Source organism: Pseudopipra pipra, chromosome 3 (assembly GCF_036250125.1).
Source record: "Pseudopipra pipra isolate bDixPip1 chromosome 3, bDixPip1.hap1, whole genome shotgun sequence".
Classification (NCBI taxonomy): Eukaryota; Metazoa; Chordata; class Aves; order Passeriformes; family Pipridae; genus Pseudopipra; species Pseudopipra pipra.
In genome coordinates, this window is record NC_087551.1 from 86936093 (window position 1) to 88017725 (window position 1081633).

A 1081633-nucleotide genomic window follows, 5' to 3' on the forward strand; every position below is an offset into this window, starting at 1 on the left:
ATAATCTGTTTTATTCACAAGAACCAACTGAGATCTCACCAGAGAGACTTCTTCTGAGACTACCTGATGAGTAAATCAGTGAGGAATGGAAATTCCTTCCTTACAGGACAGAATCTCCTTGTTCTCAAAGCTCACATCAGGGCCACCAGCTTCCTCAAACCTCCTGGTACATATTTGTTCCTCTACCTGTCTGAACAGCAGATCCCACCATTCAGAGAATGGCATTGCAGAATTCACATTTTCCTAATCTCCCTGCTCTAACGCTGGTGAAAGCAGCAGCCTTTCATTTGCTCTTTTGGCTTCTTTGTATTCAACTGCCTCCAGAGATCTGCCTTCAGAGCCCACCAGGACACATGTCTGTCCAGCCTCCACCTCCTTCCCTTGGCAAGATTAAAACCGCCCCAGCAGCCTGGACCTCCCTCTCTGCTGGGTTCTGCGAGGGACAGGAGGAGCTGTCTGCACCCACTGCTGCACTCCTCTGTGGGACTAATGAGAGGGAAGCAGGGAGTGTGACGATATACGCCGTGTATTCACATGAGAGAAGTGAACAAAGCCAGCAGTGAAGATGAAAAGACACTGGTAAGAGAACAAGTGGGATTTAGAGACATCTGTAAACAAGAGATTAGAACAGTCAAAGCTGTCCTTGCCAGCTGCTGTCTTTGTTGTTTGGTTTTATGAAAGCATTATATGAAGGAACTGCCAATAGAAAAAACTTTATTGACATGTTTTATTATAAGGCAAAAATAAAATTTCTCATGTAAAGAAATCTTCTTGTCAAAGAAATTGTCAAATCTGTTAGTAAATCCTTAACTTTTTTTTTATACATTTATTGTGCATGGTTTGGAGGAGAAATTTAATAACAGAATCTGTCAGAAACTATAGATTCATAGTTGAGTTTTCTTTCTGTTCACAGGAAAATTACAGCTTTCTTTTACGTGTGTAGTTTTTTGTGGTCTTTCATCTCAGCAACCATCCAGCACCAATCAAGTAAGGAGACAGAATTTATCCACATTTCATCTTTCTGTAATTTTGAATGTCAGAAGAATGTTCTGTGTTTATTCAAAATTAAAATCCTCTTTGCTAGCCGTCTCACAAAGGGAGAACTGTCTATGTGTATGTATGGATGTATGTATGGAAGGATGCATATGAAAAAGAGGGGGAAAAGCGAGAGCTATGTGTTTGGTTTTAAACTTGCTATAAAATGTATTTTAAAGGTATGGATTAAAATCTGGATATAGGTGGTAGATACAGAACACAAACCTTCCCCTGTCTTTCAGTGCTTCTAGTTAGATATTCTTCTGCTACATGTGTCAATAAACTGGTTATACTTTATTTGTTGGGCATAAAATATAAATGGCTGGATGTCAGCCATATGTCTCATCAAATAATATAGAATGAGGTCTTTTCTACGGTGTAACATGTCAACCTGAATGTTCTCTTTAAGCCTATGTTGTCAGAAGGAAACCCACATTTAGGGTTGAGCCTTTGCAGCACACAAGAGGCTCTCTGTAGGTTAGAAATGCATCTCCTTCCAACTCCCACTCTTCATTCTTCCCTATCCACTTTACTAACATTTTCCAGATTGACTTGATACTGGACTTGTACATGGCTCTTAAACTCTTCAAACAAATGTTTATTTTTCCTTTCTCCTTCCTTAAATTAGGGGAATCAAGCAGGTCTTATGCTCATTACAAGGCTTTTTGACAAATAATATTCTGAAAAATTAGAATGTTTAAATTTAGTTTCCTCAAACAAATTTCTTCTATGTTCTTTTTTGGGTAAACGAAAAAGGTCTGTAAGTTCTTCTTGCCTCCACCTTGTATTTCATGAGTGATCAAATGTGGCACAAAGAAAGGTGGGAAGACCTGGAATACTAGAGAGGCTGGAAAAGTTGCCAACTGTTTCTCAACAACATCTGTAGTTGGCATAAACTTTGTTTAAGTTTCCTTGGGACTAGGAGAGTGTTGACTTAGGTATCCGGCATTTTTTTTGCTTAAACCACCAAAAGTTCCAAACCAAAACTCCTTACGCAGCAGGACTTCTTATGATACTACTACTATTTCTCCACAGTTCTGCAAGAGAAGAATTATTATAACATTCTCATTTAAAGGCTTAAAAAAAATAAATCAAATAATCAATCAAGTTAAATATGGAGCTCTCTAAAAACAGATGCTTATTTTCTTAGACCTCTCACTTCACTGAGTACAGTTTAAATTATTATATACTTGTAAACATTATTATTTAGATATTTATTTAATTAATAATAATCATACAGTTACTTCACTTAATTTTCTAAGATGTTCTGAGGAAATGTGCAAGCACATGGTTAATAAATTCATCTTGTTTTGCAGGACTACCAGTCATTCTGGGTGCCAGTCACAGAATTGAGCTCTGCCCAACAATCAGGATTGGTCAAGATGACTTACCAGGCAAGTAGCATCCTGACTTTTTCAGGAAAAAGCTGCTGTTCAGAAAACTTTAGCAGGTTATATTCAGCCCTGTGACTGCACAATTCTCTAATTAAATTAAAATGAAAGTTACATTTAGGATATGCATGTTTTTTCTTGTAGGCTTTGACCTGATTTCTCAGTTCCAAATAGAAAAAGCTGCTTCCCAAGGAGTTATCGAGAGAGTAGTGGGCTCCACTTCTCTACAAGTGGCCTATAAATTAGGACCCAATGTGGACTTCAGGATACCAACCAGGTAATGCCTTTGTTGTTTGGCTTTAAAACACAGATATTTTGCAATCTTATTGTTTAAGGGGTAGAACCTCCCACCAGGCCTAGATCCCTCCCACTAGATCACCTAATTTGAAAAGCTTTTGAAAGGGGAAAGAGAAATTCAACTTTTTTTTTTCATATCCACCACCAGACCAGACTGAATATGTAGCAATGATTTCAGGGACTTCCACTTTCCTCTGACCAATGACAGTGCTCATAGTGCCTCCAGATTTGCCGATAGTAAGGGATTCACCTCTAGGAAGTAACGTCAAAGTTGCTGATGACTTGAAAAGCGAAAGGGAGGCAAAGAAAAAATAACAGGAGGACAGGGAGAAAAGTTTTCTCAAAACATTGACACAAAGGATCAATCTGATCATGTAAGGATTGCAGAGATGAGGTAGGATAACAGCTGACTGATTCTCTGGCAAGATGTTGTTGTTTGTTTGGATAACTGGTAAACAACCAATTTATGGTCACTTAACCTATAAAAGTTGAAAATTATTATTTAGCATGTCACAATCAAGTGGTGATAGGAACCAGAATTTAGGAATTAATTGTGTTTGTGCTTTACAGGTTAGACTTGCTGCTGGTGAAGGAATAGAGACAGTACAGCAGGGTAGAGTTGTCTTTGCCAAATTTAGGCAAGTCTGGATTCTGCTCCAGCACCTTATGTAATTAAGAATGCCTTAACTTAGCAATTAACTGGCAAGACCATTAATGTGACTGCTGTTTCAGCTAGGAATAATTGGGGTGTGAAGTGTTTCTGTCTTACTCCAGCTATCACTGACAACTTCTGCTTGCTGCAGTCCTCCTGGCTTCTACCTTCGTAGCCACCAGGTTAAGCCAATTTAGAGCTTAAGTGATTAGTTACATTTTACTCATGACTGCTTTCAATCCCAGACACAAATCAAGGCTGCTAGTGCACGAATGTGAATTCAAACACAGACAGCAAATGGGATCATCATTTCACTAAAAGGTGGAGATTCTCAGATTTTCAACTCATGTTTCTTAGCTCAGAAACAAATTGAGGTATCAAAGCAGTAATGTTTCATTTTTAAGAAAGGTTAGACTTATTGCAAGAGATGGCTCTAGTGAGATGTGTGCTTGATATAAAAAAGTTATCCATGACCAAGCCTATACCAGTTCTGTTGATACACTATGGCATCTGAGCTGACTCCTGCCACTGGACTCATTGGACCAGGGAATGGATTAAGGCTTAAGTCCTGACTGTGCTCAAGTGCATCAGTCTGCTGTTCCTCTGTCACTGAGCCCGAGCTTGCTGCTCTGCTCCAGTTATTTACAGTGTACCCCTCTCAGTAAGCTGACTCAGAAGAAGTGAACTTGGCAGTAAGCAGCTGAGGCTCACAGCACAGGAGAGGCACACCTTAGTTGTTTTGAGCAATTTTTTTTAAGACCAGAACCCTCCACACAATCTTTATAATGTGGATGGGGTTTTTTTTCGTATGAATTTGGGATATAACCCTGAGCAGCATTATAGGGGTTAGCAAATTATATAGAACATGTCAGGAAGGGTTGAGCCTCTTTAACGGCATGGGTATATCTCTGGTTTTCTCAACCCAGGCATCACAGTAGCCCTGAACTCCTGCATTTCCCTCCAGCCACCCCTCTCTGCCCTTTATTCACAACTAGATTATTTAACGATAAAATAGATATTTCCCGGGGTACCAGCGGGCAGCAGCTGCACCCCACGGCGCCGGGGAGGGAAGGGAGAGGACGAGAGGGTAAAGGAGGGAAAGGGGAGGAGAGGGGAGAGGAGGAGGAGGGGAGAGGAGGAGAAGGGGAGAGGAGGGGAGGGAACGGAAGGGCAGGACAGGGCAGGGCAGGGCAGAGCCGCCCGCACCACTGCGGAGCTGTCCGTGCCCGCGGTGCTAAAGCCACCATAGCTGTGTCCGGGCGCTCACACGGAGGGTGTCATCCTTCAGTCCCTGCCTCCGGCTCTGTGCGCTCCTGCTGAGCCAAGAGGTGCGGGAGGTAAAACTAGAGTCAGTTTTTAAAAAATGGCCAGCATGGTTTTCCCGAGCTGGATGGCTGATACAGCCTAAGTGCTGTAGGAGCATTGGGGAGGGACCCTCAATAAACAGGTTGGCAATTGTAAAATAACTTTTTAGACTAACACATGATGATTATACTGAGGTAGATAAGCCCATGTTACAGTGGTGTGGGAATGAAAGGTCAATTGAATGGGCATGGCTCTGTATATTGATTCAGCCTTTGCTGAAACAACAGCTAATGCCTTGAAAAGCTCACAGAGCTCTCTTAAAATGCTACTGATTTGTAGCTTGGTACTTTTGCTGCTCAGCATTTTTGCCAAGGTGCAGAAGTATATCACACAATGAACAGAAATGATTGCATACAAGTCTTGGCTTCTCCCATCATCCAAAGAAATTCTATTGGTCAGTATTTCTTCTAGGATAAAATCTACTGAAGAATCAATACAGTGTTGTTTGTGTAATAAGTGTGTGTAATAACTTAGTGTGGAACTGCCATTACTCATACCTTTTGTCTCTGGACTTGGTGAACTCATTTTTCAATTTGATCTGTGCACATGTTATAAGTGTCCACCAGTTAGTAAGCACAAAATTAATACTGGTTATTTGGATAATAATTGTGTTTATCTTTAACTGAAAACTTAAAAAAATATGTTCATGATACATTTCTATGTGTGGGAAAAGGGCTTGTTTTCTTTATGCATTGGAAGAAATCTTAAACCTTCAACTTCACAAATGCAACTGTGACATCATAAGGTCCCTCCTTGATCATCTACACTGTTAAAATAAAAGACCATGGCATGGTTTGGGTGCAGACTGATAAGCACTTCCTAAACAATTTCTGGGCACAGCTCGATGGCTAGTATAGGCCACAGATCATTCCCAACACACAGGTTGCATGTAGTCAATATATTTTGGAAGTAAGCAGGTTTAAACTTTTTCATGCCATCTGAACTTAATATCAGAGAACAGTCCTAGGCCTAGTGAATTTATTTACATGAAGGTAGCCTACGAATCCAGAAATTATACCTCTTTGCCTGAATCCTCTTCTCACTAGAAAGCAGAGCAACATAAAAATTGAAGCCTCTTTCTCAGCAGTGTTTATATTTGAGGTAGTGGTGTACTGTAGGCAACTTTGAGAGGTGAGATGACAAACACATTATGATAAGAAATTATAAAGTGAAAATTGGAATTTTATAAAACTGTATCAGTAAGTTTGGAACATCCAGAGAATTTGGTAGGCTGATTTTCTGGCCTTTTTTTTTCCCTTTGGGAACAATGCTTCTCTGTGAAGTAATACTCCTCAAATGCATATGCCTGAAGGTCTGGCTTTACTTCATCCACCCACCAAGGTTCTTCAGGTTCTTTTCACTTTACATTACAAGTAAGGTATCCAACACAGATATTGATGATGACATTGAAAAGGAAAAGACAAAATGCAGCTAAGAAGCTAATTAGCTCATAAAAGAAATAATTAGCTCAGAACTGGATGTTTCTGAAGAATAAAGTTCAGCTGAGAGTAATGAGCCCTAACAAATGACTTCTGGCAAATGACTTAGGACAGATGCTTTTTAAAAGTGCTGAGTTAAGTTTTATTTTTATTGCTTGTTCAATGGCTGCCAGGGAGTGCCTGCCAGGTCAGCTGTGATACCAGGCAGAATGAGGAGATGCAGACAAAAGTGTCTCCAGATTGAGCAAAGGAACCCCCAACCCAGGGTACATGGTACTGCATCATCATGAGGTTGGCCAGAGCAATTCCTACAGCCACCTCCAGTGAGTTGTGCTAACATTTCTAAAATTCTAAAATTTTAGCAAGGAGTAAGTTAACTCAGTGGGCAACGGAGCTTACCCAAGGAATTAACTCTGAAAGAAACAAATTTAATAAAATAAGCAGTTACTTCATAGAATTTATATAGGTACATAGTTAACCTTTTAATGTACTCTGCTCCTGATGAATCTTGAAGTCAGAGGGATGGCTCAGGGTTTCCATCACCTAGCCAGTTGACTTACCTTGGTTGTATTGATGCCTCGGTAGACTTAGCTTTGAAATCTCAAGGAAATCTTCCCTGTAAGCACTCAAACTGCAGGATTAATAAAAGTCTTAGGTATTTATGAAAAAGATTAAAAGAAAATAATAGTGTTTCAGAAGTTCCCCTAGATTAATTACAAATGTTTCAAACTTCCCACTCCCAGGTATTTAAAAAAAAAAGAGCAAATATTCAAATATCTGATAAAAAATTGATTTGACTTTGTATATGTTTAAAGCAGTTAATAATAGTCTGAGTACACAAGGAAAGCAGGACTAGAATGATTTCTTACAAACTTAAGATACAAAACTAAATAAAAAAAAAAGGTTCTGGTGGTTTATATCCCTGGCAATTTTAACTGGATAGGAAATGGGTCAGGAATGAAGCTGGCCTTTGTGCTTGAAATATTTTTCTATATTAATTCTTCCTTTGCTCATTTACTTGAATCTAAATTTATATTTGCTAAATTCCCCCCCATATATTAGTGAAATTGGAAACATGTATGTTAAAAATAATTTACCAAAATAATTTGAGTGCTTATATAGCTATCAGCAGTTTTATAAGATTACAGAGCCCATTACTCTTCACTTTGCAGTGAGATGGAGGCATAACTTGTCTACAATTGTTTATTTAAATATCATGCTAAATTTGCCATGGACTACAAATATTTACTATTTTAAAATGCTGTCTTCAGAAGGGTTTTGCCTGTATAAGGATTACAGGGTTTGAGAAGAACTACATTCTGAAATACACTGAAACCATGAAAGGATTGTTACCATTGGAGTAACTGAGATGAGAATCTGCCTCTGCTTTGCTTGTAGAATTATTGGTATAAATCTTACACAATAGCAGTCCCCTGCAGAGTACCTTTCTGGTGATGGATCATGCTTCATTATGTTGAGTCATGTTACTGATACTGAGTCTTTAAAAAGGCAGCAGTTCTTCTGGTTGATTATTAAAAGGTTTTTAAAATGTAAATAATTATCCATGTTTGTGCACTGAGCTTTTATCTTTATTTCTATATATAAATTTCTTATAATTTAACTTTTTCTTACCACTGTCAGAAGCTCTTACACAACTTCTCTTCTTTGTATATTTCTTGAAAAAGTTAACATATTTCTTTTTTATTTTAATGTCCAAAAAAAGAATAATATCTTGGAAAGTACAAACTCTATAGCTAAATATGGTGCAAAAAATTCATTTGCCAATCTGGTATAAACAATCTTCTAATCAAAAAGTATGTTCACTTACTTTTTTTTTTCTTTGGTTGTTTTGTTTTGTTAGGGTTTTTTTTTTTTTTTTGATAGTATAGTTTTATCAGCTGAGGTGGGATGAAAATGTGTGTGATAGTTTAACCAGTATTGTCATGACAGCAAAACTTATCGGTGCAGTGGAAGAATAAAAACCTCTCCACAGTGGGTCTGGAACTAGTACTGCTTCTTTTAGCTGTGGAGCTCTGTGTATCAGATCCCCAGAAGTCACTGAACTTAATGGAATGTCACACCAAGGCTATTTAAAAATTACCTAACAATATTGCCTTCAGTGTGGTAGTAGTAAAATCATCTCTTCTGTAGAACAAACAGGGGATTCAGCAACTGAAGAGATAAATGACTCAGCTGAGCTAAGGTTTTAGCAGTAGAGGAGATTGAAATACTTGTTTAAGAGATATTACAGAGGAAGGACACAAAGAGCTGTAAAAGACATGTCGAACTGGATCAGCAGCTTAGTAAGAGTGAATGTGTGTCTGGATAGGGATAGGAAGTATCTTCTTAGAGCAGGAAGAATATATAAGCATGTTGCCTAAGCTAGAAGCCTAACACAAGGAGGGATAGGGGACAGTAGTAAACACTGCTCAAAACAGGGGAAAAGGTACAATGTCCACACATTGACATTTGCATTTGAGATGGCAAGAGCCAATAAAGTAGGTAAAATCGTATCAAACAAAACCAGCTGAGATCGACTACTTCATCCACAGTCAACAGAGACACAATTCAGAGCAAACCACAGATTAAAGGTATTGGCAATGAGACCCCTCTTCAACTTTGTATATCTCCACACCTTGTATAATGAGCTAATTTTCCAGCTAAACATTCCACTTTCTTATCTACTAGCTTTCATGTATATGTAAAGGCTCGAGGGGAAAAGGAGAAACATCAGCAGTGTGGGTAGTTTATTCCTAAGGTGAAGCCACTGCTGCCGCTGCCAGGCTCGCCCTGTCCTCGCTGAAATCTGCTGAGGCTGTGCCGCTGTCTGCTGGAATAAAGCTGTACTACAGCTTGGGACATTAACTACAAATTAGGGAGATTGCCTCTGGAAGTATTCTTTCTAAATCAGTAGTCATCAAGCATACAGAAAGAGAATTAGTGTATTCCATTTTCCTGCTTTTTTTCCTCTTACCCTAAATTCCAAGGTTCACTAATGCTTTCTAAATAGCTGCTAAGACAGGATTGATCTGCCAGTCAAATATTATCTTTATTCAAAATGCCTACTTGTCTGAGAAGTTGTTCTAATGAATGTTGGGACAAAATAGCTCTACATATCTTCATACTTAAGAAATTTACTGAAATACAACTTCTTAAATGTGGGTAGATGGCAAATACTGTATTGATATCAACTGGATATGACACTACAGTTTTATGATCCATGGAATAGGAAAAGGCATATTTCTTAAATATTCTACTAGATTCAGTGATATATGTGAGATAAAAAATGACGTTACTATTTTGCACAGTGACACAGCCAGTCCTACCTGTGTTTCCAAATCTCACATTATAGGAATTGCAAAAAAATGAGATGTTTTATATGTGGCAAATCTGTCCCTTCTACTTGTAGTCTTGTGGTTGAATGTCACAGGACATAATACATTTTTAGTGTGGGTTCTCACCATGCCTATATTTGTCAATGAATGATTTGTTGAATGATTTCTGTTGAAGAGATAGCTAATACATTAACAAAAGAGTTATTGGCAGGCTGAACAAGAAAATACATTTGCAAAAGACATTCTTATCAAAATCAAATCAGATCTGCACTGACTATCTACCTGGCCAATTATAAAGTCACACTGTATTGACTGATTTAATACATCTAATAGCGGGAAATAGGATAATTGTAGGATATACTTTCTAAATCTGAAGTAGGAGTCCATCCATTAAACTTAAAAGGGTTATCATAAACATTGTGCAACGTTGGAAGAACCTGCATTTCTGAATCAGTTCCTTCTACAATTAGCAACAGTAACAACTCAAAAAGACACCCTGTTTTGAGACTCTGCATGCAGAAGAACATTGATACAAGCATGGTTGAAATATGGCTTCACTGAGTAATGGTTTCTCATTACTTTGTGGTGATATGTGGAGCTTTTCAGAACAAATACACAACAATTCTACTGTATTTTTATCCTACACAGTGCTATATATTCCAACGGATTGCCTGACGAATATTCCTTTCTGACTACTTTTCGGATGACTGGGGCCACACTTCAGAAATACTGGACTATTTGGCAGATTCAGGACTTTTCAGGAAAAGAACAAGTTGGAGTGAATCTTAATGGTCAAATGAAAAGTGTTGAGTTTTCTTATAAAGGAGCAGATGGAAGACTACAAATGGTGTCATTTTTGCATTTGCCTTTCTTATTTGACTCCCAGTGGCACAAGCTTATGATAATTGTGGAAGCAAACAGTGTCACACTCTTTATTGACTGTGTTAAAATAGAATCCTTAAGTATAAAACCAAAAGGGAAAATCAGCATTGACGGCTTTGCTGTGCTTGGAAAACTTAAAAATAATCCTGAAATTTCAGTGCCGGTAAGTTCCAAAACCTTCTATTACTGCAAAAAAGTGTTTTGCATCAATTTTTATTTATTTTTTTTTTTTGTGTGGAATGCATATTCAAATGATTTCTGAAAGCAGAAATGGCAGAAAATAACAACTCCTTGGCAGGTAAGTACTAGCTTTGCTTTTTGAATTTTTCACGCATATATTTATACTGTGTAAATTAAGAGATGACCCAGATTATGTCTATGTCTCAATAATGAAAATTCTCAGACATCCACACTTCTTCCAATGGATTATACTCTGTCTGGATGTACCAGCTGGGCATTCATGTGTGGAGTGTGATCTAGAAGGAAGTTTAAGGACATGGATTTGGGGGCTGTACCTCACACCAAAGAGAGTAAAACACTTATTGAGCATGAACTGGGACCCCTCTCATATGCATGCACCAACCATCAGCTAGAGACAATTAAATGTGTCTCTGGCAGAATAAATATTTTAGATCATTAATGCAAAGGGATTAGCTCCTGTAAGGGAGATTGATGGAGATCCTTTTTGAGCCACTTAGAAGGAAATAAGAGACCTATGTTTAAACCTCAGTCCTAAATCAGAGATTATAATGAGTACCTTATACTTCAGGAGACTGCTGTAATCATTGTCCTTCCTAGTATGACTGTGTTAGCAGTTGCTTCTGATATTTAAGTAGCTTGAGTTTTTTGAAAAAGGCTGACCTGGTGTAGATGGTGCACTCTCAAAGGTTTTTGTTTATAAATCCTATGAGGAATAAGGGTAGCATTAGAGACTAGATCCAATCCAAGCAAAGGGCCCAGAATAGCTTAGACATAATGCCTACCCATTTCCACAATACCTTCTCCTGGCTAGCTCAGGGCATTCTATTCCCATATCATGGCTGCTGTGAATCCCTTTGTTAGATATTTGCCTTTCCCTGTGCATTGTAGTAGACACTTAAGCTCAGTCTAATTGTGGAAATATTTGTGCTCTTCAGCAAAGAAAACTCAATATGAAAACCTCAGGATTTTTTTATTTGATTATCTGATTTAGTTTCTGAGATAAACAGTTAATATAACACATAAAAATGACATGCCTGTAATTTCTGACAGAAAGATATTTGTAGAATCTGAATTTTGCCTTTCAGACATACATGAAAGTGTTTTCTCAGCTAGTGTTTTTTCAGCTGATGAATTATACTGCACTTTATGCTGAATGATGTGACAAGTTTCTCCTACTGTGGCACTAAATGACATTTAGGACTTTGGAAAGGCTATTTCTGGATTCACTTTTAGTTTAGAAGAAAATAGTTTCAAAACACAGTTGAAAAAAAACCCACATAAAACTTCGCAAAGTTCTGTATATTATCCTCTTTGTTCTCCAAGATTCCTTTCATATCAATAGAGTACTCATTTCAAAACAAGTTGAATGGTAAAAAAGAACCAGATACTTAAGAAATTGTAACCATTTTCCACATCCCTACACTTAAGTTTTGCAACAACTTTGAAATAACAAGAGTGAAGTGAGACATAATTTTAAACTCTATTTCATGCTGTTTGCAAAAAAATGTGGATACAGGTTAATCAGCATTGTGTAAGCCTGAAAGGGAAAACATTGCAACAAAAGAGGCATCTCATGTCTCATCACCTCTGTGTGTACAATTACTGTACTGCATTGCACTGAAACCAGTTTTACTTGAAGAATGCTGACAGAAAGCTTCTCCAGGTGTCTGAAAGGAGCTATTTAGGATGTTGCTATAAATGTGGATTAGCAAATATCAATAGCTGAAAGGTTATACTAATTCTGCTGAAAAAAAAAAGTTAGTCTTTGAAAATATCATTCAAAAGTAATGAGCTGGAGCTGATAATGTGCTCATTAGCTGCATATGTATCTTAGCTTTGCTAACTGCTCTGTGATACTGGTGGATGAATGGATGTGTGGGATGATGAAAACATTACACATATTCTATGTATGTTATTAGGATGAAAAAAACCTATGTCAATATTGTTTTCTTCTTTGGAAATATATTTAGATTAAATGCCCAGAAAGCAATAGGTGTTAATGTAATAGTTTTACAACAGCTAGTATACAATGCTACAGCAAACCAGGCCCTCAAGTTAGACAAGAGTCATTCCTTTAAAAATGAGGAGGATTCCTTTTGCCTGATTGAAGTAGTAATTAGAAATGGCAGCTTACAAATGAAGAGTGAGATGAGGTATTAAGGTCACCTTGTCAAGAACTGGGCTTTTCTCCCTTCCCAGTTGGTGCTCTGGGTGACTTTTGGCTATGATTAAAGACTTCAGGAAAAACAGGAGAGGAATTTTAAATTTGATCCCCTTTCCTCTCCAGCATGTGTTTTGCAGAGACTTGCTCTTTATAGCAAGGTATACAAATGAGGAACACTGATTACCCAAAGCTCTTCAGGCATCTCGTGGGGAAATGTGTCTAGCATTAAGTTCTGCTTTGTCTGTGTTTAAGAATGTACATAATTAGGCACTCATGTGAAGCTATGTTAACTATAGACATCTTCAAGAGTGAAAGAACAACATGGAATTAACTAAATTTTACAATTCACCACTTCTTGCAGAAAATATTTATTTATACTTTTAGCATGTTTCTGGGAAGATTCAGTCATATGTGGTGTATTTTATGAAAAAAAAAAAATATTAAAGCCTTAAAACAGGATTATGATGCACACTTTTTGACAAAAAGAATAATGAAGTACTGAAACAAATTGTCAGGGAAGAAAGTTAGAGTCAAGCTATATTCTTAAACTGAGTCTGGATGTCTAAAAATACACTTTATTTCAGACAGAACTGTGGGTTTGACATTAGACTCACCAGATTGAATTGCGTGGCCTGTACTGTGAAGCCAGAAATGACAATGGTAGCGGTCCAATCTGATATTATAAAAATGTAGATTTAGGAAGACCATATGCTTTGAAATTATGATAAAGAAATTACATAATCTGATGGACTAGTAATTTTAACATGTCTGTTTATATTGCAGAAAGTTTTGCTTTAGCCTGTGCACTTTGTTTTTCTTTAAATTGACTAAATGAATCTGTGCTTGGGGATATTCTATGCTTATCCTTTAACTTGCTTGACTACAGTCAGTTTAAACATCTCAACAGTCTTGGGTATTTAATATGCTCCAGGTACAATTTCTAATTTACTTTCAGGCATTGTTAAACTATATTACTTCTGATGATATTACACAGACATAAATTGTGTGTTTCCTATTCTTTTTTTCCCAGTATTCCGTGAGTACTCTCTTTATCTTGCAGAAGAGGTCTACTTCTTATAGGTTCACTGTAATACATATAATTTTAAAAGAGATTCTTTATTGCTTGTTGTTGCCATGACTGCCTGGGAGAGCAATAGATATAGTTCCATTAGAAACTGCATCTTAACTTTGAGCCTTTACAAAGATTTACTCCAGGATTTCTGACATATTTTACAGAGGGCAAATTTTATACAGGTTTACAGATGCCTTTTATCCTTTTTTTTTTTGATAAAAAAAGAAAATAGCTCTTTTTATATAAAAGTAATTCAAATAATCCACTATAAACTCTGAGCAATGTGAGATATAGCATCAATTTAAAACTGAAAGGAACTTACTTCCTAAACCACATGTTTTTTATAGGAAGGTAGGGGAATTAATTTCTTACTGCTCAAAGTATAATTGCTGTGAGATGATATAATTGCCTTAATTTCTGTGATTTCAGAGGCATTAACATGATTATGTTGTAATAGACACTAAACACTTTGCTAGAAGTGACCCTTGGTCATTATTTGATCAACATTTAATGCTTCTAGGGCATTGAAAAGTTAAGGGCAGCTACATGACTTGTATTGTCTAAGAGGAAGTTGCTTATCAATATTTGCTGAACAGGAATTAATTTACACCACAAAACAGATTGTGTTCATGTAAAAAGTCATGTCTCAGTTTGTTTTTTTTTTCACCTTGTGAAATCTCACATCCATAAGGCTGAACCCTTGGCAGTGGAAAGTCAAACAATGGCAGAATTGGCTGCACTGTTCGAAGGTTTTGAAAAAAGATGCAAAAAAAATGAAGCTCTAAAACCTATTACAGAGATGTAGAAAAATGGATAAAACTCATTTAAAATAGCTCTAGAATGAGATGTGTTTAAATACATGTAGTTTATTCTCAGTCACTTGACAAATGTACAAACAGTTGATAGCAGGCCTCTGTTAGAAGAAACATAGATATCCTTGACAAAAAATTGTAGAAAACTTCCACCTGAAAATTGCTTAGCTGAGTTGTATTTCCCCTGAAGGGATGTCTTCCCCTGAATCATCACCAAGCCAACAATAGCCCAGTGGGGTACAAGGAGTCAGTTCTCCCAGAAGAGACCTAAAACTGTGCTCTGAGAGTCATGGTTTTCCTTAAAGCCTACGGTACTGCTAAATGCATCCCTGTGACTAATGCTATACTGAAAATACTACTCTATATATTTAGGTCTCATTTACATCTTACTTAACTTTCACATCTCTCATCTAAAGCACTAATAAGACAACTGAATTATGTAGTTGATACTGAGATGTGAAAAGCTGTGGGCATTTGCAGGCATTTCCACAGAATTTAAGAGGACAAAAGAGCAAACAGACACAGCTAATTTAATTATACCTGTGCTGACCAAGAAATTAAGATGAAACAGAAATCCTGTAGGAAACCTGGAAAATATGTCAGCAACATTGACCCATGAGTCTTAAACATCTGTTGTGATTTAACCTCAGATAGCAACTCAGCCCAACAGAGCCGCTTGCTCCCTCAACCCCATGGTGAGGTTGGGGAGAGAATTATAAAAGTGAGAAAACTCATGGGTTGAGATAAAGACAGCGTAATAGGTAAAGCTAAAGCCATGCATACAAGCAAAGTAAAGCAAGGAATTAATTCACCATTTCCGTGGGCAGGCAGGTTTTCAGCCATCCCCAGGAAAGCAGGGCTTCATTGCCCATAACGGTGACTTAGGAAGACAAACACCATCAAAGTACCTTCCCCTCCCTTTTATGAAGAATATCTTCACAAAAAAAAAAACCCTGCAGAATGTGCTGATGCGTATATTGGCTGCTGGTGGTATGTCATAAATAATTTTTTTCAGTGTTTACAGATTTTGTACTGTTTTATAAGTTGAAAGCACAACTCCATTGATTTCAGTAACAGTTGCTACTGATCAGCTTTTTTGCAAAACTGTATCCAATGCTTCCTTTCAGACGTCCAATTCCCTCCTCCTGACCCATGCAGAATGCTACCTAATAAGGCTATTTTGATTTAAATATTTGTCAGCACTATATAAGAATCATGAAGCAAAACCAGGCTCATTCAGTGACATTTGTCTGTCTTTTCCAAAAGCTGTCCTTTCTTTTTTTACCATTTTTCACTCCATTTACTGCCAAACTTACGGTTTCTGCAGAAAGGGAACCATTTCCACAGCCCTGCTCATTTGCTCTCATGAATGAGGGAAGCATTCTAAGAAAAGAAGTGTAGAATGACACAATTTCACATTACATCCACAGAGCGGATGATTTATCAATATTAATATTATTTATTATAACTTTAATTAGATATTAAACAGTCAAATAGAAAAATTAGAAATTCTGTCATTTAAAACCATGTATAACTTAATTTAAATAAGAAATAGATTATTAGTTTAATCATAAATAGTTTATAAACTGCTTTAGAGCCAGCTATAGATCTCTTTCCCTCTTCAAGTAAGCTTTGGAGGTGAATAATGTAGAGACTCAGGACTCAGAATCCAGATAGGTATCATTTGTTCCCATTTTGATGTCTTTTTATAAGTCCTTGTCCTCAGACTCCAGATACCCTCTTATTTTTATTATTGTATGGCTGCCTTGTAGTATTAATTAGTATTAGTATATATTCAGTTCTTTTATATGTATATTATGATACTCAACTGGCTATTGTTAAGAACTAAGAAAAGTTTGAAAATGAGAAGTGGATAAAGGAGGGAGAGAATTGACTCAGAGATGGTCGTGTCAGATAATAGGTAAAAGAAACAACTGCTTCCATTGTGCTCTAGTCTCAGCACTCTGGAAACTGTGATGACTGCCAAGTAAACAGAACACCAGAGATGCGATAAAGAGGATTTCAGGAGTGGCAGTACTGAAGTGATGAAGGTGAAAGCCAAAAAAAAAGAAAAGCAGCAACTTCTCAATTTTTGGATATGTGGTGTCTTGCAGAGATTTTAAAGGACTTCAGACTCAGAGCATTTACTGGCTCTAGCAGTCAGTAAGCAACTAAGTCAATGTAAGGATGGTGGCCAGTCTGCCTTCTGCATCATTTATGGGTTGGGACTGAAGAGTGCAATTAGATATCCCACAAGGAGCACAGAATGCAGCCAGGAAGCATGAAGACATAACATTGTGCTAGTGACAGTGGGGAGCTACTTTAGCTCGTGGAATAGGAAGAAAGACCTAGAGAAGAAAAGAAATGAGAACCGAAAGCCCCTAGACACTCACTCCTACTTTCTGCTTCTCAGAAAAAATAGAACACTCACATGAAAAAGACTCTGATTTATGTTGTACAAAGTAAAACCAAAACCAAAACATCTCTTTCTCCCCAACTCCTCAGCCCTCCATAATAAAAAGAAAGGAATAGAAGCCTTGAAGTGTTATCCTCAAACTGAAAAATCTCTGGATAAACCACTCAGTGTTCATAAGCCAGGCTGATACTATGTGTGATGTGAAGGGAAAACAGTGCAAGACTTAAAAACTTAGATACAATGAATATGGACCATTTAATATGCTTCTGGTACTTAAGATTCCATGTGATGCATTATATATCAATGGATATACTTTTGAAGTTTTATGTTTGAGTGATTCCATAACTTTTAGCACAGGGTTTGTTTTTTATCTATACAGCACATCAAGTGAATTTCAGTTGCAGCTTCTGAGAAGAGGTTTGGCTTAATCCTGTGTCATTTTCCAGCAGCAAATACAAGTATTCAAAGAAGACGTGAAATTTTACATAAGTATATTACTCAATTGCAGTCTGTCTCCAGTGTGCCTATAAACCTGCTTTTTGAACTTCTCACACTTGGACCATATTTCCATCTTTGGACCTACCATTCTCCGTGGGCACAACTATCCACTTAGAGGAAAACTTGGACTTCCAACTCAGAGTATTCTGTGATTCTGTGACCATGCAGTGTGAGGAAAAATGCCAGTGTTTATAAGGAATATGTAAAAAATTACACCTGATGAATCTTCCCTTCTCCTTAAATCCCTCGGCTGCTGTTTAAAAGACCTCTGCAGCTAGGGTTCGGTAATGCGCTGCTTCGGGCCCAGCTCTCCCGTACACACCTGTAGCTATTGTCATTGAATGCCCACCGTGTGAAACTCGCCGTGGTGTGCCAGTATTCCTCCCCTTACACCCTCCACCAGCGTGACCCTCCGACCCGAATTAACATGATCTTTATCTCCTTTGCCAGTTCGAAATCCAGTGGATGGTGATTCACTGCGACCCCTTGCGGCCCCAGCGCGAAGGCTGCGGAGAGCTGCCAGCCCGGGTGAGAGACCTGTCCTGCCTTGCCCTGTTCTGTCCTGTCTTGTCCTTCCCTGTCCGCCGCTGCAGCCCACAGGAGCCTCGCTCTTTGTCACGCTTCCTGGCCGGAGATGCTCTTTTTTACCATACCTGCCTGGAATTTGGTGCCTTTAGAAATCCAACCCCCCAGAGCAGCAATAGCGGCCTCATTTTAACCCTTCCGTGACTTGCTTCCTTCCCCGCCCCTCACCTGCTGCTTGGCTGGGACACCGCTGGGCTCTGTGCCTCGCAGGCGCGGGGACTGTCGCGGCCGGCTCTCCGCAGCTGCCCCCGTTCCCGGGGAACCCGCGGGGGACGGCGAGGGTCGATCCCCAAGCAACAGCGGCAGGGCAAAGGGTTAAAGCGCCGCTGGCACTCAGTCCTCCACTTCCCGGCCGCCAGTGTTCCTCCAATCCCCGCGACCCTCCCCAGGGCCGGGCAGCAGCCGGGAGGGGCTGCAGCTGGTTCACCTTTCGCCCGCCCCGGCAGCCAAAGGCTGCTCCCTCCATCCATGGCCCGGGCTCTGCGGCGCATCCTGCCCCTGGGGCTCTACCTGCAGGCGCTTTGCCTCTGCCTGGCTCAAGTAAGTTCATTCTGACTTTGACTTTTGTTCTTCTCCCTTGCAGATAAGCCAGACGGTAATCGAGGTAAGTGGGAGGTAAAGGGCGGCGCTCAGGGTTCAGACGCGGAGGGACTGAAGGCCACTCTGCCATACCTTACTGCCGACCCGCGGGGGAGTGTGCGTGTGTGCTACCCGGTGGGCATCGGGCAGGTGCTTGGTGGCATGGCGGGGCTTGAGCTCCACGTAAAACTACCGCTGGACGGATTATTTCTGGGAAGACTGGTGTGCGGAGGAAAGGTGTCCAGAGCAGTAGCGCTGGGGGGAGCAAGGGGCCACGCTCAGGGCTCGGGCCAGCCTCCTGCTCACAGAGCCCCGTTGTGGGGCCGCGGGCAGAGCTCGCTCCAAAGAAAACAGAGTCTCCCATTATAGGCACGGAGACGTGTAAAAAGCCTTTCCCTGGGTTTCCGCAAGTTGGTGGCGCCTGCCGCCTCCCCTCGGGAGCCTGGGGCTTTGAGAAAGCGCCTCTGTAGATGCTAATGTAATCCTCAGGAACCAGGGGAAGCTGCTGAGCCTCTCAGTGAAATAGGGAGAAGGTTTTTCTAAATTTTCTTTGCTAGCACGAACTCTCAGGAAGACTGTCTCCTTTGTGTTGGCTGAATGAGTAATTAGAGTAGCATAGTGAATTTTGGTGTTTGATTGGCAAAGATCACTTTTATTTCTGTCACCCTGTCATTGCCATGTGGCATTCAGATCCTGCTTGGTGGGGAGCTGAGCCCTCCTCGCCTTGCCCTGGTCCTGCCAGCATTGTGGGGCACAGGAGGGTGGCTGGGCCCAGGGAGTGGGGTTTAGCACCTTCCCCATTCCACTCCTGGGGGAAGTGTTCCTAGTCATGGCAGTGGCAGCCAAAATGGGATATAGGGCCTGTGATATACATGGAGTGAGGACACAGCTCCTCATCACAGCTGTAAGCCCCTGACTAACCTGTAGCCTCTCATTATGCCAGTCTCCCCAGACTGGCTCAGTGGTTTGCCAGGCTCTAATTTCTCTTTTTTTTTACTCTTTGTCAGAGAGGCCCCCCTGGTCCACCAGGCCCCCCGGGTCCACCAGGGCCACCAGGAGTTCCTGGTATTGATGGCATTGATGTAAGTGTCCTGCCTTGGAAATAGGAAATGCCTCGAGTTGTACCTCTGTTGTCTGTCAGCATTTGACCCCAAGAAGCATGAATTTGGCTGCACGTACACATAAGAATTGATGGGTTTCATATTCTGTAGTCGACGGGAGTAGGGGAGGAAGTGGCCTTTGAGATTATGTGAAAAATTCAGGATTATTTATTTTATGTAATCAGCATCATATGCTGTGATTATCTGCCTTGGATGGGGTGTAGGAGTTTTATAAATCTAATCTCAAAAGGGATTATGTAGAATCACTCATGCTGTATCATGATAAGGATTCGTGGCATTATTCCTGATAGGCACTGTTATGCATTTTCTCTTGAGTCCTGCCAGAAGTTTCTGTTGGATTGTAATAGAGGTCATGTGGATTTAATATTAATTTTCTACAATAAGAATCAGTTCAGGATTATTTCTGATAATCTGTAAATTGGTGTTTTTCCTGAAGGACCATAAAAGCTTGCTGTAGTTCCGGCTAATACCTTCCTTTTCATATCTTATCAGGGAGAAAGAGGTCCAAGTGGCCCCCCTGGTCCACCGGTAAGTGATTTCAGCTACTTTGCATTTGCTCCTTTGGGAGAAGAGGTTTTGAGTTTTGTTTGTGTTTCCCTCTCTGAAACATGCTTAACTGTTCATTTAAATCCTGAAGGGTCCAGATGGGGATGCAGGCAAACCAGGATCCCCTGGGTTGCCTGGAGAGCCGGGAGCTGATGTGAGTAAACTTGATTTTCTGGAAATTTGTCTTTATTTTTTTTTTAAGGAAAAATACTTGAGTTTAGTCTATTTCCGGAGAAGTATGATTTCCTTTTGAGTTCTCTGTCTTCCTCATAGCTGCTGCTGACTGCGAGAGGTGCTTGTGGTGGGAGAGGAGCTCTTCCCCAAGCTAAAGCTGCCCTTCCAGAGGAGCACAGCTGGGCTGAGCACTGCCAGGGCAGCAGCTAAGAAGCAGCACAAGGGTTGTCGGTGATGCCACTCTGCTCTGGAGAGGGCACTGGGCAGCAGTGCTGTGGTGGGGAAACTGCTGCCTCTGGAAGCTGCCTCTGGTAGCAGGGCAGAGCAGCAAGGGCATGAGGAGGATCTGCTGATACATCTTCCTGTCTCTGTGGAAAATAATATGGATCAAAGTTTCAACATCATCTAGTGTTGGTGGCCTGTTAGGTCGTATCTCTTGAATAAATTTGTGGCAATAAAAAACTTTCAAACAGATTTGGGAAACTCTTCATATTTCTCTCTCTTGAGAGCAGTATTGGAAAGCATTTCTTGCTATGAAACGAGATTGTTGCATTAGTACTTAGATCTTATGCCAGGAAGTGGGCAAGCTTATGTTTAATTTACATATGTGGAAGTATGCTTTTAACATTTAACACATCAAAAATATAGATTATATACAATAAACTAGCATATTAGAGAGTATTACAAATTATAAAAATGAAAAAGCCTAATATCTATTTAAAGTTGCAGTGCTGTTAGAGCTGAAATTTAATTTGTTTTTGAGAAGAGATTTAGTGGACATGGATCTGGAACAGTCTTTAATTAAACTGTTCAGATTTCAAATCTGTAAGAGCTAATGTGCTTTGTGAGTGGGATCTCATACCACTTCATCTTTTCCTGAAAACAATACAGGCCCATAAGCCATTTGTAGCTGGTTACAAAAACCCATAAGCAGATCTTTAGAAATCATTTCCTCTTACAATATTCACTTTAGGCATAGTTTTATTTTCCTTGCCAAAATTCATGGGAACACAATCAGATGAAACAGAACACACTAAACTTAGCTCAGCTTTTGATATTTGTTCACACTTGCATATTCCCTTGTATTAGTAGATGAATGAAAATGTAATACTAGAATACAGTCTTCTGAAATGTTGAACCTTTTTTATTTTCACTTGAAGACAAAACATGGGACCTTACTCTACTCCTACCATGCATTTAACTTTTAATTGGGATTTTAGATTTATAGTACCTTTTGTATTTAATTGGTGAGGCAGTTCTGACTTTTTAAATCTCATTTTATTTCATGAGTTATTTCAGTGTCAAGTCTAATAGGCTGTGAAAAGATACTGTACAGTAATTGCCTGTAATGATCATGTAAGCTTTCAAAAGCAAATTGTCAGAACAATTGTGTGAACAATGAACTGCTGGAAGTGTACCAAAAAAAGTGGAAGTGTAGCAAAATGGAAAAGTATCGGACAAACATAGAAGAAAAACTCTTGTGGATATCTGGAAGTTCCTAAGCCATGTAAACTGGCTATAACATTGGAAACAAAAACAAACAAAAGAACTCTAAATGAATTTGGAGCTATAATACCATGGTTGCTTTTTTATTTTATCCAGAAAGATAAGTGGGTTCAAGGACTAGCTTTAAATCTGGCCTGGCAGCTTTGTTGACTTTTTTTTTATGTGTGTGTTTTGTTAATGAATGGTTTACTTGAAATGGAAAACACAGTTTTTGGTTTTTAAGCTGAGCCATGAACTAAATTCACCAATCTCCCATTGAGAGGAAATAAGACTGTGTGAGATCATGTTTTATTTAATAATGATTTAACTGAATCATTTTTGAAGACACATGTCACTGGCATTAATGTTTGTCACCAGAAGCTAGTATTTTGAACTTGTGCAATTCTATCTGTACATGTAGATATTCGAATTGTAAGTCTCCTGCAGTTACTTATTTCATTTAATAGCTTCATTATTCTATGTTTTAGAATGTTTTCTGTTGTAATTAAGAAAACCACATAACCCTTGCATTAACACTGTATGCACTACTTCCAAAGGGATTCACAGGACCTGATGGCTCACGTGGAGCCCCAGGACCAAAAGGACAGAAGGTAAGAATAAAATTATGGATGAAATTATGGATTTTTTTAAAGCAGGATTTCTGTTTGTTTCTATGCAACTAATAATATGCTGCAGTCTTTCTGACAATATTAAAATATCTATAGAGTACAGGCCCTTTTCACACAATACAAAGCAGCTTCCATTCCCCCAGTCAGCAGCAAGGAATGGTGATATTACATTGGTGACATTAAGGCTGAGCATTTTCGGTAGTAGTGAGGCTCTTTTAGTCTTGTATTGTAATTATGTAATTGTAATATGCAGTGAAACCTGACTTCATCAGCAATCATACAAATGAAATATAGATCAGAAGTCAGAGTGATCAGAAACCAGCATGTTTGAATTTTTTTGGGGTAGGGGAAACAAAAGCCCTGAGGCTGTATCTTTTTAATACTGAGAAAGTATTTTCTTTGTATCAAGTCTTACTGAAACCAACATAGCATTAATGAAGTGAATAATACTTGCAGACTATGTCCACTAAATATAGAAAAGATCCCCAAAAGATAACAACATTTTCCTGTATGTTTTTTAAAAAACTTTATGGCTAATGACTCTTGAAAAACTGATTTTTTTGTCTTTTAAAGGGTGAGCCAGGACTGCCAGGTGCTCGTGGACTTCCAGTAAGTAATATGTTTAGTATATGAAGAAGATTTTTACACCTTAAATATTAATATGAAGGATTCTTACCACTAAATGTAGTGAAGAAAAGTCAAAAACTATTTCTGAGGTTTCAAAAAACTCATAAGTTATTAAAGTAGTACTTCAAGGAACCTTTTTGTCTTTGTATCTAAGTGTGCAAATACTATGTTTGGTTTGTATGCTATAGAAAAGAGTGTGTGTGATGTGGTCCTAAGTTTTAGACTTATACCATTATTTTCCATTTCTTTGTGAAAATGCTATAGAGACAAGAAAGCCCATGTTTCATTTGCATAGTCTACAGTTATTCCTGTTTTCAGCTCCTTGCCATGTGTTTAAATGGGATCACTGAAGTCTAAATGCTGTATAAGATGCCCTCGGCCGTTCTGAAAACAAGACAAAATATGAGAAAGGACACACAAAGAGTACTGTGCCAGTTGGGTGCAGATGGGTTTAACATCCACTTTTGAGGTTGAAAATAGTTGTGAACTTTAGGAATTTTACAGGTTGAAGAAGTGAGTGATGAATAGCATGTAGAAATTTAGACTAGGTAAAAACCTCAAGGAATATGTGTAATGGAACAAGACGGCTGGCATAAATTGTAATAGGGCTGCACATAATGTGATTAAAAATTAGATTCATATTGGAAAAATGATTTAAATTAAATAGAAGAGGCATTGTATTCCAGTATACCACTCCTTGTATATTTGAGTTTTTGACCCTATCCTATTAACACTCATTAAATTTATGATAAACAATCATTTCGATATTTGGCCAGAGAGAAAACGATAAAGTTATTCTTGAAGTTGTTACATTATAGACATGTTAAAATTTAAGATTAATCACTCTGTGGACATTTTACTTTAATTTTCACGGATGGAGTTTCTTACCTGAAAATCTAGAACATAGGTAATACTTTTATAATGGTTTGTAAATATATAGACTCAATATATGAGCAAAATTTAGTCACAGAAAATAGCAGAACTGAGGTAACTTCTAGGTAGACTGAAACCTTTGCATTTTTCTGTTAGGGGCTTGAGGTTTTCAGTTTGTTTATTCTAATTTTTTTGCTGTCACATATTAGTGGAAATAATTTCTGGCTTGTATGCAATGCATTATAAAATGTGAAGCTACAATGAAGAGGTAGTTTAACTCTGTCAGGTATGTTATGGGAAAAAATGAATAGAGAGATGGAGCACATTGGGATTGTTTAGCCTGTAAAAGAGAAGGCTTTGGATTGACCTAATTGCAACCTTCCAGTACCTAAAGAGAGCCTTCAAGAAAGATGGAGAGGGACTTTTTACAAGGGCATGTAGTGATAGGACAAAGGGGAAATGGCTTTAAACTGAAAGAGAGTAGATTAGGATTAGATATCAGAAGAAATTCTTTACTGTGAGAGTGGTGAGGCACTGGAACTGGTTGCCCAGACAAGTTGTGAATGCCCCATCCCTGGAAGTGTTCAAGGCTAAGTTGGATGGGGCACTGAGCAGCCTCGTCTAGTGAAAGGTGTCCCTGCCCATGGCATTGGAACTAGATGGTCTTTAAGGTCCCTTCCAAACCAAGCCATTCTATGATTCTATGACTGGAAAAAATAGGGAAATAAAACTCAATTACAGAAATACTTGGTTAAAATACTGTAGTATTTTAGCCTGTCAACTGAAATAAAAACTGACTTGGGGAAAACATACATGATTTTAGCTCCCCATTAACAGACTAACATGAGAATGAATAATTTTAGAGCCTCCAGGAGAAGTATGTATATAAAATATGTATGAAGAGGGTTAATTTCAATTCTGAGGAAGAGATGCTACTTTGGGAAAGCAGAAAACTAGACCAATTTGTAAAGATAGAATGCTGATTCTGTTCAGAGCAGCAGTTCTTTTGTCACGTGATATTTTGAGACTATAAAAGCAATAAATATGCTAAGATTTTGGACCATTGTTCAAAGCTGAGTGATTTTTGTTTGCCCTGAGAATCTCAACCTTAAGGCGATAATGCTTCAATGAACCTCAGTAGGGATTGCTTTTGGAGTTGTCCTACTTCTGCTTAATAAGCAGCTGAAGCTTGTATTTTAAGGTGAATGTGCAGGAATATTTATAATGAGGAAGTGAGAAGTCTTATTTATTTAAAGAAAAAAAAGTTGGATATACTTAGTCACTTCATGACTAAGTACTGTTAATAAATACTAATAAGTACCCTTGTACTTACTAAAGTTGAGATTAATCCTTAGACCTCACATGTTAGGAAGAAGCCTAGTGTTTGATTTTGTAGCTCCATGATTGTTAACCTATGCATGCTGAATCCATATGGAAAGATTAATGCTCAAAATAAATCTCTTAGGAAAGCTTGTATAAATGCAATTTTCCCTTTGATGAATGACTGTAAGCTACTGAAGAAATCACACAGTTATGGAAGATTCTCAAAATGGCCAGCACTTGTCATCTCACCTTTAGTGAGATTAAACCTAATAACAACAACAACAACAACAACAACAACAAAACCAAAAAAAAAAACCCCAAACCCCCAAAAAGGTAGAAGTGGTAGTGCTAGAGTGTGATAGTTCTAATTTTCAGATACAGAGACTTTTGGAGAAGCTTTTACTACAAACTTGAAGCAATGGGGTTGTTTAACCTTTGGAGGTCTTTTGTTTGATCCATGAGACCTCATTTACTAGAAACATATTGAGCACACTTATGAATCTGCATATTAACTGCATGATTAGCTGAGTGTTTAGGTGTAATTATGCACTGCTTTGAATTCAGCCAGTGGCCTTTCACAAATGGAGTAGTCCCTGGACGGTTATCCAAAGAGTTCATTTCTCACAAAATCCCCTTGCTTAAGTTGTTAAAATGCTTCGTGCAAACAGAAAACCAGAAGCCTTGGCTGCAACATTAATTAGTTTTAAATTATTATCAGTGTTTTCAAGCTCATCCGCTGGAATTTATTAGCCAAGTTAGGACTTCAGGTTAACTTCTAGAAAGAATATTAAGGATGTAATGTTTTATACACAGCATTTGCTTTTCTGCTTTTGTCACTTTTTCTTCCCCAGAATGTATCCTGGCAAAAAGTTACCATCTTTTACTTTCCCTTTCCTCTGTTTTTTTCCTGCTTCATTTCTCAGATAGCTGTGTTAAATATTTCACAGAATATTCTGGGTTGGAAGGGACCCACAAGGATCATTGAGTCTGACTCTTAAGTGAATGGCCCATATAGGAATCGAACCCGCAACCTTGATCACTTAGTTTTAATTTATTCTTTGTCTCATCTGTTGGGCAGATAATGTTTCAAATGACAGGTTTACAAAATTCGTAGAATACTTCTGATTAATTCAAGCAAATTTTTTTTCAGAAGTAATTTAAATATGCTGATATCTCTGATCTAATCCTGGTAAATGGACCTGCTACATTGAGTGCATGTATTGCACTCTTCAGTCCATTCTCTCTGTTAAGTTCCCTCAAACTTTTCTATGAGCTGATAAATTTCTAGTGGTTTACGCATCTGGAATATGGATAGGATTGTGTGTATTTAGTGACAGAGAATTTGAAAATATTTTAAGGTCTACTAAAACACAGTATCCAGCACAGGGTACACATACAAATACTAATATTTGACTCTTTGTGGTGAATGGCAGTGGTACTTAGCAGACCTGCATGGTAAGTGTCTCTGAGCAGGTGATTGCAGACTTTGGATTACTACCCATGTCCCCGCACTCCATGTGCTCCGTGGGTCAGATGAGCATCTCCAAAGTAGGCAGCAAGGATCTGGGGATGTAAGGCTGCAGTCCCAGGTTCTGTGGAGAGCCTTTCCCTTTAGGACACAGACAAAGGCAGGAACATGGGCAGCTGGTTGGGATCATTAACTGCTTTGTGTATGTCCTTACTGACTGATTGCACTGCAGCTGTAAGCTTTGCAACTGGGTCTGCTTCATGGCAAGAAGGGTGGAATAGCTCTGTGAGGGGGAGGCATGGGTTGCTGAGGGAGAGCCCCTGCTTCTTGGAGTCCTAATTAGTAAGCTGAAGAGATGCAGTGGAGTGGGCAGAGGAGGGGACAGGCTTCTCCTGGGCTGCTATGTGGTCTGGACACAATAGCTCTAGCTACTTCTTTTGGTATCGTTGGCCTTCTCTGCCACTGTTTAGGGGCATGTTAGGAAAGGGTACTCCAGTGAGAACCTGCAAGTAGTTGATTTCCTTCTTTCAGAGGCAGGTGATATTAATATTGGATATGTGATGCAGTGAAAGTCTGATTTGTATAGTCAAATATAGACGTGTATACTATAACGAATTGCAGCAAGGAAGCGTAAAGTAATAGCAAAGGGATTATGGAGGTTATGCAAACTTACTTTCTGCTGTGTATTAAATGGTTAAAATGGAATGACCCTGATAAATGCTTGAAATATTCCCTGCATTGTACCAAGTTTTGCAAAGGCAGCTTTACAAATACAATCCTGGCTTGATATTCAGTGGTTTTTAAAGTTGCATTTAGTCCAGGTGCTTTATCACATCAAATCTCAAGATTTCAGTGTGTTTAGGATTTTTTATGTTAGTGTTTCACATGTATCATTGACACTGTTCTCCATAAAATTTTACGTTTGCTTTAATAATGCAAGACTGAGGGATCAGTTTTCTTAGAGGGAGTGTATTGACCAAATAGGCAGAAGTATCTTGGACGCTTCTCACTAAAGTGATTCAGATTGATACTGATGGAAAATGTAAACAGGAGCAGTTTGGTGTTCTTTCTGATTACCAAAAAGCACTAGTTTAGTGGATTTAGACCTCAGGGAAGCACTGGGGCAAAAAAAGTTCTCTCTTATTATCAATTTAAATACATTGTTAGAAGGAAATTATTGTAGCATAGATATGTTCATCATTGTACTTGATAATTAGCTAAACCCAAAGGCTTTAATGTCTTCATTCCTTTGTTGGAGTATATGTGTAATTAAATGCTACTGTAAGACAACTTAATCAGTAATTTAATTTTTCACCTGATATTGGTTACTTAATTAAAAAAAATATATTTAGCATTAGTTGAATAAGTTTTGAAAATGATTTTGCAGAATCAAACAACAGGGAGGTTTTATATCTTTTAATCCCAAATATTCTGTTCTTACCAAAAGCTTGAATAGGTTTGGAATCCTCTCCACATTTCTGACCTTTTTTCATATTTCACAGGGCAAGGGGCTTCTTGGACCACCTGTAAGTTCATTCTTGCAATTAATAAATATACTGTTCAACTACTTAAATATTCAATAAAGCTATTATACCGTAATAAAAAGTAATTCAGTGAAAATAGAGACTTTTTTTAATCCAGATGTTCTATGTCTGTTATGTATGTTTTCTTCAACTACCACTAAGGTTGCACTGGTCTGTCATATATGGGGCAAGAATATTGGGGTCTGAAGGCATAGTTTGTTGAGAGAATTATACGTTCTCATTCCTTGGATGCTTGTTACATAGGTATTGTATGATTTAGAAATACTATTTACTTTGGTTGTTTTAGGGTCCAGCTGGTGCAGCGGGACTTCCTGGGGAAGTAGGTCGTGCTGGTCCACCTGTAAGTACTCCTATGTTTGCTGAAAATATAGATTTATTCAATTGCTAGAAGTTATTTAAAGAAAAAAGGAATAATTACTGGGCCATGTAAACACTATTTGGGCTATTAACAGCACTTTCAAATGTATTTTTTTTTCATGATCAGGCCAGGGCCACTGACCTACTGACTGGTAGAAGAAAGATTGTGTTTGGAGCTCGTCAGAAATAAGGAACAATGAATAGACCAAAGTCAGGGCCACCTGTTAGATTAGGATGAAATGATTCATGGAGTGTCCTATACTCTACTTTGCCTCATTCAAGGAAAGCTAAAATCAAAAAGCAAACCTGCCAGAAATACAGGAAATGTAAAACTTAACATTACGTGTAGACCTTTAACTTTTCTCCTATCATTTCACATATACATTATGGTACATGATCACATACAATTTCTGATTTTCATTTGCATATCAGTGAGCATGGCAATTCAGCATTTCTTCTTAGTCTCATTTGTGTGTAACTCCATCTACTGACCTTACTGCTAAGCTGTGCACTCAGTTTCATCACACTGTCCCATTTTGACTCCGTACTTTACCGCCAAAGTGCAAGTTGAAACCAGTTGTTATTTTCTTACTTGAAATCTGAAGCAGCGTAAAAATTTTGTTTAATAAAGCCTACTTTTTAATACGTGTTGTGCTCAATCATATAAATGAATTAAAAAAAGAATATTAAAAGCTGCCAGTCTATTTCAGAAGATGATCCATCTTAGCTCTTTGTGTTATCTGTAGCAAGGGCAGGAACGGATACTTATGGAAGTGTACAGGCTATTTGTAGAATGGAATTTTTCTGTCATATCATTGCACATTCTGGCAGTTGGTGATTCAAAGGCTACCAGAATCAGAAATTGCATCCGTGATGCCTTTTTCCAAAGCTGCATGTGAGCCTGTCCTCTGCTAGTGAATCCATTTGTATGCTACGCCTCCATAACACACTGTAATAATGAGTCGCACAGTATAATTATACATTGTATGGAAAAGAATGGCTCTATAGCTCATGCATTGTGAGAATTAGTGAATAATTCCTCTATATTCATCTTGTTAATTGCACTTATTATTTAATTAGATGTAAAAAATATTATTAAAATGACATAAATTAAAAGTTGGTCATGACCCAAATATTATATATATTTGAATTCAAAGCATTCAGAAAAAATAATTTGCAGAGGTTCTACATTTTCTTTACTTATGCGAGCACTAGACATCAAAACTTCACAAACAGGAGAAGATTCTAAATTGTTAAATTCATCTTAGGCTCTGAAAAAGGGGATTTTCCCCTCTCTCTGCTTTGGGCACTTCTGCCAATTATTAGGATTCTTTTCCTTCAGAACTGAAGCAGCAGTTATAAGACAGAAGAGTGCATAGATGATCTTGTGGTCAGGTGTTTTAGTGTTCTAAAGCAGCTGAAAATTTGTTGGGTTTTTTGTGGCTCCTATTTCACAGCACGACTGCCATTCTACTCAAAAAACTATTTTCCCATTCTACCATGGGAGTCATGTTGTAGGTTGATGTTTTAATTGGCTACCTAGTTTGTCCTTCCATAGCCACTTAATTTCTCACTGTTGTTGTATGGTCTGAATATGTAACTACTGGTTGTCATTATTACTATCAATATATAAAAATGTTTTACCCTTTTTAAGGGAGATCCAGGAAAAAGAGGGCCACCAGGGCCACCAGGACCACCAGGTCCTCCAGTAAGTGATTGTTTTATATGTGCTAACATCTGAATTTTGTGTTGTTGCTGCTTGAACAAAACTTCTCCTCAAGTCCTATAGCTGAATACTGAGTTTAAGATTTCAGCAGGCTTTTGATCTTACATTTAGAAAGTAAGTTTCTAATCTCTGTGGTTATAAAAAGGTAGTTTGAAATGCAAACTGTAACTTCTGTTGTGTTGCTTTTGCATTTCTACATACTGTAAATACACAGGTTTTAAACTTCCCTGTGAATAATCATATTGCTGTAAATATAGTCTTTGTCAGGTCTCACTGGTATTACTTCAGCAGAGGTAGACTTTTCTGTGTTAGGAGAAGAAAAATTTAATGTTTGTCTCATGAGACAAATATATGCTTCTAGGTGGGTTGCGTTCTTACGCCTTTCTTGCAATCAGGCTTCCTTGTAAGGAACAGAAGAATGCTTTGCAGCAGTGCTTTGCTCTCAAGGAGAATAGTTATCTTTTTTGAACCTCTTGGGAGTAGGGATGTGTGTTATGCCTTTTTTTTGTGACAATTTGCCCGCCTAGAGAGATAAAACAGTTTGGCAAACACACTGGATTCTGGGTGCTGTGAAAGGCAAACTGCTGGGAAACGTGGTGTACTAACGCCTTTTTAAAAGCTGTACTGTTCCTCTGCTGGGAACCTCCTCCTCCCCACTCTTTAGGGACAGACCCTAAGTTCATATGGTTTACCTATGTCATGTTTCTTGTTTTCATGGAAATTGCGAGAGAATTGACAGAGGCATTGTAAAAAAACACAAGTGTAGAACAATAATTAGGAAACAAGCAGAAACAAATTCCCAATATGGCTGCTTCTATTCCTTCATGTTTTGTCCTTTTTGTGTTTCGGAAATGCCACAGTCCCACTTCAACTAAAGACATTATGGACCCAAATACTCTCTCCTTTTTTAAAATCATTCTGTTATAAATCGAGAGCAGCTCATTCCTTAAACTTCCCTACGCTTCTATCTGAAATGGTGTGCTCCCTCCCACTGGGCTTTAGAGAACACAGCTGCTGCTGTGAAATCATGTTTCTCCCTGTTGTGCCTCATAAGCCTCCCGTTAGCTTCCATCAAGTATTTGATTTAATATGAGGAATGACCTTCCCTTCACTGAGTCCATCTCATTGTACACTGATGTCTGGTTTATTGCAACTGTCATCTAACAGTACTTGTGTTGTGGGAAGATTATTTTCTCTGAAAAGATCTGAATCTTTTGCTGAATGGTAGTAAGGTACTGCTATTATAGAAATTGTCTTGGATTCTGTTGGAAATGTATGGGGTTTGGTTCTATATTTGATCTATATTTAATAGAAAATATGATTGAGGTAGCTTAAAAAGAAAAAAATATTTTTGGGTTTTTTTTTTTGTTTGTTTGGTTGGGTTTTTTTTTGTAAAAGTTGATAAAAGTTAGAGGACAGAATTTTGCAGGTACCTGCTATCCTTCAATAAAATCCTACAGTTTAGATGCTTTTTGTGTCAGAGATCATTTGGTTGATTATACTTCTAATTCTGTCTTTAGATAGTAGTATTTTCTCTTTTGTCTAATACCTGTATTGCCTAATGAGTCAGGACTGATTATTTCTCTTTTACTGACTTTGATTAATATAATTTAATTTAGGGAACAATTGGCCTCCGAGATGGTGACCTGTTGGTAAGATTGTTTTCCATGTGTTTTTATAAGTAATTTCAGACAGCATTATTTAACCTATGTGGTAGTAACTATGTGATTGCTTTTCCAGTGTCCCAATGCTTGTCCACCTGGCCGCCCAGGGCACGCTGGCTTAATGGGAATGAAGGTAAGAGAACTTGTTTGTTCAAGCATTCCTTATAGAGACGCTGTCTCAATGCACTGGGGTGGTAATTGCTGACTTGACAGAAGGGCACTTCACTGGTAATTTCAGAAAAGGTTACATCAGTGTAGTTGCTTAGGGTTATTCAACTCTTGACTGCTAAAATAACCTGTTGAAATCTCTTGCTGCTGCTTTAATCTTCAGGGTAAAATTTATGTGTGGTCTTAAAGGATTAGAGTATGGGGAGGATTGCTTCATTCACTTTCTGGACCATTTGTAGTCTGACTCCAGAAACTCTAAATATTCCCCCAAATCCTTAGTATTTTTTCCTTTTTTCTCTCTTCCTGGGAGACCTATTTTTTTAATGCATTTTTTACTGGCTTTTAGGAATACTGTTGGCCTGAGGAAATTTTTATGGGGTAACGTAAGAAGTACTAACTAGAAATGCCTAGAAATGCAACCTTGTTAGATCCAGAAGCAGATATTTTTGAGCAGGGTACTTAGTATGTGTTGTTTCCTAGACAGGTGAAGAAGGTGGTGAATGGGGTTTGAGAGGGAACAGCAGGATAGTTCTCAGCAGTCTGGGTCTGTTTTATAAACCTGTATTTTAATTTTGAATAATATTTATTTATTTATTTATTTATTTGGTTTTTTTTACATTTATTTTAGGGACAAAAGGGTTCAAAAGGAGAGTCTGGTGAACCAGGAAAACAAGGTTATAAGGTAAAAATAAAAAGATGAAAAACTGCTGGTTTTTTTAGCAGGCTAATGGTAGTTTAGCCTCTTCTTCAAAATACATATTACACTTTGTTAGAACTATTATTTTTTAAAAGAATGCATGAAATGATACTATACATCATAATGCTCCAGAGTAACTGAAGGCACATCTCTATTCTTTATTTGTTGTACTCTGTATTTATTATGATGCAGAAGTCATACTCATCTTGATTTTTACTTTGATCATTTAATTTAATTATTATGGAAATCATGGCAGTACCTGAAGTTAAATTTATTAATTGAAAAACTTTCAAACATTTAAATGCACAAAAATTCTGTGGACTTACCAAGTTAATAGTTCTGTGGCACAGAGGAGTAGTTCTGTGAAGAATAAGAGAGAAAAATACATTTGAGAGGGAAAGGAAATAGTGTAAGTTCACAAGCAAAGAATGATGGTAACTAGAGAGGCCAAGTCCAATTCAGCTTGAAAACTGAAAAGTGAACTTTCAAGGTGTTTCATTTGAATTAACCTTGTTATATAACCTTCATAGAATCATAGAATGGTTTGGAAGGGGACCTTGAAGGTCATCTAGTTCCAACCTCCCTGCTCTGGGCAGGGACATCTTCCACAAGACCAGGTTTCTCTGCCCTTGAACACCTCCAGGGATGGGACATCCACAACTTCTCTGGGAAATATTTGTATGAAAAATTCAGAAGATTTGCACTGCCTTGGTCCATGCTTCAATGCTGGAGGAAAAAGCATCAGAGAAAAGTTTTTTAAAAAACCCCTGCACTCCATTCCTAAGCCTATTAAAAAGATTACTGATTTATTATAAACAGCTTGCCTTTTTTTTGGGTGGGGGAGGATGTTGAGCAGTTATCTCATCCCTTTTTACAAATTAAACTGCAATATGCACTGTTGTTCCATTACTGTGCACTATCATTGTATGAAAGAGGTCACTATCTATTCAAAGAGGGGGTTTGCCAGATAAGGCATTTTTTCCACTTTAATTTTCAAAAAATTCTGAAGTGCAATGTGGTATTGTGATGCATATCTACTAGCATATTCTGTACATTCACATGCATGAAAATACCTTCACTGCACTTTTAATCTAAAAGAACAGGAAAACCTAAAGAGGTTAATGTCAAGAAAATATGGAATGACAGATTAAGAGTAAAATATAATTATTCTTTATATTGAGGTTTCTTTGAAATTACCCTGTTGACTAATAGTTGAATGGCATGTGAACCTGAGCAAGTATCTGTCTGAGGAAGTAGTGTGACTTCGTTTGGATTTCTTTCAAGCAGGACATGGTGACAGAAAACTCTAAGGAGCAGATGCACCTTGTATGGTGAGAGAGCAATATGCATGGTATGGATTACCTACAGATGTATTCCTTTGGCTTTCCCAGGGTGAAGAAGGGGATCAAGGACCCATCGGTGAAGTGGGAGCTCAAGGCCCTCCAGTAAAGTATTTCCTCTTAAATAGTGTTACCTATTTGCTTCAGTATGTCACATCCTTATTCCTTACTATTGTAAGAAAACAGATATTATAAAATCTCCATACATCTTTCACTTTATTGTGCCATGTTTTCTATGAATAAAAGTAGAATTATTTAAGTCTCTCCAAAAAGCTACATCATCGCTCGGCACAAAGCTCCATATAGTTCTATGGAAAGGTTAATTTTAAAAACTATTTCATGTCCTGAATTTTGTGTTGTGCTTAGATGGTGAAAATAATTGGATTTTTTTTCTTGGCCTTTCTTTGCATAATTTTGATGACTCTGACTTCATCCTTGCAAAGCTAATGTTTATTTGAAATACGATCAATTGTAAAATTCAGACTTAGCTAAGGGAATGAAGTAGCCTTGAGGATGAGGATGAGTAGCCAACTTGGGGATGAAGTAGCAGTCACAGCATACCTCTGATTTTGGAGTTATTTTCTTGTCCTGTTTTACTGTGCTTAGTTCTGGCACATACTTCCTCAGCTTGTTCCTTCTGAGAAGCTGTTACGGTTTCTGCAGCTGAAAAGGGCTAGCGAAAATAATAAACGGGTCATTCTAAGTAAGAGATACAGGCATAACCACCTTTAATTTCTATGGTCTATTTTCTGATTGGGTCTTATGATTTTTTCTTAGATATGAAACTATTTAATGCCATTGATGGCCACATGTGATATTATACAGCAGCTTACCTTGAGGCATGTGACATCCAAATCCTAAATTACAAAATTCTCTATGAACACAAACGTAAAACAACATAAACCTCTGGATTATGACTAGAGAAAGATAAAGAAAGAACAGGCATGCACACAGGAAAGTGTGCATTCCTTCTTATGTTTGATCCTGAAAAACTATCCCTGGGACTGTGGTGCAGACAAAGCACTTGTATAAGAGCCAGCTTCTGCTGTCTTAAAGGCTTGTAGGGACCAATTAATTTAACTCAGTTTGGTAAAGTTCTTCAATCACCATGAAATAACACTGTGGAATTAAAAACCAATTAAAGATTGACTTTCCTTTTTTTTTTTTTTTAAAAGCATTACTCACAACATTTCACTGTATCACCAGTTGTTGACCTTACAAACAAGCTTTAAAATAATTGGTTTTTTATTAAAACATAGGATTCATAATATGCAGAAAGCAGTGTCAGACAGACAACCTACGGAAAAGAGGATGCTTTAGAGGCACAGATGGAGAGGCTGTATATTCCATTCTGTTTTCTTTTATGTTTTTTACCTGAATGAATGGAATCCTTGTTGGGCTGCTGTTATCATTGATGAGTTATCATGATTTTTCTCATGTTTTGGGTTGAGAAGGCATTAACTATTCTGTGCAAGACTCCATGTAACTTTGTTAGTAGCAAGTAAAGGCTGCCAGTGCAGAGTCTGGTTCAAGGAGTAGGTTTGCCTACGCTGCGCTGAAGTGCCTGTAGCTATTTCATTAACACAGTTGTAGTGGGTTCTTCTTGTTGCAGAACAAACATATTATGGCTGAGGGTTTGGTCTCTGCAGGGAGGAGACATCTCATGTAGTTTCAGTCTCTCAGGAAAAGGAAGAAATTGAAGCCAAATTTCCCATGAGACTGTATTTTGAAGGGAAGTGATGATAGTTATGGTACATCCTGCTGCACCAGGATGTCTACTGAGTTCAGTCTCTCAGGTATGGTGGGCATATAAACTTAGCACTTGTAGTCTCAAAAACCTTGCCCTGTTTTGTTTGCCTCTGGAGTTCTATAGAGTCTGAAGGTACCTTTCTCCTGAATCTGTCCTATACCCCATTAAGACAACTCAGCACTTTTGCAAATCTGGCCTTCATGTGTTCCTCTCACACAAGTTGCATGGCAAGAGTGCTTGAACTCTGGTAACCAAGAAAAGAAATTGGTGGGTTTTTTCAGGCCTTATGGTTTTATATTTATCTTTTATATTTATTTTATATCTATATTTTTTATTTGTGGTTTTATAATTCAGCCAGATAGCTTTTTATTATTTTTTAAATTATAAATTAGTAAAATATCACATTACCTGTAAATTAAGTATTCTAATAACAGCAACAGCTGGATTTCTCCTTTTTTACTAGGAAAATAGTAAAATAAGCATAAAGCAAGCATGTAGAACTCTTGAGTCTTCTGTCTGAAAACTAGGGCAGTTCTGACGAAAACATTTAAGGCATAACTTGAATATACTTTTCTTTCTCAGGGTATCCTAGGTATCAGAGGTATAACTGGTATAATGGGACCTAAAGGTACCAAAGTGAGTATTAACCTTTCTTTGCATAAAATGGCCTATATTAAAAAAAATGTACACCCCTGAATGTTTTTAAAGCTTATTTAAGCTTCTCCTTTTTGCCCCCTTCATTTTCTCACTCCTGCCAACTGTATTTCCATAGCTACTGTACTTCTTGTTAGGCAGAAAGGCAGCTTGGTTTTTCTGCTTAGTAAGAGGACATGTACTTTTCACACCTTCCCCTCTTTACCCTTGGATTTATAGTACTTATGCATGTGTGCAAGTATGTAGTAAGCAAGACAGCAAGTTACAGCAGTTATAAACTACAGCATGTTTGATTTAAAGCTAAAATTTATTAAGTAGTCCCTCCTTGATTCGCATCTTCTTAAAGTCTTTTGCTTCTATCGTCCCATTTTTTGCCAGGATTTTTTGTTGAGAGTTCGTTCTTTTTCCATTCTTTCTGTCTTTAACGTATCTGTGTCTTAAATTCCTGCCAGGGAATTAATGTTTTCGTAATGTCATGACTTTGCTGGGTAATTTTTCCCCTGTTCATCAAAGTATTTCTAACTGCTATTTCAAAGTTGACTGTTACCTTTTTAGTCTTGTGATATTGCTAAATCCCTATGGTAAAAATTTCTGGAAGGAGTAGAATGGAGACAATTCTGCCATTGTCTCCATTTCCAGAACTGAAATCATAGAAAACTTATCTTGTGATTGTCTGTCCTCAGATACATCAAATTTCTCGTGATCATGAATCTTTTCATGAGTGATCCTTCCTAACCTCTTGGACAGATTTGCTAAGCTATTACTATCTTACTTTGCTTTTTTGTCTTCTCATTCTTCATAGTTATTTGCCTACATTTTTGTGCTGCTTTGTCTATTCAAAATATTTACTACATCTGTTTGACAAAGGAATTCCACTTTTCTCTAAATCTTCTTTAAAATATTTTTTCTCTCCGTTTAAATTTACTCACAGGGTAGTGATTGCATTGTTTCCTTGAAACATATGAGATAAAAATAGCTGCACTGCACCTGATGCTTTCTTTTCACATTTTGATGATATTCTATTATGTGGTGAAAGATGTAGTATTATTAGGGAAAACACAGACATTTTCTGAAGTAGTGTGTGAAGATCTACTCCTCAATTCCAATATGATTTTTTAGAGAATGATCTGAATGTAATTTTTTGACTGATATTTTTCTTTATTTAAAAAATATTTGCTTGCATAACTCCATAAAAAAACAAGATAGATTAAGAAAAAAAATTACCTTTTTTTTTTTTTTTTTTTAATTGGAACTATAAACCCCCTCAGCTGTAGAGAATTTGTAGCTCCCAGCAAACCAGATGGATGCTTAAGTTGTTTGTGTTCCAGCAGTTCATTTTAATGTCTTGTGTTATCTACTTGTTTTGTAGGGAGCTCGTGGGCTTGATGGTGATCCTGGTCCCCAGGGTCTTCCTGGTGCACCTGTAAGTAGAATGTATGTTAGCCAAACGCTCCCCAGTTAGACACTAAGTCCTGAAACTTTGTGACTGTGAATCAAAAAAGCCTCTGATTAATCCAATTCTATTGATTTCCCATAGGTCAATAAATGTTATTACAGTGATATCAAGTCAATAATCTCTTAATATCCCCAAAGAATTCTGAGGTAGATGAACCCATTTTAACTTCTTAGTATGTTATGGTTACCTCTTCCTTCTGAGTCTTACTGTCTATTAGGGTGACTTGGAATTTTCCAGGTATAAAGCTGGAACAAGGTATAAACCTGTAAAAGGGCAATTTGTGCCCTTTGGTGTTTTATTGGAAGGTGTTTTTGCGTGTGTGCGTTTTGTTTGGGCTTGGGGTTTATTTCGAGTGGGGTGTTTTTGATTGTTTGTTGTTTCTAAATTCTTCCCTGCTTCTATAGCTGGAATTTAGGCTTGGAATAGCCAGTAACTCTATGAGTTAAATAAGCAAGTGCAACATCCTTTGCTTAGACACTCCTGAAATCCCAAGGGATGGCTTGAGCTGTGTTTTTTTAAAATTTATCTGTCAGCTGCAGTTTTAAGAAACTGCATTTTTAAATGTAATATGAATTTGAGATGTCTGCTTTAACTGAGCCTGAATTGTACGTGTCGATTTTCTGAGAGTCTTAGCTAATAATTACATGGAAATGTATTATGGTTTTATTTCTAAAACAAGTTTTTTTCTGTAGGGAGATCAAGGACAGAGAGGTCCCCTAGGAGAGATGGGTCCGAAGGGAGAAAGGGTGAGCACAGACAAATTTTGACTCATGTTGACTTGCAAACATTGGTTACTTAATAGCATATAAACTTAGAGTATATTTGGTAGTCTCAAAGTAATATGTAACTGAATGTTGACATTCTTTTCATCTGTAATTTCAATGTGTTTAATTTTTAAAAATTTTTATTATTATTATTATTAGGGCCCTCAAGGTACAAGAGGAATAAATGGTCTCCCTGGGCCGAAAGGAGAGTCTGTATGTATATTTAATTTCTTCATTTGCTTCATGTGATGCTAATTTGAATATTGGTGCTTGGGCAAAATCTCTCCAAAAATACATCAATTTTTTTTCTTTTTTTTCTTCTTTCAAGGGCTTACCAGGAGTTGATGGCCGAGAAGGAATCCCTGGAATGCCTGGAGCAAAAGTAAGGCACAGCCGGCATATGTCAGAGCTTTGGTAGTGCCCTAGATTTGTTCATTCCCTACTGGCTGCTGACCGTGGCTTTATGCATGTTATTAGGGTAATTGAATGAAGTTTCCCATACCACAGATCCAAAAGTATTCCAACTTTGTGCTCAAGTAATCAAATTTTCCCTTATGTTTGATTTGCATAAATTACAACTTAAAATGTTTTACAGGGTGAACCAGGAAAACCTGGAGCTCCAGGTGATACAGGGCTTCAGGGACTGCCAGTAAGTATCAGGTATTTTACCTTTGCAAGGGAGGTTCAGTTTAAACCACAGAAAGGCCATGTATAGGTTAATTTGATGCTGATATTGGAGTGATTTAAGTGAAAATCTAAGCAAAAAACCCAGGGAGAGTATGTGTAATGCAAGGGGAAATTCTGCTATATGTATTCAAAACTTTTGCACAAAAACCTAGACCTCCTTATGGTGCCACTGTGAGGGACTTCATCTCACCAAGCATTTGTGGCCACTATGCAACTCTTCTCACGTTTCTCATATCTGTGACCCCACAATTAGAGCTGGTCTCATTGTATTGCCTGGGGCCAAACCCCTTTCCAGACCAAGCAGGAAAAGCTGACCTGCTAGTCTGACACACCTGAGGTGAACAATCATCTTTTGATATTCTGCTGGCTCAGAACATCTGGAATGCATCACACACATACTTTCGGGAAAGGGAGGGGGAACACAAGGGGCAGGCACTGGAATTTTCTTGTATATCCCCTGTGGTGAACTTACAGGGAATCAGTAGTGCTTTATGTACTCTTTTAGAAGGTAATCCTTGTGCATTAACTAAGTTTGAAAACTGTGCCAACTGTCAAAAGCTATATAGAAATCTGTTTAAAACACTATGCTGTCGGAGTAATTGCTGTGAGGATGTAGTGAAGGAGCTGTATTAAAACAGAACTGGAAGTAAATTTTTAATACTAAGTGAACTCTTCAGCTTGAAAGAAAATTTGATAAAAGCATACCTGCTATGAACTGTTGCACAAAAATGAGGAGGGAATTAAATGCGTACTAAAAGTATCTGTTAAACTGTACCTCCAGCTTCAGCATACGGGGACCAACAATCTATTTCCAGTCTAAGCCAGCAAAAGTCACAATTCCTCACTTTTCCATGCTCCTTTTGCAATTTTTGAAGACAGAATAATACTCCTTATCTGTTACTTTGTAAACAGAAAGAATTCAAGCTTGGTCTGTTATTGGATAAAAAAGCTTCAATATCAAGTGAAAGGATTAGAAATACTCAGGCATGAGAAAGATGTTATTTAACACCATTTCCAACCCCCTTAAAAACAAATAAATATAAATGCTATTTCTTTCAGGGTTTACCAGGGTCTCCAGGTGTGAAAGGTATTGCTGGCCCAAAGGTAAAACATCTTGAGTATTGACTTTCTTATAATACTGTATTTGTGCTTATCAAGTTCTAAAGTATTCAGTGAGATTGTATGAACTTCCTCTTGTGGTAAGAGACAAGCCTTTGCTGAAGGAATTAAATATATTTTTAAATCAACTCTAGTCCTGTGCATTTTCATGATTCTTGTGATAATTGGTGTGGTTTTCATGATTCCAGACATGAAATAATACCTAAACAAGGCCATTTCCTTTTTAATTTGTGGAAGTCATTGCTAGAGGAGGCATGTGACATGGCTACCTCACTACAGTTGAAATGACGGATCTTGTAATAAAAATATTTATAGCTGCCCTAAGTTGATTAAATCACAGAGGTTGTTATCTCTATTTAGGTACCACCAAACTGCAGCATCAATTCCAATTAAGCTTAAAAAGGTGTTGTATGAATGCGACTATGGAATGTTTCAGACAATAGTGTTTGAGTTTAGTTATAAGTAATAGAAAAAGAAAACTAGATTGAGACATGAATTTTGTCTGAAATTACATAGAATAATATTGCCTTCTGTGATTTGAGAGCAGCAATCAAATCTGTTTGGGATTCGTCAATATGTAAACAACAAAGGAACTGAAATGTGACTTTTGAAAAATTAGATTGAAGGAATTAGGTGAAAGTTGAAAGAAAACCAAAATAGAAGTGGAAGCTAAAAAATTAATACAGTCTGATTTTTTATTTAGACATTAATGCTTTGCTTATTTTAATTTTTTATTTTAAAATGCAACAGCAAAACATTGGCTTTCTAATATTTTTCATCTTCTGTCCAACAGGGTAATAGAGGTCCTCCTGGGGTGCCAGGGTTGATGGGAAATTCAGGTAAACAGGTAAAATTGTTAATCTTATTCAAAAGATCTAGAAAAATGAAATTTTTTTTTACATTGTGCAAAAAAATTACTTTTCTAATTTGTTGCATTTCAAATTTGTTCCCCAAAACAGGGTCAACGGGGCCCAGAGGGAGAAGCAGGTCCAACAGGACCCCGGGGACCACCAGTAAGTATGGATTAAATTTCTAATTGAGAGTATGCAATATTGCAGTGTCTCAAGTTAGGGTTGCAGAAGCTATTATTATTCAGCACAAGTGATAATTTTTGAGGTAAATACTAGTTGTTCTTTATCCCCCTTCTGTACCAGGAGGATGTTCATCATCACATAGAGAAATACAGAAGCAAATATCCTATGATTGCTTCTGGCTTTGATGAAAAGTTAGATTTTAAACCTTTGTTTATATTCTTCTTGTCTTTGTTTTTATATATGCCAAGTAAAAACCCAAGCAGAGGGAATGAGGGTGGTTTGTGACTAAAAGCTGTAACCAAACTTCCGTTCTTTCATTGCAACACTCTACTCTCATCACTGGCATTGAAAAGCTTAAATTCACTGTCAGTAGATCATGTGCTCTTTTCTTTAACTGTTCTAGCCTCTTGAAGAAGCTTGTGCTTTATATTACAATGCTCAGCTGTATATTCTAGGATTTCGAACTTTGGACTAAGTATTCAGAGCATGACTGGTTTTTTTGATAGAACCTGTTTCTAATGCACGCAGTGTGAACAGCGAGGCAAGATATGAGGGAAAGGTAGCTGTTTGTCCTGTCTTGTAAAGGAAATGGCCAGAGACTGTCCTCAGCACACTTGGTCAGCTGGCCTGTTGTGGTTTGTCCTGATGCTGCTAAACTCCCTTAACACCCCTAATGCCTAAGAACAGACTGGGCACAATCTGATTGCTCATGAGGAACTGTCTCTTACTTGTGTTCCCAAAACTGTTCTTGGCCATTATCTAGGAAAGTCCAGTGACAAAAGCATGCCATGAATGATGGTGGGATGATGCTCGTGCCTGCACCTTGGCCCTTTCTGGTTGACATTACGAATGTAGCTGTAGTGGTGTGAAGTATAGCAGCTATCTCTCATTGGAAACACTAGTGTTGTAATTCTTTCCCTGGAGATTTTCCTCAACACTAGAAAGATTTGAAAGACTGGAGAAACTGCTGCTGGGCAGGCAGCCTGCTGCAGGACATAAATCTGCTAAGGAAATGAACTGATGGCATTTGCTAAGGCTCAGTTTTGAAGACAGAGGACAGCTGGTTACTGGAGGGTCTGTTGGGTACTGCTTTCTGGTTCCCTCTAGAGCGGACCTAATGTGGTTTGAAGCTGCATAAGGCTGATATAATTTCCCTTTGCTGTTAATCCTTCTGTGAGGGATGAGAGGGTCAGTGATTTGAAGAAAATTTTCATGTACCAAAATTCACTCTGATGACTTTAACAAAGCTCCGGGCTCTATAAGCAATTGCTTTTTTGAGCTTCTCTTTTGTCACTGATGCCCTAGGGATAGTTTCCTGGAATTTTCTGAGCTTCTGCTATCATACCATGACATAAGTTTTACTCGTGCAATTACAGGGTAATTCTCATACAGGGCTTGGTAAGCTACTGTCTGTGATATATTTGTAAGGTCAGACAATCTTCTCTGAGTTACCTCCTAAACATACACCAACAGTCAGCCAAGTAATAGATTTCGTTTTCTTCTGTTTTCTTCATGTGCTAGATGCATGAGATCACATTTATTTTGAACCAAGTCTTTGTATGAGTGCTGTGTCCAGAGCTTCTTAAGGATAATATAAAAATGGGACTATATGAGCATATACTTACTAGGATGGACTAAGCTATCTTCAGCCTCCCAAATACCCAACTTGCAAACATTTATTTTTTGTTTTTTGTGGTTAAAAGTGTTGGATAAACTAGAAAAAGTTTTCAGCCCTGTTCTTCTTAGGCTGATACTGTATACTTGTGACAGGAACAAGAATTATAATTGAATCAGACCAAAGTAATTGCCCACTCTTGATAATGCACTGTAATCTGCTAAACTATGCTTTTAATCCTTTCAATTTGAACATGAATTTACAAAATCAGCAGTCCGTAGAACAGGGGTTGACACACAAGGTTAATTATTAGTAACCCTGTAGATGGAAAGAAATACTTAATGCAGATCAAACACAATAATTTTTCCATTTATCACTCTGGAGACCTGCAAGACATCCGAGTATCTTGCCTTTATTTTCTCTGTATTTACAAAGTGCACTCATTATGGAAAACACATAAACATTAGAAGAAAAGCACAGAAAGAAAAAAAACTTTTGGTCAACACAAAATGGAGAAAGGAAGTAAGTTATTGATTATAAAGTAAAGTAAGTGGAACATCAAACAGTAGTCTACTTCTCATCCATAGTTCCTTTAAAGCTCTAAAGAACCTTGAATACGTAAGCTTCCATTTGCTTAAGACTACAGGCAGCATGTGACTGGAAAAACTTTCTGTTTTTTGGGAACACTTTACTACAAGTAAACACAAGAAATGGGAATGATCAGGGTGTTTTTTTATTTAGGAAGGACAGAGGGTTGAACTATTGAAATTCAGAGAGCTTTGGTCTAAGCTGAGTCAATATTTATTTTCAGGACAGAATAAAGAGTGTTTTCTGCAGCATGTCCATGTGGCAGATACATCTGAGCCTTAGCTTTAAGAATTCTGTGCTTACATTTCTAGGAAAAAAATAGTCCACTGGTTAAATAATTCTACATGCCATGATTTTCAAACTTCTAAAACTAGAAAATTTGAAAATAAGCTCTTATAATTAATCTAAGGAGAATTTTTCTTGAATTTTTTTTCCAGATTTTTGAATTTTCTCACAAATTTAACACTCAGTGGTTTTTGACCAAAGTTGTATAACCACTTTCAAAGCCTGAGGATTTTATTATTACTATTCATGTATTTTTCTTGCCCTATTCCTGCTCATTTTGAATTATCCACTTTAGCACTCACTTCAGTTCTTTTTTTTTTCTCCTTTACCCCTTTGTTCCATTTCACTCTTGGTATAAAAGACTCAGGTAGAGGTCAAAAGAGGCTGGGCTTTTTCCTTGGAGTAGGACAAAAACTTGATGTTTTGCAGGATATGGGGAATTTCAGTCCCTTAATGTATTTGCTGTACAGCAACAGCGACATGAGATCTTCACTTTCCCATTTCACTTACCCATGTTCTTCACATTGCAACTGGGGCAAGACAGCATGGCTGGTATCTCCAGGAGGGCCAGCACTGTAGAGGAAAGGAGGTCTGGTGAAGGTTTGTAGAGGGATAACAAGGCTGACTGTGCTAATAGGGACAGCAGGCTGGTATCTGTACTAGGGAAAACCAACATACCTACATTTCTGTTATATTTAAAAATCACCTGGTTTTTCGGGTTTATATACTTGCAAAATACACCTTTTTGAGACACCTTCAACTAGTGTGTAGTTTTTTGAAAAATTACACGACAAAGCACTATCAACAGTGACTCTGTGGGACAAATTAATGCCGCTGTACTGTTTTTCAAATAATCTCTAGAGTCCTCTGGCATAAATAATGTTATTTCAACCTTATTTCCATTGTTAAACTATGTTGGAATGTAGCTGGGAAGGTATTTTTACTAAACAGCAGATTCAAATTTTGGCCTTTTGTGAGTCTGTAAACTTTTACAGATATTAAATGTTTGAAAACAAAATTACTAGCTCTTCTTAAAACTAGGCAAAATCATGTGTTGGGACACTCTTGCATCACTTTCTATCTCTAGGAGAAAATTACTTTAAAAAATATAATTTTAGTCTATTATTGCTTTTACTTAAAAAACTTCAACTAGCAGGTGAGGAGGGGGGAAAAATTGCTATTCATCTGTTCAGTAAATAAGAAAAACAACTGGAACAACATGGAAATTTTGCCTTTTCTTTCTAAATGAAACATATTCTCCATTCCACTCTAATTGTTTTCTTGGTTAACCTTATGTTTGCTTCACATTAGTCTAACCAATCCAAGTAATTACCAAACTCTCTTCTGATTTCAATCTTTCTAAATCAATCATAATGGCAGGTGGCCCAAAGGAAGGAATTCTCAAATGCGGGGTGTCATTCCTAATCAGTGGAATTTAGCCATGCTCCCTAAGCTGCTTAACCAATTTCTTTCATATTTGCTGAGATTTAGTAAGATTTAATTGTTCATAATATGTCTGCCAAAAATACTGACCCCTGCCTCTGCTTTTTCATCCTTTGCTTTTCTTCAGCTATTCCATATTTAAATTGTAAACATTTGGAGAATGTGTATCCCACCCAGTGGTTTTTCAGAGAGCTTGTAACATTTAAGTAACCACTTTAAAGTTCATACTTGTCTAGCCAATTGAGCAAATTTGATGTATATGCAGGCCAGCACATGTATGTTGTTTTGTAAATAGGATGTAGTACATGTTTTCCCAACATTAGCAACAGAGGTTAAATATTCAGCTGCCTAAGATTTGATACCATAACCCCTCTGAGAAACTTCTGAGGGACCCTGGTCGGCTGGGCTGACTTGCTCTCTCTACTCTTTGGAAGTGCCTTTGTCTCATGCCTGGTAAGTACCTTGGATTTAGTATTAAAATGTTGAACAACCTAAATTAGAAGAGAATGCTGTTTCCAGCATCTTAAGTTACTTTCAGCTAAATTAATTGCCTGATCTTTAATGATATTTTTGTCTTACCTACGCTGAAATGTAACTTTGGTTACTGTAACAGTATAACTAAAATGTAGCTTTTCTATCATATTCTTTTTACATGACTGCAACTGAAATAATGGATCACTTTCTGTAGTTGGTATCAGTAGTGTGGTAGTATGAAATGTCCTTGTCTGAGTTTATAGGCTAGGCTTAGGTATTAGTGGACGTGTTTAGTATCTATAATTTCGGAGGTGCTCCACAAGTGGTGTCATAGTTTACATTTAAGGTACAGCTGGAGGGTTAGCTAGCATTACACAGTTTATGGCAGACTCAAAAGGAAAAATTGCATTTCCATCTTGCCAGGTACACTTTTTGTCCAGTAAACCTAAGCCTTTAGCTGAATGTGACTAAACTTTCTGACCTTGCCCAGTTCCACAGCGTAGTTTGTACAGGGTAGCACTTTTCCTCCCTCACTTGCAGACTACATATCCCAGCCAAATGTGATAAGATCCAAGTCTCTCCAGTTCTCACACTATCCACCCTGTCCTGCCAAACAACATGGCCATATTCTTGTCTGCTACGTCTGTTTACCCCTCCACCTCCACCTCCAACTTTCTTTGACTTCTGGGCATGCTAGACCTCTGGAGATCAGCAGATATCACAATGTTGGCTTCTTCTAAGCAGTGTGAACAGTAATTTAGGTAAAAATTGGATTCGTTATGGAGTTAGTGTACTAAAACCAACCTAGACTTCAGTTAACACTGTAGACACAGAATGAAAGGTCTCTGTCCTCTATTCTTGGCCACAGTACCACCTTTGAAGAGAATGTCAGCTAGTAAGTTGTTGCTTATTGTTGCTTGTGCCCAAAGTATGGCAAACATGACATGCTTGTACCAGAATCCAAGGCAGTACAATTTAGTTAATATTTTGAGCAAGTTGAAATGGTACATTTAAAATCTCAAAGTTAGTTGTCTATTTACTCTTCTATCGAATAGTGGTTTATATTCTTGGATGCTTTTCAATACTGTACTGAGGGTCAAAGAAGAGTCCTATTGATACTTTCATGGATAAGTCCTTGAAGTGAAATGAATAATCCCTCTGAGATTTTTGTATAAAAAATTTGATAAGTTAAAGTCTCACAAGCATATAATTGATAAATGGGTTACATTTTTTGAAAGACTTTGAATATGAGTTTTAAAAAGTCCAAAATGTACTTTGTTTATTAATTTTTTACTCTACGCAAATGTAATTCTCTATGGCTCTGCTATTGAATATACTAAAATTGCTATGACATATACTATTAAACAATTTTTTAAGTAGAGAAGAGTTTATCACAATATACACTGTGGATTACCTGTCTAGCGGTTCTGATCAGTATTTCAATTATCTGTGCAGCTAAGTGCGATGCAAATTACCTCAGGTATATTCTTGTTCTGCTCAGCTGATGAACAGGAAGTCAATAAACAAGTGGCATTGTTTTACTATGAGAAGGCATTCTGTAACTGCTTGTGAGAATTCTACAAAAGCATTATCTTCAAAGTGTCTGGATGAAAACCATTCCAGACAAACTAAAGGATGGTCTACTGTAAATCCTGTAATGTCCTTTTACATATGTTACATTCAAAGGCCAAATATAGATCTAATAGAACTGTGAGAGACATTAAATCTTTCATTGATCCAGCAATCCTGCCTTGGAATAAAGGGAAGGTGGATTTTGTTACTTACCACTCTGCATGTGCCTTACCAGGAGAATGACCCTATCCTCAGCAGTACTCACATGCTAAGTGATAGTATACTTAACAGAAATCAATTGTCTACTCTGTTAAAGTACCAGAGCAGTCCTGGAACATGCTTGGTGTCTACTCAGTCTAACATCATGGACTGAAACAACCTCTAGGCAGTGACCAAGCTTTGCAGTGCTTCAGGGGCTATTTGTGGTGATAGTCTGCATGGTATTAAAGGCATGGAACATTTACCAATATGTTTGAAAGTCAGTCTGTCCCAGCTCACTCTAAACTAGTGTCAAAATTGCATAAAATTATACAGATTCTGATTGTCTTATTGTTAGAGCCAGTGCATGATGCCCATTGATTTGTGGGTGGCCTGAAACTATGCACTGTTGTACAGAGGGTTGCTGTATAAGAAAGGTGGGCTGAGGACATGGCAAAACTGCCTATGAGTGACAGCACAGAGGAACATTTCCTCTGGCCAAGTACAGATGTCAACAGCTGAACCAGTTATTGCAGAAACCCTCCTATAGTCTGTGAAGAAAACTTAGATGCTTCTAGGAACAGGGCTTGTGAAGTATTTTAAATGTTTACATGAGGACATCTTCAGATGCCTTTTTTCTTCATCCACTATGAAGAGAATCACAAGTAACTAGCTCAATGTGAATCCTATCCCAGGGCCATTTCAGTCAGGTAAAACTTGAAGGAAGCTTTGCAGTCTTTCGAGTTGTGCCATGGGCCACCAGGATTCCTGGTTGTTCTTCGGATGACAGTTTCTCTATTATATGCTAAAAAAAACTGTGCATGTTGCAGTAGTGGCCCTTAGTTTGAGGTAACCTGTACTGACAGACATAATGCCAATGTTTACTGGAAATTCTCTGCATTTTTATTCCAGTCTTCTGCTACTAACCTTTGAAACCATCTAGAAAAGCAATGTGTTTGACAAATACCTGTGTTATATATTTGACAATAGATTTTTTTTTTTTGCATTTAAAATACAATGGAAGATTTTTCTTGACTTTTGTATGACCAGCAGAACCAGAGGTTTATTATATTATTTTAACTCTGTGGAAGGTGATATTGCTTTTGTTTTATCGCTGTATAGCAATGACTGTTATGACATATATGAAAAAACAAGTTTCTAATGCTGATCATAATTTTAATCCTCTTTTTTGCATTATAAATGTATTAGTAGTTCAGATCAGAGGCGCAGTACAGAATTATTTGACTAAATAAAAGTTTAATGCATCTTCTGGTTTGTAAGATAAAGGTGATTTTGGGGGCTTTTTTCTTGTCTTTTTTAACATAACAAAGCTCCTAGAAATTATTCAAAGTGCTTTAAAAATTAGTTATTTTAACACCATAGAATATTTTGAAGGAAATTAATTGAAAAGTCTATTTATATTTTCTTCTGTGATCTCTCCAGGATACCTAATTATTTCTTGAATTGTAGAGTTAGTTTTCCTAAGCTTGTGTGAGAATCTGTCATTGCATTTATGACCTGGTGTAAAAGGCCATGTCTGCCATTTCCTTTTATTATTCAGTACATCACAATAGGTATTATGAAAAAAATCTATATTTTAAATTTTCTGTTGTATACAGCATTAGAATGCTTAGGTCTGAGTTTATTCACGTTTTCTAAGTTATTTATAGATATATAACTTAGAAACAGTTATATATATAAGTGTTTATCTACTTACATATCTATTTTATGATCTTACATGCGGTATCATGCTTTTATAGCAAATACCTCGTGTATTCACAGAGTGGAAGTAAGAAAACTATCTCAAGTGACACTTAGGCTTGTGTTGGGACAGGAATATATCTGTACAGGTGAGAGTAAAGGTATAAAACTTACTGAGGTGTTCTGAAAGGTTTAATCATAAGAGACAAAACCATTTGAAAAAGGTACCTTAGTTCAAGAAACATTTAAAATCTTTGAAAATTTGACTTAATATCAAGTTTAGCCAGAGTATATATTCAAATGCATGCATGAAGAGGTGGATTTGTTACACTAATGTGAATATGATGATGAGTGGATAAACATGTCTCAAGTGAAGATATAAAGATCCAGTGAAATGCGTATTTATGCTTATCACTAATATGAAGGGGGATTTTTAAAGGTAAACCTTCCCTGTAACAGTCTAGACTTTTTTTTGAACCTAAATGAGTTTTTTAACAATGACTTTTGCATACACTTTTCACATTTGTCCATCGTTCATGTGGGATCACAAGCTTTCAAGTGTGTGGTCATGTAGGAGTTCAGTTGATGAAACTGAGCAAAAGCCTGAAGCTAAGTGTGTGCACCAGTTGTCTTAGTGAGGTACATATGTTTGCAACAGCTAACCCTCAGCTGCAATTCCATGAAGGGAACTTCATTGGGCATAATCACTCAGCAGAATGAATTAGTTGAATCATTTAATGTCAGCTAAATATTATGTACCACTATAAATTAAAATGTTTTCACTGTTTTTAATGCATGTGATATTTTTGCACTAGTAAACAGAAGTTTAAAGCCAACTCCTAGGTAGTATAATTCACTAAACAAGAAGAAAAAAATGATACTTTATTCCTTGTTCACAGAAAATGTTTCAGAAAGTAATGTTCTCCTATTTCCCATCAGGGTAGCAGAGGGGAGCCAGGTCCTGCGGGTCCTCCAGGTTTACCAGGGAAATTGGTAAGCAGGTTTTTTCCGTATTCACTGCTCATGTTTACTTTCAAGGAACCATGGTATCATCTGGAACCACACTTACCCATTTATCCATGTAGGGAACTGGAAACAGCATTGAAACCATTGACGGTTGAGTTTCTTTTTCAGTCCTCTGTGACTGTGCTAATATTAGAAAAAGGTGTTTTAAAGTATATGGAGATGTGTGTGACATCTTCTTAAAAAAACCCATAAATCATATGATATGAAAAGCTGAGTTGCACAGTCCTGTGTGGGCTGCATATACTTGGGAACCGGAGCAGTGAAAGACTGACCTTATGCTAACAGCTACATGAAAATAACGAATGGAGCAGATTATGAATGCCACCTTTTACCAGGGCTCCAGCAGTGTTTACACAGCATCAATCAGAAGCATAGCTGAGGAGATCTTGGCTGAAAGAGCCTACTGTTACAGAGGAATGCACAAATCGCAGACTGCAAGGTCTTGGGAAGTATTTTTAAGAGAACCAGACTGTCATTGAGGGACTGGAGGGTGGAAAACCTTGTAAGCTGTTTGTATTCTGATTATCAGCAATGAATTCATAATAAGATGCTGTTTTAAGTGCTGTACTTTGGATCAACTCTATTTGCATCAGATAATCCTCTTTCATCAAACTGAGTCTGTTCTGGGAATGAGCTTTTGCCCCATCTGCTTGTCAGGGTATGACCTTTAGTTGTTCATTCCAAACCAGATTGGCTAAGTTTACATCCTTGACTTATTTTCACAGGGTCCCCAGGGTAATATTGGACTTCCTGGACTGCCTGGTCCTCCAGGGCTACCTGGTAGTAAGGGTGACCGGGTAAGAAATGCACACATACATACAGATTGCAGTTTGATGCCAGCAGTAAACACAATAGTTTGAGCACTGTTTTCATTTTTTATATGAATTAATGTCTGTTTTCTTCCTTTGTATGTACATGTATTAACTGCTTGAAAGTGATGCTCTAGGTACACATCAACTACTTGTAGCTTATAAAGTGTTTGAATCATTTAAAGACCTAAATCTTATTGCAAATAATTGACAGCCACATCTGAAATTGTAAGTCAGGGTTTGTGGTCACTATAGAACTTTGGAACTTCAGACCTGGTCTGCAGTAGGAATAATATCTGTATAAGTACTTCATCCAATATTTTGTTAGGAGGAAAGAACTTGGCCCTAGGGATCTCACATAACTGCAGAAGATATCTTGCTTTACTCAACAAATGTCAATGAAGACGGTACATAAACCCAAAAATGTTTTTATCTTGGTTTAGGAGACTGCAGAGAATGGAATTCATTCACCAAAATTCAGATGTATTGGTTATAGAAATCATCAGTTCCATACTGTTTCATCCTTCTTACTTGAGGGATCTACTTTGGTATTAAATGAATTACACTTGTGAAGTGCCTCTCACTTTCCACTGAAAATCAAGAAAGTATAGGACTCCTGGTCCTATAGGTATCACTGCTGTGGATGTCTTAGTTGAACAGAGAAATCCTGCCCCTGGTGTGCTCCCAGTGTACATCACAGGGCTGCTAGATAGGGCTCACATTGGTTTTCAGCAGTTTTTAAAAGCTACTCAGGTACTGAAAATAAGTTTCTAAGTCTTTGATGTTGTCAAGGTATTTATATCCTTGATTCATATTTTTTTTTCTTCAATTGCACAGAGGCTGGAATGAATTTTCTGGGTCAGGCTTAGCATGGCTGCAGCTTTGCAAGCAGCACTGATCTTCAGTATGTATTCCAAGTCACAAGCCTGCAGAGCATTGTGCCACTTTATCCTTTCTCTTGCCTTCAACTTTTGCAACTGCATCAGTCTTATACAGAGGCAAACAAAGCCAGTAGAATTCACAAATTGGATATTTCAGTAGTTGTTTGTGATCCCAAATCTGTTAAATATTGTGTACTATCCACTGGCACCTTGTCAATATGCAGGTGATGACTACTTGAAGAATGAAACACCACCAAAGAAATCATCATCAGAAGTGTTTTTATTGAAGTAAAATGTAAAAGTAAGACTTGACAAAATTTGAATGCAGGGTTCACTCTATTTCTGATTCACATATTTTGAATTGGTTTCAGACACTCTGGTTCTGTCTATTTTAGTAAAGCTAAACTTTGGCTTGGCACCAAACCAAGTGCCAGACCTTAGCACTGGAACACAATCCTTTATGCTGCTAAATAGTTAAAGTAGCCCCTGGTAGAGTTTTGGATGATGCTGACAGTTTGCAAACAATTCTTGGATATGATTTGAGAGGGATTTTTGCAATTAGATAAGCAGTATGTCAAGAAAAGTGAGTCATAGTTTGACATCTTGCCTTATTGTCTCCTTAGAAATTTTGGGAGTCAATATAGAATAGATTCAGATAGTTTCAGCTGTGATTTTTATGTTTGCTAATACAAATATTGCAGGCCAAGGTTTTCAAAAGCAATAGAGTCTCCTATGTCAGCCTTATCTATTGGCAGTTTTATTGCTCTAAAGAAGATTAAGTGGAGAAAAAGAATCTTCCAAATGATGTTAGGTTGAAAATCAATGTCTTTTTTGGGTGAGTAATTGGAAAACCTTAGTGAGGCACAATGTTGAGAACACTTCAGGCAAAATAGTTTCAATGTTGTTTGACAAAGTCGGAATGTTAAATAGTTCTGTGATTTGTGCTGTTAAACTTTGTGAATAATTTAGTGGCTCTTCATTCTCAAGAACATGAGAACAAGTCTGAATTCATTAAATTTTAAATGTTAGACTGGTCTGTGTGCCTATATGTTATGTGAATTAAATGGCTCTCTCAAATGGGAGAGAAAATGCTGTATCTCTGTTTTAGAAAAAAACCTCACCGTCATGCACAGTTATAGTTCTTTCAGAATGCATATGTTTGAATGTGCACAGAATTCAAAGACCATTAAGGGTGATGTGAACGGTTTTCTAACAGAACACAAATACTAAGTTTTTCTTAAACAATACAACGTTCTACAAAAGAAATAATTTTATCATAGAAACAAATTATGTATGTTTGAAATGAATCTGGTCATTAATTTATTTCTCTTTGGTTCCTGTCTGTCCACACAGGTACATTTGGTTGCAGAATGAAACATAGTAATGTTATTATTTAAAAAAAAATGGAACATCAACTTTAAGATACAAGCCCTTCAGCTTTGATTGAAATGATCAAACTTCTAGACACAGTTTTGCTAAAAAACATTGAGAATTAAACAGCAAGCAAGATAAGATTGTGACTGCATTTGTAGATGTCTCTGCTTATCCCCATTAGATGGGCTAGTATAGCCTACAGCGAAATGGAACACATAACAATGCTAGAAAAAGTGATACACTTGCAGGATTCTTTACCTATAGCTTCTAACCAATTTGCAGAGCAGACGTGTAGCAGCTACCAAGAGCATCTGTCATGTAGAGGGGAGATTCACAGTCAGAAAGGAGTTTGACAGTCAGAATCTGTACTGTCCAGTCTGTCACCTAAATTGCACAGTAAGATTTAAGTGCTTTCATTGTTGTTCTCAAAAATTCGCAGCTTTAAAGGTCTCTTGCATTAATGCTAGATCGTAGGGGGGATTGAAGAACATTTAGTACACTTTTGAACCTGCAGTTTGAAATTCTGAATGCTTTTTTCAATCTTTAACCTTTTAGGGTTCAGTGGGTGAGCCAGGACCTAAAGGTGAACAAGTAAGTCATGTTAGAAATCATGGAACTTAAAAGTCACTGTACTAAATGCCACAGTACGTTATGTTGACTAATCTGAAGGCTGACAGTGTGTCTTTCTTTGATATAGGGTGCACCTGGAGCAGAAGGAGATGGAGGAGAAAAGGGTGACTTAGTAAGGCGTGGTTTTTTTCTTTACCTGATATAATATTTTGTTGTTGTAAATTAAGACTTTGTTGGAGTGCTTCAAGCATATGGTTTCATCATTGAAAGTCACATTTCAGTTTTATACCAACTGGGCATTGCAGAGCACAGCAGTTCTGTTGGTCTAGTCTCTCTATTCTTGCTGTTTGAAAAGCACTCTAAAATATACGTGTTCTATTAGGTGTATAATATAGTACAGACTGCCTTGCAGGAAGGGTCTATATGTGTGTGTATATATAAATATAGATAAGCTTGTAGAGACAGATTAAGTGTTTATATATGAATATATATGCATACACAGACAGATAAATTCTTGGTGTTTGAAGCAGTGAGGATGAGGAGGTAGTTTAATTCTGGTGAAACAGGAGCAGAGTTAATAAATATCCCTAATAACTCAGACTTGAGGGAAATATTTTGTAGTGACTTTAGAAATAAGATTTGCAACTGGCTGTAAGGGAAAGGGAGAATGGTGTGGGAAGAGGCTGTGGCGCTGTTATATTGCTGGAGGGATATATATGTGTGTGTGTGTGTATATACCATATTAAAATGGCATGTTGTGAATTCACATGGGGAGTGCCCTTGGGTAAAGAGGGTTTGTTTTCCTCCATAAAGAGAAATGCACTAGTCCAGTGGCTCCTGTGGTGCCGCATCCAGCAAAGCCAGAACTTGATCTTTCTAAAGGAAGTAAACTGCTCCCTATTTAAAAAATGGTAGCCAGATTATGTGCTGGAAATGAGCATTTTTTCCCTCAAACTTTGCAATTCTGAAAGGCTTTTAATTAACAGCCCTAGTTAGCTAGATGTCATAGGTGAGCTAGTAATTGAGCTTTACAATCACTATACAGATTCACAGGAAGCAATGCTATGGGTTGTCTAAATGTGCTATAGCTAGTCTGGATAACAGTTGTTATTTCTATTTCATTTATGTCATATTCATTAACCGACAAAGTGGCCTTTGTAACCTCTAGAAAACAATTATTTCACCAATGGCATTTAGGAAGAGGGAAAATACAGTTTTTGGGAATCTCTCCCAGAGTAATTCCTTTTTTTTGGTGTTTTCATACTAATCAATTTCATAAGTGATTACAATATTTTGAAACTTTTTCTTTTCTAATTCAGAGGGAAAACTAAAAACTCCAGAACAGGGGGACTGCTATTCTCAGTCAGTGATAGAGGGATCTCGATGTTGTTCAAGTGAGGAGAAAAGTTGCTGGGAATAGCAGCTTCTAGGGATTTGGTTTCTTCACAGCACACTAGGTAGACACTTGCCAGGTTTCTGTTGTAGTTTTATCAGGGCTAACACAATACCAATATCCATAGTTCTATCAAACTAGAAACTAGAAACTAGAAAATCCTGACTGAATAATGTTTCCTCTAAAGGTTTACAAGCAATATTCTGTCTAAGATTGTCCTGTGCTGTAGCTGTGGTTTGGGAGGTTAGAGCCATGTATCTAAGTCCAAGATAAGCAATACAAACCCAGTTATATCAAACATGCTTTCTCATTTGCACCCTAATGAAATGTTTGTGAGAAAGACATTTTGCAAAAAATCCCTGAAATTCAAGTTTTATTTTTAAAGGAATTGTAATTAATTTGTGGTGCAATTTTGCATAAATAAACTAAATATGTGAACATTTTTTATAGTGAAAAAAAATCACATCAAATTTACTACATTTGTAATGTCTGTGGTAATGGAGACTCTCTTCTAATATAGTTTGTCTTATTTTTGCTTAGGGTGACATGGGATTACCGGGAGCAAAGGGAGCTGTAAGTATAATGGATAGCATTGTTACAGAAATACAGAGAACTAGTAGATCACATAGATGGTTTTCTGATTTAAGAAAAAATAATGCATATAACAAGCTGAGCTCTTTATCACAATTAAATTGAATGAGTTTGAACTGCTTTTCTTCTATTTAAATTTTGAATACAGTCAGTATTAAAATAAATTCGCTTTGGAAAGGAATTAATTTCCTGACTTCCAAATCCAAAAAACAGAAGCATCATTCGTCAGCAGTTTTCTGGCCAACAAATATGTTTTTTTTTAAGAAAACAAATGCACTCTTTTTACAGTGGGTGTTGTATAGAAAGGAGGCTCAGTACACTGACTGCATGCAGGCTGTAATATTTACACTGTAAATTGTGAGGTCTGTGAAATGAGAAGTATTTGTGGCCCAGATTCCTCTTTTTTTATTTCATTTTTTTTAATAGCAGAATGATAACTTTGATGTGAAAGGTGAGCAGAAGCTTGTATGTCACATAAGAAAAATAATTTGTGAGTTGAACTCATTCTTTTATTTCAGGATCACTGAAGAATGGGATTGTTAGAGCATCTGACAGTATGGGCTGTGATACTAAAACACCAACAGTTCTGCCCACAGGGAACTGAGGCTGATCATAACAAAAAAACTCTGCTTGTGTTCTTAGTGGTTTGGGTAACTTTGGGGTTAAGCAAGTGAAAGTTAAAGAGTGCTTACTGCCCATCAAGATCCTACAAGAAGGACATGAGGAAGAGATAGAGAAGAAATCCATAATTTTATCCACCTAGATTTTAAAATCTTGTCTTGATGATACCCTAGAGTGCTTATCCTAGTGAGTACCTACACAGGAATGAGTAATCCACCAGGCAACCTAGTAATTCACCAGGCTGGGGAAGAAAAGAATGATGGTCTCCTGGTTGCATAGTCCATAAAGGCAATTTTCCTGTCTTCTTGATACATCTTTTGAAGCATGTTTGTTGGGTTTCCTTCTAACAGAGACAGCAATCAGTTACCTGAGATGCAGCACAGATGGAACCGAAATGGCTCCATCTTGTGGATTTAGCTGATACCACAGTTGAGTGATTTAATTTGCTCTTTAGCATCTCTTTCAGAGGGTATTGCTCTTTTTTTTTCCCCGGAGATTTTGGAAGTCGTGAGTGTGTAGGATTTTTTTCCTGCTTGTTCTGCATGTTTGGAGTCTTTTTGTTTGTTTGTTTATTTGTTTGGGGGGTTTTTTTGGGTTTTTTTTGGGGGGTGTCAGGTGTTTTTTTCCCTTACTTAGTACTACTAACTAAGTACTACTAACTTTTCCCAGTTAGTACTACTATTGATTAATAGTAGTAAATTAACTTATATTGAAAGTAAGTGTGGTGGCTTGACCCTGACTGGACACTGGCTGCCCACCACAGCCGCTGTATCACCCCCTCCCTCAATTTGTCAGGGGAGAGAAAATATAGCAAAAGGCTCATAGGTTGAGGTAATGGCAAGGAGAGGTCACTCACCAGTTATTGTCATGGGCAAAAAAGAGTTGACCTGGGGAAATTAAATGAATTTATTTCAAATCAAAATCAGAGTAGGATAATGGGAAGTAAAACAAATCTTAAAAACACATTCTGGCCACCCCTTCCTCCTTACCAGGCTTAAATTTATTCCTGAAGTAAAGGGATTCATTCAGGCAGTTTCTCAACATCAGTTTGTGTGAGGATGTTCCTTCCCCTCTGCCAGCAAACTCAAGTGTAGGCACTGAACTAGCTCTGGCTCTGACAGATTAAACAAAGCAAACATGTGTGTTCCCAAACAACCTGGGGCTAGATGGTAGAGGTTCATACTGTGGAGGCCTGGAGAAACACCATCTATAACGCAGCTGTCTCCTTTGAGAACACACGCAGGATCACCCTCGAGGAGAAAAGGCAACGCAGAAAGAACCGTGTTCTGCAGAATATACCATCTAAAGTCTTTCTACTGTGCCTTTTGCAATCGGATATGTCTGTCTCGTATTGGCCTCATAAGTCACCAACGTGCCTGTAACAAATGTAGTTAGAGCCTTCCCAAATCTTCGTTCGCGAAGCCTAGCCATCATGACTCTATACAAAAGGCCATGAAAGGCATTTGGAGCAAGCAGGGAGCTGGAATTTTTGTAACTTAAGCAGCACTTAATGTATAGAAATGTTGCATGTTGACATGCATGAGGGCAGAAGTAGAAACAAGTACTAAAGTTCTGTTCTTTGACAAAAAATCCATCTTGACCGTGTCATTGTTAATGCTGATGAATACAGACCTCTTACGAATCACCCAACCTCTGACTCCAGTAACTTATCTAAAAAGTTGTTCAACAACTGTACATTCCAGCACTCATTGCTTTACATTTGTGAATAGCTCCTCTCACAATTTTGATATGTCAGAATAATTCTAACACTAGTATAGCAGTCCACTGAAATTCCACTCTTTCATTATCAGATTGGTAATCCTGGAGACCCTGGTTCCCGTGGGCCTGAGGGAAGTCGTGGACTGCCTGGCATGGAAGGGCCCCGAGGCTCCCCTGGACCACGAGGCTTGCAGGGTGAACAGGGTGCCCCAGGTCTGCCTGGCAGTGAAGGTCCAGCTGTAAGTACTGTTTTCATGTAATTGGTATCTTTTGAACACTTACCTGTCACTCGCATCACTCCCTGTTTTGCATCAGGAGACGTGTACACGTGCAAAACTGAAGTGCCACAGTGCAGTTTGAAGTACACTGTACCTCTCATCAAACACATCCGTACACCAGAGAAATCTTAGGGTTGTAGACAGATGGGTCCTTGGGTCCTCAGTTTTCAGTTCAGCTCTGTTTTCTTATGCCTGCCCTACCCCTGCAGCGTGCATGAAACAATGTTTGACACAAGGGTGCCTCACTCACAGTATTTACCATGCTGGTCAAATTGACATCAGCTGGAATAGTTGCACTTGCAGGAACTGGAACATCTTTTAGTGACAGGTGGATTGATTTTGTTTGGCACAGAGTTAAATTTCTTCATAGTGGCTTATATGGACTGGATTTGGACCAAGGGTTGGACTCGATCTCGGAGGTCTTTTCCAACCAAATTGATTCTGTGATTCTATTCTATGATTCTATATGGGTTATGCTTTGGAATTGTACTGAAAAAAGTCTTTACAGCACACTGAAGGGAATAGGACAAGGGGTCATGGCTTCAAAGTTAAAGCATAGATTTAGATTAGATATTAGGAAGAAATTTTTCATTGTAGGAATGGTGAGGTACTAACAGGTTGCCCAGAGAAGTTGTGGATGCCCCATCCCTGCAAGTGTTCAAGGTCAGGTTGAATGGGGCCCTGAGCAGGGGGCGTTGGAGGGGTTGGAACGAGATGATTTCAAAGGTTCCTTCCAACCCAAGCTATTCTACAATGTTTTAGTTACTCCTAAGCAATGTTTACATGGCATCAAAGCCTTTTCTGTTTCTTACACTGCCCCACCAGTGAGGAGGTTGGAAGTGCACAAAAAATTGGGAGGGCACACAGCCAGGACAGCTGATCCCAACTGACCAAAGGGATATCCCCTATCTTATGGCACCATGCTCAGCAATAAAATCAGGGGAAAGTTTGTGGGGGGCGATGAACAATGCTTTAATTTGTATCACTTGTCTTTCTTAGGTTTTATTTTCTTCTTCTTCTTCTTTATTCCCTTCTTTTTCCAATGCCTTCTCCTTCATCTTGCTTTCTGTTCATTATACCTTTTTTTTTCTCAACACATGAGTTTTCTCACTTTTACCCTACCAATTTTCTCCCCCATCCCACTGGTATGGGAGGAGTGTGTGAACGACTACGTGATTCTTAGTTGCTGACTGGGCTTAAACCGTGACAATTGACCAGCTTTTTTTTGCATCAGGCACACTTATAAATTGTACTGTGACATCAACTGTTTCTTTTAAATTTATTACTTTTTTAATTCTAGGGAAAAGAGCCCACCGATCAGCACATTAAGCAGGTTTGCATGAGAGTCATGCAAGGTAAATATGCTAAAAAGTATTTCATGTTTCTGGTTCATTTAATTGGGACAATCTGTTGCTATGGAGGCAACCAGGATTTTCCCACTCTTATCCAGAACAAATTGCATGGCCTCAGCAGGGGACTTAGCTGAAAATCTTTCCAGGTATGAATGTAGGCACAGTATTATAAAGTCCTTCATTTATATATACTTTGTAGCCTCATTGAACTACCTGTTGATTCCATACTATTGGTGTAGTAAGCAGGCCACAGACCAGAGTATTTTTATGAAATACGTGCATTTTGTATTCAAATCACTTGCTGCATTTGTATACATAAAAGTACACAGCTTCACTGAAAGCTTTTTAGCATTTTGTACTCATACACTACTAGATTGCAGCAAACAAACTATGTGAAAAATAGGTAAAAAAAGCAGAGTGCAGAGAGAGGCTTTCTGGAGATAACATAGAGTAAAATTAAAGCAATAGGCAGATTCTCAAAACCCTAATTATACTGCTGAGTTCGTGACACATAGAGAAATTTGAAGCTTTTCTAATATGGTTGGTGCATGGGATTTACTGTGTTTAAAAATTTATGCTTCCCTGTAAGCACAAAAGAAACTTTTCAGTACTTGCTACTGAAGATGCCCTTTGGGATATTACGCTATTGTAATGTTAAGAGTTTACTAGAATGACATTGCTGCTCATGGTTTAAAAATTCTCAGTAGTTATCACTGTTCTTGATACTGCCCAACAGGGTATTTTTAAAAAAAATTTCTATAAATAGGTTAAAAAGGCCTTTTAAAGTGGTCTCTTGAAAGACAGATTAATATTGAGGAGGATTATAGTGAAATCACATTTCGTGCTTGAATTTATTTCTAAACCATCAGAAGTTTCTTACTAGATGATTGAAATGTAAATGATGTAGAAATTATAAGGACATTTCTAAATAAACTATAAATATCTAAGTAATTCGAGTCTGCAAACATTAAATTTCTTTTCAGAAAAAATCACAGTTTCTTCTGCACAGTGTGCCTATGCAGTTTGCACAGTCCTAGGATAATACCTTATATGTAAGAAACTTTGTAAATAGCATAGCACAAAAGGAAGGTGCTGGAGTGTAGTCTGTCAGTTTGCATAGCAGAGGACCTACGGTCTTCTTCAGTGATCGTGGGAATCTCTTCATTCAAATCCACTTACTCTTTAACTCTGTCTCCCTGTTCATTGCAGAACAACTAGCTCAGCTGGCAGCCAGTCTTAGGAGGCCAGAATTTGGTGCTCCAGGTCTTCCTGGCAGACCGGGGCCACCAGGTGCTCCAGGGCCTGCTGGTGAAAACGGCTTCCCAGGACAGCTTGGCCCCCGTGGCTTGCCTGGCCTTAAAGGTCCCCCTGGTGAGATTGGTCGTAAAGGTCCTAAAGGTAAGAAATTCTGTAACTGGCTTTCACTTGTTAACTGCTTCAGTTTTTTGTGTTGATTTCTTTCCCCCCTTAACTTGGACTACAGGTTGTGGATGTAGATTATACACATGTGAAGTCCAAAAAGACCCTGAATTAGGAATGTAAACTGTTTGCTGTAATTGTTGTGTCAGTTACCACAGAGATTAAATCCATTCTCTTGGATTTAGCAAGACTTGTTTAGAAATCTGGTTTTTAGCAGATGAAAAACATAAACCTCAAAAGTCCATGAGAGAGAGAATTGATATTAGGACTCTGACTCAGCATCTTACTTCTAGTTCAGGGCAGATGCTTGTCCTTTCTCACATTGTATAAGTGATTTGATGACAAAAACCAGGTGTGACTCCAGCAGTGATTCTCTCCTCTACTTGGCCTGGTGGTCGACCTCACTTCTGCAGGACTTGTGGTCCCAAAAGCCCATGTAAGTGGTCAGATTCAATCACTAAATGAATTATTCTACTTTTCAAAGTGCACCCAGTTATCATATTAAAAGTGACTGATAACTATATGCCTTTTATTTGGGTTTAAGCCTTGAGCCATTTAGCATCATTGCACCAGGTACCAGAATTTATTCATTCTTTGGAAAGGACAAATCCATAATAAAATTGCCTTACACTTTATAAAAAATCTTTGGTCAAAGTTAATCTCTTCTGTTCATGACTGAGAGGTTCTGTTCTCCTCTGAAGGATTATACAGTAGAATTTTCTGCATTCTTATGACCACTATAAATGTATTAGTTTCTATTCAGCAGCAATTTCAATCTGTTTCTGGAAGGAGGTTTTATTTAAAAATTATATTTCTGCACAAAGCTAGTCTGTTGCTGGATTAGAGTGTTTACTTTTGATTCAAGATTTATTTGAAAGTAAAATTGGGAAAACCTTTGAGAGAAAGAAGAGAATACAAAAGAAGCAAATTTTAATGACATCATTACTGGAGCTTTGTTAGTTTTCATTTAATGTAATGCCATCTGCAGAAGAAACAAAATAGAGATACAAAGGTGATGGGGTATACTGTATTTTATTCAACACACAGCAGGCTGTGCTGTGTTAATATTGAAAAAAATAAATCTACAGAACATAAAAAAAAATCCAAACAAGCAAGATGCTTTGTTTTCTATCATAATTGTCATAAAATTCCAAAGTTCCCTTTCAGTAAACATTGAAATACAATTACAGATACATGAGAAGTGAATGCCTTCATGTGCAAAAGCTATTATAATGCTACATGGCAGCCAACACGAAAACTCTCAGTGCTTCACTCCAGGTTCCTGGTAGTTATCAGAGTTCCACAGAGGTCACAGAAATGAACTGACTTTCCCCATCCATTTGGGAACTTGTCTGAGATTGGATTGAGGGGAAAAGGGTACACTGGACATGTGATAAAAGGGCAAAGAAGAATGTTGAGAATGATTTAGAAGGTCACAATAAAAAGGAGATAGAAACACAGCAAAGTGTAACCATGAGACACAACAGAAGATACAAAGGTACAGTGATTTTAACAACGAATCAAGTGTCTAGGCAAGCCATGAACTCAGCAGTCTATTCTGTCTTTCCTCCCTGCAGTACCAGATGGTATGGAAGCATAAAATAAAGCTCAGGCAAATATTATTAGGCATAAACTTGTGACTTTTGACTTGCAGAAAAAAAAAATCAATGTAGGGTATTCACAATTGGGAATATATACATAATTTTATGGAATAGATATATTGAACAGAATTTTGAGTTTACGACACAAACAACAAAAAAACTTTCTCTTACTGTTGCTTGTGGTTTGGAGCAAGATGTGAGTTTGAAGAAAAGCTGAGTGCCCACCAAAGAAAATGATATTATTGTATGACAACAGATACTATCAGACAAGAACAAATTTCTTTCATAAAGGTAAAACAATGTCTTACGTGGATGTCAACAGAATACTGTAATCTGTGCAGCCAGCTTCCCCTTTCTTCTCTTCACTGGCCATCTCAAGGACCAGCGCTTGAGAATTCACTTCTTAGCTGAGTTCACATGGCCTTGCAGAAGCCAATAACCTCACTATATTCCAAAGAACCCGTGTAGTCCTGCGAGTTTGGTTTATTCCTGTTATATAGGCTGTGACTTATCTCATGTGGTACTTACTCTCCAGCTCCATGTGTTTTTTTTCTCCTCCAAGATGTCAGCTTCTGAGTATGACTCAAATGGGAGAAAAACCCCAATCAAATCCCAAACATTCTACAAGGATCTGTGTCAGGACATCATTCAAATCTGCTAAGAATATATATAGCCAGCTGAATTCTCTGCTTATTAAGTGTTCACCTCTGAAAGGGAATTTACTGAAAATGATAGTTCAGGCAGGCTATAACTAATATTTCATGAATTTGCTTTAGGTGAACCAGGAGAAAGAGGAGAAAGAGGATTTCCAGGCAGAGGACTGAAAGGTTATCCTGGACCAAGAGGTCTGCCAGGTAAATATAAGAGGGTTAGGGTAAAGAGAAAGAGATGTAGTAATAATTTAGTCAGAGCTGATACTTCAAGATGCTTTGAAAAGATAAAAGGTGTCCATTAAACAATAAGCCTTCAAATTACAGTGCTTAATAATTTTTACATTATAGGTAAGGATTCAGTAAAAAATCAGAATTAAAACCTTTTTTACTAAAATGCCACCACCTCATTTATCTCACTGTAGAAAGGTTAGGGAAGATGTAAACAAATACTTAAAAAAAAAGGGGCAATTACACACAAATAAATGAAAATTGCCTCTTCTAATATAAATATATATTTCATATAGATTACATACACATATAATTATATATAAAAAATAAATAAAAAAAATCCACGACCCTCAGATTATCTCACTGACAGGCACAGCAGTCTTCAAAATTTCCACTCATAATCTAGTATATTCTTTTATTTCTGTGGTAATTAATTGCAATATTATATAATAGGGCTCCATGGGAGATTCTTGCTGATGGATGCAGCACAGCTGGCCTCTAGTGGCCTGGGAATGAACATAAACGTTATTTCCATCGGTATCTCTATAGCATATTTTTGTCTTTATATATAGACAGAAACAACCTAAATTTCTTCTCTTCCTGAAAAAAGGAAAAAAAAATAGAAGGTTACTATATACTGATCCCAAGGATATCTGTGTAAGTCAGAGCTGTCTTCTGTAGAAATCTATCACTGAAAGAGGCTTACTGAAATTACTGCATTTCATTTCTCCACTGAAGATTTAGAAGTAAAAAGCGACTAGTTCTTAGCAGTTCCAAACTATACATCCATTTCCCCAACCATCTCAGTTGAGAAAAAAAATAAATTCTTGGTATGTCTTTTTCCAGAGCACTAACAAAACTGTAATGGGAAGTAGCATCTACTCTGTCATAGGCATCAGCAGCAGGGCTGGCTGCAGTGCTGCAATCAGTTATACTGCAGAGCTTCATATAGCAGGACAACTGCACCAGTAAAACTGGAGAGCACTGGGACTGAAATTTCATTGCTGTAGCAGGGAAATTGCAGCCTGGGTGTCAGAGAAAAACTGTCCCTCCAAGTTGGCACCCCTCCCTGAGAGCAGTGAAAAGCTGTCTTCATACAGCTTTTGAGAACGGGATGTTCAGTAAAGCTACATGTACAGTAAGCATGTTGTTTGCTGCCAATGTTTAGATCTGCATCTGCTTTTCCAGGTGAACCAGGCAAAGCCAGCTATGGCAGGGAAGGCCGTGATGGTGAGAGAGGTCCCCCTGGGGTGGCCGGTCAGCCTGGGGTTCCTGGTCCCCCTGGCCCTCCTGGCCCTCCTGGGTACTGTGAGCCAGCATCCTGCAGAGTGCAGGCTGGACAGAGAGTGGGTAAGAACATGAAAGGACCGTGAGTGGGCAACGCAAGTGCCACCGTGTGTCAGCATCAATTTACTTCTTGCACAGACAGCTGAGAAAAAAATAAGGAATGAAGGAGAAATGCAAACATGGACAAACCTTTCAACCAAGGTTTCAGTAAGGTATTTTTAACACAGTGGTTGTACATTTTTTCAAAAGGTTTACTTAGCAACACAAGCTGCAACAATGGTGCTTACAGAAATACACAGGTGATGCCTTCTGGTTCTTTCTCCTTTTGGGGAGGATAAAAGGCAATTGTCTATTTTTATTTTTGATTTTTTTTAATAAAGGGTTTCTGTGATTTTTCCTCCTCCCATACTTAATTCCTATGTATGATGTACAGTGAAATAACATGACTTCAGCCATCAAATAAAAAAAGGACAGTTTATTTCCTGCAGTTGTAGCTATTCTTTTATACTTCAAAAATAAATTCTAGCACACACCTTTCATGCACAGTCATTTCATTGTATGTATGTGTTGTCCAGGATATGCTAAACCTCTTTCAGCTCTTCCATTCAATTGCAGAAACAGAGTTGAGAGACTTTTCTTGTGAAAACCTGCCACCCCTGGCACCTTTTATGCTGTCAATCTCCGTAAAGGTACGATCACTGGGTTCTCATGAATAACCCATGTGGAATAACCTCTTCATTTTTGACTCAAATTTGTGTTGCATTTGTAATTTAATAGGAAGCCTATTTCAGTTTGCCTTCTTCTATGTGAATTAAATAAAAGGCTAGTAGCCACTGTCAAGGGAATTTTAAGTCCCAGAAATATATGTTTTATAGTAAAGATTACAGATTTTGAAGTAACATCTGTGGTTGTACAAACCCCCAAATAAATGATATTTTAATCTCCTATATCTTTTTTTTATGAATGGTTACATTCAGTACTGATTAACAGAACAACCAGAAGGCAGCAATTAGATGTCCCAAGTTGCCTTTTTTGAAGATACTCAGTTTTTAGAGGAAAATGTGCAATGTAGATATTCTGTTGCTCTCTGTATAAATTAAACTATTTGTGGTTTTGACTTTACCTCTCTGAAGTTTATTCTCTCTCCAAGATAACAATGAAACCATCCTACGATGTTTCCTTTAATTTCATTATTAGCCATCCAAATTTTCAAATATAAACTTTGGCACACTTGCTTTAAGCACTGATTTTTTTCCTAGCCCTTAGCTATCTGGTTATGTTCCAGACAGTTGACTTGTTTGCCATGTGACAACAGAGAGAAAGAACACAATCCATGGAGCTCTGCATTTTGCATGTAACATAAGGGTAAAGGTACTGGTATAATATATACAGCAAAAGGAATTATTAAAAAATGAGTAGTTAAACCTTCCTCAGACCAAACCTGATGCTCTGGCTGCATCTAGAAGCCACTTTTCTGACACCTCATGTGTTGACAGAAAGTGCCTAAACAGAGATCACTTGAGACAAAAATGTCTGCTTCAGCTGCCTACTAAAATAAAGTATACTCGAGACTTTCTAGATTTAGTTAAATGGGATTAATTCTGATAATGCTGTTGCCTAAAGATTGGGAGCAAAAAAAAACTCCAGGCAAGTTTAGCAGAGATAACCTATAGAGCAGTTCTCTAATAAATGCCTTCTGGTGCAAGGAGTATGAAATGGCACATGCCCCGCATCCAGGGGTTCCACAACTTACTGTCTGATCTGAGAACTACCTGCCCCCACATGTGCCCTCTGGCATGCCTCTCTGGAGTTGAGTCCGGGGTTCCAAGACACCTTTCTTCCTCATCTTCCTCTTCTTCACGTCACAGAAGAAGATGTGTGGAGCTTCTCCAAAGTTCCTGGCTTGAATGTTGCTCTGACTGTGATGGTATCTTGTTGTTCAGGCCTGAGGTGTAACTCTTCTTAAACAGAATGTGTTTACTATAGTTCTACTTTGAAAGGAGCTTTAACAAGCCTAAAGAATTTCGGAAATCCAATATGAAATAGTGGAATAGGGTTTGGGGAGTGTTAACTACTATTCTAAAGTGTGACAGCTACATTAAAATCTACAAAAAGCTAAAAATCATAAAAACCCTAAGGCATCAATGTCTTTCTGTCCCTTGCATAGCCCAGTACTTTAGACAGTAAATATAAAAGAGGTCAAATCTTTACAAGTCTTATCTACACCTGGCTACTGTGTTTATTTAGTTACACAAAAGCAGCACTGGGTGAGATTTCAGGGAAAAGATGGGGGAAGAAAAGAGGCATAAAGAAACATGCCATCCTGCCCCAAGACTCAGGGCAAAGCTTGGGACAGAACGGTTTTCATGCACCTCCAGTTTGGCCAAACTCATAGGCAACATCCCCTGCATTAATACTACAAGAAGTCGCCAAAATAGATAAGTGCAAAGAATTTAATTCTGCAGGAACATATCCAGAAGATTCCACATGAGGTGAGTGGCTTGGGCACACATAAAGGTGTTTTAGAATTAGGTCAGATTTTACTGATTTAGGGCATAATCCTCAAAAGTACTACTTACATAGTGCAACAAATAAAAAACTAGTTGTAATGACAAACTGTAGTTTCACCAGCAAACTTTTATTTTGACTATAAAGTGTGTAAAACTGTTGAAAAGAAAGAAACCCATCTGATAACAGAATGAAAATATTGTTTTCCATATGTAATACATACACATATGAATCAAAAGAAGCAAAACCCCCAACATTTAAATACAAATGTGAAGTGCTTTAGAAAATATAATCTGAAAAATGCATAAAATTCCACTATGGAAGGAAACTCATGTAGAAGCAAAAACATTAATATGTAAAAAACAAATAAGAATTATTACAATCAAATTCAACACTGAGGGTCAATTCAATGCAGAATCTAAATAAGTGGATAGCTTAAGATTCTGACAGATTTTCTGCCTTCAAGCTGACTCACAAGTTTTAACTTAAAATACAGAACTGAAGAATAAATCCTCAGGCCCATTGTAAGTCATTATGGGATGCATTGGTTAATCTAAGTACTTACCAATTTCAAATCTTGCACAAGAGTGCAAAAAAGGTACCTGACGAATGGTACACCATATACCATAACATACCAGGGAATGGATTTTTTCTAACAGCACATTCAAGTAAATAACAATTTGGAAAATAAAGACAGGATTATGAATTTAAAACAAAGGTTATTGACTATGGTGAATCAGAGATAAAACAGTGCCAGTTCAAACAAATAGATTTAGAAGGCACAATGCAAAGAGACTGAGAGGTTTCACAAGCCACTGACAGCGTGCCACCAATTCTAACCAGGTGCTCCTGGAATTTCAGTGAAGTCCCAAGTAAATCATGTTCTCATCTCCTTCAGGTTCAGCATTAAAAAATGCTATGAGATTAACTGAACAAAAGGCCAGTGAAAATCACTTTTACCCATCGTGATCTCTGTCACCACTTCTAATTCTGGAGGCTTACCTGCACTGTAATAAATACATATTTTAGCTCCTCAGTTACTTCAGTGTAGGCAGGAACCCAGAGAAAATGTCCTCAAAATCATAACCAGTTCATAGGCTTGTTTAGGTTGGAAAAGACTTTTAACATCATTGAGTCTGACTGTTAACCTGGCACTGCCAACAAATTTGGTGGCCTTCTATGATGGGGTTACAGTGGTGGTGGATGAGGGAAGAGGGAATGACATCATCTACCTGGACTTGTGCAAAGCATCTGACATTGTCCCGCACAAAATCCTTGTCTCTTAACTGAATAGACATGGATTTGACAGATCTGGGTGGTCGCACTCACAGAGTTGTGGTCAATGGCTCAATGTCCATGTGGAGACCAGTGACAAGTGGTCCCCCCCTCAGGGGCCTGGATGGGGAGTGGCACTGTTCAACATCTGTGACACAGACAGTGCAACCAAGTGCACCCACAGCAAGTTTGCCAATGACACCAAGCTATGCAGTGCAGTCAACACACCAGAGAGGAGGGATGCCATCCAGCACAACATGGACAAGCTCGAGAAGCGGGCCCATAGGAACCTCATGAAAGATTAATCCTCCACACAGCCAAGGTCCTGCACAGGGGTCGGGGCAATCTCCAGCATCTGTCAAGCCAGCCTGTCCATATCCCTCTGAAGAACCTTCTCGACCTCCAGCAGATCAACCTGCCCAACTTGGTATAGTCTGAAAACTGAGGGTGCCCTCAATCTTCTCATCCAGATCACTGATAAAAAGATATTAAACAGATCTTACCCTTGGGAAACTCCACTAGTGACCAGCCACTAACTGGATTTAATTCTGTTCACCACCACTCTCCAGGCCCATCCATGCTATATGTTGCTTCTGTATAACTTGTTACAGCTTCAGTTTTATTCCCCTCTCTTCAATCTTTTGTTATTCCTGTTCTGTTTCGCTTGCTGCATGCGCATCCAAAGGGACAAGTGAACCTGGCAGCTTCAGACAATGAATGAAATGAACTTGCTGAAGCCACTATGAAATTGGAAGAAAGAAAATCAACTTAGTGGTCAGATTATTACCTAGCATCCTTTAAAATGCCATTGGCATAGGAGTTCTCTTTTTCCTCCTGGGAGAGTTAGGCAGCAGGAGAACAATGAAAATGCCTAAAGTTCTCTAAAGTTAAGCAGTTCAGTGAATCACTTTCTTGAATAAAAGTGATTATCTCATATTTAGACAAGAAAGTTATCTGCACCTGATTCAGAGAATGTATTAACTTCCATAAATTATATACATATTAAGGCCAAGGTTTTTCACTTTTTTTTTTCTTCCCTCCAGACTGTAAAGCCCAAAGTTTCACCAGCTCATAGGAAGCACGACTTCAGCATGGTCAAAAGGCAACCCCCTAAATTCGGCCAACCTGCTCTGACCACTCCCCAGAGCTCACTGCAGTGGCTTTGTGTGTCCCCTTTCTCCCATTTGCAGTTGCATCCTCCCTCTCGTGATTTGACACAGAAGGAAAAGTTAACATTTCTGACAGAGGCACAAAGAGAAAGTATGTGAAACATTTCCATTTCCAAATGGAATACTGTTTCAGATGTAAATGGCCACATCATAATGTAAAAAGCAATTTTCCATCCACTTAATACATTTCCACTGAACAGAACCCTAAATGTTGCAAACCAAAAATAGAAGGAAGGAAGGAAGCAACCAGTCGGCATGTACTATGATTCATTCAGTGACAGCTGCATATCATTCAGAAATGAAAGAATACAAAAAACCAAGGTATGTAATTGAGAATCCTTCAAACATACTGACTGGAGACAATATATTTATATTAAAACTACAGTAAATAATTAAATGCATTTGTGTTTATAGAACCGAAGACTCAGAAAGAAAACTAAAAGACATGTAGACTCCAATCTTTTTAGCTACAAATTTATTTTGGTCTAGAATCAATAATGTTTTTTAGCAATTAATATTTGAAAACAACATTTCATTAAGGTATTGTGAAGGTAAAGTTTTCCACTTAAACACCAACGATGAGAAGGTCAGGGTTAAACTTGTTCTCCATGGCCTACACCTGCCTGTGTGTTTAGAGGTGGATTTCAACATCCTTCCAATACAATCTAGTTGTAGTGGACATATCAGATTTCAGAGAAAATTTGTATGATTTGGTACATCCAGAAACTAACAAAACCTCAATAAAACCCCACACTAAACCAACAATGTTTTGATTTCTGAGATACTTTTCTTATTCTAACTTGTCACACTAGAGCAGCAATTCTACTGCATTCATAAAATGCAATGTTAGGGACTGGTTTTAAGTAGTATATTTGGAGAAACAAGTTTATCAAATGCTAGTTTAGCCAGTGGGATTTTTATAAGAATTTTATGTAAACATTTCAGAAAAAGAAGAAAAATACTGAGTGAACACTGACATGAAAAATAGTATTCCATCCTTGTGAAAAAGAAGAAGCTCCAAGATATTTTGTGTGATTATCCATTAATTTTAAAAATACAATTATTTAACAAAGCTGTGCATATCTAACATCTATCATAACCCAAAATCATAAAACAAAGGATGGACGATACAATCAATCCTGTTTCTGTATCATAGTGCTCTTTTAGGATTGAAACCAAGTCCAGTTTAAGACAAGAATATTGGTTTTTCAAAATATTATCAGGCTGCACTGCTGTTCCTACAGCTTGTATGAAGGATGCTGTTGTAATTTTTATTAACCATAGGTAAGCCCCTCCTCCCCTGGAGACAAATGTCATTTTAGGGGACACAAATGATGCCTGAAAGTGGGATGTCCCACTAATACATATTCTTTTTAACATACACAAAACAAAATATAATAATAAACACAAATAAAGTCTAAGCAATATTACATAACAATAATTATCCAAGAAAGGCAGTATTTCTGCAAATACTGCCATGCAAAACTTAATAGATTTAAAAAAAGAAAAAGGTCAGGCTCAAGAACAAAATGAGAAACACTGACTCTTGTGATGTGAGAATACGCATCACTGGGTCAGCTCTTGCACTGCTGGGCAAGTTAGGCCTGGGCTGTACCCTTTGTACTGAAAGGATGTTTTAGACTCCACCATGTGGACAACAGGAGGTCTACTGCAGCTTTGGTAAGGTTTCTCTCTTACAAAGTTTTTTCTTTCTTTAGGTAAACTGAGTAGTTCTGTACATAGCAATTTCAAGAAAATCTCAACATGTTCTTAATAGGTGACAGAGCAACTTGCCATAAAATATAATAGTCTGACCCTGAAGTAGGATAAAGCTTAGAGAGCTTTTAAGAAAGGTTTAAAATATTTTGTCAAAGTTATTTCACTTCTGAGTCTTGTTGCACGTAAACAAGCCCAAATCAAAGACCGCATGTTACCGGAAAAAATAATCCCCTGTGTTTAGTTCCTTGTAGTGCTTACTGCAGCATGAACTGCTCAAAACAGATACAAAACTGATAAAGCAAATTGCAAAATAGATTAGCAACCCCTCCCCCAAAAATACAACAACATCAGTCCAAAACTGCAAAGAAATTTCAGGGGCCAAACCTGAAAACCATGCAGAAACATGTTTCCAGCTACATTCCATTTTTGATTTTAAAAAATACAGAGTACGAGCAAGTCAGTGTAAAGTAAAGTTAAGATGGGATTAACACTGTTCCACCTCAGTGAAGAACGTGGCATCTTAAAAAAGATATCGAGATAGCCCATATAAAAAAATACCCGTTTTCTCACATGAGAAAATTAAAGTGGGCTTTTAGCAAAATAAAAAAAATGCAACAGGATAGTTACCAAAGTTACCTGTAAATCAACTGAAAGCATTCAAATGCATTTTAAAAAGACCTTTATGTTTGAGCCTATACAAAGAAAAAGGCATCTGTAGGAAACATAGATGAAAAAATAAAACTTTTTCAAATATAAAAAGTGTTTTGCTTTCCAATAAGTTCAAGTAAATTAACATACAGCAATTGCATCTGACAGATGACAGATGCTGGGTTTCAGCTACCTAAAAGCCCCAAAATATACAGATATCATTAATGCAGCATGATAGTCTATGTACAGCCTTCCAGATAGGGCTGCTTGTGAACCTCTAAGTTGCATGAATACTATTCACAAGACAGCACCCTTTTCAATATTATCACAGAAAATGAAGTCAAAAATTAACTTATGAAGTAAAAAATGTTTAGACTATTACACATATTGGAATTACTAGAGAAGTAACAACAAAAATAAAAAAAAAGAGGGAAAATGCTTACGCAAGATACCTGACCAGCAGTTCCTTTCAGAGAATGGAAACCAGTATGTAGGGCTGTTCCTCCACTGGTGTACATGTACAGACACTGAGACAGGCGTTGGTGCAAGGCTGTACTTGCTGGGCTGGCAGACCCAGGGCCCACACTGCAGGAGGTGCCTCAGGACAGACAATTGCTTGGTTTCAAGCTGCCTCACCAGTTCCCAGTGCTCTCACAGCCTTGGCACTCTAAGGACCAGATCTGGAAAGGCGATCAGTTCCACAGAGCAAACCAAAACACACTCCATGGGCACAGGAGGTCTGGAAGAGGAGCGGGGTGAGTTGAGATAAGCACAGACAGGACCACTTGTCCTGCACCTTCACCCTGGTGGGACAGGTGCCCACTGCCTGTAGAGAGGAGGATGTGCTGGCCTAAAGAAGGGGCAGCTATTGCCTCCCAAGGGATGGGAGGGATGAGCAGAAAAGGAGGTGTGAGGATTGGGGTTCGCTGGTGGGCTTTGATCTATCTGTTCCCAACCTCATGAGGGACATACAAACCACCCTGACCCCACAGGGAGTCCCCAGCTGTAGGGTGTATTACATTTCCTTTAGGTAGCATCCTCCTCTTTCCTGCTGCCCTCGTCTGTCCTGGTTGTTTACTCTCAGCTTTTCATCCTTATGTTTCCTTTAACATCTCTTTGTAGCAAGCACCCTCTTTCATCCAAACATCTAATTGATGAATACGTCAGGGATGTGTGCTTTCCCTCTCAGAATATGTGCCTGAGCTCCCCAGCTGCCTGGGTTAACTCTTTTACCTCTTGCTTTCATCTCACTCTGGGTGCAAGTGTTAGGAACTCTATTCAGAACAAATGCCAGTGTATTTCTGTTTTTAAAGACTCACACTGGTCATTCCTTAACTGTTTTTCAGCAAAACCAAGAATTCAGCCAGATTCATGTTTCACAACAGCTTCCCTGGAAGCCAGCACTTCCAGTGTGAGAATGCTTCCCTGGCAGCTCCGTACTGCTCAAGCACAAAGTCATCAAAACCATTTTTCTGCCTGATGTGGGAGAGTGCCCGGCTTCCTAATGACAGAGTGAGAGCCCTCAGTATGGCTTTGCACTACAGATGTATTTTGAGATTTTGGGTTATAGCTACCTGTGTTCGTTCTTCCCATAGCACCTTCACTTTCTATTGCACTGCAGAAAATTCCACAGGACTAACCTAGGATGATCTGTTTCCTAATAATCAGAAGTGAAACTTTGGCCATGTCTCCTCCCTCCTTTTCACAACCAGCCTCTGTGTGATTAATTTTCTCCAGATTTTCTTTTGCTCAACTCTTTGAGCTCTACAGGATGTACACTTCATTCTATCTGGCTGACATTGTCTGGTCCTCTAGGATTTACTCATTGCCTGAAAACTGTCTGCAGTTGTGCTCTTGGTATTACACCTTTCAAGGAGGGTTTTGTACTTTTTTCCAAATCTTTCTTGCACTCAAGTGACTTTTTTGCAATTTACTAGGACATGTGAATTTTACACTCTACAGTTTCCATGTTCTTCTCAAGCTTATTTCAGCACGTGATTATTGCAGGAGGAAGAGGAAAACGGTTCCACTGCCAAGATCAGAGGCTTGTGAAGTTCCCATCTTGGACTGCGTACCCACCACTCTCTGCTCTAAAGCAAGGGGTCACCTTTGCTGTAGGCAGACCTAATGGCAGAGTAGCTTGATTACAGGCAACAATGGTACACTTAGTCCATGTGATGGTCACAATACATGCCAGTTCTCAGTCGGGAACATCAACACCAGCCCTTTGCAGTTAAATATCTGGACTGCATGTAGCCATGACTAAATGAACATACAAGCCCCCTAGCTGGGACAACATCCACTCAGGAGAGACACTTCCTGAGGCTACACCTGGTGATTTTTCAGTCAGTGTGAAGCTCAGTGTTGGATGGGATTAGGGAGATCATAAACACATCTTCGTCTCCTTCTTCAACATCTTGGACGTGACTGAAATGGTGGGCAGCATTTGTGATGCACAACAAAGACCCTTTTCAGAAGGTGTGCCAGAGCCTCCTCGAGGGACATGAACGTTTAGTCTGAAAAGAGTTCCCAGTGCTCCAGCTCAGGTCCTGCGTTCGCCACGAACAAGTACGCTTTGAAACTTCAGAAATGTATATTTTTGATTTAAAATTCACCACCAGCAAGAAAAATAAAGCCAGCTTACTTACTGGGGCATACATAATGTCTTAAGTAATAACAAAATATTTTTTGTTTGAAGAAAGAAGGTGATGAAAATTATTTGTGCCTATTTTCTGTTCTAAGCAAAATAAATATGAGAAACAACACATGGAATGCACTCCGGAAAATATACATCATCATTTCATAATTACGACACTGCAAATAACATAGAAAAAAGCTCAATTTTGTGCCTTACAAATTATCTATATACCATGCAGTGTCGAGGAAAAAGAAATAAAAATGCACCAAATATTAAAAAAATTAAATTAACTTACTGGGAGGAGTGAAAAGTGATTATGAACCCAAGTGTCTGGGGGAGAGGGTTTTTATTTTCTGCTGGTGTGTGACCGAGTCTGTGATATGTGGTAATAGCAATCTGCAGGATTGCATCTCCCACTGGGTCCAGGTGGCCCCTGTGGTCCGGGTGAGCCTGGTGTTCCTGGTGGGCCTGGCAGGCCAGCAGCTGGTAAAACAAAGTTAGAATTAGTAGAATCCTCACCAAAGCATGCGTAGTGTCCTGCATTTTATCACTGACAGTCAGCTGCACACCAGCTCATCCACAAGAAGGCAGGTGGGTCTGACCTCATGCTATGACTCAGCTTGGGAGGAAAGGCAGGGGTGTAAAACAAATGTGAAAAATGAGAGAAAGGCCCATTAGTTCATAAATAATAATAACAGAAATAAATCTGGAGACTTGTACCTGCAGGGCCAGGTGGTCCGGGGTTACCGGGCAGTCCAATTCCAGGCTCGCCTCTTTCCCCTTTCTGTCCTCTATAACCTACACAGAATAAAGATATGAAAATAAGAGAACCCTCTTATTATAAACAGTGATCTTCTATATATCTTTGTAACAGGAAATTACCAACACAAATGTAACTGGAAAAGCACATGCTCACTTCTTTTTCAGAGAGTGGTATTTTTTCCTAAGACAGCTTTTAAGTTTCTAAGTTCCTTCTGGAAAATATGAGGATTTCTAGTAGTAACTGTTGCATCCTCTGCCAAAGGACTCTTGCCTTGTTCACTGGTTGGACTTTTCTCCAAGATTTTAAGTTACCTTTCTGAAGCTCCTCTAATAAAGACCCAAATGCATATTCTGCTCTGGTGTTCCCTGTTCGATCAAGTGACGTAAGGCAGCATCCAAAGGCCATCTGCAGTCTGACCAGTCCTTCTCTCATAGCCCACAAACTGAGCAAGACTTCACCCTCTCTGTTCTACACAAATCCCTACATTTGCACTTTTTAGACTGTAAACTGGCAGTTTTATGCTTAGACATTCCCCTGTATGTGAGACAAGACCCACTCCCCTGTCAGCCTTACCTAGTAGCCCTCATGTGGAATGAGGCATCTTTAGAGCTTGTGCAGATTTCAGGTTCAAGGCCTACTTGATTAGTGTGATTACTAATTATACTTTGAATAACGTAGTTCATTTTCTTCACAGGTCATCGCCTTGTATTTATCTAAATAGCCTCCACATTTTCAGGTGCTGCAACTCATGACCAATGCCTGTTTCTTTTTCCTTGAACTGTTTTTAAAGTGTCTTATTAGTTGGAAACACTATGGCTGCTTCAGAGCAGAGGACTCGTGGCTATTGGTAAAGCATTTTCCTTAATATTTCAAGTTAAGAATCCATCTACAAATGTACCTTTTCTGTTCAGATCATGTAAATTATGCAGGACAGGGGATGAAAGCATTTTTAAAGGAACAAGTGTGACACCTGCCACAGCCCATTACTTTACAAGAGATTATAAGGAAACCATCTTCCTTCCAAGGAAACCTTCTTCCTTCCCCAGCACCTCAGACGTGCAAGGTGACAAATATTGAAGATTAATTTGCCAATTTCTGGCCACATTTGGAATGGAATTTGTCCTGCATAAGGGACCAGTATATTTCTAGCATTGTCTAAGCCATACAATAAAATTCCTCTTGTGAAGAAGTGTAACTCAGTTTGAATTCAAAGAGAAGAGTCACAGCTGACCAGCCAACATGGTGGTGTCAATCCACCTGATGTCTCATGAAGATTAACAGGCACTGGAAGGTGAATGGCAAAGGTTGTCTTGTCAATGTGCTGTGGTCTATGGTAACAGTGGTACCTTACAGGATATTCCAGAAAGAGACTACTGTGGGTACTGTGGGTACCAATTCAGGGTTTGTTACAACAGACACAATGCAGTAGGAATGGTATTCAATTCAGAGCATTCAAGCTTTCTGTTACACAAAAGCTCATTATACACTTCAGTAGAGTCTATTATCTATTGCAACCATTCTAGGTTTCAAAACAGAGCATCAATCTTCCCTCAGCACTGCAATAAGGAAATTACAGGGAGGCAAAAACATTAGAAAATGCATGCAGGGTGACATACATAACATAACTAAAGGAAATCAACAGTTTAAAAGCTCACAGAAAAACAAACAATATTAATCATGCATTCTGGTCACTGAGTTGTGTTAAGCAGAATTGTACAAGGCATATATGCACACAAGCTATAATGACTGAGAAAAAGGAATATGCAGGTGCTTGTACTTAATTTTGAATACTGGTTTTGCTCTTTAATGACCACAGTAGTATTTATAACTACATCAAGTTGTTTTGCTCTGAATCATCTTGTGCAATGCTGTTTTGGCTACTGTTTGAAAAGCTTAATCATAGAACCATAGGATTCACACAACCATTAAGTGTCCTATTTATTATATATTTCTCTATGTTTTTTAATTTACAGTCAATAGTTACAGTTCATTTCCCACTACACACAGAGTTAAACTGTAATTTTACAAAGCAGTGCTGCCACTAATAAGTTGCTTTTCTGTTTCTTTAGTTATGGAGAAGAGAGAGAAATCACAGATAACATATACCACATTTACAATTTCCATGATAACCGTTACTGTAGGTCTCTGACACACTGTAATTGAAAGGCACTAAGATAGACTGAATGATTCTGTAAACATCACTGGAATTCAAGACAATAAGGAAAAAACCACAAAATCACTATTGGACAAAGATCAGCCTGCCAATACAAATACATGATCCAGGGTAGTGTAAACCATTACTGGCTGTATCCAAATAATATGCAAAGGTGTAATTTGTACACAGTGGCAGGAAAGTTCTGCTGACACTGAAGTTTGATACAAAAATTTCCAGATATCTTTTCTGACAGTAAGGATTTATTTAATAGGATGCCAGCATATTAGTAAACAGACCTATATGTAAACAATCTGAACAATGTAATGTGTAATTTTGGCAGAAAAATCTTTGATTTTAATGAGGTATATTTTGCTCATAAGCAGGGCCATGATTGCACTTTTATCACCTTCTTTCTGAGCTTAAAGTGACAAATTCATACACAGTCAAAGTATTACCATACACATAAATCAGATTTTGATTTATTGTTTTTAATGTAAAGGCACATATAAGATGCTATCTACTTTTACTGGTGGAATTACAATTCCAGTAAGAGGCACCTGCTTAATCCAAAAGGTAACTGTTTTAGCAAAGCGTTTCACTCAGGTTCCAGAAGTTTTGTTGTGATTTCTGCAACTCAAAAGTTTTGGTATTATAAACACATACCCAACCATGGGTAGTATGCTAACCACTTGGTAGCAATACGTACCAGGTAGGTGTTCAAATGGATAAGGTTCTGCTCAGAGGTGAGTAGTGACAGCTGACATACAGCTCTCCACTTGATGCTTCCCACAGACATCGTAGTCAGAAGTGTCACTACCGCAACACCCTCAGCTCCACATGGAAATGACCCAAGTTCATGCCTATGAACTTGGAGGTAAAAGGTGTTTAAACTGCTCCAGAAGGTATTCCACCTCTATCACAGAGACCCTCTTCCATCAGCATGGACAACATAGCATTTGAAAGTAGCATGTCAAGTACTTATCTAGAGAAATTTGACATTCTTTAATACAAATACCAGGCAAACAGATTATCACATCAGGGAACAACGAGACCAAAGTACCCTCTGTGTTTTACCATGTAAATACTCTATGTTCTTAAAAAGAAAAGACTGCAAAGCAACAGAGAGGGTGCTAAGAGCATCCTCTCATCCAGCCTCCAGTATATATTCCCGAATTCCTTCTGTGTGTTACAGCCCTCCCAGTGGAGAGGCTGGAGCTGGGGTTCAAATCAAAGTAAAACAGGTTTACTTCAACTTCCGCAGCAGAGAACATTTTACAAGATGGTAACTGTTGAAACCAGCACAGCTATTTCAGAATAGTGACTTTGTCTGAGCAACATCCACTACAATGGGTTCCTGATACCAGCCAAGGTTTCTACATGCTTCCACTCTACAAATTATAAATTATAAGAGACATAAATTTTACAATAGAGATTGCCAATGAAGATAAGGAGCTTTCACTATTCATTGCATGGTATTTTTATTTTCTGAACTGTGATGCTTGATTCCTTGAGACTACCATGAGTTATGAGGACCTATAACAAACTAATTTCCTTAATTTGATAGAAAGAGTGAATTTTAACTGAGACAAAATCTTTTCTCTAGTGAGAAAAAAATCAATAGTCATAGTAACATAAAGGATATCTGGCTTGCAGAATTATCCCAAGGTGCATTTCATCTAATGGACCAAAAGTCACTTACTATTACAGTTTTAAAAATCCAATTAAGTCACTGAAGTCAATTGAGCTAGATCCTCTAACAACATGACAAGCTGTTTGCAAATGCATGACATTGCTATAGCTTGTCTGTAAAGTCTTGAAATAAACTTTCTAATTCTCTATGAGATATTAACATATTTTAAAACCCATACAGAGTCAAGTTCCTCTGTTCCCCCTTAAGCAAATGCTGTACATTTCACCAGTAACGCTGCCTCAGGGTATCAGCTTGCTGATGCATATGCCATAGGTTATTTTTTTAAATGAAGAAATATATATAAGTATAAAAATCTTCCAATCATTATGTGAATACCATTTATATGTTTCATAATTGAAGTTGCAATTCTTCATTATATTTTGCTTGCATGCTATATTTTTACTGAGATCATCCTATAAATTATTTGTACCTGAACCATTGGGAAGTATCCGAGGAACACTATGAACAACCTTGTTGAAGGCCAGGAGGTAAGAATTCTGGACTTCTTTAGAAGGGGATGACTCTATGCACAGGAGTCTAGCTATTCTTTAAATACAATTTTTGAAAACCATGTCTACATTTCTAAAAGTTAGTACCTATGTTTTCTCCTTCTGGGACTAACCCCCAATATATTGATTTGCTGTGCAGAAGGAGGTTCTGGTGGAATCCAGCCAAGTCATTCCTGACAATTTCCCTGGGAAACTGGCAAGACACTCAGGGTGTATAGAGGGGCCCCTATGAATCCATAAGTAAATTTAAACACCTCCTTGGACACAGTGTCTGATACACCTGCCTTTCCTGCTGGCTGGCTCTAGTAGGCTCTCTGCTCAGCATGCAGCATCACAAACAGGACAGGTCCTGTTAATTGCTCACTGGAAGCATCTACTTCTTCACACTGTCTGCTGGGACAAGTGACTCACTCTGTCACAGCCCAGACACATATTACTGCAGACAACAAATCTCTGGAGTTGGCGATCTGGCCTACACTCAAGAGAGAAATATAATAAGGAGCATCTGTCAGTCAATACCAAATGTGTATTAGGACTTGTGCACACAACATGCTACCTTGATGGTCTCAGCCACATATGCACATAACGTGCTTCTCCAAGAAGTCTTGCTTCCTATGTATTTTATGGCTGAAAACAAGCTGGAATATAGAAGGATAATTTTCAATCTGCTCAGAGATTTGAATTTCTTTTTACTCTTGGTACAAAGCAATACCATGCACAGATACAACTGAATAAGGCATGAAGGCTATTTGCAAGTGTGCTTCTCTTACAGGACTATTTCTTACTCAGAGTGTAAAAAAGGTAAGGTAAACATTTTGTTTTCTTTCCTTGCAAGTGTATTTTCATATATCTTGAAGTATCAGAGAATTAAATGCTTCTCACTTAGCTTACCTTTTACAAACCAAAAAAGAGTATTGAGCATAATGATAAAACAAATGGAAATCCTGTGTATACAGGGCACTACTTTTACTGAAGCATAAGGCATGAAAAAGCTGCTTTTTTTTTTCTTCTTTTTTTACTCCCCGTCCCCCCCAAAAAAAAAAAACATAGCTGTCATCTTTTACTCTTTATGCTGACTAGCTGGAAAGGAAATCTAGTACAATGTTTCACTTCCCAGAAGCATCTGAGACTATTCACCACATACATCATCATTGAACAATCTGGCACTGACAGTGAAATGGATTATTTATGGCAATCTGAATATTTGGGTAACGATGAAGTCAGTGTTGTAAGATTCTAAGCCTTTTATTGGTTTCCTTGATCCTTTATTCTTGTTCTTCTCATTCTGATCTCATGACATTTTTCAAGCTTCTGTCAGGGGTTTGTGCTTATCAATGTTAGTAAGTCTTTGTTCTTCTGATAGCTTTAGGATCCACACATCTTCAGTTTTGCACTCATTTTCTTCATTCCAGTCTGACTTGGTCTGACTTCAGAGCAGACCAAACTAACAAAAGATAATAAAGAACTACCTACAGATAAACTGCAAATTACATATTACACACGCAAAAATACTATTCATCGATAAATTCTTTTTTTTCCTTTTAGCCTGTTGTCCACTGCCTTTTAATCTCTGTGAGGCTGACTCTACAATAGAGCACAACCACAATGAAAATGGATCCCTCAAAGCCAATTTTGCAGTAAAAGACAGTTCAGTGAAATGGAAGTCCTATACTATCCCAATGCATTGCGATGCCCAAATTACTCTTTGGGGGATAGCAAAAAGCTGATTACTCTGAATTTTTTTGTGAAAATAGATTTATTCATGGTAAGAAGAACTCAGGTGGTAATACTTCAGTTTTACTTCTAAAAGAGTATTTGCTTCTAACTAAAAGAGTTTTTCCTCCCCTGTGTTGTCTCAGGATCAAAGCTGAGAGCACTCAGACCGGAAGATCAAATTTTCTTTCATAAATAAGATTGTCTGTCAACATGGAGCAAGATCTAAACAGTTAGAGTGCTGGCACAGTTTTTCTTCCTTATTAACATATTTTGGAGGAAAAAAATAAGTGCTACAGTAGTTCCGTCAGCTTTAGATATCTGTCAATAATTAACTTTATCACTTATTAGAATAAAATGCACTGATTAGGAGTTTTTAATCAGTAAAATCCACACATTTACTATGGGTTAATATTTAGATCTAGTCTGGAAAAACGTAAGTACATAAGTTTAAAAGTTAATCATTAGGAAGCTAGATAGGTAGTCCTGGCTTACTTAATCATTAGCAAGTGTACATGGATTTTTAGATAGAATTTATGGGAACATTTTTTGGAATTCCTACCTTGAATTCCACGTTCTCCTGGTGGCCCTGGCAAACCATCATTTCCTGGTGGCCCTGGTGACCCATCTTTTCCTGGGGGCCCTGGTTTACCATGAGCTTGGGAGGCAAGCATTGCAGCAGGCAGCTTCAGCTGGGATACAAATTGAGCCATCCTTTCTTCATTAATAAAAGACACAAGGAAAAGTGAGTAAGAAATCTGCTAGCAAATGACAGGTAAATCCCAAAGCACCAGCTAAATTTTCTGGAAGTAAGGTGTTCAGTCCTTCTTAACGTCAAGGTATTGAATACTCCAATACACACTGAGACCTTCAGTTCCAACTCAGACTCATGTCTGAGTCTTTACCCTTTGAAATAATCAGAATGAATTTGTATTATAGTTTCTATTACTAATCTCTATTACTAATGTATTTCAACATTTCAAATGACTTCTGACTCCTGTTCATGGAAGTACTTAAAATACATAAACACAGAATAATTATTACTTAGCACACCTATGAAGAGCTACCTCATATGTTCATAACTCATATTAAGTTGCAAAGCAGAGGTTAAATACCAAGAAAGGTTCTTGGAATGTACTGAAACCCTGAAAACAGTTGCGAAAAAACCTGAAAGTTCTCAGCAAAGATTATTAATTGCAGATATTTCAGGATGAACTGTTCACGCTGGTGGAATAAAGTGCACTTGGTAACATTTTAGTGTTCATTAGAGACAGAAAAATAGGTATTAATCTTGACTCTGTCTCTTTTAAAAAACAGATTTAAACCCTAAACATTATATAACATAGTATGTATTTTCTGTGGTGGAGTTTTAAAATTAAAGAAAAAATGAGAATAGAGTGGACATCAAACAAAAAAGAAGCAAGGTGACAGAAAGCAGGCAAAGTGAAACAATGTCAAAAAATGGAAGATCTGTGGGAACACTACTGAGGTGTAGAAAATGCAACGGCTACAAAGACAAAACTCCATTATTCCCTGTAGGCAGGGCACCTTCTTTCTGTGAATAGACTAAATACTATTTAAATGGCAGAAGGAGGTGACTTCAGCCAACAAACTGCTCTTGAAATACATAGCAAGTTTAACTCCTGAGGGAGAGCAATCTGGGGAAGGGTGAAAATACACAAAATGATAGCCTTGTTATAAAGTGAAAAACTGCCTGAACAGGTTAAAAAGCCCCAAGCTTTATATTATTTCTTTTATCCCTAAAAGATAAAATGGGTTTTATCCACAAATATTAATGACAAAATAGAGAAGTTGAAGACATAAGAAATGTGTTTTGCAATGGAAGAGAAGCTACTGTTAAGGGGTGTTCAAGCAGAATCTTGTTTCAGACACCTACCTGAGTCACAGCTTTGCAACCATGACTAAGGAAATGCTGGGGAAGAAAAATATTTCCTTTTCAGAGTATGGACTCAGACATCTAAGAAATCTTACATAATACAAAGGCCGTGGCTGAATCTGGTATTAGCCTGAAAGTGGGCCAGAAGATGTTGATATTGCAAGGGAGCTGTGGAACTCAGCAGGTATATTTGCTGAGCAAACTGCACAGCAGTTTAGACCAGGATGACTGAAAGCTATCAAGCCTTCCTCTCATTTAAATAGTCACTCACTAAGAGGGCAAAAAAATTAGATATTTCTATTGTCTCTGCTTTAGTAACTCTTCAATGTCTTAATGATATGTTGTAGATACATACGTATCTCCAATAAAATATGATACATATATTAACTACAGTGATACATACCTATGCTTGGTATTATGATTTGGAGCAGACTACCTTTTAATGCTAATCTTTTACATAAGAAAATACTCTGGTTAACAGATACTATAGCTTCTAATTGTTTAAACAGAATTATGTAGACTCATTCAACATAGCTACAGCAACAAGGCAGCTGCTTAAGTTAGATGACATCTAAAGAAATTTCGAGCAGAATTTAAGATTTATATTTAGTTGTATAATACTTCATTTTCTCACCTTCAAAAACCTTAAGAACCTCTTGTTTGATATATTTTTTTATTTCTTCAAGTGAAACTGCATCAGCCTGATGAGGAAAAAGAAAGGTGATATGTATCAGAACGAACATACAGAGTGAACTTTATGATGCTACAAAAATAAAAAATGCTGAAATTAGCATTAAAAATATAAACTTTCATCAACAAATAAGTGTTTTAATATATCTGTGTTATTTACTTAACTGCAAAGGCCACTTTACTGCAAATACATTATAATATTATAAAGATACTAATGCCATGAAGTGGAAGAGACACACCCAGCTGTCAAGATGACCAGCATGTTACGTGTATGGAAATTAACCTGCACAAGACAGTAAGGTTGTCCAGTGACACGACTATGCTTCACTTGCCTTTTGCATAGCACCTGCCAACTTCTCACCCCCTCTAGGGACTAACTGCTTTGATGCACAGCCAACAAGAACAGAACCACAGCACCAATAACATCACTGGAAAAGTTTTTTAGCTTTACTTCATCTAATTCAGGTTAAAAAGTATCCATAACATGGATGTGTGCCTATGTGCACATGGAGACAAACCAAGATATCTGCAACTGACAAGTAGCATTTCACTGTCTTTTTAAATGTTCATTTCCCTTCAACTGAGAATAAATTTTGTCTGCCTCCTTTTTTTCCCCATTTGCAAAGACTTACACTCTAGCTCTTAAGCTTACAGAAAATGTGAAAATTAACTGTATTGAGTAGCCATATTGATATAAAGGAACTAAACAAGTAAATAATTAAAGTTCACTCATAGCAGACACTTTAAAATAATTATTAAAAATAACTGCCAGATCATCTAGATATATTCTTCCACCCCTTACCTGAAGACTGAAATTTTCTGAGAGAAAGCCTCAGTTTTTCTAAGACCGTGGTATTGCTCAGTTAAATTTGCACTGCTCAGCACATGCTACCTTCACGTTGCATGAACTCCCAAGCAACCAAAGTAAACTTCTATTTACTTACTGGAAACCCTGGGGGTCCTGGTGAACCTGGGGGACCTTGATGACCTGGTGATCCTGGATAGCCTCTGTCTCCTGGTGGGCCAACAGGACCCACATCTCCCTTTTCACCTGTTGGGCCAGGTCTCCCTCGTTCACCCTGTGGACCTCTGTCCCCTGGAATACCCTGATCTCCCTATGTAAAACAAAAGCGGAAAGAAAATAATTGCATATAGTGGAACAAACCTGGAAAAGTCAGCCAAGAATTCTGAAGAGAAAATTCTCGCCTGTTCAGAAATAGACTGAGTCATGAGGGGAAGCTGATTTTATAGGCTAAACCTTGTCTCTGAAAATGTTTTCTTATGTTTTTGATGTTGAAGTCAAAGACAGAAAGAACAGCTTGACTCTGTAACCCACTTTTCAGGGACAGGACTTGGGTACAGAAAGTTTTAGTCCTTATACAAGGATCTAGAAATGTCAGTTATGGCATAAGTAAAATTAAGGTGCTCAAATTCACACAGGCACAGGACACCAGGATTTTTCCTGTAACTTTCCATAGAAGCCTAATATTTTATGCCTTCATTTACACAAAACTTTAGTTAATCAAAGAGACAACTAGCACACAAGTTACTTTTAGTACCTAAAGGGGGCCTACAAGGAAGCTGGAGAGGGACTTTTTACAATAGCATGTAGTGATAGGACACGTGTTCTGGCTTTAAATTGAAAGAAAGAATGTTTAGATGCGATATTAGGAAGAAATGTTTTACTGTGAGGGTGGTGAGGTATTGTAACAGGTTGTAAGAGAAGTTGTGGGTACTTCACTCCTATCAGTTTTCAAGGCCAGGCTGGATGGGGCTTGGGACAACCTGATCTTGTGAAAGGTGCCCCTGCCCATGGCAGGGGGGTTGGAACTAGATATTATTTAAGGTTCCTTACAACCCAGGCCATTCTGTGATTCTGTGATATACGTTTCTCAGGTTTAGAACCCTGCAGAGAAGGTATAGATAGCTTTTCTAGTAGAGATAAAGAAAAAAGCATGTTTCTCTTGGACCACGGTGCTATGGCAGTTTGAAGCTGATCCTCTTCTTCTAAACAATTCACATTTTACAGGCTGCCAATGTGTAGGAAGTAAATCAAATACTACAGCAACTTTTCAAACAAGCGCTTCTAACTGCCTCCAGTGTTTTCTTTGTGTTTTGAAGAAGGTCCTTGTAAAAATACAGAAAACTAGGTCATATCTTCCTCCAGATTCCTCTTTAAACGCTCCACTGTGAATTGTACAAAACTCAGAACATTTGTGTTTTATGATCTCTGCATAAGGTGCTGATTTATTCAGTCCTCCTCCCTTCTAGTGTTCTCCCATCTCTTACATTTTATCTTGTACTAAGTTCTATGCAGAAGGAACTACTGTTTTTCCTGGATTTCTACATGCTCTTGTCCAGCAGTCTCCCAGTCTGTGATCAAAGTATGCAGACAATAGCAATAAATGAGCCAGCCACTAGTACTTTTATCTGTTGAAATGACTTGAAAACTGCATTTCTGATTGGTATAAATCACATATTTTCAACTACTTTGTTACTCAGTTTATAAAGTAATAAGAACAGCAGTGTTTAGTCATTCCAAGGGTATATAAGATTATTTCAGCCCAGGTGGCTTATCCCTTCTTAAAATGGATTCCATGAGGACATACTTTTATTAGACATGAAAACCTCAAGAATTTTATTCTGTCATTTGAATTTTGTTGCTTCTCTTTTCTGTAACAGTAACAGCTGATCTCAAACTGAAGGAGTATGGTGCACAGCAGTAATAATAGTGGCTGCAAGAAAACCTTGACTTTATTTTCTGTATTCACTTCAATCTCTCACAGATGCAGGCCTGTGTCCTTAAAGGCAAAAACCAGAACACTGAAAACTGTAATAATGGTTAAAACCTCATGTCCCTTCAGTGTCATAAAGCAGCACTTCCTTTCCCACATTACACAGGGAGATGCTTTTCTGATTCATCAGACAAATGTGCTATCCATCAGATTAGGACATCAGGGCTTTAGCAACGTTACAATAAGAGCATCTCATATATATATGTGTGTATTTATATATATATATATACACACACATAAAATAACTCATCTCTCAACTCCTGTAATCATTCCTGTCCACCACAATCTTGTTACCATAAACAGAACTGTCTAAAGAGTTTGGGAAGCAGTAAGGCATAGCATTGGCATTTCTGCTGCCTAAGTGTGACAAGCTTGTTTTATATAAAACATGATTTGTGTTTATGACGTCCCAAGGATGACAATAGGGCAAGTTCACAGCTTTTGTAAAGTCTGACAACACCAAAAGACCAGCTGCATTTCAATTTTTCAACTGATTCATCAATTTACACTTTCCAGGCCAACTGTGTTAGAAAGTCTAGAAAGTCCTCCAAATGCAGAAGACAATTCAACTCTAATTCCTTAAAGTTGTATCTAGGACTAAACATATTAGGTGTCAAGAGACTGTTTGATGTTTAAAAAGAATTAAGTTCTTGATTTTGCCTATAAAATATGTGATGATGAGGTGCTTAAATGCTCAGTAAAAAGAGAAAAAGTTATCATAATAGGGGACTTACACGTTCTCCTTTGGGTCCTCTGTCTCCCGGTCTCCCCACAGCACCCTGAAAAATGGTTTTTGAAAAAAGATAAACCTATCAATTAAAGGCTTTGTTGTATATTCATTTGTTAGCAGAACTGAAAGCAACTGCCTAGGATTAACAGCTATGGTATCTGTAAAGAATAAAATACACAAAAACTTGTTTTCCTACCGGAGGACCTGGCAATCCATCTTTTCCATTGATTCCCTAGAAAAAAAAGACAAAACACAACAATTTTAAAATAAATAGTCTTAAGTATTTTAAAAATATAAGGGCTAAAGCTCAATATTTGGTGCCATATCAGTAAATATTCTGAAGTTTGCAGAGGCAGAAGTGTGTGTGGTTATAACATAGAAATACAAACCTCATCAAGATGTGCATCAAATTTTATAAGCATTCAACTTTAAATGATGAGTTATATGGAAATTTTGCAAATGTGGAATATGGACCTGTACATGCACTTTTTCAGTACCAGGTAGTCATTATATAACCATAGAAGAGATTTCTCTTATTCTAGATATTAGCCCTGATGCCCTATTACCCCTCTGCTGCTGCAGAGATTATGCCTTAATATTAAGTGGCTAGTTCCACTCCCTGGTTCTTAGGACTTCTAGCACAGCACAGTTTTGGTCTCCTGGGCTAAACCTATTTCCCTCCCAAAAAAGGGTGCTCTCATTCATGCCTCTTGCTGGAAACTGTTCCAGGCCTATGTTATCCTCCAAACTGGAATGTGGCATTATCATAGAATCATAGAATCAACCAGGTTGGAAAAGACCTTGATCCAACACTGTTGTGGTTACTAGACCACGGCACTAAGTGCCACATCCAGTCTCATCTTAAAAACCCCCAGCGACGGTGAATCCACCACCTCCCTAGGCAGCCCATTCCAATGTCTGATTACTCTCTTCATACAAATTTCTTCCTAATATCCAACCTAAACCTCGCCTGGCAGAGCTTAAGACCATGCCTTCTTGTCCTACTGCTGGTTGCCTGGGAGAAGAGACCGACGCCCACCTGGCTACAACCTCCTTTCAGGGAGTTATAGAGAGCAATAAGGTCTCTCCTGAGCCTCCTCTTCTCCAGACTAAAAAACTCCAGCTCCCTCAGTCTCTCCTCATAGGACTTGTGCTCGAGTCCCTTCACCAGCCTTGTTGCTCTTCTCTGGACCTGCTCCAGCACCTCCATATCCTTCCTGAACTGAGGGGCCCAGAACTGGACACAGTACTCCAGGTGTGGCCTCACCAACGCAGAGTACAGGGGGTACAGGATCACTTCCCTGGATCTGTTGGCCACACCGCTCCTGATCCAGGCCAGGATGCCATTGGCTTTCTTGGCCACCTGGGCACACTGGTGGCTCATGTTCAGCTTCCTGTCAATCCAAACTCCCAGGTCCCTCTCTGCCTGGCTGCTCTCCAGCCACTCTGTGCCCAGCCTGTAGGGCTGCAGGGGGTTGTTGTGGCCAAAGTGCAGGACCCAGCACTTGGCCTTGTTGAACCTCATCCTGTTGGAATCAGATCATTTCTCCAGCTTGTCCAGGTCCCTCTGAAGAGCCTTCCTGCCTTCCAGCAGATCAACGTGCCCCTCCCCCCCAACTCGGTGTCATCTGCAAATTTGCTAATGGTACACTCAATCCCCTCATCCAGATCATCAATAAAGATATTAAATAGAACTGGGTCCATCTAAGGGTCCTAGTTGGTATGGGCCAAAATAATGTCAGAGAGTATATTAACAATTGCACAATGCCAGATAATTTCAAGATAAATGCTCTGGCACTGCTTAATTTAGTAGGATGTATATGTATTTGCACATGGAGCAAACTCACTGCTGTTTCACTGAGTGAGAAAAAAGGACTTGCATGAGGACATCAGGAATATTTCTTTCCCTCTTAAACTGCAAAGTGGAGTTTTATACAGATTAGGTACCTTGGGCTAATTTGCTGCTGAAGCTACAGAAATTGTCTCTTCTTCCAAGGCAGAAGTGTAATGTGTGGTTGTGCTGACAAGCTGCAATGGTCTGCTTCTCATGCTCTCCCCATCATTATTCTGGGGAGATAATGAGTTATGTGCTATTCTAGCTAAACCCTTATAGAATATAAAATAGGTTGTTTTAAACCATCTTGGACAGTATGGACCACACTGCTGTCACACTTTCATTAAATAAACAGGTCAGATTAGACACATCTTAAGTGAATAGCAAATGCCTCAGTTGCAGTGTTGCATCACCTGTATAAAGAAGAGCCAAAAGTTTATTCAGTCATGAAGCACATGCTTCTCTATCTAAACTGAAACTGAGAATGTATTTTGTCACCCCATCCTTTATAGACTGTGTTAAATTTCTGGGTTCATACTCCCCCCCTGGAAAAACTACTAGAGGAACCTTTATGTCAACAAAATCCAAATGACCTTCATAAGACCTTTAAAGGCAACATCTCAGTAAAATTAAGTATTAAAACACCACAATACCAGGAATTCTTTTCTGGATGGTTAATACTGAGCCCTACAGCTCAATGTGTTCTTCAGATATTACCTAGCCTAACACAAAGCAAGATGTAATGTCATTTCTTGTGTAACTTCTGATAAACCAAAACATCCTTTTGTATATATTCAGTATAAAATTCCTTACTGGTTTTCCTTGTGGCCCTTCTGGACCAGGGAAGCCTATATCTCCTATAGGTCCTCTTTCACCCTAAGAAAGAAGAAAATGCACATAAATCTGTCAGTAAAATCTTGCATTAGGTGTCTGAAATATTCATGTATTATCATAAGAGTCAAGAACTCAAATCTGTACTTACAGGTTCCCCTGGCATCCCTGGGGACCCAGGAGATCCTGGCTTTCCCTGCAAACAGAGAATATTACAGATTCAAATTACTAGGAAGCAAGATAGAATTTTTCTCCAGGTAAAAAATAAGAGAAAATATATATGTGAATGAAATATTCATGTTCTTGTTCATTATTTAATGAAAAATCTTGCTCTTTTGTACAACGTTACTCAATCCCTGGGTTTTCTTTACACTTTCTGAATACTGAGATAATGTTTTCATGAGGTTTTCTTTTACAACACCACGATTTCCACAAGGAGAAGTCATAGGCAGATCAAAGTTTATCACGGTATATGTAAAATCAAGATTAAGGTCCTTCCTAGTCCTAACTTTTTTTTGTGTGTGTGACTTTATTACTGACTTAATGTCTTTTGCAAAATTTCTTCATTCTGTTTTTTGGCCACTTTTATTGTTGTTTTATGTTCAGCCTGTCAGAATTCACAGTCCTCTCTCATCTCATCATTTAGATGCTGATTTTAAATGTCTCTTCTCTCTTTATATATATATATGTATATATAATGGTTTTCTTTTAACAACTTCAATCTACATTTCCCAGAAATAGCATTAGACCAGATCCTCAGGTGACTTGTACAAGTGAGGAATCAAACACATCAACATCAGTGACAACTTTGGGAACAACAGGACTGAGGATAAGTGCTGAGGAAATAGGCATTGATGGCAATGCTTGCAGAATCTCAGCCCAAGCTTCCCTCATAATCCCAGCAATCTCAGCAAAGTGCCAAAGTGTAAATAAGAGGTTTATATTCTCAGATGGGAAAAAGAGTCCACTATTCAATCTAGGGAATAATGACAGGGAAGGAACACAAATTATTTTCCAGCAGAATATGTGGATATGTTTCACACTCTTCCTAGGCTACTGAAAAAGTTGTTTTTCATATGTCTATTAATTTGTTAATTAAAACTTCTTAGCATAAAATATAAAAGGAAAGAATTAATTTCAGGAGGAAATAATTTATTTCAGTGGATTTTATTAGAATTAAATATAATCAACAGAATGCAACTCCATCAGTGATGAAGGGACCTCATTAAATATTTCATATCCAACTTGAATAGACAACATCCAATGACTTGGAAATACACAGGGAATGAACAATTGTGATAATCCTAACCAGCTACTGCATTATTATTCACAGTGTGAAATACATTTCAGAGCAACAAACTTTGAAACTCTTACATCTGCTACAAAACTCAGAGAAATACTTCTCTTTTTCCTTTAAGTGTGCAATTTGCTTTAGGAGAAACCTAATGAAATTAAGCTGTTTAAGATCATGTTCTCTCTTAGAACTCACAGTAAATAGACTAAATCAGTGGCTAATGGAAATGACAGTGCATAGACACAAACTTCTTTTTATTTCATGAAACACATATTTATAATTTAAACAGCTCCTAAATGGATTGGTAGCTGCCCAAATTTAATAATAAATCTATTTGCATATAAATAACTCCATATTGCCTCCTGAAATATGGATAAACTTTTTTATTAAACTGTGAATGTAATATAACGTATTCATTTCCTTTAGGAACACAAATGAATAATTATAATTTCAATTTATCATTAGTTACATTTACTTTCACCTACAACAAAGTTTCTGGATGACTTTCAGAAATCTCTCTGAATACCACATGTAAATAGCTGACAAAGCATTTCCCTAAAGCAAATGTTTGATTGACTTGATATGCAGATCCTTGTGGATTGCAATAACTAGTGTTCATAACTTTTCTTTGTGATAGAAAGATGCTCAGAAATTTGTGCATGCCCATGAATACAGAAAAAGTCTTTATCTATATTAAATAGAGGCAATGAGAAGAATCTCATATTCGTTCTTAGCTAAGCATATGCAGCTTCAAATTCCAGCTTTATCATGTATTCACACCACTCCCTCCTGTCATTTTAATAATAATATGAACCCTCAATGCTATTAAAAATCTAATTTCTTTAGGAAAAACACAATCTTCCTACCTGCCTATAAAGTATAAGCCAAGCACTCATGTCCCACAGTGGTAGAGATTACAGCTCAGCATCTTGCTTGACCTGCTTTTTCAGCTTCTAAAAAACTGAGTTTTCCTTAATGAACATACATACCGGTGTCCCTGCTACTCCCGGTGTGCCAGCTGGTCCACGGTCACCCTGAAGAAAAGATAAATCTATACTTAAATGGCAACAATCAAAACAGAAGTTTGTTTGTGTATTCCCATTAAAACCTGAGGAAGGATTATTCAGCGAACTGAAAATGGGGACAAGAGCCAGGCTCTGCTAAATGCTAATATTTATCTTTGCCAGTGGCTCATTTTACAGACCTGAGCAAGTAACCAAAATCCTTTGTTTAGGTTCTCTTATATTATGTTTCTATGCTATCCCTTTGATTCTGCTTCAAGCCTCCCTTGAAAAGGGATGGAAAGTCCCTGACTTATCTGAAGTTGTCCAAATAATTACAATTTGTAGTCATGACAATGACCAAAATTCACACAGGGTAATTCACTTTCATGTCAACATCCCCATGTTTAAGATGTGTCTTTCAGAGAAGTTTTTGCCTTCCTGCAACCCGCTCATTCATTTACTAAAAGTCAGCATCCTCAATTTGCTTGTGCCATGGCCCTTTCTGGGCAAAGGTCCTCATTTTAGCATACACCCATCTTCATCTACGCTTTAAGCTAAGACAATGGGGTATTTTTTTGCTGGAGGTGATGAGTTATGGGCATAAATTCATCTTTCTTGAGAGGTCTATAAACCAAAGCAGACAGAGGTCAACAGTGGTAAAACTCTACACAGCGGTATTTGCTCTAACCCACTGCTGACGTCTGTTGGTCTGCAGCACTACGCTTTGCTACTGTAACACTGTAGGGGCGTGTCAAGGTGGCACAGAGGATGTGCCCAGGTACAGAGCCCAAAGAGCATGCCCCAGAGTTAGTAAACTGGTTGGTTAAGAAAGTCACATGATATGTAAGGATAAAAGAGCGCGCGAGTTTGAATAAATTCTCTTTGTCCACACCATCGCACGAGGAGCATCATTCATTCCTTGTTATACAAGGGTCCCCTGTTACATAACACTGGTTAAAAATGTAAGAAAAAATTAGGGTCCTAGCTTCTATATTCATGTCAGAAAAGTCCTGGCACTGTTAAAGCCATACTAACAGGCCAATATTTTTCTGAGATGAGTTTATATTACCTGAAGCAGATTTGCTAAAGCTCTGCCAGCACAGCTACACACATGTTCTGCTGTGCAGAAGAGTCTCAGGGAGTGTTGGTATTTCTGGTTTCTGTTCTTGTAACTAATGCTGTTTTGTCTCATTCTCATAATTTTGCTCAGGTGCACAATGGCAACGCTGCTAATTAAAAAGACTTAACTCTGTTACACGAAGTGTAGACAGATGACAAGTTAAATGTCTGACCTCATGTCCAGAGGAAGCAACTTGCTTACAGGCCACAGTTCAACCTCTCCTGCTGGAGGCTGAGAGAAGTTCCTTAATGCATGTTTGTCCCTCAGTGAGGGACACAACATGCACCTCTGGAACAGTGAGCACTATCTGCATCAGGTAGGGCATGTTGTCTGGAGCTCTGCACACTGTCCCAGTGGTTATTCTGGACCCAGAACTTGTGGTGTTTTCCCTGTATGGTGGCCATGATGACAAAACTGAAAATTCCTAACATTGCCCTTGCAACTTTTTCTTTTTTTTTTTTTTTTCAGGGTTATTGTGGTGCTTTCAGCAATGTGGTTTGCAGCATGGCTGCACAAACCACTGTGTCAGCACAGCTGAGGGAAGGGGCATTTTATCCAGAGGACGTAAAGTCCTTAAACCAGTTCATAAAATTATCATGAAATTATAGCAAACATTTGTCTGTGGAAGATGAAATTCTGCTGCACAGAGGTGCATAATAGCTCTATATTAAAAACCAGTATGCATTATACTGTTGGGACTGGCAGGCTCCAAGATTCTGTTCATTTATTTGCACCAGAAATGTGGAATTTTGACCAAATTTAGTTAAGGAAAAGATATTTTTACTCTGGGAAAGGGCCAAACACTCACTTAGCTGGTTTATACAATTTGATCCATTGCTTATTCCCTTTATTTAATTCCTGTCCCCACTTTGTCTAAGTTAGGCCTGTAATATCTCCCTGTGTTTGTTCATTTTGAAATCAGACTAGTTCTTATTTGCTTGTAAATTGAAGTATTACAGAGCAAGAATCATCTCATGTAATATAAACATCTACCTTAGATCTTGTCACTCCTCACTCTGCACAAGTAGCAGTAATGCACAGTGATATCAAGAGAGAAACTTTAATTTACATTGCTTTTTGGTGAAAAAAGTTTCAGTAAACTATTTTTGTATGAAGTCATTGAATAATGTAATTAAAAAAAGCTGAACAAATACTTCATTTGCAAAAGAATTTACTCATTTTTCTTCTTAAATTGATGGGCAAAATCAAATTGGTTTTGCTGACAGAAAGCATATTTATGGATTTTTTCATTTCTCTGATGTTTTGTACTTTGCCATATTTAGAAATGAATATCAAAATACTGCCATTTTTAGCATTTCATGACAAGCTAAATTCATAATCGGCCTCCACAACTAGCAAGCAAAAGGCTGAGAACAAGACAGATGGAATGCAAGCAGAAGACAATGTTCGATAGAGAACAGGAACTAGTGACCATACAGAGAAACATGTTAACTATATTACTATCAAGTACAGAAGTGCTCTACCAAGTTAAGACAACAAAATATTACAAGACCTCCCACAAAGAGTTTTCCATTTGCAGAAAATGAAATGTTATGTTGGATGAGTATATGATTTAGATTCACAGTAAAGCAAAAAAGTATAGATAAATATGCCAAGATTTTTTCACACAGAATCATTAATACACAAAAAAAAATTCAAACATGGTTTCAGTAAGTATTTAGTTGCAGGTAATGTCCACTAAGAAGAAGCTACCATTACTTCTTTTTAAGAGTCCTACCTTTTCCCCTGGGAGTCCTTCCAGTCCTGGTAAGCCCATTGGTCCTGGGTCTCCCTGATTTTTTTTTTTTTTAATTAAAATAGATTGTATACATTAGAATTTCAGTACTCTACTTGAGAAATGTTGAACAGCAAGCAATAGCAGATTATTTAACCTGAGATTAGTAAAACAGCTAACCAGTTATTAGGTGAACAGATTTTGTTACACTCTATTTTACTGATCTGTAAATTAAATTTTTCTCAGAGGCACTGTCTGAATATTTGGATCAATGGTTTAACTTGGATGAAGAATGTAATCCAAAAGACTCCATTTCAGTGCTCTTGCAAGCCAAGGTCACCTCTAAAGCACCTCCAGGCAGTAGAGCCTTGGGATGTAAGCATACACTGTCAATCAGAGAACCAAACTCCAAGCAATTCAGTGCTCTGTTCCCTGAACAAAGGTCACTCTGCAACAAGGGATGCACAGACTGGATCCCTGAGTAGGTTTTCAAGTTTTGAAAGAAAACCAGAAACATGCTCCACTAGAGAAATCAGGTTAACATGTAGAGAGGGGAAGCCCTATTAATTGGTTTTTGAAAGAAAATTGATAATTTATCATGGAGATTTAAACTACAGCCAACAACTCCAGTATTTCAGCAATTGTCAGTTAAATCAAAAGCCATGGCAAATTGCTGTCTGGATTTCTTGAAGTCTCTGACAGATCTCTCTTCCCACACCTAAACTCTGCTTGGTAGCTGATGTTTCCTGAGTAGGAAGTGGACACTGATACAGAAAGATGTATTCAGCTTCTGGGCATTATGGTGAAAAAGAAGAGGCTTGTGAGTTCTTTTGAAAACAGATTATTCAACTGTTTTAGGAAACTATCTCACAACTCCATGTTTTGCTGTCACTGCTGAGGGGTTTTCATTTGGGTTTCTTCTTGTCCTTGACAAGCATAGTTATCACTTTGGTTCATAAATCAAAATATACTTTTTCATGTAGCTGACTTTCCATTAACACGTGGCAAGGAATCAAACATATTCCTAAACCCTGCATGAGCTGGCTGAGTGGAGATTATGCACCTTCATGACAGATGAAGTCCAGGCCAGCTCTTAAAGATATTACCTTCCTATACCACTTTGATCTTGGTTGGGCCAGTTCCATGGGGAACACAGCATGACTGGGGACAGTTTCCTTTCCTAACCACTTTGGCTTCTACTGATTTTATTGGTAAATTTTTTGCATCAGTTTCCATTATCTGACATATAGTACTCATCCCATTTCAGTTATATTGCCTGAAGTTCAAAAGAGGCCTGCTGGACACAGTTCTACCACACTAATCACGAAGGAACAGCATCTGTTTCATTGCTTTGCAGTGTTACAGTGCTGTAACAATAATTCTGCAGTTATGTGACATTCTTTAGACTCAAAAAATAAGTACAAAATTTTTAGAATTTTAACTGTTGTGGAAGCATTTACCCATTTTTTAAAAAAATATTAATTTAAAATTATATTTGATACTATTATATTTTTTGGGCTCAACCATCAACACTCAAGTGTTACTATTATCTTCTGGGTATTTGCACTGATGTCCAGCCATCAAGACACAATACCTGTGAGTTTCAACTTTTCCACCTTCAAGTCTAGGAACTGTAGCAACACACTGCAAGATGATCACAAATACAGTTTCTCTATTATAAAGGCAAGGACTTTGGAAAATGTACGCCCATTCAGGGTTTGGATCTACATTCTGCTGGTCGATAGCGCTACGCAACTGTTCAAGATTCTTCCCTTACTTGTCTTTCCCCTCCTCATAATGTTTAAAGAACAATCACATAAAAAGGACATAACACTGTTTAATGTGAAAAAAATAAATCAAAAAGTTAAATAGATGTGCTTTTGAATGTCAAACTGCATAGCTGAAAGGTATAGTGGCTCCTATGGTCATCATCCTCTTGCTCACAAGAAGCAATGTGATCATACTGTAAGTAGCCATCATGCCATTTTCAAAGAAAACATCAACTTCTAGTTGTTACTAGCTGGCATGATGTAGCACACACTGTACCTTGACCATTATCACTTTCAAATTTAATACTGAGAACAATCTAATAGCTCTGAAGGTATTTTCTGCCTTTATTTCACCTTCTTTGGTCTTAGATATATCCAGAAACAGCTCAGCAGAGATGAATCCATAAGCTGTTAATACTATGTTCAGTCATTCATTACATTTTCACTTAGAAAATTTACCAAAATTGCAAAATTCACAAGCCTGGCAATTAAAAAGGCTTTTTCAGGTGTACTGATTCTTCAGGAGGTAAGCTACCTGCTAAAGAATGCAAATAGACTCTTCCACCCTTGTAATTACTATCATGTGTCAAACTACTTTGGGAATTTTCTATTAAGACCAAAAAAGACATACATACCACTGTTCCAGGATCTCCTTTTGGACCCTGCAGAAACAAACCAAAGTGGAAACACATTTAAAGAATGTCTTACACAATAAGATGATATTTTTAATGATGGCATTATGAGCATACTTTGCTAATGCAGTGTATTTAGAATCAGTATTAATTCCAGTCCTCTCAGCTGACTAATTTAGCATAAAATCTTAATAATTTGGGTTTTGTTTTGCTGTTCCAGAATACAGAGAAAGACAGCTCTGTACTTTGGTGCCAGGCCACAACCATAAATGGCACATAATGTAAGGACAAAGTCCTCACTGATGGCTACAACATATTTATGTGGTTACCAAAATGACAATCATCTCAAAACAGTAGAACCTGCCTATGATGCTAACAAGGAAGAGGATGTAAAATAAGTGCACAGTATCTCTGGCTCCAAAGAACCAAAGCAGCAGTGTCCAGCTGCAAAATGGTGCATCTGCACTCTGCAGCATGGCAGACACCAGCCCTGTATTACTGCCACAATGTAATTCCTGGTTTTGCACATTTTTCTTCCCTGTAGCTAGAAACAGTGAATCAGTGGCAGAACTCAGATCAGACTTCACGAGCTTCTCATTTCTGGCACCAAATTTAATCCACTATGAAGCTATGCCATCACAAACTATAAATACAATATGACATGTTTTTAGATATTAGAATACTTTCACTAAGGAGTCCAATACAAAATTCTGTACCAGTTCTGCAGCCTTTACTTGCTAGGACAAAATACTTAAATCAAAATAAATTACTCTCCAAAATGTGCTAAAATACTTAATAAGCATAAATTCACAGACTCTATATCATTTTCTACATACCAATCATACACTTATTTTTTCAATCTTTCAATATAAAATCAAATTCCACACAACTAACCAATCTCCCTATTACTATGTCAATTAGCTCTTAGATTTCTGATAATACTTACCGGAGGTCCTGGTGGACCTGGATAACTAGCGACACTCGCACCTCCCTGTAACAGCAAGTTTAAAAGTTGAGTTGGGCCAAAATTAGGTGTGGATTGAAAAAAACCAATTAACATTAAAGAAAAATACCTGCAGTTTATATAAGCTGCTCATTCCATTTCTTTCATTGTAAGGCATACCCTTTAAAGCATAAAAACCAAGTAAGTGTCATTTATGAATTATAAAGGCAGAATTATTGTTCTGTTCAAGTCCTGTAGCCTGGTAAACCTGTGGTATACTTTTTGTTCTCAATTTGTCAAAGATTCCAGACATTTCAAAAGAACACAAGATACATACCAATGCAGCTTGGGACTTTTTTTTGAATGATAAAACCAGAAACCTCTAAATCTCAGTGTATGTTATATTTTGATATTTATTATTACAATTCTGCAGAATAAATTTTATGTTAGGTACTATTCCACTTAATTTGGAGCTCACAGTCTTTCCCTAGGTTCCCCGAGTTCTCTGATCTCATGCACCCATGCTCTCAAATTACTCTAGTAACACTGGATGCCAAGGTTAACTAATTTGACCAGCTTTCTAGGATGGCTTTAGTGACCTGAACTTACTCAGCGATGAATTGCAAAAAAAAAAAAAGGAATACAGATATATTTTGAAAAAAGAATTTTTTTCCATCCTGCAATACTAACGTATTAGATTGACAGTAGTTCCTTTTATTACTTTACATTTTACTCACAGGTATATTGTTCTTAGTATAACATTCAAAATATAAAACAAAATGTCTCACCGGAGGCCCAGGTGGTCCAGGTTTCCCAGGAGAGCCTTCACTACCCTAGGAGAGTAAGAGATTCATAAGACTTATTTACTGTAACTGGCCAGATTTATTCCATACTCAAGCTATGATGACCATAATGACAATAAACAAGAGATACAAGCAGGTAATATCAAGAATAAATTCTCCTGCCCAGTTCCTGCTTAAGTTTTAGGCAAGTTATGAATCATTACTTTGTACTAGTTTTTTATTTTCTTAGTTGCTTGCTGCTTTATGTGTAGTAACTTCCTTATGGCAAAATAGTAGTGGTAACCTGGGTTGTGAGACATTTCATAGGTACCAGGAGAGAGAGGAAGATTAAAAAAAAAAAAAGATTTGTTAATATGAATTTCTAAGCAACTGGCAGATAAATTTGTAAAAGCTTTGTATGTTATTTTGTAAAAGCCAGTCCTCAGCTGATCGTTCATATGTAAATAAAGAAGAGCTACAGTTTGAGAAGTTTGGTTTCCATAGATACATACTGAATAAAAATTGGGATTTTTAAAAAAAATCTTCTTTATTAAGAGACATAATGAATATATTTTTGGTTTTTATTATAGAATATTAATCTGCTGTTAACTGTGTCTGTAATCTGTTCTGCTGATGTGTACTGAATTGCTTATATTAAAAAAAAAAATAGCTGCTGAGATTTTTCCCCAGCAGAATGGTGAGGTCTCTGACTAGTATAGAGTTACAAAGGTTTCAATACAAAATTTCCCAAAAAATCTTTTCAAAATCTTATCACTACAATTCAGTAAAGTACACTGTATAATTTGAAACAAGTCTGTCAGAATTTTTCACTAACTTTGTTGAATCCTATTAAACACGTCTCAGTGAGACCCTTCGGTCACATATTTAAAATTACTAAGGTGGCAAAAGTCAAGCTAAGTGTTCAATGCCACCAGAAAAATATAATTTTAGTTAAATGCTTGTACTAGAATAATTTTCAAATGGTCCTGCTAATTGATAGAAATTAAGCCTCCAAAGTGTGGTTTGGAATACTTCCTGGGGTATTAAAATACTATTATTTTAGAAAGCATATTATGTGATCTTTTCTCAAACATGTCCCCCCAGATGAAGGAGGGAGGAGAAAATTACTGGGCCTGTAGTTCATTTACTTCATCACTCTTCAGCCATCTTTTTGCCCTTTTTGAATGAGGAACAAGTTATAGAGCAGTGGCTTCTCATTCTCACTTCTGTGTGAAGTGTGAACAAGGAACTAACAAAGACTTGTGATTTGCATTCAGTTACATAAAAATGAAATAACTGGGGTAAATTTTTCTTATTGTAGTCTGCAAGGAGAAAACTGTCATTCAAATTTTATACTGAAATAATGTCAGAGCTTTACAAAATAGTTTCCCTTCTTACTCACACAGAGTCAAAGTTTTGCAGAGTATTAGTAGGATCCCACACATTGATGTGGCAGTGTTATGCCTGAAAAACTCCAAGGTAATAGAGAAAAAATAAAAAAAGCTGTATTCATATACAAAACGGAGAACTTGTACCAGAAAGTATTTTGCAGCAAACTAAGTTTGTCTCTGCTGTATTTCTCTGATCTGAGGAACCCGAGAAATGAATTTGACCTCTTAGTTACAATGGATAATATTGAGTGCCTGATAAAAGAGCACATAAGTTTAATAAAAAGCACTGCTACAAGAGTGTAAATTAAGTATAAAATTAAGTGTAAATTAAGTATAAAGGAAGCATATGCATTTTTTTCAGAATAACTAATAATAACTTTCAGTACTTGTGAAGCACTTTTAAAGTATGCAAATACTTTTGAGTATAATACTGGTAAAAGAATGAGCAGCAGACCAAGCAGTCACCAGTCATATACTATTTCACAAACACAGTTCCACTTTCCTAAACTTAATATAATATCTTACACCTAGAGAACATTCTCTGCAACTTACATACACCACAAGGACTGCAATTCAAAATATAAGCCTATATGCACAGCATTGCTTGGGGAAAGTACTTGTATTAAGACACAAATAAAAATTTGAAATGTATGTCACATTCTTGTTTGCACTCTTGCACTTGTTTAAAAAAGCCCCCAAACACAAGAGTGTAATGGGATTGCAAAACCTTCACAGATCTTTACCAAGACTAAAGAGAAGGAATACCTTTTCGCCTTTTGCCCCTGCTGGACCAGGATGTCCAGGTCTTCCTGTGACTCCCTGCACAACACAGAATTCTTTATATTAGTTATGAAAAAATGAAACGCAGTATTCTTACATTGTCTCTAAGTTTTTAAAACTTTTACTTTTTGAAGGTCATTTAAACCTAATTGTGCTGCTGCTTCAGGTTTAAATATTTTTCTTCTGTCTGATACAACAGCTGTGTCCTTCAGATAAGTCCTTTGAAGGGTAAAACTTGTGTTTGCAGTTGCATTTTCACCTTGGCAAACTAAATGCACTGACTCTAACTGGCACATCTTGATACTGCTAAGAATCACGCATTACTGCTAAAATGCCAGTTTATATATTCCACATTAAACTTCCTACATGTGCTACAGTTTTTGAAAGAAGCATTAGTACTGCCATGAAACCTAGGAATGAATAATGATCATACTAACATGATTCCACCCAATATGTAGAAAATAAAATTTGAAAAAATTTTGAAGAGGACTTTTGCCAATAATACCAAAAATTCTAATGATATATTTCAGCGCCTTTAAATACTGTCAGATTATTCTCATACTTTGTTTTTTACTTGTGAAACCAAGTAATTACAGAACAAAAAAACAGAATGCAAGTAATTACTTGGTTTCAACACTGAATTTTTTCAGAATTACTAGCTGGAATTATTTTTAGATTTTTATTACTAACAAGTATAACTTGAGTACAAATACATAATTCATTGCAAGTGCGCACACCGTAAGTCATGTAACCTCACAGATTCTCTAGTAACGCTAAAACTTGAAACCTATTTAAGTTACATAAACTTTGAGCCCAGAAAATGACAGTATTTTCAGTAACATCAACACCAACATAGTTTACTTTATTAGAGCCAGTATGGGTAAGGTTTTATTATTACTGTCCTAAAAGATAAAAGAAAGAATAAGAAACTAGACAGCTACAGCAACCTCTCCAGAGGTAAATTAGATTACAGGTGATACCAAACACTTACAGATGGTCCACTGGGTCCTGGTATGCCTGGCAGTCCAGGAGCACCTTGAAGACCCTGGAAATTAAAAGAACACATCTAGTTCCTCTCCCACTTTTACATAAAAAATACTTATATTCAGCATGTCCAGCAATATTACAACTATATTAAAATGTATTTTCTTCTAAAAGGTTGGTGCATTATTTTTAGTAATGAAAAAAACCAACACCTTGACATGCAGGGAAGAGATTATCATTGGACAAGGTCAGAGGTAACTTCTTGCTTGAGTGATAAACACCACTTGTCCTTCAACCTTTCGCATTGTTATCTTATGTCTCGTAAATCTTTTTGTCTTTAGTTGTGTAGATAAGAACAGGACAGCTGGCTTTTCCTTAGAGATTAATTTTCTATTTTCTATCACTAAAAGGCTCTTCTTTTGGTGAGAAGACATTTACTCAGACTTTTCAGTGTTTCCTGATGCTATCTAAATGAAGTACTGTTTTCTGCCTGATTTATAGATTTTGCTTTTTTGATAATGGAACATGACATTTTACACAGTATTTAATGATCCACTTTCCTGCTTTTATTCGATTTTATTGCCTGTAAAATTGATTGACTCTGGTATCCACTTACTAAACATACACATGTTGCAACTTACTACAGTAAATACAGATGGGATTTGAGATAAGCCTGGATGCCACTGAAAGTCTTTCCTCTGCCACACCAGGCTTAGGTGCAATTTTAGACATGTAAAAGACATGTACTAATGAGAGCCAACTGCTCTTGGTTCTGCCTATAGTCCACGAAGGAAAATAGATACCTCCCAGCAGAGACTGATTTTATCTGTCTATCCACTGACAAGAAGAAGGTGTATTTCTCCTGTTAAATGCTGTGTTTGAGAAGGAATGGCTGAGGAGGCAGTCTAGAAAACTACAGAGGTCAGAAGCCCTGAAAAAGGTCCTCTGAGGGAGAGACTGAGAGAAAAACTTCAGACAGAAATAAATCAGGAAAAATGTGGAGTTAGGGAGAGACATTGATTTTCCTTTCTTGCTTCTACACACAGAGGACATTGATCCACCTCTGCAGCTTTTCATAGTGGCAGGATGTGCTCTGTTCATTTCTAATTACTTTACTCTGATGGTACAGTCATATGGAAAATTAATATGAAGCCAAAGGAACCTTTTCTGCAGTTCTTGTTACTGATGTTAAGAAAACCCTCCCCTGAAAAAAAAGGCATGTTTTTTAAAGGAAGAGAACTAAGCTTCAATGAAGAATTAAAGGGCATATATTAAAAGCATATGGAAGTTGATGAGTGCATTTCAAAGAGTTTCAGGTGGGCTTCTCAAACTTTCTTCCTATTTCCAGGCTAACCAAATCATAACACTGAAAATAAATGCATTTTTTAAAAGAATTTGTAAAAAAAACTTACTTTTAAATTTAGTAAGCTTTTTCATATGTGCTTCTGACAAAAAAATTCACTTGCACCCTCACAATGTCATAATCAAAAGTTACTGCTAAACAATGAAAATATCAGAGCTAAGGCAGGTAATGAGATCTCGAACAGTGAAGAAGCATGTGAGTAGTTAATTTATTAATACAGTACAACACCCCACCGAGTTAATGAAAAATTTACTATGAATTTACCCTAGAGTCCTTTAAAAAAACCCTAACTGCCAGTTATAAACTTGCTGTTCTATTATTACCCTCTTAATTGCCTGAAACATCTCACTTGGTTTTCAGAAGTTAAATAGTATTTGAATTGTTGAAATGGTTTCTCTAATGCCTCAGCCTGCTAGGACTGAATTGTAGAGATATCCTGTAGGGCACACAAAGGATGTGTTACTTTTATTTTTTAGTAAAATTCTGCATGAAATTTGTTTATGGCTGCCCACCATTTCAGGGAATATGTTCTGAATTCAACCTCAGGAAGCTCTTGCTTTGATAAGAAGCAAGGAATTAATGAGATCTATATATTGTGTAAAACAAAAGGAAAAATAAGCATGATACTTTAGGCTGACAACATGCTAAACTCTGGGGCAAAACAGTAGCAGGAATGCATATTTAATGCTTCTGCTGCATCTTTTTTTTCCTCATATAACTGTTTATATTTGGAAGCTAAGGATACTGATGAACACAGATTTTTTTGAAAATTATTCTCATTCTACTAGTCTACATGGACTTAGTGCCAAAGAAATGTAAAATGATCATAAAGAATTGCAAACCCCTCAATCAATACACTCTAAATGTGTTTCATATTCTCCTGGTACTGTGTCTTGTAGCTAGCACTCCCTGATTATATGAGAATTTTTTTCTTCTCTGTAAAGACACAGAAATAACTCTACGAATGCAGTATATGATGCAAAATACTGTAAATACTTTGAATTCAGCCTCTTCAAACATTTTCCAGTTTCCACTTAATAGTAATTGCTGCTATGACCATTCCCATCAGAGTATTTGCCTAATGGAATGTTTTTGAAAATAAATTCTAAAGGGGATCTAATAAAATGAAAGCAGATACGTTATAAACATGAAGTATTTTCTGAAAATATTTGGCATTTGCCTATTTATTGCTCTATACCATACTCTTAAGAATTAGCATGTAAATGTATATGAGGCTTTAAAATATATAAATGAGTAAAAATTCACAGACAAAAATGAAATAGATGTTATTTAATTGAATAATAACAGTTAATCTTATTGAAAATTCAGAATTGAGAGCTACTTATAGCAATACATGACTATCTCAGCAGTTTTAAAGAACTAAAAAACATCCTGTGCATTTCATTCTCAGTCTAGGTCTTTACTCAGGTTCAGATAGGAACGTAGCTGCTGTAGAAATGAAGTAGTTGTACCTCATCACCCTTCTCTCCCGCAAGCCCGGGAAATCCACGTTCACCTTTGCTTCCCTATAAAAACATAACATTCAAACAAATATTTTCGTCAGAGAACAATGAATTTCATGTTCTGTAGGGCATTTTATGATCCACGTTTAATATATATTACTATGAAGCCCTAACAGCCATAGAGCCTAGAGCAGAAAAAAAAAAAAGGCTCGAAACAACCTAAAAGCTTTAAAATATCACTCCAATTGAGGTGAAAGGAAATGAGCGGTTTGTACCTAGCAGGCAAACTAGACAAAAGTCCTGATGGAGATATTGACACCGATGAGCTCAAAACGCTTGCTGAAATGAAGAAAGTTCACTTTTCATGGAATTAGACTCAATGATAGAAGATATCTATATGCCAAAGCATGTGGCATTTGATCTGATTACAGTGAAGCAGGATTTTGATTGATGTCAGTGAATCTTTAAGTCCCAGTGAAATAGCTGTGTTATTCCCATGGAAACAGAATGCAAAGGCACAGGGTGGTCCAGCTGTTGCACACTTGAGGGAGACATGGGAAGTTTCCTTCACCACAGGATTCTTGCATGACTGGCTCACCTAAAAGAAGTCTATAGATAACAATGCACTACTTGACAGTCAAATCTGAACTAGCTTTAAAGGTGGCAAGACACAGAAGAGCTATCCTGGTGTGGGACTCAAGTTAGGCTATTTTGCTCACTTTCCTTAGAGAGAAGGCAAACTGACTCATGATGAGGGCTGAACCAGAAAAATCGTTTGAACTTTTAGGCTGCTCAGATGTCACATGGACAGGGATCAGACAAGAAAGTCAAGACTGGCAGAGATAAGAATCTGGCCTTTTACTTCTAACAGGAGCCAAAGCAATGAAAAGTACTCTCTTCAAAACTTACCTTTGGCCCTTCTCTACCAGGGATGCCTGGAGGTCCTCTTGTGCCAGGATCACCCTGCGGAACAGACGGAAAACCAAGTGACAAATAACCATTTTTGTTACATAGATCTGATCCACGCAGACCAATTTATAGACTGCTTCCTTCCTGCCTTTCTGACCATCCCTTCATTTTACCCCAAAGCCTTCTCTTCAGTCCTTGCTCTCTTCTAAGCAATATACTTGTTCAGAGAGTCTTCCTTGTTTCTCCCCCATCTCTCAAACCCTGTTAACACATTTTTTACTTCATTTTAGATAGTCCCAGACACACCTGTGTTTAGGTTTGAGCACTCCAAATTTCATTATTTTTCAAAATAATATCTTAGAAATTCTAGACTATTTTCCCTATTTGGTATATTACTGAAATTAATGCTAAAAAGCAAAAGTGGAGAACAAGGTATATTTGTTACAATTCATTCTGTGTATTGGATGTGTTGGACAGGCACTTGCTGGCTACTACCTCACATGCCATTTGGCAAAATTCCTATAGAATACAAACCTCGCTTATTTTTAGAAAACAAATCAAAAATCTACAAAAATCACAAAATTATTTTAGGCTAGCCCTGTGGGTCAGAATTGAACCTACAGAAACTTTTAAATGCATATTTTGGTTTAAAAAGCACGTTTATAACAAAGAACTATATCTAACCTCTAAAAATATTTACCTTCAGTATGGCACCCATGTCTCCCACAAGTGGCAGTGCAATCTGAAATTAAAAAAGCAGATGCAGTTAGTATTTTACACAACATTACTAATTATGATGTGTTCTCATTATTTCTAAAGTTTATATTGTTACAAAGAGAGCTGACTACATATATATATATTGGTTGAAGCTATCTTTTAAATGAAAACTCAAAATTAAAACAAGGGTTTCAAATATAGTTAAATATTGCTGCCTATCCAACCTCACAATTATAATTTTTTGTTACATTTTAAAGAACTTTCTTAAAACATGACAACAGCATAACTCCAAAACATACTAATATTGTTGGTTTTGTTGCATATCAGCAACTACTTAACACAACTGGAAAGTGTCACAGACTATTCTCACTTGATTATCTTCAATTGTTTTCCTTCCCCTTTCTCGTAGGCTTTGACTCTACCATCAGCTGCAGCACAAATTCTGGAGATGCCAAAGATAACTTCCATAAATTAGTTCAGATACTGAAAATAATCCAGCTACAGCAACAAGAGCATTTTTCCTGTCTTTAAACATTAAGAATTAGTGCGTAACTCTGTGGTGCCAGCGCTAAATTGGCTACTAAAGCTAACCCATTTAAAGATCAATCAATAAGACTACACTTACTGCAGCATGTCTCAGATTTTCAAGAACTGCCATTAAACTCATATTTAAAGATTCCCTGAAAAAACTCACTGCCCTTGTTATCATCAGCTTCACTCACAGAGTCTCCAATTACCAATGCTCATTTCTTCTGGCAATTGCTAAATAAGAAATTGCCCTGGGCATACTATAAAATTAGGCATATTCAAAATATGTTAACTGGTTTTGTTCAGTCTGTTTCAATCATTTCCATCCTGAAAAACAAAATGTAAGCACTTTTGTAGCATATTAGAAAAACTGCCAGTTAATAGTAATGGGTTTAAAACATCAACTCAGGAGACACACTGCTGAACATACTTAACCATAAACATAGATAAGAGTACACCACTAAGAGGGTAGCACTCCAAACTTTGAAAGCAGGCTGATGAGTTTTCTAGGGTGAGACATCGCCACCTAACACAACCTAAGGACATAACTAGGTAAGGTGTGAAGTTCATCCTCTGCACAGAGGTAAACTGCATATAGACAGTATCACCTGCTCTTAAAAACCTGTAACAAGACTTTAAAACAACTACCACATGCTTTTCTTCCTTCCCCTTATGATGAAATTTTACAGCTAGTCAGGCTACTACAATGTTACTTGGTCTTCCTGCTGGACTAGAGAATTGTAATTTCCCCAGGCTCTCCTCTTTTCTAGCATTCTTATTTTAGCTGGTACAGAACCCCAAAGCCTTAGTGTGGAAGGTGCCAATATCCAGCTGCAAGAGCACATGAGGTACAAGAGTAAGCCTACCATGTTTGTGCCATATAGCTCCTCTGCTCTCTATGTATGGCAAGTCCAGTCCAACTGCACACACACTTAAGAGTCATAACTCTGTGTGCCCAACTCTAAGTGTACGATATATAGTAGGATTTTGAAAATGTTAAAATGGCCTTAATTCTCCAGAATCACTCTTGCTTGCTACATCTTCCTTTAAAAAATGTTCCTTCCAAAGAGAAGAGTATTTTAAGACAGCAAAAGGCAATAATGCTCCTGTTAGTAAGTTTTATAATTTAGACCTGTCTATTTAATAGCAGCATCAAATATTTTACTTACATTTAGTTTACAATGCACTGTACCTCTAGATGTATTCTACTTATGGATTTTGTTTTTCCTTATTAAGCACTTCATACTTATCTGTGTCAAGTTAAATCTTGTTGACTTCAGATGGCCTTTGAATTTTGATTATATCTTCAAAAAGTAAGTAATCTTTCCCAGTCCAATTTCAGAGTTTTTATCTACTTATGCTAATAAAATTAAATCACTGACAAGAACTGAGCATGGGAAAGACCTCTCTTTCCAAGTTTGACAGTTCTGCTGATAGATATTCCAATCCATAATTTTTGATAAGCATCAACTACATCGCAAGTAATTCTAAGCATTTTTTGCTTGCTTACAAAAACATCATGAAGACAGTCTCAAAGTTTTATTGAGGCAAAGGTATGTAACATGACTGTTCTCCTGTCTTTCCCAAGAAAGTATTTCCACTTTGTCATTCATATCACCAGTTTTTCTAGACTTATTATGGTATTCACCTCCTTTAAATTTAAAATACTTGCACCAAAACAAATGCACAAACTTTCTCTATATACATACAGGATCACCTGGAGGGCCTGGTAGTCCTGGCTTTCCATCTCTTCCTGGAGTGCCCTAGAAACAAATGTAAAAATTGATGGCCTTTAATCATTGATGAGGCACACATTACTTTTTGTTGCATATATAGAAAACTGTCACTTACATTAATACCAGGAGTACCTGGAGTTCCTGGTAACCCTGGCGGTCCCCTAGGGCCCTAAGAGCAGGAAAGGTAATTTAGGACATAAAAATACTTTTCCTGTAAAATTCTTAAATTAAATTAATGCTTTTTATATTAAAGACAAAACTTAGACCCTACCTGCACACCTGCTGATCCAGTTGGACCTATAGGACCCTGCAAGAAAACTCCAAATAATCAGTAGTTACACTTTCTAGGATAAGGGAGATGAACTTCATTAAAAAATATTGAATGTGGGATATAGCTGCAGTTTTCATTGCGAGAAAGACTCGCTCTAAGGTTTGGCTTTAAATCCAAATGTAATTTTGTCAAAATTACAGAATTCAAGACTTTGCTAAGGCCCATTTTTAAGGGCAAGCAACTCCAAAAATTAATGATTTGTGGTGAAACTTGTTATTTAGCCAGGAGATTCCTAAGAAAAGCTAATGAGCAGTTGAATAAAAACAAATTAGATTATTTAGATATAAATGGATAATTTTTAAAATTCAGATTTGAAAATATTTTAACTGAAAAGATATTTTTAAGGATTATTTTAGATGAAGAACTCACTGTGAATCTCTATTTACCTTTCACAAACATTTTCTCTCTGTACCAGAGTACTGTCCATAAACTGGAATGTATCAGCTGATACAGTTCTTCAGTCTGGACTGAAGAGAGCTTGTCTTATTCACTGGAGTAGAACTCATGTACCACCCAACATCTACGCCATCAATATCAGCAAATTTTTTTACTGAAGACACTGCAGAGGGCTTTATTTAAAGGCAATAGAAAGAAAGAAACTTGGGGAACAAGCTGAATAACTGAAACAGTTATTGCTCTACAAGTTATTTAGTATGGATGCTTTAGATAGGCTGTATTAACCTGCTTCATGTTCGAACTTAAACCACACAGCAACATGTGAAACAAGCTGGGAGTTGGGAGTCAAGTCAGAAGGGAGTTCACAGCATGGCTGTTTACTACGCTTAGTTTGCTTACTGCAGTTTCACAGAGATGCACTGCGAGAAGCCCAAATTCTGGGCATTGGTATACTTACTGGTGATCCCTGAATGCCTATTCCAGGGGGCCCCATCTCCCCAGGTGCTCCCTGTACACCAGGTAGTCCTCTTTCTCCCTGTGAAAGGTATAAGGCTTTCCATTACAATAGGTCTGAAAATGCAAACTACCATTTTTAATTTTTTTTTTTTTTTATTTTTTATTTTTTACTTTTTTTGAAAAAGAAATAATCTATTTTGTATACCTTTGGTCCCCGTGGACCTGGGTTTCCAGGAACACCAGCGGGACCCTAAAAAGACCAAAACAAAACAAAAAACAGGAAAAAAACCAAATTATGTTTTAAAATCCAAGAGACTAGATGAATTTTATTGCCAAAATTAGTTATCCTTCAGAAATAAACTGTGAAAAATTTCTATGTCTTCCTTGTTTATACCACTGTCATTAGGAGTATGTGTGTCTTGTGCTATTTTCAGACTATATTTTAGTGCACTTATAATATGTATGCACTGTAATATATATTTCCATTTTGAAATTACATTAAAAAAGCACTTGCTTTGTGGCTTTAAACTGAGAGTAGATGAGATATTAGAAAGAAATTCTTTACTATGAGGATGATGAGGCACTGGAACAGGTTGCCCATAGAAGTTGTGGCTACTCCATTCCTGGAAGTGTTCAAGGCCAGGTTGGATGGGACTTTGAGCAATCTGGTCTAGAGGAAGGTGTCCCTACTGATGATAGTGGGTTGGGACCAGATGATCTTTAAGGTCCCTTCCAACCCAAACCATTCTATGATTCTATGGTTTCTTTCATCACACAGTGACAATTCTTTAACAGTTGCCCCCAAGAAATAAAGTCGGAAAAGCTTTTTCAGATTATGAGCTTACTGGTGTTCCAGGCAGACTTGGTCCAGGAGGCCCCATATCACCTTTTGGACCTGGATGTCCAGGTGGTCCCATAATTCCACCAGGGTCACCCTACAAAATAAATTTGAATCGCTAATTGAAATGTGAGAATTTTCTCCTATGAAAAAACCTGTAAATATTATCAAGGTTATTATTGAATGTGTCAGTATTTGAGAATAAATAGAGAAGAAAAAAATGCACTGATATTTTCCTTCAAGAAGTTACAGAAGAAGAGGAGGCATGGACTACACAACCATCAATTGTAATTAGCATTGTCTTGATTTTCCATGCTTGCAATGCAACTGATCTACATTTCGTGGTCCCCAGGCCCCTCATACACAGGTCATCATTAAACCCTGACAATTAATTCACAGCAACAGGTTTCCACCTATTTCCACCAACTGCAATCTCTCCCCAGCTATCTACCACTAGTGCTAAACCCAGGGTCCTCACTGTACTCCTGTTTACACTTCTACTTCTTACATCAGTGCATGCAGTGCCTCTTGTTCCACACCTCTAACTCCTGCTGCTTACTTGGGCTTTATATTATGCTGTCCTTTTGTCTTTTGCATGCTCATGCAACATTTCTCTGATTTTTTCTGAATCCACTACTTCCCATTTTATGAGGTGAGTAGATTTTTGTTCCAGTTATTTTCTTCTGTCTGTCTTCTAGCTCACTTTTTCAAACTATTAATGGATTTTATTAGTTTCTCTTGTACTCCACAATGTATAAATACCATAACACATCACATAGCTCAGAGCACACCTGTGTATCCTCTTTTCTTCCCTTCTCTACATTCAATACATACACGCATACAATTTTTAGCTATTGCTGATGTATCTGAATTCTGACTAAGGGATTTGTACACAGTAAAATACAATGTCATAAAGAGACACAGCCTTGGTTTACATCTGAGACAGTGTAGTTGCCCCAGTGCTCTGCAAGATGAATATGTCTGACTGTGAAGTGGGATTTTACACATTAGTCCAGGTAGGGCACTACATTGAAATGGGTTTCTGTAGTCAGGACCTGCACTGACATTTCTGCACTGCACAGATTCAATGTAAGGGTGCAGAGCAACCTTCTTGAAATATTACTTAAATTATAAATCTGAAGAGAAACTGGGTTGCCAAACTGGCCTGCAGCATCTTCAAGAAGCAGACAGCAGGTTGCTGCTGGTACATTTCAAAATCAATTCATACAGCAGCCAGACAGATGCACCACAAAAGGATGGAAGGTTACTTCTGAGGTTTTAATTTAATATGCTCTAACATATCAAGCTTAATTAAAAACACTTAAAAAAATACCTTGTCTCCTTTAACTCCTGGGTTTCCTGGTACCCCATGCTCTCCTGGTAAGCCCTGGAATTAATAAAAACATAACTGTACATTTTTATAGCTATTCCCTTAAAGGTTATTTAAAATTACAGACAAAAACTAGTTTACACTGGAATATTTATTATGCATTAGTATTGACACCAAATGTTAAAGAGTATAAGTCAATGAATGCTTTTTTAATTAAATATATGAATAATTTTTCTTTTAATTGAAATATAATAATCAAGATTATTTTCTGGACCCTCTCAGGACAGAGTGGCAGAGACTGAAAGGTTTATTTCTTCTATTTCAAAAGTCTTGAAAAATCAATAATTTTTTCAAAGAGGGCAGTAGCACATAAAACTTGAGTTTTAAATAAGTGTCTCATCTTTTCTCCCCATAAAGGTCTGCATGATTCCCTACACCAGTTAATTATTCAAAGTGGTATCTTAAAAACTTCAATGAATTCCCACCCCTGCACATTATTTAATCCAAAAAATTCCTTTAAAATGCTTTAGATATTTAATGGACAGTCAAAAATTTTCAGCAAATAAAATATGTTCCACCCTTTCTTTTTCCTAAGTATTTTCATCTTTTACATTTTGATTTTAACTCCAGTATTTTCCCTTTTCTTTTTCATTGAGGATTTTTATAAATGCAGAGAAATAAAAAAGATTAAAACCTAAATAGAAACTATTTAAATAATAAGGAAGGCTTAACTGGGCTCTCTTACTATGCTGTAACAAATACAGAAAACTTTTTCCATGACCCTTCAATGTTATTCAATCGTTTAGTCAAGTGTTTTATTAATACCAGTAATTTTCACAGTAAGAGATAAAATTGCCCAATCTGAAAAGTAAAATCCAAGTCTGAAACTTAAGCTGGACTAGAAAATGAACTTTCTAAGAAAAAGACGAAGAAACTCATATTGTTTTAATTTTTCTTCAGAGTGTAAAACACAGCTTTTTGAACACTGACATATGAAGGATGACAACATTTTCATGCCAGTAGTGAAGGTGTAAGAGCTGTGTGTTTCCTTTCTCTGCTTAATACAGACAGCTACTTGTTTCACCCAACCATCCAAATTAAAAGCATAAGAAAGAAAAAAAGGTACCCTTATGAAGGACATTCTGCTTATACCAAGACCAAATCAGTATAAAAATATATGGAATTTTAAATTTACTGATTATGGATTAGACATCATGGTCTACTCTATCCCCAACTCTTCTACAATTCTTTTTTTTTTTTTTTTTTGTTGGACAAAGCTTGAGGGATTTCTTAGGAAAAGAAAAGACATTGAGTCACATGCTGGATGACTCTTTGATGATGTAAGTGAAAGTAAAACAATTTTCAACCTTTCACAATTTTCATTATACCACATAAAATTGTTGCATATATTTGTTAATCCATAATGTTTAATCTTTAGAAGACAAAACAAAACAACAAGACTAGAGATAAACACATGTCTCTATAATATATTTAAGTATGTTTTCACATATTAGAATTGTATGTACAAATATGAGTCTTCAAGATCGTCTGTACCTATGAACTACATACATTATATCCAGTATTTATCTGTTCAAAATGCCACTTGATCAAAGATCTATCAGAACAGCAGTTTCAAAAGCAGCAATTATGAACTCAAGTGGGATGGTGGCAACACAAGCAAGAGAGAAATGCAGTATGTAGTTATCTTTCACAGTAGGATTGGAGATCTATACATAAATAGAAGCACACCAGATGAGGCTTACAAACCACTGTATAGATGATATGTACATTAGACACAATTGAAAAAATGTGTGCCTAAATTGAGTAGGAAAATCAGGTATAAAGAAATGGTCAGTAAGTAAGCCAGTAGAAAATAACTAACTGAAGATTTGAATACTAGTATTTCCATCCTCTGCCACGAGCTGAAGATGTTGTACTCCAGTTGTCACTTTGCTTACATACCTTAGACTTTTTACAGGTCAAACATAAAAAGTCTGCCAGCTGTGTAACACTTAGAATGGTATTCTAATATTAAAAAAGCATATGACATAAAAGTCTGTTCAAAACAAGAGTTCTCTTCAACAAAGTAGTCTCAGAGCATGCTTGGAAAGGCACAAGACAAAATGCAACAACACCAGCACCTAGGTGCTTCTGTTGGTAGCTTCTGTTCTGCCAGGCTAAACCTAAGCTCTCCATTGCCTGCCCTCCATTGCCTGCTTTTTTTGATCCAGTTCTTGGATATAACCACTCAAATCTCCAAAATGCTACTTAAAAGCCATTTTATGGTTTATGGAGGCAGGCAGGTGCAAGAACCAAGAAGACGGGGTAGGTGCCACTTGTTAGGTTATGTGACACCACAAGTGTTGTGGACTGAACCCAAATTTCAGTTTATATGGGGGATTAGGCAGAACATAGGTGCCTGCACACCTAAAGAGGGATTGGGCTATAATTTGGAAGTGAGACAGGCAGCCACCTCCCCAGAAGAGGCTTCTGCTATATTACGGTGTTCAGTCAAATGCCCAGGGAACTTTCAAGTTTAGTGTAATGGTGCTTAATAGTTCAAGACGTTTCCTAGAGAATCCAGACTGGATTAATATTTCACCCATGCTCTTCCTGCCCAGAGGCACAAGCGTTACAGGTGTTCTGGATCTTCAGGGAGGTGCCTACCAGTTTAAGAAATCTCAACCAGCCAGCAGACCCACCAGCCTGTTGCCCAGTGGCATAATGGTTATAGTTACACTAAAATGCCCATGAAGGATACCCTTATCACCTTCACAAACCCCAATCCATTGGCAGACCTGAATGTGGGACACTCAAAAGCATAATAACTACAGGAATATTCAGATTCTGCTGAGACATATCATTGTTTGACATTCCCAACCCACCAGTTTTGCACTCAGACATAAAGGTTAAGAGCACACTGAATCTCTGATGAGCCTTAGCCAGTTGTACCTGCGGCTGGTAACTGTGAGAAGCTGCACAACACAAACCAAGACAACTTGCTGCCCAGCTGTCCTGGCCAAGCAACAATCTCCCTGCTGAAAAGGGAGGTCAGGATATAATGCTAACATGGGAATGAGCAAGAGATAATCAGGAAGGGTAAAAGACCTCAATTCGGTGGTTCTTAAATAAATCCCAATATCCAGATCCACTTCAGGCTGTCAAATGGTGTCAGAAGCAGGATATAGATGGTTTATTGAAACTGGAGATTAAAGGCCTGTTGAGGGAGGCATTCCATCTGATTGTGCTTCAACCCACCATTGCTATAGTACCACCCACGAAAGGAGCACCTATTATAACTTCTGTGGTACTGTTCCACTGGCTAACTGTTCACACACCACACTGCTACAGCTTGGTGAAACTGCACAATACATACAACTTCTCCTGGCAGTCCCCTGGGTCCGACAGGTCCTGGAGGGCCTTGCAGTCCCTGTGAAATGATATAATACAGGGAAAAGTCAATACACTACTGTAATTTGGTGTAAAGCATACTTATATATAAATAGATTAAAACATCTGGCATTAAGAATTATCTTCCACATGAAGTAAGAAGTAGAGTTTGCTCATTCTCCGTTACTCTAATGTTCAATAAATCTTGGGGACTGATATGTACAAAACCCAAAGTATTTATACAAAGCAAATACAAGTCAATACCAAGGCAATATCTAAAGGGTCAGACAGAATAAAAGAATAAATCAAGATTTCAAGAATCATTTTTAAGACAACAGTTTTGTGGATTCTATAACTACATCCATTATCATTGGGCTTTCTTTTGATGTTCTACAATTTGGGTATTACCATATCTAACATGAATAGTGTTGGGTGGAGGTTACATTTTAACAGTTTCCAATTCTTCTACCTTTCTTTGATACAAGGCATCATGAGAGACTCTCAAGAACACTTGTGCTTCAGCTACTTTCCTCACAGAATCACACAATCACAGAATGAGTAAGAATGGAAGGCACCACAGTGGGTCATCTGGTCCAACCTCCCTGCTCAAGCAGGGTCATCCTAGAGCACATGGCACACTTTCTTGAGTATCTCCAGTGAGGGATACCCCACAACCTCTCTGGCAATCTTGTTCCAGTCCTCGGTCACCCACATAGTAAATTCTTTCTCATACTCAGGTGGAGCTTCCTGTGCATCAGTTCCTGCCCATTGCCTCTTGTCCTGTTGGTTGGCACCATCAAGAAGAGCCTGGATATATCTTTTTGACACCCTCCCTTCAGATACTTATACAAATTGATGAAGACCCCTCTCAGTCGTCTCTTCTCGAGGCCGAACAGGCCCAGCTCCCTTAGCCTTTCCTTGTTAGAGAGATGCTCCAGTCTCTTATTCGTCTTTGTTGTCCTCCACTGGACCCACTCCAGGAGCTCCATGTCTCTCTTGTAGAGAGACTAACTAGCCCAGAACTGGACACAGCACTCCAGATTTGCCTCACTAGGGCTGAGTAGAGGGGCAGGATTACCTCCCTTGACCTGCTGACAATGCTGTTCCTAATGCACCCCAGGATACCATTGTCCTTCTTGGCCACAAGGGCACACTGCTGGATCATGGACAGCTTGTTGTCTGCCAGGAGGACCCCTGGGTCCTTCTCTGCAGAGCTGCTTTCCTGCAGGTCAGCCTTCAGCCTGTATCGGTACATGGGGTTCCTCCTTCCCCAGGTGCAGGACCCTGACTTCGCCTTTGTTGAGTATCAGACAGTTCTTCTCTACCCACCTCTCCAACCTTTTGAGATCCTTGTGAAGAGCTGCACAGCACCTTGGGGCATCAACTACTCCTCCCAGCTTCGTGTCATCAGCAAACTTGCTGAGGAGGCAGCTACCCCTTCGTCAAAGTCATTGATGAATAAGTTAAACAATACTGGGCCCAGTATTGAACCTTGGGAGACACCACTAGTGACAGGCCTCCAACTACACCCTGTGCTACTGATCATGACCTTCTGGGATCTGCTGTTCAGCCAGCTCTCAATCCACCTCACTGTCCAGTACACAGTTCCGGAGTTTGCCTATGAGGATAGACTCAAAGCAAGGCAATGACTGGTTTGACATCACCTACAGTCTCATAAGATTAAACAGAGGAACAGGTAAGTAGTAGTGGCAGTGGTTACTCCTTGCCTCACTGATGGATAAAGAGAATACACCCAGCTACCAGTGGATTTGTAATTGCAAAATGGGTGCTCATATGAGTGACCAAATAACATTTGAGCTTTGCTTAAATATTCCTGAATGATGCTGAGATCAACATAACTTTATGTAAAATGCAAATCTTATGTAAAATAGCCATAATCCAAGCACAAACTTTTGATATAAACTATTTGCATTCTCTGTCCTTTAATACTAGCTAAGGAGTTGATAGCATTCAGTCCTCTTATATAACAGCATAGAATGCACTTGCTGTTAATAACACAAAAATACCTTTCACCTACCTTTGATCCTGGATTTCCGATAAGACCAGGTGGTCCAGGGTCTCCCACTTCACCCTAATGACATTGTTGGAGAAAACAAAAAAATCCAAGGTTACTGTTATATCTTCCAGTATCAGCTATGTGTATCAGCAATGTATGTAGTGTGCACAAGTCAGAAAATACCTTATTTCCTTTCGATCCCTGCATTCCAGTCTCTCCCTGAAAACATTAGATGAAACCATAAGAAGTTAAAACTTAAACTAAGATCAGCTAAGAGTTTAATATGCTACTTAAAATATTGTAACACAGTTTGCAAACTGAAATATTGAGAAAGCATTAAAGAATTTCTGATGTTTTTTTCTGCAAACTCTGAAAGGCATTCCTCTTTCTAACTAATTTTTTTTCAGGTTTTCCTAATGTTTTAAAGAAAAACATGTTTGAAAATACTACATTTGCATAAGAGCTTTTCCAGTCAAAAGCCTATTCTTCACAATGAAATCTCTTCTGGTACACAATATTCATCTCCAAACCCACACATGATTGCAGTAAGGCTTATTTTGGTTATTATAAAATGTAAATCACAAAAATCTAAGCAACCTTGAGTTGTGTATTAAAAAACATAACTAGCTTTTGTCAAATGTCATAAGAGGGGACAATAATTACTTAAAAATAAGAAACACAGGTAAATAGAATGAGGGTTCTAAAAATATGCCCCAAAATAACAAAGAAGTTATGCACACATAAAATGACTATATCAAATCTGCCTGATGTTAAATGCCACACTAAGGGCATAAAAATAATACAGTTCAGGCCACAAAAAAATTTGTGAAATAACTGAAAGAAAGAACCTCCACATAAAATAAAAAAAGGTGTGTGCTTTAAACTCAGTTCATGGACTGTACCAACAACAGAAATGGTGAAGAACTGGGCATCTCTGTTTTTTATTTATAACCTGTGTAAGACAGGAGACAAAATATATGCTATCCCATATAATCCCTGAATCTAATGAACATGTACAAAGACAAGGAATTACAGCATGAATATGGTATGGAAATAATCTTGAATGTAAATTATTCACATCAGTTCAAAACATGCTATACTTACTGGATCTCCCTTGTCCCCTTTTTCAGAAGGTTCTCCCTAAGGAAACACAGGGAAGAGGTTAATACAGTTTTTTTTTAAAATGGTAAATAGTTCATATGCCTGGTTTTGTTGAAGAGTCCTTGAAAAATGTTGCATTTTTTAAACCTATATACAATACAAATATATGGACTACAAAAATTTACTTGAAGGATGATGTTGATTTAATGCCAAGACCATGGCAGGTGTTATCCTTTCAAGCAGGAGTACAAGGGAGGGTCAGGAATGTGAACTAAAGAGAGTGATAATGCATCCAAAACTGAAAAATTCCCAAACACAAGTGCTCTATAGCACACAAAATCATAAATCTGTGATATCAACAGAGTAAAAAAATGTTTCTGCTTGTATGAAAACTATTTGTATAGAAAGATATGACCAAAGAAACCAACTGGAAGCCTAACAGCTGGATAGCAAAATGCCTAATAATCAGTAGATGAAGAACTGGGTATACAGATGAAGAACACATTCCTAGAAAAGTAAAATATACACTTGTTCCCCAATAATGCCCCACTTTCCCCCCCAGTCATTCTGGAAAATTTATTCTCAAACTAAAAGATACTAAATTAGAAGGTTTATTTCTAAATTTTAATAATTTAAAGACTTATGTTTTCTCATAGAGATATTGAAGATCACATTCATAACCTGAAAAAATGTGAATGGTGCCTAATTCATGAGGCAGTCTATGGTCATAAACTAATATAAACAATTTTAAACTGGTATTCAGTGAAAGTCTGAATGTGTTTAAAACTAAGGACTTTGTGAACTGCTAGAACAGGGAAATTTACTTGCATATATAAATATCCACAAAAGGAGGTGCTTGAATAAATACAGATATTTAGAGAATGACAACTTTTCCTATGCCCAAATACATTTTCTTGATCTCTTGTATATTTTCCAAGATTTCACTAATAATCAGTATATTTAGTTAACTTCTAGCATAACACACGAGCACAGAAGTAAGGAATTAACTTACCTTTTCTCCTTTCGTGCCTGTCATTCCCAATTCTCCTTTCTGACCCTTTTAACAAAATTAATTAATTTTAAAATCTTTTATATTCTGACAAATGCAGATAAACCTCTCCCCTTCTTTACCTGTACTTTGTTCTATGTAAGCCACATCTTAACCATTATTGCAATGGAAATCAAGCTTTAAACATGTGCAAATGAATTTAAATGACTGCATTCTATAGCAGATCTGCAGGCTTCTCCCTAAAAACCTTGCCAATTCTGTGACATATCCAGAGCACTTGTCTCTTCTCTCACAAGTTTGGAACACACGCAATTGTTAAAAAATCATTCCACTGTTTATACAGGACAGATGACTATAAACAACATACTGTCATATGGTGTGGATTCAGAATTTGACTTCCATGCAATATTTAGAGGCTGTCTATAAGTATTCTTGGTATAGAAAGTCCTATTGTTACAGAGAAACTGCTTTAAATATTCATGATTTACTATTCAAAATATTTTTCAAATTTCAACTTTTTCAGAGTCTTTTCCACATAGCAGGCAGGTCAGCTCATTTGACTTCTCAGACAGCATTATGGAAACAACACACAGTCCTTTCAGCACTTTTCCTTTCTGTTTATACTAGAGGACAAAGGATCACGTGCTGCTCCTGCAGGAGAGCACGATTAGCTGGATATTGGACTACACAGTTCAAAGTGCCAATCATTTCTAAAATCTATTCCTTCAAAGCCTGTTGTGATAAATCAAAGATACTATGTTAAGTGTGGCAGAGACAGGTTAGATAGGCACTGTGAAATTTCTCCAAGTTCATGCCAAATGCTTACAACATCTCCCTTCTGGCCTTTAAGTCCAGGGGTCCCAAGTACTCCTAGTAGTCTTGTATCACTCTGGAAAGAAATAGTATCACAAAGATCAAAAACCAGAAAATGTCACCATTCACTTACAGTAACAATTTATTTACCGTAACAATTTCTTGTAATTTACCAATATGTAAATTCAGAAGTCCTAATGTATTACTAGAAAGGGATAACAAATGCCTATGCAGTACAGCTAGCTAATGTATTTGAGCAACCAGCCAGACTAGCAGAACATGAACAAAAGCATAAAAGGGAAATGTCTTTGTTCAACATTGCTGTGCAAATATGTGACTTTTTTTAAAAAACTCAATGCAAAGTACATATTTTTATGCTCATTGTTACAGTACATTCCTCAAGTATGTTAAAAAAGAATAAAACCCACTTCTCTCCTATGAAAAAACCACAAGCTTTTTACTTTTGAGCAGCATGAAATGCAAAAGAATGTAGAACTAATTTAAGTCTACTACAGTAGTGAGCCAGAAGGAGTGGGAGTAAACATGGTCAACAGGCTCCTCACATTGCTCCTCAAAGAAAATAGACAGATTTAAGGACCAGAGGTTCAGGTTGTATATGTCCTCAGGTGTTTACTGCACTGCATTTATTTACTCTTCTCTACAAGGTAAAGACACAATAAAATACAAAGTAAATTATTTCCTTTTCACAAAGCCAGACTCAGACTACCTATGGGGAATGTGTTTTCTTTTAATGACAATGGGAAAAGAAACAACAACAACAGCAAAAAAAAAATCCTGAAAAATGAGAATCCATCTAGACCCAAGGAATCTAAGCCCTAGAACATGTATCACCCTCAGCAGGCCATATTCCAGTTTCCGTATCTCTAAAATAGAGAAACATCATGATGAATAAAAGTGCTATTTGCACTCTGCTAATATTTTCAGAAGTAAGTAACTGAATATAAACTGAATAAAATCAGTTTAATAAAATCATTATTATTTTAGAAATGCTAGTGTTATGGTGGATTTTCTTAGGTATTTAGGGTTTGTAAACACTGTTGGTACACTAATTATCAAAATCAGCTTCAGAGCCAGAGGCAGATACCCAGATAAAGGAACCTGAGTATTGCTGAGAAGTAGTTGACTACCATTGGACTGAGCACAATCAGGTGTCTGTTATAATGAGTACACTATAAATTATGATTTATACTTAGTTGTGCATTTCTTATGCATACATGGAGAAAAAAAAAGAGGCTATTAGACTAAATAACTGCTTCTATGGTCTTTGCATATTTAAAGGTAATTTGCTCCTTACAACAAAATTTAAGTAAAATACAATAAAGCAAAAAAAAATTTAGAAAATTAATAATTAATGATTCCAGAATAATCTAAAATTACTGTGAATTATAATTATTCTAAAACATTTCTTGGAAAGACTGTGATACAGTTTCAATTTCTTTGCCTTTTGGTTTCATTTTTATTTTTATGTGTTGTAGAACATTTTAGATTCAACTGATGTTTAGAAGCAAGTTTGACTAAAGTGACCTTCTATGTATGTGTGGGAAACTGATAAGTAAAAAAGATGACAGAGGCCCTGAAAGCCCTGGCAAAGGATGATAACAGAGGCCTGAGAGTAAACAAACTCAAATCATGAGGCATTGTTTACCAATCGCTGAAGGAATGTAACCTGCAGTACAGGATAGAACTAGTTTCTTGGCAAAAAGAAGAGAAAAAAAATGCACGTATTGAATACATGCAAAGCACCTTGTTTACGCTGAAAGCACAAAAGACATAACAAGAAGGAACATAAAAATAGTCACATGCCTTGCAAGAACAGGCACAAAGGAGGAATGAGGGCAGAAAGGCTCCGGTACTGTCTCCCAACCCATTAAGGATCAATGCTACTACTTATCCTCAGCAGGTTCCTCTTGCCTTCATTAAAGAAAGATTGCTGATCTTGGTTTGCTGTTCATCACAATTTGCTGCTGCAATCAGCAATTGTATTTATAGTGCTCTCTTTCACTGTATACATGGATCAAGTATATTATGCTTTTAAAGACTTGCACTCCAGTCTCCTAGCACAATAAAGTGTTGCAACCAGAAGAACCTTGGTTGCAACAAATTATTTAATTACATCATGCAAAACCAACTACTTCTTGATATCATACAGAACTCAGAAGAACAGCAAATAATCTGCTAAGAAACAGAGAAATTAGAGAAAAAAAAAAGACATTATTAATTATGATGGGTCTTAAGAGTCACCACATTTCTTGGTAGAAGTTTCTCATGCTTCCTGAAAATACCAACACAAAGAAGCCAACTAACATCCTCAGGGAAAAAAAAAAGGTATTAAGATATCTATAGCAACCAAAATGTGGTCACAATATGAACACTTTCAAACACCAAAATGAAAGAAGACCTTATGAGATCCTTAAGAACATTCATAAAGTGATGGAAAATGACAAGATCATTTCCTGTGCTGTGAGGAATCTCAAAAATCTCAGGATATCACTCAAATATCATTTTACCAATGCAAATTACTGAGGCAATTATATACTGGAATTATATACTGGAAATGCAAAAAATTGTTTGGTGCCTCCAAGGTGCAGTGGACAAAATCAGCTCTTGCCATACTATATATTAGTGTGGGGGGAGAAAGGGAAGTTACTGGTGCATACATCTGCATGAATCAATGGCAAAGCAGAGAAGATGTCCTTGTCTTTGATGACTTTTTGTCTTGTCCTTGATGGAAACATCCTACTCCCATTATAAAATGTATAGGAACTAATATGTTTGCTGAAGCAGTTAGAGACTTATTTTGACTCCAGGAGGTTCTGAACACATAGTTACAGAAATGTCGCATATTTAGAACCTGTTGCTTGAATCAGAAAGCCATCTCCTCTTTCACCAGGAATCAAACAGCATTTCCTTGTTGAACAGTTAATTGCTTGTGACAGAGTCATTAAGTCTTCAAACTAGACAGCTGAAGGAAGAAAAGTGGTTACGGTGTACAGGATTTAAAAGACAATTAATTTATAGACACGTAGCAGCGGGTCTAACTTTTTTTCCAGAATATTGTTAATTAGGAAATATAAGCCACCTTACAAACACTTAGAGCCTTACAGTGATAAGAAAAAAATTTTTTTTTTTTTTTTGAGACACCTGCTTATCAGTTCCAGAAGGTCGCCACTGCTTGTATTTCCTCTTGCAAAATTACCTTAAATGTACTATCAGGATAAAACAAATTCATAGTGCAGAGGTCAGGAATGAGTTACAATAAATATGGTATTGATAGAGGAAACAGGGCTGGTATCAGCAAAAGCTCTTTGGTGGAAAAAATTAACTGGTAAGAAAATCAAAGGTGTAAAATTAAAATGTAGACAACTGCAACACATACATTTGAAATGGCAAACCAAAACCAGAAACTAAGTCTCCAGGCATGAAAATGCCCCATGCTTAATTCCTAATGCATGTTTCTAAGGTGATACACTGATTTGAAATGAATGAAATATCAGAAATAACAGAGAAATCACTTCAGTGACAAAAACAACTGAAAAGATATATTTGACATGAACTTAGCTCCAAAATATCTATTAAAGAAAAGATTTCAGTACTTGTCTAGAAATGTTGTATAGGAGAATACCCTGAATTCACCTGTTCTTCATAGTTATACATTCTAATATTTAAAGAAATATTAGATGGATGTCTTCCAGGCTTGACCTTCATGACTTAAGGTGTGATACACACATTAGCCTTTATACTGAACAAATATTGCTGTAGTAGTGTTTCATAAGTCTTTGAATTAAATAGAATTTTCTGATCAGATAAGTTAACTACTCTAGCATCAATTAAGCAAACTTCTGTGATCTCTGAATGATGGTTTCTTACAACGGCAGGCACTACAACTTTGAAATATCTGTAGTATGTATTTCAAAGCTCTGTCATGTGGAACACCATCCTATCCAATTTTAACTTTTTTTTTCTATTAAGTGGTTTTAGCTGCAGGTGGTTTTGTAATTAAGACTATTTTTATGAGTCTATAATACAAACATAAGGGCAGTTCTCATGGATTGCTAGCAGATCTTTTAAAAATTATGCCTTGTCTTTCTATTTTACTCTTAGAATCATGACAGAGCAGGTCAAGAAAGTAACGTCAAGTACAACTAGGAGCAATTAGTTTTAGAAGTGGGGAGCTGGTGCTTCCCACTAACAGCTCCACGGTCCACCCACCTGCTTTTTGAGTTACACCAGTCAAAAAATCAGTGAGTAGAAGATGGATGGGAGGCAAGACAGCAAGACAGATGACACAGTAGGTATGTGACTGGAGTGTGGCCTGAGCTTGTAAAGGGATGCAGAAAGAGAACACAGAAGGAACTACCTTTTGGATTAATTTGGAATGTGGTTTGCAGGGATCAAAACTAAAGTCATTTCTACCTTAGATACTTCTTAGTCATAAACCCACACAGACACTATATCAAATCTCCATACCTCATTATAATGTTTGTTCAATGAATCCAGAATTCCTTCTAGTCCAGAAGGACCCTATATGGAAAAATATGTATCAAAAGGTCATTTTAATTGAACTAAGTTTATGTTTGCATATCTTTATTCTAAGAGCAGTGAGGACGTAAAAGAGTTTATATTTTTGTTTGGTCATACAGTAAATTATTTTCTGTAACTTCATTATATCTTTTTATCAGGCATAGGGGAGGAGGAAAGTCAGTTTCTAAATCTCTGAATTTTGGAAACCAGCAACTCATTTTGAAGTGAATTGGTCTGTCAGAGAAGGCAGGAGTGACATTCATATTGATTTTAATACAAATCCCTTCTGGTATGAGCAACATCTTTGTTCTGCAGCATTTTAAAACTCTTTCCGCTAAGTCAAAGAAGAGGGTCTGATGTAGAAGCAGCTCCTAGTGTGAGTAAACAGGTAAATTTTTAACTTAAGAATACAGAAAGTGAAATTGAGGAACGTCAGAATTCTCCAGAACATTAACTTCCTAGTTTTATTAGCATTGCAAGTTTGCACTTAAATACAGATCTTTCATCAAGAAATTCAACAGTGAAAAAGGAACTTCCTACTCAAATGCAGACTTAGGATGGAGAGATAAAAAAATATGCTTGCAAAAAAACATTTCTGGACATGAAACTCAACATTTTTTGGCATAGTCTGCCAAAAAACAGGACATCAATGAGATTTTTAAGTTTTGTAGAAGAGAGCAGAACACTGACAGTTCAGTCAAGATCTTATGAATTAAAAGTCAATTAAATTTACAGATTAGCATAGTTACTCTCTTTGAGTTGAAATTTTCATATAATGCAATAAGAACTACAGCCACGCACATGGCTGTAGGAAACATTTGACTTCAATAACAGGATTACAATATACTTAAGTAAGTCACTTAGTCTGATTGACCTGGATGTAACACAGACAGGGCACAAAAGTAGCTCTCCTTCTCTGGGGCTTTTTATAATCACAGTTTACATTCTGCAGCTTTTGTGTTAGTGGGGACATTAGGAAGATTTGGAAGCCACATGAAACATCACAGGTGTCTCACTCCCTCTTTGTTCCCAACATCGGAAGAGATACAAGGCCATAAATTCTTCCATTCATGTTATTTTGAAGTGAATTGTCACTTCGATTTTATGTTAAAAATAAGATAAATATAGTCAAGATGTTTTCACTGAGATGCTCACTCCACTCTGATTTCTGAAGTTAATGGCAGAATTTTTACTTTGATATCCATATTAAAGATGGCAATCCAGAATTGGGACTGAACCGTGATGACACTGCTCAGATGTCTCAACTGTAGTCCTGTGGTGTTGAATCCTTGAACCCAGGATCCTTGCAGGATTCTGTTATCCTGCAAGGAGTCAAAAGTAAGAACTTATTCTCCCTTTACATTTGTTACCATGTTCCATGTTGTTTCTTTCACACAAATGAAACTGCTTCTGCCACACAACCCAGGAAGAATTTTAAATCTGTACCTGCCACCAACCTCAACATGTTAGATATTATTTGTACCTAAAATAATTCTTGACAAAATGAAAAGCCATTGTACGTCACAGTTTTGAAAACCAGACATAACCTCGAACATCCCCATCCCCAAACTGCCTCAAGACTAAGACAGTCAAGAGAACTTCAGGCACTTGGACTGTATTCCTGACTATGTCACAGCTTTTGTGTTACCAGAGATAAACAACCTCTGGTTTTAGTACTTATGTTTTCAAAAATTGACATAAATTTAATAATTTTATCTGTCCATCATTCTTTCTATAATAGAACTATAACACCATATTTAAACAAGTGTACAACAGAAAATACTTTTATTCTAGACTTTTTTCCTAAACTGTAGTCTCTTTCTTTCCTTCCGCACTGTTCCACTCCTTTAATATAGTTGCACAATCCACTCTGAAGTCTCTACAGACAAAAACCCCCAAAACAGTAGCATTGGTTTGCAAGTGAAGAAGCCATCAAATTAACAGCAATTGAAAAAATATTGTACAAGCAGTTTCTAGCTTTCGCTTGAGAATTTTGCACATCTGCCACTTTGAAGCTCACTTGAGCAGGATTTCCTTTCTCTTTTTTAATATCAAGTTGTGTAATTGAGAGAAGCGAAGCTCACAGAGAGTACAGTTGTATGAATAAGAAAAGAACTGAAAAAGTGTCCTGATTGTTTTCTGAAATTACAAACAGGTTTCAGATGTTATTTCTATAGACAAGGCAGGAATAGAAACACTGGTGCTTACAGGGAAATAGCTCCAAACTGTGAAATTACAGGGGTTTACAATATATTTCCCTCCCTTTACTTTTATAGTTCATCTGCATTTCTCTATAGATGAGACTGCTGAAAAAGTCTACCCAGTCTCACAGTCCATGCAGTAAAATATGTAACAAGTAAATTGCACCGGTTGCATCTCAAGAATAGGCCATTTTGGAGAACACAGCCTGCAAGTGACTCAGTGTAATCGCTTTGTCCTTTTATTTCACATTGGTGCCTGACCCTTAAAATAAGATCCTGTTTTTCTGATTACTATAATGCAAAACATCGTGAAACTCATCAGTGCAGATGTGCAGTATTGTATAACTTTTCCAAGTTATTTCCAAGAGCAAATGGAAAGAATGATGAAGGCATGATGTCTGCCACAATAGCATAGATGAAATAAATTATATTTTGATATGGATATAAAAACTTAATGCATAGAAACAAGCAATATGACCAATCCTTGCCAGCCATTCCCATCCTACCATGTAAGCATTTCCAATACTCTTCTAAAAAGAAGCTGAAAGTCCAGGAAAACCAGAAATGCTACTGACAATTTTCACTTACCATTGCTTTGATATTCTGCTTATTGTAATTAAATGATAACATTCACTCCCTTTCAAAACATTGGTAGAGGAATGACAGTATTTCCTGAGGCAGAGGAAATGAAATTTCCAAGGCGAACTGCTGGCTAGTTAAGATAACTAATTTTGTGGCAATGACATACATATTGAATCACGAGACCAAAAGCATATGTAATTAAATGAAGAAATTCAAGTGAAATTTTCTACTGAATCACATGCAACACAAACAAAATGTAACTCTATTTTAATTTAAGACTTTAACATAAAGCTAATCTTCCAAGGAAAAATACTTGAGAAGACAAAAGTTATGAAATTCAGCCCCTTGAAAAAGTATGATGAACTGAATGATGAGCTTCAAGGGCTAATAGCAATCATGAAATAAATCTATTAAATCTATAGGTTGAAAACAATAGCTTTGGACATGTTGGTTTAAGAGAATGAATAATTGTGACTACAGTTTACTAGCCTGTGATTTAGCACACCCAAAATTTCTTTTCCACCTCTGCAACAGATAGCTTTGACAAGATGGCACCTAGCCAAAACAGGTAGTCCTCATGTTTCCTACCTTTAAAAACTAGTGCTGATAACACTTCACTTCTGCCAAACAACAACACTGGGCAGAAATCATACTCAGACTCACCTCAAAGAATGGTGTTATATTGGTGGAAGTCTGTAGCACAACTATAGCTTAGCACTCTTTTTATTTTAAAAACAAGCTGATGTCCCACTAAAATGGGAGCTCTTGAGAAATGGAATTCCTCCAGTCATAACAGTTCCAGTAGAGACAGAGAAAATTAGGGCAGAGAAGATAAAGTTAGCCCTTAATGGGAAAACAAGTAAAACTCCTTTTTCTGTCCTCTCTCCCATCTATGTAAATAGAAATACCTGCTGATTCATCGAAAAGTAAAAATAAATAAATAAAATCCCAACCTCCCCAAAAAATCCAACTTTAAAACCTCCCACAACGGACCAAAATATGTAAAACAGTGCCTAACATCAGGTAGCTATCTTCTAGGTAGAACAGAAAAATAAATTATCTCCTCTTAATAAAACTCTACACAAAAGGAGGCAGATAGTAATTCTACAACCCAAGACCAGAAAAGCACTTTGCCTAAATGAAGACTGCAAAATTTGGCCTTTCCACCCTGAGGCTGAGAATGCATAAATACTAAGTTCAAATACATTCCACACGTTACTGTGCAGGTGACTGAGCACTGGAACAGATTGCTCAGAGACGTTGTGGAGTTTCCCTCACTGGAGACATTCAAGAACCATCTGGACTCAATCTTGTGCAAAATGCTCTAAGAACACTCTGCTCGAGCAGGGAGGTTGTGTCACATAACCCACAGTGGTCCCTTCTAATCCTACTCATTCTGTGATTCTGTCATTTGCTTTTAAGTAGTGAGAAAAAAAAGAAGTGTGGTAACTAGAGAACCATTATACATAATTCAAAACAAGCTACAGTCTGCTGGGAACCCTTTCTGTGTTTATAAGTCCTGTAGTCTTTTTATTAGCAGCTATGGCAGAAGAGAGGAATCAGCGCAGTTCTGCAATCTGATCAAAATGCTGTACTTAAAACCTCACAGCATCCTATTATTATTTCTTTTTGTTTCGTAAAATCAGCATTTCGATTTCAGTGAAGAGCCATGCTGAGCAGGGTAACAGCACGTGAAAGAGACAGATTCTTTTTCAGAAGACTCTAGAAGAAAATGGAAGCAAGCAAATATATAAAATACATTTGAAGGGTACAGAGGTTTTGATTTCACAATCACAATTTTCACAATGTTTCCGAGACTGAAGCGATCAGTGTATTTGACAGAAGGTTTAAACTGCTATCCAGGCTCTTTCAAAGTGGAGAAAGGGCCAAAAAGCACTAGAGGGAGCTGCTGCTTAACTTAAACCGTCTGGATTTCTGACTTCAGCACAAATTGCTACCTGCTGGAGTGAGAGTTATGTGAGCACACATCTCAGCTCTCCTGTACCGAAATAACAGAACAGTACATCAGACAGCAAGGATGCATACCAGGAATTCTGAAAAGGAAGGGGAATAAAAGAACACTTTAAAAGTCTATAATATTTAATAGACTTTAAACAAATACTCAAAAGGGGAACAGACCTGGGTAGGTTTACAAAAATATTTTTATAACTGATCAATAAAACTCCTCATTGACTCCTTGGCTTTTGTGAGCACAGGATTTGCTCCAAAGGGGAAAAAAATACATAAAAGAAAGGATAAGGGGAAAATGACACAAAAGAAAGGATACCTGGAAGAAATTGCATAGGAAGTCCCATTTTAACTGAGTAGTTTAATTACCAGTTGCCAATCAATCTACATTTCTGACACCAACACAGGTTTTTAACCAAAGATGTGCAGATGATGTTAAGGGACTAGAAATTCACTACAAGCACCAATTTTACTGAAAAAAAAAAAAATCCCCAGCAATTAGGTTAGGAAAAAAAAAAGAAAAAAGATGAGATACTTAGAAAAGGTTAGAAAAGTCTTCAATTCTGCCATGCGACAAGTAGATTTTTGACTGTTAGAATGTGTCCTTATAACGCTGTCATGTGAAAGCACAGCATGTATGCTGACTGCAATTTTTGTAACTTTCAGTTTTCTTTAATTTTACTACCAATCTTTTCCACACAAATCCCTATCTGCACACACTGTTATTAGGACTGTCCTTTAAAATAGATCCCCTGAGTATTGTATCCTGTCCGCCAACTTCTTCCTGAAAGAGGCAGGACTTTCCTTCTCACAGGTTTTGGTTTTCTTTTTTTTTTTTTTTTTTTTGGTCATTACTAAGCACCTGGATGTTTTAATATCTAAATTAAATATTTAACATCATGGCATAAACTGATAAATAAATTAGGTAAATTTATTAATTTCAAGCACACCGTGTATGCTTTAGCTACCCTGATAATTAATGGCCGAATCTCCTTTTTCTCAAATACAAATTTCATATGCTTTTGAAGCATCAACCAAACCCCAAACTTGTTTATCCTGGAGAGTCTAATTTTCACGTTCAGTCAATCTGTTAACCATTTTGTATCCTCTGTATGCCAAACTTATGACAACCAGCATCCTGCAGGTATGACAGTTCTGTTGCGCTTTGGAAAGGCCAAAGTAAAGGCACATCCATGTGCATAAAGAAGTTGTTTACTATTAGTAGAAAAGGGGTAAAGGGAAGCACAATATAGCACAATTGAATATGGTTTGAGCCTTCAAGAAGAGAGGGGGAATGATGGATTGTGTTGAAGGTTTTTTCGGTATGTACAAGCTGTGGCACTTCAAACATGGCAATACTGCCAATGCACATTAGTGGGCATTCCTGCTTTTAGAGTATGCCTTTTCTATTCTCTGTATTCTCAGTCTTGGAAGAAGAACACAAGATGATGATATAGGTGTACCCAAAGCAAGGAGTGCATCAAGATAGTTATACCAGAAACAAGTACTTTTAACCAATATTTAGGCCATGACTGCTCGAGGAATGATTTTCTGGTGCATAGTATTAGGCTACAGTACTCATATGGAGTTCCTTGTATGGATGTTGCCATGCTGACAAAGTTGAGTTTCCTATTTGCTGTAAGAAAATCTGAAATGTATCTCAGTTATAGAAGCGCCATTTAGCTTACACTCAAGATTCCTAATATATCTGTCAAGGATCATAGATCTTCACAAGCCTGACCTGCCAGCAAATCTATGATGGCAGAAATCTGTAATGGAGAAAAACTTTTTCACCAGCTCATGAAAAGCTAAGTAGATTAGGTCTAACATTGACCTCTGCTATGGTTTGCTTTTTTATCCTTTAAAGGTTATTTTTGGCATTTGTATTAAGAAAGATTCTGCATCACTCCTTTTCTCCTGTTTGGCCTCCTGCAGTCCGCAGGAACATTTCAGCATTAAGTCCAAACTGTGCAAGAGACTAATTTTTATCTACGTAGTTTTATGCAGGATAAATGAATTTCATCATCAACTCCTCATTCTGAACACATTTTGCAAGGAAAGAGTATTTATAAAATGTATGCACTTTTTGTTTTAGATGAGGCTGGATGAAACCTATTTTATTTTAGTCATTGCGTCTCACACAGCAGTGCATTATTCTCTTCTCTAGAAATAAGATGAGGTTGAAGTGTATGAATCAAATGTTCAGATGCATAAACTACTAGCCTTTACCTATTTTAGGTAAGTAGAAGAAGGAATTATGAAATCTTTGGTTTGTATTAAGAATGTAAAGCAGCAGAAGTTTAATCCATGAACAGCTGTTTCGTATTTGTGTACAACAGCATTTTTACAATACAATATACAGGGAATTTTATTAAGATGACCAAATCTTCCTCTAGCCAAGGAAAGCTGCATTTATTGAAGACTAGTATACATCCACGCACGACTTGAATTTTAAATCATTTATCTTTAAAAAAAAGTAAAGGAGAAAAATAAAATCCCAAACCTCTTAGATCTGAGCTAAACCTTTAAGTTCTTCATATTGCAAATCCTTTAATAGAGCCATGTATTTCCTAATCTTTTTAATTCTTCAGTCAACTCATTTGAACTACAGCTGAGTGCTCATTCCAGCGCTGGGTATAATCCTCCCCACCATTCAGACAATTGGCACATGCTTCACACAGTCCTTCATCTTTCAAATTACCCCTCTGAGACAGAAATTATCCCTTCTTCTACAGAGCATCACACATTTTGCTAAGAAAATGAATGCACAGTATTCATATTTAGCATATATGGCCAGTCTTTCTTTGAAATGTCAATTTCTGCTTCCCCTGCTGAAGTTTGCATCTTGTTCTTTTTCCTCCTGGGTAGTCCCTCATATTTGTGGACCCAGTCCTTTTATACTTGCTGTATCAAAAGGCTAGCAATAGTAGCTGTTTGATAGATAGAGCAGAGTACACATAGATCAATTATTTTCAATTATAGTTATATTCAGGAACCTGCTACAAAAATGCTAACAAAGTCTGAGGACAGAGTGAAAATTTCCCATTCCTCTCACTAGTTACTCACAGGAGGTCCTGGTGGCCCCGGTTTTCCTGGGAGACCTGGTTTGCCTCGTCTTCCCTAGAAATAAAAAATTAGAACAGACATTTATAAATATTGTGGCTAGGGACTGATCCGGAAGAAGAATGTTAAGAAAACATTTATTGCCTTGCTTACTATGAAAAAACCATAAAAATCAAAACCCATCCAAAATGAATACTCTGTATCAGTCACTGCTTCTAGGATCGCTTTTAATAGTTATGACAAACTATTTGCATCCCTGTAACATCTACTGTCACATTTTAAAACTTTGTCTCAAATACGAGTACACATTGACAAGGATATTAACAAAGCACCCTGATGAGGTGTAAAGAAATTATATTTTGTCTGAATATACCAGAGCTAGGAATGTTACACTGTGCTCCAGCAGTCTGACTTGCACAGTAAGTACATATGTGCAATATTGTCGCGGTCCGAAGAGGGGATAGGACACGAGGAAGGATGCAAGCAGAGTTCTCTATTCAGGCATGCCCACTCTCTTTTTATCCGCTTGGGAGCGGAACGGGCCAGAACATAGCGCGGAGCATGAGACCAACAAGCAGAGGGACAAACCAGCATAGGGACACCGGCAAAAGGGGGAGGAGTGGGGGCAAACTCATGGCAAGCCTGGGTTTGTCCAGGCTGTGCACTGTGCAGTGTGAATACAATGAAACCACATAGTAACAGCAAAGTCCACACGACAAAGTCCTGCCAATCGCTGCACGCTTCTCTCCACGCCCGGAACTGTTCCATCCTGAATCGTGTTCCCTCACACAATATAACCTAATTAAGAAACACCCATATCCTTCTTCCCTGGGATGTGATAACAAGCACACAAGTCAGAGATTTATTTGCAAAAACAATTCACCTTCTTCGTGCAATTACTACCATCTGTGTATATATAATGCACATGCAAATCATTTGCACTAAAACGTAAGGTTCATAAAAGTCTACTTAAGGGAGACTTTCCACTAAGATTCTAAAAAAAACATGCATATGTAACTACTATAATTTTTTAGTACAGAGCTTACTTGAACAACTGCTGTTTTCACATGTGCTTTTTTTTAGGAAGATCAACATAAAAATGGAAGTAATTTACAGGAATTTACATCTTTATTGCCAAGCCGAAATCTGATGCACATTTTTAGTAGCAACAGGTGAGAATAACTAATATCTAGGTGTGATGGCTAAGAAAAGAAAGAAGCATTATATCCATTAAGACTAAATTTTTCCCTTGTATATGGCAAGTGTAAATTAATGTAAAGCTCTAGGGGGTTGTTCTGGTGAAAACTTGGCTTAAAAAGTGAAAAAATTAAAATGCTTGCTGACAGTTCACAATTTACACATAGGGGTATTTCTGTAAGCTGTGGTCCCTATTTCTAAGCCTGCTTCTGTATTTTATTAAATCATGATCTCGCACAAACTGCAGAAGTAATCTCAGGAACAGAAAGTAAAATCCAGTTTCACTTTTTGCAGGTGAGATCCCTGATCTGTAAGAAACCACTCTCATGCTCTGCCTTTCATTAATCTTGATGCTAAGGGGAACAAGATGATGACAGTAAGAGTGGAAAACTGTTGAAGGTGCCCCAAGAGAATCCTATGAGTGGTGGAGGAAACTTAGTGAAGAGAGATAGAAGAAGAGGATGAAAATATATCGGAGTGTACTTACGCTGTAATGCGCTGAATGTGACTATCATGACTACGAGAGTGTCTGTTCCCCAGTGTCTTTACTCAGTTGTGCAATTGTTTTATTGTTAGTATAATATGCCTTATTATAAGGTGTACAATTCCCTTCACTGTACCCCTGTTACCCTTTCTCCTATTTGTTCAATGTAAGCCCTTTCCTTATTCGTTCTACCCTGCTTCAGCAGTTCTCCCCAGAGACAGTTTTCCCTTTGTTCATGTTTAAACAGTTCCACCCCTTGTTGTTGCGACTGGCCACTCCTTTAATACTCCTCCCAATCTCCACCCTTCTTTCCAGAAGGGTCCCTGCTCTCCCTTTATAAGCCGGCATCCATGTTTAATAAAGGTCTATTTTGTGTCACACTGTGACTGCATGCAGAGTGATCCTTCTGGGTCTTGCACAAGGGGGGGTTATGGCTCTCCCCCCATCAGAAAACCCTGTCTTCCTCACACCTGCAGGTCACCAGGGTAACCTCCTGCCTAGAAGCCAAGGACTCTCCTGAGAGAGGTAGGAATTTGAAGCCCTTCAAGTTGAAGAATGAACAAATTGTGCCACATAGCATGTACACTACCACCACGGTTTTATAAAGGTCCTCCATCAGTCAGTGTGTTTTAAGGGCAGCGTGAAAAAAAAAAATACCTCAGCATATTTGGAGTGCCAAATTCCTGGGTCTTAACTAGCTGAGACATACATTATGTGCTGAGCTGTTTAATCTCACCAGTACTTGCACATGCAGGAGTTTAACTGGGGCAGCTCAGGATAAATTTTTAGAACCAAAATACAGTAGTAGGTGCGTAAACTATATAGCCATATAGGATTATGGCTATACTGCCCTTATTACGCACCCCCAGCATGTCCTCTGCTGTGCTGCTAACACAGTCTATACAGCCCTGGGAAAAGCCAGAGATGGAAACTCATCTGGGCTAAGGATGGCCTACAAAAAAAGTGGAGTAGTCTTTGACTTTGGTCAGTTGACTGATGCAGTTCACTGAGCGACTGAAGACCTCGTCTGGCCTGACAGAAGGCACAGTGCCAGGAAAGACACACATGCACAAGGAAAGGGGGCTGTATTTAGCTAGATCTGTACTTTTGGACTGATATCTACTACAGAAATACATTTGGAAACTAATATTCCCTGACTTTCTTTAAAAAAACTCACTAAACTTCCCTTAGAAAGTATGAAAAACAGATTGAGAGGAACAATGTAAGGAATAAACAAAGATAAATTGCTCCTTACTTTTAAAATAGTCCCTCTGAGTTATAATGATCTACAGTGTTGACTTCTTGAAGCACCTTCCTTTTCCTGTTTGGACTTCTTTAAAGTATCCTGAGGATGACACTTAAAATCTCAGCAGTCTAAACAAAGTATCAAGGAAGTGTCAGGAAGAAGAAGACAGGGCTTTGACTGGCAGACACAACTGTGAACGAGGTGTTAATTACACAGGAAAACATGGAATATGTTGGGAAGGCAATTTTATCTCTGTTTACAAGATGAGCTAAAATTTGATTTATGACATAGCAAAGACAAAACTCGGTGAACTTTCTGAAAAATCAGATATAAAAAAAAAAGAAATTGTGGGTAGTTATTTTTCACTGTCATTTTTTAATTAGTAGAACACCTACCCAATGAAACACAGAAGAAACACTTGCCCAACCTTTTATCTAATCATTATTAGTCATTATGCTATGTTCCATGTAAAGCAACCACAGGGATCAGTATGAAGCATAAGCTTTTTCTAGAGTAATAGAAGTCCTTTTTTTTTTTTCTCCAAGCACCTTTATAAACTGATATTTTAATTTTAACACGGAAATGGGTAACAAGCCACTACCTTCCATCAATGCCTTTCAGATAGATACAGAGACTTTAGTGTTAGGAATACACAAAGCTCTACCTACTTGTCAGCATTCCTTCTCTATGACTTCTCAGCATCAGCATGGAATAGATAAAATTTATGCTACGGTAACAGTGTAAGTAGAGAAAATCAGTTTATATTTTTGTTCAGGATAATTAAAACAATTAGAAGAATGTTTTTGACAAGCCAAATATGATCTTGCCTTGAGCAGGCCATGAGCCAGGCTGTGACTAAATATTTACAATTTGATTTTGAGTCATCCTTCTGGCAAGAAAGAAGTGAAAAACATCTCAGTGTCCTCTCCAGTTTGTAGAGCAGGCTTAGCAGAGAGCCACAGTTCCCATCTCCTGCTCGGCAGCAGGTCTTGGCAGCCCCATAACAGCCGTACTTACTGTGCATAGGGCTGTGCATAGGGCTGATAGCCAGCACAAGAGGCCCTTTACCTTTATTTAGTTGAGTTCACTGAGCAAATACTGAGGTTGTAAACCCACTCAAAATATAAGTAAAAGCCCTAGGCATCACATTCTTCCTTTAACTAAATAAAAAATGTAATACCACCTACACTAACTTAAAAAGGATACGTAGTGTCAAAGTTATCTAATGCTACTGAGCATATCTGAAGAAGACCTAAACAGTTGCTGGTTATTTCCCTTGTGTTGCATGTATTTTTTGATGGCAATTAATGTGATAGGAAGTTTTCTACATGTTACTGATATTGTATCCTATCCCCTTGACTCATCAAGAGCCTGCTCCCAACTAATTTGGACAGTTGGCTACTTTCCTCTTTTCCACGGGACAGACTTCAGCTAAGATACACACACAAATCATGCAAATAACAACTGCTTGGTTAGGGGCAAACAAAGACAAAATACTACAAATAAAATAAATGAGAAATTTTGTGCTTCAGGAAACCCAGCTGAGTGCCCAGCTGAAGCCCATGGTCAGCTGCATTCTTTATTTCTCTCTTCCTTTGCCCCTTCTATGAATTGAAATTACTTGATGAGCTTTGCTTTATATAAGAAGAAAAGCTGTTCAGAAGAGGAGATCTGTCCATCCTTCCATGGGCTTGTGCTCTGATTCGGACTGCTGGCCCTGGGAATTGCTGCAGGTCCAATGTACAGTGCAAGAATTCAAAGCCTATTTTGTAACCCCCTGCTGTATCATATTGCATCCATCTATTTGCATATATCTAACTTTAGAAGAGTAAAATATCTAATCCTAGTGTTTAAAAAAAGGTATGGATTATTTAAGAATAAAATCGAGTAGAGTTATGTAGGAATACCGACATTATTTATGGAATTAATAATTTAAAGAACACCCATACTTGAATATGAAGGCAGAAGTTCTTAGAATAAGCCCGTGTGCATTTTCAAGGAAAACTGCTAATTAATGGTTCTTGAAACACATCACATTTCAAAATAGGAACTAGTTCTAGGGAATGTAGAAATCTGGGCTTTAAAGTCTTATCTACTACAGTTGTTATGCAAGATTAATGAGGCTTATGTAGTTCATTTGCCAGGGTAAACTAAGATTCTCTTGGATAATCCTCAAAACCAGACTGACAAAGGAACAGACAGAATCAAAACAGGAGGCAGGTGGAAAGTAAAGACCTCCATTTCAAATGCCCAACCCACAGATGCCCCACCAGTGCCTTGGCTGCCTAAACACAGCTATGTGAGTGGGGCTCTGGGCAGCTGAAAGGCTGTTACTCCAGATGCCCAAAGTTGCCACTAAGCAGCCAGACAACTCCTAGTGTCCACACTAATTCAGAGTACAGCAAAGAGGCTTTCCTTCGTCTCAGTCCTCTAAGCTTCACAGCTTTCCCCCTCTGTTTGGAATCCAGCGTGCCTGGCAGTTCACCTGAAGCTTGCAAAGCTGCAACCAACTCTAACCCAGGGAAAACCCAGCCCAGACCAGAGCCAGCGACAGTGCCCTGCTTTGTTTTATTGTAAAAACCTTGGAAGACTGCCATTTTAGGAGAATGAAGGCAGATGTCATATGGCAGTATCAGTAAGAAAGTCAGCTCAAGAGCAAATAGGAACCAGAAGATTAGAATTAATCACAAAAATCAGATCAATCACCCATCAAACCCAGTTGCTTTGCTGTGCACATCTAATGACCAGTTGTAGGATAGAAGAATGTTCTCCAGAATCCCAATCAACTATGACAGATCAGAAACTGAAAATTACAAATCTACAACAAATGCACAGCCTGAATACTGAGTCATTATTTGTATCTACACATTTAGCAAAAAAATTGGTAATTTTTCAAGAGGACTTTGACATTTAACCACCTGACTGCACAGCTGCAGATAAATAAGAATTTTGTCATTAATGCTGGTAGTGGCACAACTGCATAACTATGGGAGGCTTTTTTATCCTTAGAAATCTTGTAGTTTGGATACTCTCTTTCCTAAATTGGAAATCTATGTCACAGATAATAAAACCTTTTTAACTTCAATAATACAGCGTTAGGACTTCAGTGTACAATTCCTTCTTCAATCCTATTAACTTTGGCCTCTAGGATGTATTATGGTATCCAGCGTATTACAAATTAACCTCTGTATTAAATGTTAAACCTGAATAAACTCACAGGAAATAAGGCCAGAAGGTAAGAAATTAAGGCATTTGCAGAAAACAAGTGCAAGTCTGTCCCTCATGTCCCACTAAAGCCTTTCACAGACACACAGCTCACAGAAGAATACAGAGAGCACACAGACCCTAATGCTCTGTTTTCAAAGAAAAGTCAGTAGGGAGCTCCTCACTAATGCAGAAGCATTCTTGTGCTCAATCTTGGGTTTTCAATTTTAGGAATGATTTCCAATATCTTTAATTTCTCTATTGTGGTATTAATAAAATGCTAAAAGGGAAAGCCTAGCCACACTACATAAAATTCAAATGCATTTAACAAACATAAAAAGAAAGTCCTCAAATAAGCCTAGCAGTGCTGAGATGTCAAATGTCACAACCTATTTTGCCAACAAATCACTACAAAAAATCACTACAAAAAATTTTTCAAATGTATCCACCGATGTCCAATTTAAATCCAAAATCATTTGCAGAAATAGTTTTCAACTACATTTAGATAGTTTATACCTTAATTTTTACTTTTGAGAAAAAAATTTCTTATTCTCTCATGTTTTTATTCCTTTTGCTGAAAGAATAAAAGAAATATTAATAATAGAGTATTTGGAAGAGAGTCTGAAAACTCTAAATGAGTTCTTAAAAGTTAATTAATTACTGCTATTCCATTAAAAGTTAGATTTTAATTTCTTCAATGGAATTTAACAAGGCAATTAAATTAAAAATAGAACTCTTCTAATTGATAAAGCTGTCTTTAGCATTCTAAATTACAATGGTTTCATAATTTTTAAACGCCAAAGTGGGATTTTTTTTCTTTTTTTTTTTTTTTTTTCTGTATCCTATTTTACTAGTTTTGTACTTTAAGCTAGAGATATTCTGGTAGAAAAACTGAAAATTATTTCCCTGTTTTACATTCAGCATTTTTGGACTATAAAATATCAGAGTGAAGGAACATACAGCACTCCAACTTAAAGATAAAATTAGATTAGAGCTTTGCATACTTAAAAACAACTTACATCAAAGTCAAGAAGGACTAAAAAGAGATTCCAAAACTCTAGAGCTTTAGCTGTGAAGAAAATTGTTTGCAGTGTGCCAGGAGCCTGACCTACTGTGCAGTAATTATCATTGCTCTGTAAAGCTTGTTTTACAATTGGTTAAGTACAACATTTACTCACTGAACTAGAAAACAAATTATGTCAAAGAAATATTTAAGTTCTATAAAGCAGATAAATGTAATCTGAATTTAAATTAATTTTGATGTCACTCTAAATAATTATGTTAAGAAAATCTAACAGCTCCCCATCCATTTATTTATTTAGGAAGATTTTCCGCTATGTCATAATAATTTTATTCATGCTTGATTAGAAAAAATTGTAATCTCAAAGAATAAACTTTATTAGCATAAAACAAGTACTGTAATTCCATGAGATCTCTCCAAATTTGTAATTTTAGTGAAATCAGTGCTGAAACACTAGATATTACAACGGATTCTCAGTTTTATGAGGTATTTAATCTATTATGAAGATAATGCTAAAATAACTTCCTCTTAAGTGAAGTATTTGGTATTATAAACAAAACAATTGGAAATAAGGAAGTTCTTTCAAAAATATTTACTTCAAGACACCTGCAACATCCCAGTGAATAGAGGATCAAGAATATCACAGGCTGTGATATCACAGAAAGATTTGTAAATGCTTGAACTCAATTAATCACTGGAACCAGGGAAACCACCAAGATAGAGAATCAGTTTGTTTAAATACATACAAAATATTTTTAAAAAATCCTACTAATCCATAAAGAAGTTGTTGGCAGCTATGCTGAGAATAAGCTAGAGCTAATTAATTACAAGTCACAGAATTGTTTGCGTTGGAGGGAACTCTTGAGAACATTTAGTATAATCCCTCTTCTCAAGCAGGATCCGTTGTTCAGAACTGTATCTATTTAAGTTTTGAATATCTCCACAGGTGGACACTCCACAACCTCTCTGGGCAACCTGTATCAGTATTTGACCACTTTCACAATAAGAAAGTGCTTTCTTGTGTTTAGATGCAATTTTTTGGTTTTTAATTTGTACCTATTGCTTCTTGTCCCGTCACTGGCTATTATAGAGGAGAATCTGTCTCACTCTTCTTTGTCCCCTCCCATCAGGTATTTATATACACTGATAAGATTCCCCTGAGCCCTCTCAGTCTGAAGAGCCCCAGCTCTCCAAGCCAATGAAAGTTTATCTAGCCTACGAAAGTTGCTCCAGTTCCTTTAATGTGCTTTGTGGCCCTGTGCTAGACCCACTTTAGTATGTCTACATCTTTCTTAACATGGTCTCACCAGTGCTGAGCAAATGGGACAGATACCTCCCCACACCTGCTGGCAATACTCTTTTGAATGCAGCCCAGGATATTCTGGGCTTCCTTTTTTTTTTTTTTTTTTTTTTTTTTTGCCATGAGGATGCACTGCTGGCTTATGGTCTGCTTATTGTCCAGAAGGTTCTTCTCCACAAAATTTTTTCCCAGAGAGTTTGTTTCCAGTGTATACTGATATCTGGGGTTATCCCTCCCTAGATGCAGGATTTTGCATTTCCCCTTGTTGAACTTCATGTGAGTTCCCTTACCCCAGTTCTCTGCTACATTCTGCCTTATTGTCCATGCTGTTAATGAGGATGTTGAACAGTACTGGCTCTAGTAGTAGCCCTGGGGTAGTAGTCACTAGTGATGCATCTCCCACTGGACTTTGTGCCACTGATGATAAATCTCTGGACCTAGTTTTTGAACTGGTTTTCAATCCACTTCACCATCCACCCATCTAACCTGTACTTTGTCAGTTTGTCTGTTAAGTTGACAAGATGAAATTATGGGAGACAATGTCAAAGGCTTTGCTAAACCTGAGGTCAACAACATCCAGTGCTCAGCTCTCGTCCACCAAGCTAGTCAAATCATAATAGAAAGTGAGGCATTTGGTCAAGCATAATTTCTCTTTCATAAATCCATGCAGACTATCCCAATCACTTTCTTGTCCTTCATGTGTGTGGAAATGGTTTCCAGGAGGATTTCATCTCTCACATTCCCAGGGACTGAGGTGAAGGCTATTGGCCTTTAGTTCCCTGGACCTTTCTTTGTGAAGACATAAGTGATATTTGCTCTCTTCCAGTCTTCAGGAACCTCTGCCAGTCACCATGACCACTCAAAATAATCGAGAGGCCTTGCAATGACATCAGACAGGTCCCTCTGCACTTGTGGATGCAATGTGTGAGGCCCCATAGACTTACAGAGCTGTGTCCTCCATTTGAATCTGCCTGGGTACAAAAGTCTGAAAGCAAAGAGCTGTCAGCACTACTTCAGTAGCACTTGGTCCTGTGCCTTGTGACCTTCTCCATGACCTGCTGTGCAACCTGCTGTACATCTACTGGTTACTTCTGCTATTGCTGCACAAACTGCTACTACATAGTCCTTGTCCTGGCCTGGGATAAAAGGGTGCTTGACTGTCCCTACTCAGGGGTCAGCTGGAAAAAAGGCTGCAGGCACCTGCTGGTCAGGGACAGCTGATGGAGTTTGTTAGAAGCTGATAGTTACCCTTACCTGGAAACAACAGGTATCCTCAGTATCCTCATAAGTTTCCCAAATCTCAGAAAAAGTGCCCAGAATCTCAAGTTATCAAGACAACCTTAAAAAAGCCAAAACTCTGGTACAAACTGCTGTGTATTTTAGCTGCATGCTGGGCCTGGGTCTTCTACAGGCTAACTGAGGATGAAAAATGTCCCTTTCTAGATTTCACAGTATAGCTGCCTAACAAATAGTATTTATAAAATAATATTTTTATAAATACTAAAAAATAGTATTTATAAAAATGCATAAAGTTCAGGGAAAAATTCATGCTACAAAGATATCCAACTGAAATTAAGCATTAATTTTCAAAACATTTTGAATTTTATTTTGGAAATATAAATTTCACTGCATTTGACTTCACTGCGTTTAACACAGTAAAGGCAGAATCTGGAAAACTCCATCCATTCTGTAAATTATAGGTAGTAGAAATTTTTAAGAAAGCAGAACATGACAAAATTATTTGAAGACTTCAGAAAATTCTTTACATGGGGAGCTGATGGACCTTAGTTGAATTTTTTTCAGAAATTAATGGAATGGTGATTTGATTATAGAGAAAAAAACTCTAAATACCTCTTTAATATAAAACAGACGTAAATAAAAGAGTTGTTGAAGGCCATTGGAGGATTATCTACATGCCAAAGTGTAAAATAAAATATATATTTTGAAATACGTGATTGACAAGAAACACTGGAAGAAGGAAATCAGGGACATTTGTGAAATCTCTTGTCTTTCAACAGGAAACTGTACTTCTGTGAAAGATATACATAACTAAAAAGTGCAAGCATACTGAGAAAAATAATGAAGTTCTGCATAACACAGAGACAGGAAGATGGCGTAGTTGTCCACTGTGGTTTAAATTCCACGCAATGTTAGCTTAGCACCCAATCTTTCTATTATTTGTAGGTCAGTAATATCGACTAGGGACTTTTCTGAGTAACGTCAAGTTACCTTCTGTAACTCCTGATGCCATTCTGAGCACTTGTGTAATAGTATCAAGTTGCTGCAGCAGTAACATGCCTGAAGCCAACATGCTGGATGCTGAAAAATTACAGATGAACGTAGTGCCTGCCCACAGAATGGTCTAATGTTTCTTATAAAGGAATGAGGAAAAGGGAATGAGTAGCTGTTTCTGCTGGCTCACTTCTTTCAGTGACCAAAACTAAAACCTAAAGCTCTTACTGAGCAAGGTCTCACGTCTAAGATAAAACACTTCACTAAAGATAAAAAAACTAAAAAACTGTACAAAGTCACTAATGGTAGAGCGAGAGGAAATGCCGGCCTTTTGTAAGAACAGGAAATGTTTGAGGACTACTTGGGCCCACAGGAAAACACAACATTGGCTAACAGATATGAATGAAAGTGGGTACTTTGGCCTTTCTATCTCATTTTGTATTGTCACTTACCTAAGTGACTAGCTCTAACATGAGTCTTCTGCATGTTTCTTCAATATCACCATCAACAGTTAATTCTCCTCAGTTCCTTTTATCTTGCTTCAATGTGTATTGAGAGGTCTGTAAGTTACACACTTAATGATTCTCCTCTCAGCTCCTTATTAATCTAAGGCCAGTTTTTAAAGGAGTTGAGCACTTAGAAGTGCTCACGATGTAAGTGGAAATTAAAATTTTGAAATAACAAGTACAGTATACATGGAAAGTTTTTAAAAAAAATTCATGTTCTCAAAGTGTGGCATCCAAATTGAATAGATACATTTAGGTGTTTTTGAAGTGACTTTAGTTGTCACTAATATGTTACAGTTCAACTCTGCAAAATGGACACAATATCACTTTTAGGTCTGAACAATATGTTGAAGAAAAAATTATTAGCTAGTTACACACTCAATAATATGCCTTAATCTTCAGAAGACAGCCCATGACAAAAGCAATAACTTCACATAATGTGAAAGATTTGGAGGATCTGCTGGAAGTAGAACAGAGGAACATGACATCTATAATTGAATAAAAAGGAACATTTAATAGCCATTAGATGTGCACTGTCCTGGTTGTCATTAAACAGAGCAGAGATCTTGTTACAAATGGTATGTTATTGTGTAATTAAATGTATTGCAAATGTGAAAGCACATGGGAGTTGAATTAAGACTGCAAACAATGTTGTTAGTGCTTAGGCAGGAGTGGCCACCATGAAGGATATTGTTGTGAGCATCTTACTGGTAGAAAGATAAAGACAGATGCCGAGGCTCTACAGTTTGCTGTTCCCATTGTTTGGCTCAAGGCAGCTGTGTGCATGGCAAGATTACAAAACAATCAGTGCTCCTGTTTTCATAGATGTTGGAGTGAGACAGCAGTTCTATTTTATATGTGAGTAGGAAAATGTCCATGAGGAATCAACACCCTAATTCCCACTGCAAAATGGAATAAAATAAAAAAAGTATTTTCAAATTCATTTATCCACCATTAAATATGATACAGTGTGTTAACTCTGAATTTTTGCATTAAAAAAGTAAGAAATTACAGGAGCAATGTTTCTAAAAACACAGCCATATTTACAACTGTTCCTAAAGGAGAACTAATAAACTGTGTCTTTCTGCAGATTCAGTACTCCACAGAAAACTTTTAATATGCTAAAACTGGATATCTATAGCTTTTCACAGTATCTTGGATATTTAACAGCACAACAGTAAGTCATGGTAATTTTAAAATTCTTAATAAGCATGTTCATATGTTAGTAAATACGTTTTAACAACATATTCATCGCATAACTTTGAAATCTCCTTTACTACATTGACTTTTTCTGAATGGGTTCTTAATCCTTATGTGTGAAACTTAAATAAACTCAACTTTCATATCTTTGTGTTCAACTTAAATGAAATTTAGTACTATTTTTACAACTTAAAAACCAACATAAAACATAGCTTTGGGGCTCATTTTGTTCAAGAACTAGTTCCCTGTTAGTATAATTATATTACTGTAATCATTAAACTAACATTTAATAATTCAATGTAGTTTATTAAGATCAATGATGAGAAATATAAATCTTTTCACTTCAGATATTTTAACTCAGATATTAAAAGCAAGATGCCTAAATCAAACAAGAAGCATTGAGACCCAACTTCAAAACCATAAACTGGGCACAACTTAATTTACAAAAATATTGAAATATTTGAGTCTTAACAACTTTCCAAACTTTTAGGAACACACTAGATTATAAACTTATAAAACTGAATTATTTCTTGTGATAACACAATCATAAATATTTGTTATCTTTTCTACTGAACTACCAAATTCAATAAGTCAGGGGAAACAAAAACAGAACATGGAGAAACCAGTCAGTCAGTTACTTCATTATATTAAAATTCTGAAAAAACAAAGGTTTATTTCATGTATTTTTCATAATCTACCCACTCTCCCCCACCACTCTTTTTTGTATCTCCTTTTTTGTATATGTGTTTTAGGCTCTGACACTTGTGTAATGGCATCTACAAGGCCTGGGTCAACAGTACTGGTTTCTGTTAATATTTTAGATAATGACCCTAAATTCATATTTTCATATATCTTAGATGTTGTAAGGTATGGTTCACCCCTGCAATAAAATGAAAACTGAAAAGTTTTAATATTATTTTACTTAAAATTATAGCAGAAACACATTGCACAAAATACAATATCTACATCTGTGCTGCCAGTCATTAAAACACTTTAGATGGTTGAAATTGTTAAATCTCCCTCAACTGGACAGAACTCAAGTGTCAAAGCTCAGTTTGTTTTCAGCATGCTTCATACTCAGCTGCTACCTTACCATTTTTTATTAGTGCTTAGACAGAAGTTGCACATCAAGGTCAGTCAGCACACTCACCAGTTGTTCACCGAGTTTACTCACCCTTTGACCTTCTTTGCCAGGTGGACCTTGGGGACCCTCCAGCAAACCCTGAAAATACAAACATTAGACAAATAAAACATTCAGTGTTATTTTCATCTTCTATTATTCTATAGAAGTAAGACTAGTCCAAAGAGCCAGATGTCAAGACAAGGCCTTTATTTCTAATAATAAAAATTGGTTATTCATAACAATTCTTTCAATGTTATGTTAAGGTTCAAGAAAAAATGCAAACAACAGTTATGACTCACATTCCACCATATAAAGGCTTTGGAAAAGAAAAGGTAAGTCAGCACTAATTAAGCATACTTATATTTAACTACAATATTATATGAAAAGTGAATATTCTATTAAGTTAGGATACCACATGAAAAAAGGAGAAAAAAATTATATTAAATGAAAGACAACTTACTCTACAACTCAAATTCAAATATAGGCACTGAAGGGGGAAGGGAAGGCAGGGAAAGGGAACTAAATATAGCAGAAGACCTTATGTTTGCTGCATTGTGAGAACTGGCCTGTGCTGTTTCCTCTGTGTGTCTGGCTCAGCTTTTCAAAACACTTCTGTGCCACTTTTTTCTCACTCTCTCCTCTGACCAGGCACAGGAACTCTGGGTGTTTTGAATATACCCTTGACCTGTGAGCTTTCTCTCTGAACTTAGTGCAAGAATCTGCCTTTTTCAATCACAGATGGAATCACAGACCAGTTCTGACACTTTAGGGCTTTAATTTTATATCTGATTAATGTACAATGTAATCATAAAGCCTTCAAATAACAACTCAGAACAACTCAAAGCAGTCATTCTCCCTTCCACTCCCACTTTATTTTATGAGTCATCATGGAACATGTTACTTTGAGGAAGCAATTCAATTTCCATTATAGTAACAAGAAACATGAAATCAGTTTCAGTGCAACAAGCAAAGAGTATGGAACAATTCTACTTTGTATAATGAAAAAAAAAGTCTCGTATGCTATATTGCATATTGTTACAGGGTGTAATAAAATTAAAGAACTTACCTTTAGTTTATAAAAGAGTTCAAAATATTAAAATATTAAATTCTTAGCCATTTAAAGGACTCGGACTGGGGCATTGCTTCAGCTTGAATTATTTTTTAGTCAGATTCAAACTCCTAATTTAGAATCAACTACACATATTTATTGCCCCAATAAGGGTGAACTTAGGCCCCCTGAGAATCATGATTTTAAAAGGAACCCAGATTTCCAAAAATTATTTTGAAAAGTTCATTTATGATCTCTAATTCCCAAGATAAACTTGAGAGAGTAAGCAGACATTTCAAAGCTACTAGCTCATAGATCTTCAAGTAATGTTTTAAGTTGATTAGAATGAAGTCTGACTTCAATTTTAAATAAAAGTAGTCACTTCAAGAGCTTTTCCATTCCTATCTTTTCTCCACTTTCAAACACTGAAGCTAAAAATGTACCTCAGAGAGTATTTCACTACAGGATATTTCTTCTTTTATTTCATTTTATAGTGTAAACAGGAAAAGGTTTAGGATCTTTTACAAAGTTGATGCACACCATTTTCATCTTTCACCATAAGTTTATGGAACTAGAATATACATGACAATGTTGTGTCCAACAAATAAATCATGGTAAGTTCATTACAGCGCAAAATATGTAGCTTACACATGCACAAAACCATAAAGCAGTATGTCAATGTGACCTCTGTAAACCTTCTTTAGTTTTTCCTCAGGTTAACGCAGAACTTGCAGAGAATTCTGTCTGTCCAAATGTTAGCAATATTCTAATTCTGTAAAGAAATTCTGGGAATTCAGGAAGAGGTGGAATTTTGTTTTGTTAATCTTTCATTTCTAGTGACAACTTACGCAGGGGAATGAGACGAAAACCTGCAATGTCTGTTTTATGGCGGAGGAAATACTTAGCCTCACATATCTGCACAATAAGGCTCCAAGGGGACAAGAATTACACAAGAATGTAACTGCACAATAATGATAATTAATAGCCAACATTTTTGTCCAAGAACTACTTTTATTCTTTTTCTTCTCTCTACAATATTATTGTCTAGAAAAAGGAACCAGATAAGGAGATTTATCTTCAAGGAAAGGGAGGAGAGCAGCGTACAATTGGTAACTAGGCAGGGAGGACTCCCCTGTACAAGGAGCCATATCCTGATATTGAAACAGAGGTAAAAGTTCACATCAACTTCAGTGGGATCTTCGGTTTAAAAAGTGATAGAACAACATGGGGCATGTTAACTAACGCAGCTGTGAAACTGTAGTAACTTGGCCAGAGTAATGACCTAGCACTGCTATCCCTGCTCAACATTCACTGAAAGGTATCCTGGAAAAATAACTGCAGAAGAAACCTGCAGGAGAAATATAAAAGAACCCTTTTCTACAGAGAATTCTGTCTGAAGGGATGAATAAAACTTGAACTCCTATAAAACTTATCAATGAATAGAAATATGTATTTGTAGGAAGGTAAATCAAAGTATTTCTTAGGTCTTATTCCTATTTAACTTCTGGAGATCTTTGTTTGGAGATCAAGGATCAGCTGTAAATTGTGTTGAAAACATTTTTGTCAGAAGGGAATCTATTGTACATGTATCATCTCCCCAGTTAAACAACATCCAAAGCAATTAAAATCATAGAATCATAAAATGGTTTTGGTTGGAAGGGACCTTTTAAAGGTTGTCTAGTCTAACCCTCCTGCAATGAGCATGGACACCTTAAACTAGATCAGGTTACTCAGAGCCCCTCCAACCTGGACTTGAATGTGTCCAGGGATGGGGCATCTACCGCCTCTCTGGGCAACCTGTTCCAATCTTTTACCAGCTTCATTGTAAAAAGCTTCATTATTATAACTAATCTAAATTGACCCTCCCTCAGTTTAATACCATTATGCCTTGACCTATTGTAACAGGTTCAACTAAGAAGTCTGTCTCCATCTTTTCTATGGGCCCCCTTCAGGTAATGAAAGGTAATTGAAATGATTCACTGTGTGTCACTCTGATACTCTTGAACTGCCCAGAGGATGGGTATGCTGATGAGCAAAAGAACATCTAGGAATAGTACAAGGCAAAGTGAGATATAAAAACAGCCTATTCCTGTGACATCAGACTGGCAGGAAAATATGATGCATCCTTAGAGGTGGCCTAATATGTATAGGATTTTTCTGACGCTGCAAGGCCACCTTTGAGGTTGGAAGGTGGTAGCCTTCTACCTACTCCACAGAGAAGTGAACTAAAATAACAAACACAGTCTATAAAGCCTGTTCCTGTCATGGACCAGGCAAGCCCCTCGGAGTCAGATACCTGAAAGAGCTTGAGGAACATGAAGTGTAAATGTCTTGAACGCTACCGTGTAGCTTGGGAAAAAAAAATCAGTAAACAGGGGATGTGGTTAAGGGCATCTGAAACTTAGAAATTCTGTCACAGTGAATAAGGATGGCTATGAAAAGAGATGAAGCATGATGCACAGGTAGGCACAAGAGGGTTGTACAAAATCTTGAATAAGGAGAGCAGAAACTTGTGAATTCCTCTATAAGAGGTAAATCGTAAAGGGAAGCGCTGACAAGGGAAAAGGTGCTGATTAGAATATAAAATAGAAAAAGCAAACACACTATGAAGTGTGTGCTGACAGATATTTAAACGAAATATCATCAAAGCTTAGTCTAAGCTTTACTTAAGGGTATCCAGGAAAAACAACAGATTTAAAAAATGCTGCAGTAGAATAAGTGAGCTTTTAAAATAACTTGCTTGTCAGTGGAAGTACCAGTAGAAATTAACATTTTAATACTTAACAGCTAATATTTTTTGCAAGTATCAAGAGATAAAAGACAACAAGAATTATTTAACTTGAGATAGTAAAGGAAAAACGTGTTAGGAAGTGGCAGTAGAAGTAGCTACCAGTTCAGCCTGTTAAGCTGTTTTAAGTTTCAGAAGCTATTAACTTAAAATGTATGGGCCAGCATGTAGCTATCAGAAGCTGCTTACTATAGAAGGGCTAAAATCCTGTCACGTGACTCTGCAGATACAAAAATGTTGGTAAATACATGATAGATCATGACGAGCATCTGCAGAGATGTGGTGGAGACCTGGTTCATTAATTTAATTACTCAGAGTAACTGCCTAAACACATACTCTCAAAAAGCAAAGTTTTTATTGTGACCTCTCAGTAAATAAAACAAAGTTAAAAAAAAAATCCCCGCTGAAGTAGAAGAGTGAGGCTACTTAAAGTTGTTATTCATATGACTTATTACGGAAGCTTATGGTGGATACCAAGACAGTAAAACATTACACAAGAATGTATATTTTTGGTATTCTGAAAGTTGCTTCAAAACACAGCTGATAGTTTTTGAAGCAGAAGGCTACATAGCTGCCTTATGTACTTGTAGGTAGTGTTCCTGAAATACATTCCAAGCTGAAATACGTTTCCTTCTCAAAACAAATTAAATATAATGCAAATGCTAAAAATAACAAGGCAGGTCTAATTAAAGCACAAAAATTATTTCCTTGTAGACCCTTATAGATTGGTTTGTGTGTACTATACACAAACTACTCTCATCCAGTTTTTCCTCACTGAATTCCAGTAAACATAAGACCTCAATTTTTACAAAATAAATGCTACTAGATGGGGAGAAAGTGTATGTAGTTTAGTGAGATAAGTCAAGCAAAGACAGAGATAGCCTAAATTAGGTTTGCAGAAACACCTTCTGCTAATGCAAGAATAGGTCATTTTTTAACCATTAGAATATGCAAGCTTTTACAATGCTAAAACTTGCCACTTCAAAAACACCTACCTATAATAGACATGACTTGGCTAAGGAATCTGAAAACATTTTGTTGATAAACAGAAAGGTATAGCTCTGCTGAAACAACATCAACATTAAAACACTTTTAAAAGCAAACTGGTGGGCAATTCCCACTGCAGGGGTTTGACCTAGTTTTTTTAAAGCACAATCCTTGTCTAGATAAGGAAAAGTCATCATACTGTTGAATTATATATACAATGATCCCTCTGTAAGCTCCTCAAGCAGAGCAGTACAAAATTACACAATTCAACAGGTGATCACAGATTCCCAGATTCCTGACAAAGCACAGCTTGTGGTCACAGTGAATAACTGCATCCTGACTAACCTGAAGAGCCTTCTCCAGCCACTCAAATACTGCTTGTGGGATGGATGGTACTGCTGTGGACAGACTGATGCAAGAACATCACAGCATTCCAGACAGCATGCAACAAGATGCATTTCAATTAGGTCTTAAATGCATCTACTCATCAGGAGGTGTTTGCAGAGAACAAGTTCTGTTGTGCAGGTCATGACTGTCACTGTGATCCTTCTACCGTATTTTGAGGGTATTTTTCTCTTGGGCCTATTTGTACCATATTGAGGGGATATAAATGGCTTCCTCTCAGGTAAAAACAGACTATCATACTCAGCAAGCAAAGGAGCTGAAATATGAATACCTTCCCTGCAGTCAACATGGCTACAGTGTTGGTTTCTCAGGTATCTTCAAGGCAATTTACTTGCTTTGGCTGTCCTGCTGCCCTACCTTGAAGCCCAAACAGGAGGGTGAGGAAGAGGGATATGACTATGATCGTTTCCTCTTCTTGTCCAAAGGACTACCCATTGCCAATCACATGGTAACACACAGAGCTCACAGACGCACCTCACTGTTACAAATATGTGGGAATATACAAATATGGGGAAAATGGCACAGGAAAATCACAGAAAGATAACTAATCTCCTGTTGTATTGCCATTTATGAGGGAAATTAGACTACCTCTATCTTCACCATTTCTGAACATGACTTTGTCTTATTCACATCCTTACTGAAGTACATCCACTGTACACCATGTTGGTCTCAGTGTTACCATTCTGTTTTGCTACCAGGCCATTTTTCTTTCAAAACTGCGGCCAACCCATTTACTTCTTTGAGAAAGGAGACAGCATTTAGCAGAAGTATTTCAGTCTGCCAGAATACATGATCAGCCACATTTTCATGATAATTTATTACTGGAGCAAACAGAAAATATGTTCCTCACTGATCTCATTATGCTTTGGGTTTGGCTATTTCTTTAACTCTCTCTGGTAACTTAACTTGAAGTCTACGTTTCTTGAGAGACAATAATTTCAAAGGGAAATTGGAAGAGCAATTTCACAGAAGTTCACACTTCATGAACATAGTACTTTTAATAAACATAGGCTTATTTGTGAGTAAAAAAAGCATTATTTAAAATCCTGCAGAGTAATTTGAAATGATTTATTACATTGATGTCTACTGCATATGGGACTATTCTCAAATCATTCTTCTAATGGAGGACATATAAAGCGCATTCATGCCAATTTAGCAGAATGAGAATGTTTGAAAAACAAATTTTATATGAAGCTAAGATATCAATCTTCACTTTTGCCTTCAGTATCAGTATTACTGCACAAAGAAGATAAAAACTGGACTTTAACTGCTAAAACATTTTCTATATTAATAGAGGTAATCTTAATAGGATCTACTCCCATACTTAAAAAGTGCCTTTTGAAGAAGAGCATATTTGTGAGAGCTAAAGATCACTATATTTTATGCAAAACAACTGAACACTTTAGTATTGTCATGAAATTAATATACCTCAATTAAAAAAGCACGAATAGATAAAATTCAGATTTTTTCTTAGAGTATGTGCAAGAAAAAAGAGATTTAGAATGAAAATGTAATTTTCTCTCTATACTTTATTAAGTAGAATTGCTTTCCTTTATGTCATTCCATGAAAAGAAAGTGAGGGCAATATTTGTTGAGTTGCTTACTAATGGAGGGTGTGTGTCTCCTTCTTTAGCTTCACATGAATAACTGAGGAAAAAGCTGTGTAATCTGTTGCTGATATTTCTTTACGAAGGGGAGAGCCAAAAGTTACAAGTGAAGCTTGCCCGGACCTGAATCTGCAACTTCCTCCCACAGCCGCCTACACGCCACACTAGTGTGTCAGCTTCCTTTGGCTCCATTTAACCAGACCCAGGAGCCAACATTCCAACTATCTGTTTAGTAAGCAAGTCTTGGGGACTTCTGTCTGTGACCGACTTAAGCCTCAGCTTCTGAGTAAACACTTGGTGCCATCTGGATGACTATTTTATAACTCCTGAAAGGGATAGGTCCGCAGGAACGTATGGATGGACGCTCGTTTTCCTCAGGAACCAAAAGCAGCGTATCGAGTGTCGAGAGGAATAGTTATCATATATTTTACAAGAGATGGCTACGCTACCTTCCCTCACCTGTCACTCTTCTGACACGGCACGCACAGGCTTAAGCTGGGGATACCGGAGAGGGCAAGCTGCAGAGCCAGCTGTGACCCTGCAGAAAACAGTCCCCAGCTTCTGCCACTAAATCCCATATTTTGACAAAGCCACACAACAGAGCAGTAAAATCCCTCCCGTTTCTTCTCTGAAGGTTCCTTAGCTACAGTACAATTGATCAGGGAACTTAAACTTTAAAAAAAACCCCACAGATTGCTGCATAAAGTGGACATAATAAAGGAGAAAAATTCAAAATATATTTGCAGCATTTATTCATAAGACACCTGAAAAGTACTAAAGAAAAGAGACACCTAGTACTTACAGAGAAATTCAGAACATAGCAGAGAAATTAAAGGCTGCATAAAGAACCAATCATGACTTTGGACTACTCCCATGAAACTACCATCATAGATGAGGAGACAAAATAAATATGTATATCTGGACTTGTGTAGTGTTAACTGACTCCATAGAAACATAGGAAAACTTTACAGCTTTACTAAAAGGGCTCAAATATGCACATATATATGTCAAATTTACAATAAAATGCATTTGTGCGAAAAATGCCTCAATCAAACAAATATAATTAAAACTACTGAAATTACTAATTTCATTAGGATTTTACATAAAGCCTATAAACTTTTTCATATATTTTTTTTTTACAGCTTAGAATATTTTGTGCTATAATGCTGTTTCTTTTCTCTAATTCTTTATGCATGATTGATGAAATCATATTAACAAGACTTCCATATGTGCCTTAAAGAAATGTACAGAAACATATTCAACTCTAATCCCATCTCTTTCTGAAATCTCTACTATTGTTGCAAGTAAGAAATTTTGTTAAGTGTGCATGTGTTAGAATTTCAGTATGAAATTTCTGTTAAGGACATCAAACAGGATGATCCAGAGCTCTACTATTTTTTTAGATCAATGCACTTTATGAGCTATGAAATTTCTATTTCAAACTCATAAAATAATTTTTGCAACTTAAAAAGCAATGGTATTGTTTCCTCTGTTTTGCAGTTTGGCATATCCTCATGTACCTAATAGGTTGTTACAGCTGTTGGGTATTTATGAATTCTGCCATACATACTACCTCAAAGTATCCCTCATTTCATACGATAACGGCTATATCTGTCAGCTGAACACTTAAAAATACAGGTTTTTCCTCCAAGTACTGGCAACTTCACTCTCTTCTATATTTTCTCATGTTTCCATGCTTCTCATGGTTCTGAGTAGTGGGGGATTTCCTACTCATCAGGGATGCCTGAACACTTTTAGACACAGAGTCACTGACATATTTTAGACTTTTGCAGGTACCAATAGCACAGAAAAATGAAAATACAAGAGTTTCTACTATTTGCTGTTACATACCCCTGTAAATTAACTACAGACAACTCTCCCTAGACCAAAGGACCATGAACCATGTTTGGAAATGACTGCAGTGAAGCAGTCTCAGTCTTTTGCCACCTTCACACTCCCTATGCTGAGGACAGGACCATGGTACAGGTCTGTGTATGGGGAGAATGTTCTGACCCTGAACAACACTGCTGATGGTCTAGTTTATACTGATTCTAGAATATACTAGATCTCCTCAGCTTATTCCACTGATGTATGATTTCTATGGAAATTTCTAGGAACGGAAAAGCTGCACAGGGCAGCAGAGCTCTGTATAACACCATCATTTTCCACCTGTTTCACTGTGCAATTGAACTGAGGCAGAAGATCGGTGAGCCAGGCTCAGTTGGAGCAAAACCAAGTCCCTTTTAATATTCCCTCTCTCCCTGCCCAAAAGTCACATTTTGGACTTAGCTCTAACAGTGTGTCATAATTTTCACTCCTCTTCCCTCCTTGCCCCTCAGCACAATAATTTATTTATCTTTTGCATAAAAATAAATAATTTTCAAATTAGGAAAAAATAAATACGACTATAAGCAGAGGATAAATTTATGACACTATGCCTGAGTCCCAAATGAATGGAACATTTTAAAACTTTGCTTTAACTGAAACACTTATGCCACATTTTGGGTATAACAGCATGAATGGTCCTGACATAATACGTTCTCATTAAGTGACTCATGGATCTTGACATTATCTGACCTACTTCTTATTCACAGTGAGATATGACATCTTCCATTCATGATTATATATTGTAGGAGTCATGGCCACACAGAAGTCACACAAATAAAACAACTCTGAGGACTAGATTTTCCCCTAGCCACCATCATTCATGTCATTCATCTTCTTTTAGCTCTTGCCAGCAGAAACGCGTGACTATTTACAGTGGCAGGGAGAGAAAGCCTTCCTGCTGGGCCACATATTCCCACACTGTTGTAATCTGTCTTCAAACTGCTAAACCCTTATCTCTTCTCTCAGTTAGCAGCTACACAAAAACCACATTTCAGTATGTCAGTTACTAACATCCCTCTGCTTTCCGAAAATTTAAATATTTTCTTTTAAAAACTGTGAAGACAACCATCAGTGAATATACCAACACAGAGACATCTTGCTGTGCCTGTACTGACTGAACTAAAACATTTGCACAGCATTCTATAATCTAAGAAATGCAATTTTTTAATAGTCCATTTTATGAAAGTGAATCACATCAAATCACAGAAAGCGTAAGTTCAGTCAATTTGAAAGCAGCTTTTGATTTTTGATATTGTACTACTGACCTCCAAGTACAATTCTTAGGAAAGATAAGTGTCCACAACTGCAGCTTAACACAATGAACCCATTCAGAAGAGGAACATATTCAAGTGCTTCTATCAGAATGGATGTCATAATTTTTCCACAATTTACATAAAAAATGCTCTTATAGCGCACACAAAATAGATATCCTCAGTTCTTTTTCCTATCTTATCCTCAGACATGTCTTATTCCTATTTCAATGATCCCTTCAAGGCCTGCAAGAATCTATCTAAAACAAAACCTATCCAATCCATCCACTGCAGTAACGATCCTATTGCAGTTTACTACTACTATTTCAATATTAACTCTTCCAACACACCTTTTGACTGTATACTCAAGAGCTGAAGGACATAAATGGACCTGTTTACCTCTACCAAGACATGAACTACAGCAAAGAGTCACTGATCTTGGGACACAGTACTAACTTATCCCCAGGAAATCAAGACACAGAATATTTAGATTTCAGCATCCAAAAAACAAGTACCATAAAACATGGCAACTTAATTTTGAAGCCTTAAGAATAGAATTTATCATTATCATATGGGGTTCTGGTTATATCCTTCCATGTTTGTAAGATCTAATGGAGAAGTTGCTATGGTCTTGGAAATTAAAAGAGTGAAAAGACAATATATAATAATTTACATTATGAATGACAGTCCTTATGAAGTTTATTTAGGATTACATGGGTAATATGAATAGTGTAGAAGTAGTTCATAACACTGAGTTATGTTGGAAGAGCTACTGATATTGTGAAATTACAGCCTGAGAATTTGGGAGCTTCTGTCTATTTCTTTTTTTTTCATTTTTCCCGTGCTCTTTTGCACCATTCTGAATTGGTTTTATCCAAATAGACTATCCTTTATGGGAGGGCTTCTCCTTTCATTTCATGAACACAACCACTAGAATTCAAGCAGAATTTATTACTTTTACAAAGCAAAACTTGCCCTGGAGAATTTTGGGGACACTTTTCTTCAGGCTTTATACATGCTTGGGGCAAGGATCATTGCAAGAAAATTAAGAACATCTTCCACCATCTATATAGCGCTATGTAGCCAGAATACAGCCTGATACTGTATCTTAAAAGCATTAGTAATTTTTGCAAGCTTTACTGAAAAATGTTTTCCACTAAAAATAACAAGGGAATTCTTTCATTTCAACAAGCCTATACTATTTTCACACAGAATAAACAACATAATATTCTTGTTAGCATTTGGTGGGAAACGATGTTTTAAATGTGCTTTTTTTCATATTTACAGAATTCCTTTCACAAGCCATATAGAAAATGCTGAGGCACTCTAAAGAGAGGGACTTGGCTCTTATGTTTATTAGGGAAAGTATTTACACTGCAAATAAGTGAAAAATGTGCAGCATTTTTTAGGGATTTTCTTTTGTTTGTTTTTGTTTTACATGTACTCACACTCAAGGCAGCTGGTCCTGGAGGTCCTGCATCTCCCTAGTTAAAACAGGAGAGTAAATAAATCAGCAATCTCTTTAGTTAAATATATTTGACCTCTAGTCATTTTAGAGAATATGCACCACTGCAGAAGTAATTTCAGTATAATCATCGAACATGTTCATTATGAAAATGTGTGAGTAAAAGGATATTCTTTTCCAGTAATGGCAGACATATACACAGTTTGCCACAGGTTAAAGGGAAAAAAAATGACAAGCCTCTGCATAAATGACTCACAGCTATAAAAAAAAAAAAGCAATCCTTCAAAACACATTTGCATATGTTAAGTTACAAGCTGCAGCTTACATGCACAAGGTGGCTGCTGAAGTCAGTGTGACAGCTCACATATTTAAAGACATCTGACTGTGTAAAACATTCACAGAATTAGGTTGCTGAGGTACGAATCACATTTGAGACCGTCAGGTTTAGTTCATGGGAGCAAACAAGAACATCCACAGAGTAATTCAGAATCAAATTCAGTCTCCTGCTCAGAACTCCTTTTAAAATTTGTTGTGATAAAGAATACTTGTCTTCTGCATTTAGTCAGCCTGTATTGATATTCTTCAATCCTTAAATTACACAAATGGCAGCAGTGGGTGTTTGTCACACATAGTTATGGCAATGTGTTCACAACTGAAGAATGTCAGGCATACTCACATATACATACAACTTAATAGATTAAAAAAATACCTTTTCTCCTTTTGGACCAGCTGCACCAGGTCTACCTGGGTCACCTTTTAGTCCCTGGGCAAAGAAAAGAAATACTTATTTGTTGTCATCTGTGAAAAATGTTGGACTAAATCCTATAGTGCTTTGAATTACTATATACTAAACTGTTAAGCCTTAAAATTCTATCCCATTATTAGCACTATCTCAAAATCCTTTATTTTCATTATTTTGTGAACAGACAGATATCTATCGAAGACCACATGTGTCTTCAACACATAATTAAACGTATAAAATCAGTCTACTTTATTGTGCCCCATTATGGCAAGTAGCAAGTAGAAGTGCAAAGTTCCTTTGAAGTCCCAGTAGGTCTGTGTCTTGCATGGCCAACAAAGATAAAACAGAATACTAGACAGTACTAGTACATTCACTTAAACATCTCTAAAATTGGGAAAGAGGTAGAGATGGACAGAGAACTGCAGAGTCCATGTTTCAAGTAGCAATGCTGAGCTGGTGAGCTACAGGAAGGTACAGCTCAGAGCTGCTGCATATCTTCCAACACTCTCATCTTCATCAGTGTTTGAAAAGGCAATTAGAGAAATAATTGATTCTTTCATACTTCCTTCCTTACTTCTGCCTTCAGCTGGAGAAGCAAATACTATTGCCTAGCCTTACACATTACACATGCAGCAACTTCACACTTGCAGGGGCAGAGCGGTTTGGGTTGGAAGAGACACTTAAAGGTCACCTAGTCCAACCTCCCCTATAACCAACAGGGACATCGTCAACTGGATCAGGTTGCTCAGACCCCCATCCAACCCAACCTTGAACATTTCCAGGGATGTGGCATCTACAACCTCTCTGAGCAAACTGTTCCAGTTTTCACCATTTTTATTGTAAAGTATTTCCTATTTATCCCTATTCTGAATCTACCCCCTACAATATCTATTATACAGCTCTTCTGCTAACAAGTTCTCACCAGAAGCACTCCAAAAAAAAAAAAAAATCTTTAGCACCCAGCACATAATCTTTGTGGTCTTCTTGAAGTAAAAAAAAAAAAAAAATGGAAAAGCAAGGGGTTTTGTAATATGCCCAGCAATTTCAACCCATTCTGCAGCAACAATTGAACTTAATTCTCGTGCTGGACAAACCTACCAGGAACTCATTTTTGTGTAAGCCAAGAGCTTTGCTTGTGTCTTCCCTCTGATCACTGCTTTAGCAGCAAGGGACAGGAGACCATGTACAAGTTCAAAGATTTCACTTAGAAATGAAATGGCAACAATGTAGGCAATACAGGACAGAATCATAATGAGATACCACACAACTAGGCCACCATCATTATTATTCTGGAGGTTAAATAGGACAAGGATAGAAAAGATTAATCTACATCTGAATTACGGTTTACAAACTAAAGTTGTTCTTGGCTCCCTTTTTGTCCTTGCAAACTCTCTTCCTCAGTTTGCAATTATTGGAAAGATAGAGACAACTGGCACAAAAATGGTAACTAACATCTGTGCCTTGGTGGGTACAGAAACATTAAATCAGTGAGTGTTCTAAATACTGCGTATTTGTGCAACTTCACTTCCTGCTAAAATTACATTAATTCACCATCTGGAAGGAACATCATTTAGAACTATATGAGCATTTAAGTACCCACTTTGGATTAAATTTGTGGTTGTTGTAAATACCCCTGATTTAGCTTTGATTTGTCCTTTATTAAGCTTGCCAAATACGTAATAGTTAAATCAGAAGTAGTTTTAATGTTTGAACTTAAAAAATGTGATAGGCAGATGGATTCAAAAACCAAGCCAAAAAATTGCTTTCTTTTTACAATCTGCATATTTATGACATAGCCTTAATATTGTCTCCATTTACTACATTTTACTTTCCACCTCCTTCTCAAAGACTGCATAAAACACAGCCACTCCATATTCTAAAAGCCATTTTAGGGATTTTTCAGGTATGCAAACTGTATGGATTTGATTCAAAATCGATACTAGCAAATCAGCAGTGGAACAATATGCATGAGTTTAAGAATTAGTTCTCAGGCTGTATGTTTACAGAAGAGAAAAGATATCACTAAAAAAATCTGCAACTCACAGGCGGTGATATATATCTGTGTGTCTCTACTGAATAGAAAAGGCAACTGCAAATGAAAGATACTGAGCCTGAGCCATGCACCGTCAAACTATGCACCTCATTTTTCCTAATTGCTGTGCTTAAAGCTTTTAGTAGTGTTCCTGCAGAGCACCTCGGTGAGGTATGTAGTCTGACAGCTACTGCAGAGATGATGACCACAGAAACTGACCTCAAATAAAAAGAACAAGGGGAAACTACATGTTTGACAACAAGCCTTGCAGTGTTTGAAGGTGGATTTTTAAGGACCCAGGAAGATTTATATATAATGTATTTATTCTAAAATACTTGAATTAGCTTTTATTTGCAGTTTAAAACCCCAAGAAAGAAAAGTAGTATCAGAAAAAAAAATTTGCTTAGAATGCTATCCCATTAGAAGTATTTCTGGTTCTCCTACACATTACATATACATTTAAAAATATTATAATCTTAATAAATTCCAGACATACTGAATGCTTGAAAAAAACACATCTGGGACTGCACTATGCCTATTCTTCCTTAGAGTGACCCTTTTGAAGGTGCTGAGAGGTTTAGCTGCTGCTCACTCTCCAAAATGTCATAAAAATTCCTGTGCTAAGTCAAATGTGTAGCCCCTTCTAGCGCAGTACAGTATGGTATCTTGTCTTTGGCAGACACCAGAACAGAATGCTTCAGTAAAATGAATGTGGTTATCTAAACAGATATAATTTGGATGATTTTAGATAAAAGCTTAAATTAGAAAAGCTTGTTTTCTGCAATATTTTACAAGAACAAGGTCAGTTTTGAAAACTAACAAGTTTCTATCAGTCTGAGTCTCTTATCAGATTTGCCAGGAATTCAAGAACTGCCTAAAAATTCCAGCAGCTCTCATTAACAGAGAGTAAATAAGCTACTGAATTCTATACCAATCTAATTCTACCTTTTTGGGACCAATATAATAATATGGATTTTTGAGTTGATGAACAGTCTTCAGCTGCTATGTTTTCTCCTCTGTAAGGACTCCAGCCTGGTCATTTTATCGGTCACAATAAAGTTACACTATGGTTCCTCTATGGATGCCAAAATGCAAAGTGAACATTAGAATATATACGTATAAGGTCGATTCAAAGCTAACAAGATAACAACACCGGAAATAGCAGAAGTGAAAAATGTTCTATATATAAATAAAATAAGACAGGTAACTGTAACACAATTATATTGCAAATATCAATAAGGATATGAAGTCAGAAATATTGGGTCCAGTGGGGGAAAGATTAAACTAGAGGCAGTTTTTTTGGAGGCGATGACAATGGTATTACTTCTCAAGGAATGAAGGAAAAATAGATAAAACAGGTAAAATGTACCATCAGCTGACATCAGGCATTCTTCTCAGTGAAAAAAATGCAAAAATCAGCTGGACCTCAACCAGAGGACTTCAGCAGTTCCACATGAGTCAAGTGTTGCCCACTGGAACTCCGTCTATTTGTACAGCATATGCCATGCTGCACACATGTGACAATGGAACATGCTGTAAGATTGCCATAATATTTTTAGGAGAACTGATTTTTCACTCTAAAAGATATCTGTTGGGGAAAACATAATTTGTTGTTTACAATTCACTAGCCTGCATTAAGAGTAATCTGGTTCAATTTCACATCAGGTTAAAATCTCCTAGAACAATACATATTATCTAATGTACTGGAAATACAGTACACAATCCAACACCCTAAACAATGATGTTTATACATTGTTATAGATCAAATCAGTTTACTGAGTAGTGGAACTTGGAAATACTCTAACGACTAAGAACAGAACTACATTTTCTTCACAGGGTAGCCTTAAAATCTAAAGATAAAATAGAATTCTACACTAACCACAGCTTCAGAGTCAGCTGTACAACACCAAGTTGTATAAGTTGGGATAACTTTTCTAATTTAGCAAAGTGTTTTCAAAGCTCAAAACTTTTTCAGTTTATCTTTCATGTACTTTAAAACATTGTCATTGCTCTTTTCTCATTAATGTAATTCAAAAACTTCAAATTGGTACACTACTAGAATTTACTGTCCCCTGAGCAATGTCTGCTATCTCCTTATACTTTAGTTCCTAACAGAATTCTCAGACTCTAGAAAGAACAAATATCATTACCAACTTCATCCTTTCAAGCAATAGGATTCTTCCCTTCCTATCCATGTGTTTCCTTGCAATGCTAATGCTAAAAGAGTTCAAGATTACACAGACAGGCCTTGAGGGTGTGAAGGTAAATAACTGTTACTATCATATCAAGACACTGTATCCCTTTAAAAATGTTCATACTTCTGTTTACCTTTTCCTGCATGTATAAAAATAAAAAGGTCTGATATGTTTACCATCTTTGATTGAAAACCTGGGATTTTCTTCATTGCTTACTGAACTTTAGAGATCCATCCTTTGACATCAGGTTCATAAGGAATAAGAACATTTTATGTAGGAAAATTTTAGAAAAGTCACTTATGGTATTACCTTCTCCAGCAGAAGAAATAAAAATAACTAGTTAAACACTTGGTTTAATGTATATACTAGATTTTAATTTCAGCTTTGGTTTTTTTGGTTGTGGCTATTTTTTTTTCCAATTTACAAGAAAGACACTAATCTTCCTCTATCTATGCATGACACATGCATGATAAAACTTGATGTTTTCTTTTACTTTTGCTGAAGGACTGAATTTATGTCAGCAAATAGTAATTGGCAGTATCCCATGTTATTCATTCCTACCAGCACCACTGATGAAGAAAATTACGACTCAAAAAAGCATCTAAAAGTTTCAGCAATAAGGATTTTCTTTTCATTTCAGTTCAACTGCCAAGAATATGAATATAACATAGATCTTACTCCATATATAGTTTCATGGATATTTATATTGCAAATTTGTCCTTATTCCACATGGGATATGAATGTATTTATCAGAGTTTCTTTCAGACAGTGTCTCTATGAGGCTCCACTTGCAACAGTGATACAAATGACAGCATTATTACAGAATCACAGAATCATTAGGGTTGGAAAAGAACTCCAAGACCATCGAGTCCAACCTTTGACTTATCACCATCTTGTCAGCTAGACCAAAGAATTCATAACTCCTCAATTACAAAAGCAGGCAAGTCTCACATCCAAATGTAAGAAAAGATATCTGAAAGAGTGGTGGAGGGAAGCAACATATAAAAAAATTACAGGATTTTAGTGGCAGCAATGTGTCACCTGAGTGTAATGTCAAGTGGCTAAAATAGTCTCAAGGGATAAATGAGACATACTGCTTAAACTGGCTGTTCATCCTATACAGGCAAATACCTGCTTACAGGTATAATGTGAACATGTAGCACAGGAGGAATATATTAGTAATATGTTATTTATGACTACTCCTTAAGAAACCAAAAACAATGGCAACCACATTAGTAGTATTTACAGTAAGCACTCATGTTGTCAGATGGATTTTGAATGATGTCCCAGACTGGGACACGGCACTATAAATTTTGGCTCAGATTCCTGGCGTGATGAACTGGGAGATGTGCAGAACAGTTAAATATATTCACAGTTCCTGCCGCAAAACCTGACTCTCAGTGAGACTGACCCAGTTAGCACGACCAGTGAGGGATAAGGGAATTAAAACTTTCTAGGTATAGAATCATCATTACAAAAAGCCTAGTCTCCAAATGAGGTCTGGCTTCCCTCTGCCATGCTACTTCATTCTAGAAAGAACTTTCTGTACAGCTAGGAAAACATGAGTAGCAACAGCAAGCAAAACTGTCTGTGACACCTACTTTCCTGATTTTGGTAAAAATACATTCAAATATGTTTCTACCATTTGTGCAAGATAAAATGTTCTGTCATCATCTTAAAGTTCTTCACTTGTGAGGATGGAAATCCTCACTCCCCAGGAAGAGACAACAGCTGCCAGCAGACTTTTAAGTGTTTTCAGGTTTTCTTTATACATCACTGAAGATTAAACCAATGGAAGTAGATTAACTTGATTATTTCAGAAATATCAGATGTTACATTTCTATATACAGAATGAGTTAGAGACACATTGATAGCAACAAAGAGTGAATGATGCACAGTCCTTTAAATTTAATGACTGGCATCTCCATGCACAGTGATAACTGAATCCAAAACATTTTATGTAAGTGTTGTTAAAAAGGAATTATGTGTGGATTCAAATACAATGTTATATTGCCTTGTGCAATTTTACTTCCAAACTGTTTTAACGACAGTTCCCACAATGATAACGTACTGTTTCTTGACACATTGCAATAATTCAATAAATATTTAAAATTATAAATGTTCAGTATTTTTCACTTTCACAGTGCCACTATGTTAAATATGTCCTGGAGTTCATCAGATACTTAGTATACCTTACTCTTTCTAAAAGGTTGATGGAATAAGATCCCATGTAGTAAAGGAGATCATGTAAGACCAACACAGAAATGTCACCAGGGCTATGGAAAGAAACACAGATGTGTTTTTTCCATGCTGTCAGCATATATGTATGCATGACAGAAGTATATGGTTCACCTTTACAGACAGGCAGGCTACAAGAGAACATCACTTTGAATATCTAAATGTAGTTTCAGCTTAGTACATAGTATACATTTTCATATGAAAGACATACACTATTACTTAAAAATAGACCAATTTATCTAGCATTACATTATAATAAAGCAAAAATAGGAAAAATATTTTTATGATTACAGTGTGAATTAAAAGCCAGGTGATGTAAAATTTCATAATTACGTAGTCTGTTTTACTGCATTTTCAGTAGACCTGGCTAGACTGCTGTAGTATTTTTGTGTCAGATGCTGACCCTTTCACGCTTTTGCTAAAGTTGCTTTAAAAGGTACTGCTGAATAATTTTTCCAAATCCTGTGTCTGGATTCTAATCCTACTGTGAGTCATTCCCCATCTGTAAGATGCTCTCTGCCTTCAATTGCAATGGTTTGCAACTGGAGAGCAAACAGTATCCTTCATTGAAACTTAAAGCCAGGGTGACCTCCAGGAAGGTCAAGAGGGAGACTGGAGGGGAAGAGGGGATAAAAAAACCCAGCTTGCTTGACTTTATTGTTATGTTTTTAAAAAAATCTTCTTTTGAAATCATGCTAATTGACCATTTTAGTATTGTATTGAAAAAAAAAATCTGATTTTCTGGCCTCTCATCTTGGTTTCATATATACAAAAATAAATGAAAAATTAAAAATAAAATAGGCATAAGTAAGGTTTCCTAGTGGGCATATCTAAGCTCATGTAAGCTCATGTTCAAGCTTGAGTGTGAACTCAGTGATCAGGATTATCCAGTATTTTTAAACACAGACTCAGGCTTTAACTTAAATATGGACCAGTCCAGCTAACTAAGTAGGCAGCAAAATGTGGCAGTGAAAATTTAAAGTGAAATTTTGACTCTAGCACACAAGACACAAGCCACAGTGAGTGACTCAAGGCTCTCACCCATGAACAGCTAACAGCTTGTCTATTTTCCTTTACAGAAAGCAAAGTTACAGGTCTAGCTTTACCCTGCCTCCCAAAGTACCCTCTTTTCCAACACATTATCTAACCAGTAATGATTCTCATTTATATTATATTGCTTTAATCCCCACACTTGTTTCAGTTTATTTCCTGAGCCCTCAGCAGAAATATAATGGAATATACCAGATCCTTGCCCACAGCTCTCCTGTCCAACATTAAGCCCTAAGAACTGCTATCTCACACGAATGTATCTCTTCTTCTTTCCCTATTATCTTGTGGATGTTAAATCTCCAGGTACATAATTTCTAAATCCCTCTCCTTACATAAATTCTGAATTACATTGCTTAACTGTCCACCCAAAAGTTTGTAACTTGACTGTTTCATTATCATGCGATTTACCTCTGTTCCATGCATGCCTTCTGGTCCTGGTTCTCCTTTATCTCCTTTTTCACCCTAAAAGAATGAATAGTTATTTTATTATATATACACAAGACAAATACTAATTCATGATGCTTTTTAACAGGAAAAATATTTTACCCTTTTTTTCTGTTCTACACGTAGTGCTATATATGCATTGCTGGATGCATAGGCAAAATTATTTCTTAAATTCCAACAGAAATTCTTTTTAAATAAATGCCTCTGAAAAATGTCTAACACTCTGATAGCTACAGTTTTCTCTACTTCAAAGTGTTATTGAACACCCATAAAGATTCACGACAGAAAAACATTCTTGATTCTTGCTGTATTGCAAGAACATGGTGATGAAACAGAACATAAAAACAGGGAACAGTTTTATTTTTGAAAATCTTAATATTAATATTACATTATTTTTTTAACTCTGAGACTCTTTTTTAATAAAAAATTCTTGTTTTAAGTATCTGATAAAAAACATGTCCTCAATATTATCATTTGTCTTTGACTTTGAAAAATGTAAACAACTTTTGTTCTGAAAATTTTCTCACAAGCATGAAAATTACCAACATTATTAATCAAAATTTAAAAAATGATGGGAAGGATCCTCCAGAATAGACTATAGCTGGTTAATGTGTTTGCTCATGAAATACTGACTACAAAACAGATTATTCTCGTAGGATACATGACAGAATTCAGTTCTGTATTAATTCTAACTACTATGCTATTCTAGCTAACACATATTTCATCACAGTGAACAAAATACACCTGCTAAAGAAGCATAATTTAAGAGAAAATGTCTTCAAGAACCAACAAGCTTAAGCAGTTCTATAATCGCATCTCTTTCACTCAACTGAACTTTGTCAAATAACAGTAACTAATCATAAAGTAACAGGATTCTATAATTCTGATAGAAGTGCAAGGACTGACTTCATTAGAGTCCAAGCTCTTCATATAAACCAAAGAAACAAACAGCCCTGCACTGAATTTCCATTATCTCCAGGGGACTACATTTGTCTGAGCAGAATCTATTCATTACATCAGCATCATCTTCATAATTCTGTTAGGTAAATGGCATTGAACTGAGATCATTCAGCTAACTCCATTTGTGACACAGCCCTGATTCAGAGCAATTCCTCCAGTGGCAATGACAGAGGGCATTTCATCTAATAATCGGTTTTGCAAAATGAGTTTGTATGGGCTTTGTCAAACAACTGAAGACTACTAACAAATTAGCAGCGACTAACCGTGAATTTAATAATCCCACTCAAAAGATGGCTTTGCTGGTTCAGTGTTTCCATTTTAATACATCTTGTTGATAACAAACTTAATGCTACACATTAGCCTGAATCATACTGTTAAGGTTTTTCTTCAAGTATTCCCTTTCTTGTTTGTCAAAACTCCCCCAGAAAAACCCACCAGATAAATTTGTGCATTTATTGCAGAAATTTAAATGACACCAAACAGTGATAGGAATTTAACACTTATTATTTTACTATGTTTAAACTAAAAAGTCCTCTTTGTTCTATGGATTAGGGCACTTTCACTGTCAGTTTAAAAAAAACCAGTTGAAGTCCCAAGGGTACTATTCTTTTTTAGCTCACTTAAACTTTTAGAACAAACTGCAAAAATGACATTTTACTTTTCATCACTGTGACATACTGAACATTTAATACTGCTTTCATGATATTTCAACTAGTATCAGTTACACTGCTACAATCTTGCAACAGCTATAAAGATGCATTCATATATTTGACATAATATCTTATGAGAATATATTTCTAGAAGATTTAAAAAATCATTGCTATTTATGGAGCTGTTTTTTCTTCTATGGCTTGTGTATCTGCTTTCACACTTTAAGAGAAAACGATACAAATTTGTACAGATTTGCTTCAGTAGTAGTAGCATTCTATAAATTCCCTGATGTATAGCTGGACGCCTAAGGTAAAAGTACCATGTCATATTTTGTTATGCAACATCTACATTTACATAAAAAGCTAAACAGAGAGCCTAAGCCAAAAGAAAACCATCCCCTCACCCTCACTTATCAGGTGCCTTGATGTTAGAGGAGCAGTGTGTGTTGGAGAATGTGCCTTTGTCTTCTACAGCAGGCAGATGGTAACCTCAAAATGCCATCAGGTAGTTCTAGACACATACAAGTGTGGCTGGTGAATGCAGGGAAGAAAAAAACCCCTTCCTTATGATTTCCAAGATATTTGGATTTAAGATGTTTACCAATTTCTTTGACAAAATGATAAAAAGCACCCCCTGTTTATGAGCCTTGGACCTCTGCAGAGTCCCTGGCTTTCGGCCAGTATGTGATTTTACTATGAACATATTCTGATTTTTTAATGGATTACATGATTTGTCCTTGCCAAGCCTGTTGTATGGAATGTCCGTGTTCTCTGTGAAGACAGAATTCAAACCAAAGAGAGGTCCAATTTTTACAATTTATTCTCAGGAGAACTGAGCCAAGTCATGCTCATTTTTGTCTTTATGGAGCACACTATACTGCATAATTAACAGCTTCAAATCTAGCCAATTTGCAGAGTTGCTGAAGCCACTCTGCAGTGTAGAGGAGGCTGTTAATAATCAACATTGTGGCTTACCTCATAGATTAACAAAAAAGAGAGAAAAATGCTTTAATGCCATTTTATATCTAATGTTCATGCCTGCTTATGCTTTATTCAGATGACACAATTAAAGACTATTTATTGCATAAACAGGGTGACAAAACTCTGAAAGTGTCAAGCCTTGTTTATTAGTTAACCAAAACTAACCCAACGTAACACAGAATTATTTGTATTTCTTTGGGTGAATTCTGCATTCCATTACCCTGACGGAACAAGCCGATGGGGTTGCTCCAAAATAACGGCTGGGAGGGATTCAGTCTGCTGTGTGTAATAGTAGATACACTGAATTCAGTGGTAGCATTCTTTAATTAGAGCCAGGGGTTCCTGCACGGCCTCTGCAAGATGACAGTACCAGCCTCCAATCCACTCATCCACTTTAAGGTTGCCTCATTTTCCTTGCACACTGTTCCCCCCTAATTATAAAGGCGAAGTAATTTATTTGGAAATAAAATACATTCATACCTAAAAATTGACCTAAAAAGGTAAAGCTTTTTCTGCAACGCTGCCCTGTTAATGATACAAATCAGGAATTCCTGTTATAATTTGTTTGAAGAATTGGAGTGTCATTGTTAACACTAGCTGAATTACTTTCCAAAGTATGCATGCTATACAGTATCACTAACTCAGTAGTGTAATTACCTTGTAATTTTTAACCTCTGAAACTCCATGATTTCACCTACATATGTTTAAGACTAGTTATGACTTATTTTTTTTTAAATACTTTTCTGTGTTATGCTACAGCTCTGTCTCACTGGAATGCTCTACGTGAATTTTATTTTCTCATGACCATTTCTCCATAACTTTTAAACTGATCTCAGCTTTTAGTAATGCTCATTGTTTTTTCTTGAGTAAGCTAGGAAATTAAAAAATCCCCATCTCCAGTTAAAAAAAACCCAAACAAACCCTACATTTTTTTCTAATTTTGCTGATAGTCTGGAGAGCTGGTATTATGAAGAGCTAGACCTCAATAATATTCTTATTGCCTGACCTTTAAACCTTCTGCGGAATGTGAGATAGTACACTCTGAACATGAGCCAGCAGTGTGCCCAGGTGGCCAAGAAGGCCAATGGCATCCTGGCCTGCATCAGGAACAGTGTGGCCATCAGGAGCAGGGAAGCGATCCTTCCCCTGTACTCTGCATTGGTGAGGCCACACCTTGAGTATTGTGTTCAGTTCTGGGCCCCTCAGTTCAGGAAGGATATTGAGGTGCTGGAGCGAGTCCAGAGAAGAGCAACGAGGCTGGTGAAGGGACTTGAACACAAGTCCTATGAGGAGAGACTGAGGGAGCTGGGGTTGTTTAGTCTGAAGAAGAGAAGGCTTAGAGGTGACCTCATCACTCTCTTCAACTACCTGAAGGGAGGTTGTAGCCAGGCGGGGGTTGGTCTCTTCTCCCAGGCAACCAACAATAGGACAAGGGGACATGGGCTCAAGCTCTGCCAGGGGAGGTTTAGGTTAGATGTTAGGAAGAAATTCTTTACAGAGAGGGTTATCAGGCATTGGAACGGCCTACCCAGAGAGGTGGTGGATTCACCATCCCTGGAGGTTTTTAAAAAGAGATTGGACGTGGCCCTTAGTGCCATGATATAGTAATTGGAGTTGGATCGAGGGGTTGGACTTGATGATCTTGGAGGTCTTTTCCAACCTAATCTTTTCTATGATTCTATGAGTCTATGATTCTATGATTCTAGGAAAGTGGCAATACACAAGGTGAAGCACCTCAAGACTGCTGAGACACTGTACATTTAAAAGGAGTGGAAAGCAAGGAAGACTAATGACTTTATTTCAGTTCAGACTAGGAGGAACTATGCAAGGAAACATAAGAGGGATGCAACAGGGATGCGAGAAGCTCATTTCCAAGTAGGTTGTAACATAAGAGTATTTCCTAAGCAGGGTCAGAGAAAGACAGCATAATACATTGCAGAAATACACTTCTATTTCTAGTAAACTAAAATCAACAGTGATGATTTGGAAGGATGCCACCATGAAGCCTGTGTCTTCCCAAACCCACCTATTTAGGATACTCAGACACAACAAGAAATCTGATGATCAAAAAGCTTCATAGGGATCAGGAATTCAGAGGGCTCAGTAGATACACTTACCAAGAAACAAAGACCAAAGACCTTCTAATTCCAAACTGCGCAGTTGCCGTCTTATGAAAGAGCCCTAAACAAATGTTATGCCTGAACATAGTGGATAACGTGTCTTTCCTGCCTGCTTTGCTTACACAGACTGAGCAATACTGAAGATGTTCATGATAGCTAATTACTGCTTAGTCACATTTCTAAGAAAGCTCTAAGCATTTCTAACCAGAGAGGTGATATAAAGGCAAACTACCACCTCAGCTGAGGCCAAAACCTTAGGCACAGAACAATCTGAAGCTACGCCAGCCTGAGGCTCCAAAGCTGCACTGATGAACTGCCTCCTGTCAGCAGGAATAAGGCATCCATTCATTTTCATTCTTTGTAGAAAAACCTTAAAATGCAAAATTATTTTGATCAATAAAAACAACAATTAAAAAACCCCAAACAAACAAACAAAAAAACCCCCCAAAAAACCAAGCCCCAAACCAAATGAAAAAACCAAGTCCAATAAAAGTTTCAGTGTAGTGCTCTCCAAATGGAGAAATCCAATGCACTAACAATGAGAATAACCCATGCAGCACTGTTGCAGAAAAGTATTTGGGGACCATCATAGATCATATGATGCATGGGAATCTGTAACACAAAAGTTGTTTTTAAAAGGCTAAACTCCATTCTCCATTGCCAAACACAAGTCGAAAAAAAACCAGTTATTCTGGATTACTCACCACTTACGAGAACAGCGAGAAACAACATCTAGTTTAGGGTATTATCTTTTTCATGGACTTTTGTCAACTTTAAGTATCCGCTCTTCTCCAAATCAGAATGATAGAAAGGTTGCAAAAAGTTAGGAGTAAAGAATGAACGTAGGACATGCTGATGGATCTCAAATATGGGAAAGGAGATTATAAATAGGACATCAAGTTTTCCATAATGATACTAAAAATAATGGGCTTCATTTGTGGTCAAAAGGATTTTTGGGAGGTGGGGGATGAAGTTTGGGTTAAAAAGGCAGAGAAGTACTGTAACAATCTAAGATTACAGTCAATTTGCCTTAATTGTAGATTTTGCTTGAGAATGCTCTAAACAGATTTGATGATACTTCATTGTATGCATGTCTTCATTAGGGAGAGACAGATATAACCCTGAACACTTTTCTATGATAACATTTTCTCTAGACTGTTCCTTAGTTCTGTTATGATTGCCCTCTCTTGAAAAATGTCTCGAAGTCACAGGTCAAAATAGGTTTAGCTTGTCTTAGGATCATGTTCTTGGTAAGTAATGATTACAGTTTTTGCAGGAGGCACATGTCTCAAGGAGTCAAAATTCTCTCATTTAATAAATAAATTCTTTTTTTCATGAAGGTATTGAAAGACAGACAAGCATTAATACAAATGCCAACAACATACAGAATAACAAAATGACTGAGATGTTTGCTCTGTTCTCATGCCATTATTGCCAAGCACAGTGATTGAACAGTACCAGTTCAAAGACAAAGAACAGCAAAATAAAAATTAAGCCAAATAACACAGATGAAAAAGCAGGGGACCAATAAACATATTCTGAAGAGCTAGCAACCTCTTTAGACTGTAATCTTAGATTGTTACAGTACTTCTCTGCCTTTTTAACCCAAACTTCATCCCCCACCTCCCAAAAATCCTTTTGACCACAAATGTATCCACATTCATTCAAGTAGCTTAGGCAGGCTTTTACATTCTTCATGAAAGCTCAACTTTCACATTGCAACACCCACAAACAACGATTTCTAAACAAGTCTACTAATTCCATGGCACCCTGATGGGCAATAGTGTCCTCAGTTATTGCCTTATTGAAAACTTTTCTTACATAGCCTATAGAACTATGATATACTTGAGAACTAAACCTTAAGAAACCTCAAATTCTATTCTTTCACACGTAGAAAATGTCACAGCAAGGCTATCACCAATGCCTTACTGAAAACACAAGGGAACAATGCTATGATCTCTTAAGGTGTTCCTTACAGACCTCTGAATCTCACCTTGGTTCTTATCTTCAATGTAACCCTATCCTGTGGAAATCTAAATGACTGCCCAACATTTCCTAGTGCTGCCTAGAGCTATTAAAGACCATTAATGAAACAAATACTAAAAGCGATTAAGTTATTCTGTGATAAGTAGAAAAAATAAGATACACGGACTACTATTTAATCTAAGAGACTTCTTAGGTCAAAAGAAATATAAAACACAACTTCATTCTTTTGGGTCATAGACATTAGCCACCACAAGAAGAAAAAATACTGAGGTTTTGGCTAAATCTAACTTACCTAACTGTGTTCAAGACTAATCACAATCTAATAGTTTGTTTTTCAATAATAAATCTCCCAACTGAAAGTAATCATGCTTATGATGCTCACACTGGCTTTTCTTTCTGCCATGTGAAATTTAGATGCTATGTTTTGCAAACTTAATTTTGTATGCTATCCTGTTATGGCTCATCCTGTCATGACCATTTCAGGTTTTTTTTCTTTTCCTTTAAACATTTCAATGTCAAGGAGAACAATACTAACAAAATCAACAACCAAAACTCCACTCTTTATGGAAATTATTTGAGCATATATTCCCAGACCTAACTTGAAAGAAAAATTCTTAACCCAAGATTAAAGTTTTATTCATAAAGGTAAGAAAAATTGTACAATCTAAAGCATGAGCTATCTGAAAGCAGAGTTTCAGTCTTCTAGATAATATGTATTCTTAACATCCACTTGAATACATTGATGCTCTCTTCAGAAAGTATCATCGGTCAAATAAATGTGTTTATAAGGAAAAGTCACTAAACTTTTTCATGGTATTCTCCATGTAATATTTCTGTGCTGAGGCTTTAGTGAGTGTAAACAGCCTTCTAAAATAACTCAAAGCTTCCCCCCAAAAAATCAGTATGATGTTTATTTCAAGAATTTAAATCTACATAAAGAAACAGAATATATTTTAAAAACTTGAAAAAAACCACATGTAAGTAGTAATGGATATCCTATTGTTTAATCACTACATCTGGCTGAGTTCTGCAATACATTCTACTGACAGAATATCATACTAGTTTAAAAATTGGTGTACTGCATATCATTTATTGTGCTATACCTTTCCTCATAAGCCAAAAGGAAAAGGCTTTCCAAAGTATAAATGCTCATGAATCCAGTCAGACAACTCGGACATGCAACTTTCCATGAAGAGGCTATACAGGGTACATTCATGGTCCAGGTTTCCTCTCTTTCTACAGTGTCTCTGGCTAATCTCATCTGAAATAGAAAATCAACAATCATTTCTATGAGTCATCAGTTACATCCAGACTTGACTCCTGGCCAAGTGTGTGTCTTAACTTTCCAGTACCTCATATCTAATCTAAGTTTGAACTAGGTTTAAATGTTTCTTTCAACACTTTTAACTTGAGAAAGCTTCCTCTTTTTGACACTGAAAAAACACTGACTCTGTTGGTCAGCAAAACCAGGAATAATCTTGAAGAAGCCTCTCAGATACAAACCACATCCAGACCACAGACTAAACCCTTTTCATCTACAGAGCTCCTACTTTCATGCAGGCTTGATCATGCTATTTTCACAAATACTCCCTCAACCTGCTCTCACCCACCTATCAGGAATGTCATTGCTAAAACTCTCTTCATTATTTATCTTCTGCTTTGCTGGTTCTCATGCACACACTTAAATATAGGGACATCTAAGTGCAAAACTCCACGTACAAGTTAGCACTGCAAGGCTTACATGAGGACAATTCCATTTATCCCCATTCAATAACCATTCCCTTCAGCCCAATTCTTCTCTAGTGTGATGAATGCAAAATCTGTGCAATAGGTGAAGCATCAATTGTCATATTATTTATTTTTTAATTAACCAACCAAGTCTGGTTGTTCTGTAGGTATCCATCTTTTGTCTAAATGCTTACAATTTAATTATAATACCTTTGGGATCAAATAAATGGTCCACTCTGTCTTTGTACCGTGCCTCATACAAGGTAATCATAATACATGTTCTCACTTGCTCAAATACCCGAGCTTTTACAGAATTTTGTTCTTACATCATTCATGAACAAAACTAATAGCTGAATTTGGCTTTAAGTTTTCCTCACTGAACTCCACAGTAATTTTAAACTGAACTATCTTGTTTATCTATCGATAGTTTAAAACCTTAAAAGAAAAAAACTGTCTCACTTAATGAGCACATTATTTTTCCATTTCTTAAACAAATACTAGAAACGGGTTTGACTTTCAGCTACAATTGTTTAAAATTCTATCTGCCTTTTAGTGGGGAGGTTTCTGTTTATAGTGGGTTAGTGTTAGTGTTGAATGAAGATTTTTCCGTAGGAGGCATAAACTAGTTTCTTTTCAAGGCTTGTCTCCTAAGGAAACCTAAAGCCAATCTCTTCTTGTCAGCAGTTGACAAATAGTGTTGCTTTCACAGAACATACTATTTTTTAGACACCCATGTTTTCATGGTTTTGGCAGGGTATTGCTATTGTTATTTATACTCTAAAAGATGTTCTGCAGATGGTTAAAGCAATGTCAAGTGTTTGCACAAGCTGATGGACTGCTATGTCTTTTCTGCAAAGGCTGCACCTCTAGCTTTATTTCTGTCACATGACAACAAAAATAATAGTATTTATGTAGCTGTGACTATTAACCATGTTTGTAAGGCCCACAGACAGCAGTATCAGTTCTCTCTATTTTCTCAGACTACAGTAAGTAGTTTAATAAGATCATAGAAATGCATTCTTTAGACCAGGAAACTGGTGTTTCAATAAAGCTCTCGTGGACCCTGGTACAGTCTAAAGGTATGATATGTTCAGTCTTCTGATGGATATTTATCTGAGGAGGAGGCTTGATCTGTGTTCAAAATATGCACATCTTGCTCAGTCAGACTTCACTAAAGTTAGTTCAAAACACTGATAAAAAAGTAGGAAATTGCTGCCTTTTGCATAAAAATTTATAATTAGAGATTTAATGCAGGAAGTTTTCTCTCTTTTAGAGAAGATCACAATCAACAGCTCCCACTCTCCTCGCAAATGTCCATTAAATTAGCCCATAGGGTACTGTCCATAGGAACAATTATATTTCTGTTCTAGCTGGACCACTGTGCAGTGAAGTGTGAAAAATCAATGGGCCTAGAATAAATAGGCGAGAGAATGATCTGCAGCCTACTGAAGGGGAGGAAGTATCTTTAGAAAGGTCATTCTGGGAAATCTGAACTGGCCAGCTACTGACAGCAGAAGGAAGTTTAACTTAATCCTAGCCTTCAGTAAGCACATAAAACTTGAAAGGGTACCAGGGCAAAGCATTTTTCTTTATCTGTGCACAGGATGTACTGGCCTCGCCATACCAGGAGGATCAATGATATGCTCCCTATAGACATCTAAGACAACTCAGTCTTCACCTACTGTCACAGAAACTCTGAACGTCTGTTGCAAATTAGCTGCTCTTCTAAGCTAGCTTCTTTGGTTTCTTAAACTAAAATTTGACAATATACAAAGATGATGAATGAGCATACTGTAGAAAGGAGCATCACAGAGCTGCTGATTGGGTTAGCTACATTAGCATATACATTCTCGAACTTTTGTGCAGATCTTTTATAACGGCCTTAATATCCTTGACTTAACATGCCATGTTATGTCAGGTCTTCTCCAAAGTATTTTCTAGGTATGTCTTCATGAGCATACAGTGTGGCACAAGAGCAGAGGATTTATGGAAAAAATGGTGGAGAATACTAGATATTAACACTGTATTTATTTTGTTGGAGCTATTCTAAACCTACACTGAAATAGCTTTAGTCTGGCTCCACGAACTCAAGAGCAATTAGCAACTGTAGTACCTCAGGTTTGTTCCCAGAGTACACCTTTTAGTTTAGCTTCATCCAAAAGGAATCATTGCAGTCTACAATTTACCTGTGAGGGGAAGAAGGGGGCAGACACTGATTTCTTCTCTGTGGTGGCTAGTGAGAGAACCCAAGGGAATGGCCTGAAGTTGTGTCAGGGGAGGTTTAGGTTAGATATTAAGAAAAGGTTCTTCATCTAGAGGGTGGTCGGGTGCTGGAACAGCCTCCCTAGGGAAGCAGTCACAGCACCAAGCCAGACAGAGTTCAAGAAGTGTTTGGATGATACTCTCAGACACATGGTGTGATTCATGGGGATGAACCACATATTCATGATTCATGTGCAGGGTCAGGAGTTGGACTCAACCCTTGTAGGTCCCTTCCAGCTCAGCATATTCTGTGATTCTCTGATGCTATTCTTCTCCAACCCCAAAAGTCATCTGTATAGGACTGCAGCACCTTCTTGTCACTAAAATATGCCTATTCTTCTGAAATACATTGCTTGCTGAAGAATAGCCAGACACTAGTCTGGAGAAACAGAATGTCCTGGGACATAAACCCAGTAAATAGAGGTGTTTTTTTTTGGTCTAAACATTCCCCCAACTTATTTATTTTACTAGGAATTGCACAAACAGTTGCAACAGCAATGCACAGGGGCAATGAGGATAGGAAGAAGCACTGGAAAGGATGAGATTGGAAAGAAAGACTGTTTTTATCACTGACAGTATTACCTTAACAAATCAACTACTGCTAAGTGGAGAAAAAAAAATAAGTGCTTTGGAGACTTAAATATACTTAAAGATGTATATTGCTGACTGTTCAGTAGTAACATCCACATCTGTCTTTGCAGGCTGTGGTAAGCCTTCCCTGCTCACATGCACACACTGAGTTCTAATTTTAGAATGTTAATGAACACAGTTTGGTCATCTCCTCTTCTACAGTGAGCAATGTGAGTAGCCATTATGTTGTTTCTTCTTTCATCAAACTCTGTTAATGAATTCTGATCCTTTTCCTCATTGCAAACAACTCTCAGAATTGCAAGAGCCCATATACAAAAGAGGATAGATTTAGACTACGTGAAAGAAAGAAATTTTTTTTTTCTATTCAGGTAGCAAGGCACTGAAAGAGGTTGCCCAGAGAAGTTGTGGATGCCCCATTCCTGAAAGTGTTCAAGGCCAGGTTGGATGTGGCTTTGAGAAATCTGATCTGGTGGAAGATGTCCCTGCTCGTGGTAGGAGGATTGAAACTAAAGCTTTAGGTTTCCTTCCAACTCAAACAATTCCATGATTCTGTGATTTCATCTGCAAATTTACTTCCTTGCATTCATGCTTATTTTAGAAATATTACTTAAAAGAATTTTTAAAAAGGTCTCACAATTTGAAACTAAACTATAAGAACTACAAGGCTGTGTAAGCATATATGCAATTTATGCTAAACGATGTTTTCGAATATTGCAGCTCATTATTCTATTGCTTCTTCTCATTAGACACTGTCAATACACTCTTTTTCATAAAGAATAATCCTTTGCAACAGTGCATACAACATAATCTCACTGATAGTTACAGCTGCAGTGTACTGATGGTCTCCTTGCTATGGAGTCCTGCCAGTTCTGTCTTACAGTGTATTTTCACTCATCAACTCCCAAAAACTGCCTCCTATTTGAAAGAAAAAAAATTCACATATCAGGAGGTCTATTCAGCTCAGTATTATAAAGTAACACACTGCAGCTGCCAGCAAGGCCTCAGTTGTGATTAGTCTCTACTGCTGCAATGCATTCTTCCTCCAGAGCCTCCTTTCTGGCTTAAAGTTCTTGGTAAAGAAAACTTTCCTTTAAAAACTGCACTGCAGTAAATTGAAAGAATTAAGTCAGAAGGGATTGAATTTAGAAATCTATTACTTGGTATGTTACTAAATATTTGTATGATCGTACTATATTTCTTATAAGGGGATGACTTATTCTAGTGTACACATAAATACGTATGCAAACATACAGGTTTAATAGTGTAAATGTACGCTTTCAACTGGAAATTGGGGAAATACACCCAAAGTTAAACCTATCACCAGATCTAGGATCGAGAAAAAATATCTCACCTATTTATTGCCAGGAAAAAAAGAAAAAAAAGAGAGAATTATAGCCATATGAAACTACTTTAATTTTTAGTTCTGGCTAACTGTAAGACCAGAACAATACTACTACCTGATGTTTTCCAGAAGATCTGTAAGGAGCTGAAGTACTTGTGTTATGGTACACTGTACTTACATTGCTTCTCACAGCACTTCCAGTTAAAGGCAACTCTTTCTTTAACATATTATTTAAAGGTATTGGTGACATCTAAACAGCTCTTGAAAAATAAAATAAGCAGGTAGAATGGACAAATATGCATATGGGTGGACGTCTGTTCAAAAGGAAAGGTAATTTATGACCCAGGAAAAAGGAAGAAAGAAAGAACAGATAATCCAGAATATGTAACAAAATACCAAGTAGATAAAAAACTAAATACAGAAGCAGTAATAAGAAAATAAGTTTGAATAAAAATGACTGAATGTTAAACTTCAGTCAGACCTATTTCTCTGACACTATCTTGTGGGAACACATATGATGGGCTATTTCCAGGCTTCTCTCTAATCCAGTTGAGGTCACATTTAGTTTGTAAATTATTTATATTCTGGCATTTCTTATCTCTTGACTCAGCAATCATCTTTTTTAAATTAAGTCTGTTCAGATTAATAAATAGCGAACAACAAAAATAATATGTCATAAAGAATAAGGCCTTTCACCAAAGTTGATCTGTGGAGTCAGAAGATAGAGTAATTCATAGCAATAAACTTTATCACTTGAGCTAAAAGATTAGGTTCCCGCAGTAGATGATGACCCCTCTCCTTAGTTGAGCCAAAAGCACAGGTTAAGCACAGGACACCCTCCACTCATCACAGAATCAAAAGAATTCACTAGCCTAGCTGACAAAAAGCAAGGAAAACAGCAATTTTGTGTTCTACTTTTGAGTCTGAAAAGGAGTAAGATTTTCTACTTACACATGACATCCAGACCAAATGTCTCCTGGACGCAGTGCAGTCAAATGGAAGAACTAGGGCACTAGAAATCTTAGCTTTATTCCCACCTTAGTACTGATGTACCCCACTCTGGCTTCAGAATAATCTCAGTCTCTTCCATCTCTATCAAAAATACACACACGTATGCCACCCACTTTTCCAGTTTTCCACAAGTAGGCCACTCCAGGTCCATGCCCATCTCTACCCTCTCTACTGTACACAGGTGCCCTCACCCAAGCCCCAGTGTTGACCCTACTGGTCAACAACCCTCAGAGCTGTAAATGGTAATGGAGACCTCAATATGTCTACTAAGAGAGAGGATGATGCTGTGCTCTCTGCAACTGCCAATGGACATTTCTCCTCAGCTGCTAAATATGCACAGTTTCATACATATACAAATTTCTACATTAATTTTAAATTAATTACCATTTATTAAAATTATGAATCAAAAGACTTACAGCCTTAGCTGTTTCCAAACTAGTACATACATTCTAGGCACCTATAGCTGTAATGATATCCAGTCTGGATATGTCTTCACAGAAATATCCCATGTGGCACAGAAGTAACTGTTACTGGAAGCAGTACATCCAAACGACTTGTCACTCTGTTTACTCTATTAAGCCTTACATCTCAACAGAGTGCCTGCTAAGGAAACTGTAATGCTTCTGACACCCCAGAGAGCTTGTTCAGAACCAGCCTGGGTATTTCTACAGAGCACTGTGTGTGCTTTCTTTCCCAGAGCTCCACATCTGGGCCCCCTATGCAAGAAGCTTCCTACATTGTGGGAGCAACTTGTGGAATTTGAAGAGCTTTGCTGTCTGAAGTAAATTACAGAATCACAGAATATTCTGAGTTGGGAGGGACCCACAAGGATCATCAAAGTCCAGCTCCTGGCCCTGCACAGGACAGCCCCAAGAATCACACCATGTGCCTGAGAGTGTTGTCCAAACACTTCTTGGACTCTTGTCAGTCTCAAGAAGCATTTGAACAATTGTACTCAATACGTGCAAAAGGCCATTTTCAGAGATTAAGATGCAGATACCTTTCTAATGCCAAAAAAACTTTGCACCTGTCAAATATTACATTTCTAATCCAAGGCAGAAAGAGCTTGAGAGTTCACACCAGCATAAAGGTATTGAAAAAGTCAATTTTTCCATCAATCTTGTTCTCAGCAAGATGTGAAGTCTTTACATTCAACCCCCAGTGAAAACCACTTTGAAGTACACAACAATCTGGTGAAGATACCAAATTATACAGGATAAAACAGATGAGGATGAACTGTGACAAACTCAATACAGGCATGATGAGGTGAAATGACATGGCAAAAGGACAAATAAAGTTCAGTGTAGTTATACATAAAGTTATGAAGATTGTAATATCCTTACGTGCCCTATGTAGCCATAACACCTGTGAACAAAAACACAGCTTCCTAAATGCAATGACTGGTAATGGGCAGTTCAAAATGATCAAGAGTGAGATCTTTAGGCCACACTCAAGGCTAAAGAGAGGACAGAAAAGTCTCTGAGGGGAGACATTACAAAGGCACAGAGAATGAAACAAAGTTCTTGTCTCTTCCATCTTTAAACACTGCAACAGAACACAGTAAGATCCAGAGGCAGCTAGTAAGGATGATCAAATATAGCACAGTCTTCATAGCATGAGATACTAAGTAAGCTGATATTCTTAAATTTGAAAGAGACAGCTCAGGAATGCATAATAGATACTAATTGATTCTTGATTGATACTGAAAAGGAAAACAGAGATCTTCCAAAAGAAGTAGGGGACGCCAAATTAAATTAAGAGGAAGCAGGTTCCAAATAAACAAAAGGAAGTAGTTCTTCAACCACAAAAATAAACAGTGTAATTCCTCACTACAGGATATTGCAGATGTTCAAACTTTACATGAATTCAAGAGAAAACTGCACTTGCTAATGGGACAAAAGTCCATTGAAGACTACTAAATTCACTGAAAACACATCTGGCTGAGATGCAATCTCAAAAAATTGGAGGCTGTAAGAGTACATGGGGAAAAGCACTGTACTTGCTTACTTTGTCCTCTTGCTTTTCCCTGGGGCACCACTTCTGGTTATCATTAGAAGCAGGATGCTGAGCCTTATGAACCTTTAATCTGACCAAATGGGTATGTGTAAGTAAATTAAAGAGTGATAGAGCTTGGGACCTGGAAATTGGTCATCTATATAATTTAATTGATAGACCCCAGCTGTGAAGGTCTTTTGCAGACATTTCAATGAGTTTAATTAGCATTTCCCCATATACTTCCCAGGCACAGCTCAGAAGTTAGCATAGGCTAGGGACTATTCCCAACAGGCACTTTTGATTAAGCCTGTTTCAAAGGGCAAGAACGTTAAACAGTAGGAAGAGGACCAGATCAAGCCAAATACCATAGAACTACTTGATAAGCCCTGGTAACATTTATCTTATTAGGATAAATGCCAACGTGACTGCTTTTATTTCAGGGAGAGATTTCCTGCACAATTAATATGCTTTTCCTTTTCCCCCAGAATATCTGTGTACAGATTATTGTATCTCTGTGATTATATGTGATCTGCTTGGTAACAAAAAGAAATCTCAAATAAAAACTTGTAAACAATATTTAACCTCAGAGGACTTCATGAAAAAAAATCTAAAATGCTACAAAAAAAAGGTTCAAAGAGATGACTAAATAGTTACAAGCTGAGAAAGAGAAAACTTTAAGACTTGCCTATATAGCATTAGGAAACAAGTCTGAAAAAACTCAGTTCATTTTTAAATCCAGGTAGTAAAGCACCCTATTGCCTCCATGAAATAGGATTTAAAGGACTTTAAAAATTCTTCTTCCTGCCCAAATAAAGTATCTGCATTGATGTTTAGCAAAGCGAAGAGCCACATTTTTCAGCACAGTAGCACCAACTCCACTCCCATCCAAACAAACTAGGGAGCTGGACTTTTAGTCTATAACGCAAAATGCACATTCTTCCATTACTCCAAAAACATTAAGACCAACAGGATATGGAGTGCCCATGGTTATATCAAGATTTGCATTTTATGGAATTTAGTCTTCTAATCTTTTACTCAGACTGAAGCATTTCTACAGAATATACAGCTCACAAACAGAAGCACTCTACTAATACACTAAAGGTTTGCTAACTGCTTCTCTTAATTTTAATTTTTTAGCATTTTTAATTATTGAACCTTTGAGGTTCCTGACTGTCTTCTATCCATGTACAATAGCATCTATTTTTCAAGTAGATTGGAAGTAACTCGAAATCAAGTAGATTTCAAGTAACTTGAGTTATTTGGTTTCATCACTGAGATTTGTGACACAGACATTAAAATATTAGAAAGACTAAATAAGGACTAACTTCAGCCAGTGTGTTAGACCTAGGAAAGACGATTCCTTCTTCATTTACTTATGCGTATTTAAGAAAAGCATATTGAAGACTGAAATAAAAGACTACACCTGGGGACACACTGGAAGTTTATAGCCTTGTGTATTCGGAATGGATGCAAGATAGACAGAGGAGTATTTTATTAGGTGTGAAAGTAGAAAATGTTGAACCTCCAGGAAATCTTCTTGACACTAAGATCTATTAGGAATTGTCTCCTAAAGGAAATAAAGGAAGCCCTATTTCCTGGGATAATTCAAATTGTACTTCAGAAAATAGTAAATATATACAAAGAACATCCTGCATTTAGAAGAAAATTAAGCAGATGAAAATTTTTTCTACATCCATGCTGGACAAGTCCCAGACTCCTCCTCTCTTCTCACATGTATACACAGGCAAAAGCAAAATTAAAACATGCAAAAAGTAAAGATAAAAGGATGAAACTCTGAAAATAATAAATTACTATCATTATGGTCTTATTCTCAAAGTTTCCTTTAGTACAATACATGTAACTTTTTTATTTATAGCATTTTACTGAGAAGTATCAATCAAAGAAATACAGTAAAATAACTTAAAGATCAAGTGTTTACAAGTGCATATCACAGCACATCAACTGTTACATAGCTCAGCTGCAATGACATACAGTTTTAAAATCCTCTATTTAAGTGTGAGTAGGGAGGGGAATATGCTTTATAAAGCAAAGCAGCCAGCCTAGGAAAACTGCAATTGAAGAGTCCTTCTCCAGACCACAGCTATCCTCCTACTCAGCCACCCACAACTTCCAAGTCCCATAAGATATCAACTAGTACTATGATTTAGTTATGTAGCAGCGAACCTTACTTGCCTCTCTGAGTTAAAAGAGAAACAGAGATTTTATGCTAACATTTTGAAGTAGCTAAGGAAGGCAAGGAATTTGGGATTCCCAGCTCCATGAAATGACTATTATCTGTTCGTGACAATTAAGTCATGTTCGCTCAGCTATAGTTAAGATGTAAATGTGTTGGCTTTTCTACCACCACTATTTCAAATAAAATTTAGATTTGTTCCACACATGCTGCCAAATGGTAATGAAATTTATGTAGTGTTCATGTGCCATGTATCCCACAAAACTGAATTCTCCGGTTTCTAGCTCAGTTACAGAAAGAATCATATCTGAAGTACACTAAAGAAAATACATATTCTATCCAAAAAGGTAAACAAGATGACAGAAAAAATGGGCGACCTGGGTAAAGAGTACTAGCTGGAGTGACCAAAGGAAGCCATAACCAGGAGATTAAAAGAGAATTAATTACAGATTTAACAAAGGAAAAAAGCATTTTAGAGATTATTTGTCTGATCAACTAACAGGCTTTGGGACAATTCCAATTCCCAAGGGATGCACATACTTTAGTATCAAAATAAATAATAATAAACCAGATTTCAACCTCTGCAGGTTTTAAGATAGGTCTCAGATATTGAAACCTACAGAGGCTGAAATCCAGGCCCAGAGCCTGTTAGTTAATCAGACCAGGTTGCTCAGGGCTGGTCTTGAAAACCTCAATGAAAAGATGATGCAAAACCACTTTGGGCAACCTGTTCCAGAGCTTTACTGTCCTATCACAGAAAACTATTAACTGGCCATTAAAACCAAACAAGTTTAAAAAGAAACTGTTTTGCTTATCTGTGCTTATCCAATTAGAAATAAGTATAAGTGATGTCTTGCATAATTTTGATGCTATTAACAGAAAAAGGAAAAATCATTTAAGATAATCTCATGAAGCAAGTATTTTTTTAGTTTAATTCCCTTTCGAGTTACCAGAATGAAAAGTGCCACCAGGATAAAAAGTGCCACCACTGGAAGAGGAAATTACTTCCATAATAAATAACAGTGTTAAAATTAAAAAGCCTTTCCTATTGGCTACACAGCATCTTCCTTGCTGCACTTCCAGCCCATTGTTCTGCATACACTACAGTCACACCAATAGACCATTTCTCTCCTCTTTGCAGCAATGTTATGTATTTGAAGACTGTTAACATATTTCTTTTCAGCTGACTCCACACTAAGTAATCTCCAATCATGCAACCCTGCCTCAGAGGTTCTGTGTTCCTGAGCACTCAGTCATTCTCAGTGCTTGCCTTTCAAAATCTGTCAAATTGAAGCCATATCAATACCAAACAGCACAGGACGTTTTAATTACTGTTGCAGACAATACTCTACTTTGGAACATCTTAGAAGTCTTTCAGTTGCAACTTCATTTACCTGTGTTCAGCTTTTGATCTACCCTCAGATTTTAATTTCTGAGTAGATATTACCTGATTTGGTATTTTTGCAGCTCAGATTTATTCTCCCCTACAAGTAGTTCCTTGAACTTATTCTTTCTATGTTTGATCCTACTTTTTTTCAACTACATCTCGGATATACCAAGAATATTCTGTATTTCTTCTAGTTATTATCAGTCCCTCCTGACTTCCTATCATCATGAAATGTAATAGTCATATTTTCTATACTATACTGTAAAATTACAGCTCTAAACAGTATTACAAGGAGAACAGATCCACATGATTTAGTCTGCCTTCTTGGCAGTAAACCAATCAAAACTGCTTTCAGCTATACTTTTTCAGTCATGCTATATAAGGGTAAACCAATGTTTTCGTTGCAGTTATAAGACCACCATATAAGACTGTCATTATCTAAGTAACACAAGGAAAGCAGAATACAAAGTAGAATTAAAATAAATTCACAGTTAGAGTGTATTTCCCTTGGAGGGAAAACTTGCAGCATAACACCTGCACATGCAGTCTGTAGCTTCCCTTATGATTACTGGGTTCTGCAAGGGAGAACCAAGTTCAACCATGGCCAAAAAAAAGGTTGAAGGCAGAAAAAGACTTTTGGATTCCTCAAGAAGAACCAAGTGTCACAAAGAAACCTTTAAACAGGCTAAAAGAATCTCCCTCAATAATTTAAATTATGGATGTTTCCCATAACTGTAGTGTACAAATGATCACTCGCTGTTGCCTCAGTTGTCTACATCTCTCTGATGTCCCCAAGGCTTGCTCTGCCAAAGCAGAACATAATACAATAAATCAACTAAGTTTTATTTAGTGAACCAAGAGATATAAGGCTGAGCTGGTTTCAAGTTTTCAGTCCTATGGAATTATAGGGTCACTAAACCAAAAATGTGACATTTTCATGCACTTTTGTGCAGAGTTTGGAATGGCAAATATCCCATGTTTAGGCAGCTGTGTCCCACCCTAGGTGATATGCAAGAATCTTGTTCCTTAATCTGCAAGATGAGGCAGAATTTTTTGGTAATAGGAAAATTTTCCACTTCAGGCTTTGTAATCATGTTACACAGAAAGTAGTATGTATAACTATTATATTTTGTGATGTTATGTTAAAATGTAAATGTGTTGATACATTTTTTTATACTGGAGTTTAGTAACTAGAAACTCAACAGTGTTATTCTTAAATAATTATTTGAATTAAAGCTGAACTGGTTAACTGCTTAAGACCTACTTCCCATAACCTGAAAAACGTACTCTTTCTCATAAATATGTGTAGCTTCTGATGAGACTGACCCAAATTATTTTCAAGTGATTGCTGGTTAATAAAGATTCTTCCACTCTTACATTTCCCTTATCTGAAGGACAGTTAAATTCAACATTAATAGTTACACTGGAAGTATTTTTAAATGGGATCTTTTAATTATCTTCTGAATTTACAAGACAAAACAAAAAAAAATGGTCTAAACACGCCGATTCAGCTTCCACATAAGAAAAAGGAAACTGCCAGTGGTTGGGTCATTTTATCTCTGCTTCAAAATAAGGGAAAATCAAGCAAAGAGAGTGGCAGCAACAGCTGGAACCATGTGCCTGTGCCCAAACACAATTTATTCATAAAACTTGAGGAGAGTACAGCACAGCTGCAGAGCAATTATGGGGAGGGGGAAAAAAAAGATAAAGAAAAATCCACAAGCCCATCAGAACTGATGAATAATGATACCACCAAGGAAATAAGATCTGTCAGTGCAGTTAGAAACACTCAAGCTTAACAAGTGTGTTTTTTCAGAGGCTGAATTCTCACATTATAAATGTTAGTTGCTATGGATGCTGGGTTTTAATTCTGATACTTCTTCTATCCTGGCTACTGGAATACTTCCTCCTTTAAAAAACTCCACATTTTAAATCTTTCTTTAAAATATGAACATTGGAAAGATGTCTGACACTTATGAAGAGGTATGGTGAGTGAGTGAATATATTGATGTCCAAAGAAGCCTAAATCACAAATATATTACGCTTCTTTAAATTCAGAAGCTGTCACCTACTCTCTATTTTCATCAGTCTGAATATTGCCAGAATAGCAGTCTCTCTCATTCTTCATCTTTATGATACATAAATTCAGCAGAAATGCTTTTCTGCACCTTTTTCAGACAATGGGCTGAAGCACAGAGAAACTATCTATGACCCAAGAAAAGACTCATATTTGAGGTTGCCTAATCCAAATCAGCCAAAAACAGTGAAAAAGCAGTAACCAGGCTAACCTGGTTAAGAACTGAAGTTACAACCGTGAACTATCACCACTGTTACTTTAATTCCTGTTAGGCAAACTCCTTCCACTTGTCCCTCAACACAGGCTTACTTGCCTTTGATGACCTGTGCAGACCTGCTTTTCTGAAGTCACAAAAGACTAGGTTGCATCATCAAGAGCCACCTGATGCTGGCATTCTGTGAGCCACGACAGCCTTGTACAATGCCAGTTTAACTCCCATTTTAATACATAAGCTGTTGAACTATTTCTGGCCACTGCAGAAAATATGCAATTCAGATAAATTACTCCAAGCTCCATTTCTGATACTCACTGGCGAAGAACAAGGAAAGGCTTATCCTGGAATTTAGTCTCAGAAACATTTTATGGCTGTCAGGAGATTAGGACTGTCCTCAGGGCAACACACCAGTACATCAAGCAAAGGGACTGAACTGCTAGAGGTACATGGACCTGCATTCGGCTCAGGCCTTGGCAGTCAAGTCAATTTGTTCCAAGTCAAATGTGTACAGGAGACAGAACTCATACTGATTACTGTGTAGGTACACAGAACTATGTAAATCAAAATTAATTTTTAAATTAGCAGTCAGTTACACTGTAGCAAATGTTATATTTTGCTATTATAGTAAATTTAGGTTCTTAGGAAAAAAGTATGTAGAATATTTAGTACTTACAATCAACATAACAAGTTCCCATAAAAGTAATTGTAATGTAGAAAAAGCAAAAATTAAGTACTATAAATACCTACACATCATCTCATCATACATTTCATACTACATAAACAGACATTTACTAGTAGTTGCCATAAAAATAACATAGCAGCAAACACTATTGAAGTCCAGTGGCTATTGTTCTGTTGGGCTTCAACAGTAAATCTTCTCTTAAGGGAAAAAAAAATTCTAAAAGAAGCACTGATGGCACTCAGTAACACACATAAAAACTCCTTGTTCTGAAGCAATTACATAGGAAAAAAATAAGAATTTTATTAATTAAAGAGTTAGGGAAGATCTTCAGCACAAAGCTCTACTTGGCTGGCCACATATCAAGTTGTCAAACCAAAAAAATAAATGAAAAATATGGACAGATTAATTTACCTTTTCACCTTCTTCGCCTTTGCTACCTGCAAAGCCACGTTCACCCTGGAACACAGAAGGATAAAATACAATTCCCAAACATAAACATTGTTGAATTAATTGTATTCTTTAAAATAACTTTATTGCACTGAACAATTACTACTGAACAATTACTACAACATAAAAGAAATAATTTGGATGCTGGTTGTTTCTCATTCAAAAAGGTGTGAAACCTCTACAAAAAAATGACATTGCTTTTCATAGTTTTGTCAATTAAGAGCAGTCATTGATTTTTCCACTTAGCCTAAGGGATCTTGTCAGATTTAAAATTTCTGAACTATTAACTGATTCTAAACCTGCTCATTATAGTCCTTCTGTTCTTCTGCAGAACCAATTTTAACACATTTATTCCTATTAATGTCTTAATTTTAATTTTTAAATATAACTAGTCAGCTGTGAAGGCCTCCAACCGAGATCAATATAAAGATACAATTTATGAAAAGAAAACTAACTTCTTTCCCTTGGAAAACCATATCCAACTACCCATATATTAAAACCAAACCAAACAAAATCCCCCAAAAAACCCACAGAACGAGTGAGTTTTAAAATATCAATTCAAGCTTAGCTTATTTCAGCAGGTTGAGTTCTTTGTTTGATAATATTTCAATAAAAAGACCTGTTGTAATGCTCCGTCCAACTCCAATTTCCTAACTTTCAGCTCGGAAAAGAATCATAATGTAGAATCTTACTATGTTAATGTCTTCATCAAATAATCTGCTGTCTGTCTATATTATATAAGAATAACACATGCTTTAGGTTTTTATTAATATATACTTGCATATTTTGTGAGACATACAGAAAACAGACAAGCAAAATTACATACGGGCAGCACAAAAACTACCTAATTAAAAAAATTCAAACAATCTTTCTCCCTCAAATAATCTAGCAGAACATGGTTTTCACGGCTTTGCAATTCCTTAGAATTCAGTCTCATCACCTCAGTACAACATAAATGGTTTTTACAGGTCTATAGATGAAAAGAGTGGAAAATTTCCAAAGTAAAAGCTAATGCTGTTTTTTAAAATTCCTTTCAAAAATTAGAAAGAGCAATGTCTAAACATTCTTTCACCCTTCAGAGAGTGTAATTTCCTTAAATAGAAGTCTGAGGTTTAAGTGAATTTAACTGGAACAGCTTGCAAAATTTCTAGCAGCAGTTTGTCAAATCTTTCAACTGATATAGCATCATGTACTAAACATATGGGAATTAAATTCAAACCTTTGGAGATGTGCAGATGTATAGATTATCAAATAGTTCTGGACCTTTCATCAACTACCTGTAGTGGCTGCTTTTTGTTTGTTTCTTTTGGCGGAAATGGCTCATACAATCAATTTTAGAAGCATTCTTGAGACCAAGCATGCAAAATGGTATTTAGTGAAATAAACTTCCACATGTCCTCACCTAAAAATGAGAGTCTAATAACTGAAATAATTTTCAAATATATACAACTTCCGTTCTGTTCTTCTAGTTTACTTTTCTTTTGAAAGGTTGGACCAGATGTTCTTTCAAAGTCCCTTCCAACCTGGATAATTCTGTGATTCCCATTCTTCTCCAGCTGTTGGACATATAACACAGCTAACACTTACTTGCTTTTGCCAAATTCCTAGAATGTTTTCTTCATTTAGCTTTCCCATTTGTGAGACTGCATATATCCTGTATTTACTCAATCCCAAGTTCATTATATAAAAATTATTCTTAGATAGAGTCAAAGTTTCTCTGACTGTAGCTTGTGTTCAATGCCTCTCATTCTTTCACTGTGTACCTGGCCTAGTCTGGCTCTGGCTTCTCCACATCCTACCAGTAGTGACAGAGAGCAACTAGTCTGCACATCGCACCCCACCCTCCCACTTTTCAAAACATCTCAAAGTTGAACAAGCCCACCTCCCTCAGCCTCCCCTTGTACATCATGGGCTCCAAGCCCCTGGCCATCTTGGTGGGCCTACACTTGACTCACCCTAATGAGGTGCTGTTTATCCTCTCCTGGGAAGCTCCAAATTGGACACAGAACTCCAGATGTGGCCTCATAAGCACCAATCAGTCCTCCTGATCTGCTGGCCATGCACTTGCTAACGCAGCCCAAGATGCCTTTGGCCTTAACCAAAACAAGGGCATCCAGCAGGACTCCCAACTCTTTTTCTGTACAGTTGCTTTCTAGAAATTTGGCACCTAACCCATCTTGTACTACTGCATGAGGCTACTCCTTCTCAGAGGCAGGACTTTGTATTTGCCTTTGCCTAACTTATTGAGTTCTGCATTACCTCATTTCTCCAGCATGTTGAGGTCACACTGAATATCTTTCTTGCCCTACCTTCCAGTGCACTCACATTTGATAACATCCATGAACTTGCTGAGACTCCCATCATCCAGGTTATTAATAAAGACGTTAAAAAATATTGTCCCCAGTATCACCCCATGAAGTATGACACTAGATACTAAGTTGCAGTTGGACTGCAGAGCAGTTATTCCACCTTTGACACCAACAATCAAACCAATCTTCCATCCACCCTGTTGTCCATTTATCCAGTCAGAACCTCACAGATTCTAGTATAATTATACATCTGGAGACTGTGCCAAAAGCCTGGCTGAAATCAAGGTATACAACATCCACTGCTCTCCCCTAATCTGCAGTGATGGTCATTTTATGACAGTAGGTAATCAGGTTGGTCAGCATGATTTGTCCTTGGTAAATACACACAGGCTGTTCACAGTCACCTTCTAGTTCTTCATGTCTTTAGAAATGCCTTCCAGGATTTGCTACATAATTTTTACAAGGACAGGGGTGAGGGTGACTGGCCTGCAGTTCGCTGGACCCTTCTTGAAGATGAATGTGATGTTTGCTTGTTTCCAGTCATCACTGACCTCCCCTAGCCATCATTATTTTTTGATAATTACAGCCCTTCAGTGACAGCCAGCTCCCCCAGCACCCCTGGATGCATACTGGTTAGTATCTTGAAAATGTCCAAATAGCTTAAGTGCTCCTTAACATTCCCTTCCACTTCAGTGGGCAATGGTTCATTATCACACTCTCTGCTAGGAGGCTTAACTAACCTGGAAGGCCTGAGGGTAAGCTTTATTAGGGAAAAAACAAGGTAAAAAAAAAAGAATTGGGTACTCTTAGCCTTTTTCATGTCCCTTATTAAGCAGGAAGTCAACATTTTCTTCACCCTTGTTTTTGCCATGGATGCACTTAACAGAAGCCCTTCATGCTGCCCTTAAACTCTCTCAGTAGTTCTAATTCCAGATGAGTTTCTGGTTTCCTAACTCCATCACCACATGCTCTGGCAATGTTTCTATGTTCCTACTGAGTAGCTCACTCCTGCTTCCATGGTTTACTTTGTTTTTGTGTCTGAGGTCAGTCAGAAGCATCTTGTTTATCCATGCTGGCCTTCTGCCATACTCTCACTCAACTCTCCGCATAACAGCATGAACAGTTCTTGGGGTTTTAGGAAGCTGTCCTTGAAGATTAACCAGCTGGGCTCCTAAGGTTTGCAGGACAGTTTCAATCACTCCTTGCCTTCCTCTATGCCAGACTCAACAAACTTCGCTCCTTGAAACTCTCCTCAAAGGTCTTGTTTTCTAGGGCCCTGAACATAAATTAATTCCTTGTTGAACCCTCTCTGGTTTCTCCATCTCTCCTGTAGAAATGGGAGTGGAGAAGGTCCCAAACCTGACCCAGCACATCAGATGCAGCACCACCAAGCACCTGCTAGCTGCAGTTTTACTAACATAGGCCTGTATGTGGTTTACCTTATTCCAATTGGAGAACACTTGTTAGCTCATAATTCAGTCTCATGTCTACCTCCACGTCATTTTCAGCAATGCTGCTGCTCAACCAGTCAGTTCTCTGCCTGTGTCAATGTTAGTGATTAACTAATTCCTTATGTTTCAGAAATACATTCCAGATTTCTTTGCACATATTTGAATTTAGAAAAAAAAATATTACCAACTAGAGAAAATAAGAAATACAAAGCATAGATAAAGAAGCTTAGGTAATTTCCACTTGACAGCATAAAAAATACAACAATATTAGCCACTGGTAATTTACTTCAAAGAATTCAAACACTGCAGAAATAAAAATGTGAAAGTTGAAAAATAAAACATTTATGACTGATTTAAGTTCTCCTTTCTATGGTAATATTCTCATTAAGTTAGGCAAAACATTTCACACAAGTTTTTTCATGGACAATCACTGATTGCTCATCTTGATACTCACTGCAGGATTGCTGGTCTGATTTTCAGTATTTTAAATATGCCTGCAGTACAAGTCAATGAGATCCTGGCTTTGAATGTATAAATTGATAGACTGTTTTAAGCTTGTTTCTGAACAAAATGCTGGCTACCTCATCTGCAGAAAATAAGTTCCTTCCTTTCCTTTGTGCAATATTACAGGAACTATATGCCCTAAAGACATACAAATTGTATCCAGGTCATGCTGCAGAACACTTTCTAGAAATTTTAATAATAACAAAATAATGGGGGGTTTTGTGTAGTCTCTTAACTTGTTGAAGTAGCAGAATTATTTCCTCTATAATTTTCTAAAAGGAATTAGCTGGACAGACATTTAGATTTCATTCCAAATAATTGCTGTTAAAAACAGCTGGAATCAACAGAAAACAAAATCTGACCATGAAAAGAGGCAACTTTAACAAATATTATCAGCAAGATCTACAATACAGATGTCTCTTTTTGCAAGTTCTGGCCTTCTTACAATATTCCACCCCTGGAAAGGAGCAAAAAGATTAAAATGGAAGAGTGGAAGAAGGAGTGCCATCTCTCATCTCAAAAACGTACACAGCCACCATTTTACAAATCCAACTCATAAATGGGCTAAATTAAGGGAAAAAGGCATCTGGACATGCATTGCTTCTCATTCCTTTTCTATGGAACAGCTGAATTTATTTCTAGGGTTATTTATGTTTGTTAACTTGTATTTCATTAGAATACTTTTCACTTTCAAAATGTTAGGCCACTAAAAAATTACAGGTTATCTAATTCTGCAGCAGATACAGTTGTAGGTTGCTTCAGACAAATGGTCAACAACAACAACAAAAGAGAGAATTTGGATCACATGACAAGTTTTCTTAAGTTTTATTTCAGTCTCTGATTCAGAAAAAAGTACTCCAGAAGACACTCTCATACTAACCAAGTAACTAAAATCCCAACAAGTGTACCACAGCTTCCACTCTCTCCCTAATACCTATCAGATGCTTGAGTGCACACGGATCCACAGTTGGGTCCCACAGGAAGCTGTACATACAAAGCTGACTGTTGGCTTCTAGCTCTGCTCAAAGGGGTTTTTCAGATCTTTTCCCCATCTCTAGAGGAGTGCCCAGTCTACTCAGGAGGAAGAAATTCAAACCTTGATCCTCTGCAATCAGACAAGTTTGTCCTACTTACTAAGGGAACGTTCTGTATATGCTGTTAAATTACTGTGTCTTTTAAAAGAGCAAAGTAAGTCATCTGTACAGTTGACTGTCATCTCCCGGCTCGCAAATGACTTTCTCCTTGCACTGCCCATGAAAATTAAGAATCTAACTTGAGTTTGTAAATTCCATTCAGGAAACCAGATGCTTAAAAGTTTATGCTCAGAAACTGCATATAAGTAAAACCAATCACCTTGTTAGTAAAAAATGTTTCTAAGAGGTTACTATTCAAGCTGAGAAACATAGTAAACTTCATATTCAGTATCTGAATAAGGAGTATTTGAACAAAAGAAAAAATTAATCAACAGCTCTGAGTTGAGAGCTACAGGCAATTCAATTCTGCATTTAATACATGGTTTTGCAAGGAAAAGGTATAGTTAAAAACCTAGTAGTATCTCATCTAGAATTAAAATATAAAATACTGCAGCAGTTTTCTTTTCCATTCCTTCTTAGCAAAGCATGTTAAACAATTACAGGCCTAGTGAGAACCCAGTTCTGACATTCAAAGCTAAGAGCCACCCTCCATTTAAAGATTCATGAAATATGCCACCATGAAGTACATTAATTATTTTCATAATAAAACTACAGTTACTGAATTAATTCTGTCAGGATTCATCTATGCTCATACGATTTCAAATGGGAGCTTAAGAAGACTTATTAAAAGAATCTAAAATGAAATGCTTTCTCCATTCCATTCATGGATCTTATGTCCTTGACAGAAGTTTGCCCTAGTAACTTGCACACCACCCAACTGAGTTTTCTGTCCAAGCCAGAAATCAGCAACAAAAGAAAATTTTGAAAAAAATTTGATTCCAAGCCAAGAAGGAGATAAATGCCTCTCAGATGCAAAAAGAACAGAGACAAAGGAAAAATTCCAGTCTCTCTTAAAAAAAAAAGTGCCATAAAACAAAAATTGTTCATCAAATTATATAAATAATTAAGTAAATAAATACAAAGCCCTCATGACATACAACAATTAAAATACAGCTTAAAGGAGCTTGTTAAAATAGCATTTTTCTAACTCCACTCATGGCACAGTTTCCAACATCTTCCTTCCAGCTCCCCTCTGTAACAATACATAATAGCATGCTGGGGAAAAATTCTAATCAATCATTAAAAGTAATCCTTAGTCCTTCATTTTCTCCAGATTTACGGCACGGATTGTGAAAAATTCTTCATAGTCTGTTACCAGATAATAATATTTCATATTCCCCACTGTATTGGATGACTGTAAACTAGAAAAAAAACCCAAAACACATTCACAGGGTTTTTCTGTGGAGAAAAGCCATAGGTGTTTTCTTTTGCATTGTTTAATCACTGTTTCATAAATCATTCCTTCAACACAACAGTGCAAAAATACAAAAATGATTGATGCTGTGGTTGCTTTAATTATTTTGGAAATATGCAGTGTATTTGTAATCATGGTCCTTAATATATTTATCATTTATTGATTTTGCAGGTTGTAATTGCACGGCAACACCCTATAAAATTAGAGACTCAGTTTACACCTAAAGGTTTTGAAGGTAGAGTAAGATGCTTTGTATGTGTGTACTTAACAACCTTCTTAGAACTCATTTTCATTAACTTTTACACCTTGACTTCAATATTTAGCTATTCCCCCTGTTGCCTTAAGAGACCGCAGAAAAAGAGACTCCAGGCCAAATTAGTGTAGGAGATAAGATAAAGAGAGTAGGTCCTTTAATTTCAGGCCTGAGGCCCACAGGAATACATATGATGCACCTGCTGTGTCCACGGGGTTCCACTGGTCCCAACCAATCCCAGATTTATCTGCCCTCCAGATCCTCCCCTCAGCACACTCCTCTGGAAATTGAGGCAGGGGGCTCTGGGACCCCCTATTCCCCATCTTCGTCTTCCTCACAGCATGTCCAGTCCTTGGAGTTCCTCCAAAGTTCTGGGGTTGAAGGTCGCTGTGCCCACATGGTATCTTGTTGTTCAAGCCAGGGTGCACATGTTCTTAAACAGAATGAAGGCCTACCTTGAGGGAAGTCTAAACAGGCTAATGGAATTTAGAGGAATTGATATGGAATGGGGAAACAGGGTTGGGTAAATGTGTAAACTTCTGTGCTAAGAGTAAGGGATATAATACAGCTACTTCTAAAATCTACAAAAAGCTAAAAATCAAAAAAATCTGTAGGCCTGCCCAAATAAAAGATTTCCACATTAAAAAGATTTTTAAAAGATAAAAAGAGAGGCTATCTTAACATACAAGTACACAAACTTCATCAAGAGCATTGGTTACTTGTACTGCTAAACAATATGGTGCCAAAAATTAATTAGGAATCACGTTATCTAATCACAGAAAAAAAAAACCCAAACAAAAGACAACAACCCAAGAAAACAAAAACAAGACTTGAAAGAAACTTGTTTCAATCATTTGGAATGCATTTTTTGCTATTTGGATTATTTTAAGTATTAACAAGATTTATAAAGGCAAACATGCTGGAACTTCATGAAATGCTCTTCAAGGCTGGGAAAGAGAAACAATTACTGTAAAATACTTTAAGCATTTTTCAGACATGATTCTTCAAAATTAAAAAAACAAAGCCACTAAGAAGCAGTGAGATGCTTCTCTATTCTCAATATGAAAACCAAACATTTCTCCTTTTATTTTTAAATTTACTGGGGCACTGCCAGGAGCTTGATTTACAGAATAGGCTTGGTACTCCAGGGTTACTAGCAAGGAAACTCGTCTTAATAGAAGTAAAATCAGCATGGTCAAACACTACTTACTGTTTTGATAATTTATGGATATGTGCCCTCCATTAGCCTAAGTATGCCAGACCCTTGGAATAATCTAATAGGCCGGTGTTTTAAAATGAGGACAACTATTTTTAGCATTGCAGAAATGGAGCGGAATGTTCAACAACGTACTGTCAGAGGGCTCAAGCAGCATCCTCCCCTGTGGAGCACGTACCAAGCTACTCCAGAGCCATCAGCAGGGTCAGAGCTTTGCCTTTAACAAATAAAAATCCCACACCAATTATAGTCCATTAGATGACACCTTCCTTAGCCTACTGGAATATTTCCTTGTTTTTTTTTAAACAGGCTCCTGTTAATGGATCATCTGATAGAATATGAGTTACATAAAAATATAATCAGATTATACTTATTAAAACTCGATTCATGAATTTCCTGGATTAGTCATGTCAAAAAGTTTCTGCTAAACAATATCACATTTTGGTTTCACTGCATCTACCCATCTTTTCATTCCCTCTTGGTTACTGCTGAACTACCAGCACTTGCTGAGTACTTGCTCAGTGCTATCCTTGATAGAAACTTGATCCATGTGAGTAAGAATAAGATCCTCCTTTAAAATAACCTGATGAAGAAGAGCTTGTGATAGGTAAATAGTTTGTTTCCTTTGCTCTGTCCTGCTTCCACAGCAGCCCCAGCAGAGCAGATACACCATAGTTTGGCCAAGGGGATCAAGGTAGACTGGTCAGAGGACTCATGTCCTAGTGATCAGGGTTTCTGTGGCTTTTTTAAGTAGCTGCTCAAGAGAAAGGCAAACGACTGTTACCCTACTGAACTCATTTGCGTATTATAACATAGACTGAGTTCAGGAAGCATCAATCTTTCCTCATTCCCATCCATTCCCATTATCCATCTTTGGGACAAGACTGACTTGCCTATCCATTCAGGCAATTAGATGTTAAATACACCCCAAATGAAATGACACTTGAAAATCTAGGTTTTGGTGCTTTGCATGCAAACTAATGAATCAGTGGCCAGAGGCAGCTCAGGACATCAAAGAACATGGCCACAGGGCTCCTTACTCCAGATTGCACTCTCTTTAGTTGGCATTGTTTCCCATTTTTGCTATTAGCATGTCTTAGAAACTCACATAATTTCTATATTCAAATATATAAAGCACATATATTTCACAAATAAAGTACATAAGTCAAGACTTTGTTCCTATATTTTCCTCCCACAAATTATCTTCACCCAACATAAGAAGTCAGAGAAGTTGTTCTGAAAAACTAAAGATGAAAGGATCACTCCATTTATTTTCATGCATAACTACAGGTCGATATACTGCCTTTCCCCTCTGCCCCTTTTTCTTTGAAAATAAACTGACTGAAGTCTTTGTGTCAAGGACTGGTTTCTGTGCCATCAAAAAATTATCAGCAGAAGCAGAGCCTCTGCTATCAGTAAGTCTTCCTTCTGTGTTTGGCAAATGCAAGAGCTATTCACTACTACTGCATGTCCTTGGAGAGGTGACAACTCAGAAATGCAGTGCAGACACAAATTGGACATGGGCTCGATAACAGTCCAGTTCAGTTGACCTACAACATCAGATGCAGAGCATAAAGAAAATGCAAACAAAATCCATGAGTACACTTCTTGTAGAGTACTGAGAATAGGCAAATAGGCTTCTGGCTGAAAGATTCATGATGTTTTCTAGATGAACAGTTTAGAAAATTAAGTCTAGCCAGTTGGATATTTCTATCATCTGAAGCAGGACAGTAGAAAAAAATTTGATCCTATGGTCACGGACAACTGATAGTTCATTACAACTAAGTTTTTTCCCTTACATTAAATATGTCAAAAGGAAAATGACCAAACTTACACATCATGTATTGATTTATTGCTAATCCAGCCATAACATGGTGTTAAAGCAAACCTAAATCCTATTAAAGTTTCAACGGAATTGGAAATTAATCTAATTGGCCTTGCTCAAACAATATTTGAAATGCAATAATGTTAAATACATGTTAAAAAGCATTATTCAATATGAATTTATTGCTAAGATCTTTAAAAAATAATACAATATATTATGACCATTATACTCATCATAATACTTGGAACCCCAAGTTTATATTAGGAATGTAAACAGCATTGGTCAAACCCTTAGATTTCAGAGGCTATTCCTTACTAGAGAACCATTATTATTATTATTATCATCATCATCATCATCACTATCCATTTCCATAGACTGAAGGTTCAGGAGGCAGGTTCTCAGCTGGTACAAATGTGAGTTTACATTAAAATAATATCTGCCCCACAGACTATGAAATACTGTTAACTATATAATATCTAACCACACAGATATGAAATGCAAAAGAAAAAAGTAGTAGAAAAACATAAGCATTTAAGGTGAATCAGACTGCACATACACTTGAATTTCTAATCTAGGAACTAACTCATATCAGTACTTTTTCTGAAATACCATGTTGTTGATGTGTTTGTGTAGCTGCAAATTTATCAGCTACTGATAAATAAAGCAGTTAAAGATACAGTTTCCATGTCTCCATTTACACATGGATGTTTAAGACTTTCCCAAGAAATGTATCTCCTCACTTCAAGAATGGTCCCCTTTGACATTTATTTTGGAGACAGATTAAGAGGATATACCGACCACCTAGACTCAGTTGAGAATCTGGGATCAGTGGATCTCCTGCCAGCATAGGAGCCCTGGAACTACTCCCTGAAGATAAGTTTCAATTTCTATAAATTCTGAGCACCTTGACATCTCAGCCCAGTAGGGCTGTACTTTTCCCTTTCAGGCCTTTTTTTAACCTCTTTGAGGCTTATTAGCCTACTCTGTATACCGCATCTGGGATGCACAACAGAAAGGAGCTACTCCTTTATCTGAGGGACAAGGCTCTTTGTGTGAGTTTTAATCATCCTCTCACTAAAGCCCAATGTTTATTTAGAGAATCAACACTACTCTGACACCCATTTCTCCAGCTGCATTCCTTTCTCATTTTTCTGTGGTTCAGCAGAAGTACTGCCAGTACAGTGTATTCTACAGGGTGGTATTTCCTCTGGCTATTTGACAACACTGGCATCACAACCCTGTCCCTGCAAAGAGAGACACATTTCTGTTAACAGTTCCTGAAGTCTTACCTCATGGATTCGATATCAGAAAATAAAAATTCTCAGGCCAAAGTATGGGGAAATGGGGTGGGGAAGACAAACTCGCCACAGCCACTGTTACATTACACATCCTACTGGCTAAGGTTCTCATTAATCAAAGACAACTAGTAAAAGCATCCTGATGCCCTACTATTTTCATTGCTGTCTTTCCCAGGAGAGTTGCTATCATGGCACTGACTAACAAGTGCTGCAAAGGTCATAGTATCTTCTACTAATTAAAACACAACTCCCACCCACCTCCCCCCCAAACTCCGATTGAGACAACCTCTCCTGTTATGCAGGGGGTTGTCGAGTAGCTTACAAAAAAAGTTTCAAAAATTCATTAAGGAATAGCACTGCACACATTGTACATAACTCTTGTCTGCTAAATAGTTTCCCGCCTTTGCTCTTCCCTCATGGTCTTTGGTGCACCTCTATCAATACTGTATGCTCCACTGGACAGGGAATTTCTTTTCCTTCACGCTTGTGCTACACTGTACAAGAAAGTCTTAAGACCTTCTTATAGGAAGACAGACTAACATGGAGTATAACAGCAGAAGTTCTGAGGAGTATAACACCTCAGAAGTCTGGCATTCTCCTTCTGTGCATACTTTTTAAGTGAATTTTCATTCTGCGAAGTGGACAGCTAAATAAATATTTCCTGAGATAATACTGTCAATACCTATAAATAATATAGCATCTTCCATGTGTAAAGGTTACAACTACTAAACTATGAATTAATTTTTCCTATTTAGTGTCTTTCTTATTACAAACTAAAATCATGTTATCTTCATCTGTATGGGACAAATTGAAGAACTGTCATTCACGACAGAAAGGGAGAATAGTGAAAGGGGTGTTAATTCTGAAGAAAAGCATCAGCTGACTAGCTGCTTGGTATCTGTAAAAAGAAAAAAAATCTGGCTTGTAAGAGGTACTTGTTAAACACAAATCAAACACCTGTCAACCAGCTGGGCCACGTGTGTCACTGCTGAGCCATCTGCAGGAACACAGCCCGTGCCAGTTGCTTTACTTAGTGTGGCCTGGGAACAAGAATCCATTAGACAGAAAGTCAACAGTGGAATTAGCAGCACTTTTTCTTTTAGTGCCCTTCCACTTACTTGTTTGACTTCTTGTGTTTCTATTTTTGGGAGCCTCATGCCAGAGCAACAGTGCTGACTGCTGATTAGACAAGACTTGGCCCAGCCTCAGCATGTCACATTGATTTAATCAGTTCAGACTTGAAACATGCACTATGGATTTTAGGTGTTTATAAATACTGGCTAGCAGTGGGAATTAGAAAATAAAATACATTCTAGTTTGCAATACCTATGAATGATTTTACTATAGTATTAAAATGCAGTTTTTATTTCCAACAACTCAGTATCTATGCATTTAAAAAAGCAATTTACATGGAATTTGGAATATAAAACCTATGTTAGAATTTTAAGGGGTTTTTGGGGGAAGAAGTATATTCATTGACATTAAAAATGGACATCTGAGCTGCATTAATTTAAATATTAATAATACAACTCACCCACTAAAAAAGGGCAAAGGAGAATTAAAAGGTCACAAGTCACAGCCAACAGTATTATCTATAAACTTTGTATAATTTGTACTATGTATGAATTTTCTACTGTATGACACTGACAATTTTTAAAAGAAATCTAATGTGCTACTTGTAATAGCAGTTATTATCCAGTGAGAAAATACTCTTATATATAATTTAAATGAAGTACAATAACATAAGTTACACATAATTATCCTAATATGATTCATCAGGCTCAAAATCTAGTATTCTGTGAGGTCCAATACTTAATGCCTCAAAAGAAAATAAACAAACTAAGCAAAATGTGTCAGACAAGCTGTACAATGTGGCAGTACAGAAAGAAAGATCCTTCCTCCCCCATTAGTCCATTTTGTGCAATGCACTGCTGCCAGCTTTTACAATGCTAAATCTTGTAATAACAAGTATTTCTCTTAAAGCTCGGCTTTCTGATGAGATGTGGAAAGTTCAGAATATCAGTTTCAAAACATACAGTCTCTAACTCTCAAAACTGAAGGAGAAAAAAACATACAAAACTAAAATCTATGTACCACAGAAACCTTCCAGAAAGGCTCCAATAAACTATGAACAATTGAAGAAGAATCCTCAAGCCTCCCCCTGCCCTTTCAAACTCTGTAAGGTCCCAACTGAGGCTTTTCAAACATAGTTAAGAATCCCAGAGCTGGGCAGGCTCACAGCTAGAGTATTCATGAATCTCTGATTAAGGAACAAAGAGCTGCATTTAATGACTGCATTATTTAACATCTGCATTATATTTTACTTCCACATTACATAACATGCTAACAAAAGCCTGCCCTGTGTGGCAGCATGCCATGCTCCGTTTTGCTCCCAGCATCCCAGACCCCTGTAAAATGGATGGTGACCTATGATTGCCGTGGCCACACCTCACATCACAAAGGCTGCTGCTGCACTCCAGGCCCCCGTGAGCAGCCACATTCTACTGGTTATTACAGTTCCAATGCAAATACCAGAGGGTATATATACCCTTCCACTCCCACTCTTATCTCACCAGTGTCACTTCGCCTGAAGGAGCCCACGGTTTTTATGCCAAGCAGTACAAGAATTGATGTCTGGCTTCCAAAATACATTTGCACTTTTGTTCTACGGAGACATACTAATCTGATTTTTAGCAAAGCCACAGGAGGACAGAAGACAATGCCATTTCTTTCCTCAGATGGGACTGAACTATAATTTGTTTTTCCTCAAAAACAATGATTCCTTAAATCAAGTCTCTGCTCACCAACACCTACAGCAGTCAAGTAACACCATTCCCTCCAGAATGGAAATAACACTCAAGCAATGCCACGTAAGGTAATTTGATTCCATGGAGCTTTCCATCAAGAACTGAACTGAACTGCTGTCATTTAACTTTAGGAATTGAAAAACCAAGGAGCTCAACAGTTCCTGGAGTTGTGAACTGCAAAAATCACCTAATAAGGCAAAAATAAGTCAGCACAGCAGACAGCTCTCTGGAATCAAATTTATGATCAAAGGCTATTCAAAACACTTCCCTGTAATGCTAAGGAGAGAGCAAGCAAGCAAGAACTATACATGCTGAAGTGATGAAACAAGTTTTAGAAAACATAGTGGTTTAAAGTGTACTTTCCCAGTAAGGTATTTTAGAAAGCAAATTTATACATCAGAAATCTGCTGAGACCTACTATTTTCATATTCATCCATCTCTTTAAATCAGATCTATATTAATTATACACAAAGATATTACTGAAAACACAAAAAGAATACAAAACTCATAGCAAATTTGTTACTGAAATAGATGGTGTCCAACCACCTGATTTCCAATGTCCAGCAATTCTCAACCTCAAGGTTTTAAACTTGGTGGTAATAAAGATTCCAATTGGAAAACCACCGTCTTTCTCTTTTTGAGGCTAATCTATTTCATTGTTTACCCATAAAAAACCTGGTTTTTAAAGATTTGCATTGTATTTCCTATCAAAATGTTTTTTTGGCTTTACATTCTTACAGCTCACAACTGTAAGAGCAGGAGTATTTTGGAAAGCTTTCTGATGTCAAATACTTTTCCTATATTTCTGATTATACTCTTTTGACTCCAAAGTAAAGCAGCACAAAGATTTTTCAAAAGTTGCATAACTAGAACAATATATGTCCATACCTTATCTAAAGATTTTAAAATATAACTGATTAGCAATAACAGCAGCTCAGAAACTGGATGGCACTGAATAAAAGACAGACTATGATGGCTTTAAGCAGTACCTATCCAGTGCTCCAAATGCATTTTTGGAAGTTTTCTCAAAGATGCTGAGGAGCTACCTTGGAAATATCCTGACCCCTGTCAAGGACCTCTACAGAACATGAAATGTGGAAGGCGAATCCAGAGGTTTTTCAAGGCAGCTGCAAGGAAAAGACTGCATTACCATGCATTACCAAGACTGCTCAACACCAATGTCTCCTCAGATTTGCATATTTACATGAGTGATTAATGCTCCAGAAGCATATGCTGAACTGGCATAACAGGTCATATATCCATGGCTCTTCTGCCAAGTCAAATATGCCTTGGAAAATTCTAGACAGAGTGCCCATGGTCTAACTGCAGCAATGGGGAAAGCAGGTCAGTGGTTGCAAGGATCTTCACGATCATATTTTAATTCAAATGTACATTTTACAAGTTTCAGATTCTGGATTTCATTAAATAGCTGGCCTTGAAGACCCAACCCTGGAGTAACTCGGTATGGAGATGGGTATTAAAAGCATCTCTGAAAGCAATTTGAAGTCAGATGCTACACTAGCATGTTGTCTGGGGGCTTCCAAAATTTTAAATTCACGTAGAAATATTTAAATTATCTTGTAAAAGATAGCACTGGATGTTTCAAAGACATGTTTTATACTGAGCTTCTGAATTAAATTCATTCTTAAAAAATAATCTTATAAGGCAGCAGATTTCAAACTCATTTTCTCAGGTACCACCAGGAAAGGAGAGCTCTTCCCACCAGGCAATACAAAGTAGACTGTTTTGATGCAGCATTCATACCACAAATGGAATCTATATCACATTTTGGGAAGCCTTTTACTAATAATTTCCTTACCTGTACCAAATATAAAGAGAATCCTATAACAAAAAGATAATCAAGTTTATCAAGAATAAAATAATCAGTGTTGGGTTTCAAAATCAGTTAAAACTGAAGACAGCACACTGACATTGAACTTGAGAAAACTGAAGTTACAGATAACGATAGCACACAGTTAAATGAGAAAAAAGGCCACCACAAACAGCATTATTTACTCTACTTCTGTTATCTTCTAGTTCACAAGATATATGAGTTCATGTACATTTTGCTGGGCCATCATCATCACAAATACATGCATTTGAAAAAAAGAAGGAATAATCCTTTTACAGATACCTACTGCATAGTTTCATGTAAACCCAATCTCATTTTCATGACTCAAAGTACAAATAGCACTCATACATTTGGTACAGCATACTGAATATCTCACTGCTTCAGTGAGATATTCACTGTGCAAAACCAGCTATTTTAAAAAGCTTAATCAATATATTTAATATTTTATGTTGTCTGTTCATAATCTAGATTGCAAAATAAGGCATTTGAAAGTCAAGTATTCAAAGTAAACGTTGTCACAGTATTTCACAAAATGTAGTTTAGGAAACATAGATGCATCATCTCCATTGCTCTGAATTGTATAGTATGAATCATAAGAAAGCAATTACTATGGAGGTTTGGATAAAGGGGAATGGACAAAACCAGTTTAATTTGGTAAGTCTTCTGAATGTTGAGATTTATAGTTCTGCCTACATTGATTTTATTTTTCAGAACATAGTCATCAATAAAGTAGAAAAAATATTTTCATAATAAAAAAAATAGACAAATATGGAAAGGTCAAGAACAGAGCAAATAACACCTTCAGCAGCTTGAGTCCTTTGAGCCTTACTGCCATCAGAACATTCTCAGAGGCATAAGATCTTTTTGGCTAGCAGGATTCATAACACATAAGATACAGAATTGTTAAGGTTGGAAAAGACCTCTAGGATCAAGACCTTTAACCTAACACTGACATCTTCACCACTAAACCATGTACCCAAATGCCACATTTTTTGAACACTTCAAGGGATAGTGACTCAGCCACTTCCCTGGGCAGCATGTTTCAGTGCCTGATCATCCTTTTTGATGAAGACATTTTTCCTAGTATCCAATCTAAAGCTTCCCTGGTGCAACTTGAGGCCATTTCCTCTTGTTACCTGGGACCCTTTGCTACAACCTCCTTTCAGGTACTCGGAGAGAGCAATAAGGTCGACAACTCCCCAGGGTGGCAACCTATGTCTCAGAAGCAGGAACTCTCCTGCTAAACTTTTCAAGTACACAGAGATGGTCCACCCCCTAAAATGTATATGCCAAAACAGTTGAGAGGTTCATGTTGACTTTCAAGTCATCAAAGGCCAGCAAAAAATAACCCCATAACCCGAACAGGACTTCATCACCTAGCACCTAGGACATAAATAAACATTCAATTTGGAGCTTCATTGCCACGGCGTTATAGACCCAGAAGCAAAGAGAAGGAAAGGACTTGAGTTATTTAAGTGAGTGAAGGGCAGGAAAAAGAAAATTCTCAACTATACAGAGGCAAATCAAAACCAACTTGTTCAAGTTTACAAAAAGTTCAGAAAGAAAAGCACAGAATGAGCTCCCTGTAAATGAGAACAGAGAGATCTTGTGGTTGGTGGATGTGTCCCCCCCCATCCTCAGAAAATGACTAAGAACACATTTTTAAGGCTTGACTACTTGATCCTAATTATGGTTCAAAGTGTATACCTCCTTAAGCTAGACTATTCGAAACACCTAGAAGTATATTATAAAAGGAGGATCATGGAATCATATAAAGGCTTGGGTTGGAACGGATATTAAAGATCATCTAGTTCCTACCCCTCTGCCATGGGCAGGGATGCCACCCACTACACCAGGTTGCTCAGGGCCTCATCGAACCTGGCCTTGAACAATTCCAGGGATGGGGCATCTGTAACTTCTTTGGGCAACCTATTCCAGTGCCTCACCACCCTCTGAGTAAAGACTTTCTTCCTAGTATGTAACTTAAAAGTCTCATATTTCAGCTTAAAACCATTCTGCTTCGTGCAGAGTTCCAGTACAAGTCCCAATACTTATCAAGGAAGTAGACCATCCGCATCAATTCCCCAGTGGGTGCCAAGGAAAGGACCTGCACATATGCAGCCTGCATGGAAGTAATATGGCAGTATGACTTCAGGAGGGAGAAGCCTGTGGGTCTCACCAAAAGGAAACTCCTCTCACCATTTCAGTATGACAAGAACACTAGGAAAATAATTAAACTTTTTTAATAGGAATACTTTACAGCAGTGTACCAATCTTGCTTACCAATCTTGCCTGTGATGTGACCCTGCACACAGCAGTAGTAGATGAAGATCATTCTTAATGGCAGAGTAATCAGTTCTTGTTGCCGTAATGAGGTTAGTCTAATTGCTAGATTAGTGTTGCTTAACTTGTGAAGCCTGATCTGCAACAGATAGGTGACTGTCATCATACACCTTAAAGTACTCCAGTCACCTCAAACCTACACTTCAGGACAGATTTAATTTCTCAGGCCATAACCAGCACTCTGTCTGCAATCTAATTATATTAAATAGTTTCAAAAGTGTATCCAGAGTCCATTTCACTTGCTAATTGCCAAAAAGTAGGCTGTTTCACACACTTTGCTGAACATCTCCAGAAGGCCAAGGCATAGGGTCTCACGTGCATAGGGATTCTGATTTACCACAACATTCCAGTTCTTCTTGTATTATGATTTGACAGCTATCTTGAAGTGTTCCCAGAAGGCTGAGCTACAAATCAGTCCTAATTGCAGGAAAGGGATCATTCCATCTCTTCTGGTAGCCTACAAAGCAAGCAAGTTTCCTTCCAAGGGAAGACTACTACCCTCTTATTTTTTAGAACTACAAATTAACAGCTCATAACTATCTCCTCTGATACTCTCAAGGATTTGTTCTGTTGCCCTAAGTAGGTTTTACCATTTAAAAGAAAAATCTCTTAAGACAGTTCCCTGAAAAAGGACAGGGATGAAGGAAATAGGTAGGTGGGCAACAAATAGACAGTCACATATGCAATGGTGCCCACTATCTACTATGCTGTGACTTTGGGGGCCTGACGTAGAGCTCCCAGGGACTGCATCAGATTCTTGACTCTCTAGATTGTTTATCAGCACCATTACACTGACTGCTTTTGACCTAAAGGCAGATGAGACAACAGGCACCTTGTGGTGTGTTGGCAGTCAATAGAAATCTCATTTTTTACTTTGGCAGCTTACAAGAACTGCATTAGAAAAAACAGCAAAATGGCAGAACTACGGCCTGAACACTCCTCTGTTTTCTTTAGAGTGTTAAGGCTATTCTTATGTCATCCTAGAGCCAAGAATTAAATGCTGTTCACTGTATTAGTCCTTAGCAGACCCAACCTCTAAAATGGCAAGAACCTCCTAGAAATCTACACAACTTACTTATGCACCTATTATCCAGTCAACTGTTGCAAAACCACTGCAGCATTTAGTGAATGGGAAATTATGTTGCCAGTGATAGTATGTCTGAAAAGTGACAGAAGTCCAAGTGTCACATTTGAACACAGACTGAACAATTTTTACATCTTAGATCCATGAAAGTCAAGGCCACATATGAAGCTTACAGAAGTCTCACCATTTATGCAGATCTTGAAAATCAAGTATACAAGCATTGAGCACTGTTCTGGAAGACTCTCCTGTTGAGATTCTCTCAAATACTAGAGTCTATTGCACAGTATTACTATAATTTCAGTTTTTCACTACAATGTCAGTTATGTTTGAGATAACCTAAAGAAACAAGACTTCCAATAGCCAAGTTTATCTCATTCTAATGTAAACATCCAAAATAGGTCAAATGAATTGATATTGTTGCTTACACATAACATCATGAGTAAAATCTGTTGCTTATTTATTCCCCTTTCTCCAGGGAAAGAAGTATGAGGAATGGAGTACTGCAGCAGATAGTTTTGGGGTGTATTACAAAAAGCCCTCTGTTCTTTGAAGCCTCAAACTGCATTTACATTAAAAAATATTATATAATTTCTTTTTTCTTCTTCCTGTTTCTAACTAATTATAACATCTCCAACAAAAGATAAAGCATGTTGAAGGTTTTAAGAGGATAAACAAACAGCACTAGCTCCTGAGAATGCTCTCCCAGCACTGCACAGTCTGCACCTCAATGTCCTGAAATGTAGGAGATGCCTTTGTATACAACAGTGCTTAGAGTATTTTATCATAGAATCATAGAATATGCTGAGTTGGAAGAGACTCATCAGGATCATTGATTCCAACTGGCCCGGTACAGTACACCCCAAAAATCACCTTGTGTGCCTGAGAACATTCTCCAAATGCTTATTGAACTCTGACAGGCTTGGTGCTGTTCCTCTACTTCGTTTAGTTGTCTTTGATCATGTACAGTGTTAGCATCCAGAACACCACACTTGAAGGAGCAAAAAAATAAAAGACTTCACAAATTTATATAGCTCTTGATGCATCAGTTGAGAGGCAGAGCATGATAACACCTTTCACAACACGAGGAAAATAGTGATTCTGCCTCCAGAAAGATAATTGAACACAGCACTGTACTACTCTGCATAGATATGACAAATCCAGCTAGCAGAAGCTGGGTAGCTGGATCTCAGTTTCTTCATCTAGCTATGCATGTAAAAAATATTTTGATTGCCTTTTTTACTTTAAAAGTTTTCAGTTTTGACAGTTTTAGATTCCACGGTAGTTCATTTTTAATTTGCAAAAATGGTATGGTTTTTACGTAGTCTGAATTAAAAGAGTTATAATGTTCAGACAAAGTACAATGTCTTGATATTAAATATGATCTAACTGCTGAGCCTTATGTAAACTAACAGGAGCTTTGGGATTTGGCCTGACAATGAATCTGCAAGGCACTTAGCAAAAAGAAAACCCAAACAGTATTAACCATGGAAACTGTAATAATAACTGGTAGTGGAAAAGCAACATAGCCTGGTAATTTTAAAAGCAAGATAACATCAGAGTAGGAGCTACAGGAAGAGCCAAGGGAAAACACAGCTACATTCTAGATCAATCTCAATCAATGTACAATGCTTCACAATAACTCTTCCCATTAATTCACAACTAGGAGCACAGTAGAGTAAAACACTGTTTAGCTGGATCAAATCAAAGGTTTCTATAATCAGTTATATGACTACAACTGTGGCAAGAACAGGTGTCTACAGAAAAACAACAGTGTAGCCATAAAAACTTCTCTAGTGGGTTTCCCAGACTTCAGTGTCTTGGAGCTCAGACAAGCAGCCTGACACACTTCGTGGATTTTACTCCATCAATTTTCTAATACATTTGCAGACTTTTTAAGTTTTGTGGCAGTGTTCAAAATGTAATAATGTAACAGAAAGAATGAGCCCTTTCTCTCCTTTTTGAACTTGCTTTCAGATAGGTTTGATGCTCTAGTTCACACATTGAAGATTAGAATAAATAAAAAAATCCCTATTAATCTTTTCTGCTCCATTCATTACTGTATAGAGCACAGAACAGGACACCTCTTATCTTAGTTGTGTCTTTTTCAGATTGAAGTCCACATTGTCACACCTTAACTGGAAGATGCCCAATGCTCTTGATCACTCTTGACACCTCACTTGAATCTTTTCTGGTAATATTAGATCCACACTGAGATGTGAGAATCAGAACTGTATACATTATTCAAGTTGCAGCACAATATGGATTCATCAATAATGGTGATATTAAGATGCTTTTGCTTTGTTCCCTATTCTCTTCCTAATAATTTCTAAATTCTGTTTGTTTATTTGACTGGAACTAAACAGTGAGTCCATTTTTTCACTGATCTGTAATTCAAAGATCACTTTCCTGAACAATAATAGCTATTCCAGAGTCTTACATAAAATGTATAATATTTCCTTTGTTTTCCTCTTCATCTGCATCACTTGGCTATTACTTTCTCTGAGTTTTACGTATCATTTTAGAATTCAGTTCCTCAATATTGCAATGTCCTTTGAACATCTTTGCAGCCTGCTCTCCATTTTTCTACCACATATTATTAACATCACCAGCTAATACCTTGATTTTAAACCAAATCTTTAGTAATAATATATATCTACTGCCCACTTTCAACAAAACACAATTTGAAACATAAATAGTAAGTAAACATAAAAGACAGTTTCGTAATTTTATGTCCAGTAAATCACAGATTTTAAACTTGATGATGTGAAACTCTGCTTCTCTCATTACTTAGAAATCTGGATAACTACAAAATAAACCAAACCCTTTGCCATTACTAAAACACTGCATACACATGAGACCATCATGTCAAACAATAAAGCTCAATATCGAAATTCTGAGCCTTTCACAGCAACAGCTGCCTTTAAAAGATATAACGGTTTATGGCACTGAAAGAACAGTAACTGGAAGTACATGATGCAAAAGAATCTAAATTGAGAGAATTGAGGGTTGAGAACTTAAATCATGATGCTGAAGATACCACTGAATTAAATATTAAAACATTTTTAAAAAATCGGCACTAACATATGTACTTGGAGAGTTTCATTCATTATATATTAACTGGCTTCCATGTATATGCCGAAAATCTACTATTATTTCAACTGTTTCTATGGAAAAGAAAAACAATGAAATCACAAGATATCAAACTCCAGCAACAACCTGTTTCCTCAGTGTTATGAGAGCTGAAGTTGCTGGATGTTAGACTTATAGAATTCCTCTAATACGGGTAATTAGCACTGAACCCAATAAATGCATACAACTGTCTTAATCTGCACACTAACATTCTGAAATGAAACCTATCCTCTCGAATACACAGGCTAGGCTGTCATGCCTCCTCAGGTATTCCAAGTCTTTGCTTAAGAGGTTAGTGGTGTTTGTCCCAAGCTTTACCAAGCAGACTGTTGAGTGCACAAGAGCTCTTATTTAGGCTTGCAGACCACAAATGGGCAGTGGAATAAGTAGTCCCTTTAGTTCCCTCACTTACAGAAAAAAAAAACCCACCAAATGAGCACATCTGCAGAGAATACTATTGATCTGTGTGGCATTTCAGTGTGCTACAAAAACATGGCAGTGCAGGTAAGAAGTCAATTTTCTAATAGAAGTGTTCTATCCTCCCATTTCTGTACATGATCACAGATAATCCACTGACATAATGAACACTTCTCATGAGTTAAATTATATATCAACATAGACAAACATACCTTTTCGCCAGGCAGACCAGCAGCTCCATCCTGTCCTTTCACGCCCATTTCACCCTACAAAACAAATGGATCAGTTGGAAGTTGTACAGACCTCTGAGGTTAACACAACTACTCAGGTCATATCAGACTCAACAGAAAAGCATCTTCTACCTGCTTTTTTGCTTAGTAATGTAGTCACTGTGGAGGAGGATGCCTTACATGTAACACTAAAATCAGACAAAATAAATGTATTTTAATACACCCATAATGTCAATTCAGACCTTCATCTGACAAATACTTGTACATCCACATTTCCATAAAAGTGGACCATTTCCAGGTCCACTGATTTTAAAGGAATTCATTGCAACAGCATAGTGAAACTAAGAGGGCCCATTTTCAATAGGTAGACTGTGTTCTACACTGAGAAATCTCAACAAGTAATACAGGTTTGTCTAAAGTCACATGCCCACAATATTTTTAAAAGATGCTATTTAAACTCAGTTCCTCTCTCCTTCTGTTTTACCCCTCAGAGAAACCTTACCCCAAACCATAAGCAATCCATAAACATATTTTAGTTTTAAGAGACAAATGACCATCTGATCAGGAGAGTTATGGAAGATTCCAGCAGCTGCAAATGGGACCATAAGAATTAAAAATTACATAAGAAAACATCAAACACAGAAATTTTGTTTTAAAATGTCAAGTATAAGGTTTATAAAATTTAAAATAAAAATTGTTTGGATGCTAAAGGAATACAATTAAAGCACTGAAATCATATAGTCTTAATTTAAAAACAAAACTATAACAGTAGGTGTGTCTACTTGTACCAAGAAGAGAACATTCTCTAGCAAACAAAATGCTGCAGCCTTTCCTGGAGTAATCCAATTTTTTATAAAGAAAACATCACTTGTTTGAAAAGAAATAACTACCAAGTAGTTGTTTGAGAGAAAGGGTTGGACAAAGAAGCAGAAGAAACACATTTACACAAATAAATGGTTCCTAAAATAGGTTGCAAATCTAGGTTTGGAGCTCAAATCTAAAACTGTACACCCAAAAGTTGCTGCTGAGGAGTTAGTGCCCAAGACCTCCAAACTCATAAAGTGCATAACTTTTTAAATAGCAAGATCCTACTGGTAGTAGTTCCAAAGTTCACAAGAGAAACATTAGAAACTGCACAACTCTACCACATTCCAGCAGTTCCATGTCTTCCCCAAGAACAAGCAGAATGGTTTCCTATCTGGATGACTGTTTCTGCATTTTCCATGAGACTGTCCCCACATAAAGTGCATAACCATTTCTTAAATTACAACCTAAGTCTCTCTATCAGGTTTAAAGAGATTTTAATTAATGCAGTTATGGTACTATAACATCAGTTAGGTATCTCAGAACTCAGTATCAGAATACAAACATAGCTCTAAAGCTTTAAAAAAAAAAACACAAAAAAAGGAAAAAAAGAGAAACACATACCCCCCCCAAAAAAAAAATCTGAAAGAGCTTCACAGACAGAATATTGTAGTAGCTTTATCTTTTCAGAGCAAACACAATAACTCTGTTCTGAAATGAAGTTAACCTTTCTGAAGTTAAGAAAGGAGCAGTAAGATTGTCAAGAAGTACATAAACCAGTATTTTTTATATCCCAGAATCATAAAGGTCAGAAAAGACCTCCAAGATCGAGTCCAACCTTCAACCGAACGCCATCATGTCAATTAAACCATAGCACCAAGTGCCGAGTCCATTTGTTTGTTGGACACTTCCAGGGATGGTGACTCCATGACTTCTCTGGGCAGCCCGTTCCAATGACTGAGCATATTTTCAGTGAGGAAATTCTTCCTGAGCCCCACCTGGCTACAACTTCCTTTCAGGTGATTGTGTAGAGTGATAAGGTCACCCCTGAGCCTCCTTTTCTCCACGCTAAACAACCCCAGTTCCCTCAGCCACTTCTTATAAGACTTGTGCTCCAGACTTTTCACCAGCTTTGTTGCCCTTCTCTGGAAATGCTCCAGAACCTCAATGTCCTTCTTGTAGTGAAGGACCCGAAACTGGACACAGTACTCAAGGTTAGGCCTCACCAGCATCAAGTACAGATCTCTGGTCCTGCTGGCCCCATTATTTTTGACATCATTGGCCTTCTTGGCCAGGTGGGCACACTGCTGTCTCATGCTCAGTGGCTGTCGACCAGCACTCCCAGGCCTTTTCCGCCAGGCAACTTTCCAACCACTCTGTCCCAACCTGCAATGCTGCATGGGGTTGTTCTGGCTGAAGTGCAGGACCTGACCCTTGGCCTTATTGAACCTCATACAATTGGCCTCAATCCATGGATCCAGCTTGTCCAGATCTCTCTGCAGAGCCTTCCTACCTTCCAGCAGATCAACATTCCTGCCCAGTTTAGTGTCATCTGTGAACTTACTGAGCATGCACTCAATCCCCTCATCCAGATCATCAATAAAGACACAGACAGCTCTGTCTCAAAAGTAGACCAAAATCCTGTGTTTGTGAACATCAATCCACTGCCACTACAAGAAATAAAGAAGTAGGACTGGGCCCTGGTTACCTTATCTAATCACTCACAGAGTGACTCTCTTATCTATGCATGCTCTGTTTCCTTATACCACTTGCCAGTATTTTGATAGACCAGACCTTCATTACATTCAGCAGTGTATTTTTATACACTGTATAGTCTACAATTACATAGCCTGCTACACTCCAGGAAGCCTTTAGCCTTACTAGCCAATTAACCAAGGTATGTTTACTCTTCTGTTCCACTAATTGCAGATAGACTCCCCACCTTGAAGACAATTATTTTCCACTGCAAATTAGATCCGCAAGTTATGCTTCTGTCTTCTAGTTGTGATTTTATTAACCACAGGCTGAAACGGTATAGTTTTTCATGCATCTATCAGTATAAAGGTCAGAACTATTGGTTGTATGACCCCTAACAGAATTCATGTAGGCAGCATGACAGACTAAAACCACAAACAGAGCGAATGCATTTTTAACTTTTTTTTCTTAATGACATTTTGTTTTCCTTCTGCAAATCTCAAAGTATATCATACCAGAAGAACAACTTCGTAAGGTGGTGAACACTAGCGGTACAATGGTCCTAAAACCTCAGAGAATATTGCAGTCAGCTCCGTCATGGTCGGCACTACTCAACAAAGGATTTGTTTGCTCCCAGAGGTCAACAGTGAGTCAATCTTATTGATCACAGCAGTAATGTGCCCTCCATCCACACCCCACATCCTTCCCCTCTTAACACAAAACACCCCACTGCAAAGCTCCCACTGCAAAGTTAGGAACTAACAAGTACTGGTATAAGGAAGGTTCAAATTAAACAGCTTTCTACCTGTTTGCTCTACTATTCCAGACTTTAACCTGCTGGTTCATTCAGTTTTTTGAAATGACATTGATAAATGTCAATGTATCACCTTTAGGCCAAACTGCTGAATGCAGCAGGGTTCATTGACTCTTGGGTGGTTTTTGAATCCACGCAATGAGGATTTCTTTGTAAAATGAATGGGAGAACAGAACCAGAGGTGATCACAGGCACATATGTGCTTTATTTAGAGGTACTATGCTTAGCATGATAAATACTGCTAATTGGCTGGGAGACTAAACGGAAAAGAAATCAGACTTGAGAAGTCTCCTTTCCCATCTTAGTAGCAATAATAGCCTTAATGCATCAGGTCAGGAACAGAAGAGCAGTTTTCCAAATAAATGCTATGAAACTCCCTACATTGGTAACATAACACTAAAATTTGACAATTGTTCCATATACTCAGCAAGTGTATAGGATCAGCAAAAATTTGTGATTAATTCTGAACACTGCAGCCATCCTTCTAGGCTCACCTGGACTATAGAAACTAACATGACTTAACTTTTTTTCCACCCTAAGATACAGCTTGTATCAAAAGTGAAATACGCACTGGAGGGGAGCAATATACTGTCAAGGAATTTACTTAATTTCAACCGACTGTGTAAATAAGCCCTCCCAGAACTGAACCCTTTTCAGCCAGGTACTGCAGTCCTAGAACAGCGCTGCCTGTCTTAACAAACTGTTTCAGATCTCATATTTAAGAGTGTGCTGTGAGGTAGGATGCTGGGTTAGGACGCTTCCATCCTAACCTGTGGATTCTAAGCATCTTCCTCTCACACTGCATTCCCTGAACTCATTTCCTATCCCCCTGTCTTTCTGGGCAATTGGCAATAATTTATTCAAGTTGCCCCCTCTATTAGCACAAGGAAAACACATTCCTAGACATGTCCTAATTCAGCACCTCAAAAAAAATTTAGGGAATGGAGTGTGAAGGGAAAATATCTGATATGCTGACTTTTATTATTAGGAAATCCCCAATCTACACAAACAATAGTGTCACGGTAAGCATTAGAGAAAAATTCAGAACAGGTCCAAAGGAAGGAGCACTGACTGGCCTCTCCTAGGGACTCACCAATGTCAGGTCCCTCTCTCTTCACAATTAACAAAGTTTCAGGTACGACTGTTGTCAAAGAATACAGTGACAGCATATTGGTGAATTCATACCCTCCTACTGATGACTGCAAGGATGAATCCACCACACAGGATTCTGTCCATCAGCAGTGACGTACACACATGAATGGAAAAATCCTTGTCAGACTACATACATGACTTTTATTTTTTGATAAGGGGAACAGGCAATATGGAATGCTAGCAGGGCTGAGTAGGCATGTGCTTCCCAGACGGGTAAACTGTGTTCCATAGAGTTGATGAGGTGACCCCAAAGTGAGACAGCTGTAAGCTGCCTGGCAGAAAGCCCACATGCAGAACCAAGCACTGTGCATAGGGAAATTCCTTTTAAGGATTAACATAATACATATAGTACTATTTAAGAAAGATAATCCAAAGACAAAGATTTGAAAGAAAGAATTCAACTGATATTTTACCTTTTCTCCTTTTTCTCCTTTCTGGCCTGGCAAACCAGATACTCCTGGCAATCCTGCTTCTCCCTTATTTTTAAAGAAATAAAAAAGGCAATAAAGCAGATCTAAAATATATTTGGTTCAGTTTCCTGTCTTTGTCACAAAAGCCTAACAAAAGCAAATGACTCAATAAATACAGTGCAACACCCAGGAGAAGGATTAAAAGAAAACAAACATTATGTAGAATATAATTTATTCTCAAATCAAAACATTTACACTAAATATAATGCCTAAATATAATTCTCATTTTTACCATGGTACTTTTTGGCTGTATATTCAAACAGCCAAACCATATAGACATCTCTAACTTTAAATTAAATAAATCTAAAATTTACTGCTTTTTAACTGGGAAATACAATGTAAGTACATTACAACCCTACAAACCCATAAGATTTTTTCATAACTAAAAAAAAAAAAGGCCACTATTCTTTATACCTAGCAGGATTAAACAGCATCATGCACCAAAAATCAATAGGAAAACTTCATACTTTGTTTGGAAAGCAGTGGCATCTCTCTCTAGATTCTTGCTGCATTCCTGGAAGCGTGTATATTTTGCTGTCATGAGCAGTTGCTGGTGACAACGTTGTAGGAAATAACCTTTCCTCACGTGGGCACTAAAATAAAAAGATTTTTTGATTTTTGGTCCACTTTAGTTAATAGATAAATAGGATCAAAACACTAGTTTTATTAAAACCGCCTGTTTTAATACTCCTGTACACACCATATTATGAAAAGCCACAACAATTGCCAAATAGAGAAAAGAGCTGTAATAAAATGAATTCTAGATATTCTGATCCTTCTGTTCTGAAGTCAATGCCAGTTAAAACTGATAAGACTGTCCCAATTTCTTCCAAAAAAGCCTAGAGAGAGCAATAAAATGTCTCAAAATGAGGAGTAGTGAAACAGAAAATGCCCACAGGGAAAAAAAAAAAAGACAGTACCTCTCAGTCTCATCCTGTCCTTCCCCCCACCCCAAAATGCAAAATGTAAGAGTGAGTGCAAAGGAAAATTCCATAATTTTTTTTTAATGAAATACTTCAGGCATACATAGTTTGGAAAGAAACTATAAGAGCCCTGAAGCCAATATTCACCTGTCTTTAACTCCTGAGAGCTGAGCCAACCTCGAGATATACTACAGGACAAGCCAACAGAACCTGATAAATTTCAGAAGCTCTCATTAAGATGTAATGAGGTTTCCTTCAAGCCTTCTGTCAAAGAAATTCCCAAAGGATTTACTACTTAGAAATTTGTATCTAAGTATAAATTCCTTCCCTTCCATTACTGAAAATGTAGCCCTTATAACTGGTAAGGAAGTCATGAAACAATAAATCAGAAATCGTAATGCTGGTTTCAGTATGGAAGTCATTAACAAGTAGCCCACCATCTTTTTACATCTTAAACATAAGACATAGAAATGAAACTGATGGTGTTTTTAGCTATATAGCTGAATCAATGTTTAAGATGTTATTAATAAAGCCTATTGTTGAGCTTTTTGTGTTCATATGATTAGGGTTTGTTTTGCTCGTGCTTTTTTGCTACTGTTTCATAACTGATAAATAAATTGTATTTCCATGCACAAAGTGGAATCTACAGAAATTTCATTCATTTCACTTTTCCATGAGCTTATACATTCAAGAGAACGCCTGCACTATTACCAGGAACATATTTAGAAATATATTTGAACAAAAAATTACTATTTAAAATTACAATTTCCCCCAGAAATTAGATCCAGTCCCTTCCGTGCTTCTGAGTACCCATCAGTGGTCAGTTCCCACAGTGTTCTGCTCCTCTGTTCTTTACCAGCTTTCTCTCTCCTTTCCAGGTATGCTTTTCTCCTATCTCTTTTTTTGAATGGAATCAATCAGTCCTTCTGTATCATGTGGGGGATTTTTGCTGACTACAGGCTCACTGGTGATGGTACTCCCCGCTGTCTCAGATGAGCCTGATCTTACCAACTACTTACAATTAGTACAACCAATATTTTAACATTTTTCCTTTTTGAGTTTTTTTGTGGTTTTGTTTTCTTTTTCTTTTTCAAATGGGCTAGATTGCAGGTGTAACTGTTTTGCTCAACGTCAAGCATTTCTATAATTCTAGTGTCTTCCAGTTTACACCGATTTTGTCTATCAAAATGAGAGGGAAAAGTGAACCATTTAAACTAAATTAGCACTTTCCCTTAAACAACATATACATCTCAGCACGTGCGTTACAAAGAAGAAAGTATTTCTTAAAATTATCAAGGTTGGAAGAGAACTCCATGACCATGAAGTCCAACCATCAATCTAGCACTATAACTTGCCAGTTATGAAACACCCATTCCTCCATCTTAGTGTATTGAAATAAGGAAAATGCCCAACGCCTTCCTATTTTCCTCCTACTGTCATGCAGACTCCTCCGTGGGCTTTGTTTATATCATCTGTGTAAAGGTCAAATGCACACAAGTACCCCCAAATACCAAGCAGTGGAAGGATTTAGGAGAATTTATTTCCAAAGGAGAGAACACAACAAATCCGCAACAGGCTTAAGAAAGACACACACCCCATTCTTCTCAGGGCTTTTGTCATCCTTGCCCCCCCTCGCCTCCCTCCTGCCCGCTGCAGGGCCTTCAGACACGTCTGCAAGAACTTCTCTTATGCCCAGGAGTCAGCTCCTTCAGAATGCAGGAGGAGAAAACATCTAAAATTGTCTCTGGGAAACATGCCTTCTTCCAGACAGGAAAGCTTCCTTAAGCAAAAAACCATAATCTCCTTGCAGTAACATCTTCCAGAAGGGTCTTCTACACTTACATCCGTAATGCTTCACAAGATGCAACCTTACTGAAACGGCCTCTGTTGTTTGAAACCATCCTCAAGTCACCTCAGTGATTTGTTTCCTACTCTCTGAGGCTTCCTCAGTTACTAATTAGCTATTAAATCAACGTTAAGAAATGAATTTAAAAAGCACTAGCAGCCCCTAGTGCCTTTTACTGATGTCCCACTGTGCCATTTAGTTAGGCAGCAAGAAACTATGTACGGTGGCTCTAGATATGGGATTCATTTTTAGAAGGTAATTTAACTAACACCTCTATTGAAAGTTATTTACAACTTTTTAGCAAGAAACAACAAAGCAATTTCTTTTGTATTAACATTTTAATTTTAACAGACAACTTACCAAGTCTGCAGATATTTCACAACATGTATCTTCTGTTGCAAGTTTTGGATTACAATAAACTGCTATGTGGTGAAGTTCAATCTATTAAGAAATACAAAAGAAATTAATATGAGATGTAAAAAATTCTGTGTTACAGCATGCTTTTTCTTATCTTGGCATAATAAACTTTCTCTTTGAAACACTGCATATTTCTGAAATGCTAGAAAGAGACAAATCCAAAACAATTACACAGCTCCTCATTCAAGGAGCAAATTATGCAGTCTATTACCTTGATGTAAATCACATTTTAGATTTTATTTATTTTCATGTAAGTTGCATTCGTCTGTATCGATCTTGGTATGTTACACAGGCATTTTACCCCTCTAGGCATTTTACCCCTCTAGACATCCTCTGTAAACATTCTTTTCAGGAATGTAATTTTCCTCTGCAGGGAACTGGAGAAAAGGTTTGATAAGCTCTCTATTGCACACATCATTTTCTGCTTTGGACAGACCTTTGCCTGGACATTGCCACTAAATCACCCGAAGAGCAAAAGATCACAAATTCTGTACGTAAAGCTTTACTTCAGAGATTTTGGGTGGACTGGTGAGATGAAAAGCATCTAAATTTAACTAGCTAATCTTGTCTTCATATGCCTCTTTCTGCTTTGGTTTTATATCCTCTTCATTTCCCTCTTGCACTTGGTATTGAGAAGAGTGACTGTTGATATAGGATCCACTCTGCTGCCTTCATCAGCTTTAAGCCCATAATGTTTTCCTGCAAATGTGTAAGTCCCAATAGACAACTTCCACTCAGAATTATCCAGCTTGTCCACGCAATCAAAAAAAAAGATCTGCTCTTTCTTCATGCTATTTGGAAATGAGGAGATTGTACACACATTTCAAACAACGTTGAACTCAAGCCTTAGAAAATAAAACTAAACATGAGCTTGGCCCCATGAAATACAAGCTCCAAGTCCAGGCCAAATTGCTTAGAGCCTCACAAGAATGACTCCTCCCGCAATGTTAGCTTGCAGTTACAATGTGCTATTTTCATCTGGAACCCTAGAGTGTACATAGTATAGCTGAAGTTTTCAGATGGTCACTATAAACTCTAAAGCAGATGTTTTAAACCTGGTAGCTGGATGTCAGTGTACTTAAAACAAACTGACATTTCCTGAAGATTAGAAATTATTTGCTGTGAGCTCTCTGCATGAGGAAACAGAAGAGAGCATCTCTGGGACAAAACACAGCCCAGAATATTATGGGGTTGCCTTGGGTAATTCTTGCACCTAAGGCTGCAGGAAACACACCTCCAGCCACTTCGTAATCCCTCTCATTTGGATAGGGGAGTGACAACCATGAACAACGTGCCCCTATTTCTACATAGGTGAATTAACCCGAAACACCTTGATACCGAGGTAATCCTTAATTATTTTGTGTCTCCCCTCTGTCAAAGAAACAGCATGTAACGGATGACTGATACAAACTTACAAATTAATCTCACAAAAATGAAAGAAAAAGATTACCACTGTAAGTTATCTTTAAACATAGTAATAATATGTCCACGGTACCTAGGGGGTTCATTCTGCAAAGTAAATACAGAAAAACAGACTCCTTAAACCAGGACTGAGTTTTATGTAGTTACTTAGGCGACAGGTTTGCCTAAGCAGATGCTACAGCACTGAATACTATTTTGAGGAAAAGACTTGAGGACCTCAAATTAAAAATACACATTCAAAAGTAATGACTGGTTTTGAACCTTTTATCTACATGATTCTTTACAACTGTGCTAGTAAAAGCATGGTTAAAACATGATTTCAAGTTATCTCTTTTTTTTTCATACTACTCACATCTACAGGCTTATCATCTGCAGCACGAGAAGCAATCAGTGTCCTTCCCTGCAAGTCAATGGTGAATTTTTCATCAGTCTGCTTTCTCTCAATTAAATTACAATCCAAATAGAGCGAAATGATCCCTGACTGCACACTAATACCAAGCTTATGCCACTGCCGATCAAACAACGGGTAAATTTCTCGACTCTTAAAAGTGTAGTGCAGTATATTTCCCTGAGCGGATTTGGTCATATACTCCACCACCTTTTTTGTACCATCCAGAAGGACAGAGATCTGAAAGTAAAATAAAATAAAAGAAGTGGTCATTAAAAATTTATAAGAAACAAGCACATGCATAAACTATATATAATAAAAATACTTCAACTATATAGACTGGGCAAGAATTACGAAGCATTTTTCTATGTAGCTTGGTGAGTACTTATCAGCTATAAATCATAACATGCATTTTATCCTACTTTTCAGTCTTAACTGAATAGATTTTGCTAAATTTCTGTCATTCCTCAAAGAAATCATCAATTACTTCAGAGCAATCTGTTCCTTATAAACTGAAGCTAAATCCAGTAGTGAAACATCCACTATTAAATGTGTCATATTATATGGGGAAAAAAAAAGAAATTTATTGAAAAAAAATAAAAAATGACTCTAACCTCAGGTGTGTCATACTGATTTAAAACTTGCCATATATACCAACGTTCTTTCTTGGTATTTCGCCGAACACGGAATGCAGCAACTAGAGAGTATTCTTCAGGAAGCCCATTTGGAAATACTTGCCTGCAACAGGAGGGAGGAAAAAGATTTCTTGATATTCTTATACAAACAAGCACTGCTTAAAAAGAATGAATAGAAATAATACTCGGTGAAAACAAGAAGCCAAACACTTGCTCACACTCATATAAATTCACGGGCCTCAGCAATCAGAAGTGCTTCTCCTCAAAGTACAATTCAGTCTATTTATAAGAGTAAATGACTGAATATTTTGTTCATTAATTTTTGTTCTAACATCTGTGATTAATATAAATAGGAGTCTTAAAAGAACTGCTGCAAAATGAATGCCACACATAAACATATTTTAAAATACTGGCTTTCCCAATTTATTTCTTGGGATATTTGAACAAGTTTTGTAGAGGATTTTTGTAATAATCCCCATCCTTGGAGACTTTCAAAACACAGCTGGACAGGGCTCATAATAACCTGATCTAGCTTTCAAGTTGGTCCTGCTTTGAGCTGGGATTTGATCCAGTGACCTCCATGGGCAATGACTCGGACATCATGAGTATCAGAACAGCTGGACTTTAGCAAGCTCAAAAAAGAATAAGGAATGCATTTTAGACTGAATAACTTGCTGCTGTTTGATTTTGTTATTCCTTTCTTACCTAAGATACACCAATGTCTCTAAAAAAAATTGTCTGACCTATATCACAGAATGCACTGTAACACCACTTCTATAAACTATTTGAAAAGTTTGTATTTCTCAAAAAATGAAATTAGTGTTTACTTCGACTCTATGGACTTTGGTAACCATTAAACATACACTAATTCTGTACTAAATAAGTTAGGATGGTGCAATCAGCTTTTTTCATTTGAAGCTTCTGCATTTCAAATTATTTCTTTTCTAAGACAGAGGTGAGACAAATGAAAACGACAGATGCAAATTCTACACACTGGAGTAGCTTAAGTGTTCACATTGTCATTTGCTGAAAACTTCAGGATTGCCCAGCTAGCCATAATGCAAAAAGCATTCCCTGGAGCAGAGTTCAAGAAACCTGAGGACCCCATGCAGCAGAAAAATTTCTTCAAATCTGTTTCCCATGGTCACACAAAGTAAATGGCTTAGTTCTAAAAAACTGTAAATGGGCATATAATTACACAGTAATGTGCTATAAAGCTTTATTAAAAACAAAACAAAACAATAACAAAGGCGGGGGAAAGAAGGAGCACAGCATTACAGCCAACAAGACAATAACCCCACAACCCTCCTGAAAATTGTTGTACTTAGGATCTTAGGAAAAATGCCTCCTGTGCAGAGAAGCCTGCTCTAAATCCTGCTAAAGAGCTTCTTTATGGACTAACACCTATTTAAGTCCCTTACGTGGGAATCACACTTCTTCGGCTTATTTCCCACAGCTGATTCCTTTTTTATCCCAGGATCAAATTGGCTGCTCTCCCACATTGTTAGTAGACCCATATGATGTTGTACAGCTATAGATGTTTGAACGTCAAAAGGCAAGGCAAAAGTGAATAGGCTTGGCAAGACTTAGATCTTTATTTTGTACTATGTATTTTAAATATAGCATAAAGAATATGTTCTATGATTTATAAAAAAATACCTTCAGTAATACATGAATGTGTCTCTGCAGAACAATAAACTATCTGGATGTGGGATCAGCCCTATGATTTATTGCACCCCAGGCAAGCTAAGGTGATGGTATCTCAGGTTTACAGCTGTAAACTAGACAGGACATCTGACAGCAGGAGCATCTGATTAGCTTTCAAAAAATCAGTTAACTTTCCCAGCTAAGTTCCATATTGGGAGACACAGGGGAGTTCACATTAATAGGCAAAGGACAGACAATTGTGGAAGAGAAATGATAAGAAGTCTTCAAATGAAAGGAGGGGAAACCATGATTAGTATGATAAATCTAGAAAACAAATGGAAGTAGTTTTTGGACATAGTAGCACTCTTTTCTACACACACACACACACACACAACCCGACCCCCACCACTTCATTGCTTTTTACTGTAAGCCTTTCTAACACTTCCAGAGCCATCTAGATGTATGACTATTAAGTCTTCTGAATGTGTTTGTTTCAGAATTTTTTCAAATAAGTTTGATTGTGTGAGTACACATGGTATAAAATTACTTTCCTTAACTGTTTATCAAATCATCCAGGAAACAAAATGTTAAGATATGGGCCAGCATTATGAAAAAGGGGAGGAGTTCACTCTAACTTCTCTTAGCTTTGAACTGACAAAGAAAACCATATTGGGAGTAATGAAAAAAGCACACGAGATCAAATTAATTCCTAATGGCATTACACTGATTTCAGTGAAGTCAACAAAGGAGGGAAAATTTCAGTAGAACTGGACCAAGGATAAATTCAGTTAGATTCACAAGGTAACTTAGGTAGGAAAGTATCTCTGAAGGCCAATGGATCTAAATCCCTGCTCAAAGCAGGGCCAACCTGAAAATTATATCCAACTACTGTAAGTCCTGTCCAGCTGAGTTTTGGAAATCTCAAGAATGGAGAGTATTCCACAACGCCTTGGAAAACCTTTACCAGTGTCTGGCCAACAAGCAACACAAATTTGATATACAAGTGCTGTATACCAGAAACATAACAGAAACAGTATCTTTATTTTGAGAGTAATTATCATTGTTACCTATATGAACATCCCCTGGTGACCAAAAAGTCATTAAAAGATGCTTTAAAGTATACATTTAACTTTCAACCCTTCCAGGCAGATGGTGAGCATGAAAAGGAACAAAATGATGGGATGAAATATTCAGAAAACTAGCACACTATCTACTACCATACACAATCTCCCCTATGCTCCTGTTCCCTGAATGGCTTAAAGTGAGTGTAATAGAACAAAAAAGCATGCATCAAGCATTGAAGTGACTTGGGTACAGATGATAAGTAAGATACTTTAGTGATATTTAAGTATTACTGCCATGGTATCTTCTACTCTGTAAAGCTAATTTAAAAGTTCCTCAAAGATAGGCAAAGTATGTCCGTGTTTTAAACAACAGGTATACAATGACATCTGATGGGAAAAAGAAATGAACGGGAACAGAAACATGAACATAAAACCTCATATCGCAACATGAGAAAAGTCAAGCCAAAAGTTTACGGAATACTGGCTGCCGCATGAGAGGAGCCCCAAAGAGGAGATACAAGGACTCTCTGAAACAACATCTCAGCCTTGGCCATATTGATCACCATAACTGGTCTACTCTGGCCTCCAATTGGGAGGCCTGGAGACACACCATCTATAATGCTGCTGATGCCTTTGAGAAAGCACGCAGGATCACTCTCGAGGAGAAAAGACAACGCAGAAAGAATTGTGCCTTGCAGAATTTACCACCTAAGGAGTCTTTCTGCTGTGCCTTTTGCAATCGGACGTGCCTGTCTCATATTGGCCTTTTTAGCCACCAACGCGCTTGTGACAAACGTGGGTAGAGCCCTTTCCTGAATCTTTGTTTGCAAAGCCTGGCCATGATGACTGAATTTGAAATTCAGAAGACCTTTGAATGTTTAGTATACTGTTTCACCTGATCACATCTACCAACATTTAAAACTTCAGAAAACTAATGAGATGTTATGTACAGGATGAAAGCAATAAATAAACAGCAGTAAGTGTTAATGAAAAATACAAAAGCAAGTTGGTCCACACGTCTACAGCTGAACAAATACTCCATCGATAAGTATTTACCCTTTCCACGTGGCACAGGGAAAGAACAACAGGAAAAGGAGAGAGAAAAAGGGTGAAGGAAACCTATACCAAGCTCATTTTGAAGTCTACAGATGTACACACAGCACAAACAGAACACAAACTTCAGGTAGTACATCATGGTGTCTACACCAAAAGTAGTAAGAGAGATGACAGGTCTTAAGCAAGTTCTAATGTTACAGAAATGTGGGTAGCAACTAGTAAGTGTGTAAATTCATCCATAAAGACAAGAAGAAAGAATTTACAAATTAACACAGAAAAGTAGATGCCCAGGATATCCTGGGTATCTGATCCCTCCACTAGATGCCTTTTTGGACTTTTTTGGACAACAGTATCTGAACCAAATTACATAATCAGACTGGGGAGCAAAAACACAGCTCTGAGATTTTTGTGAAAAGGAAATACCCTTTTCAGTGGTACAATAGTCAAGTTCTCTCATTCTTGTTAAATTTCCTTAGATTAGGACAATCCAAATCAGACAGCCTTCCCAGATGACTGCTCAAACAAACCTTTAAGGTTATTAAAAATATTCTCTCTTCCTCTTCTGCACTCAAAACACTCATGACTACTGTGGTTTGTGTTGGCTTCAATGCTGTCCAAGCTTACTATGTGTGATTTAAGCACAGTCTATGGCTTAGGCACCTCCAGGGACATGGACAACGTTCAGGCACCTCTACTCACATCTTGAAGTCACAATGAAACTTGAGTGAGAGTTACATGCCTGTCTGCTTAAGCCATGGTGCTTCTAGTTTCCGCAGAATTTATGCCCAGATGCCGGAGGAAATTAGTTGCCCAAAATTATTCATTTTAGGTGCCACTAGGGGATAGATGGTGCTTGAGAGTGGGCAATTTGAATAATTCTCAGACTGAGGAGTCCAAAGTCTGACTAAATTATACTTTAGGTGGAATTTAAACAGTTTGATTTTTTCCCTCTGTCCATATTGTTACTAGTATATATAAAAAAAGTAAAGTAGATGAATGGAGCACTGTGTTCTCAAAGCAAAGCACGCCCTTGGTGGAAACTGCTGAAAACAATAGCAGGAATTAAAGCACATAAACTGAATACAGAGGTTTGAATTTACACCACCCTGGCCAGCTGGGTTGAGGTGTACTGTAAATTACGGAGGCCGCAGCTGGCAAATTGAGGACACTACTGATAACCAGCAGGAAGATTCCTAGCAATACAAGGTTTTAGATTTTACAAAGATATGTTAGAAATCCATACATTCAGGTATTTCTTCATGTTTCACTGGTTGAAACATGAGGCAGATGGAGCCAGAATGGTAATAAATACACACTAATGTTCCCGTAACAACTGTGTGTCACTCTATCAAAGCATATATATACACAGAATTGCAAAGTCTTTTGTTGGGTTCTCCTCTTTTTTACTGGATTAAATGTAGTCATAATTTTTCCTAAAAACAGGTGTACATTACGAGGTTACTAGAAGAGCAGTGACAGGAATTTTGCATGAACTTTAACATTATATTTGTGCACACTTTCCAGTATTTATAATGGTAAAGTATACAATAATTTTTGGCAAAATATTTGATTATTCATTTGTTTCCTCAAAAGTTCGGAAAATTTCTGAAACGCAGATACCAGATGGAACTGCTAGTGCTACCATACTAAAAGAAGTAATTATGAATGAATTAACTATGTATTCACTGTGCTATAAACAGTTTTAGTTCTATCTTTGTAAAGCAGCATTGAGTTACCCATATCAAATTTAGTAAGGCAATCCTTTATTTACCTTTTGTTTTTATTTTTAAAAAAAGCACTAATGGGAAAGCAGCATCTATTTTTAAATCTTATGAACTCTAATTGTTCCATATCGAATGAGAATACACTACAGTATATGATAAACTTCCGTATTTACAAGTATCAATGAAGCCTCCAACTTGCTGTATGTCTTCCAAGAAGAGAAAGATGAGCCAACTTACATTTCCTGAGAGTGAAACTAGAGATGTTTAGAGTTTATGGCAAGATACATCTTTTCCAGCTGACATATACCATTACCTGGTATATGTCACTTGTAACATGACAATGCTACAATCATTTGGTGACCAGAGCTCAAGGAGTTAGCTTAAACAACTTTCCTATGTTGGGTAATAATTTCTTTAGTACTACGCTGATAGAGGCATTGACATGCTAACCTTTTTGTGCTTGCAAAGGGATTTAAACTCAGATCTATCACGAATAAAAAAGCAAAGCTCAGGTGACCAAATAAAAAAATCTCCACATTATTCTCAATATTTCTACATTAAATTACTAGGTTTTTGATTCTCAGTTTTTACCTAACTTGACTGGTACAACAGGAGAAGGGGAAATAACTAACTAGAACAATTTACCAATCTGTGGGTAGAAAGGGTTTTTTAAATTCTTTTCAAATAAAAGTTAAGAGCAGCTGTCTGTTCTGTCAGGATAAGAAATAATTTCCTTCCCATCCATCTTCCTCAAATCACGTTAAGATGCATTATACAGCTTCATGTTACATTAGGCCTCAAGTTGTTTTCATACGACACATTATATGATGCAACTCAAGGGAAACTATTCAGACAGCTTAAGAGTTATTAATTACTTAGGGAGAGCTCAACCCACTCATGAAATGTACTGCTGAAAGCAAAGCTGCAGATTATTTTAACATTGAGAAGAGGGATTTACTTAATATTTCATACACTTCGGCATGTCTCTGCTTTCATTTACTGAACAAGTATAGATTAGCTGAAGCTCACAATATACAGGTTGTTTATGAATTTTTTGGGGGTGAAAGTCAATGTTATTGCTATCAAAATTTTAAAGGGCATTTGTAAAAAGATTGGTTTGAAAGAGGAGTAGAAATACCAAAACTGTTATGCCATGCAGAGTACCTTTACCCCAAGGTTTCCAGCAGTATTCTGTTTCCTTATTTAAAGGTATTAATAGTGAATTCCTGGTCCTAATGAAGTCAAAGGCCAGCCTTTCATTGCTGTTAAAGATGTCAGACTAACAAAACTGTCTGCTTTTCAAGTTTAGCCAATTTCTGCGCATTTTAACTTTTCTGGGGGAAAAAAAGATCAGTTAATCAACATTAAGAATTTTGGAGTCTTATCTGGTGGAAGGCAGCTTTCAGTGCTTTTAATAAAGATACACACTTGCCTTGCTCAGTTTGGATATTTGTTTTATGAACCAAACAGGTCTCAGAACAATCAGTGAACTTTACTACCTGGAAAATAAAAACAGCCCCAGCAAAGACCAAAGGCTCCCAAAACCACAAATGTGTGATTTCAGCACAGAGTCACTCACTCTTCATCTCTCTCTTTTAATAAGGAATGTATTTTAAAACATAAAATATGTCAAAATGGGTTCAGAAATTAGCAAGTGTACCACATTAGAAAGTACTGTATTCAAACAGCATGTTTCCCCTTCCAAAACATCGTAGTATGAATGTTGCACAGTAAATTAATCATCTTTCCACACAGAGGCATATGGGGTGGCAAAGAATGACAGCCACAGCACCAGAGAACGTTTTGAAGGAAGACTAGTCAGGCACGAGGAGGGTCAGAGACTTACTACTTCGGCAAGTTAAAACTTTACTCAAAGTAATCTCATACTCCAAATGATCTTTTTCCATACCTGCACTGCTACAGATTTATGAAAACATAATGAAACAGAAGGTATACAAACAACAGATATAGTAGAGTAAGCTGCCTTTTTATGTACAAAGCTAGTAAAGGAAATGTATAAGGTACTAGAAAGATTTGGGTGGTCTCTGCAGTGTACAGGCATTGAGATGCTCCTTCAGACGCTTTTGAGCTCAACATCTAATGCCTGGTTACCTGTCACTCAGAAAGACTGAAGTCAATCTGAGTGATTCACTCAGGCCTTACGCTGAACACAAGTCTTGCAATAAGGCTGTTTCTTTTCCTCAGGAGGTGACCAGGGAACAAACAAGTTGAGAGACAGGGAAAACATAAGAAAAAGGTGGAACTCTAGTTCTTTCACAAAGGAGGAAAACATTTCCTCTTCATCTGCTTTCTCCGAATCATGCAATTGCACAACACTTTAGGGTGTCCCTCTGCCTCATGCTGCTCAAACCAGATTGGTTTTCCATGTGTTGGTATTACTTACTGACTGAGAACCATGCAAAGATTTTCTAATGCTACTGGAACAAAGTGACCAAAACCAGCTTGTGTTGCCCCAGTCTGCTTCTTCTAATGTATATTTTCAGTAACTGTGGCAGTCAGGTAATACTTCTGTAGTAGACACTGATGGATCAGTAATTGATACCTTCAATTCCATCTGCCCCTCCTCACATGGACATACGATAAGAAATCACTTTCCGTCTACTGTTTTTAGAGTTCTGTAAATACAGGGATGTTTCTCATAAAATGTGCTCTTTAACTGAGCATTTCTCCACATTCCATGGATGCTAAATCTGCTCATGCATCAAAATTTAAAAATGCCAATTAGCAGTATCTCCTTCCAGTACCAGCATCCATCTACACTGAAAATATAAAAATAACTCAAAAGAAAACCATCTCTCTTGAACTCCAGCATCTCCTGCTGGGAATCATGCCCTTCCTAGATATACACCTCATTCTACTTTCCGTTCTGTACTGACATGTAGAACTTCAGACGAATGGGCACGTCCCCCATTCCCATTTTTCTAACAGGTTTCTACTTCCGTGATTCACTGTAGGGACTGAAACTGGCCTGCACACGTGTCTTATTGCCCAGCATGAACACCCCAGGCTTACTCAGAACCACACTAGTAAACTGATTGCCTCTATAAAGAAACTTACTCAAGAGTCTGTCACATTCCTCACAAGCAATCCACCAAAAAAACCCAAAAACAAAACAAAACTTTGGTGGGTTTGCGATTCTCTCCTAAGACACAGTTTTTGTTCAAAATTTAAAACTAAGATGTGCCTAAAAGAATGGTAGAGATTTAAGTTTTCTTCAGCTCATTCAAGAATTGTGTCAAGCTTTTTGGTCTTGAGAGATTATGTAAAAATGCCCCTTTGCCGTCCTAAACATTGTAAAATCCAATTGTGGTACTTTTTCATAAATTGCAACCATCAAGAGGATGTGAACTTAAGTACTTTTAAAGGAACTTAAGGTGTTTCTTTCGACATCTACCCATGCTTTTATTTAGATATTTTATGAGCTGTTTTGTAACTCATGTGGTCCTTCTAGTTATCTCCCAGAAATCGAACAAAGGTCTAGTTAGTTTAGTATAGTCTGTTATTTGACAGACTCTGAAGTCAATGAGATATTAAGTTCTTATGCTAAACATGATTATCTACAGTGGAATGAAATTATTAGGCTGATCAAGAAACCTTCTGAAGATGTTAATGAAAAAAATAATCAGCGTAACCTCTGACAGCCAACTGGCACTGAAAATTGCTCTGTACACATTTTTACATGCTTCCCACCCTGAAGCAAGACCTATGGTACAGTATTAATTATTTGTATATCTCAGTGGTTTCTGTTGTCTGGAAAAGCCAAGAAAATGCCATGATCATTCAGTCAGAAGACAGACAGAAAATGCACTTCATGCATTCGAAAGGAAGGAGGCCATCAGGAATTACTTGGCCTATATATCCATATAATCTTCCATAGAGGAGGAAGAAATCTAAGCATCCATTTCTGCTCTGACATTTGCACAGGTACCTAGAGATGCCAGCTGATTCCAGAAACAGAACAGTCTTTTTAGTTTGGTACACAGGAGGGCTAGTCAGCTCCAGCAGAGCTGCATGCTGAGAGACTCGCACCCTCCTACTTCTCATGCTGGTGTTTTGAGAGCTACCTCGTGTATTTCTGCATGACATCATGCTACCCAACCTAAAAACCTTGTTTCCATAGAACACTCAATTTCTTCCTGTTTAGTCTCCCCTCATCCCCATTCCAAACTTTTGGTAGCTTTTTACACTGAATCAATGGAACAAGTACTAGCAAAGCGATTACACTTAGAACAGGCTCTCCCTTTCCTTCCTGGGTTCATTTTGCCAGGCCCTAGACAAGCCCGGCTTATGGTAAAAGGCAAAGTATCCCACAGGCCAGCATGTCTCTCATGAAAATGCTGAGCACTCCCAGTGAACATAATAGAGTGGCTGGCAGTGGAAAGGGAGAGCTAGGACTGCTGTATGGAGTGACGCTGAACCAAACCACGGGATGTTTTTTTTCCTAACCTCAAATAATTGCCTGGATAACTAGCCCTCTCCTCTTCAGCACACAGGACTGCCTATAAATAAACTCATTCCAGGCTAAAGTCACAAGCAGGTCATGCTAAGATGTGCTCAAGTAAGAAGGCACACACAAGACCTAAGGCACTACAGCCTACAAGACTGTTGTAGATGGATAGATCAACCCATCTTGGTTCCAGTTATCTCCCCAAAAAAGAAGGTGTAAGTGGTGAAGATTAAGTTACCAACAGAAGAGACCAGAGTAGGAAAGAAGGTTAATGACACCAGATACCAGGGTCTGACCTGAAACAAGTAGCTCTGTCAGCTGCAAGAGTGAAGCTAGAGAGAGAACATGCTTTTGCTTTAACACCCCCTACACACAGCGTGACTAGTCTATGAATATTTAAGCCTGGTGTTCTGCTTACAATTAGAAGGATAATTAGATAAATAATGTGATCCTTTGCAGTTTGTAAAAACTGTTCACATTCACAGATTTTAAGTGAATGAATATGGAAAATGAAAGATCAAAAAACTAATTTGCATCACATTGGAAGACTTAATAACATCTTCAGAAACTGGGAATGATCACTTTTCTGAAGTCTTGGAGTTAGAAATGAATTGTCTAATTAAAGTCAAGTTAAAAAAAAAGATGCATACAGCTTAGTCTTTGACTCTCACAGTTTCTGTAATAATGAGATTTTTGGTAAGTTACAGATTAAATGAAGTTAAAAATAAATCAAGTTCAAAAATACCAACATTGCATTGCTATCTGCTGAGTCATAACTATATTTAACAGGATGGGCCAAAGACCTGAGACTTGCTAACCCTGTTACCATCAGACCCAGCTGGGAAACGTCCAGGTATCCCCCTTAAAGTGTTAGGAGAGAAATGAAAAAAAGCATGTTAAGAGAGTTGGGGTCTTGCATTAAAGCCAAGACAGACGTGTTGAAAGGAGACTTCAAGCAGTGATAAGTCAATGAACATTTTACTTAGATTTTTGCTAAGCTTCACATCAAAAGAACACCCCAACTCCAACCTGAAGGAACACTGAACATGACCGGGAGTCTTTCTCAGACTGGGGAAGCAGGCCTGATGCCTTACATCCAAACAAGGAAGCTAGGAATTCACAAATTTTCTTCAAAACAGTGAAAATTCCACATTAGAAAAACTGCATTAAAACAATGCATCAGCTATAACTTAATTTGAGCTTAAATAATCTATGTAAATTCCATACAAAAGTAACACAACTAGAATGAATTATATTCTTTTTCAACAGTAAGGATGAGACTGAAACCTGTACTGCTGACAAAAGTTCTAAGAACATCGTATTTCTTACTGCATGTCCGACTAGTAGATAAAATGTGGAAAAGTTATGACAGTAAAGAAAATACCACTATTGTCACCAATATTTTGCATTACATAAAATTGTAACATATAAGCATGCAATGAGATGAGAAAAAATATTTTGGAAGTTTTAAAAAGGAAATACTTAGTTCCCTCACCATTCTATGAATTCGCTCTTACCCTATAAATTATATGGTTGACAGTGGAATTAAGACCCTACATCATGGAAACTATATTCTTAAGGAAGAAAATCTGTTAACAGTATAGTCTATAATAGAATCGTAGAGTCCCAGAATGGTTGAAGCTGGAAGGAACCTCTGGAGGTCATCTGATCCAATCCCTCTGCTCAGGCAGGACCATCTAGAGCCAGTTGGATAGGAGTACACATTTACTTGTGTATGAGAACAAAATCAATCCAACATGAGCTGTTTAAGATGATATGTTAATTCTGATTACAAAAATTAGGATGCTGTAAAAAATGTACTCTTAGGCACAATATGAGTTCATATGAGTAGTGCTAACTCATTTTTAAGAGAAGCAAGGCTGTGTTATAACTTTGATCTTTCAAGAACTCTTAATCAGTTAATGAGTCGTGACTTTCCTTTCCATGAAATCATATCAGCTATCTTGAATCACAAAGTGTTTTTTTAGTGCTCCTAACACTTTCACAATCTTAAGCTTATGTAATTTCCTGGTAGCATAACATATCTGTCTCCACATACTAACAGTAATACAATTATTTATCACTTTCTAAATTTAAAGAAAGTCGTGTGGAAAGGAAAGTAACCTGTCAAAATAAGAAATCATTTCAAAGTCTTTTTGAGTTAACACATATCTGACAGCATTTCCTTTTCAGACATTCAAGTCATCTCATACAGTTTCATTACTAAACTACTGTTACAATTTAGCTTTTATGTTTGGTCCTGTTGTAGCACATTTTCTTCCAGTGCCTCTGTCCATATGATTATTCTTGCAAGTTACTGTCTTTATCACATATTGTCCACAGTTCAGCAAGGAATATAATATAATATCATATGTTAAACATTCTCAATTCTCAGTGACTTAATTTCACAGGAGATATTGAAAAAAAAAACAACAACCAAAAAAACCTCAAAAAAGCAAACAAAACAAACAAAAAACCCCCACAAAAAATCAAACAAAAAAACCCAAAACAAAACCAAACAAAAAAAACCAAACAACAAACCCCCCCAATCCAAAACAACAACAAAAAAACCCACAAACAACAAAAAAAACCCAAACCAAAAAAAACCCAAACTACTGCAATAGAAGACTCAGTTCCCAAAACTCCTTGTTTCCAAATACCACTTTTATCTATAAAATGAATGAGCATTATCTACTCATTCTGTACAAGTTGCTGCTAAATATCAGTCCTAAGCAAGAGAGATAATTTAATGCTGCAATTGTATGTACTATACTACAAGGCAAGTGCATCCACCATAAAGGGTCCTGAGTGCAAGAATTGGAGCTAAAAGGGCACTTCTTCTCTCCAAGTCTTGGCAACCAGTTCCTGTTATTGTATATGCTCCTGGTGAATACTATTATACTTTTTGTTCAATTTCATAGATTAATTTAAACTGGCAGTCATCTAGAATTCTGAACCACTTGCTTAAGAGACAGATCCAATAAGAGGGGGAAAAAAGTGTGCATGGAGTTACAGCACCTTGATGATGCTGTCTGTATTGTTACTTCTCAGAAGTGGTCTAAAGCAAAATATGCATTCAAAAGTATTCGAGTAAATCAACACTGTTCACCATACATTATGAGCATGCACATTTCTTACTAAACGTTCACAGAATTATTAAGACTGGAAAAGACCTTTAAGATCATCAAGTCCAACCATCAACCCAGCACCAGCACCATGTTCACCAATAAAACACGTCCTCAAGTGCTATATCCATAATTTCTTTGCAAACTTCCAGGGATGGTGATTCCACCACACCCTTGAGCAGTCTGTTCTAGTGCTTTACAAACATTTCAGTGAAAAAAATTTTCTAAGCAGAACTCTCATCAGAGTTCACAAAGAAAACTGAGTAAAAAAGGTGAATTGAAGTTCATCAAGGACTTTAACATTAACATTACTACTACAGGTGTATTAATAATTAGCTGTCTAATCCCCAAAATAAAAGATACATTCATTTTCGCGTGAACATTAAAAGCATAATGCCATATTAGGAACTATCAACAAGTTATTCGAGGCCTGTATTGTCATGCCCAATCCCAGAGTATTTTTAGGATTTATTATTTCAAAATAGAATTCTAAGATACTGCAACTAGTCACACTGACTAAATCCAAAAATAACATTATCTCTTACACATGGTTCTGTTAATACACCAATAGCTGTACATCAAGACTTGTTTCTAGAGATTACAGATCATTCTACAAGCTGAAGTTTATTTCATCACTCCAAGTTTATAAATGAGTTTGTGGCATAAAAAATATTGACTTGAGACAGACAAGACTGCAATCAGCAAACTGTATACAGTTATGACTGCACTCAAGTTGACATACAGACCTCCAAGAGAAAAACCCATAGCATGGTCTGTTCCAGCAAAACTAAAGAAGTATTTTTAAAAATTTGTCACTTTATCACCGTTAAGTAAAAAATATTTCACAGCATGATGATAAAAACTGCAGAGTGACTCACATAGAAATGCTAGAGGCCAAAAATCTCTCAGACCCAACTGAAAATAAATGAAAATCAGTGTAATGAAGAAAAAACACCAGACGGTTTCACTGTGAGACAGATCATGAACTATTTTTAGACATAAAATATAAAAACTCAGAGGCAAGGTGGAGGAAGGGTACGATATCTCTATGACATGTTTAAACAACAAAGCTCCAGTATAAACACAGATGTATCAGCACAAACAATCTTTTTGTAGGTACAACTTTAGTTAAGAGGAGAAATGCCTGACAGCATAGCTAAAGCAAACTAGCTTTCACAGAGTGTTAAATCACAAAAGCCAGAAAAAGAAAGACATGATTTATTACAGGGTTGTTTGGGATTTTTTTCACAGTCTGCTGATAAATGACTTTTGAAGCACATGGCACCATTGCTTCAGCTAGAGAAATTATATGCATTTTATAAAGACACTTGAATTCTCTCAGCTCAATCAGCAAAACTGATAAATGATCTTTCAGTCTCTAACTTTATCCTGCAAGATAATAGGGCTACAGTCTATCCTCAGCTGCATGCATTATGCCCAGTACATATCATTGAATTCTAGTTGCATATATCATGGCTGTATATATCCATAGCTATTCTGGTTTTCCAAGCATCTTCAACTGTACTGATTTTGCAACTGTACTTTTGTTCTAAGACTATCAAACATAGATCTCATATGGACTTATATCTGTGTCCTCCTTGTACTCACTTTTAAGAGACTTTTGCTTCAAAAAAAGTGGCCAAGATAAACCAAGACAACATTGCAAAGATTTTAGAAGTCAGCATGTTTGGCAGGGAGTAAGAGACATGTAAACTTTCCTGAAAGTTCCCCAAAGGCTAGAATTACTTAAGGCTCTCTTCAGCTGGTATATTGAACAACCTATGGCAGAATTTGTGTCCAGTTTTTTTTCAAAGGTCATTGAGAAGTATCCAGGTAAATCGCTTCTGCTGAATCTAGAAATCTAATAACACAATAACTTTGTCTACCAACTTCAATATCTATGCCAGTATATGTTTTAGATTTTGTTATCTTATCCAATAAGAAAACTGAAAAATAGTTTTGGCATCCATATCAGATAAAAATAGAAAGGAATTCCCTACAGGAATATATAGCAGAAGTGAAATTGCTTAGATACTGCAGATGCCGTTGTTTTAATCAGAACACTGGAAATGTTTTCCACAGGGCAGGTTAAACCATTAAAAACTGAAGGTACAATTTCAGGGTTTGTTTAAGCTAAGGTCAGGCTGGTCCCAGCCCTGGCAGCGCTATCTTGCTCCTTATCAGCTGTGATTGCTGGAGATCACACAGCCACAGGGATCAGCCACCAGCCTCACTGACCACAGAGGCTGATGCTTATGTGGAGAAAGTGAGATGAGGCTGAGAGCTGGAGCCGAGTGCTGTGAAAGCGAGCTCCTAATTTTATTTTCTTCCAAATAATAATTCAGACTGGACAGACTTCTCCCTTAAAACAAAGGCAGAACGACAAAAATAACAATGAAATACATGTTTTCCAAATTAAGGAAAGTTCTTTATGTTAGAAAAGTAAACTGCCTTTACTATTTTTTCTTTTGGTGCTTCTGTGATTTGCTTAATGCTGCCTTAAGTTTCATCTTGAACTATGAGGCACATGGGTATCCACAGAAACACTGCTGGTCTCCTCCACACTCTTGTTGTGTACAAGTGTCCTTAAAATACACATCTCCCAAAAGCCCCTTCCCTTTATCTGCAAGTGCTTTACAACAAGAACATCATCACTGGGGAAAAAAGGAAAAGAAACAATCTGCTTCATCCAACACTGTCTTACCAATTCAACTGGTACAACACTGCCTCACTAAGCACTGCACTGTTGGGGGAACACACTACAGATCAAAGAATTCCAATTTGTTACAGTCAGTGGCATAATTAAAATAGATTTTCTAACTCTCTGTTCCCTCACAGCCTGCTTTTAATGTAAATACCAGACTTTTTTGCACACGTACTCTTCCCCCTGCCACCTGTCTGTCTTTACCTTTGCTTTCCCAATTATTTCTGCGCAGTAAATTGCATATTAAATTATAGGATGATTCAAGCTCAATATAGAAACTATAATCCATTAATACCTTAATTTTGAATCTTATGAAAAGAACTTAGCATATTTCTTTTGAAATTATGAGGTAGAAATAAGCCCAAATATGCACAAAAACATTCACATGTGTTTATTCTTTAAAAGCATTGTTCTGTCATTTTTCATGGTAAGAGGCCACAGTTTTCTCCTTAGTTATGAAATTAAATAATTGGTATTGTTCTTTCAACAGTAATCACTGTATTGTCCTTCTTTTCAATTTATAAAATACAGTAAGTTTTCAAGTTTCTGGAAATAAACACAAAGTACACTATTTCAGTACCTTTCAAAAAGAATTGGAAAAAAAGACTAAATCACTACAGCTTCTGATCCACTGATGTGAAAGACCTGAAAAAAAACAATCAAGATTTTTACTACATTCAGGCTCCCACACTCAGGAAGCAAATTCCAAAAACAAGGCCCTTTTCTTGAAAATACCCTGCAACCAAAATACCAGACATTTCAGTCTTGGCAGTGTTGGCTCCAACTGCTCAAAAGATCTTAAATAAATACATGAGACAGTAAAGGAAAGGTGGTTTCTTACATAACCATCTAATATTTTAAGAGAGCAAAGGCTAGCAAGACTTTGTGTAAGCACAGATAAAAGCTGGTTTGAATAATTTCAACTACTGCCTCCAAATAGGGGTAACAACCCATTGCCATGTTCAGCCAATGTTTTAAAAGTTTTTGATGAAATCTTTTGGAAACTGGCGATTTTCACATCTATCTATTCTATACTATATTTAAGAAAAATATATCTTAAAAAATATTTTTCAAGAAGACTGTTAAACCTGACTCTGCTGCCCAAAACACATGCCATGTGCAAAATTAATAAAAAATTGTGCCCATGAGGACCTTCACTGACAGCTGAAGTCATATGAAAGGAACTTGGTTTTTTAGTTTGGTGAAGAGGGAGGTCTCAGCAGATACAGCCAGAGAACATACAGCAAAGTAAATAGTTGCAAAGCCACCTAGAGATAGGTGCCATTGGGAAAGCATACTGCTAATCATGAAAGGCTTCTAACAGTGAGCACAGAAACTGCCTCACTTCATGCCAGCTGTGCTTTACAAAATGGAATTCCCTCCACATTTTTTTGCGATTAAAAAGGTTAGCACTAAAAATGAACAGAAACCCCCACATAAATATTCTTTCATCATGAATTTCTGTTCTTAGCAGAAAGAATCCTCCAGCCTGGAATTTACTGAGACAAGTGGGAACAGTATTTCTGCCTCCAGTAACTAGACATCACAAAGAGGTGAAACACTTTCCCTGAAATATGGGCCAGACCACAGCTCTTCTGGCAGCAGTGAGTGACAACATTGCTAGTGGAGCTCAGTAGTCCAAATACAGTCAAAATCCAAGCTCTTTTGTAGTATCTTAGAATGAAAGGGAAGAATTCCTAAAAGAGTCGTGAGAGTGATCCCAAGTGCTGTAACTCAGATCATTTAACAGCCAGCTATGATAATCTCCTCAGTAAATTAATATGGTTTGTCAAGCCAAACAAACTACAAAATAAGAAAGCTGTGACAGTGCCATGAAGATTTGCTAATCATTAACATCCATTTCCAAAACTTCAGAACCTCAGATGAAATCAACTTATTACCTCCTTTATTGGCGCTTTCAGAAGAGGAAAAAACTGGCCCACCAGCCACCCAGAAAAGTGAGAATGAGGAACAGCTGACATCTCATGCATCTCCAGGGAAAGACAGTGAAATTAATTCTTCATAGTGCTATCTACTCTAAGGCAAGTGAATAACAAAGATGAGCTTAAAAGGCTTCATGTCCAGAAGTACTGAATACTGCTGGCAGACCTAATGGAGCTGCTATCAGCACAGAGCCCTGTGCTGCTTTTGTCAGAAAAATCTATACCACACTGGAATATACTACATAGACAGTACATGTTAAACTGTGGAGAAAAAAATATGACTCTACAATTTATTTGTTGAAATAAAAGTAAAACATTATACAATTATGATTATTCTATGATTCTATGGTGTGATTATGACTATATAATTAGACTGTCTGCATAACAGTATTTTCCTGTGAATTTCTTTATGATTCAAAGGCTCAGTTACACTACTTTCCTCAGGGAGAACTTCTATTAAAGTTCACGTAAGCACTGCAATAATTAAGTCACAGTATTTTACTTTTAAAATCACACTTTAATCCAGAAAATATTACTGGATTTACATTAATATTTAACAGTAAATTACATGGAACATAATAAAAGCTATCCATCTCCTATCACAAAACAAAATATGTACAGAACTCTATCACAGAAAGAGACAAAGACCTATAACTAAAATCCAGCATAAATAAATGTAATCAATTTCCCAAGCTGACAGAGCATTGTAAATTATTTACAACATATAAATAGGTGCAACACTATTCCAGGTCCATTGAAAAAAACCAAAATGGCATCACAGAAGAAAAATGGCACAGCATAGCTTTCTATTACCCACACTACGACTGAACGAATGAAATGCAAGAGGAGATGTGCCAAGTTACTTGATACTTGCTAGTCAGCTTAATCAGATACTCTCAATTTCCTGCAGGATGGATAACAAACACTGTTCTGCTTCTTACTGCTCACCACGTCTACTAAAATATTTTCTGAGGGAGAATGATCCTGAAAACTTGTGTGCGTCTAATAACACGCGATGTCTGGAACCACAGTGTAACCGCAACAACAGAAAGTCATTATATATTTAACAAACTGCATTAATTAGGAATAGAATTTACTTTTAATTACATGCATTTCCGTGAAGAAAGGTTAAAAAAGCATGAGCGAGACTATTGCCATGAAGTGTTAGGATTTAATGGAAATTTTTCAGTGCTTGAATGTTATTGAAAATACTTTGAACCCTTCTACTGTTCAGGAAGATATATGTAAGAGGCACTACTTAATTCGACAACAAGTGGACTGAAAATCTTATCTTGGACCTTATTCTCATCAATAATGAGATATTAATTTTCAGTCTGACTATATCTATACATTAGCATGGATATGCTTATTTTATTAATAATCATCTCAGTTGCCTCATCCACCTAAACTTTTTATCCATTAGATATGCATATTTTTAGGGGAAACGGGAAAGATTTTCCCTTTAGCTTTTCCTTAATGAGGACACATGGAAGACAACAACAGGGAAGGAGAGGAACAGGAGAACCGAGACAATTGAAGCCAAACCACCTGCCATCCAGGTTCACCCTTCACCGAAATTCTTTAGCCCCTGCCCGTTACACTGACAATGAAGAAAAACTAGCAATTTTTGACTCCTTTCAAAAAGCTGATAAAATACAGGAAAGAGATAAAGAGAAGAGATAAAATACATGAAGAAAGAACTTAAGATTTCTCTCCTCTTCCATGAAGTTTTAAAAAAAATTTAAAAAAAAAATTGCAACTTTCTCAAGTATTAACTTAATACTCAGCAAAGTATTAACTTCCCTAAGAGTTAACATTCGTAATGTCACAGCTATCAGCCATGGTGTGAATTCCCCATTTTCATTACCTTCACTAATAAACTGCTTTTAAAAGAGGAAAAGAAAACACAGACATTAGTATTCAGGCCTACTAATAGAAGTTGGGAAAAAAATCTTACATTTTTTTATCCTCAACATCACCTCTCAGACTACTTCCAAAAACACTTAGAAATTCTTAGAAATCAATACTTCAAATCATTAATTTTACCTCAAAGTAATATGAATTTTAAATAATCCACCCTTTTGTAATTTATAGCTCCTGTCTGCTCCATTTTTGCCACTGATTTGCTTACTGTTTCAAAATAAAGTCAGCTTGCAACACGCATTTCTTAGCACTACTTAGCTTCTTATTCATAAAGGAAAACTGTTCCACAGTTTTTGTTATTGCCTTGATTTTCTATGTAGCCTCATGTTTCCCTCAAAATCTCATTTATTGAAAAAATGTAAAAATCTGAAAAATTAAGAATGGGTTTTCAAAAGAAATTTTTCTTACTAACAAACTTACATTTTTAGTAAAGATTTTATGGGTGGTACCTAATTTCTCCTGCTCCTCTTCTAAAGGCAATATGGATAATATTGGTAAGGTCCTAATAAAAGAAGAGCACTCCCTATGTCAAGGAATTTTATCTAGTAATTTTTTCTTTAATAGCTAATATCCATGGTATTTAAAAAAGACAATGATTAGTTTAACTTTGCAAAACTACAAAAGCATAACCATTTAGCACTTACAGTACCTAGTAAGTCAGAAAAACTTGGAATCTATCTAGTAATTTAGGATATTTAGCTTCTCTTTCTTTCATCATGCTCCTCTCCCAAAGATCATTTTGTTTTGTGTCTGGGTGCCTCCAATTCCTCTCTTCCTCCTCCTTCCTGGCCTCATGCTACCCACAGTCCATCTTTGCCATGCCCAGGATCCAAGCAAAGGGGAAACCCGAGAGCCAGGTGTATTTTTTAACTAGGCAAGCTGGAGCCAGACCTCTTGCAACAGAAAATACCCAACCTGAAGACATGGGAATATAGTTGCTTCCCTCATCATCACAGGAACACGCTGTACAGAAACCACAGTCCCATGACTCAGAGCACAACACAACCAAGAAGCTCTGAGATGAGCTCCACTGAGTACAGGGAACCTGAAACTGCATTCCTAACTGCTTCTTGGCATTTCCTTGTCCATGAGCAAACTTAAACCCATTCAGTCCCATTATGCCTTACTCTCTTTCACCTTCCTTTTGATTTTTTATGCAGTCTCTGCCTTTCATCCCACCCTATGTCAGAATAGGATATTGCCTACTTTCTCCTCTACAATGAATACCCACCATCCTGTTGCTGCTCAAAAGCAATATGTCAATTCCAGGAAAAAAAAATAACATTCAAAGAAATGGTGACAGTCTTTTTAATCCTGCCAGCGGTAATGAGAGAGAGGACAGCCAACTTCACTGAGGGAAGATTAGCATAATACTTCTTGTCATACCATGAAAGTTATTTGTTTCCTTTGTTTTATAAATATTTATGTATTAACAATAGAGTTTTCAGTATCAAAATCATGATTTGAGAAAGTGATATTCACAATTAACTTACTACCTAGATACTTCCAGATTCCAAAAGAAAAACACACCAAAATCAAAATGCTTCCCACAGAAAAAAAAAAACTGCTACAGATCAAAATGCCTGAAAACAAGATATACTGCTTTCTGTTGTGTCCTTTGAATACACTGCTAAGTTATTCGGTTAATTAGTTAATTCAGTTAATTAGTTAATTCAGTTAATTAGTTAATTCAGTTAATTAGTTAATTCAGTTAATTAGTAGCATTGGGTCTGAACTCTATCACTAAGGATTAAAGTAGTATCTTACTTACCTTGTATCTCTAATGAGAGGTGCACTTCCCAGTTTAAAACAGATCTTTTCCCCTCCACAAGGTGTTTGCCTCAAAGAAAAGCTTTCTGCCAGATCAAATCCTATAAAATATGACACAATATGATAAAATTTAATGGGATTTAAAAACCAGAAGTAAATACTGACTCTTAGCATGCTTGGTGACTTTCTGGAATACAGACTGACAAGCTATTTTGAAAATCAATACTTGAAGACAGAAAAAATTTCAATATTCATTTTAAAAAAACTATTCGTGCAAAATTCACTTGATAGATGACTTTGCTACCTGAGAAATGCATTTGTTATTTCCTTTTATCATCTGAACTGATAAGAATGCGGGATCATTGGGAAAAACTATGGAAATCAGCGTGGTTGCCGAACTTGAAGCAATACTTCCCAAGAACAACACATTCTGATTTTAATCCCACTTTCCTAACAACGGCAGCAGCTTTTGGAGCTTGGGGGTGGCATTCTGTCCTGTCTTTTCAATTTTAAAGCCAGTTTCAATCAGACTATGATTACATCCACTACTAGCCAATTAATATAGACACTAGCTCAGTCATTTACCTGAAACACCACGACTGTCTCTGCTGATTTGTTTGAGATGACGGACAGCTGTTTTCATTAAAGGACACACAGCACCTGCAAGAGAACACAGTTTAAAACAGAACACATCATAAAATGCTATCAAAATAAAATTAATCGTAAAAAACTATCATGATAGTGATATTAATATTAACAGGAATGTTTCTTTTTGTTTCTTTAGGATATGAAAAGCAGCTATAAAACAAATTACAACACCTAAATAGGAGCAATGATATTTCAGATTCTATACTACACTTACAAGAATATGAGCAGATACAAGTTTTACCTCATTTTAATTCAGCTGCTTCTGGTTAAAGTTCATATGAACTATACAACCAGAAGAAAAACACTAAACTGTTACCACACCGTTTCCATCTACAACACTCTATAAAGCAATAACATCTGTTCTAAGTTCTTTTTGAATTTCTGACTATATTGTTAGAAAATATTTTTCCCCTATTAATTAATATGAAAAAATAAAGCATAGATGCTTGACTACTATGAAAATAATCTATTGTTAATACAGGGAACAGTAGGTAATTTCAAAATGTGGATTAACAAAGCTATAATCATATCCTGTAACAAACAATGCCAACAATACTTATATTTACAAAAAAATGGTTGAAAATTAAGTAGGGGAGTAAATCTGAACCAAAGTATTTTGGTAAACAAGTAGAATATTCTAAATTGTGGAACATGGTAAACTGAGGTTAAATCTAATGGAACGCTTAGATTGAAAACTGTATTATTAATATACAATATCTTAGTTCTTTACTTTTTTTAACAGACACATAGGAATGCCCACTTTTAAGAAGCAAATACAGAAAAATGTCATAGGTGCATAGGTAATAAATAGGGCTCGCTCTTCAACAAGTTTTGCAAAGAGCCCTGCTAAATCCTAATAAAACCAGCAAATGAGCGATGATATTTGGCCTATGAGCTTATCAAGCACAGAGCTCTGTGAGCTAATGAAACTAAAAAGATGTCCAAGGTATATCTGCAGTTGCTGAACAGCGAAGGTCGAGAGGCTTTCTCAAGTGTCAGTTCAATGAAAAGAGTAAGGAGTGCCCTACCATTAACCTGAAAATTATCTATATTTAAGTGTTTCATAACAGCATCCAGACAACCACTGGCATTCAAAATAGCTGTATTTGTAATCTTAAAGCATGATATTTGTCATTCATTCTGTAGTTATGCAGAAAGCATAGTATCCTTCAAAACTCTTGAGTGCTATTAAATATATTTCATTATTTGGTCAGCATTAAGAAGAGCTAATTGGAAATAACTAGTAAAAGTGAAACTAGGTTATATAATACAGACATAAGGACACCTCCCGATTATATGGTTAATGAAAGCTATGTCATTGTTTAAAGAACGAACCGGGTGACACTTTTTTTTTGGTAAGATTCATTAAGTTCCATGTCCTTCACAGCCACAATTACAATTACAAGTAACAATCTACAATTACAAATAACATCACAGATAAATTAGTTTACTTCTAGGGAATAAATTCTTTCTTTCCTTCAAATAGATACATAAATACAGGTATATACATGATTTTTCTTATACTGATAGATATAGTTTCATGATGAATTAGATAAAGCATATGAATTAAAAAACATAAATTCCCTTTCCCTATAAAGGATGCAGAATTGTAATGAATATTCATGTTGAAATCTCTGAAATTAAATCTTTCACCATTCTTAGTTTGCAGGGAATTTTATGTAGTGTGAAAAGCATTCACTGGATTTACATAGTAACATAGCAATTTCAATACACCATTTGATATATACACACAGTATGGGACAGAAACAGGTTCACCTTAGATACCCTTTAGTCTACAAACCTCAATCGTCAACCAGATATAAAGATTATTAAACTACAGACTTCTATATACTGCCACTCTAAAACAAGGAACGCAGTTATGGTAGATTTATGTAAGTATAGCTCTAACAAATATGTTGGTGTAAAGGAAGCCATTTTTAACTGAAGCCACAATAGCACATCAGACATACATTGACAGAAATTTTTCTTATATCTACATGTTTTCTAACCACGTTTTTTTTCAATATATAGATAAAGACTACAGGGCAAATTCCCTTTTTGGTTAAATTCTTGACAGTACTTAAAATAAGAGCAGACAGATATTACTTACTGCTGATTTTACCCTAAACTGGTGTAGTAATCTCTAGAGAACCTGGGACACAAGTGTGCTTTGTTTTTTTTCAGCATTGACTTACATGAGGATTTAGTGTGAAAGACTAGGAATTTTTAGCTTATTCCCCACAGCCACTTTCTTCCAAGTCCAAATATAGACTCAAGTCTTAATTTTTGTGTTCTTCAGATAATAGCAATGATTCCTCACATGCCACAGACTGTGGACCTATTTTTATCAGTGGCATAACAGTCACAGCATAGACAGGCCATTTGAGTGTTAGATATTTGGTTATATTCCACATCCCCCAAAGAACTGAAAGGGTTACCATGAATCTTCTATCTCATACTGTTGATGTACTCCTTTAGTCCAATGCTGTTCTTTTTACCAGAGAGCTAAGGCAAAACTCTCAAATAAGACCAAACCCTCTCCATACCAAGACTGACGACTTTCATTGCTATAGATTGATGAAAATTCTTTCAAAGTTACAGCTTGTACAGTTAACCTCTTCCACAATTTTTAGTACTGCTGGAAGGTCCTTAAATTTTCTTTAGCCTAAGACAAACCAGACAGTTTTCCCATTCAGCCTGTGGGTAGCTGAATGAGAATGTCTATGTGAAGATACTCAGGAAAGGAAAAGAAACAGGCAAACCCTTACTGCTAATCCAGATATGGAAACCATGAACCTATCTGCCCTGTTAGAATACATTATTATAAAATTAATGAAATAGTAAAAAGAACGAGCTTACATTTATACACTAGATTACTCTGCACATGGTAAAACTGCATCTGTGTGGACTGAACTAAAAATTTCATATTAAAACAGTGATATCAAAGGTCAAGGTAACGTATCTATAAATTAACGAGTTCACCTATCCATAAGACAAATTAGACCTTGATATTTATAAATCAATGAGTTCTACATATGAGTCTATTAATATAAAATCAACCTCATCATTTTGAAAATATGTATTTATGCGGACCAAGCAGATACATCACAGACCACTGATCTTCTGTCTTTCCAGTAAAACAATAGTAAGAATTTTTTGTTTGTTTTCTAACCGAATTATGAAAAACAAAAAAAAAGGGCATTGCATCTAAACATATCTGCTGCAACATGCAATGACATATTCCTAATTCCTGGAATAATCAGGACACCTGTTGAAGGACACTGCAACTTCCATCTAAGCACTACGCTCAGCTTTCCATTCCAAGCAAACGAGGACAGAGGAACTCTGGAGCATGCTTCAGTCTCTCTTAAAGACATCTCTTGTGTGCACTTCCTGATTATGAACCGTAACTTCCAATAAGCACTCTTGGCTTTTCCAGATCAAATGTAACCTGTAATGGCTAGATTCACTTTGCAAGTACCTACATGCTACTTTACAATTAAATTTTATGTTCAGCTGAAGTTTTCAGCTGCCATCTAACACCACTGAAATGCACATTGCAAGGGCACTGAAGTTTCCATCAGTAAGCATGACCAGCCTAATGAATGTGGCCAAACAGCAAAGCCCTAATATCCCATCATCCTATGTCGACTCAAGCTTCAGACACAAACACATATTAGCCAAGATTTGTCTCACACTTACTGGACAAAGCTTCATAAATATACAGACATAGAGATCATCTTCAGAGTTTGCAACACATATGCAAATATCAGCAACAACATCCAATGAGTCCACCCCAAAGGTATTTGTACTAAAGTTAAGCAGACTCAGCTGACCTGCTTTCAAATAAGGTCAAGAATTCAGAAATCCTACATACCTGTAGCCTCAAGTATAGAGGCACCAGGAAATGAGATGTGAATTTTTTTTTTTACTCCTTTTTTACTCTGTAAACTAGATCATGTTACATTACAACATATGTGTTTATTAAGACAAGGGTGGGAAAAAGCATGATGGAGACATGATAAAGAAGTCAACTTAAGTCTGGTGACTATTTATATGGTTATGAAAGTAACAAACAGCTTTGGCAGACAGAATTAAGAAATCCCAACTAATGGAGTTCAAGGGTTAGGATACTCATACTAGACCCTGGGAAACTCTATTCTCCCATAAGGAAGAGTAGGTAGTGAAAAACAGGACTTCATATTATTTGAGACAGGCAGCATGGCTTCATCAAGGGCTAGTCTTCATGACCAACCTAGTGGCTTTCTACAATAGAGTGACTACATCTGTGGACAAGGGAAGAGCTATGGATGTTATCTGGACTTCTGCAGGGCCTTTGACATAGTCCCTACAACATCTCTAAGTTGGAGAGATAGGGATTTGATTAGTGGACTGCTTGGTGGATGAAGAACTGGTTGGACAGTCACATTCAGAGGATAGTGGTCAACTGCTCAATGTCCAGATGGACATCAGTAACAAATGGTATCCCTCAGGGGTCTGTATTGGGACTAGTGTTATTTAATGTCTTCATCAATGACATAGTGGGATCCAGTGCATGCTCGTCAAGTTTGCAGATTACACCAAGCTGAGTGGTGCAGTTGACACACCTGAAGGACAGGATGTCATCCAGAGGGACTTGGAGAAGCTCAACAAGTGGGCCCTTGGGAATCTCAGGAGGTTCAACAAGGTCAAGTGCAAGGTGCTGCACAATGGGTCAGGGCAATGCCCAGTATCAAAACAGGCTGTGGGATGAAGCAATTGAGAGCAGTCATGACAGGGAGGCTTTGCGAATACTTGTGAATGAAAAGCTGAAGATGAACTGACAGTGTGTGCTCATAGTCAAGAAAGCCAATTGTATTCTGGGCTGCATCAAAAGAAGCATGGCCAGCAGGTCGAAGGAGAGGATTCTGCCCCTCAGCTCTCATGAGACCCTCCCACCTGGAGGACTGCATTCAGTTCTGTGGCCCCACCATAAGAGCGACATGGACCTGCTGGAGCAGATGCAAAGGCCACAGAAATGATCAGAGGGCTGGAGCACCTCTCCTGTGAAGACAGGCCAAGAAAGTTGGGGTCATTCAGCCTTGAGAAGAGAAGGCTCCAGGGTGACCTTACTGCAGCCTTTCAGTACTTAAAGGGTACTTGTAAGAAAGATGGGGACAGACTTTCTATAAGGGTTATCCTGTTGTGACAGGATAAAGGGTAATAGTTTTAAACTAAAAGAGGTTAGCCTTAGACTAGACTTCATGAGAAGGGTGGTGAAACACTAGAATAGGTTGCCCAGAGAGGTGGTAAATGCTCCATCCCTGGAAATATTCAAGGTCAGGGTGGATGGGAATATCAGAAATACAAATATATGAGAGGTACTGTAGAGTCATTATCTTGATTTTGAGAAGTATCTAGCCATACTGAAAACATTAAAACCAAAAAAGCTGAACAGATTTGCATACTTGAAACCACTCTGTATTTGGGCTAAAGTGCCTATCCAAAATTATAATCTAGAGCCTATACTTTTCACAACGGATTCCATGTCAAAAGGCAATGGAAATTCACCATGCCTGACAGTCCCAGGACTTTGCTTATACTACATTTTTCATGGGTTAGCAAGTGACTTTAAAAACAGTAATTGTAAAACAAAGTTGAAAAAGAAGCAATGATCTGGGAATGAGACAGAGTATTAATATTCTTAATATAGAGCATTCTGGAATGATTAAATTAGAACTTCATGTGTCACTACAGCTCATATCCACTCTCAAAACCCAAATATTCCCAATAAGTTGACGACATGAACAAAATATTCTTGAAGTCAGATCAAAAACAGGATTGTGGAAAACTTCTGAACCCTCTCCCTCAGAGTTGCTATATTCTGTCATGAGAAGTGAGTGTTTCCTTCTGATGAACATTCAGCATAGCAAAGCTTCTGGATAGGCAAGAACTGAAAGAAATCCTTGCTGTGAATCTAACGGTTATTGGGACACTCAGAGCCTAAGGAGGACTGCTCTGAGATGATCCAGCATACTCTGTCACACTGACCTTTTTTCCAGTACTGGTAGTTATTTATTACAATATTGACCCAAAGAATAAGTATATTTGGCATGCCAGCTCAGAAAGCTCTCCCCTACATATATACACAAGTAAATCCTTTCCCTAACATACTTCTTTCCCTCATCACCCTTAAATTAACTCTAATTCACACTTTTTCATGAATTTCAAAGCCATTCCTTTAGAATCAAGTAGATCAGGTGATAAATTTCAGGATGTAAATACAATAATCCCAGATTGTCTCCAAATTTGCTTTACTGGAAAGGCTTTAATATAAGCACAGTGAGAAATAAATGCTATGCATATGTTATTGAAGGATTGTCTAGGCAGATACTGAGGGACAGATGCTGATCCAAACAGAATTGGTGCATAGGAGAGAACAAAGACAAAAGAAAGAATGACTTAGAGTGTCTTAATGCAAGATAGGAGGAGGAAAAAAAAAAAGAGGTTAGCTATTCCTCTCTTCTTGAAGTGAGCATATTTCCAATTTGTAACAGATTCATCTGCATATAAATTATCAAACTGTAGCAAGACTACTTTGCAACACAGAGTATTCGTGTCAGCTGAGCAGGGCAGATTAACAAAAGGTTTGCAGAAAGATCTGTATTCGTTTTACTGCTGCTCCATTACGGGGTTCGTTCTTTCTCAACTCCTGCTTACTGGTCTACAAGTTGTATTTCTTTTTTGGACAGTAACCATACCTACAGACTCTAGAAGAGTCTCTTTCCCATTATCAACTTAAGGCTTCACTCTGAGCCTATTCCCTGCTGTTGGCAGAGCTGCTCAAGCTGGCAGCTATCTACTTGTTATTCCTCACCATCTGCCTGTATCTCCACAAACTGCAGAAGCATCTCTCAATTGCACACCATCAGCTATTCGCAGGAGAAGTTCAATCTCTCTTCTTCTTCCTAGTGGTTCAATTGGACCCATATTTGATCCATTTGTGACAATCAGGTTAAGGAAAACTGCAACTTCACTCCCTAGGCACTAACTTCTAACAGAATGTAATGCAGAGTTCAGATTCGCTGTATATTAGCAGTTCAATGTACCTGTCACATATGTCCAACATTTACTAAGACATATTTTCTTTATGGGGAAAAAAAAAGAATATAGAAGAAAAGAGAAAATTCTTCCTGGAATTTTGTTTTAACATTTTTCAAGTTTCCATTTATTCATTTATGTTGTTAGGGAACCTTCTGCACTCACACGATTTTAGCACTTTTAAAAAATTCCCTTCTGCAACTAACCAGCTAGCAGTGACAGAAAATACAACCTCTTTTGCTTTTTTCAGACAGTTGAATAGAATGATTTTACAGCTATGATGTAGGTTTGTTCTCTCACAGGGGTTAAGAATAATTCATCAGTAGAGCACTTAGCCTTGCTGCCCTAAAAATATAAGGGAAAGAAATCTTTGACTTAAATTCAGACTCTTCACAATGCATTACTCTTACCTGAGAGCCCACACATTACACTTATTATTTATTCAATATTACTACTTATAGTTTCCAGGAGTAGTAAAAGGATCATTATCCTAGTCACTGATTTTTTGAATTTCTTGGGCCTGAGTTTCGAATGTGCTATTGAAATTCAAAGTTTTTGTGTATGTTTAGCTTCTATTATCTTTCATCAGATTTCTGGAAAAAACAGCATTACTGAAAGTTAAGTTAATTTTTGAAAAAAAGTACTTCATTTAAATAACAATAAGCATGTTCTTCTTGCCAGTAAATGTAAGAAATTTATAGAAAGTTGAGGTATGTGTGGAGGCTGAGCAATTCCAGAAAACTGACATTCCTCATGTGAGAAGTACACATGATGTGCCTTTAAGACAGAATTTACCACACCCTGGAGAGTTACTGTAGAGTTTAAGTGAAAATTCTAGATAACATGTGGACAGAGAAAGAACAAAACAAAGAAGTATGAGAAAATTTGCAGAATATGGGTAACAGCTTTTAAGTTAGAAAATATCACTATATTCCTTTTCCCCACTAGGCACAAGGTTTTGTCTAAGATAGATACAGATAGATACAGATCTTTGAAGTATTCTTTAGGTCAGTGTGATAACTAGTCTGCTATAATAAAGCCACGTGACTTTGTTCACAAAAGTTTCGCAAACTTTGATTTATAATCTTGGTTTGTATGGTACGGAAAAAAAGGACAAAACAAAACTCCTAGGATCTACAACTGCCTCCAAGCACGATTCTTCCAAGCACAGGAAGGCTATTTTGAAACTGCTTCTAACCTAGGACATTCTACAAAAAAAGATTTACATTATCTTGTATAATTTTATCTCCTCATACTGTTTATTTTCCATGTGCTGTTGCTATCTGTTAGAAATTTTTCAGTCCTGAGATTTATGCCTTTGGTCTGTGATGGGGAAGAAAAGTGGAAGTACCTGTCTGGTCACTCACAGCCACGGAAGTAGAAACAGGAAGGAGGAGGAAGACTGCCATACAAAGCCAAATTATGCAGGATCCAATGTAGTTCATCTCCCCCTGAACACATATGAACAATCAGCTACAAATCTGAAACAGAAAATAAGCATTTTTAGAACAGTTTAATCTTATTCTTTTCGCCTTACTCCATCAGAAAACTGCAAACAAAATTTCTTAACTGTGAAGAGAAAGTTGCTAGCAACACTCAAGTGTATAATTTATCTGCTTAAGGAGCTACAAAAAGTCTTATGTCAATTTAGAAACAAATGACAAATGTACCCCTTTTTAGTTCTTTATTGAACTTCAAAGTAACACCTTAGAAAAACTAACTCAGATATATTAGTTGTAAAGGCCCTGATTTTCCATTTAATTAGTGATTAATAATTTTATATTTCTCCCCAAATTATTTTTCAGTTTTCAATATATTAGCTAAACTATTTGGTGTCACAACACTTCCAGTGACTTTGAAGACTACTACTGCTGAAGTAGTCTTCAAATTGAACAAAGAACAACATGCAGTTGGTTCAGTTTAAGCACAACAGAAACCAAAATATGCTGTTTCTCTACCTTGCAAAATATGCAAGCAGCCTATATTTAATTGCCACTTAAAATCTCACAAATGTACAATCTGGCTTCAAGAACATAGCTTTTATTGTTCAGCTTTTCTTCTAAGTCAACTGCAATGCATAGATACACGCAGATTTAATGACACACAGAAAATGGCAAATATTATTCTAATCTAATTCTAATCTAATCATTTTCTGTAAGAAAAGCAAAACACATAACTAAGATGCAATTTTTATAATTATTTTCACAGGGCACCTTATTCATCATCAGAGCTATTCTGTCAGGCACATGCACTGACAGCAACTACACCATCATTAACTTTTCCAGCCTCCCCACCAGCAGCGAAGCCAATATATGTTCAAATAACATTATCATTTAATTTCCTGCACCTGCTTTGCAAGCAGGCATCGGGAATTCACTAGAGCTGCCGCTTCAGAGGACTCGTTTTTTTGAAGGGCTCTAACAACCAGCATCACCAACCCCTTGCTGCCGCCGCACCTCCAGGCTTGGTGCCCTCCCTCCGGGGGCTCCGGGAGGCTCCGCTCCCTCGCTCGACCGGCGCTCCGGAGCCCACGGGGCGCCTGCGGAGCGACCCGAGCCCTCGGCAGCTCAGATTTTAACTCGGCAGTGCCGGCAGCTTCATTTCTCTCGGATCGAGCCGGGTTTGCCGGAGGGAAGGTCCAGCACTCCAGGCGGAAAGGCAAGCGGACAGCTTGGGCGGCGGGCTGGGCGAGGAGCCCGAGCAGCGCCCCCGCCCCGCAGCCGGAGCTCGCTCTCTGAGCTCTCGGCTCCGCGCCCCCGGCCCCGCTGTCGGGCCCCCCCGCCGCCCCCGCCCCGTCTCCCCGACCCTCCTGCGGCGCCGGGAGCGGCCGGCCCGGGCGAGCCGAGCGAGGGGCAGCGCCCGCCGGCGCTTCCTATGCGGCCCCGGGGCGGAGCGGAGCCAGGATCCCGCTCGGGCCGGCGGCGCCGGCGGGCGGGGGAGCCCCGGTGCCGCCGGGCGCTGCCGGGGGGCCGCGCCGGCACCTGCACGGGGCCGCAGGTGAGGGGCCGCCGCGGGCGGGAGCGGGCCGGGGTCGGCGGCGCTGGTGCCAGCCCGGCGGGACGCGCCCCTCGGCATCCCCGGCTCTGCCCCGCAGCTGCTGCGCGGCGCCGTGCCCCCTCCTCGGAGGGCACTCGCTGCCGCAGCTCACTCACCGGCGTGTTCGACTAACTGCGTGCAGGCCACCCGGTACGCGAGCTAATTACAAGGGCACACACTGATAGGTAGGTTTTTAAATGTAAATACATGCACAGTCAGAACTGTGGCAATTTGCAACAGTTTAATCAGTTTTGTAAATTACTGCTAATTTAATGGGGCTGTTTCTATTAGCATATCTCTGCATATACCTATAGTCACCCACTAACATATACAATGTATTTACAGAGTCATGAGAAGCATACTATAGCATAGGCTGATTGCAGTGCATTAAAAACTTACAGTGTACATCATGTTTATCCAAAACATAGTTAATATTAGCAGTGATAAACTTAAATGGTTATTTTGGAAAACAAAACCCCACAAACAAAACCACCACAAAACAAGCCAGGAATAGTGTAGTATGTGTGTATGTGTGCACATGTGATATGTTTAGAGAATTGACTACAAATAATGAGTTGCTTACCTTTAATGTTTATATTATTCTGTCCCCCGGAAGCACTGAAAATGCCTGTACAGAGCTGCTGTAGTGCTGAGGAGTTGCTGGAGTAAGTCTCCAAGAGTGGTAGAGGGGGATGCAGCTCTGTCCTTATTAGTCTCATGCAGTGTGACCCTCCCACTCAGTGAGCAAGAATACTCTGCAAGAAAGGCCAAACAGCCACCCAGACACAGATTCTACATAATCATATGTGTATATCCCAAGACAGGTAACAATGTAAGAAATGTTTTTTTTAATTCTTCCTACTACCTCCCCAAAAAAACCAGTGCACCACAGTTCCATAAATTAGACTGCCATGGGATGAATGCATGAATGAAAGAGTATCTGGTTTCTAGTTGTAAAGAATCAATTATGTACATTAGCACACTGGAAGAAACTAGCTTTTATCCTTTAAGTGTAAGCATACGCCATTAATTTTATATACTTGATCATAAATTTAAAAATCAGCCACTTAAGAAACCAAGAGAGTACACCTGTTTATGGCACTGATGCTGCAATGCTCAGCGAATTACTGACATTTGCTTTGCCTTTTAAAATCTATAATTTACAAACCTGAGTGTTCTTACACTTGTAATATTGTCTGTCTGTGATGAAACAGTGAGACTGAGCGCTGCCACTGGCTCTTATCTGAATGTGCCAAACTGCACTTTTGTCAGGTTCTCCAAGTGTGCTTGTGGCAGTTTTCTGAATTGCATTTTAAAGATGTAAACCAGATAGAAGGACGGAGAGGACTGGAATGACTAGAAATAGATACACAGAAGACAGAGAGTAGGGCTTTAAGTAAACATATCTCATTTATGCATATCCAAGACATATTTTAGCTTTTTCTAGTAGAATCGTTCTGACAGGGGAAAAAAACTGAAGATGGTCATATGAGAATTTATCAGCTTAACATCAATTTAGCCAAATGTTCTTCAGGTCAGAAAATTCATAGGATAAACTTTTTTCCACTCCCAATCCCCATATCCCAAACCCTCCTACACACCCACCAGATTTTGGAAAGTGTTTCCTCATTTCAATTGAGATAGCTAGCCAGGATAACCAACAAATCACATGGAAAGACATAATTATCTTTCTGGTTTGAATTTCAAAACAGTTGTTGTTCTTCCCAACTTAGAATCACAAGAGAAAGATGAAATTGCAGCTTACATACACATCTGCTGGGGTGCTTTATTTCACAGCTTTGCCACAGACTTGTGGTGTAACTTTAGGCAAGTCACACTTCTTGCTTGCTCATTCTGTAAATTATAGAAAGTAAAGCTGTCTTACCTCACAGAGTGAGGGGCAAGAGCCCAATCCCACAGCTGAAAAATCATCAGAGCACTTTCCTTCCCCTTCAGACTGTTCACTTGATAAAGGCTTCAGTGTTGAGCCCTAATTCTGTGTTTCAAGCAGAGTTGTGAGATCCTCAGTTGAAAGACCTTTTGTAAAAGCTCTGCCCCTAGTGAAAGGCATAATCATTTTTGATTTGAAAGGAACTGTATTTCTCATTGCTCTTTCAAGCTACAAAATTCTAAAAAATATTTTTTTTTACTTAATTTACATGTCCTAATTACCTGGATTCATCTGTGTTACATGAATATAAATGGTCTCATTAATTTCAATCACTGTAAGTTCTGAATTAGGTAAACATTTTAATTGCATAACAGTTGCACATACAATCAGTTCATCCTTTAAAGAAATATTTCTGTCTGTCAAAATTTCAGTATTGCTTGAAGGTCCAGATCCAAATAAGGTCTTCTTTTCCTATGAAGCAATAATGAAACATAATTCCTAAACCAAGGGTGTTGCTTCACTTACCAAGATATTGACACTACAAATAGAAAATTAAATACCTTATTTGGACCATGTCAACTTTAAAGAACACTCCACATCTGCATGAAAGTAGTAAGTAGAAGAATTAGAAACTGCTACAACTTTCCCTGACTAACATATACACTTCCTGTACTCTGGGCCAGATCTTCAACTAAACTGGATTATTCTAGTTCACACAAATCAAAGGAATTACAGTGATTTATACTAGTTGAGGAGGTCAATGTTAGGGACTGCCACCATATGTATTTATGGACAACACTGTTCACGTTAATAAATACAGTTTGAATGACTAGTCATGTGAAACTTGGGAACAAGAAAAACCTTACTCTTTAAAAACCCCTGTCATGACCCCCCAAAAATGGCTTCTCTCTGCCTCTCATAATGCAATAAGCAAAGCCACAACTGGCAAAACATCTCTTGTTACCATAAACAGCTTAAAAATTCCAAACACCTGTACTCTTGTTCACCTGAAGTTACTGATGTGCTCCAGAGAAAACATTTTCTATAGATTGTCTTCTTTTCTTTGTATCCAGGGAGCTGAAGCACCTGAAGACAATGGATGACATCCCATGTTATCTTTGCGGTAACATGGTTTTCCAGCTATCTCAGAGTTTAGCTAAAAGACACAGAAGACAGGATTAGACCTGGATCCAGGCAAGAGCCAAGGCAAATACACCAAGAAACAGGAAGAAGAGAAATTTAGGTTTGAAGCCACACTTAGCACAGACATGCAGAGAATGTTCCATCTCCTGCACCAAGGGGGAACTGCTCCACTGAACAGCTTTTACTACGACTGCAGTTGCAGGCAGGATTCAGGGGGAAAAGGTGAGAGAATCTCTGGCAAAGGTACTGACTTACTTTGTAGAAATTTTTTCTTTATTGCTAACACTCATTTTCACTCTTTCGTCACGATTAGAATATCCAAACCAGCCAAGCAGCATATTCGCTCTGTCTGTGCAGTGCTAACAGATTTGTCTCCATCTCATTAGATCCACATTTTAAACTTGTGTTGCTTACGACAATGCATGTGCAGGAATGAAGCTGTAAACTTGGAAAAAACTCTCTAAGAGCAGCAGTATCCTACTTGAAAAGAATTTTGTAAAAGGAGATTAATTTGAAACGCCCCTTACCACGCTATTTCTCACTGAATGTGGAGCTCAGTATTTCTGTTCTGTTGTATAAGCCCTTATGTGGCGTTGTTCCTCGCCAGATGATCCTTTCTGCCCTCTGCAAGATTTGTCGGTCACGACAACTGCATTCCATTGAAGCAATTAAAATATAAATGCTTTTAAATACACGAGACTGAACTATAGTGAACTTAGACAAAACAGGTGGAATCCCAGCCCTGGGGAAGTTAATGGAAATTTTAACATTGATGTAAATGGAGCAAAAATGTCACTCAAATGAGGGCACTTTGGCAAAAATTACATCAAAAAGGAATTATTTATAAGCATGTGCACATGTACTAAGCACTGCTAAGCAGCAAAGCCAACAGAAAAACTGGATGTCACTTCATTTCTTCTATAGGAGATGAAAAGAGGAAAAAACCCAAACTGTAACTTCTTTTTCTGCATACTTAGGAAGCACTCAGTTTTTGAGTAAAGGGGCCAAAAATTACGCAAAAAAAAAAAAAGCAGAGAGAATACTTATCACTATACTTTGGTGGTATTTGTTGTCTTGGCTCAAGTATTTTCTCCACTCTTTGGCACTTTACAACATGTCTTAAAATCAGCAATTGCTAATAAGTGTAATGGTATGGCAACCAAAAAAAAAAAAAAGTATGTTCTTTATCTTCAATTCCAATGTCACTGATAAACCTCATCTCAAAAAAAAATAATGTGGCATTGTATAATTCACAATGTTTAGCTGCATCTGGTCCTAATATGTTTCATATTTTTAATAGTGACATTTTAATTCAAAATATATAAATTTCAAAGTAAATAAATCAACCTTTTGATATATTGCTTTTATTTACCAGTTGCAAACATGCCAACAGTTGTTATCATATGCTTTGTAAAGTATTCCTTACCATCCCAGAAGAATACATTTCTCTGCATATACTACTCTTTAAGTGTTCAAAAATTCAGTTAAGTTATTCAAACCTGAAATACAGCTGGATTTGTAGAATTTGGTAAAACATCAGTCCAGGCTTAGAGAAACAATGCTAAGATTAATAGTGTCAAAATATGTATGTCCTTAATATATTAAAAGGCATGCTTTACTTTGTCTTCCTATGAATAAATTCATATATAGAGAGAGCCATATTACAAACAGCTTGTCACAAGTTCTATTGCTTCATGAACCACACAAAGACATAGACAATTAAATAATTGAAAAATAACATTTACCACTGTTGTTCTTTCTTTTCCTGCTTTCGTATGGAATCCATCCTAGTTGTAACACAAGAAATATGTGCCTTTTGATGCCTTTCCTACTGTACAAGAAAAAAAGTAAGTGGTCAAACAGCTGATTAGGGGAGATAAAAGCTGAAAGGCGATTTTCCAAAACAAGTCAAAGCACAACTTCTGGCTTGTTTTAGACTAAAGTATCCATATGTCTTTAAAAGTCATTACACATAATGAAAAGATCAAAGCCAGGTTTTAGGTTTTGCTGGGAAGTACAGGTGCTTGCCCAATACTTCTGTATGAATATGTTAAAATCCTACACACAGTCTGAAAACATCTTTAAATCAGTGCAATATATTAATTTAAAATTTATATGATGCAAATATTAGGAAAAGGAAGGTGAAGAGCAGAGGAAAGGTATCATCAAAATTTAAGATCCTATAAAAAGACTAGGCTGTATAAACCCTACAGGCTTAATGGCCAACTTTATTTCAGATCAGAAGGCTGAATATTCTATGCCTGTTTTCTGTCTGTCTCCTACTGCTCTGTCCTTTCTAGCCAGCTAATTTGCCCAAATGTTATTTACAAACGGAATACTACAATGATAAATAACCCACTTATACATCTAGTTATGAATAGTTTCAAATTTTCAGAAAATAACTTCTAGAAATTTGCCTGTGCAAGACTAACTGATACGTATGACCATCAGTTTTATCAACATAGTAGCTACAATTATATTAACACATCCAGAACCCTGAGTTCATGCAGAGCTATTTACCATTATGCTATTTTCATGCTCAATTTCAATACCGTCAAACAACATAAAAATGAAATAATAAAATGACAAGTATTTTATTAATATTTATTGATGAATAAATAGGCACAATAATCAGGAAAGTCATATTAAAGTCCATAGTTAATCTGTATCTCTGCATCCACATACTTTATTTGCCTCTCATCTAGGAGTAAATATTCTCAGGATTTAACTATTATACTTTTAAGTAAGTAGTTTTACAGATTTATGTAAGCTTGATGTCTGCCTAGAGCTATCTAGTTATGATCTCAGATGTGAAAGAACTATGAATTCAGTAGCATCTAAAAGGCTGCAGTTCATAGTGAGACAGAAGTACATACAAAAAAAAGAAAAAAAACAACCCTGGCTGCCACCTGCTTTCCAAACCAGCCTACTGGCCTCTACATATCGCAACTCAACATCCTACGTCACCCTGTGTTTATATGTATTTTTGGGAGCTGATGATTTGAGTACTAATAGAAAATGACAGTCAAAAGGATGAACCTATCAGACTGTGTTTGCATGACTGTATGTTTATGCATGGCGATTCAAATAAATTTTACTGTTTACGAGGAATGCAAAATCCAATACTAGCTCCTAGAAAGGCCACTACTTAAATAAATGGAAGGTTCCTAAAACAAATGTAGCTATGTAGTGTATCAAGTGTAACATTTGTATCAGTCTCTAAATTGGTTTTTTTTGGCATGTCAAATCTGGTTTGTACACAATGGAGAAATTTAAGTTTGGAGCAAGGCCGTGTGATTTAGCATGAACATGCCATTTTGATGAAGCCTGGAGTTGCTAGGAACTGCTTTGGTTTCTTCCCTTTCCTGCTAAGTGTAATCCAGATATATCTTGTTGCTTATTTTAACTGAGTACTTAATCTCGCCAATTAGCCATTGACTAATTGTGTTGGAACCAATTCTTAATGCTGGAACCAGCTATGTTCCAATAGGTGAAAGTGGCATCCTGCAACTATTTAGTGAAGCTGTATTTTCACATGAAAAAAATTTCCCACCCTGACCTCCTAGTATAAGCACATGGCAGTGGGTTTTAGATAAAAGGGGTAGGATGAAAGGGAAGAGAGAGAGAAATGAATTAAAGAGGGGGAAGGAGAGAGAAAGAAAGGAAGAAAGAGAGATAACCAGTCTTGGCTTCAGCATTGATGCAGCTGATGGGGTGTCTGGGGTCCTGGGGTGCACACACACCCAGGCTATGTGGAGGTGCTTCTTTGTAGATAAGTTCCCCCACCCTGGAGAGAAGTTTCTCACTTTCTAAGCAGATTAGTTTTCATACTCAGTTTGTTCTTCTGGACCTTTCTGGAAATGAGTTGGAGGGCTTCAGGGATCTTGGGTGTGTTTGATCCTCCCTTGCGGTCTGCTTCTTGACCTCATTCCTGTGTCTGTGCAGTACTGTGTTGTGCTTATTTCCAGGACCCAGAACAAGGACATTTGTCCCAGAAAAGTGCTGCCCTACCTCCATATGGTCCCCTTCTCCATCCACATCTTGTTCTTTCTAACAGTGTATTATTACCAACAACCCTCAGTTGTTATTACTAACAATCTTTGATTGGCTCCACCGCTATCAGTACTTGAGACAAACATATTAGCCTCTTATCTTCTGGGCTTCTACAGGAGGAAGATATTTTTCACAGAGAAACAAAATTTTTCGTAATAAAATTGGTTTATCCAAAATTTTTTTAGCATGAATAATTAGCATGCTTTCAAACCTATTTGGGAAGAAGTTGGTTCATGTGTTAAAACTACAAGGTCAAATTGTTTAAAAAAAAACCCTCACAAACTGTTGGAGGATCGAGTTGCTCAAACATTCATCACCAACATTGAGGTTGTCTGTCCTACTGCAATATTGTTCAGTTTCCCAGGATTTAGAATAGAGGTTATTTCTTTAAGGAACTGTTCATAGGTTACAGATACTTCACTGGTATTTAGGGAACTTTAAAATTTGCTTCAACAGAGGATTTGACTCCTAGAGAATAAAATTAGGAAAAAAAAGGTTGAAACTGAATAAGCTAAGCCTGTTGACAGGAGTAAAAAAAAAAAATTAAAAAAGACTATCCACAGAAGGCCTGTAAGCAGAAGAATACATAACTGAAAACAAGAGCTTGCACCAGGCACACATTTGTCTTTACATCCCCACAGAAGTGTTTCTTGCCATCAGAACCTAGGCTTGAATGCCAAGTTAGACTAGCCTAGTTCCAAATCACGAAGCTGGCAAGCCTTCTTCTGAGTCCTCCCTAGTACTGAGCTTTACTACATAAATCAGTAGGAAGTCTGAGTGTATCCCATGGCTGCCTGTGGTACCACAGAGGAAACCGCTGGAGAAATGTTCCCAGTGCACTGGGAAAGAAGCTGTCTACATCCAAGCACACTTCTGCAATTACAGCAAGACAAAGGACTACACATATTTACTTGAATGATTGTGTTCCTGTGGTGCAAAGACCACAGAGTTAATAAGCTAAAAGTAATTTAATCACAAGTTTAAATCCAGCTTTAAGCATTCTTAATTTAGGCCAATCATGGAAGTGAGTTATGTTCCTGTCTCCATGTAAGCAAACAGCAAGAGTGAAATCTGAACGCAAGTCGTGTGAGGCACCTGAGGTGTCTCAATGAAGGATGTAATTTCCCTTGGGAAATACAGATTTGGAATTAACTTTCTTTGCAAGTGTCTGTCTTGATTTTAGAGTGACAGTGTTCCTAACTTCAACCTGACAGCTAAGTTTCTGAACTGAATTCGTGCTTAGTTAAAGGTTTTGTAGAATCTGTAGGCATTCAACAAACTTAAGTAAACTTTAGGACCAGCATGGCTTTTAGACATCTTTAGATAAGGTAGTCTAATATACTTAGAAATATTTATATTCTTTTTATGGATAAAAATTAACTACAAAAATGACCTACACTACTACAACACATTTTTATAATGATGTAAATTGTTCACAGAGTAAATTGGACTGAAACCAATAAACTGAGTCAAATTCCATGTCCAGAGGACTTAAATGAATATTCCACAAGCATTGCCTGTACCAGACATGATAAAATAAGAATTTTCAGTTACATCTACATAAGGCCCTTCAATTTACATTCAGAGCAGTTCTCCTCAACAGTTTCATTAACACAAACTTACCTTGGACTACAGTAAAGGTGTGCATATCCTTTTAAAATATCATATAATTTTATTGTCAGAGAAGGTAAAAATTTAGGTAGTATTTTCAGTGGAAAACTTCCACTCCTGTGATTTTATTGGACTATTCAAGATAAATACTATAATTTGTATTCTAGATGGTCTCAGGCAGTACAGACAGGTCGTAACTGCTCAGATCCCCACCTTATTATATTTTCTCTTTTCATAAGTTGGTCCAGAAGTCTTAAATACTTCCCAGCCTATGCCACTGCCCTTACGTTGAGTTCAAATACGCTGTCCCACCAAACTCCCCAGTCTTTTGCCTTGCCTGCATGATGACAGCTGGCCTCTAGATGGGACAGACAAGGCAAGGAAAACCAGACAAGGAAAAGGGGTGGGAGACAGGATGATATTTAGCCAATGGGAGGCCATCACTGCTCACCTACATGAGCTAAAATATCTAAAACATAAAACATCAAATTAATTTAGTGATTTATTTCTACTCTATCTTTGAATTATTTACCAGTATGACAGTCAGGAGCTGAGGCAGTGAAACAAAAAGAAGGAAGCAGAAGCAAAAATTAGGATACTAGAATATTATTTGACATAGTGTAGCCCAATGGATTGAGCTAGAATCCTTTTTTCTTTGTTAATGAAACACAAACTAATCTTGATGCAATCAGATTCACTTAATATCTTTCAGTGTAGAATACTATGCAAAACAGTTCTTTTTTTAAATGTTAATCAGTTTTGGAGTCCTGTAAGTTTTTCCCTTTAACCATAAATGGAGACAACAGTGAAATATCATTGTATGGTTCATTCCACATGTGTAAGTGGGCATGGACAAAAGAAAGACTATGTATCAGATTGAATTACGGACTGTATTTGACTTTTGTGATGTAGCTAAGGTCTTTTGATGCCTAAGAAATATATAATCAAACCATAATTTCCCCATCTCTCCCCATATTTCAGTAGTATTTACCTTCTTTTCTCTGAAATTAAAATACATATTAAAATGTCTTCATAATTTGAGAGCATTGAGCGTTGCCTTTGACAATGATTTACTGAAAACCTATCAGCATTAAGAACAAGAACACCACAAGACAGGAAAAATTAAAGGAATACTCTTCACTATTAAAATAATACAATGCGAAAACTCCCTGAAAATAGCTTCATTGACTTAATTTCTGCTTAAGTAACACTGAAAACAGAAAGATGTCACTATGGTTCACTTAAAAACTGAAACATTTTTAAACATGTTAAAACCCCTTATCTAGAAATAAATTTCTGTCATTCCTTTTCTTATTGTTTTCCCTGAGATAAACTTGCTCCCACAGGACTGATCCCAGTTCCATTAATGACATTGCCTTCTGCTTTCAGATTTGCTTTCTTAGCACAGGGTCGTTCTCTCCTCTGTATCTTGTGGGAGACCACTGCTATATAACTCCACTCTAGGATCCCACTGTGAAGAATAATGGAAGAGAACCAGAAAGTTAGTGCAAGTAAAACACTTAGGCCGTGGACAATAAGGTTTTTCTGCTAAGCATGGGGAGTGTTGGTAAGTTTTTTTATTTAGAGTGAAATTTTGGCTTCACTAAGTCAGTGTGTGCTTTGGTGTAAACTTCAGCTGCGCCAGAATGTCACACCTGCTTTCTATGACCTTTCTTTAGCTGCTGTTGTTGTGAGCTAGGAGTATCAGAGATTTCAGTCAAGCCAGGATTTCACTCTAAACAGAAAGTATTACCCATGCTTCCTGTCATCCTTAGAGAGAGGGCAATTAAGAAATAAATATACCAGAAAGAGATTGCTTGCCAGAAAGACATTTGTGGATCCTACCTAGACTGTGCTGCATTTAGTGGTAACAGTGCAACTTGAACAACAAAGACAACAAAATTTTTTGACCCAGACACTGGAAAAAAAATTATGCAGAAGCCAAGATTCCACTAGTTTCTCATCTGGATTAGAACAGCCTCCATAATGGTATGCTGCAGTTAACACAGGGGGTTTTTTTGTGGTGTGTTTTTGTTTCTTTGGTTTTTGTTTAGTATGGTCGAGGTTCTTCCCTCTCTTTTGCTTTCTCATCCCTTTCCAGACCTCATCGCGTGTAGACTCTTTATTTTCCTCTCCTGCTGGAATTGGTTGCTGAAATTCCTGATCTTGGATATCCAGACAGACCACTGGTGTTCTTGTCAGTTACCTATGGATTAAATTACATCTTTTTCCAGTTATAACAGAAAGATAGCTAAATAACATGATAAAAAAACCCAACACCAAAACCAAATTAACAAGATGAAAGGCTTCCCCTTTTTTTCCTTTATGTTTTGAATGAGGCTTTGCTATCCATCACTGTGTTTTCCAGGCCATGATCTCTGCACCTAACTACATGTTGAAAAAGTTCTTGAAATGGAGCTACGTGTGTATTACTTTGTAATTTACCAAATTAAAATATTTCTCATAGCTAAAAGTGGACTTTATTAAAGCTTTAACAAAGTAACTCTTTAAATAGAAGTAGCTTAGTCTACTAGGTGAAACAGTTTAAATAAAAAGGTTTGAAAACATATCTACTCACCATCCACTGTATCTTTGCAGATAAATCTTCCCATCCTGAAATCTTGCAGCCTTCAGGTGCTACTTACATTTCAGAGCTCACCTGGTCTCTCAAAAACTCTTCTCCTAATGTCATCACTGAGACTTGGGCTAGGATCTTACCTTTACTGCAAGAAGCCTTCCTTTAACTTCCTTGGCTTCATGACTCTTGCTTGGCTTTCTCTCTCTGTACCAGTCTGATACTGTTGACACTTCTCACAGAAGAGCCAAGGTTAGAAGGGACCAGTGGACATTGTTGGGTCAAACCTCTCTGCTCAAACAGGGCCACTTAGAGTCAGTGGCCCAGGACCATGTCCAGAGAAGACATTTTCCATCTAGGCACATTACATTACTTCCAGAGAAGGTTACGATTTCCTTCATAATCTAGACCATAAAATGATATTCAGTCATTCCTGAAAAATTCCTAATTTATACGCAAGTTATACCTCTTCTTTTTGAAAAAAATATAATCTAGTTTTAAATATATGGAATTATAAAGATTGTACCACATATCTAGGCTAATAGTTGCATTTGTAGCAATATTTATGTGATTTTTTTTTTCCAAGTGACTTGTTTTTCTCAGTTTTTCTAGCTTTAGGCTTCAGCCTTTGGATTATGATATGCCTTATCTGTTATCTGTGAACTAGTCTTATGGTATAAACTAGCCTTATGGCTAGTTAATAAGACCAGAAGTCTTATTTCCATGTACAAAGTTAGGCTGTTCTCTTTTTCTGAATAACAAAGATGGATTGTCGAGCCGTTGTTTCATTTCACCTGTTTTTCACTACAATGCACTGTGGTTTTGTGGTAGGTGGGTTTTTCTGGTTGGTTGGTTTGAGGTTTATTTCCGGAACCATTCCTGCTCACTGACATCAATTAGAAAGCAGATTGCTTGGACAGTAGAAGCTAACACAATGGCATAGTTATGCCATCAATACCATATAAAGCAGTAACACAGCTACACTACTGCTACTTAGTGTTTCTTCCTATTAAAACCCATCTTTTTTTAAGCCATCACAGAGTGCACAAAGCTATTGTTACCTCTCTTAAAGAGTTCCCATTTTCCAAAAGGATGTATACTGCTCAGTGAGCTTAGCCCTGCAGTACTTGGTCCTGTGAGTGAAATCTTATATTTGATTTCGCTGTATCACCTTTTTCCTGGGCCATCTAAATCACCTTACAAAAATGGACATGCAATTATTTCCTACTTAATCATTTTCATGTCAACAGCAAGCTATTCACAATGTTTTCCAGCCAAGGAAAGCAAAGCCTTGCGCTCAATTTAATGATGTTTATCTAGCAGTAATGTGATAGTTTTGCAGCAAGCCAGCTGAGCAATCTCCAAAATTTAAGAGAATGTTAAGTACACGTGAGAACATTATGTTTTTTAAAAAACTGGAAAAACAGAATGGGAAAACTAGGACTGAAACAAGTGTTATAAGTTGCTTAGCAATGCCTCATCTAATTTCTAACTGCTTATTTTTCAAAAATACTTGATTAGTCACTAGCATCATTCAAAGCTGCTCTCTCTCATCCAAAACTGTGAACCAAAATAGTGCTTGCAGACCTGTTTTATGTATAGAAGCAGTCCAATTCAATGATGGTCACAGGAACACTTTCAAAAAACAGTACAGATATACCTAGAGAGCTTCTGTTGAGAAGGAGAAAATAGCTAGCAACAAAAAAAATGCTTTAGATTTATTTAGAGGTCTATCCTATAGATGTGTCAGGTGTGTTTAAAGAAAGTGCTCATATTTTCAACACATTGGTGTAGTGTGTTATTTGTTTGAAAGTTACCAGAAGTCAGCACAACTAAAACCCAAATGGAATAAAACCTAATAACATCTGCAATGGCTAAGGCTTCAAAGGTGACCAACATAAAACCACACATGAGCAAAGACGATGGTGAATGTAATAACAAGCATTATACAAATGGTCATACATTGGAAAATGTTTTAAAACAACCTGTAAAATTCTAGAAAATATCACACATTGAGTGTGCTATTTAAATGTGCATAAAATTAAAACAGAACTTATTTATGTGAGATCAACAAGTGTAAGTCGATGCTGTAGAAAACAAGGTAAAACATAGCTACCTGCTAAATGACCTGTAATATTATAGAGTCCACACAGTGGAGACTATGCCCAAACATGGCAAAGCTGAACTGATACCTAATATAAGAAACAAACTGAAAATACACTGATGAAACCAGATAAGGGAGGCAGAAATTTAAGCAACATCTACAACAGAATATCTTCACCAGCATAAGAGTACTGGTATGGTATGCTACAAAAATAGTAGTCAGCAGCAGGTAGTGAAGCAAGCCAGGTCTTGAAAGCCTCCTAGGAGGGATGCTGCAACTTTTGCAGACAACCTGCTCCTCTCCTTGACTGTCCTCATGGTGAAGAGGTTTCTCTTCATATCCAGTTGGAACCTCTCTCATTTCCACTTGTGCCCACCTGTCATTCTCCCGTTGTGTGCTTCTGAACAGCTTCAGCTCCATCTTTCTCAATGACTGCCCCCTATGTCTTGGACGGCTGCTATTAGATGTCCTGAAGACTTCTCTTTTCCATGCTAATCAAAGACCAATCCCATGCCATTAAATACCCTCCTGTAATATCAAGTATGCTAACACAGAAAACAAATTCTTTGCAGAGTGTATTTGCTCTACATCTTTTATGCAGTCAACATGGAACACACAATAATTTGGGTATCAACTCGTCTGGGTTCAACTCCTCTTCATATTTTCAACTCTTCTTCATACTGGATTCTCACCAGAGTTTTTCTTCTCAGAGTGACTGAAAATGTGCTTTGTGGGATATCTTGATGTCCTTTGCCTCTACAAAAAGGCATGGCCTGTGCACCTGGTTCTTTTGTGCACTGCTTCTTTCCTCTGGTTAAAACTTTGGAGACCTTATAGCCAACAGTTACCTCAAACAGTAAAATCTCTCACGATCTTTTTTTCTTTGGTGACTATAAGAAAGCAAATGATAAGACAGTGAAGAAACAGAAGGGGAAAGTTTATTTTTTATATCGAAACAAATATACACACAAAACAAATAAAAATGCATAATTATTGACGTGAATACCTGCCATGCATAATTTTGCATAAAATCTGTACATTTCTGTATCACTTTTTAGTAAATGTTAGGAGGAATCTCAAGATTTAATCATTCAGAACAGCAGAACTTCGTTTGCGTTTCCTTATTAGATAAAATATTAAATTACCAGCATCTACTGTATTACTATGTTGAAGACTTTGTATGGTAAGAAGAAAAAACCCAATTTCATAGAATTTTTTAGATTGGTAAAGACCTTTCAGATCATCAAGTCCAACCACAAATCCAGCACTGCCAAGTCCACCACTAAACCAAGTCCCTAAGTGCAAGATCTACACATCTTTTAAATACCTCCAGAGAAGGTGACTTAACCACTTTTCTGGGTAGCCTGTTCCATTTTAAAAAAATTAAAACATGATGTAAAATACATGAAGTAATTAAAGCAATGAGAATTACACTAATACAAATATGTACTAAATGTTTCTATAAAAAGGAGATATAAATAAGACGTAGAAAAAAAGTCAGAAATCATCACTTTGATGACCATTAACTGGTCACATGGCACTTTAGGTATTAAATAAAAAATTAGTAGTAAGGGGTATTTTAAGGGTCTGTGGACTGGCTTATGAAGAATATTCTGTATTTTAATAGGTTGTGCTGAAAAGGGGGACAGATTCTGGCAAATGAACTGAGCACTTCAAGGACAAAACAAACTAGTTGCTGGAATAAAGGAATGAGAACAGTCACTGAGGTCTGTCAGTATACAAGAGTACACAGGAGTGTACAAACTCCTCTTAGCATGTCTGTTGTTCAACAAATAAGAGATCAACAGAGACTGGAAGATGAAGGTGAAAAGATCAACGTGACCAGATTTATGATTTTCCATCTCTTTTTGAATTACTGAGTTCATCAGAGTTCAGAATGGAAACACTATGGTTGCAAATACGGGAAAGAATGTTTTAGATAAGTCAGTCATGCAATAATAGAAAAGGATTCTTTCTTGAATATATAATAGTGAAGAAATAGCAGAGTTTAGGTATTCTCTAGTTGTGCATATCTACAGAAATGGAAATTCTTATGATGGCACTGAATTATAGACTTGAATGCTTTAGAAAGCAATGGTGCCATCAATAGTGACAGAGTGTACCAGACAAAGTAAGATTTGGAACAAACCGTTTTAGTTTTGAAAAACTGGATTTAAAGTTGATACATACATAACTTGAAAAATATAAATCACTCATATATTACACACCAACTCCTTAAGTTCTTGCTATGCTAAAACTTCTGGAGAAATGGGAAATTTCTCCACGTAAGGAGCTGCAAGATGTAGCTCTCCTGAGATCTCTGGCAAACCTCCCGCTGACTGCACTGGTCATGGAAACGGCTCTGGAGAACTGCACCGCGGGAGCCCTCTGGTGGGGGACAGGGGAAAATGCCCCGAAACGCCAAGCAAGAAGGCTCCTGCCACTCAAACAGGATTTTTACATCTAAGATTGCAGTGGTTTGAAATTATTAATTAATTAAAATTTATTTTTTTAATTAATTAAAAACCGGGGAGTTTTGACGTCACACCTCCTCTATAAGTACCACTGTGTTTTCCCCCCCACTACTGAATGATTATTCAGCTGCAACCCACAGAGAAAAGCAGTTCACTTGCAGGAAATAAATGAAACAGGAAGAATACGTTAAACTAAATCCTTGTCAAGGACACAGAAGAAAAAGTACTACTGTATCGTATATCCTTCTATGCTGTTTCTATTACTCGGAACAGGGAATATTGGTAGTAGCTTGAAACCCAAGCATTTCTTTGGGTTTTGTAAAATAAACATTATAAATGCCAGAACTTTCACTACTGAATCAAGACTCAGAGATTGATCCTCACTATGTACATGCACAGGCCTGGCTCTGCATGGTTTGTGTAGAATCATAGAATGGTTTGGTTTGGAAGGGACCTTAAAGATCATCTAGTTCCAACCCCCCTTGACCAGGTTGCTCTAAGCCCCATCCAACATGGCCTTGAACACTGCCAGGGTTGGAGCATCCACAACTTCTCTGGACAACCTGTTCCAGTGCCAGAATCAGTGTCTTTTGACTCTACATGCTTAAAATTTTTTTGTCTCAGGATACAGGCATGTACAGAGCAGTATTTGGTTGTATCCATACGCACTGACAACCATCACATGATCCACATATGGATAGGATATCCACATCTTGGATAGGACAGAAGTAGCAAAAAGTAAAATAATTTGCTCTTGTGTGAAGTCAAAACTATAGAGGTAACTACTGCTATGCCACTACTGACCAAAAAGGCCAAAATGATAAAACTTCACAGTCAGCAGCTGTGGTATTCCTCCTCTCTGGGACATTACTTTGTGCTACTGTCCTACTGTTCAATTCCTGCTGCAATTGCTGAGAATAATGATTTCCTTTGCATTCTCCAAAATGTTATCTTCTATCTAAATACAGTTGCCATGTCAGTGGTGTTAATCACTGACTTGTTCAGGTAGGAAGTGACTCTTGGAACCTTTCTTGTCTAATCTCCTGCTCAAAGCAGGGTCTCAGTGAATCCAGACCAGCTTGCTCAAGGTTTTATCAGTCAAGTCCTGTAAACCTCCAAAAATGGGCATTACAAAATCTATCTGGGCTATTTGCTCCACTGATTAATTGTCCTTACACTTTTTTTGTTCCATATAACCAGTCAGATCCTCCTATTTTAATTTATGTCTTCTTTATCTCTTCTCCTACTGTGCCCCATTTGACTCCATTGTCTAGACAACCTCCCTGCCAGCCTGCTGTTGGGGCCCCACAGCCATCTCCTCCCCAGGCTGAACAAGCCCAGTTCCCTCACCTCTCCACACAAAAAAGTGGTCCAGACCCAGCTACCCTGGTGACCCTTCCCTGAACTCACTCCAGTTTATCAGTCTAGCTCTTGAACTTTCTGTGCTCCTGGGTATGGGTTTAAGGCCTATTTTGTTGGCTAGAGATGAGGTTCAACTGTTCATACTGTTCTTTATAATATAAAAATAACCTCTCCTGTGCTGCTAGACAGCCCTTAATGTTCAGGATTCTTTATGCAGTCCATATGGTAGGTTTAAATAATGTAGATGGTTTTGAATCAGTCTTCTGAGCCAGAAGAAATTCATCTTTACCATGAAGACTACCCTCTAACTCTATCAAATCAACAAAAACACCAGCCTTTGTGGATGTTTTAAGAACAGGCATACTGAGGTGTACTATTTGAAAGATGGTAACTAGAATGATTGAAAGGCTGTGCAATTTTCTATATTGACCTTTGGATGCCAACAGCAAACCCTTTGGAAAATAGGGAAAGCCGAACAAGCTTCTCTTGCAAATCCTGTCCGTTTCTGGCACTCCCATACTTAGGGACCTTCTGAGCTGGAGGCTGCTTCTCTGCAAGAGTGCTTAATACTGCTTGACAGACCTCTCATCCATGAATTTCTCTATTAATTTTTAACCTATGCATAGTTGGTATTCAAATCATCCTATGGTAGGGGTATCTTTTTGTTTAAATTTTAGGAAGCAGTGTAAATCTCCTCCTTGTTAGTCTATTTTGTGCCAGATTTATTTTTTTATATGAACAGGACTAATTGTTCTCTATTCTTTGTTACTTGTGTCAGTCAGAGCCCTTAAAATTCTATTACTTCTCCTTGAGTAGCATCTTTTCCAAGATGGCGATTCCAAATTACTTACTTTTTTTCTGTGCAAAAAAGCTATTCTTCATTTTGTTCATGATTATCCTCCCCTAAACTACCTAAAATGCCATATAACTTTTTGATACAGACATCAAACCAGCTCACTGTTCGTGAAGGGTAATGACAATTACACTATGCCCTTCCTATTACTATCATTACTTGCCTTTTTGACTACCTCTGAATATTAATTTTGTCAAAAGCTAAACTTACTGGCAATTTTGCCATTAAATTCAGATGGTCATCCATCTTGTTTCTTCATCCATCCTGGGAAAATCTCCAAACCTTTTCCTTCCAAGTTTACGCCTTAATTGCAGTTTTCCCACGTACAAAAGACCAGTGGTATTTCTAATAATTTAGGACAAACATGCAGAAAACAGTTCTTTGGATGATCTAATACGATCAAGCAGCCAGTTCATTATTTGACTAGGAGCATGAGAAAAATACTGGGGAAATGTCTTTTTACTCTGACTGAAAATATCAGGCAGGGAGTTTTATGGTAATACATCATTAACACTCATTTTTGTTGTGGGAATGTTCACACATCTCTGTTGTCGAAGTTCACATTGCTTTCTTTCTTATCGGCTCATACAGAACTATAATTTACATACAAAAAAGCATTTCATTATTTTTTTTTTAAGAATAAAATTAGAAATAAATTGATCTTGAAGGCTCTAATTGTTTTTACAGCCCTCCTTCAAGAAAATGTTACTGATCTACACTCACTCTCTCCTGGAGAAATTAATTACCTCTTCTGCCCTCAGACTCCTTTTTTAATATTCCAGTTTTATTCAAGTAAACAAACCAAGGAACAGAATAGTAAAGAACCTCCATAAACATTACTATGCACTTGTTAGTAATTTATGAAAAGAATAACCACTCTAAATTATTCCATAGATTACTTCTACATTTCTAACTCAACTACTTATTTTTATTTGCAAGTCACAAGTATTTAGAATATTATCTCTGCTCCAAAATTAAAAAAACACCAAACCCTCAACCTACACTTTTTCCCTACTTCAATACTACCACAGCAAGAGAAGACACACACATCTTAATGCACAGATTAGCTATTTCTCTTCACCTTGTGACAGTTCTATGCTTTCACAGAGTTTACTAGTCCCAAACTATGCCAGGTTTTTCTTTGCATGTTAGAAACTCCTGTGCTTAAGGGACTATGCTTTCCCTAGGACAATGAGCCAATTTAAGTACATCAATTATTATGTATATCAATTATACAAATTTACTTATATAAACTATTTTGTGGAATTTATTATAAAAATCTTGTTAAGATAATAAATGATGATAAATAGACACAAAAAGTGAATTGATGGCACAGAAATCTGTAGCCTCCAAAAATGATGATTCAGTCTTCGGTTTGGGCTACCTGAGGAACAGTGTGCCACTGCTGATGGGTATGCTGCAAGGAACACCACTATATGATTACCTGGCAATTAATATAGAGAAAAGCCTTTTTCCCAATCCAATGGGACAATTTCTTTCTTCTCAGTATGACACCACTACTTCTGAAAACTGTTCTCTTCCCTACATTTACCCAAAATGAAAATTGAGCTGATTTAAACCAATTTAGGGTAAACCTGAAATTTTCATGAAGTTCATAGAACTATGCCTTGTCCCTATTTTTCATATAAATGTTGAGCCACTGATACAACAGTACAATGATACTGAATAAGGCTTAAAGGGGAAATCTCAGTAAAAAGGAATGATAGAATGCCCTAAATCCAAGCTCTCTGAAGAGATCATCATGACTGAAGATCTTAAAACAAGGTAATGTTTTAGGATAAGGAAACAATACAAAGAGCAAAGATGGAAAGGAGACATCATGATGCTCTGTTGATATTAACCTAGTGATAAATGACATCCAAGTAAAGTTTGTGGATACAGCAGAAAATCTAATTCACAGAATGAAAATTAACTACAAATAGAGTTTAAGAAGAAACCCAAAGCTATGCTACTGGTTAAATAAGATGAAATAAGTACGAAGTACGGTGACAGAAGGAAGATGCAAGTATTGACATAGTAGAGTATGACACACCAAACTCAGAAATCTAGCTTGGTCTGCAGCAGTGGTAAATGAACTAGAGCATCAAATCAAACAAAAGGCATTTCAAGAAGTTACAGTCAATTTTCTTTACAAAAGTTTAGGGACTTTTAAAAAAAAACTTATCAGAGCCAATGGTTAATTGTGTGTACTTGCAGATTACCAGGTCCAATATATTCTGTGCCATTGGGTTTACAGGTTCAAGTGGATTCTAAGCCACATAACACAAAGAATAATTACACCTTCAAGTATAAGATCATGACATGTTTTGTCAAATAATGCTAAACTCGGTTTCAACACCTTCTAACATGAGAAAAAAATATAGAACAAGCAGAGTTGATCAGAAAACTTTAAAATATGGCATTGCCATTAGCCCACAGGCTTTCAGCCCCCTTGAAACTGGGCGGATTATCAAGTGGTGACAAGAGCAGCTCAGTCAAGTGAGAAGGAGCACCTGCTCCCCTTTGGTATGTACACTATCTAGTTCAAGTACAATTCTAATCCCTCGTCCTGGTCAAAATGAAGACTGTATCTTGTTTCATATACTTTAATTTCTATAATATCACTCCTCTTCTTCTTTTTCTATCTTTTTACCACATGAATACTTCAAGAAAAGTAAATTCTACAAGTTTATTATTAAGTGGCATCTAAGACATTGTTTGGACTTATTTCTCACTATACATAAGAATTACTATAATGGTTCTTTTTAGAAAAAGGTTTTATTTTGTAAGCAATATAAATAAAACACTTATTTTAAAATAATTTATTTTCTGTATAACACAAAGTTTTTGTAGTCTTTTTTTTTTTGGCATTGTGCAGCTGTCTTGCCTGGCAAAGGAGGATGACATTTAGGGAAGTCCACCAATATAATTTTTTATTTTTTACACTGTGGCTGCTACTGCCACAATGCCTATCATGTTTTATTGAGGAATACTGTAACAGCACTCTCTTCGGACTCGCTCATTGTATTTTCATTCACACATTATCTCAGTGACTTGCAAAAATCTCCCCCATTTTTTTTTTTTTTGTATGTGCAATGAGAATTTTTAAAGAGATAGTTAATTATTAGCTTGCAGTTATCAACCCTAGCTACAAACATGCCCAACAAAACCTTTAAAGGAATCATATCAACTTTTGTACTCTTCTCACCCGTGACCCCATACACGATGCCCTACACAAGTACTTCTATCCACTGCCACTCTTAAGTGCATTCACTGATCTTGCTGCACGTTTCGACATCTTGATGACAAGCTTTTACTAGCAAGAGCAAAGAAGCATGAAAGAGGACAAGACAAATCTCTGTGTCTAGGCAGAAAAAGAGGCACATTTGTTACTGGAGTGTTGGAGAGACCAGCACCACAGGGACAACTACTAACCTCATCCTGTAAGCCATGCTAGCTTAACCTGGCTGTTGGAAACATAGCACTGTTGTACACCACTGCAGCCAAGACTAGAACTACTGATCATGAGGATCACAAGCGTTCAATGTGGCACCACACTATCTTTCAGCTTGGAGGTGATCAATAACTTTGGTATGAATGATAGCACTTCACTGGCTGGCTCATACCACAGCCCTCTACCTTCTCTCAAGCAATAACGCTCTGCAAAAAAAAGTACATTTGTTCCTCTCGCTTCCTGTCCTATTTCTGCAGAGTGGAAATGTTTCTTCTGTGCTGGTGACCAGTTGCCTCATCTCTTATTTTTTGACCTATGATCTCTCATTGATTAATCTTAATGACCCACGTGCCTGACATAGTTTTGTTCTGTGGTTGCTCATTTTCACCCGATAACACTACACTTGAGTAAAGCACAGGTAGGCTTGGGGCACTACAAAGAGCAGCCATCCTGGAGGCTGTCTACCGTGATTGAGAAACACAAACATAGCCCTGGTATGTGAAGAAACATCTAACCAGCTGTCCTGTTCTGGCCAGGACAGGGTTGATTTCTTGCAGTAGCCAGGAGGGGGCATGGCCAGGACCCAGAGGTTATTCTGTACCACCTCACATCATTGCTGAGGGTGGGGGAAGGGAGTCTTTCTGGACAGAAGGATGGAAGGGCTCTCTCGTGTCAGGGTAGTGGGACTGCAGTTGGGTTGTGAGCTCCATGGTGAGCATTCTGGCATGTGATTTACTCTCTCTTTTATACACTTTTGTTATTCATATTGTTGCTGTTATTGTTCATTTTCTTACCTCATTGTGGTTTCCAGTAAATTTTTCTAATCTCCACCTGAGATCTTTGGCTTTTGTGCCTCTGATTGGAGGGGGCAGGAGGAGTGGCATGTTTTACTGGGAGAACTAAATTAGAGAATACCATTCCTAAACCATGACACCAACGTATCCTCAAGATACGCTGTCAATAGACATTGTGAATACACAGAAATATGACCTCAAATTTACCCATGAGACCCCTCTTACAGATAGAGCTGTGAATACAGTCATGAAAAATGTTACTCTTAGGTTCCCCAGAATTGTAAACAAGGAATGATATTTCTCTCTGCATCACAAAACTCAACACATGAATTGAATACCATTTTTAAGACTTACGTTTATAGAACTTTTGTTGGCACAAGGCATAGACAAAGGTCACTATTTGAATATCTAAAAAAATACTAGCTTTGCTATTAAACTGTATTTTACATTTTTGTGTGTACTTAACATGTGCAGTGTCCTACAAAATGGTAAAAAAAAAATAATTAAATTGATTCTCTGAAGTCTGCTTATAGATAATTCCTCAGATAAAGATTTTACTAAAATAAGAGAGAAAATGCTTTGAATTTATAAACTCTGAATTTTAGGGAATAAAGAAAAAAGACTCAGAAAGCTAGTGGTAACATGGCACTAAAAAACCATATTCACATAGTGTAAAGGTAACATAAAAAAACCTTCTATTTTGCCTGCACTGTACATAAAACCATTACTTCCATTCCAACAAAAACTGAAGTTCTTCCTTTAAACTATGAATTACAGTAATCATTTTACATGCAAGGATATGATATTTTTTACTGAAATGTTGAAAACCTTGTCTGTTACCCAATTAAAACTAGGTTATCAACCATATTTACCAAACAAGAATGGATCTGATAGAGAAATGGCAATTACTGCAAAAATACAGGAAGATTTTAACAAAATACTCAGAGATTGGATTTTTCTGTTAGAGAAAAATATACAGTTTGGGGGTTTTGATTGGATATTTTTTCATGTTTGTTAAACTACATAAACTCAACTGTTTAGAATAGAAAAGATTTTTTGATCGTGCTGAAGTTAGACTTAAGGCTTATTTACTATAACAAGTTAAATATTTATACTACCATTTGAGTCAAACCAGAAAGAATTGTGGTAGCTATAGTTACAGGGGTTTTTTTATTATTTTAACAGCAGGGTTAATCCTTACCCAGTTACAGGTCCCTAATGTTTGGTATATCAATATTTTATTGATAAAGGTGTGCTGTACAAAACATAAAAACTTTATATACTCTAAGGGCAAATTACTTTCTTTCCCTCTTGGGAATAGTTTATTTTTAATGCAGTTCTTTAAGGTTTTTAATTCTTCATGGGTTCTAGGGCAATTTTGAATTACATACATATTTAATAGTAATCACATCCAGGGAAATATTTTCTATGGTGAATATAATACATACACATTAATAGTAAAATATACAACAGCAACAACAACAAAAAAAACCAAACTAAGAGGACATACGCAGTCTGCTTACTGTCATAAAACTAATTATAGTCATATAGTGTCTGCTGCTTTTCTCATCAGACTATGAACCCCCCTGGATTGTCACAAACTCAGCTCATGAACACCACAGTCACTGCAATATCGCCTGCCTGCTGCCCATGCTCTCACATCAAATGGAAACCCAGCACAATCATCTGCCCCTCCAGAATGAGCCTCCCAAACAACACCACTTCTCCACCAGCAGGGCCTTTCTTGAAATGCTACAAGCTCACCTAAAAACTGCACCCATGGCCAACCATTCAAGCATCTTGTGAATATTCACTACATTTTGCTTTCACCTCCACTGTTCTTACAGTAACTTAACACATGGTACATTTATTTGCCCCTGCAAGCAACATTTCCCTCCACGAGTCAACAAAGCCCCTGCAGGTATCTACATGCAAGGTTTACAAGCTCTCCAGAACCCTCCTCAGCTCCATTATCACTTAGTTCATGAATGGTGCCACACACCAGTGTCCCGACAACACACAGAGAAGTACAGCATGCTCTGAGGGTAAGGTTCCAATCTGAGGGTAAGCTCCTGTCCCCCCAAACAGAGGTCCCTTCTTGCAAAGCTGCAAACTCATCTGAACTCCTGCTGCTCCCAGCCACCCCTGGCACAGCTTGTGAGTGCTGTCACAACACTTTCACAGAAAACTGAAGCCCAGCAAAGATATCAGCCACTGTCTGGCAAAACTGTTCTACCACACACATCACCAAATATGATTTCCAGAGAGAACTAGTTCACCTGAGCACACACCTCAGATGCCCTGGATATAGCTCATGAGCACCATGACACACTACTGTCTCATGTATAGGTCAGAGGCAGAAAACAGTCTGGGGTGAAGCTCTCACAACCTCTTCACTAACAGATGCCTTCTCTCAAGGCTATGAGCCCACAAGAAGTCCTGCCACTCATCTGACCTCAAACTTAGCTCATGAGCACTGTTGATACCACAAGCTCCCACCACTCCCACTGGCCTCAGAGCACCTGGAAGCTCAACCCTTCAGGGCCAAGCTCCCCCTGCCCCAAACAGTCTCTTCTCCCAAGGCTACAAACAAGAGTCTGAATTTCAACCTCCTCTAACTTGGATCATGAGTACCTCTGCTCTCGCAACAAATAGAAACAGCAAAGGTATCGACTGCTTCAGGATGAGAACAGGCCACCCCTGCATGCTGGCAGGTCTGGGAGCCCCTTCTCCCGAAGCTGAGGAACCAGCAAGGCTCGTGCACATTTTCACCCCTGAGCCTCCTGTAGACCCCTGGAACAGTAGCTTGTGCTCTGGACAGGGCCCCAGGCTACCCCCGGGAACTCCTGCAGACAGACCCCTTTGCACCCAACCTCACGGCCCTAAACTGAGAGTGGGGCGATTCAGATTGGATAGTTGAAAATTTTTTTTTCACAATTAGTGTGGTCAGGCATTGGAATACGTTGCCCAGGGAGGTGTCAGAGTCACCATTCCTGTAGGTGTTAAAGAGGCATCTGGCTCTGGGCGCTGGGTGATGTGCTTTAGTAGTTTAGGGGTTACAGTGGATGGATGGTTGGACTTGATGACCTTAAAGGTCTCTTCCAACCTCGATGATACTAAGAAACTAAGATAGGCGCCAGCACCTTTCAGGCGAGCCTCTCCCACTCCCCGAGCCAGCAAATCCACTCTCAGGGACGCGAGCTCCCCAGAGCACCTCCCAACTCACACCCACGGCCACCCTCAAATCGGGAACGCCGTCCCGAGCTGGGGCTTCCCGCCAGACCACGATGCCGCCCCATCGTGGTGAAGTCGAGCTCGAGGCAAAGGCACTGGTGCGGGGCTGCCGGCACACTTTCCCGTGGGAATCTCCCACATCCGCGGGTCCGACACGGCGGCACCGCCCCCACAGCTGCGCGGCGCCTGTGGGCGGCTGCAGGCGGCGTGCGGAGATGGCTTAGGTACTTTTACGGAGAGAAGCAACAACAAAGAGATTGAAAGTGCCCGAAACCTCTTAGCACACTTTTCATCTTTCCCCATACCGCCTCTCTGCCCTCCCGCCGCCCCTCAGGCAAGAGTCCCCGCGGACCGAGCGTTGCCCTGCCTTTGCCTCCCGGCCTCGGGAGGGAAGGACAGGGAAACCCCATGCGGGAGCACGAGGTGAAGGCACCTCATCGTTCCGATGCGCCCCGATCCCCCCTTCCTGCCCCCCGACAGCTGCGCTCTGCCACGGAGCGGGGCAGGAGGGCTCCTGCCTCTCCTTACTTCCCCCCTGCCCAGCGGGCCGTGTCCGGCCGGGACGGAAGCGGCTGTGCCGACCACAGCTAGAGCGGGCACGTGACGTCACGCCCGCAGCCACTGACGTCACGGCCGCTGTTGGGCCGGTCCCGCGGTGACGCCATTCCCGCCCCTCCATAAGCACCGCCCCGGGGTGGCCGCCCCGCTGCTGACGGGAGCGAAGATGGCGGCGGCCGCCTCCGATCTGCTGACGGGATGGTGCCTCTTCGGCCTGGCTCTGCTGGTGAGAGGCGGCTCCCCCGCCCTGCGGCGGCCCCTCCATACGTCCCTTCCTGGGCCGGCCGCCCCTCTTCGCTCGGCCCCTCGCTGTTCCAGAGCTGGACTCCCCGCCGGATCCTCTCGGCAGTGCCCCCAGCTTGCCCCGGCAGCGGGTGCTTCCCTGCGCTCCCGCGGGTGCCTCGGCCGGGGTGCCGTCGGGCCCCGCAGAGCCCGGGGCTGCGGGCGGGGGTGCCTTGCCCTCCTGCCTGCGCAGTCCGCGCTGCTTGTTTGTGTTTTCGCCCGTTCCGTGCGTGAGCGCTGATGTTGGTCACGCTGTTGATAAGGAAAAGGGTGACTTTGTGTGTGGTGAATGTGACGCTGATGTTCAGTGTTCGAGTAAAACGTGTGTTGGTGCTCTGCTAGTTGTCAGTACAGGGTCTAACATCAGTACCTATTTGCTGACATTCTTATTATACAACTCCTAAACCTCTTCTGCTGTGTATTTCAGGCCATTTTAATTTTCTGCTGGGTTTACGTGCGCAAGTACCAGAGTCGGCGGGAAAGTGAAGTGATTTCTACCATAACAGCAATATTTGCATTGGCCGTTGCTCTTATCACATCAGCACTACTACCAGTGGACATCTTTTTGGTTTCCTATATGAAAAACCAAAATGGTACATTTAAGGTATGGACTTGTAAAAATGTTAATTGGCTCTTCAGAAGAAGCACTTGTGTTGCAACAGGATGTTCTTAGGTTGTCAAAGTGTTTAAAATTAATGCTAATACCTGCATAGTAACACTAAACTGTTTAGTGATGAGTTTTTTTGAAGCTGGGTATTAGTGCTGTGCATACAACACTGAGATCTGTTATTTAAACTAGATCACAGTTTTTTCAGATTTTTTATTTATCTTAAATATTCTATGCCTTTCCAAACGCCCATTCCTTCTGCTGTGCAAGAGTGAGTGTACCATCTGGAAGAGATAAACAAGTTGCTTAAGTGCTGGATTTTTAGTACATTATAACAGGACATAGTGGAATAAAATTTGTTGCACCTTTGATCAAAACCAGACTGTATTGCCCATTTGTAATTTAGGTTATTTTTTTTGTCTTATTTGCCAGTAAAAAATTTGGTATGGAAACATTAAGACTTTATAAAGATTTACTGTGTTAATCTACCTATAATTTAAAACCTGAATTAATAAGCACCCTTTTGAAAGAGGGAAAGCTGCGAAAACCCTTTAGGGAGGGAAATACAGTAATATCTCCTCTTGGCTGATAGAGCCGTAACTGAATCTACTGTATTTATAAACTGTAGGAGGTTGCTGTGCAAAATGAGTTCTTAATGAGATCAGTAATTGTCGTCATCTGCTCTAAGCATTGCTGTAAGTAGGGGTTCTTCCCAATGTTTCAAGTATTGGCATTTTTAATTTTCAAGGGGAGTTCTTGAAGGTAGAGACACAGTGTCTTTGTGAGGACACTATAAGTAACAAGAGGTTGGACTGGAACATATTGGTAACTTGAATAACTACTTAGTTTGGTTTGGAGCCTACTTGGATCTATAGTAAAGGTTATGATCCTGAAACAAATGATAGAGTGGGAAAATGGTAAATGCTTGCAGCTCAAAAACTGTGTTCCCTTTCAGCCCTACTCACAAAGGAAAATGTAGGTCTTTCTGGATCTGTGATAATGCTTCAAAACTAGCTTGCTGGTGATTATATAAATGCAAGTCATAAGAAGCCTTTAGAATTGAGTCATGATGGGAATGTTGTCATCTCCATTGCTTAATGGTATTATAGAATAAATGAAGGCATTACTCAGTGTTACTATTCAAAGTTTGTGTCTTCAGACTTTTTTTGTTCAGAATTAAAGTGGATATAGAAGACAGAAGAGATCTTTCACGTGTCAGGATTCCAGCAATTCAATGACACTCAGTATTAAGAAATAAATTGAGCCTGACTATCTAGAGTAATAACCATGATGTAACTAGGTCCAGCTGAAAAGTGCACATCTGATGGGGACTAAGCAGAATGTTCTGTTGCGAAGGAGGCCTGTTTTGCTAATGTATGCATTCTTCTGTAAAGTATCTTTTTGCCTGTGCTTCTGAAGCTTCTTGGTCCTGCTTAATTCCTAACGTTTGTAGATACTTCTGATGGCCTGTTGAAATAAAATTGCTCCATAGTGCCTTGCAGAAGAATTCTTCTGTGTCTTTTAAGTCTCAGCTGAATTGAGTTTCTAGCTTTGCAGCAGTGACATGAGATCTTTTGATATAAATGCATTTTTTCCAACACAGGTGTTGAAATAAATCAGTCAGAACATACAAACCTGTAGGTAAACACAACTTTACTGATTTGGTAATTTCAGTTTAGAAGTAACGTTGAGGTAGGAGGCTGACAACATCTTACTGTCAGATCTTTATTAATTGTTAAAGCTTTTAACACTGTCTAGGGTAACACATGCTTCTTTCCTGCTACTGCTTCACAAGTAGGACAGACTTGATTGGGTTCAGAATATTTCCAGGAGACTGGACTTTCTCTGGACTATTCTTTCAAATCCAGCACTTCAAGACCCTCTCACTATGACTCTGGCAAGAACCCTCTGTTGCTGTGGATGGCCAGAGGGAGTTAAGTCTTTACTATAGTCTTCTCAGTGACTTTTTGAGGTAGATCCAAGTAGCAAATGTGAATAATATTCTCTGTAGATAAATTAGTTATTTCATCAAAAGACCTTCCAACTGGATGATTTCAGGGCTCATGCCGCAAGAGTAGTGGCAGTTACCAAGATTCTAGGTCAACAATTCTTTTCGTTATGTAGTCTTTTTCTGTGCCTCCCAAGTGTGATTTCTACTGTCAGTGTTAGAGTGATGAGAAAGACAAAGATGCTCAACTTAGGAGGAAGAGGTACTATATGTGGACTTTCGGTTAATTTTTAATGAATCTTGCCCTTCTACCAACTTGTGGATATTCTTGAGGCTTTGCTTTGAACAGGCTTGTAGCAAACTTAGGGAGAAGCACATTATGTCGATAGCACAGGTTAAATTGAACGCATGGTCTGATGGTTCAAAGTTCTCATTGTGTGTGGGATCGGTGACAAATGAAGAGGGTATATGTCTTGGCTAGGAGGATTGACTCGATGGTCTGAACTGCATTACGCAAGCAGAGCACCCTTCTGAAGGCTATGAAAATTGTGCTGCTTTCTGGAGGAATTCACTTTAAGGTGTCGTGTAGCCTTTTTCCATCATGTGTTCTGTGGTACCTTCCTTGACAAGGGCTATGTGCTGTACCTTGGTCTGCCTTGGTTGTTTACCTTGAGGTTTTGTCCATTTCAACAGGACTGTTAAGGTACTATTTATACATCTTTTAATTAAGATAAACTATTCTTTACTGTGAACAAGTGGCTTGAAGCATTTGTTACATAATGGTGTCTCCCATCATATTTTGAGAGACTTACCAGATATTATCTTAAAGGTTTTTTAGTGAATGAACCGAGCGGGTTTGTTATTAGAAAGTTTTGCACGCTGACTGTGTAGTAGAAGTCACTGCAACACTTTTTCTGGAGGCTGGGATTGCTTTGATTCATAGTGCTGCTTAAGTAGGAAAGAAGGCTTTTGGTTTTAGTACTAGTAAAAGAACGGAGTATTACCTTGTAAGTGATGTTATGGTAATACTCACCAGCACCACTTTGAGCTCAAGGTTTTGTCTGTTTGCATTTACAATGCTATAGTTTGTTTCAATGGGCTTCAAATATATCCACTTGTATCTGATCTGTTTGATCTGAAAGCTTGTTTGATTTTTAACAAGCACTTAGGAACAGAAAACCTCACCATAGCTTAAAGACTTAAAATTGGTGCTGGAACCCAAGCCCTCTGGGTCTGACCTACAGGTTTCAAATATTGAAAATATAACTGATGCATTCTTGCAGCAGGAAACAAGGATACTCCCATCACCACACTGGTTTTTTTCCTACTGTTGTTTTAACGGAAGGCAGAGGTCATGAAACCTTTTTCACTTTGAAATGTATGGATTCTTGCTGCTGTATGAAGTTAAAAGCCGGTGGCATGTTCCTTGTCTGATTAGACCGAATGTATCACAACAGCCTGAGCTGTTAAAAGCCAGTTGTCTTCTGAATGGTTCAAAGAGTAGCATCTGTTTAGTGGGAGATACTTAATAGAATGGTCTGTAAAAAGGTTTTTTTGCATCTTGCAAAGGTGGTGGTGGGAGAGCAACTCATTATGTAGATGTTCAGAATACAAACCACTAGAAGTGTCAGGGGATTTTATTTTTAGAAAGGTGTTAGTTGAGAAATCATTATTGTCTGAGACCATGCTTCTTGTCCTGAGTAAGAATTACTACTTTTGAAGTAATAATACTTGGCCAAAACATTCACAGTAGCCAGATGTGCCTGAGATATGCATATTTCTGTGTGTTACTCTCCATCTGGCAGTCAGAATTCTGGCACTGTCCCATTTTGAAGGTAACAGGCTGGAAGATCTGAGACCTGGATATGAAACTTCTTGATTATGTAACCATGCTATGACCCACTCTCCAGTCTTTCATACTGTATCTTCCTTTTATTGGCTGAGGTTTGGAGAGGCTAATCAGCAGAATGACTGCTTCATCTACATTTGATGAAACATCACAAATACTGTAACCTGTAATATGGTACTCATGAAACTCTTGCAGGGTCCAGCAGTGACAGTAGAAATGTCACATTTAATGGGGACAAAGGAATGAAATTCATGGCTGTTCCCCCATTAAAAAGTGGGGAAGGTCAAAACTGTCAGATTAACTTGTACTGCTTTCATTTGGGGAAGTTATCTGTATGGTTGGAATAGTAGTGTTCTGTTGAAATACATTAACATAAGTTACTAACTGGACACAGTTTCTGGAAAAGACTCAGCTCAATGATTACTGGGGGAGCAAATGTTCTTCATAACTAATTTTATATGAATATAATTGCTAAATGAATCTTCTGAGGGAGCTTTGCTTTGGTTTTAGCATTTAGGTAAACTGGAAGTGTCTTAAACTGCCTCTTTTATATCCTTACTTACACAGCAACATTTTACTAATATATTTACTTTTTACACTTGTAAGTGCATTTAACATGACCTATGTTAAGGAATACTTAAGCATAATAGCTTAATATGGGTAATCATACTCATTTTGCATCCCCTTGCAATTTGTGACTTCCCTTATCTATCAATGCAATGCATTGTTATGGGTATTTTAAAGGTGATGTGTTATATACTCGCCAAACTACATGGAACAGAATGAAATACAGCAGAACAGTGCAGAGTGCCTGAATTCTGCAGATCTTAAGAGAATTTGTGGTCACATTTTCAACCTTAAACTGTTGCTGAAGGCAGTAATGAATTCTAACCTTCCTAATCTATTGTACTTCTAAGGTATTTGCTGTATATGTTGTAAGCTTAGATTGTAATGGATGGAGAAGAAAAACAGACTAGATCTACAGGCTGTCCAGATGAGTTCTCAGCTGAGTTGTGGGTGTGCTAGTTCAGTAAATTCATATACCTAGCTGCTTGATATGTCATGGGTGATGCTGACAATGTCAGAGCTCTTGACGCTCACTAGGTAGCACTGTTTCTTGCTTCTGGCAAGACAGTGCTGCTGTCACTAGCTTTTGAAACAGCTCAGATGAACTGCTTACTGCTTTTGAGTTACTGATGGTGTGTGCATATGCATAATTTGTCAGAATAAGGTTTTTTGCCTCTATGTAAATGTGGGACTTCAGCAGACTGAAAGCTGACGTAATAAATATTAAATTGGCTTGCATTACAGTTTCTTTCTGTGCAGAGTAGTGTGAAGTTTCTATATTGGGGCAGATCTAAATGATGGTGAAATGCACACATCTTTGCATCTTGACATGTTTATTTAAGATAAGATCTCACTATTTTAGTGTAGTGTAGTGTATGTTTCCTAGAACATTAATCTGGTCCTCTATGCAGCTTAATTTGAGAAATAAAATGAAGAGCAGTTACAATGTTTTCAAGTTCTACATCTGTATTGTGTTATAAATGTTGTTAATGCTTTTCTGTAGTTGAGGGAGAAGCAATTCTTTGGCAGCTAAGCTCTGTTGGTATTTCCATTACTAGCTACTTCTTCCTGTACAATGACTGTGCCACTTAAACATCAGGTCTTACTGTTGTTTTTCTTGCTTAACCTTGGTTGGTGTGCATTTGAATGTCTCCATCATTTACAGGAGAGACCTTGTTCCAATACTTACTTGGAAGCAAATAATGTAAACTGTCCAGTTCAGGCTTGATTTTTCCCTTAGGCATAATTAAAGCAATGCAATCTCTTAATTTTTAACATTAGGCAATTTAAATGCTTTAGTGTTACGTAGTATTAACTTATTAGAATCAGATTCTTTTGTGGTGTATTTTAATGCAAATGCCTAGAAATTTCTTAGTTGAAATGCTGTCGGGCTTGAGCCTGACAGTCTTCAAAGATTTAGCTTATTGTGCACCTGGCAGACACTTCAGGTGTTGCTTCTGCCCCCTTCTGTGAAAATATTTTTCATCCTTCCTTTTTGCTGATTACATGTCAAAATGCATGTGTACTTTTCTACTCAAATTCCAGTTGGATGATAATCTAATTTAGTTCAGACAGTGAATTTTAAAAGCTTAATGTAAAGTGACCTACTGGAAATCTTAATACAGTAACAAAAGGGAAGGTGGTACTGACTTTCTGAGATAATAGAAAAATCAAGTGTTCGTGATATGTTATCAAGCCCATATTCTATAGGAGTTTATGAGTACTGAGAGAACTAATAGAACAAGTGCCAAACATCTTTAAGTCTTGTGGTAGCAGTCATTAAGGAGTGTACTCACTTGCACTTTCATATCTCTCTGTACTAGTCATGCATCTTTACAAGTGAAAGGGCTTGATCTTACCAGTTTAGAAAAAGCCTGCATGTGGAAATTGAAAGGAGCTTTGACAGTGCTGGATGTTTTTGTTTTTCTTCACCAATTCAGTTATTTTCGTGTGTTCTCTAGCTTTTAAAGAGTTTTGCTTCTGGATAACTGCTGTCTTGATATTGACCACACATAGATTGAATCCCACAAGACTAAAACAATTCTGGATATGTTTAAGCTGTACTGGCAGGTTTGGACCTTTGGACCTTGTATTCAATCCCTGAGTTTGGCTGCCAACCATTATTATAAGACATTTAGCTTCCTTAAACCAATAGTTCCTCTCTAGGAGGAGAAAAAGGGAATGGGTGCAAGAGCTTGACGTCAGCCGTCTGGCTGACTGCTGTTTCCAACATAGATTTGTATTTTCACTTTCATTGCTTCCACACTCTGAACCATTCCCCAGGACTGAGTAACATAGTTACTTTTGCTCTTGTTCATATAAGGGCTATCAGTGCTGCTGGGTTTGGAGTTGTAGGATCTAAGTTGCTAAATTCAATATTCATGTAATTCAAGTCTTGCTCAAACAAAGAAGTGAAGTCTCATACTTCTGAAAAGGGAGATGATAGATGAAACTGGTAAAATAACTAGAAAAACAGAAGTTGCTGAGCTGTAACTGAGCATAATAAAAAGTAATTTGTTATTCTTATGTCTAAGTACTGTTTCATCTGTAAATGTAAATTTTAATCAAAGATATTCTGTGATAGAAATATTGTGTGTACTGTGTCCACCTCTTTGGCCCACAGCACAAGAAAACTATTAGAACAGGGCCACAGAAATGGTCTGGATCTCCTTCCCTATGAAGACAGTTTGAAAGAGTTGGGTTGTTCAGCCTAGAGAAGAGAAGGCTCTGGAGAAATGTTATTGCAGTCTTTCAATATACAAAGAGGTTATAAAAATGATGGAGAAACACTTTTGACCAAAGCCTGTAGAGACAGAACAAAAGCCAACAGTTTTAGACTGAAGGATTGTGGGTTTAAATTGGACATGAAGAAGAAATTTTTTGTGGTGAGAGTGGTGGGACTCTAGAACAGGTTGCCCAGAGGGATTGTGGATGCCCCATCACTGGAAGTGTTCAAGATCAGGTTGAATGGGGCTTTGAGCAACTTGACCTGGTGAAAGGTGTTCTTGCCCATGGGCAGGAGGGATGGACTAGATGATCTTTGAAGGTCCCTTTCAACCCAAACCATTCTGCGATGGTCTTAAGAGACTCTTATAAAGATACTGTGGGAATTAGCAGAACATACATGGGAGCTGCCAAAACTACTCAGTGTTCTTTCAGGTCTAAAATCTGCCCTTTATGAAGCTGTCATATGCTTATTCCTGTTTGCATTCTTGTTTGCCCAGTGATTTTCCCTGTTGCTGGCAGTCTAGAATTTTATTTCTTTTTTAGACATAGCTTTTTTATATCCATCTATGTATATGTGTTCTTTAATGAGTTATTGTCTGTAGTGTTATTTTGTTTCATTTGATGATAAATGCTTCTATCATTTATTGCTAGATCTGGGCTGATGCTAATGTTTCAAGACAAATTGAAGACACTGTACTTTATGGATATTACAGTAAGTATTTTAATTTTTTTCCAGTTAATAGGACCTTTAAGTGAAAGCATGAAGTTTTTAGAGATCATACTGGATTATCCCTTTTGGTTAAACATTAGTCTTGTACTTGCTGCCCTTCAGGGAACGTTAGTACCTTCAAGAGCCCCCTAAAAATGCAAATATACTGAAGGCCAGTCCATGAAAAGGCTTCTGTTATATAATCTATGGTTAACATATTTCCTGTGTGTATATTCAGTGGTCCCTTAAGGGAAACATGGTTTTGCTGTAACTTTCATGATGCTTAATATATGCAGCAGTGTGAAACTTGCCTAACATGTAAAAAGTTCAGGCAACCATGAGTGTGACACTTTTAAGTGTTCAGGTTCAGCAACTGCTGTGTTCAAAGTAACAGCTACTGTGAAGGAGCATAAAGGAGTTGATTCAAGAGTGATAATCCCTGAACAGAACTGAAGTTAAAAAAAAGGACTGCAATGAAATGTAATAATAAAATTCATTGTTCACCAAACCTCTGCATAGTCGTAGATCAGTTTTTTAGTTGTCCTTATGGAATTAATGAGTAGCAAGGGGCAGCTGTAGAAGAGTGCATATCACTGTTTGAGTGAAATGCCTGCCTTAGTCAATGATACAAAGCAGGTAGTTGCCTGCTTTTGGTAACATTTCCTAAGACTTGACGTTTGGAAGTCTTAGAAGACTATAGGTTGGCTCTTTTGAATATGTTTTTTTAGATCAGGAAATGGTTCTAAATACTGGACTTTTTGTTAAGTTACGCAATGTTTATTGCCTGCCAGTGATACTGACTGAAACTAAAATGTGCAGTTTCATGCTGAGTGAAACCTAAAGTCAAAAGTAGTAAGACACTTCTGTTTTCAAAAAGGAACTTCTAAAAACTAGTTATCTTCCACAAAGATTCTTTAATATATAATAGTGGTATTGCTTTGTATTTGCTTTCTACTCTTTTTAGGTGTTATTTAACAGCCCAAGTATTTCACAACTTCTTACGTGGAGCAGTTGTGAAACTCTTCTGTGGACAGTTTTCTATAGATTAGTGGATTAGTGAGACTGATGAATTTCTGCAAAATGTTTTGGTCTGAGTCTCTTGGTAAATCCCAAACTAATCTTTGGAATAGATTAGAACTTCAGTTTGGAAAACTGCTTTTGTTTTTGGTTTGTCTGGACAGGTCTACTTGAAATACTGTGGGAGGAATGTTTTATTTCATAGCATCCTCCAGATGGTGGTAGAGATTTAAAGATGTTTTTAAAAACATTTTTCTGTTGTTATCTTAATTTGAGGAGTTGATAGACATTTTTATAACTAGAGCTACACTGAAGTGAGCAGTAATAGGTAACGTATTTTCAGAAGTCTCTACTAGTAATATATAAAACCACAACTTAATGCCTCTCCTACATAATCTAGTTCCCTGCTGCTGTTGCACAACATAGTGAGAAGGAGAGCTGAGAAGGATTAAGTTAAACAATTTTTCCAGTCTTGCAGTACTATTCAATTTTTTCTACTTGTATCTTCTTGTGAAAGTATTTGGTCTTTTTTTTTTTTTTTTTTAACAAGCAGGATGAGCAAAACTCAAGTATCCTTTTGTACTTAAGGACATGAATTCCTGTGTTTTCTTTTGTCTCATGAAAATGCAGTGATAACTATGTTACTATACCACTTGACTCCTGCAGTTATATTGGCAACATATAGTATCAATAATTGGTGCACTCCAGTCACTGCCGTTCAATTCAAGTCACTTCTAATTTTTACAAGAATTTGGAGGCTGTAGTTTAACTGATGTTTTAGAATATTAAGGATTACTTTGCTACTTGTATTGCATTTTACTGATAAAACTGTAACTAAATCCAGAAGAGCTTTCTATTTTTTCCTTAGATGTTAGCCCCCACAAAAAATGTTCTGTCTCTCATACCCACCTGGTTTCTTGGCTAGACTGGTACAAAAGTAGAATGAGTTTGTAGTGGTAGAATGATAAACAAGGTATTTTCAGAGTGAAGCTTGAAATAACGATATTTTGAGGTGGGATTTCAGTAGCCTAAAAGCTTTTCGTAAGAAACCAGTCTACTGATTGCTTTGAAGCCGTAGTGGCTTAGTGTGTTAATTGTCTTAAACCCAACTGTAACAGAACATGTCTGACAGTACTTGAGTGATTGAGGAATGATCCATGGTTGTCAGATGCTCTAAAAAAAGCATGTTAATTTGTTTGGAAGGAGAACTCTTTTCAGAAAGTGTTATAATTGGAAACAGTCCAACACGGTTTGCTTTATATCACAAGGAATGGGATTGAAACAATTGACATGGAGCCATGTTCTTGAGTGAGTAAATCCTACTGTTGGAGTCATCTTGGCATTCGGTGTCCTTTGGTCAAGTTTTGTGAGTGGTGAAAGGATGCCATTGGTAGATACTCATGTTCCTGGGAGATAAACTGAGATCTCTTGGCCTGCATGTGTTAAGTGTCTCCTGACTATAGCGTGGCAAGGACTGGGTGCTAGATTTCATGGGATCTCTTCCCATGTGCTTCAAAGTCTATGCTAGACTTCAGATTTTCCATTTCTTTTTGTCTTTAATCAGCAATAGTTAGTGTATGGTAGTTCCTAGGTTCAAGTTCTTGAGTTTAAGTTAGAATTTATCCAAAAGGGTACTTGGTATTTTTCGGGTGGAATTTTGTCTGCTTACTGCAAACATTTGATACTGAGCCATTGACACAAGGTCTTGGGCTTCTAGGAATTCATAGGTGCAAATCAAATGTGACTGTTTTCATGGTCTGGTCCTAGGAGAAGCCATTCTAAGTACTGTGAGAGATCCCCATAGCTGTACTTGGCAAATATTGTGGAGTTACATCTATAGAAACATTCTTCTAATAAGTGTGAGCTTTCTACAAGCAATGTGCCAGAACATAAAATGGAAGTCTATCGTAGCATTGAAACACTGGTGAACTGCTTTAACTGTCCTGCTTCAAACAAGTGTCTGATTTTAATTTCACTACTTTTTTGTGTTTCTTAACTTTCACTTGAGAAAACAAGCTATCTCTACTGCCACTTTGGATGAAAACTTGTTCGAAGAATTTTTTATGAGATGAAAAAAATAATAGATTTGGGAAGAAAGATTGATTCTATGTTTTCTGAAGCAGCTTGTGACTTATCAGAAGAACAAGTGAAAGAGTATATAACAAATTGTTTTAAGCAACTTAGTAGTTTTGATGTTATGCAATGCATTAATATATGATATCTGGAAAACCAAGTTTTGTATGATGTAAGATACTTCTGATCACATAATATTCTTGAAGCTCCTATAATCTCTCAAGGGGATTCGAGGGAATATTTGTCTTGGATAGTCTGCTTGAAACCTTCCCAGTTCTTGATAAATTTCATTCCTTTCACCTACTATATTTCACTATTCTTTGTTGTTCCTTGTGTTCTTAATTGCCCTTCATACTACTAGGAGAAAAAAGAAAACTCAGTCAAAACACTCAATAACATTGCTATAATTACTTGAAGACTACTATGGAGTCTAACTTTCTCATAGTTCAGGTGTCTTTGTATTGGTGTGGTTCAGATCAGCACAGTGAATAATTTTGACTTGAGATAAGAATTGTCTCTAAGGAATACCTTTACAACAGACAAACCTTACCAAGGAATTCTTGTGGAACGTTACTTGACTGAGTGGCAGGACCTGTTGTTGCACTGGCTATGCAGTAAAGCATCCTGCAAGAGGTAGTGCTTCAAGCTTCTGATAGAACCCAGAAAAATGTTTTGTAAAAGAAACTGAGCCTCTGAACTAGAGCAAAGAGCAGTCCCTGATTTAAAACTGAAGTTAGTAGAAATGTGATAATGAAAGCCAAGAGTGTGTGTCAGGGCACAGAGGAATTAGGGGGAAGGGAATATCTTTGTCACTTGACTGACTTTGTCAGTTGACTGGCTGTTTGCTGCTGCAAGACCTTGGTGTTTGAAGGTTAGCCTTTCAGGGAATAAACAGTGCTTTTACTGGGCAGAACAACAGGCAATTGAAGGCTTGCCCTTGGGTAACTAACTTGTATGAGCTGATGAAAGATGCTACTTTTTCTTTTTCATGAATTCTGAAAATTAAAATTAAACCCCCAGATGATCAGTCTCCTGTCTTGTTGACAGGAACTTGGCCACATTTTTTAAAGTTACCTTTGTAGTATAATAGCAAGAGCAATATTTTGCTTCTTTAACTATGGGAGTTACAAATTTAATTTTCAGTTCTAACTAAAAGATTCTCACAGACAGTTCTATGATTTCACATGATGTATGAACAAGAAGGTCTGTCTTGGAATTATTTTACTTGGGAAAAGCAAACACAAAGTTGCCTTTTTTCTGTTACAGTCCTATAAAATTACTATGGTAACAGAGTTACCTTAATGATTCTCTGTAAATAAAGTTACCCACACAGTTTATAGTCACTTGAATTTATGTTCCTTCCTCTGTCCTCTTGGAAGAAACATGGATGTGTGTACCTTACGAGTAAGGAATGCTGAATTCAACACAGTATAACTTGGAAGTGAGGATGTTTCTGTGCTTGTGGTGACCTCTGTGGGCTGATTATTCTGATCTTTGATTCACAGAATATTCGGAGTTGGAAGGAACTCACAAAGATCAAGTCCAGATCTTGAGTGAATGGCCCTTATGGGGATTGAACCCACAACCTCAACATTATTAGCACTGTGCTCTATCCAACTGATTCAAACCACTCTCCCCATTAATGGTGCATGTAACTTAACTTGCCTAATTTACTGATGCATTGTGGTCTAAGCCTAGTCTAAAAAAATTAGATTTTAGAGGCTTGATTTCTGAAAGCATTCACAATATTGAAGAAGTATGACTACTGCTCTACAATGTGCTAAGGCTACATTTCAGAGACTGAATTTTTAAGGTGTTCTAGAGCCCTGAATCACAGAATCATCCGGGTTAGAAAAGACCTCTGAGATAATCAAGTCCAACCCTTGATCTAACATCACTGTGGTTACTAGACCATGGCACTAAGTGCCACATCCAGTCTCATCTTAAAAACCTCCGGGGACGGTGAATCCATTACCTCCCTGGGCAGTCCATTCCAATGTCTGATTACCCTCTCTGTGAAGAATTTCTTCCTAATATCCAACCTAAACTTCCCCTGGCAGAGCTTAACACCATGCCCTCTTGTCCAACTGCTGGTTGCCTGGGAGAAGAGACCAACCCCCACCTGACTGCAACCTCCTTTCAGGGAGTTGTAGAGAGTGATGAGGTCTCCCCTGAGCCTCCTCTTCTCCAGGCTAAACAACCCCAGCTCCCTCAGCCTCTCCTCACAGGACTTGTACTTGAGTCCCTTCGCCAGCCTTGTTGCTCTTCTCTGGACCTGCTCCAGCACCTCAATGTCCTTCCTGAACTGAGGCGCCCAGAATGTTATACTCTTGGCTAATATGAGAATTTATGAAGTAGGGAACTTGTTCCTCTTCTTACAATGCCATACTAAATCAGCACTCTAAACAGTAGGTACCTTTAACACTTTGAAATATTTTTTGAAGTAATGAATTTTAGAAAGAAAATCCTGATTCATATTTAGGTTCTAGGTGGCAATACTTGATTTGCCTCCTACACCACCTTAAGTAAAAATGCTGAGGTAGATTTCTTTGAAGTACATGAGTATGATGAGGAGTGCACTAGCCAAGATAAGAGGTCACAAACTTAGGTTGGGATGAATATATTAGTTAGTGGTGGAAAGGTGCCAATTAGTTGTGCAAAATAAGGCAGAGATGAAAAATAGCCGAAGATCGCAGGTCTTGGGTATTTTTACTTAGCCCTTCAATGGTGTGATTTTTGTGCTTGCACAAGCAGCCTTTGTTGTGTGATACTTGTAACATTTTGAGGGCTTGGTAAACTATTCCAGAATACCTTTCTTGTGGGGTGCAAAGACTGTAACATACTGCTTGATGGTTTTTAGTTTCTTAATGGACTTCTGTAGTGTTTATAATGTAAGATTCTTAGAAGTATTTAAAGGTTTTGCTTAAACAATGATGTGCTAAAACATATGTAATATATAATACAGAGAGCTGCAGATTTAAACTTGAAATTCTGTATCTGAAATTGGTCTTTCCTTTTCATATCACTCTCTAATCAGCCATTTGATTTTGACCAGCTGTCCTAATGTCTTCAAAACTTGCCAGTTAGTATTTGTGAAGACATATATGAGAAAGTCTTCATGTCTGTTAAAGTAGCTGGTTTAAACTTTCTTTTATGATCATCTGTGCATCAAAGTAATATGACAGTAGGACTGTTTTGGTTTAGTGGCTACTCAGATAAATGTCTGTTGCAACTTCCAATTAGTCCTTCCTCTAAAAAGTTGTTCCTAAGAAAGGAATGTGAAGTGATGATACTATATTGCTACAGTTTGTTTTGTTTTGGGAATTGAGGTCATCAGTGACAGAACCACATCTTCCATCTATAATGTACTTACATTAATAGTAGAACATAACCTGAAATTGAGCCCAGTGATCAAAATAGCTTTAAATGTGTTTTTTTTAATCTATCTTTTCTGTGTACAACTTGTTATTAGGTGGCATAGCTTGCTTTCATTCACTATCCTCCACACTAGCTCTTCCTCAGTGTGCTAGTACTGCATATCACCTCTGTATGTGGTGTGATTTTTGGGGTGTCCTGCAGAGGGCCAGGACTTGAACTCAATGATCCTGATGGGTCCCTTGGAACTCAGCATGTTCTGTGATTCTAGGAGTTTATTACTTTTAGTCTGTTTATTACTGTTGAAGATGGATCTGAAATCCTTAGTCTGAAAGAGTTAACTCTATCAAGTCCTTAGGAGTTCACAAAACAGTAATAGTTCATATGCTGGCCAGTGAATTTCATTAACTTTTCAATGCTTGAAATTAATAACAGAATGAGAGGAAACTAATATTTTATTCTTTCTTTGAATTACTATGCAGTAAATGAAGTGCCAATGTAACTTTGTCTCTTCACTTAATTAAATTTTTTTTTCTAGCTTTGTACTCGATCATACTGTTCTGCGTCTTTCTGTGGATTCCCTTTGTCTATTTCTATTATGAGGAGAAGGAAGATGATGATGGCAACACATGCTTGGTAAGTTTACTCTAGCAAATGCACTGAGTAGTGGAAAGGCAAGTGAATACAGCCAAAAAAAATGAAAGCAAGAATGATTGTCTAACTTACGTACTACAGTGTTAATACCATTTCTAAGTCTGTTGTAACAGTTTCTTAAAAATACTGGAGCAGCTCTTAGTAAGACTTAGTCTGGCATTGTCTACTCTAAGCACTGTAGTCTTGCATGAAATGAAACTTTAGTGAGATAAGTAAGTAACATCTGTATTTGCATGAATTCTTTAAACTTCCTAGAAAATCTTTTGAGCCAAATTTCATATACAGGAAGTTAAAGCTTCTTATGTGAGCCTTTCTTTAGAATAGGAAACATATGGACAGGTTTTAAAGAAGAGGACAGGAAAATTATACTGATTGCGAGATAAGTATTCAAATTTAGTGTCTTTCTACCAAAGTGTTTGCATTTTTTTCTTGAAGTAGGCAGTAGTAATTTACCTGAAGCTATAACCACTTGGTTATATTTGTAATGCACTGAAGGTTTTTGAAATGCTTGACTTTCCAGGGTATACAGTAAATGCATGCCAGTAAAGTGCCAACTTCTCAAATGAAAATACTTTTCTGAAGAACCTTTTAGTCATTGATCGTGATTGTTTTCCCTTCCACTCAGTTGTAACCTTAACATGAGAAGACTTCTAATCATAGCCATAATATAAAGTATCAAGTATTTTCTTTTAGACTGTACTGAACAAATGTACTCTGGCTTCTGGCCACAGTTGCTTAAGTGCATAGGTTATGATGGAAGCATAATTCCATGTCGTTGTTCATGGTTCTCAAGTTATGAGACTCTTCAATAATGTGTACTTTTCACTTATATCTAAAATTACTCATGGTTTTTATGGAGATTTTTTTTCCTTGAATACCTGTTATGCTAAGTATACTTTTTTTCATAGTTTGGACAAATCCCTTTGGATTTATTTTATGTCAATATATTAACTTTCTCTTTAATACACAGCAGGTTAAAACTGCACTCAAATACACTCTGGGATTCATCACAGTTTGTGCAGTTCTTCTCTTAATTGGGTAAGTATTTGTATTGAACACTGTTCTATGCAAGATTTATTTAGCAGTTCTGTTGTGTGCTTCTAAGAGGAAGATTGTGATGCACTCAGTCTGTATAATGAACCATGTAGCTTAATCACTAATAGGGTTTAAATATCCTGAGAACTGGGACCTGAAAAGAAAGAGTTTAAGTGGAAGCTAAAATGGTTTCCTAATTGTGGAGATACTTGTGTTTCCAAGTTGACTGTGTGTGCACTGTAAATGTATATCAAGGATGTGATGACACTACATTGTTACTTCGGTGTACAACAGGGAGTGAAAAATCTGTGCTTGTTCTGTTTTCTGCCTCTATCAAATGCTTCATGGCAAAACAGTTTTTTAGGGTATGATTAGGAGTTATGTGCTTATACTTTCTTAAATGGAAGTGTTCTCTGAAGGAATGTAAGTGTAGTGTGGAGTTATACTTGATGTAATTTTGCCTTGTATGATAAAGAATTTGCTGGCATTTATATGAAAGGCAAATGTTACTGAAGTGAATAACTTATTTGCAGCAAGTGCCATTATTCTGAAACTCCAAGCAGTATTACAAATTCAGTTTCAGATCACCACTAAGTATGACATGGACACCAATATGGAATGTTTCTAATGTCTGCTGTGTGATAAGCTTTTTAGCATTTTGACTGCAGCAATAAAGTTGGTGAAGATTACAAATTATATGCTAAAATGATCCATGTCAAAGTACCAGAGCGTGAAGTGGAAACTAGAGTGAAATTAATGCTTCTATTTGTATGCCATCTTATTGGCATAATGTTTTAGTTTTGATAAATATTAAAGGTATGTTTCTAACAAGTCTATTGTCCTTATTGTCTTATAGCAGCATATTTGCTGTTATAAGAGACTGAAGGAGTTGTCAGCTTAATCATGGTCTAGAAATATTACTAAAATTTCTGAAAAAAGCTGTTTCTGACTGTTGGCTCACATCATGGACATACATATATGTACTGTATAACATATCCAGTTTAGAAAATTTAGTATTATCTCTAGTTAGTGTCAGCCGAATCCTCAGTAGTTGTAAGCATGTTTGTTCTTCTCTCCTAGTAAGATAGAACTTGGTTCTTGACTTCTTAATTGTCCTTTGTGCAGTTAGGCTTATTCTTTAAGGTCTACAAAACTTGTAGATTACAGCAGCTTACATCATCCCCTCTGATACTGTGCCATATGACAGTGAGATTGATTTGCAAACCACAGAGCTGTAGTACTTGGTCTTGGACTAAGTTACTGAACATTGCTTCTCCAGAGGTGCATAAACAGCAGGATAAACACTGATAAACAGCAGCAGTATCTGCTGCAGAGAGGGAGGACTCCTTTAGGTACCAATAGGGATTTTGGTATTTCTCATTCTAACTGGAACAGTTTTACTGCTATTATACATAGTAGGTTACCTGCACGCTCTTAAGGTGGTAATGATAAAGTAGTAGCATCATCTGAATGCCCTCAGAATAAAGGACCCTTGCTACCTAAGATGCTGCTACAGAACGATGTAATTCCTGTATTTCCCCTTTAAGGGAGCCTGTAAGTCTCCCTTGAAGGGAAAAAGGCTCAGTTTTGGAAGCAACTGAGGTGACTGTGCTACAGAAAAATGTGAACTCTCTAGTTCTAGTATAGTTATATATGTGTGTGTATTTAAATAGCATGTGTCTTGGTGTTTATTTACATGCTTTTTCTGGAGAAGTTTTCTGGCTTAGAGTTAGTCAGCTGTTTTCATAGCAAGGGCAAAGAGTGCCCTCAGAAGTCCCAGTGTGATAAGAAAGAGATAAGTTCTACGTGAAGCTTCTATGTGAGGAGTTCAACTGAATGTGGTAGTGAAGACCAGTCTTGCAGTACTGCCTACTGGTAGTAGGAGGGGATTTTCTCTTTGGCAGTCATGATCAAAGCCACATTAAAACAGACTTTATGTACTGGATTTAATTCTAGGTGGCTAAGCTTAATGGACTAGAATACTCATGCATACAGTTTACAAGAGCAAGAGGGCTTGGAATATTTCCAGTTAAGTGCCTAGCAAGTAGTCTGTCTTCCTGTGCTTACACAATTAGCATCTCATAGCCAGACAGCCTCTGTTCTGATTGATTTAGCTAGTCATCTGTATAATTAAACCAGGTCAATAAATAGCTTTAAAGGTCTGCATAAGAAGTTCCTGCCTCTTCCCTGGTCAGCATTCCTCAAAGAAATCGTGGAAGTTATATTAAGTTCAAAGTTAAAGAATCTCGCATTCTTACTGTGATGTTGACCTTGCTCCACTGGAGATCTTTTGGACTGTTGTGGGAAACATGGCACAAAACAGCTATGACCTTGGAGGTTTTTTCTAAATTGGTAACACAGCTCAATTATCAGGATGTTACTGTCTGAATTCTTATCAGGAGTAGTGTTTATACCTCTTACTTCAGTTGTCTGTTAGTCTATTGCTGTGGCAAAGATGTGCGTGTCTGTAACGCTTAAATCCTCTGCACACAAATAACTTGATGTGGAGTACCATTAAGAGCAAAGTATAGGACAAATTTATACTGGCATACTCAGGAGTAGTTTTTACTTGTAATGCCTTTCCCTTCTCATAATACAAGGAAAGTAGATAACTTTTCTCTAAATGTCATGTGCTTGTCAAGGGGCTTGAGATACTACAATCTACATTAAGGCACACTTGCACATCAGTCTGGTGTGAAATAAAATGCTTTCTTTTAAGGCTAATCAGTGTTTGGTCCTAAAAGGAATGCTTCCATGACTGTCAGTGTTTGGAATCAAACTGATTACCTTAAATTTTCTAGAACCATTAGTTTTTCAAAAGCTTGAATATATGTCTAATTAACCTATAAATAGTTATGCAAATTATTTTCTTAAAGCGAGTTCTGTGATATGAGTTGAAATGTAATGTGTTGGAAAATAATTTCCTCAGGATGACAGTTCCTGACAGTTCTTTGATTTAAGGATCAAACTTTACCCATCTACACCTGTGTGTTATTAGACCTGCCAAAAGTTAATAGTTTTAAACTGCTCATCTTGCATTTACTTTCCTTGTTGTGTAGCCTAGATATTGATCTAGATCATAAGCATAATATACCCAGGATGTGTTTTGAACAGCATAGCAGTTTTCTTCTACTCTTAAAATTACTGCAGTTAATACTTTCATTTATGCCCAGAACTCCAAGTGTCACACATCACAGCTGAGCTGCTTTGTTTGCTTGCATTACCTAAATTCTCAGCTACACTGCCCTGGTGCTTGTACTCTATTCAGGCACTGTATTGATCACAGTGATGACAGGTAAATGGAGTTATTTGGCATGGAAACTTCTCATTCTGTTAATGGCTACTATGGCCCTTAGGCTGCGTTGACCGTATAGCCAACCCAGCAAAATAGCCAAGGCTTTTGTCAAATTTCTTGCTTAGTGTGCATGGAGAATAGGCCTAAACTGCTGTGTGATGTGCTGATGCAACAGATAGGCTGTGTTTTGGAGATCCTTTGGGAGTGTGGACTGGATGCAGGTCTGTAGATGGCTAGGTGTGCTAACTCTGTCTTGTGCATGGAACTTGAGCAGGAGCAGAATCAGATGTCCATCTCCTTCAGTTGAGATTTGACTGAGTAATAATTGAAGAGTGTGTATAACATATACAGTGGCTCCTGTTCTGATTAGTGTCCTTTGACATGCTGGTTGTAGGTAGTCTCAGAAAAAAAAAAAAGGGAATCCTATTGCTCTTGGGGGAAAAAAGGCAATCAAGTTCTAAGTATCCTAAGATGTTCTTCCATCTCATTTGTTCCCTGCTGTGGTCTACAGATACCAGATCCATACTGATGCTAAAATAAAAAGGACTTGAGCTTACTTATGTTCTGTCTCCTATTTTAACCCTTTTTAGCAAATAAACCTGCAGTTATTTGTGTTTCTATCTCTCTTGTAAGTAGAAATATTGCCTAACTTGGTTTTAATACCCATGTCTTCATGTTACTTGGATGCTGTTTTACAGAAAGAATCACTGCTAGAGGCAGATACAAGAAGAAAATCTAAAGTCAACAAGCATGCATCAAATTAAGTAAATGCTAGCCCTTTATCTGCCTCTAGTGCAGTCAAGAAGCTGCAAATCAAGAATTTTTTAGAAATTAAGATTTTAATTTTTAAAATGTCAGCTTTTTTTGCAGACTACCAGTTTAGTTTTAGTGTGATAATAAGAGCACACTGTTGGTTTAGCCCTAACTTTTGATACATAAGCATCTTTTTTGTACTTGGACGTTTGAGACGCATTCTTGGATATGCGTATTTGTTTGGGACTTGAAGTGGGGATCTAATTAATGTATTCTTTCTTATACGAGTGTGAAAGATACTTGTGAGCATTATTGTTGGGTTCTCCCATTCTTTGTCTAAAATGTTTCCTTTCAAATCTGACTTCCTTGTGACTTGTAGGCATCCTATTTCATGTCTCGAAGAGATGGTTTCAGTGGTTTTTTGGTATGGAGGTACTGGCTTTTCAGCTGTTACAAAACCAGCTGTTTTGTCTATAGAGGTGCTGAAGAGTTACTCTTATAATTTGACTTCAGATGGTGTGACTGACAAGATGAAGCTTTCAGTTAGAGGACTCTTCTACCTGACATCGTTCTCTGAGTGTTCTTTGCTAGTCTCTCCTTATTGGAAAATCAAAAACCTTGAATGAACTTCTCTGGGCCAACTACAGAACAAAGAATGGAATGCAGCAGATGTGTTAGTTTAGTTGTAATAATGGAAGATAAACATGTCCCTTTAAATTTTAATGCTTGTTTTGGAAATCATTAATTGTTTTATTTTGGCTTTCAGAAGTGTGTATTTATAGGAGAATTTGTCTCAATTGATGCTTAAAGTTTATTTGCTCCTCTGCATTGCATATGAATCAAATCAGAATAGTAAATCAGATTAATAAATCTTAATGATACTTGAGTGTAGGGTCCTTACCTTTTTTAGGACTGGTAAATAGAAAATCACTTGTTCATTGACCTCAGGCCTGACTCTGCACACTCATACATATACTCTGTTGGTCTAAATAAAGCATTTTAGGGGAATGTAAATAAAATGAAAGACTGCCTTCAGAATTTTTGAAGCCTAATGTCACAAAACTTTGATTCTTCAGGAATGAATGGATTTCCATCTTCTTAATTGGGAAGTAGAATTCTTTTTATATTTGAGTAATTAGGGTAAGAAAGATTAATTTTTTTTTTTCTGTATTACAGTGCTTTTGTTCCTTTGGATATTCCCAACAAGAAGAATTCCACAGAGTGGGAAAAAGTGAAGCTCCTGTTTGAAGAATTTGGAAGTAGTCGTAAGTTTGAGATTTGTTGTGAGCTTTGCATAAATTGCTACTAACTTGTTTTGGCACACTTGTCATTGACTGAACAAGATGATTAACTTCCTTTGTGACAGTTTTCTAACTTGACTTTAACTGCTCACCTACACTAAGTCTTTCCAATAAGATTGTTCCTCCTCTTCAGAGAAAATTTAGAACTGTCTTTGAAGTACAGAGGGGAGACACTGGCAGTGTCTGCTTTCAGTACAGTCCCCCTTTGACAGCATGGGTTCCAATATTGTGTCCTGATATTAGTGGTGAGGAGGGGAAGGTACTTTCTTCTATAGTTTTTACTTAACGCAGCTCTTAAATGCTATTTGCATGCTGAAGTTTGACTTTTAGGGTATGGTGAGTGTGTATCTTGTGTAACAGTCTTTAATTGTACCTAATGAAAAGCAATACTGCTGTTCACTGGAAGAATGAAACTAGTAAGTGGCTTTGCCTGTTTAGACAGGAAAATCCTATGGGTGTTATGACTTTTTCTCTTTTTTCTCCTAGTACTGACCTTTTCTAAAATTTTTGTGTTTGCATTTCTTATACTGGGGCTGTAAAGAACTAGTGTGAAGGCCAAACTCCATGAAGTAATATTTAACCTTTGGCTTGTGCAGTTCATGTTTTTAGCCAGTGCAATTCATGTGTTCCATTTTCAGGGAAAAAGTGTGAAGAAAGTGTTTTGTAGGTGAGATAAGACAGATTTCATGTTGCTTTCCAAAGGAAGATAACTAAAAGTTGTCTAGCAAACATTAATCCCAATGCATAGGTACTCCAATGTTTGAGCCTCATTCTCTATGTATCAGAGTATTGGCTTCTGTGTGAATGTTTTAGAATATAATGATACAAGCCTTTGTAAAGTCACATTCTGCATTATTCTAGGAATTTTGTGCTGACTGTAAGTTCCCTGCAATGACATAAGCCAGCTCTGTCAGTGCTTCAGGGCCCATCAACTTTGTATGTACAGCTGGCTGAAGTATTCTGTAACCTGATCCTCTTCCACTAAGAGTACATATTTCTTACAGCCTTTTTCCCTGGGCTCCCAGGTTTGGGTTTCCTGAAGTCTGATCTTACTAGTAAAAGACTGAGACAAAGAAAGCGTTTAGTAACTCGGACTTTTCATGGAAAAGTCCTGGAAAAGTTCTATATCACCAGGGCCCCTGCCCCACTCAACAACAGGCCCCTATATTGCCTCATCTTCCTCTTGCCACTTAAATACTCAACCTTTCTTGTTTGCTTTTACATCCTTGCAGACTCTTTAATCATAATATGCTCTGTGCTATAAATGGGGAGGACAAGTCCATAGCTTATTGAACATTTTGGCTGTCTGCTTGTGTGTGTTAATCTTGCTTCGCAAAGATTATAACAGCGTAGGAATAAATGCTTCTCAGATTGTTTATACAGATACTGACAGTGGTTGAGCTGAGATGTAAGCTGATTTTTCCAGGCTACCTTGATATGACTGTAATGAAATATTTATATCTGTATCTGTTTTTGCTATGAAAATATAGTATAGTTAATAATTATTTTGAGGAAGGTATAATGATTAAGATGCTGGGTTGGGATGTGGAAGTCTGTTTTTGTATTCTGACTCCATCAGCATTTTCTTATGACTTGAAATTTCATAGGATAATTCAGGCTGAAGAGACCTCAGATCATCTAGTCAAATGTCCTGCACCAAGAAGGAAGCTGTTAGGTCAGACTAGATTGCTCAGGGCTTTATCAGCTAGCTCTTGAAAACCCCCTACATTTGGAAACTCATTTATCTCATTGTGAAAGAATCTTTCCTCTTACCCAGTGTGGGTTTAATGCCGTCACCCATTGACTCACACTGGACAACTATGCACCAGTGAAGACCCTGGACCCCACCTCTTTGATAAGCAGACGGGCTGCATTAAGTGTCTCCAAAGCTGTCTCTGCAGGCTGAACAAGCCTGGCTCCTCAGCTTTGCTGCACAGCATGTGCTCCAATTTCTGACCAACTTAGTTCTCCTCTTAACTTGCTCAGATTTGTCAATCTTACCTGTAGCAGGGGCCTCAAAGGTGGCTGCAGCATTCCTTATATGGTCCCATCCTTTAACAGAGGGGCATATTCCAGTTGATACAGCCCAGGATGCCATTGGACTTCCATACTGGTAGGGCACACTGCTGGTTTATCTTCAGATTGCTGTCTCCCAAGATGACCTTGGGCTTTGTAGAGCTACTCCACAGACAGCAAATTGTGGGACACCAAACAGGTGTTCGGACTGGAGAGCCAGAGGCAGCTCCCCAGCGAGAAGCCTCAGCAAATGCCTGGAGAAGGTTCTTTCGTGTTCCAGTTGCTGGAGAAATAAGGTCAAAATGCTTGCCTGTTGTCTTGTACCTGTTGTCCTGTTTTTATCTTAATTTACCCTTTTCCTTTGCCTGTCTGCAGTGGACCAAAGAAATATAAAGATCTCGAGACAGAGAACAAGTATCCAACATCATCAGTTGGTAGTGGCATAATAAAAGGAATACAAACTCATCCACTGAGGCAGAGCCTGATAATATACTTCTAGTATACAGTTATAAGTTTTTCAGCTAGTTAGTTTCTTAATGTTCCATTGAGCATAGTTCAGACTTTTAAGATGGATATTAAATGTTGGTTTCAAATACTTGTACAGAAGGAACATCAAATATGGTAAGTACATTGTGTGATATGTTGCAAGTAGAGGTCACTCCTTTGGTTGTTTGTTTTTTTTTCCCCTGAGCTTCAGAAACTAAGTCAAATTTTCACAAGTACTGAAGGGAGAATAGTGCTAGGATTAGGGTTTGGTTTTGTGATTTTTTTTTTTTTTGGGGGGGGTTTATAAGTTTTAAACATAGCTTTAGCATTTGAAATCTAGGGACATATTGCTTTTAGCTCTGGGAAAGTTGTTTGCTATTATGTGACAAAAACAGCAAAAGAGAGATTTGAGCTGTGAAGTTGGATTTGGTTGTGGTCGTCTACTAGTTTAGGAAGGAGGCCTGTAGGGTTGGTCAGAAGAAAGATGCAGCTTCTCATGGAGGATCTCAGTTTATGACTGCTTGGTGCTGTGTTCAGAAAATAAGAATGGAAACTGGCTAGTAATTCTGTGTGAGTAAGAATAAAAGTTACTGTACTCTAAATTCTTGAATTAACTAGAGGGGAGAACATGGGGAAGAACTCTAAATACTGGCTTGGTTATGACCAGGCAGAAATATGAATTTAATTGCTGAAGGTTAATTTCTGTAATATCTACTATAAGTTTTCGTGTTACTATTTAACCAAAACCACTTGTGATGTGTCTTGCACAGTGAGGTTAGGGACAGGCCTGTTGTGAAGCATTATGCAAGAGGTTTCAGGGAGTTTATTGCGTTTTTGTTTGGTAGCTCTTTTACTATCTCTTTTAATTTCTAGAATGATAATAAGGCTACAGTAACTCTTTAGTCCCCTGAACTTCTTCCAGTTTGTAGGTCTGCATGTCCACTGGGTGAAGCTGAGGCCTGCAGCCTGGCCTTTTTTGGTCGGTTGAAGAATCCATACTTGACTGATTCTGTATAATACTTTAGTAGGAGAAATTAGGTGATAAAGAAAATTAAGATTAACCATCCAGAATGCATGTAAAAATTGTGCAAGCATACCACAGCACCCTAGGGAAGCCAGCAGTAGGTCTTGAAGAATCATTAGACAGCTATGGGACCAAGTTCATTAGTGGCTCTTCAGCCATTTGACTGAATGCAACTTCCGCGAGTCTGTCCCACTTCCTGCGAGGAAGATCTATTGTGGATAAAAAGCTGTGCTAGGTAAATATTTCATCGGAGTTATGGCCGGTAACTGTGTCTCAATTTTTTTCTTTATTATCATGAACTTAAATCTCATCCATAAACCAATTCAGGAAGAAGGGTTCTTATACATTTACTATAAGTATTTTCAGAAGGCTTTTTTCTTTTTTTTTTTTTTTTTTTTTTGCAGATGGCTTGACTGCACTTTCATTTTCCATTAGTTCTTTGACTGTGATTGGAATGCTGGCGGCTATCACTTACACAGTAAGTTGTTATGCAAATTTTTCATTCATTATATTTAGATGTATCTTCTGTTTTCCTGGTAAGTTTTAATCTTTAAGTTCATGTCCTTGCTAATATAACTATCTTCCATTGTATCCTGGCTTTAGCATAGTGAAGTTGTTCCCATGTAGCTTTGCTGTGAACTCTGAAATGCCTCTGTAGCAAGAGGTCATGAGAAAAATTATTTTGAAGCATTGCTACCCAAGCAGGTGTTTTGTTTCAGGCTATAAGTGTATGAAATTCTCCTAGAACAAGTATATAAGAAAGAGGGTTTGTCTTAACTGGGTAAGGGGATAAGGGATAAGCTAAATATTACCTTTAAACTCTTAATTGAGGAACAAGCATAGCTAATGATTTTCTGTCTCTCTGGCTGGTGTAAGTTGTAGCAGAATTATGTGAGGCAATTCAGTACAGGTTCTTGAGCTGTGTCAACCTTGACAGCTCGGTGGTCATCAGGGTCTGTACAGTAGGTAGGAGAACAATTGGGTGGATCAGCTAGTGGGTATCTTAGGTGAGCTGAATTGCTCTCAGGCCCATTGACTAGGTACTTTAACTTGACCCAGACCATAAATTTTATTACTTTAAACCTTTTTTAAAATTACATGGGTCATCAAATTATTCAGGCTATCTTGCTGACATCTATGTCATGTGATGGTCAAAAAAGACCCAGACCTTCACTTAGCCTGTAATAATGTCAGCTTTTAAATTTGTTTTCCTGAAGTATAGAAGGAAAGATTCATCTCCTGTTCAACTGCATTACATTACTGAAGAGCACATGTAGTCTTATTTTAACCTCCATGAGACTAACATTAAGGCCAAACTCATTAGCTGGAAGAACAACATCAGCGTTTTGTTCAAACAACCAAGTATTGTTTTTATAACTGTTAGCAAACATCTATAAAGATCTAAAATGTGAGATTGTTTACATTTCAGTCAGCAGTAAATTGGTTTTATTTTCACGATGTATAAGAAAAACCCTAGATGTGGATGGATGTGGCATTTTGTGCTATGGTTTAGTGGGCATGGTGGTATGCAGCCAAAGGTTGGACTTGATGATATTGGTCGTTTACAACTTTAATGATTCTATGAATCTTGGAGGTTTTTCAATTTATTGCTGATATTTTCTACTTCCACTGTTATTTTTGAACGCAGATTGGCTGTAGGCACCATTCAGCTGAGTATTACAATATACTTTTGTCCTCAACACTAGCTGAACTTGGAAATATGTGGTTTCCATCAGCGTTCAATAACTTCAGTGTTCTGTGTTGTCTGTGTTTTCTCGGATGAAGACAATACCTTGGTCTTCAATGTTGATGACTTAGTCTTAATGTATTTAGGACTTATACAGATACTGAGTGATAAATAAAGTAAACATCAAACATAAGCAAGTCTTGTCTGAATACCTTGTTTACTGAGATTTCAGGCTTATTTGTTCCTTTGAAAACTTCAACTCAGCTGTCCATGCAAATGCTTGGAGCATGAAATTTTGTCCTTCTGAAACTATCCCTTCTGTTTTAGAGTATGTAAGCATTAAGGCAAAGTGGGAGAAATGGATGAGCCATTTTATAGAAGTTTTAGGGATGAGCTCACACAGGAGGGGGCTGTTATCAACCTCGGTGAGGTTTTTTTGTTCAGGGAACTGTAGAGTCTTATGCTTAAACAGTGAGCTGATTTTGATATATGGGTGGACTGTACAAATGTGGCAGACAATGAAAACCACCTATTACAAGGTCTGTTTTCAAAGTTGGATCGGTAGCAGGTTTTTTAATGCTCTAGTGCTTTCATAGCACTTTGCCCACTATCAGTGATGGTCGGGCTTCCATATGTAAGTGATTTCCACCTCTTAACAGCATGAGCAATGGTCTGAAGAGTGAATAGAGTGTGACCTTGACAGCATGTGGATGCCATGTACCTGCATTCCAATTTTTATTGCTGGCAGGACTTTTTCCAGTGGTATGACAAAATGCAAAAGTTAGTTCAATAGTGAAAAGTTAGTGGGCTGTGGCACTTCCGTAAGTCTAAGGGAGAGGTTGGCCCAGCGTGTAGTCTTTCTTTACCAGTTTGGATTGTTCCACTTCGGAGGAAGAGATGCATGATTCTGGAAGGGAGTAACTGTCTTTATCTTGGTAGCTTCGCACTTCTTGGTGTTACGGGGTTTTTTTGCTGTGTTAACCTGATATAAAACTCACCTCTAGATGAGATAAAGGCATTAGTGCACAGGCAAGCCTGTGAGGCATTGTCTGTATGCTTGTCTCTGGCTCTAGACATCTGACAAGTAAGTAGTTAGGCTCTTGTGTTTTTCAGATAGCATTCTGCATGCCTATCAAATTGTTTGTCCCAGTTTCCAAAAGTGGGAGGTCTTTGTGCTTAGTCATCAAACCACTGTTTGATCATTGGTCATAGACTTTTTTTTTTTTTTTTAAGCATAGAAAGAGAACACTATTATAAGGGGGTGAACACAAGAACAAAAGCAACTATTTCAAAGTTTTCCACAGATGTTTATCAGATGATGGAAAAAGAATAGATGGGGACACAATGTGTATCTCAGTTCCTGCATCTCTGGATAGAGGTGATCTCAGATCTTTGGTTTATATCAGTGAAGAGTTGAGGATTTGTGGTACAGACGTAACTGAAATCTTTTCTATGTTCCCCTGACTTGTGCATGTCTTCAGCCTCTTTCAATGCCAGTGTTGCAACTGTATGTTAAAGGAAGGTTAAGGCAAGGTGTATCTGGTCCTCTGTATAGTCATATTCATAGTGAAGGAAAAAATCTAAATTAGAGTCTAATAAAGGTTGTATTGTAATAAGTGATATGTTAGCAAATTCTTTCATACCTAATTAAACATGGCTTTACATTGAATGCCTACTATAACACAAAATACTAAAAATAAGTAGGAATACTGTGCCTGCAGTGACTGCAGTTGACTGATTTAATCGTACCATGAAACAGATGATTCAAGTGCTTCTATTTAAGTCCGTGGCAGTGCCATTTATCCGTTCTACAATTAGTTAAAATGTGTGTTAACGGTACTGCTTTGTGTGGCCTTCAGTGTGAGGAATTAGATTATAGCTGCTCTGAAATTGAATTTCTGCATTGTGGTAATATACAATACTGTGAAAAGTTGAGGGGTAAAAAAAGGCTTTGGCACTGTCAGCAGGTAGCCTTGAATTTGAGTAGAAGCTGAGGAAAAAAAGCTCACTTTAGCATGTGTGTGCTTTTAGGCTTTCTTTGTGAAAGCATATTCTCCTGCTTGCACAGGAGGAGGGATGCAGTGGGGTGGTGTTCTTTAGATAGTAAATGGCTGCAGTGTAAAGTATGGAACTAGCAAACTTGCCCCAATGACTAATCCAGTTAAAAATCTGGTTTTTAAGGATTGATTGAGTGTTCTGGGCCTCTCTGAAGGTCCAGGTTGATTTAATGTATTACTCTGAAATACACGGTGAGCTATTAATGTAACAAGGAACAGACTGCTTATCAGACGGTGCTGTATTGTAGCATTTGATATGTTGGGATTTTGGGGGGGAAGGTGACAGATGGGGGGACAACATATTGAAGCTCTGTAGTGGACAAAAGTTGCTGACAGTTGAGGACTTGTGTTACTGAATGTGATAGAAAGGTAGATAACATGGCAGTTTGATGTGGTTGTCATTATATTAGCTTTCTGTATTCCATTTTATTATGGCTTCAAACATCAAAATCACAGTAAATTTGATCTAGTGATACATACAGAGAAGACCTTTTGTCGTAGTTTGAGGGGAAAATGCAGCGTTTGCTTCTTTTGTTTGAGGTTTTTCCCCCAGTGTCTGAATGGCGTAGCGTGAAATAGACTGTTAAAACTGAAGTTGCTGAAGAAATAAAATTTATTTAGTATGAAAAGTTCCTGAGCTCCTCAGTTTCTGTGAAATGCTAGTTAAGAATTTGGAGAGGATTAGTAATAAATTATGATCCTGACAGCATCTTATCCCTGAAAGTAAATCACTGGGAGGGTACTAACATGGAAATTACCAGCTTAAGGAGTTAATGTAAAAGCTGCTTCTCCCTGGGGAGGTCAGGGAGAAAACTCAAAACAGCTTTCAGTGATAACTTAATACAGAAGATTGTGTATGTTTTGCAGATGCTCTTAGTTAAAAGCAAGAATTATTGTAATAATTAGATTTTAATTCAAGTTTCATGCTTGCTATGAAATATCTTCAGAAGTCAACAGCTAATATTTGAATAAAGGAGCAAATGAAATATTTTATGGTATTTCTTAACACCATGTCATTCAAATGAGAGTATAAATGAGATGCAAGGAGGGTGATTGAGAAAAAAAAGGAGTGTTTAGAGAGTATTTTTAACTCCACACTTTAAATGGAAAATAAATTGGAAAGTAAATTGGTTTGTTCTGTTTGACTTTCTGTGTGATGACATTTGGGACAGTCCTGCAGTGTGTGACAACTGCGGCTTCCCTGGGCCTGTAACAGTGTCCGGCTGTGAGCTGTGTGGTTTTGGAGTTGGAACCTTTTTCCAGTAGTGTTGGACTTCCATAGGAAAAACAGAGCTTCTCTAACACTTGATGGCAAAGCAAGATGACAGGTGTCTAGCGTGAGGCTAAACACTTTGACAGTAGTGTATAAGGTTAAGCTACAGCAGACATCTTGGCTGTATTTGACAAGTTTCTCACCTTATAAGAAGTCCATAACAGTAAATTCTCAAATTATTTCCTTACATTTGCCTTATCTTTTCTTCTGTTAGCTTTGTTTCTGTTTTTTGACTCTAGCCATTCCAATTAGCAGTTTTTCTTCCTAAGGTACTTATTTTACTAAGAGGTGGGCAGAGAACTGAGTTGTCTAAATTTTCCAAAAACTTAAAGTGTAGCAAACATACAGGTTAGGACAAAAAAACCAACCAAAACAAAAACCAAAACAAACAAAAAAAACCCCAAAGAAATTGTGTGGTCAAGCAGAATACTGTTTTTTTAGCAGCATGACTTTTTTCAAATCATATCTAACAGTTTGAGTACTCTTTCTAGACCATATTCATATTGCTACAGTACCATTTTTAAAACATAATTCAAAATTTTCTGAAACAAGTTTATGGACAGATATCCCTATCTGTTTATGGACAGATATACAAACTTAACTCTTGAAGTTTCAAAAGGTTTGACTTTTGAGCTGAACTCTTCTTAGAGCAATGCTTCTCATGTCAGCCTCCAGCTCTTCACAACTCCTGTACTGTTATAACATACTGACATCTCTTGTTGATGTGCATTTTCCAAACATTGAGAAGCCACACCTAACCCACACTGAGCATCTCCCATAAGATCCCCACAGAGAAGCTTACAAAATATGGGTTGGATGAGCAGACAGGGAGGTGGATTGAAAACTGGCTGAATGTCTGGGCCTAGTGGATGGTGATCAATGACATGAAGTCTAGTTGGAGGCCAGTTGTTAGTGGGATATGCCAGGGATCACTACTGGTTCCAGTTCTGTTCAGTGTGTTCATTAATGATCAGGATGATGTGGCAGGGTGTACCCTCAGCAAGCTTGTAGGTGGCACAAAACTGGGATGATGCCCTCTGGAGCTAATACCCCAGAGGGTTGTGCTGCCATCCTGAGAGACCTTGCTAGATTGGACAGTTGGTTGACAGGAACACTATCAAATTCAGCAAGGGAAAGTGCTAAGCTCTGCAGAATGAACTCACACAAATATATGCAGGGGATCACCCAGCAGGAAAGCAGCTTTGAGGAGAAGGACCTGGGAGTTCTGGTGGGCACCAAGTGAACCATGAGCCAGGAGTGTACTCTTGATGTGAAGAAGGCTGGTAGTATCCTGAGCTGCATTAGGAGGAGTATTGCCAGCAGGTTGTTGGTGATTCTTTGCCTTTACTCAGCCCTGGTAAGGCCACATGTGGAGTTCTGGGCTCTTCCTGCTATGAGTAAAGTCTTGGAGCTAGAACTGTTAACCAAGAGAAAAAGAAGACTTAGGGGAAGTCTTGTCAATGTGTACAAATATCTGAAGGGAGAGTGCAGAGTATGGAGCCAGGCTCTTTTCAGAGATGCCCAGGAATGGGATGAGAGGCAGAAGGCACAAGCTGAAACACTGAAGGTGATTGATCACTGGCTCAAGTTGCTTAGAGAGATTGTGAAGTCTCCCTCCTTGGAGATACTCGGGAGCCGTATGTGCATAGTCCTGGGCAAGCAGCTCTAGGTGACCCTGGTGTTGGACCAGATGGCCTCTGGAGGTCTTTCCCAGCCTCAAGGGTTCTGCAGTCTTTCTGTGTGGACCTACAGGTTTTAGCAGTGGTACCAATGGGTGACACTTTTCATGGTGTGAGGTGTCCTCTGTTTAAGCTTGACTCTAGCTTATGAAAAGCTTGAAGAGACAGGGATTGACAGTAAGATTGGTTCTTTATTAGAATAATTTCTTTCAACAATACTGGTTTTACTGTTATAATCTTATTTAATTCATGTTGGATAACTTTTTGTTCCATCATAGCTGTTAATTTGTGGGAAAAAAAATTTGTTAAAGATTCTTACTATGATTTATTCACCTCAGTACAATGTTCAGAAAAGTGCAGTGGGCACTTTCAAAAACAGTATGCAGTGATGTCTGAAGTTAGTTCTATGTTTCAATAACTGGTAGCTCTTCCAAGACTGTTGTGTGTCAGAAGATAGTAATAACTTCCAAATACTTTGATAGGTGGCAATTTTTAGAGGCTCATTGTGCTAGTGATGGGGAGATTGCCTGTTCAAGGTGGGGGAGCAAACATTGAAAACGTACTCTCAATCTAAGAAATATAAATTATTTTTTCCATAGTTTTGTAACTTTATAACTTGGTTGTACAAGAATCAAACTTGCTTGCTTCTGTGAATAGATGTAAAAATATAAAAACTGCAGTTATGTTTCTTTTGGCTAACTTTGAGCTGATCCTTTTTAGCGTGGTCTTCTAGAATATAATACTAGAACTCACACTTCATGTTGCATTCTCTTGCTGAATACGCTGAAGAATGATCTTTTCTTGATGTTAATTGACACTTTGGAAGACCAGGAAGAGACAAGAAAGATGCAACTGGGAATGATGTGTATTCTAAATTTTTTTAACTTTCAAGGGGGAAATAATAAGATGAAGTCTACAAATGTTCACATGATATATTAATGTTACTGACAAGCATGAAGAGACGTAATTTTTCTCAAGTATATGTAATGTTTAAATGAGTAACATTACTTAGACTGTTTTGTTTGGTTTTTTTTTTGATATGTCTCAATTCTTGGCATAATACTGAATTGGTACTTGCTTTTCTGTTTTCAAGCTTTAATAACACAAATTTTGCTGGTTTTTTTTGGTATTAAGTAATGTGTATTATTGAAGTACAGCACTTGATATTTAAAATTGTTTTGTAAGAAATGTGAACAAATGATCTTGGGGTGGGGGGGGGGGGCTCTGCAAATCTGTGACCTTGATGATTTATACTGACAGCTTTTTATGTCTGTGAACATACAATAGCAACAAGAAAATGATAAATTAGGCCTGCAGTGCTGTACTGGTTTTGGCCGGGGGAGAGTTTGTAACAGTTTTGCAGATGATGTAGTTTGTATCTATTCTTTCATTAATGTGTTTTGCATTGAAATGGTTCTGTATTGCCTTAGGTGTTAATACAATAGTTGTTGTCGGCTCCAGATTGCTATTTGAATTCAAGGCAGAACAACCTATTACTCATACAATGATAGGCAGATTGATTTTTGAATGATCTTGTGCATCTCATTTAGCATGACCTTGAAGGATGATTATAATTGGCTTTGTAATTTCTTCAGACATTTAGTAAGCATTATTTGGTTTTGGGTTTTTTTTTAAATGGAATTATAAAGTGATCCTTATTTTCTTCTGTCTTGAAAGAGGAAACGTTGGAAAGCTTAGTTTGTCTACTCACAAATGTAATGACCTTTTCACACCTAATTTTTGTCCAGAGCATGATTTACTTTTCTGCAGTTGACTTAACAGCCAAAGAGCTTAAAAGCTTTTATAATCTGTCTCACCCCAGAAGCATTTGTTCATTAGTGGTGTTCTTTTAAGTAGACATCAAAGAGCTATTCAGAAATTCATAAGTTAGTAGCATTCATTGTCATTACCATTTAGTCACTACAATATCAATTCTGAAATACAAAAGAAATGTAATTGTTTCATTATGTTCACTTCTCTATGAAGTAGTAAATAAGAGCAAACCGATTTGACTGTTGTTTTAACGGCCTTATTTCTATTACTCTCTTGGAGAACTGTAGATATTAAACTGGTGGATAGCTGATAGTTTTGTACTTTGAGATTTTAGAATTGCAGCTTGAAAGGAGATTAATCTTTGATTGTTAATGCTTTTCCAAGCCTAATGGAGCAATACAGAAGGTGGCAGCTAGGCAAAAGTTATGGTTAGTATTACAACTGAAGCAGGGTTAACTTTTTTACAGAAGTTTTGTCCAGCAAGCATAAGTGCACTGTGTGTAGTAGAACAATTGTAGTGTGGAGGCATTGACAAATAAGTGAGACAGTCTCGCAGTGTGCATGTTAGAGAGAAAAGATTATTATGTAAAATGAAGGTGTGTAGTAAGAGACTGTAGGGATGAATAGTAGAGAAATGGATAAAGAAGTGCTTAATGCAAGGTTCATGTTGCATACAACAGATTGTGCAAGAACTGCTGTACAGAACATACCTATTTTGTTTGCCACTCTGTTCATGATTCGAGATGTTCAAATCGATGATTTGATGGCAATTCAAAAAATTGTCATCTCATAGCAGCTGAAGATTGAATGCTAAAACTTCACGTGAAATAACTGAGATTTTACTAGATGACATATTGAGTGATTTTTCCAAGCTGTATGGCATGAGCTTTTAAAAATAAACCAATACGCAACTGTCCATGAGATGGTCTGCCGTCTTCAGATGCATTCGGGAGACTTTCTCCTTAACTCCTCACAGGTTGAGGATATGTGAACTGCTGTCCCTATTTGCTATGCTTAATGATGTTCTGGAAATAAGATTCTTGGATTCCGATTGTTGTCTTTGATTGGCAGTATGAATAGATAGCCAGAGACGGAGACAGATGGCTTTAATGTGAGAAAGCAGACGACAATTACTTGTGGAGTTAGATTACTTTTCAGGAGATCTGACCAGTCTAGCTGCACAGGGAAGGGACAGTGTCAATAAAGGTGGAGTCCCAGCTCCTCTTACACAAGCTCAGTGTTGCCTGTATTGGTATGACACCCGACAGTGCACCTCACTTGAGAGTACTTAATTGGACTGACTTACCTGCTCTGTCAGAAGCAATGCTGATAACAGTGCATTGTATCCATATAAAAGCATTCAGTATAATCAGCTGAACTATGTCAATTGCAGTGAGGGATAAAAGGTATCATGTGACTTCCTTCATGGTTAACATTATGCAAACAAGAAGCTAATTAGGCTACAAATATAGAAAAATCTCTTCTCTACCAAAATATTCTTTAAATAGAGGGTTTTTTTCTGGAACACTTGTATTGAAACGAATTAACTCATACTTGACTGTATTTCTTAAATACTGCATACACTAAACCAGTTTAGCTGTTTTTAACTTGAATAGGTGCATTTTTATCACAGTCCAATTGATAGAATTGAACATTTTGTCTTTCATGGTCACATTTTCAGGTGAAGTATTGAAACAAGCTGTTGTAAGAAAATAGGACATTGAATATTTGCATCTTTAAAATTGTGAACACTTTCTATGCCTTTTATACAGTGATAAAAGAATTCTCTTTTTTATTTGGCTTTTATGTGACTTCACTAGAGGGCAGTGCTGTGCAAGAAATGTTTGTCAATATTGATTTCTACATTTCTTGCCCAAGATTAGATATACATCTTTTAAAACACCTCAGTGATAGCCACTTTAAAGCCACATGCATGACATATAGACCTCTAAAAAGAAATTGAATGGGAAGTCTTTCTGCTATGCTATGCGAGTACTTTTTGATAATTTATTGAAATCACAAGTTTAATTCTTAAATATATTTAACCAGAAACGCTATCTTCACTTGTTAAACTATCTTCACTTACAGTTCCAGCTGTGTACCAAGCTGATCAGAAATAACTTAACTGTTCTGTTTGATCCCTAACAAGGAGAAAGTATCCTGTTTGAGCCACAAGTTAATCATTTGAACATATCTTATTAGCTGAACTTAGCAGATATAGAAAATGAAACATAATTAACATAAAGTATAATGCCTGATGGTTTCAGGCTTTTTGCAGTAGGTGTTCAAAATTAGCTTTAATTCATTTAACTCCTTTCTTAAGTAATCTGCTATATTAATTTCAGTGTGTTTTTGCTGTGTTCCTCATAACTGATTTCTGGGTTTATGGCCAATATGGTTGATGATTAGTTGTTCCCACATAATAATAATGTTTTTCTTTTAGATGAAAGTCTTTCATAGCTCCTGCAATTTAGAAATCTTAAACAGTAGGTTATGGTTTCCAGTGAAAAAGCTTTCTGGATCTTTTAAGTACAAAAGGGTTAATCCCTGATGGAGTTGTTTGGTGCAACTTCAGTAACATATGATTCTACAACTTGTTGCAACTTCATTTGTGTTCTCCCTCCTCTTTATGAGTGACTATTAACATAGCAGGCAGCTAATAGGAAAGACTATTCCCTTCTCTGGCCATGGGTTATGTGAGTTTGGCAAGTCTAAAATGTTGTAACTTGCTGAGTCTGCAAGAGACTAAGGATCAGAACAGCAGCTCTTCCTTCTAAATCTTAACTGTGGACTGACAGAATAGATGAATCTGCTGCAGATGGACAGGAAGGAAAGGTACATGGGAGAAGTGAAGACTTGGCAAATTGGAAGCAATATTAATGTAATTTCTCATAAGGTATTTTAATGCTCTGTCTGGAGTATATTTGGGTTCAGTGGTGTGTTCAGAGAACTGCTGGAGAGTGCTTCTGGCTGCTCTTCAGTGCCTACTGAAAACTGCATAATGGTACTGAACTAGTTGTGTTCATGTGAGTTACGGGCTCCTGCTTTACAGACAGATTGATGTCTTAAACCCAGCTACCACTTCTGTGAATAATAAATAAGGCAGAAGTCTCAAGAGTTTTGTTTAGAATGTTCTTTCGATAGGGTTGGTAAAGCAGGTGTTTCTGTTGCTGTGAGTAGTTCTGTTTTTTTCTCTGCTCCTTCAGAATAGGCAGCCACCTACCTCAAGAAGTCTATGAAGTATAAATATGAATTTTGTCCATCTAGAGATGTTAACTGTATTGCCCATGGGTAGAAACTCAAATTTGAGAATGAGACAGCTGCTTATGGATGATGGCTCTAACTTGTACTTACTGAGGAGCGAGCTCTTAGAATTTGGCATTCCAGCCCTTAAGCTAACTGATAGGGGGTGATCTCTTACATGGATCACTTGCAGTGACTCAAGAGAGGGGAATTTTCTCTCAAATAAGTTGGTTTAGCTATAAATTTAGATTTTTTTCTACTGTAAAATGTGGTTTCAATGAAGCTGATCAGACATCCAGTAACAGCAGAAAGCAGCCTGAGGCTTGCAGCATCCAACCTGAACAGTTAGTATTTAGTACTTTTTTTCATTTTAAAGAACCTGTGTAGTGAAAAAAAAAAAACCACAAACATGTATACTGCAATTACCTGTACAGACACTTGCATTTCTGTTTTTACTCTTTGGTGCAGTTTCTTACCTAACTTAACACTTCTAGGCAAAGGATGTCTAAAAATAAGTTGGAAACTGTTGTTTCAGTAGTGTGTGTTAAGAATTAATTACATGTTTTATCTAAATTCATGTATATAAATTGCCTTAACTACTTTAAAGACTCTTTTGGTCTGTTTTTATTCATATTCAAAACTTTCAATCCACAGTTTGTTTCAGGACATAGCCCTCTCTTGGCTTTAGTGTTTATAGCTTTGGTTTTCCTGTGCTATCTTCAATACATTGCTTGCTTGTTAAGTTGCAGATGCCCGAAATAATAGTCTATGAATAATTTAACACTTGTACTAACCCAGGGGATTCAAACTTTGTCCGGGGCAGCCTTGAACTTCTGTATCAGCCTGAAGGGAAATGCAGCTCTGAAAATGAGCTAATATAGCTTCTGTTCAGACCTGTGACACATCACATGAGATGACTCATTTCTCTGTCCTTCATCCAATATATATGTATTGTTGTCTTGAAGGACCAATGTGTCTTTTTCCCACACTGATGATGGGAGGCTTACTTGCATAATCATCTCACTATTATCATGTTTTGTATTCAAGGAAGGAACTTAGACTGCCTTTATCACTAGAGCAAGCTTGATGTTCAAGTATATAATTCACATCTGCAAAAACAGCAACACAATGCATCACTTTGAGAGTTGTATTTTGCTTGGTAGAAACTTAGAAGATTTAGAGCTCTGAATTTTAATTCTTAACTATTTCTGTTGAGTCTATACTTGATGTGTTTGTTAGTTGATGGTAACTGTTTGAAGAACAGGTGGAAGCCTTTGCTGGGTGGTGAAATCTAATAGCTTCTAAGCTTAGGTTTGTAAAATTTTTTTAGGCCTCTTGTTATAGTAATCTTTTATGCATTTCTACATACTGAATGTTTTTGTCTGTGGCTGGAAATGTTTTGGGTTCCACAGAGAGACTTCAGTTAAATTGTAGCCTGCATTCTAGTTATGATATTGGATGGTGTTTATACTATCCCCCAGATTCTAGAGTCATGCCACTATCTGAGTGAGCTTTTCAGGTTCAATATAGGCCCAATACTAGTCAGTCTTTAGAAATTACCTGGATAAAGGCGTTGAGTAGACATATAGTTTAAGAATGATTTCCAACTCGGAGAAGTAGATAAAACAGAATGAAAAGCCACCATAGAGACCTTGACAGGGAAGATTGGCCCAACATGAATGACATCAGGTTTAGGAGATGTTAAGGCCTTCTTTTGGAATGGGTTAATTCTGAGCAGCTTGAGTCTAACAGCTGGGGGATGGCTTGGCTGAAAAGGACCTGGAAGTGACAGTAAGCTGAGCATGATCCAGCAGTGTTCCTTGCAGCAGAAAGACAATCAGTGTCTTGGGCTTGCATCAGGAAGAACATAGCCATTATTTCATTGTACTTGATACTTCCAAAGCCACACATGGGAATACTGTCTTATTTTGGTCCCCCAGTTGTTGAAAACTGTAGAAGCTCCTGGGGAGGCTTGTCCAAGTGATTACAGAGTTGCAGAGAACAACTGATAAATAAAGGTTGAAGGACTTCTTTCTTTGGCCCAGAGAAGAGAATTGGGAGAGTGCTTTTTAGCTCATGTAGGTGGCAAAGAGCTTAACGCTCTCAAAGAAGATACTCTAAAGGGAGAACAGAAACACATTTATGAAGAGTTGTGAAGTCCATCATAAGTGAAGTTATTTTCCTTACTGAAAATACTCAGTCTTGTAAGTAGGCCTTCCTATGGCTGACTTGCTCTGTTCAAACCAGAATCTCTAGAAAGTCTTGGAAAGCATGAAATTGTTTTCATCACTGGCCTGTGATAAGAGGTGTCTTTTCTATATAACACTTCTACAGAACAAAGCTTTAACATAAGAACTGAAATTGTCAGTTACCTTTTGTAGATTTAAAAAAGGGAGTTTAACTTTATTTGGAGGTCTGTAAACAGTGCTGCAAGCACCTTTTTTATCTGTGTTTTTCAGTTACAAATGAGACTATCAGCTGTGAAGTCCTGAAACACTGAGCAGATAGCTAATAGCCTACTTTTTGCTCTAAGAGCCTATTGGACACCAAATTCTAATGCTGTATAGCTATGAAAAAAGTCAAGTAGAGCAAGTTATCAAAGCTCCAGCTGAATGAGTTCTTTGCTGATATATACTGCAAGAAATGTTTGAAGGAAAATATTTTTCTCTTACATCCTTATTTAACTTTTTGAAGTGATTTATCAGTGACTGTTGTTTCCTTGGGTTTGCAGCTTCTTGAGACACATGCTGTCTGTTCAACTTAACTGACATTGTTCCAACAATTTACTGGTAATTGTTACTCCAGAAATAAGAAACCTAATTCCATAGTAAATCAGCAAGGCTGTCAGACTTGCTAAAGTTCTGTTTCATGCTTTTCTAACCTAATACTTAGAGGAATTTTTATTGAAATTCTGGAAAATTATTGCTTGCAGAGTCAAACTGAAGTTTGCGGGCTCCGTCAGATCTTAAATGGTTACCAATTTAAAGAGTTAATGTGGGTTTGAGCTACAGTAATAGTAAATAAGACCTCTTGATTAAATGGGCCTAGAAATGGGTGTTGGTAGTGGGGTATATGACATTCAAAAATAGAACCAAAAAATGGACAGGGTCTTGCTTTGGGTGCCATGTGTGAAGACTTTATTATGCCTAAGTAGGTTTCTAAGCAGGTCAAATCATGCCTTGTGAAAACAAAGCTCATGTGATCTGACAGCATGTAAGGTGGCATTTTTAACACACCAGCATTTGTGTTAAATTTGTTCTCAGTATGAAATATGAAGCTTGAAGGAGGGAGTGGTATTCCTGTGAAAATCTAGGAAGCTGCTCTTCACCATTTCTGGAGGTATTTAACAGATGAAGATGTGGCACTTTGGGACATACTTTAGTGGTGGACCTGGCAGTGTTAGGTTAGACTCGATGATCTTAGAGGTCTTTTCCAACATAAATAATTCTGTTTTCAGAAGTTGGCAAGTGTTCATGTATCAGGCACTCTAGTAAATTGCATATGTTAATTGTGATTGAGAGAGAAAAGAACCTTCCTGCTGAGGTCTTCCCCAAGAATAACCTATCATTCACTGTAAACAAATGACAGGCTTATGGCTAATGTCTCTAAACTGCTTGGAGAAACTTCTGACCTGGCCTTGATCTATAAGAATCATAGGGTAGCAGGGAGGAAATAGAGGTTTTTTTCTTCTTTATCTTGCCTCAAATATCTGTTTCTTCTTATGTTAGTGCAAATCTTACAGACCTTGCATGGGTGTACTGTTGAGGTAGAAGCTGGCCAAACACTTGGAATGATTTAGAATTTATAATGAGGAGTAAATGCCAACAAAATTTATGAATGCGAATGGGTATCTGAACAGTCTTGGAATGTAACAGAGTTCAGGTGTTCACCTAGCTTCTGCTATCTTTTTGCTTCCAAATTAATTTATTTTTTTTTTTTTTAGTAAATCATGTACTTTCTACCCAATTTTATTTTTAAAGTAGGTTGAAGACTACTGGTAGTCGTGTTCTGCAAGGAAATGGTGTATACTGTGCTTCTAAAACTACTTAAATTCAATATCTAGGAATTCCTGTATTGCACAAAGTTTTGATTTTGATCTGAAGTGGGAAAGTTAACGTTTTGGGAAGCTATGTGATTTGACAAAACACAAGAACTAGCCTGATAAATCTTCAGTGTACCATGCTTATACAAAGTCTTAACATATGCTGTTTTCTAAGTAATCAGGAAACATTAAGTACCATTGGAACAATGTGGGATACTGGAATTTGCACAGTATATCTGTTATGTTTCGCTCAAAAAAAAGGGAAACAGTTGATTTTCTTAGAGCATGCAGAAGGGGTGAAAAAAACACCAGTACTGATAGCTTATAGCTACAACACACAGCAGCCTTATCAGATGAAAATATATGGCAGAACATTTGAATGTGTCTCTTTCCTTTTCATTTTAGGCTTATGGTATGTCAGCTTTGCCTCTAAACTTGATTAAGGGAACTACCAGTGCAGCTTATGAACGTTTAGAGAACACTGAAGGTATTGAAGAAGTGGAGCAACATTTATTAAGGATTAAATCAAAGGTACAGTCTTCACTGTTCTCACTTTCTTAATGATTTTTTGCTTGCTTATTAGCTTATGGTTCACGCTGTAGAGAGTTTGTCTCAGAAAGACTAACAAGTAAGAAGTGAATCGCTTGCAGTTATTTATTTGGAAACAAATATGGTCACATGTAGTAGTGATTAGGTTCTCTGTCAGTAGTAGTTATTTTTGTCTAGCTAATAATAGTGTTAACAAGTAAAATTTCTCCAGTCCTGCTTAGATGGAAGAGATGCTTTGTAGATAGTAACCTCACTTTGCTGCTAGAAATGGCATCCAATTTGTTGATACTTATTCAATGTAGTGTAGTTAACACTGGATACTTGCCACATAGAGCTGTCATGAGCTAGATTCATCAAACTATGAATCATCTGTGTGAATAAATAACAGCCCCAGATATTCTTGCTCCTCAGTTAATGTACCTTCCTGTTATAAATAATTTCTTTATGAAAAGCGTACATATGGAAATCTGTTCTAAATCCTAAACATCCCCATGTAAACCCCTGATGACTTTGCTGCTAATGGGAATTCTGTGCCTGATGTAAGCAAGACACTTTTAACAACCTCCAATGCAAGCCAAAGAAGGGTAGGATTTCTACTTTACGAACAAGATAAGGGAAATCTCCCACCCTTTTTTCAACCCATTTCATATAATGGGGTTGACCAGTGTTTTCACAGCCTTGACTGGGAGGAAGGGATATTAAGATGTCTCACTTCCATCCTGACAGTCCATCTGTGCTATTGTTGTGCTCTGTGACAGTAGACCTCAGCAATGTTGAAACTGTTCCAACAGTCTTCCCTTGATACTTGTCTTACCTCTGTACACAGTGTGGGCACCTCCAGTGTTCTAGACACCTTGTTGAATAATGAAATGTAAAAAGTAGTCTCCCCCAGTTTAAATTATGACGTTTTGGTTTTGTACAGACTAGTACAACAACAAAGGCATCTGTTACTGAAATTAATATGAGAAAAATGAGAAACATATGACAAATGGATCATTACTTATTATAGGAGACCTTGTTGGACTACAAGAATTTGCATGCAATTGGTCTTGTTGATCAGTCTAGCTAACATAGGATTAAAAAGTAGAAAGTCGCTAACTTATGTCTATATTTTAATATGGCCTTTAATCCATAAAAAAAGTAAAATTAGTTTGCACTGTGGTCAGGATTCTGCCTCATTCTGTAATTGAAATCTTAATTGTTCAGTTACATTTGCATTAAGTTGTGAAGGAAGTGAGTGTTACTGAGAGTAGTATACACTAAAAACTCGAAGTATGTAAGTATGCTATTTAATCTAATGAAAAAATTTATTAAATAGTATGATCTTCTGCTACTAGTACATCTGACGTCTTTATTTCCTTAGTCTTAAATAATTGAAGCTTGAACTTGCAGATTGGGAGCTTGACTGTTGTCAAAAAGTTTGTCACTGAGGTGCTATACAGGGTATGGTGAATGTGTTCCTGTTAAAAGTGCATTATGGTCTCCAATTGAAGTGTTTGCACGCCTAGAATGTCGTCCTAGTATTGTAAACTTTTTGAGAAATTTATTTAAAAGGTTTTTTAACTTTATTGAGTGTGAAGTGTTACACTATCTGCAGGAAGGCTGTTTTAAAATAAGGGAAAAATTAATAAGGAATTTCAAAATTTTAAAATACAGTTTTAGTACATTTCCTACTATATAAGAATCTCTGTCTAAGTATCAGGTTGTAATATACTAGCATCAGTGTTACAAACAGTTTTGGTTTGGGTATCTAATACCTGTTTTGTTGCTTTTGCTTATTAACATGTAACTGAGATCTAAGGATTTGCTACTCAATTTACAAGAGTGCAGTGGTTCCCACTCAGTGTTTAAAGGCTCACAATTAAAGTACATTCTTAAACATAATTATCTAACAAACTGTCTGGTACACTCAGCTAATTCTTCATTGTGAAAAGTGGTTTCTACCACCTAATAGGAATTCTTCCGGTTGCAGCTTATGACTTTTTTGCACTTCATCCTCTTGATATGCATAGAATTACATATGCATAAATTATATTCTACAAATTCTTGAGAGTTATAAATAGTTAAACTGGGTATCAAGTTTGTTTTCTTGATTTGGTGACTTTTGATCTCTTACACTGTTTTTTGGTAACCAGTGCAGAGATGGCCGCCCTCTGTCATCAAGGGATAGACGAACTCTAAAACAATTAGAAGAAAGATTAAGGACACTTCGAAGGAGAGAGAGGCATTTGGAATCTATTGAGAAAAGCTGGTGGACAAAGTTCTGTGAAGCTATCCGACCTTTAAAGGTAAAACTTTTTTCTCAGTTTTTGATACTTAATTTGAAATAACTTTCAGTTTTCTTCTTCCCGTATAAATAACAGGTTAAGTTTATCAATTACCACCCTGAATATCAACAGCTTTTTTTTTACTATTGCACTACACAATGACAGCAAACACTGTTTGAACTCTTGGAAAACCTTTTAATTTGTCTCAACTATGCTTAAGATTGAAACTGAACAAATCCTAGCTTGTCTACTATAGTGCTACTGCCATAGAAAATTGGAATATCTTATTTTTTCTATCAAATGTAAAAATGGGGAGAAGGAATAATTCTATAGCTGTCAGGTTAATTTCAATTACATGTATCCATCAGAAGTCAGAGATGCTTTGAGAATATATGCATTTGGAATAAACGACTTGCCAAGGAATTACTTGATCAATAGTAAACTAGCTACATAGAAGTTTATGTAGTAATACTTAACCAGTGCAAATGAGACTGTTATTTGGGCAAAGCTTTTATCTTGATCTGCCTTTGATCTTAGGACTTTGACTTTAAGTAGATAGTTGGTTTTAAAAAACTCATACTTTTATGAACAGTATTGCTAGATAAAATATTTCTTGCCAACTAAATGTAGGAAGAAACTTTAGCAGTAAGCTGCTTTTGGGAAAACTGAGTAGAGGGAGCAGGCTATAAGCAATTTCTTCTGTCACTGCTACTGTTAATGCTAAGTACCAATGGAAATGGGCTGAAGTTGCAGTTGACCAAAAACTTTCATTGTGAAATTCTTAGAGTCATCTTGCTGTGATACGTTAGAAGCATAGACTTATACTATACTTTAATTGAAAGTATTGTAACTATTCACTTTAACAGTTTGGATGCTTCCTTTTGATTCAAAAAATATTCAGTATAGGTTATGTAGTTTCTATAACTTTTCATATTAAGCTAAAATTTGACAAGTGTATTTGCCATATCTTTTTTTTTCTGTAAGATTTTAACTGTTCATTGTGTTCTTGTAGGATAGTGTACAATATCATTAGTTACAGCTTATCACCTACAGTAAAGATGGTATTCAAGTGCCTCCTTGTTTTTGTGGTTTGAATGCTTTTTATTCTCCCAGTAACTGTGGCAGTCACTGTGAATTGTTGACTCCTGAATCGCAGACTAAAGGAGAGTTGCAGGTGGATAATTTTTCCTGACAGCTTTTAACTTAGACTAGGGTTGTGCTATGAAGCATGTTAGTGAACTTGTTTACTTTGACTAGAGCTGTCCTGTGAAGGTGATTAATGTCTATCACTTAATTACATCTTAACTCTTGGAGAACTGTTTTATTGTTGCTTTAAGAGCATTTGGGATGTCTTTGCAAATATCTTATCAATCATTCAGTTAGTGGCTTTAAAGAAAAGACAAAAATCTTTTCAATATCCATAGATAATAGTTCTGTTCAGTGGAGAAGTGCAGAAGGTATCTTGAGGCTTTGTTTACTGTTTTACAACACTTTCACCTTCAGTGCCACGTGTATATTACTGTTCAAGAATGTGGCTGCTTCTCAGGCTTCAAGAGAAATTCCATTTCTTGTGGAGCAAGAGAACCCTATTTCTGCTTTGTGTTTGGGATGGTCACGTTTATGGGAGTTGCAGACTCTTACTGGGACTGACAGAACAGAATAACATGTTCAGGAGATGTACTTAGTCATCAAGGTCTTTTACAGTCTTAACTTAGTGTCTCCACTCAGACTTCTGTAATCAGATTGTCTCTGCATAGTGTCCTCTAACGTTCTTGCTTTAATTGTTTTATTAATGCTAAGTATCTATCTAAGTATATATGTGATTTGTTGTTAAACAAAGGCAAAACTTTTTCTTTGAAGAGTAAGCTTTATTTGACATAGAGTAAACTAAGTTTTGAGAATGATTGATTGGTTTACACAAAGATGAAGTTAGTTTTTCAATTTAGTCAAAAGAAGCAGATCTGGAAGATCCCAAGGAAATGAGTATTGGTCAGCATGGGGTTGTCAAGTCATGTTGAATTAGTCTAATTTCTTTCTACAAAATGTACTGTTTCCTGGTTCTCCTTTCTTTACTGTGGTTTCTCATGCTTTTATTTGATACTCTCAGCAGCAGGAGAAATGTGGTATTGCTCTAGGGATAAGTATAAAAATTTTTTAGGAAAGCAAACTCTAGAGCACATAACTATGTTTGTTCAGTGTGTGAACAAGACTATAGGATGTGAAACATGGACGTCTACTCAACAATGGTAAATTGTGAGTATTGCATCATTATTTTCATGGGGTACATCACAACAGTTGTGAACAAACTGAAGAGATGCCTTAGTTGAGTAATATAAGTAAATCAAGTGCTCTGTTTTGAGATCTGTGTGAAGAGATCCGCACTCGCTCTTTCCGAGATTCCACTTCTCTCCTTTTGTCCTGACTCTGTGGCACAGAGGGGATGGGCAGTAGGGAGTTGCCATGAATCCATAATACTTCTACTCTGCTGCTGTGTCCTCTTCACGCTTTGTTTCTGTTCCAGTGTGGGTCTACTCCATGGGCTGTAGTTCCTATCAGAAGCACCTAGCACGTGGGATCTCTGTAGGCTGCAACTTCCTTCTTAACACTTTGGAATTATCCACAGTTGAAATAGCTTACCTTGACTGAGATTTGGGAGCAGCAATAGGAGGCAAAGAGTTCTCTGAATAACTCAAACAAGAGTGATGCAGGGTTAGAATGTTTAAAAGCTTGCAGAGGGAGTACCAGGGAAAATGATATAAACAGAGCATGAAAAATGTCATAAAAGACTTCTTAGTTTGTAGCTTATTTACGTGCAGTACCAGTGGAAAAATACACTAATCAGTTGATAGTTCTAAATTATTTCTGATATTTCTAAGTTATTCCTCAATTATTTGACCTGACATATTAAACTGGAATGTGATTCAACTTTCCATTGTGACCTAGGAGAAGTGTGCTTCCATTTTTAATGTTGAGAAATGCCTATATTGACATTTTTGTCTTGTCTTTTAATCCCATGGGTTCATATGTAAGACAGAGCTTTAAGTAAACCAGTTCCTACTGTGTTCTGCTTTAGCTGTGTCATTACTTGCTTGAGCAGAGGCTTCCTATTAAGATGCTCAAGGAGCTCATTTCAGACAGCAGTGTAAGTCATACTAGTAAATATTGCTTCAACTCATTATTTTTGCAATATTTGCAGTATTGCATAAAAGCACAGTTAACTCTTTTGTTGGCAGTTAGCAGTATGCATATTAGCTTGCACAACAGATTGTAGATTAGAAGACCCAAGAAGACACTTAGAGGTGATTGAGTACTAAGTGGGTATGGGGCCTGGGGCCTGTAGCTGATGGATATCAAGAAATGGCCTGGCAATGGAGCAGTTCAAACTGCTTGTAGTGGAGGAGGTAACACAGCTTGATGTATGGTTGCATTGAGGTTCTGCTTTCAAAAGGACTAGGGAGTAGGAAAAAAGTTTGTCTTGCATTGGAAGTTAGACTTCTCTTAATATGCATGAAGGTTCCTTTTTAAAAAAATAATGACCTTACTAAATTCCTCTGTGTGTTTGGCTGAAAGCCAAGCTTTTGTTTTCATGTCTTCTAGTACTAAAAGCTTTTCAGCGTCAGTTGATAAATCTGTTGTGAGAACAAGAGGTTTTGATTTATTACTGTCCTCTTCTCTGAAGTTGAACACGTAATCATGTTCTCAAGAGCTTGAACTCCTTCTCATTCATGCTGTGACACAAAGCAAAATTATTTTGCAAATTTTCATGGCAAAGTGTATCTAGAATATTTGAAGATACTCTAGTTGGTTTAAAGCTAGTAAATAGCAGTGCCATATTGTCCCGATAAGATTGTGTATTTGTGTTTGCTATAGGTGACAAGTAAAAGGCAACACTGAGTATATACCTCCCGCTGTAGTGTTCTTTATAGCCCATCTTAGGCTCTATGTGGTGGGCAAGGAAAAGGCAATACTTACTCTTTCCCTTAACCAGAACAAAATGATACTCAACTGACCATGTTGGGAATGAGGTGTCGTTTTGTCTGTAGTCAGTTAAGTATGAGGAAAATCTAGACAAGAACACACGGATCTCTTCTGTGAAAGGCCTAAGTCAGCTGATGCTTTGAAGTTATGTAAGTATAGATTGATGTAAACTGTAAATAATTTATGGTTCAGTAGTCTTAATAGTACTGTGGACATACAGGATGAACTAAAGTAGAATGAAGTTGGTTTTTTGTGGGTTTTTTTTTTTTTTAGTGTTAGCCTCTCAATCTTGTATTTAATGGGACTGCAGTAGAGGGTAAAATGGGGAAAGGAGTGATATTTTTTTTTTTTTTTTTTGACAATGATTTATCTAAGTGTTAGACATCACTTCAAAAGACAAGGATATTCCAGTGGGGATATGGATACCAGTTTAGTAGCCATAGCTGGCAGAAGGTAATGAAGTAAAGCAAGATTAAGACTCTTGGCCTCAGTTGGTTTAAACATCTATTCCCTGTACAGCTAATACCTAGTGAGAGTTTGCTGTGCAGAAGTAAAATCTTAGTACACTTAATTATGTGGAAATGCACAAGTTAATGCTTACCTTGGTATTAGTTTCTAAATCTATACCTAATAAGGCCTACATAGTTGGAGTTGTTTTATAAGTGATGTTCTAATATTGTTTGAAGTTTATCTTCAGAATTAATTGAACAATAATAGCATTGTAACTCCGAGTATCTTTAATGAGCAGCTGTAATAAAGTTCTTAACCTCTTCATGATGGCTGTGTGTCAAGTTTTAGGGCTAATAAAATAATTTAAATGGTGAAACTCTCCCATTTGTGTGGAAGACCATGCACTGTGTTCCTGCATATACAGTTTGGAAATACGTCTGTCTAGGTCTCAGGTCTAGCTATCTGAAAACATGATTGTTTTAGGAAGTTCAGCATGCTTACTTGATCATATTCCATGACTTGGGTTTCTAGGAACTGTAACTGAACGGGTTTACTGTCTAGGCTCACTTCTGTGTGCCATCCCCTAACCTCCCCAAAGAAAAGATTCTGAGGGAGAAAACCTGTCAAAGTGGAGAATGGTTTCCTGAACTAGCTTGTAGCCCAGGAAAAACAATGGGAGGTGCTCTAGTTGAGGACAGCTTAGAGAATGAATCCCTGGCTCAAGTGCTATATTTGGTAGGCATAATAAAAACACTCTCCTTTTGCTTTTAATCAAGACCTGCCATTTGGGCTTGGTTACTTGAGTTTTATGAAAAATCAGCTCCCAGTGATTTGGTCACTGTTTTGGAGTAGCACTACAGAAGGGAGCTTTTTCTTGGGAAAGGCGAGATGTTCCTTGTAAGGTGTGCACAGGTTGCCTCCTGTTGGAAGATGAGCACACAGGTATAGTGGTCAAGGCACCAATCTTTTAATTACCTTAAACAAGGCTATATGCATGTGTATAGTTAAGGTTTTACGTGTAATATAGTAAGTACAGGTTGTGCATTCTGCTAAATGCTGTGTTCATTTGATGTAATGTGTCATCTCTTTTCTTAATGACACTTCTGACTTGAGGGGTAGACTTGTGTATTGGACTGGAGAATGTGATGTACTTGACATAAACTGTGTTTAACATAGTAAAAGTTTTGTTCACACTTCTCTCAATTGTTTACCAAACAGTTACTGTTTCAAATGTGTTTAAGCTCTGAAGTGTCCAAGCTCATTTGTCCCTTACTGAAACCTAGACAACTCTTCACTTCTTGCATCAATTGAAAGTACTTTCAGTTACATTGCTTTTAATTTTTACCTCTAGATTGTGTGGGGAGTATTCTTCATCATTGTGGCACTGCTCTTCACTGTCTCTCTGTTCTTGTCAAAGTAAGTACATTTCAGCATTTCCTTAACCACTTAAACTACCTAGTTTCTGCTCTAACATCAGAATTGGGGTGGTTTGCTTCAAGAGGTGGTCTGCTTTCTACCTTACATTTCTGTCACTAGAGCTGCATTTTTCATTATAATAGTATATAGTGAAACTCAGCAAAATGTGCTAAAACAGATTGAAGGAAGAACATGGGTCAGCTTGACTTGACTGTATGTTGCTGAAAACTGTTTTGATTCAGCAGAGAAATTGAGCATATATGTTAAGAAAGTTTAATTCAGACTACAAAAGTGTTATGATTGCTTGAATGAATCTTGATGCACATAGGTACTTCTTGGCTGGGTAACAGGTGCTTAAGTTCTTGCAGTAAGTGACATATTTTAATCTATTATGATATCCATTTCATAGTAATTGTTTGGTGGCATTGAAAACAATATGGCCAGCTGCAGATTTCAACAAAGAGTGACACTAACCAGAGGTCTCAAATGTTGGCATGTTTAATTTTTCAAACTGGCCAAATATGACCCAAACTAGGGAAGAGCTAAAATGCTGAGGAGATGCAGAAATCAATGTAACTTTCACAGAACAAGTGCAATGAGTGTGGCAAAGCAAAGTGTGTATATATATAGATATTAGAAAGTTATCAGTCTGTGGGTTTAGTTCGACCTTTTTTTTTTTTTTTTTTGAGTTGCCCTTTTAGATTAAAGTGAAGACGAAGGTCTGGGAGAACTGTTGTACTTACCCAACTTTTCTGATTATTGCAGTTTGGACAAAGCTCTGCATTCGGCTGGTTTTGACTCAGGATTTATAATTTTAGGAACTAATCTGACCAATCCATTGAATATGTTGTTACCAGTTCTTCAAAGAGTAAGTAAAAAATTGGTGATATATATATATATGTAAGGATGCTCCTCTCTTTTCTGGTGCACTTTTCCACTTTTTAATATATTTGTTGCACATTGAAAGATATATTCCTCTATGCAGTTATGTATGTTAGAGTAAGGCATTAGTTTTTGAAACAAACCCAACACTGTTAACTTCCATAGAGTTGAAAGGCAACAAGTCCATGTACAAATTTAGTTTTTCATGGGTAAACTAAGAAAAAGAAAAGCCTTAATATAAGCTAATGCTTTATTCTCCCCTAGTTGAGTTATTTCCTTATTCTTGGTACAGTGGGCCAGCACAATGCGTTCTTCCCAGGGTTTTTAAATTGTGGAACACCTGAGCTTGCAGCTTACTGTGCAAAGTAGTGTTCAGCAGCAGTATTCTCAAGCTGTTATTAATGTAAATATAAAAATCAAATTTTGTATGCAAATATGATCAGAAAAATGTCACAAATAGAATGCCTATGTAGTCCTAAAATGATTGTTGTCACTGTGGACTTTCCATTCTGAGACTTTCTATTTAAAAGAATTAAGTATTTCTTGGCCTAAAAATGTATAATGCTTCAAAATTAGCGCAAGTTTTAAATTAAGAAAAATGCTCAGTTGGCAAGTTAATTGTCTAAGCTCTATTAGCACCCAGCTATGTTAGCTATATTTGGAGCCAGCTATGTAAAACTTTTAAATAGGACTCTTGCTACCACAGACGCTATAAGTAGAAACTACTTATTTAGATATAAGTGGGAGAAGAGCTTGTTTCCTTGTCTTTTTAACTGCTTGTGTTTTTGTTCTAGGTTTTTCCACTTGATTATATTCTTATTACAACTATTGTTATGTACTTTATCTTCACTTCAATGGCAGGGATTCGAAATATGGGTATATGGTTCTTCTGGATAAGGGTAAATATGACTTAAGAGTTTAGTTTCTAATATGCAGATATTTAACAAATATGTGCTATTGAATATATTTATGTACTGCATCATAAATATGGGATGTTGCTGATGTCTGTATGTGTAGTGAGTGGAAGCCTAGTGTATGATTTGCACTGCTTTTGGAAGGTGTTTCATTTTGCTTAGTTATCAGACCAAAACTGATGTTTCAGTTTGAGCAGTACAGTCATCTGAGTCTTTTTCAAGTATTTAATCAGTGTCACTTTGGCTTCTGACTTTTCTAAGTTAAAGCCATATGATTCTGATGTACTGGAAGTATTAAGTCAATTTTATGGTCAAAATCTGAAATGTGCATGCAGTCAGAAGGGCTTGATTTGCCATCGATGTTGTTACGCTCTAGATTTTAAGCCATAAGCTGCCCAGAGTGGTTACATTTTATTTAAGACTTTTTAAAAGCCTTTTGGTTTGTTATAACCTCGAATTTTTATCCAGAGAAAGAGTCACATGCTCTTCTCTAAGAGAAATTCTTTTAATTTAGTGAGAAAAATAAGATATTTTGACAAAAGAGTTTACAGGAATAAAATATAATCAAGAAGAAATATTTCACTAAAACATCCAGCCAAAAACCCGTTCCACAGGAAAAATAAAAACCAGCACAAACAATCAATATACTAGCTTTAGTACAACACAATTCATTGGTTTTAAGTTACCCACAAGAGAAGGAAAAGAGTAAAAGAAGAAAACAGATTAAAAGAGTAAAGAAAGAAGAAAGAGAGAAGGAGAGAGAGGAAAGGAAAAATGGTTACCAACAAGATTCAATGATTCACGTGGTGCAGGCAGCAGGAGAAAAGAGAGAGGGAGCTCAGATGGAGTCTCATGTATTTATATGGTTCAGTTTTCCCTCCCAGGCAGGATATCCCGTCAGTGCCTTCAGGCCAGAGTGAGCTATGCTGTAGCAGTCACAGGCTGCAGGGGTGTGCTGTGGGTGGGCTACCAGGCAGGTCTGCCTTGACTGACAGCCCGACTGCAGGGCTACAAAGCCTTCAGCTCTGCCATGTGCTCTCAGGGACCCAGCCCTCTTAGCTGCAGGCTGTGTGCTCTGAGCAAACCTTATGTGATATGGCAGCCTTACCATGTACCTGCAGGTCTAGGGCCAGCCCTTCCCCACACACACTCACTGTGAGTTGGTTTTGACCCGTATCAATAATTCAGTGAGGTTTGGATCCAGTATCTCACAGATATGACAAGCAAGTTTAGCTTCATAAGAAGTAAAAGAGAACAGTGGTAATATGGCATATCTAAATATTAAGCAAATAATATATTTGAAAAAAAAGTATTTGAAAAAGCAGCTTTGTGTCCCATAGTGTGACAGTCATGCCTGTGATACTTTGTTAAATATTTCCATGCTTATGTGCCTACTCTCCTTTTAAAACTGTCACCTTTTTGTGTGGTGACACCCCAGATTTGGAACAATGACCCATCAATCTTTGCAATGAGTTGTGAGATTAGTATTGGTTTTGGTCTTCTGTCATTTACCCCTCATATGCCAACTTCTTCCCCTGAATACCGTCTTCAGGTTGAGCCCTTAGGGATTAGAGAGTACAGTGGTATCTACAGAATAACAATGAGGGATTGTATTGTTCCCTGCAATGTTAAATGAACAAGAAGCCACCATATGGTGGGCAAGTTTCCTCAGAGCCTGGGAATGCTCTCTCATAACTCCTTCCTCTGTTTCTAGATCTGATTTGGGCTGTAGTGATAGATGACACCCCACCTTGACCAAAGGGCATAATATTGTTTGACAAACCAAGGCACAGTTTGTTATAAGTATACACAGTTTGTGATACGCAACACCATTTTAATCTTCCTACTAGCTACTGGTGTGTAGATATTTTGGGCCATTACTTAGTTTGTAACCAGTACTTAATTTGTTTAAACAGCTGTGCTCTGAAATTTAGGTAAATACCCCTGAAAACCTGCTTTGAGTCACTGGAGTTAAGTTGCCAGAGGATCATTTTAGCAACCTCCCACTTCTGGCAGTAGAATTAAAACTATTATTTGAATTAAAGAGGTTTTTAAATGTCTTCAGGAAAAAAAATAATTTTGTTGTGTTAATATTTGTTTTCTGGTTTCAGCTTTATAAAATCAGACGAGGAAAAACTCGACCTCAAGCACTCTTATTTCTCTGTATGATACTTCTGTTGATAGTTCTTCATACAAGTTACATGATTTACAGTCTTGCTCCACAATATGTAATGTATGGAAGCCAGAAATACCTGGTGCAGGTGAGATGTAATTTTTTTTATTTTATGTTTAAATTTTCTGCATCCAAAAATGTATTGTTTACAGAAACTCTTAGAGTCAGGCATATTCTCAGATTTTGAAGAGAATTTTGTAGCCAGTTTTGTTTTTTTTGAAATACTAGTAGGTCTGTTGGTAATACACAAGCCAGAAACCAATTGTACTGCATATTACACAGCTTAATTTCTAGGTTATCTTCAGACAGTGTGAAACTCCTGAGTTTTGCTTTACTCTTTCTGATAAGACAGTTGCCAGCTTCCACTAGATTTTGTACTGGTATGCTAAGTGACTGCAGTGAGGCTTATTTTTAATGTGTAAGGCTATGTAGAGAATAAAATCAATGTTATCCACAGATGATAGTTTTTATGTGCATGTTTGTGAGGAATGACAAAGATAACTTATTGCAGTAGAAATTCATCAGATTGGAGCAAAGTATGTGCTGATTAATCACACTTAAGACACTTTGGACTGTCCAACTTGATGAAACTCCATGCAGTTCTTGCTCTCTAAAATCTACAGAATTAACCAGTTAAAATTTAGTCTCTGCTTTTGTTATTGCACTTTTGTGTACTTCAAGGTTTTGGTTTAAGTCTTTCATCTTCTGTACCTGAAGACTTGAATTATTGTATTTCATCTTAGTTTGAGTGGCAGGCTGCATATTTATGGGGAAATTCAGTGTTACATATCATAAGAATCTTGAGAGGTTTCATGGACATCTGTCTATTGAGGTCTGATATCCTATAGGTGTAGACTTTGTTAGATCTGGTCTTCAACTGACCAGGTTGTGAACTGGTTGCTTATTCAGGCACAATGAAGTCAAGATCTCCTGGTGTGCTGTTTGGTGTTTGAGTTTCTCAGACAAAATAGTTGAGCCAGAGTAGTTAAAAGAAGGGATTTAAATGAGATTGAAGTAACTGTATGCTGCTTTGAGCATTTGGAATACTTCAGTTAGTTTTCCAGGAGGATGTACCTCTGGGGGAGCACACTACTTTAAAAATTAAAAAAAACCCAAACAAAACACACACTGACCTCCTTTAGCTGCGACTATTTAGTAAATTCTGTGATTTATCACTATCAATTCTTTCGGTTTACATGGTGGATACAGAATATTTGGTACAAAAGGATTACAAGGAGAAATTGAAATTGGAGTAGTGTTTAAACATGCTAGAGATGAGGAATCTGATCAACTTAAATGTGTTGAGTTGATGTGGTAGAATTCACTGCAGGAAATGGAGGATTCAATAAACGCTACTTTCCTACTGTCTTTACATCTCAGTTGTCTGGTAAGGGGCAATTGGTCATCCTCATGTCAATCCAAGCACAGTAATACAATCACTGTAGGGGATTTGAGTGTTTGGTATTTAAGAAGTGTAATGCATTTTATTAGATTTTATGCTAGATATAACTAATACAAAATAAACATGCGTAGGCATCTATAAATTGGCTCAACTTGTCAGAATTAGAGTAGTAGCAGCAAAAAACTAATCTGAAAGTAAATTGAGGAAAACATTTTGCTTATATGGTGAGTTTACATAGAACTCCTGGCATGATTATGTACTATGTATGTAACTTAGAACATCATATATATAGCTGTATCTGTATCAGCTATGAGCTAAAGTGCCTGCAAAAGGCAGTTCAGTTTTTTATACTGTAGAATGATTGTATATCTCCAATTACAGTGCAGAGCCATTGTGGGTGTAAGGGTAGGATGGAAAATTTCATTAAAGGTCCTACCAAACTAGTCTTTAGGCCTTTCAATGACCCAAGAAAGCAATCTTTCATGATAAAGCTGGCAGATAACATGGAACATTGAAGAGAAAAACAAATAATAAAAGCTATAGCTAGCAGTTTGTTTTACTTTATGAATAAAATAAAATGTGCTTATATTGAGGGAGGCAGAAAGATTGACACTAAACACACACTTGCGTGTTACCTGTTTATGACAAGTAGTATCCAAACATAAATATATAGTTTGTAACCAAGAAGGATCAAGAGAATAGAGCACAGCAGTAGGAAGGCTATTGTGTCATTCTTACAGCTATTGACATACAATCCTGGTCAGCAATGCAAGAAGGATTAGCTGAAATGGTTGAGTTAGAGCTATAACTTTCCATTTAAAGGATTAAAATTGTTGTGGGCAAGATAGCCATTCTGGGCCTTCAGCTTCTTATGTTTTATTTCAAAGAGCTGTGCTTAAAGTACATACTACAACTTGAGTAGAAACTGCTTTTATTGTTAAAATAATGCAAGGCATAAAGAATATGCTGGTAAACTACATCTGGACTTCCCTGGCATACCAAATTATCTACTTGTTATGTCTTCAGACAACATCCTCTCAAAGAGTCTTTCAGAATGTACCAGACACATTTTCTGTCTGACTACCCTGACAACTGCATGTCAGATTTTTATATTTAGAAACAAGGAGAGATGGTGTCTGGGAATGAAGAGGAGCAACAGACTTTTCTGTGGATGTTAGCAATGAAGAGGTTCCTAACAGTTATAAATTGATGATTATGGATGTAGGAGTATCCAGAAACATACACAGGAGCAGGGCAAGTGACCTATACATGGCAGGCTTCCTGATGCTGAGCTGTATGCACCAGTTCACTTGGACAGTCTAGGTTTTCATTGTGCTCACACACCACTGTCAAGTTCATCATTTAAAGTAACACCACTGGTAACCAGCACTGTGTAAAAAAACAAGCAAAAAATGAGGATTATTCCAAGTCAGCTTAGTGGATAGGTGGGCTGATAAACATGTGTATTACAATCTGGTGGCTCACAGAAAGACAGTGTGTAAGAGTACTTCTCCCTTTGCTTTGCTCTACAGTAATTCCCAATCTGTTAACCCGTTAAACTAATTTGTAACCAAAATCTATAGTAATGCATTAGACAGGTTAAATTCCTGTTTAAATTTTGAACTGTTTCCTTTGGAGACTTTTACTCTTGACAAGAACTTTTAATTTGGAAGTGCTGGTGGTTTTTCCTTTTAACTGAGTATGTATAGAAAAGTGGAGCTCTTATGAGCCAATTAACATTAGCGAGACCTGGGCTGCTAGCTTTATCAATATTTTGACCACCAGTGTGTTCAAAGCATGTGACCCCAGTTCATCAAAAGTGTTTTCAGCTATGCTGTCTGTAGGAAACTTTTGAAAGTTTCCTTTGGATATAGTGGTCTTACCAACTGAGTCCCTGTGTAGAGCTTTTGTCAACTTTCATAGCTCTTCAAACACCCAGGATAGCTTGGGTTCACCTCTTAAGACAATTTGTAACATCTGCTAATCAGCCATGAGTCTCTTCATAACCTTTCACAGAGTTCTATCCACATCCAGGCCACCTTCTCAGCTTTCTAGTGAAATCACAATTTTGCCCATACTCAAGTATAATTGCTATTTCCGTTCAGCTAGGTCAAAGGTTATTTTGCATTTGTCTGAAAGAAAGACCATTGCTTGCTGATGTTTGTACCTAGTGGACCTTTAGGATTTGACTGACACAGAGAGGAATTAAAAGGCCAGCATATGCTGTGAGTGACACTGATACCTTTGCTGCTCTGGTCCTTAACCAGGGAACAGTCACTTTCCTTCCTCAGCCATCACATAGATAATTTGTAGGAGTGGACCTAAACTGCAGGACCCCGAGTGTCTCTGTCAGCAGTAGGAATCCAGAAGTATCTCTTAGATGGCCAAGTGTGCAAACAGGTCTTTTCAATTTCTTGATCCTGAATATAAAGCAGGAGCAAATTATGTTGGTGTTACAGGCTGTAACCTAACCCGTTTATATGATAGCTTGCTATTTTCTTAAGTATTCAAAATGTGTCACCTCTTACAGCACACATGCTTGAGTGCTGTACTTGGTTTTGTCTCTTGCTTGTCCTTGATGCCTCCAGTTTTCAGCCTTGGACTAGGTGGGATAACAGAACACTAGAGTTCTCCTCCAGCAATACTTGTGCTAAAAAGTCTTAAATTGCAGGAGTGTTCATGGAGAACAACACTGATATAAGACCTAGAAAAAAGCATAGATGTTATCAAAGAAAGCCCATAGGTTGTATTTGAAAAACCCTACTATTAAAATACTAAAGTGAATAAAGATAAGGAAGGTGAAATTTTTGAAATGACCCTGTTGTGATTGATTGATCTATGGGTTTTGTATGCCCTGTGTAATTGTATGAGGTACAATGCTGTCCTTTGAAAGAAGCACTCTCTGAGCAGTGTAAGCTGTAATGGTGACAGCCAGCTGGAATACATCCCAGAGATGGGCCACTACTAAATGTACACTGAATAACTGAAGTTTCATGTCTTCTGTTCTTTTCCTATTGTTTCTATCCATTGTCCTCCTACTTTTGGTTCCACTGATTCCTGTGACTAATCATACTCCTTTGGATCCATATTTTTTGAGGCAGTAGTGGTCTCCACACTTCTTTGTCTTTGCATGAATCAAAATTAACTGGACATATAAACTGTTGCTATCCTAAAGGATCCTTTAGGATAGACACTTGGTTGTTTCTCTTGAATGTTCACAGTGAAGGCTGTATTTGCTTAATATTGATAAACTTTCTCAGTTAAGCTGTCAGAGAGACAGTTTTCTGTACCAGCTTGTACTGATTGCTGGTATGTTTTAAGGAATATTTTCTTCAGTCTGAAGGAGAAAAGGTGTTGACCATTACTGATTTCTGTAGAGGGCTTTCTGTTTAGGAAATCATGAAGGTGAAAGTAGGTATGAGACCCTTTAAAGTGAATTAATGTATGAAGAAATCAGTGGAGTGCAAAGGACTCTGCTAAAATTATTCACCCTTTCAAAAATGTGGTACATAAAGAGTTCATGTCAGTCTCTGAAAGGATTGGGTTTCCAAAGATTTGGGCCACTTAAGCAGGCACATTTGGGTTCTAAATTGTTAACTTCGGTGTAATTTGTCTTTTTCCATTCTGGCTGTCTAGATGTGTTGGATATTACCATCTGGCCTTTAGGCCGGAAGAGAATTGCATTCGGTATCATTATGGAAGCCTAATATTTTCATAGTGTTTTTAGCACCAAAGTTGAGTTTCAGATTGCTTTTATGGACAGTTAAAAGGTTTAATTTCAGAGATGAAATTTGATTTTTGTGTCTTCAAAAAGAACACAAGCTATATTTTTTTAAAATGAAAGGGTACTTAAAAATGTTCATGTTTTACCATTTACAGCTTACTCTGCATATACTGTTCAAAAAACAATCTGTTTAAATATTGTGAGAGTTTTGTCGACGCAGTTTTGATAAAATTAAAAACTTATTTGGAAATGTATTTGGTTTGGAGACTGTCATTGGATGAACATTGCTGATAGACTAATTTTCCATATTTATAATGCAGAGTAATCAGACAATTGATGGCCAGCCAAGGAATGTGACATTTGTATCTAAAGACTGCGATGCAGATGCACCTGAAGGTGAGTTAAATATATTTATTTCTTATATTTCTAATGTGATAGGTGTGTGGTTGTTTGTAATAAGCAACTCAATCGCTCTCTTCATGGCTTTTATTTGCTTTGGTCTAATATATAATAATATATAATAATAAGCTATGATATGTAGCTAAGACCAAAAAATAGCTTCCTTAAAGCTTACTTGACTCATTTGAAGAAATGACCATTTTTAGTAGAACCTTTGGCCAACAAAGCATTCCACTTCGCTTTAAAATGTCTCATTTGCTTTAATGTGTATGTACAAGATGTTGAAAATAAATCCCAGCTGGTGAATAGCTTAGCATGGGAAGTGTCACTTCAGTGTATATGTTTACCATAGAAATGTCCAGACAAGTATTCTATTAAATTTCTCAATGTACTCAGGAAAACTAAGATCTGAATTAGTGGAACTGGAAATTCTTAGTGGAACTTTACAGATAAGAGTTATGAAATTTTGATAAATAGGTAAACATGGGCTCTTCCATGAGCAACACTACCAGTGGAACTAGACCTCTTAAATTATTTTCGTGTAATCCTCTTAATTATTGTTCATTATAATATCAAGTATAACTCTTGCTCATTTGTGTTATTAACCATCCCTTTTTGAGCTTTGGGCAGAAGATATATTATGGATATTCTAGAGCTGTGAGTAGTGACTATCAAGCAGATAGGTAATTCTGAAGTGTTCCTTGACTTTCCATCTATGCAGGTCTTAATGTTGATATTTTTATTTGTTTTTAGAGATACTAGTAACATTTTATTTGGTATTTATTTGTCTTTGAAACTTGAGTAAAGGTGTGAATGAATTTTAGCCTGGTTTCATTAAAAAAAATACAAACTAATTGAAATCATACTGGATTAGTTTTTTGCAGTGTTACGTTTCACCTTCTTTTCCCTCTGTATGTGGACAGTTTTTTCACAATTTGAAACAGCTTGAATTGCACCAGCCATTGCAATACTGATACTGTTCTTTAAGGTCACAATCAATTATATTGATTGCTTTGATCTCAGCAAAAGATTTATGGCCTTCAGAATGGTCCAGATCTTTTCAGACCCAAGCTTTCAATTGTTCTTACTCTGGCAAACTTTCAACTCCTCTGTATGAAGAGCAGTTGTATTATGTGTGCATTTATATACTTACAAAATGTTTGATAATGTTTGTTAATTGATAGAAAAGGTAAAGTTGTCCTATATTCTCCTCTTATTATCAGTATTCTGTAACTCCTGGGTTTTGACTGCTTCTAGAAGATCTTAACAGCTCCTCAGGTTTTTTCCTACTTGTTATTGGACAAGATTTTGTACTAGTGGAGATAACTGGACCATTAGTTCTTTGTTTGTAATCTGTTAGGCCATGGTCTCCTTTGCAAGGTGATTCCCTTGTATTTACAATATCTTCAAATTGAGTATGTATGTGTTAGTCTTATTCCTGGTGGTTCCATAGCATTTCCCAAGGGGAATGAATTTGTCTCCTGTCTTCCCTCATACTTAAATCATTCATCCATTTTTTTGATTGCTAGCTTTAGACTTAATGCAGTGTCAAGTGTTTTTCTATTTTGACAAATATAGTTGTTCAACTCACATTTAGGCTGCTGTATCTTTGTGATTAAAATAGAAACTTCTATTTTTGGCAGAATTTAGAAGAACAACATCTGTCGTTGTCTTTCAAAATGAGATCACTTTGACCAAGTTGTATAGGTTTTTATTTCTTGTGAACAGCTTCTTGACTTGGCTACTATTTGCTGGGAGAATATACTCAGTGGCATTGATAAAGCTCATTGGTCTTGACTTTTGTGAGAGAAATTAAAATAGTCTGATTTCCTCACATTTTGCTGCTTAATTATTTCAGTCCAACCCCAGTTCCTTATAAACATATGAAATTGCACCCATACTTGATTTTTTGAATACTTCTAATACTTTGATTTTCTTTCCTAATTTACTTTAACTAAGGGAGACAATATAGCTGATGCTTAAAACTAGTCTTCTGTTGTGCTGAATACAAGAGTTGGTCTGTGTAAATGTGCTTTGGTTTGTCATCATTAACGTGCTGTTGCAGTGGGAATCTTTGAGTCACATTCCCCCTTCTTTATAGGAAAGAGGTGGAGAAGGTGTTGATATGCTGTCCTGTGCTAACTTAGTGTAAGTAGAAGATGGATGGGTATTTCTTAAATGTGAACCTTAATGCAATGAAAAGGCTATAGTGGAGTTGTATTAACTGCAGATGATGGTCAGGCCACTCGAATGTTTTTATAAATGAAAGAAAACTTTATTTTGTAATACTAAAAAAAAGTTGCATTAGTGAAGACACTTTATTCACTGTTTCATCCAGTCAGTTTTATAAAGTGGAAATGTAGTGGTTGCCTTGAAGTACCTGCCGTTTGTAATACCTAGGAACAAAACTAATGAAAATAACTGTTTTAGATGCTACTCTTTTCTGTGATCAGACAGTATCCTGGCAAGTGAAACTTATTTCAGAGGTAGAAACTAGACTTCTTAATACAGTTTTCCTTGTTTTTAAGGATATTAGACATGGGCAAAAATAGACGCAAATAACTTTAAGATAAAGGTGTTGGGCAAGCACTTGCAGTTTGAATTGCCTTCTGGTTTATGTAAACCATCGAACTGGAACTAAATGCAAATATTGATTTGTCTTCTCTGCACTTTATTTTGTTCCATTTAAACTGAGTTAATTCTAACAGGTGTTTTTCCTTAAACATGAAACAAACTTTATTTTCTGTGCTGATAGATAAGCTTATAGCAATCTACTGTGTTATCGAATACTCAGATGCTGTAGATATGATCTCTACTTGCTGTTACTAAGTAGATTTTTTTTTTTCCTGTCTAAGGTGGTAGAATAGACCTGATCTTCTTGTAACAGCTAATGCTCTCAAAAATTTTGATGTCATTAAAACTTTAGTATTTAATGGGCAGTGTTTCCTACAGATTTGTTTCAAACTAGTGTCTGGCTTGGTCAAAAGGACAATTACACGTCCTAGGGAAACTTAAGGCAGTTAAAATGCCATCTTATAAAAATGTACTCTCAAATATTTATAGCTAGATACATAATTTGTACTGTTTACCATTATATTATCTGCTTTCATGCAGCAAAACTCATCTTTACTCCTGATATGCAGGAGGTGAATCTGTTTTATACTCAATGCCAAAGTCTATAGTAGCATAACTGCATGAAACAGAACAGAAGCAAAAAAATAATAGGGTAGGGTGCATATTACAACTCAAAGTATCTTTTTTTTAAGTTATATTTAAACATCTTGTGCAAGTGTTGTGTTCTGGTTAAATTAGACTTTTTAAAAGCTTTTTAAGTAGTCTTTTGGAGCAGCAAATATAATAAATTTGTTATAGGCAAGACATTAATTTTCAGTGTTTGATACAGTTGGGCAAATATCTCCTTTGATTGTTGTTTTCAAGGCCTAATGCCAGATGAACTGTTGGGCCCACAGTTCAGTTGAGCATAAGGTCAAACAAAGGAGTTCAGTTATTTGATTAAGACTCTTTCACCTGGAGTAATGCACTGAAAACTTGGTATAGGTTTGGCTAAACAAGTTAATGAGATTAATGTAAATGAGCAATGACTCAGCTGCAAGGCTATATAAAAGACTTTTCCCAACCTTAGTTATGATATCTGATAAACACTCTCTACCTCTTTCTAGACAAAAACAGCCCCCTAAATTATTTTTTTTTTTAAGCATCATGCACTTTAAATGCACAACATGCTATGAATCCCCCTTGGATTCTCTCACTTGTTTCACTGGGGAAATGAGCCTTACCCAAGGCCTGCTAAATGCGTGGTACAGTCTGTCTGCTGGGCCTTTTTCACAGACCTGCACTGACTTGGAGCTAAATGTCAAGTGGGAAAGAAGAAAGATTATCTCAGTTTCTGAGGCTTTGAACTGAGAAGGTCTTACTGAGTTAACTAGATCTGCGCCTTTTTCCAAGACACTTTTGTTAGCTAGAAGTCAAGAAGTTCAGAATCTCAGGCTTTATTTTAGTGAGAATAAAGATTAGATGTAGACATTAGTCAAGCTGAAAAGGAGCCCCAAAGACAAGTGCCAAAACAGGAGCATATTCTTTGTTTCTCCTTTAGAGAAATCAGGAGACATGCAAAGGGAAACTAAAAGCAAATTACTCAGAACCTTCAGTATTTTGTAATTTTGTATGAAGAGCTGTTTGACTATAAGTTACCACTTGCAAATTGTTGTTTTAAATTAATTAATTTGCACAATTACAAAATGTTTCACATAAAGCCTAAATGATGATTTTAGTGAGGACTCTGTCCAGTTTCTTTTTACTTTAGTGAATGACCTTAGTAGTACTTTGCCCTGAATCTCTATGTCTCAGTTTAAAGAGACTGGAATGTTTGCTAAGGAGGATGAGTTGAGATGGACCAAACTCCTCTCTCTCAGCAATTGTAAATCCAAAACTAAGAGGCTCCAATCGAGGAAGTATGGAAAAAAGAAAGAAATAACAACCCGTTATTAAAAGATATATGTATGTTGGCAAAGACAGTAACAGAACACAAAAAAAAACAACTCGACAATAGTCCTGTACCCAACCCAAAAGTCCCCTTCAAAAAAAAAGAAAACAGTCTGAGTACTTCTCTGTCCTTCAGCGCGGTTCTGATCACGGTCGGCAGGGGGCGCTGTTGGATCACTGGAGGTGCAGAGCCTGCAGTGCTCTGTGGTGGCCTGCAGGGGGCGCTGTTGGGCTCTGGCGGTCACCGCGCGGGGTCTTGGATCACGGGAGAAGTTGGAGTGGGGCCTTCTCCCACCAAGAGGGGGAAGGGAATAGAGGGAAAGAAGGGCAGTCTGCTTCCCACAGAACGCACCGCTGTCCTTGGCTGGTGGTGCTCAAGGCTCCTCTTTTTCTCCCAACGAGCACAAACTCTCCAATGAAATCACAGCAGGTTCAGGCTAGAGGCAAGGGCAGCGTGCAAGCAAGATGAAGCAAGTGGTCAGAAATGACCAGGTTGAGAGCAAGAAAACCGGCCTCAAAGCTTTTCCAAATGCACAAACAGACTCCCCGTCTCTGTTAGAGTAGAGAGAACCACACTGTTCTCCCACTTTGTGTGGAGGGTGGCAGAAAAGAAAAACTCCTCCCCCTCACTGTAGCCTCAGATGGGCCATTAGCTGGGAATGCAGTTCTGCCAGCCAGCTCCTTTGTAAAGCTAATTGCCCCCCTTCCCCCTCCCCGTTCAAACTCCCTCTTCTTAGAGTGGGGCAGGGGAAGGAAAAAATTCCTGGTTGGATTTCTTAGAGCAAGTAAAGCTATGACACTCTACTTATGCGTAACACTGTTGAAGTCCTCTATAACCATAAGTACTCAGTATAAATAAGCACAGTGGTGCAGGTCTGACCACAGAAAGCCCTGTTTGGCAGCTGTAAATAGCACGAGCAGCTAAGAGTGCCATAAATACCTTTTTGCAGTGCGCTGTTCATTGACACGCAGTTGTAGATACATCAAGTCTTGCAATTTTTTGTGCACCCCACCACCATGGACAGATACGAACTACCCCTCTTCTCCCTCCAAGTAATCATAACTGGAGAGAGATGAGGCTGCATTTTCTAAATACTATGAAATGTTAAATGGCAGTAAAGTAATTGCACAGTTTCTTCTTGGATCTACATGCTACTTCTGTTTCCTGTTGGATTTAAGCCCAACAGTCAAGTGAAATGCTCTGATTTTATCAGTACTTTGGAATAAGAATTGAAGCTCCTTGTAAAGGATTGAGGGGTATACATCCATTCTTAAAAGCAAGTAATGAACCCTTTGAGTAAGAAACCTACCAACACTATCTACAAAATGGCCTTTTAAATAAAGGCAGTTCTCTTAACAAAAGAAGGCGTAATATTTGGCCTCTAAGTAGCAATTCCACCACATCTTTTAATCACTGAGAAACATTAATTGCAGCATGTATTGGAAATATTTTCTGTGGCTGGATGAATGACACTGGACTGGGCTAATCCTTTCTGAACCGTGAGGGAGAAACCTGACTGGATTACAGCCACGTGTATCCTAAATTGTGTCTAAAGAAGACAGGAATAAAGCTGTTGTTTTCAGAGCATCACTGATGAAAAAAATCACAAATTCACATCCAGCTTCTTATTTAAAAGAACTTGGCATCAGGTCTTTTGACTCTTTAATCAAGATCATAACTGGTTTTCTTCTCCAGAGAATAAAGACGGCATTCCAGCATGGGAGGTTGCTCTGCTTCGTTAAATGTTTCTTTGAGTGTCAGCTGCCTGTAAATACTTCTGTCTGCAGACAGAATATGAGGTACTCTGTAAGGATATAAAGAGGTCAAGATAATTCTTTTAAAGTATCTTCTTTCTTCCCGTGTTCCAAGTTCTTTTCATGTAGCATTCTCTCAGGATGGGAAAAACAAGGAATCCTTCTTTCCACAGGACACATCATTCTTTAAGTAATCAGATGAAGACAGTAGAAACGATATGACAAAATTAGTTAACCTTGAAGGTCAAGTGGTGTACTGTAGTTTCAAGTCTGAACTAGTGAAAGTTTAAGCTTGTGCCAAGTTGATACTCCAAAATGCTATAGATAGCTAATGGAAAAGGTTTTGATTAGTATCGAAATGATAGGTTATGCTGTCCACTGCTTGCTTTCTGGAATTTTGCGTCCATGTTCATCCCTAGGGTATTGACTTTGATGCTTGTCACTAGCTAGGTCTTTAAAACAAGACTAATTTGCCTTTAGTTACTGAAAGGAGACTCAAGAAATGCATCTTGCAGAAGTTCAAATTTAAGTTAGCACTTTAAAGGCAAGAAGTAGCAATTATGGCTTGTGTTTAAACACATCTGGCCACTGTTGTAATTAACCTAAATTGTACACAGTGTTTCAAAAGGTGTCTAGTTTCAACAAAAACACTGAGAACACTTTTCTTCACCAGGCTGATCTAGGGGTTTATTGCTTCTCTGTAGAAAATGGGTATTATCTCATTGGAATTAACATGGCTTCAGATCTTAGTTATTGGCTAGTGCTGTACCTTTGCACTATACACATGGCCTTGTAGAATTAGTATTTTCTTCACTTGGAGGTATTTAATAAACATTAAAGTCCAATTTATCCTTTAAAATTATGAAAAATGAGATTAACAGGTTTAGCTCTTTAAATCTCATTAAATGGTTTTCACCTAGTCTGTTAATACATGCAAATCTTGGCACTCTCACAGAATCTCTGTAAAGAAACTGAAATAGAAGCCTTATAGCTGGGTGCAGTTTTGCATTATAATGCCATAACTGTGCAAAGATGAACTCCAAATTTAAAATGGCCAAAAGAGGACTGATGGGCTCTCTGAGTGTATAGAGGGAAGTGGTGAAAACTCTTGTTACGTTTAGGTAAAGCTTGTTTGTGCTTCGTTGATTCTAAGATCCAGAACCCTCTTTCTGCAACTAAATCTTGCATTCATACAAGAATGCGAATCCTGTTCGTAGAAGTCACTTTGTTTAAATCTGACTGTTGGAAAAAATAGTTATGTGACCCAGATTGCTCAGTAGGACATGGTTCTTGTTATTTAGCATTCAGAAACTTTTTTCTTTTTTCAGCACAAAATCTTGGAGAATCTTACTGGAAGCCTCCTTATGCTATAAAGCCCTGCTAGCCCTGATGGGACTTGCGAATTCTCAAACCATTTAATGTAAACATTCATAATGTGTAATTATCATCAAGAAGTTGTGTGGCTGCTGCAATTGTTCATGTAGTGTAAAGTAAGTGCAAATAGCTGCTGGTTATCTAGGCTTGTAACCTTTGTTACAAAATCAGATCTGAGTATTTGTTATAAAACCAGATTATTTACATTGATTACATCACTTTTCTGTCTGTCTAGTTTTATATCAGGTTGTGCTTGATTTGCAAATACACCATGTGAAGTCTCATACACAAATTACCTGCAGCTTGAAGTGCTGAAAAAAGCAGAGTTTGCCTTCTAAATAATAGCTTGTCCCAAATAGCTTTTCCAGGCTCCTCATTACTCCTGTCTTCCAAGTTCCTGGCTTCTCCTTAGCCTGCTAAATCTTTTCCTTTGTCAGGATTAGATTCCAAACCTACTGAGCAGCTTTTGTTGAATAAGGTAGCTTTTTGGACTAGGCTTTATCCACTTAGACTTTTGGTCTCTACAGGGTCTGTTTTAGGTGCCATCTCACTACCACTTCCAGCTGAGCAAAGAAAGCCCACACCAAAGCCAAACAATTGGGAATTAACATCAGGCAGTTTTTTGTGCGGGTATGTTAGACATAGCTATCTACAGTCTTTTAAGATCTATGAACTGTTGTTTAACATCTGAGTGGTTTGATACTCATGCTTCTAGTGTACTGTAGTGCTTCAAAGTGCTGTCAGCTTGAAATGTTGGAAGCTTAGTGATTCACAACTCTTTGTGGGCAGCTGTTGTAGCTACATACAACCAGTTGGGAGATATTTTCAGATCTTGCTATATGTGAGTAGTGTGTTTTCCCATATACTTTCCAGTCTGAAAAGAGATCAAAGATGTAAATCTGTTGCAAAATTAACCTTGAAGCAAGTGATTTTGAACTCCTTAAGACTTGCATTATTGTGAAAACTGAGTGATGAACTGAAGATTTAAGCAATTTCTGGGAGAAGTTAGCTAAGGGAAAGATCACTGGTATAGGATGCCACAACCCAAAAATTGTAAAAGCTTTGTATGGGAGATTAATTTTAACTTGTGAAACCAGTGAAGTAGCAGCAGCAGAGGAGCAGGACTGTGAAGTGCAAAAGCAGGCTCAACAGATGAATGAGGTTACTGTTACTTTTGTGTGTATGTATATATCTCACAGCAGAGAAGAATGTGAAGTGGGGATGTGCTCAAATAGAATATGCAAGAAACCACTGTTGTAGAAACTGCTGAGTAAGAGATACTAAAAAACAAAGTCATTTTTCCCTGTTTAGTCAACAAGAAAACAAAGAAATACTGTATTTGTGGCTGAGGCAGCTGTTGCTGCTATTCCATGAATCTGTTTCCAGAGAAAGCTGTGGAAATAATACGTGAAGTAGAATCATTAACATAAACTTCTGTGGACACTGGAAGTCCTTGAGTGACCATAACACTGACATATTGATAAAGATATGTTGAGATCATAGGTACAAGACAAAAAGGGAAACTTGAAATTACAAAACTTTTTATATACTTGCTAGTATCTGAAGGCTGCTGAAGCTTGCTTTGTCTGGTCCATCTCAACAATTTGGTCTGTGACCAAAGCCATTCCTAGAAACTGTAAGAGGCAGCTGCTTTTTGCAACATAGCTTTTAAGTAATTCACAGCAAGAGCTGTATGAAATAAGTGTTCTTGGATACCTGAAGCCATGTCTTCAATACATTTAGGATTTGGAATATGCAGTGCTTTTATGTTTTAGCAGCTTTTACCTGCAGTAAAGATGCAGGTTTTCTTTTGGCAGTAGTTTTGAGTGTATTTTAGGCAAAACTAGTTTCTGCTTGAATTTGGGTATGTAAACTTCATCTATCTGTGGATGACATTCTCACTGTGGGTTTTCCATCCAAAATGCCATTGTCAGTTAGATCTGTGTTGTCTCTACATCTACATTTGTGTAATGATTTCAGGCACACACAGGACCTTAAGAGACAGTCTGGTCCAACACCCCAGCAGGGTCAAGGAGAGCAGTTTGCTCAGGTCCATCCAGCTGCGAATGTTTCCACAGACAGCCGCTTCAGTGTTTACCCATGCCAATGGTGAACCTTCTCCTGTTATGTAGTTGTATCTGGTCAACCCCCAGCCTGCAGTATTACATGGTGTCTCTTTGTTCCAAGCACAGGGCTTCTGTCTCTGTTAAACTTTGAGGACTGTTTCAAAGGACTTGAAAAATAGATCTCTCCTAAATATGGTCATCTGGTGTGTTGGTTCTCTGCTCTCCTCCCAGTTTGATCTGTGGATTTACAGGGGATATTATGTCTTTCATTGTCTAGTTGATAAACTGAGTCATCAATGGACTGAAAACAAAAACAGTTGACTCTTCAGGTAGTAATGACTGTTAGTACTTCTCATTCTTTGTTTAAAACATTGTTTTATATCTTGAATCTTGGCTTTGTGCCTTGGTCAGCACTACATAATATGCTGTATTTTTAAAGTGATGGCAGTAATCTGTTGGAGGCTTAGTAACTTTCCATGTATATTTCTGTTCCACATGATCAAGATGTGCCAGTAATATTCTCACTGATCATTCTGGATAACAAGTAGTTATCCTAATTCAGATTGTTCATTATAACTTATGCTAAATTGGGTCATACAGAGGAATAAATTGATTAAGAATGTTGTGTTATGTCAACCAATTTAGTAATATATTAGTTCAGAAATAATAGGTAAAAATTAGTTAGCTGCTCTTGTGACACATTACATAGAAATGTTTTCTTAAGGTTAAACTATTCTAAAATATTTACCGTCATCTACTTAATCCAGTTACGGTGAAGAGTTATCTGAAAGTCTTTTAGCTGTTTTTAATTCAGGTAACCAGCTGGAGAGCTGCAGATGGTATTGACAATACTATCTGCAGTTATGAAGCATCTCTACTTTGCCTGCATTTCTTACTTAGATGGCTGCTGAAAGGTAAACTCTATAACTATATAAGCAGCCTATCGCTCAGAAGTTTAGAAGACAGGAAGTTCTGTACTTCAACTGTACCTGGGGAATATTTCCAAACCTGTGGTCCAAACTGAGGGAAGAACAGGCAATTTGTGTGGCTTACTTTCTCTAGTGTTCAAGTTGTTTAGACACGAATTCCTGCTCTGAAATGGGCTTTAAGTGGGGTTTGAAGCATAATAAGTGAAGAAAAAAATTGTGTTATACCTTAGCATAAACTCAGTGCACTCCTTGCACTGGAGAGGTTCAACTGGCTCGTGTGTCCTGCTGGCCACCCTGACCTGATCTCTCAAATGTCCCAGGTTCAGTGTCCTATGCAAACCTTTATGCTCCCTGTTTGCAGTGCTGAAAATGCCTTGGCAATTTGATTCTTAATTTTGTTAGAATCTGCCTCTTAAAAAGGAAAAATGCAACCACATCAAAAAATACATGTTAGAGGAGTAAGGTTTAACCATGTTTTTAGGTCTTAGGTACAAATAAGTCCTCTGCTATCTGGATTGCAAAAGTCTCAGTACATATTGGGGTTTTTTGGCCTACGTCACTCAACATTGTAGTTGACATTGATTTACAAAACTTATGCAGTCCTAGTAGAGACACCTTTTTTTCAGAGTCCTGAAATGTATGTTTAATCCAAAATCTGCTTTGTATCTCTTTATGGCTATGATTTATTTAAAATGGGAAGTGAGTTCCATTTGGACAGATTCTAGTTAATAATTGACACATCTACAGGAGAAATTGTACCCAGTGGTAAGGGGGTTACCTGTGTAACTTGTAATTTAATGTTACCTGTCACAGTCACTCTTTGTAACAACAAATGTTGGTCTTGTATACCTTCGTGGGAGAGTCAATGAGATTTAATGAGTGTAATTGTTCTGCAGATCTGAATACTCTCTAAAACTGCTAAATTATTATCCTATTATATTTGGGTTAACTGATTTTTTTTTTTCTGTTCTATGTTAATCAGTACTGTTTCCTTTCATTTTAGATCAGTGTATTGTCACTCGAACGTACCTCTTTCTTCATAAGTTTTGGTTCTTCAGTGCTGCCTATTACTTTGGGAACTGGGCATTCATTGCAGTAAGTACTTTTAGAGATCACTAAATCAAGTTGGATAATTTACAGTAGTTGTCATTGCATCATTTGCATCACCACCATGCTACTTTGTTTTACGTATATTGCCCTTCTGTTCCCCTTAATTGAATTAACAGGAACTTTTACTGCTTAAAATTTGCAGGTCTTTTTAATTGGATTAATTGTTTCATGCTGCAAAGGCAAGAAATCAGTCATTGAAGGTGAAGTGGATGATGATGATTCAGACATGAGTGATGATGAACTGTCTGTTTATTACCATTGATATCCTTTTGCCTTCAAGATGAAAAAAGTGTAATTTAAAGTTGTGTTGAAAGTCATCCCCATGTGGAATTTGTATCCAAATAAGCATCCTTGCACCTGTAAAGATAGAAGAAATAACTGTAATCACTTAAAGAGGTAAAAACCTGGATATCACTTTTTGAGTATCTCTGTTAAATGAGAATGAATATTGAAGCTGAGTTTGAATAATATATAAAAATATTGTTTTATGATTAAACATGTATGTAAATTTCTGATGTATAATTTGATGAACTGTTGTAACTATTTCATAATTCATTATGCTTTTCTGTTAACTTAAGTTTTCTTAAAATACTTTCACGCTCAACATGTAGGACTTTTTTATTCATAAATAAACTAGCTAAAATCCTGCAAAACAGTGCAAATATTGCTGGAAATATTTGGATGAGATTTATACTTTCCGAAGGGTTTGACTTTTGCATTAGTTTTGCTGGCATTTCTGGGATATCCATACAAAACTATAGCTAATAAGAGACTGTTCTCTAAAGTATGCCAAAAACATTCACTTAGGTGGTGAGTTCCCAGTCCATGAAAAATAAGTAATTTTCATACTATTATCCCCACTGAGTTACCATCAGGATCCTCGGGTAACTATGAGGTGGCTTTTACTCTATCAGAGGAAATCATTAGTGTAAATTACAATATTCAGCACTGTTTTAGCACAGTTCAGCTCTGAAACTGCCAGGTGCCTGATTTAGTCATAACTAATGGAATAATTGAGATGCAATTAATTTTTAACATATTTTTCTCTTTAATGCAAATTGTCTAGTTTGAAGTTTTCTCTCAGTATTTAATGTAAATGTTGTCAACTTGTTTACAAGCCAATATGTTTATATAAACACAGTTCATAAATATTTTTGTCATTCCTGTTGTCTTTGTAAAGTAATCCTATTTTAGCTATATAGTTACTGAGCTATATTTCTAAGGCTGGAAAAAATCTTCAGATATCCTTTCACAGACTCAGAAAGAGACAATGATTACAAATACAGGGTTTTAAGCTTCTAGTGCTGCCTGAGGGACACTATAGTCCATGCAAGCCCATGGAAATGTAACTTACGTAGTCTTTTTACAAGACTAATTGTTAAATAGCTATTAAAATGTGGGGGAATTATTATGTCCTGTTTGCATGTTTGCAAACACTAAAGTTATTTCAAGAACAGTCTGCCTCTTCCTGCAGTATTTCAGAACAGCAGGGTCTCGGGAACTTCTGAATTTTAATTTAACTTCAGTATTTGAGGAAGTCTTAGGTGAGTTGCTTAGTTAATGCATGAACACAGGGAACTATGTTTGGACTTTTATAGGAAGAAACAAAACTGAAGTCTTTGAACAAGCCTTCTGTGCCATCTACTCCAATAGCATAAATGTTGGTGGCAACCTGGAAGAATGTCTGTGGGTTATCATGAGCTACAAATATGCAGTCAGGTCTGTTCAACTAATACCAATCAATCAATTTGCTGCCAATGAGACATTTGAAAAGACACAAATGTATTCAAACAGTGACAGTAGGTACTGGAATTTGACTAGTCAGTCTGAGCTCCCTTTGACTGGAATTAGCTGAATACTATTTAAACATGACCATTGGTGAAACTTTCAGGGAATTATTTAAAAGAAGTTCAAGTAACTCAAACAAAAGGTGGAACCTGATTTTGGCTGTCTGGAAGCTGCATCCAAAAGGTAGCAGGAAGTTGGAGCATACTTATTTGTGAATGCCCTGATGGAAAACTTACATGAGCTAATTTAAATAAAGGTAGCTGTTCAGATGTCCTCCTTTCTTTGTGGGTTTTGTTAATTTTTCATCTTCAGCTTTAACCTGTGGTAATTATCACTTCCTTCTTTGCCTGTATCATGTACAGATTTGTTTGTAACACCCAGTTTTGCAGAGTTATATCCATTCTACCTTGACTTCTCACTGGGAGATAGCTGCTCATCTGGACAAGATTGGCAGGAAGGTGTTGGTTTTGTACTGTGTAGCTGCTTCATGTTGTACGCGGCCTTAGAGGGTCACAGGTCAAGACGCCCGGTCATTGCCTAGGCATATGTTGCTGTAAGTGTCTCCTGTTTCTTGGATTTCATTAATTTCCAGGTTCTTCACAATCCAGTTCTGTTTCCTGTCGAAACAGTCTATATGCAGAAATACAGTGATCTGCCTTTGAATTGGTGACTGTCTCTTTAATTGGATTCAGTAGGTTGGATTCACCACTTTTTTGAATCCAAGTGTTAATCAGATTAATAAGCAGCTGTATTGGGTCTGGCTGAGCTGGAGTTCATTTCCCCGCAGTAGCCCTCACAGTGCTGTGCTTTGCATTGGCAGCTAGAAGGGTGTTGATAACAGACCAGTGTTTTGGCTACTGCTGAGCACAGCACCAACACTGTAACATTCCTTCCTCAGTTGAGGGCAAGATCCTGGGAGGGGACCCAAGCAGGCCAGCTGACACAAACTGACCAAAGGGATATTCCAGACCGTATGACGTCGGCTCAGATATAAAAGCTGAGGCAAGGAGCAGGAAGGGGGGCATTCATTGTCTGATGGCTGCCTGCTGAGAAACCGTCACGCGTACCAAAGCCCTGCTTCTCAGGAGTGGCCGACCAGCGCTGTTCATGGGAAGTAGAGAGTAAACCCTGCTATCTTTTGCTTCTGCACATGCAAGCTTTGCTTTACTTTTTGCTTTAAATAAACTGTCTTATCCCAACCCACGAGTTGTCTTTTTCCACCTTACTCTCTCCCCTGTCCTGCTGGGAAGGGGAGTGATAGAGCGGCAGGGTGGGCACCTCATGTCCAGCCAAGGTCAACCCACCACAGCAAGCTGCAGCTATCAAGAAGCAGGCTTCTATGGGAGAGTTCAAAAGTTGTTTCAGACATCTGCTGTCACCCTCTGTCATACAAGCAGTAAATAACTGTCAGCATTCATAATTGGAATTATTCTTCACCTGCCACATCCTCACTAAAATTTCTCAGGAGTTCAATGAACCATTTGACTGACAAGGTTTTAAAAGATTTTTTATGCGCTAATGTAATTGTAATGAATATACACTCAAGAATTCATCTCTAAGCACTTCATGTGATGGAAACTTGACATTTTTAACTGTACTGTGCCTTTAAAATGAACTGGAGATGGTTTTGAAATTTACTGTGTGAACTCACCAACTGGATTTGTACATCCGTTATCACCCAGTGAAGAAAACTAGCAGTGAAATATAAGATAGCCCTGACTTAAAATAATTGGCTTTGATCAGTACTTGCAGGAACTTTTAAGAAACAGAACTTCCAGTATATTATTTCCTAGTTGTCCCTTGTGCTGTCTTAAATAAAATACTTGCAAGTAAAACACTTAATTACTTTCTGTCCACAAAGTTATCCATGCTGTGGCAACACTTCTCTCTCACTTAGCTGTTAGCTGTGAAATGATAGTCCAGTTTTCTGCAGGTTTTGAAGCAAATTTGAACTTTACAGTCATGTTACAATAGTGTTCTACCCTGTAAGCAAAAATCTAACATCTTCAATTGAGTCTTCAAAGATCTCAGTTTTCTGGAATGAAGTCTCTTAAAGGCATCAGAATTGTTTCGCTGTTTTGCTTAAATGAATGATATTTCAATTCCATCTCTATAGTGTGAGCTTTCAAAACTTCTGAATAAGTGTAGTGCTATTGTCAGACTTACAATTGCTGTTGTACTTTTCCAGTCAGCTTCTACCATGTTGGAGGTTCATGAACATTTAGCAACTAGAGAGCCTTAAATCTCACTGACATGTCAAATAAACTGTGGTCACCAGGAATGTTTAATAGAATTCAGCAATAACATGTGCCAGATTGGTTCTCAATTTGCTGCTTGGACTACAGTGATTGGTAGTTTATCCAGAGTTACAGGTCATAAATCCAGGAAAGCCTGTAATAGTCTGTTTTGTTCCTTAGCTGAAACTAAGTGTCCTGCAGATTTCCTCCTGATTGTCAGAAACAAGTGAAAAACCTTTCCCAGTAAAGGTGCAGAGATATATCTGCAACATCTTTGTATTTTCTGCTTGAACTTCAGAAAAGTGATTGCAGTGTGGACTTGAGATTTTGCGCTGAAAATTGCAGTCTGCTATGTACAATGTACTTGTACGAGTCATGCTGCATAGAATGGTAATCACATGCTCAGATAATGTGACTAACTAAGCTGAAAACTAATGAACCTTTTCAATGCTTATGTTTTGCTTCTGAATAATCAGTGTAGACGTAACTCTGCAGATTCTTTGACATGTCTTCTACTCCTTAGAAACTGTGTTTCTTGGGTTTCCAGCTGTTACTTGACTTTGTCAACACAAATTTCTGAATTGAAGAGTGGCCCAGCATTCTGAAAAGCATTACTCCCTTGTAGAAATGATTATGTGGTTTATTGTAAAATCCTGGTAATTGCTGGTGTGCATAGCAGGGGTAAAGTTGAAGTGTTTAAAGTAGCTGATAAAGTGTGGAAGGTAACTTTTCTCCTGTAAGTAAGTAGAAATTCAACCTATTATGACAGCACTGATACAGTTCTGAGTATGGATAGGGAAATAAAGCACTGCTTCTGAGACTAAGCAAAGGAAAAAATTCATCCCTTTCTAAAATTGTCAAAAATAATTTGAAATATTCAAACTGTAACATTTTTCAGCCTCTTAACCTAAGGCTTATGGTTCATATTGATAATACATCCTCTTACATTAGTGTAGATCTGTTTCTTGTAACCTGCAAGGTCATTTGTCTTGCAGATAAAGCAAAGAAATGAAACTAAGAATTATTCTCTTTTCCTGCAAATGTGTATTTTGACTGTACTTCTCAAAAGTTTTGGTTGTGGTAAGATACCATTTTCTGTTAATACTCTAAAACAAATTCTGTTTCCAAATTAAGTCAATTGCCAATTCTGGATAATGAAATTAATCATAAATTCTAGTGTTCTTGATCAGTTTTAGTGAGATGAGTCTGTTACAGAAATTACTGGAAGTTGGACTATTTTTAACTTTCTCCTGTTCAGAGAGATTGCATGAGTGATAGCACTTCAATCAAATTTATAGCTATAAAGAGTATTATTTCTTTGAAATAAACAGACAGTTTAAGCACACTTAATAACCCCTATTTGTAGCTTGCTTCCAGATTCACCTCTGGAAGTATGATGTATACAGAGGGTCAGACAGAAGAATTTTGGGTTCTGGAGGGCTGATAATAGAGGTCAGCTACAGATGTGGTGAGTTTTGTGTTCATCACCTAGAAGGACATGTAAGACCATCCCATATAACAGCTGATTAATATTGAGTCCTTATTTTGTGTGTTATATCTGTGTTTTTCCATCGGGAAAATATGCAGGTTGCCTGTAAAACAAAACAAGTTTAAAATGTTTTGAGCATTTTTGCAGAGGGATGTCAAAATCCTTATTATGAGAATCCAAGTGTCTTGCATAACAGTGGAGATTGTGAGAACACTCAAAGCAAATGTGAAGCTGAATATGTGTGTAGTTCCTACTGAAATTCAAGTCTGGATATGGTGATTTTCACCAGAATGTATGGAACCTCCTGCAAGGAAGTAAAATATAGATTGAGTTAATAATTCTTCTTCTGCTGCTGCTAAGCTGCCTAAACATTAATCATTGTTATTGTATCCTATATAGAGTTTGAAAATTCTCCCACGTGTAGTAAGTTTATCACTTCACCTGAGAGTACTTCAGAGTCAGGACAGCAAGGACTTAAAATGTGAATGTCTATGATATTTCTCATGCACACACATGCCCCTCCCCAGACTTACAGCCTATGGACTTACTACTGCATTAAGCACTTGAAGGAGTGCTCTGGGACAGAAATGTTTGATTGTGACACTTAATATATAATTTAAAGGTACCGTTTGCATCTCAAGTTTAGAATCATAGAATTGTTTAGAAAACTTGGAAAAGACTTTTAAGATTGAGTCCAGTGTTAAACCTAACTGTACCAAGTCCACCAGTAAACTGTGTCCCTAAACACCACATCTACATGTCTTTGATTTCTCTGAGTTGTACTTAACTCTTCTCTAAACATTTAAGTTAGAAAAGTGCAACTCTGTGTCCTTATTGCCTGCTGACTTTAAATAGTTTCCAAATAAAAATGGTCAAGATGCTGATGGCAGGTTTGTCTGATTTGCATAGAATGTTCTTTTGGAATGAGCCGATAAAGAAAAGTTAAATTTATTGCAAAGAAAAGCATTTTGTTGTGTTTTGAGGTACAAAGTCCTGAAAGTAGAACAGTTCTTATTTGAACATGAAAGTTAAGTTCTTAACAATGGACATATCCTTCTAGTGCGTGGAGGAAAAAAAAAATCATAATTGGAAAATACGAACTCCTGAAGAATCCTTGTTCTCCTGACTGTGAAGCAGGTACTTTATTTTTTCAGAAATTGATCCCAAATAAATAATATCTTTATTAATATCCTTGACTAGAAAGATACACCTTTTAAGTTGTGCAGAGACTGATACCAGGATTATTTTAGGGTTAGATTTTTAAGAATGAGGATTGCAGCTCCTCCAAAAACCTCTGGGAGTTCAGATCCTAGGTTATTTGGAATGTTCTTCATGCTTGAAGTGCTTAGGGAAAATATAAAACTCTTCCTTTCAGTTTATGAAAGAATTAAATATACAAAGCCCATCCTTTTAATGAGTGGAGTGGAACATGCCATCAGGTTTTAGGTATTTGAAAATACATTACTAAAAAATTAATGCTTGACTAATGCAATTATTATAGAACAGGTTTCAGACTTACCTAGTCATGACTCTGGTTCTGAGAGGGAGCAGAAGGGTACTGTCAGAAGATGGACTGTAATCTTTCTTGACTAGCTTTGAGCATAGTGTTGAGACTTAATGATAGAGAATGGGTTTTTTTGGTAGCAGCTGTTTTTAATCTGTGACTCATAGCTCTGGCCTGTTCAAAGTCTGTCCAAATGGTACCTGACAATATGCTGGAAGATGCTGACAGCTCTAGGAAAAGCGTGTGTTTGAAGAAGCACTTTTTCATAGGAAAGACAAAGGTTGAGAGAAAAGACTCTTACATGTGTTAGATCCACAGAATAACTTAGAGCTTGCACCATACGCTACCTGAATTTCAGACAATCTGATATGTAAAAGCTAGATGCTGCTTCACTCTAGGCTAATTCTCATTGTGGGGAGAGTTTATGCTGCAGGATTGTTTATGCAAAGCTGAGTGCTGAGAAAGGAGCTTGCCAGTTACAGGTGTGCAGGACCTATATCTGGTATGTAGGTTCCTAAGTTTTGATCTGTAAAGAGACTCATTGCTGACAGAGAATCAGATTTTTCTACTACGTAACTGGACAGCTTATCTAATGGAAGTTGTCCCTGCTCATTGCAGAGAAGATTGGACTAGATGACCTTTAAGTGTCCCTTCTAACCCAAACCATTCTATGATTCTCTTCATGGAATCATAGATTCATTCTCTTGATGAGTTAGGTCTCAAGAGCTCTATCGCCTATTTTGGAATGTGGCAAAGAGGAACATATGGTGAAGCTGAGTGGGTTCTTATTCTAGGTGATTAGACCTGGCACTTAAGTTCTTTTGTGTTCATAGCAAAGGTGGATTAAAAGATGTGGGCAGAATTTAGTCTGAGCAAGTCCTATCTGAAATCTGAGCCATGTAATTTGAATCAGACTAATTCCAGGTGTTTTTTAAAGCTACTATTGCATGGTTTGGGTTACTGGACTTTCTAGATACCTGTAACTGGGGTCCCTTGTAGGTTTAGAGATATCCTTCTCTGCAGATGTGCAGAGAATATATATAATATCTGACTTCTGTTGTTTGAAATACAGATGGTACTACCCTCTTCATGCAGACTGCTAACTGGTGATTACCTACCCAATACTGCTAGAACATGACACTGTCCTGAATTTGACTAGAACAAACTTTTGTTTTCACACCTGGAAAAGAATCCTTACAAGCATACTCTTGAGATCTGTCCCTACTGTTGAATTTGATGTAATGCAGACTTCTAAAATCTGCTGACATCAAAGAGAAAAGCAGAAGCAGCAGCTTCTTCTATAGCAAATTGCTCTGTGGTGTGTCCACAAGGCAAGAGTGGTGGTGGTGGTGTTCTGACCAGAGGGTGGTGTGCCTGGCTGGCAGCAAATTATAATTTTTCTGGTCTTGGAGGTATTCCAAGAGTAGCTAGATTGGTCCTACAGGCTTGAAAAAAGCTGTGTTGAAGCATAGTCTGACAAAAAAGTACTCATTCATCCCTCATCCTGCTGTGTTGTCCTGCTGAACAAAGGATTTTTCATGCTGTGGAAGCAGTGCTACCATGTGACGTGTGTGGAACCAGCACTGATGTGCAAGGCTTTCTGAGCAGACAAATGGTGCCAGTTCCAAGGGGTAACAGTAGAAATCCACATCCTATCAACAGGAGTCCTGCTGTGATGAAGCAAGTCTACTTTTTGTTTTAGAAAAAGCTCAAGATCAGCTTCCTGACAAGCTGGCATCCTCCTACAGTGGAGCTGTTTTAATGCCTTTCAGCTGTTTCCACAGATTTCCGGTGCCACTGCAGAAATCATGTGAGGATGGTTCTGTCCCATTCTCTCAGCGATGTGTGAACAGGCCCTGTTTTGACAGGCTTGCTGGATGTGTCTTCACAGTTCCCAGTAAGGCTCCCAGGTCCCCTGCCAAAGACACAGTGATAAGTACGTCATTCAGACTTGGCAAATCTATCATTGGGCTGGATGAATAATGTGGAGAAGGGCTGCTCTTCATGTACGTGAATTTCTGTCTCAAGGAATGTACTCCAAATAGAAATGTTTCCATATTAGTGTCCTGTTTTAGGCTAGTGCCTGAACAACCCTTTGCAGAGGCAACTCTGAGTTGTCCGATATGATGGGATGTTTTGAATTTAAGAGCTCATCTCATAAAACACCTAGCATATCACTTCTGATAGTGTTACTTCTAATCTCACTCCATCTGTTTCTGAAGGGCCCTATTTAGATTCACCTACTCATTTTAAGTTAAACACAGAACTTAACTCACTCTTCTCCAATAACAATTTTTTATGCTTTGTGGTTTTGCATTTGTTTTTCAGCCTGTTTTTTTTAAATGCTTTTTCAAGACTGTAATCCGTTCTTGTGGGCGAATGATCTCCAAGTGCTTTAAGGAATCCACTTGGTTTATATAATAATCCAATCTGGCAAAATCTATTCTCAAGTAGCATTGGAATTGCATTTAAGGAATCTGGTTGTGTAGCTGAATTCTCCTAAGTTGTGGTCCTCTGATGGATTAAAGAAACTACATGTGTTTGCTGTACCTAGTGCCACATGGTTGCTCTCTGACATGGCTGTATTGTTTGAACCCTTTCCAAAGCCATTCTCAGTGATTCTTTGGCAAATCCTCAACTCTAACTGCAGAGATTATGCTGCTAGTTGACAGATGTACTTTTTTTTAATTGCCTTTACATTTTATCACAGCTCATTATTATCACAGCATCATTATTTTTTGGAATATACCAATACTTCCAAATCTGTAATGCTCCTGTGTGAGTATTTGCAATTATAAAACTTTACATGTTGGACTTGACTGTTAAATTGTATTCTGGGTGAGAGCTGTTCTCCATACTGGAATGGATTCAGCTGGCTGCTCTTGTTCCTGCTGTTCCGAAGAGAACCCTGCTCTGTAGTCACCTACAGTGGCAGTCATCAACATGCAGGAAAAAATAAAAACTCTCCAATGTGTTCCAGTCAGGAGTTTGTCAGAAAATCTCTGAAGTTGTCCAGTCCCAGCAAGCCAAAGCCAGTTTTTAACTATCCTTAAAGCACTTCTAGTTGCTTTTCTGCTGTAGGGTTAGTCTCTTCCAAGAGCAAGTAATGAGCCATATTGGTTGCATCTTATATGTTCATGTGGTTGGTTCTTAGTTATGAAAAATGCTGTTCCACAGCAATGAAGTTTGATTTCAGAAAGTTCCTAGGGTGGGAAATGGTTGCCCCAGAGTATCAAAATAACTTCTATGTGTCATCTTTCTCCGGAGATAGGAATGTGAAGCATAATTGTCATAATGTGGACACTTCTGTAAAATTATATGCTACATCAAACTATACATTTTATTGAAGTTTAGTGCAAATTATTTTGTGTTTAAATATATTTTGAATTCTCAGAAGTGACATCAAACCAGAGAGGGAGTTCTTCTCACTCTTGTATCAGTTTGTTTTTTTACTAGTGAAATACAATAACATATATCTACAAAAGGGAAGCGGTGCCCATTTGAATTAAAGGCAATTGCACACTGTCCCTTAGGTGAGGAAGGAATAGGATGAGGATGAAACTGAGTCATGCTGAACTGCTTAATGTAGTGGGTTTCTGTGGCTGGGTTTTGGTAGCGGAGGGGGCTACAGAGGTGGCTTCTGTTAGAAGCTGCAAGAAGCTTCCTCTGTCTGGTGGAGCCAATGCCAGCCGGCTCCAGGACAGGCTTCCTGCCTCTGGCCAAGGCCAAGCCAATCAGGAGTGATAGTAGCACCTCTGTGATAACATATTTAAGAACAGAAAGTTATTGCACAGAAAGAATTCCAGCCAGGGAAGAGCAGAGTGAGAACATGGAACAACAAGGTAGACGTAAAGGTCAGTGCAGAAAGAGGGGCAGGAGGTGCTCCAGGTGCCAGAGCTGAGGCCCTGCAGCCTGTGATGCAGACCATGGTGGAGCAGCTGTGCCCCTGCAGCCCATGGAGGACCATCGGGGTGCAGAGACTCACCTGTAGCCCATGGAGGAGCCCATGCTGGAGCAGGTGGATGCATGAAGGAGGCTGTGACCCCGTGGGAGGCCCAGGATGGAGCAGGGGTCCTGCCAGAGACCTGCAGCCCGTGGAGAGGGAAGCCCACGCTGGAGCAGGTTTTTCTGGGTAGGACTTGTGACTCCTGTGGGGGACCCACATCAGTACAGCTCATCCGTGAAGGACTGCACCCCATGGAGGAGTGACCCACAGGACAGCAGTCTGGGAAGAACTGTTGCCCGAGGGATGGACTCGCTCTGGAGAGGTCCATCAAGGACTGTCTCCTGTGGGAGGGACCCCACCGGAGCAGGGCAAGGACTCCTCTCTCTGAGCAGCAGCAGAAACAACAAGTGACCGTAACCCCCATTCCCTGTCCCCCTGCACCACTGGGGGGGAGGAGGGAGAACATGGAAGGAAGGAGGGGTGGGGGAAGGTGTTTTTAAGACTGTTTTATTTCTTACTCTTTGGCTCTTACCCTGCTAGTAATAAATTTAAGTACTATCCCCACTTTGAGTCTGTTTTGCCTGTGAAGGTAATCAGTAAGTGATGTCTCCCAGCTGTTATCTCAACCCATGAATCCTTTGCTGTTTTTTTCCCTCTCTCATCTGTCGAGTTGCAGTGGGAGAGTGAGAGAGCGGCTTTAGTGGGTATCTGGCATCTGGCCAGGGTCAACCTACTACACTTTAGTAACTTACTGCCAAAAGGGATACTCTCTGCATATTCCTGCAGCATCTAGTACTTGCCTAATCTGTTTGTGAGCTGACTCAGTTTGCTACTGTATTAGCACAAAATAAACAGCAACTAAGATGTGGAAAGGAGGGAGGTTGGAGGCAAGGAAGTGATAGTGACTGACCTAGGACAGCCAGCAAACCATCACATCGGAAGTCTCTGTAAGAAAGATTGTCCATCCTTGTAAGACTCCAGAAAGACAGCTGTAAAAACTAAGGTGCTCTAGCACGAAAGAGAGAGGTCCATATCAAGGCTGCAGACTTGGATATTAAGGTGGGTGTAATGCTGTCTTAGCTACTCTGGAGGTCATTTATCTAGCTAAGGGAGACCTAGGTCTGGGGGAAGTCTGGTCACTGAGGACTTTTTTTCTTGTCCCTTCTCTTTTTCTACCTCTGGCTCTCATAATTCCCTAATCTTACATAATCTTTATTTCTGTACTGGTAGTATTTAGTGCCTTTTTTCCTCTTTTTTTCTTTCTTTCTTTTTTCTTTTGAATCCATAAATCTTTTTGGGGTGTCTTGCCATACCATGACTTGAAATAATAGTAGTCTAAGTGGCAAGCTGATAACACTACATTTTTCACACAAAGATGCAGCAGATCTCTGGAATGTCTTGGCAGTGCCCAGTTCCCTTCCATGTGATTCAGGTATCTAGAGAGCAACAGACTTGCATGGACTAGGGAACACTTGTCACCTGCAGGAAAAGAAGCCAGGCTTTTTTTGACAGGTTGCCACAAAACAGTTCTTGGACTGTGCTGAAGCATTGCAGTGGACACTTGCTCCTTGAGGGTCCACAAGGAACTGATCAGACAGAGTTGAGCTGGCTGACTTGTCATCACCTGCCTGTTTCTTAAAACATAAGTGCATTTGCACTGTTTGAGCAGGGGGGCTCACAGCTCACTATGGAGTAAGTCAGGCTCAATTTCATGCCTTAAGGGGGAGCCCAGAATCATCTTTGAGACAAAGGTGAAAGAGAAGGGCTAAATTACAGTAAAAGGTAATCCTGTAAACATCGGAAAACAAGGAAGGACTCATCTGTGACTCAGGGGTCTCATCCATGCATTGTTCAGGCCATCAGAGGATTTACTACATTTTTCTTGTACCAGTCTTCGCTGAAAGGGTCACAAGGGACTCTGGTGGGCTTGTGGCTGAATCCAGTGAGGAAGTGGTAAAATTTAGCTTTGAATAAAGATGGAACAGATTAAGATTTTTCACTAAGATACTTTGTTAGGTTAAGTCTATTGAACTTTATCCTAAGAAAACATTCCCCCACTCTGCTGCCTCTGTCCCCCTTCCCCCCCAAAAAAAAAGGGCTGAGATGTCAGACCCTTTCAGTTATTTTGGAAAAGTCAGTGATGATGTGTCAGAACACTGGAAAAAAGAGCAAGTCTAGTGTTTCTTTCACTTGTACAGCTGAAAGTAGTAGTCAGAAAAGGCCAGCCCAGTCAGCTTCCAAGAAAAAATAGTTGAGTAATTAATTGGTAAGTACCTGGAGGCTTGCCAGCAGATACATAATAATTGATAGAGATTTACTGAAATCAGTTTTCTACCCTGAGAAAGGTATGGGCATTATGGAGAGGGAAATGCATTTTTACAGTCCTGATGGCATTCTGATAAGTGTTCTCAGGAAACCTACTAGTGGATGAATGCAGCAGTGATTGGAGAACTGCATTCAGAAGATTAACGGATCATTAATAAACTCAGAAAAATGTGTTGGGTTGGGTATTTCCCTCTGTTCTGGATCCAGTGTTATACAACAATAGCATTACAATTGGATGATGAAAAGGCATGTAGATTTAATAAACTTGCAAATAGTTTAAGTGTGGGGAGGAGTGCAAGCACTATAGAATAAAGGAATAAATTGTAAAAAGTTCTGACAAATGACAGGAATGGGTGATGTGATCAGACAGCCAAATGAAGAACAAATGGCTACCATTTCTACCTTAGAAATGTCTCTGAAAATTATTGTGCATTGCAAGCTAAACAAGAACAGTTTCTTTTTCACTCCTCAGCAAATTGATGGAAACACATAAATGGGTAGCTGACCTGCAAGAACTGTAAAATCATTGTTCCACTTAACAATCCTAAGGCTTGACCTGGAATTCTTCCTGCTGCACTGGGTACTGCATTTCAGAAGCACATGAGCAAATCAGAGAAAATTCTTGTGAGAGTAACAGGAATGATTAGGTGTCAAAATGTGACTTAGAGGGACAGGCTGGATGACCTTCTGGAATAACTTTCTAATAGCAAGAACAGTGAATTTCTGCAACTTTTTAAGGAAAGTTATGGAGTCTGTCAAGGAAAATCTTTTTCTAGCATTGTCAAGCCTGTTCTTATGCATTTTGTTAGAAGGAGGGTGTCTGTGTCAAGGAGCTGCAAGATCCTGCATTATGCTTCCAAATGCCTAAGCTGTTAAAGTCTTGCAGGCATGCTAACCAACACACATTAGAGCCTCTAATTAATATCTGTCATGTGAAAGTCTCTTGTTCATGGGCAATACTTCTAACCTGCTGTTTCTGGTAGTCTCTCTGTCGCTTCCTACAGGTGAGAGTGTGAAAGAGTTTAGAGGCAGGACTGTTGGACTGTATTTTGTAGCATAGTGGTATTTCCATGTTGGTTTAAAGTAGTTACAAGTGTTCCACACTATGGGTATTTCTGATAGAGTGAAATGTCGTTCATGTCTTAAACATTGTCAAAATCATGGAAAAACCTTCTGTCAAACTGCAAAGAAGCATCTGCCTGTCAGGGGCCACCGAAGCACAACCCCCTTCCCCAGTGCCTTCTAACTGGAATTTGTTATGGGAACTTGAGATAAAACTATTGTCCAATTATCTCAGGTCTAGGGAGAAGTAAACAAGACTCAGCAGGTAGAGGAGGAGAAGGGTTTTGGGTGTGTGATGGTGAAATCTCCACACAAAAAACAAGTAAACTGCCCCCCCCACCTCCAGGAGGCAGCTGAGAAGGGGTCACAAACATCAAAGACCCCCAAAGGACCCCATGACTCATTCCTGAGGCCTTCCACCACCAGAGGACTGCAGGTGATCCAAGTGAGGCAACAAATCCAGAGCCTGTTGCAAGAGACTGCAAAGCTTTCCTCCCCCACCCCCCACCAAGGGAGGTGCCTGGTCATCTCCTGAAAGTATTGGACTGTGTGTTTTGGGTGACCCTCACTCCCAAGACCGGAAGACACTGACCTGCAGGATGCTGCCAGGCTCCACAGAGTGGTGATACATTTTCTATCTAATCTCTCTCTGTCTCTCTCTTTCTTCCCTCCCCCCACTCCCTTTTTTCTATTTCTTTCTTTCTGCCTCACATTTACTGTTAAATAAAATCCATACTATTGACTTTGGCATATGGTCTTTTTTGCACCTTAATTCAGGCAGAGGCATCTCTAATAATTTTAATAACTGGATCATAAGTGTTTTGGAGACTGAATTCACACTACAGAAGGAAGTGGCCCATTTGACATTAATTCCCCATTATAGTGGTTTGTACAACAAGTAAATCACATTTTTTCAAGTATTGTCAAGGAGCAGATGGAAAAAAAGATTGCAAGTCTAACTTCTGTTGATATCTCTTTAAGAGGGAAGAACAGGGCTGAATATCCACTGCTGGCGACTGCCAGACAATGAAGATAAATTGGGTCGAAAAATAGATCTTTGAAGAGCTGTAAATCACTTTCAGTGACATAAAGTCACTAATGGAAACAGGCTAGTTTGGGGCAGAATTTCTGAAAGTTAAGCAAATAATTTAGACCAAATCAAAATGTGACAATGTGCTGCACTTAAGTAATGTACCTTCCCTCTCCCTCCCCATCCCCCTGTTTAATAGCACTCATGTTCCAGTTTTCACATTGGAACATTGATAGTAAGAGCTATTCAGTTAAAGATAGCAAGAAAATGTTACCCATATAACCAAGTGTAGAAGAAAAATATAGAAAAATGCTGTAGATGAAAATGCAATTGATTTGATGACTTACTCTTGGCAGGTTTAACATTCATCTTTGCTGTCTGTGCAAGAGTAAGTCATCAAATCAGTTGCATTTTGTCTAGTCCAGGATTCTGAAAGCTCAGGGATAGAGATAAAAGTGGGGTGTATGTGTAGTATAGTTTTCTGAAACATCTTCTTAACATCCAGTGGTTCATTTGGTCTTGCCTATTCTCTGCTTTTCCAGCCAGAATTCTTGCCTTTTTTGTCTTTTCACTTTCTTTGCTCTTCCTCTTATGACTTTCCTGTATTGAAAGTTCTTGGTGATTATTAACAAGGAACAACATCTGTCTTACTTTATCCTGGATGGACTTTCTCATTTGAGTCTCCTACAGTTAGTAACTTGAACCCATTTTTATTCCATGTGCTGATTTTTTCAAGTTTCAAGCTGCTGAGCAGATCATGAATTCTTGTCCTTTATCTGCTAAAGGATTCTTTTTTCCCTGGTGGTTTTACTATCATTCTTTAGGAACTGGAAAAATCTCGCCCTGCCCCACCAAAATCTTATCCTTGTCTCCTAGCTGTCCTTACCTGCAAATTTGTTTTGAAGCTACATTCTTAAAATCTGTGCTCTTCCTTTACTGCCTAACTAAACATGCATTAGTAGTATCATTCCATAGCCATTTGCATACAAGTTTACCTCTTACTGTCATCCACAATTAACTTTTTTTTCCCAATTTATGTGAATGAACATTATGGAAACCTTTTTCTTTTATCCATTTTGGAAGAGGTAGTCCAGTATTTTTTACTCTAAGACATTGATGAAGAATCTTTATTGTATTGCACTTGTTTCCACAATGAAGATCTAGGTACTAAATTTTTACTAGGTCGAACACTTCAGAATTTTTCAATAGGTACTAAAAAAAAAACAAACAAATTACCCACAGTTGTGTCATCTTCCTGATTTGGTGCTCTAAAGTGGTCCCTTCATGATGAAGTCCCCATCATGATGAAGGGCATGGGTTTTTGATTTTTCTTTTCCTTCCCTTCATGTCCCTTATTTTTATTGGCTTGGATACAATGCCAGTCCGATGTACCTCTATGGTATTTGGTTGGTTTACAGCATAAATGGAGTGTTGTTATAACCTCATCTTCTGTTTAGACATGAGTAATAGTAATTAGAGAAAGTGATGCATGGGGATGTGGATTGGGTATGACTGTAGGTGAAGTCCTTGCCTGGAAGATTTGGATTTGGCTTTCCCTTTGGTCTTACTTTAACCATAGCCTTGTCCTCAGATATCCCACTTGTGTGTTCTGTCTTTCAGACTGGTGGCATTCTTAGCCAGAGTTTCAGCCTCTGCTACCTGAGTAGAAGTTATTCTACTGTATTAGAATAAATAGTTATTGCCTCTTTTAGTAGTGTCCGTGGCCCCTTGCGGTAAATATCTGTCTTGCCAGCCTAGCTGCAGTGGGCCGACCATGGCCAGCATCAGCATCCAGCCAGTTGCCCACTTTCTTCCCTCAGCCCTCTGTAGCAGGATGGGAGAGAGAATCAGAAAAGCAAAGCCAGGAAAACTGTGGCTTGAGATAAAGATAGTTTAATAAGTGAAAAATATCTGTGCACCGAAGCAAAATAATGAATTTATTTATTAGTTCCTATCAGTAGGCAGATGTTCAGCTGCTTCCTGGTCAGCAGAGCTTCATCATGTGTAACCATTATTTGGGAAGACAAAAGCCATAATTGGGAATGTCCTGCCTCCTCCTCTTTCATTACTGTCATATGGTATGGGATATCGCTTTGCTCAGTTGGAGTCAGCTGTCCTGTCTGTCCCCTCCAAATTCTTGCCCACCTACAGCCTCTCACTGAGGAGCAGCATGAGAAGCAGAGATAGCCTTGGTGCTGTGCAAGTATAGCAGAGCATAGTGAACATACTGGGGTGCAATCAATGCTCTTTTAGTTACAAATCCAAATGATCATGTACTTCCGATCCAAACTGGAAAAGTAATTTATTTGCATCATTTATCTTTGCAATTGATGGTAAAAATGAGTTGTTAATTTCTGAGAGGTCTGATTTTTTTTTAGCTTTCTGTATATAACATTTTACTGCATGGTGTCTTACTGTCAAAAGGATGGACAAAAAATTCTTGTCCTTTCAGCCTTCCACAGATATGCAGTTGTACTGTGCTTGGAGAACTACTGAGGAAGTGGGAAAAGCCCTCAGTCTGAGGCAAGTACTGACACCTTGTCCTCTGTATCCTGCCTGAATTAATTTATTACCTTATGATGCTGACACAAATACTTTCTCTTTTGCCCTAGGTTGTTATGGCTAAAATCTTTTTATGTGTCTTAAAGTGTGTCAGGTTCTCAAACTGTTTCCCATGGGCACCCTAAGTTTTCAGGAAAAAATGATACGTTGTATATGACTGACTTTGGCACTTCTTATGGATGCCTGTTTTGATCCTAATGGGAAAACTGTGTGTTCCGCTCTTAAGTTACTATCCCTATTCACTTTGCAAGGATCTAAAGTATGTAATTCAAGGCAGTGTAAATCCACACCTTCTACTTGGTGCTGGAATGCTTGAATACAGTAACTTAAATCTCTGGATGGCACCATAAGGATTTTACTAGTTTGTGAAGAAACAGATGAGTGGCCACATCCTTTTGTTGCAGCTGCCAGCACAATAATTTCAGAGTATCATTTAATGAAGGGTCAGGACCAACAATGCAGAAATTAAATACCAGAAAAAATGCAGCCTGTTTTGCCATGGCAGCCTGGCCATTCCCATGTCTCATGTGCTGCTGGATGCCTCAGAGCAATTTAACTGTGTATTCTGAGTTGCTGAAGTGACAAGGGATAAAAAACAGTAGTTGACATACTTTCTTCTATTTGTATGGAACTTCACCACTGCAAATTAAGATCCAAATGTTCATTTCAAAACCATGCCACATACACAGCTCTTTCTTTATAAGTTCTGTTCCTTGAGCCTTTTAAAGTGTTTGTGCAGGATGACTAATAACATTCTCATTAAATTTTCCTTATTGCTCTATGAAGACTTAGTCTGAAGGCTAGTATTAGTTTGCTTTGTTTGAATGGGTGTTACAGCTAAAATTTTTGCTCTTTTAAGTGAAGAGAGCAAACTGATTTTTCATTATACTGAAAAACTGTCAAATGTGCTCAGTTCCTGTTACTCTAGGAATTAATGAAAAGCAGAAGACTATAATTCTAAACCCCTTTCATTTCTTCTTGGAATCCCATTTTATTGAAAGAGAAAACAAGATAATGTTTTGATTCCAGAAAATATTATCTGAAGGGTCAGGACAAGAGGCCAGCTTCATTTTTCTTAAAAAGTGTAATGACAATAGAAAATTTTCACATGGAAAGAGAGAATAAGCCTGGTTTTTATGTCTCCTGAGCATCAGTTCTTTTTCTGAAGGCTCGGCTCTGATTCCAAGATTCACGGTGATCTTAAAATGTCATGCAGCATTATTCTACACAGATCTCATGTAGGAATCTGCTGCAAGTTAAATGCAACTCCCATCAACTGTTTCTGCTCTAATTTTTAGATGCAAAAGTAAACCCCAGCACCTCCTCATAGGATTTGGAAATCAAGTGTACTTGACCTCATATGTATACACTGGGTTTTGGACAAGGCATTGAAGTAAGAAGACTGTGGAATAATTGTATTCTGTAGTCAATGTCAAATCAGTTTGAGAAGGGATATTGTATATCACAAAGCAAGAAGTGATCAGAAAATCTATAATTGAAGATAATTTTCCTTGATCTTCTAACTAGAAAATAACATAGCAATTTCACTGCCCAAAAAGCTTCAGTCTTCAAAAGGAGAGAGAAAAACATCCCAGTATTTCCAAAAGAGTACAGGAAAATTTAGAAGCAAACACTAATGTTTGAAATGCCCACATGGTTGAAGGGCGACAAACATGAGTAAGGGACTGAGACAACTTTTGTGTGAGAAAGGATTGAGAAGAGAAGGCTCAGGAGGATACATCAATGTATAAGAATACCTGAACGGAGGGTGCAAAGAGGACAGAACCAGGCTCTTTTCAGTAGTGCCCAGTCACAAGACCAAAAGCAATGGGCACAAACTGAAAGTTACTATTTTTTTTTTTTTTAACGTGTCCCATTGGCTCTTGAAAACTCCTTTCGTCTGCTCGCATTCTCTGTCAGTTCTCACTTTGGACTTGATTCATCATCTGTTCAGTCTCATGTTTTATCCTCTACTTGAGATAAATGGTCTCCTTCGGTGCTAATATCTTCATGCTCAATGTCAATCTTTCCTTAGTGACCTTGGTGAAATATGTGAGGAACCCATGGCTAGCTGTCAAGTGCTCATGACAAGTGCCTTTATGCTTGTGTGTGCCTATATATACATTTATATATATATATATATATTCCTGTATATGTTAGCCATTATAAATGCTTACATGTTGGCCTAAATGCCCCTACAGCCTTCCTGTCCTCATCTCTACCTATAACTAGATTTACTTGATGGTTGACTGTAAGTGCTGGGAATGAGAGTGCGCTCCTTTAATGGCTTTTTGAAATGTCAGCAGTAATGAAATCCAATCATGATCTACATCTCTCCGGATTCCTATAGCACAGACAAATGGCTTCTGCTCCTATATTGCTGAGTCCCACAGTGCAGGGACTTCTATTTTTAAGTAGAAATTAAGCGGGAGCCCACATATATTTGCTCACTACTAAGTAAATGACATCCTTGTTATTTAAATGGTTTTTTTCCTACCTTGTTCACATCTTTCATTGTTATAGATTATTATAGGCTTTAGATTAAGGTATTAATGATACAGTCGGGTTTTTAAGGTCTCCAGCAGAAGTGATACAAAAATGTGGTACTTTGCAAAAATCTATTTGTAGCAGCTCCTTAGAAGCCATGTGTGAGAGGACTATTGTCATGCTGAGAAACTCTACCTGAATACTGATTTAAGAATTCTCCCCAGCACTTCCTTTTCTATTGAGAGTGTAGTTTCAGTCTAAACCACCACTTATACAAAAAACCAAAAACAATAAATTGTTTTTCTATCACAGGTTTGGCTATTTGTGCTTTCAGCCATATTTCATATCTCCTTTATTGCACCAGAACTTCTGAATGTTAAGAACAGTATTGGCTTTGGGGAATTAATCCTTCTTTTTAGTGAATACCACTTGAGACTTCAGGAGTTCTGGATTTGGGGTTTTTTTTTTAATTGAAAAAAGTGATATGTATACAATAAATGATTCAGTTTTCTTTTCAAAAGACTATTTGAGCACTTGCAAGGATCAAACCACATTAAATGAACCAAGATTTCCTGTTATAGCCTTAGTAGTTTATGTAGGCATGTCTCCTTCCCTGCTCCAATAGCAATGAAACAGGCCAAAAAAAGTGAAGATTAAACAGGAAAATATGTTTATGTTTTTTCTTCACAATTCTAGCAGTTACTTGACTATTTTTGCACTTGGAAATTGTATATTCAATTAGCTATGAATTTTGAAAGACAATTGCTTAATCTTCATCTGTTCCAATTCTGGACACAAGATGCTTGTTAACTCTATTTGATACTCAGTTGTCTGGCTTAGATTTGACGTTAAAAGTTATTGTTTAATGTGTAGGGTGAAGTGTTTACTTGTTCAGAAAAAAAAAAGAAAGAAGTCTTCCATTTTGGTTCCCTTCTCAAAATATAATCTGAGTCACACTTTTTTTAGGAGCCCTGAGGAAAATATTTTTTCTGAAGAAGAATCTCTGTAATATTCTCTTCTACAATATATATCTTCTTTGTATTTTTAATACTGGAGAAATCTCTGTTTTGTTTAAAGGTACCAGTTTTTGCAAGTCTTGTGTGTCCTGAATGCAACTCACCCCACCTACACATGAGGTTGACACAGCCTAGAAAGTTCATCTTAACAGTGCATGAGGTCACAGCTGAAAGTGTCATGGTGGCATCTAAACCACACATTAGTACAGTTCAGTATCTTTATTTTACCGTTTTCTGATGATTGATTATTTTTAAATTGGCTGGCTGACAGTGAGGGATCCCTATCATATATTTGTATGCAAAACCAATCAGCTCCTCCAGCTCCTGTGGGAACAATAAGATATTCTTTGAGAAATCAGATTTGTAATTTGGGTATATACAAAAAGTTAAACTCATTAAAATAAATAAAATATAAGGAAATTTTAAGGTAACATCTCCACAGAGCTAAACTATGATTTTTTGGCTGGTCTTAATGTCTAGAGTTGAAGATGGTCTTGTTTGCAAGTAAAAATGCTACCTTTTGTCATGAATCATAGAATCATAGAATATCCTGAGTTGGAAGTGACCCACAAGGATCATCAAAATCCAACTCCTGGCCCTGCACAGGACAGCCCCGAGAATCACACCATCTGCCTGAGAGCATTGTCCAAATAGTTCTTGAACTCTGACAGGATTGGTGCTTGACTGCTTCCCTGGGGAGCCAGTTCTAGTGCCGAACCACCTTCTGGGTGAAAAATCTTTTCCTAATATCCAACCTAAACCTCCCCTGACACAGCTTCATGCTGTTCCCTCAAGTAATGTCACTGCTCACCACAGAGATGAGATCAGTGTCTGCCCCTCCTCTTCCCCTCTCGAGGAAGTTGTAGACAACATGGTTTATTTGACCTGTCAATCAAACTACCCAGTAAGATACAAATCTGGTCTCTGATAAGGGTCCATGAAAAGGGAGATACCTTATATGTAGCCAACATTTCTTATAAGTGTTTTTGCACTCAGTTACCTAAAAAGTGAGATTTTTTTTGTTGCTTTCAAAAAGGATACCAGAGGCCATTGTAAATGATGTGGAACCTTTAAATTGTGGTCCTGATAATTTTAGAAATTCGGAAGCTCCACTGAATAACTTTTAACAGCTAGTTTTAGCAGGACTTTTCTGAATTGGCAGTAATCCAACTTCACTGAGTCATGGTCTTAGAAAGTGCTATGGATGATTTGTCTAATGGCCCAGCATAGTGCTGCAAAGCAGAGTAAATCACAGCCTGTGAGACTTGGATGTGTGACCAATGTGTTTTGTTCACTGGGTCAGTAAGTAATTAAAGGGAAGATTCAAACCCTGGCACACAACCCAAGCTATCCTGAGGGAGAAAGGTACTGCCACCACTATAAGCTCTATCAACCTTCAAATGTTTTCTCTTTGTCCCCTAATCTCATCTACACAAAGTCTTGCATTAACTGCAACACTTGTAGGAATCATTTCTATTCACAAGTACAAAACTAGAAAGATCTGAAGAGTTCGCACATCCTGTTATCCAACATCGTAAGTCTTCCTTCATCTCCCTTTTCTGTCTTGTGTTTCATTTACTGACATACAGAAGAAAAAATTCCTTGCTTGTCTTTATGTGTGTATACTTGTCCTAGTTAGAACAGCTGGGAGGAGTTCATTACTGTGTGGGTGTAACCCAAACTGTGCATTCTTACATGCACATTTCCCAGAAACTGTTAACAACAGACCATTTGCAACTGCTGCCCAGAGCACACCTGACCCCTCAGGCTATAAGCTGAGTGTTAAGAGGCCTGTGAGATAGGAGGATGCTCCTGTCCTCACACCCATGACTCACAATCACCCATTGTGGAACTCCCCACTCTGGGGGAGGTACTGGGCATTCCTGCCTGAACCTGAGGGTATATACTCTTGAGGTTTTGGGACTTCTGGTACCATTCATTGGATCCAGAGGAGGACCAGAACCTTGACCACTGTCGACCAGACTGCGACCAGCACTCTCACCAACAGGTTTTCTCCCCCCTTTTACTTTGGACTCAGGGGGACCATGTGGGGGTCAGCATGGGGGCCAACAAACATGAACACCACTCTGTTCATGCCCCAGGGTGCTGGGTTATACGTCTGGGTTTTGTGGGTTAAAACCAATTACTTGTCCATATAACTGTATTATTGTATTATTTTTTATTAAATTGTAACTCTGACTTGTGGTCTCTTTTGAGTTGGGTTCATTTCTCCTGCTGGTTCACCTTTAAACCAGCACAACACTTTCGGGAATACTTGGATAATTCAGATAAGGAAGGTAGCAGAAAGAAAGTTCCTTTCAATTAAGTATATTCTTGAAAAGTAAAATATAAGTTTTTCCTATCTGTACAGAAATCTAAGGAAAGCTGTGTTATATACTTTTTTATGTGAGAGTTGTTTGATTACATTTTGAATGCTCAATTAGAGCATATACCTGAATGGCAAAGGGAATAAGAAAGGCTTTTAATATTCTTACCTAGGTTTCAGGTTTTATGTGACTTAAAGTGGCTTTTAGGTTGTAAATTAGACAAAGGAATAATTTAATTATGAATGCCAACTGTAGAATTTAACCAACAGCAGTAAGTAGTGGACCCTACTTGGATGAACATTTTAGAAGATGACTATACCTTTTTTTAAATAACTTGTAGGAATAGATTAACTGCAGTGTTAAATTTTATGATTCAAATAATGTCTTCAGTCTAATACAGCAGGAATAGTCCACAAGTGGAGGTTTTAAAATGAAAATGTATAGTGTTCTGAAAGAATGGCCATATTCTTACAGCTAGTCAAAATGGGCAATAGAAGCCTGGTATAGATCCAGGAGAACTTCTCTAGTTCTTGACTGCCAGAAGTAGAGGAACCGATGTCACACTAAACCTTTTTCTTCTTTTACCTGAGCATGGAGAGACTGCCTGTTATAGGCTATAAATCCCAGGAGGGAAATTTTCCTTCCCTTGCCTCTCACTATAAGAAAGACAGAGTCCAAATGGAAAAGGGGGCGATTAGCTTTACAAAAGGTCTAGCCAACTGAGCTGCATTCCTAACTGACGGACCATCAGAGGCTGGAGGGAGAGGGGAGGAGTTTTTAGGGGGGTTGCTGGCTCTCCTCAGAAAGGAGAAGTCAGTTTGCTGGGTTCTCTCTCTGGGACAGAGACAGGGTAGCTGTCTTTGTCTCCAGCTCGGACCTGCTGCGTTTTCATCAGAGAGTTTTTGTGCGAGACACCGTCATCTGAGGACAACAGTGAGTTCTGTGGGGGCAGACTGCTTTCCTTTCCCCCTTCTTCCATTGGGGGAAGGGTCCCCATTTTCTTTTCGGCTTCTCTCGCGACCTGAGACCACCCCCCAGACCCCGCTCCCCACGTGGTGACCACCAGAGCCCAACAGCACCCCCTGCAGATCATCACAGAGCACTGCAGGCTCTGCACCTCCAGTGATCCAACAGCACCCCCTGCATTTGGAATGCATATTGTTCTTTTCTCTGTTGTTCAATCAGGAAAATTCAATTTTTAATTGAAGTTGTTTACTTAGTGCACTCTATTGAAGGCTGTCTTTTGTCCATTTTATTAGTAGTGCCATATTTTCTGTTAATGAGTAGACACTTCCCATGTGAGTGGTTTTATGCAGAGGTAGAGAATAAGTTGTTCATTGTCTTCCACTTTTTAAGAGGCCTGCCTCTTGGTGATAAATAGAGATATTTCACATTGTAAAGCTGGTACTGAGCAGGACTGACTTCTTACAGATATGTGGTTTCAAATATATAAAGGCTTTTCCATGATCCTCTGTCCATCAAGTTTTAGCTCTCCATTGTTGTTATTCTTTATGGTAGTTAGGCAGCTGAGTAGGCTTTTGGCAAAATTATCAGTGACTCAGTCCTGTGTTAGGTTTCAGTAGATTTGTGTGGTGAATCCATAGGCGTTTCCTCTTTTTTTTTTTATTTGTAGAACGAAGTTTCTTTACTCAACTCACTGTCTCCTTATCACACAGTCCCTTACAATATGCAGAGTAGGTTTGATTCTGGACAGTCTCTCTCACAGCCCTATGTGCACTAAGGAGAGTTGGAGTGTTTCCTACTCTGACTGTGTGGCTTTACCCTTATCCAGTGAGGTGAGGACAGTGAGAGAACAAATTCATGTCATCCTTGTCTTGATGTCATATATGCCTCAGTGAGCCTGTCTTCTCAAAGCTTGATTTCATTTTGCACTTTTTCAAAACAAAATCTTCATGCAATTTGTTTAAAGATGTTTACTGTTTCTTGGAGATTATAATAGAGCCTCCAAAACGCTGTGCTAAAATAACTTCCTTCTGTAGTGTGAGATGATGCTGGCATTTTTTCATGGATAGCATGGATTTGAATTATGATAGCACATTCTCAGTAAATGATTTTTAATTCCTAACAAGCTTCATTTGACGTCATTTTTGTCATCAAAATTAGAAATAATTAAACCAGAGAAGATTCTTTTTCAGAGTATTTCCTTAGTCCTCATTCACTTGCACTTACATCATCAGTTGAAAATCACCCATAAAAGAATGAGTGAAATGTGGAAAATTAATTCCACAGAGCTCCTAAGGATGACCTTCATAGTGAGGTTCTTTAAGAAACAGAAAACTATTTTCTGTCTCTGTAGCAATCAGATAAATCCTGTTGAGTCTGGACACCCTGTTGTGGATACATCAAAAAGAAGATGTACTCATATGCTCCTCCAATTGCCTCAGTGTAGCATTTAGCTCTTGCTAATGTTCACAGAACATCCATTAGACTTGCAGTCACTGAAGCTGACTTTGCAACTAAATTTTACTCATCATTTCCTAAATTCTGGTAGCTTCATATCACTTAGTTTCTATCCTATGAAAGTACTGGCATCATTGACAAAACACGTTTACTTTTAGAGGACAGAGGTTCCAATACATATTTAGATGATTAACATGATTAAGTGTATATCTTCCCTCCCCTTCCTCTTTTAGAGACCATTGACTTGAGAATCAGGGTGTACAATGTTTTTCCACCAGTCCTTATGTTTTATTGTCTTGTAATAAATCCACTTTGTACACACTACTTAAATATTCATTAAATGAAAAACAAAATGCAGAACAGACTGGGGCTGTACAGGTTAGTAGTTAGGGCACCCGATAGGGAAGCAAAACAGCGTTGTTTTATTTCCTGCTCCAATGAATACTTAATATGAAATACTGAAATATTCATTGATAAGGGGAAATGGTATCTGACCACATAAGAAGTAGCATCTTAGATTGCCTGAAGATAAAATGAAGGCAATCCTATAAAGAGCCTGAGCAAAAAAAAGGTGCAACGTCTGACATCATGTATAATTAGATGGTCGTTAGGAAGTATTGAAAGAAAACTTGCCAGCAGTGCTACTGAGAAAAGTTTTTCTGGGATTTTATCAGGAATTTGAAATAATGCATGTTTGTTATGAAGTAAGATATATAACTTATTTCTATTCTATTAGACCTGATGGGACCATACAAAAAAATTATTAAAAAAAAAAAGGGAGATGTGTATTTTTATTCAGAACAGGTTGGTCAGTACCAGAACTAAAAAAAGAGACTCTGAATATTAAATAGCACCTCCTTGTTACCTTTTCTAAAAGAAATAATGACATTTTCAGTGTGCCATGAAGTGATGATCACTAAACTAATTTATTTTGGGAGGGGAATTTGTTATACTCTACATTAATATTTTGCTCCATAAAGTACAGGACAGCAGGCAATATATTATAGTGAAGTAGAGAAGTCTGGACTTTCTGTGAGGACTGAATAGGTGGTAACTCATGAAAATGTGCTGCTCAGTGCAATCCAGATCCTAATAATGAAGTGGGTATTCAGTTACTAGGGAGGTACAAGTGGTAGAAGGCCATAGATGGATGAGCATGTCACAGACACTGCTACCAAAATTGCCATTAGATGGAAGCCTTTGTTGGTAGCTTCAGGTAAAAGATCAAATCCTAAATGGACAAAGAAATCAATCTAGCGTCTCTTTCATGCCTGGTGATAGTAATTAGTCTGACGGATCTTTTTACCCCCTTTACTAATCTGAGGCATTTGCACTCTGTGACATTTTAAAAAATTCACATCCCGTGTAAGTTCTCATATGTTTGGAGCGCTGGTAGGTGATGCGTAGGTAAGGTGAGCGGCTCATAACTCATTATACAGTTCTGCCAATCAAACACATCTGCTACTTTTTTTTCAGTGCAAAACACTGTGTACAGTTTTGATCCTCTATAAGCAATTTGGGGGGGAATGTTTTCCCTAGCACAGGTAGCTAGCCTTTAGATATTACACCGTTATTTGAAAGTAATGTAATCATTAACTTCACATTTTTTCTTCTTTGCAAATAGCCTCTGAAATGTTTAAAACAAAGATGCTTGTCTGAAAATGTTTGATGATATCATATAAACATGTTTGAAATTATGGCTTTTCATTACTTGTGTAACCTGTATTCAGGTCATCAATATTTATTGAGAAATCATAGTTAATTGAGAGGTTTCTTAATCTTTGAATAGGTGATATAGAGGTAATGATCTATTCTGTCCTCCCAGTACAATTTGGTTACAAAATTAGCCTGTGTTTGGTTACCATGGCAATAAGATTTTTTAATATAGCTTTGTTCTTTTCTCCTTTTATTCTTTTAATGAGCAAATGTATGCTTCAAGACTTTTCTTAAGCTTTCATATGAACAACAATTTGATTATAAGATGTTCACAAATTCCAAATGAAATACTGTATCAGTGCAGTTGAGAAGAAATATTTGCAGATGTACCCTTTCTTCATATTTGTAAGTAGCCTCCTTTTAAGATGTTGATCTAGGTAATATATATCTTTAAAAAAAGTGACAAAATAAGTTATTCAATAAAAGACATTAATCCGGTGAAAAAGGGGAGAGGTAACTGTGCCTTTCTCCAGAACAACTTGGGCCACAGGATCCCAGGCAACAGGCTGGGTGTAGGGCAGGATGTTGTGACAACCCATGTGAGGACCCTGCAGTTTATGCTCTTCATGGAAATATGTTGTCAGCAGGGAATGTGCTTGTTAACAGTCTTAATAATATCTTTTTTTCCTCTCTAGATGAATTTTTACTATTAATAGTTATATACGTTTATTGTATCCTAATAAGGTTTTTTGTCGCTTATAGCAGGCACACAGTGGAAGAAAGGGCCAAATTTCACTTCAAAGCTTTGGCCAGTTGAAGATCCTGTCCCAGTACTGCAAAGTCCTCCCTGTGTCCCCAGCCCTGAAGGAGGAAGATGATCTTTAAAAAACATTTCTCCTTTCATCCATCCTGTCTGCCTATCCTTTGTTGGTGTAGGGAAACTTGGGTCTTGAGCTTTTGTCCTAGCTCTTGTATATATCCAGTAATAGTTGATTATTTTTTAGAGAGCAGCAGAGGATGTAAAAAAGCTTCTATTTCAGTACCAACAGCCTTTCCTTTAAGTTTATGTTTTCTGAATCTTCAAACCACCAAGCAAGATAAGACTTTTGTTTCTGTAGAGGACAGAATGAACCACAGAAGTTATTTTTATCTTAAGTGGTAAGTAGAAGTGAAAACAGTTTGCTTATCCTGCTAACATAAGACTTGGGTTTGTGTCAACAGAGCAGGACTGAAGTTAACTGTACAGTACTATGAGAACCCATGTGAGAACTATGAGAACTTCTTTCAAACACTGACATCCAGACCTTGTATGAATCTCATTCTGAACTCCCTTGCACTGGAAGGGCTGTTTGAACCTGTGAGGACTTGTGTACACTGCCTTTATCTTTCTGCCTGAAATGCTTGCCCTTTCAGTTTTTGAGTGAGAATGTACATAAGTAGCTAAAAGATGGTGGCTGAACCCTCCACGTTATAGAGGTCAGAGGGATATACTGCTGCCTGTAGTAGGAGCTTGTTCCTCACTCAACATTGTAATTCAGTTAATTAGTTTATGTAACTATCATAAGAGAACAACATGGAAACTTTTGTTACAAATTCTGTCCCAACTTGACCCAGAGTTCTTGATTCCACTTCCCCTGTTTTAGATTGTGTCTTCCCAAAGGGACATGCAGATGGCCTATATGGGCGAACCAAAGTCCCAGCTCAGCCAGCACACACAGTGTTTTGCACTGAAGGTGTCTGAAAACTTGCAGAAGGCAGGATGGGACTCACCTGTTTAATACCCTATTTATCACCCTAGAGGAGGAATCTATGATTGCTTATGCTTGCTCATAAAATTTGTAGTTGACACCAAACTTGAGTGGCACCAGTTGATATGCTCAAAGGCATTGCTGGTATCCAGAGGTATGTAGATAGTTGGAGGAATGGGAAAATAGCAACATAATGAAATTTGGTAAGGACAAATGCCAAGTGCTGAGAAGGGACCCTTGCTGTGCACAGACTGGGGATGCCAGACTGGGGAGCAGCTGTGTGGGAAAGGCCCTGAGGGTTCTGGTGGGCAGTGGGCTGAGTGTGAGCCAGCAGTGAGGGCAAACAGATTATGGGTCTGCATTAATAGAAGCACAGCCAGTAGGCAGAGCAATGGATTGTCTCCCTCTATTTAGCCCTTATTTTATCACATCTGAAAAACTGTCGGCAGTTTTGAGCACCCCAGTACAAGAAAGACATCGATAAACTGGAATCAGTTCAGCAGTGCTTGCTTTGTCTTGAATTGCTGTCAAAATGAGTCTTGGGATGCACCAACAGGATGGGCTCTGTTGCTCAGTGAGATGGCAGCAGCTACCCCTGCCCTTGCAATGGCCTTCACTCTTCCATTTCACACTTCCCACGCCACTATCTCACTTTTGGATTTTGAAAGCTGCTTCCCCAACTCCAAAGCAAAGTGGGATCTCTGGGAAAATGTTTTCAACAAGGCAGGATCTTAAAGGCAGTGCTGTCATCTCTTAGTTTGCCTACATATATCAGTTTGACTATGGTCGGAATTTGGATGCTGATATGAAAGGATGGACCTGAAAGAATATTTTAGGGCTGAATAATGCTAAGCCTTGTAGGGACTGAAATTCCCAAACAGCTGCTTCAAAGCTTAAAAAGATGTGAGTCAGGACTTAGAAAATCATGACATGAGTTTGGTAATAGGAGTTACTTATCATGATATGTTTAGGTGTGTTAGAACACTTTCAGATACATGCTTTCTGTCAATACCCTTTTGACCCTTCTGCCTTAGTGGCCTATTTTCAAGCTTCTCCCTGTAACCAGAAGGTTTAAGAATATAAAGTGTGTTTGTTTGGGTTTTTCCCTGACTTTTTTCCTGGCTTTGTTTTTTAACCTTAATTTGAATTGGTAGTAATGTCCTGGTGTCTTCAGACAATATCAAATCTAAAGTTTTTAAGATAAAGCCCCATGATTAAAATCTATGAGCTGGCAACAGCAAAAATTGGATTAAAATGTTGTAATTTAGTCTTATTTTAGATATAATTTATATGGATGTCCATTATAATCTTTATGTCTATAATCATGGTTCCTCTTAATTGAGTGCTTAGCAAGTGATTATCCCAGTAATTCCTGGGTGTTAATATCTGTTATAAAATAATGTTTGCTTTCTCTTTTCCAAGAAGTTCATTGGCTCCAGTAAGTTTGGCCAAAGTTCTCTCCATGGCACAGAAAAGTAGCTCTATTAGTGGAGATTTTGTACCTAAGTAGCAGACTGTAGTGAGAATTTAAAATTATCCAGTTCCAGGGTGAATTAGGATTTGAAGATTTATGCTTAGAGCCATATATTCAATGTTTGTATCTGATGCCAAGCTGCAGGAAAATGTTCCTGACAATGTTTTCCTTGTGCCCTGCACTGACTGATTGAAATTTACAGCTGACCTCCCTGACAATAATTCTGTCAAAGGATCAGTCCTTCAGGCAAATTGCCAACTCAGACACAAAATCTAAAATGGAAGAATGCAGAAAGCCTTTTGCTTTAAAACTGTAGAGATGTAAATTTTCTCTGACAAAGCTGGTATTGTGGGCTTCTTTTGCACCTTTCTCCTTTGTAATTTTTATTCCAACTGAGGAGGGGAAAATTATATTTTCCTTCTCCCGGAGCATGTCCAATCATACTAAAATGCTGTTGTACTGAATGCCAAGAACTCATTACTGTTCTTGAAAATTTGTCTCTGGAATGGAAATTTGTGGCCTCTGAGAAAGTTTCAGCTAGTTCCCAATTCCAGGTATCAAAATTACTTCAAGATATCAAAACAGAAAAGTTTCATTATGAATTAATCTAAGGGAAAGATTATTTTCGTTGCAGGGTTTTATTGGTAGGTCATGGCCCTTAAGAGCTTTATGGCCATCAAATATAATGTTCTGTAGAAAGTGTCAGTGATTCAATAGGACACATTTTTTATTAACAAATTGATATACGGAACAATTTCACAGGCATTATGTTGCTGAAGGTGCTATTTTTTAAGATGGAAAATATATTTAGCTGTGTAAGTATGTTCTGCCTTATGATTCACTTTTAATATAGTTAACAGTTTACTTCTCTACCCATGTTCTCTGTTGCAGTGTCCTGTAGAATAACTACTATGTATCAAAGATCAGGAAGATGAAACTAGAATTTAATGAATAATTAACACACAGATTTCATAGATAAAGTGCCTTGGAAGCCCCAGGGATGAAAAGTACCATGGAGAAGTACTACTCCAACAGTTAGGGTGAATTTATGTTGAGCACAGACATGATTTCAGTTCAAATCCTGCTTATTTTGGATCCTTCCCAAGTAGTTACAGGTAATTTATTTAGACTCAGGTTCTTTGCCTCTGGTCCCTGTAATAGGCTGCTACTCTCATGAAGGCGTTCTTCACAGAAACAGTCAGTAAGATGAAATAAGAACCCTTATGGGCGAAAAGCTAACAGAAAGCTCCCCTAGGCAAAAAAGCAGCAGATGATGCACTCAAAAATTCTTTTTTATGGCCAAAGAGGGAAGACATAATATATGCATATAAATGTATATGGAACTAAGAATTTATTGTTAGGGCAGTGAATACTTTAAAAGTCTAAGGAAAATACATTGAGCATTTATTGTTAGTCCAATTGCAACTGATTAAAAAAAGGAAAAAAATGCCTCTTTAATACCCTTACATGAAAAAGCCTACAAATATGGATCCCTTTCATTGGGTAATCATGCTTGTCCTTACAACATAGCTTGGACAATGCAGGCTGACAGCTTCCTGCCTCCTGGAGCAGAGGGGCAGAATGTGTTACGGTGAAGCCTCAGCATCCTGCTGTCCTCAGCAGGAGGAGAGTGATGCTTATGGTGGGGCTTTCTTCTCAGTGTTTTCCTTCTCCTGGGCTGCCAGCTGCAGCCTGGCAGTGGCCCCCAGCCACACACAAAGGGCTATGGTTTGTCAGGCAATGACTGGGGGACAGGGGCCTGTGTGTGTGTCACCCTCTCCCCATCAGGGCCACCCCCAAGGCTGGAGCTGGAGCAGGGGGGCAGCAGCCACTGGCACTAGCACAGGTCTTTGAACAGTGACACCCAGCTCAGGTTCTCCTTCTTCCTTTCTCTCTATTTTATGTTATTCTGCAGTTAGTTTTTCACTAGTAGACTTGGTACTGAGCCACAGATTTGTGATTAATTCAGGTTTTGCTGATTAAGGCTTATACTTCTGGCCAGTCTCTTTTTTGTCAGCAGCAATGTTTATTTCATTATCTGACTTAAATACTGTTAAGACTTGCTCAGGAAGCACAAGCACTGCTTATTGTGTTCACAATATATGACAAGTGATATCCATAACATAAAACATGAACAGTTTATTTCCTGTCACTCCCAAAATAAAAGTTGCTTACAGGTAATGATGATGTCCTTCCTCTAGGGAAAAATTTGGTGGAAATCCAAAACCTTTCAGGAAGCTTTCATTTGACAGCTGGATGCATTATGAGTAGTCAGGCTGGACAGGAGCTCACTGAAACAGCTGTTGAGCCTGGAAGCCTCACCTGTGCTTGCAGCAGGTCACACACAGGGGAAAAGCCCTGGTTATCTTTGAACTTCACTGTCACTGTGCAGGAAGGTGAGATACTAAGATGCTGCTAAGAGCACTGGGCCCGATGAGAAGCATTGTCCAATGCTGCCCTGAGGGTCCAACTCCAGAGACACCATCAGATGGCCCAAAGGCACTCCTATCAACAAATATGGTCATCTGACCTCACCCTTTTACCTGTTTTCTACAATAGGATTGACACAGTCCTTTATACCATATTCAAAATTATCTCCTTGTTTGCCCCTTCTGGCCTCAGAAGAAATCCTTAGTTCCATATACAAGGTGTGTTTTCTTCTATCCTCAGGATGCAACAGTATGCATCTTGAACTGACTATTCTGGAAACTTCACTGACTTGGAAACTGTGTCCTGAAGATAGGTGCTTAATTAGTTTCTTACAAATAATGAAAATAAGATAATTTAAAAATTTGTTTGCTTCATGTCACCAGAAGACCTAGCTAGGTTTCCTCCTTTATATTGTTCAATGTTCCATATAAGGCACTTATCCAGATTGTAGAAGACTCAGTTCCCCTTTCTCAACCAAAAGGTTTTCAATTCCATCTCTTCTCGGTCCCATCTTCTTGGAGAATGTCTCACCACTGGACTGTTAGGGGGTTAGAAAAGAGTTCATTTCTCTGCTCTAGCAGTTCTGTCACTGACATGAAGTACTTGACTACTTGGCTTCTCAGTGTGGCATGATTGTGTATCCTACATGGCTTTCACAGCTCCCTGTATGTGGGAGAAGGCCTAATTTTGATTTCTGCACCTGAATGGGTAATGCATTTATAAAACACTCATCACTTGAAATTAATAGAGAGACCTCTGGACAGCTAAAGAGATCTTTATTTTTAGTATGCTTATTTGAAATATGTGATAACCATCAGAAATCACAAATTTGAACTGAAACAGGTTGGTCAGAGAAATTGTGGATGCCCCATTGCTGGAAGTGTTCAAGGCCAGTTTGGATGGAGCTTTGAGCAACCTGGTCTAGTGAAAGGTGTCCCTGCCCATGGCAGGGGGTTGGAATGAGATGGTCTTTAAGGTGCCTTCCAACACAAAGCATTCTGTTCTGTTCTATTCGCAGTGCTGATCCTCTGGGCTTACACACTGACAGTATATCCTAGCTCCTTAAGATGGTAGCATGACAGATACATGAGGCGGAGGCTAGGGGAAGGGTGTTGTTTTAATGTCCTATTATTCCCGACTCCTCCCCTCCCCCCCCATCCTGCTGACTGGAAGGAGGAGGAGAAAGGTGAGAAACTGTGTGGAGGTTTGGCTGTTAGCCAAGGCTAATCCACCACATAGAGTAATCTCATAGCTTCCCTTAGTAATACTTTCGTACCTTTATAGCTAGAGTCAGAACTTGATGTTCTGGAAAAGCCCTGTTAATCTTACCTCTACATCAGTTTGTCATGACGGTATACAGAAATCAAGTTTGAATTCTGAGAGCAAGGGAAGCTGTTGCCGAGACTTTTTTCACAGAATCATAGGATGGTTAAGGTTGGAAGGGACCTCTGGAGGTCATCTGGTCTGACATCTCTGCTCAAGCAGGGTGCCCTAGAGCTGCTTGCCCAGGACTATATCCAGATGGCTTTTCCATATCTCCAACTATGTGGAGATGCCACAACTGGGGAACCTGTGCCAGTGCTTGGTCACTCTCACAGAAGAATTATTTCCTTATGTTCAGACAGTACCTCCTGTGGTCCAGTTGGTGCCTATTGCCTCTGGTCATGTCACTGGACATCACTGAACAGAGCCTGGCTCCATCTTCTGTACACCCTCCCTTTGGGCATTTATATACATTGATGAAATTCCCCCCTGAGGCTTCTCTTCTCCAGGCTGAACAAGCACAGCTCTTGTCAGCTTTTCCTCAGAGAAGAGGAAGAGCTCACAGTCCCTTCATTATCTTTACAACACTTTGCTAGACTTTCCATTATGTCCACATCTCTCATGTGCTGGGCAGCTCACAACTGGACACAGTACCTCGGGTGTGGCCTCAACAATGCTGAGTGGAGGGGAAGGACCGTCTCCAATAACGTGCTGGTAGCACTCTGTAGCTCAGAATACCATCAGCCTTCTTTGCTGCATTGCTGGCTTGTGTTCAATGTGGTGTCCACCATGTCCTCTAGATCCTTTCCTGCAAGATTACTTTCCTGCTGGTGGTTCTCAGCAGGTACCTGGGGTTGTGCCTCCCCAGCTGCAGGATCTTGTACTTCCCTTTGTTCTTCATGAGGTGAGCTCTGTCATCCCATTTCTCCAGCCTGTTGAGCTCTGGATGGCAGCACAAACCTTTGGTGCTTCTTTTATCAAAGCTGCTGGAGCATTCAAAGTGTGCAGGTTTCCCTGGAGAGAGAACTCTCCACTAGCCACAGATGGATGGCATAGATCCCACTCGAGCTTCAGTTATGTAAGGTTTAGAAAGTTTTAGGTAAGAATTTGTTTTGCCTTTGGAGTAATAAAGTAGTTTCTGTTCATGTTGGCTACCAAAAGAAAAAATATTCATCTGGCAAAGAGTCTATATAACAATTTGCCCAATTGAGTCAGGGAGCTTAAATGAGAAAGTCAACTCTTAACTTTACAGAAATGCAGCCAGGAAAAATGTAGAGCTAAGAAACACACCTGGTGTGAGTTGCATACTAAGTACGCTGAAACAGAAGTCACCTTGTTTTCTTGAATAAGCTGGCAACTTTAGTTAAAGGCAAATAAAACCAGTATATTTGTGTTTGATTTTGTAAGAGTTATTTGCATATGAAAAATTGCAAAGGGAATATTGACAAGGCAACAAGTTTATGTGTTGACACCAGCTTGGTGAAGACAATTTCCATAATTAATCATGAAATTCTTAAATTAACATGTTCAGTAGACAAATTAAAATGAAACTTATGCAAAAAAAGGTATCTTTAAGGAGTTTTTCTCTCACTAGTGCTCCTGGACATCATGAATTCTTTCTGCTAGGGTATGTCAAGGTAAACTAGGAAGCCAGATCTAGACACCGAGCAGTAAATTCAGTACTTCATTCCTGCAGTGTTTGCAGTAAGTTTATTCTGCCTAGTCAGTGACAAATCTCTCTGGTTTAACTGATGTTGCGTGAGCCCTGTCTAATCTCATTCTAGTTGGAAGACAGCAGAGAAAGAGTCTCCTCACTCTTGAAGGAGTCTCCTCCTATTCTGGAGGCTACAGCATGATGACAGATTGGATGTGGAGGCTGCTCTGAGGTGCTGAACAATGTACAGGTAACTCAATCCAATCAAGATCCTTGTTTAGGAAATAGAGGGGTGGAATGCTTGCAGGATGGACAAGGACTGTGTAGTAAATAACTCCATTCACAAAGGTAAATTAGAGTCCTAAATAGTCATGACTTGTGCTGATTTTGTTTTCAGAGGATGTCTCTAGGTAGTTTAACTGAGCCCTTTGTTGATGCCAACAGCATGCTTGCAAAGAATAATTATTTCTACTTTAGCATATGTAGACTGGAGTTTCACATTGTGAATTAGAAATACATGGAAGAAACTTCATGATAATCTACAGTGATGAAAGTAGTATCATAAATCTATAATTATGAGTGATACTTCTGGATTCACAAGCCAAATTCAGGGATGACCTGTTGAAATCTAAGTAGGCAAATTTCATATCTTCATAACATTCTGTAGTATAAAATCTGCATCTCTTAGGCTGTGTGCATTACAACCTTGTTTTATACTGGTTTTTTAATTGGATCACTGCTTACTCTAGGGTTTAAGAATTTGCTTGTTCAGAGTGTAGCAGAATGGTAGTAAATTAAAAGAATGGTCCTTGAATTTCTTGTATTTTTCTTTAGCATGGGAACATATAAAATATATAACAGTAGAGATAACTTTGTTCTTATGTGTAGTGGCCAAATTAAAAAGGTCACGTTTAAAAGTTGCAGTGTAAATGAGTCAGACTCTATGGGAGTAGGAAAGGAATAAAAGTAATAGCAGCTCAGTCTCCCTTGCACCCATTTGCATTCACCTCTCTTTTAAGCTCAGTGAAGCTGGATTTTAATGAACTATGCACTCTGATTTTAAAACACTAATGTAAACTCTTCCAGCTTTGATTAGCAGAGCCAGCAAGGTATTAATTTTTAAATGGAATGTTCTGTGCAGGGAAGCTTTCTGCCAAAGTGTATCTTAAAGTCCTACTTAAAATGGAAATCTAAACAAGGTGCCAAAGGAAGAAAACGAAATAGGATTGTCAGCTAAATTTCACTAGGAGAGATTATATAATGAAGACTGTACTATTACATTACAGTGAAATCTTACTCTAAGAATTACTAATAAAACACTAAAACATTTAGTAGGCTCAATTATGCATATCTGAAACCATTTTTAGAGCTCTTCATTTAGCCATAGTTTTTAAATGAGTAAGAATGAACAGATGCATTAACTCCCTTGCCCACTTCCCAAGTCTTTATTCCACCATTAAGTTTGCTAAACTGAAGTCTTCTGTGCTTATCCTGCAGCCTCCTCTCAGAGGATGGATTCGAAGTTGGATATGGTTACCTCTCAGTCTGCACAAGAGCTTGAGAGAGCAACAGCAGTGCCAACATACACATGTGGGCTGTCCTTGTTTTGTTTCGTGCACTGTTGGTTTGTCACAGGCTATTTGCTCTGCATCATTGTAGAGTTTAGGAAATGGATGACTGTTTAAGAGTGATGTGAAAGTTAATGGCCATCATGGCAGGGATTAAACCAAAGCAACGAGTATATTCTTGAGTATACAGAGGTTCATATTTAGGAAGGGATTCAGTGTTTTGAGACAAGATGAATACGTTTCCCCATGCCCAGACAATTGTATCTTGCAGTTTAAGGACGAGTCTGTCCTTTTTTAAATTATGATAAAGAGTCTTTCTTTTATGAAGATCACTATGCCCAATGTGGTTTGAAAATTCCTTACCTGTTTATAGTTTGTAGCCATCTGTCAGTGGCCTGGTAAGACATAATGACTGTCTCCTGTTCTCAGGCATTAATATGCTGCTCTGAAGCATCTTTTTCCTAAGCCGTACCAGTCATTATAATTTACCCTACATTCATTATGCTTTAATTACCTTATCATCTGTGCAGATTATGGTTCAGTATTAAAAATAAAAGGGAGATTCACAACATTTGTCAGAAGCAACTGCCCTTTTCACATCTTCACCTGCTGTGTATGTTTCCTCAAAATTAGGCTGAGGTTCGTAATTGGAGAAATTAAAGAGGTTGTGTGAATAGAAAATCAATTTGGTGCACAGGAACACATGGCACAAAGAATGCTTTCTTATGAGATATTGTTGGGGTTTGCCTTTTTATGTACCTGTAATTATTTATGCTAATTATAATTAAAGTATTTCTCCCTTAGATACACTTGAGGCTGGCAATTAGCTGTGACCTCTAAACCCAGAAACTTGTAAGAAACAAGTTAGAATTAGAATGTTAGAAAATACAAGCCCTTTTATGGGATCTTCTGCATCCAGGTCTGCATTTTTCCTGAAACAAAGGCAGTGTTCTCACTCCGCTTTACAGAAGAACAGTTTCAATTTTGAGCAAAGGATTTGACTATTCTAGTCATGCACTATCTAGTTATATCATCAGAGAACATGTTTAAAACCCCCTTTAGCTGAATTTAATCTAGATCCTTAACTGGGTAAATTGCCTTGTCTCTGAATCCAGCTGTGCTATGTTCACACACTAGCTGAAAATCTTGATGGATTATGAGCAAATGAAAGTGTCTGATTACCTAATATGCAGGGTAACAACTCCTCTGTGGTATGGAATGAATAGTCCTACTGGTTGGGAGTCTTTATCCCTCACTGCTGGATGGTAGACTTTCCTGTTTCCTCATCTCCCTGTTCCCACTCTTTGCTCAAGAAGGCATCTCACCCTGAAGATTTACACTGTGTCACTATTTGACTAACGAGTCAAGACCACGGCATTTTAGTGCAAAATTCCTGCCATGCAATTTTGAATCATGCACAGAAATATGCTCTACCTAGAAGCAGAGAAGAATCTGCAGAGGGATATTCTTTATTACTTTTTATAGGAAACTAAGGTAACAGAAGTAACTAAGGTGACATTGATCAGTCTTTTTTTGGCTTTTGATTTTTTTCTTTGCGCAATGGCAGACAGCACAAAAATTATGATGTTGTTCAGTCTAATGCTTAATTTGTGTGGTTTCGTCAGTTATTTTCACTCAACTTTGGCTGATGGGGTAGAGATGTGAAAGAAATATGGCAATGTCAAGATGCTAAATCAAATTATTCTTTTGCCTGAAACATATGGAAACAGCCTTTGAGTTCCAAGTCCTACACTAAGGGATAGGTGTTAATTTTATCCAAATCTTTGCATGTTCCACATGCTGTTCACTTCATGCTGTGACAGTACATGCCCATTGTTTTCACACTTACCACATTGTCTGGGCTTTACTGTTCTAGTCCTGAATGTTTTGACTGTTGGTTTGTTGTTTTTTATTTTTTTCTCTTGCATGTGTTCTCGTGGATCATATGGGCTAGATGTATCTTGATGCAATTGGGAGGCTGTAATCATGAAATTTTAGGCAGATACCATGACAAACAAGGACACGTGGCACAGTGTCTGTGGCAAGGGAGGAAGGCAGGGCTGTGATATTAAGCTATGGGCACCAATTGTGATTGCTAATAGATTATTTTGGAGAAGAGTAAGATTGCTTGTAGGGTTTGTGACAAATCCTGCAGATGTGCATATTGGTGTATTTCTGATAACTTTCTTGGCTACAATAGTGTTATTCTCATGTAAAATAATAAGCAGATTTGCAAGTACTTCAATGTCTGAGGACCATGTTACAGTGATGAAACACTTTCTTTGACTCTAATGATTGGAAAAGAGTCATAAGTAAATTAAATCGTACTTGATAGCATTTGCCAGGCTGCCAATGCTACATGTAAATTTGAATTTTTCTTTTAAAGGGGAGGAGAAGTATCATATGATAGGCCTGTAGCTGAAATTACTAACTTCAGACCTTCTGTACCTACATCACAGATCCACTCAGTGTCTTAGTTCTTCAGTTACAGAAAAGTACAAAAGTATTAGCTTAATTAAGATTGAAGTTTGTACATAATATGGTAATGAGACATAAATATTCTTAAAATCAGGTATTCTCACCGCACTGTTCAAGGTTATGTGTATACAGTAATGTTCTGATGTGCAGTTGAGGTAAATCAGATTGGCCCTGAAAAAATCAGCTGGGATCTAGAAACCCTATATCTCTATGCACATCCAAGATGAGACAACCTTTACATTTGGATAAAGTGTCAGATGGCATATTCTGCCTTCAGACCTTGGTTGGATGTCCATATTATATTTGAATGGTACTGTATAGGCTGACAGCCTTATTCTTTCTTGGTGCAGGGATCTTTGCATCACCTTTCACAGATGAAAGCAAGTGAAATGTCTATGCATTGAGTAGTGTTAGCCTGACCTGGATTAGAAGGAAATAGATTCTGATCTCTTCTAAAATGAAGAAATATTCCTCAAAGATGCTTCTAGTTTTATCCTGTCATATTCATGTAACTTTTATTCAAATTATTTTTGATGTATGGATACTGGCTAAATGGGTGAATTTTAATACTAAAAACATATGTTTATGTGTTTCCTTGGATTATACATCTCTGTATTGGATATTGGACCTTGGACAGGTACACTTTAGGTCAGAGATCTGTTACTAAGTGCCAGTTTTAAAGAAGATCGACTCTAAGGAGAATTATAATAAACAGACGCAAAAATACTATAAGAGATTGAGTAACATACTGAAGAATAAACAGCAAATTAGTGATCTTTTCAGTTTGCAACCCTTTGGTATTGCATTTTATATTTATTTCCACATTGTCTTATACTTTTCATCTGTTGGCACTATCATAAACATATAATAGCATAAATTACAATTAATAATATTCCATGATAGTCCTAAAAGAATATTTGTTGAGGATAAGTGAATAAAATGAGAAAAGGTCCTGATTAGTTGCTTGGCAAGATTAAATAAATTAATTACAAAGAATGGAAACATAACTTTTGTGAACCTGACTTACATTTAGCTCCATCTCCTCCTACAAAGATAAATAACCACAAAGAATATCTAAACTCTCCTTTTAAAGATTTCACCAGTATAAAGGATTTGCCTCAGCAATGATTTTGTGAGACTGAGCTCCCTAAACACTTCTGAAAACAGTATCCTGTAGATAATAAATGAGTGACTCAATGCTTTGGCACACTCCTGAAAATGCGAACAGTTTGGACCCCAGCTATCAGCCACAGATGGGGACTTCTCAAGCTTTGAACATTCAGTAGGAGACCACAGTAATTCTGTAAGCATGCCAAAGAAAACATCAAGTTGTAAAAAATAATTAGTCTTGTAGTCTTCTAGGCTCTTCAGTCCTTAAACTTTATGTTTGATACACTCTCTCCTGTTCACCTGATTACTGGGCCTTCAGGATCTTTCCGTATTAAAAGCAGTGGCAAAACTCATCCCAGAATGAAAAGTAGCTCTCAGTTTTCTACATAGCCTTTAATAATGTCAACTCTATGTTGTCTTATTTGTAGATTGGCTGAAGATGTTTCATATGGAAGTTGCAAATTGTATGGACCATTATTGACAGTATTAACCATTTTACATGGTTAGCGATACTTTACTCACAGCAGAGTTTATCAATGTCACCAGCAGTTTCATTTTTATTTTGCCCACTTCTATTAAACTGTGTGCTGAACATCCCCTTTCTCTACTGGGCCCCACAATGTGGAAAGGATTGCAATGATTTTGCTGTTCAGCTGACACACAGCTTTCTATCACCACGTCAACTGAAGAGACTCAGGCCATCGTCCAGGGATGATCAAGGTACATTTGACAAAATGCCAGGCAGGGACCATACTGTGCTGATGCTAATGAGTTGGAGAAAGCATCAGTCAGGGAGGGGAGGCTAGGATGACATTTCTGACACCTTCTGATCAAGGCTTTTGATTTGATGTTGTGTCTGGCTGTGATACTGAATCCTTATTTTCTCTTAGATAATCATTTTGCAGCATTCTGGGCAGGATTTTCTGGGCAGTATTGTAAGTGTTTTCTGTGTGTAGACCTTCCCCCATGAGCTGTGAATCAACCATTTCAAGGCTTCATTAGCCCTGGCAGTGGAACTACAAGTATAACTTGTTCAAAACAGAAACGATGACAGGTGCAGCCCACACAAGAAGTAGAACCTTGCAGGGCTGCTTATTACAAGGCTACCGAAAGTGTTTAGTGGTTTCCAGATGATTACAAGACATCAGTTTTCACTAACAGAATACACACTGTGTGGGAGTAGTCTGGAGATAAAAAAGGCAGGATTCAGCCCAGATTATTGGAAACCTAATTAGCACACCTAGCAAGGTTTAAAATGCAGTTTAGCTAACCAAATTCAGATGTCTAAGTGACTTGAACTAATCCTGAGCCACAACTGACTGTACTGGGAAGATCTTCCTCGATCATAGTAGGAACTTAGAAGCTTGTATACTTCTAGACGCTCTCATGTACACATCTAAAGGTAAGTGTTTTAGTCTGAAGTCTAATCACACTTTGCCTTTCTGGATCATATTCTGACGTTGATAGAGTCAGCAGAGGTTGACCTCTTCAAAAACAAGAAAGGCTTTTCAGCTAGAACAACTTTTCCCAAGCTTATTTTTCAGTTCCAGGTTTAGAATATCCCGTGTCCTGTGAAATTCCATATGATCTGTAAAGACACCTCTCTTAGTGGGCACCATAAGAAGACAAAGCCAAAGTACTATTTCTGACTAATTTTTAAAGTTTATGTGTGTGTGTGTGTGTGTGTGTTCTTTAATTTAACTATAACTTAAACAGGAAAATTCTAAATTTAAGCTTAACTATTAGAGCAAGTAAGCATTAATTTCAACTTCTGAAATTAATAACAATAAGCCTGCATTTGAGAAACATATATCTCTGAGTAATCTTTATCTATATGTAATTAGATATAGTAAAATACAGGGTTTCCTAATAATTAATCATTGTTATTTTTCCCTGTGGTATTTTGGAAAAATATACTAGGCTTAATTGTGACAATATAAAGAAAAATAACTTCTATATGAGGCTCATCATTTTGTTGGTTAAGTATTCCAAATGGCAGAAATCTGTATGAACTCAGCTCCAGAATCTACCATAACTCTCTGCAGTGAGTACACTGTGGGCATCCAACATGTCTGTTCCAAAAGCCTGGAAGAGTGGCTAGTGCTCACTGAGTGTGACTTAGTTGAGCAGTGAATTCTGGACATTGTGTTCCTCTTGTGATAAGCAGGGGGAGAACTGTAGGTTCTGTCTGCCTGCCTGGCAGCTTAGTAGAGACCCTGTAGAGACATGTGCAAAGAGATGAAATATTTTTTCCCTTGAAGAGCATGTGATAAATAGTCATGACAGCAGTCAAAAGAAGGAAGATATTTTTAACTTTTGCTCAGGCACACAGCTTAAGCAGTCTTGTACAGGATAACAGAGGAAATCTGTGGTAGAACAGGAAAATGACTTTTGCTACCCTGAGTCACAGCTCAAGGCCTTGCCAAAAACATGCTTTGCCTCCAGTGAAAGTTTCCTCTTTTTCCACAAGAATACTTGTCCTATAAAAGTAGGGTGATGCCAGTTCCCTCTTCCTTTTTAATATTCTTGCTATTATGCTACTGCTGGTCAGACAAAGAATATCAAATAAATAAAACCACCTCCACATGTCAGTAATGTACTCTTTAATTAATCATACTGAAGGTAATTACTTTAAATGGGTAAATCTGAGGTGGTACATTTTCCCAGCTTTTGAAATATGTGAAAAGAATGATTAATTCCATCATGGAAAGTAAGTTAAGTACAGGATTAAAATGATCTGAAATCTATGTATTCCACAAGGAATGAGAAAAATAAGTAAGAACCTTGCCAGTCTGATAATGAGGCCGTGGGAGGTGAAAAGTATCAATAAAGAGTGCAAAAAAGCTGATATAAGCAATGATCTCATGAGCTCCTATTTCATAGCATTACACTTTTTTCTTTTAAAGTGACATAGTCAAACAATCTTAGACATGATCTTGTTTTAAGGTAATTCTAATTTTGTTGAAATGCATAGCTTCTGCAAGAAGATATTTTGTTCTTAAAATATTTCACTTCAGGAGAGATTTTATAAGTAAGTAAGTGCTTATATGCTGTTACACCCTTAATTTCCCCCTAATGTCTATGCAGGAGCCAAGAAATCTTTCCATACATCTTTTCTTTTTTTCCCCCCAAGTAATCTTAGTAATTTTATTGCGATGAAACCAAATCAACTGCTTGTAGTCAACTGGGAATTAAATGTAATTCAAATACTAGTAATTTAAGTGGGCCACAGATCTCTTTCTGAGATTTGACTAAGAAAGAAAGAGAGGAGTATTTCATCCAGATCGTTAGGTTCCCAAAATTTCTGGTTTCAGAAATATAATTAGAAGACTTGTTATTAGACTTTGATTTTGCCTTGTTTGAGGCTTGCTACTGTGACATCTATCAAATGGCTTGAGCTAAAGCTCCATTTCTTTTCCTAAATCCCCTCTCCCCCTCCTTCTCTCCTTCTGTTTTCCATGGATCTTTACGTCCTGCCCCTCTTTTGTTTAATCAACGCTTCCCAGAACTAGAATCCTATTTTGCAGCAAAGGGAGGAAACAAAAAGAGGTGGCCTAGAGAAAATATTGTTTCCATTTCAGTTCTGGCCCCTCTACTGCATAAATGGGTCTGATTCTTCCTGACATCAGTTGCTACTAGTTCCATATGCAGCTCTGTCTTCTCCTGTCATCACTGCCTTACAAAAATCAGTCAAGTGCTGCTTGCACGCTGTCCAGTCCACAGAGTGAGTATAAATGAAAGAAAAATGGCTCAGCCTCTCTTTGGGGAAGGTCAGCATCACGTTGAAAAGGAAGGAAGTAAGGAAGACTTCTTGTGTTACCATAAGTGAGAGGATTCTGGAAAGGAAATAAGAAGCCATAGCCTGGTAGAAGCATCCAGCCAGCTCTGCCGTAGTTGGAGGAGGAACAGTGCAAATGCAGTTACTAGATATATATCAAGGTAGAATCAAAATGATCCAATCTGAACCTTACTTAGCATAGTTCTCTAGTACCTCTCCCCTGCAGGCCCAGAGATGTTCCCAAACGTGCTCAGAGTCCAGAGGGGTGGCTGAGACACGTCAGGTAAACAACCTGAAAGGATACACAGGCTCAGAACCCTATTCTTTCTTAAACTGACAGGTCGTAGCTTTAGAAGCAAAAAGGAGATGCAGATGGTTGCCTTGAGCTACCCTTACAGATCAGCAGAAACCTGCAGAGCTTTCCTGGCAGGAATATGCAGAATATACCAACTTGCAAGAGATGGCAAATCAATAGGAATTTTATCACTGTCGTCTGTGTGTGAAATCCTAAATTCCATGGTGCCTTAAGTCACAGTTATGTGTCATGTTAACCTAGCTTTGAGAAAGTAGTAAGTTTCAAAGAGTAGGAGGTGTCTTTAAATGGAAAAATCTCTTATATTTGGTCAGCTATTAATCTGAACAGAGTTTAAGACTTTCAGACTTGTTGATTCATATATCAAAAGCAGGGCTGTGATGTGAAAGTTTATGGCTAAAGGCAAGGTAGGTTAATTACTAACCAATGGGCTGAATCCTAAGTACTCTGCAATGTGATTTAAGATTTATATAATGGTGATTAATTAATACACACTCTGGATTAAGACCAGGTAGTGGGGAAAAAATGCTGGTGGAACAATAAAGATGATAATTTACTGTGGTTATATAGAAATGTTCTCTTCTGTTTTTCTGAAGTGCCCAATAAGTCCCTGAGAACCAGGGACTTTTTTGTAAGTAAACATACCATTATTTCTACTGCCATTTGATGCATATGGTGTATTTTCCAAGGTGTTTCAAGATAAGCCTCAGCCTATAAACATGAGCTGTCTTCCTCAACCAGCTCTTAATTATAACAGATTTCTAACTGAAGCCTGTTGACTTACACATGTACCTTTAGATTTCAAGGTCTTTCTTGCAGAATCATGTTGCATTTGCTCCAGATTCTGCACAATGATCTCTTCATAAAATTAAGGGCATTCTTATTGGAAATAAATCCTCATTTTCAGACTTAAGAAGGGATTTGACTGCTGATCAATGACTTTCAGATGACTTTGTTTTCTTCCATGAGCTTTGAACCAAAATGGCTTTCCTTTGCTCAGATGAGGCTATGGGAAATGTGAAATAGCTATAAAATCTGAAGTTCAGTATTTAATTTTATCAGACTAAGTGATTGTTGATAGAGATCCCTTCCCTTGCCCTCCCTTGCCTTTCTTTGCTTTGTCTTCCCTTTGTCCCTACAAAGGGGAACAGAATATATAGGTCTGAACAGAAGCAAAGCAGGGTCAAGGAGAGGGAAGCCACCACCAACCTGCAGAGACAATAGACTGTGTTCTATAATGCTGTACTCCAGCCTGCTTCTGTTAGCACAGAAGGAATTGACCCCTGAAGACTATCTTGTCTATTAAAATAATTTAAAAATTACCCTCTGTTCTTCAACAACAGTTTATAAGTGGTTTGTTTGTTCCTATTATTCCACTTTAAATATCCTTTTTATTTTTTCAAAACAACTGCTGACTCTAACCTGGATTCCTTAACTTGACAGCATCTGCGTCAGACCAATCCATGTTGTGAGGCCAGGATAGTGAAACTATAGGAATAGTACAGTCAGAGGTCATTAACCCAGCAGGAAAATCATTTGCCTCATTGGCTATGGGTGAGAATAAAGTGGTGAGACACTGAGCACAGATTGCCCCTTGTGAGTGACTGAAGCCACCCTTTTCTAAAGAATTGCCAGCAGCTGGAGGCAGTCACTTAAGAAACTGGTTAACTGACACAGCTTTAATTTATAGAAACGAATGATTATTTCAGTGTATGCCAAGAGGAAGGTATACTCTAGTGCAGCTTTGGATTCATTACCTACATTGTGGTTTTTTATTCTTATGGAGGCAATATCCATAAATATTGATGGAACATACCTGGTGATTTGAAAGCAATGACTGCAACCTCGGGTGAAAATTTGCATCTTTTAGTGCAGCTGAAATCTTGAGTAGACATCAATAAATCAACACAAAAAGGCCCTAAATTGCTGTAGATATCTATAACTATTTCTTTCTGACTGTAGTCTAATCTATATTGAGAAAATAAATAATGGCTTGTATGCTTTATGTGAAAATCTCACTTTTTTTTAATTCAAGAAATATGATATACAAACAGAAGTTAGATGAAGTAAGGCTATAACTCACACTATGTGCAGGGTTGCTTTATACTGAATAGTCATCGAAGTTCTGGGCATTAAAATGCAAACTGAACAAAAGATGGAGTGCACACCATTTGCCTGGAGATGCCATTCCCCAGCCAAATAGATGTCAGTGAGAACGATATTTGCTGATTCCTTGATTTTTTTCCCTCCTAATTGGATTTCATTGCTCCTAATTATATAGGCTATTGCTATTCTGAAGGATTAATCTTCTTTTAAGGAACGTACATGGGCATTAGTAGCCTATTTTTTTTTAAAAAATAAGCTATGCTGTGCCAGTTTCAAGTGGTTGTACTGGTCAGTCTATAGGGACTGACTAATTAAAGATATCATGCCAAATATATGAAATATTTGAAGAAAGAATTCACAGAGTGTTCACTGTAAAACTGGGATGTCTCAAAAAAAACCTTCTAAAAAGTGTAAAAATATAAATCCCAAGTTACTAAAGGAACTTTTCTCTGTCACTCCTAATCACCCTTAACCTCACTTTCAGCCATCAGTCCTTCAGAGCTGAAATCCTATACCATTTTGTCTGGGAACCATTTAATTTCTATGTTCAGAGAAGGCTCAGGGGGCTCACACAGGGGACCCTTTTCCTATCTCAGTGTCAAATTCATAGCCCACAATGTCTCCTGAACCCTGTTTCTTTTTCTTAGGACTTGTAGGTTTGTCTTGAATATTGAAGTTCCTGAAATTGTTATATTTTCATTTGGCTCTTAAAGCACTCACCAACTTAGCACTAAATTCTCAGCTCCTCATATATAGCTTCTTTTGTTTTGCTCTTAAAATTTTTGAGAATAATAAAGGAGAGCAGATAATAGGCAGACTTCCTGCTAACATATTTTTCAGGTGAGGCTCTGAGGAACAGAGGTCAGCCCTTTCAGCTTGCTTGTCTCCTGCAAGTGTGAGCTTTGGTGGCAGGATTGTGCTTTGTTTCACTGGACCTTGTCCAGAGAGTGCAGTGCTACTTCTTTAATTGCCAATAAAAGGCCGCCCCAAGAAAATGCAGGACTGGAGAAGACCTCACAGGATTATCCAGCATAATCCTCTCTTCTGAAGCCGCATGAAGAATCATTCACAGATGAATATCAGAGACATTAGAAGCCTTGAAAGAAAGCATTTCTACAAATTTCCTAGGTGGCATTTCGTTTTCTGTGTCTATTAAAGAGTTTATCTTTATAGTCAGGCTATTTTTTGCATTTGAACTTTAGGTTTTTATACACCTGTCCAGATTTTCTGGACTGCAAGCAGTGACAGAGCAATAGTGCACTAGCTCCAGTATAGAACAGCTGCCAAATCCTAAACCTCTTGAAAATGTAGGTGCAGGTCAATATTACAATAGATGCACAGTCTGCTGAGATGAATCTGTTGCCCAAAAAAAATGCATTCAGGTACACTCTAATGTACTAGTCCAGATTTCTAACCTACCATCTCTGCCCCTCCAGCCTGGTGTTTCCTACCTGTCCTGCTCATCTAAGTGAGCTTTAAGTACTTAAATTGGGATCCTACTCATATTTTTCACTGCCCATTTCCTTTCATCATACTTCCCATTTCCCTTTCTTTCACTCACTTAAACCCCTCTGACCTCTGCAGCCACATCTTCTATCTCACTCTGCTCTCGCAGCTAAGTCTGAAGTGCCACATCTCACAACTACTGCTTTTGGCACAGGAGCAGCTGCTGCATATCACTGAAGTGGTTCATGTAGCACTGCTATTTGTATTTACGGTGTAGGAACAATTGATCTAGGTCATATTTCTTCAGCCTTTTTAGAAGAATGTGTCTCAAGACCGTTTCCGATTCCTTGCTAAAGCAAGATGCATTGTATCTACTGCTTTCCTTTTAATCCATTAATCCATTATGCCAATTATATTGGCAGACAAGGACATTAGATTGGTTTGACATCATCAGTTCTTAACACACTCAAGTGGGCTGCCTTTTATCATCTTACTGTCTTCTGCTGCTTTTGAATTGATTGTTTAAGAGTTTGTTCCAGAATCTTTCTGGGAATTGAAGTCAACTGTGCTCTGTAATTGTCTGGATCCTTACTCTACCCCCTCTGCCCACACCCCCCACTCTCCCCTTTTTAAAGATTCCCTTTTCTAGTCCTTTGGGACTTCTGTGGTTGAAACTTGGTAGATTTCTGACAATGTTCTTAAGCCCAAAGGGATGAAAATTGTTTGTCCTATTTCCTTTTCCGTAGTGCACGCAGTGAAAGTCATAAGACCCTGCTGAATTGAATACATTGATTTAGTAAATATTGAACCTCTTTTTTTGGCTTACTTTCCTGCTGATTGTTAAATTTCATTTTGTTAAGCCTCAGCAAACTAATTTTGGGAGGAGTGAAGCCCAGAATATAAACAAATTTTCTGCATCACTTGTTATTGCTCTTTTTTCCTGGTGCCCTAACTTTTTTAGAACAAGGGACTTCCTTTAGTATTTGTTGAAGTGTATTTTACTCATAGAAGAAATAAATCCTATTTGACAGACTGTAATCTTCGTCATCCTTTCTCCTTCTTACATGCCTAAATCTAAACAGAGAAACAGTCCCTTAGAGATGCATAAGACTTTACTTTTGAATGGGGAAAGTGTTGAAATGTCTGGATTAGGAGAGATAACTATACAAACATTGGGAAAAAACCTACTGTGTCAAGATTAGGAGAGGCATTTTCTGTTAGGCATAATCACTGACTTTGTGCCTTTTTAACAGTAACTTTGGATCTCTTCTGTGGTTAGATTATTTCCATCTTTGTACCTTTCAAACTGACATCTCTCATAAACATAAAATCCATGTACATACTTTGAATATTTCAGTCATACACCTGGGGAGGTCTGAAATAGTACCAAAACTAATGTCTCAAGTGGAGAGTAAAAGTGCCTTGTATGAGTCAAAGAATATTTCTGTATGAACTTCTATTCCTTTAAAATATTAATTTATACTTATGTAGCACCATCCACTGAAAGATCTCCATATTTTTTGAAATGCTAATTGGCTCTGCTATGGTGAATCCAATGAGCTAGGAAGGAAACACCTAAAATTTAGATCAGGAGAATCAAGCACAGAGGATAAATTACTTACCTAAGGTTACACAGAAAGACTCTGAAGGACCAGGATTAAAAACCAGGCTCCTGACTCACAAGCCTTTGTCTTGCTAACCTTCCCCAATACAAATAACTGCTTATAGTAAAATTACCTTCTTTAAAATGCAGTTAACTGCTTTGATCTAATAACATTAGAAAAATAATCAATAATAATAATAAAGAAATCTATTTAGTATCCATCTGTTGCAACTTTCTTTGATTCTACTTTCAAGGACTTGGTCTACAGAGAGACTTCACTGGGCATACAAGATTCCTTTCTTTTAATTAGAACATTAATATTCCCACTGTTTCCTTAGCTTCTAAGACTAATTTTAATTCTTCTCCCTTCAGTCACTTGGCAGCGAATGTAAAGACTTAGTATCAGGATGAGGTTCTGTATGCAGGGCTTTCCAAATCACAAAACATAAGGCAATGTTGTTATACCTGTCAGTTTTTTTTCCTGTATAGTGATACCCATGCAAACAAATGTCACATTATCTCTGTACCACAGCAGGATTCATTTGCTTTACTCCTTCACTCCCCTGAGCAACATTTTCCTTTATTTTGAACTGAAGGAAATTATGTCATGAAAGTGTGTTTAAAATGGTCACAATGTAACAAAAACTTTACCTTTTCAAATAATACTGCTACTACTACTACTAAAAAGTCTTCCAATAAGCATGTTGCTAAGCAACATGACGCATAGAGCTGGAGCGACTGTTGGAGTCCGTTCCAATTGACAAGGGATCTGCAGATGAGTGATGGAGCCACCCTAGCTAGCAGCTCTGGCAAGCAGCTGTAAAAAAGGGATTACAAACCCCCAAAAAATACAGATAGAGAGGGTGGAACGACCTTCATGATGAGAAGGATGGTGGAATGCCACAAAAGAAAAGAAACAGCAAAATGGAAGAAACAAAAGTGAAGGGGCAGAGTAAAAAAAGGATTATTAGCACTCCATTGAAACAGTTACTCTGGCCTGCAAGTTTGATTAATGTTCATCCCTAAGCAATTACAAGAAACAATTGTGCATGATAAATGTAAAGTGACATGAATAGGAAAATTTGGGTATGTGTATTTGCACAGCTCAAAGTGCAGCATCCCTGGATCTGTTCATTCACACACTTGTATGAACTTGAGAGGGAGGTGAGAGCTGTGTATGCAGAGCAGACTTCCAGCCATTAGCTGGACATGCTTTAGTGATCTGTATCCCAGGTCCACTGCTTTAAGATGGGAAGAGCACAGGAGGGGTAAAACAACGTATGAAGTGTTCCTCTATCCTCTGTAAATTTGATATGCTTGAATATTCATAACATTTGAATAAACATGAAAACAACCCAAATCAGTAGCTGTCAATTTGCACACCTCTGAGATCAAAAGTCAATCATCACATGCTTTAAATTGGTACATGACTACCAGGTTTACAGCTCCAGTTTAGATGTACACAGCCACTGAGAGAACCTGAGCTGGGCCAGGTGTGTGTTAGAGCAGGTGTGGGAGTACAGAGCATGTTTTCATTCCCCAGCATTTGAACTGACTTGTGCTATGTCTCTCACATGATCCGGTTGTCACTTTCCATAGTCCTTTGGAGTTTATACTCAGACTTGCTATGTGTGAAAGTGTGCACGTCAATAACTGTTAATATGCTATACATTTCTTTCAGTGCTTCTTACTTTTCAAAATGCTTTAGAGTTTTAATGAAAAGCAATATGCACTGTGTCCAATTCTGCTTACACTAATGTCGATTCATAGCAACTGCGTGGATTTTAATGGTGGTGCCAGATTTACACCACTGCATCTAAATGCAGAATGTAAGTGGCTCTGCCTGCACTGGTAACTTTTAATGTGCAAGAACAAAGAACACAACACATAGCAATAGCTTCACTTTCTCCCCTGGAAGATTATCATCTCTGGAGTCAAATGTGGCAAGTCTTTAACAAAAACGTTGTGGCTATTCAAAATAGGCTAATGATCATTTGGGAGACAATCAGAAAAACTGTTTGGGTTGTATGAATTCAAGAAGCTTACAAATTATGTATTTGATTTCAGATGATGAATTATAGCAATACCTTTAGTAGTTCAAGGGAGAGACATTTTAAATCACATCTTTTATCCCTTTTAAAAACTGGAATTTATTTAGTATTTTGACATGATTCATTATTTAGGTACTGATATAAATTTATATGTTTCTTTCTATTTGAGAGAAAATACCAGGTCTCCTTACATTCATGTGTTATTAGCTACTGCATAAATATGTGAAAAGTGGAAAAAAAGGTATTTTCCATTCAAAATCACTAAATACCTTTAGGTCAATGCCATGTTCCATTAGTTATGTTAGTGTACATGGGATGTAGAGATGCTTTCTTAACAATTTTTTGAAATATGAACAGATATTATTGAATATTATCCACAATGAAGGAAGTGAAAATGCATATAGTACCAGACTCAAGAAACAGGGAGAGAAGATAGTCTTAATTGCTATGCCAGTTAATCAAACTTAGATCTGTTAAACAGACACTGTTAAACAGTGGATCCCTCACTGAGTTTTCCTTCTCTTCTATTGCGTGTTGAGCATAATACTTGAATGTCACAACCCACTTGTTTCTTCCTTTGAGTGTTCACTCCTGATAGACTTTGGTCTTCATGTTTTTGTCTGTGATTAATACTTTCAGCTGTGCCTGGGTGGCTTGAGACATCTGGGTTGCGGTCAGCAGGCCTTCTAAAACCATGCTTTTGGTATTTACTGAATGCGACCTATGGTAATACAAGGTATTTGATGCCAGTGTTTAGGAACTTCTCGTGTTCACAGAACATCATAGTGTGTGTATTCAGTAACCCATCTTGGACCTAGAGACTTCTCCTAATACAAGTTCAGTATGCTGATCCCTACCTGACCTTCTTGTGGGAGTGCAGAGGATCTAAGGGTGTGTCAGCATTGCATAGCAGAACTCAGTGCTGTGTTTCCACAGCTTGCACCAAAGAAGCTAGCAGAGGGATGGAAAATAGATGTGGTATCATAATAGACATACAGTATGTCTAAGATGACAGATTTCAGGACAGCAGCATAGGTGCATACACTGGCATGGATGCACATCAGCTTCTGCAGGGAGAGACCTCACTGCTTTGCTCCAAGCGGGCATAGTCTAAAAGATCTCCTACGAGTCTGTGAAAACCAACTTATTAGTACCCTTCCTCAGGCACAAGCGAACTCAGTAACCCATCTGTTCAGCTCATCTGTTTGGTAGATGAAGGTTTCTTGGAGATTGTTTTGAACAAGATCTATTAGAAACAGAAAACCACTTTTATACCTACCAGTTTAATGCCCTCGGTTTTCTGAAGAAAGTACATGGCATGTATATTTTTCTCAACAAAACAACTTCCAAAATCCCTCAGTCTGGGAAACTATGTTCCCTGGCTCCCTCTTCAGAGAAGTCAAGGAAGTAAAAGCTTCACACTTGACCAACATTACTTGTGTCACCACTGGTGGCTGGTACTAAATGCTGAGATGACAGGAACAGGACGGGCAGTTCTGTGGAACCAACAACTGCTGCTTGCAGGCAGCTCAGCTGTGTCAAGCCTGGCTGGTTCCTGCTTGTGTATGCTACTTCTGGCATTGGTTTCACTGCTCATATCATTGAGATTGATGATGTACTGTGGGATAACTTCTGTTCTCCAACTTAAAAACAGCTTGTGTGACATAATGTCTATGGTCATTTTACCTAGCAGTTACCAGTTTTTAAAGGATAGCAGCTGTCATCTCATGCTAGCTAAAATGTTTTATTTCAGAGTTCATTGCATTCCTGGTCAGTTTTGAAGAGATGGGGGAATAGCATGTCCTTCCCTTTCCTGGTTCTCTGTCTTTCCCCCTTGCTACGCTAATTTAAGTGCCAAATACAGTGCCCTTCACTTTGAATGCCACAGTGTAAATCTGCTGCAGCCTAGGGTTGCTGTGTGTGCTGGTCTGACACTCTCAGGCTATTTAGGATGTGTCAGTGCCAAGAACTGTCATCTTTGCCTATTGCATGCAGCATGTTTGTTTCTCACAGATCTTTATGGTAAAGAAATGAAAGGATTTGTGTAGGTGTTTCATTGTTTCATTGTTTGGTTTTTTGGGTTTTTTTTTAGTAGTTGGGTTTTTTTACCCAATAGTCACCCCCTTGTTAGAAATGTTCTGTTCTTGGTCTTGAGGGAGCTCTCAAACCCAGATATGGTGGGTGGCCCAGATGGTGCCTCAGCTGAAGAAGGGGATCTTGAATAGAGTGGAATATAATACTCAGCAGAATACAGACCACTGCTGCTTCTCTCAGGTGTTAAGGGCATAATGTATTAGCCACTTCAGAACAAATTATTAAATGAACAGAATTGCCTAGGAGAGGGCAGAGAGCGCATAATTGGCATCAACTGTGTTATCAGGATATGCTTCAGATAACAGTTTCCAAAATCTATATGAGAAAATAACCTACTTAAAAAAAGCATGAGAAAAAAGCCAAAACTAAACTTGTATCCATTTCTGGTGATTATTTAAGTGGAAATTTAAAGATCCCTCAGTGCTTTCTGAAGAGAGAGAAAGAAAATACAGCTTTTCTGGCCTGTGCTCCATCTGCCAATAGAAGTGACTTAAAAGTCAAAAACTTCCTGCGAGTTACTGCCAGAGCTACAGCAGCTATTGCAGTTGCCAAAAGAGGCATTTACAATGCTGGTATCTTACTTATTCCTATGAATCTTTCTGAGATGAAGACTGTACTCCGTATAGTCTTTATTGGAAATTACATTTATAGATACACAGTTTTATGAAGTAATTCCTTTATGTCCCCACTGTGACACATCAGCCTCTCCTTGTCATATCAGTCTCCTCTAGAAGAAGATAGAGATATTTGTCTGCTGCCTTCTGTACTTAGAGACATATTATATCTATTACCAGAGCCTCTGATAACCCAAAAGCAAAAATGAAAGTAATTTTTTCATCCAAAGAAATGACAGTGGTACCCCAGTATCTTAAAATGGTTGTACTGAAATTTTTTTTGTTTTTGCCATTGAATATAACTCTTATTTTACTGTTCATCTATTTTCTAAGCTTTCTAAACATTCATAAATTAAGTGACATTTACCCAAAAGACCTGGCAAGAGATGTTTAATACACTGTAAAACAGATAGGTAGGGACACATCTCTCTTTTCAATTCTGGGTAAAAAACTGAGAGACACAATTAAATGATCCTGTATTTTTACATTACTTTTAGTTTATCATGCACAACATTTTCATCAGTCTGTGTACAAATTCATCAAACCATTGGTACAAAATACTTACTAATGCCAGAACTGTCATGCACAGGAGCACATATGAACATGCCTTCCACAGCAGATCAAGTACAGCTCTGTGCACCTTTCATGCCCCTGTTTCTAATGAAAACACAAATGAGTAGGATACTCCCAATATTACAGCAGAGCTCAATGAAAACTTTTGCTATGTAGTCTGTGATTTTTCCCAGTTTGATTTGCAAACTAATAATTCAAGAACTGAAGACTCAGGTTTGTAAATGTTCAGTTATTCCTAGTTTTCTGCAGCAGATAATGCTTGCTACAGCAGCTACTGCAGTTGCCAAAGGAGCTGCTTATAGTGCTGGTATCTGGTATATGAAAATACTGTGGGCTGGTGTATGATACAGACTGTGTCATCAGCCACTGGCAGCATTCTTTACTGGGCTCCTGGAGGTTTTGACCCTAGACTTGCAGTGCTCGATACATTCAGCACTCTCACTAGCCTTACATCACGTCAGCTGTTACTAACTGGAACATTGACACTGCAGAGAAAACTGGTGGTGAGCTTAGAGGTAAGAGTGGGTGATAGGGGAAATTGAGGCTGAACTGAGAGACTGGATTGGGAAACCTAAGGGAACTGGACTAAAGAAGAAAAAGGTGAGGAAAAATGTCACTTCAGGTGGAAGCAGCTTGTGAAGGAAGAGCTAATAAGCTATTCCTATACTGTTGAACAAGGTAGTACCAAGCTCTGGCTGTGAAGATGGCTAATACTGTCTGGCCACATCTAAGCTATTTCATGCTTTCATGCTCCAGAGCAGAAAGGCTGCACCCAATTTGATTGTTGTCTATCTCTGGCTGCTTGTGGCCCTTTTCAATGGGAGATCTGGGAGAAGACTACCTGGCCCAAATGAAAACATGTCAGATGCAGATCTAACAATTTATTAGTACGAATTACAGATGAAGAACTTTTGCACTATTATTTGTTAGTATGGACAAAATCTGAAATTATGCTAATCTGCTACTGCAATCAGTTGTCCAGTTCAGACTGCATGTGTTTTTTCCACTACATTATAGTTTTTCTCTTGACTCATATGATGGAAGAGACTTCATGAGGAAAGATAAAAAATTATGTTAGAGGAGTATTTTCAAGACTGCAAAATCAAGCTTTCAAAAAATTTGGAAATGCCAACGTACTTCTGATGGATATACATTAAGATAGCCTTCAACCACATAATTGCATGCTGTTTTTCCAAGGACATTTGCCTCACTGAGTGCATGTAGTAGATAGCCTTGGTTTTTCAATCATAGTGTCTGCTAGTAAATAATTTCTATTACAGTCCAAGCACAACACTTGGTTTTGCTGACCGTACTGGAAATCATCTGAGGATATTATTTTGTTAGGTTTGTGTAGGCAAAATTATGAAAACTCAAACAGAGGGAGAGATTATATATTAAGGGAACAAAGAGCAATCAGAATTATACTGAATATATTCATATGCATGTGGTAGACACCAGTGTAGTCAGTTAGCTGTTCACCAGCTGGGCCAGTTGTAGGGGCTGGAAGCTGCAAGCCCACCTGGATGCAAGAGTGTTCACTAGACAGTAAACTCTAAGTATAGCTGTGATTTGGGCTCAGCACTGACTTAAAAGGGCAATGTGAATGTGAGGCCAGCTGTAGCTGTAGCTGTCCCTGTAGAAACGTTCACAGTGCTCTGAGGGAAGCTGTCAGTGTGGTCTTGTCAGTGTGAGGTTGTCAGTTCAGCAGCACAGCCGTGCTCTCCTTGTGCTCCCCTCTGCTTTTCCCTTCTTGTTGCTGCGGTGCTAAGAGTACAGAGTTGTGTGGCCTGCAAAGAATGAGGCTGTCATACCTTAGACAGTCTGCTATGAAGAAGAGTTATAGGTGCATTCTTTTTTCTTTGTTAATGTTACTATTACTCTGTATTTCTTATGCTATGAATATATTTTATTACTAATAAAGAAAAGGCTCTATTTCTAGTATTTTTCATCAGGGGATTCCAAATGACAGGTACTTATGGATAGAAGCACTGTCACCTTCTGCTTCTTGGGCTGTACCAGCATGCAACGACCATCTAGTAAATGGGGTTTATAAATGACAGTATGGAAGTTTGTTCAAACTGCCAGTGGCTAATTCACTGGTACATGCTCCCAAGTCTATTGGATTTTGCTCACTCTTTTACCTGAGCACTAGTCCCCAATTTAATTAATTACTGACCAGTCCTAGCAGTATCTTTTACCCTATTAAATTAATCACCTGCTCTTTCTTCAAAGCTCAGCTGGCTTTCTATAGCAATAAAGAATTACTTAATTTAATCTAAGCCCTTTTACAATGTTTATCACATTCAATCTCTTTACCAGACTATCTGTGAAGTTGACCTGGCTTCTCGGAAAGGATTTCCTCTTTCCTTGGAAGTGATTTCTTGAGTGATGACCCATTTTCAAGGAGAGAGCATAATTCTCTAACAGCTCCTTAAGAAATTAGCCCTCTTCTTACAGAAGAGTAGAAGAAGTCTGGGCACCAGCGTCTTTATCTGGCACACTTCCATTCCCTGCGAATGGTGGTTCTCTTCTTAAGCACTGATTCCACTGCTTTGATGACTGCAGTCTTGACCTTTTCATGAACTTTTCTTCCGTCTTCTGGGAGGTGTGTTTGAAAACTGTTTCAATTTATGGTGCGTTGCTGGACTGTGCAAGTTTTTTTCAGGCAAACACAGAGGCCAATTAAGTGTGGTAAGGGTCCTTTCTTTGTCCTTCAGATTTGCATAAGAAATTGCAGTTTTGAAATAGAAATAGATTTGAAGGAATATAAAAGCTTAGAATTTTCAGGTATAAATTTTTACTATACTTTTAACAGAATGTGAGAAATGGTCTCTCCTTCCGCAATTTAGTCCTTAGCAGTCCATCACTATAACTAGCCTTCAGTAAGTATAGTGCTTTAAACATAGCTCTTTCTGGAGTCCTTCACAACTCTAAAGTTTCCCCAATGGTGATACTAAATTGAGGCAAACATCACTTTTTAGAGAGCCAATATTTAAAGTTCAAAAGTTCCTCACTTTAATAATTCATGCTGAGCAGCATTCAACTTAACAATTGCTCATTTGGATGAATAAACAACATGGGGTGGTAGCTCAGCTGGAATAAATTACTGTTATATCGTTTCAGTCACTAGTGTTACAGCAGTTTAGACCAGTTGAGGCTTTTGTCACATATTTTTATTTAGATTTTATTTTTCATTTACTCTGGCATTCATAAATATAGTAGATGTCAGCTTCACATAATTAATTGATTCATGCAGATAGTCCCCTTGGGAACTATCCCCTAACTAGGATGTAGAGAAGTATGGTACTTATTTTACAGATGATCAACTAAGGTACAAAGGGATGCTTTTTAAAGACATTGACATTTCTAAAATGTTCACTGTCTCGATTCTTCAAAAAAATTACATCATAGTATTGCAGAACCATAGAAATGTTGTCTGGAAGGGACCTCTGAAAGCCTTGAGTCCGTATCCCTGCCAGAAACAGGACTCGTACAAGATCCAAGTCCTGAAAACCTGGAAGCATTGAGAGTCCATAACTTCTCTAGACAACCTGTGTCAACACTGAATTGACCTTCTCATGATTTTTTCTTCTTCTATTATTTAACTTCCTAAACCATAATTTGTGGTGGTTGCCAATCTTTATATCACTTTAGCTCTATAATTGTTTTAAGGAGTGGTAGGAAGGTAATTAACTCACCTTTTATCTACTTTTCTGTCAGATTAAACCAGTCCAACTCCTTCCACCTGTCATTGTAGCCCATGTACTCTTAGCCTTTGACTATCTCAGCAGTCCTATACTGGACCCTCTCCAGTTTCTCAATATTGTATTCTCCCTCTTTATTCTGCCCTTTTGTACCTTAATATCTTTAAAATTCCTTTTCAAATACAAAGATTGAGTAATCTGCTCAAAGACAATGAAGAAAATTATTAGTAATATTTTCCAAGGAATTTAGAAGCCAAAAGAGATAGATAGGAGATTATAGTGATTTTCAAAACTACCCAAACAGCTATCAGGTTTTCTAAGTATATAGTATAATCTTGGCATGCTTCCTACTGACTCCCAGGCAGACTTTCCCTTGTATCGTAGAGTGAAACATGTAGCTTTGGCCCCATTGTAACTGCTTATGAAACAAAAAGTAGGTGGATATAGATTAAAATCATGCTTAGGGAGTTGTGTGTGAAGCAAGGATACCTATAAAGGTTTGTTTGGAAAGGTGCATAACGATTGATGACCTGCCAAGTATTATCATTAATGAATCGACCAGAGATTTATTTTCTACTGTTCTTAAAAGTATTGTTTCAGCCTGGATATTTGTTGGTTTGCACGCAGGTTGTTAAATTTTTGGATCTTTATCCCTATAAATGTCCCCAGAAATAATACAGAGGTAGCGTATGGTCTTTGGATATCGTTCAACTTCTAGAATGAAGTGACTAAGTTTATTAACATTGTTTAATATATTTATATTTCCATTGCATCTGGGAGCTGTAATCATTAACTAGAGGACCTACTTCAACTCCACGAACTATTGAAATGCAGAACAAAGAAATAATCCCTGCTGCAGTGAGTGTTCAGTGTAAGTATGAGGAAAGAAGATGGGTATAAGCACAAAAAAAGTAAAATGACATTGGTCAGAAGGATAAGCAGGACTGTCAGGATACCAAAGGATACTAAGAGTTTTTGTAGGCATCACAGTATTGGAAAAGGAATGTGGTTCTTCTTTGAGGAAGAAAAATGGGACTGAAGTACAGTCTGAGAAGAAAGAATAATAGCTTTGTATCACGTATGTTAAACATAAACTGATGACAGGACTCCCATGTGACAGTGCAGGGTTTTAGTGAGGACACAGTAAGGAGATAAAATTACCTTTTAAGTTTCTCTGTTGGCTGGACTAAAGAGCTGCTGGAGGTGCAAGGACTTTTGTGGAAGCTGAGGCTACCTGTACATAATTGCTGTCTCTGAAAAAGTAAATGTATTAAAACTGTGGTAGATAGGAAAGAACTAGGTGTGTGAGCAATAAATTTGAGACAGGTTTTTTTGTACCCCAGGAAAAGGTATGAAGCAGCTACTTTGTAGAATACTGGTTTTGTCCCTGTCCTTTCAGCTGTGCTATTACTATAATTTCTCCCCTTTGGTGTATTTGGCAATATCAGCTTGACAATGTTTCTCCTTCAACATAACAGAACCACAGAATCACAGAATCATCAAGGTTGGAAGAGACCTTCAAGATCATCCAGTTCAACCATCAGCACAGCACAGCCATTATCGCTCCTAAAGCATATCTCCAAGTGCCACACCCAGACACCTCTTGAACATTTCTGGAGATGGTGACTCCACCACCTCCCTGAACAACTTATTCTAATGGCTAATCACTCTTTCAGTGAATTTTTTTTCTGATATCTAATCTGAACCTCCCCTGGCACAGCTTAAGGTCATTTCCTATTGTCCTTTCCCTTCCCTACAACCCCACTTCCCTACAACCTCCTTTCAGGTAGTTGCAGAAAGCAATGAAGTCCCTCCTGAGCCTCCCCTTCTTCAGGCTAAACAACCCCAGCTCCCTTAGCCAATCCTATTATGCTCCAGATCCTTCACCAGCTTTGTTGCCTTTCTCTGGACTCGCTTCAGCAACTCAGTGACCTTTCTGAAGTGAGGGGCCCAAAACTGAGCATAGTACTCCCAGTGCGGTCTCTGTATTTAACAAGTACAATGGGGCAATCTTTTTCCTAGTCCTGCTGGCCACACTGTTCTCAGTACAGGCCAGGATGTCATTGGCCTTCTTGGCCACCTGGGCACACTGCTGGCTCATGTTCAGCAGGCTGTCAACAGCACCCTCAAGTCTCTTTCTGCTGAGCAGATTTCCAGCCTTTCTTCTCCCAGCCTGTAGCACTTTATGGGCTGTTGTGACTCAAGTGCAGGACCCAGCACTTAACCTTGTTGAACCTCATACTGTTGGCCTCTGCCCACTGATTCAGCCTGTCAAGATCCCTCTGCAGAGTCTTCCTGCTCTCCAGCAGATCAACACTCCCACTCAACTGGTGTTGTCTGAGAACTTACTGAGTTCAATCCCCTTGTCCAAATAATCAATAAAGATATTAAACTGGACTGGCCCCAATACTGAGCCTTGGAGAACCCCACTAATGACTGGCTGCCAACAGGATTTAATTCCATTCACCACCACTCTCTGGGCCTGGCTATCCAGCCAGTTTTTCACCCAGCAAACAGTGCACCTGTCCAAGACATGGGCTACCAGCTTCTCCAGGAGAATGCTGTGGGAGACCGTGTCAAATGTTTTACTGAAGTCAAGATAGACAACATCCACAGCCTCATCTACTAAGTATATCATTTTGCCATGAGATCAGGCTGGTTAAGCAGGACCTTTCTTTCATAAACCTGTGGTGGCTGGGCCTGATCCCCTGGTTGCCCTGCAAATGCTGCGTGATGGCACTCAAGATGATCTGCTTCATAACTTTCCCTGGTACCGAGGTGGGGCTGACAGGTCTGTAGTTCCCCGGATTCTCCTTCTAATCCTTCTTGTAGATGAGTGTCACATTTGCCAATTTCCAGTAGGTTGGGACTTCTCTGGTTAACCAGGACTGCTGCTAAATACTTGAAGTGGCTTGGTAAGCTCTTTTGCCAGTTTCCTCATTACTCTCGGATGAATCCATTCTGGGCCTGTAGACCTGTGGGTGTCCAACTGGCATACGAGGTAACTAACCATTTCCTCCTGGACTGTGGGGGTTCACTCAGCTCCCTGTCACTAACTTCCAACTCTGGAAGCTGAATACCCTGAGGATAACTGTTTTTGGTGTTAAAGACTGAGGCAAAGCGAGCATTAAGTACCTCAGCCTTTTCCTCATTCCCTGACACTATACCAGCCTCAGTTTGCCTCTGTTGTATAAAATTTGCAAGGAAACCTGAGTCCTGCAACAGGCTGCAGTGTTCTGTAGTCAGGGGGCATGCAATGGTGGCAGTCGCTTTTGTCCCTTCTGCTGAAGGACTGTTGAGATGGTACTTAGAGTTAAGGAGCTGGAGTGAAGTTTTGACCACCTGGATAAATTTCTGTCTCATTAACCCCTTCCATTATTTCTCAGCTCTTAGCATCAGGAGGTGAGCAAAAGGAAGATAACAGGCAAAGCAGCCATTTAATTAACACATCAGTGCACCATCTGCCATACCTTCCTGACTCACCAGAGAGTTCTGCTCTCACTGCTCAGATTAACCTTACCAAAAACTTTATTAAGAATTGAGAGGTGGGGTATGTTAAGCATGAAACGTAGAAAAAACAGAGATGCACTTAATGTATAATGAATTGCATGAGCAGTTATGGTAAGAGTTAGGTAGCATCCTGGTAAGGGGAAGGACGTGGGCAACTAGAAAAGAGGTCTAATGGGAGAGTGATGGATATGTGAGAGAATAGGAGTTATCCATAATGATTAATTCCTCTCTAAGACATGCTTATTGCAAAATAATAATTTCTTTTAATATCAAATAACAGGGAGTCAGGTACGGGAGTTGGTCCTGGTTTTGCCTATATAAAGTATCTTTGTTGCTTGAACCACTGTGAGACAATGGAAGCATGTGGATTTATCTAACATGATAAACTTAGAAACGTACAGATGAGATAAAAAGGATTTTATTTCAAATTCTGAATGTTCTTCTGAAATGTGAGATGTACCTAGAAATTAAATATGTCTTTCTTATCTCGGTAACCTATATTTGAAAATAATTCCTGTAGAGCTTCAGATATAACTAGAGGATTTTATCACACCTGTGAGCATGGACCCTAAACTAGCTAACTGTACCGAGGGAGATTTATTTCTTAATGTGTTTCCTCTGGGAACACCAGTAGGACTTGAATCTCTGAAAGTAAGTTTTCTCAAAATGTGAACACCAGAGAAAATGAAATAACAGAATTGAAGGAGTTTAGTAAGAAGACCTCTACCCACAGGAAGACAGCGTCAGGTCTTTTTCTTTGGGCATTCTCTGAGGCCAAGAGTCTTTCTATGACATCCTGAATGTCAGTCTCCTCTGAGATTTGTTTGTATATTTGCCCTTTGCCTTTCTTACCAGCCTACTGGTTTTGACTCCTTTTGCGAGCTCCTTGTTTGCCAAGATTTCACACTTTTCCTGAGTTATGGAAGGTGTTCTTGATGTTCTTGCTCAGATGCTCACAAGTAAGGCTGAATCCTCCTGTCTTCTCAGAGCATTTTGCCTGACCTGTGGTCCAGTAAGCAGTACCATTAAACCTAATACTCTTTTCTGTGCAAAAGCATGCCATGGAACCACATTACAAAAATGGAGAAAAAGATACTACTTTCTGTACTACTCGGCATAACTGTGAAATAACATTTCAAATGTGACCATTTCAAATACCTTTGTGGAGCAAAAGAAAAGGACCTCTTGTTGGATTTATTTCAATTGTGTTGCTGAGTTTGAGGTAGAACTATGTGTCAAAGCTCTGAAACACTCTTGCTTTATTTTTCTGCCCTATACATGAAGATCTTAAATTTTTTTTCTACAGTCTGTCTTTCGGGAGTTCCTTTCTAGACAGTCTTTTGTTTTTCCCTTCAATGTAATCTCACCCAGGCATCTAACACAAATCCTTAAGAAGTGTCAGGTTAACCCACATAATCCCTGCTCCAGCTCACCCTTTGGTTTCTAGCCAGGCTTAGGTTCACCTACTGCTTGTACATAATTTGATAAGGATAATCTTTCCTTGTCTGACCCTGGCTCCTTTATTCTCATCCTCCAGGCATTTTGTCTGACTTCTGATGCTATCAGACATGACATTCTTTCAAGTCTCTAAAAACAATGTGCAGTTTTAGATAACTTGCTCTGTCATTTCATTTTCACCTTACTTTATCTAATTACTTCTTTCTGTGCCTGAAGCCTCTATTTTTATACTTTGACTTACCTGCTAGAGGTTTATACTAGCATACCTTAACTTTATACTTATAAAAAAAAGCAATGTGTACTGAAGCTACACATTTTTTTCCTGACAGCTGAGTTTCTTATATCAAAAACAAATCACTTAAGTAGTGCCCAAGTATTTAGATTCAGGAGCATATATTTCTTAAGTGGATCCTACCTTCTCCTTCATTTAAAATGTAAAGGCACATTGTCATTTACATTCATATTTTAAAGCAGAAAGGTCAAGATAAAAGTCTTCATCTTCCCATCTTGTCTGTGAATGACAAGTCTGGACATTTTCCAAGATTTGAAGTTGCTCTTGGTTAAACTTGTTGGTTTTGGGCAAAGCATGAGAAAGTGGACGGACTATAAGGTGTTGCATTTTTTATTTGTTTGCATGGAACCAGAGAAAAGTTATAATTAATGGTCCAGTTAGGCCCTCTTACCTGCAAAGTATTTGATGCTATTACTACTGATGCAGAGACTATTCTCTTTAGGCTTTGGTTCCCTTTTGTGGCTTTTAAAACCTCAGTAGTTTGCTAGGGCTGTACAGCAAGGCAGTGCAAACTGTTGTTGTTGAATTACTAAACATTTGAAAACTACACTAATAAAACACTGTTATATTCCTGTAAAAGCCACCATGGCCATAAAAAGAAGTCAAACTCGCAAGTCATGTAGCACTTTTTGAAAGTCTATAGTAAATACCTCAAGAAAGCAGCTCGCATGGTTACCAACAGCACTGGAGATGTTTATAATAATTTATAATACAACATGTCAAGAACAGAGAGACCTGGCATTACAATTTTTGCATTAGGGTATGTGCAGCAAACAGTGCATGAGACTACTATAAAAACATGGATATATTGAAAGAATGTTCAGCCTTTTATTAATGATCCTTAGAGAGGTTTTTACATTCTTCCATATATTTTCTTACAGAAACTGTCCACTCGATCTATTATATTCAATAAAGAGACCTTGTCTGCATTGACATCTACAGTCTTGGAAATAAGTAAATGGAAACTATCAAAATTAATGTATTGATAATGGTTATCTTTACACTCTTCTTTCAGTGCTGGTGTTCCATACTCCAAACATACAAATGGTTTTAACTAATCTGAAGGAAAGCAGATCTTATTTTTGTTTTATGTGGTAGTTCTGCAATGCACTGTAAAACAGAAGTGAGTTGTTCCAAAGGGCTCAGGTGCCTACCAGCCAATGCCAGGCTGTCAACCCTTCTGTATATTGGGGACTAAATGCTCACTAGAGGAGACTCTGACTTCAGCCAGTGGTACTTAGTGAATAACTGGTGCCCACAAGTGTTTAAGGACATGAGGACTTAGAACTAAGGACATGATCTTTCAGTTCATCTGAGGAATAATAATGTAAACAATTCAAAATACAGTCCCAACTTACTAATAAAGGCCAGTTAGTAAGAATCCTAGTGGTAAAGAAAGTCTCCTGACCATTACTGTGGTATTTCATAAAAAGTTTGTGAGTGGTTTTACTCTGCTATGACTGCCACAGCAGTGTGAGGAGTTAAGTCCCTGGAGGTTACATGGGTATCAGGTCTTTCTTACCTGAGAATTAATATTGAGCATGTCTCTTTAGGTCGAATTTCTTAAGTGCATTTAAATGCTGACCTTTTTTTTATTGCTATCCTTTGCTTGTATACCTATGAGAACTCAAATCTTTTCAGAGCAGAGACCTCTTATGAGATGCAGTTATTGCAGGTAGATGAATTGCAGCTTCGATTGTCAGACCAAACAATAGTAATTCAGGTTATTCGTGATGTACTTCATTTCAAGTAAGCACCAAGCCTTTTTACCTTAATTTATTTAATGTAGCTCTGAGCAGATCTATATCTGATTAAAAAACTGTTTGGGCTGGGCAAGTACAAAGGCTTAGGCACACACAGTAATTCTTGAACATCTAAGTATGGAAGATCTGTAGCTAATCATAACTTAATGTGTGGGAAGGAATGTTTAGGGTCACGACAAAATTACAGTCTGAATTTGCCTGTTGATTTGAATCATTAATCTGAATTGGTGGTTCTGGTCAGTTCAAACATTTGGTGTTTTGTCCTCAGTCAAATAATGTTTTATACATGCTGTTCCTTGGCTGCCAGATGTCACCATAGATCTGAAATCTGAGGGAGGTTTTGATGTAGAAATTACTTTAGGGAGATGTGGTAGTGTCACATGGATTATTCGTCATTGCAGTAATTAATGTAAGCAGTAATGACCTCCAGGTCAGGTAGATTCTTATACTTAATGACTGTGTGAGCAATGAACATTGTCTCAGACCATTAGCTCCTCCAGACAGTCATTTAAGTGAGGCTTAACTGCCAGTCAGTCTTGCCTAGCATTGACAGGTACTCATAGCTAGTTTCCCAAACTTCCTCTATCATTCAATAGTAGGGAATGCTACTCATTCTTCATCCAGAAACAGTTTAAAAGTGTGCTAGTTTACATAAAATTTCCCAAAAAGTAATTATCAGGCTAATAGTTCACCACTGACTTGCACTGTAGTAAAGTGGATGAGATATTCACCCATTTCCCAATACTTACTTTAATTTGATCACAAAATACATGCTGGGATTAAAACATTTTGCATTTAAATAATCTTGTTGTAACATTATAGTATGGAAAATAGCTGCAAAATAAACTACATTGTGACCATACATATCTATTAATATTTTTCTGAGCCCATAGCAACAGATGTTATTGTCATACTATTTGAAAACCAGTACTGTTTGAGCTCATTTAATTGCTGCTTTTAAGAAGTGGGCTTAGGTACCAGTTTCTTCTGCTGTGTGGGTTTTAAGAACAGTTTAGCATAGCATTTGTTCCATTACAATGTCCCTGAAAATCTTTCTAGAGATCCTGAAAAGGTCTAGGATGCATAAAAGAGCTACATTCTCATTAAGCAGAAAACAAATTGAACTTATTTTAACAGACTCAAGATTAGATGGCAAGTTAACATTTTCAAAGGTATCTGACCACGTCATGGTATCTGACGTGGAAGAATTTACAACTGAAATTGGTATTTCTATTATTACTCTATTAGTTCAGGGTCTACTAATGGGAATATGCACCTCTGTTTTCCCAACTAAAGATAAATAAACAATAAATCTCCTCTTCTATGAGACTGTTCTTTTTGTAAAAGAGATCAAGTTGGTCTTCTCATTTTGACAGAATAACTCAATAAGCCATTGGAAATGTGGCTAGCACAAAATTCAATTATATACTTAGAAGACAAATTTGAATACCCTTTCCTAAATTTATTTTGGTGAGGTCATTACCTAGTGGTTTCAAATCTTGATGGGGGGATGGAAGGGACAATCAAAACCAGTCATACTAACTGGATGTTCCAATTCTGTTCCAAAAAGGAGAACCAGTAACAATTTTACTTCAAATAAAAATAAAAAAAATAAGTAGTTCAGTGGCTCACTGGCAATCTTAGCATATGTCAGACTTGGTTAAAAAGGAATAGAAATGGACTGTAGAGGTTTGAGGAACCTCCTGAGGAGATTCTGGGTGCTGACATGAGAAAAAAGTATCAAGAAAAAAATCAAATAGTTGCATTATGAAAAAAAAAGTAGATTTCTTTATGTAGTGAATTTTATTTTATGGCAGGTGAAGCTGATAGTGAAACTCTATATAATGTCTGGCTTGTAAAAGGTTGTTATTGAAGATATTCTCTTTGCCCAAAGAAAAACTTTTTATTAACAGATTAACTAGTGTAAAACTTCATGTTCATTGAACTTCCTACACTCTAAATCATTTTTCCAGCAGTCTTAAATAAATTACAATAGTTCTGTTGAAGACGGACTACTACAAATTTGTAATCACAATTCTTATTTTCCTTCATACATCCTTGTTAATCCCTCACACTCCTATTCTGTAGAAAATAAAGAATGTATAATTTATCAGGAACCCAAACCTTCTGTTCTATGAAAATTCTCTGACTTGGGAAAAACTGAAGTGTTTTCTAAATGTTACTGACTCAAGGTATAATGGGAAATGTGTATCTATAGATTTTCTTATCTCCTTAAATATTGTAAAATATATTTGCTATATATACCACAATAGTTAAGGTATCAGATGTTGTCAAAGCCCCATGAGTCTTATAAATGTATTTAGAAGCTTTTTATCACACTTAAACAAATCATTCTGTAGAATGGCCTATCTCCCTTTATGAATTAAAGTTGTCTTCTATAATTTCTAAAAAGATATAAAAACTGAGGAGAATGTAGAGAAAATGCTAGTATTTTGTTCAGGTGTGGTATCTCATCATCTCTTGGTCCTTTGCTTAGACCAGAAGTAGATAGGTACCTAAAAACATAATTTAATTGCAACCTTGACTTTTAAACTAATCTTTAGAAAAATTGTCAATTACATAAATGGCCAGAATGACTTCTACTTTCATCCAGAAGTGTTTGATTTATAATTTTGGCTAAAACAGAAGAAGCTTCAAGCCTGTGTGAAATAAAGAGCATTTTCATTACCTATTTGAATTTTGATCAGGGGTTCCATTACGAAGAAATACAAAGAAATCACTCCTTCTACTACCACTTCTTTCCATTTCAAACTTCAACTTTTCATTAACTTTCATACTTACAGAACACAGCTGTGGGGTTTTTTTGTCTCTTTGTAATGAATTTCTCTCACTCTTTAGCTTTCTTGGAGTATGTTTTGATTTTTCCTTAGATCATTTCCAGCTTTTTGCTGACACCTCTGCATTATTCTGGCTCATAGAATATGTTTGACTTTTGACTTTATGGAATTCCATTTTACTCTTTTTAAAAACCTCTGGGGGTTAAAGCTTTAATCCCAAATACCTTTCAAAGCATCTTTTGATTGTCCAACATTTATTACACTCTCATCTTTATAAACTCTTGCTTATCTGACAAAAAAAATGAAACAATCTCCTCTGTCCTACACCTCCACAATTTTTTCAGGAATCTCTCACAATTCAGAAGCAGCATGGATTGTACTTGTGTGAGGTTGATAGTAATATTGGTAGGAAAGGACTTCTGGAGGTCACTTTCTCCCATAGAGGTAGATCATGTTCCCTAGACCCCTGACTGTCTTGGAGACCCTCTACTGGACCCTCTCCACGTTTTTCCACATCCCTCTTGAACTGTGGGGGACCAAAACTAGGCATTAGAAACTTTCAGATGGATTTCACCACTGCTGAGTAGATGGAATATAGTTTCCCTTACTAGCCATGCTCCTCCAAATGTAACCTGTTATATTAATAGCTGTCATGGGGAGGGCATGCTTTTCACCTTTGTGCCCCCTCTCACCTTACCATTCCAAAGGTTTTCAAAACACAGTTTTATACTTTTTTTTTTCATTCATAAGAGGAAAAGCAAGCACAAGAGAAAGAGATTTGGAATACAATTCATGATGGATCTGTACTCAAGAAGTCAGCCTTCTTTCTATTGTGGGACTGGGAAAAACTGTTTAAAATAAAGCTAATTTGAAATTATGCCTTTTTATCTAAAAAGAGTTATTACACCAAAGGTTGAGATTTCTTTTCCTTAATTTTGTGTGTATTACTTCCTTCATGTGCATGGCTCAGGAGCAAGTGCAGTCACTATTTTAAAACACTGTATTCAAGAATGTTAACCTGTTACCCTGACTTGTGTTCCCAAAGCATTCAAGGACACTAATACTCATAGCTGTTAGAAATCACGTCCATCACAAATCATTTGTAGATCAGCACATCTTTCTAAAGTGAGTGCTGTTAAACACATCAGTCCCAGTAGATTTGTTAAGCAGTATTGTCTTGCTTTAAGCCTACTAAAAGTGCCTTTTACTGCAGGCTTGGAGAGAGGCCTGGAGAGAATAAGACTGAATAATATCTTTCAGACAGGTGATCACCGGGCTGAGGCTTCTAAACCCCTTGGTGTTAGAAGATAGTCAGAGTCATTCAGAATAACTCAACAAGAATTCATTTGTCATGAGTGTTAGCTCTAGGGGCGCTCAGGAAGCCGTTTTGCTGAAAGTTACTAATTATTATATTGTATTGAATTGTACTGTAGTGTGCTAAGTTTCAAGTGCCTAGTTTTGGTCCCTCTCTGGTTCAAGGGGGATGCTGCATAACAATAACTGTCAGGCAAATCATTCCCACTGTACCCATGATTATTGTGCCCACTCCACATGGATTATTCACAGGTTTGAGGTCCAGAAGCAGATAGAAATGTTCTTCAAGGTTGTTAATGACTTTTCTTGTCTTCATGTTATGAATGTCTTTCTGCCCCATGACTGCTGCAGACTTCTGAAATGTTTTTAGCAGGGCCAATATTTCAATTACCTCATGACAATATATTCCTATTGGTCTGAGTTTGGGAGGTAGGTTGAGGCAGCCATCAGCAAGCAGGACTGCTTTTGGTTTGAAAGGCTGAAGGAAGTGTCTTTACATATATTTGCAAGATCTCCCTTTAAGCTTTGTTTGCTCTGCCTTTGGCTTTCAGTTGCCTTACAGCAGCAAGTAATTTCTGGATCAACCCAGCAGAACGTGAGTTACTTTATTCGGCTGTGGGTGACAGGCCACCATTATTGCAGGTGGCTTGTGCCTGAGCATCACCTGAGACAAAGGGTGGATACTGAAAACAGCACGACTACCTGACACTAAAGAGTGTACTCAGTTACCAGGAGTGAGCAGATAAGTTCCTCTCTACCTTGAAATTTTGAGTTTCAGGTTGTGGATCCCTCAAGCATTAGGTCAACTCTTTCCCAATTTTAGTAATTTTAAGAAATACATGTCTTGGACATTTCAGGTATGAGTTGCAAGAACCAATGGAACCAAGCATGTGTTGTCAGTTATGCAGTGTCCAAGTCCTTTTCAGTTGTATCTGTGACTGACTACCCCTGTACTTCTTCTGCCTCAACTCTCTATTATTATCGTGTCTACATCTTGCTCTGTCGTGTACCTCATCTGCTATAACTTTTATCATGTTATCTTGCAGTGTGCCTGGCCCAGGACTATTCTCTTTTTATTTTCCATTGAGTCTCCCTGGCAGAACCACTCACTTATTTTCTTGTCTGTATGTGCTATTCTCAGGCTACACCTTATTATATTCATTTTCACTTAGTTGTATGGTTTTTTTTAAGAACCTCTATGCTTCTGATTCATAAGTCATTGCAGGAAGGACACACTGATTGAAAACCTCTCTCTCCAGGCAGAATGGTAAATTGCTTTTTATTATATGATTCAGATATCTCGAAGTCTTCAATTTTACCTGGATCTACTTTTATTGAAAAAAATCTCTTCTGGTGTTCACAGTTTTGCTTGCAGTAGTCTAGAAATAGCTGTTTGCGGGATGCTTGATGCTGGTGTTTTATAACTTGGTTTGGTGAAGAGCCAAATGAAGAACCCCAATGACAGTGTACCAGAGTGTGGCTTTCTGGAGTTACTTGTGGAGCAAAATTGTTCCCTTACAAAGATGCATTTATTTTTTTCTTCTATTGGTCATGCCCTAATCAATTTCTTTCAAAAGACTAACTCACTTGGTATGGACACACTTGAATTTTGATTTTATAGACGAAAAGTAATGTGTTTCTTAGTCATTGAAAACATCACTTAAAATAAATGCATCTGTTTGTCATTTATGAGGGTATAGAATAGCTTTGCACACAGAAATAATGAAGTTGCTGTCAGATATGGAAGAGCTAGGAAAGCACATTTTAGTGTCTTTCCTAATAGCTTTCTGCAGATATATGCTCACAAACACATACACATGTAAAAGTCAGAGTCAAGCCTCCAGCAATTGTGGAAGCTAATTTTCTTTGTTTCATTGTATTTTTTTTTTTTTTAATTTTTATGTTTACTGCAATTCCTGAGCACTTATCCTGTCTGTAAGAGTTATGGAAGCTCCAGGCAGATAATAATTTGGTGGTTTATCAGGGGATTGCCACATTTCACACATATATTGTACAATGTCTCATGTCCTCATAGTTGTATCAATCTGTTAGGGTGGCATAGTTTCAAGTTGGTCAGATTTGCCCTAGGGAATTAAGGAGTCTGCCAAGATTAGTATGAAGAAAGGGAACAGGATACTAGTGAAACTTTCCCCTCCTCAGAATATCTCATATCTGCAGTATCAGTATGCTGGAGGCTTGTTGGGTTAACTTCTGCTCTGTGATACTTCTGCAGAACATTATATTTTCCTTTGAGACTCTTCAGATGACACATGTGGTGATCTGATCTCTCAAGGAGAACCTCAAATTCAGCTAAAATCATCCAAATCTGGCATATGGCAAGTTTGGTTCAAAGAAAGATGTCTTAAATGTGAAGAAATTCAGGTAAAAAGCTGATTTTTTTCTGTCTTTCTTCAAGTTCTTGAAAATGTAGCCAGTTGAGGGATGAGTAATTGTATTCAGGATCAGACTCTCCATATAAAATGATTCATACTTATTACAGGTTCATAAGTCTTGAAAAGTCTAATGTTTGACACTTAAAGTAATAACTTTGCTAGGCAGGAGGTGTTATTTTTCCATTTTCTGGATTTTAAAGACAGACTGATTTTATACAATAAGATTACACAGATGTGTATCTGTGACAGAACACATCTGGGAAACACTGTAATTACAAAAACCTAATGACTAGCCCTAAGTGCAGGTAATACAATTTTTTAAAATGTTTTCTGAAAGGGCAACTTGTAGAAAAGTTGCAAACAAGACTGAAATTCTCAGTGTTTCTGGGAAGATTCGTATGGTATTTGAGATATCGATAATGACAGATAGAGTTCAACTTCTGCCTCTTGCCCATGACCTGTCCTGACCAGTGTCTTCCTGTAAAAGAAGAAAAAGAAAAAAATTTGTAGATGTGTTTTCCTGTCTCATGTGAGAGAACTATATACCTATATAGATTGATAGAAGAAATTTAGTCACGTTACATACACATCAGATGTGCAAATCTCGGTTTATGCTAGCATGGGGAAAGAGCTAGCTAGACATTTCTTGCTTTGCTTACACTGGTATAAATAACAGAAAACTCAGATAAGACCCATGGATTTATTCCAGATTTATGTGGCATAACAAAGAACAAAACCTGGCCTAAGTTGCTTATCTCTTCAAGTAAGGTGATTTACCTGCAGTAGTCAGTAGTTTACTGTGGCACGTGCTAGGAATCAGCAGGTCCGTGACTTCGTAGGTGAGACTGGCAAGACGGCTTTATTATGGGTGAAATGTAAACGAACACAACTGAACAGGTCAAAAGCAAACAACTAAAAGGCCTTAACATAAAATGGCTTCCGCTTTATATAAGGTAGGGTAGGGAAGGTGCTAGAACAAAAGGAAGAGTTAAGGCGGAGCATGTAAATTACAACCATAAAGGGAAAACATAACCATACACAGATAACTGCTGCAATGCACCAAAAAATGACCAGTAGGAAAATGGGGTTTACATACATGAGAAACAAGAGATAATACATGAAAGGACAAAGAGGATAGAGGAGAAAACTGGGGTACAATAAACAGGAATTATACCATAAGACATAAAATACAACATAAACTTGTAACACGTATTTTCAAAGAGTCCATAAAAGTCTGATTTTGTTCAAGTGGTGACTCTTTCCTTGAGAGGAGAGTTGAGTTAGGGATTCCTTCTCCAATCTCTATAATTCCACTTCCAACGGTTTACTACTAAGTAATTTAATTTGTGATCTTCCTTTTTTATTTGGGAGTAAATCTATATTGTTCTCATGTAAAAGAGAAGAATTTTCCAGTACTCAGGAATGTGAACAACAGCTTATGCATGTCTTCAAGAATAGTCTGCTGAAGGGCAATCCCTGAACCTGTCTATTTCAGAGAGTACTGTAGCAAACGCCACATCTCCTGCTGACCAGAGCAGACGCTGCTGCTCCCCTGATTGAGTGGGTTCCAAATTTTGATGCCTATACCTGCATCTTGCATGTGGGAATTAATCCTCAGTCTGACTGTATTAGAGCTGACAGCCCTCTAGGCCCCTCCAGCTGTCACCAAAATAAATTCTCCACCAGCCTTTCTGCCTGTCCAGAATGCCTTAGGCAGTAGGGGATATATTTTTCTTGTTTGTGTCCATCTATGGTGATGTAGATGACAATGGGGCTGCAATAAAGCTGAAGCATTCCCTGGCAAAAAACCTCACTGTCTTGTCGTTTTCTCATCCAGGTTAATTCAGTTTTCATGATGTTAACTCTGACGTTGTGTTTGTATAGAGTGAACCTAAAAAGCCTCCTGGCTTTACAGACAGGTGCTGCTGCTTGCAGGAGGAGTTGTCAGTCAAGGCTGGTGACTGGTGTTTCACAAACATTCACATCCTGAAGAGAACCGTGGGTTGATTTTATGAGCTTGATGTAGAAGTAAAACTAACTAGCACACCACTGTGTGTCAGTTCACAGAGAGGGCAGATAGACATCTGGGACACTAGCAACAAAAGCAACTGCTGAGATGAGACATCCCTTTAAAATGGTAGTAAACTTTGCAATACTTACTCCTTGAGCTAGGAAATAAGTGAATTGAAATAATTTGGTTTTTGATCACTGTGAAATTCCTTTGATGACTGAGTCACTAAACGTTTTTTGGAGAAGCTCTTGAGACAAAAAGGCAGTTTAAACAGCTTTACTTAAGTCCTCCAGTCTCTTTTCAATCTATTTTAGACTCTGTTTTCTCTTACAGTCCCCTCAATCTTTTCAATACCTTTCCTCAGGCAGTAGGCCAGGAAATAAGAATCCACAACAAAGTTCCTAGCAATTCCATCATTTTTAGTTCTTCAAGAAGGAGGATGGGATATTTGACTCCTTTTTTCCAGTAACTGGCTGAGAGAGTTCACTTTGTTCCCTCATTCTTCTTGCATCTAGATAATCAGTACTGCTGTCAGGAAGGTATGATAGGAAGGTCAATGGCAGAGGTAGAACCATCAATTTGCTTCTGCACATCCCAGATGTGTGCTGCACACCCTAAATGGTGCCAGACAGAGGGTAATGTACACCCCTCATCATTCTTAGGCCTGAGAGAAGGATGGAGGAGTAGAGCCTTTATTTCTCTCATGCTTTAGAATACGGACTAGCACGAACACGATTTTCATGCTGGAGTGCAGCAATGGTATCTGGTCATCTCCCCCCAGGCTCAGAAGAATGAGGGTGCACAGTGGTAGGATATGCTGGTGTTGGGATTTTTTTACTTCTCTGATCAAAGGGAATTAGTGTTGCTAATTGCCTCACTTCTACATGGGCCTGCAGAAGAAAGAGATGGAGTTATGCCTGTCCCCACAATAAGGGCAGGAATTTACAGCTGGTGGTGAAAGAACATCAGCACTGGTGAACAAAGACATGTTAGAAGATTCCTCCTGAGCACACATCTGGCTTCAGCTGTATTTCTGGTGGAGTTTCAGTATGGGAGAGCAGCAGCTCTCCTCAGAAGCTGGGAGAAAGAATCAGTTTCTGGAAAAAGGAAGCAACCTCCTGGTGATTGACAGGTCTGTTGCTGCTGGGCCATCCCTTCTGTATGACACTGCTTCTGTCTTGGCCTTCCCTCACACACTCTGTCAAGACAACCTGCAGTAATACAAAAAAACCCCTGCAATGTGCTGTCCTCTGCTGCCAGACAAGGGAAAGAAAGGTCAAGCAGCCAGCATGTTCATATGCCTAAGACCTACACAGGACTGATGTGAGTGGTGGACAGAGTATCACCTGAACTGCACACCTGCTCTGTCCCAGAACAGGCTCTGGGGACCTTGAGCAAAACCTTTCTCTGCCCAGCCTTGGCATTTCCACAGCAGTCTAACTGCAGCTTGTCCTCGACTTGCTACCAGCAGGCAGCAGGTTTTTGTGGCAGATTCAGGGCAGGAGTCTCACTGTGAAGCCACTGATACATCCAAGTAGGGGGACAGGAGGAGGTGTGCTCGTCCTCTCACTCAGAAACAAGGAAACAAGTAAAATGCATTAATGTGTCATTACCTCCATTTAGGTAATCAAATGGTCAGTTTTGGCTGAAAACAGCATGATATAACACAGTTATTGTGTAAAAATAAGATTCCAAAATACTCATCATCTATATTTGAAAATAAATATATTACCATCCTGAAATATTATTCACACCATTTCTTAATAATTAACTTTTAATAAGTGGTTAGAATTTTTTAAAAGAGATATTTTGGAAGAATGGAGAATACATTAATTATTCACTTTCAAAAATTATAACAAATATATCTTTCTTAGTCAACATTGCAATGAATACTAAAACCAGTCATCTAGCTTGGGTAGAAAGGCAATCTGGAAATTTGATAGAAGTTATAACTGTATCAATACTTACCCTATTAAAGACTAAAATCAATATCCAAGTCATAGTACAGGTCACAAGTAGTCAAAACATAGTCATTAAAGAAAGATAAACATGTTCTAGTTTGTTTGGTCTGTGGGATAAAGTCAAATGTGGATGCCAACTGACAAGCATTTCCTGATACAGCAGCTGGTATTGCAACAGCTATTTAATTACCTGAAATACATACTTGCAATCAGACAGGTTTCCTCAATAATCTCACTTGCTTAATGTTTTTTCCTGTTCCATGGAAGAGGTCTTCAACCAGTGTGTGAGCTGCAGCCTGTTAAATTCCAAATATTAGCTCAAGAGGTCCATCCTTGTAGAACTGAAACATCTGGAAGATGTGTCAGCTGCAGGAACTGGTAGTTTTGGTCTTATTAGAAGGACTGTAACCAAGTTAAGATGCCAAGAGGATGGCAGTGGATGGATAAACAGCAAGGTGGGTAAAAAAATGGTTAGAGGCAGATTAGAAACACAGTGCTGCAGGATGTCTTCTGGGACCTGTCCAATTTAACATCTTTGTCAAAAATGCTAAGTAGTGCATTCTTATCAGGTTGGTAGATGACATCAAACTGGGGCAACCATTTGGTATGTCCGAGCAGGAGTGCCATGCAGAGAGACAGGAGGGGTGGGCCAACAGCAGCGTGCCGCAGAGATGTACAACAGTATCCTGGGCGTTTTTGTTTGTTTGTTTATTCGTTTTGAATTAGTAACCTTTAGTTGATACCTTTTATTCCATATTATTCCAAATCAGACAACATATCTTGAGAAAAAAATCCTCTAGGGACTACCATAAAGTTGTCTGTTTATGTCTTTGCTCGCTAATACAATGACACATAACTGGCCAAGGTTGAAAGTAAATGTTCTGGACTTGAACTTTCAAAATGGTTTTGTAATCAAGTACTTACCAGTGAATAACCAACATAAAATGTGCTATTGATTCATAGTGAACTCTGTGGTGTCTTCAGATCACTGGAGTTTCCAAAGTTCTCCAGTGCTTTGTGATTTTAAGTCTACTGAAAATAGAAGAAGAGGTCTTCATTCCAGGTTTCAACCTCCTATTTAGATGCAAAAACTGGTCCCTCTCTTGGGAACTCATTTCCAAACAAGATGAAAAAAGGATGTTTTCTTTCTACCTTTTGGAGACTTTTTACACTGAATCCTTAAGATCTGAAGTTTTAATGGATACTTTGAAGGCTGTCATCCTCAAATAGGTTTCCTTATTAAAAAAGGGAACCTCTTGCTATGCAAACATTAATTGCTGGAAGAAGAATGATCTTCCTTTGGTGTCAATTACATCGTGTAATTTCTTCTCATCATGGCCTGAGTCTACCCCCTAATTATTACTGACTTTATCTGCTTTGAGGGTCGGACTGTCTTTCCTTCTTTGCATCATTATCTGCTGATAGGAAGACAACATGAAGAAGCTGGAAAGCTTCCCTATCCTACCCACTTTAGAAAGATTTGAACTATCACCTTTTAAGTTTTAGGAAGGGATCACACAGCATCCTGAGTAGACACACTAGTCATGTTCTCAAGTCTAGCCTTTGTGTAAACAGAAATATGATCATTAGGTGTTAGAATAAAAAAAAAAAAATGTAGCTTGACTACTGCCCAATGGCTAGGAGATCCTCACAGAGGGAGAAATCAAGACTGCAGTGCCAGGTGAGTACAGCAAGCATTCATATTCTACATCAGACCATTTGTGGCTGAAATCTAACATCAACTCAAGGCATTTTCCTGGCTCCATGAGTCATCATGCCTATCTAACCCATATATAATCCTCCAGAAAGTGCTTTTTCAAAATCTGCTGATACTTGGCAACTTAGGTTGTCTTGGGTTGTGGGTTCTTTACCTCTCAAGAGGATGAGAATCTGGATAATACACATACAGGTGTCAGAAAAAAATTATGGAGAAGATGAATTTTCTACTTGAACTGACATAAATGTTCAAAAGAGGAGCAGACAAGGTAGATTCTGAGCAAGTAGTGGCAATGTGTGATAGTGAGGGTAGCTCTGACATTGATATGAAGCTGGCAAATCTGATATAAGACAAATCTGCCATAGGACCCATAACCCCATGCCTCTCCGGAGTGATAGCTGCAAGCAGGATATCCCAGAGCATCTCAGAAAAATCTTCCCTTGGAACTGGATTCCCATGTCCAAACCCAAATGGCTAGTACATTTTAGATGTGGTGTGGGGCCCTGCTGGAACCAGAAAGGTGTAGGTCTCTTCAGTTGTCTTTTCTATGTGCAGTCCCCATGTAAACATCTCACAAACTGTAGGACATCTTGTATTAACTGGATCCCTCTTTTACTAGAAGCTGAATTGGCTTTTAGACTCCATTGACTGTATTGACCTATTCTGCAGTGATTATAATAGGAGCTTAGACATTAGGCTTTTAAATTCTGTGTCCAATTAATCTGTATTTAACTTAGAGAACTGCCTGGGTCTTGCTGGGCTTCAGAGGTGCCTCCCTTTTCTTTAGGTTGCAGAAAGAACCTGGACAGCTATGATAGGCAAAGTTAGATTATCCTGCAGAATTCTGTGCTTGGCAGGACAATGTTTTAGTTAGAATTCTAAATTAAATATAATGTATTCTACCTATCTGTCTTTAGAAGCCATAGCTAATTCTTGCTTGCTTTAAGAACCTAATTACTAAAAACAGCTCTGAAAATCTTTTTCTAATACATAGTTCCTGAGAAGAACAGGAAATAAAGTGGTTAGGTCCAAGGAGACACCAAATAAGAAATGGAACACACATACTAATCAATTCCAGTTTCTTTTCTTATCCTGAGAGGTCCTTTAGGCATCACCTCCTGCAATTTCCTGAGTCAACAGCCTAGGGACATAATACAATAAATCACTGAACTGATAATGGGGGGGGAAAACACTAGCTTGTTGCTGTTCTTATGATTGGATTCTGAGGACCAGATTTTTAAAATTGTTTCAATTCCTAAGGATTTGACCCACAAAAGGACTTAGATTTTTTGATGGTCAGTATTGTATTATGTAAGATTTAGGTGCCTGTTTCCTAAGCTTGGGTCCATATGTTGAACAAGGCACATTATCTGCTTATACAGTGCATACAAAGTAGACATCTCCAGCTAGACTTCCCAATAGCTGCCCAAGCTAATCAACATGAAAAAAAACCACTGAGACTAGAACCATTTCTCAAATCCCACCTCTCTTGAGGTGCTTAATTCTTAGCCACAGGGATGAGCAGCCATGAGCAGTAGCTCCCAAGCCCTTCCCTGTCTCAGGTGCCCATTCTGTGTTTTAAAGAAGAGAATCAGGAAGTGATGGACATCGCTCTGAAAACACAGCTGCAGGAAGGAGGGTTACAAAAACTGGAAAAAAAAGTTGAGAATTCATCACGCTTTCAGGATGTGGCAAACAACTACTATTCTATCTGAAAGGATCCACATAGTTCTCACTCATCTTGTGACAGTAAACCCCAGTCAGTGGGCTGTAGAGAGCTCTCTGCCAGTGTTGCCCCAGCAGTGCTATTTACAAAAGAAAGTTTGCATTCACAGCACCAAAGAGAAGGAGCAGAAGAAAAAAAAATTATTACTAAAGTCCACTTGCTGAGACAATTATTTAAGAGAAGCTGCTGGTGCCTATTTCTTGCTCCAAGTGGTTTTGGTCATGTGTTTTCCATTAAATAGTTAGATTAAAAAGTGAAAGGTTAACTATTTTTGAGTTTTCTTTTTCCTTTTTTTTTTTCCCTACTGAATGAAAAGGAATTTTAGAAGCTTCCTGGTTGAGTTTTTCCTGTTTTTACATAGAAAAACCAGAATACTCTAGTGTTACTCAGTTTAGGATTTACTGAAAATTATTTAAGAACTTGAGCAGACCTGGAAAAGCTGTAAAGGAGACAAGGATGGTAGAAATCAGGGAAGGACTTCTATGTAGGAACAGAGCATGGGTTACAATCCTGAAAAAAGAGGTGACTTTGGGACCTATAGTAGAAACCTGCATAGTCAAGAGAGGAAGATCAATTGGTAAATACTTCTCCTCATAAGAAATAATGAGATATAAAATGAAACTAGTGCAGAACAAACAAGAGGAGCAGTACTGTAGCACAGTTAATTTGTGTAACTCAGTGGCACAGGATGGTCCAATGCAGCCTAAGAGGCAATTGTGCCAAAAGCAGATAAATGGCTCTTACTTTATCTTACAATTGTAATTAATGGACAGAACATTTCAATGGGAGTGCTAGGGTAAGTAGTTATGCCTATCTTATCAGCAACTGAATTTTTCTTAGTGAGGCCTCTTTTGCTTTCCATACAAAGAAAGATGTTTCTAGAAAGTAAGTAGAAAAGATTATAGCATTGCACTGGTTAAGACCTGGCTAGAAATAAATCACTTTTTTGAGAGAGGGAAATAAAGTTTGCTCATACAAACTGCGTTTTGTGGCTTATCCAGAGATGCAGCACAGCCTCGAACCCGAGGAACTGAAAGTCTACTATCAATACACAATGTCTCCATCTGCTGATTGCTAACACAGATTTCCATATCCTCTTGTATAACCTGATGGAAAGAACACTGCTGATGTTGTGATGGATGCCTGCTTCTAAGTGGGAAGCAGACGTTTTGTTAAATCTGGTCTCTAAGTACAGCAGTGCCTAGCAACTATGAGAAACAGAGACAAGCCAAAGCATGAGAACATTTCACCTGATACAGCTTGGGGCTTGGAGGTTTTTTGTTTGGTTGTTTTGTTTGTTTTTTAAAAGAAATTACCCCACTTTAATCCTGTGTAAGACAATATGAGGTGATTTATGTCTTATCATCAGGGAAGCAAATTAGGATCTCACAGGAGTGCTAGGACATTTCCAAGAGCACTGATTCATGACTGCGAAGAAATTAAGACTCAGTAGTTAATTGAATGGAAAAGACCCTTGTCCTAAATCTTCATCGTAAAGAGTCATTAGCATTACATATATGCCAACATTAAGCCCATTGCACTCCAAAAGTGCATCAGAATGGCAGCACTTCTATCCTACCTCTCATCCCTTATAGCACCACTTATACTCTCTTTCCTTCTTCTTTCCAACACATATTCCAGAGTACGAGCTGAAGTTTAATAATGACTAATTCATAATTCACCTCCAAGATTCTGGATTAAATAACATCAACTTTGGCAAAGGTCCATGTTGCAAATGATTTTGCTAGCAACACTAAACCTCTTTACACAGCTTGGGTCTGAAATCATGGACATCTTGAACTGCTGTCTGAGTGATCTATGACTGCTCAGCTTGATTTCCTGTATGCGCTGCTTCCCTATACTGAAAAATCCAGGCCATATTTTGTTTAGCATTGACTTGCCAGAAAAAAATATTTCCCTGAATATGTATGTAATAGGAAGACAGAGGAACTGCATATGGATTGCTAAATGTATTGCAGCTGTTGAGAAAATGAGGTCTTTCACAAGAAAAAGTTTTTGCCTTTTCTGTGTATGTCTAGGGAATATGTATTTTGAGTTGCTTCTAGGTAAACTCTGTGCTGAGCTCAACTGCCTCAGTATGCTCTAGTGCCAGCTGCAGCAACACTGGCTAGCTCAAACACCTGAGCAACCCTCAAACACCTGAACCTCTCTGTAGCTGCAGCTGCAGTCCAGCTGAGGTAACTCAGGGCATGCTGAGTGGCATTAGCCGGCCCTGGCAGGCAGATGCGGGGCCCCCTGTTGTGTCTCTGTCTAGTATAATTTAGGGAGTCCTGTCTCAATTTTTATTTGCCTATAATGTCAAACATCTGCTCAGTGCTCTAACAACATTTAAGCCAGTACATATAAGTTTGTACTTTCCTGCTAGGCTCAGTCTGATGTGCATCATTTCAGAAACTGTAAGTATGTGTGGCATCTTGCTCAAGGAAAACAAACTCTGTTTTAATAGGAAGCAATCAAATCAGAAGGCAAATCATAGAATCATAGAATATGCTAAGTTGGAAGGGACTTATCAGGATTATCAAGTCCAGCTCCTGGCCTTTTGCAGGATACCCCAAGAATCACACCATGTGCCTGTTAGCATTGTCCAAACGCTTCTTGAATTCAGACAGGATTGGTGCTGTGACCACTTCCCTTGGAAGCCTGTTCCAGTGCTCAACCACCATCTAGGTGAAAAACCTTTTCCTGATATCCAACCTAAATCTGTCCCAACTCAGCTTCATGCCATTTCCTCCAGTCCTGTCACTGGTTATCAGAGTGAAGAGATCGGTACCTGCCCCTCCACTTGCCCTTGCGAGGATGTCAAAGACCACAATGAGGTCTCCCCTCAGTCTCCTCTTCTCCAGGCTGAACAGGCCAAGTGATCTCAGCTGCTCCTCATATGCTTTCCCCTCCTGACCCTTCACCATCCTTGTTGGCCTCCTCTGGAAGCTCTCTAACAGCTTAATATGGTTCTTATGTTGCAGTGCCCAAAACTGCACAAAATATTCAAGCCGTGAAGAGCAGAGCGGGACAATCCCCTCCCTCCACTGGCTGGCAATGCTTTGCCTGATGCCCCCCCGGACACAGTTGGCCCTCCTGGCTGCCAGGGCACTGCTGACTCAGATTCAACTTGCCATCAACCAGTACTTGCAGGTCCCTTTCCAAAACGCTGTTCTCCAGCCTCTCATTTCCTAGTATATACACATATGTACTGGCTTTCAGCATGCTTTTAATTTCTAAATATGAACTATGTAAGAAAATAAAAATCTTTACCATTTTCTGGTCAGGGCAGCATAAGATCTAAATAAAGGGGCACTGAATGTTACTGCTCATACACTGAAAACACATCTGTGACTGCCATGTGATACATAAACACCCAGGCTAATGCTAAACCTGAATCCACTGGGTTATTAATGGCAGCACAACTGGGTCATCCGCATATTGAGTGTAAACTGATTTTATCATGTTTCCTGCATAAGTTCGTAGCCTACCCTAAGCTTTCTGCAGTTAACTAGACCATAATTTAACAGGTGATGTAAAGCATTTCTGCACTACAGTTACTGAAATACCATGGTGTTCTAGATTTGTATTATGTTTAGATCAGTCAAGGGGGATAGTAAGGCTTATATGTGGATTCAGGGGCCTACGCTTCCTGACTTGGTCTAAAAAATTGGAAATTTTGTAAAATATGCTCTCATTGAGACTTGCTACCATACTGAGCGAAATCATTAAAAGATGCACAGTTTCTGTGGTATCTTTATCTAAAGGGAAAATATCTTACTTTTAGATTAGGACTTGATGTAAAACAAGAGTGAGAGGTTTTTGGTGCACTATCTGGTCTGAGAAGTTAGTAGGCTGCATCATCAGCCTTGCCATCTGCCTCCTTCTGCACCAGCCTCTTGAAACAGGGCCAGCTCTGTTTGATTGATGTATTGCATGATGGAATCACAGAATCATTTAGATTGGAAAAGACCTCTGAGATCATTGAGTCCAACCTTTGACTGAACACCACCTTCTAGCCCATAGCACTAAATGCTATGTTAAGTCATTTCTTGAACACCTCCAGGGATGAGAAGTCCACTGCTTCCCTGGGCAGCCTGTTCCAATGCTTAACCACACTTTCAGTGAGGAAATTCTTCCTGATGTCCAGCCGGAACCTCCTGTGGTGCAGCTGGACGCTGTTTCCTCTTTTCTGTTGCTATTTGCCTGGGAGAAGAGGCTGAGCCTCACCTGACTACAACCTCCTTTCAGGTAGTCGTAGAAAGCAATAAGGTCTCCCCTGAGCCTCCTTTTCTCCAGGCTAAACAACCCCAGCTCCCTCAGCCATTCCTCATATGACTTACTCTCTAGTCACTTCACCAGCTCCATTGCCCTTCTCTGGACACACCCCAGCACCTCAATGTCTTTTTGAAGTGAGAGGCCGAGAACTGGACACAGGACTTGAGGTGAAGTCTCAACAGTTCTGAGTACAGGGGGACAATCACTTCCCTGGTCCTGCTGGCCACACTATTTGTGATACAGGCCAGGATGCCATTGGCCTTATTGGCCACCTGACACACTGCTGGGTCTTGTTCAGCTGCTGGTCGATCAGCACCCCCAGGTCCTTTTCCACCAGGCATCTTTCCAGCCACTCTGCCACCAGCCTGTAGCACTGCATGTGGTTGTTGTGACCCAAGTGCAGGATCCCATACTTGGCCTTATTGAAACTCATAATAGTGGCCTTGGCCCATCCATCCAGTCTGCTCAGATCCCTCTGCAGATCCTTCCTGCCCTCCAGCAGATCAACACTTCTACCCAATTTAGTGTCATCCTTACTTATAAGGGTGCCCTTAATAGTACTACATCATCTAACTTATATAACTTCTAGGCCTCTAAGCCAGTTAATGCAGTTGACACCAGGTTGGTAGCTAGTTATTTCTTATTTGTTTAAAGATTTAGACCCTGAAGCGTTAGATTAGTCCGCACTCTGCATTAGATGCTCTCTTGAAGCAGGCAAAGTCAGGCTCTGTTTTGTGGCTTAAGTAACTTATTATGGCCTGGAGAAAAGAATGACAGACTGAAACACTTTTCTGCAAGTTGGTCCTAAGGTTGATCCTAAGTACTTTTCTCTGAACAGATGGATGCTGATCTTCTTCTACCAATGTTCTGGGTTAAGTGCTCCTTGACAAGCCTCTATTCTAGTCTTTTTCCTTCCTAAGCAGATTGGTGGTCATGTTTTCTTCCTCTGTAAGAACTCTCCAGCTAGTAGGCTGCAGCATATTCAATTTTGTACAGCAGAAACAAAAATAATTTTTGAAACTTTTTTCTAGAAATATGACATCTGAAGATTTGAGATATCCTCCCATCCGTGTCCCCCATGGCTATACTGTAGATGAGAGATTTTTGAAGATCTGCTTTTGGTTCTAAGCATGGAAAAGGAGATTTAATCTTCCTATTCCTAATTGTTTAACTGCATTTTCAAAACAAATCATGATCTGCTCTGCCTTTATAATGAAACATACTCAGGGTTTTTTCGTGGGTTTTTGTTTTGTTTTTTTTTGTCTAAAATACTTACAAATTTTTTATCTTTAATGTCTTTCTCGTTACAAGCAACGAGACCATGCACGAGATGTAATGATTCTAAGTCAACATTTTCTTTGGGTGCTGTGTATTGAAAGTTATTTTCCATTATTTGTCTTTCTGCTACTAGACAAAAATTCTTATAAAACCGAACAATTGTAGTAGTATTCTGACAAGTCCAATTTATATGGTACATTGTCACAAAAGAATACCTAAGAAAATGGCTATGCAAACCTACTAATATGATTTAGAAACTCCTTGCAGAAGCTACATACAATATACTATTAAAACTGCAAATACATATTAAATATGTATGTTTTTAAAGAAAATTTTATAAATATTCAAATTTAAGATGAACAAATATGGAATAAAATGCACTAGGAAACTGATATGTAGACAAAGGTTTATTTACACCATACAACATTTTAAATATTTTATACACAGCTGCAGCAGAGAAAGCTACTCTGAGCTTTCCAGAGAAAACTGCAATAATAAAGATGTGAAATATATTATTCATATAAAAGTGAGATTATTACTTTATTGCATTTAAAGCAATGAAGAATGTAGCTCAACAGACATTCATTTAATGACAAAAACTTTGCTTTTATATTATAAAGTAAAAAGTGTAGTAATGGCCAAACAGACTGTTATAAACTTTAAAAACTGCATAAATATATACATTGTGCTTCATGGTGAAGTTTTTTGAAAACTAAACCAAATGAAGCTGTTACAACATGAATCGTTGCTTGAGGTTTATCTATAAAGATTACCTTACAAATCCATTCCACGGGTACTTACAACACACGATGGTAAGAATTGTACACCTGGTTCTCCACTAGCTGCACTAGTGGGAATATACTGTACGAAAAAAACCACTGACATTTGGCACAGGAAGAGCCTGACATAAAGGAGTCGCAATGTTCAGACAGGAGCGTCAGGATTGTCAGGATTCCCAAAGTCTCTTTATTGTCAGTGCAACGAATTATTTTTGTTTTGTTTCTGGTTTTTTTTCAGTTTGTTTTTGTTAAACTTCTGTTTGAAAGTCACCTTCTTGCACATCTAAGGGCAAGTTCAGACATTTCTCCCACTCTGCTGGTCTGAGTTCTAAAGCATCTTTTGCCTCTGTGTCTAATACATTTATCGTTGTATAGTGTTGGTAGTCGCCTGTGGTTTTGAAACTGTCCCATGGAGCTTTGCTTGGTCCTGAGTTCTCCTGAAGACCAAAGAAAGAAGAATTAAAACCAAGGATGAAATAACGTGGTTTCCATGTATAAGGCTGTTTGCTTTCATGAGACACAGAAGCCAGAGAGAGGAAATGGCTTTGCAGGGAGCCAGGCTGGTGGGTGTTCAGCACCACTGCAACTCTTTCTCTGTGAACAATCAACACTTTGGCAGGCTCCTCACCTGAGCTGCCAGCTAAGCCCTTTCTTTCACAAGAACCAATGTAGTGAGGAATGGCCGAGTGATCCAGTCCCAATAGCCATCTTTCTAATAGGGGTTGTGTAGAAGAATGGAAGAAGGGAAGGTAATAGAGGACAGTTTGCTGCCTGAAATATGGAATGGTTTGAAAGAGAGATTGCCAGCTGGATTTTAAATTGTGGCAGGTGCATGACAGAAACACAGAGGCCTTGAAAATGCTGTGAGAGCCACCTTGCTGGTTTTGGATTTTTTTTTTTTTTGGATGCTAAATTTTATAGGGTAAAAGACATTATGGATTATGACCAATTTAATTAGTGATTTCTGCTGTAACATGATGGGTGGGATTCAGTTGCCAAAACCTAACGTTTTTGCACCATTTTAGTTGCCTTTGGACTTTCTGTTTGATCTCCAACAATCTTTCATGAGAGGTGCAGGTCTCCTTTGAGTCTTGTGTCATCACTGCCTGTACCATGTGGTAAACTAAGACCTCTGAGACTGTCTAAAATAGTCTGAGATGCCTATATTTAGGTACCTGGATCACTCTCTGACTGTCTTACAGATAGACCATTCCTCTAGGCAGCTTTTTTTGGCAGACCTTTCAAAAACACAGCGCTGATGTGAAACAGAGTAAACACAACTCTTTCACTGAGATTCCCTTTGAGATTTTGAATTAATTCTAGCTTTATACGAACAGCAAATCTCAAGTAGGGAGACAAATGAAAACTGTACATGTCAACAAATCTCAGAAGGAGAAGTGAGTGAGAACTTGATACAAAATAACACATATCACAGCTAAAGGTTCATCAAAGAATCAGGGCTAAATTTCTGCTGGATTAAGATGATGTAAATGATGTAAATCCATTGGCCTCACATCTGCTTAATACCTCTTCTTCATGTCTGAGAGCAGCTCTTCTGAAAAAGTTATAGAATACAATGATTCTAGCTTAGTTCCATTGAATATACAATTTTCACATTATAAAATTATATAAAAATTATTACTAATCAAAATATTACTCCTAACAAATACATCAGACTAAATTAGCTGTTTTAATTAGGTGAAATCAACTATGTACTTGCTCTCATTATCAGATGCAGTCAGGGTGTAATGCATGTGTGTACGAGTGTGTGTGTATAAATTTGAATTATGACGATAGCAGCCTCAACTCGGCATGATTTAATTTTTGTTTTTCCCATGGTAAATATTTATAAACCTATTATGGAAAAGACATGGCATTACAGAGATCCTGTGTACTTTCCAGACCATCTCACGTATAGGTAAATCTAGCTAGACTTGTTTGTAGTAACTAATTTAATATCTCCTTGCCTAGCCAGAGGAAAAACCCTATTGGCCAAATTATATCAGTGAGCTGATTTGTCTATACAAAGCCCTTTAGACTCAGTAGGCATATGCAGATTTGAAATCTGTTTCCTACAGTTCAATTACTTGTCATCTATAATGATGTCAGTGAGTAGTTATGGTCTAGTTGTAAAACCTAATGAGTCTTCTCATAGGTTAGATTACTGAAAATATCTTCTGTTCTCACTTCTGAGGCTGCCTAAAGGTGAGGTCTTCTTGGGAAAAATACTGAATTCAAAGGGCTCTTATTTCATTGTTGTTCTTTAGGATCCATCATATTTTAAATATAATAGAAGGAAAACTTACCATACTGCCTGATTTTGGTACATCCCGAAATCTGTCCAGAGTCTGAAATTTCTGATTTAACTCTTGAAATAATTCCATGTGCCTCTTTCTTGTATGCATGACCTTCTGCAAAATGGAACATAATTGCTTATATTTATAATTGAATCTGTTTGGGTTTTTTTTTTAAGAGGAACATTATTTTTCCCAACATAATAAAGTAAATTGAATTTGGCAGGGCCATCTTTTCCCTATAGACTCAACCAGTGGAAGTGAATTGCACTGAGCCTTCTCTCTGCTCTGTTTAATGTTCATCCTGTGTACAAGAAACTGTTTTCACCCCACATTTATTGAGCTGGTGTTTTTCCACTAGCTTAGATGCATTCTGGAAGTGATGGCGATTTCTCAGAAGAACATTTATCTTGCACATTAGGAATATTTTCTAGAATTTCTGATTCCAGCATGGACACTTATATTTTAATATCTGTAGGAAAGCAACAGCAGTTTGTAATTGTCCCTGTTAGAGCAATTTTTATGAGGACGCTGAACTCAGAAATCTTGGCTCAAAATGGAAAATCCCCAAATGTTATGTCTTTTTAATTAGACATCTTGTCATTCCAATCATAAAATGCAGTTGAAAAGGCATTCATATTAAGCAAAGTAGGCACAGTTTTTCAATTTTACTTGCTTTCTTATTTTATGGACAAAGCAATTGGAAACCATCCTCCCTCTAGCCCATGTATAGGGCACTCTTCCACTAATTACATGGCACTCCTGTGCAAGAGATGGGGACCCCAAACAACCCTCACAGTTCTCAGGCCTCAGTTCACAGGCCTCAGTCATGAATCTGCCTGGGGCAGCTACATGGAGAGCGAAGTTGTTTTTCAAGTCTAGGTTGTAAACTCTATCATCAGAGTTGTTTTCAAAGAAATTCATGCTCATTTATGGATTCAAACCAGCCTCTGGAGCAAACATGAAGGCTGCTTACTGTTGAACCAGTCTCATGGTTCTGTGGTCTCGATGGACAAGGGACAGGAGGGACTAAGGATGCTTCACCTCAGTTCAACAGTGGATGGGCTCAGCTTGACTTTTCTTAAGCTTTTGTAACTAACTGTTTGAACTTGAGTTACAGTCAAGGCAGCAGCCAGTAATGCTGACAGAAGAGGTGCAGGACACAGGCCTCTGTGCAAGTCCACTAAATGTCAAGCCTGATTTTCCCTGGAGTGGTGCATGGCAAACTCTGCAAACTTATGTATGTGGTACCTCAGTGTGACTCTTTCCAGCAAATAACACTCCTGACAAGCTAGGCTAGTACCTTTTAAAATGGAGTGGTAGTAGTTGGCCCTCAAGAATCCTTTATTAATACCAATTTTAACTTTATCTTTCATTTGCATTATGTGTTTATAGATTTCATGAAATGTGACAGCTCTTTAGGCCATGCATTTATACTGCTATGCCATAATAACCATATTATCCTTAATATAGCCACACTGTAGCTTGAGAACTTATTTCATTTCTGACAATAGGAAATCGGCGACATTATTCACAAACGAGACATGAGATACATCAAGCAATCAAATGCCTATTAACTTAACATGAGTTGTGGGGTGAATAAGGGAAAACTTTGTGCAGGATTTGGTAATAAACTCCTTGCACAATGTAATTTAACTAGAGAGAGCTGATCTAAATTTTTGAGAGGAGTTTCACTTTAGTGACTTCCTGGGGATTCTTTTAAGATACTGCTGTTTTAGTAGATAGGAGTATATAGCAAATTTCATATACATAGAATTTAAAAAGGAAAGGTTCTATCGCAAAGATTTTTATTGGCTGAAAAAAGCAGAAACGATGATCGGAATAAAACAGTTTTGGTGGGTTAAAATACTGGCTCTAAAAAGCAGTAAATAGCATACAACTGTGAAACAAGTATCTCCATTTGGAAACTTTTTAGTAGAAGGCTAAGAATATAGAGAATGCTACTTTCTGATGTCTTTTCCCAAATCGTGTACCCAAGATGTCGTTAAATAGCAAATATGAATAATGCAAATGTCTTACTCAGTTCATTACATTATTCTTGAGGAGAAGCAGGTGGGAGGAGAAATAAAACACTTGCACTGGGAAGTCTGCCAGAAAAAAAAGGCTTTAAATTTTATTCTTAATAGCAGAATGACTGGTATGAACATGCACCTATGGATCTTTCAGTTGCTTTGTGTTTTCCTGGCTTCCATTCCATAATTCCTACCCACTGACAGCCACCCCCTCCCCACTGCTTATAAAGAACGATCTGAACTGAAGGTGAGGTGCAGTAACTTCGATTTCCAATTTTAACTTTATTTTCTAGACTTCTTTCAAATTCCTGGTTAGAAAGCACCATCTTATCTCCTAGGAAATATGCTCTAATATGGGTCTTTCTCTTTTATGAGAAAACAACCTACAGAGTATTTGTAGGGGGTTAATCTCTTTTCTCTATGAAATGAGCAATGGGAAAACTGACACTTTATTAATCTTAGAAATACATAAGTTTTATCAAAACAAAACTGGAGATCTTGACCACTATATACTTGGATGATTGTGATAGTACCAGACCTGAACAGGATGGAAAATGAACTTCTCATGCTGCACTTTGAAAGCACATTTTCTTTAGATGCAGCTACATATCTGCCCATTAATTCCACATCTCTGCCAGAAGCACTTGAGTTAGCCACTAGGCTACAGACACACATCTTCTTGTGGTCTTTCCTGCAGGTTCCATAACTCTTGTGCCCCATAGCCTAAAGGTGGTTAAGCTGAACTGACACCCCTTTCACATTTCTACCCCCACTCATAAGTCGGATAGAGTGTTTGTTTTGAAGAGACAATGCCTTACTCTGATAAGCATCTGCTCACAGAAAGGGATTCAGAGTGTGGATGGCTATCATCAAGATGGGAAGAACTTCAAACACAACTCTGTACCCAGCTCCCTTTTTTTTTTTTTTTTAATTTATGATAGGGTTTTAGCTAAACTCTAACTCAAGAACAAATATTCTCATGAATATTTCATGACACCCCACCTGGAGTATTGTATTCAGCTCTGGGGTCCCCAATATAAGATAGACATGGACCTGTTGGAGCAACTGCAGAGAAGGGTGACAAAGATGATCAGAGGGCTGAAGCACCTCTACTATGAAGTCAGACTGAGAGAACTGGGTTTGTTCAGCCTGGAGAAGAGAAGGCTTCTGGGACACCATATAGCAGCCTTCCAGTACCTAAGGAGGCCTACAAGAGAGTTGGAGATGTACTTTTTACAAGAATGTGTAGTGATAAGACACATGGTGATGGCTTTAAGCTGAAAGAGTATAGGTTTAGATTAGATATAGGAAGAAATCTTTTTTGGTGAGGGTGGTAAAACCCTGGAACAGATTGCCCAGAGAAGTTGCAAATGTCCCACCCCTGGAAGTGTTCAAGGCCAGGTTGGATGGGGCTCTAAGCAACCTGGTCTAGTGGGAGGAGTCCCTGACCACGGCAGGGGGTTGGAACGAGATGATCACTAATGTCTGTTCCAAAGGTATTTTGTGATTCTATGAGTTGTGGCCAATAAATAACAACATAATCATCATCATCATCATCCATCATCATCATCATTACAATGTCATTTAATTTCCTTAGAGATTTTTTATACTGTCACAGGTAAAAATATTGTCTCTCAAATATTGTATGAAGCAGCTAAGTGAAAAGAACAGATGGGGGAATGCCTTCCCAACCATATAAAGGAAGCATGCTGTGTTTTCAAGATGTTATAGGTATCATCAGTTGCCAAACTTGGGAACAGGAAGGGATCTTTCCCTGCAGGCATTTTTTTTTTACCTTTGCCTTCAAGAGACGTCTTCAGGTTAGTAAGAGAAGGATTTTAAACTTCTGTGAGTTGTAATGTTATAATGAATATCTATGGCAGACAAAATTCTGAATGAATGCAGCTCCGGCAATTAGTTATCAATTTAGCATTATTGCTGGTGAGAACCTACTGCTCTGTGGAAAGACAAGAAGACATTCTGGTATTCACACTTGTCCAGTGTATCCTTGCTCTCCCTTAGAGCCAGAGATGACTTGAATCCTGGGGATCAGGGTAATAAGGCACTTTTCTGAATTATTTGGCATAAATGTTATTAGCAGAGTAGATTCAATGAATGACTGATAGAGAGGGGAGAGTGGAGTTGCTGGGGAAATACAGCAGTCAGACAGTCTCATAGAATTCAAAAGTAGTTGTGATCTTGAATCCTAAAATGCATGTCAATAGTCCTGTTTATCTCTCCTGTATGTTTTTGTGATTGCCAGAGCATACCTATTCTAAAGTCTTCCTGGGGATTTCTACAGCATCTGTATTTCTGTTCAACATAATTAGAATGAATTTTATTTGATCTGACAGCTAACTGTTAGTGCTGAGACTTAATGAAAAAGATACTTGTACACCTTTAGGGAAAAAATGACTGGGGGTAGAGGGCACCTAGCTAGGGTTACCATAGCCAGCAGCAACAAGGATCCAAATTGTCTAGACCAATAATTTTGGTCATGTTTTGAATATCAGACTGCATGAATGAGTCTAAACTAATCTTTGGTAATAGCGAGAAAAAAGCTGTAAAGCTGTTGCATGTTGACTGTTCATTTAGCAAAATTCAAGGTTCAACTAAATTAGTCAGTGTTTTACAAAATCTAATAATGGAGTGCATATTATGCAGCAGAAATGCTTTCTGTGGACAGACTAATCCCCATTTGTTACAGTCTGTCTTTTTGTTCCTACATAAAGGGATAATTTAGGAATGCAATGGTAAACTGTCTAAAATGGGAAAACAAGATACAGGTGCTCAGTTTTGAGACATTCCTCTCTAACCAGCTTAAGATATATGATAAGGCTACCAGTTTGGATGTCATCTTTTTCCCTCTCTCTTTCCTTTGAATGGAGACACAAGTTTTCTATAACTGTACCCACACAGTCACAGGTCTTTTCTTATTTATAATCCATTGCAAAGGCCCTTAAAACTACGTCTGTATTTCTGCATGTATTAGAGATAATAGAGACAGAGAGTATGGTGTTGAGTAGTCTTAGTCTAGCTGTGTTCACATTACATAGCAGCTAGCTTTGAGTTTTATCTGTGGCTCTTGGATAAAAATTGGTTTTGTCATGTTTATTTGTTTTTCTTTCAAATTATCTATATTGAGGTGAATGTTCCATTGGAATCCACTAGAACAACCTTTTTTTTTTTTTTTTTAACTATGAAACTATGACTCTGCAGTAGTAAGTCAAACGTCCAAGACTATTCTCTGGCACCATCTACCATGTAATGTTCTCTATGAATACTAAATTATTCTAAATTCTCTTAGTCTCCCAAGTAAGAATTCTACAATCAAATTGTCTACTGTAAATGGCACCCAGATGGTGCTGGTTCCCTAATGACCCTCAAAAACTTTTTGGAGAGGCAAAGGTCGTCCAGACTAAAATAGTGAAGGTCATTCTAAAAATTAATCTATATAGAAGCTGGAAATTTGTCACCCAGGAATATTCCCGCAAATGCCTAATATAGTAAGGTGGGCATAGCCTGAGTGTTTGTCTTGTATGGATACAGAGAGACATGTGAGAGGTTGAGGGTGTAGAGATTGCTGGGAGAGTGTTAAAAGGAAAAGGACCGAGGGAGCCAAACTTGACACAGCCTTGTCCATACTGCATACTTAGCATCTCATCCTCAGAACCACATCCATGTCATTCTATCATTTGTTATCAGAACTGTGGAAGGGCCTTGTCTCAGAGAATGCCAGCTGGCACTGCTCAGAGACAAAGTAGAGAAAGTGTTAAACATTTAAGTAGTATGTCCAATCACTCTGGCTTGATCTCACCTCCAGACTCTATTCTATTTTGCAGTCAAGCTGCTTTGAGGTATCTAAATAGCAGCATTTTGGACACATCATACTATCTCAATTCCCTTCATCAGGATGTCTTACTGAGTGAAGGAATCTGGGTGGCCCTTTGAACATTTTATAGCTTTTTTATTTTGTTTTACCTTAGAGAGATGGACACACTAAGTGCAAGGACACAGGAAAGCCTACAGACATAATCAGAGGAATCATAAAACAGGGAGGTGAGATGGGGTTAGTCTGAGTCCATACTTCTAAAACACAGTAGCAACTGGTACAGTATTGTTACCACTTTCACTTCCTCAGCAGTCACTCACAAAGGCCTCATCCTCTCCTTTTTACAAACAAATATATTTTCCTGCATTCTAATAGTAATTCTAAAAATATTAGACCATGAAGCAACAATATTGCAAACAAGTCAAGACAAAGGTGTAAGCATTTTACATACACAATGACACAAAGCTGGGAGGAGTGGCTGATAGCCCAGAGTGCTGTGCAGCCCTTCAGAAGGACCTCAACAGCTTGGAGAGATGGGCAGAGAAGAACCTTCTGAAATTCAACAAAGGCAAGTGCAGGGTCCTGTACCCAGTGAAGAATAACCCTGGGCACCAGTACAGGCTGGAAAGCAGCTCTGTGGAGAAGGACCTGGGGGTCCTCCTGGTGGACAACAAGCTGTCCATGATCCAGCAGTGTGTCCTTGTGGCCAAGAAGGCCAATGGTATTCTGGAGTGCATTAGGAAGAGCAGGTTGAGGGAGGTGATCCTGCCCCTCTACTAAGCCCTGGTGAGGCAAATCTGGAGTGCTGTGCCCAGTTCAGGAGAGACATGGAGCTCCTGGAGTGGGTCCAGTGGAGGGCAACAAAGATGATTAAGGGACTTGGACACCTCTCTTATAAGGAAAAGCTAAGGGACCTGGGCCTGTTCAGCCTCAAGAAAAGATGTCTGAGAGGGGAGTTCATCACTGTATGTATGTATCTGAAGGGAGGGTGTCAAGAAGATGGAGTCAGGCTCTTCTTGGTGATGCCAAGCAACAGGACAAGAAGCAATGGGCAGAAACTGATGCACAGGAAGTCTCACCTGAACATGAGGAAGAACTTCTTTACTATGCGGGTGACCACACACCGGAACAAGATTGCCCAGAGAAGTTGTGGAGTCTCCTTCACTGCAGATATTCAAGAACATTGCAATCCTGTGCAATGTGTTCTAGGATGACCCTGCTTGAGCAGGGAGGTTGGACCAGATGACCCACTGTGGTGCCTTCCAACCTTACCCATTCTGTGATTCTTTGAAACCATGTGAGTCAAGAGAAAATACGTAATGGGTGGCCTGACTCTTGAGAGTAGAATGTACACTGCATTGTTGGTGTTTATTTGGTGTCAGATTATGTTCCTGAGTGATAGGAAGAATGTTTTAGTACCTGTTTACAGAGAATGCTCTGATTGTGAACAGCATGATGTTTCTATGTTTCAATAAAGAAAAGTCAAATTTAAAATTCTTTATATCACTATAATTATAAAACTTCCAAGAATATTGCTTGAATTTAATTTTAGAATTGCTTGCTCATCAGAATTTTGCTATTATTTCTTCTTACTTTCTATGCATTTATCCTAAAACATATTTAGGGTAATATTTTAATTTTATTTTCCTTAAAATTTCCTGTGTGAATCTTTCTCCGGTGCATTATTTGAGATATTACATGAGGACTTAAGGTAGCTATAGTCTTCGGGCCAAAATGACCTAAGAGATTAAGGCACGATGCTAAACCTCCAAGAAGCCACCATCAAACATGGAGGATCAGTATTTCAGCAAAAGCAGGTCACCAAAGCAAACCCTTCTTCCTTGCAAGTCTCCTATGACCACTGCTATGGCTAGTTCTGCCTCTTTCTTTTCTACAAACTAGAATTTGAAATCTGGAAGTACATGTGTGTGCTTACAGACCAAATAATAGTAAAAATTGCTGCAGACAGGGTAATTTTTGAATTTATGGTTGATATATACTGATTGTTGGCTTTCAAATTTATCTCAAGATCTGTAGGTTTCTTGCAAATATATTTGTTCAGCTTCTCTGGAGACACACATAATGAATTGTATCAAACTACTTCTGTGCACGAACAGACAACCTATGTAAAAATCCCAAACCCATAAATTACGAACATTCCCTTGAAAACTAACTGTTGTATTCCTTCTGGTAGGGATCAGAGAAAAAAACCACTCAAATAAACAAAACTCTGAGAGAACAATCATACTGACTGAGGTAGAACAAAATGGTCATTAACTATCACAACTAAACGTTCTCACTCAAAAAAAAGGGTCTAGAGTCTGAAACTGTGGATATCCAGCCTAAAGAACCTTCCATGAACCTGATTTTTATTTAGCACATGATCCATTAGCTTTGACACCTTCAGCACTTTATCATTCAAAATTTGACACATTCATAATCACTACTTGGATGTGAAACTCATATGGCAGTAAATTGGTATTGAAGAGAGATAAAAAAATTATCGAGAATCTTTTGAACAAAGCAACCTTCTGCTACCTGATGTAACCTGTTCTACAAAAGTGTCACACTTTTTCAATAGGTAGAGAGCCAGCAACAGAAAAAAAACCCCAACAAAACAAATCCAGATGAAAATGAAGAGGCAAAGAATTTAAAAACTGAAATCATGATGGTTAATATTGCAATATGACAGTTTGATCTCAGAACATTTTGCAAACAAGTTGCACCAAAGTAGTTTTAATGAATTGTTCATCATGTTCTGTACAGTACCAATTGAAAAACCCTACCACATCTACTATGTCAGAAGGCTAAAATCTGCTAAAATGAACACATTTACTTTTAGGAAAATGCTTTTAATAATCAGGAATAATTCAGTAAAACTTACTTCAAAGTCAAGGTCCGAATAACGTGATTTTCTTCTCTATTAAGCAGTAAAAAAAAAGAAAAAAGAGGTTGTATTAACAAGGGGACTATTCACCAAATCATATTAATGAGTCTAAATAACATTCCTGTTTTCCTATCAGGTATATATTAGGTATTCTGTAAGAGGAGGTAGATTTTATCTTGATAATTTAAAATTAATGCATGACTTTGCATGGTTTATTAGACCAATATGGTATTATTTTCCCTGAAATAAACCAGACTGCATTTCACTGGGATGCATGATGTGCATGTTATTTGCATGCAATTGAACCTGTTGGTGTACAAAATATATCTATTTCTATACTTTTGTGGTATTTGAAAATTATCATCATATTTATACTTTTTACACAGCTACCTATACATATCTATGATTTAGATTTTTATAGGTATACAGAAATTGATCCTTTCCTACATCAGGCTTGGTACATTGGTACAACTCCATTGATTTTAATGGAATAAATGATAGCAAAATCAAGCCAAAGCCATCTACACTTGCCACAGCTTCAGCTTGTTTGTTTGCAATGACAATCTGGATGGAGAAAGCAATGATTTTGTTTTAAACTTATGATAAATCTGATTCAAAGCATCTGATATAAAGCAAAAATGATTTACTAGTGAAGTAATCACTTGAATAAAATGCAACAGAATATGATTGCTCAGACATATCACAAATAATTTAGCACAGAATTTTTTAGATTATAAACAAAACCAATTATAAAGCCAAATTATATCAAAAAGAAGCAGAAATACTATAAATAAGAGATAGAAATATCTTTTTTCTCTTCTGAGGTTGGAAAATAAATGTCTTGCAATAGATTAAAGAGGTGTAGAAAGAAAAAGCTAGGTTGCAAAAGCTGAAAAGAGTGCAAAAACCACGAGATTGGAAACAAATAATCTTCAGGAAGGAGACTACCCCAAAAAAACCAAAAAGGCTTACTGCTACAATTTAACCCTAATTTTTGTGGTAGGGTAGGCTGGCTTAAGTCATGGTAAAGAAACTTTTTCAAATTGCACCTAATTTCTTCAGTGAGATACAAATCAAAGTCACCAAGTCAAGAAGAATAATGCTTCTGACTTCGATTTTATTTGGTTTAAAAAACCCCCAGGTTTTAGTAAGCTGTTTGGTTTTCCTGAAACTGAAAGGAATGATTTTACAAATCTTTCATTTGTAGAGAGCAGATGATGTTTGGTCCCTGAGCCCTTGATAATACCACTTTGTTACATGTTGCCTGGTTTTGCAGTAAAATTTTAATGCTCCAATCCACAATAATATGAAGAGTATCTCTGTATCACGTTGACACTCTGATGCCTAAAGGGCTGGGAAACAGTATCAAAGAACAGTGTAATACAATTAAAACAACCAACAACAACAAGGTCTGGAGAAGCTATCTTTAATCATGAAGGCTTGATTTAACCTAGCACACTTTAAAGAGAATATTTTAAAACAAATTAAACAACTCTTCCCAACTAAGTGACATGAAAACATGGAAACAACAAAGGTCTCACAGGTGAGAAAAAATATGAGGACGTTATACTGAAATTATTAAAGCAGCTAAATTCTTTCGTTTCATTCATGTTAAGAGGGCCACGGTACAAGTGTACCTTTGACATAGGCCTTCGTCATTCCACAGTAAATCAGCACCTGAAGAAATCTACGTATTTCTGATGAAGAAGGATCTATTCTTAAGGTACAATTAGAGCACATCTACAACTGAAAAGGCTCAGTGGCTACAAAAGAACAAATATGTACAGCAGATAACAAGGTGAAGTTTACAGGAGTAGCTTTGAAAAATGCTTGAAAAAGCTATTTTTAAGCTAGAGTTCAGTAACAAATCAGATATCATTGAATCGTCTGACTGAGAATCCTAAGTAAAACAAAAATTAGGAAGAAATATGTAGATTGCTAGGTACTGTGATTTGTAAAATTGGAGCATTTTTATTTTGCCTTAAGTCTGTTTAACCACAGTGAAAATATTCCTGGCATAACTGAATTATTAGGTTTTGCAGGCAGAAAACTCTATCACTGTTTACATGGCACAAAGACATATCTAACAAACTGCAACATATTCAACTGTGCTATTGTCAGAGAAAGGCAATTATTGCAATTTTGCTGTTAGTTCACACCACTTATGACCAAAAAGGTCATACCACAGGTTTATCTCAGTGAGGATTTTTCTTGGGCTCAACAAGAATCTAATCACAAACATTTATTTTAAACTCACAAAGTTGTGCTTCACATTTTTGTCATGGCTGCATAGTATGAAATACAGTGCAAGTGCTGCCACAGTCTATTCTCCAAAGACGTAAAAAGTATTTAATTGCCGCACACCCAAATGGCAGCAGTGAAGTTCTGCAGGTTTCTGAAAACCAAAGGATGCTGGTTATGAATATGATCCTGCAACACTGAAAGTTATTTGCAATATTGTCACTGACATCACTAGGTAAACGATCGAGTCCTCCTGGCTACTACGTAACTGTCTTGAAATGACTGCAGTGTTATTTTTTGAGAGAGGGAACATATTTAGAAACATGAAGTCATTGGGAAACTTACAAGGATAAAAGAGTGTCCCTTCAGTCCCAACTGGAAGTTGACATTTTATTCAATTGTTCTCCTAGTTTCTGCATGATACATAACAAGCCTAAGCCATGAAAATAATATAATAATGGCCAGTCTTCGCGAGCGAAGATTTTGGGAAAGGTCATTAACCCTTCCAGCCTGCGCAGTGGATTTTTTAGGTGAGACACAGCGTGCGCTGAACTGAGCCCACCCTTTAGTCCTGAGGTTCATCTGCCGGGGCCGAGCAAAGCTTGGACAGTGGCAGTGAGGTCCCCAGGATGTAGGTTTGTTTAGAGTGACCTTCTCTTAGGTGGATTGCCTACCAAGGTTGACGAGCTCCACCTGCCCAGGGGGCCGGGAATCGAACCCGGGTCGCAGTGGTGAGAGTCAGGCACTCTAACCACTAGACCACCAGAGGCCCCAAGCCATGAAAATAATTACTTTGTAATTGCATATATACTTTTTTCTTTTATGAAGTTTATTTGTTATGTCTCTTTTGACTGAGAAAAATGGGGTTTTGCACACATACTTAAATGCTTTCAGAAATCAACCATCTAGCTCATTCTACACTTAAAACTAACAGAAGGCAGCAGCTGCGTGGAGTAAGGGGTGAAAATTCCATGCATCAAATGAGTTGCCGAACTGGTAACACCAGTTATGTTTCTTTTAAAAAGCTGTTCCCTTTATGTACCTGGAAAACTGAGAATGATTTTAGCCAACATAAAAATGACACTGGAAGCTGGTGTTTTTTTCAAGGATCAGTTGGAGATCCACTTGAGTATTAATGTTAGTAGAATATAGTATTTTGTATTTGACCAGGTTCTGCTATGATGTTTCAGGGCAAGTATAAAGTTTCTACTACAGTACCTTCTCTACATCTTCAGTAGTTTAGGAGTTTCCTTGGGAGGAGCTTATTTTGACATCTAAAATGTGCTAGGGTACTGAATTCCACAATTTAGATAAGTATAACATGACAAAGGAAATTATGTTGTTTATCCCTTTGACATTTCATTTGATGCTCCTGTTTTTTATATTATAGGAGATATGAATAATCATTCCCTATTCACTCCTCAGTCAGTTTTCCAAGCTGAAGAATCCCAGCTGCTGGAGAACTGCAAGGATAAGTAATAGAGGGACTATCTAAAAAGCTGAAGACCCATGCAGTTATTCAGTGGCAGGGAGTTAACTTGCATAATTCTGAAAAAAAATAAGGGGGGTGGGTAGGCAGTGAACTGCAAGCCATGCACAATTATAAATCTTCCAAAAAAAAGGTCACACTGGCAGAAGCCAAATCGTGCCTGTAAATTGGGGAAATTTCAGAGAAGAGAAGCAAAATGTACTTTTAAGAGGAAAGGATAAAAGAGCGATACAACTTTGTTTAAACATTGCCTCTGGAAGAAGCAAACACAGAAGCTTGTTCAGAAACCTTAGAAGGATATAAACACATAAACAAACTGGTCTCGGAAAAATCTGAAAAAAATCAGAGATCATGTTGGGAAAAAAGAAAGTTTATGTAACTGTGCAATAATCTGCAGTGGAAGCCTTTTACTCTAATCTTGAAAGTGAAGTTTGATTATGTATTAAAGAAATATACTGTAAAAAATGCTCTTACATTGATAGAAGGCATGACCTGACAAGATTTTTGCCATCTGATTTCTACAGCTCTTTGATTTTAATTGATAGAATCCATTTTAGTAGAAAAAACTCTCCAACCTTCATACCACAACCAAAGTGAAACTCTGTGAAAAAATATTTGCAGCAGTAATTTGTTTTAAATCAATTTTACTTTGTGCTAATCATGTATAGCTTTTCTGTGTAATTCCAGAACAACTTTAAACTCTGCTGAGGGACAAAAATAGAATTCTGAAGAATAATTTCCATACACCAGCACACACTAATCTGCTGGCACCAGGAAAGAGCTGCTCCTGCTAAACAACTAATAAAATCTCTCTCTGTCTCTGTAAAATGAGAAATGCCTGGGTTTTTTTCCTTATTCTAGTCTGCATTACACCACTACCTGATTGTAGTGGGTTTCTGTGGCTGTGTTTTGGTAGTGGGGGGGGCCACCGGGGGGGCTTTTTTAGAAGCTGCTAGAAGCTTCCCCTGTCCCGTGGAGCCAATGCCAGCTGGCTCCAGGATGGAATTCCTGCCACTGGCCAAGGCCGAGCCAATTACGAACAAAAATAACACCTCTGTGATAACATATTTAAGAACAAAAGATGGTTGTGCAGAAGAAATTCCAGCCAGGGAAGAACAGAGTGAGAACATGGGAATAACAACATAGACACCAAGGTCAGTGCAGAAGGAAGGGGAGGACGTACTCCAGGTGCCAGAGCTGTGGCCCCTGCAGCCTGTGATGCAGACCATGGTGGAGCTCTGTCCCTGCAGCCCATGGAGGACCATCCGGGTGCAGAGACCCACCTGCAGCCCATGGAGGAGCCCATGCTGGAGCAGGTGGATGCATGAAGGAGGCTGTGACCCCGTGGGAGGCCCAGGATGGGGCAGGGTCCTGCCGGAGACCTGCAGCCTGTGGAGAGGGAAGCCCACACTGGAAGAGGTTTTTCTGGGTAGGACTTGTGGCCCTTGTGGGGGACCCACGTCAGTACAGCTCATTTGTGAAGGACTGCACCCCATGGAGGAGTGACCCATGTGACAGCAGTTTGGGAAGAACTGCTGCCCAAGGGATGGACTCATGCTGGAGAGGTCCATCAAGGACTGTCTCCCATGTGAGGGACCTCACGGAAGCAGGGGAAGGACTCCTCTCCCTGAACAGCGGCAGAAACAACAAGTGACCGTAACCTTCATTCCCGTCTCCCTGCACTGATGGGGGGGAGGAGGGAGAACATGGAAGGAAGGGTGTGTGGGGGGGGAAGGTGTTTTTAAGACTGTTTTATTTCTTGCTCTTTGGCTCTTATCCTGTTAGTAATAAATATAAGTATTATCCCCACTTTGAGTCTTGTTTTGCCTGTGAAGGTAATCAGTCACTGACCTCTCCCAGCTCTTATCTCTACTCATGAATTCTTACCTGTTTTTTTTTCTTTCTCTCTCCTCTGTCCAGTTGTAGAGGGAAGTGAGAGAGAGGCTTTAGTGGGTACCTGGTATCTGGCCAGAGTCAACCCACTGCACTGATTAATTACATCAGATACTCCTAAATCTATATTGCATTGTGCAAAGTATAATTGAAACCAGAGATACCATATTATAGTAAGGACTATAACCATGCTTCCATTAATATAAAGACTTATTATAAGCAGTTTATAATTCACTCTGAGATTATATTTGACATACAAGATCTTAGCCTGGGGAGGATTTTTTCCCAGAACAAATGTAAAGGAAAATCTTTTTTGGCCCTCAGAGATATAAAAGTGGAATTTGGATAGACAGTTTTGATTTAAAATGCCTTTTCTGTGAATATAACTGAAAAACACCCTGGTTTATGAATAGTAGATTATGTTGACTATTAGTTCACAACATGAGCTAAACATAAAGCAAGTAAATTTTAATGAAAAAAGTGAAATAGCTTTTTAATGTGGGAATTTTATGTCTTTAAAATATGCTAGCATATTTAGCACATCAACACAGCACAAACATAACTTCAGAGATCTCAATTTAAAACTATACTGGCAAATTATTGTGGATTGCTGCTCCCTTTTTTTCATAAAGCAGCCTGCATTTGTATTTACTCAATCAGCCAAAACCATTTGGTTTGTGTTTCTGAATGCTTTGGGGCAAAATGTAGCATTTCTTAAATGAACAACTACAATATAAAGTCTGCAATATATGCTGCACATCGCAATACTGACTAAAATTTCACTTCTTCTAAAATTTCAGTTCTTCACATCTTCAGTTACTAGAATCAGCTCTGCCTGATTCTACTCGCACTCTGTAGGGTAACCTGAAAATAAACTGCATCAATTTCTGAAGTCAGAGAAATCTGAGACACTCACGTGAAAGAAAGAGAGGGTTGTTACAGGGCTAGACTTCATTTCACTGACAGTCACAAAATTCGCAAGAGCCGTCTCCACAACTTATTGAAGAATGAAATGAGGAATGGGAGGGATAGAAATCTGAGATACACAATGCTTTAAAATAAATGCAATGTGGAAACAGGATAAAGAAGAAATTCCTGTGGTGCTTGTCTCTCTTTTTTTGTTCTCTCTTATTTTATTTCTCATGTCATAAATCAAAATGACTTCACACCACTTTGCTTTTGTTTTGCCTGATGCTGATACTTTATTGATGAGATTGACTATTTTAACTGTGTAATTCTTCTCTCCTTTCCTTTTTTTTTCTTATTATTATTTTAGACCCTGTTCCTTCCATGCAGATTTTATTTCATTCTTCCGAATACTTTTATTTTAAGCTTATTCTCCATTTCTGCCATATTCCCTCCCTTTTTTTTATGTGTCTTTTTTCTCCTTTTTATCTACACCTTTACTTTCTCTTTGTATTTCACTATCTTTCACATACCCCTTTATTTTCTCAACTGAACAGTATTTTCTTTCTAAAGTCCCTGTCAGTGATTTGGCCAAGGACCACAGAGTTGACTGTCTTTGAAAGTATTAAGAGCTCTCATGAATGAATACAGAATACAGAAGGATTATTTTGGTCACACAATCAACTTACTCCACATAAAGATCTCATAGCAGAAACTGAGAGAAAAATAAAGAAGGAAGATATGAGACTGGAAAGAGAATTCCAGTCCTTTACATGGCAAATAATTTGTGAAGTCTTGTCCTTTCCTTCCTTTTCTTATAAAGCAGATGATCATTATTCCCTTTAATAAATGTTTCTATTGCCTGGCTTTGCATGTCCTTTGCCTTATAATAGTTTAAAGTCTTTGTCTCCTTTCAGCTCTTTTCCATTTCTGCTCACACTATACTAAGCATAGTTCCCTTGAAAGAACCCTTCATTCTTCTTCCACAAAAGTAATGATACAAGTCTCTTCACACAGTCCAGCAGCAGGTATCTACTCCCTCTTCCATTTTTTTTGCACAATAAAAACAGATGAATTACTTATCCTGGAGATATGTTGCTCACATCAGGTTCTTCCTGTGCATCTAAACTTCCCAACTTTACTCTGCATCTAAGTAGCTGGGAATGCAATACTTCACTTCAAAGTAATTTCACTTTAATGAGCACATCACTCTGAGTGTACATTTTCAAAACAAAACCCATTCCAAAAGATTGTACTGAGTGTTTTCTTCATTAAAATCAAAACACTTTTACTGAAGGAGCACACTGCAAGTCACTTTGATGCCAAGGTAGCAAAGCCAGTTCTAATCCATGTATATAAGGGATATGCAGAAGATTAGCCAGATGTTTGATTACTCCACCTCAGAAACTCTATGATGTATTAATATGCCTGCCTGTGTCTATAATCGCATGGGTACTGTTGGGTACATGCCAAATAAAATAAAAATCACTGATTTGCACATTGTGAATCTGCAGATCCTTAAATTTATACTTATCTGGGCTATACTTGTATGTAAATATTACAGTATTCTCAGACTATCTTTTGAAAACTGAAATTCTTCTAAATAAAATAAAGCATGTAATTGTTCCCATCTAAGCATTTTCTTGAGGAAAAAAATATGTAGATATAAAAGTTTAAGAAGAAAGTTTGTGGTGTGCTGTAGGATTCATCTGACAATTTAGGACATCTACATTTTTGATGTTCATGTCTGAACTATTCATTCTGGCTTCCATTATGGAATCTGAAAAGCAACACCTGCACTGAGGCATGTGATTTACTTCATCCTGGAGCAGATGTCTAAAAGTGGCCTAAAAATGGCTATTTGTCTCGATTGACTCTAAAGGGGAGCCAAATATGAAGAGCTCTTTTTCCATTTTATACAGTGAATGCCTAAATTTAGATATCTAATGGTAGAGGTTGATGAATCCTCCCTGCAGAGTTAAAAGTCAGGATATACATTTTTTTTGCTGATACTATAGTTGTGTTCCACTATAAACAGAGTGGAGAGGACAGCTTCCTACTGCTCCAGATCTTTATAGGTGGTCTAGTCAGGAAAACTGTGGGCAGGATGATCTTGAATGTCCTGCTGCAGGTTTTGCTGCTCCATTATGTCAGAAAAACTCTGTCTTTGAAAGGTCTTGCAATCTTCTTAAGAAAAAAAAAGTCACTTGAGCTCTCTTCTTTACTTTGTTCAAGGCAGCAACATAAGTTAATCCACCTGGTCGGCTCCATTTTGGAGCTTTACCTCAACCCTTGCTTACACACTGCATATGTAAAAACACAGTCATGTTCTTTGTCTGGCTGGATCTGCTTATCAGGATCTGCTTGAGACTCTGATGTTATTCTATATACATTTTTTTAATGTTCTATCTTCAATTCAGTGCAGCACATCCTTATCAGAAGATGAAGTAATGCTATATCATCAGGTAGAGTTGAGAACCACAAAAGCAGACACAAAAGCCAAACCAGTTCCTTTTATTTCTGATCTGCCCTAATATCTGGGGTTTTTTCATATAACATGGGATTATGTTGTGTTCAATGAGCTTAAATAACATAACTGTTTACCACTTCCAGGACCAAAATACAGACTTCTAAACCTAATGCGTTTACCGAGTTGAAAGAGACTAAATATTTACTATCATATATTATTATGTTTTACTACATTTTCTACTACATACTTATTAGTCTTTTCTGAGCATAGAAAGGATATACAGAATAGTGATTGAGATTTGGTGTGTACATCCCATCTTAGAGGTAAACTTTAAATATGATATAAATACAGTTAAAACAAATTTAAAGGAGCAGTACATTATACTCACAGATTTTCAGGCCTCAGGAACTGTAATTTTGTGTAAGATGAAGTAACTATTGTCCCAATCTTTATAACTTGAATAAGGTTTACCTTTTTTTTTTTTTAGGTGTCCTAGATGACATTTGTCAGCAACAGAAAGAAGTAGTATCACCAGAGAGTAATTTAGAGTGGATGGTATGGTGGAATGTACATCTATCTTCTCAAAGAGTTATGAACTTTTCTCACATATCTCATCCATATGTATAATCTTAACTGGACTGGATTTGAGTCTCTATATCTGACAAAAACTATCTGAAAGACAGTACTGTAGATAGGTGGGAGAGGATAATACTGGAAGTTGACCTTAGTTACCCTGCTTCTGGGTTGCATTAGATTTGGGAACTGTGTACCACCTGATATCTATTAAATAACATATGTGAACTGAGGGCAGTTAACACCTTTAACAATGCAAACTTGCTTTGAAAGAGCCTGTCTGTCTGAGCAGTGAGTGGGCAAGCACTTACATTATCTTTTAGACATAATTTTGAAAACTTGTCCGAGCTCATACATATTCGCTTTAACAACCACCAAAACGTGGATAATTTTTGATTACTGCAAATCCCCACACTTCCTTTTCAATTAATTTTTCAGTTAAATCCAGTCTTGTAAAAACTTATTTTGGTACACACTCAATATAAACAGAACTGAAAATATTTCACTTTCAAAGCTTGTAAAGACACCTCTTGAAAAGAAATTCTAAATTCTTTTGCCCAAACTCTCCATAAAACTTCAACTCCATTTTAAAAGAAATATCAGTAAATATGTACCATTTATGAAATATCAGCTACAGTTCCGTGCCTAAAAAATTGAACAATCAGGCTAAGTCTCTGTTTCCCTTCACAGACGGGTCCAAACATTTCAGAGTAATAGCTAATGGCTTCCAGATCGCACATACAGTAGACTTTTTTTCCACCTGTAACTTCTTTCAGAGAATGCATCAGTACCATGTCATTCTCATTTGTCTTTCTCTTTCCCACAAAATGCTGTGTTTCACAATATTTGAAATGCTGGTGAAATGTATTTCCAATTCTTAAGGAGGCCCAAGTATGAAATCAACTCCACCTCACTGCTGGCTTTGCATAAATAAAAGCTTAATAGGAATGGCAGTATTTGATGCTTAGGTCTTAAAAAATTATTTAAATAATTTTCACTTTCATAATGCTTAAATCCCACAGACAGATTGTAGTAACAACTGAAACCCTTTTAAAGGCTTTTCAGTTCACTTTTCCAATCTGACTGGAATCTAGGATACTCTACATGAAGCCCACCTGTACCTATTGCACACATCAGTTGTACCAATGCCTGCACACACATGCAAACAAAACTAGATCAGTAAATGGTGAACTACTGGATGGAAGAATCTAAGATTTACACTAATGAGAGCAGAATCAGACCTATCATATCTGAGACAGATATGATTGTCAGCAATAAAATGGCAAATATTTTCAACTGCATGTGCTTGCAGGTAAGGCCAATGATTAGCACTTGTATCTTGCAGGAATAGTTTTTCTTCTCATAGCAACACAGAATTTTCCAGTGGACTTTACCTGGTAGGTCACGAAATCCTCAGCAGTCGTGTGGAATGTTAAATCTCCAGAACTATATTTTTTCATACAGACTGGTTCTGAAACTTTAGTCTTGTTTTCTAGGTATAAACACTTCTGATAATAAGAGAAATATGAACAGCAGTGTATGATCCCAAACAACAATTTATACTGAATTAAAACATTAGCTTCACCCCTTAGACACAAGACACAATTTATTGTCTTATCATATAATTAGAACAACAGAGCATGCAATTTGTTTATGCACCACTGACCTCTAAAGAGCTCATTGATATTGTGGATCCAGTTTCACTTCTTGATAATCCTGCATTGTCATCCAGCTCTGAGGCAATGAAATTCTTCACTGCTGTGCGGGGCTCAAATGGCAAATTCTGCATATGTTCTTGGGTGGGAAGATGCTGGTCTAAATTGATATTAAATTGGTCCATTACGGAGGGATTCATATTGAACTCTGGATTAACTTTGTAGTGCAATAGCCTTTCATGAGGCAAGGTATCCATGCCTATATTCATTTTGCTCTCATCTTTCAGTGATGGCTGGGTATTTACTGAGCCCCGGGGCATGACTATATAATCGCTTTCTATCATCCGTTCTTGAGGATGGACTATGTCCATATCTGCACCTCTCAAATTATCATCAGTGCATAAATACACAGTCCTCCGCAACTCACTGTTGTCTTTTTTCAAGCACTGATTGGCCAGTTCACTCATACTCATAGGCATGTGGAGCCCTGTTGGTTGCTGGATGATGACTTTGGAGATGATGTTTCCAGGCAAGGTTGAATAGCTCATTCCTTCAGGGTTTGGTCCCTTTTCCTCCTCTTCATCATTCAGTGAAATTCTAGAAAGTGTTCCTGTTATAGTAGCTGCTCTGCAAGGTCCAATGTCTTTATGCAGAACTGTGGGTCAGAGAAAAGAATTCTCACAACATGAAACCACGTCTACCTAACGGTACTTGAGGCTTAATCTAGCAGTGCTTCCTTTACGAGTGCATCTTCTTAAATCTTTTTCTATCCAATTAAAAACTCTCATTTTATAAATAATTTTTGAAAAGTGCTTTTGTGTGGCTTTTCTTGTTGCTGTTTTTGTTCTGTTTTGTTTTTTTAAATCAACATCTCTTAATCTGCTGCGTACAACTGATGCAGATTTCTGACTAAGCTTCAGTCATTTATATGAGTTAAAAACGCTCCTTCACTTATTCCTACTGCCTTACATAGATATTAGGTGACTTACAGCTCAAGCAAAAGCCTGCCATGTGGAACTCATTAAGGGTTTTCCAAAAAAAATATACTATGACATCTACTGCCGTTATTAACTCCACATAACCTCCCAGAAAATGTCAAACAGATTGTAAGGCAGAATCATTTTGTCAATCCATTGTAATGACCTACCATAAGATTACAACCATGAGCATGTGTTCCTGAGCTCCTAAATGTTCCTTTTCACTGGCTTTTAAAAACTCTTCTCTGTTAAATTATGTTTTAAAAAGAAGTGATGAAAGAATTATCACACTAGGAAGAAATTCCATTGGTATAAGAAAGAATATTTTGCTGCATCTGAAAAGGTTATAAAGGATATAAACATGTTTTATAGAAGAGTCATAACCCACTTTTACTGGGCTTATTCCAGCTAAGTGCAAGGATTTTCTGGTCCTGGTTGAAAATATTTTAATTCACACCAGTGCTAGTTTGCACAATAAAATCCTGCTCATGGAGGCAGAAGGACAACTTGAAGTATCTCAGGTATTACATTTACATCCCTTCCAGCTGCCTAAGGGCTTTGACGACCCAGATCCCCCAGTGCCTGTCAGTTCACTGCCTTCTTCCATAGCAAGCAGCTTATAAGGCACCCCACTCTCCTATGTCACAGTAACTCTCATCTGTCCATTATGAAGAAAACAATTTGCTTCTAAACAGCGGTGCACGAATACTCGGATTCAGTGGCTGCTTCATTGTTTCCAGTGACACTTGTTAAGACATTTCAAACAGTGACCTATTCCAAAATTTTTCATTAAAAGAAAGTGAGTTTAAATGCTTATCTAGTAAAGCCTGCTCATAACTGGATTCAAAGTCCATCTCCTTAAGGATGCCTCTGACAAGGCTCCCCATACTGCAGCGCTATGTTATCAAAGGTAAGAAGTAGGAGCTACGTGGATATTGATTTTTGTCTGCACTGGATGGTGACAGACACCCATTTGTGTTACAGTGTACTATCCTATTCCCTTCAAAACACGTGTGCATATTAAAACTGATCTACAGGGAAAAACTAATATCATATTGCAAGAAACTCAATTGGGAGTTTTTTAAAGGTGGGTGACTGGAAACCCAGACTTTACCTTAATGAGATCAGCTTTCTTGGCTCCCCATACAGCCAGCAAAGAGAGAGAGTGTTCCCCAGGTGGGTGATGCAGAACTGCTAAGTCAGGCTTCTGCCCTGACTCACCCTGTGAAAAAGACACCCCCTCTCTCTTTCTCTCTCCATTCACTGAAAACCGAAGGTGTCTAGGCAGGACTGCTGCCCTAGGAAGAACTGTCCTTTGGGAATATCTCCTAGATTTAAAAAGTTCTGTAGGGTTTAAATGGTCATTTATTTCACACTGTACTTTATTTAACAAGGTTGGCAAATAAATTCCTGAAAATGTGTTATTTTTAATATGTGGAAACAAACATAGCTGACTAATTAAAGATCATACCACTGAAATATCTTTAAAAAAACCCAAGTAGAGGAATAAAATTTAATTTCCTTAAACTATTGTGGATTTCACTCAGAGTCCTAACAAACCCTCTTTAAAATTAACACAAATTGATGCATCCTTCATATACATAGCTGTTAAGATACCCTATTTTTTGTTTTGTTATAGCAAAATGATTGTATCACATTTGCACCTTATTTTTTGTTTTGTTATAGCAAAATGATTGTTTGTCACATTTGCTTGTGTAATAGGGCAAGGAAAGTTTAATATGTTAAGAGAGGTCTTCTTTCCAAAACTATTTGCTTTCCAATAGACAACCACACTTTTCCTTACTTTTCAACTGCTGAATTCTAGTTAAAGGCTTTTGTAAGAATATGAAATAAATGTATTCATACAGTGACATCACTTTTCACTTTTTCTTTTTGATTGCATTTATAAATATTTTCTCTAAGTGGTTAAACCCTGATTTTTTCTGGTTTTCACTTCATAAGAAACTAGTACAAATCTTCTTTTTATTGGCTAAATATTCTCTCAATGTTCTTACCTGACCGACAAGCAATGTCCACGTCCTTCTCAAAATCAGTCTGTAATGAGAAACAATTAAACAGAAAAGCCATTATTAATTAAAAAATAAACCACAATACATTTTTGGCAACTAGCGCTTCCAGAACGTCCTACTTACAGGGTCACAGTCTCTTAAAAGTGGTTTCTTGTTGCTGAGAAGGTGAAGTGTATTGTTTTACAACAGCAGAGCTTTACAAAGTTTCCTAAAGTATAACTGGGTGGTTTTCAAAGTATGCTGCCTGACCAGAAAAAATAAAATAAAATAGGTGCAAGTAGAATATATAATTTTAATAAAATGATACAGTGTGTAGTTTTTAATGTATATGGAAGAATAACTTCTACATCTCATCTAAGGATCTTCTTTAAGAAAGCTTTTCATAGTAATTTTATGAACAGAACTATGAAAAATAACCTGCATACAAATTACTGTGAATAAGTGTAACCCAATTAGTCCACCCTGTTTGTAACATCATTAATCTGTTATGACGTGCTTATTTGTAATAAAACATTCTGTCATTCCTTACTACTTACGTAATCACATAAAATTTTTTAGTTATAATAGAACAACTATTATTTATTTTATTGTGCAAAAATTAATTGTAAGAACTTAGAATGGATTTTAAAAGTTGGAAATCAAAGCACACTTTTCCCAGTTAAACAAAACTATTTATTCTGTTAGAGAATTCAATTAATTTTTGTTTTATTTCCACAAGAAGTTTATTACATGCAAAATGTTCAATAAAACAGGTCTCTTTTTTGCTTGTGGAGTGCAAACATTAAATTATTTTTTGAGTCATAATTTTTGAAGGGCATCTGCTTGATGAGTCTTGCATTTTTGCTGAGCCTTGCATATTTCTAGGGCCTGATTCTGTCCCCATTATAGTCAATGATAAACTGTTGTTGAAAGTGAAGAGACCAATATGTTGTCTTAATATACTACCTAACAATATTAGTAAATCCAAATTGACACACTGAGTTATTCACTATCTTCTTAATTCAAGACACTAAGTAGATTCCCCCTGTAGAACCTCTAGCACTTTCTCTGACTTAGTTTGAAAAGAACATTTTTCAAGGCCTCATGAAAGGAAGACTCCCAAATGCATCAGCACTCTTTACATCAACAGTAGAAAAAGTCACGATATATAATTAGATTATTTTCACATTCTTGTGTAAAACTCTTTTGTCCTAAAGAGCACTGGTGAAAAATATTAATTCACTGTGCTCCACTAAATAATCACACCAATAATTTAAAACTTGCTAAGAGATTTAAGCAAGCAGATAATGACCTAAACAGACTTATGCTTTAAAACTGTGTTGATATTTCAGCTATGCATACCTGCCACATACAATAGAGTAAGCTTTTGCTTTTGTCTAGGAACACTAAATTCATAGTCAAAGAAGAAAATAAAAGCTAACCATGATTTGAGCATGTCCATTAGGAAAAGAACTTGAAGAATCTGCATTGATTGGATCCTGGCAGTTTCTCAGCCGACATCTGAATGCATCTTGAACCTGTGAAGACAATACTTTATACCTACTGATTCCTGTGTAGCATAATATAATCTACTCCTATTAGAGATTTAATTAAACCATATGGAATGCAATGCATGACATTTCTCTACCACACTTAATAAATCGGAAGCAATAAACGGCTATTTCTGCCATTTTTTACATTTGCTATATTTTGTGCCTGACACAAATTCTGTCAGTCTATCACATCAAGAACACAGAATTAGATTCACCTATTACCAGAATTAGCAAGTGATGATATGGTATTCAAGCCACATCTGTCTTAGTGATAATATTTGGTTTTGTCTTCTCATTCATTTTGGTACAGGTCTGATAACAGGATTAATAGATACACTGTTAACCACTGCAAAATAAAATGTATCTTCTGGTTGATCAAAATAAGATTCTTGAAAGACAGTTCTTATCAGTTAGTGTAATCAGACACATGGTGGTCTCCTTTAAAGAATAAGTCTATTTGAAAGATACTACTGATTCAATCATAACCTCTAATTCCACATATAGGGAATCTCATGCATATTCTCTAGGAGTAAAATTCAGATCAGAGAAATATCTTCAGCGTGAGCAAAAGAAGGACAGTGGACTCTTTGCATAGCAACAGATTTCTTGAAAGTAGAAAAGGAATTCCTCAGAAATTGATGTTTACTTATATGATCCATAAAGTAAATTTGAAGACTTGTCCCTAAAATACAATACATTTGAGGAATTATCTTGTCACAGGAAGGGCTATTTTTACTTCCATTTTGGGCGGAACATATATCTAAAGAAATACTATTATGCAACACTTCTGTCAGAAAGATGTGGTTCAACAGAGAGGCACATTCAAAAGGAAAATGCTGTTCCTGTTTGCTGACAGTAGAATGCAAATATATTTTGCTGCTTTCTCAGGCGTACAGCAATAAGGACGGCAAGGCAACTTCTGGAATCTAAAGTTTTACAACGTGAATGTTGTTTACAGAAACACAAGTGTCCATATTAGATATGTATAATCATATACCTGATTGCAAGAATGACTTGGAAAACGGGAACTTGATTGGGTGATCTTCAATCAAAACAAACTGATATAATTTCTTGTTTGAAAATGAAAGTATCCTCGATGAAATGCATATTAAAAACTACATTATTATCTGTAAAAATTACTTGATGTCATATTAAGAATAATCAAAAGCGAGACAATTTCTTCTACTCATGGACATTTTGTGAAGAGCAGAAGAGAAAAAATCATTAATTGTTCATGATGAGAAGCTGTCCCCTTTCAGTCCATCATGTTCTATTGCAAGTTGTTTAGGAGCTATCACAAAAGGGAAAATGAAGTAGAAAAAAAAATAATTTTGTAATTATGAAGCATTATTTTAAAGTGCTCAACCATTAAATGAGTAAGAGTGTTCTGCAGTCTTGATAAGTGACTGTTGCAGGTGGAGAAACCTAAATATAGAGCAGAAAGAAGAGTGAAGCAAGGTGGGAAGGTTTGGATTAATTTAAAAACACCAAGACTTACCACATGTGGTAATTTAAAGTGTGCTGTATTGAGACTCAGATTTTGATTTTAGGCACTACACTCGCCTTGGTTTTCTGTGTGTTTGATGTTAATTTAATTTGGCATCTCCTAGTTGCTGCAAATTTAATCCAAGTCTTCTCTCACTTTATCAATGCTGAAGTTAGGTCACACTTCAGAGTTTTATGCACTTGGATAAGCACTGGTACAGTGAATTGACAAAAAATAAAATAAAAATTCCCTCCAAAGCATCCCCAGCTGTGCTGAATCTGATCTCAAGGCTTATGATGTTTGACTCCAAAGCATTTTTACTTCAGGACATACTGTTTGATCTCACTCTGTGCAGTAGGCCTCCTCATTTTTGGGACACACTGTTCATAGAGCTTTCCCAGTTCTGATAGCTCCAGAGATCTCAAGAATTTCACATCCTTCTTTCACTATCTTCTGTATTTAAGCAGCGCATCTTAATTTTAGGATCCTCTTAAATACGCATGCGTTTCTGAAGTGCAAGCAGCATATGATTTGAACATGTTAACAGAATGTCAAATGTAGCCGTATTCATCATATTGACATATGTTGCAATTTCTAGGTGTCCTCGCCCAAGTCAGAAACAAAATGGGTGAACTTTCTAAATACCAGCTTAGTTTTCTCAAACTGCTTCTTCAAAATTTTTGTTTGAGTATGTAAAGGCTGTGCTGTCTTTACATTTTATACATTTTACTTTGAAACATAATCTTGTTTTCCCTCCCTTCCTTTTAACATCAAAATACAAGATTTTCTTAGAGCCAGGCAGAGCAGGAGAGACAGATGTGATGAACATGCAGATACCAGGGAAGTGGTTTCCTTAGCAACGGTAACCAGCTCCAAGCTTTTATAACTTACCCTCGCCCTACTCATGTACTTTTTATTTTTCTCCTGCAATATAGAAATGTGGGCTCTAGACACCAACGATGCATTTAATCCAAATGCTCTCTACTCCGCAGAGCACAGCTAAAGAAGAAAATACACATGGATTCCTCCCATCACCAGAATTAAAAGGAGTTACTGAGTGTGATTCAAATCAGCTTTACAGCATCTTGTGTTCAAGCAGATCAGGCAAACTATTTTGCTCAGATGAAGAAGCTTCGAGGCTAACCTGTTGTAGTGGGTTTCTGTGGCTGGGTTTCAGTAGCAAGGGTGGGGAGGCTACAGGGGGGGCTTCTGTTAGAAGCTACTAGAAGCTTCCTCTGTTCTGTGGAGCCAATGCCAGCCTACTCCAGGACAGGCTTCCTGCCACTGGCCAAGGCCGAGCCAATTAGGAGTAATAGTAACGCCCCTGTGATAACATATTTAAGAACAAAAGATTGTTGCGCAGAAAGAATTCCAGCCAGGGAAGAGCAGAGTGAGAACATGGGAATAACAACATAGACACCAAGGTCAGTGCAGAAGGAGGGGCAGGAGGTGCTCCAGGTGCCAGAGCTGAGGCCCTGCAGCCCGTGGTGCAGACCATGGTGGAGCAGCTGTGCCCCTGCAGCCCATGGAGGACCATCAGGGTGCAGAGACCCACCTGCAGCCCATGGAGGAGCCCATGCTGGAGCAGGTGGATGCATGAAGGAGGCTGTGACCCCGTGGGAGGCCCAGGATGGAGTGGGGTCCTGCCGGAGACCTACAGCCCATGGAGAAGGAAGCCCACGCTGGAGCAGGTTTTTCCGGGTAGGACTTGTGGCCCTTGTGGGGGACTCACACTGGTACAGCTCATCTGTGAAGGACTGCAGCCCATGGAGGAGTGACCCATGGGACAGTAGCCTGGGAAGAACTGCTGCCCGAGGGATGGACTCGCTCTGGAGAGGTCCATCAAGGACTGTCTCCCATGCAAGGGACCCCACGGAAGCAGGGAAAGGACTCCTCTCTCTGAGCAGCAGCAGAAACAACAACTGACAGTAACCCCCATTCCCGTCTCCCTGCACTGATGGGGGGGAGGAGGGAGAACATGGGAGGAAGAAGGGGGGGAGAAGGTGATTTAAGACTTTTATTTCTCACTCTTTGGCTCTTATCCTGTTAGTAATAAATATAAGTATTATCCCCACTTTGAGTCTTGTTTTGCCTGTGAAGGTAATCAGTCACTGACCTCTCCCAGCTCTTATCTCTACTCATGAATTATTAGCTGATTTTCTTTCTCTCTCCTCTGTCCAGTTGTAGAGGGGAGTGAGAGAGCGGCTTTAGTGGGTACCTGGTATCTGGCCAGAGTCAACACACTACACTTCTCCTATCATTCTCTTTTCTGTAACACACATATCACCATCTTCCAGTGCCCAATAAGATGTTTAAACAGCAAGGTGAGGAAAGAAAAACAGCCCTAAGCTCTCTGGGCTAAGAAGACAACATAAAGCAATAATACCTAACCCTATTTTGCATTTTTTCTTCCAAAATTTCCAAATGGTCTATAAGAGGTCTTATGCTTAAGAAGTATTATATTTATTTGAGAAGTAAAGAAACAGAAGTATAGAAAGATTTAATTTCTTTCCAAAAGACACTGAATTGATGCTGGACAGAAATAGATGACACATAGTGCCAACTAAGTCAAACACTTAGTTGGCTTCCTAATGCAGCCCTGTCACACAAGGTCTTCAATACAGAGTACTAGAGAAAGTAACAAATGTTTCCATCATTTATGTTTATATCAATATAACTAAGAGGAAAAATGGGGATTTTATATATAATTGTAGAACTCTGTCTTTTTTTTAATGTAATGATGATAAAGGCATACTAAAGCAGGGCTGTCCTCTTTGTTTGAATTTTATGGTGGTATATTCCACCCCATTTTTTTTTTCCTGACAGTCAGAATTATTGTTTTGCCTGTGCCGGCACGCTATAAATATTAGATCAATCCTGTAGGCTATAACTGAGATAGCTTTGTAGCTTTCATCAAGAGTGACAAATACGTTGGCAAGGTTTCCCTGACAGGCACTGGCAGAGCTAAATGCTTTTGCAGACAACCAAAAGTAACAGACTATTCTTTCAGCTGGAAGGAAACCTGGGCAGTGCAAAGACAGCATTCCACACTCTGCATGATGGCCACTGTCTTGGCCTAAGGGTCTCTGGAGCTAGAAAGCCAGACTCTCTAGAGCCAGATTGAAACATAGCTTACAGGAGTTACAACTCCTTCTGTGTAGTAGCTTGTTGCAGCAAACAGTTATGTCTTTGATGCAATTTGAACTAAGTGCAGACTTGAAACAAAAATTGTTTCAAGTGCATCAACTTTTACTCCTCTTCTTGAAGACATTTCTATTACTTTATTTTTCCCGTATGAAAAATATTGCTTTAATTAATTCCTCAAGTGTTTTGTCCAGTTTGCAATTTAAATACGGAGGACTAAAGAAGATTCATTGTGTTCTGTCAAATAAGAGGTCAATCAGCAATATGCTTAGGCTTCTTTGTCTTCTACCACCATCACTATTATTAGCTTGACTGGAGATAGTCTACTGATTAGAGAATAAGTTGTCTCTGTACATTTACTGCTCCCTAAGTTGGCAGGACTGAAGAAAAACTCCTCCTCCTTTTTGACAAGGGAGAACCCAATCAAACCTTAGTGTTTTTTGGACCTCGCTGGGAAATCTTCTCATGAAGTCATTTTTTTTAAATACCGTGTAGATAGATTATTTACCTGTTTTATCAATGCCTTTCTTCTAGAATCTCAGTGTTAAAACCAGGATGAGTAACTGCTGAGACTGACTTGCTGGAACAACTCCTCTCAGAAGTTAAAGGGAGTAATGATTCTTTGCAGTTAGATTTTATATATCTCTATATCGATCTCTCTCTCTCTCTCTCTCTCTATATATATATATATATGTGATTTGCTAAAAAAGCAGTAAATAAAATAAACCATAACTACTGATTGCCTACACATAAACAATGAAGATTCTAAATTTCTGTATGAACATATTTATAATCACATATTTTTGTGTATGCTTGCACTAGAAACAGTGAGTTAAAATTGGATCCAGTCAAGGTATCCTCTGAATTTGAAAATTGAGTTTACTTATAGAAGAGACTAATTCCACCTCTATCACCACAGTCCTCTCTGCAAGTATGGTCAGACAAGAATGTTTCTATGAGCACTTCAGCACTGTCAAAACATTACCTGGGAATGAAGCATTGCAGCAAAGAGCTGTCATTAGAGTAAGAAACCTGTCTTTAATTCAAGGCTTAAGGAATTGTTGGAAGATGTCTGTTGATTTTCATCTTTCATCATTAGTCAAAATACATTTTTTCCAAATAATCTTCTGCATTACTGCACTGATGCAGGTTTCAATGTCTGACTTTTAAATTTTTTTATTTTATATTTTATACAGTGCTGTGCTATGTTACATTTAGAATTTCTCATGAATTTTTGTCTGTTTTTCGACAAAATGAATGATATCAAAATCAAAGGCTGTGTTGCTGTCTCTCTGAATCCTTACAAAGGACACGAGGAAATGGAATTAAGACACAAGGAAATTGAATTAGAACATGAGGAAATAGAATGAACAGGGGAATTCAGATTGGACACTAGAAAAAGGTTCTTCACTCTGAGGGTGGTCAGTCACTGGAACATACTTCCCAGGGGATTGGTCATGGGACCAACCCTGTCTGTGTTCAAGGAGTGTCTGGACAACACTCTTAGTCACGTGGTTTAGTTTCAGGAAGTTTTGCAAGAAGCAGAGAGTTGGACTCGATGATCCTTATAGGTCCGTTCCAACCTGAGATATTCCATGACTCTGTGAAACATAATGCTGTCATACTGCTTTGGTTTTGAATGTTTCACATGCAACCTGGAACTAAATATATATATTTTAAAACAAAAATTGTTCCCTAGGACAGTAAGTGGGAGGTAGAATGCACTTTCTAAGCTAATTAATAAATCCCATTGGATACACAAATTTCATAGACAGCAAAACCAGTATGAAACCACTATTCTTTCTACTGAAAATAGGTGCAGTGTCTTGCCATTTTACTAAAAGAATATGTGAAATGATGACTTTCAGATTTACAGATGATACTATCCTCTTTCACAGATGTAAATCTTATGGGGAAGGAAAATGCTGAAGAAAACAAGGGTATTGCAAGACAGTTCTAGACAAAATAGATTTGTCTTGAGTATTATCTTATTCTGCACATATTTTTATCCTGAACAAAAAGGAAAGTCAAAAGAAGAAAAAAAGAAAATGTATTAAAGGAGTAAGCCCTTTCCAACAGGAAAGCTGATAAACTAAGAAATACAAACGTACATTGCCTTTCACAGCACGACTAAAGGTGAAGGAATCAGCACAATGTAAGGTGCCAATTTCTGCAAGTTATTGATTTTTTTCTTTAAAAATTGAAAACTTAAATCTTTGATAAGATAATCACCTATGCATTCTGTGCAGGATAGAGATACAAAGCTCATGCAAAGTGGTGCAGTACTGAAAGACTTGAATAAATTATGTTATTCATAATTATTTTTATGAATATACTAAATTTCAGTGTTTAAAGGGTGCCAGTGGTGAAAAGGGAAACCACTGTGTGAGATTCCTCACTTGGAGTTGACAAAAACCCCTTTTTGAAACATCTTTCTGGTTGTTTTAGTCCTGAGGTGCTTTCAAATAACTCGTCAGTCACAGGGAACCATGCTGGACAGTATAATTTGGTTTACTGGTGTGGTAAATATCCTGAAGCTGATAAATGACTAGCCCACAGATATGATAGTGGACCAGGATACTACTCTCCAGTCCAGCTCCACCTGCTCATTTTTGATAGACAGCCCCATTACTACAGATCTGCCAACAAAGCTGTTATGCTACTACTCTCAAATCCATCTCAATAAAAATATGGGGTTAGTTAGCAGGTTAGATGGGTTAGAGAAGCTGTCACCAGAGCCAGATTAAAGAGCACTTGTGTAGGAGTTCTGCCCTCAGATTTCAGTGGTGATGAATCCTGAGGCAGGTGGCACTGAGCTGTGAAGGGCAAGCCAGGGTACTGGCTTGTCCTCACTGTTCTCAAAGCACTCATCTGTCTTCATCCTTGCTGTTCCCATAACTTTAGTATGTACCTGAGTTTGTAGAATGGTATATCTTCATGAATATAACACATCACCTCCTTGTGGCCTCTTTCAGGGACAGTATAAGCAGAAATAATTTTGTATTTGAATCTGTTTTACAGAGTGTAAAAATCCATAGCTTTTTGTCTTCAGAAAGGCATTTGCATTCACATTTCCCTCTACTCACAATATTGGGGAAGCCTAACACTTGAAAATAAACTGTACTTGGGATAGATCAAAAGACACCTTGAATTAAGTTGGTACAGTTTTATACTGACATTTTGCACTTGGCATTAACTGATCTTCCCTTCTCTTTTTCACTCATTCCTATACATCTCACCATAAAATACCTTAGTCTTTCCATGAAATATATTTCTGCAGAGTAAGCTCTATATAACATAAAAGAGAGTTGAGAGATTAACAGGAGCATAGCCCTTTAGAAAAACCGGGAAGCCATTCCTCACCTCCCTTCGGAGAATACAATGGACCATGACAATAACAAAGCCTTGTAACGAATCAAATACTGCAAAAAGTATCTGAAATAATATTGATCTTTTGTCTGTCATGGCCAGAACTGCAGACATCCAAGTCAGGGCTAGAAGTGGCAACACCACACAGGAACTCCAAAGGGATGCCCTATTGAAAAAGAGGAGAAAAGCAGCGTTGTAATATTGTAAAAAATTAATGAAAGCTCACTATTAATATAAAATATATTTAAGGATTTTTAAAATCAATTTAACTTGAAAATCACAGACAAGAATGTAACATTCATACTTTTATGTTCTATAGAATATCCTGTATTCAGTTAATAAACACAGTTGCAATTTCTTTATTTTTTCTTAAAAAGTATTTAAATGTGCTTAGCACTATATACAGTGTTATAAAACACAGTTTTCATCATCAAACTATTGTCTCACATGCACTGTAAAAGATTTGTAACAAGAAGATGTAAATGATCAGGACTAACATGGCATTACTGGCGGTGGTGGCTGACAAAGCTGTTGTTGAAACTACTCCACACTTGGCACATTTGAGCGTCAAACCGCTATGAGGCTCACTCATCTGACTGCAAACAAACAGAACACCCACAAAAAGAACAAAATATTGAATTGTCACCAAAAAACGTTGCTACTGAAATTTAGCTTTTAAATATGACGTAATGCAGAAAAAGTAAGTAGGTTTATTCAGAATGAATGCTCTATGTTGTTGCAAAACTGTACTTTGTACTTTACATTATTGTTAGCTTTAAATGTTAATGCTATGGGGCTTCATTTCATGCAAACTCTGTTTCTTCCATTTAAGCTAAAAAAGGCCCCAAATATCCAGTACTGCTCATTACACTGAAGTAAACATAAGCACATGCTAGGGTAGACACACAAAGTGAAATCCCTCTATTCAGACCTGCTAAAAGACTGTTGCATCCAAACTTGCTTGAGAAAGAGTATAAGACACATAAAAGAGGAGTGCAAAGTATGAACCATTACAGAGCATTAGTAGGTAAAGAAAACTGCAAAATTTATTCAAGCTTCAAATCAGTACGTATAGCACTGTGTAGTCAGATTTATACTAGTGACCTGCACAGTCCACTAATATCTGGAGTGGTTTTATTCATGCCATGTGAAGGTCTGAATACAGGGCTTGAAATGTATGGAATCTGATGAAATAAATATCAGTTGGTACTATAAAAAAGTGTGACCTGTTTGGCTTCTTAATAAAACACAGTACACAAGCATTAAGCTCAAAGCATTTTGTACGGACAATTGTACCTTGGCACCTGTCAGAAGAGTTAAAAGGCGAAACCAGGAATTTAAGTTTTCTTTTTCATTAGCATGCATTCAATGTCCAGACACAACTAAATAAAGATTTTTGCTATTCCTTCTCTTTCTACTATCAGAATTAGGAATAACTGTAACTGACTGAGATGCAACAGGAAGGGTGCTTTACCTATTCCCATCTGGAAAGTGATCAACATGGTGAAGATAGGTAACTCTTCATTTTGTTTCCCAGTTATTTCAACCAACAGAACTGCTTGTTATTGCCAAACCCAGCATTCCAAGACTTTTAACATACTGCCCAAAACAACATTGAACTCCGATGTGTTGCATTTTGATAAACCAAATGAAGAATTTCCATTAAAAAGTGCAGTATATTTCCCATAAAAATGCAGTTTCTTCTGTACAAAATCAGTGTGAATTCTGATCTTTTATAAGATGATTGTGGGGTGTGAAAATAACACAGTGAATCCACATCCATTTACAAGAATTAAAGATATACATTAAAGAATGAACCAGAAAAATGCCTCAGGTAAGCATAAACTAAGCTTGGGAAATTACCTTTTGTCTTTGCCTGGCAATACTTCAACATTATCCGACTGGATTATTCTTTTTACCTCTAAAAACCAGCTTTGAATCTTGCAAATAATAATAGAATTTCATATGTATATAACCCAAATACAAATTTTCTGGCTGGATCTATATATATGCTACCTCTTTTGTCAGGAAAATGATTGAGAACATGACTTAGATCCATCACCATTTTTTTTCCCCATGTGTTTATTCTCCATATGCTTATTAAGATGGTAAAAGGCATATGGAGTTAGTATATTTTGCCCCATTCACTTGCTTTAAATCCTACACCTGAACTTTTGACAAATATAAGCCCAATGTTTGCCAGAAAGAATGAAGTTGCCTTTCTGAGCATGGCTGGCAAGAGATACTTGAGAAAGGAGTGACGATCACTTTTTTAGTGGAGGTCAAAGGCTGAACCAATTTCCATGTTCCAAAGAATAACTCAAGAGATATCATCTGCCAAGCAGTATCAAGGAATGCTGTTGCCAAACCACCATCTCATACTATCATACAAGTTAAGATTGTTTCTCATTACGGTATCTACATGTTCTCCCAGAATAACTGGATTATTTGTGACAGAATAATCTCTACTTTATCCATTTATTTTAAAATTAAATTATTTTTAAGTAAAATATTTCTTTATTAAGTTGCACGACTAGCAAGCAAGTTATTTGTTTCATGAGGAAAATAAAGTATAAGCAAATAGATTTCTATGGCCTGCAATTGAGTAGCTGGAAAAAATACAGCTATATCTAAGTTTGAATACCTGTACAAAATGTACAAAGCCAAACCTGTGGCTGCTCCAGCTCCTTATATGTGAATTTGAATTGGTGATTACTAAGTCATTGCTACTTTTGAAATAATTTGGGTAGTTTTGTAACATTATAGATTTCACTAGTGTTATTACAGAGTTAGGAATGCTGATGGAACAACACAGACAAGAAAGTAAGGTTAAGAAATTACTACTTTCTAATGAAAAAGTAGGAAAATGGAAGAAATAAAATAAAACTTTTGGTACATGTTTGTTAGACAATGGTAAAAGAATTGAAAACCAGAAAGACTTAATTGAATCAATATTAAATAGAAATCACACCAGGTGAAGTATTTATCATAAATGTACTCATCTAACTAATGAACTGGACTTATTAGGAATGCTACTGTTGGTTACAAGGTAAAATAATTAAAGTGAAACTGCAATAAATTTACCCACAGCAGTAATACACAGTAAAATGAAGATACCATTGCTTATCATTGTTAGCAATGCAAATATTGGTGGAGTTAACTACAAGCTGACCCAAAATATAATACTAGAAAACTTAACTGTAAAAAATCGTTATTCAAAATATAAATATAGTTTCATAAACATTAAGAAGGCGATGATGGACTTGTGAAATATTTTTCTCCACCATGCAATGAATCTAGGTTTGCTGCTGCAGTACTCCAAATCATTGTCATCCACTGAAAAACAGTTTCCGATGCCACCACTGTCATAATTCTTTCTTCTCACGATAACAAACAGAATTTGAATGTAAATGCAAGTAGGTAATAATACTACATTTACCTTTTTATATTTTCCACTTTTAAACAATTTTTTTTTACTTTGAAATTCTGTTATACTAATCTAGAAAATACACCTGTGCAGATGTTATTTGGATGTAAGAACAACGGCAAATTCTTAACATAGTCAAAATGGCAGAATAACATTGACCTCACTAAGGGATATATTGCTGTAAGATATATTTTATAACAGTTAACACAAACGAATAACATACCCTCCCAGTCATTAAATTTGACAGCTAGACAAAAATAATCAGTTCCTTCGATACATACACTTCATAAAGCACTTTTCCTAATTGCAACAACTTTACATGTGTAACAATCTTGTGGAACCTCTGCTCAGATTTATGTTATTCTCATTTTTATTAACTTAATACTGTTGTACTTGTGTTTTATTATGTTTAGTTTGTTTAGTTGCATTCTGTCAGGATAATGCAACAGCAGCTTTTGAGATTAATGGAATCTGTTAGACACACTGTTACGCTGATATAAAAGTTCACAGAACAATCAAATGCATTTTTGGTGAATATCTGTAATTTAAAATTGGGGATAAAATTTTAATATACTTTAAAATAACCCAATTGTTGCTTACCCCGCTCTGTGTTTGAGTTTTTTATCTAGGATTCCATCTCTGGAAACAAGCTTATTAAATACCAAAATGCCAATCACCATGTTGACCTGTCAAACAGAAAACAAATAGTTGATCTTTCAGTACCTGAAAGAAAATATTGTATCCTGTTACTTCAGAATAAGGATCTTACAGGCCTGAAAAATGCCTCCTCTTTTCCTTCAGAAAGGTGTAGCACTGCCCCTGACCACACCAAAAGAGGCCATATTCTCAAAAGGGTAACAAATATGCACCCTGCAACAGGCTTGTTTTTGAATCTTGAATTCTATCTGGTATGAAGCTATATTTATGTACATGTCTGTTGGCCAGAAGCTTGAGTAATATAGCTTTAATATTTTGTCAGTTTTAATTGAAACAATATATCCTGTTTCAGGAAAACCATTGAAAATTTGAGTTGTGTGCACAGGGAAGAGCTAGTCAGAACATATGATGACTGTAACCATGTTTGTTTTTAAACATTTGTGTCCCAGGGGGTGTTCCCACTTATGCAGAACCAGCCTGTGGTTTTCCATTTGTCACTTGTCTATGTTTATGTCACTAGTCTATGTTATTCACCAAAATGCCAGTTTTGAGCCTTTATTGACAGTAGTTTACTATTTTTGTGGACCAGATGAATTCCTGGGGTAAGTCTGCTTAGCTCCATTAAAGTAAATGGTGTTATGATCACATACATGGGTTGAAGATCTAACCTAAAAAAATTTAAAGTGTTTCAGCAGTCAGACTTTGGCGCTTAATGGACATACTAATGGCATTTAATGGACAACTTAATGACTGTTATTATCCATTTGCATTATTGAAATGAACTCTATGAACCTGTTTCTACATGGCCCTGCAAAGAGGTAATACCAATTTTTGAATCTACTAAATCAATGTTCCTTTTTTTATTTATTAGAAAAGGATAATCCTTTTTTCCTTTCAAACAGGTTTTTCAATACCTGTGCCAAAATACCTACTTGTTACTGGTCTGTCCTGCCAACTCTTCTTCAGCTTTATTTTCAGCATTAACATTTTTCAGCTGATGTTACATAATTCTTTGGCTTCATACACTTAGGCTTAAGTGGCTGCATGGAACAGCTCCTTCCACAGCTACTAGCTAATGGTAGGGCAAACTGCTACTATGAACTTCAAACATCTCTGAACAAAGACTTGCCAATTACACAGAGAACATACAGTTAGTTCCATGTGAAAATTATGACTGGCTTTTCGTAAACATCCTTGGCTCCTCTACCATGACTGTGAGTTGTACAAATGGATCCTGGCTTGGCTCCAGGCAATGATGAGACAAACTCTATGGGAGTAGTAAACATCCATTTCAGGAAAATTTATGTAGCTAAATAGCTATATCTTTGATGACTAGTAAGACCGATTCCCTTTTACAAGGGAAAATCGGAAATAACTGGTGCTGATAGAACTATCATAGTATAAAATTGATGGAGTGGAAAGAGGAATTAGATTCAAAATCTGTAAGGGAAAAATGCTAAACAAATTATTGTGAAAAATCCATACAGACTGCAAAGCAGATGACTGATAGCCGATGGCACAGGTAGGATGCAATTTATCTTACCCTGAAGTAGACAGTTGAAATATTTCTGATGGTTTGAGCTCTAAAAGTGTGTATTTTTCTCCACTGACAATGAAAAATAGCTGGGATAACTAGATTAGATGCAGAAATCTACATTGCAGATGTCTACAATCGGGCAAAAGTGAATCCTACACCTAAATGCATTTCCAGAGATGTGGAAGATTACTACATAAACAAGAAATTTTTCCAACTATGACTTTTTTCTTTGCCTTCTAGAGCAGTAGCCATGGAGAACTTGCTGGCTGGTTCCACTCCTTCTGTTGCTTTTGCTGGCACAGCAATACACTGCCAAGCAGCACTCTATCAAGAATGTCACTGAATTTCACAAGGAAGTGACAATTGCGTAGATGCCGCTGATAATAACTCAGTGATGCCTGTAAAAAGTTTTCTGTGCCACTAATCAGTACATTATTCTTTCACAGCTTAATGTATAAACACGGAAAATTAATTGGCATAAAGTGATATAATTAAATGAATCATGCATTCAAAATACTGAAGGTATGTTAAACAATACTAATCTCAGTATTCACAGCAAAATGCAATGTTACTGTATAGCTAAGCTTTTATAATTGAAATAGCATCATTTCATATGAAAATACTGGAAATTATATTAATGTTTACCAAGACAACAGCAGCTGCAGGTCCAACGAAAGCATAAAGTAGCCCTCCTTCCAGAGACAGCCAACAGCTGTAAAGAACATTAGAGAACAACTAACACAAATTAAAAATAAGTATAACACATTGTCAAAAAAACAATAATTACTACAGCATGAGATTTTTTTGACATATGAGATTCATATGCACACACGAAAAAGAAATGCTTTGTTGATATGATGATGTAGAGAGCTGAAAGGCATTTCCATTACCAATTGTTAATGTTTCAAAATCTTTAATGTCAATTATATATAAACTGAAATGCCTAAAACGCATTAAGAGCACAATAGAAAATAAATTTGCAAGTATTTTTGAACCTCCTTTAACCTCGTATGATGAGTTAAGTGAACAGGCCTTGCCAAACAGGTGTCTACAAATATTTCCAGCTTACCATGTCTGATAGTTCTATACTTAAAGCAATGAAGGGTCAAGTACATGTAATGTAGAACTTTGGGAAAAAAAAAGGTTTCTACCTATCCTGTCATTCAATAATTACTATTAGAACTACATCTTCAAGACAATATTCCCGTTAGAGAAAAATCATATATGATCTAACTGTTCTGTATTCTTTGGAATATTTCACAAACAATTTAAATGTATGTTTTAAAGCATCTGAAAACTGTATTTTCTGGAGACCTACTAATCTTACAGAGTTTGTCATACCGCATCAGAGCTTTCACTGAAAATCATCAGATTTCCAAACACAGAGCACTTATAGGATCAGATTCTAAATATTTTATATACCATGATGTAAAACTTTTCATATCTGCAAAAGATCAGGAGCTTCACACACTGAAGTAAATGCAGCTGTGCTATTTTCCCAGTGATTACACATTCAAAGAACTGCATGTTTATTTGAATGCATGATCACACCTACCTATAAGAAAGCTCAAGTATATGCATTCAAATAATTTACTTAGATCTGACATCCAGAAACATTCACGTCAGAATCATGCATATGTTCTTTATTTTATAGTAGTGGTTTTGTACTTTTGAAAACTAAGTAAATTAAATGCAAGCACATCATAATATTAATGGTCTGTTAGGGCTGGTACTCGCACTACAAAGAATAAAATTGTTTTCCACTGCAATGAAGCCATGTGAAAACTGTCACATGAACCCAAATGCACCAGTGTGCTAAATTCTGGAACGATAAATGGATGCAAATAGTTCCTATCTGCCATGGTGCTAAAATCTTAATACACTTCAAGCTATTATACATCCTACCTCAAAAATCAACTACAGCAGTAATGTTCAATTTATTTTTGTAATGTCAAAAAAATGCTTTCAAAATCTGCAATTTTTCTTGCTATTTTTTCCAAAGGTATGTTAGGTATGGTCAGAATCTTTCTGAGAGGGAGAAATATATTCATAGTGCATTTCCTCACCAGTATGAATGTTCAAACTTATGAAAGGTGATCAGTCTGTGTAATTAAGATATGTAATTAAAATTTTTGTGTTTATTGGGAGACAGAAGAATCAGTTCATAAAAATAGCTGATGTATTGTATTTGAAAGTTAATTTCAGATACCTGTGCTGAAAAAAGTGTCAGGAAGGTTGTTTTGTTTTGGTTTTGTGTGGTTTTTTGTTTGTTTTTGTTTGTTTGTTTTGGTTTTTTTGGTTTTTTTTGTTTGTTTGGTCTTGGGGTTTTTTTGGTGTGCTTTTTTGTTTGTTTTTTTTGGGGGGTGTTTGTTTGTTTGTTTTTAAATAAAACAAAACCAGTTTCTACCCTAAAAATCTTTAAGACCAAAGGAGAAGTGTTCCTTTCCTCTTCCATGTCCTCAAGTAAAACAGTTGCTGAAAAGAGTGATTTCCGTTTAGAGGCAGAGCTGGTAAAAATGTAGATGTTGTCCTCTTTTCTTTACACAATCTGAATTTTCAGCAGTCTGGATTTTCACTAATGTGTGACATCATTATTGCAACATATTTGACATTGCCTAGTTGATGACTCTGAAATTCACTTTTTCCCATTCTTTTTCTGTTGAAGACATTCTGAAGATAGATTTTCAGGTGCCCTTACAACACAAAGCAATTGTCAGTTTTTTACTCTTTTTTCCATCTTCTTTTCTATTTCTCTGCTCTGATAGCTTTTTTTCAGTGTTTTATAGTTGGTTTTATTCTATTCTCCTGTTCCGTCTTCTTTTTCCCTGATGTGCACATAGCAGAAGGCCATATAATTTGATTAGTATTAAGAGCAGCCACTGGTGGTTTTATAGGATCATGCTACATGGTCATAAAATTCTGCTGAGTGATGAAGTATCTGCACACTTGCTCCTGTGTCCTGTACATTTTGAGAGTTGTTTGATGCTCTCCAGTAGTACAGTTTCTTCTCTTAAGAGAGCATGGCAAGAACACGACTACAACAGAATTTTAATTTTTGCTGATATAATGAATTCCTAGAACTAGTACTGAATGTAAACATGAGTAGTTCATGCAGGTTTATTAACTATAACATGTAGTAGTGATGCTTTCATAGCTGTGATCATCTGAAGGGAGGTAGCAAAAATATTTATTAGTCTTACAGTAACAGTTGGGAAAAGCTATTAAGCTTTTGTACACACATCTTTTTCAGACAACCTGAAATATTTAAAAACTTTTCTCTGTGGTTTTTAAATTATTTTTAGGAAATCCCTTCATCTTCTCTATCTATATCACTATAAGTGTCTGTATGAAGTTCACATTTAGTTTTAAATGTACAGAAATACAACTGTCTAATAATTAGGATGCAGAGACTGACGATCACAGAATTTGTTCCAGTGTGAACAATTCTGATATATACTGTACAAAACTGAGATCTGCTTCAAAGATCCTTGGACCTTCTCCCTTTCCATGAATCTCTTCATGTGTGGGACTATGAGACTGGAATAAATTCCTCAATTTTCACTTTTAATGTTCTCCATTTGAAACCTTCATTTTCAAAATCAGCATCGTATAGAACAGGAATAGTTTGCAGCAGAATACATTTCTGATGGCAGTATGTGTGTAATTGATTGCAGTCAAACTGGCAAAATATAGTGTAAGCAGTTTAAAAAGTTACACAAGTTCTTTAGTTATGGGAGAAGGGGCAGGACAGGTGCTCTCCTTTTACACCACCCAACAGTTGTCATGGGACAAAATTCTTTGCTGCCTTCTGGAGTGGGACACCACATCAGCCGGCGATGGAGGAGAAATTGCCTTCACTGTTTTCTTTATGCAATTCTGATGTCAAATGCCAATAAAATATATTTGCAAATAAGATGAGAAAGCTGTGTTATGGTTCTGTTTGTCCCTTGCACACATCCATTTGTTCTTTTCTTCCACAGTACTTTGTCAGCTAAATTTGAAATCTGGGAGAGGAACTGTTACATATACAGAGACCTGCTCTTTTTTACTTTACAGGTTACCCTTAATGAATGATTTGTTGCTTTGTCTGAATATTTCAGTATATCCCCTTTTAAAAATGCATTCAGCTCAGGAAGGAAGCAGGAAGCAATGGTAACTAAAGCAAGTGCTCACATATGAATGATTTCAGTAGAAAATCCTGCAAGGGACAAAGCTACATCCCCAGTGGGGTCTTGACATTGTTCTTTGGTAATTTGTAATTCTCACAGCCTATATGGTTCCCCAGTCCTGGTTCAAGGACTAAATAATAAAAAAGCCAGCAAGATAAGCACAATAGTCAGAAAAAATGTCAGAGGAGAAGGTCCTCAATGTAACACCCAAAAGAGAAATAAGACCATTGTTTCACTTGCCACCTCTAAGTGCAAGTTAAGCACTTCCATTACATAAGACATTCCTAATTAAAAAATTCAAGATGCATGTTGTCACCATTTAAAATTATAAAAGTTCAGTGGTTAGAGCTGGTATTGCAGAGGAGATTTGGTTTTGAATCCTTTCCCATCCAGTCCCGGAGTGAGGGCTTGAAGCCTCCCCCGCCATGTGCCAAGATGGTGAGACACATAGGGAAGGGAGGGGGAATCCTGATCTCACTCAATGATGATGCTAAGAGGAATAATTAAATATTCATTGAAGCGAAGTCTTGACCTCACTCATCCACATCTCTGATGAATGCCCTCATTAACAGACTACGGAGTCATATTTCCTCTCTTTCTGTCCAGATGCATATTTAATTTCTTAGGCAACGTGAAGAGAGTTCCAAATAGGCCAACCAAAGGAAACATACTCTCATATATATAATGGTGTTTGGAGCTCTCCACTGGCAGGAGGAAGGCTCAGCCCCAGCTCCTTCTTCATCAGAAGACCAAAGGGCAGTCTTCTGTGGAGTGAATTTTCCAAGGTGCTAAATACACACTTGAACCAGCCAGGTGGCTAAACAGGAAATGTATTGGTTGAATGTAAATGAAGTGCACAGATTTCCTCCTGGTTGTCTCTCAAGTAAAGCCCAGTCCAGGAAATCAGCTGGATCAGGCTCTCCAAGAGAGAGGGGCTGGATGGGAGAACTGTTTTTAGACATCTGCAGGGCTTTGGCTCCAAACAGTTCATGAGTATTAAAGTCAAGGTATGCACTTGGTGCACAGAAACCTAGGTGCCAAAGAGACTCTTGCCAGTACAGTTTCGGACATGTTTAAAGGCTGGCAGAGGCTAGCCATAACATTTAACATTCTCTTTTGTAAATCTATTAAATGTTATGTGTCTAAGTGGACCTAATCCTCTGTGTTTCTTAAAAGCTTGCTATTTCAAAACTTCACAAGAAGTTCAGGGTGTCTGGTGCTTTGCTGAGCTCAGTCCAAGACTGGCATACTGTTTTCTCTTTGTTCTTTTGTGGATCACTCAGTCACTCTTAGGCCAGTTCCGAGTGTGAATGGATAGCTGTAGAGCCTTTAGCGTATGCCAGGCAGTTCCTGATGGGTATGACAATCTTGATAATTAAAAACATATTTTATCATTTCAGATTGACTTACTAGTGGGCTGTTCCATATCCTTTTGTCTTGGTAAAGCCTATTGATATTGCAACCACTAATGCTGGCAATCCTGAAAAAAAACAAAACAGTAATAATCATCAGATGCTGAGTAAAATATCGCTGTTTTGCCTGGACAAAAAATGACAGGGCAAGCTAATGCAAAATGGCCAATTTTATACGGAATGAATTATTTAATGAAGCACAGTTGCAGGATTTGTTTTTCTGAAGCACTGGCAGGGAGGAGGACACTGTTTTCTGCCCACGGTGTACCACTTTGATGTACTTAAATTACTGGTACATTTGTCAGGTCTTAAAGAGAACTAGAAGGAGACTTCATCAATATTCAGAGAAGTTTTTGTCTTGTTTCATTTTGATTTCTTGATATTACAGTACTTTGCTGAAAATCTTCTAAAATTTTGTTAAAACATACTTATAAAAGAATGCTACAATATACACCAGCAGAGCTTGAGCTTGAGATAAAGTGGAAAGACTCCTTACCTAGTTTTCTTTTTAGTAACATGCTGTCTGGTTTCAGGTTAAATGAAGGAAATTATTATATTCCTGACACCGTTGCTGCATTAAATTTTTCATTCCAGTGATTTTTAGGAATAATTTTAATGCCTTACCCCATCCAAGGCACAGGAAACGTTTCCTTATGAGCCGTGTTCTAATTTTTCCAGTAACAGCCATGTATGACTGCCACGCTTCTGTCAAAACCCAACAGAATGAAGCTAAGAAGAAGAAGTGTAAAAATGCGGTGGTTGTGGTGCAGATGCCCTGCAGGGAGCAAAGAGAAGCTCATGCTGAATACTTAGGGACACTCATTCCTCTTTTCAATTCAAAGAATTGTCATATTCTATCATCTTGACCTTTATCTTTAGCATCAACTCTCCCTTTATGATGTGGTGGCCATAAAGAGACAGAGAAGGAGAGATGTTGATGGGGATTAAGCAGAAGAGGATTTGACTTGTTTTCCCAAACACTGAATGTTTCAAGCAGGGACAAAGAACACAAAATAAATCACGCTAGCAGAATTTTCTCTGCACATTTACTTTGACCAGGGATCATCAAAAAGCCATTCTGGTAAGCCAGTTATAAGTTACTGATTATAAAATCTCACTACGCTCAACAAAGAAAATATGGGGATACAAATGCTCCTAATTGCCAGTTATATTTTCTTTCCTCCATGTAGAAAGAGCCTGACTATAAATCTGAATTTTATGTAATAGATTTTTTGATTTTTTGATTTTTTTTATTTCAATCTTTTAGAACATTAACCCATTGGAATATACCACCTTAGACCTTTTTAGGCTGGTTTAAGTATCATAACCTTAACAATTATCCTGGATATTGTTTTTATGGGTATCAGTCATTTGTCATCTGAAAAGTATTTTGAGCACGTGCAATCAGCTTTCTTTTGTGACTGTAGCCCTTAATTAAACTTGACATTGTAGCTTACATAAATGAGCTTCTTGGCATAAATGATGATCTGCCCTCCACTGTGTTACTTAAAATGCCAGTAGCAGGCTATAAAATGCAGTCTGCATCATACCCCAGAACCAAAACCAAACCAGTAATGTTGAAAATATCCTTAGCACAATCTATCACAATTTAAACCATCAAAATTATGACAAGATTAAAAAAATCAAAACAGTTCACACCCCCAATATTAATGATGCAAATTTAGAGTTGAGAAATGTAGATATTACTTTATGATTATTTCTTTATGCATCATACACATCTAATAGCTACCTTATGCTTATCCTTTTATTAAGGCTAGTCAGTTCTTTTTTACTAAAATCCCAATAGAGCAAACTATTTAGGGAGAAAATAGGCACCTTCCTAGTTATAAGTGCTATAACTGCTTGCATATATTGTTGGATAAAGGCTGGTAGGAAGGATATGACATATATGACACCCATATATCACAGCATGCATGTTTTTTAGTTCATTTTCTATTCTTAATTACTTTAAAATAAATTTTGTTTTGAATTTTCTGTGGTGTTAATTTTCCCAGTTTCTTATCTGAAATCAATTGTTATGGTTCACTTCAATAGTTATCTCAAATACATAGCTGATAGCTGATACCATCTGATACTAGCATTAGCTGATATCAACCTCTTTCAAAAATTTATGAACATTAAGTCAGAACTTAATGATTTCCTGCTGAAATTTGCAGATGTGACAAACACCTTGCCTTCTAATCCTGGGTCAAATTGTCTATTTAAATCTAGGGAAAGGGGTTCTATATAATTATATGCAAGAGAATTATTGTTAATATTAAAAAATGCAAGGAATGTAAACTGGAAAAAACCAGCAGATCCTGAAAATGCACTAATCATTCCACCCTAGGTTTTACCACTAATTCTTATGTTCAGATGTCCCTAAGGTATATGGATTCATAAAATCTATCCAGTTAAAGCCTGACTAGCAGTATTTCCTGTATACAAACAAAAATTCCATTTACTTAAAATTAAAGCTCTGCATAGAAACACAGAATAAATATAACAGAAAATGCAGAAATTGCCTTCCTTTAACTAGCTGGTTCATATGTTACGAATTCCTACTATGTAACTTTAATTTGCTTTCCTATCAATGTTCTTGCGAAAGCTAGCATGTTCTGTTGGAGAAGAATTTGACAACAAAATTGCTTTTGAGGAATATTGAAGAATCTTTTAGGAAGGAATTGCATAGGTAAAACATAGCATTACTCTGAAAAAAATATACTATTTCTCTTACAAATAATGCAAATACAAACATCCTGATCTTTTTGGTGAAAACATTGCTAACTCTTATGGTTGACTTGAGTATAGATTGTAGGATTTAATCCATAATTTATCCCCTGTATTGAAGGAAAGATAGATGATGATAATCTAAGACAAATGTGGACATGGCTATTGTTGAAGAAAGAACTGTGATGAAAATGTTAATGATCATGTTGAGCACAAAATGAGAAGACAGAAGCAAGTTTTATGAAAGGTGGTCTGTGCTCTAGCTGGAATATATGACTGCTGATTAAATCTAACTCTCCTGAGTAGCAGACAGGGGTCTTTAATGAACAACAATGGTAAGTCTGTATTACTGATATGACAGCATATTTGCATCATATGCCATCAGAAACATGCAAATCAGCCTCAAAACATCACCTAACAACCACTGTGGGATCCTGATGACAGACTCGTGTGCTGGCAGTGCTTGCAGTGAACTCAGTCTCCCTCCTTCTCCCGCCAGAGAAGCAGTCCTGGCAAACAAAACCTGGCCCCTCCCAGGCATAGCCATGGGTTCAGCATGGTTATCCAATACCACACTGGAAATCTGGATTTACGTACTTCTTTATTCTTCCTCTTCGATAAATAAATAAGCAAACAACACTGTTCAGTCTGGGAAAGTGCTGTATCTGGGAAGCCAATTTCCAAATAGGAACAAAAATTCATTTTCACCAAACATTGTTATTAAATGGGGCATTGAGTATGTCTACGCCATACTCTTTTGTGGAGTTTTCCAAAGGCACTATATGCCTTTGCTAACCTGTTGTCTATCTCTCCGTCGATCTTACCATCTGAGGAGATGAGGCTACCTAGGTAATTAAACTGTAATAAACACTTGAAGAAAAGCACCAAGATCAGTGTTTACAAAGCCATAGTGCTGTCTACTCTCTTATATGGTTCCGAATCATGGGTCATCTACCGCCACCACCTGCGACTCCTAGAACGCTTCCATCAACACTGCCTCCATACAATCCTAAACATCCACTGGTCAGATTATGTGACAAATACATCTGTTCTAGAACAAGCAGCAGTCACAAGTATAGAGGCCATGTTGATGAGAACACAGCTGCGATGGGCAGAGTACGTCTCAAGGATGAAGGACCACCGCCTCCCTAAGATCTTGCTCTATGGTGGACTTGCCACTGGCTGACACATGAGAGGAGCCCCGAAGAGAAGATACAGGGACTCCCTGAAACAACATCTCAGCCTTGGCCATATTGATCACCATAACTGGTCTACTCTGGCCTCCAATCAGGAGGCCTGGAGACACACCATCTATAACGCAGCTGTCTCCTTTGAGAACACACGCAGGATCACTCTCGAGGAAAAAAGGCAACGCAGAAAGAACCGTGTATTGCAGAATATACCACCTAAGGAGTCTTTCTGCTGTGCCTTTTGCAATCGGATATGTCTGTCACGTATTGGCCTCATAAGCCACCAGCGTGCCTGTAACAAATGTGGATAGAGCCTTCCCAAATCTTCATTCGCGAAGCCTAGCCATAAGTGAGAGTATGTCTAAATTTAGTGAGTATTTATTAACATTTTTTTCATTCTCACCAAGTCATGGACTACTTCCAGTCGCTCCCTCCTCTCCTCTCCTTCCTTACCAAGGACCAGTACCTCCCCTCACTTTCCTGCACATGCAGCAGCATCATTCATGGGCCTTGTGGCCCATCACTCACAGAGAACTACAGTATGTCAGCATATGGGCACCAGGATATAGTGGTACACGTCTTCCCCACTGCTTTACGAGATGTTTCTTATTTGCTTCTAGTTCTAGTTTATTAAAACTCACTGAATTAATTACATGTGCTGAGCACCTGTCAACTTGCAACAAGATGAATTTTAACAGCCTAATTTATTATTTCTTCAAGACTGAAATTAAGTCAACTTCTCTAACCTCCTCTTCCTCCCATTGCTTTTGCTCTCAGCTCCCCATATTTAATTATAATTACAAGTGGGGGAAGGGAGTTCTTTTCAGTCCTCAGAATGCCTAGTTTCATGAACTTTAATTGAGTCTCAGGTGTTTAGCTATCTGGAATATCTAAGTAAGACCATTCATCCCTTTTTAATAAACAATATACTATTGAAAGCAAGAACACACACCAGGTATCAAATTATTTCCTTCTCTTATACTTGTAAGACATCCACTTCAAATGAGTGTACTGAACACAGCTGGGAAATGTAAAAAACAGTAGAAATTCAAAGCTACTTATTCTAGTAATTAATATTTTTAATGTAAGAATGATGAATAAGAGAACACATCAATTTTTATGACCTACAAAAGTAGGTCATAAATGTAAACTTAAAATAAGAATTTATCAAAAATTTTTGAGCATCTGGCTGTTGTGGTTTGGGGTTTTTTTAATAGAACAGTGAGATTTTTTTAATACTAGAGTGTTTTTCTGTTTTTTATTAGCAGTTCCACACAATGTTCCACACAAAGACAAAGAGGGCTAAGTAAGGACACCTGATTTGTCTTGCCCTGAAACAGGTTCTTTTTTCTTCAAAAAACTTGTTGCCTGTCTCTGAGTTGTGATAAACAGTATAAGAATGGATGCTATTGGAAAATAAACATGAAATTTGAAATCTGCATTGGTGATAGCAAAATGAACAGGACTAAAATCCACTCAGCTGGATTATCTAAGGAAGTAAAAGTGAGAAGTAGTAGAAAATCATTTAAATAATAAAATTTCTTGGACATGGAAAAAACCTTGCCCTTGATTTATCTCTGAGGAGATAGGCCTAAAGAGATAAATTAAATGGGTGCTAATTTTATTCTTATGATGTTGTGACCATGCACTGAGTTCACAATGAACACTTAAAGACCACAATAAAGAATAAATGAAATAAAGGACAAACAAAACAAAAAGAATGCAAAGGGCATAGTAAAGAACAGAAAAGTAATTCTATGACAAAATTGGTGTATTTTATTGGCTTTTTTGTGACTCTCAAATGCTGAACTATGAATCAAATCAAAAATATAAATCTCTAAATCAAAAATATACATTCATAAAAGAAAATGTTGCTTATTATTCTTAATTTTATTTTTTCTTATTTCTTATTTTTAAACTGATTTGTTTCAGTTTAAAATAGACAATAGACACTGTCAGAATACAGGGATACAATATATTGGTCAGATAATATTGAAGGCTAGATTAAATACTTATTTATGGAGTAAACTGCCATGATAAAATAGATGGAATTCAGAGACTGTGGGACAAAGAAGCAAGAACTGTCTTCTCAGGAGTGTTTTTCTGGAAGAAGGACATATTTTCGATCAGAAAAATATGGCAAGGGAGACTGTCTCTTTAGTTGCAAACATAGTTGAAACTGTTAAGATCTTAAATGCCTGAAAAATCATAGCTATAGTCTTTCAAGTTTCTCTTCCAGGATCATTAATATTACTGGCATCATAAAGCTCTGAATATATAATTTAAAAAACCCAGTGTTCTTTTATTTCGACAGGCTCAACGGCTGCTAAAACCCCTTGTTCAAGCAGAGAACTTAGGAAATCTGATACTCATATTGAAATTAGCAGTGTAGTGGAAATAATCGTACTAAAATAATGTTATTTGCATTTTCAACCAACAGCTATGAAACTGTTTACTTTAATGAACTCTCAGAAAAACTTCAGGATGTTATAAAAATCTTTTCCAATGTCCTTAGCAGTTGTAGGCTCAAGTTGAAGGCTTCATTACATTGTGTTCTGATGTCCGACATGATAGTCCAAAATAATTAGCATTTGACTTCATGAACATTTGTGTGATGAGCTATGCACAGTTAATTATTATACTGCAGGATTCTCTATGTGGTACAAGACAATGTGAATGGTAGCCTTTATTTGGATTTTAAAAGTAAACTACTTTTTTAGCACAACAGCAGTAGGTTTTGAGTAGTTAGGTGATTTCCCTCACAAAGATAATGAGTGACAAGTAAGGACACTCCATTTTTTGTACTTCTACTCAATCATTTTTTTGCCCACAACAAGCAAGATGCCTTTCTAGCTTCTGATAAATAGCACATAAGCTGGCTATAAATGACCCAGCTGTTTCTGCAGTTTCTTTGGTTTAGTTTACAACTATATTTTCACGAAGGACATCTTTATCATCAACAGCACTGCAATCCCAAGTTTAAATGTTATTTTTGGTTTTGGTTTTGGTTGGGGGTTTTTTGTACTCATGTGCAAGTTATCACAACAGTTGATAAATTTTGGGACCATTTCACATGCCCAGTCTCAGGGTGCAGTAAAATTTTTTCAATTATTTTGGTTTAAGGCTTTTTTTTCCTATTTAAGGTTCATTTTTCTTCTCCTCTGGAGTCTGTCTTTTTATCTGACACTATAACTGCAGTGATCCTAGTGCAATATTGTAAGTATGTATGAAAGCAAACTGACACTTCAAAATTGTAAGTTTTCTCTGCATTTGTGCTTTCCATATACACTTTACATATGTCTTCTTATTTCACCTAAAGTTTCTCTACATACTTTACTGACAAATTCAGTTCCTGCTCCTCTTTTACCAACATTGACCTCAAAGGGATTTCTAGAAATCATCTCTCTGTGAGTAAAGCACTCACAATCTTTTTTGATGCTTACTTATGAGGATTAGTAAGAATGTCTCCCATTTTTTCCCAGGTGCAGAGTCCAGCAATAGAAATGCTGTTCATATCTGATCCACTAAAAGTATAGAGACCCTTCTTTTTAGCTTCTGCCCTTTGCAGTTACTTTTCTTCAAAGTTCTCCCTTGATAGCTGTCAATTCTATCAGCCATATCAATAACCTCTGCGTTTAAATCTGATACCATATAGTAGTGCTTTGGCATCCCTCAGTTATGTCTGTAGAGAACTGCTGCTTTTCATTCAAATTAATTCCCCTGCTAGTCATTATTCTTCTCCAGACCTTATAATGTACATAGTACAAAATCATTCTATCAGCTAGATGTGAAAGAATAGGCTGCTCTCTTTTGGGATGAAAAAGAATTCCTTAAAGGAGCTTGCTGCTGTTCAAACCTTCCTTTTCCTGTCATATGGCAGAATGTCCATGCTAGCAACAGTAAAGGTATCTTTTACTCATTGGCATGTGCATAAATTGTTAGTGAACTCCTTGGCACAGCTTTGACCTGGGCCAAAAATTGCTCTCCCAACCCAGGCCCACACACAGACTGAAAGAAAACCTGGGCCAGGAAACCTGTGTGATGGTCAGCTTGCACACAACTGTTTGCCTGCCCTGGCTCAGCTATAGGGATGGAAGCCATAGTGTGCTAATTTGCATCAGAATTATACAAATATTTGTGGCTCATTTTGGTTACTAGGTGGAATAGAGGCAAGAAGTTCAGCTGAATAATTCATATTATGCTCAGCTATGACTAACATATGAGACAGTAAAATCCATTTCGTGTTTATGGCATTCTCTGGAGACTGTCAGTGCAAAGTGCAGGTTTGTATTGCTTAACTCAGAATTGCTTTCTTGGTGGCATGCCTACACTAAATTGAAAGCCAGGTGGAAGGCAGTTCTCATATGGTTTCCTTACACTCACATTCATTTTAGTCTTCCTCCTGGTTTGGATTGTTATTGCCATGTTATATTTAAGCAAATGAGCTCTATACAAGCAGTATCACAGGACAGGTTACTCAGAGGCAACTTAATTTCTTCTATTACAAAACCTGGGAAGGAAATCTCTTCCGTTCCTGCCTTTGTGCTGTGAACATGTATATTTTTCTGGGCAGGTAGGAAATGAAGGAATAGGATCCTCTACTACAGGATTAATTCAAAAGTGAGTGGAAAGATTCCCATTAATTTAAGTGGGCTTTATACTGGGTGTTACACCTATAGAATAAGGAATGAAAGGTGCAAGAGCAGAGGCTTGTGATCTTGCTTCTATTTGTAAGTGTTTTAAATGTTTACAAAGTATTGGATTAATATTTTTCTAGTAAGTGGATATGGTCTACTTCACATCACGAATTTATTATGTTGGCTTTGATGTTAAACACTTTAAACAAGGTAAATGTCAACTCTGTCAGGACAAAATAACTTAATATTTTAACTGTGGCCTCACAGGAAAGTTTTTTGAAGTTTCTGAAACTCAGATCAGCAGGTTTTCAGGCAAATATAAAAGAAAAATAAGAAGCCCTTTAAATTGTGAAGCATAAAATCAATTTAAATACAAATTTTTCAATTCCTTCCCGACTAATTAGTCTCAAATTGCTATCACAGTGTTGTAATAGTGATTTTTCACTGTGCCAGAGGACATGCTTTCCTAGTTGTCTTCTTGTTTGTTTTTTTTTGTTTCTTTGGTTGGTTTGTTTGCTTTTTTTTAAAACAACCCAACTCTTTTGAGTGTAAAGTAATAATGCTCAGTTTAGGTAAAAATGTGGAAATCACCTGCATGCTTTGTTAAAACAACTTCTTCATTACTGAGCTATTGAGGAATGACAATAAAAAAATTAAATCGAAGGTGATGCAGCCTTGAAAAATTGATTTATAAAAATAGCCTTTAGAGCTTTTGCACTATTAACTCTGAAAGATTTATTATTTAAAGACGGATAAAATATAGATTTGTGCATAAAATATAGGTTTGTGTTCAGAATTGATAGGCAAGGAAAATCAACCTGGTCTATGAAAACCATTGAAGAATTAAACTTATTAAATTAGTACATCATTGTGGGTAATAGCAATATAGAAGCAGAACTGAAGGTTCAATGTGACAGAAGGGACTGGACTGATATCGATGAATGCCCAGTTTGGCCTGAAAAGTCTCTGTAACTGGAGACAAGACAAAAAAGAAAATGCATGCTGTCTGTCAGAGTGGTACTACTGGACTGTCAGAAACAACTGTGTTTACTTGGGAACTATGCAAATTAAGGTATGCACTATGGATAAATAATAAAAAAGCTTCACTGATGTTATTATACTTTGGTTTTCAGGACAGTTGTTTTTCAGGAACTGTTTTTACATTCTGAAAATTCCATATTGCTTAAATTTTAAAATATGGAATGTGCAGTATGCTCTCTTAAATGAAGACAAATGCTCTTGGCAGGTTTGAAGAGATATAATAATGAGACAACTGCATTAACATGAAGCAAAAGTTGTTTGGCTGTAACATACAATGTGCTGTATAATCATTTCAGTTTACCACATAAATATAGTCAGTTTTTTAGATCTCTCTTTGGTTTGTTGCAAACAAAAATACTAGTTTGCATTAGCTATATGGCTATACCTGTTTGGAGAAGAATGAAGAATACAAGAGCCAACAATTAATTAGAATGATGACCAACCCATGTTCCAAAGGTCCCAAGTCCTCCCAACTTTAATTTATTTAAAATTTCACAGTGAGAGCTGTGTGAGCAGCTAGGGGCAATGAGCCAGGATGGCTAATGAAGAGGTGGCTGAGCTAAGCACAAGGGTTACACATGAGTCAGCAATGACTGCACCTAAAGAAAAGAGTGGTTCAGAGCACAGTTGAGAGGAATGTCCCTCTGGAGTTCTGAGGAAAAGAGGACGAGATGTCCAGGCACTGACACAGGCAAGGAATTGAAGAAGCTTCCTTGAAGAGATGGCATAACATAAGAGGGTAGCAGAATGGATTCAAATTCCTACAAGAGGATCCAAATGCAGCCAATGGAAACTGATGTCCTGCTGAAAAAAATTACAAAGAAAAGCCCCCATTGGGTAGACAGAAAATACTGCCTTGTGTTGCCACTCAGTGCTACATGGGTAAAAACTTACCCAGTGCTACATGGGTAAGAACCTTTTCTTATAGGAAAATGTAATTGTCACTTAAATATTTCTACTATTAAATCAGATCATCTGTTTGCTCTATTTTAAATTTTGATCTTATTTGCTAACAATAAAATTGCTGTAATTTTAGGGAGTTTCCTCAGCAATCAAAATGATGACTAGAATGAGAAGTTCAACAACAAATCCTGCAGTTGCCTTTAATTTAGTCTGATAGTGATGATTGTAATCCTGTCATATGAAAACAGTCCATCTTCTTGTCTGGAATATTGGTGTCAGCAAAGATTCCTTCTCTGCATACCTGAAAGAGTTTCACCCTTTTACATGACTGACTGAAACCACTGAAACAATAGCTTTGCTACACTATTACAACAGTGTAGTGTAGCCATTTGTCACCCATCTTTATTCTTTTAATGTTTATTTTTTAATCATATTTGCATATGTAGGCCTTAAAAGTCTATATATAAAAAATAATAATAACAGAAAAAGGATGATTTTGCCCCTAAGAGCACTCTCAGTTTCCAGCGTGCCAATTTTGCCTTCAAGGACAGTGTCTTCTATGATTAGCAGTATGGAGACAGTGAGTAATGGTCCCTTTTGAGAGAAGTAGTTTAAGTCCAAACCAGAAATAATCCATGAATGGGAGATAATATCTCCATTATTGTGGAAATACAAAGTCTTCTCATACCACATAACTTCTTTTGTATTTCAAAAAGAAGAGATAAAGGAAATTTTTAAAAGATACACTATGGTTACATATATTTGTACTTGCTAACAAAATGGATGAGAAAGCACTCACTCATCCTGCAGCCAGCTGTAATGATACAGAAGATGTCTGTATCAGTAAATTTCTTTGTACTCCAAAATAAAGTGGCCACATCCAAACAGCCTGCTGTCACTGGTCCCTTGCCAGTTCCAGCTAATCCCAAGCACAGGGCATTGACTGGGATAATGCTAGCTAGTGCAGGACGAACTAATACCAGGAGGCATGTTAATGCATCCAGAACACGGATGACTTCATGCCAATGCTTGGGGTCGGTCATATCCACCTACAGAGGCATGTAGAACACTTTGACTTTGTTCTCTTACCCAATAAAACATGTGGTGGGCTTTAGCAAATGTGGTGGGCTAACCTCAGCCAGCAGCTAAGCACCCACCCAGTCACTTGATCACTCCCCCAGCAAGATGGGGAAGAGAACCAGAACAGCAAAAGTGAGAAAAACCTGTGGGTCGACATAAAGACAGTTTAATAAGTGAAGGGGAAAAAAACTGCACCGAGTGATGCGAAGGCAGTCACTCACCACCTCCCACCACCAGACTGTTTCCCAGCCAGTCTCCAAGCAACAGCTACCTTTAAAATACTGTCACCAGTTGTATTGCTGAGCATGTTGTCATACAGTATGGGATATCCTTTTGGTCATTTGGGGTCAGCTGCCCCAGCTGTGTCCCCTCCCAGCTTCTTGTCCATCCCCAGCCTACTTGCTGCCAGGGCAGCTGAGAAATTATCTTGCTGTGTAATCACTGCTCAGCAGTAGGCAAAACATCACTGTATTGGCAACACTCTTCTATTAAAAAATCCAAACCACAGCACCATATAGGATCCTGTGAAGAAATTTAACTCCATCCCAGCTGAACCCAGTATGGGAACCTAACACTGAACCCAAATGGAGTGTGTAAGTGTGTATGTGTGCCCCCATACATGCCTATGAAGAGAGGATAACAGAGGCTTTTGAATCAGTGTTCATACAATGTATAGACTTACACATACAAACAGGCACTTTTAAAAAATTAATGCAAATTAATCTGAAAGTTGTTAATGGGATACATATGTGTACGTATGTGATTTAACACAGTTTCATTTAGTTGAAAACCCGATTTTCTTTTTTTTTTCATAAATATGTATTCTTTCCCTGCAGCCTTAGAATCTGAGCACACATTATCACAGTTGCAAAGCAAGTGGAGGCAGAGTGACCCTTGGACGTCTTATGCATTGCAAAACAGTGTTTTCAGCAGACAGAAGACAGAGGAGACTGCTTTACAGCTCTATATCAGATCTTGTCAACCTATGTATGTGAGAGTGAATGCAGAGTGAGAGGAAAAAACAGAATCTCCAATTTGGGCAACTGGCAGTGTCCTAGTTCAGGTGTAACACAGTAAATGCAAACTTAGTATACAATAGCATCATGAATCACATTAATCCCTCTTATGATCATGATAATAATTTCTAATGTCTTTATTGCATTAGCCATGGGTTGTTTTGGAGGCCATCCATTTTTTTTTCACTTCATGCAGAGATACACATAATGGCAATGAAGCTGCCTCATCCTCAGGTTTAAATTATATCTGGAAGAAAGAAATTCCTAATAGAGGGCTTTATATGCAAAACATTACTAAAAAAATAGGTTATAAATTTAGAGTCGCTCTAAATACAGAAGAGGTAAAAATTTGAGTAATGATGTTTTTTTAATTATAGTAATGAAATCTCAGTGATTTTCACATAGAAGAAAGATTTTATAGCAATGGATTCATGTGCACACTGAGGAAATCAAAGGAGACAGCTTCTGGTCATTTTATACTATGGCTACTGGGATGGTGAGTAATTAGATAATCCATGGAAGTTGAAAAAGAAAAGCAAGAGTATCCACAACCAGAGAGAAGAGGTTGTGAATACACATGCATATGGAAGTTTGATTAAGAATGGGAATGAGAACAATAGGTTAAAAAGCCAACTTCTACACTCAGATAATATTTTGACATTAGTTTCCTTTCATCACTTGCACAAGAAAGCAAAACGTCAGGAATTTTTTTGTCTTATAAAAGGTGAAACCACTTATGCTGTTTGTACTTTTGCATTGTCTTCCAGCAAGGGGGAAATTCTGTGTGGTATTGTATTAAATCAGTTCTCTTTATCTGCCATATTAACCCAGTAGTATAAAAGGTTTAATATTTATGACAAAGCAGTATGGAAACTTTCATGATGATTATGGTAGCATAATTATAAAAATCTGTGAAGTTGTGATTATTAAAGAAGAACACTATGAAAACCTGCGTGTTTTAAAGAAACAAAGAAGGAAATGGTTTTGTAGAGCACTCAGGTGCCACAGGAGTTATAATAGTAAAGGCTTCTCTATCATATTACTTTGAGCCAGATTTCTTTATTAAGGAGAAAAGCAGGCTTTTTATTGGCCCTGGTTTTCTTGCCTGTATTCCACTTCCCTCTGTTTCTTCTCATGAAGCCACAGAAAAGGTTTAGTTGAGTTAGTTCACACTTGTGATGTAAGGTGAGGTGAATCAGCTCCGGTCAACACAATCTGGAGAAGGAGGTGGGACATTATTATTGTTTAGATAGCACTGGTTCCTCATAGATACCAGCAAGCACAAGGTTCATCCTCCTATATTCTCTAAATACATTCTTCCTATGTGAGTCACTGTAAGGAGTCTTGTGAGGACCCAAAGCTCTCTGCAAGGCCTCGTATCTACTGGTTGCACTTTTGTTTAACTCCTAGGGAGTCTAAGAACATGAGCTTCCTGCTGGGAACAAAAGAGATTTCCAAATGAGGAAGGAAAAATTTTGTGGAGGGACACTGGAGACTGTGCACAGCGATTTCAGCAAGATTAACTACAGAGAACTGGTGCCTAGCAACATGATAGCTTTCTCCAGGTGGGCATTATCTATCCTCTTAGATAATACTTTCCAAGGAATCTGAAGAGCTTCCTATTAAAGATGCCTACAGGAATAAAAGAATTACAGTGTCTCAAAGGATGCTATTTCAGGGAGAAGGAGGGAGCCAGAAGTCTACATGATCAGTATGAAGACAATCATATAGATTTCCGAGCTATGGGCATCTAAGCAGCAACAAGAGAAAGAAGGAGGTGTACAAATCCCCTGTTATGAACACTTGTTTAAAACGTATTTTATTCTTGTATCATATCAGACAAGATGGCCTGAGATTCCCATAGTTAATGGGAGCAGCTATTTAATCTGCTGCTCCACTCAGAACAGTGGCCACTCACACACAGAGAGAAAAGATATTAAGGCTTTGCAAGAAGCATTGTATTCTCTAACAAAGTGTATGAGATTACTGTGCGAATTAACATATATTTTACCAAAGAGAGGATGGACTTACATAAAACTAAACCTTTATTGCTTTTAGTTCAGTGTTGTGAACTGTATGTGCTCTGTGCCTGACTCAGGTTGCAGTCTCCTTGAGAGAGGAGACCCTGGTGTTCTCCCTCTGTGTTGGTTCAGAGCCCAGCACTCCAAGACACCTGATAAACGTGATTGCCAATAATATAATCACTCAAGGCAATGCCTTGATAGAAGTTTAATTCTTGTAGTGTCTTTACCCCCGGAAATTTAATATAGCTTTGGGCATAAATACCTCAATGAAAGTCAGGTAGGAAAAGAGCTTGTTTTATATATTAGTCAAAGGGCAAACATAATTGCTCGGTTTACACAACTGCTAATTTATCTTCACCCTACATATCAGAAGAAGGACTGATTTTGCTATTATACTTACCTGAATTTATCATTGCTTAAAAAATTACTCATGTGTTTCTGACTGCTTCTTGTCATTGATTCTAGCTCTAGTCAGCTTTAAGTGTGCTGCTATTTCCTGCTTCTTTCCTGCATTAATATTACCTTCTCGCTAGGAATATAATTTCTAAAGATATATTGTTTTCAGCCCTTGAAGATGGCAATGCTGTGATGGCTTTATGATAAGTGATTGCTGCTAATTAGTTTAGAACTAGTGTTGTATCAACTTCATCCAGATGAAGTGGGTATTTTGTGGCTTTTTTTCCCCCTCTCCTATAAATAAATTTGTTATTTTTAGCCATTAAAATATTTTTAAAGAATATTTTTTATTCTACATTTATGTTGCCAATTGTAAGACAGCATTCTGTCTATATGTGGCACAAAAGGATTGGTTGATTCTACTTACATTTTAAAAAAACCAAACTTTTCTGGTGAGAACACCCATTTTAATTACTCAATTGATCTCAATAAACTACCACCATACACATTTCAAAACTTCCTCTAACAGCTTCTTATGCTAAATCCCAAATCATCTAATGTTAAATTTTCAATTAAATAAATTGCAGAGTTTATAATATTTGTAAGAAAATTGCTGGTGCTTAAAAATATAAGCACATTCTGATGAAGTTGAAATGATGACACTTTGGCTTGTATCACAGCACTCTGGTTTGTGCACAAAACATAACAGCCAACAGGATGCAGCCGATCATTTGCAATTTTGTCTAAGTGTTGGATACACATGAATCAGTCTCATCTGTGGTGCTTTTTAAAATTTACTTCCAGTTATTGTGAGTGACTGTAAAGACAAACAACTCTGCTCGGGATACAAATAATATGATTTGCATGCAAATAAAATGTTAAGTGTTAGATCTAGGATGCTCAACATATTTCATTTTTATGTCATTGATACACCACAAAAACTGAAATGTGGAACTCAATGCTTTAGGATTTGAAGGTAGCCAAAGAAATAAATGAGTTTAAAGTGGATTAGAGAATAGCCTGACTGATGGATGCTTTGGATGGAGTCCTGGCTCAGAAAATCTTTAAATTGCTGACTGCAAAAAGTCATGAAGGCATATCAGAGATCGGATCATTCATTCCCTGTTCCTGTAGTCTTTCCTTTATGTCTGGTTAATGTAGACAGCACAGATCACCGAACTGAGCTGATACTGCTGTTCTTATGTTCTAAAGATGGCAGGTAGCAAAATTACACCAGATAATTTTAAAAATCAGGTCACTTCATGAGGGACAAGAATTCTTCCAGTGCAGAGAAAATCCCTTTCATCTACATAGTTGTGAAGAACAGGCACTGCTCTACTGTCTGTTTACGCAAAGGTCCAGATCATCCATAAAACTAATCTGTGCAGGTAGCCCAGACCAGCACCAGCTGCTTTTACTCCTACACTGCCCAGGAGTATCATCTCCACTTCATTATAGCCATCACTCTTCAATTTTAGCTTTTTTTCCCCTCCAATAAAGAACATAAGTTTTAGACCTACTGTTTGTACATTAAATACTTTGATTTTTTATAGCTGAATGGGATTTTATAAAAACAAATTTCCTGTACTTTCATACAGATTTCTTTTTCTCTATGAATTTAATGGCCTTATGAGGCAGTCATTTTAACAGTTCTCAGGGTATAGTCCTATTTCCTGCTTGTTTGTGGCCTTTTTTCATACAACACCAGAAGAGAGAGACAAGGATATAGTGAGCCAAATAAGGGGAGCTTAAGTATAAAGTCTAATATTAGGAACCACTTGTTAAGGTACTGAAAATGTGTAAATCTGCCAGTACAGTCAGTGAAACAACTAGCTGGGTGGCTGGCCTTCGACAATTATTTTATTTTCCTGTCTGTATTTGTCTCCACAAACTATAAAACAGTGATAATGACACACACACCACTCGCATCAAACACAGACTTGAAGAGACTCGAAAAATTATATATCTGTGCATATTTGGAGTAATTGGATTGTAAGTTGAATATATCTTTCTTTTTTCCTAGTAACTTTTTCTCAAAGAAAAGGAAAAAAGTTTAGTGGGATGTCTTTGAAATATCTATTTAAGGGAAAGGTCAAATATAAAGCAAACAACAATCTACTCTTCCAAACTCAACAGGTGTTTGTATGGGGACATTGTGTTTTATATTTCTATCAATATCTGTCACTCAATGGAATAATGTCAGAAAGGGAAGAGAGATATAGAGATTTTTAAAAAAATCTAAATAGGCTAAAAAATGTTTCCATAGAGACCAATTCAGATACTATAAAAATAGCTTCATGTATTGTTGATATTGTCCTTTTGATTTCTGGTTTTCTACCTGACTGAAGCAGACAGCCTCAGCAAGATGTCCAGAGTTGTCAAAGGCAAAGTAACAAATCCATGAAGGATCTCCCAGGTTATTTTGACTCTGTGGCTATCTGCAAATTTGGGTTTAATTACTTGATTAAAAATCTAGTAACATAGCTCATGGAAGTCAGGCAAAGAAATTTGGCTCTTTATAGTTGCTTGGTTTTATAGGAGCTTCCTGGCAATTCTATAAATTCTCTTCTTTTAAAATGAAAAAGAAAAACTGTAAATCACTCCTCTGCCCCTTCATAATCACCGGAGTATTTTTCAGGAACAAAGCTGCTGTGCTATTGTTTCAAAATTATTTTTTATATGTGCTTATATTTTGGGGTTCTGGTTTATTTTTGTGAGTTGAAAAATAAATAGCATTCTTGAAATTGCTGGCTTGTGATATACATCTCTCATAGTCTTATTACATATTTGTAGCCAGTAAAAGCTATTTGGTCTTTTTTGGGGGGGTGGGTTGGTGATTCTTTTCCTCTTTTTTTTTTTTAAGCAAAAGAACAAATTGATGATCAGAACATTTATTTAGGATTAATTTTCTGTTAACAGAAATATTTGGTTTCCCATTCAATTTTAATACAAGAATCATTGGCTGGTCTTTCTTGTATGTGCTAGACACATTTCTTAGAATTCTACTTTTCTAAATGTATTTCTTTTTATTTAATTTTTAAAATAAGAAGTTTTTAGGAAAGGAATGCCTCGGTCACTGAAATAGACATGTTCAGAAAAACATTTCTTATAAAAATAAAAAGGACTAGGGATGTACATGTCTGTAATAAAAACGCACAACTGAGACTAGTAGCTGCACTGCTTCCCATTTGTCTTGTGGCTTAACCCCATTAAAAATGACCAAGTAAGCATTGAACTTATATAGTTTATCCGAGCCATTGGACTGGTTCACCTTGTTGTAATCCCTTTTTCTAGCCCCTGTTTTGAAATTGATATGACAGGCGTACTTATACATCACTTCTTCCAGAAGTGAGGGATCTGAGACATTTTCTTTATTGTGTTAGCAAAGTTGCTAGAACTAATGGAATTATATCTGCTAAAATATATTGATAAACTTTAATGAAACAATCTTCCTAGAGCAACTGAAACTGAAGGGGCCAGATCTTTGCTCTCTCTGGGTCTTTTTGTAGTGGCAAGGGAGTTGTTCGCCACGGGAAATTTTAAAGCCATAATACTGACAGACATTTCATCCTCTTTGCCTGTGGGATTGAAGTTTGGAGAAGGAAGGTTTGCAAGGCTCATCTGGCCCCTGCAGCTGGGCCTGGGTTAGAATTCCCTGCTAGGTACAGATGGGTTTGAGTGAAAAGGTCACCCTGATCCACAGCTTTTGCCCATACTGTCTGGGCAACAGATTTGTTTTGACTGATATTTCTGGTGTTGGAAAATGTCAGTTTGACCACTAGAAATAAGCTGTGTCTTTATATCAGGAGGTGAAGCAATAGGCTGGGCAGTGGTATGTGCAGCTTTTCAGAGGAGAGGACCCTAAACTGCAGAAGGATGAGGACAATAAGCAGAAAGAATATCCCCATTTGAAAATTTTTTCAGCTGAAGCTCAAATATTAGGCCCAGTGACACAAGGAGTGGAAGGAACCATACTGTCTACATTGCTGAATGCTCTATATGTCCCTTCACAGAGTGTCAGTGGAAGAAAAGGTTACAACAAAATACAAGGGATTTTTCATATTAATAGGCTAGGCAGAAAGAATGTTAATTTGATAATGCCAAATTTACTTGAAGGTTCCAGGAGTAAGAGAGACAGGGGGAAAAAAGAAACAGCTTTTAGCTGCTGCAGTTCAGTCTTGCTGAACCCTGCAAAAACAGAATGTTAAAAGCAGACACTAATGAAAGACAAGATAGCTGGTAGCATCAGAGATGCTAATTTGCCAGCACAGCTTTATTTAGACCCAGATCTCACACTAGGAAAAGTGAGGTCTCACGAAGCCTTAAAAAATAGCAACACAGTTTACATGTTAGCAGCAAAAGAGGAATTTTATCAGGCAATATTGAGGAAAAGAGAAAGTCACAACTGTGAAGAATTAACTGAAGCCTATCACGGAAATTGTGCATTTGTAAGGACACACAGACAAGAACATGTGCTGTCTGTAGCTCACTGGGCATTAAATTGAATGTTAGTGACCAAGCGACAGTCAGATGTTAGTGAAGGTTCCTGGCAAATCCACCTAGCTAAAGAATCTGTTTTATTGCACATCTGTATCAAAACCCTTGTCAGGATCCTGTATATCTAATGAGTGTTGGTCTTGGACTTTCAGCACCTGAGCACCCCTACAACAATAATTCAGACTGTCTAACTCTCAGTGTCTTTCCACTCTCCTTAAGTAGAACTAGTTGTAGCTCAGAGACGGTCTCATCCGGAGTTCTAAATATCTGAATATATGACTAGAATGTGTACATTTACACTAGAGATGTTAACAAATATGGTAGATCAATAAATACAGATTTGAGGTCCAAAAAATGGATATGTCTCTGAATGGGATTACAAATTGGGACATTCATAAGCATGACATGAATAAAATGGAAACTAAGATATTTTCTGACAATCCTTTACTACCAAGGGTGTTTCTAATTTAAGACAATACCTGGCTATGATGAATAAATGGAGAAACTTTTACAAACTATTTTTAATTCTTACATTCACAGAGTCACATACATGACTTTAAAAAGTCAAAGAAAAAATATAAAATAAAAGAACCATTTTAATCCTATTTCTTTTTACAGAGTCATTCTATAACAACAGCAATGTTGGGCACAGCTTCTTGTGATCAGGATGCAATAGACAAACACCAAGTAGTTGGAAGAAGACCAGGCAAGAGTTATGGTAATGTGAAAACTCCTTATAGAAACTGACTGAAAACCTGAAGTGGAAAAGGAGACATTAGTAGTCAATTTTGTCCCCCTTGCATTTTAACATTGAAAAAAACATTAACACTCAGTGGAATTCTCAGGTTTAAAATTCTTGCATGACATTCTACATTAGACTTCAAGATTTTGACTGATTTTTCTTCAGCACTGAACACAAAGGCAAAAACACTTATGGCAATGGCCACTATCCACCGCTTAAATTAGGCAGCTACCAACACAAGAAGAAAAGGCTTTAAAGAAAGGTTTTCAGGTCTACATTGACCTTGTATTGGAAAAAATATCAGGATCTGACAGTTAATTTCAGCAAATTAGAGATGAATAACTAATGGACTACACTTGCCAGAAACCTGCCAAATTCTGCCAAGGAGGGAAGTCTTAGTGAAGTCGGCATTTAACAAACTTACTATTGTATTGGAAGGGCTGAATTGATTTGCACGCAACTGATAGGTAAATTTTGAAGAGGTAGCACTGTCAAATCCATATTGTACTTCAGGGAGAGATCTCTTCCAAAACTTGAGTGACACCAGGATACAAGCAAAGTCAGTGCACCAAGAACAATAATCTATGTGGTAGCTTGTTCTAACTGAGTTCGGACACTAGGATAATAAGGTGATGAAAGTAAGCAAACAAAAAATATACCTTATCAGATTCTAGAAAACTCTTTCACAAGCAGTGTGTAGTGGTTTTAGTGTTGTTATTTTAGACTTTGTTTTAAGGTTGTTGTTTTGTTTCGGGGGTTATTTGTTTTCTTTTGTTTGTTTTGTTTTTTTTCCAAAGAAGAACATATTAAAATTCCTGTAGCACTGACTTTGCTAGATATATCAGCTTGATTACAGTTTCAAGACCTCATCACATGCACTCAAACTAAGTCAATATTTTCAAAATGCAGACCATGTCTACACTAGCAAGCTAAGAAGGGATAGGCTATGGGTTCAAACACCTGATAGGTGACTATCCATACTGCTGGAATCCTAGCACGATCACTGCCATGGTCTCTGCCAAGCAACACAGTTCTGCACAACACTCATCACACTCCTCTGGACAGCACAGGCTAAAAGGTTGTATGGTTGCAATCTGCTTCTTCTGGAAGGCAAGAGCTTGTACATATTGCCCTCAGGGCCAGAGAACATTTCCTGGACCATTTAGTTAATTACAGATGTACAGACAAAGCCACAGTCTCTGAAACCCTTGTAACAAAACATAGATCTTATTTTCTCTTTCTGAAAATATTTGATTAATGCTTCCCTTACTGTCTCAAAAGTTTGATTTAGAATCCAAAATTTTCAGAAGGCTTTCTATGATTTATTACTTTCCTCAAAAATATCGGGGCACATATTATATGAAATATTACCAATATCCCCTCTCACTCCCTGCATTTGTGAAGTAGGAAAAATAATAATTCCCTCCACAAGCACTGTCAGGACAAATACAGTCCCAGATACTGAATGATGCGAATCACATAAACTTTTATTGAGTCAGAGGATTTAAGGGAATTTTAAGTCAAAGACAAAACAATGTACTTACTAATTATCACTAATATCTTCATGGAAAATGTTACAAAAAGAGATAGCTTCCTTTGTCCTTTTTCTCAGACAAGTTGTCAGGAAATAATGCATCTCTATATTTCACTTACAAAATTTAATAGATCATTTTTATAGTAAAAGACTTTTATTCTTTTTCAGTTTTTCCAGATTCAGCAATACCAACATCTCGCCCTTGTATTATCTGTATGTAGTTCAAATAAAGCTGTAATCTTTTCAAATATTCTACCAGTTGAACTTCTCTGGCCATTGCATGCCTTAGTACTTATGCTTTCTCTTCATGAATAAGCACTAAGTGCCTTTGTATTTATATAAATATATATATATGTATATATATAAACTCTTGCTTAATATGAGTGCAAAGTGGGAGTTAATACTGTTGTTCTGGTTTTGTGGCACTTGAACCCTCTTTGCACAGGAATAAATGGTTATGTCGAGTCTTTGACAATAAAGAGTCAAGCCCCTTTTTTAAGTCTTCCAAATAACTCTGTGTCAAATTTTTCACAGTGTAGTACTTTCAACTAAAATGTTTTGGATGTCCATAATGTATCTGGCAGATCCCTGCAGTTTAACAAGACCTTTTGACATCCTTGTACAGTTGTGAGATTACTACAGAATTAAATAGTGTTTGGGAATATAGCAAACCTCACTGTCCAAATTCTTTCAGTTCATTACCATTCACAACTGCTGATGTTATGCAAAATGTATTAAGGTACTACTACAGAGCAATTAAACTGGAATATTATGCAAAAGCACTTTCACCTTTCCTATTAAAATATCAGGGATCAATTATTCCCTTATTTCACTTTAGATAGAACAAAAAACTTATATGAAAGCAGGAAAAATTAGATCATCTAATAGGAAAAAGCTTTTGGTAATGTATGGGCATTTGCATTCCATGGACAATTACAGAAGCATCAATATTCAAAACCAGACATTGTTTCTACAGGTGATGATTCAACACTAATAAAGTCATTCTAGGTGCGAAGTGATGGGTAAGATGATGTCAAACAAAAAATTGAAGAACAATTATTAAAGCCTTATGCAAGCTGTTGCATGTAAAATGGTCTTAAATTCTGCACTATTCTCCCAGTTTGAAAGCTGTTGTCCATATTTGGAATGAATGACCAGTATCAGTAGCAACTCACAAAAAGCAAGTGGGCAAGCAAGTGGTGATGAGAAGACCAAGGATGAACTCCGCACTGGTGCACCTCTAGATGCACCTCTAGATGCCTAAGCACCTTTAATAATTTGTCTTCACTTCAGAAAATCTCTCCTGAATTACAGGAGAGATCCCCCTCTTCCTAGAGGGTGAGAGTGTTACTTTGTGTTTGCTACGAACTCGTTTCTCCATACTGGTCATGGACCACAGTTGTGTCAGATGGCTCTTACACAAGACAAACAGGAACATCATTTCTTCTTCTTCTACATCAGTTAGTTTTGCTGGTCAAGCAACTTCCCATTTCAAATTACATTACTGTCTGTTAATGAAAAAGTTTAATGTACAGTAATGGAAAACATATCCCCTTTGTTACAAATGAGGGGCAAGATGGCTTACTCAACACTAAAAGGCGCACTAATCAAAGTCACTTGACTGCCCCTGTTATTATTATTGGGTACGTTAGGCAAATACAGTTTCACTGCTGCTTCACCCGATATTTGTATCTCATATGTCTATAATTTTATATTCTCTATTCTCCACTGCATAAAGGAAAGTACAGGCTTGCCTTGAAGACAATAAAAGTTGATGTCTGGCTTTGGACACTTCTGATACTTGTATGTTCTCGGGGGTTTAATAACGATTTAAAGCTCAAATATAATTATATTTGGCTTTCATATCAACATTAACTTTTTTTTAGTTGAATTTATGCTTTTTGATGTTATTTTTAATTACCTTTTCTTTAATCTCTCTAGGTTTTATTTAACTTTTAATGTTCTATTCTTTCCTTCATTTCTCGGTCTTCTCTGAATAGATTCTTCAGTATTGCCACTCTCCTTTTTTCCTGTATTATCCTTTTAGCTTCATTTGTCCTGGGCATACTTCTCCATCATAAAAAAACAACCTTTGAATTCCTCATGGAAATCTCAGGTTCTTAATCAGCGAGGGAAACAGAAAAGCAAGGGCGTATTTGGATACTTATCTAAAGCTTCATTCTGAGAAGATGGATTTCTGATTTATGTCCTATACAAAAACCCTTATATTTTACCACACAGGGGACATGATCATAAGCACTCCAGTCCTGTAATCATTAAAGAAGGACAATACCCTGTGACTGTAATATTTGTCCAAAAAAAGCTAAGGCTTGCAAATTCTGCTGCTAGGTGCTTCTTGTTCTATGTGTTATTGTATTTTCTCCACAAACCAAGTTTCATGAATGATGGATAACACATCTTTGCACTGGGTGCCAAGTCAGCTAGTCAACGTGTTGGTACTCCTTCTGTTTTAATGGTCCACCCATTTTACTTTACATTGTCTTCCCCACTGACACTTGAAATGCATGCATTTGTCCCCTGCATTCTCACCGAATAACGCTGACATCGTGCCATGTTAGACTTCTTTCAATTATTATGATAATCTTGCAACTTAGGTAAGAATTTAGGTAGGAATTTAGACTGCTTCTTTTCATCTGGTTTTGGTTGCTTCCTAAGTATTGGCCTGCCTTGTGGCTTAAATGCTAATATATGTGATGTGCTTACATTGATAAAAAATAGGGAGAAAGCATAATGGTGCCATGACCTTGCTTCGCACTTAGAAAACTTGCATAAGATATTAGAAAACTGCACAGATAAGTGGACTTTTGTCTAATAAATTAATTATACTGTTCTGACATTAAGTTTCTCCTTATTATAGTTGTGCAGGTTAATTGATAAATCTACACAAATGCAAAAATCAGATTCTATTTTTTTCCAAAAGAAGTCCTTTTAGGACTCTTTGGATATACAGAATTATAATGAAATGCATAAAGATCTTGGGTTTAAAAATGCAATAAATTTAAAGCTTATTTCTTTAAAAAGTTAAAGTTAATAAGTTTGCTTATTGATCAGAATAGTCTTTTTAATACAACAGAGTGTACACAACACTTTGTAATGAGGTCTTTAGGAAATGATGTAACTCAGATGCTGTAAGATAAATGGGCAACTGGAAAGTGAAAAAATTAATACATTATATCATGCTCTGTACATAGTGACTCAGCTAAGCAAGTATGGACAGACAAAAGACTCTCCTTTTTAATTTTTATACCTAAAGGTGGGGAAATAGTGTTCAGAGTTACTTCTACAAAAAAGATAAATACTATTTCACAATTCTTATAAATTTTGTCTTTTGTGTTGTAAGGCCAGTACACCTATCATTCAACTGATTAATCTAAGAAGTACTTAACATGACAAAACTTCAGAGGCAGCTATGATAAAGTCATTAAAGTATTAACTGATTACATCTTTTTCAAGTGTATAGAACACAAATATTGCTGCTCCCCCATCTTCCCCTCCCGCCCTCGCCAAGAAGACCCACATTTACTACTTAATCTATAAATGGTGAGCTGTGAGGTTTACTTTTCCCTCACCAGATGAAATCTGAGCTAGTAGGACCAGCTTGGAAAATCTTTCTATATCACCATTTCCAAAAGACCATATTTTAAGCACTGAGTTTACCACTTTTAGCTTACATGTTACCCAGCTGCCCTGAGAGGCCTAATCATCTGACCAGAGAGTGGAGCTGAGGTCACCTCCAGAAGATTTAAACTGCCGCAGGGAGTGTGGGAATGGGCATGTGGCAGTTTGTGTGGCAGTTCGCACAGGAAGGGCACAGCCACCCTCCCAGCTCGCTCTGGTGGCTTGTGAGTTAGGTGTGTGGTGTGTGGCTTTCCCCCCCCACCCCTGCAACTCAACTCCACCCAGCAATGGTTTCCAAACAAGCGAAAGCCATTGCTGCTGCTCCCAGGGGGAGTGTGCTAACCCAGACAGAACCCCCAAGGAAAGATGCAGCTGTTCAGGTCTCTGGCTGCACAGAGTGTCTGAGCCTGGCATCAGTAGCAGAGGGCAGTGTGAAAGATGCCTGCGTATGATGTGAGGAGGTGAATGATTTGCTGTGCTTAGTGGCAGACCTCAAGGAAGAAGTGGAGAGGCTAAGAAGTATTAGGGAGAGTGAAAGGGAAATAGACTGGTGGATTTGCACCCTTTCAAACCCAAAAGAAGTCCAGTAGGAGACAGTGAAGCCCTGCCCCTCCTGCCATCAGGCAGATGGAGCAAACCAAGAAGATGGGGGGGAATGGAAACAGGACCCTGATCGGCGAGGTAAAGGAATCCCCTCCCTGCCCCCATCACCTCTCATGGATCCCTTAAAGAACAGGTCTGAGGTCCTGGACCCAGAGAGTCAGGCAGAAGGCAATCAAGAAGAGGATCTGTCTGAAGGGTCTCCTGGTTGCACCCTGTCTATTAGATGGATTACAACCACAGCTATAAAGAAAAAAAGAAAGGTAGTTGTAGTAAGTGACTCCCTTTTCTGGGGAACTGAAGGCCCTATATGCCGACCGGATCCATCCCACAGGGAAGTCTGCTGCCTTTCTGGGGCCCGGGTGAGGGCTATTAGTAGGAGACTCCCTGAGCTAATCTGGTCCTCTGATTATTATCCACTGCTGGTGGTCCAGGCTGGCAGTGATGACATTAATGAAAGAGGTATCAGGGTAATTAAAAAGGACTTCAATGCACTGGGTCAATTAGCTAATAGGACAGGAGCACAGGTGGTGTTGGCCTCAGTTCCTGTAGTAGCAGGGATGAATGAGGAGTAGGAAAACTCATCCATAGATGGCTAAATGATTGGTGCTGCCGGCAGAATTTTGGTTTTTTCAACCATGGGGCATATTCTATGGTAACTAGCCTGCTAGAATCAGATGGGCTTCATCTACCTAGCAAGGGCAACAGAACTCTAGCTCATAAGTTGTCGGGGTTGATCAGGAGGCCTTTAAACTAGGTTTGAAAGGGGGAAGGAGTTGAAACTAGGCTCTCCAGAGACGAACCTAAGGGTAGAAAGCCAGAGTTAGAAGTGATAGCAGCAGCCCTGCTGAAGTGCATGTACACCAATGCACACAATAAGGGTAACAAACAAGAGGAGCTGGAAGCCACTGTGCAGCAGGAAAGCTATGATGTAGTCACCATCACGGAAACATGGTGGAATGATTCACATGACTGGAGTGCTGCCATGGATGGCTACAACCTCTTCAGAAGGTAGGAGAGGTGGAGGGGTGGCTCTATATGTTAGAGAGACTTGAGGGGAGACCTCATCACTCTCTACAACTACCTGAAAGGAGGTTGTAGCCAGGTGGGGTTTGGTCTCTTCTCCCAGGCAACCAGCAGTAGGACAAGAGGGCATAATCTTAAGCTGTGTCAGGGGAGGTTTAAGTTGGATATTAGGAAGATATTTCTTATGGAGAAAGTAATCAGACATTGGAATGGGCTGCCCAGGGAGGTGGTGGATTCACCGTCCCTGGAGGTTTTTAAAAAGAGACTGGATGTGGCACTTAGTGCCATGGTCTAGTAACCACAGCGGTGTTGGATCAAGGGTTGGACTTGATGATCTTGGAGGTGTTTTCCAACCCAGTTGATTCTATGATTCTATGAATTTTCATTATGACAGAAATACAAGAGATATTACTTGCACAATACACATGGGCAGGCAGAGAGAAAACCGAAAGTCTGATTCTTAAAGTGGAAAAGCTTGTACGATATTGTCAAGATAAGGACAAAGACTGTTATAAGCAGGGATTTGTAGGTATGAGAAAAAACTCAGTATTCTCAGTATTGGCAGATGCTTCCCTCTGAATGCCTGTCATTAGCCTGTAAGTATGTGAAGATAAACTGTCATTCTCTACTTTTGGAAGGATGAATTTGGTATATGAAAGAAACACACCCAAGCTGATAGTGGGATCTCATCACTAAGCTATATAATGTATAAATAAGATAATTTTGATTTTAAAAAGAATCTTAGTGTTTCAAGAAATTGTCAGTTCCTGGTGTTAGGTCAGAGAGATTTGCTGCAGTTTCCTCTGCAAGACTCAACATGCATGGGAGCTCTCTTCTGTTACAGTAAGTCTTCTTTGCAAGTTGATCAAAGAGAAAATTGAGAGAGAGAGAGCATCTATGAAAAAATTTGCCAGCAGTTGATGGAGTGTAATCGAGTGTAGCTGATAGACTACCAGTAGCTTCCTATGCATTTTTTTCCCTTAAACCAAGACACTACTAATGATTCTGGCATAACAGGAAGGAGTTTAAAAATTTCTTTTACTAGCAGACTTAGCCAGTAGCTTTAAAAAGCTAATGCTTCAGAATGGGCACCCTTATTGCGTTTGGGTCTGGGGAGGTTCCCTCTTCCCTGGAGGCTCCAAGGGGTGGGTTCTCTCAGACAAACTGCTCCTCCTTTGTCAGGGATGTGCCCTTATCCATAGTCTGCAGCTATGTGTCTTCAGTGAATATTTCACATTTGAGTCTTTTTTCAAAGGGGAAGACTGAGAAGTGGTATTTTTGGAATGAAGCTTGAAAAGGTACTCTATTACAGCAGGATAGTAGGATATATACTAGCAATAAATCTCTGAATCATAAAATACGCATTTCCACTGAGTTGTGGATGGTGTCTCTGTACTCATCAGGGTAGGTCACTAAATAAGTTTCCCCTGTTTGATTTGACAAAGGGTGAAGGCAGGAAAAAAGCAGAGTGAGAGAAGCTAGTGATGTACTAGTCTTGCTCATCTTTTAATGATGTCTGATGGAATGAGAGAGGAAGGTATCTCCTGCCATTATAATGCTGAATTAAACAAACAAAGAAGCCTTTCTGCCTACACAGAGAAGGAAGACTGTCATTGCACAAGTCATTTTGAAATATTATAGTATCTAGTTGTGAACTTGCTATGTTCAGGCCTTCCATTTTTCTCGGTTGAGTAAAAATTAATAACTTCTCTCCATTATTGTGTTAGCCCATATGTTGAAAGGGATGAATGCAAATGAAGGCATAAGTGTAATCTCAATCAATTGCTGGAGACTCAAGAAAGCTTTTAAGACATGTAGAAGATACTGGAGACTGTCCTGGAAAGAACATTTTGCCGTTGATCTGATTTAGTCATAAACAGTTGGGAAGATTTGCAGTTAAGGCAATATTCTTCCTACAATTTCAGCGGTTTATGCTCAGACTAATCTTCAAGATAATTTGAGAAAAAACTTGACATTTATGGAAAATATTCAGGCAGTAACTGAATAATTTTGATTTTGAGAAACACACCTTTTCAGAGTTTCCCCCTTTAAATGCCAGAATGTTTTAATCTTCATTATTTTTATACCTGAAGAAGATATTGGAAATCTCAGAAAAAAACCATGACTGATATTTTTGCTGATCAACTTAGAGTGCAGGGAAACTTGAAATCAATGTAGAAATATAAACCATATACTGTGCTACCTACAAGAAAATTTTCTAGTTTTACTTCTCTCTCACCAACCTTAATGATTTAAAACAAATTTTTAGTGCAACTTTACTTATTAATTGCTCTTGTAAGAGGGTGACTGTTTCATTTTGATATGACTCCTTGGAGACTACCTGAGCTACTGACTGAGCCTCGCTGGTTCACCTTGGCAGGGAACTTGTTAGCTCTCTCCAAAGGAGGTAGGAAAGACAATTTTTCTCAGATATATGAGAATGCAGCCAAAGAAAGGGAGATGGAATGAGCTGGAGTTCATTGTTCATTTCTGATTAATTTCATGCTAATACAGATTTCCAGTAATGGATGAATTCTCCTCCAGAACCACCCATGTTGACACTTTAAGGACCTTCTGTTCAGAATCTGAAGTTATCACTGCCTTTAATATCTTTTTTTGATTTTTTTAAAGACTTTAAACTTTATTTTCCAAATAGATTAATTGTCTTCTCTAAGGTTTTAACTCTGCAGCTTCCATCAGTACTCAGACACAGCAGAAGGTCATTAATAACCCTAAAACACACTGTCGATTGTTCAAAACTCAAACTCAAAATAAGATGACAAGGATGCTTTGATACACTAATGAGTTGCATGCTATTTGTACCTGCACACTTCTGTTGCTCTCCTTGTCACCATATTTTCAAAATATGAATGGTGGTTTAATCTTATGTCCACTGTGTTACCCTGACCCATGCCCTTTGCACCCTTAATAATTAAAGACTTTGTAAATGTTTCCTCACATTCTTTCAGGAAGGTGGGAAACCACTATGTGCTTTCTCTCTTTTTCAGGATTCTGTCTTGCTTTAAGAAGCACTGACTAGTCTGGCCTCAGCCTATGTATCTCTTGAAGTCAGTGGAGTTAGTTTTTTTCACACAAGTTGAAACTCTAGCACTGTGTTTTAATTCCACTGGTCACTAGACTTCTGTGAATACTTAGTAGCCTTTACCATATTATGCATCTAGTTAGGAAATCTCAGATGTTCGAGGGTAAGTGTTCACATGTGGTGACAGTGTATAGAGCACAATTCAGGAAGTGCCATGCAACAAATGCACACACAAAAACAAATCTCTTCCCTGTAATACATTTGGTGTTGTTCTCCACATGGTTGTTGTTGGAGGAATATGGTATGAATTTGTATATTCCAAACAGGGCTCCTATGGGTCCCCTGGAGCCCTTGGTCACTGCAGGACAGGGGCGAGGGAGGAATGCAGAATGATGTCTCCCTTTCTTATTGCTATAGTCTCAGCTGGTCCAGTTGTTGGCTTTGAGATTGGTCTGATGTTACCACAACATTATTACATTGGGCTGAGAAGATCATATTGAAGATCCTCCAAGGGCTGCTTGAAATAGCCTTCTGGCCATTTTATCTCTGCAGCTTGATTTTATAAGATTGCACCATTTAAAAAAAAACTCAAACAAAACCCCACAAAACATGAGCTACCACAGTCAGTTACTAACCAAAATTGTTAAATCTGAAGCAAAGTATGTAGACTGATGGGATGTTTTTGTCAGATGAAATGATGTAAACCAAATCTGACACTACTATAAATTGGCCTGATGCTGGCAAAGTCACAAGAAGTTGGCCTGCTTATTCCAATAATCTACTTGGCTCAGTGCCTTGTGGTCTTGCCTCATGGGGCACTCGTAGCACTAAAAATTGCTCCATTATAAAGAACAGTGATTGTATACAAAAGTATGTGTATTGCTGGAAATGTGTATTGCTGGAAATACGTTGTCACCAAACAGTGCAGAAAACAGACAAAAATATTTACATTGATTGGTAGTAGTTGGTGAAATCAAGCACACAGTAAGAGTCAAGGCAATTAAGAGAAGATTTCAGTGGATTAAAATGTTGTCACAGGATAATGGTCTCCCATTGATAGATAGATTATGAGGATATTTGCTTTCAAAATAAGAAACATTAAGCTAGCAAAATACTTAAACCATCAATTAGTTTATTTTGTACTGAGGAATGAATCAATTAAAAAAGAAGACCAAATTAATTGTTGGTGGGTTGATGGAGTTTTAACAGTTAAAGATCAACTTTTTAATTAAAATATCATGTTTTGTTTGATTAGAACTCAAATCTTGCACACAGCCATGGCAAGGCAAGATGAAAGCCAGGGACAGAAACGAACACCTGTGTCTTACTCCCTTCACAAAGGGGGAGGACCGACCTGAAGTTGGAGAGGGCTCTCTAATTATGATTTTAGAGCAGGTAGAAATGCTAAGCTTGCAGTGGTGAGCTGCAAACCACTCCTCAATGCTTTCTCATTTTCCCGTCTAGGCATTGTTGACTCAGCACACTGATATCTGTGCACACATTTTTTGAAGGCTCACAAATTTTTATACATTTTGAACAGTGGATTCTAGCCATCTTATGTCAGGGCACAGATGGCACTACCTTTTATGGGTTTTCTGACTAAGAACTTCCATACTCCTGAGTTAACACCTAAATTCTTGCTGTGGATCTGGGCCTGAGATAACATAGCTGGCTCAAATGCTGCTTTATCCATGTAAAAGATATGGGTTTTAGACAGCTGTTGAATTAACTCAGTACAAATTAATGCACACAACATGAGAAAACATATCATGCACATGGCATTTTATTTGTCTGGTAATGTCTTCAGTGTTGCTGTGCAAGACAAAAGCGTTAAAAAGTCATATTTTTAGAAAGAGTATAGTAGAGTTGATTTATATATAAGTATATATCTGCCATATAAAAGGCTCATTTATACATGGTGAATAACCTGACAGAAATTTAAAATAAAATATTTTGCTTTCTTGATAACTCAAATAACTTGTTCTAATATAATATACACTGTAAAAAGTTTAAAATACACTTTTTAAAGCTCTACAAGGATCTTTCTCCTCTATGTCTCCACATACATTCAAGAATAGAACTATGAATAAAGTTCATAATAAAGTTAAGTTTCAAGTCAGCAAAAATTTAAACTCTCTAGAGTGTATTCTCTGTGCTGCTACTGCATTAACAATGGTATGCTCATTTAGCCTTTAACAGACGATTGTACTTGACATTATGTACGAAAAGCTCTAATCATGAAAGCTTGAGTAATCTAAAACACATCCCTGACAAGATTTCACTGCTGGAAGTCTAATTTCAAAATGTCAGCCAAGGCTGAGGATATTGCATATTGCATGCTCATTAAATGTAATAAATCCATCGCAAACTTATCGAAATCTGTTATAATCTTGCCTACAACCCTGGAATGAGTGTGAGACCATACAAAAATGAAAAAAATGTTGCCTTTCATGCTACGTGATCTATGAAAATGAGGCTAAATAAGGCTAACAGCTTTCATCTGCTTAATTGTACAGTCTATAGCCAAGCTTTATCTTTCCGTGAAATAAATGATACTTCTCAACGATTTAAGTGATTGGAAATCTATAAAGACTCTGGCTTAAAACACAACTGTGAAAGTTCACATTTTCTATTTCTTCATCTCACAGTATATCATAAATACATCACAAGAGAAGGTGTACAATGACAAAAATTTAGAAAGAATCTGAATGCGGACAGCTTTATCCTGAATTCTTTTTCATTTAAATGACACTTGACATTCTGTTTAAGAATCCAAACAAATTTGACATATATGTTAAATGTACCATTTCAACAGTCACATTTTGTTATAAAATGTGTATGGAAACTAGTGTTAGAAAATAACACTGATAAGCACACAGACCAATTGGCATGAAAAACAGGGCACCAACAGTTAGTTCCTCCACGTGCCGGGGAGCAGTGCTGTGCACTGGTCCCAAGGCATCCTCGGATGCATCATTCCATCACTGGGAGTAGTGGTGGGGTATACAAAGGTCACATTCCCACTGTCTGCTGTGTACAAATCTTTGACCAAGGACCAGCCTAACTGCTGCTGAAGGAGTGTAGCTGATGTGGATTTAGGTAAGCTTGAAAATTCTCTAAACATATGATGACACCCTATTACAATCACCAGCACAATCCTGTTATGGAAAGATAATTAATATCAACATTTTCATGCATAAATGCTTGGTATGTTATAATCTTTGTTTAAGAAGGTGTTGCTGACAGACAGTTTGGTTTCACACAGGATCAGAAGTGGAAAACAGTTTTAAAAATTTAAATTATATCAAGACAGCATTTGAATTCCACAGATGTTGCTTTGTATGAATTAGTCCTGAGTTTCACCTTCCACTGGTTTCAGAGAAGCAGAGGCCTCCTAACCACATTTTAACCTGAATATCTGTAGTACAAAACTTGACAGTGGGCACTTACAAATTTATCTCTTCTCTACGCACAGCCTAGCTCCCAGAGGGAAAAAAAATGCAGTGTTAGGTATTTTTTGTTAGGATATTTGCTTTGTCACTGTAGCTCTCAGATATACTCTCAGAACACAGAACAGATTAGGCCTTTCAGAGGTGGTACTTGGGAGGATATCTGGTTTCTGTATCATACATGGATTTGGAGGCAAACAAAATGCTGAGCAGTCAAACTTCACAGAGAGGGTACATTTTGCAGCAAGTCTGAAACTGTGTTGTGGAAATCTTGAGATCTAAAAAAATAGAATTTTTTAAAATTTTTAATTAAAAGTATCTGGATTTAATTTCTGACTACACATCAGTAACTTCAAGTGCTTCAGTCCTTCCACAAAGGGCAAAGCCATGAAGCTACTAGAGTTGGCACAGAATTCTCACTGACTTCATTAAATCTAGACTACTGCATTTTGAATGATATTTCACACTTATCATTGGGGATATACCCCATGGAAATGTGCTTAATGCTTAAAATACAAACAATTTTAAAGCCAATCATCTATACATCTGTAATATCTTCAACTGCTCTAAGTTAAACTGCCACAATGTAAGTGGAGTTGATGACTAGTGTTTGCATATTGTTATTTTCAAGAAAAGGGTAAGTTATTAATGATGTCTTATTAACAAAAACCCCTGGTTAAATGCTAACTATCATCCTAAGATCTCTAGTTAGATTAATCAATTAATCAATTCTTTCTACCCTAAAGGTAGAGAAGGCACCGAAAATCCGGTGAAGTCCTGATTCTATATTACATGAACTTGTGCTTATACATGGCCAGATCAGTAACAGAAGAGCTGCAAAGTTAAATCAGTTTTTTATTATTGCATTGCAAATCTACTAATGTTTCTTCTGCTGAGATGGAGGAATCTAGAGGCATAAAGAAAGTGCCACAGTCGCTTAAAAGAGCCCAACCTGTCACTTCTTTTTGTAAAATGCTTGGAACACCCACTGTCCCCTGGGAGGCTGTAGGCAAATCAACCCCACTAGCTGCTTAAAAATGTGAACATGGAAGCCTTGTCTGTATTGTGATTGCTCACAGAAAAACTTAATAGAAAGAGTAATAAATTCAGCTGGATATAATGTCACGACTAAACATAAGACACAACTCGAGTCTCAGCTCACTGAAAAGCAACTGCATCATTAAACAAAATAAGATGCAATTTGAGCTGCTTGCTCATGAACCTGTAACACATTCACAGCTTCTTGTTGCCATAAAAACTGCTGATATTTCTAACAAAAACTGAAATTCCATGAATGTGAGACAAATGATACAGGAAATCACATGATGCATAGAACTAGATATCAAATATGTAGAAAAATATCCAATGTGCTGTTACAGTAAAGACTTCACCTACCACTGTCACCCTCATTAAAAGGATAAATATTATTTTGAACTCTTAAATATTTCTGAATTAAGGAAAACTTATTATTAATTGAATTCTTCAATTCAATTGATATTAATTTACCTCAAATGAGACTAAAGGAAAATACAGATTATATTATGCATTGATATGGATTAGAATATTACAATATTAAACCAAAATGTTTGACTGGGTTTTTTTTTGTTTTCCAAAAGAATACCTCCATTTTAATAATTTTCAAACATATCTAAAAAAAAAAGGCACAAAAAAAACCCCAACAAAAAATCATATTACCTTTTGATTGAGCAGCATATATTGTGGGTTACGCATGCCCTTGTGTTCAGATATTTTTGTGAATTTCTTTCTAGCACATTGCCTTTGTTTTCATCTTTGCTCATATTGAAAATGCATGTTGACTCCAGGATTCTGAGCCTGGTAGATGTAATCACTAATGAACTGTATTTTACTCTCATACATACTTTTAGATCCCATCATAATCAAAGAAAGTTGTGTATTTTAAATAAATAATATGTGACAGATTTCTATTTGGAAAATCCTACATTTATCAGGAACACATCATGCAGACATGCACATTCTTGCACATACATGCACAAATGGAGTTCTTTAAAATTTATTCCAAACTGCTCTGGAATGTATATTTTCAAGACATGTCCTGAATATTCTCCAAAAATATAAAACAAAGATACAATTTGTTTTTAAAAAGAATAATGGAAATACAAAACATTTATCCTTTTGCAAGTAATATACAAGACTTTTCCATAAGGGTGTTAAGTATATGAACCATGAATTATTGTTCAGCAACAATGATTTAAAAACTAATTGGTTCATATAGCTGGGTGATAATGGTTACTTTAGCCTTATACCATGCCACAATCATTGCAAAAAAAAAAGGCCTCTCTTAAAGGGAATTGTCTCACAGGTTCCAGAGCTTTGGTGGGGCAAGAATTCACTTCAGAATTAGGGTCTAATTCAGTTGTAGGTACTATCATCTATCAACTGCAGTTCATTAAATAACCTGTGTAGCAAATTATTAGATCTTTTTAATTTCAAATCCACTCTGCAACTTATATTGTCTTGATATTTTGAAAACTCTCCCATAAGAAAAGATGGCTCAAACAGAAAAAAAAAAAAAAAAACAACAAAAAACCCCCCCAAAAAAGATAGGGATTGCTATTTGCATGGCAAACAAGGGCATCCAACAAGTAAACAAGTTAATATAATGCAAATAGAAATTTTGGATCTGCCACAATTAGTTTTTCACATTATCTAAAAGTATATCAAATGTATGGTAGGCTGTTATTTTGTTAGGCTTAGTCAATACAAAACTGTGTGCCTTGGATAGGTTCTATGTGCAACACCTTAGTCCTGTCCCAGCAATATTTGTGAAACTCCAGGTCTGGCTCCAACGTACTGCTGAATAAATAGCCGTACTTTCCAAAGCACTGCAGGGTTTTAAGCTTAGTTTCAAAGCTCTGCTGGATTTCATGCTGCACAGCCCCCCTTGTAATCTAGGGGCATTGTGCAGCTTAGAAAGCACTGTATGGAAAATCTGCCCCTAAATGAGAGTTGGGAGGGAATGAATCCCGTATTTGGAATTACAAAAATCAAAAGAACAGCACCCATTCTATTACTCTGACAAGAAGCCAGAAGAAATGAAGAAGGATATATCTGCTAGTGTATTCAAGCTACTTTGTGCTGAGCCCTTGATACAAAGCAATTGTAAACTAACTGCTTAAACAGGCACCAGAGGGTTTGAGGCCTGTTTGCATTTTGAACAGAATGCAAAGAAACTGAATTAGGCTTCAGGATTGATTTTCACTGTTTTTCACTTTACCTAGTGACTCATGTGTGCTGATTGTGATGGTTTTCAAGCAGTTCTGCTGGTACACTTTTCCTGCCACTTTGTAAGGGTTTACTGGCTGCAGGTACAAGCTAACACCCAGCCCTGTTTAATGTTCTTCAACCAGCCCAGAGTTTAACACAGATTTTAAAAGGCAGATTTTAGTAAACATAGATACAGGGAAGTGGTATGATGTTCTGAGCATCAGTCTAGTGTTCTCAGTCTCTGACAGCACAGAGATAAAAGAAGAGGCCTAAGATCAGCCTGGAAAGTGGGTGTGTAATAATCTGTTTATTTATTTACTGAGTTCACTTTTCTCTGTTTAAAATGAGTTCGATTTTCTCTGTTTAAATGAGTTTAAAAGAAGTTTTTTTATCTTTTAACAGATAAAAAAATTACCCCACAATTTTATAAAAGTAGATTTAATTTTTAAAAGGTAATATTAGCCATAAATTAAGCAAAAAATGCCTGGCCTACTTTGGAACAGAGTACCTCAAGGCACAAGTACAGCAAGGGAGATGGTGACATTTGGCCTGCTAAATAAAAAAAAAACCTACATAGTGTGATTTCCTATAATAGCTTAAAGCCACACAGGAACAGGACAATCACATGACAGAATGGATGGTTTTGTGAAGGGACTTCAGATCAGGCTCTTAGATCTTTGGGCTATTTTGTACCTGTGCGTGAGGCAGTTTTTCAGTCCTACTCTGTGCCATGGGGCTGTCAGAGTGTCAAGAATGCATTACATTGCTATCTGGCTTAGGATATAAGCCCCCAGCTAGGGCTACTGAATTTTGAGTGGCAGCCTCTTCAAATGATTCCACAATATGCAAAATATATATATACAACATCATTGCAGATTATAATTCTATAATAAATATATAGTAATATAATCTCTGCTCCCCACTGTCTTTTAAACTATAGTTCCATAGCAGAAAGAAGAACAAAACATTTTTTATTGAGAAGCACAGCAATGGAGAGCTGCTTTCATACAATGTATGTCCCACTGGCACATGATAAGACTGTTACTGAGCTATCACATCTCATAACCACACTTTCCTTTATTTCTCATTTTTCTATCTATGAGGCAGAGCTACTGCATTCAGTTGCTATAACTGAGTTTGAAATGTGCAGCTTATCCTTGCTGAGAAAGGGAATTTGATAATTTGAAGGCAACAACAGAAGAGAGGGTAGCCATTACTCTAAAGAGATTATCTGTTGAGAAGCTTGACAGTTGAGTGAAAAAGTGGACAAAGCAAGCAGGAAGATCTCTGCCTCTCAGAAAATTAAAGAGAGGCAGATGAGGGGGTTGGAAAAAGAACAGAGAAGAAACTTTCCTTCTTCTAACATGTAAATCCTTGAGGAAGTTGTTTCTGTTAGAGTCCAGGTTAGAGAAATGGGCAAGCCCTCTGACAGTCCAGGAATGTGATGGGCTCCTCTATAATAAATGATCTGGAAACAAAACCTGCCCAGCTGACCAGAGCCACTAAAGACTTGAATGCTGTAGTTGGACGCTGCCTCTCATTCTTATGAGTTTCAGTCTCTTATCACCATCAGAAAATTGTTCTCCAGTGAAATACAAATACTGCAGAAAACCTGTATGATCAGAAGATAAAGCTGGTATCCTGTAAGATGTCCTGCTATTTGAAAATGGAGAAGCCCTGTGTAGTAGTCCCTTAATTCCCAAATATTGGCTTTGGTCATAATCTTGGATGACAAAGAAACAAAGAAACAGTATCAGGGTAGCCAAACAAAGGAAAGGGTGAGGAAAGCCAGAGCAAAAGTAGAAGATCACAAATCATAAAAGCAAGGCAAGCAATAAATGAAGAAAGAAGATAAAAGAAATGAAGGGAAGAAAAGAAAAAGAAAGGAGGATTGATGAAATCAGAGACTGCAATGATCATTTTTCTTTCTTAATCTTCAATATGAAAACAGATTATTTTTCTCCATGTGCAGACCTGAAAGGAAAATATCCAGTCACTATGAACATTTCTTGCAAGGAGGAGATAGAAAAGGAAAGTGCAGCCTTCAAAACTAAGACCTTTCCCTCCCCATGCCACACAGCAGGGGCTGTGTAAAGTGGTGCTTGGCTGCTGCCTGAGGATAGCCTGGGTGAAAAATTCTCTCTCCTCCTTTCTGACAACCAGTGACAGATATCATACCTTTGTCGCTCAAGAAGCTCAAGAAGCACCTTACTCCTGCCCAATAATCATAAAATCAGAGAATTTTTAAGGTTGGAAAAGACCTGAGATCATCAAGTCCAACTGTCAAACTAGCACCACCACCACACTCAACAGTTACCTGCATTTTTCACAGTGACTAGGAAGTGAAATAATTTTAGTGACCCTCTTCTCCACAAAGCCAGGAGTACCACAGCTCTGTTTTCACAAGGATTTTCCCTTGGAGCAAGAGATGATGTTCAAGAGGAGAGGAACTGGATGGCTGTCTTGTCTGCTGAGCATGTTGGTCTGTTGTTCTCCACTCAAGCTCTCTATGGCCTGGAAGGCACTGCATATAGTTAAAGACAGAATAACTGTATTGCTAGTAACATATTATGTCAGTTTTTTGTATTTTTTCTTCCTGATTAGAAATCATTAACATATATAAAAATTCTTTCTCTGAAGTGCTTTGAGCTCTGTTTTGATTTTGTTATTTTGAAAGGTAAATAACCATAAAAGTATTAAGCAAAATCCAGTGTGTCCCATAAAGCTCAAAGAAGCATAGATGTTCACTCTACAGCTTCAGATGGAAAGCAAATGCTTCTGTACTGTTTTCAGTGTGTGTGACTTCAAATTTTTCCTAAGTAATGTAATTGTCATTGACCGAGCCTAGACATTTTATTATATACAAATTATGACTTATTAAATAATGCATTAGTAGCCTTTTAAAGGAAATAAAATCCCTTCAGTTATTTTAAATCATTAACCACATGGTTAACCACATGATTAACCACTGGCTCTATGTCTTGTATTAAAAACTTAATGTATATGGGATGCAAGCAGTTCCCACCTAAAACAAGCTTGACAGACTATCTGCAGAAAAAAAATAGTACATCAGTGGGAAGAGGTGAATTTTTATCTGGCACAGAGTTATTCATGTGGAATGCACTAAAATCAGTGAACATCTAAGATCAGGGAGTGTCTTAGGGAAAGTAAGAAATGTGCTCAACTCATCATGACCACACATATGACCTTCTAACTTGTTACTCATAACTTCTGACTTGTAAATTCTCAAGGAAGTTGTTTCTGTTGGATTCCAGGTTGGAGCAATGGACAAACCCTCTAATGGTCCACGAACACTGTGAGCTCATCAGTAAGAAATGACCTTGAAACAAAACATGCCCAGTTGGCCGCAGCCACTAAAGATTTGAATGCTGTAGTTGGATGCTGCCTCTCTTTTGTATAAGTTCCAGTGTCTTGCTATCATCAGAAAATTGTTCACTATGAAATTCAAATGCTGAAAAATCCTACATGATCAGAAGTTAAAGCTTACATCCTGTAAACTGTCTTCTCCATTTGAAAATGGAGGCCTTTGTAGAAGCCCCTGAATTCCCAATTTTCCTTCAGTTATTTGTACTGTTATTAGAACTCTACTTCATAGAGTAGAAGTTGTGACCTTTCATCTCTGCTATGTGTTTCACTGGTACACCAGCTTTTGAGGCCTAAATATTTAACCACTCTAATCTGCTCAACATGTGGAGTGCTCGGTGGGTGACACTTCCAGACCAGCTGGAAACTTCTGCTAATACAAAAAATAAATTAATTCTCTGGTTCCACTCATGTGTGACTGTAATCAATACGAGCAAAGTTTGTCCTCTTCACAGCACTACTGCTTCTAGTACAGCTTTTCCCTGTAGGTGACACTACCCTCACTGTTCAGTGGAAACAGAGCATCTTTTTTGCTCGGTTTTATCTGACAGTTTCATGTCCTGCCTTCTTCATAACATCCACTGCTTCTACATACCAATCAACATTTCTAAGGTTAACATGATCAGAATTGGGGGAAGAACAGTTTTAGTACAGCTGAAGGTGTCGTCTGTTGGTGTTTCTACAGGAGAGCTGGCAGATTTCAATGTGCTGACATTGGGAAGAGAATGCAAGTCTGATACATTTATTCAAGATTTTTACTATGGGAGGGGCAAGTATGAAATAAGTTGAGGTTCCGGCTGGAGGGAAAAATAAAATAAAAACGTTTATATCAGTTAATAAATCAAATTGAAATTTGTTGATGTTGGAAACACTCCCAGAGCCTTAATGATAGGGTTATTTTTATCAACAACAACAATAATTAATAATTAATGCTATATGTCTCTCAGATGCATCTTGGTAACTTGGCAACTAAAATTAGGAAGTATAAAATGTTACATTTTAAACTATATACTTAGCATGGATGTCTCCTCTTACAAAATCTTCCAGACCAGATCCATCTCTATCAGACTCCGGATGACATGATATAACCAAATTACCTATGGAAAGTTTATCTGTATTCTCTCTGCTCCTCTGCAGGGAATTCCCTTAGTGGATACTCTGTGACCTGCACAGATCAGATAACAGCCTGCAGAGCCAACTACTGAAACCAGTGCCATCTTCTGAACACACAGCAGCATCTCTAATCCAACTGGTATTTACAGGTTTAGAGCATTGTAGGAAAGCAGTCTTCCCTTCCAGATGCCAGAAGACATAATTTTTTTGTTTGTTTGTTTTGTTTTTTTCATTTTATTATTTTACTGCATTTAAAAACTGGGTAATGTTTTATTACAGATCTATCCTTATATTTTACAAGCCACAGAAAGCAAAAGCCTCTAGTAGACCACTGCGAGACAACGCGACTGTCACAGCGGAGTATTGTGCATATGAGCCTAACAAGAATTTAGGAGAAGAAGGAAGCTGGGGACTGCACTGGAAGGCTACTTGTTTTGTGCATTCATAATCATCCATTTTTTAATCCCTTTTTTCAAGACCATTTAGAAAATTTCTTTCCAGAATTTTAAGCTTTCATGGTGCACTAGCAGATTTCTGCTCACCAGTTTATAAAGGAGACAAGAGAATCCAAGTGACCTAAACCAGTCCTAGATGACAGGATGACAGGTTTAAATATAGAGAACAGAAGGTCCACGAGATGAGATTAGCAAAGTTTGTATAAATTTGTATTATTTAACACTAATACAGTGTAACACTGACAGATACCAAGGTCCAGTTGCACTGGGTGCAGCATACACCTTGAATGGCAATTCTGCAAAGTGCTCCTTTGACAAAGAAACCTCGATGTGCTTCTTTGGCTCTGCTTTGCTTATCATACCTATCCACTGAAGTATTGAAACTTCAATGAACTGAGACCTCCAGAGACTCCAACACACAATAAAGTCATCACGGCACAACGACTGTCAGATGAGTTGTATCAGTAACTTGTGTGCATGCTCCTAGCCATGGCAACTGCAAGGCAATGCAATTTGGCTTAGTTCTGATTCAATTCAGGCTTTGCATTTTCTACTGGCAAAAAGTGTGCACCGGGATTAATGCCACAATTCAAAGTTTTAAAAGCTTCCTATTTGCAATTGACAGAAAATTTCCTACAATTAAAAAGACATGTTTGATTGTTTAATGTTTAACTAGGACAGATATGTTCTTTAGGTATTTATGGAATATGATTGAATACTCTCACTAAGGTTTAAAAATCTGACTAGAATATATTTTTACTGGTGTTATCGTTGAATCATCTTTCCAAAAGGAAGAATCCTTTAGAAATTAATAGAAGCAGGCACTTGATCAGGTTTAACTCTTACATATTTATTTCTGCAGTGATTTTACAAGCTGTGGTTTCTGAATAGCTACAAGAGTAGTTGAGTCTAGCAACAGTTCTTGTCCATCATTAATGCTGCCTTTATACCAAGGTCTAACTATGACTCCTAGCACAACCATTTTTCTTCCATTGTAGTACAACTGCAATGCCTTGTCAGATCATTCAGTTCAGTAAAATGTTATTACTATTCTGTATTTACTTTAAAAGATAAGTAGTGTCAAAATTAAGGTTTTATAGCAATAATTAAATAGCTAAAACTCAAGCCTGAATTCTGATTGACTTGGCATAAGAGGATATACAGTAAAAAACAGAGACTTAAAAGCCCTCTTAAATATAAGAAGTGTAAAATCTCAATGCAAATAACAACAGCTTTACAATTAATCCCATCTTTTTAAAATCCAGATTTCAATAGCTGTAGGTTCTGACTCTTCGGGCTTTGCTGTCCCACATGGCTCAGCTAAGCTTGTTAAGGAAGCCATCCTCATTCTAAGCCTTTACCTAACTTTAAGTGGTATTTAAAGAATAATAAATCTATTTAGTTTTCCAGTTTAAAGAAATTATTTAGCAAATATGTGATAGGCTGAAGATGTGACTTTTTATGAAATGAAGAATGCAGAGCACAAATTATATGCCATGCTACTAATTAGAGACAGATATGTAATCACTTACTAATGGAACAATATTTTGTGCCAACCTTATTCATACTTCCTTCCAACTGCTGGACTCCTTGTGCTAGATACATTTCAGTTTTCTTCAGGAGAGAGAGATACCAATATGTTTTCCATCCTGTTTTTAAACCCAGAAATCTAGTGCAAACTGAACTTTCTTGACATTACAGATTTCTATCACTTTTAACAGCTTGAGGCTTTTTTATTACAAACATGTACACTTCCCTGCAGGGTTCTGGAAATCTCACAATTACATTCATTAAAAATGTCCATGATTATAGCCAAGTGCATGCTTTGCAAATTTACCTTTACAGGGTTTTTTCAACAGTTATTCTGAACATAATTTTCTATTAAATTTCACATAATACCTACTTATTCATCCACAATGTCAGTTTTATATGAATTTTTACAAAGCCATCAAAAGACAAAAATATTAGGACACAGTTACTGTCAATTTTTCAGTACCAGGCTTAATGTCTATGGTGTGACTCAGTGAGACTCAACAAAATAAGCATGCATGTCCAAGAAAACAAGTATAAAAAGGTCATGTTTCAGCAGCAGTCTAAAATTAGAGGCACTACAAGCCTTCTACATTAGCACCAAGAGGATTGCTGGGTGCATAATTTTGGGTCCCTAATCATACCTAGGAGTCCCTTTTTTTGACAAGCTGATCACATCTCCCATGATGAAGTCCTGCTGTGATCCAGAGACTCTAACAACATTGGTTTTTCTCATGATGTAATAAATATGCTCACATCATGCTTGGTGATTGCTGACTTCATTGAGTTCAGCCCACAGTGACCACATTTTCTTTCTCAGAAGGAAAAAGCAGGAAAGATCAGAATCTGTGGGATCATCCTCATCTTTCTATCTGATTGTTAGTCTCAGTCTAGAACAGAGATTTGCATACTGCTTGTCCCAGTTCCCATGAAATTTCACTTACTATCACCTTGTAGAAAAGAGAGAAAATGGAAATGAGAATGAAGCTCTGCTTTTCCTGTTGCAACCTGACTACTTGTAGCCAAGCAGACAAGACTCAGCAGGAGAGGAGAGAAGAAGAGAGGAGAGGATAGGGGAGGGGAAGGGAGGGGAGGACAGGGGAGGGGAGAGGAGAGGAGAGGAGGGGAGAGGAGAGAAAAAGAATAAACAAGTCTAGACATAGGCACTGGAATCCAGACTTTAATCTTAGCACCTGAGAACAATTATCACTTCAGAGAAAGTTTATTTTGGTCATGACTTAAAATCAATCACAAATTAAACAACCAAATAATCTACAGATTATGTTAACTCATACTTGCCAAGGGCAGAGCCTCCTGTACTTCTGGAGTGGCTGTTTTTGGCTGCTGCTCAAACAGCATCCTGGACTAGTTTGATTTAATCTAGCAAAACATGATTCATTTTCTTTTTTTTTTTTTTTTTCAGTTGCTGCAAAAGAAAGAGGGACTCCAGCATAAAGAGTGAACTGATTCACTAGCAAGCTTTGTTTTCAGAACTGAGTGTACTTCAGCCATAGGTAACAAACACACACCCCATGATTCATTTTCATACTGACTGTTGAACCATAGCTGAGCCTGATTCTCCTAACTTCTGTGTGACACTATTTCTAAAGTAAATGTAGGGCTGGAGAATACTTTCATGTATAAGAATCACAGGAATGAGCCCCAAAGCTTTCACAGAGTGAAATGTGTAATGTTAAGGAAAAAATGCTTATTTTACAGCTTCTGATCAGACCAATCTGAGAATCAGACCAATCCAATAAAGTAATTTCCTGATAAAATGCTCTCAATTGGCTTGACTGCAAGATATAGAGGCCTAAAAACTGTGACCTAGGAAAATGCAAGGAAAAAAAATGCAAAACTGTACGAATGAACTTCATAGTGCATGTCAAGGTTAAAGCATACCATATGTTCCTGAAAATATGCAGACACAACAGGGAGTTGTAGGGAAGTACAAATAAAATCCAGTATAATAGGTAGATAATATTTTGCACCAAATTTACACTATTGTTTGTTAAATGATAGTCCTTTAAAAGAGATTTTACTTTCTATCATGTTTCATTCTGTTATACAGAAAGAGTAATGATGTATTAATCATTGCAGTAGGGCATAAGATTTCATTGCATTTATCTCAGAGTTGTAATTTTTAATGTATTTTTTCACCAGATACCTATGAAAAAAATCCTACTGTGTTTCTGTATCTGTTTCAGTTTATGTGACAAAGGGGTTCTATGCCTACAAAATGGTAACTCACATATGAAAATCCATAGGAAGTTCAACTTTTATATTAGAAAGAAAATAACCAAGTAAATTAATGTTGGTTTTTTTGTTGCTGTTGTTATCATTATTACTCAGACCCTTTAGTCTTGTGAAGTCAATTGCTATGGTAATTTCATTTAAAAATCCTTTTTACTATTGTTGCTTAGAAATGTTTATTGTTTCCTCTTTCTTAAAAATAAGATTATGCAAGTGAAAGACATGAACCTTTAACTGTTTGTAGATTGATCTATTTCCCATTGACTGCTTTTATATTTCCAGTGAAATTCAACAAATAAGCAAAAGAGAAATAGAAAAGAGGTGTGAAGCCCAAAAATAGCTGCTTGAATCATCAACAGATTGTTTGAAATTACTCAAACAGGTGTTTGTGAGAGAATGAGCTATTTTCCCCTAGGGCTGTGGGGGTGAATTCTAGAAGAGAAAAAACTACTCTAAACAACTCCTGAAGAGCAAGGAGGAAAACCGCCACAATTTTGGGAAGAGTAGGACAGCAGAGGATTACCTCAGGAAAGTGTAAGCTAACAGCATCTAAGAGTAACCTATCAGTGCCTATAGAGAGGTCATTGACAAGATGAAGCCAGGTTCTTCACAGTGATGCGCAGTGAGATGACAAAAAAGGGGGGCATCAACTGAAACCAAAGGAGGTCCAGATTAAATATATAGAAACACATTGTGACCATGAGGACAGTCAAGCAGTGGACCAAGTTTCCCAAGGAAGCTGTGCAGTTTCTACACCTAGAGGTTTTCAAGGCTTGACTATATAAAGCCCTGAACCACCCATTTTGACTGAACAGCTGACCCTGCCTTGAGAATGAGGTTGGACAGATCTTCCAACGTGAACAATTCCACGATTCTAAAATAGTTCACAAAGCGCTTTAAAAGGTTCTGGGGATTGGAAGCAGAGAAAACAGGCTCCTAATATCTAACCATTTTTTTCCCTGCAACCCACTTACAATGAAAACGTCCATTTTGTTTAGATATAGCAAAATGAATGATAATGTTGATACACTTTGAGACATGGTCTGGCAGGCACTTTTGAGAAGAATGTTACCTTCTTCTCTGAGGCAGGTAACAGTGACATGAATTACCATGTTTACTGATTTTGGGTAAGAAAGATCTGTTCCCAGAGGTTCTTTTGAGAATCTAAAGGCAGGTAGTTAATTCAGCTGATGTTAACAGGTTTTGTCAGAATTTAGCATGGTAAAACAGCGTTGCTTACACAGACCTACTCCTGTAATAGTTATTCAGTTAAGTGTGTTCTTCTCCTTTTGATTGTTTCTGAATTTCCAAACACAGAGCAGACAGATGTGTGTGGTGCAGTGCGCTCTCACTGCTGACCTATTTATTGGTACGTTTCTGGGATGAATGACCCATATCAGACACTCTCTGGGTCAGCTGCTCAAAAAGCTGTTACACAAAGAAAAAGATGACAATCAGCAGAGTAGGTGTTAATTTGGAAGTTGGATACTGGCAAAAATGAAAGGATATATTTTCCTGGGCTTCAGCTGCTTAAATGGAGGATATTCTCTTGAACTTCTCCAGAAAGACTTGAAATATGGAGTGCTATTGCCTGATATACTGAATTCCCTACTCCCTCATTGATTTTCTAACACAACCTTAATGCTGTGTTAGCATCATTTCTCTGTTCATTCCATCTGCTCTTAGGTCTCCCCCGCTGTTTCCTAGGAAATATATTGCCATGATGCCTGCATCTGTAAGGCAGTGGCAGATATGGGGCAAGAGCCACATGGTTAGAGGCAGCATTAGTATCACCTGAACATTTGCAGATTTCTCAGGGGATCCCACCACCCACTGCCTCTCAAAACCTGAGGGAGCTCTAGTTACGCAGTCAGCTACTTCAGAGTGCTATGGGAATGGGACGCTGTGGCTTCTAAGCTTCTTTCAACTTCTATTTGCTTCTTTCAGCCTCACACCTCTATTAAAAAAATACTAAAAGTGATTTATTTTTGTCCAGTCAGTCTATTTAGTGAACATTCTAATCTTATTATCTACAAATTTTTATGGGGTTGTTGCTTGTTTACAATGCATCTATCAAGGTTATGTTATGCTTTAGGTGGTCAGGACATGCCTTTTTCATATCCTTTCAGGCATGGTCTGAGAGATGAATTTCAAAATATAAGAGCAAGAATAATAGACTGAATATTGCAATTAGACAGGGATGACACAGAATATCAGGGTTACTAAATTTTGCCTTAACATCTTCCCTGTTCTTTCCTTGATAGGCACAAGAAACCTGACTATGGCTAACAAAATGTACTGAGTCTGATGGCATTTTTAAAAATATGACTGTTTCTCCCAAGTGACCTCAACTTCAGCAATAAGTAAGTACAGTCAGAAACATATTATATAGAAAATAATTAACTTTTTCCCATATGTGTAATGAATTCTATGGTTTCCTTTAAATTGTATTCATCTTTGTTTTCTTCATAGAAAAAAATAGATATACTGGAACTGTTTATATCAAACAGCTAATGTGTTTAAGGCAAAACTGAAAAAAACAGGGTATTTTCTGGATGTATGCAAAATGAGAGAGAGTTTATGAAAAAATCCACACAATATTAATCAATAACTTATGGGGGTAGAGAATCTATTCATTAAATGGGATCAGAAGCATAATAAAAGTTTATAGCTTGAGCGTTAAAGGTCCACATATAGAAGAAATACAACAATTCTTGATGGCAATATGAACATTAGGAAACATAAAATAGCAAGAGTTATAATACAGTGAATGCTACAAATCACTGATAGATATTTCCTCAAAAAAACCTCAGTCTCTTCCAAGTAAATATGTAATGCTTTTATAGATGTCAGGAACATCTCATAGCATCTGTGAAATAACAGATATTTGAGCAGTTATGTTATAAATGAGAAGTTTTACCCTTCCTTAATTAAGGAGAGTTAATTTTAGCATTAAAACTAAATTCAGTTGTAGTAGCAATTGCATATCCTCAAATTTAAAAGCAATTATGTGGCTAACATTTAACACTGGAAAGAAAAAAAGACACAGAAAGAAATACTAAAGTAAATTAATATGCTTCTCATGCACAGTATAACACCAACTATATTTAAACAAGATACATAATTATTTTCATAATATTTTTGTAATTTCAGCCTATTTTTGTAATTTCAAACCTGTATTTCAAAACTGGATCTGAAAAAAAATGAAATCTCTTACACAATCTGAAGCATTAAGAAAGCTTTGAATAAAGTTCTGTGTTTTGAAAGGTTTGGGGAAACATAATGAAAAAATCAGAACATTTCTCAGCTGTGTCCTTCAATAAAATGCACATGTTTGGCTAATAAGGAATAAAGGACCAAAGCTTTTCTGTTGACAAAAGGCTTTTTTGCTATCCCAATCCAAATCTTCCAAGAATAATTCTACTTCCCTCAATGACTGCCATCATGAACTACTCCAAAACAAGCTAAAAAGCCCCATGACCTAGATATCTGGTCTACTGTTGGTATCCTCAAGTTATTGAAACTGGAGAAAAAAAGCAACTTTTAAAAAGGGAGTACTAGAAATGGAAAAATTATGGTAGTTTGAAAGTGTTCATTCCTTCTACATATCCTTGGTAAATGTTTTGTCCATTTTTGTCCATGGTAGGTGGTTTTTTTTACTGAAAAAAACCAGAACTTAGTTGAACCAAAGGGAATGCCATATTCAAACTCACTTAGCCTTCACTAAAAGAAGCTTTTGTAGAAACATGAATGATATATTGAGCTTTCAGTATAAAATAGAAGTAGTTGGTGAAGTATTTAATACAGACAAAGAAAACCACAAACTGTAAACAAACCGAAAATATGCTGTTCGTTATAAATATATCTTTGATATTCTCAAAGGGAATATACCCAAATAGAGAGCTAGGGACAATTTAAACCCAGAGCCAAACTAAAGCACAGGAAAAAAAGGATATGCTTCAGTATTGTGAATATTTACAGCATCGTGTGGACATTAACTAAGTGCCCCAATAGCCTGAGAATAGTATGAACATAAGAATGCGAATGGAACAGAATAAACAAATTCAAACTTGGTATATCATATATATCAAATATTCTCTCATACATTTAAAAAAAAAGAGCTCATCTTCTTGCCATAAAAAATTACTTTAGCCTTTATTCAGCAAACAATTTTTGATAACTTGAATATTACATTGTCTTAATAAAATATTTCCAAAATTTCTTCCAAAATTTTCAAACAAACACTAAAAACCCACATGGTTTGACTTCTAGTAAATAAAAAAGTCTCAGAAAAAAACCTAAAATGTTTTTAGTCTTAAACCACACGTCATGACCTGATTTTCTTTCTAAAGTTTCCATGTACAGATTTAATTGTCCAACTCAGCAAAATGAAAACATAATTTTTCTTACAGATGTCAGTATTGCAATCTAGAACTGTGGACTAAAAATCAAACACTGGCTTCTTCGGGTGACATATGATCTTGAAAAAAAAAAAATCAGAACTTGAATTCAAACACGTCTAATGCCTAAACATATCCCTACTTACAAACACAATAAAGTCATACCCGGAACTGATTGCTTTAATTTGAGTAAGTTTTCTCTAAACAGTGGCTTTAGCTGACTATTTTGTTGATGATGAATTCACAGGCCAGCCTCTTGGAGCTACAATATATTCACATATCAGTGGACACTGATAAAAATATTTTTGGTCTGTTACAAGGAATGTCTTCCTTGATATAAAAAATGTATTCTGGCCTTGATCCATTATAGGTGCTCCCTGGCTAGAAGGCCCTGGGTGGTAGATGTATCAAAAGCAAGACGTGGATTCAAAAAGAAGACAAGTGTAGCAAAAAGTGGTATTTTACAGTAATTTTTCAGGCTGTATATTAAAAATCTAAACTTTGTGATGTGTTTGGTTTTCTTTCTGTCAATTATTTCCTTTGAACATCTGCATTTTTAGGATCTGCTGGCCTCAGAAATGTGTCAATGCAATATCTCTGTGCTTTCAGGAGTTCAGCAGTGAGCAGAGTGAGAGAGCTCAAAGAAATTAAGATTAATGGAAGGAACTGGATTAAGGGCATATTTTGGTTCAAAGTTCCTTGAGTCAAGCATCAGAGAAAGGCTGACAGCATATCTAGGGAGTGTGTTACCCAATACAGTTGTTCTGCTACCCTCAAACTCTGATTCTACAGTGGCAATATACACAGGAACCTTCAGCTACTGAACCATATCTTTTCTTGAAATACATAATAAAATAGTATATATGACTGTGCGTGTCAGTGCTGAAATTCCAGGGAGGGTTAATCTTCGGCATCCTGGTATGCTGAAGTTGCTAGCACATTTCTGACTATTTTTTCCCCTGAATAAAATCTGTGAGAGTTACATGGGTTTCTTCTACAAATCCATATTTTGTCCATTTGCACCGCTACTGTAAGGTGATAGATAAGGCCACACAAAAGAAAGAAAAAGGCTCCTGATGGTTTCCTATAAAAACCCCTGCACCTGGGGAGACATTCCCAGAAACTGATAAAAGGATTAAGATGAAGAAAGGAGGGATATGGACATAACATGGCCTTTTTTCTGAACATCCTCGCTGCCAGAACTCAGGAAGTGGATCCTTGGGCCTATTTCATCTATTACCCCAAAATTAGTTTATTGACTATGGACACTCAAACTGCCTACAGTATAAGGTATAAAAAGAGATTGGACATAAGCAAAAATTGGAGAGAAGTTCCAGCAACTCTGTGGAGGTAACCGACAGGCTGCCTTTTCTCCCTGCACCTTCTCGGGACACTGTGGGGTGAGTGATTGCTTTATACATATATACTAATTTTACTTTTGCTCCATAGCATTTTAAAATTTTTACTTATTCCTTGTTAGTTCTTTTGCTTTTGGGAGGGTGCTTAAGTTTTTGCTTTACTTATTCTTTGTAAGTTGCCTTACTTATTTGTAAGTTGCTTTTGCTTTAGCGTGTGTGCCTATGCTTTGCATTATTATTATTATTATTATTATTATTACTACATAGTTTAAGTGTGGGGGTTTTTTGCAGTTAGACCCTATTCCAGACACAGCAAACCCCATAAATTGTTACAAATTTGCACTAATAAACATGTTATTTCATTAACTGTTACAGTGAGTCCATTTTTAGGTGAAATAACTCATAGGAGAAACCTGCTGAGGGGTTTTTCTACCGCTCTTCGGCGCAGTCCTTATATAAAAAGGTACCAAATGTCCTGTCCATCTCAGCGAATCTTATAAATGAAGGGTCTCATTATGTGAGACACTAACAGAATTTTTTGGACATTAAAAGGCTTTGATCTCCTGAAAGGAGGACACTGATAGACAAAAAATAAATTAATACAGGTTGGACAGAAAATTCTTCTTTCCTGTTTCTTTTCACATGACACTCTACATACTTTCAAAACTTTAAAAGCATATTGGTATCTTAATTTCAATAATTTTGTCAAATTATGTATTGGAAATAAATATGTTTGGTTTGGGTATGTTTTACAAAGTACAGCTATGTAACTCGCACTGAATTTATGAGACTTTTTGCTAAACTTCTAAGCACTTATTTGAAAAGAAAAAATTATTAATTACAGGTGTGTTGTAGAAAAACCAGTTATCCTATAGCAGTGGATGAATATGTTTCATTCAATATTGGAAAAAATTAAGCAGTGCATTAAGTAGTTTAACACTGTGGGAAAAAAACAACTTTACAAATACTTGCTTACTCCAAAACTTAACAGCATTCTATCACATATTGTCCAATTAACCAATTACATATTATTTTCTATTCCAAACAATCCTGTAGCTATAGTTGCTTTTAAGCAACCATTTATTGTTACTTCTGAAAGTTGCCCATCATCACTATGCATTGAGTGATTCCTCAAAACACTGGCAATCCTGCTCTACAGAACAGGGACAAATGACAACTACGTTCAGAGAACAGATTAGCAGTAAATCAGCAATATATCAGTAAGTTATGCAGGTTTATTACTTTCTTATAGCTACACCAGTCAGAGATCTAACAGTTCCATGGCTTGTCATGATGTCTGTTTCTGCACATTTTCGAGAAACATGGTCTAACTTCTAAGCAATTCCTACTTGCCTTTCGAATACCAGTGTATTAATAAAAAGACAAAAACACTGTAGCACAATCCTATTACAACTATTATAATGAACCAGAATTTGTGCTTTTGATGTTGAGTCTTTGAACTTTTTTGCTTTGAAATTTAGTTATAAAACACAAGTCTACCACAGAGAACACAGCTTATCCAGAGGGAACAACACCAAAAGGGATTTTTGGAAGGGAAAAAAAGACTATGAAAGACAGTAAATATTTTCCCTTGTCTGTTAATATTTTACCAAAACCACCGGGTCCTATGAGTATAGGACTAAATGTATGTAATTATTTTAAGCTAAACACAAATAAAACAAAGATATCAATCTTTAAATGCAAATTCAATACAATCCATCATCATACCTTGTTATGTGTCTGAGTTTGTCCAACCAGGATAAGGATATTTGATGAGATAATAGACAGGCAGAAATTGATTAGAATTATTGACCTCTCAGATCTGATGTACCTGTTTAAATAAACAAAGAGAGGGCACAACTTTTCTAAAAGGAAAACAACTAGTAAGTTATACAAAACTTTGATGCAGTTCTTACATTAAATATTGAAGATACTATGAAAGAGAAGTACCTCTCTTACAAGTGCTCAGAAAGTATCAGAGACCTATCACATTACAACCATTGGTTGTATTTTGATACATGTGATATTTTGATACATATTCTGCAATTTACTCTTAGCAACTTGGTATATTTTAAAAGTAAACAACGATTCTTTTAGAAATTGCTGGCAACACTGTTCTAACACCATACTGATAAGTAACGGGCTTGCATGCATTCATATAAGGAATGTTTTATGCTCTCTGCTCATCCCTGGGAATATCCACAGCTGGCATAGACCACTCATAATTACTATCTTCAGCAAAAATATGGTGATTTACATAAACAGAAGATTTGGTCCATGATGCATAAATAAGGTGAAGGTTTGTTGATGATACTATGGCAGTGCATTTTGAAACACACTATTGAGATAACAATACATTGCTCCTGATGTTCCAAGAGATTTACAAAATAATTTTTGGGGAGAAACAATAGTACTGTAATATCTTCATAAGACTGAATGCCAAAAAAATAGCTATGTCTGTACAGAAAGATTAAATTATAGCAGAAAGCATCACAGTCTCTCTTGCAAACTTATCATATTCATTTTACACGTATGTTTAGGATGAAAAAGTCTTATACGCTTATCACATATTTCCTTAAAAATGCCTTTTTCCGTATACAGCTTTTATATGCTCCAGAACAGAATGAGAATGACCATGGTTTCAAATGAAGTACCTTTCTGACCTGATTTTTAGAGCTGTTAACAGTAAATGTTGACTACTAAAATAAATGAAAGTTAAGCAGGCTCAGTTCCCCTGAAGACCATGCCATATCTTTATATATTCTATGACCTATTCTATATGCTGCTCACTGGAGTTCAGTTAATAGTGCTGTCTCCTCCTGAGCTGTACACCTATAGTTGATACTCTAGTCATAGAAAAGGCTGCTGAACCCACAAGAAAGGCTGAGTTTTGGATGTGAAATTAACTGTAGTCCTTTTTGCTGATATATCAAGTGATACAAGTGATTACATTTTTTTAGTTAAAGACATAACAACCCTGATACCACAGTCCACATCTTTTCTTAAAATATAGCAACATTCTTAAGGCTAGTTCTATGTGTTGGCAAACAAATACAGAAAGTCTAATGCCTTTGTTCACACAGACAGCATGCTGCAACTTTCTAACTTGTTAACTATCAGTTCCCAACACTGAGTATCCATGGACTACAAAGGACCTTAGTATTTGAGTAAATACAGTGCAAATGGGAGCTTTCAGCACTGAATTAAGTTATGAAGGTTTTGGTTTTTCTGCCAGCCCACTATTGAGAGAAGGGAAGGGAAGGTTTGGGAAGGGAAGGGAAGGGAAGGGAAAAGGGAAGGAAAAGAAAAAGGGAATGGAAAGGAAAAGGGAAGGGACAGATGAATATTTGATTGATACTGAATTTATTTTTCAGTTTGAATTTTCAGTTGGGGGATCAAATCAATGCACCATAAAAGAATGCTCATACAGGCCTTTTATGGATCAGAATACATCTAACTCATATCACTTCTAAAGAGGGAAGGTGGGTGTTCCAAAATATAAATGCAGACATAGGGTCAAAACATTAGATTTCTCCCTACCCCTAGATTTATAAAAACAAGTATATGTACATATAAGTCTCAGTGTCTATCTTCTCCCTATGGTTGTTTACTATGTGCTCTAAAGAAACACATTGCAGACATATTTTAATGATTCAAATGACATGCCACTCAGCTGTCATAATACTTTAAAAATATCTCCCTGACAGAACACTGAGATCTATATGAGCTATCCCGTCTTAACTTGGATGCAGAACCCACATTAAATCCATAACACATAACATTTTATCTCTGCTTAGAAGTTAATGGAATCATAGAATCATAGAAAGGCTTGGGTTGGAAGGGAACTTAAAATTATCTAGTTACAACCTGTTGTCATGGGCAGGGACATATTCCATCAAACCAGGTTGCCCAAAGCTCCATCCAACCTGGCCTTGAACACTTCAAGGAATGGGGCATCCACAGCTTCTCTGGGCAACCTGTTTCAATGCCTCAAAGTAAAAGATTTCTTCCTTATGTCTAATTTAAATAATGGAGAAGATCAGTTCCACTGAGCATGACAGTATTTCTATCCAAGTGCTAAATATATCAGGAGGGCAAAAATAACACTATAGTTCTTCAGATGGGAATTATATCCTGAAATATTCTCATTCGTAGTTTTGACAGATAAGAGCTGATATTTTTTATACTCTTTCCATCATGACTTATGTAACTAGATATTCTTATTTAATATATATATGTCTAATCCTATGAGTCCCTGTGGTACACAAGAAAGTGTAAGAGAAAAGAGTGTAAAATTATCAAGCAGAATTCTATTGGTTGATTTTACATTACTCTAAAAATTATTATTTTATCCCCATGTTCCCTATTACTTGCATAAGAACCTTTTTATTATTATTATTGAAAGAAAGTTAAATGAGAATCCATGTTCACTTTTTTAAAATATTTATTACTTTGCATGACTTTTCAACTTAATTTTGTGTTTCTTCTGCACTAAGACATCATGCTATTTCTCCCGACTTCTCAAATTAATTTACTCCATAAATATTTATTGCACTTTTAAATCAATATAATATTTTAATATTGTAAAATCAGGATCAAAATATTACCGGAATGTACCACCTCACTATTTAAGATTTTTTAATTTTGTGGTCATTATTCAAACTTATAACTGATCTGATTAAATTCAAAACCAGTTGACTAAACCTCCATAAATCTTCAATACCTGATGTGCCACTTTGATGTTTATTTTATCACTTATAAGTTTTGTTTAAAAATGTAAATGGAGAAAAAGCAGTTAAAGGTACAGGCCAGAAGCCTCACATGAAATATATCATATATAAGAATCCTGTTGTTATTTATCTATGAATACTCCACCACAAGAGCAATACCATTTACACTGAAGAGGGGAAAGAGAAGAACGGGCTAGACATCACCAGTAGGCCAAGACAGTAAAACTGATCAATCACATCAATAAATTCAGGCATCGAAACATGCATTACATTTTGCTTTGATTTTTTTTAATGTTCTAAACAATAAATGTTGCATCTAATGCTCTCTCTAAATTTCAATTCAACTAAATATAACTATGTATTTACATTTAGCTTTCTTAATCCATCACATACCTCCATAATGCTGCATAGACAACTGCTAGGGTGATCAAAGCCAAGCATGAAAGACCACTGCCTACTATTAAGGTCACTGATGGTGTACCAGATGATTCCATGATCTGTAGGTTACAACAGACAACCATGAAGAAAAAACATCCTCCAGCAATTAAAACAACAAGTTAAAAGAAAAAAAGCAACAAACACAAAATTATAAAAGCAGCCACATTGTCGCAGACAGTTTCAGTAATACTACTTATGAAGCAGAAATCAACTTAGTTCCAAAACTGATCCATACATAACTCTGAGATCTGCTTAATACATTCCTCAGAGGCCTTTGAGCTTTAAAATGCCTTGTAATACCTGCATGATACTTTAAAAAATGAAATAGTAATATTACAATGTAACAGGATACTATGGCAGTAGTACAAGTTTAAATGACTCCCCAGTAGACATTAATTAAAAGATACATTTCTCTTGAGAAGTAGCAATATTTAGGATTGTGCATTAAACAAACAGCTTGGTTTCACTGTAATATATTAAAGATCATCCAGTAATTTGTCCCAGAATTTGATTCATGCTTGTTGCAGAATTACCAAACTTTCTGACTTTTAATAACTTTGACTTCAATCCACTATTCTCACATGCTTAATTTCCTTGGGCTCCTGATTGCCTAGAAGAAATGGCATGATATCTATGGCAACAGTATCATAAGTCTTCCATTAAAAAAAGCCTCAAAATCAGAATTATTTCATTTGTACTCTGTGTACTAATACAAAATGAAAAAAAAAATGAATGACCTTGAAAACAAAATAGCTTTCCCTTCTAAAAAAGAAACTATTATCCTCAGATATCAGATCAGGTTTTTCCTGTGTAGGTTTACGTGCTCATGTTCTGAAATAGACATGGGTTTTGCTAATACATATGGAAAAAATTTAGATCTAAAAGTTTGAAAGGATATCGTGCCTGGTTTACCAAAATGCTTTTTAAAGCTTTGGGGATGTACTGTAAATTACAATTATCAAGATATCTTTTGTCACCCAAATAGGAGATAAGACAGATGTACTTTTAGGCCAGATCTCAGGCAGTAAGTAGTATTTTATTTCAACCACTTTGTTCCAAACTGATTTACTTTGCTATTAAAAAGATTCTGATTATACGCTTCCAAAACCAGGAAAATGAAATTATGCCTAGGCAGGATAACTTCACAAATATTTTCTTTTTAGCTATTTTTACTTTCAGTAATACTGGGAGTGTCTGCTTATACACTTAATGTCCCCTCTTTCTCATGAAAACTTGATTATTTTTCTTATATCATATAAACAGACTACATAGAAAATCTATGCTGAAAATGTCCAATGCAGATCTGCAATCTGTTTAACTACAGTATCTAAGGTTTTCCTACCAAGAGCAATAATAAAGCCTTGTACATTCCCTTAATTGTTCAATACAAAAGTTTTCTACACATTTGCACCACAATTATAAGGCTTTCTCTGAAATATTTATGGAGTTCGAGAGCATGCAAATTTCATGAGGAATTAGTTATATCACAGAATCTGGAATTCATTTATCTGAGACAGTGTAGACACCAGGAGACTAACATTTGCCTACCTGCAATATTAAACAATTCCTCAATGCAACGTCTGCAATATACCTGAGAGGAAAGATGGACCAGCTCCCCCTCCCCCCGCAGCCCCCCCCCCCCCCCCCCGCATTGGCTTTTGCATTAAAACTGGGTTTTTTTCCCCCCTTTGTTACTTACTATTTCTCTAGGTTGCTGAGCCAAAATGGCGAAGGTAGAGAGACGATCACATAAGCATTTCGTATGGGATGCATCGGTAAGCACAGTTTTACATCCCTGGGTGGACCAGGTTCCCAAAGAGTCGTTCCTGCAAAGGAGAGAGAGAGGAGGGGGTGGGGGGGAAACGGGGGTAATTACGCCTGACGGCCGATTCGGTGAGGAGACAATGCAGTTCAGGCGCGGGGAGCGAGCGGCGGAGTTCCGGACAGCGGCGCGGTACTTGTTGTGGGGCAGCGCCGGGCCGGGCGGGGCGCGGAGCTGTCCGGCCCCGCGGTGCTGAGCGCCGGGCGCGCTGCGCTGCGCCGAGCCCCGCCAGCCGCGCCAGCAGCCGCCCCCTGCGCTGCCAGCCACCTCCGAGCCTCACCAGAGCACTGCGAAAAACTCATGGGGGAAGAGGGGGAGGCTTTTCCTCTCTCTCTCTCTCTTTTTTTTTTTTTTTTCCCCTTTTCCTACCGGCTCTGTTCCTGGCCCTTTTGTAAGAAATGTGATGTTCGGTAGTTGCAGTGTCTTTTTTAGTCCCTTCCCCCCCCTCCTTCCCCGGTGTGTGTGGCTAGGTTAAAACCATGTGGTTCTCAAACGTCTGTCTGGGTTATGTCAGTTGGACCGCGAGATGCTGGATCTTCTGTTCTGACTGCTATTTTTGCTGAGGATTTGGGATTTTTTTTGGTGGTTGTTTTTAGCGACCAGCCTTAGAAATTTCACCCTGGAAACGGCAGCATCAGATGCCTCCAACTCTTGCCTTAGCTCCAGCAGAGGGGTGGATTTCAGTACAGCAGCACACATCACCAAAGAGACACACGAGTTCGCCCTCCAGACATCACTCAGTCAACTCGCCTTTCCCCAGCTCCCTCCCCCTTCTCGATTCTTTTTCTTGGGGTGGCAGCACCACTCTAACCCCAAGCCAAAGCAATCATTTTTTGGCACCTTTCACCAACCACCCTTAAACAAAACAAGATGATTAACACAGCCCCCGAATTCAATTAGACATTCAATATGCTAACACAAGGTCTGAAACCCACCCCAGCAGAACAATAAAAATGGTATCAACCCACGTTTTCTTTGTGCGAGCAAGAAGAAGGAGAGGAAGAGAGAAAAAATCATCTCCCCTTTTTCCTGAACTGCCGGGGGGGGGGGGGGAGAGAATAATTTCTACGGGAAAAGGGGGTTGGTTTACACTAAAGCAAACATATTATCTTTACATGTGTTATGTTTAGAAAACAACTAGGTTTCTTTCTTCTTTTTTCCTCCTCCTTCCATGTCCAAGGAGCAACTGCAGTGACTCTGCTGCCAGCAGCAGCCTGTGTGCTGTCAATTCCTGTCCATTTCACCTCAGGTCACTAACTGGCTTGAAAAAAAGGAAAAATGAAGGGGGGAAGAAACAAGGTGGGGGAATAATAATTTCCAGTCCCTGTGACCACCCTTGTTTCACCTCTTCTGCCTTGACAACACACCTATGTAAGTGATTCTATATGCCAGGGCCCTCATGCAAAAGCAATTTGTTATCCCAAGCCTGATCTCAGAGTGCAGTTCACCCCAGGCCACCTCAGCATTTTGTGCCACTAGTTTTTGAACACACCAGATGTAACCCCTACACACTATTGTCTTAGAAACAGAATCCTGTAATAAATGAAACAAACAGCAACTGAGGGAAACAATTGAGAGAAAATCACCAATTCTTCAAGCCACTAAAGCGGTTTATTAGCTTTCCTTCACAAATTTTGTCTTTCAGAAGGCTATAGGCTAAATCAACATCCACTTTGAAAAATATAGTTACATATTCTAATTCGGAAGCATTATCTTCTGGATAACTTAAACAATTCAGTTTATTAGCGTTCCTGTCTCTTCTCTTATTGTGACACACAGTTAAGGCCAAATGAAATGCATTTATCTGTGCTGATTAAATATTACGGATTGATAGCTTAAGAGAAATTGACGTATTTTAAAACAAAAGAATGGTATTAGTCATCCTGAGAATAAGATTTAATAAATTGAATTCAGCCTGTGCTGAAAAGCACTGGATGCAGAATATGTCCTGTTAGAACTAAATCCTTACAGATGGTGTCCAATGCATAAGAATTAGACAAGTTCTAATTATAAAAGGTAGACAATCACAGACACCAGTTTAGTCTAAAACAGAACATCTGTTACAATTATAACTATATTTAAATTAGTATAAACCATGGGCAATCCAGCAGGTTTAGGGGGGCTCATTCTGTTCTTCAAGTCACTTGCACAAATACAAAATTCTAATCATACAGTAGCTGAGCCATAAATACACTACGTATTTTGAAAAATTTTTTCAGTATTACTGAAAATTTTAGCACTGAAATAAAGAAAGTATTTTAAGTGGATTCAACAATAAGGCAATGATTGACATGGCAGGAGCAGAGTCAGTCTAATATGGACACTTTTTAGATTTTATTGTTCATTTTTTTCAGCGATACACTTCAATTTCTCGCTTAACAGCACTGTGTTTGAATATGCAGCAGATGAAAATTCAATGATTAAATATGTTCTTTCTCTCTTTTCTAACTGATGCAGTTTAAAAAAACCCCACAAAACCTCATTAAAAATATATATTTGTAGCCTGTTGAAATTATGACTGACAGAAGCTCCACAGAATGTTATCCTAAGTCCATGAAGGAGATGGAGTAATGAGCAGAACCAGAAGAAAAGGGTAACTGCAATTTGTTGCATGACACTTATGCCAGCAGAACAGTAAATGCATGATTACCAATTTGCTCAGAGATGCTGGTAATTTTGACTTGTTGACATAAAGTAAGTATTTGGGTTTAGGTATAAAGTAAATAAGGAATGGAAATACTGAGTTAAAACTGTTATACTTAGTACATCTCAATGCTACACTTTTTATGAAGTCCTCCATTTATGATCGGTCCCTCGTGTAATGCAACTCTTCTGGGCCAGCCAGAATCTATCTCATATTTAGAAGCTTTATTCCTTTTTGGTGTGATTTTCTTTGACTATGTGTCTAACATTTAGGGTGATCATATGAATATGCAAAAGGGCACCTATTATTCCTGTGGATCTTTCTTGTTATGCAGAAAGCTATAAAGGAGTGACAGGTACTATTAACACAAGTTCTATTTATATCAAGGGAAATAATTGAATTGAAAATATGTATCAAATATAGATGAAGGTTCATGCCCATTATTGGCAATTTTTGTACTTTTTTACCGAGCTATGGATGATTTAATCAACCTGGCAAAATTCCCATGAGAGAAGCAAAGGAATTCCCAAGAAGCATAGATTTACCATTGCAGATCTTGTGTCATCCTGCAGCTGAGGGAAGCAGGGGAAGTAGGGGAAAAATCCTAAGTAGGATGTAATTTGGGCTCTTGGTTCTGTGGCTAATATGGCATATGCATCATAAAACCCCTCAGCTCCAATATTTACTTGCATGTGTGTCCTTCTCAGAGTAGTCTCACAGCTAGAGGAATGTTGTGGTGTCTTTTCAATAACCTTTCAGAGTTTAATATAAACTTCTTAGTTCTAATCAAGATTGGGAATATACTATGCAACAAAAATGATAGCCAAATGATATACATAAAATTTTAATCATGTATGATATAGAAGAAAAAATGTGGATTTTACTCTGACAATGTTACATGCAATATTGCATTATAAATTAATAATGGTCACTACTGAAAATGATAATACGACTTTCTCAGATATTGAAAAGGAAATGTAGTTTACAGGACAGGAGTACTTTTGTAGAATAAAAAATTCATTCACAGACACAATTGCCAATCTGGCCAAGACTGATGATCAGGCCACATTTGATATTCTAGCAACTACGTTTCCCTTATTTTGCAGTATTTTTCTTGGTCTCATGACACGGTTTGCTATTTACTGTTTATTTGTTTAAAAAATTAATAATAAACATATCTTACTAATTGCACTGTTTTGTTTACTTTAGCATATTGATATATAAAAATCAGTTATGGCTTTGTTATCAAACCCACTCAATAAAGGACTTCATCTCATATTGTACTCTTTCTATGTTATTAGTTTATTTTGAAGAAATGTTTTTCAAATTAAAGATTTAATTTTTTTTTTTTTCAGGAAGATTTTGTGAGACAAGGAAGAAGGAACACTGTTAACTACTTTTTTCCCATATTGGCAACTAGTGATCCAAGTAGTTGCCTGGGTTTTGATCATCAGAAGCAAAGAGTTATCATCTTGCTATACATATATGATGGTAGCTCACTTGAGTAATTTCTTTGATGATTGATATCTGTGGTTAAAGTAGGATAAGAAAGCTTTTTAATCATTAAGTTACATTACTTAACAGCAACAAGCTGTTCTTTAGGTATTTAATTACAGCTTTGGTGAAAGCAAACTACATAGAAGTTAAGAATTTCTGCTGGGATGGTTTTAATTCTGTTTAATTCTTGAGTATGTATATTTTTATATAATTTTTTTCTGTTCAGCTAGGTGCTGTTTTTCTTTTAGGACAGACTTCAGTATTCCAACTCTATTCTCAGTAAATAATGACATATAATGATGAAAATCACATGGAAAATGCAGATATCAGAATTTTTTAGCCTAGCAAAAGGTAAGAAAGAAGCTCATGGCCCTTATGAGTAGCAGACTACAGACATCACTGTGCCTGTTCAGATGTGCTAGCTGGCACATTAGTGAAGATGAAGTCCTTCCAACACCTGCTTACTTCTTTACACCTGGACCTAAAATCCCAAGGAAATCAGAGGGAAGGCTCAACTGCAGGAGTCTCCTTTCAGTTGTGCATGTCCATATATCTGAGACATGACCTAACTGTTAGTATGCATAATTTTTAAAAAAAAGCACAAAGAAAAGGTGGATGCAAACACACTTTCCTTAATAATGTCAAACATAAAGCTGCATTTTAAAAAAGTATTGCTTACTCTGAAATTGTTAATATGATTAATATTATGTCATTATGACCCAAGGCTTTCTTTCCCCTCACATATTTAGAAAATCCAATGTATTAAATAATGGAAATGAAAATAAATAAATTGGAAAAAATAACTGCCTTATGACTACATGTCTAAAATACTTGAAATGTCCCAAAAAGGATGTCTGAATTTGTGTGGTATCAGAAAAAAAAGCTGGGTGATGAATATCTTGACTGGATCTCCAACTAGAAAACTTCATTTTTCTGAAGACTGAGGCCACTTTTTCTATTCAGACATTGAATTGTTTATTTGTTCTTAATGACATATCTGTGAATTCCTTTTTTTGCCAAAGAAAGTAGAAATCTTTGAAAATTTAATGTTCTTGTTGATCTTTATATCAAAAATAAATCCTATATGAATAATTCTTTTGTAAAACGAATGTGTATCTGGGGTGGAAACCAAGTTTTATTTTAATATGACTTAAACCAGATGAGATATTAAACCCTAAAAAGTAGGATTTGTAGCAGAGTCATTGTAGTTACAAGCATGCATTGTTAGACTAACTTTCTAATAATGTACAACTCACAGCAAGGTCCATGGGAAGGATCAAAAATTGCCTTGGTTACCTGTTTGGCTGCTATATATAAATCATTCATGAAAAGGGGAGATATATGGAAGTGATTATTAATGCTTGTGGCAATATTTTATTACTCTTTATACTTCCCCTTCCAAACAGTTTAGGACATGATCTATCACACAATATCTATGAGCTGTGCTGTAATCAATAGTTGCCCTACTAATAGGATATTGCAAGTATCAACGTGTAAAATGGAAGGAAATTCCAAAGAAATTATAAGTCAAAACCAGGGTGAAAAAAATACTATAAGTTTCCTGCCTCCTACTGTATAGTTCCTGATTACTGGTCCTCTGTAATACTGCTACCGTGCAGACTTATCATTATTAGAGGTATGGGATTCATCCATGTTTTTGAACAGCAACAATCATTCAGCTCTGTTTCTGTATTTTAAAAAGCCTAATGAATCAACATTTGAACAACAGCATTCTTCTGCCTTTCTCAAATTTATAGAGAAAAATCTCCTAAAAAGATGAGAATCCGTGCACTAAAAACTGGAGGGAAAGCAATCACTTTCCATAGCTTTATCTATGTCTGACCCTGTAGAAGCTCTCAGAGAAGCAGCATAGAAGTACTGGGCATTCCTCCTGTATACAAGGATGTTGGCGTCTGTTGAGAATTTATAAGAACTGTGCCTTTTTTCCTCATGGACCTCCAGAATGAATGGAGCAGACCAGGGGCCACACTTCCCTTCCAGGATATCTAGTCCCAAGATGATTTCCTAGAAACTACAGGAAGCAAAGTTCTTATTGAACTCAACCAGACTTACTGTGTCAAATTGGTAAACCATACTATTTGTGATTCTGTGTTCATGAAAATTCCTATTGAACTTGATCACACTTACAGTGTTTAAGCAGTAAACCATATTATTTGTGAATCTGTTCATGAAAGTTCTTATCGACCTTGACCAAATTCTGGTGTTGAAGTGGTAAACCACACAATTTGTGAATCTGTGATTGAGAATGAGACCCATACTACTGATGCATCTGGGATTTTAGTGAATGCACTGGGCTTAAAGTGCTGAATTGGTTATAAGCAGAAATAAAGCCTAGCTGCACCCAGCCCCTCTGATCTCTGAGGACTAGCTGGAAAGCAAAAGGTTTTATTTTCTACAAAATTTCTACACTCTTATGCAGCACACTTCTCAGAAAATCAGTAAAATCTTTCATTTTATTTTGTTTAGACTATAAATAAATATGTAGATTTATGATGAACTAAGGAAAAATTGTCATGCAGTGTTTTCCAATTGATCAACCTACAAAATCTTTCACACTGTACTATTACTCACGGGGCCTTCTAGCAAAAAGGAACTTTGTAAATTGTATATTACCAGGGGCTGGGAAAGATTAGGAGCTCAGAAGTTTATCCTGGAAATTAAGAATGTTAAAGCCTGGGTGGCGGTTGTAGCTATTGTTAATATTTCTTTCAAATGACAGGCAATAAAGCATAGTATTGTTAGTTCAAGTTTCAAGGCCAGCTGCAATCAGCAGTGAGAGGAACAAGTGTGAAACAAAACTGAGGGGAAGAAAAGCGGCTGGGCTTCCACCAGTGTTACTGTTACAACATCCTATGCTATCCTAGATTGAAAAGACAGATAAAACTAAAAACAGTACATGTCCAGCCTCCTCAGAGTGTGCTTTGGATTAGGCTCCAGAGATACCAATTATGAAGGAAAAAAGTTAAGACACAAAATGAGAATGGCAGAAGCAAATATGTTTAGTGGTCAGGCACTGAAATGATACTCATTGCTCTGGTGACGCATGAGAGAGCTGAGCTCTCCTTCAGAGCTAGATGTTCACACACTACCTTTCAAAATCTGGAGTTAGGTTCCCCTCAAAGAAGGACAATGGAGAGTCTCCCTTTTATCTAACAGCTCAATGGTTCTGAGATAGAAGAGATGAATTTTATTTCCTGCTCTGCATGAGGGGTGTTGAATAGGTACAGATTTGCAGTGGATGACCTAACCCCAAACTATAGCACATTCGGATTTGAGAGTACTCTCATCCCTTTTTGTTGAAGCAGAATTATGCAGAACTACACAGGTAAAGCAAAGTATGGATTTTGTAGCCACATTGCAAGAAGACAGGGATTGGTACCCGCATTTCAGTTCCTGCTTCTTTCAGTGTTACTTACTCTGCGGATTGAGCATTCAAACATCGTATTACACGCTGTCTGAAGATCCTCAGGTTTCATACTTGTTCTTTCATATCTTAGTTGCATGACTAAGAACCCTCCTAGTCGTCAGCATCTCCTCCCCTGTATCTTGTGATACCACCTGCTGCTCTTACACAATCCTACTGTGTATCCTACAACAGTTACCCGTGGGTTCTCTGAAGAACATGCTGTGGAGTCATGGCAATTGGAGTTAAATTATCTCAGTGTACAATTTAAAAGAAAGAAGTAAAGACATTTTTCTGTCGCCTTGCACTTTGAAAACAAACTTAACTCAAGCCAGACTGAGATAAAACAAACAATCAATAAAAAAAAAATAGGACACAGTTACAAATGTGTATAAGATAAAAATAATAATAAAAAAGAGAAATAAAATAAGACAAAAATAAACAAAGAGGAACAATATAAACTTACATTTGCTCTACTGACATGGGGATTATGTCAGCAGTATGTCTCCTCTTTTATCCAGTTGTTATTATGCAAGATTTCCTAAACATTCAGTTTATAAAGAGTTCTATTTTCTCTATATGTTAGGACTCAGGTTATGTCCTTTTCCTTGTGTAAGGCACTTGCTTTTTATACTGAATCCTTTTTTGTAAGTCCTTCCCAGGAGCCTAAACAGATCTAATCTGTTTTTCTTCAAATGCATTGATTTCTTTCTTATTCGAGAGATAATCTGACCACCCCTTTTAATTAAAATAAGTATTCTATTTCTTCCTGAGAGATGTCTCTTTGTTAGATCAGATGTTATCTTGTGTACCTGACTGGCCAATTAACAACTGCTTCAATAAGAGTAATCCTTATCTCCCTATTCTCTCTTTGGTGAATCAGCCAGCATCCTGACTGAACCTGCACCAAATCTTTTATTGGTTATCAGCCCACACATTAAAAACACATTTGATACAAATACCTCAGTAGGACAAAGGCATATAGCTTGCTATTGGCTTTTGACTGAGATCAGAGACATCATAATTAGCCATTCTGAGGTGAGAGTTGTAGTGACTGATGCTTAACATCCTCAGTTGGGTATCTTTTCTTCACTGAAAACCTTAACTACAACATGTAGAACAGAGCAGTCTTTCCCTTTCAGACAATCAATATTTACTTATGATATGAAAGAATAGGATTAATGGTGAATAGAGGAAATTAGAGAAGCTTCCTTTCTCCAAAATGCCCTACAGCCTGGAGATTTCATTCTTACAGCATGGAGGTTCATTCCTGCTGAAAAGGTTCTTAATCTTGCAGTGATGAGACCTCGCCTTGGTCTCATCCTGTCCTGGATGAGCTTTGTAACTATTGAACTATTGGACAAAAAACCTGTAGTATAGGTCTTCATACATGTGCTGTCCACATTTTATGTATCAGCCAATTCACTGCTAAGTAAAGGCCACAGTCAAGAATGACTGAGAGATGAGCTTCTAGTTAAGGCTAGCATTTAAGTTAATGGTAAGGTTCTCCTGGGCATGTTAGAAGAAAGACTTGGTGGCCAAAACAGCTTCACATAAAACTCATAAGAACCTCTGGATTTACGATTCTCTGGAGTTGTATAGCGACTGGAATAGAGGTCTCCCAAAGTCCTGAGTGGCAGGTATCCCCCTAATTCATATAATAACTGAAACTTAATTAAAATGTGGCAGTGCAGCAAATCTGAGCACACAGTTCAGATGCAGTGACTTTGTATATCCCCAGCTACTGTGTTATGTAATGCAATAAAGATAAATAAAAGGCTTTCTCATAGTTTTTATTATCTGGTTAAAAACCAAAACTAAAGAACCCAGATGCTAAAGCTGATAGATGTAAGATACACTGAAAACTCTATAATACAGAGAGCTAAATTCTATGATGCTATAAGGTAATACATCTTTCTTGTCTTAACAATTTTCACTTTTATTTTAAGATGTGGGAAAATTGCTGTGGTTACAGAGTCAAATGAAGTCAAATACAGATTTAGGAAATAGAGATCCTCTTGTTTAAAGAAAAAGAAAATGCAAGACACACCTCCTTAGTGTATACTTTAGACTCTTTTAAGCTGGTCCTAGTCCTGACATTCTTGTCTTTTGGTAAGGTTTATTACCTTAAGACTTACTATTATGTCTGCTCAGCTCCCAAACTAAAAATGGTTTGAATGTAGTCTCTTCAGAGTCCAGCTACGTGAGCTACTGCTGATCTGAATCTTTCTGAGTGATTGTATTTACCAACCAACTGCCCAGTAAGGTAAACTACAGCTAACTGACATGATTTTTAATACCACTTCACACTCATGTGATGGTAGTGTTGCCTTAAAAAAAGCCAGTGGATGATGATAATCTGGACATAACAACTAAGTTTTCTGCTGTGGTTTTGGCAAGGTGTGCCTACTACAGTGGCTGGAAGAAGGGCACGCGCATCACAAAATATGAAAGCAGATGCTTTCATATTTCATCTGGAAAATGCTGGGAAACCAATGACAGTCTGAACAGTAAACTTTATGTACCATGGATTGTGCTGACTCAATAGTAAAAGGGCATGTGTTTCAGGGAGGCTCTGTGGTCCACGAAGTCCAGTGGATTCTGTGGACATGCTTTAAATTTGATGTGCCCATGCACAATATGTCTGATGCATTCACAATGCAATACACAATTTGCATTTGTAATGATCATATATCTGAATTGCCAGAGAAATCTGCTACACTGAACAGTGGCCACACAGGATTTAAGTCCTCTTACTCTGGTAAAGCCATTTCTGCTAGTCTCACGCCAGCTAGATTGTCTGTTTAGACAAATGTGACTGCTGGCATTAAAAACTGAATAAATTGGTTAAGAGGCTTGACAAGTGCTTTTATTTCACAGTCTTAAAAAAGGGGATAGAAAAGGTGTTGGGGAATATATGCCTTAACTAGATGCAAAAGAAAAGGTCTGTCTGAACAACAATTACTAGCCTATTCACTTTCTTCCATCTCCTGACAAAATTTTTGTTTCTCTGTATCTTCTTATGGGAAACAGCACAAGAAGAATACCCAGTACTCTGCAGGTGCAACAGTTGCAGCAATGGGCTTGTCTTCTGTCAAGTGACAAAGCTGGTATACTCTTTAGCCTTCAGGTGTGGTAAAAAGGGACTGAAAAAAGTGTCCCACAATAATCAATGTTAATACACTAATGATCTACCCACATTATACAGCTTTCAACTGAAAGCCTTAAAACAGAAACAGACAGTGTCATCCTGAATCTCAACATAAGGCAGAGATCATCCCTAGGACTGAAAGGCAAAATAAAAATGTGAAGGTAAAGTATTTCTAGGTTCAAAAGAAAATGCTACCAAATACAGGGCTATACTTATTTCCTTCTATCTCTACATGGAGGTCTCATACACTATTTTTGATGCTTACATTATATCAGATGATTTATCATACGGAAAATATGTGTAACTAAAACACACACAGTAAAGGTATTTACTAATGTTGCAGTTTTTGCAGACTGGAATCAACTCTCATTGGCATGAAAGGCATATCTCAAGATGTCTGTCTGTCGGTCTGTCTGTCTATCTGTCTGTGGTATGTCACATAGATGTGGCATGCTTTAGTTGAAAACTCCAAATCTGAAATGTCTTTCCCTTCAGTCAGATATAGTATTGCAAGCAAAAACTGCTACAGCATCTTCCATTTTGAAGTAATTTGCTTTCTGTTATGTTCTCACACTATTTGATGTTTTAAAAGTGCAATAAATAAAGAATACAATTAATTTAGATTACACTACTTGATCTGAATTATATACAGACTACTTAGTACATGAAGCTTATTAGCTAGAATATATCTCCTAGAAATTACATAATGAGAGCAATTGCAATAATTGTCTGTGCATATACAGTATTCAAGAAATGTCATGAATCCACTTCATGTCAGTGCTTGCTGTATATTGATTGGACCTGTCAACTTCAACGGAGTATCCTCAGTATAACTCACATCAGAACCTGGCACTATATTTTGATCTCTCAGACAGCTAAATGATATCTAAAATTACATATAAGCAAACATCTTTCTATTGACTATGCATTGGAGAAAAGTTATGTGTATATTTTAATTCAAAGATGCTTGAGCATGTCAAGCACATGATGTGTTCTTCAGTTATATTAGTTTTCTGCAGGGCTTTGGAAATAGCAAAACAGAAAATATGACTATGCCACTAAAAAAGTCTGCGGTATGCCCACATTTCGAATGCAGCATGCAGTTCTGATCTCTTCCTAACAAACAGATCTAGTGGAACTAGAGGAATCTCTGGAAGACATGGGACAGCTTCTATAAGGTAAGTCCCTCCAGTCTGGGTAGGAGGTGGTCAAGGGAGGTCTGATAATGTCTGTAAGATTGCCATGGTGAAAATGAACCAGAAATGATTGTTATTCCTTGTCATATAAGATCTAAAGGCATTAAATGAAATTATTAGGCTGCATATTTAAAACAAACAATAGGAGGCATTTTTTTCTCACAGGGCATAGTTAAACTGTGGAAATCATTGCCACAGGAGGTTATAAATGACAGAAGATTACGCTAACTGAAAGAGTGATTAGATAAATTCATAGACAAAAAAATCTTTTAAGGCTACAGCACCCAAAGACAAAAAATCTGACTATACACCACAAACCTGTTGGAATTTAGGAGGCATACCAGTAGAATATCTACTAAATAAGTACCTTGCTATTAAGCACTCTTCCAGGCATTTGTTAACAGGCTCTGCGGCAGGCAGGATGCTGGGGCTAGAGTAATCTTTTGCCTATTCAGCCCAGCTTATAGTTTAATTTTTATTCCTGGTTTAAAGGATTTGTTTTCAAATGAATTGCATTTCACTTTTCTGGTTGTTTCACACTGCATATGTGTTGCTGAGGTAACCATTTCCACTGGTAGTACGATCAGCAGTGGAGCGCTCCGGCGCGGTGCATAATGGGGTTTCCCAAACCAGGGGAATCTCAAGGGAGTGGAGAGCGCTGCCAGGAACCCACAGCTTGTGTGGCAGTGGCTGATCAGACCTGGGCAGGGCCAGAAGCAAAGGCGACCAAGCCCCCCACACCTATGAAAGAATCCCTTAGGGAGCACTGTCAGCCAGGGCATGGCATGGCAGTCGGTGCAGAAGGGCATGCAGGAAGGGCACTGAAGCCCTGCAAGTTCAGCCAGGAAGCAATGGCATTCACCCGTCAGAAAGCCACAGTTTCTCTAAGCTCTGCACCCAGCATGACTGATGCAGCTGCCAAGACAGTGCTCTGGGTGGAACACACTAACACCCAGGCGAAAAAGCTGCAGGGTGTGCCCTGCAGCAAGGAGGAGTGAGCACACCTGTGGGAGGTGTGCCCAGGTAAAGGAACTCCTCTGCTTAGTGACAGATCTCCAGGAGGAGGTGAATAGGTTGAGGAGCATCAGGAACTGCAAAAGAGCGAGCAAGACTACTGGAATTCCACCCTATTTTCCCTGGGACAGGCCCAATAGGCAGACAGGATGCATGATATGGAGGATTTCCTGTCCTCTTCCCCTGGCAGAACACAGTGACTTAAGGGATAGGGGCAATGGCAATAAGTTTTTGCTTAGTACAGCAGGCACATCTCCTCCGTGACTTTCCAGGTGCCCTGGCATAATAGGTATGAGGCTATACAAGAAAATGTTAAAGATGTAGGAGTAGGCCACCGCCATGTGCCAAAAAACAAACTGGAGAGGAAGAAGACTGGTCTGTCTGAACAGAGAGCTTTGGCTGCAATGCAGGGTAAAAAAGAAAGGGAAAGAAGAGGCAGGCAACTCAGGAGGACTACAAGGATGTCATGAGGTTACACGGGAAGAAAACTAGAAGGGCCAAAGCCCAAGTAAAACTTAATCTGGCTTCTGCTGCAAAAGGCAATAAGAAAAGTTTCTATAAATACATTAGCAACAAGGAGAATCTCCATTCTTTACTGGATGCAGAGGAAAACAGAGTAACAAAGGGAAAATATCCCAGCCAAAACCAGGACAGGTATTGAAATGCCGCCTTTGTCTCAGTCTTCAACAGTATGACCAGTTGTTCTCCAGGTACCCAGACTCCTGGGACAGGAGTACCAGTTCTCCAGGTACCCAGACAGGGACAGGGAGCAGAATGAAGCTCCCATAATACAAACAGAAATGGTCAGTGATCTGCTACACCACTTAGACACACACAGGTCTATGGGGTCAGATGGGATCCACCAAGGAGTACTGAGGGAGCAGGCGGAAGTGTTCACCGAGCTACTTCCAATCATTTACCAGCAGTCCTGGCTCACCAGGGAGGTCCCAGATGAAGTTGGTAAATGAAACATCCAGTTACAAGGAGGACCAGAAAGAGGATCCAGAGAACTACAGGCCTGTCAGCCCGGCCTTGGTGCTGGGGAAGGCGATCATCCTGATGCTGGGAGCAGATCATCCTGAATGCCATTACACAGCATATATAGGGCAACCAGGGGATCAGGCCAAGCCAACACAGGTTTAGGAAAGGCAGGTCTTGATTAAACAACCTGATCTCCTTTTGTGACCAGGTGGTCACAAAAGTCGATGAGGGAAAAGCTGCGGATGTAGTCTTCCTGGACATTAGTAAGGCCTTGGACACTGTCTCCCACAGGATTCTCCTGCACTTGGGTCACAACAACCCCATTCAGTGCTACAGGCTTGGGGTAGAGTGGCTGGAAAGCTGCTCAGCAGAAAGGGACTTGGGGCTGCTGGTTGACAGCCACCTGAACATGAGTCAGCAGTGTGCCCAGGTGGCCAAGAAGACCATTGGTATCCTGGCCTGTATCAGAAACAGTGTCCAGCAGGTCCAGGGCAGTGATTGTCCCTTTGCACTCGGCACTAGTGAGGCCACGTCTTAAATCCCATGTTCGGTTTTGGGCCCCTCGCAACAAGAAAAACATGGAAGTGTTGGAGTATGACCAGAGAAGGGCAACAGGGTTTGTGAAGGGTTTCTAGCACAAGTCTTCGGGGTGGTGGCTGAGGGAGTTGGAGTTTTTTAGCCTGGAGAAAAGGAGGCTCGGGTTTTGCCCTCTACAAAACCCTGAAAGGAGGTTGCAGAGAGGTGGGAGTCAGACTCTTTTCCCAAGTAACAAGTGACAGGACAAGAGGAAATGGCTTCAAGTTGCACCAGGGGAGGTTTAGATTTGACATTGGGAAAGATTAGGCTTGTCAAGCACTGGAACAGGCTGCCCAAGAAAGTGATGGACTCACCCTCCCTGGAGGTATTTAAAAGATTTGTATATGTGGCATTTAGGGACTTGGTTTAGTGGTGAACTTGGCAATGCTGTGTTAACAGTTGAACTCTATGATCTTAGAGGTCTTTTCCAAGCTTACATATTCTATGATTCTATCATTCTTTATGCATATTAAGCCCAAAACATAGTGCTGAGACAGCAGAATCTTAGCCGAGCCTCTATATAATGCTGAGGTGCAATGACATCCTAAACTTACAAATTAAATTTCTTGGCATCACATAAATGGACATTGACCAGAATGAAATCTTTATTGCTTTGCATTAATGTTTTATCTAAAACGAGAGAGAATTTCTTATGTCCTAAATTTTATAGTGTGGAATTGGGATTTTACAAGTGTATTCACATCCTGAAATATATTACAGTATTCTAATGAGATATGTATGAGTATATACATCTTAGACATCAATAGTAGATGTTGCAATAGTGATACTTGTTATTTTATCTCATCTGATTTTGATACACTTCTTGAGGACTACTTTTAGATTTACCCCAACAATGACTTCACACTTTTTATTCTGTGCATGATCCTAACTGTTAAGATTGTTTAAGCAGAAAAATATTTGCTGCTTTTCTTCATAACGTTGCCTTTCTCTATATAAAATTATACCTTCTGACCCTAAAAATGGTCAAGTTTTAATCCCAAGCCAGTAACATTTACTCTGTATTTAAAAATGTCACTGCTTTTAAGTCCAATACCTAGTAGTCCTGAAGGGCTAGAGGCAATAACTTGTAAAGGGACAAATCCTCAGCTTTGCAATTGGACTCACAGACCTTGCATCTAACCCTGCAGGGTTGTCAGCTATCAAACTTTGAAGTCATGACATTTTAAAGAAAACATACGGAGGAGTTATTTTATAGGAACAGAAAACCGTTTTTTGCTCACTTCAGAAAATTTTTATTGCTCTTTCTTGCCCTATGCTTTTAATGAGTCAGATATCTAGTTTTACAGGTGGATACCTATGAAAATAGTACTGGTAAATGCTTTAAAGACTAACTTTTCCTAAAGGTTATATAATATAAACTCATGCAAATATGTAAGCACTTTTGGAAAAATGGAGGAATGAAACACTCAAGGTCAGAAATACAGAAACAATGACCTTAGCTGCAACTTTTCTCATATTTTAATGTCTAATATCTTTTTATCTTTCAGGTCATCTTATATTAAAACTAATTAAAATGATTTCAGCATTAGTTGAATTAAACCATCCTTCATTTTCAATGATACGTTAATTAATACCAATATGTAGTACAATGCAAACTGGAATTTCCTGCAGATTCCAGTTATAAGAACACTCACACCAGTACTTTAAGTCTTTATGAGATGTTAAAAAAGTCTGCTTCAGAAAAATGTTAACTCACTTGCTTTAAAACTGCAAATATTTGACAGCTCCGTAATTCTAAGTTTCACAAATTTCCAATTTTGAGCTAATTTAAATATTAAAAAAATAATAAAAATTAACAGATTTTAAACAGAATTAATTCCACTTCTACTGAACTTATTTTCTTCAAAGTCTGGGTTATTTTTAACTTCAGCAACTTGAGCTCTGGAATAACTTTCTGTTACAAAGTTATTTTAAAATTCAGGGTTTTAGTGCAGGAAATAGAATTCAGAAATGCCATAATCCATTGCTTTTCTAAGACCATGGTTCAGCATAATATTTAAATATGTTTATAACTTCATGTACCAGCGATTTCAGCAGATTTACTCATATACACAAAGGCAATCACATGCTCAACTTTCTTGTGAAATCACAGTCATTTTCATCTCAGAATCACAAAATATCAATGAATTAAAATTCAAAATAGGTCTTTAAAGTAAGGATCTCTGGTCACATATTCTGGATGGCAAAATACTATGCTGCTGTACTAGATAATCAGAGCAGATTTGTCTTTAATTTTAATCCTAATCATCTTTTAAAAATTTAAGTTCAAATAATGGATCTTTACAGTATCAGTATAATTTCTATCAATAATGTAAATTATAATTCATTATTAAACTCAGAATACAGCCGATACTGTAAACAGATTTATGCTACTTCAATAGCTTTTTGCAACAATTTGCAGAATTAGGAATCAATTCCAATTTGATTACAAATAATAATCATAATCATAGAAACAGGCTTCTCTATCAAAACATGTTTTAGAGGCCCCTCTGCACATGTAATGTAATTCCCTTATCAGCCTCTCCTCTCCAATTTCTAAAAGAAAAATGACTGATAATACATCTTTCCATTTCCATGATCTAGAACTATTTGGCTTGATGTTTCTCAAATGCTACAGTTCCTAAGAGAAGTCAGCTGAAGTCTAGAGTACATGTACAAGGTCATGAATATGACTTGTGTCGAATATCCAGGAAAAGACTCCCCTTTATTTATTTGTTGACAATATCAATAGGCAATTAAATATTTGCTAGTAGTTTTAAAAAATGTTTCTTTGTTAAACCAAGTTCATGTAGCACTGTCCCACTAAATTTTCACTCATTACTCTTCAATGTCACCAGGAAAGGTGCATTTAGTGGAATAAATCCTGGTACAAGTCCTGGCAGAAGTCATTAGACTGCAAGAAAGATCATGCTGCTGTACTTTCTACCTGGATACTGTAGTTGTTCCATGAGTGAAACCATGTGAAACTCATGAAATGTTTCACTGCCCACATGAAACTGTTTGATGGGAGAGAGTTCCTCAGAAGTATCTATTAGAAAAATGAATGCTTACAACTGAGAGAAAATACTATTGACGCAGCGGCCCTTGTACTACCTATACTGTAAAAGTGAGAATTGTGGCATGAAAGGTAGGGCTTATTGACAGGGCATTGCTGGGGATACAAGGATGGCAAGGCACCTCAAGAAGGACCGTGATCTGGAGCAGCCAGGAGGAGAAGAAACACTGCATTACTTGAGATGGGTGTCAGGAAAAAGGGAAGCTTATTGCATAATGCCTCTGTGCATATTGTGCTTATTCCGTCCAAGAAATTCTTTTATGTCTCCACATAGCAGATGGCACTTTAATTAAAAGTTCTGTAAACTTTCCCAAAACATCTTTGCGATTTCTGTGTTCAGCATGTTTATGTACCTCCCCCAGAAAATTAACGGGTTTTCAAATATTTTACCCTCATCTAACAATGATGTATGTGAACTTCTGGTCCAAAATGAAGGACAAACCCAGCACTACCTGCATGATGTTAATATATGTTTTGTTTGAGCCTGTAGTAACTGTGGTGTATACAAAGTGTGATGGCAAAAGTGAGGAATGGGATAAGAACGTGAGGGAAAATGGTCTTGGGCATGAGGAATAAATAATTAGGGGATTTTGATAAATAAGGTTTCTGCTTGCAATTTTGTTACAAGCTTATGTTGCAGAAAGTCATATTGATTCATATACTACATTAGAAAATATTTTAAAAGAGCAGTGAAGAGGGTTTGATCCCAAATCATGGAGAAAAGGTGCGTTTGTAAGTACAATACTTTCCTCAAAACACTTTCTGATTTAAAAGTAAATTGATGTAGTCTTTTAATCAACTTTGTAAAAATTACTTTAGAAATAAATGTAGAGACTAAAAAAACAGCTGCAACATTAGATTTTATTGATGCTTAACAAAATAGTCTGCCAGTAAATCTTATGTTTTCCTCTTGAAATTTACTTGTTTACATAGTATTTTTGTTCCTCGAATTGACAAAGGAAACCTTGACAAGACACATTACTGTTCACACAACTGAGAATCTGAGCATTCACACAGTTGTGTATGCAATGTTATATGTGTAGATAGTCCCATTTTTAAGTATTTAAGTCCATGAAGAATCTGGCTCTAATGCTACCATGTATATAATAAAAGGGTGTTTTTGACAGCTGAAAAGCAAACGACAACAGCAACCTGATTGTAGGTTGCTAATTCTGTGGATATCCTCATAGAATTTAAAAAAGAATTTATCTGATTATGTTAGTGTGGACAGCACACAAGTCTGCTTCTTTATCTGTACTCATGTTTAGAGATTTTCTGAAATTGCTGCCAGAAACTAAAAAGGTCACACTAAAGTTTTGTGAAGGTCTTTCTGGATATATTGTCTCAAACATTGCCATAAATGCATGTACTGTAAGCACTGCTTTCCATGACAAGTAAGTCATCACATTAATGAAGGGGAGAGGCCTCCAGCTATCTTGTGACTCCTACATTTTTCCTTTTACCAGCTTTGGGTCCTTTCACAAATGCACATCATGCTTTATATGCCAGAGGACTAGAATAATTGTTTTAACAACGTGTTTTTTTCTTTTGATTAAATGAAAGGAGGTTGCTTCTTAAAAGAAAAGACAGTATATAAAATTACCAAAGCTTTCTTTTGGAAAAGTAAATTCTTCACTACCTCTCAAGGGAATTATGCGAAAAGCTCATGCAAACAGAATGTGTATATTCTTATGACTCCAGCTATGAAGTTACAGCCACATACCGTATTTCATTTTGTATTCACTATCAACCGCAATTGCTCCTCTTTCCAGGTAATCTTTCATCTCTGCAGTTCCTCTTTGGAATCTCATTAGATTAATAGGTCACTAAAACATTGTTTGATCATATTTCTCAACCATCTTTGTCAGCTTATGAGTCAACTCTGCAACATATGAAAGTCACATCACTTTTTACACTCACTTCCTCTAACATATTTTAAATTTTTAATGCTAAGAAAAGATTTATTCCTTCCCACCTTCTCTTCTGCATCACAAGGTAGTTGGTATTTTAATTTGAGACTAATATGAGAAGTAACTAGCTACACAGATTTCAAACTCATCTGACTGACAGATGTACAAAATCAAGCATACAACAGATAGGATGGTTGGAAGAAGAAATGCAGAAGAAATTAACTCTTGGACAACCAAGGGCAGCCTGAACTGGGTTACTGGTGTCTTACAATGCCAAAATAGACCTAGCTAAATACCTGGCATTTGATTATACATTGTTGACAAATTCTGTGATCTGATGTTTAGACTTAACATCTTCTACTCTGCCTAGTGCCCCAAGAAATGTGAGACATAAATATTCCCCTTCCTTTGCAAGTCAAATGAAAAAAGAACTCTATCTGTGTCCTGAGAATATTTTGACATTTTAATCCTCTACTGAAACCAGACATAAGGGCAATTTCCAATTTAACACACAATGTCTGATGAAAAAGCAAAGCAATTGGAGAGAGCACAGAAGTAACAAAGAAGATCAAAGATCCAGAAAACACAACCTATGAGAAAGGCTGTAAGAACCAGCATATTTCATTGTGGAAAAAGAGAACCTGAGAGGAAACATGACAACAGTTTTCTCATGTATAAGAGGTTGCCAGGAAGAGGAAGGACTGTCCTGTTCTTTTCCACCAGAGACAGGAAAAAAAGTGCTGAGCTTAGACTGAAGCAGGAGCTACTGGTGAAAACTTCCTAACTGTAGAGACAGTGAAGCCTTGATCATACTGCCTTGGGTAGCTGTGGAATCTTCATCATCTCAAGTGTTTGAGAGCAGAATTTACAGAACGGTCTGCTGGGAATGGGTGAGAGGCAAGGGTAAGTGATCTCTTGAGTAACCTCCTTCACTATGTGCTACGAGCTGTTCATTTCTTCTAAAGGGAGCTGCATTTGCTGAGCACTCCTGAAAGTGCTGAAGTGCCTTCCACTACCAATGACTGTAATAGGACAGTGCTTCATCTGGTACATTTGAGCACAAAATTGGGAACTGGACAAGGTAAAAGCTTGGCAATTTATCTGCATGGCTTAGAAAGCTGCATTACTTTTTTCTTTTTGTTATTTTTTTTAATTGTTGTATGCTTGTTTCAGGATTTGTACAGATGTGACCTAATAGATTTCAGAGCTGAGCAGAACTGTTTTGCAAATGCAAATGTAAGATCCAAAGACAGCTGAAGTAAGCAAAAGATTCTCAGCTGGCTTTGATGGCTTTGGAGCAGGTCCGCAGCATGTGAGTGTTCAAGGTTGTACGTGCGCTTTTGTGTGTGTGTGCTGAGTAGAGGAGGAACGAGACATTTGTACAGCCACTTAGCCTGACTTTGAAGTGTTGGCTTTTTGTAGGTGACTCAGGAGTGTATTTAAACTACCTAACTTAGGAATTGAAATTCCTGTGGCATTCAGGCTCAGGACAGAAAACGTGAAACTGCCTAATCTCTGTGGTGGACAGGCTCCCCATATGCCAGTGAAGAGACTTAATATCTACACTTGTATGAAACACTTATTATTATCCGAATACATACTTTACAATCAAATTGAACATATTTTTAAGCATTTGGCTTATCTTAAGCATGTGAATGCTGCTTCAACAGCAACATAATACAGAACATAAACCAGAGTATCATGACTCACAAAAAAGGGAAGTAAAGTTTAAACATTTAAAAGGTCATATTTCATTTTTAGATGGTGCAGAAGCTATTTTGTATGTTCATAACAGTCAACTGGAAGCAGTTGAATTTTCTTAGTAATTTGTGAAGCTAATTAGTTGACACACTAAGAAATCCAAGCTATAAAGCACACCAATCAATGATAATAAGAAATAGATTTGATGATTTTTTCCAGTGTTTTATTGTTCTTTATAGGAACATAATAATATTGCACAAAATTGATTTTCTGTGGAAAAGTTCCCCTGTTAAGTATTGTATTCATTGTATGGAAAAACAATGAGATTTGTAAAAGGGACTAATAAATAGTTCAAACAAGGTTCTTTCCCGCCCAGACTCAAACTCAGTCTGTTTAACTGAGTCATGAAGTGGATAAATGATCCAACCCCTAATTTTCTTACACAATGACCTGCTGTGAGATACAACGTTTTCTGTGAAGTTATTTAGAGTTGACAAGCCATACCACCTCACAGGAGGTGCATAAGGCCCTATATTGAACATTTTATAATTCTGAAAAAAAGTTTTTGTTTTTTTCATTATCATTGATCTGTGCATACAACTCCTGTTGAGTTAAACAGAAACTTTGTGAACCAAAAGAAGTACATGCTAATACTGTAATACATTATGTATAAACAATTTAAAAATGGAAGCCAAAGTGACTGGCAATTAGAAAGGACACTTTTTATAAAAGTTGCACTTTTTCATTAATTTGGCCAATAGGCTGTGATTATTCTGATGAGTCTATAACTGTCCTTTCCCATATATATTCTCTGTGACCTCTTTTCCCACCCCTTTGCAGAGGCTTGGCTTCTGGTGCTCAGGGTCACTTCTGATCTGCCAGAACTGCATATCTTTTTATCTAACTGCTGGGAAAACACCTATGCCATAAGAAAAACAGGTGTGAAAAGCTGGGACCTCCAAGTACATATGCTTCATTTATTGTCTCAGGGGTTCATTTAAGCTCAGGCCCCTGCCCTTGGTCCATGTCTGTGCTGTGCTGTAGTTATGCTGTGCTTGGCCTTGCACCATACTTGTCCCAACCTTGCCTTGCTGGCTTGACTTCCCAGCCTGATCTCAGACCTGTCACATCACTACAGGCTGGCTGTTTAGTGATCAGTGGGTTATGACTGAACCTGCACCTTTCATCTGAGGTTTTGCTGTCAGCCTTTGTGATGCAACAGATTCATAGGTCCAGTATTTTAGTCAGTTTGCAATATATAAATTATTTAAATATAAAACAGTAAAAAACCCCTGAGAAAAATATGCCTTTAAAAACATTTTCCCAAGAAAAAACAAAGCAGAGGTACTTATTAAGACTAATCAATTGGAAAAGCCTGTTTGGAACTCTTCCCTTCCCTTCCTTTCCCCTTTTTTTTTAATATTAATTTTAGTTTTTATTGGTATAAACTTACTACTTGTTAAAAAATACACAAATATTTTCCTTCTCTCATGGTCACAGATGCAGCTGTTGAAATTGTACAGCAACTAGCTGCATTCTATAAATTTAAACAAACAAACAAACAAACAAATATCAAATCCAAAAAGCCATTAATCATCCCTTTTTCTTTAAATCGTGGGGCTAGGAAGTAGGGTGGGGTTGTTTTGTTGTTGTTTGTTTGTTTGTTTGGGTTTCTTTTTGTAACAAAAATTGATTTAAAATTCCCTAATTTTTATCTAAGTTCTCATGTATGAGGGAGCTTTTTGGGTTTTGCTCAATTGGAACAAAGCTGGTGAAGAATATTTCAAGTCTGCTTTGAAGTTCCTCCTAGCAGATAAAGAATGAAAAATGGCAAACTGTGGCAAGGGTTTTCCTTTCCTTTCTCTGCAAGTTTACTGCAACATTTGATATCACAAACCGTGAAATTTTGCCTTCTACTCCTGAAACATGTCTGGGAATTACTTGTATTACACTTGAATGCTTCTAATAGATTTAACACCCTGCAGACAACTTTTAATCAGCCATGTAGAGTCAGACTTGAGGCATCCCCAGGGCTCAATAATCAGCCCTTTTTTATCTATGATCAATGTGTTACCACTGGATATTTATCAGTCATTATACTAATTACAGAATGGGAAAACGCTTTCAGTTTTGGGCATAAACTTACATGAACTGATTGATTCCTCTCCTACTGTTGTAAAAACTTGAAGGTAACCTGGGAGTGTTTTCTAGAAGCTGTGACGAAGTAACATGTTCATTGAAATTTCCATTTTTCTGGCTAGAATTTTATACTTTTTCTATTCAAAATAGCAGGTGACCATGTCCTCATCACTCTTCATGTTTTTCCTGTTTCTTGTACTCTGGCTGATAGTTAAACCAAACAGTGCTTCAAAAACAAGGGTATGTTCACAGTCAGGTCTCTTCAAACAGTTATCAATTTGATAGGATTAGACCCATTCCTCATGTCAGAAATCATGTGATCAGCAGGAGGACGGCAGAGATCATCCCCCTTTACTCTGCACTGGTGAGGCCATACCTCAAAACCCAGGTTCAGTTTTGGGCCCCTCACTACAAGAAAGACATTGAGGTGCTGGAGTATGTCCAGAGAAGGGCAACGAAGCTGGTGAAGGGTCTGGAGCACAAGTCTTAGGAGGAGTGGCTGAGGGAGCTGGAGTTGTTTAGCCTGAAGAAAAGAAGGCTCAGGGAAGACCTTAATTCTCTCTACAACTACAAGAACAAGAGGGAATGGCCTCGAGTTGCCTCAGAGGAGGTTTAGATTGGATATTAAGAAAATCCTTCACATAAAGGATTCTCAGGCTTTGGGACTGGCTGCCCAGGGAAGTGGTTGAGTCACCATCCCTTGAGGCATTTAAAAGACATGTAGACATGGCATTTAGGGACATGGTTTAGCTGTGGACTTCGCCATGTTACATTAACAATTGGACCCAATGATCTTAGAGGTCCTTTCCAAACTAAAAGGTTCTATGGTTCTATGTGCTCTTTTAATATCCTAACTTTGATTCATCAAAACTGGTTCTTTCTCATGTCACAGTAAAAATCGATATAGAACCCTGAAGTTAATTTTAACTTTCATTTCTCCTATAATTACATTCATTTATTTGATAGGTTGGGGATTTTTTGCTAATGCTCTTGAACTGATTGTTGTTCTGTCTGTCGTTTGAAGGACATTTGCTCTTCTAGGACTAGTTTGTTTTAAGACCACAATACAGTACCAAACTTTCATCATTACAGTCATCAGCACTTGGTTGACAATCCAAGCAGAATTTTTTCCAGTTAGTCTTCTACTTATAATAGCTTTTTTGACAGAAGTAGACACTCAATTCTACTCAGATTCTTTGTAAGAGATGTTTTGAAGTGTTGTGTTATTTCTTGGTTCTATTTAATTCTATCCAAATGAGACCGTCTTACCTCCTGTGGCTTGATCAGTTCCACAAAAACTTCTCTGCAGGTGTCACACAGGTTTCTTTTCTCAAAGCCCTGATTTTTAATCTATACCTGCTTCTCTTAAATAATCTGCTCTGTCAATGTGGGCCTAAATCTCATTTATATGCGGATGACAAACAGATTGATGTTATAAAATTAGCCCTTAATATTCCTTCTGCCACATCTGTGCTGCCTGCTTGCCAAGCTTACGGTTTGGACATTTAGAAATTTTGTACAATTTAATGTCTCAAAAATATACATTGCTTCAGGGGAATAGACACCATTTTAAATAATCATTCTGTTGTAAATCTGTCATTGTGGGTTCACTATAAATAATTCTGCAAAAGCAAGGACTGAGAATCCAGATCCCCTAGCACTAAAATCATACGTGTGTTTTTACACATCAAAAAGTGGTGGCACGCATAAAACAGTAGAGTTCCAAATCAGGATGGTACACCCCCAGTAACAACGGTCAGAATAGCCCCTGGCAATTTTGAATTGGAGAATGAATTTAAATTCTACAACTATTTTGGCACACTTTTCAGACTATCTTTTAATTTTATGTAATTATAGATGGAGACGTCTGGAGTATGTTTTTTAGAAGGTAGTTGGAGACTTTCACTGTTCTTAAAATGATCTTTCCAAAACAATTAGATTAATGGCAGGTGATGGCATCAGGGTCAAACTCAGATGTAATCCCAGTGGGCATACAATGAAAACTGTGTCTCCAACAGACAAGTTTCTGGTAGAGCTCTTTGGAGACCCTGCAGTAAAATCTGGAGACAGGTTAATATTTTCTAGTTTTGTGTTTTATCTAAATCTGAAACACAAGGCAGAACTTTTGTCTGTTGAGTTTGGCTTCTTGAATGAACAGTCAGTTTTGACAAAAAGTAGGGCCTACTTTTTCAAAGTAGGATGAAACTCAGTTCATATTTTAAAAAGTTGAACCAGCCAAAACCTGAGGAATTTTAGTCTAAAATTTGAAAATCAATTTTTCTGTCAATAGGGTCTGGAATTCAAGGCAGATTGAAAGTTTGCATAAAATTTACAGTCTTGATTTCCAGCTTTCTCTTTCCTAACATGTGAAATAAACATCTAAAAAAAAAAAGAAAATTCATAAAAGTAATATTTTATCTCCAAATGAAAGGAGGTCTTCTGATTATAGGCTCTCATCTCACATGTCAGAACAAGAACAGACTGTTCAGATGATCAGCTATGAATAAATGCAACAAGTATTTTTCATGCAACAGGTTTCTATCATTCTCACATAAGGTTTACTGAATACGTAAGAAGATTCCCTCTTAGGGATTTTTAGACAAGACTTTTTTAGGTATGTTTGGTGATTTCCTCTGTCAGCATGACAGAGGCATTCTTTTCTTTTCTTACTCTGAAACTCAGGTATTTAAGATCTAAAATTCCTGAATATTAACCAAAATTAGGTCAAGTTTCTCTAGTTATGATGTTATTGATTTCCTTTAAGATCTATACATTTGCATAGAAAAAGAAATTTATCCAAACTACCAAAATGAAAACTTCTATGAACATGTTTTAGGAGCAAATTTTATTATTGCTCATCTGATTAGTCTTGTTCATTTTCTTAATGCTCCTCTTTGTAACTGAGAATAGGGAAAAAAAACACTGGAAAATACAGGGAAAAAAAGTCCCTAAAATAACTATACTGCCTGCAGTAAGTAAAGCAGGCAGTAAGTAAAGCGAGTAATGTGGTTTTTGACTGTAACTGGACTCTCCAGAAAAGAGAAGTGGAACTAAGAAAGCCGGGAACTAATTAATTTTATCTGCTTACAGATGAGGTTCAAAAAGACAGAGTCATCTCCATTTCCAGGATAAACTGTGAGCATTTTGGAAGTTCCTTTGATGTAAAGTCACTGGGTACTGAGTATGTGCAAAAGTATTGCTCTTACGTAGTCGATCTAGACCATAAACTTTTCATGAAAACTAAAAACATTCAGGTTATACATGCATATGTTTGGAATTTATTCATAACAGGAGCCTCTACCACCTTTGGTATTGCAACAAATATCTTTACACTAATTTTTTTTTTTCCACAGTCTTAAGTTAGCCACAAGGAATTCAGAGCTGCATGGAGTTAAGGCCTGAAAGGGAGGGCAGACAGTTGAGAAGGGGGCTTTACTCCATTCTCTAAGATGAAAATATGTCACTACATTTGGATCACTTACTCAGATTAAAACTCTGAACTTTCGGTGTTTATGTTAGCATATACTTCTAAAGGTAATGAAAAATACATAGAATGTAAAAGAAGCTTTAACAGAAGAATAAGCAATAGCTTTGTTCCAAGTACTGCTTATCAAGAGAAGACACAGAAATCCATTTTTAGGCAGGTTAAATAAAATTCAATATCAGGATACGTGCATATCTCCTCCATTGTGATTCTATTTGCTTAGCTGTTAACCTGAAGTGTTTTAATGTTATTCGTAACATTTTGAGCCAGTTTCACTGCTGTGCTTTGTTTTGTTTGTTTGTACCTCTTCAGTTATGCACAGCAGGCATGAACTGAGTTTATTTAGCTGATTAAGGTGATTGGCATCAATGGAGCACTGTGAGACAGAATGTACCAGTAAATGTGGCCATTCTTTAAAAAATCAATGTCAAGTGTTGAACACCCTCTTAACTCTTTAGCAGGCTAAGGAAGAATACATTGTTCCTTATTTTAAATATAAAGAAGCTCACATATCTGTTTGTGTTCTTCTGTGAATATGGTAATATGTTTGTAGTTCAATGAAATTTTGGGCAATTTGACATATTTATGGGGAAAATTTTATGTGGATATATATCAAATTCAAATGCCAATACATCAATTCAACAAAGTATGCATACAGATTTCCCTCATTCCCTCACATTTCTGAGCATTCAGATGGTTTAGTATGGAATTATACAAGTAATATGCATAAAATTTTGTCTTTGCATGGGATGCTACTCCACTCTCTTTACTTTGCAAATGTCCAGAAAATTCTGGGTCAATGGTTTTACACAAAAAATATGCATAATTGGGCTGAGCATCCAGCAGATTGTATCTGAATAGTAGATAAACTGCTTTCTATGACTTTATATTTGTTTTATGCATAAACATTGGTACACTATGTATTAGTCCTTCAAGCTTAGGATAGGTTATGGGTGGTCAGCAAAAATCTCGCACATATATGACCAAGTCTTGTATTGTAAAGCCTTAAAAGGAAACCTGCAAAATATAGTCTTCCTGATATGCCAGATCAAAGAAGAACTGGGAAAACAGCTGGCTCTCCAAATGCTGATCAGCTCCTGCCTCTGGCTACCACAGCAGATCATCAGATGGTTCTGTCAGTGATAACTACAGCTGGATTTTTTTGTGGACCATATGTAGAAAAATTTAATAATGGTCCAAGCTCTATATATATTGTTGTGTGATACAAAATGAAGTGTCCCTTAAAAAAAATACTAAAGGATTCAGAGCAAAACCCAGATGTTCCCAACAATACTTCGACACTGACAATAATTAAACAGAAAGTTTTTAACATGACTGCGAAAAATTCAAGAGCTAATATCAGAAACTGAACACCATATGAGTTTATATTCAGTCGTTCAAATTAGGTTTTTTTTTTAAATTAAGTATTTAAATAAAACTAAACTGAAATTGTAGTCATGTATCTGTAATCTAATTCAGAATTATTAAGGAGTTTCAACAGTTTCATAAGCTCTACCCTTTGGAAAGATTTGGGTTTGGATCTAGAATACACAGCAATTTAAAGTTATTGGAGCGCTTTACCAATTGGAATTCTAATTTGGAAGAATTAAGCTCTCCTAAAAATATGAAGCACACAAATAATTTTAAATTATTTTTCTCATTTGCAAGCCAGAACCCCTACCATTTAAAAGAAAGATGCATAGCAAAAACTGAACTGCTGCAATATTTCAAATCAGTAAATATAGTGTAGAGTCATCCTGAGGCACTGAAGTTCTATACTTTCTTTAATGGAACACTTTCAATCGTAAAAAATTAAGCAAATCAAATAGTTTCTTCTCTGCAAAACCAAAGACACCTTGAACTTATCTGAGATAAGTAACACACATAATATAAAAAAGTGTATAAACATTTCAGATGCAACTACACAAAAACCATCTGGGTATCTGTGAATACAGCTGATAGCTCTGTTTTCCCTGATTTATAGGTTTGCCCAGTTATCATTATTTGTATTATATATGAAATCAGTTCAGTAGATCAGCCTAGTAAGTGATTTTTTTTTCCTCTAAGAAATGATGTCTGTGTTTAATTTTACCTGCACATTTTTACTTATATGTGTATAAACAAAAGCACTTCTTATTTCACTGTTGTGAGAGAAACAGAGTACAGAGGTCCTGTTCCTCATTGATAATACAAGGCACAAGAAACAAGTCCATATAGGTTTGAGTAACACTAAGTCAGTAATGTGATCACGGGTCAAAGAAAACTCATAGTGGAAACAAAAAGATAAAATAGTCCCAATACTCTAGTCTAAAATCTGATTTAGCTTCAGTGGCAAAGTGACAGCTCCATTCTGCCTCTGTGATCCTGCCCTATGTCTGTTGGAATTAATTCTGGGTCAGCTTTGTTTGGAAAACATCATCTTTTGGTTAGTATATTATATTTTCTATTTCATATTTTCTTATATTGCTATAATAAACTATATCATTCCTCATTAATTCATCTTTTACTCCCAGCTTGAGGTTTTCTGTCTGTAGAACTGTCACTATTTCACTAGTTTCGGAAACCATACATGTTTGACCTCATGGTCTCTAACATCTTCATATGCAAAAACCAATGATCATCCTCCCTGTTCACTGACTAGCTTTTACAACACAGATTCCTTGATGATTTTTAAACTTCAGTTTCAGTTCTGACTTTGCTCTGAATATTTCTTTTACAGGTTCTTTATGATCTATCATGTGACTCTGATTATTATTTTCTGGGTTGTTTTTTCCTTCCACCTTCCTTCCTTCCGTGCGTGATCTCTGTGTAGCTCTCTATTATTGATCCTTCTTGAGTATCTCAAAAAGCAAGTCAATATTTACAGCTTTTTTATTTCTTCTGAGCCCCATATAACTGTTCTTTAGGCAGTTTCTTTGAAATTCCTGTTTTCTTTACCCCATCAATTATGAAAATTTTGAAAGCTCTCCTCTCTTCTGCCATATCTGCATATGAGTAGCTCTGAATATCACATTCATTCAGGTCACACTGACTTTGCACTTCTTTCAACTAAATTTTTTTTCCCTTTACAGACTGTGAGAGAAATATTTGGAAAAAGTAACAGGGACAAAGCAGGTACAGTGGGCCACAGAACAAAACTGACCTGAGGAAACTGATCACCAAGTGGAGTTAGTTTGTAGCTAATTAAATAAGTTGCTATTGAAATGAATGAACACATAACCAAAGTCACTAAAAATGAGGGAAAATTACACAGATTTGTACAACTGTGAATCTGAAAATAATTTTGCAAGTGCAGTCAACATGATTTTTATGTCAGAGGTGGTAAAGCTTTTGTACAGAAAAGAGAAGTTATTTTCCCAGGGTCATTCAGTATTGCTGGGAATATAAAGTGTGTTTCCAGCCAATTGACCTCTTTGCTTGGCAACTCTGCTACAAGTGCGATCTATCCATATTGCCTGCAAAAGTACAAGCTTCAGAGGAAGCAGAGGCAGGAATACCACACAGTGAGTAAGTATTCACTGCATTCAACTGTGAAGTCCTGAGATGGTCAAGAGCATTCAAGAGAAAGACCAAAACCAGATTGGTAATGCTGGCCTCAGTTTTTATGATGCTGGGGAAAACAGATTCAGAAAAGGACTGCAGTATATATTAATGAAGGACCTGACATGCACAATGAACTACTAATTTTGCACTTTCGAGAAACTCTACAGTTCGCTAACAAAGTTACATTTTTTAAAAAACATTAGATTTCCCTTATTATGTATGTTATAATATATTTACACAATTGCAAAGGTTTCAGGATCAGGCCAAAGTTTATAACCATATCCTGTTTTCTTCCTTTTCCTAATTCCAGTTTCTACCCACAATGGCTAAATGTGAACTTGTTTTTCTCTCTCTCTCTGCCATTTATTAAATGAACACTTCTTTTCCAGGCCTGTCCCTTCTACTTATCTCATCTCTGAGTAGGTGGTAAAGCTTTTACTTCTACCCCACCAATCTGGAAATGTCTCTTCATTTACTTTGAGTCACTTTTATTTCAAGGTTATGTGTCTCCCTCTATGACCCTTTGTATGACCTATACTAAGAAGCACCTATACTTTGAGCACCTCTTGAATATGTTATCAAAGGAACTCTTGGTGCTTGAGAAAGAAAAATAGTTCTGCTTCCAAAATCATACAGTATAAGAGAGAGAGAGGAAATGTTACCTCTCTGGTTCAACATCTTAAAGCAATTCAACTGATACAGTTTTAACTTTGCTTACAGCTTCTTAATTTAGGTGTTTAGCTAGCAGAATCTGCTTTCCCACAGAAGTTCACACCTTATTTGAATGTTTTCTTTTCCTGAATACTTCCTGGTTAATCACAGTATAAGACACTTCTCCCACAGAGATAGGTTCTGGGTCTTGCCTCTAGCACACATTAGGATGTATCTTGTCAGCGTTACGCTTGTTTATTTCTATGCTGTGTCTGGAGTCAGTCCAGTCTTTTGTCTTTCTCTGAGTCTGCTTTCAGACTCATCCACCCCTTCTGCTCCTTTCGTCCTGTCTGTCTGCTGCATGAGCTGTGCTTTTATTTCTACTGAGCTAAATATTGATGCCTCACCTTTTCCCCGAGTTGTTTCTCCTTAGCTCCCACATAAAAACACCCTTATTTTCTTTACAATGCATGTTATTTCTGTGTGCTTAAGATGGTTAAGATCTTTCTAAGAAGCGCAACACATGTAATACAAATCTTGTACTAATACACAGAATAATAATAATAATACAATAAAAGCAGTCAAAAATGTAGGTACAGTTTCCTCAAAGACTATAATTTCATGTAATTTTAAAAGTATATGGAGAGCTTGATTATGAAGACCCCTCTGAAGTCAGTGATAGTCACATTTGTATACCAGAATTATATCCTTGACCACCAGGTTATTCCTACAAGGAGTTAGGTACTCAGATCTTCACAAATTCTGTTTCTTTTGGCTTTTGAGTGACCCAAAACTTGTATTTCACAAGGCTGGAGATGTGTTTGAAGATTTACAAATGCTGATTACTACTTCTTTTGTGCTCCTGTCCATTCATCTAGCATTCCTTCAGTTCTGAAGGAATAAGCTAATAATAATCTAATTTTCCTCATTTTTAGTGCAGATATACAATCTGGATTTTCAAGAATTCTTTTGACTTAAATTTCTGAAGTGCAAACACAAATTCTGCCTTTCTCAAACTTGTTGTAAATTGAACTTACAAATGTACAGCAAGGTAACTGAAGAGTTGAAAAAAATTCACAGCAGTCTAAAGTAATCTTCCCATAAATATCCATTTAGACCTACTGGTGTAATGAATCCATGTGCTGAAATGTGAAGAGTTCAGTTGTATAAAAATGAAAGTTAATTTTTAAAAATGCGTTCTTTTGTGATATATATATTTTTCACCTTTTTTTTTTTTTAATTAAGACTCCAGCTATCTTTTGTTTAAAGATGACTCAACTTAAGCATCTAACTTAGCTAGAGAAGAAGTACACAGGAGACCTACTGAGCCACGGCCCCATCATGGAGAGTTATATTTATGCAATTTGGGGGTTTTTTTGGTATGTATTTTGCCATGATTTTGCTATTCAAGTGAATAATTTTTTTTATAATTAAAAAATAAACTTGCTTGTTGACTGGGGTGTTATTCTTCCAGGCATTTTGTGTCAGAGAAGTAGGTAATGAATCTCTCTGATCTATCTTTAGAGCACTCTAGATAACTGTGAACAGGTTGAATTGGATGTCAGACAGATCAATAGCTTAGAGGTGATGGAGTCGTTGGACTAGCTCAGTGCTAGCAGAAGAAAAGAAATGGTCACAGGAAATGTTTATGGTGAAATTTAAGTGATTTCAAAGTAAAATAATAAAGGAAAATTGAAACTGCCACTAAGGGTAGATTCTGTAGAACTACTTTATACAGTCTGTCTCCAATGTATACTAGGTTCCTACTAAAGATGCACAGTGATTTATATAAATAGAGTTGCAACTGAGGAACAGAAACAGTCAATCAAAATAAAAATACAGTAAACTGAGAGCATTTGGAAGAAAATAAAAAATTCACATGCTTTCTTCATCTTTTTCATGTTAGTTTGTACATCTTTGTATTAATTATATTGAGGATTCCTGGATGATCTCCAGCTTGAGCATATTTTCTCATTAGTGAGCTGACCAAAATTATACCTAATAAAGTAAAAGTCTTAGAACACCAAGCATTATACAAACATTCAATTAACTTCAAGTAGACTTTTCTCATGTGGCTATTATTATACTATCTGCACAGTTTTGTGAAACAAGCAGAGAGGTAGGCTGTGATTAATGATGCTTGGAGATAGGAACTTAAGATCAATATGAACATTTTTCTTCTTTCTTTTTATGCTGTAGTGCCAGTGAAAATATCCTGAAACTATTTACAAATGCAGGTTGAATTTGCTAAGCAGATCTGTCTGGAAAAAGTATTGCAGAGAAAATTCACAAAATAGTAGCCAAAGAGATCTAGTTCTTTTTTTCCTCTCCCCTGGTTTAAAGCACTGCCATAGGATACAGAAGGCTTTGGGTCCCATTTCTCTGTATTTCTGGAGGAATCTGAATTCATATGCCCTACTTCTCAACAGAGTGCCTTACTCTTCTGAAGAGGAATTATGGAGCAAAACCTCTTAGTGCCTCAGGCTGAAGTAAAATACATCTGGAGTCAGGTATAGAGAACATGACTGTTTCACAGTCACTTTTACCTAGAATTTAGGAGGTAGGTAATTTTCCATGTCAGGGGGGGAGGCTTATAGTCTGTTCTCACGTGAATTTAATAGGTATGAAACAGAACTGTACCACTACTGACTCTGAGATCATCTTCCCACTGCCATCCCATTCAGTTCAGTAAGAATTGTTTATAGCTTCAAACACATCTTTTTGCCTTTTCCATTTACATAACTAGCTCTCTTCTCTTTCTTCATCCTCAAAACGTATTCATAGTCCTAATTCAATTCACCATTGTCTAACTGTGACATAGAGTTAGACATATCTGCTTTTGGGAAGCAGATTGCTGACTTTTATGAGATCACCCACAAAATAGTGTGATTATCTTAAATCCAAAGGTGCTCGTTACTTCATAGCACCATGCATTCCTTCACGGTACTCCATGGTTTCAGCCTTTGCTTTTTTTTTTTTTTTTTTTTTTTCAGCCATGGAGAGATTTGTAGCCTTTTTCCTACACAAGAAAGATAGTGTGAAACAGAGTGAAACAATATAACAAAATAATCATGGCCTAATATCTTGACATTGGAGTTCAACACTTCTGTGTGAAACAGCACTGATATATGGTAGTTTTGTGATATGTCTATGTAACATTATGATGCATTTAACAGAAAGCTGTAATTGGGTATCATTTCACTGTGACTGGCAGCAATTTCATCCATTGACAAAGTGCCTCTTTCAGTTCTGGGAATCTGCAGAATTCAGACTCAGTGCAGCAGAACCTAACTTCCTCATACTGATGTACTCTCTACAGAGGATAAAAAGGTTTCCTTCACACAAAAGCAAAAAGAGCAAGTTGTTTCACTTTCTGCCCACAGGGAAATAGCACAGTTTAAAGATATCCATATCTAAAGATACAAACTTGTAATGACAAATTCACACAAGCTGTATTTTGTCCTGGAAATTAAAGATATGTTTGATCTCTCTGATGTCCCTATTCAGGGCTACAGAAGAACAAGTTAACAGAAAGCATGAGTCCAAAACAATTTTTCTGCTCCTGTAAAGCAGGAAGATCTTTGTCATCTCCTTCTATAGAAGCTACTGATTTAGTTAGAAACCTACATGAAGAGGTTTCAGTGAGAACACAAGTGTTTTAAGAGGCATTCTGATTGCTTCTTGTAGTTGGGACACCAAAGAAATGCTTTTGCTAAAATATGTTAAGAACAGTTCTGCAGCATCAAATGGTTATATTTGTTAATCCCTCATTTTTTGCAATTGTCTAGTTATCAAAAAGACATTACATGAATGTTGCATCAGTTTTGAAATTGATATTTACTTTGATAAATTCTTACTAGGTGTATTTTTAAGATTGGCAGAATTCAGTATGAGTTGTCTTGATTTTAGGCTAGCCTTCAGTAACTTGAGGAATATTTAAACCAGTGTAAGCCAAATTTAACATGATTTCAAGGGAACTCACCATATTCTCTGCCAAAAAAACATTTACAGTTGAAGCAACTCATGATGTGTACATCTAGTGTAACTGTGCTCACAAATTTAACAGGGTATAATGTAGTCTCCTACTTGCCCATATCATTGTGCACGCAAGTTGCTTTCCCCCTATAATAATCACACTCGTGTAAGCAGAGGACTTAGTTAGGCATTTCTTAGGCTACTTCATACCATGCTGTCCATTGTGGAGGTAAATCCCAGGTGTGTTGCTTCCTGAAATGCACAGGATGCATAGGACTGGATAGCAGGAGTGCAGTCACTCTTACAGGTTTTGAGGAGATAGAGTTTAGAGCAATGTCTTGAGGTCATCTGATTACTGTAGAGAACAGAGCAGTTTCCATGCATCTCTGAGAATAAGGCCGACAACTTCACCTGGATCTGACATGTGGAAGTAAGTGTACTTCTGTACTGCAGTGGTCTGGAGCCAAATGCAGTATCTTCATTCAAAAAGCTGAGGTTGCTCTTCAGCACTTTAAAAATGCAAATGTTCTCTACTCAGGGCAAACCACACGAGATTCACTCCACCTGCTTTGCACAGATCTGACTTATTATGCAGCTGGGCTTACAGATGTTCTCCGTTGCTGAAGCACAGCCAGAGCATAACAGTGAACTGAGCTCTGAAGCTACAATTAGGATATATATTTCATCGAGGTTAAAAAATTATCTTTTATTCTTGATTGTTATTCTCTTGCTGGAAGAATGCATAATAATGGGGCACAAGACTCCCCTTAATCATTTTCAAATCTGGAAAAACTGTGGAGGACCCACCTAACAACACAACCTGCTTCACTGTCTATCACTGGGAATGGAACAGGCCTTTGCTACACTGGTTGTATGGACAGGGTTAAATGGTTAAAATTTTGTAGACCAGCTTCCCTCCCTCCAAATCAAATGACTTGGCTCAAAAGCTAAACAATAAAAGAATCAGCTTTTTATCAATACTTTCATATCATTAGGGTCAAGTAAGAGTCATTATTTCCATAGTGGGAAACCCCCACTGGAGTCTGTTTATTTGTTTGTTATTAGGACAAAGTAATTTTGAAGTGAAAGAAAAAAGATAAAATAGTGCAGACAGGAATCACTCTGAAAGAAAACTTATACAAAATTGTAAGAACATGACACTACCACACTGGAGTAGAAAACGGTCTAATTTAGCTCAGCATTGTTTCTGATTGGAAGCGAGGACAGGAACAAGGCAAGCCTACAGTGATACATCTCTGGATATTCTTTGAGGTGTCAGGGACTTGGGAACTTCCTGACTTGGAGACTCCGTATGGACCCACTATACTTAATAGCATTTATAGACCTGACATCAGTGAACATGCCTAGGAGGTTTTGGAATTCATTTATAGTTTTGGCTTCCAGAACATCCAGCACATTCAGCTCCACAATTTAATTACATACTAAGTGAAAAAGTGCTTTGTTTATTTTAAACCTCTTACCTGATAATTCCATTAAGTGCCTCCTCATCTTCCATTATTGTTATGTTTTCTGCCTTTGCAGTATTTCTAGTTATTCACAGAGTTATGCTCCAGAGCCATTGCCACCATCTCATTTGTTTAATTGACAACATAACTTTAATGTCATGTTCTTTCTATTCAGACATGAAAGTTCATTTCATAGAGATCCTATGCTACATTTTGATACAAATTTAACCCACACTATGTTATATTTTAAGGTAATATTACCTTAAAATATATTATCTCACTAACTATCTTTCACTCATCAAATTTCTCACATATTTACTATAGAGAATCTTCCAATTCAATTCTTGCATCTTACTTTTAAGACTCTCAACATATACATAAAATGTCCAATATCCAACACATTACATTTTCTATAGTGATAAGTAAATGCTCTGGATGCTCCAATGCACTTTCATTTTGTACTGAAATCAGTCCTCAGTGAAAACTCAAACCAACTGTCTATGTGACTGATATAAATCTGATAACCTAATTTTATAGCATACCTGTTCTAATCATTATGGAGTATAAGAATATATAAGTCTTAGTCTAAGGAATATCCATGGGAGCTCTTCTATGGGACCATATTATCTTTAACCACACATGCTGCAGGATTACCTTCCTCAAAATGACCCTGTGACTCTTACCCTGGAATTGTCTTTTCACTGACGTTCTTCACAGATTTACTTGCCTAATTCTCTGACTTATTTTTTTTGTGCCATGTTGCTGAGGACTGAATTGCCTGCCACAAGTACTGTAATATTTGTTCACCTTATTTAGAAATATGCACATGTACACCAGTACACATACAAAAGTATGCTACAGTTTGAGAAAATATTTTTGTAAAGCAGTGAAAAACATTGCATTGCTGTAATCTCACATTTGGTTCATTATGAGCTGGTATTTTGCACACTGACACGTGCCACGGAAGAGAATTGTAAAATGCTATTTTGATATTGTGGTTTACCTGATGAGCTGACAAGGGTAAGGACAATGATGGTAGTGGCCTGCAAATAAATACTAGAACAGTCGAGAAGGGGAGAGGCAGAGAGGCTCAAAGAATTACACTTAATTCAAGAACATATAATGCAAAAATACACAGAATCATTTTTTTGTAGTAAGTCTTTCACTTGGATTTCAAATTATACAGTCTACTCTAAACTGTGTGCATTATACCAATTGCTATTTACCTAAAACAATTTACAGGTTATATTCCACTCTTATCAGTGAAAGCAATAAATCCATTTTGAAAGTGTTTGTGTGTTCTCCATCTTTTTCAAAGTATTTTCAGAAGAATAGTCAGAAGCAAAAGAAATACAATAATATCTTCAAACAGCTTTGGGAGAAAGGTATTAAATTTATGTCATTCTCTCCAGCAGCACCGAAAATGCTTTATGACAAAAAAGAATTATTGGGGTTTTTTTATGTTTCCTTGGTGGTTTCAATAGTTTTGGAAGACTCTCTCTTGAAACAGAGAGACAAATGATTCTCTGTTTTTCTTTTACTGATACAGATTTAAAATAAACTAATTGCCTTTTTTTCCTCTCTGCATGTAAGATTTTACTTTTTTATGATCAATAACTACATCTTTCAGTCATATTGAGATGCTTTAAAAGTCCAGTGCTCTGCTGGATGCTTCACTATTACACTCCAGTATTTGACAGCTGGAAGCATTAAGCATGTAGAACGAGAAAGAAAAGTAATTTTCCAAAATTTTACAACATTCTCCTAGGAGAACACTTCTAAGAGTGCTCTAAGAAAGATGCAATACAAACTTTCCATTTATAGTGAGTTTATTAATAAAAAGACTGATTTAGTTCCAATGAATTCTGAGTAAGACCACAAGATAAGGATCTAACTGAACTGCAGTGATGTTGATTTCCCATGTAACTCAACCACTCATAGCCAGGGCTGCTAGGCATAGTGTGATTGACTTGGAGGAAGAAAGTGCATGTTAGGAGTGCATATTAGGAAGAAATTAATGTTCTTATGGCTTTTTCATTACAATAAGATATTCAGATATTTGTTTTCTTTTTTCCTTGTATTTTTGGTTCCAGTCTTTCCATTTCAATAATTTTCAACAATGGGCTTTCCTCAGTCACATAAATGTGTCAAGGAAAATGTCTACCTTTGAAAAACAGCATGAAGGATTTTTTAGCTGAAAATTAAGAATATTTATCTCTATTTAAAATTGACATGGAACCATATCTGTTTATTATCCTAAAGCCATGTTGTCTTGTGAAAAGATGGCAATGATCACTTGCATTTGTACATTAAATGATTCTTACCTATTACCACTTGCAACTATACTTCAACGATTACAAGACTAACAAGGAAGATGAGCATGAACTATAGTGTTAAAAGAAAAAAACCCCACATAAATATGTTCTTGACTTATTCCTTTTGACCAATGTATCTAGCAGTTAAAATAGGGTTAATGCAACAAAATCTTACAGATGTATGATGGACAAGAATGAGATGGTATATATGGCCATTTATCTTCCTCCCTCATTTTTGCAACTCATTATTTGTATTTTAAGAATCCACAAGTCCACTAGATAGTGCATGTAACTGAAAAAAAGAGGTGAAGAGCCAGGTCCTATGAAGTATCAGATCATAAATGATACTTAGGAGTATCAGATGAGAAAACATAGTTGTCTTCATGACAAGTTCATGAAACTTGTTTTCCTTTTAGATAGTAGCATTAGGCTGCCATAATAAGATGGATAGAAACATCTCTACACTCACAGGCCAGTAATGTCTCAATTTTTCTTTTGCCTTTTGTATTTTTTTCCTTAATAAAGTGGCAGCTTACTGTTCTTTATGATGTGGATTTTATAAAGTACTATTATAAAGCATTCTTTTTTTTACATAAGGCAGATACATTTTTGGAACTTAGTGACAGCATAACAACAGTTACTACATCTTGTGCAAAGTTGAGAAAGCTCTCCAAGAAGTGCTGTCATTTTCTTTGTCAGGCAGAGCAGACAGGCACTATCTACCTGGTGACCCTGGCTGTAGTATGTTAGGCTGAAGTATGAAAGGCAAAGTTTTGTGGTGATGATATTTTTCAGTAATTATGCCATTATTAAAAAAGGCCACAGGGTTTGTGTTAACCTGACAGTGTGAGAACTCAGGACTTGTCTCCCTATACTATTTACAGTAATTTCACAGAATATTCTGAGTTGGATTCATTTCAGTTGTGAAAGCAGCTATACAGCAGCCTAAATGTGTTTTAGTTTATCTTTAGTTAACAGTAAAGGTAAGTAGTTATTCTGTGTGTGAACTGAACTTTCTGACTGCAGAATAAAATGCAGTGTGGAAGAGTGGAGACACAGGATAAGACCAGAGATCCCACACAAGAAACACAAACTGCAGTTAATACAACCACAAAACACAGTCACAACAAATCACAAATCACAGTCAGTCAGTGGTCACCACATGCTTGTGGCTTTGTAAATCAAGTATAGCCAGCAGGGGAACTGATAGAGGACTGGTTTATTGGGAGCCAAAGAAAAGACTGGGCATGGGAGCAGACTGTGTTAAAACACATATAAAAATAAAACCAAGCATACTCAGCACCAAGGAAGCAGCAGTCTCCACCCTAAACATTGCACTTTTCCTGTTGATGCCCCAGGATGCTGACATCTCACTGTAACCCTTCTGCTTGAGGAATATAGACAGCATCAGCTTAGGACACAGAGGAATATTATACAGGGAGTGTAATACCAGAGAAAAGGTGCAGATAGTAGGGAGCTTTTGTTTAACAATATTGCTTGTATTGCTAATGAAGTTTTAAGTTTGTGATTGTAACTGAACTAATGAGAGTTATTTGTCTTTTGATTAGCCTGTTAAAATTTCAATTAGAATAAACCCTTAGCTCTACATATGTTTATTTCTTTTTACCTGCAACAAGTTTTTGAGTGTTACAATAGATACCAAAATGGGAACTGAAGAAGTTTCCAAAGGCCCTCTCCTGGTATTATCCACAGATATACTATATCAAAATATTAGTAGTACTTTCAGGGAAGAAGGAATATTCCAAGTAGCTGGCTGAAGGTAAAGTATACTTCTGAGTCAGTCACACAGTATAAATTGCAGAAAATGCAGATGAGAATAGGCTCATCATCTTCATGGGTGGACTTTGTTTCATTTTAATTTATTTGTTGCTGAGAACACAGCTGCGTTGGACAGGACACGTCTCAAGGATGAAGGACCACTGCCTCTCTAAGATCCTGCTTTATGGTGAACTTGCCACCAGCTGCCACAAGAGAGGAGCCCCGAAGAGAAGATACAAGGACTCCCTGAAACAACATCTCAGCCTTGGCCATATTGATCATCATAATTGGTCTACTCTGGCCTCAAATTGGGAGGCCTGGAGACACACCATCTATAACGCTGCTGCTTCTTTTGAGAACGCATGCAGGGTCACTCTTGAGGAGAAAAGACAATGCAGAAAGAATCGTGCCTTGCAGAATTTACCACCTAAGGAGTCTTTCTGCTGTGCCTTTTGCAATTGGACATGTCTATCTTGTATTGGCCTTATTAACCACCAGCGTGCTTGTAACAAATGTGGATAGAGCCTTTCCCAAATCTTTGTTCGCGAAGTCTAGCCATGATGATTTCCAACTTATTATATGCTAAGTTTCTATCTGAGAATGCGGCAGGATAGCTGGCAGAAGTATGACTGCTTGCTTTAGCCTAGCAATTGAGGTGTCAAGAGAGTCTCTGAAGAGAAGGATGATCACTTATTGTCCCGTAGCATTTGGGCACACACAACTACATCTTCTAAGGTGCAAGACCGTGAGAACTCAGATAACAGGCAGCTTGAGACAAGACTGGGAATCTCGCAAAGACAAGGAGCAGACACACAGTTAAGACACTGAGGTGAATTTTTAGAAAGGACTTTTCCTGGGGACCCAGCAGGAACTAGAGTTTGCTGTAATGGAGCATTTGCCTTTTTATTTTTAATTTTATTTATTGCATTGCCTAATATCAAATGTTATTACTCTTTTACTTCCTTCACTTTCTTATGTGAAATAATTTATTAAAGCACAAGATTGGTACTTGATTAATAACTGCTCTTCCTGTATCTGCCTTTTTGAGAACCCATGTTTTCTAAGAACAACAAAAGAACAGTTCCTATAATCATAAAATATGTTAGGCAATATACATTCAAGGGATGCTCTCATCACTGGAAAATATATAAAATGTGGCAAGTTTGTCCTACTTATGTTCAATCATCTTTTAATTTGAAGACTCCTTGGTGAACCAGTTGAGCTCTGTTCTGTTTTAATCACTGCTTGCACATCATTCCTCTTAGCCTCCTCAATTACCCTCTCTTGTGCATGCACCTAGTTTTACAATATGTCTTCCAGCCTAGTTGCATCACCTGAAGTGAAACTTGTTTTTATGCACATATGAAGAAACTATTGTTACAGTCCCATAAAATCACTGTTACATATACAAATGGTAATACATCATGGAATCTTCTGAATTTACCTACTTTCTTGTGTTTTACAGATACCAATATCTTTCAATATACCAGTGTTCCAGATTATTACCTCAAGGGGAACAGGCTTTCATATTTGTAAGATGAATAGCATTTTTCAGTTTTACCACATCTGTAATTTCTCAAATTCCATTTAATCTTTTTTCTTTAATTATGTGCACATTTCTTCAAATTTAATATCATCTTCAGACTTCATTAGTGTGCTCTTTTCTTTTTCTTCCAGACTACAAATGTAGACATTAAACAAATATAACTCTTGCCAACTCCTGCTAACAAATGCCAACTCTTTTAGATTAGTCTTCCTAGTATGCTGCTGTTTATTATTTCTATTTTTTGTACTCATTTAGGCAGTTTACAGCATGCATGGTCATGACCTTATTGAAGGCAGTACTGAATCAAATTTTAAAACTGAAAATTCCTAAGATACCATATCAAATACTTCACTAGAGTCCAAATATATATGATCTACTTCATTCCAATTACCCATGAATTTTGTAATTGCATCAAAACAAGCAGTGAAGTTTGACTGATGAGATACAGTTCTTCTAAAGTCTCACTGCCTACAGTTCATGGGACTCTTGTCCTAGCTATTGATGATGGAATATTTATTTCATTGCTTTACAAGGCTTTCAGACAATATTTATGGCATAATATTTGTCAGTATCAATCTTTTCAGGAAATCTGTACCACATTTAATTTTCTCAATCTATACAGTATATTTTCCTTCATCTATAAATTTTTAGAAATGAGCATTTGTAGGCTTAATTAAGTCAGTAATTCTTTTGATCTCAAAGAATTAATGTCCTTTTTGCTTGTGTTTGGAGTATATCATCATCAACTTCATGAACAGAGCTTATGGAGGGCCTTCTTTCATTCATATGTAGGATGCAAGGTCAGCTGGTATATTCTGAACATTAATCCATGTATATTTGCTCCTGTTTACAAATATGTAAGCACTCTCTTTAGAACAAGTATGATAACTGTCACTCTTAATTGCCACACAATCACTAAAATTTAATGGCTTTTCCAGAACATGAGTTGACCAAGTATTGGACCAGGTTGCCAAGAACGGCTGTGCCATTTCCAGCCTTGGGGATATTCAGCATTTGACTACATGGACCTGAGCAACCTGCTTTAACTGGACTCCTTTGAGCAGGGGACTAGATGACCTATGGAAGCTTCTTCCAACTTATATGATTCTGTGATTTTATGAATTTAATTTCTTGAATGCTTAATTTTCAATATCAAATATTAATGAAATTCCTACAGTCATCTGTTCTCATGTCAGTGTTACTTGTGCATACAGGGCTATTCCTTTTCTGGTATTTATTTCCCATTATAAATAAAAAGTGAGAGATATAATTTCAACATTAGTTTATATATATTTTCTGTGTTAACAGGTTTTTATAAAGGTGTTTGCTGTTTCAGGGTTTTTTTAGACTTTTTTAATTTTATCCATTTTCTAATGCCTTTTTACATCAATATTTTTTTCTGTTAAAAACACTCTACTCTTCATTTTCAGTCACTGATACACTGATACATGTTCAGCTCACAACATAGGATAAAAAGAATACAACATAAACCTGAGTATACATCATCCAAATGTTTGAAACTTGCTGATATTTTATATTTCCATCTAATTTTGTGCATCATTATACATTTAGAGATCTAATACGTGCATAAATTAGATTTGAATATGCCAATTGTTTCTAAAAGCTATACTTTACTATACATTTTGGGAGCACAGCTTTGAATTAATAGCTGGCTCAGATACTTCTTTAGGGTGTGAGAAGACCCAAATATGTGGCATATTGCATCAGTTCTCAAATGAATGTCTATCGAATGTTTAAGCATGATTTGATCAATAAATCAAAATAATGAGCTGTAAGAAAATCATTTAGACACTGAATCTTGTCCTGCCAAAGTGAAAGGCTACTGGTCTTGTTTCCCAAGCTGACTGTGACTGTAGATGGGTAGGGCAACTAAACTCTTCTATTCAACAGAAGCAAAGTAAGGCCTCTTTACACTGCATTTGTAATAAAATTTCATAATCTTAGTAAGTTCTACTGTCACATGCTGTTGTTCCTAGACAGATTGTGCCCCAAGACAGTGCAAAATTGTTCCAAATCTTTTCACTGGAACTGACATTGAACCAGTTCTCTACTAAATATCTTGACCCCTTCCTTAATAACAATTATTTCTGCCTGTTAACAATTATTTCTACCTCAAAATCTTGACTATTATAATCAGAAAACTTCTCAAATGGGAGAAATTGGTTATCTCTGCCCTTTTTTCTTTGTAATCGGCTGATACATGTATGCTATGTTGTCAACCCAGTTCTCTCACAGCTGATGCACTGCCATCTGCATGCTGATAACTCCTTACACTTCACAAGTGAAAACATTGTGTTAATACAGCTCTTCATTCTTTTTATTCTCTTTGTGGAAGAACAGAACTAAACAGGAACTAAATAGAACTAAAAAACTGTTGGGCTTGAGCTTTATGCTTGAGCATGTGCAGCTGATTTGAGCCATTGGCACAAATTTAAATTGGACAAGAATTTAGCACTGTTAGCTCCATACCATGTACTATCAACAAAACCAGGCTTGCTGAAACATACATTAATTTATCTTTGAGGTTTGATAAACTATTCCTCATCCCAACAACAGTTACTTCCATCTCTCTATATTTACTGCTCTCCTAAATTATCTGCAATTTTTTCTTTCATTTTTTAACACATTTATGAGCAATTTAAAGTTTTAAAGTTACTTTGAAACTTATTTTAGAAAAATATGTATTGCTAATCCTTTACTACTGACTTCTAATTTGTGCCAGCAAGCATCTTTGTGGAATGATTTTGTGCATCAAGTTGTGAACACCAACTATTGAATTCAGATGTAGAATTGCTAAAAAGAACTCGTACAGCAAGTTTCTCAGGGAGAGATTTGCAGACTGTTTAAAACTCATATATGTAACCATGGATAAAAGAATGTATTAAAACAGCCCCTTTTTACATCTCCAGAGAATCTCTTTGTTTAACACTCAGACATGCACTTGTCATCAAATCTGTTTTGATTGGATACACAAATTAAAAGCTAGTCCTAAGAATTACTGAAAATATTAGCTAGCATACTTAAAGAATAAAATGTGGTTTTGTTACACTCATTACAGGCCAAATATTATTTGAAGCAAAATTATGTCCATTACAGTTAAGCCAGGATTCCCTTGATTCATGGGAATATTACTGCAATTAGAATTTAAAAGGAAGAAAAAATAAAGATACTGCAGTGACACAGATCTCTTGTAGCATCCCTTAAGAACTCTGACAGCAGAATTATAGTCGAATATTTTCCCGTAACGCAATAAGTAATTGACTACTACTGAATCCTGTCTATTTTTAGAATTTTCACATGCCTTTTATTTAACAATAACATAACTACTTCTGATACTCTAACTTAATCTGTGGAATTTTTAAGATCAGTAAAAATATATTTTAAAATGAAAAGAAAATAACCACCTTCAAAGAACATTTATTGGACCTTCTACTAGGCAGCAGAAGTTACTGAACTTATGGACTGAGCAAAGCTGACATATTAGAAACAGACCTGAAACTCTACAACATTATTCAACAGAACTGTTTTACTGCTGTGCATTTTACTCCATCTGTAACTAACAGCAGTGCTTCTCAATATATGACTTTTCAGTACCTGTATGTGGGAAAAAAAAAAGCTCCTTTAAAAGCATAGTGAGGCTTAAAAGAAAGAAGCAGAATTATGCACAAAGATGGATCAGGGTATTTATTAAATATCATCAGGGTATTTATTAAATACCAAACCTAATTTATATCCAGATATACTTTAAATTACTCAACAATTCCCATCTTTAATTTATAAATAAAGACAATTCATTGAATCTGGGAAAAAGTACCAGTGCTAAGAGCTCTGTAGGACTTCTATGGTGAAGATTTCTGAAAAATGTGTATTATGAGGTACATTTCAAAGGTAGTATTTCAAAGAAATTTATTTATACAAGTACAAAATAAATTAAGGAAGAAAACTGCTAAATGAATCTGCAAATTCAGAAACTTCAACTTAAAAGTAACTGATCTTTCTTTAATGAGCCAAAAACTGAGTTCAGGACATCTCAGCTGGCTAAAGTACATGAATTCTTGGATTGGCACCTGTGCTTGGTTGTGGAGGTGAGACTCTGCATACCCTGGTGCCTGGGCACCTTGGTGATCCAGACTGGGAATCTATTATTTGCACCACAGCTAGTTTTTGGAATTTATGTGGTTTCCACAATAAGGAGCAGAGTTAGCAGGCATACAAATGGTGTGTACATGGCCATATATGGCCTTGGTATGGGACACAGGCTGGAAACATTCTTGAGAAACACTCCCAGAAACAGCTGGGAACTCCAAAGCGGTACTGCCTGCTGAAACATGCTGTGCACCAAAAATGGTTTAGTCAAATCCTGAGCAGGAGAACTCTGCTTAAATAAGCCTTACTACTTGACAGTTTCCTTGGCTACAGAATAAAAACTAAGCAGAGCAATGCCATTAGAATAGCTTGTGATCCTCAGACCTTTTAATTTCTACAGAGGCCATGCTGTCAAAAAAACCTTGTAAATATATATCTGCTTCCTGCCTCTCTCCCCATGATTTCTTCCTGAGCTCTGTGAATTTGAGCTAGAATTTGCATTTCAGCTAAAACTAACTGTAGCATATATGAAGGGTAGAACATTCCTTGTATATACCTCTATTAGGAAATCAAACCCAATTAGATTGCTTGACACCAAAGAAATAAACAGGTCATTTAAGATATATTTATGTTGATTAGTAGGATTGTAATTGTTCTGCATTCTTTATTTAAAGGTTATTTCAATTCCTCTTAAGAATGATCATGGATGCAACAAATTCTCACATAATATTAAGAAGTGACTAAGCACAGAATGAGAAGATCAAAAAAGATCTTTATTTGGTACATAGCTACATACAATGAAGGCTTTTGAAAGCAACCAGGAGAACTCAGACAGTCCAGAAGAAGGGTGAAGGACAGGGAGGGAAGGGGAACAGGGATAGCACAGGGCAGGGGAAGAATCCTCAAGATTTTACCTTGACAGCTAGTTCTACTACATTTTAATTTAGGCAATAGGGGGTAGGGGGAAGAAAAAAGCTCTGACTACTCAGGTCAAATTCATTCAAATGACTAAACTGAAGGTTTGAAATTTAGAAGGGAAAATTTAGTTTCTTTCTATCACCTTCTTCCTGCAAGGCTCCCACTTCTCATTTCTGATTTCTGTGACAACAGGCCTTTTAGTCTTCACACCCCATTACCTCATTTCTTCTTACCCCTTTTGGGAAGGGCTGGTAGCACTAACAAGATCCCTCAATCTGCTTCACACCTGAAATGTTACTACACCAATGCACGCAGCATGAGGAACAAACAAAAGGAGCTCAAAGCTTTGGCCCAGTCCCAGAGATTTGACATCATAAGTGGTGGGATGAGTCCTGTGACCGGAGTGCCCTGTTGGACAGTTACAGGCTCTTCAGGATGGACAGACAGGGCAGAAGAGGCTGAGGGGTGGCACTGTATGTTATAGAAGGGTTAGAGTGTATGGAGCTCACAGTTGGCAATGGCACAGTTGGGAGCCTCTGGGTAAGAATCAAGGGGCAAACAAATAAGGCAGATGTCACCATGGAAGTCTGCTATATACCTCCCAGCCAAGACAATGACATCAACAAATTATTCTTTGAGGAACTAAGGGACACTTCAAAGTCAACTGCCCTTGTCCTTATGGGGGACTTCAACTTGCCAGAAATTAACAGGGAGGACCATACAGCTGGTACAACCTGGGCCAGAAGATTCCTAAAATATCTGAACAACAACTTTATGGAACAGGTCCTAAGGGAGCTAACTCAGAAAGATGCCCTCCTTGATCTGCTGCTTGTCAGAAGAGTGGATCTCATGAGCAAAGTGGAGATTGGGGCTGTCTTGACCACAGTGACCTCGAAGGGATTGAGTTTAAAAGGAGGAAAGGTGCCAGCAAAACCTGAACTCCGGACATGAGGAGAGCAGATTTCAGGCTGCTAGTAAGTAAGTAAGTAAGTAAGGTCCCCTGGGAAAATGTGTTTGCAGGCGTTGGGGTGCATCAATGCTCGTCACTTTTCAAATATCATCTCCTGACGCCACAGGAGCAGGCAATTCCCAAATGTTGGAATTCAAGTAGGTGAGGCAGAAGGCTGGCTTGGCTGAGCAGGGATCTCCTCTTGGAAATAAGGCAAAAAAGAAAGGTGTATGCCCAGTGGAAGCAAGGTCAAGTAACATGAGAATACAGAGATGTTGCTTGCCACTGTAGGGAGAAAATCTGTGTGGCCAAAGCTCAGCTGGAGTTGAAGCTGGGCAAAAATGTGGGGAACAGTAAAAAGAGTTTTTTCAAATACATTAATGGAAATAGTCAGTATAGAAATAACATTGGCCCATTACAGGGTGAGGATGGTCACCTCATACATAGCGACAGAGACAAGGCAGAGGTGTTTAATGCTTTCTTTGCCTCTATCTTCAACACAGATGATACACCAAGGGGGTGTCAGTGCCCTGAACTGGAGGACCATGACTGTGAGAATGACAAACTCCCAGTCGACCCTGAAATTGTGTCGGATCTGCTGCTCCAGCTGGATCCTGACAAATCTATTGGACCTGATGGGATTCACCCCAGAATCCTCAAAGAGCTGGCTGATGTCATCACTAAACCCCTCTTGATGATTTTTGAACAGTCTTGGGAATCTGAAGAGGTCCCAGCTGACTGGAAGCTGGTGAACGTTGTCCCAGTTGTCAAGAAGGGCAAGAAGGAGTACCCCAGAAACTACAGGCCTGTCAGTCTCACTTCAGTGCCTGGTAAAGTTATGGAGAAGATTATTCTGAGAAGTATTGAAAAACACCTGAAAGACAATGCAGTCATTGGTCACAGCCAGCATGGCTTCAGGAGAGGAAAGTCTTGCTTATCAAACCTGAATTCCTTTTACGACAAGGTAACCCACCTAGTTGATCAAGGGAAGCCAGTTGATGTAATCTTTTTGGATTTCAGCAAAGCTCTCGATGTTGTCTCTCACAGAATCCTTCTGGACAAAATGTCCAGCACACAGCTGGATAAACACATCATGTGGTGAGTGAGCAATTGGCTCATGGGTCGAGCACAGAGGGTAAGAGTGAATGGAGTAACTGGTGACCTGTCACTAGTGGAGTTCCACAGGGCTCCATCTTGGGTCCTGTGCTCTTCAACATCTTCATAAATGACTTGGATGTAAAACCGGAAGGGATACTAAGCAAGTTTGCAGGTGACACAAAACTCAGAGTAGCTGTTGACTCCCTCGAAGGCAGGGAGGCCCTGCAGAGAGACCTCAATGAATTAGGGTACTGGGCAATCACCAACTATACGAAGTTCAACAAGGGCACGTGCCGGATTCTGCACCTGGGATGGGACAACCCTGGATGTACGTACAGACTGGGAATGAGATGCTGGAAATCAGTGCCATGCAAAGGGACCTGGCGGTTCTGGTCAACGGCAAGTTGAATCTGAGTCAGCAGTGCCCTGGCAGCCAGGAGGGCCAACCATGCCCAGGGGGGCATCAGGTAAAGCATCTCCAGCTGGTCAAGGGAGGGCACTATCCTGCCCTGCTCTGCACTGGGGCGCCCTCACCTTGAATATTGTGGCAGTTTTGGTCACCACAACATAAGAAAGATATTAAGCCATTAGAGAGTGTCCAAAGGAGGGAAATGAAGGGCCTTGAGGAAAAGCTGTATGATGAGTGGCTGAGGTCACTTGGTCTGTTCAGCCTGGAGAAGAGGAGACTGAGGGGAGACCTCATTGCAGTTACAACTTCCTCATGAGAGGAAGAGGAAAAGCAGGCACTGATCTCTTCTCTGTGATTACCAGGGATAGGACCCAAGGGAATGACCTTAAGGTGTGTCAAAGGAGGTGTAGGTTGGATATTAGGTAAAGTTTCTTCACTCAGAAGATGGACACTGAAACAGGCTACCCAGGGAACTGGTCACAGCATCAAGCCTGACAGAGTTCAAGAAGTGTTCGGAAGTGTGCTCTCTTGCACGTAGTGTGACTCTTAGGGCTGTCCTGCGTAGGCCTAAGGGTTGGACTTGATGATCCTTGTGGGTCCCTTCCAACTCAGCATATGAGTGACTCTTTTTTTTCCTCCTTTATTTACTCTTTCCCTTTAAACCTATCTCTTGCTTGTTCAACAGTCTGTCTTCCCTTTTCCATTGTCAGTTTCTCTTTCTTGCCTCCCTTTCGATACCCCTTTCCCTCTTTTCTCCTATTCTGGATTGCACATAAGCATATAATCTTTCAGTGTTTGCTAATGTATTTAGTGATACATTCCAATCACACACACACACATACAAGCATGTTACCCCATTTGTTATAATCTTCTTCACTTATGCCAGTGAACACACCAGAAAATCACACCTCTTCATGGGCAACGTTTACCTAAATGCCTCAGGAAGGCGTAATGCCTGAGTGCTTGCAACAAAATACGTGTAGAAGAGATGTAAGGGGAGAAAAAGAGGAAAGAAACCAGTGCAGAGTTGCAATTATTGTAAGTCTACTGATGTGGTTTGATGATAAATGTCTGAATGAGAGAGCCTTCACAGTCACAGGTGTGTAAAGCCACACAGAGTAACTCAGATTTTTTATGTCCTTTACAAATGCTCTCAAGCTGCACTGTGGTTTGAACAACACTTACGTTTACCTTTTAAAAAATGGTGTGAAGAAGAAGTATTGCTACCACATTTACATTTTTATAGTATGGCTTTCTCTGAAACTGTTAGAGGAGATTGCCTGACTTAAAGTCTGGCTCAAAGCCTGGCTCAATGATTCCTGGAGGATATTTTTTTCTGCAGTATCCAACCACCATATGGAGTGCCAAGTAGCATAAAAGAGATTTCAGAAGCAATTCCATGATTAGAGTTACTATACATTAAAGGCACAGAAGAACTATTGTAAATTATCTGTATAGTTCTTGCATAATAAATTACTTTGCTAAGATCACAGGTGACAGTCTTCCATTACAGATCATTTTGTTTAAATGCATGGCAGTCTTTTTAAACAAATGACTCCTAGCATCAGAACTCCTGTGATTCTGACAGTATCTCATTCCAGCACTGCCATTAAATGTCTCCTGAGTGACCTTGAGCAAATCATTTTTCACCCCATTGCCCTCATTGCCTCACCTCCTGTGGTCTGCCTGTCTTAGGTATTCAGACAGTCACAATCTCTAGAGTAGAGAGACCACTTTATCACTTTTTAAATTCTTAATGCAATGGAGCCTATACTAGTCTGCAGGAACTTCTGCAATAAATACTGATTAATAATTATAATTAATCATACTAATAGGATAGATTTTGGAACACGTAACTGGCAAGCAAAAGTAAGAGTCAATTGTTTCGAAGATTGGACCTGAGGATGAGTTGCATGAGCAATGGCTGAGGACCATACAAGTAGCACCACCTGTGAAGGCTTTGATTGATATGACTCAGCACAGGGAGGACAGAGGGAGGATAAGAATCCTGGTCTCCATAGCAACCTTCAACTCTGTTAGATGTGAAGCTATTCTTTCCTCTTCTGAAACTGTGTGATATTTGCTATGATCACTTCGTTGTCCATTGAAGTATTTCTGTCCACAGCCACTACCCAGCTCTTGGGCAGCACTTGCTGCTCCTCTTGGCAATCAGCAGCACTTTGTTCTATATCCTCCTCAGAGCTTCTTAGATTTTTTTGTTTGCTATTTGCCACCTTTTAGATTCTTTCACTAATTGGAGTTCTGGCTCTGTAAGCTCATGAAGCCTATGAGAAGGAAAGCCCCATTTGAAGTACACTCTCCAATTCTTGGAAGAATTGATGTTCTAAACTTCTTGATTAATTTGAAGAGGACATGTACTCTATGCACTGAGTGAAGCAGGTGTCTTACAAGAAGTGCAAGATTATATAATTTAAAATTGCACCAAAGCACAAAATTATTAAGATTACACAGACAGCTTCAGTACTGTCATTTTCCGTGACAACTATCTAGAACTCAAGTGGTCAAATGAATACTGTAGTTATTTTTTTTCATTTTATGAAGCTCCTTAGGTTTAAAAGATAAACAGGTAAGACTTCTCAACCTCTCAGTTTGAAATTTCATTATATTTTACTGACAATCCTCTAAAATTCAGGAATCATGTGGGTTTTTTCCCCTTAAGTTCTGAGATGAGTATATACCAGCCTTTTCACTTTACACTGTATTTTCAGTGCACTTGTTTTTCATTTCTCCTCTCCCCACTTCTGTTGCAGTCTCCCTTTCTTAAACACCTTTTACTCCCTCCCCCTCTACTGCTTCAAATCTGCCCACTCAGTTTCTCTTGCCAGCATCTCTCTCTCCTACTCATCATGCCAATATTACCTCCCCCCCCAAGTATTCCTCTTCACTCTCAGACTTTGCAGCTAGGCTGTTTTGTCCTTGTGCATAAAGACAGTTTTTTGGTTTCCACCGCCAAGCTCCACACTGATGTTTCAGTGTTATCACAAATAATTTAAAAAACACCTGAAATGCCTAGGACAGCGCTGATCTTCAAAAATTTTAGCAATCAACCACTAATAAAACTCTACATAATACACAGAATCTGAAATTTTTCAGAAATCCTTATCTTGGCTGCATATATGGGATAATGTTTTCACTGAGGTGCCCACATTTGAGAAGTTCAAGAAGCATTTGGACAATGCTCTCAGGCACATTGATGTGTTTGACCCTAAACATCCTGTTCCATAGCATGCAAGACCTAAATCTTTTCAAAGAGGTAAGTTTAGATACCAGGGAAAAAAATCTGTAAATTCTACACAAATGACTATGAATTTAGCTTAAATTTTACCTCCTTTACATTGTAGGGAGAGAGCAATACCTGGGGTACCAATAATAACCGGTCCAATCATACTTAGACAAAGTTGGAAACAAATGAAAACTTAGTTTTATATCTGAAATTAGATGAGAATTTTAAAATCAATAAATTTTAGAATTATGGGGCTACCTGTGCCCCATAATGCATAGATGTACACTGTAAGTCTTCATTCCTTCACACACTGTGTTACTTTCTGCATATGTCTATGCAACTTTCTCCTTCTGCCCCCGCACAAACACCTGAGAACTTCTGGGGAGCTGGAGGCTGAATCAGAGGTCAGTAGGGCTAAACATACCTTTCTCCTGAGTCCCTTCCAGTTACTGCAGTTTGTTTAGAATTTAATTCCCATCTTTGAAGGACTGACTGGAAAGAAACCATATTTGAGGCAAAGAGTGGTAAGAGCCAGGGCCCTGAGGCCACTGCCAGCACATCATCTCCCTTCCCAGCTACAGCCCTGGGACTCTCTTCACCTGCCCACAACCCAGGACCCCACATCATCTTCCTGGGGGCATCAGCCCCTGCCTCACTGACACTACAGTGGGCTGGTGTTCAGCCCTTCCTAGCCCTGCCCTGCCTGGCCTTGGGCCATGGTGACCTGGGTTCATCCATGGCCAATATTATTTAATTCTGTTGGAAACAAATCAGTTTGTAAGATTAGTTTTCTTAACAACCTAAAAGTTCTCAGAAAGGTAAGAAAAGCAAGATAAAAAGACACAGTCTGCCTCATGCATTTTATGTGCTCAGGAATGGTACAGGTGATGCAGAAACAATGAGTTTACTAGGCTAGGGTGATAAAATGGAAATATTAGAAACTCATAAGTGCAAGAAGTCATCGGAAAGTTCCTTACAGAAAATTATCACAGTGTTCTTGGACACAATGCTTATTTTTCTGTTCCTCACATGAATAGGACATATAAATACTAAGGAGAAGGACAATGCAATGCATCGTTTATGTTGTTTTTAATATCTAGATTTCAGGAAAAAGATAGAAAGTAGTTTTAAAGCACTCTGAATATATGTGCATTTTATGGATCTCAGTCAAGAAGGTAAAATACACCCACATATTCATACATAATACAAACACACTTATTTTTTTTTCTAATTCCAGACTGACTTTTAAAGAACTTTCATTTAATATGTAATGCAAAGGTTATTTTTACGTGATTTCTCTCATATTTCTAAATTAATTTAACTACTTTTCCTTCTAGATACACAACAGCATCCTCTAAATGGTAACACATAGTATTTATTTTTTTCTGTACAGGAAGGGTAGTCAATGCCAGGGACACTCAGGAGGGAAGCTGGCAATTGACTAATGAATTCCCAGTGAATTATTTCCTGAAAAGTCATAAGACCTGAAAAAAAATGTTAGTTATCAAGACTTCAGGCTTAGTGAAAGAAATACAGATAATCTAAGTTGACTGTTGTTTGAATCACTGCAAAGAGTGTCTACTTCTTGTAGCAAGAAACATGGATTTTGTATTTTTCTGTCTACAGAACCTCACACAGTTATTGTAGCACAGAGAAAGAAAAGAGAAACAGAAAGAAAAGAATAGCTATTTTATTCAGTTTTCTGTTTCTGTCGTCTCAGTTCTAACTGGTGTAAGTAACTGGGATAAAGCTGTGAACTGCATTTTTAGACACAGAGGATCTGGAACTATTGTGAGCATTTCTCAGAGAAGAAGGACCAAATTAAAATTGCAGCCTGAAATATACTTTTCAAACCAGATTACAATTGCAGTCTTCAACATCTTCATGAGGTAGAGAAGAAGGGAAGGTACCAATCTCTTCACTCTGATGACCAGTGACAGGGCTGGAGGAAATGGCATGAAGCTGAGTCAGGAGAGGTTTAGGTTGGATATCAGGAAAAAGTTTCTCATCCAGAGGGTAGTTGAGCACTGGAACAGGCTACCAAGGGAAGTAGTCACAGCACCAAGCCTGTTAGAGTTCAAGAAGCATTTGGACAACGCTCTCAGGCACATGATGTGACTCTTGGGTTGTCCTGTGCAGGGCCGGGAATTGGACTTGATGATCCTGATGGGTCCCTTCCAACTTGGCATATTCTAGGATTCTATGATTCTATGAGAATTATCAGAATATTTCTGCCTTGAAACTATGAAAGCAGTCCATGACAGTCATTATCTTAGCCTAAAATATGAACGTAACATTGCCAGTATGGTCTAACTGCTTAAGAATAACTCCAGCCAGTTAAAGTGCCTCAAACTGATGCCTGCTATCACAGCCAGGTTATTACCCATTTACCCAGGGCCACAGGCAAGTGAGATATTTGCTCCTGTCTCTCAGCACAGGCTGTATTCATTACAAGTGGCCTATGTCACATTTTCAAGCTCCTGATTGCAGTGGAAAGATGCCCTTAATAAAGTAACATCGACAAGAAAAATAAAAATGCCACTTCCCCTTTGGAGAAATTAGGAGTGGAGAATGGAGTTTTAAACCTCACCAGGATTGATCATTACTGACTTTTCTGAGGTAATGAATAAGGAGAAAGAATCAAATCTGTTGTAACTTCACCTGACAACCAAGCACCTCTAGGACATGTAGAAAAACAGACCACATATCTGTGAGTTGAAGAAGTATATTGTAAGGGCCTGATCTCAACATGCTGTAGTTAATAACACTACTTCTTATTCCAGGAAAAAAAAGCCAAAACTTAAGGACTTTTTCCTTCTACTCCCACTCCTATTCTCCACCTCCCACTCCTGACATATTATAAGAAAAATCTCAGACACATGATGGAAGAGTTGATTTTTTTTCTATGACCCACTCAATCAGAAATTAAAGAAGCTCCACTGGCAAAGCACCACAGTGTATAAGCAGCTGAATAAGCCTGAGTGCCTTAAGTACATTCGAGAGAACCATTATAAATGAGCCTGTGTAATTCTTCTTGTCATGTTGTAGATGTTACACAAAATTCTGCATCAAAGATTTGTTTTCTTGAATTTTGTGGGAAGCAAATACTAAAAAAAAAAAAAAGACAGGAGAAGTGGACAGCAAGTGAACTTCACTTCCATGAAAAATGTAGAAGATAAGTGTATCCTATAAAGTAGACAAAGTTAAGCCATCTTTCTTTCTATTCCTTTCTCACACAAACTGTCCAATATAAAAAGATCCTAAAAATCTCTCTATGCATCAATACTAAATAATTCACTAGATTTCTCCAGAAGACCAATAGACCATGGCAAAAGAGCAATACCTTTGCCTTTTCCCAGTGTGATCACAAATAAAAATATAATACATTAAATCTGGATATAGTTGAGTTTATTTGTAAACAGGAAATGAGGAATAATAATAATTACTTTAGTAGCTCTCAAATATTTTGAGTATAGCTTATTAATTTGTTTATGTTAAAACTATCTGTACCAGTAATGTTTCTAAATGAAATTGAAATCCTCGGTGAATGTGAAAAAAGAGACAAAGATAAAATGTCATGATTAGTCTACATACTTTAAAATTATTGCCCATTCTCCTGCAATTTATTTAACAGTGCAGCTCTAAATCGTGGAAACTACATAGAAAAAGAAATCTATTTAATTTAATTATAAAAAAATTTTGCATATATACTGAGGATTTAATAGGAATTCAGTTCAACAGAAAGAAGTTCTAGAAAGTGATACAAAACTGCCATCAGGTGTATTCATTGCTTAATGAATACACCTTCAAGTCTATATAAATCCCTGCTTTTCCACTCAAGGAAAGCCGTTTGACCTGCTGGCTTGTTTCTCTTCCAATAATACAACTTTGCTGTTTAGGTAGAAATTCTTCAAGGCAGAGATCATCTTAACTGTGAAACACTGGATGTGCGTTTGTACAGGTCCTACCAAAAAGCTTCTCAATCCCTTCAGTTCCACCTAGAGGCACGAGCGCACCACAGCAGCAGGAATCACCCAGCCCGTACGGGCGGACTAGCAGGGGCGGGGGGCAAAATATGAAACAAACGTGTGGAACTACGACAGCATAAATTTTATTGATTTGTGTCTTGGTGTCTGATTCTCAGATCCAGCTGAAGTTTTCCGTGCGTTAAAAGCATTTACGTCTGTTTCTGGGTAGATCCTCTGGTGGCTGAAGCACTGGAGCTGAGCTGCAGCCTCTCCCGCCGGTGCACCACTCGGATTGCCCGGTCACTCACTCACATAATGTAGGAAGTGAGCCAGCTAGCTCGGAATGGGGACACGTCCAGGTACATCCAGGTACATATTTGAACAGAAAGGAAATTAGTGTGATCATGAGTCCCATCTCCTGAGGTCAGTTTGGTCAACCTGAAAGATCAGTTTGTCTCAGGAGGCAAAGATGACAATCTGAATAGGTCTGCTAAAATACACCTTCAGATTGATTAGGTTGAGGGTTTCTTTTGTCCTATATCTAGAGAGAACTCTGGATTCTGTGATTAAGCTACTGGAAAGGAAAATGTTAAAAGGATTATTAAAAGGATAAAGGATTTCTATGACTAAGTTTTTAAGCCTGTGAAAAACAGTAATTTTATTTTATGTCTCCTGGTTTTCCAGTATTAATATCCACACATACTATGACCACTATAATACTCTGTTGAATGTTATCTTAATGATATACAATTAAGTTATGAGCTGCCATATGTACTCAATGAATACTCAAAATACACAGTGCTGAAGTTCACACATTTGATTACATTTCAGACATACTCGGCACAAAGTTTATAGGTCACAATCCCATCTGACATGGTCTGGTGTTGCTTGACAGATTTCAAGTTACACTTAATTATAGCAGATGAGAAGCTTCCTGCATGTCTATTAAAACTCATTAAGCCAAGAATCATTATTGAAGACTATTGAAAAAAATAATTTCTGCATAAACCCACATTGTTTATATTTGTATTATTTTCTATGTCTTTTATTAGATATTAGTCTTCTGTAGAGGTATTTCCTGTAGAAAACAGACAGACAAGAGGTATTTCAACACTTCTAAAACTAGACTCTTCATGTTTCAGTGTTTGTATCCTCAGCAGTACAGCTGTTCAGAAGCTTCTCCCAGAAAAATGTCTCACTTAAGTCTCACTTAAATCTGCTCAGGTGAACAATCTTTTGGACCAGGTAACAATCTTTTATATCTTTGATTTCAATGGGAGAAACTTTAGGAGTGAACTGTTCTCTCTATTTAGTTTTATTTTATTGAGTCAATTTATGATCACTAAATCCAAGGTTATTTCATGTAAATAACTCTTTTGCAATCAATGTGTTTATTGCTTGCCACAAATAACTTTCAAACTGGCAACATACAGCATTTAGTTAATGAAAATAAAAATTTCTATCAGCTCCTGTGTGTTGGAATGAGGTCCCACCATTTCTGCAGTACAGTTCTAAGTCATATTTATCTCCCTACAAACTTTAAAATAGCCTCATCGAAGGTCATATCTGACATTTGTATTTAAGATGGATATCTAATTCTATTTCATTAGAAGATGCTTTAGCAGCTTTTTCCAAATCAATTTTGACTCAAACAGATTGCTACTTACTTCTTTGTCCTCTTCCACATCATTAATGTGCAATATTACATCTATGTGCCCTACTTTTGTCACTCATGCTCAAGAACAATGAATTCAGATTGAAAGTAATGTGAAGAAAGGAATACTAGATTTTCTCTGCCCTGACTATCCATTCTGAAAGAGAAGTCTAAATGACCTTAAATTGTTAAATCTAGCAAAAGAGTCAGAGATATTTGAGAACAGCAGTTATATCCACCAGCAAAGTAATGAGGGAAAAGAGTGGTTTAACCTGGACAACATTGGCACATGGACAAGTTGCAGTATAAGTTGCAGGTTTTGTGATAGAGCTTTAATAACTGAGTCTTATAATGTGATTGCCTGCCAAAGCTGGTTGCTGTATTCAGTGATCCACAAGGCCCTGTCCAATCCTGCTTGACACAGAGTAATAAAACACTGTGATAATGTTTTATTGCAATTAAGAGTCTCAGTGGTACTTTGAATTTCTAATCAACTTTCTCCTATGTTATTTTGGAAAGACAGCTGTAGTATGCATTAATTCTTTTCTGGGTTTCATTTCTTCAAAGATGAAAAAATCTTAACTAATGAACCATGTACAAAGGACTTTGTACCATGTACAAACTTACTTTAGTAAAACAAATACTAGGTGGTTCAAAGGTGTATATGAATTTCTGAAAAACAGTTATCTGAAAGTAAATCATATTATGCTGTTACCTGTGACCTTAAAATACAAATCATATTATGCTCTTACATAATCTTAAAATCCAAATCACTTACATGTGAAAAGTAGTTATATGCACTGCAAACATTTTTCGTAATAAATAAATTTTTAATTGCAGTGAAGTTTAAAACTTATTTCAAATTTCTTACATTTGAAATTAAATTTAGGAAGAAATATTGGACAATTTAAAAATCATTTATCATAGGGAAAATCCACTATTAAAGAGACTCAGAACATCTGGATTCAAAATTATTCAAAATTCATTTCAGTAGCACCCTTGCAACAGAAATATATATGCTATAATTTGATCATAGGACTTTGCTGTGACACCCAAAGGTGTGTGGCATGCATATTTGCATAAAAGTGAATAAAGAAAATTAAAAGTGAAAACTGCATATTTTTCCCAGTGAAAATATGTCTTTCTCTTCACTTTGGAATAGATGTGTATTTAATTACAAGATATTGTATGTACTTGTAAAATTTGAAGGGTGAATTAAAAGAAAGTGGTACATGGAAGCATGACACTGCCTGAGCAATTCTGTAGCAGACAGATCCTGAAACAGTGCCAGAGGCAGTGTCTGTAAGTACCAGCACATCCAACAAAGGACAAGACAGACACAATACTGGATGCTTTTACAACAGCTAGGAGAGACATATGCACTTAGATAGTAATGGAGAAAGGATGGCATACATGGAGATAATATTTTAGCTTGCCAGCATGCATACATAATGCACAGGTTTTCTAAAATGTAGATGAAAGACACCCAAATCACATTACTGATGTTCAAAGGAACATTACTTACATCACTTTTTTAGTACTCTTGTAAACAGACTTAGTATTAAAGTAAATTACAAAAAAAAAAAAAAGAGAAGAAGAAAACTTCAGAATAATTGAAATTCTCTCCATCTTTCTGCTAACTATTCTTACTTTGGCAGTAAAAGTCCCTGTAATAGTCTTTCAAGCATGGAGGGCTGAAAATTTTTCAGAGTAGCTCACATTAAAGGTTTCCAACCATTTTTTTAATTCTCCTGTTATGTAATAGACTTGCCTACATCTTATCACTATATCTGAGAGTTTGGCATTTGGGGAGTGTGGCTGGGTGAGAAGATAGCATATTAGGAGAAAAATGGTGCTATGGCTACAAAGCTGTCGGATATAATACCTCCTGCATTTAGAAATGGTGAATCTTCCTTGACTCAAAAATATGCACTGGTACCTTATATAGTCTATCATTTGCAGAGACAGTTACATTTACTTAACCCTACCCTTCTGAGTTGGTAATTATGCACTTTCTGTCCTAACGTTCTATGTCTACTGAAGACCTTGTAAGTAACACTGACATTTCTGCAGTTGGTTCTCTTCCAATTCTCTCTCTCAACAACAAACTCCAAACCCACTGGCAGGTTGTCTGATGAAGTATTTTGCCTGGTTATTTTCAATTTCTATACTAAGTTTGCATAAAGCATAATAATTGGAAAAGAAAAAACATTCCAGTATGATTGACAATCCCAAAAAGTCCTAGCTAGGAGAATACATTCAGCTATTGGCATCACTCAGAACTATAACAGCCAAATCTTTTCACTGTGGTGTCTTTTACCCACATTACAAAAAGACATGATATGGCCATGTTATAAGGAACAGTGTATTTGTTTAAGGTATTTGCATATTTTAGAGGCACCGACTTTCTGATTATATATTGTTCATCACTATGAAAACCTGACAGATGGATAACAGGTTTTCCTCAGGTAATAAAATGGACAGAGTTCTCAGTAGCTTCAGGAATATCTGACTGACATTAACACATGTTTAAACTAGATCAGAAACTATAGGTCAAAAATTTGAATTCTGAAGGCATTAACATAAAAAGACAGAGACTAAAAACAAGTATTCATGTGCTGTGACTGAATATAAGGAAGATGTAAGCTAAAAAATTACTACAGAAAAATTAACAAAATGAGAAATATGAGCTTTCCACAGGGAAAAAAAATTACAAGTAGTTACTTTTTCATGATTCTTTCTAGAATGTAAGAGCAAAAAGATAAATATTGGTATTTTCATAATCTATTAGAAAATATAGTAACACAAACACTTTATATTCCTAATGAATGAACCAGATTTAGTCTATTCATATAAAATATAAGGGAAAGAAGTGGTCTATGACAATGTTCCTTATTATATATGTGTCAAGCTATATTTTTTTTTGTAAGTTATGACTTTCAGCCAAACTGTGAAATTCAATTATACAAATTGTTAGAGTATTGCAGGCAAAAATAAACATCTAGAGAGATGAGGAGATCTCTGTATTTTATAACAAAGAGATAATATCATTTTCTTAAAATTATGTAGAAAGATTTAAGAAATGAAATGTGAATTAAAATATCAGGAAAAATATTGCTTAGAGGAACTTTTGCTGATCAGAAAAAGCAAATGTATCTTTTGTACTAGCTATGGACTGAAATAGATGACTACTTAGAGAACTGCTGACACAGGAAGCTTTCTGTTTTCTTGCCTGGAAGTCCCTCTCTATAAAATCTAATCTGTCCAGTTCCACCTAAGGGTTACCTTAGAGATTTTTTTGAATGCCCACAGTATGAACATGGAAATAAACTGCAGTATTAAACTAACTTTTTCTTACCCTCAAGTTTCTCTCTGAAGTTACTGTTGATACTCTGGAAAATATTTGCTCAACATTTCTACTAATTTTATGTGGAAAACAGACAAATCTTATGGCATAATAAATTTCTAACTTTTGGGTCCTCATTCATATCAACTTTTTATACACTGCTTCCATTTCTGCTATTCTGGATCAAAGACTAAAGGAAGGTAGGCAATTTTATTGTCCACATGCAGCATCTTCAGTCAGATTCTTCCTTTAATGTAAATGTCTGACTTGTGCATTTAAACACTGACCAGGACCACTGACTTTCTGACTGGGAGACCTTCCTCCACAATAAAAAAAAAAAACCCAAGTAGCCAGACACCAAATGTCCAATACAAGTGTAAAGTGTGTGCACATATATGCAGACAGTGGATTATCTGACCAGTACTTAGAAAGGCAAAAGTTGCTATTATTTCCATCTTAAATATTGAATGAAATGAATTTCTAGAAATGCATACTTAAATAATTTTAATTGTATATCATAGTCTTAATCATATATGCCATAAAGATGTAAAGTTAAGAAATTACTATGCCCCTAAAAAGTGTTTTTATTTTAGTCTAAGAAAGATTGTTCCTTTGCCGTGATATAGCAGTGATTTGTCTTGGTTCCTGAAATAATTTGTCCTAGTTTACACAATCAGAGAGAACTATCCTGCCTGTGCTGAGCTGTTTCTACCACAGCTAGGCTGGTACCAGTATCCAAAACAGGACCTGAATGTAGTGTAGATATATTGACTTCCTAGTCACACTGCAGTGACTTGGTGTAGAAATAGTTTGTGAATATTATTTTTCCCTTTGCATCTAGATGTCTTTGGAGATAGCGAGCATCTGTAGTGATACTTGAAATATTGTGATCAATGTAACAGAGCACTGGATAGGAAAATCAAGGAAACTAGAAATAGCAAAATGTGGGATGCTTCTTGGTAAGTGTTATTTTGCAGTTCATCACAAGTACAACACTGAAATGTTACCATTAGTCACATATACTTGTTGCTGTTTTTATGCAAACAAGGAAGACTTAAAACTGAGAAAATCATCTTCCAAGCTAAACAACAACACTATCATCATCTTGCTATTAGTATTTCCCCTTCCCAAAGGGAGGGTTTCCCTCCTTACTTTCAAAACCACATAAAATAGGAAAAAAACACAATATACAAAGCAAAAAATATATTCTGGAAATTCACATCTTTCTGTACACATACAGAAAGATCTGGAAGATTTGAGGATATATGACGGAGGATATGAAATAATTTTTTAAAATTCTTCTAACTTACTTTTTAACAAAGCATCTCCAAATTTCTAGTCCTATGTTGAAGACAACTTCAATTGTGCAAGCTTACAGATGATCTTGAACGTTGCCCTTCTGTAGATTTGTTAACAATATGTGTCTAAGCAATCTTAATCTAATGCTTTGGCAAGATGTGGATCTCAAGAGAAACTGTGAAACAAAAAAATCACATTTGAGAATTATCTCTTGGTGAACTAAAACATCAAAATCTTTTTGAGTTCCACATGATTTTTAAAAGGCACCAAATGACTAGCAGGAAAATGTCTGATTTGGTTCAGATTTGGACTGATTCCAGCCCAGAGAAACTTTTTCTGGGGGGTAGGTATAAGCTAGCCATGTGTTTAAATAATATGGTAATCATGGCATTGAGAATTAAATTCACAAACTTGAGAGTTTCTTTGAACAGTGAATAGGGAGAGTTAGGTGCTTGAGGACAGTATTCACCGCAGCTTTGAGTAAAACACAGATAAATGAATCAAAGAAAACTGGTAAATGAAATGTTAAGAATTTGACTTACTTGGTGCCTACAGGGATTGACACCTGAAACCAATTTACATTCACAGATAACTGTCTCATACACATGACTGGCTGATTCCCTTTCAAATGAAACTGCCAGAAAGACTGAAGCAGTGTTGTCCCAAACACCTTTTACTTCAAAGAGGGACACCTGGATTTTTACAACCTGTTGCACTGTGCAGAAGTGCATATAATATATAATTAATAAGGCCAGAAAATGACAAGTAAGGAAACTGATCCTAACCAAATGATGATTCTTCTTCCCTGGAAGATGTGGGAATCCTGTTTCAGGGACTTCTATATTTGGCACTACAGCATCCCTGAGAGTTCACACGGACTGAAGTTGTGGGTTCAACATCCACCTCTGCCTTCTCCTTACCTTTTGACGATTTTGGAAGTCAAACAAGCACATCTGGGCTTCAGATTTCTCATTTTTAAAGTGATAATTATTTTCCTTTTAAAAATGACACTAAACAAGGTCTAGGATACCAGTATCAACTCAGTAGCAGCAGTACTTCTTTTAGCATCACAGATCTCCTATAACTAAGAAATTGAATTAGAGAAAATGTGCGTCCTCAATACATGAGGAATCACCTCATGGTGCACAACTCTTGTGCATCTTTACCAGTTCTGGCAGTTCACTCCAATGGGAAGAATTACTTACAGATAGAAAGGACACCGCTTGACTTTCAGCTCTCTGACTGAGGTTTTACAATTAGAAAGGCAGTTGGTCTGTTGTTTGTTTTTAGTCATAAACCCATCCAAAGTTAAATGGAAGTCACTGAAAGAAAATATGACCCTCCATAATGCCATTCTGATGCAGTCTCTTTTCAGAAAAGTGGTGTACTTATATTGCCTTTATTTGGACAAAGTGTATCAGTGTATTAAATTCTCCATTGTTTCTTTCGATTGATGAACTTAGGTTTTGTTCATGTACTTCTAGATGTCTTTTCTGTAGTTTTCTTGAGGAAGGAAGTGTACAAGTAAAACAGAAAATGAAGACTTTGATGGTCAGTAAGACTATCAGAAATATTTTTTTGCCTGGCAAAAGCAGACCTCAGTTATAAAAAAATCCAAAATTAAACTATCTCTTTATAATCATAAATGGGTCTACTCACATCTGCCTAGATTCCCAAGCTTTTGCATGGCATCATTGTTCTCTGTCTTTACCCAAGACATGCTTTTTAAGACAAGAGTAAACTTGGTATTAAATATATCTATTTTTTTCCTTTAAACTTTGCTACAGTTGTACTGTGGCCTTTAGCAACCTACTGAAGTTTTCTTTCAGCAGACAAATAATAAAGAGACTTTCCCTTAGCAAAGCAGGAGCTTAAATTTAGGGAGACAAACAGTGCCAATAATTTGACAGACAAGCTCATTTAATGTGCAGATATCCAACTAAACACACATAGATTGAACATAATGAGCCTACTTAGATAACTAATTGGAATGCATGCTATATAGGATTTTGCTATATTATGGTTTTGCTTTATATTTTTCCACTAAAAATTAGCAGTAGGGGCTAATCTGTACTCCTCACAGTTGATGGAAAAAAATGAAAAGTGCCATTGATATAGTATTTTTAAAACATTCTAGCATTTTCACCCAGCTGGAGAGCAAGTTGAAAACACAAGGTACATTAACTGCAGTATTAAAAAATACTGTATATGCAATTATTCCCCAAAAATTAGGCAAAAACACATAGGTTGAAATAAAAATAACTTTAGACAGATATTTCTAAGCTAACTAATTGTAGAGCAAAATAAATAAATATCGAATTATTTGGAAACAGAACTTTTTTTTTTTTGAAGGAAATAAGATCCTTATGTTATTAATTGCCTTTTTACCACTGAAGTAACTACTTGGGAGGTTTCACACGTTTCATTGATTACAATATTTTAAAGGGCAAAATATCCCTCCGATGAAAATTTCATCTGTATAAAATGTAGTTAAAAAATGTGATTTAATGATGATCAGAATTTATGTCCTGTACAGCATACCAAAGAAGAGACTAAAATATGAGGTATAAGTGAGAACAAGCAAAACCCAAACTTAATAGCATGTGGATTAGTCAGTGCGAGCTACAGAAAAACAGTTTTGGAATATTTATAAGGCACAATTCATGAAGGTCTTGTTATAATGCTTCTGATAATGTTTTATTGTTAATTAATTTTCTTGCTATGTAGTCCTGACTCAGGTATGGGTTCTACATTGTAGGTGTAGTGCTAACTGTCTTGTTAAATGAATTTTAATTCACATGGGAAAATAAAGGTGCTAGATTAGTGAGTAGGGCAAAGGGAAGTGTGATGTTAGCCCTTTGGTTCTAGCTTTTAAGTTTTGGAGTTCATCACCCACTTCAATTAAGAAAGATAGTGACAGGGTTATTTCTCAAGTTTTAGCCCTTAGAAACTGGTTTGAGAGGCAATAAAAAACAATGAAATACAATTGGTATTAATAAATCATGAGAAGCTTGTGTTCTTTATTTGTCATTATGTAGAAATAGACTGGATTTTCTGCTTCACAGATTTCAGACCTTCTCATTATTAAAAAAATATGTCAGAGGACCCATATAGCCAGAAGAGTTACCCTGATTGATTCTTTGCCTGTGTAAACTCATAAATAGTACATGCATTTTATGACAGGAATTGAAACCTGAAAAACAGAACTGCTTAAAACCACACAAAATGTTGTACTGCATTAAAAATAAAAAAAAAAAAAAAAAGAGAAGGGAAGGGAAGAGAAGGGAAGAAAAGAAAAGAGAAAGAAGAGAAGAGAGGAGAGGAGAGGTTCGGAGAGGTTCGGAGAGGAGAGGTTCGGAGAGGTTCGGAGAGGTTCGGAGAGGAGAGGTTCGGAGAGGTTCGGAGAGGTTCGGAGAGGTTCGGAGAGGTTCGGAGAGGTTCGGAGAGGAGAGGAGAGGAGAGGAGAGGAGAGGAGAGGAGAGGAGAGGAGAGGAGAGGAGAGGAGAGGAGAGGTTCGGAGAGGAGAGGTTCGGAGAGGAGAGGTTCGGAGAGGTTCGGAGAGGTTCGGAGAGGTTCGGAGAGGTTCGGAGAGGTTCGGAGAGGTTCGGAGAGGAGAGGAGAGGTTCGGAGAGGTTCGGAGAGGAGAGGTTCGGAGAGGTTCGGAGAGGAGAGGAGAGGTTCGGAGAGGAGAGGTTCGGAGAGGTTCGGAGAGGTTCGGAGAGGTTCGGAGAGGTTCGGAGAGGTTCGGAGAGGAGAGGAGAGGTTCGGAGAGGAGAGGTTCGGAGAGGAGAGGTTCGGAGAGGTTCGGAGAGGTTCGGAGAGGTTCGGAGAGGTTCGGAGAGGTTCGGAGAGGTTCGGAGAGGAGAGGAGAGGAGAGGAGAGGAGAGGAGAGGAGAGGAGAGGTTCGGAGAGGTTCGGAGAGGAGAGGAGAGGAGAGGAGAGGAGAGGAGAGGAGAGGAGAGGAGAGGAGAGGAGAGGAGAGGAGAGGAGAGGAGAGGAGAGGAGAGGAGAGGAGAGGTTCGGAGAGGTTCGGAGAGGTTCGGAGAGGAGAGGTTCGGAGAGGTTCGGAGAGGTTCGGAGAGGTTCGGAGAGGTTCGGAGAGGTTCGGAGAGGAGAGGAGAGGAGAGGAGAGGAGAGGAGAGGAGAGGAGAGGAGAGGAGAGGAGAGGAGAGGAGAGGAGAGGAGAGGAGAGGAGAGGAGAGGAGAGGAGAGGAGAGGAGAGGAGAGGTTCGGAGAGGAGAGGAGAGGAGAGGAGAGGTTCGGAGAGGAGAGGAGAGGAGAGGAGAGGAGAGGAGAGGAGAGGAGAGGAGAGAAGAGAAGAGAAGAGAAGAGAAGAGAAGAGAAGAGAAGAGAAGAGAAGAGAAGAGAAGAGAAGAGAAGAGAAGAGAAGAGAAGAGAAGAGAAGAGAAGAGAAGAGAAGAGAAGAGAAGAGAAGAGAAGAGAAAAGAAAAGAAAAGAAAAGAAAAGAAAAGAAAAGAAAAGAAAAGAAAAGAAAAGAAAAGAAAAGAAAAGAAAAGAAAAGAAAAGAGAAAAGTGTCATCATGTATATGAAATCCTGAGCTTGTTTGCACTTCAATAATTCAAAATATAGGATGTACACTGCTTTTAAACACATACTGGAAAGTCTGTTCAATACCAATTATGGCATTCACAAAGTTATGCAAGATTATGTTTTTCAAAATCCGAAAAGTTAAATATCTCAGCATTTTACATTCTTATAACAGCTGTTGTAATGAGAATGGATTGACTTTTTAGTACTTAAATATCTTCATTGCAATCTCTGCTTTTTAACTGTGACAACACAATGGAAGGTTGATAATAAAGTTCTTTCATTTCGTAAGTAAGTTTGTCAAGAGGGCAGAAAATGCTTCAGAAAGTGCTTTTGGGAACATAATCACCCTTGCAGGATCACAAAAATACATTTTTTAGTATCTTACCCAAGTGTGGAGATAAGGTAAAACATTATTTTGCTACTCCCTGATTCTCACTACAAACTGTTTTTTAAAAACTAAACATTATATCTCAGACCATGTCTTAGTCCCAATGAGGACTCATTTCTCATTTTATTTTATTTTAAAATGTCTATCCAATACTTTTATATTTCCAATATTAACTTATTGAATGCACTGCCTGTCCTCTGACAAGATATTGCTTTCTTGTATATTTTCATTGAAGAATCTTTCCTTCACAGGGTTACTGGTTGTCACTATGTCCTTAACAACGAATTTACAAAGCTGGACAATGTTTATCCCCAAGAACTACAGACTTTACACATTAATTTACTTCAGAACTTCATTCTTCTATATCTGGTTCTGTGAGTTCAATGTCAGTGGTATATATTCAGTATTTTAAATTATGCTTATTATTTTTACTTTTGCTTGCAAGGAAAGCAGCTTTATGAGATCATTATTTATAGGATGATGGTCAGGGCTATCTCCTGGAAAGAAAAAAAATTTAACCTTAGGTTATTTTACAAAAGGCCACCCTTATTTCTTTATTAAGTAAGTGTTTACCCAAGGAAATAATTTGAAAATCCATATCCTGAGGCAGAAATTGATATACAGGGCAGAATTCAGTCTGGTATTGAAACTTCTAAAATTAGGTACCTATAAGTATGCAAAGTATTTAAGTTTCCATTAGTCAAAGGACATCTAGTCAGCACAATCTATAGAACCTAAAGGATAGTTTACCTTTATATGGTACCCAATGACAGTGGCACTTGCACATATACATCTGGGTGTTTTCATTTCTTAATTTTGCAGTTAATTCTGCTGTTAGTAACTGATTTAATTTCCTATATAGAGTACTACTAGAGATGTCTTCTGGTGTCTATGCCTTCACCTGATCTGAAAGGCATAGTTTTGTTCTGTAGATGTATCCTGAATTGTTCTACGTGATTGTATAAAGGTATCTAAATTGACCCTAAATTAACCCCCATCTAAATTAACCCTTAATTCTAGGGCCAATTAAAACACATTTACATATTATTTCCAATTTCCAAACTATTCAGTTTTCTGTCATAGCCGGGTTAATAGAAAAGAGTAGGTGTCTTGTTTAGCTGCTGTGAATCACTTCTTTCAGTTCTTGCCTCTCATTTGGTTGTCAAGGACATTTTGACATTGAGTTTAAGGAAAATAAATCATCCTGCTGCATTCATTGCCCTATGTTTTAGACTTCCACACTTAATTGAGACACTTGAAATGTAGTAAATCAGGCAAAAAAAAAGGTGCTTGAATATTTTCTCCCATTAACAAAATAATTCTCACATTTTTATCAGCTTGCATTTGTAAAATGCCTTGTCTCCTTGTCTTAAACAAAACTAAGCAAAAAAGAAATACAGAAGAGAAATTGTTAAAAACAACATCTGTAAAGTTGGCTACTGGTGACCTATACTTCAAAATCAAATACAAATAATATCAAAAACTTATTCACATTCCCAAAACATTGAACTAGGTGTTCCTCGGTTTTGTGATATATGTTTTCTCAGAAACAATTGGATTAATCAAATTAAACTGAAAATGTAAAGGTCTAGTCAAAACAAAGGGAAAATTAGTTGTATAGGTTATAAAATGACATCTGGGTAACAGTTTGAGCTGGCAGCATCATGGAGAGGTTGTAAAAGAATATCTCTAAAATAGAATGCCCAGTATCTATAGAAACTCCATACAGAGCAGAATGTGCTAGAAAATGCCTTCTCACCTGACTCCAAGTTCTCCCTGGTTCTTCCCTGCAAATGTCTGAACAAGCAACTTCTGTGTTTTCCTGAGATTAAGATGATTTTTGTCTGGGATTTCAACTTGTATCAGCATTCTTAGATAACTGTGCACCTACACACCAGTCTTTCATGGTTCCTTAAAATGACACACAAGAGATGTTGCTATTTTTGCAGGAAGGTGAGAATGAAGCCAGGAACATGTGGGTCCTTTCAAAAGTGCTAGACATTTTCTAGACTAAAGAAATAAGGATAATTCTAGAGACTAGATCACAGAGTTGTGGACCTAAGAGCACCTTGTTCTCTAATTTTGGCTGAAATGCTAACTTACTGTGATATTTAGACATCTGTATATTTCCTTGACTGTGATGAAATTTTTTCTATTTACTGGAAAAGCCTGAGAGGAAAAGAAGATTGTGTCTGATCAGTTTTCTTGTGTAAATCAATTACAAAAATATGAGAACAGAATGGTCTGCTTCAGATGAAAAAACAAAAATATTCTCAGCAGTCAACTGTACAGGTAAAGGAGGTAAAGAAAGATAGATAGATAGATAGATAGACAGATAGATAGATAGATAGATAGACAGATAGATAGATAGACAGATAAAAACAAATGGTTTTGGTAAATTTAGCATAGTTTTTCTCTGTGTTTACAATGAAGAATACGCAATTATAATTCATATTACGGTGTATGTTACCTAGTTTAAAATTCATACATATTATTCAATATAAATAACATTAAAAGCATGTAGAACCTGACATCAGATAAATATATATTGCAGTATACAGAACATGCTTTGTTGAGTAGTACAATAAAGAGATGGATGCTTCATATTTTCAACTGTACGTCTTGAAGGGGTGGTGGTAAATATTTTTATGTGTTTTATTCCTGTGAGATTTTAATCTCTGTGTGTACATGAAATTATGAAGTATTTGTGTAAGCACACACACAATTTGTGTACCTAAAACATTGAATGCTTGATTGTCCACTTACAAGAAGGAGAAAGAAGGGGAAGAATGGGCTGAAGATGTGATGTGCATAGAAACAGACACTGTTGACTTTTTCCTGTACACATTATAACTTTTAGAGTATGAACTGTTTAAAAAGAGATTAGACTACTTCCTGAATGCTGCTGACTCTTGCTCTCTTTTTAGAATTCCTGTACTAGCTTCATGACTCTATGTTGCCTAGATGCAATCAGAAATTGTTCAAATGAAATAATTATATTTTGTTTAAAATATGTTTTGTTTGTGTTATTATCTGATACTTTATATATTTACATTTTAAGCTATTTTTATATTATAATAAAGCAGTGGCTTATTTTTGTGAATAATCATTTAAAACTGAGTAGATATCAAAGCAAGTACACATAGCCATTTAAAAGGACACTGCTCTATACTGCAGTTAAAATTGCAATCATGAAGTAGTACAAGTCTAAAGGATTTAGTTTTAAGTTTGGTCAAAATAATGTACTTTTTACAGGCTAGGCATACAAATATATCAGATTCATTATAAGGAGTAATATTATTTTTCTGGTTCTCTATTGCTCTTTATGTCAATATATGCAATCCCTTTATTTTTGACATTTATGTTGATGGAGTGACTCTTGGATTTGTGCCAATACCTGTGGCTTGATTCTGGTTCTATGGTCCAAATCTGGCATGTTGTTTAAGCCTGGGCCTCCTATTGAACTACTGGTAAACCTGACATCAGGATCATATTTATGTGAAGTTATGAACTAACAGTAACATGACGGCATTTTAATGTACGCTTTCGATATATGTGAAGTTATTTTGTGCTACTTCCATAGCTATGGGTAGATAAAACAGTGAAGACAACCACTAGAAATGCCATTATTTGGATAACATGTATCATCAAGAATCCTAACTATAGCCTGTGAAATTTAGAATTATATTACATACTCCATTACTTAGAATAATATCATGGATTGCAGAATGTTATCCCCAGCACATGCACTTGAATGCATATGTATATTATATTTAGTTAACTAGCTAGGCAAGAAATCTCTCTTACTCAATATTATCAGAGAAGATGATGACAACATTAAAAAGCCATCACAAATACACCATGCTTTCAGCTAAAAATCTATTTAGCCATAATCTAGCAGCTCTTGAACACAACAGGGTTTTTTTTGTGAAATTGCTTTGCTTGGAGCTGTTCATTTAGCATATTACCTTCCATTTAAACTTGCTTAAATCCTGACACACATTTGTATTATTCTCATTAAGGTCTGGCCACCCTGCATAGCTTAAGCTTAATAAAAGATTTTCTATTCAAATTCAGTGGTAAATTGTACAAATGTTGCCCTTGCAATCTTCAAATCATTTAGAATTTTAAGTGATAGACTCAAAATCACTATTTTTTCCCTGTTTCTGGGCATTTCAATTTCCATGGCTAATTCAATTCATATCAGGTACATTCCTTTAAGCAAATGTCATGTTTTATCAAATGCAACATTGGCCTCTAGTGTTTCTGTTTTAAAAGAATTCAACCAGCCCAGCGCATAGGAGAGAACAGTAAGTTGAGTTGTATTCTCATTAACCAGAACAAGGCTGAATTAAATACAGTAAAAGCACAGTATATGGTAAACCTCATATATAACCCCTACTTCACATATAACCCCTCATAAACTGGAAGAATAATGTAAGTTCATATATACACATTATGCCTTCTCTGTGCTGAAATGGAGTGCATGATGAACTAGTCTCATTTAATGATTTGATGTTCTCTTGATCTGTTTACCTGGTATACACTGAAGAACTGCATGTACAGGATAAGATTCTAAGTATCACAGAAAAAAATATGGAATGGAAGTATGGATAACTAAGGGAGGATCAACAAAAAGATATCAATAAACTGGTATACCTTAGGTTTTGCAATATGATGCAAGTGCATAGTTACTGTGCTACAAATATTTCAATGTATTTTTCTTAATATTGGGATGCTTCAAAGAATGAAAACCTTAAATCCATCTTCTTTATCCACTCTGCACTGAATTGCTTGTCTAGATTTAAATTCTGAAAGCATGAGTCATGAAAATAACTCCATATTTTAATGACAATGGCCTCTGGAAATCAACTATACAGAAATATATTTTTGGGTTTTGTTTTCTTTTCTTTTTCTCCCAAAGGGTTATTTTCCACCAAATAGGCCGTTTTCAAAATTTTAGATTGAATACTGACAGATTTTGCCAGTGAGGACACAGACATTGATTGACGTCACGGATAGGCACGTGAAGGTCTTTGCTTCCCTCTAGTGACTGGTTCAGGAAGAGATTTAACTGAATCTGCTCATCTTGCTGAACTTTGGCACAGAGATTCAGCGAAAGATTAATTATGTGTAAAGACACCTGTGAGGTCAGTGAGACGCTGATACAGCATTACAGTGTGTATACATGTGATAGCAATTGATAAAATATGGCAGATTTACACTGGACATGTGTTCGACTGTTTTTGATGGATTTTTACAGTTTTATTGGGCAGAGATACAATTTCAGTGTTAACAATTCAAGAACAACTATTAGAATTGGAAGATGACCTCTAACATGCATTGCAAAATGCTATTTCAAACATTTATTTAAGGTCATTTTGCTAAAAACCACTTCCTGTAGTAAGACAGTCCAGAATTCAATGAATTACATGATGTTGGATTTATCAGAGAGAATACTTATTAATTCAGGACATTTAGATCCACACATTTTGAAGTAAAAACAAGCAAACCTATACTCTGCAAGTGTTAAAAATTATATTGTAGCATATTGCCCTTATCATATTACTGAAAGTAGGTATATTTATACCAGTTGTTCTGTTTTTTTCTGTACTGCAAATAAATTTAAAAGTAACAAACAGCATGATTTACTTACAAGCATTTTATACACGATCTGTACCCCTACTATCAAAGGAATAGGAGAGAACGGCAGAAGGATACTTTGCACAGCTCCTTGTCACATGGATAAGCAAATATTCCCTAGGTTATTCAATGTCTTTAGTGATGCAAGCAGATTTCATTTTGTTTAAGGATGGTATAATACAAGGACCTTTAGTGCTGTGGCACTACTTCTGTTGGATAAACAGAGCTAAATTCTCCAGAATGGGCAACAGTCATGAGATTATCCAAGTGAATCAGAAGAAAAAATAAAAATATCATTATAACACTCTTTAAACTTTAGAGATCTGCTTCATGGCAGGGGAATGGTATTGGCTTTGAGAACAGCTAGAGAGCATCCTCAATTAGGACTCGGGAATTTGGAACTCTAACTCTGCTTTGCTTCCATTATGCTCTAGTTTTCCTTATCTGTAAACCTGGAAGGATGATAGGAATCTCTGTGGTTAATTGCTTTTAAATCTACAGGTGTAACAGACTTTAAGAGGCATATCATAAAAATGAAAAAATGTGGCCAAACTTTTGCAGTTGCAATTATGCTATATTGTACTTTTGGAAGCTGTATTTGATTTTGTAAACACTGTTTTCCTCTACAAGTCAGCCCAAGTCCACCACCATGCTGGATTTGCAGATCCCATCTGGTGCATTTCTTCTTGAGGTATTATAAGTGAAAGCAATGATCACATTATATTTGACTTAGTAACATACACAAATTTTTCAGGAAACGTAGCTACAAAACCACATTACAACCAATTTTTTTCTGTTGTGAAGTTTATTCAAACTGCTCAATTATTTTTGTCCTCATTATACACTGAAGATCTGTCAAAAGTCCAATTCATATCTTTAAATTTGATTATGAAGATACAATCACTAGTTCCTTTTAGTCACATTTCAGAATTTTAATTGCCTGATATTACAAGAAACCACTAGTTTTAGTTTGTGAAAATCTACATTTACAGAAGGGCAATAAATAGCAATTGAGTTCTCAATAAACCGAATTGATTAATCACCCAGTAAAAATTAAAAAGAAAGTGAATTTATTAGCAGGAATTAATCTGATTTCCTTTTTTTATTATAAATCTCAGCAGGCCATGTAAGCTCTGTTCATAGCTGTGTAGGTGTTAGTGAAGAGCAGTGTTATAAAAAAGTACTAAATTATAAATTCCTCCCATATATACTGATTCATTTTGTGTATGACTTGAGCAAATTTTGGTCTGACTGTTTCAATATAAAGACGCTCCATTTTATATCGTACAACATTTCACAACTAAGGTTTCTGCACTACAGTATAATCTTAGCAGTTTGTGAATTGAAAAATTTTAAAATTAGGCCTTGCATGGCTTGAGCAGTGGTTTGCCACTTGATCTGATCTGATTTGAATCAGTCAAAGCCTTTTGGTTGTCTGCAAGGGAGTTTGGATCAGGTTTTTCACTCCATACTGTTTTAATGAAAAAGAACATGTTTCAGTAGTCTTCTAATTCTTTACACAAGACCATCAGGAGCAAAAGATTATGTAGTGTGCAATCACACAGGTTCCACTATGGAAAGTTCTTCATAAAAGTAGGCATTCCAGGAGGTATTTATCTTCTGAATAAGTTCATTAATGAACATAAGCATAGAAGCTAATATGGAAAGAGAATTTTCTGCCTTGAAAAATGTGATAGAAGCAAAGTCTGACTGTAAAGCCGGACCAAAAAGTCTGACTAAAGTCAATGGAAGAAGCAAAGCTTTAGATGGACTGTATTTCCAAACTATACTTCCTCTCATTCAATTTCCTCCATATCTTTGGTGACAAAAATAACACAACTGTAAGGTAATGTAAAGTAAGGAGAGGCTACTATTCATATTTCCATAAGCAAATTATTACTTAGGATATTCTAATTATTTTATTATTAGCTTGACATATTTTGACGAAAGTTATAAAGAGTCATCTTGAACATATTTTCAAAGGTTTGCAAGGCTAGGACAAACAAAAAACATAACTCTAATGGTCCATCATGCTAATTTTAAAAGTCAAAGTGGAGAAGAGAGAGACACAGCAAGCAGATCAATACTCCCTGTCAAAGCAAGCAAGCTTAAATTGTAAAGCCGAGTCGTATTCTGCCCTATAGACAGAAAAATCACCATTAACTGGTAGACTCTTCTTTATTTGCATTGAAGAAATTCCTTTATGGACTGTTTCTCCAGAATTGTATCCAGGGACAATGGAAGAAAAATAATTAAAAGCTCTACGGGATAATTAAAATAAAAGTAATTGCAAATTTTTTTTAACCTTCTTTTTAATGGAGGATGTGACAATACATCTGGAGTGAAATTGTGAAGATATACAAATGTATATGATTTGTCATGTCTCATATATAGCTATTCATAATTTCACATAACTTTAGGGTACCAAATCTAAACCACTACCAATGTAAATTTGTCTAGCAGTGGGGGAAAAAGATAGAACAGACCTACCATTTGTCCTAAACTAAAACTGAGTCAGGTCAAAATTCCTGCAATATTAAAAATTTCAGCTAATTGCATTGTAGTTCTGCCAACTGTATAGTCAGCAGGCACAAACTACTATGAGCACACATATGGACGAATAAAATGCTGTCATACTGTTATCCTTCTGCAGCAACTGGCAGAAAAGACTCTCAGAATACTAAATCCCTTTCCTACCCAGTGCTGTGAGATGTCATGTTGCACTGCATACAGATGTGGTGCACACCAGCAACAACTGACTCTATCCTGTGGAGAACACCTGTGCCCACATTATGTCCAACACATTTCTAAAAGAACAAACACCAGCTGCATTGTCAGGCCAAAGTTTCATGGATCCTAGAGATCCATAGTGCTGCTTTTTGGCTGAGGTACAGTTCATTTTCTTCATAGTGGTTAGTATGGGGTTATGTTTTGTATTTGTGCTGAATGCAGGGTTGATAATATAGAGATGTTTTTGTTATTGCTGAGCAGTGCTTACACAGAGCCAAGGTCTTTTCTGCTTTTTGTACTGCCACGCTGGTGAGGAAGTTGAGGGTGCATGGCAGGCCAGGAGGAGGCACAGCCAGGATAGGTCACCCAACCTGACCAAAGGGATATTCCACACCATATGACATCATGCTCATATATAAAAAGTGGGGGAAGAAGGGGAAAGGGTGGAACCTTTTGAAGTGATGGATAAATCCAAGTGACCATTGTCCATGATACATTTGCTCTCCTGGAGATGTCTAAACATCTGCCTGCCCATGGGAAGCAGTGAATTAACTCCTTGTTTTGTTTTGCTTGTGTGCATGGCTTTTGATTTACATATTAAACTGCCTTTATCTCAACCCATACATTTTGTAGCTTTTACCTTTCTGATATTTTTCCCAATCCTACTGGTGGGAGAGTGAGCTAGTGGCTGCATAGTGCCTGGTTGCTGGCTGGAGTTAAACCACAGCATCCAGACTGTCTGTTACGGCACCTATCACAGACATAAACATCAGAGACGGCAAAAAAGTTCAAGAGAACTGTCTGGACTGCCACAAAAAATGGCATTCTTTAAATGAAAATGTATACATGCATATAAGGATTCTTTGATCACTTGGGCTTACAGAGCCTTACCCAGACTTACATAAAACAAAACAGTGCTAGGAAAAAAAAACCTGACAGTGATATGGCTAAGATTTAGGTTTTGCATGGTCACAAATACATAGAAACAGTGGTAAAATTAAATAAAGAGGTGCTGGGAATCAGCTTCCCAACCCATGAATATTTTCCAAAATAATATGGCAGAGTTCCAGCAGGACACATTGTGAGTAACACACTCCAGAGAAGCTGACAGCTCAGTGGGCATTGGCTGCTCCTGTAAGGCTGAAAAGTGTATTTCGAACTCAATTAACTTATATAAAGAAAAAATTGATGTGACAGTCCCTGAGGTCCCCAAGTAAATGCATCTAACTATTGGATCACTTGCTAGTTGAGACTGTCTTCTTTTACTTTCCAGAAAGGTAGGAGGGACAAAAGAAAAACTTTCAAGTTTTGTTTCATCTTAAAATCTTTAAAATCACTTCTGTGGGGTAGGAAAGTCAGCCCTAGTACCTGATTAACTCTTTTTCTTTCTCTTTGTAGACTAAACCACCGGAATTAATGTATCACAAACAGTTCCTGACAGCAGGGATAGTTTGCTCAGACAAACTATCTGAGCAAAGCAAAAAAGACATAACTCTTTCTGGAGTTTTTGATTGGTTGGTTTAAGGAACAAAATTGTTTCTCCTGGGAATGTTAATTACAAATATTCCATACATTTTCCCACGCACTAGAAGGAGAAGCATTCAGCATCCTAAGACTTTACTGAAGGCAACATTTAAATACATTTTCTGAAATGAATAGATGAAGATATCACTCAGATTTCTGAGAGGGAAAAGTCACCTCTTACATACAACTCATGCTACCAGCTTTGTGTAGGAAAGCTGGAAGTATCAAAGGGAGCACCAGAATTCATAAAAAGCCTGGTTTCAATCAACACAGTCAGGTGTACTCTATATTTTGGGATAATCGACTGAAATAAAATGCTGAATTATTGGATTGAATTTAATACATGACATAATATCTTATTCTTTTGTTGCACTGTCTCAATATTGTACACATATTTGACTAGCTGCCTACAGAAAGGGCACAAGCCTGCCAGCTTGATGAATGAAAAAACTAAAACATAATCAGAGGGAAGAATCACCATATCTCATAGAAGGAATAGATTAAAGCTGCTTTTGCCAAAGTTAGGGTGACCAAATTGTCAGAGATACCAATGGCAGTAGGATAACCTTGATGATTTGATGTGATTTAAGAGCTCACAGATCCAGAACTTTCTTGAAGGATGGATGTCAGGGAACTGTAATCATTGTTTCATTTCCTGAAAAGCATGGCCAAAATCCAGATAGACAAAGCTTTCCTTGCTGCTGGAGAAGTATTAAACTGACAAGATGAGTATCATTTACCAAATACGAACTTGCAAGGCATGCAGATAAAGATGTAGAAGTGGGTAAAAAGATGGCAAAACCCATTAGAGGTTACTGCTGACTGTATGCTGATGATAAAAGCTAACACAGGATTCATCTGAAAACCACCTAATTTAGAACACCTGACTCACAACAGACACTTGATTAGTTAAACACCTTCAACTAAAAGAGGGCTACTTTTTGTTGGGTTTATTCCCAAATACTTGCTAAATCCTGGTTATGCAAAAATTACTCCATTTGGAATGATATGAGTACATCACAGCTCTGTAGGATTTGCAATATGAATTAGGCTATTAACCCATCAAATCCAGTTGCCTGCTGCTGAGGATGACTAATTCCTGAGGCTTAGAAAAAAGTGGGGAAAAAAAAAGAAAACAAGCCACCAAGAACCCAATATAATAATGGGCACCTAACTATTTCTTTTTTAAGATTGTTAAATAATAGGAACTGAGTCATCATTATAGAGCTTTCATAATTTAAAACTCAGTGTCAGAATACAAATTCTGAAATATTCCTGACTAAATACAAATACAAATAAAATGGTCCAAACCAAAAGGAAACAGCACTACAAAAATAAAGTTTTGAATAAGCTTATGCTCCCACAGCCAACACTATAGATGCTTTTTTCCAAAGGGATGGAGGAAAAAAGTAGAAGTTTGCTCTTGCCATTGCATACTCAGGTAAGAGAGAGTGTCACATTCTCATACAATAGCACACATACACGTGTCAAACACAGTGGTGTCCATGCAGATCTTACAGATGCATCACATCTTATTGAGAATATTTGAGGTCTTATATCACTTTTAAAAATGGATGCATCTTCAAGAATACCTCCAATCATAAATTATTTTACCATCTTCAATGGCTACACTAATATGCCTTAAAAATATATCCTTCAGGACAAAGGATATATTTGTTTCTCCCTCAAAACCTCAGACTATTTTACGTAAGTTTTACATCAATTTTAGATGTTTCAAAAGTTTACTTTTCCATTCAGATTCCAAGCATATTGAAAACAGTACTTATAGGTACCACTGAACTTCTCTATAAGCAATACTAAGACAAATACCTGCAAAACGAGTGGTGAGGACAAAATATATTTGTTTGCAATTACTTCACACATTCATCCCAAATACCTGCATGAAATCTTTTAATCATGTTCTTAAATCCACAGCATGGTTTTTTTTTTAGTAGTCTAATTTCATGTAAATGTGCCCCTGATACTGTGGATTTGAACAGTGATATCAGAGTATGTGCTCTAAATACACAGTGCTTAAAGCCACGCATACAGAAAATGATAAAAACCCACTATACCACTCCTGTGTAAGCAAAACTTTGTAAAGAGGAAACAAATAACTCGTTCAAAATCTTTTGCATTCCATGTGCTCATAATAATGCATAATATCAAGTCTTTCATGTACTTAATCCCACAGATTTCATAGAAATTGCATACTATGGTGTTGCTGGCAAATAATGGCATTATGATTCTTTTGCAGAGGCACAGACCATGGTATTACTTATATTTGGAATGATTTCTAGTATCATGTCCAAAGTTTCTCATTTCTGTACTATAATGTTGTTTCTCAGCCACCCGTGTACTGATGTAAACCCAAGCTCAAGGATGAAAGTGTACACAAAATCACAGTCATATAATTTCAATCACCGCAGATGAGTCTGTATAATAAGACATATAAAATATACCTGGATAAGAAGCACAACATCAACTTTAAAATAGTATGACAACCATATAGGGATAGTTCTTGAAACACTTAATCTGCATGTATGCAAAATTCACCTTGACTTTAATGGGAGATTTACCGTGAAAGATTAATTCAGCAAATTACAACTGCATAAACTTGGGATTCTTTTTTAACCACACTGATTTTACTGCTTTACTTTCATACAGTAACATTTTCTTTTTTGCTATAGAAGGGACACACACTAAAAAAAGTAGAAGACTGATAGTAAGCTTTCACTGCTTAGTATACAGCTATTATTTTAATAAACTAAAATGAAAATTTAAATCAACTAAAATGAAGATTGCTGTGGGGATCACACTTAAAAATTATATTTTTCCCTGCAGTAACAGAAATGGGAGCCTTCCTCAGTTATTTGTCTCATCGTTTACCCACTTGCTTGTTGCCCAGCAACTACCATCAAGGAACTACAGTTCTTAGACATCCTCATTTTAATCTTGAGAGAGCAGATTAAAATTACTATGTGAGTAATCTCTTCCTGGTGAGATATTGTATTATTTCAATTTACATAGCGGCAGAAAGGAAGCCAAGTGACTGGAGAATCCAGTACTTTCACTCTGTCAAAGGTTTCTTTTCTCTGCCCTCGTACCACCCATTTACTGACCAACTACTTAAATATCATTAGGTACTTTGTAATATTTGAGCCATAGCAATAGAAGCAAACATCTGTCACTTACATTCTTGAATCATCCCAGAGCACACAGTAGGGATTCAATGTGCCCTAAAAGAAAACAAACAAACCTATTAGTTACTGGTATACAAAAATATGTGTCATGCTGTATCTAAAAATTTATTTGAGTCTCCTCCTACAAGATTATCCTTATACTCTGATGAATGGATACCGCTGAAGTGGCAAAAGCTTAAGCTTAATTCTTATAGAGTATTTTAAAGCACTTGAACCTAAGAGCAGACTACTTTTGTGTTCTCTGCTTAGACAAGGTAAGCATAAAGTTGTCTATTTGGCATACCCTAGTAGAAGTGAAATATGAGATAAAAGTTAGTCTGTTAAGAGACTTGACTGAACATTTCTGGTGTGTTTAGAAGCAGAACTTTAGACACCTTAGGAACTTGGATGTCAAAACCAGTAATGCCTTTAAAAATTTTATGCATATGTTGGGTAAAATGTTTGGAGGCCAAGTTTTCAGATGACCCCACGTTCAATATGAAAAGGATTTTCCAATTGTGTCCTATTATCAGTGGAGCTTTTTGCTCAAAATATATATATTATCTCTGATGCGGTTGAGCTTTACAATCCCAGCTCCAATCTCTTTAAAAACAATGGAAAATTTCTTATTTGATTTAGAACAGGATGAGAACCTATGTTTATTACATATCATTGAACTATGGGGAATGTTTCAGGAAATTGAAAAGTATTATTACTCATGTTTATTTTGCTGCCTAGAAAGAGTTGAGACAAAATTAAAATTCACTCAGATTGACTTAGAGGCACTTAAAACTGCAAAACCATAGTCCTGTTCATCATAAGCTCTGAGTATTCCCAGAAATCAGAACTATATAAACAAATTATATGAAGTACAGAATAAAAATATATTTTTTAAAAAAACTGAAAAGGGGTTTGAAGAAACAAATACTATTTTTGTATATCAATGTTAGTGAACAGTGTAGATGCACTAGATATAAAAGTAGTTTCATATAAACAAAGCAAACCTTAATATTTCATTCTCAAAAGTGTTTTATTTTTAGGAAAAAAACATGGCAACCTGTGAAGTAAAAATCTATTAAATTTTTAAATCATTCCATCCACCTCTTTGTCAAAGATAAAAAAGGTCCTTCTGGAGATGCTTGTGAGAGAGGCATTTAGGGAAACTTTGAATCTCTGGTTCGGTATTTTGCTGACTGCATTGAATTTCATGAGTAGAGTATAAATATTTGAAACCAACATATACTTATGGCACTTTATATTTACATAGCACTATACAAACATAAATAAAGAATGCTCCATTCCCTGAAGTATTTATAAGATAAAGAAGAGGAAGGGGAAGAGGGCACAGGACAAAGCACTGGATAACAGGCCAGTTGAGATTCAGAGACCAGGTCCTGCATCACTAGGCAAGAGCTTTCAGATACATAGATGGAAGAGGATATAGAAAGGTAAGAATTAGGGAAAACAGAATGTCGATGCAGAATTAACTTTTCTTTAAAATGTAATTTTATAAAGAGTATTAATTTGTATCCTAAGTCTGGGTGAAGAAGTTCTACTTGCAATCTGATATAGCCATATGCATATTAAAAAAGTACTCCTATAGCTGCATCATAATAAGGCTTTGCATCTCTCAGATCTAAGACCTCTCTCCTACCAGTGGACATCATACAGTTTATGCTTGGTATTCCCACAGTTCAAGGAGAATGAATTCAAAAACATTTTCAGAAAAAATGTCCATTATAAAGAAATCTACAAAATAGAGGGAAACAAAGGCCTTTGCAGAAAACTGAAACACGATAGAACTGCTGTCAGTTCTATCTACACTTCAATCTCTTTGAAATGTATTCAAATAAAAAAAACAAAACAGTATGTTTGGCCATTGCAGTCACTAATGAGAGATTAAGCAGAAACATGGAAAGTGGGATAAATATTACTTCCATTCCTTAAGGAGGGTATAAAGGTTTGCTCCATCAGGACTGGCAGCTCGCCAGGGTACAGCAGCCTTTCAGAACTTCTTCCTCTTTTGATATCCTGATCAAACACCCTTCAAGTACTGTGAGGACCACAAGAAGCCTGTCTCTGTGTATGCTTCTTTGCTCTTAATCTGTTGTTCCCTTTTTCACAGTACTTCTGGGTCTGGCCTCTTGGCGATGTCTCCTCACACCGCTGCTGTTGAGCTGCCTCCAACAGCCACCACCCTTTGTGGGGGCAGTGCTCTTACCAGTTAATTACTCAGCTGCAGTGAAGGAAGCAGCTATTGCGTCCATTAACATTTATGACTGCTGTAGTATTGATTTATACCTTACAGTACATTACTTGGATATCTCATTACTTGGACATATGTGTGTGTGCCTACTTGTACGTATCTCTGCCTAGCAGATAAAATTGAATTTTCCAGATGTGATTGGCAACTTGGACAGCTACCCAGCACAGTGCCAACTGTGTTTTGTAGCCAGGGTTTTCAGTCTCATTGAAAGCTTGATGTTCTATGCTACTGCTGGCTCATTACTTTAGTATCCCTGGAGTAAACTTCTGTGCTGTCAGAAGGTGAGAGTTCATATTCTCTACAGAGCAAATAGGATTTTGTTTGAGTTGTGCATTTTTTTTAAAGATTGCTTTAGTGTCTCTTTAATCAAACTACTGGAAAACTGTGGTCACAATCATCTACATGTTCACAATGCACAAGACAAAATATCATGTGCTCTAAAGTTATGCATTGTAACCCACATTCCACTCTGGTCAACTCTCTATTGTATTTGAATTTATCTACAATCTTCAAACAATACATGTAATTGTGATTTGCACTTCCTCCAAAAAATCATCCTCCAGTTTTATTAATAAACTGGTTAGTTTTGATATGAAATGAAGAAATCATTAAAGATCTTGAATAAATTAATATTTAAAGGCTAATTTTATTTAGTCATATTAACTCTTTTTATCTCTTTTAAGTCTTTTCATAATCTCTTATCTACTTAATTTAGTCAGTGGATAAGGAGGTAAAAAACCAAATGTGTGGATACCGTCCTATATATTAGTAGGCATGGTCTAGAAAATGCTTATAAAATTAGTCATTAAATCAATTTGCAAACAAACTGTTCTGAATAATAAATAGCATTTCAAGAACAAAGTTTTGAAAGGAAAAAATATAACAAGGAGATCTTCAAAAAATCAGATGAAAGAGAATGTATTTTATTTTCTGTTTAATAATTAATCTATTTAACTGACATAATGGTTAATCTGTGAGCCATTATTATGTAATGTTCAAACACTAAAGATATATTAACAATAGTTTTATCTTTCTGTATGCAACATAAAGTTTTTTCTATGGTAACATATTATTATTGAAATCTCATTATGAAGACTAGGACTTGAACAAAAATCACCAAATGTTTAAAGATATTAAAACTGTAAAACTGATCCGTATTCATAGATTTTCTAGAGCAATATATTATCATTGTATCTGTCAGTCCAACTCATATATTCAGGTGGATTAGGAGTCTATATAAATATAGTATGTATGTAAAATTAATTTAAGGGCTGAAAACTTTATATAAGCTCTTGATGCTTCTCTGGATTATATTATAGGACAAAAAGTGAGCCAAAAATAAAAAAAGGGTCTGATATGTATTGGTAAGGTTACTGTCATTTTGCTTCGTCAAGTCATGAGCTCATACAATATTAATTAATATTCAGCTACTGACGGGTTGCCAAAGCTAGGTGACACTTGGTGTCTCTAATCTGAACTTTTGTAACAATGAAGTTTCATTTGGAAGATTTTCAAACTTGGCAAAAACTTGCACTGTAAATTAACCAAAGGGATGGATTAAAAAAAAAAAATAAAAAAAATTCCTCTCTACAAATTTTCTAAAATTTCATCTTCTGGGGACAGCAGTTCAACCTTTTCTTAGTCTAGCCTTGCCCATGTTGTGCTTCTATTAATAGGTTGTGCTTGGCCTAAAAATATTTTCAATGCTGATACACTGTTTATTGGTATTATTTTCTTTTATAATTGTTTAATTTCTTTTCTAGCATAAGTGAGCAAATTAATGAGAATTTTTTTTTCTTACCTGCTACCCTACACTTTTGTAAGTAGTAATTTCAATTTTGAAATATAAATATCATAGTTTGCGATTCATTTAAGTAGCCCACCAATCACTGTTGAAATAATAGATCATACAATCTAGCAATGAAAATTACCGTAAGTTCTTCCTAATAATGATCTTAGTAAGATCAAAAGGAGTATTTTATTTCAAAAGTGATGAGTTTTTGTCCTGATATACAGGATTAATTTGTGGTTTACTCCAGCAAATATTTTTTTCATTTTTAGCAAAATATCTGACAGGAAGGAAAGTTATGTTAATGACCGATATTTTCTCTTAATATATATGACAGAACTTAGGTTGGAAACAAAATGAAATGAAACAGCAAATGAAATCTACCCACCATAAAGCATCTTAAACAGAGACCCATAAACCCCCAAATCTCCACAATTCTTTGTCAATAAACTTCTGATCTTATTGAAAGGTAAGGAGTCAGGTCAGTTTATATTCCTCTGTTCCTTTTTTCTGCCTAAGTTTTGCTGAGATGTTCTTTGCATTAGCACTTTTCGGGGAACAGAATGGCAGGTCATAATAACCATTGAGGGCAAAATAGTTTCTTCTAACCTTGAGTAAAATGTTAATTAAAGGTCTAGAGTTCAAAAAGTTTCCTTCATACTTTTGCCCAGAGTCACTAATCCAATTTTGCTACTGACTGAAATATTTGGAAATTCTCCAGTTGAATTGCATCTATATGACCACTTCAATAACTGTTTATAACTAAAAACCCCAGAGCTTTAAAGATTTTTGCATAACAATAGTATTTTTAAAAGCTTTAGTAACTGTCTTTTCTAAATGACCCTTTATGGCTTTATTCAAAGTAAAGTCTAGCTCTTAATAACATAAACAGACAGAGTTCATATGCTGTGCCTTCACATAAATTACTCTTATGCTTGTTATTTAACATTATTTTCCTAATACTGTACATCCCTGTGACTGTTGGAGATTACTAACAGCAGAAGAAAAACTCTTCATATTTTTCATATATTTGGAAATAAAGTTCCTTTTCTTTTCAGATCTAAAACATTTTTAATGTGAGATTAAAGCCTCAAAAGTACAGTTTGAACGATTGCACAAAAAACCTCAAATATTTATAGGAACTGTAAGTTAAATTGGGACCAGAGCATTTTTTTCAAAGTCTGCTAAAACAAGTAAAACCTGGCTTTTTAGTAGGAAATAATGAAAGCAAAGAAGAAAAGACCTGAAGAACTATGTAGCTCTATGACCTATGCAGGGAGCAAAAAATTAAGCATTCGGCACAATACTACATTTCCAATTGTAATCATCAAAGCATTTAATGGAAACTTTTCAGTAGAAATTGCTGTTTAAATGAAAACTTCAAAAACCACAAAACAACAATTAATTTTGTTTTGCATATACACATGCATGAAACAAGTACACACTACCCTCAAAGACTGTTAGACTGTTCCCGAGCTTAAATTTTAGAAGTTAAACTAGGTTTTATTAGCTGTTTTTTAAAACAATGTCTCTTTTTTCTCTCATATGATCTGACAAATACTCTCGTAAGAGCATATCAACTATCCTTGTACTTACATTAGACAGATGGGCCAGTTCTATCTCCAGGAAAGAATCCGTAGTTTTGGGCTCAGGTCGTATAGTAACAACAATGATTTTTGAATTAACAACTGTAAAATTCCTGTTAAAAAAAAAAAAAGTAAAAATAGAAGATTTAACTTCGTATGAGGTTAAATGAGCCTTATATCTCATGGGGTATTTTCAGTGACTTTAGTTGACAAATATTCAGCGAGAAACCAGATTTGTTTGGAAGTAGTGAAAACACTCAGTTCCAACTGTACCCAATATATCCAAGACTAAAGAGCACCAAGGATAAGGAAGTGCAATTCCTTAAAATAAAAGTTATTAATTAGAAGAATGTATTGATTACACAAGCATTCTGTCCATGTTTGAGTGCATCTCATTTGCTTTTCTCAGTATAGGCCCACTAGCTATGTTTTATAAGAGACAGTAATTTTTCTTCCAAAGTGATGTGTTGGACTTTTTTTCTCATTGTTAATTGTAAAATTGTGAAGATGAATGAGTGCAATGGGAGATTGTACAGTTGATTCTGTGCTCATGAAAAAAACCTATCTGTTTCCAGTTTTTAAAAAAACAATGTATTTGGTATACGAGTGGGCAACTTCATCCTCTAAATACTTACTAAAATTTAAACCAAGTGCTCTGACTTAAATTCTGCCAAACCACATTATTTTTATCTCATATGTGAGACTAGATTTGGTCCTATGTTATTGTACCAGGTTATGTAAAATAATGATTTTCTGTGAATTTTTCTAATACATCATCAATTTTTCTTTTATGTAAAATGTGGATCACTATGTATCATAGCAACCTTTCCAGGACAGACCTAGTAATGCCAAGGTTATGCTACTACAGGCATAAAGACATGTTGACGTGATGTTCATGCCTGAGATCCTTGCTTCTTATGACCCTAGAACAACCATCAGTTACCAGCCTTACTGTTTCTGATGATTATTATGGTAATTTCTTTGCATGTAATGCAGCTTTCAACACCTCACAGAAAGACAAATTCAGTCATATTTAGGTAGATGTTATCAAAGAAGAAACTAGGCAGTTTAGATGTAATTATAATAGACAGTATAAATATTCTTTTGTTATTATTGTTGTTGTTATTGCATTTCTTATTTTCTTTAGGGAGTTTGTATTTAGGAGAGGATTCCATTCTCCTGAATCATTGAAACAGGAATTGCCATGGCTACAGTAATAGAAACTTAGCTCAGCAGGAACTTCATTCAGCACAAGGAATGAAATTATTCTTCTGGGGCAAGGTATGAGTTCTAGTCCAATTTTACTCAGCCAAATCACATAATGGAAATATAATAGGAGTGGCTTTCTATTTTACTTAATTCCTATTTCTTCTCTTTAGTGGCACTCTAAAATCTCACACATTGTTGAGGAAATCATCTCTCTCTATCAGACTAACATTTAATGTTTGGCAATATTTCAGTACATTCTGTAGAATGACAGTAGTTGAATATCTATAACTCTTCACAAGCAAGGTATAATTAAAAAAAAAAAAAAAAAAAGAATAAAATTCCAAATAATGAAAAAACTGTTTTCTCTAACAGATCATGACAAGTGGAAATAGAGCTTACTAGCTATTAAGAGACTATGTCCATTTTGGAAATTCACACAAAGTAGTGTAAATATTGATACTTCAGTACTCTTTTATAGTCAGTCGTTGTGCGTCAATAAATGTTTCCTTGCTGTATCTCATTTTGGTGCAGTTCTGATGGTTCTAGCATGAGATCTGAAAGAGCACCTAAGTGCCTAGTTTATAACTTCAGTACATTTATTTTACCTCAGTTTCATGAAAACTCTACCAAACCACTTACATTCTCAAGAGCCCCTATCAGACTCTTTCACCAGAAAATAAATATAACTGGCTATATTGCTGTGAAATGAAAACTGCAACCCTCATTGCTGTCCTGTCTGGGCAGAGTGCCTAGTCGCATATTTCATATTTAACGGTTTGGACAGTCTCTGAAAGAATACAATCTGGCAAGTATATTCTAAACTCACACAACATGTTAAGATGCCTCTGAACTACAGCTCAAAGCTTCGTAATCATGATAACTTCCCTCAAAACCACCAGTGTGGTGCCATTGTTACCTTTGTTTAAGATATTTTTTTGAAACGACAGCCTAGTTCTGAGAACACTTATCCAAGAATTTAAGTAATCAGCTTTTACAAAATGTCCTGGAAGGTAAAATATGTGGGTTTCAGTCCCTGTCATGTTGGGAATGACATAAAATGGGAATGACCCATCTCACACTTCTTGGGCAAGTGCATTATCTTACAGATTTTTTATGGTGGAGAGTGACTTCACCATTAGTTCCTTCTATTCTATCAAAAATAATCTAAAATTCAACTTTAATGAGAAATGAAGTTTTACAGGATGGTGCTCTGCTGACTGTCCAGAAAGATGCTCATAAAGGTTAAGTTTAAAAATCAATTATTCAAAATAATTTATTAAATTCCTTGGGACTATGGCTAAATAAACCCTCGAAGATTTAAGACAGCAAAGTTTGATTGAGTAAAAGCTCAAGAAATGCTTCCAGAGCTGCTGTCCTAGAGTTTCTTTTCTGATCTGCAATATTAATAAAATAGAGTTATACTATTAAACTGTTTTCCTACCTGGGCATAAATTTTGAGGGTGTTTTTTATATAAGGGAATTCATATTGATTCTATGTGATAAGAAATTCAGATTTTCTTTTCTTTTTAGAATGACTCTATGTTGCTAAAGAAAAATGAACTCATGAATAAGGCATGTTGCTATGTCAAGACAGCATGATCGAAATTACAGATCAATGTATACAAGTTTACAGAAAAATTACGAATGCTTAAAGGCATAATGTGACACATTAAATACCTGTCTGAGGTACTCCATCCTTAGTCTAACAAAGCTGACCTGAGGAAATTAAAGAGCCTTTTTGGTTGTACAGCACCTGAAGGAGGGGGTTAGGAATGCTTTTTCAAATGGGGAAACACAACATTTCAGTGCAGGAAATTTTAGCAGGAAAAGTATGGAGGCTGTTTAAGGAACAGAAAAAAAAACTTGATACAGCAAAATCATTGATTCTTTATTTGTTATTATTTGTTAAGGGAAAAGGTAAAAACTATCATACAGTATGGCAATATGCAATGTATTTCTTCAGAGTGCCCAGGAGATGAATTATATATAATATCTTTTAGATGAGTATTATACTGAGAATCAATTTTCTGTGAACCTAACAATAACATAAATATGCTCAGGGGTGCGAGAGCTGTGGAAATAATATTCAGTCTACAGTTCTGAAAATATTCAATATTTCAATATCTGCTATAAACAAGTCCATAAGATATTACAAGAACAGTGCAATGCAGCAAAGTATATTAGGAAATAGAATCAGCTAAAGTTTATTTACTTGTGCATGGGAAAAAGTAATTATTCTATTCTTATGAGGATGAATAAACTCATTTTATCTTTGTTTCCCTAAACTTTTGCTTAAAGACTCCTGGCAAAATTCTCAGAATAATATACATGTACCAGTAGGATTAAACACATTGCCCAAAAAAATTGCATTTTAATGTAATTCCAAGTTCTCATCTTGCACTGTGTTTACAAGACTTACTTTTAATAGACTCTATGCCAAAAAAAAATCAAACCCATATGGTAAAATGTGGCTAATTTTGGAGTTTATGAAATATATTTTATAGGCTGTCCAAGATAATGAAATCCTCATTTTACTCACAGAACACCTGTGATGTGCCAGATGGGGATTCTGTGGTCAGGTGCTTTGGAAAATTTTCCCTAAAGATATATGGAGATACTTTGTATTTGTTTGTTTGCTTATTTTTTAAAAAATAAGTTCATTGTGATGATGCAGGAGTTTGCATACCTTTTAGTGCTAAGATTAAGGAATGTATTGGAATGCCTGTCACCTTTGTTCGTCTAGAAATTGCAATCAAATATTTTCTTTACTCCCACCTTAACTTCTGTAAAGCCAGGAACTGAAATCACAGGGGAACTGGTAAATCTTTCCAGATATTTAACTGCAGTCAGAAGAAATCATCTCTATTATCAGGTTGTCAAGGTATAAATGATGTGGCCTTTGAAATCAAACACAAGCCCATTTTACTTATTTTAGCTTGGTTTTATTTTTGTTCATCTTCATTCCTACCACCGACATATTTAACAACTGGTATTTTCTTTAGAAAAGGATCCCATAGGATGCTTATCCAGAATGTTTTTTTTTAATTCCTATGTTGTACATGGCTAAGAGAATTTTAGATATCATATAAAAAATAGATGATGTTACATTTCTCCACATTTTACAGTGTTTGCTCCATAGACAATGCTAATGCAGCGATCCTTAACCATTTCACTATGTTCTGCACTACTATGGTTATTACAATAATGTTTATCACAGTTAAGCAGGATTAGTAGAAATAGTAATTTTCTACGTTTATGTTCCTATTCTGCCCTTATTGCTGCTACTTGGGATGCTATTGTTTCTAGAGAAAATCTAATAAGGCCTGTAAATCTCAGTTTTCTAATGGATGAAATAACAGCCTTGAAAGACTTGTCATATAAGCAAATATACAGCATTCAAGATTTACTTTTTTTTTTCTGTAAGCTAAAACTATTGACCTGTAAGAGCTGAAAAAACATGATCATAGACTGCAGTTTACAATATAAAGGTCTAAAGGTATGCTTCCCAGGACTGGAAGATTTTTTTCTAAGGTCTACCAGAAAGAACTGACTGACAATAGTGAGTTGTCACTGGTTCTTTGAGTATGGGAGAAAAAAAAAATCACTTACAAACATCTCTTCCTTCCTAGCTAATCCCAGGAACTGGTACAACAAATGGGAAGTGCTTAGCGACATTTCAGAAGTGGATGAGCTGTCATTTATACCATGCCTTAAGCAGAGATGGCTCTTCCCAGCACTTCCCAGGCTTCCAGGTGTCTTGTCAGGACACCACTGTTCAAATTGTGGCCTGCCTGAGAGGGGTTTCTGTCCCTGATGTTACAGCTGCTCATTGCACAGAACATTGCAACTTTACTGGGAATTGTTTTTTAATTTTATTAGGAATGACTCTTTTTTGTTTTCAGATAGTTTTTGGCAAAAGCCTGTTACTTTTCCATCCTTTGTTTCAAATCCCGAAGCTTTGGTTAAACGGAGCAGCAAAAAGTGTTACGGTGGCTTCCATTTTACTATTCTTTTTAATGATTGTGAATTCATTAGCAACTGTTGTGACACAATCTACACGTTCCTTTTCCTGTAAAAAGGCATTAGTAGACCATCAGTGCACAGGATCATATAAAATAAGGTAGTATTAATGAACCATGAAATGATCTTAAGTGGTAATCAGAAAAGAGGGGGTGAAATGCTTATTTCCAAATTGTCTTTTATCAAGCACAGAAAGGAAAAGGTGAAACACGAGGCTCTCCTATTTCTTTATGTATGTGTATGGCTCTCAAAACTGACATACTTCAGCTACTCTGCACATGTGTGTGTCTTCTTTCCAAAATGGATCCTCTCTACAGCTCTGCTGTCCCTTCTGAATACAACTTACATTGAAAAAGTACTTGGAAAACTACTGCTAGAGAATTTTGTAGAAACAGAGCAGACAATCTTAGTACATCAAGTCATGATGTCATTAAAAGACCATTTGTACTAACAGGACAAACAGTAGTTTGAAGCACAAGTATAAGAGGCCTGGGCATTACTGTACATCAGTGTGAGTACTTCTAATAAAACATTTCTGTAATTAAGCTTAATATAGATAACATAAAATGTAAATTAAGCTAATTTGTAAAAAAGGTTATTTGCATCATATAAGTGACTAAGTATGAAGGAAAGATGAATATATGCATATACATTTTAAAGATCAGGAAAAATCCAGTAGTACTAACGTGCAAAGGCAGTCTTGGCTGTCTGCTTTTATCCTTACATGCAGGATGGTTATGATTCTGAAATAGTTTAATTCATACTGCATTTATGAAATTTCTTACCTCAAAGTGGGCAAAATGAGTTCTAAATTTTTGTATAGCACTGCTCCAAGTACAAATACAGTTGATTCATCTAGTTCTGAAAAGAGTAAGGAAAAAAGATTTTAAAACTCTCCCAAGCTTTCATCATCATAGAGAACTGTGAATACCATTTATCTCTGTAATATGAGTTTTATTTTAAATAAACCAGCATAATTTTGAATTATATCCTGGAAGTCTCTCATAAAGATGTAGCATTGCCAGGAACATATCAAAAGATTTAAGCCATTGAAAATCACATTTTCAAAAAAATCCATCATTGTATACCAACATCCATTCTAGTTCATTTACCTTTATAATTTAGTATTCTCCAAGAATGTCTTTAATGCCTAGTGAATTCTCTGATGTCAGAGATCTGTACTGCAAGGTATTTGTAAATTGTACCTGAAGTTAGAGTAATTTGCCTGCTGAGCATGCTTTGGTAAGAGATGGATTGAATGACTCAGTCTGCTGGAGTGAAGAAGCTTCAAGGGGTTCAGCAGAGCTGCACTTCAGCTCACCTCGTACCACCACAGATCAAATCCTGTGCACAATAACTAAGCAAAGCACTGTCTCTTTGGTGTAGAAAGTAATCTCTAGGATTTCTGTACCACTTTTTGTTCAGTGTGCTGAAATAATGCCCCATCATTTCCCCCAGGATAAACTATGAGTACTGGATTCCTTTTGAAGATGGAAAAAATAACCACTCCTATGAGTGGTTATGAGACAAAGTGGTCCTATGAGTCAAAGATTCTGAGTTTCCTTGCTAAAGCTAACAAAAAAATCAACATGCTGATATGCTTCTTTACCTGTTGACATAGGAGTGAAGATATTTTTTGGAATGACAACCCTGTCTTCTGAGTTTCGTGCCCAATCAACCATTCCTTTTCTTCCTTTCATGGGGAAATTGATGTCGGTTAAAACAGATGCAGCAGGAAGCTTCTGAATGCTAGCCACTAGTAAGAGAAATCATACAATTGGGTTTCATATGTTAAAGCATCATACAATGTCAACAGTACAAGAATAACAAAAGCTTTTAATGATACATTTCAAGTAAAGCAGGAATTCATAGGACATTAACTGGTACAGAAAGCATAATCTTCTGTTTATTATGCAGTTCTACCATGGATTAGTTGTGTGGTATAGATTATATCATTTGTCAGCTAGATTCTGATTAAGTTTCTTAACAGGGATTATTGAATGTACTGGCTTATACCCTGAAATTCACACATAAGGACATTGTCGTGTCTTCAGAGGAAATTCTAAAATCATCAAATGTGACAATGAAAGGAAGAGGATGCTGCAAATTGCTTTGGAAAACATAACTGCTAGGTGTTGGCTAATGAAACAATTACAGAACTTTTGTCCTCTATACAGGCACAATTTCAAGATAGATACATAAGGAGATTCACATATTAAAAGACCATTGTTTGCACACAAAAGACAGTAATGCAGTATAACACTTGATTTCTTTTTCTTGAAAGAATAATCTCCATTCTGAATTCTTAATTATACTTTTCCCATCAAAAACCCTAACTTCCAGTTTAGAATTCTGTTTGCTCATTTTCATTTTCTCCCCATTTCCTAACTCAGCTATGATCTGGAAATCAGTTTCAGCTTTGCTGTGAAATCTCAGCACAGCTCCATGGCAACACTGTCCGTGTCTAGTAAGACTCAAAATACTTTTAAGGAACTGACAGGGCTGCAAGCATTTATGTATACTCAGAAAGATGACAAACAACACATTTGGAGCACTAGCTCCATTCTTAATGTAAGCCGTGTTGATAGCCATTTCCTGCCCAACGCACTTGCTGATCAATTTATGAAGAGGCTAATGCAATTGGAAGAGTTTGGACATCAGGACTATACTTTGATGAGCATAACGATTTCACTGCAAGGATTCTGAAAGGGGGTTTACATAAAGACAATGGGGGACAACTGTAAAACAATCAGAACATCAAAATTAAAGCAGAAAACCATTAGGTGTCTCATCAGTGGATTTTAGTTGAAAGAAAACTGTAATTCCAGTCCAAGAGAAGAAGAAAATTAAGAGGGCAACAATATTAACTTCACAAATGTATTCCTCGATAACCGACTCTTATTTTCAAATTAGACTGTTATGTATTACAGAATCACATTAACGAGGTGGTACTTGAAGTTGTTTCAGGCTTTCCATTATAAAACTATCATCAGGGCTTTATAGTGCTAGTTACAATCCCTCTAGGCTGCAATTGACAAATACATTCTCAGCCCTAAAGGGATGCTTAATCTTATGAATTTTCAGGTGGTGTGTGGAGGGAATAGACTTCAGGTGTTTCAGAATTACCGGGGCATAAAATAGATTGCGTGTTTTCATATGCAATCAATGGTTATACAGAATATATTAGCACTGTAAAAATGGATTTTCCCCCATAGTTCTTAAAATCTAAAAAGAATTTTGTTTTATTTTCCACATAAATAAAATTAAACCAACAGTTATTTAGTTTTCAAAATTAAATACAGCCTGTATAAGAGAATAGTGGGTTTTGGTTTTTTTTTTACTTGCACAGTATTTATCTGTGCATATACCTATCTATGTATCTAATTAGCTAGTAGAGCCTTAATATTTCATCTACCTTTTGGATGACAGTTCCCTTTATTGAAATAGGAAATCAATGTTATTCAATGAAATTCACTCTGCAATACAGAAATCCACTTTAGGACTGGATAAATGGTGAGGGTCTAGGATAATATTCTCTGTACTCTGTCTCTCTCTGTATTTTAAATAGGCCCATTTATCATGGTACCTAAACACTACTTAGAACCAAGAACTCCAAAATACTTGTTAATGTTTAGGTGGTAAATAACAAAAACAGAACATAAAGCCTAAACATTTGACTTATGGCTGGGCAGTCTCAGGTTCATGGTTAGACTCAATAATCTGGAAGCTCTTTTCTAACCTAAATGCTTCTATGATTCTATATATTCCCATTCACAGTGCAGACAAGTGGGCTTTTTTCTACTCACAATCGAACAAAAGTGTCTGTACTTAATTTAACAGAAGATGCAATCTTAACATCCTGGAGATTTTGCATAGACAGATTACACTGTATAAATCAGTAATTGAAACAGATTTGCCTAAGTGCTTGTTCCATGTCTTTCAAAGTTTGCCTCCCACAGATCCACACAGATTATTTGATCCTTCTTTAGCCACTTTGCCGAATGATTCCATGAGGACGTGCCTAACACGGCACTGATGCTTTAAGGTGTAAGATAATTTGCTTGAATTTGACTGGAAGAAACTTTCTCAGTCCATCAACATGATCAGATGGATACATGAAACAATTCCCACCTCTTTGGTGCCACTGTGAACTGCATTTTGTATTTTTATATTTTTACATTTTAGGAAAGCTAATATTCTTATTCAATATTAGTCTACAATTCATTCCAGCGAAACTTCGGAGCATGATCAGCAGTATTTCCATCGGGAAGTGAGGCTCTCTAACTTGGTTTTAATCTGCAGCATAAAATAATCGCTTATTGTGAGCACAAAAATCAACAGACTTTTTAGAGGGAAATGTATATTATTTATGTGCCGGGTCATTCATACATTAAAAACTCAAATGTGAGTTTCTTATACATAGATAATACGACGTTATTCAGTTTGTACTTCATTGTATTTTTTTTATTGTAGTAGAAAACAATGCTTCAAATACTGGAACCCAAATGATTCAGTTCTCCCACTGCCACACAAGCACTTTTTGTCATTTGAAAAAAAAAAGGTTTCTCATAAGGTTTTTTTTTTTATTATTTTAAATTTCCATACCAAAACATTATGTTCTGAATTTGTGAGATGGAACACTGGCAAACAAGTTCACTTACAGGCATTGGATTTTTGCTTGTTTATACATACATACAAGCTGTATAATACTGGAAAAACAGTCAAAGAGAATATTGATAACAATAAGAATGTAAATTGGGAGGACAAAGATGAAAAAGCAGAATAAAAAAGAAAAACTAAAATGAAAATGATCTTAGCAGAAGCTGAAAAAATCTTCACATGTCATGTTAAATTAAGGAACTCTCAAAATTCTCATATACACCATATACAAAACATACAGCATGTCTTACTGCCTCAGACAAAACCATATTTGAGTTATTGCTGTAATACCTTATTCTGTTCTAATCTGATTACATTTTCCTGGACTTTTTATGCTGAAGACATCATACTGATAAGTAACCATTCTTACAGTTTGCACATACACTGCTGTAGACACAATTAACCAAAACTCTTCCAATATGGAAAATTCTCTTTTTTTTATTTATTTGTATTATTGCAATTCCTATGATATTCCAGGCATCGGTGAAAAAAATAAATTGTTGAGGAATACATTTTCGGCCCAGTTCTCTTCAACATCGTCATAAATTACTTGGACATGGGACTCAAAGGAATACTGAGCAAGTTTGAAGATGACACAAAACTGGGAGGAGCTATTGACTCCCTCCAGAGAGGCCCTGCAGAGAGACCTCGACAAATTAGAGAGTTGGGCAATCACCAACCATAAGAAGTTCAACAGGGGAAGTGCTGGATTCTGCAGCTGCTCATGTTCATAGACCAGGAAATGAGAGGCTGGAGAGAAGTGCTGTGGAAAGGGTCCTGGCAAGTTGAATATGAGTCAGCAGTGCCCTGGCAGCCAGGAGGGGCCATCAGGCAAAGCATCGCCAGCTTTGCCCCCAGGGAGGGGATTGTCCCGCTCTGCTCTGCACTGGTGCAGCCTCACCTTGAATATTATGTGCAGTTTCAGGAACCACAATGTAAGAAAGATATTAAGCTCTTAGAGTGTGTGCAAAGGAGGGCAATGAAGATGGTGAAGGGCCTTGAGGGGAAGCCGTATGAAGAATGGCTGAGGTCACTCAGCTTGTTTAGCCTGGAGTAGATGGGACTGAGGGGAGAACCTCACTGTGGTCTTCAACATCTTCATGAGGAGAAGTGGAGGGGCAAGTAGTGATCTCTTCACTCTTGTGACCAGTGACAGGACTTGAGGAAAAGCTCCAGTGTGAGTTGCATGTTGAGACAAGAAGATTCTTCGAGCATTTTTTTGATGCATTTTAGTATAAATTACAAGACAGTGGTTCAATTGCACATAAGAACACATACATATTTGATGATTCCATAACAATTATTGATTCAGAAAAAATATAAGTAGTCTAATCTAATCAATTTAGTGATTCCTTTGAGTCCTAATGGATTAATTTTTAATATCCTTTACCAATACATCTATTTTTGCCTTTATTTAATTTTCATGCTGCAGTTGCAGACAACCTGTTTGATATTGCTCTACTGAAAATTTCAGAATTGGCAAATACCAACTGTTTTTACTTACTGAATAATATAAAGTATCTTTTGAACTGATTAATGCCAAACTGATAGGAATAGAGAATTTTCCATCACTATCTAAATGAGCTGACTACACACAGTAATATGTGAATGGTATTTCAGCAGTTTATTTGAAACAGCATAAAAGTGGTTAATAATTTCTCAATAAAACTCTGACTGAAAATACGTAGTTCTTGTAGATCATGACCTAGAAAAGAAACGCTGAAATGTATTGCCTTGATCCTTATAATCTTGAGTGAGTTACAAGCTGCCTAATGCAACTTCTAGTAGCTCTCTGACTGATCTGGGTTGCTAAACAACAAAAGATGAAGCAACCAAACAAGTGGCATGAATCATTGTCCCTTTCTCTTTAGTATTCATCCATTAGCCCCCTGTGTTCAACAAAACCAGTAACATTTCAGAATTAGCCCCTTGAATAATATTAATCACTTTGAACAGGAAATTAGATTCACTGGAAGGCATGATAGAAAAACAACTGCATGTTTGCTCATGGACTAAATGCAACTTCAGCTCTCACATAAGAAGTTTAGGTTTTAAAATTAGAACATAAGCCAAATCAAACAGTTGATTCCTATCCTTATCAAACACTGAACCAAAATCTTTACAAAAGATGCTCAAAGAGTCTGAATTCTGTAGCATTCATGTATTTACAAAAGAGGATCATAGAATCACAGAATATCTTGAGTTGAAAGGGACCCACAAGGATCATAGAATCATAGAATGGTCTGGGTTAGAAGGGACCTTAAAGATCATCTAGTTCCAACTCCACCGCCATGGGCAGGTACACTTTTCACTAGACCAGGTTGCACAGAGCTCCATCCAACCTGACCTTCAATACTTCCAGGGATGGGGTATCCACAGCTTCTCTGGGCAACCTGTGCCAGTGCCTCACCACCCTCACAGTAAAAAATTTTTTCCTAATATCTAATCTAATCTTTTAGTTTGAAGCCATTCCCCCTTGTCCTGTCACTACACGCTCTTATAAATAGTCTCTCTATCTTCCTTGTAGGCTCCCTTCAGGTACTGGAAGGCTGCAATTAGGTCATCCTGGAGCCTTCTTTTCTACAGGCTGAAGAAGCCCAATTCTGTCAGCCTTTCCTCACAGAAGCAGTGTTCCATCACTCTAATCAACTTGGTGGCCTCCTCTGGACTCACAGGAAGGTTGGTGTTCTTCCTGTGCTGGGGATCCCAGAGCAGGATGCAGGATTCCAGGTGGGGTCTCACCAGAGCAGAGGGGCAGAATCACCACCCTCGACCTGCTGGCCACACTGCTTTTGATGCAGCCCAGGATACAATTGACTTTCTGGGCTGCAAGTGCACATTGCCGGCTCAGATCCAGCCTCTCATCCAGAAGCAGCTCCAAGTCTTTCTCAGCAGGGGTGCTCTTGATCTGTTTATCCCCCAGCCTGTATCGATACTGGGGATTGCCCTGCCCCGCGTCTGTCCCCTTGCACTTAGTCTTCTTAAACTGCATGAGATTCCCATGAACCCACTTGTTAAGCTTGTCCAGGTCCTTCTAGGTGGCATCCCGTCCTTCAGATGTGTCAAGTGCACCACTCAGCTTGGTGTCATTTGCAAATTTGCTGAGGGTGCACTGGATCCCTTCATCTATGTAATGAAGGTATTAAATAACAATGGTCCCAGTAGCAACCCCTGAGGGACACTGCTTGTCAGTGATGTTTGTTGGGCCATTGATACCACTACGCTCTGGGTGTGATGGCCCACTCCAACTTTTTTATCCATCTAACAATCCACTCACTTAATCCATCTCTCTTCAATTTAGAGAAAAGGATGCAGTGGGGGACCATTTCAAAGGCTTTACAAAAGTCCAGATAAATGACACCTGTAGCCCTTCCCTTATCCACTGATGTAGTCACTCCATCGAAGAAGGACAACAGATTGGTGAGGCAGGACTTTCCCTTGGTGAAGCTGTGCTGGCTGTCTCAAATCACCTCTCTGTCCTCCACATGCTCTAACATAGCTTCTAGGAGGATCTGTTCCACAATCTTCCCAGACACAGAGGTGAGGCTGATTGGTCAGTAGTTCCCAGGATAAATCATCCAGTCCAACTCTTGGCCCTGCACAGGACAGCCCCCAGAGTCACACCATATCCCTGAAAGCATTGTCCAAACACTTGCTGAACTCTGTCAGGCTTGGTGCTATGAAGCCCATTCCAGTGCCCAACCACCCTCTGGGTGAAGAATCTTTTCTAAACCAACCTAAACCCCATCCATACAGCTTCATGCCATTTCCTCCACTTTTGTCACTGGTCACCAGAGAGACAAGTCTGGTTGCTGGCCCCTCCACTTCCCCTCATGGAGGAAGTTGTAGACCTGGTCTACAGGTTGCTACTGAGGTCTCCCTTCAGTTGCAATACCAGTTCTGACTCTCCTTTCTCTTAAGTGATAACATTCTGGGTTTGTTGTGCTTTATAGCACAGTAACTATATTGATCTCTAATTTGCAATAACTTAAGATACAGATGAATGGGAATCAATTATTTTAGAAAGGCATCAGTATTTTGACTGAATTGGAAAACCCTATACAGGTATCTTCAGCGTAGGATGCCAACTTCTGCTTAACCCTTCCTTTCAGAGCAAGAAAGCAGAACTCTGAATTTGATTGCATTCCACTTACAGACAACAGAGAATGACTGTGTATATTAGCATTGTTTGCTCTTTTTCTATCCTATTTTGATTTGTCCATTGACAGCATGCTAGGTATATATTATTCAGCATTTAGTAAACTTGAGTTCCTCACATAATAGGTTTTGAATATCGAGACAGTGGATGTTATACTGCCCTTCTGTGACAGCTCCTGCTAAATTAATTTCTGGATAAAATAGAACTACCATTGTCACACGTTCTGAACAAAGAACCTGAAAGGATTTTTGTGTTAAAATTCAGAATACTGAGTATCTCTGCAAATATCTCTGTTAAGAATATTCAATTAGAACAATATTTATACATTTTAGAATTATTCTTTTGATCTGAAATGTAGAACCCTTGTTTTTTGTAGAATAAATAAGCTTGCTTAAGTCAGCCCATGCTGGATACATGGGGAACAAACTCTTGTCTGGACCATCAACAAAGAGCCAGATGGACATACTGAAGATGATATTCATAACATATTTGCTCTATCCACTTAAACTCCATAATTTTAAAGACAACCTGCAACAAACACAGGTGAAACCCCCATTTAAAGGAGATTGATTTGTGGATCTCTGGATTTGCTACAGAACTCTGCATGTAAGCATGCTTGATGATCTCCTTTAAAACCCTTTCTTCAGTACAAAAATAAACCCACCTTTTACCACCTACAAGATTATGTATAACAGAAGGACTGTGGTGAATTGGCATCCTCTTATATGAACATAAGAAAAACAGGGTAATTTTCCTTCTCTAAATAATACTCCTGAAATCTCCTTGCAGTGAACCAACATCAAACTACAGTCAGAAAAATGCTCCTATGAAATTATATCTTAACAGAACTTCAAATATTAGTTCTAATGATAGTCTAATGACTATCAACACAGAAATGATAACTTCTTAAATTAGAACTCACTGCTCCAGGGGCAGACAAGAAAGGGATGTCCCTAGATGGCTGCTGTGCACTTGCATCCCTGAAGCTTCAGCCCAAAGCAGCTACTGTCTCACTATTCAAGCTTTGGGCAGCAAAACACAGTACCAACACAGGCTAAAGCAGTAGTAGATATTTCATAGGTATTTTCACTAATCAGGTATGAACTTTGCATGAGTCCTTCCTTTGGTGTCAAACACACAGTGCCTTAAATAGGCTCATCATTTGAAGGTTAAGAATAATGCTTTAGGTTAATCAAGAAGCTACCTTAACAGTGATCTCTGAGTATCTCCCTTCTGTTGTCCGTAGACAGTGTAGTGTGGAAGAGAGTTACCCATTACCATTTTTGTTGTAAAATAATACATACGCAGTCTCATAAGTGATTTCTGATTGCACATTTGTTATGATAACTAACCTAGATTAATAAAATTAAAATAGATAAATTTATTTTTAATTCCTCTTTTACCAAACCTTTCCTTGCTCCAGGTATGGAAATAAAATTTAATAATTAAAATTAAAAGTTTAAACAATAATTAAACATTAAAAATTGTTTTTACAGACAATAAAAACCTTCTTTAAAAATAATTATGGAAAATATAACTTTGATTTCCTGAGAAAGAGTTAGTATATAGAAATAGCTATATTTTCATAGAATTTGTACATATTCCAGATGCTACTTCTGCAGGTGCCCCTAGGGGAAAAATTAAAATCTTAGCATTTTTATAATTTTTAATCATTGTTACTATATACTAACTAGTAATGCACATTCTATATTTATTATGGCTATTGGAAGCTGCTAAATGTGGAACATAAAAAACAAAATCAATTTGCTAATCTAAGTCACAAGTTTGAAGAGAACCCAACTGAACTACTGAAAATGTAAACAATTTTTTATGAGCAGTCAGAAGAAAATGTACTCTCATGATAAATGGAATGCTTCCTGAAATGTGTGATTATTTAGAAAAATGCTTTAAACACATGGTAGGAAGCTGTACGTCATTAACTAGAAGAAAACTCCATCTTCTAGGCATTATTTTGAAGAAGATAAAGATATGAGCAGCCAAACTGACCAAGAGCCACATCAAAGGTACTCTGTGTTTCTCAAGGAACTTTATTTTTTTCCATTCTTCTTAGTATCACTGTGCATTCATGCTACTAAAACTAGGGTCTCCAGCAGCAACTCTTGCCTTGTCATAAAAAACTTCTTAAGGAAAAGAAAGACTCAGCATCAAGAAAGACAGAAAATGGAGAATGGTGCAGGACATAGAATGATTTGGCATTTCAGTGAATGAGTTTTAATTTACACACAAAGTTGAAAACCATGGTAATACTGAGTGGGCAAGGTCACCTGCAACACCATTTTAGATTGACTGTGCAGGGAAGGTGTAGAAACCAAGCATTTTTTAGTCACCAAGGTGACTTGAAAAAGTGTCTCTGCTGATGATTCTAGCTGATAATGAGAGCAAAGAGAGTGAAACCGAAGGTAATATTAAGGTACTGAGCTCAGAAGGTGGGAATGATGATGAAGCTGTCAGAGAAAGGAAGAAAGAAGAAAAGCTGAGAATGAGACATCATTTATATGTTTATTTATCAAGTTTACTGATGATTAGATATCCACTAAAAACTATTAAAAAGATAGAGAGGGGATTTGACAGAGGACAGGAGATCAGTAAGGAGTCAAACAGATATAAAAATCATTAGCAGGGAATTGATAAAAATATTCTGTGGACATTACATTGCTTGGGGAGATGAAGAGCAGAGGTAGGATGATTGCTTCCCAGAAGCAGTAAATAGAAGTGAAGAAAAGATGGCTATTCTCTGTCTTACCTCTAGGGAAATGACAACTAAACCTATCATTCATGACTAAGTTATGCAGGATATTGAAAGATGATTTAAGAAGTAAATTCTCAGACATGGAGATAGAAGATGTGATGTAGAAAAGCCACACACAGAGGAAACAAAATAAAACAGTGGAATCAATATATGTTTTTAATCACAGCTTTTTGCAGCAGACTAGAAACAGATCTCTACTGTATTTTACTGTTGAACAGCTTTTTCATAATCATAAAAAATGGCATTGTGAAGAACTTTCTGTTAACACTGAGAAAACTAAAACTAAAAGAACTGTAAATTATTCTGATATAGAAATGTAGAGATTAATAGTAGGAAAACAGCCAGTGAATCCTAAAAAGTGGAGACTGATTAAAAGCCATATTCCACAAAACAGTCGATATGGAGGAAATGATTGCAGGTGGCCTTTTAACAGCAATTCACCAGCCATGTACAAATTTCTCCATGCGCCTTTCCAGAAGCTGAAGAAGAAGCCAGTGCTTTCTTTACACTTCAGCTCCATAAAGATTGAGAAATTAGACAGATAAGATCCCCAAAAAGTTCAAACCTGTAGGTATGTTTACTAACCAGATTGGTCTCCTCATTAAATGCATCTGCAGTTGCTTTCTATTTTAAAACCCAGGCAAGTCAGAGGAAGACTTGCTGGTCTAACATTACTTGTTAGACTACTGAGCTAATGTTTTGATCACTTGAAGTAGGAAGATCTGCATGCAATGACGTTTGCCTCTGAACACAGGGTACCCATCTGTGGGCATTATAAACCATACCTTTCTTTTCTTGGATGAGAATATCCACTAGGATTCACCATTAAAACCTGAACTATCTAGGAGGAAAGGAAGACCAAACCCCTACTTGAATACTCATTTGACAACAGGCACAATACATAAACCAAGGGTTCAAAAGAAAGGCAGGTTTGCTTAATTCATCCCAGATAACCAAGAGATGTCTCAAATTAGTGTTTTACTAAATTGTTGAGTCTGATAATTTAGAAGACAGAAAGAATTCAGTCGTAAGCTTAGCATTTCCTGGTAAGCATCAGACTAATTCTCTAATGGACATCTAGTATTCTGACTTTTGTATTCACCACAATGGCCAAGCTGTCAGTGCCAGTGCATCCCTATTAAACACACACACTGCCACCCCTCTACATTTTAAGCTGCACATGCTTAAAATCTGCTCCTAATTTATGTAATTTTGTAACTTAGATCAAACTATAGTGAAAAGGGTTGTGAGAAGTTGGGCCCCCTGCCCCTTCACTTGGGAGCTGCACTTAAGTTGAATCTACTATGACTGTGCTGGCCATGTATTTTGGCTGTCTTAACCTTGACCTGTGGATTCCATGTTAAGGTCTAGTGACCTATCACTATGGACTTTCCTAAGGACCACTGGACCAGATTCTGACCCTGATGCTTTGATACGATTTCTTAGCTTGACATCAGATCTACCTCATTGCTATGGACTTGTCTGCTGATCTGAAATATTAGCTGGGCCTGGCTACTTTCACAGACCTCCTCTGCTCTTGTTTGGATGCTGTGGGACCTCCCCTTTGCCAGCAAGGCTGCTGTGCATGCCCTGTCGTCTCCTGTTTCTCTCACAGAGCAGCTTACTCTTGCTTTTCCCTGAACCCAGCACCTGATAAAGCATATGCTGCAACATCTACACAGTAAATGCCTTCTAGATAGTCTTGAACAGAGTCACACAGAAAATATGAAACAGAACTGTTAGAAACAAAAATCTCCTGTGTCTCAGTTTCATGTTGAAGCTATGACTCTAACCTTCCTCACGGGAGTTCATAACTAGGTCTTTGTTTTCTGGAGCCATGTCTAATTCATTTTGAATGTTCTCCATGGAGTAGATAAACTGGATTAAGATTTGCTTAAGGGATTGTCAAAGGTTGCCCTTGGGCACTGCAAAATATAACTGTCAGGATAATGCACATATGCTTTATTTAGATTGTTTATATCATGCATGGCAGAACAAAACTCAGTACCTCAGTGGGACATATAGACACTATCCAATATAAGTAGTAAGTAATACTAATTAGACGGAGTTTGATTTACTTGTTCACATTGTTCAATTCTAAATTAACTTTAATAACTCCGGAGAAATATCTTAGTGTTATTATGGTCATTTCAATAAAACAACTGCACAATGAGGAGATGCTTTAAAAAAGATTTAACTAGAAAATTGGGCCTATAAAGAATGACAGAGCTTGGTTATTATGAGCTGTTATAACGCAATCACATGAATCACTATGGCATGTGGACCTTGTGCTCAGCTCGTTATCTAATTCTGGTCAACCCATCTCCAGCATCCCCCGCTTCTTCCCTCCCACTCTCCCCAGATGAGAGGCTTTTCATGTTTATTAAAGCTGTGGGAGGAGGAATCAAAAAAGATCCAATCAGCTAAGAAAGAAATGGAAACAAACAGTCAACTAGTCAACTAAGTCAGATGTTACACCATTACTGTCTCCCTTGTCAGAATTCAAGTGCCTTACATGTTCATTCATTTTGAGTGCAGTTGAAAGAGAGAGATGCCTAATTAGAGTTGCTTGTGTTGCCTTCTCAGGGTTTAAAAAAAATCATCTGAATTTTGTACGTATTGCACAGTGAGCTTAAACTGCATTTTAGGAATGCTGGATTCACCCTTGCCTGTGACGAGTATACAAAATGCAAGCACATTATTACTAAGCTCAGTGCCAAAACTAATCATAGAATATGGTGAAAGTATTTAACTCAAGATATAACATAGCATTATACCTGAAGCAGAGAGGCTTCTAATTCTTAAAAAAAAGTCTGTTTAAATTCAGACCTGTCGACCAGATTTTCAGATGCCCTTACAGTACCTTCAGTTTTGGTTTTACATGCAGTAGAGAACTACCACTTTGGACAGCTAACGTGTAGAAAGTACTGTGAGGAAGAAAACATCTCTGGTTTTCCTGAGGCATGACAGATGCAGTCAAAAGGAGTCGTCATTGTGTCTGACTCTGCAACACTTGCATTACTAACATGCACACCTGATGTGACTGCTATCTCTTTGGCACTACATCCTATCTGCAACCTATTTTCTCTTATTGTTATTCCAATACAAATTTTGGGTTTATTGCTATTGTTATTACTTTAATTTCTTGTGCTGTTCATTGCAGTATGAAGTCTCCCAAACTGGAACTATACTGCTTCAGTGAACTATTCCTTATTTCCTGGAAATATTGCCTGTAGGTAGAAGCTCTATAAAGTTAAAATTTGATTCTAAAATGTGCAATATCCCAGAAAACACAATATACCTATGATGTAAAGTGGAGAGGAAGAATTTGCTCATGTTATTACATGAAAAATTGTGGTGAATTATTTTTAAATGGAATATCACGAACATGAAATATGGAAATAAGAAGCAGGGATGGCATTTTGTTTTCTACTGATCAACAGTTTTGGGGACCCAACAACACAACACAATGGCTTCAATGAATTTCCTGCACCTGAAAGTCCTAACACAGAGTGACTGAATGTACATGCCACAGAAGCTATTAATTTACTGAAAATTTTTGCAAACTCTTTTAAAAATAACCTGTACTTTCATTCTGCAAAATTATTCAGCATGAAGTATTCTACACTTGAGTCTACTTTTGCTATTACTGCCACACCATGTTTGGGGGAACTGTAATTATCTCCACAGCTATATCTAGGAGATAACCAGTAAAAAAAATATTTCTTGCCTTCCAACAGTATTTTTATTATAACCTACAGTCAAGATGGCTTTTCTAGTACAAATCATTCCCTGGAGAGCTGCACAATCAAAACATGCCAGTATATATGATCTTTCTTCCCCACCATAACCTGATTATAGTATTGTTACCCAACAAATAGTATTTTACAGGATGCTGGAAAAAAAATTGCTTTTTTCCCCCTTTTTTTCCTCTGTCTGCTCTATGTAGTTTCTTCAGTGCTATTGTTTTTATAGAATATTTTTTTATGTACTAAATGCATTTTCTGTCTCTAATCCCAAAACATCTAAATGGTGCTTTATTGGAAACCAAACTGACTGCACTCTGGTGGCAAAGTTTCATAACAAAATTTCTAAACTAAACAAAAAAGGAACAATGTATGGTGCCAGTGTATGGATGCTCAGTTATTTCATAATATTTCAAAGCAGTAACTTTTTTCAGAAGCACAGATGTGGTCAGCACAATCTGGACCAATCTTGATATGAAATGTGGCTATTAATTAAATCTTGATGATTTAAAAATTTGTACTCTACTGTTACACTCTTTATTGCAAAGGGACATTTGAATGGCAATGAACCATTTTCAAAAGGTGCTTAATGTCATCATTCCAGAAATGAGACTTTCACTGTGTGTGCTGAAACAACACACTTGTTACACTGCTTGGAGCAAGAAATTAATTGGACATAGAATAATTTTTTCCCAAAAACTTACACAAACATTCACATCCATGGGAAGGGTTGGAAGGAGGATCCAGGGAACTACAGGTCTGTCAGCTTGACCTCCATGTCAGGTAAGCTCTTGAGTGAGTAGATCCTCTTGAGGGGCAACATGTTGCACATGTAGGACAACCAGTGGATCAGGGTTTAGGAAAGGCAGGTCCTGCTTGAATTACCCGGTCACCTTCTATGACAAGGTGACTCGCTTAGTGGAAGGGTGAAAGGCTTTGGACATTGTCTACCTAGACTTTAGTAAAGCCTTTCACACAGCAAAGGCTGTCTCCCACAGCATTTTCCTGGAGAAGCTGGCAGCACATGACTTGGGACAGGTGCACTGGGTTAAAAACTGGCTCTGTAGCCATGCCCAGAGAGTGGTGGTTACATCTAGCGGGTGGCTGGTCACTAGTGGGGTTCCCCAGGGCTCAGCATTGGGCCCAGTTCTGCTTAATGTCTTTATCCATGATCTGGATGCAGGGATCAAGTGCACCTTCCATCAGTTTGCAGATGACACCAAGTTAATGGGAGTGTTGGAAGCTGGAGGGTAGGAAGGGATCTAGACAGGCTGGATCAATGGGCCAAGTCCAACTGTATGAGGTTCAACAAGACCAAGTGCTGGGTCCTGTACTTGGGTCACAACAGCCCCCCACAAGCTACAGGCTTGGGAGAGGAGTGGCTGGAAAGCTGCCTGTAGGAAAAGGATCTGGGGGTGCTGGTTGACAGCCAGCTGAACATGAGCCATCAGTGTGCCCAGGTGGCCAAGAAGGCCAATGGCATCCTGGCTTGTATCAGAAATAGTATGGCCAGCAAGACCACAGCAGTGCTCATCCCCCTGTACTCAGCACTGATGAGACCACACCTTGAGTCCTGCGTCCAGTTCTGGGCCCCTCACTACAAGAAAGACCTTGAGGTGCTGGAGTGTGTCCAGAGAAGGGCAATGAAGCTGGTGAAGGGTCTGGAGCACAAGTCTTATGAGGAGAAGCTGAGGGAACTGGGGTTGTTTAGCCTGGAGCAAAGGAGGCTCAGGGAAGACCTTATCACTCTCTACAACTACCTGAAAGGAGGTAGTAGCAAGGTGGGGGTCATTATTGTCTCTCAAGTAACAAGACAAGAGGAAATGGCCCCAAGTTATGCCAGGAGAGATTTAGATTAGATATTTGGAAAAATTTCTTTACTGAGTGGGTTGTGAAAACATTGGAACAGGATGCCTAGGGAGGTGGTAGAGTCTCCATCCCTGGAGTTATTTAAAAGATATGTAGATGTTACACTTAGAGACACAGTTTAGTAGTGAACACAGGGTTGCTGTGTTAATGGTTGGACTCGACGATCTCAGAGGTCTTTTCCAACTTTAATGGTTCTATGATTCTATAAACATTAAAAATAGAATGGATGAGAATTTAGCGTAAGTTATAAAAGAAGTAAAATCAGTAAAGTGAAACAGCTCATTTAAGTCCATTAATAGGAATAAACAATTTTATTATTCAACAGAAGTATATAAGGTTGGAAATTATATACAAGATAGGATAAGAGGGGGACAGAAGTCCTTAAACAAAACCTGAAAGTATGTTTAATAAGCAATTCTCCGGGCTTTTTAATAATGATGTACTACATTTATGCTATGCTTATGGAATTTTTATATTATGCTTTCTTTCATTTTTAGCTCTTTCTGTCACAGATTACATTCATATGGGCCCAAATAATTACACCGAGAACAAAGAAGTCTCACTTGAATAGTAACTTGACCTTGTTTTTCTTACATTATTGGGAAAACTCTAGCCATCAACTACAGAATCATTTCCTCCTCTAGTCCAAACCTCAATATATTATAGAGTGGATCTGAACTAAAAAAAATTCTACCCATTTAGATACTTCTACTAAATGAAACTTTTTCAACATGAAAGATTAAGATGGCAATATAGACACTAAGTCCTAACATTCCATACCACCAAGAGGTTCAAATGCTGTGAAGAAACAAAATAGTGTTTTGGCAATTTAGTAATTTGTAGCTTGTCAGACAGCCTGTGATAACTGTCCAACACAGCTGGGAGGTAGCATAACTTCATTTAAGATTTTTTTAATGGAAAGTTTAGTTTTATTTCAGTGAAACACTAATTAAAAGAAAAAAATCTAAAATTAAAAAAATAAAGTGCAGGTTGAACAATCTCATCCAGGTATATAGCTAGGAGAGACTTTAAACACCTCTAAAACCACTAACAGTGCAGAATAAAGTGAACATAGAGAATGCTGAGTGACAGGTAAAAATTTGGATCCAGCAACTGGTGCTATCAATAGAAATTATATCCACGGTGAAAAAAAATCCATTAAAAGTGTGCATTTGGCTCACTAGACAGAGACTCCCTCAAACCATGCACTAAAAAGCTCATGAATGAATATGCTGTTAAAGAATTTAAAGAATAACAAAATTATGAACAGAAGAAAATATTCTAACAAATGCCTACAAGAAAGAAAAATGACCAAATTCCTCTACAGTTACTTGCCTTGGTTTCCAAACTTTAAAAGAAAACTCCTAAATGCATGCTTCATGTACAGCCAAAGAACAAACACATATAGTTAGCAAACTCCATCTAATATCTTGCCATATAAAATGATAAACAGTAGTACATAAACACTACAAAATTCTCTGAACTTTGCTGTTGACTACCATTTCCAAGTAGTGCCATATTTCAATGTCTTACCCTATTGATGTGCAGTCTCTATCATTTCAGTTTATGAGAGTTTTGGATATCTATAATTTTAACTTCTGAAAATTATTTCTAAGAACAACCAGAAATGTAAAATAGCCAATGTGATATAAAATCACCAGCCATGTCTTCCAGTAGTGGAACTATTCATCCAAGAAACAAGTATAAGTTCAATTTGGCAAAGTTAAATGATAGTCATTTTGCAGAAATTAACTTTTCTTTTTGCATTGTTGACTGTGAATGGAGACTATTATTTTTCATTGCCTAGATAGTGATGCAATTTTCAAAGCAAAATGAGCATTAAAAACATTCATTCCATGCTTCTGCAATGAACAATCTAAGATACATAATGGCAAAACAAGACATTCCCTTTAATCTTTATGAACATATTGTATCCTCTTGAAGCTAAAATGAGAAAGGAGGGGATAAGCTCACTATATTTTTGATAAACATTTCCCTCAGGAACAGGAGAAGTCTTTTGTGTGCAGATGAAGCAGCCTACCTGACTGCCCACCCCTGAAGATCCAGCCATCCTGATGACCGTTCCACAGTTTCTTTCCCTTGGGCAGGCCAGTCTCTTTTCATTCCTTTACTTCAATGGAGATGAAATTTTGGTGCCAATATAGGGACGAAATATGTTTCACCAAAGGGCACAATTTATACATCTATGAACGGGTTTCCAAGTATTTGACTTTGATACCAGCTCACATTCTAGTTGTGCTCCTCTACAACAGGACCAGAGACAGGACGTACTGTACAAGTGACTACACTAATACACTATTTTCCCAGAGGTGTACTTGAAATCTATCTCCTTTCAAAATACTTGCCTAATGAGTACAGAACACGGCATGAGGCCACGAGATTTTAATATCAATATATTACAAAAAACAGCACATAGGTAACCCTGCTAAGTATTAACTAATGTAACTGGTGCTAAAAGTGGAACATCTTATATGTTAGAAAAAAATTACACAAAATAACAGTCATTAAAGAAGACCATAAGCATTGAGCCACAGATTCTATGAAAAATCATTCAAGCAGTGAGATCTAATAACTTTTCTACAAGACCATTTCCCAAGCTATATTAATAGATTTACAGAGGAATGCTGCCTATGGCTGACTACGTCTCAAAGTATGTGGAGAGTGAGTGTTTAAACAAAAAAAAAAAAAGAAAAACATCCACAACAATATAAAGCTATTTAGCACCACTGCATGGTGTTTCAAGCATTTGTGCATGCACCTAGTGCCATTCAAACACTGCAAGCCAGAGAGCTGTACCGCATATTTTAAATGAGGAAAAATTCTTTCTCTCTTCTTTCCACTTTAAAGGAGACTTAGGAAAAAAAAAAAAAAGTATTTTGCAGAGTTCCTTTTGAAATTTTCCGAAGTGGGAAAAAGCTATATGCATCCACAGAAGAACAACCCTCTGATTTATATCACAACTCTTATCAGAGATTCTCTATCTCAGCCTTGACACAGAGCAGCAAAGGGGGTCCTAAAGGGGATCCTGAAGTCAAGGGAAAGCAAACTAATGCCATGAAATGGGTGAACTTATAGGTTCAGAAATCACAAGGCACAAAAGATACTTCAAAACTTTCAGACCCTGTTCTTGATTTTGGCACACCTAGTAAATGAATCCTTTGAGACGGTTTGAACTGGTCTTACTGTCACTCAGCTCTGTTTATAGTTACCATTATACAATCTGATCTTATGGCAGAGAAATAAGTAGTATCTTTGGTCCATATACTGAACTCCAACTCTCCATATTAAAAAAAAAGAAATTACAGTTACATAAACATATTACTCGGAATTACATCTGCATATGTTTACATGGCTTTGAAGCTTGATCTCAACAATATCTTACTGCCAAAATAATTATTAACTATAAAAATACTTTTCTCTGATATTATTAATCCACTAACACTCTAATGAAACCAACTGGATAGAAATATTTCATTTTTCAAGTCAGTTACCTCTATTGTTATGTTATCTTCAGGCTATGCAGTTTGAAAAAGGCCGATCTATATCACTATTTGGAATTGAAATGTACAGTTATCACCAAGGAAATAATTTCAACACAGAGGGTCTATTTGTCTAATATTCTAGATAGACATTCCCCTCCATTTTCTCCTTTCGTTTGTTTGGAGGTTTTTGTTTCTTTGTTCTGTGGTGGTTGTTGTTTCTGTTTGATTGATTGATTTTTGTTTTGGGAGGTTGTGTTTTACTGTTTGGTTGGTTGGTTTTGCTTTTTTTCTTTTCTCACCCTCGAAAGGCTGGAAAATGAAGAAGAACTCTGGTGGCTGGTATGCCACCTCCTTAGCTCAGTATAAACCATGTTAACTCCACATTCACAATGGAGCTTTGGGTAATAGACCTGTTTCTGACACAGTGTAAGTATCATGTAGAGCTAATAGCTGGCTTTATTCCTATTTTAACTAACTTATAATTTGTGAGTTTTTACTTTAATTCTATTTAATTTTCCTTCTTTCATTTTCAGTAGTTAGTGAGTAACACAACCTTGTAGAAATCATTAAAAGTGAGGGGGAACTTTGCTATTTGCCGTAACTTAGCCACACTATCTCAAGCAGATCACCTCATCAGATGATGGCTGGGTGCTCTTGTGGTAACTGTCTTTCAGGGACAAAAAATACCAGAATGAATCATCAGTCTGTTAGAATCGCATCTTGTTACTGGACTGTGATACTCCTGTTTAAGGGGAGGACTGTATTGTTTGGCATATCTTGACACTATGCTTCACTGAACAGGATTGCTGCTTCTTGGCACTACCTTACTATGAAATGAACTCTCTTGGGTGTGCATTAACTCCATCACTGAATTAATGCAAAGTTACCACCACAGACTCTTAATTTCTATCTCTTTAAGCCTCATTCTACTTGTAAATTGTTGGAAGTCATTTAAAGATGCAGCTTTCTGAGACAAAGGAGTAAATAAACTCAGATATTTAATTTCTCAGGTCAACATTTAAATGCACCTGTTAAAAAATGGCCTGTCATAAAAGTTGATTCCTTTAGAAAACAATAGCTTTTAATTACTCATGTGAAAAAACAGAATGATTCAGAAAGGAGTTTACAGAGGCTGAAATTTAGGAAGGATTCAAGCATATAAGATATATATACTTAAATATTGCAAAAAGTAATTTCCACAAATTGTAGTCATTGCTTTCTGCTTCTGTTGGAGGCATGCTTTTTAATGATCCTGAAGCCTGAATGTCTGCATGTTTTATAGTTTCCATTTCTTTAGAACCTTTTACTCCACTTAATATAAGGTAGAGAAGGGAAATAGATTATTCCAGTTTTCTATAGCACCCATTTAAAAATTCTGAATAGTTAATTTATTTAGCTTTACCTTTAAGGTTAATTAATAAATTATATGCACAAAATGAGCTACACAATTATGACTATTACTTTGAGTACAGCTACAGAATTAAGTTGGATTTTTATCCACATTTATAAGATTGTTTGATAAAGATTCATACAGACATTCCATTGATATTCGTAATTTTCAATCTTAAGTAACCGACAGCCATATTTCATCAGGATCATTGATACGAAGTTTTAGAAAAGAGTGAAAAAGCTCTAGTCTTTTATGCACTGTTCACAGCTAAGTTTTCAGGGAACAGGAATCATTTAATAAGCTTATTTGATATTGAGAGAGAAATATAGCTCTTGAGCATTTACTTCAGGCACTAAATCAGATGCTGCGATGAGCTAGATCTTCAAAGCGTGCATGAAGTCTTTCTCCTTTAATCAGTGGAGAAAGCTTGAGTCTTCTGAAAGCCAACATATTGATCTGATCAAGGAATTGCTGAGACTGGAGCAAAGGAAATTATATGAATATATATGGAGCAGAAGTATATCAGGGCATAAAAAAAATGGCAATTGACTTTTCTCAGTAGTTTCCCTATTCTTTTATCTATTTTTTCTCTTCTAGAAGTGTTTAGCCACAGATTATTACATATGGGTTGAAAAAGGGAGTGACACTGGCTGTGTATGAATCTTAGGAGTTGAAGGATTTTTTTGAGGATCGAAAAAAAAATCTGGCAAGTGCTCACTTTCACATAAATAAAGCATCTGCTCAAGGAACAGCATACAAGTTTGGGGCAGGAAAAACTGGTGGGTTACATCTGAGTGTGCGACAAAGAGGATGAGAACCAGGAGCCAAAGTCATGCATGAAAAGAACATATGGCAGAAGGCAGAACTTAGAACTGTTCTGATCACCATGCTTGCTATCCAAGAACAAGAGTGTGACCAACTACACACCACAGTACAATGAGAATGCCTACAAGGACTGGTTTCTCACACGGACTATTCCCTGAATCACACCTCGACAACATTTGGATAGGTGTCAAGAAATAAATAGTGTGGACAACAATTCAGAAGCCTGCACTGGGTCCTTTTTGATTCATATTTATAGACACAGTCATAAACCTCAGATCCTAGCCTGAAATGGGAAGATGATGGGCATTGACTCTTTTAGGTTCTTTTGAGAAGAAAGGAAAACTGGCAAAAGTCTATCTAGCAAAACTATGTAATAAAGTATAAGAAAAGATGGTTAGCTAAATATTGCTTACTTTGGTGTGTAGTTTACTAGTTATTCAAAAGGTATGTATAAGTCTGAAGACAATATAAATATTATATGAATTAAAGATAACTTGTGTTTTTATATCTATTAAGAATGTATTTCATTGCAAAACCATGCAAGTTTCACTTTACTTTTTTCTTGTGAAAACTTGTTCTTGACAAAAAAAATGAATAATTATGTTAATCATTACAGAGGTATTTACACATCTATAGCAACTACAAGAAGTGATTCCTGTTCATATTCTTAAAAATAGCAAGTGTAATTCACACAGTGGCTTAAAGGCTGCACCCTTAAATTTTCCTTTGTGAAAACATGGGGTGCTCTGGAATAACTTGATGGAAACAGGAGAGAGATCTAAATGGATGTTTCAGGCCATTCTACAAAATCTATGTTTGTGTGACAGGTTCAGTTTTCTTTCATATTAGGAGAAAATGTTGAAATATTAGCAGCTGAATTTTTGTTAACTACAAATAACCACTTTAAAATTCACAATGCTGTGCTTATGCACTACACGGCCTCAGAACAAGCTGTAATTTCATTACAAATGAATTCTGAGTATATGTGTAATAGTTTATTAAAATATTTGTTTCCTAACTGAAAATTTTAGACCTTTTCTTTACACCTTTGTCCAAGTTAATATCAATGCTGTGCCTTTTTTTTTTCTTCTGTTTTCTTTAACATATTTGAAAAAAAGACCTTTTGAAACATTTAAATAAATTCAGTCTCTTGGTATATTTTAGGCCAGCAATACATTTATGAAAGATGAGTCAGAGGATCTTGGGTTCTGCATTTAAGATACACATCACTAATTCTGATACAAAGCAGATGAGGCAGATGCCATTTGGATAAGTAAACAAATCACATAATGTGCTGAAGTTTCTAGAAAGTATAAACAGGATTTACAATGTACAAGATCTAAAAATCTTACCTTGGAAAAGGTGAATCAACTTACAATAACACAGAAATCCAACTTGCTTATTTTCTAGGATTCCCAAAGCTAGAGAAGGTACATCATCTGAAAGCTCCTTTCACTAACATTTCTTAGTGTCCTAGCTAGAACTGGAAAATTTTATGATATAATTCATATAACTACAGGATTATTTAATGTTTTTGTAAAATTTCATGTATATGAACATGGAATGGAAGACTGAAGGTGGAACAATAAAGTGCAAAGACAGGAGGCAATGGATACTTTTAAAATAATTTTCTCCCATATGGTATTCTAGACTGTCTGTGAAGGCAGAAATCAGACTTTGTTCTCTGCCAATGTCTACAAAACTTGTGTAAGCAGCTCAGTATGAAGTTTTAAATGAAATGTTAATTACTATACTGGATCAGATTACTCATTGGAGCACCAATGTCACGGCAGCCCTTTTTTAAGTAGAGAGATAACAGGCTGTTAGTTAAAAGTTGATTTATGCATAGGAGTATGGGTTACATGTCTTCATTTTTTCATATAATATCATTATCTGCATGCGCCATACAGACATCTACTTGTTTCTATTTTATTCCTTGTAAGACCTTGGTCACACGTTTATTCAGAATTAAATGTGCTCAAGTACAGTTAGGAATCTTTGGTTTTTCCTTGAGCAAGATTAAACAGACATGTCAGCCTAGTTTCTCTTTGTATTCACTTTTCGGTTGAGTACATGTAATTCCAGTTCTCAGTGTGGGTTTTCACAGGTTTTATTTACTCACAAAAAAGCATTCCTCTTTGCTTTAGATGACATGAATCATTCAAGCCTGAGCTAGTCACTAGGCTGTCTTTACAGCCAGTGGTAGAACTTCCAGAAGACAACCCATACCCTCATTTTAAACATCTGAGATGGTATGAGTTGCTCTCCTAAGCAGTATTTTCCCTTGATTTGAAAGAAAGCTTGGGGTGACTTTGTCAAACTTCGTGATGGTTAAAGTAAGCAAAATGAATCCAAACCATAAAATCTCAATTTAAAAGAGCATTGCAAGTGATGGCTACTGAAAATTTAAAAAAAACCAAACCTGTATTTTTTTAGAGTGTTCTTTTTGCACATTAATGCTGTTCTTTTCTCTGAATGGTTTGAACTACTCCCTCTTACATTTCTGTCAACACTGAATTTAATCTGCCTATAGATATCCTCTTCATTTTTCTGTACCCCCTGGAGATCTTCAGGTTTTCCTGTCTTTGACTAGTCTGCGTAACTTTGTGATATCTGCATGCTTTATAAAATTACTGATCATTCTAACATTGTTATTCATAAAATTAACATTAACAAAAAGTGGCTTTCCACTTGAAAATTTTTTTATTTTCTGTCAGTTCATCCATGACAACACACTGCACTTCAAGATTATTTGGTTTCTCATTAATATCAACTAAGAGCTGTAAGCTTGATTTTGGACAAGAGAATGTCCTTTAACCAATTTTTGGCTGCTGCTTTTAAGGAAATATATTTGAAAACACAGGGAAAATTTTCTCTGACAGAGGAATCCTAATCTGCCCTAGAAAATACATATCTCCTAATACTAATCCCTATTTCCAGTTCCACATTCCTCCTATACCTTTAAAGACAGCTATGCCTCTGGCACTCCAATCTTCCAGTTTAGAAATTTTCTTTTTAAGTTAAAGGAGGAATATTTCTTCTTAGCAGTTTGCCCACCATCTAGTACACATCTTCAAAGCTCTCAATGGTTTATTGTGATGGGACCCCAAATCAGCCAAAGTCTCAAGATGGATCTGCTCTGGCCTTCAGTGCTCAAAAAAAAAAAATAAATATCAAAAGCCTATTAAAAGCCAAGATTATTACTTTAATCTAAAATCAGGAAGTCAACTTTCAAAACAGACAAAACTGAAAGCAATTAGTTAACAGAAAATGACAACATGGTTTGAAAGATTTTTTTCCCTCTGCATGTTGTATCCTTGCAGGTGGGTCTGTGCTTTCAGTGAATTAAGGGACTCTGAGTGGTAGCAAAAGCTTCTGTTTGTTCACACTATCATTTTCCTGTGCCTGCTCAGCTGGTCTGGAGGAGGAGGAGGAGGTGGAGGAAGAAGAAGAGAAGGAGCAGGATGAGGAAGGAGGCTTCTACCTCCTCTCAAAGGCTTTTATTTCACCTAATCATTTCTTAAAGGAATATAACACAGAACTGAGAGCATACAAATAAAACAAATACCATCTGTCCCAGCCACGCATGATCAAAGCAAATTGTTGCTTTTACATTTGTTAAGTAATTCATAGGATATTCTCTATCCTTGAGAGGAAAGCTAAGAGGAGATAGGCCTTACTTTAATGGAAATACATATGATTTTACTGAGCTGCTTAAATAATCTAATAAAGTATAGATATTGGATCATCTGGATTTTAAACCAGTCTTTGATGTTTTGTTAAGAAGCAATGAAAAATACGAGTTAAAAGTCATCACACTGAAAAGTTTAACAGTGGCATGGTAATTGTCCTTTTGTATCTCAGCTATTTTCAAACATATTATAATGTGGCTTTTGATAGTCTATCGTATAGTTAAGGTAATTTTCATCATTTCCTATTTGTCATGAACTGAGAATATGCAGTGGACAGTCACAATTTTCAGTGTGGCCTTTGTGTAGTAACTTTTTAAGCCACAGTTACTTGTTTGTGTGTCTTGAAAGGAAGAGAAAATAAAATCCCCTCTGTGGAAGAAGTCAGGAGATTAGCATATTTGTCAAACACAATTAGATGTTTAAACTGTATATATACCACTATTCACTTAGAAACATCATTCAATTAGAAATGAACTTGTAAACTGAAATCAGTAGAAGGAAAAAAGTACTCAGTGCATTACTGTGAAATTTGCTACAAATTGGATTTTTTTTTCTGAAAAGAAGCAGCAGTTCATACTTAGTACTGAATCACTTTTCTCATATATCTGAGAAAAGTATGCAAAGGTATGGTAAATAACTATGGAATATCTAGGACCCCTGGACACTGAGAACTATCTACCTGTCAGCCTCACATCCGTGCCTGGGAACCTCATAGAATCTATGCAAAGGTTCATGAAGGACAGGGAGGTGATTTGAGACAGCCAGCACAGGTTCACCATAGACAAGTCCTGCCTGACCAACCTAGTGGCCTTCTACGATAGAGTGACTTCTGTAAAACCTCTGACACGGTTCCCAAAACATCCTTCCCTCTAAACTGGTGAGAGATGGATTTGATGGGGGGACTCTGGTGGATGAGGATTTGGTTGAATGGTCACATCCAGAGGGTAGCAATTCATGACTTAGTGTCCTAATGGACACTGATGTCAAGTAGTGTTCCCCAGGAGTTTGTACTGGGACAAGTACAGTTTAATATCTTACTCAATGACATAGACAAAAGGATCAAGCGCACCCTCAGCAAGTCTGCAGATGACACCAAGCTGAGTGGTGTGGATGACAACACCAGAGACCTGGACAAGCTTAAGAAATGGGCCCGTGGGGACCTCAAAAGGTGTTAAACTAGGTCAAGTGCAAGGTGCTGCACCTGGGTTGGGTCAACCCCTGCTATCAGTACAGACTGGGGTATGAACTGATTGAGAGTAGCCCTGCTGAGAAGGACTTGGGGATACTGAGCCATGAAAAGCTGGACCTGGGCTGGCAACATGCGCTTGCAGCTGAGAAACCCAACTCTGTCATGGGCTGCATCAAAGGAAGCACGGCCAGCAGGTTGAGGGAGGTGATTCTGACCCTCTACTTCACTCTGGTGAGACCCCACCTGGAGTACTGCATCCAGCTCTGGGGTCCCCAGCACAGGAAAGGCAGGAACCTGTTTTTTGTCCAGATGAGGGTCATAAAAATGATTAAAGGGCTGGACCACCTCTCCTATGAAAACAGGCTGAGAGAGTTGGACTTGTTCAACCTGAAGAAGAGAAGGCTCCAGGGAGACCTTATTGCAGCCTTTCACTACTGGAATGGGGCTCATAAGAAAGATGAGGACAAAATTCGTACTAGGGCCTGTTGCAACAGGACACAGGCTAATGGTCATAAAATAAAAGAAGGTAAATTTAGCCTAGATACAAGGAAGAATTTTTTTACAACAGGAATGGTTAAACACTGGAACAGGTTTCCCAGAGAGGTGGTAGATACCTCATCCCTGGAAACATTCAGGGTCAGACTGGATGTGGGTCTGAGCTACCTGAGTGAGTGGAAAAGATCTCTTCTAACCCAAACCATTCAATGATTCTATTCTTTAAACTATTCTATTGGATTGGTCTGTTTAAAGATGAATATAGATAAAGTTGGGTTTCCTTTATGCACAATATCCGCTTCCTGCATTAAATGTGTTTGTTGATTTAAAAGAATATTTATGATTTAAAAGAATATTATCTATTGCTATAGATAAGACCTCAGACATTTTTAAATTCTCAGTGGTGGAGAATAATCAATGCTAAGACAAGTCAGCAACTGCATAGTTTATTCTTCTCAGCCGAGATCAACATAAATGTTTCCTAAATTCCGAGTACCTAGGCAGTCAGACAGCTATGCCAACCCCCTGAGGACAGCTACACTAAAGCTGAATTATTCCAGATACATTCCTTCCTTGTTAGTGAAAATAAGAAATTACTCCTTGCTGATAAGAACCTTCTGTCCCCGTCTCAGCATGTCACCTGAGCTCAAGTATTCTGGTCAATGATCTGCACAGCAGTGACCCTATCCTTTTTTGATGGTTGACCAAGCATACGGGGAATAAATTCATGCCAATATGTCAAAGCACAGAGCTAGGTAGTCAGATTAAACCACTAAATTAATTTTATTTTTCTCAGTTTCTTTCTATTCCTTTGATGGTTTTATAGTTAAGAACAGGCCTACTCCTGAGTGCCTAAAAATATCTTATATGTGGGAAGAGAAAGATAATAAGACTGTTAAGATTCTGCATTTATCTAAACTAGCCAGTGCACAGCATGGTTCCTGACTCAGTTGAAAAGATGTTGCTGTTTCCCATGCAAAACCATGACTATACAGAGACACAGATTATTTCAACACATTTTCTTAAAACATTTTCCAGCTTGGTTTTTTTTCACATTGTTCAGAGGACAAATGTATTACAGTCCTGTCACTCTATAATATGAACTGAAGAACAGTAATAAATATTTACTATTGCACAGCAAGCTAAATTTTCAGTGAAGACAATCCAACATTTTCCCTGCTTTATTCTGCCAACGAATTTCAAAATGACCATGTTTTCTAACTCATTCTAATGACATGCTGAAGAACTTATCGCAATAAGATTCTAACTCAAAATATGAGAGAATGTATTAACACCAGTTTTGCTATCAGACAAACACATATTTTGAATTCGTTCATTACATATAACTTCCTAATACTTTCCCAGCACTTTAAAAGTGTAGCTATAGAAAGGTAATTGAATAATGAAAGTACTAAGCAAAGACAAAATGTTTAGAGAATAGCTTTTCAAATTATTTTTTGGTTGAATTTTTAATAAAATGCTGCAATATTGCAGAAGCATTTATGACTACTAATGAATGAAATTCAGTTGCTAAGCATTTTCTTATTTGATTTTGTTATTGTATGACTATATTGTCTGGTAACATTCCAGTATCTTAAACAAAGTTTGAAAAATAAATCTGAATGAAATTTTGAAACTGTCACACATAGAACTAATGTAAGAAATTCTAGGCTTAAATTATTTTGGCAATTAATAGATCCTTTTTTAGTTATTGATTATCTGTCTATGCTGATTATTATCACAGCATAACATGTGCAAAGGCTGTTCTTTGGGAGAATGGAGTTTTAAAAGATATAATGTGAACAAAGTAAACATTTCTCAAGCTATTAAGTATATAAATATTATCTTAATTAGCACAATTTTATAAATTAACATTTGAAACACTGTATATCCTGGAAACACTCTAGCATATACCCATAGTTCAGAGTATTCTGATGAGTATTTTCCTAGTTTTGATTCAGAAACTTTGCATTTAGATCTTGAGATATGAAGAGTCCAGTGCGTAAGGCATTCCATGTGTGCTAAACCAGAGAGTAGATAATCAAGCAATACAGATAATCTGGAGGAGGAGGAGCAGCCCAATTTGGATTGTGATAGAAGCAGCAACTCTATATACTTGCAATTTCTGATTTTCAATAGGTCATAAATTTGATAAAAGAAATTTCTATTTCTTACCTACATTTCCAGTCATTAGGTATGAATTCTGAAAATCCATCATTCCCATTCCAACAATGTGTATAAAATCTTCAATCACCTGCATTAACTCCACTGAGCCTGGATAGATCTAACAGAGGAAGGTCAGACATTACGTTAGTTTTAATATCAAAATCTCTACAGCAGCAAATTCAAATAAAATGTGAGACTTAACAGTCAATTTTCTCTTCCCATGTTTCAAAACAGAACATTTTCTGTTACTGTAAAACAACCCATTTGTTATTAAATCCTCATGCAAACAGACACTACTTCCCAGAAAGTTGTGTGAAGACAACTTTGCACTGGAACTGTGGAATGTTTGTTCTAACTCATTGCACCAAAAACTTATTGGCCATTACTTTCATTAATGGTTACAGCATTTCATATTACAGAAGAATTCCAATTAAAATATTCTTCCTTCCTCTGGAAGATATCTTCAGTAACTTCAGAACTATTCATAGAAATGGCTGAATGCAAATCTTACTGTGCCCTCTCCAGGATGATAAATTTTGTTGCTTTAATCAAAGTGTAAGTAATATAAATTTTTACTGGTAGTTCTATTTTCATTGCTGATGTGGAGTAATAGAATCATGGAATAGCTGAAGCTGGAAGGGGCCACTGGAGATCATTTGCTCTGTGCAGAGCAAAATGAGCTCTAGCAAGCTGCCCAGAACCACATACAGCTGGATTTTGAATGTCTCCCAGGACAGACACCCCAGAGCCTGCCTGCACAACATGTTCTAGCATTCAATCACTCTCACAGCCAAACAGTCTTTCTTATATATAAATGGTACTTTCTGTATTTTAAGTTTTGCCCTTGTTTTTTATTCTGTCACTGCACACCACTGAGACTTGGCTCAGTCTTCCTTAAACCCCCTCCCCTTCAAGATTTTTTAGTATTGCCAGGACCCTTACTCTTCCAAGCAAAATAGTATCAGATATTTCAGCCTCTCCTTGAATATCAGATGTTCTAATCCCCTAAATGTCTTCCTGGTTCTTTGCTGGGCTCTTTCCATTATGTTCATGTCTTGCGCTAGAACTGGACACAGTAAACTAAAATAAATTGCAGTAGCCTTGGTGTTGCTAATGTAGCCTCTCAATTTGACTTTCAAAATGATAAGGACTAGCACATTTCCAAGAAACTTTATTTGCAAAGCTGTAAGCTACTACGATCACAAAAACATTAACTTTTTTTATATTCAACAATAATGATTCATTAGCAAAACAGCATTAAAGATCAAAGCAGTTATTAATAAGCTTAAAAGTTCTGTTCATATCACATATATAAAAAAATTCTTTTTTTTTTTATGTCCTGTTATGAACAAGACAATTTTAAGTAATAGAAAAATAATGGATGACCCATTCATGGAGCTTTTTACTTCATATCAGTGAGATATCCAAATTTACTTTATGAGCAATATTCAACCCATTCTTTCCACTGCTGGGACTACAGACTCTAAAAAATGCCTATAGAGACTATAAATTGCTTCATGTTGAACTCCATCTTCATCTTGCTTTATTGATCTATATCCATAACTGTTTGGAATTGCTTAGCAAATTTCACAATGTGCTTTGTTTTCTCCATGGATCTTTTATAAAAGGTAGGGTAGCAATACTATTTTGAAGAAGAATTTGTTGTGACATTTATTATCCTAAGAGGTTGCAAATATTGCTTCAAGTGAAGGAGATTTAACTTCCATTTTCCTAATGATGAGTAACTGAGGTAGCAAGTGTGGTTTTTGCATCCATCTCATTCAGAGCACACAAACTAACAGATTATATACTAAGGAAAAATTTCAATGAAAAGATTTTTTAAACCCTAGTTTTTCCACATAAAACTTTATAGTAATAACTTCAGCAGAAACTGTTGAGCAGTTAGTCTTATAGAGGTACTCTGCATTTTTATCTATCTGAATTACTGGTTAATCAATAGGATGCCAGCAGATCATGAATTAAGAATATGCAAAACAGCTCTTGTGTTTTGAAACACTGGTATAAAACTTATGCATGGTGGACTTGAAGTGGCTTCCTGTGTTAAAGCTGATGCTTTACATCAGCTCTTAAAAAAAAAGGCAAGCATTAAAGTGAGTTGCTTATCTGAATCCTATATAACCTGTAATTAATGGTATCAACTGTTAGCATTTAATCTAGAAAAAAAGATGTGCTGAGGCATTGCAGCTGTACACTTGACTGAAATCAGCAATTTGCTGACAGTAAGTCAGATTTTCTTTCCAGCAAAGAATACAGAAAACAGGCTAAGAGAACTATGCTAACAGTAGTTGAGGAGGTTAAGAAAATTATGCAAGCTGGCAAAAAGGTTGGTTAGAATGCACCTAGGTTTGCAGAAAATTTGTTTGAGTGGCTGAACCAGAAACAGAATCACCTTTAGTCCATAGTGTTTTTACTGGGTTGTATTCATAGCACATAATGGCTTGCACAGATTCTTTTCAAGTTCAGTCCCTACCTTGATTTTGACATAAAAACCTGAAAAAATCTTCATACAGGATGTAGTAATTTCAAGCGATACTTTTTTCTGTTTTATAATACAATTCTTTTTAACCCTAAATTTTCAATGTTTTGTGCAAAATATCATAGAAAATAATATTTTGCATAGAATTTTTTTTCCTTTCAATAGTGGAAGTAAAAAAGAATCTTAGGAATACCTAGGGGTCCTGCTTATCCTTCATAGCTGATATGAAAGGTTACTCGCTTCCAAAGTTTCTTTAAGACTGCCTGTGTTACTGCATAAGAACAGTAATAAGACCAGCAGTATGATTTTTTGGGGAGGTCATATCTCAGAACTCTAAGATTTAGTGAACTCTCCAGCTTTATCACCAGTTAGCTATGGGCCCACTGCTCCTGTGTACAGCTCATCTTGGTGCTCTTTTGGGCTCCTGCCTGCCTACCAGTGCTGTGAGATAGAGAGAAGGAGCTATGGAAAAGTAGAAATAACTTGTCCCCTCTCTGTTTTTTAACACCACTTCTTCTACCAGGAGCAAGGAAGGGAGGGAACTGGAGATTTGTTTTCCCTCTTTTACCTCCATGTTCTCAGAATTTCCTCCTGAGTCATTTCTTGATCTTTGTGGGACAGATGGTGGACAAGGCATGGGTAAGAAGGCAAAGTGGAGGTAGAAGAAGACAACGCATCGCATTCTCCAAACCACTCCTGATTTTAAAATCTTCTATTGCACATAAGCGCACTTGACTATTTTCCATACTGAAATACCTTGGTTTGTTTAAGCATTCTTTATATAGAAATGTTTCCCTGGCTTTCACCACCTCCATGATTTTTCCCCTGTACATAACTGTTAATCCCCATTGTCACTGTTATTTGTATATAAATAAATATGTAAATAAATTTGACGGTATTATGGTTATGTTCATTAACATAAATATTTTTATATAATATATATATTTATATAGTTATATAATAATTATATTTTTATAATGATGTAATTATTGTCTTATAATTTCTTGGTATAAGCATATAGGAAATTCTTACATCCAAAAAAAAGAGTTTTATTTGAATTTTAGACTCTGTTATTATAAAATAGTGATTTTTTATTGCTACATTTTCCTATTTTATACAATGCTATCATCATAGCTAAATTAGTTGAGAAATTTGTTAGTCTGAGAATTACAACTGTTCTCCTAAATACAACCTTTAGAAAAGTTCTACTGTTTACATTTCTGTTAAGTTCTTTGATGGTGTCATATGAGGTCTTTAGGTGAGTTCTGATGTGTTGTGTTTAACAAAAGCAGCACTGCAGATAGCCTTTAATAGCATTTTTCAGTTTTTGTATGTACTTCAATACAACATCCAAAGCAAAGACATAGTGAATAATCCTATGGAATGTAATAAAAATCTGTTTATCAAGAGAAGCACCTTATATTCTTTTAATCTAAGGAATTAGCCAGTGGGTCCTGAAATTGCTCCTTTTTGAAAAGGATCAGTTTTTTTCAAAATATTCTCTTACTTAGGATTTTCTGTCAGGTGCATGTTTAACCTGATTTTTAAAACCATATATTACACTTTGTAAAATCTTACCTGTTGTGCATCTTCCCATTTCTCTTTGTTTTCTTCATCTAAGAGATTACTAATGATTTGAAAGAAGTTCTGAAAAATCAATCAGATAAAAGACAAAGTAAAATTATTTCAATGGCATAAACTACCATATCCTTAATTTGACATAAAGAAAGCTTTCCTTTTTCTATTACAGATGAAGTTCTGCAGCCTATTTTCTGTCAGTGGATGAGATGAGGTAACAAAATATAGGGCACATAATACATGGTTAATTGTTAATTTTTGGCTATATGATCACGTTCCATAGTAATGCTCTGTATAAAACAAGAACCATTTTAGGCTTGCTAAACTTCTAAGTGTGATGGTGTTCTATTTGGAAATCACTCTCATTCCAGAAACAAGACAACTATATATTTTTCAAAAAACCCAAAGTATAGTTGGGTTCGGGGTCTTTAGTTTCTATTCAAAACATAAAAATTATCCTTAATAAACAAACATAGGGCATATAATGGTATTCCATTGGTAAATACTGTTTGAAACCAAGTGCCTCTTAGTTTTAAATGTTACATCTACCTCTATCTTTTTAGGAATTTCAACATAAAAGCAATAGTTTCTGATTCTTTGGCCTTAGCCTGTTAATTTCTTTATCTGATTCTCCTATTCATTTAAGAATAAGGGGGAAAAAGAAAAAGCTAAGACATCTTCAATTTTGAATCATACATTTTAAAAATCACTTTCTTCCAAATGTTTGTGGAGAAATTTCCTTTCTAATTTTGTCTGTTCTCTCTACCAATTTGTATTCCCAACTTCTTCATCCTTAAAAGCTAAGAATTTGTGCAGTCTGTTCTCATCTTTGTATCACATTTTGTGCAGAATGTCAATTTTGTCTACAGCCTGCCAATTATAATTTATCTGTTCCTTCATAAAAGATACATGTACTTTCCACTAACCTTAACTGAAGAGTGCAATTAAGTTTCTCACAACCTCTAAAAAATTTTTAACCGTAATACCAACCGCAGGACCCTGCGGAACTCAGATTAATGGTCATTACTTCACCTGCACTTAGTTTTTAGCCAATTTGGGCGATAAAAAGGACTTAAATAAGGTTTAAGTAAGAAGTAACTTTAACTCATTATTAAGTACAAACTGCACAGGAACAAAAATTAGAGCAGAAATAACTTTCGATCTTAGTGTTTAATATGCTTGAAAAGACGTTAATTTCAAAATATGAGAAGTCACAGACACTTAAGGTGTCTCACAACCATATAAGTAAAACATTTTAAGACAGAAAATTGAATAAAACTTGTGAAAACTATTTTTACATTATAACAGTTTACCAGTTTAATCTAGTCCTAACACTAACTGCTTGACAAGCAAGAGGATCTATCTATGCCTAATCACTAGGAAGTTAACTACGTTAACTATAAAATTCACACAGATACAAATTGCTTTAACTTGACCAAATTTAATATAGAGGTGACTGACACTTTGCTGAACTTGGACCAAATAATTCTGTACATTTATAAGGCCACAACTCTCCTCTCACTGAAGTCAGTAGCAAAATATCCGTAAGCTTCAATAACACAAAAAACGTAATGAGAAGAAACAAAATGGATTAACGATAGGACACAAAAGAAAAATGTTCTCATGGTTTGATCCAGCTTGCAGGATTACTGACGAAAAGTTTCTAGTCAAGTTGAAGATAAGAAGAGGATATATATACTATGTATTGCTTATATACCAGGAATACATTTAATGTCTTTCAGGTCTTCAGTAGCAAAATTAAGCACAATGCAAGGAGTTATGTTTAGTATTTATTTTAAAGGATTATGCCAGTTTAACCAGGTCAGCAAATCACAATTGTGCAGATGCAACTTCATCTAGGAAAAATGTATATCTTCACTGGTTCCCCAGGTAAAATAAACTAAACTGGCCAAGGCAGTTTCATGGCACTATAACCACTTTTACTTTAGGGCATTGTAATTTTGGAGAAGAGTTCTACTAGGTAGAGTTGGCCTTATGAAGATTTTGCCTGAGGAAAATGCTTTTCAAAACACGGTAATTCTGCACTCTTCCAGTGCAATATTGTAGAAACGTAGTTGACAGAAATTTTAATTTTAACTTGTCATCAGCCATCTAGCTGCAGCAGCATGGAACTCAGTGTGGGATAATTTATCATACTGGGGAGCTGGTTTGAAGCTAATTTTGCCTTACATTGCAGCCACCGATTCCCCTGCAGAAACAGGTTAAGCCTTAATAGCAACAGTATCCATGTCCATGCAATGAGAACTATCTAGAGGAGCCTAGATTGCCTGAAAAACACTCAGGAGTTAAAATGTTTCTTATAGATGATATATTACATGGGTTTGCTAATAATGTTATGTGTTAATTAAATTTTATGTTTATTTTAGGTACATGTAAGCATTAAAATGACCAATTATTGACAGAAATATATGTGAAAATCTTATCAATAATCCTAGACTCAAGCACAAACAAAAGATGAGCAATAACTTGATATACACTTCATACTTGCCAATAAACCATAAATGAAGAACTGGGCAACAAGAATGTCTTTCTTTTTGAGATCTTTTTTTTTCTATTTCTATCACTGGTTGATGTCATATTTATGGTAGCAGTGGAGTATGTAGCTTTTTGAGTCAGCAATACCAGTGCTTTGCGAATTAAAGAGAGGATGATTAAATGGATTTCCTGCTTCAATAATGAATAGACATGAGATGCAGTCCAAAAATGTAACAGGAGAGGAAGGGTTAAAATTCATTCTTCTACTTTGACTACTCTTTTGTTTATTGCATGAATGCTGCAAGAAACAACATTGCCCTTTAGTAAAATGATTGACAAGTATGAAGGCCAAATTTTAGCAGCATTATGGATGTGATCCGAAGGTATTACTACAGTAAACGCTGGACGTCCTTGGAGACTGAAGCTCCTTCCTTCCATGGCAGGGCTTAAATATTACTGATCTGGCCACTACAAGAAATGTTGGGACAGCCAGAACCAAATTTTGAAGTCCTTTATTTTTGCCCAGGCTTTTTTGATGATAATGCCAATTACAGTTGGGAATGGACAGTTATGTTTTTCCTAATTTAATTTCCTTCCTTTTAATTTTTTCTTCTATAATACAATGGCTGCAGTTCTCTATTCCAGTCCAAATTCTTTGACCCTCTCTGCAGGCATAAAGCTGTCATAAATCCTTTTATACAGCTAGAGAAGAATTCCTCCCTAAGAGGAATTAATGGATAGCCTTAAGTCACCTCCAGTTTTGGACTTCAACATAGGGAAATATGTGTGTGGGAGGAGGAAGGTGGAGGGGGAAAAAGGATTGGACAATCCTCTTAATCCCTGACTGACAGCAATGGGCCTGTGGCTAATATAAATGGGATTATATTGCTTTAAATTCTTTGGGGATAAACTTTGTTTCATGTTGGCTGCATCAAGGGATTGTACAACTCACTTTGCCATCCTGTCCTGAAAGGTAGCTTAAGCCCTTTTACAACAGTTCTGAATAGTGTTTCAAATTGTTGCTTATACTATGTTTATTTAGAATTTTTATTACCTTCCTGGTAGAATCCTTCTTACATAAGTACAGTGGCCATCTCATTACCTCAGTATACCTATACAGGGTATTTTAGTGTCATTCACATACTACATGAAAGACCTTGCTTGCAGAAGAATTGAATGACTCGTCTTGCAATTACGTCTGTTACTGTACTGCAATTTTCAGTCACTGATCCAGGACAGCTTCTTGTTTAACTGCCTAATACAGGGTTATTTTTGTTCCTGACACTGTTTATGCAATGTATATATAAATATTGTTGCAAAAAAAAAGGTTAAAAGGTGCAAAAGGCAAAAGAGTTGCATAATAAATAACTTGCCACTAGATATGCATACTTTAGAAATTTTATTTTGCTCTTGGTATCTGTCTGCCTAAACAAGTGACATTTACTATGCAGCATATCAGGCAGTAGCACCTTCATTTTGAGTAATTAGTCTGAAATTTTCAAATTTGATCTCACTTTTCTGTTCCTTTTTTTTTATGGAATCTTTGAATCACATCTTTTACACTATTGATGAATATTAATACTAGATATAACACAGAGATTATAGGCAGTTGCGGGACTATCCAGATGGATGGAATGTATAAGAAATAAATATACTCAGACAGATATAGGATTCCTTTCTCAGTTTTAATGCAAGTGTTGTTTTCAGGTCTTAAAAAGTACTGTTACCCACAATTCATCCTAACCTACTTTTCCGACATCATGCAAAATGATAAATTATGACTTTCAGGGATTTTAAACCTCACTCATGCTTTTCTGATAATTTCTTTAAAACAGAAATCCACCAACTAAAAAATTCTGCTCTTTATCTAGTTCAAAATGTAGAATGTAATTAGAACACCACACAGGGCTTCTTCAGAAAGAAGAATTTTTGTGCAAATTAACTTCATTTTCATCATTTTGTCACTTATTTTGATGATGGACTAGAAAGTATGAAAATATATAATAGTAAAAATAAAAAGAAAATACAATCCTCCAGAGCATGGTAGAATATGAAGTATTGTTACATATGGAAAAATCCAGGTTTCTCAGAAATTGACAGTAAATTTTAAACTTATGTTACTGAGACAGGATTTCATTTTATATCATCAGATGTCAGTAATGGGAATATTGCTAAATATATCCCCTGGGCAAAACATATGCTTGATTCTGATTTCAGTTACTTTCCTGAACACCATGTATTGTTTTCTTTTTATTTTACCTTAGCTTGAAATTTCTTTTAATTTTTTTTAACTTTTATTTTTTCTATTCGTGTTTAAGTACCTTTTTTTTTGCTGAGATTTAAGAATTCTTGGTATTTAGGCATGCAAATACTGAAATATAGCTATTTTTCTTTGATTTGAGAAATCCTTCCTTATTTCCTTCAGAATGTGGCTTATGAATTTTAATGTCTTCACTTCAAAATTATTAATTAAAAATTATTTAAAAAATAGTTAATAATTTTGCCAAGTTCTGCCAGAATACTGTTACGAATTTTGGAAACATCTCTACATTGTTGAAGTGAACAGAACTTTTGGTGCCGTTATTAGTGGGAAAAGAATCAAATTCTCTGTAATGTGTGTAAACTGCAAATGACCTGATCTGCTAAGCCCATGAACAAAATCACTTGTGTCAAGCAGTTGCTTGAGACTGTTTCTAAGATTTCTTTAGTGCCTGTGAACCATGAAGAAGTCACACTGGGCTACTACATTTCTGACTGCATGAAAAATTTTCAGTGAACAACACACTGTTTAATGGTAAAACCAGGAAAGTAGGAAAAGATAGACTCTCATTCAATTAAAAAAAGGATTGTTCATTAAAAATGCTTTTTGAAAAGCACTGTTTGAAAAAAATTATTACTTTTAGCTGGCTACAGGCAAACACAAGAAATGTTGGTTTTATTGCAGAATTTAACATTCTTTATGCATAGAAAAACTAGAAAAGGTAAAAAGCAATAGCAAGCTCTTGAAAACTTAACTATGGAAAAGTTGTCTTTTCCAAGATATCTCCCTTCATCTACATGCATACATTCCCAAGTGTATTTATAATCTGTTTGCTGTTACACAAATATGTATACGTGACCTGCATTAATAACTTCATTAGTAATTTATGAATGATCATTAAGCTCTCTTTTTCATAAATAATATATATATTTACCTTCTTAGTATTCTTTTTCAGTACATCTACAACCTTTGAAAAATGTCTAGATTTTCAGATACATATGAAACCAATATCCTGATTTAGAAGTCCTCAGTAATATTTATTTTAATCAACACTACACAATGAGTTGTGCAGCCTATTATGTAGAAATAATTATAGTGGTTTTAGCTCTGACAGCGTTTTCTTTGTCCTCTTGTACAAGAAGAGTTAATTTAACATGTGAAATAGAAAATTCATATCAAATGCACTATCCATCACTCCTGTGCACTTTTAATGAGCTTTATTTATCTGAAATGAAGAAGTGATGCCTGAATAACATAACATCGTGGAAAGATTTTGAACTAAAAATGAACTAGTTTTGAACTGAAATGTACTGGAACAAACAACACTAGTGAAATGCTTAGTGCAAAAAAATACCAACACATCCCTATCAATCAAACCAAACCTTGAAAGACAAAGATAATGAAGGTTACAAAGAAAGTATTTTACATTTTTCACTTGATGCATTGTTTTAGATATTTGTCTTATTAAATGCAGCTGAGTCTTTTTCCTATTTTAAACTTGTATCTTACTTTTATGTGAACACTGCTTATGTCTATCATTCAGTGGGTGAAACAGTTGACATGCAGTGTACTGATGAAAACTCCATCAGTTGTTTGGGTTTTTTTTGGGTAATGAAACATTACCTTACCAATGTTTCTCTTACCTGCACCCCATCAGACGCAGGGATATAACTCGCTCTTTTAAATGTGTCTGTAACGTTTCTGAGAATTTCCACAGAAATTAGAAGGTCTCCAGCATAAAAATTTTTCCTCTGCGTTAAATCCAACAGTGTCTTGGTTACTTGGGACATGCCATCACCAGCCAACATCCTCTGTCCCTTAGCGAGGTGCTCTTTAATCTGTACCAGAAGATCAAAATTAATATCAGAACCTACTTTACTGAGGAAAAGGTATGATAAATTCTAAATACAGTCAAAATATTAAATATTAAAACTAGTAAAAAAATAGGTTTGTCCTGTTAAAAATAAGACAAAATAATAGACTATGATGACAGAAATATTATTTTTATCAGAGAATCATTAATTTTGTACTGAAAGATTCTGAATTTCTTGTGTTTCATCATTTGCTTCTTGGAACTTCATGGGCCAGACTGTGGCTTTAATCTACTGCCATGATGTAGCAAGGAACTGTCCTTCCTCAGAGGAACACCTGTACAACCATGGTTGCCACTCATACAACTAAGAGCTCTGAAAGGAATAAATACTAAGGCACTACATTTAAAATCTAATTTACTATGGGAAAGTAGACCTTTCATCTCTGCCAGCCCATCTTAGCCAGTCAATGCAAGAGAGATGGTTTAGTTGGAAGCGCATTATGGTGCTTTCTTCTGTAGCATTAACGCAAAGATGTTAACTTGGAACAATCCTGTTTGCTTTTCCCAACAAATGCAAATTAAATTATGAATTACTCCTATGTATCTGCAAGGGAGAGTACATTTTAGCAGTAGCTCTCCCAGCAGATCTGTTCAGGGCTAGTGATCCAAAACAAATATGCTGGTAGAACTATACTCCTGATAAGAAGCTGACTTGTGAATCTGATTAATTCTCAAAGCTGACCTAGCATCCCAGGAAGATGTAGAGTGTATCACAAAGATATGACAAGGCCAGGCAAGGCTAAAAAAAAAGCATATGTGTTAAACAACCTATTTTTAAACATGCATATGAATTTATGTATACAAACACAAGTTCTTTCAAATTGAAAGCTAAATTTTCATGGAAACACAGAACATCCTGAATTGGAAGGTTTTAAATAAAGGAAAATTACTCTAGACAGACCCCACTCTCAGCAGGAAGGATGAAGAGAAAATGCTATGCAACTGACAACCAAAACGCTGGCACCATCTTTATAAATATATCTTTAATTGCTTGGGGCTTGGCCTTACTACTGACATATATAGAGGGAAAAATTACTAATGTAACATACAGTTGGACTAGATGATCTTGAAGGTCTCTTCCAACTTTGATGATTCTATGATTCTGTGACAATGTGTTGGTGATGTGGAAGGGAGAGTGTAAAGATAGTTTTGCCACTTCCAGATCTCCACAGACACTTTGTGTGGATATGTGGGCCTTCGTTACAAAAAATGAAATAAAAGGATAGACTAAAGGATAGAATATATAGCAAAAGTAGCACGTAGCACAGTGTTTGAAAGGGTTCAAAATAACTGTTGTGCAAGAAGTTTAAAAAATGAAATTCTCCTCTGACATATAGACTCTAAGCAGTTGGGTTTTTTTCATGCTGTTGGTTCATGTTTTGGTTACATTCTTAAGCAGTCTTCATGTAAACTAGATATATGTAACACAGCTGGGGTTGGGCAAAGTGGCTACTTCAGATTTCATCTATGGCCTTAAGTCGTCTCTAATAGTAGCTGGGGATTGTTTTGAACCACAAAAGCCTTGCTAAAACCCTAGAAATACTTAAGACTTGGGAGAATACCTGCTCGCTGCATCATGGACAGGGAGTAAATCTATTCTATACTGTGAGTACACCAGCACAAGCATAATGGTATGATTAATATTTAGGAAAAAAATATTCAGTGACAACTGAGACCATTAATTTGTCTATTTGATTTTTTAACAAATATTGCAGCAGAAATACCTCCCTTAGTCTCCAGAATATTGTAATAAACAATCAGGCAAGATGCTTGCTTGCAGACATAATTTTGTGCAGTTTCCATTCCTTTTAGAAGTAGGCTTTGGCAGTAATCATGTAGGAAAATAATAGTGGGGGAAAAGGTGTGATAACTGAAGAAAATAAATTTCGGTAAATTCAGGGATCTGACATTGTACACATAACATTATGAACTACTTTCCTGGGAACAAGCAGAAGCAAAGATGAACTTGATTTGCATTTTTCCTGTGAAATGTTGCCATTTGCCTCATCTGCTCACATGCTGTGTCTCAGTAGCAAGCTCAAACAACATCAGCCAACACAGTAACACATAAGAGAACAACTTTTTCTGGAACTCGTCCAGCTGTTCATTGACCACAGAACATATTTCCAGATTTTGAGGATGAACAATATTCAGTGCACCTTTAGTCAAGCCCAAAAGACATAGAACACAAAAGACGGTCCATAAAGCTGAACTCCCAAATCTAGCATGTGCCTCAGGATGTACTGTGGGAAAGGCGTCACACAACTTGAAGGCAGGGTTTAAGGGAGAACAAAAATGTTTTTTCAATACTAGGAATAACAGCAATATGATCAATCCTCATAAAAAGTCTACTGTGCTCTTATGCTTATATAAACACTGGTAGGAAAAATGTCAAACTATTTAGCAGCTTATTTTGTATTGCATTATTTTCCTTCCTTTTGCTTCATCTCTATGTTCACCTCCAATTTGTTTTTTCATGCTCCTACCAGACTTTAAACTCACATTTTAAAGATGGCAGGGGCCAAATTGTTATGGTTTTGGACCATTCATTGTGCACAGAAGTCTTGGTCTCAGCTGCTTTTGGAATGCAAATAATAAATAAAAATTATCCTACTTTTGACTAGGTTTTATACTTTTGAAAAAGTAAAGCTCTTTTTTCAGTGCAAAATTTTACAGATCTCTAGCAGCAGAAGTGGGAGCTGTAGTATAGCCTTTAGTGCTTTCAGCAGGACATTTTGGTTGCTCTTGGACACAATGATAAAAAAGGTCTAGCAAGTGCCCACATTGCCACAGGACTAAATTATTACACCTACTTCAAAAGTAGCCAGGTGGTTTAAAGTACCTCAGATGTACTAGCTCTTAAAATTACAGCTCAATTTGGTACTTTTTTTAAAAAATATATGTCATACTCAGAAATCTCAATTTCCCAACCCAAGTATCCTTCCTTCCCTTGGCCACACCACTCATACACAGCTTCAAGAGCACCTTTTTTTTCATCCTCCCAAGCTCCAACCCAGAAGTTCCTTTCCCTGATATTCAGCTACCCCTCCAGGCTCACACTGCCCTGAGTTAGACTAGCAGCATACTCTTAGTAATAGTGTAACAAAACAGAAAGTTGGAATGTGTTTAGGTAAGGAAAGTGGGTGAAAACTAGAGTTCATTAGGAGAGAGTTTTGACTAAGACCAGCAAGCCAATGTACAGGGATTAAGAATTAACAGCCTCTGTTAATGTAAGAATGTAAGAATTAACAGTCTCTTCATTATCAGTGATAGGAGTTAAATAATGTATTTTCTTGTAAAACAGCTTACAGCTCCTAAACACAACTTTAAAATCACAGGTGATTCACTCAGTTGATGCAAACTGGTGCAACATTGTTAAAGTCAATGAAAGTGTCCAGATTAATATGAGTTGAATGTAGTGGGTTACTTGCACAGCTATCACAATAATCTTTCTGCATGAAAATACAGAATATTCTCATCAAGAGTTAGTATAATGTCTTTCTCACCATACTGCCTATTTTCTGTGCTATGGTCAGCCTGATATTACACACTGCCCAAGAAAGCTATTTTGGCCACCACTGTGGGTCCTTGCAGTTCTCTGTGAAGGTCATTTTTTAGTGGTCTTACAGGCAGACTCATTAAAAATAAACTTTATGAGCCGAGAGATAGTGAAATGAAGCAGCTGTTAAACTGACACTTCAGTTGTCAGCCCAACCTCTAGCTGCCTGCACTATATGACTGCATACTTGAAAAATTACTGAATTGTTTAGCTGGACTTTGACTCAGGGTCCAACTGCCTTTGTCCCCTGATTTATCAGAAAGTATGATATAATAAAAATACCTCTTTACAAAGTCAGATCTCCTAGGCCCCCAGCACTGGAGTACAAATTTATTACTGCATAATAATCACTGCAAACTTAACAGATAGATGTGGTTTAAAAGGACAGAAAACAATGAACCCTCAAGAAACCTATAAAAGACTGAAAAGAATTATTAATTTGAAGAGTGATTATACAATCAATCTTTTTTTATTATTTTTTACGATTCATGGATTCATGGCTAGGTATTACTAATGATGTCATTAATACATTTTATGGTAGAAGGAATATAAGAACCCAAATTAGGAAGCCTTATATAGAAGTGAGGAAAGACACTTTGAAATAAAAATATATCCTGAAATTGCTCCTAATCTGCAAACTACTTTGCTTTGTACGTCCACAACCCAACACTAATATTTTATAAAATATTTTTCATAATGCTCTTAAGATGCAGAAATTGTAAGAACATTCACATCACATCTCTAATGTGGTGTCATTGTGAGATAGAGCTTTCTTTCAGATTTGAGGAAAACTTCTTTACAGGCTGTTTTTTTTCTGATAATCAATACACAGTCCTTTAACTCTTCTAGCACAGAACTTTCATTTACTTTCCCTCAATATAATAAATTATTTACAGTTTATTCATTTATTTCCAGGCTGTTTCAGTGTTCTAGAATATTATTTCATCCATCTTTTAAAGGAAACAGAATAAGGTCTAAAGATAGGGCTATGCATCTTCAGTTATGCATCTGAATATTTATAACCTAACATCATGCAAGAGATTTTTTCTTTTCCATATTCAGCATTTTATGAAGGGCACTGCTAAAGCAATAAAAAATAATTTTGCACTTTGTCATCAGTGAAATTATTTAGTAGTCTCAATCTCAATCATGGTAACATACACAGTTCCTGCAAAGAGGAAAGCAATCATATATTCTCTTTGTGTATACCAGGAAAGGGAAAAAAAGTAATTGGTATATATTGTGTCAAAGAATATTAAGGGTATAAATTAAGGAAAATTTTTCAACTGTAAAGGTAAGGATGTACCTGAAGAAACTATGTACACTTCCATATTGGAGGCCTTAATAACAACCAAGAAAAAGAAAATGTGGGGAATAACAAGTACAGCTGATTCTGATAGAACCAGAGTTTGGACTGGATGATCTCATGAATTTCCTTTCAGTTCTACAATTCTGTAACAGGTCCCTTTAAATGTTCTGAAACCCAGACTAAAGCCTCCTATAATTCACCCCAACCAGAAAAGCTGAAGTGTATAAGGAGTGCCCTGAAACTGAACTTTTGCCTTCCTGCTTTTATACACTCACAGTGTGCAATCTGCTGCACCAAGTTTTTGCAGAACTGTGCTTCAAGCTGTCTCAGTGCACTCAGCTGAAATCACTGCAACCTTGTGCTTTAAGAAACTTATTCTAAATTTATATTGATGAAAAGAAAAATGAGCATTACTTCACCATATAGAAACAGTCTTCCCACTGTCATATACTTCCGAATATTCTTAAGCAAAATATTCCTCACAACAGTGATTTGTTTTTAGAGAAAAAGAGGCAGATTAATCACACAGAATCCTGTGCTGTTCTAGACATTAATCTTAGGTAAATTGAATCTCTGCACAGATGTCAGGAAATTGTGCTCTTCTATATGTGATGAGGTGCATAAAAGCATCTTCGAAGAAAACCTCATCTAGTATCTGTGGAGGTCAAAAACGCTTTTGGAAGAAGAATGTGAACAGCTCAGAGGGATGCTTGGTGTTTTCGTACCTTTTTTCTCCATTCTCAGAAGAAAACTCCTACTACGTTGCTCAAGAGATTTCGTTTGCCAGTTTATCCCATTACATAATTCCTTTTTTTTAAATCATGATCATCATCATGAATATTGTCAATTCTAGTCCTTGAACTATAACCACTAAATAGGTAACAGAGAAAGTCATGATAAAATTTCAGTATTTTAATTTGTGCATGGATACAACAAAACATTTTAATACATATTTTGAATAGATAAGACTGCTCTTCAGTGGAGTAACAAATGACTCTAGGGTTGAGGAATGAATAATCGTTAAACAGACCACGTCTTTTTTTTTTCCTTATACTTATCATTGTGTTTATTGACCAAGATTTCTATTATTGTTTTATTAAATACTGCTCTTAAATGCTCCAATTATCTGTGATTAAATTCCGCTCACGTTGGCGTGCTGTGTGAGAGATCTTGCTGTTGTTATTGTTGTTTCAGATTTTAACCAGAGGGTATGTCTTCAAGATTTGTGTTATCTATGTATAATGCAACCTGACAAGAGCAAGAGTTGAGAGGAAAAAGAGAATGACGACTGAGAAGGTTGTTTTCATTCTATGACAGACATAACATTGCTCGAGGTAAAGTCTCCTGGTTCTCCATACTGACTGAATGGCTGAGGCTAGGGGTCACAAAGGAATGTACTACAAGTAAGTTGTCTTTTTTTTTTTATGCTGCATGGTCATCCTGATAAGTATGTGTCCCTAAAACATAAAGTCTGTTTAAATGCTTCAATTTATGTGCCTATTTGATTTTAACCAATTTCTGTATTTATTTGGTTTTGTTTCTATACAGTCATTCCCATGACATTCACTTCTGTTTGCAGGACAAACCAAAATGGTTTCTTCAAGAAAATTAGCATTATCAGGGAGCCATAATTTCTGCATGGGAGTACTGCATTAAGTAATAAACAAGAAAAATCCTTTGTGTCTCACATACTTAACAAACCTGAACTAAAACATGGTGGGGGAATGCAACAAATGAAATAGTGGGTAAAAAAGCAAGGGAATGGCTGTAATTGTAAGATGCTGTGACCACTTTTTTGCCTCTAGCTGCCAAGCCAAATTCGTGCAGTCATTCTGCAGCTAATGCTGCATTCAGTTGGAGTGAAGGTTCCTGCAGTTCTTGTAGACTTTAAGGGAAAATTAGATTAATTCTTTCTGTATTGAGTTCTTAAATGGCCTTCTATTGCTTTACCTCTGGCCAGACCCCAGTGTAGTTCACGTGTGGCTGCAGTGTTGATTGGTTTGGAATATCAATATGATCAGGGAACACTCAGCTGCTCATTGCTGCAGACACAGCAGCAGCCACAAACACAGGAGCACATTTCATTTAACACACACATTCCTCTTTGGTAAATGTGTCTCCTCCAGACATGGAAAAATTATTATAGGTCCTCAGATGATAGTGGGGACTTTTCTTTGAATTTAACAAGGGGGAATGGTTGGCTATTAAAAAGCAGATATTCAAAAGCAGAAAGGAAGAAAAGCAGCTTTCCGGGTTGAATTGTCTTTCCAAGTTGAATTAAATTGTGATGTGCTTGTGTTGAAAAGCAGGTAGATGTTTTCTCCCATTCTATAGTATCTCTAAGATTAATGTGCATGTATATGTTGGCAAGATCATAGAATCATAGAATTATTTAAGTTGCAAAGGACCTTTAATATCATTGAGTTCAACTGTTAAGACAGCATATCCAAGTCCACCACTAAACCATGTCCACTAGTGCCACATCTATACATCTTTTAAATAACTCCAGAGATGGAGACTCCATCACCTCCCTCAGTAATCTGTTTCAAAGCTTGACAATCCTTTCCAGGAAAAATCTTTTTATAATATTTAAACTAAACCTCCCCTGGTGCAATTTGAGGCCATTTCCTCTCATCCTGTTACTAGTTACCTGGGAGAGGAGACTTCCTTTCACGTAGCTGTAGAGAGCAATACGGTTCTCCCTGAGCCTCCTCTTTTCCAGGCTAAACAACCTCAGCTCTCCCAGCTGCTCTTCATAAGACTTGTGCTCCAGAACCTTCACCAGCTTCGTCGCCCTTCTCTAGACACGCTCCAGCACCTCAGTGTCTTGTACTGAGAGGACCAGAACTGGACACAGGACTCAAGGTGTGGCCTCACCAGTGCCAAATACAAGGGATGAGGGAAAGGCTGTGGATGTGGTCTATCTGGACTTCAGCAAAGCCTTTGACACTGTCTCCCATAGCATACTCCTGGAAAAGCTGGCAGCCCACGGCTTGGACAGGGACACTCTGTGCTGGGTCAGGAACTGGCTGGAGGGCCGGGCCCAGAGAGTGCTGGTGAACGGAGCTGCATCCAGTTGGCGGCCGGTCACCGGTGGTGTTCCCCAGTGGTCAGTGCTGGGCCCAGTCCTTTTTAACATCTTTATCTATGATTTAGATGAGGGGATCGAGTCCATCATCAGCAAATTTGCAGATGACCCCAAGTTGGGGGGGAGTGTCGACCTGCCGGAAGGCAGGAGGGCTCTGCAGAGGGATCTGGATAGACTGGAGAGATGGGCTGATTCCAATGGAATGAAGTTCAACAAGGCCAAGTGCCGGGTCCTGCACTTTGGCCACAACAACCCCCTGCAGTGCTACAGGCTGGGGACAGAGTGGCTGGAAAGCAGCCAGGTGGAAAGGGACTTGGGGGTGCTGATTGACAGGAAGCTGAACATGAGCCAGCAGTGTGCCCAGGTGGCCAAGAAGGCCAATGGGATCCTGGCCTGCATCAGGAACAGTGTGGCCAGCAGGAGCAGGGAAGTGATCCTTCCCCTGTACTCTGCATTGGTGAGGCCACACCTTGAGTATTGTGTTCAGCTCTGGGCCCCTCAGTTCAGGAAGGATATTGAGGTGCTGGAGCGGGTCCAGAGAAGAGCAACGAGGCTGGTGAAGGGACTTGAGCACAAGTCCTATGAGGAGAGGCTGAGGGAGCTGGGGTTGTTTAGCCTGGAGAAGAGAAGGCTTAGAGGCGACCTCATCACTCTCTTCAACTACCTGAAGGGAGGTTGTAGCCAGGTGGGGGTTGGTCTCTTCTCCCAGGCAACCAACAATAGGACAAGGGGACATGGGCTCAAGCTCTGCCGGGGAGGTTTAGGTTAGATGTTAGGAAGAAATTCTTTACAGAGAGGGTTATCAGGCATTGGAATGGGCTGCCCAGAGAGGTGGTGGATTCACCATCCCTGGAGGTTTTTAAAAAGAGATTGGACGTGGCCCTTAGTGCCATGATACAGTAATTGGAGTTGGATCAGGGGTTGGACTTGATGATCTTGGAGGTCTTTTCCAACCCAATCTATTCTATGATTCTATGATTCTATGATTCTATGATTCTATGATTCTATGAACACTGCCCTACCTCGTCCTGCTGGCCACACTATTCCTGATACAGGCCAGGATGCCACTAGCCTTCTTGGCCACCTGGGCTCACTGATGGTTCATGTTCAGCTGACTGTTGATCAGCATCCCAAGGTCCTTTTCCACTGGGCAGGCTTTCCAGCCATTTTGCCCCCAGCCTGTAGAGGTGCATGGGGTTGTTGTGACACAAGTGCAGGACCCGGCACCTGGCCTGGTTGAACCTCATACCAGGCCCATTGATCCAGCCTGTCCAGACTCCTTGGCAGAGCCTTCCTGCCTTCCAGTAGGTCAACACACCTATTCAATTTGGTGTCATACGCAAACTGACTGAGGGTGCACTTGATCCCCTCATCCAGGTCATAAGTGAAGATATTAGCGGGACTTGACCCAATATCCTGGGGAAACCCACTAGTGACCAGCTGCCCACTGTATGTAACTCCACTCACCACCAGTCTCTGGATGAAGCCATCCAAACAGTTTTTTACCCAGTGAACAGTGCATCCATTCAAGTAATGGGAAGCCAATTTCTCCAGGAGAATGCCATTGGAGACAGTGCCAAAGGCCTTACCGATGTCCAGGTAGACTACATCCCCTAGAGGTTTTAACTTGTTATAAAAGATCAGGTTGGTTAAGTAGGACCTGCCTTACCTAAACCCATTCTGGCTAGGCCTGGTCCCCTAGTTGTCCTGCACATGCCATGTGGTGGCACTCAGGATGATCTACTCCATAACCTTCCCCAACACTGAGGTCAAGCTGACTGGCCTGTAGTTCCCTGGATCCTCCTTCCGGCCCTTCATGTAAAAGAGCATCACATTTGCTAACTTTCAGTCAGCTGGGACTTCCATGGTTAGCCAGGACTGCTGACAAATAATGGGAAGTGTCTCAGGGAGCACTTCCTCTAACTCCCTCAGTACCACTGGATGTATCCCATTCAGTTGCATAGACTCATGTGTCTACATAGTCTAGCAGATCACTGACCATTTCCCCTTATATTATGGGGGCTTCATTCTGCTCCCTGTCCCTGTTTTCCAGACTGGTTACCTGGAGAGCAACTGGTCTTATGAGTAAAGACTGAGGGAAAGAAGGCATTAAGTACATCAGTATTTTTCTCATCCTACATCATTATGTTTCCCCTGCATCCAGGAAAGGATGGAGATTCTCCTTAGCCCTCTTTTTGTTGCTAATGTATTTATAGAAATATTTTTAATTGTTTTTTACAGTAGTAAAAATTATAAGTTAATATATATATTAAGTTCTAGTTGGGCTTTGGCCCTTTTGATTTTCTCCCTACATAACATCATGACATTCTCACAGTCCTCCTGCGTTGTCTGCCCCCTTTCCCCAATGTCATAAAGTCATCTTTTTTTCCTGAGTTCCAGCCACAGCTCTATGTTCAGCCAGGCCAGTTTGAGGTGTATGTTGGTGAAATAAAGCACTATAATGTCACGAATGGAGAAGGTACCAGAGTAGCTTTCAACACATTTCACTTTACTGATTTTAAGTTACTAATTTCTGGTGCCTATTGTAACACAGTTAGTTATGAAAAAAAGCATTCACTTGGGATGGAGCAGTTGATTTCTATACTACATAGTTCATATGAGTGCCTGAAGTATGGGGTTATTTCCTTTCTTTGGCTAAGACCATATATATTTACAGAGGATGAAGTAGATCTGTTAGAAGACTGTGAAAACCGTACTAACTTTATAACGTGGTGTTAAAAGCACTTAAACCCACAACATTTCATCCCATGCAATAAGTTTGGCAGGCCAGAGCAGGTGAAGCTTTCTCAGAACCAAATGAATGCCTTCACCATTAAGGCAACAGTGACACTGAAGTCATTAGCTTTTTTTTCCCTGAAGTTTTAATCTTCTGTGTAGAATGGGAAAATGTTAGTGAGGCAGGGGAAAACAGTTGCCTGTTGCACTCTCTTGATCAGTTGTTCTCTGATGAGAGAAAAGTTTGTCATCCTCCAGTCAAGATAATGGAAGTAACAAAATAGAGCTGGCTCCTACATATTCTGGCCTTACAGGGGAAGCAAGGCAAGGCATTTACTGATATAACACCCCTGCCTGTCAAAGGCTGCAAAGGTGAAGATGAACAGCTGGTGTATACCAGTGTAAGTACAGACTGAGGCTGAACAAAAATCTTGTTACTGAGGCCCCTGCATTCAAATCTATAAAACTAAGCCTGGCTGCTTTGCTCTGCAGCTATATAAAAAGAAATGAAGCACTAAACTAGCAACAACAAAAAAAAAAAAGGAGCAGTAAATTTTTTAGGAGGAAGCCTTTCATTCCCCAGAGTACAGCAGTCATTTCATTGAGGAGTACATGGACAGGCTGATATGCTGCCCTTGTAATATAATTTGGAAAAACAAAATCATCTCTAATGAGCTGCAGCTGAGCAAATCATTATTCACCTCAGAGTTCTTTTTATCAAATTATATTTTAGCCAAGCACTTGCAAAATTATGACTAACACTGCTGTGGAAAAAGTGGAAACAAAATTATAGTATGAGCAGAAGCAGCCGAAAAGCATTTTTATGGCTATATTATTAGTTTCATATGTAAAAATTCACCTGCATAACTTCCCATGCTTAAGTGCCAATATTTTGACATCAGTGTGATAATTCATATGCAGATTTTTCCTTTGTAACTCTCAAGAGTTAAGAGATGTTTTAGTTTTCCCACTTTCTCTTTCCAATAAAAAGCACCCCATTTTGCAGGAATGTGTTATATTGGGTGTTATATCACTCAAAGTGGCACTGTGTTCAGCTCTGGGGCCCTCAACATAAGAAGAACATAGACCTGTTGGAGCAAGTCCAGAGGAGGGCTACAAAGATGATCAGAGGACTGGAGCACCACTCCTATGAGGAATGGCTGTAGGAATTTGGACAGTTCAGCTGGGGAAAAGGCTCCAGGAAGACCTCACAGTAGCCTTTCAGCACCTTTTTACAAGGTCATGCAGTGACAGGACAAGGAGGAATGGCTTCACACTGAAAGAGGGTACATTTAGACTAGATATTAGGGAGAAATTCTTTACTGTGAGTGTGGTGAGGCAGTGGAAGTAGTGAATGCTCCATCCCTGGAAGTTCAAGGTTGGACAGGGCTTTGAGCAACCTGATCTTGTGGAAGGTGTCCCTGGACATGGCAGTGAGGGGATGGAACTAGATGAGTTTTAGGGTCTGATCCAACTGAAACCATTCTATGATTCTAAGAAATTACTACCTTAATTTTATCATGGCAATTTAATGTAGAATTTCATCATCCAGGTTAGAAAGCTGTGCTACATAGCTTTATATAATGGGCTGTACTAGTAGAGATTTTCTGATAATGTCGGAGATGACCTTCAGAAACAAAGTTTCTAGATGACAGGCTTTAGCTTGAGTCATTATTTATGAGCACAGTACAAATCTCTTCCAAACTAGAGTGTCCAAAAGACATATAGAGGAAATCTCACTTTAGGCAAAAGGGCTATTCCAGTGTGTGATAAGACAGTTATATATTACTAATATTTTTTAAGAAGATCCCTCAGAATTAATTTTTTTTTTGTAATTCAATAACTCCTATTACTTAGTATGAATGCATAACAGAGGAGAAAATAGAAATAGCCTTATATATTCAAGCATTTTCTCCATTTTCACAAAATCAGTTTCTAATACTCCATGGTGAGATCTTATTCATTAATAGTATTAATTTAAAATGGTAATAAAGGCTTCCATAATCAATTCCTAAAGAGCTCATAAGCTATGAAAACTCATCGTTCTTCTATAATTAACTATTTTAATCCCATTTTTATTTCTGCATTTAATCCCATTCAAGTCTTTTGTTTCCTGCTTTTTAGATTTTGGGCACTTGAAGAGGGCATGAGTGGATTCTTGTGGCAGTTTGGTTTTTCACTTTGTTTTGTTTGTTTTGCTGTTTTTTCTAATTTAGGTGCCTATTATCTGTAGAATGGATTAAGAATAGATGAAGAAGACTTTAACTATGCCTCTTGGAAGCAGGATAATGTAGGATATTCCCAATGCTGGGATCTTGCTTCCTAGTCTTATTTCTTGTAGTATACCAAATTCAATAGGCTTCAAAAGAGTATGGAAGTGATATTAACTCTTATTTGAGGTACCGTCTGAAATAGGCCTGTGGGCTCCTAATCGCTCATTCTATTCTTGGTCAAGCAGTCACTCATATCCAATCACAGCACGAGATTTCTTTGTCTCAGGAAAGACTTTGCCCTGTTTATCCAAATAAAGTAAAAAAACCCAAACAACACTTCAGATGACACTAGTCCAAATTAACCAAGTACTAGCTAAAGCAAACAATTCTACATCAAATAATTAGGCAGACCATTTTCTGCTTCCAGATCAAAAGAAGATAATTAGTAATGAGTAGCATACTTCATAATATTATACAGACTATGTTTGGGTCATTAGATCATCATCTAATCTGCCTTTTTACATATAACAGTCCATTAAGCTAGCAACAGACACACTTTAAAGAGATTAAAATGTGTTAGTTAGACTTAAGGAGTTCAGTTTTCAGAAAATGAAACTATATGCCAACGGTAGAGAATAGGCTTTAGAAACTTCTGCTACAGCAGTAACTGATTTGGCAAAATGGTCTGAAAACCCAAACCATGTCTATCCAACAGAGGGGAGAAAATCCTCCAAATTCCGAAAATTTAATCTGGAATTAGAGAAAGCAAGAAAATTCCTCCCCATTAACTAAAATCCGGTGATCAGTATGTGACTAAGAACTATCCAGAAGGAACTAGATTTTATTAAAATGTATGACTTTACTTCATCTCTATCCACAAGAAAAAAGACACTTTGAAGAATTTGTTTGTTGTTATCTCCTCTTTCTCAAGGAGACATTTAACAAATTGCACATCACTGGGCAAAATATTCCTTCTTAGCTGCAAGGATGACTGTTAGTTCTGAAACACCATGCTTAACTAAAAACATTTTCTTAATGCAAAGCTGCAGGTACTGCAAGCATGTTACGACAATGCAAGAAAACTAGAACAAAATCTGATATATAGTCTGTGATGTTTCTTTTTCTGTTCATTAAGTTATTGCTTGATCCTCTAGGTTATGATTCCAGAAGGTAAAGTATACCTATTTATCACTTTGCATTTCTACTTATAGTGCTCTAGGAAGAATGACCCTAATTAGGTTCTTTAAGTATTATTATTAGAGCTAAGCAAATAATTTCCCAAAGGTTTATTTCATGGACTTGGGCATTTTTGTCCCTTAATATGTTCAATGAATAAATTTTCATATTAGTCTACCAGCTGTATAAGCTGATCAAACAGTATTTGCTGAATTCATTTGATGACTGATTTATATCAAATGTTGGAATAATTATTCATGACTAATTGGTTCCATTATTCAAAGAGATCTAATTGTTATCCTGAGTTTTAAAAGGAACTTGTATTCCATAGTGCACAAGGTAAAATAAACTAATGGAAGTGCAGGCTGTACATTTGTGGCATAGCTGAAGTGCATCATTCTATTAACTGCTTTTACTCGAGCTCCTACACATGAATTGTGTAGGGCACTGTGCCCTTGAAAGACATAAACTATCTGCAGATAGTCACAAGTCAAACCATTCCCCTTACTATTTCATCATGTTCAAGTGCATAAGTCTCTTCAGAAAGCCCTGTAGTTATTATATTTTTACCATGCCAGGGATTTTCTGTGCTGTCCTATGGAGAGGCAGGAACATTAAGATGGAAAAGTGGCTAGGCACTAACTCAGAAGACTTGAGATAAATTTCCTGCTTAATTGGTCTCACTCAGTTCCCCGTCAACAAAAAATAGAGATGTGGTGCACTAGCTGGGTTTCTGCTACTTTAATACTGCTTATTAAGGGTGGAGCTTTGTCCCATGTCACTTCCAGGTGAGTAATAGAAAAAATTGTAAAAATAAAAGAAGCTTTGTGCATGAGGCAGTGAACCTACTGTAGTTGCATACAGTAAGGAAACAGTTTTCAGGGGTCAATCACCTGTAGTTATGTGACAAAATTCTACACTATACATAGGAAAGAATTCTGGTTCCCTCAAGTTAAACTCTTTATCCCTCCTCTGTCCCAGAAAACTATGCTTTTATTGCCTGCTATCCTCTAAAGGATGGTAGGCATTGTCTGGGAGAGTCCTCACTGTTATGGTCTTAAATGATGTCAGGGAGCATGCTAACAGATACACAGTTAAACAGCGTAGATGGCTACAAGGACAGTTTTTAAGCTTGGGCAGTCGCCTTGTTTAGTTTTATTTACTAGTGTAACTAAGCTTCCAGTCCAGCACCTGTGTAGCCAGGTTAGCAGGGTCTGTGGCCAAAGCAGTATTTTCTGGCTCCTATCATATGAAACACTTTTCTTTATAGAGTATTTTCTTAGGCACAGCATACGTGATTTCTGGGCTGGTTCTGGATCATATCTGGCTTGTTTGGAGGGCAAAGAGACAGGCACCTGTTGGTATTCTATGCTTTAATGTATTAAGTATTGTAAGTATGCATATCAACCGCTTTAAAGCAACTTCAGAAACATCGGTTTTTTTGAAGACCTACTTTTCTTTTATGTATTTCAGATAATAAGTGAAAGGAATTCAGCTCAGACTCAGATTTTATGGGAACACTCACAGAACTGAGTGACAACCCCCCACTCCTGGTCTGAGTTAGTAAAATAATTTTACTGGTAAATTAAGCACACTGAGACATCTCATAATTGCTTTCATAAGCACACATATTTATTATAGCAACACCGTCTGTCAGCAGCTTCCTTATAAAGCCCTATTTTCAGGGATTTATGGAACTAACATATGTATCGTGGGGGGACAAGCCTACATTTGCAGGGCGATGACCTTATAGGTCGCTACCTCTATTTTCTCTGATTCTTTAAATATGCTATGTTGTTCACTTTGAGAAGCAGTAAGATGTAAGATAGGCCAGTTTTCTTTGTGAACAGCTCTCAAGTGTAAAAGGAATCCACTTTTCTCCTTTAATTTGTATACATATAAGCTGAACTGAAATTTTGTGTAGCATTAAGATATGTTTAGGTGCTTGTGCAATTTTAAAGAAGCTTTACCTATTTTTAAATGTTCTTTGGCAAAAAGAATATTTCATAGTGTGGTCTATTAATATTTAATATTTTGAAAAAGGAAATATAGAAGAAAATATAAATCTGATCTGGGTTAGAAATGCCTTCTTTTGTTCAACAATGACCCCTAGGCAGACTTGCAGCTTTTGAAAAACTATCAGTGCCTCACCAAAAGCTAGCCAGTTAAGTCAAACCACTGAATAGCACGAAACAGCACTTCCCACCTCCTTGAGTTGCAAACTAACTTAGACATAAGCTGTTGCAAAAGAAATAAAATACCAAAAATATTAAATGCAAAACAGTTACAGCCAACTCAAAGTGTTTTTTGAGCACGAACATTAAGAGGAAAGACAAACATGCAGAAAGCTATATAAAACAGAAAAGTTTCTATGTAGTAGGGAAAATTCCTTTGACAATCTATTCTGTCTTGTTTTAAAAATTATTCTTGCTTTGGCCTTCCCTGAAACTGAATCCTAGGCCCCAAATAAGTTGGATCTAATGAAACAGAAATGCAGCTCAAAGGTATTCATCAAAATCTTCTCTAAGTAGCAATCCAGACTTGAGGGATGACAGCCAGGTTACTGCTTTTTAAGCCCCCAAAGATTTTTAAACATGTTACAGAAATGTTGCACTTGGTTGAGAGGTTGGAAGTTATGAAGCACAGCGCTGAATTAGTGTCCCTCTGCTGAATGATAAATGGAGCAGTGGCCTTTGGAAAAGGAGTCAGAGTAATAAGAGTGTCAGTAAAATATATCATGCAGGCAAAAACCATTGTCCATGAGAACCTTCAAAGGCGCGCCTCCCACTATAGTATTAACCTGGCTGAATGCTTCGGCTATGGAATCACAGTGTAATCAATATTCCTAGCCTACACCATGGTGGTATATTTCTAATTCACAATGTATTACATCCATGCATGTAAACGTATTTAGGCAGTAGATAAATGTATGATGCATGTGCTTGCAAAGAAACCTTTCTTTAGGCATACTGTAAAACATCACATAATAATTCTTCATCTACAGTTACTTTATTTTTTCCAAGACACTGCGATTGCTTTACCCTATAATCATTTCCTATTGTTACATTCAAAGGTGAAGTTCTAAATTCGATAGCAAAAAGAATTATTGTTCCTGGCTTTCTAGTCTGCAATTAAAGAATTCATGGTATTATAAAATCCTCAGCAAGTCACTCTTCTAGAAAATCTTATTTATTCATATCTCATTTTCTAATAAACCAAAATATGTCTTACCTCGGAAAAAATTACTCCTATAAAAATTTCACACAGTGGATATGAAAGAAGGGAATCTGATTCATTTTTCCACTTCTACAGTAAGACAAAGGTTACTTCAAAAATGCCAGTAATATACAAGATCCAAATAATATCCATTAATATAAATTATTATTTCTCAGGTCTATTTTCTTCTTGGCATTTCTTATCAGAAATCCAAGAGTAAAGTAGTTTTTTTTGCACACCAATAATTAGTAATGAATAAACAGAGCAAGTACTAAAGCTGGCTTTGCACCTACTGAATGCTGCAAGTGTCTGTACTCATTTGATATGCATCTAGCAAAGCTTGGATGTTCCCAAAAGGCCACTCCATGAACACTGAGAGAGCAGCGTCTGCTAGTGGTGCCTGTAAGACACAAAGAAGACAGAAAATATTTATATAAGTCAGAGCAATTGACAAGAATGAACCTTATTTAAACTATATTTCATGCTATTTTAAAAGCACACACAGAAACAATTTCACGTAATGATGATCAGTATATAGAGATTAGTGTAAGATTTCAAAATACATTTCAATGTTTACTTGATCACTTTTTATCATTGTTTTCTTAAAAATGTTTATGTTTTGCTTCATTTTCATCATTTTGCCTGGTAGGTCCAGTCAAACTGATTTTTCCTCAGCTTTTTGCCTCTGAATATAATGCACATATGTATGTTTATATATATATATATATCTCCCATGCATATATGCAAGCTATGAGACAATATATGTACATGCGCATATATGCATGCATATGCATGAGCAAAGATGTGGAGTTTATATAGATATATTCACATATATGCATTTTTACATGAGTCTAGTAATGATTTCTCTAGGACACAATGCAAAATATTCCTCCCCTTTTTTGTCATCATAAAATTTCAAAGTAGTACCGTACCTGTGGCATTGAGAGGACATCGATTGAATGCCATGTCCCCAGCTGGGGTCCTTTTCCACACCATTGACATCAAATAGTCTTCAGGACATATTTCATAAGGCGCTGTCAGAAAAACAAGTGTTCAGTCTTACCCTATTTCTTCCTGAGATATGTATGTTAACATAATTTGGTTTAATTTTAAGTCTGAAGTACAAAAATGCAAAAATGAGAACCCTGCAATTTTCGTATATCTGTCTTTGTGATGGTAGTTATTTCATATAACCCGTGCCATTATTTTCTCCAGAAAACAAGTACTCTTTTGGTTGTAGCTACAATGTTAATAGGTTTGAATCTTTCCTTGTTTCTCTATTTTGATCAATAACATTAAGCATCTATCAGAAGATGACTCTTAAAATGTGATAAGCTATGATGCTTATCTTAAACTAAAATTTGTAAATATTTTTCTAAAATTGAATCTGTATGTGAAAGAATCAGTTCTGAAACCATAGTTGAACCATTAAATGTGTTAAAGGTGCTAAATGAGAGCTGTATATTCCAAAGACTAAAAACGAGGTTATTTCTTTGAAATGTGTTTCAGTACAAGTTGGTAATTAAGCAAGAGTAGTCAATAATGTGGGACTGAGTGGCTATAAAAAAAAATAACCTTTTACTGCTTATAACAATACCATTTAAGGGAGAAAATATTGTCACAATTTTGTAGTAACAGAGCTGCATGGGGGAAAAAAGATTCATCAATTTCTTCATGTTCTATTTTACATGGTCACAACTACAGATTTCTTTTCATATTTTACTGTAGATTCCAGTTTATGATTTTTGAGTAAACTGAATTAACAGAAAATCTCTGGCTGGAGTCGTCTCACAACTTACAGCACTGACATGCTAGTTACCGAAATCTAATTCATTCCAAGTTCAGCAGAGAAAAGCCAAGAATTGTTTATTATTATAATTATATGTATTCCTGGAAAAATATGTAATCCCACTGTATTTCAGCAAAGTGGTTACAAAGCAAGAAAAAGAAAAGAGAAAGGAAATTTGCTCTAACAGATGGTGTTAAGGCAGAAAGCAACTCAGTGATTCACTCATGGTTGCATGGGAAATCTCTAGCAGAGGCAGGGACAGACTACAGATTTTGCCCATCCCATTACCTAACCCATAAAATCATCCATCTTCCCTGTTTTGTACTTCTGCTGATGGAAGTGCGAGCAGGGGAACTGAGTAGACTTTTGCACAAAGCTGTATCCTCAAAGCTGTAGAGGACAAAGAATACCTAGCAGATGGCTCAGTAATACTAATATGAATCACAGTTGGGCAGAAAAATTGCTTGCTAAATTTGCCTCACCATCAGCATTCCTGAATCGTAAATCAAGACAGTTGGTGCTGCTAAAAAAGCAAGAGATCCATTAATGGCAAAATCTAAAGAAAGTTAGTTATGTTCATAATCTAGAATACCAGCCCTGCTTCAGATATGCCTAAAGAGTGAATGCATCAGGACAGTGTTACAATGTGAAAAGCCAGATTTTGATAAACATAAGCCATCTGGTGACATAAGCAAATGCAATTACCATTCTATTATGACCTTATAAACAAAAGAAATGTTATGTTTTAGGGACCGTAAATTAACATAATAAGGAGGTAATATTATAAATTACATAAATTTGCTAGGGCTTAGAGCTCTTTGAGAAGTATATTTTTCATGCAGCTGTGACCATTGCAAACGTGTTGTGTTCACTAATCAACATTTTGGGTGTTGATTCTCAGAACTAAAACTCTTACTTTTTTCCACATAGTGAATGCTAAATGTGGTTTTTTTCTGGAAAAAAATATAAACGTGTATCTATATATGCACATATACAGCACATTTTCTCTTTTGTGTTAGCAAGTCACAGGTAATATCAGAGATTGCTCATCTATTTGGAAGGGTACTAGTGTGCTTTTGCATTACAGCTTTCAGAATTCAAGATTATATTTCAACTTCAGGCTAGTGCCAGAGATAAACTGTGCACCTGTGTGTCGTGTTCAAAGTAAAAAGCACTGCCAAGACCCAGAGTTACCAGGAAAGAGGTGTGGGACCAACTTGTTATCATTTAGCCCAGGTAAAGAAGTTTTCCCGGTCCCTGGCTGACCCTTGGCTTTTCAATGCCTTGTACAAATATCCTGGATCAAGGAACACTGTGCATAAAAAATATAAACCAGTTCTTCCCAAAGCTAAAGCATATCTGACAGAGCTTACTCATCAGACATCCACCCACATTAAAGCATCTGTGAGGCTCCAACCCATGTTGCTCATGAAGACATAGTCACAATGGAGTGGTATCATATCTGAGTTAAAAAGCATTGCTGACCCTGCTGGCTCTGCTCAGACCAGTTCAAGTACTTCTGCCACTATGGCACAATTTATTCATAACACACCCACAGATAATGTGATTTTGCAGTACAAAACCACAGAGCACCGCTAAAATTTAGAAGCAAACAGCAAATACTGAGGTAAATTTGATGTAACTGGCAAATAAAAAGCAGATCCCTTTCACTGATGATGTGTTTCAGCAATATCTTCCCACAGAGAGCATGTACTCAAATTTACCATGTTATACCCCTGTAATGATAGGCCTGAATTCATCCCACCTAAGCACAAACACTCAACAAAGTCAATGGTCTAGATCAATGGTCTAGAAGCACAATCTTCTGACATTACTGGAGAAAGGATGTGCATCTCCAAGAGGCAATTGACCCACTCAGAATCAGTGGAAGCTCTGTACTACACACAGACAAAGCAAGAGATGCAGAATCTCACAGTTTACCATCTACCTAGGCAGGAAACAAATACGGGAAAGGGTAATATGAGGGTGAAGCAGGTTAGCCCAAGGCATATAGTAGCTCAGATGTTGGTAGAACTACCACTCCTCTTGTGAATCCTAATTCAATGCCACAGACAATATTATCTTAAACAAAGACAACAGAAAATAATGCTTTTGAACATCTTAAAAGAATAGTGTTGTAATCAGAGACAAAACAAAACAAAACGGTTTAATTTTATTATTTAGTTGTTGTCAATTATTTGAATTTTTTACCTTCTCATATTCTATCTTATCTAGGTAGTATTACTCTGAAGAAAACTTCTAGCTTCAGTTGGAAATCATTAGTTAATCTTTAGTAGCAATTATGCACTCTTGTCTTTTTATTAATAAACAAGATAGTCTAGCATTGTTTTCAGTAATATTTTGGTCTGAACAGTTCCTGTATTAGGTTTCCTAACACTGACAATATGCTTACGAGGAAAATGTTGAAAATCTCTTTTCAGTAAAATCTGGGTAAAGCATTAATATTGGAAACATACATAGAGTCAATATAGATTTAACTATTATGGAATTAAGTATTTCTGGAAACCAACACTCTAATATTGGAGCCCAATATATTCTTAAAGCTGTCACAAGAACATGGTCCTATTTTTATAAAAATAAATTTACAGAAGTTTTCTATCCTGAATAATGCTGTACTTTGTTCATTCTCATATCTCTTAGTTTTTGATGGAAATTACCTTATTTCTCCCACATGTTCTTCTAAAAGTTTCTGATCAACTTGCCATGTAATACCTTACCACATATCAACTTCAATTTCTTTTGTTACCTAGCTGTCTTCATTACTCTTATGGGACAGATCTAGTGTTCATTCATCTTGTGTAAGTTTTCTGCAGTGACTCCAGAGTGACTAGCCACTTAACAAACCTAAAAGGTTTTTTTACTTTCTCTGATTTGTTTCAAATTTTCTAAAGTTATCCTTTACAGAAAACTACTTTGAGTGCAGTGTACTGCTGACCTACTAGGAGTAAAATTCAACTTTAGACATTTGGAATGCAACAAAGGATAAATGACTGAAACCAAAATATCTTCATATTTTTGTTTTTTGTTCCCAGAATACTATACAACGGAAGGAAAAACCCAGTTTTAAAATTTAAAACTGTGAATAAAAACAAATCACAAAGAAAGATACTCAAAATTTGTCCAGATACCAAACCGTTTGAGAAACCAACTTTCAGATGATAGTTCTGAGCCTCCCTTCCTTAATGCTGCTTATATTCAGCTTCTATAAATGTAATTCAGTCCCTGCCCAAACCATTTGAAAACAGTCACTGAGAAACTATGAAGAAAATCTTGTATAATGTTCAGATAATACAGAACACAAACTACGAAGTGTCCAGTCAAGATTTTCAGTCAGTAAACAGCTCTGTTTCATAGCATCTTATTAAGATCAGCCACCGTACTAGGAAAAGGCTTTATTCTCGTTTTGCTTCCACAGTTTAAAGTCAGCTATAATTTAACTTCTTGTAAGTCTATAGACCTCTGGGGGATAAAAGAAGGTGCAGCTTCATCCCCTTTACAAAAATATTACACAGGTTTACAGAGCTGAGGATCTGGTCTTATACAAAGCAATGCTAATACAAGAAAAAAAAATTCAACATTTTAGTTTCTCATGTTCTCAGTGGTTTACATGGGAAATGAAACCACTGGGAAGAAAATAGCTTTTCCGAGATATTTTAGGACTATGGAAGAAAAGCAGAAAAATAATGAAATTTGCTTATATTTTAAACAATTTTCTCAGTATAGTACTTTCAAATTTTGGTGTTTACACAGTGTAAATCAACACATAATTCTGTAAAATTCTAGTAAATTATCCACTCTCTCCATTTAAATCTGAGACACTTTAGTAAATGTCAGTCTAGATGCAGATAAATTAAATCTGTTATTCATGTACAATCATCTGCACAAGTATAGCTTGTTAAAAGGTGATTTAGGTTATGGTTTTTATAAGCACACTGATTTTATCTGGAATTAATCAAGTAAATAAATAAATTTACCAAATGGCGAACAAAGCTCTGTGTGCATTTGACTTGTAAATACATCTGTAAAATATTCTATTAACAGCAGGTGGCAACCTTTGAAAATTGGACTGCAGCAGCATGGTTTTACTTTTATATATAAATGTTAATTATTTCAAGAATGGTTTTATAAGCAGAAGCTGGTTCATCTGAACGTCTACTTATTAAGAAGGTTCATATTAACCTTCTTTTAGTGTTGTGGTTTTATAGAGGAAGTCTGCATTACCTATGGAAATTACAGTTTCTTTAGGAATTCAAGACAAATTCTGTTTTGTACTGCTTTTCAAATAATGAAAGTTTTATTAAAATTAAAGACATCATTTAAAAACCAAGTTAAATTTGGTTAGCTTCTACAGTATAGTGTTTTGACTTTATAACTACAAATAGTCTTTTTGTTGTTCTTCAAATGCAATGTGATTTGTTGTTCTACTGTATTGAAAATACCTTGAAAACTGTTCTTTGATGGCTACCAAGGGATAAACATGCTGTCCACGAAAATATGGGGTTGCTAACATAAAATTCACATCTGATATATTTCTCATTTCCTGACCCAACACATCTCTGCCGTTTAAGCAAAATGTCCAGAAGTCAAATTGCAAGATTGATTTTTTGCTGCTTCTTGGCTTGCAGTTCAGATCACATAATTTCCCAAGTGAACAGCTAGAAAATCTTACCCTACTTACACCTTATTTTGTTATCTTTCACCTATCCAACAATGCATTCTTTTACTTTAGGACAATGTGTCTTGACCGATAAATATTACTTGATTCACCAGTTATTCTTCTTTATTCACCATTTTTTAAGAAGCTCAAAACTACACTTTTATTAGCTTTCACTGAGAAAGACTTAAATCTGTTGGGAGAGCAAAGAAAAAGTGCTGCAAAGTAATATATTTAAGCATTATATTAAAACAGGAAAGATGTGCCTTTTAAAATTACTTTCCTTTTTAGAAAATGTTGCTCATGTATTCATTCATTCTCTACAGTATGGTAAGGCCGACTTCTTCCCCTGTCTTTACTGCAGTGGAATTTATCCCAAATGTATTACAAAGATGTCACCCGTACATTGGATAACAGGAATTCCATGATTTACAAAAACAGCTCTGGTATTCTCAGAAATAGTGCATTCAAAGAGAATTTCTGTAGCAAATCTTTGGCATTCCAAATACTATAGGCATTCCTAGGAAATAAAATATTTTTGATAAGTTTTTTACTATGGTACTGTGCTTTATTTAAAACGTGATGCAGCGCTCATATATCCAATTGGGCTAATTTTACACCTAGCTAGATAAACACTACTGAGAAAAACATCAGTGACTTGTCTAAAGCAAGGCCAGATATGGCTCTTTACAGCTATTGCTCTATGGACATTGATCTTGCCTTTCCTCAAGATATCCATTAAAGTAAGCCATACTGTAGCGTAAATAATAACAGCGATTATATTTTCATCTCACCAGGACACCTCTGTTCACTGCACCGTCTAACTTCCTCTCCAGTTCCTTCACACTGTTGCCCAGTCACAGCAGCACCTTGACAGATCCTTATCCGCCTCTCCCAGCCACCATCACAGGATTTGGAACAGCCACTCCAATGGCCCCACTGGTTCCACTGGCCATTTGCTGTTTGGAAAAATATAATTCAAGTGGTGACAGGATTAAAGTCATAAAGAAGAATATATAAGTTGTTCTTTACTTGGGTAAGAAAAGAAAGCCCCTCCAGATATAACTAACAGTGGTACATGTGGGCTCATGGAAAATGAGGAAGTCTATACTGGTCTCTTAAATATGGGATTGTTGTCTAAATGACCGGCATCTCGAGACAGACTAAAAAGAACTGACACACATTAATTTTCACTTGGTCTGCAAAACTGACATTCATCTTTTTTTTATTTTACTTGTATACTGCTTTTGCACAGTAATGATACACATTTACGATGTGCATAAGTACCTTTAAAAAACTAAATAAAACCATTTTTGAACGTGATATTTTAAGATCTTGATTTTTACATGCTATGACAGAGAAAATGAGGCTTAAAGGTAAGTACATACATAATGTACACAACCTGAAAGGCTGCTTTAGTACTGTCAGAAGATCATGAAGTAGTCTCAGCGCAAAAGCAAGTCGGTTCATATACATTCACTTTCATAAAAAACTTAAGTTTTTTAGGCTTCAAACTGCTGAATGTCCTTTAAACAGCGATAAAACCATAAAGCAGCGTGTGCAGCCTGTCATGTAGACTTTCAAAGTGCATTCTTTAGCTTTTCACCTCATCAAATAAACAAGAATGAGGACCCAGGCCTCAGAGAATCACAACAGAATAGTTAGGGTTGTAAGGGACCTCTGGAGATCATTTAGTCTCCAACTCCCTGGCACGGCAGGGTCACCTAGAGCAAGTTACACTGGAACATGTCCAGGTGGGTTTTGAATGTCTCCAGAGAGGGAGACTCCGCGACCTCCCTGGGCAGCCTGTTCCTGTGCTCTGCCACCCTCAACATAAAGAAGTTCTTCCTCGTGTTGAGGTGAAATTTCTTGTGTTTCAGTTTATGACTTCCTGAGTTCTGGGGGTGCCTGCTCTGCCCCCTGCAGCCCACCGAGCCAAGCCTGCCATGTGCCCTCTGTCCTGTGCTGGACCCCCTCAGTACTCACCCGTGCACTCGGGGTTGTAGCACTCCCGGCTCTCGGCCCAGGGCCCTCGGCACTCGGAGCCGCCGTGGGCTGCTGCTGTGCACTGCCGGCTGCGCTGCTGGGTGCCATTGGAGCAGGTCACCGAGCACTGGCTCCACGAGCTCCACTCCTGCCACTGTCCGTCCACTGCCGCCGTGGGCACAAAAGAGATGGACACAGCAGAGTTACCAGGCAGGTGATCACAGCCCCTCAGGCTGGGCCCAGCCTGGTTTCTTACAGCAATCAAATACAGAGGCCAACATTATGAGTTGCTTTAAAATAATTTAAAACTGTTTTCCTTTTTCTTCAAGTAAAGAGTGTTTCCTTTCCTCTAATTGTGCACTAATATAACAAAGGATAAATAATGATTTTGGTCACATACATTTTGAAGGGCCTTATTAAAAAGAAGGCCTTATAAAAAAGACTCGTCTTTTTAGGCAAAAGTGAGGGCTGGTCTTGTATGACGTAAACTCTGAGCCCTTCGAAGTGATTTATTAGAGTTGCAGTGATAGTTCAGATGAGTCAGCTTATAAGATTATTGGTCCTGACCATGAAACTGGATGCCTTTATTGAATAGGAAAAGGAAAACGAGAGTTACCACTTTGCCTCACAGATAGTCTCTCTTCTATATATTTACAATACTGAATATACTTTTATTATTCACCCTCCCTGTAAGGTAAACGATCTTAGTTCTTCAACATGCTTTTGAGGAAAATGTAGGACAGAAACATTCTGCCTTCCTTATTGGGTCTGCTGTTGTGTTTGCACATCATGCAATCTTCTTTCCGAATCTGGCAAGTTAAATGTCTAAACAATATGGATATGATGATCAGTTCTGTATTTAGTAATTTGTATTAGCCTGTGCATTTGAGTGTGGATGCATAGTCTTCTGAATAAAGGTTAATGACTGCTATTTTTACTTTTGTATATCAGACAGCTTCTTGGGGTAAATAACATTAAAAACCACGATAATAAAAAATGTATCCCAATTAAGATTCCATACAAATGAAAAATTATATGGTTTATAATACATAATAGGACTAGACAGCATGTTTGAAACAGGTAAGCATTATGGGATGATTTATGACTAATTACGCTAATTCAGAATCCAGCATCCATATAGACTTCAGCAATCATCAGTTCCTTACTGCCCTTGCAGTTACCCAATATAAACCCAAAATGTAGGTTTTAATACAATTTTGATTAATACTCGTCCTTGAAAACCTAGTTTTAAAACTACTAGTGCTATAAAAGCACCACTGCCGAAAACGAGGAACTTCACTTGGAGTACTTGCCAATTCCTGTTTTTAGGATTCCTCTAAGGGAGGGTTAGAATAGCACCTCCCTAAGTTGGTGTTAATAATTAAAATAGGAAGCAGAATCTTTAAGTTAGTTTTTAAACATACAGTTCTGTATGAGTGCACTACTCTTCAGTGAAGTATGGAGGTGAACTATTTTACTATTGTCAGACATGAACCACAGAACATTTCAAAGATACTATCTGTATCTCTAATGCCAAGAATCTCAGCAAACAGTGAATTGGAGAGTTTTTGAGGCTTTCCCCTAAAGTCCTATATTAAATATTCTATGTAATGCCTTATTGTGAACCACTTCTCAATAAGACGCTTCCGAAGCTATGAAGTTGCTCTCTGATAATTTATTCTGCAGAAAATGGAAATTTTCCCAATCATGGAAGCTAGCTCCACTCATTAATCATAAAAGCTTTATGTGAAGAGGAAAACATTGTGGAAATTACATTTCAATGCATCTTCAGTTTTATTCATGGCTATATACTATTATTTAAGGTAGGAAAGATTGAATCAATTATTATACTGTCTTTGGAGAAAACTCATTCTGTGGTTTCTCATATATATTTCATACATCTCCCTTTATCTTTAGGAGCAAATTGCATATGAGTTTTCTGTTTTAGAAATACCATTAAAAATAAACAATTCAAGATGAAGATTCCCTTATAAAGTTGAACATGCAAATTGCAGCAAATCTTAACATTGAGAAAAGATTTTAAATGTAACAGTATGTAACTTCCTCTGAAAGTCATTTAGGTACAAATAACTGTTCAAAATCCAGAATTCTCAAATAATTGTTTATTTTGGTTAGTCGTAATATCTTTTGCGTTTCTTCGTAATACTGAAGTGATTGCATTAATTTCTTCTCTCCTGTTTAATTTGTCATTTTTGTAGTTGACAACTCTGCTTCATTCTCCTATAGCATGTTAGTTTGGTGTACACACATGTAAAATTGCACAGCTGGATTAATTCAAAATTGGATTAATTTTGAATTAACTGGATTAATTCAAAATTTTTGCAGCTGCATTCAGTGTTAAGACTTTTTCACATATTTTGTCCTAAAGTTGGAGTATGCTGACCAGAAGAAAAGCAAGGTTCAGCTTTCATAAAAGTCTATGAAATTTAGTTTTTATTCTGTGAGGCACTAAGTTCCATTTTTTTCCTTCATTTCAGTTTTTAAATCATCAAACAACCCTTTGCTAATGAAATGCCCATCAATTTTTTCCAGGAAGAGTGCTGGTCATGGAGAATCTATTTTCAGCAGTGTTGTAAACTGGTTATTCAACAAATCCACTACATGGGCAACCTTCACACTGTCAGGCAGAACTCATGAAAGAAATTTCTCACATTACAGTACTCGGCACTTTTTTAATACCCAAGTATTACAATCAGTTTAATAACTATAAATTATTATTTTATATATTATATTATAAAAGATATTAGAGAGTGTCCAAAGGAGGACCTTGAGGGGAAGCCTCAAGGTTGGAGAGTGGCTGAGGTCACTTGGTCTGTTCAGCCTGGAAAAGAGGAGACTGAGGGGGGACCTCATTGCAGTTACAGCTTCCTCGTGAGGGGAAGAGGAGGGGCAGGCACTGATCTCTTCTCTGAGGTGACCAGAGACACGATCCAAGGGAATGGCCTGAAGTTGAGTCAGTGGAGGCTTAGCTTGGATATCAGAAAAAGGGTCTTCACCCAGAGGGTGGCTGGGCGCTGGAACCAGTGTTCCCCAGGCAAGTGGTCACAGCACCAAGCCTGACAGAGTTCAAGAAGCATTTGGACAATTCTCTCAGGCACATGGTGTGACACTTGGGGATGGTCCTGTGGGCTAAGGATTGGACTCGATGATCCTTTCGGGTCCCTTCCAACTCAGCATATTCTGTGATTTTGTGGTTCTGTGATTATTATAAATAACTTCTTTATGCTTATCAAACTTTTTGTAATACTCAGGTATTATATACACGTATATATATGTACACATACATTTAGAAAAATTAAGTCTAAATTAATTATAGCCCGCAGACAAAAAAGGTAAAAATCAATTTTGAAAGAATATATGATTTTTTTTTAGTTAGTTTCAGTTTTAGTAGGTGGAAGGTTTAACATGAAGCCCATGCATTTTTTATTTGCTTAGTGACAGTTTTTGAAATTACAGTACATTTCTAAGCAAACAATTCAAACAGATACGGTGGACACAAACTGTGTGACCTCTAAATATTTCCCTTTAAGCCACACTCAGGAAGTTGTTTGTCTTTTGGTTCTCCAAGACCCATCCTGAATCAAGATTTCCTACACAAGATACTGTGCCTTACAGAGACAGTACCTCAAAGAAAAAAAAAATTGGTTGCTTCTGTAGTATGTTGAACAGAATAACCATCCTGATTATCTACTTTAATCCCAGTCACAATTATGAACGATATTATCCAACTACTCACTTTGGACAATGTGGTTTTTTTCCTATGTGCAAAGAGCTATGAAAAAAATGACAAACAACCCACATAAAATGCATTGTAACAAAGCAGAGAGTTGCTATATGAGCTCACCAGGACAGAGTGCAATATTGCAAGGTTTGTGTTGTGTTTCAGGTCCATCACATGATCTTCCCCCATACTGGGGAGGTATACATGACCTTGTCCTAGTTCTTTGGCCTCGACCACATGTGAATGAACACAAACTCCAAGGTGACCATTCCTCCCAAACGCCATGTACTGCAACAAACCAGACAGATTTTAACCAGAAACAGACACACAAGTAACAGAAGGATTAGAAAATAAACAAGATCAATATTTTAAATGGGAATTATTTTTCCAACTTCAAGAAAATCGGTACATAGGTAATCTTTATCATTGGAAAATAAATACTTTTAAAAAGTTAGTTAATTTCAATTTAAAAGGCATATTTTCTCAGAAATATATTTGACTTTGAAACATTATTTCTAATATTTAAACTAATCTCACTTCCACAGTTTCTGTTCTTTCACACTTTTAAGAAAGATGACTTCCTTTTTCAATAGTTATGACATCTTCGATGCCTGATTTGACATGTTTAATACCCCTGATTTTCAGGAGACTAGTCTTTGTGAAAATCAGGCATATGCTTTCTGCAACAGGTCAACTCTAAAAACTATAAGCAATCAAAATTAAGCTTTCTTTTGAAATTATAGGAATTATCACATAATTTATTACTGTGTCCCCATCATAAATTGGGGCAGTTATCTTACAATTTTTTCAGTTGTTTAAATTCTGGTGGAAATATGGCAGCGCATGTGTTTGATTATATTCCTCAAAAATTCCAAGACCACATCCTCAATAAAGATATGTGCCATTTCCTCACATGAACATATTAATTGATTTAACAGACACAGTAATACATATATCACTCTTAGAAAAATGTTCACTCAACAAACTTCAGATACCTTCAGAGTACACAATAAACTGCAAACATATACCAATATTTTTTATATACAAATATTTTATAAAATAAATATAAAGAATCATAGAATATGAATCTTTCTCTCCCTTAAGTATTTTCAACTGTAGGAGAAATATACAATATCCCTGTGAGCTTACATACCATACGCAATCCCTTGACAAAAAATTGGAGTTACAGTCTCAGAAAGTTCTCTATTATACTAGAGTTAAGCATGTAGTTGTAAAACAATTCCTTACATGCACTGGTAAGACAGTTCTCTATAAACTGAAAAATACTGCAAAAAAAAAAAATTCACAACATTACAGAAGAAATAGATTTTGTGGTTTGTCCTCACTTTTTTTCATCACTGTGAAAGAACTTCTCATATATATGTTTCCTTTGCCCTGAAGGCACATATCACCTGCCCAGTTTCTACAAATACAACCCTTTTCTTGTAAGGATCAGAATAACATTTCCTGAGGTGAAATTCAGTTACAAGGCTGCAGAAGGACATTCAGCTCCCTGCCATATTATCACAAATTCATCAGTAAGATCAAGGGGAATTCTGCAAGTACTAACTTCTACTGCCTTTCATTAAAAGTAAGAAAAATTGTCATTTCAGATGCTATGTTGAGATAAAAAGTTTGTTAGCTAACTTCTGAGACATTGTACCTGACAGAAAATGTCAAGCTTTATTCAGGGAAGATTTTAACCCACTGAATAACAGCTCAATCGATGAAAGGTTTTTAGTTGTCCACGTACAAGTAGTCAAAAAGAACCACGTCCTACATGGCAGTCCTTATTAAAATTATCTTATTCCAAATATCACATCCATCTGCATTATATTAAAAAAAACACAACAAACCCAAACCCAAAAAACTGAGGAAGAGTCCAAATTAATGTAAAAGTGACAGATTTTGGTCTAGTTAGTTTAGAAACCTTGATTAACTGTGACATTTTGGTCAAAACCAGAAAGCCGAGCTCTTCTAAAACTAGTAAATTGATGACTATACTTGCATGTAACCCTTTAAGTTTCACCTGTTCTCAACAGGCACTATACTTTGACAGCTATTCTCAATTTTTTCGTATGTGAAAAATGAATGAGAAACTAATTTATCAGACCAGATTCCAAACAGTAGCTAGTAATAATAATGATATAATTTCATCTCCTGATACCACAAGGGTTAATTAAGATGTTCAGATGCAAAAAGAATTTCAAAAAACATTCAACTTAGCAAAACAAAATTAATCCAAATTATAAAAAGATTATTCTCTAGAAAAATACTAATTTAGAAAGGTCTTGATGCTATGTGGACGCAGGGTGAGGTTTTCCAGAGTACGCATAAGTTAAAGTGTATTGATTAATTTGGAATTTTGATTTTATGCTGTCAAAAATATTCTAAGTTAGTTATCTTTATTTAAAAACTACAAAGAAAGTGCTGAGGTGCTCTTTAAAGATACTGTCTTAACTCAAAAGGTTGTATATTTCTTCTGGCAAGATTGACTACATATTAGCAGCAGCACAGAATAATTCTTTCATGATTCTGGATCTGAACATTAGACAAAACATTTTGTCCACTTTAGGTGGAATCAAACTTAAAGCAACCTCTATCTGTTTGTGGTTTAAATGATCCAAAATCATCTTCCATGACAAATTTTAGCTCATTGAGTAAAAATTTCACAGTACCTCTTGCATGTATAGACTTGTATATCTGAAACTAGTAGACAAATAATAAAGTCAAGGATGGAAAAGGCATAACACCAAAAAACAACTAATGTCAGCAAACAAATATCAATGAGAATTAATATGTTCAGTGCATTACAGGAGTGCTCAGTATTATCCAGATCAGCTTTAAAAGAACATATTAATTTAAAATTTCTTACCCCTAAATTTTTTGATATTTCATTTACTTCTTTCTTATTTTCTAAATGAAAAAAACCCTATAACATCTGAAGAATTACAGCCAGATGAGCTATGCCAAATTACACCAGATGGAGAGCTGGCCCACAGAGGAGTTACTGTTTTCTATAACACAGTTTCAGATGCAAGATTCATTATCTGGGACAAAAATATTCAGATTATTGCCAACTTATCTGTCAAAAACATTGCTAGCACAACGAATTTGGATTACTGCAGAGCATCTTTCCCTCTCTCTGCCACTCTGTGAACCTAATCATGTTGAAGTGAACACCCACAGTGTTCACAATATGCAACTGCTGTGAAGTGGGCGGAGGCGTGAGGCCATGCTGGCCTTCATCCTACAAGCATATTTTGGAAAATTTTTATTGGGCTTTAAATGCTATTTATTATTCAACTTTAAACTGAACAGACACTGAAAAGTTGTTATGGCCATTGATGTTTCATTGTAAGTAGTACTGGTCCAGTACTGTTTAGAATCTTCATCAATGACATAAACAGTGTGATTGAGTGCACGCTCAGCAAGTTTGCAGACACCACCGAGCTGAGGGGTGTGGTTAATAAACCTGAGGGATGTGATACTACCCAGAGGGATATGGACAAGCTCGAGAAGTGGGCCCATGTGAACACTATGAGGTTCAACAAGATCCTGCATACAGCTTAGGGCAACCCAGTATCAACACAGGATGTGAGATAAAAGGATTGAGAGCAGTCCTGTGAAGAAGGACTTCGGGGTGCTTTGTGAATGAGAGGTTGGACCTGAGCCACCAATGTGCACTTGCAGTCCAGAAAGCCAATCGTATCCTGGGCTGCACCAAAGGAAGTGTGGTCAGCCGGACCAGGGATGGGATTCTGCCCCTTTACTCCACTCTGGTGAGACCCCACATGGACTGCTGTGTCCATCTCTGGAGCCCTCAGCACAGGTTGGAGCAGGTCCAGAGCATTACCACAAAGCAGATCAGAGTGATGAAATACCTCTCCTATGAAAACAGATTAAAAGAGGGATTGTTCGGATTGCAAAAGAGAAGGCTCCGTGAAGACATTACTGTGGTGTGCCAGTACTTAAAGGGGGCCTCTAAGAAAGATGGGGACAAGCTTTATGATGGGTCTTGTTGCACTAGGAAAAGGGAAAGAAAAAATTACCAGCCAAAATAGTGCTTTTGAGCACACAAATGTTTGAAATGGCTTAGGGTATTCCTGCTCCTGCCATATCTTGCTTTACCCGTAAGCCTGAAAATGCTGAGCTTCAGTTAAATTTTGCCGTAATAAGTCTTGAAGGCAATGGAAAAGGAGAAATAGAAACTGAGATGACCTGCAGGCATGTAAATTCCATGTTCTTTCCCCTTGAAGTTTTAGGTGTGCTAGAAATTATTCACTAACTGAAATGATACAGCAGCATTGCAGTACTGGATCCTGAGGTGTCTTCACTCTCGAAAGAACCAATGGCAACAAAGGTTAACCTGAGCTATGTTTTGTTGCCTTCTATGCTGCACTTCTCTAGAATAGTATTGGTCTGGAATAAATATGAATAAACCAAAAATTATGTAAATAGTAGTTCCTTCATTATTTCACTTGAATTATCAGGAATACTATTTTGAAATTTAAAGTTCTATTTTGATATATACATATGTATATGTGTGTGTGTGCACGTGTGTGTGTGTGAAGCTGGTGAATCTCATTTTCAAAATTTTCCAGGACATTGAGATACAGAGAGATGTATTCCCTAACATCCCAGTGAGTATCTTGGACATCATATATAATATGTAAAGTGTATATAAAGGAAATAGAGAAAAATAGTCTGGAAGCTCTGCAATAGTGTTTGCAAGTTTAATAGGTTCCTTTGAAGCCTGTGAATAGATGCTTGAAGTATAGTACAATAGGCCATTCTGCATACTTTTTTATGTTGAAGGGGCAATTTTTGACTAGGAAACATTATTCTAGCTCTCACAATGCCTCTCACCCTTTTACTAATCATTTTGCCAAATGTCTGTTTTAAATACACTAGTGTACAAACTAGGTGGTTTTTTATGCATGGACCAGAGATAATCCTAAACTATGCAACTCTCTGAGTCAGGATACAGAATAGAATGAGGACAGAGGATATTTAGGCTAATAATTAAAGGGATGTTTGAAAAATTAATGGAGATGTGACTAGGAAAAGCACATTTCTAAATTGCTAATCTTGCATACTGCCACAGAGTAGTGACCCTGTAGTCAGACACAGAACACCATAATTTAATAAGGTTATTGTAACTGTGTGAGACAAAATGCAAAATTAAGCCCAGAAGACTAATTATTTAGAAAAGGTAACTCAAGATACATCAAGATTATCAGAATCAGCTGTGGTGAACTGAAAAGGAAAATATCTTGGCAGTACAGACAGTAAGAACTGGTAGCCATTGCTAATACTGGGCATCTGGAAATAAAAGCCATACCCTGAAGTGGGAGCGTGTAAGAAAAAAGCTCCTTTGTGAACTGAGAAATATGGAACAATCCTTTTGGGTGAGCATTGTTTAGAAGTTTGCTTGACAACGTGATTTTTAAGAATTAACTTTTTTCCGGTTTACTTTGACAATGAAGATTGTCAATTTTGAAAATTAACCACCTTTCCTCTTCTTATTTAATACTAATAAGCAAGAAAGCAGGCAGAACTACCTCTCTTTGTGAGAGCTGGAATGTGTGTTTTCATGTTCATTCTTCACCTAGTTTCAAATAAATCTTTGAATCTATCTTTGATTTTTTGCAATGTTTGCTCTTTTCTTTTAGAGATCTCTTCTTTCACTTCTCATTTTTGTACTATCAGGTTGAGAGTTCTTTTGCAATATATCCCATCTGTGGCACACTCTAAGCTAGCTTAACCATTTTAGAAATAGCTCCCATTTTTATATGGAAACAATTCAGGTGTTAAAATTCAGCTCTAGCTAAGCATTTCTACTCTGAAATATTAGAAAAGCTCATGTGAATTGCTTGTCTTAAAAGATTGTCTCTAGATAAACCATGACTCTAATAAGAACCACTCTCGGTACCTAATGCCTTTCTACCATGTTTAAGTTGCTTTCCATTACAGAGGTACCCTAAATGCTTATAATGCTGATACAAAACCTCTGATGGGATCACATATGCCCTTTCCATTGGATATTTTTCAACACAAAGTAACACCATAAGAGTTTGATTCTACATATTACTACTAATTGAGACAGAGTCCAGGGGTTCTCTGACAGTTTAGTTTACTTAAAAAATGGAGTGAGTTTCCCCAGAACCTGAAGATAGCTCACCACCCTGTTGGGATCAAATGTTACAGGGACCCGAGGAATTCGTACATGGAGGGTGGAATATTTTTTTTGCATTTCAGTCACAGCAGAGGAAAATTAATGTAGTCATGGGGCACATGCCTTCCCTCGTTTCCCATCACAGATTAATCCGATCCCCAGGTAAAGTCTAAAGAAAGATGTGCCCTTTCTGCAACGAATCTGTACACGCCTGTCTCTTCTCCTTAGTGTATAACTACTGCTGAACTCCAACTATGTCCAGATCTCTTGGAAAAAAGGAGCAGGAAAACTGTGATGCAAGATACTGATGACCTTTACCATGTGTCAGATGTAAGAGAGTTACTTTTGTCTGATCTTTTTTCCTTTGATGGGTAGCTGCTGCCCTTTCTTGCCAGAACAATGTAAAGGGAAGTCCATGAAAACATAACTGCAGTGAACATTGTCTGGCTCATTGCCTAGAAGACAGTATTCTAAATGACAAAATTACACAACGGTGTCAAATAATATATGTTAACTTAACCCACTCTGTTAATTAGACTCTGCTTCTAAATGTATCGATGATCTGAATCTCTTCCCTAGTTTGTCTTTTGTACTCAAGCTACCTTCTCTTTCCTGAATGAAAATGAAAGAATATAGACTTTTTGAAAAAATCTGAAACTGTCAGAAAAAAGGGGCTCTTGTTGCATATCTTGAATGTTCTGAAAGTAAAAATAACAACCTAATGAAAAAATTTCACAGCTGAATAGAATTACAATTTTCTGCTTTAACTGAAATGCCCTTATAAAATCCATATTAATAATAAAAAAAATATATAGTTTCAAATTCTTATCATTATACAGTTAAAAAACATCCACAATTTTATTTATTGGCTGCTAACACTACCTGGACAGAGGGCAGTGTTATTGCAAACCCTTGATTCTCTTAAAGGGCCGCTGCAGTGTGTCCCGTAAGGTGATACACAAGTTCTGGTTCGCACCTGCGACCCTTGACCACAAGTAACTGAACACGTACTCCACTGGGCCCACTCTTCAACACCAGATTCACCTGTATGCAAGACAACAAACAAACATGAATATAGACATAAGTATTAATGACACAATTTTTTTCTCTGAAGCTCATTATTGTCTGCTCTTACAAATCAAAGAAAAAAGTAACACACCAAAATAAATATTTAAAAATTCATGGAGTAAAGCAGCTGTGAAAATGTGCAATGAATAGAAAACAAAGACACCTGCAGTGCTGCGGTCACATAATGCCTGTCAGAGGGGAACACTTTGATCTTTTGGCATTACTTACAACTCTATGAGAATTACTGCCCTTCAACACTTCAGAAACACTGCCCTCAGGATGCTAAAAGAACATAGACAACTCTTTTTATATAATAGCAAAGGATTTATCTTTGAAATTTTATCACTTTAGAATTAATGCTTGGTAACAATTTAAGGAACCCTAACACTAAGGGAATTTCAATGAAAGAACCCCCAAACAAACCAACCCCCTAATGTCTAATATTTTCTTCAGTGGAGGAGAGTCATCTAGCATCTGAAAGAAGTTTCCCGGCAAAGATATAAATTTTAACCTGAACTGTGGGATGGTAACTTTGGTTTGATCTTTTGCTGCACAGACCTGCTCCTTGCTTTCAACCTACAGGTGTGCTAAATTCTTGAGTGTGCTGGATCTCACTACTCCATAGTACATACCACTATGTTCAAATTGTCAGATGTGATTTATTAATACTGTATATTAGAAAGGAGGAAATGTGTTCATTGTTGAGAGATAGCACATTACATAATTTTTATTTTTTGAAAGCAAGTAATGCATAAAGTCTTCTTGCATGGATGCTTGGGAAAGAATGCTTAAATTTAATTTCCATGAACAGCTATACACACAATTCTTTTTCCAAAGGAAATAATGTTCAGAAAACTAGATCCCTTGAGTATTCTCAGAAAGCAAATGCAAAAATAATGTGAATATACCTCACTGAACAATTTGAGTAAATAATTGTGCATTGATGTTTAGCTTTTTCCACTAAAAATCATCATGTGAAATGGCATGCTGAAGTCTCTATTGATTTTTAAATGTATGTCCTCTTTTTAACAAGTGGGATTTTCTGTTTTAAAATCCATAGTGTGATACAATCTGCAGACTTGAACAGCTTGCTTAAAATTTTAGTTATCTCAATACACCTCCAGTCTTCCAAAAGTTGTGATACTGATCACAATTGAGAGATTGTCTGCAAACCAGGAAGATTCTGGTGCTATCTTCCAAGAACGCAGTAAATGACACACTATTTCTTGAAAATGTGCTTTTGTAGCAAGAATCTGTGAATCTGCCCAAGCTCTCTTTTTTTGTTTGTTTGGTTTGGGTTTTTTTAGAGGTCAAGCATGAAACCTTTGCAAAATGCTTTCTCTGCTATACCTCTAAGAAGTAATCCTGAGGCTATTCAATGCTTTAAAAAAAAAGTGCTTCTTATTCAGTAACAAGACAAAATGTTTATAACTAGCACAAAAATACCCCGGCTTTTCATAAAATTGCGTGCAGTTCTAAAAATTTCTATAGACAAGGACAATATTATGAGCTTTTTACACACAAAAATTCATCAGTGATTTTTGTAGTAATTTTCTTTGTTAGGGAAAAAATGAAAAAATAATCACTGATTATTGTTTTAATAATTGCTCTAATATGAATTTAGAACTTTGATTAGGCTGTTACATGGCTTGGGTTCAGGTTAGATGATATAACATGGTAAATAAATTTAATACGTGGGTGGACATTAAGAATTATAAAATATGCAATATAAGCCCTATATACATGGTAAAAAGACTTGTATTACTATGGGTTTCTAGGCTAATATTTTTTGTCTTTTCCTACTTTTTTGAAGTTTGACTTTGTCTTTGTTAAAATGGTTTAGATAAGAGGTCAAACAGCAGAAAAAGTCAAAACTATGTTTCTCAAGACATTTTTCATTATATAAAACAGTCATATATACTCAGTGTAAATTATCCAACACAGACATGGTGACACTGCATAGCTAACAAAATACAGAAATTAAGTATTAAAAAATTTTTTTTTATATCTTAAAGTGATAAAAATGTTGCTCTTAACCCTTGAAATATGATGAAAAATAGCAGCAACACGATCCTAAGAAGTGTGACTGTATGGAGTGAATTTTGAAATAATAGTAACTATTAAAAGTTCTGAGGATATATGTACTGTCCATTCAAAAGAGCCATAAACTCTCAATATATTTTATCATATGTAAACGATACAATGCTTAAACATTTGCTGGAAGAAGGTCCTCCACAGTAACATGATGTACGGTGCAAAAACAGTGAAATGACAAGAAAATAAAGAACCAATTTATCTCATCACCTGCTTTGCTTTTTTTTGTTCAATGCATTATTATATTTTGGTAATTTTTAGATTTTCAGAGTATTTTGTACTGCTGTCAGTATGATTATTACTTATTTTGAAAGATTTAAAAGGAGGGAAATATCTTCACAGGCATATCATATCATAGTTAATTTACCATCTTTAATTTAACCACATAAAGACTTTTGTATTTTCTAGAGTAAACCTTGACTGACTGCATAACATGCGAATATATCTTCCATGGTTTGCTTTATCTTTTTTCCATTTTTTTCTTTTCTGAAATGAAAATTTCAAAATGGCTACTTTTTATTTTCCTTCATTTTCTGTTATTTGAGAACTCTTACATTTTTATATCTGTCATATTAGATCTACAACCTCAAATTAGCTACTGGCAAGCTACCAAGCCCTTATTCTCCCCTGCTGCTGGACATGTAAGAGGAAACATAACTTACTGTATGGAAGGCCTCATTGATCTGTGTGAAACTTACCTGCATTATACTCTCTAAATCCCATAACACCTAAGGGAAGGATCAGTCCAAACACATAAAAGGACAAATATAGAACAATAAATTATTCACACAAAATTTTTTAATAATTTTTTGACTGCCTCATATCACTCCCCAAAACCAGCAAAATGCATATTTTAACACCATATTTTAAACTCTTCCATTCTCAGCAAAACTTGGTGGATTAAGTACATCAAACTAACAGTATTAAATGCTTTTCATAAATCTTTTCCAGGATAGTTTTCTATTCCTCTCTCTCTGTCTTTTTAAATGATACAAACATTTTGTTGCACTTTTGCATCTGTTTTATTTTTACACAAAATATCAAACAGGCTCAAAATATAAAACCTCATAAACTCAGTATTCATTTACTATTAGGACTTCTAGGTACATGGGTAATTTAATGAGATACGTGTATTAGAAAAATAACCTTATGAATCAGTTTAGAAAGATATCACAGTAATTTTATTGCAAGAAAAATTAATGCATTAGAGGTGAAGAAAATATGCAATGATCACTACAAAGGAAAATGAAAATGAAGAGATGAAAATTAGTATGTTCAAAAAGAGCACAGTATTACTTAAAATGTGTTAACCTACAACATGGAAAATATAGATTTCCTCAATGCTCATACATCTCACATGCTTTCAGAACAGGACCTTGAAAACCAAGCCTGTATAACGTTCATCTCCCACTCCACACACACAGTCTATCAGGAGGTGATGGTATAAGTAAGTGCTGCATTTATAATGCAGTTCTCTAGCACACATAACAGATGCACTGCAATGCATGACTAGAAATCACCAGATACAAGTTTTAAGTGGTATTATTAAACTTTTAGGGATTTATATGAGGAAATAAACCAGATAATTTTACTTATTTTTTGAGTAATTGTATGAATTCAGGAAGCAGCATAAAAGCAGAGGTGTTATTCTATGTAGTAAGCAACTAACATTCTATGTCATAGCTAGGTATGTGAGTAATCAGTTCTACTTCCCTGAACAAAAACTGCATAGAGAACTCTAGGCTCCCTTCTTCTACTACATTTTCTTACAGTAGTATCTGGGAGTTAGCCATAAAAGCAGTCCTATAGATTAACAGGAGGTAAACAGACTTCTAAATTCTAAGTTCTTTACCGAACAGATCTACACTGATTGGCTATACATGTATTTAGATTGCTTAATATATTGATTTCTGTAAATCTGTTAAGTAAAGCACCCTATTACTAAGGAAGTCAACATGCAATATAACTAGAAGTAATCATAGCTCTTTTACTGAAGTGCATAAAAACTGGAAGCATTATGTATGGCTGATGCAGGCATATATTCTAGGTTAGTAACTATGGAATATAGAGTAAGTTGTTTTAAATCCATACAAAAATATGGGGCACAAAATTGTCAACACAGCAACTTACTGGAATGGAGTGTGTAGGGTACCATTAAAGAGTTAAATTTTACCAACAGACAAAGGGGCTATTATCAATGTCAAAATGGGCAGTAGCTTTGGTGCATAAGAGCTTAATTCAACTCATCACTGAAATTTTATTATTGACCTCAAAGGCAGCTGTGGTAACTGTTGGTAAACAGGCTGGTTTGGTTTTTTTTAATTACTTCAGGTTTCCAATATCATTTTGGTATCTTTAGATAAAGAAGATGAAGTTGCTCAAACAAAATTAGAAAATATGTTTTAGATGAAAAACTGTTAGATAATTTGCACATCCAATTAAAAACTACTTACGGCCAATTTCATTTAGCAATTATGAATCTGGAAACTAGAGAATAGAGCGTCGTGCTGGGCCAAAGATAGTAAATGCTGAACGCATGCACATTAAAGTCACCCCAGTAATTAATTAATTTGATAAATGCCTAAAGCTGGGATTAGACCTCAGTCTATTTATAAAGACATTCTGAAGCATGTTCTTATCATCTTTGAAAAAATGTTAATATGTCATAGTGAGCTGTCCTGTGTCTTGTACATGTGAGACTTCTTTTACTACCAAAGAAATTCATGCTTACATTAAATGATTCAGTATCCACATTCACAGTGCATGTTTTTGTATGATCTACCTAATTCTCAGCTACTTTATTTATGGGCTTTAACTGGTGAAAAAAAAAATGATTCAAAAAAAGTATCAGCTTAGAAAACTGACAAATATGCAGCAAAAGATTATGGAAACATGCAGTGGTTTTGCTAAAATTAACAACAGTAAATAGAAAAATGTAACTGATGTATTACCAGTTTGTGCCATAAATTTAGCAGCATCAGCTTGTTCCTGAGGGACCCTTTTCTCATGAACAGATCGAGGTCGCTGACTTTTAATTGTATGATCTCCCATCATTCCAAATTCTAAAGACAGAATAAAGGTTTATGAAAGCTTGTGTGTAGACATTTCTCAAAAGTCACATACTGTCTCATGCAATATGTTCCTAAACATACCTGGAAGTTGCTGATAAGAGTCAGGCAAGTGATCATGGCAGTTAACATCAACTTAACTTTGCTACACTCAGCTTTTAATAAATACTTAAATTTATGTCTGCAGATTTTCCAATATGATTTTATTGTATGAACCAACATTCAATGCAGTGACACATACTAAAAATCAGCTGTATAACACAGGACAAAAACACTTATTCAAATGCAGACATTTTATTATTGTATCTTGAATCAGTGCGAACCACATCAGAAAATGACTGTGACAGTGACAGACATTGCTGTTCTATGGCAGAGTCTGCTGCTCCTCCAGAGGACTTCTATTTCTGCACTCATCTTTCAGGCTGATGAAGCCTTCAACAGAGAAAATGAGCCATCTTTGGGAATGGTGGCAATGTGAAATAATAATAATTTAGCCAAAGAACTGTTTAATTTTTAGGCTGAGTCCAGCAGAACAAATGCTTGTGATCGGTTTCTTTTCTGAAACTTCTCAGTTAAAAAGACTACAGGCTTTATCTTGCCCTCCACACTGATTTTAATAGGGAAACGTATGAAAAATCCATGACACAAAAGCCCAGAGTGTGGGACACAAGAATACTTCAGGTTTTTTTATCCTATTACTGCTGTCATCTTCTCTCTCTGGTCCTGTGCAAACCTCCTGGACTTCTATCTTGGCTCCATTTTTCCTCTCTGTGATTTAATGTGGAGAGATCTCTGCACTTAGAGAGGGACTGCTGTGTCTTCAGCACAGTTCCCTCTGATCCTCCCAGGCACACACAGCTGTCTGCAGCTCTGTGCTAAATATTCAGTTTCTGCTGGGACTCTAATTCAGGAAGCGTGTGCTGGGAAATGTGGGTTAACATTGAAAGTACTTCAATTACCATCACATGAGGTTTCTGATGAGGCAGAAGGTGTGTGAAACACTAAGAACATAAACATTAAGAAATACCTTTCTGTTGGAAGGTTACCTTGCAAATGCAAAATTCAAAATTCTCCCCAATTTGTAAAGGCATGAAGATAAAACTTACCGTTCTGCCTCAAAAGATGCAAAACACTATATAAGATGTAAATGTTACTAATAAATATTATTTGCAAACACATTGCTTTGATAAATCATTGAACATATTTAATTTTCTATTTAGAGTAAAGAAACAACAAAAGGTAAGCTGATTTTTAAGGGGTCGATCAGCAGAAAGAAGTTTTTTCTTTTCCAGTAAATTATTAATGTATTTTTCCAAATTAGTGTTTCTTTTTGTAAATATTCATTAATTGCACCACTTAAAATATAAATTTAATTATTAATTTGAGAACAGCAAAGCAGTTTTCATTCTAAAGAGAATATTTGAAAATCTAGTTAATAAAATATATTTTGAGGATTAAACATTCATCATTTTTAATACATCCCAGAAATAAATATAAAAGATAATTAAATTATATATATATACACACATGCATATATATGTGTATATATATATATGTGTGCTGAAAATTTTATGAATAGATTTTTACAAAATACATCTCTTTTAAAAGTTTTATGAATAGATTTTTACAAAATACGTTTCTTCTACAGCTCCTCTGATTTAAGATATCTTTTTATTCTGTGTGAAATTTCTTACTATAATGAAAGTTTTACAATCGATACTCTAATGCAAATTATGATTAGAATATTTTTACAATTTTTACAACGTGCAGTACAAATGACACATTTAAACCATAATTAATAACATGGTAATGGCAAGAGACTTTACATAGCTTTTCCCCCAGTGAGACTATTGCAGCAAGGCATGTTTACTCTCAGTTTGCTGCCTCCATGATCTCTGCTCGTCAGGCAATTTAGAGGATACGGCACCATTCTTGCAGAAGACTTAGTTCTACTTTTTAAATTACAGAGTGCAATAATGGGAGACCTTTGCTAGAGGAAGGCTTTCCAGAGGCATACAGGGAGGTGGTAAACGTTCCAGTCCCAGTCCTGCAGCATCTCGTGCTGGGTGCAGGCACATGCAGTGTCCTGCAGGACAGAGACCACTGGTGAAGAGGCAAAGGGAAGTCTGGGAGATCAGTTTTCTGGGTTCTGGATTATACCCAGTGTAGCTCCATTCACAACAATGGAGTTACTCACAAATACCAACAAGCGTGATAATCATGCCTCGATTTTTTAATTTTTCCACTTAGCAACAACACATTTTTAATTTACACATTCAATTCATTTCAACAATTGCTGATGGTCTTTGAGATGCACTTTTCAGCTAATCTCCCTTTGATATATTAAGCATTCATATAGTAAGTATATATTAAAGATAAATGTTTCATTACAAAGTTAAAAATATGTCTGTATAAGGTTTGTCAGAAAATGGAACCAGACTTATGCAATGCTCTCATTTTCATACTCAGCTGAAGTATTGAACCAAACACTGCATGAGAACAAAAGTGGTACCAGGAAATGCAGTGTACTGGCGTGGGTGAGGCCTCATTAAAATGCCGCCCTTGTAAGAAATTTAAAAAAGGATTAAGTACATTTTTGTAATGGGATCAGAAATGTCCACTTTCTGTGTATAAGTACAAACGATGGTCTCAAAATTGTTTAATCAAAGAATCTTAACAGTAATGCATTTTTATGAAGCATTTTAAAATACAATATCATTCTTAAGTGACTGCCACAGTTTACAATAAATACTAAAACGACTAAAATAAAACTTTCCTCCATTTTCAGATCCTAGGTAATGAATGTAGAAGATGAACCCATTTGCATTTGTTTTCTGTCAATACTTCACAGAGCAGAAGTATTTAAATGCTTTCTGGGCAGGGACAGCTTTTTAACCCAAGTCAGCCTAGAGTATGACTAAATGGCACACTAATATCAAGGGCCCATTTGTGTCGGAAAGGTGATAAGAACCATCTCAATCTAGGCAGTATCTGGTATAGAGGTGTCCTGCAAGGTCAAGTCAGTATAATTCAAGTCCTGATGTCTGGGATATAAGATTGGATATATGAATTGACATTCTGAGTAATGGAATTTTTCTCATTCTCACTCTTCTTACCTAGTTCTTGCTGCTGAAAATAAGTTTTCTAACCCAGAAGGTATTTTTGTAGACATCAGATTCTGAAGGGAATTTCTTTTGTGATACCTGTCCTAAATTTTCTTTGGGTGCAGGACAGTCCTTCTCTGCTTTTACCTCAAACATTGATATTAACCATGTTATGAAGAAATTTTTCACAGGAAGGGTAATCAGGCATTGGATATGGGCTGCCCAGGGAAGTGGTGGATTCTCTGTCCCTGGAGGTTTTTAAAATAAGACTGGATGTGGCACTTAGTTACATAGTATAGTAACCATGGTGGTAGCGGATCAAGGGTTGGACTTGATGATTTCGGAGGTCCTTTCCAACCTGGCTGATTCTATGATTCTACGATTCTATGTTGTTTTGTTAAATAAAGGGAGACAACAAATCCTTTCAGCAACAAACAGGTACATGGCCTAATTCAGAAATCATCAGTATGACTCTTAAAACATGACTCTGAAAACACAAAAGAGTTTTAATACTTTTTACTACATTGTTACTGCTATAATCCAACAGCATGAAGGTAAAACTCATAAATACCTCAAAATGTAAATAAAAAACAGCATTATTGGGAACCTTGAATGGATCATTTTAACCAGACCATGACTTATAATAAATCGTAACACATTCCAAAAATTTGGGGTAGAAAACCTGAGGTTTAGTTATCTGACAAAAGAATTTATCCTGCTGCCAGTGGTCCTTTGGTGGCTATGGAAGTAAAACAGTTTCCTGCAATAAGATGCGTATTTTCTCTCTCCTCAGCTGTACACAATGGATCAGTACTTCAAAGTATTTTAGTAATGCATGTATCTTAATATGGATGTGATGTATCATTTGGCTAAGCATTGGAAGAGACTGCCCAGGGAGGTGGTGGAGTCACCATCCCTGGAAGTGTTCAAAAACAACTGGACATGGCACTTAATGCTATGGTTTAGTTGGCATGGTGGTGTTCAGTCAAAGCTTGATGATCTTGGAGGTCTTTTCCAACCTAAATGATTCTACGATTCCATGATTTTATTTTGCATATGAGCTGAGGCATGTAAAATAGTTCCATGCCTTCTAGGATTGAAAAAAAATTAAATTTGAAATTCCAGAGTTTACTGTTGAGTATTATTTGTAACTCTTATCACTAGTCCCATTGGCTTTACCTTTATTTTTATGTTATTTTACGGGAATTTCTGTTTCTATTGAGTAACCTTTTTAGTTTTTAAAAGGAGAAGCTAAAGTCTTGCAGCCAGTGTAGGTGTACATTTTTAGGAGAGGAGAGAGGTGCCATGTGCTCTCTGTAGGAACAAAGAAGAAAGAAAATCTGTTAACAGTGTACAAATACAAACTAGGAAGACTGAGCAGTACAAAAGAAAAATATCAGCTTTGCAAGGTTCTACTCATCAAGTAGTAGAACTAGTCTTTGCTTTTGGACAACTGGATAATCATTAAAGTTAAGGTACGTGTCAAACAGATCAAACAGATCCTAGGCTGATTTATAATATTTTTAACATATATATATGTATTGCTACAAATATATCCTAGTCATCAGATAACATTATAAACCATGCTGGTTTGGCTTTTATGGTTATTTTTTTTGTCACATTTCATGGGAACTTCAAGTGTAAATGCATTGATCTGGTTATGGTGTACCACCTACTATGTGCTATTTTGTGCTATTTATGGTGCAGAACACACTAAGTTAATAAAAAAAAAAGCCTTTTTCAGCATCAGTTGGTGATGACAACATGAATGAACTTTTGAACTAAAAAAAAAAAAAAAAAGTGATTCTGAGACTTCTAGGTTTATCCCTTTAGGACATGTACAATGTCAAGGAACCTCTGAGAGTTGCTGAGTATCGTCAGCTTGTACGGAACCTTCTGGAAGGTGAGACGGTGAGCAGCTCCCTGAAGGCTTTTCAGAACCTTAAAAGCAAGAAAAACCAATAGATTCCCCAAAGTGACTGTCATTTTCTTCTCTCACTCACAGCTCTCCAGCAGTGTGCTTCATACTGTCCTACCCACTCCTGAACTGTAAATAGCCAAATGAGTGTTTTCAATTACTCTTGACTACAGAATGAATATTAAAGGTCTTGCAGCCAGAATGTGCATTGATGCAAACTGTCTCACATGCAGTAGCATGGCATGCTCTCTGTGCCAACACACCAGTGTTTTTCCCAGAAATTATGCAAAATGATGATGTAAGTCCCAGGTGAAGGGGGTGCAGAGAGGGAAAGGAAGAAAGAAGACAATGGAAATATAGAAAGAATCAGTTTGTTTAATTTTTTGACTGAACTATTAAATAATTTCAGTAGATCTGATCATTTTTTACTTCCAGGAGCTTGCAGAAGTTTTCTGCACATTTAATTTTTTTGTAGCCCCTTCTACAGGTTCTCCCACAAAGATCTGCAGCAGTAGCAGTACTTGGGATTTCTCGTCACATTGGCAACTGGTCAGTACAATTTCTTCTGGGCACTAGATGGCAGAATGTGTGTTGACTTAGAAGCACAATTTTGCATTGATTTGAGAAACCGTGACTTTCTGTTTCATTGTTTCATTTTCAATATAAAATTATCACTCCTACATATAAAAATAAAAAAAAAATCATTGCATTCAAAGGACTGAGGGGGTTTTGGTGTTTTCTTGTTGTTGTTATTTTTGTTTCGGTTTGGTTTTTTGTTGTGTTTTTTTGTTTTATTTCTACTTTTTGTGGAACTGGAGATAAATAAAACCCCAACAAAACACTCAAACCAAACAAAACACAAGCTGCAGTTGCTTTTTTTTCCCTTACAGTAAGCCCTATGACAGAAGAGAAGAAAATCCCAGGAGCACTCCCGTCCCTGTCTCCAGCACTGCTTCACTGTAGGAGGGTACCCAGGCCCCACAAGGAAGCACTTGTTCTCTAATGCTGCATTGGCAGGACACAGAGCTTCAGGGTATCAATGAATACCATCACTCTGCAGTACAGATTTAAGCTATAGCTTTCTATGGGAACCCCTTAAAATGATATTTCCTCACCAGGCAGGCAAGTTGCCAGAAGGGTAACATAACTATTAGCTGAATTAGATTTCCATGGGAACCTCTTCTTAGTGAATGTGGAAAACATTCTGAAAACAGCCTTTGCCTACTTCCTACATAGATCCTGGTCCCATAAAAAGTCCTCTTTTGACTCTTCAAAACAGTATAGAAGAGCTTTTACCAGTTTCAAACTGAATGGAATAATTTCTTTCACTAGAGAGAATTAAAATCTGAACTGAGCCGTATTCATGAACACAGTGAGAAAGATATCCCATTACCCATGAAAAAAATGGAGAGGATTGTATAGCAGTGGAAATATAAAAGGCAAAAGTATTTCTACTAAAAAAGTATATTTTTTTAATTATAATATATTTTTGCATTTTATCAAGTAAAAGAAAAAAGATAGGTTAGCATTTGTAGAAAATTAGATACAAAATTTCCTTTCACACACAGAGATATTCTAATACATATATGAATGCACTCTTTCATCTTTCAAAAAATTAGGGAAAATAATTATGTATTTTAAATAGTCAACATATTGTACAAAGGTAATTAGTTTATATTTGTCTCTAGGGAGACCCATTTGCTCCCAGGACATAATTTTGGATTAATATTACTTGTTGGTATTTTTAATGACATAAGAAATGAAGTATTACTGAATTAAAATATAAATGATAGCACAAATCCTGAGGAGCTAGACTTTCTCATGGCAATGCAATCTGAATCTCTCTGTGCATCTCTGCAGTGACTCTCTTGGCCAGCCATTATCTTCAGTGGGATCTGAACCTGTTAATTTATGGCTACATATTTGGTCAGTGAAGAATATCGTAAAGATGTAATATTTATTCACTTTCAATATGGACAGAATTTTAAAACTGTGTGAACTCTATTACTTGTCTTCCTGGTCCCAATTGCTCACCATCTTATACCTATGCAGAAGACACTGAGCATAAAAATCTAGTGAAGTGACTCATACCTGTTCAAAATGAATGTCAAATGCCACCACAGCAGGTAGTGTGTTTTCACACGTGCTTTGTAGAATTATAACTAAGCAAAGAGCAAAAGGAGGGGTGGATGAAACCTCAAACTACAGCTTTACCCTTTTTTATATCTACTAAATCTGGCATATTTGTAATTATCATGGCCAGGGAGGCAGAAGATGCTCTGTAGTTCACATTTTTCCCATTCAAATATTTCCCTAGTAATCCATCCCAAAATGGTTGTATTCAAACAAAAATAACAAAACTGATAAAAGCACTTTACATTATCAATTTTAACATTTAAATCCTATAAATTTAGAAGTATATTATTCTCTCATATTCCTTATTGTTCTCTCAAAAGATTCATGGATGTAATAACACATTGAAGAGCAAAAACACAGGGGATTACCTTCATCTATTTTTGCCTTTTTTAAATGAAAGATTTTTAATGCATTCTCCTGTAGCATTCACATAATTTTAATGTTTCTACTATAATAACTTATTCATGTGTAGAGTTTAAAAATTTAAATCATGGTATCATAATAATACTTCGGAATCTTCATTGCTTCTTTATATTTTGTACTATTTTACTTCTGCATTAAGTATTTTGCTTTTGTCGTATATTTAATTAATTGAATTATTGATATGGTTAGCCAGTGCAGGAGTTATTTCGGAATGGCATCATTTTTATATGAACAATTTCTTTTTACTGAACACTGCAGTAAGCTACCTAGTTATTACACACAGGCTAGTATATACCTCTTTATTGTTCTAGACATTTAAAACTGAAGAGATGAGGAGTGAGGATAAATGGTAATTTTCTAAGCTATTCTTGAATTCAATAACTCTTTCTCTTTCTTTTCTGCTCTAGAAAGACTGAAAAATAAGTAAAGGTAATTGTAGAAAGCAGGACTCACAAGGACATCTAGACTATTTCCTTGCCCTGCAACTACTTACAGCCAACATTTCTGCAGATGGTTGCCTAATCTTTTCTAAATGATAGCAGCATTCATTAAAATATGAGATGAATTATCTATGAATTTATGACAGGGAAGCTTACAGTCTGTGAAAGATTCTAAAGGTGTATGAAGAGAAGGAACAAGAATCAATATTTTAAATAACAGGTACTGCAAACAGGTACTTGCTAAAACCAGTTAAACTGAGTGTGGGCTTTTTTTAGAATGGTAAAGTTTCTAGGTGAAGCTAAATGATATTGCATGCCTTTTTAAGAGCATTTTCTTGTCCTTGTTTAAGTCTCCTAAATTGTTTTTACGAAAGAATAATAAAAAATGGAGGAAGTGTCACTGGATGTGAATTTTGCACATTACATTTTTATCGTCTGTGGTACCATAAAGCTGGCTGTTTTGTACACAGACATTATGGGTGGCTGCTAAATTTTATGTAGAGAAGAGAAGGAAAAAAGTAAAGGACAAGAGCCTTGGCTGCTTTAAGCTGGTCTGGTTCCACCCAGCCAGACCAAATTTTGTCAGCTGAGAATGCAGCCTAGAAGGTGTTTTCCAAAACCACAGCTTTGCTACGAGCTAGAAGGTTTAGCTATCCAGTTCACAAGGGGATGTAGCCCTTGCTAACTGTCCCTTGCAGGTTAATGATCACACACTTGCAATTTCAAACATATTATTCCATCCAGTACAGCGTGGGAGATGTGCGTATGGCACAGCCCCCTGATAGGAGGGTGTTGCAATGGTTTCCAAAATGGACCTGGAACCTCTTAAAAGGTCTCTTACGGTGAGATAAGTTCTCTCTGAACTCCTATAGTGACACCTATGGCCTTAACAAATAAGACCCATAAATAACTCTTCTCTAGTCAACAGAATAACCTTAATGAGAAAACACAAAATGAATGAGAAGAAAATCAGTGATTCAAAATTTAAACCTCAGAGCAAATTTTCACAATCATACAATCATAGAATTGTTAAGGTTGGAAAAGACCTCTAAGATCACCAAGTCCAACCATCAATGTAGCACCACTAGTATGTTCACTACTAAACCATGTCCTCGAGTACCATATTCACATGTTTTTTGAATGCTTTCATGGATCGTGACTCCACCACTTCCCTGGAGAGCCTGTTCCAATGCTAATAACTAAAACTAAATCCTGAACTAAAACTAAATCCTTCCTTCAGAAATGCATGCAGAGGATTTTAAGCAGGAAAGCACGTAAGAGATTTAACTAAAAATTATGAAGGAAAATCACTTGGACCTTCAGATCTTCTGAAAATACATTATATGTTTTTGCTGGCTTTAGTAAAAGCATACTTTTCTAGGTCTCCAAAATTCTGAATTTTTAAGACATCAAATATCTCACTGAAGCTAAGAAAACAGTGTTCTCCTTCACTTTCCTTGGATAATCCACACTAGGAAAAAGTATCTGAGTGGATCTGCTGACACATCATTCCTACCTCTATGGCCCATAGTGTCAGAGAGAACCATGTAGTTTGCTTATTTCACAGGTGTTGCTCATGCAATGCCTCTGTTCAGCTGCAGATTTGAGTTAAACAAAGCACAATTTGACAAACACCTCTTGGGGAAGTTCACTCTGAAGCCTGCATTAAAGAATAACAGAGGTGCAAGATTTCCTGCCTACTTAACACCAGGTCAAATACCCAATGCCAAAATATAAAACAAATATATTAAAAGAAAAAAAAAAAAAGAGCAGAAAATTTGACCTAAGAGCAGTTGTATTTGATGAGCATAATCTATCTGATTGTGGTGTACTACTCTTAACACAGAAAGAACAGCACTTTACTGGACTGAGAAAATGAATCCATTAGAATTAGTGAGACTGATAATGATGCTCTACAGGTCTACCAAATATATAATTACTTTCAGAGTCATCAGTATGTATGTGGTGTTTTTTGCAACATATATATTTTTTTAAACTTTAAAAAATGCTGGTTTTCAGTTGTGACAGATTTCTACTCTAGATAGCAAACTGCCTCCTGGCCTACTTCACTGAATTAGAAAGCAATAGAAAACATAATCGAGTCGACACAACATTGATGCTCATATTAGGGAGAATTATGAGGATGACACTATTGAAGCAGCACATCCTCAGAGGTGGAAGAGCATGCTTGTCTTTCATCAATAAGCATCAAACCAACTGATTTTAGTATCCTCATTGTTTCTACATTCCTACATGATGTCAGACACTTGAATCACTTAAAATTCTCATGCATGTTCTGCAAATATTACTGCAAAAATCTGTACCTTTTAACCTCCACAATGATTAATGGAAGTGTACTCTCCAGCGAATTGTGGATGTTTCCCCTACAGATGTCAATAAAAAGAATCATTGAAAAGTGCCTACTCCATGGTGGCTACACAGGATAGATCTCATGTAATTAATTTCAGCCTGTCAGCATAATAAGAAATGTGGCAACCTAAAAGCTGTCTTAGCTCACATGGTGCATCGTTTGGAGAAATTACGCCAATAGTCAACATATATGAATGTCTGGAGGTTGCAAGCAGTGATTTTTCAGCGAAGGTGTTTAGTTCTCTACTTAGAGCTACAGAGTTCATGACACTCATTTAGGCTGAGAACTCTGTAACATATAAACATATTCTCAGAACTACTTATTGCTTATGGACATACATAAACTAATATCTACACAACTAATATCTACGTCTTTAGTTAGTCGTGTTTTGCTTAGTGCAAAGAGACTTTCTCTTAGCAGCTAGAGACCTACAACTGGGATATGTATTATGGCTCTCTAAGAGAGGCTTAAGACTTGAATCTCATCATATTGCTTCTAACGATGAACCTTTTTTGAATCATCTACAGTGCTACTTGCACATCTGCCCGCAGATAACCTTCAAATCTCTCCAAATGCCTTACTCTGCTGTCTAGAAAGGGTTGGAAAAGAATGGGTTCACTAGGGAGCTCAGTAAAATACTGAGCTAGGGAGCTCTACAAAAATAGATTTTATACAAAGCTATTTTCAGACGAAAAATTGAATGTGCCTCAAATTAGGCTTTTGTCTCTTTTGTGTTGGCTTTCTGAAAATATCCCAGTTAGTTAGTTACCTGAAAGAATTCTACTGTAGGCATGTATAACGGAATATTTACATCAAAACAAATTCTGAATCAGTAAATTAAATTATGCTCACTAGAGACTTAATAGCATATTCTGATTGTCCAATCAGCAATCAGAATCTGAACTATATGTATATACTTAGATGACCATGGCTCCAACACTACTACCATAATGAACAAATTAGACATATTTCACATTCAGTTAAGTGATTAACAGATAACTTCAAAAACATAATAAGGCAAAGGAGATTATAAGTTCAAAAAACTCAGAAAAAAAACCACTATGCTGTACTATACATGTACTATTTGCTTCAATCTAGTAATCAAGAGCATTTTAAGTACTCTGAAAAGCTAATGTTGGAGCTCACAAGGTATCAGTTCTCAGAAGACCAGAAAAAAAAATCCTACCTTTAGACCTAATGCACACTGCTCATTCAGTATTGAACCTGTGGAATAATTTTTGCATTTTCTAAGATATATTTAAGTTTCATCTTCTGTTTTTATTTTTAAAAAAAAGTTACTTCAACTTAATTTTCATTCACATCTCAGAATAAAAGTTCTTCAAAGACTAGAATCTTACAATTTTAGCAACAACTTTCAGGAAATGAAAATATATCTTTGTTTTTTAAAAATCATTATTTGCATGATATATAAGTAGCAAATTCAACTAAACTCTGTTCAAGGAATCCTGGGTCACAAAAGTAACGTTCCATTAGTTTTGATGAAGATTTCCGAAGTACTGCAGCAGTGGGTTTGCAAAGCCTGACTGAACTGGAGTGCTCTGTGCCAGAACTGACACTGGAGCCCTGAGGTAGTTATATCTACAGTCAGAGCAGTTTATTTCCCAGGGTAACTGCAGAACCCATTGATGCAAGACGTGGTTATAAAAATGCCCACATGCTAACATATGTAAAACATCTCCAAAGAATAGTCTGGGTGCACAAGGTCTACCTCTGGGAAAAGGGCTTGGTGCCATATGACAGCACATGTAAGGAGTTTAGACCATAGAACAGATGTTCCCATTTTGTACTTTCATGCAATTTATATTTTTAAATTTATACTTTTTAAAAAAATCAGTACAAGTTCCAAAAAGACATGAAGAAGCAATTTTTTATGTAACAGATTCTGTCAAAAAATAAGTAATCAATGCTAATATACAACTCCCTATATTGGTAATCATGGTTAGAAAATATATAATTTTGATCACTTTATGGTGCCTTTCAATTATTTTCCACTATCAAAAGAATAGACAAGTTCCATTCTGCCTCGTGCTGTTGTTTTAATACATCAGACTAACATCACTTGTAAATGACAATACTATGATCTCCACCAGTGTAAATCACAAGTCATGAAATAACGGAATTAAATGTGTGTATAACTGCTGTGTGAGCAGAACTGGTTCCAGATGGATTAATTCCTCTGGCTTTGAGCAGCACACAGGACTAACAGACCTATGGTCTGTTAGACCATGTGGATTCTTATGCATATTCATACTATTTAATGCTTTAGATTATAGAACAATTGCAGCTAGTTAAAGAGTGATTTCACTAAATCCTTATTCATGATGAGGTCAGCTTGGATTTGCCTCTAAGTGGCAGTCTTTTAAAAGGTAATGACAATAAACTATTCCCAGTATTAAAAATGACACAGTACAATAATGCAGGAGAAAAAGTGCCAGTTGGGACAATATCTTCTGTCGTTCTCTTACTATCCCAAGGCCCATCACTGTTATTGGCTTAAAATGTTATGGTTGTATTCACTCGATATATACTAAACTGAAGTTAGGAACATCTGCCACTACACCTTTTTAAGGTTCCTGTGACAGGGCCTGGGCAGTTCGCTAAAAAAGCAAGAATTCATTAAAAACAGTAAAACATTCGTGCAGTGCAATTGCTTCACAACTAGTGCTCATCTGAACAAATGCCTGTAGCAATCGAGAAGTACACAAATATTAGTCTGAAAAGAAGGTGCTATTCAAAGCATATAAGTAAAATGTAAAAAAAGAACAACCCAAACCCTCACCCTAGCGATAACTCTTTCTTTGTGTACGGAAAGATAAATCCCTTAGCTGGTACTTTCAGTTGAAGCAAATTTTAAGTCCCACACCAGTTTCACAAGCTAGCTGTAAATTCAGAATTTGGAGAAATAGCTGGAGAGGTGCAATATTTCTGTGGTCATTTAACTTTTTAACTCTGGGAGTCAAAACACAGATTAGGAATTCTGAATTAAAAGACTTATAAACTGAGGATCTGGAGAGTGTTTATGACCAAGCTGTAAAGAGTCTGCATAAACTCCATTCCTTTAAGGTAGAAATTGTTGGGAGAGTTCCTTTTTGTTCCTCTCCTTACCTCTGCAAGGAGTACATCCTCTCACAGGTCTTGGAAAACCTGAAAGTAATCAGTTACTTGAAGGACACAGAATTTGATGTGGAGATTTCTGCAGGCTTCAGGGCATCAGGAAAAAGTAGAGGCCCTATGATTAACTAAATAATACCTAAAAAATAATATCAGCCAAGCAGAAAAATGGGGGGAAGGAGGAGAGGCGGGAAAGAAAAAGAAAGCATGTCTCTCCAGAAGCACAGAAATCATGTATGCACATGTCTTATCAGGGTCAGTCTGGCTCTGCTCACCACAGGAAGATTATGAGATTGAGGAAGACAGAGGATAGCCTAATCATCAGGGCTTCTGTTTTCATTGCCATTATATGAACTTAATTCAGAGCATCCTCAAGGTATATAAGCTAAGTGGTACTGTTTTTTAATTGCTCTGCTTTTAACAAAAATTTTAGTATGTTTTATATATATATATATATATATATACACATTTAATTTTATTTACTTCACTATTTATTATTATCTCTAAGCTAAATAACTTCTATTAGAACAAAAGTGTCATAAACAATTGCAGGTTATTAACTGGTTTACTGCAATACTATTCAGCAAATGAACAGATAAACATTAAATCTAATTCAGGACATACTGTACTAATAGTACAGGACATTCCAGTAGGCCATAAGTGGTATCTTTCATATAAAGAGCTTGTTTTGTAAAAAAGCTGTTTCAAGGCCAGACTTTCTGGTTAATCTAAGCTAAGAGTCTCAGACAAAAGAGAAGAAAGGAGAAAGGCAAAAGAATAGCATTTCCAAAAAGTTGGAATAGCTTTATTTCTTTCATTTGTATTATAGTTACAATTTTAATTTGAATTTTAATTAAAAAAACCCAAACAACTGAAAATAAAACAAAAGCCCTTTCTGAGTTACATATTTAAGTCAGCCCCAAATATTTTTGTTTGTGCCATGAAGCAAAAAATCAGTTATTCCAGAAACTGGCAAAATAAGTAAATTAGAAAAACCTTATTTCATCTATTCAAGCGTACTAGGATTTACCTTAAAAGTAAATTATTATTTCCTACATCAGAATTCTTCATAATAAAAATAATAGCAACTTTACCTAGTGAAAAAAAAAAGAAATAAAAGAATCATAATTATGCGGGATGTAATCCAAGAATCATAATTACATTGAGTATGTACGGACATAAAATGTTAAAGACAATAGCCAAACAATAAGCAGCTTCAAACCCTGCTCATCCCACCCTCTAAGGCTGTCAAGAAATTAACAATTCTAAATTTATACCAAATATTAAATAGTAGTTAAGAATCTTTGAAACACAGGTATTTCTTCATATGTCCTACTCCATATACTTATGCACTGATGGAAAAATTGCTGGTAACTTTTACACATGCTGAGGATGAATAAACTGAGCCACCAGGAAAGCAAGTACCTAAAACCAGTCACCTTATTCAGCTTCAGACTTAGCATACTGCTTCATGGCTGTGAATTTTTATCATGTCCAATCTATTGATGATGATGCTTGTCAGCTGCAGTTTTCATTAGAGAAAAGGAGTTACAACTGATGGTAGGGTTTGTAGGAGTTCATAAATATTCTGCTACTGCTCAAAACTGCTGCAATGAACTAAAAGCAGACATATTAGATGTATTTTTGATCCCACATGAAACCTTAGCTATTAGACTATAAAGCATGATCACTCAACTTGTTAATTAAAGAATAAAGCCTATTAAATTAAATATAGAATATTTTTTCTGACCTGGTCCACAGCAGAACAACAATTTGGCTTTTCCATTTTTGCTCCTAACCAGATGCTCTGCATCTTCTTAACTGTTCCAATGGGATCTCTCTGAATACTGTTTTTGGAATGGTTTTATAATGGAAGGGGTGAATAGTGTGTGTTTGTCTCCACTGCTAATGTTTCCTTTGGTGACTTGGGCAGAGAGCTGGCCTGTGATCCTGTGGTGCTCTGCGTGGGGAGACTGATGGCCAAGAACCAGGCTGCCCTCAAGGAGCTTGTTCCGAGGCCACTGACAGCATGGTAGGACATTTTCTTTGATCATCAATATCATGTTCCGTAAGCATCTTCTGCTTGTACATCATTCTGAGGTCACTTTGATATAAATAACCAGTGACAGATGAGGCCTGTGGGGTGCTTGTTAGAGAGCCAGTAGTAGATATTTTATTTGAAGTCTGATCAATCGTGACACAGCAAGGTTCTGGAGATCTGTGTGTGTCACTGTAGAACAATAATAGGACCTTTTCTTCAACCCCTGAGTTCGCAAACTGTGAACAGGGGCTTGTACTCCTGCTTACAGAGAGCCTGGTGAATCCAGTGGTCTTCACCTGGAGACAGCAACACTGCCCAAGCTTGGCAGGAGAACTCTCTCCCTTATGAATAAGTGTGGTCATTTGGACCAAGAGGACTAAAGTCACGAATGTAGATCTGACTGTGAAAATGGGAGCAAGGTCCTCACTTCTCTTGACAGTCAAAGGTGCCTAAATAGCACCTGCACCAGGACAACAAACAGGCCTTCCTCCAGTGATGCTAACATCTGCAGAAAGCTGCCACTGCAATGGCCTTGGGGTATTAGGAAGGAGAAAACATAAAGTTGCTCAATGCTGTTTGCTATAAGCCAACAAACACGAGGGAATATTAGTTTAGAAATATGGCACATGACAGAAAAGCTGGACCTCAGAAAAAGAAAGACAAATACAGATTTACTTTTTTTAAATGCAGTCTTTTGGTTATTTTTTTCCTAAAAAATGAGAGGAGGTTTGTTTTCTTCTACTTACATATTTATTATTCATTCTTTTAGAAGTCAATTATCCCAGTGGTAGTGTTTGAGATTTGTTTGTGTAATTTAGAAATCTTTCCTTTTCATAAATGTATTCATGTGATTGTTTCATTAGAAAATTGTTGCCAACTCTGGCACTGTAAATTACTAATTGGAAGACCCTAATTTGATATTTGAATTTCTCAGCTTTACTTTCCCACCTATTGATATTTGCTTTTTTCTTTACTGTTATAGCCTTCTATAAGTACTTAATTTCAGAGGCTTTTCTCTGCATCCTCTCCAGTTGCCTGGTTTCTTTCACAAGAGACTCTGAACCATACACAGTTTTACTTGGTACAACTCGTGGCCATGAAAATACCTCTCAACCTCCAGCTTAGACTCTCTGTCAGTCCCCTGACTTCCTGTCTGTACACCTAAAATCTGTTTCTCCCCCTTCATGTACCAGCATCACACTGTATTCACATTAATTTATCTATATCTTTCTAGTAAGCCATTAATCTCTCTAAATTCTCAGGTACATTTAAAAGCAGGGGGTTAGATTAGTGAAACGAAGTGCAACAACATACTGTAGTCATTCAGAAGGATTGCTCCATCCTTCGAATTACCTGATTTGGTCAGCTGTGGCTTTATATTTACTCTTTATAAAACACTGAAAAGACTCAAACGTTATACTGAACACTGGGGAAACCCACTCACTGTTAATTGTAATGCTTTAAGATCTGCTGGTGGGTCAAGTGTTTCATTTAACTTTAATGTATGTATTTATCAGCAGCATGTAAAATAACTCCTGATGGATAACTGCAAAAGGAAAAGTTTTGCATCTCATATTCTGTTTGTTGAATGGCATTAGCTCAATTCTTGCATAGAAAGTAGTATTAGAAACTCCAAAGTAAAACAGTTATTTCTACTTTTTTCTTGGGAAATATGTATTGTGTTTCAGAAACGTGCAGATAGACACTCTGGGTTATGAAACCTTCACTGGCAAACTATGGAAAATTTGGAAAAAAAAGGAGTAATATAAAATTCCTTTTTTTTTGTCATATTTTTTCAGACATTTTCTTTAATATCAGTGCCAAGGTTGTGGTATTTCATTATTCACAAATTTTGCATTCTGCTTTGAAGTTGTTTTCTTTTTAATTGAACGTCTTTTAGAAAGTACAATTGCTAAGACATAAGTCAGGATTAGAATAAAGTATTGGGCTGAAATAATGTTTTATACCAAATTAAAAACTTGTGAAAAATACCAAAATTACTTTAGGTAGGGATGATTATGCAAAATATGAATATTTAAGTTAGCACAGCGTGTTAAACAGTACAAACTATTGTATTTCTGTTAGAAGACTGACAAAATGTAAGAAATTAGCCAGTTGGAATGCACAGGCTGTCTGAAAAGAATGGGAAATGTCACTGTACTGCAGCATTAAATGCAGGAGGTCCAATTGTACATTTACTAACTACTTCCATCATGTAAAAAGAGAATGAGAGGTGATGTTCAGTACCATTACGATACAAAGAGAAGGAATGAAAGTACATTATTTTTACTTCATATGTACATACAATTAAAGTCTCCCATGCTAGAATCCATGAAACACAGTTCTGACCCAAGTTACTACTTACAACAGAAATGTTAAACTAACATTACATTTTCGGTGTAATTTTTAATGACAAATATTTCGCATCTAGCAATCTATAAAAAAGAATGAGGACACATCCTCATTAGACACTAAGGCAAAATTGATTCTTGGTCTGTCAGTTCCATTTCAACAAATGCTTTCTGTAACCTCCTTCCTGAAAAAGGAGCTGAAGGTTTCTTGCCCACTTAACTTCATTAGGCTTCAGAAAAGCAAAGGAAGGCTCCACACTTGTGTTTAGCAAACAACACATAGACCTCAGCAACAGCAAATTGTTTTTGTATACCTTCAGTAAACATAAAGCCATACATTTAGAGAACCCTAGGTTTCCACTACTGTCAACACATCCTGTATCTACAGCACATTTTAATTTTTTTTTTTAATTTGTATGTATACTAAACAATACTGCTTAGTTAATCTAGATAATTCCTTCGTACGCTACAAAGAAAATTTGAAAGAATAATGTAGATCAAAAATAGACCAAAATAGAAAACCAATCTGCAGAGAAAAGTTAGACAGAAGTGTAAATATTCTTTCGGCTGCCCAATAACTAGAAAATAAACATACTGAAGCATATACATACAGTCATCAGTAACCTATGTGATAGAAGCACAACTCAAAGGGGAAGTACTTAATTTTCAGAGTATTTCCTCCTCTGTTGATATAGAGCAAAAAAAATAAGATAACAAAAATGGAGAACAAGAAGTTCTTATGAAGCAGACAAGGAGCTATAAAGGGTGCTCAATGAGGATAATTTTGAAACACCAAGAGAAATGCAAATAATTTCATATTAAATTTGCAGTCACCTTGCCACACATAGGCTATTTAAATGCAGTTGGTTGGATTGACAGCTCCATAGCTCTTTAGCTTCTCTTTTCTGTTACCCAGACTCAACCTGCCTCAGTCAAGATCATTGTACTGAGATGACTAAAAAAAGGGAACAATCTAATGGGAACATGTCCTAGTTAGGACAGCTGGGCCCAGTTCATCACTGGATGAGTGTAACCTAAAACTGTGTATTCTATAGCCTTCCATGCCATTTCCCAGAAACTGTTGTCAATAGACTATTAACACCCTCTGCCCAGAGTAGCCTGACTCATCAGGCTACAAAACAGGTGTTAAGAGGCCTGCGAGATGGGAGGGTGTTTTTGTCCTCACGCCCATTGAGGAACCCCCCGCCCTGAGGGAGGTACTGAGCATTCCTGCCTGAACTGGAGGATATATAATCTTGGAGTCTTGGGACTTTTTTACCCACTCGTGGGATCCAAAGGAAGACTGCAGATCACCGCGGACCACCACTCTCGACTGGACTGCAATCACCACTTTTCAGCCAGACTGCAACCATCACTCTCGACCAGACTGCAACAGCACTCTCACCAACAGGTTTCCCTCCTCTCCCTTTACTTTGGACTCAGGGGGCCCAAAGAACACCACTCTGTTCATGCCCCAGGGTGCTGGGTTATACATTTGGGTTTTGTGGGTTAAAACCAATTGTTTGTCTGTATAATCGTACTTACTGTATTATTTTATTAAATTGTTATTCTGACTTATAATCTCTCTTTTGGGTTGAGTTAATTTTCCCCTGCTGGTTTACCTTTAAACCAGCACAGAGCAATACTGTCAGTTTACAAAGATGATATGTTTTTGTGTGTTCTTTAGGTTTCCTCTTCATGACCCTCTACGTACATTTGCTTACCTCATGTCTCTCACACAAAACCGTTGTGCGTTTATACTTGGGAAGTATATAAACAGGTTTTATTACCTAAAGTTCCATTTATTTTGTTACTGTTTTATAAAAAATAGAGCACATCTATGACAAATTATATCTATTTTTTCTTTTCATGTTTCTTCCATGACCACAGTTTATTTTATTATAGTATTACAGATAAATATGTCTTACATGACATTAAGAAATAAATTAAAATTCCTCTTTCCACAGATATATGAGAATCAGGACTTTGATTTTAGGAACATGATGCTATGGATGATTAGGTACACTAATTATTTAAGACTATTCAAAATATACATGCCATAATATGAGCCAAAGCTGATAGTCAGACCAACAAAAAGTACAGCACAGCAGCTGTGTAGGTGGTGAGCATAGAACTTTCACTTGCCTTTAAAAAATAGGACTTTTCCTTCATGTACTGGAAATGTCTCTGACACTACTGTATCTTCCACTGAAATCACAGTAGAAACATATTTAAGACTTCTACAGCTGAATCATGGCTTTATTTACATAACTATTCCTTCTGACCTAGCAGATGTTTGCCTATAAACACATAAATTTCCAAAACTAATTCCTTAAACCTTCTGAATAATTCTATGCTTTGAACAAGTAGATCCTAGGATACTTTCTAAAAAAAATAATAAAAAACTAAGATACAATAATAAAAATAATGATGTTTTCTTAACCCATTATGTATGGCCCTATATCATAGTTGTCAGTATGGCTACATTCATTCCAGTGATGCCAGATCTGATTGACAGTGTTATAAATCTGTAAGTAATCAAGAGAAAGGCAAACACTGCAGCTACATTCTTTAGCAACATTTACTACTTTATAGGAGAGTTTCTCATCTTTACCTCCGATGTTATTCTGTCTTTAAAATTGTTACAGAAGTCAAGACATTGCCTATTCTGCATTACAATGAAGACTTCAGTATCAATCTCATTCTCTGAACAGCTACCAATTAAAGGCAAAACAGCTAATATGCATATTAATATACATGCATCTCAATGTGATCAAGGGGGTAAAAAGGTTCTATGTTGTCATTCTAGTATGTATGCAGCTCTAATCCTCCTTGTCTCACTACTCCTTTGTATAAATCCATCTGACTTACCATCCCAGCTTTCTAAATATATAATTATGCTTTCTCTTGTAGTCATAATATACGCTAATACTGAGCACAAATTTAGAAAGAAAGTGAAGTACTATATTTAATGGCATAAAATGTTGGGTCTTAAACCTTTAAATTATTAATTTGTGGATAGCAGCTTCCTCAATGCATGTTAGACTTGGTTAATTAAGTACATATCTGGGATATCATATATCAACCACTGGTGGAAAAAAATACAATTCAGAAGAGATAACTTTTAAACTTCATTTAGATTGCTTTTTGTGGTTGCAAATGCAAATGAAAGGGACAAGTACACTCTGTCTCTTGCTGCCTAAAGCCACTGGTCATTAAACAGTCTAGATGCTAGGCTTCGGTTAGCTCATGAATAACTACCAAAGCATTTCACTTAAACTGGTGGACTAAATTATTCATTCAGAATTAAAATGGCCCTAATTCTTTTTAGCTTACTTGGTAAATTAAGCTAAAAAGAATTAAAGCCACTCTAACTCTTAAAGACTTGTCTACAAAGTAGAATAAGTAATTTATTTTGGGGTCACACCTTCAGCTGATTCAGAATTTTCTATGGCATTCCCACAAAGACAAGTCTGGAATCTGTCTCCCTATCTCACAGCATGCAGTTCTTATGTATTCCAACCAGACTTCTGTTTTTTTTAATGTTTTATCCTAGTTGTATAAGATTTGGACATCTAAATGACAGACTTCAAGTTTCTGTAATTCGCTAAGCAGTAATGGGCGTAGACATTCAGTAACTAGTGGGCAACCTGCCTATGTTTCCTTTTTTTTACTTCCATGCAACCTAGGTTTTGTTGTGATCAAACTGCTGCAGCATTTTGATATGGTTCTCAAAAGAACCATACTGAATGCTTTTAACCAACCAAGCTGAACGCTTATCTTCAACGTTCTCTTTGTTTCAATAGCAGGTTCCCATGTAGAATGGAGAACAGGAGTTAGAAGAAAGGAAAAAGATCAAACCTTGAGTGTATCAATCATTATTTTGTCATAAAATTTCTCTTCTGAAATCCAAATAAAGGAGCTCATCAGTTAGTGCGATCCTGTCAACACAACCCAGCGTAACACAGCCACAAATACAGAAAATATTAGTTAGGCAAAGACTATGAAGAAACTAAGTCTGTTTCCAGCCTTTCTTTTTTCAGTCAAAGTATATCAACAGAACAGATTGAAAGAATACTCTCTCAGGTTGTCAGGTTGACTTTCTTTCTTTTTTTGATCCTAACAGATTGACCTGGCTCTCCTCTTCTCCTTTTCCTATGTGGAATAGATACATAGCTCTCCTCAGAAAAGTTCTACTGTTTGGCCAGTTATATTCTACACATCATGAAATAGATCCTCAAAATCTTATTAGATTTTTTTTATGTTAGTTGAGTCAAAAAATTCCAGCATAGAAGCATACAGCTTCATAATTTATTACATCCTTATATATTAACATGAATTATGAGGCAAGTCCCTTGGATGTCTCACAAAATAAAAACAAACCTCAACTGAATGTTAAGAAACATTTGCAAAAAAAAATTCCATTACTATTTTTTTCATCTAGTCAAACAATCTACTCAGGTTTTTGACTTTTGGCATTTGTCGGATTATTTGGAAATGTGATTAATTTGAATACTGCATGGTTGTGTTGTGATCATGTGATTCTTCAATTAGCATGATGAAGAAGTAATTTAATGAATTTAAGCTTAGAACAAGTCAGACCTAGGGTAGATACTAGGAAGAAGTTATTTTTATTAGAAGTTATATTTATTAGAGATTATATCTGTAGAATGAAATATAGCAATACTGATGTTCACTCTACCCATCCACCTCACATGGACACCACAATCTCCATAAAGCTAAGGATGAGTCTTTTTTGATTACCTATTGCAATAAGATAAAATACATATGAGAAATAATAAATAAATCTTGTAGATATAAGGAATACACAACCTGACATCAGATATATATTGTTCATTTATTTTTCAGCAAACTAAAATAGACAAAAGTTTTGTGTATGTTTTAAAACTATTCTGTTGATCGCATCATATTCAGGCCATTGTAATTTATGCATTCTAAAGTGACTGAAAGATAACCAAACAGCAGGCTAAATTCAAGACCCTTTATTTCCCATTTCTTTACTAGATAATAATTGCTTTTTAGAAAAAAAAAAAAAGGAAGGAAGGAAGGAAAGAAAGAAGGAAGGAGGGAAGGAAGAAAGAAGGGAAGAAAAGAAGGAAGAAAGAAAGGAAGAAAGAGAAAAAAAGAAAGAAAGAAAGAAAAAGAAAGAGAAAGAAAGAAAAAGAATGAAAGAAAAGAGCTTTCAAAAGCTTTGCATATACATACATTTGTAGAAATACACTTCTATATAAAAAATATATAAATGAGAGCAGAAGTGTTAGGAAGGAAGTGGTCATATTTTTTTACGTTTTGAATGGTTCTGTATGAGCTTTGCTGTGAATTGGATACTGAGCAGAGGACCTACGTGCCTGGTCCTATCTACTTAAAATTCTTGCCCACGAATGACATTCCAGATGGTGGCCAGCCCACAACTGCAACTGTTCTCAAATGCTGCCACCTAAAGGCGATAATGAAGTACAACTAGAGAGATGGCTGAAAACAACCAAAACCGCTAAAAATGAGCAAACGCGAAAAGGTTCTCCAGTGTGCAACAGTGAGAAATAATCTACAACATTGCAGTTGTTGCTTGGATATCACGTACCAAATACATTCATGTTTAATCCTGTGTGGATAATTACCTGAAAATGCTTTGGGGATATAGTTATATTAAGTATATAATCACTAGATTTTGTGTGAAAGGAAGAAAGCTAGACTATGATTGAAAGGACTGAATAGATGAGAAGTCTGAAAGTATAGAGCTCATGTACCATTGTAGCCCTCATAGTCTGAGAGTAAAAGCAAAGCAAGTTCTGCAGATAGAGGCAATGTCTCACATTATACTAACTAATGAAGTTAGAAAAAATAAATAAAATTCTGTGCTTTCGTACTGAAGAAACCTCCACTACTCTCCACAGCCCCCATTTTTTTAAGTTGACTTCCCTTACGAAACCCTGATGCACCTCCCCTGATACACCCTGTTGTTGACAATACATTTTAGACCGGTATATTTGACATTTACAGCAGTATCTTCCCAGTCCCTGACCAACATTCCTATTTGTCAGTGTCCTTCTATTTCACACTGGGACACTTGATTATGAGCAAGGGAAAATGAAATCAGATGGAAACAAAAATGTTGTTGAGGTGTCAGGTTTTTTTAAATTGGGACCAACATTTACCCACTTGTACTGGTTTTGAAGACTTTGTCAAATATGTACAATTTTACCACTTTCACTGCTGTTTTCTGATGTGTAAAAATTGAATTTAGGAATAAGGGTATCCAGATTTATTTATTTGTTGGCTAAAATGAAATTTGAATTTAAGTTTGTATGAAGAAAGGTTGATATAAGATTTCATTGGCTATGCTTCATTATTTTCTTGTTGATTTTAGCAAGTTACTTCCAATAAATAATTTAAAATCAAAACAATAGGTAATGCCGCCAAAAGATGTGTCATGTAGTCAACCAATGGAAAGCAAAGAGTCTCATGAAAAGTTATGAAAGATCTTGTTCATTAGCAAAAAATGTTAATATTTTAGTATATGTAAGAAATACCTTTATTAAATCACTGCAGTGATGACAGCCTCTACAGGACTGCCATTCTGTATCTGAACACCCTGGTGTCCTTCATGTGCCGAGGAATATGTGTTTTATTTTTATTTCAGTTTCAGTTTTCTCTGCTAAGGCCTTAGCCAAGCTACTACTGCCCACCAAAAGAAATCAGTAGGTTTGGATACTGTTCTTTCAGGTAGTTGATGTGGCTTGCCCACAATCCTGTTGGCATGACTCACAATAAGGTAGGTATGGCAGGATACCCAGGAGGCACTCCAGTCTCTGACAGTCCCTGTCTGGAAAGTCTCTGTATTTCCATCTGGCCTGTGTGCCTGTTTCCCTCCCCTGTGGGGGTGGGTTGTAGGTAGAGGACCAATCTGGACACCGGAATTCACATCTGCTTCCAGGTTCTAACAGTTTGGACAGAATTGCCCAGTAAAGAAAAAAGGACTCATTACTCTGGTAACCCAGGAAGAAAACCCCATATTTTTAACAATATTATTCAGAGAATCCTAGAACATGGGATTTTTCAGCAATTGATCCAGATAAGAAAAAAGTTTTCATTATATATGGCAGTCATTACTGCTGTTAATGACAATATCTTCCAATGTTTACATTTGGCCAGAATGTCTTTCAAGATTCTTAGTATCAATCAATTGATAATGCTGTGCAGTGCAAAACATTTCTGCAGTCGGTAATGCTGTACACCACGTATATTCTTGGTCTAACAGCTCAGTGAGCTAACACACTATAGCACAGATGCATACAGATACAGTAGTGTGGATCTAGATGTACAGAAATTTTGCCTCTCTAAGGCCAAGTAGCTTGGGTGCTTTATGAACACTCCTGATTCTGACAGGGTGTTCAGGAAGAATTATTTGAACACTTCTGCATACAGCATGGCAATTAGCACAGATCACAGAACACAGATTTCAGAGTGTGCCCTGTATGTAGACATATTTAATGGAAAGAATAAGATGCCTTAATCTTCTCTTTGGGGAATGTACAATTGAAACAGTTCTGACTTGATTCCTTCTCATGAGAACCACTCTGAGATTTGAAGTGTTTCAAGTTCCTACAGCTAACTGAAGAAAACAAAGCAAAACTAAAAAGTAAGTGTTCTCTGCTACACTGCAGTTTGAGATCTTATTACATAAGCTTTTTTTTTTTGTAAAACCCTCATTGTTTTGATAGTATACTGTGAAAGACTGATAAGCAATCTTGCAGCCTTATTCTGCAACCCACTTTCTGGCTTAGAAAGAATGTCCTTTAGGTCCTTAGAACTAAACATGAGCTTCTGTCTGATTTTCATAGATGTATTTCAGACACTTCTTTCAAGTGTCATACAGTAACCCTTCTAATTATGTTTTGTGGGGAATGTGCTTATACCATCAATTAATTTTTTTCTACTCATTAGCCATTTCCATCAGAAGAAACAACAGAAAGCATAGTTAATTGCATAAGAGGCCAATTCAGGACAAATGCAATGTTTTTCCATCACATCCCATCACACAAGGTTGCCATTTCTCCATTTCTTAAATGTCTATCCCTTGCTGCTAACACATAAAATTGAACACTGCCTGTGGCATTTACTGTACCTTCATCTGCTGGATTAAATGTTGTCTCAGCTGCTCTACTCTGTCCCTCAGGGACCAAACCCGTTACCATTCAGAATACTCTCAGCAGCAGAAAGAGACCACCACCAATGTCTCATTCAAACTAACAGCATAAAGGTGATAGCTCAGTATGATACTAGTCTACTCACCTTTTTACTCATTCTTTTTTATGTTTTCCTCATAGTTTATAGTCTTTCTGGTATCAAGCAGGGACCTGAAAGATCAACCACTCTTTTACAATTCCTGACCACATTTTATTAGAAGTGAGACAGAACCCAGAACTGCTGCTGGGCAGAGCTGTGTTATGGATAGGAATTTTATTTCACTTAGGATTAACAGATGTACAGCCTGAGAAGTCAGGGCAATGGCTCAGTGATCCAGGAAACGTTTCCAGTAAGATGAAACCTTTTCATCTTACAGTAGTACTCCAGAGATTCCAAAGTCTGACTTCAATCAAAGTCATAATGGAAAGCAACAAATTTCCAAGTTATCCATTGAGAAAAAAAATCCTTTCAAGTGTTTTAGTTGAAACTGCTTCTTGTGCAATTTGATGACAGAATCATCTGGGGAATTGGCCTTGGAAATCTTTCAGCTGCCTCCCTGATTTCATCCTCAAGTAATTCTAAGAAAACTGACTGGATTTCATCCCAGTTGAGACAGAGAAGCTTACTCCAGTAGTATACAATAGCGTTCAAATTTCCAGAGGAGTTTTGCAAAGATATAAGTGTGGAGAAAAGCTGTAGCGCTTTTATAAACCAAATCAAACTCTGCAACCAAATACTGCAGTGGTGCTGGGAACAACACTGAAACTCTGTGTCTTGAATTCCTCTTGAGTTGTAGTACTGTGACAAATCAAACTGGAAAAAGCTATTGACAAAATTTACATCATCATCTAATTTCCCTTGACAGTTTTCAAGAGTAAAGATTTTATGAAAGCATGCAAAAAAAGGAAAGCTACTTATAAAATCCTAAATTCTGTGGTTTTTCCTTGGTTAAGATATATTCTTTTATTTACCATTCTGAAAACAATGCATATATTTACCTAAGTATTTCACATCTAGTCCTTAAATGTATCAAAAAGACTGCTAGAGTTGGTCTCTCATAGCAGGGCCTTGGACACCTTCCAAAATAACAATATCTTTAAAAGAGTCTCTCTATGAAGATTTAATCAGTTGTGTCTTTTAACCACGGAAGGAGGCGTTCTCATTTTTGGAATATAACTTTTAGTATTTGGTAGCAGATGAAAACTTAGTATTAAGTACCATGAAATGAGAGAGTGGAGTGATGTTATTTCTTCTTTATACTCCTAGAAACTTTGCCATATCAGACAGCATGGACATAGAGTGTGGTCCCTGGCTACTTAGTTGAGAATGTGAGAGAAGGGAATGCTAATATAAGAATCATTTTTTAATGTTAAAGTTGTCTCTGCTTATTATATCTGCAATAGGCATTACCCGAATACTTTGTTCAGGTATTCACCTATTCCTGAATGATAAGCAATTCAAAAGAAAATACAAAACAAGCAAAAAATTCTGCATATAATTTCAGTTTAACTCAAAACTTCTGAACTTCATTAAACTTCAATTAACTTTTCAAAATTATCATCTGTCTTTTATCTTACTAATTTCAACCATAACCTAAAGCAAGAGAAAAAAAAAACCATGAGAGAAGCTATGCTGATCACGGAGAACATCAGAAATTTTACAAAAAAATCTATTCTCATTACACTTCAATACTGTTTCAGAAACAAAAACCTTGACACGAGCATCCTAAAAACCTGCAATATGCAAATAACACATGTGGGCCTTCAGGAACTGAAGTCATTGAAGCACGTGGACTAGCTTTTGCCTCTCCCCATATGATTACCTACTGATTCACACGATAACAGTGAATCAACATATTCTCAGGGGAGTTTAACACCTTTGTAGTACAGATTTCTGGTTGATTTATGGGTCTTTTTTCCAAAGCTGATGCAGTTGAAAGCAAAAGTACAAGTGGCACAATGTTGCAAACAGTCACTCACATTTTTGGACAGGAATGCTACTATGAAGTCCTACAGCCAGTGCACATATGTGATGTCTGCTGTCTACCCTCATACTCATCTCAACTTCAAAGTACGGTGCTTGTTTACAAGTTCATCAAACCCTTCCCTGGGGACAGAGGTGTCAAGCAATGAAAGGTGACTGCTTAGATGCCAGTGAATGATCTGTTTAGAAAGGAAACATCTCCAAAATGGTGAACAAGAATTGAAGAATTTCTCTTGTCTGCCATGTTAGTTTAAGTTAGTAATTATGACAGTAACCCATAACATATAACCAGTTTCTAAATTTATGATTATTTTACATATCGATTGTATTCACAGTTTAGATATAATTTTCCAAGAGTTTTTATTGCTCTTTTATATTTTTTTTCTCAATTTTTAAGTACTTTGAGTGAAGTATACTTGCTGATTATCTTTTACTTCTGCACAGCTAAGTTTGCTTTATCTTCTGAGGTTCTGTTGAATCTCTTAGACCATCACCACAAAAAACCCTTCACCATTACCTGTCTCACCTCTCCATTTCTCCTTTAACTTGTTCTGTCTTTTCTCAATATGCTAGGGTTCTCACCTTTGCTCTGACATTTCACACTTTATTAATTTCTTATTCTCCTCTCCTCACCCCTCTTCTTTTAATATTTCCTTATAAAGCTGTCACCACCACTTTCTCATCCAGCTTTTTTTTCCTCCTGCCAGCTGGAATGTGGCTTTTTTTTCACTTGCTCTATTATGGAACTGTTCCCACAGTATTTCATGAAAATAACATCAAAGTCAGAATTCTTCCAGCAGTTTTCATCTTATTTTTCAGATTCTGAATGAGTGGGAAGAGTAACAGCAGAAGGAATAGGTCTGATTCTAATCAAAAACTACTGTTGACCAAAAAATATCTCACCTTCTTCAAAAAAAGTCCTTTTAAGGACTTGTGAAAGCTTTTAACCACCATCACTACATGATCCCTATCACAGATAATCACACCTGTTGATAGTTATCTGCCAAAAAACAGTAACATAAGAAAGTGAGATCTGGATTTCAGATGCACTTGGGAATGCCAATATAACAGGCTGATTTACAGCAGGTGCCTTAGTGACTCACTGACGGCCACCTGACTGTGCCAAAAATGTATTGAGCATGGTATCTTTTGTGGAAGCATCCCTCCTGCTGACAATGATACCAGCTGCCAATGTGCTCTACTAAGGAGTAAATCTAGTAGACTTCAGAGTTCAAATTTTTATTATTTAGAAAAGTTCAGTAGCATAGGAGAAGCTGGCTGCTTAGAACTACAGTAAAATACCTGATTTCAAATCGATCAAAATTTTTCACTTTAACACTTCTCAGGTAGGATGAAGTAACATGCAACTTCCAGCAGCATCTCTCCCCCTTCCTACAGGACTTGAGGAAACAAATAGCAGATGGAGCCACACAAAACGAATTTAGCAGTTCAACTGCCAAATATGTTGAAGTTGTAAGGATGGATAGAAGGGTAAAAAGCGGAACCAGCCCGGATGTGGTAACAGCACAGCTGGTTTTAACAGGGAAAATACATCTACAGCCTTCTTGAATAACTGCACAGTGCCTTACATAATGGGGGTTGAATCTGAGTTGTCCCTAGGCACTACCACAATCCACTTGATTAATAGTTAATCATTAGCAATGTACATGTTAGGCTTACTTTATAGCTACCCCAATAATTCTGATTCAGTGGAGCAGCACTGGAAATAGAAACACTATAGTTTACACTAGCCTAAGGACACCAGTGAAACTTAGACCAGAGATCAAGTGTAGCAGGCTGTTGTCTGAGATGGCATCAAACAGACCTGTTAGCTCAGAGGCAGCAGAAAGGCAATCCTGGCATTTTGTCTTTTTAATTATGATCAGCTATGGAGTTGTTGTCAAAGCTACCTTTGAGAGTCTTTTTTTGAAGTGTTAATGTCAGTGTTGTCTCAAAGTGAACTGAGTCACGCTGACTTTAATAGAATAGATTTAGTTATTAGTTTGGAAATGTGACCTTGTATGCCAGACTAGTTAGGCTGGGGAATTGTAGACTGCTTCTGTACAATGTTTTGCATGTGTTTTGGATCAACACCAAGTGTGATCCCTTGGAATGTTTATGTTTATTTTACTTATATTTATAGTTATTCTATTATAATTTTGATTGTGCAAACTGCAAATATCTACAGCTTTAAAGCTGGGAATTTTAAATTACTTCTGAAAAATAAGTAAAGCTTCTTTCTTCTTACAGGAGTTGAATTAATAGTAACTTGAATTACCAAGAACTAACTCCTCTACTTCAGAGTTATCTTGCCTGCAATCTCCCAAAGTAATTGCTAGAACATAGTAATGTTGTCCTCTTTGGTCTTCACTGTAGATCTTTTAGTCAGATTTGGTACCATAGCACTGGATTTTTAATCAAAATCTGTGGGAGATCTGCTTGTACACAGGTGTAGAACACATATTTGTCCTTAGTAGCTTTTGGTACTAACAATTACTAAATGTGGATTTGTATTACAGTTCAATACCTAAGTTTGCTTTCCAAATAAAGTTCATATGAAATAATGTCTATATGAGAGAACAGTATAAAACTGCCTACACAGAACAGTAGGAGAAAAAAATAAGAACTAAATTCTGAAGGAGATCTTCACTGAAAAATGTTGTGAGCTTTCCCTCTCATTTACAATATTTATAAATTAGTTGTCAAATTGTTTTTGCTATGTAAATATTGTTTACTCCTTGTCACTGTCACTTCAGTTCCTATCACCATAAGCTGAGCACATAAAATTGAGCTTTGAAGCTTCTGAACAAATCTTAAAATTTTTTTCCACCCTAAAAAATCCAGAGCTCTCCGCTACTAATTAGTGCTGCTAATATGTTTGTGGCTTTTTTCATTTTCAGATAGTGCTTGAAAAACATTTGGAAGTGCCTCCTGTATTTCACCAATCAAAATTATCACGAGTATTACCTTTTTGTATCTTTGATCAAAACCACCATTATACAAATAAAAGCAGCAGCCCATCAAGTAAATTTAATTTAGCAACCAACTGTAGCAAACACTGTATCAACATGTAAAGATATAGCTAGTCTTCACCAGAAAAACAAAAACAAAACCTGAGACAGGTTTTATATTCTCCTTTTCCACTCTTATATAAATGTACCGAAAACTGGATCAGAGGAATCAGATAACTGATTCCTCTTACAAAAAGCATCCTGGACTAATAGAATTGCAAACTTCCTAAAACCACTCTCTTCCTAATATGCTTCTGCTCCAGCACACTCATTTTTTCCACAGCAAACTCCACAGGCAGGTAGGTGGTTTCAACTCTTTCTATTTTATAGTCAAAAAAAGACTGTGTGCCACCTTGAAAATGTGCAGGAATTGAGTCATAAGGGGGGTATAAAATGCATGAAGATGTTCTTATTTCTTCAATGGACTCAGTAATGTTAGTGGTTTGTGCTTGTAATTTGGGAGTAATCTGTTGAAGCTAGTGGATCTTCACAGGACTGGTCTTTCAGTGCCTTAATACTTTCCAAACTATTTCCACTTGGACAAAGTGAGCATTTAAAAACATGAAAACAAGAATTCTCTGTTCTTTGCCAATTCATATTCACTTGCCATGTTCAGGAGAAAAAAGATAAGAGGAACATAACAACAGAGAAACAGATCCAGTATACTTTGATTTTCTGTTTTCTCCTAAAACATGTACCAGCAAAAACTTGATTAGAAAGAAAAAATAATTCTGCCTAATAGGAGCTAGCAAGGAACATATGGCACGACATAGATTGTACACATTGAGACATCAGTCAACATGGCAAGAAGATGAAGCAACATCCACAAATTACAACCTTAATTGCTAAAAATAATTAAACAGATTGGCAGACATTTTAAAAATCACACATGAGCATCCAGTAGCCATGGAAAGTGAGTAGGACTCAGTGATGTAAATAGTGATGTAATTTATAATTTTAAATGTTTTCCCTATTATTTAAAGTATCTTTATTTGACAGTTTGAAAAACATCCAAGTTATGTTATGACCAAGGTTAACTGGGATAATCTTCTCTAATGCATGAAATATTTTTAACTCATTCCTTTCTCTCACTCTACCTCTACATACTGTATTTGAATTTTAAATCAGGTGAATATTTATGTTGTTCCAAATTTTCTAAAAGTATCATAAATTAGAAACATCTGTAAACACAAAAAGTATCATAATCTTTGATTATGAAAAAATATCATATCTTTTAGAGGAAAGAAAAGGTAAAAAAAGTAAAAGTAAAAGCAGAAGTTATTTTCTTTAACTGTCAGGAAATTAAAACCTCAAATGGAGCTTCTAAACTGTTTTTTTTTTTTCCAAGCTGTAGCCTGGTGAAAGCTGATTTTTAAGGAAAAGTGACATGAAAACTGATTTTTAAGGAAAAGTGACAAAGTTTTGATCAAACTTTTTTCTCATTATGTTTCATCAGAAAAGTGAACACATTTAAGGAGGAAGGAATTCTATGTAATTTTTTTTATTATTATTTGTTTCAATTCTCAGTCACAGATGGAAGGAATTATGGACAGTATTGTGCATGCTCCCCTGAAAAGGCAGAATAGTGCTATATGTATGCTGTCTTCACTAGAGAAACACTAATAATTTACTAAAAAAAGGTAAATACCTGAGATTCAGCGTTCCAGTAAACCTTATCATTGCTGAATTGAATGTGGATGTCATTATAAGTTAAAAAAATAGTTGCATGCCAACAGCAAAACCGAATGCCTGCCTTTTGCTTTGAGAAGAAACCTCGCCAAATTAGACTTGTCCATATTCATGACCTCTTTTTCCTCCAGCTCTTCATGAATATTCAGTAAACAACTTTCTTCAAAAGAATATGCATCGTTACCAAAAATCTCTGCAAACCCGTATATGTAGGAGTGTTTGCACTAGTATGCTGGCATATTGAAGAGCTCTTTTATTATTTGTCCAATAAACTCATTAACCGATTAAGAACATTCAGTTCAATTAGAAATAGAAGGATCCCTCTCCTGCTTTGAAAGCTTGGGCCATCCAACCGGGCAGAGCAACTGTGCCACACGGCTCAGAAATTAGTCTAAGAAATAAATAATAGAAACTAAATGATCGGCGGTGAACACACAATCTAAAACACTTTGTGCCATCCATCCACCGACCCACTCGGAGCAATTTGATTAAAAAAAAAAAAAAGAAGAAGAAGAAGAAACAAACCCAAACCCCAGGAAAATCCCGCAACCTGCCCGCAGGGGATTCAGGCACAGACAAGGGCTGGGCTCCTGAGGAAACAGCCGTCGCCAGCTCTGCCACAAACCCCGAGCCGCGAGCGTTGGTGGATCCGCCCGTCTCCCAATCCCGCCGCCGCTCCCGCCGGCCCGGCCGCCGCTAGTGGGAGCCGGGAGACCGCGCACGGCCGCGCCTGCCGGGGGGTTTCGGCTGGACTGACCGCCTGCCCTGCCTGCCCTGCCTGCCCTGCCTGCCCTGCCTGCCCTGCCTGCCCTGCCTGCCCCCCTCCTCTGCCCCGCTGCACTGCCTTTCCTGCCTGCGGGAAGGTGGCACCCCTCCTTCCCACCCACCGCTTTTGTAGCACTCGGCGGCTGTAACTGTTGGAGGAGCAAAATCCTGTCTGCTGTTTCATAATTAGGGGGTTATGGCCTGAAAAAAAAAAAAAAGTCACAATTGGATTTTTTAATATGAGCTAAGTGATCATGCTCTAGTGGTTTCTAGATGCTTCTCTTCCTAGCCTTGCTTCAATTTTAGAGCACCCCAGCGCACAAGTGCCACTTCCGAATGAGTGACAGCAGGCCTGGGTACTGTGCTGAGGATCCGGTGGTGTTCTCACAGCCGAATCTGGCCCATGGTTAATTTAACACTTCGTTAACTTTCAAAATGTTAATAGCATGACAGCTGATGTTTACAAAGGATACTGAAAGGATATTCAGAATTAAATGCAGTCCTTAGTATGTGCAAAAGGGTTTGTTAATTTACATTGTTCCTTGTCCACAAAACTCTTACAAAATTTTATGTAGAAGTTGGGGAAAAAATTGTGCCTTAAAAGCTTATATGAACACAGACACAGAGCTGCATGAGTACAATTGCTCAATATAAATTTTAATATATTAATGCGCAATATAAATTTTAATTTCTGAGACAAAATCTGCAATCATAAAAACACAAGCTGTTTTTCAGGTGCCTTGTTCTAATCAGGTATTTTAGAAATAAAATTTACTAACTACAGCAGTTCATGTTAGCATGTTCATGAGAAATATGACTTTAAACTCATATTCAATTATTTACCTCATTATTATGATTGTCAGCAATAAAAATTTGTTTAAAAGTAATAATGAAAGATGCTTCTTCCAAATTTTCATGTGCATATGGCTAAAGAAGAGTTCTATTCATTTTTTTAATTATTATTTGAAATTCTCTGAAATTTAAAAATGATCAGGGCTGGGCGTGAATTAAGGAATAACCGAGCTAGAAAGATAATAGATGATAAAAATTCAGTAGAAAGGATGTGCTGAAATGGAGCTGGGAAGATTAGAAAAGAAAGCCTATCACAGTCTCTGATAATTTTTCCGTGACAGACACTTGTGGTGAGAATACTTTCACTGTTACCTCGTACCCCTGAAACACAGTATTGCTATCACTACTATGAGACCATATGCTTTGTACTGCAGTTTGCAAGGCCTTGGGCTTGCCCTGTCTGAACTCTTCCTGACTTGCCTGCAGGTTTTTTTTCCTGCAGACGTTTTTCTGTAGGAGGAGGTTAGATCAGGAGCCTATGGTACGTTACTCCCTTCACACAGACATGCTGCTGAAGGTACTGGTTTTAAGATCCAGAAGATAAGTGGAAGGATGAGCATAATGCTAGGAAAAGGGCTGAAAATGGCAAGAGTGTGTTTAACAATTTGAACTAGGTTGCTACTATTACTTAGACATTATCTGTATAGAATAATTTTTTTTTTCTGTAATGACGCCAGGGAGACAGTACCTTATAGTGTTGCAAGAAGAGTAAGTACATGTCCAGAGCAGCAGGGCACATAGAAATCTTACTAGTAATTTCAGTGGTAAGGAGAAAGGAGGCAAGCAGAATAGAAAGCAACATCAGAACTTCTCCATTTAAAATGAAAAGTCAGCAATATATTAACGGTAGAGAAAGAAGAACTGCTCAAAGGGAATACTTAAGAAATGATCTTGAAAATTACTAAAATATCATAGTGATTGAAATGTTTGCCTTGTTATGGTTTTAGGATGTTTTAAATATCTCCTGTTTAACAGAAAAACCTGAACTAAATCTCCACTGAGCTGTAACTACTGCTTGTCCTGAGAAAGGACAAAGCATTCTGAAATTGTTGGTGAAAATGGATCTCTCATTCAAATCCTCAAGAGGCAGGACTGAAGTAGACTCTATCTTCTAGAAGACCTCCCTGTAGCTGAAGTACATTCAATTCCCAGTTCTTTCTTTGCCAGTGGTAATTGGGAATTTGCATACCACAAGTAGCTGAATCTGCCAAACTACTCGCTAGGTCTGAGTCGTTTCCTCTAAGATAGGGCTGCGGTCTCACTTGTCACTCCTAGGTCTCCTCTTGGATAAAACTGCATCTGAAGCAACTAAGCAAGGAACAAGTAGGATGAAAACAGTTACTCCATTTCATCAAAGATGTGCTAGATATAAAGGTACTACGAAGATACAAATGTGTTAGTTAATGCTATGCTTGGCTCTGCCGTTGCCAGGATTGGTTGGAGGCTATACTAATGATAGGATTATCCTTATCAAAAAGGGCCAAAGCACAGGATCAAGTACTGTACAGTCAGTGCTTCAGACATGTCTTTGACCAGAGCTGGATCGTACTATCCCAGTCCCTTCCTGGGTATAAGAAAAACATGGGTGTCAAGGGGCAACCAGGCACTAGCTGGAGAATTTTACTCAAGTTAATCAGTTGCTAACCAACACAAATTGCTGATTACTCTTCTAAGTACTGGGAAAGAGAGGAGTACAAAGAACTAAACAAGGACATAAACGTCTATCCTCCCACCTCCACAAACTTAGCTTTCCGTATTTTCTCTACCAGTTACATCCAGTTCTCAAGTATTTCACTGGAGAGGGGACAGATAGTGGGGAAGCTGAGCTGATACACACATGGCAGTTCTCTGCTGCTCTGAGCAGAATATTTTACCACCATCCTTTGGCCTATGGCTCCCTCTCACATATACACCTGAGCAGGGGCACAAGTTCTTCTGTCCTGATGGTTGTTTGGTACCTGGTGGGTTTTCCTACTGCTGTTTCCGTTGTTCCCAGTTTTGAAGGGAAGAGCAATTAGCCAAATGGATGAAAACTCAGGTGTCACTTTCCCTCAGGATCAGGGCCAGGGCAGACCCTGATTTTTAGAGTTTACTAGTACAGACACAGTCATGATGACTGGGTAGTATATTCTAAATACTCTGACTGCATACCCCAGAATCACTTGCTGCTTAAATTTATGTTAGCTGAAAAGGCTTATGTAATGGGTTTAAAACATGAGTATTTTCCCTCTTCCAGCATGCCTGAGGAGTTAGGTCATTGCTATAAAAATAAATATTTCTATGTATATATAAATACACATATTACATAAGAAGAATCCAGTGTCTTGGAAACATTCATTAAGCGTTGAGACAGCTGGGCATTGACCAAGAAAACAATCATCCCAGGCAGATGTCTGACAACCAGCCTGCTGACTTCTCAGGTGTGACACGGGGATCCTGCCTGCTTGCTTCTTTCATTTGACACATATATGAAATAGGCTGCTTAGGTGGTATAGGTTGCTTTGTCACACACAGCTTAACCCTCATTCACAAGCACTACCTCATAGCTAGTAAGTAAATTAAAGCTGAAATAGATCTTTGTTTACATTTCAGTGTTTCCTTTATAACTCATTCAGATTTTATTTCAGTACAAACTAATGTGAGACCAAATAAAACAGAATATAATCAAACGGTAGAAGGTTATACCCCTGGGATGATGCTCAGTTTCATAATGATGACTTGTATTTATTTTTCCAGGTATTAAAATAAAAAAAGTCATTTTTTTCAGTCCTAGCAACCAAAATGCCCAGATATTTCAGTAAATAGTTCAAGATTACAAATTATGAAATATTATTCTTCTCCTATGCATGTTGCTGATGGTATTTAATGCATTGCTATGCATAATAGTACATTCACTCAGTCTCCTTCACTATACAGTACTAGGTCTTGACCTTCGTGTCCCAGAAAATTTCAGTACTTTTGATTTGAATGCACCTAATATTTTATTTTATGTTTTACTTCTCCAGGGACTGTATCATCCTGTTCAGATTTTTCCAAATATTTTTTTAAACAAGTAGTAAATGATTGCTCTCTCTCATTATAAAGATCACTTTGAAGTCTTCAGTTAGAACCGTATCGTGCTTTATGAATTTGATTTCTTTTACTTATCCTTTTAATTTTTCTTTATTATGGACATTATGAACATAAAAAAATATTCTTGCAGATTTCATGCAATGCCAGTAATTAAGTTTAGATTTTTTTAGTATTCTAAGAACAGACTCTGCCTTCCCAGAGCTCTGGTGTGTACTGAATGACTCATTTGAGTATGGTTTTTCTCACCTTATTATTTATTCAACAGACCTGACAGTCATTGTGAGATTTCCATTTGTTATTTAATACTGTAAGTCAGAAATATATGTGTTTGTTCCTGGTGCGGAAACTGTATTAGTATTTTCTCTTGATGTGTGTATAGCCAAAGAATCTGTCATGTGAAAAACAGAAATCGCACATGTACTTAGAGAAATATAGAAAATAGTTACAAAAAGCAACTGTAAAAGTCTGTCTAGTGACCTAGTCTGTCCTAGTGACCTAAATAATTCCTGACAGGTATTTGTCTAACCTTTTCTTAAAAGCATCCAGTAACAGAAATTCTACATCACTGCACTCCATTCAAACACCCAATCAATCTTTCCTTTAGAATGGTTTTCCCAGTGTCCTGTGCCTCCCTTGAAGCCTGTTATTTGAGAGCAGTATATCACCTTTCTCATCATAGCATCTATTTACTTATTCAAAGACTACTATGATATCTTCTCCCTTTTTTGTCAAGACTTAACAACCTCAAATACCTTCTTTCAGAGGCCATATTCTTCTAGACCTCTGACCTGTTTCATTGCTTTTCTCTGGACTGTATGTAATTGCTTTATGTCTTTCCTGAAGCTTGATGGAGTACTTGAGCTGAAACCTTACCTGCATTAAGCAGGATGAAGGATTACTCCTACAGGTTATATTCCTGTTGACAAATCCCAGTAGGATATTTGCCTTGTTTGCAGTAGCTTAATAACATTGAGTCATGCAGAATTTGTCACCCTCTCCAAATCTGAGATCTTTGCCTGCAGAACTTCTACCCACTTAGTTGTTTCCTGTCTTGCACTAAATAGACGATGAGTTCTGCCTACATGCAGAACTTTGCATTCCTCTTTGCTGACCTGTATCCGCTACATATATATGACTTATTCACAATAAATATGCATTAGTGATTTCAGTGTCTGTAGACGCTTATCGTGGAGCACTAACAAAAAATTATAAGAAAATTCTATCATGAAAGCACAGCTTTCAATGTCATTGCTTATGCTGATACCAATATAGCTTTAAGTTATTAAAAAAAAAAAAAAGGAAAATCAGTTAATATATCCAGAAAGGAATAACCATTAAGGTTAGAAGGCTCAGTGTTAAGGGTTTTTCTTCTTTTTGTTTCATGGAAAATTCCTGAACTGACAGCCTTGGGCAGCAAAGTCTTCCTATTCATCTGCAGAAAAATTCCACCTGAGCACTGAGAGCATACACTTCTCCACTAATGTGTTTCGAATCTTGACCCTGGAGAAACAACTCTTTGTAGTACCAAGTCTGTTCATTTCCCAGAGCCACTCAGTTCCTGGTCACTCTGTCAGGATTGCCTACAGCAAATATTTTGGAATATGGACATCTTCTGTAAGGACCATGTTAAACGGACAATCTATACATTTTTTAGGGCTAGTCTGCACAGAAACCATGTACTATTTTGACTGTACTGATGCTGTTGAACTGTTATTTTCGTGTGGATTCATAGTATTTTTACTATCAATAGAGCCAAAATGCAAGACAGCAGGGACACTCTTGAATTAATCCTACATTAGTATGTTTTTCATGGTCAATACAGTTTAAGGGGTTTCAACTCCCCTGCCCCTGGGAATTCTCTAAGCCTTGCTCTGCACCCCTTTATAGTCCCTCGCCCTCCTTTACCAACTTTTTTGGTACTGCATTGCAAAGTACATCAGTGCTAAAATTAGAGGAGGTAATAGCGCCAGGTTTTGGAGTGCTCCTATTTGCAGCCCAGCCATGTAAGAGTTGCCAAGACAGAACTGAGAGGGAGTAAGTTGGGATGCCTGGTGAGAAAACATGGCTAAAAGAGGGAAGTCGTGATAACCTCCTAAAACACATTCCCTGCTGCAGAAATTTTAATATCATGCTGCTGACTGACTCTTTAATCCACCTCTTAAACTGCACAGCTGGGGGGATGGAAGTCAGGATCAAAGTTTTACTTCAATGAATAGTTAATTGTGCAAGAAGAAACAGCAACAAAAGCAGCAGAGACTGAAAAAAAGATGATCTCCACAGAACTGAATAGTTTAGCTGCCTGGTGGCTGCAAAGCTGTTTGAAATCACACCAGTGAATCATTTGAAAACTGCCATCTTTTACCACAGGGTACAACAGGTAGGAACAATCTCTTTCTTAGGAAAGCCTGATCTGGCTTTCGTGCACAATCCAAAAGCCCTGAGAAGAGGCATATGCCTTACTCTGACCTTCAAATGGCAGAGTTTATGCCCACTTCCTTTCACAATGTTTTCTATAGAGTGGTTCAATCAGGTCCTTACTCGGAACCACGTTGAGTTTCATCAGGCCCGTTGTCAGCATCTGGCTTTACTGCAGAGTTTGACAGTGGTGTGTGAAGATATCAAAGTCCATTTTAAATGCTTCCTACTGCAGGGAGCCTATATTCTCAAGGTACATTAGTCTGCACAACATGCTGTATAGTGAGCTGTTTCAGTACCCAAGTTAGGTATTTCTACACTGGAAATCTGTAGCACATAAACACAGCATCAACATACCTTTCCCTCAGGTGCATCTCTTCTGTGAGGCATTGCTGAGGGACTGCAGACAACTAATTCAGTTCAAATGATTTGATTCAGCTAGCCAGTGGGATACCTAAACATGTAAAATTACCTCAACTTTCTTGCACAATTAAACTTTCTTTTTATGAAACACAGGGGTATTAAAGAATTTAAGTCTCATGCTTTTAAATAAGATTTAGCATCCTAAAGTTGTGATACTTAAAGATAGATAGCAAATTTCTACTGAACTCAGTGAGAGACTAATACTCTCACAGAGCTATACCTTTGAGATCTGGGTTTTATAGATGACATTGTAAAAAGGGCATAGATATCTAAAGTGGGACATAACCAGGATTTAGGAGCTGAAATACAAAACACAGATGCCTGAAATATCTAATTTGCTGCTGCCTACTCATGTCTGAAATCTGCAGAGCTCTAAGTTTCCCAAATTAAAGCTCTCATGGTACCTGAAGTTCTACTTTGGGATTTGCTAACAAGTGAAGCACTGATCTTAGACTAAGCCCTATCAGGCTTCACAAACTAGATTTTTCTCTACTATGTTTGCAGAAAGGACTCAATCTGTTAAGCTCTACTAGAGCAGACCTATTGTGCTCTGTTCTTCTGATGAAGTTGATATGAGAGTTGGGATTTGAAGAGTTAAAGCATTCAGTCACATCAGAGGTTACAAAAGCTTTCCTTTCTATACTTGCCAGAGGGAATATTAACTCTTATTTTCTATAAAAGCATTTTACACAATAGCTACATATTAAGAGGGGTAAGGGAGGGAAATGGCAAGAAAAAAAAAGATTGATCCTGTAACTGATGAGGTTATTCCACTTTGCATATAACAAATTGTGAGGCCAGAAGAGAACATGCAAGTATGACCACGACTCTTAAACAGTGGCTTAAAAACAGATCTGGCAAAACACTAAAATGTCAAAATATTTAGGAGATGAGGGAAATGAGGCTCTCCTGCATCCTAGTCTATAAATACTAGAACACTCTATACACTAGTGAAATCATCTATGTTCAGCTTTGTTTGCAAAACTGATTTTAAAATTACAGATTTTAAGAAATAGTTCAATAATAAAAAAAAAAAGAGTACTCTGAGTATGAGTTCCATGGCTTCCTATAGTGAAATAATCTTGTATATGCTAAGACAAAAGGCATAAGTTTCAAGCAATCTGGATAATAATTAAAAATAGGTTAAAAGTTATGAAAAACATCCATTTCCCACCCTCATTTTTTTGATGCCTTCACCTCAAGTTGTGCTCACACAGTTCCCAGTGGAGATAACAGAAGCACTTGAGTGTGTTCTGTGAGGAGTTAAAGGACCTGGTGAGAGGGCACCTTCCCCATTTCTGACTGCCAAGTGATAGCTGGCTGAGGTCAGTAATGGGAAAACCCCATTTTACTACAGTGTTGAAGCACATGATTACTTTGTGTGAAAGAGGCTAGGATTGAAACATATGCCTGAAATTAAGTACATTAAGTATGTTTCTGAATACGCCATGTTGCCACCTGAAATTATTTGAAAACCAGGTCAGTAAAAACCAGTTTTAAACAGCCACTCTCCTAAAAGCTCTAATGTTTCAATTGGCAAAGATAATTATTTTCTATCACATAATAATCTTTCAAGGGCAGGGCTGAGATGCCATATTATTGAAGTTTATCATCATTTGCATTGCTGTCCCGCCTGTTGCAGGGATAAATAGAAGTCTTCCGTTTCCAGTGCTGTCCATATCACAGCTTGATTTGATGCTAAACACACTTCAAAAAAACCATGTCTTCATATACTAGGAAATTATTTTTTCTTCATTATTCACTGTGGTATGACATAAAAATTATGCAAAATTACAAAAAATTACCCCTTGGGTGTCCCCCATCCCCCCTCCCCAGTTTCTGAACAGATCTCTGAGTATGTAATTTTGAACGGTTAAGAATAGCTTGTTTGGCTCATTACTTCCAATTATAATACATTGCTGCTGCAAATACAATGACAAACTGTTAAGCACTTGTGTGTTGTAAGGTGAAATTCAACTTTAATGAAGTAGACAAGTTTCTAAGAAATAGCGAGCTCTACTCAAAACACGGCTGCATGCTTCATCTTTTTATACTCAGCTACATTTAAATAAAAACATTAAAAAATTACAAGTTATTTATTACGCCTGAGGGTTCCCAGAAAACAAGAAGGAACAGTAAGAAACAACAAATCAAGTGATAGCAGTAAGCTATCCAAATGCAAGCATCCAGATGGCTTAAACATATGAATTTGAACTCTTTTCCAGTTGCAAGACTTTTTTAATGTCTGAAGTAATTTACTGAGCAAACATCCCAGTGATGAAAAAATGTATGATCAGCAAATTGAGTATGTTGACACTTCAATCTATATGTACTAGCAAAATATATTCCTTTTTTTTACCTTGAAACGAGTAAGACTTATGTGATTAAGTGTGGATTACCTATACAAAGTAAGTGTTTATAAATCAGCTAGACCATTAGACTCATTTAATAATCAGTGGAGAGAAACAGGCACTCTTGGGGCCTGATTCACCTTGTGATTCATTTTATGTTGAGAGAAGCATACCACACATCATCAAAAAAACCTGCTGGAGGCCTTAAGTGTAAATCTAAATTCTAGCACATAGACAACTGGCATATGTTGTAGATTATTATGTTTACATAGATGTATATGTCACTGTTTTACTTAAAGTCTATTAGACTGTAATAATATTTACAGTAGCACATAGCTTCTTGTAATCCATTACTGTAATTCTGTAGGAAACAAGATATGTTGAAACCATTAGTGAGGAAGGAACAAATTTTCTAACCTATAAGCTATTAAGAAGAGATATACCAATTTGGTTCATTTGGATAATTTTTTTCTCCTCAAATTCTTATGTGAATCACCTGTAGGTGACTATAAACTATACATTTTTCAAAAAAACTATTAAAAAAAGACTATAGTTTATTCTTACATAGGTCAAAATTAATCTGCTGCAGTTTAATTACCATTTTGTCCAAAATTAATTTTATATGCTTTGCAATTATACAGTGCTCTAAGGCATTTGTAAAAAATCACTATGAATCTACGAAACTATACACTATTTTAGCATCTAAAAAGTCCCTTGGAGTTTTCCTAAACTTTGTCATGACATATTGATTATGCTGCAGTTTTAATGACTGTAGTAAGATAATAAATTAATGGAATTGTAATAATTTTCCAGAGAAGCTTCCTGGAAGCTTATTATTATTATTATTCTCTTATTTACATGCTAAGCTTTCTGGCTCACCCAAATTAAATCCTAAAAGTCCTTCAGTGTTTGCTCTGACACCCACCCTCACTGGCCTTGCTGACTGCCCCAATGTGCTAGATGAGCAGAGTCATTAGCCAAAGAAGCAGAACAGAGTAATACTCTGAAGGACCTTGTTGTTTACCTAGACAGTGTGAGTTATCCTTTACCTACATAAAAAGAGCCAGTTGATGTTATAAATAGAAATTTGCAGTTCTTTCTTTGTTTCTTTTTGCAACATGAAGCTTTCTACTTTCAATTTGCCCATCTTTTGAAATACAGTCATCTTTCACATTACTAAGTAGCATGAGAAATATTGCCAGTGTTCAAAAAAAAGAATGTGACAGTAAAATCTGGAGCAGCATTCGGTATTGAAAAATCCAGTCTGTCTAAAAATGAGATTTTAAGGGCTAAACTGAAAAATACATAGAACATTTTTGCAGATGAAAACGCTTAATAAATGATGATTTAAATGCACATTTCCAGTCATAAGCTAGTATCTCTCCAACAGAGGTGCCTACAGCAGAGAAAAATTGCCCCATGCTCACTGCTGCTGCACTCTTCACAGAACGACAGACGACACAAAGTAAACCAATTACAGACTAGCCTGGCTGCTACATTAGAGAGCTAGCAGTAGCTACTCGCTCATGAATAAGAAGTGTCTTCATGCAAATTGGAGACCTACCACAAAATATTAGTGACAGTCTAGTGAGTATGTCTTAGGTTCTATGAAGCAACATGCAAATATATGGAAATACGGTTTCTTTCATCATTAAATTTTGTTAATGCACCACAAATTTTAATCCTAATGAGTTTGTTCACTCTTTCCCACACAGGACTGAGCAGTGAGAGTAAAACACCCCACCAAGGTTGTCACTTGATATTCTAGTCACACAGGGGACGTGGCTTCCCAGTCCTGTCATTTCAGCCTGTTGAGTCTAAAGAAGTAACTGTTATTATTCTGCACTCGAAGCCAACATTTTCCACTTGAGACACAATTCCAAAAAAATTAATGTCAGATGAGGAAAGCATTAATTCATTTTCCAAGTAAGTTGATTATCTAATTTTTGACAACTTTTATTGTTCCTATGTGCAATGCTGAAGGCAAGAGAACTTTTATTAAAAAAAAAAAGAGGGCAGGAGATATTTTTTTTGCTATTGAAATATGCACAGACAGCATTATGGGCAGAGCAGGCTACTTTAAAAAAATGTCACAGTTCCTTTTTTGGCACTGGCCCTAGCACAAGTGAATTATATCTAAATTTCAGATTTTATTAAATGAAAAAAATCTGTACCTCTCAGTTATGAGGAAGGCTTAAATATTTTTATTTAACTCCATTGAAAAGTAATTTCTGTTAGCTATTGTGGTATTCTTTTGGCAACCATATGACAAATTATTTTTTTTCTCTCTTAAAACATTATCCCAAACTACAGAAAAACTTGAGAAACAATGGACACAGAGGCCATATCTGAAAATTAATACTAACTTCATCACTTCAAAAGTTAATTTGTATGTATACATTTCCTCCTACATAATCCAAATATCACTTGCAACTTTTTTCTTTATAAACTATTTTCAAGTATTCTTTTGTTCACTGTTTAAAGGAAGAATTATCATAATGAAAACAAGTAATTTAATTGCTTTGTCTCTCATATGAATATGACTATTGTGCATATTGCACAAATAAGACTTTTATTTTTTTTAACAAAAAAGGCAATTAAAAGGTCTTCACTGCTGGTTTATCATTCCAGCTATTTCTCAGATTATTTATACAGGAGGAAAATTGCAACTAGTGGGTCCATTATAAAAACATGAAAAAGTTAGCATTTAGCATTACCTTCCTGAGCTGGAAACATAAGCCTATCTAAAAGTAAAATTATAGTGCTCCCACTAGAACATATAGTTATTAAACCAGAGAATTTATCAGACAGGTTATTCACTTAAAAAAGGACCCCAAAACAACCCAATCACAAAAAAAAAACCCAAACAAAACAAAAAAAAAACCACAAACCACAAACATGAAATGAAAAAACCTGCAGTTCTTACTGTTTTTCTATTGTATTTCAGAAAATTCAGTGAAAAAATCAGCAAGACACAAGACCTCACTGAAGATAAGATCTCTATTTGAAGAAAAGTTGCCTATGTATTCTGAATAAAATTTATACAAATTGGTTTTATCTACATTTTATCAATGTCTGTTTTGAACAAAGCAACTTTGTGCTAGGATATGAAAAAAAAAGAAATGTGTTCATATTTTATCTGTAGATTCATAGTTAATAATACACTGATGGCCCAGAGTTGTATATCATATGTGAAATGTGTATGTGTTATGTGAAATGAAGCCAAGTTATGAGAAAACAAAGGTCCTTTATTACAATTCTATATGTATTTTTCACAGGAATTGAAGTGTTAGCCATAGAGTCTTGACTAAACTCTAATGTGGGAACATCTGGAAATCTAAATTTGTCCTGCAAGTTGAACAATGCAATTTTTTATTTCTCTGAAGGAATTATTCAGTTGTTGGAGATGGGCAAAGAATTCATGCTTACACTGCAGCATTGGCCAATTAATCAGATCTCTAAACATTCCTTCCTATAAAGTGACGATTCCAGTCTTTACATACGGAAACTGAAGTAATGGGTTAATTTACTTTTCTGAAGATAGAGAATATTTTAATAGCAATACAGCACTAATATAATGAAAAACTGAGCTTCCAGTTTCTTAAATGAAAAAATAGCTGCTAGTTCTAACCCTTTACTAAAACGTTATTGCTGGAATCACATCAGAAGGAAAGTTCAATCTGAACTCTATGTTCATGAGAGCCCATATTTCAACAGTTTGCACGAAGAAGAAAACAACCTTTGTTATTTCCCAAAATACAGGAAACTACCTTCCATTACAGCAGTGATTATCAACCTGGCTAGCTCATCAACGCATGCTGTAAGCAAAGTCAGAGTTTACTCTTCCATTTAATTTCTTGTGGATCTGAGCAGTGTAGTAAGGTTTCCTGGACAATACCTTTCATGTGAGCTGTGTGTCAGGTTTATTAGATGAGTAATACAGCATTTTTTTCTACTGTATCGTCACTGTGCCATATACTAATCATAGTATTCCACTTCTGATGATGAAGGCATGTTGCAAGCCCCAAACTGTGGTAAGTGTGGTTTCCAGCCAATCTAACATGAGTGACTATTGACTGTAGACAGACAAATTACATGCATACTTCCCAGTTCTCATGTCTCTATTGACTTTGTTAGCCATGTTCCCAATTAAATGATGGGACAAGACATCAGTGTGCACTAATGCTTCTGCTCTCCTAGGCTCTCCCAGAAAGGAAGAAAAGGAAAACAAACTTGGAAGAAAATTACAAGCTTTAATAATTAAAGCTGAATAATTAAGAGCTCAGGACTATAGGGGCCATAAAACAGGTCTTCCCTGATATCTGGATATAACTACAGATGCTATCAGGGAGATAAATATATCATTTAAAAAGGTTTCAGTAACTTCAGGAAGAAATGAAACTGTTTCATTTCCAAGTGTTATGACGCATAATAACACTTAGTAATGTAGGTCTTGTATGAAATAAGAAGAGCCCTATTCCTTTAAAAAACAAACAAACAAACAAACAAACAAAAACCAACACCAAACCAGTTTTCTACATGATATGTAACTTTGGCAAGATTCAAAGGCAGACTTGTGCCTTCCAAAACTGAAATGTATGTATAAGCTCAGTTCATGGGCTAAATGAACCTTTCAAGATCTGGTACATTACAGAGCCTCTTCCCAATCACAGTATTCAAGGCAATTTCATATTTGATGATCAGCATATGACGTGAATGCCTGGAGGCAACAGAAGTCCCAACTGTGGTCTATCCATACACCCCCATCTGGCTCATAATGGATTTTCAGTCTAGTAAACACCATTGTTTCATCTCAGTTCTGCAGAACTTCACTGAGAGAATATCTTCCCATATTTGTCTTGGAGAACACAAGAAAGGACAAAATTAAGACTGTAAAATACACTGTGCAATTGATTTCTCCCTTTCTGACTAAGTCATGTAATTCTGGCCCAGGGCTCCTCTGTTCCCAGTGATGGACACATCTCATGCAGGTGCATGTTTTCTTTTAAATCAGGAAACTCTGGATTTTAGTTTATGAAGGCTTAAAATAACTGATCAAAAGCTCTTATAGTCTGATTTGAGAAGATCATAAGTAGCATTACCACCTAGTTTACCTCTAGGTATTGGTACACTTATCTAGGACAGTGATGAGCTATATGAATTAATTATACAGAAAAGATGGTCATGGTTATTCACTGCAGTGAGACTATACATTATTAATGAGGCTGATATGCAAATGAATCAGTCAGTACAAAAATTATATGAACTCTTTGCCAAAAACTTGATGCAAATCAACATCTGGTTTAGTCATGGGAGAAGAGGCAGTCCCATCTGGCTGAAAGTAAACTATCAGATTTTAAAAAACTTAAAAATCAGAAAGGAACCTATAATGCCAATCTGTCCTGTAGGGCAATCAGTTCTGAGGAGCAAAAAATTATGATGTTAAGGCTTGAAGCATTCAAACTTAAAGATGGTTAAAAAAAAAAAAAGAAAAGAAAAATGGGGAAAAAATGAGTATTACATTATGGACTGCTGGAAATGTTGAAACTACTGAAGTTGAAAAACTCAGCTGTTCTTCCATGGATATGTTCATTTTGATGGCTAGCTTCTTGAACCCTGAGTTAAAAACCTTTACAGCTGATGCAAGATATGTGAAAGAAAAAAAAAAATCAATTGCAAGGCACTCCTGATGGAAGGTGTTAATTTATTTAAAGCATTTTGCAATTCCCAGTATCTCTTTCCTTTTCTTAAGAATCAGATATTTGTCCAATCCAAACTCCTAAATAGCCCATGTTTTCACAACAGGATTCCTTTTCACCTCACTTCCACTTAAACAGCTCATAGAAGCGTTCTGTCACCTCCTGAGCTTGATTATGGTTCTGAGCAGACATTTAACTTTCATCAATAACGTTAGACAGAAATCCATATTATTTTCTTCTCAGATTCCCCACAGGTTTCAATGATTCCTTTCTCCTTTACTGAGGAAACAAATCAGAGACCTGGGTTCTGATGCTCTGAATGGTCTCCTATTGATGGGGTAGTGAATGTCTAGACAGTTGTTGTGCATTACAACACAGACAAGATATACCTTGCATAAGTAGATGGAAAGTGACTCATTTAGCTGAATCTTGACTCTTTTGAAGAGAAACGCAAATCAGGAAGAAATTTCTTTTTTCTGTGCTAACATATTTAACTCTGATGTGCCTCCTATATGTGAAATTTTTTTTCAAAATGCAGCACTAAGGAGAAGATATGTATTGTAGCAATTTTGCCAATAAGCTCTACTGCATTATTTATATTAAATTTTATTATAAACTTCTATTTTCAGTTATAATTTCAGGAAGGTTTCTATTTATGTCTTCAAAGATGCATAACCCTGACACAAACTTCATAAAATATCCTTTGGAAAACATGTAGTATTCCACAAGCAAAACTCAAATTAGGAAGATAGAAAGTAATACAGAATTATGTAATAATGTAGAATGATGTAAGTTCTTTTGAAAAATCATTTTTCTGTCTCTAGGCAATCACTGCTTTCATATAAGTGACTGGGCTCATATGTTAAGATTGCAGATTGTGATGAAAAGGATGATGCCAAACAGGGATTGGCTTTGCCAACAGTATTACTTTTACATATGATGCAAATTATTTAAGATAAATTATCTATTTCATGTAACAAGGCTATAGTCCTAGCCTATGCACAGAAGTATAGCAAACTTTCATTTGCTAAATCAGAATCAGTGTTTATGCTTCTAGTGCTAGTAAATCAAATACATTCCCATGCTATATGGACTATTAACCTTTAGTGTTGGAGGCCTACAGAGAATAAAAATTCCCTTCCTAATAATACCTCCCCCCCAGCAAAACTAAATGCCTAGGATCACTAAACACCTTACAAATATGAACAAACTAGGGCTCCTAGATTTTCTGCAGACTTCATTATCACATTTTAAATATGGGGAGTGAAACACAACGTATCTCTGAGTAAGTTTCACTCAGAGAAAAAGGATTCATTTATATAATTTTCTACAGCAGTATCTTGAAGTCAGAACACAAAGAGGTTATGTGGTTAAACAAAAAATATAACTCAAATCTGTGACTGGATGGACTAGAAAACATTGGTATATAGCTGTATCAGACTAACCACATTGATTCTACAGCTGTTAGAGTATTTAAGTACCAATTCAGCATCATTAATCTATTTTTCTCCACTAGCCCTACCAGAAGAATACTATCAGCACAACAGAAATGAGCAGGCCTTGATGAAAACCAGATGACAAATGCCACTTCAAAAAGGATGGAGGCAATTTCCTGTACAGGTAAATCCAGACCCAAACACTTCAGCTCTGCCTGATACTTCAAAAGAACATCTAATGTTTATTAGCTCTAGCAATTGTTTAGGAATTGAAAATAATCAGCTAAAATTTAAGTAATTTATGAAGGAAATGTATTGAATGTATTTACCTGAGCAAATTTATCTGCTTCTGTAAAAATCTAGTTAGTGAAGAATTTTTTTTCTTCTGCTACAGGGAATGTGCACCATGCTTAATATAAACATAAACATTTCCTACTCTATAGTGATGTCACTATAATTTTTTCAGCACATGAAAGGTAGGTTATTACCATAATTTACAATAACTTCTTGTAACATGGTGATTTTTATAGCGACATATTTAACTCATTGTGTTATCTTCAAGGCTTTTACATTTGCTTTGCCCTGCACCTTTCCATTTTAAGGAAGGAGAAAAAGTCCTCATAAAATGTAGAAGATGATGGTAACAGGAATAAATTTTATCAGGTAGATACATTACAAATCTCTACTGTTTTCAGATGGACCTGTCTTTCTGTGCATATTGCTTTTCTAGGATCACAGAAACCCACATTTTATTGGTTACATAACTTTATGAATTAGGAATTCATATTTTTCTCTGGTAATGTTTTTACCTTACTCATATAAAATGTGCAATCCTTTATTCTTCTGATTTACTACTCACCAACCTGATGTCATGACCTCTTCTCTAGTTTTGCTAATGGCTATTCCCTTTTAATATATCCTCTCTCTATGAATCTAACTATTTTCAGTAGAAGGAAGTCTAATCAAAGCACCATTTAAATTCTTGGAATACTGAGATGTCCTTAGGATAACTACATTTACATTCAGTAAATATTTTTAACCACTAAGTTACACTGTCTTTTGACAACTACTTTGGAAAAAAAAAGTGTTTCAGCCACTTTCAGAATAGGATTTTAATTTGAATGGATTGCTATAAACTACAGGTAAAGAGAATAAAAAGACAGTAAGTATGCAGCTGTAGTTCTGCATTGAATCTTTCTACTGCATTCTTATTTTGTACATATGCAATATGCATTATATTAAACAGCTTAGAGAAATATATGTATCTTTATTTAATAAGGTCTTAATCTTGAAAGATCATTATTTTCAGTCAGCTTGAACTCCTGATAAAAACAAATTTGAAGGCCTTAATCCTGTCATCATACCTCTGCTTTCATTCAAAAGATGTGAGCAACCTCACTCAAGGGTCAAGTATGCAGGACCACAGGTCCACATTTTAGTGTTTTCCAAGTTGAGATGCTGTTGCAGTGGAAGATTGATTTCCCTCCTGTTATTTTACACATGCATTTAACTTATGTTAAGAATAGAGTGATATTACCCCTGTGAAACATTATTTTAGTAAAACAAAGTTAATTATAGGACATCTTTAACTCATTGTCTTGGCTCCAAGCATTTGCATTTACTTTGCCCTGGACCCATGAATGAATAATTCCTGGTACGAAAAATTAATTTCAGAAAAGAAAAGAAAAAAGCCAATCCAAAGTAGAAAGGTTTACCTTCTTAACCCTATAATTTGAGATGTTATCCCAACAAGATTAATGACATCTCAGAGCATGACAACTCTCTGATGTTTATGTCCTAACATGAAGCGCAATCTGATAATATTGCTAGTCTGACATTCTTCTCCAGGGTTTAGTCTTTCATGACATATCTGCTCTTCCATTTTCAGGTTGGAACACTTCAAATTAGTTTGACTGAGCATTTTTTAGCTGATAGTTTACATTACCATCTGTTCCACTTTGAAGGAAAGACACTTCAGGTATTAAAACCAAAACTACAAACCTGAATACTTCGGACACTGCAGGATAGAAAGTCCAGGTATCACTCCCTGTCTGTAACCAGGCTTGATCCAAAAGTCTAATGGAGACAAAGGGGGAACACCTGGACACGTTGTGCATTAGAGAAGAGAACTTCTATGGGAACCATTTTATTAGAGACTTGTTTGACTTGTGAAAATCTTTTGAGAACAAGAATCTTTTTGGAACTGCAGAATCCCACAAAGGTTTCCCAGGAAAGCAGAAGCTTGAGAATCTCAGTCTAGCATTGGAAACCATGAATATGGCAATATTTTATAAGTTTTAAGGAAGGAATAGGTGGAAGTGAGTAAAAAGAGGATAATTTTGTTCCTAATGAGAGTAGATGGAGCAAGAAAGCCTAGTCTTCCCCTGCCTCCTAAGAGCTAAACAATAAAGATTCTGTGATGAATAAAATGCAAAAAAGAGGCTTTCAATATCCTCTTCAAAAATGACATATAAGGAAATCTTCATTTGCTGTCAGCTCTCAGATTTATAGCAGTTCAGCATGAAGCACTTTCCTTAAAGAATCAGTGTAACTCTCTATGTATTACTACAAAAGGGACCTGCTGTTCTACTGTTTGCCTTTGTTTAATAGGGCCTCCACATTGTCCCTGTACTTGTACACATTGCCTACTGTGTTAATTCTTGAAGACGATTTTATTTAAAAATAAATAAATGTACTCCTTTATTCACCCAAACTGAGTTCAAAAATTGAAAACTGGAAGAAAATTAATGTCTATAAGAAGACCAAAGTTGATGTAATCATATGAGAGTCACTTATAGATTTGTTTATCTAGCACCAGGAACACCTGCCTCAATGACTTTGTATCTATTACCTGCACATATGGATCACTGTGCATTCTGCTTACAAGAACCATCATTCCACAGAAAAACATAGGCCACATTTAAAAATATGTATTTTATATATATGCATCTACATATCTATTTGTGCATGTGTATAGAAGGTTGTAAAGAAAGTGTGAGTCCAAACATGGTACTTAAAGCAATGTAAAATTCAACAAAAAACCTGTTTTGGCAACTGCGTCCATCTTAGGTCTCAACCTTGTAACCATTTTTTTTGTACTTTGATTTAAGGTACAGTACTGTACTTTGATTTAAAGTACAGTAACCTAGATAAAATATTTGTTCTTTATTAGTAATTTAGAAAACAGAGGTTCTGTAGATCCAACCTCCATGATTGTGCTAAGCTGAATACCAAAGACTAGAACGAGTGCCAGGAATCAAAAGTCAGATGTCAGGATGCTTGTCTGTAGGGTCCCGATGTAAAGCCACAGCAGTGCAGCCAAACCAGCTTCTCATAGCACTGTTTTTCATGTTTTCTGTTTCATAGTATTGCTACTCATTGTACTATGGCTTCACTCAGTGTGCTGATGTCACATTAAATGGAAGAAAAAAGGATATTTTCTTAACTGGACAGTGGCTGGAGATACTCCACATTTTAGTCAAAGATTGTGAGTGACAGTAAAAGAAAAAAGAATTGAGCTGTAGATGTTTATTTTTATTTGCTCCATTTTGTTTCATTTGTACCATCTTTCTAACTCTTTCTTTAAAACATGGATATACATTATTTAATACAAATGTGAAAAGACTAATTAATTTGTTTTAATCTTCTAATTTACTTTTTTTTTTAATTGTGGTTACTGTACACCATGAGATGTCTGTAAATTCCAGCTGTGTCCCTGGTGCATAGACAGAGCTGATGGAGCTTCATCTTATTCACTGTAGGAATCACTGATACAAATGTCCACCAGTGAAATCTGCTAGTTCAATCAGCTTATATTTTGGAAGAATGCTCTGCATCAGCTTGCATTCCAAAACTTCATGTTATCTATACAAACATCTCCTCATAATATATTAAGTCAATACAATCATACTTAAGATATAGGAAATGTAAAATGCATTTTACATAGAGGAGGTTATTGAGACCAAAAAGTACAAAAAATGAGTACCCTATCAAGAAATTATTTATTACCTGTTCCTTGAGACCAGATATTAAGATGATAATAAGATATGTCATCAGATTTACAATGTAGGTGAGTACTGCACCTAGCAGTAGCTAGCTGTTTTCCAGGTGAGATGTGCATTGGGCAGATGCTAAAACTGGGTTTGCCCAGAATGCACAACTACCCATCCCTTAATGGTGAAACTGGTATAATTATATTTAGGAATAAACAGATTGACCAGTAAATGAATGGAAAATATTATATTTGGAAGGTGAAATATGCAAGAAAAAGTTGAAGATGGAGGAATATGTCTATGATAATGGTACAGTGGTCCGTAATCTACACCCTTCTAATCCTTTCACATACAGATTGGGAGGACATGGTAGGAGTAATTCAGTTTTACTTTTAAATAAATGCAATTTCTGTCAGTAATTATGTTCATCTGGCAAACTGAACAGCTAGAAACAGGAAGAATAATAAACAGAAATGACTAGCAGCATCTTTTGAAAAAAGAAGTTCTGAGAAGCTGAGAAAAGAACGTATGTGGTTTCCTGGCTGTATTTATTTTCTCTGAGCTTGACTCTGCTCTCTGAAATAGTCTGCTGATCAGCAAGCCATGTGGAGGGTAGTTCAGATGTTTTGCTTTGAAAGTGAATTCCACACTAACTCTACAGGGCAAAATCCACCTACCATGTCCATAAGACCAGCTGTGCAGTCCGTGTCACTTCCTGTCACTCTGTCTGACAGGGGTGGTCCCTTATAAGCTGTTTCAGTTCTAACCATTTTTATCTAGCAACAGAGTTTAGAGCGGGAAAGAAAAAGAAGGAATAGAAGGAATTGCTGTGTCTTTGTGCAAGAAAGGACAAGTAGTTTTGTCTTCAGACATTTAAAGTTTGACAGAAAGCTTGGTCCCTTATCCAGCTGGTTTGCACCCAGCTTCCAGACAGTCTTGAATCCACATCAGCTCATCTTTCAAGATTAGAAAAGCCTCCCAACTGAGGTGTCAGAGAGTATGCTTGAAGCCTGAGAGCCATTTGGAGAAGTCCTAAATGTTGCAAGACTCTGGGAGCATAGCTTAATGAGATACAGGACTTGGCAGTGAAGCTTGACAAACATATTAATGTTGCTGCATTACATCCTGCCCCAATCTTCTTTTCCTGCTCCAGTGATTAAAGTTGCCTCTTCCACATTTGTACAGTTGTTTCTGGAGCTGTGCCACAGCCTGCATCACTAGAATGATAGAGGCTAAAATCAATTTATTTTGGGGAGGTAATTCTTTACAGTAGCTTTTGTCCAATTACACTTTTCTTTTTCCCTTTAGAAATAGGCAAGAGATTGGGAAAGACATAACTGTGTCTCTGGGGTTAATCTGTAATTTATGCTGTCTGGAGAGGTCTCTGTATATTTGAGTGATGCTATATTCTACATGGGCCTGACAATTCTTCGTTTCTAATGTCATCATGTGAAATGTAAAGGAAATGAGAACTGAAGTTGCAATTTACCACCGTGAAGAGTCCTGCTTGTTGTGATAAAGTATTTACCAGGACAGAAGAGAAAGACGTATCTTTGCTTCTGTGGAGTCTGTTAAGAAGCATTGCAGGTATTTTTTAGCTAGAATTTAACAGATTCCATATTCAATTTTCAGTACAACTGTTTTCTTTAAGTGCACATTTCTCTCTTCCTCATTCAAAGTTCAGGATGATCTAAAAAAGTTCTGCACAGGAAGCTGACAGATAATGGAATAAATCTGTAGATCTGTGATGAATATGAAGTTGTTCTCCATATCTCTTTGAGGCCATGCCAGGAGACCTCTGTGATTTAGTCAGTAAAAGGCAGTGTACATGCCAGAGAAACATTTTGTTAATCAACCCATAAATGCTGGTACATGTATTTTTGCTATTTTCTAGCTCCTTAAGATAAAAGATGGTTCTTTTTAATATTCTCTCAAAATTCCAGCAAAATCACCTCTGACAACCCAGTCTGGTAATTGTACCATATTTGCTAATGGAGCTGCAAGAACAAATATCCTACAAGCTTCTGCTTGTATTTATGGCTTTGGAAAAAGAGAAGTAGCAGGAAGCAGATGAAGAAGGAAGGAAAGGAAGGAAAGGAAGGAAAGGAAGGAAGGAAGGAAGGATGTATGACATCTGTGTCATAAGTAAACAGTTATAACTTTGCAATACTCAGACTGTATCCATCTTTTGTGGTACAAATTACCTGTATTAGAGGATAGCAAAAGAAAGGCAGAGAGGCATAGTTCTATTCAATTTATCAGTTGAGGTACTCAATTACTCCTTACACGAAAAAAGAAAGGTACAGACCTGTCAGCTTTCATTACTTCCTTTTTGTCTGAGTGGGCAGAACAACCTGAACTCTAACTTTTGTATTTCACTTTTTACATTTTTACACTGTCATCCAATTGGGCAAAAGTGTGACTGAACTATAAACTCGGAATTGGCAAACTTAAAAAGAGAGAGACACTTGCCTTGACCTGTGTAAAACCAAGGGAGGATATAAAAAAACTGAAGAACTAAGCATGTACTGTTTTAGCATAGTGATCAGCTGCAGTAGGCAAGTGGCACATAGTCACACACCTGAACTTGCCATACAGACAAAAATTGTATCTCAAAGCCCAGTAGTTAAGTTTGCATGACTACAGTTTACAGACCTGTACTGACAGAGTTGGTCTTTACACTGAAGACTAGTATGAATTACAGTGGATATAATACCAAATGATAAAAACCAGTCATGGCTTAATCCTAGGTGGCAACTAAGCACCATGCAGCCATTTTGCTCACCTCCCTTATCCCAGTGGAATGGGGAGGAGAATCAAAAGTAAAACTTGTACGTTGAGATAAGAACAGTTTAATAATTGAAACAAAAATAAAAATAATAACAGTAAATAATAATAATTATAATAATAAAAAAACCCCACAATCCCAAACTCAAGGGAAAAGAAGTAATGCACAATACAATTGCTCACCACCAGCTGACTGATGGCAGGCCCTGGACTCACACTTTGATCAGCCCCCTTTTGTGTGTAATTCCCCCAGTTTATATACTGGACATGATGTTCTGAGGTGTGGAATATCTCTTTGGTCAGTTTGTGTCACCGTTTTTGTTTTTTTGTTGTATCTCCTCATTGGCAGAGCATGACACAAAAAAAGTCCTTGACTTAAGATAAACACTACTTAGCAGCAACCAAAATATTAGTGTGTTCTCAGCATTATTCTCATACTGAATCCAAAACACAGCACTATACAAGCTATTGAGAATAAATTAACTAACCCACCTGAAATCAGAACAGAATCACAATGGTTATAACACCAAATGATGAAAAACTGCTTTAAGAGAAAGTACATTCAAAGTTAATCCATTTGTTTATTAAATAACTTATCATACATACTTTTCCTTTGATATTCTGTTCTTCCAAAGGCAGCGAAGGGCAAGGTCTTTTCTTTATGTGCTGAAACTAGGCTAAGTCTAGAAATGTCAAAAATGATATTTGTCAGTGAAGACTGCTAACTGATGCTGATTATGATAATGCATCTGATTCATAAAAAGATGAAACCTTTTGTTTTAAATAAAAGCATCATCTGTCACTCTTCTTTCTGAAGGTCAGCATTTTAGTGCTTTTAAACACATCTATTTCTTCAGTGTGCTTCTTGGCATCTACTGTACTGCTTATTTTTTGACCTTCAGTAGGGTAAATTTTTTTCCCAAGTGTTTTTATACTTTGGACAAAGTATAATAGAACTTTTGTGTTCTACTCTAATTAAAGACTTCCAACAAAATTTTCCCTCAGCTTTCACTTATGGTCAATCTCGTTAGGAGATTCTGTCTTTTTTAAAAACACAATTACTGTTTCAGCAACAACTAGTTAAAATTGCTCATATGAAAGAAATATGAATGAGAGCACGAAACCTTCTATAATAGCCTTTTTCCAGGTCCAGCCTAAAATTGTGCATGGTACTCCCCATAGAAAGCAAAGAGCAACACAAATGGACTTGCAACTTTCTGGTCTAAGTAGGAAAAAAACCCCTCAAATCAAAAAGCCCCCTTTGACCTTCTGAACTTGCCTTCAGCAACATTAACACATATATATGAATATCTGTATTATATATATTGCAGATGCATATGCATATATGATACAAAAAAAAAAATTTAAAATGGTATTGAATATCCTGCAAAAATACCAAGTGTCAGAACATATTCAACACACAATAAACTACCAGAAGATGCTAACAATATGATGGATCTGGCATAGGAATTTTTATATAAAGACTATATCAAGAAAAGACATGCTCAATTACATTTTCTGCTTTAATTTTACTGAAAGTTTATGACAAAGTTAGACTGCTCAAGGTAACTTTGACTATATCTGAAAATTAAAATAGTCAAATACTTTTCTGATAATTTTTCTTCAGTTTGTTTGTACAGAAAATGCTACTGTTAGTCATGATGCCTGTGTCTAGAAGGTAGTGCCCAATGTTTTCTAAAAATATAGATTTTTTTCTATATTATAACCATTTGATATTAACACTGTATTAAGGAGGAGAAAGATTATGTTTTTTCTTATTCTTTCTCTTAAAAGACCCTTAAAAGAGAGAGAAATTTAATGGTACATTCTCTTTGAAAGAAATGTTCTTCTTTTTTTAATTACCTGCCTAATTCCAGTAAAAATAAAGCAAATCATTGTAGTTCACAGGTATGAATATCACTGCCTATGTCTTAAGTGTATCACAATAAAAAATTATTTTCCCTATGAAAATGTTTATTATTTTCAGTTCAAAAAAAAGTGTAGAGATTAAATGAATTTTTTTGACACTGGAGTACCTCATTATCATAGTTAGTCCATTAAGAGATATTTGGAGACAGACTTTGCCTCCCTTGGTGCACAAACAATGACGCATATTAGTAGATGGATAAGTATGAGTTATTCCAGTGTCTGACATACATCTGGAGAGCCTGACCCTCAAAACCGATGGATCAGAGATGTTGTGCAGCATCAGTTCTTGAAGAATTTAGAAAGTTGACAGGATAAGAGCCTGAATAATCTGATGTAGCTTTGAAGTTGGCCTTGGAGATAGCAACTGAATGTGACAACCTCAGGGTTCTGTCCAACTCTTTGCTCACACAGTAATTGTCCTCCCATCGGGCGAGAGCTACTTTTTGGTTTGGTTCTGACTCATCTTGAATTTATGATTTGAGATTTCTGGGTGAACATACACTCTAAAAAGAAGGGGTTGTAGCAATTGGTTACAGCTGTACCTGAGCTCTCAAGCCATCTAATGGCTTTGAACAGGTTTAGAAACAGCAAGGTAAGAAGATTCCATCATCTGCCTAGATGGTACATGCTGCCCAGAAAACAATTCTATTATGGATTGTTTTTGGCCCTCAGACACATGGGTGAAGAAATTTGTTTCTATCTCAGCAAATCACCATAGTGAAAAAAATAAGCATATCACTGTATGAGAACTGCAGCTCAGTAGTAATTTTGATAATGACAATAATGCATATGAGCAAGACAAACAGTGCCCTGATTTTACATCTGCAATCCATACCTGAGAAGCATGCACAAAAAGGCATTGTGCAAAATTATCATTTAGGCTGCTTTCTACTGTCAGACCAATGATGTGTACGTTCATTTTAAAGAGAAATAGAATAGCTTTTCAGATGAAATGTATCAAGTCTTCTTATGGCATCCATACCATTAGTTTATAATTACAGTGTTCTGAAACAGGACTGAAACAACTGATACTGTAAGGAATTGCTTTCATATCATTGCTATGCTTGTTTGGAAGGATAAAAAGTACTGAAAAAGGAGGGAGATAGCTATTTGCAGTTGTCCTTCCTGAAAGTTCTGTGTGCCATAGAGTACATGTCTACAACATTAACTAGGGCTCAAACTCTGTAATACAGACATCCTAGCTTTTAAATCACTAGCTCACTATCTGGCACAGATGTGGCTTGGGTCAACTAGAAGAACTCTTCAGTCCAGAGTCCAGATCAAGGCTTAAGAATCACCCTCGGACAGGGTGCTTTTCCTATCAACAGTTTAAATGTTATCTCTCTGTCTTGGGTGCTACAGATCTGAGCTGTGCTTTAACAGCCAGCCAGGGAGTGGTCCCTTGCCCATTTCATTTACTACCACACACATAGTCATGGAAATGAAAGTACTTTAAAAAACCATCGTTCTTAAATGAGTTACTTTCTTCGACAACTTGATCATCTGTTAGGAAAGATTTAATGAGAAAAAAATTTCCTGTTGTCTACTTAAAATATATATTTGATTTGTTATTTACTTGAAGATCTTAAAATTTGCTGGAATTTCTTGCTTCATAAAAAAATGTGGGATTTCTAGTTTGCTTTGTTTTGTTCTGTAATGACTGAGAGAATCCTAACAGATACAGAAATACTGTTGTTATTTTAAAATACAAATCAAGCAAACAGTCAAACCCTCCCAAAATAGAATTATTTCCTAAGTTAGAGATAAATTGCTGTAACTTCATTAAGGACCTGTCATGGAGCCTGAGGGTACTGCTGTCAGCTCCAAGAGGACCATGAGGGAAAGATTAAGGAAGCAGAAGAAACTCACAATTTGCTGGCAGTCCAGGCTGAGATAAATAAATAGCTATCAGTTTCAAAATTTAGAAACTCACTTAATGAACCAAGCATTTCAAATAAAGAATATGTGAGAGGGTTTGGAGAAATATTTACATCCTTGAAGAGCAGGAATTCTAGTACAGGTTAGCAATGGCATTTACAGATCAGAAACATACTAAACTGAATTCCTCAGAATTCCTCATTTATTTTGCTGAGGGCGCCGTCAATAAATCTGACTGGGTTTATAGTACATAACACACAGTTTACTCCATTTAGTTTCAGCCTTTTGCTTCCTCTCCTTCCCCAGTCCCATCACTTTTTAAATTCCAGACTCTGATAATTCATATTTTGGCACCTAAGAAATGGCAACAGAGAGAATAAAGTGCTCAGAAACCTGAATGTTAAGAATTGCCTTACACCAGATAAGAGGTCCCTGTAAATTGATAGTTTGCAGTTGACAGTAGCCATTATCAGATAAGCCTTTAGAGGAGTGTCTACAACTTATGTGAAGAAAAATACCGATGCACTTATAGACTGCAGGCAACATCATACTTTCCTTTTCCTGTCAACCTCAGTTTTAACTTTCTCATCTCCAGCAGACAGAAGCAAATGCCTGTGATTTTATACTCTTTTCTAAAGCACCAACCCTTCTCTTAACACTGCAGAAAATAACATAAAACTCTATTAGCCCTTTTCTTGACCCCGTGTCCCTTGGCTTCACTTTTACCAGTAAGACTTAAATCTTGGTTTAAAAAATAGCATTTTGGTAAGAATGGTCGTTTGATTAAAAAAAGATTGAGGACTGGTACTACAGAGAACCTTAACAACACAGACTGCTGTCTTCATAGCATGGATTTCAGCAGTAACAGTGGAAGGCAGGAGGCAATGGAAGTGGATGAAGAGCAGCCACAGAAGACCTAGCTGAAAGTTTGCAAACATTTACAGAAAATGAAGAGCAATTAAAAAAATATATGAAAGTGGTAAAAAATATACGTAATATAGAGCCTGAAAAAGAGAGAAAAACATCATAGGATGTTTTTATGTGGTTTAAAGAATTTTTTTCAAATTGGGGTAATTATTACAGGGCAAAGATAAATTTTTATATCAATTGAAAAATTGGCTTATACACATTCCAAATATTTTGCCTACATTTCCTTCTTTCATCTAGCTGTAGCGTGATATTTCAGTCACATTTCACTCAGATCTGATCCTACTCTCTATGAATTATAGCTGCTTAATTTCAGCTAACACATTGAAATTTGGCTACTGAAAGATGAGGGAAAAAAATCAGCAAACTCCACAGGTGCTGCAATAATAAAATGTTTTCTATATTTCTTTAAAGAATTTCTTGATTAAAACATCAAGAATGATACTTGGAATTTAATTACAACTTTATTTCAAAGTTCTTACATTGATGCATTTTTTTTTGATATTAAATAAGCATAGGTTTTTTTTACCTATACAAGTGTATGAGCATAGACCTTAGAGAAAACAACTGGACAAGAGAATTGAGTTCAGCAATTCAGTTATGCAACTGTGCAATAGCATTTTAAACTAGAAATAGGCCACAGAACATCTATCCTGCAATTTGTTACTCATTGCAGGTCTCAAATCTCCTCCAAACATTTTCAAACTATTTTTAGATCTGCAGGGTAAAATAATTTCAAGGAGCACAACAGCCATATTTGAGAAAGTAAGCAAAAGAAATAAAAAACCCTGGCAAGGACAAAAGATGAACGCAGTCCAGAAAAACAAAATGGCATATCATACCACACATCAGCAAGAAAAAAAATAATTAGTGGCCAAACATACCCCATGCCAGCACCACTAAGTGCAGTGCAAAATACAGTTATCTTTGATTACAGTTACCACATTCAGCGTGGTAATCTAAGTACCAAAAGAGTTCTAGCCAAAGCAACGCAGGGTCTGTTCTGAATTATTATGCTCTGGTCAGAAGTGAGGCCACTTCCAGAACTTGAGCTAGTCAAAATTACCTCAGCTATTGCCACACTGGAGCAGGCACCACCACCAGTTCTGGAGTTCCGGCACATAAAGTACATACAAAGAGACTAAAATGTATACAAAATTAAAAATCAAAACCTACATAAGGGACAAACGTGAAAAGTTGCATTTAAATCAAAAGATGTCACGGGAAGAATCAGCCTTCTGTTTAACCACTACTCTGTTAAAATTTAGCTTTACTTTGGATGGCAGAAATCACATATGGTTGAAGTTGGAAAGGACCCCTAGAGGTCATCTGGTCCAACCTCACAGATCAACAGGGTCACCTAGATCCAGTTGCCCAAGACCATGTTCGGATGGCTCCCAAGGAGGGAGATTCCACAACCTCCCTGGACAATCTGCCAATGCTCAGTCACCCTCACAGTGAAAAAGTGTTCCCCAATGTTTAGAGGGAACCTCCTGTGTTTCAGTTTGTGCCCATTTTCTCTGGTCCTCTCACTGGGCACCACTCAAAAATCCTGGCTCTCTCTTCTTTGCACCTTCCCTTTAGGCATATATATAAAGTGATAAGATGCCCCCTGAGCCTTCTTATCTCCAGACTGAACAGTTCAAGATCTCTCAGCTTTCCCTTACAGGAGAGATACTTCAGGCCCTAGTTTATCTTTGTGGACTCTCACTGGACAAGGTAGTCATCTCTAATCTAGAGCAAATGTGTTCTCTGGAGGTGGTGCAGCTGTGAGGTATTGCAGATAGGCAGCAAAATGGGGGTTTCTTGGGCAAGAGAAGGGCATTTTCTGCATCTGTTGAACACTCAGAATACCTTTCACTCTCTCTCTGCTCCTACCTTCTACCCTCATACATATAGAGAACCTTCAGGTACATATATGTGTTTTCACACAGAGAAGTGTGTGAAATATACACACATTTGTACGTGTGCACGCTAATATCTGTCTCACTCCCAACCCTCCTAATAGCACATACAGTGCAATGTCACATAAGCCCTGATGCTGCTAATGGAGGGATAAATGAGGATTCGATTATGGAAAGCAATTATTCTTTTTAAGTGTCCTACCTAGCATCTAAAAACTTTACCTCTGGGGGCATACAAATGTACTACATTAGCTGGTTCAAGCTGTTGTAGCTTCTGTAGTCAGCAAATTATATTAGTAAAATTGACAAAGCTGTACTCTGAGAACTCTCTGCTGCAGGTTGCTATGGATAGTTCATACTCAACCTTCTTCAGAATGTCATCTAATATGAATGACATCTATGAATGTCATATGCTACCACCTTTCTTTTGAGATATCCTTTGAACTCTGTGATGCGAGTTATGCTAAAAGATGCCAAAAGTAAACAACTTTGCTACCTGTTACTACTACTCAATTTGAGGCAGTTGCGTGATTTTCTAACTGCGGCATGATCAGCTTGGAAATGAAAATACCCCTAAGAAGAAGGTACATAAGACTGTACATTAGAAACAGTTTATTATAAGCACCAAGGATGAAGTTCTCCCTAAGAAGAGCTGAAACCGGCATACACATTCAAAGGCTCATGAGAAGACATGACACAACAATCACACTTTATCTAATCAACTCCACGTTTTCTGGGCTTCCTTCTTCTTGCTCAGTAAATTACATTAAAACTAGATTTAATGGTTACCTCTTCTACAGAAGCAAGTGAACCAAAAAGCCTGGGTCTATGGAGATAGTAGGTTTAAATCTCAGGGGCTTTCAGAAAAAAAACGGACAAAGTGTTTCTAAGCAGCCAAAATTAGCTTGAGGCAGCTGTATCTCAGTGCAAAGCTGTGGAGCCTGGAAACAACTGCTCCTCTTTCCTATCAAAGAAAGCAGAGACAAAGAAAACATCTGATCTGTGCGCCTCTTGAACACAGAAGTGAAAACACAAAGTCTGCTGCCAAATAGCAAAGAAACATAGAGAGGATTCATGCTTTTAGGTATGAGAAGTGTTCTTCACATTTAAATACAAACGTTGCTTATTTGAGAAGGAAATATTTCATATGAGGATTACAGCTAACTCTGTACCTGTAGAGCAACTTATTCCAGTAAGCCCCTGTGAAGATTAGGCCTTTGTGCACTATAGCAATACAGATAAGTAATTTTTATAGGAAAGTCTGTATTGAAATTACTTAAGTCAATGAACAGGTGTTAAAACACATTTTACAAAATGAAGTGTATGTAAATTAATCACACGGCAAAGACCTTGAGACATTCTACAACTACTTTCTGTGTACAGCTGAAACTAAGTAACCCTAAAGTGGGAATTTATTGGTGGCCCTGGAAGACAACAAGGACATCTGTGTGCACTGTGCACATCCCTTGAAACTCCTGGGGCATGAGAAAAACTATACAAGCTAATAAGAGAGTTAAAAAACACAGAGGTGTCTTGCAGTACCTCTTAACTATCTATCTCTTCTGTGTGCTGTGATCCCTCCAGCTGCAGTTAAGGAGCTGAGACAACACCAATTAAGCCCTTCACTAATACACAGAAATGGAGACCCTTCCCACTCCTTTCTTAAATGTTCTTTCTTCAAGCCTTATGGAAAAGCTGGCAAATAGGTAGGGCTTTGCAGCTTATCCTGAAGGTCAGTAGTAAAGAGGGGGGAAAAAAAAGGTAAAACTTGGCATTAAAACAGCTAAATAAAGGACTGACATCTTGCCACTATTATCTATTTCCATGAGAGGTAAATGAGGTCATGCCTAACTGCATTTATATCAAGCTAAGCAGCCCAAAAGAACAGCTCAAAAAACCCTTTAGGCTTGCCAAGGTCCTAAACGGTCATTATCTTACATAGGACAAATTAAGGGACATTTATTGAGGGACTTGGAGAATCTTTAATTAAGGTGAAGAAGAAATCCTGGCTTGCAGTCCTTACACTTGTTTGGTTCCAAATTGGAGCATAAGTAAAATGCGTAGATTACAAGAAAAAGAAAATAAATTATTCCACAGGAACCTGCATGTTTATGAAGCTTAAGGATATAAAAACATTGAAATCCTCCAAAATTATTACATTGATTTCTTATACCAAAAAAATAGAAAAGAAAAATGCCTTCTATTTAATGTTGTCCTAATTAATTCTGCAAGCATTATTCTTGTGCTCCTGTGGAGTTAATTACAAATCAGTTTAGTATAATTAGATATTAATATCCTCAGCAATATTTTCTAATAACTCTTAACAGTATCATTGCTTGATAGAGATGTTTCATAACTGTAAGCCAGGTCCTGCAATCCTGCAAGAACCAGATGATTGCTTGCTGAAGAAATATTAGACAGTATTGCAGAATCTTTCCTTAACTTTTAAAGTTTTAATATTACAACAGGATTCAGGCACACTGTTTTTTGGAAGCTATCTGAAGAATTCAGGTGCACAGTACTCATGGAGAATAATTCCATTCTTTTTTTCAAAACCTGAAGCATAGTATGAATTTTCGTCTTAGCACTTACAAATACACTGTAACAGATAAACTGTGGACTGATATTATCCAAAGCAAGATTATTGACCAATAACCAGAGTTCTTATGATGTGTGATTGACAAGTAGATTTGTCCCAGCCTTTATGGCCCCCTCTGGAGGTATACAGACATCTAAAGCAAAGTATGGCTACCATTACTTCAGTTTCCTTTCAAGCACAGGATGTAACAGAAAAATTCTGAACAGAACTGTAAAAGAATGGAAGGTTATAAGAAATTAATCAACACCTGAACAACATATAATGTTGTGTAGCAGGTGAATACAATGTCTTTTCTGTCTTTTGACCACTACCATTCCACAGCTCTCTTCAAACTCCGTGAAATTTCAAGTAGTACTTCCCATACATTCAGTAATTATGAAGTTTCTTACTCTATAATTGCTCCTTTCTTCTGATTCTTGATGGAAGTCGCAACTACAGGATCAACTGAACAACTGCTGCATCAGCTCTCTATAGCACAGACAGGCAGAATGCCAGGTTAAGATATAAGCTGCTAAACAAATGCCAGTCTTCAAAACATTTCTAGGAAAGCCATAGACATAGCTGGAAATGCCAAGAGATAACTGTCATTTTCTTACCATATACATTTCATTATATTCTTCAGTCCATACTTGGTGTATAAAGGTTGAGAATCGCCTAATTTTGAGGATTTGAACAACAGTCTTAGCTGAAGAAGTTTCTTGAAAAAACAGGTATGTTGACATCTTGCTTAATGTGGAACTCAAAAATCCCTCTCATGAAAAACTTTGGATTTTTTTTAAGAATTTCTTGTCTTTAGATAACTGTTTTCAGCAATGTTCAGGCATAGGATTGGTATTTCTGTAATCGTTTTGGCAGCAGTAAGTCAAGCAGAAAGGTTATCATCAGTGAGAGGAGTAACAAGCACCAAGCACCAGCAACCCAAAAAGGGTTGCTTGAAGCTCTGGAAGCAGAAGCTGCAGAAGAACAGAGTTGCTATTGGGGCAACAAGTTAAGCTTTAAGACTTGAGGACAGAAATTATAACTACAGGTTCATGACAGGTGGATATATACAATTTGGTGAAGAAAATCCACATTGCTTTAGTGGAGGATACCAAGAACTTAAGGTTGGTGGGAAAGTAGTGTGTGGGAAACTAAGGCAAAGAACATGGCTTATTAACCTATACATTAGGTAAATGTATGACTCTTATTGAGGCTAATAGGGACCTCTCTGTAAGAGATGGATATTCTCCATTAGTAAGGTCCATCTATGTATCTACATCTGCACCATGGTATAGAACAAGATTAATTTGGATAATGAAGTAGCCTGCATTAGAAGATGTGGGAAATCAAGCTGAGTCCCTTGACTCCTAATTGATTGTCAAAGGTTCAGATAGAAAAACTCTTTCAGCTACATAGGATTAGCTGTGCCATTTGCTGACATACTGTGACCAGGGCCTTTAGACCCAGAGGTGTCAAAGGGAAATTAGATTTGTCTGCTTCATCACAAAGCCAGGATCATATCTGACAGAGGCGCTCAGCACTATTCTGGGTTTGAACGGCCACCGGGGTCTGAGAAAATCTCAGGTTATTTTCAAGTGTTATTTTTTAGTGCCCTATATCTTTATCTTATGATTCTGTTGTTTGAAGACACGGTACACTGTACTCTGCAGATGAGAAACCTGGACAAAAAAAGGGCTGTGTTAGTGGATAAGAAAAACAACAGAGGACCAAAAGAAAAATGGGAGGAAAGAAGAATAGCAAAGGACCATGTAACAAAATTTTTTATATAGAAAAGCAACTTTACTATGAAATATTTTTGGGTCCCCACAAAGACTCATGCAGAACTCTGCTTTGACCAAGTGGTTGATAGGATCTGTCACAGTACTTTGTGTGCTCGGCTTAGCTTGTTCAGGCTGCAAGCTTGAGGAAGTGAGAGATCCTCTATACCTATCAGAGTTAAAATGTAATATTTTACATTTGAGTGACAAGGCAAATGAGCAACCACTTTGTGAATGTATATGTGGACATTCATGACAGAACTATAACAGAATTGGTCACAGCTCTAAACTGAAAAAAATAGCTGGGATGAAATATGGTAAAATATCAATATCTCAAATTTTCATTTTAAATCATACCGAAAGCTACCAGATTCCTTCACAGAATGTAAATAGTATTATCCACGATCCAGTACAATCATAAAAACCTCAATCTAATTTACAAAGCATGAAAGAATTGAGTCATACTCCAAAGCAAGCACAAATTTTAGCTATTCCAGGAAGACAGAGATATTGATCTGAAACACAGGAAAAGGCAAAGAAACATAAGCCCTGATAATTTTTATTCCCTTAACTGTTTAATAGAAAGAGTGTGTGTGTACATGCTTATTTATATATGGACACGTACAGCAGTTAGATGACTTGTCTGGACAAACATTCATAAGAATGTAAACAATCAATATTATCATAAAGGAAAAATACTGTATATACATACATAAGGCATGCAATATATAAAACAATAAAATACATGACTGTTCATAAGCAAGTGTAACTCCAAGGAAAGACTCAAATAAGCAATTAAAAACTCCCAGCTTTTTGCTTTTATCTTAAAAGTAGACAAAACCACTCACAATAACAGAATTTAAATGGACAAGAAATCTCCTAAAGTCATTTATTCTTACCTCTTACACAACACATTTCTAGTTAATAAATTTTGCATAGAAGAGAAATACTCTTCTCTTCTACAAAAGTAAATACTATCAACCTCAACATCTTGGGGCACAGTTTTAGAAATAAACTGTATTACAGGTAAAGACTCCAAGTGATGAATTTACTACTTTATTCAATAAACCATTACCATGATTAATTACTCTCACTCTAAGAAGGTTTGATTTATTACTAATTTCACTTCAACTAAATCCTATCATCAAACATTAGACCTCATGCTTCATTCATGCAGCTCCATCTACTGTGACCAAATTTCTGCTCGTACTCTGTAATTTTTCACAGTAGTTTTTTTTCATTTGCTATACATTCTTTTCACTTTGTTTAAAGACCTTGTAGAAGCTTTCCCAAGTTACAATAGCCATCATCAGCTTCTTTCTCACAATGTAATTTAAATATTTTACACTTCACATTGCCTAGCATTGCTGTATATTCCTGAAAAATCTTTCAATTCACCATAAGCTTATCTCTAAATTAAGTGATGTGATCCTTTTCTATGCAGGCAGTATACAAAGTAAGTATCAATTTCGAATATTATTTTATTTTATATACTATATTTCAAAAAGTAAGCCAGACCAAAATTTCTTCAAGGCCTACCAAAAATATTTATCATCTAAATTAAAAAATTGTTCTGCTTTTCTTCACTCTCTTCACACTGATTTATGCCTGCTACTGTCTGTCAAATCTCTTCTGATTTACATCACACAGAGAACTACAGTAGACTTCAGCATTTCTACATTTTTACAGGTTTGTACATAATTTATTGTGTTACATTTAATATCATAAAGTGTGGACTCAAAGTCCTGTCTGAGACCCTACCTTGAAGGTATTTTATAACACCAATGTTTAAGCAGGAAATTTGCTCAGGGCATTTTTTCTGCCACTAAGTTCAATATAAATATTAATATCCCACTAGCTATATTTTTAGATTATAATTTTTAGCTCAGTTTTATTACTACCTTGCATATATATAGTTTTAAACTGTAGCCTAGTAAAATCCCCTGTGCTGTTTATCATAATGTATTTTATGATGTTTTTGTCACAATTTCAGAAACTTGAATTTCAGAAGTCTAAATACTGCATTATTTTTACTTCAGTCCTTTTACAGCTTAGCCACAGCTATATTGGCAGAGTCTCACATATGTTTGTGAAATTACATTTAATCTGTTCCTACTTTAAAAAAACATACTCTGACCCCCGGAAGGGGATTCAATTCAAAATAAAGACATAACCTTTGTAACTTTTAAATAAAAAGTCACAAATTTCAGCATCATTTTTCAGTGAAGTGTGGAGCTTTTTCACACTCAATTATGTTCTACATTACTATTTTTCAGCCATGCAAATACAGGGAAAAAAAAGTGAACCAGAAATATTAAAAAATCATAAGAATGATTAAGATAATGACTTAATGAAATAACAGATGGTCATTAAAAAATGTGTTTAGAATATGAAAAAATGGGAAAGAGACAAAAAAAAGGTAGCTGTAGGGATGGATATAAAACTGATGAGAATACCATAATCACTAAGTATCAGTAGTCTATTATTGACATGGAAGAAAATATCAAAGGGTTGCTGACACACTTCAGTTAAGGTCTACTTTTTAAAATACTTTCATTAATGACACTTCTAATGGGAAATTTAAAATGCTTATTAAAACATCAGATGACACCAGGTGCACACAGATTGCAGATACACTGGAAAACAGGATTAGAATTCAAAATTTCACATTGAAATTTGGGTTAATTTTTAAAAAAGGATAATCAAAAGAGAGAAATGCAAAATTATCTACATGGAAAAAACCAAGTATGTCACCACAAGACACAGGAAAAATGGCTAAATAGGTCTTCTGCTGAGTAAAAACCATCACATTTCAGTGACGAATGCATTCATCATACTGGGTTGTTTAGACTGGAATGGATCTTGCACACCAAATGAAATCATCTTGTTGATAATCTCAGGATGGGTAAGACCTCAAATGCAGTACTGTGTCCAGCATCCTGCACTGCAATTCAAAAAAGATTTAGCTGTCAGCTAAAGGATTATAATGAGAATGATCAGACCAAATGTCTTATCTGCTAATGAAGTCTGAAACAACTGAATTTGCTCAGCTGCAGAAAGATGAAGATGGAATAGCGGTGCTCAAGGATGTAAAAAATTCTTGCAAAAAATGAAGAAATATTTTTCCTATCACAGAATATGCTGAGTTGGAAGACATCCACTAGTCCAACCCTTATTCTCGCATAGGACAATTTCCAAGAATTACACCATGTGCCTAAGAGTATTTTCCAAAAGCTTCTTGAACTCTCTCAGGCTTCGTGCTGTGACCACTTGCCTGGGAAGCCTGTTCCAGTGCCCAGCCACCCTCTGGGTGAAGAACCTCTTTCTAATATCCAACCTAAACCTCCCCTGACACAACTTCAGGCCATTCCCTTGGGTCCTGTCACTGGTCACCACAGAGACCAGTGTCTGCCCCTTCTCTTCCCCTCATGAAGAAGTTGTAGACTACAGTGAGGTCTCCCCCTCAGTCTCCTCTTCTCCAGGCTGAAAAAGCAAAGTGACCTCAGCCGCTCCTCATACGGCTTCCCCTCAAGGTCCTTCATCATCTTTGTTGTCCTCCTTTGGACACTCTCTAAGAGCTTAATATCTTTCTGATATTGCAGTGCAAAAACTGCACACAATATTTAAGGTGAGGGCGCCCCAGTGCAGAGCAGAGCAGGACAATCCCCTCCCTTGACTGGCTGGCGATGCTTTGCCTGATGCCCCCCAGGACACAGTTGGCCCTCCTGGCTGCCAGGGCACTGATGACTCAGATTCAACTTCTCATCGACCAGGACCCCCAGGTCCCTTTCCATGGCACTGCTTTCCAGAATCTCATTCCCCAGTCTGTAGATACATCCAGGGTTGCCCCACCCCAGGTTCAGAATCCAGCACTTTCCCTTGTTGAAGTTCATCTGGTTGGTGATTACCCAGTCCTCTAATTTGTCAAGGTCTCTCTGCAGAGCCTACCTGTTTTCGAGGGAGTCAACAGTTCCTCTGAGTTTTGTGTCACCTGCAAACTTGCTTAGTATCCCTTCCACTTCTGCGTCCAAGTCATTTATGAAGATGTTGAAGAGCACAGGGCCTAAGATGGAGCCCTGTGGAAGCCAACTAGTGGCAGGTCACCAGTCTGATGTTACCCCATTCACTATTATCCTCTGTGCTCGACCCATGAGCCAGTTGCTCACCCACGACATGATGTGTTTATCCAGCTGTGTGCTGGACATTTTGTCCAGAAGGATACTGTGAGAGACAGTATAAAAAGCTTTACTGAAATGATGCCTTAGGACCCTTTTAGTTTTTTGATTTTGCTAATTTCTATAAGCTTTATATGTAAGTATAGTAAAAGTAGATTTTAGAAGTAGCTATATTACATTCCTCATCCTTTAGCACAAGTAGTTTACACATTCCTCAACCCTCTTACCCCATTCCATGCTTCCCATATCAATTCTACCCCTGAATTCAGTAGAAATGTTAGTCTCTTGTCACGGCAAGGCCTATGGTGTTTAGAGAACACTCATATCTTGGCCTGAACAACAGAACACAGTCAAGAACTGGGTGACTGTGTACCCTTTGTGCTCTGAAGATGGTGATGGTGATGAAGAGGTGGTCCCGAAAAACCCCCAGACCCAATTCCCAGGGGGTGGGCCAGGGGAGGACCAGGGCAAAAACAATAGGATGGAAATACTTGGGATTGGACAGATAGTATTATAAAATGTAATATCTCAGGCACAGCCTGCGTGCGCATCCTGTAACATCTATGCCTTGGCACAAATTAAAACCTTTCCTTATCTCACCCTCAATTAACTGCTCCTGAGTTTTTTCTTTAGCATCAGCTGCTGGTATCAGATATACAAAAAGATTACAATAACTGGTTTCCCTTGATCAGCTACGTGGCTTATCTTGTCATAAAAGGAAGTCAGGTTTGATATGCAGGACTTTCCTCTCCTGAAGCTGTGCTGGCTGTGACCGATGACTGCGTTGTCTTTCAGGTGTTTTTCAATACCTCCCAGAGTAATCTTCTTCCTAATTTTACCAGTCACTGAAGTGAGACTGACAAGCCTGTAGTTTCCGAGTCCTGCTTCTTGCTCTTTTAGACAACTGGGACAATGTTTGCTGGTTTCCAGTCGGCTGGGACCTCTCCAGATTGCCAAGACAACTAAAAAATCATCGAGAGAGGTTTTGCCATGACATCAGCCCGCTCTTTGAGGATTCTGGGATGAATCCCATGAGGCCTCGTAGATTTGTAGGGATCCACTGGAGCAGCAGATCCTGTACAATTTCAGGGTTCACTGGAAGTTGATCATTCTCACAGTCATGGTCCTGCAGCTCAGGGCACTGACACCCCCTTGGTCTGTCATCCATGTTGAAGACAGAGGCAAAGAAAGTGTTAAACACTGTCCCTGTTTGTGAGGTGACGATCCTCATCTTAATGCACTGATGATATTTCTACACTGCCTATTGACACTAATGTATTTGAAAAACCTCTTTTCATTGCCCCCCACATTTCTGGCCAACTTCAACTCCAGTTGAGCTTTGGCCACACAAATCTTCTCCCTACAGTGTGGGAGGCATGTCTGAAGGCTGCCAAGCCGCATCTCTGTGTTCTTCCCATGTGGCTTGACCTTTCTTCCACTGGGCATACACATTCATTTTTTGCCTTATTTCCAAGAGAAGATCCCTGCTCAGCCAAGCCAGCCTTCTGCCTCGCCTACTACTTCCAGCATTTGGGAATTGCCTGCTCCTGTGCCTTTAGGAGGTGATGTTTGAAAAGTGACCATGTCCATAGCTGATAGAAGAAGGAACTGACATTATGCTGAGAAATCAAATGGCAGTAAGGATCCAAGCCAAAAACCAATAAAACCTTGCTAATGACAAGAGTAGTTAAGCACTGGAATATAATGCCCATGAATGCTTAAAAGGGAATGTAGAGGTGATGGTGGTGTCATTAAGAACAGGTTCAAGAAACCCCTGTCAAGCATGAGTGTCATAGCAGATCCTAGCCTGGAGTACAGAAGCAGATTAGATGACTTCGCAGGGTCTCTTCTAGCCCTCATATTATGCATTTATGATGTTGATTTGTTAATTGTTTTGGTTTGGGAGGATTGTTTTTTTCCTCAGGGATAAAACTCCCAAGAATTCAAGGGTGTTTTTTCCCCAAAGCTTTATTTTTAAAGCTTGCTGGCAGGCTAAAACTGTCAATTGGATTCTTCAGCTGTAACTAAAAATAACTTCCCAGATACAAGAATCTGTGCACTTTAGAACTTCATAAGTTACTTATGTAGAGGAAATAAAAATGTAATTTTTAATTTTATTTTTTTTAGAAAGCAAGAACTTGGTATACAGCTAAGACTGTTTCTACTGTTGGAAACAGTAGAAAGGACAGACATTATCTCTATAACCCTTCAGTGATCCTTTCTTCCAACCTTCTTCTCTTCTTTCAGAAAGACTTATAGTGCTTTTACAACAGACTTTCAAATTTCTGAGCAATTTAAAATACAATTGCCAATACACTTGGTTGATATCTTGGAGGTCTTTTCCAACCTTTCCGATTCTATGATTCTATGATATATGTTGCAAAATGACAATACATGAATATTGACAGAGAATATAATGGAAGAAAAGTTGTGTTACCAAAAAAGCCCTGTCAAATGGCAAAAGTCTTGAAACTAATGTCTGGAAGGAAGTGAAATCTCCTATGGCATGTGTTAACGATGGCCAGACAAAATGCCCATATTCAAATGCTTCAGGCACACTACTATAAAAGAACTGAACTTTTCACTAAATAATTTATGCTAAAATATGTATTTTCTGACATTAGTTTTCACTGCTTGGAAAAAACTGACCTGATTTACATAATATTCTTATGCTGAGGATCTGACTTTAAAAAAGTTAGCTTAATAAAATGTTTTTTAACACAACTTCCCATTGCATATGTCAAGTTAAGTTTCATCCCAGAGTATTCTTCATCAACCAGTAAATATGAACATAAGTATTAAACGATGTAAACTCAGACAAATTACAGAATTATAACTGTCATTTGAGATAATTAACACTGATATAATAAAGGAAAATTCTTTTTTCCAAATGAATTTGTCAATGTTTCATACAAGGGAATGAGGAGAACAGATTGGATTTTACTAGAAGGCTTTCAGAAACTCAGTAGCAATTATTTTTTGACTAAGTAAGGTAGAAAAGAGTAAGGAAAAAAACTCCACCCAAGTGATCAAAAACACTTCTATAATTCAGCAGTCTGTATTGCAGAACTTTACCTAAAATAATACTCATAGTGAGTGTTTGCACCAGTCTCATTTTCATGAGGTGAAATCATGCTTAATAACTAGCATTTCTATGGCAGATCCAATCCACAGACATTAATTACCGTAGCAAATGTTTTCTAAAATTATTCTCATTTTTAAAGATGGAAAGCTAAAATATTCAGTAGTTCAGTTCTTTATCTAAAGTACCTGTGTGAATCAGTGATGAAGGCAGAAATAGAAATAGTTTCCTGAATATTAATCCAGTACATATGATGACATGTACTAAACACAGTTTTCCATGAAGCTGAACAATCCACATACTATTAAAATACATTTTAAAAGTATATGGAAAGTGAAAATACAGGTTATGTGGTATCAAGGAAGGGCTTCATTTGACTCATTAATATAGTGTATGTAGTCACTGGATTGATGACAGCCAGCAGGATGTAAAATAGATTATACTTCCACTTGGTATCCAGTGACAAGTTGATGGATGTTAGTATCAGGCTGTTCTCTGGTTCACAATTTAATTATGCTTTTGATACACTTAGAATATCTGAAACTCTGAGAAAGAAATCTAAGGAATAAGAAACATTAGTGTTTTGCCATTTCCATACAGACCTTCAAAAAGAAAATCAGATCAACTTCAGATTTCAAAGTTGTACATAAACCTTGATAAAACTCTTATATTTATGCCCTATTTAAAAAAAAAAAAAGTGTTGAGAAGAACAATTGGAATAAAAGCACAGCAGTATGAAAAGCTTAGAAGTCTGTCAATATTCTCTAAAGTGCTTTTCTTTGATCATCTTCAAAGAGAGCTTCTAACATCTTCCCCCAGTTGCCTGTGTATTTTGTCTGGGCTGAAAAGGTCTGATTGCCATGGTGTCAAAGTTTACAACTTTTTCAAGTATAAAAGTCAGAAATCAGTTCTGTTGAATGAAATCTTTGTCAATACAGATAAAAGGTCAGTGCAATTTTATCTACAATATAGGATAAGGTTGACCTGTGGAAGAAATGCTTTGTTGCTTTATGGGCTGCAAAACATAGTCTTTTGACACATTAATTCTTTTCTCAGCTTTTTATCTGAAAAGACATTGTTATAAAAATAAGGCATTTATGATGTGCTGTTATGTACCCCTTCTCTTAGGAAAGTTCTGTACCATAATTTATATTTTTATTGACTAGTTCGATGCTCTCCATTTCATAATCATCACGATTTCACACATCCATATTAAAATAAAGCGGTAGCCATAAAAAGGTAGGACAGTAGTATGAAATAGGGATTCCAAATTCAAATGCTTGTAACAATCTGTGGAATTAATTTAACAAGCAAAGTTAAGTTTTCAGGCATATTTAAACATATAAATTGCCCTATGAAACCTAGAAGCCCAAGGTCCATGTGTGAAGTTCTCCGGCAAAACAATTATTACTTTCCCCTGCATCAAAAGCAAAACATGCAATAAAGACTTCAGTCACTTATCTAAGCAAGGTTCTGTCTACATACAAAAAATTACAACTAGATCTAGGTAGGTATGTCTGAAAACACTTGCCTAAAGCTGTCTCGTAAATAAAAGGTGACTAAGTGAGACTGTATAAGATTTGTAAGTACTCCTTCCTCTTCCATAGCTGAAGGCAAGGGTATATAGATATCTTACATGTATACCTCTCTGTATACAATGAAGTTTACAATTGCACTTCAAAGATTTTAGTCTTTGTGTCATATGAAACAGAATTTTAAATGACAACACAAAGTTTAGAAAATTTTTAAATGTAAACAGATTATAACCAATTAATTTGTGCTTAAGATGCAAGAAAGCTAACTAAAGCTTTTCAACATAGCCACTAAATCAGTCCTTACATTACCCATTTGCAGTACCTAAAGTTATAATTTATTGTCAGTCAAGGATAAATTTATAAATTACACAATCTATGGGTGAATTATTTCTAAAAGTACAGGATTTAATGGTTGTAAAGGTTTTACAGGTTTGGAAAGCATTTTGTAACTAAAGAAAGGGGAGATTACACTAACCCATTACACTAGCCTTAGCATTAAAGAGCATTTACTAACCAGAACTGTTAATGAGAAATTAGACACATAGCTCCTATTATTGTTGATGAAATTTTCATTCTACTTTCTCTATGCACGAAGTAAAAGATATAAGACATTGTTTAAAGAAGGTGCTGTGAAATTGTATACTGCAGAACAAGATATAATTTTTGAGAGGTTACGTGTGTTCTATAAACATCAGCAGCTTATCTCACGCATTATTAGTTGAATGAACTTTTTAATGAAGTTGCGTACATTTCACACATCTTTAAACTCCTCGTGCAGTTCTTGGGTCATCTCAATTTGTAATTTAGCATCTGGAAAGCCTGCTGCCTTCAGAAGGTCTTTGTGACATTTTTTCCAGATTATTTTTATTGTATGAATAAAAGGATAGATTCTTTCCTATTGGCAAGATGAGATACCACAGTGGTTACTGCAGGCACCTAAACTGTTTATGGAGATCTCCCCTCTTTCTTGTCCAAATGCTCCTCAAAAGACAAGATCCTAGATAACAGTCACCCTCTTCTATTCACTTCGGGACCCTCTAATCAGACCCACAGATACAACCTGCAGTAGGCCTTTCATCCCTCATCTGTCCACTGTAAAGGTCATACTAACAGGTACTGCAACTCCTGACTAGCCAGCATATGCTCTTTGGGTTTCTACCTACCACCTCCATGAGGTCTCTGTAAAGTTCAGGCCTTTCAGCAAACACATTAGCTGCCTACTCTTAAACAGATTTAACATCTATATGTAGTCCTGTACCACAGCATTTAGCTGCATTGGTATTCAGAAGAAATTATCTTGGCAATTAATCCCAGTCTTCCTCAAACTTTGGTTATAGGAGTAGTGTTTAATCTGAGAGTGATGCCCATGCAACACCTTTTTTTTTTTTTTTATTTTGCCCCAAACGATCACATTTTATCACTGATCACTTTCACAATTATACCCAGAGTCTGGCCATAAGTCCAGCTCATCATGGATTTTTGCAGTATGTATTAGTGATAGGCATAACTGTTCCACAGCTGTAATTTCCCTGGTGTTACAAAGTGGTAAGTATTGGAAAACATTGCATTTTACATGAAAATTAATTTGTCTTTGATATTTGCACTAACCATATATTTCATTTATCCTAAATGCAGAAAGCTCATAATCTATTTTTCTTGTATTTTGAAGTATACTGAGGCGCATGTGCTCTTTTTTTAAAAAATATATTATTTTTTCAGCACTTGAATATAAACTGTCCAAATATAGTAAAATCTTTCAATGAAACATTTTCATAGCTGGTATGTTATGTTCTGTGCAATACACTGCCAAATCATGCATTTAAAGAAGTCAGTTCTGAAAAAAAGCAGGCTTAGCATACTACAAGTACCATCTCAGCAAAGAAATGGGGTTTTGCTGACTTAATGCAAGAGTTTTTCTCACACAAGCTGCTTAAGTGGGTCACTATATCTTATTAGTTTACTGGCCCAAGGGCAATTTACAAATTTGACTGAATTTTATCTGTGTATATAGCGCTTTAATCTTATTCCCACATATTTATGTTAGTTGTAAAGGAAAAATGAATAATTTATTTGTGATTAGAAACTATTGGAATTCACGAGGAAATCAATATACTTCTGAGAGCTCTGGCACTGAAGGTAACTTTTACAAATGGGGTATGCATTTTGTAGGAGAGCTCCCATTGCCACATTGGATCGCATTTTTCCATGGGTTTTTTGACTCCTTAATTCTTTACAATTACTCCTGATAATTTAACTGCAGCCGTTATTCAGCAGTGTCATTATGGCAGCAAGTTAACTACTTCTCAAATCAATACGAGCCTCTCTGTACTTTTTTGTGACAGCAGGATCAGACCACAGAAACAAACATGATTAACAAACCCTCTGGCCAGCTGACACACCATTTTAAACAGGTGACTTAACAAAAACTTGTGTTTCCTGGAACTACAGCTGCCAGGGACAATTTAATTTGCCTTTCCTCTATGGCGTACAAAGGAATAAAAGCAGGATATATTCCTGTCTCCAGATTTGTGATCTTACCAACAAATGCTCTCGTGCTCGAAGGTAAGAACTGCATGAGGAGTGCAATTCTTGTCAGGAAAAGTAAAATCTTAAGCCAAAGGAAGTTAGTTGTGACACTAAAGAACAACTGGATCAAATGAAAAGTATACTGGTGTACATGTTATTAAAACTGTACCAACTACTTGACACTGTAAAAAAAATTGTTATAAACTTATTTTTGTGCATATACTTTAAAAATTAAGTGAGACATCACTACTGTAAGAGCAGACCAAATTTCTCCTGAAACTGTAAGATACCTGAAAGCAGACCACATTTCCTTGGATTAGCATAGAGTTTTCTAATCCTAGGTAATATGCACACATAGATTTTTGTGTTTGAAGAACAAGACAGCAATAGAAAGCTCAGCTATTTACCAACTTAAAGAGTAATACTGTGTGAGGAAGAGAGAAGAACAGGGCTGAAATTAACCTACGGTATTATCTGAGAATGTATATGCCCATGGATCTGAACTAAACTAGATCCATCCCTAAACTAGTGCAGAGAAAGAGGAAAACTTTGTATTTTCAACCATAATATTTTTAAGAACAGAAAGTGCGCTTTTTTTTATTAGCAAAAAAATTTACTAAATGTAGTCTTTTACACTGTGGTTCTACCAGCAAAATGTCACTGCTGAAAGCTTTTAGTACATACCGATTTATCTCACAAATTGTCCTGATAAACAACAAAGATTGTAGACCAAATAAGAACTAGTCACCAAGGTGAAGCAATGTAAAGCTGCAGAATTCAAATATTTCCATTCTATTTACTTAAAAGTACATATTCAAAACTATTCTATTCAAAACTAGAGGATTAGCAGAGGCAGAGAAAAATGAAAAGCACAAAATCTTTTGCGTAGCAAAATGTCTCATTTGTACTTGGGAAAAAAGGGAAACATCAATAAGAGACAAATATAGTGTTCAGTGAAGATGATGGTGAGATAATGAAATACATTAGAGATGATCACATCAAGATCTACATTACTACACAAAGGTAACTTTTTCACTTTGTGCACAGGTATTTTTAAATTGCAAGATCAACCAGTAGAGAATGCTAAGCTCTTGTGATAGCTTCCATTCTTGTGACAGCTTCAAACACTGATACTGGGATTCAGTTGTGAATAGCAACCTTCCTAAGAATTACTGAGCAAAATGTCAGAATATGTGACAAGGTAGGAATATACTTTAGACAGAACGTTAAATGCAAGTTCTGTCTTCTTTGACCCTTCGGGAACTAAATGATAATGTGTAAACCTAATGGTGTCAGCTACATCTTCAAGAAATTCATACATGTTAGCTTTTATACTTTTTCACCATGCTTCAGTATGGAACTGGCATTAAAAGTAACATAAATCAATTCTGAAACTCTAGCACCAGTCAGCGAAAGAAATAAGTTTATATGAAAATTAGAATTTTTGCCTGAAAGCCTAATGTTTCCACCTCTTCTATTCACTCTACAACAAACCTGTGAGTTTATACAATAGCCCTGATTCTCTTGGGATGGAATTCATCAGACTAAATTTAGATATCTTTAGTGGTTTGCAATCAAGAATATCTCCATGAGATCCAAATACAGCAAATTATGAAGTTCCACTGACTGATTGAAAGGTCCAGTCTTTGTGAATAAAATCCCTAATCTCTCAGATAGAGAAATGTTGCACTCTCCTAGGAATTATATTAGAAACTGGCAGGTTATGAAGGTATTATTGATTCTAATCAATGTATTCAAGAAACCATTTCAAAATAAATACTACTCCAAGTCCTGCAATAGGCCAGTTAGGCTGCATCATGGAAACTTGATGCAAGTGCTATTCATGCATATGACGTGTCTAATTTACTATTTCCTCCAATTGTAGACAGAATTTCTATAATCAGAAACCATCTTGTTTTTCATACCACTGAGTAGTTCAATCAGTTCAAGATTCAAGAATCCAGCAAGTACAATCTCCTGAGTTTACAGGAACTTAAGAGCTTGATTTCCAACCTTCTCTCTTGATTTAAGCAATTCGTGTGTTCCCATTTTCACATTTTAAAAATCTTGCATGAAGCAAGAGGTATTGTGCTGCTCTTGAAGGATAAAATACTCCTCATTTCTTATATGCTGGTACTTCTGAAATGAATTGAAAATAATTTTATCTGCAGGTTTCAGTGATAGAAAACACCTGCATTTCAGGGAGGAAAAAAAGGATGAATGAAAACTATAAAATCAATTATTCCCCATGCATTTGACAAGAATAAAACAGGTCAGAAATTCATATTCCCTGAATCTTAGTCAGTTAGCAGTTTACACTACCCTTTTTGCCTGGATCTGAGGGATTTTTGACTTCTGGAGAATGAATGCTCAGGATAACTCATAAATATGCTGTTCAAATATAGAAAACACTTGTGTACATATATGCACTAGAATCTTCTGCTTTCAGACAAATCATTGTCCTTTTTTTCCTTTTGTATTCTTTTATAATCAAGCTAAGTATCATGCAGCTGCTTGCTCACCCCCTGCCCTACTTCTCCCACCAGTAGGATGGGGAGAAAAATTGGAAAAAAAGTAAAACCTGTGGGTTGACATAAGAACAGATTACTAATTGAAATAAAATATTATAACAATAATAATAATAGGAGAACAACAAAGAGAAAGAGAAAAATAAAACTGAAGAAAGAGAAGCGATGCACAATACCATTGCTCATCACTCATCACTGACTGATGCCCAGACCATCCTTGAGCAGTTGGCAGTGCCTCCTGGCTAACTCCCCCCAGTTTTTATACTGGGCATGACTTTCTAAGGTATGGAAGATCCCTTTGTCCAGTTTGGTCAGCTGGCTTGGTCATGCTCCTCCTTCCCAGCCTCTTGAGCACTGCCTCACTGGCAGAGCATGGGAAATTAAAAAGTCCTTAACTTAGTAAGCATGACTTAGCAACAACTAAAACATCAGTGCGTTATCAACATTATTCTCATACGGAATCCAAACCACAGCACTCTACCAGCTACTAGGCAGAATATTAACTCTCTCCCAGCCAAAACCAGGACATCAGGAGAACAAGATCCAATTTATAGTGAAAGAAATTATATAATTAGTCATATTTTAAAAGAAAAATGGGTAGAAATCAACAATTGATGGCATTGATAGACAAAGGCGAGGAAAGCATCCAAGGACTCGATCTTCAAACAGACATAATCAAGCATTTTAGAGGACTGTGAAGCTGCTTGGGAAGGCACTTAAAATGTGTCAAGTGGATGCTTCCTACATCTGACAGATGTCCTACCTACAAGACTGTCATGCTAAGAGGGAGCATTTTTTTCCTGCATGTCCTCCTGTCTCCACTGCATTTGCTTTATCTCAGCAAAAGAAAAACATTTCCTTTGTCTGCTGTGATTCTGAATGAAAATACCTACATCTCCTTGTTTTCCTTCTGTGATATCTTACACATGGTGGAGTAAGGGAGAAGAAATATAAAATTTCCCAGGCAACAGATAGGCAGACAAAACACTTTAAGGTAGCAGCTGTGGTTCTCCTCCTGATGCTGCACTTCTGATATTTTAACTTTCCCTTTTTTTGCTAGGGGTGTGGTTTACTGTTTTACTGCTGGTTTCCTCTGGTTATAAGACAGAACTGAGATTCAGGAAAAAATTCTCTTTATTGCTGAACTGACCTTCCCCATTAGAAGATGGACACGTGATAACTGTTGGTGCCACTTTAAATTAATTTTATTTTGCTGAGAAATTGTCTCAGTTATCACTTACATAGATATGTTACTTAAAAGACTTGAGCTCTTTTTTTTTTTTTTTTTTTGTGATGTGCAATACAGGAATAAGTAGATTTTTAAAAAATAAAAATCAAGTATTCTACCTTGGGATGGTCACTTTCCATATTTTACTTAATTGGAAGTTACAGCTTGGTATCTCAGCTCTGGCAGATGGCTGATGGGAGAGACAGGCAACTGATCTGCTCAACAATTCTATCATTCCACAGCGAAGCTAGAGGGAGCATTTTTATTTTGCTTTAGTTTTCCTATTTCATACTTAATCTATATATCTTTTAAAAATAATTTTTGTAAGCCTGAATACTCCTTCAACCAAATTCTAGAGTTTCACTATAGTATGACAAACCAATTGTTAAGACAAGAAAAATCTACCTGTAGTAATAAATACCTGTAGTAGCTGGTAAATAAATGTACCAGCTCGTTCTTAGAATCAAAATGTTAATTAAAAAAAAAAAAAAAAGGGATGAAGCAGCATGAAGAAATTAGAAATTTCAAATACAATCTAATTTTCTAGGCAACATAGGATTCCGATCAGGTCATCCCATCCCTGCCTTCTTCACCTAAAGTGATACACTCAGACAAAATACTTGGAGGAGAGTTTACAGCTGCACGTGGTAATTTTCCCACATCTATTCTTTAGAAAAGTTTGAATTATAGGTTTAGGAACATGTAAGCAGTTGTGGAAACAAGTCAAAACTGTGCGATGCCATTGTTGAAATTAACGACACTAAGTCACTAAACTCAACAACTATTTATGTTTCACATATTTTTGTTATGCTTCATTGTGTTTGTAGCTGGAGCAATAAAATGACAAATTAAACATAAATAGAGGGTATAATAAATAAGTAATACCTTTGCCAGGATATTTTATTTGATTATTTACACTTCAACATAGAGTGTAAAAGACTATAGTAATGCCAAGCATTTAAAACTTTTTCTTAAAAAATGCACATATGCTAGAAACCAAAGTTCCATTTTGATCAAAGTAATAAACAGAAAATTGAACATATCAATATTATTTATATCAAGCAGCCTTTCAATACTTAAGGGAGGCCTATAAGGCAGACAGGGACAAACTTTTTAGCAGTGCCTGTTGCAATAAGACAAAGGGTTTAAAACTAAAAGAGAGATGACTTAGATTAGATATAAGGAAGAAATTTTTCACAATCAGGATTATGAAACACTGGAACAGTTGCCCAGAGGGGTGTTTTATGCCTCATCCCTGGAAACATTCAAAGTCAGGCTGGACAGGGCTCTGAGCAAGCTGACTGAGTTGATGTCCCTGCTCATTGCAGGGGATTGGACTAGATGACCTTTAAAGGCCCCTTCCAACCCCAGCTATTCTATGATTCTACGACATGTTGCTCTCTAATTTACTTTTGAGTTTAATATTTTTGTGTTGCTATGAAGAAACTGCCTTATCTCTGTGGAATGATTTATTAATCACTTTATTCATAAATCAGAAGATGTAACAGAATCAGTGATCAGCTACCTGTGGGAATATAGTGCACTTAGGAATTTTTACAAGAGCTGTTTATATGTGCATAAAAATTACTGAGAAAGGAGAAGAAAAAGCCTGAAACTCTCTCCCTTGTTAAAGACAAACATGTGAGCCTGATAAAACTGAAGCTGCATTTTTCAGCTTCCTTTTGGTCCTTGCTTATATAAAATGATCACCATTTGGATGGTGATCCAAATTCTCTTTCCCGCTCTCCATCTCATTCCATCTCTCCATTCTGGCAACATCCTACATTTCTGAGGTTTATTGTTTAGCTAGCTGCAAACAAGAAATCACAAGTCTGTCTTAACAAGAAAATCACTTCCTGAGAAAGTGGCTAACTGGCAGTGAGAACAATTCAGCTTACTCCTCTGCCCTTCCCTAAGAACAGTGCAAAAGTTAAAAGAAAGGACAAGATCTACAGTTGGTAGCATATAAAGACATTTTCTTTATTATCTGTTCATAGAAATCTAATGTTTTGGCAGTCTTCCAAGTATGCATATATAATACAGGGAACCACTTATAAAAAAGAAGCATTTGCTGGCACAAGGTTTAGACTGAGTTGAAAAAATCAGCAACTAAAGCTCAGCCCTCTCCCACAATCATGGATAAAGTGGTCTTTGTTAATCTGGCAGAGCTGAAAGGAAGAATTGAAACTTTCTCTCTCCTCCTTCTTGGCTTTGCTTACATCAGAACTCCCTAATTAGACTTTGTTTTCATTCTTGAGATATTCTTTTCTGAATTATGAACTTTTTTGCTTAAATGGTTTGTCTAATTTTGTGTGTGCAAAAAATTAAAATTAATGCTTCACTCAGATTTCTCAGATTTGATTGGACTGATGATTTCATGAGCAATAATTGAAAGTTATTGCTTATCAGAAGGCAGTTTAGTTGTGAACTTTAGTTGTGGTCTCAGGCCCTGGGAAGCAGGTTTTCACAAATCACATGCAAATCCTTTACAAGTGGTACTTGTTAGATTCTTTCAGCTAAGAGAGTGAATGGATATAGAGATGACCAGGCTGAGGCAACACAGTCCTGTACGAAGTTCATGCATTTATAAATATCAGGCATCTAGTGAGCCCAAAAATTACCTTCCAGCCTGCCATGTAGTTTCCCTGACATAAAGCTAAACGAAACACAATGCCTGTACAAACATGAATCACATGGACTATTACTGATTTTTATTCAGGCTGTTACTTTTTTTTGCAACAATTATTCTTAATTCTAATTACTCCCTAATCTGGCTATCCCTGGAGTCCTCCAAATACTATGACAATTGTCTGTGAGAAAAGTACCTCAGGCAAAGAGCGGTTTCAGCTACCAAAGGTAACAAATGTGGAGGTCAGCTGCATAGACATATGCTCTGCTCTTTAACAGCATATAACTTTAATTGATGCTTGCTGTTAAAGCAGAACTGGCATCAAAATTAGCTTGTACAATCACATTAGTTCCACTTTCTGTTACCTTGGCCATCATGAAGAGCAGCCTACGGACAACACCCTGTTGCAAACAGCAGTCTACCTGGACTGCTAAATCAGTCCTTCGGAGTGTCGCCTGCTCTCCATTTTGGGCTAAAATTAATACACAGTCTCATACAGGGCTAACAAAGCGAAGGCATTGACTTATGTGTTAGCCCACTGAAATACAACCACCCTGGATAATGAAGAATCCTCAGCCACAGAGAGCTGGTTTATGAGCACAGGGGTTGCCTGGTAACAGGCATCTGTCAGGTGCCCGTTATCATTTGATGAAAGCTGATCGGGGAGTCGTGCTGAAGGAGATTGGATCATTATAAAAAAAACAGTAATTCGCCCTTATGCCTCAAGTTGAGGGATCTGATGCAACAAGAGTCTACGGAGATAAGAGGCAACTCTATTTTTTCTCAGTGTAGAAGGCGAAAATTATCTTTTTACTGTGCCTTGCAGGGAAATGACTGAGCTAGAGCACTCTGGGGGTCTGTGCTGAGACTCCAGGGGCTGTCTGGGTGCCTCTTGGGCTGCTCTAGGCACTGCACTGAGGCACGTTCAGTTTTCTGCTGCTTTGTGGCCTCTTTTGTTTTTTTCTCAAGCAAAAGCAATTATGACTTCAGAAGCTCTGGACCATACCTAAGATGCTCACCTTAATGATGAAACATTACTCAAAAGGCTCTGATCTTCACTGCAATGCTAAGGAAAAAGGGGTTAAAAGTGTGGAAGATGCTAGGCTGACCTTTATACACATAAAACTGTAGGTTCCTGTATCCAGAAATCCGACTGAGTATTTCAGAATAAAAGGCAATCTTCCTCACATAGGAAACTCCCAGGTGACCAGTGACTAGGTCCTCCAGCAGGTATTTCATAGGTAGTGAGCAGGAACTGCTCAGTTAGTTGCTGACATGAGATTCCACATTCTAGGCTGGGGGTGCCTTCTAAACAGGAACTGTTTTGTCATCTTGCAAAGGCCTCTACAGTGTGATTTACATTCTGTTACACTACAGTGTAGGGGAGCTATAAATAGAGCAAAGGACAAGACCCAAATAGCGGATGCAGCTAAAGTGAAATTTAGGCAGAATGTTTAGGAAAATTATTAAAAAAAAAAAAAAAAAGACAAGGGGGAGAAATGCATAACTTTCTTAGGAACCTGAAATCCTTTGGCATTTGACCATCTGACATTAGCTGCCATAACCTTTACAAGAGGTTAAAACTATATTGCTGTCGGGAAGTGCTGCAATTTAGAAAGTCTATGTATTCCCTAAAACTGGTCAGGATCGAGCAAGTAGATTCCTGGGTCTGGTTAAAGAGTAGACATCCAACTACATCAAGATCATAGCTGCTTTATCCTCTTCCTTGGCAGTATTTCACTAGAAAAATAAAACTGATATAGTAACTAAGCCCTGGACAGGTTTTGACAAAAGCAAGTAGATGCAGCCCTGCCTGGGAACCCCAAGCTGTGAAAGACAGCATTGTGTCTCTCTGACTCACTTTGGCTGTTCCCAACACACACCAGCTTGTCTTCCTAATCCTCCTTCTCTACTCCTGGCCATGCTGCCAGACCTCCTCCCTCACTCTGGCCCTGGTTTTCACTTAAGTCCATCGTTAGCTACTTCAACTCACTGAATTCAAGGAAATCCGTCCTTCTTTTCCTGCTAGTTTAGTTTTCTTCCAGAATAGTGAATGAAATCAGATCTCAGAGGAGCCTGGAGAGCTACAGAGCAGATGGAAAGTGCATGTCAGAAGTGGAGAAAAAAAGAGGGAAAAAAAGGCAAATTTCCCTTTTACCAGAAATGAGCTGTTTTTTCTGCCTTACCTCATGTCAGGTAACTTTATTCAGAGTATTCTGACTAATAGGTCCACTCCTCAACCTGAGTTTATGCAATTTCCAAGTCCTCCTTAGTCAGTACTCTGATTTACATTCAAAAAGGGCAGATGCCTAAATTCTAAATGATGCCTTAAGATTCTTAAGATTTTTAGCATACAGATTTTTAATATAGCTGTATAGTTTCTAACACTTTAAAATAGCAGTTAACAGTTATTAAACCCCCTTTCTCATGCTTTGTGTTCTCTTCTTCCATTTTAGGCATCATAAGCCCATCACTGCTTGCTTACCAACAAAATACCTTTACTTCAGGTTCAAATGAATACCAAAAACCCCCAATAAAAATTTCAAGAGATATTCACTCACGGAAGTCTGCAGTGTTGTTCAAATTTTCAGAAATGAATTTTACTTGTAGAGATGTCAAAGAAATCACATTAGACTTGGAACTTGAGTTGTTGCACTGAATGGTGATATATTTCATATAAGATAGAAAGCAGCTTGATGACAGGGTTACCAAAAGCCCTTGATGCAGAGGCACTTAGACGAGACAGTCAAGGCTCTGCCAACACCCTCTGCAGTAAGAACCACTCACCCCCACACAATACTTTGTGTGAATGTCATGACAGAAAATTAATTTCAAAGTTTTTATCCAGCCAATAACTCTTGTGGCAGCTTATTTTTTGCAGAGAATGTGACTTTAGGAAAGACTTCTGTAGCAAAAAGGAAGAATTTAAGTTGCACTATTTTTTCCTGAAAGTATATTTATCCAATCTTATGATGCTTCTCAAAGCATTTCAAAGACCCAGTGGGTCGTTCTACCTGATTTGAAGTGTATATCTTACTTAAATTTGAGAAAAGTATTGATTTGTCTGCTTTCTGTGAGCCAAGGGAAAGACTAAATTTTATTTGAAATATTCTTCTCATATTACTCTCTCTCTAAAAGTCTTTCATTTCAGTGACTGGAATGTGTCTTGAGAGTACTTAGTAAAATCTGGAGCAGAAATCCTCCTAAATTTCTATTTTATTAACACAATAGCTTTACTTATTCTGGAATTGTTTTTCAAAGATATTGAGGCATTTGAAAATGAAGATCAACCACAGAAGACCTGAAAAATGTCCTTGAACATTCCAAATTTCTACATCAATGCTGAGAAATGTCTGAGAAATGTGCCTATCTGCATCCTTAAGCACCTGATGCAGGGCTGGGAGTTGGACTCAATGATCCTGATGGGTCCCTTCCAACTCTGCATATTCCGTGAGACTTTTACATTTTTGTAAACTAGCCCTCTGTTTTAGACTTGAAGCATATTCTAAGTGTATTTTGCTTCATGTGTTTCTCAGGTAGCTAGGCAATGTTGTGCACAGTGTATGTGTCACAGTACATTTTACAAGTCTAAAGTAGCACAAGCAACAAAAGAAAGTAGCTCATGTTGACCATGACCACCCAGTTCTTAGGGGCATTGTGCTCTCTTTCTGCCAAGTTTCTGTATGGTTTGTAATAAAAATTAATGAAAATAATGTAATCAAATTATAGTGTTATGGTTTTTTCTTGGATATTTCACAACAAAAATGGAATTTAAACAACCTGCTGACAACATTTACATGGATGAACCATTCCTTTTATGATGAAATAAAAATTAAAACATATTTTTTTATGACCAAAGCTACAAATTTAAGATCACTTGTTCCTATAAATCTTCTGATATTGAGTGGATACAGATGATGAACTGTTCACTATGATGAGCTGTTTAACCATTCATTGCTTCTTGAAGACAAATATCTTTGGAAGAATATTTTCTGTAGCCAGGTCTAACATCCCATAATCCACAGACACCCCTACCATATCCTGGGAATACAAACCTAATAGCTTTTAAGATGATGGATCCTTTGAGGTCTCTTAAAGTGCTGTGTCCTTCAACCATTCTTCACAAGTCTCTGTAAGTGTAGCTGAGGAAAAGGGGCATACTGGGGTTTTTTTGTCATAATAGCTCTGTCATGTGCTGAAAAACTCTCAGCCAAGTTCTGAGCTGCAGAAAAAAACTGCAGGTTTAGGCAGGTTGTTAATTAAGCACCTCCCTTGTTTGGAATGCTGAGATTTGCTCCTTGGCTTTGTTTTCAATAGCTGTGTATACAGAAGAGGTGCAAAATTACTATTTTCAACAGAAGTTGGTTCATATGTTTTATGTGCTTATCTGTGTAAAATGCATCACTTTCTGAGGGCTAAAGCAATAAACAGAGAGAAGAGACTAGTGTATGCACAATTAGTGAGTGCATGTCTAGTATACTGTATGCTGCTCTGAGGTCTGATATGCTGAAGAATATTGAAAAATTGGTCAGTGTTTAGAGAAATGCAACAAAAATGACTTTAAATGAAAATGTTGATGAGTGCCACCTTAAAGATTACTCAGTCATGTTCTATAGAAGGATAAAATAGAGGTCTCTGTGGCCTTTGAAGGTCATGAGAGACAAATTCTGTCTAGAAATTAAGTGAATACCTAGACTAGAGGTTGTAGTTTATCACCATGCAATGAAGTGGGTTTTGCATCATGCGGGATTATTACATGATGATGATGTGGTGTTTGTTTGTTTTGTGGGTTTTTGTTGGTTTTTGGTTTTTTTTCCCCAAGGCATTCTCTAGTTAAACAGCTAATTATTATATTCTGTGAAGGAGCAACAGATAAATACTATTCCCTTTACTTTGTAAAAGTTACGCAAAAGGAACCTGTTGATCCCTTCTGAATTTCTATTAAACACTGAGAGAAATTCAGTTCAACATCATACAACTAACAGGGTGTGGTGCCTATATTATTAAGAACATTGTATGCTGTTATCCTCGTAATAATTGAGAAACAAATTCTGTAATGGTTAGTCAACATCTGGCCACTTCAAATTCTCTAATTATTACCCATAACAATGGTATTTTTATCTCCCTACTCATAAGTCTGAGACAACTAATTTTTCTACTTTTCACATAGCATATTGTCAATACATTGAAATATATATTACAGGCAATATTATGTAATACAGGTAAAATTAAGCAACGTACATAAAAACCTAAAATAGTTCACAGTACAAAGAAAAAAACTGAAGAGAAGAAATCCCCCTGAGAAACTCCCTACATCTCATCTCATGTCATCTGTCTTATATGCTATCAAAAAAGCTACTCAACTTTCCTAAGGATCTTTGGATTGGCAAGAATTTTCAGGGGAGCTCAGGACTGTCTATAACTGAGGCTCTGGTCCACTTACATAAGTTCATTACACGTTCTGGTAAAAGAGCATACCTCCACAGGCAGCTGCCACTTAGGGTCTTAATAAAATACAGGTTAGAATTTTCTCTCCTAAGGCACATGCTCATCTATTGGCCCAGCCATCACTTTTGGTATTGAAAAAAATGCCTTGAACTTTATCATTTAGAAGATGGAAACAAAAGCAGACGCATGAAAGATGTTCTTGTCTGAGTAGACAGATGAGAGCTGAAATAAAGACATTACAGCATCTTCCTTTGCCTGTTTAGCAATACTGTACTATAAAGCTGTGAGCTGTAAAGCCTCTCCTGTTTCCTACTGAGAGAAGTAGCTGCATTTCAGCGATGCATGAAGTAATTCGTCTATGTAGCTTCTAAAGCACTTAGAGTTCCTTTGGGATAAAAAGCACTTAAAAGTGTAAGGTATTAGTATTTCTCATGTGTTTAAGTTGTCAAATCTTACTTTCTTATCACTCAAATCATCTTTAAAATTCACTTTTGCTGTGAAACGCACAAATGTTAATTCACTTCAATTAAAAATCTATTGCCAGCACATCTTTTTTAATGGACACAGGTGATTGGGTGGAGTATCCCTTTGAATCTTACTCATGCAATAGCACAGGGCCAGCTTTCCCTCACATTACTATCCATGTGCAAGAGCAAGCAATTCTTCTGGTTGTCTATGACCTAAACATCTTTTTGCTGGGGTCAAAAAAAATTTGGATTTATTTGTTTTCCTTCTTTGGGTTTTGATACTGGAATGATAAGGACCGTATGCAAGGGTTTGCTATGCACATAGTTTCTTTTGCCTGTACCTCTTCACTCTCCTTCCAGTGTGCAAGGTTTCACTAAATATAGGATGCCACAAATGCCAGTTCCTAATCCTTTGCCCAAATGTCATTTCAGTAATTCTTACATTGCTGAAGAAAGCTTGTACAAGATTTTCTAGTTAAGTGCTTTAGTGCAATGGGACTATGGCTGACATTTACATCAGCCCTTTCTGTGATTTAAAAGGGGGCAGAAGTGCTTGGGGTGGGGGGACATGAGCATATGTGCCTCACTGCAGCTGTAGTGAGGAAACAGGAATGGGGCTGGATACAGGTAGAGGTTGAAGCACCACAATGAAAATTATTTTCTAGACATTTTTGCATGATTTTGCAAAATGTTGTTTACTTTAAATTATTCTGTAAAGTCAGACTGAAAGAAGCCTATTATTACACAGAAAAAAAAAAAAAATTACAGTAATTAATTATTTAATTTAGAAATTTGTGACATTCAAAACACTATGCTTCAGAAAACAAGTATTACAGCCCAGTAGCTTTTTTGACTGCTAAAACTTGCAAGTCACTGTGCCTTAGAAAGCAGAAGTAACAGCATGATCTGAACAGACATTTCGCAGATCTATCCAATAATTTGCATGTTAAGCATCCTAAGAATGTGAAACCATTTGGTCAATAATCTATATTCTTTAAGATTTATTTCTCTTTTAATTAATACTGAAACTTCAGTTGTTGAAAAAGAATGCCTAATGATGTATTCTGAGTCTTCCTAATGGATGACCATCGTGTGCATTACCCCAGCATAAAAAAGTGAGTTAATGACAGAGATTTAGCTTTAACTCTGAATTTCCTGGGTTTTTCAAGCTCAAACAAGACCCTTAATGTTACTTTAATGTAGTTTTTGGTGGTATAATTCTTCTTAATTCTGTCCATTGCAGTCCTTTGATACTTTATGAATTACTTATCTCACATTAATAAGGCTTAACATGGAGTATTAACCTCCTATACATTCCTAATTAGTTTTTAATGAATTTTAGTTTCCTTGTTAGAAAAAGAGCTAGCTAGCTAACTACCACAAATTTAATCTCCATTACTGGAGCATAAGACAACCACCCCTGGGGATGCATGTCCTTGAGATTTTCACGTTAAACAAGCAGCTTTATAAAAGAGTCAAAGAAACTTATTATGTGTATTAGCTTACTTCTCAGCTTTAATGGTGTAATGAGTCCTGAACTATTTATAACTAGTGACACAATACACTATATAAACTTTCAGAGATTTCTATAATATGTTAAGATACCACAAAAAAATTTAAAAGGCCGAATTGCTAGTCACCTGACAGCCTGATACTCTGGAGTAGGAAGGGAAGAGAAGGTGAATTAGTGCATTTTCTAATACATGATTTAGTTCAAAAATAGTAACAGCTATGATACTACATGTAATGGAAAATAAAATTTCCTTTTTTTGACATCATAATCACACTTTCCCCCCAAATAGGTTTTTTTTTTTAATGTGAATTAATTTTATGAAATGTATTATGAACTATAATTATTTTTTGTGTATAGTACATAGAAACATGTTGTAAGTAATTATTTTGCAAGGGAGTCAACTGAGTATAGGTTACAAAAGCTTTTTTTTCTTGTTTTGGCAGTGCTTTAAATAAATATAAACAGCGATAAAATTGATGAACTAGTACATTGGGATAAGTAAAACAAAAACAACAGCATCTCATTATGAACTGCAGCAGTAGCTCAGGAATGAATTACAAACAGTTTTCACTGGCAGCATGCAGGATGTTGCTGAAGCAGCACTCAGTGCTGGCATCAAGTCAGAGAAGCACAAGCTCTCTAAGCCCTTTGGCTCTGTTGGGACAGTGCTACAAAGAGAATGTTCTTCATCCTGGTTCTTCAATTTCAGAATTTTATTTCCTTGGCGATTTACCAAAGCCCTATAATTTTGTATTCAGAATGTACTGCAGGAGGTATGTGTCAGTCCCTTACCCATCTCCTGGGGCATGGGGAGAAGGTGTGGCTCTCTGGAGTTGGTATAGAAGGTCTGCAGTGGAGAGCTCAGTTGTCTTCTCTGAAATTGTTCTACTGAGTATGCAGACCTTCTTGGTATTGGATGGATGATATTTTGGAATGGAAAGGCATCTGAAGGACTATAGTTGAGTGAACATTTATGTTAAAGTAGGCTGCACTTGCTTATGTTGGACAAAGGGACATTTCCTCTCTCTAACACAAACTGTACTTGATTAATTTCTTTTTGTCAGCAAACAGGAGCAAAAAAGAAATAATAGTGTCCCAGACAGTGAAAATGTATGAATGTACAAATGTACATTATTAAAACATTTTAAATGCAGAAATCTAGAATGAAATGCAACTCAAATTAATTTATACATTATTTTTCTAAATTCGTTTCCATAGTCTTTTTCCACATTTTCAACTGGAGTAAGTTTATAAATATGTAACACTCATCCTTCATGATGGCTAACAGTCACTATGCTAGGCAAAAACAGATAGCTGAGTGTTTTAACAGTTGAATTCCAGACCAAAAGAGTAAATTCTTGAAACTCTGCATATGCCATAGATCTTACTGGGACAGAGGCCTGGTACTGGGTCTGCATCACCACTGAATTTCACTCATTAATCTTTTACTTACAAATTAGAGTAATAAATACATAATTATCATGCATTCATTAAGTAGACTTCACATTGCATGTTTCATGTTGAGACCCATCACTGTGTAGCAGCTGATGGGAAACAGAACAGCTGAAAATGAAAGGCTGTCCAAACCCATGAAATGCTAGAGGCAACTTAATCACTGAGCCTGACACACAAAGTACAGACACCATATCCAGATGTGGTTTAGCTGAGTTCACAACCTTATTAACTTAATTCTAAGGGCTAGCAAGCAATAACTTGTACAGTGCAAATCATCAATCCTCTCCATTAGAGACTGTCATCGGCCCACGACCCATCCACGACTGGCCTCAGACAGCAGTGAGCCTGTCTTGCTCTCACTTTGTGTGATGGTTCAGGGGAAAGGAAGTATGCTCTTCATTACATAAAAAAAGCAGCAGCTATTGGAAAGTGCTCCTTTTCCCTAAATCCAGCATCAGGTGATCAGGGTATAAGAAGCAAGCCGGTGAACTAGACAGCTATCAGATAGAACTACTCATTCACTTACCTGCCTTCATCAACCCTGCAGTTTTCCAGATATTTAAACCAGCCATATCTATCTATTTCCCAGTTTGAGAGAAATATCACTTTTTCCTCCATTAGTTCTGAAGACTAATGAAGCACTTGGACTATCAGAAGGGCTTATATGCACTTTCTGTTACACAGAAGATTGTTACTGCCCTCTCTCTCCCCCTCTCTCGTCTTGTCTCCCACTGACTATATCCCTCTCCACCTGAAGAAACCACTGCTGACATTAAACAAATATTTTCACTCCAGTCATTAATACTTCTTCCTGTATTTTTTTAATAGACTCAATTTCCTGCCTCATACCTTCTGTTAATGACAGAAGATAACCTGCTAGGATAAAGGTGGAAGCTAATGAACTTTTTCAAACTTTCCTGTGCTAAGCCTTTTCTCTTAGATCTATGGTGGTAGGGACAGATAATAGTTCCAATCACAGCAGCAATATATGAGGCAAAACATGAACCTCTCCAAAGACTCTATTTATTTTCTGTAACAGGAACATATAAACACCAAGGCTAGCTTTAAATACATAAAAATACAACTGACTGAGCAGCATACAGATATTTTTTGACAGGAAGAATGGGAATTGCAAAACATTTTTTCTGCAGTTACAGATGGCTATCCCTTATTCCTGTTGCTGAGTATTTCCAGGGAATTCCTTCTGGAACTGACCACTAGCTTGACTGGTAGATGACTGGGTTTCAGTCATTATAAATGTTGTATGTACACACTAACTTTCCATCTGAAAGCACACCATTCTGCTGAGAGAAACCAAGTTGATTCACTTCTCAGTTCAATGTAACACCATTATGTTTACTCATGACTCTTCAATGTATATACTTTATTACATTTCAGAGAACTCTTAGGAGAAATTTTGACTCACTCTTAATCACACGATTTCTGTAAAGAACACAGAAGCTTCTACAAATGACTGTGTTAGTTTCTTGCAATGATTACATTACAGTGAATTCTGATACTTCAGTGATACTACTTCTTTTCTTGGTTATCACAGCTGAATTGGCCAAATGAACAGTCTTTCAAGGTGTATCACGTGTTTATTTTAAAAGACTAACACAGCTATTCACAAATGTGGATAAAACTGCAACAATAAAAATGTAAAAACGAAAAATGCAATTTTTACAAATTGGTAGCAAAAGCCTTAAGTATTCAAAGTATAACTGCAGCTTTTTGCAACTCTTTCAGCGAATATTGATCTTTTTAGATTTTACAGGCTTTCAAATATATGGAACAATCTTTTGCATTTAGACCATTCAAATTGTCTTCTATTGAATACATTTAGCACTGACAAACTTGAGAAAGTTGTCTAATAACTGTTATATGAAACGAAAGAAGCAAAAGAAATGTAAGTTGATATTGCCACATGAATAGTCATTCCTTTTAAATATAAGACAATTTAATTTCCTATGAGACAGGAAGGCTGAGGGTATTGCTACAGTCAGTAGGTGTGGACTGTCCATCAGAGCTCATTTTCAAGGACAGACCTCCTTAAAAGTTGTATTGGAGTTTATTCATGTAACTTTGAATCTAGCCTTACTTTGAGTGTGTGTGTGTAATGCATGACCTTCACAGCTGCCTTCCAACCAAAATAATTCTGTTTCTGAAACACTGTGAAGAGGAAGACGAAAAGAATGAGGACAGAAAGAAGAAAAAGTAGAATATATAACAAGGAGTTGGTTTGGGGTAACAAGTTTTTCCATCAGGATGAACAGGTAGTTGGCAGGTGAGAAGCATGTTCAAGGGGAAAGAATAAAGAGAAAATAGCTTGACATCAATTATTTCCAAGGCGTGTATAGCAGTTTCTTCAGTGTCTGCTTCTGCTAGTGGAGTCTCAGCTTCAACCTTGCTTCCCACCCTAAATTTCTTTCTGCCTTGAGTTGTTGGTGTCTTCAGGGAATGTTTCTCTCATTGAGAGAATTACTGTTGTTTGCAGATTCTTCTCTCAACAGTTTAAGGATGACAGGAGCTATTAAATGGCTTGAATGTTATTCAAACGAGTTCTTGACATTACACTGAGCCCTCAGATGATTATTTAGGTGAAGGCTGGTGAGTCAGTGCTCAAATCAGCAATATGAATTCTGTCCTTCAAACTGTTTGAAGATGTGATTTTACCTTGTGACAAGTTTGTGGTTTTTTATTTCCTCTGTCTTAACTTTCCCCATTTGGTATTTTGCTCATCTTGATCCATGTAATTCTGTGCTGAGTTTAGCTGCATATTTGTTATATGGCCAGATTTGCATTCTTTGGTGATGCTAAATTACTCAAAGGTGCCATACCCCTTTTTGTTTTGCTCTGTCACAATCACATACACATCATTTCTGAACCACAGATAAGAAAGGTTGCTGATTTGTAAGAAAGCTCATGGCATATCCAAGATCCATAAATGCTGACACTGACCCCAGGCATGGAATAGAAAGGTGCATACTTCAAATGATGTTTAATCTACTTCCCTGTTTGCAGTCTTCACAGTACTAATATTTAACAGATTGGAGACAGACTTATACTGGTGAATATTCCAATGATCTCTTTCCAAAAGCGATGAATGGGATAGGATAGTTGGAAAGGCATCTGTGCACAATCCCAATGTGTACACTGATCAGTTTTTTGCCAATTTTGCCAGTAGGCTCTTAAACTTTCACATCTAAAGTGTTTAAGGAAGATCTCAATTCATGTTTATTCATGCTTCATTTTCCAACAGTTTTGGATAACATGGACTGAAATCACAGATTCAATACCAATCTGGAGCAGAAGTTTAGAACCATGGGGTGGGGTTTTCAGGGGTCTGTTTTGGTTTGGTTTTGTTTATTTCATACAGATGAAAAATAAACACTGGAAATGCAAAAGCTGAATATGTGCCTAAAGAAAAAAGCATGTAAATCTGTTACTAAAGCTGAATAGTTCAATGATCGAAAGCTTATGAGACACCTTATTATTGAAAGATCTCCTTAAAATAAAAGAGTTTCAGCTCATTTTAGAACTTAAGTGCATGCCAACAACATTATTAAAAAGGAGTGAGAGAGGAAGGAAAAGAGGGACCAGTATAGAAACCACTGAAAATGAATTGATAGAAGTGCATTTAAAAACCCCAACCAATCAACCGAACTAAAAACAACAACAAAAAACCTCCAAACCCACACACAGAAAAAAACCAAAAACAAACCCTTGTCTTAAAGAGAAAGGCTTTGCCTTCTTTTTATTTAGCATATCCATCTTCTTGGCAAAAGATTTATGCAACTTTTAATACTGACGACTGAGAAGTACCTTCTTACATTATTATAAAAATTTCCTAAATATAGAAGCAGTTTTCCTGACCAAATAAATAAATTAGTGTACTCATTACCCATAGAAAAATCTTTATATTGGAAAACTACTAAACAATATATCATTGTTGGTGACACAGTTATTTGGTTAGAGAGATATTTAACATTCTAATTTACATGAAATCTTACCATGTAAGAAAAGGTTCTAACTATTTGTAGAGTGGAGCAATTTATGGACACTAGAATAAACTGCTGGTCCAGTAATAAATGGCCACTGGAATCTGATCCATATGTAAATCACAGGACTAGTCTGCATGTTGCATAGAGCTTTTTCATTCAGCAAACAAGAATGGAAATGGATCTGCAAAATGCAAATATTTTTGTTTTACCCAGTAACATCACAAAAACATGGCACATGAAATTCTTACTCATGTCTGAGTTGCTCCCTCTATATTTTAAATAATTCTCATATGATCTCTCGAATATATATCTCTTGTCTTGCTTGAAGTTACTACCTGTAGTTTTCTCAGGAAGACCAAGGATCTACGTCAGAGAAAAGGAATGCTCTATGTGATTCACTGCTTTGATAATTTTTTTTTTTCAGTCAGTGTGCTCCACTTACTGAGATACCTTCACATTATTCTAAAAAGTTTCTTCCTTTTAAAATAATGTTTGTATAAATTCTTTATAAACCACTGCCATTACACCATAATTTTGTACTGATTTTCCTCTTGTTCAGCTGAATGACAACGTATATTTTAAGAATAACAGGCAGACAAAGTTTGAGGTCCAATCCATCCCCATATTTATGGGATTTTCAGCTCTTTAGTGAAAAGTTAGTTCCACATCAAGTTGACCTATTGAGTCAAACTGTCAGTATTCAAAGGAAGGAAAAAGAAAGAGTACCTCAAAGCAAGTGATTTCTATCCATGAGCTCTCATTAACTCAGCTTTTCCTACCAAGGGTGTCAGGCAGTACTGTAGTGCAGACCACCACAGCTATTAAAACTTCCCTTAATTGCTAAATTGCAGGGTAATGTAAAGGTAAACCAATATGGGCTGAATGGAATTGTCACCTATTGAACAAATGCTCAGTCAGGCAAGAACTGTCTTTCTCAGCATTTTTAATTTTGAAGAAACTGAATTATTAATAATTTCACATGAAACTGTAATAATTTTATTATTTTTGGAATTAAAAAAATTGCCTGTCTTAAAATAGCAATGTCAACTTTATGGACCAAGTCTTGCATTCTTATTCTGAAACACCGCCTGAAAAAACTAGGTGGTATTTAATTCAGCTTGCACTTCAGCTATATTTTTGACTTGGAGGTATAAAAGGAGGCATTCTGTTTCCCTGATTCAATGGTCTGAATCTAGACAGTGAGAGGACAAACCAGAAAACTTATGATTGTAGATTTAAGATTCAAGTGCTATTTGTGAATCTCCAGGGATAAGCCCAGCCCACTGAAGTGAGGGGCAAGCTTTCTCAAGCACACAAATAGTAAACAGGAGGTTTTCAAGTGTTTTGAAGTCCAATCTCTCTGATCCTAGCCTGACCTATGGATCTAGATGCCCTGGGGTCAGTTCTATAATTGCGGATTAAACAGACATCTTCAATTTTTCTTAAGTACCTAAACACAAACCTATGGGATACCCACAGGCACTAGAGCTCACTCTCCCTTCTTACTGAAACTAAAGCAATGTGCAATAAAAGTATAAGAATCACAAGCCCAGACACAGTACGCCACAAGCTGGCCTGCATCTTAGTCTAGTGGTAAGAGTAATCACCAAGGGACCACGTAATGTCCAGATCTTCTGTTCTCTGGAAGTTTATACATTTCACAGCATTAAATAAAAGACAAAAACAGGCTTGGGAGAAACATTTTCACAGAGAAGGGATGAATCAACAAAGCCCAGGGATACATGCAACTCATAGCCCTGAAAATGGGGTTGATATCTGGATTTCGAAGTTGTCAGCAGTATTTATGTAGACTGCATGTCAGCTAATATGAATGCAAACTGAAGGACAGGACTGTAATTCAAGATCAAATATTCACATTAATATCACAGATATTTTTGTTAAAAAGTACCCAAACAAATATTCTATCTTCTGTGTTACAGACAATGAGAAAACCTTTACATGCTGCCCACAGGGAACCTGATGGAAGAATTAAGATAAGAATAATAGAAAGGATTAGAGAGTAATACCATATCATTAGTTGATTAGAAAGTCAAAAGAACAGGGGAAGGGGTTTAGATTTCAGGTCACAGAGAAGAAGATTAGTAAAGGGAGTAATTGTTGACCTTCATTCATAAGTAATGTCCCTTTTTTGAAGAAGAAAAGTCCACATATGCATCAGTACTTGTAACTATAAAAAAGGATATTAATGCCATTATTTTCTGTACCTAATGGTCAGTATGCACCAATAAATCATGAAAGACTCAGTGAAACTATCTACTGAGGATCTAATTTTAATTATTTCATTTTACCTGCATGGTAGTGAATAGTTGAGTTTATGATCAATCTCACAAATGGGATAAAGTTTAGAAAAAATATTTTCTTAACAAGTAAGATGTAATTGTCATTATTTATAATACAGAAATTTCAACTATTTTTTTAAGAGAAAAATCTAAACCTAATGGTGTAAGAAAATAATATTACTAAGGACAGCTACATAAAAAAGTAATTTTGTATTTGAATTAAAAACACAGTATACAGTCAGGCCTCAGTTAGGAATCCAGTTAATGTTATATAGTAAGAGCAAGTTTTTTCCATGTGATTTAAAGAAGGAGCTTATCTAGCTGACAAGATATTCTGTAGACATGAATCCATATTCATTACTTCCTTTATTCTGGTTAAGATCATGGCAACAAAAGTAAATCTTAAGCCTGACTGTCTTAATTCAGTTGGAGAAAGAAAATCTGTTCTTTGAACTTGTTACTTCTTGGGTTTAATGCTGTCAGTAGTAATGATTTCTCTTTACTTTGATTGGAAAGAAGCTAATCATAATAAAAGAAGGTTCCACAAGATAGCAGAGGAGTGGTCACTGGGGCTACTTTGGACTCCTGGAAAGCATCTGCAATAATTAACTAAACAGAAATCGTAACAGCTAAAAAACCACATTTCCACAATTATCCATACTGTCATACTGACAGCACCAAACCTGGCACTGATTTGGTTCAGTTCAAAGAATGGTCTGTCTTGGGTGAACAAGCATTCTCACTGCGTAGTGTTGATGCATCTACCATGTTTTGCAGGGTAAGAGATTTATCTATATGAACATGAGCAGTGCCATTCCAGTCAGCCTTGGAGTCGGGGAATGGCTCCTGCCCCACTTGATGGTATAGATACAGCCCTAGAAAGGCACTTTCCTTCACAGTTCATAAAACAAGAGCTCCAACAAGTGTTGTAAAAATGAACGAGTAGGCAGCATGATGCATGGTTAGGATGGTGCATCTACTGACCTTGGTAACTTTGGTCTTCAGATTTAACAAAGCCAGATATACTATCTAATACTTCACTAGATATCTTTAAATTGCACAAAGCACCAAATTCATATATATGCAATATAATAGAAAAGGCATTGGCCTCCATCCATCCTGCTACAAAAATATAAAAAGAACATCACATAACCACAGAAGTCTAATGAAAAACTGTAACTCCTCTAGCCTGTGTTTCAAGATAATTTTGCACAGCCACAATCTGTTTGGTATCTGTGATCACATTACAGTCCAGTTGAATACACTGTGGGGGAATAGCAGCTTTGCTTCTATTTGATATTGAGCATCCATTTAGGCTGACATTAGTATCAAGAAGAAATTTTGAATCAGAAGACAACATTAAAATCAAAACAATAAATCACCTTTCAACTAAGAAATCTTAACAATCATCCCACTTTTTATATATGTAGGTTTTTTTAGTTCTCTTAAAATGCTATAAATTGTTCTATTTAAAATGTCATGGAACAAAAGTTTTTAAATAATTAGAATTTATTTATTTATTTTCTATTTTTATGTCTCAACCTCTTTTAATTTTTGAGAGGATTTACAAGAGTACTGTTATAAATAATCCAATATATCAAAATATTGTTATTTATGTGGGTTTATCAAAGTATAAGTAGTCATGCAATCTTTGTATCTTTAGTTTTGCGTATTTGCAGTTCAGCTAAAAACCTGAGTAGTTATTGCTCCAAAGCTGTTTCTGTAAATCAATCTCATAACTTAGTTTGAGAAAAAATCCAATGAACCAATAGACTTTTAACATCACAGGCTCAGATGAATTTATTTCCCTACTGTTTAAGCATTTTCAAGAATAAACATCTGAACTTATGTTCCAAATTAATTAGCTTCTTTTGTAGTATCTCGATTAGATTTGGACTGACAGTAATTTGAAAAATTTTCCTTATTCTCTTATCTTTTATATTGGACATTTATTTTTCTATTTAATTGGTTTCAGGAAAGGTTCTATGATATGGTTAAAATATTGCTATCAATTTCTGTAAACTGTTCTTTATTTTAAGATACTTTTGTTTCCAATAAATTTACTTCTTAAAACTTCCTAACAGAAAGTATTATCTGTAACACCATCCTTTACACCTCTGCTGATGCAACTGATGGGAATCATAAATAATGTAGTCATGACACATCAAATTAACTAAGTCACACCTGAGGAACTCTGAATGAGATAGCAACCCACTTTACACTTATCATGATGTCACCTGGCTTGTTGGTCATGTTTTAATCATTATATTTATGTATTCTTGAATAAGAAAAGTTATGTATTTTTTAATATGTATTTAATACTAAAAATGTACTTACCATTTTACCAGGCTAAAAATAAAGCTATTCTCCCTAAATTGAGAGAATTTGGTAGATCCTAGCTGAAGCAAATTTTGGAATCCAAAAGGAATCATATAAAACAAGGAAGACCCATTTCAGAAAACAAGAAAGTCGGAACAGGTAGAAGAAGAAATTATTCTTTGTAGCTAACAAAAAGAACATTCACAATGACTACACATAGGTACAATATAAATCTGAATATTTCACTCACCAACAAACCACATGAGTAAGACTCAGTACCACCCCTTGATCCTTGCCCTGTATCACTAAGGATGGGATTCATATCATTTAATAACTTTAAAAGGCCATGCTGTACATAGCAGCATCTCAATTTTCCAACCTGGGCTTTCTTTACAACGAAGGAAGAGAAATAGGCTGTTCTAAACTGCAATTCATCTTAACTACTTAATTAATGGCACTTTAGAATTAAAGGTTGGACCAGATGATCTTTCGATGTCCTTTCCAACCTGGGCCGTTCTATGGTTTTATGGTTCTATAAATTTACTTTTCTTCTATAAGACATTGACAATAAACAGGGTCTGGAAGGTTAAGTCAGAACTTTGAACTGAAGAGATGAATCTCATTCTGCATCCCTAAATACCACCTAACAGACAAATTCTTTCACTTACTTTCTTTCATACATTCTTTCCAATACTTTAAAGTAGCACTGCTCTAGAAAGCCCACATCAGTATGTGTAAACAACCATCATAATTTTGGGAAAATCGTGATGATAAGCAGTTGCTCTGTTCTGATGAAAATTACTATTTACTACAAATCTAGTCCCTTTATTTTCCAGTGCTTTCTGAGGAGAGGTCTGCGGATTTTTGTTTGGTCCTTTTTTTTTTGTAACAATATAGAAATCTGTTTACATCTTTGCTATATTTCTGTATTTTCTATGCTTACATGAAGATAGATATAACATGCAGTCTAAAATCAACTACATAGCTGCTTTTTCAATCCCAGGCACAAGGAATACTGTGGATAGTGTTATAATAAATGCTGACTAACGCAATTATGAAATATTTTTCTTCTTTGCATGTGTGCGGAAAGGAAGAAAAAAAGTAATATTTTTTTGAATAGGAAAGTGTCAGAGACTGAAATATTTAATGATTTACGCATTCTAGGAGACTTTTGCAGGCTTTTGACTTGCATTTCGGATGGACAGTTGGGCCCATCCCTCCCTCCCTCCAGTGCTGAAGCCCTGAAAAGGCAAGAGCCGAGCTTGCAGGCTTTTGACTGTTGCATTATACCTCTGATGGGCAATTGAAGGTGTCAAGCCCTGAAAAGGCAGGACCTCTGATGGCCCATAACAGCCCATCCCCCGCTCTGCCAATCTAAAAAAAGAGGTGGGAACCAGGCCAGACACAGAAACTCTGTGCAGGGCCCAGGGAGAGGCTGGAGGCTCGAGGCATGGCCCGTGACACTGATCATGGATATAATAACTCATAACTTCTTGGAGTGTGGGGGCTTCCCTCCTTCACTCCCAGCAGATCAAGGCCACCACTTCGACTGACAGACATGGAAGCTGCATCTACCAAGTTTCATCGCTGGACCCCGTGGGCGGTGACTATATACATCCATCCACTCTCAGCTTTTCTTTCCCTTTCTCTCCCTTAGCCTTATCCTGTCTTTCCTTTCTCTCCCTTATGCATTTTCCCCCCAGGGGTTATCCCTACGATATATAATATAGATGACAACACCCAAAATGCTAACATACCTGTTAAAACAAAATTGTTAAAATAAACCCTACCTGTATATGTTTTCAGACACCGATTATTCAGTGTCATTTCACTCTAATCCACCCCAAGGGAATTATTGATAAGAACCTGGGTTACTCCTCTCCTCTTTTTCTGGGGCGGGTCTTAACAGACAGCTTAAAGACTTTACAGTTCATACCTAGCCTGACCTTTGACTGAAGGGTTATACAGAGAAAAAAACTCGATGATGCTATGTAAATACTCAGAGCTCTTAGTGGTTGGTTAGGTCTTAAAATGTTTTGGGGAAGGAGTCCCAGAGCCTAACCCATAACATGCAAAAGCAACAAAACTGCATCTGCATTATGAAACTTCTTCCCATTCAAATTTGCTAAGTTGTTTAATTTCCACTGAAAAAATTCTTAACCACAAAGATAACATTAAATCATAGCATGATACAAGAGTTTGGGTTGAAGGAATCTTTTAAGGGTCATCTAGTCTAACCTCCCTGCCATGTGCATGGACATCTTCAACTAGATCAGGCTGCTCAGAGCCCCATGGAGCATGACCTTGAATGTTTCCAGGGAATATGTTTGGTTAAATACAAATAATGCAGTTACAAATTTATATACAGAGTTAAATATTATGTATTATATAGTTGTTTTGTCTTTTCTGTTTATTCCCATTCTCCAGATTCTTGAGAATTCAAATAGAACATCATCTCTTCTAAACACTACCAAGTCAGATTATTTCCTCTGACAGCCGCAACTAGCCATTTCATGCTTATTTTTGAGGCGCCACTGATACTTTTATTGCAACTCTTGAATTCTGGAAGCCTCATGTGCTTGTCAGCATGGACTGACACTGCTGTCAAACTGCTACAAAAAGACACAAAAAAGCTAAATCAAATAAACCTAACTCTATCTATTCAGGTGTGCCTCTCAACCAGACAAAAGCAATCTTACCCATTAAATTGTATTGATAAAGCACAGTAAGACATTTTGGTTTTTTCTTGTTACTTCAAATGACTGTATTTGGCAGTTACTGGCACTGCTGTGGAAGACCCAGACTGGCTCATACAAGGCCAGTGGATTCAACAGCCTTTCAAAATCGGGCGTGCCTTTTCTGTGCCCACAGTTCACAAAGAGGTGGAGAGCTGATCTGGCATTGACCTGGTTCTGCACCTATGTACAGCCTTTTGTACAGAATTCAATTTAATTTCTTTACCTTATTTTGAGATGGTACAACAATCTTTTCAGGCTTAAAATTTCTTCTGGCTCAAGGTTAGGGTGTCGAACTTGAGTGACACTGGATCAGGGGCAGCTGAATTAGTCTATCTTGAAAATGCCTTAAATGATGAAGAACAGACTTTGTCATAACAAGGTGAGTTTGTTAATCTTAATTTTAAAGAAAATAAAAAAGTCAATAACTATATTTTTCTTTCCTAGTTTAACCTATTAGGGCTCTAATTTCTTCTTCAAAAATATTTTTATGCCCATCCATTACATCTCTAATAAACTAAACTTGTATATACTGAAATGAATTACTAGATATTTAGAGAAAGATGTTTGCTAGAAAGTTAGATAGAGAATTCTGTCAGCATGGACAACAAGAAGACAAAATGTGATGTTATCTCCTATCATCCATAACAGGAGCAGCCTGGAAGTAAAATGAAAGAGAAAATCCTTCCATGCATCATTTGTTTAACTGAGATTAGTGTATAAACATGAGTGAAATTAGACAATTAATGACAGATCTTTACTCTGAGGCATATGTCTTCACAGTGTATTTATATTCAAACAAGCAAACACCAAAAAGTATAGTGCAGCTGTTGACAGTGAGACAAAAGACAAATAAGGCCAGTAAAAGTAAGCCTTCATTTTTCCATGCTGAAATGTTTACTCTAAGTAAAGCCAAAATATTTTTTTAAATGAAAATGTATGACCATTTCACTCTGCACAGATGTACATCTTAGTCCTAATTTTATTTTAGTCTTGAAAGAGATCTGGTTTGTTACAGGATAAGAAGGCAGACTTAATTCTCGCTATTTTCAGCTGGACCAGCAGTGTAACGGACCATGCATTTAGGAAAATATTGTTCTCATGGATTATACTGACACAAGTGTTAAAATTTTTCACTCCTGTTCCAGCAGCTCTATATCAGATGAAAGGCCTCGATCGATGTTAAAAAGGCTTTCCAAATTTCAGGACTTTGGCCCACAGATGACTCTGCTGGGGGCATCATTGGATGCTAACCTCTCAACCCCACACTGAGAACTCTGAGTAAGGGTCCAGAACACAAGGAAAAGTACCCCAGTGGTAAATCTGTAGCCATGCAGTGCTACCGATAATCTGGTAGGTAGGGAGCCTTCAGTAATTTTATCATGTAAATCCTTCTGAGTTTGCTAAACTGGTTTTACATTGCTACAGTTTTACCAGCAGGACAGCAGTAGCAGGAAACAAAAATGCATTAAGGCATCTAACTCCTCTCTGATTCTTGCATTCCTGAACTGTTATTTTACTGCTCTCTAATTTTAGTCAGACCTCTACATTTCTGAAAATTGCTCAATATTAGTTATTAAATATTAGGGCAGGAAAGCAGGGATAATGGTATCAGACATAATCAGACAGCACATTGTCTAGGACAATTAAGAAAGCTTTTATTTTTAAAGGACATTTTTAACAGGTCCAAACACATCAACACGTATTCCACAAAACCACACTGCTACAAGACTGCTTCAGTGGACCCTCCCAGAGCTATCCCCTACTCCTTTATGTTATTCAAAATAGCCCATGCTACTGTGTGTTTGTACAGAGAGGCAACAGAACAATAGGCCAGGCAGGGAGCTGGTATAATCAGATACATTCAAATCATGCCATCAATATTTCAGTATTTTGGTATTATGAGGTTCCAGAACAATCTGTCGAGAGATGACAGTGGCTCAGGAAAAAGCTTTAAATCACATTAATGCAAAGGTAGCAATAATAAAGGGTACTGTCACAATTTACTAATGAATACTGAAGCACAAACAACTGGAAATAGGGTGGAGAAAGTAAGGAAATCTAGGCTAGTGAAAAGAAGAAGATTACACTTAAAAGCATCGCAATGAATTTATCATTACTGACTTCAACCTCAGATTATATTATTCTGAACGCTGTTTATTATGCCTCTGTTACTAGGGAGCTTACCCAATTTGAACCTCTGACATTCTCATCTCTGAAAACTGATGGACAATTTTTGCATTCATTAACCTTAATATGTTTTTATCAGTCTCAGAACTAAAAGCAAACAAACAAAAAAGCAGCTATATCCTGAACGGTAAGAGGTTTAGCTGCAAAAAACAAAGTCAGCGAAACAAGAATAAAGGGTGACAGTAAAAACCAGTTGATGAAATAGCTAGTGAAAGAAGACTTGAGTAGAAAGGACTGAGACTGGAATAAAATAATCAATTATCAATGGCCAAGGGGCATTTGATACGTGAAAAGAAGAGGAATTTTCTTTTTTTGTAGTTGGTTTTTTTCCCCATACACACAGAGCATACTTTCATATATGAATTATGATTTCATTTTAAGAAAAAAAAAAAAAACCCTCCATAAGAAAAACCACTGTGGGACATCTAATTTTCACATAAAGGGCAGATGCTTTGTACAGGATAGCTTTCAAAAGATAATGATGTTCACCAGGAAATACTCTGTATTTCAAACTTATAAGCAAAAAACTGGTTATTTCTTGCTTCATGAGGTATCCCTAGATATGAAATACTTAGTAACATTTTTGCCACATTTTTTACAGCCATGAAGCTACAGCTGATATTTAGAGCCCAAAGTAAAACAATTCTGTTCATTTAAAAATCACAGCAGGTAAATTAACTATTAATTTCCAAAAGTTTTAAAAAGAATTAAAACAAAAATTGGCATTATGAACACACAGCAGACCTCTAAAACACTTCTGAGCCTCTGCAGGTCTACTGAATGACTCAGTAAGTCTTTGTCAGGTGCTTCCATACTGTGAAGTTAGTCTTTACACTTCTGCAATGGTGATTTAATATTACTGTCACTCACACTACATAAATTTTTGTTTGTTTGCAACTTCTGACTTGGGACAATTATTTTTTTGTGGAGAAGCCTGAATGACAATGGTCCGTGCCAGAGTCTAGACCTAAATACTACGTAGATACAAGCCAAGATGTCTAAGTCAGTCCATCCTTCCTGTCATTGATAACTGGTGCATTTCAGTCCTACTGTAACTTGTTTTGAAATTTCATTTTATTGTATCATCTCTCTGCCAGCTGAGTAAGATAAGGATGCCAGAACTAAGAAGAGGAGGATGAGGAGAAGGAGGAAAGAGGAACAGGAAAGGTTGTTTTACAATTGATTGGCCCATCTTCTGGTTACTTTCTGAGAGCACCAGGCATATGACAACAGATGTATATCCTACTTTAAAAAGTAATATTAATTTACACTTGATTTTTCACTGAGGGAATGTTCAGAGATTCTAATTTCATGAGTTGTTTAAGACATAAATTCTGGAACCACACAGATGAGCCAACTGTGAGTTAAAGAAATAACATAAATAGATGTGTGAATTATCAAAATTCTCACGATGTGTGACACATCAAAATAAATGCAAGATGCCTTATTCTCATAACCATTTCTCATTAAACAGCCAATTATCACACCCAGAACTCTTTCAGGAGCTCAGTTCTGATTGTCATTTTCCTACTTCATGCTAGACAGAAATTATGAAAAGAATGTTTTGTGTGCTCTGAGCTTTTAATATTTCATTATCTTCTTCCTTTGTATACTGTCCACCTGGCTGCGTGTGTTTGAGCCACAGAAACAGCTCTAAGGAATAACCTCAGAAGAGGTAATTTTTCAAATGTTCTCCTTCAGATAGAATTACAATTACAAAGCAATTCTAACATTCATACTCTATTTTTTTCTTATAAATAATGCAGATAAAAATACTAAAAGTAACTGAAGTTCGACTGTTCACTGCAAACACATTGACTTAGGTCTGTGTTCAAAAAGGTGACAGGCCTCAAAGTTTGAGGTCTTGAGATTTTTAAGGCCCAAGAAGAAGCAGTTTCAAAGATAACTGAATCAAAAGACAACCTGCAGAGGTTTTCTACCACCCCTTTCCAATCAATGTAAGTTACTTGTATACTGCAAATAAAGGAATACAGGCTCCCTCAGAGAGTTCTGCAATTTTAACTGCACTCTAAAATCTGAAATTTCAATCCTCACACCATATCATACAATAAAAGAATGACAGTTGACTTCAGAGAGCTCTCAGTCTGTTATGTACTTCATCATTTAAGGATTATCCAATTAAGCTCTCCAGTTAGTGAAAGAAATCTTTATGCTGACCTTGTCTCAAAAAACATAGTTTTATCTAATGAAAGGTTTGAAATTGCAAAATCACTCAGACACTGAAACAGTAAAGTGTGTTTGAGCTTCCAGACCTATCTGCCAAGCATCTCCACAAGTGGTAAGGGAGAGCTAACTGCTTCAGAAGGGTTTATCGAAAAAAACAGCACACTGTGGAGAAGACCCTCCTGCACCAGCCAATGAAAATGCTGACTGCAGATGTTTGATCTTCTGCTTGTGTCTCTCCTTATTTGTGTGCCTGACCCAGTGCTGAGGAAAGGTGCCTCTGTCCACTCAGGAGTAAATCCATTGCATTGACTTTCCACCAAGTGATTTTAAAGTTTTAGGCATAAGAGAGCCTTCTTTTGTCCTCCTTTTTTTTTCCCTGTTAAACCTGTAGCAACATGGTGAAAGGAATACGAGATCTGTGCAAGTAAAAAGGGAGACAAGGAAACAAGGTCTGTAGCTTTTGCAGTATTTTGGTATCTGTGACATATGTGCCATTGGTCTGAAAGAAACAGAACAGACTCAATAAAGTCACTACAGAGAATAAAACAAATGTCATCTAAGCACATATTCCCATGTAACTGGCACATCACTGCCTGCACTTGGCTTCAATTAGAACAATTACAATTACCTGTATGTAATTCTGTATGTAAACAGAAATAAAAGTGGGATTTCCTAAACAAATACTCTCAGGTGCCAAAAGCAGCAGAAGACAAAAAGGTCTGTGGATATTTCCAAACATGTCCTGAAACACCCATGCTTTTTCCTGTCCTCCTCCTTTCAGTAATGCTGCAGTGGCTCTGGAAAGCAACCTTGCTCTTCAGGGTGGAGGAAAACCACAGCACACCAAGCCCCATGCTGCCATGACCAGCTTTCCTCTGGGATGTGTCTTCAGCCCCACTTGAAGCTCCCCTTGGCCTCGGAGCCCTTTAATCACTGTAAATGTTGTCCTTTTGCTTCAGCATGGGCATAGCTAATTCTCCTTTCTCTCTGAATCTACTTGCAACATGAGACCAGTTGCAGGTGAATTTTAAGAAGAGACCCATGCTGTTGGGAAGCCAAGGAGCAATGGCCATCTTCCGCCCATCCTGTGGACCCCAGTGAAACTGGGTTGGAAAGAGAATGCCTGTCTGTGCCTGGCACTGATGTTCTGCCAGGGAGCAGAGCACTGCTGCAGACCAACTGCTGGGGTATTTTATCGCCAAGCAAAAAGCCAAGTAATGAGTTTTAAGCACTTCCCAGGTTAAGCAGCTGCTGAGCAGGGGGGGTTTGGATTGCCTAGGTACAGCCTTAAAACTAGAGTAACTGGCTTCTAACGTGAAAGCCAATTCTCTGTGATGTCTCAATGTGCCATTTATGCTGTGCCACCAGGGAACTCAGACGTGCTGCACTTGCCTACCTGATATGAATTCTCCTTTGATAGTTACCAGATTGCCTATTAGTTAAAGCAGTATAAATGTGGCACATGCGGTTTCTATACCACCTGCATATTCACAGTTCTGCCATGAATTCAGATTCATAAACTGGGATAAAACTTTTACAAACGTTGATTTTATGGCAGACTGCCTCGGGGGAAAATTGTATCTTTTGATAAGGCAATAGCCGTCTGGCAAATGGAAATCATGTCACTGAAAATCCCCTTCTGCACTGTCCCTTTAATCTCTGATTGTAATTTGCTTTGTTTTGTTTTGTTTTTTGTTTTTTAACCTTTTATGTAAACAATAATGCTCTCAGCATCAAAAGATAATGCTGGCATACATCTGTAAGTGAGGTATATACAAAACAGGAAATACAAAATACTTTTTTTTTTCTATTTGATGTGTCTGCTCTATATGTGGTTAAACAACCAGTCATTTAAAAAAATCAGGTTATGATTATCTACTGCAAACTACTGCAATGTTTAGATAACCTGGTAGGATTTTCTGAAGACAGGAGTCATTTACAGATAGAATATGGACAAAAGGAACTGACAAATTTACGGTTTATGAGAACAACTGATTGTAAAAATGTGTGGATTACTGTTCCTCCATATAAACAGCCTTGACTCTGAACCCCATCTTGGTGTGTCTAAGAGCTGGGGAAAAAATTGCAGGAAAAAAATTCTGCCTGAGCTAGACATGATTAGTATGTTCAGTCTTGAGACAATGCATGGGAACAGCCTATAGAAAGCGACTTTTTCCTTGACTCTTCCTACAACCTCATCCTTAGCTGCTTAAGGCAGAAGGGCATCACCATGGATGAACTTTTCGGCATCCTTCTTCTTTTCCCTCTTCTACACAGAAAGGGAGCGTACAACTGAAAAGCTACACAGGAAAAGAAATAATGTATTATAAATGGCGAACAAAGTATCCAGAGGTCAATAAATTCTCATCCTGTAGTTTACAGGAGCAATTTTAATCTAACAGGTATTACACAGTTATTGGTATGCAATATTGTAATTCAGTGTGACCAATGGAAATAGTATTCAGTACTAAATAGCCAACAAAGCAGCAGGTCCAAACTATCTGCATCTCATTTCAGATTTAATTATTGCAATAACATCTCATTTGCTTCAAGGTATTATAATTATCTTCTCATTTGAAATGGAGTGATATTTTAATACAAATGTAGTTAATGAGGCAATAGGTTGAAAATGTCCACAGCACTGGGCTTTAAAGTAGAATAATCATGGCTGGGCTTCGCGAACGAAGATTTGGGAAGGCTCTATCCACATTTGCTACAGGCGCGCTGGTGGCTTATGAGGCCAATCCGTGACAGACATATCCGATTGCAAAAGGCACAGCAGAAAGACTCCTTAGATGGTGTATTCTGCAATACACGGTTCTTTCTGCGTTGCCTTTTTTCCTCGAGGGTGATCCTGCGTGCTTTCTCAAAGGCATCAGCTGCGTTATAGATGGTGTGTCTCCAGGCCTCCCGATTTGAGGCCAGAGTAGACCAGTTATGGTGATCAATATGGCCAAGGCTGAGATGTTGTTTCAGGGAGTCCTTGTATCTTTTCTTCGGGGCTCCTCTCATGCGGCAGCCAGTGGCAAGTTCACCGTAAAGCAAGATCTTAGGGAGGCGGTGGTCCTTCATCCTGGAGACATGACCTGCCCAACGCAGCTGTGTTCTCATCAGCATGGCCTCAATACTTGTGATAGCTGCTTGCTCTCATTACTGAAAGTTAAGTGTATTTTTATTCTGCCAAATGCAAAGTATACACTCAAGTGATTTATAATAATTTTTACAAATTGCAATGGTTTTAAGTTAAAAATTGCTAATAAAGCAGGCATTAATTAAGAGTTCTTCTGCTAAATGGCATTTGGCCATTTAGACTGTATCAGGCCATGATTTAAAATGTAAATGCTCATTTAATTTGAAGACAAAGAAAGACGAAAAGTCTGTCTCAGCAAGCTTTCAGTTTGCTTGTACATTAATAAAAATATTCTGGTACATTTGTAACTTATCTAGATGGCAAAAAATATTTGTTCAATAATGCTGTGTACAAACATAAGCATTTTATGTCTTAATTAGTGCCTATTGAATTATATAGTTTCAACATATATGATTTTAAAAAATAATATTCTTAAAATTATCTATAATTGATTTTGAATTATAAAGTGTTCTCTGGAAACTTTAAAATCAATTATTATCATAATGATTTTCAGTTTAAAAATTGCCCAAAGTCCAAGGAGATGTTTCTGCATACCTGTGTTATAGTCCTGAAACACTCCTATCTATAACCCAGGATAAGATGTTCTCTAAGAAAGTAAATTAATTTTTCTTTTATGTCATTGACAATATTTTGTCATTATTAAGTAACCTATTATAAACACCTCAGCCTACACAAGTTATTTCCCTGAGGATTACTTTGAGACATTGAAACTGATTGCTACTACTTGCTAAGCCCTTTCTGCTGCCTATAAAAGCCTGAAACATTTGGTATTTTGCAAGTTGACAATTTCTATTTCACCATTAGAGATTTTCAACATCTAAAATTTGTAAAGTTTTTTTTTGTTGTTGTTGTTGTTTTTTTATTATTTTTTTTTAAATGAGATGTAACAGCACATATTCAACACAGAGTTTAAGATGACTCATGACTACAGCAAAAATACTTTCTTCCTTGAGCTCCATGGAACAGTCACATGTGAATGGTTTAAACACTTCTCCCCCCCCCAACCCCCACCACAAAATATGGTGAAGTTGCCATTAAATGATTAGATTAGTTTTGCCCCTTCTCTACTTACATTTTGACTTCTGACCTTCCTCCAAATACTTTCCCCTCTGAAAGCCAAAGGTTCTTCCTCTGTCTTCCTCACTGGCATCCTTTTCCCATTTTTTTACTTTCAACCAAATGAGGCAATTACAAGCCAGAGAATGTTAGGCAATTTTTTTGTTGTTGTTGTTTTGTTTTGTTTACTTCAATTTACTTGAAAGTGAACTTCTGCTGTACTCCTGACTGCACCAAGCATCGCTATTTGGTAACATTTTAATATCTTCCAAACTTGCAAAATTTGTATCAAAACTAATCTATGAGGAGAGGAGCAATACGGTGATAAGACTCACATGGATTACTTTGTCTACATCTCATATACCAACACATAATTTAGTCCCAATTCTTTTATTGAAACTTGAGTCTTTCTCTGACCCTAACAAAACCAAATGTTGGTAGATTGCTTGCAATCACTTCAGTGTTTCTACTGGCTATTGACTAGATCTGGTGTGCATTTTCCTAAAGCATTTAGCTGTAATAGATCGCTTTCAAATCTCTAATATAGTTGCCCTTTCCTGATTTTCCCTTCTCCAACTCAACTACCATGGAACTTGCTTTTTATTATTTTTTTAAAAAAAATTCTATCAGAAACTGTTGCATACGTTCATCCTAACCCTCTTGAAGCTATTACCAGCAAGTGCAAATCCCAATGGGACATATATGCTTTTGCAGTACCTCCTGATTAAGATGTCCCAGAGGACATCTGTGTTCCAAAAATATAATACACTTTTTGCATATTCTGCTCTACATGACTTATGCCTGCTGTGCTAATCAGTCACGTCACTCAATAGCTATTTTGAGTTCTTATTGCTTATTTTTTTAAACTGAAAAATTGATTAAATCAGGATGATGTACAGTAACCTTTTTAGCAGCTTACCATTGTCCAAGAATGTTCAGGCTGTAGAGCAACTATCATAAAGATACCAGATATCATGATATTTTATGGTTCTATGATTGTAAATCTTTCAGCACTGAGATATAGCAGCATACTATGTCAATGCTTTGGAGGCCTTGCCCATAGTTCTCACTAATGAACATTTGCAATTTGAGAGTTCAATTTTAACAGCAGGATAACCACTGCTAAGCTGGTAGTACCACTTCATCCCTAATGATTAAGCCAAAAGCTCTTTCTATATTTGGGTACAGCCACAGGGGCATTGAATCCCACTAAACAGTACACTTCCATAAACATCTGGCTATTCTTTTACTTTTCTGCTATCAGTATTGATTCTTTTCATGTTTTCACTAGTCCTGGAGCTCAAAGCAGGAATATAATGTGATCAGCCACACACAGTTTCAAATGCTGCATGCTGTACTACCGGGATCTGTTATATTATGTTCTTTCCCAGATACTGATCTACATTCTCCTGCCCACAAATGAGGCCCAAATTTAGACAAGTGTCATAATATCTCCATACTGTTGTTCTCCACTTTCACTTCTGGAGCAGGCATTATTTTTATCTGTCCTAACCCACTAGAATCAGCCTTTCACTTTCTCCATTTTGATAAATAGGCTACCAAATCCTAGTATCTTGGGAAGAAGGGCTCTCTAATTTTAGGTCTTTGTCCTTCCCTCTTTATAAGTATTACCGTCCTTGGCTGTTTTCTGCCTCGCTGTCACAGCTTATGGCATGTACATAGAGGATGCTAGTTACAATGTTCTTCATCCCACTGAACCTCTCCTGGATGGATGTGGATACCCTCATAAGGATACCAGAATTTTTCTTTTCCTCTGTGCTTGTGCAGAGCCATCTGTAGTGACAAAAAAGCATTGTAAAGTCATCAGTGTGCTGAACATTTCATCGAGCTCTATGTGCAAAAACTAAATGTCAGGTGCCAGATTTATGACTCCACAGGATATAAATATTCCCTCTCTGGAAAGGTCATACAAGATTATCATCAATATACGAAGCAGACAGTGACAACAGTGTTCGTTTCAGTACGTTCAGTTGTTTGTAGATCTATAATTTGCTATGTAGTTGTTTTACAACCACCATAATGATTAGTCAATATTCGGTAACTTCTGGTTCTACAGTAATCGCCTTTCATGGACTTCAAATCACAGCTTTGTCATGAAAGAGCAATTTCCTCTGAAAATGACTTCTTATTCCTCATTTCTTCTATTTTACATTATCTATTTTGAATTCATCAGTTGTCTTCAATCTCTAGTTTACAGGGTTCATTTTCCATTGGAGTTGTCTAGAATTTGTTGTTAATTACTAATGGGCCGTTACTCCCTGTAAGAAAACTTTTTTGTTTGACTGTTTGCTTTCTTTTTTCTTTTTTTAAATTGAATTGACAATGTTTTTTAAATAATTGTATCTGGTGCTAATTCACACTTTGCCTCGTTGAAGCATAATCTGATGAACTCTAATACCTCCTGCTTTAATTTTGACATTGTATCCAGATTTTCTCCTGTCCTGTATTTAGTCTTATATGTTCTAGGACTAGAGAACTTTATATGTTCTCTAGGACTGAGGACATTCTCTGGTGCTGCACCTTTTCCACACAAAATGTTGGCAAAATCCTTCCTCAATTTGTTTCAATTGCATCTGACACTACCATAACTCTCTTCAACAAGGCACTTTCCATACTATCATGCCATCTGTCTCAGTAAACTTTTACAACCATGGACTCCTGGCATTTGTACATGGTGGGAGGAAAGCTAACACCTGACTAGTCTTGGTTACTCATCCTTCCAGGATTTTCATTCTTGCCTTTCTATATATTTGTAGGTTAAAACTGAATTAAGATTAGTCTTTAAGATTAGTCTCTTTCAGATTACTCTTTCAAATAGTGTCCCCTACACCAGTTTTCTTAGAATGCCTACATTATATGACAAGAGCTATTCTCAACGTACTGAGTATCTATTCCTTCATACTTGCTTTGGATCTGTAAAACTATTTTAAGCTCTCAATTCCCAATACCGAAGCGAAGGCAAGCCTTAGAGAAACACACACTTTCCCTTACAGTCCCCCCCTTTTTTTTTTTTTTTTGCACATTGAGGTCTACAACCTCAGAATCCCATGTCCACTGAATTTTCATCCTGGTTTCTCTCTCTGCTGCAAAATTCAGACATCTCAGTATTTCAGATATGCCAGTACTTCAGTGCTGCAACGAATAGTGCTGCAGTAAGCACAGTGGTAAGAAACAGAGCTTTCATGTGCACAAGCAGTGTCAGACTTGGCTGTTTCCAACTACATCAAAACCAACTTCAAATATGCCCTTAGTCCAAACTAATATATGTCCTTCATGAAAACTGTTCTTTTTTCAGTTCTGCTATAACCTTTGTTATCTTTCTCCAAGAAAATAAATTTAAAAAAAAAGTCTTTTACAGCTGAGAATGCATATCAGGAACTTAAGATAAAGCACATGATAGAAAAACTATAGTTGTTTCAATATCCCCAAAAGTCAATGTGAAGGTTAAAATGTAAAGAAATTCAAGTATGTTAAGGGAGAAACACAGCATAATCCCCATGCAATCTGAATTTTTGTACTGTAGTAACACCACAAAGAAACCATTTGGTTTCTGTTAAGATTTTCAGAGCCTGTGATTCCAAATCTGGTTAAACTGATTTTTTGAACATATTGTCTTCTTTTTTCTTGCTAGTTTCACACTAGTGAAAGATAATTCACACATTTCTTTACCTTGGCAAGTCCCAGAACAAGAGTGAAGAATGCCAATGTTTTTGTGAAGTACATATTTAACCCCTCCACCACTGCTCTTCTTTAGCTTTTGAAAGAGTGGCTGTTAAACAACCAGAAATGCAAAACAAAGTTTGTAGGCAGATGAGGACCATGACGATGATGATGATGGTTGTTATGCAAACTGAAGCATGTTTTTTCCCCTAACTAGGTTTTCAATGTTTTTTCCCCTAACTAGGTTTTCAGGCGTGTAAACTGTGTCTGGAAGAAGAGGCTGCAAGCTTAAAACTAAAATAGATGATGGCAACAAGCTACTTAAATTTGTATCTCTTAAAAAATAGTTTAGTAGAAGCTGATCTATTGAATAAAAAAATTAGTGCAATGGACTCAGTGTAGACACTACATGCATTTTAAGGGCTACTTTGGATTAGTTTTAGTATCATCCAGAAAACAGAAGGCCTGAAGTATTAAAATGCAGTCCTACAGCTAATCTTCTGGTTTGCTTTTATTCTGTAGGAATACCTGGTAGGAATTCTGAGCTTATTCCTTGCCATGGATCAAGCACAGTATGTGGAGATGATTTAAAGATTCAATCTACACTAAAATGACCACATAAATGCATACTAACTTGTGTCACTGATTGGTCTAATTAAGTTGAGCTTATAGCAACACTTCTCATCTTCACTTATACTTCTCTGTATGCCTGAAAGTTCATCTCCATCTCTCCCCTCTCAGCTGGTACAGTAAGATATAACCTTTTCCTACAAATCATCTCACATTTTTATACTTAGACCCTCATGGCTCCAGCACTGCTATTTGCTACATCTCTGCAACTAAGGAAGATGGGACCCAACTACCTACACACACTGTCCTCTTCTAGTTAGTTTATTGGTTCTTATTAGTAGAAATATGGACAGAAATTAAAAATGTTCTTACCTGAAAGCATAACTGGTATTCTTACAATAATCAACCTATAGGTTAGGAAGTGCATAGGCATTTTGTTGCAGAGATTGTTCATTGACATTGGCTATGTGAGTAATTTGTTGTTGTTGTTGTTCCTAAGAGCTTCAAACTAGAGGGCAGAAATGGATTATATAATTTTCTTCCTATATATCAAGCTTTTTTTTCCCCTTATTTTTCTTTATGAATGGGTAGAAAGATTGTATTTTGCCTTGTAGAGTATAGGCAGTTTCCCCTCACAAAGGAAACTCGATGAAACAGCAAAGAAAACTTCTGCAGGATTCATTTAGTACCCTAGGCAACATGGGAACAGCTAAAAACACTACCAGGTAACTATCGCAGATGTACTAATATATGAGTAGAGTATCCTCAGAGAAGGAATGCATGGTTGTTTATGGACTGGAAAAAAGGTACTGTCCACTGTTTCTGTTCACTTTTGGACACTATTTAATATTTAACAAAAAACACTTTGGTTATATTTTTTTCTTCTATCATATTGTACTAAGATACTTTTTCTCTGTGTTACCATTCCCCCATCCTGACCATAGCTGTCCCATCGCTCCCAGGGGAACGAGCAGAAGGGGTGCAGCAGACTGAGTGTGGGAAGCACATATTTGACAGAGTTCTCTTCCGGACTGCTCCAGCACTCCCCCTCACTGCACTGCTCCGGCTTTGTGGTTTGGTTTTGTTTTTTGGGTTTTTATTGGGTTTTTAACGCTTTTCATGATAAGCCACATTCTCTGTGTAGAAAGGCTGTGGGTGTATTGTGCTTGATCTGGCAGTATGAGTGTAGAAGAAAGACAATCTAGAAGTTTTTTTACCTTAATAGGCAAGACCCATTAAAATTTGTTAATAAAACATCAGTGATGATGCAAGCATAGGTTTGGGGAGGGAGCTAAATTACAGGGGTGTCGAAGTAGCAGAACAAATTACGCACTTGACTACAAAGCAGGTACATCTTATCCACTCTATACAAAAGCCTCAAATTTTAAAAAGATAAAATTTTTGGCCTAAAAGTACAGTTTAAACAAAAATGTGAAGTCAAATTAATTTTAAACAGACTGTCTATATTAGATTATTCTTAGAATTACATTAATGAAGTACAAGTGAAGTTGCTGCCCTTTGTTAGCCTAACACTTCCTACCAGGCCAGAGTAATTAAGTGTCCATTTTGCACTAGTGCAAGTATGTAGAGTCTCGCCCTTCTCTAAAAACAGAAAACCAAACAGATTATTCTAAGGGTGTGCACATCTTATTGCATAAGATTCTCTTAAGATGAACCTGTGAATTTAAATAGTCAAGTAATTATTTTTTTTTAATAAAAGAAGGCAGTGTCTTTATAACCTATATTATTTGCACAGACTAGCAGTAACACAGTAGAGGACCTAAAACAGATATTTAGACATAGTTTGTTGCATTTGTAGGACTAGGGATCTGAATGAATACTGGCACCACTTCATCAGCTAAACATACTTTCCAAGACTGGGAGGTCGATAACACCAAAAACAAAACAAACAAAAAAAACCAGAAATCCCCACAATTGGTTTAAAACCCTCTTTTGATATGTGTGATTTTGTGGGTTTTTTTCAATTTGCAGTATTTTTGACATATTTCAACAATAGCAAATATAAGCTGCAGCAGATTTAATTATTCCCTGAAATAACTTTAAATGCCATGTATGTAACCAAAAAAGCCTACACCAATTACAATAATTAAGTTCTTAGTAATTGACTATTATTCCCAAGATCAGATTCATTTAGTATCAGCAAGTTGAGCTGAAGTATGCAATTGGAATCTGTAAAGAGTAAGAGCTGCCATCCTGGTAATTCAATATTTTGTTTAATCTAAAACCTTTTCCCTCTTTTTTTTCCTTTTTAAATCACAGTATGGATATGACCAAGTATCCCATTTTGATATTTTCAAAATAAAAGAATTTTTTCCAATTTAAAAATATTTCATTTGAAGTTGTATAGGCTCAAGTCAGTCCCAATTGCCATGGCTCTTTATACTTTTATTTCCTCCAACAGACAAAATTCTCAAACCCCTTAGATTGCTTTCATACCATTAATGGTCTTCAGACTTCCTGCAACAAACAGCAGGAACCAGCAAGTTACTAACAATACAGAAGCAGTCTGAGAACCATTTATACCTCTGATCTCAGCACATTTGGAAAAGAAGTGCAAATGTTATGATGCATCACAGACATAGCCTGCCACTAACACATAGAGGTGATGCAACCAGCTCAAAAACTACAGTGGATTTTGACAGATAATTCCTGGGATGGAAGGTATCACAGCTTTGGTTTTCATGAGGTACTTCTTCAAACAGAAATAAATAACTGACCAACTGATCTAAACTAAAGCATTTCAGTTGGTATATAAAGTCAAAAGATTTAACTTGCCTTCCATCGTGCCTTGAAGTAATTTTTGAATGATTTTTTTTTAAATTTAAGAAAATTAAATAAATTTCATTTTTCCGGGAAACCTAGTTTTGCCGAAGCAATACTGTTTCGGGTTTTTTTATATAACTGCATATAAAATTTTCAACTCATTTAGAGTTTGACAGTTCTCAAGGTTGAAAAGAAAACAGGAATACAGCCAAGAAACTAGGATATTCTTTCTTCCAATCTCATTATCAGCTACAGTTTGTATTACAAGCAGTCAGAAATCAAGTTAATTTTTTGGCAAAATCTGAGGAAAAGAGTCTACCTGAAAAGTTGAATTTCAAGAGGGGGAGCAGGCAGGGAAACAGTCACATGTTCCCAGGCTTCAGAGGCTGCCTTCTTGCTTGGCAAAGGGAAAAGAGCTTGTTTCCAAAACACTGACAAACCCCCCAAGAATCTATGCTCACATTTTGAAGTTATGCTGGCATTTGCTTGACTATGTTTATGAGTAGTGATCACTTTACATAAAGATATGCCAAGAATCACTGGAAATTACTTGAGCAAAGTACCACAAGAGCAGCTTATAGTTTTTCCAACATGTCTTTGCATCAGTTACAAGAAGCTCACCGCAAAAAGAGAACTCTGAAGGAAACAGAGCTTCAACTAATGCTTTCACCACAGTCTCAAATGGGAAACAGAAGGTGACTCCATCTTATGAGATGTCTTGAGATACTAAGATGGATGAGCTACAGAAGGAACGCTAAGCAGATGTCCAGCCAGAAACAAATTAATCCTTTTCTCTCACAAGAGAGTTAAGGTTGTCTAACCTTGACCTCCATCCAAGACTGTTTTCTGTTTGTATCTGGTTTTAGCCATTCTTTAGTATTTTTATTCATGCTGTTTAGTTTTCCGGCTTTCCAAAAAGAGAAAAAGCGACGATGGCGGGAGTGTGACTTTTGCTTTGGAAGTCTTTACAGCTGTATGATTTACCCAAAAATGAAAGCTCATTCGCCTATAAAAAAGGACAGAGGGCCTTAGGGTTACCATACCCTCACTGGAAGGTGGGATTTGATTAGCTCATTGACAGCTAGCCCCTAAACTTTCATGAAACAGCACAAAAGGCTGAGCTCGGCTGCCTGACAGCTTTGTTGTGAAACACAACTCTATTATGCTTTCTGCTGCATCTGAAGCTCTCCAGGGACATGACAAAATGAATACACAAACAGATTAAAGAGTAAGGAATATATATTAAGTAGATAGCCCCAGCACTCAGAACTATGCCCTCACGCTTAAGTTTTTTTTTGCCATAACATTGAGCCATATCCTTTGAATCCATCAGCCCCCTGAGCAATTACAAATAGATAAGCCCCTGAGCACTGCTCACCCCAAAAAGCCACATCTGTTTCAGTCACTACGCAGCCACAAATGAGCAACAACACAATTATAACATAGCTCATAACAAGTGGAATTCAAAATGCTGCTTACATTGCTGCTTGCAGTGATAACAAAATTAAGAGAGCAACAACAAACACTGAAACCACTCAAGCAAACAAACTAGAATACACGTTAGGTTTTTGTGGCAGCCGCATCCCAGTGCTTTCTCCAGGCTTTCTTCCTCCCTTGATGTAATTTTTCCCCTTGACCACATCTCACTTTACATCAAAAAAAAAAAGGCATTCTTTCTTGCAGAATGTGCAAATTGGATGTATGGTATGAGATGAAGAAGGGTAGAGGTAACATGAATCTTAAACTGACAAATAAAAGAAGAACTGGAAAAGAAAGTTAACCCAAATAATCAAGTCGCACATACTCAGAAATCTTTGAAGACCTATGTGCATATTGCAAGTTGCAGCAGGCCTGCAGGCAGCTTTAATTTGCATGAACGGCTGTAGCACAGAAGCAAAGGGCTGGATGACTGGACGACCTTGGCAGCATTCTGAGGGTCACGGAAATGCAGCTTCTTCAGTCAGGCTCAGAGGGCTCCTTTGATAGGATATATACCAGTATTTTCTTTCTTCAGACTTTTCTTTTCTTTAGCAAACATAATTCTAAGTGCAGTAAAGCTGTAGTATTCTCAGTTAAATTTGCCTGTTTCAAAAATTGGAATATTTCCCTCTCTGGATACTATTTCACTGTATTCTATTAACAGAATACATCTTGAGATTTTAGCAGTATTTTGGAACACTTAGCAGGCCATTGCTACTCATCACAATGTTAGTCAACATAAGCTGTGTTTCTTACTAGATTTTGTTTAATTATCATTACATCAGCATATGAATGCCCACTTCATGCCCCTTTCCTTTCCACTTCCAAGATACAGCAGCAGAAAATGTACAGGTAGTATGCTTTAGGAAGCAAAAGTGGCAGAACCAACAGGGTTAGATACCTATTCCCTAATTGATTCAAAGAGTTGATGCTCACTACTCCCTGATTAAGTCTGTTACATTTTGGCTGAATACCATTAAACTGAACATAGTTATCACCATGCTGTTACTATAGATAAAGAAAAAATAAATCATTCCATACATAAAAATAGCCTCCTAATAAAAAAATTAAAAAAGATATTAAAATACTAAGGGGACAATGCATGTCCCTAAAATTTAAACACAAACCAAGTAAGCTTCTATAAAGCAGAATGTTCCTCTGTTGGCTAGGAGGACTTATTTCTTTTCTTGATGATAGTTCAAGTTTGCAGTTAGATCACTGTATCTCATGGCTAGGAGGATAGACAGGATAAATGCAGGAGTCGATAAATATGATAACACAAGCTAAAATACAGATATATGTAAAGCTATTCCATAGTTCCAACACACCTCGTCTTCCTAAAATACCTGAGCATAGTAAAGATGAGATGACAAGATGACATAATGGAGAGAAAAAGACACTTGTACAAAACACTGTTTAATTTTATTGACCCAGAAATACTATCTCACAGGCTGATCCCCTCATTCCTGGTTTGTAGTTTTGATTACTGCACCTCATACTCAAAAGTGGAGACGAGCTTCTTAAAAAGGTTCCATTTAGTACAAATGAGTACAGTTTAACTGCGATACATTGTGCTTGGTAAAATGGATTGTCACAGGCATGTCACTTTTGCTTTCTTTTTGTGCTAGTTCCTTCTGAATTCTGAGTCCAGTCTATTCAAGGTCTGTGTCCTGCAATTCATAGCCCTAGGAAATAATTCTTTTGTGTGAGGAGCCATTCTGGTTGAGTAATCTCAGACAGCTGAAAACCACAAAAGTAGATTTGATGAAAACTAATAAAATATAACAGGAAGAGCTTGATTCATATTCATTGCTAAAATATCTCTAAAAATTGGAATAAAAAATCCCTTCCTCATATCCATCAGAAGGCATTTTTTTCCTTTAGAAGCGACTTCAAAATATGCATGATCTAAGTCTATCACAAAGGAGAACAGCAAGGCTGCATCTCACATTGAAACAGTGAATGGTGTCACATGTAACATTTAAAACAAGAAAAAAAGGAGTTAGAATTTCTCATCACTTTGTGTAGGAATCAGCTCCAAATAAGAATATGCAAATGTAAGTCTCTAGTTTTGAGCAATGCATCTAAACTCTGATAATAGCCCTTGGGAAGCTGGTATAGCCAGTGGAGCCTAGAGACAGAGTCGGGATCTACTGCTACTCCGCTGATCATCATTTTGAAAAATCCACATCAGTAATTCTTTGAGGTATTCTCTTTAGTCCAGAAAACCCCCTAACAAATATAAAAATGCTATTTATTTTGACAGATCCTCCCATCACAACTTAGAATTTGGCTATTCATTAATTCTGCCATTTTTCAAACTCCTGCAGTTTTACAGTGTCTCACATAACATTTTCTTCTTTAAAACTCCAGTTTTTGTATTATCTTAAACCCATCAATGTCTTATAACCTCTTTGAAAAAAAAAATGAGGTATGAAAAACAACATGAAAATATGAACAATACATATTGCAAAATGGAAGTGATAGAAGACATAGGCATTATGTAAAGACATGTCAGCTATGATAAAGTTTTCAAATATTTAAACTACCAGTGCTGGTCCTCCTTGACCGCACAAACTCCAGTTATTAAATGTGTCATGGCCATGAAAGTCCCCTATATTTCCAAGGTAACTTAGTTTACCTTCCAAGTCCACCTGACACAGATACCTCCTCAGTATTGTCTGGTTTGTGAACACAGTTGATGAATAAAATTTTTAGTATTTACATCTATAAATTCTGATGACAGATCATTCCCTGGTGATGTGGGAGCAAGTTGGTCATACAGCTTAAGTTACAGATCATATCTAGTTCAGATCTCATGTTCAGTAAAAACTGGTAGCTGCTTTTCACCTACACCTTTAAGACTGATGATCTACATTTGACTGGGAAACACTTCAACATACATGAGCTTTACCATCTTTTAGAATGATTGCTTCTTAAACTTTATCATCTTATGCACTTCTCTATATATTTTGTTTTATATTAATTGTATTTTCCTCTGTGGTTAAGTAAAGAAGCAACTTTTTTTTTCTTCTTTTTATAACATTTTCTTTATCTGTGTTTTCTTCATAAGGAAGTCAGGATTACTCTTGTTAATAAGTAATTTTCTTCACAATAGCCATGATTTGCAATGTCACTCCAATGTTTTCCAGAATGAGGCAAATGAACAATTTGGAAATATTCTTTTTGAAGTAATATTTTTTAACCAATCTTTTCAATTTTATTTTAATTACCTTCTGCCTGGATTTTTAATCAAGGTCAAAGTACCACTTAACATTTAAAACTGTCAAAAGATTTTTTTTTCAGCATTTTTCTCATAGCAAATGTGGTTTTTCTTTCTGATTTCAAACAAACTCTAAAGTCAAGAGAAACTTAGAATCATAGAATATTAAATGTTGGAAGGGACCTTAAAGAGCATCTGATCCCAACCCCCCTGCCACGGGGGGGTTCCACTATACCAGGTTACTGAAAGCCTTATACAACCTGGCTTTGAACTTCATGATATCTAACTTTTATTGTCCAAAAAGCTCTGCTTTGAGGTCTGTCCAAAATATCACTTGGTTTATACATCTTTTGTAAGAGGATCTGTCACGGAAAAAGTGTATGGATAAGTAAAAATGTCTCTACTCTTATATGCAACTCAAATTATCCCTTGCTAAATTGCAAACTAAACAAAATCATTCTGTTTGCTATTGTATTTGCTGGCAGTTATACCATAATGACTGAACCACCTAATTACATAAACAGCCACGATATTTCTGGGTCAGCTGGCAATTGCATTTGGAGGCAAAGGAGTCCCAAGGAATATCTGAAAGCCATAACTGGCAGAAGCTACATCTGCAGTATTTCTCTATTTAACTTAAGGGGTAATGATTCAGTCATTCAACATTTGTCCACCAATCAACCAAAGGCCAAGTCCTTACTTTAAGCCTCTGGACTTAATATGCAGATGTGATTTTGTTCCTTCACAAACTAAGCAGCATTTTTTCAGATATTAAGACCATTATCATCATTTATTACACAATAGAAAGGCTTTTTAGAAAGAAGACAAAAACAGAAATTCACAAACATATTAAAAAAACCCTTGCCCTTATAAAATAAGAGCGTTGAACAAATAAGCAAAAGTACATCATGAAATAAGTTTAAGCTTTTGATGCATATATATTACTAAGTTAAGCAGCTGAAATTCTTCTCTCACAGGCATTTCTAGTTCCTTCTTCAGAATTGTTCCTCATTTACTGATGTTTAAATGAGAAGAAAATTAGAGTCTTTCTTTTTTTTTTTATTTGAGTATAATATTCTTGATTCAGAAGATATACTGCAGAGATAGACTAACATTTCACTCTTTTTTCAGAAAGGGATTACCGTCCATAGGCCTACTGTATGAAAGGGGACAGCTTTCACTCCAGTATGAACAATGCAGAATATCTGTCAACAAAAACAGCAAAGGAGAGTCTGTGATCTGCTGAATCCTGAGCCAGCCTTTGTCACGCTGCTCTTTCTGCAGCTATGTTCTATTTCTCCAGCCTAATCCTGTCCTGGATTTCTCCCTATTAGGTACCACTGACAGGAATTTATGGCATTGTAAGATATAAAAATTGTAAGGATGGAAGATGAAATATTCTATAATTTTTCACTTGCAGCACACTTCATTTCACTGCTCCTAATAGGTACTAATGGCACAAACATGAAAAATCCATTAATTTGGGTACAAATAATGCAGTATTTACTCATCAATCACAGTTAAAGTTTGTTTAGTAAGGACTAAATTTAGTCCTTACATTTCAAAATAAATAGACAACTCCCCACCCCCCTGCCTTCCACCCTCCACTAAAAGCTTTCAGTGGTAGCACTTGGAGAAAAAGGCACATAAAGCCCATAAATGAGTCAGATCAAACTGACACTTTAATCAAACTTGTAGTACTTGGCTGTAAAGCACTACAAAAAAAGTATGAAAAACTGAAACACCCTTAAGGATAACTGCACAAGCCAGGACTGCCATCATACAGGGAATAAATATTGGAAAAACAATAATCTAGAAAGGTTGATGCTGCGGTGAATTAAATTAAATACCCACACAAGTTAATTACTGGGAAAGTAAATGTGCATCAGAAGGAGCAAAAGAGAAGATAGACAAATAAACCTGCTATCTACTAAACTTGATTTCAACTATCCTTCTACTATTCTCTATATAGTGTAAATTACAGTGGGTACATTGACAGGAGTAGATTCACAGTACTGTAGGAAGAATAAAATTTAGCCCACACTTTTTCTACTTTATTGAATTTTATCTGTTTCTGTTTATTGGAATTCTTGGTAAGTACTCTGGTGTTACAAATTAGAAAATGCAGAACATTTCCAATTCCTGTTTTGTCACTTCAACACTATTCTCTGGAGAAGCCATCCAGTGTGCAGCCACTCCTCCCTATAGGCAGTGGAGTGACAAAAACAGTTCTGGCATTCATCTGGCACTCATTCCTTCTCCATAGAGGCAAAACCCACCCAGTTCTGGACTACAGGTATCTATTTAACATTTCACGCAAAGACAAGACAAATCAAAGGTGACATGAGAGCATTCTCTAAGGAGAGGGCTGAAGAGTATAAATCCTCAGTGTACTTCAGTTGTAACTGGAGCTTCCCCTGCTCTTGGAAGAAGGACACCTATTTCACAGCAGTAGCTGGAAGTAGCCCAAACGTGACATGGAGCATGGGAGATGAAGTGATGCTACCCAGAAGACTATTGTACATTGAGGAGTTAGTGATCCGTGCAACAGGCAACATGAGTAGCCACAGGCTGTGCTGTCTGGTACTACACTGCATGGACAGCATGGCTTCAGGCCTGTGTTGTGTTACACTTTTTCCTTGGCTGCAGGAGAAACTTAGAGGACTAATTATAACAGAGGAGGCTGCAGGCAGCTCACACTTGGTACCACTAATTGCATAATCTGTCTTAAAGTGAACCAGCAAGTTCTTATGCAAAAGTATGTTTCTTTCATGGTAGTAATTATGAACAGAATAGTTTTCCTCCAAGAAAATGCCAGAAGAGCAATAAGGAGTACAATGCTGACAAACCTCTGCATGCTGTGCCCATACTGGCAGTGTATCCTATGACACTGCACACCTGGAGGTCTCACATGGGAAGGACCATGACATTACCTATTCTCTTTTTCATTTTTCTGTTGGCTCCAATAAGTCATATTCTCAGCAATACCTTATGAAGCCTGAGTCTTTTTCTTACTGGAATCATGAACACTGCCACTAATGGGGTTTAACACAAAAGTCATATAGACTTGGAGTGAAATTGCTCTGGAGCACTAAAACTCTTGCTACAGTTCTGGTAATATCATGGATCCTAGTGCAATCGAAATATATTTTGCTCTCCTTCTTTAAAAAGTCAGTTATAAAACTGATACACATCTCACAAATTTACAAAGTTTCACTATAATTCCAACGCTCACTTGTTCTCTGAAGCAGCTTAATTAAATATCAAAAGGTTATTTCTTTGAGATCCCATTTTAAACTAATTGCATTTAAAATATATTTTAGAGAGCTGAAATGAGTTATAAAGATTTACACAGAAAATGTTTAACTGCCTTTCACCAACCCATTTCAGTGCAGCACTATGCATTCAAATCTACTTTAAGGGATACAACATTATTTTGTTTTTGAACACAGACTATATCATGTGACCCATGACATGTGGATGGGAGAAGAGCACATCATAACCCTGAGATTAGCTCAGTTGGTTAGAGCATAGTGCCAATAACTCCAAAATTGTGGGTTCAGTCCCTGATTGGGCCATTCACTTGAGCTGGACTTGTGGGTCCCTTCCAGCTCAGAATATTCTGTGAAAGTATGCATTGATGTTAACAAGACACTCTTTGACACTGTCTCCTATGAAATCCTTATTCCCAAATATCTCAAATGTGGACTAGATAAGCAGGTAAAAAGAAACTGGCTGAAATGCTGACTGCATAGGGTTGCAATTATAAGCATCAAGGTCAACTCACTGACTAACTAAAGGCATCCCTAGCATTGACAGCAGGGCAAACACCCATTTGGGTGGGTCAGAGGTCACTCTTTAAAAGCTTGCGGACAACACCAAAGACAAGAGATAGATTTAGAGGTGGACAGCAGTATGATGAGAGACAACAGACAGAGGTTGCAACATCGAGTCATAGATTTCTAGAATGATTTAGGTTGGCAGGAACCTTCAAAGACCATCTAGTCCAACTTCTTTGCCATGAGCAAGGACAGCTTTCCCTAGATCAGGCTGTTCAAAAGCCTCATCCAACCTGGCCTTGAACACTTCCACGGATGGGGCATCCGCAACTTCTCTAGGCAACCTGTCCCAAAGAAATCCACAATTTCTATGGGCAACCAGCATCTCACCACTCTCATCATCAAAAATTTCTTCATTTTATCCAATTTAAATCTACTCTCTTTCAGTCTAAAAGCATTGTTCCTTGCCCTGACACTACAGATCTTTGTAACAAGATTTTCTGCATTTTTCTTACATGACCCTTTTATATATTGAAAGGCCACAATAAGGTCTCCCTGGTGTCTTCTCTACTCCAGGCTGAACAGCTTCAACTCTCTCAGCTTTTCTTCACAGGAAACATGGATTATTCTAACTTTACATAAAAATTCATCATGAGAGTGGTCAAATACTGTAACATTATCCAAACTGGTGGCAGAGATATGCCTCTGGAGATACTAAAAACTCAGCTGTAAAAGTCCCTGAGCAACTTGATATAATCAGTCTCCCTGTGTGAAGAAACAATAAATATTTAACATGCCTAAAACCTGAATCTTCCACAGCTTACAGCACAGCTGGAAAAGAAATTCTCTTGTCATCCTATGAATAGTTCAAATATCTCAAATATTTTTCTTGTCTTTTAATGAAATCTAAAACCAAAAACATTTAAAATTTTCAGAAAGCATTTTTTTTTTTAATTTGGTCTAGGTCATTTGGTTATGACCTTTAAAACAATTGTTTCACTAGGATTAGCTTATTTTTAAAATGTCATTTGTTGGTGAAAAAAGTGAGGTCTTTCATTTTGAAAAGGTCAAAAAGCTTTGACCTTTTCAGAACTGTTATAGGAAAAAAACTGTCAAAAAAGTTTGTTTTGTGAATAGCTGAATGTAGCTGTTATAACAAAACAACTCCATTGTGCAGATCTACTGCTTACATTAAAAACTTTGTGGCATGGTTTTCAGTAAAGACACATAGTCTGACTTAAAAAATGCTGACTCTTTCACCCTTTTTTCTGCCTGCCTAAAGCAAAATTTCATTTTCCTTCATTAATAGCAGTAATCTACCAGGACACAACAATTATCTCAGAAATGGACATTTTTTACTTCCAACCATAATTTTAAATAATAATTACAAATAAAAAGGCATATAATTCTAAATATTTTAATATTTTTAATATTTTTTATTAGGTATAAAGAAGAGAAACTAAAAAGAAAAAAGTTTCTTGCTCCACAACAGTAAGCATTCGTGTCTGAGTTACAATGTTTTTCTCAGCCTGTCAGAATTGCAGCACCTCTGGGCATGACATTTCTCTTGGATGAATGTCTCCTCCACAGTTTGTTAGACATTGCATACTGATGCGCTGATTCCCCAAAGGTGACATCATTACAAGGGGTGTTATCTTTTTCATGTTGTCAGAAACAGTGTCCAGCTTTTTTTTTAAACAAAATCTTCTCCTCTTGTCTTCCATTGTATTTTTTCCACTTACTTTCACAGAGTATTTATTTTAAGAATAATATTTTGGACATTTATTGGCCCCTTCTGCTACTTATTCAAATAAAATTTCATACACGTTCTGAGTCTGAAACACCAGGAAACAAATTCTTGACATTTTAACTAATTAATTAATTTTTTAAGGTTGTTTTACAACATCTTTCCCCAAAAATGGGCTACAGAAACTTATTCATGTGTCACACTAATAAGTTACTTTGATTTTGTAGAATCCAAAATACTGAAACATTCTGAACACCCATATTCTGTCCCAGGTTGCTAATTCCATTTCTAAGTTATAGGTTCATAAGGAATTAAAAGTAGGGAATATTTAAGTAATCTTATTGCAATTTGCAAACTGAGTCTATGAAGATGAACTTTTGTTCATTTATACACTTTCCAGTTCATTCTGAAGTCACTGAAGTATTCATACGCCCATCACACTGTTTCAGACTGCAATATGATGATTTAAAATTGTACAGGATTGTCATATAAGAAATGAATTATGGAAAACTTCTTTGACAAAATTGACAAGTGTTTAGCAATGTTACCTCAGCACCTTCTATCAAACTGCATGAATCACTCATAAAAGGAGAGAAAAGGACAGTCGTATGGCTCACTGCAGACTGTATTAAGAGAATAGGAATTTAAATTCCCTGCACCCTCATACAGGAAGACAGAAGTGCCTGTAGGACAGTGATTCAGAATACCTAAACTCCTAAAAGAGTAGATGATTTGAATCCGTTTGATTTGCTTAACAAGCAAAGGCAATACAATGGATCACATATTTTCATAACCAATAAATACAAGCCTAAATTGCCCAGAATATTAGAATCAGAATGGGGTAAATCTGGCAAAAATGTCAAATGTCAAAACTGCAAAGGGTTGTCAAACTCATTTCTCTACTTTTCTGTCAGTATCCCATGGTTTTGATTTACTGCTGTCCAGCAGTAGCCCTCACTTGAGCAAAAGTTTCCAATTCTATCAGAGTAACATATATAATTACATCTTTTTTCTATCACAGTAGTTCCTGGAGGTCTTAAGAAGACAGTGGTATCCTCACACCTCTGGCAGTGATTGCCTGACAAGCAACAGACCTTTGTATCTGCAGGCTGTGACAGGGAAACATAAAGAGAACTACAGGTGGATGCAAGGCTGGAATGGAAGGGTCTGATGAGCTCCTCCTGGGGAAGACCTAGCTCCCTGAGACATCCTAGCCTCCCCCTCCGGTGGCACTGGTGTTCCTGACCTTGTCACCCAGAAGGACAAGTACAGCAGCACAGAGAAAGAGTAGATATTCACAAGTCTAACTGTATAATAATTTTGAGGGTATTATTCCTAATAAAGCTGTACAATATTACTTGGGTACTAAACTCACTTGATTATAGTAGCAAAAACTCAACTGCTTGGTGTATTTTAATGTGAATGTTGAGTTTCCAGTTAGGCTAATCATAAATCCATTTCTTCACATATATATGATGTATTTCCTTGTGCCCAAGACAAGATTTTGAGCTTATCAATATTTAAGTAATTGATGCAAATTTCATTGGTGTCTTAGCACACATCAGTACTGAATGATGTAGCTATGCAGCAACCAAAGCATCAAATCACTTTCCTAATGGTTTTCTGAGGAAAAATAACTAAACAAACAAATAAAACTGTCAAATGGACCAAATGGAAATTCTGCAGAAGTATTACAGCCCTTTTAAAGTTTCTCCATTTGTATCAGATTTTTAACAGTATTAGCTGTAATATTAACTGCTACGGAAATTGCAACTGTTGCTGCAGTGACATCAGCAGTGGTCAGAGTGATGCTTCAAACAGAGAAATGCAAACACAAGCAGTATGCTGCTGCTTGTGATTTTGTTTTGTTTTGTTTTGTTTTTCTTGCACAAACATGCCAAGTAGCTCTGAGATGTCTCAGACTGGCAGAAAGCAGGATGTCGTAGCCACCAGCTGTCAGGGACTTGAACAGTGTTATCATGGCTATTGCTAAACCCACTTGCAGATCCATCAGCGGGGAACAACAGCAGCATGCGCAGGCCAAAACTCAGCACAGCACCCCATTTTCATTATAATATCCCAGAGTGTCCTGACCCCACGTGGAGTACTGTGTCCAGGTCTGGAGTCCTTAGCACAATCAAAATGTAGACCTGTTGGAGCAGGTCCAGAGAAGGGTCATGAAGATTATCTGAGGGCTGGAGCATCTATCCTATGAAGACAGGCTGAGAGAGATGGGGTTGTTCAGCACAGAGAAGAGAAGGCTTTGGGGAGACATTGTTACAGCTTTCCAATACCTTAAGGGGACTTATAAAATGGAGGGAAAGCAACTTTTTATATGGGCAAATAGCAACAGGACAAGGTTCTAAAGTGACGGGGGGGGGGGGGTTAGATTAGATATTATGACAAAATTCTTTAATCACAGGGTGGTGAGACTCTGTACCAGGTTTCCCAGAGAGGCTGTGGATGTCCCATCTCCAGAAGTGTTCAAGGCTAGGTTGGATGGGGCTTTGAGCAATCTGATCTAGTGAGAGGCATTCCTGCCCACAGCAGGGGGCTTGGAACTAGATGACCTTTAAGGTCCCTTCCAACCCTAACCATTCTAGGATTTTATGATTCTATGAATTTTCATTGCATTTGCACTCAAAGTCGCTTCTCTCTTCCCCACTCCCTACATCCCAAGGAACATCCAGAGTACTTTGACACCCTGCTCCCACCAGGGTTGAAGAGTCAGCCCTCACAACCTGGGCAAATTTGTTCATGGCTTCCATCCTATAATTAACAGTGGCCAAACGAATTTCAGTAGATAGAAGTAAAAACTGTGTTTTTTAAAAAAATACATATATCACAAATTTCAACCTGATTATTGTGACTGAGACCAAGAAGAACATTTGCCCTCTTTTTTTCTAAAAAACGTAACTCCAGTGCAACTTCCAGCTGGAGTTTTAATGCTATGCAGGAGGCCTGATTTGCAACAGCTGTTCTCTCCTCCCAGTCCTCACAGCGGGAATGATCATTTTATAACCCATGAGCCTTAACTCCACAAATCATACATGAAAGTTGCTCTTGCCATAGCGCTGGCAGGAGGCAGGATGCCACAGAAGCCCAGCTTAACATTTCTCAGGAGCAGTCTTAACCTGCCTCAGTGCCTATCTTCACCAGAAGAGGAAGGCAACATGAGAGGTTTTCAAATTCTGTGAACAACTAAGCACTGAAGTCTAGGATGTATTGCTGTTGGAGTTTCAGTAAAGGCAGATGTAAGTAAGGCTGTCATTGGATACTCATTTCCTCTAAATTATGGCCTAAATGTAGCCCATAGCAGCTACACTGTGGTTCCTGGAAAAAACCCTAACCGAATTATCAAGAAAGGGTAGCTTAAAAAAAAAGGTAGCATCTGACTTATCTTGGTAAGCAATGGGGGAACGATCCAAACTACAAGTATATAAGAATAAAATTTACTTCTGGGATTAGCAAAATTAAATTGAAATACATTCCAAATACTTTTGTCACTAATTCCATCTGTTCTGCAAGTTAAATCCTGAGCTGGGAATATCATAAAAAAACTGAACAGGGTGCAAGCCATCAGAAGCTCATTAAAAGAAGTACTTTTTAAGCACATCTTTTACAAACACTCTATATTTAAGAAGTTGCTATAAAACAAAGCAAATGAACATGAGACATTCATGACATAGAATCAATCCCCAGTTTATGCATCTACAAAACAAAAATAAATGGAAGTCATATATCAAACAGATTAATGTAATCAAACAATTATTGCTATCTTTCTGTTAATTTGGTAGAATAAAATAAATTTCATTATTTTCACTTATTTTCTACAGTCTGGTCCAACATAAGGATCCAGTAGCTGGTTTAGTTTAGCTAAAGCACAATATATCCTAATGACTGATAGGCTGACAGAAGAGGTTTGACCTGACTAACACTTTGATAATGAAGTTTCTCTACTCAAAAGAGAAATGTAATTCAAGAGTTGAATTACTTCTTTTGAAAGGAATCCTCCATATTTTGAAACAGTGACCCTAGTAGACTTTTTTTTTCCCAAGACTACACACCAACAAGGACAAAAAGGAAAGAAGCTATTTCAAGGAAATTATTTTCATGTTATAAGAAGCTGATTTGTCAGAACACTGCACCAGGGGTATTTCATGAAGCTAAAGCAATAGGATTAACTTTTCAAAGTTCTCTATACTAAAAAGACAACAAAAAATTATTCTTACTTTGAGAGGACTATAAACATCATCTCGTTTGCTGGCTGAAGTCTGATTGTTCTGACTGTATAGTAATATATGCTAAAATAAATTTTATAAGCAACAATATTTCTTTCAGTCCAAATACCTATAGGACTTTTGAAAATTGTAGCTGAACTCTTAATAATAAATTTACAACTAGTTGCAGTCAGTAACTGCTTATTAAACCGTAAAACTGATGAAAAACTGCTACTTCTGTTGAATAGATAAAACATCTTATTTCTTAAATTGTACTAATGTATAAAAATCAGTGCATTTTTGGTATGTGCAAGAATATAATGATTGTGTATAATTAAAATTATATAAAAAAACTAACAGATACAATCTGCTTAAAATCTTTTGAACTGAATTTTATTGGGAAAATGTGTGCTAAGTTATCAATTGCCATATTTTCCTTCAGCATTTCTTTCATTTCCTTTACTGAGATTAGGTCTACCTAGCTCAAGGATCATATTTCTAATATCCTAAGATTTGAGCTATTACACTGCTCAAATATCATGGGAGGAATAAACCACACACAAAAAAGTATCTTATTAAATGACTAGCACATGGAGCAACAGTAAAGATATTTTTTCTTTAAAATCACATTCTACATAGCTATAACAGATACCATGTTAAAAACCTCAATGCCTTAAAAATTAAACAGTATAGGTAATTCCTGAAACTTCTGTGTCCTCAAAAAGAAACAAAAAAGATTTTATAAAATGGTGGTTTTGAAAACCTTTGTTATAATTTTGTTCTGTGAGTAGTGATCCAATGTCCATCAAATGGTTTTGGATTTAAGGTCACAGAAAAATGTCCACTAAATTTAATGGAATTTTGCCTGGCTAAGGAGCCTCAAAATTCATGCATTAGTGTATTATGCCCCATTTGATAAGTGAGAAAGTAATGACTCAGAAAATGGTAATAATTTAGTTTGGTCCACTCACTCCTAAATGGCTGAAAATATCTTCCCTTTTAAATTATAATTGTCATAAAACCTGTGTCTTCAAAACTACATTTTGACTAACATTAAAAAGAAAAACAAAGCTAAACAAGGTGACGAGTTCATTCTGGTTTTAGGTTTGTTTTTACGATGTCTTCAACTATAATGGGCAAATCATGGGTCCTCTAAATAAAACTGCTATAGCAAAATATCAGCTCTAAGTTATCCTTGTTTAAAGAAGTACTAGGAAAATATCAACTCAGCCAAAACAAGAAACATCAATGACCTCAGCATGACCATGACCAGCAGCCAGGTGACAGACTGATGCACCATAGCTCTCATGATAAAAAAAAATAAAATCATTGTTTATTATGCAAACCGAGGTTGAACTCTTCTTCTATGCTAATTTGAACAATCTTCATAATGTTAATTTTCAAAATTTTTGTATTTCTATACTCTGGAAGAAGGACATTGATAATGGAATATGTATTGAAAGGCATATAAGAAAGAGTCTTTCATATAATTTTTTTCTTCTTTTTTTACAACTTCTGTTTGCATAAGTTGCCTAGACATTGTGACCTCCCAAGAAGACAGGATTCCTTAATTGTCTAAGCATTTATTGTCACAGCTTTTCAGGAATCATCCAATTCACAGTCAGGATACCAGTGAAAAGAGTATTCAATATGTCTTTATGTAGGATTTCTGTGACAGATCTATTAACTCTCATTCTACTGCCTTCAGCAGAAAACTGCTTTCCCGTGGTCATTTTGTAAACTTCTTTCCATAAGTAAATCAAAGTGGTGCTAAGAAAATGACTGAAGAAATTTTAATTACCTACTGCTGATGCATAATACATTAAAAAAGAGGATGTTTGTAATAATTCTGCATGCTTGGGATGCAAGAGATGAGTTTTTCCAAAGTCTATAGTACAAGGATTTGTATTGCACTGATTAAAAAAGTGAAAACAGAATATAAAATGTGTTTAGAAACATTACAGGATATTTTTTCCTCTCTAGGTATTATACGGATTTTATTATATAAAGAGTAAAAGCAGATTGAAAAATAGTGGTGTTGACACTACTATTTATACAATACAGTAATTTAATCATAAATATTTGAACCTAAAGTAATGAAATTCTAGTTCATCCAGGTGACTGAATGGTCTTCTGATGTTGCAGATCTTCTGTAACATTACTGAATCCCCCAGCAGTTTTTTCTTGACCAAGAGATCTTTAATTCCTCTATGTAGAATGCAATATCTTCATCAGGTGGGGTAGCAAACACACACACAGTTCAGCCCCATCCCTGACATATCTAATGCCTGATTATTAGGTCATCCTCCTCAAAAATCAGAACATCTTTCTGAATCCCTTTGACACTAGAACAAGCTAAACATTAAGCTATTAAGAAAGATGGGAAGGCATGAGGGTAGCTCCTGTAAAAAAAGTATTAAGAAAATTTATTTATATATTTGTTTATTTAATACATTGAAGAAACACTTAGGTCAGGAAATTACTCAGGACTGTAATCCCAAGAGGATGGTAATGCTTCCCAGTAGTGCTGAGTAAGGAGCTTAAATCTTAAAGAGATATCTAATTTAGGATGTATTTCTGTGTTCAGCATTTCCTACTGTCTAACTCAGAGTTTCCCTGCTTAGCATGATGCTTTTCCTAAACCCTTTTCTGAGACACTGAACTCTGATATACATTCTACAGGAAGTCTTTGTATTATAGTAATATAGATTTAGATATCAGCAGGTTACACGTTAGGTGCTACAGTACTATGCAGCTGTGTTTCATCCCTTTGTGACTCCACAATCTTACAAAACTGCTTAAATTCAGATTTTTCAGCTGATATAAACTTGCTCTACTACATCAAGAAAACTGTATCAATTTACACAAGTGAAAGGCTGCCCCTGATTGTACAATGAAAAGTATGAGCTTGTATCAGTCATAATGAGCACTCAATCACAATCCATACGTGAAAGAGAAGTCAGTGATTAATGCCTGAAAATTGACATAAGAACCTTAATTTCTATTCAGACAACCATAAGTAATGGGCAAAGTGAACACCAGCTTGATGATATGGTCCTTTTCTAGACTGCAATTTGTATACAGGCCATAACTAAGACCTGACAAGTGATTTGTACTCCTAGCCCAAAGGAAAAAGGCATTCTGTGAGAGCAGCTCAGTTGGTAGTTGTCCTATTACAGAATGACAAGTGATTTGATTGTGATACACAATGTAAGTGCTTTGTTCTCATTAAAAATGAACATGCTGTGGGAGACTTCTACCACTTACTCTACAGGTACCCACTGTGAAAAGCTAAGATATAATGAATATGTAATTTGGATATGTGTTTTATGGAAAAATCCAAAGAATCCAAAATAAAACTTGGGAAGAGCCCCTGGGGTTAGATATCATTTTCTGTGTCTGTTCTACCTACAGTTTTAAATGAGGTGACTTGTCATCTCTGAGCTATAACATTCTCTTTCAAATATTTACTAGATTGCTATATGAGACTGTTGTATGTTGTACTATAATAGGATAGACAAACTATCTGTTACATGTTATAGCTGCCATAGGAAAATTACAAAATCTATACACGCATCGCATAATGTGCATGGTATTTCCGTGGGACATTTTTCTTTCATCCTTGGCTATCTTATCTGAAGTTTGTTTGTAGGGATGATGCCTGATATTTTAATCATTTGGGCAGATCCTGTAAATACTCTTTTAGGGAAAACAGTAGCATTGATAAAGATTTACTTCTTTTTTTCCCAGCCTGGAATTCTAACCCTCAAACATACAACCAAAATAAATTAAAAGAAAAACCCAACACACTTCAACTAAAATGCAGAAATGGACAATATTTATTGCTTATAAAATGACAAGTTTGAAATCTTATGATCATGCTTTCAAGGTGAAACTATTACCTTTAAGAGGAATATCCCAGCTTCAGCACAAGTTATTCAATAGCTATTTCCAGTATTAAAAATGGTCATAAATTCAACCTTTAGTCTGTGAAATGCAGCATTATAAACATTACACAACTACACAATGATTTCTACAGAGTCAAAGAATCATAGAATATACTGAGTTGGAAGGGTCCCACAAGGATCATGAAGTCCATCTCCTGACCCTGCACAGGACCATTCACGAGAGTCACACCATGTGCCTGAGAGTATCATCCAAAAGCTTCTTGAACTTTTGGTGCTTGGTGCTGTGACCACTTGCCTGGGGAGCCTGTTCCAGTGCCCAACCACCCTCTGGGTGAAGAACCTCTTTCTAATATCCAATCTTAACCTCCCCTGACACAAATTCATGCCATTCCCTCAGGTCCTGTCACTGGTCACCACAGAGAAGAGATGAGTCAGTGCCTGCCCCTCTTTCCCCTCATGAGGAAGTTGTAGACTGCAATGAGGTCTCCCCTCAGTCTCCTCTTCTCCAGGCTGAACAAACCAAGTGACCTCAGCCGCCCCTCATACGGCTTCCCCTCAAGGTCCTTCACCATCTTTGTTGCCCTCCTTTGGACACTCTCTAAGAGCTTAACATCTTTCTTATATTGTGGTGCCCAAAACTGCACACAATATTCAAGGTGAGGCCACAGCACTGCAGAGCACAGCAGGACAGTCACCTCCCTTGATGTGACCCTCTGAGATGTCTGCAGCTGTATGTTTGAAAACTAAGGCATCTCAAGCATTAGAGAGTAATAATGGACCACAAATAATATTTTGTGGTTTGTTTGGGTTTTTTTGGTTTTTTTTTTAAACAGGTTGTTTGTATAAATGTGATACATAGAATATATAGAGTATGAGAAGTGACAATGTTTGCAGAAGTCTATCAGAGGTTGCATATGGCTTCCTTGGTCGTTAGTTCTGCAGCCACTTCCATTATATTATACACACCTATAAAAAGCCTGCTTATCTGAAGAAATGCACACATGTATCTACAAAGTTGCATCAAATTTGAAGCACAGCATAACACTTGGGCATATCTAGAGCAAGAGGTAACATGCCATAATGCTATCACATTTTTCCAGGATCAACAACATTAATTTTCACTTCTCAAAAGGTCAGAAAAATAAATTCTCTTTTCTTTTCAATCACTGAACAATATTCTTGGACAGTGCTGAAATGGAGTCAATTAAAATATTTTGATACTCTCTGCTACACTTGAAATTAAATAATTTTAAGAGAAAGCAAAAGTTATTCAAGCAGCCAGATTGCCTCCTTCATGGAGCATACAGCAAAAGCCAAAAGCAAAGCAAATCAGAGACAGAACTAATCAGACATGCTAATAAAAAATTAGTTTTGTTGTATGTTCAGTGGATATATCTGTATTTGGAAAGTTAATAGACTCTGCCACAAACAGTTCACTGCATTCAATTGTTTTTAAACACCCCAAAAGAACCTACATATAACAAGACAGGTCCTGGGAGACTATGAATTTGGGCACAGGAGCCACTAGAGAAGCTCCTTCTAGAACAAAGTCCCTGATCTGTTCAGATTTGCTGCATTAATATATTCTATTTCCTTATGAGCCAAAACAAAGAACCTAGTTCTAAAAACTCTGCAGCAGGTCCTAACTCATTGCTTATTTTCTATCGTGCAGTGGTGTAGTATTTTTGGTTTGGAGTCAGCGACTACTTCTTCAGGTCTAAGAGTCCCAATTAATCTCTGCCCTAGTCTTTAATGGTCCCTTAGCTAAATAAAATATTTATTTTGAATCTGAGGAAAATTAGACAGCATTTTTGTCGTATGCAGTCAAGGTGATTTCAAACGTTATACCAAACACAAACATATATGAATTGTTACATGATGTCTCGTCAAACTTCATTGGTTAAACAATAACCACTATTAATTTTGTGCATCTGGAATGCAGCCAACCCTCAAGTAACCTCAAGTGGGAAGGGAATAAGGAGTCTTCTCTTTTTCTAAGGCCTCCGCAAATTCAGTGCAGAATTGCAGCAGTCCTAGCCAGCACTCAAGGGAGTACATGGATTGCTGCCAAGTCCTCTACTCAGAAGCAACACACAAACTAGGAAAGATAAAGAAATGTGGAACAATAGCCCTGCCATGCCCTTGCACTGATAGCCACTGGCCTGACGTGCTAGAGATCGCTGCTACATGCCTCCCCTTTCAAGAGTGTCATACTGCCACCAGGCAAAATGTCTTCTCCTTGCAATGCAGGAACAGCACTGTAAATTTAGCTCATGATGATTTATTGGAGTCCTTCCAAAAGAAAATAATGGTTTTACAGCCGGGAAGAACTTTGAACAGCTTCTAAGTGCAAACCTCAAGAATGTATTACTGAGGTGCTAAGTCCCACTGAAGGACATGTGAACCTAGATAATTAGAAGCGTAGTTACTGTATCTTTATCTCCATCACTTCAACATGTTAAAGAAAACAATACTTTCTTTCCCTTCAAACTAAAAACTGACGTTAAGAAGGCTTTTAAAATTAGTTAAAAGTCCACAGATAACTAAAGTGCTGTTTATAAATTACTAACTGAAAAGAAACTCATGCTTTCATACTTATCTTTATATTTGAAATACATATGCATTACACAAATATTCAAAGGCATAAAATAAAACAGAAGCATCACTAGTTTGAATGAGGATGAGGCAATGGTAAATTTGACATTAGTGATCCTTGCACAAGATCAACAGTTTCACTAGGCACTGTATGACTATAAATGCAGCCAGTTACTTCACTTTTTTTTGATAATTTAACCTGTTATCAAGAGTTTAGGTCTCATGTTCTTTATTAAGGAACTTGTTATGAATATACTATCTTGATATTGCCTTCTGCAAAACTGTATTTTTTTTTTACATTCACAGGATCTATTTCATATCCTAAGACAAAAGTAATATGAACTGCATAAAAAATTCTATTTACCATTATAGGTTTAATATGCTCAGCTACTTTACATGAGATATACAGTATCAGAATTTGGAGGTAGAAAACTTTTATTAAGATTAATAGTAGAAAAAAGAGTTCAAAAGGATATTATTTTATCTCAGTATATAATTTGCAAGTGCATAAGATCTCATCATCCACACAACTGGAGTTATTTTTAATCATGAAGATCAAGGATTAATCTCCTATATTCTTTCATCATGTAAGCTTTTATCATATGTTAATAATATAACTTTTATGTAATGTTAGATGTTGCAACTCATCAAACAGTAGAAAGATTAAAGTGAGAGAAAAAACATATGTAGGCCACACTGAAAAAAATACAGATGGAAATAATTAGAAACTAGCAAAGTAAACAGACAAGAAATGCTAAGAACTAACGAATGCCATCAAAAGAAATTTAAACATAAACATGAAAATCTGTCACACATGAAATTAGAATACCCCTGGAGAGCACACATTTTTAATGACTGCATAACAAAATAATCATTTTAATTATTAGTTGAGGAGGTCCTCTTATATTGGTTTTCAAATGTACAAAATTATCCTTTAAAAAAACCAAAACAACCAACCTCTTGTAAGCAGGATTCATTAGTAAGTGCAATGCAACAATACAACCCTTAGGAGAAGAGGCTTTGTAAATTCCTAAACTGTTGAAGATAAGGGGAGCTTTTAAATGAAGAAAAAAAATCAGAATACAGTATAAATATAATGCTTAAATATCTGATGTGATGTGAAAATTGAAATGTATTTGAAGTACCACTTAATCATACACTTGTCTAGAAGCTAAGCAGTTTAAAAAAAACTTATCTAATTTTATTACATAAATAAATTCTGGTGTAACCATTTCACATGCATTTGTTATCGAAACACTAAATATAAGGACAAGAGTACAACTAATGGGAACACATTGTGAATTTTAGACCACCTCTGTGAATGTAAACTGTGTGAGTCTATAAAAGGTTTTTCTATTCCAGAAGGAGCACGTTTCTGTCCCTGCCTGTCACCAACCATCAACTATCAACCAGAGAGAGCCCTTATCTTTTTTTTTTTCCCTGAAGATGGCGATCAAAAGGGAAGATGTAGCTTCCTATTGTGAATTACAAGCATGCTGCCTTGTATTCTGCAGCTCTCCTGCTGTCTGGAGACTATCATGGCACTAAAACAACTCCTAATGTTTGATACTCTACTTAACCCTCAGTTACTTAGAGAGTTTGAGAGGAGCAAATACAAAAGGAACAACAAACACTCGCTCTGCACCCTCACACCATCACAGTCTGTCACATCAGGAGTGTGAAATCATAGTTTCATAGGAAGGGGTGACACTTTGCAAAGGACCCAAAAAACGTGGCTGTACAAGCCAGGAGCTTGCATGCATTTGACACATTCGGCTGCTTAAAACACATCACGCTGCTCATCTCTGGAGCACTGACAAACAGAGGATGATGATAATGTGGCAGGTAATATCTTTCTGTCTGCTTGCTTTTGTGAATGGATGGTGGCATGCTCTGCCTTAGTAAAACAGTTCTCAGAATCTGAAGGGATCAAGGGAAAACCAGGAAAAGCACAACCACGACTTTGAAAGTAATGCCACATGATCTGACAATAAACAGGTCACAGCATGTCTAACAGCTTGGTGTTTCCTTGGAATAAAGTATCAGAGAGTAAGGCAAAGTTTCTGGGACACTTGAAAGTATCTCTTTAGTCCAACATTCAGAATGTAAATGTTAGAATCTCCCAATACTCACACCTTGCTTCAGCCAGCAGTTAGCCAAGGTACTAAAGCATACAGACTTACATCTTATTTTTTTTTCAAGTTAATGCAACCTCATTTCTTATAGAGATAACCCTTACTATAAGCTACAGGTTTGTTGGGATTTTTCTATCCTGAGCAGATACAGTTCAATTAGAATGCAACAAAGTAAACCAGCATTTCACAGAATCATAGACACATACAATCTTAGAATCATTTGTGTTAGAAAAGACTTCTAAGATCATTGAGTTTAACTTTTAATACAGCACTACCAAGTCCATCACTAAACCACATCCCTAAGTGCAACATCTACATGTCTTCTAAATGTCTTCAGGTATGGTGACTCCACCACTTCCCTGGGTAGCCTGTTCCAGTGCTTGACAAACTCTTCCATGAATATTTTTTTTCCAATATCCAATTTACACCACCCCTGGTTCAACTTGAGGCCATTTTGTCTTGTCCTATCGCTTATAACTTGGGAGGAGACTGACCTCCACCTCACTACTACCTCCTTTCAGATAGCTGCAGAGAGTGATAAGGTGTCCCCTGAGCCCCCTTTCCAAGTTTTCAGGTTACTTCTCCCAAACTGCATTATCATGTGTCTACTAACTGTCAAAGTAATTATTCAAATAGTTTGGTTCTCTCTTCCTGACTGAGCCAAGTTATTACATCACCTGTGCCTGGAAAGGCACCTCACCTCTGACATAATGGTTTCATTTTAATGGCTCATAAAAATGTATTATATATGGAATTCCTTGATTACCAGAGTTCAAGCCTCCAAGTACAACCTAAACCATTCCTTAAGTTGGTAGACAGAGAATAACATTCCTTGTTATCAAACCTTATATTACAGAGAATATGTCTTCATTTTGAAGTAAAAGACATAGTCTTAAATTCTGAGTAATTATTGCATCTTTCCTTCCCAAAGCCATTAATTCTCCATTTTATCCCTGCTAATTAAAAAGAATTCTATAGCACAGACTCATCATCATCCTCACATCTGCATGATGTCTTTCCTCTCTCAACAACAATTACTTTCCCACTGACCTCTTACTGAACCTTCTTGTAACCCATATCCCAGTGCTGCATTCCCCTGAGCTCTGGCAGAAGGACATTCAACAGAATTTGCAGCTCACAATTACTTCTTGTAGTCATGTATGCAGTCAAAGTTTATAGCAACAGAGTTGCAGCAGATCAAATATCCTAAATGGTGTCTATTTGTATAAACTAATTTTCTCATGCCAGACACACAGGCAGTCCTTGTCACTAAATGACAATAACTGGTACAGGTGCTCTCTTTCTCCTGTCTGGAGGTAGCTCTTAATTCATCTTTCTTGTTCCTGTACTGACTAGTCCCATAATACATGAGTCTTGCCTGTATTCTTCATTCAGTGGTTCAACAGCTGATGAGTTGAGATTTAGAGGGTAAATTTAGAGACGAACAAGAAAAAATTCGCATTTTTGATAATATGCCTTCTGCCTATTTTTTACATTATCTTTAAGCTTCCCATGCTCATTGGGTAATGTAATGCTGACAAATACATTTGGGGATTTTCTTGGAGACAATCACACAAGGTTATCTACAGATTTTTTCATTTCCTTTTCCTGATCTCTGATAAACAAGCTGATCTCTGCTCGCTCGTTCTTCTTTAACCTTCTGTACCCTTTTCCTGTTTTCCTACTTTTGGATAGATTGGTCTTTGACTGGTCTTTGCCTCTCACCTCACATCAGGAACTTTAAAATCCTACAGTTCTTATGCAGCACATAAAGACAAGAAAAGTAAGTCCTATATCAGTTAAAGAACAGATACATCTTGTTTCTTTGATTTTATTTTACAGTCCAGGTAGCATATCTTGCAGTTACATTGACACAACTAACCTCTGCAATGCCATGATGGTAATCATGTTCAAATGGACCCACTGGATACCTTAATGGAACAATCTTTTGTTTGCTCCGTATATAGAGAGAGACCTTTTCACTCAGCTCTTCAGGAAAAGCCCTAAAAATTCACCTCTTTTAAAAGGTTATGTATGCTAAAGATAACAGATAATTGGGATTAGAGACTTCACTAGCAATTACTTATATCATATAACCATGAATCAATTTTTTTTAAATAATGGTATAGGTACAGAATGTACTTTCAGATTAAATTTATTGTATATCCTGATTCACTCTAGGCACAGTAATTACCTTGTAGATCACTCTTAACACAAATTGATTTTCTAAGTTTTCTAAGAGTGTGCTCAATATCATACCCAAATAAAACACTGAACCTAATCAGAAAGCAGAATTCAGAGGGAAAGCAAGTAAATGATGAATTAGCCAATATGTCTAGAGAAACAGGAGAATGTGCCATCAAAGGTAATGGGAGCATTTCACTCCCCTTAGGATTCTGGGTCTTAGTTATGAAAGCCTTTTAGTTGGGATTCCTCTCAATATAAAGATGTAAATCCTATTATAAACAGTCTCTCATAAAGAAATGGTAACCTCAGTTAATGGAAGCACTGCCACTAAGCTCATGATGCTAAGTTACCATTTCTGATTCAGGGCTTTTTTAACTCTCATGGTCCTCCTGACTATTTACTTCTTTGATAGAAGCTTCTATTGTTTTGATAAAATCTAGAAGTATATAAATCACCCAACTAAGGCCTTTTCCTTTTTGCTCTTTCAAACCTAGCAGCCACATACTAGGAAAAATTGTCAGGAATATCAGAAAAGCTACTTAATTTCTGGCATGGGTTCATGTCTTTTTCATACATCCATTTGCACTTCTACAAAAATTCAGAAGACTATCTGCAACTCAACAGTTACCTTTACAGAAATACTAATATGAAAATACCATATGAAAATACTAATATGAAAATACCATACCACCTTCCACTACTCTGGAAGTCCTTGTTCATAGGAATAAAAAGTCCCTCTATTAAACAAGCTTTCTAATTAGAGCCACAGTATTATTAATTGCTGCACTGCTCTTCTACAAGAGAAAATAGAGGATTAAAAATTATCCTGGAGCAGCCTATGGTTAGTCTAAAGCTGATAAAGGGAAGAAATCAACAGTACAAAAAAAAGGTTAAAATCTTTCACACAACTGAATTTTATTCTGTCAAGAGGATACTATTAAAAAGTCAGTGCCTACCAACAATTACCCCAGTCCAGCATTTGGTATATTATTGCTATGTCTTTTATTTCTTCAATAATAGAGGAAAAAAACTGCCTAATTTTTAGAGAACATAAAGAATCACAATTAGTTTAAAGCTTAGACTATGTGAGACTGGTCTGTCTTCTTCGATGAATGGAAATTACTGACACCACCTAAATTAATCTCAGAACACCGTGAATAGTCAAAACAATACATTTCATCATTGAACATTTTCTTTGAATGATTATACCTCACCAAATTAGGTCACAGAACTAACATTCTTACTCCTCCCCAAATCTTCCATTAGTTTTGCTTAGCTTCTCTACAATCCTTTTATCTCCTGAAAGGATTTTCAAGTAAAATTTACTGACGGTGCAATTTTGCTATTGACTCTTGTGCTTTTAGAGAAAATTAAACTGTACCAAAACCTCCTGACTGCAGATGTTTTATTCTGAGTACCTTGCAATTTATAAAAATTATTACATGTACTAGATAAAATAATTCAAAGTACTTGAAAATATTAATAAATTGTTATTTTCTCCTAAGTTATAGATTTATCAATAAGAGTTTTAAATGAACATTAAAGTCTGGCATCAGTTTAATTTCTGATTTCCACTTTCCATGTCTTAAAAGCTTCTTAAGAGGTAAAATGGCTCCTGTGAAAATCACCCCTTTAGTCTCTATTGCTCTGATGAACAAGCAAGGCAGAAATATTTTTCCTCCAAAACATCCTTCTCTAGTCTTGAATAACCATTTTCTTTGATGACCAGGCACAGCTTAGCTTCCAGTGACTGGTGAGGTTTCAGCCTGCATTTTCAAGCTGTTTAGCAGTCACATGCTGAACCTCAGTGGTTTACAGCAGTGGCACAGCATAAAATACCATGATGGAAGCCGTGACACTTCATCAGTGACTGACAAGCAGTCCAGTATCTGTGCAGTGCAGGTGGCAAAAAGAGATGGAAGCAATAACGTCAACATCCATTAAGCTGTCCCCAGTTGTCATTCAGATCCTTAAGTAACCACTCAGCTGTCTGGATCATCCTGCACAGTATAGTCAGCATATGTCTGCCAATTCTAATATTTATCCCAAGAAAACATAAAAGATCTTTATGCAGCCCCTCGTCTAAAGCGCTCCTAGTTTCTAAGAAATTAAATTCAGGAGTGCAGAGCAGGGATAATCTGCTGCAGAATCAGGGGGCCACAATGGCAATAGAAGTGAGAGCAATTGAAGGTCAAAAGCTCCACTAAGACATAGCTCTGCTCACCAAGCTATTGAAGAGGAGTTCCACTGAATACATTAAGTGGCTTCACTCCTACAGAAAAGGCTGAGTGTGTTTCACGATAGAGCTAGTTCTAGTAATAAGAAGAATTGATTGAAAATATCTTTTTTTTAATAAACAAGAGAAGGAATGTGGATTTAGATATTAAGAAGAGGTGTAGGTTGATTATTATCCAGTAAATAGACAAAACAAAACCAGCAATGAAATCAAGTCATCTCCCTTCTTCTATTTTGCTGTTCAGGTTCAAAAAGGTGGCAGTTCTTATTATGTTAACACATGTTCCCTAACTATTGAACAGATATTCACATAAGGGAAATTGCACCAAAACAGTATTTTAGGGTTTCAGTGGTTTTTTTAAAACTTTTAAAGCAGTGCCACTCAACTTGAATGGCATTTTAGCCATCAGTTGCTGTCTTGTCATGATCTTGTCTCCACCCAGTTCTGCCATGGATATTTTTGGTGAGCAGCTGATATGCTGGTGACAACACAGACTCCCCTGGATGAATCACAAGCCACCAAATCTAGTTTTGACCTCCTTCACTAATTTTCTAATTTTTTTACATCTTTTTTTTCTGCGTATGAGTTCTTGAAAGATTGATAGATGTTTTTGTTGGTGGTGGTGTTTTATTTTTAATTAACATAGAAAAGTCAATTGAATTTATGAAACTTTTAAAAATCTGAGGGGTTTATTTCTCAATTTTCCTTGTTTAATAAATTGATAATTCATTTGCCATAAAATGTTCAACATCCTCTACATACTACTAAATAATAACAATTCGAGTGTAGTATTATTTTCACCAAGTAGGTTTTCATCAAGTAGGTCAGCATCGTACCTATCCTTACTGAAAAGAGCTACAGTGGTGATCAAAACTTTAAGTTAGAGAAATTGCTTTGTATTTGGTATCACAAGTAGGAGTACTTAAAAATACCAATATTTTCCCCTTCTTCCACTCCTCTAGATGCTATGTATAAAGAAATCAATCCCAAACAGCTTACTTGAATAAACAAGCGCAGTCAAAGCCTCATTGCAACTATGCCAGGGAATATCAGTGGAGCAAAAAATCATGTCTGATTATATTTTAAATATCTATGCACTTGCTAAAAGAAGATTCTGTGACAAATATAAGCAAAAATGTATTTTTTTAGCAGAGATTTTTTAGAAAAACATCATACTGTTTTCAAATTTAACTTTTGTTCACAGGAATCAATTAGATCCTTTGTGCTTGTTACAGTCAGATTAATAGGTTCTGGAAATTATTTGCTCTGTTCCCAATCTGGTACTTAACGTATGTGGTTGGTTACCTAAGGTCTTGTCTGGATGGATGGATACAGATAGAACTCCATTCACACCCCATACAGTCAGGCATGAGCCCATTTTGGGCAAGAAGCAATTTAGTCACATTAGAAAAGTGTCATATTCTAGCAAAGGAACTTTACAAAAAGGCACAGAAATTCACTAATGTGAGTACATTGTTTTTGCAACAGAGCTGGCTCTTATCCAGGAGTTCAGAGTGTAATCAGAGGAGGTCAGGTCCCCCCTCCCACATTCATGTAGATGTGCCTGAAGTCATATTGCATTGTTTCTGCTCTCTGACAGTATAACCGTATTTTTTTTCACAGGAGAGCAACTGGGGTACAATAAAACTCTAGTACAGAGGGTCAATACATATCCTGTACACTAACAGCTCCTAAATTATGATATAATGTACTTAACTGAAAATGGGGATTGACTTTAAAAGCTTAAATGACACATAAATTGCAGAATATTCATAGCTGTATAACTGTTACTAAATAAATAATCTATTGATTATTACTTATCAACTGAATACCATGATAAACGGATATCCATTACATCAAAATGGAGTTATAAAACTGATGGGGATGTTGCTCATGTCTTAAAGTTCAAATTACATTATTAAACTGCATACTGTTACCCTTAAAAAAAAAAAGTATGCTGTTCTGCATACTGTTTATTTCACCACACTAAATGCTAGAATGAGGAAATTGGACACCTTTCAGAATGTTTGACAACAATTAGGAATGACAAATCTTAGTCCCCTCTCTGTACTGCTTAAGTATCCTAACCTGAATGAAGGAGGACAGCAGTTGGCTGAGTGATGCAGTAAAACAACTGCAGCACTTGGTAGAAATTTATACACTGTCCTCTAAGACACAGTTGTCTTCTGCTCACGTAGAATAAGGATGGGAAGAAATGCAGTGTGTGAATTTACATGTGAACTTCTCGTGTAGGGGAAAAAAGAAAAAAAACCAAACAAATATGTAGTGATTGGATGAGATGGGATGGCTTTAAACTGAAAGAGAGTAGGTTTGGGTTAGCTAAGAAATTCTTTAGTGTCAAGGTAGGGAGACACTGGAACAGGTTGCCTAGAAGAACTGTTGACGCCCCACTCCTAGAACTATTCAAGGTCAAGTTGAATGGAGCTCTGAGCAAGCTGTTCAAGCGAAAGGTGTCCCTGCCCATGGCAGGAGAGTTGGAACTAGATGATCTTTAATGGTTCATTCCAACAGAAACCATTCCATGATTCTGTAAATTAGCAGAAGAAAGAAAAAGGTCCCGATAAGACTAACATATGATAAAACAGATGCAAAACATAATGGAAAAGGTAACTGGAAGATTAGAGGACCACTTTCAGAACAGAAGGATTTATCAAGCAAAATTACCAAAGGTTCTGCTTGGGCTCTGGTTCTATTCACATTTTTAATAACATGGATACCACTACTCTAAAGATTACACGCAATAATTCTAAGGTGGTAGTAAACAACGAGAACTGACTATTTTCTTGGGATGAATAAGAGCAAATACAGTGTTATTTAAGCAACAGCGACAGAGACATTGGAGGTATAACTTACTAGGCAGCAATACTTAGCATGAAATCTAGAAGTCTTTGGAATCTTAACTAAACCAGACTCGGCAATATCCAGTAGTTCTCAGAAAGCTAAATGTTATACTTGTCATCTGTGAGACACGAGGAGTAATCTGTCTGAACTAACAGCTGGTTTAAACTCTGCATCTTGCCTTGAGAATTGCTCTCGCAGAAGGTGGTTCACTTGGAGGAAATCTAGTGGAGAAAATCAGGAATTATAAAGCTATAGCTTAAGAAATTGGAGATAATTAGCCTAGAAAATGGAAGAGTTATAGATGGAAGGATTTATTAAACATATTTTTGCAAGCTTATGTCTAGGGTGATCGCAGACTTCAGTTTCATAAAAGATACCTACCAAGAAGAAGGAAATATTTTTTTCTTTAGATTCACAATGATTAATAAAAGAACTGGTTAATAAGAAAAAACTTTTAGAAATCAAAACTAAACCAATCACAACCAAAACTTTTATTAAGGACAGCTAGTAGAACAGCTTGTCTGTGGTGGCTGACAAATCTGAGTCTCTGGCAGTGTCCAAAAAGGGGTTAGATTTACATCTCTTCAGGAATGGTTTAGATCAAGTCCAGAATTTTTTTGGGGAAAGGAGGAAAGATAATGTGATTTCCCAAGGTCCTCCCAAGCTTTTTTGTACGATTCAGTTTAAACCAATTCGCTAAGGTAGAGAAAGCACTTCAGGTTTTTCAATACGAAGTACTAAATCTCAGATGTAGAAGATACCCATCTTTTGTAAAAACAGAAACAACCGCAGACATGCTACTCCGAGCACATAGTCCCTTCAAAGTTAAAGTGTATTGCCCTGTAGTGCATGCAGACTTCAACAATATATCATGATAGCTGGTACATCAGAACTGCAAACATGACCACTTCAAGGAAATAAGTACAGACAGTTTGTTCTGATATGCCACGAACAACTTGCTCACCCAGCCTATATAAGTACTAAGTAGGATAGTAGGATAAAATATTTTACCTCATAATATTCCTGGATACACTGTTTGGAAACCAACCAACAAATAAAAACAGGAATTCAGAACACAAGCATTGTAATAAGCCTACTATTTTCTGCCTTTACTCTGTGGTCTATGTACTGCATCTAAGAGATCTTGGACAATCAAGATCTCTCAGACTGAACTTAGATTAAATTGAATTGAATTGAATATGTTTGAACTGATTAGTTCAAACAACTTTCTGAGAAATTTCACTCAATATAATGAAATCATAATCTGAATTCAGAGCACTGTGCAGACAAGGAACCAACCAAAAACTAAAACTTTCTATATTTTTTTTCCAACTTGTACATGAGGCCAAGACAGACCTAAACATCCACAGATTTTCCACAAAAGGCAGACAATACAGAATTTTCTGTTTGATTATAGTACTCCTGGGCAATATGGGAGATCACATTCATATCCCTAAATCGCTACTATTTTTCGCCATAAGTAAGTTGCCCAGTTATTGGACTGCAGAGTTATTGTCTTTCCCTTCCAAGTAAACTGCTTATAAAAGAAAACAGTTTTTAACAGCAAAAATGAAAGGAACTTAGCAGAAATCTAGAGCCTTTTGGAGACAGACAAGCATGATGATGTATAGAATTACTAGGGGAGATTCATAGGAGCAAGAGTTGAGACAGCAATGCTGCTTTTACTAGCACTCTAAAGAATTGGGATACTGAAGAAAGTAAGGCATAGTGTAATTTACTTCTACTACATGCAAGGTTAAGCTGAAGACTTTCTACTACTGCTTATTTAAAAGTTAGATGGATGGAATGACAGCCATAAAAATTCATGTCTCAGGATTTTCAAACACAAGTTGCACAAACACAAAAACGAAGATTTAGATTGTGAAATGAAAATATACTTGTCTTCTACACTGATAGTGCGATTCACACATTCTCAACACTTGGGTTTTAAAGGATTTGGTTGAAATTATTTAACTTCATTTTTTGAACAGTTTTTAAATTCTTTCAAGTAAGGAACAGAAGAAATTATATGTTAGTTATGTAAGCAATCACTGATGGGCAAAGGCTCAAATCAAAGATTAAAAGAGAGTAAAAATAATAATACAATATTTAGAAAAGACTACATTTAATAAAATCCTGATTTGGTCACAAGTTTGCTTTGATAAAGGAGGGTTAAACTTTTCTATTAACTCATCATTAAAAAGCATTCCCTGAGTTGTGCTAATACATATTATCTGTAAGAAGTTCAATTTTTGTATTGGCACATTAGTGTGTCAAATCCCACTACCCTTGTCTTCATTAGAAAGAAAAAGAGTAACAAGCAGTTTATGTTAGGACTGGGATTTATTTAAAAACAGGTTATATAATACTTCTGGAGATTGCAAAACCTTTTAGAAAAAGAAATAATTTATAAATTTTCAAGAATTTTACCATCAATTGTTTACGAATCAATCAAATGATGGCATAAGACATTTGTTTAGCAACAGATTTGATAAACACTCTATCCAGAAATAAAATATGATAGCAGATTTAAGATTATGCAAGATTACAGCTTGTGTGCTATTCTGATGATTCATTTTGTTTACTGTTTTTTTACTATATGTTCTTCAATAAAAAGGTTAGAAAATCCATCTATATTCTGTTCTTTAAAACCTACTGTCAGATTTCTGGTCTGCTTCAAAGCCTGCTTCTCTTGAACTGAGTATCATGAAGAGTAGCACAAATTGAAACTGGACCTCTTATACGAGGTTTACATTCTAGATGCTTAAATTACTTTTAAAAATTAATAAATGTACTGATGTGTTTAGATGAAATGGAGCTATATGTATAGTCTATTTGACCTTAAGCCCTGAACATGTTAAGGCACAAAAGCCTTTTACTCTGTTGGTTTTATGAATCTGACAGAATCTAAAGTGAAAGGCAGGATTTTACTGCAGATAAATCATTGAAGAAATGTAAAAGATACTTCTACCACGAAAGCCCAAGGTAGGCTATTATCTGAGAATACATCAACAATACAGAAGTGGAATTCTACTTATGAACAACTACAAAGATAAACAGAAAGAAAAAGAACCTCTTATTTAATGATATTTAAGTCTGGAAAGAACAGTGTTATTGGTTTTTCTCAAAGAAAATGCTGAATTTTTTTTTTTTCTGTCTTTACATATACCTCTAGTTTGTATTATCTTACATGGATTTTTTTTTCAAGTTTTCCTATAATTGAAGAATAAACAAAGAAAAACCAATGCAAGGTAACTCATCTTGTGCAAACCAAGAATATACAAAAAATGCCATTTCAATGTTTCTCTGCTAGTCTAACGACTAATGTATGTAAGTGAGGTACTCAATATAAAGTATATTTTTCTTTGGAAAGAATTTTTCAATGACATCTGCTAAAAAGATGAGATCTGGCATTTCTCTGTAGCAAAGACTTCAGAAAGATCTATTTTCCCTTAAATTAAGAAATTTCTATATGGTTCTTCTGTACAGAACACAGCATGCTGAAAAGAAAGGAAAAAAAAGAAATTTTCTTGACATTTTGCAAACTCTAACACATTCCTCCAGGCGCAAAGTTTATTTTTATGTTTCCCCAGCAAACTACTGTGCAAAAGACTTCAAGTTTTTGGGGGGGGTTTTTGGGTTGGTTTTTTTGCGGGTTTTTTGGGTTTTGTTTTTTTTTTTGTAAGAAAACCAGCAGTGTTTATTTCCTGTGTATGAGAAGAGCTGAAAAATATGCAGGTCTTTTGAAAGATGTACTGCAAAAATAACAGAAAAGTTAAAATTTTCTATAGAAAGTAGCTTTCTGTGTTCTTACAATATCAAAGTGTTTCCAGGACTCATTTTTCCATCTTTTATATCCCTTTCATTTCAGAGGCCACTGTGTCCTTATAAATGGCATTTCATGTTCCCTTGGGGGAAAAAATAAGTATACATTTTAAAGCCACATTTTTGTGAACAAATACATGACCTTAATCTATTGTAATGTGTTTTCTAATAAAGATTTCTTCTTTCTTAAATACAGCCTCACTACACATTTGTTCATAGGAGCCTAGGAAATACCACATTGGATCTGAAAAGGGTGTATCTAATTAAGTATTCTCTTACTAGAAGTGTCTTGACGAGGAATTAAATGTGTTACAGATTTGAACTTTCTACATACTAAGAAAGTGAGCCTTCCAGAGTTCAATACAACCTGACTGACATATGTCAGAATCTTAAGTTTTCTTTAGCATTGAGTTTTGGAACATATACGAATATACCTGTTAAAGGCACTTTAAGACAAGTCTTCTGACAGCAGAAGAAATCCAAAGCAGACAAGTCTTTTCCAAACATCTAAAAAGTAATTATTCTGTGCAGTAAGAAATGAATTAAACTTCTCTCTTGTATAACTAAGGATGTTCTCTTTTATTCCTATAGCTGTCTAATCCTTTTTACCAAGATCTTGGTCGCAGTGAATTAATTCTTTGCTTTAGTATGACATGCTTGGTGTATTTAGCCCCAAGACAATCTAAGGGGTGACATAGGAAATCATTGCAGGCTTTCCCCAGAGTATATTCTTCTCTAGTCTTCAAGGAATCAATCCTGTAATGAGAAATTGAGAAGACAAACAAGAAAAAATGCTGGAGGCTGACTGAAAGACTGCTTTTACCTTAATAGCAGAGAAGAAATTCCTGCAAAAATACCCTGATTTCTGAATATCCTGTGACCCCTTAAGAATCCCTCCAGGGTGAAGTAAGCTATTTTTTAAAAGAGAAAACAGTGATCCCTGGAAAGGCTAGCTTTGTTTTGCAGGTCCGAAACATTTTTCTAGAGGCATTTAGGATAGAATTCACCTTACAACAGAGACTCAGGAAAAGCGTTTACGCACCAGTTAGGTTCCATTTCAGTCTTGCTGTAAGCACTGAAACATGTAATTCATTAACTTTTTTTTAATCTGAAATAAATGACAGTTTAATACTCATAAAACTCAATGAACAGAAAATCTCACCCTGGGGCAATGGTGATGGTTGGTCCAATTTGCTATCCCATGAGCTATTAAGCCTTCCAACCCACACTTTGTTTTGTGTCACTCATGCCCACTGGTCCTTCTATCATTCATGCTTCATCCATATCTGGCATTAAGATGTCATTATCCACATCCTGGGCTGCATCAAAAGAGGAGCGACCAGCAGGTCTAGGGAGGTGATTCTGCCCCTCTACTCCACTCTCATGAGACCTCACCTTTGTCCAGCTCTGGGGTCCTCAGCACAGGAAAGACATGGACTTTTTGGAGTGGGTCCAGCGAAGGGCCACACAGATGATCAGAGGGTTGGAGTACCTCTCCCACAAAGACAGGCTGAGAAAGCTTGGGGTTGTTCAGCCCTGATAAGAGAAGGCTCCAGGAAGACCTCATTGTGGCTTTCCAGTACTTAAAGGGGGCTTATAAAAGAGAGGGAGAGCAACTTTTTACACTGGCAGATAGTAATAGGACAAGCAGAAGTGGTTTTAAACTACAAGAGGAATAGATGTTAGGAAGAAATTTTTTACTCAGAGTATAGTTAAGCACTGGAACTGGTTGCCCAGAGAAGTTGTGGATGCCCCATCCCTGGAAGTGTTCAAGGCCAGGCTGGATGGGGCTTTGAGCAACCTGGTGTAGCGGGAGGTGTCTCTGCCCATGGCAGGAGGGTTGGAACTAGATGATCTTTAAGGACCCTTCAAACCCAAGGCATTCTATGATTCTAGATGAAAAATACCAAATAAATTTAGGAGTTAAATTAGCCTATTTTGCCTACAATATCTTAATTATTTCATGTTGAGAGGATAAAAATTTCCTTTCTTTTATTAACATACTGATTTATGAGATCATACAAATTCTTTACTATCAGATCATAGTGGTTTTAATGGAAAATACAATATGCATATATGAAATATATAATATCCACAATATATATTACGTCATGTCATGGCTAGGCTGCGCGAACGAAGATTTGGGAAGGCTCTATCCATGTTTGTTACAAGCACGCTGGTGGCTAATGAGGCCAATACAAGATAGACACGTCCGATTGCAAAAGGCACAGCAGAAAGACTCCTTAGATGGTATATTCTGCAAGACACGGTTCTTTCTGCGTTGTCTTTTCTCCTCGAGAGTGATCCTGCGTGTGTTCTCGAAGGAGACAGCTGCGTTATAGATGGTGTGTCTCCAGGCCTCCCAATTGGAGGCCACAGTAGACCAGTTATGGTGATCAAAATATATATTATAGTCTCTAAGATATATAATCAGATTCATTGTAATCTATTTAGTGAGCAAAAACATGTAACAATAATGCCTAAGATTAGGAAAAATAGAGACGTATTGCATGAAATTTTCCATATATTACATTATTCTATGATCTTATAAAAAAAAATTAAAGACTTGTAAATGTATATCCAGTTCACAAACAACAATAAATTTAGGTTGAAAGCCACCTTTTTAGTCTTTGCTTACATAGGGACTTTTTGTTTTGAGTTCCAAATCACTCTCTGATATCTCTTTCTCTCTGCAAACACCTCCACATATCACTCACTATTAGTGCTTTCAGGATTTATCCTTCCCATTTTATTCCAATTTAGTTCCAGGACAGAGCTTTAGTTTACAGTATTCTAAATTCTATTATTATATGTCCTTCCCATATTTCTAATTGATTTAAGTCTTCTTTCTTTTCTCCCAATCCCCACTAGTACGTGCATGTCCTCCTAATTTATTGCTAAACTCCAAGTTTCACCAAGTACATTATTTTCTTTAAATCACTACTGAAGATATAAGTTCAAATACAAATTTATGCAGATGTCAGTACCCTATTGCTATTAATTTATACTGTTTGCATAGACCACAGTCTGTTTTTAAATGTCTTAAAATCTAAATCAATCTGAATTAAGTTTTATAGAAATATGAATAATATCCATATCTTCTCATTTAATGCTTTCGTTTACCCACTTTACAATTCCCTCCCCCTGCAGAAAAAAGCTGGTTAATTTACAGTATTAAAATAAATTTAATACACAAAGTTGTGGTAATTGTTAACATCTTTTTACTTTCACATAGTGATATCCTTTCAGGTTACTTTCAAAGTTTTACTAGTCTAGAAATTGGATTCTTAGAACTCCAAAGTTAACTATTTTCTTGTTAAATTAAAAAAAAATTATACAATCCTGTGTTATTTATATGTGGGAGAAATCCCACATATTCGGATTTCTCACAGATGACCTTATTTCTTGTTTGACAAGTTCTTCATACTTTTTTACTGTTCTAGAATCACCCTTAATTTCTTATTCCTAAAAAGAAGCTTTTAAACGCAGATATTTTAAATAAGATTATTATCATCCCTTTCAGTCTTTTTGGTATTTGTTTTTCCCCTATGATGTTGTACAAAAATCCTTATTATCTTAACCCCTTTGGCTAGCATTAATCCATTTCTCTTTTTATACTGCCTTATCTTTGCCCTACAAGCTTTAACTACGGATAATCTTGTCTGGCTGCCTCTTCTCTTTCCCCTTTCCAGAACACTATTCAATAGTGATTCCTTATCTTGCCTTTCAGTGCCAGAAGCTACCAACAGCATGGTACAGCTGTGACATATCACAAGGAAAAGGGAAGGCACGCAAACATGCTTTGCTTTGTGTGAGTGATGTAAAATACTGTAAGAAACTATTAATTTTTTTTTTAATGCAACCTCTTGGCAACACTGAACTTTGACTTGCTAAACACCAAACGTTTTCCAAAATCTATAGATTAAAGACGACTCAGCCAAAATTATTTTTGGATAATTTTCTCTAGAGTTTTTTATTAGCTATTCTTCAGATAAACTATTTTGGCCATTCTGCACACTGTCTTTGTGATTTAGTTATTTTTCTACTAATTGGAATACTAAAACCTGAAGCATGATAAAGAATAACTAAAAAACCATGGACCATTATAGTGACTAACAGGAATAACAAAACTCATTGACAACACATACACTAGCTCCTATTGTGGCTCTAGGTATTTGCTGAATCCTGACATATGTACAAACTACTAGGGACCAAAACAACCTCACTGTGAACCAAAGAGAAGACTGAAATAAAATACTCAATTAGTTTTACCCTGAAAAAGGGATTAGACTATATGACCTTCAGAACCTTTCAAACCTAATTTATCTATGAATCTATTTCACATAATTTAAAAAACATTTTGGAACCTATTCACAAAAATAGGTCTAAAAGTAAAATTTTAGCCTTAGGCACCAACTTTAAGATCTCTTGAGTTTATTATCCCATCTGGTTCCATGAACACAATGAACTACTCTCAAATATGAAAGAACCCCAAAATCTTAATATGCATCCATATATTAAAAAAATACCTCAGTGATAATTCGGAAAACTTGAGCTCTTGTCTTCTGGGAGTGCTCAGTTTCTGAATTCTGCACACCACATCACACCAGGGGAATGCTAAAATATAACCAAATCGTGACTATGGACTCTTAAGTGATCTTCCAGGGACTGCTATTGGTTCTAAATGCTCATTGCAATAAAAAAAGTAGTCCAGCTAACTGTTGTTACCCCGCTGATGCTGTAAATGATTCAAGCTTCCAACCTCACCTATCAACGTTTTCCAGAGGTTTCCCAATTCTAACTTTAAAACTATGTTATATACATTCAGAGCAGAATCTAAAAAAAAAATAATGTAAAGTTCATATGTTTATGAACTTTATTTTCTAAATGATGAAATAGAACTGTTGCAAAGAACAACATCAGTTTGTTAATTTATTTTATTAGCACTGAAATGGTTGAGGGTAGCCTCAGAAACTGATTCTGTTGTTCTCATAAACTTCTCAAACTTACTGGTGGAGGCGTAAATTGCCTTTTGATAGCTGTATATCAACAGTTTCTGCAAAAATATAGGAAATAATCTAATACACGTATAAAAGAATAAGAAAGATGCCAAATATTATAAAAAAAATAAATTCAGGTTAATGTCATTAGGAAATCTGTCTAAAGATTTTAACTGCATATTTCTCAGTGAGATGGCATTGATTTTTTCCCAGGTTACCATGGATTTGTACATTAGCGGAACACATAATTGTTAGGACTATACAACTGAGTTCTGTGTGGTTGTGCTTATCATGTGACTAATGAGTGGTGTACACAAAAATGAAATTTCTTGGAAAACAGAAATGTGCGCTCAAAGGTCATAGGGAACACCTGTGTGGACAAAGACATTTGTGTATGATATCTGGCCAGAGTTCAAGATTCACGCTGCTAAATGTTCACACGGGAGAACCAGCACAACTTCAGCTGTGGCAAATATGCCAGAGACAGGGTGACTAAAAAATTGAGGGGGCAATTTAGAGCATTTTCTTGAATAAAAAACAAGTATTCAGTAATAAAACAACTATTCAGTAATAAAAATTAAGATTAACTGAATAAAGACAGCTCAGATAGCAAGAGTGCTCCCAGCACCATAGCCAGTCAAAAGCACATAGATCTAACATTGCCCTGAAAAGGTCATCAGTCCATCTGTTTCTTTGGCAGAGGTGACAACCAGCCTACATGGATTACTCTCTCCTAACAGTATTTAACATTCCATAATCCTCAAACAAAACAGAGACAATCCCACAAAAATCCAGGGGACAATCTAAAGCATTTCTATGCTATTGCAGACACAGTGGGCTTGGAGGAACACAGTTTTTTTTCTGTAGTAAAAAAGCACTGATTTCAACAGTTTCTGAGCAACTAAATCTTCCAAAGGAAATTGTAAATGATGTCTCTATGTAGACAATTATTTCCATTTCTCTGAGCATAGACCATGGTTTATCATAAATAATTTGAAACAGAAATCGTACAACATACATTGAATTGTTTTAATCATTTCATTTTTAGCACATTTGTACTCACAAATGAAAATATTTCAATGTTGTTTATAATTCATGTGATTTCAGAGACTTCTTATGTCATTTAGATTAAGGTATTGTCAGATTTGAGTAGACTCCAGTGCATTTACACATGACAGATCTATTAAAACTGTAGTAATTATTTGTGACGTTCAAACCACTATAGTAAAAAAAATAAGATCTTGATTAAATAACACCTGTATCTTTGTCTTTCTTACAGTAATGAGTAACTAACTTGTAACTGTGCTTTTATATCAACAGAAAAAATAATGGTTCCAATAAATAAAATCTATAAATTCCACTGTGAATTTCATTTTTAAGAGTGCGTGTGCTCTTTCTAGTAGTTCTTGTGCTTTAACTGATGAGAACCCAAAACCAGAGAACATGAAAGACCCTCTGGTTATCCTTGCCTTCAATCCTACTAATATCAGTGGAAATTAAATACTAACGTAAGCAAAGCTGGACAAGCAACATCGTTAAAATCTTCAAGATTACTGGAGATGGATTAACTCACAATATTTGCATATGGTCTAGATACCTGCTTTGGTGTCTAAAAGAGGACTAAGCAGAATTGAAAGCTTCATTTCAAGCAAGTGGTGCAGATTACATGAAATTAGCTCCCGAAAAGCCTATGTGGGGACATCCCTGTTCCTGACAGGCCTAAATAAAGGCTTCCAGGACAGCAAACTGCACTTTGTTCTCTCTTTGAACTTCATCAGGGACCTAGGTGAACATATAAGCATGCTGTGTGCCAGAAAAAGGCTGCTGATGACCAAACCTCCATATGCTCTTGGGCACTGCTATATATCTGAGAGAGTACTGAGCTGACCCTGAAGACTTTTTGCTCTTGTTCAAAAATACCAGCTACAGAAAATGATGTACACCTTTCATATATAAATATGCTAAAGTAAGTATCTCTTAAGGAGAAGGAGACACAAGATCGTGGTTATACTTAGCCTGAGGAAACTTAAGCCCTTATTTTCTTTTTCCTGGGATACTGCTGTCACTAGATTTATGGGGTCAGCAGAAGCAACTCAGAGGAAACAGCACTACGTACTGGTTGTTGAAGTGACTGAAGTGAAGAGGAAACACTGGGCTCTGGGACATACAGGTGTAGGACACATCTACACATTGAATTCAGATCCTAGCTTAGCCCACTGCATTTTGGTTGCCTAGATAGACTCTTACATCAGAGAAGTAATAGGACTTCCAGAAATGACTGAGGCATGGGCTGGAAGGCATACCCTGCCTTTTGTGACTGAAACCTATTTTGTGCATAAAACCAATGGAGAAAACCAGTGGAAGCAGATGGCACAGGGCAGTGGGAGAAAAGAAACAGATTTGCAGAGTTTAGAACAGAGGAATCATGTTCAAAGTAGAGCATAAAGCTGGGAATACTGGATTCTTCACCAACCTTCAACTTCAACTGGTTGTGTGACTGGAGTGATGAGGAATCAAAACCAGGGGATTAAATACAGGGATTCTATTTCTTTGTCCAAGCCTGTGCAGTTCTCAGGCTAACTGAAAAAAACCACTTTTTTCTTTTGTTTTTGGGTTGGGTTTTGGTTTTGTTTTGTTTTCATTTGTAATTCCTACAAAGCTTCTGTGTTTGTTTACTTCACCTGTTTTATGCCCTGGATACGATAAACTGCAAGCTTAGAGTACTAATAAGACCGCAGCTCTGTGAAAGTGTAAGCTTCTGGGGAATCTGACGGTTTAGCTAAAAGAGTAATGTAAAGAGCTAACAACCTAGAAAGACAAAGCAAAGTGGGAAAAAAGCAAAAAAACGTGTTTAGAGCCAGTATAATTTCAAGGGAAGCTTAAGTATGTATAAACCTTGTGTTAAGAGCTGCTAATCAAGAAGCCCGTTCAGTATTTAGCTGTGAGCTCCACTGGGGCAATGCCACAATTTTTAACAGACTACAAGTTACAAACACCAAATATGCTGAAATGGACTTTGTGGCCTGAGGTTCTGTCTTATGAGAGGCACAGTGTGTGATCATCCTTCAAGTTAGCATGCACATAAGGTATTCTCTGATCAACACAGCACTTTGTGTCTTCGCCAGCACATCACTGCTACCATGAGCAATGTGTGTCTGCCAAAGGAACAAAGAAGAATACCAGGGGTCTTTTTAACTCTAAGCCAAAAGGATCCCTGTCCTGAAATGGCAGAATTTCCGACTGTATCACAGTACCAGACACTATCTTGGTGTCATATCACAGTAATGTCTTTCAATAAAAGAGATTCAGCATCTTCAGTACTTTTTCCTCAAGAAATCTTCAATGTACCCTATTCTCCATTGTTTCGTTTACTTATGCATTTTGAGTTAACTCGTATAAAAGACACAAATACCTTCTAAATTTTCATGTTTTCTGTTAATTTGAAATCTAATTTTCTCCTTGTGTAAAGGTCCACATAGGCTTCTCTTCAGAATACCACAGTGATTCTCCATAATATGCCAAAAAAAAGATCACCTTTAGTTAACAGTATTCACCCTTAAAATGTACAAAGATTGTAAGTACTCACGAAACATAAGCTCAGGACTTGTAACAATAACTGAGCTGTGAGGAAAGACTGAACGGACAAGACTTTTAAACCCTTGGTTAGTATCGGACATGTAGCTAAGACCCATGTTAACAGGGCTACACAATTCACAACATTCTGTGCTGCCAGCAAAATAACTTGCACTTTTTGAAATCAGTCTTAGCAACCAGATTATTGAAAATTTATTGATTCTAATGCAAAATGATTTTCTACGACTTTCTATGCCCAAGTGTTTGAAGTTAAATATTGTGGTTGAAGTATACACGCAACAGAAAACAGACCTTAGAAATGAAAAAAATCCTTTGACACAGCATTATTTCAAGATATTCAGTCAGGATTTTTAAAAACGGCACTTACTAACCTCTGAAATCTAATAATTTGCTGGACAGTGTTTCCACAGATCACCAAAGCATCCTGCATACTTGTTTTTGCAGTTTTCACCCTCATGCGATCTAAGTAAATTCTGTTGTTAAGATGATCATTTTGTAGTGTTTTTTTACATGTATCCTCACATCCTTTAGGGCCACATATTCTTCCACAGTTCATATTATAGTAAATACTTAGGAAGAACTCCCTGACAGTGGCTGTCATCTCAAATGACTGTCAACTTTATGTTCAGACACATATTTTAGAGATAAATACAAACCCCAACTTACACAAAAATAAGAATTAAAAAGCATCTAGTTTTATAGTAGTTGTGTCAATCATAGCCAAACATCAGCCCACTGCTCCTAAAGAGATTCCTGTTTTTATCCAGATGTGTCTAGTGTGATACCATTTGTCAAACATAAATCAATAACGTGACACTACTTTTTTTTTTCATCTAATGAGAAAAGATGTATGCTTTAGAATGCTAAAATTTTGCAACAAATTCCACGGCAGTTTCTGAACACATTCAACAGAAACAGAAGAAAAAAAGTACAATGACAATAACCATGGCTATTCTTCATGATTCTAAATGTATTTTAGTGCAGATCCGTATTGCAATAAATACGGCACTGCCATTGCCATTAAAAAGCCTCAGGACACATCAAGTATTTTCTGAACTTGTTCTGTTCTTCCTGAAGCTTTATTTAGCTTGTCTAATGACCAGCCAGCTATTGCCTGATTTGTTTAACTTTTGCTTATCTTTGTAGAACCATATTCTTTTTACAGATGGTAGCAACGAACAGTTATTCTGTACAGAATGAAATACTTATTACCCCAGCATAACAATGCAATGCAGAAGAGCAGAGTTCTGGTAAAGAAAGAATGGTTTGAGAGCAGAGGTGTCCAGGTGCAGGTGCAGGTGCAGCATAGGGGAGCACAGGTCTGGAAGGGCCAGTGAAAGGCAAAGGATGGCCCTGGGGAACTCAGAGCTAACAATACACTGATGATCAGCTAAATCAGTGTAGACCTGGGAACTGGACAAAACTGGGTTCTAGGATAACAAGAACAAAGACTATTTATCCAACTTATATAAGACAGGTCATATATAGTAAATTAATTGATATTATTAATACATATTAATAATTATTTGATTGATTGCATTTATTACTGTTGTTTGGATTAATTTTTAATAATATTTAGAGATATTAATATTACTAATAAAATAATGGTTTCCTGTTCTAATATTGATTAGATATATTTCAGGAACCCACAACTTCAACTGAGGGTATTTACTGGCAAACCTGCTTTTAATTAAATCCTATTTACATAAATAATGATGTTGATTCAATGAGAATATTTATGTACAAATGAACACAAAAAGAAGGAATTTAGTCATGTCTGAAAAATATTGAGATGCTACATCCTTGGCATGCTTGGGTACCCTGCCATGTCTTATTTATTCTAGAAATTCAGTTATTGTAAAGTTATTGTACATGTTATCAGACTAAAACCTATTTTTTGCAACACTTCAGATTTTACATGGACAAAAATCCATTATCCAAAAGCTTAAAAGCATGGAATAGGAGATAAATGTAAGAGTCCTTCATTCTCTTCATCTATTTCATCTGCAAAGCAACAAATAAAAATACACTTTCACTTCAACGACCAAAAATACCCAGGAAGAACATAGATTTGATTTTCATCCCTGGGAGGGGAAAAACCCTTTCATGTTTAGCAGTGGTGGCATAATCCATATACTCTAAGTACCTGTATGATGCTGATTGCAGAGCAAAACTTTGATGTACTTATCCTCATAATATCACCAGAAGGTGAGGAGGTACCATTCTAACAATACCACACAGAAAGAAACTGATGCACTGAAGCACCAAAAAGCATTTACAAAAGAAATCGAATAAATTTACATGCCTCATCATCACTTTCATGATGCACATTCCAAATGGGGACCTCCAGAATGTTCATCCTAGGGAAGCCCACACCTGCTGGTGTTTAAGAGCCATAAGCAATATGTGCAAGGTGCACACAAGGGTCTGGGCACTTCCTTACTGTGATAAGTAGCAAACTCCCAGCCAGAGTGAATCAAAAAGGTGGTCTTGGATCAACCCAGCTTAAACAAGCTTTGCACAAGGCACAACCAGAGACCGGCATTTCATAATCTGTGTATAAACTGCCAACCCAGACCTGAATATCCTGTAAACAACTGTAGCACTTGGAGCAATCTGGACTTAGTGGTTCTTTTTCTCAGAAGGTTCTGTCCCATCAAGGAATAGGAATAGTCTTTATTTTTCCCAAATCTGAAACTGCCCTAATTTTTGTGAATAAATGAAAAATTCACTGGACTAAAGATAATGAATATGTAACAACTTGAACATGCATTTATAAGATGGGGAAACACTGGTTCCAGGGCTGGCTCTTATTTTTAAGTACATTTAAGTACATTAAATTCTCCCAGGACAATAACTAGTAAACTTTTGATCTGATTATAATTCTGCTTCAAGAGGTACAACCCTGTTGCATTTATGAACCCAAATAATAACATTGAAGCCCTATGGCCCTATACATAACTCCCACAGTTTTATTAGGTGTTGGAATTGGATAATATCCCAGCCTTGGCACCTTTCTCCCTTCCAAGGAGAGTGAAACTTCATGATCCTCTCTGTATTATTAGTGACTTCCTAGACATTTGGTGCAGACGGACCAGCTGGACAAGGCTCTGTACTCACATTACACCTGCAGTGCTGAACATTTTTCCTCCTCTCCTTTGTCAGTGTGAAGCACATCTATCAACCTTCAAACATACCAGTATGGAGCATCTGTATGTTTGCCAGTCACTTCAGATATCGGCCAATGCCACAGAACAAACAAAAACATTTCCAAGGATAAAAACACAGTTTGTTACAGTTCAAGTTGAAGTGCCCAGCTTTGCAGACAATTGAAATCTTCTACGTATGCAGTACAGAAAAATATGTTCATAGGACAGAGAAGTAAACACTCTAAGAAAAAGTGAACCATTTAGAATTCAAAGAAATATTCCACACGAAACCTCTGGAGTTAAGATTTTCCAAAACCCTTTCAGGAAAAAGTGTTCTTGCACAAAGCATGTACAACATTATTTCTCATAACCAATAAATAGCATGAATTAGATTCCCTGATTTTCTAACCTGTAATTTAAAGTCTTTCTAGCTGCACTACAGGAATGAGCTACAATGGCTTCACAGACTCATCTCCAAGCACTCTACACACACTTTCACAGCAATCTGCACCACTCTTTAATGGTCAGCAGGAAGCCCTGGATAAACATGTATCTTGGACTCTATTTTGAAGCATCTGCCAGTAGTACTGTAATCAAACCTGGTACACTTGCCTAGAAACTAAGTATTACGTAACTGGCTGCTAACATATCCAAAATAGCAGGCAAGGGTAACGTATTGATCACTTTTTCATAGACTTTTTTTTCCTAAGCAAATCTAAACTGTGCTGAACCAGCATCACTGTTTCTCTCCAGCTCTTTCGTGTGCCATCTTCTGAGGGAGGTTTAGCTGGGCTGTTGTAGCACGCTCACTCAACATAAAGATCATCCAACCAAAAAAACCCAAGGTGATTAGTTTTCTTCTTGGCTGGTGTACTGACGTAACTCAGGAAAGCAGTAAAGCCTGAGCCATCTCAGCAGCAATGGGGCCTCAGATTCTCACAAACAATTTGTGATAACAAACCTCAGTTGGTGACACTGGTTAACAGATTCCTACTTAACATAAGGTATTTCCAATGCTAGTTAAAAGTGGTAAGGTTAGAATTCCTGTTAATCTTTATTTTTCACAGCTAAGAGTTGGAGAACTGCTCTTTGGATTCTCCATCCTCCGATAGTCCTTCAGCGAAGAAGTTCAATAGCATGTAACTATCAGCTATGGCTGAGAGTCATACACCATGCTATGAACAAACACTGTCCCTGCATATGAATGAGCTAGCAGAACATGATGAACAACAGGTACCAAAGTCAGCTCTCAAAACGTTTTACATCTCCTGAAGAACTAAAGAGAGCAAATTGGTGAAAATTGCCCCAAAGTGGGTAACATGTTCTCCACATTGTCACCAGTTTTCTATCAAGCTACCAAAAAATGGATGGGATTCAAATTTTGTATTTTTCTGTGTTTTTGCCATTTCTAGGAGATATAAAATTTTAACTTAATAACTGAAAATAACTTGCTTCCAAATTTCAGTTGCATGCATTTTCAGCACTATCAAAGAAACACTAATTTGAGTATGTCATATGTCTTGTTTCCCCTTCAGATAATGAAGAAACAAAAAACTAAGAAACTGAAGTAAAGCATGGAGAGGGACAGACTAACCAGCTAAAATTGAAAGAAGTGCAACAAATGGTTAAAAAATTGTTGTGGGTTTTTTTTCAAGTACATCTGCTTCACTCTATTCAATGTCAATGACGGTTTCAATAGTAAAACTACAGTGAAAAAAAGACTTTATAAATAAAAACTATGAAATAAATTGCTTTTGGTAGTAGGAGCACATGCTATTATTACTGTTTCACACCTCTTCCATGGCTCTAATCTAATCTGCATTTAGACCAAAATATATTGATACCATGGAGAATTTGTCTTGAGTAAGGAAAATAATTTGGCCTTTGCAGAGCAAAGTAACAACACTGATCTCATACACTGTTATTATTGATTGCTTTTATTAATTCTGATGGTGGCTAGTACATCAGAAAACTGTCAGTAATTTGACAACAACTTTGTTTGTAACTTCTCTACAAGATTAACAAAACTGAGAATGACTTTGAAAAATTTGACTGTCTTCCTCTTGAGATTAAACTAGCATCACAAGGGGCTCAAATGCTGAAATATTCATAAATCAGTGATGCATAATTTGTAAATTTGTACTTTATATCGTGTACAACTTTCTCTGTCCTAAAGAGCATTTTATATTTCTTGTTAACAGTGAATGCAAATAATGCTCAATGGAATTCTGCAGTGACCTTTGTTTTATTACAATTACTGCATATTTATAAATGAACAACTAAACTTCAATTTGAGAGCTACAACAACTCTGAGTTGGAATCCTTTGATAAAACACAACTGAATAAACTTCATAAAATTAATTCCCTAAGAAGAGAAAAATCAAGTCTCCTCTGAAAATTCCTCTGTGTATACCCACACACAGAGCAGACTTTTTCCATGCTTTTTCAAGAAGAAAACTAAACAAAACAGCAATATGCATAGATTTGAACAGAAGAGGACACAGGAGAACAGACTGGATGTAATACATCATCTAATCACTGTATTATATAAATGTATAAAAGAGAAATACATTGCATAATAAGGAGAAATGCAGTACCTGCATTATGTCATAATATAATTCCATGTAAAGTCACTGAGACTTAATAATTGAAATCCCACTCCCACTATGTAAACAGAATCATCATCAACTTCTGCTAATGGCTGTTCTACACTGGAACACTTCCACATTTGTCAAAAGCACAAGCAAATCAGAGGATAAGGTCTAAAATACAGTGAACATATTGTGCATCTTATCCACCCAGACAAAAGGTAACGGAAGTATTTGAAGACAAAAGGCACAGACTACTGATATGAGAAAGGCAAATAAAGAAGGCATGACTGGTCTGAAATATCTGATGGTACAGGACTCAGTACTATCAAGCACTTGTTCACTGGAAGCAGCAGCAAGCGAGTTTGTTCCTAATTTGGATATTTGCTTTGACTTCATTCTGAACACTTCATTTCTTTATACACCTCATTCTTTATCACTGGCTTCTATTTATGTTTTGCGCTCTTTAGAGCAGAGGTCTCTAGCAGTATTTGTGCCCAGCTGGGAGCAGATCTTCACAATGTCTGAGTGCAATAATGTACACAAATAGAGGTTTAATTCAAGCAAAAATTACAGGCTGGGGAACTAAAATCCTGGTTTTGGTTATAACATACTATTCAACTGAAGCCATGAATGTTTTGAAGAAACAATGAGCTGATGAAAAACTTGTATTCAGATCCTATGCAGGACAGTTGTGATCCCTCTGAAGGCAGATACTAGACTGAACCAGGTTCACCTTTCCCACAAAATAAGTAACATGCCATCTTGTTAGTGTTAAAAATGCTAAACAAATTACAGATAGAATCTGTGATTCCTAAGAAATTACCATGCAGATAGAGAGACTGAGCCAAGTACATTTATTAATAAAGTATTTAAATAACTGGAAGCAAAGCCATTTATGTAGGCTTTTTTGTACTGTAAAGGAAATGGTCCGGGTATTTTCCTTTTTGAAGGCATCAGAAAATTCACTTACGGGTTGATCCAAATCCCACTGAATTCCACACACATATATGAAATGCTGATTAGTCTTGCACACAAACTTCTAAACTTACATCAACACAAGAATTTTCATAGTTTAACGAATGGTTAAACTATGAATGGTTAATCATTTCAGGTGGAAATGATCAATACAGCATAAAGCACAATCCTTTGTGATAATCGTGTATAATACTTGAAAACAAAGAGAGGCCTTATTGATTAAAAGAGATTCTGATCATAAATTCTTTTTCTACAGTGCATCATTTTAAAAAAAGGATTTGAAATCAAACTCACATGACTGTGATAAATTATCCTATTTATTATGAGTGGTTCAGAGTGACTCAAATATGTACTAAGAGTATAAATTTTTAGGGTGATCATTTTCTTTTAGCAAAAGAAGTCAAAAAGGGCATTTTATAAAGCACACTGGAATCCATAGGAGATTTTAAAATATTTCCTTCCACTGGGAACCAGACTGACAAACAGAATGTCTTTAACTGATTTTATGAAAGTTTCTATGATGTTTTTGGCCATGAGCATTTTAGGAGGGACAATATTTATGTAAAAAGAAAAAAGATTTAAAGTGAAATTATTTTTCTTTACAGTCTAGATTTTTACTGCTTGTAACAGTGTGATAACAAGATGCTTATGACCTGCATGGTAACAGGTTATTTTATAATATCAGTTTAAAGTTTGTAAACAATATTTAGTGAAGTTATAATAAAAAATACCTTCCACACAAAATTAAAAAGTGTGTTCTTCCCTTACTGCTCATCTTCCTTTGTCCCCTTAAACTCATGAATTAATGAGCCACAGCAAGCGGCAGGATATAAAAACTATTAAGAGTCTTCCAAGTATGTTACTGTACTCATTCGATATTCTGGACAACTGTTTTTATTTATTTTGGATTTTCTAAGTTTTGCTTCAGCCTCAAATAATCATTGCATAATAAACATTAAATATCCTCCCCGAAGTGTAAGGTTGTTGGACTCCATTTTGTAATTTTTGTTCCTACTAGACAAATCCTGCACTGATTTAACAGTTTAAATCCTCTGATGGGCCCATGATATGACATGGTATTACTGACTATGACTTCCTGACTAGGGATGTCCAGCTTACTCACCTAGCTAGTGACCTCTGGGTATGTGGTGAATATTATTAATTCATCCTAAATGTGTGGAACAGGAAGCAAAAATTCATGGAATCATATATAAATAAATGCATCCATGTCATGAAAGCTCCACAAAACTACCCACATCCTACATCTTACTATTCTTCAACAACGTGGCATAAATTATTGTAATCCTCTTTTAAGATCTCCCCGTTGTTTCCAGTTGTGAAATCAGGAAAAAATAAATAAATCACTGCTGAATACTGTGATGCTGGTACACATAGAGATGTTAGAATTTGCTACACAGTAGACCAATGCTACATTTCTAGCATAATAAAAAATCCCTATTAAAACTACTTTAGACTGTCTGAATGAGATATACAAGATTAAGCCTGGAACTCCAAATGCTGAGATTTAATGAATGTGAGTATCCCCTCTCTTCTGTTGGATGTAAGGAAGAGGACAAAAAATTCTTCTAATTGTTTTATGAAGGCCCTGCTCAGATTTGGCAGTAAAACATGGGGAAAAACTGTCTATAGTTTCTGTCTAGGTAACTTTTATAAAACCCCACAATCATATTCCAGTTTGGCAATGGCCACAGTAAGAAAAGACATTTTTGGATTTTCTTGTCCTTGTTCAAAAAAGTGTATGGATCGACTACATGCAAACGTTTTACAGGTCCACTAGACTTGGAACTGAGTCCTGTCTTATAGACAGAAACTTCATAACCCAGTTCAGTCACAGCACTGAGAACTGAGAGGGCAAATTCCCCATAGCCCTTAAATTCAGGATCCCAAGAGAGTATTGAGATCTATTTGCTAGTGCTTTTATCTAGGCTAAGCATCTCAAATGTAAGGCTACAGGAACAGATCTAGATACAAGAAGTGAAAATGTAGCAATTTTTAATATTGCTCTAATCAGTGACACAAAAGATAATCTGTCTACAGAAGAAATGCTGAATAGACCACATATTTCCAAACTATTTTATTACAAAGTAATAGTGATAGCTTCTTTTTTTGACCTAGTTCTTTTTATTGTTCAACACTTCAGCACATTTAGAAACACAATCATCCATTGTATACTTGTCACATCTTTTGTAAAATGCAACACTTCTTAAAAAGGAAAAATACTGACTTTCATCCATTTTCCTTAGCCATTTATCATATTCAAAATTGTAAAAAAACTTCAGAGATTCAAAATAGAAACAGTAGGCTTTAATCTAAATGCTCTCTATTCTAAAATGGGACTGAAAATAGTTTTGGGAAAAGATTTTGCACTTCATACAGTCAAGCTTGATGAAAGCAAATCTGAAGGATGGAAGGGTTTTCATAATACTGCAGAAAGCTGTCAGGTCTCTGCAATTCGTTTCCAAAAATCATTGCTAGGCAACGTCAGTACGAAACCTAAAAGTAATACACAAATTCATAAAAACAGAGTCTTATCAAACCCAGAGCACCTTCCCAATGGCAAACTCCATTCCCTTTAAAACTCAACTTACACAGGCAAAACTGTACTTTCAGTTGTCACTAAGAACCTAACAACCATTCTCTTACTCATTGTCTACCTTATTTATGCTACTTGTGCCAATATAACTTAAAGCAGATTGTCTGTGAAAACAAAATTTGTATTTCTTGCCTTAATGTTTGTTGACAGAAGTGATGAATTGCATCATGTTTGTGGCAAGAGCATTCTACATTCTGATCCTTCAATAAAGCTTTCAACTGAACCACAAACTAGCTTTATACAGACAAATACACTGACTGATGTGCCTAATGAAAGTGACTATATCTACAGAAAACAACGACTCAACACACCTCTCTTGCAGATTTTTAGCCTTCTGAGGAACAGGAAAAAATGCTTTAAACTGAGTGGAAGACAAAAAGCATACTGCTACTGAGAAATACTGTGAGGCTTAATTTGCAAACTCATTATAACTTCGAGTAACAATCTGATGATTGATTTCCAAGTGCATTAAAGCAATTAAAGTGTGAAATAATTTTAATAATGTCAAAATTCTCAGCAACGCCCCAAAAAAGACTAAATACAGTGAAAAGCAAGCAAAGCAAACCTTCCACCTACCAAGTGAAATTTCCACCCCCTCTAACAATGCCATTTCTGAAGCTCATATGGAGGAAAACGCGTAAGTAGGGGCAAGAATTAAAATATACCTGAAACTGGAAGCAAAATATGCTGGGAACATGTTAAAAAATTTAAGGGAAAATAAACAAAACAAGTGTTTGCCCTAAGTTTCCTCTGTCCTTTCCAATAAGTACCTTTCTGAAATAGATGCTTTAACTTGGAGACACGCATCCCCTTGGAATTTAGCATGTTTTGGGGAAAGATGTGAAGACACCCGGTGGCCTGTGCACCCCCTGTGCCCGCGCTCCCTCGTCCCCGGCCCCACCAGGCAGCTGGTGCCTTAGGACGGCAATCAGAGGCAGGGGCGGAGGAGGAAAGGATAGGTGCGCCTTTCTCCCACGGGTACACTGCCTCCCGCGGCGCCGGGGCCACGACGGCTGCTCCGCTCGCCCCTCCGCGGGGTCCCGCTGGACCCCGGCGAGGCTGAGAACGCGGGGCGGCCCCCGCACCGCGGCTGCGGTTCCTGCGCGCGTTCCGCTCTGCGGCGTTTCTGTTTTCTAGAGGGCTCCGTGGCTCCCCCGTGACTCCCATCTCTCACACGGTGGAGGCTGAGGGAGCGCAGGCGGTGCTTCACCCGAGGCCGCTCTCGGGCGCTGCGAGCCCGACGCCAGGCGGGGGAGGCGGCGGCGCCCCCGCGCAGCGCCCGGGGCTCCTGCCCGGCTCCGCCTGCTGCGGCCGGGGCTGCCTCCGCCCCCCTGGGCAATAATTAGCTCTAAACTATCTTAAATACCATCCCTGCCGCCGCTTCTCTGGGAGGTTTGTACGGCAGCCGAGCCTCCCCTGTCCGTTAGGATCGTTCTGTTCCCAGGATGCTGGGTGGCGGGAGAGGCGCGGAGCCGCAGGACACCGAAAAGTGTCCCCCACCCCTCCCCCTGCCCTGCCCTTGGACGCTGGCTCCGCGGCAGCTGGAGCAAGTTCAGCTTTTCTTCTCCCACAGCACTGGGGCTTGGCTGCCCTTAAAGAAAATTCTCTCCTAACAACGTGTCAATGTTACATTCCTCCACAAAGCAACTTCTATTAGGGGGGCTGGGAGCTTGGCACTGCCTCGCCACAGACTGAGAGCTTTGTGGCTATGCAAAAAACAAGGAGAGAGGGAACATTTCCTGCATTAAAATGCAATATCCAACGCTCGATAATTTATCCCCCCGTCCCCCATTCCCTCACGGCAGCTCTGAAGGCCCCCCTCGCCCATAGGTTGCAGCCAGAGCCCCCCATCTAGGTTCAACCCATGCCTTCCCTGCCTCGCAAGCCCCTAACGTCCTTCCCAAAATCACCCTCCCCACCCCGACGTCCCCAAAATGTCAAGCTAACACAAGAAGTATGTAGCAGAGGGACTAAGCAGAGGGTTGCCATGCTAATTGCTGGACCCCTGTCTTCACACCGTTCCACAGCCACCCCCTTTTTCCAGCAGGGACATGAAGCAGCTGCTGGGAATGACACATCAGCCCCCCCTCCCCCTCCTCCCTAATACTGCAATGAGATTCTGAGCCTTCATCTCCGGGAGCCAAAGCTGCCTGGAGAACAGGTGCAGCAGCAGCCCCCGGCCCCTTCGCAGAGCTCCCAGCAGGTTAAACCAGCATGTCCTGCCTGCACAGTGTCTCACATTGCCAAGTATCTCAGGCAGAGGGTTCACCCTGAGGAATTGCATTTGCTTTTGGTTTTGTTTTAGGTGGTTGAGTTCTGGCCCAGTTAGGACCAGGTGACCTGAACATGGTAAATCTCTTGGTCTTTTGTCAGGTTGCCTGCATGCCTTTGGAAATGTTTTCCTTGCAAAGTCAAGGGATCATATCAAGAGGGCCAAGGTTTTGTAGTTGGGTGGTTGCAGTAAAGAGGTGGTGAGGGGGAGAGTGATTCCTGGCTCACAACCTGTGGGAATTATTGTAAGTGAGGCCTTAAAACAGATGGATCTTACTTGTGAGGAGTTTCAACAGTGCTCAGCAGAACTATATGCTGAAGCCCAGACCAGTTTAGAAATGAAAATGCAGCCTTCCCTGCCTTGAGGGAGTGTGCATCTTCTCCAGCTCTTTTGCCTCGTCTAGAGGAGAGCCAGAGTGGAGAGCAGCTCAAATGAATGTGAGTATTAAGGAGAGCCAGCAGCAGGACTTACACACTGGCGTGGCATTCAGCCCCCCTCCAAGAAGCACCTACCTTCTTTTGGCGGCCTTTTGGCTTCTCTGGTGAGATTGCAGACCTGGGTGGTTTGGAGCTCCTGGGTCAGGCAGCCTTCCGTCTGCTCATTGAGGGGCAGCACCACGTTATTGAGCAACACCAGGGACTGGTCGTCTATTCCCCATTCTCCCAAATGCTGAGGGCAGGTGCATTTTGTATACATGATCCCACAGGACTCAGTTCTCCCGTTCTCGGATTTCAAGCAGCTCTCCAACCAAGTGCATAACACATGGCACCCAAACTGGCTTGGGCTCACCTTGTTCAACACCAAAAATTCAAAGAAGGATTTTTGTTCTTCTTCTTTTTTGTGTAATCCTGGAAAGTTGATAGGATAGACGCGACGTATCTGAATAAAATTCTTATCGTACTGCAGAAATACAAAAGCATTCTTGGAATTGCAGAGCTGCATTATAGAATGGTTATTCTTTAAAAGATCCTTTATTTTTTCATGGGAAAAATGATCGAACTGATAAGCCAAGAGGGAAAAGTTGGAGCAGCTGAAGTCCTTTTTGGAAAATTTCAGGTAAATACTATATTTGGTTGGATCTGGATTTTCCAGCGTCCAAGTGCAGTTTGTGAAGTTTTTAGGAAACATTTCACTTACAGAATACGATCCATAAATGACCCCCTTCACCAACGTGGAACACCAGAAGTCTTGGGCAGCATTAAATCCAAACATAACCAGTAGATAGGTGGAAAATATATAAATCAGCAAATTACGAACAGCCTTCATCCTATGTCATTTGGCCTGCAGGAGATGAAATGAAATAAAAATGCAAGTAGAATTCTTCACGCATAGAAAACCAAACTCCTTCCAATATTCGAGCCAGCTGTTTTCAAGCTTGCAGTTAGAACCCCTTTCAGAAAGAAGGGCAGGTAATTTTTATTTTATAACGCAAGGGCCGGGGTTGCCGCTGTGTTCACAGCGCCATCATGTGGCCACCGCGACATACACGTCTTCCACAGGCAAATTAAAACTCCACATCTATTAGATTATTAATAGGAATGTCCTCTCCTCTCTAGGATGTAGTCATCCTGGCGTGGACTAGAACTGCTCAACTTAAGTAAAAGCCTAGATGCCTTACCTGACAGACCAAGAGAAGGGAAATTTATTTATTTATTTCTTCAAAAAAGTAAATAAGTAATCTGCTATACTCATATATGCATATGCAGATTTTCACCGGAATAGAACAATAAAGCCGGTAGCATATGTTGTTATACATTATTTTTCTATTAAGTCTGAGAAGTAACTGAAGAATTACAGCCATAATTTAAAAATGCACAAATTACTATTTGTTACAGATGGAACATTATCTCCCATATGCCTACATGCCTTCACCCCAGCCACCTGGTATATAGAGATCTCTATAAAAAGGCTATTTAGACAGCAAATACTGAGATTAATATATTAATAAAATTTTGACACTGCCAAAGAAAGAAACAAAAACAGATTAAAGTATTGCTGGTCTGACACTACCACTAAATGCCAGCTTTTTAAGATAATAGTTTCAATGGCTTCAACCTCTAAGGATATATAAAATAGTTTACAGTATTAGTATCTACAACTAGCAGCTCTATATAGCTGGCAGTGCTACAGCAGGATCTCTGCATCTATTGGACTGCACTTGCCCTCTTTTTGCAAATATCTTCTACTGTCTGATTAGTTCCTGTGTTTTGCAGCCGTGGGCTTGAACAATGAAAGACATATTACATTTTCTCTGCTAGTATCTCCAAATAAAGCTGTTTTACTGCACCTGTCAACCCTCACAACCTCCACATGCTCTGTTCTTGCAACAGTGGCCTAGGTTGATACAGCAAACCTTAGTTATATTTATCTCTGTAACGATATTAAAAAAAAATCAAATTGACCATTTTCAGCATTAACCTATGAGAAGTTGCTTATCTCTTACAAATGAGTAGCTTTTTGCTTTCTGCTCTTAAATGCAAGCAGAAAGCAGCGATACTAACCTAATTTCAAAACTCTCTAAATTGCAGTCTCTTCCACTGTTGCTCAGTAAGCAGAGGCAGACGTACACACAGGCGCTGTTACTGAGTTTTGATGTGTGTCTTTGCCTAGCTTTTCATCTCCTCACCAAACAGCAAGGCATCTTCTGTTTCCCATTGCGTAACACACAGCAAGTCACCGGATTAAACTCCCTTGAAGAGATTTTCGTATCTCCTAGATTATAATGCAAACTCTGAATCCTGAAATGGGCAAAAAGCACCACCAACTCTAACCCTCTTTATAGCAGAGGTTTAAAAAAAAAAAAAAAAGCTGAGCTGCTGCTGGGTCTATCCACACGATCAGATTTTCTCCTTTCTGAGCATCCATCTCAATGAATAACATGGTCCTCCTTCTCCAAATAGGGCTGGTACAGCATTTAAGGTTTTAAGAAAGAGAAACTTATTGGGAATTCTGGAAACAATTTCCCCTTTGCTGAAGCACTTTGCAGGCAATGCAGTTCTGCGCAGTGTTATTCAGGATGGTGTAGGCGTTGAAAGCCAATGTGACAATAAGTGTCTAAATTAAGAATTCCACCCATGGAAAAGGATTAATTTTATAATCTGGAAAGCAGAAAGTGAGCTTATTTACTTTTCCGTTTGAAAAGAAAAAAGCCTCTGACTTTTCCCATCCTGTGTAATATCTGCACTAGAAAAATAAAGACGTCTGCAGTGCTAGGCTGTTTTCTATGAAGAAATGTAATCAAATAGCCCTCATTTTAGTTGTGCATTTGTTCATACAGTGCTACTTAAACACAACAGTGTCTTAATCTCTCTCTCTCTCTCTGTGTGCATTACACACACACACATGTACAGAGACACACAAACTGAGTGTGCCGGCAGCATTTCAGTTAGTTTGCAGTATTGCTAGATGTAGAGTGAATCTGATCACTGAAAGGATTAGACACTCAGATTAAAAAGACCCTTCTTGTCCATGGAAGAGGGGGTTAAAAAACGGCCACAGAGGTTTAAGGCTACCCATCTGGGTAGGGGGAGAATCCTCTTCTGCTGAAAAGAAAGGGGCATTTAGTTTGGATATTCCCCAAACTGATTTTCTAGGTGACACTGTAGTTTAGCCGAACATAGACGGCGCCATCACTCCATTTATTTTTTTTCCCCCAACAGAAGACCCACCGACTTCTCCTGTTTTAACTTCCTATTAACCTAACATTCCTCCCCCCCCCCCAATCCAAATTACCCCAATCGTGCACAAACCTCAGGTTTTCTCGGTCTCGCTGGAAATTACTCTCAGGGAAGCAGACCTGTCGCAAGACGGACTTCTCTAACTTTTAAACTGCAGCGCTGAAGTAAATGCGGAGATCATTTCGTATGTGCTGTCTCTATCCTTCAGCAACAGCCTGTCCCCCTCCTCCGCCGCCTCCTCCCCGGAATCCCAAGCTAAAAGCTTTCCAGTCGTAATCCCTGGAAATGGGAAATGGAAATGCCCCGGGCACCCTTACCTTCCACTCCGAAAGCTGTCAGGCTATTTCTCTAAAACACTAGCACCACAGGCACACGTCCCAACAACAGTGATGGAGAGATTCCCCTTCTGACGGAAGCACCGTTTCCCATTTTTCCCGGCTCAGGTTCAAAACCAAGATTAAAAAAAGCAGCAGAAGATAAAAAACGCAGCGAGAAAATCCCCGCACGCCACACGCACACCCCACCGAGGAAAAAAAGCAGCTTTGGCTCCGGATCCACCAAATCCAACCACATGAAGGGGGAAGAAAAAAAAAACCAACAAAAAACAACCACCTCAAACCAGCGAGACTGCAGGGGAAAAAATGGAAGTGGCTGAGCAATCGAAGGGTTTTGTTTGTTTGTTTGCCTTTTTTTTTTTTTTACTTGAAACAAAGTCCCAGCACAGCAGCCCGATGCACGGCGATGCCAGGCAGTCGACGGTCTGAGAGAAGGACTAAGGCGCTAGTGCGGATTTGTTGGTGGGTTTTGTTGTTGTTGTTGTTGTTGTTATTACTAATAGACTTATTCCTCCTTCCTCCCTCCTCCTCCTCCCCCCCTCAGGCACTAATGGCCGGACAGCGGCGGGGGGGTCCTTGGCTGCCGATGTCGGGGAGCGGTGTGAACGCTGCCGGGCGCGCAGGGAGTACGGCGGGAGCGAGAGCGCGTCTGTGCCGCTGCGTGTGGCTCTGGGTGTGCGCGCCCGTGTGCGCGCCCGCGCGTGTGCGAGCGCCCGCCCGCCCCCGTGTGTGCCGGGGCGTGAGTGCGCGCATGTGCGCGGCCCCCGCTGGGGGTGTCTGCGTGCGCGCCCCTGCGCCCCGCTCCGCGCGTATCCGCGCGTGTGCGCGGCGCGCCCCCGGCCCCGGCGGACGGGCCCGTGGTGGTTTTCGCGCGTCACGGCTGCGCGGCCCCGGGCGCGCCCCAGAAACGCTGCTCGCCGCGCACGGAGGGGGGTGTGCGCTGGGGCTGCGCCTCGGCGTAGGAAAAACCCACGGGCGGGGAGCGAGGAAAACGGGGACGCCGGGGCGGGAAGCCCGCACTTGATCTCTCTCCTCTTATTTTTTCTTCCAAAGCACAACCCCCCCACTCGCCGCAGCCCCAGGAGCTGCCGGCTCGGCCCCGCGATGCAGATTAACTGATACAGGGCTCCCGGGATAAACCCGCTCAAACTGCCCCCGCCTTTGACTGAAAACAATAGCAATTTCCTCAGAGCGGCTGCAATTAACGCCGCGTTTGTTCCCTGGCAGAGATAAGGCTGTGCCCGATCGCGGCCGCATCCATTAGCCCGGCTGCCGCCGGCCGCCCTCTGCACGGGAGGGAAGGGGAAGCCGGAGGGGTTCCCTGAGCGGTGCCCAAAGAGGATGCCCGGCGCGAGAGAGACGCTGTCCCCGCTGCGAGCGGAGTTTGCGAGGCGACAGCGGCTGAAGTCGTCCCGTTATTGGCGGGTGGGGTCCGACAGGCGGGGGAGGTTCGTGGAAAGAGCCGTGCCACAAGGAGGGCATCCTCCTCCCCCGCCTCCTTTTTTTTTTTTAATTTATTTTTTATTTTGCTACAGCTTGGTAGGGTTGGATATGCTTTTTTCTCCCTCCCCTCAGACTGTGTCCCTCCCGTTCCTCAGGGCGGGTTGGGTTATTCTCTGGCCCTTCCCTCTGGCGTGAGATATTGGGGCAGTCTACACGACAACAGAAATCCGGCGTGAAAATTAGGAGATGACATTTTAATAAATGCTGCTGTCAGTCAGCAGCTCTCAGCCTGGCTGCCGTGTGCTCCACTTGCTGCCATTCTGTACAGAGCACAAGGCCCTGCTGAGGCTGTGGGGCAGTACGGCCCCTCCACACCTTCAGAGTTCATATGTAACATGGCTACACAACCTCCCACCCACTCTGAAAATGAACGTTTAAACTTCTGGAAAATTTCCAAATCAATCAGTCTGTTTTCTCCCCTACAACCCTGTTCTAGACCCTGCAAGGTGTGAATTCCAGTAATACAGAGCTTTTATGATTACAATTACACGCTGCACAAATTCTGATCAGAGATATTGCTGGTCACAAACCACTTGACCAAAATAAACAAAAGCACGGTTATAGCTTTTTACTGTATTTTCCATAGGTACAAGCTGTAAACCACATCCCTCATAGCTTTTACAATCGTAAATACTTTATGTCCCTGTTGTCAAAATAAAACAAAAAATATCTGACCAAGGAAAATGTGAGAGATGTGCAGGATCTATGCCCAGCAAATGCAATGCAATGAAAACTGAACTGTTACTGGCTTAGAGATAATCATATTCTCTCAGATTCACTTCCATATTGGGTGACATTCCATGTGGGTGATCATAATGTTACTTGAAATACTTCAAGGGAAGTTTGGTCCATTGACAGGGTGATATGAGGAGAACAAATCAAAGGTGTACATTCATGGCCAGGCTTCGTGAACGAAGATTTGGGAAGGACTCTACCCACGTTTGTTGCAAGCACGTTGGTGGCTAAAAAGGCCAATATGAGATAGGCATGTCCGGTTGCAAAAGGCACAGCAGAAAGACTCCTTAGATGGTGTATTCTGCAAGGCACAATTCTTTCTGCGTTGTCTTTTCTCCTCAAGGGTGATCCTGCGTGCTTTCTCAAAAGCATCAGCAGTGTTATAGATGGTGTGTCTCCAGGCCTCCCGACTGGAGGCCAGAGTAGACCAGTTATGTTGATCAATATGGCCAAGGCTGAGATGTTGTTTCAGGGAGTCCTTGTATCTTCTCTTTGGGGCTCCTCTCTTGTGGCAGCCGGTGGCAAGTTCACCATAAAGCAAGATCTTAGGGAGGCAGTGGTCCTTCATCCTTGAGACGTGCCCTGCCAAGCGCAGCTGTGTTCTCAGCAACATGGCCTCAATACTTGTGACTGCTGCTTGTTCTAGAACAGATGTATTAGTCACATAATCTGACCAGTGGATGTTTAGGATTGTGCGGAGATAGCATTGATGGAAGCGTTCTAGGAGACGCAGATGGTGGCGGTAGACAACCCATGGTTCAGATCTGTATAAGAGAGTAGACAGCACTATGGCTCTGTAAACACTGATCTTTGTACTTTTCTTCAGGTGTTTATTTCGCCAAACTCTTTCATGAAGCTTTCCGAAAGGTGTACATATAATGCAATTAAATAGCATTTAAATGCATTTATTTAAATACTTTTTTCATCTCCTCTATATGAGGTGAAGAACTGGGGGGTAAGTCACAAAAAAACTATCCTGAATGAACTGTTTCACCTGTTCCTATAGCATTGGCAAGTTCTAGCTCCTTCAATTATGAGTGGAAGTGAAAAAATAATAAATACACAATGTATGGTAAACTATTGTCTTTAGAAACCTCCTAGGTATTCCAACATGGTGATTAATTTGCACTTTTTAATTTTGTGAAGACAGGGGAATGCTAGAGAGGAATCTGGGAGGGAAGACTCCTTAGCCTCTCTGTCTACAAACTGAAGGACAGGGTGGAAGTTGCACAAATCATGCTTAGCTTAATGATGGGAGCTGAAGAACAGAGGGGTGGGATGGGATGGGAGCACAGAGCACTCTGCAGATTTCTTTACAAGATTTGCTGCATTCACACTTGAACAATGCAGGTTTTAATGACTGGAGCTAATTAAAATAGGCTATACCATTTTTCTAAGTACACAAATATCCATGATCCACTTGCAGGTACCTTTCTACTTGAACTGAGGCCAACTTGAGAAATAATTTTGTTTGCCAGGTGTCACACAACATTTGAGATAAGAAAAACCTGGAATTTTGATAGTCTAGAAATGAGAGTCAGGATATGTTTAAATCTGCAAAATATAAATAAGTAGAAATGGGACAATATGTTTGTTTAATTTGGTCATGCAGATCATTTGTGTTTGGAATGGTACTATTTGGTATGTACATTTATTCCCAAACTACAGTCTGAACAGCATATGTAAAGTGAACCTGTACACATAATTTGGAAATATTGAATAGATCCATCTTGTTTGAGTACTTCTATTAAAACCTAGGAATAATGTATTAATGCAATCCCACACTGTTTCATGGAAGGACTGTCAGCCCTGCATGGTACACGTGGTACCATCTGTACTACAAAGTATCAAGGCACTGAAAGATGTGTTATGTCGCTCAGTAGTAGTGTGGTAGGGATAGGCACAACATAGTGAATGCTAAATTTATAGTGCTGCTTTCTAGACTCAATGCAATTGTTTCAGCAAGATTGGGCTTGATCCAAACAAGGAAAGAGAGAGGAAAGTAATATTTTTAAGTAATCTCTGTATCAGTGAGAAAAATGAGGCTTACCCATTTTAATATGTTGGATGGAATAAGGTAAAGAGTCTGTTTAGTTGTTTGTTTGTTTTTGGTTTTGGTTGGTTTTTTTTTTTCTCAATCTGCAATAGCACTTTGAGATCTTTGGGATCTTGGTGACAGCAGCTAGATGATTTCAGTCCAGATTTTAGTGAACATAGCACAAAATTCAACACAATTGGAATTGGAATTATAACTCACTGTCATTTTTGGGACAAATTTTAAAAGGAAGACCACAGTCTAAAGAAAATGGCTTTGGAGAATGGTCTGTTCTCTCGTTCCATCACCTGTCACCCTTAGGGGGACTCTTCAAGTCAAGGTCACTGTTGCAGCCTTCAATGTCACTCCTTTGAGCAAGTAAGACAGTCTGTCTCCAATACTGAAGGCACACATTTAGAAAAAAAACTCATAAAAGTGTTTTTCAACAAAGACTTTAATCTTTTTCCTTAGTTCTTTATTATTATCACCATGTGTAACTGACTCCAGAGTTACAGGCACTTAGATATATCCTTCTGTGTGCACAATATAAAACTTGCTATAGAGTCAACTTACAGGTAAGAGTTGAGGGATATTTTCATTGAGCCTTTTAGCTTATATAGAAGTGGCATTGGTCTGTTCCCCACATCCCACTGCACTCAGATATACAAGGCCCTTCAAAATCCCCTTTGGCAAGAATAGACTTTCTACTCTGCATTACAGATTCTGCTGCATTACACCAAACTGTATTTCCCTGCTATAAGTCAGGGAAAATTTTAAATCCAAAGCTGGTGTGACCATCTCAAGAGAAATGTTATTTAATTTAGTCTGAAGCAAAGAAATAAAATGGAAGATGATGGCCGTATTATAGGTATTATATAATATAAGAAATACCTGAATATGAAACAAAGAAAAATATTTTGTTGCTCTAACAGGTTGAGAGCAAGTGTAAATTGGAAATAATTTCGTGGACTTGTGTATGTTTTCTGGTTGAGTACACTACAAACTATTAAGAAATATTGCATTTCCCTTTTCTGTTCAGATTCAAAGTGAATTTTGCCATTATTAGTTTTGTCTTTGTTATTAAGAGGAAAGATTAATTTAATAAATAATAGATTATGTTCTGCCTTCTCAATTTTAAATATATTTTGAAACATTATATGGTTCAATTTAATTTTCTTAGAGAGGTGATTTGTATAGTCATAAATAACTAATTAATAATGCAGCACCAGTAGATGGTGCTCAAGAATATACACCATAACTGAGGGGTAGGGGTGAATAATAACTGAAAAATTTCAGAAAAAAATTTGATCTTCTTTTGAGAATTTGATATTACATCAGAAAACAATTTTACCTTCCAAATTCAATCAAACTTTTGGTTGGCTGGCAATTTTCAAGTTAAAAAGGTCAGCGATTTGCTTGCTTGTTGTTTGTTTTCATTCTTTGTATGACTTCTTCAGCAAAGATTTTAACAAGTACTTTTAAATTCTGCTACTAGCCTTAAAGATTTAAATGTTGTTATTCAGTCACAATAATTAAGCTTCAAGCAGTGAATTTTGTGCACTAGGTAACACTAAGAGTATGGGCATAAGAGGTCTGAGTCACACATCAGGCCTGTGCAGCATCCTACCTCAGACAGTGGCCTTTGAAGACTCCTGAGGAAGGTGCTGAAAACCCAGAATATGACTGTTTTTGACAATCTGACTTCATAAAATCTCACCTAGTCTCCAGTATGCAGAGATCTATTTAAGTCTTCAAATAAGTTGAAGTTCCCCTGCAATACTCATTTAGCTAATTTAACTTCATACGTTCTTGTTTTCCGCATAAGCACCTAATTGTTTTCAATCTTACTTTCTTTTCTATCTCAACATTATCAAATAATGAGTCCCACAGCATAAATACTAAGTAAAAACTGATGGTATCACTTCTGTTAAATTTGCTACCTTTTGATTTAATGATGTGTCACCATACTCTTCTGCTAAGGCAGAGAGAAGTGAGATTCTGGCTTACTGTCGTGCCTCTGTTTAATATTCTTTTAAGATATCTAAATCTGTTTCCACAAAAACATGCTTCTATAATTCTAGTCACTTTTCTCTTAAACCCTCCCTAGTTTTCTGATATCTTTCTAAGATGTAGAAACCAATACTGCACACAGCAGTTCAGATGGGGCTGCATCACTGATTTATATAACATTGTTTTTTGTTATCATCTCAGTCCTGTTCTTGATTAATTTTAATATCTTGCTTCTTCTGAGAGCTGCTACACTGAACAGAGATCTTCAGTTAGCTGTCTATTCTTTTTATCAGTCTCCTGTGAGAAACTTTGTCAAACAAGTTTAAATAATGTCTGTTGGTTCTCCTTTGACCACTACAGCAGTTTACCGATGTGTTAAAAACATTCTAACCGATGAGTGAGGTGTCATCTTCCTTTGTACAGATCTATAATCTCATGGTCTTCTGAGTGTTTTATTTTATTATTTTTAATTTGCCAGGTACAGATTTAAGATTTATTAATCTTTAATTCCGTGAATCATCCTAAAGTCCTTTTATGACATGTGAAACATTTGCTACTCTCTTACCTTCCAGTAAAGGAGTTGTTTTTTAATTAGAGATTGCATAGCTCAACTACTCCTTGTTCAGAATTTTTAGTCCTGCTTTTCAAATGATTGATTCGTTCCAGCACCTCTTCATCTGATAGTACCTAATTTTTATTACCCAAGAGTAGATATCTTCCTAACATCTATTGTGAAGACTGATGCAAATAATTCTGCTACGTTCCTAGCAACATCCTTCTCTTCTTTAATTGCTGTCTTTATTCTGTGAAGTTCCCAGAAGACATAGTAACTCTTAAAAGTTTATTGCTTTTGATATATTTAAAGGGGTTCTTTTAATTTGTTTTATGTTTATATTTTCTATGCTTTGTAGCACTTATCTTTGCTATTCATTTTTCCTTTTTTTCTCTTTACTATTATAACCTGTGATCATTTCCATCATTTTCTGAAAGCTGCCTTTTCAGATTTTGACAATTCCCTGCTTAGCTCAAGCAGCATCACAGATCCTTTCATTTCACTTCACTGGTTTGCAACTTACCTTCCTTGTTTATCTCCTCCCCTCCCCATATGTGCATTTATCAGTGGAAATAATCTTGGTTTTGTGAGCAACACAAGCGCCACATCTAAGGATACTAGAGATGTTTTTTTTAACTAACATGAATTCTATTGAAGATCTCTGTCCAAAGGTTAGTGTTGTGACATTTTTTATTTATCTTATCTCTTTCTAGATGCATTTAACCTCATTATTTTATGATCACTTTATGTTTTATTTTGGATATCCATAATCCTTGACTTCTTTCTGCTTATTGTTATTGAAGTCTAAAAGTATGTCTAAACTTTGTTTTACTGAGGGTCTCCAGCTTATCAAGCTGAGCTGGTTGACTTAAGGCTCTCTTATGTCTTCCAAGGTGACACTGATTTCTCAGAATAGATTTCTTTCAATTGTTCAAGAAACTATATTTGTAAACTTTGCCTGTTTTGTTTCTAATTGGGCAGTATAAGATTTATTATTATCCCGTTTTGTTACATTTTCTTTTTATCTTATTCGATGCTGCAATCTTAGTATCCTAGTTGTGACCTGTATTCTTTGACACATGTCCTCCTATGCCCTGGGCTTCCATTCTGAAGTACAGGCCTCTTCACTTAAAGGTTTTTTTCACACCACAATTTATTGAGTCTTTTATGTACGGAGCAAAATTCCTCACAGAACTGGTTAATTCTGTTATTCTGGGATAGTTTACAACAAGGCACTGTTGGGTATTTTTTAAGTTGTTAAGTATTTATCCAGTAATTTTCCTATGTTACTACACTTCCATTGTGACAATAACATAAAGCTTTCTTCTATTGGAAAGCCCTTTATTTTGCTTATTTTGCTTTTAAGTTGTAATTTCACATAAATAATTGAAGTTCTTTATTTTGACCAGATGTCATTCTATGGCACATTTCCTGGATTTGTGCTTCTTCCGTTGCATTTTTAATGGATACTCAGAAGTATTTGTATTACCAGTTACATTCGTAGTTGATTGGTGTTCTTTGGCTCTGTTTATCAGATGACCAGGAAATGTTTTCTAGTCCTTCAATCTATGAAATCAGTATTTTCAATAATTTATATCTTGCGTATGTAATGGTTATCATTTGAAAACAAACTTGTCACTATTTCATGTATGTAGTCTGGTGGTGACACTAACTAGTTGTACTGTGTGACTGTAAAGCTAGGAGAAACTCACTGCAGTCCCTATACGAGGGCTATATCATAAACTTTACAAAATTAACTGGAGAATATTTATGCAAAGATCAAAATAAAAAATAGGGCCACTGTTTTCATGTTAATTATCTAAATGCACTGAAATCCTCTTTATACTGGAAGGAGTACAAATATTTTAAGAATGCCCTTTCATCTCTGATGTTATTAATCTACTCTAAAATATTGCCTAGTCATTAATCAAATTGAACTGTGATAAATACAAAAAAAACAACCCTGTGTCTTTTTGACTTGCTCTACTGAAAGGAAAGAAATTCAGAGTTGATGCTGACTACTTCTTTAATAACCTTCATTTTCCTTATGTAGGCTGGGGAAAAGTGATTTTGTGTACTTTATGTGTGGTTAAGATCACTAATCGCAGAGTGCAGTGTTGAAAAATGCCATTTTGTGTTGAGCTTTTCCTTCCATTAGTGAAAAAGAAGGACTAATAATCATGTCTAGAGTTTAACTTTCTTCTGTAAGAGTTCAGAGTTTAAAATTGTGGTGGTTTAACCCCAGCTGGCAACTAAGCCCCACTCAGCCGCTCAGTCGCTCCTGCCTCAGCCATGCTGGGGGAAGAATCAGTAAAGTGAGAAAGCTCATGGGTTGAGATAAAGACAATTTAATAGATAAAGCAGAAACTGCATATGCAAGGAAAGCAAAAGCAGGAATTCATTCACTACTTCCCATGGGCGGGCAGCCGTTAAGCCGTGCCCAGGAAAGCAGGGCTCCATTAGGTGTAATGGTTGCTTGGAAAGATAAACGCCATCCCTCCAAATGTTCCCCCCTCCTTCTTCTTCCCCCAGCTTTATATACTGAGCATGACACCATATGGTTTGTAATGTCCCTTTGATCAGTTGGGGTCAGCTGCCCCAGCAGTGTCCCCTCAACTCCTTGTGCACCCTCAGCCTCCTCACTACTGGAGTGGGGTGAGGAGAGTTTGAAACCTTCTCGTAGCTTGCTAAGGCAGCAAAAAGGATAGCAGCATTTGGTTAGGGCTAACAACAATTTTTTTTATTCCTCTTAGGCCTCATTCAGGGACTCAGTCCACAATGTCTATTCAGCATGAAATACAGAAAGAATTTTGTAAACTAGGATCAGAATTCAAGTGACTCTTTTTTCTCTTATGTCTTTGGTTCTAGTAAGGGGAAGTAAAAAAGGTATGGCATTAATGCTTTACTGCTGCTGACAAAATACTTTTTTTTTAAAAGAAAGTTTCTATGAACCTTATTTGATGGGAGGATTCTGAACTGTGTATTCTGAGCATCAGGAAGTAGTAGTTTGAAATTAATTTTTGGAAAGTTTCAGGAAGGTCTCTTGCAGCAGTATCTCAAGTTATCTGGGGCTTTAGGTAGCCCACCACTAAGCATGTTGACTTTTTGAGGTACATAACTCTTCCCAAGAACCATAATGTAAGGAAAAACTTCATCATAGCTCAGATTTCCAAATTCCATGGTAAAGAAATAGGAGTTGAAGTCTTACCATAGTTCTTCCCTGCATGCTTATTTGATCCAAATGCACATAATTTTATAAAAATTAAATTAATAAGCTGAATATTTAAGGACAGTATTTTTTCAAATACCCAATATTTCCATGGAAAGGCCATTCAAGGTTTGGCTGTGTTAACCAGGAAGCTTCACCCTGGGAAGGAAAAAAAGGACACTTTGTGAGACTATGATACTACAGACTCAAAAGTGACAAGGAAAGACAGGCTGGGGATTGATTATTCACTGTCTAGTAGCAGGCATCATAAAAAAGGGGAAGGAATCATGCTCAAAACAGAAGAGGTGATTGTTATGCAACAGGTAACTGACCTTTGAAACTTCTTGCCAAAGGATGTTATAGATAATAAAAATATATATTTAAATAAATAAAATAAAAATTTTCACAGACTCAGGGTCAGACTGGACAAGCATATGAAAGAGAGATCCAATGATGGTGGTGTTGATGGAGTTGTCAATAAGTGTGCAAAGTCATATCTGTTTCAGGAATTTCCCTGAGCTGAAAATAATTGTAGATTGGGAATTTATTAGGAGAGAAGCGTGTTCCTCCTTCAGAATTTATTTACAGTCACTTCTGAAAGAATGTGGAGCTGGGTAAAACTTTAATTTGGTCTAGTATGACTGTTTTCATCTCCACTCTTTTTGGATATTTTAAGATTGACAGAGAGGTAGATTTTCAGAGGTGCAGATCATGGAATCAGTTGGAATTTGGAATCAAACACTGGACATTAATGTTCAGAATATCAAGACACCAGTATTTTAGTTTTAAAACGTTGGCTGAGTGCCTGTAATTGCTAAAGTGAGTGCTCACATTTAAAAATTTGAGGATATAGTCAAGACTTAGATCAAATTGAGATCAGAGAAGAAATTCTCAATTTATTTTTTCTCTATCTGACCACCATTAGTTTTGTAAATGGAATAATGAAATGCAAACACAACATATATTTAGCATTATCTTCATTTTCCCCCATGTTTTAAAAGAGGATGAAGCTATGTCCTGTTCTAAAATTGTTCAGTATCTAAAATCTGATTGAACGTGGCAAGGGTTATCTTCAGCTAAATAAATGTTTTAAAATTTGGAATAAATGTCTATATGTCAGAGTGACATACTTTATAATTTTCAAAGAGGATATTTGGAAGAAGAAAAAAATATACTCTCTTGACCTGATCACTTCCTTGACTGCATGGTGGGCATCCAGAATACATTGCTTTGTTGAAACGATTTGTTTATAAGTTTATTTATATGTCAGACACACTTTTGACATCACATTATAAAAATTGTTATAATATCTGAAAAAGGGAAAACATCACACAATAATAGCCAAAGGCGTGAATGTCAGAGCTGCTTACTGACATGGCTAGGACTTCTCATATGACTGTCAATAGGGGTTGCATAGTCCACAGTTCTACAAAGAGGTGCTGTGAAGCTCAAGTACTTGGGGAAAACAGATGTGAATGTATCATTCAAAGTTTAAGAAATGCAGATTTTTGGATATGTTAGATATTTGAGAAATAGCTGAGTTTACTTAATATTCTAAAGGAATGTAAAACCTGAGTTAGAGATTTGTATGCTGGCAGTAGCTCAGCTCATATCAATGGCCTTGTATCAGTCTAAAACATATGTGAGAATAGAATCATGCCCTTGATGTGTACTGTGTGCTCAAACTGAAGAAAGGAGAGGAACGCATTTATATTACCAAAGGGCAATATATTTTGTGAAAATGTGAGGTATTAATGTAGAGAGCTGCAGGTGGATGTCATCATTCTGAAGAGATACATTTTTGACTACACTATCCAAAATATGAGAGATTGCAAGAAAAGGAGTTCCCAAATTGTCAGGCGCAAGAAAAGAGTATTAGGAGGGTGGAGGATTGTTGTTTTGGGGTTTTTTAAAGATGAAAAATTGTGTTTAGGTGAGTGGAACAAAATTGCAGAGATGCACTAATTTATATAGCTATCTACCACTGGATCAGAAAAGGACAATAAATAAAGGGAATTAACCCCAATATAGTATATAGCAACTACACTAAATGTATTATGTCTACTGCTAAGAGTTATAGGCTTTTGTGTTTCATAAATTCTGGCAGCGTTCTCGGTCCTCTCCTGCCAATAATGGCTGATTGTACTGAAATATTTTTTCCCCTCTATTTCTCCCTTTCTTTCTCTCTTTTCCTTTCTTCCTTCCTTCTTGTATGCACACTTAAATCTCTTATTTCACTATTGTTAATCAGTGAATCCTAGACCTTTTACTGAAGTTATATAACTAAAAGTTGCTGGTGAATGATTTATTGTTCTGTTCTCGATGAACATTGCTGACTGTTATCACAGTAAATGTAAGTGGTGTCACTGAAGTCAGCAGATCTATGCTGAATTAATCAGTATGGATTGTGGTCCTAAGAGTCATAATTGATAAAGTCGTTTGTCTGCTTGCAACAAATTCCTGAATGGATGGCTCAGTATAGGTTCCTTCAAACTGACTTAACTGTAAATTTTGTGTGTTTTAGAGGGTGTCAGGTTCAGACAGAACAACTCAGATTCAAAATTTACTCAGTCTTGCTCTCTGTGACATGATAGCTTACCAGGGTTAGAATTTAAATTTAATTAAATTTTGAATTTCCAGTGTATAGATATCTGATTGATTATCTGATCCCCTATCTCAGATTTTTCCAGTGGTACCTGTACCACAACATGACTTTTTTCACTGGCAACTGCATCCTGTTTATTGATTTACCTGCCTGAATGCACACATATGATTTCCTAATATAGGTGTATCTATGAAGAGAGTATAAGATTTTTGAATCTATCTGAACATTTTTTAGCTCTTACAAGCTCATGTCTTAGCTGCTTGTGAATACATGGGCTTTTGTGCATATGGAAGTAAACATTCATGTATGTATAGGATGCATATAATGGCTGTATATCATGTATAAATGAATGTAGGCAAGTGAATCCTTGCTTTCTATGTCAGGAAGAAATTGGGTTATGAATGTCTGTATCTCATGAGAACATGAAATCAAAGGCTATACACTGATATCAAAAACCCTATTTATAATATTATTCTTCATAAACTTTATTTTTGTTTATTAGTATAGGATTTTTTTCTGTGCTTTATTTTTTGTGTGTCATACTAGGCTTTTAAAAATAAGTAGGTTACCATGCAAAAAGGAAGCCAACAAATGTAGTTTCAAACACTACACCGTGCTGTATGTTCAAAAGTGATACAGGGTTGAAAAAAATCAGTAGCCTGTTTTCAGTAAAATGTTTAGATACAATAATATTTCTATTTTATACCCATTTTAAATATGTGAAAGAGACTGAGAAATATATAATGATGAAACTACTAAAACATGATATTCAAATGTACTGACAAGAAGCTGTTCTAATCTCTTCCTTTCTTTTATATGCCTCTACTGGCTTCTTCTCTCAGTATATTTCATACAGTCCTTTCATCCCACTTACAGAGCCTTGCCTAATCTTTTCTCTTATAGAGTTCTTTCACCCATTTTTCTCTCTCAACCATGTATTTCTTCTCTTCCATGTGTTTAGTATTTCTTCTCATGCTTCTCTTCCTCCTGTGCTACTGGCTTCTCAGAAGCATCTATAGTGTTAGAATATCTTCTGTATTCTAATTTTACACTCTATTATTGCTCTTTGAATTCTATTCCCACAGTATTGTTTCAACTTTTTGGAAATAGAGATAAAAGATGAAGGATATTTTTTATTTAAACAGCAACTTTCTGAAGTTACCTGAAGACATCCAACAGTGAAGAACAAGGTTCCTTCTTTGACTGTTTCTACAAGATGTGAGTATTTCTCAGTCCCTTCCTCCCAACATTCCTCAGAAAACTGACCCATCAATGGGATATATATTGGAATCAATCTACCCAATTTTGGACAGATTGCTAAAACGTAGACAGATGGAAGACATCTTATATGTAGATGTCCATATCTGGGCTGCTCAGTCTCTTGGTATGATCAACAAATAGAAACAGGGGATTCTATAATATTTTTCACTTAGTCTTGCTGTAGATCTCAGAAGTATGTTAGATGATTCACATGCTGATAATTGCTCTTTTCCCTGTTCAGATGTAAATGTCTGAAATTATGTGAAATTAATCTTGTTTCTGCTGTCTCTTACAGTAGATAGTGGGGTGGTAAAAGTAATTCTCTGTTTGACTCCCCAGTTTCTTTGGGTATCCTCTTTCATATGTCTCTTTTTGTCTATAATTTGAAAGGAAGTCAGACCTTTTATAAAATTTCTCTGCTAGAGACCTGACATTTGTAACAAGACATACTTAAGTTGTGCCTTTGAACCTGTCGAAGAAGGTCTCTGATGCGAGATCTAGTCCTGTTAGTCTGTGAGAGAGGAAAAATCCTCCCAAGTCCTAGTAAGCCATCAGAAAAATGTCCACAACTGTCTCAATGTCTTGTCCTTTTAACAGCGTAGTTTTCTTGACCCTGTTTCCATCTTCTCTTCCCACCCTGTATCTCTTGGTGTTTCCAGTGGCCCCACACTAAGTTGGGGTAGGACATCACTGCAGCACTTGGGTCACGCTCCTATGCCCTCCTGGAAGATGCTGAGTGTGTAAGGACCAGCTCAGTGCTCTGACTCCTCCTGCTGCATGCTTCATGCCTGGCAGAAACCCCAGGGAGTGCTGAAGCTCAGGCAGGATCTCTGTGTTGCTGCAGTGCTTGCAAGGCAATGGTACATGGCTGAAAACCACCACGCAGTCCCTGTATGTATCTGCTGTCAGCCACAGGCTTGGTACAGTATAGACAAGCCCAGCCTGTGCTTTGGTGTCCTCCTTGCCTGGAAACAATCTGCCACTGTAACCCTGCCCATAAATTACCAAAAATGAAAAGTATGAATGACTGACCACTGATCACATACCTGTGGAGTTCTTATGATCTGAGGAGAGTCTTTACAAACATTCCTGAATTCAGGTGGTATGTGGCACACCTCAAGTCAGGAAACAACATACCTCGTTCATGTGAAGTGTTCTGATACCTACCCTCTCAAATGTTGATGGAGAAGGACTTCCAGGAGTAAATGTCTGGCTTTTTCCTGATGATCTATTAAAAAACCTTGATGATATTCTGCATTCACTCTCTTTTCTCTGCTTGTCTTCATTAATGCAGCACTGTTCTATCTTTCCTTTTTTTGAGTTACTGTCTTCCAACATTCTTAACAAGTTTTTTTTAAGCTATGAACCCTTTGAGGCCAGGGACATGTCTTGTTAAAATTTGAGAAGTGGTGTAGAAGCAATTTTTACCATGCTAGAATAAAATTGAAAAAATATTCGTGAGATGTAATAAGACTCTGCATTCACATACATGGTTGCAGTTGGAAATGTCCATTTGAGAGCAGAACAAACTGATACTTGCAGAATAAGGGGCACAGTCTGCAAAGGTCTGGTCTGATAACTACACAGTTTATAATTAGTAATAATCCTCATACTTTACATGTAGCTTATAGAAAGGAGAAAATTCACCATAGTTTCTTTTTTGTTGTTTGTTTCTTTTTTGAGGTTTTTTTTGTTGGAAAGATTTGGTTTGTGATACAATAATAAGTACTGGTATAAATGGTGTATTGATTAATTAACACTTTATGATTTGAAATCTGCACATTTTTCTTCAATCTGATCTTTATTCTACAAAACTCCATTGAGCAATTAACTTTAATATAGTAACTGCTACTAAGCACTTAGAAATAAGGATGTAGGTGGCATGTCTTGTGAGGTGCCAACTGGCATTAATTATGAGGTTGAACTTTCGCACTGAAGTCCTACTACCTCTGTGGTTTTAATATAGAAGCTGTGTCCCTTATGAAAACATTTTTTAAAATGTTCACAGATATTTTTCTTCCTGTTGTATTTTTGGACGCAGGATGTTAATTAGAAAACTTTAAAATTGTACTTGTTGCAAAGAAAAAGGACTGGAGGTGTTTCATATATAAGAAATCTCAACCGTTTCTATAGGCTCAAAATTAAAATAATTGTGAAGCTCAGTTATTAATCACATGCATTTATTAACAATAAAATTGCTAATACTTCTATTATTCATCCATTTGGTGAAGCAGATGAGGGATGAGGCACTCATGCATTTCGTTGCTTTTAAAGAATGTTATGGTGTGCTCCAGTGCACTTCAGTTCAATTTTTCATGAAGTGTTTATTTTTGCCAGACTACATTTTAATACATGTATCATAAAACCATAGAATAGTTAGGGTTTTAAGGGACCTTAAAGATCATCTAGTTCCAACCCCTCTACCATGGGTGTGGAAACTTCCATTAGACCAATTTACCCACAGCCCCATCCAGCCTGGCCTTGAACACTTCCAGGTATGGGGACTCCACAACTTCTCTAGTAAACTGGTTCCAGTGCCTCTCCAACCTGAGTAAAGAATTTCTTTCTAATATCTAATCTAAATCTATCTTCCTTCAGCTTAAGTCCACTATCCCTTGTCCTATCACTACATGTCCTTGCAAAAAGTTCCTCTCCAACTCTCTTGTTAGAGTACCCCTTTAGGTACTGGAAGGCTGTTCTAAGGTCTCCCCAGAGTCTTTTCTGCAGGATGAACGACACCAACTCTCTCAGCCTTTTTTCATAGAAAAGGTGTTCCAGCTCTGTCATCAACTTAGTGGCTCTCCTCTGGATTCTTTTGGACAGGTTAACATCTTTCTTTGTCATGTTAAAGGAAAGCATTTTTCCCAGTTTTATATTAACTTACTGCTTTGTAAGTTGAAACACTTGCTCGCTTGCTATTTATTCCAGCTGGTTGGTAGTAAGGTAAACATAAGTGTAAAAACTGAGTTTGGAATAAAGACATGGCAGTGGAACACACACAGATTTTATATGTTTCCTGACAAATCAGATGGAGAAATAAGAGAGAAATGGGCATGATTGCCTGAAATGGGAAGGGAAATGGAGTAGTTAAAAATATTTCACCTAAGATTTATTTTTTTCCCAATAACATTTTGCCATTGAGAAGAGAACATTGCACATTCAGCTCATGCCACAAAATTCAAAGGTATTGTCCTTCACTGGTTGATTGGACAGTTGCTGCTTGACTAAGCCATTTGTTTGTCAGTGGACAAACAAATTGTTGACCATTGGATTAATGGAGCTCCTGTAGTAAAAGACATACAAGGGAAAACAGCACAGGTGTCTTTAATCAGAAATAGAAGTAAGGAAATTGCTGTAGTGTATTTTACAATAACAGTTTATAATACCCCAATAAAGACACAAACTTTTTAAAGAATTGAGTATACTTATTTAAATTATCTGGAAAGCACTGGATTAGCATTCTTGATAATGGCTTAATATTTACCCTACTCTGATCACAGCAGTGTTTGCCTCAGCTCTATGTGTCTTCCATCTAACATGACTCTAAGGAATGGGAATTGACAAGAATTGCCTTTGAACTCAAGAGTATCACAGTTAGTCTGCAACCACCTGTACTGACCTAGTCAGTGGGTAACCAAGATGTTTGTGGATTGCATTCTGTCTCAAGTACACAGCTGAGATACACACTTTTGCAGAATTGACTTAGACCAATATCAAAGTGAATTGCTGAGAGGCCCAGCCCTATGATGAGTGAGGAGCTAACCTACAGGCTACACTGTGAGGTAAGTACCACAAATACAGGAAAAGAACCTTGAGCACAAGGGAAGGACTTTTTTGTTTGCTTGTGTTTCTTTCCTTAAAGAAAGTAGGCTGCCCTGTGCAGTTTTCTTTTTGTGTGAAAACCTGAATGGACAAATCTTGCCTTGATTTGCAGCATTACCTTGAGGAGCAGATTGGTTATGACATTCTCTGGTTGATTCTCTGTAAGTGTAGGGCCATGTGCTATGGCTACAAATTAATTCAAGGGATTTCTAGCAAGAAACCTGTCCCTTGATTATGTTGACTTTCTTCCAATCTTCATCTTCCCTTCTGACTCAGCAGTCAGTGCTCACTTAGGAGCTGAAGCTGGGTGAGTTGATAGTCTTCTGCATGATGCCTTGAGCAGCTACTGTGAAGAACCACAGGGCACTGAGGAGCTGGAGATGAGGTCCTGGTAGCTCTTTGTCAGTTCTTTTGCCATAAGGTCCAAACAGTGAAGGCATTTCACTGTACTATATTTCAAATCCCTTGGAAAAATAAGTGTACAGATTACTGTCTCCTAAACTGACACCATGAAGCTATGTCTTCATTCAAATCTTTTGTTTCCTACATACCTAGAGTCGTATGTGCACACACTTCATTCACATGACCCAAAGAAGACTTTCTTCCTCATCCTTCTTTCCTCTGCAGGGTGTGTGATGTGTGTTTGGGTGTCTGTAGATTGAGCAGCTTTCTGGTCTTGTCTCAAAGGAGACAGTGAAGGACATTATGGTGTGTCTTAGTCATTAAACATGGGAGAGTGGAAGCTGAGATGCTGTGTTCAAGAGTTCAGGTGAGGTGAATCTACAGTCTGTAAACAGAGCATATCTTCAGTTTCAGACATCACCACCAACAGGACGTTGGAAGACAGTGGGAAGGGGCAGGCAAATGTCATCATTCCAGGTTTCTTCCTCTGTTTCCAAATTGCTTCAAAGATGCTAGTACAAAATTAACTAGTGTCTGCCCTGTGGTGAGATAGGGTAGATCTGTCAGATATATCCCAGAACAGGTTTTTACAGGCATGCTGTGAGAGCCTGTGGGAGTGGTGAGATGTCTGAAGACTCCTTGTTTGCTATACTCTGTGGATGTGCCTGGGATATGCTTGTATGATTATGAAGGCCTGAAGAGAACACACCGTACGGGGTTGATTTTTGGAAGTGGTTGAAGCATGCTATAGTCACAGACAACCCAGGTAATGTAGTGTTCTGTATGAAAACCTCTAATTAGGGATTATACAGGGGTAGGGATAATATACAATGGGCTGGGTTGCTTGAGTAATGAATGCATGCACACGCTTTCTCTGAGAGAACTGCCATTTGAATTGAATTAAGGGTTCTTTTTCCTTATTTTTTCAGTATTTGGCATATCTCCACCACTGCCAACATAAGACATGTCACTTTGTTCTCTGGGGTTTTTGTGTGTTGTCTCTTTCATAAGAATTAGGGATGGGGAGTGGAAGCAATTTCCTAAAGTTTGATTTCAAGAGGGAACAAATGTCCAGACGCTGTGAATGAAACAGACTTACATTATTTTACACCCCCCCCCCCCTTTATTGTATCTAGTTTATTTTTAAATAGTTTATTTTTAAATAGTTTATTTTTAAATAGTTTTTTCTCTTTTTTCCATTTCACTCTTCTCTCATGTAATGTGTTTATGATACCACATTGAATAATCATACCTTTTTCAACTGTAGATTTGAAATGTTGCAAAAGATGTCATAGTAACTATATTCTATAGTCACCAAGATGTTAATTTACTTTGCCAAGGTAACTAAGGAGGGAACAATAATAAAAAAGAGAATAGAAAACTTTTTCCTTTCTCTATTCTTCAGTGACAACCTGGGGTGCTCTTAGTGCAGAACCATGACACTGGATGCAGAAAAGCTGGAATGTGTTCACAGAAGACATCGAACAAAACTAAAATCTTCTGTAATAGAAAGGAAATGAATGCCCTGACCTCTTTATACATTTATGCACATTTAATTTTATTCATAGGAGAATTTCTCAGATCTCAATTCATTTGGTGCATAAAGTTAAACAGAAATTTAAGTGGCTTCAGGATGCAAACATTGTGGATAACATTAACATTATCAAGGTTGTTCTCTGTTTTCTTTCTGAGCCCATACTCTTGACATTTGAATTTTATTTCCTTTTTTTCTTTTTTTTTTTTAAATTGGCTGTCCTTCATAAAGATTTGTTGTTAGATAAGGGAATGGCTAGTCCTATGAAAATCTATGAATATGGGAAAGTTACAGCTTACTATTAAAACAAACAGCCTTCCTGCCTTCTATATAAAGAATAAGTCTTAGTTTAAGTACATAAATACTCAGCTTTTCTACAGGGCTCTCACTCATGTCTTTTTGCTAATTTGTGTGTTTTTACTGCTTTAATATATTTTGCAAGCCATTTTTCAAGGTAAAAATTGGTATAACTAAATTTACCTTTGAAAAGATTAAATGTAAGTGGTTTAAAATGGATAGTTTTTAGGGAACACCATCTGGTACATGGTTATTAAAAAAGCCCATGAAAATATTGCATGACAAAATTCATATGCAATTAAATTAACATAAAAACCTAAATTAACAAGTCAGTCCAAAATACTGATTATGATTAATTTTGTCTGTAAGTTTGCATAATTTTGAATCTCTGTTATGACCCCTGGTGAGATGTAGAAGGGATTTTTGTAGGACACACAATATAGCAGTATTTGAGGGGATTAGTAGTACTTGAGGGGATAAGAACCAATAGAAGTCACTCATAATTTTGTCTATCAGGTTACCCTATTAATAAACATCTATAATAATGAAAGATTTGCAAAATTGGATTTTGAGGAGGTTAAGTGGGATTTTTATAAGCTCGCTTTTTATGAGTGACTTAGAAGTACACTGAAAGTTATGATGGATATGAAATTACTATGCATTAATGTATTAATACTGATGATAATTCTTGGACATTTTATTTTGCTGGCATTTCATATTATTTTTGCACTATTTGATCAAGTTGCCTTGGTCACTGAAATCCCATTGCTTTATATCTGTGGTGAGTTATGAACAGTCCCTGTAGTATTAGACTGATTAACTTAATAGGAAGCTATGTGCAAAATAAGCAAAAATAAATAAATAACTAAACGAAGTGCACAATCCATCCCTGTCAGCATTCCCAAGACATTAAGTGAAGGACAGTATTGCAATTTCTTAGTGTCAGCAATTCTGTTTTTTTTGACAAGGTGCAAACTTTGGTTTGACAGAGGTAGTCATCAAAGTGCTACAACAGTTAGCAAATACCTTTATATGTTTTGATTTCTAGGAAATCGAAGGTCAGTTGTTACAAACTGCTTAGGGAGACAGGCTGACAGGAAGATAAAGGGAGAATGCTCCAGGAGCTGAAAGATGGAGGCCTTCATATGTTCTGAGAACAGTGCGTTCTGCTAGAGAGGCTAAAGGTGTGTGCAATGAGATGGGGCTGCTAAGGCAACATTCGTGAAACTACTAAAATTCTTTCTTCTGCTATGCCAGCCTAATGCCCCCTTGTAGCACAGACATTATTCAGGGGTTCAGCATTTGGGGATGTCCTGCAAGAGTAAATATCAGTGTGATCCTGCATATGTAAAAACCTGAAAAATGGCTCTTAATAGTTTCAAGGCAACTTTTAATAAGAGGGGAAAGATTTGATATGTTCAGAAAAGATGACAATGATAGTGGGATAATAAATAGTGCTAACAATTGGGTGAACAAAGAGGGTGGGAATGACCCCACAGGACTCCAGGCAAAGTTGGGTGTCTGATGTCACATGAGCACCCACATTCATTTTTTGACCCTATCTCCCTTAGATACAGGTCCTAGTGTGGGATGTCTCCCTTCCTTGATCTCCTTTTTTTCAGTTAATTCACCGTGGAGGCAGCCTAGTGAACTAGTTTGGATCAACATTTTACATGGCTGAAATGAGGCAAGATAAGCCACACTTAAAGTTCATAAATTCTCTTTCCACAGTCTTCCTCTCTCTCCACTCTGTTTTTCTATCAATCTATATATAATGTCTACACAGACTTAAAATGTAGACTTCTGCCCACATATGTGTGTGTGTGTGTGTTTATGAACACATATAAAAGCACATTGGTCTGTCAGATTTTTCAAGAATGTGATTCTGACTTTACAAAACAACTCTTACGCTCTTATACATGATATATCTCATCTGGATATATGAGAACTTGAAAAGTAAGGCATCACCTCTATCCTTTTCCAAACAATTTAAGAATTCTGTCAGCAAATATTTTAACATTTCCCCAAACAGCAGCCTTCTGTCTGTGGGATCAATGGTTAACTGCTACTCACTGCTATAATAAAAATCTGTTGCCTATCCCCAAAGTGTTGCAAGTGTTGAGATCACATAAAGACTAAAAGATCACATCAACACATTTTGCTGGATCTCTAATTAGTCAAGGGTGTTTTAAACACTGTATTTTCCCCACAACCCAGCTCACAGGTAAAAATAGACAACTCTAAATTAAATATACAGGTTAAATACATGGGTAAAAAAAATATTTACAGCTCACAGGTAAAAATAAAACTCTTTCCCTTGCTCTTATTTTAATTGTCTTAGAGTGGAGACAGGGCTAGGGTTGCCCTGTCTCAAACACTTTTGAGGAGGTGAGCACTATTTTTTGGATATCCTCATGGCTGCATTGTCATTATGGTTACGCAAAAGTTTAAGATCTGGAGTGAGGCCTCCTACTTACCACATGGAAGACATTGTTTACACAATTAAGATGAGGAATATGTTATCTAAGATTGCATAGCCCATCCTCTGTAATTTAGTCTCATAAATCAAAGAATAGTAAAAAAAAAAAAAAAGTACTCTGATCAATAATTTGTTTGGGGTATTTTTATACCATGCAATTCTGGCATGGTTTAATCAAATTGTGCATTGTCTTCAGGGCTTCAAGTAAAAAAAAAGGGCAGGTATGACTCCAAACTCAGCAGGAATTGGCTACCAATGCAGTCAGAAGGAGCCGAGAGCCAAAACATGTGCTTTCACACAGGTAAAATCCTGTCTCAGAGGGAGGCATGGGGTTTATAAATGCTGAAGTCATTGGTAGCTGGAGGCGATGGATTTCTTACTCTTACCGAAATTACACAGTTCCCCCTGTAAGACCCAGAACTTCTGTGTCTAGGCGCCTGTTGAGTTCTAAGTTCCCCAGAAACTTCCAGATGCAGTGTGTTTTTCAGTTCTGGTGGATTAATTACTCTTTCCTTCTGGTGGCAGCAGGATGAAAAAATCCTGAACTCAATATTGCACCAGGTGAAGAGACAAAAGAGTATGATAAAACACCTGTAACATTAATATAAGGATTCATAAATAACACATTTTTTATTTCAGTTTTCATTGTTTGACCCTGAATTCACAAAATATCTTACTTTTTGAAATGTGTGATTTCTGGAAAAATCAATTTCACTTAATCCTTCCCACTCTGTCCCCTCTCCATTCCCATTTCTGCAATGGCTGGGGTTCGTCTCTGTGTCTGTGGAGTTGGAGCTGTGATTTTAGCTGAGGCTCCGACAATCTTTCTTCTCAGCAACTCACCTCTGAGAAAGTTACTCTTGGTCTCCTCCAGTTCCATGGACATAGTCTCAGTGCTTGATCAGCTCATCTGATGCTGCTCAGTGTTCACGGCCCAGAGCCAGTCAACAGTTTGATTTTTACATAGAATTAAAGAAGTTAAACAGTATAATTGTATGTTCGGTAGGCTGCAGGGTTCCTTAAAGAAAGTGTGTTTCATACTTAAGATACCAAGAACAACAGGTTTGAGTCCTTGATGTCATTTCAGACACTTATGCTTTTAAAATTGGATACATTGGGTACAATACAATGTATTATGTGTGAACTTTAAGCATAAGCCCTTAAAAACATCTTTCTTAATGCAGACCTTATCCATGGACTGTTAACTTTGGTAAAATAAGTGGATCTGATATGCTTTATGAAATTTGGGACAGTGTCTCATCTATTGCATGACATACTTTCGACCTGCTAAGATCTGCTGGCTGCCCAAGGGAGGTGACGTTGTATTCACTGACATGTTGAAAAGAGCTATGTTTTTTCAGCAAACTAACAATTCAGGTTCTTATTTAGCAAGGTTTGCTTACTTGCCACATGTGAGGGCTAAGCTTATTTACTTTTTTGGTTGTTGTTTGGGTTCTAAATGTCTATTATTCCAAGATGATAGAGCAGGAAAACTAACAGTCAATAATTTTTTAATACATTCTAGGCTTTGTGAGGTTTATTGCCTTTTTTTTGTTTTGATATTTTAGGTCTGTAATGTATTTATTTCCTATTTTATTTCTCTAACATGTGGACTGCCATTTTCATTTGCTGAAGTATTTTGCTGGAACTTATTATACTTTGTTTTTTAAATAGAAATGGTACAATCCTTGGTATTCATATGGGAAATGCTTGTTTTCTACATCTTTACTCATTATCTTTGGCCAGAGATGCTTCTTTGGCTTATTTCAAACTAGAATATGATCCAGAACTGCACATCCTGAAAGCTGCTGGCAGGAAGAAATTTGTAAACATTTTTTGGTACCAATATCTAGGTAACACAAGTTACAACACATCTAGTGGTCCTAATTGCATAATAACTTTTTAAGGTCCTGGAAATTTCAATTGAGCTACTATGACCTCTTCAAAATTCATCACCTTACCTGCCAGTGAAGATATCATGTAGTCCTACCTCCATGGATACTAAGAAGTGAGAGGGCTTACAGATTCCCTTCAAAAACAGAAGAAATAGAAAAAGAAAAAGATTAAAAAAAGAGAGAAAGAAAAAGGAAAAGGAAAAGAGAAAAGGGTGTTTTGTCATAGCTAGCCTGATCCTGATACTCAGGTCTGCAGCAAGACCAACAGATTAGAAATCTCAATACAGTTTCAGCTCTCTTTCACATTACAGGAACCTGATAGTTAATCCAAACACCTGAAAATCTTACTCTTGAAAGACCCTTGTTGCAGAGCATTTTCTTTCAAGATTGCAGTCTAGAGATTGCAGATACTTTCCTAAACTGTAATGTATTTGTACAACAAACAGGCTTTTTTATAAAGCAGTAATACTTAATTTTTCAGTTTAGAATTATGAACATATGCATCATACCTGAGCATGTGCAGACACTGTGGTAATATGATGTGGAATCTTTTCTAGATTAGGGGACTAGTATCTATCTTCTAAGTTTTAGATTTTGTTTTAAAATTGGCATCAGTGGTTATGTGTAAAACTGTAGTGGTTTATGTCCTTAAGAAAATATGTTGGAGAATCAGTTACACACACCTTGATGACCTTCATAAAAAATAAATGTAGTAACTGTGGCACAAAAGTGTATTGTGAGACAAAAGACCTCAAGGGTTTTGTTAAAAGGAATTCTATACTATTTGAACCAATGTAGTAATCCAAAGATATCCCATAATTCACTGAAGAAAGTTTTGGTTCTCCTCTGGTCAGTAGGGGAATTTGGTTTTCTCCCTTAGCAATGCTAAGGGGAGCAGCTTTCAGTGTATCTCAAGAATATTTGTTCCAGTTAAAATTCTCAAGAATATTTGTTGCAGTTAAAATTGAACTACTGATAAATACTTTTGGGAAAAAACATAGAAATACCATTATTCCAGAGGAGAAAATCATGTAAAGAGTTTAAAGAGTTTATTGGTATATCATTGTGGAAAACATACTTTTTCTATTTTAATTGAGAGTTTATCAAAATGTAATTGCTGCTTTCTAGAACAAAGCAAAGTCAAATTATTTTGAATTTCCCCATGGATCTCTCTCTCTCTTTTTTTTTTTTTTTCCCTTTCAGTTTTGGGTTTTTTTTCATCCGAAATGTTTCATTTTGAAAAACAACCACAGTTCACAGAATCACAGAATATGCTGAGTTGGAAGGGACCCACAAGGATCAGAGTCCAACTCTTAGCCCTGAACAGGGCCAAATCTAATCTACTGTAGACTGTAAAAAGATAAAGAAGATGTAACTCTACAAGCTGAATATAAACAGCTTCATGTTATGAATATGCAGTTGTTGAGAATGTGTTTAACTTCAGGCTAGTATTCTTGACTTATTTCTTCTTCAAGCAGAGTTTGAAAATAAGATTAAAGTAGAAACAGAGTTTATAGATCCACAGAAAGTAATTGCATTTTTTATTTGAAAAATATCAGTAAAAGTGCTGGTAGTGGGTCACTTAAATTACAAATACCAATAATTTAAATAACTATATGAACACTGAGTTTAAAAAAAAAATCCATCAGAAATATTCTGTGGATAACTCTTAATAATATTTCAACTTAATTATCTAAACAAATTATTGACCATCATAGGAAGAAAATATGGAAAAAAGCTAAATCTCAAACCACACTGGTAACATGCATTTACATTCTTCTTAATTCCCACACCAAATTTTAAAATTATCATCATAAAGCGCAACTCTCAAAACATTAGGGATAAGAAAAAAGACAAGAAAAAAAGGTTCATCCTTTGGTGCCCAGGAATTTGATCTTTCTCCTTCCCTTCCCTTCCCTTCCCTTCCCTTCCCTTCCCTTCCCTTCCCTTCCCTTCCCTTCCCTTCCCTTCCCTTCCCTTCCCTTCCCTTCCCTTCCCTTCCCTTCCCTTCCCTTCCCTTCCCTTCCCTTCCCTTCCCTTCCCTTCCCTTCCCTTCCCTTCCCTTCCCTTCCCTTCCCTTCCCTTCCCTTCCCTTCCCTTCCCTTCCCTTCCCTTCCCTTCCCTTCCCTTCCCTTCCCTTCCCTTCCCTTCCCTTCCCTTCCCTTCCTTCCCCTCCCCTCCCCTCCCCTCCCCTCCCCTCCCTTCCCCTCCCCTCCCTTCCCCTCCCTTTCCCTCCCCTTCACACTTTTAAGTCAACAAGGTCCCTCACTCTGTGTGACACAGAACAGACTTTATAGATTCCTTTTTTTAATCCCTGATACCACAAACTGAATTCTGTTATAATTATTTAGTTTACTGATATTCTGAAACATTAGTACAGCAAATATCCACATTTATCTGTTACTGATGAACAAATTATGGTTCACTCTGATCCATCATTGGTTCATGGATCCCAAAGTCCTGCAGGCAGTGTGACAAATCCACATAATTTCCCTGAGTGCTAGGTTGTGCATTTGAGTATCTGATTAAGTTGAAAGATGTGTTAAAGAAACATAAAAATCCTCATGTATAAAAATCGTGTATATGTAGCTCCCTATGGCTACATATCTCAGAAATCTCTGAGGCATTTTGTTATTCAAAGCAAAATTGGCAGTAATTTACACTCAATAAATTGGTTCCAGATCTGCCTGTTTCAGATGACATCATAAGGACAAGATTTTATGTGTTATTCCCTTACCTTTTGTCAAACTATTCTTTTTAAGAAATTTGCCATCACAAATGCAGATGATAGACTCCCTTGCTCTCCAGGGCATGAAAGAATGTGATAGATCAACAGTTCATATACAAGCTATGTTCTGATCATATCAAATCATCCTTTTTTTTCCAACTTTTTTGAAAAAGGACGTTCTACATTAATGGAAAAATCATTACATATATCATTCATAATGCATTAATAAAGCCTCCATTTGCTACAAACCACAGGGTCTCTGTAGAGAGGTGCAATAATTTCTGATTTGTGACCAAAGAAAAGTGAAAATTCAGTCTTGTAGTAGTCAAACCTTGACTGTATGGTTAAAAGTTCATTGCTGTTTAACAGATTTATGAAAACAATAGTTTGTTGCAAAACTGATTAATTTGGTTCAGTATTTTTTTCAAGGCAGCTGTGAAGAAAGACTTATCTGCCTGAAAGTTGTAAATTCATAGAAAAAAGTGGTTCAAAAAATAACAACAGAAACTATAAATTAATATGACAGTGTGAAATTAAGAAAATGAAAATTCAGACTGAAAGAAGAGAAATAATTTCACATGGTGATAGCAATTAGACTTGAAACTTTAAAACAAAAAGAAGTGGAAATATTGAAACAAAAAGGAAAAAATGTACAACCCAGCACTGGGAAAAGGATAGTTTAAATAATGTAATAGTTCTTTTATATTTTAACTTACTAGCTCTGTGATTATGAATGGCTGTAATTTTAGGAGAAAGAAGGTAAAATGTGCTTTGTTCGGATGACAGTAGCACTTAGGTGGCTGCCTATGTGTGTCTGAGATAAAAATGCTGCTGTGAAGTTGCTCATATATCTATACAGTTTATTATTTGAAAGAAAAATTACTTTCAGTGGAAATGCATTAAAAAGGTCCACAGATACCCATTGCTTGACTCCAGTCAAGTTGCAGTTGCAGGGTGAAGTCAACAACATCTTATACCAGTGGTACAAGCATACTCTATGACCTGAAATCAATGAAGTATTGAAAACAGCAAAAACCTCTCCCATCCTTATCTCTTCGTTTGAAGGAAAGCATCAAGTAGCTAATTATTTCTGTTGGCTTTGTGCCAATTGAGGAAATTCTGATTTTTCTGTTGCAATGTAAGTTTGACTGTAATACCTCCATTTTTGACCTTTTTTTTTCCTTATTTCAGGAAAGCTTGAGAATATGCAAGATCCAACTATATTCGTGGATCTCAATATTTATATCCTCTATTTCCTTAATCTAGGGAGATATAAATGAATTTTGCACCATTTTCCTAGTTACTGACAATGATAGGTTTGTAGAAAATTTTTTCTTTCACAACATATTGATAAGACTTACTGCTAGAGTATAATATTCTTGCCCTTTTTTTTTTTCATCTGGGAAGTATATATTTGAATGTATTTGTCTTTTTGTCCATATCACAGCATTGCAACTAGACCTTTAATTGTTGAAGTGCTGCTTTATGGTGCTGCTTTATGGTGTTGCTCAGAAGTACATCAATTCTGTTAGACAGATCAGTGTGTAAGACCCCTTCATCTGAAACAAAATTGATGCTTACATAGGCTATCCTTAGCTGTCTGAAGATATTAGGTGGAGTAGCAGTCCAAATGTAAAACATTCTCCACTCTGTGTTCATGTAAAATATATGAATAGTGCCTATTTACATTACCATTTTAATTTTCATTTGAGATATTTTCCAAATATTATAAATTATCTTTTTCTTTGTCAAAAATGCATTTAAATGCAGGTGATTTAAAATAAATAAATAATGCACAAAACCAAGTTCTAAATCAATACATTAAAATTGTAGTGAAGCATTTGTTCCCTGAAGGAAATTGTAATAGATTTGTGCCCTTCTTGTTCTGAAGTACCAGACATTTTATATAGCCTTAGAAGGAAATAAACCAAATACTGCAACTTTTGAATAGTGAAAAAGAAACTTCTCAAAAATAGCATGCAAATATGGTCAGTTGATTGAAACTTCTAGTGCATCATGTTAGATTATTCTGTTTTACAACTAATTTATACAAATTATTTTGGACACAGTAAAAAGAACTACTGTTTTTTAATTTCACATATTGAAATTATTCTATCCATATAGAAAAGGTCCAGGCTTTCTTTAGACAATGTAGTGCGTTGGCAAGGCTCTGGTAACGGGGCTTACAGGAGTGGCTCCTGTGAGAAGCTGCTAGATATTTTCTTCATGTTTAATAGAACCAATACCAGCCAGATCCAAGATGAACCTGCTACTGTCCAAGGCCAAGCCATCTGAGATGACGGTAGCACTTCTGGGATAATGTATTTAAGACAGGGAAAAAAGTTATTGAATGAGAGCAATTGCAGCCAAAGAGAGGAGTGACAATATGTGAGCAAAGCTGCTCTGTGGACCCCAAGGTCAGTGAAGAAGGAGGGGGAGAAGGTGTTCCAGGCAGCAGAGCAGAGATTCGACAGCAGCCTGTGGTGAAGACCATGGTGAGGCAGGCTGTCCCCCTGCAGCCCATGGAGGTCCATGATGGAGCGAGATTTATCTGTGGCCTATGGAGGAACCCATGCCAGAGCAGATGGATGCCTGACAGAGGCTGGGACCCTGTGGGAAGTCCATGCTGTAGCAGGCTCCTGGAAGGACTTGTGGACAAAGGCACCCATGTTGGAGCAGGTTTGCAGGTTTGCTGGCAGGACCTGTGACTCAATGGGGACCCTTACTGAAACAGTCTGTTCCTGAAGGACTGCACTCCACACTGAACTAGCTTGTGAATAACTGCAGCCCACAGAAAGGACTCATGTTGGAGAAGTTCCTCACATTGGAGGACTGCCTCTCATAGGAGGAATCCCACACTGGAGCAGGAGAAGAGTTAGAGGAGTACTCCCCCCTTAGGGGGAAGGAGAGGAAGAGACAATGTGTGATGAACTGACCCTAACCTCTATTCCCTATTTCCCCGTGCTGTTCAGGGGGAGGATATAAAGAAGTTAGAAATTAAACTGAACTTGGGAAGAAGGCACAGGTGGGGAGAATGCATTTTAAGATTTGGTTTTATTTCTCATGATGTATCACTATATGCATTCAAATAAGTTGGCAGAATTATGAAAAAATTATATCACAAGAGAATAGATATCAACACCTATATATAACTATTGGTTCTTTATAATGTTTTTTAAATATAATTTTTTATGCCATTTGTCTACCCTTTGCAATAATGATGAATTATTAAGAATTTTTTAAAAAGATAACCTCAAATGTTTGGTTCTTATTTGAGTAGATGTTTAGCATTGTTTTTTCTTAATCAAACCAAACCTCCAGTTATAATTATGCAGATTAACAGTAAAAGAGGACAATACTATCATAATATTCTCACACACTGCAGATCCTCCCAAGTAATTTGAAAAATAGAACAGTCCTACAATTGTATTTGCAGCTTGTTGAAAATAGTATTAAAGGTTGTTAAATAGTATTCTTCATATATGCTCTCTTTCACTGTAACTGTGGTTTTACGGATGTGGGGGATGGAACTGCAGAGACTATACTGCATCTTAAATTCGTTAATTACTTGATTGAAGAAAAAATACACACCATTGTGCAGACTATTATTATTTAGGCTTTTTGTTTGTTTTCATCTTCCAATGAAGGGGTGATTTTTAAATTATTACTACTAATGACATATTATCCTGCAGACCATTATTAATAGTATTTGGTTAAGGGTGTATGTTGCAAGAGATCATATTAGATGTAGATCTAACTAATTTGACTCATTTTCATCCCTTTTTCGAATGCATCATATATTTTTCATCAACTTAGTAAAATCTTCTGAATGCTATAAGATATATGAATATCTTTAACACAAGGTTAACAAATGTGAGGTTCTTTTCATAAATCTCCTGATTTCCATTACATGTAAAAACATAAAAAGATCAATGGGTCAGAAAAAAAGGTCCTTTCTGTGCCCATTTATTTTAGACTGCCAATCACTAAAACCCTTTTCAGGGAACCAATGATCCTGCAAATCCTGTTTCTTTTAAAAAATCAGCTGTCATCCTGGATATTTTTCTATTAATAGTTTTCCTACTCTGTGCAATAACGCACTAAAACTGCTTAAGTGGTCACTTCCTTTTTCTTCTGGTACCTCTAATGAAAGGATCAAGACTTTGGCCTTCATCAAGAAAGTGGGGGACTCTATTGGCAGCAGTAGTTTTTAAAACCTCAGCTGAGACAGACAGTGTGACTTCAAAGTTGCTCCCAAAATGGCACAGACTCACAGAACGATTTAGGTTGAAAAGACTTCTCAGATCAAGTCCAACCTTTTTGACTTTTGACCACCATCTTTTGACTGATCACCACCTTACCAACCAGACCTAAGTGGCACTAAGTACCACATCCAGTCTTTTCCTAACCACCTCCAGGGACAGTGACTCCACCCCCTCCCTGGCCAGCCCATTCCAATGCCCAATCACACTTTCTATGAAGAAATTCTTCCTAATGTCCAACCTAAACCTCCCTTGGCGCAGCTTGAGGCTATGTTGTCTTGTCCTGTCACTTATTGCCTGGGAGAAGAGACCAACCCCCACCTGATTACAACTTCCTTTCAGGTAGATATAGGGAGTGATAAGGTCCCTACTAAGCCTCCTTTTCTCCAGGCTAAACAACCCCAGCTCCCTCAGCCACTCTTCATAGTACTTAGCCTCTAGACACTTCACCAGGTTCGTTGTACTTCGCTGGACACACTCCAGCACATCAATGTCCTTCCTGAACTGAGGGACCCAGAACTGGACACAGTACTTGACAATCATTTCCCTGGTCCTGCTGGCCACACTGTTCTTCATACAAGCCAGGATGTCATTGGCCTCCTTGGACACCTGGGCCCACTGCTGGCTCATATTCAGCACCCCCAGATCCTTTTCTCCTGAGCTGCTTTCCAGCCACTCTTGTCCCAGCCTGTAGTGCTGAATGGGATTGTTGTGGCCAAAGTGCAGGACTCATCACTTGGCCTTGTTGAACCTCAGGTCCTCATGCCGTCCAGTCCTTGCAGAAATGAGACTGGAAAATAGATGGGAGTGTCTGGATATGGAAATAACAGAAGAGGGATGTAAAAAAAGAAATGTTTATGGCATCTAGATAGGAAGGTCAAGAAGATCCCTGTGCTGGTACATGCAGCGTACTAAGGAGAAGAAAATTAAGGAAAAAAAATATTAAGGACAGCCCACACCCTGAACTGGATGGGCATCTTAAGACATGAAGGTACAGAGACGAAGGAAATTTAATCAATCCAAATGATGCATAAAGGTTGACCAGGACTGAAAGAACAAAAAAACTAACTGAGGTCAACTCCTAAGGGATATAAAAAAGATATCCAAAACTATCATGTGTGCCAACCTAGGAAGAATCTGAGAGACATGATGACAACTCAATAGACATTGCTTCTTGTCCTCCATCATGAGGCATCCTGGCCAGGCCACCCCAGTACATGCCCTTTAATCCTTGAATGTTAGACAGACTACTTGCACAAACGTGTTCTACTTGTTATAAGGTGTGCATGAGAGTGAATTAAGCATTTTTTTGGTTTAAAATAAAACATTTTAAAATTTTTAAAATAAAACTGTGTTGTCCTCCTACAAGGCCTCATGATAAAGTCTGTTACATAGTTGTTACCAGAAGTCAACATTATTTCCTAAAAAGTCTAAGGAGGTGTAATCACCTGGTACTAATGGCAATGCAGTGATGTTTAATTAAACTGCTGCTATGCTGCTGACTGCAAGGCCATACCACAAGACCCCATAAATAAGTGTCTCTGGTGGGTAGACCCTGGCTGAATGCCATGTGCCCGCCAAGCCATTCCCCCTCCTCAAATGGACAGTGGAGAAAAAAATTAAAAGAGGCTAATGGTGGAGATAAGGTCAGGGAGGCATCACTCAGAAGTTACTGTCATGGGCAAAACAGATTTGACTTGGGGAGGTTAATTTATTACCAGTCACATCAGAGTAGGGTAATGAGAAATAAAACCAAATCTTAAAACACATTGTCCCCACCTGTGCCTTCTTCCCAAGTTCAGTTTAATTTCTAACTTCTTTATATCCTCCCCCTGAACAGCACGGGGGAATAGGGAATAGAGGTTAGGGTCAGTTCATCACACATCGTCTCTTCCTCTCCTTCCCCCTAAGAGGGGAGTACTCCTCTAACTCTTCTCCTGCTCCAGTGTGGGATTCCTCCTATGAGAGGCAGTAAAATATGGAGAAAGTTGGAGAGAGCAAGTGTTAAATTATAATGATAAGGATGAACAGCATCAGATTTGCCCTGGAGTTGTTGCAAAAGATGCCTTGCTATTTCTCATTTGCCAAATTGGTTTCTAAAATGTGCATAAATTAAAATATTTCACAGAACTATCTTTTTATTGCTTTTCATTATCCTATAAGAATGGAAAAGAATTATAGTTAACAATTTAAAAATACCATGCCATTCAGAATGAAATCTTGCAACTATATGTAAAAAAATAGATGCTTGTATATTATGCTTTCTTTTTGGCAATTTTTCCTATATGGAATATATATAAGCAAAATATTTACAGCCTCTCAGCCCACTGCTAACTAAATCCTTTTCACAATTAGACATATCTTTTATGCTAACTGGATAAACCAGATAAACAACCACAAATATTAAAGAATTTATGCACATATTGCAAAGCCTCCTATCCGCTGAGTAAGAGGCATTTTTGGAAACTTAAAATTATCTTTAAAACTGACAATCAGTAATGGAAAACAAAAATTCCACACTGGACAAGAACTAGAGGTTTTCATTTTTTGAAGAGAGTTTTGTTGTGTCACATGGGAAACAGGGATTGTGTCTAATGGGAGAGCAAAACTACGCAACATCTATCTTTCAAGCAAGACAATCTCACACCAGCTCTGGTAAGGGTTAAGTGTTTAAGAGATGTCCATCATGTCTTTACCAAAGACAAGAAGAGGTCTTGTTCCCCTAAGTCATTCCTGTATTGACTGAGAACTGAACCAAAACTACACATGAAAAGTAAAGAGTCTGGAGGATAGTGGACTCAGGTTGAAACTTTTGAACTCATGAATATCTTTGAATGGGCATACCTTATAGTCATTGTGCTGTAATACAGGAACAAAATATTATATAGTTCTGTACTACATGGTTTTGTATTTAAATAGCTATGTACATCCTCACGTATAATAGTGTAGGATACCAGTAGGTCAAAGGTATCCTAATATGTCAAATTTTAAGACACTTTACTTGCCATATATTTCTTTAATTTACTGAATTGGGCAAGGAAGTCCTATTGCTTTCACTCTAAATATGAAAAATATGCAAACATGGAGCTGATAATTCCTGTGGAAGTTCTTGGTTTGGATAACATTTGTAGACCTTACTAAGTGTTGGCTGCAGAGAAAACGAAAAATCCTTCTTTTCTGTTTACAAAGAATATAAACAAACAAACCAACCAACCAGCCTTCCCTCATTTGTTGTCTTCTTTGCTTTCATTATCTAGCCTTTGACATACTGAAGTAACTTGCCATATTATTTTTTTACTTCAGGGGCAAATTTACCCTTCAATTCCGCCTGGAAACACTTGCCAACCTAGAGCTGTAGTGTAAGTGTTATTAAGGTTATATGGCTCGTCTTCTTGCCCCTTCCAGATCAGCTTCACAACTTCACTGAAAATCCCTTCACAACAGGCCTTTGAAGGAGTATTAGAGAGGCAGAATCCACTTCTTAATGCTTCCCTCAAGCAGTTGCTGACACTATTGCAGCCTTTGAGTATCAGTAACGTTTGCAGTGCAAGTTAGACTGAGGATTATTTTGACCGAGGGACCATGAAGAATTTTTTTGTGCTAAGCTTAGATATGCATGGACCTGACCTTATCTAATACTGTCTTTTTTATTGCCTTTTTTCATAATTTATTTTTTACTCTAGCAAGCTCTTCTAACAAAGTAATTTAATATGTTCTTTCATATGAAGAATCTTGTTGCTGCCTAAATATCATTATTTTTCCAAGAAACTAAATACAAAACTCAGTGGTGTCACATAAAACCAAATGAACCCCAAAAGTCTTTGTGAGTCATCTTTGACAGGATGTGTTCACATTAGGATTTTACTTAAGATCAGAGAAGCACTTTTGAGATCAATCTCCCAGGTAGTTCCCATTCTATGGCACTGTTGGTGTCTTAGAGGCATGTGTTGGCGTCATGGAGCAGGGACCTTGCGCACAAGTGAAATTCCTTTTAGATTAAATTAATCTGACCCTGCTAGATAAGGCTCCTGGCCTGCCTACCAGGCTGCCTAGATAAGGCACCCTGGCTGTTTAGAAGCATCTGGTTCATGGGACCAAAGTGGTTATAGAGTAATCATCTCTGAAATGTATAACTGACATCAGGTCCACAGCCTCAGTTTTTAGCTCTACTAACCTACTCCAACCATGTATCACTGCTTGGTAGTTGTAAAAGGAGTGGATTGCCACCCAGCAGTGGCTATTGTAACACCAGAGAAATATGCAAGTCCAATGAAGTTGACAGAATTGTTGCTGTGCAAGAGGAGGCAGTAAATTTCTTTTTACTGTATGCATAGCCTGGTTATATGGATTGCCTGAAACTTGGGTCTATACTATAGGAATTTAGGGATATCATAATCAATGGTTGAGACTAACAGTTCTATAAAAGTTTGAATGCTGCTATTAGTAATAAAGAAATTAATTTCTCACTGGAATAATGTAGATTCGATACATAATGTAGATATTTAATTGGTAAATACAGCCCTTGAAATACTATGAAAAACATTTCATTAGCACAAAAGAATAAGGAAATTAATATTTGCAGGTTCCTGAGAGGCTGTTACTAAATATAGTAAGTAAAGTGCATGTATTTGTTACAGCCATCTAGTTATGTACACTTATCAGATGACTGTCATACAAATTAGAAAATCAAAACATCTATTGGATTGTTAAGGTAATGCTCTTCTCAGTGTATGATTCTATCTACAAAGTGCTGTCTAGGTATTTATATAGTCCAGTTTAAAATGGCTTAAGAAAAAGTCTTCCAAATTTCATACCAGGATACTGCTTTGTAGTTGAATGTATATCATTCCGAGATTGTTTTACAATTGATTGGCATTCTTTAGACTATATTTATAGCACAGCTCTGGTAAAACAAACAAGTATACTCAAATAAGATCCTGAGGAAGCTAATTTTCTTTCTGAGCCACTGCAGTGCATTTGTAATTCTCCTTACTATTGACATAGTGTTGTTATGCTCAGGCACATATCCCATAAAACCTTTTTGACAGCTCTAACCTGTTTTATTTTTTTCTTCCTCTTAACCACCCTCATGTAAAACCCTTATATCCAACATGTATGTGCTTTCACTGCAGATACAACTGCATGAGATATCGATAAAGTATTACAATTGATGAAGATATGGAAAGAAGCATGATTTTGGTTTAAAGAAGACTTTTTCTGTCCAACTTGTAGTGAAAATGAAGCCATCATTTGGATTGCTGAGATGAGCCAAGCAGCTATTAGATGTTGCCTTGCCACACAGAAGAGTATGGCAGAATTTTATTTACCTTTGCACGTTCTTCAAGCAGCATGGATTAGGCAGAAGCATTTGAAATCTTCAGGCATTGAAATATCTTGAGGATGTTGGTAGAGGTGGGTGTCAAATAAATATTCCTCTAACAGAAGTGACCACATGCAGTGGTTATGAACACTGCCCATCTGTGCAGTGGTCATGCTTCCAGTGTTCCAGTTTGCATATGGAAAGTCATCACATGTTCTTATTGTAAGCATGAATGAATTCTTCTTAGTGATCTGGAAGCAGAGATATTTTGTGTCTTTCTCAGAATTTTCCTACATCCTGCTAAAATAGCTGCTAAACCACACATAGGAAGAGAGCACCTGCTACTTGGTACAGGCTGGAACCAAAGAAAGCGGTATGGAGAGCTCAGAGTGTCACAGGTGGACAGGCTGAAAGTATTGCTGCAGAAAATCTTAAGAAAGACAAATATATTTTGTCAAAACATCTCACAAAGTGACTGGATTAATTAAAGTAACAGAATTCCAAAGCAGCTTCTCAATCTGTGCTGGTCCATCTCTTGTGGGTTGACTTTGACAGGTTGTAATTGAGTTTGCATGGCCAGGTTTTGGTAGCAGGGGGAGCTACAGGAGTGGCTTCTGTGAGAAGCTGCTGGAAACTTTCCCCATGTCTGGCAGAGCCAATGCCAGCTGGCTCCAGGATGGACTCACTGCTGGGCAAGGCTGAGCCAATCAGGAATGATAGTAACACTTCTATGATAACATATTTAAGAAGGAAAAAAGTTATTGTGTAGATGTAATTGTGGCCAGAGAAGAGCAAAGTGAGAATATGTGAGAGGAACAACTCTAAAGACACCAAGGTCACTGGGGAAGGAGGGTGAGGAGGTACTCCAGGCACCTGCTGACATTCCTCTGCAGCCCATGGTGAAGAACATGGTGAAACAGATTGTCTCCCTGCAGCCCCTGGAGGTTAGTGGGGGTGAAGAGATCCACCTACAGTCCATGGAAGAGACCCATGCTGGAGCAGGTAGATGCTCAAAAGATGCTGTGACCCCGTGGGAAGCCCATGCTGGAGCAGGCTCCTGGCAGGGACCTGCGGACCCATGGAGAGTGGGGCCCACACTGGAGCAGGTTTCCTAGTAGGATTTGTGACCCTGTTCATGCAAAACTGTCTCCTGTGGGAGGGACCCCACACTGGAGCAGGGGAAAGAGTCTTCTCCCTAATCAGCAGCAGGAAAAATGTGTGATGAACTGGCCATAACCCCCATTACCTGTTTCCCTGTGCCACTGAGGGGAGGAGGCAGAGCTGGAAGAGAGGGAGAGGTAAGGGAAGGTGATTTTAAGATTTGCTTTTGCTTCTCATTATCCTGTTCTGATCTTGTTAGTAATAAATTCAATTAATATCCCCAAATTGAGTGTGTTTTTCTCGTGACAGTATTTGGTGAGCAGTCTCTCCTGGTCCTCATCTCAACTCATGAACCTTTCATTACATTTTCTTTCCCCTGTCCACTTTGGAGGTGAGTGATAGAGTGGCTTTAGTGGGTGCCTGGCATCCTGCCAGGGTCAACCCACTACACAGGTACCCACAAAACCACTCTCTCACTGCTCCTTCTCAGCTGGACAGGGGAGAGAAAATAAGATGGAAAACGACTTCTACGTTGAGACAAGGCAGTTTACTAAAGCAGAAGGGAAAGAATGAATGTGCACAAGCAAAGGAAAAAAACCTGACACTTTATTCTCTACTTCCCATCAGCAAGCCATATTGGGCCACTTCCCAGGAAGCAGGGCTTCAGCACATGTAGCAGTTGCTTCAAAAGGCAAACATTGTAAGTAACGAATGTCCCCACTTCCTCCTCCTTTTCTTAGCTTTTGTATCTGAGCTGATGTTGTATGGTATGGAATATCCCTTTGATTGATTTGGGTCAGCTATCCTAGCTGTGTCCCCTCCCAGCATCTTGCCCATCTCCAGCCTGCTGATGAAAGGGTGAAATGCTGGACAGTGCTGATACTGAGGGTGCACGGCTTAGCAGTAGCCAAAAAAGTGGTGTGTTATCAACACCTTTCTAGCTACCAATAAAGAGCACAGCACTGTGTGGGCTGCTGTGGGGAAAATTCACTCTATCTCAGCCACATCCAATATAGCATCTCTGCCTTGTGCTGCAGAAACAACTGGCAAGGTGTGTGTGTGACTACTGCCTGAGTATAAGCGCTGACTAACCAAAGTCTGTTTCTGCCAGACAGAGAACTGCTGGGAAACCCCTGCTCTACGTTAGGACCTCAGAAATCCTGGAGCAAAAACTAGGCACATTTCAACCAGGCTTGATTCTGAAGCTGTACAGGGTGCAGGTGCCCCAGCACTGACAGCGTGAGTTCTGTGAAGAGAAGCCTGGGCTTCCCCGGATACAGCTGGTTCCAGCCAGGTCCAACCCACCCACTGCAGGGCACAGCTAAGCCCACTGCTGAGGTGGGGACACCTTGGGGCAAAAGTGTTTAGGAAAGAGGAGAAAACACCATAGAGGGATGGGGGAAGGAACAAAAAGAGTGAGAAAGAGCAGAGGGAATGCCAAGGTGAGAGAAGGAGGAGGCGGGGGTGAGTGGAAGGTGGTTTAGTTTTTGTCTTTGTTTCTCACTATTCTTTTTTTGTGATCATCAAGAAATTAAATTCATTTTCCCCAAGCTGATCTGTTTTGCTTGTGATGGTAGCTGGTGACTGATCTCCTTGTCCTTATCTCAACCCATGAGCTTTCTATCTGACTTTCTCCCCCTTCTCCTGCTGAGGAGGTGAGTGATGGACAGAGAGGCTGGTGGGAGTCAGCAGCCATCCAAGGTCCACCCACAATCCAGCACCCATCGTAGGTATTCACACATGATCCAGGTGCGCATATCTAGGAGTTCAGGTCCAGAATACTGCCTTTGTGTGAGTGAGCATTAAGTGTTTCAGGAAAAATTAGTTGACTTCCCTGGGACCTACACAAGCTAAGTGCTGTATGCTGTCAAGGTCACAGAGTAAGTGGAGTCTAGATGGGAAAAGGGCAAATGTTTACTGTGATACTATGTGTGTACATGTTATGAAGCTTCAGAATTCTTTTAAAATTCATTTAAAATTAAAAAACTAAATCCCTTGAAGGCACAAAATAAAAATTCTTCAGTGAAATGAAATCTCATGCTACCTGCTGTTATAGACTAATTGCTCACAATCAATGAGCTGTTATCTTTTTCATTTTAAAATTATTAGCACTACTTTGGTTATTAGTGTAATTTGGTGTTATCCTTTTTTCTTTACAAATTAAAATGCACCATGATATGCTCTAAAATGAATAAGAAGTTTAATTATTTTTCCAAGGGAAAACATTTAATTTAGGTTTATATTCAATACTTCTGTAGAATACATCAGTATTATCATAAAAAGGCAATTTTGTTGCGTGAGTAAAATAATTGAAAAGTGTGTGGGGTGTGTATGGTTAAAATGCTGAGCTGACAATAAGTTGATACAGAAAGAGTTCATCAGTATCTCATAGTCTATATTCTTTGTTTTAAAGATCATTCTCCCCCGTAACTCAGCTTCCCTTTTGCTAAACCATCTCCTGCTTCTGTTTGATCCCTTACACACTTCCTTAGACATCTGATCACTGAATCTTATTTAGTGAATCACTGATTCCCTTTTGAATAAGAGACAATGGTCACACACACAATAGCTTGGTCTCTACCCACTTTGGCTTATCACAATAATCACAGATATCTAGTTATCTATTAGCTTCATTCAAATTCCTTCTGAACAAACTATTTTAATCTTCACGGTTTTGCAGCTGAGATTGTCCCACTGCTAAACTATCTTCTTCAAGCAAGTTTATAGAAGTATTTAGATAATTCTGTTCCTTGTCTTCATATGATATTTTGAGTTATTTTGAATATGACTATTGAATTTCCATAAAACATAAATCTTATGGTTTTGCTGGACAGATATTCAGAATGCTTGATTTGTTTAAAATTTTCAAATTTAAAGATACTCTTCTCTCTTTGTGAGTTTTTAAAAGATGACAATATTTAATTTTCTACTTTGAATTTTGATTTTATATTAATTTTTTAATTTTTTTTTTTTAATTTAATGGTGCTTCACGTATTTTCTAATCTACACTACCCCACAACATTTCCTACTCTAAAAAATCTTCATTTGTTCATTTCAGTCTTGGCTGGTTTATGACAGAGAACAGTCAGTCTGTATGGAAGTCAAACAGTCAATTCTAATTAGTCTGTTCTTCCATTTTCACGGGAATTTTCCTCATTCATTTTCATTGTTTGGCTGCATCTAACATTCTTATTTGGCCCTTCAGGATTAAGTCTTTCTGGGTATGAGATTAATTCCATTAGGACTTTTCTTGACCTATACATTCTAGATCAGCTTTCTGATATTTAATTCTGAACCTTCTTGGTTTTGCTTATATGTACATCCAATTCACCACCTCTGGATCATTGTCAAAACATTGAACTTCCTGTCAGTAATTGTAACTCCCTCTTTTTACCATTTTTTCTACATTTGCATTGTGTAAAATCTAAGCCAGTGAAGCACTTATGATCCAAAGTGTAAAATATCTCACCACCATTGCGACCCTTTACAAAATCCTATGGTTATGCAGTTTCAATTATGCATTTGGACAGTTCACTGAATTTTCCCTTCAGTACATCCTGCAGCTATAAATTTTCTCAAAGGAGCTGGAAGGGAATCAGAAAAACTTTATTCCATAGAATGAATGGTCATGTTTGTTCAGAAATCCTTAAGTTGGAAACATCGTGAACCTGAAAGTTTCTCTGCCTTATGTCTGGGCCAGCATCACTAGTCAATATGCATCTCATGATTCCGTTCCTTACCCTTTGAATCATTGCTCTCTGACAACGATATCAAGGTGAGACTAATCATGTGAGAAAAACAGGTTATTTAAATTGTCTTGCACATATAAGCTTCAAATTACTTTTTTTAAAATGTCCTAATTTCTTTAACCTAAATAATTTTTGTCATCATGAGACTAGACAGGACTGTTTTTGTGAAGTGACCTTTCTTTGACCAGATAAGGATTTTTTTGAAAGTGAAGGAAACAAAAGATATTTTAGGAAATGCTGAGAAAATGAAGACATGGCTAGGTACATGCAAAGTAGAGATGAAGTTAAAAATTGTACCGATTAGGTCATTAACCATAATGAGTGTGAATAAGAAACTAGAGGAGTGTACATTATCTGCATTCCAGTTGTTTCTCAGTGAGGATGAAGGAAAATGAAACTTCACCTGGGAAATTTTCTCCTGTGATATGTTCAAAGTACATCTGTTACAGAGTTAAAAATGATATTATGTCAGAATTGCCAGGAGAAAAATCTGACTGTTCTTTTAATTTTACGGTGACTTCAGGTAAAGTTAGATTCTTCAGCCTAGGTTTAAATGTGTTTTGAGAGAGAATTATATATTCTGTTCCATTTGTTCAGAAGTTCTTCAGAGACTTACCATTACAAAATCAACCTAGAATCAATAATAGAGTGAGAGATAGATAAGACATCATACTTCTCACAACTACTATAAAGATGATCCATAATCTGAGATCTTGCTCTCCTAAGGCTAGGCTGAAAGAAGATGATTGTCAAGTACAGGATATACTTGCCTGTGTACATAGGAGCTGGAAGTAGATACGGAAAATGGAAGTATGAATGGGATACCAGGGAGGGATATACAATCATGCTCTGACATGCTGAAGCAGAACTGAAAGATGAAAATTCAGATAGATTTAAAAGTGAAGAGAGAGAGGAAGGTGAATAAGATATAAAGGAGAATAAGGAAGGCTGTTAGAGATATATCAGAAACAAAAGAAGAGCCAAATAATAACTTTTGCTTTATAGATGGAGTGGTCTGTCACTAATGAAGGACACAGGAAAGTCTGAAGTCCTTGCTACCTTCTTTACCTCATCTTTTCTGGTAAAGACTAGTCTTAGACCTCCTAGATCTTTCTGCCTAGTAGTTGAGCTTGAGGAAGAGACGTACTACCCGTAGCAGAGAATGATTTATGAACTACTTAATACAGTTGGGTATGTACAAGTCTGTGCAACCAGACAGGATGCATCTGAGGGTGCTGAAGGAGCTGGCAATTGTAATTCTGAGGCTTTTCTCTGAGGTCTTTGAAAGGTCACGTTGACTAGTAGATTTTTCCTGATGACTAGAAAAATACATCTTCATAAAAAACAAAAAGGAGGACCTAGGGAACAACAGGGCAGTCAGCCTCACCTCAGTCCCTGGGACACTATAAAGCAAATTCTCTTAGAAGCCAGTTCAAGACATGTAAAGGTTAAGAAGGTGGTTTGGAACAACTAGCATGGATCTAATAAGGGCACACTGTTCTGTACCAATGATTATGCCTTGTCCCAGAAGATGGCTGGCGCTAGGGAGAGCAGTGAATGACATTTGCTTTAGCAGTACCTAGGCTTTTGACAATGTTGCCCATTGCCTGAAGTTGCATCATTGTATCCAAGCTGGGAAGATATGGACTAAATGGGTAAATTATAAATAGGAAAAAATTAGCCTGACTGTTAGGCTTAATGGTTAAAAACCTAATTGATCACCAGTGCTGTTTCTCGGGTGATACTGAAGTTGATGCTGCTTAACTTCTTAATTGAGAGCCTTGTTAGGGGACAGAATATTTCTTCATTAAGTTGATGTAAGACCTCAGATTGGGAGGGCTGCTTGATACTGTGGATGGCAGGATTTCTTTCCACAGAGGCTTCGACAAGCTAGAATCTAACAGAAACTCAATAATTCAGCAAAGAGAAAAAGTCCTGCCATCTGAGATGGAATAAACTCATGTAACATTACAGCCTGACAGCTAGGAAGATGCAGCACAGGAAAGGATTGTGCAGCCCTGGTGGACAAAACAGTGTAGTTAGTGAGTCAATTACTCCTTTCTCTTTGACACTTTCAGGCCTTATACTCTGCCCAGTATCTTCCCCTCCTGTACAAAAGAGATATTCAAGCTTTAGAAAGTCCAACATTTGGCTAGCAAGATGACTAGGGACTGGAGTAAACGATGCAGGAGGTGAAGAAGACTGAATAGGTCTTATTCAGGTTGTAGAAGAGAAGATCAAGGAAATCTAACTGCAAAGGTTAAAGGGGTTTATAGAAAAGACATAATCAGACTTCTGACAGCTATGCAGAGTGAAATAACAAGAGGCAATAGACACAAATTGCTGCAAAAGACCTTCCAGCAGGCTACATAAAGAAAAAAAAATCAAAAAATCATAGTGAGGGTGATTAAACATTAAAGCAAGCTTCTTAGAGAGGCTGTGAGAGCTCCATCCTTGGAGATATTCAAAGCTTGACTCGAAACAGCCCTGAACTGCCTGACCTAACTTTGTTCTTGATCCTGCTTTAAGGAGTATGTAGACGAAATGACTTAGAAAGATCCCTTGTAACCTAAAGCATTTTATTCTTCAAAACCATTGTCCACCATTATTTGTGGTGCAGTCAAGCTGCTTGTTTTTTTTCCTGGGGTTGAATTCATTCAACTTTCCATCTGGCCCACACTATGAGTTGCTGCAAATCCTATTACCTTTGATTTGATCTATTATAGTTGCTTGATTAGCTGTTTCCACAGTAGTTGTTCTTGTCATAGCTGCTAAGCCTGATCTTTGAACCATTAGATATCAACTATCCCTCTGCATCCCCCAGAAATAAATGGTCTGAGTATTAGTCTTTGAGTAACTACTGTCTTCCATAAATTGTCATAATATTATATGAATGTCTGGGCTCCTATATCTACAGATTGAAGCATATTCTGGACTGAGGCTTTGATTCAGGCTACTGCTCTATATCACCCCTTACTCTGCAACCTGATGAATATATAAATGTGGAATTTTGTTATTTTGTCTAACTCTTTGCTTTTCTTCTTGCTTTCTGAAAGGCTTCTCTTGCTTACACCATCTAGGCCAAGTATCCTAAGGGGATGCCTCCCTTTGCCTGTGGTTTTATTCTGTATGCTTTTACAAAATTTCCTAAATCTGAATAGGAAGAGGCAACTTGAGCTCCCAGCACGCTGCAGAATAAGTACTGATTTTTTAATAATGCTTTTAATACCATGAATTATCCTACTTTTATGTAATGGCATATACAAATGCATATACAACCTCAGATCATCCTGAATTGTAAAAGGACATGTGCGACATCAGCTCAGAACTAGGTAAAACTAAAAAGTATAATAATTTCCCTTGTTGAACTTCATGAGGTTGGTGATTGCCCAGTCCTCCATTTTGTCGAGGTCTCTCTGCAGGGCCTCCCTGCCTCTGAGGAAGTAAATAGCTCTTCCCAGTTTTGTGTCATCTGCAAATTTGCTTAGTATTCCTTCAAATCCTGCATCCAAGTCATTTATGAAGATGCTGAAGAGCACAGGGCCTAAGATGGAGCCCTGTGGAACTCTACTATTGACAGGTCACCAGTGTGATGTTACCCCATTCACTATTACCCTCCATGCTCAAACCATGAGCCAACTGCTCACCCACCACATGATGTGTCTGGTCAGATTATGTGACCAATACGTCTGTTCCAGAACAAGCAGCAGTCACAAGTATTGAGGCCATGTTACTGAGAATACAGCTGTGTTGGGCAGGGCACGTCTCCAGGATGAAGGACCACCGCCTCCCTAAGATCCTGCTTTATGGTGAACTTGCCACCGGCTGCTGCAAGAGAAGAGCCCCAAAGAGAAGATACAAGGACTTGGTCATGTTGATCAACATAACTGATCTACTCTGGCCTCCAATTGGGAGGTCTGGAGACACACTATCTGTAACGCTGCTGCTTCCTTTGAGAACGCACACAGGGTCACTCTCAAGGAGAAAAGACAACGCAGAAAGAATCATATCTTGCTGATACTACCTAAGGAGTCTTTCTGTTTTGCCTTTTGCAACCGGACTTGTCTATCTCATACTGGCCTTTTTAGCCACCAATGCGCTTGTAGCAAATGTGAGTAGAGCCCTTTCCCAAATCTTTGTTCTCGAAGCCTGGCCATGATGATGACATGATGTGTTTATCCAGCTATGTGCTGGACATTTTGTCCAGAAGGATTCTGTGAGAGACAGTATCGAGACCTTTACTGAAATCTAAAAAGATGACATCACCTGGCTTCCCTTGATCAACTAGGTGTGTTACCTTGTCATAAAAGGAAATTAGGTTTAGTAAGCAGGACTTTCCCCTCATGAAGCCGTGCTGGCTGTGACCAATAACTGTGTTGTCCTTCAGGTCTTTTTCAATATCTCCTGGAATAATCTTCTTCCTAATTTTACCAGCCACTGAAGTGAGACTGACAGGCCTGTAGTTTCTGGGGTCCTCCTTCTTGCCCTTCTTGAAAACTGATATAATGTTAGCCAGCTTCCAGTCAACTGAGACCTCTCCAGATTCCCAAGACTGTTTGAAAGTCATGGAAAGAGGCCTCACAATTACATCAGCTAGCTCTTCAAGTCTTTTTACATTAATCCCATCAGGCCCCATAGACTTATAGGGATCCAGCTGGAGCAGCAGATCCTGTACAATTTCAGGGTCGACTGGAAGTTTGTCATTCTCACAGCCACAGCTCTCTGGCTTAGGTCTCTGGGAGCCCCAATAGCCATCATTGGTAATGAAGAGTGAAGTGAAGAAAGCATTAAATGTTTTTGCCTTGTCTATGTCCCTGTTCATGAGGTGACCATCCTCACCAAACAATGGGTCAATCACCTACTCCAACCACTCCACTTATAGCCAAGGTCAGCTAGAGCAAGATGTTCAGTTGTTCTGAGTATCTTCAAGGATAGAGATGCCAAAACCTGACTTGGAAACCTATTCTAGAATTAAATCACCTTCTCAAAAAAAAAAAAAAATACAGTTAATTTCTTATATTTCAGTTTGTGCTCAGTGCTCCTTGTTCTGTCGTTGGGTACCACAAAGAAGAGTCTAGTTCTCTCATCTCCACTCCCTCCCATCAGCTAGTTACATTTACATCATAAGATCTCCTCTGAACCTTCTCTTCTGAAAGCTAAACAGTCACAGCTCCCTTGAATATCCCCTCATACATCAGGTGTTCCAATCCTTAAACATCTTCATGGCTCTTCAATAGATGAGGTTTATTATGTCCATATCTCTGTTGTACAGGGAAGTTCAGAAATGTACCCAGTACTTCAGATGTGAGTGACTTAAACTCCTCTTTTAACCTGCTGGCAATGTTCTTCCTAATGCGGCCCAGGATGCTGTTGGTATTTCTTCCTTCAGAGCACATTGCTGACTCATTCATTTCTTTTTACATTTGAATGTTTAGCTAAAAGTTTAACTTATTTAAATATGGTGTCTTAATAATTGGTGATAAAACTCCTGACCAACTTCTTGTATTTTTTTTTCAAAATTTCAGTGAGGACTCTGAGATGTATGCATTACTGTTTGCAGTCAGCTGTATTTTATTTCAGAATCGTCTGTTTTAAAGTTTCTAAAGGATATGTTAACATCAGGGGAATTATATAGCATACATGTTTTAGTGAACCACGCCTGGCATACAGGTTTTAATGTTTAATATGATGATCTGAAAAATTTTTTATTACTCCATCTGGCTCTTTATTGACATGTTCCTGGATAGGTACATTGACCTGTAATAACTGTGAGGGTGGTCACATTGATTGTAATGCCCCGTCTTCCATCCTGAAGGAAGGCATGTTACAGATACATTTGAGAGGAGACATTTTGGACTTGACAGAGTGATATAACTTCAAATTGATAACTTCACTCCTGTCACATAACATGTCTTCCTTACACTAAAACATTTCTTTATCCTTCACATATCACTCTTATTTCATCACTTGGGAATTTCTTACTGACCCATTGAAGGCTGAAAACTGAAGTTACTCAGCTACTCATACTAGTAAAATGTATTTAAAAAACCCACATTAAAGTGCCATTATCTTTATTCCCTGCATATAACTAATATGGAATGTCCTCTATGTTTCATGAAATCCATATTTAAAGATCAGAGATTTATTTTGCTTTTATTTTTTTAAAAGAGGATAGAAAAAAGGAAACTCTGAGCCAAATCTTGTCAGTATTTTACTGACAGCATGAAATTGTCTTGCTGTCCCAGAGGTTAATAAGAAAAAAAATCTCTTATCAGACATCAAAGAAAATGCAAAATTATCACAACAGCAAGCAATATTCTTTCATTCTCTAATAATAAACAGTGCACGTTGCTACAGGAAACAAATGTACCCAACTGAATAGATAAATCCATAAATAAGAGCTGACTTTTTGCTTTAGATAAGAAGAAAACTGAAAAATACTCTGTATGTGGCTGAAGCCAAACTGTATTAGCAATAGTGAGATTTACTAGAAAACACACTGGTTTTAGTGGTCTTTTAGCACTACCCACTAATACACTGTAGAAACTTGTAATAGAAGGCAAACCCCTAGTTGAAGAACTCTCCATTTATAGATAAGAGGAACACAAAACACCGACAGACAGTATTTTCAAATTAACTTTATAGCTAGAAAGGAAGCAGAAATTATTAGGATCCAATAAAATTGTTCAGGCCCCTTCAGCAGCCCTTAGAGAGAATATATTGCCTAAATCCAAAATGATGTTGCTGAGAAACCACTCAGTTGCTGGTTAGCTCTGGAATTTCATAAGCATGCTTCTCATTTTTTTTCATCTAAGCTTTCCTATACTGAAGAATTACACCTTTGAAACCTTTCTGCATGAGTACCATAGCCACTATCCTGGTAGTGGGAAATGAAAGGTTTTTTCCGGATGTGTTTTGAAAGAAATGAGTGAGCCCTGATAGTGCTCAAGGATCAATGTTATAGTCCATATTTTCCAGGAAGACTCTTATGCTATGAACGCCGAGTACTTCATGTGTCTTCATAAATTCGTTTGGTAGACAGGCGAGGTGCTGGATGCACTCTGTTCTGTGTTTTCTTAGAGACCAGTCTGTTTCATACTGCATTTAGAGGGCAGCAAAATGCCTTCCCGGGGCCTGTTCAAAGCTGCCAAACACTCCCTAGGACTTTCAGTGCTTATCTTTAGGCTGGTGACTAAACCGTAAGCACTTGGGCAAAGGGTAGCTCAAAAAGAATCAGTCAAATATCTACCCTCTGAATCCTAGGCCTTTGCTTTACCATGAATCATCTTAATTCTCAATGCATGCAGGCCTTAAAAAGATCTGACTTGTTTTCTTGTCATGAAAAGTCTAACAAACCTTCTTTTTGATTCAAGGATTTTATTTGATTTCAGATTTTTTACTTTGAAAAGACACTATTAATTTCATTTGCTTTTGGTTTGCCAACATCTTGCTTCTCAGTTCCATTTAGCATCAAACAAAATACTAAGCAAGTTATCGGGAATTATTCTGAATTTTCAATAATAATTGTAGAAAAAGTAATATAGTGCCAGAAATAAGCAAGGACTTCACTTTTCTAGTGTTAATACTTTTTTACCTGGAATGCAAATAAGTATCTGAGTTTTTTCCTATCACACTAAGAAATAAACAATTGTTTAAGGAAATGGGTGAAAGTTGTTCTCAGTGCTACAGTGCTGAGTCAGTCATGCAGAACTAATTTCCTGGCTGTCTCTGAATGCACATAAAGCTGCTCTGTAGCTGCTGCTGACAATGAACTAGTGACTGGAAAAAGGAATCTTAAACACAGTCACATCTCTTGACTGTTAAAATCCTTTACACAAAGCATGCTGATCTAATGTACTGTAGTAAGCAGTAAAGCAGTATCCTTTTTTTTTGAATGTTAGTAAAAGAAGTTTTAATACCTGAAGCTGTTGCTAAGTAACCAACTGCTTCCAAAATATATCTTTCTTGATAATAAAACTGGTTTCTTTTTCTGCTAATTATTATCACTACATTGAAATTTCAACACTGGTATTGCGTAGTGGGAAAGTACCCTAACAATAGAAGATTGTCATAACTGAGGATCTCTCATTCATGTGGGAAACATATTACAAGTCACTTAATTGGAAAATATGTATTTGAATAAAACTGCCTAATGTTTTGGAAGAAAAATGCAAATGGAAGTAAGCTGCCTATGTAAAAAGGGACTTCCTTGTTTCTTTAACTACATCATAGGGTGCAAAAAAAAAACCCTAACAGATGCCTGCCTTAATATATGGTATTTAAAGCAGGCTTACAAATATTTTTGCTTTCATAAATAAAGTGAACCTCTTTGAATGGTGTTTCAATGCAAAGATGCTCAGAACCAAAAAAATCACCATCTATCAAAAGTAAAAGAAAAAACAAATACACTCATGTACGTAGATTAACTAGGACTGCAAGAAAACAGAAGATGCCGACAAGTGGCAATATTGCTTCTAGCTTAATGTAGATCTAGTGTTACTCTTCAGATAAACTTTAATGGCTGCAAGAAGAAGCAGGTGGGAGGAAAGTGCACTCAGATCCAAGTTTGCAGTATTACAGCCCACACAGGGATGTAAATGAAGATTTGGACACAGGATCTGCTCAGCGATGCAGAAGGTTTTACTGCCCTCTAGTAAAATGCAGTTACGAAACTGTCTCTTAAAATGTATGCATGCTGAGCAAACCATTTCATTTATTGTTACCGAAAATGTGATTAGTCTTGGATTCTCATCTCATTGTTTCCATAGTCAAAGAATAAAACATTTATGTTCATTCTAGAATGGCTTATTTTTGAATTAAGCAAAATAGCAATAATGAAGCACAAAAGCAAGGTCTCTGTGGCTACATCTGCATGAACAAATCTCATGCCAAATTTTCAGCACTGTTATTAGCAAAAGCCTAAGTGGTAGCACTCCCTGAAAAAGAACAGAGTTTTCATAGTGCACTGCAAAAATTCCTGAGTCCTAACTACAGGAGAACTAACTGTGTTGTTAGAATTGTATCAGCACTGAATTAGCAGCTCAAGAGTGAGCATGATTTGTGTCCTTTAATTTCTGCCAGCAGCAACTCTGAGAACTGAATGGCAGCTGAACTGTTTACATAGTGCTTAGATAGCACTGTAGAGAACCGGAAGATATTTGCAGGGAAGTTGTAGATATTTAAAGGAGCAACACAAAAGAAAAAAGAAATGAAATCATAGTTTAGTTGCCACGCACATGCAGTTCCATGCAGTGCTGTACTGCTGGATTATTACTAACAAGGATGACATGAATGGATGTGTGAGGCTGTCATCTTAAGAAGTCTGACACTGATGGCAATTATTGTAGCTGTGTACACTGTGACTTTTTACGAGGTGGAGCGTCTGCCTCTCAAACACCAGGGAAAGTGCTTGGGAAAGGGCATGGACTAACTGCAGACTCACAAAGTACCTAGTGCCTTTTGCCCTGCATCTTGCTTTTATTTATTTATTTATTTAGCCTTTTTTTCCCCTCAAATGTAAAGCGTAAAACTAGTAGGTTTTTCAGGAGCCATATGGACCCTCTGGGAAAATTATATTTGCAATTCTCGACATCAGTCACTGAAAAGTACAAATATTCTGTCAATCCTAGCACTGTGTTTGTATAAAGGAATGCTCAATCTCCATATATTCTTATTTATATACCTTCTTAAATATTCAAGTACCTGGAGACAATAAGGCTGGAAATGGGGGAGTATTTATAAAGTAAATATAAATTAAAATAAACATGAAGAAATAGAAAGAGTTTATGTTCATTCATAGGAAATATCCAAAGAGAAGGTAATGTGGCTCACTTCTACTTCTTGCACTCCTCTACTGGGGACAGAGAATAGGGCACTGCCTTGTGCAACGACCACCACAGTGGAGGGACTTTTCAACCTATCACTCTACCTTTGTATACTCTCTCAAGGTCAACCCATTACTTAAATCTAGAAACTCCTCCTGTCCTACCTTGTACATTGGTGGTGGTCTGGGATCACAGAACCACAACTGGTTTCCTGACCTTTTCTCTTGAAAGCTGCTAGGATGTGGATGAGAAATCAGGCTCTCAAATGCTCCAATACCTTGTTCAGTGTAGGAACAGATGCCAAAGGAACACAGCTGAAACAGTTTTCAGCATTTGTTCTGACATGAAGGCTCTTAGGTAATTTTCCAATCCAGATTCATGGATTCCAAGAAAAAGAGGTCTGGAAGGGGCTGTGGGAGACAACCTCAGGCAAGCTTCATATAGAAAGCAGAATCATTTGTACCTCAGTCATTGTTGACAGATGCTGACACTAACTGATCTGTCCTTGAAAGCCTCAAATAGCAGCTACTCTGGGTACTCCAAGGTCTTTCTGTCTTCATTAGGTAAAATCCCTAAAGAATCTTTTCTTTTTACTGCTCTTCTGTTTGCAAACTACTTGCCTCTTTTTCTGCAACTCCTTGGCTAAGTCCTGTTTTACAATTAACTGTCCTAATGACTTATGCACTAAAAGAATATGAGGAAAAAAAGATATTGTTTGAGCTTCCTGGAAATAATAAGCTTACCTTTTAAACATCACAGTTTTATTTAAGATATATTTCTTAGCTTTCACTTAAACTTTCTTAAATCAGAGAGCACAATCTATTGGTTTTAATTTGAAAATTATTAATTTGTTATGTACTTTTACACTGCATTTTGCATGAAATAAGTATTGCATTACAATCATTTGACCTTCCATGGTACATTGGTAGCATTATTTATTACTATTTTGTAGATTTATTTTTATTGTTATAGTACTAAGCATATTTGGGAATTTGAGCTATGTGAGAACTTGATCAGATTTATTTCTATTGAGTTTTGTGCAAGTAGGTAGGTGATGTGTTAGTGCTGTTTCTGTGAATGAAAGAAACTTACTCCTATATTAGACACTTCAATAAAAAATATTTTCCATGATTGTGAGTGTGTGTTAGACAGCTCTATAATCTTACATTTCATCAGAATTCTGAAAAGACCTAAATGTGCAATGGTGAGAAATAAAGACTTCAGAGAGCACTCTAGGTAGGTAGTACAGCCACAGCTGTCATCATAATCTCCTTTAGGATTCCTGTTGATAGCAGCAAAGTATTTTCTTCATACCTCCATTCCAAGATATGGCTCATATGTATACATGCATTGCGTTATAAAGAAAAGAAAGGAGATGGGGGTTTTCAACTGAAAGAATGATGGGTGTAAGCATCTTTAGTGAAAAAGTCTCAATTTGTTTGAATATAAAGTTAGGACCTGGACACTGCATTGATAAAATGTGCTGATGAGGCTTGGATATCTTTATTTATTTGCATTGTTTTTGGAAGTCACTATCACTTTTGGATGCAATTCCTAATCTGTATTTCTCTCCCTTTTCCCACAAAACCGAATTCTCTAAGTGGAATAAATACATAACTAAAAAAATGAAAGAGAATTCAAAGAAGTTCCAGGAATATTTTAAATTACTTTGTGGGTACAATGTGGCCCATGCATTTCTTGTCTTTGGAGATCTCAGATTTTCTAAGTCCTCACCAGATCAAATTGTCTGACAAATCATAACTAATTCTGAACGACAAACAGGATTCTATCAATGTCTGAAAAAGATATGAACATTTTCCTGTCATGGATCTTATGAAATTACAGCCTTTGGATTTTTTTTAAGAAAATAAAAGTGCAAGGAGATTTTGCTCCTCTCCTGGCAGTTTTCTCCCTGTCCTTTGAGTATTTGATTCACAATCTTTTCTTCGTGAGCCGTCTCCTGTGTGAACATTTGATGAGGAATGCCCTGCTGTGTAAATGGGGAAACACATATTCACATCTCTGCTATGCCTGATTTAGACCAGAACAGTGATTTTCAGCCTTTGTTCTGTAGATCCCTGTGGTTTGCAAAACAGCAAATAAAAAGCCAAGTTCATGTATGCTATAGAACTCTACAGACATGTATGCTATAGAACTCTACAGACATTTCTGAAGGGATCCATACCTCCTTTGGGAAATGTATGCAGGTAAACTAATGGAAAGAGACTGCAAAACTGTGGACTAGAAATTTGGAGTAGCCACTCTCAGTGGTGTCTTAGTTCTGTTTGGAAGCTCCTGTGTTTTCTGGATGAAATTGTTTCACTTCATAGGAAGCATTACGTATTCACTGAAGGGGCGAGGCAAGGGCTGATAATACCCTTGTCTGTGAAGTCTCTGCAAAATACAGGTATGGAACAATTGAGACAAAGTCAAACAGCTTGAACAGATACTTATCTAGAGCTCAGAGGCTGTTGTATTCTTTTTATTCCTTTTTCTTTTTTATTTTTTAACTCAATGCTCTATAATAGTAAAAGGAAATTTTTTAAAAGAGAAGAGAATGATGAAAATTAAATCGCTTTGAGGAAAATGGTGAGAATAAGCTCTCTGTATATATATCTGAATCCTGAAAGAATGCTTGGGCGAAATCAGCATCACCCCTTGTTCTCCCCCATACTGTGAAGTCTTTCCGAATCAGTAGCAAAAATAGGAATGATTGAATCACTGAAGCTGTGAACATTACAAGATGCACACTCCAACAAACATAAAATGCGTGAGTGCCTGGTGAGCATTAGGAAATCTGTCACTATGAACAATTGAAAAAGACAAGTTTAAATAGACCGAGGAATTCCAGTGTTAACTGACTTTCAAACAAAATATTTTCAAAATCGTCATGATCACTCTTTTTTTTTTTTAACTGAAGATTGGCTGCATGAAAAATAAGTTAATTTAAATTCTTTTCAGGTAAGTGCAAAAAAAAAAATTATGGGAAAGGTAAGTGCAAAAAAAAATATTATGGGAAAGCTATTAAAATGTAAACAAAATCATTCATACACTGATTACTTTCCTTTTTTTGATAGAACTTTCAAGAACACCTTTCCATACTATGAGTAACCCCACGTTACAGCCTCTCATGGGGTTCTGAAGGTCCTACATCTAAAGATTCCTTAGTTTTTCTTGAAAGAAAGAAAAAGCTTTCTGTTTGAAAAGTCTACCATTTTTGTCAATAACTTGTGAGAGTCCTATGTGGGATTGATTCCACAGTGAAAGAGTTCAAGCCCTGCAGAGACCCCATCAGGCTGCTCCAGGGGCACCTATCATATTGGCTGTCACAGCAAAGTGGCAAGTGGGGGAGTGACCATTAAAAGCATTAGAAACAGTTTGCCTCCAGAGTGTTTTGTTCTGTGAGTTATTTTAGCTTGTTTAATTCAATAGAGAAGAAGATGGGAAATGATAATGAGGGCTAAGGAGAATGGGATTGTCTTGAGATACTTAATACCACTCTCAGTAGGCAGATGGATTATCTGAAAGGAGGAATAAAAATTGCATTTTTTGAAAGCAACTCTAAGCTTCAGGAAACCAGGGAAATAGTTTTCTGTTATATTTGTGGGCATAGTCTCAACTGCAAGATATTTAAATATCTAGTACCCCTGAAGCACATAACTTCTGCTCATTTAGCTATCAAAATGGTTTTGTTGATTTTAGTATTTAACCTTTAGCCCAAATGGTAGAAACAGAATGCTAAGGAAATCTTTGTAATGTCTGTGAATATAATAAGGGTAAAGTGTCAGAAAGTAGGTTTCTGTCTTTCTTACCACTTCATTCCTTTGCAGTATAAACACTTTGTAAATGATCTGTGCACTTTCATATTTCAACTTTCTTACTTACACTGCATGTTAGATGGAAGTGCTAACTTTAAAATTAGTCATCCTAATGGGCAAAGCACTGGAAAAAAGATGGCTGTTTTGAACATAACAGGCTTTACATTAAATTCTGAGCACAGATTAGATGAATTGTGGAATTATGCCTAATACTCTTAAAGGGTTTTAGTGATCAAACACACAGTAGATCCATGCTGACATTAGGTCTAACACATCTAAGATATACGTAATAGAGATCCGGGGTCCTACAGACCTGCAGTCCTATTGGTTTATATTCAAACTTCTGCAGTGTAAAAATGTTGACTGAAAATGCTCATGGTTTTCTGTAGTCAATAGTATCTGCAGTGGTATTTCTGGACAGTCCTGACCCTGCGTAGCTCACAGACTATGTGCTGTATGAATCTACTGTAATTCTGTGTAGCCCTCTTACACTGTAAGTAGACTGCTACTTGCAAGTTATAGCTTATTGCTGATGTGCTAAAAATATTTCCACCTTCACAATAGGACATTAACATGAAATCTGTTATGACAACCTATGAAATTATATACATTTGTAATATTATATTTCTTGAGAGATTTAAATGAATGTATTTTATGTACCACTGATATGCTAGTGTTCACTTACCACTGAGGAATGATTTTCCCCATCCACAGTATGGATTTAATCTTAGTTGTTTGATTCTCCTAGACTATTTCATAAGATAAGGAGAAGTATCTAAAGCCCATGACATCTAAGACAGATAAACTGTCTGAAATCTGTCTGCCCAGGACTAGACTATTCAGCTGAAGTTAAGTGAGATAAATCTCATCCATAGTACAGAGGGCAGCTACAGAGGAGCTTCAGATCCCTCTAGATGGAAAGTGCTCCCCATGCTTGCAGAGGAATCTGGCAGCTTTGGCTGTTGTCAGAAGTAACTGTGAATAGTTCAATATGGTTAAGTACAGTGAAGAATGAAAAAGCTGATAAGTTTGAGTTGCAAACAGATTAACTATAAGTAATGAACTTGGTGTGAGTTTTCACAGCAAAGGATGAAACTAAATGATCATTTTTACTAGCAGTCAGACTGCATGAAAAAAATAGCCCTATCTGGTATTACCATCTATGAATATCTGTATTTTAGGCATTTGTAAATGTTTTTATTGCATTCTACAGCCTTATTATTTAGGGAGAAACAATTTGAAGAAACAAATTGGATTTACGTGGCAAAGGTTTGGTAGCTGGGGGCTGCATGAGTGGCCTTTGTGAGAAGACATCAGGTGCTACCCCCATGTCAGACAGAGCCAGATCCAGCTGGCTCCAAGATAAACTCACCACTGGGCAAAACTGAGTCCATCAGAAACATCGGGAGCACCACTCTGATATCATATTTAAGAAAGGGAAAAAAGTGCTGCACACAGAAGCTGGGATAGAGGAGTGAGAATATGTAAGAGAAACAGCTCTGCAGGCATCAAGGTCAGTGCAGAAAGAGGGGAAGGAGGTGCTCCAAGCACCAAAGCAGAGATTCTCCTGCAGTCTGCAGAGAGGGCCACAGTGGCCAATGTTGTTCCTTGCATCCTATGGAGATCTACCATGGAGCAGATATCCAGCTGCAGCCTATAGATAACCCCACAGGAGAGCAGGTGAATGTCTCTTAAACGAAGCTGTGACTCAGAAAGGGCCCATGCTGGAATTCCTGGCAGGAACTGCAGCCCACAGAGAGAACACAACACAGGAGCAGGTTTGTTGACAGACCTGTGACCCCATGAGGAACCTATGCATGAGCAGTCTGTTCCTGAAAGAAAGATGGGTGGGGGAAAGGTGGTTTTTTTTGTTTGTTTGTTTGGGTTGGGTTTTTTTTGTGGAGGGTTTTTTATTTGTTTGTTTTTAATTTATTCTTATTTCTTATTAATATACTTTGCTTAATTGGCAATAAATTAAATAATTTTTCCCAAGTCCAGTCTGTTTTCCCCATGACAATAACTGGTAAGTAATCTTCCTTATCTCAGCCCATGAGTTCTTTATATTTTCTCCCTATATCTTCATAAGGAGGGAGAGTGATAGAGTAGCTAGGTGGGCATCTGGCAACTAGCCAAGGTCAGTCTACCACAAAATAATAAAATTTGTTTTTTTCCTGAACCTGAGACTCTGGAAAATAGATGTCAGGCAAGAGATAGAAAAGTAACTCACTGGGGATGAAAATAAAGTCCCCAAAACTCTAAGGTTTCATCTATACACAAGGCTAAAGCAATGTAATTAGGTATATGATTAATCATGGCTCAGTTAACAATCTAAATCTTTCCTGATGAAACCAAATTTAAACATGAATAAGATAGGCTAGTTGAACTAGGAAAAAGATGAGACAGTCCAGTACAACTTGATGGAACACATGATGAATTTCAGACTAATATAAAAACAGCCCCTAACCAGTACAAGATACAGAAGGGGTTTTTTAGTATATAAATTTCATAACAAGTTCAGTCAAAAATGACCATGTTTATTTCTATATTTTTTCACATTTTAAAACTTCTCATTCTTTATTACTTCTGTATTCCCCTGGAGTACTCCATGACTCCTAATCATACAGTCTGTGTGAGCTGTGGTAGACGTGACTGTAGAATTTGAATAAAGAAATTGAAACATTTGAATTAGACTTCCCCTTGCAGAAACACTTGTCAGTTACTGAACTGATCTGTTTCTCATGTGAACTGATGCAAGAAGGGCTTTTAAATGTGTGCCATTGAAGTGCATTTTAAAGGCTGTTTTTTTCAAAAACTTTTCATACTACCCTCAAATGTATGTAACTTTTTGTTAACACTGCTTTTTTGGGCACTTGCCGAAATAAATCTATAATTCAAATCTATTGTCTATTTGCCAGTTTGGAATTTTTTCTGTGTCTGCATTCTAAGTATTGAAAAAACTCATGACTTTCTAGGAAAAAAGGTTAAATTTTAAAGGCAATTTCCTGGCTTTGATCTTTGTGCACCAATGCCAATAACAGAGCCACAATGAGGAATGGGGGTACGCTCCAACTCCACCTTCCTATTTTGAAAAAATTGAGGAAAAGGATTTAGGCAAAATGAAGTAAAGTTGATCTACTGAAAGAATAATACTGAATGCATAATACTGAATGCAATATCTTATATATACAGGTAAAGTATCACCTGCAGTTTTTTTGCCTGCTCCAGGGATGACTCACTCGCAGACCACACGAATCTGCATCACCCAGTAACAGGAAGTGTATGATTTCCTTCAGAGACAGACAGGGGAGCTCTTCACACTGACATCATGGAAGTAGATGCTTTAGGAATACTTCAGAAAGACTGATGAGTTGGATTTTATCCTTTTTCAGAAAAAATTTCTGATCTTTTTTTGAGTAGCCTTTCTAATATGCATGTCAAAAAGGAGATTGCTATTTCTGATCTCCATAAAAGAAATGTATGAGTAAAATATGGCAGCTATTACTATTTCTAGACCGGGTTTTGATCTCAGTAGCATATTGCACTGGCTGTTTTGTAATTAGGTGCCATTAAAGGAGGATGTCTATCAAAATGTTAACAAGGATGGTGGTCAATCTCCGTCAGATTTATTGAAAGCAAATACATTTACAAGTTCCATCATAAATCTTGGTCAAGTAATGAGATTCTCAACTTATTTTCCCCAAAGTGGTTATTACATTATGCAGGCAAAATGGCATGGTACACAACAGTTCAATTTCATCAGCTCTTCACACAGCAATGAAATCACAAACCAGTACTGTTCAAATTTTGATTTATTTCATTGTTGTATATTAGCCTAGAATACATGCATGCATGGAACATTTTGGCTGAATACATGTTTAAAACCCCCAAGAAGTCTCTCATATCTGTTAGAATTCTAACAATAAAATGTCGAACTCTTACTTAATAACAAAATCGAGTATGCACATTTTTAATATTTCACTATTAAATGTTTAAATTAGTATTTTGAAATTATTACTCAAGACAGGCCTCACTTACACTGATACTGATAACACACAAATAATGTGTAGAGCCAAATTATACAGAACTGCTTCTTGAATCTCCTAACTTTCAGTAAGAAGTTCTAAACAAGAACTTGTTTCCACTGTATATCTGAAATAATAAATTATATAATGCAACGTTGAGCTCAAGGGGAACTTTCTAAATTTGGGGCTATAGGTTATTATTTGTTATCTATCTCAAAAATGTTTAGGCATTTTTTAAAGACCAATTTTTACTTTGATGCTGGAGGAAGCCACGTAACAGTAAATAGTGTTCTTTTGAGCATATTTAATGTGGAGGTAGGAACTTGTGGTTCATCTTCCTGCACTGATCAATGACTGAGCAATCAGTTGGTGTTTAGGGAATTCATATAACTAGTATGAGATGTGGTTTCAGACTCCCTCATTTAGAAAAGGGAACTGAAATTGCTTGATACTCTTCAAGGTATGCTCTGCTCACAGAATAAGTAAAGAACATAGTGTCCTCCAGAATTTTACAGCTTCTCATTTCCTCCACCTAAAACTAAATGGGAAATTTGGATTAAATTGAGAAGTAGTCTGGGGAGAAAAGAGTAGGTTGTTTAAATGATTATGCTGCTGAAAAAGAAATTCTTCCCCAATATAAGGCTATATTTATCTGTGTGGGTGTATTTACAACTATACTGAATGTTAGGTTTAATTGTAAATTTATTTTTAAGCCTGTAACTGCTGATCTCGTGTAAAAAATTCCTTAGATCAAGCCCCAGCAGGTGGTCATACCTCAAATTCAGCAGTATGTGGAATGTCCAAGTGCAACATAGTGATGTCTATAGGCCCTTCATGCTGTGTATGGAATATATCCATATACTGAAAGTTGTAACTGCAGTAAATCCAGCAATGGTGATTTTGCAATTTCTTGGTCTATCATTTCTAGCCTTCTACAAACTTCTGTTGCTTTTTACTTTGCTTGTGATTAGATCAAGTAAGGAAAGAAAGAAGGTCTGATCCTAAAATGACTTTGAACAGCATATTGTGGACCACTATAGGGTGGGTCCAAATTAGTGCATGTGAAAATGGGGATTTTGTGTCTTAAATCATGTGAAGATGACCTTCAGATTAGACCCTGGGGATAACTGTGTGCTATATTACTCGATGGATGTTGTTCCTGAAAGGTGTTACTGCTTTGTTCTGCTTAGGTGAGCAAAACAGTCAGATTGGAATTGATGTTTATGCACTACGCATTCATTTTTGGCATAAATTCAGTCTAATGTTTCCATTGTATATATCCTTTCTGCTCTTTTTTTCATTGTGTATGAAGACTGGACAGAGACAATATTGAGAAATTGAGGAAGAATAGTACATCAATTTGTTGATTTTGTTATAGTTTCTATCCAGAAAAATTTTAGACTCTAGAATTAAGCATCTAAATATAAGCTGCATTTTTCCTATGTTTGAAATGCTGGAAGCAAGCCACAATTTTCTGGATTCACAGTGTAGCACTGAAGATCAATATTACCCTCTATGAATAAATGTTGTATCTTGGCTGACTATACAACACAGTTTGGAAGCTCTCCCACAACTAGATTCAAGAACAGATCCACATTTATCATGTAAGTAAATATATCATTTGGGTTTAAATGATCATGCCTTTTTTTTTCTTTCTTTTTTTTTCCCTGCCCAAGGAAAGAGGAATTTGATGACTTGCTGAAGGTTTCAGGAAGCCCCAGAGAAATGACTGCTGTGTTTCATGATCAGTTAGGACACACAAGATTTATGTACTGTGATAAACATGATCTGGCTACCTAGATAAACTGCTGTTTGCAATTTTAATGTCTAAAAGACAGCAGCAACTACAGGGCTCACAAAGTATATGATGGCATATTCTCAACCATATGGTGTCCTTTCTGGATGTTTCTCTTGAGTTTTATTGTGAAGAGGATTAAAGGAGAAGAAAATGTATTTCCTTGGCTAAAATTCTGCTCACTCATAAGTAAAAATTTCCAGAATTATATCCTTTCCCTACTGACAGAGTATTGTAACCCTGCAGTGAGCAACTTGTGCCAAACATTGTTTCTATGACTAGTAGATCGCAAATTGATACTGGGCACCTGACACAAAATAGTTGGTGGCAACTCTAGATAGCAGCATTACAAATCTAGAGAATTTTTGAAGGAAGCTAGTAGTTATAGTTGTTCTTTCAAAACTCCATTGTGGAGGAGAAAAACAGCAAGTGGAATCAGAAGGATCAGGGAAGTAATCAGGAATGAGGCATGAATGGAATAAAATGGTGTCCAAAAAGAGCCGTATATGATATCATGGCACACTGTAACCCTCTCTCTGTAGCCCCTGCTGTAAGTTCACAGCCCACTGCCAGGGTTTTAGCTGCTTGTGTAAGGGGTCCAGCTTTGTCATGCTCCAGCTGTGTCACCTTGACTCAGACTGATGAGACAAAGCTGTGAGACCGTCTGTACAGTGATAAGAAAGATAAAAGTTACAAAGAGCGGTAGGAATGCTGATCCGCGATTGCTAGGAGATCAAGGATTCATGAGAGAAAACATCCACATGGAATGCTTACATCTTGAAGAAGTGAATATAGCTGGAGGCTGGTCTAGTCAGGGACAGTGGGGAGCTGCCAGGTTGGGATTGATCCATCAGGGCTGTCAGTCCTGATGGAGTGGGAGGAAGGCAGCAGCTCTTCACTTGTGATGATGGCTCTTGGGAGCCATGACCACCAACACTTAGCACCTCAGCACCATCTACCTGGCTGGTAAACACTCTCCAGGTGCTGTACTGGAGTGTGAGCACACCCATGCTTAACCTCATAGCCCACTAAATACTAGCTGTGTTTTACATGCACTGGCCAATAAATAATTGCTCTGAACCTGTGAGTTACCCGTATTCTGCTTCAGAGTATTTTTGTTCCACGCTAATGATGCCCAAACAGACCAACTATGAAAATACTTTGTAGAGGTTAAGGGGTGATTTTATTATTATGCTGGGAAACCACCATGAATATTTGAGAAAGTAGCAGCTTAATAGAAAAGGAACATGATCTTGGAAGAAGTGATTTACATTTCTAGAATTAAAAAATTAAAAAATTAATATAGCAGAAGGTACAGTGTTCCTGAGATAGATGAAGATTAATTTGCTTCAACCATACATCTAGGAGAGCTCTGATGCTCAGAGCTATCTGACATTAAATCATGTCAAGCAGGAGCAAACAGCAATTGAAAAAAAATCATTAATGTTTTTAATTAGGTTGTCTTGAAGTCTCATCTGCATTCTAAAAGCAAAGGGCTTTTCAGTAAAAATCATGGCCAACTTCTGTAACAAGGAAACTGGCTGTACTCAGGCTGAATTGGGCCCTAAATTTGTCGCTTGGCAAGAGCAGGGAAATGTTTTGCTCTGGTTTCTGACTCCATTGGCAGTGGTGCTTGTTAATCACACAACCCATTACAATGCACTGTACAAGGAGGAATCTCAAAAACATCTTATTGCTGAGCTAAAGGCTATAAAGTGCAGTCTTTTCTGCTAACCAGATTTGTGTTCTGTTGTGTTTAATGGTAGTTGTGCCAGTCCATGATTACTCACAAATGGTGACTAGAGACTGTGGCTGAGAACCCTCAGTGTGAGTGCAACGAGGGGAGGACCTCAGAGCTCATGTTTTGAAGCAATATTTAGGCTAGCGTAACACTGAGCAATAAAAAGAGACAATAACATGGAAAAGGAAGGCTAAAAATGTTTAATTACTTTACCCTGATGACCCTTCTCCTTTCCAAATTGGCAAGTAGGAATTGAAAGTTGCCAAGCATGTTTTATTTTTAAATCTTTTATCCACTGGCCAATCTGCATATTGCATCAGACTTCATACACGTTTTTTACAGTTTTGTATGGTTTTTCAGCCTGTATATACCTGTGTGTTCACGCACACACAGAGAACTAACACATGCAGGGGCAACTCTGACTGTGGGGGGTGTGGGGGTCCATCCTCCACTGAATTTTGCAACAAGGTAAAATCTCCCTGAGTCATTCTTCCCTCTTTACTCAGTGTAGTGGCAGCAGCAGCAGCAAGACTAGCATCAAGATGAGCTCTGCAGCCCACTGAAGGAAGTACTCTGTACCCACGCAGTAACCCTTCGAGGGAAGGAATCCCCCTGCCCCCAGTACCTTCCATCCTTCCTCCTCAGGAAAGCACCCACATACAGAGTACTTTAGTATGTTGGATGCTCCTTTTCCTGTGGGAGATGGGCAGCACTGCAGCTGTGTACACTTGTATTTATACTGCCCAATTCCTGTTGTCCTTTTTAGTGCAGAAACAACCCAACTAGCAAATAACTAATATTTTTTGCATATCAGCATTCCAGTGAAAGTGAGTGATTCAAATTGGGGTATTGGTTAGTAAGCAACATTTGGCAGTATCTGATAGCTCGTAACTCATTGGAGTGTAATTTTGTTCACTCAGTTAAATTACTTTCAGTTACTTTTCCATTTTTCTATTCAATGAGAAATAAATAGAGAGAGTAGCTGTTTTTCTGGGAATAAGGTATTTGAATCCCTTTTTTGGGGATGCCACAGATGTATATCACTTCATAACTGAAGAGTTTCAGCTAACTTCCTAGAAGGATTTGCGTGCACATTCTGTCAGTTGCGTGCATCCCTGGATGTGCACTTCCACTTTGGACCTTTGCATGGTCCAAAGGCTCAATAATTTTTTGTGTTACAGTTGTGACTGAAAAGGGCTTTCATCATTACTATGCCCTGGCTGATCAGCAGAGAAAGTAAGAAGTGACAGGTTGAAAAAAAGACCATAACTTAAAAACGAAAACAATGCACTTTGAAGGTGGATTCATGTAGTTGGCGTATTTTTAATTTTTACAAAAGCTAATTATTTATTACCAATGTCTGGCTCAAAATAATCCTACAAAATTAATCATTCCCAATTTTAAACATTTGACAACTACAAGGCAAAATTAATAAATGGACCTTAGCAATAAAAAGCACAGGCTTGTTTTGGAAGTATATGTTTTTTCCTCTCAGATGAGAAAGTAAATCAGACATGTAGCTATGAATTTGATTTTTTTAAATATATATATGTATATATATATGTGTATATATATGACTCTATGTGGATTACTTAAGGGAAACATTGTATCCATCTTTAAAAAGTGTAGAAAGGACTCTGGGAATTACCAATCTGTCAGTCTCACCTCTTTGCCTGGAAAGATCATGGAACAGATCCTCCTAGAAGATGTGATAAGGCAAATGGAGGGCAAGAAGGTGATTTGGGACAGACAGCACAGCTTCAGCAAGGGCAGTGCCAACCTACTGACTTTCTATGATGGAGTGATTACATCTGTGGACAAGGGAAGGGCTACACATGTCATTTACCTGGACTTCTGTAAAGCTTTTGACATGGTTCCAGACAACATCCTTCTTTTTAAATTGGAGAGATGGATTTGATGTGTGACTGTTAGATGGATGAGGAATATGTTGGATAGTCACATTCAGAGGGTTGTGGCCAATGACTCCCAATGGACATTGATGACAAGTAGTGTCCCTCAGGGATCCATATTGGGTAACCAGTGTTATTTAATGTTTTCATTAATGACATGGACAGTGGGATCAAGTGCACCCTTCTAAGGTTTGCAGATGACACAAAGGTGAGTCGTGCAGTTGAGACACCTGAGGGATGAGATGCCATCCAGAGAAATCCAGACAAACTCGAGAAGTGGGCCCATGAGAATCTCAGAAGGTTTAACAAGACCAAGTACAAGGTGCTGCACTTGGGTCAGGGCAACTCCTAGTATCAATACAGGCTGGCAGATGAACAGATCTAGAGCAGCTCTGAGGAGAAGGATTTTGGGGGGCTGGTGGATGAGAGGCTGGACCTGAACCAGCAATGTGCAATTGCAGCTCAGAAAGCCAATTTTATCCTGGGCTGCACCAAAAGCAGTGTGGCCAGCAGGTCGAGGGAGGTGGTTCTGCCCCTCTACTCAGCTCTCATGAGACCCCACCTGGAGTGCTGCATCCAGCTCTGGGGTCCTTAGCACAGAAAGGGCATGGACCTGTTGGAACAAGTCCAGAGGAGGACCATGAAGATGATTAGAGGGATGGAGCATCTCCCCTATGAAGAATGGCTAAAAGAATTGGGATTGTTCAGCCTGGAGAAGAGAAGGTTCTGTCAAGACCTTATTATAGCTTTACAGTACTTGAAGGAAGCTTATAAGAAAGACAGGGATAAACTTTTTAGCAGGGCCTGTTGCAACAGAACAGGGGGTAATGGTTTTAAACTAAGAGAGGATATATTTAGATTAGATATAAGGAAGAAGTTTTTTTTCAATGAGGGTAGTAAAAAACAGAAATAAGTTGCCCAGAGAAGTTGTGGATGCCCCATCCCTGGACACATTCAAGGCAAGGTTGGAAAGGACTCTAACCAACCTGATCTAACTGAAGATGTCCCTGCTCACTGTAAGGTGTTGAACTAGATTACCTTTAAAAGGTCCCTTCCAACTCGAACTATTCTATGATTCTGTGTATATAAAATCTATCTCTAATTTTGACAATAGATCTGTTTTTGTTTTAGGTTTTAATACAGTTCCTTCACATATTCCAACAAATGACCAAAGTATATTGTAATCATGCCAATTCTGTATCCAATTTATTTTTCAAATATTCAGTGTGCTGAATCATAGTTATCTTAAAGACCACATTTCTCTTCATTACCTGTCAGACTGGCTGTGCTCTATAGCAGCAGTGTAACCAATGAAGTCCAGGAAGAATGCATTCCCTTGCATTCCCTGGCTTATTAACTGCTTTAAGACTATATCTTAGCTAATAATAACCCATATATTTCAGTCAGATTCTATGCCTCTTCCTTTTCTGGTAATTCTCTTCAGTGAAGTATTGCATAACAATATTATTAACAAATTAAATTGAATAGTAGAATGAGTGACCAACAATACATGATGAAACACTCATAAATATTTATTTTTTTGCCTTGTACAAGGTTAGATTTCCTAGATATAAAGGATAGTAAACCAATGTGTATAAATTAACAACATCCTTTCCCTTTTGTGAATTTTGAAATACATGAATCTGGATGTAAGGAAACAGAAAACCTTGTCTTGCCATGATTTCCAATATATAATAACATAGGGAACACTTGTAATCTATCAAAAAACTTAGATATCAATAAATTCTTATTCTAAAGTAAATAAGTCAAAATGGGAAATTTGAAACTGCACATGGTATTCAAGAGGAAATAATTTTTTACAGAATCTTCAGGTCTTCCAGGCATGCATCTTATGGATACAAAATAAATTTAGTATTTTAATAATTACAACATAATAAACACAGTTTTCATTTCTCTTTTTACCAATATTTATACTTTTTTTGATGTGGTAATTTAGAGACAGTGTCATCTGAGGTGGCTTAGGGTGGTTCAAGATTATGCTTAAGATTTCTTAGTGAAAGATTTCTTTTGAGCTTTTCAGCTACTGGCCCAAAAATTTGAGTTGGTCTCCTATAGGGCCTGCGCATACCTGACATATCGATGCAGATATCTTGGAGACCCTAGGATATTGCAAGTGGTATTAGGAGCTGTGTTTAGTCTACTGTATTGTCTTTTTCAGAGAGATTTTACAACACTTAACTTCAGCCATCAGAAAGATAAGGGAAGGATTCAATTCAATGTTGATGCCTAAATTAGATCTCTGCCTCTGTCATGTGGCATATGAATATCATTCCTGTGCAGGTATCTCAGACAATTTAGGAAATCTCAAATGGCCTTAGGTGTCATTTTGGCAACTGAATTAATCAATTCACTTGCCAGGATTCTTACTGAAGCCTAGTTGATAAGAGATTTAAGTGCAATTCAGCATATGTCAATGCTTGTTTACCTCTTGGGTTAATTCTGCCCAATTTTTTTATCTGCTTGAGGCTGTCATTAATTCCTTCTGGAGTCACCAAGCTATGGAGAAAGCCTACTAAATTAAATCCTCTCTAAACCTTAAAAGTTTAAGATAAATTTGAGGGCTTAAAGTAAAATACTTAAGTTTTGGATAGTTTAAGGCAGATAAGATAAAAAGATAAAAGATGTCACAGGTGTGAAAGTGTTTAGTCTCTTTTCACACACCAAAATAAGAGGAATCAAAAATCAAGAGAAAGCATTATTTTTATTCTGAGCAATTCAATCTTCATTATACTAAAGTCAACTGTTAACCTTAGCTATACATAGAAAATTATAATTCCTGAGAGCTCTGACATGTTTTACCATTTCCCACTGCTGCAGTGTATGAGGTTATTGCCCTAGCTCTCTGTCCTAAGCAGGCAGTATATCTGTTTCTCACTGCTGCAGTTAATAACCTGGTATATGAACACAAACAATTGCTGACTGTAATTAACATCCTGGTCTGAGAACTGCAATGCTCCATAATAGACATGTTGCCTGCTCTGTGTCCCTGCAGTAGAGTAACAAACAGTTGACTACTGTAAACTCTTAATAAATCACAGCATAAATATAAAGATAACAGGTCAACCCCTTGGTAGACATCTCATTTAGGGGAAAAAAACCAAACGAAATCCAAGCCATACCAAAACAATGAAGGGCATGCATTTTTTTTCTTCAGAAGGATCACATAAGTTCATATTGAAAAAGAACAAAGCAGATGGTAATAAATGCCAGATTGTCTTTAGAAATCTGATGAGAAAGACCATTCCCTAGTTCAAAAAATTTAAATCTGTAACACAAAACTTTATCATCTTAATAACTTCATGAAATAAGGAGTTTATATTTCATTAATAACTTGGTAAATTCGCAGGAACTGGACTTGTATTTTCAAAAGAGGATACTTTAAAATTTTGATTAGCTGAATGTTTGGAAACATTTACTCTTCAATCCCATGCAGACTAAGGGAAATTTCAAGAAGATTTGAATTTTCTGTGAAACGGGAAATTTCAAGATGATTTGAATTTTCTGTGAAACAGAAAATTTAATTTTGGACTGACTTGTTGAAACATACACCTAAAATATGATTTATCATGTTCTCAAAATTGTGCTAAAAATCAAGATCTCTTTTAAGTTACTACAATGGTGGAAATCACATAAGCTCTTAAAAGTCTGTGCCTACAGGTCTTCCACTCTATCCATACCAGAACTTACAATTTATCTACGGCAGCATCCTTTTAACTTATAATATCACTAAATTAAAGCTGGACTGCCTTTCCATGTTCTTGGATTTTATGCAATCAAATTTCATTCATTAAAGCCAAATGGAATAAAAATGTGACCTTACGAAAGACAGATGTCAGAAGACAGGCACGGGAAGCCCAGTAAGATGATGAGGACTTAACAAATATGAAACCTCTGTCCTCTATTTAATTATAGTTATTGTCCATTTTAAAATAACTTCAGTTGAGCAAAAGGACAAAACTACATTATTCACCCTTCTGTTTTAGAAGGGTCTCTTATGCTCGTTATTAATTATGGTTAGTATAATAAACATGCCTGGAAGAAACACCTCAAATAAATGATCAGACACACGGAAAGAAGAATTGACCTGTTTAAATGTCATGAAATTGCACGTTTAATTAGTAAGCTTGTTATTTCTCACAAGGAAGATTATGAGATGACAGCATTCATATTTTAATTAGGAGAGAATACCTTTGCACTCCTCAGGCAGAGTAGGAAATTTGTCATGCAAAATTATTTTCTTTGGGAACTGTTCTGCTCTGACTGCAAGCCCAGACTCTCCAAGGCAAAACTGCACTGAAATAGATGGCACAGATACCTGAACAACCTGGAGAACCTCTGACACTTTCTTTGACATGAAAATGTGTAGAAGACTATCAAACGGTCTCTTCTAGTTGAGAGGACTTTTACTGGTGTCTTAACAGAGCCATAATTATGCCCATAGGCCTAATTTGACTTCAGATCTGTATAGTTTCCATATATTCCTTTTATCCCCTATTTTGATCATTTCAACTAGCTAGCCATTCCCAATCAGAAGACTAATTCAGCACCCATTTGTGGCCACTTTTGGTCCTTATGGTTTTAATTGTCTTTGATTCCAGCAGAATGAAACAGCTACACACTTCCATTGCCTCAGCAGCAACATCTGTTCACTCTTTTTCTTTAGTCTCTCTGGCTAATGTTCTCAGCTCACTTCTGAGCTACGGCTCTGTGATCTTCTATTCAAGCAGCTAACAGGTGTTGTGGCTGTTCATTTCTTGTGACACTCTTTGATGGGCTTCACTTTGAAGAGTAACTTCATTTTGGGTTTTCAGCATGAAATTGAATGTTCCATTCAATCCTTAATATACTAGGTAGCTTTTATAATGGTGTTTATAATCTATGGTGTTCATCAATCAAGATTTCTTGTTAAATATATGTATATGTGTCTATCTATCTATCTATCTATATGTATATACCTAAGAATCCCACCACATTATCCTGATTATTGTAGCTATAGTATCCTAGCAACAACCTCCTTTTAGGATGAGTTGTTTTTCAAAGGGGTAGTGTCCAGAATGCTTCAATTAGACTTAATTATGCATACAGTTTCTCTAAATTTTTCTTTTTTTTACGCAAAAACTTCTTGATAAGGCTATCGTAACAAATAAAATGCCATATAACCTACATTTTTTTAGGTTTTGTTGTCTTTTTTTAAAGTCTGCCTTTTTATAGTAATGCCCTAACAAGGAGAAATGGAAATTCTTCTCTTAGAAAATCCCTCATAGTAAATTGATGAAGGTTTTCTACGTAAATGATTTTCAGAAGATGTGTGTTTTCTCTGGATTTGTTTTCATAAAATATATTGGTTCTGTTTTTGAAAAATGTGAAAACCTTTTGGTGCTCCACAAAGAGAGTAGGATGCCTCCTCTGTGCACTCTGTCTCTGTTCCACGCACCTTCAACTCTGCCCAAGGGCTCAGCTTCCAACAGGACATGTATGCTATAAGTCTAAGTGTCTAATTCTTGAGTTCAGATGCCATTCCAACATGGATGGTATTCTGGCACTTAACTGGCAAATGTCTTAATCAGTAATTAGATCTAACCCTCTGACAAGCTAAGGAGACAGTGAAGTGGAATAGATGGGTGGAAAGCAATCAAGGAAGACATCTGTGCTTATTATTCTCTAGACATATGGAAAGCAGTAATAAAAGTTATATTAATGCTGTGTTAGGATCCTTATTTTAATTGTATATTCACTGTAGCACATAGATCCTCTTCTACCTTCTGGTTCTGTAAAATGTTGTGGAAAACATGCATCTTTAACAAGACTTCAAATAACTGTTATGGTTATCATGAGATGGTACTTTAATTTTTTGTTATCTAGGAGTTTTAAATCTTTAGTTAGTCCATTTTAGTCTCACAGAATGGCAGAAATCTAATCAGACCAGACTTGGAGCTTTATTTGAATGTTTCATAGACAAAAGGAGCAAATATATAAGACATAATAGCAATTATACAACTATATCTTTGCCATTTTTTTCTGTGTTAGTAATTTTTTGAGGTCTCTTCTGTAAGCAAATTAATTGGGTTGGGTATTTTTTATTTACTTATTATGTGTCTATGTGTGGATTAGCACTGTTGCTCCTGTAAGGCTGCTCTTGCCAGCATTATTTAGAAATTTGTTATTTATCTGTGGAATATGTCAGCAGTCTTGTATAGATAACTTCAGAGAAAAACAATGAGAGAAACCCATTGTATTTATCACTGAGGAGGCAGGAAGGCAAAGACCTTCTGGTGATGTCTCAATGACTCCCTGTGCCAGATCACAGAAATACAGCTTTTTCAACAAAGTAAAAGATAGAAATTACAGGAATGCTAGTGCAGTGGAATCTTTTGAATATTTTATACTTCTTAAATCATTTTCACACTCTTCATATGGTTTCTAACATTTTCCTCTGATTTTGTCCTTCTTTGATGATTTAGACTATGATGTTCCTCAGGGAGTTCATAACATTATAGCACTCCCAATGCTGTGGAGAAATGTTGGGAAAAGGAAGAAGAGAGCTCCTGGGAAACGTTAAGAAAGAGTTCAAAGCCTCACAGTTTTTATGGTCGAAAAAGACTAGTGTGGTTGTTTACTCTGACCACTACATAAAATAGCCCCGGAAACATGTTTTTCATCTCGCTTAAAGCCCTTATGAGAGGACACTGTAAGTACCAACCATCTGCAGCAACTAACCCTGAGTCAAGAGAATTGGACACACCTTAGTGAAATTTAGTAAGAAGATGTAGGCATGACTAAGAATGGTCTCTTGTGGCTGTACTACGGAAAATGCACCATTTATATTCCAGCTACCTCCATTCACATTACCTCACTAATGTGTTTAATATGTAAAGGAAGAGTGTCATGAGGATGGATCCAGGCTCTTCTTGGTGGTGCCAACAAATAGAACAAGAGACAATGGGTAGAAACTGATGCACAGGAAGTTCTTTACTATGTGTGTGACCGTGCACTGGAACAGATTACCCAGGGAGATTGTGGAGTCTTCATTACTGGAGATATTCAATAATGCTCCTGTGCTGTGCTTTAGGTTGACACTTCTTGAGCAGGGAGGTTGGACCACATGACTGTGGTCTCTTCCAACCTGACAGATTCGGTGATTCTGTGATTTCCTTCAGACTTTATTCCTTTGGTTTCAGAGGCTTAAGTTTCAATGTTCTCTTCACTCAGGAAAGAAAGGAGAAAATACCAGAAAATTTAATCTATGCAGACATACATATTTCTGCTGCACTGGGCAATAACAGAATTTTACACCAGGATATCTTTTTCACAACATTTCATTTTTTATTTCTGGCCTGATGCAATAGGATTTTTACATAAACAAAGGACAAAATAACAACCCTAAACCAAAACACACATCCTCTCTTAAATGTGATAGGAAGAGAGTTTAAAGAGAAATGAAGGTTTATGAATCTTGCTAAAGTACTGTGAATCTCTTTCGATAGTGCCTAAGGGATAATGGTTCCAGCTTGTAACAGTGGCCCATATCTCACAATCCCTTACACAAACACCTCATATGCTGAGCTTATACACATAATGAATAATCAGCGGCAGGGTTAAATTATGTGCCACTCAGTGCAAACTTCCCAGGTTCCCTTTAGTGGAATTCTACTGTGACTGCCAATTTTTATTGAAACAAAGAATGCATCAAGAAGCAACAAGGCCGGTGAAGGGACTTGTGCACAAGTCCTATGAGGAGAGGCTGAGGGAGCTGGGGTTGTTCAGCCTGGAGAAGAGGAGGCTCAGGGGAGACCTCATCACTCTCTACAACTCCCTGAAAGGAGGTTGTAGCCAGGTGGGGGTTGGTCTCTTCTCCCAGGAAGCTATTAGTAAGACAAGAGGGTATGGACTTATGCTCTGCCAGGGGAGGTTTAGGTTACATATTAGGAAGAAATTCTTTCCAGAGAGGGTAATCAGGCATCGGAACGGGCTGCCCAAGGGAAGTGGTGGATTCTCCATCCCTGGAGGTTTTTAAGACGAGACTGGATGTGGCACTTAGTGCCATGATCTAGTAACCACGGCTGTAGTGGATCAAGAGTTGGACTTGATGACCTCAGAGGTCCTTTCCAACCCGGTTGATTCTATGATTCTATGATCTACTGGCATACATGATTGTAACACCTGTTTTCTCAGAATTTTTCCCTAAATGGCTATACTATTTGTATGAGAGTTAGAAAGATAACAACACTTTACCTACATAGCTGTAGGACCAATGAAAATGTAACAGGTTTGTCCTGCCAAATTAGAATTAATCCCAGGTCAAATTAAAAAAAAAAAAAGAAAAAAACTTTCTATTCTTGAGTTATACTGATGAGTGCAAAAGCTTTGCAAGTCTGGAAAGATGCTTTAGCTATGAAATGACTGCTAAATTAAGAGTTTAAAGATCACTGTTTCCTAAGTACAGGAACCATGTTCCCTGGCATGTTTTCTGTGATAACAATACCCTTGGAATCAAGAAAGAGCAACACTCTCCTGAGGTCATAAGTGATAAATCACAAATGCCTGGATACAAAGAAGTAGATAATAGAGGGAGGGAGATAGTTAAAACTACTATGGAGGTATAAAATGTGTGCTTTTTTTGTGGTAAAAAAACAAGGAAAGAACGAAGTAGTTAGCATTTACATGAAATTTTCAGAAAAAGGAAGTTAAAGAAAGTATTATTTCTGCATAAAAATATCTTTTATTTTGCAGATGGTTACCTTCCTATTCCCTGTCTCTCACCCAGGTGGGAATAGAGTAAATGGAAGGTAGTGAAAAGTAATATAATGAAAAACTAAAAAAAACTTGCCATGAAGTATTACTCTAGTTCACAGTGTATTGTTTTTATAGTCAGAAAACTCTCAGATTTTTAATGTGAATAAAAATGACACATTTAATTTATTATTGTGCCACAGTAGTGAGAAGTGAGAAACTACCCAGGACTGAGTCACTCACGATCTGATTTGAAAATCACCAGAATAAAAAAATGGTGTGATTTAGTTACTTCTATAATTTCTACTGCTTTATAGAGCAGCCAGTTCCTCCTGCTGTAATTGATGTGAAACCTAGATGTTTCTAGAAGTGAGAAAATAAAACACTGTTAACTCAGACATGCACAACGTGAACGAGTCACTTTGTGTTGTAGCTGCCTAGCAAGCAAAAAAAAGTAAAGTCCCAGAAAATCTTGTTCAAACTATTCCTAGGCTTCAACTCAGTAGAAAAAAGGGTGAGACTGTCTCTCTATCTATTTAGGTATGCCAGTAAACTTGGATTTTGCTAAAGACTTCTAAAATGTTCTATCTCTGGTTAGTTTAATCCTTGGCTCGAGCATCGGTAATGACTGGTAAAAATAAAACCTCCTATTCTAAAGATAATGTTGGAAGACAAAAAACATAGCTTCAAAATATCTAGGAAGAAAATAAATGCCTCAAAAATAATAACTATCTGAATATCCACAGTGATACACTATTACTACTGAAACAGGTATGGAATGGTTCTTCACATAGCGCACAATAGAAGTATTAAATATGGTAGTTTTTTGTAGTGGGCAAATGGCCCTCAAAAACTAAGCTGTATCTGTGGCTAAATTATTTGCTTCCAAAAATTGAACACACTGTTTCTTTCATGCTTAAGGGAACATGTGCTTCACAACAGGACTCTCCTGACAAAAACTTTTATGTAACATTAATGTTCTGCAAAACTAGCATATTAGCACATAAATAAATTGCTAATAAAGAGCGATGTAGTATATGTTTTGCATGCACACAGACAGAACAAAGTTACACATAAAGAAGAAAATAAATCTACCATGAGTGTTTTCAAAGTTAATCAGGTCAAGCAAGGGTCTTAGTGTGTATGAGTTTGGGCGCAACTAAATGAAAGAGTGAGTTTAGTGGCTAGAATAAAGAATTGAGAATCAATATTCCTAGATTTTATTCTCTAGTGTTTACTTGTCATGTGACTTTGGGCAAATCTTTTGAGAGCTTTTTGCCTTTCGAATGAGATATTTACATGATTTATGAGGATGTTGTAAGGCTCAACTCCCAGAATATTTGCAAAGGTACAGACTAAAAGGTACTAGAAAATTAGATGTAAAAACAGTAGTATATTGTCATTACTGCTTTAAACATTCCTTTACCTTAATGATGGAGGCAAATTGTGACTGTCAAGTATGTCTTTATACTTCCAAAGCTGGAAAACCATCTCATGGGTTCTTCCCATGAGCCAGTACAAAACTGGCTTCCTACGTTGTAGTATAAAGCAGGAATTCTTTGTAATCTCTGGTGCCCTGTAGGACTGCACGTGCTACCTTTCTGCTATATTACTTTCCTGCAGGATGAAACAGAACCCAGGAGGAGTACCAAGGAAGTGAAAAGAAAGAAAAAATAAAAAAGACAAATCTGTGTTGGAAGTCATTATAGCAAAAATCCCTCTGCTTTAAAAAAACAAAAAAAAGAAAACAAGTCCCTTAATTGGGTTAATTTATGATGAAATTATAATTTGAGTAAATGAGAGATGTGTTGTTTTGCTAAGAAGAAAAGGCGGTTCCCCCATTAAGAGCAATCTTACTTTTTTGACTGATAGATTAAAGACGAACTGGCTGGAGAAGCTCAGGTGAGCCACTGGATCACTGTGTACTTGGTGGGGAGATATAGATTTGACCTGCCAAGAGCATCTTCATACACAAAATTGTTACTCATTTTTAGGACTTGATGAGGTATTTCAGAAGGTAGAGTACGTGCTGCTTTAACTTACCAAATGACAGATGTCCAGTGAATTAGCTTTTTTCTGTGGAAAAGCATCTCCTAAGAGTTATTTGAAAAGCCACTAGGGATTCTATCAGCTGGCATGATCCAAATTCACAACTTGGGTCTGTGAGGTATGAGACAGTATTCTTATCTAAATAGGTAGAATGAGGAAACAATTATCACAGAATTACAAAATGATTGGGAGTTGGAAGGACCGCTGAAGGTCATCTGGTCCAATCCCCCAGACTGATTTAGTGGGGCCAGAGCTAGTTGTTCAGAACAATGTCCAGATGGCTTTTGAATATCTCCAAGGATGGAAGCTCCACAACCTCCCTGGGCAACCTATGCTAGTTCTCAGCTACCCACACGATGAGAAAGTGTTCCCTGATGTTCAGACATCAGTTCCTGTATTTCTGTTTATGCCCATTGCCTCTTGTTCCCTCACTGAGCACCATTGAAAAGAGCCTGGCTTTATTCTCTCTGCACCCTCCCTTTGGGTCATTTACACACACTGAGATAAGATCCCTCTGAACCTTCTTTCCCCAGGCTGAACGGTGCCAGCTCTCTCAGTCTTTTGTCATAGGGGAAAGAGTCCAGTCCCTTGGTCATCTTTGTGGCCTTTTGTTTGGCCTCATAATGAGGAACCTGGAACTGGACACAGCACTCCAGGTGTGGCCTCATTGGTGAGGAACAGAGGGGAAGGATCACCTCCCTTGGCCTCCTGGCAGTACTTTGTTGCAGGTTAGGATACCATTAACCTTCTTTGCTGCAAGGATGCAGTGGTGGCTCATATTCAACTTGGTGTCTGCCAGGATACCTGGATCCTTTTCTGGAGGGCTGCATTCCAACTGGGTGGCAGGAAATTGCTCATGCCTGGGTGCAGGATTTTGTACTGCTTCTTGTTAAAATTTATGAGGTTCCTGTCAGCTCCTTTCTCCAGCTTGTTGAGGCTCCTCTGGTTGGCAGCAGAATCCTCTGGCAAATCATTTGCTCCTCACATTTTTGTGTCATCATCAGACTTGCTGAGGGTACACTCTGCTTCCTCATCTAGGTCATTAATCAAGATTTTGAAACAAAATGGACACAGTATTGACCCCTGGAGTACACTGCTATTAACTGGACTCCAATGAGACTTCATGTCACTGATCACCACTCTCTGAGCCTGGCCATTCAAGAAGTTAATAACTCACCTCACTGTCTGCTTATTCAGCCCATACATCAACAGCTAGTTTATGAGGATCTTATGGGAGATGGCGTCAAAGGCCTTACTGAAATCCAGGCAGACAATATTCACTGTTTTCTCCTTGTCTACTAGCCAGTCATTTCATTGTGAAAGTTTAATAAGTTGGTCAAACATGATTTCCCCTTAGCGAACTCCTGACTAATCCTGGTGATTTTCTTGTCTTTAATGTAACTGGAAATGATTTTCAGGATTAATTGTTTCATCACCTTCACAAGGATTGAGGTGAAACTGAATGACTTGTAGCTCCCTGCATCTCCTTGCCCTTCTTAAAGTTAGGATTGACATTTGCTTTCCTCCAGTCTCCAGGTGCTATTTCCAGTTGCCACAATTGATAAAAGACTATCAAGAATGGCTTTTGCAATGATATCTGACATTCCCTTAGTACCTGTGGATCCATCCCATCAGGGCCCATGAACTTACATATATTCAGTTTGCGTAAGTATCCGCTGACATCTTCTTCGCTCCAGCCTTTCCCTGTGGTCTCTTAGTTCATCCAGACAGGCCTTCTGAATTTTTGCCTGACTGTATTTGTTGGAATAGAGTACTCTTGAGCTTGGATGAGGTGAACCCTGAATAGTAACTAATACTTTTCTTGGGTCCTCCTTCCCTCAAGAGTCTTATCCCACAGGACTCTTCCAAGTAGATCTTTGAAGATGCCAAAATCTGCCCTCCTGAGGTCCAGGGTTGTGTGCCTGCTTTTCACCCTCCTCTGTGCCCTGAGGAATCTTCTCATGGTCTTTGCAGCCAAGGTTCACAGAATATGCCAAGTTGGAAGGAATCCCATAAGGATCATCAAGTCCAACTCAGCACTGCACAGGACCATCCCCAAGAGTCACACCATGTGTCTGAGAGTATTGTCCAAACACTTCTTGAACTCTGTCAGTGTTTGTGCTATGACCACTTCCCTGAGGATCCTGTTCCAGCACCCAACAACCCTCTGGGTGAAGAACCTTTCCCTAATATCCAACCTAAAACTCCTCTGATACAACTTAAGCCACCTCTCCTCATTGGCTCAACTGTCTTTTGGAGAAGGAGTTATTATTGATGCACTTCAGGAACGTCTTGGATTGTTTGTGTCCAGCTGTGTTTTCCCTCCAGCAGATATCAGGGTGGTCAAAATTTCCCCTTGAGGATCAGACATTATCCTTTCTAAAGAGACTGTATTCCTCCATTTCAACACTCTAGTCATGGGTGCATCCCATTATGTTTCCCTGATCCCAGTAAGATCAAAGCCCTGCATCTGTACAAAGATTTTTAACTCATCATGTGAATTCCCCATATTTGCATGCATTACTGTACAGCCACTTTATAGAGGTAACCCAGCATGCTGAGTTGTTGGACAGGGAACTACTTCTGGGATAGTCAGAAGGGTAGACAAGTTTTGGCAGTCCTTCCAAGACATACAGGATCCTGGCCCCCAGAAGGCAGAAGACTTCTCTAGGTAATGGGTTTGGTTGACAGCTGTGTGTCTCTTTACCCTGCAGCAGGAAGTCACCCATTACAATGACTCACCATTTCTTCCTGATAGTCTTGCATATTTAGAGTTGGATGAACTAGGTTCTTTGCTTGTAGGCACATCTGGCTTCTCTTCAACTTTGAGGGGAGTGAACCAATTTTGCATTTGAAAACCTTTAGAGGAGGCAGGAACCTTCTTTTTGGAACCAGAAGTCACCAGCTTCCATCGTTCACTTTCTCCAGAAGTTGCATTTACCATGATGGTGAGGGTTCTTCAAGCTGTTGAATCTCAGAGAAGATGCTGCCTATCTTTCTTTCACCTGCTCTGCTGATGAACCTTGCCATGGGAATTCCATAAAGGAAATGCAGAAACAGAGCATCCATCGTGTTTAGAATCCCATTGACATCTGTTCTTTGTGATTTCCAAAGTAAAAACAGAGAACAAAATTACAGATAGGAAGAAACGTACTTTTAAAATTGCTTAAGAGGAAAAGTCCCTTGAATATTAGTTGCAGGTCCCTACAAAGTACAGGTATTAGCACTGAATAATTTTATGGTAGAAACCGTAAGCTATATTAAAATGTTATCCTCCAAAAAGTAGATAAAAAAATGCTCATTCTCTTTTAAAAAAAGACATCATAGATTATGCCATTATATTTAATTAGTAGAATTTTGTCTTGTTGGAATTGGTAGGAAAGTACCTATGGCCCTGAGATTAATTTTCAAATATTGGAACACTTAATTTAAAAGCATTCATTTACTTTACTTAAATAATTCAGATTTCTCTAGGAATATCTTTAACAGATTTGTTCATGAAAACTGCCTGTGTTTCTTCTTCTGAAAATTTATTATATAGATGGATTGTTATGATATCAGTAGCAGTGAAGGGTAACTGGTTGTTGATAAGTTTATTGTAATTGGTGGATACTAGGGATGTGAAAAGTTGATCAATTAACCATGTTAGTGAATATTTCAACCATTAATTTTCTTTAGCTGCCCAAAATATATTACTAAAATTCCTTCAGCACTATGTAATCTTTTTTAAAAAAATATATTTAAAGCCTTTAAACTGCCTTTCAGATAGAAAGACCTGCCAAAGCCCCAGTGATCTGAATGCCACAAGTTATACTTGCCTTTATTTTGCCACTTTCATCTCTCTACTACAACATAAAGAGACAGAAATGAGGTGATGTAGGCTGACTTTACAAATTCTTCTGAATTTCTGAAAAACCGTCAGCACCAGGCTGCAGAGGGAGAGAACACAGTGGAGATTCTGTACATATCACAGAAATTCCTCTCAAAGGATATTTATGGAAACTTGGTTTTGACACAGGGGAACTTCCAAAATTGAAGCTAGCCAGATTTTAAGTAGCTCAAGAGAATGAACAGAAAAAAAGCATAATACCAAAATACCAAGCAAGATACATGTGGTGCCCCTGCACAGAAAAATGACACTAAAAAAGAGAAGACAGCAGTATAGAAGGAAAATAATTTTGAACTGCAGAGGAAATTATATTAGAAAGCCTATGTTAAACGAATAATTTTAAAAGCTGTGTTAAAAGAATATAGAAAGGATGACCGATATTCTGATGCAACTGAATGGAAAAATGAAGCCTACATGTTACACCATTTGAAGAAAAATGAATATGATTTGAAGATGCATGTCAGAAGCTGAAAGGGCTAGGGCAGGTACAGTGAGACCTTAGCTTCCTTGGTTTGACAAGAACTTCCTTTTACACAGATAACTTTTCCTTTAGAATACATAAGCCCCGTTGCTTCACCTCCTTCTTGCCTCTGACTTTGGGTTAAATGTGCTACAGTGTACTGAAAATCTTGTTGATCAATGACAATTTTAAGACAAAAATAAAATATAAGCTTTCCATGCAAGTCACAGATGGAATAATCCTCTAAGTGGTGTAAAGTCTTTATGGCTAAGGTCCCTTTCATCAAAATAGTTCAGAATCTTTTCTGCAAGGTGAAGATCTTTGAAATTGTGTTTAAAGTTTCAGTGTTCCTCATAGAAAAACCTCCAGGAGAAATGATTACTTGCCTCCCATGTTCTACAATCATTGTACTAACAGATCCCTAAATGTCAGATAAAATGTTTTCATAAATAATATATACAACTACATATTTGCCTTAGATTTTGCCTTTTAAAATTCTGGTAGTTATTCACCACTTACTGGAGAAAATCATATCTCTTTAAGTAGATGTTTGAAGCTGGCAGGCAGGGGGTTTCACTGGTTTCAGTTAAATATAAAGTATACTCAAGATATGCTTTCATATTCATTCTTTTTTTTTTTTGTGTATGTTACCACAGAATAATTTTAAAGCTTAAATATGAGAGAAATATTTTTTCCTCATTATTACTCATTACATTATATTGCTTTGTTGCCTCAAGGAAAATAATAGAACAATCACATACTATTTTTGCCTTTCTCTAATTCTTCCTATATTCATGGAGGTATATTATCTTATTAAAAATTATTACTTACTGCTTATGGAAGTAAAATATACACTTTTCAAAGTTTAGACCCACTTTCATATATGAATCTTACCTAATAATAAACCACACTACTTTGCCAAGCTTTTGAAAGACATGTTGATTAAATATTTTAACTTTTTAAATAAACAAAAGCTATCATTAGATGTAAAATGTGGATATTCAGCTTAGCCAAGTAAAGGGCTCTGCCTCTTTCATAAGATAAGACTTCTTTTCTTAATTTTATTGCAGAAGCATTTGCAATCTCAGAACTTCTTTTGTCCTTACATTAAATAATGAAATACAATGGAGGCCAATATATGTGACTTATAATTGGCACTGATTAGGATCATGAATGTGGTCAACTCAGTCATTGGCAGTAGCTTGTTAAGCCATGGAAATATGAGTGCATTTAATTGTATACTCATACCCATATTTACCAAAAGTATGCACCAAAATTTCTACAGGAAGTAGAGAAAATCTCAATAAATACTTCACTTGTAGGGTTACTCAATTTAACACTTTAAAAATCAGAGTCGAATAATTATTAACAGTTTTTTAAAATATGTTTTGTCCTTCTGGCATGTGGAAAATCCATATAACATTGGTTATTATGCCTTCACCATCACAGAGAAGCACTTGGATTTCACTTTAATAAAACTGAACTGTTTCCTCATCACCTTAAGCTTGCTACAGATGAAAGTCCTTTCATTAAAAGTCTATGTGATCTGATCCGCTTAAGTCTGTTTCTCTGATTCTCTCACCCTTTTGCGTGAAAGTTGATGACAGATGAGTGGCTAACAGTGAAAAGCATAGTACACATTTTAATCATGCTTGCCATTCAGAGTGAAATTTTCTTATTACAATGTCAGCAAAGATCCTCAAGGGAGCTTACTTTTGTGGCATAAATCTGACCCCTGTTTAACCTGGGGGTGCTATAGCATAAATAAACATCGCCCACGGCTTGCAGAGTGCATTTTTTGTTAAGGGAAGAACAAACAATTTTTGAGCTCTTGAATGAAGGAACTTTCCTAGGAACATTTCTTCCATCTGAAGCTGTCACTGAGAGCCACTTGAAAAAAAAAAAGATGAAACTCCTGAAATACTTCCTAGCACTATTGTCCTCCTGGTTAATGGGAAGAGGACAAAGGAATTCAAAGCAAGTTCCTAAGTGATAGCCATATGGAAAGGTTTCTGCATTTCAGAAATCACATAGAAACAAAGTACACCTTGGCACCAGCAGTTCCAGATGATTAAATTCGCCATAACTTACATCAATAGGTACAAAACTATTGAAGAATGACAGGTACAGTGCGTATAGATTAAATGACAGCATTCTTCCAGTTTCAGATTTTATGAAAAGAGCTTTAGTATAGGAAATGTACTTTTGAAACGATGCCTGCATAAGCCCCCCCCAGGTATGTTCCATTTAGGTGGCAGATGCCACATAGCTGATTTTGATAGAGGTACACTGTTACAGAGATCATCTAGAGATAGCTGGTAGATGCCTACAGTGACAATTACATTCACCAGGGAGCAAACTCGGGCACTGAACCCTCATCTGTCTAGACTGCTTAATTGTCAGTTTGCTTCCCAGCTGTCGTCCAGATCACTACCATTAGCTTTCTGACAGGCAAGAGCAAGTGACATTTCTGTATTTGGTCTTTAAAAAAAAAAAAAATAAGAAGAAGAAAAAAAAAGAAAAAAAAAAGGAAAACCTAGCACAGAAAAGTCTGCACTGCTTTTGGTTGTTCCTTCTTTCCATAGTGCTGCTATACTTACCTGTGTAAATATGCTAGAGCACCCAGCATGTGCATTGCATTGTGCTTTGAAAGCATAGCTCTGGTGGCCCGCAACACACTCTGAGAGCCCAGATTTGTATCTCATTAGACTGCTTAATTATAGTGTTGGATCAACCATCTTGTCTGTGTGTGTGTCTGGGGAGGGCCCATGGTCCCACCTACAGCCTCCTGGCAGGATCAGAAGGCACATGGTCTGCAGCCAACAGGCAGCCCAGAGCACATGTGGCAGTATCGGGAGCCCCGTGGCTGGGCTGTCAATCAGATAAGGTCTGCCTGGTAGCCCACCCACACCATGCCCCCTGGAGCCTCTGACTGGCTATGGCACCCCTCACTTCAGCTAGGAAGGCACTGAGTGATCAGTGAACCAGATGTCCTGCCTGAGAGGGGTGGCCACAGTAGCTGAACCATATAAATAGAGGTGCAGAAGGGCCCATCTTGTCCTGCCTTCTGTCCTGGAAGTTGCCATCATGTGACTCCCACGAGTAACTATTTTCCTCTTCTCTCTTTCTTTACTTCTTTCTTCTCTTAATCTCTCTTTTCTTTCTCTTGTGGGTAATTTAAAACCCATGGGTTATATTTCACTAACTTGTGGGTTGTCCTGTGCTGAGTGCTTTGTGGACTGCTTCTCCTTGGTTGTTTGTTACTCCTGTAAAACCTTTTTGCCAAAACATTAATTTTCTCAGTAAATTAAAAGAAGTTCTCTTGGGAAGCACTTTTAGCTTGTTCTCTTTCTGCAATTCAAGGTATCAAAGAACCAAAGGCTCTGTAAGAGTTTGATTGAACAAAATCTCTCGGAGTCTTAAATAAAAGTAAAACTCCCAGTAAAGCTTGAAGCTTAGGGACAGGTGTTTTATATACACTTTTCATGTTGCTTCAAGCACTTTGAACTGAAAAAGCATAGGAAAAAAAATACACTGTAGGAGTCACCATAAACCATGTGCCCAAGTGGCCAAGAAGGCCAATGGAATCCTGGCTTGTGTCAGAAATAGTGTGGCCAGCAGGACCAGACCATTGATCGTCCCCCTGTACTCGGCACTGTTGAGGCTGCACCTTGAATCCTGTGTTCACTTTTGGGCCCCACACTGCCAGAAAAACATTAAGGTGCTGGAGCAAGTCCAGAGAAGAGTAACAAAGCTGGGGAAAGGTTCAGAGCACAAGTCTTATGAGGAGCAGCTGAGGGAGCTGGAGTTGTTTAGCCTGGAGAAAAGGAGGCTCAGTGGAGCCTGTATCACTCTGTAAAATTACCTGAAAGGAGTTTGTAGGCAAGTGGGGATTGGCTTCTTCTCCCAATTAACAAGTATAGGAGAAGCAAAAATGGCCTCAAGTTGCAGCAGGGGAGGTTTAGATTTGATTTTAGAAAAAATTTCTTCACAGAACAGCTTATCGAGCAGTGGAAGAGGCTGTCCAGGGAAGTAGAGTCACCATCCTTGGAGGTATTTTAAAGATGTGTAGGTATGGTACCATGTGGACATGGTTTAATAGTGGAGTTGACAGTGTTAAGTCAGTAGTTGGACTCAATAATCTTTGAGTTTTTTTCAAATCAAAATGATTCTGTGATAAGGTGCCAGAAGGGGGCCAATTTGCCATGCTGTAGCCCAGTTTGCATGCTAATCCTAAACATCATGAATGGTATCTAGTATAAGCCATTTGGCCTATGATCCAGGAACTGATCCTTGCAGCCTTGCATTCAACAGTCTGGAAATTACTGTGATAGACTTATGAGACCATTCACTCCAATTCTTCTACACAACTTCTTAGAACAGAGTCATGGTGAGTTTCTCTGAAAGAGGCAATAATCTGTACTTTTTTTCCTTCGGAAATTTTCTGGACTTTTCTCAGAAATTAAATAAAGGAGGCTTATATTTCTCTTCCAGAAAAGAGCAGATTTCTTCTAGATTACTCCCTTCCTTTAAGATGGTTTTTCCTTCACCCACTGGCCCCAGGGCATATAGAAGTAAATCCATCACAGAAATATTCTGAAACTGTTTATTCACCCTATTCTCACTCTCTATAAAACTCTAGTCAAAGCCCTTGATAGGTAAATCAAAAGTACTGGCTTTGCCTGAACCCATACTATCTTAAGATCATGTTGTGGTTAACTTTGGTAGGCAACTAAGACCCACACAGCTGCTCACTCACTCCCTCAGAGTGAGGAAAAAAAGTGAGAAAAGTCATGAATCAAGATGAAGACAATTTAATAAGCAAAACATATGTGCTTAAGCATGCCAAAATAAGAAATTATTTTTCTGCTTCCCATCAGCAGGCAGGTGTTCAGCCACGTCCAACTAGTGTCCCCTCACAAAGTCTTGTGCACCCCTAGCCTCCTCACTGGTAGGGTGGTGTGAGAAGCAGAAAAGGCCTTGATGCTGTGTGAACACTGCTCAGCAGCAGGTAAAACATCACTGTGTTATCAACACTGTTTTCATCACAAATTCAAAACATAGCACCTTACAAGCTGCTATGAAGAAAATTAGTTCCATCCCAGCCAAATCCAGCATATAACATGTTTTGTGGTTGGGTTGCTGTTTGTTTATTTGTTTTTCTTTAGAGCTACATCTCCCATTCCTCATATATATTTTTTGGTCCTAAAAAAAATTGCACAAACTCAAGATAATTCTTGTAACTGTAGAAAGACAGCATATTGGATGCAATAAAAGTGGGCAGTAAAGACATTTTATTAGACAATATATGTAGAGTTACTGAGGTAACATTATGGAAACAATAATTTAGTTAGCATACAGGAAAAATGAAGAATTGTTCTGTAGAAATTAGGTAAATGCCACATGCTGCTTAGGTTATCTGTGTGTCAACTTGTTTGAGCACTTTGAATTAAATGAAAATACATTTTAAGGAGGAAAGCAGAAGAAAACAAAATAAGAGAAAGAAAAGCTGTGCTAAAGCATATCAAAAGTCTTTTGAGGAAACAAAGGTGAAATGACTGATTGAGGGAAATATCCCAGCATAATTCCAGTTGACCTGGTTAGGTACACTGTTCTCTAACTAAAATCTGAGGTCAGAGAGAATATTATAGCCTTGATGATTCATGCCTGAAGGAAAAGGTTAAAATAGATTTCATCAGAATGAGGCTGTGACACAGGCTATACATGACAAATAACAATGTGAAAACATACTGAGAGCAGGAAGTAAAAATTCTCCCTGCAAGGTGCAGGGGTTAATGTGGCTAAGGAATACTTATATTTCCAGACTTTGTCTGGCTCCTTGAGCTGTTATGAAAGGTCTGCTCGGTTGCTTATAGTCTTTTGCATCCATTCCAGTCTAAGGCAATCAACAGGATCAAACATTCTGAAAAGATAAGATGTAAGAATATGGGAAAAGAACAATAACAAAGAGTCTGTAAAATCACACTGAATTGCAGCAGTTCTACATCAGCTGATAATACAAGCTGAGAAATCATCATCTGAGATGCTTAGATAAGAAGGAGCAAAACGCTAGAGGAAATATTCAGGTGTGTAAATACTGACTGTATCCTGCCTGACCCCCAGCTGCCACCCCAGAAGAGCAGGGGTCTTCCTGCAGAGTTTGTGTCATGCCTCCCAGCCCCTTCTGGAATAAAACCCTGAATGTTTCAGATGCCTCAGTGCCTGCTAAGTGCTTGTTACTAGGTATTTACACAGCTGAACCTCTGCCTGGGAGACATAATTTAGAGAGTAAAACTGTACTACCAGTAAAGTAAGCAGCTGAAAGTGACTTTCTCACTTGTGATTCATGGATCTGATGTTTTATTTACTTTTTATTTAAAAAGAAAAAGTGATCTTCAGGTGATCTATATCTATATAAGTTGAGACTCCATTCCTGATGGTATAGAAAATCTTATTTGCTTTAAGTATTTTGGTGTCTTTGGTATGATATTTTCTATTGTCATCTGCCAATTTAGACTGTACTGACTTCAATTAATTATTCAATGTTTATACATATATATAGAGAGAGAGGGAAAGTAATGGTTATTTTTTGATCATTCTTATTCTCAGTAATTTCTCAGGATTTAGAACCTGAAAATCTGATTAAGTTGTCTATACTCAAGTGTTTTATGCCATAAAACACAGACTAGAATATCTTACTTAGACTTTAGTTGCAAAAGTTAGCATGCATTTTGTCATTATGGATGAATATTTTGAAATCTTAGTTCCTATTTTTGTGATGGTTACTAGCTCTGAGGTTTTTGGGAGGTGTGAGACACTGGATTATTAGATTAATTATTGGGTCAGAACTCAAATGTGTTGGGGGGGGAGAGGGGAAGGGGAGGAATAGGTAGAATTTCATGGAGGTAAGGTAATGCCCCATCCTCCACCCCAGTCCCTGTGAACCTCCTGGGACAGCCCTGGAAAAGTTGTCAGTCACTGGACACCGGGAGCATGTCTGTGTCCCAGTCCCTTGGAGTCTGCTTGAGCAACCCCAGGGCAGCTGTCAGTCAAAAGCAGTCAGGGATAGCTTCAAAACACCACGCTCCCTGGAGCCCCTAACCCAGCCTCAGATTGGCAGGCAGAGTGGCAACACCATTCCTCACCCTGGCCTGAAACCCCAGAGTAGCCAGTGGGCCTGAAGTCCTGCCTGGGAGGCATGGCCATAGAGGGCCAAACCACATACAAACAGCAACACTTGGGCTCTATCTTTGCTTGAGACCTACCACTTGGGACATGTGGAAGGTGGACTCTCACAGACTCTGGTGGTAGCTATGATCTTCTCTTAATCTCTTTTCTCTCTCTTTCTTTACTCTTTTTTCTTCTTTTAATCTCTTTTCTTAATATTTTGGGTAATTTGGGACTGAATGGGTTGGATTTTGCTAAGTTGTATGTGTTAGCATGTGCTAAGTCATAGCTTTGTGCAGTGCTTTGTTTCGATTGTATGTTACCCTTTAAACTTTTGCCAAGTTCTCTTATTTTCTCCCTTATTTTCTAAAGTTTATCTGTAAAAGTACCTCCTGAAAAAAACTGTAAAGTGTCTTCTCCTTACGCTGCCTCAAGGTATTGGAGAACTGAAGGCCCATTTATAAATTTGAAGGGTGAATTTTTTGGTGCCTTGTATATTTTTACAGTAAAGCTCCTGGTTGACCTTGTAGCACTGGTGCTGGGGTCTTACAGGAGGAGACAGCCAAGAGATTTTCCACTTTAATGCGTCTGAAGAAAATATCTGGGACACGTAGATATACGTTCATTTCAAAACCAAATTTTGATAGCAAAATAAACATTGCTTGCATCATAGAAGAAATAATGCAGAGATCATGTTTCAATGACTGACTTATGTTTTACTTTTCTAACAAGTTTGGTAGATTTTATTGTCAAAAAAGCTTTCAAAATTAGGCTTAATGATAAGTTCTTATAGTAACATTGTGGTGTTTCATTTCTAAATTACCAACCAAGTTTCCTCATCCAAACTTGACAGCTCGTAGGTAACCCCAGTGAAGGCTGTTGTTTGCAAGCCAACAAGTTGTATATTTTGCAAGAAATATTTTAAGGAAAGGGAATAAAATATCGATTTTTTTTCAACAAAAATTGGAACTGCAGGATATACTTGAATGTAAATAGATCTCAAGAATTAAATTAGCAATTCACAAAACCCGAGAAAAATTATCTCTGACCTCATTACAATAACAAAGCTATCTAATTCTTCTACAAGTCTATGTGCCAGAATCTAATTTTACTGCCTTTAATCTTCCAAGATAAAAAGGTTTAACATTTTAGTAAACAGCTTAAAAATTATATCAGATAAAGAATCTGCAAGGAATTTTACAATATACTCTCTGTTAATCTGTCTTCCATGCTTTCTGTCTTAGGTCACATCACTTACGGTGCTTGCCACAATGTTTTCTCACTTCAGAAAATGTTATTTACCTGCATTTTGCTCTGCCAGGTTTTTAAAATATTAGAGCAAAATATATGGTTTCTTTTGAAGAAGATTACCTTATCAACATTTTTTTTCTTTTTCTTTCTTTTTTTTTTTTTTTAATCATAGTTACAATTAAAATAAGGTGTTAGGTCAGAAGTAAGAGATTATCTGACTATATTAACTGTACACAATCTTTTTTTTGTGCTCACACTAGATAGACAAGCAGGAGAAATCTAACTCAGAGGTAACACTTGAAAACTGTAACTTCTTGGAACACACCAGCATCCTCTTGGAATATATTTGGAACTTCCTTTTATATGGTGTTTCATAATGCTTTAAATAGATGTGTTATAAATGAACTAATGATATTCACATATTTACCTGAGTGGCTGTGTGAACACTATCACAAAAGGCATTTAAAAATTTGGGGATATAGATGCCTACAAATCACATTGCAAAAGCCTCTCCTTTGAAATTGAGTTCTCTTTGTCTGTTTGCTCTGTAATAATTTATTATTTACATTTTGGTGAAATTTGTGTTCTCTAATTAAACTTTAAGTTAGGCACTCACTGAATAAAATTTATTTCCAGTAAAAAAATTGCTTGGAATAAAATGTAAAAATACAGCTGCAATGATAACATTAAAGCAGAAAGGGGATCACAAGAAAGCAATTATGTATTATTGGTTTGCTTGCTCGTAATATCTAAAACATAATGATGTACCTTCGAGACAACTAGTAACTTGGGAAAAAGTATTACAGTTATACATTGACAGGTCCTGGTAATTTGCACAAACATCTGTCTGTCAAGATCAGTTTTTAATACATCTTGAAATGCATCTACAATACTGGAAAGCTCCTAATCTTTGAGTAAGATTACCAAGAAAAAACAAGCCACATGGTCAGTTCAAACACAGCCCAGTATTCTAGATAGTAGTTTAGAACAAAAAAATAAACAACAACAAACCCAAAAATATATGCAAAATGTGGGACTGGGTTGATGAGGATCCAGGCAACAGGCATTGTGTTAAAGTGAGTCAATAGGCCTTTTCAGGAAATAAATTTTGTCAAGCAAATCTTATGAAATTATAAAATTGACCAGGTACTAGCAATATGTTTAGGAATTCTGTTAATGATAATCAAGACAATCACAGATGTGGTTTTGTTGCTATATTTGTCCCTTGATGGGGCTTATTTTGGAGTATTGCATATATGCCTGGTATGGATTCTTGCTGTCTATCCAAGACAAAGTTAATTGCAATGATGAGTATCTTCACAAGGATAAAAGCAGATGTAGGTACAGAAGGACTCATTAATTACTTTTTTTTTGTAGAAAGACATAGAACAGTCTAAGAATACGAAGCTCACTGAAAGAAAACAAGAATGTAGGTACCTTTTTAACAAAGATGGAAAGCATGGAGAACTTTTCAAAGTGGTGGGTTGTCTCTCTATCAAAATGAAATTTCCCAAAACATATACTTTAGCTAAGCAGATTTGCAAAAGAAAGGCTGAAGCAACTGTATAACCTATGATATACATGAGCTAATCATCATCATCATCATGGCTGGGCTTTGTGAACGAAGATTTGGGAAGGGCTCTAACCACGTTTGTTACAAACGTGTTGGTGGCTAAAAAGGCCAATATGAGATAGGCACATCCAGTTGCAAAAGGCACAGCAGAAAGACTCCTTAGGTGGTATATTCTGTAAGGCACGATTCTTTCTGCATTGTCTTTTCTCCTCAAGGGTGATCCTGCGTGCGTTCTCAAAGGCATCAGCAGCTTTATAGATGGTGTGTCTCCAGACCTCCCGATTGGAGGCCAGAGTAGACCAGTTATGGTGATCAATATGGCCAAGGCTGAGATGTTGTTTCAGGGAATCCTTGAATCTTCTCTTTGGGGCTCCTCTCATGCAAGAGCTAATAGTATATTCTGGGATATTAAATAAAATCAAACCATGAGAAGCAGTGGTTTCATCACAGTAGGTTAACTATAATAAAATATCTTGAAGAAATTGACTTTTAAGTTAAGTATGTCAGTACAGTTGAATCAACAGTAGAATTCCTACTAAATACATCATTAGAAACACTGACAAATTAAAAAAAATTGAAAATTACAAAGCAAACACTCCAAAAATAGATATTTTATTTGAATCATATATTAGCAACTGGAGAAGGAGAGAATGATCATTTATGCATCTATAACAAGTGTTTTAATTTTAGATTTTAGAAAATTTTTTTCTGAAGTAATTGATTTACAGATCAACTTGTCATATGTATTTTTGTTCAGAAACAAAGGCTTAGAGTGCAACACCCATTGAAGGGTATTAGAAACCTTCCATTAGAACAATAGACACTGTATCAAACATAGAAATTAAATAAAGTGACAAATAATAGGGTGGGAGGAAGCAGTGGAGGAGAAAATTCGGAATAGATGTACAATGGATTATGGCAGTACAATAGTCAGTACAATTACTTTGGGTGTGAATGTTTCAATATTACACCAAAAGGCTGTTTGTGAAAGACCTATTGTGAATATGAGATGCATTTTAAACTTATTTTAATACCTCTCTGAAATTAGTTACTAAGGTTGCATAGCATAGCCTTTTACAAAGGAAATACATGTAACATGGCATTACAGGCATCAGAAAGGTGTCCAAACTTTCAGTTCCAGGAATTTTGTAATGCATAAGAAATGATTATTAAAAGTAGCTATGAAATAAATCACAGAAATTATTGATTGAATAGTATTTGATAAAAGCAGGCAGCATGGGTTTATGAAGGGCAGGTCCTGTCTGACCAACCTGATCACCTTTTATTGTCAGGTGACCCGCCTGGTGGATGAGGGGAAGGCTGTGGATGTGGTCTATCTGGACTTCAGCAAAGCCTTTGACGCAGTCTCCCACAGCATACTCCTGGAAAAGCTGGCAACCTATGGCTTGGACAGAGGCACTCTGTGCTGGGTTAAGAACTGACTGGAGGGCCGGGCCCAGAGAGTGGTGTTGAACTGTGCTGCATCCAGTTGGCATCACTAGTGGTGTCCCCCAGGGATCAGCGTTGGGCGCAGTTCTGTTTAATATCTTTACTGATGATCTGGATGAGGGGATTGAGTGTACCATTAGCAAATTTGCAGATGACACCGAGTTGGGGGGGAGTGCTGATCTGCTGGAAGGCTCTTCAGAGGGACCTGGACAAGCTGGAGAGATGGTCTGATTCCAACGGGATGAGGTTCAACAGGGCCAAGGGCTGAGTCCTGCACTTTGGCCACAACAACCCCATGCAGCGCTACAGGCTGGGCACAGAGTGGCTGGAGAGCAGCCAGGCAGAAAGGGACCTGGGAGTTTGGATTGACAGGAAGTTGAACATGAGCCAGCAGTGTGCCCAGGTGGCCAAGAAGGCCAATGGCATCCTGGCCTGTATCCGGAACAGTGACCTGGGAACAGCAGGTCCGGGAAAGCGATTCTTCCCCCGTACTCAGCGCTGGTGAGGCCACACCTGGAGTACTGTGTCCAGCTCTGGGCCCCTCAGTTCAGGAAGGATATTGAGGTGCTGGAGCAGGTCCAGAGAAGGGCAACGAGGCTGGTAAAGGGACTTGAGCACAAGTCCTGTGAGGAGAGTCTGAAGGAGCTGGGGTTGTTTCGCCTGGAGAACAGGAGGCTCAGGGGAGACCTCATCACTCTCTACAACTACCTGAAAGGAGGTTGTAGCCAGGTGGGTGTCGGTCTTTTCTCCCAGGCAACCAGCAGGAGGACAAGGGGGCACAGTCTTAAGCTGTGTCAGGAGAGGTTTAAGTTGGATATTAGGAAGAAATTTTTTACAGAGAAAGTAATCAGACATTTGAACGGGCTGCCAAGGGAGGTGGTGGATTCAGTATCCCTGGAGGTTTTTAAGATGAGACTGGATGTGGCACTTAGTGCCATGGTCTAATAACCACGGCATTGTCGGATTAAGGGTTGGACTTGATGATCTCAGAGGTCTTTTCAAACCTGGTTGATTCTATGGTTCTATGATTCTATAATATAGAAAACAGCTGTGTAAATGGATTCTGTACATTTCGTACTTGGAGAGACAGAGAAAAAGAACTTCTCAGTGTTCTTTTTTTTTTCCCTTTCATATTTTTCTCTAAAACAAGCAGGAGGAAAAGTAGGACAGTCTTTTGTAAAATGCTTATGCCAAATTAAACAGGCTCTAGGCCACTTCGATGACAATTTCTATTATTTCACAGAATGAATGGATGAGAGCAGAAAGCCAAAATCTACTGTCTAATTTTCTGGAAACCCACTGGTTTCAGCATCTCAATTCTGTTGCTCTTTTCACTTCTTGTAATTAGGAAGAGATCTATCACCCCTAGCCACACACACACTGCCCAGCTTCTCTATAGTGCCTCCATCCTGCAGCTTGGTTCACTATGGGAACTAGAGATGTTCAATAGAAAAAAATGAAACCACCTTTCTTCAACCCAGACATAATGGAGGTGATGGGAGAGCCTTACCTTTAAGACATGACACTAACATTAAGGATGTTGCTTCTTAGATAAAAATCCCTGTAGACTTCCAGAAATGACCGAGATGTAGCATGAACCTCTTTGAAACTGCTCTCACAACAACAAAAAGGGTAGTACAAGTGGGAGCACTGTAAAAAAAAAAAAAAAAAAAAAAAAAAAGCCTGCCACAGAAATAGGTGAATATTAGTTGTTTGATCTAAACTGAAACCTGAGTAGAAGGAGAGATCCAACTTAAAAATCTGTATTCATCATTGCAAGAGAAAATTAATGCACCTTCTGTATTTCTAATATCAGCCTTTTTCTTTGCTTTTCACAAGAAAAGAACCATACTGGCAGTTTAGGAAAACAAAGAGTACATCTCCAAGATGCAAGATATGCTTTTCTCAATATACTTCTACAGCATGTTATAATTTTCTCAATGAAAGGATGGAGGACACTGGGAGCTCAAGTTATAGGAAATTGAGAATATGAGCAAAACAGAAAAACCTCATTCCTTCAGAAGAACATTTGCCACTGTGGAGGCATTCTTGGACCATGCTTTTACTTCTGCTATTGTGGCAGTTACAAGCCTGGATTATTGCAAGTAATAAACATGCACACCAGTGGACAAATTTACACACATATATATGAATGTGATGCTTGCAATTCCAGACCTACGCTGGATGCCAGCAATACAGTCAGTGGTAAGAAAATAATGGGAAGAGAATACAGACGAAGGAAGACCAGGTTAATGGAAGAGTAAACCTGGTTATATTGTGAAGAGCGAAATTCAAATGATCAGTGCAGGGGAAATAGTAACAACCCCAAATGTCCAACTAGTTACATCCAGCAGAGGTAGCAATTTCTCTAATTCATCCAAAGTCACAAGCATCATTTTCTGCAACATATTCCTTTACACACTGAAGTGCTATTCAAGTGCTGCTCAGTTACAAGTTATTTTGCTAGTTGATTAAAATGTTGAATATTAAAACTGGCATTGGTTCAACCATCATAGTTCATTAAATTACTCAGGAGATGTGGACTGCAGTAGGAAGGACTATGTGGTAAAATGAAATGTTCTATTTATCAAATCATACCCTGCTGTGCAATTCATTTGGTAATAAAAACTTTATTTTCTCTACTCGTGTCCTCTCTCATTAATAAGATAAAAAGCATAGCCATTTTCTTGGCTTGTATAAATACCTGAACAATCAATCAAAAGCCAAGAAAACCTAGGTAAAGTTCCTTTGGAACAAAAAATAAGAGTTAATTTTTTGAGGAATAAGTATGTTCCTTTGTATAATTACATGGGATTTTTCGGACTAATAAGGTGTCACATATACCAAAGGGATAAACATCCATTGTCTGACAAAAATCATTCTAATGATATAAGGAGAATTGTTTTAGTTGTGCAACGTATCTTTGTTTTGCTTCTTTTCATGTAATTTTGCCTTGGTGAAAAGAGTGTAATCTGTTTTCCTACAGTGTAACCCATCGCCCCAGCTAACTGAGGTTTTTGTTAATAGATCCCTTTGGGTGGATTAGAGTGAAACAACACTGAATGACCAGTGTTTATATATATGTATGGGCAGCAGGTTTATTTTAGGACAACATGCTTGCAATGGAAAGGAGATATGTAGCTGCTTTGGTTATTATCCATCTTATAGTTTCACTCAGATTTCTGAGTAGCCAATCGCTCCTTTTTTCATTCTTTAAGGGCAGCACCCAGAATGGCACATACAATGCCTTTCCTTTGCCAGGTTTTAGTTTATGTTCTTTTGCAAGAATTTTAATTTCCTCCATCACTGTCTGTAGGTCATGCCAATTTTTATGAGTCCAGATCACGCCAGGAGGAGAAGGTTAGCATTATCTCTTTAATTTCATCAGTAGAGGACAGTCCCCATTTGAGTTACCCTGGGTGTTAAACCCCTGAGGGTCAGCATGACTTTCTTCTGGAGAAAATCTTACAACAGGGTTGTAAGGTTACACCTTTCTGGTTACACCAGAAAACCTTTCAACATATCTGAGGTTCCCAGGTCAATACAGAGAGGAGAAAAATTATCATTATTTGAATCTGTCATTAAACTCCTCGGGGTCAATTTCCTTCTCCCCACTGCCCCCTGGGAGCTGGTCAGACTTCCTCCATGAAGAGACTTTAAAACAGGTCCAGGTCACACCAGAAAACCCTACAAGAGCTTTGGATCACACTGATCACTCCACCACATCCAAGGGTATCCTGTCTGTGACACCAATTTAATGTTAAGATCCAATTAGTGAGAGATGCCTCTACCCAAACTAAGGTACAAATGAGACCATATACCAAACTCAATAATATGGATTTTATTTAACATTGAATGGGAGGTAGAGATCAGGATAGAAATAGAAATTAATAGAATATTCTGAGTTGGAAGGGACCCCGTAGGATCACTGAGTCCAACTCTTAAGTGAATGGCCTGTACGAGGATTGAACCTATGACCTTAGCATTATTAGCACCATGCCCTAATCAACTGAGCTAATCTCACAGGACAGAAGAGAGTGAGAGAGAGGGAGAGAGGGAAAGATCAAGCAGAAGATAGTCACCAACCATGGATCCAGTGGCATCCTGTTGGTCCTTCTTCACCCTGGATGTCTCAGTGGTGGGAGTCCTGAGGTCATTCAAGACATTTCATTGTTTGTACATCTTAGCAAACTAAGGAATTAATACTCATTGGCTACACAGTTCTTTTAGTCTATTGCTTAAATAATTCCCTCACTTCTAATGCTAATTAGTCTGCATGTTCAGTCTTTTTCTTCTTTAAGTTAGTGGGCTGTGAGTTGGTGGTCATGATCTCCCCCTGTCAGAATTACCTTTTATCCAATCAGAGCTGATTTCAGTACAATTGCTGAGTTGGCTTTGATCGTGGCCCATAAATTCTGCATTCTTCGTGTCCGTTATCAGTGATAAATTCTCCTCCCCAAGCTTTGTTAGCCTCCTCCTATGTCTGAGATAACACCTGTACGATAGTACCACCTTTATCTTATTCCAAGTTCCCGCTGTGGTGGCTTAATTTACAGTCCAAGTTCCAGGTATCCACAGAGGCATATTTGCACCAGGCTTTGGTGGTGGTTGATGGTTGCAGATGCCATCTGTCCCATAACTCGGGGTAATCTTCATTTGACTGGTGACATGCACATGAGAAGTTTCTTCTTTACACAGTCTGCCACAGTGGGAATTTTTGTCTGGATGTTATTCAGACTGTGCTAACCAAATCTCACCTCCGCCAGGCCTGGAGTTAGTGCCATCTTGTCCCTCCATTCTATGCTTATCTCATGGCAAAGTCTTTCTGTGGCCTTAACAATGTTTGAGACAGGCAACTCTGCTCTTTAAGTCCTTATAGATAAATACCTCGTGTTCAGTTTGGACAATGAGAAGCTTTCAGAAAGTTCATCACCATTTGGGCCATAGGTCCTGATCATGAGGCAATATATATGCTACTTGAGTTTAGACTAGTGTCTCTGAGAATCTGTTCTTTTCACACACAGATTAGCACCTGGAACATATTTAGTCAATGAAATTTCCTGTCTGGGCAAGAAATTGCCTGTTGGGGCAAAGCAGCTAAAAGCAGATCCAATTATGTCCATTCCATAATCCCATGTGTGAGAATGGCTAAGTCGAGGGGAGAGGATGAGTATAGACTGCAAGTATCTGGTAATTGCTTATTTAGTAAATAGAGAACCAGGGTATCTAATATAAAAGACTCAATGAATATAAATAACTTCAGAATCATAGAAAATTTTATTTTCTGTTCAAAGTTCTGTCATGATATCTCTCTGGAGTGTAGTCCTGCAGACACAAAAACTTGTATTGCTGTTTCTAGTAACTTGTATAGGGTTTTCATGACACGGTTTTGGTAGTGAGGGAGCTATAAGGGTGGCTGCTGTGGGAAGCGGCAAGAAGCTTCCCACATGTCCAGCAGAGCCAATGCCAGGCAGCTCCAAGATGAACCTGCTGATACCAAGCCCATCAGTGACAGTGGTAACACCTCTGGGATAACATAGTTAAGAAGGGGAAAAAAACCCTGTTGCAACACCTGCAGAAGTCAGAGGAGAGGAATGAGAATATGTGAGAGAAACAACTCTGCAGACCTCAAGATCAGTGAAGAAGGAGGGGGCAAAGGTGCTTCAGGCCCCAGAGCAGAGATTCCCCTGCAGCCCATGATGCAGACCATGGTGGAGCAGGCTGTCCCCCTGCAGCCTGTGGAAGTCCATAGTGGAGCAGAGATCCACCTGTAGCCACTGGAGGACCCCATGTCAGAGCAGGTGGATACCTGAAGGAGATTGTGACCCCATGTGAAGCCCACGCTAGAGCAGGTTTGCTGGCAGGACTTGAGACCCCACCAGAGACTCACACTGGAGCAGTCTGTTCCTGAAGTACTACACCCCATGGAAGGGGCTCATGCTGGAGTAATCTGTGAAGAGCTGCAGCCTATGGGAAGGACTTATGTTGGAGAAGTTTGTGGAGGACTGCATCCTGTGGGAGGGACCCCACACTGGAGCAGGGGAAGAGTGTGAGGAGTCCTCTCACCGTGCAGGAAGGAGAAGCAGAGACAACATGTGAAGAACTGACAACAGCTCCCATTCCCCAACCCCTGTGCTGCTGTGGTGGAGGAGGTAGAGTTTGGGAGTGAAGTTAAACCATGTTTTGTACTGACTTTAAAGACCTTATGAATGAGGCTTTTCGGTCTCACTCTGGACTTGTCTTGATGTGTCTGGAGTTTTTATTTTACTTGGTTTTGCTGTAACAGCAACTTCTTTTGTGATCAGGAGTCTATGTCTAAGTGGTTTTACTTCTGCCTATCTTTGTGTGGTGACATCACAGTTTTTTGTACAGATAACAGTAAGAAGCCATTATTTTGTGTAAATTGAAAAAATTATAATTGTAATTTAATAATGCATATTGGAGAAATATATGTCTCTTACGACAGCAGAGGCCTGAAGAAGTGGGAATACAGGATGCAGCATAAGAGAGTACAGGCATGGGATGGTAATATATGGGGCACAGACTTGGTACTGGTCATAATCCCATCCTTATAAACAATTCACCAGTGGTCAGTTAAAGAAGTTCGGACTGGGAACTGTTTGAGGGGTAACTGTTTGAGGGGTAAAAAACAGTTTGAGGGGTAACAAGGAAGAAAAAAAGTAAATAGTTAATCTATGTAAAATGCACCATATCTAGCAAATTTGGGTATAATGTGAACTTGCTGACCAGTGAAAAAAGACCAACATGTAAAAGCAGGTTAGTAAATGTTAAAATGAACTAGATCCTGGAAAGGGAAAGAAAAAAACATCAGCATCACAATTCATCCTTGGTGAAGGACAAAGGACACTGATGATTCACTGCCCCCTACCCCAACAGATGAAAACCATCAATGTTATGACTCCAGAGAGAAGTGAAGGGTAATTAAAAAAAACCCAAAACAACAGAAAAGGTAAAACTCAGGAAATGTGTGTAAAAAAAAGGTTAAATATGTGGCTATTGATATTTATAACTTTTCTGTACAACAGAATTCTTTTTTAATGTTATTTTTCTTTTTTGTGGGTAGAAATTTCACTGGATGAATTTCACTGGATGTCAGATCCCCACCCAGACACTCTCTCACTTCCCCTCCTCAACAGAACAGATGAAGAAAATAAGAAAAAATAGGATGAAATAGATTGTGACTTAAGATAAAGACAGGGACATCGCTTATCAGGTACCATCACGGGCTGAAACAGACTCAACTTGAGAAAACTAGTATAATTTATTGTCAATTAAAATAGTGAGATGGTGAGAAACAAAGACAAAATCTAAAGCACTCTTCCCCCAGCACCCCTTTTCCCTGGCTCAAACTTCACTCCTTCATTAGTGACTCTTGCATGTCTTCCCACCCCAAGCAGTGCAGGGGGAGGAGGAACAGGACATTGTCAGGTCATCTCTGATAGTGCTTCTTTTCATGCTTTTCCTCTTCTCCAACATGGGCTCTCCATGGGCCACAGTTCTTTCAGCAGATACCCCACACAGCCAGTTTCCAGCTGGCTCCAACCCACCCACTGCAGGGCACAGCTGAGCCCTACTGTCAAGGTTGGGAAGCCTTGAGGAAAGTGTGTTGAAGAAAGGGGTGAAAATACCACTGAGGGAGAAGAAGGGAAAAAAAGAGTGAGAAACAGCAGAGGGCATCCCAAGGTGGGAGAAGGAGGTGCTGCAGGTGCTGGAGAAGAGACTCTCCTGCAACCTCTGGAGAGTCCATGGTGAGCTGATATCCACACTGCAGCATGTGGCTATCCGTTGAGGGAACTATGTCCCATGGAGAGCCCAGCTGGGGAAGGGGGAAAATGTGAACAACAAAAGCTGAACAACAGCAGAGGAGCTGTTATGGATTGACCACAACCCCCGTGCCCCTGCTCATTCTTTTGTAGGGGGTACTTAGATAAAGCTGAAGCAGTATTTGTTCTAAAGATTTCATACATTTGTAGAAAATACAGAAAGTACAGTTATAGAGTGTATGGAAAAAAAGCATTGTCTATAATTACAATAGACTATAGCTACAAATAACTAGTTTATCGTTTTATATATAAACAGCAGTGACAGAAAAATCACTGAATAACTTACTGGAAATCACACAAATATTAAACTACACAATTAAATTGAGCACTTCAGACTTCTAGCCCAATAGCATAAACAAAACATGATCTGCCACTTTACTAGTGTACCTGTACAACATCTGTTATAGATACATTGCCTCACTGGGATTACATACCACTCAGGAAAAAAGGCTATCCATCTTTCAGTAGGAACTAGGTTACTTAGCCTGGAGCTTTAGCTTAGGTACTGTCGGTGTGACACTGAATCACGTTATGCAGAATTACACCCTATGGTTTGGTGTACTGAGCTGTTCTAGGATCAGGTAGACCTTGAATGACTGTAAGAAGCAAAACTTCCCAGTATATTCCCTGGCATTTTGTAGCATTATGGGCAGCATAGCTGTATATATTTTACATGTAAGAAGATTGGAAAGTCAACAGATCACTATTATCTGGTATTGGTTTTACAAATGGCAAATTTAAGCTTCCATTTCTTTGCTGAATATTGCTAATTGTTTTGCCACCTACTTCTCCTCTTTCCTACATCGTTTATTTTATCTACTTGTAATGTTCTGTCTTGCAACAAACTGAGTAATAATAAGTAAAAGCCTCTTCTAAGCTTTACTTACTACTGCAAATGTGAGCAATTCTCAAGGGGGATGGAGAGGCGTGCAGAGTCACAGAGGATATTCTGAGGTAAGCAGGTAAGAATTTAGATATGCCTGGCTGAGGTTAGTTGATGTGCAGGTAGAAACATTTTGGAAAGCAAGAGATTTAGTGGCCTGAATATAGACTTTCAGGAGCATTTTTTTTTTTCACATAAAATTCCCCCTAGCCTCCCATTGTTCAAAGATGTCTCCTGCAGGTCACACTTCACATGATGAAGTCCTTTGCAGATACCTCAGACACCCTAGGGTTTTTGAAGGGGCCCTAGAGATTGAAGCTTGTATTCGTGTGCCTGAATTGTACCTCAGGTGCTTTCAGTTTCCTTTCAGTTACTGTCACCTGACTATGTGCTGCAGTAAGGTATCAGGACTATTCAGAGAGCAGGGATTAGTGTTTGCCCTGAGGTGTTTCTGGAAAGAATCTGATAGGTAAACTGTACGAAGCGAAGGGAGTGATGCTTCTCACTTGTGGAAGTATAGGCAGGAGATGAAAGGGAGAAAAATCAAGGTTGTCAGTGTTTTAGTGTGTGAGAGAACTGGTGATGGTGCAGAAAGGCTAAGGGAGGGAAGTTCAGCCTCGGAGGGATGAGAAGAGGATGCTGAGGCCTTGTCTTTGCAAAGGAGAACAGGGAGATATAATTTTGTTGGTTTAGGTGCACAAATTTATGTTTCTCCTTGTCAGGAAACCATAGTTTCCCCCAAAGGATCATTTTTGCATCTTGGCTCCATCAACCAGTCAAACACATTCAAACCAAGCTTAAATATTTATTTATAAGAATTAAAATATTCCTAAATAGGTACTGTATTAAAATATCCATCATTACTATCAAATGTCCTTGATTCAAGCAAGAGTGGCACCAAAACTCAAAATAAGTATTCATGAGATATATTTGGGAGGCATTCTTGCCATGAAGATGCATTTTAAATCTTCCAAATTAATTTAAAATGGGGGAGTTACAAATTTAGTCAGAGAGTAATTTAAATTACATTCATATGGATTCCTATTAATAATAGGAGTAATATTATAGGAGTTAGAAAATTAAAGTGTAAGGCTCACTAATTTACGGATTTCTAGGACTATTCGTCAACATTTCAATGTTATCTAGTTGTCATGTAGTTTGAGATTAGAGATTTCTCCTATAGAAATGGATTAATGGAGCATTCTTGCTGTAGATGATGAAACAACAAAAATGATAGAAAGTCAGTGAAGGTGCTTTGTGCCCAAATGAAGAAGTGGTACAACATACTCAGAAAAAAGGCCCATACAAGCAGTGAAAGGTTAACACTGTTGTGAAACAAAATTGAAGAAGAAATATAAGAAAGGATATGTAGCACATTGCTTGATGCAGGATACCTTAACTGAATATCATCTCGTATTATACAAACCATTCTGAGCACAAAACCTCAAAAGGCAAAAATGTCATATTGGCTGATAAGCCAACAGAGATTTTTTAGTGGCAAGAATGAGAAATAAAAGTGTTTGGATTTTATGAGCAACCAGACAACAAACCTTGCAAAAGAACTAATGCCTTATGTTTCCTGGCTAATTACTAAATATAAACACGTACATGCACTCAGATAAATAAATGCTCATTCTTCCCAATGCATCAAGAAGATGTTTCGTTGTGCATGGGGACAGATTTGCAACTCCTATAATGCATTTTATTGTCCAGTGCTAAAGTTACTTGTGTTCATTGATATTTGATGCATTGCTATGAACTGCCAATAACAGAACCTCTTAAAATGTGACCCCAAAATACTTGTAATTCATTGAGTCTAGAAATACGTTTAATTCAGCTTGACCACTTGTCATTGAGTCATATTTTCTTGATGGGAAACTATAGGATGCTCTGTTATTTACTAGTTAATTTTAAAAGAAGATAATAGGAAAGCATTGTATATGAAAGAGGGCTATAGTGAACAGATCAATTCAGCGTAAGAGCTGAGAGGTCTTGGAAAGCAATAGAGTTTAAAATATATCTGGAAGAGAAATCTTATTGTTTCTAAAGTTAAACTTATATCAAGCCTAAAGTGCTCTAAAAGTTCTGTAGAAAGAATAAATTTAATAGCTTGTCTCTTGAATTTGAAACTTTAGAGAAATGGGAGTAAGCTGTCTTCTGAAAAAATCCTAATGTTATTTTAGACCCCAAAATTGCATTTATTTCATACACTTGCTTGAGCTGTTCTTTATGCAAGTTACAGCCAGTAGGGGATCAGTTCAGTTGCCTAAATATTGCCACCTCAGATGATCAAAAGGATCCCAGTCACTGCGCACGTGGGCAGTTAAGAAAACGTGCCTATTAAAGGTTATGGATAAAAGATCTTACTGATATAATAGATGAATGCCAGGCAGCACACCCTATAGTATCTATAGTTACAGTAGACACCTGCCTGTAGAGAATAAATTAAGCTCTATATCTCAGTTGGCTACAGTGAGAGCTTGGGTACAATGTGCATGTAGATACCTATATAACTGGGGTATTAAGGTTTATTAATTTCATACTGAACCACACCTTGACTGATGATTTTGGATTAGCTTCCTAGAAGAGGAAGCTATGACTGGAAGGAAACATGTAAAGATAATTCACTTTGTGATAGAATTTAGGCAAATAAAGTAGGCTTGGACTTGTGCCCCTTAGGCACTTTAAAAATGTTTTGGTGACATAGCTGTTGATCAGTGTGACGAGATACCACAGCCCTTTGTATCTATCTTTACACTGAGACAGAGGAGTTGTCATGAGACCGATCATTCAAGACAATATTTGTTTCCTGTTTACTGAAGGAGTTCTGGCTTTCAGTCATTGCAGAGTATTACTTGTTAGAAGAGCTTGTAATTAATTTCTTAACCCATATCTACATTTTGAACATTGCTTCCCTTTGCCCAGGGAAGTGTTGGAGTCACCATCCCTGGAAGTGTTAGAAAAATGTTAATGAATGAAGTGAATGAAAAGTAATAATATAATAATAATATAATAAACTGTTAACACAGCTTCAAATTCCTTGGTTTAGTTTGACCTAGTTTAGAGAAAAAAAATGGTTTTAAAAAGGCATGGTTTAACCAATCTGTAAAAGAAACTGTTACATAGAATTTTCACGATAAATGAATTTTTAAGGGTAAAAAGAGTTAAGGAACAACAAAGGGCAAAAGCACTAACTGTTCCAAAATGGAAGAAAGAAAGGAAGCACAGGTAAGAGAACAATGTGACTAAGTCATGATTTCTTCATTAAACTCATAAGAAATCTTATAGGAAGTAGAAATTAGTTGCAAGTATCCATGAGGTTTATAAAGATGTAGTACAAGCATGTAGGGATTTGGGTTAGAAAGGCTAAGACAGAAAACAAGATGCAAGTAGTATGAGACATCAAAAATGGTAGCCATAACCTTGTAAGTAGATTAGTATGAAATTGTGGATCTACTGTTCACTGGGGAGGGGTAAATATAAATAGATAACACCAAGGAGGATGAAACGTTTAATGCAGAATTTTTGCTTTCCCAAAAAGTTTAGCTTGAACTACTAACTATAGTAGTCAATGTCAGTGAAGCCAGAATAAGAGAATCAGTTCCTCTGCCTGAATACAGAATACAATGTTTTTTTGGTAAGTGTTAGGATATCCGCAATATGTTCATGAACCTGGTAGTTATGACACAAGTCCTCTTGGAGAAACAGCTGGAGGTCAGTCAGCACATCTAGAAGTATCTTAGCAGCAGCAGGTACTTAGTGCTTAGTCTGAGCAAAGACTATGCATTTGAACTGAATCTAGGTCAAGGCATAGGCCTACAGTAGGAAATTTAGACTAGTGATGGTTTACATAACTCGAAGGTTTTGAAAACATCTCAGGGCAATTCACTGTCATATCAAGGACATATCAAGGTATATCTATGACTGCGTATGGGATTCAATTTAAGATTAGAACCCTTAAATTCAGATTTTTTATGTAGATGTTTGGAGGTGTGCCATGTGCTTGATTAAAATACTCACATGTACCCACACCAAGTGTCCTTTTGAAACAGGGACTTGAGTCAGAGTGAGAATACCCTGCAACATCTCAAATAGCAACAGATGTTACTAGTCCTAAATTCCCACAGCAGTCAGTAGAACCTAAAATGCATTTCAGTTGTTCAAATTTAGTCCTCTAGTACCATTTGTGATGTTCAGGCTAGGTAATGAGGATGTGGGTCTCACACGGACCTGGTATTATACCCCCAGTGGCTGTCTTGGAGACCCTGAATGACCTCAAATGATACTAGACACTTGTGTGTGTATTTTAATCAAATGGGGGGTCTATTTTCTCTGTATTGAGGGCTTAGACAGCTTCGAAACTTGTGGAAAATTATATGTAGACATGAAGGTATGCTAATATACCCTTATAAATAAAGCAAATATATATGTTTGACATATATCCTACTCTGAAGTACAAGGAAAGACAGTGCAGTAGCAGTCATAGAATTTCTGGGGAAGAGTGGTGTAGAGGAAAGTGATATAGAATTTTACAGACAAAGAAAAAATTCTGAACTGATATACTATGTCAAGCTTCTGAAGTGTAAAGGACAGATGAATTATCTGAGTTTGAAAAAAAATGAAATCTGGCCCAACTCACCTAATTTTTTTACATCATCAGCTGCCCTGGGAATTTAGTATGCTTTTAACCTTTTCTGTTGGTGGTTTGTGTTTTTGGGGGGTTTTGTTGTTTCTGTTGTTTGTTTTTTGGGTTTTCTTTAATAATCCAGGTAAAGAAATAGATTTTTGTTGACTCTTCTACAGAGGCCTTAAACAGTGTTTTGAAAACTGTGCCCAGAGAATTATTTGTGGTTCACTGCCAGAATGAAAAGATGTACAGAGTAGAGCTTCATTCGTTTTTTTCATTAGCAACTGGGATGATGGAATCAAGAGCATATGATTAAATTTTCAGACAACACATAGCTGGGAGGAACTGTAGGCATACTGGAGGATAGGTTGAGAATCCAAAATTATCTTGACAAATTGAAGAAATGGTCTGAAAAAAAAAACAGATGCAGTTCAACAGAGACAAGTGTAAGGAACTACATTTAGACAGATATAATTAACAGCACAAGTGAGAAGAAAAACAAGTGGTTGCGAAGAAATTAATTCCCTGCCTTTCCAGGGATTATAGGGGATCATACACTGAACTTGAATCTGTAAAATCATCCTTTTGTGAAAAAAGTCAAGCATTGTATTGAAAGCACAGTCAAGATTGTAAGTCTGCAATATATGTTCAGCCTATTTACTTTACTCATTAAAGTAAAAGTGGGGCAACAGTTAGAGTACTGTCTGGACAGGTCACCATTAAAAAGTATGTCTGCCAGAGAGAGGAATTTTGATTTAACACAATCCCAGATGCAGTTTGGAGATCTAGAAAACATGATCTAAAAGGAAGAACTGAATAAACTAAGTATAGTGAAAAGGGTACTATGGAGAATATGCCAAAAAAGGTCACTTTCTAGAAAAGGTTATTGTTACAAAAAAATATATTCTGCTGCTAGGTGCAACAGCCTGAGAGACTGCTGAGGCTCTTACAGCTCCATGCGCCAGGTGCAACCAGTAGCAAAGCTGAGCTTGTTTTCCAGCAGGCACACAGACACAGGGCACATATATACACCACATGGGCACACACAGTTTGTCACACAGATCACAGACACACGGAGCACTCCCACAAACACAGGCAGCATCAACAGCCTTATCCTGCCCCCATCTCTAACTGAACAGAGTGGAGATTTGCTAGTGAGAATGAATATATATATGTACACACATATAAATATTTATCTACATACGCATAACATGGATCTTCCTCAGAAGCTGGGCTCAGATACCCTTTTTTGCCCAGTAGCTGTGCCTGGATCCCAGTATTTCTAGCAACTGGGCATACATAGAAGCCCCTGACACTGCATCTGCTTTCCAGTTGCTGGTGCAGACCATCTCACTCGTGCACAGAGTCACACATGAACACTCAGAGCTGGCTGGAACTCCCCTGGTGCCCAGCAGTCAAGCTCCCCAGGTTCTCAACCTTACAGACACACACATCAGCAGGTCTTGCCCCTTAAGACTCCAGATAATCTCTCCAGTAACTGCTGGCACTCTTCTGGTTTCCCAAAATGAGCATCCCCTGTGTTCTCACCCTTTGAGACACCTCTCTCCTCCAGATCCCAGGTGCCTATGTCACCTGCTCGCTGGCTCATCTGGCTGGATCTTCATTCACTAATGATCACACGCCTTCCCACATCAAGAGTCATTCTAGGTGCTGCACCATGCACACATGGGCTTCTGACCCTGGTCTCACCCCAGGGGTGGCACTTGGGTTTCACTCACTCTGGTCTCTCCAGTCCAGTTGCTGGCACCCAGGCACATGTACCCTCCAACCTGTGGTTCTGCACCTGTTGCTGGCACTCAGACCAGAGCTCCAGCAGGCACGCTTACAGAGGCATGCACACAAAAGAGGGAGTCCCTCACCCAGAAAAATGGTTAGAAAGTGTGCTGATCAAATGCAGGGTATGGCCAGACAAAGAATTCTGGCCAGCAAGCTATTTACATGCAACCAGGCCTTTTTATCTCCTTATCCCTATGTTTTCCCAAACTTGCTCCTCCTTAGATTGTCTAGATTCCCTTCAACCCTTTTGGTTCTTCCCTAAATGTCCGATAATGAGACTTGAACAATCCCCAAATGCTCTTCCCCTACATCCCATAATGAGTCCGATACCCCCAGGCATTCACCTCACTCAGTCCAAAAGGTGCTCCAGCATTGACTCATTGTGATCAGTCAACATGTGGCATCCATTGCAATGAGTCAATGCTGGTGCATGGAACACATTGTGGGATGCAGGAGAAGAGATAAAAAGGGCCCCTGTCTGAGGGTGTCTGAATGCCAGCAATACGTGAGGTTGGTAGGTGCATGTGCCAGCAACTGGACTAGAGACCAGAATGCCTTCTTTGATTGAATAGTTTCTGAGTGACTAGCCTGGATTTTCTGTGCTTTTTTTTTTTTTTTTTTAGTTTCAGGGGATGGTTATATTGTTCACAACAGTCTCAAGACATGCCTCCCATTGATGAACACTTTTCCAGAAGAGTAAAGAACAGGTGGCCACAGGAATTCTCAGGTTGAAAGCAAAGCCTAGAATATTCTACGGAGATACTAACCACATTAAACAGTAAAATGCATGGGATTCTTCCTGAATGTGAACAATTGACCAGCAATCAGCTGAAAGAAGAAAAAAAATTGGTGGCACTAACTTTTTTACATGTTCAATAATTTTGTAAGGTAGAGTTTTAATGAATTTCAGCAGAATCAATCCCTAGACTTCCAAGATTCTTTCAGGTTACATACTATGAGGAAAACATTCAAAGACAAGTTCCTTGTGGTTACTAATGTCAGCACATAAGTTTTCTTCTATAGCTTAGTGCTACTTTTCAGCTCATTGAACAGACAGTTATTTGCAAAATTTCTGTTTATGTAAACAAGACTTATCCAGTTAATAGTCTGTTCATAGTAATAACAATTTGCCCAAATTCTACATTTTTCAACACCATGGAAAGAAATCCAGTGAAATTACTCTCATTAGGTCATTCAGCCTTTTGCTAGTACAAGCAAAATATGCATTAAGTAATCAACGTTAACAGAAGACACCAGATAACCCCTAAAAATGCTGAGAGAAATATCCTTACCAGTGCTAACCATTAATGGATTAATGTTTTTTCCTAATGAAAGTGGAAATAATAGTCTGGTTAAGATTTTTTTTTGCATTACACTTTTGCATAATAATTTGCATTATGTACAGTTATAAGAACAGAATAATCTTTCCTGTAACTTGTCTTTACTTTGGTTAGATGTAATACTTGTTTGGAACTTTAATTGTTATATAATTTTGATGCATATGAAACAGAAATATTTATGGTTTGAGGATGACCTAACAGTTCGAGATGGAACCTTGGAATCCTCTGAGATCACTGATTTAATTTCTGAATTCTGCAGATGAATCACATTAGAGCATTTGCTTCAAATTCCCCGTATGTTATGCAAATATATTAATATTTATAAGTGTTGGTATATAGCAAAATTATTTAATTTTTATGTAGTACTTTGAGATCCTCTCATGGTGTCCACTGTTTAGTAAGTGCTTTATTTTTGCTAGAGGCAAATTACTTTTTATTGTCTTTCTGAAATCTGTTCCAACAATTTGAGATTTGTACTGATCCATTTAAAAGAACATAACAAGTATCAATATAGTTGTGGATTTTTATGTACGTAGTCTTGAAAATGGCTATGAATTTCATAAAGGTTGCTATAATCAGCACAAGATCTCTCATCTGTGCTAGTGTTCTTAACAGAGGCCATCATTGAATGTTCTCTCTAGAAATTTTAACAGACTGTAGAGTACTGATTAATAAAGTTTCAGTTCAACTTCCTAGACATTATTATTTAATGTTTTATTATAATCTAAATTACTACAAGTAATTTAAGATTTCAGATTATGCAATAAAGTGTTAACTTTTATTGTCACTCCTTTCTCCAGAAAAATCATTTGGTGTCAAGTTATAGAAAGTTATAGAAAGGAGATGTGTTATGAAACAAATAGTAAATCAGTCTATGAAAGTTCAGGACAAATGCATCTTTTGAGATACAATGCTTGAGTAATTATTGAGTTTAAAAATACTGAAGTAATGTTAACTAAATAAATTTGTTGTTTTGTGCATAAAAATACTCTGTGATTAGGTAGGTTTCTGGTTTTTTGTACAAAGGATGGTCTAAAATCTACATGCTTCAAAGGCATCACGTAATACCATTATCCACCTAAGTACTTGAAAAAATATGCCAAAATATAACGCTTTGTTGTTCATAATAAACCATGATATGCAAAATTTTGGCGGGGGGGAAAGGAACAGACAAGGAGATAAAGAAATTAATAGCTTTACCTTGTTTAGCATTTACTGTGTGAGTTCATGGTAATATTACCCATTATTAACAAAAAATTATTGAGGACAAAAGTAATGCTAAACAACAGGGAAGAAATTTTACATAAATCAGGGCTATTTGGTTGTTCATTTAAATTAAGCATCTTGCTAAAGAATGTCACAGAACATGCAGGGGTTGATGCAAGACACAAAGAAGAAATGATCTGTCATTTTTTGTGGCAACATAATAATTTTAGTACTTTCAAAAGATCATTAGCAAAAAGTTGTTTGGTGCTGGTCCCTTTTTTGATCATTCTGCCAAAAACCTGAAAGATAATAAATTCTCTGTGTCTACTGGGGAAAAAAGAAAAAACAAACACACAAAAAAATAAAGCCAGGAGCTAAAATGTCAACTGATCCTGACTTGGGGCAGAATTGTTTGACTAAATAACCCTATGAGGTTCTTCCCAGTCATACTTTATATGAGTACACAATTAAAAATTGACAAATATTTTTTTAAAAGGCTTAGCTGAAGTAAAAAAAGCAATGACACATCTTCCACACGTTGTGTGTCCCTGGAATTGTATGCAAGGGAACACAGCATGGTTCATCAGAAGTTAGCTCCTCAAAGCACGTATGGTTCTTGGTACCACTATTTCCACTCTGCTGAACCACTTTTGCCAGGCTGCACACTCTGCTGGTCCCTGATTCGACTTTGTGTCTCACAGTGAGTATCTCTAGAGAAACATTTCCATAGAAGGCCTATTTAAAAGTATGCCCAAGCCATATTTGAGATAACTTGAATTCTAACTCCTAGTTTTTCTGCTCAAATAAAAAAAAATCAACTCCTAAATAATATTAAATTTACATTATTTGGGAGTAATGGGTGGCTTTTCATCTTTGGATAGAGGCTGAGCTGTTTACCCACTCATATAAGCATTTGGGAAACCAACATGATTACAAAACCAACAGGAGAGTTTCCTAAAAAACACATTTTTTTGATGCTTGAATACCCAAAACGACAGCCTAAAGGCCTTACCAGCATCCTTGGTTGGTATATAGTGGCAGAGTTTAATTTTATTTGAATTTATAATAAAAACGTTTTCACAGACTGTTTTGCTTTGTATGTGAAAGAGCAAGTGTAAATTAATACAAGTGGGAAGTGGACCTTCATTTCAGACAAGGAAAAATGCCAGTCAGGTAGGCAGACTTTGGTCAACAACAACCACAAAACTGTAATAAACAAGCTGTGGGATCTGACAGATGGTGCAAAATGTTTTGTATACCCTGACATGAAATATTTTTTTCCTTCTTGAATTAGTTGTAATGCCTTTGTTTTTATGGGGGAAACTAGATAATAACACAAAATATCCAATTCTTGGAATACTAACTTTGGATATAAAAGATTCAAATTCATGTTTCTTGTCCATATCAAGAAAAAAAAAGGGATTTAGCTGTTCCTTTCTAATTCTTTTCCCTATACTCCATCAGACTACTGTTGAATCTTCAGTACTCTGTCAGACTATTGACTATTTTAATCCTCCTAATACTGTTTTGTTCAGAAATTCTGCCTGCAACTCTAGAATGTGACTTCACCTAATTCTATTTTTGTTGAAATTACTACATTGTGTAGTAATGTCTAAAACTATAATCATACCCCGGTAAAGAAACTTTTAATTTAAAATTTATGATTGGCTCGTGTTATATTTATCTATACATATTTATCTAAATGTATCTATTTTAACCTACTTCTCTCTTGCTCACATACAGTTTTTTACTCACACATTCAGGATTTTAGTCATACAAAAAAGAATTAAAAAGTTTTACAAGCAGTACAGAAGAAGCAATAGTATCAAGTTAGACTTGAAACTCTTTCAAGCTGAAACCAGAAATAGTTAGTGGCTTTGAAACACTTGTGAAACAGTGTCAAAAAATCTTCAAAAATTTAACAGGCCAATCAAGTGGGGTACCCGTGTTAAGGGGAGTCTTGACAATGGTTGTTACGATACAAATAACATAAGAAAATTACAGGCCATTTATATGCATGTTTACTTTTATAGGTGTGCTTGTATGGATATTATGCCAAAAGAATATTACTTTGGAGACAAGAACAATTAAATTAAAGAAATATTGAAATTAAACAATGACCAGTCCTTCAATTAATTTTTAAAGCAAAATAGCACCAAGTGGCAAACAACACAGTTTGAAGGTCACAACTGTAGAGATATCTCTACGTCTCTAGAATGTTGCATTTATTTTTCCCTTCTAATAGTGTTTCCAACAGCCAATGCTATTGCAAAGTAATATTTACGGTGTCAAACTCTGTCTCTTCTATTCCTTCATTCATTATTGCTACTCAGTGTCATTACTTTCTTTTATTCTCCAGCAGCACTAATCTTGCCTCTGTCTGTAAAAACATACACTACTTTAGCTTGTACATGATGATGAGTAGTTTCAGTGCACCCTTAGAGTTAGGCCATTATCTAGTGCATATTTCCCATTCCTCTGCCTTCATTTTTAAGATATTTGTGTACATATTTCTCTGATATTTAATTGTCAGTGCAGTAGCATCCTCCACTACAGTCCTCCTTCCTGAATGCATCAATGTAACTTTTTCTGAAACATACTTTTCAAGAAATTTCAGCAAATCCCGGTTTCCGACTGTTAAGACTCACCCCAGAAAGTGAGGGTAATCCAGGTTCTTGTTAATAGATCCCTTAAAGTGGATTAGAGTGAAATGACACTGAATGATTGGTGTGTATGAATATATATCTGTAGGGTTTATTTTAGAACAATTTGGTTTCAAAGAAAAACAGGTCTGTAGCTGTGTTGGTTGTTATTATCAATAGTAATATAGCAATATAAAAGCACAAAATAAAATGCAAGTAAATGTCTAAGGAAAAGAAAGAGAAAGAAAGCATAAAAGTAGAAAGATAAATAGTCCTCACTTATTGGATCCAGCGATGAGATTTGGTAGTTGCAATTTCAGTGCCTGGTGGTCCCTGGTGACAACACCACTCCCCCAGAGCCTCTGGTTGGCTATGATGCCCCTCACTTTGGCTAGGGGGACAGTGAGCAGCAGTGAGCCAAAGGTCCCGCCTAGAGGGAGTGGCCACAATAGCCAGAGTCTATAAACAGACACACAGGTGGTCTCAATCTTGCCTTTGTCTCTGCCCTCCTGATCTCTCAACGTGTGACCTCCAGAGTGGTAATGATGTTTCTCTCTTCTCTTTCTCTCTTTATTATTTCTCCTAATCTCACTTTTCTTCTGCAACTTAAACACCTATTGTTTGTATTTCACCTAAATTTGGGTTGGTGTTTGCCTAGTCACTTGCTATTAAGCACAATGCTTCTGTAAATTAATTTCTTTGTACTGGGTGTAGTAGTAAAATGCTTTTCCTTGGTTTTCATGTTATTTCTGTAAAACCCTTTTTGCCAAAATGCCTATTTTCTCACCAAGTTAAGAGAAATCTCTTAGAGAAAAGGTGTGTAGTCTTTTCTCTGGATATGAACTCAAGGTATCAAAGGCTTTGCAAGAGTTTGTGTAGGCAAAATCTCTTGAAGCCTGAAATTAGAGTGTAAAAGCTGGTAAAAGCATGGAACTTCTGGGCTGGGGTGTAACAGTCATGAGTCTTTGACGCCTTCAAAGACATTACAGCTGGCAATTATGCCAGTGCAGATGAGTCCATTATGGCCCATTATGGCCTATCAGCAGAGATTAACACCTTCAGGCTATTTGTGGAAGTCTTGGTGCTTCCCCAGAGGGGAGTTATCACAGCTGAGTCATTTGTGTAAGGATTTGCCTCTTTTCTTGTCTTGTTTAACACCCTGAGGTGGGGGGTATGCACAGCCTCAGCACTTCAGCAGCTACTTTGCATGTTCTTAGCAAAGCACCCCTCTGATTGTTTGAGCCATCAACATTAACGCTCCAGCGTCTCACAGGAAGGGGAGAGTATGTGAACAAGTCTGTGAGCTGTGGCCTCCTCCCAGCCTTGTTCACTTCTCCTTAAACCTGAGATGATTAGATAATAGTATCACCTTTCTCTTTTTTCAGGTTTCCATCAGAAGGCTTAACACACAGTCCAATTCCCTGAATTCTGGGAGTCATATTTGGGTGGAGAGTGGGCTTTGGTGATCTTAACAATGTTTAAACCATAAACCATTTCAGTCTCTTATACCAAGTCCAGACTGATTTATCACTTACAAGGTTGAAACTGCTGTTTTCTGCCCATTTGTTTCAAGGTTCTTATCCTTTCTAACCTCTCAAGAAAGAGTATATTATTTCTTTCCAGAATTGCTATACATTTTTCTGATCTCACTTAATAAACTTTGTCCCATAACTACTTACCTTGTTTATGCACTGTTGGCATCTTACTCATCAGTATCACCTTTTCAGTTCTACTGTCCCATTTCTCTGAAATTCTTCCTTTTCTACCACAAGACATTGAATAATTTTCTACTTCTTAAACCTTATGTTCACCCTTGCCTCCTCTGAGATTTTGTTGTGCTTTGTCTGTAGAAATGTGTCATAAAAATTGTTTTTTTTTTCTTTCCCCTTTTCTTCTTCTTCACTGTGACTAAGCATCTAACATAACTGACTAAAACTGTGCCATCTATCATGGCAGCAAATATCAGGCAACTTTCACACATAGCTATATCTACATATATGTTGAATGGAGACTAAATCTCCCCCAATTTGTTCAGTATTCTGAGACATATTCTTTTCTGTCAAAGCAAATTTGTGCATTTCTTCCTAGCGATCCTTCAAGATACCTGATTTTATTTTCCTCAGTTTCAACTATTCAGCTGTCAGTATGAATATTTTTCATCAGGTGTGTACATTTCACTTTAAAAAGCATGTCAAAGCTTTGAAATTTATTTTTGGATCATGAGCTTTGTCTTTCGCTTTGGCTAAAGCTTATTTTGTGATGCCAACAGAAAGCCAAACAAATCAAGTGAGAAAAAAATCCAGTAATGTTCAATTCACTGTAAGTGATAATTAGTTCTGGCCCCATTAATTTTTCCTTTGAATTTAATTTCCGTGGATGGTTACAGCTAAGAATCATGACTTAAATTTCACATTTGATATTCAACAGCAAGAAACAGACTATACCCACAAATTTAGGAAATTAAAAATAATGAATAAATACTGACTGACAACATCTCTCAATCTTGGGTCATTTAAAGGCTAGTAGTAGCCTGGAGCCAGTGATGCAGTTATAGTATAATGTCACCATCTTTTCTGGATAACCACCACTACATGTGAAAACATGTAAAATGTTATGCTAATTGAAGATTATGTGTGTTTGTCGCCTTTTTGGGGTTGTGCTTATAACAGGTAAACCAATTTACCTTTTATTATATGCAGAGATCTGACCATGCAGAGATCTGACCTTGCTTACTACCACTCTTTATCTCAACCTATTTTTTCAATAAAAATGTATGCCTTTCCTTAAGAAAACTGACTCAGTGTAACTATTATCTACAAAGTTTGCTTCTGTGATTTTTTTTTCCCCACTAGCTAGTCTTTTTTTAAAAGAAAAAATTCAACATTTAAAAAAATCTTTGGTATCTTCATGCTCCCTAAACTTTATTTCCTTAGTGTTATCAAATTTAAAAGTAGATACTTTGCTTCTGAGCTTATGATGTGCCTACTGAGATAAAAATAATCCCACACTAGTTCTATGAATAAACATTTAACTGATTTCTTGTACTTATCTTTTGCAATCTGTGAGTAAGATCATGAAAAAACTAAATGACGAGTCTGAGAAGAAAATCGTCATAAAAAATGGTCTCCTCAAAGGTTTACCCAAACGTTTTGTTTGCAGGGTGCTGAACTCTATTCAAACCTCACACAGATGAGGTATATACAAAGCACCAGTGTCTTCAGCTGTGAAAGAAAGCCCCAAAGCATTACTAGTGAGAATTCATCAAAGTAGTGCTAGCAGAGATTCAGTGTGTCTGAAAGTGTCCCTGGAGGCTGAAACTTTGCAGAAATGTTTCTGTATACTATTTGCGTTATGTTTCCATTAGAAATCTTAGAATGCTAAGACTTGGGAAACATATTGTCCACCTGTTCAGAGCACTCAACTTCTTGGCCAGAGAGCAGTGTTTTCTTTTTTGCATCTTTGAATGATTTTTCTAGGATCCAGATGGGGCATCCGGGGGACACAAAAATGTCTCTGCTCCGTTCTGTGGTTTGCAGTATGGAAGACTCCTTAAAAATTGGACTAGTGATTGCCTTTTAATAATGTGGTTGTATAATTTAAATTCTCCCATTCATCTCTTAAAAATAATTCTATATAACCTTCAGCACATTTGCCTCCGTGTAAGAAATGTGCTATGAGTTATTTGCTCTATTTCAGTTGCATATGTTGCTTTGTTACTTTATAATGGAGTTTTATTCTCATTATAATATGAGTTTTATTCTCACAAATTCCATCTTTTGGATGCATAGAAGAGAAAAGTATATCCCACTTCCATGAGGTATATCCTTTCTCCATCTATTCCAAGTCTAATAGATCAAATATCTTTCCAGCAGGATTCAGGTTTCTAATACAATTTTTTTCTAGTGGTCTATAGTGTTACCTCTGATGATTTTTTTTTTTTTTAAAGTTTCTTCAGTACTGCATATAAGGAGCTTAGTATTTGAGTTTTTAAGCCTATTTTCCCATATATCAATGTCCATATATAGTTTTTTCTTAATAGTAATTTCTGTGTGATTTTTTTTTCTTTTTGTTCATCCAGACTGTTTTTCATTCTCTCCTCTCTCTTGCATTTGAATACTTTGTACTTTCATGTTACGTTTTCTTAATGTTAAAGGGAATGTCCTTTCAGGAAGGCTTAAGTATGATTACCGTGGTTTTCTATATAAGGAAGACATTGGTTAAAAAGTGGAAAAATAAAGCTGGTCGGTGAATACACATATATATACACTGTGAGAAGGATGTGGTCTGTGGTGTGCTCCACAAGTGTGATGGTTTAATTGTTCACCCTTGGGGACCTACTAGAGTGAACAGAAGTTCTTTTCTTAGGATTATTTCAAGGGAAAGCGGGGTGTGTCACTAGGTCTTAATTGCCCAATATGTGGCATGTCTACCTTATATATGTGATGTTGAGATCAAAATAGAAGATTTGGATGTGGAGTGCTCTTCCTGGCACAAAGGAACTTCGGAAATGGGAAGTGAACAGAATTTTCTGGTGCTCACTTGAATCACAGTGTCTCATATTCTGTTCCTCTTGCCAGCTTTCGCCAATGGAAGCTGCCCCTCTATTAGACAAGTTTTCTACAAGTAAATTGTTGTCTTGTTTGTTAACTGCTTAAACAGCCTTCCTAAAGACACCACATAATACTTTCAAGGCATAGTTCAGCTTTTCATGTTATCACTTTAATGACTCATCCAGCTTTCTAATGTAAAACTAAGTCTGACTTGCAACAGATCTCTACCGGATGAGGGGAAATTTGGGAGCTCACAACTAAATGGAAGTATTGTCTCAAAGTTAGTATTCGTGCTGCCTAACCTTGTGCCACTTAATGATTAGTAAGACAAATACATTATTATTCTTTGTGTCCTGTTACCAAACTATATTTCACCAAGAAGACATAAGAGGTGACTTTTTAATTGTCTATTTACTGGTATTTACTTTGTAGAATAGATCTGTTCAGTCTGTGGACCCTTTTTTTCCCTAGTGTTGCTGTGGTTAGGCAGGAAAGCACCACATAGTAGCTTCATCACACCCCCCTCAGTGCAGTATGGGAGAAAATGAGAACTAGTACAAACATCTGGTAAAAACAAGTTTCACGGTTGAAGGCAGACAATTACCTTTTCCTCTTTCTCTCTTTTATCCCGAGTTTTTAGTGATTCCCATTCTTGATTAGATAAATGAATGTTTTAATTAAAGGAACACTTACTTCCTTTCATCATTCTCTCTGTGTGTCGGCTCAAGAGAATAGTGTTTTGTTTGCATTCTTAGAGAAATCAATAATAAAGATTTCCTTAATTTTTTTTAATTTGAATTTTCAGAAAAATTCCATTGAATTTTTCAGAAACTAGTTCTAGCAGTCAGGTCAAAACTTGCAGTATGTGATGAATCAAAACGAGAAACACATGTTACTATAACTGAAGCCATCTAAAGGCATCTAAAATGAATGAATAATTTTATAATCATAGGCAGAAAATAATTTACTATTCTCATGGAATTTCTTTTACATGTTCTTTTCTTCCCTTCCCCAGGTGCTCAGCAGATATCATAAACCTTAAGGATCCTAAATCCTTCATGGACTGTTTGTGTTTTATTCAACACAGGTCTGTGAGGGAGTAAGGATTTCCACTAAGCCTTCCAAGTCTGGGGCTGCTGCCCTCTACTTTCTTTTTACTTAAAAATTGACAGAAAAGGCAAGAGGCCAGATTTACTACAACTTTATTCAGAGCAGATGGAAGCAGATGAAACTATAAACAGCAAAGTAGCTGAGTGTAGAAGTTAACTAAAACACTAAGTGAAGCTGTTAAATCTGACACAAGGACTAAAGATACACTTCAGAAAACATTGTTGCTGAATTAAGCACTGACAGAAACCAGAAGCTGATTTCATAGGACAATGAAAATGGAAGAACATCTTAAAATAAGTTAAAATAAGGTATTAAGAAATAATCGGTGTTACATTAATTTAGAAAAGCATCAGATTAGTTGCTCTAATGAGCCTCAGAAACTGCCAGTATGTGTTCTTGATTTCTATCATAAAACAAAATGTGTAAATTTTGCCTTTGGTGAGTAAACTATCTTTGAACATAAAGTGACTGTTTTCTTTTAGGGCCCATAAACCTGAAGCTAATTCTATCTGCATAAAACTGTAAATCATAAAAAGCCCAATCTGGGGGGGGGAAATATTTTTGGAAGTGTTTTCAATATCTATGAAATCATATAATAGCTTGAGTTGGAAAGCACCTTAAAGATGATTGTCTTGGTTTAAAGACAAATATTGGGGTGGGAACTCCAATGAAATGAACTCCCTCCCCTTTTATTTCCCACCAATACAAAGAGAAAAAATGTGAGGAGGTATAAGTGAAAAAAAAATTACAGTTTACTGACAAGACATATAGCAGTAAAAACAACAATACCAACAGAATGGTTCAAACCAACAACAGAGAGAGAAATCATTTCTAGTCTCTCTCCTCCCATCCGCTTGAACTCTCTTTTGCACACAGACAAAGCCAATGATCAACAGGTGCTTCTCTCCTCCTTTTTTCCCCTGGGAAAACAAAGAACAAAAAACAAAACCACAGGGAGGAAGGGAGGGAGGGAGGAAGGAAGGAAGGAAGAAAGGAAATGGCTTGGAGCGCCTTGGGGGTTTTGGTGGTCTTTTTCCTCCCCTACTGGATCAATCTTTGGTTGACAGTCCATACGCACTACTTGATCTCATTCCTCTACTTGTGCTGTACTTTGTTGTGCTTGTCTTCAGGAACCAGAACAATGATGTTTGTCCAGAAGAGTGCTGCTCTACCTCTGTATGGCCCCATTCTCCAGCCACATCTTGTTCTTTCTCACGGCATGTTTTTAACAACAATCCTTGGTTGGCTCCACGGCTATCCGGTTATTGGTGTTGGAGACATACACATTAGCCCCCTACCTTCTGGGCTTCTAGACATTTAAGTTGGGCCCCAGACTTGCAGACAGGAGTGCCTGGAATTCCTCTGAGCTGCTTATCAGATGCTCTCCTTCTGACCTATGATCCCTCTCCAGGCTATGGATATCTTTTGCTGGCACTGTCATCAAACAAGTAGAAGTGGGATCAATTGAGGTTTCCCTCCTGCAGAAACTTCGGTTTAAAGCCCTCTTCATCAGCTTGGCAAGCCTATGACTGAAGATGCTCTTCCTCTTCTCTGACAGATGGACTTCATCAGACACCAGTAGATCAGGTGTCTCAAAGCAAGCCCCACAGTCTAAGTAGCTGAACACTTACCTTTGTAACCTTTGAAACAACTTGTTGATTCGCCAGATTTTAATGTCCCTTTCAAACACCTTCCCTTTGAACAGTAGAACTGATGAAAAAAACTACCTGTGCTCCAGGGTCTCTCCCTACCTGTCCAAGGACTCTCTAATGCCTCTTGATCCTCTTCAGACTGCTCCTGGCTGTATCTCCAGTGCCCACATAAAAAACCAGTACAAGGCCACAGTCAGTGGACTGTATGAGGCTTGGTATTCTCTCAGTGACATCCCTGATACGAACCCCAATAAGCAGCACACAAATGTGTGCCTCCATACCTCTCAGAAGAAAGCTACCTACTGCTATCACTCATTGTGTTTTGCATGAGTTAGCAGCTTCTGACAGGTCTTTGCTCTTCCCCAGGGCTTTCCCAGCTCAGGACCCCCCACATGTGCTGCGATCCCCCACTTCACTGTGGAATGCTCCTGAAGCAGAGCTTATTGCCTTGACAAAACTAAGCTTATTGCCTTAGTGACTTCGTCACTAAGACCCATTTTATTTTAAGAAGTGTGGGTACTTATTAGTTGCCATAATAGTGACAACTGGCAACAGTTGATGCCTTAAGTGCACTACAGCACAAAACATGGTTCAGGTACAGTTTATTTTGCTCCTGGAATGCTAACTAAAATGGTGCAAGGCTGGCTGCTTCTTTACATATCTCTTTCCCTGCCTCTCTCTTTTTCTGATTTCCTACTTGAATCAAGATTTGAGTAGGTGAAAACTTCTATGATCTGTCATTAACCTATGGATGCCTTGAATTAGCAATGATGCCTGTAACAGCAGTAAGACAGTGGTGTCCAATTTTGTTCAATTATTACTCATTTCAAGCATAGCATGAAGCACTGCCATCTCAATTGCAGTTGTACATATTTATTGTTAATGGGTTATTTTCTATGATTTTTAAAGTGATGACAACTGTATTTCTGACATAATTAATACTTGATTGCAATCTGTCTACAGTTGAGTGGCTCCATAATTCCATAAAGTGATCATATGTATTGGGTTTGCATGGCAAGGTTTAGGTAGTGAGGGGGCTACGTGAGTGGCTGCTGTGAGAAGCTGCCAGTAGTGTTCTCTATGTGCAATGGGGACAATGACAGCTGGCTAGAGGATGGACCCCTGCTGATCAAGGGTAAGTCCATCAGTGATGGTGGTAGCACCTCTGGGGTAACAGTTAAGAAGGAGGAGAAAAACCCAATTGGACAACTGCAGGCAAAGAGAGCAGTGAGAATATATGAGAAAACAGCTCTACAAACCCCAATGAAGGAGGGGAAGGAAGTATTTTAGACACCAGAGCAGAGATTCCCCTGCAGCCCATGGTGAGGACCAGGGGGAGGCAGGCTGCAGCCCATGGAGGCCCATAGTGGAGCAAATATCTGCCTACAGCCCTTGCAGGATCCCACACCGGAGCAGGTGGATGCCTGAAGGACATTGTGATGCCATGTGAAGCCCAGGCTGCAGCAGGTTCCTGGCAGGACCTGTGGAGAGAGGATCTCACACTGGTGAGAAGTCATGGCCCTGTGAAGGACCCGTGCTGGAGCAGTCTGTTCCAGAAGGAATGCAGCCCATGGCAAGGACCCCCGCTGGAGCAGCTGGTGAAGAACTGTAGTCTGTGGCAAGGACTCATGTTGGTGAAGTTTGTGGAGGACTGTCTCCTGTGACTGTCTCCTAGGACTTACACTGGAATGGGAGAAGAGTGGGCAGAGTCCTCCCCCTGCAGACGAAGGAGCAACAGAGACAATTTAGGATGAATGGATCACAACCTCCATTTCCTGTCCCCCTGTGCCTCTGGGGAAATGAAACAGCGAATTCAGGAGGGAAGTTGAGCCTGGAAAGAAGGGGAGAGTAGAGGGAAAGTGTTTAGGATTTGCTTTTTATTTCTAATTACCCTAGTCCGATTAGATTGGCAATAAATTGAACTAATTTCCCTAAGTCGAGTCTGTTTTTCTGGTGATGGTAGCTGATGAGCACTCTCTCCCTGTCCTTATCTTGACCCAAGAGCCTTCTTTGGGTTATATTTTCTCTCCCCTGTCCAACTGATGAGGAGAGTGATAGCGTCACTTTGATGGGCGCTTGGCATCCACCCAGGTCAACGCAATGCATCATATAATTTTGATTTAAAAAAACCCCAACACAAAAAAGCTAAATAGATGTAAATTTTATAAGAACAAGAAGGACATTCTAAATTTCAGTTGTTCTCTTTGAAATACTCTAAATTTCAAAGAGTATATTTACACATATATAAAAAAATATATTTACACAAAGATGAGATCATTTAGAAATAAAGCTTCTTGGCTTTGGATTAGGCATACAGAAGAGGAAGAAGTTAATTTGATGTATCCCTGCAGTTTCTGTTATGAAAAATTAAGCGTGATGGGGTGACAGTAATTAACATCATCATGTGAAGAAATCATGCCATCCATGTTCTCTTTTAGGGAGTATAAAAATGGATTGTTGATTGTAAAGCTTAGAGGCAGATCAGAATATGAAGGGAATGGCACTTCTGCTAGTGAAATTTTAAATCCCCAAGATCTCAAAAATAAAAGCCAGCTAAATAGCAACTGCAGATTGTTTAGTCACAGGAACATATGGCATCATGCAAAATACTAAAACTGAATGATTAAACAGATAGACTGAACATTTATATGCAAGGTACAGAGCTTGTAGTATATTTAAAGTCAAAGATGAGTCCTAATTCTAAAAGCTAATGAAATCACAAGATTATTTCTGGAAGCAAGAGGCACATCTTTGTGATGTTGAGTACCTTGATTACCTCAATTAATTGCATAACATGGATTCACCAGAATTTGCTTACAAGAGTAATTTTTGGCTAGCAGAATGTACCAAGGTATTTATGTGTGTCTGTATGTGCATGCGTGCTTTAAAATCATTTTGTTCATTCTTGAAGACCAGTGTCTGCAATGCTAGTGTTTCAACATGAAAAGTGACTGATTCCAGGAGAGCTATTATGTACTCCATATAGAAATTAGAATTTATTTAACCCTGTGGTATCTGAATAAATCATATGAAGACCAATATTTTCTACAATAAATAAGTCATTGAAATATACTGCATGGAACAAAAGATGCTCATCTCTTTAGTACAGACCTGTCAGAAAACTTCAAAAGTTTTCTGGTCCTTACTGGACAGTAGAGTAATTCAGCCTGACTTTAACATAGTCATAATCTGTGTCTTACTTCCCAGATGATGGGAGTACTTTTTTTCCCTTTATTTTCTCTAATTTTTGTTTCTGACTAGGCATGTGAAGTCAAGAAAAATAATGAGTCTGTCTGCTGCAGTGTGTGTGAAATGCGTAAGTAGTATTATTAATAAAAATATAACTAACTTATTTGCTCTTACATGAAGCTGTAGCTCTTCTGAAGCCAAAGAAAATTGATTTTATCCTTGTGTTTTTTGTTGAGGTGATATATTTGCTTAAGAATATTTAAAATAGAATATTAGCTGTACTTCTATTTGGATGGTTCTAAACATTTATAGGTGTATAGACTTAACTATAGGCTGTTTGTTGCAGTGACTGCTTGCATTTATACATGTTCTTTATAAGAGACAGTCCTGTAATATTATGGGGTTTTGTTTGTGTTTTCTTTTTGATTTTCTATTCTTAATTTAGTTTGATTACAATTTTAGTTTGTGTAGTCATAACTACAACAGAATGATTTTTACATCAGCACAAGCAAGATGACTTTTCAAGAGGCTGCCTGATAAATGGAAATAATAAAATAAAATGGATTTTAAGATCTATTTGCTGTAATCAAAATTTTGATATCTCATCTTCACTTTTTAGCATTAACTGTAGGATGATCTCCTATTAAGTTATTTATCCAACTGTAAATTTTATCTAACAGTTCTTTTCAATTTTCATGGCTTAGATTCTCATAAATTTTTCAATTAAAGCATACACAGAATATTCATGGTGCTGGAGTGGGAGGTAAACATTACTCTCTAGTCAATTTATTATTTTTCCACTGCCGATTAACATACTTAATTGTTGTTTTCAAACAGTAGTTACCTTAGATCTAGATGTTTCAATCAAAAAGTTTTGCATAAACCTATGGAGATATCTATCAATGAACAAGATTTTTCAAGAAAGAGTTGAAAATATTAAGGAAAAAAAAAGGAGCACTAATGAATGAGACAGATCCTATCTATACCTGTAAATGTGCTGAAAATAGTAGTATTAAAAATGTCCTGTTTGCATTTCTTTATTCCAGTGTCACTCCATTTTCCTTAAGCATAAGTAGGATGAATGCATTGTACCTCTAACAGTAGTGTGATATAGATCTGATAGACATAACACTTAAAAGGTTTCTCCACTAGCTGGGAGTCTGTTTTAACTCCACACTTTCCATCTGGGCAGATAAGAAGGAACATAACAATGGGTTGGTTTAGGGCAGTTGACCTATTTTGTGTCTTCTTCCATTTATCTTGTTGCCTATCTCTGTAGTGTAATTAGCTGAGCTGAAAACTGAGGCCTGTGAAAGTGCTACTTTAGCAGCTGAAAAGATGATGTGTTAAGCTCCTTTAGTTATGATTACTGTTTTCCTTGAGCACTGCTCCAAGTACAATGTATACAAATATTCATTAATGAACCCATAACATATCTATCCAGTAAATCACAATGATCAGATAATAACAAAATTTTGGCCTACGGTGGTGGTTGTTTTTTGAGAAAGTTAATTTTATGAGACCTCAATTTGTCAGAATCACAATGTGCTGACCAGAAGAACTTACCTCATTTGCTTCCTTCTGCTATTTTGGGTCAAAATGTTAGAGGAAAAGCTGTAGTAATTTCCGTAATATTGATTCTTTCTCTCAGTCTGAATCCTTCTGACTTGGTTTCAAATACCAATCAAACCATAGCATATGCAATCTCAACTTCTACTCAAATACTTCCATCGGTGGATATTGTGATCAATATTTTCTGTGAAAAGTAAAATTTTCTTAGTACCACCTTCACTGCCAACATATAGTGGTATCAACACTAGAAATACAATTCATGTGGCTAATAACTGTAAATCCATTTACTGCTCCTATTGTTCCTATACTACTCCCCAACCCCCTTTTGTTTTATGTCAGCAACTAAGCTATTATATACTACATGAATGACAATAGAGAAATTAATATTCTTTGCTCAAAATGTATGATTCAATCTTCTAAGTACCTACATAGTGCCATGTGAAATTCAGCAGGGAATTTTTGTTTCAAGTGATGAATTATATCCCACTCTGAATGGATTTTTTCTGCCATTTAACTCCTTGAATGTGTAGCAATATACTTGAAACACTGGGAAATTTACCCCTATTTTCGATCCCACTTTGCTACCTAGTGAAGTTCATTAAAAAAATTTGTCACTGAATCCAGTGGTAACTGGATGGAGCACATGACATCTGGGACTGAAACTCTGGTAACAGCAACTGGAAATTTATAAGTAAATAGTTATTCTCCATGTTATTACTTTATTTAACTTTCAATCCTTATAGACAAATTTATGTCAACTAACAGTTGCATTAAGCAGCAGTCATGTTGTCCGAATAATTAATAGACAAAGGAACTGGTCAGTGGTGATGTTAGCAGGGGTGAGTTATTCCTGAGAGATGTTGTTGGTCTCTACTTAGTCTTGAAGTTCTTTTAGACATGGCTGTCAAAAGGGAAGACACAAACCTGAGAACAAAAGAATTTTGGAAGGAGATTAAAATGCTTCAAGTTATTAATAATCAAAATTATTAATACTTTGCATCACTTTCAGTAAGACCAAACTATATTCACGGGCAGAGATAGGAGGGCTAATGGCAGTGACAGAATAGAAAAGGAAATTGCCGCATCTGAGGAGGAAACAGAACTCGGAGTTTAATGTGCTCAGATCAAGACAGTTAATGATTGTCATTGCAGAATAATGAAAACTGGCACATTTTAAAATTTTGATGAGTAGCTGGTTTGTCAAATTTGAAATATAAGTTGTCATGGTTTGAGATCTTCCAAAAATCTAATTCCCTAGTCTAAGCCCCCTTGCACATCTCAATCTGATGTGAGATGGGTTTTCCAGACAAAAGACGCAACCAGACTCAAAGTGGGGGAAAGGGAATATAATACAATGACTGTACAAATAAATATTATAATACATTATACACATGATCACAACTATCTCTACCATGACATAAGTATTTACAATGGATCAGATCTCTTCTCCCCTCCAAATAAAAGTCCAGGAGGGAAGAAGGTCAGATTCCTTCCAGTCTCTAAGCAGGAGTATCTTCTACAGCAGCAATCTGTCCTCTTCACATGCATGCAGCAGCTGATAGCTGGATTTCTTCCAGCACTCACGAGGGAGGTATCCAAGCTCCCTCAGCCCCTTGACGCAGGCAAAGGGGTCTTCCGTGGGCTTCGTAACCCCCGACAAAGGTCGTTCCACCACGGTCATATCACGAGACGCAGGGGGTCTTTGTGACGATCTGGTATCTCCAGGAGATTCAAGCTCCTTGCAGGGCTTGAATTGCCTGTAAAATAATACTGTACTGGAATTAATAGAAAGAAAAACATAACCCAGCGAAAGAGGAACCTACGTCTTAATTTCAATAGAGCAGAAACCTTGGGAATACACTGGGAAAAAATTAGTTATGGAAATAGAAATTAATGGAAAATCAAAACCATGACTTTTTTTAAAAAATAGATAACTTGATATCTTTATTTGATAGAATAATTGATTTTCTGGATATGAGAGAAGAGGAAGACATCTTTCTATGAAGTATTGGAAGTGGTTAACTATAGGAAAATATTAGAGTGTCAATGATATAGAATTAGTAAAATAATTTTGATGTTGATAAGAATCTAACTAAGGGGAAGAGGTCTTAAGTTTGCTATCATTTATATGTTGTATATTATTTTTATATTTTATGACTGTGCTAAATTCGTTACTTGTAAACATAAAATCATTTCTGATCTGAAGGTCTTCAATATAATTTGTTTCAGGATAATATTAGGAAAATCAAGGGGAACTACTTCTTAGGTATGGTCAGTTACAAATGATAATCATAAAACTTCAGACAAAATGCACTAGAAAATGTAGTGCAAAAGATAAACATTTTAATATTATTATACCATTTATGTTTACGGGCAAATATTTTTTTTTCCTCAATATCCTTACCAAATTCTTGGTCTAGGCTTAGTCCTATAATCATTAGACCTTATCCATAAACATGGTAAACAGGCATAGCTGCTCTGAAATCAGTGAACATGCACAGATTTATGGTAGCTGAAGTCTGTCCAATAATGATTCTGTGCCTTCATGATAGATACATTTCTTTTGCACAGTACCCTTCAAATACTAACAAGCTCCTGCTTTCTTAGAGAGACCCACTTAGAAAAACTTTGAAATGAGAGTCTTGTTCTACAGAAGAGTTGCATAGCTGATTTCATGACTGATCCAAGCGTTACTGAAATCAAAGACAACCATGACAATTACAAGAATTGTTCTTTCACATACAGCAAATTGGAGTTTTTCTTAGAGCTCACTTACTAGTTACTATGTAGGAACACAATATGGATCAGCTCTCCTCCATTTCCCTATCAATACCTTTTACTTTTAGGGATGAAACCATTTGTCGTACCTGAGTTATGCATGCATGCATGTACACACATAAATACAAAAAAAAAAAAAACAAATACAAAACCCAAAAAATTACGAGTTAGAAATCAGATTTCTCAATAAATGAACATGTTTAAAAATACCTGTAATGGTAAAACACAACTTTTCTAGACTGGTACTAATTAACAACATGTCATGCAAATGGTTTGTTCTCATTATCAACCATTATCATTACATACTCAAAGCTATCACCTACTTAGTAATCACAGTCAGCATTAGCTGTGATTATTCGACCACACAGAGTTCATCTGTGTAATTAGCAGTGATGACAACAGTCCATGTCCTCAGTCACCACAGTGCAGATGACCAACTCCAAGAGCTCTTCAACAAAAAGACCCAGAGTTGAAGTAAACATCTCCTCACTCTTACCCATCCCCACATTCAGAATGAAAGTTCCTTTTATGAGGCAGTTCATTTTCAAGGCATTTCCCAGCCCTTGGCTCCCACGTCGAGCTACTTTTTCCCTGCCTGAACCTGAGGACAAATTATTTTCCAGTCTTCAGCAGATGCCTCATCCTGTTGCTTGGCTGTTGCTCCCTTTCTTAAAGCAGAAGCAGTCTTCACAGGTGCTTTTTTCTAGGAAGACTAATGGTCCATCAGTGCATTGCTAGCTAAGCTGTTTAGTGCACAAATGCTTTTACAGGTGTGCTGTTTTACTGTGCTGCATCTTTTATGGGCATAATATGCTATTTCATACAGGTTCATGCTACTTGTTCCTTCCTTCAATACTTGACTTGTCTGTCAGGATAATGAACAAAACTCTATAAAGAGTCTTAAAATAGTGGCTTTAAAACATCATAAGGGTGAAAGCTTTTTATTACATAAATTATATCTGGATATTTTTATTTTTACCACAACCTTCTTAAAGTCTTAATGTAGGGATTTTGTAACTTTTAAAATATCCATGTAGAATCCCTGGTGCAGTGGGGACGGAATTTGTTTATCCAGTTCTAAATCAAATACAGTAAAATTGTTTCCTGGAACAGGAAATTGACTCTGAATCTGCCTTTACACAAAATATTTTCTTTTCCATTTTCCTTATCATGGGCCATGTTTTATGAATATTGCTTTGTAATACATATATATGAAGGAATAGGTTCCCTGATCTATTGAAAGAATGCTTCTATAAAATGTATATTTCTTAATTCTGGCCTTTGGATAAAAAAAAGCTGTCAAATAACTTAGACTCTTTTCCCTCTACCCACAAAGAAATTGACTAGTGATTAAGTCTTTGTCTTCTTTCATTTTATTCATGGCTTCTAGTTATGGAGCTATTTCACTCAACCCTGATAGACTTCAAACAGTTCACTTACTGCTGATTTAGCCATACACATATTTAATTGTATCTGAAGGTTTTGAGGTCCCAGTTGTTTTAAGTCTTCCATCGAAATGTGTGACTGTAATATTGTGGAGAAATGTCCATTTTTCACAAGTTAATATATTTTATGGATGAATAACAGATTGTCATTCAAATTGATTGTTTCACTTAAAATGTTAAACTGCTGAGGTGGATTGCTTTTGTACACCATTACTCAAAGCAGAGAATATACTTTCTAGAAAGGTTTTAAAATGGAGTAATTAAATTATATGGAAGTACAGTCACTGCCCTACATAAAAGGAAGGCCAAAGCCTGATGATCATTTTTGACAGTTATGTATTTTGTTTTTGAATATTCATACAAATCAGCGTGCTACAAATGTTTTCCTTGCCACAAGGTAAATCAGGTAAATGAAAGACTATGATTTTTGGTAGGATTTTATTTTAATTTTTGTATTACTATTAAGGATACATAGAATGAATAGTGTTATGAATTAAAAATTTTGTTACTTTTTAGTAAAGAGAAAGATTGCCTTACCAAAAGCTTATATAAAAACTGAATATTTTTTAAAATAGCTACATTAATAGCTACTTTTCTTTGCAGCTAACAGTTGCAAATTAAAAACTCTATTTGATTTAGCTTTTATGTGTGCTCAGAACCCAGAGGCAAAGCAGTGAGGCATTCTGTTGCCCCATCTTCTACAGATATATGTTTAGGGACTGAAAAAAAAAAACCAGAGAGAAGAGCAGATGATAATGTCAAGATTAGCAATAGTGGTAGTGATATTTATTGAGAGTTAGGTCTTGAAATAGAGGCACAGAAAAATCCATGAACAAAAGTTGCAATGGGACAAAAGCTGCTGCTGCTGGAGTTAGACCACCGAAAATTTTTTTTCATCTTCATATACTTCCTTTATTGTTTTTTAATAATTTTTGTGAAAATCATAGATTTAGAAATCTTTTAGTTTATTTAGATTATAATATTTTTATGTATATTTGAATACTGGGACCTAGTCCTTGATTGGGACCCCTAGGTGCTCCAAAAAGAAAAAGAAAATCACTGTTAATTTTGTTTCAGAGATTACAGCCAGCTAGTCAGGCAAATATTTAATCTACAGATTGATCTTGGGTTTTTTTGCTTTGTTTTATTTTGGTTTTTTGTCCTGTTCATTTATCTGCAGGATCAAGGTAAAGGATTAAGCTCTGTGGCTAGTAATTTCAGGGCACAAGCTCAAGAATGACAAAAAATTACAAAACACCAAAAACATCCTAGGTCAAAAAGAGTAAAGTACAGCCTAAGATGATCTGCTCAAAGCAACTGTGATGGGGATGAGAAAGAGACTGTTTTTTTAAAGGTAGTGTCATGTTAAAAGGGGCAGAAAAGAAGAATTTTCTCTCCAACATGTATTAATTTATTTTTTGTCTATAAGTGTCCCCACAGGAGACCAAAGCCTTTTAATGTCCAAAACAGTCTGTTAGAATCTCATTGGGTGAGACCCTTTGCTTACCAGGTTTACTGAGATGGACAAAACATTTGATATCATTTATATAGGGACTGCACTTAATAGTGATAGGAAAACCCCTTAGCAAGTTTCTTCTATGAGTTATTTCACCGTTGATGAAACTGTCAGCACCTAGAAATGGACTAGGTGTCTAACAGTTCATGAAATAGCATGTTTATTATTACAAATTTGTGACAATTTATGGAGTTCGTTTTGTCTGAAACAGGATCTAATTGCAAAAACATATTTAAATAATGTAATAATAATAATAAAACAAAACATAAGCAAAAACTTTAAAGCAAAGCGACTTACTAAGAATACTATGAAGCAAAAGTAAACTCTAGTTATTTAGAAACAAGTTTAACTAGCATGCATAAGACACGTCTCACCTTCCAGGCATCCCCAGAAGTGGAGGGCGAAAGACCAACTAGTCAGCTGTCTCTCGCAGTGTTGATAGAACTTCTCTCTTTCTTGCTTATGTCCAATCTCTTTTCATACCTATTTTCTTAGGCAGTTTGAGAGGCTGTAGTCAATACACTAATTTTGGGGTGATAGACATATGACATAGGCCCAAGGGTCATTTTCCTGTATTCCCCATCTGGCGGGATGTTTGCAAAAAAGGTCATGTTATCTCCATATCACTCCTTTCCTTTAATCCTCTTATTAGTTTCTGGGAATGTCTCCCCAGGAGCTTGAGTCTTCCAGGAAACCAGCAGGAGTTTTTTTCTCCTTTTGTGTAGCCTTATCTATCACCTTACAGATGGATAATTTCTTTTAGTTCTCTTCCTCCAGACTTGATTTGCAAAGTGTTGATTTTCTTTCTTTTTTCTTTTTCTTTTTCTTTTTCTTTTTCTTTTTCTTTTTCTTTTTCTTTTTCTTTTTCTTTTTCTTTTTCTTTTTCTTTTTCTTTTTCTTTTTCTTTTTCTTTTTCTTTTTCTTTTTCTTTTTCTTTTTCTTTTTCTTTTTCTTTTTCTTTTTCTTCTTTTTCTTTTTCTTTTTCTTCTTTTTCTTTTTCTTTTTCTTTTTCTTTTCTCTTTCTCTTTCTCTTTCTCTTTCTTTCTCTTTCTCTTTCTTTCTCTTTCTCTTTCTTTCTCTTTCTCTCTTTCTCTTTTTGGTTCTCTTTTTTTTTCCTCTTTCTCTTTCTGTTTTTCTTTTTACTTCATTGCTTATGTCTGACTGTGCTGCTAACAGGCTTCTAATGACTTTAACAGTGCTGTCTCTTCAGCAATGAAGTTGGAACAGTATTTTTTTTTTTATATTGAGACTCATTCTGCTTCCAGATAGGACAATCTGAGGTTCTCTTTCCTCACCCAAACATTAAGTGAAGTCAGGTTCCTGAAATAATGTAGATTACTTTATTTCTTTCTTTGTTCCCCTTGATGACCTTCTGTGTTGAACCTTTTAATTAGATCCAGAAGATTGCTCTGTAATGGTGTGTTCTGTTCTGCTCTAAAAGGGCAAACATTGGCGATGCTGGAAATACTTGATTTTCTGGATGTCCTTGATCATAGATTTGGACCCAGTTTCATGAGCTGATGCAAGCATTTTTGTTAGCTTCTGTTCCTAGAAGTGTTCATCATCCTCTCTAATTGCAGAAGATTCTCTATTGTAACCTTTATTTTAGGGACCAAGGCAGTTCTAACTGTATTCTTTGACCGAACATTGCTTTTATAAATGAGTCTTAAGTAGGGACAAAGGATTACATGTGATATGATGGAGGACAGTGAGAAAGAAGGGGAATTGAGATGAAGTACACTCTAGATCTGTGAAGCTTCCCTGAAAAGTGGATCTGTTATTTTATGTAGCACTTGGGCCTCTCCTGGCTGAGACTGCTCTTTTCCTCAGTTGCTTATCTCTAGCAGGCATTGCGACCCCTGTGTTGGCAACACTGAATGGACATACTGAAGAAGAAAAGTAAACCTGAGTATCACCACTTTTGCTTTAAATGGGGCATGACAGTGGCCAAGACAGTGCCTTTTTTGGCATATTGAGAAGAATTGGTAGACATACTGTGGGAGCAAGCTCACACCTGGCTCTGCAATAGAGATTTTGGTAAAGAGCTGTAATTTTTGTTTTGCCTTAAGTTAACAGTTAACAAATTTACCTGGCTGGCATATGTTTATTTTCATAACAAATGGTATATGGGAATGAGGTGATTAAAAAAAAAAAAGACCATTTTCAATGACACAGCTAAATTTTAGAAAGTCATTTAAACATTACATATCTAACTAAGCTTGCTCTTTTTTTTTCCTCATATAAGAAAAGCAAAAAAATGAACCTCTTTTACAGTCTATTGCTTTTCTAGTGAAACAGTATATTAGTCAGCTATAGAAGATTTCCTTCCCTTTGCTGATTTTCCCCTACCTGGTACGTGTCTGCCCATGGACAGCACTTGCAAATTTTTTTTAAGATTCTGGTTTTCTCAAAAATCTAAAATGTTTATCTTGTGTTGAAACACCTAGACAGGTGCATGCCACAAAAGACTAATATGTATAAGTCACATTTGAAAATAGACCTTAGGTACTTCTGAAAACGTTAAACAAATGTGCAAAATCAAGGTTTCTTGAAATTAGGCAAGTTTGAAAGGTTTACTTTTAGAATGATAAAGAACCATGTATTCAAGGATCTTGTCTGTGATGAGTCAGGAAGAGTATGACTGGGACAGGCCTTCAGAGATACTTTTCTAGCATATTCTGCAAAGTTTCAGCAATCTGTATCTCATGGAATAATACATGAAAAGATGACACTTTTAACTGTACTGGAACAATTCAAATCACATAATAAAATTCACCCTTCTCAGAATCAGAGCTCTGGGGGAACAGCACAGGGTGCATTTCATAGCAAGAAAATGCTTGAAAATGGAACAGATGGGACAATTCCATGGAAGGAGAAGGGACTATGTCAGTGACTTAAAGAGATTATAAATGTTATGTCACTCCAGGACTTTACAATGGGGCAATAATCCAGTTACATTTGCCTTATTAAGAATAATTTAAAAATTATTCATTTAATTTATACTTGTCATAGATGACTCAGTTGCATTTCAGGATAAAATTTCTTAAATATCTTTTCTGAATATCAAAATATTAAACAGATACATTTGTGGAAACCTTATTTGTGTTCTCTAAGAACCATATAAAACAACACAACAGTTATATCAAACAATTATTACAATTTTAGCTCAGTTGCATTCTGTAATATTATGTAATAAACTGTTACAAAAAGAGGTTTTAAATCTAGAAATATCCTTGTTACTTTTATTCCTTTTATTACATCAATTCACTTGTGTGCTATTAAAAAATGTGACATTGTTAATAAGTCATTGATGAAGAACTAAAGCACAACATAAGCTAATTAAAGTTATAAAGACAGACTGAACAGAAGCAACAACACCAAGCATCAAGAGTAGCTGGTGACATAACTGTCCAAAGGATGACTATCATACCTGCAGGCTTTTATCCTGATAACTTGAAATTCATTTCAAGTTAAACACTGGTGCCCATTTATGCCTTCAACAAGTCTCAGAAATATATTTATCAGAAGGTTCAGTGGAGTTTATGTACAGATTTGTAATGATCGATTGAGCTAGAATGCTTTGTTACAATAAACAATACTGTAACTGTATAGGTAAAAGCTTTTACATTCAGTATAAGTAATCAGCATTTTGAAATGTAGACTTTTCACCTGAAGCAAATACTACAATGGTTGATGAGTGGACTGCTGGCTTGGCATCCTGATTCATAGCACCTTAGCTAAACAGATGGACTGCCTGTCCAATCATCAGAGAAAATGGGTGCCTCTGAAAAACAATTTTAGACAGTCTCAGTGATAGAAACATCCATAGAATGATATAATACTTTCACAGGCTGCACAGAGACTTGTCTAGACCCAGCAAATAAGAAGCACAAGATATTGAGCATATTAGAATTAACATATGGGAATATGGAGTAAATATTCCTCCTTCAGAATTTACTGATGACCTTGCTTTGCAGAACAGATGCCTAGTAGTTAGCAATAATTTTCTATGGCCCATTACATCAGCATAGAAAATCCAGAGCCTTCACTATATATCTTTTACTCCCATGTCAAGAAAGGATGGAGGAGAGTTAGAGCTAGTACTGCATTAATGAATATGGCCAACACAAGGACAGAATGAACCAACTTCTACTCTAGTGGCAGAACTATATGATTTCTTGTAGGAAGGAGAATGGGCAACATATTTTTAAAAACCTGAGGAAAACATTTTGTTGCCAGAATAAAACTGTAAAAACTAGAATTTGGCTTCATAATATCTTTAATTTGATTCTGTGTAGTTATCTGTAGTGACTGCATCAAGATCATTACATTTCCATGGCTTCTGAAAACTGGCCTAACTAAACATATCCAGATTGTGCTAAAACCCTTTTGCAATGGTGTTTTAGAGGATAAATACTCAGTTACCAAATCCTTCATGAAATGATCAATGATTTCCTTGGCTCCTTTGATATAGAAAGAAATAGAGATAGAAGATAAAAAAGGAAAGAAAAATCCCCAGTGTTTTTTGACTGTCTCTTTGACTCTCATAGTGGAGGGGCAGGGAGCAAGAGCAGAACCATTATGCTATTTTGTCTTGGCTAGCAAATCCTCTAGGGAGGGTGCAGATCTGGCACAGTGTAAAAGCTGCAAAATGAGGATGTGAACTGTATTTAACACTGGCAATGCACAGTGAGAAGATGCTAAAAAAGTGGTTTTTTCTATGGTGTATCCAGATTCTTAACAATGAAGTAATGTTCAGTGGTCATTCAGTATCACTATTTCATGCAGAGAGAGTACTCATCTGTGCACCTTTAAATTTATTTTAAAGCTGCTGATTCTACCTATTTATTTACCTACTTTTAGGCATTTCTCAGCAATTTGCTCTGCAGCATCTGCCACGTAGAAGGGCATCGTGATTTATCTGCAGCTCTGAATATATTACTTGTTAACCTTTACAAACACCTAGTGTGACTCATTCCATCTTATCACAGCAGACGTCAGTGGGAGTAAGCATCACTCAACAGGACAACCAGTTTGTACAAGTTATAGGCACATGTACCAAATGTACCCAGATAAAAGAGTCAGTTAATTTTTAAACTGCTAAAAAGAAACAGGAATACAGCAGTGCAGTCTGCCACGGTATATGAGGCATATGAATTTGTAGTTGTAATAAGGGGATCAAGAACCTGACGATAACCTAAATAATGAGCAAGAGAAATCAATTATAATTGTCACCTCTAAGTATCTCTCATTAAAAAAAAAACAAACCAAACCAGCCAGTTTCAGCAGATTATAATTCTTTCCTTTTTCCCAGGAACTCCAGCACTGTTAAACAAGACACTGCTGACCTTCAGAGCAGTACCTTGACTGCTGCATTTCTCTGCCTAATGCTAACTTCCACAGACTTGGGAAGCACTACAATTAGACAGTGTAACTTTCAAGGATTGTGTCCATGCTGCAATTTCTAAGCTTTTTGTACTCATAGACTGGAAATTTCCCAAGACATATACTTAACTATGTGGACTGTCCTTCAGATTGACTTTAATTGTTGGAATCATACAGGTCTTCTGAAGCACTCTCACAAAATTAAATTTCTGACAACTTACTCTAAAATGGACAAAAAACCTAAAAATACATAATCCACATAATCTGTGGAATCAACTTAAGCACAAGCAAGCAAGCAAATTTTGGGAAGACTGTTGTCTCTTTTTCTCTCCCAAGCTTATTCTATGAGGAAAATTATCTTCAAATTTTACTTCATAAAAGAGACTTTGGGAAAGTTTCCCAGGAGTTTTCTTTAAGAAATGAATAAATTTGTAAGCATTGTCCAAAGCAAGCTGATAAAAACTATGATCAGATATTGTCATAGGATCATCATAGAATCATAGAACGGTTTGGGTTGGAGGGGATGTTAAAAATCCTCTACTTCCAATTTCCCTGCCATGAGCAGGGACAGCTTCCACTAGACTAGGTTGCTCAAAGCCTCATCCAACCTGGCATTGAACTCTTCCAGGGGCAAGGCATCCACAATTTCTCTGGGCAGCATGTTCTGGTGCCTCACCATCCTCACAGTAAAGAATTTCTTCCTAACATCTAATCCAAACCTACCCTCTTTCAGTTTGAAGCCACACCCCCTCGTCCTGTCACTACATGCTCTTGTAAATAGTCTCTCCCCATCTTTCTTGAACAGTTCTCTAAGGACCAATTAGGTCTCTCTGAAGCCTTGTCTTTTCCAGGCAGAACAATCTCAGTTCTCTCAGTCATTCCTCATAGGAGAGGTCTTCCATCACTCTAATTGTCTTGGTGGCTCTCCTCTGGACTCACTCCAACATATCCATGTCCTTCCTGTGCTGGAATCCCAGAGCTGGATGCAGCACTCCAGGTGGGGTCTCACTAGAGCAAAGTAGAAGGGCAGAATCACCTCCTTCGAGGTTAGAATCATCCCCCTGCTGTCCACATTGCTTTTGATGCAGCCCAGTAAGCCAAATGTATTCTGGGCTGCATCAAAAGCAGTCTGCAAGTGTGCATTGCTGGCTCATGTCCAGCCTCTCATCCACCAGCACACTGAAAACATTCTCCTCAGGGGTCCTCTAGGCCTGTTCATCCCCCAGCCTATAATGAAACCAGGGTTTGCCCCAACCCAGGTGCAGCACCTTGTACTTGATCTTGTTAAACCTCATGTGGTTCCCATGGGTCCAATTCTCAAGTTTTTCCAGCTCCCTCTGGATGCCATCCCATCCTACAGGTGTGTCAACTGCACCACTCAGTTTAGTGTCATCTGCAAACATTAGGAGGGTGTACTTGATCCCTTTGTCTATGTCATTAATTAAGATATCAAATAACAATCATCTCAATATGGATTCCCTGAGGGACACTACTTGTCACTGTTGTTCATTGGGACTCTGAGGAGTTAACCACTGCCCTCTGCTTGTGACCATCCAACCAATTCCTCATCCAACTGTCCATGGATTGAATACATTTCTCTCAAATTGAGAGAGAAGGATGTTGTGGGTGCCCACGTCAAAGGCATTGCAGAAGTCCAGATAAATGACATCTGTGGCCCTTCCCTTGTCCACTGATGTAATGACTCCATCATAGAAGACTGGTCAGGCAGTACTTGCCCTTGGTGAAGCTTGCTGGCTGTCTCAAATCGCCTCCCTTTCCTCCATGTGTCTTAGAATTGCTTCTCGGAGGATCTGTTCCACGGTCCTTCCAGGCACAGTTCTTGAGTGTCTTTTTTTTTTTTTTTTTTTTTTGAGTATATAGATTTCTACTTTGATTGTCTAACTGGAGAAATGAAAAATCTAGAATTTGTAATGTACTCTGCACCCACTGTCTCAAAATAATGTCTTTAAAGTCATACAAAAAGACATTTTTGTTGGAAGCATGCCAAATGCAATGTGTTTGAATAAGTGTTTCTATGTACTACAGTATTTCACCTTAGTAAAATCTCATAACTTTGCTGTTAAAAAGACAAATATCTTCCCTCAGGACTACAAAAAATCACCCCAAGAGATATTAGGAAATGCTTAAACATTTATCTAGGTGGATGTATTAGGGGCCTTTTTTTCCTATGAAGACAATGGGGCCTAAGAAAGACAGTAAGTTGCTAAGATTTTAGATTTCTGGATAAATTTTGGGTGCTTTAGGGACTCTTTAAGCAGGCTGTATGTACTTAAAATAGACAAAGTTAAATACCCCAAACAAAGCTGGTTGAATATTTTCTTGGTTGTTAATGCAAGGCTATATTTGACTATGCACAATTGTTCAGCTTTTTTTTTTTTCAAATACATCTTTCCCACTGTTGCAATGTTGATCTTGAGGATTTTTCATGTATGAAAACATGTTTTATTGTAGCTGGTTCCTTTGTGAAAAGAAAATTCTGCTCTGTCCATACAAGAGTGGTTCTGAGCATGATGTGTAAATTACTTATAATATTAAACTAAAGAAACAGAGGCTTCCAGACTAGAAGAGACTTTTGCAATCCATAGCTAACATGGCTTTTCAGCATTGCAAATTTTAGATAATGAAGTTGTCATAGATTGGATTACCTTGGTAATGGTGTATCTGCTTCTGACATAGAATGTCAGGTTGCAGTATTTAATTAAAGTTACTTTGTGCTTTGTATTCTGACATGCTATGACTCACATAGCCTGCCTTGATATGTCTTAAATTGACACCTTGCCATAGATATGTAAATGCTCCCATTTTCTGAAAAGAGCAATTAATATACTCTTGATAAACCAAGTGTTCTACAGAAAAATACCGATATTTTTTCACATAATCAGGATATAAATAGTATTATACAGAGTTTGTTAGCCCACATTAGTATTTCTTTAAATGTACAGAAGTACCTGTGCAACAATTAAGTGATACTGTTCTAAAAACAATATTCTGTATAAGACTATAAACATACCGGGAAAGAGTAATGCTGCATGATCACACACTTTACATTTGTTTATGAAGATATAGCACACATACATATAAACATAAAACTGTAATAAATTCAACATATTGTATTTGCTTCCCAATATCCATTTTTTTTCCTTTGCTGCTTGGTTTCTGTTGTACAGACAGGAAAAATTAGGCTCAGCTGTTGTTTATCCTTATTGAGACCAAACTGTGTTGTTAAATATCTTCTCTACCTTGTTAGCATAATTTATTGATCTCTTTTAATTTCTAGGCCTATCCAAAGTCAGGATTTTTCAAAATCTTTGAACATAACTTCCTTCTTTGCAATTTTCTAAAGATTTAAGTTTCCCTTAGAGAATGTTCCAGATGAATAATATGAAAGCTGGAGGTAAACACTGTCAGTCAAAGGGATTTATAGGCAGAAATTATTTCCACTGGAAATTTTTTCTCATAATTTAAGCTATAGTCTAAGACATGTTTGTGGTTTATAGGTAGCATGGTTAAGTTGATAATTCTATGTAAGTTTATAAATTATGAACGTTGTATTTATTGCCATGGATATAGGAAACTAACTACTGTGTGTTACTAGGCCTAACTTTCAGCTGCCTGGTCCTCATTATAATCATCAGAACTGGATCCAAAAGATTTGTCTCCCCACTAAAGAAAGTCGCTTAAGGCTCAGTTGCTCACATTTTCGCTTTTGAGTGCAAATAAATAAGTGCTGTCTGAGATACACTAGGGTACCTCAAGCATTCAAGTGTTGTTGGCAAACAGGATACCTGTGTGAAACCTGTGCTATACTGGAGTAGCAACTGGAGACCACATGGGGTACCCTAAAGTATGCCTGATAGCATGAGACATCTATTTATGATGTCTCATGTATTATGTCTAAGTGAGTTCAGTCCTTAAGTCAAGGTACACATGCAGTTGTCAATGACTATAAAGGAAGAAAATAAGAAAAGAGATGGTAAATTTAAGGGAAATATTTAAAAATATGCTTTGCCCACAAGCTCTGTCAAGTGCTGCACAGAGGCAGTGTCCAGGCACATGTATGCTTGTGTTTGGTAGGTCTTGACTATTTGATTTTTGAGTTCCTCTTGCATTTTCCTCTTCTCTTTCTGCATTCCTGTTATCATTTAAAGAGAGAATGAGTTCAATTTCAAATTAAACTGGGGAATTAAGCTCGGGCAAGATGGGAGGGGTGGGGCAGGTGACCAAGATGCTCCAACAGGTGTTCTAGATGCATCCCTGATGCACTTAGGACTCTGTAGTTACTTCATTTATATCAGAGAATTCCCAGTACTCCTAGATGTGGTGGGTTGACCCTGGCTGAATGCCAGGTGCTCACCCAGCTGCTCTATCACTCCCTTTCCCAGTGGACAGGGGAGAGAGTAAGGTGGAAAATAACCCATGGGTTAGGATAAGGCAGTTTATTTAAAGCAAAAGCAAAGCGAAAGCTTGTGTATTCAAAAGCGAAGCAAAAGATAACCCAGTTTATTCTCTGCTTCCCATCAGCAGCGATGGTCAGCCACCTCCGAGAAGCAGGGCTTCAGTATGTGTGATAGTTTCTTAGCAGGCAGCCATTGGAGACAATGAATGCCTGCCTTCCTGCTCCTTGCCTCAGCTTTTATATCTGAGCTGACAGCATATGGTATGGAATATCCCTTTGGTCAGTTTGAGTCAGCTGGCCTACTTGGGGAAGGAATGTTACAGTGTTGGTGCTGTGCTCAGCAGTAGCCCAAACACCAGTGTGTTATCAACACCCTTCTAGCTACCAATGCAAAGCACAGCACTGTGAGGGCTATTGTGGGTAAATGAACTCCAGCTGAGCCAGACCCAACACACCAGGTCAGCTCTGCATGGCAAAAGAGTCATGGTGTAAATTCATGTTCTAGAATTTTGTGACTGTAGTGAGGTTGATTCTGCAGTACAACTACTGAAGAAGAGATTCAGAGCCCATACTGTGCTTCTTGAAATCTGTTTCAAGTGCTTTTGTGCTCTCTCATTCCAGCAGAGCTATCTCTGCTTCTTAGTTTATGCCTGATACACAGTTTTCTTTCTCCCGCAAGATCCAAATATGTGTAACTTGAAGAATCTTTAATTTACCCTCATAATAGGTGCTGCACATATTTGTCATGTAGCACAGTTATCAGTGGGCAAAGCATTAATTCTTAACTGGACAAATCCATTACACCATCTGTCTCACATACATTGATAAAATTAGGTTTACTACTACAGTGGTACTATAATTTTTTATTAATAACAAAATTGCTACATGAATATATATTTTTATATTATGATTTGCTTGTTAAAACCTTGACTCAGAAGTTGGTAGACAAACCCTTCTCTTACTGAAAAGCAACAAAACTAATATATTTCATGTCCAAAATACCCTCTCCTAGTTACTGTCTTTCTTACACACTGAATATGAAGCTATGTCAATATGCAGCAGGAAATGCAAATAAATTTGGTCAGAGAACAAACAGAAAGAAGAGAAAAATTTGTAGACTAACAGTTAGGTCATACCAGTTTTGGACAGAAAGGACAATGTCACTCTGATATTTGAAGATTATCTTCTATGGCCGAATAATTTTGTACTACGAGAAGTACTTTAGGACTGAAAAAGTAATAGCAATGTTGAACCTGGCACAGTGAGTTCTTACATCCTGTCCTCCAACTATTACTTAAAGGGAAAATTTGTTGTATAATAAGAAATCGTGTCAAACTAGAGATTTATATTTTCACCTAAGTAGTTTGACAACTAAGCAAGAGAGGGAAGACTGATGTCCCAGTGGAAAAACAGAAAACATGGAGTTATTCTGTGGCTGAAAAGCACTCTTGCAAAGGTAAAAGTGTGTGTTTGAGTCTACTGAAGCTCAGGTGCACATGCCAGGTGGTCTGCTCTCTTTGCAGATAATGTGGTGTTTATATAAGATGCAGGCATACTATCTGAGTCATTCAGTGGAAGAAAACCCAGTGGTGGTGTTTTGTAGTTGGTTTGTGGTACGTGTTTAGTGTGGGTTTTGTGGGTTTGGTTTTGTTCTTTTGGTGAAATACGGAAATATAATATTGTGTCAGTTGTGTAGGAGGCCAGAATTTGTTTTCGGTAACCAGGTAAGAGAAGAGGGTTTACAAAATCTATTATCTGGAAAATAGATTTGATCTCTGGGTTTAGGCAATATGGGATCTCTAAAGTGAGAAGACAGAAAACAATAACGGAATATTTGTAGCAGATTTTATCAATATCTTATTTTCTTTCCTTTTTTAAAAAATTAGCCTCAGTAGAAAAATCTCCGTGACATGGATCAGTCTAAGTTTAATGGGTTACAGTTACAATTTTAATTCTGATTGTGTTACTTCTCATTGTGATTATGTATATAAATTTCTGTTCCTGCACAACTATATATTTATGTCTTATTTCTCAGATGTCCCAAATTTTATGGATTCCAAATATGTTATGAAAAAGTAAAACTTTTGAATTTTTTCACTTCATAATTTATTAATGATGGAATTGCTGTGTCAAAATATAGATGTTTTGTTTATATAAAATATATTTTTCTTTATGTCAAACTTTCTAGATAAAGTTTTTCTTGTATTTTGCAAACGCAAATTTGCAGCTGTTGATGTTTAGCATAATCCTGCTTTGATTAAGGTTAATATAATTTTGTTTAAATAGAGATAGATCATGCTGAAATTAGAAATTCTGTGAAAATGGAATTATTATTCTCATTCTGTTGGCATCATTTTGAATTTACAACTGTATTACCGAGCAGTGTTTACATGTCATTGCGGAAGAGTTGTATGTGTTACCAGAAAGATTGCGTAAGAAGCTCTCCTTGAATGAATGATGCATGCAAGAGATGCTGAAGTGTCTTGGTGCTCTCAGCACAGCCCCTGCTGTTAACTTTGCAGTGAATTACAGCTCTTGTGATTTTGGGGCTCCTCTTCTTTTGCAGAGGAAGAAATGAGGACAGATAGCCTTTGTTTTCACTGTGCTGTAGGTGCCCCAGACAGCTCAGACACCAGAACAGGTAGGAAAACTACTTCTGCCAGGTAAATTCCCAGCTCCTGTTGTTCTCTAACCTGGAGCAAGGTGAAATTAAGGATTACCTCGTTATTCCTTGAGTTGAATTTCAGCTTCTGGTCAGATAAAATTCAGACTACAATAGCTGTAAACTAGCCCTTTTTCAAGGTAATTTATTAATTTGCAGTCTTTCAGAGAGTGCAATAATTCTGAATTTTTAGCAGGGAATAGATATGTTTGTATCATTAAGAGCTCCTAACCTGCTGTTACCCATATTTTAGAGAAAATAGCCAGAAGCAGCAAAATGGTGGGCAGAGATAAATATTCCAGGTCCAAAAAATATCTTCAGAAACTGGAACCAAATAAACAAACAAATAAATAAAATGAGAGAAGTACAGAACATTCTTCAATAAGAGCAGGAAAGCAAGATACCAAATAAAGGAAAAATGGTTTGAAGCCCTACCTGCATAAGGAACTATTTTATAGAATTAATTTTTCAAACATGAAATGAATATTTGATCTAAATCTAGCAAATAGTGATGTCTCTGCTGGCCTCAATAAAATAATATCTGCTAATAGAAAAACAGGTAATCAAAACAGATGGACTTAATTCTTTATTAAAGGGACAGGACACTGAGGTATGTTGAATTAGCATAATAATTAGGATAATTTGGTAATATAAGAAATTTCCTAAAAAATAAATTTGAAAAGGGCCTAAATGTGGATGGCTTGATCAAGCAAGCTTTCTGTGTAGTGAAATTTTAAAAAAAGAAAAAAGAAAGGAAGGGGAAAATAGAGTTTTCTAAGGTAAATGTATTGCAATTGCAAAAAAACAACTGACATGTTATATGTCCTCGTTTTTGTATAGAGGGATGAGGACTGCAAGTTTCAATTGTATGCCCAGTGGAAGCAAGGTCATGCGACATGGGAAGAATTTAGAGACGCTGTTTGACACTGTAGGAAGAAAATTTGTGAGGCCAAAGCTCAGCTGGAGTTGAAGCTGGCCAGAAATGCAGGGGACAGCAAAAAGAGTTTATTTCAAATGTATTAATGGCAATAGTCAGTATAGAAATAACATTGGTCCATTACAGGGTGAGGATGGTCACTTCATACATAGGGACAGAGACAAGGCAGAGGTGTTTAATGCTTTCTTTGCCTCTGTCTTCAACACAAATGAGGGACCAAGGGGATCTCAGTGCCCTGAGCTGGAGGACCATGACTGGGAGAATGATCAACTCCCAGTCAACCCTGAAATTGTGTCGGATCTGCTGCTCCAGCTGGATCCCTACAAGTCTACGGGACCTGATGGAATTCACCCCAGAATCCTCAAAGAGCTGGCTGATGTCATCACAAAACCCCTCTTGATGATTTTTGAACAGTCTTAGGAATCTGTAGAGGTCCCAGCTGATGGGAAGCTGGTGAATGTTGTTCTGATTTTCAAGAGGGGCAAGAAAGAGTATCCCAGAAACTACAGTCTCACTTTAGTGCCTGGTAAAGTTATGGAGAATATTATTCTGAGAAGTACTGAAAACCACCTGAAAGACAGCGCAGTTATCGGTCACAGCCAGCGTGGCTTCCTAAGAGGAAAGTCCTGCTTATCAAACATGATTTCTTTTTATGACAAGGTAACCCGACCAGCTGATGCAGTCTTTTTGGATTTCAGTAAAGCTCTCGATACTGTCTCTTACAGTATCCTTCCGGATAAAATGTCCAGCCCACAACTGGATAAACACATCATGTGGTGGGTGAGCAATTGGCTCATGGGCCGGGCACAGAGGGTAATAGTGAATGAGGTAACATCAGACTGGTGACCTGTCACTAGTGGGGTTCCATAGGGCTCCATCTTAGGCCCTGTGCTCTTCAACATCTTCATAAATGACTTGGACACACGACTGGAAGAGATGCTAAGCAAGTTTGCAGGCGCCACAAAACTCAGAGGAACTGTTGACTCCCTCAAAGGCAGCGATGCCCTGCAGAGAGACCTCAATGAATTAGAGGACTGGACAATCACCAAACATATGAAGTTCAACAAGGGAAAGTACCGGATTCTGAACCTGGCATGGGCCAACCCCAGATGTATGTACAGACTGGGAATGGGATGCTGGAAGCAGTGCCATGGAAAGGGACCTGGGGCTTCTGGTCAATGGCAAGTTGAATCTGAGTCAGCAGTGCCCTGGCAGCCATGAGGGCTAACCGTGCCCAGGGGGGCATCAGGCAAAGCATCACCAGCCAGTCAGGGGAGGTGACTGTCCCGCTCTGCTCTGCACTGCCGTGGCCTCACCTTGAATATTGTGTGGAGTTTTGATCACCACAACATAAGAAAGATATTCAGTTATTAGAGGCTGTCCAAAGGAGGGCAACGAAGATAGAGAAGGGCCTTGAGGGGAAGCCCTATGAGGAGCAGCTGAGGTCACTTGGTCTGTTCAACCTGGAAAAGAGGAGACTGAGGGGAGACCTCATTGCTGTCTACAACTTCCTTGTGAGGGGAAGAGGAGGGACAGGCACTGATCTCTTCTCTGAGGTGACCAGTGACAGAATCTGAGGGAATGGCCTGAAGTTGTGTCAGGAGAGGTTCAGATTGGATGTTAGAAACAGGTTCTTCATCCAGAGGGTAGTTGGGCACTGGAACAGGCTCCCCAGGGAAGGAATCACAGCCCCAGGCCTGACAGAGTTCAAGAAGTGTTTGGAAGATACTCCCGTGCACATGGTGGGACTCTTGGGGATGGTCCTGTGCAGGGCTAGGAGTTGGACTTGATGATCCTTGTGGGTCCCTTCCAACTCAGCGTAGTCTGAGACTCTGTGATTCTGTGAATGCTTTTTGGTTTATGTTATCAATTAAAAATGAAACTGGATGCACATCACAATACATATATTAGAAGAGAAAAAAAATAATTAAAAAGTAAATCAATAAAAAATAGGTAGTTTTATCACCAAATTCAACATTTGCCTTTAAAATAATGAAAGTCAAGCATCCAGCAACCTTTCATCTGTTGCAATTGAGACTAAAAAAATTAATTAAAAAAATCCTCACACAGACTGTATTTCTCCAAAATATGCTGCAAAATATACACATGTTTAAATGAAATAAGCTCTTATAAATCCCCTTAAACTCAGTATATCCATGCAGCTGCTATTTTGAATGGCACAGCAGAAGTCACAACTCAAAAGATGGCAGTCTGCACTTTCATTTTCTGAAAAATTATGTGCAATATTTATATTAAATAATATGTAAATACATTATGTAGCAGTATTTTTATTATAAATTATCATAAATATATTACTTGAACTGTGTGTTGTCTAATATAATGTCAATACAGTCAATGTAGTAAGCGGTACTTATATGAAAGCATCTCCGAAAACATAATTTTATTGAAGAAGAATCTCAATTTAAAAATGAGAGACTCCAACAGAAGCTTCAAGTAGGACAAACTGTTCTTAGACTAGGAATAATCCATAACAGATTGAACATTCTAAAAAAAAATTGCAAATGCATAACACTAATTATCTTACAGATATAATCTAAGGAACTCTAAGATATGCATTGAAAAAGCAGAAAGATGAAAATAGACTGGTTGCTGTACAGTTAAAGCTAAGTTATTCCAACAGGAAAAAAAAGTCCAAATTATGAGTAATTAAAAAAAATTGGAAATATTTAATTACTTTCTCCAAGTACATTTATAGCTGAACCCAAAAGTTTACAGTGTGCTTCCAGAGCAAAACCAGTAAAACTTAAGTTGCACATCTAGATGCTTTATGTATCTACAGTGCAAAACAGTATCTGCACCCAAAAAATATAAACAGCTTTGAACAGACTTAAGATTTGGTAAGACATCCAGAGATAACTGTCAGAATTAGTATTCTTTAACCTGAAAATACCGTGTTTCATGTTGACAGAGCAATATAGCTGTGAGGAATTGTGGTTTGTTTTTTTTTTTTTTCCTGCTGGGATTGAAAATAGAAATAAAATTTTGCTTGTGAACACTCATGTTTTACTGAAGGAAAGTAATTTCCAAATAATCAATAAATTGATTGTGACTATCTGTACCTCTAGTAGGAAACAAAGACATCTATTTCTAAGTTGGAAAAAGATAAACAGCTATTATCATTTTGATTAAGTTTGCAATATCTTGTCTGTTCCTGGAAAGCTTGTCATACCTACTGAGTTTTTAACTCAGTACTGATATACAAATATTGAAAGACATTCCAACAGAGAGTAGAGGAGTGAAAGTGAATGCAAGAGATCACAAAAAGACTGTTTTGTAAATACTAGATTCAATGAGAAAGGCAAATATCTTCCTTTGGCACTTGAATAACAAAGCCAAAGATGCCTTTGACTGTGTGGAGTAGGAATTTCTGAAAATAGTTCTGTGAAATTTCACTGATGGTTTGAAAACTGCCAGAAATGATTGCTGTGGTCTTGGGGCCATACTAAAGTCACAGTGGAATCCACCTGTATTCAGACTGCTGTGAAAAGATTTCTTTTCTCCATCATTTATGGCATAATAAATGGCAATGGAATCATAAAATAAAAGGGATATAATGGGTTAGCATAGTTAGGATACAATATAAACTGTAATGAGTCTTCTTTTATGGAAGAGAGCATGATGGTTGCATAGTCAAGGTTCCGTCTGAATTTTCATTTAAAGCTTGCTTTTCATTCTTTCTTCCACATTCCCTCCTAAATCCTCAAACCTGCTGGTACCAAAATGCTTCTGGGTACAAAACTATGCAGGAGTTGATATTCTAAAATGTTTGCAGTCATTCCTTTTTTCTTTTTAATGTAAGCTTCAAAGTACAGGATCTGCTATTTATGTATATTTGTTAGGAAAGTAATATAGCCCAAAAGAAATGGAACTGAACATATTTTAGTTCACTATGGTTATGCACCATAGAGATGAATCAGAAGGCATAATGTCAGCTAAACTCCCTGTTTTGGCTGTAGAAGGCAACTGAAGGACCTATGCTGGTTTCCTAAAATTTGACAATATGAACAATAAAAGCTCGTCCAATGAGTTCTTATACTATATATGAGATCACTTTGCTGAATTACCTGACATGAAAGGCAGAACAGATTAAACTATAATCTGAAGATATTTTGCCTGGAAGTGACCTAGAAGAAATACATCAGCAAATGTCACAGATTAATGAAATAAAAAGTTTCAGAAACTTGAAAATTTACAAAAGTATGTTGACATGGAAGAAGGATAATGAGAAACTAAATGGTACATTAGGATCTCTTAATGATCTGTAAATAAAGAGAAAAAGAAAGGATTAGTATGAAAGAGTAATGAAGGTAGGGGTGAGAGAGGAAGACTAAAAACACATACAAAAGCCAAAGACATAAAAAGCAACAAAAGGGGAAAATGCACAATACAATGGTAAAATAAAAAGTAGGGAGTAAGTAGGCAGATGATATTATGGCAGAAAAGAACAGTGTGTTTCAATGGACTGCAAACTTACTGTAAATTAGCTGTATTATTTATGCTCTGCACAAATAAATTAGGAATAATTCCTTTATAGAGGAAAATGCTGCATTGCATTACAGAAGTACATAATGGTACTATTGCAGCTGTGATAATCTAAATTACATTCATCGGGCTAATAAAACACCTTTCTCTACAACCTCTGCTTCATTAAGTGGAATAATGCATGTAAGACATAGAAGGTAATTACGATGCTTTGTTTGGCATGGGAGACATCTGGCATAATGCCTCTAGGACTGGGCAGTGGACTTCAAAAAAAAGACTAACAGGAGAGACTTTAGAGGACAGGAATATAAATTATTAGGGATGTGAAATAAAAGCATCAAGGGAAAGAAGAAACTGAGGCAGCATCATGATATTTGGCTTGAAAAATGAAATGGAAAGGAAATAGATTGATTAAGTGTACTTTGCGTCTACTAATTGTTGAACGGGAAATAATACACTTATTTTGCAAAAAAAATTACTTAACTATTTTTTTTAGTATTAGCATGAACTGGTCAAGTATCTTGATGACTACTTAGGGAGATTATTTAGTCTCAGTGCTAAGAGACAGGAGTCAGAAGTGGGATAGTGGATCTTCAATCCTAGTGGAGAAGTCATGCATCACAGAAAATGAGAGCATTTTCCTTGGAGCATGACTATTCATCAAGCATCCTGTGGGTCTGTGATGTGTCTGTCATCACAGTGTAATTCCAGAAAGTTCCTGTGATTGCCATAGCATCATCCAGCTGATTTGGCATCTGCATCAACTCTCCACAGCTTCTTATATCTGTGCAGTTTTGGTTGGTTAACTGTGACTGTTAGGTGCCCACTCAGATGCTTGCTCACTCCCCCTACTCCAACAGGACAAGAGAAGAAAATGAGATGGAAATGTTCCTGGATCAACTGAAGGGCAGAGAGATTACTTATCAATTATAGTCATGGATAAAGCATACGTGACTTGGGGAAAATAAATTTCATTTATTATTGATTCAAATATATATCAATGATGAGAAAACAACAAAAATCTGAACAGACAAAAATCTCAACACCTTCTCCCCATTCCTCTTCCCAGGCCCAACTGCACTCTCATTTCTACCTTCTCTGGCTCCTCCCTCCAACAACCAGCACAGGAGGACTGGGGTTCGGGGTTATGGTCAGTTCATAATAGCTCTTCTCCACCATTTCTTCCTCTTCATGCTTTTCTCCTACTCCAGCATGGGCTCTCCACCCCACCACTGCCAGCACTTTGACATTGTATGTCACCAATATAGTAGACGAGACAGTCCCGGAGTATAATAACTACCAGTTTTGTGGTATCTTTGGAGCAGTATAGGTACAGGTCATCAGTAATGTGTGTCCAACTACAACAATAAAGGCAAAATTACACTGCCAGTCCCTCCTGGAGAGGAACAGCAGTTGATTGATTTTGGGTGGAGAGAGGAACTCTAAATTAAAACTGTACAGGTACATCTCTGTAAGTTTTGATGCTGTTTCTCTAAATAGTTAATGAATACACCACTAGAATCTTCCTTTTTGTTAGTCTATTAAATACATTTGTTCTCATTGCATATCTGTCCAGTTTTCCAAGGGCTGTCAGCAAATCTATGTCCTCCAGTAGAATAGCTTATCTCAGTCAGATGAAGTCAGATAATCAGATGAACATTTTAAATTATTGATCTATTTTAGATTATCACAGATAATGAAAACAAAGGTTATTTTCTGTTTGACAGGTATGGAAATTTAAGATGTCTCAGATATCTAGAGAAACAAATTTTGGATTTTTTGCCAGGGCAGTTCAATTCCTGATTGTGATATTCCTGTAAGATCTGTGTCAGGTTTTCAGGATAAGCACACTATTTTCTAAAAACTAAGACATTGTAGATGATTTAGTAATTTCAATGGAATTATTAGTGTCTATATTTTTGTCTACTGTCCAGATACATTTATGTCCATATGAGGAAGTATATTATCCTTCAAAATGTGCCCATAAATCATGAATAACTCTACTGACTTCTCATAAAATTACATGAAATTTAGTTTTTTCTTGTAATGCATATATTTTTTGTGGAGTAATATTTTTTGTATGAAGTGTATAATTCCTGGAAACATCAGAGAAATTAAAAATTAAGCTTAAAATTAAGCTTTCCTTTTGGCTCATTTGTTGTTTTTGTAAATAGACATAGTCTTTAAAAAAGGAAATTTTTTAATGGCTTCTTTAGAACATATAGATTAGCATTAAGTGATGGTTTCACCTTACTTTCCTCTGTATTCTTTCCTTTGGCAAGAGCTGTTAGTCAAACAGTGTTTGAGTATTCTCTATCTTTTTGTTTAGGGTACTCAGTAAATTTATATAGAGACTTTGTGAAGTGAAAATTTCAGCTATTTTGAAACCTATTGTCATAAAAAACTTTCCTATATATAGGCACTATAGAGAAAAGCATCACTTTGGATCACAGCACCCAGCTATTAATTCTTACACTCTGTTACACTGCAGATGATTTAAGGTGAAGGGCTCAACTCTCTGCTGCAATGAGTCACTTAGCAGGTTAAGCAAACAAATCTCTATAGTAAACAGATTCTAACTTCTGAAAGAACAAAAGCTTTTCCTCCTTTTTCTCTGTATTATTGTATCAATTTCTCATTCTAAATGCTCAACTGAAAAAACACTTTACTTCATTAGTCATTTATGTTCCTACAGAGTTCTCCCTGTATTGTTATTGCTTGATTTCACAAGTCCTTTACTGAGGAGGCATGAGCAGGGGAAGTTGCTAGGGAAGGAGTGAGAACAGTCTCTATATTTAGTCTCACCATTTCTCAACACTGTTCTAAAAAACAGCAGATTTCAGTGGCCATCATAACGGGCATTTTTAAATCCATATTTCATAGAATCATAGAGTCAACCAGGTTGGAAAAGACCTCCGACATCATGAAGTCCAACCCCTGATCCAACACCGCCGTCCATGGTTACCAGACCATGGCACTAAGTGTCACATGCAGTGTCATCTTAAAATGAATCCACCACCTCCCTGGACAGCCCATTCCAATGTGTGATGACTCACTCCATAAAAAATTTCTTCCTAATATTCAACCTAAACCTCCCCTGACACAACTTGGTGTCATCTGCAAATTTGTGAATGGTACACTCAATCCCCTCATCCAGATCATCAATAAAGATATTAAACAGGACTGGGCCCAACACTGATCCCTGGGGGACACCACTAGTGACTGGCTGCCAACTGGATGCAGCACTGTTCACCACCACTCTCTGGGCCTGGCCCTCCAGCCAGTTCTTAACCCAGCAGAGAGTGCTCCTATCCAAGTCATGGGTGCAGCTTTTTCAGAAGTATGCTGTGGGAGACTGTGTCAAAGGCTTTGCTGAAGTCCAGACAGACCACATCCACAACCTTCCCCTCATCCACCAGGCGGGTTACCTGACCATGAAAGGAGATCAGGTTGGTCAGACAGGACCTGTCCTTCCTAAACCTGTATTTGTCATATACTCTCTGTATTCTCCCTTCTCAGATATGTCTGTTAAGCATGGTACAGTCAGGAGCATCACAGTGGTGGTGAACTCATCTTACACAACTGATCCAGCTTCTCAACAAAGGTTTGTTTGGAAAACACAGTATTTCTCACTGATAGGGCAGAGATAATGGGCTTGAAGCAGTGATAGAGTAGCTGCTTACTTTCATATACATTTTCTTAATTTGCACCCTTCAAGCTGCATTGCACCTATTTGGCCAACTTCAACTCTGAAAATTACTTTGAAAGATGAGTTATGAGGTTAAATAACAATTATTGATATTTCTCCCGCTGCCTAATAGTCTTCCCATGTGTAGTTGTAGAGACCGAACAGTTGGTTTTGTGTTACATGTCAGATGGAAGAACAGAAATGAAAAAGGTTTGTAAAACTCAACATTTTTAACTAAACCCCAGAACTTATTGAGATTTGTTACTATCTCCTTGTCTATAATGCAACACTACTTTTGGAATCTAATTTTTTAATGTTGCACAAGGATGCAAAAATATGACCCTATTAGACAAAAATTTGAACACTTCTCTCAAGGTCAGAGAAAACTGAATGAAATTAATACTGCTGAAATAACATTTATTATTTTTTATGAACCCTGGGACTGTTTTTTACTAGAGGAACAACCATTTCAAAGTACTTTGTGATAGCTTCTTGGGTAACAGTGTATTTGATATATAGAACATATTAATAAGTTATATTTGTTCTTTTTTCTTCAGGTTTTTTCCTTTTAAAGCTGCTCGAGAATTCAGACTGCCAGAAGAGTGTGTATTATGAGCTAAGCTACACTTCTTTGCTTAAGCAAATAGTTCTATTCATTTCACTAGCGCAGTTCCTGAAGTATAGGACAATGTAATGAAACCAGAAAATTTACTCTGATCTATAGTATTTTTACTTCCCATTTTGAGTGTCATTTTGTATTACTTCTGGGGGATATTGCAAGCAGTATCTTCAAAATAAAAAAAATAAGTCTCTCAGTTTATCAAACCTGTCAGTCTTCCATCCTCATATTTTTTTGTTTTCTGGCCCTTTTCACTTTGATTTGGTGACATAGTTCATATTCCATTCCATTATGGATTTAATTAAATGGCAATTAATTAGGAATGAAAAATACTGCAGTTTGAAATTTGTATTCAGGAAGTATTTTATTGTCATTGAGCATAAGGAATCAAATTTATGCAAATTTTGAACCACTACCAATAAAGACTTGATATCAGTTGATCAGGTACCTGTGTGCTGGGTTTACTCTGGCTGGATGCCAGGTGCCCACCAAAGCTGCTCTGTCATTCACCCTATCAGCTGGTCAGAGGACACAGAATATAATGAAAGGCTTGCAGATCCAGATAAGGAGAGGGAAAGATCACTCACCAATTATCATCATGGACAAAACAGACAAAACTTTGGGAAAATAAATTAATTGAATTGATTGCAAATCAAATCAGAGCAGGATTATGATAAATAGACCCAAATCTTAAAAACACCTTTTCCCCACTCCTCCCTTCTTCCCAGGCTCAACTTTAGTCCTGATTTTCTCTACCTCCTCTCCCCACCAGTGGCAGAGAGGGATGGGGAACGGAGATTGCAATAAATTCATCATACATTGTCTCTGCTGCTCCTTCCTCCTTAGGGGAAGGACTCCTCACACTCTTCCTCTGCTTCTGTGCTCTCCACAATGGGAGAGAGTCCTCCATGAACTTCTCCAACTTAAGTCCTTTCCATGTTTCAATTTTTCACCAATTGCTCCCGAGTGGGTCTCTTCCATGGGGTGCAGACCTTTAAGAACAGACTGCTCCAGCATGGTCTCCCACAGGGCCACAGGTTCTGACAGCAAACCTGCTCCGACATGGGTTCCACAGGGCCACAGGTCCTGACAGGAACCCGCACCAATATGGGCTTCACATGGGATAACAGCCTCCTGTGTGTCCATCTGCCACCTCTGGTGTAGGGTCCTTCCTGAGCTGCAGGTGGATATCAGCTCCTTCATGGACCTCCACAGGGAATCTCTGCTCCAATGCCTGGACCACCTTTTCTCCCTCCTTCTTCACCGACCTTAGGGACTGCAGGGCTGTTTGTCTCATATTCTTACTCCTCACTCCTGGTGCAGTTGCCCATTCGTTTTTATTTTCACCCTTCCTGACTATGTTATCCCAGAGGCACTACCACTATTGCTGGTGGGCTTGGCTTTGGCCAGTAGTGGATCTGTCTTTCATTGCCACTTTCTACTTTACCTAGGAGTCTGGGCCCTGATGGGCATGGGCAAGAAAGGAAAAAAATTGAACTGTCTTTCAAGGAGGAATGTGAACCAAGTATGGCAATATACTTGGTAGTAGTTACACAAACCAAACAAATTGGTGAGAACATAGCAAGGTGAACAACATTCTTACAACTAGAAAAAAAAGGCCCATTTTCAGTTCTAATATAGAATAGACAATCATAGAATGATAGAACCATCATAGAATAGTTTGGATTTGAAGGGACCTTTAAAGATCATCCAGTCCAACTCCCATGCAACAAGCAGGGACATCTTCAACGAGATCAGTTTGCTCTTAGCCCCGTCAACCTGATCTTGAATGTTTCCATGGATGGGGCATCAACCCCCCCTCTCATCCTCTCACCTCCTCTTCAATTTTTGAGTAGAGTTTTCTTCACCTCTAAACACAAAAGTCTTATGCTTTTAACAGCCCTAACTCCTATTAATATATCCAGGAAATGTAGAACCTATGACCTGATGAATGAGCTTTGTGAGCACATTTATGCTTGTATCTGTGTAACATACGTGGAGGGGAAACAATAAAAATAGCATCTCAAGTAGTATTTCTTTACTGGAGAATAACATCTAAAAATATTAGTTGATTGCCAGGTCGTGCTTGTCTTCTTTCTCTTTAAACTTAATATCTACATTTCTTAACCACTAATTGTAAGAAAATTAAGGAGTGATGAATGAATAAATGGTACAAGAATTAAAGAATATTTATAGGATACATTACTTATTTTGGCAGCACATCAGCAACATGCTTATGCACTATTTCAATTTATAAGAATCTCTTTTTTTAATTTGTCATGAGGAAAAACAAACAAAATGCAAGATATTCCAGCTCCGTCTTCTTTTAATCTTTACTTCCTTTTTGCTTGAAGGTTCCTTATAAGTGTTAAGATCAAACCACTTCTGCAAGAATGATGTGGTAAAGTACATGATTTGCTTTTTATACAATCAAAAAAGCTGGAAACACTGAACATTTGAAAGATTTTCTACAGAAGAAAAAGCAGAAACTTCAATTTATTTTAAGAAACACTGACTTAAATGTACTGCATAACATATGTTCAATGGTATTTTGGCTTCTTCAAAGGCCAGAATGCCTGTAATATAATATTTTTTGTTAAAACAAAAAAAATTGAGATTTGAAAATGACTATCTAGAAAATCTGAACAGAAGGATTTTTGTTTGAGAGTTTATCTTCTAGCAGGATTGAAAATAAAGGGAATGAGCATGAAGAGAACCATATGGGAGACAGTCCCCGAGCTACTGAGCAAAGAACTCTATTTCCCTCCCTTTTAAGTTTCATCCATGCATAATTTGTCACTTTTGTTTGGTTTTCAGAACTATCTATTTTATTTACCAGATATCCAGTCCCCTTCACAAAGCAGCACAAAATGTGCCATGCTGAAAGGCAACATTTTCTGAAGTCCCTGAAAATCCCTTTCTCTGTTATCTCTTCCATAGAAGTGTTCCTTGGACCCAGCCAATATCCTAAGCAGCAGATAAAGGACCTGATTAGATTCTCATTACCTGTCAACAAAATTTGGGTACTTCAGATGAGAACACGACTAGATCTGCAGTCCTGTGGTAATCATGATTGAGAGGTCTTAAAAACCAGTTTCCATTTAATATTATGGTCATCAGTGTTTGTTAGTTAACATTTCATAACTAGCTGTTTCATTTTTCAAAAACCAGCCTTTAAGATACACTTTAGTGTTCAGGAAAGTTGTAATGGACTTTTGGCTATAAAGCAGTTTCCATCATATCTTGCTGAATTACAGGTTGAAGCACCAATTTGATTCCAAACCACCAAATATATAATAGACTCAGGAGCCAAAACCCCACAGAGTTTTGAATGTTTGTATCTGTGTACTTATATACTCCCTTTTCAAAGCCTCTGCAAATAGGACACACATTTTTTTAATAATAAATGTTGTCTACATATATTTTTTATGAGCATCTTAATAAAAAAGCCCTTGAATTCACATTGGCAAATGGCACTGTCTTTATCTACAAATGTCTTGAAATTTATAGTGATATTTGAATATCAGGTTTTTAGGAGCACAAAGCTGTGAAAACATATCACTAACATAAGACTTTATGGTAAAATAGCAAAGGATATGCTGTACTGTCATACTAAGGTACATAACATCCTTAGAATAAGTTGTTGGTGGAATCAGTTGCCTTACAATCAGACCACTGAGAAAACTATACTTCTCTTAGTGTCAACATATTTTTATTGGTAGTACCCAGGATAAACTTGGCTTAGGCAGGTCTTTGAGCATAGCTTACCTATCTAAAGTCAAATTTATTATTCCATTTTCTGACGTTACATTCTCTTGGTATTAAAGCACATCTTCACAAACAAAATGACTGTGGCTCCTTGGGATTTAGAAGTGCAATTATAGTGAGAGTAAAGTAAACACTGTTTCAATTACTATCATTACTGAAATATGTGGGGGGGTTGCAGTGTTGTTATAATTAAACTTTTGTCTAAGTTAGCTTTGTTATTCCTTGTTATCAGAGGATTATAACTCTACAGTGAAGACTGAGAAATTTCTGAACAAGTTTTCTTTTGATTCTTAAACAATTTTCTTTTCAAGTAAACAAATAAAACTGTGCCCACTCATTTGATGTACAAATGACTTGAAAAAAGGAAATTTTAGACTTTTTTCCCTGGAAAAATATAGTTTTCAAGAGAGTAAGTGGGAAAGGCAGTGTCCCCTTCTTATTAAAACTTGGAAAAATATCTGGAAAAGCTATTGTTGGAGCACATATGGTTTCTTTTTTGTGAGGGACAAAAACCATCATGTCTTGCCTACAGGACTGTGAGCTATACTTTAATGTCCTTCATCCTATCACCTATTCTCTTGAAGTAGTTTCATCTTTCAGGATGGAAAGAGGTATTCCTGGAAAAGTCCTCTGAGGGAGTGGCAGTGTTTTAGTGGTCCAAGTGGTATACATTAAAGTGTTGCTTGCATTTCTGGAATAAAAAAATGAAGAGTCTAATTTTTAGTGCAAGAAAGTTATAGCACCCAAAAAGTTGGAATAATTACTGTGGCTTTATTTGGATATCACTTAATGCAGACCATGGCCCTTTGCTCTTTACATTTTTTCCTTCAGGTGATAAACTTTTTAAATTACTCCTTACAGATGCCTTTTTTTGTTTACTTGTCATGTTTAGTCAGTTTCAGAAATATTTTGGTAACAAGTGTCCCGTCATGATGAATTTATTTTATATGCATAGCAAAGGAATTGATCTGACTGAACTAATTTTGTATTAATGCTGCTCCCACATGTACCTCTCTAGATATTCTGCTTTAATCGAAGATTACTTAGGAGTTTTTTACAACATCGTTTTAGCATTTCAGACTGCAGATATCCTTGGAGTCACCTTGGGTCAAATATATGTGTTTATGCTTAGAGTTTTAGGAGAGATAAATGGAACTCTTACTGTGATTAGCTACTGTGGTAATGTCTATCAGTGTGATGAAGATTGACTAAATGAGAGATTTTACTTTTTAAATGTTATAGACAGACAGAGGATTAAAGAAGAAGGAGAGGGGGATGTACCTATGGGGTGCAGATTGGACTTCTAAGTCCAAAATTTAGAGCTTTATAGTCATCATTGAGGTGGTTTCTAGATCTAAACAGGTTATATGCTAGTCTCTCTTCCCTGGAGAGTTTTTATGGGCCTTAACTATATGCTCCTAAGTTTATGCCAAACTGAATAGCTAGATGCTAAATTTTGAGCACCAGTGTGTTTACCTCTATCCTGTTCACAAAGTAGCCTTCCCACTGCCCTATTCTGTCTGTGCAGCAGGGGGTGGGATCCATGCCTCTGCCTGCCAGCTGGTTGTTCAAAAGAAATGAGAAATAGTTCACATTTATTCTCTTTCTGTGGGTGAAAAATTATTTATTTACTTCATGCAAAGTGGAGCACATTTAGATGCCAAAATTAAAACTATATTGATGGACTAGACGACCTTTATAGGTCCCTTCCAACCCAAACTATTCTATGATTCTATGATCCAGCCAAATTTGTGACTGAATCTTGTGTATATATCTTGAGCTAGTTTTTTTATTGGTCCATGTACTAGTTATAGTCTTGTATAGTAGCAAAGAATCCACCATGAGATAGTTACCTAAAAAACAAATGAGTCTCACAAAAGTCTGTCATTTTACTATGCTATATTTATACTAATTGATACCTGGATTAGCTAATTGAAAGTTAGCAGGTATGTCTGCAAGGGCTCCATCTTGCATCTTTTTTTTGTAGAGAATACCGAAACAAAATTTTTTGATCCATGGAAATTAGAACAGGTAGAGGCAAAACTTGACAAGAAACACTCTTTCTCATCCATATTTTCTGCATATTCACAGCTCTATAATCAGGAAATTCATTTTTATAGATCACAGTTTTAGATGTCATCATACAGTGTGCATAGTTGTAAGCTGATAACAACTCTGTAAGCTTCTAAGTAACTTTGGCTATATTTTTATATATATGTATGTACACATGCCTCAAGATTACTCTGGAAGTTATGTTACTGTACAGACACTGCTTAAAACCCTTGTAAATCTGTTTAATCTTTCTTCAACACTGTGGGAAAAGGCAAAAACAGAGCCTAGAGAGAAAAGTTTCTATCTGTTACCCAGTAGAACAGATTTGCTTATGCAGTCCAATAACTGACTGTGTCAGTCCACTATGAATTTTGTATACAAAATTCTGAAATATACTAGCAGTGCAAGTTTTTATTTGATTTTCCATTATTGAGCCCCTCTAGAAATGATAATTAGTTGCATCTCTAGAGGCAGAAGAACTAAAATATATTTGACTTGGTTGATGAGATATAAACTCATTTCAAATATGGAAATAATATGCCATGATATATAAGAAGAAAAAAACCACTCTAATATGCTGGGTTTTGTGTGTGTGCCTGCCTCCCACAGCTCTAATTTACAGTTACTCATTTTCTTCAGTCTTCTGTATACAGACAGCAGAAGCTTAGCCATAGTAGACTGAAAAAAAATTAAATTTATATTAAAAAAAATATGTATATACATATGTATATAAAAACATTTTTATAATACTAAAGGGTTGGTTGTGAGATATACAGCTTAACCCTTTCCGTAGCCTAGGCTAGACTCACTCAGATTCAGATTTCTCATCAGGGAAGCCATACAATTTCAGAAGTGGGATTGCCATCCTTTACTACAATCCTTATCGAACAATGTATGGGTATCAATAACAAACAAGGATTTATCATGTGGTTAAGTGAAAGACCAAAAGAGTTTGCCTAAACACAAATTTCCAGTGTCGTATGAGATGTCACTGGGTACCTTCCTGGCTTCAAGCTGCTGCACCTAAAGGACACAGGCTCCCACAGGTCCCATGTTACATCTTGCAACCCAGCAGCAGCAACAACATGTATATGTGGTGGGGCTTTACTGATATGAAACATCCATATTTAGGTAACTAAACCTTATTCAATGGTGCAAGATACAATCTGAGATAAATTAACGAGTACGTAACCACCTCTATGATAGTGGGTAATCTTATGTTAGTTAACTAAGCTCTCAGACAGGAAAGGCTTAGCCAATAGAGTGTGGAGAGCAGTGTGGCTCAAAATAAAATTGATCCTAAAGAAAACACCATATTACTGATTAGCTCACTCTCTTAAATACACCAACGGCATTTACTAGATCTCCATTATCTACAATGTAAGACTTGACAGCTCATATGTCTGTAGACACTTTAATTTATGCACCTAAATATAAATGTTTTAATCTTAAACTTTGTCCTGCTCTAGATATGTTAACAGCTGAGTTAGTCATCCAAGGATTTTTTATAATGAATGGAAATTTTAGATCCGTTTCAGAGTTCTGCTTTTAATTTGATGAAGTACATGCCAGCAGTACCTATTTCTCCTCTCTTACTGTGAATCCTGTGACTAGCTTGGCTTTTAATACCTACTAGTTCCTGAAATTTAACACGGGAGTGGTTCACTCAGTTTCTTTATGATTAGGATTGATCACAATTTTAAATTTAATCATTCTCAAATGCACTAGTTTGCTATAAAGTAAAATACTGTCATGGCTTAACCCAACTCAGCAACTAAGCACCATGCAGACACTCACTCTCCCTACCCTGGTGGGATGGGGAAGAGAATAAGAAATAGGTAAAATCTGTGAGCTAAGCTAAGAACAATTATGGGGGAAAAAAATAAAGTCAAAAGGAAAGAAATAAACCCCATGAAAAACAAGTGATGCATGATACAATTGCTCACCACCCACTGACTGATGCCCAGCTTGTTCCCGAACAGTGATTGGCTTCTCCTGGCCAACTCCCCTCAGTTTATATATACTAAGCATGATGTTTCATTGTATGGAATAGCCCTTTGGCTTGTTCAGGTCCTGGCTATGCTCTCCCCTGGCTTCATCTGCACCTCCACTCTGGCAGAGCATGAGACACTGCAAGGTCCTTGCTTCATGTTAAGCAGTATTCTGCAGAAAACCAAAACATCAGTGTGTTATCAACATTATTCTCTGAAACAAAAATATAACTGTACCAGTTACTAGGAGGAGAGTTAACTCTATACCAGCTGAAATGAGGACGTGTGTGAAAAGTTAAAATATTTATTTCTTGCTGATGAATTTGCAAGACCAAAAGGAGCTCCTGGCTTCATGCATGTTTCTGCTCTCTGCTGGTTCTCTTACTTGAAAAATGATCTACTGAGATTTTTACCATATTTTTACATTTTATGTTAACCAATTAAAAAAGCTTGTCAAAATAGTACCAGCAAATAAGTTTCCCCAGAAAAGCAATAAAATAAAAAATGCAGTATCGATAACATTTCTAACTGAAGATTAGTCTTTTTTAAAAAAAAATCAAACCCCAGAAGTAATGTGTTAGAATTGTCAGAACACTTCTTTTAAATCAATTTCCAGTTCTATAGCAAAAATAACAACGATTTGTGCTGGTTTTGGCTGTGATAGAGTTAATTTTCTTCACAGTTTCTAGTATGGAGCTATGTTTTGAATTTATGCTGGAAACAATGTTGATAAAACAGGGATGTTTTTGCTATTGTTGAGCAGGGTTAAGGCCTTTTCTGCTCCTCACATCACTCTAGCAGTGAGGAGGCTGGGGGTGCACATGGAGCTTGGAGGGAATACAGCCAGGACAGCTTACACCAAATGACCAAAGGGACATTCCATACCATATGGTGTCATGCCAGCATGTATAGCTGGGGGAAGAAAAGGGAAAGAGAGGACACTCAGAGTGATGTTGTTTGCTTTCCCAAGTTACTGTTATGCATTATGAAGCCCTGCTTTCCTGGAGATGACTGAACACCTGTGCTGAGGTCTGAAGGGAGGATGGGACCATGGCACAGCACGGGTCCGGGACACAAGGTAGGGTGCAAGTAGAATCTTTTATTCACGCGTGCACGTGGTCTTTTATCAGCTCGGGAGGGGAAAGGGCCAGAACATAGGGAGGAGCATGAGACAGACAAGTGGGGGGATAAACCAGGATAGGGACACGGGCAAAAGAGGGAGGAACGAGGGAGGAACCAGGGAGAGAAGGGGCGAATGGAGGCTGTCTCCTCTCTGCAGCTTCTCCAGCCAATCCGCAGGAAAGCACGGAAGTGGACAAGCCCGGGAAATACAAATTCTGGGGAAGCATACAATGTGTATATACATAATAACCGTAAAGTCTGTATCATAAAGTCTTTCAATCACTGTACATCTTTTTCCACTTCTGAAATTTTCCCCATTCTGATTCCCGGTCCTTCACACACCTGCCTGCCCTGAAACTATCACAATGGGAAACAGTGAATGAATTCCTGGTTTTTCTTTGCTTGCACGTGTGTCTTCAGCTTTACTGTTAAACTGTCTTTTTCTCAACCCGGTAGTTTTCTCACTTTTACCTTTCTGATCTCTCCCTCATCTCACCAGAGCAAACAGTTGGGTGGAATTTAGTTGCCAGCTGGGGCTAAACCATGACAAAATTTAAGGGAACAATATGCCTTCAATGAAGTAAGAAGCTCTCAGATATATGGTGCAATGTAGTTTCTTTCATGCTTATATTAAATTGAAACACCAAATTCCATTATACTTGACTGTGATACTGATTCATTACAGTAAAAAAGTCTGAAAATAATGCTTCCAAGATGCTACTTAATTAATAAGGAATTTTTACTTATATTAGTATGGCAAGGTTTTGGTATTGGAGGGGCTACAGGGTTGGCTTGTGTAAAAAGCTGCTCAGGACTTTTCCTGTCTCTGATAGAACCAATACCAGCTGGGTCCAAGACAGACCCACTGCTGGCCAAGACCAAGTTCACCCGTGACAGTGGTAACTGATCTGAGATAACATAGGAAGAGCGAAAACCACCTGTGCAACCCTGATGGGAGCGATCAGTAAGAATATATGAGAAAAACAGCTCTGCAGACACTGAGGTCAGTGAAGAAGGGGGAGGAGATGCTCCAGCTGCAGCCCATAATGAAGATCATGATGAGGAAGACCACTGGAGCAGGTGGATGCCCAAAGGAGGTTGTGACCCTGTGGGAAGCCCGTGTTGGAGTAGGTTCATGGCAGAACATGTGATCCTGTGGAGAACTCATGCCTGAGCAATCTGTTCCTGAAGGGCTGCACCCTGTGGAAGAGACCCACGCTGGAGCAGTTTATGAAGAACTGGAGCCTGTGGGAAGGACTCATGTTGGAGAAGTTTGTGGAGAACTGTCTCCCATTGGAGGCACTCCACACTGGAACAGAGGAAGCGTATAAGTAGTCCTCCCCCTGAGGAGGAAGGAATGACAGAGACATGTGATAAACTGACTGTAATCCCCATTCCCTGTGTGTGGCATCTCATCCTTAAGGGCAAGGTAGCTCCTGAGATTTGTTAATGCTTGTGTTCAAAAAGAAAGGACAAAAGTCAGAACATCTGCAAAAAACTGACAAAGTCTTATTGGTAAATTTTACTCTTGGCATGGAATGTTAAACTGGTGTGTTAGTTCCTTATCTGATAGCATAAATACACAGTGGTGGGTTTTGAATAAGGGCTAGGGTGAAAGCGAAAAGAGAGAGAGATCAAAGAGAGGGAGAGAGAAAGAAAGAGAGGAAGAAAGGAAGTAAGGAAGAAAGCAGGAAAGATCATCAGTCCTGGCTCCATCATCAATCCAGTTGAGGGGGTGTCCAGGATCCTGGGGTTTCTGCCCGGGCTTCATGGGGGGATAGATAGATGGATGGATGAATGGATAGATAAATAGATAGATAGATAGATAGATAAAGTTCCTCTCCCAAAGCTAAGTTTCTTGTTTTCTATGCAAATTAGTTATCATGCTCAAGTTTGTTCTTCTAGACTTTCTGGAAATGGGTTGGAGGACTCTGGGGATCTTTGGTGCTCTTGATCCCCCCCAATTGGGTCTGTCTTTACTTGACAGTCCATGTCTGCTTCTCAACCTCATTCCTGTGCTTGAGCTGTACTGTGTTGTGCTTATTTCCAGGAGCCATAACAAGGATGTTTGTCCCAGAAAAGTGCTGTCTTACCTCTGTATGGCCCCTTTCTCCAGTCACATCCAGTTCTTTCTCAGAACATGTTCTTACCAACAATACTTGGTTGGCTCCACAGCTATCCAACTATCGGTGTTTGAGACATATGCATTAGCCCCTTTGGGCTTCTACACTGTCCCCTCATGCTGAGGTGAGGAGGCAGAGTAAATCAGGAGTAAAGTTAAGCCTGAGAAGAAGGGAGAGGTGGGGGAAGGTTTTTCTAAGATTTGGGTTTATGTCTCATTCTTGTACTCTGATTTGATGGGTATATAAATTAATTTTCTCCAAGTTGTGTCTGTTTTACCCTTGACGGTAACTGGTGAGTGATCTCCCCCTGCCCTTCTCTCGACTCACGAGCCTTTCATTATATTTTGTCTCCTCTGTCCAGCTGAGGAGGGTAGTGATAGAGCCGCTTTGGTGGGCACCTGGTATCCAGCCAGGGCAAACCCACCATATATGCATTCTGTACCTGAAGTAAATTGTATATTTGTGATCCCAGGGAACTATTAAAATAATACAATTTAAAATTACAAGTAGGCAGTCATGTTAAAGAGAGAGGATAAAATTAGGGATGCTACTGAAGGTGAAGTTAGAGATATGAAGAGCGCTACTGAAGTAGTTATGGAGCTTATCAAAATGCAGAACTATATTTCACAGCACTAGATAGTCTTAGGATGTCTGTTCTGCCTTGTGTACTAGTAACAACTTCCTGACAATATTAATAAAAAATTGTAAAAACAGGTTAGGTAGATAAATGTAAAATAGCACCTACTTTTTTTTTCATACATTGAAAAAGTGCTTTCTCACTCTATTTTTTCTCACCCTGAGAGTCCCTCTTTATATGCACAATTTATGCCACTTTTCAGAATCTTGATGAATCAGGTGTCCCTATGATTTCTCAGTTTGTGTATCTGCAAATGGAGGCACCTAAAAATATTCGTTCACTCAAAAACTTGGGTTATCTTATGTGTATATTATTTTATATTCTTCTTAGAGAGTTTGAGAATGATCACTATAATGTTATATTAATAAGGAAGTTCCCAGTGACTATGATTTGACAAAAGCATATCCATAAAATTTGCAAAACATATAGCTTCAATTTTATTACATTTCCCTGCAGAGTTAGCAGTGAAAACATTTCAAAATTGTAGTATTATATCAGAGGCAGAACAGAAAGGCTTTTAGAAATAAACCAGTCTGATTTACCTGTCTAAGTAAGATGAAAAGGAAAAAATAAACTCTATATAGCGGCAAGCAATGTAGATTAAAGGAGTTATTTGGCATCTAAAGTGTCATTTAAAACATAAATGAGGAAAGATTTTTAAAACTACAGTAGGACAGAACTAGTGTGAATTGGCAGGCCTCCATTGGTTGCATTGGAACTTTGCCGACTACATTAGCTAAGGATGTGGGTTTATATGAGTTTTAACTTCACAGCATCCCTTAAATCACCAGGAATAAGATGCCTTAGTGACTCAGTAAATCAAGGCAAGATCAAATAATTATTAAAAAATAAATGAGAACTGTTCTTCAGTGCAATACAATTTTATTTTGAATAGCACTTCATATAAATGCGTCCCAAGATACTTTATAAGAAAAGCTATAAATAATAAAATTATGTGGTTTAATAATAAATAATAGATTAAAAGTTGCTAAGGGTATTCATCTTATGTTCAGAATGGAGCAAAGATTTTATGGAATGAAACAGGGCAAGGATGCTAGTTTAATCATAGAGGAAGAAATACTAAACCCAAAATCTGAATGAAAGCACAAGGAAAAAAAAAAGAATTTTTCTGGCTGACATCTTATATGCAAATAAATCTATATTTCTTTACTCTCTGGGGAGTACTTCAACCACCAGATAACAGCCTACACAGGAATTGGGACCATTTTCAGACCTTCTGAAAGCTGAGCTGTTTTGTCTTGCAGAAGGAGAGTATAGCCTGAGCAAATTTTATCATACTTAGCCTTGTGCAGAGCTTTATATGCAGAAGAGCAATAGTGTCCCAAGCCTCCAGTTCCCTCCTCAGGTGAGAGGCTTTTTTAAAGAATAATCCAGACAACTCATTTATTTGTTGCTCTGTTAAAAATATAGGGTGAGGGAGAAAGAAGTACCATGGGGGAAGATGGGAGCCTGTCATTGAAAGAATGTTCCCCCATAGCACAGAGAGGAGAGGATTTTCCTTTACACTTTTACTTACTCTTGACTTCCAGCATAGCAGTGTTTTTTTCTAGGTGCTTTACAGGCTTCATGTCTCCACACCTGACTCAAGGCTGGTGAGTCATATGCTGAGGGAAGATTCTAGTGGTTAGTCATTACAACAGCATTGCAGTGACCAAGTCACTAAGGTGTATAGGTTTAAGCTAAAAATTAAGTCCTTAAATGCTCATATATTTATCCTTTCTAATGTGTCTGTCTTTTGACAATTTATTTTATTATATATATTCCAGTGAGAAAGTTTTCAGACATACACCTCAAAGATTGGAAGAGGTAGGAAATTAATTTTGCAAGGGTGATGTGCTGCCAGGGAGCTTCTAGAAATCGATTGGAGATACAATGATGAAAATGTGGCTAGGACAGGATGAAGAAATGGAAGTGAACGATGTTCAGAAGAAGGAATCAGAGGGTCAAAGGGGAACTGGGAGACAGTCACAGCAGTGGGAGACATACAACAGTCCCTGGATGAGATGCAAAATTAGCAAAGCCATCTGCTGCTCCTGCTCTACCCAACAGTCTTTAAGTTTTATACTCTGGCTTCACAGTAACTGGCAGCATATCTAACATACCTGATAATCCATTCTGAAGAATATTTTGATAATAAATTCTTTCATTTCCCCTTACTGTCAAACCCAGTCTCTTCTCCTGGAAGATGGGAATTGTGTGTAGGAGTGTATAATTTGTTACCAACCCTTATAAAGTATTGCCAAACTTCACAATCAATAATAAGCCCCCATGTTTGGAAATATTCTATGAATCAGTACAGCAGGGTCACCACTTTCTTCCTCCAAGGCAAACTGGGTAAAATAGAATAATTTTAAAAATCCTTACATATGGGACTCCAGACAGCTTTTTGAAGTCTTCTGCAATAGTGGAAGTTATTAGGTAACAATTCCGAAGGCAATAAGCCCTCTGTGACTAGTATGAAAGAAACGTTAGTCTGCTAGACTCAGATTTTGACAATGTACACACACATTCAACATACAAATAATATATACTTTATGTATAGCCAAATGCTATGGATAGATACATGTTAGCTGTCATGCTGGGCCTTTTCATTGCAAACATATGATGGCTGGGGACCTGTATTGTCAAATGTGTTGGTTCTAAATTGTAACATATAAAGTGCTTTCACTAAAAACAAACACCTGTTTTAGGTAATATGATAAAAATAAGAGAGGAATTTAAAGAAGTGTGCACATAAAATTATACTGTTATGGGGGGTCTCTAGATCTGCTTTGTCCCATACAAAGATTAGAATAGAGCTATTCAATGGATGGTAAGGATCAGATAAGGTACTAGTATTTGTGCCTTCACAAGCTTCAGGATGTCTCAGCCTCATGTTGAACAACTTGCACAGCTACCTTGGAAATTATGGTCTTCCACTGCCCTTGAAAGCTCACTTGCCTGCTCTTCAAAACAGTCCTCATGACGCTTCTGTCTTCTTTATATATATTTATATTTACATTCAAATTTAATTCTGAAATTGTTATAGTCTATCATTGAACAGAATAGTTTCACAGGCCATGACAAAGGACTTTATTATTGCTTACACTCTCTAATGCAAAGTTTGTAATATCGATGCCTTCTTTCTATTTCGAATTATTTTTTTGCTTAAAAGTGTGAAAGGCAACAAAAAAAAAAGTACACTTTTAATGATAAAATACTGTACAAAAGGATTTTATCTGTAACTACAGTAACAAAATCTATTTTCCCAGTGGAAAAGACCTTATTTCCCTCACCTGACAAACATCAATTCCTTATACTTGTTATTCCTGCACGTTCCAGTGATTAGATGGGTGACTGTGAGAGTTATTTGCATCTTTCTTCCCTACTACAGCATTGTTGCCTGGGGAGAGTTGGAAACCTTGGTTAATATTAATGAAATAATTTTGGACATGGAGCAGAGCACTAACTTCTGCTGCCTGGGCAGTAATATTACTTCTCATTAAAGTTTGTGGAAGTTCATCTCACATTCAATTACAGATGCCTAAAAACTGTTTTTCAGGCAATCTGTGCACCTTAGACAAGAGAAAAGGGGGAGGAAAGGATCTGTTTCCCCCCTGAGATTTTCTGCTCTCTTTGCATATAATACTGCCAACAAGCTGGGAGATTTTGCTAAGTGACTTGCTGGTCAGCAAGATGTCATATTGAGAGATGATGAATGACTCTGGGCTTCTGCTCTAAGACATAGCAGAAACAATGGAGTAGTCTCAAAGGAATATTGGAAGTTTTATCTGTAACAGCTTCAGAAAAGCAGCCAGATTTATAATATTGTTCTAAATTCTAGACAAGTAAAAGCCCTGCATTTCCATCTTGTTTTGTGTTTTGTTTTTGTTTTGTTTTTTTTTTTTTTCTGAGAACATAACATTTTGTATACTGTTAACCCTTTTGAATAGGAATCTAATGGGGTTTCCTTTGTTCAGTGAATGACTCCAGGGGCTGGAATTTCAGGGGGAAGAGAGGAAGAAGACAGGAAGAAGACAGGTCATTCACCAACTATGCCAATTGCTGGTTTGTTCCCTAGATTGTGTTCTATTATGAGCTTTTTCTCTAATCAGTATAAAAATACATGATTCTTTTGTAAATACACAGCTTAGAACCACACCACAGAGTCAATTCTTATGGGTAATAAAAAAAGGAGACAGCTAATGGAAATTATGAACTATTTCAAAGCTGAATTTTCACTGTGTTTTGGGTGAGGTCCTTTGTTTTTTGATATCTGTGAAATTCTAAATAGGTGGCTTTTTCCCCTAAATCCATTTATTTTAGCCTTACTGAATACATTCTGTCATAAGGAATTGGCTGAATGGTCACATTCAAAGAATTGTGGTCAATGGCTTAATGTCCGAGTGGGGACCAATGAAAAGTACCATTCCTCAGAGGTTGGCTTTGGGATTGGCACTTTCTAAGACCTTTGTTGGTGGCACAGACAATGAGATTGAGTTCACCCTCAACAAGTTTGTCAATAACACCAAGCTGAGTGGTGTGGTTGACACGCTGGAGGAAAGGAATACCTTGACAGCCTTGAGAGGTGGACCTGTTCGTGAAGTTCAACAAAGACAAGTGCAAGGTCCTGCATGTTGACTGGGAAAGTTCCAAACATCACTGCAAGCAGGGCAGAGAATGGATTTGGAGCAGCCCTGAGGAGAAGAATGTGGGGGTGTTGGTTGATGAAAATCTCAACACAAGCTGGGAAATGTGCATCTGCTGTCCAGAAAACAAACTCTATCCTGGACTGCATCTAAAGAAATGTGACCAACAGGTGGTGATTCTGTCTGTCTGCTCCACTCTAGTGAGACCCCACCTGCAGTACTGTGTCCAGCTCTGGGGTCTCCAACACAAGAGGGTCTTAGACCTTTTGGAGCAACTCCAGGTCAGGGCAACAAAGATGATCCAAGGGTTAGAGTGCCTCTCCTATGAAAACAGGCTAAGAGAGTTGGGATTGTTCAGCCTAGAGGAGGCTTCAGGATGACTAAATTGCAGCCTTGCAGTACATAAAAGGGGCCTATAAGAAAGCTGGAGAGGGACTCTTTACAGGGGCATGTAGTGATAGGAAAAGGGGAATGGTTTTAAAGTGAAAGAAGGTAGGTTTAGGTTAGATATCAGGAAGAAATTCCTTGCTGTGAGTGTGGTAAGATACTGGCACAGGTTGCCAAGAAAAGCTGTAGATGCCCCATCACTGGAACTGTTTAAGGCCAGGTTGGATGAGGGTTTGAGCAACCTCGTCTAGTGGAAGGTGTCCCTGCCCATGGCAGGGGGTTTGGAAGTATATGTATAACATTCCTTCCAACCCAGGTCATTCTGTGATTCCATGATGTGCTGTAAGATATTATGAGAAAACATTTGTTCCCATTATAAAACATCATTTCATAGTCCCTTTTGGTATTGGATACAGTTTTTAGTTAGAAACCAGAATCTACCTGCGTCTGAAAAATTAACACATGCAGGACAGGACATAATTATCACATATTTCCTGGTGTTTAGGGCTCTTTCCTTCATTTCCTTTTTATTAGGAGGGGGAAAAGGGTTTGAACCCATTTGCCATGAAAGGATCCTAAAACAACATATGCTAAAACATGAAAAAATTAATTTAAATTCTGTATTGTAATTGATTTTTCTGACATAACAGGAAATTTTTCTATACTGTGATATAACTTGGACCACAGAAAATTTCCTTGAGATAGATTGTTTTAGAAGAGAAATCTGAAATTTGAAATTATCATTATGTGCAATATATTTCACATATATTCTTTCCCTAGTTTAGACTGAAATATCCTCTTTGGACGATAGCCTTCATGGCTTGCATGTGGGGCATTATTTCTACCTGAAATACTGCTCAGTTCCTTTTTTACGGTTTTCCAAGTGATGATGAACTCTAAGGCCTCTCTCAAGTACTTCGAGTTTCCTCTGTTGAATCTGATCATTACTTTATTTGCAGGTGTAGCAAACAGTGCAGAGCTATGGCATGCTCAGCATGCTAATGACGACCAGCTACATACCCACACAGCCTGGCAAAGTGCCCTAGTCTGAGAACGTGTTTATACCTTGGTAATATATTTTTTAATATTAAATAGCATTTTAAAAAGGTTTCTAGATGATTTTTGTTTTACTTGTAGAGATATTTTTTTTTCTTAAACCATTACTTTATCTTTTAAAGCATACATTTTTAACAGTTCATTTACAGCATGGCCTAACTGCTTATGATATTTAAAAAAATAAATATCAATTAGGTGAAAGTTTAAAAACAATATGCTGAGCACACAGGCAATGATTTCAATGACATTTTTGGTGGAGTTGGAACAGAGAGGATGAATACACACTTTCAATGGTTGGATTGAAATGGCATAGCATAATGGCTCCAACGGAGCAGTTACAATCTACCCAGTCAATGATCCATGAACAAAGAAAGATTTACTCAATTTGAAACCAATACATTCTAACATGTTAAAAAATAAACAAACAAACTGTCCTATGCTCTACTGATCCACACAGAAATTTCCTCCTTTCCTCAAAGCTAATGCACCCATCTTCTGCCTCGTCCTTGTAGTTCTCTCTACTCTGTCTTCTGGAGTATTTGAAGGACTGAAAATGAGAAAAATTTTTAGTCTGCTTTGATATTACTGTCAGTGGCATTTTCAAGTCCTGGGAAGAAGAGCGGAACATTTGCAAATCAATATATTGTCATGGTTGAACCCCAGCAACTAACCCCACACAACTGCTCACTCGTACTCCCTCAGTGGGGTGAGGAAGAGAATTAGAAGGATAAAAGTGAGAAAGCTCAATCAGTTGACAGTTTAATAGATAATACAAGAACTGTGCATGGAAGCAAAATGAAACAAGGAATTCACTCCCCACTTACCATGGACAGGCGGGTGGGGCTTCATCACACATAATGCTGACTTGGGAAGACAAACATCATCACTCCAATTGCCACCTCCCACTTCCTTCTTCTTCCTCCAGCTATGTGGAGCATGATGCCCTATGGTATGGGATAACCCTTTGATCAGTTGGGGTCAGCTGTCCTGGCTGTGTTCCCTCCAAACTCCTTGTGCACCCTGAGCCTCCTCTCTGGTGGGGTGGGGTGAAGAGCAGAAAAAGCCTTAACCCTGCTCAGCAATAGCAAAAACATCCCTGTGCTATCAATGTTGTTTCCAGACACAAATCCAAACCACAGTACCACACATGCTACTGTGAAGAAAATTAACTATCCTAGCGAAAACTACTACATGCATTCACTAATGACTCTAAGAAAATGAGTTTTCATACCCAGGTGATTCACAGACATGAAAGCAGCTTTGGACTAGTTATGTATTTTACCCAGAACTTTTGCTCCTTGTTTGAAAAAGAGGATTTACTAACTTCTACTTCTTTAAACAGCAGTTCAGTGAAGACAAAAAATCTAAAAATGTCTTTGATACATAAAAGTGAGGCAGTGATAAGTATCAGAGACATTTTTATTTAGAACTTAATGAAAACAATGCTGTGGATAATCCTTAGGAAGCCAATATACTGCATGTAAATGGATAATAATAGAGTTACTTTTTTGTATGATGATGAATCTGTCTTCCTCTTTGTATTAATGGCATGACACGCTAGGAATTTTCTAAAAAGCTAAGCAGGTATGATATCACTGTTCATTATTAAGAGTTCATTGATTGAATAGTAACAACCTCAAAGGATGCCAAGTTTTGTGAAAAATATTTAACCTGCAGATGGAATTCCTATTATCTAGAGGTGAGAGGGTGACTAATCTAGACTAAACGCCTAATTTTACTTGATCAAATATAGATGTTACACCTAAAATGCCTGAAGTACCTAGTTTTTTTAAGTGTCTAATAGTCCAAATTATTAGCACAGTTAATATAAAATGACACGATGCATTTTAGGTCTGAGTTCTACTGTTTGTTCAGGGGGATCTGGAACACATATTTAACCTGTACAGTGTAAAGAGCTGTATATATGTATTTAAGATGGAAGAAAAGGCTGAAATACTTAAGTTTAACCAAAATTGCTTATCTGATATTTGCATAATCTCCACAAACATATGAATATTGGCAAAACATTACATAATAATCATCAGAAAACATGTTCTTCCTATAAATACTTGATTAAAATAGTAGAATCATCAAGATTGGAAGAGACCTTTAAGTTCATGAAGTCCAGCTGTCCACTCAGCACTAGCATTGTAACCCCTAAACCACTAAGCCACATCACCCAGTGCCAGATCCAGATGCCTTTTAAACACCTCCAGGGATACTGGTTTCACCACATCCGTGGACAACCTCTGATCACCCAAACAGTGAAAAAATTTATCTGCTTTCTAATCTGAATCTCCCCTGTCCCAGCCTAAGGCCGTTTCCTCTTGTCCTCTCACTGCAGGCACAGTAGAAGAGACTGGCCCCCACCTCACTACAAACACCTCTCAGGCAGTTGTAGAGAGTGATGAGGTCACCCCTAAGCCTCCTCTTCTCGAGACTAAAGAACACCAGCTCCCTAACCCACTCCTCATAAGTTTTCTGACCTAATGCTAATAATTTTATTATACATGAAAACATCAGGATGCACAATATGTACATAAATACATTGAAATGCTAACACTGAGAAATAGTAATAATTTCAAAATGAGGTCTTTAAGAGGATGAACTTTGAGTCTTAGGGTTGAATTAGATCTCTGGAGGTCCCTTCAAACCAAAATTGTTTCACCAGTCTATGATTCTAGAATTCACTGGTGCTTGGAGGACAACAAACAGATAGAAATTGAAATAGGAAATTGATAAATTCTTAGGACACAGCACACTAATTAAAAAGCAGAAAAAAATTACCAGTTGAGCAATACAGTTACGGGAGAGTAAATGTCACTATCCTAGTATTTTTCTACTTCTTATGTTTCAAAAAACAAAAAAACCCAAACCAAGCAAAACCAGTCATTAACTTAAGAACCAAACATATGGAGCTACAGTACACAGAGTAGCAGTCCATAATTCCTTAGAAATATACTTATCTTCTTTAATTGTCTTAAAGCTCCAGAAGTTGTATGTAGAGGTGGTACACAGAGAGAACTGAGTGGAATATAAAAATTATTCCGACTCAGAAGTTGTCTGATGTCTGTTTACTTGAATCTGGAGTCAAACTATTACTCATTCCTGAACAGGTTGACAGTTTCAGTACTTAACTAAAAATGAACTTCCATCAGCTATGATGCTGGATTTTATATTCATACTACATAAAAAGGGGAAAGGCAAGATCAATGTACTGTAGTTTCTTCAGACTTAAGTATTTTTTTAATTCAGATATGACTTACTAAAAAAAAATTGAGTGTATTTATAAAAACATATACCAAATACTGGCATTCTCCCAAAATAAAGAATTTCTCTACATTTGGATTTAAGAGATATTCATTATTATGAATTATTTATTCTTAAAAGTTATTAGTTTTTAACTAAGTATGAAAAAAATCTACTGAAATTTTATATGTTACTTAAAATCTAAGGAAAAAGTGTGTTTTCAAATATGATCACGTATTTTCAAAGCTTGACTAAAAAATAAAAATAACCCATCACGAGTGGTAAATTTTAAAAATACTTACTTTTTTTTCAGAGCCTCATTTAGTGAATTGAATAAAATTCTTAGATAATATCCATTTTCATACGTAACTTTCACATGTAACAGGCTAAGTAGATCTGCCTATTGCAATAAATGTATTAGGTTTTACTTTATGAAAACACACATGCACACCAAAATATACATCCACCCATCCATCCACCCATCCATTTGACTATCTAAGAAAGAAAGTTATATATCAAGCATCTATCCATCAAGAGTGATGGAAATGCTGCATTTAACTAAGCAAAAATAGTAGATATGTGTTCTCTGCCCTAAATTTATCATCATTCTGTATTGAAAAAAAATAATTTCTCAGCCTAAAAAATACCAACCAAATATAGCAAAGATAACATTTGATGCAAGTTGTCATAAACCCAGTGAGTTCAAATGAATGCCTCTGCTTTGTACAAGTTTATCTGCTAGTCTTGTGAGTCCTACTGTTCACTCACTCTATGCACTCTATATCCAGTCTTGGGTTTTGAGTACTCGTAGGTTTGTTTATTATTTTGAAGGTTCTGAAATCAAATACCCCAGTTTCTTGTGAGACATGCACTACCTAACCTAAAATACTATAGTAGTCAATTCTACAGTTCTCTGAGAACCTCTTGTCATTTCTGCAGAAGAGGTAGATTTTAAGGTCCATTTCTTTTCCTGGCGTCTATATTAGACTTCTGTGAAATTTTGCTTAGTTCTTGCTGCTCTGACTGACTTTCTTTTTAGTACACCTATTACATACTTAGCTGAATTTTATGTGCTTTAGAGTCAGGGAAGTACAAGTCAGTGTATTTCTAGATGGTGGTATAGAATTTCTGTGAGTGTGAATAACTCCTGATCTGGACTTCTGTTTCACTTAAATTTTATAATTCTAATAATAGTGGGAATTTTTCTGCTTGTTGGAAGATTTCTTCAAGTTCTGTAGGCAAAGGTAAGATTATCTTTGTCCTTTCTGCAGGTAAAAGCAGTCTTAAGAGTCTTGCTGAGGATCAGCACAATTACTTTACTATATATGTACATGATTACATAGCAGTATAACTCTGCATAATAGGGATAAATGTCATATCAACAGCATCAAAATAAGTTTACACAGTAAGTGAGGTATCACAGCCTTAGACTTTTCTGGGTCTTCTGCAGAAACTTAGAAAGCTCATCAAATCTTTTATTCTTAAAGGAAGTAGAGCCATAGTTGTAGAAATCTTGAAGACTTCACAAATATTTCCTTCCCCTTCTTTTTTTTTATGAGGTGACTTTGCTCATAGAATCACAGAATTATAGAATCATTAAGGCTGAAAAACACTCTTTAAGATCATCAAGTCCAATCATTATAGTAACATTGCCAACTCCACCACTAAACTATATCCCTAAGTACCTTTCTACACATCCTTTAAATACCTCTAGGGATGGTGACTAAAAGCACCTTATCTCACTTGTGTGCATATGGCATGAGCAGTGAGATGTGCACTCAGGTTAAATGAGTGTAATATGTTACAGCAGTGAAAGGTCATGAATTTGCCTTCTACATATGTAGCTCATTAAATTTTAAGTAAAAATGAATTCATATTCAAAACTGTCCAAGAGAAGTCTGAAATACAAAATGCTTTTTAAAAATGTAGTTAACCTTTAGTACTTATATAGAAAAGGCAGGAAAATGCTCATAATTTTTTCAAACATTTCTTTCTTTTAAATTATATAATCCCTGAGGTGGAATAGATGTGGAATAGATACCTCATTGCTTTGTAATTACATTTGCAACTGAAATTATGGACTTTTTCAAAATGCCTTGTGAAAAATAACATAATATTATTTCAGGTAATTAATGTTCTATATGTATGTGAAACTGTATGTATACAAGATAGAAGTATATAGAGAACCTTTGTGAAAAAGGTGTTATTAAAGATAAAATTGGGGATATTTAATTTATATTGCTGAGTATAGATTTCAAAATACTTACAAGCACTCAGCAGGCGCTACTGAGTTTTACAGAAAAGTCGGTAAACATATCAGCATGAAATGCAGTATGTTCTCCAGTTCTGAAAACAAGTTAAAGCATGGCATTTCAAGAATCTTTTTTCTTTTTATATATTTTTTTTTATTTTCATGTAAATATAAGCTTTATACAGTCTGTAACTTTCTTAAATTTATTAAAAATGAAATAATGCAGGAATTCCGCTATAATAAATTTTAAAGTAACGTTTGGGGGTTTATGAAAAAAGTGGTATGATGAAATGATACAAGTGCTGTTCCACAGGAATCATGACAGAGCAACAGGTGGAGGACAAAGTTTAGCTTGCAAACTGGTTTCCTAAACTCTTGTGCTATAATATAGAAATACCTTGTATGTTTTTATAAAGGAATATTCCCATAACAGAAAAGTAGTAGCACTAAGACTTTCTTTGATGGCTTTACTGCTCTGAAGGAGATTTCCTGAACCAACTCAAAGAGCAGAGCCAGAATACCAAGCACGAAAGTGTTTCATGACTGTAAAGGGAGATGGCATAAGGTGCCCCACTTTTTGACTTTGAAAATCTGTTCCCTATGCAGGTGATGGCAGGGTGACTATTCTGTTACATGGTGACTTCTGAGATTCTGAAATTTGCTTTTGTTCTCTGCTGGAAGGAAAACAGAAGTCTTTGTAGAGCACAAAATTAGATTGATATTGAGGGCAAATCCAGGGCTTTCAGTGTGGGGTGAGTGCTCTTGTCCCCTTGTGTCTGAAGGGTTTTGGATTGTTTTGAATTGAGCAGGATAAGAACCTGATCCTCAGCCTTCCGTGTGTTTGTACCTTAGTCGTCAGATATGAGAGTCTTGTTCTCTTTTTCCACCAACACTGTAACTTAGCTGTGAAAACTTTACCATGAAAAAGTGCATCCCTGGGAAATACAGTAGAGATGTTAAAGTTGTCATTCAACACAGATGTTCTGGTGAATTCTGATGTTTGCTTCATTAAGGAAAACAAACACTTCTGGACCCTTTGGGAGCATCTTCTTGGTTCTCAGCCCAAATACAGGCACAGAAAGGATATGCAGCAGAGAAGAATGGATTAAAAATTTTGCACATGTGAAATGTCTTTATTTGTCTTTATTATTTTATTTTTTTTTTAAGTATAAAATGTGTTTCTTCCCCTTATGGGCAGCAGGATGGCATAGTGGTATAGTTCTGAAATAATTATTATTTTTTTAATATACTGCTTTCTTAACTTCTTTCCTTATAAGCTAGATTTCCTTTGTGGTTTTCAATATAAAAGCAAAACCTTCAAATGAAGAAGTATCAGTCTTACCCTTCCATAGAAAATCAATATCCTTTGTGGTTTCTTCTTCTGCTTACTTAGACTTTGTCAAATGTATAATATACCCCAGAAAGCCCTTCAGGTGTTCATTTATTGTTTTACTCAAGCACAAAAAACGGCAAAATACGTTTTTATTTGACAAATGAAAAAAGAGAACTTGGGCACTTAATTATAGTGCACTGAAAATGTAAATGCTTGAGGGCTTTTATCAGTATTTTTGGTACTTTTTTTTTTTTTCAGGAGAAACGTATGATAGAACAAATCTCTCTATTTAAAGGCAAAAGGGGGCTGCTTTGCCCACTAGGTAAAATCATGTCTGGTGCAAATGCCTGTTCACCCAGATTTTTAAATACTAGCAAATTGAATACTAGCAGAGTTCTAAAGAACAAAATCCTGCTGCCAACCAAAACCAAGAATATGGCTTCAATTAAACTCCAACAATTAGGTTCATTGTGTTAGATGCTCAGTTTCAGAGCTGACTATTTTTCTCTGTCTCTTTACTCAATTTACTGCATTTTGAGTTGTAACACCATATGGTTATGGAAAGCTTCTTTAAGACAAAGAAATAAAAAAATTGTGATCTTGTACTAAAGCCAATCTAAGTTGTCCTGAACCAGTATATAGAAGTACTTCTGTGGCATTTTAAAATAAAAACAAATAATAATTTAACGTTATTACTCTACAACTCATAAAAAAATGAGATTGTTTATTTTATGTATACAATGGGAGATGACAATACTGCTACTCCAAATAATAAAAATACAGAGAGGCAAATTGGATATTTATTCTTGCAGAGTATGAACAAAGGGGTACTCTCACAGGAAATGAAAAGTAACAAATATAAAATTTATGAAATAAAACATGATTTTTGCTTGTTTCTTGTTTTTCACAAAATGTCAGATTTTTCAAGTAACTAGATCAAACAAACTACTATCAATATCAACTTTTTTTTTTAAGTGAATGTTGATAACATTCACTTAACAACTTCTAACATGAGACAGGTAAGTAGTAATTTTGCACTATATTGAGAAATTCCTAGGGTTTTTTTTTTTGTGTGTGGGGGTGACTTTAAGGTTTTAAAGTACTGGGGGTTTTTAATGTGTGTAAACAGACAACCAGATTAGCTGGCTATTGTTCTTGTCTAGTATATTTTTTCTTATAGTCTTATAAAAAAATCTCATTTTCCTTTTCTCTTTAACATTCAGTTTCCAGAAAGCAACACCAAAGTTTATTGAAAGAATTTGGAGTCAGTGGGAATGCAATTAAACTAAATCAAAATTCTTTCTTTCCTTCCACTAAATAAAACTAACCTTTCCAAATCCCTGGGATTTTAGTAGTGAAATATATATTGGGAAAAAGAAAATCTGCATATTCATTAGAGAAACAAAACCAACTGATAAAAAGGGCCTATTTCTTCACTTTGCTGTAAAAATTTTAATCCAGAGTAAATAGTACAGATTTATAATTTTTTATAATTTATATTTTGTTTCACTTCATAAATTTTGTAATTATTCTGAAAGAAAAATGCTGTAATTAATCAGAGGAATCCAAAGAAGAATATTCAATAATATGATTCGTATGCCAAGCTTATCGTACATAATTAGTGTGATTTGGCTTTTTCATTGTGGGCAAGTCACACTGACATACAAAGAATGTACTACAATCATCGTATGAATTTTTCAAATTTCAGTGAAGAAATTAGTTTTCAGTATACTTTTTATGTTGCAACAACTTCTTAGATGGTTCAGAGCAATCACTAATCTCTTACCTATTTCTGGTGATAAAAGCTGTAAATGTAGGGAATGATTTCATTTTTCTTTGGCTGGGTATCACAAAAGGCTACTTGTGGATGTCAGCAAAGCACAGATATAAGACTAGTTCTCAGGAAAATAGGTTTAGAATAGATTCTAAGTTGCTATACAGCCCCTCCCCTTATCATATTGTGAGTTATAGATAATTTTTCTTATCACATGGTCATGGAAAGCTTCCCTCATGGAGAGTCATGGCTTTTTCAGGTAAACTATTCTAGTAGATTTTGGAGTAGTGATCTTAGCTAGGCTCACAGACAGTTTTATATGTGAAGTCTGAAGTGCTAGTAAATTGTCTTATGTATTAAATCTCAAACATGTTCCACTCTGAAAGGCAGCACTTTGGCAGTTAAATACTATTCAGCTGGTTCCTTGGCTTCCATAGGTTATAAAAACCTCAGAGACCTTTGCTCATCAGCTTGATCTCAGATATATATTCAGTATCTACTTTCTTAATTTCTACTTTTTGCGTGCAATTTCTGCTTTCAATTACATAATTGAAACCCAAATTCTGTGCTTTGATAGAGTAAAATGTGTTGGTTGCATTTTAAATTTTTAGCATTACCAATTAACCCATGCTTTAGAAATCATAATTTATTTCACTGTAATAATCTACCTAAATAAATTAGGTTTGAAGACAAATCTTTTTGTCTTGAATATTTGATTTTCAAACATTCTACAAAGCTGCAATTTAGATCAGAGGTTGATAGTAACACATGCCAGAAAAAAAGAAGAAATGTTTTCTTACGGTTATTGTCCAGTGCCTGTTTGTCAGAGGGCAAAACCCATATATTTTTCATCATATCTTTGGTCTGGCCACAGAATTTTTGCCCTCGTTTTCATGGATGACATCAACAAGCTGCCAGATACGTCCTATCACATGCAGTTGGCAAGCCAGTATTTTTAATGTTGAAATTCCTTACTAAACCCTTAGCCATTTAGAGAACAAAAAATAAAAAAAAGGTTTTATAAAGACTGACATACTTTGTTTATACTTAAGAAAAATCATTTTGAGAGAAAGGGAAAAACAGCTCTAGGAAACACCTGAAATCTTAACAGATGCATGATGAGCTATTTTAAGGTGATTTTTTTTATTTGTTCCCCACAAATCACAGACAGTCTGTATCACATAAAAGATTCACTTGTCTGTTTTGATTTTACAGTGGCTGTTGGTGGGTTCATCTGGAGGAAGGGTTATAATCACAGGGACATAAGAATAGACATATTATTTTCACATATCCTGTGTCTGACAGTGTCTTGTGTTCTTGAAATTTGTGAAATGGCTACAGGAACATTGATAATTCTCACATTAGCCATCAACTTATAGGTATAGGAAGTTTCTGGGCTGGTGTTTGGATGTAGCATTAAATGATGATCTTTAAATGATTTTTTGTTGCTACATCTAATTACATTAAAGTACATAATTTATATATGTATTTTGATCCTTTATATTCTATGGCAATAAGTTTTGTCAGTCAGGTGTGTCCAATGCAAAAAAGGCTCTCCTTTTTTTTCCTTTAAAATGTCCCCCTAGGTTAGGATATCCTTAGAGAATAAATAGTTACTCCCTATTCATTTTTTTTCAGTTGTGTCCATGATGTTATGTATACCTTTCATAAATATATTCAAATAATTTTTTTACAGATTTACTTAATCAAAACTTAATTAAAATGTTGATTATCTATGTAATCTTGCTCTGTACCTTCTTTAGTTTACTTTTGGGATAGAAAAAAGAGGACTACAGAAAGGATATTGCAATGGAAAGAGATAAAATGGTGTAGTAGAGCTTACTGTTTTGGGTTTTTTTCTTTCTCTTAAAAATCTTAGTGTTTTGTGTTTGCTGCCTTAACTGCTACTGATCACAAAGCTGGTGATTTCATACAATAATCCGGATCTATTTCTTGATCCATAATTTAAATCTTTAAATCATATGTCTCTAAGGATATGCGTTTTATAGAGGCTGTTAATGATGTTGACCATTATATCTGATAATTTGTAGTGAAAATTTGAAAACAAATCCAAACCTTAGATTTTCTATTTCAGTCTACAGAAAAAAGTCATCTCTCAAACTACCCTGAAACCATGTCTTCCTTAGAAAAGACTATATATCATTTTACAGCTCCCTGAGAACTAACGGACCAGCACTCTATAGTATTGACAGTGACAGGGACAGTGGGATTGAATGCACCCTTGGCAAGTTTGCAGATGACACCAAGCTGTGTGGTCCACTTGACATGCTGGAGGGAACAGTCACCATCCAGAGGGACCTTGACACGCTCAAGAGGTGCACCTCTTGAAGGTATGAGGTGCAAGGTGTGAGGTGCAAACCTCATCAAGTCCAACAAGGCCAAGTGCAAGGTCTTGCACATGGGCTGGGGCAATCCCAAACATGAGTACAGGATGGGTGGAGAATGGATTGAGACTATCTCTGGGGAGAGCGACCTGGGAGTGTTTGTGGACCAAAACCTCAACATGACCCTGCTTGCAGCCCAGAAGGCCAAATGCATCCTTGGCTGCATCAAAAGAAGCAAGGCCAGCAGGCAGAGGGAGATGATTCTGCCCCTCTACTCTGCTCTTGTTAGACTTCACCTGGAGTACTGCATCCAGCTGTGGGCTCCCAACATAAGAAGGATGTTGACCTCTTGGAATAAGTCTAGAGGAGAGCCACTAAGTTAATCACAGGGTTGGAACACCTCTCCTATGAAGACAGGCTGAAAGAGTTGAGGTTTTTCAGCCAGTAAAAGTCTTCAGGGAGGTCTTGTATCAGCCTTCCAGTACCTAAAGGGGGATTACAAGAAGGCTGGAGAGGGACTTTTCTTGAGGATATGTAGTAATAAAACAAGAGGGAATAGCCTTGATCTGAAGAAGGGTAGATTTAAATGAGATATTAGAAGAAATTCTTTATTTTGAGGTTGGTGAGGCACTGGAACAGGTTGCCCAATCCCTGGAAATATTCAAGACCAGGTTGGATGGGACTTGGTGCAACCTGGTCTAGTGGAAGGTGTCCCTTTCCATGTCAGGGAGTTTGGAACAAGGTGATCTTTATGGTCCCTTCCTGACCTAAACATTTTATGTTTCTATTATTCTAAGAGAAAATATATAATATTTTGAAGGCAAAAGAAGAAAAAGCTTCAACCTGCTTGATTTGGCAAGAGACTGAAATGGCAAGAGACATTTAGTACAAGTGAGGCGGGTTCAGCATCCCACCCCTTATCTGCTATTTAATGCTGAGCTGTGCAAACCTGTGTCTAGCATTGTAAGCACTTCTAATACACTATGGCAAATTTAAGGTAGGATGGCTGACTGGTAGTTTAAAAAACAACTCTCATCTCACCTCTGCTTTTCTGTTAGTTTTGCCTTATACCTGGGATGTATGCTTGGTGATGTAGCAATTTGGATTTAGCAACAGCAAGTCAGGATATTTCTGAAATGGTGTGCACACTTGGGACTGGGAACAGGATAATATCAGGAGTGATAAGTGGCCATGATATTATGGCTGTAGTGTGACTCACAGATACTTGATGGTTTATTTTATAATGATGGGAAGACTCTGTGGTCATTATCCAGTAGAAACAGAGGAACTGAGCAGATTTCAAATGCCTCAAGGACTGT

General features: G+C 37.3%; 4 protein-coding genes and 4 long non-coding RNA genes across 27 annotated transcripts; 6 read left to right on the top strand and 2 right to left on the bottom strand.

Annotated features, from left to right (window-relative positions):
- The first annotated feature begins 401 nt into the window (after nucleotides 1-401).
- COL9A1 (collagen type IX alpha 1 chain) lies at nucleotides 402-66729 on the top strand. Of its 3 annotated transcripts, XM_064650218.1 has the most exons (38): nucleotides 402-579; nucleotides 914-987; nucleotides 2352-2429; nucleotides 2571-2703; nucleotides 10163-10559; nucleotides 18010-18087; nucleotides 18728-18748; nucleotides 19731-19805; nucleotides 20337-20372; nucleotides 20482-20544; nucleotides 22607-22660; nucleotides 23252-23287; nucleotides 28472-28495; nucleotides 28800-28853; nucleotides 30525-30578; nucleotides 32216-32248; nucleotides 32337-32393; nucleotides 33057-33110; nucleotides 34517-34570; nucleotides 36798-36851; nucleotides 38239-38292; nucleotides 39018-39071; nucleotides 39249-39302; nucleotides 39418-39471; nucleotides 39685-39738; nucleotides 40836-40880; nucleotides 41689-41742; nucleotides 41855-41908; nucleotides 50745-50798; nucleotides 51557-51628; nucleotides 54451-54486; nucleotides 54593-54637; nucleotides 56399-56431; nucleotides 58882-59028; nucleotides 60368-60422; nucleotides 61629-61817; nucleotides 64216-64293; nucleotides 65509-66729. In XM_064650218.1, exons 1-38 carry the CDS (start codon nucleotides 566-568, stop codon nucleotides 65691-65693), a joined length of 2760 nt encoding a protein of 919 aa, XP_064506288.1. In that variant the 5' UTR covers nucleotides 402-565; the 3' UTR covers nucleotides 65694-66729. The 3 variants fall into 3 exon arrangements, with proteins under 3 accessions (XP_064506288.1, XP_064506287.1, XP_064506286.1); XM_064650217.1 differs by lacking the exons at nucleotides 402-579; nucleotides 914-987; nucleotides 2352-2429 and having other exon boundaries at nucleotides 2576-2703; XM_064650216.1 differs by lacking the exons at nucleotides 402-579; nucleotides 914-987; nucleotides 2352-2429; ... (2 more) ...; nucleotides 18010-18087; nucleotides 18728-18748 and adding an exon at nucleotides 18117-18684.
- A 1495-nt stretch (nucleotides 66730-68224) lies between these two features.
- Nucleotides 68225-257348, bottom strand: COL19A1 (collagen type XIX alpha 1 chain). Of its 7 annotated transcripts, none has more exons than XM_064650209.1 (50): nucleotides 257140-257346; nucleotides 254872-255001; nucleotides 246378-246452; nucleotides 245794-245893; nucleotides 224348-224471; nucleotides 223698-223973; nucleotides 221867-221947; nucleotides 219205-219330; nucleotides 218681-218743; nucleotides 213785-213838; nucleotides 190601-190645; nucleotides 167974-168027; nucleotides 160018-160071; nucleotides 159292-159327; nucleotides 147923-147970; nucleotides 134362-134415; nucleotides 126491-126544; nucleotides 122016-122078; nucleotides 121193-121237; nucleotides 120184-120219; nucleotides 119263-119298; nucleotides 119101-119154; nucleotides 117049-117102; nucleotides 113676-113729; nucleotides 112350-112439; nucleotides 111710-111754; nucleotides 111506-111583; nucleotides 110593-110628; nucleotides 110437-110490; nucleotides 110295-110348; nucleotides 108041-108082; nucleotides 107341-107394; nucleotides 106441-106494; nucleotides 103613-103666; nucleotides 102607-102660; nucleotides 100457-100501; nucleotides 99799-99849; nucleotides 99672-99716; nucleotides 98729-98755; nucleotides 96328-96381; nucleotides 93455-93499; nucleotides 91323-91367; nucleotides 91154-91216; nucleotides 88703-88738; nucleotides 88511-88555; nucleotides 85926-86096; nucleotides 84926-84992; nucleotides 82957-83112; nucleotides 76285-76362; nucleotides 68225-76047 (listed from the first exon to the last, which is right to left on the bottom strand). In XM_064650209.1, the coding sequence occupies exons 2-50, from the start codon at nucleotides 254963-254965 to the stop codon at nucleotides 75911-75913; spliced, it is 3360 nt and encodes a 1119-aa protein (XP_064506279.1). In that variant the 5' UTR covers nucleotides 254966-255001; nucleotides 257140-257346; the 3' UTR covers nucleotides 68225-75910. The 7 variants fall into 7 exon arrangements, with proteins under 7 accessions (XP_064506279.1, XP_064506280.1, XP_064506283.1 ...); XM_064650210.1 differs by lacking the exon at nucleotides 257140-257346 and adding an exon at nucleotides 255977-256104; XM_064650213.1 differs by lacking the exon at nucleotides 213785-213838 and having other exon boundaries at nucleotides 257140-257348.
- Nucleotides 257349-282755: 25407 nt separating this feature from the next.
- Nucleotides 282756-356086, top strand: LMBRD1 (LMBR1 domain containing 1). 2 transcript variants are annotated; one of them, XR_010429404.1, is made up of 16 exons: nucleotides 282756-282888; nucleotides 283372-283548; nucleotides 291294-291354; nucleotides 298355-298452; nucleotides 299441-299508; nucleotides 304730-304818; nucleotides 308785-308858; nucleotides 324540-324665; nucleotides 326819-326971; nucleotides 332730-332794; nucleotides 333560-333662; nucleotides 334471-334575; nucleotides 336702-336851; nucleotides 342210-342285; nucleotides 349875-350036; nucleotides 353919-354011. XR_010429404.1 is itself a non-coding variant. In XM_064650219.1 (16 exons), the coding sequence occupies exons 1-16, from the start codon at nucleotides 282829-282831 to the stop codon at nucleotides 354285-354287; spliced, it is 1617 nt and encodes a 538-aa protein (XP_064506289.1). In that variant the 5' UTR covers nucleotides 282756-282828; the 3' UTR covers nucleotides 354288-356086. The 2 variants fall into 2 exon arrangements, 1 of the variants encoding a protein (XP_064506289.1); XM_064650219.1 differs by lacking the exon at nucleotides 349875-350036 and adding an exon at nucleotides 354168-356086 and having other exon boundaries at nucleotides 353919-354010.
- A 33766-nt stretch (nucleotides 356087-389852) lies between these two features.
- On the top strand, nucleotides 389853-456771 carry LOC135411966 (uncharacterized). Of its 2 annotated transcripts, none has more exons than XR_010429406.1 (3): nucleotides 389853-390694; nucleotides 396029-396102; nucleotides 455838-456771. It is a non-coding gene; the product is annotated as an uncharacterized LOC135411966 (long non-coding RNA). The 2 variants fall into 2 exon arrangements; XR_010429405.1 differs by lacking the exon at nucleotides 455838-456771 and adding an exon at nucleotides 431650-431932.
- Nucleotides 440776-900694, bottom strand: ADGRB3 (adhesion G protein-coupled receptor B3). Of its 10 annotated transcripts, none has more exons than XM_064650221.1 (33): nucleotides 900001-900694; nucleotides 896519-897287; nucleotides 720346-720456; nucleotides 718093-718122; nucleotides 715115-715276; nucleotides 708178-708342; nucleotides 704313-704477; nucleotides 703121-703285; nucleotides 696795-696896; nucleotides 696156-696262; nucleotides 678336-678530; nucleotides 671937-672005; nucleotides 667871-667979; nucleotides 639008-639154; nucleotides 638184-638259; nucleotides 632180-632282; nucleotides 626542-626585; nucleotides 545327-545453; nucleotides 543583-543686; nucleotides 540188-540290; nucleotides 487798-487948; nucleotides 487172-487241; nucleotides 482238-482304; nucleotides 479999-480084; nucleotides 476469-476567; nucleotides 475966-476137; nucleotides 467862-467957; nucleotides 466426-466465; nucleotides 463445-464088; nucleotides 463173-463286; nucleotides 452204-452239; nucleotides 443467-443571; nucleotides 440776-441597 (listed from the first exon to the last, which is right to left on the bottom strand). In XM_064650221.1, the coding sequence occupies exons 2-33, from the start codon at nucleotides 897270-897272 to the stop codon at nucleotides 441409-441411; spliced, it is 4707 nt and encodes a 1568-aa protein (XP_064506291.1). In that variant the 5' UTR covers nucleotides 897273-897287; nucleotides 900001-900694; the 3' UTR covers nucleotides 440776-441408. The 10 variants fall into 10 exon arrangements, with proteins under 10 accessions (XP_064506291.1, XP_064506293.1, XP_064506292.1 ...); XM_064650223.1 differs by lacking the exon at nucleotides 900001-900694 and adding an exon at nucleotides 899756-899874; XM_064650222.1 differs by lacking the exon at nucleotides 900001-900694 and adding an exon at nucleotides 898508-898954.
- Nucleotides 469694-470527, top strand: LOC135411969 (uncharacterized). The gene is made up of 2 exons (XR_010429409.1): nucleotides 469694-470320; nucleotides 470451-470527. It is a non-coding gene; the product is annotated as an uncharacterized LOC135411969 (long non-coding RNA).
- LOC135411968 (uncharacterized) lies at nucleotides 531875-537573 on the top strand. Its single transcript, XR_010429408.1, has 4 exons — nucleotides 531875-531962; nucleotides 533084-533235; nucleotides 534966-535064; nucleotides 537472-537573. It is a non-coding gene; the product is annotated as an uncharacterized LOC135411968 (long non-coding RNA).
- On the top strand, nucleotides 546530-553494 carry LOC135411967 (uncharacterized). The gene is made up of 2 exons (XR_010429407.1): nucleotides 546530-549941; nucleotides 551348-553494. It is a non-coding gene; the product is annotated as an uncharacterized LOC135411967 (long non-coding RNA).
- Nucleotides 900695-1081633: the final 180939 nt, after the last annotated feature.

Bases quoted from the DNA above. Each gene is read 5' to 3' on its own strand.
- COL9A1 (XM_064650218.1), top strand. The intron at 2,430-2,570 runs GCAAGTAGCATC...TTTTTCTTGTAG, and splicing joins TGGTCAAGATGACTTACCAG to GCTTTGACCTGATTTCTCAG. The intron at 54,638-56,398 runs GTAAGGCGTGGT...ATTTTTGCTTAG, and splicing joins GAGGAGAAAAGGGTGACTTA to GGTGACATGGGATTACCGGG.
- COL19A1 (XM_064650209.1), bottom strand. From the start codon at position 254,965: ATGAACTACATTGGATCCTGCATAATTTGGCTTTGTATGGCAGTCTTC. The intron at 147,971-159,291 runs GTGAGTACATGT...TTGTATTTTCAG, and splicing joins CAGGACCAGCTGCCTTGAGT to GGTTTGCTGGAGGGTCCCCA. The intron at 76,048-76,284 runs GTACAAGTCTCC...TTGTTTTACCAG, and splicing joins CGGACCACCTGGCCCTGCAG to CTGCTGGCCTGCCAGGCCCA.
- LMBRD1 (XM_064650219.1), top strand. From the start codon at position 282,829: ATGGCGGCGGCCGCCTCCGATCTGCTGACGGGATGGTGCCTCTTCGGC. The intron at 291,355-298,354 runs GTAAGTATTTTA...TTTTTTTTCTAG, and splicing joins TGTACTTTATGGATATTACA to CTTTGTACTCGATCATACTG. The intron at 299,509-304,729 runs GTAAGTATTTGT...TCTGTATTACAG, and splicing joins GCAGTTCTTCTCTTAATTGG to TGCTTTTGTTCCTTTGGATA.
- ADGRB3 (XM_064650221.1), bottom strand. From the start codon at position 897,272: ATGAAGGCTGTTCGTAATTTGCTGATTTATATATTTTCCACCTATCTA. The intron at 715,277-718,092 runs GTAAGTTTCACA...TCTTGCATACAG, and splicing joins ATTTAGAGAGTATAATGCAG to GTGAATCTGGTGTTGAAGAG. The intron at 476,568-479,998 runs GTAAGCAACAAT...GTTTGTTTGCAG, and splicing joins AAACTCAAACACAGAGCGGG to TCAGATGAGTGAGCCTCATA.